Raw genomic sequence first — 965,000 nt, 5'->3', positions numbered from 1 at the left:
ATATTAACTACCCAGGAGATTGTCAGTGACTGCATACATGTTACAAGGCATACCTCCCAACATAATGAGATAGGAATGAGGGACAACTACTAGCAAACATATGTAGGCATAGGACACACCACCTGCCACACCCCCTAAAGGAGAATTAATCAAAATAAAAGGTAATTAAATCCATAAGTGCTTTTTGGTAACACTAGTATTCCTTTATATTGGATTTTAAAATTTACAAATGCAGCAATTTAGAATTTGGATTAAAGGTTTAGCATTGGAAAACACTTTTTGAAAGATAAAAAGTGCATTTTATATACAACTATATAAATCCGGAACAAATGAGGGGGAAAGAGGGACAGAGGGGCATTGCTCAAGAGATGGTTGAGCATGGCACAAGGGCAGGACTGGTACAATAATTATTCACAGCCAGATTCTGACACCATAAAGCTAGAAGCAGTTTTACCTTTCACAGAGATGGTATGGCGAGATCTTAATCTGTGGTAGTACCTGTGCCACTTGCACTCATCCTGGGCCCTCTGCTGGCCTTGGCCCCTCCCCCTGGTCTCAATCAGCTCTAGGCTCCTCCCTCTCACCCCACAATAGCTCCAGGCTCCTCCCCCCACTCATCTCGCTCTAAGCTCGTCTCACTCAGCTCCAGGCTCCTCCCCTCGTCTTAATCGGCCCCAGGCTCCTTCCCCTCATCTCACTTGGCTGAAGGCTCCTCCCTCTCATCTCATTCTGGCTCCAGGCTCCTCCCCATTGTCCCCTGGCCCCTCCCTGGGCTCCCTTGTCTGTATGCTGCTGAACTTGAGGCGTTTCTGACCCTCTTTCTGCTACTGCAGCTGATTCAATGATCCTCGCATTCAGGGCTGAAGCGGGTAGGGAGTAGACATGTGCAGACTAGAATATTTCGTTTCGTTTTTTCGTTTTCGTCTTTAAATTTTATTTATTTAGTTACTCCCGAAATTCGTTTTTATTTATTTCGTTTTTCGTGCAAAAATTGCATTCGTCCGAAAATCCACATAAATTACGGTCGAATCTGTCTTGGAAGGCTTATGGTATCTGTCGAATGGATAAAGAAGATTCGATGGAGCTGCTAAACTATATAGCCTATAGGCGGAGCATTCGATTGCCGAAATGTACGATTGCAGTGTCGTATAGTTGCGACGATCCCGCCGAATATTATTATAAAGATCCCGTCGAATATTATTATACACGTGCAACGATCCCGTCGAATATTATTATACGTGTATGTTTTAAGTTGCTATGTCGAAACTGCGTCGCTCATGTCGAATCTGCGTCGTTCATTTCTGTGCGTCTCCGCCCCAGCGTCCGCCGTCCGCCGTCCGCCGTCCAGGCAGTCAGTGGAGAGAGACTGGAGACTGGGAGACAGAACGAAAATGGCGGCGAGCAGCAATAACACCAGCACAAACATGCGCTCGGCCTCGGAGGAAGCACTGGCAGGGCCATCTACTCTGGCAGCAGATGTGCCAGTGCCAGTGAGGACTCGGAGAAGATCACAGGGCAAGAGGGGGAAACAGGCTGCATCCAGCAGGAAGAGGAATATCACATGGACTCATATAGAGTCCCAGGTCCTCATCAGAGAAACTCTTCCTTGCTGGATGCAGCTGTGTGGCCCCCGCTCAAGAGAGACCACGCCAGAGTGGAAGAGGCAGAAGTGGGAGGAGATTGCCCGGAAGGTGGAGGAGCAGTACCACCACCAGCGTGACCCGACTGCCTGTCGCAAAAAATTCAGCGACCTAAAACGGTAAGTAACGTTTCCGATTTATTTAAAAAAAAATGTATTTACATTTTAACCACTTCAGCCCCAGAGGATTTGGCTGCCAAATTACAGTGCCAATTTTTGCGATTCTGCACTGTGTCGCTTTAACTGAAAATTGCGTGGTCGTGCGACGTGGCTCCCAAATAAAATTGGCCTTTTTTTCCCCTCAAATAAAGCTCTCTTATTTTTTTTTTTTGTCTTTTTGCAATAAAAAACAATTATTTATAAAAATGTTTTTCCTTCAGCTTAGGCCGATACGTATTCTTCAACATATTTTTGGTAAAAAAAAAAAAAAATCCCAATTAGGGATTATTGATTGGTTTGCGCAAAAGTTATAACGTGTACAAAATAGGGTGTAGTTTTATGGCATTTTTTTTAAATTTTTTTTTTACAAGTAATGGTGGCGATCGGCGATTTTTATTGTGACTGCGACAATATGGCGGACACATCGGACATTTTTGGGACCATTGTCATTTATACAGCAATCACTGCTATATAAATGCAGTGATTCCTGTGTAAATGACACTGGCAGTGAAGGGGTTAACCAGGGGGTGGCAGTGTAGGGGTTAAAGAGGAGGGCCGGTTAAAATTAAAAAAAAAAAAAAAAAAAAAAGTCAGCAGCTGCAAACACTGCAGTTGCTGACTTAATAAACACACTCACCTGTCCAGGGCGCCCGCGATGTTGGCTGCCCGAGGCCGACCCGTCCCTCGGCTCTCGGGTCCCGGCGCCGCCATTCCCTGTAAGGGAAACAGGCAGTAGAGCCTTATGGCTTCACTGCCCGTTTCCTACTGTGCATGCGCGAGTCCCGCAGCTACTGCGCATGCGCGAGTCCCGCAGCGCTTTCCGAATGGGACGCGCTGTGTTCTGGAACACACAGTTCCCAGAACACAGCGCGACTCATTACCCAGAAGACGCCGCGACGAAGACAGAAGACAGAAGATCTCCGCGGAAGAGGAAGATTAGGATAAAGTGCCTAGCAACAGGCATTTCTGGTAAGTTAAAAAAAAAATTTTTTTTCATTTTTTTTTTTTTAGAATTTTTTTAAATGTTTTTGTTTTTCAGGGTGGCCCTCCACTTTAAGTCTGTCCTAGGGGAGTGTTACTAAAGCCTCATACACACAGTCGGACTTTGTACAAACTTTTCCGTGGACTTTTGTACAAGTTTGTATTGTATACACACGGTCGGACTTTTTCATAACAAACACGAACGTAATGATGTCACAACGTACTGACGCTGCTTCAAAAGAGGACGTTCAGTGACTCCAGCGCTACCTTTGGTGAACTTCTGTATTGTTGTCTGATCTTTTGCATTGGTTCTGAGCATGCGTGTTTGTACCTTGTACAAAAGTCCGATACTTTTGCGTACACACGGTTCGGACTTTGCTCCATCGCACTTTTGTTGCCAGAAAGTTTGTCCGTTCGCACAGCCAACAAAAGTCACATGAAAACAGAAAAAGTTTGTCCGATGGAGCACACACACAGTCGGATGTTGCTCCAAAACAGCTAATTTGCATGTTTGTTGTCAAAAAGTCCCACCATGTGTATGGGCCTTAAAGAGGAAGTAAACCCTGATGAGTTTACTTCCTCTTTTTTTCCCTGCAAAGGTAAAGCATAATGGACTACTATGCATCGCATAGTAGCTCATTATGTGTCACTTACCTGACACAGGAGCCAGCGAAGTCGCCGCTGATCCCTGTAGTCCGCCGCATCCATCTTGCTGGTGGCGTCTCGCAGCTCCGACCGCGACCAATGACATCGGTGAAGCCGCGATGACGTCACTCCCGCGCATGCGCGCGGGAGTCGCGTCTCGCAGCTCCGCCGCTGCCATTCGGCGAAGCTGCGATGACGTCACTCCCGCGCATGTGCACGGGAGTCGACAAATTAGGCAAATCCATTCTTGGACTTGCCGCATTTAGTGCGCCTGCGCGCCGCTGTCTACGGCGCATGCGCCGTAGACAGCGGTGCCCATTTTCGGGCAAATATCTCCTAAACCATATAGGTTTAGGAGATATTGCTTGGACCTACAGGTAAGCCTTAATCTAGGCTTACCTGTAGGTCAAAGTGGTTTGAAGGGGTTTACTTCCTCTTTAACTTTGCGTGGCGTGGCTGTGTGTTAGTGACTGAACACTGATCTCTGCTCCAATCACATGTAGCAGAGATCAGTCACTTGTTGCTAGGCAGAATGGGGAGATGCTGTTTATGGCATCTCCCCGTTCATCCGCCCAGCGAGACGATCGCGGGTATCCCCACAGCGATGGAGCCCGCGGGACCCCCGACCGGACTCATGGGGGTCCCGACTGGCGGCACGCACGCGATGGCAGGGTGGCATATAGAAATGCCCATACCTGTACGCCAATATGCCTGCCCGTGGCATTCTGCCGACGTACATTGTCGTGCGCCGGTCAGGAAGTGGTTAACTGACAATTGGACGCTCCTGCGATGTACTACCCAAATTAAATGTATGCCCTTTTCCCGCCACATATAGAGCTTTTATTGGTGGCATTAGATCACCACACTGGGTTTTACATATTTTGTTATTGAAAAAAAGTTAGGGCCGGTTCACACTGCGGGCGATGCGAGGCGACACCGACTTGCCTCCCCGCGACCTCAGCGGCGATTTGCAAATGACTTCTGTATAGAAGTCAATGCAAGTCGCCCCGAGGTCGCCCAGAAGTAGTACAGGAACCTTTTTTCTGAGTCGGAGCGACTCGAGTCGCTCCTCTCAGAACGGTTCCATTGTACAGAACGGGGGCGACTTGTAAGATAGCGGCGAGGCGAGTCGTGTCGCCTCGCATCGCCCGCTGTGTGAACCGTCCCTAAAGTATAAAAAAAAAATATTTTGTTATGGTGGCTGGACTTAACCAGCTTGCGGACCTGCCACCATATGTGGAGGGGTCCAAATCCACAAGTGGTTAATGCAAAAGACACAAGAAAGGTAATTTACACCATACACAGTTCACACAAGCGCCTAATTAGAAAGGTGGACTGGACAGTGGACATTTATATGAATATTTATTTACTCACACAATCCCAATCGTGTCTTTTATATTTTATTATGGACCAAAAAAGCATACCTTTTTCTTAAAATGAATTTGGTTAATAAAAAAAAAGTGAAAATCTTGGGCTAAATGAAAAAAAGTGCCTAATCCAAAAATTCCATTTGCATTTCATACTACTGGTTCATTCTACAATTGTTTCCTGTGTTGATGTCATTTTCAGATTACAATTGTCGATTAATTATGGAACCCGTTTCTCTTCTCTCTTTGTTTTGCAGCTCCATTGCACGTAAACGCAGGCAGTCGGGTCGCAGAGGGAAGCGGGTGCCTCTCCTCCCCCATGAGGCGGAGCTTTTAGAGGGCATAGGGGAGGAGGAGATCAGCCAGCTCCTGGCTCATCAAGGTTGGTGTCAGCATTACATTGTGCAGGAGGGTTTTTTGATTGGCAAGCATCGGGCATTCACCATGTTGTGTTTGATTTTATTTAAAGATCGTATCCAGGAGCGCCGCCGGAAGCCGAGGCCGGAGGAGGAGTCCTCGTCATCATCATCCTCTGCGTCAACACCCAGTAAGTACAGTAGTACTGTAGTAGTGACACTAATACAGGATCCTTTTCCATTTGTCCAGCCTTCCATTGTCGATTCCAATGTCATTGCTTCTCACTCAAGCAGTGACAGGTGGAGCCTCTATGATGTTCTGTCAGGTAACGCAAGCGCTTGTGTAATTTACGTAATCTGACAGAACGTCGCCGCTCTGAACTGAGGCGCCTGATCAGTGTCGTGCACCTAGCACTCGCCGCTGGAACCAGGACAGGTAAGTGCCTCCCTGTTTTTATTTTTTTTTTACTGTTTTTGTAATTTATTTTTGGATTGCCATGCTAATGGATAATTATTTAATTTTATCTTTATACAGTATTTATAGTAATATCTTTAAAGCTTGAACATTGTAAAGTTCATCATTTCTCCTTTATTATTAAATAGGTCTCGTCATCATGCAGTCAGAAGGGGAGACTGAGGAGGAGGGAGAGGCTGAGGCGGCAACGCCCACATGTAAGTTAGTATAATCTTGCTGGTATATCTGCTGCTGAGTGATCATACATGTTTCAATGTTTTTGTACTAATGTGTGTGAGATTGTTGTACACTGCAGATTGTAATTGTCTTTTCTATATTAAATTGATCAACAGCTGCTGAGCAGGAGGTGGAGGAGACCTGCCCTGGAGAGGCTGCTGGGGATGCGCCGGAAGGTGACCAGCCAGACGCGGCAGATGCAGGGAGTAAGTACAACTTTTTTAGTGTTTTCCAGGGAAATAGTATTTTAAATATGAAATGCTGGTGGCATACACTGACTGCTCTGTACACACTCAGCCCGCCCATTACATGGCACAGTAAATCGTTCCTTCGCTGTCTGCAATTTTAAGGACAGGATGATATGATATCAGCGTTCAGTTCAGCTCTTCCTGATAACCCCTGAGCTCCCTGGAATGTCCCCCCTCCCCCGATCACTGCACAGCAGGTTGGAAGCAGAGGATGTGTGTGAGTGATGATCAGTGTCCAGCTACACACACAATGCTATTACTGATATCAGTGCTGTGCAGGGCAGTCATTGTGTTGGCTCTGTTTGTTTCTTTCTTCTGCTGGCGACCAGGCTGCTGCCCATTACTAGTCCATAGGGATTCTCCAGGTTACTGCTGCTGATACTAGTGCAGCATGCCATTTACTAGAACTGGGCTGTATTTTCCCTCACTTGCAGCATCTGAAATTGTCTTTTTCTCCTCTCCCTTCCACCAGCAGCTGCAGGAGAAAAATATAGCCAATAATTTCTAAAATGCTGCCCCCCCCCGAGGTCTGCACACCCGCTGTGCCCATTATGAGGGGTTCCCATCATCCCTGTGCTAATTTCTGGGGTCTTTACAACTGCTGTGTCCATTATGAGGGGTTCTCACCATCCCTATGCTGAGTTCCCGGGTCTGTACACCCACTGTGTCCATTATGAGGGGTTCTCACCATCCCTGTGCTGAGTTCCCAGGTCTGTACACCCGCTGTGCCCATTATGAGGGGTTCTCACCATCCCTGTGCTGAGTTCCCGGGTCTGTACCCCCGTTGTGCCCATTATGAGGGGTTCCCACCATCCCTGTGCTGAGTTCCCAGGTCTGTACACCCGCTGTGCCCATTATGAGGGGTTCTCACCATCCCTGAGCCAAGTTCCCAGGTCTGTACACCTGTTGTGCCCATTATGACGGGTTCCCACCGATAGGCTGCAGTGATGGAGGTGACACTGCATATAGGTATCACTCAGTGCCCATGGACACTGATAGGTGGTACTGAAGGGCCTGCACTGATTATCAGTGCCTTAAATTATCTGTGTACATATCCCCTGTACAGGGCCAGTGCTACCTATAGACAAGGTAGGTGCTGGCCTAGAGCACACATCAATCCTGGGTGCCTTACCGATGCCCCCACCCACCACCTCCAGGCTCAGTGACGGACTCCACCCCCAAAATGTTAGCAATCTATAAAAAGGTGGTGTATACATGGGCAGGGCAAAAGGGGTGGAGTCAGTGGTGGGGCCAAAGGGGTGGAGTCAGTGGTGGGGCCAAAGGGGCGGCAAAATTAGGTTTCGCCTAGGGTGTTAAACTCTTTCCTCATGATGTCTGATTTAGTGATGTCCAGTTCATGAATGATTCGTTCTTTTGAATCGATTATTTTCAGTGAACTGGATGTCGGATGAATCGATTTATCTGAGTGAACTGATTCGTTTGAAACACTTCACTCTGTGCACTCACTCAGTACACTACAGTACATACATAGCAGAGCAGGCCTGGTAATATGATCCTTGAGTGAGATCAGCTGACTCTAAGCACAGGACACTCAGGAACTGGATACAAACTTAAAACAAGAGTCAGGAGTTCATTCACAGTACACCGAGTTAACCACTTCAATACCGGGGGGCACTTAAACACCTTCCTGCCCAGACCAATTTTGAGCTTTCAGCGCTGTCGGACTTTGAATGACCATTTGCGCGGTCATGCTACACTGTACCCAAATGAAATGTTTATCATTTTTTTCCCACAAATAGAGCTTTCTTTTGGTGGTATTTGATCACCTCTACGGTTTTTATTTTTTGCGCTACAAATAAAAAAAATACCGAAAATTTTCAAAAAAAAAATATTTTTTTGTTTCAGTTTCAAAACTTTTTAAATAAGTACGTTTTCTCCTTCACTGATGGGCACTGATGGGGCTACACTGATGGGCACTGATAAGGCGGCAGTGTTGGGCACCAATGAAGTGGCACTGATAGGCGGCACTGATGGGCGACACGGACGGACACTGATAGGTGGCACAAATTGGCATGGATGGGCGGCACAGATGGTCGGCACAGGTGGGCATGGATAGGCGGCACAGGTGGGCATGGATAGGCGGCACAGGTGGGCACTCATAGGCGGCACAGGTGGGCACTCATAGGCGGCATTGGTGTTATGCTATAGTAATGGATGCCAATCAGTGCCAAACAATAATGCATGCCAATCAGTGATGCCCATTGTGGGCACTGATTGGCATCCATTATGGGCACTGATTGGCACCCATTGTGCTAACTGGCATCCCTGGTGGTCTAGGGAGGATTACCTTTTCCCTGGTGGTCTGGTGGTGTCCCTGGTGGTCCAGTGTGGTCATCCTCGGGGGGGCTGTGCTGATAATCGATCAGCACAGACCCCCCCCTGTCAGAGGAGCAGCCGATCGGCTCTCCTCTACTCGCGTCTGACAGATGCGAGTGAGGGAAAGCCGATCACCGGCTCTTCCCATTTACACTGTGATCAGCCGTGATTGGACACGGCTGATCACGTGGTAAAGAGTCTCCGTCTACGAGTACGACTACGACTCTTTACCGAGATCGTAGTTGCCGGGTGTCAGACTGACACCCCGCAACAACGATCGCCGCGATGCGCGCCCCCGGGGGGGGGCGGCTCATAATCCTGATCACTTCATAATACATCCGGTCAGGATTATGAAACCACTTTGCCGCCGTCAATTGCCTATAGGGTGGGCGGCAAGTGGTTAAATAAAGAATCATACAAGTTGTTACCGAGTTAAAGAGTCATATCAGTTTTTAGAACCCAGTACACTGAAAGAATCACGAGTCACCACCAGTAAAAAAAATACACTAAACCAGTGATCAGGTGGTATGGACAGCCTCAGGCCCTTTCACACTTGTGCGACTAGTCCTGCGACTTGAGACTGCAAAGTCGCATGACAAGCCACACACCATGATTACCAAGGAGTTCAGTTCATATCTGTAGTTTTTGTACTACTTTTGTCTGACTTTGATGCGACTTGTGGCAGAGACATCAAGATTACACAAACATTGCTTCAAGTCATGGCAAAAATCATGGCAAAAGCATTTGACTTTCAAGTCGCACAAGTGTGAAACTAGCTCATGGTAGTGGTAGTAAAATCTGATCATCGTTCCTGCGCATGCGCTGTAAAGGCTACGGGCAAATCTGATGGCTAGCAATGTTAACTGGAAAGTTGGCCCATCAGAATGCAGTTCACATGCACAAAAACCCACTTTTCATTTAGGCTCCATTTCCACTTGTGCAACTTGTCCTGCGACTTTGTACTCTATGATTTCCAATGAGTATTATATTTGTATCTGTGCGACTTCAAAGTAGTCCCTGCACTACTTTGGTCCCACTTTGATGCAACTTGAGATCCATAGACCTCTGGAATACACAGGCATTGCTTTAAAGTCGCATCAAAATTGCGGCAGAATTGTACAAATTTCAGGCTGTGTTGGCCTGAAAAGCCTGAAAGTTGCACGATTCTGCCGTAACTTGAAGCCATGCCTGTGTATTCTGGAGGTATATGGACCTCAAGTCACATTAAAATGGCCTAAATGAAAAGCGGGGTTAGTGTGCATGTGAACTGCATTCTGAGTCAACTTCACAGTTAACATTGCTATCTATCAAATTTGTGGAAACCTAGGCTCAGGGCCAGTTCACACTGCTGCATAGTGCAAAATCGCATGCGATTTGCACTGCAGTGCAAATTGCAGGCGATGTCCGTGCAATGAGATTTCAGCCATACAGATAGTATGACTGAAATCGTATCGCATTCGGACTAAACTCGCACTGGAAACTTTTTTGTTTCCGCACCAGAATCGGATCGCATGGCACCCATGCGATCTGATTCATGTCCAAACTGACACTTTGCAGTGCGACATGCTAACTGAAATGGGGGTGTCATTAACATTGTATGACACTCCCCAGCAGTTCGCATATGTCGTTGTGAACTGTTGTGCGAGTCGGGTGCGATGGAGGAACCCGTAGTGGAATCGCAGGGTTCCCGCATCGCACAAGTGTGAACCCAGCCTAACACAGTTGTTTGCATATCACCAAAATTCATGACACTGAGCTAATCTGACAATAGGCTAGTGCTCTGCGCCGATGAACTAAAACAAAGTAACCGTCCCCATGTTACCATGTTATGTATGGTTAGAGTGCAGAAGCCATGTGTAATGTTAATGTATGTATTGTATTATCTATCTAATGTATTTGCTTTTCCTCACAGGTGAAGTCTTCATCCTGGAACTCCACCCGGTGGATGAGGAGTCCAACCTGCCCGCGTCTGGTTGGCCTGACCGTCCTTCCTCAGCAGCTTCTCCAGGGCCCTTCCATCCTCCAGTATCCCCCCCCCCACCTGGATACAGCCATGGGTGCTGCCTCCTCCTCCTCCGTGCCTCAGGCCGCGGTTTCCCCCCCCTCCCCCCCCCTCCAGAGCCACATATAGATTATCTGCGGCGCATTTTGGAGGTCCAAGAAAGGCAGTACGCCTATATCAGGAGGCTAGGGCATTCCTTGGGCCTCCACAATCGCCGCCAGTATGTGGCTCTGGAGAGGTGCCGAAGGAGCCTTCGGCACCTTGGTGAGCAGATGACTGGGATGAATATGTCCCTACAGCGTCTGCTCACCAGGTCGGGGGAGGATCAGGAGGATATGTAAATAGTTTTTTTTTGTTTATTTGTACATATTTTTGTATGTTTTTATATTTTGTTACATTAAAAAAAATTGTTGTTTAAAACTACTTGTTTTCTTGAATTTTGCTTTCCTAGTTCGATTCATTATGATATGTATGTGATGTTGTTTCTCTAAATTAACTACTCCATTTATAGTTATAAACTTAGTAGAGGCCTTATAATTGTGCTTTTCCTACATTTAACCATCAGGCTGAACTTAGAAAATTTAAGAGATTTCTCTCTACACTATTTCACTGTGCAGAGGGTAATCCCATGTATATTGTGTCCAGCAGTGGCGAAATTATCAGAGTCGCAACAGTCGCAAGCGGGACTGGGCCCTGTAGTTAACATTAAAAGTAGTGTGTATCTATCACAATATAAGAAAGGATTACGCTAGACAGGGTATTAATTACAGAACCGATCTTAAATATATTCTGGCGCTCTACATGTTTCGTGTTTTGGTCAACGCTTCCTTAGGAGCTTTATCAATTTTTTACATTTCTTCATGGGGGCACCCCAAGAGAAATATGCAGGAAGAAAAAGGAGAACCACAAGAAAGTATTTCTCTAGGCAGATAGAGCGATTTTCACATCGACATCACACTTTAATATGTATAGGAGCCTGTGGTTGGCACTTGGCATAAGGGCTTCAGATATTTATGGTATAAGGCATCAACGGGAGGTGATTTTGCACCATACTCTCTTAAATTCAGTTAGCCAATTCCTGTATCTTCTCCAACAAGGTAAAATGTAGGCGAGCTTGTCTCAATAGCTTCAGGGTTCAGAGGGGGACCTTTGAGCCCCTTGGGTGTCTTCCTCTACCGGGAGATAGGGCCCTGTAGTTCACCACTTCAGGGGGCCCACTGGCCGCCCGCCCGACGCGTGAAGGGCCCACCTGCCTGTCGGGGGTTTGTGTCTGTTAGGTTCATGCCGCGGGGAGGGGGGCTTTCATCAACTGTGAGGGGAGAGACTGTGAGAGAGAAGCGCTCCGTCCCCGCCTATCCATAGGCAGAGATACTGTAAGGGATGTGGAGCAGACACTTAAAAAACTGGGCTGACCAATTCATTGAAGGCGACGGAGGAGCTCTCCCCTCTGCGATTGCACAGTGTTTAAGGATGAGATCGGTGGGGGGATGGGATCAGTAAGAAGTGCCCCTCCAGTACCACCATTGCCCCCCTGCAGTACCACCGCTGCACTGGTGTCCACACGCTGCATTGGGGGACACAGGCTGCACTGGGGGACACAGGCTGCACTGGGGGACACACTGCACTGGTGGATACACGCTGCACTGGGGGACACACTGCACTGGTGGATACACGCTGCACTGGGGACACAGGCTGCATGGGGGGTCACACACTGCACTGGTGGAGACAGGCTGCACTGGGGGACACAGGCTGCATTGGTGTCACACGCTGCACTGGGGGACACAGGCTGCACTGGGCTCCACACGCTGCATGGGGGGTCACACACTGTACTGGTGTCCACACGCTGCACTGGTGTCCAGTGTCCACACGCTGCACTGGGGGACACAGGCTGCACTAGGGGACACAGGCTGCATTGGGGGGTCACACACTGCACTGGTGGACACACACTGCACGGGGGACACAGGCTGCATGGGGGACACACACTGCACTGGGGGATACACGGCACGCTGCACTGGTGGACACACACTGCACTGGTGTCCACACGCTGCACTGGGGGACACGCTGCACTGGTGGACACACACTGCACTGGTGTCCACACGCTGCACTGGGGGACACGCTGCACTGGTGACACAAGCTGCATGGGGGGTCACACACTGCACTGGTGTCCACACGCTGCACTGGGGGACACACACTGAACTGGTGTCACAGGCTGCATTGGGGGACACACGCTGCATTGGTGTCACACGCTGCATTGGTGTCACACGCTGCACTGGGGGACACAGGCTGCACTGGTGACACAAGCTGCATGGGGGGTCACACACTGCACTGGTGTCCACACGCTGCACTGGGGACACACACTGAACTGGTGTCACAGGCTGCATTGGGGGACACAGGCTGCATTGGTGTCACACGCTGCACTGGGGGACACAGGCTGCATTGGTGTCACACGCTGCACTGGGGGACACACACTGCACTGGTGACACAAGCTGCATGGGGGGTCACACACTGCACTGGTGTCCACACGCTGCACTGGGGACACACACTGAACTGGTGTCACAAGCTGCATGGGGGGTCACACACTGCACTGGTGTCCACACGCTGCACTGGGGGACACACACTGAACTGGTGTCACAGGCTGCATTGGGGGACACACGCTGCATTGGTGTCACACGCTGCATTGGTGGACACAGGCTGCATTGGTGTCACACGCTGCACTGGGGGACACAGGCTGCACTGGGCTCCACACGCTGCATGGGGGGTCACACACTGTACTGGTGTGCACACGCTGCACTGGTGTCCAGTGTCCACACGCTGCACTGGGGGACACAGGCTGCATTGGGGGTCACACACTGCACTGGTGGACACACATTGCACGGGGACACAGGCTGCATGGGGGACACACACTGCACTGGGGGATTGTTATATATGAAATATATGAAATATGAAATATGATATTTCAAAGTCTTAGATCGATTGATCTTGTGTGACGAATTTCCTTAATTGGTTCTGAGTCAGCGTAATTCAAAAATGTGTATTTATTTGTACACATTTAAATACAAAAGGATGCTTACAAAAATAGTACAATAATATCTTACTTAGTATCTTTCTTTCTTATTCAATATATCATTTGTATCTTTAAAAATTGTCTAAGGTTATTACTGAGTGGCCTATCTAAAATGGCGGAATAACCCTTTGTATGCTGAATGCAGCTGAAATGTTTCTGAGGTCTTTCCTCTAGGCTGCTGCCTCTTCAAGAGACCGTCTCCTGAAACTTCCTACTATATTAACAGGCTCAAATCTCCCGCCCGAAAGATAACTCCTCCTTTCCAAAGGTGGGAGGGCTGAGAGTGGTTGTTACAACAGAGCTGACATATGTTACCACTTAAAGCGCAGCTCCACAGTCTACCATGACCGGATATAAGGGGGAAGGGAGAATTTTAAGTCTCTATGCAAACCTTCATTTACACTTAAGAAAAGCTTATATAAAATATACAATATTCCTCAAAATCCTGACAGATTTTAAATATTTACTTCTTCAATTATCGCAAGTCATAACATAGAAATTATTGTCTCAAAGTTCTCTTTCATACAGTATGAAAAATATTATATTCTGAATAAAGTATAATAAAGCCAATTAAAATTTAGATATTAAGAATATAACATTCCCCTCTGAAATATGAATACTAATCATATTTTTCAGATTAAAAATTCATCCATCATCATTCATGTCACATTCAAACAAACTTTGATTCAATAATTCCAAATGTTTTGTTATGCAAAACTGAATTCATACCTTCAAAACGCATTTTCCTCTTCAATTTACTTTGTAACAAATCATCTCCTTTCTTAATATCACTTCTAATTCGATTATATAATTTTTTCATTCTAAACATTAAACATAACTGGAATATAAGGAATAACATGATAATAATAAAAATAATTACAATAGGATGTGATAAAATATTTCCTGCTGCTGAAGTTATCGAAGTTTTTCCCCACATGGATACACTATTACTAAATCTTTTCCACCAATTACTTCCTGAAAATTCTGACCATTGATGTGATATTTCTTGCAAATTACCTTGTTCATGTTTAAACAATACTTCTGCATTCTGCAATTCCTTAGCCAAAGCTATTAATAAACCTTGATCCTTTTGAATTATATTTGCCCATTTTTCCCATGGAAATTCATCTATTTGGGAAATATTATACTGTGTAGGTAGAGCGCTAATATTTTTCATAAACATATTTGTTAAATTTGTTCTCAACCCATCAATACTTATTGCAACAATATCTCCTTCTATACAATACAACCCTTGATTTAGGTTTTCTGTATTTGTACAAGAAGAGAAAAAAGTTTTAACCCTTTCTGTATCTGACATAATTTGAAAACAAACCTTCTTTTTATCTACACGAGTAACTAATTCAGAATTAATTTTATTTTCAATTCTTGCTGAACATAATGTATGATTATGATAACAAGAATGAAATATGCTTTTATCTTGATTAGGTAAACATATAATTTTAGACTGGAATTGTAAACATGATGACAAATCCAATTGTTCTAATTCAGAATTTTCATTGTTAAATACAAAATCTGTATACTGTAATTTATAGTATAATAATTGTGTATTACTGACAGGTAATCCCAAAACAGTGATTGGAACCAAAATTTGTTCTTTTCCGGCTATTGGAATCATAGAAGAACTATAACATATGTCCTGCTTGCATCCTATCCATTTATTTACCCATAAATCTGTATGATTTATCGCATATAAATATTCTTTGGGCAAATACTGTAAAATGCCAAGAGGAGTTATTCCACTCTGAAATGCTTGCGCAATTATTTTAAAATTAGTGGAATATTCCGTTTGAATTTCTAAACATGCTCTGGCTATATGAGAATGTTGTTCACTTCTCATCAGATCAAGAGTAATATTTTGAAGATGTAAAATAGATGGACCCATTATATTAGCAGTTTTAATTACCATATTTTCTAAAATCTGATTTAAATGTCTTTGTATTTTAATACCATTACTTCCCACTAAACCAGCGGTTTCTAGATCAGACTTTAAAGTACTAATATCCATACTATTTGTTATACTCCCGATTGTGCCAATCCCTCCTAAAATACCTTCAACAATACCACGCTTATTCCTGTTATAATTTCTATTATTAATTCCAAACCATCTCTCAATACCCAATTCCATATTAACCAGATGTCCTTGACATTGTGGAAACCTTGTAGAAATTTTCCATTCTGAAACATTAAAGTTCCACAAAACAATGACAAACTTTCCCTCTCTCAAAAGAGTTCTGGATTGGAAATGGTTAATCTGAAAAGGGCTTGCAGAGAAACTTTTCTTATAGACACATGGAGTTTTCCTTGGAGACATAACAACAACACTTGCCTTTGCACATTTCACCGGATAATTTTCTATTGATATGCAACATTCATATATACCAGTATCATTCAAAGATACTCTCATTTGTTGATAAACAAATGTATTATTGATCCAATTCACACTACCAAAAATTCCTTTATGAATTATGATAGTTGAACTATAAAGAAAACTACCCAAAAACTCATCATTCCTTTTCCAAGTCAACAATGAATTTTGAGATAAAGATATCTTTGTATCACATATCAAATGCAAATTATCTTTATCTTCCATAATTTTCAAAGATTGTGGGAAAATATTAATTTCTGGAACAATCTTATCAACTATAAAGATATCGATTTTGACCCTTATTTCAGTAAATTTTCTTATAACTTTAAAATCCCATGTTCTTACAACATCTCCTTTTTCATCTCCAATGATGTTTAAATATTTTGGATTTAATATCTTTACAAAACTTTGAAAAAGATAATAAAATTGATCAAAGGAATAAAGTATTTTCCCAGATCTTGTCATAATATTAGTAACATCTCCAGACCAAATTGTTGACTCATTACCCTTTAAAAATATAGACCAGAAACTCCTCAACAATATGTTACACTCAAAAGTTCCGGTTTTGTTATTTAGTCTATAAGATCCCTGCATTTTAACAAACTTTGTTTTGGATTCTATTTTAACTTTGATGTCAATATCATTGCTGTGAATGAAATACAATTGTAAACAACAACGATATCCATCACCAATACATAAAAATCCATACAAATCTTCTGCTGTATTAATATCAACATCTCTAAAATTATGATTTTTATCATATGCACTAATATCAATAACTCTATCATTTTTGTCCTTTGTAATGATATCAATGTTCTTATTTTTCAGTTCATCTGCATTGATATCAATGTCTACATCTCTCTTATTTCTGAATAACATATGATCTTTGTTGTGTAATTCTTCATTCCTGTTAGTCTTTATATAACTTGAGTAGTTCTTGATATATCTTATCACAAATAAAATTGTCACTAGGGAAAAGATGCATCCTGTAGTGATGATACACTTCCTCTCTTTAAAACTTTTCATTTGTTGTGCTGACATCTTTTTCTTTTGGAATACGCACTTTCTTCAGGTTCGATTTTTATTTTTAATTCCTGAAAAAATAAAGGCAGCATCATTATCTTGGAATATAAAATTTGTTATACCCACATTTTTCTTTCTGCATACTTGTTTCACTGAACTAAGAAAGTATTTGTACCCCTTGAACATCCCAAAATGTCCATAGACTTTCCCAATTACTTTTCCATGTTTCAACTCCTGAAACTCTGTGACGTATCACCATCTCTTTTATCTTTTCTTGTCTTAGACTTGTGTCAACAATATCTAATTTTATCTTAGATAAACCTTTCTGTTCCTGGTCTACTTAATAGACCGCTTATCTTATATAAAAGATAATTTTGTTTTAACAACAAAATAACAAAATGTTACAAAAAACAATATCAATTGTAAAATATCAAAAAATAGATTATTCTGAAGATTAAATCCGATATGTGCGTGGATTTAATAACAATCCTTCATGATATATATATATGTCTTGTGTGTACTGGAATGAAACTTCCACTGGAATGTGTGTACTCCTAAAACAAAAAACCACAGCCCCCACCTTTTTTTACTTCTAAAGGTTTTTCTGAGCACGACAGTTCTACAGAATGAGTATTTTCCCTCCCACCTTTCTAAAACAATGGGTGTCTCATTCTAAATTCCTAAGGGCTGCTATGAATAACCCTTTGTAAAAAACCATTTTAAATATACACAAACCTTTTTACCTTAACAATATATATACAAATTATTTCTTAATCAAGAAACATTGTAATATAAAAACTTATATTTTTAACTAACAAAGACACTTTTTATCATGAATTAACTTTCTTTTTCAAACTTAGAAATATGAGGAGGAACCATTTTGTATACCTTCTTACTCCACGAGGCAACACAAACTCCATTTTATTTTCTCAACTGAAAATTTTTAGAGAAACCATTTTGTATCTCTTCTTCAACCAATTATGACTCCACGAGGCGATACAAACGCCATTTTACTTTTTCTTTTAAACTCAAAAGGAGAATACTTTGTAGCATCAGAAATTGTGCTTCTTACATCCATTAAAAATAACTGGAACAACATCAACCCAAACATTTCCTTTGTCCAACAACATTTATCAATCCTAGATTTAATTATCCGATACATCCTCACAATAATACCTACAAACTGTGAATGTTATCATACATGAAATCTCTGTTCTATTCCCTGATATTACACATCCTCTGTCACAACTGAAGTTTGCTGATATATCCCAAACTAGAAAAACATGATTATTCAACCTCTAAACAATAGTTAAAGCATCATCATTAGTGAATCCCACCTGAAGGTGTTGTGATTTATATAAAAACACGAAAATCCTTTTTTGTCATGACACAAACTTATGGTCTAATGACCCAAATAATAACTCTGTGGCACCCTATGAGGATAAAAAAGATTGTGACCTTTTTTCCCTCTGAAATTAAAGGAATCTGTGTGTCCATTTTTTTCACAACATTAATAGATACCATTCCAGGTTGAATTACTAACTCTCCATGCAAAAGCTGCTTCCTTTGCCAATGAATTCTGCTGTTCTGTTACCTACAGATAACTCACTATCTTTTTATGTGATGGAATTTTTACAATAACATATGCAAAAGAATTACTCTCTGCAAGGTCAAAAACTACTTCTAATGTCTCTTTCTGCACAAGAGTCTTATTGGATGAATCCACAAAACCTCTACATAGATAACATACAACATATGAACTATCACTCTAAATCATTATTGAACCTTTCTTCTCTTCCTTGTCAATACTATCTCAATATCTTTAAACAAACCTGTATCCATTTTGGTCTGACTCCAAAGACTTTTATGTGCTCTAATCGATTGTTCCAATTCGAGATTGGTTCCTGTGTGTGGCCAATTAAAATCTGAAGACATGTCAGCGACTGCTGTACAAATACTTCCAACGTTACTGTACTTTGAGGAATCTATTAACATAGATTTGGGCCTAGATGAATCTTTCCATATAGTAGAATTACTTAAATCAATAATCCAATCTAATTTACTAATCACATCCATGCCTAAAATATTCTCTGTATTTTGGCAACACCATATGTCTATATTTGTTTTTAAAATTCCGGGAATTTCGAGAGTCACATCAGAAACTTTAACTGCAACTGTATTTTCTTTTCATTGAAATCAATTAAATTACATTTTGGAAAATCAATATTCACAGATAATTTGTTTTTAGTTAAACTGAGTTCAGATCCTAAATCTATTAACCATTTAGTATTCTTACCATTTAATAAACCATGTAACCATGGCCTTCCACTTTCATCTATTAAAAGTGAAGTCACATATTTTAATGTTGGAGGTGACTCAGAACCTTTTTTCCTAAATCCTGATAACATTTCCTGTCTATTCTGAAGCTTTAGCTCCGCCTATGGCATGTATCTCATCATCTCTGTCTCTCTGAGTACCATGCTGACTGAATACAAAACTTTTCAATGTTCAGCTTGAACAAAACCAAAATAAAAACTTAATACTCATGACAATGACACATAGATAAAAATTAATAATCCAATAGATTATCCTTGAAAATATTAAAATTATATCAAAGTCCTCAATAATATTCCAAACGTCAAAACCAAATCTTTTTAAACTCATATCAATCCTTATTCATAGCCATTAAACGTCAACCAGAAAATTCTTACCATATCTGCAGTTAATTTAAGGACTGCTGACTGTTTTCAGAGTGTTATATGCTACATAATTAAACCTTTCCTGTCTTAATGAACTATTTTCAGTTTGTAATCTTTGTCTTTGGGTCTTAGAGGAAAAATGAATTTGCTTATTATGACCTCTATACCTCAGATTACTGTGCCAACGTACAGAATAAACCTCTTGACGCCTGGGCAAAATTTTCGGATAATACAACCTCTTTTGTGTATTATTATTATTCAACTTTTTATAGACTTTCCTCTGAGCATATGGCGATGAAAATCTACATTTCTGCTTACTATCAGTATTATTTAAGTCAACTGACTTCCCACTCTCATTGTCTGAGGAAATATTAACATTTGACTCTTTACAGGATATGACGTTCACATCTGCCTTAGTCATATGTTCATCATCCTCCATCCTTGAGCACTGAACATGTGCAGGAATCTCAGCTTGTAATAACTGGGTCTTAAACAAATTTAAAACATTTCCATGCACACAGCTTTCCAAAAAACCTATTTGATTTTCATTTTCTTTCAGAGATTGCAATAATGCATCAATTCTATGTTCCAATTCAATTTTTTCAGTCAATAATTGTTCAGTATATTTCTTCTCCTGCTTTGCTGCAATTTCTATTTCATTCTCTAAATTTTCAATATATGTACAAAAAGTCTCACAACTTGAACAACTAGATTCAAAAAGTACATTTTCAGTTACACTTTGACTTTGTTTTCCTGGCATATCAAACACCATATCATTATAACTTTTAACAAGTTTCATTATATTACGTACTTTTTTCTTTGTTTTAACTAATGAGAATCTATCCTTCTCAATGTCAGCATTTGCCTGAAAGCATTGATCATACATTAATTTCCATAAAACAGCATCAGAGACCTGTTTCGATAAACCTTTAAATTCTAATGTACTTTCATCAGCTAAAACAGCTACAAATTCCATAATTACGTTCTACTCACCAAATATCAATTTTCCGCTATCCTCGAAAATTCACGTCTGTCAAGACTTCTGAAATTCTCCGGTCTTTCACAATCAATCGATCGATTTTTCTTCTAGGTTCTTTTTCAATCTTTGCGAAGTTTAATCTCTGTTCATCACTTCCCCTCTGATCAAAGGATGGAAGTTGAAAAAAAAACTTCCGACTTATGATTGAACTGGTTGTAGCTCGCCAATTGTTATATATGAAATATATGAAATATGAAATATGATATTTCAAAGTCTTAGATCGATTGATCTTGTGTGACGAATTTCCTTAATTGGTTCTGAGTCAGCGTAATTCAAAAATGTGTATTTATTTGTACACATTTAAATACAAAAGGATGCTTACAAAAATAGTACAATAATATCTTACTTAGTATCTTTCTTTCTTATTCAATATATCATTTGTATCTTTAAAAATTGTCTAAGGTTATTACTGAGTGGCCTATCTAAAATGGCGGAATAACCCTTTGTATGCTGAATGCAGCTGAAATGTTTCTGAGGTCTTTCCTCTAGGCTGCTGCCTCTTCAAGAGACCGTCTCCTGAAACTTCCTACTATATTAACAGGCTCAAATCTCCCGCCCGAAAGATAACTCCTCCTTTCCAAAGGTGGGAGGGCTGAGAGTGGTTGTTACAACAGAGCTGACATATGTTACCACTTAAAGCGCAGCTCCACAGTCTACCATGACCGGATATAAGGGGGAAGGGAGAATTTTAAGTCTCTATGCAAACCTTCATTTACACTTAAGAAAAGCTTATATAAAATATACAATATTCCTCAAAATCCTGACAGATTTTAAATATTTACTTCTTCAATTATCGCAAGTCATAACATAGAAATTATTGTCTCAAAGTTCTCTTTCATACAGTATGAAAAATATTATATTCTGAATAAAGTATAATAAAGCCAATTAAAATTTAGATATTAAGAATATAACAGGGATACACGGCACGCTGCACTGGTGGACACACACTGCACTGGTGTCCACACGCTGCACTGGGGGACACACTGCACTGGTGACACAAGCTGCATGGGGGGTCACACACTGCACTGGTGTACACACGCTGCACTGGGGGACACACACTGAACTGGTGTCACAGGCTGCATTGGGGGACACACGCTGCATTGGTGTCACACGCTGCATTGGTGTCACACGCTGCACTGGGGGACACAGGCTGCACTGGTGACACAAGCTGCATGGGGGGTCACATGCTGCACTGGGGGACACACACTGAACTAGTGTCACAGGCTGCATTGGGGGACACACGCTGCACGGGGGACACGCGCTGCATTGGGGGACACGCGCTGCATTGGGGGACATGGGCAAGCTGCATTTTTTGGGCATGGATAAAGTTGTTCATAGAAGCTTCCTCTTGACAGTTATGGTAACTTTAAATCAGAAACAGAAATGTTTTACTTTTGTTATACATTGTAAAAAAAAAAACAAAGTATCAAAATAATGCTTTTTGGGGGGGCCTTCCTGATTTCTTGCACCGGGGCCCTGAGGTTTCTAGTTACGCCTCTGGTGTCCAGTCACGCCTTTCAGCTTTCCCTCCACCAGAATACACAGCAGATAGTTACAGCAGGGGTTAACCATACAGCCCTCAACAGTTTACAGGGCATAGGTTGAAGGCTTGCAATCATGAGGGCAACAGTTAACTGGACAGAGGTTCACAGGCTGAGGCTAGCTCAATCACAAGGGGAAACAGCTCAAAGGGCAGGCATCATTTCCACTTTTTCCAGGGCTTGAGTAACATGGCAGCAGGGTAGATTACTCACACCAGTGACTTCAGACAATTGCAGATGGTCATGAAACAGGCGGTGTAATTGTTATTTGTTATGCAGTGATCTTCCTCTGTCTGCTTACCAATACCTCCCCTCATGTGTTCAGACTAAGAGGCCAGACACTTCCACCTGGTGGTTTTTATAACCTCTCCTCTAGCATGGCTCTACCCCAGGCCCTATCAGGGAACCTTATATTAACCTGTGCACCGCAAGCTAGTAGTGATTAGAAACCACTAAAGTATCCAAGGTGTGGTTGGGTTCCTGCTTGCTGTGTGCTCTATGTTTGTCTCTGTTACTGACATTGGTGTGTTCTCAGCGATTCCTGTCTGCTTGTGACCTTCACTTTTTGGCATGTCCACAACCATCCCTGTCTGCCTGTGACCCAGAACCTTTGGCGTGTACTCTGTTCCAGTCTGCTAGTTGCCCTGAACTCTGCCTTATCCCCTTACTATCATTGTTGTCCCAGCCTGCTGCTTCCTTCTCTTGTAGTCTACTGAGAGTGTGAGCTGTGAGACCCTAGGGGCCGCGACCTGGAGCCAGACTGCTGCGAAGTCCATCCTCACCACTGGAGGCTCTGGTGAACACCTGCTGGCTCTTAGACTCCGCGCCCTGGGGAATCTATGCTCCAGCTCCCATTGGGATCTGTGTTAGTGATCCTGTAGACCTGTGTCCTGAATCTCCCTGGGTACAATCTGCAGCAGTCAGTCCTAAGATCAGCTACCTGTACCTAGCAGTGCACTTCTAACTTCTATGGAGTGCATCTGTCACCTGGTCTCAGGAGACCTTACAGGCAGAGGATCAGAGAGGGCCCTGGTGTCCCCTGGGTCAGAGATGGCAAATATGAGGGGTCATGGGCATCTGGGTGCAGCTCAGCAGTGACCAACTAATCTATCTTGCATAGAATCACGTTTCCAGCTGTATGTTTCTTTGTTCTATGTTGTGTTGGTAACATATTCTGATCCTTGAGTTGACAGTCGCTCCATCAATAATAATCATTGTCTCTTATTTCCAGACCATCATACAAAAAAATGGTTAAATTAGCACAGGTTGCTATTTGTATGTACAAAGACAGCAACACGTGAGCAGTAGCGCCACGTCAAGGCTTCAACCCTTGCTACTGTCCATTCACACAACATTCATTCATGCAATCACACACACTCTAGTCACTCTACACATACACAATTACACACATTCATTACAAAAAAGGATGATGGAAGGAATAAAGGGAGTAATTGGATTGCTTGACAAAAACAAATTCTATTTAAATCTTGGGGTCACACCGAAGAGAACTGCTATTGTGAATGTCAACTTCAAGTGGTAAGAAAATAAAAAAAAATGCTTTTCCTCAACATTTGGATGGTTCCTCTGAGCCCCATGTATCTTCTTCACATGGTGGCAATAATTCGGGTCTCACAAGTTAAGGGTAGGGTAACCCAGCTTGGGGAGGTTAAATTTGAGGAAAGTTATTTGTTCCATCAAATGGGGTGTTAGTTGTGCACGGTGTGGATTAAGGATGTTCCCAGTAATAGAGAAAACTCTCTCACTTTGCACACTGGTTGGAGGACAGGATAGTAGTTTCTGGGCAACCAGGCAAAGACCAGGCCACACACTTTTCTTACCATCCCAATAGGTCAAAGGGTCCTCTGTAGGAAGCAAAGGGGCTTCATATAGGTAGGCCCTGACCATTTCAGAGGCACTGCTCTCCTCTCGATTACCTGCTGCTTGACCTGCATCCACCAGATTGTCAAGTGCCTCTACCCAACATGCACATGCTCCACTCAGTTGTTTTTGAGTGATGGTGTCAGGCCTTGAAATAGCAGTCATTGCAGGTGAATGTTCCAAATCGGCCTCATTCAGCATACCTCTTTGTTGCTGCAAATTATGGACTCTTTCAATGAGTTTTTCTTTCCAGTAGGAAAGGCTGTTGTCTCTGAGTGCCAGTTTACCTTTGATCCTGGGATCACACAGGGTAGCCAGCATGAGTTCAGGGCTTTTGCGGACACGGTCATTTAGCCGATCTTTTAAATTGTCTTGTAGCTTTCTGATGAAAGACGCTACATCGGCATGAAGTGGGCTGCCACAAACCGGCTCACTGCTTTCTAGGAATGATCGCATCTTATCAATGAGATAGGTAAACAAGGGTATGACCTGTCCTAGGCTGGCATTGCTCTGACTCAAGTTTTCCGTCACATTGCGAAAAGGTTTTAAGACAGAAACAAGCTGGCCAATTATACACCAGTCATCACGTCCCAGTGTGGAATCAATCCCAATGCTATGGTGAGATGATATATTGTGGATGGCTGTCTTTTGCTCCAAAATGCGTTCCAGCATTTCCAGGGTATAGTTCCACCGGGTGCTGACATCTTGTTTCAGGCGATGTATGGGGAGCCCTGATTGTTCTTGCTCCTCCCTCAACAGTTGACTAGCAACTACACTGCGGTGGAAATGCCCTGCAATTTTCCTGCAAAGGTCCAAAATGTGAGCAATCTTGTTGTTTTTCTCCACTGGGATTGCACCCTTGACCACTAAATGCAGTATGTGTGCAGAACAGCGCACACCGACAAAAGATCCATCTTGGAGTGCTTTGACCATGTTTGAACCTCCGTCTGTCACTATGAACCCAACAGAAACATTGGTGTCTGCCTGCTCTCCAAACCAATTGGCCAACATCGCTCTAATTGCCCGCAATATGTTGGCAGAGCTGTGTCTATCATCGCGGACTTCTGTGTGCAGCAGGTAAGCTTGATAACCCTGCTGGTCTTGAGCTGCAGACCTGCTTCCTGATGAAGTTTGAGCTCTTGCAGTAGTGCCACCACCAACAGGCACAGTGGCCTGCCACCAGTGTGCAGTCAAAGACAGGAAAGCATGTTGACCGCTGGGAGCTGTCCACAAATCAGTGGTCAAATGTATTGTCTGACCCTCAGCTTTGGCCATTGTTTCCTTTAGTAATGCAGCACACGAATGGTACAGTGCTGGAACAATCTTTCTGCTGAAAGTTGTTCGTGCAGGAATAACGTATCGTGGAGCAACGGCATGCATCAGCTGTTTAAATGGCTCCCCTTCAATCATGCGAAAAGAGGCTCCTCCAACAGCAATGAATTGGCCAATGAGGCGGGTGATCTTGTTGGCCTGCTGTTTTGACATGCCCTTGGAGCTAAAGCCAACAAAACTATCTAGGGTGGGCTGATAATGTCCTTGGGAGGATGAGGAGCCTGATTGGGCCTGCAGTGGAACTACTGCATGTGGACGGTTTGTCCTAATTGAACCCTCTCTATGGGCTGTGCTCTGAGTCTGTGGTGTGGCTGAGGAGGTACCACCAGTACAGTCAGAGTCTGTTATGCTGCTTCCTGCTCTACCATCTTTTTCTGCCTCTGCCCGCAGTAAAGTAGAACTGTGGTGATTTCTGAGATGCAGGTTCATACCAGCGTTGGTTAAATGTCCCAACTTTTTACCCCTGCTGACTTGCTTCCCACACAACTTGCACTTTGCAAAGAACCCGCCTTCCACTGTTTGGAAGTATTTCCACACATTGCTGCGGCGGGATGCAGCCCCTTTACCCTGATCACTAGTAGTAGTATGGGCTGATATAGCTGCAGCAGGTAGCACACCAGTGGTGGAAGCTGTTGCAGGGGTGCTGGGGAGGTCAGTGTTATCATCACAGGATTCTTCAACTATAATAACAGAGGGAGAAGGGGAGTTAGCAGCAGATGAAAAAAGTGGACTGCTACCTGTCCTACTCCTCACAGAATATTCCTCTTGCACGTGCTCTACGTCATGCTGCAACTCTTGTGGGGTAAGAGTGTATAAAACGTCTGCAGTGGTTGGGGAAAGAGGAGCATCACATTCAGAATCATTCTCTTGGGACAATGATATAAAAGTCTTGCACTCTGTCTCTGCTGCTGTCTTCCTCAATTGCTTGTTTGGGGAGCTGGGCAGTGTCACTGGCTGTGTGATTGGTGGTTGTGAGTGTACAGGCAACGCCACTTGTTTTACACTAGGTTTCTTGCCTATCCCATAAAAATAAGAAGCCATGACACCTGTAGAAGCAGAAGGAAGCACTGCACTGGCAGTGGAAGCTGCAGCAGATGGTGGTCTGGCAGGAAAACTCATAGTAGAACTGGTGGTGGTGGTGGTGGCACCCACTGTTGTGGACAGCATGTTTGTGGTGGCAGAAGTGTCAGCGACACTAGTAGCAGAGACCTTGCCACTTCTTTTAGCAAGGCGTCCACCGCGACCGCGTCCACTACCTCTACCTGCCTTCGCGTTTCCAGAACGGTACATTGCTATTTCTGTATATATATTATATACTAGTACTCGTTTGAACAGAAACAGGTGGACTGGTGATAGCGATCACAGTGATGATGATCAGACAGGTAACACAAGTCTAATAGATCCCCACACAACACAGGCAGCCTCTGAGGCTATAGCAGCAACACTAGAATCACTAAGCTTCTCACACTAACACTATAGCATCAGATTTTTAGGAAAAAGCTAAGTTCAACTGTAGCTTGCTTCACTATTGTTCTGCTGCTGTGCTTATGCTTGATTGCTGAATGATTCAGGAACACAAACGGACTAGCTAAGATTGACTGTCTTCTGAAATAATTCAGTGTGTCTGTCTCTCTCTGCTAGCAAATCGTAAGTGAATGTAAGTTGGCTGTACACGTGTTCTGTTAGTTTACTGCTCCTCCTCTCTGGTTACAATCAGCCAATAACATTCATCATCATCATTATTTTTTTTTTATTTTACTTCCCCCACCCAATTCCAGTATCGTTTCTCTCTGTCGATTCTGTTCTCTCTATGTCGAATATTTACTCTCTGTCGAAGCTTTTCTATATAATAGGACTAATAGAGGTAAACGAAACTTAGGCACATTCGACCACAGGTTCAATTGACAACATATGGAGTCACGTCGAATCTCCTAAGGTAATAGAGGTAAACGAAACTTAGGCACATTCGACCACAGGTTCAATAGACAACATATGGAGTCACGTCGAATCTCCTAAGGTAATAGAGGTAAACGAAACTTAGGCACATTCGACTACAGGTTCAATAGACATATGGAGTCACGTCGAATCTCCTAAGGTAATAGAGGTAAACGAAACTTAGGCACATTCGACCACAGGTTCAATAGACATATGGAGTCACGTCGAATCTCCTATTCAATATCGAACGGTCACTTCGAATCTCCTATTCTATATCGAACTGTTGTAACAACGAAAACGAAAAAAAGCATTTATTTATGTCGGATCTTTCGTTTTTCGGAATCTGCACTTTCGTTATCGTTTGTCAAAACGAAAACGAAAATACCTGAAATTCGGACGAAAATGCATTCGGACGAAAACGAATGCACATGTCTAGTAGGGAGGTGTCTTCCAGCCAAGAGAGTCTCTCTCTGCTGTCCATCTGGCAGAGGAGTGCAGTAGCAGCGCAGAGACTTGAGTCAAGAGAGGAAAGTGGGATGCCTTATGCTGGCGCTGGCCCTGACCACACTGTCCAGACAGACTGGGTCTAAGATGGATGTGAATGCATAAAGCAACATTTGAAAAAAGAATTGGCGTACTCTGAAAAAGTAAGCCTGACCCATACAGTCCATTGTACTTGATAAGAGGAAGTGGATCTTTTTGAGGGAGTTCCTTTTTTGTAAACAAAAAGAAAGTTACAACATGGTAACCACTTACTGTAATTCCCTTTCCAATTTACAGACAACTGATAATGCAATTTCCTTAAAACTGAGCTCTGTAGCTCTTGCAGAATTCCAGTGGTTTCTAACCAAAATAATGTACGATAATAAAATGATAAGGTACCTGAAGCACATTAAACTGAATCTATAGTCTTTTTAAAGCTGAGCTTGAGGAAAATGAAAAAAAACATGAACAAACCCAGCTATGTGTTAAGCAGCCCACCCATAGATATTTATTGTTTGTTTTGTTCAACCAGCAGGGTAAATTAAGAAAAATCTGATAGCAGTGAACCAAGTGGTCAGCGGTGTTTGCTCGGTTCTCAGTCTTAGCCCTTGTACACGCGGTCGGAGATTCCAACGACCAAATCCGTCTGAGTTATTCCGACGGATTCATTCCGGGCCAGGTCCGGAAGTGATGTTGCATACACACGGTCGGACCAAGTTGTCTGAATTTGCGGTTGCCAAGAACGCGGTGACGTAAGCCGTGAACGGCAGGCCTACAAAAGGGAAGTTCAGCACCACGTTTGGCACCCTTTGGGCTCCTTCTGCTGATCTCGTATCTATCGCGTGTTAGTAGAAGTTTGGTGAGAGACGATTCGCGCTTTTCAGATTTGTGATTCAGATCGCTACTGCTCTTTCGTTTGTGCTTGTGTGTACGTATCTGATAATCAGTGCGTGCAGTCAGTAAGTATTTGTTTCTCATTGTGGACTATATCTTGGTATAGTACGCTTTTGAAAGGCATTTCTTATTGTCTGCTTGCTTCTGCTATTCAGGTCGTTCTTTCAGGCCTTGCTGTTTATCGGTGCTTTCTGGTGTCCGTTCTGACGAGCCGACCGTTTTGAAACCATGTTTCGTCTATGTACTCGTCGTAGAGTTTGTGCTGTGCAGGGGCTTCGTGTTGGGGTTGTTACTTTTTTTATAATTGTCATTTTTATTAATTTTCAAAGCAAAAACAATACACTAGTGCATTGGAAGATTCAGTACACAAAGAGAGATATAGATCATGGTGAAAAACATAAGTTACAACAGACAGAGAAAAATGTCCACATACGCAGGCACAGAGGTGAACTGCGTATCCGTATCACGTACTGTAAAGAACAGTTAATGTAAATCAAACAAACTATTCTGATCAACAAGTGGCCGGAGGCCAAAAGAGAAAGGCAAAACTTTCGAACATTCACATGGTCAGCATAGTTAGTCCCCGGAAGGGGAGGGACAGAATACCCGGAGAACTGGGTAGGGAAGGGGGGGCAGTAGCCACCAACAAAGATCCCCGGTCGGTAGCTGCAGTCAGATGGATGTACCGGCAGGGGGAGCCCCATATGCCGATCGATCCCAGGGTTCCCACACTTTATCGAACTGGGGAACCAAATCATGCACCGAGGCTGTCAAATACTCCATTCTCCTAATTTCAGACACCAGTTGGAGTAACCTAGGCCAGGGGGGGGTTGCACTGGACAACCAGCACAATGGGACAAGCCTCTTAGCAGCAAGTAAAATGTAGGAAACCAGTCAATTGGTGTTTTTAGGTATACCTGGTACAGGGAGACCCAGCAAACAATGTAGGGGATCAATCGGGAGGGATACCCCTGTCACCTCCACCACCAAAGACCCCCACCGCTATCCAGAAGGGCCGTATCAAAGGGCATTTCCAGAAGATATGAAACAATGACCCGATGCCAAGTCCACATCGCCAACAAGATGACGAGACTGAGGAATCGTATTTGTGGATGACATCGGGGGTCTTATACCAAAACATAAGGATTTTTATTGCTGTTTCCCTTTGCGTGACACACTTAGAGGATTTGAAAGTAGAGGACCAAATCCTATCCCACGACTGCAGGGAGATAGGCTTGCCCAACAACTGAGACCATCTGCTCATGTACAAATGCGTAGATTCGTTTAGAGGGGTCGACTCATGGAGGATTCGGTGAATAGAGGAAATTAAATTAAGTTGATGTGGGCCTTGAGCGCAGATATGTTCAAAAGCTGTGGGAGTGTCAAGGGTTAAAGTCTGAGACTTAGAGCTAAAAAAGTGTCTCACCTGTAGGTAGAAGTAAAACGAATGTTTGGGAATGTCATATTTTTCTCGCAAGGTCTCAAAGGCATGGAGTCTATGGGAGACAGGGTGTACCAGGTGTCTAAGTTGGAAAAGAGGGGGATCTAGCCACGGGGAAATCCTACCCATAGACAATCCATCAGGGATAGTAGGATTAAATAAGACATTTGTGAGGGGGGGGCAAGCCGAGGAGAGGGAGTACTTTTTGTTACACTTTTGCCACACGTCCAAAGTAAATGACATTGGGCCCGTACATTGACGTCTAAGGGTAGAGGGCAGTAGGGATGGGACGCCCCAGATCAAGGAGCATGGGTGAACCGGATACAGGACCCCCTTTTCAATAGCAGCCCACCGACTTGTGGCATTAAGAGAGGACCAGGTAGCAATAATTCGTAAATGGGTAGCTTGATAATATTTCACAATATCCGGAGCACCCAACCCTCCCCGACCCGTGGGCGCAAACACCACAGAGCTGGCAAAGCGATGAGACCTGTCAGCCCAAATAAATTTAAGAAAACGTCGTCGGAGAAGTTTAAGCTGAGGGGTCGGAACGGCGACTGGCAGTGTCTCAAAGTGGTAGAGCAGTCTGAGCAAGACTGACATTTTAAGGACGTTGATCCTGCCCAGCAGGGATAAAGGGTATTTAGACCAGGTCAGTAGTGAATTATTTATATCCTGAAACAGGGCAGGAAAGTTTGCACGGAACAGGTGGGAGTAAGAAGGGGTTAGAAAAACCCCCAGGTACTTGAGTGAATCACTGCACCATCTATAGGGATAAGATTCTTTTAATCTAGAAAGTTGTGTGGCAGGAATGTGTATGGGGAGGGCCTCAGTTTTAGAGGTGTTAACCTTGTACCCAGAAATACCCCCAAAGGATGTTAGTAGCTTGTGCAATGAGGGGAGGGATACCTGTGGATTGGTAATAGTTAGCAAGACGTCGTCAGCAAAAAGTGATAATTTGTACTCTCCCTGTCGCATCACCACCCCACGGATATCTGGATGAGAGCGTACAGCCTCGGCCAGGGGTTCCAGACATAGAATAAATATTAGCGGAGATAAAGGACACCCCTGCCGAGTACCATTCAACAGGGGGAAGCGAGGCGACAGAAAGGACGACATCTGCACCTGGGCTGGGGTTGTTACTTTGACACAAGCCCGATCCATGAACAGGGAGGGGAGGCGTTTGTGGACCAAGAATTGGTTGCGCCAGCGTGACCAGTTCCCGCACATGCCTTTGCTCCGTGAGATCCGGGAGAATAATCCTGATGATTTCAGGAATTATCTCCGGATGACGGACCCCGTTTTTCACCTTCTGCTGGTTTTGCTGACCCCTTATATCAGCAGGCAGGATACCTGCATGCGGCAAGCCATCACTCCGGAGCAGAGGCTCATCGCCACGTTGCGCAACTTGGCGACAGGGAGAAGCCTTCAGGACCTCAAGTTCTCCACAGGCATCTCCCCCCCCAGGCTCAGGGGATCATTATTCCAGAGACCTGTTCTGCCATCATTCAGGTACTGCAGAAGGACTATATGAAGGTAAGTTTTATCCTTTACCATCACATTCTATGTATTTCATGATGGCTAATGTCTTGCATTTCTTTCCTCATTCCCTAATTACCATCATTGCAATATGCTTTTAATTCATATGCTCTGCCCCTTTGTCCTCAGGCATATAACTTCCCCACCATGCTCTTCTTGGCCCATAAAACTATAGTCTAGTCACTTACCAATGTCTTTTGTCAGCTTCATAGTATTGCTTTCCCCTAAACACCCCCTATAATGTCTACAAATGTGATGTGTGTGCTTCAATTCATGCAGAGTCACTTTTTTAAATTTTTGGGGTTGTGCCAAACTCATTAGGAACCCCCCTCCCCCCAACTGCTAGCTCAGCTGATAGCAATCCTCTATCTGATGACTTAACCAAACCCAATACACACTATACCTACCTTTTTGATGATCACATTTATGGATGAATTCACCTAAGCATGTAGTGCAAGGGCCTGCCACAATACTTTCAAATGCTATTTTTATTTAGTTTTTTCACCTATTAATTAATGTCAAAATGTGCTTCCATTTAGGTATTTTTTTTGGTATTATGACACTTCTTACCTTTCCGGTGGGCTGCCAATAGTGTAACTAAGGAGGGGCTACTCAAAGTATCACACATTATTTAGGCATTCAGTTCTCAATCAAGTGGAGAGGGTTACCTGTCCAAAACACCCCCCCTCATTTTTTACCAAGGGCCCATCAGATGGGGGAGGGATGGGGGGGTGATGACTCTCATAAGGGGCCCTTATACTTTAGGCTTTAAATACTCAGTTCCCAAAATGTTATACTAATTTTGACCAAAAATGTTGGTGTCTAATCTGCTTGCAATGTTGATTTGTCAAATTACTAATTCTTGGTCTTGTTTCACTCCACAGTGTCCTTCAACGCCACAGGAATGGCAGACTGTGGCCTCCCACTTTGCCAGTCGTTGGGACTTTCCCAATTGTGGAGGAGCAATAGATGGGAAGCACGTCCGCATCGTCCCACCACCCAACTCGGGTACGTACTATTTTAACTACAAGGGGTTTAATAGTATTGTGATGTTGGCGGTGGTGTCTGCGACATATGGGTTTTTGTATGTGGACGTGGGGCAAAATGGTCGGATGGTGGAGTCTTCGCATGGACGGAGTTCTACTGGCAGCTCTAGAGTGGCAGTCTGGGCTTGCCACCCCCAGAGGAGAATCAGGAAGGGCTCCCGTTTGTCTTCATCGCGGATGAGGCATTTGCCCTGGCGAACCATCTGATGCGGCCTTTCCCGATGAGGACCCTCACCCCAGACCGGAGGATTTTTAATTTCCGCCTGTCCAGAGCCCGAAGAGTGGTGGAGAACACTTTTGGTATACTGGCCAGCCGGTTCCGCCTTTTTCTTACGCCTATTCACATGGCGGAATACAAACTGAATCATATAGTGCTGGCATGCTATGTTCTGCACAATTTTCTTAAAGTTTCTGTGAACTATGCGGTCTCAGTTGGCCAACAAGAAGGAGACTTGATGGAAAATGAAGATAACCTCAAGGGTCTGGCTTGCCCCCCCCCCCCCCCAAAGCGCCCGTGAGGTTAGAACCCAATACATGGACTACTTTGTGGATAGGGGGGCCATTGATATGCCAGACAATGTCTGGGAGGCATTTTCAAAATAAATTTTACTTTGAAACTCCTTCATTTACTGCTTGGCTTGCTTTTAGGTGTCTCCTAGGTAAATTTTGTTTTTTCCTTGTTGTGTCTTTTTCACCAACAGTGCAAACCCAATTTCTGAGCGAGATGAGGGGACAGTCTCTTCTTCAGATAAGCTTATTATGTTGTGGGTCTGCTACACACACACCTTGTTTTTGGTAACTAATGTATGTAGTGCATTACTGACCACAATCCTGCTCATTTTCAGCACCATGGCAGGAAAATGTCATGATTGTCCAAATTTACACATCACTGTGGGTGTTTTTTACTAAAGGCACATCCACTATGCACTACAAGTGCACTGCAAAAGTACACCTGAAACTGCACTTGGAGTGCAAAGTGGAGTTTCCTTTAGTAAATAACACCCATTCTCACCGCAAACTAAAATTTTACTCCAAAAATACATGTTTGGCGCAATGAAAAAGGAAGCCACACATTGTTGATAATTTAACTTTTTAATCCAAGCACATTCACATGTGCATTTAGAAATGTTTTTTACAACAAAACAAGATATTGTGTGTATCAAAAACAGACTTTTAGCTAATTTTTTTTTTTTTACTTGGTGTTTTTGTGTAAACAGGCATGTATCAAAGCGCAAAATACAGAACACAGGAACTTACAAAGTTCAACTTTGAAAAGTGAAGACAATATCAGACATGAGTATGTACAAACTGGGCTGATATTGCTTTCATCACATGGGGTGTCACCCCTGGAAAATCCAAATTTGGTAGATGCACAGAGTGTGTCAACATGTGCTATCTCCCATCATGGGGGATCAATGTACATGCTTTGGGGCTGCAACCCCTTCATCTCAGCTACTTTCCACAAAACACGTACATTGATCCCCCATGATGGGAGATAGCGCATGTTTACACACTCTGTGCATCTTCCAAATTTCTATTTTCTAAAAATGCAAAAGTTGTGTTTTAAAATTGCAAAACTAAAACCCTAGCTAGTTTTTGGTGTTTCACACTCTCCCCAAAACATCAATGATGTTCTTCATTTTATCCTTAGCATCATTGATGTTTTGCTGTATGTTTTCCAAATCCCGATTGCACCCCATTATCTCCCCAATCAGGATCTGGGCACTTTCACTGGTAAAACGGAAATCTTCTTCCACATCACCTACAAAACAAAGCAAAAAAACACACCATGTAATAAAAATATGGTGAGATACATTGATGAGCTTACCGGAAGCTGTGTTCTCCGACACTCACCTGTTGTGGTGACAATTTGTCCAACCTCACCGATCTCTCCTTCCTCCTCCTCCTCCTCCTCCTCCTGCTCCTCTGCTTCTGGTTTTGGAATTTGTCCTTCTTTGGGAAGGGGCGTGGTCCCTGGTGTCCTCATACTTGCCGAGTCTTCTCTCCCCTATGAGAATGGAAATAAAACAATAATTAGCACACAGAGGGCAGAATTAGAAATATGAAACATTGTTTGGAAGTGTTGTACAATTGTTTCTTTTGGCAGAGCTTCAAGGTCAGAACATTATTGTGGACACTGTGTTCAGCTGGAATACTTATCTGCAGAACAATGTTTCCTACGAACGAATGAAACCATGAACTTGAAAGTGGCCATTTTAAACTGCACAACATGAAATCAAAGCACATGGAGCAGTAGGTAAGCAATAATAATCATATGAACACATGACAACTACTTACTTTTGTCAAGAACAGGCTTGATCCTTATGTACTGCTCGTGCTCCCTCAGTTTCAGGTCTGACCAGCATTTTCTCAGTTGATCCATGAATCGGCGTACCCCAAAATTCTTATGAAGACTCTTCACAACTTTAGTCATGATCTTGGCCTTTCTGATATTTGAGTTTGGGTAAGGTCCATACTTCCCATCATAGTCGGTCCTGTTCAATATGTCCTCCATCTCCAACCTCTCTCCAAAAGACATATTTGAGGCCTTAAATCTTCTTCTCTTCCTGGATCGGGACGTTTCAGGCTCCGGGCTTTCCTCACCCTCCTCCTCGATAGTGGAACTATTATTAGTGCGCACCTGCGTTCTCTCTGCCATGTGCTCTCCCCACTGCGCCAAAAGCGAAGGGGCGGGGAATAGTCTAGAAAGAACGTCAGGGGCAGGCGGAGTTTCACGCATGCTCACTGTATATAAAACGCAACATGCGTGTGTCGTCCGTGCGATCGGTGAACAGAGGGAGAAGCTAGCGCGACGAACATGCAAACGAAGGTAAAATTTGGAACTTGGTACATCACTAGGCTATACTGCTTCTAGATTGAGGCCTGCATTAGTGGAGTTTAGCCTGACATTAGGGTGTGTCTTGTGTTGTGTCTTGCAGACATTATGGACGGGTTCAACGATCATAGCTTCCTCCCTCTGTTCATCAATAAATACAGAGACTTGCCCTGCCTGTGGCAACCAACACACCCACAATATAGTAACAGACACAAGAGGCAGGCAGTAATGTTGAAACTGGTTGAGTTTGTGAAGCCGGTGGTCCCCAGGGCAGACGTCAACTATTTAAAAAAGAAAATTGGTAGCCTCAGGAGTACATATCTGAGGGAGAGGAACAAGGTGCTGAAGTCAATGCAATCTGGAGCTGCAGCAGATGACGTTTATGTCCCCACCCTGTGGTATTATGACAGGATGCATTTTCTGTCAGACCAGGCTGAGGTCAGAGAATCCCTCTCTGCTCTTCCTTCCACACGTCCTATGCTCCATTCCACACCCGATGAGTCTTCTGACGCCCAACCTGGGCCTTCCACTCAGGAAGAACTGGGGGAGCCCAGCTTGAGCCAGGTATAGTATTGTTGTACATATTTTGGGAGTATAAATGAATGATGTTAACTTGATTTTTGCTCACTAATTGAGTTTTCAAATTGTTTCACATATCAATAGACAGTAGTGGCCAAAACCTTTGAGACAAGAAAGAAAAATGTTGGGCACAGAATGATAGTCTTTTCTATTGGTTAACAATTTGCAACAGTGTTGATGTGAAAATTGTGTGTGTTTGATGAACCAAAAACTAAAACTATGTCCCTTTTTCATACACAGGAAGAACTCAGCCAGGAACAGGAGGGTGTGGAATGCAGCAGCCAGGAGGTGGCTGTGGAAAGTGTCAGCCAGGAGGAGGGGGGTAAGCGGCAGCCAGGCGGTGGGCGGACAAAGGAGCCTCGCTGAATGCCAGGTCCCTCCCCTCCGCCTTCCACGCAAAAGGGCGAGAAAGGGGGGAATGTTGAGGAGTCAGCCCTGAGGCTGATTGGTGAGGCTTCTGCGGCCCTCCAAGCAAAACCCACCTACCAAGAGGCCTTTGCCACCTTGGTTGCGTGCAACTTGATAAAATGGAGCAGGGGCAACAGCTCTTGTGTGAGGAGGTTATTATACACACCCTCAACAAGGGTCTGTTGGGCCAAATGACACAAGAAACACACTTGTGTGGTTTGGCCTATGCCCCTGCTCCTCCTCCTCCTCCTTCTGCCACACCTCCACAGCCACAGCCTGGAAGGAAGCATGGAATGAAGACCAGAGAGTGATGACCTGGGTTCAGTCTGGTCTGATAGAAGATGCAGCCTGTTGTAGTACCACAGCCTGGGAACATAGATGTCATCTGCTGCTGTTTCCGGGTTTCATGGACTTCAGGACCAGACTTCTCTCCCTTAGACATGTATTCCTCGGGCCACCAATTTTTGCGTTTAAATAGTTGATGTGTGCCCTGGGGGCCAAAGGCTTCGCTAATCTCCCTAGTTCCGACATCACTGCCTCCCTCTTATCTGTTACTGACACCTAAATAAAGGTATTTTTGGTTTGAAGAAATACTTGCGTATGTGTTTTACTTCCAAAAGGCCAGTTTATTTGTGAGCAGGCAGGCATGGTCTGGTAGCGGACTAGGATGGGGGGATGGAGCAGGGGGGAAGGAAAGAAGAGGATGGAGGAAAGTAAGATATAGAGACAGAGAGAGAAGAAAAGAAAAAAAAAGGGGGGGAGGGAGGCAAAAAGGGAATCAAGTGAAGGGGGGGTCCCCCTTCCCTATGACCCCCTCCCGAAGTAGAGCAATGGATATGTAGCTTAGATTTTTATCCTTCACTCAGTGTCTGTAACGAAAATCTCAATGTTAGAAAGGTAGATTAGGCCCCGTAGGGTAAAGGTCGTAAAACTGTGGACCTGATGTCTTCATTTGTATACCTCTGCGTAGGTTGTGGTGGTCTGGAAGTGTTTCCAACAGGCCCATTTCGTGCTAAATTTCGAGGGGGTGTCCTTGGAAATATGGATCAGCTCTTCCATTTCGGCTGTTTTGTTGATTCTGGTGAACCATTCTTTAATGGAGGGGACTCTGGGCGACCCCCAGTGGATCGGGATACACTGTTTGGCCGCATTGAGCATATGAATCGCCAGGGAGCCATGGTAGACTCGTTTAGATAAGGGTGAAAGGTGGAGAAGGCATTGGGACGGGGAGGGTTCAATGTTGTAGGTGGTAATTTGGGAGGTGATTCTACATACTTCTCTCCAGTAGTCCTGAAGGAGGGTACAGGACCACCAAATATGCAGTGGCGTACCCTTTTCCAGGAGACATCTCCAGCAGATGTCGGTGGTATTAGGGGTGAATTTATGTAAAAGAGAGGGGGTGCGGTACCACCTCGATTGGATCTTGTAATTATTCTCTTGAGTGCTAACATTGGAGGAGCCTCTGTGGATAGTCTGGAAAATGGCGCTCCATTGTTCGTCGGTTATGGACAGGGAAAGATCTTCCTCCCAGCGTTTGCAAGCTAAGGTGGATCCGGGGTGTTCTCAATCCCATAACATGTTGTGGGTGAGGGCTATTACATGTCTTTGGGGGGTTGTTTGGGTGCAAAGCTTTTCAAAAGGAGATAGAGGTCTGGAACATTGGGAGTCCCTGTTTAAGGATTGCAAAAAAAATGCAATTAAAAGGTAAGTCCAAGGTGGAATGGGTGGTCTATCTACGGTGCTGGCAAGGATTGGGGCGGAGATGAGTTTACCTCTGTTGTACATATGGTAGGCGCGTAAATTGTCCCGTGGCCAGTGTTCCGACAGATAGTCGGGAGATAGGCCGGGTGGGAAGTCTGGGTTACACTTGGAGTTAGGGGCCCGGGGATCGAGGAGATTTTTGTACGAGAGCAAATTTGATGAAAGCATTTCAGAGTGGGGTGTAATAGGGGGTGTAGGGTGGCAGAGGCAGGGATGTGGGCAGGTCGTATCCAGGGTAGTGAGGCGAGTGGTATAGATGAAAAAGATGCTTCCAACGGAACCCATTCTTTATAGGGGTCCTGGACATTCCAGTCTACAATCCTGGTCAGGTGGACCGCTCTGTAGTAGTTAAGTATATCTGGGAAGCCCAAGCCTCCCAGATGTTTCGGGCGAGAGAGTCTTAAGTGAGATTCTGGGTTTCCGGTGTCCCCATACAAATCTAGAGCAGATGTTATTATAGGATGTGAAAAAAGATTGGGGGACCTGTATGGGTAAGGTTTGGAGGATATATAATAAGAGGGGTAAAACGTTCATCTTGAGAACCGCGATCCTGCCAAACCAAGATAGAATCTGTTTGTTCCATCTCTCGAGATCCGTCGTCAATTTATGTAGGATGGGGAGATGATTTGTCACATAAAGGTCCGATAGCTTCCGCGGGATTTGGGTGCCTAAATAAGTGATAGAATCAGGTTTCCAGTGTATCTGGATATTCGATTCGCATTGTGTCTGGAGTGTTTCTGGAAGGGAAATATTAAGGGCATACGACTTAGAGAAGTTTATCTTAAGATTAGATACCGCCTTAAACTTACTGAACTCTGAGAGGACGATTGGGATGGTGGTGATGGGCTCCGTGAGATACATTAAAATGTCATCGGCGAAGGCCGCGTATTTAAACTCTTTCAGTGGAGTGTGGACGCCCTTGATGTCGCTATTCAAGGTGAGGGCCTGGAGGAGAGGTTCTAGCGTAAGGATAAATAGGATCGGGGAGAGGGGGCATCCCTGCCTCGTTCCATTGCGGATGGAGAAGGCGTTTGACAGAGTGCCGTTGACCCTGACCCGTGCTGTCGGTGTGGAGTAGAGGGACATAATCATATTGGTTATGCGAGGGCCGAGTCCTAGGGAGGTGAGAACTGCTTCCATATAGTCCCAGGCCACTCTGTCAAACGCCTTCTCCGCGGCCAGGGACAGGAAGAAAGCTTTCTGTTTAGTTTGCGTGATCAAATGGTGGATATTGATGGATTTCAGGGTGTTATCCCTTGCCTCACGTCCGGGGACGAAACCTACCTGATCGGGGGATATAAGGGCCGGGAGAAATGGGAGGAATCTATTGGCGAGAATTTTTGCAAATATTTTCACGTCCACATTAAGAAGGGAGATCGGCCTATAGCTACTAGTGAGTGTGAGGTCCTTATCTGGTTTGGGTATAACTGTAATGTGGGCTTCTAAAATACCGGCGGGGAGAGATTTCGAGGTGGGAGTGGAATTGAAGGCCTTCAGGAAGGGCGTTTGAAGTGTCTCAGCGAATAATTTATAATATGCTGAGGTCAGCCCATCGGGGCCAGGGCTCTTACCAGGTTTCAGTTGCTTTATGGCTTGTGACCATTCTGCCGAAGAGATAGGGGCTTCCAGGGATTGGAGGGTGTCCGGGGGGATAGTCTTAAGAGGGAGCTTAGAGAGATACGTCTGGATGTCGCCAAGTCGTTTGTGGGGGTCTGGAGTTTGTGGGTTGGAGAGGTTGAGGTTGTAGAGGGAGGTATAATACCGTTCGAATTCCAAAGCTATATCTGTGTTAGTTTCGAGGATCGAACCCGTGGGAGAGTGTATACGATGGATTGTTCGCTTAGCTGTTTTAGTTTTCAGTGCTTGGGCCAGAAGATTGCCTGACTTGTTCCCATGCTCGTAGAAGAGCTTCTGGGATAGGGCGAATTTCTTTTTCGTCTGATATCCCAAGATATCTTGGATCTGGGTGCGGACGCTCGTTAATTCAGCATGCGTGTCCAACGCAAGAGTTCTCTTGTGCTGGATTTCAAGAGATCTAAGCTTCGAAAACAGTCCCGTTAGGGTGGCAGCTCTTTCTTTCTTGAGGGCAGCGGTTAGGGAGATAAACTTTCTTATGACACATTTATGCGCCTCCCATTGGGTAAGGGGGGAGACCTCGGGTGTATCATTTTCTGGGAAATAGTTGGTTAAACAGTCTCTAATTTCGTTTGCTCTGAGTTCGTCTGTGAGAATGCTAGCATCCAACCTCCAGATGCTGGACCGGTCAAGCTTTTCAGGGAAAGTGAAAAGGGCTGTGATGGGGTGATGGTCCGAGATCGTCATAGGTTCAATTGAGGCTTTGGTCAGATGATGTAAGTTCTGTTGGGAAGCCATGAGGTAGTCAATGCGGGAATACCTATTGTGCGGGATAGAGAAAAAGGTGAAATCCTTGTCTTTGGGATACAGTGATCGCCATGTGTCGTGGAGTAATAGTTCCTGGAGACTTTTCTTGATTTGCTTGAGGGCACGGAATGTCAGGCTGGAGGACCCTGAGGAGGTGTCCATTAAAGGGTCCAAAAGGGCGTTAAAATCGCCACCGAGGATCAGCATTCCTTCCGTGAAAGATTGCAGTTTGTGCACTACTTTCCGAAAGAAAGGTACTTGAGAGGAGTTGGGGCTATATATATTAGCGAAGGTGAACATCCTATTTTTAAATGTGCCTTTGATGAAAAGGAACCTCCCATCATCATCTGCTAAGGTACCTGAAAGTTGAAGGTCAAAGTTCTTGGAGAGAAGTATGGAAACACCTTTACACTTAGCAGAGGGGCATGTCGCGTGAAATTCTACAGGGAAGGCATGGTTGGATAGTCTGGGGGTAGATTTAGCACTGAAATGGGTCTCTTGAAGGAGGACCACATCTGCCTTTAGCTTTTGCATTAACGATAGCGTCTGGTGGGGCTTCTCTGGAATGTTTAGGCCTTTGGCATTAAAGGAGACAAGCTTCAGTGACATATTTTTAGTCTTGTTCTGTAGTGGCGGTACCATTGTGAGCGAGGTAAGTTTAACTAGAGAGCTTCCGGGAGGGGGGTCCCAGGGGAGGGGGAGAGAGAGAGAGAGAAAAAAAAAAGAGGGGTGGGGAGAGGGGGGGGAATCAAAAGATGGAAGGGGGGTGGCAGGGAGAGAGTGAACTTGGGTGGGGTACGGGGGGTGTGGGGCCGGTGGAAGGGTTGAACCTGTCAACCCCTCGGAACTCCGAGAGCGGCACCGGCCGGGTCAACTCTGACTACCAGCGTCCGTTGTTTGGGGGTGGCGGACGAGGTCACACGAGAGGTGGGAGATCTCCGTCGCGGAGAGACCTAGGGGAGCAGAAAGTGGGCAATTGGTTAAGGTGATGATGAGTGGGGGACTAGAGATCAACAATAGAGTAACCACAAAGGGGGATCTATGGGGAAGAGATAGGACTATTGAGTGTGAATATGCCATATCTGGTCAGCGAAACCTGAGGGTCAGGGGCACGTGATAAGGCCTGGGGTCAGTGAGAAGTTAGGAGGTGGTGGTAGATGGGAGCAATAGTTCAAGAAAATCCGATGAGGTAGGGTCAGGGGCTCGTGCGGGATGTGCTGGGGAATTGGCCATTAATTGACAGTTAAAAGGGAGAAATGGGTTAGACTTGCCGAGTTGTGTTTGGGGGGGGGGTACTAGAGCGGGGTACAAAATAGGTGCGCAGACATAGCTACTAGTAAATAAACGATAACTTAACAACTATCATAAACAAAGGATCAGAATAACATAACATAACATAACATAATGCATGGACAAGTAGGACAGACACAAGGCAAATATGGAGAGTCATGTAAAGACAACTACAGTAACAACTACACCCGTGCTATATGTAACAAACATCCGAGATCTTTAAGAGGGAAGGCTGAGTATATAGAGTCGGGAGTGAGGGTTTGGCTAAATCTTATGGATAGTGAATAACTCTTTGGGGAGTATATATCATATTGGGTAATGTCAAACAATTGCCGGAGGTCACTGCCAGTCTTTTGCGCATGGACCCCGTACTAGTGGACCTGAGCACTGCTTAAAATCCCCAGGCACAGAGGAGAAGCCTCATGAAACCGGTCATGTTGTTGGAAGGATATCGATCAGGAGACTGAGTGACAATGTAATAGTTAAAGGACAATGGGGTTAAAGATCTAATCTTACACGGTACCTCACTCCCGACTCACTGGGAGTTCCCACTTAGTACGACTCATATCATCGTTATGCAGACAAATCCCAGTTTAGAGACTAATAAAGAAGAGAAGTATTGAAAGAGGGAAATGGGGAGAGAAAGAAAAAGAGGGAAGGAAGGAAGAAGTAAGAAAATGATTGTTAGCTATACCACGCAAGGAGAAGAGAGTTCCATGACTACGTCCGTCTGAGGTGAGCAGAGGTGGGCACAACATGGTGGTAAGCAAATGCCTGATGAGGGAAAGGCTTACGATAGACTCATGAGGCACTTCGGGGCTGTTGTAAGCAGGAGGCATCGCAGTAGTATAGCGGAAGTCTTTAAGGCCGCGAAGCAGGAACATAAGGGAGAAAAGACAGGGACGGTGCAAGGTATTCCAGGCAGCAACACAAAAGCTGAAGAACAATTCGGGGGCATCCAGGCTCGAATCGGGGACTGCCCAGTGAAGGGGACTAGTTTTGTCTCTGCATGGATGGGTGGAGTGGGTAGTCCTTGGGCTGGAACTGGGGATCCGAGGACAGGTGGAAGTATCCGGAGAGTGGTCGCCAAGCGAAAGTTCTCGGTAGGGGGGCAAAGCACTCCATGGGTGTAGAAGTCAAATGGGTTGTGATTGCAGGCCTAAATGGCGGCTGAGTCCAGCATTACGAACCGTAGGTATCGTTCAACAAACGGAGGAGGGTGTCAGAGCTCCCTCAACTACGGTGGGGTCTGCGGTGGGCCGGTGAAGCCGTGGGGCTGCCGTTTCTTGGCGGTGAGGCATCCCTCTGGGGTGAGTGAGGGAGAGGAGGTCGGTGTTCAGGTCTGCGGCGTCTCCCTATGGCATAGTTGCCAGCTTCGTCCACCCCCTCCATGGAGGTCACCCTGCGGAGAGTAGGCAGTCTGAAGTCGCTGTACCAGTCGGGGAGGTCAACGGAAGGAAGGTCAAGTGCGGTACAGAAATGGTCCAGATCCTCCGGGACTCTCAGATTTTCTACACGGCCCTGGTGAGAAACAGAGAGGCAAAAAGGGTATTTCCAATGGTACGGAATGGCTCTGTTTCTCAGTACTTCCAGCAGTGGTCGGAGTTCCCGTCTGCGCTGCAGGGTTATGTTAGAGAGATCCTGGAAAATTTTGATGCTAACTCCTCTGTGGTTAATCTGGTTCCTTTCTCTTGCTTTACGTAGAATGTCTTCCTTTAAAGGGAAGTCAACCATGCAGCATACCACATCCCTCGGGGGGGTGAGTATCACGACCTCTGGGGCGCAGGGCTCTGTGTATACGCTCAAATGCCACTGGGGTATCTGGAGGCCTTTCCAGGAGGTCATTAAAGATATGGGTAACTCTTTGGGACAGCAGGTTAGGGTCTAAGGACTCGGGTATGCCTCTCACCCTCAGGTTTCGGCGTCTCCCTCTGTTGTCGAGGTCCTCCAAGTGCCTGTTGATGTCCCTCAAGTGTATAGCGTGGGATTCGGTAAGCTGTTGCACCTGGCAGAGGGAGGCATCATGGCGGGTCTGCACGGCTTCCATTTCGTCCACCCTTAGAGACATGGAGTGGATGTCAGCCCTCAAGTCAGATATCGCTGCGGATAGGGTATGTTTAATGTCGGCTGCTACACTGCGCAGGTCTTCTATGCTTATCGCAGGCTGATCTCGGGAGCTTGCATCGGACTTGGTGCGCAGCGGGCTCCTGCTGTGCGAACGCGACTCACTCGAGGCCGCGGCTCGGGAGTTGCTCGTAGGCCGCGACCGGAAGATCTCCGGAATTTGTCTGTGCAGATGAGCTTCAGGCTCCGAGGGAGAGCGGGGTCTAGCCGCCGACATGTTGGGGTGACAGGAGGCGCAGTTTGGGGGTAAGGGATAGGTTGTCACTTGCCTTTGCTAATGTAGCAGGGTCTCGTGGACGGGAGCTCAGGGATCAAGCGGCCATCTCGGATCAGCGTCAAGCCACGCCCCCATGAAAGAATTTTTAACATTGCAGCGTGACGAATGTGCTATATCGATTACGAGCAGTAGTTTTACATGAACGAGCGCTTCCATGTCGGAATTTGATTGTGAGCATTCGTGGCACCTTGTGCGTTGGAGTATGTCGGAGCAGTTTGTCGGAAAATATTTCTGGCAAGTTGGAAAATTTGGTCCGACGGATATTCCGACGGAAACAGTCCGATGCATACCACACACAGTCGGAATCTCCGACCGTGTGTACAAGGGCTTAGAACTGGTGGGGGACATATGCAGCTGAATATAAGTATATAAATGTATAGGTGGCCACAATGCTGGTGTCTGCAAAGACCAGGGAAAGATACAGGAAAGGGCCGGGGCCAAGAAGACTGCAGGCACAGACTATAGGATCACTACAAGGGTTTATTTTATGGTAACGTTTACTATTTTCCACTCCGGATGCGACACCCAAAAGCCGGGTGGCCCCGCCCCCTGCTGACGCTATGGGGAAGCCATAGGGGTGTCCCCATGTGTCAGAGGAGGGCGGGGTCACCCGACAATGTCATCGTGTTGGGACAGATATATATACAGTGGTGTGAAAAAGTGTTTGCCCCCTTCCTCATTTCCTGTTCCTTTGCATGTTTGTCACACTTAAGTGTTTCGGAACATCAAACCAATTTAAACAATAGTCAAGGACAACACAAGTAAACACAAAATGCAATTTGTAAATGAAGGTGTTTATTATTAAAGGTGAAAAAAAATCCAAACCATCATGGCCCTGTGTGAAAAAGTGATTGCCCCCTTGTTAAAACATACTATAACTGTGGTTGTCCACACCTGAGTTCAATTTCTCTAGCCACACCCAGGCCTGATTATTGCCACACCTGTTCACAATCAAGGCATCACTTAAATAGGAGCTGCTTGACACAGTAAGGTCCACCAGAAGATCCTTAAAAGCTACACATCATGCCGAGACCCAAAGAAATTCAGGAACAATTGAGAAAGAAAGTAATTGAGATCTATCAGTCTGGAAAGGGTTATAAAGCCATTTCCAAAGCTTTGGGAATCCAGCGAACCACAGTGAGAGCCATTATCCACAAATGGCGAAGACATGGAACAGTGGTGAACCTTCCCAGGAGTGGCCGGCCGCCCGAAATTACCCCAAGAACGCAGCGACGACTCATCCAAGAGGTCACAAAAGACCCCACAACAACGTCCAAGGAACTGCAGGCCTCACTTGCCTCAGTTAAGGTCAGCGTTCATGCCTCCACCATCAGGAAAAGACTGGGCAAAAATGGCCTGCATGGCAGAGTTCCAAGGAGAAAACCACTGCTGAGCAAAAAGAACATCAAAGCTCGTCTCAATTTCTCCACAACACATCTTGATGTTCCCAAGACTTTTGGGACAACATTCTGTGGACCGATGAGACAAAAGTGGAACTCTTTGGAAGGTGTGTGTCCAAGTATATCTGGCGTAGAAGGAACACTGCATTTCATAAAAAGAACATTATACCAACAGTAAAATATGGTGGTGGTAGTGTGATGGTCTGGGGCTGTTTTGCTGCTTCAGGACCTGGAAGACTTGCCGTGATAAAAGGAACTATGAATTCTGCTGTCTACCAAGAGATCCTGAAGGAGAATGTCCGACCATCTGTTCGTGTACTCAAGCTGAAACGAACTTGGGTTCTGCAGCAGGACAATGATCCTAAACACACCAGCAAGTCCACCACCGAATGGCTGAAGAAAAACAAAATGAAGACTTTGGAGTGGCCTAGTCAAAGTCCTGACCTGAATCCTATTGAGATGTTGTGGTATGACCTTAAAAAGGCCGTTCATGCTCGAAAACCCTCTAATGTAACTGAATTAGGACAATTCTGCAAAGATGAGTGGGCCAAAATTCCTCCAGGACGCTGTAAAAGCCTCATTGCACGTTATCGCAAACGCTTGGTTGCAGTTGTTGCTGCTAAGGGTGGCCCAACCAGTTATTAGGTTTAGGGGGCAATCACTTTTTCACACAGGGCCATGATGGTTTGGATTTTTTTTCACCTTTAATAATAAACACCTTCATTTACAAATTGCATTTTGTGTTTACTTGTGTTGTCCTTGACTATTGTTTAAATTGGTTTGATGTTCCGAAACACTTAAGTGTGACAAACATGCAAAGGAACAGGAAATGAGGAAGGGGGCAAACACTTTTTCACACCACTGTATATATATATCGTTTTTAATACAGAACTTGTCCCAAGGCGTGTGGTTTTATTTTTTTTTTTATTTTTTTTTACCCTTTTCACACATTTTTTGTGAAATGGTAGGGGTACATTTTGTACCCGTTACCATTTCACACAGCGGGGAGCCTTATTAAAAGGGGATTCCAGATTCCGATAAGTCCCCCCCCGCCCACCAGGCAAGGGTTGTGGGGATAAGGTCCTTCTCCACATCAACATGGGGACAAGGTGCTTTGGGGGACTACCACAAACCCCCCTTCCAATGTTGAGGGCATGTGGTCTGGTAAGGTTCAGGGGGGCACTCTCTTGTCCCCCTCTTTTCCTGTGGCCTGCCAAGTTGCGTGCTTGGGTAAGGGTTTGGTATGGATTTTTGGGGGGACCCCCACGCTTTTTTTTTTTTTGGTTCGGGTACCCCCCATGCCTTTTTTATCAATTAACTTTTATGTGTATGTGAACCGACAATTCATTATAGCCGCAAGTACTTTTAAATAACTTTTTTTTCTTTAGAAATGTAATTTTGCTCTCAGACTGTTCTAAACATGGGAAACATGCGCCACTTTACAGGCATACTATAGACACCCCCAGGTATGAAATTTAAAGGAATATTACACTTTTATTGTTTCACTTCAAGCATTATTAAGATCACTGCTCCCGAAAAAAATGCCTTTTTAAAACTTTTTTTTTTTTGCATTGATGCATGTCCCCTGAGGCAGGATCCAGGTCCCCACTTTTTGACAATACCATGCATATAAGCCTTTAAAATGAGCACTTTTGATTTCTCCCGTCGACTTTTAAAGGGAGTTCTGTGGCTTTTGAATTTGTCGCGAACACCCCAAATTGTTCACTATTCAGCAAACAGGTGAACACCTGATATTCGAGTCTAGCTCATCCCTACTGTATACATGCATTGTCATTCAGTTTAGATAAAAACTCACATATACAGGGCAAATAACAGATGTATCTTCATGCAATGAGGGTCATTGAAGTCCAATGTCACTAGCATTTTCAATATCCCTATACAATGTGATCACCATGAAACTTTTTTTTTTTATATACAGTCCCTGCTAATACCAACTGAGGAAAGACATACCACATCCTTACTGCTTACATGGTTTATAATTGAACCACCCCTCTTCCAACTTTATTGTGTGGCTACATGTCTGTTTTAGAGACATTAGATCCAACGATATGGTCATCACTTAAATATTTATATATTGTGATCATATTTGGTTACATAGTTAGTAAGGTTGAATAAAGACACCAGTCCAACCAGAGTGAGTGTCTACAATTTTCCCAATCCCTGTGCATTGTACACTCACATTGGTCCCTACCCTCAAGAAGCCCACAATCCAAAGTCCCCATTCATATACTAGGGCCAATTTTTTTTAACCTACCTGCATGTCTTTGAAGTGTGGGAGGAAACCCACAGAGGCACAGGGAGAACATGCAAACTCCAGGCAGGTAGTGTTGTGGTTGGGATTCGAACCAGTGACCCTTTTTACTGCTAGATGAGATGCTAACCACTGTGCCACTGTGGTCTTAAGCATCTATTCTCTGAGGAGAACAGACTTAATGTTTGTGGCCGTTCCCCATAACTAAGGTCCTTCAGTCCCCTTATTAGCTTTGTTGACCTTCTCTGGACTCGGTGACTGAAGAGGACAGATTACTCAAGATGTGTCCGAAGCAGGGTTTTGTAAAATGGTAGAATTATAGTTTTATCTCTTGACAGGGGTCAAGTCCTGGGGAAAAAAGTGTGGGAACTCCCACCCAAGATCCACTCCCCCACCAAAAAAAAAAGGTACGCTCATATGCATATATACTTCACAGAAAATACAGTACAACATTTATTGTAAAGTGCCAGTTTACAAAAACAAAATAACTTGTCAAACAAAACAATCAACACAATGGGTGATGATCTTTCCCTCGCAGGGAATTTCTACCACAAATACACCCTGTTCCAAATTCTGTTACACAGCCCATTAGAAAATATCCCACAAACTGGAATAACGTTGCCTTTGCCGTTTAAGATTATCAACTTTCTGAGATTTATTATCTGCGCTGCAATGTGTGGTCAGCCATTTTGTGACATATGGCAAAGGATCCCATAAATGCACAGAGGGGCCAATGAGACTAATAAACAATAGAGAAGATAGGCGTTCAATGCCAAGCCCACTCCTAATGGGTGACATCACCAAATTCATTGTACTGAAGCCCCTTTCACAATCACCGGATGTCACTGGAAGACTGTTAACTGCTGTCACCACTAGTTTCAGCTTTTCAGGAATCTCTTCACCACCATTCTCAATGTAGTCTCTGAAACCTTCACAGATGGATGGATAATACCTGAGACTGAATCTTTTGCACAGCTGCTCCAGCTTCACTTCACCTTCAAACTACGGACTGTCCACATTGATTGGCCAGCGTTGTGAATTCAGGATGTCAATTTCAGAAACAAGACTTTCAAATTCACCTGACTGTGATGAAGCTGCAGATCTGTTGCTCACAGTTAAAGCAAAGAGTCTGGAGTGCAAATTATCCACCAAACATTGGTAAAACTGAGGGAGATTTATCTTCCTTCCTTATCTTTGGCCGTTTGAACTCATAGGCTTGTGGAAGTGTGATGTCATCTCTTTGTAGAGCTTCAGATAGCAGTCCCATTTCCTGAACAGCATCTGCAACCCCTGCAAGGTTTAACAAATAAATAATCTTCTGATGTCAAGATCTTGTTAAGGCCACTAAATAGAGATTTCTGTCGAATGTTATGAGCTGAGCTCAAACTTGCTTTCAAAAAATGACTGTGTAGTGCAGGATATGACTCCTTAACTGCTCGTATAGCTCTCTGGCTTGAAGCAACCCACTGAATTGAAAAAACTTTTCCAATTTTAAGAATTTATACTTCTAATTCTTTTGCACATTCAGAGAGCTCTGCCAGTTTGTTCGGTGACTGATGATACACAGCATACAACTTCTCAAAAAATGATGTGAGATGGTGAAGACCAGGAATAGAATGAATTGTATCTGAAATGCACAATTCAAGCCTATGACACAAGCAGCGCCATTTCACAAGCTGTGGAAATTTTTGACTGAGTCGTTCCAAAACACCTGACTTTCTTCCAAGCATTACACTTGCACCATTACTGCAAGCCCCAATCCAGTTTTTGGCAAGAAAGTCATTACTGAATCAGAATTTAGAAAGGCAAGCTAGAAGAGTGGCTTCAATAGACTGTGCATCTGCTTTAGGCAAATCAAGCAAATCGAGAAAAAAAGTAACTGGGTCTTTTCCGTTAACAGAGGCACAAATATAAACGATTAACACTGAATGTGTAGAAACTGTTGTAGACTCATCAATATAGACAGAAATTTTTGAAGCCTGCTCAACAACTGCTTTGCAAAGCTTTTTCCTCATTTCACTAGCAATGCAATCTATTATTTGTGCTGCTGTGTACTCACTATGGAGAATACTTCCTAAGTCAGCTCCATTTGCAACTTGCAAGCTGATAAGATCTGGGAAGTCTGTGAAAGGACGATTTTTTTCGCACAAAAGTAGACATGTGCAGAGTAAAATATTTTGCTTCGGGATTTAGTTTTCGTCCGAAAAATTAATTAATTTAGTTACTCCCGAAATTTGTTTTTTATTTATTTCGTTTTTCGTTCAAAAATTGCATTCGTCCGAAAATCCACATGAATTACGGTCGAATCTGTCTTTGAAGGCTTATGGTGTCTATCGAATGTATAAAGAAGATTTGACGGAGCAGGTATATAGCATACTTCGTGTGAACTTTGGAACCCTATTAAAGTCTATGGGACTCCAACGTTCAAAATCTAAAGTGCTAATTTTAAAGGCTAATATGCAAGTTACTGTCCTAAAAAGTGTTTGGGGACCCGGGTCCTGCCCCAGGGGACATGCATCAATGCAAAAAAAAGCAGTGATTTTAATAAATTATTAAAGTGAAACAATAAAAGTGTAATATTCCTTTAAATTTCGTAGCTGGGGGGTGTCTATAGTATGCCTGTGAAGGGGCGCATGTTTCTGGTGCTTAGAACTGTCCCTGCACAAAGTGTAATTTATGCAGGAAAAAAAGTCCTTTAAAATCACTCGCAGCTATTATGAATTGTCGGCTCCATAATACAGAGAACACTCATTGAAAGTCATTGATAAAATAAGTAAATAAAAAAGTGTGGGGGTCCCCCAAATTCAATTACCAGCCCCTTCAGGTCTGGTATGGATATTAAGGGGAACCTCGCGTCAAATTAAAATTTTTTTTTACATGGGGTCCCCCTAAAAATCCATACCAGACTCTATATAATCTTGGATTAAAGTGGTAGTATGGTACATTTTTTAACTTTTACCTACAGGAAAGCCTATAATAAGGCTTACCTGTAGGTAAAAATAATATCTCCTAAACCTGTACGGTTTAGGAGATATTCCCCTCGGTATGCGCCGCTGACTGCAGCGGCGCATGCGCACAAGGGGGTTCTCTCCGTGAAAATCCGGCAGCGCTCGTGCGGCCGGACTGAAATCTCCCACGCGCATGCGCGGGAGTGACGATATCGCAGCTCCGGCCACTCACAGCGCCGGAGCCGCGATACCCGGAAGAGACGCCGAGGGAGCATGTCGGCTCCCTCGGCGTGGATCGGGCCAGATGTCGGGGCCTCGTTCTAAGGTAAGTATTTCATAATGAGCTAGTATGCGGTGCATACTAGCTCATTATGCATTTTGCTTTGCAGGTTTAAAAAAAAAATAAAAAAATTGCGGGTTTACTACCGCTTTAATAGAGGTAAAGTTAGGCAAATTCGACCACAGGTTCTATAGACACAGATTGTTATTGTCAGAGTCACGTCGAATCTCCTATTCTATATCGAACTGTTGTAACAATGAAAACAAAAATAAAGCATTTATTTATGTCTGATCTTTCGTTTTTTCGGATTCTGTGCTTTAGTTATTGTTTATCAAAACGAAAATAGCTGAAATTCGGACGAAAATGCATTCGGACGAAAATGAATGCACATGTCTACACAAAAGTAGGCAGTGCAAAAGACTTTAGTGATGAACACAAACTTATGCTTCTGCTGTTCTGCAATATTGGATTGCAGTATCTCCTTTCTGGATACTGCTTGGATATTTCCTGCCTTTACATGTGCTTCTGAAATCCGATGTATGTGGATTTTTTTTACGCAGTGAGGTCAACATATCTTTTTTTGTTTTGCCATATGGAGTAATTGTACCAGTGCTCCATTCTTTGGAAATGGATACACCCTGTGAAACAGACACTCCAAGGTGTTTAATCTCACAACACAATTTGCACCCTAAAAGACCATTTTCTACAAACAGCCAAGGGTTCTTTTTATTAAATTCTATCCACTGATTCTGGTCCCAACATTCCGGAAGAACAATGATATCACTGACATTGGCAGCAGTATCTTTGCTGGCCTGGCTGGCCTCGGGGTGCTGGCCTGGCTGGTCTCAGGGTGCTGGCTGGCCTAGCTGGTCTCAGGGTGCTGGCTGGCCTAGCTGGTCTCAGGGTGCTGGCTGGCTGGCCTCAGGGTACTCAATAGTTCCCTAGCTGGTCTCATGGCGCTTGCCTATCTGGTCTCAGGGTGCTGGCCTGGCACTCACTCCAGATTCCCCACTTCAAAAATACAAAAAAGTGTGTGTATGTATGTGTAGGTATATGTGTGTGTGTGTGTGTATATATATATATATATATATATATATATATATATATATATACCTTAAATAAATCTAGAACAGATGTAACAAAATAATTTAAGCTGTATGCTATACTAATAAAAAAACACCACAAATATGTGAAAACGGTTCCCTCGCAGGGGATTTCAAAAACAACAAGTTGCAATGACTGGGGGCCCCTTCTGCACTATGTCTCTATGCAAGCTACGATATGTGGGGCCCCTTCTGCTGCAAGATGTCCACACATGTGTTGGTCTGTGCAGGGGAGGGAGGTTGGGCCTGCAGAGTGTGCCGGCCCGGAGCTCCTCTTCTCAGGCGGCCTGTATTGTTTCTGCAAAGTGGGGCTCAGGCCCCAGGCCACTCACTCATCTGTTCCCATCAATGCAGCCTGATCAATGCCCATCAAATGGAGCCTTGTCAGTGCCCCCATCAGAGAGCAGGGGTTCCCTTCAGACAGCCCCCCCATCAGTGTCCCCATAACAGTGCCCTCATCAGAGATGCAGGTGTTTTCACGGAGGGGGGAAGTAGCAGAATGGAGGGGGACAGAGAGGAAAACTGGAGGGGGACAGAGAGGAAAACTGGAGGGGGGCAGTAGCAGAACGGAGGGGACAGCAGAACGGAGGGGGACACGGTGGAAAGCTGGAGGGGGACAGTAGCAGTACGGAGGGGGACACGGAGGAAAACTGGAGGGGGACACGGAGGAAAACTGGTAGGGGTGCAACGGATGAAAAAACTCACGGATCGGATCATTTTTCGGATCAGCAAATACTAATTGAATTTGCAAAAACCTGTGAAAATACCACCACCATATAGTCCCCACTGCAATATACATCTCCCCCACTGTAATATTGGCTGAGCATGGCTGGGTATGGCTGGGTATTGGCAGAGTAAGTATTGGCAGGGTATTGCAGAATATTGGCAGGATAAGTATTGCAGAGTATTGGCAGGGTATGTATTGCAGAGTATTGATAGGGTATTACAGAGTATTGATAGGGTATTGCAGAGTATTATCAGGGTACGTATTGCAGAGTATTGGCAGAGCATTGGCAGGGTACGTATTGCAGAGTATTGGCAGGGTATGTATTGCAGAGTAGCGGTGGGGAGTGGCAGGGTATTGCAGATTATTGGCAGAGTATGTATTGCAGAGTATTGGCAGGGTATGTATTGCAGAGTATTGGCAGGGTATTGCAGAGTATTGGCAGGGTATTGCATTGCAGAGTATTGATAGGGTATTGCATTGCAGAGTATTGATAGGGTATTGCATTGCAGAGTATTGATAGGGTATTGCATTGCAGAGTATTGGCAGGGTATTGCATTGCAGAGTATTGGCAGGGTATTGCATTGCAGAGTATTGGCAGGGTATTGCATTGCAGAGTATTGGCAGGGTATGTATTGCAGAGTATTGATAGGGTATTACAGAGTATTGTCAGGGTACGTATTGCAGAGTATTGGCAGAGCATTGGCAGGGTACGTATTGCAGAGTATTGGCAGGGTATGTATTGCAGAGTAGCGGTGGGGAGTGGCAGGGTATTGCAGATTATTGGCAGAGTATGTATTGCAGAGTATTGGCAGGGTATGTATTGCAGAGTATTGGCAGGGTATTGCAGAGTATTGGCAGGGTATTGCATTGCAGAGTATTGATAGGGTATTGCATTGCAGAGTATTGATAGGGTATTGCATTGCAGAGTATTGATAGGGTATTGCATTGCAGAGTATTGATAGGGTATTGCATTGCAGAGTATTGATAGGGTATTGCATTGCAGAGTATTGATAGGGTATTGCATTGCAGAGTATTGGCAGGGTATTGCATTGCAGAGTATTGGCAGGGTATTGCATTGCAGAGTATTGGCAGGGTATTGCATTGCAGAGTATTGGCAGGGTATGTATTGTAGGGTATTGGCAGGGTATGTATTGTAGGGTATTGGCAGGGTATGTATTGTAGGGTATTGGCAGGGTATGTATTGTAGGGTATTGGCAGGGTATTGCAGAGTATTGCTAGGGCATTGCAGAGTATTGGCCGGGTATGTATTGCAGAGTATTGGCCGGGTATTGCAGAGAATTGGCAGGGTATGTATTGCAGAGTATTGGCAGGGTATTGCATTGCAGAGTATTGGCAGGGTATTGCAGAGTATTGGCAGGGTATTGCAGAGTATTGATAGGGTATTGCAGAGTATTGGCAGGGTATTGCATTGCAGAGTATTGGCAGGGTATTGCATTGCAGAGTATTGGCAGGGTATTGCATTGCAGAGTATTGGCAGGGTATTGCAGAGTATTGGCAGGGTATTGCATTGCAGAGTATTGATAGGGTATTGCAGAGTATTGGCAGGGTATGTATTGCAGAGTATTGGCAGGGTATTGCATTGCAGAGTATTGATGGGGTATTGCAGAATATTGGCAGGGTATTGCAGGGTATTGCATTGCAGAGTATTGATGGGGTATTGCAGAATATTGGCAGGGTATTGCAGGGTATTGCATTGCAGAGTATTGGCAGGGTATTGCATTGCAGAGTATTGGCAGGGTATTGCATTGCAGAGTATTGGCAGGGTATTGCATTGCAGAGTATTGGCAGGGTGTGTATTGCAGAGCATTGGAAGGGTATTGCAGAGCATTGGAAGGGTATTGGCAGGGTATGTATTGCAGAGTATTGGCAGGGTATTGCAGAGTGCAACTTAATAACACACTAGTGACTAACCTGGTATCCTCTTCCCTTCTCGGGAACTTGAAGCAGTGCAGCGGCTGTGGCCCCAGGAGGCCAGGACTGTCTGGCACTGGGTAGAAGGGAGGGAGTGGACAGTCCGGATCCAAGCAGCGTGTGTCGCACTGCCCACTGACTCATGCCAGTGTGTGCCCACGTGCACGGCCGACGTCATGTGACCGGTTGCTAGACGCGGAGCGGGCCTAGCCTAGAAACCAGTCACTCGGGCGGGCGAGGAGCGGCAGACTACGCGCTGCATAGCCTCAGGCGGCTAATGGGAACGGCGTTCCCGTTGTGGAAATAGTACGGGAACGCCGTTCCCATGCGTTCCAGCAGGACTCGAGCCCTGTCTCTTGAGTAAATACACTTTATAATGCATACTAATAGTCTACTAGCTTTTCTTGCTGCAGCTTGGCACTGAATACTATTGCTGAGTCTGTGATCCACTAGAACCCTCAGATCCTTTTCCATCCTTGATTTCCCCCGAGGTGGTCCCCCTAGCGAGTAACATGCATGCATATTTTTACCTCCCAAGTGCATTACTACATCTGTCATATAGCTGCCTTCCCCTTGATTTTAATTGGGTCCTCTTGTAAAGTTGCTATATCCTGTTGTGAAGTTATTGCCCTGCTTAGCTTTGTATCATATTCATCAGCAACATTTTTTTTATTGAACTACTTATGTCTATATCATTTATAAACAAGTTAAACAGAATTTGGCCCAGGACGGAGCCCAGCTCACAACTGCATTCAGAAAATGTGCCATTTATTACCACCCACTGGACATGCTCTATAAATATATAAATATATATATATATATATATATATACCTCCCCAAACTAAAAAAATGTGAAGTGAGCGCTAAACCAAAATTATACAGCTGCTGGCAAAAGATAATATACCAAGTCCTTCAAATCAATAAACATACAAAATGTGCAGCGTTGTGATATGTGCAAAACAAATAAAAAATATTGTAAATAAAAATAGTCCTTCTGTATTATTAAAAAAAAAACACATCATCCAGTGATCCAACTTAGTAGGTGCAAAGATGTTCAGTCAATATAAGGATTGAAGGCATTATTGGCTACACAATTAAGTACAACAAACACGCATGAATCACACCAATTCTGTGGAGTCCTCAGGGAGGTCTGTGTGGCGGGGTCAGATGTAAGTATAAGGATTATCGAGTCTCCATTTTGTTATACTGTATTCCATTTTGTTATACTGTCTTCCATTTTAAACTTTGTATGACCAAGCTAGAGTTCTAACTACTAAGACATAGATGCTCGCTATTTGGAAAATATGCTGTTTTCTTAGAATGCCCTTGGCCGCGAGAGTTTGTACAGAGAAAGCCAGATATGCAGTTATCACACATTCCTATAACTGCGTCTGTGACATATAACGTCTGGGTCACAGGCTACCAACAGAATGTTGATGAATATTGTTGAATATTGCAGAATGTTGATGAATATTGTAGTCTCATTCTTATCTCGTGAAGGTTAATGACGTGCTTTGCCATGAAGACCTGATTTCTGCTTATTCTGCTTGTTCTGTCAATAAACCTGTTACTAGGAAAAGTTTGGTGTATAGCTACGAGGGGATCCCTGATTGGCTACTCCACAGGGTGCCACCCCAACTGTCTCAGCATATAACCTGTTGCATTCAAAACATTAAATGTAATCATTATTCACATACATCTCGTGTATGAGTCTTGGTTATCTCACCGGTGAACGGGACTCCCAGGTTCATACAGACCACGGCCTAGGTAAGATAGGAAGAGGGAAATCGAGCACCTAACAGAGCAAGCACCTACCTTTACAGCTGGTACCAGGAAGTGGGGTCATCGATCGGCAGGTGAGTGACTACTGATTTATTTACCTTATTGGTGAGGATCTTTTGGTGTCACTCATACTGCGGCGGTGACCGCCACGTGCGGGACCTTTATTGCTGCTGTGCCTCCGCGGTGGGCTAGGCTGGCCCATCGGGAGAAGTAGAGGGCTCGTACCTAAAAAGCGAGTCCGGCTAGGTTGGCCTGACTTAAAACTATTAAGTAAAATAGATTAAAGAGGAACATTACAGGGAAGGGAAGCAATAGATTGCGCCCTCCCCAAATAAGGTCGGATGTTTAAGGGACGCCCGAAGGGTAATTTGCTAAAATCAAACACAGTGCACATTTTATCTAGTCATGTAAAACGATTGTATGTGATTTAGTTGTTCATATTTTTCATTTTATCTAGTCATGTAAAACGATTGTATGTGATTTAGTTGTTCATGTTTTTTTTTCCAGGTTACGTAAGTATTTCAAACTTGCCTTTTCAATTGGTTTTTGTATTTTGCTGTTCTTTCAATGTCTTTACCTTGTGATCCAGATTGCTGTGAAATTGTTAACCCTTGCCCTCGCTGTACTGTTGGTTTATTGTTTCTTAAACAAATTGATATCCTGGTATTGATAGCCACTCGCCCAGGGGGATATTCCACTAGACTAGGAGAACGCCCTGTGTACCCCCAGGACGAAATTTCTCCCATTGTCCCGCTAGTCAGAATAAACCTGCACAGCCCAGTCAGTGAATCCCACCTCCTTGCTGAATCTTCCCTGGAAGAAGTTCAACAACAGGTGATTCGTGCCACTGGCTGCTATCACCTCTGCCCCCTTACCAAGCATCTCATAACACCCCCCCATAATGGGGAATACTGTAGGCAAAGACGGGACCCCTCATGAACAACCTACTCCCTATCAGTATGTGCAGACTATAGTGCCCGGTCCCAAGTGCAAGATATGGGAAGCCCCTCTAAAAATTTATAAAAAAAAGCATGCCAAAAATCATGCCCTCACAAAAGGAAAACCAATACCCTCGGCACCTATAACTACACCCCTGAATGCCCCAGAAATACCCCCTCCTTATGTCCTTGTCAAAACTGACGAGGGCGAGGTTGCCCAGGCCTTGGCCATCTACCCCAGCCTTGGGGTAGACATGGCTGCCGTATCCGCTGCACTGTACAACGCTCTGCAGCCACCCAGGGACAAGGCCGCCCTCTTGTCTTTCCTGGGAGCAATCGTCTATTGCCGGCAATGGATCCCTGACTGCTCATTTCATGACTCCATTCTGAGGAGGGCCACGCTCTCCACTGCGCCAAAAGTGGTGGAATGGACGGAGGAAATGTTACACTCATTTAACACCCTCCTCTCCTCCCTTGCCTCCGCCCCGGCCTTAGGACTAGTGGACTACAGGAAAACTTTTCATCTATATTGTGTAGTTAATGGATCTGCCTTTGCAGCAGTTCTTGCCCAAGAGCACGGTAATTCTTACCGACCAGTGGCTTTCCTTTCAAAGAAACTCCCACTTCAGGTCCAGGGCATGCCTGCTTGCCTCCAGAACATGGCCGCATGTGCCATGGCCATCCAAGAAGCCAACAAGTTGGTTCTGGGACACCCCCTAACTGTATACACCACCCACTCAGTCACTCACCTTATACAAAACCTCAATACACAACATATGACCACCCAAAGAGCCAGCGGGTATGAAATCATTCTTCTAAACACCTCCAATCTGACCATCAAACACACCTCTGACACCTCCCCCATCCTCAGGCTATTACATTCTCTGCTCAAACTCATGAATTATGGTGAACCATCCAAAATACATGACTGCACAAAAGTGTTGGACCAAGTCACCTCTCCACGAAAGGACTTAACAGACGTACCTCTGGCCGGTGCAGAGGAAGTTTTTGTGGACGGCAGTTGCTCGCGCCCTTCGGATTCCACTTTCCTGACAGGATACGCGGTAGTACAACTCCCAGATCTGGTTCTGGAGGCTAAGCCACTTCCGCCTTCCTCGGCACAGGTCGCGGAACTAGTGGCCCTCACCAGAGCATGCATCCTGTTCACAAATAGGGATGTCAATATTTACACTGATAGTCGATATGCCTTCGGCGTGGTTCACGATTTCGGGGTGATCTGGGCTAACAGGGGGTTTAGAACGGCTGATAACAAAATTATAGCCAATAAGGAGCATATCCTGGCCCTTTTCCAGGCTATACTACTGCCCAAACATTTGGCGATTATTAAAGTCAAGGCTCACACCACCACTGGTAGCTACATTGCCCGAGGCAACGCCCTTGCGGATAGATGCGCTCGAGCGGCGGCAAATTCCTCCACACATCCACCCGCCCCTACCACGATATTTTTCCAACAAGATTTTTCAGCGCCAGATTTCCCCTCAGTTGCAGCCCAAATCCAATCCATGGCCACAGACGCTGATGTCCTTTTCTGGGTCCAACAAGGATTTTCCAAAGACCAAAGAGGCCTTTGGACAAATGGAGGGGTCATTGGGATCCCCGAAGCCAGCTCGGCCATCATCCTTTCCTACCTGCATGGTCCCGGACACATAGGGTCCCAACCTTTGCAACAGCTGTATGAAAAAACCTTCTGCACAGTTAATCTAAAGAACCATGCAAAGACCCTAACAAAGTCATGCCTTACATGCGCTCAAAACAACACGCAGGGTAAGCGGCATGGTATACACGGCCAGTTGCCCCCACCCCTAGGCCCACTACAGGACCTACAAATAGACTTCACCCACATGCCCAAACAAAAGGGAAGCATCAAATGCCTGTGCGTTATTGTTGACAAATGGTCAGGATGGGTGGAGGCGGTCCCCTGCACTGGGGAAACAGCTAAAATAGCGGCAAGGGCTCTCCTTAATCATTGGGTATGTAGGTTTGGCATACCAGCCACCATTTGGTCAGACCAGGGCCCGGCTTTTACTTCAGATATGACACGAGAACTGGCGAGGTTCCTGGGAATACAGTGGAATGAACAGGAATATAAAGGACAAACTAAAAAAGGCCACAGGAGGAACGTTAAAAAACTGGATAGATTTCCTTCCAGGAATATTGTTCCAAATCAGAACCACCCCCCACTCTAGGACACGTTTGTCACCATTCGAAATCCTAATGGGTGTCCCAGCACAAACCCAACTAAAAGCATTAGATGCACAGACTGACATTAACCTATATTCTTTACAGGAAGAGTACGTGAAACATCTGGTAAGTACAATAGAAGAACACAATGAACAAGTTGCTGTCACCTTTTATCCTCTTCCAACAGAGCCTACTCACCCCTTCATCCCGGGGGATAAAGTGTTGATCAAGCAGCTTGCCCAACGGAAGCACGTGGGGCCCATCTACTCCGGTCCATGGAAGGTGGAGAAGGTTTCCAGGACTGCTGTCCTCACAGACTACACCCCTCAGTGGATCCATGCCAGCAGACTAAAAAAATGCCCCGAACCTCCACCGACTCCAGAACACCCCCAGAGGACACTTGCCCAAGACCAACAGGAGGACGCCACCACCAAAGGGACCCCGGAGACGAACCTACAGACCCTCCAGGAACAGTTCGGCAGAATCTCCCTGGACTTTCCCCCTCCTCCCACCAGCTCGGACTGAAGTCTTTGCAAAAAGAAAGAGACAGGGGCTTAGACAGGGCTCGAGTCCTGTGGGAACGCGTGGGAACGGCATCCCTGCACTTTTTTCACAGCAGGAACGCCGTTCCCTTTGCAGGACCAGAGCCGCCCGAGGCTCTAGCACAGCCTGTTAGCTGTGTTTTCTTCACAGAGCTGACATCGGAAGAGCAGCACAGCTATGCACGGAGGGCAGGGGCTGGTCCAGTTAACTGATTGGTTAATAGAACCGCTCTGCATTCTATCAACCAATCAGTTAACTGGGGCAGGTCCCGCCCTCTGTCCATCCCTTTGCTGCACTTCCGATGTCAGCTCTGTGCCTCTGATGCCATCTGCTGTGTCCTGTGTAAGGTAAGAAAGGGGGTGAGGACAGGAATGTGAAGAGGGGTTCTAGAAAGGGGATGAGGAAAGGAATGTGAAGGGGGGTTCTATAAAGGGGTGAGGACAGGAATGTGAATAAGGGTGCTATAAAGGGGCTGAGGACAGGTTTAAATTTTAAAACTGGCTACTTGGTCATCTTCTGTACTATGTCGCATTTGCAGTCTGGTCATTTTCTGTACTATGTCGCATTCGCAGTCTGGTCATCTTCTGTACTATGTCACATTCGCAGTCTGGTCATCTCCTCTAGTCGCATTCGCAGTCTGGTCATCTCCTGTAGTCGCATTCGCAATCTGGTCATCTTCTGTACTATGTCACATTCGCAGTCTGGTCATCTCCTGTACTGTCACATTCGCAGTCTGGTCATCTCCTGTACTGTCACATTCGCAGTCTGGTCATCTCCTGTACTGTCACATTCACAGTCTGGTCATCTCCTGTACTGTCACATTCGCAGTCTGGTCATCTCCTGTACTGTCGCGTTCGCAGTCTGGTCATCTCCTGTACTGTCGCGTTCGCAGTCTGGTCATCTCCTGTACTGTCGCATTCGCAGTCTGGTCATCTCCTGTACTGTCACATTCGCAGTCTGGTCATCTCCTGTACTATGTCGCGTTCGCAGTCTGGTCATCTCCTGTACTGTCGCATTCGCAGTCTGGTCATCTCCTGTACTATGTCGCGTTCGCAGTCTGGTCATCTCCTGTACTGTCGCATTCGCAGTCTGGTCATCTCCTGTACTATGTCGCATTCGCAGTCTGGTCATCTCCTGTACTATGTCGCGTTCGCAGTCTGGTCATCTCCTGTACTGTCGCATTCGCAGTCTGGTCATCTCCTGTACTGTCGCATTTGCAGTCTGGTCATCTCCTGTACTATGTCGCATTCGCAGTCTGGTCATCTCCTGTACTATGTCGCATTCGCAGTCTGGTCATCTCCTGTACTATGTCGCATTCGCAGTCTGGTCATCTCCTGTACTATGTCGCATTCGCAGTCTGGTCTTCTCCTGTAGTCGCATTCGCAGTCTGGTCTTCTCCTGTAGTCGCATTCGCAGTCTGGTCATCTCCTGTACTGTCGCATTCGCAGTCTGGTCATCTCCTGTACTGTCGCATTCGCAGTCTGGTCATCTCCTGTACTGTCGCATTCGCAGTCTGGTCATCTCCTGTACTATGTCACATTTACAGTCTGGTCATCTCCTGTACTATGTCACATTTACAGTCTGGTCATCTCCTGTGGTCGCATTTGCAGTCTGGTCATCTCTTGTAGCATGTCGCATTTGCAGTCACTGTATTTTATGTGAAATATATATATATATATATATATATATATATATATATATATATATATATATATATATATATATATATATATATATGCATATGAGCGTATAATTATTATTTTTTTGGTGGGGGAGTGGATCCTGGGTGGGAGTTCCCACACTTTTTTCCCCAGGACTTGACCCCTGGCCTTAGAAGATCAGTATGTACTACACACCATTTTGCTCTGGTCGATAGTATAGTCATGATGACATGTGTCATGACAGGGTCGTGTGGGTTTACAAGAAGCTCAAAAGGTACTGTGAACCGATCACTAGACAGAAGAGCATTAGTTCCAAGGCCCAGTAGTCATAATAATAATAACAACAAAGGTTTAGGAGTAATGGTAGCACGGAACGAACTACCCCCCCAGGACAGTAAAACGTTTTCTTTAGCCCCAACAATACCACATCATTTTTTATGGCAATACGCGTTTGGTCAAGTAATGGGAAAAGGGGCACCCTGTTGGGTGTGCTCCCACATGGGAACGGGTAGGAATCAAATTCCAGTAGTGGGAATCCCCCTCCTAGTAGAGGACCTGTTTAACGAGATGACACAAGACCATATGGCCAATATAACGACCAGACCCTCCCCCCTTATTTTCTCTGGTTTCACACAACCCCCATCCTTCTGTTTCCTAAATGGAGCTTGGAAAGAAAACGGGGAAATCCCTAATGGCCAATTCTGTAGAAACACACTAGTAAATCTTACCCTTAGAGACTTAGGGAAGTTTCTGCGGGATGGGACGTTTGACATCCAGGGGTTGAATACTTCCACCATTGGAGATAGTGACGAAAGGATAGGGAACATGTCTTTATATAACATAATGGACTGTGTACTATCATCAGAAACATTTGACGATACTGACCTAAAAGACTGGTTAGAGTCCTACCACATGAATGATACTTTACTAGAGTACAGTAGCACCGCGAGTTTAGGATATTGGTTATGCCTGGTTGGACTCAGGTCAGGCATATCCCAACCCCCTGATATAATACCAGCACCTCATCTGCCTCATGGATGGATGGTGTGTTGCGGTCTAATATGTCACACTACCATACCTTACCCTCTAGATTCCTCTACAGGTGGCTGGTGCACCATTGCCAGGATGGTACCATATATGGGTATAGCCTCTGACAATCAGTACATCAAAATGACCCCTGCCCATGGGCATTTAGAGTTCGGGAGGGCTAAGAGACAAGTAACATCATGGTGGGAAAAATTAGCCGCCTCCATTGGAAGCCCGGGAATGTGGAATGCCCTAGATAAAATAGATCTTTTTGCTGAAATAATCTCTGGGGTAGTGAATTCTACTTCCAGAGATGTTCTCTGCTAAACGAAGAAACTCGGAAGATCCGAACTGTGCAGGAACTGATAAAAATGAGGCAGGAACAACTTTTGGCCGCTATCACTGGGATTTGTAACCTCATGGCCAATTCGGAGATGTGTTGCACCTTCATACACAACTTCACCGTTCCTGTGGAAAGTCTGTCGGTACCCGATTATTACGATATTATCAAAAGTCATTCAGCCCAAAGACAGACCCTCCTACAGAAAGCAAAAAACTTGGGAGATGATTGGAACCTTTTCTCGGGTACAGGAGGGTGGTTTGGAGGTATTTGGGGGGGCATACTGGGATTTTTCAAGAAAATATTTCTCGTATTAGTGATGATAGTGTTGTTGATAGTAATGATCTATGTGATCGCCAAGTGCTGCTGCATAGCAGCCTCCAAGGTTTCCCATCTAAAAATAGCAACCAAGCCCAATGACGAAGAGAAAGCACTTATGGCTTTCTCTAAGGATATCTGGTATAAAGGATGATCATAACTTCGTGCCAAAGTTATGATCACAGGAGGGATTATAAGGATTATCGAGTCTCCATTTTGTCATACTGTATTCCATTTTGTTATACTGTCTTCCATTTTAAACTTTGTATGACCAAGCTAGAGTTCTAACTACTAAGACATAGATGCTCGCTATTTGGAAAATATGCTGCCGCGAGAGTTTGTACAGAGAAAGCCAGATATGCAGTTATCACACATTCCTATAACTGCGTCTGTGACATATAACGTCTGGGTAACAGGCTACCAACAGAATGTTGATGAATATTGTTGAATATTGCAGAATGTTGATGAATATTGTAGTCTCATTATTATCTCGTGATGGTTAATGACGTGCTTTGCCATGAAGACCTGATTTCTGCTTATTCTGCTTGTTCTGTCAATAAACCTGTTACTAGGAAAAGTTTGGTGTATAGCTACGAGGGGATCCCTGATTGGCTACTCCACAGGGTGCCACCCCAACTGTCTCAGCATATAACCTGTTGTATTCAAAACATTAAATGTAATCATTATTCACATACATCTCGTGTATGAGTCTTGGTTATCTCACCGGTGAACGGGACTCCCAGGTTCATACAGACCACGGCCTAGGCAAGATAGGAAGAGGGAAATCGAGCACCTAACAGAGCAAGCACCTACCTTTACAGTAAGTTTTTAGCGGCTAGTCATATTGATTTTACATGTATTTTATACCTGCTTTGTTTTTAGTTGCATATCCATTGTAATAAATACTGCACTATGAGGCATGTTTTTGTTTATTGCCTTTGGTATTTGGGGTCATGTGAATGGAGCTCTATTCTGTTAAAGTGAGAAAGATTGGGAAGAATTTCTGGTATGGAAGCCTGCAGATATTCCTAATTTCACCCTTTTGTCTTAAAAAGATCTTGTTATTTTCTCTTTTTTTGGTGAGTGCGCATTACATGGGGATGATAACCGGTGAAGGTTGATGATCGGTGTTTGCACTATTATTTTGTATGGGGTGATATACACTTGGGTGTAATTATTCATATTGTAACTATATTACACCAAAAAATGTTTTTACTTTGTTTCTGATACACTTGGAGTTTCAAAAATAAGGATAAAGGAGAGGACACACTTAATTATGTAGCCAATAATTCCGGTAAGCCTTCAATACTTATATTGGCTGAACATTCTTGCACCTACTAAGTTGGATCACTGGATGATCTGTTTTATAAAAAAAAACAAAAAAAAAAACGCAAAAAGGACTATTTTTGTTCACAATATATTTTCTTTTTTGCACATATCACAGCGCTGCACATATTGTATGTGCAGCGGTACCCCAGTTCATGAACACTTCTGTTTTAAAAGAACAACTCGGTTTGCAAACAGAAGAGTTCACAAACATTTGCTTCGATAAGCGAACTCCGCTTCGGTTCACGAACACGAGCTGCGGACATCTTCCCTTCTCTGACACAGTCATATTGAGAACTGCAGTGCAAGATGAGTCTTAGGCAAACCAGTCCATTCAGATAGGGGTTTCTGCCCCCTGACTACCACGAGGGTGGGCTCACTTGATTGGGAATCATGGAAAAACAGTTCACGTGAATTCTACAATTTTATCATGCCCTCAGATTATATTTTTCTGGATGCACAGTGCTGTTTTCTAGCCCCTAGATTAGTCATTTAAATTGGGGCTTGGGATTGTTTCAAATAAGGATTAAAGAGGAGCTATAGGTTTTTTGATGTACACATGAAAGAGGTCAGCTTAATATAAAAGACTGTATGTAATATATGTTTAAAATCCTTTTTCCTGACGCCTTCATGGCAGCACACACTGGGTTGTGACTCCGTCCACACAACCTGACAGGATTGGGTTAACTATAAATTTGAAGAGAAGACACCCCGCTGCATTCTTTTTTTATCCTCACCTGACAGGTTGGATGAACAGGTTTCTCCTATTTGACAGATGAATAAACCTCTTACCGCAATCGCACCAGCAGGTTCAAGCCTCTCCTGTTTGGAAGTCCCTCCTGTACAGTCTCAAAAGGAGTTTCTATGGAGGGAACCCCCGTTCTGGTTGTCTCAGGGGGCGACTGGATTTTGGCATTTAATAAGCTTTAAAGAAGCTTTTCCTTTTACAGTGCACTCCCCTATTTATTCCTCCTTTTTTTTTTTTTACATATTTTCCCTTTTTAAGTATTTTTCTTACTTTGTTTCCTGGTCTGCTGGCCCTTGCTGTGCTGTCATGGCTACCGTTAGTTTTCTTACCGCTTTGTGCATGTTTAGAGCCAGGTATATGCTAGCTTACATTGTGCCCTTATCCAAGATGGCGCCGGAACACTCGGGGCACTTCTGCGCATGCGCCAGAGCATCATCTGGCCGCCACAATGGTGCCATTTTTAAGAGTTTTTTTTTTCTGTTTTGCTTTTGCTGCTAAGAAGCTGATCTGTTCCTGCATCCCACAACTAGGAAAAAATATATAAATAAATATTTAATAATGTGTAAAAAAATTAAAAATTAAAAAAATATTATATATAGCTAAATGCTGCATTTTCTTGGCAGCCCTACCAGATCAAGAACCGCAAGTTCCAGGCATGGGAGAAGATTAAGCCATACTTCAAGCAGGAGGTCCCGCAGGAGCTGCTCAAGATCTCCATCTCGTCGAAGACATAGCCACTCACGGCACAGCTATTCACGCCACAGTCGCTCCCGTCATAGTCTGTCAAATTGCAGGTGGTCTCCTTCCTCGCACCGCCAGAGCCGCCACACCCGACCTGCAGGCAACGCTTCCTGGGTATGCAGCGCTCCGGCACTGCCAAATAAACTTGCCTACCACTATTGCTTCAATGAAGCTACCAAGGAGAAGGAAGCAGATGCAAGGATGGCTACAGATCTCATAAGAAAATCAGTACAGGAGTCCATTTTGGAAACGGCACCAACAATAGATAGAGCAGCTCCTAGTACATCTTCAGCAGAACCCCATCACACGAATCAAAAGTAAAGTCTTTGATTAACGTTCCCATCGTCGATTCCTCCTTAATGCATCTCGCCCACCACATCACACTACCAATCGAGGATGTTGTCTCCTTTCAGGACATGCTCGATTGGAAAATGGACCTGGAGTTGCAGAAGGCATATTCCACGGCCGGGTGTGCCTGTAGGCCAGCAATTACCACAGCAGCAGTGGCTAAGGCCATCTCAGGATGGGCAACTAACATAAAAAAAGATCTACAAGATGGCATTGAAATGGAAAAAATTATTTCCTCTCTTCAAGGCCGATACAGCATCCAAAACAAACTGGTGCAGAATTCCGTACGATGGCTCAAATCTATTTGGTGTCAAATTATACTCCACCATCTCCAAGGTAACAGGAGGGAAGTCAGGTCTGATTCCCTCTGATATAAGACCCAAGGCTCGGAAAGGGCCATCTTACAGATGTAATCTTCCGGATAAGTACAGAGAATCTAGATCCTACCGTCCTGGTAGGGAATTTAGAAGAGACTGGAAGAACACAAAACCTTCTTTCCTGAGGATGCAAAAATCCAAGGCTACACCGGCAGAGGAGCAGCAGAAATAATTTTGAAAATTCGCCCGCCCACCCAACAATTCCCAGGAAATCACTTCCAGCCAATCATATTGCCATCCTCACTATCCAAGAGTATCTAATAAGATACGTAGCAGATTTGAAACAGAAGGGGGCTATTCTGGAGGTCTTATCATGTCAGAAGGGGAGAGGATTCTACTCCCCTTTGTTTCTGGTGAAGAAAAAGACAAGAGAATTACGGCCTGTGTTAGATCTCAAAAAAAACTCAACAAAGGCATCAAAGTGGAGGCTTTCAAAATGGAAAGTCTCCAGTCCATACTCCTGGCAATAAATCTGGGCGACTGGATGCTATCAATAGATTTATTGGACGCCTATCTTCAAATCCCAATTCATCCGGCTTGTCAAAAGTTTCTTCGGTTCGCCATCAATCGATGTCATTTCCAATTTCAGTGCCTCCCATTCGGCCTCTCCTCGGCCCCCAGCACATTCACCAAGGTTCTGTTACCATTGGTGGCATTCCTCAGAGAAAAGGGATTTGCGAATCCACCATTACCTAGACGATATCCTACTTTTAGCAGAAAGTCGGGAGACGCTGATCCAACACAAGGAAATTCTCCTTACAACTTTTCCGAATTTTGGTTGGTTAATCAATTGGAAGAAAAGCAGTCTGCAACTCACTCAAAATATGGTATTTCTGGGAGCAGATTTTAACACCAAATCAAACAGGGTACAGCTCTCACAAGAGAAGGTTCAGCCTTTAATACAGAAAATGCGGAAGCTATTATCAACAAATCATCTACCAGCCAGAGACTGTCTGAGTATACGGGGGTCTATGTCCACAACCATACCCATGGTGCAATGGTCACAATGGCACATGAGAGTCCTGCATAACTGATTTCTCAAGCATTTGGATGGAGTATCGATGCATCAGACCATTCTCATCTCCAGATCAGTGAAGCAATCAATATGGTGGTGGACACGCCCAAGCAATCTTGGGAAATGCAGACCGATAGTCCCTCTGGACCCTGAAGTAGTCCCCTCGGATGCCTGCCAGAGCGGCTGGGGAGCCCACTTTCAAGATCAGGCAGCCCAGGGCTGATGGTATTTCCAGGCACAAGGTGTGGTCTTGAACATACTGGAACTCAGGGCGGCTTTCCACCCTTTAAGGGCATTCACACCGCTCCTAAGGGGAAAGAATGTGCTTATCCAGATGGACAACAGAGTGGCAGTGTCCTATATTCAGAAGCAAGGATGTACCAGGAGTGTCACGCTGATGGAGGAAGTCCATCCCATCCTGGAATGGGCTCAAATACACCTAGCAGACTTGAGGGCAGTGTATGTCCCAGCAGCACAGAACATGTTAGCCAACTACCTGAGTTGAGAGACACTATCATACGAGTGGTCCTTGAGCCCTTGGGCCTTCTCTCTCTCCTTACAGAAGCCTTGGGAATGCTGGAAACAGACTTAGCAGCCACACTGATGAATACCAAGTGTCGCAGGTTACTATCAAGAGGTTCGTTTCCATCAGCCAAGGGGGTGGACTGTCTGATCCACCCATGGGATTTTAGGTTGGGGTACATATTCCCTCCTACTCTGTTAATTGCGAGATTCTTGTCCAGGCTCCGGAGGTCCACAGTGACAGTAATCGCAGTCATTCCACTTTGGCCGAGAAGACCATGGTTTACGACCCTTTTACAGCTCAACCTTCAACCTCCAATTCCTCTTCCGATAACCCCGGATCTCCTATGCCAAGGACAGTTCTTACATCCAGCACCAGAGAAGTTGCATCTGATGGCCTGGAGGTTGAGCGGGCTAGACTAAGGGCACAATGCTTTTCTCAGGAAGTTATATCAACCCTAATGCAAGCCAGGAAAAACACTACTAAACACCATCTATACAAGGATTTGGGAAAAATTTGGCTCCAACAGAAAGAATGGAATCCCTTTACTCCGGAACCTTCTCAAATTCTAGAGTTCCTTCAATCAGGGGTTAACAGGGTCTAAGCTCAAGTACCCTTAAGGTACAAATATCTGCTTTGTCTGTTAAGACAGGTACTAGGTGGGCATTTCACCCTCTGATAATACAATTCCTGAGAGCCTGTCTAAAGTTTAAACCTCCCAGGAAACCAATTTTCCCATCATGGGATCTGTCAGTAGTCCTCCATGCTTTCTCCATTCCTCCGTTTATTCCATTGGAATCAGTTTCACTATGGGACTTGACTTTGAAGCTTTCCTTCCTCATTGCAATAACATCAGCAAAGAGTATCAGAGATCCAAGCACTAATGGTTTTGGAACCCTACTTAGTTTTTTCCTTGATAGAGTGGTTCTAAGACCTTTAGATCACTTCATACCAAAAGTAGCAGCTTATTTCCATTACAACCAAGACATCATCCTTCCATCCTTCACTGATGATCAGGGTGAACCTCATCCGCTGGATGTCAAGACTACCATCATTAACTACTTAGCAGCTACCACCTCCTTTAGAAGGACTGATTCTCTCATGGTCATTCCCCATGGGACCAGACGTGGGCAAGTGGCCTCCTCACACTATTGCATCCTGGTTAGTGAGAGCCATTAAGAAGGCGTATTCACACTCCGCATCTGACGGTTCCTGAAGACATCAGGGCTCATTCGACTAGGGCAGTGGCTACCTCCTGGGCAGCGTATTACAGGGCAGCAATATGGTCTTCCAAACATACTTTCATTTCCCACTACAGAGTGGATTCTGCTCACTTGTCCATGGCAGACTTGGGTAGATCCGTTGTTGGACCCAATTCTTCCGCATTATAAGGAATAAATATTATTTTTCTTGCACCCACCCAACTGGTGAGTTATTTCCCAGTGTGTGCTGCTATGAAGGCATCAGGAAAACTGAAAATTGTATACTCACCTTTCCGTAATTTTCCTTTCCTGACACATCTTCAGGGCAGCACACAGTTGCCCATCCCGTTTTTTGTGATATTTACATAGAATTCAGTGGGGTGTCTCCCCTTCAAATTTATAGTTAAACCAATCCTGTCAGGTTGTGGGGGTGGAGTTACAACCAGGGCCGTCTTTAATTTTTATTGGACCCTGGGCAAAACTTTTCTTGGGGGCCCCCCATTGCAGTTTTTCTCTCCACCTGCTCTGAGACATACAATAAATAGCAGCTAGACTCAAAATCCGTTTACTGAATCAGATCAGGCAGCTATTGCAATTGGTTGCCAGAGGTTACAGTGTATTATTACCGCTCACTGACTGGTTGCTAGAGGCCACAGCACACAATATAGATCCATGGTTAGCTGCTAGAGGTTACAGCACATTATTTCTCCTTGATTGGTTGCTAGAGATTACTGTGGATAGGACCTCAGGGGGGCATGAAATACATATAAATAATGCCGGCCACCGCTATTTACATATGAATGCCGTCACTATTTACATATGAATGCGGGTAATTTACATGTAAACACAGGGTCTGCAGTGGAGTCATCTGTACACAAAAATAGGGCAGAGCTTGGCAGCATTAGTAGCAGCACTTCATACTGAGATATTCATGGCAGGGCCCAGGGCAGCTGCCCCTTTTGCCCTGCCTCAAAAATGGCCCTGGTCACAACCCAGTGTGTGCTGCCATGAAGATGCGTCAGGAAAGGAAAATTTACGGAAAGGTGAATATACAATTTTCAATATATATGCTATATTTCCCCTCTGTTTAGACTGTGATCCCTTTAAGGGGAAATAAATGGTTAACTCACCTGTCAGAAGTGTTTAAAAAAAAAAAAGACAAGAAGTTGTAGGTGGGTGTGGAGGAGTATAGAGTAGACCAGGAATCTTCAAACTACGGCTCTCCAGCTGTTGTGGAACTACACATGCCATGAGGCATTGTAAAACTCTGACATTCACAGATAGGGATGAGCCAAACACGCCCCGGTTCGGTTCGCACCAGAACTTTCAAACGGACCCCAAATTCGTACGAACGTTAGAACCCCATTGAAGTCTATGGGACTTGAACGTTCAAAATTAAAAGTGCTAATTTTAACGGCTAATATGCAAGATGCTGTCCTAAAAAGGGTTTGGGAACCTGGCTCCTGCCCCAGGGGACATGGGTCAATGCCTAAAATGTTTTTAAAAATGGGCGTTTTGGCGGCAGCACTGATTTTAATGACGATTAAAGTGAAAAAAAAGGGAAATATTCCTTTAAATATCGTGCCTGGGGGGTGTCTATAGTATGCCTGTGAAGTGCCACGTGTTTCCCGTGTTTAGAACAGTCCCTGCACAAAATGACATTTAACGGAAATAACGTCATTTCAAACTGCTTGCGGTTTTAATGTTATATCTGGTTCCTGCAATATGGTTGAAAATCATAGAGAAAAATGGCATGGGTAGCCCTCCCTGCCCATTACCAGTCCCTTTGGGTCTTGTACGGATATTAACCAGTTGCCGACCGCCGCACGCCGATGTACGTCGGTAGAATGGCACGGGCAGGCATAAGGGCTTACATGTACGTCCCTTGCCTCCCGCGGGTCGGGGGCCCGATCGGGCCCCCGCCCGGTGCCTGCGGCGGTCGGTATTCGTTCGGGAGCGATCCCGGACGAGGGGACGCCCATTCATTCATGGCCACCCCCTCGCGATCGCTCCCGACGAATGAAAATGCTCGGTGACATCACTTCCTCTCCTGTAATGTAAACACAGGAGAGGAAGTGAAGTAATCTCTCCTCGTGTCGGTCTTTTTCGTTCCGGCACGGAGGAGAGAGGATCGGTAAGTTGCACCCAACACTACACTTACAGTAGAACACGCCAGGCACACTTTTCACCCCCCTGATCACCCCCAATCACCCCCCAATCACCCCTGCCCCCCCCAGTCACAGTGACACCAAGTGCATTTTTTTTTTTATTTATTTTTTTTTTTTTTTTGCATTGGTGTCATTTGTGACTGTAATAACTGTTAGGGCAGTTAGGGCTAGCCCCCTTTAGCTCTAGGGTGCCCCCTAACCCCCCCCAATAAAGGTTTAACCCCGTGATCACCCCCCGTCACCAGTGTCACTAATAAGCGATTTTTTTCTGATCGCTGTATTAGTGTCACAGGTGACCCTAGATAGGCAGGTAAGTATTTGGGTTCGCCGCAGCTTTTTATAGCGTCAGGGACCCCCATATACTACCGCATAGCCCCCTGATTGCCCCCCAGTTAACCCTTTCACCAGTGATCACCATATAACTGTTACAGGTGACGCTGGTTGGTTAGTTTTTTTTTTTTTGTTTCAGGGCACCCGCCATTTATTACCTAATAAAGGTTTAACCCCCTGATCACCCGGCGGGTGATATAAGTTTTTTAGGGTCAGATAAGGCCTGCGTCGCCCCAGCGTCAGGTTAGTGCCAGTACCGCTAACACCCACGCGCAAAGCATACACCTCCCTTAGTAATATAGTATCTGATCAGATATATATTAGCGTTGCCAGCATTTTAGGTTTCCCAAAACGCATTGTTAGTGGGATCAGCCCAGATACCCGCTAGCACCTGCGTTTAGCCCCTCCGCCAAGCCCAGCCCAGCCCACCCAAGTGCAGTATCGATCGATCACTGTCACTTACAAAACACAACACACATAACTGCAGCGTTCGCAGAGTCAGGCTTGATCCCTGTGATCGCTAACAGTTTTTTTTGTAGCGTTTTGAAACAGTCGCTGACAGGCTAGGTGCTTTTTTACCTGTGAGTCTCACTAGTGTACCCCTAAATTTAGAGCCCAAAATGGCAAAGCGAAGGTACACTAGTGATGAGGCCTACACGTTTCTAAGCATGACAGATAGTGAAGAGGACGTCACTCATCTGTCAGATTCAGGCTCAGAATACGATCCTGTAGAGGACAGCGGCTCCATGACAGATAGCTCTGACGACGGAGATGAGGCCGCTGCTAAGAACAGGTGTGCCCAATCCCGTATGTATTCTGTTGTTGAGGTGCAGGAACCGCAGGTCACTCGTATGGAGCAGAGACGTACTAGAGCCGCTCATCCTTCTGGTGAACTGGCAAGCACCAGCGGCCTAGTACACCCTGGACCTACATCCAGCACTGCAGTAACACGTGGTGACGTGGCGAGTCCCATAAGTGCAGTTCAAGCTGGCGAGGTGGCAAGCACAAGTAGTGTCCCGCTGCCACCAAGAAGACAAAGACAGGCTCGTCGTACCCATAGTGCCCTTCCTGCAGAATTCGCCAATCCTATTTGGGTGCCCACCACTTCTGCAGAACCCGTACTTCCCCCATTCACTGGCCAACCTGGCATTAACGTGGAAACAGTTGATTTTACGACACTTGACTTTTACTCACTGTTTTTCACCGAAGATCTCTTTAGATCTATTGTGGACCAAACCAATTTGTACGCTGCTCAACACATCGCCACTATTCCCCAGTCCGCCCTTGCCAGACAATGGAAACCAGTTACGGTTTCCGAATTTAAAATCTTTCTGGGCCTCTCCCTCAACATGGGCATAACCAAAAAGAGTGAGTTGCGGTCATATTGGTCCATTGAATCAAATTAACCATATGCGCGTGTTCTCTGCTTCCATGTCCAGGGCACGATACGAGATGATTTTGCGGTTCATGCACTTCAGCGACAATGAACTCTGTCGTCCTCGTGGAGACCCTGAGTACGATCGGCTCTACAAAATTCGGCCCCTCATAAACCACTTCAACCAACGTTTTGCAGCCTTGTTTACTCCCGATCAAGTTGTCTGCGTTGATGAGTCCCTGATTAAATTTTCTGGTCGCTTGTCATTCAAACAATACGTCCCCAACAAGCGTTCCAGATACGGGGTCAAGATGTATAAGCTCTGTGACAGGGCCACAGGCTATACACGTAGTTTCATGGTTTATGAGGGAAGAGATAGTCACGTAGAGCCGGAGAACTGCCCTGACTACATAGGAAGCGCTGGCAAGATAGTGTGGGACTTGGTGTCACCCTTATTCGGAAAGGGGTACCACTTGTACGTGGACAATTATTACACAAGCGTGCCACTGTTTAGTCACTTGTTTGATCATCAGATTGGAGCATGTGGCACCGTGCGACCTAATCGCCGGGGCTTTCCCCAGCGGCTTGTAGAGTCCCGTCTTAGGCTGGGGGAGAGAGCCTGCTTGCGCAGTAATAATTTGCTCGCTATGAAGTGGAGGGATAATAAGAATGTTTTCGTTCTTACCTCCCTTCATGCAGACACGACGGTCCAAATTTCTACGGCGACTGGTATTGTGGAGAAACCCCTCTGTGTCCACAAATATAACCTTAACATGGGAGGGGTGGACCTCAATGACCAGTTGTTGGCGCCGTATCTAGTTGCCCGTAAGTCCAGACGCTGGTACAAAAAAGTGTCTGTTTATTTATTCCAATTGGCTATACTGAATGCTTATGTACTACACAAAGCTTCAGGACGGACTGGATCCTTCCTCAAATTCCAGGAGGATATCGTCAGAGCCCTTCTGTATCCAGGCGGTGCTCCACCTCACCTTCCCCTACCAGATGCAGTAAGCCGGCTGCATGAGAGGCATTATTCTTATGTCCTCCCGAGTACCCCTACCCAACGAGCCCCCCAAAGAAAATGTCGTGTCTGCAGAAAGCGCGGATTTAGGCGTGACACCCGTTCTTATTGTCCCCGCTGTCCTGGCAATCCTGGTCTTTGTCAGGGTGAGTGTTTTGAACGCTACCATGAACTAGTTGAGTATTAGCGTAGGGTACAGCATTGCACAAGCTAGGCACACGTTCACAGGGTCTCCCAAGATGCCATCACATTTTGAGAGACCCAAACCGCTGGAACCATTACAAGTGTTAAAGTTACATAAAAAAGTGTTAAAAAAAAAAAAAAAAAGTAAAAAAACCAAAAAAAACAAAAAAAATATAAAATAAAAAAAACAAAAATAGTTGTCGTTTTATTGTTCTCTCTCTCTCTCTATTCTCTCTCTATTGTTCTGCTCCTTTGTACTGTATTCTATTCTGCAATGTTTTATTGTTAACCATTTTTTGTTTTCAGGTACGCCATTCAGCTGTAGCGTGGATTTATTTATCTTGACAGCAACAGCGTTTGCTCCCACGATACGTAAAGCCACGACTCCAGCGCTGTCGGAGGTGATTTCACCACCACAGTTAAAAAAGAGCATATATGCCGAAGCATGGGGGCATAAGGGGTGGAGGAGCGATTTTGCTCCTAATGCCACGTACATACAGTCAAAATTCCGACGGAGGGCTTGCCCGTGGAAAAGTTTGAATGTATGTACGCGGCATAACTTTTTTGCGGGAGGATGCCCCCATGCTTCGGCATATATATATTTTAGGCACAGATTGTGTTAAATGTGTTATTTTTTGCGATTTTTTTTGTATTTGCTTTGCAGGTATGGTAAGTCCTACTGTTATACTGTAATGTTACTTTGTTTTATTGTTAACCATCATTTGCTTAGCAGGTACGCCATTCTGCTGCAGAGCGGATTTATTTATCTTGACAGCAACAGCGTTTGCTCCCATGATACATAAAGCCGCGACTCCAGCACTGTCGGGGGTGATTTCACCACCACAGTTAAAAAAGAGCATATATGCCGAAGCATGGGGGCATAAGGGGTGGAGGAGCGATCTGCTCCTACCTTTTGCGGGAGGATGCCCCCATGCTTCGGCATATATAAATGGTGCATGTATGCCCACCATTAGAAAGTGGGTGGATGAAGGGTGGTATCTAATGGTGGGCATACCCACCGATCAATATTTTTTTTTCGTTCAGCCCACAGGCTGCATGAAAAAAAAAATACAATATATGCCCAACCAGTTCCAGCAACATACTGGTATGTTGCGGGACTTTGAGTGCTTATACCAGAATGATGCCTGCAGGTTTAGGTATCATCTTGGTATCATTCTTTTCAGCCAGCGGTCGGCTTTTATGTAAAAGCAATCCTAGCGGCTAATTAGCCTCTAGACTACTTTTACAAGCAGTGGGAGGGAATGTCCCCCCCCCGCACCATCTTCCATGGTTTTCTCAGGCTCTCCTGTCCCAACAGGGAACCTGAGAATGCAGCCGGTGGTTCCGCCAGCTGACCATAGAGCTGATCAGAGACCAGAATGGCTCCAATCATCTCTATGGCCTAAGACACCGGAAGCTACGAGCATTTCATGACTTAGATTTTGCGGGATGTAAACAGCGCCATTGGGAAATTGGGAAAGCATTTTATCACACCGATCTTGGTGTGGTCAGATGCTTTGAGGACAGAGGAGAGATCTAGGGTCTGATAGACCCTAATTTTTTTTAAAAAGAGTACCTGTCACTACCTATTGCAATCATAGGGGATATTTACATTCCCTGAGATAACAATAAAAATCATAAAAAAATATATATAAATGAAAGGAACAGTTTAAAAAAAAAATAAAAAAGCAAAAAAAAAAAAAAAAAAAAAAAACACCCCTGTCCCCCCCTGCTAAGGCGCAACGCGGAACACAAGCATTGGTCTGGTGGCATATGTAAACGGCAATTGCACCATGCATGTGAGGTATCACCACGAAGGTCAGATCGAGGGTACTAATTTTAGCAGTAGACCTCCTCCGTAAATCTAAAGTGGTCACCTGTAAAGGCATTTAAAGGCTTTTAAAAATGTACATAGTTTGTCGCCGCTGCACGTTTCTGCGCAATTTTAAAGCATGTCGTGTTTGGTATCCATGTACTCGGCCTAAGATCATATTTTTTATTTCATCAAACATTTGGGCAATATAGTGATTTTTAGTGCATTAAAATAAAAAAAAGTGTGTTTTTTCCCCAAAAAATGCATTTGAAAAATCGCTGCGCAAATACCGTGTGAAAAAAAAAAATGAAACACCCACCATTTTAATCGGTAGGGCTTTTGCTTTAAAAAAACACTTCATGTTTGGGGGTTCAAAGTAATTTTCTTGCAAAAAAAAAAATTTTTTCATGTAAACAAAAAGTGTCAGAAAGGGCTTTTTCTTCAAGTGGTTAGAAGAGTGGGTGATGTGTGACATAAGCTTCTAAATGTTGTGCATAAAATGCCAGGACAGTTCAAAACCCCCCCCAAATGACCCCATTTTAGAAAGTAGACACCCCAAGCTATTTGCTGAGAGGCAGGTCGAGTCCATGGAATATTTTATATTTTGACAAAAGTTGTGGAAAAAATACATTATTATTATTTTTTTTTTTTTTTTTGCACAAAGTTGTCATTAAATGATATATTGCTCAAACATGCCATGGTTATATGTAAAATTACACCCCAAAATACATTCTGTTGCTTCTCCTGAGTACGGGGATACCACAAGTGTGAGACCTTTTGGGAGCCTAACCGCGTACGGTACCCCAAAATCCAAGCACCACCTTCAGGATTTCTAAGGGTGTAAATTTTAGATTTCATTCCTCACTGCCTATCACAGTTTCGGAGGCCATGGAATGCCCAGATAGCACAAAATCCCCCCAAGTGACCCCATTTTGGAAAGGAGACACCCCAAGCTATTTGCCGAGAGGTATGGTTAGTATTTTGCAGACCTTCATTTTTGTCACAAAGTTTTGAAAATTGAAAAAAAGAAAAAAAATATACATTATTTTTTTTTTTCTTCATTTTCAAAAACAAATGAGAGCTGCAAAATACTCACCATGCCTCTCGGCAAATAGCTTGGGGTGTCTACTTTCCAAAATGGGGTCATTTTGGGGGGTTTTGTGCTATTTTGGCATTTTATGGCCTTCAAAACTGTGATAGGTAGTGAGGTGTAAAATCAAAGATTTACACCCTTAGAAATCCTGAAGGCGGTTCTTGGTTTCGGGGCCCCGTACGCGACTAGGCTCCCAAAAAGTCCCACACATGTGGTATCCCCGTACTCAGGAGAAGCAGCAGAATTTATTTTGGGGTGTCATTTCACATATGTCCCTGGCATGTGTGAGCAATATATCATTTAGTGACAACTTTGTGAAAAAAAAATAAAAAAAAATAAAAGTTTGTAATTTTCCCGCAACTTGTGGCAAAATATAAAATATTCCATGGACTCAACATGCCTCTCAGCAAATAGCTTGGGGTGTCTACTTTCTAAAATGGGGTCATTTGTGGGGGTTTTGTGCCATCTTGGCATTTTATGGCCTTCGAAACTGTAATAGGTAGTGAGGCGTGAAATCAAAGATTTACGCCCTTAGAAAGCCTGAAGGCGGTTCTTGGCTTTCGGGGCCCCGTACGCACCTAGGCTCCCAAAAAATCCCACACATGTGGTATCCTTGTACTCAGGAGAAGCAGCAGAATTTATTTTGGGGTGTCATTTTACATATGCCCATGGCATGCGTGAGCAATATATCATTTAGTGACAACTTTGTTAAAAAAAAAATAAAAAAAAAAAAAGTTTGTAATTTTCCCGCAACTTGCGGCAAAATATAAAATATTCCATGGACTCAACATGCCTCTCAGCAAATAGCTTGGGGTGTCTACTTTCTAAAATGGGGTCATTTGTGGGGGTTTTGTGCCATCTTGGCATTTTATGGCCTTCAAAACTGTAATAGGTAGTGAGGCGTGAAATCAAAGATTTACGCCCTTAGAAAGCCTGAAGGCGGTTCTTGGCTTTTGGGGCCCCGTACGCAGCTAGGCTCCCTAAAAGTCCCACATATGTGGTATCCCCGTACTCAGGAGAAGCAGCAGAATTTATTTTGGGGTGTCATTTCACATATGCCCATGGCATGCGTGAGCAATATATCATTTAGTGACAACTTTGTGAAAAAAAAAAAAAAAGTTTGTAACTTTCCCGCAACTTGCGGCAAAATATAAAATATTCCATGGACTCAACATGCCTCTCAGCAAATAGCTTGGGGTGTCTACTTTCTAAAATGGGGTCATTTGTGGGGGTTTTGTGCCATCTTGGCATTTTATGGCCTTCAAAACTGTAATAGGTAGTGAGGCGTGAAATTAAAAATGTATGCCCTTAGAAAGCCTGAAGGCGGTGCTTGGTTTTCGGGGCCCCGTACGCGGCTAGGCTCCCAAAAAATCCCACACATGTGGTATCCCCGTACTCAGGAGAAGCAGCAGAATTTATTTTGGGGTGTAATTTCACATATGCCCATAGCATGTGTGAGCAATATATCATTTAGTGACAACTTTGTGAAAAACTTATAAAGTTTGTCATTTTCCCGCAACTTGTGGCAAAATATAAAATATTCCATGGACTCAACATGCCTCTCAGCAAATAGCTTGGGGTGTCTACTTTCTAAAATGGGGTCATTTGTGGGGGTTTTGTGCCATCTTGGCATTTTATGGCCTTCAAAACTGTGATAGGTAGTGAGGAGTAAAATGACATATGTATGCCCTTAGAAATCCTGAAGGCGGTGCTTGGCTTTCGGGGCCCCGTACGCGGCTAGGCTTCCAAAAAGTCGACCACATGTGGTATCCCCGTACTCAGGAGAAGCAGCAGAATGTATTTTGGGGTACAATTCCACATATAACCATGGCATGTGTGAGCAATATATCATTTAGTGACAACTTTGTGTAAAAAAAAAAAAAAATTTTTTTTTGTCATTATTCAATCGCTTGCGGCAAAAAAATAAAATATTCAATGGGCTCAACATGCCTCTTATCAATTTCCTTAGGGTGTCTACTTTCCAAAATGGGGTCATTTGGGGGGGGTTTTGTACTGCCCTGCCATTTTATCACCTCAAGAAATGAGATAGGCAGTCATAAAATAAAAGCTGCGTAAATTCCAGAAAATGTACCTTAGTTTGTAGATGTGACAACTTTTGCGCAAACCAATAAATATACAATTATTGACTTTTTTTTACCAAAGACATGTGGCTGAATACATTTTGGCCTAAATGTATGACTAAAATTGAGTTTATTGGATTTTTCTAATAACAAAAAGTAGAAAATATCATTTTTTTTCAAAATTTGCGGTCTTTTTACGTTTATATCGCAAAAAATAAAAATCGCAGAATCAGTCAAATACCTTTAAAAGAAAGCTCTATTTGTGGGAAGAAAAGGACGCAAATTTCGTTTGGGTACAACATTGCATGACCGCGCAATTACCAGTTAAAGCAGCGCAGTGCCAAAGTGTAAAAAGACCTCTGGTCATTTACCAGCAAAATGGTCCGGTCTGAAAGTGGTTAAGGGGAACCCCCGTACCCATATTAAAAAAAGGAAATACGTGTGGCCCCCAGGCCCTATATACTCAGAACAGCAGTATACAGGCGGTGCAAACAAGACAGGGACTGTGTAGATTTGTTGTGTTAAGTTGAATCTGTTTGTAATTTTCAACTGGTACATTTTTAAAGTGTAGCTCCAGTCAAAAAAAATAAAAATTTTAAGCTTTTTGGAAAACATAGGGAAGGGTTATCACCCCTGTATAATTTGTTTTGCCGTCCGTCTTTTTTCATCTCACTTGATGTTGTCTCCTTCCATTTGCAGTAGGAGATGCTTGTAAGTTGGATGTTTGAAAGTAGGGGCCTGCCCTATATTCTCTGCAGAAATGGCGGAACAAGGTGTTGGTTTTGCCACAACATTGTAAGCCCTCAAAGTGACTCTTAAGGTGTTGGTGTTGTCACAAGTTAACACTCTACGCCCTCAAAGTGACTCTTGGTGGGCGCTGGAGTGCCCTGCTGTGAACTATTATATCAAAAAATGTAATTACATGCCATTGTTGAACAGTGGTAGAAAAATTGACCTTTGGTGGTTGTGGTGCTGGTGCCAAAACACTATAAGTCCTCACAGTTACTCTGGGTGGGCACAGAAACGGGCCCTCCTGTGAAATATTATATCAAGAATTGTAATTACATGTCCCTGTTAAACAGGGGCAGAAAAATTGGGCCTTAGGCACTGGTGCAAAGCATTGCATCAAAAATTGTAATTAAACGCCCCTGTTAAACAGGGGCAGAAAAATTGGGCTGATGGCATCACCCAGAACCAAAAATGTTCTTCCAACATATCAGCAGAGGAGGAAGAGGATAGACAATCAACATAACAGGACAGTCACTCAGCATCAGCATAGGCAGTCTTGAAGGGATGTGATATTTCAAAAAATATGATTCGGTTACATCAGCTTCAGGTGCTTGGTAGCTGTGGGTGATCCAAGACTGATTCATCTTGATGAAGGTCAGTCGATCAACTGATTCGGTGGACAGGCGCACCCTGTGATCGGTAACAAAGCCACCAGCAGCACTGAAGGTGCGTTCCGAAAGAATGCTGGATGCAGGACAGGCCAGTAGCTCTATTGCATACTGTGCAAGCTCTGGCCAGTGATCCATCCTCAAGACCCAGTAAGCCAGAGGATTTTCGGTGGGAAAGGTGTCCAAGTCTGACCTTGCCCCTAGGTATTCCTGCATCATGTAAATCAGACTCTGGCGATGGTTGCTGGAACCGATCATACCTTGGGGCTGCGGACTAAAAAATTGCCTGAAAGCATCAGTCAGATGGCCACCTTCTCCACCGCTCCTTCTGACCGATGCCTCAGCAACACGTTGTCCAGGACCAGGGGTTTGTAACCTCCCAGTCTCTGGAAACGTGTTGCACAGACCTTTCTGCAAGGCCTCCCGGAGATGTCTCATCCTCTGCTCCCTGTGTGATGGCAAGATAAGGTCGGCAACCTTACCCTTGTACCGTGGATCAAGGAGAGTGGCCAGCCAGTAATGGTCCCTCTCCTTTATCCGAAGAATACAAGGATCCTTCCGCAGGCTTTGCAGGTTCAGGGAGACCATGCAGCGTAGGTTAGCTGAGGCATTCGGTCCGGAGTCCTCTGGGTCACAAAGGACAACGTGATCCGCAGCTACCTCCTCCCAGCCACGTACAAGTCTACGGGTTTCTTGGGACTGTAAATCATCCCTACAAGACTGCTGCTGCTGATGCTGAGTGCCAGCCTCCCCCTTCATGCTGACACAATCATCCTCCTCCTCCTCATCCTCTTCCTGTGTGATGGGTGGCACAGCAGGAACACTGTCTGGATAAAGGGGGCCTTGAGAGGCAAGGAAGTCCTCCTCTTCCTGCCTCTGTTCTGCCTCAAGTGCCCTGTCCATTATTCCACGCAGCACATGCTCCAAGAGGTGGACAAGAGGTACAGTGTCACTGATGCATGCACTGTCACTGCTCACCATCCTTGTGGCCTCCTCAAACGGTGACAGGACAGTGCATGCATTCCTGATCATGCCCCACTGGCGTGGTGAGAAAAAACCGAGCTCCCCTGACCCTGTCCTGGTGCCGTAGTCGCACAGGTACTCATTGATGGCCCTCTGCTGCATGTGCAGCCACTGCAGCATGGCCAATGTTGAGTTCCACCTGGTGGGCATGTCACATATAAGGCGGTTCTTGGGCAGGTTCAACTCCTTTTGGAGCTCAGCCAGCCGAGCACAGGCATTAAATTATCGGCGGAAATGCACACAAACTTTCCTGGCCTGCTTCAGGACATCCTGTAAGCCCGGGTACCTGCCCAAGAACCGCTGCACCACCAGGTTAAGGACATGAGCCACACAGGGCACATGGGTCAGTTGACCCTGTCGGAGGGCGGAGAGGAGGTTGGTGCCATTGTCACAAACCACCATTCCTGGATTAAGCTGGCGTGGCGTCAACCACCTCTCAGCCTGCCCCTGTAGAGCTGAAAAAACATCCGCCCCAGTGTGGCTCCTGTCCCCCAAACAAACCAGCACAAGCACGGCATGGCATTGTTTTGCCTGCGTACTTGCGTAGCCCCTGGAACGCCTACGGAGCACCGCTGGTTCTGGGGACAGAGCACTGGAAGAGGCTATGGAGGAAGAAGGGGAGGGGGTGGAGGAGAGAGGTGTGTCACAACCAATAGTAGCATTTTGGAGGCGTGGTGGCGGAAGAACCTCCAACACTACTGCACCATGTTCTGCATCCTTCCCAGCTGCCAGAAGAGTGACCCAATGGGCCGTGAAAGACAGGTAACGTCCCTGTCCATGCCTGCTGGACCATGAGTCAGCAGTAATATGCACCTTACCGCTGACCGCCCTGTCCAGCGAGGCAAGGACATTGCCTTCCACATGCCAGTAGAGAGCCGGAATCGCCTTCCATGAGAAAAAGTGGCCTTTGGGGACCTGCCACTGAGGAACCGCACATTGTACAAACTCATGGAAGGGGGCCGAGTCTACCAACTGAAAAGGCAGCAGTTGAAGTGCTAGCAATTTAGCCAAGATAGCATTCAACCGCTGGGCATGTGGATGGCTGGGAGTGAACTTCTTTTGACGGTCCAGCAGCTGGGGCAGGGACATTTGCCTGCTATAATCGGACGTGGGTGTACTGCTAGCAGAGTGCCCGGAAGCACTTGGCTGTGACACACCTAATTCTACACCTTCATTCCTCTCAGAGCAGGTTTCAGCTGGCCCCTGGAGGGCATCCTGCCTCGTTGGACATGTGCCTCCTCCTCCTCCTCCTCCTCTCTCCTACCAGGCACCCACGTGGACTCAGTGCCCTCATCATCCCCTCCCTCTTCATCGCTGGAGCAAACCTGGCAGTATGCTGCAGCTTGTGGAACATGACTGCCAGATTGCTGTCCTTCTTGAGCATTCCTTCTCTCTGCATTCACGCTACTGCCTTCCTCTAGCTGAGTATCATCATCAGAGCCTTCAAAACACTGGGCATCCTCCTGGAGCATGTACCCAACACTGTGCTCAAAGAGTTCAGGAGACTCCTCAGGAGGACGTGGTGGGTCTAGGGAAGGAGTCACTGATGATGACATTGAGAGGAGGGAAGACGATGCGTTGGCAGCTGCTTTGCTAGTACCCTGAGCCTGGGTGAGAGAGGATGAGGAGGATGAAGAGGGCTTGGTCATCCACTCTACCAAGTCGTTGGCATATTGCAGCTCAACATGTCCAGCTGCCGAAAAGAAGGACAAGCGTGTCCCATGGCCACGTGCTGATGATGACGATGCACTGCGTCCTCGACCAGCACTGTTGTCTCTAGACACAGAGCCTGCTTGCCCTCTTTTATCGGCTCGCACCTGTCTGCCTCTCCTTGCTGGCCTTCCAGACATGGTAATGGCCTGAAGGGAGTTGGGAAAACCAGCAATTGGGTAGTGTATATTGTGCTGGAGGCACACACAACTTCCACTAACTCCTGCAGATGGCAGATGGCTCAAATAGAGAAGAGCTATGTAGGTGGATATAGGGGTGTATACTGGGTTCAGAGCACGCAGACAGCACGCACAATCTCCTACCACTGACTGCAAGCTCTATTAAAAAAGAGAAATATAGCTAGCTATATAGGTGAATATATTGGTGTATAATGCGGTCATTGCATGCAGACAACAACCACTACAGAACGAAGAATCGGCCGATAACGATCGGTGTATACTGTGTTGAAGGTACACAGAACACCCACTAACTCCTACAGACGCCAACACACTACACAAGGCCCGCCGCGCTGGTGGACTTATATAGTGTGGGGTGTGTACTACACAGCCTGAGCTATGATTGGCCACAGTCATCCTGCCTGTGGCCAATCATGGCTCTCCTCGCTGCCGGCGCTGTGATTGGCCATGCATGCGGGGTCACAGTGCATGCTTGGCCAATAATGAGCCAGCAATGCACTGCGATGGCGCAGTGCATTGTGGGCCATGAGCGCCACGTGAATTTGGCGCGAATGGCCCATAACGTTCGAAATTCGCCGAACGGGAACACAAAGCTCATCCCTATTCACAGACATGACTAGGCATGATGGGAATTGTAGTTCCTGAACACCTGGAGGGTCGTAGTTTGAAGACCCATGGAGTAGACTGTGGAAGGTGAATGGTGGGCGATGAATTGGTGTAGAGCTGTGAAAGTGCACGGCAGTGTCCTGCCTGGAAACCTGCTAGCAGTGGAAGTTATCTGCGATAAAAATTAAGGACTGATATTTTTTTCTGTTGTTTTTGCTGCTGTGAAGCTGTTTTAAGTTTAATAAAACTCATTTTGATTGAAAAGTTTGTGTCCTGTGATATAGCTGGTTCCCCGAATGTTACATATATTTGATAATTTTATATATAATCAAAAAAAGTTCAGAATAGATTAACCTGATTTACATTGAACGCTATGGGAAAATTTGCCGTTTCACAAATTAACTTTGTGGACCGAGGTATCACTGTATATATACCTCCCAACCATCCCAAATTCAATTGCAAGTAAATCCTAGCATCCCACTAATCTGACTGGAGTCCTGGAGAACGCATTCCGGCACTGAACTGCATTAATGCATGCATGCATCTCACAGGGATACACTGACCACCAGGAAATCTCCTCCACACCTCCTGTTGATCACCAGGGAACCTCCCCTGCACCTCCCCATCCTGCAGGGAGCCCAGGCATACCACAGCCTGGCTGTTCACCCAAGGCAGAAAAACATATGCACTGGTGTGCAGCCAAGTTGGAATAGAAAGGGGCCATCCCCAAATTGTTCCCACAAAGTTGGGAGGATGAAATTGTCCAACATGTCTAGGTATTCTGACGCCTTAAGGGTTCCCTTCACTGGAATTAAGGAACCAAGTCCAACCCCTGAAAAACAACCCCACACCATAACCCCCCCCCCCCCCCCTCCACCAAATGATTTGGACCAGTGCACAAAGCAAGGCCCATAAAGACATGAATAGGCGAGTGTGGGGTGGAGGAACTTGACTGGCCTGCATAGTGTCCTGACCTCAACCCGATAGAACACCTTGTTAGAAGAATTAAAGTGGAGACAGTGAGCCAGGCCTTCTCATCTACATCAGTGCCTGACCTTACGAATGCGCTTCTGGAACAATGGTCAAACATTCCAATAGACCAGGGATATGCAATTAGCGGACCTCCAGCTGTTGCAAAACTACAAGCCCCATCATGCTCTACCTCTGGGTGTAATGCTTGTGGCTGTCAGAGTCTTGCTATGCCTTATGGGACTTGTAGTTCTGCAACAGCTGGAGATCCGCTAATTGCATATCCCTGCCATAAACCCACTCCTAAACCTTGTGGCCAGCCTTCCCAGAAGAGTTGAAGCTGTTATAGCTGCAAAGGGTGGACCAAACTTAATTTTGAAAATGGCTAATTGAGCCCAATTTGGACATTTCCACTTAGGGGGTACTCACTTTTGTTGCCAGCAGTTTATACATTAATGGCTGTGTTTTGAGTTATTTTGAGGGGACAGCAAATTAACACTGTTATACAAGCTGTACACGCACTATTTTACATTGTAGCAAAGTGTAATTTCTTCAGTGTTGTCACATGGAAAGATATAATAAAATATTTACAAAAATGTGAGGGGTGTACTCACCTTTGTGAGATACTTGGGTTGAATTACTACAGGCAAATCTACTTCACTACAAGTGCCCTGCAAGGGCACTTGAAAGTGTACTCTGAAGTGCAGTCGCTGTAGACCTGAAATGAGGGGAAGCTCTGTTGATTTTATCAACCAATCATGTGCAAGCTAAAATGCTGTTTTTTATTTATCTTGCATGCCCCCCTCAGATCTACAGCGACTGCACTTTCAGTGCAATTTCAAGTGCATTTGCAGAGCACTTGCAGTGCAAAGTGGATTTACCTGTAGTAAATAAACCCCAGTGTCAGTGTGTGTGTGTGTGTGTGTGTATGTATGTATATATGCATATGTATGTGTGTGTGTGTATATGTATGTATATGTATGTGTGTGTGTATATATATATATATATATATATATATATATATATATATATATATTTGTTTTTTGTTTTTTTTACATATTTGCTATTTTGTTAAGTGGAGTTACCCTTTAAAATTAAGAACAATGGTCTGGCTATGACCTGGCTAAGTTCATTGAGAACTCTTGGGTGTAAGCCCTCTGGTCCTGGTGATTTCTGTTCACATTAAGTTTTTCTAGTCTTTTTTTGAACACTGCTTTCTGTCAGCCACAATGGTACATTCAATATAATGGTATTAGCAATACTGTCTTCGTTATTATTCCCCCACTGTATTTCATTCGTATAAACTGAGGACAAGAAGGTATTTAATACAGTTGCCTTCTTCCTGGTACTAGTGACCAACTTCCCCTGATCATCTTTTATGGGGCCAATATGTTCTGGACTAGCCGTCATACTATTAATATATTTGAAAACATTTTGGGGGATTTTTTTACTCTGCTCAATATGTCTTTCATAATATATTTTAGCTGTCCTGATCACACTCTTGCATTTCTTTTTTTTCTTTTTTTATAATTTTAGAATGCCAAAGGCAACCCTTCAGTCTTATATTTTTCAAAGATCAGCTTTTTGCTCATAATTAATAAATTTTACCTTATTATTCAGCCACCCAGGTTTAAGTTTTGTTCTTTTTTATTTGGAATGTGGAATGTACTGATGAATGCTGTTTAATATGTCCCTAAAGCGCTTTATCATGTAGTAGGGAGAGCAGCTCAGAAAAAGTTGGCTATTTTGAAATTTAGTGTTCTCATCTTTCCCTCGTGTCCCCCCTTTTCCATAATTTATGGCAAATGTAATTACTCTGTGATTGTTGTTTCCTACATTATCCATTACTTTTGCATCTGTAATTATCTCTGTCATTTTAAATTAAGTCCAACAGAGCAAAGTTGGGCTTCCACCATTGGATCCTACATTTCGCTCAAGAAATGAGCCTAATGCCGCATACACACGAACGGAATGTCCGGACGGAAGCTTTTCATTGTTTTTTATTTTTTTCAAACAAATTTTATTGAGTATAATGGGTGATAACAGGAAACATAAAACATAAAATATAAAATAATCAACTGTTACAACTAGCATGGCACGTGAACATAAACATGCACAATAATGCGTAAGACAATGTGAAGTAATGTGGCATTAACAGTAGAGTTATAAAACAGAAAGGCTATGTCTACGTGCGCATTGCACGGTCCTGCTATTGGGGAGCGTATGAGCAGGCATGTGAGCGGGTTATTCGGCCCTGGCTCCCTATAGACCGGGCTTAGAGGGCAGGATCCGTCTGAAGGTGAAATGGGGCGGGAGGAGGGGGAATTGCCTTAATAAGGATGTGGAGCATGACCAAGTGCCAGTGGTCGGGAGAGGGCCGGGGAGGGGAGGACAGAGGGGAAACGGTAACTGGGTAGGGGGGAGTTGAGGATCCGTCCACCGCTGTTCTCCATAAAAAGGATGTGACTCCTTAGTGTATGCGGGTCGTAGTGGTGGATACCCTAAAAAAAGGTTAAGACGTGAAACAGTGAGCAGACCCAAAGTCGCATGATGATAATTGTCATACCGTCATAAGGGCAGGAAAGGTGCGGCTCTACATCTTTGTCAGAGGTTGACTAGGGGGTTCAAGAATTACTCGGTGTATTTTGCAGTCTTTCCAACGTGTTTGTAGTTGTGAAGTATTTCCAGCAGGCCCATTTAACTTTATATTTGTCGGGGGTGTCTCTAGATATGTGTATTAATTCTTCCATTTCTGATATTCTGTGCATCCTGTGGAGCCAGTCTTTAATAGAGGGGATTGTCTGGGATTTCCAGTATATTGGTATACATTGTTTGGCTGCATTGATCATGTGGACTATGATGGTTTTACGATAGGAAGTTTGTGACAAAGTGGTATGGTGCAAGAGAAATTGAGCTGGGGTAAAAGGTAATTCATATGTTGTAATGTCTTTGATCAGTTTGTGTATAGATTGCCAGAAAGGTTGGAGTAAAGGGCAAGACCACCAAATGTGGAGCATCGTGCCTCTACTCTGAAGGCATCGCCAACAATTATCTGGCGTAGATGGGTTCCAACTGTGTAATCTATCCGGTGTTCGGTACCAATGTGACAGTATCTTGTATCCATTCTCCTGGGTGGATACATTTATGGAGCCTTTATGTATATTGAAAAAGATGTTCTGCCAGTCATCCTCTGTGAGTGTGAGGTCCAGGTCTCTTTCCCATGTCGTGCAAAATTTGGAAGTATTGGGGTTGTAGTCTTGGAACAGGAGCGTGTGCGTTTGGGAGACGAGATGGGATAAGGGCGTAGTCTCGGAGCATAGGGTCTCAAAGGGCGTCAAATGTCGGGAGCAGTCAGTTATTTTCTTTAACGAGTGTAAGTAGTGGGAAATCTGTTGGAACGTCCAGGGAGGGATAGGCTGTTTCTGCATGGTGTTAGCTATTTGGGTAGACGTTTGTGGGCGCCCCTTTTCGTAGAAATGTTTTAACAGGACTTGAGGGTGTGACCAGTGGTTTTGAAGAAAGGTATGGTGCATCCCCGGAGGAAAGTCGGGATTCATTCGCAGTGGTGTTAGTGGACCTGGGACAGTCGATAGGGAAGATTGCGTGCAAATTTTACGAAAACATCGTAGTGTTGGAAGTAGGAGTGGGTGTGCTTTGATTTCTGTTTGAGAGGGGGAGGATGGAATCCAAGGCAGGGATCCAAGTGGTAATGTCGTGAACGAGGATTCTAGAAGTACCCAATCTTTGTTATTCGCATGGACATTCCAATCTATGATTCTGGTCAGGTGTACTGCTGAGTAGTAATTGGGGAGGTCCGGGAGCCCTATTCCACCTAGGTGTTTGGGCCGGGATAGGAGAGTAAAGTTGATCCTGGGTCTGCGGGAGCCCCATAAGAATTTGGAACATAAGCTTCTATAAGAGCGGAAAAGGGCTTGGGGGAGATGTATCGGTATCGTTTGGAGGAGGTAAAGGATTCTCGGCAATATATTCATTTTCAGAATAGCGGCTCTACCGAACCAGGAGAAAGTAGGTTTGTCCCAACGTTTGAGATCGGAAGCAATTGTCTGTAGCAGGGATAGGTAATTCTTTGGATACAGATCCTGTAGGTTAGTCGTCAGTTTGATACCCAGGTATGTGATATGATCGTCTCGCCATTGGAAGGGAAAGTTGTTTTTACAGAGGGTGACATCGGCCGGGGGTAGGGAAATGTTGAGGGCATAGGACTTGGTGAAGTTTATTTTTAGATTGGAAAGCAGGTTGAATTTGCGGAATTCACTCAAGAGGACAGGGATTGTCGTGTGCGGTTGCGTTAGGAACAGTAGAATGTCGTCCGCGAAGGCGGCAAGTTTGTATTCTTTAGTGGCAGTGCGGATCCCTTTTATGTCAGGGTTCTGACGGAGACTATTTAAAAAGGGTTCTAGGGTAAGTACAAAGAGAATAGGAGATAAGGGGCAGCCCTGCCTTGTCCCATTGCGTATGGGGAAGGCATTCGACAGGGTGTTGTTGACTCTGACCTGGGCAGTCGGATTTTGGTATAGAGCTTGGATGAAAGTTGTTAGTCTTGGACCGAGTCCAATGGTTTGTAGAACAGTGTGCATGTAATCCCAAGCTACCCTGTCGAATGCCTTCTCCGCATCTAGGGATAGGAAAAAACCCTTTTGTTTGGTTCTTGATGTGAGGTGGTGTATATTGATAGCTTTGATGGTGTTGTCTCTGGCTTCGCGGCCAGGGACAAACCCAACTTGATCCTTTGTAATTAATGCTGGTAAAAGGGGGAGAAGTCTGTTGGCTAGTACTTTTGCAAAGAGTTTAATGTCCACATTTAAGAGGGATATGGGTCGATAATTAGCAGCTTGCGTGTGATCTTTATCTTCTTTAGGAATGACAACGATGTGGGCTGTGAGCATTTCAGTGTCAGGGGTACTGGAGGCATTCAGGGAATTGAAAGCTTTCCTAAACGGGTTCTGGAGGATATCGGAGAAGGATTTGTAATATGCTGATGTAAGTCCATCCGGACCTGGGCTTTTGCAGGGTTTTGTTTGTTTTAGTGCCGTATCCCACTCCTGTTGTGAGATAGGGCCGTCTATGTCTTGTAGAAGTTCTGATGTCTGAATTTTAGGACAGTATTTGTGGAGGAAAGCTTCCATGTCACGGAGCCTGGTCTGGTTAGGGCAAGGAGGATCATGTGGTTCATTTATGTTGTATAATTTGGTATAAAATCTCTCAAATTCCTCAGCAATCTCTGTATTTTTCGTATAGATGGCACCTAGGGGGGATCTTAGGGAATGCACTGTGTGTTTCGTTCGGTTGGAGTGAAGGGCTCTTGCCATGAGGCGACTGCTTTTATTTCCGAATTCATAGAATTGCTTTTGGGAGAGCATGTAATTTTTCCTGGTGGTTTTGCCTAGTTCTGTTTGTATTGACAATCTAACGTCCTGCAGCTCTTGGAGTGTTTGAGCGGCTAAAGTATGTTTATGAGCTGATTCTAAAGTTCTAAGTCTTTGGAATAATTGACGGAGGTGAAATTTTTTTTCCTTATTTCTCTGTGCGGATAGCGAAATCATTTTCCCTCTAATTACACATTTGTGGGCAGCCCACTGGGTCATAGGGGACGTCTCCGGGGTGTCATTTTCTCTAAAGTAGTCGGTTAAACAGGTCCTGATTTCTGATGTGTGTTTCGTGTCAGTGAGGAGAGTGGGGTCCAAGCGCCATATTCGAGTATGGGCTTGCTTTTCGGGGAGTGTCAGCGTTACCGTGATAGGGTGGTGGTCGGATAAAGTCATTGGTTCTATAGTCGCTGTGGTCAGGTAGGTGAGATCAGGTTGGGTTAGAAAAAGGTAGTCAAGACGGGAGTATCTGTTGTGGGGGTTGGAGAAAAAAGTAAAGTCCTTTTCGTTAGGGTGTAGGATGCGCCAAGTGTCATGTAGAAAGAGCTGTTGGAGGGACAGATTTATTTGACGTAGGGCTCTGTAAGGAAGATGGGAGGTACCTGCCGAGGTGTCTGTGAGAGGGTTTAAGGGGACATTGAAGTCTCCGCCTAGCAGTAACATGCCTGATTGAAATGCGAGTAGTTGATTGGAAACCTCTCGAAAAAAGGGTACTTGTGCTTTGTTGGGGCTGTACACATTAGCCAAAGTTATAGGCTTGCCGCACCATGAACCTTTGAGAAAGATGTATCTGCCGTGGTCGTCAGTCAGTGTGTCTGTAATTTGGATGGGAACATTTTTGGATAGAAGAATCGATACGCCTTTAGTCTTGGAGGCCGGCGTGGTTGCGTGGTAGCTATGCGGGAAATAGTCGTTGGACAGTCGTGGTGTGTTTTGGGAACTAAAGTGTGTCTCTTGTAAGAATATAACATCAGCTTTCATGCTTTTCATGTGGGATAGAGTTTGTTTTCGTTTTTCCGGAGTATTCAGTCCTTTAATGTTTAGAGAGACAATTTTTAGAGTCGGATGGATGGAGGTAGTACAAGATGAGGCCATTGTAAGTGGTCAGGTTCACTATCTAATAGGGAACCGTGTGGACGGAGAACAACGGAGGACAGATGGGAGGCCGGGGGGGGGTGGGTAAAGGTCAGGTGGAAGGTAGGGATGGAAGAGGAAGGAGGGAACGGGAGGATAGAACTGATGGGGCTTAAGGAGTTCCGGTCGTGTAAGGGGGGATATACACGGCCCGGACGGTGGTATAACTACTGGGGTCGGAGTGACTTAGCGGTTCACACCCGACTGATATTATTCCAGTGAGGGATCAGGGAAATCTCTTTCCTCTCGGAGAGTAGAGAGCAAAAAGAACCCTGTGAGTGAGGGTGGTAGGTGTCGAGGTCGGAATTAGGTAGGATTTTAGATCCCTTGAGGTCAGGTTACCAATGAATGTATCTGGCCGTTCACCATAGAGTATGTAACGGGGAGGCAGGGTTAGAATTCATCATTAGTTAGGTGAGAGAAGAGGGGGGGGAATATGGACTTAATGTGGTGAAATAAAGGAGAGAGAGGGAGAGAGATAGAGGAGGTGATGAAGGCCCATATCTGAAAGTGTTTATGACTGAATCCGGAGCTACAGGAGTGGTGGCAGAACGGATAGCTCTTCGGACCTTGTCAGTGGAGTGGTGGGGGGTCATAGAGCATTAAGGTGCCATGGTATACAAACTATTTTTTCGTAGAAGTGAGAGGGTAATGGTGCTGTCCTCTGAACGTAGGAATCGTGGGTGAGCCCCATTCGAACGAACTCAGGAGTAGCTACAAACAGAGGGATGCGATTAAGATGGAACATCACATTACGAGCGTTTTCAGATACTTCTGTACCGGGTAGCTGAAAACGTGACATAACTAACTAATGCATTCAAGTCGGTATACCGTATCAGAGGAGCATCAGTACTACAGCGCTAGGTCTACGATTGTTTACTTCAAGAGTCAGCCAAACAAAACGTAACTCACTCAAGAGTGCACAATGCTGAAAATATGTCATGAAACATAAAACATAAAACATAAAACATATTACTTAAAGCGTGGAATAAATGAGGGCAACCGGTCTCTTCGTTGAGGTAGGGTAACTGTGGATTAGAGTTCCACTCCCAGCAGGAGAGATCTCGAACTATCATATGGGGTCGGCGATCTCAACTTCGGATGTTGGAGTGTAAAAAAGGGGTCGTGTAGTGAGAGCCCGAACGGATGCGGGAACATACTTGGGATCATTAAGAAATCATTGGACGTGAGGGAGGAGAGCGGTTGCCCAACATATAACAACTACTTGGTAACCAGTTCGTATTTAAGGATACCGAGACTTGCGTGTAGGTTGTAGTACCGTAGAGTGGAACGGGAACCATGTCAATGAGACGGCAGGCACTGTTCCGAAATGACCTACGATCGGCAGGTGCATGGTTTCCCGAGATCTGAGGCTTCGGATCAACATTCGGGATCAACGTTCGGTTCAATGCTCATCGGAAGGTATGAGCCTCGGGGCAAACAAAGTCAGTTTTGCGGGGGGCTAGGAACATACCATATCGGCCCGGAAAAAGAGGGTGAGTGATTCTTGATAAGAGGGGCGAATTTACTCATCAGTTGTGATGGGAAGTTTGGGGTCTTGCAGTGTAAGGTCCAGAGTCTCGAAGTGTAGAAAGAGACATGTTGGCGGTAAGTTCGTGCGCATTACACGCCGGTACAGTACGATCGGTGATGAATTCAGGGGAGAATAAGATTAGTTGGAGACATCAGAGCAAACGATGAGCAATACAACGTATGCCAGAAAGTGGACAGTTCAAGCTGGTACCTTATTTGGAGGTGGGTGACGACGAGTTAAGATCTCCTTAGTCTCCTGTAGTCCGGAGACGCCGTGGGGCTGTGGTTCCGCAGGTTACCCGATGGGCGCGGGGACGAAGGCGGCGGGTGTGACCTGCGACGGCGGCCAATGTGGAAGTTTCCTGCTTCAGCTATACCCTCCATAGATTCAGCTCTGTGCAACGTGGGTAAGCGAAAGTCACTGTACCAATCTGGAACATCAACTGGAGGTAGGTTGAGGGCAGTACAAAAATGATCCAAGTCCTCCGGTACTCGTAAGTTGACTGTGTGGCCATTAGCTGTAGCTGATAGGCAGAATGGATATTTCCAGCGGTATGTGATGGCCCTCGTACGGAGGACATCCAGAAGAGGCTTTAACTCTCTTCGTCTTTGGAGGGTGATAGATGACAGGTCTTGGAAGATTCTTATTTCCGTCCCGTGGTGTAGTATTCTTCCCCTGTTTCTCGCCTTTCTCATAACTTCTTCTTTTTCGATGAAATCTGTGAGGCAGCAGATGACATCTCTCGGTGGATCCGTCTCTCTCCCTCTAGGGCGAAGAGCCCTGTGAATACGTTCGAAGGTGATCACCGTGTCCGGAGCTCTCTCTAGCAGGTCGTTAAAGATCGTCGTCACCGTTTGGGTCAGTTGCTGCGGTTCAATGGATTCAGGCAATCCTCTCACCCGTACATTGCGGCGGCGACCGCGATTGTCGAGATCCTCTAAGTGGCGGTTCACCTCCCTGAGGTGGATCGAATGTGATTCCGCGATTTGCTGGACTTGGCACAGCGCTGTGTCATGGCGGGCCTGCACTTCTTCCACTTCCTCCATTCGCAGAGTTATGGCGCGAAAGTCCTCTCGGAGCTCAGAGATGGCCGCGGATAGTGTGTTTTTTATGTCCGCTGCAACCGCCCGCAAGTCCGCAATATTTAGGGCAGGAGGTGTCGGAGGATCCATGGCAGAAGCTTGGGGGCTGCGGCTTCGCGATCTGTGCGCGGGTCTGCTGGCTGGAGGGGCCTCGTGGATTGCGGCCTGTGGGTCCGGCGCCGCGCCTCTGGATCGGGCCCGAAATATTTCGGGTATGTTTTGGCTAAGCGGTGCGTCTTGGCTCCGGGGTGGACGGGAGCTTACCGGGGGGATATTGTGTTGTGTGCTCCCCATGTTGTTAGTTAGATAGAGCGTCGTAACGGCTGTTGCTGGACCTCTGGGAACGGGAGGTGAAGATCAAGCGTCCATCTTCCTCAGGCACCAAGCCACGCCCCCCAGACACCATTTCTGTATAGGTAGGACTTTCACCAACAGTAGTTGTATTTAACTATTGGTAACAAATAGTTTTCCTCACACTCTACAGTCTCTCACGATAGGTCTTCACTCACCGAGCTCCCTGTCTCTCACTAGACTCTCAGACCCAATCGTCACTGGATCCCCTGAGCTTTTCCACTTCCATAACTATAGTACCTTCCTCAAGCGTCACCCCTGCTGACCCACTAGGTCCCTGGCCTGGCACTTGCTGACATTTTCCCATTTCTTTACTGCCCCTGGCTGGTGAGAAGACTTCTCTGGTACTGGCTCCAGCTAACTCACAGTGGTCTCCGGTAACAAGGTGGATGGTTTCTTAGTGATGACAGCTTCTCCTCTAACTCTGACCACGACTGGTTCCCTGTATGGCGAAACCGTTACTCTGTTGGACTCCAATCCTTCAGTCCCAACCCTGCTCTGCTTCTCCTGCTTCTGGATAGACCTCAGACAGCCTAGCAGCCAGATGTCCGCAGGATAGTTCTCAGGCTTCCAGCCTAGCAGCCCGATCACCTGACTCAACCCAAATAAATTGGCTCTCCCAGCAGGCCAAGGAACTAAAGAAACCCCCGCCAATTGTCTGAGACCCCCCATACATTCTTAACCTGACCTTCCTAAGCCTTTGTCTATCTAATGTCACCAGTATAACGCCACCTAGCAACAGAAGAGAGAAGGTGCAGCAAGTCCAGAACCAGAGAGGAATCAGTGGATCTACTAATAATTAACCAGGGCAACCGGCTGCCCGATGATTGTACGAACAGGTGTCGTGTGCGGTTGCAGGAGCTGGGTTGCTCTGGGAGTCCCGCCTCTGCCTCACTGTGTGAGCCCTCGCTGGCGTCTTCTCCTCCTCCTTTCTTTTCCCTTTTCCTCATTGTGACAGCCAGTCTGGCGGCGCAGGCTCTTACCCACAGGGCAGCACATGTGATGACCAAGTCCTATCTTCCTGACCAAGTGAACTCTGGTATGCGACACAGATTTACAGTACAGTCACACAGTGTACCCTACCACATACATACACAGAGCATCATCATCTTTCCCACTAATCTCCAATGTCCCTCCTGTCTCCCCAATGTTCCTCCTGTCCCCCCAATTATGCCCAATGTTCCTCCTGTCCCCTCAATGTCCCTCCTGCCCTCCCAAATGTTCCTCCTGTCCTCCCACTTATCCTCAATGTCCCTCCTGTCCCCCCAGTGTTCCTCTTGTTCCCCCAATGTCCCTCTTGCCCCCCAATGTTCCTGCTGTCACCCAATGTTCCTCCTGTCACCCACTTATTCTCAATGTCCATCCTGACTCCCCAATTATGCCCACTGTTCCTCCTGTTATCTCCAATGTCCCTCCTGCCCCCCCCCCCCACTCATCCTCAATGTTCCTCCTGTCCTCCCACTTCTCCTCAAACACCCCCCCCACCAGTGTTCCAACTCTCTCCCAAGTTAGAAATTAGCACATTGCTACCCCCCCCCCCCATTTAGCACCAATGCCCCATTAACTTGGCACCAATATCATAGCCCATATTCCCTCTTTGAACTAATACCCCCTAACATTGCACTCCTACTGTAAGTTGTAGCGGCTCTTCTGTAGCAGCCTCTCTGTCTGATACTTTGTAGGTAGGGAAGAGAGGATTTGGAGGTGAGAGAAGAGCTCTTACTGGAAGGGGGGTTGTAATCTGTCCTGTGAGACATGCATTCTTGAGCCCTGCAATCTGTACATTGCACACTCATGAAAGCTGCATTGCGCACTCTGCGTAGCGCACTCCTGAACTCTGCTCACTCTGCGTAGCGCACTCCTGAACTCTGCTCACTCTGCGTAGCGCACTCCTGAACTCTGCCCACTCTGCGTAGCGCACTCCTGAACTCTGCTCACTCTGCGTAGCGCACTCCTGAACTCTGCTCACCCTGCGTAGCGCACTCCTGGAACCCTGCACTCTGTGCGTAGTAGAATCCCACGCTACGTCACTGCCTGAAGAGGTGGTGCCGGGATCAGTGACCACAGAGGAAGAGTTACAAGTGGTTTCACTACACTATGCTACACAAAAAGGGGCTATTAGTTCCTGCCTGTAAAGGGCCATTGCTAATCTGACTGTGAGCCTGTCAGATAAATCAAAGTAATTCAGCTGGAGAAACCAAGTGTGTACAGGAGGAAAATGAAGGAGATTCAGATTCAGATGTCCCTCAAGTTTTGCTGAAAGTATTTCTGAAGTCAAGTGGGCATCTCATAACCTCTTATCCCTATCCAAGATCTTAACCCTCAATAAATTAAATAAAAACAAAGCCACGGACTGTTCTCTGACTCTGGGTGCTTGAGAGAAGCCCTGAAATGAAAGCCTAAAAGGGGGTAAAGGAGGGGCTGGCATGACAGGGGTGACTAAGGAGGAAGGAAGGGGTTAAAGTGAGGGAGAGAGGGGTGTGTCAGCAGGCTGAGAACGGAGCTGGGGGGGCGGAGCATTATAAAAGGTGGGCGCAGCAAATAACGGGGCAGTGTGAGGAAGGAATCAAAGTTTTACTCACTGCTCCTCCACCAGTCAGCATAGCGGATGTACAGGACCTCGTGGCCCAGCTGAGGAGAGCGGCGGCGGAGCGGGGAATGGCGTGGCTGTAACAGGTGGGGGAGATCATTGGAGCGGAGGGGACAAACGCGCGGTGGCAGCGAGCGCGGAGGTCGCCGCCTCCGGCGCGTTTTTCGCCTGGGCCTGCCACTCGGCCCCCTCGTGCTGAGAGAAGCCCTGGGGAGGACAGTACATTGCCCCCAGCAAAACTGCCACAAACTGAGCCTCTGGCGACCGGGCGGTCCACACGCCTGCATGGCGCTGGTTCCCCGGGACTGAGGCGGTCACCATGAGGGGGGATTCTGTGGCAGGGCCTAGTGGGGACAGCAGAGGATCCAGGAGGGCAGATGGATTGGTCACAGGGATGCCAGGAGCAAGTGCCAGGGATCATAGGCCAAGGCATACTGAGAAGGGGCGGGGCCCACCAGCAGGACGTTCGGCCGGGAAGAATAGCGGCTTTGTCGGAATGGAGAGTCATAGGTCCAGTTCACGTCGCCGGTCTGCTACGGCAGAGAGAGAGAAGTCAGGCTGTAGCACGGCCCGGGCCAGCTGCCTCAGGAGTTCCTTCACCCGCGGGGCTATCGGCTTCACCCGTCTGGGAGAGGGACGACCGGTCCGAAGGGTGAATTGTCAGAGGAGGAGGAAGAATAAGTGCCACTGTGGGAGAGCAGCGGGTCGGCTGTGGGAAGAGTTCCTGGTCAGCCTGGTGAGTCCAACACTACCGTTACTTTATCTACTGCTTTGCATGATTTGTTGGGGGGTGCAGGGGTGTCGGCGGCACCAACGGTGCAGGCGCCGGCAGCAGTCCAGCCACAGGTGGGGATGGTTCCTGCCAGGGTAGGTGCGGCTGCACAGATGGGCGACCTGTTAAAAGGTCTGCGGGCGTTGATGGGGAAGTTTGCCGGGGGTCTGTACCAGCCGAGTCAAGCAGCCCCTTGGACAACGCGGGGTCTGGGGGTTGCCGAAGGCAGTACGGGGACCTCTGGGGAGGCCGCGCCTTTCGTAGCACCTTCCACGGCACAAGCGGGGGAAGGGGTAGCCAAGGAACCGGTGGTGAGGAACAACATGGTGAGGATTGCGGATGCTGCCAAATGTGAGTTATACATCTGCTTCGAGGGCCCTTTGGGAGCGCATCTGAAACAGGGAGGTTCGCAAGAAGATTGGGAAGGGTGAGTATGTGGAAATCTTCTCGCTGCTACCGTTGGAGAACTTCAACTTGGATAGGATAAAACCCGATGATTCCAAGAAGGAAGACGAGGAAAAGCGGCGGTACAGGTTGATACCGTGCAGTTTTTTGAACTGGCTCCAGGCGTTCGCCATTTTGGCAAGTGTCATAGGCGAGAAGAACCCCTGAGTACTGCTCGGCATTGTTCTGCTATATGGATTCAATAGGGGAGGCACACAGGGTGTATGGGGGGCTGGCCTGGCTCCGCTACGATGAGCAGTTCAGGCAGTGGAAGTCAGTACGTCCGGAGCTGCGTTGGGATCACAAGGACATCAGCCTCTGGATGAGGCTGATGTCCTCGGCGCGGGCCCCACCTCAGTTTCTTCAGGGGGAGCGGGAGTATGCCAACCTCTGGACTGCCGGCAAGAAGTGGGGGGGGGTGTGCTGGCAATTCAATGAAGGGGCCTGCAAGTATGGGGGAGCGTGCAGGTTTAAGCATGAATGCTTGGGCTGTGGGGGAGCCCACATGCTCGCCAGGTGCTTTAAGAAAGGTAAGCGGGCCAGAGACGCTGCTCACAAAAGGGAGGACGCTGGAAAGGATGCTGCCTTTCCTAAGTAAGTATCCGGATGGGGAGGCGGCTCGCCTACTGCATTGGGGGTTTTGGGACGTGTTCAGGATTCCATGTGCACTGGCGGTGCCGCCGCCATTGACCGGAAATGTAAAATCGGCGTTGCAGCACCCGGGGGTGGTGGACGAGAAGCTGGGCAAGGAGGTGGCTTCAGGGCGTATGTGGGGGCCCATTCGCAGGAAAAACTCTGGGTGGACTTGGTGGTTTCGCCATTGGGGGTTGTCCCCAAGAAGGAGGCGGCCAAGTTCCGACTAATGCATCATCTTTCCTTCCCGAAAGGTGGCTCAGTGAATGACTTAATCGACTCAGAAGCGTGCACGGTATCTTACACGTCGTTTGATGTGGCGGTGCCCTTGGTCAGGCGCTATGGGCAGGGGGCACTTATGGCAAAGGCCGATATTGAATCGGCTTTCAGGCTGCTCCCGGTTCACCCGGATAGCTTTCGACTGCTAGGTTGTCCCTGGCGGGACCAGTTCTATGTAGATAAGTGCCTGCCCATGAGTTGCTCGATTTCATGCGCCTTCTTTGAAGCATTTAGCTCTTTTCTGGAATGGGTTTCCTGGGGATCATGATAGATTAGAGGGCGATGGAGCGCATGTTGCCTAGCAACAAATTGGAGGACTTGCAGCGGGACAATAGGGAGATTCAGGGGCGTCAAAGTGCAATTGAGAACCTTACAGTCACTGCTGGGCAAGCTGAATTTTGCTTGCAGGATCATTCCCATGGGGAGGGTTTTCTGCTGACAGCTGTCGGCAGCCACAGCAGAGGTGCAGGTTCCCACTCGTTTTATTCGGCTGCGACATGAGCACAGAGAAGACTTGCGGGTTTGGCATGACTTTCTGTCCACCTACAATGGTAGGGACATGTGGATGTGTGGCCCGGTGAGCAATTTCGATGGGGAATTGGTCACAGACGCTGCGGGCCCTACAGGGTACGGAGCGTTCTTTCAGGGCCGGTGGAGTGCGGAGCCTTGGCCACAGTCCTGGCGGATGGCCGGGCTCCTGGGAAATTTGGTGCTGCTCGAGCTCTTCCCAGTGGTCCTGGCGTTAGAGCTGTGGGGGGAAGACTGCAAAAATACGAAGCTGAGGATCAACTGTGACAATATGTGGGTGGTGCAGGTGGTCAACCGCATGTCGGCCTCCTCTCCGCCGGTAGTATGGTTGCTGCGGCAGTTAGTGTTTAGGTGCTTGCAGTTAAACGTTTTTGTTTATGCCATCCATATCCCGGGGGTGGAGAACTCATATCTCGTTTCCAGTGGGATAAGTTCAGGGATTTGGCACCGGACGCGGATGTGGTTGGGGTGCCTTGCCCGGACTGGATGTGGGGGCTGCCGTTGGCGTCATCTCTGAATGGGTCCGGCGGTCACTGAGTGAGTCCACATGGTCGGCCTATTCGAAGGTATGGTTGGAGTGGTCGGGTCTGGTAGGCAAACGGGGGTAAGTGATCGGGGACTCAATGGGCGATTGCTGATGCTCTACTTCGTGACCAGGAACATGGAAAGAGGAGTGTCCACCTCGTCGCTGGATCGGAAGCTGGTGGGACTGGCTTTTTTGTGTAAGTTAATGGGGGAGGAGGATTGGACGAAGGACTTTTGGGATCGGCAGGCTTTAAAAGGTTATCGGAGGCAGTACAAACGGCAGGATACTAGGCGGCCGGTTAAGTTTGAGAATCTGCAGGCGATTTGTGAATGGCTGAGCTCAGTGTGTCCTTCGGGATATGAAGAGTTGCTTTTTACAGCGGCTTTCTCATTAGCGTTTTATGGAGCGTTTCAGATTGGGGAACTGGTGAGCCCCTCAAAAGGGATGGACGGTGGTCTGTTGGAGGAGGATGTGATGTTGATGGAGGATAGGCAGAATTTGCTTTTGAGGAGATTAAAAACAGACCAACAGGGCAGGGGGACTGTTTCCTTGTTTGCACTCCCGGGATCCGGGGTTTGCCTGTGGCGGCAGTGCGGAATTTACAGACTGTATGAGGAGGGGGAACGGGTCCTTTCTTGAGGCATGAGGATGGGTAGTTCCTGTCAAAATTTCAATTTGTAGCCATGTTTAGGCATTGTTTGAAGGAGGTGGGATTAGGCAGCACAGAGTACGCCTCGCACTCCTTCCGTATTGGGGCGGCTACGGAGGCCGCCAAGTGCGGGTTGGACGAGGCTGCTGTTCGCAGAATTGGGAGATGGGAATCCCGTCAATTCCGGACCTATGTGAGGCCACAGTTGGCGAGAGATTAACGTTTAAAAAAAAACACCCTCGGGTGCGGTCTAACAGGGCGTGCACTGGGATTTAGTGTTGGGGTTGCTAACAGTAACTGTACAGGTGATATAGAAGTTAGCTGATTGTGCACGGGTTAAGCTGTGTTTTTTTCATTTCAGATGGAGGTTCGCCCCGCCTCGTCTGGATCATGGGGCACTCGTATGTGTGCTAGGGGGCCAGGAGGGGAGACGAGCGCCCAGATGGCAGGCAGTTGGGGATTTCCAGAAGGGATGCTTGTTTGAGATGGTTAGGGATCCCTGGGATGAAGTGGGCAAGAGTGGTTGAAGAGGTGGACAGGTACACAAAGTTGGACAAGCCTCCGGACATTTTGGTAATTCATGCTGGGGGTAACGATTTGGGGTCCGCAAGGTCAGAGACCTGTTGGTCGGATATAAAGGCTGACTTTATGCAGTTGAGCTTTCAGTTCCTTACTGCTCTGGTCGGATATTGTTGCCAGGACGGTTTGGAGGTGGGCGAGGTCTACAGTCAGCATCAATAAGACGAGGATCAGGGTCAACAAGGTGATAGGAGGGTTTGTGGTGCAGAATGGGGGAATAGTCATTCGGCATAGAGAGTTGGAGTCTAACATGGGTCTGTACCTGAGGAGGGATGGGGTTCACCTGTCCAACGTGGGGATCGACCTCTGGTTGATGGGCCTACAGATTGGAATTCAGAAGGCCCTGAGGGTGTGGGGTCGTCCTCAAGGTTGAGGTCAGCTCCCTTTCAGGCTGTGGCGGTTTGTCTGGTGGTCTTTGACGGTTGGCGGTAAATCAGTGGTGATCTGAAAGGGGCGGGGGGCTCATTGGTAGTATGGGCCCCTCCGGTGTATTCCTGAATGGTGGATGGAATACTGGTGTGTTTTTCATATTTTGGTTGGATTAATTTATCGATTATGTGTAATAAAGGCTGTTATGGCCATTATACTCCAAAAGAAGGTGTGGTGTCATCATTTAGGTAAAAGTTGGAAGGGGGTTGTTTGGGGGTATAGTGGTACAGTAGAATGGAAAAGGATAATTTTAGTCTACACTGGTCATGAAATTTCAGTGTACCTGGCTATGCAGAGTAGGGGATCCAAGTTCATAAAGTGTGCTACGTTTGAAACACTGCTTTAATAGGCTTATGATATAACTGGAATATGCTAGGTTACAGCTTACTGTTATTTTAAAACAGGAAGGAAACCATGGTCAATGACAGATGTGAGCATAGAAAGCACATCACACTGTTATTCCGTGAGAAAAAAATTGCAGTCAGCAAAACTTGGATGTTTAAAAAGAGAAATGAAGGCGCAAGCAATTTCTAGAGAACTTTGAGAGGTAAGATAACTTTTTGGCAGAAGTACACAAAGCAGATTGTATGGGCAGATAAAGTCGAAACTAATAGAGAAGACAGGAGGAAAGCTGCTGCAACAGAATTTGTAACACTTCTACGCTGGTGTAACTGTTCTAGTGGAACACAACGGAATTCAGAGGGAATGGTAAACAGGATATGAGGTATTTAAACAACTAATGTTTTGGAAAAATTCATTCAACCAAAAACTTTGCTATGTAGCATTTTGGAGTTTTGTTTGATGCAACTATATGATAACATGTTGATAATGATGATGATCAAGATGACAATTACAGCAAACCTATCAGGATAGAATATTGGAAATTGTTTTTGAAGGTGCAAGTTCCATTAATGTTATCCAGATCTTTGCTTCAGCTTCAAGTATGCAGCTGAAGTAGAGAAGTAAAGATGAGACGATACACCATTATGTTGGTCATGGGGACTCCAATGCATCTATCAATAGAGACTTCTTTTACAGGGGTTTTGGATTCTTATTGAAAAGTGGATAACTAATTTTTTGTGAGGATAAGGAGTAGTTCAGGACATCAGATGGTTTTGGGGCCATGGAAAGCCAGTTCTGAGGCACATGGTATGTCACCTTGGAGCAATTGCCACATTCTCCTATTTTATACTGTATATCAGTGCCACAGTTAGTGTGCAAAAGTTCCATTGTATTGTGGTCCCATGAGGCATTCCATTTGAGCATCTGCTGATGACTGGGCAAGAGATGATAGCCACAGAAAGCAGGTGTGTGACATTTACATTTTATGACAATTAAAGTCATAGGAAAGACTGTATGACAAAGAAAACAGCATTGTGCGTATAGATTAAGAAGTTAAAGCGGTACAAAAAAAGTGGCAACCACCACAACCTATAACCAGCCTTTGCAATAAAGTCCTTCCACATGGAAGGGCAATGCATGCCACAAACAAAAGATTTCACAGAACACTTACCAGCCATCCTGCAAAATAACTGAACTGACCCTGTCTAACAAGTCATGTTAAAACAACTTTTTCTTTGCACACATTTGTAAATGTATGCATATGCTGCAGTGTCCACGTCAAGGCTCCTCTGTCTACTGCAGTCCCAATTCTATGAATTTGTGAGTCCCCTTAGTAGGAGCACATATAACAATGGATAGATTGAAGGCAGGTGTGCTTGGAAGAAGCCCATCCCTCCTTAAACTCACAGTGGACACACATATTTAGCAGTTTACTAATCCTTAAATAAGGTGTTTTTTGTTCAAGGCTTTTTTCCGCACTGTATTTACTTGGTGATCTGGCTATTAACACATATCCTGTATTAGTGTGTTAACTGTATTGTTAATCTGGGGGTGGGCGGGATAGTACTAGATGTAATAGCAGATTTATATGCAATAAAAAATTGAAGCCAAACTCCAGCTAACACTTTGTACACAGTTAACAGCAAACAGTTTTTGTTTCCTTTTGGGATAAATGTTTTACATACCGTAAATGAATAAAAGTTGGCCATTGTAAGCACACTGTTAGTGGTAAATGGTTTGTCTCAGTACTCCAGCTGCTATATCCGCAGGGCAGCTTGTTCTGTTGAAACACAACAGATTTATTAGCTGGATTGCCTCGTGAAAATAAAGGAAAGAAAAACCTACAGGATTCGCCAACACCCTGGTCACACCATGTCCAACAATGAAACCATTGAAATTTCAAAGTACCATTTCAGTGCTACTTCAGGTGCGACTTGGAAGACTTCTGTGAACCTTCATGCACAAATATCTATGCAAGTCACATCTGAACTTGCAAAAAGTAGTGCAGAAAGTACTTTCAAAATCCGCTCAGAGCAAGCTATGTATTCTAGAAATAAATACAAAGCTTTCTCTGGTTGAGTCAGAGGCTGGCTGATGATGTCCCAACCTCTGATGCTAATCAGAGGCAGCTTTGTATTCATTGATATAATGCATTGGGGATCTGTGTCCTTAATTACAGCAGTTTGGCTGTGAAAGTCAGTGATGTATTTAGGTTTTGTGCTGCCCTAGGCCTGACTAAACCTTATGCATCCCCTAATTTAAATATGACCGCCCATTTCTGTAAAGGCCACACACCCTTCCTGTTTAAGACCATCCCTGAAATTTTCCAGTGGACACACTAGTTTTGAAGGCCTTGGGAGGCAATTGATTCCTTTCATTTGCAGAGATTTTCTCTCACTTCCTGTTTGGCTATGGGGCAGGAAATAAAGGGAAATCTCCGCAATGGGACAGGGATGGCAAAAAATAAACTGACAGGGGCTATAACCCTCCCTTACTCTATCCAAAATGAAAAAAAAAGTGTTGCCTATAATTCTACTTTAAGCACAAATTTCTGCTAAATTTATGGAGAGGACTAAGAGGATATAACCATGCCAGTGATGCAGTAGAAAACCTAGCACAGTGATGAAGGTATGTGGTCCAGGCATTGAGCAAAGAAACGATTGAGGCAGGGACAAATAAATCTATCTGTTTATTTTTATCAGCAATCATCAGAAATAAAATGAAGATATCTTAATATGCACAATTGACACAAGCAAAGGATTTCAGCAGAGTCCTTCTACCTACCTGCCATGTATAGGTGACCATGTCAGTGTCCCTTGTGTTTGCATCATCCCTAGATTAAAAGTCCTTTGGCAGCTAGGTAAGTACCATGCAAATTTCACCCAAAGTGTAGCTTTCCCTCTACCCCAGTTACCCCATGCTATATAATTTAGTCAGCTACTGTATAAACATTAATACACAAATAAAAGTCTTTTGGCGCTAGAGCTGACACTCTATAAACGACCAAGTCCAAGTCATATATATCCACAAATTAATTGATAATAATGCTAGGTATCCAGTGCAGCTGCCAACCACTTAGGAAAAATGGATAAACAGACCAAAAAAAAAAAAACACAATAGCAGCGCTCAGATGGAACCAATGTAAAAAATATGTTCAAGTTGATGTATTCAAACAAGTTCATTTATTGAGTGCACTAAAAGTTAATAATATAAAAAAACACCACTGTCAATAAAAATGATCAAAATTTGCCTTAATGACAAACCTCTCATTTCATTGTGTTGATTGAGACACTTTGACATGTATTATATACGATACCACCAGATGACACAGGGTTAACATCATGAGTTGGTTCCAAATGCTGGTCCTGGGATTATAATCCAATAGCCCAAATGTGCATGATGGGATACAATGTTCATGTGAACCCAAATCCTATTACAGGCTATGATTGCAGGGTTTCCCGTTCTGCTGAGCTGCAGTGAGCGTGCGTTTAAATAAACCTCCGGCGCTGATCCCCGCTTTTTGGCCAGTATCTTCGATGGATGTGTCCGCGCTAGCTGGGGGCTCTTTGCAGGACACTACCTCTGCCCTTGGTTCAATCCGAGTCCATTAGGTCAGCCCGCCACAGAGGTTTATTTAAACACACACTCCCTGCAGCTCAGCAGAACGGGAAACCCTGCAATCATAGCCTGTAATAAGATTTGGTTTCACATGAACATTGTATCCCATCCTGCACATTTGGGCTATTGGATTATAATCCCAGGACCAGCATTTGGAACCAACTCATGATGTTAACCCTGTGTCATCTGGTGGTATCGTATATAATACATGTCGAAGTGTCTCAGTCAACACAATGAAATGAGATGTTTGTCATTAAGGCAATTTTTTTATCAATTTTTGATCATTTTCATTGACAGTTGTGTTTTTATATATATATATATATATATATATATATATATATATATATATATATATATATTTAACTTTTAGTGCACTCAATAAATAAACTTATTTGAATACATCAACTTGAACATACTTTTTATATCGGTTCCATCTGAGCGCTGCTATTGTGTTTTTTATTTTTGGCCTATATAAACATTAACACCTACCTCCTATATAGATTTCCATTAGCTGATATCTATGGTAAGTCACAATAATTTATGGAAACTCCTCTGCCAAAAGAAAAATAAGATTTCCTAATATTTAACTGCCATATGAATCATTGCAAGCTCGAAAGCCCTAAGATTGATAGATACAAAGATTGTAATCACCCAAAGATTTGCAAAGTGCCACCCTAGGCCTGGGCCTTGTTGGCCTAGGCCAAGATACAGTGTTGGTGAAAGCGCGATACCCCCTAGAGGGGAGAACTCTCTGGCAAGTGCATTTAATATAGGGGAGCACAGAAAGACATGTACGCAGCTGTATTGAAAAGGAAACGTAGGACATACATGACAGGGTGCAAGGAAATTAGTGAGTTAACAGGTTAAAGTTAGTGTGGGGGTGGTTAAAATGTAGCCGTACTTACCCCATTGGTGGATGGTCACAGAGGGGAGGAGTGTGGCAATACTTCCATGTGCTTGGGTAGAGCAAGGCAGCAGTTGGGGGTCAGCAAGCGAGGAGAAACATTGGGTTTCTGCAGACAGGTAGAAGGAGAACAGTTAGTGATGAGTGGGTTAGTGCAGCTTTGGGCACAGCTGAGGGATGCAGCGGAGATACATGGCACGGAATGGCTACAGGGCCAGATCGCTGCCACGCTGCAGGGGGTAGGACAGGGTCCTTCCACAGCAAGGCCTGTTTCCGTGCATGCTAGGTCTAGACCTCCTGAGCCCAGGCAATACCCCCAGGACTCAACGCCATCTTGGGAGCCCCAGCTGGGCCCCTTCAGATCCCCCTGCCAAGCAGACCCCTCAGTTGGTGAGTGGGGGGCCTGGAAGGAATCCCCGTCCACGGCAAAGTCCTGGGGGGGGGGGACGAGTGGCCGCCGGGAAGGTCCCCCCTCCCACTACCATAGAAGCCCAGATTAACTCGGCTGCTACCCAGTGGCGGCTGGTGAAGTTTTAGGATGGGGGGGCGCAAGACCCCGCCCATCCACGGTTGGCCCCTCCCACTTCTCATAAGCCACACCCAGAATTTGTAGAATGATATTGGCGTGTATCCAGAATTTCATTGTCCTGCAAATACAGTAGCTGTGTACATAGACATAGACTCCCTACCTACCATCGGAGTTGCACTGTGCTTATCACTGTTATATGCACATATTAGGCCCTATTTGGTGGTGAGGGAAATGTGTATTTGGTTTGAAGAACAGCAAAAGGAAGGAAGGATCATTGAATCTAGCCAAGTACAACTCACGCAATCCACAAACACTAAAAGATTCATTTGCATCAAGATCTGAAATGTAAATGACTGAATAGTAAAACACAACTCTTCAAGTTTACATCAAACTCACTGATGTGAACCACAACAAATAAAACACATAGGAAATAGGACAATGAGACTGTGCATACAGATTACTCCTAATGTGTTGCCAGTGGCACTATTAGCTTTAAAGTAACTAACGTAGCTGCGATCATTTTTTAAAGTTGAAGGGATTTATTTGGCAGTAAATCATTTACGTTAAGCAATTTTTAACCCTGCCACTTCTTCCAGATGAGTAGCTACAAACAAAGACTTGTATTACTGTACACTGTGCTTGAAGATGCTTGTTTGCAAATTTGCCCTTTTCCTGCGCAGTCATTGCAAGCTTTTTAATGGGGTGTTTGGGAGGGGGGGTAGGGCAATACAATACTCGAATTAGGAGCCATAGTGTGAGTTGTATTTTGTATTCACCTGTAGTTAACTGGAAGATGAAATCATAACCCACAACAACACTACATTGTGCAATTTGCTGGGTATAAATGGTGTCATACTAGGCACTACCAGGCCAGGATTGCCACAAAGACAACATAGGCAAAGGGGTTGTGTGGCAGGGTTCTCAGGATGGGGAAAGACACATAGCCACACCTACATCTTGTTGCTCTTAAGCAGCCCATAGACAATTTGTTTTTCTTTCCTTGTACCATGGACGGACACGGACACGGACACACACACACACACACACACACACACACACACACACACACACACGCGCAAGTTATACGGACAAGTGAGAGGTGTTAGTGGCAACAGATTACAGGTCAGTTGCAGAACAGTATTGAACAAAACCTGCCAACTGCAAATCCACACTCAACATTCTAGTACAATTTTCTGCACATGGAAAAGCAGATAAAATATTTAATAAGAAATGCACGGAGCACATTTACCAGATCATTTTACAGAAAAGAACAGATTATAACCAATGTGGACATTTAGAGCATGTGCAAACTTTGCAAAAATAGAATGACTGGTATTTGCCAAAACAAAACAAAAAATGCCTTTTTTCTTTTTTTGAGTACAATTAGTTTTCCACAAAATACAAAGGGCAGCAAAGTGCATACCATTCTAACAATGTACATAAGTTATTAAATAAGGATCAGATTTAAAAAGAATATAAATGAAGCTTTAAGTAGGTCTCTTCTACATGCATATTATTCTTCATTAAAGAAAAACATATGTAAAAAGGCCATTGGTAACTGCTAGGTTAACAGCTGTAGAAAATGCCAATTCTCTGGTCACAGACTCCACTAGTATAGAGCTTGGTCTTTGATTTTGTTATGGATTCAATACTGTTACTCCAATGGTAAAAGAACATGTGACTTGGAATATGGCAATCTTCCTGATTAGGACAGACACACAGACACACAGACACACAGACACACACACACACACACACCACTTACCTGACTGTGTGCTCTCCGCAGCCGCTCCTCTCCTGCACTCCCGCTCTACTCCTCTTACTTCCTGTTTCCTCTCTCAGGTGAGATGGGAGAGAGAAGACAGGAAGTGACATCTGAGTCAACTCAGATGTCAATCAAACTGCCCGCCCGGCCGTAGTAACACATACTACAGCGCCGGGCGGAAGCTACTCAGCGCTTCAGAAAGCGCCCTGAGGCGGGCTAAACGCCCGCAAATGAAGCGCCACGCCTGCAATCTCATGATTGCATTGGCGTGGCGTTTCCCGGCGTGCAGTGTGACCGGCGCTCGAGCACTTCCTTAAAGAACTTTTTTTTTTTTTTTAAAGGGGCAGTTTTAAAACTTTTTTTTTTTTTTTACATTTTTTTTTTTTTTTTTTTTTGTGACCACACAGGGGGGGCGGCGCCCGGGCGCCCCCTATGGACGGGCCGCCACTGCTGCTACCTCCGGCGATGTTCCGGTTCTATCCGTGAGGCAGCTGGTGGCTTACCTCGTGCCGGCACCAAGAGCTTCAGGGAGCTGTGGATGTTCATCGGTCGGGAGGCCCTGCCTCCAGGCTCAGTGTGGCTCCTGGGAGGGCTGGCCGGAGGAATGCCTGTGCGCTGGCCGAGCGGGAGGCATGGATTGATGAATCCCTTAGGGAGCTGCTGCATCGATTGGATAGTGGTGTTGTGCGGCCCCCCACTCTGGTGAACCCCTGGGTGGTGCTGGACCAGGCAGGTAGGATGGATATGCCACAGAAGGGGACGGCGTCAGTGACGGCGGAAACGCAGATGGAAAAGGATGGCGTGGGATCCACTGCAGGAGCCACGCGGGTGGACAAGAAAGTGGAGGAGGTGCGACTAGCGGATGCGGCGCACTGTGAGGGGTACGTTTGCTTTGAGGGACCCTTGGGAGCGCATTTAAAGAAGGAAGTGTGGGAAAAAATCTGGAAGAACGAGTATGTGGAAATTTTTTCCCTGCTCCCATTGGAAAAGTTTAACTTGGATCAGGTGAAGCCCGATGAGAGTAAAAAAGAGGAGGAGGAAAAGAGGAGATACAGACAGATGCACACATTCGCAAATTGGTTGCAAGCGTTTGCGATTTTTGCGAGTGTGATCGGGGAAAAGGCCCCCGAGAATTATTTATTTTGCTATCTGGAAGCAAGTCTTTGGATGAAACTGATGATGTCATCCAGGTCTACGGGGGGGGGGGGGGTTGGCTGCACTTCCTCCGCGGGATCGCCGGCCCCTAAAAAGAAACGGGTATGCTGGCAGTTCAACTAAGGAACATGCCGATTTGGCACGACGTGTTGTTACAAACACGAGTGCTCTGGGTGTAGCGGGACACACCCCTTCATGCTTTGTTTTAGGTTGAGCAGAGTATGCCGCTGGAAAAGGGGATGACACCGGTAAGACTGGTAAGGATGTAACTTTTTCAAAGTAGGTATCCGGATAGGGCCACGGCACATCTGTTAGAGGTTGGTTTTAAGGAGGGTTTTAGGATTCCGAGTACGGTTCTGGAGGTCCCGTCGGTCTCGGAAATTTGAGGTCGGCCCGTCTCCATCAGGAGGTGGTGTCGGCCAAATTAGCCAAGGAAATGGTGTTAGGTCGAATGGCGGGCCCATTTGTGGCTCCGCTGATGCCGGGTTTAGTTGTTTCCCTGTTGGGGGGAGTTTCGAAAAAGGAGCCAGGTCAATACAGGATGATTCATCAAATGTCTTACCCAAAAGGCGGCTCAGTTAACGAAGGTATTGACCCGCAGGCTTGTGCTGTTACCTATACATCGTTCAATGCGGCTGTCTCATGGGTTAGAAAATATGGAAGGGGATCGCTTATGGCAAACACCGGCGTGGAGTCGGCATTCCGGTTATTACCAGTACACCCCGAGAGCATGTATTTGTTAGGTTGTTGTTGGTAGGGGTCGTATTTTGTGGATAGGTGCCTGCTGATGGGCTGTTCAATTTCCTGTGTGTTTTTTGAGGCATTCAGCTCCTTTTTTGAGTGGGCAGTTAGGGAAGTTGCGGGTGTGAGTTCAATTATCCATCATTTGGATGATTTTTTATGCATAGGACCTCCGAATTCTCGTTGTGGAATATTGCTAGGGATAGTACAGCACTTAGCAGGGAGGTTTGGAATCCCCCTGGTGGTGGAAAAGACAGAGGGCCCCAAATCGGAACTGGTTTTCTTGGGTATCACGATCGATTCCATGGCTGTGGAATGTAGATTACCAGAGGATAAGCTGGTGGCCCTGCGACGGGGGGTGAGTACGGCGAGTGTTAGGCGAAAACTTTGCTTGAAGGAAGTGCAATCGTTACTGGGCAAGTTAAATTTTGCGTGCAGAATTATCCCCATAAGACTAATTTTTTGCAGACGCTTGGCGGCTGCCACGGCAAGAGTTTGTGTGCCGAATCACTTTGTGCGACTGACTAGGGAGTTACAGGAGGACTTAAAGATTTGGGATTCCTTTTTGGCATCCTTTAATGGGAGGTCAATGTGGCAGGGGGTGCCGGTCAGCAATGCGTACCTGGCCTTATTCACGGACGCGGCAGGTTCGGGTGGATACGGCGCATATTGCCAGGGTAAGTGGATTGCGGTCTCCTGGCCGGAGAGTTGGAGGGGGGCAGGTTTCCTCAAAAAAAATTTTTTCTGGAACTCTTTCCCATCGTTTTAGAAGTAGAGCTGTGGGGGGGGTTAAGTTAAGTAACAAGAAAGTGTGATTTAACTGTGACAATATGGGGGGGGTTGTGGCTATTAATAACATCTCAACCTCTTCTCCCCCCGGTGATAAGATTGTTATGGCAACTGGTGCTCGGCTGTTTGCTCATAAATGCGTTTGTGTATGCAGTTCAAATCCCTGTGGTCGACAACAAACTAGCGGATGCTTTGTCTCGTTTCCAGTGGGAAGAATTTCGCAAGCTGGCACCAGAAATGAAACGGGTAGGAGAGCCACGCCCACAGGAGTTGTGGAGGGTTGCGCTGGAGTCGCTGCAGGATTGATAAGACAGTCCCTCAGCGCTGGAACGTGGAAGGCCTATCAAAAAGTATGGCAGGAGTGGTTGGCCCTGGTGAATGAGGTAGAAGGGTCGGAGGGCCCGGAAGAGATGCAAACGTTGGTTTTATGTTTTGTCTGCCATAATTATTCCAGAGGAGTGTCTGGGGCTGCAATGGGAAGAAAGATGGCTGTGTTAGCCTTTTGGTTTCAAATAGAAGGTCATATGAATTTTACAAAATTTTTTATTGTCCGCAGGGCTCTAAGGGGTTATAGGAGGGGATCCCACAAAAAAAACTCCAGGTGCCCTGTGTCTTTTGCGATGTTCGATTTTTAGCAGTATTGGGGAATGTGTGTTTTTGAGAACATACTGTTTTGGGCAGTGTTCGTACTAGCGTTCTTTGGGGCTTTCTGAATCAGTGAGCTGGTCTCGCAATTCGCCCGTGCGGGGGGGGGGGGGGGGGGGGGGCGGCGGCATTGTTGGTTCATCGCAATGGATCGTGCTTATCTAGATTTCAATTCTCTGCAGTTTTTAGAAAATGTTTAAAAGCGGCTGGTCTCCCTTTGGGGGAATATGCAGCCCACTCTTTTAGGATTGAGGCGGCTACAGAAGTGGCTCGGTGGGGACTTCTGATGGAAGTCATGAAATAAATAGGTAGATGGCAATCAACTAGGTACAAGTTGTATGTTAGGCCACATTTACTGTGATTATTAATTTACCATCTATGTTTTATAGACATGTGCATTCGTTTTCGTCCAAATGCATTTTCGTCCGAACTTCAGCTATTTTCGTTTTCGTTTTGACAAACGATAACGAAAGCACAGAATCCGAAAAACGAAAGATCCGACATAAATAAATGCTTTATTTTCATTTTCATTGTTACAACAGTTCGATATAGAATAGGAGATTCGACGTGACTCTGACAATAACAATCTGTCTATAGAACCTGTGGTCGAATGTGCCTAGCCTTACCTCTATTAGTCCAAGATTATATAGAGAAAATATTCGACAGAGAAAAAAGTTTTGACAGAGAGAAAAGATTCTGCAAGTTACTGTCCTAAAAAGTGTTTGTACCCCCTTACCATTTCAAACGGGGGGCGGGATCTGGGGGTCCCCTTGTTAAAGGGGGCTTCCAGATTCTGATAAGCCCCCCGCCTGCAGACCCCCATAACCACCGGCCAGGGTTGTGGGGTTGAGACCCTTGTCCTCATCAACATGGGGACAAGGTGCTTTGAGGGGTCACAGACCCCCAAAGCATCCTCCCAATGTTGAGGGCATGTGGCCTGGTACGGTTCAGGAGGGAGGGGGGGCGCTCAATCGTCCCCCCCTCTTTTCCTGCGGCCTGCCAGGTTGCGTGCTCGGATAAAGGGTCTGGTATGGATTTTTAGGGGGACCCTCACGTCAATTTTTTTTTAAATTTGATGCGGGGTTCCCCTTAATATCCATACCAGACCTGAAGGGTCACTTTAATCATTATTAAAATCACTGCTCCCGAAAAAAAACGGCCGTTTTTAAAACACTTTTTTGCACTGATGCATATCCCCTGGGGCAGGACCCGGGTCCCCAAACACTTTTTAGGAAGTGACTTGCAAATTAGTCTTTAAAATTAGCACTTTTGAACGTAAAGTATGCTATATACTAGCTCCGTCGAATCTTCTTTATACATTCGACAGACACCATAAGCCTTCAAAGACAGATTCGACCGTAATTCATGTGGATTTTCGGACGAATGCAATTTTTGAACGAAAAACGAAATAAATAAAAACGAATTTCGGGAGTAACTAAATAAATTAAGTTTTCGGACGAAAACGAAATTCCGAAACGAAATATTTTACTCTGCACATGTCTAATGTTTTATTAATGTTGTTTTTTGAAATAGTAGTTGGGTTTGAATTTTGTGTTATGTCTTTTCAGATCCCCCCACGATGTCTCATTTGGATAATGGGACATTCATACGTTTTTTGGGTGGCCAGAAGGGCAGATGTCAGGCCAGATGGTAGGCAGCTCAGGGTGGCCAGGAAGGGAGGCACGGTCCAGTGGATCGGGATTCCGGGCATGATGTGACACAAGGTAGTCCCTGAGGTCCATCGTTTTTCCTAGATTGGACAGGTCCCTAGACATACTGGAGATCCACGTAGGGGGCAATGATTTGGGGATCAGGCCAATGCGTCGGGTTATTAAAGATATTCAATGGGATTTTTTGAGGCTTAGCACAGCACAGCTTTTCCTTACATGACGGTCCGAAATAGTGGCCCGCATGTCTTGGAGAGGGGCTTGGTTGTGGGAGAAGTTGTACAAAACCAGGATTAAGGTGAACAAGGAGGTGGGAAGGTTCATTGCCCAAAATGGAGGTGTTGTTATCCGACAATGGGAGCTGGAGGTGGACACTTGGAGGTACTTGAGAGTACCTTTGGGCATTAGGGCTGGAGGATGGTATACATAGGGCACTGTTGGCATGGCGGCGGGCACAAGTGTAAGGTTTCACACTTGTTCCGCGGTGGTGTTGGTTCATTGACGACAGGTATATATATATATATATATATATATATATATATATATATATATATATATATATATATATATATACAGTGGTGTGAAAAAGTGTTTGCCCCCTTCCTCATTTCCTGTTCCTTTGCATGTTTGTCACACTTAAGTGTTTCGGAACATCAAACCAATTTAAACAATAGTCAAGGACAACACAAGTAAACACAAAATGCAATTTGTAAATGAAGGTGTTTATTATTAAAGGTGAAAAAAAAATCCAAACCATCATGGCCCTGTGTGAAAAAGTGATTGCCCCCTAAACCTAATAACTGGTTGGGCCACCCTTAGCAGCAACAACTGCAACCAAGCGTTTGCGATAACGTGCAATGAGGCTTTTACAGCGTCCTGGAGGAATTTTGGCCCACTCATCTTTGCAGAATTGTCCTAATTCAGTTACATTAGAGGGTTTTCGAGCATGAACGGCCTTTTTAAGGTCATACCACAACATCTCAATAGGATTCAGGTCAGGACTTTGGCTAGGCCACTCCAAAGTCTTCATTTTGTTTTTCTTCAGCCATTCGGTGGTGGACTTGCTGGTGTGTTTAGGATCATTGTCCTGCTGCAGAACCCAAGTTCGTTTCAGCTTGAGTACACGAACAGATGGTCGGACATTCTCCTTCAGGATCTCTTGGTAGACAGCAGAATTCATAGTTCCTTTTATCACAGCAAGTCTTCCAGGTCCTGAAGCAGCAAAACAGCCCCAGACCATCACACTACCACCACCATATTTTACTGTTGGTATAATGTTCTTTTTATGAAATGCAGTGTTCCTTCTACGCCAGATATACTTGGACACACATCTTCCAAAGAGTTCCACTTTTGTCTCATCGGTCCACAGAATGTTGTCCCAAAAGTCTTGGGGATCATCAAGATGTGTTGTGGAAAAATTGAGACAAGCTTTGATGTTCTTTTTGCTCAGCAGTGGTTTTCTCCTTGGAACTCTGCCATGCAGGCCATTTTTGCCCAGTCTTTTCCTGATGGTGGAGGCATGAACGCTGACCTTAACTGAGGCAAGTGAGGCCTGCAGTTCCTTGGACGTTGTTGTGGGGTCTTTTGTGACCTCTTGGATGAGTCGTCGCTGCGCTCTTGGGGTCATTTTGGGCGGCCGGCCACTCCTGGGAAGGTTCACCACTGTTCCATGTCTTCGCCATTTGTGGATAATGGCTCTCACTGTGGTTCGCTGGATTCCCAAAGCTTTGGAAATGGCTTTATAACCCTTTCCAGACTGATAGATCTCAATTACTTTCTTTCTCAATTGTTCCTGAATTTCTTTGGGTCTCGGCATGATGTGTAGCTTTTAAGGATCTTCTGGTGGACCTTACTGTGTCAAGCAGCTCCTATTTAAGTGATGCCTTGATTGTGAACAGGTGTGGCAATAATCAGGCCTGGGTGTGGCTAGAGAAATTGAACTCAGGTGTGGACAACCACAGTTATAGTATGTTTTAACAAGGGGGGCAATCACTTTTTCACACAGGGCCATGATGGTTTGGATTTTTTTTCACCTTTAATAATAAACACCTTCATTTACAAATTGCATTTTGTGTTTACTTGTGTTGTCCTTGACTATTGTTTAAATTGGTTTGATGTTCCGAAACACTTAAGTGTGACAAACATGCAAAGGAACAGGAAATGAGGAAGGGGGCAAACACTTTTTCACACCACTGTATATATATATATATATAATATTATTATTTTAAAAGTTTAAAATATTTAAAAAATATATATATATAAAATATAGCAGTAAGTGAATGTATGTATTGGTGGGGCAGTAAGGTATCTGGCTACCCTAGTCATGGAACACCTGCAATTTTATCTGCTTACAAGCACAGATAAACTACATTAGTCACTCTAATTTTGAATGTTTGATTTTCAACGATTTTTCAACATATTTGTGACTGATGGACTGATTAAAAATACTGATTAATGGACTGATTAAAAATACTAGGACTTAAATTGCTACGATAGTTTTTAAGTTACTTAAGTTGCTTGATTTATTTCATTATTGATGGTTTGCGCATACTTACTTTGTAGTGTGTTCACATATAATCAGCACTTGTCATCTTAATTATAAAACCAGGATTTGTTTGTTCAATTTGGATTGTCATAGCATATATTTAAAGTCACTATACATTCATCACTTGTCACTTTACCTAATGTATAATTATAATTTGCAGAGCGACAGTCACTTTAGTTCATTAAAGCACTCTGAGAGGTGCACAAGCATTAGCGCTTTAAATAAACACATTTGTAGAGCAACGCTAGGCCCACTATCTTCCCTGATTTTTTTAGACTGCATCGCCTGCTCTGAGCAGCCGAGTGCCACTGGGTATGAGAAAAGGATGAGGATGTTTTGGCTCGCACTCGAAATACAGAGCAGTATGCTGTTTGTAGCCACAGCTACATACAGTTTATACCACACATTCAGCTGCCTCACAGGCTATTGAGGGGCTGATTTATGAAAGCTGTGCGCCATCAGTAGAGGAGCAAGGCGAGGCGCAATGCACATTTTCATATTTATGCGATAGGAACAGAACCCAAATTTACTATAGCAACCTCGGCGCATGGGAGAATCTGTGCACCACTATGGACATGGCATCTTCAATTCAATATTAACAGAAGATGGAGGTGCCAATATTATGGGGTGATGTGAGGAAGTTTAGTAACAGCTGCCCAAGTAACAAATATGCCCAAAATAGAACTAGGAAGTAACTTTTTCAGAGAAAGCCTACTGTGCTTGCAAGTACGTTAAGAACTGCGTGAGATCAATGTAAGCAGTGCGCATGTGCAAGCGGCTCTTGCACTCGTTCAAATGCATTTGTTCACTGCGTGGCCAAAATCTTAGTAAATGTTAACCACTTGCCGTCCGCCCTATTACAAATTGATGGTGGCAAAGTGGTTTCATAATCCTGACCGGACGTCATATGACGTCCTCAGGATTATGAGCCGATGCGCGCCCCCGGGGGCGTGCATCGCGGCGATCGTTGTTGCGGGGTGTCAGTCTGACACCCGGCAACTACGATCTCGGTAAAGAGTCTCCGACGGAGACTCTTTACCACGTGATCAGCCGTGTCCAATCACGGCTGATCACAGTGTAAATGGGAAGAGCCGGTGATCGGCTTTTCCTCACTCGCGTCTGTCAGACGCGAGTAGAGGAGAGCCGATCGGGTGTTCCTCTGACAGGGGGGGGTCTGTGCTGATCGATTATCAGCACAGCCCCCCCGAGGATGCCCACACTGGACCACCAGGGACGCCACCAGACCACCAGGGAGAAGGTAATCCTCCCTAGACCACCAGGGATGCCAGTCAGCACAATGGATGCCAATCAGTGCCCATAATGGATGCCAATCAGTGCCCACAATGGGCATCACTGATTGGCATGCATTATTGTTTGGCACTGATTGGCCGCCTATGAGTGCCCACCTGTGCTGCCTATCAGTGCCCACCCATGCCCATCTGTGCCACCTATCCATGCCCATCTGTGCCGCCTATCCATGCCCATATGTGCCGCCTATCCATGTCCATCTCTGCTGCCCATCCATGCCAATCTGTGCCAGCTATCAGTGCCAATTTGTGCCACCTATCAGTGTCCATCCGTGCCGCCTATCAGTGCCGCATATCAGTGTCCATCAATGCCACTTCATTGGTGCCCATCAGTGCCGCCTTATCAGTGCCCATCAGTGTAGCCCCATCAGTGAAGGAGAAAACGTACTTATTTACAAAGTTTTGAAACTGAAACAAAAAAAAACTTTTTTTTTCGGTATTTTTTTATTTGTAGCGCAAAAAATAAAAACCGTAGAGGTGATCAAATACCACCAAAATAAAGCTCTATTTGTGAGCAAAAAATTATAAAAATTTAATTTGGGTACAGTGTAGCATGACCGCGCAATTGTCATTCAAAGTGCGACAGCGATTAAAGCTGAAAATTGGTCTGGGCAGGAAGGTGTTTAAATGCCCTGTATTGAAGTGGTTAAGCAACGTACATACAATTGCGTGGGTTGAGCGGGTGCACCTCTAAACTTGACTTTCTTTTTTTTTACATTGGTTCACCTTTATGTATTTTTTTTAAGATTTGCACACAGGTCACGTTAGCATGTTACGTTGCCAACAATTATGTAAAGACTCCCTCCTCTAGCTCCTCCTAAAAGGATATTTAACCTTCCCCCTCTAACGCATATGATTTCCTTGGAAAAACAACAAAAGAAGCAGGCTTAGCACGTATATTCACCCCAGCAAATAGGGTAGTTACTCATGGATCCTACACCATGTGGGGTGCTGTTGCCGTAACTAAACATATAGCAAAAACAATCGATTCAGGTGTAAAGTACCAGAAAAGTGTTATTAATGGCAACAGAAAACTGTCCTTTTAAGAGTATCAAAAATTCATATTTATTAAGTTAATGTAGGACAAATTGGCAAAATGATAAGCCGAATGTCAGAAAAGATAACCACATCACTATAATGGCCAATAGAAAATCGCTACAGTAATTGATGCATCACACATACATGTAAACAAAAGACACTACCTATAACAATTAAAAAGAAACAGACCGGTTAAGGTGTCAGATCAAATTCATCATAATAGTCTTTAAAGAAGACAGATACTTATGTAAAGTGACAGCTTAACCTGTTTGTGGCACCAGGGAGGAATGGATAGGGAGAAGGGAAAAGGAGGCTGACTTATTATAAGGTTGCTTATAAAGGGGCAATGAATGCCCTAAGGTGCGTGGTATTAGGAGACATAGGTTATAATCTTTCCATCCAGAGGAGCATATCGTGAATAGTCTTTAACCAGGTATTGAGAGGAATATAACAAGTGTGGATCTTGTATATATGAAAAGATTTTTCCAGAAAGTCCCGGTGACACCAGTTTAGAGGGTGGTAACTAAGTCCTCCTTAATAAGGTTCGTGTTTAGTCATGGTGCTATATATGCCTTTGGTAGGACTTTTAGTCCTTACTGGGTATTACCAATCGCAAGACCGTGGTAGGCTGGGTAATATAAGGCTTCATATATGCAGATAATGTGTTTTAAGTCACCTGTTGTGGGTTAAATGCTTTTTCCCAGTATTAGAGGTACTTTACCGCTCATACAGTGTATATGCTGATGGCCTCCGTCCTCTGTAATCCTCATCTGTGGATCTGTCACTGAACGTCAGGTACTGATATTAGTATATGCCCGGCTGAGGCTTCGCCTATGTGGCTGGCTGTGTGCCATCATGATTGGATGTCTCCATATGCAGTCAGCGTCCTCAACACTAGGAGCTTGGTGAGGCAGTGTCACATGACAGAACCGTGGTGACATCATCGCGTTTCGCTATAATACATAACATAGCTTCATCTGGACCTTTTTATCATGAATTTCTTCATGTTGAGTGTGCCCATCGATATGGATTTAAGGGGACAAGTGTCCTGTTTACAATGCAGTGATGGATGACCTTCAAAAAAAGAGGGCAATGAACACCGAAAGTTCACTGACATCTAGAATCATGATATAATTAGCATCATTTGTATAGACTAACGGCATATTAACCACTACCATACAGGGCACTTTCACCCTCTTCCTTCCCAGCCCAATTTTCAGCTTTCATCGTTCTCACAATTTTAATGACAATTGCGCGGTCATGCTATGCTGTACCCAAATTAAATTGTTATCATTTTGTTTGCACAAATAGAGCTTTATTTTGGTGTTATTTATTAACGACTCTGCTTTTTATTTTTTGTGATACAAACGAAAAAAGAGCGGAAATTTGAAAAAAAAAACAATATTTTCTTCTTTCTATTTTAAAAGAAATCCAATAAAATCTAATTTTGTTACATAGTTACATAGTTAGGTTGAAAAAAGACACAAGTCCCTCCAGTTCAACCTTAAAAACAAATAAATAAAATAAAAAATAATCGTACAATGCAATTACCCAATTTTATGCCCACAATTGATCCAGAGGAAGGCGAAAAAAAAAACCAGCAGAGCATGCTCCAATTTGCTACAGCAGGGGAAAAAAAATCCTTCCTGATCCCCCAAGAGGCAATCGGATTTTCCCTGGATCAACTTTACCTATGTTAGTACCCAGTTATATTATGTACATTCAGGAAAGTATCCAGGCCTTTCTTAAAGCAATCTACTGAGCTGGCCAGAACCACCTCTGGCAGGAGTCTATTCCACATTTTCACCACAGCTCTAACTGTGAAGAAACCTTTCCGTACTTGAAGATGAAATCTCTTTTCCTCTAGATGTAAAGAGTGCCCCCTTGTCCTCTGGGTTGACTGTACAGAGAACAACTCAACACCAAGTTCACTATATGGACCCCTAATATATTTGAACATGTTGATCATATCCCCCCTTATTCTCCTCTTCTCAAGAGTGAATAAATTCAGTTCTTCTAATCTCTCCTCATAGCTGAGCTCCTCCATGCCTCTTATCAGTTTGGTTGCCCTTCTCTGCACTTTCTCCAGTTCCCCCATATCCTTTTTGAGAACTGGTGCCCAAAACTGAACTGCATATTCCAGATGAGGTCTTACTAATGATTTGAACAGGGGCAAAATGATCTCTCTCTCTCTGGAGTACATACCTCTCTTAATACAAGAAAGGACTTTGCTCGCTTTGGAAACAGCAGCTTGGCATTGCATGCTATTATTGAGCTTATGATCTACCAAAACCCCCAGATCCTTCTCCACTATGGATCCCCCCAGTTGTACCCCCACTAGCATGTATGATGCATGCATATTCTTAGCCCCCAAGTGCATAACTTTACATTTATCATCATTAAACCTCATCTGCCACATAGTCGCCCAATTAGACAGTGTATTGAGGTCGGCGTGTAAATTGGAGACATCATGTAAGGACGTTATTCCACTGCATATCTTGGTGTCATCTGCAAAGACATAAATGTTACTTTTGATCCCAGACCCAATATCATTTATAAAGATGTTAAAAAGTAAGGGTCCCAGCACTGAACCTTGGGGTACACCACTGATAACCTTAGACCATTCAGAGTAAGAATCATTAATCACTACTCTGAATTCTGTCTTTTAGCCAATTTTCTATCGATTTACAAACTGATATTTCCAAACCTGTAGACTTTACCTTACACATGAGCCGTGTGTGGGGAACTGTATCAAACGCTTTTGCAAAATCCAAGTATACCACGTCCACCGCCACCCCTCTGTCCAAGGTTTTACTTACCTCCTCATAAAAAGAAATCAGATTTGTCTGACAACTTCTGTCTTTCATGAATCCATGTTGTCTGTTGCTTAACCACTTTCAGACCGGACCAATTTGCTGGTCAAAGACCAGACCACTTTTTGCGATTCGGCACTGCGTCGCTTTAACTGACAATTGCGCGGTCGTGCGACGTGGCTCCCAAACAAAATTAACGTCCTTTTTTTCCCACAAATAGAGCTTTCTTTTGGTGGTATTTGATCACCCCTGCGGTTTTTATTTTTTGCACTATAAACAAAAATAGAGCGATAATTTTGAAAAAAATGCATTATTTTTTACTTTTTGTAATAATAAATATCCCCCAGAAATATATAAAAAAACATTTTTTTCCCTCAGTTTAGGCCGATACGTATTCTTCTACATATTTTTGGTAAAAAAAATCGCAATAAGCGATTATTGATTGGTTTGCGCAAAAGTTATAGCGTTTACAAAATAGGGATAGTTTTATAGCATTTTTATTAATAATTTTTTATAATTTTTTTTTTTACTAGTAATGGCGGCGATCTGCGATTTTTATTGTGACTGCGACATTGTGGGGGACCCATCGGACATTTTTGACACATTTTTGGGACCATTGTCATTTATACAGTAATCACTGCTATATAAATGCAGTGATTCCTGTGTAAATGACACTGGCAGTGAAAGGGTTAACCAGTGGGTGGCAGTGTAGGGGTTAAGTGTTCCTAGGGGTGTGTTACTAACTGTGGGGGGGTTGGGCTTTCATTTAGTGTACACTGATCTCTGCTCCAATCACATGGAGCAGAGATCAGCGTCACTAGTTGCTAGGCAGAATGGAAAAATGTTGTTTATACAGCATTTCCTCCATTCGGCCGCTCCGTGAGACGATCGCGGGGATGCCCGCGGTGATCGAGTCCGCGGGTCCCGCGACCGGACTCACGGGGGTCCCGACCAGCGCGGGAGCGCGCCGCCGGCGGCGCGCTCCCGATGGCATGGCGGCAACGAATATTGGATGTACATGTACGCCAATATGCCTGCCCGTGCCATTCTGTCGACGTACATCGTCGTGCGCTGGTCGGGAAGTGGTTAAAGTGTTTTTGTTCAGCAAGAACTCGTCGATGTGGTCTTTTATTAACCGCTCCAGTATCTTCCCAGCTATAGAAGTTAAGCTAACAGGTCTATAGTTACTTGGTAAAGACTTTGATCCCTTTTTAAATATAGGCACCACGTTTGCCCTGCGCCAATCCAGTGGGACTATTCCCGTCATTAATGAGTCCCTAAAAATTAGATACAATGGCTCTGAAATTACAGAGCTCAATTCTTTTAGGATCCGTGGGTGGATACTATCAGGGCCAGGTGCTTTATCCACCTTTATTCTGTCTAAATATTTCTGGACCATATCACTTTTGAGCCATTGTGGATCATTTGGGGCTGTGTCACTATCACCCCCATTATGGACATGCGCTCCCCATGCTCTTTTGTGTACACAGAGCTGAAGAAAGTATTTAATAAATTAGCCTTCTCTTTGTCCCCAGTCACCCACTCTAGATTATTTTGTAAAGGGCCTACATGCTCAGACTTGACCTTTTTACTATTAATATATTTGAAGACTTTTTGGGGGTTTGTCCTACTATCTTTTGCAATCTGTCGTTCGTTTTGAATTTTTGCATCCTTGATTTCCTTTTTACATATTCTGTTAAATTCTTTGTAACATTTAAAGGACACTAGTGATCCTTCATTTTTATATTTTTTAAAAGCTCTTCTCTTATAGTTTATAGCTTTTTTAACTTTGGCTGTGAGCCACATAGGTTTTGTTTTTAGCCTTTTAAACGTATTGCCCATGGGAATATACTTTGCCGTGAGGTCCCAAACAGTCTTTTTGAAGAATTCCCATTTCTGTTCTGTGCCCATTGAAGCAGCCCTCATCCTTGGAAAATTTGCTCTCTTGAAGTTAAGTGTTTTTATCTGACCCGTATGTATTTCTTGTTTAGCACTAACATCAAAGGAAATCATGTTATGATCACTGCTACCCAGGTGTTCCTTTATCTGGACATTAGTAATAAGCTCTGCATGGTTTGAGATTACCAGGTCCAACAGAGCTTCATTCCTAGTTGGGGCCTCAATAAACTGGACCATAAAATTATCCTTTAATAGGTTTATAATTTTTTGCCCTTTAAATGTGCCAGCAGTGCCATTACTCCAGTCAATTTCTGAGTAGTTAAAATCCCCCATTATTATCACTGTCCCAGCCCTTGCAGCCCTTTCCATCTGTGCAAGGAGCTGAGTCTCCACCTCCTCATTAACATTGGGTGGTCTATAACAAACTCCAACGATTAACTTTGAACTACACCCATCTAAATGCAGTTCCACCCATAATGCTTCAGACTCATCACACTCTCCATCCACCAGGTCCTCTTTCACACTTGCTTTGAAATCACTTCTCACATAGAGACAGACCCCACCACCTTTCCTTTTTACCCTGTCTCTCCGAAAGAGTGTATAGCCAGGAATATTAATAGCCCAGTCATGCTTGTCATAAATTTAAGCCAAAATGTATTCTGCTACATGTCTTTGGCAAAAAAAATTTGGTTAAGTGTATAATTGGTTTGTGTGATGATGGACATATGTACGCAAATGATCATGTACATATGTGTGCAGGTGATCACGGACATATGTGTACAGATAATCATTGGGACATGTGATTTTTGTGGGACATATGTGGGGGACATGTTTTTATTATTAGGGACATGTGTTTTTATTATTTGGGGACATGTATGTTTTGGGGACATGTGTGTTTTGGGGACATGTGTGTTTATACTGTGTGGTGTGTTGTGTGTTTACACTAGGCTGGTGATCAGTGAGTAAAAAGCTGTAAAAAACAGCTCATACTCACTGATCATCAGCCGGCTGCAGCGATCTGCTCTTCTCTCCTCAGCGATGACTTCTGTGTGAGGAGAGGAGGAGCCGATTGCCCAGCAACCGGCTATTTATTTACATCACATGACGGCCGTGATTGGACACGGCCGTCATGTGATCAGGAGGACCAATCACAGAGCCCTCCTGCCGATCCGAGATGCGCCGTACCCAGGTGACACGAGCACATCGGGATCGCGCCGATGCGCGGGCGATCCCCCCTCCTTCTGAAGGACGTTCAGGAATGTCCTCTCAGAAGTAGAGAGCTCCCACCCGGCCGTATATGTACATTGGCCGGGTGGGAAATGGTTAAAGGGCAAATGATACTTTGAAGGAAATTGAAAAGGAAAAAGGGGAAGAATTAGAAAGAAAAATAAAAGTGAAATAGTTAACAGGAAATATACAAATTTGCAAAATGGAAAGTAAACATTATACATATTTACATTATCATGCATGTGTATATGGGTACATACACACATCAATGTTGGGGAAGGGAGAAAAAAAAAATCTCAGAGCATATATCCGAAGACAAGACACTGAAAGTAAGGATAGCTAAGCACTTAAGAGAAATAAGGGACAGAAACCCAGAAAAACCCCTGGCAAAACATTTTGCTCAATGCCATGATGGGTGTCCATCTGGCATGAAGGTAAAAGGGATATATGCCCTGAGATTTTTTTTTTTTCTCCCTTCCCCAACATTGATGTGTGTATGTACCCATATACACATGCATGATAATGTAAATATGTATAATGTTTACTTTCTATTTTGCAAATTTGTATATTTCCTGTTAACCATTTCACTTTTATTTTTCTTTCTAATTCTTCCCCTTTTTCCTTTTCAATTTCCTTCAAAGTATCATTTGCCCTTTAACCATTTCCCACCCGGCCAATGTACATATATGGCCGGATGGGAGCTCTCTACTTCTGAGAGGACATTCCTGAACGTCCTTCAGAAGGAGGGGGATCGCCCGCGCAGCAGCGCGATCCCGATGTGCTCGTGTCACCTGGGCACGGCGCATCTCGGATGGGCAGGAGGGCTCTGTGATTGTCTGTGATTGGCCCTCCTGATCACATGACGGCTGTGTCCAATCACGGCCGTCATGTGATGTAAACAAATAGCCGGTTGCTGGGCAATCGGCTCCTCCTCTCCTCACACAGAAGTCATCACTGAGGAGAGGAGAGCAGATCGCTGCAGCCGGCTGATGATCAGTGAGTATGAGCTGTTTTTTACAACTTTTTACTCACTGATCACCAGCCTAGTGTAAACACACAACACACCACACAGTATAAACACACATGTCCCCAAAACATACATGTCCCCAAATAATAAAAACACATGTCCCTAATAATGAAAACATGTCCCCCACATATGTCCCACTAAAATCACATGTCCCAATGATTATCTGTACACATATGTCCGTGATCACCTGCACACATATGTACATGATCATTTGCGTACATATGTCCATCATCACACAAACCAATTATACACTTAACCAAATTTTTTTTGCCAAAGACATGTAGCGGAATACATTTTGGCTTAAATTTATGACAAGCATGACTGGGCTATTAATATTCCTGGCTATGCACTCTTTCGGAGAGACAGGGTAAAAAGGAAAGGTGGTGGGGTCTGTCTCTATGTGAGAAGTGATCTCAAAGCAAGTGTGAAAGAGGACCTGGTGGATGGAGAGTGTGATGAGTCTGAAGCATTATGGGTGGAACTGCATTTAGATGGGTGTAGTTCAAAGTTAATCGTTGGAGTTTGTTATAGACCACCCAATGTTAATGAGGAGGTGGAGACTCAGCTCCTTGCACAGATGGAAAGGGCTGCAAGGGCTGGGACAGTGATAATAATGGGGGATTTTAACTACCCAGAAATTGACTGGAGTAATGGCACTGCTGGCACATTTAAAGGGCAAAAAATTATAAACCTATGACAGGATAATTTTATGGTCCATTTATTGAGGCCCCAACTAGGAATGAAGCTCTGTTGGACCTGGTAATCTCAAACCATGCAGAGCTTATTACTAATGTCCAGATAAAGGAACACCTGGGTAGCAGTGATCATAACATGTTTTCCTTTGATGTTAGTGCTAAACAAGAAATACATACGGGTAAGATAAAAACACTTAACTTCAAGAGAGTAAATTTTCCAAGGATGAGGGCTGCTCTCCAGGACTTAGACTGGGAGAGAATATTTGCTTCAATGGGCACAGAACAGAAATCGGAATTCTTCAAAAAGACTGTTTGGGACCTCACGGCAAAGTATATTCCCATGGGCAATACATTTAAAAGGCTAAAAACAAAACCTATGTGGCTCACAGCCAAAGTTAAAAAAGCTATAAACTATAAGAGAAGAGCTTTTAAAAAATATAAAAATGAAGGATCACTAGTGTCCTTTAAATGTTACAAAGAATTTAACAGAATATGTAAAAAGGAAATCAAGGATGCAAAAATTCAAAACGAACGACAGATTGCAAAAGATAGTAGGACAAACCCCCAAAAAGTCTTCAAATATATTAATAGTAAAAAGGTCAAGTCTGAGCATGTAGGCCCTTTACAAAATAATCTAGAGTGGGTGACTGGGGACAAAGAGAAGGCTAATTTATTAAATACTTTCTTCAGCTCTGTGTACACAAAAGAGCATGGGGGAGCACATGTCCATAATGGGGGTGATAGTGACACAGCCCCAAATGATCCACAATGGCTCAAAAGTGATATGGTCCAGAAATATTTAGACAGAATAAAGGTGGATAAAGCACCTGGCCCTGATGGCATCCACCCACGGATCCTAAAAGAATTGAGCTCTGTAATTTCAGAGCCATTGTATCTAATTTTTAGGGACTCATTAATGATGGGAATAGTCCCACTGGATTGGCGCAGGGCGAACGTGGTGCCTATATTTAAAAAGGGATCAAAGTCTTTACCAAGTAACTATAGACCTGTTAGCTTAACTTCTATAGCTGGGAAGATACTGGGGCGGTTAATAAAAGACCACATCGACGAGTTCTTGCTGAACAAAAACACTTTAAGCAACAGACAACATGGATTCATGAAAGACAGAAGTTGTCAGACAAATCTGATTTCTTTTTATGAGGAGGTAAGTAAAACCTTGGACAGAGGGGTGGCGGTGGACGTGGTATACTTGGATTTTGCAAAAGCGTTTGATACAGTTCCCCACACACGGCTCATGTGTAAGGTAAAGTCTACAGGTTTGGAAATATCAGTTTGTAAATGGATAGAAAATTGTCTAAAAGACAGAATTCAGAGAGTAGTGATTAATGATTCTTACTCTGAATGGTCTAAAGTTATCAGTGGTGTACCCCAAGGTTCAGTGCTGGGACCCTTACTTTTTAACATCTTTATAAATGATATTGGGTCTGGGATCAAAAGTAACATTTGTCTTTGCAGATGACACCAATATATGCAGTGGAATAACGTCCTTACAGGATGTCTCCAATTTACACGTCGACCTCAATACACTGTCTAATTGGGCGACTGTGGCAGATGAGGTTTAATGTTGATAAATGTAAAGTTATGCACTTGGGGGCTAAGAATATGCATGCATCATACATGCTAGGGGGAGTACAACTGGGGGGATCCATAGTGGAGAAGGATCTGGGGGTTTTGGTAGATCATAAGCTCAATAATAGCATGCAATGCCAAGCTGCTGTTTCCAAAGCGAGCAAAGTCCTTTCTTGTATTAAGAGAGGTATGTACTCCAGAGAGAGAGATATCATTTTGCCCCTGTTCAAATCATTAGTAAGACCTCATCTGTAATATGCAGTTCAGTTTTGGGCACCAGTTCTCAAAAAGGATATGGGGGAACTGGAGAAAGTGCAGAGAAGGGCAACCAAACTGATAAGAGGCATGGAGGAACTCAGCTATGAGGAAAGATTAGAGGAACTGAATTTATTCACTCTTGAGAAGAGGAGAATAAGGGGGGATATGATCAACATGTTCAAATATATTAGGGGTCCATATAGTGAACTTGGTGTTGAGTTGTTCTCTGTACAGTCAACCCAGAGGACAAGGGGACACTCTTTACGTCTAGAGGAAAAGAGATTTCATCTTCAAGTACGGAAAGGTTTCTTCACAGTTAGAGCTGTGAAAATGTGGAATAGACTCCTGCCAGAGGTGGTTCTGGCCAGCTTAGTAGATTGCTTTAAGAAAGGCCTGGATACTTTCCTGAATGTACATAATATAACTGGGTACTAACATAGGTAAAGTTGATCCAGGGAAAATCCGATTGCCTCTTGGGGGATCAGGAAGGATTTTTTTTCCCCTGCTGTAGCAAATTGGAGCATGCTCTGCTGGGGGGTTTTTTCGCCTTCCTCTGGATCAATTGTGGGCATAAAATTGGGTAATTGGATTGTACGATTATTTTTTATTTTATTTATTTGTTTTTAAGGTAAACAGTTAATACTCTCTGTAGTAGCGGTGATCAGCAGGCAGGTAGTGGATGAGCTGACACGATCCTTGACTGGTGGCAGGCTGGGATGAACCACAGAGCAGTACCAGATGCAGGCTTGCAGGGCTGGGAGCTGTAGCAGGCTCGATGAGCGAGATACAGGGTCAGACAGGCCGGGTCGGTAACAAGCAGGCAGATCAGGCATAGACAGTAGGCAGAAGAGAGGTCAGGTCACAAGCTGAGTAGTACCAGAAGATCAACAGACAGAATCAGCCGGGATCAGAGCAGGCAGCAGGCAATCACAGGTAACGACAAGCTGGATCAGATTCAGAGGTCACACTGGAAACAGGATACAACACAGAAGCTCCAGCACAAACGGCAATGAACCTCTGTAGGAGCCCTGTTTAAATAGCCCACCTGACTTCAGTATTAGTGACAGGTGTGTCCCTTAAAGTGCTAGTAAGCATGCATGCAAGCTGGGATCTTGCATGGAAAGCCTGTCTTCCCTGACAGCCTTTTTCTAGGCTTAACACAGAAATAAGTATTTTCGGCGCTTGCATGAACTGTCTTTATCAAGAAATGGTTTACTGTGAAAGAAACCACTATTTAATAATGGTGGTCTGATTAATTCAGTACTATTGTGCATCTGTTAACCACTCGGAACTTAGTGGGTTAAGGACCAAACAAAACTGAAAAAAAAACAGCGCACCAAGGGGACCTTTTATATGTTAAAAAAATAAGTCATTTATTACATATTATGAAAAACACTTTCACAAAGACATCATATCCCTCCTGGGATCTGAAAAGCAATTGTCAATCTGCAGTTAAAGAAGGTCCAAGTTTTTATTAAAACTTTAACTTGAAATGTAAGCAATACCACCAGAAGACCAGGACACAAGGGGTTAATGTTCTCTTAATTCCCAATGTCCTAGTGAGGTGATAGCACAAGATAGGAAAGCTCACAAAAAAAGCCAGTAGTGAGAATATATCTTTACATATAACTCACTGTCAGAAGAAAAGGCAGAGGGTTGCTCCAGATCTGTAAGCCAGTTCGGTTGTCAGTAAGTGAACAGATGCCGATCGGGGTGGTCACTGACTCCAACAGATGCCGTTGTATGCACTGGGAGGTATAGATCCTGCCGGAGATCTCAGTACTGCACAGACCAGCGTGAGGGGAGACTCGATCGGGCCACATAATGCCTACAAGCCAGCACTGCAAAAAGTGGGTTTACAACCACTTTAATTAGGTCCCTAATCTCAAAACTTTCTTGTCTGAGAGCATCCATAAAAGTCTGGGTTCTGTCATGACCAATGTATTCAAGATATTGGCAACTACTCCCTTACCAACTTACCTTCTTCAACCTCCCTTTTATCCTACCTCCCTTCCCCCTTTTACCTCCCCCCCCCCCTTTAACCAATAAATAGACCACACAGGAGTTTGGAGTGTAAATGGCCATGGCTTTATTAACAAATATTCAAACCAAAACTTAAATAACTTTTATAAAATATATATCTCTATATCTCTATCTATAAACTATATATACACAACACCAATTTTGTAACGGCAATTTCAACTCCCAGTCCATTGGTCTTTGATGGTACCCCGACTTCAACATTTTCCACCTAACACTTTTTTCCAGTACGCTGCGGGCCAACATTATATCATACCAGGCCTCCGGCCATTTATCAGCCCAGAGACAACCCCCTTTCCCGCAGTGCAACCAAACCCGTATTCCAGCCTACCCTTCGGCTGAAATACACCAAAAGGGGACACGTATCACCTATGTGCCCCCCACACTTCCATCACCATAGTTTCTTGCCACCATCAAAGAACAAATACGCTGGCACAGCCCGCAAGGATGACCCCCTTAGCCTTAAGGGTCCCTCCACACCCGCAGCGCCCGTTCAATCCCATCTTGCAGGCCTAAAGCCCAAAGATCAGTCCCTACTGCTGATAGGTGGACACCATCCCCCCGTAGCTACATGCCCACATTAACCTCCAACTCCGTGTGGCGAATAACTAAACCCCCATTTCTCACTACAAATCTACCCAGGGCCTTATTTACTTTTATACGTGCTTTATTGAGCCTGACCACCGATCTGGCCATCCGCCACGCAGTGTGCGTGACTGTGTCTGACCAAAGCACCACCATCCCCGGAAAAGCCTTGCGAAGCAGCAAAAAAAAAAAAAAAATCGCACTTGACATCAGCAATGAGGTCTCTGATAGACCTAACCCCCAAGTCATTTCCTCCCACATGCAGCACCAACACGTCCGGTGGCCTGTCCAGGCTAGCGTATCGTTGTACCTCCGGCACCACTCTGCTCCATTTCATCCCAGGGATCCCCAACCACCTGATGCATGCCTCTCTGCAAGAAATCCCCAGCTGCCTGCCCTCCGGCCTGACATCTGCTCTTCTGGCTCCCCAAAAAACATAAGAATGCCCTAGGATCTAGACTAGGCGTATGTGACCTCCATCTGAAATTACAAAAACAAAACAATCTAACAGCCACCAACACCCTCAATCTACCCCCTGATAGTCATACCACCAGTCCCACCTCTCACCCCGAAAGTGCCCCCTTTTTTTTAATGAGAAACCTTCTGACAACAAGTGTGCCTGTACGCAAGACCTGAACCGTCTAGTCTCCCACCTCCCAATCCTCTTGACCGCAGCCTCATCCAACCCACATCTGGCAGCCTCGGTGGCTGCCCCACTGCGGAAGGAGTGTGAGGCAAATTGTGAACTCTCTAGCACCCCTGCCTGCAGGCACTTCCGAAACACCGCCACAAATTGAAACTTAGATTAAAAAGGTCCCATTACCATGTACCAGGAACGGGCCATCCCCCTGAGGCCTAACCTGCAAAAACTCCGCGACCACCCGCACCGGACAGACCGCAGACCCCGGTAACGCATACAACCATATATCCACCCCCTTACCCACTTGATCTGTCTTAGACCTGCGTAGCTTCAACAGGACCCTATTGTCCCCTAGTTCCACATCTTGCCACAACAGGCCCCCTCACCTTTTTTTGTCAGACTGACTAATTCCCCCAAACAAAATTCTCCAAAAACCGTGAGCGAAAAAGCCGCTCGAAACAACCGCACTTCGTACCCCAACTCGCATAGCCCACCCAATTTGTCACAAATGACTTGAAGAATAGAAAAGGACACCGGTCTTCCCATATCCCTCTGTGTCTCACCTTTTTGGTACCCCTTCAGGGCTTGTTATACCCAAAATCCCTTCGTAAAGTCCTGCTCGCCCTGAAGTTTAAACCAAAGCGCCAATATCGACCCCAACCTTGTCAGATGTCTAGACACAAAGTATAGCACCAAGAGACCCTGATCAGCCCCCCCCCCCCCCTCAGCTCGGCAGCCGTTTGAAATCTAACCACTCCTTCTACACTCTATTGTAAGCCAACCAAGTAGCTCCACTCACCGACCTGATCCATCCTGCGGCAACTCCAATGCAATCTCCCAAAGCCATCCCGGACATGGGAGCCCTCCACCACGAGAGAGTCATCCAAATAATGTATGACTGATACCCAGCCGGACACATCCCTCACCACCCATTCCAGGAACGAACTGAACATTTCAAACAAGGAGCAGGAGATGGAGCAGCCCATGGGCAAACAGCGATCCACGTAAAAACGTTCCTGCCAAAAACACCCCAAAAGGCAAAAGCTCTCCGGGTGCACCGGCAGCAACCGGAATGCCGACTCAATGTCTGATTTCGCCATGAGAGCCCCCTGCCCATAGTGTCTCACCCAACCCACCGCAGCGTCAAAGGAGGTGTACGACACCGTGCAAGCCTCGGAGTCTATGGCGTCATTCACCGAACCCCCCTTCGGAAAGGAGAGCTGATGGATAAGTCGGAACTTGTTTGGTTCCTTCTTAGGCACCACCCCCAAAGGTGATACCACCAAATCCGGTAAAGGCCTCTCAGAAAAAGGCCCGCCCATCCTCCCCAAAGCCACCTCCTTTGCTAACTTCTCAGAAACCACCTCCGGATTCTGCAGCGCAGACTTCAAATTCCTTGCCATCGGCGGAACCACCACCAATGAATAGGGAATCCTAAAACCCGCCGAAAACACTATTACACCTTATAAGCTTCCCCAATGGTGTCCATATAACAGAACAATGCCGAGCAGTGTTCCGGGGACTTCTCACCTATTACGCTGGGCATTATGGCGAACGCCTGCAGCCAGTTCGTGAACGTCCGGGGAATCGGCCAATACCGCCTCTTCTCCTTGTCATCCTTCTTAGTCGTCGGGCTTGACCCTGTCCAGGTTAAACTTCTCGAGGGACAGCAGAGAAAATATCTCGACATACTTAGGGCAGCACAGTGGTGTAGTGGTTAGCACTCTCACCTAGCCGGTCGCTGGTTCAAATCCCGACCACGACACTACCTGCCTGGAGTTTGCATGTTCTCCCTGTGCCTGCGTGGGTTTCCTCCAAGTCCTCTGGTTTCCTCCCACAATCCAAAGACATGCAGGTAGGTTAATTGGTCTCTGTCCAAAATTATCCCTAGTATATGAATGGGGACCTTGGATTGTGGGGACTGACATGAGTGTGCAATGTACAGGGATAGGGACAATTGTAGACACTCACTCAGGTTGAACTGGATGGTCTGGTGTCTTTATTCAACCTTACTAACTATGAAACTCACCCATGCCAATTTTGTCCCTCACCTCCTGCTTCAGATGTGCGCCCAATGGACCCTCGTAGCATACGTACACCTCACACTTTGCTGCATCAGCCAGCCGAACCACATCGACCCTTGACGTCGACATAGTCTCTGCAGCCTTCACCCCCTTGGCAGCACTCACCGCGCCAGACCCTGATGCCGAAGCCGTGGGTTCCACAGCCGCCACACTTGCCATCACCTGCAGCGCACCATCCACCCAGAATGTACCGACCTCCTGCCGTGTACTCACCCCCGGCTGTGCACCCGCCTGGCAGTGCCCCCTGACCCCCGACCCAGGGCGCAACCTGCGGGGGCACCACTTGTGCGTTGTCCGCAAAATGCTGAATCAAGTCTTTCAGCCCCCCCCAGTAACGCTTGCACAGGCTCCTGCGTGCCCCGGGCGGCAGGCTGACCGCCGGCCCCCAAGGTCCACCCGCCTCCGCGTCCCCTCTCCCCCCAGTGGTCCCCCCCCACATCAACATCAAGTATCCTGCACAAAGCCACATTCAAATCAATGGGAGATAAATTCAAAATCATACCTGGCTGCCTGGGCCTGCTCCCCTCAGCCGCACCTCCGGATGCTCCCGCTGACTCGGTGCCTCGGTGGACCTCCTCATCCGATCCCGACAACTCTCCTTCTGACCACACCTCTGCCGTTTGGTAGCATAGGCGTACTCACCCCCCAGACGACTCGTGCCTATGGGCTGTGGCGTCTTCTCGCAGCGTGGCTCTCCCTCTCCCAGCGGCCCGACCATCCCCGGCCCTGGTGCCCGCAGTGGCTGCGATCGGGCTCCACACAGACCCCCCGGTCTTCCTCTGGCATCTGCTGCAGCCCGGCCCCCCCGCTAATAGTGGACCCGCCCGCAGCGTCTGGTGGCTGCCTGGCCGGCGTGATGCTGCATCTTCTCCGCGGTGTCTCCTCCGGGGCAGCAGCCGCGGAATGGGGAACCGTCCTCCCTTTGGCCTTACCCTGCCGGTGGGGAGCAGGCGCCATCTTGACCCAAAGTCTTGCCCCCAAGCTCCGCCTGTGAGGATTCCGCCCGGACCCCCTCGCTGCTGAAGCTGCCACCCGTTTTGTCGGGGGGGCCGTGGGTCCATAACCGGGCTCCTAGGTTGGCGCTGAGCTCTGGTGGAGGGGCCTGGGGAAAATCGCTCTGGAGGCCTGGACCTCCAAGCGTGGGGTGTCTTGTCCCCCCGGTGATGACCCCCCCGCCATGTCCTTCGTAATGGCCGCCACTAGGCTTTGCAGCCAAACAGTGATGCAGCCTCCACCTGAAAGCGCTCTAAAAGGGAATTCATGTCCGCCATGTGTCCTGGCTGTTTTCCCAGTGCCACAAGTGAGCTCTGCAACCCACCCTGACTCAGCCTAACCCACACACCCGTGCCACCGTCCCCCGCACGCTACCTCGCAGCTAAGCTTCCTCCCAGCCGATGCCTGCAAACTTCCTCTCCGTTCTGCCTACGCTTGCTCACTCATCCCCACCCACTTCTTTTATAACCCTCCTCCACCTTCGTTCTTTCCTCACCAAGTCTCCTCCCCCTCTTCCCCAGCGTCATCCTTTTAACCCTCTGTTGCTCACTTCTAACATTTGTCATGCCGGCCCTCCATCTATGCTTTTTTCCTTTTATTCCGGGCCTCCCTGATCTGACACTTATTACAGGGGAACATTCCTTTTTTTCTCGGGTAAGTTGACAGCCAATTAGAGTCTGGTTCCTTCGTAAATTCAGATTGTATTAATATATTTCTTCGATTTTTGGCACGTCGAGCTACCATTTTGGGGGCAGTAACCAATATTACGGTGAGGCTGGGGCCATTAGTTAGTACCCCCAGTGTCTCTCCAAGATACTGTGTACCAAATTAAATTGTGCACCAAAAGTGTCAGATCTGTCCCTTTGTCGACAGAACCCAGACTTTTATGGATGCTCTCGAACAAGAAAGTTTTGAAATTAGGGACCTAATTAACTGTTCATCAACAAGAGTTATTTACATGATCACATGCCCTTGCCCAAAAATGTATATAGGACAAGGGAGACACTGAAAGTAAGTTTAGGTGAGCATTTAAGAGAAATAAGGGACAGAAATCCAGAAAAACCCTTGGCAAAACATTTTGCTCAATGCCATGATGGGTGTCCATCTGGCATAAAAGTAAAAGGGATATATGCCCCGAAATTGCCCACCATGAGAGGTGACCTTGACCGTATACTCCAGAAAGAAAAATGGTGGATATACAGGTTGAAGTCCCTCTTTCCGGTGGGCCTCTACACTGAACTGAATCTGCAAGTCTTCCTGAAGAGCTAATTACCTCCCCTACTGATTCAGGCAAATTACATTTGGCTGAACCACTATACAAGTATCGGTTGGTCAGTCCCCTCGTTGATTTTCTGATGCCCATGCAAGGGACACCCATAGGGGGACCTGACCTAATGACTGACATACTTGGGGTTATACAATTGGCCTATCTAGTCCCTGATATCTTGGCTTGGACAATATATATAAAAACACTTTTTTTCTCCCTTCCCCAACATAGATGTGTGTATGTAGCCATATACACATGTATGAGCATGATAATGTAAATATGTATATTACTTTCTATTTCGCAAATTTGTACATTTCCTGTTAACTGATTCACTTTTATTTTTCTTTATAACTCTTTCCCTTTTTCCTTTTCTTATTTTCAATATTCTTCAAAGTATCATTTGCCTTTTAAAATGTCATTAGTGTATACTGATGATGCTAATCATGTCATGTTTCTAGCTGTCAGTGAATTTACGGTTCATTGACTTCTTTTAGAAATTCAACCATCACTGCACTGTAAACAGGACACTTGTCTCCTTAAATCCACATCAATGGGCGGTACTCAATACAAAGAAATTCATGATATAAGGGAGGACGGACTGCCATCCAATCAACATTCAGATGAAGCTACGTTATATATTATAGCGAAATGCATTGACGTCAGCACAGTTCCGTCATGTGACGTCGCCTCACCAAGCTCCCAGTGTTGAGGACTATGATTGCACATGGAGACATCCAATCATGGCAGCACGCAGCCAGCCACATAGGTGAAGCCTAAGCCAGGCATACACTGATATCAGTACCTGGGGACCAGTAACAGATCCACGGAAGGGATTACAGAGGACAGGGGGCCCTCAGCATATACACTGTATGAGCGGTAAAATACCTCTAATTCTGGGCGGAAGCATTTAACCCACAACAGGTGACATAAAACAAAGCATCTGCATATATGAAACCTCCCATCCCCCGGCCTACCACAGTCTCATGATTGGTAATACCCGGAAGGGAGTAAAAGTCTAACACCTACCAAAGGCACCAGGACTAAACACGATCCTTATTTACCACCCTCTTAACTGGTGTCACCGTGACTTTCCGAGAATAATCTTTTCATATATACAAGATCCACACTTGTTATATTCCTATCAATACCTGGTTAAAGACTATTCAAGATATGCTCCTTTGGATGGAAAGATTAGAACCTATGTCTCCTAATACCATGCACCTTAGGGCATTCTTTGCCCCTTTATAAGCAACCTTATAATCAGTCAGCCTCCTCTTTGCTTTCCCTTCTACCTATCCATTCCTCCCTGGAGCCACACACAAATTAAGCTGTCACTTTATATAAGTACCTTCCTTCTTTATGATGAATTATGATGAATTTCATCTGATACCTTAACCCGTCTGTTGCTATGCGGTGTCCAGACACTTCTTTTTAATTGTTATAGGTAGTGTCTTTTGTTTACATGTATGTGTGATGCATCAATTACTGTAGTGATTTTCTATTTGCCATTATAGTGAAGCTGTTATCTTTTCTGAAATTAGGCTTATCACTTTGCCAATTTGTCTTAAATTACCTTAATAAATATGAATTTTTGATACTCTTAAAAGGACAGTTTTCTGTTGCAATATGATTTCCTTGGGCTAGCTTTTGCTTTTAAAGGAGAACTTCACACTCCATTCTAAAATGCTCTTGTCTCCCCCTCTAACCCCTTGGATTTCCATGGGCTAACTTTTGCTTTTAAAGGGGAACTCCACACTTTATTCTACAATGCGACTGACTCCCCCTCCTCCTAACCCCTTGGATTTCCATGGGATAACTTTTGCTTTTAAAAGGGAACTTCACATTCCATTCTATTCTCAAAAGGCTGTGAGCTGCCTTAACCAATCCAAACCACATCCTTTTTCAGAGCATAAAACAGGGCCAGCTAGGAAAGGTGCTAGGAAAGGTGCAAGAAGAGCGATCACCCAACCCCCTCCTGAACCATACAAGGCCACATACACTCAACATAGCTGGCTGCCTTTGGGGCATGTTGGGCTCAGCCCAATACCAACCACAAACCACCATGTACCCACTAGTTTAAAAGGGTTTTCCACATTCCGTAAAGCCCCTGTCTGCAGCCCCCCACAACCGCAGACTATGGTTGTGTAGAAGAGGCCCTTGTCCCCCTGAATATAGTAACAAGGTGGTTGAATTTTGGGGTGCCCGAGTCCCTCCTGCCCCCAAGCATCCAACTCCCTTTCATAGGCTGGCTTGCTGTGTGTTTGGCTAGGGGTTTGTTAGTGTGTGGGAGGGGCACAATTTTTTTTAGTTTGAGGTGATATTTTTCATGTGGGGGTTATCATTTCAAGCCTTAACAGACCCCAATGGCCTTGTATGTATTAGGGGGCAGGCTATTTTTTGTTTTGGGTTAAAATCTTACAGCTGCAATGTAGATTTGTAAGTTTTCTCTAAAGCTGTAGATCTTTGAAACAGCATTTTGGATACATGCTACAGATGCACCACTTTACAGGCAGAGTAAGCCCCCCAAGTTAATAGCTTGTAAGCAATTTTGCATTTTTAAAGGCACTTGTCCTTGTTTCGTTTTTAGGGTTGTCCAAATTGGTGACAAAGGTATATGTCCCTCAGGGTGGGACCTGGACCCCCATATCCATTTTAAGGCCAATAACTAGAATATAAGCCAGCCAAGTGGGGACTCGCAAAATTAACAGTCAGTTCCCATAGACTGCAATGGTATTTGTTATATAACTTTTGCCCATGTTAGGCTCTTTGTTTGCCCCCCTGGAACGGGGGGTGGGAGGGTATATGTCCCATGTGTAATTTTGTAGTATGGTGGATGATGTGCTTAATTCTGGAGAGGGGTGGCTTATTTTGTGATAGCTGCATTTGGGTTGTTTTGGGTATGCTTAGGGATTTTGTTTTTTTGTGCTTTTGTGTGAACAACACTTGGATTTTTCTGGGCATGCGTGTGTGTAGAGTACATTTGGGTGTCCTTAGAGTTTGTAACACATTTTTTTTTCTCTTTCTATTGTGTTTGTCTTTGCAAAACAGATGTGTTTTAAAGCAAGTATGTTACGTTTTTTTTTGTTTGTTTGTTTTTTTGGTGGGGGAGGGGGGGGGGTATTTTTCACTGAAATATTTATGATGTTGTCAATGTTTGTTGTTTGTAGGTTGTTAGTATTACTTTGATTTAATTGTCTGTGCTGCATTATTTGGCAAAATCTTCCTCAAGCTTTTGAGACTACTAAATGTTTAAATCCTTAACCCTTTCATGACTAACCCTATTTTTGGCATTTTGGTGTTTACAAGCTAAAATCCATATTTTTTGCTAGAAAATTACTTGGAACCCCCAAACATTATATATATTTTTTAGCAGAGACTCTAGAGAATAAAACTGTTGCAATCTTTTATGTCACACGGTATTTGCGCAGCGGTGTTTTAGACGCAACTTTTTGGCAAAATGGACACTTTCATGAATTAAAAAAAATGAAACAGTAAAATTAGCACAAGTTTTTTCCATAAAGTGAAAGATAATGTTACGCAGAGTAAATAGATACCAAACATGTCAGACTTTATAATCGCATGCACTCGTGGAATGACGACAAACTACAGTACCTAAAAATCTCAATAGGCGACGATTTAATTTTTTTTTCCGGTTACCAGGTTAGAGTTAGAGGAGATCTAGTGCTAGAATTATTGCTCTCACTCTGATGATCGCAGCGATACCTAAAATGTGTGATTTGAACACCGTTTACATATGCGGGCGCGACTTCCGTATGAGTTTTCTTTGCTTCGCGACCTCACGGGGATGGTGGGCACTTAAAAAAAAAAACTTTTTGTTTTCTGTCGCGAGGAATGTAAACATCGGAGCATGCGGGGAACGTCAAATACCCTGACAGTAATAGGTGGTGACGGGTACTCTTTATGGAGGGATTGGGGGTCTAAAAGACCCCCGATCCCTCCTTTACACTTCAAACTATTCAGATCACCGTTTTCTGCGATTCTGAATAGTGTATTTTTTTTTAAATCCGGCGCCATTGGCAACCGAGTAAACGGGAAGTGATGTCATGATGTCGCTTCCGTGTTTACCATTAGGAGACTGGAATGAAGCCGCTTACGGCTTTATTCCAGTCCCTGCCCAGCAGCCGGAGGCATCAGATCATGCATCGGTGCTCCCAATTAAGCGGGAGCACCGGTAAGAGTGTCAGGAGGCGGTGGAAGGGGGGGACGTCCCCTCTTCCTTGCTCTTTTCCTAGTCCTGTTTTGTTGACTAATAAAATTTGTAGCAAATTTGTATGTTTTATGTGTTTTGTTAATAGTTTGTTTTGCAGATGCATGCTCAATCCAAGTAATGGTTTTTATACTCCGCCCCCTCCCAAACAATTTTCATGCAACAGATTTCCCAGCTGCGTTTTAATTAGGCTGATTGGCATGGCAAAACAAAAAGTGTGATTAGTCTAAAAGCTATTTTCCTGGTGCCTTCATTGTAGGATATGCATGCGTATGCTGCCATGGATAGTCACCAGGAAAGGAAAATTACAGAGAGGTAAGTATTACATTTTCCATTTTAGTGCAGTGGCTCTCAGCCTCAGTCCTCCCAACAGGACATGTTTTGGGAATTTATCTTAGCTAAATAGAGTGCCTTGCAAAAGTATTCACCCCCTTGCCATTTTTTGTGTTTTGCTGCCTCACAACCTGGAATTAACATGGATTGTTTGAGGATTTTCATCATTTAATTTACAAAACATGCCCACGACTTTGAAGATTTTTTATTGTGAAGCAAATAACAAATAGGACAAAATAACAGAAAAAGTCACTGTATATAAATATTCACCCCCCTAGTCAATACTTTTGTAGAGCCACCTTTTGCGGCTATCACAGCTCCAAGTCACTTTGAATAAGTCTCTATGAACGTGCCACATCTTACCAATGGGATTTTTACCCATTCCTCCTTGCAAAACTGCTCCAGCTTCTTCAAGTTGGATGGTTTGCGCTTGTGAACAGCAAACTTTAAGTCTGACCACAGATTTTCTATTGGATTGAGGTCTGGGCTTTGACTAGACCATTCCAACACATTTACAGGTTTCCCCTTTAACCACTCAAGTCTTGCTTTAGCAGTGTGTTTGGAATCAATGTCCTGCTGGAAGGTGAACCTCCGTCCTAGCCTCAAATCACACACAGAGTGTTATGCCCTGTACACATGATCGGAAATTCAGCCAGCAAAAAAGACAAATGAGAGCTTTTGGTCAGAAAATGCGACCGCGTGTATGCTCCATCTGACTTTTGCTGGCCGAATTCCAGCCAGCAAAAGACAGAGCATGTTCTCAATTTTTCGGTCGGAAAAAGTTCCGATCGGGAATTCCGACACGCAAAATTCATATGCATGCTTAGAAACAATTCGATGCATGCTCAGAAGCATAGAACTTTTTTTCTCGGCTCATCATAGTGTTGTACGTCACCGCGTTCTTGATGGTCGAAGGTTCAGCTAACTTTTGTTTGACCGTGTGTATGAAAGCCAAGCTTGAGCGGAATTCCGTCTGAAAAACTATCCAATATTTTTCTGACTGAAAATCAGTATGTGGCAGTACAGGTTTTACTCAAGAATACTTCTGTAATTGGCACCATCCATCTTGCCCTCAACTCTGACCAGTTTCCCAGTCCCGACTGCTGAAAAACATTCCCACAGCATGATGCTGCCACCACCATGTTTCCCTGTGGGGATGGTGTTCTTTGGGTGATGTGATGTGTTGGGTTTCACCAGACATAGCGTTTCCTTTGATAGACAAAAAATTCAATTTTAGTCTCATCAGACCAGAGCACCTTCCTCCATACATTTTGGGAGTCTCCCATATGCCTTTTCACAAACTCAAAACGTGGCAGTTTGTTTTTTGTTGAAAGTAATGGCTTTCTTCTGGCCACTCTGCCATAAAGCCCAACTCTATGAGTATACTGTATGGCTTATTGTTGTCCTGTGTACAGATACTCCAGTCTCTGCTGTGGAACTCTGCAGCACCTCCAGGGTTACCTTAGGTCTCTGTGCTGCCTCTCTGATTAATGTCCTCCTTGCCCAGTCTGTGAGTTTTGGTGTGCGGCCGTCTCTTGGCAGGTTTGCTGTTGTGCCATGTTCTTTCCATTTGGTTATGATAGATTTGATGGTGCTCCTAGGAATCATCAAAGGTTTGGATATTTTTTTTAGAACCTAACCCTGACTTGTACTTCTCAACAACACTGTCCTTTACTTGTTTGGACAGTTTCTTGGTCTTCATGGCAGTGTTTGGTTAGTGGTGCCTCTTGCTTATGTGTTGCAGCCTCTGTGGCCTTTAAAAAAGGTGTGTATGTAATGACAGATCATGTCACACTTAGATTGCACACAGATGGACATCATTTCACTAATTATGTGACTTTGGAAGGTAATTGGTTGCACCAGGGCTTCTTATGGGCTTCAGAACAAAGGGTCGAATACATATACATGCCAATTATCTTTTTTATTTCAGAAAAATAGTGTTATGTATATATTTTTCTAATTTTACTTCACCAACTTAGACTATTGTGTTCTGATCCATCACATATAATTCAGATTAAAAAAACATTGAACTAAAGGCTGTAATGTAACTGTGACAGACCTAGCTGGAACAGGGGCTTTTGGAGAGGACTGAAAGCTAGCCTCTTGCATTGAGATTATGGGCCTTGGCATTTGGAGGAAAGGTGCTCTTTGTGAGCTGTATGCCTGGGGACCCTGGAGGTGATGTTACTTTAGATTCAGGTCCATGTCCCCTAAGACACACAGACTCTGGGAACCCTGTATATGCCCAAAGACTATTCTTGTCACATTAACCTGCAGAGATGGACCGTCTGGTCACCTAAGCTGCCTTAAGTGCTGTGTTAATTAACATATTATGTAATTGTCTAAGTTGTTGCTATAGGGGAGGGGGGAGTATTCGTGAGCAGCCCTACCTCATTATCTAACCCCTTGTGTTAAAAGTGTATAAAAAGTCTGTATTCTGTTCAATAAATCATTCAAGATTCTACAAGCTATTTTCGGCTAGACTTGTATTCAATGCAGCTATAGTATATGTCTCTCTGATGGTCAGACTGGAGGAAGTGGGATATACTGACGGAAGCACTCAAGCGGAGTGTGGGATAGGATCCGTCACAGTAACAAAATAGGTAAAAAGCCAAGGAGGGTGAATACTTTTGCAAGGCACTGTAGGTTCTCAACCCACTGAGCTCCCTCTCTCACTAGACTTGCTGATTTACTGCCACCGAATCCCTTGAGCTCTTCCAATCTTCACTTTATATCTTCCTCCAGCGTCACCCCCATTTCTCAAGTTTCACCCCACTGGTCTGCTGGGTCCCTGGCCTGACACACAAGGCTTCCCCTCTACCTCCGACCACGACAGGTTCTCCGGCTGGCAGAACAGTTGTGTCTGGTTGGACTGCAAGCCGCAGTTCCAATCCTACTCTGCTCTTGCTTCTGGATAGGCCCTCAGACAGCCTAGCAGCCAGATGTGCCCAGGATAGGCCCAAACTTTGGCCTAGCAGCCCGGGTAGTACAATACATGTCCACCCAGACAACAATCCATGTGGCACAGAACCCCAATCATCTGGCTCCACCCAAATATATAGGTTCTTCGGCTGGCAGAAAAGTCGTGTCTGGTTGGACCGCAAGCCGCAGTTCCAACCCTACGCTGTTCTCTTGCTTCTAGATAGGCCCTCAGACAGCCTAGCAGCCAGATGTGCCCGGGAGAGGCCCAAAATTTGACCTATCAGCCAGGGCAGTACAACACATGTCCACCCAGACAGCTATTCATGTGGCACAGAACCCGATCACTTGACTCCACCTAAATATATAGGTTCTCCCAGCAGGATTTAAGAAAACCCTTGCCCATTGGCTGAGATATCCCATATACTCATAATCTGTCCTTGCTTTGCTCTTCTCTTATCTAATGTTACCAGATACCCAGTCATCTAGTGACAGAAGAGAGAAGTGCGGCAATTCTAGATTTAGGGTAATCCCTAACAAGGTAACTACACCTGGCAGGTAGATTTAGGAGCAACCCTGCCTAAACATCAGGGTGCTACATGTGAAATCCGTGGTGTTCCTGCCATTCTCTCTGCTTTCCTACTAGAATCCCATATAACTATTAAGCCTTGTACACACGGACTTTCCGATGGGAAATGTTCAATGACAGGCTGTTGTCAGTAAATCCGACTGAGTGTATGCTCCATCGGCCAATTGATGGACTTTCCGGACAAATGTTGGGTAGCAGGTTTTAAAATTTTTGGCGGACAAATGTGTGTTGTCAGATTTTCCGAGCATAGTAAAAAGCGTGAAATGAAAAATGTGAAATGAAAAGCACAAATTGAAAAGCGCAAATTGAAAAGCGCGAATCATACTCACCAAACTTCTACTGCCACGAAATTAGCAGAAGGAGCCCAAAGGGTGGCGCTAAAAAACAACGTAGTACATGACTAAGTTTGTATTTGTTGGCCAACAATTATGTGGCCATGTGTATGCAAGACAAGTTTGGGTCACGCCCTTCGGACAAAAGTTCATGGTTTTGTTGGGCAACAATCCAATCGTGTGTACGAGGCTTCAGAATATAAGAAGGTGCTAATAAATATTATGCAATAGAACACAGAACAAACATTAGCCACATCTTTTACAGTAAAAATATTGTAAAGCACTAAACAAACTGTTGGCGCTATACAAATCCTGTATAAAAATAATAATAAAACAGATAGCTGTAGTTGGTATCTGACCTAAGCATGTATATAAATTTGGGACTGTAGGTGTATCTTCAACAACAAAATTCACTAGAAGACAGTTGTCCTTTATTATTTTCTTTTTTCACTGAAAACCTACAGTTTTTTCCAGAGATGTGCACGGCACAATAATTATCTATTCACAGTTACAGGTTTAGCTAGTTTAACATGTTCATCAACTCTTTAACTGCCGGCAACTACTGGAAACCAAAAGCCTATTTTGTTAGCCTTGGTAAAGTATTACAAGGTTCAGTCTTAACTATTATTGGGTTTACTTGTGGGAGCTCTGTATCTTATTGGATTTTAGCCTACAATTTGTCCAGAATTTATGATAGCGTATCGGTAAATGAAGGGCTCACTATCTTTATGAAGAGATCAGCTGATTCTGTTTTTGTTAAAACTTGCCTTTGACTTACGATGTCTGTGTCTAACAAGTAATCAGAACTGCTTCTGAAACAGAGAGGTAATTTATTTTGTATTTGACATGGCAACATTACTTCCATGGGCACAGTTGTTTTTTCTAAGTCTAAAGTTGCACTAGCATTTCTAATCTGAGGAGTCATTTTTTGTCTTTCTATTCTGGTCCTATCTTCTGTCTTTTTTTTATTCAAGGCCTGTATTCTCTGAGTTGATAATGTTTCACTGGATAGGGCTGCTATGCTGTCGGTGCCTGCCCCTAAGGCAGTGGCAGCCCGTGAATTGTGGGCACACGGGCGCCGCCCCACTAACAACTCTGCTACCCTTCCTATTCATGTGCCCGGGCCCCTTTCAGGACTCCGAACACATTAAATACTATGGTGGGGATAGGCTGGGGGGGGGGGGTTGTATTTTGAAGCACGTAATTAGCACAGCTCTAATAAGCTTTCAAATAGGGTGGGCTCGAAGCGCAGAGCACTGCGTCCCGATCCCACCCTGTTGTGTGGCATAACGAATGAATTTTCGCTATTTTCACACTAACGTTCCTCTCTGCCAATCAGCAGGCAGGTCAATGAGACCTATTGGATGCCTAATGCTTTGGTAGAAGAGGAGACATGGTGGAGGAAGCCTGAAGATGAGCGGACACAGGAGTTGCAGCAGTCACTTCCTGCCGAGGAGGAGAGCCGCCGCTTCCCGCTGAGGAGGAGAGCGAATGAGAAGGAGAGCCGTCACTTCCTGCCGAGGAGAGCCACCAAGGAGGAGAGCCCCATCACTCCAGGAGAGGAGCAGAGCCCAGTCACACTAGCAGTAAGTGCCATCGGACTGGCTGCGGGGTTAGTAAAGTGACAGCCGTGCCTGGCTGCATATGATGGGCACACGTGGCTGCACATGATGGGCAAAAGTGGCTGCACATGATGGGCAAAAGTGGCTGCATTTGATGGGCACACGTGGCTGCATTTGATGGGCACACGTGGCTGCATTTGATGGGCACACGTGGCTGCATATGATGGGCACACGTAGCTGCATATGATGAGCACACGTGGCTGCATATGATGGGCGCAGTGGCTGCATTTGATGGGCGCATTGGCTGCATTTGATGGGCGCAGTGGCTGCATTTGATGGGCGCAGTGGCTGCATTTGATTGGCACAGTGAGGCTTAAATTGATGGGGGGGGGGGGGGGGGGGGTTCAGTATTTTTCATTTTGCTTGCGCCCCCCCCCCCCCCCCCCAAAAAAAAATTTTTGAGTACCAGCCGCCACTGCCCTAAGGCATGGTGCTGAGAGCATACTGTTAAAGTTTTCAGTACATGACAGGTCAGGTATATAATGATAGAAGGATTTCTTTTATAAAACAAATGTGGATCTGTACTGTCTGTTATGCTTCTGTACCTTTGATACAAGATTTTTTTATATAGTAGGTGAGTTTAAAAAAAAGTCCATCAAGTCCAACCTATGGATTTCAAGTCCAAATATGAATTTAAACCGTTACGTGTTTTATTAGTAAATGTTGCTGAGCCAAGCTGTATTGTAATATAACACTCATTGCCCATATGGTTTTAAAAGGCTGTCACAGTCAGCCTACCTAATTCAGAATTTAGTATTTAGAAGTCCGTATGGTCCAGGCCAGGGGTAGGCAACCTGGGGCCCTCCAACTGTTGCAGAACTACAAGTCCCATCATGCCTCTGGGAGTATTAGTAACTGCCAGCCTTACAATGCCTCATGAGAAATATAGCTCCACAACAGCTGGAGGGCCCCAGGTTGCCTACCCCTGGTCCAGGCCCATCTGGTCTTATCCTGTGCACTAACTGTCTGTATTTATAAATGCTGGTTCACAGTCAAACTGTTCAGGATTTTAAGGAATGACTGCTGTACAATCATACCGCTGCTTTTTAAATTGGCAGTATAGCTTTTCTATTTTAAAATTTTTAAGAAGCTCAAAAATGGCAAGAACACAATTTTGTCAATTGAATCTCCATGTGTTTCTGTCTGTGATGGAAATAAATTCTTATTAACCACTTCCCATCCCATTATTAAATGACGTCCGCAGGAGGGATCTCCCATCCTGGACGGGCATAATATGATGTCCTGGGCTTCCCGGCCGTCTGGGGGGGGGGGGGGGGGGTGCACACTACGTCACTCAGGAGCCAATTCCCGTGCTCAGTGGCTGCGATGTCCACTGGGCAACCACGGTTTGCCCGTTAACAGAGCAGGACCAGATCCAGATCCTGTCAGGTGAGAGTAGACCGATCATGCATTCCCAGTACAGAGGAACACTGATCAGTCTCCTCCCCCTGTGAGTCCCATCCCCCTACAGTTAGAATCACTCTCTAGGTAACACAGTTAACCCCTTAATTGCCCCCTAGTGTTCACCCCTTCCCTGACAGTGACATTTATACAGTAATCAATGCATTTTTATAGCACTGATAGGTGCATCAATGTAAATGGTCCCAAAATGGTGTCTTGTTTATAGTGCAAAAAATAAAAACCGCAGAGATGATCAAATACCACCAAAAGAAAGCTCTGTTTGTGGGGAAAATGATAAACATTTCATTTGGGTACAGTGTTGCATGACCGCGCAATTGTCATTTAAGTTGCGACAGCGCTGAAAACTTAAAATTGGCTTGGGCAGGAAGGGGGTGAAAAATGCCCTGTATTGAAGTGGTTAAACATCCACTTGCATTACAGAAACAAAGGGGGTTATTTACGAAAGGCAAATCCACTTTGCACTGCAAGTGCACTTGAAAGTGCTCTGAAAGTGCACTTGGAAGTGCAGTCGCTCTAAATATAATGCCACGTACACACGACCAGATGTTCTGGCAAACTAGGTCTGATGGTCTTTTCAGCGGGGTTCCAACGGATTTCCGAATGAACATACATGGCCACACACGAATGGACTAAGTCAGTTTGTTTTGAATGTGATGACGTAAGACGGTACTAAAAAAAGGAAGTTTATTAGTCAGTAGCCAATAGCTTCCCATGCGTTGTACTTGGTCCGTCAGACCAGCACAAAAACAGTTTTCCCGGTAGGAATTTAGCCATCGGACAAATTTGAAAACATGTTCTATTTCTACGTCCGTCTGATTTTTATAACGAAAAACAATCAGATTAGCCCACACACGATCGGATTGTCCGACGAACTGATCCCTTTGGACCTAGTCTGCCGGAAAGTCCGGTCCTGTGTATGCGGCATAAGTGGTAGATCTGAAATGAGGGGAAGCTCTGCTGATTTTATCATCCAATCACGTGCAAGCTAAAATGCTGTTTATTATTTTCCTTGCATGTCCCCCTCGGATCTACAACGACTTTACTTCCAAGTGCACTTGCAGTGCAAAGTAGATTTTCTTTTAGTAAATAACCCCCAAATTCTCTTTCCACAGCAGATTTGCATAATACTTATGTGTATATAGGTTGTCTATCCTTCCCCTCTCTCAGAATATGTGCACGACACATTTACCTTTCAAGTGTGCCCTCCTTCTGCACTGTCCAGTCCAGGCCGTCAGCCACCAGTCACCCTCTTCACTCATTGGGTGGTCACTGATGATGTAACTCCTGTACATGTGCACATGTCTCCACCTGACTCCGTTCTCAACATCTTACATTTGAGTGTAGACTAATGCCCTGTACACACGGTCGGACATTCCGACGACAAAATCCGTCAGATTTTTTCCAACGGATTTTGGTCCAAACTTATCTTGCACACGCACGGCCGCACAAAGTTGTCGGAAAATCCAATCGTTCAGAACAAGGTGACTTACTACGCATACGACGGGTTTATAAAGAGAGCAGTAGCCAATAGCTTTCGTCTCCTAATTGATTTTGAGCATGCGTGGCACTTTGTCTATCAGAATTGTCTACACAAGATCGGAATTTAAACGATCAGATTTTGTTATCGGAAAATTTTAGATCCAGCTCTCAAACTTTGTGTCAGAGCCCACACACAATCGGATTTTCTGACAACACAATCCGATCGCACATTTTACGTCGGAAAGTCCAACCGTGTGTACAGGGCATAAGGACAGGTTTGCACTACCCACAGAGGAAAAAACGCACATTTTTCTATGCGAGGAGTAGTTCATCCCATCTATGAGATTTCCTCTGTTTCTATGGAATCCAGACAATTAACTATGATTCTCAAGAAAACCACACATAAAGCGAATTTCCTCTTTATGAACATTTGCAAAAGATAGGTAGGAAGGTTTCATCTGCTCTCTTGCATCTTTAACAAAACTTTGTCATCTGGGATCACATTGGGGATGTTTATCAATAAATTAGTGACACTGTTAGACACAGATGAGGCTCCCTCTAACCTAGTAAAACCATGTGACCATTTTCTGCACTGGTAATTCTGGGCAGCCAATTTAAGTAGATTTGCATGGGTCTGCAACAGATTTTTCACTGTAGATAAGATACATTTCTAAACAGATGTACAATAAGGTCCTCAGAGTTTGGCTTCATTATAGCAGCTGAGGGAGGAAGTGATGACCCAAGCTGTAACCATGTGGTAAATCTGTGGCCTAATCTGCCTCACCACTTCTTTTTTAACTAACGGAGTGGACAGTTTTAGCATGTAAGAGTGCTGTAGTCGGGCTCTTAAAATGTAATAAAGGCTCTTAAAGTGTAATAAGACCCAAATCTGTTTTTCATTATGCTAGTAAAAGCACTTTCTATTGTAGACATTGCTGCCATGCATTTAGCACCAATGCGGTCAACCTGTCATTGGTCATTCTGTGGGCAGTTAGACTGGCTGTCTTATAGACCTGATAGGCAGATAAACAGACAATTGAAGGAGTGCACATGGCAAGTTGACAATGCTGCTGCTAATTGTGAGGCAGTGGCTTAGCACTGTCAACCTGCAACATGAAGTGATGTTACTGGCAGGATCCCCAGGTAACAAACTTTGCAACAGATTCACAAAAAAAAAATAGATTTGCTAAAAAACGATATACAACGTCATAATGTCAAACATAATGAAAATATATTTCAAGGTTTACATACAGTTTAATGTTAGGAATATTGTAAATATTAGCACATACAGTATCCATAATCCCTACAATGTCTGTCTGTATGAGTGTAGTAGGGTCATTAGATTGTAAACTGTTTTGGGTTAGACACTGATATTAAGGGTTCTTTGTAGAGTCAAGTGGAGTATATCATTACGGTGAATAAATGTATTAATTTTGTTTTGTCTTCTCTATTTAGGTTTCATTGAAGTGACACTGAACAAAGAGCCTACTGACATCCTAAAAGGTTTTCACAGTTTAAGCTATATGTATTTAGAGCAAAAAAAACTATTTTTTTCCGTTTGTGCATTACCACCTCAATGACTAGTGACTTATTTCACAGTATTTGCATGAACCCCCTTAGTTAACGGTCTTCAGGTTATGTGCATTTATCTCTCAATGAACAGTCTCTGCAGTACATACATACATATCCCTTAAAGGGGTTGTAAAGGTAAATGATTTTTCACCTTAATGCATTCTATGCATTAAGGTGAAAAAACATCTGACAGTGCCTGTGCCCCCAGCCCCCCCCCCGTTTTTACTTACCTCACCCCTCGAATGTCCCGCGCTCATCCCCCGACGTCCTTTCCACCGTTCAGCCTGGCCGCTGATTGGCTGGAGTGGTTGGATGGAAAGCAGCGCAGCCATTGCTGTCAATCACATCCACTGACGCGGAGCGCTGGGGGCGGGGCCATGTGATACAGCGAGCGGTTATAGCCGCCGGCTGTATCACGGGAGCGCGCCCGCAGATGCTTCTCACCATGCGAGGGAGCTCGCATGAACGTGAGAAGCACCTGCGGGAGGAAGCAGAGACAGCCGCCGAGGGACCCCAGAAGAGCAGGTTCGGGGCCACTCTGTGCAAAACGAGCTGCACAGTGGAGGTAAGTATAACATGTTTGTTATTTTTATTTTTAAATTCACTTTACAATCCCTTTAACCACTGGGCACTTAAACACCCTTAATAACCAGACCAATTTTCAGCTTTCGGTGCTCTCACATTTTGAATGACAATTAGTCATGCAACACTGTACCCATATGAAATTTTTGTCCTTTTTTTCACTCAAATGGAGCTTTCTTTTGGTGGTATTTAATTACCACTGGGTTTTTTATTTTTTGTGCTATAAAAGAAAAAAGACCGAAAATTCTGTAAAAAAAAAAAAATGAATTTTTTCTTCGTTTCTGTTATAAAATTTAGCAGATTAGTAATTTTTCTTCATACATTTTGGCCAAAATGTATACTACTGCATATCTTTGGTAAAAATAAGTACAAATTGGTGGATATTATTTGGTCTTTGTGAAAGTTATAGAGTCCACAAGCTATGGTGCCAATATCTGAAAATTGATCACACCTGAAGTACAAATCTCCCCCAAATAACCCCTTTTTGGAAAGAAGACATTCCAAGGTATTTAGTAAGAGGCATGATGAGTTTTTTTGACGTTGTAATTTTTTCCCACAATTCTTTGCAAAATCAAGATTTTTTTTTTCCTTTTTTTTTTTTTCTCACAAAATTGTCATAATATCAGTTTATTTCTCACACACAGCATATGCATACCCCAAATTAAACCCCAAAACACATTCTGCTGTTACTCCCGAGTATGGAGATACCACATGTGAGACTTTTACACAGCCTGGCCACATACAGAGGCCCAACATGCAGGGAGCACCATCAGGGGTTCTGGAGCACCCAGGACAATTCTGACATTTCTCTCCTACATGTAAAAATCAAAATTTGCTAGAAAATTACATAGAACCCCAAAACATTATATATGTTTTTTTTTGTAAAGACCCTAGAGCAGTGGTCATCAACCCTGTCTTCAGGGCCCACTAACAGGCCAGGTTTTATGTATTACCTTGGGGAGATGCAGACTAGAATACTGCAATCACTGAGCAGCAAATTATATCACCTGTGATGTATTTCAGTTATCTTGCAAACCTGGCCTGTTAGTGGGCCCTGAGGACAGGGTTGATAACCACTGCCCTAGAGAATACAATGGTGGTCATTGCAACTTTTTCTCGCACAGTATTTGCGCAGCAATTTTTCTAATGCTTTTTTTGGAAAAAACAAAACAGTTTTGTGCTTAAAAAAACAAAACAAAACAATAAAGTTAGCCCAATGTTTTTGCATAATGTGAAAGATGAAGTTATGTCGAGTAAATAGATACCTAACATGTCACTCTTCAAAATTGAACACGCTCGTGGAATGGCGCCAAACGTCGCTACTTTAAAATCCCCATAAGCTTTACATTTTTTTTACTGGTTACATGTTTTGAGTTACAGAGGAGATCTAGGTCTAGAATTATTGCTCTCGCTCTAACGTTCGCAGTGATACCTCACATGTGTGGTTTGAACACCGTTTTCATATGTGGGCGGGACTTGTGTATTCGTTTGCTTCTGCATGCGAGCAAATGGGGACAGGGGTGCTTTAAAAAATAATTTTATTGTTCATTTTACTTTATTTTAGTTTGAAATTTTTTTCCCCCAAAAAACAGAGGGCGGTGGAATGGGGGATGTCCCCTCTCGCCTCCTGTAAGAACGATCAAGTAGCGAAACAGCCGCTATGATTGTTCTTATGGTGTAGGGAATCGCCGGCTGAAAAAGCTGATATCTGAATGATGCCTGTAGCTACACCCATCATTCAGATATCCCCACACAAAGTCAAGGACATCATGGGTATTGCAGGATATCACCGACTATGGCTAGGTATTGCAGGGTATCACCAAGTATGGCTGGGTATTGCAGGATATAAGCGACTATGGCTGGGTATTGCAGGGTATCTCCGAGTATTGGCAGGCTATTGCAGAGTATTGGCAGGCTATTGCAGAGTATTGGCAGGTTATTGGCAGGGAATTGAGGGGTTAAATTTCAGTGAGCAGCAATGTGGGCACTGCAGATGCAGCCCACAGCGCTGCCAACACTGATCTCTTCCCCCTCCACTGCACCGATCGGTACAGAGAGGGGAGGGAGGAACCAGCTTCATAACATGATGCCTATTTGTTTACAAGTGATCACTCCATCATTTGACGGAGCGATCACGTGGTAAATGGCCGTGATGAGCAGCGGTAACGGATGCTCTCGAGTGCGAGCCCCAGGGGGCGCGCGAGAGCGTAATTCTGGGAGGACGTTATATAACGGCCTCTCAGAGTTAAGCAACCACCCTGTAGCCGTTATTCGACTATGGGGCAATTGTTAAGTGGTTAATAACCAGTTTCCAGAATATGGGTGACAACATTTCAATTAACGGCCTCCATGATTTGTGCTCTAACCTTCCGTGATTAGCTTGTAGGCAGATACAGATTTTTCTCTATCCAGTAGGAGGCACTGTGCCATTATGCAGATAGAGTGGAGTTTATTACGGGAAATGTTTACCCTTGTGAATTCTATCGGTGCCTCAGAGGGAACAGCAGTCTAATTGGACACTGCAATCTCTGGTGACCTTTGGTGGCCATCTTGGGTGAGGAAAACTTTTAAATAAGGGCCCCCATGTAACTCTAGCGCCCCCCATGTAACTCTTCTAGTTAAAACTTTTCCAATTTGTAGCAACTTTGCGTGGCAAGTCTCTAGCAAGAGCAAAGTTGCAGTGGTGAGTCTACAGCAAGAGCTTTGCAAATCTACAGCATGAAAATTCAGCCATAGTGACCCCTGTGGTGGGATGACTATTTTACAACATAACTGAACCAGAACTTGCAGCAGACGTGCAGAATGTTTACAAAGAGAGTTAATCTGGAGTAATTCAATGTAGACTTGCTGCAATTATGCAACAAACTTGTGAAGCCTGGCAAGTCTAACAATAACTCAGCAAGTCATTTTCAAACTTTCTATCTGGGAGTGCATAGACATAGACAGGAGCGCAGACTGCAGGAAAGTTCTCTGCCTATGCCTAAATGGGCATTGTGCAATAAATACTCGGTGACCAATCTCCAGAGAAAGTGCGTTAAAGTAGAACTAAAGGTAGAGATGCAGGTAGGTTTAGTTTATTGTAGAAGGGACATTGCATGTCCATAGTTGCCAACAGTTCCAATTTGCCTGTGACATTCACAGAATTCAGACCCATGTCCCAGTCTCAGCATGTCCTGTGCAGAATTCGGGAAAATAGGCTGTCACAGGCAGGGTTGGGCGGACTATGCCAGGGGTCTGATCCCCCATAAAAAGGCTGCACCGCTCCACCGTCCTGCTCTCAGAAGCAACTAGCAGCAGAGCGTTTGGTGTGATTTTCTTCCTTGATTCCGCCCCTATTGAAGCCATACAGGTAGAGGCCCGTAACGTCTCTTCCCCCCCACTCACCTGGCAGGTCCCTCTCTGTCTTTATTCATTACAATTAGGAGCAGAGTGAGTGATTAGTAATGCACAGTATGATGCTGTGTTCTCTGTGCACATAGGACCATGTGTTCCCCTGTGCAGAATCGTGGCCAGTGGGATGGTGATGCATCCTGCTGATTGTAGCTTTGCGTAGGTTGAAGTGTGTGTGTGCGTGGGTGCAAGCTGTCATTTTATTCTGCATTGTCCTGATGTGGGGGGCTGTGTGCATGTAACAGGTGAAGGGCTGGCTGCTCCTATGTACTTATGTTGGAAGGGGAGGATATGGACGATATTGTATGGCTGATGATGACTGTATATAGGTGCTCCTATTCCCATAGTTTCCAACAGTCCTTATATTTTTTTCTTCTCTCTCTTCTTCCATCCCTCTTTTTCCCTTATTTATTCCTTTCTCTCTCCCTTTATCCCTCTTTCTCTATCTTTCTCTCTCTCCCCCTCCATCCCTCTTTCTCTTTTTTTCTTTCTCTATATATTACCACATTCCATGTAACGTTCCATGTAACAAATGCTATTAATGCTGTAAGTAATCGCAGACTCAATTTAGCGCCACACCCTTTAACTGCTTCCCGATGCCAGATATACTGTGGCAGAAGGGCACAGGTTCTGCCTAGTGACACTGTCACTGGTTAACCCCTTCACTGCCAGTCATATTTACACAGTAATCAATGCATTTTTAATTGGACTGATCGCTGTATAAGTGCAAATGGTCCCAAAATCGCACCAAAAGTGTCCAATCTGTCTGCCTTAATGTCACAGTCATGATAAAAATCGTTGATAGCCACCACTACTAATAAAAAAAATTAATAAAAATGCCATAAAACTATCCCCTATTTTGTAAATGCTATAACCAATCACACGCTTATTGCGATTTTTTTTTAACAAAAATATATAGAATACGTATTGGCCTAAACTAAGGAAAAAAAGTTTTTTTTATATATTTTTTGGGGATATTTATTATAGCAAAAAGTAAAAAAAAAAAAAAAAAAATATTGTCATTTTTTTGTTTATAGCGCAAAAAATAAATACCGCAAAAGTGATCAAATACCACCAAAAGAAAGCTCTATTTGTTGGAAGAAAAGGACACCAATTTTGTTTGGGAGCCATGTAGCACAACCGCGCAATTGTCAGTTAAAGCGACACAGTGTCGAACTGCAAAAAACGCTCGTCTTTAGCCAGCCAAATGGTCTAGGGCTTAAGTGGTTAAGCCACACACAATATTTAGCGTAACTAAAACTACCCCCATTTTTTTACCTTTTTTGCTCCTACTAGGCCACTTCTACACATGAATATCCCTCCCCTAATTAAAATGATACTCCACCTACATAAAAAAAATGTCCCTAAAATATTTTTGAGAATGTTGGCAACTATGCATGTCTCTTCTGTAATAAAAGCTTGCCTGCTCACAGTGAGTAACAGCAGAACTTTAGTTCTGGTTTAATTTCTCAGTGAAAGATTTTTTTCTAAACTATTTTTTTTTTAAGTTATATTTTTTAATGTACCAATAGTTTTTGTCTTTCACGCTGAGAAAGGGGACAGTGCTGTTATTCTTTATTTGTATTTTATGTGTACTAGTGTGCACACTTTTGCTAGTATAGTATAGTTTATACTGGTCCTTTGGAACAGTTTTGTGCGTGACAAGTTTACATATACAACTCAGGAAATTATTTTAAAACATTGCTACATGAGCCTACCTGATTGGCATTACTGCTTATGTAAAAAAGTTCCAATTGCAGCAATCTGAGATTTTCCTTACTGTTTCGCTATTCCAAACCACAAATTAACCACACAAGGAGAAAAAACTTTAATATATTTCAGGCAAATAAAGGCAGTATAGATTGGTTGTAGTTTATTTACAAGCTGAAGATATAGGACCACATTCAATTCAGGGATTACTGCTGTTTTCCACCACCACACGTCTTAGCCCTTGTACACACGGTTGGACATTCCGATGGACAATGTCCGATAGGACTGTGCTGTCGGATAATCCAACAGTGTGTGGTCTCCATCGGACTGTTTCCATCGGAGTATCCGACGGACCAAGTTTTCCAGCTGGGCTATAAGATTTTCCGACAACATGATCCGATCGGACTTTGTCCGATCATGTGTAGAGAATTCCGATTGGACAAAGTGTCACGCATGCTCAGATCAAATTCCTAGACCAAAGCTATTGGCTACTAGCCTGAACGTAGTCCCGTCCTAACGAAATAACGTCATCACGTTAAGTACGATCGGATTTTCTGACAACTTTGTCCGACTGTATATGCAACAGTTTCGGACAAAATCCGACGGATTTGGTTGTCGGAATGTCCGACCGCGTGTACAGGGGCTTATATATACTCATACTTGCCATTACTTGTTTTCAGAATAAAATTCAGTCTAAAGTTGAAACCTGATATTTTGTCTTGCATTTTTTAGTGGTATTTTTTATGCACTTTTCAAAATTCTTTTGAATCCTGTAGAGATGAATTGCAAGTTTGTGTTGACTCTTTTGACTGGGCTGGTAGAATGCATTTGTTTTGCGGGACTCCCCTTTGGATGGGCATCTCTGGTATTTGTGCTGAAGAAGGAACAATATTTTGAAGATCTGTGCTACAATGCTACAAATCATACTACCAACTCTACTGACAGTGAGTATTGTGTAATATTCAACGCATGCTAGAGATAGCAAAGCCTGATAAATTTCAAGCAAGTTTATATTACGTTATAGAAATGCATTTTGTTGAATTACTTTGCAGTTGACTAGTGTTTGATTTTTTGATAATTTTTTCATTATACAAAAATTACATTTAATGTAGGGTAAATCTAGGACACTCAGTTTGCACAGCATGCTATCCTTTATAATAGAAAAGCCTGGAACACCCTGTATGCTTACTAAATGGATTTGAGCACTGTGACAAAATGTGTATTAGATTTACCTAATGGTAAGTGGACATAGCTCAAACCAGGATACACATGGTAAAAAAGACAGGATTTTAAGACGTAATCCCCCATTCTCCATAAAAAATAACAAAAAAGGTACTGTTCATATGCTGCCATGGATTGGCGTCAGGAAAATAAAAATAATGATAGTAAGTATTTGATAGAGTTTTTTGTTTTACACCAACATGGCAGCATACAGTACATGTGATAAGTAATGAGCTAAACAGGAAGGGCTAAAAGTTCCCCTAAACACATGTGCGACCTGAAAGACTGACGCAATTTTGACGCGACTTGAAGCAATGCCTGTATAATGTTGAGGTCTAGGGACCTCCAGTCACCTCAAAGTCAGACTAAAGTAGTGCAGGGACTAGGCCCCCTTCACACATATGGACCATTTGTCTGTTTTCATCCATCCGTTGATGGATGAAAAATGGAAATCAATGCTATGGAAAAACATATGACAATGGATGATCATACTCTGGATGATATATTTTCTTCCATTTTCATCCGCTTCATCCGTTTTTTTGAACAGATGAAAGCACTATTTTTCATCTGTCATAAAAACGGAACGGACGAAAAACAGATGTAAACTGACAAATGGTCAGTTTTTCATCCATTTTCATCCATTTTTGCATTGGTAGTGGATGTAAAAAAAACTGATGAACTGATGAAAAACAGATGAACTGATGAAATGAACGGTCCCTATGTGTGAAAAGACCCCAAGTCCATTGACGTACAAGCCCATGGATCTTCCCTATAGAGCCTGAAGTAGGTGCACTGCAGCAGCCAGCCTGCTGTTTTGCAGATGTCTCCATATACCTTTTGCATGAGCTGCCAAGAACCTAAAGACCTACAAATGGAACTAGCCAATAGAGATGAGCTTCGTGTTCATGTCGAACATACGTTCGACTCGAACATCGGCTGTTCGCCCGTTCGGCGAATTCCGAACGTTATGGGCCGTTCGCGCCAAATTCGTGTGGCGCTCACGGCCCACAATGCACTGCGTCATCGCAGTGCATTGCTGGCTCATGATTGCCCAAGCATGCACAGTGACCCCGCATGCTTGGCCAATCACAGCGCCAGCAGCTAGGAGAGCCACGATTGGCCACAGGCAGAATGCCTGTGGCCAATCATAGCTCAGGCTGTGTAGTACACGCCCCACACTATATAAGGCCGCCAGCGCGGCGGCCTTGTGTAGTGTGTTGGCGTCTGAAGCAGTTAGTGGGTGTTCTGTGTACCTTCAACACAGTATACACCGATCGTTATCGGCCGATTTTCGATCTTGCTCTTCTGTAGTGGTTGTTGTCTGCATGCCCTGACCGCAGTATACACCACTATATTCACCTCACCTATATAGCTAGTGATCTATCTTTTATAATAGAGCTTGCAGTCAGTAGTGTTAGGAGCTTGTGCGTGCTGTCTGCGTGCTCTGTACCCAGTACACACCGCTATATCCACCTACATAGCTCTTCTCTATTTGAGCCCACTTGCCATCTGCAGGAGTTATTGGAAGTTGTGTGTGCCTCCAGCACAGCACAGTATACATCTGTATATACCCCTTTATCTCTGGTGTTCTATAATAAAGGCATCTGCAGGAGTTAGTGGGTGTTTTGTGCCTCCAGCACAATATACACCTGTATCTACCCTTTATTGCTGTTCTCTAATAGAGCCATCTGCAGGGCTTAGTGGGTGTTGTGTGACTCCATTACAGTATACCCCTTTATCTCTGGTGTTCTATAATAAAGGCATCTGCAGGAGTTAGTGGGTGTTGTGTGCCTCCAGCACAATATACACTACCCAACTGCTGTTTTACCCAACTCCCTTCAGGCCATTTCCATGTCTGGAAGGCCAGCAAGGAGAGGCAGACAGGCGCGAGCCGATAAAAGAGGGCAAGCAGGCTCTGTGTCTAGAGACAACAGTGCTGGTCGTGGACGCAGTGCATTGTCATCAGCACGTGGTCATGGGACATGCTTGTCCTTTTCGGCAGCTGGACATGTTGAACCGCAACATGCCAACGACTTGGTAGAGTGGATGACCAAGCCCTCTTCATCCTCCTCATCATCTCTCACCCAGTCTCAGGGTACTAGCAAAGCAGCTGCCAACGCATCGTCTTCCCTCGTCTCAATGTCATCATCAGTGACTCCTTCCCTAGACCCACCACGTCCTCCTGAGGAGTCTCCTAAACTCTTTGAGCACAGTGTTGGGTACATGCTCCAGGAGGATGCCCAGTGTTTTGTAGACTCTGATGATGACACTCAGCTAGAGGAAGGCAGTAGCGTGAATGCAGAGAGAGGGGATGCTCAAGAAGGACAGCAATCTGGCAGTCATGTTCCACAAGCTGCAGCATATTGCCAGGTTTGCTACAGCGATAAACAGGGAGGGGATGATGAGGGCACTGACTCCACGTGGGTGCCTGGTAGGAGAGAGGAGGAGGAGGAGGAGGAGGAGGCACATGTTCAACGAGGCAGGATGCCCTCCGGGGGCCAGCTTAGGGGCAGCACACCGACTGAATCACACCGCAGAGCTCCGCCTGTGCAGGGCGCTGCCTCTGCGCGTTATTCTAAAAGTTCTTTGGTGTGGGCCTTTTTTGAGACGTGTGCATCAGATCGCAACATATGTCTCAAGCGTATCTCGCGTGGCCAAAACATCAGCCGCTTGGGCACCACATGCTTGACCAGACATATGTTGACCTGCCATGCAGCTCGTTGGCAAGCGTACCTCAAAGACCCACACCAAAGAACAAAGCGGACCTCTCCTTGCTCCTCATTAGCTGGCATCTCCAACCCCACTAGACCTTCAGTCCTCTCTGAAACCTGCTCTGAGAGGAATGAAGGTGTAGAATTAGGTGTGTCACAGTCAAGTGCTTCCGGGCACTCTGCTAGCAGTACACCCACGTCCGATTATAGCAGGCAAATGTCCCTGCCCCAGCTGCTGGACCGGCGAAAGAAGTTCACTCCCAGCCATCCACATGCCCAGCGGTTGAATGCTAGCTTGGCTAAATTGCTAGCACTTCAGCTGCTGCCTTTTCAGTTGGTAGACTCGGCCCCCTTTCGTGAGTTTGTACAATGTGCGGTTCCTCAGTGGCAGGTCCCCAAACGCCACTTTTTCTCACAGAAGGCGATTCCGGCTCTCTACCGGCATGTGGAAGGCAATGTCCTTGCCTCACTGGACAGGGCGGTCAGCGGTAAGGTGCATATTACCGCTGACTCATGGTCCAGCAGGCATGGACAGGGATGTTGCCTGTCTTTCACGGCCCATTGGGTCACTCTTCTGGCAGCTGGGAAGGATGCAGGACAAGGTGCAGTAGTGTTGGAGGTTGTTCCGCCACCACGCCTCCAAAATGCTACTATTGGTTGTGACACACCTCTCTCCTCCACCCCCTCCTCTTCTTCTTTCTCCATGGCCTCTTCCAGTGCTCTGTCCTCAGAACCAGCGGTGCTCCGTAGGCGTTCCAGGGGCTACGCAAGTACGCAGGCAAAACGATGCCATGCCGTGCTTGCGCTGGTTTGTTTGGGGGACAGGAGCCACACTGGGGTGGATGTTTTGTCAGCTCTGCAGGGGCAGCCGAGAGGTGGTTGACGCCACGCCAGCTTAAGCCAGGAATGGTGGTTTGCGACAATGGCACCAACCTCCTATCAGCCCTCCGACAGGGACAACTGACCCATGTGCCCTGTGTAGCTCACGTCCTTAACCTGGTGGTGCAGCGGTTCCTGGGCAGGTACCCGGGCTTACAGGATGTCCTGAAGCAGGCCAGGAAAGTCTGTGTGCATTTCCGCCGATCATTTAATGCCTGTGCTCGGCTGGCTGAGCTCCAAAAGGAGTTGAACCTGCCCAAGAACCGCCTTATATGTGACATGCCCACCAGGTGGAACTCAACGTTGGCCATGCTGCAGCGGCTGCACACGCAGCAGAGGGCCATCAATGAGTACCTGTGCGACTACGGCACCAGGACAGGGTCAGGGGAGCTCGGTTTTTTCTCACCACACCAGTGGGGCATGATCAGGGATGCATGCACTGTCCTGTCACCGTTTGAGGAGGCCACAAGGATGGTGAGCAGTGACAGTGCATGCATCAGTGACACTGTACCTCTTGTCCACCTCTTGGAGCATACGCTGCGTGGAATAATGGACAGGGCACTTGAGGCAGAACAGAGGCAGGAAGAGGAGGACTTCCTTGCCTCTCAAGGCCCCCTTTATCCAGACAGTGTTCCTGCTGTGCCACCCATCACACAGGAAGAGGATGAGGAGGAGGAAGAGGAGGAGGGGGATGATTGTGTCAGCATGGAGGTGGAGGCTGGCACTCAGCATCAGCAGCAGCAGTCTTGTAGGGATGATTTACAGTCCCAAGAAACACGTGGACTTGTACGTGGCTGGGAGGAGGTAGCTGCGGATCATGTTGCCCTTAGTGACCCAGAGGACTCCGGACTGAATGCCTCAGCTAACCTACGCTGCATGGCCTCCCTGATCCTGCAAAGCCTGCGGAAGGATCCTCGTATTCTTCGGATCAAGGAGAGGGACCATTACTGGCTGGCCACTCTCCTTGATCCACGGTACAAGGGTAAGGTTGCCGACCTTATCTTGCCATCGCAGAGGGAGCAGAGGATGAGACATCTCCGGGAGGCCTTGCAGAAAGGTCTGTGCAACGCGTTCCCAGAGACTGGGAGGTTACAAACTCCTGGTCCTGGACAACGTGTTGCTGAGGCATCGGTCAGAAGGAGCGGTGGAGAAGGTGGCCGTCTGACTGATGCTTTCAGACAATTTTTTAGTCCGCAGCCCCAAGGTATGATCGGTTCCAGCAACCATCGCCAGCGTCTGATTTACATGGTGCAGGAATACCTAGGGGCAAGGTCAGACTTGGACACCTTTCCCACCGAAAATCCTCTGGCTTACTGGGTCTTGAGGATGGATCACTGGCCAGAGCTTCCACAGTATGCAATTGAGCTACTGGCCTGTCCTGCATCCAGCCTTCTTTCGGAACGCACCTTCAGTGCTGCTGGTGGCTTTGTTACCGATCACAGGGTGTGCCTGTCCACCGAATCAGTTGATCGACTGACCTTCATCAAGATGAATCAGTCTTGGATCACCCACAGCTACCAAGCACCTGAAGCTGATGTAATCGAATAATTTTTTTTGAAATATCACATCCCTTCAAGACTGCCTATGCTGATGCTGAGTGACTGTCTTGTTATGTTGATTGTCTATCCTCTTCCTCCTCCGCTGATATGTTGGAAGAACATTTCTGGTTCTGGGTGATGCCAACAGCCCAATTTTTCTGCCCCTGTTTAGCAGGGGCGTTTAATTACAATATTTGATGCAATGCTTTGCAGCAGGGCTCATTCCTGCAATACAACTAGAGTATATGGGAGAGGTTGCAGTGTGGTGGCACCAGCACCAGTGCCTAAGGCCCAATTTTTCTGCCCCTGTTTAACAGGGACATGTAATTACAATTCTTGATATAATATTTCACAGGAGGGCCCGTTCCTGTGCCCACCCAGAGTAACTGTGAGGACTTATAGTGTTGTGGCACCAGCACCACAACCACCAAAGGTGAATTTTTTCTACCACTGTTCAACAATGGCATGTAATTACAATTCTTGATATAATCGTTTACAGCAGGGCGCTCCAGCGCCCACCAAGAGTCACTTTGAGGGCTTACAATGTTGTGGCAAAACCAACACCTTGTTCTGCCATTTCTGCAGAGCATATAGGGCAGGCCCCTACTTTCAAACATCCAACTTACAAACATCTCCTACTTGCAAACGGAAGGAGACAACAGCAAGTGAGATGAAAAAAGATGGACGACAAAACAAATTATACAGGGGTGATAACCCTTCCCTATGTTTTCCAAAAAGCTTAAAAATAGTTTTTTTGACTGGAGCTACACTTTAAAAATGTACCAGTTGAAAATTACAAACAGATTCAACTTAACACAACAAACCTACATAGTCCCTGTCTTGTTTGCACCGCCTGTATACTGCTGTTCTGAGTATATAGGGCCTGGGGGCCACACGCATTTCCTTTTTTTAATATGGGTACGGGGTTCCCCTTAATATGCGTACAAGACCCAAAGGGGCTGGTAATGGGCAGGGAGGGCTACCCATGCCATTTTTCTCAATGATTTTCAACCATATTGCAGGAACCAGATATAACATTAAAACCGCAAGCAGTTTTAAATGATGTTATTTCCGTTTAATGTCATTTTGTGCAGGGACTGTTCTAAACACAGGAAACACGTGGCACTTCACAGGCATACTACAGACACCCCCCAGGCACCATATTTAAAGGAATATTTCACTTTTTTTTTCACTTTAATCGTCTTTTAAATCAGTGCTCCCGCCAAAACGGCCATTTTTAAAAACATTTTAGGCATTGATCCATGTCCCCTGGGGCAGGAGCCAGGTCCCCAAACCCTTTTTAGGACAGTATCTTGCATATTAGCCGTTAAAATTAGCACTTTTAACTTTGAACGTTCGAGTCCCATAGACTTCAATGGGGTTCTAAAGTTCGTACGAATTTGGGGTCCGTTCAAAAGTTCTGGTGCGAACCGAACCGGGGGGTGTTCGGCTCATCCCTACTAGCTAAATGAGCCTCTACCACTTCTGGAATCTCTTGTCTGGCCGCACTGTATGTTTTGTGGATGACCTTGACACTCCAAGATGACAAGGTTTTGCTGTATCTTCCTCCTCTGAACTGGACTGATGGAAAAACATCAGTCAAGAAGCGGTTTAAACACTTCAGTCCCAAGCCTATTTTTGACATGTTGCTTACGTTAAAATCAGTATTTTTTGCTAGAAAATGACTTAGAACACCCAAAAATTATATTATATATATATATATATATATATATATATATATATATATACACACACACACACACACACACACACACACACACAATTTTTTTTATCTCCTTTTTTTTTTTAACAAAGACCCTAGAGAATAACATGGTGGTCGTTGCAATATTTTATGTCACACGGTATTTGCGCAGCAGTCTTATAAACGCGTTTTTTTTTTATTAAAAAAATAAAATTGTAAAGTTAGCAATTTTTTTGCATACTGTAAAAGATGATGTTACGTTGAGTAAATGGATATCCAACATGTTACACTTTAAAATTGCACACACTCGTGGAATGGCGACAAACTACGGTCTGTAAAAATCTCCATAGGTGACAATTTAACGGTTACCGGTTTAGAGTTAGAGGAGGTCTTTTGCTAGAATTATTGCTCTCGCTCTTACGATCGCGGCATACCTCACATGTGTGATTTGAACATTGTTTACATTTGCGTAAGTGACTTATTTATGCATTTTCTTTGATGCGCAAGTGCATTTTTTTATTGAACACTATCCCTTTTTAAAATCAGCATCATTGGCAGCCTAGTAAACCGGAAGTGACATTGTGGCATCATGTTCTTACATAGGAGACTCAATCTAAGCAATTTCTGGCTTTGTTCGACACTTCAAACAGCCGGTGGACGTGCCGGATGGTGGTTCCGGGGCAGCGCGGCAGAAGATGTCCCCTTCCTCTGCTCGTGATAACAGCCGAGCGGCTTGTTAGCCGCATCGGTTGTTATCATAAGAAAGTTGACCGCTATCTCTAAATAACGGTATTGGGGTGATGCCTGCAAATGCAGGCATCACCCCTGTATAACCACTTCAAGCAAATGACATACAGGTACGTGATTTTGCATGGTGGTTAAAGGTAAGCATTTTAGACACATGGTACATCCAGTTTGTGAAGATTAGGTAATATCTCTGCCAGAAAGGATGGAACTGCCACTTACTTTATAAGATGAAAACAAAAGCCACTTTGTGCTCGAGGGGCGTAGGCACCAACTTGTCCAGAAAGAAAGATGTAGGACTCTGTAGCCCCAGTGCTTGCAGATCTGATACTCTGCCCCTTGCAGTTTAGCCTGAAGTTATTGAGGAATACTCCCACTTGAGTAATGTCCCACTGATGACTGTTTTCCGATGATGCAGAGTCCTGATAAGGAAATCCAGGACCAGAATAAACTCTCACTTGGGAATGTTTTGCTCTCAAGACGAAGCTTCACGTCTGATCTCCTAAAGCATTCCCCTGGTAGCTCACACACCTGTTTTCCCTGGGAAAAGCTGAAATTGAAACCCTTACGATGCTAGGCTGAACCCCAGATCCAGATCCATGTGAAGAACTGGGAAACTGGGCAGCCTCCGGGTTTTGAGGATAAAAATCCTGCTCATCTGTGAACCTGTTCCAGACTTCCGAGTAAATAGCATTTGTTGACATCTATTTAGGAACCTTGCAAGGATTAAACCACTTCCAGGGGACGGCCCAAGTCCTCCAATCCTTTCCTCTCAATTTCCAGTTCACCCTGGGACAGGTGTTGCGGAAACACTGTTAAGCTGAAATGCCTGGTCTGGACTGAGTTCCATGGCTAGGGTAAACTCAAGGCCTGTGGGCCAATCAGCATTTTTGCTATAATAGTGAGACCCTAAGACAGTGACGACGAACCTTGGCACCCCAGATGTTTTGGAACTACATTTCTCATGATGCACATCCACTCTGCAGTGTAGTTGAGCATCATGGGAAATGTAGTTCCAAAACATCTGGAGGGCCAAGGTTCGCCATCACTGCCCTAAGACAATAGTGCCCCTGACACTTCATAAAACACCAAAGGCAGTAGAGGAAAGTCATCTGCTAGGTGACTATTCCTTGGGTGAGTGAGAGCGTCCACTTCCTCCAGCAACAAGTAAGGGTAGCAAGAGAGGCACCTTGTGAATGGATGGTGATGCAAAGAGGTTCAGCTTGAGAAGGCCCCATACTTGAGTGATATGGGCAATTAAAGGCTCGTTTATTGGTAATCAAAAACACCTGGTTCAACAGTCTCTTTTGGCATCCTGGGCTCCCAGAAGGTACACTGCCCATAGCCTCTGAAGATTACATTCGATCAGGGACATGTTAGTTTCACTTCTATTGTAATCTACTAGACTAGCCTGAGGGTGTCTCCCATCAACAAGACTCCTGTAGGGGATGAAGAGACCATGGCTGTGCATCCTTCAGAGAAGTGCTCTTGGACAACCTTCCATTCTTCTCTTGAAGTTTTCCATTCAGGCAAAAGGATTTTGAGTCCTGGAAAGAGAACTCACTGGAGCCTCGACCTCCTATGGGGAGGAAGGTTAGAATTACCACTGATTGCTCTTGGAATAGTGGTTAGCGTTGGATGTACATGTGTCAGAAACCATGAAATCAGACAGAGATGGAAGTACAGTTAAATCACACTTGTTTAATAAATGTATAAAGAACAAATGTAGTCAAAGCATAGCCAGAGTTCAGTAACCGGAATGGATAGTCAGCAAAGCCAGAAGTCGGGGATTAAAGTAGTGGAACAGCAAGCAGAATCTGGAGCCAGAAGGGATGTTAGCAAAGCCAGTCTTTAAACAGGAATGCAGGAGATGTTTCTCGCGATGTTCACCAAGGCGAAGGCAGAGACCCTCTGGACTGGATGGCTTAAGTAGGCAGGACTGATGAGCAGGATATGAAGAGCTGAGTAACTGTGGGGAGAGGTGGGATCTGGCAATTAGCTGACAGCTGAGCAGCCAGCTCAGAGAAGGAAGGACTGAGCCCAGCCCCGACAGTTTCCCCTCCTCAACGACCTCTCCCCTCGGAGGACCAGCAGGCTTGAGGGGAAAAAGTCTATGGAAATCACAGAGGAGGACAGGGGCGTGTATGTCTGAGGATGAGACCCAAGAGCGTTCCTCCGGAACGTACCCCTTCCAATGCACTAGGTACTGTATGTGCCCACGGAACCTACGGGGGACAACAATGGACTGTACTTCATACTCCTCATGGTTCTCAACCTGCACAGGGTGAGGACGTGGCACCGAGGTGGTAAAGCGGTTGCAGACCAAAGATTTTCATCAGGAGACATGAAATACATTCGAAATACACATTGGACTTTCTAATATGCGTAAGCCACTGGGTTAATCCTGTGAAGAATACGGAAAAGCCCAATAAACCGAGGTGCAAATCTCAGTGAGGGAAGTACCTATCATTAGCATGACGCAAAGCCTCCTGGACTTGTGCCCAAGTAGAACAAAGACCATGGAGATGCTCCTCTGATGCAGGAATACTCTGCGGAGCAAACGAGTCAGGACACATGGCAGGTTGGAAACCATAATTCGCAATAAATGGGGACAATCAGGAAGCAGAATTCAAGGCACTGTTGTGAGCAAACTCTGCCCACGGTAATAGGTCTGACCAGTTGTTATGATGGTCAGAAATATAGCAAGGACTGATTGGCTCAATCTGAGGCCCCATTAGACTGTGGGTGATACACAGAGGAGAAAGCAAGCTGAATTCCCAACTGTGCACAAAAAGCTCGCCAGAATCGAGACACAAACTGACTACCCCTGTCCGAGACAATGACCTTGGGTAGCCCATGTAAGCGAAAGATCTCCCGAGCAAAAATGGAAGCCAGTTCCTTAGAGGTGGGCAACTTCTTAAGTGGAATACAATGACACATCTTTGAGAACCGGTCAACCACCATAAGGATAACTGTGTTGCCATGGGAGTTGGATAAATCCACAATGAAATCCATAGACAGATGGGTCCAGGGCCTCTCTCCATTGGGTATGGGCTGTAGGAGGCCCACTAGAAGGTGTCGTGGAGTCTTACTCTGAGCATACACGGAACAGGCAACTGCAAAGGCAGTTATATCAGCACGTAGACTAGGCCACCAGAATTGTTGGAAAATGTCCCAAACTTATTGATTCCTCCCAGGGTGGCCAGCAGCCTTGGGAGAATGGTAAGTCTGGAGCACGGCAGTAAGGAGACTCTGGGACAGAGCAGCAGTCACAAGCTTTCTCAGGCGGAGCATGAACCTGAGCATCAAGAGTTTTGTCAGCCAAAGGAGAAGTGAGACTGTGTCACGTACCTGGTATAGGAGCCCAGAATGCAGGGAGCGGCCTCTCGTAAGCCTCTGGCTCGAGAATCCCTGGAAGTGGGAACAGGGATTCAAGAGTTCAGAGGTCACAAGTGCCGAACTGGTGAAGGACTGGTCCGGACCTTGAGGAGTGGAGGATCCACAGGAGAGCTGGAATGGAGACACCCGGCAGACTGGTCAGACAGCAGATGGAAGCGGGTACAGACGGTCAGGCTGGAACAGCAGGAGGCAGAGTAGCAGACAGCAGCGGGCACAGGCGGTCAGACTGGAACAACAGGTGGCAGACAGCAGCAGGCACAGGCGGTCAGGCTGGAACAGCAGGTGGCAGACAGCAGACAGCAGCAGGCACAGGCGGTCAGGCTGGAACAGCAGGTGGCAGACAGCAGACAGCAGCAGGCACAGGCGGTCAGGCTGGAGCAACAGGTGGCAGACAGCAGAAGGTACAGGCGGTCAGGCCGGAACAGCAGGTGGCAGAAGCAGGGTCAAAGTACAAGCCGGGTCGGTAACAGGCGGGCAGCAATGGTACACAGAGGCAGAAGCGTAGTCAGACAGGCCGGAGGTCAAAGGCTGGCAGCAAGCAAACGTCGTCAGGAACAAGCCGGGTAACAGGAATCAGAGGCAATCATGTAGCAGAAGACAGAATAACCAGACACACTGTAGACTGGACAGCAAGAAGGCACAGTAACCGGTTCCTTAAGTAGCCCTTTCTGCACCAAGAATGGTCGCACGGCATGTCTGCACCCGCGTGTAACTGTGCGCCCGTTCGTTCCATCGCGCACCCGCGTGCGCTCCTTCGCAACATCGCGCACCCGCGTGCGCCCGTTCGTACCAACACGCACCCGCCAACGCATGCCCATGGATACTGATTAGTTCTCAAAGTGGAGATTCCGTGAGCAGGCCTTCCATATGCCACTGAATTCCGGGGACGACCATGACAGACTGATGCGAACCATAGCCAGAATACGATCAGGAGGAATCACAGGAACCGACCTCAACTTGGAAGTGGAGGAAAATTGTTATGACAAGGCGTCAGCCCTTACATTATTAGTCGTGCCCTTCTGGTAGAGAGGCGTTTAGCCTCAGACAAAAAATTGAGGATCTTATGGTCAGTAAAGCCCCATACACACTATCAGCTTTCCTGCTGATTTTTTTTCCTTCAGGATTTATCAAAACTATATAATATGAGGTCAAACCTTAGGAGCTTCAATTTGTATGCAATCAGGCAGGCCCTTGCACTACATGGTTTTGGTAAATCTGAAGACAAAAATCAGCAGAAAATCTGATGGTGTGTATGGGGTTTTAGAATGAGAACTGGTACAGTGATCATCAACAGCTCTCTGTCACCAATCTAGTAATTGTACTCCCCAGGTGACAATTTAATGGAAAAGTAGCCACAAGGATGCATAGCACTCTGAGGTAGGACGTTGAGACAGAAGGGCACAAACACCAGTCTCGGGGATGAAAGGTAATGTAGAATCAGGATGTGCCAACACATGAGCAGAAACGAAAGCAGCCTTGAGACTCTCAAAGGCCTTAATGGACTTTGGAGTCCAACTCTGTGGGTAACGATCCTTTTTGTATACACAAATGAATAAAGTTGCGCTACGGACTGCCCACTCTGTGGGTAAAATTGAACGAAAATGAGTAAAAGAATGAATTAAAGTGGGTTAGAGCTGCCTCTACCTAGAAACCTCCACCCCAAAAAAGGGGGGGTACTGGAATTAGTGTAAAGAGTAGGTTATGGCGCTAAACTCAAAATATTATATACCTGGTATATTATAACCTGTCTTTGACAAGGGAATAATACTAGTTTATGTAGTGAACTATGTGCAAAACATATTCATGTGTGGATATGCTAGTGTCCGGAAACTATAATAAAATGTTATTTCAATAAAATATTAATTACTTAATTAAATATTAATTAGATGGTGGTGATAATTTATATGTTAAACATGTGCTAACACAAATGCAGAGAAAACAATCTTCCCCAGTGCGCCACTCAGTGCTGTGGTATTGTGAATGCTCTCACCAGAACTTATACCCCTGCGGGGTTGGATGGGCTTTCACAGTATGAGCCACTATGTTACTATCTGACCTCTGCTGCTGGTGCACTGGGGGGGATGTTCGCTCTTCAATTTATATTGTCTCCGTTGGTGTATGCATTGAGGGAAGAAACATATCCATGGTGTAGTATGTATAAGCAATTACTTTATTTAAAATGCAAAAAAAAAAACTACTCACGTATGGAAAGTAAAAGATCGCTCTGTATACAAAACAGCCGCCGGCCGCTGCTGGCTGTGGGGAAGATGCACGCAACTTGACCACGCCCTACGCGTTTCGTCAGAGTGACGTCTTCTGGAGCACTTCCCCACAGCCAGCGGATGTTTTGTATACAGAGCGATCTTTTACTTTCCATAAGTGAGTAGTTTTTTTTTTCGCATTTTAAATAAAGTAATTGCTTATACATACTACACCATGGATATGTTTCTTCCCTCAATGCATACACCAACGGAGACAATATAAATTGAAGAGCGAACATCCCCCCCAGTGCACCAGCAGCAGAGGCCAGATAGCAGCACAGTGGCTCATACTGTGAAAGCCCATCCAACCCCGCAGGGGTATAAGTTCTGGTGAGAGCATTCACAATACCACAGCACTGAGTGGCGCACTGGGGAAGATTGTTTTCTCTGCATTGAAGATATCAGCACTTTTGCACTTGTCGCTTTATTTCACCGTTACCTGGGACGTTGTTACATGGGACATTTTCTCAGTGATCCTAGGATGTGTGTTTGAATGTTTTTTTTCACACGCAATGGTTTTTGCACAATAACTTTGAATGAACTTTATAATGTGTAATGGTTAAATGTAATTTAATCTATATTAATTTTATTGGTACATTTGTGTTAGCACATGTTTAACATATAAATTATCACCACCATTTAATATTTAATTAATATTTTATTATTTAATTAACATTTTATTATAGTTTCCGGACACTAGCATATCCAACCATCCTTTCTGGTCATATCAGTCAGGGGCTTGACCAGAGAAGAGAAGTTATGAATAAACTTTCGATAATAGTTGGCAAAGCACAGGAAGCACTGCAGAGGACGTAAAACCACTGGTCGGGGCCACCGATGGAACTTGCGCTTCAACCAGTTTACAATAGAGATTGTTCTCTAAGTTTCTGAAGCACACGACAGACATCTGTGTGGTGTCTTTTCAGGGACTTGGAAAATATGAGCATATCATCCAGATAAACCACCACACATAACTGCAACAAATCTCAGAGGACATCGTTAAATAAATTCCTGGAAAACTGATGGGGCGTTACAAAGCCCAAAAGGCATTACGAGGTACTCATAATGGCCTGCTCTGGTATTAAAAATGCAGTTTTCCACTTTTTGCCCTCCTTAATTCTCACAATATTGTAGGCCCCTCTCAAATCAAGCTTTGTGAAAACTGTTGCCCCCTTGGGATGGCCAAATAACTGTAAATTAATGGAATCAGATAGACATTCTTAATCGTGAAAATAATCAATGCAAGGTCTCAGTTCACTACTCTTCTTCACAAAGAAGAAACCAGCACCAGCAGGAGACTGGAGGATTTGTGGATGAAACCTCGAGACAGGGTGTCTGCAACATACTACTCCATGGCCTTATCCTTCAAGACCAATAAAGGGTAAACCCGGCCAAGAGGGGGTATTGCCCCAGGTCAAAGACCAATTGCGCAATCATATGGCCAGTATGGAGGCATTTGACATTTGTCAAAGACATCGCTAAAATCACGGCACTCCTCTGGCAGGGAGGCGAGTGAAGAGGTGCACAGAACCTTGGCTACCTTCTGGAAGCATGTCTCACTGCATTGTCGTGACCAGGAGAGAACCTCAGCACGGAGCCAACCAAATGAGGGGTTGTGCCTCTGTAACCCAGGATAACCAATAACCAGCGGAAATTTGGATAACGAAATAACTTGGTATTGGATTATCTCATAGTGAAGAGCACCTACGGCCATGGACAACGGAACCATCTCATGAATCACATGGGCAGGCTGTAGAGGTCTCCCGTCAATAGCCTTAATGGCAAGTGGAGTGTCGCGCAGCTGCAGCGGAATCGAGTGCTTGATACTAAGGCAGCATCAAAGAACAGGCCTGCAGCCCCAGAGTTGATTAGAGTCTGTATTTCGATGAACGACTCAGCCCAAGAAAGAATAACCAAAACCAGGGGCTTATCCTTCTGGATAATTGGGGATGAAACACCACCCTAAGGTCTGCCCGTGACAGGACCTCAAGGTTCGGGTGTTCACTGGACAGGTAGGACAAGACTTCAAAAGGTGACCTGCCTGGCCACAATAAAGGCATACTCTCTCCCTTCTCTTAAAGGTTCTCTCAACCGCAGAGATAGACGTGTGAAACCCAAGTGCATGGGTCCGCCTTCACTAACCGACTACCAGGAGGCATAGGAGGTGAGAGAGACACGGGTTGGACTGCAAAGCTTGGAAACGAAACATACAGGAGGCTTCTGAAATCACTCCTTAAAAGTCATTCTCTGAGTCTGGAGTCAATGTCAAATGTGATCAACTTCTCCAGCTCAGTGGGTACATCTCTGGGTGCTATCTCATCCTTGATGGTACCTGAGAGACCATGAGAAAAAGCAGCCACGAGGGCCTCATTGTTCCACACAACCTCTGCTGCCAGAGTATGGAATTCAATGGCGTAACCAGCAACAGTTTCTCGTACTCTGTTTGATGGACATGAGGCACTTGGCAGCAGAAGCAGTGCATGCGGGAAAGTCAAATACCTTTTTAAACAAAGCTACAAACTCAAGGTAGCTCAAGACAACAGGTTTTTGTGTCTCCCTTAGAGGGTTTGCCCAGGCCAACGCTCTCTCAGAAAGCAAAGATATCACAAAACCTACTTTGCTTCTGTCTGTGGGAAACGCCTGGGGCAGCATCTCAAAGTATCTCAACCTGGTTGAGAAATCCTTTGCATTGGACTAGATCGCCCCCAAATCGCTGGGGAAGCGGATCGGAACCAGACATACCTTTTTATAGAGGTAATACTCAAGGCGGTTGCCTGCACAGAACAAAAATAAGAGAATAAAGTTCTCTTAAGAGGGCTACAACAGACCACTAAGGGTGATACAAACTGGCTTTATTAATTGAAAAAAAGATCACAACAAACAAAATAGAATAGAAAAAGGCACAGATTGGTTGTGTTCCATTGACTAAAAATAAGACAAACATTGTCAAATATTTAAATACATGGGGAGCCGCAGTTACGCATCACATACGCATACACACCTCATTCACCACTTTCAAACACTAATCGTGGTACAGCATTGCTGTTTTGGATAAGAAGCAAACCAAAGAATTATTGTTCAAAAATAGTCTCTTTAAGGAAGGACTCCCTTTTCAACAGATATGTTCAGTCATATACCATACGTGGAGTATATTGGGTGGATAGGTGAGTGTCCTGACCATAATTAAATTAAATAAATACATCAATTCAGCTGAGTCTTTCTGAGACCCTCATCACTTGTAATGGTCAGACAGAATTGCAGCAGGTAAATCAAGCAGCTTGACTAAATGTTTATAATTTCTTGATATTAAACAAAGGCAATAGTGCTGCAGGTGAGTCTCATACAGGCATACACAGGGGGAGTAGTGTAGACAGATTGAATGCATCCATATACATATAATAGGTGGAATAGAGATACTCTCACCACATAAGCGGTATCAATCATCATCCTGAAAAGGTTCTGTAACCCTGAGAACTTCAGGCTACGAGCCCCGCTCCATAATAGCCAATTGCTGTATTAACAAGAGATGAGACTCTTCACTGAGCGGTCCGTGCCTCTCACACGGTTCCAGTTACAGCCAGAAAAACAGGCAGTCAGCTGATGATTTTCCATGCAGACACATTGAATAGCACGCGGTTCCCCAGTGGTGTGCTGGCATTTTTCTTCTTCCTCCTCCTCCTTTTTCTTCCTTCTTTCTTCCGGAGGAAGAAGACATCACCGGAGGAAGAAGACACCATGGAGATACAACAGGGGACATTCTCCAATTAATGGACTTGTCAAAAAAAGTCTCTTTATGTTTTGTACACTACACTTCTTTTTTGGGGTGAATGGGTAGGGGTACAATGTACCCCATACTCATTCACATGGAGGGTGATATCAGGGGGCCCCTTTGTTAAAGGGGGGCTTCCAGATTCCGATAAGCCCCCTGCCCACAGACCCCTCAGCCACAGTCCACGGTTGTCGGGAAGAGGCCTTTGTCCCCATCAACCTGGGGACCATTACCCCCATGTTGAGGGCATGGGGCCTGGTATGGTTCTGGAGGGGGGCTCTCGCTCGCCCCCCCCCCCCCCCTTTTACTGGCCTGCATGCTCGGATAAAGGTCTGGTATGTATTTTAGAGAGGGGGGCACGCTGTTTTTTTTTCCAATTTTGGAGTGGGGTTCCCCCTCAAGATGCATAACAGACTCAAAGGGACTGGTATAGATCTGGGGGGGACCCTGCGCCGTTTTTTTTTTTTGTTGTTTGATTTGCGTGGGGTTTCATCCATACCAAAAGCAAAGGCATTGTTTTGATTGGCCAAAGTTGCAATTATCTCAAAGCCAGATCCTGTTCATGGAAGTCACATGGAAGCCAGACATGAAGTCACAGAGCAAAGTCGGATCGAAAGCAGTTTGACTTTCAAAACAGATCAGTGTGAACATAGCCTAAAGTTGGAGTGACTTGTGTTGGATCAGTTAGGACACTCTCATGGGGAAACATTAAATTTGACATGTCATGTAACTTGTGCTCTCATAAGTCAGATCCCATGTCGCACCAGTGTGAACCAGGCCTTATTGTCAAAGCTTAATTGAACCAACTGAAGTTCAGAAGCTGGTTGGCTGTCATGAACAGCTGCATCCGATTTTGTACTCTCCAGTTTTAGTAAATCAACCCCATTATCTCTATCCTTAGAGTTTGGATTTACATGGAAAATCTATTCTGGCTTTTGTCTACCATGCTGGAGCACTTTATAATTTACCTCCTTGACTTGTTTGAGAATCTCAAACAGTCCTTGCCATTTATCCAAAAATTTACTTTCCACAGTTTGTACCAACAACAAGATCCTGTCACCAGGTTGAAAAATTCTTACCTTTGCTGACCCATTGTAAATCCTGGATTTAGTATTCTGGGATCTTTGTGTGAGCTCATAAACCAGATATGACCGATATATTTGTAAGATATGTAAAATCATGCTCCAATGTGGAGTTTCTTTTTTCCAGGTCCCAGTACAGCTAAGTGAGCTTTGGCTTTACTTCTCCTTTAACAAATGCTTCTGCGTGCAGTGAATGTGATACTGGGACTCCAGTGCAGCTGTATATTTGTGATCACCTGAGTGTAAAGATGTGTCCTCACTTTCAAATGTGAACTCATACACCGGTACAAGTCATAGGCTCCTTACGCAAATCATCAGAGGCAAGTAGGTGGGCACAGGGTCTCTTCAAACCTATTTTGGCACTGTTAGATGTATACCATATGACCAGGGGTGGACTGACAACACCCAGGGCCCCTGGAACAAATAAAGCAAGGGCCCCCTGTCAGGCCCCACTCATGTTCCTCCCATGACCCGCCCCTACATTTTGCACAAAGTACAACTTCTGCCTTTTTTTAAATGGGACATGGAGGGGGGGGGGGGGGGGGTTCTCTCTAACAGTGTCCATTAGACAGTTTGTTATAAAGTATCCCCTCCAGGCCCCATTGGAGTCGACAATAGAGCCTAATGGGACCTGAAGGGGGGGTCTCTAACAGTGTCCATTAGAGAGTCTCTGTTAGCGAGAGACACCCCTTCAGGACCCTTTAGGGAGTACTAAGGAGTATAATGTGACCTGGAGGGGGCCTCTTTCTAACAGAGTGTACAGTGAACACTGATTTCCGCATTCTCTGTGGCTGGCTCACATCCTCTACGGGTGGCTGGCTGGCTCCCACGTCCTCTTTAGCTGGCTCCTGGGGGTGACTGGCTGGCACCCTGCTGTGGCTGGCTGGCTCCCTGCTGTGGGTGGGTCACCATGGGTGGCTGGCTGGCACCCTGGCCCTGTTGTGGGTGGGTCCCCGAGGGTGGTTGACTGGCACCTTGGCCCTTCTGTGGGTAGGTCACCAGCGTGGGTGCCTGGCTGTCACCCTGGCCCTGCTGTGGCTGGCGTGTCCTGTCCTCTTCCACTGTTCCAGGCACTGTTTGCTGAGGCGAGAGAGGGACTTGGAGGGAGGTGGTGGCCCTAACCGGGATGAAGGTGTGCAGCAGGCCCAGTGCGCGAAGGTACCGTGTGTGTATGCGGGTCCTCTGTCAATTTGAGAGTCTATGAGGCTCATTTACTATAGCCCGAATATGCAATTGCGCGGTAATTAGCACTGAAAATGCCAAGTAATGGTAATTAGTAGTGATGGCCGAATGGTTCGCCCGGCGGTCGTTTCGCGGCGAATTTCGGCTCTTCGCGGTCCGCCCGTTCGGCGGACTATTGGCGCCGTTCGCCCAGCGGACTTCCGTGTTTACTGTGTAAAAGAACTTTGACCTATGATGACACATCCATCATGGGGTACAGGACAGCCAATTGAGACATTACAGCACATTGACACTTGGACATTCCCCCTAACTTATAAATACACCCGATCCGGCGGCCATTTTACATTCTTTCTTCTGTCACTATAGGGAGAGGTTGCTGTGTGGAGCAGGGAGAGATTACAGTGACCCAAATCGATAGCTATTTGGTACACAAGTTCTTTTCAGGACTGGTATAGGTGTTAGGTGTAGTTCAGGATAGGCAGTGCTGTGCTAGTGATTGTTGCAGCAGCCTGAGTGTCTTTTGGCAGTTTAGAGAAAGGGACAGGACAGTGTGTGCTGCAGGGACAGCCAGTTTAGTCATTAGCTGTTACTATCAGGTCCACAAAAGTGCTATTTCAAATATTGTTCCAGTAGCCTCTGTTTTGTCAGTTTATATAGGGACAGGCAGGAAGCAGTGTGTGAGGCAGTGAGGGTCAGTTTAATTAGTAGCAGTTACTATTCGTTCCACAAGGGTTCTTTTCAGGACTGGTATCAGTGGTATGGTAATAGGCTTGTAAAAGTATAATATTCTTTCTTCCAAATATAGAAAGAATATTATACTTGACTGCTGCCCTTCTGCTGCAGTCTGCTAATCATTCACAACCCACTTGTTCCACAAAGCTCCTTATAAGGACTGGTAACTTGGTCTGTCTAGGGTGCTACAGTACATAGGGTTGAGTGAGGTACAGTCTGCCATTCTATAAGGACTGGTATCGGTCCACAATACATAGGGTTGAGGTGCACTACTGCTGACCGCGGCCCTATACTGCAGCTGTCCTTCATCGGTATAGGGACTGACGTACAGTCTGCTAATCACTCACACACAACCTACTTGGTCCACAAAGGTCCTTATAAGGACTGGTAACTTGGTCTGTCTAGGGTGCTACAGTACATAGGGTTGAGTGAGGTACAGTCTGCCATTCTATAAGGACTGGTATAGGTCCACAATACATAGGGTTGAGGTGCACTACTGCTGACCACTGCCCTATACTGCAGCAGTCCTTCATCGGTATAGGGACTGAGAGTTTTGTCACAGGGTCATTTAAAAAATGACAGGCAGAGGAAGAGGCAGGCCCTTCCACAGGGGTGGTAGGGGTAGGGCAGGAGCAACAGGCTTGAGCCAAAGTGGGAAGTTGCAGAAGGTACATTCAATTACTTTAAAGGATGCACCAGACTTGGTTGAGTGGCTCCTTCAGCCTTACTCTTCTGCACCCTCCTCATCCTCTCGATCTGCACCCTCTTCTTCACTCTATGCTATGTGCACCCCCCAAGACACTACCACCAACACCACCACCACCACCACCACATACCTTCCGCTTGAGTCACAGGAATTATTTTCCGATCCATATCAAGACATTTCTGATGCGCAGCCACTCTTGGTATTGGATCTGGAAGAGGAGGCAGCAACAACCACTACTCAGCAGTCTGACGACAGTACCCAGATCAGCCCAAGGAGGAGGTTGGCCCCCAGTGTTGCTGCCTACTCTGAGATCTCTACTTATAGCGCTGGGGAAGGTGAGGTTGATGATGATGTGTCTAGTGATGTCACGTGGGTGCCCACAAGAGAGGAAGAGGAGGGGAGTTCAGAGGGAGATATGGACCAGCAGATAGGGAGGAGAAGCAGGAATAACTTACATTGCACAGGAGGGACAAAGCAGACTGCAAATGTATCAGAAGAGAGTCCTCGACCATGTACGGTCACATCTAGCGCTCCCAGGACACCGGCACATGGCTCCGCAGTGTGGGCTTTTTTTAACGTGTCCGCTGCTGACAATAGCGTTGCCATCTGCAATCTTTGCAGTCAATGCATTAGTCGCGGTAAGCCCAACACTCACCTAAGGACGACCGCCTTAACCACTTTCAGACCGGACCATTTTGCTGGTAAATGACCAGAGGTCTTTTTACACTTTGGCACTGCGCTGCTTTAACTGGTAATTGCGCGGTCATGCAATGTTGTACCCAAACAAAATTTGCGTCCTTTTCTTCCCACAAATAGAGCTTTTTTTTGATGGTATTTGATTGCCTCTGCGATTTTTATTTTTTGCGATATAAACGTAAAAAGACCGCAAATTTTGAAAAAAAATGATATTTTCTACTTTTTGTTATTAGAAAAATCCAATAAACTCAATTTTAGTCATACATTTAGGCCAAAATGTATTCAGCCACATGTCTTTGGTAAAAAAAAAGTCAATAATTGTATATTTATTGGTTTGCGCAAAAGTTGTCACATCTACAAACTAAGGTACGTTTTCTGGAATTTACGCAGCTTTTAGTTTACGACTGCCTATCTCATTTCTTGAGGTGCTAAAATGGCAGGGCAGTACAAAACCCCCCCCAAATGACCCCATTTTGGAAAGTAGACCCCCTAAGGAAATTGATAAGAGGCATGTTGAGCCCATTGAATATTTTATTTTTTTGCCTCAAGCGATTGAATAATGACAAAAAAAGAAATTTTTTTTTTTTTACACAAAGTTGTCACTAAATGATATATTGCTCACACATGCTATGGGCATATGGGAAATGACACCCCAAAATAAATTCTGCTGCTTCTCCTGAGTACGGGGATACCACATATGTGGGACTTTTTGGGAGCCTAGCCGCGTACGGGGCGTAAATTTTTGAGTTCACTTCTCACTACCTATTACAGTTTTGAAGGCCATAAAATGCCAAGATGGCACAAAACCCCCACAAATGACCCCATTTTAGAAAGTAGACACCCCAAGCTATTTGCTGAGAGGCATGTTGAGTCCATGGAATATTTTATATTTTGCCACAAGTTGCGGGAAAATTACAAACTTTTTTTTTTTTTTCACAAAGTTGTCACTAAATGATATATTGCTAACGCATGCCATGGGCATATGTGAAATGACACCCCAAAATAAATTCTGCTGCTTCTCCTGAGTACGGGGATACCACATATGTGGGACTTTTTGGGAGCCTAGCCGCGTACGGGGCCCCGAAAACCAAGCACCGCCTTCAGGCTTTCTAAGGGCGTTACAGTTTTGAAGGCCATAAAATGCCAAGATGGCACAAACCCCCCCCAAATTACCCCATTTTGGAAAGTAGACACCCCTAAATTTAGGGGTACACTAGTGAGACTAGGTAATAAATGGCGGGTGCCCTGAAACTATAAAAAAATAACTAACCAACCAGCGTCACCTGTAACAGTTATATGGTGATCACTGGTGAAAGGGTTAACTAGGGGGCAATCAGGGGGCTTTATGCGGTAGTATATGGGGGTCCCTGGCGCTATAAAAAGCTGCGGCGAACCTAAATACCTACCTGCCTAACTAGTGTCACCTGTGACACTAATACAGCGATCAGAAAAACGATCGCTTATTAGGCTGGGTTCACACTGGAGCGATGCGGGAACGCCACGAATGCGCGGCGGGTTCCCGCATCGCATGCCTCCCGGCGGCAGTTCACACTGCCCTATGCGAACTGCTGGGAGTGTCAGTGAAATGTTAATGACACCCCCAGATCAGTTCGCATATCGCAGTGCGATCTGCAAACTTGGATCGCATGGTGTGAACACCCATGCGATCCGATTCTGCTGCGGACCAAAAAAAGGGTCCCGTGTGAGTTTGCGGCGGGTGCGGCGGGTGCGACACGAATTCAGCCATACTATCTGTATAGCTGAACTCGAATCGCACAGAGATCGGATGTGATTTGCACTGCAGTGCGGTGCGAATCACATCCGTTCTCATAAACCGCTGCAATGTGAACCCAGCCTTAGTGACACTGGCGACGGGGGGTGATCACGGGGTTAAACCTTTATTGGGGGGGTTAGGGGGGTACCTTAGAACTAAAGGGGGCTAACCCTAACTGCCCTAACAGTTATTAGTCACAAATGACACCCGCCGGGTGATCAGGGGGTTAAACCTTTATTAGGTAATAAATGGCGGGTGCCCTGAAACTATAAAAAAAAACTAACCAACCAGCGTCACCTGTAACAGTTATATGGTGATCACTGGTGAAAGGGTTAACTAGGGGGCAATCAGGGGGCTTTATGCGGTAGTATATGGGGGTCCCTGGCGCTATAAAAAGCTGCGGCGAACCTAAATACCTACCTGCCTAACTAGCGTCACCTGTGACACTAATACGGCGATCAGAAAAATGATCGCTTATTAGGCTGGGTTCACACTGGAGCGATGCGGAAACGCCGCGAATCCGCGGCGGGTTCCCGCATCGCATGCCTCCCGGCGGCAGTTCACACTGCCCTATGCGGACTGCTGGGAGTGTCAGTGAAATGTTACTGACACCCCCAGATCAGTTCGCATATCGCAGTGCGATCTGCAAACTAGGATCGCATGGTGTGAACACCCATGCGATCCGATTCTGCTGCGGGCCAAAAAAAGGGTCCCGTGCGAATTTGCGGCGGGTGCGGCGGGTGCGGCGAATGGCTGAACTCGAATCGCACAGAGATCGGATGTGATTTGCACTGCAGTGCGGTGCGAATCACATTCGTTCTCATAAACCGCTGCAATGTGAACCCAGCCTTAGTGACACTGGCGACGGGGGGTGATCACGGGGTTAAACCTTTATTGGGGGGGTTAGGGGGGTACATTAGAACTAAAGGGGGCTAACCCTAACTGCCCTAACAGTTATTACAGTCACAAATGACACCAATGCAAAAAAAAAAAAAAAAAATGACATTGGTGTCACTGTGACTGGGGGGCAGGGGTAATTGGGGGGGTGATCGGGGGGGTGTGAGTGTGCCTGGCATGTTCTACTGTGTGTCTAGAGTGTTGGTGCAACTCACCGATCCGCTCTCCTCCGCGTCGGAACGAAAAATACCGACACGGAGGAGAGAATACATCACTTCCTCTCCTGTGTTTACATTACAGGAGAGGAAGTGATGTCACGGGGGATTCCTATTCGTCGGGAGCGATCGCGAGGGGGTGGCCATGAATGAATGGCCGCCCCCTCGTCCCGGATCGCTCCCGGACGAAAACCGACCGCCGCAGGCACCGGGCGGGGGCCCGATCGGGCCCCCGACCCGCGGGAGGCAAGGGACGTACATGTACGCCAATATGCCTGCCCGTGCCATGCTGTCGACGTACATCGTCGTGCGGCGGTCGGCAACTGGTTAAGAAGGCACATGAGCAGCCATCACCGAGCCGAGTGGGAGCAACGAAACACACAAAGCCACACTGCAGGCTCTCACTGTCCAGCCTCGTCTTCTACTTCTCCTTCTCCTCTCCTCACAATTGTCCTCCACTCCACCTTCCATCACGCCAAGCTCACGTTTTTCTGCAAAAAGGCAGGCTTCCGTGGGCCTAATGTTCGAGCGTAAAAAAATGATGACGCCGGATAACCCTCTTGCCCAACGGTTGACGGCTGGCTTGTCAGAACTGATAGCCCGCCAACTACTGCCATATAAACTGGTGGACTCGGAAGCCTTTCGCAAATTTGTGGCCATTGGAACACCACAATGGAAGATCCCAGGAAGGAAGTATTTCTCAGAGAAGGGCATCCCAGAGCTATATGGCTATGTTCAGCGGCAAGTGAATGTATCTCTGGCACACAGTGTCGGCGCCAAGATACATCTGACCACAGACACGTGGTCTAGCAAACACGGGCAGGGAAGGTATATCACTTTTACTGCCCACTGGGTGAACCTTCTGACGGCCGTCAAGCATGTAACCCGTGGCACCCATGTAGATTTGGTTTTACCGCCACGGATTGCATGCAGGGCTGACTCTTCTTCTCCTCCTCCTCCTACTCCATCCTCCTCCCTCTCCTCCTCAGCTGACTCCTCCTTTTCCGCTGCTAGCGTCTCTTCCGCTGCGCCGCCCAAGCTCCCCAGAACCTATTCGACATGCCAGGTGAGACGTTGCCATGCCGTGCTGCGTCTGTTGTGCCTGGAAGCCAAGAGCCACACTGGCTCGGCACTCCTTTCAGCTTTGCGTTCACAGGCAGATCAGTGGCTAACACCACTCAATTTGACAGTTGGTAAAGTGGTGTGTGACAATGGTGCCAATCTGCTTAGCGCATTGAAACAGGGCAAATTCACGCACGTGCCATCCATGGCACACGTCTTAAACTTGGTCGTGCAGCGATTCCTTGTCAAATACCCTGGGGTCCAGGACATCTTGCGGCAGGCAAGGAAAATCTTGGCCCATTTCAGAAGATCTTACACGGCCATAGCTCACCTTGCTGACATTCAGCGGCGACACAATCTGCCGATCAGACGTCTTATTTGCGATTGCCGGGTGCGATGGAACTCAACCTTCTATATTCTTGATAGGCTGCTCCAGTAGAAACATGCAGTTAAAGCGGAGGTCCACCCTAAAGTGGACCTTCCGCTCATCGGAACCCTCCCCCCCTCCGGCGCCACAATTGGCACCTTTCAGGGGGGAGGGGGGTGCAGATACCTGTACAGTACAGGTATCTGCACCCACTTCCGGGATAGCTCTCTGCGGAAAGGGGCGTAGATTACGCCCCTTTCCGCAAGTGCCCCGCTGCCTGCTGGGAAACACACAGATCCCAGAGGCAGCGGGGACCGTCCTTATTGCGCAGTGCGACTCGCGCATGCGCAGTAGGGAACCGGGAAATTAAGCCGAAAGGCTCCATTTCCTGATTCCCATACCCAAGATGGCGGCGGCAGCACCCGAGAGACGATCTAGAGATCAGCTTCGAGTGCCGACATCGCGGGCGCGCTGGACAGGTAAGTGTCACTATTTTAAAAGTCAGCAGCTGCAGTATTTGTAGCTGCTGGCTTTTAAAAAAGAAAAAAAATGCGGAGTCCCGGCGGACTCCCGCTTTAACGTCTACCTGTATGAACTCTGCGGCAGAACCGGTTCTGGGGAGCTGGGGGGTTTTCTCACCGCGCCAGTGGCTGCTCATGCACGACACATGCAGACTTCTGCGCCCATTTGAGGAGATCACCAAACTGGTCTGTCGCAGCCATGGCACCATCAGTGACATGGTACCTTATGCCTTCTTTATGGAGCGTGCATTGCATCATGTCATTGATCAAGCTGGGGAGGAGCAGGAGCGGGAAGATGAGGAAGTCGCAATGCTGGATGAATTCCCAGGGGGGGCTACTCTATCTGAGACAAGTGAACAACAGGAGTCTGAAGAGGAGTCAGAGGAGGATGGTGCCGGGGCGGATGAGGAGGAGCAAGAAGAGCATGCTTTAAACCTTTCTGGGATCCCTGTTGTGCGTGGATGGGGAGAGGAGAATGAAGAGGACGACATTATCCTGGATGATGAGCAGGAGCCAGGCCACCACACCGCTTCCCCTTTAGTGCAAATGGGGGCCTTCATGCTCCAGTGTTTTAATAGGGACCCCTGTATAAAAAGCATAAGGGTCAAGGAGCAGTACTGGGTGGCAACGTACTTAGACCCCCGGTACAAACACAAAATGGCGGAAATGTTACCGCCATCACAGAGGGCTGTCAGAATGCAGCACTTCCAGGCCTTGCTTCAAGAAATGCTGCATTCTGCTTTTGCGTGCGCTGGCAGAGGAGCAATTCCCACTCCCAGAGAAGGAGTTGCGGGTACCAATCCAACAGCGCCTGCAAGAAGAGGCCGGTTTGAAGATGTGTTGGTCACTTCGTATATGAGGTCATTCTTTCAGCCGACCCATCGACAGGTGTCATCCGGATCCAGCATCAGGGAACGCCTAGACCGTCAGGTGTCCGACTACATCGGGTTAACGGCCGATGTGGACGCTCTGAGGAGTGATGAACCCCTGGACTACTGGGTGGGCAGGCTTGACCTCTGGCCAGAGCTTGCCCAATTTGCAATTGAACTGTTGGCTTGCCCGTAATCCAGTGTCCTGTCCGAAAGGACGTTCAGCGCAGCAGGGGGGATTGTGACCAATAAGCGTACTCGTCTAGCTCACGACAGTGTTAACTACCTCACATTTCTAAAAATGAATGAGGCATGGATCTCGGAGGAATTCAACACATGTGACCAGTAGACCATGTATATGTCTATAAACAATTTTTTTAATCGAGCACAGAGACCTTCTTTCTTCATTTGGCTCACTTCCTTGTCCAAAAAAAAGCACACCGTACTATATGCCCATACCCTCCTCTTTGAAGAGATTGAGCGGTGTCATATTTCTACTGGGGCTGCTTATTATGATGGGCTCCCACCATCCCTGTGCTGTGCTGACATCCTCCTGGGGCTGTACCTCTGCTGTGCATATTTTGAGGTGCTCCCACCATCCCTGTGCTATGCTCATTATGAGGGGCTCCCACCATCCCTGTGCTGTGCTGACTTACTCCTGGGGCTGCTTACGGTGCAGGTGTCAGTGCTGTATATCACTGTGCTGATGCCAGTGCTCTGTCACGGTGCTGCTGTCAGTGCTGTATATCACGGTGCTGGTGTGAGTGATTTATGTCACGCTGCTGATGTCAGTGCTCTCTATCACGGTGCTGTTGTCAGATCACTCTATCACGGTGCAGGTGTCATTGCTGTATGTCACGCTGCTGATGTCAGTGCTCTCTATCACTGTGCTGCTGTCAGATGACTCTATCACAGTGCAGGTGTCATTGCTGTATGTCACGCTGCTGGTGATCATCTCCTGCAACCTCTTACTTTGCCTACCCTGGTCCCTGACCTTCCCTCTCCTCCATTGCCTTCATGTGCTCCACAGTCCTGAATTGTCACAACAATTTCCCATATAAAAAAAGAATGCTTGTAGTTGTCGATCCCAGATTCACCTCATACATGTGTTATGTCATTGGCCATGTGGTGGGACTATGTTTGCACAGCTATTAATTATTTTGTGGCTGCAAATTTGACCTGTAGGTTTGCGAAGTTCGCCTCCCATTGAAGTCAATGGGGCCCGCCGCGAACGTTCCAGTTCGCGAACTATCGGCCGCGTTCGCGGTCCGCGTTCACGAAACGTCCCGTCAGAAGTTCGTCCATCACTAGTAATTAGTGCCCAAACAGAATTCACAATAGCGCTGGTGAACAAATACTCCCAGAATCTAATTCACTATAGTGTCCAGACAACAGATAGCACCCAAACTCTTACTCTTGTTAGGACCTGGAGAATTGCACATGGAGATAATGATTGCACATGGAGATAATGTTTAGCGCATGATATGATCGCCTAAATGGTACTGAAATATGTTTTATATTGTGTAAATATAATCTGCTTTTAACGTGTGTGAAAAGTGATTTCTACACTGAAATATCTTTAAAAGTCTGAGAAGAGAACCTGATGTAACGCACCAGCACATCATTGGGGAAGCCGGGCTTTCCCCTTGCGTCAGAGGGGGCGGGGTCAGGTGACGGGTGGCCCCGCCCTCAGCTAATAAGTGTCAGGCTGCCGGGATTCCCGCAGTGTCTCCGGTGGAGACAGAGGATGGGTGCGCTGAGCTGGAGGGAGAGATCACCCAACACTGGACCCCAGAGAGATGCTCACCCATCGCTGGATAGCAACAGTGTATTACCACCGCTGGAATCTTTTTTTTTGTACCCCCTTACCATTTCAAACAGGGGGGCGGGATCTGGGGCTTCCAGATTCTGATAAGCCCCCTGCCTGCAGACCCCCACAACCACTGGCCAGGGTTGTGGAGATGAGGCCCTTGTCCTAAACACAGGGACAAGATCCCCCCCAAAGCATCCTCCCAATGTTGAGGACCTGGTACGGTTCAGGAGGAAGGGTACTCTCTCGTCCCCCCTCTTTTCCTGCGGCCTGCCAGGTTGCGTGCTCGGATAAAGGGTCTTGTATGGATTTTTGGGGGGGAACTCCACACAGTTTTTTTTATTTGACGCGGGGTTCCCCTTAATATCCATACCAGACCTGAAGGGCCTGTTAAAAAAAAAAAGTGGGGTTCCCCCAAATTCAATTATCAATGATTGTTCTCTGTATTACGGAGAGCCGACAATTCATTATAGCCGCGAGTGCTTTTAAATTACTTTTTTCCTGCAGAAATTACCAAGTACCATAATGTGCCTAAATCTCAATCAATTGTCTTAAATCTTTGCACATGATAAGTTCTCAATCCTTAACCAGTTGCAGACTTTGGACATACTAGACACGCCCAAAAACATGTCATCAGTTTACACAGGGCGTGTCTAGTACATCCCGTTCTTCTGCTCTGCTGGACCCTTCCCTGTCTCAGTACCCAACAATTCAGCAGGAGCTGTCAAAAAAAAAAGAAGCAGGCTGGCAATGTTTATCAACAACCACATCACAGAAAGTTACATTAAAGCAATAGGGGTTATTTACAAAAGGCAAATACACTTTGCACTACAAGTGCACTGAAAGTGCACTTGAAATTTCAGTCACTGTAGATTCAAGGGGGGCATGCAAGGAAAATAAAAAACAGCATTTTAGCTTGCACATGATTGGATGATAAAATCAGCAGAGCTTTCCCTCATTTCAGATCTACCCCTCAGATTTACAGCAACTGCATTTCCAAGGGCACTAGCAATGTACTTGTAGTGCAAAGTGGATTTAAACCACCAATAACCTATTGTTTCAATGTAACTTTCTGGGTTTTGAATCTACAGATCAAAGGGATGAACTTTGATCTGCAAGTGAAAAGAGTTAAAGCAACCTTGACAAGTAGAAAGTTTTTTTTTTTTTTTTGATTAAATGTTTCTCTGTTGAACCCCTTATTAGCCCTAATTAACACTGATTAACTATATTCTCCTTCTCTGTTCAATTGTAATTTTCCTGGTGATTTTTTTCTCTTTTTTATTAACTCCATGCACACAAGATGCTGTTAAACGTGAGTTCAGAGGCAGTTGGACAGTTTTTTCAACTGCTCCTGAACTCATCCAATGTTTACCTATGTGTACATGTACACAGTCTCGTTTTTTGCTATTTAAATGCAGTTGCGTTTAACCACGTTTTTACAGAAGCAAAAAATGGGTTCAGATGCAAAAGTTTTCCACGTTTCAGACTCCAACTGCGTTTTGCCGCATTTTAGTTTATAAGCGTTTTTAAAGGTGCCCTATTTTTTTGACATTAAGAATTTCAAAAATGATGGCAAATGATGAAAAAACATTTAAAAATTATTTTAAGCAATTACAAGTGGACAATCCACAACTTGTGGCAAGCGACATGGCAAGTGACGTGGCAAGTGGACAATCCACAACTTGTGACATGGCAAGAGACATGACAGGTGACATGGCAAGTGGACAATCCCCAACTTGTGTCAGATGATGTGGCAGGTGACGTGGCAAGTGGACAATTCACAACTTGTGACGTGGCGGGTGGACAATCTACAACTTGTGGCAGGTGACATGGCAAGTGGACAGTCTGCAACTTGTGGCAGGTGAAGTAGCAAGTGATGTGGCAGGTGGACAATCCACAACTTGTGGCAGGGGATGTGGCAGGTGACGTGGCAAGTGGACAATCCACAACTTGTGGCAAGTGGACAATCCACAACTTGTGGCAGGTGACGTGGCGGGTGATGTGGCAAGTGGACAATCCACAACTTGTGGCTGGTGATGTGGCAAGTGATGTGGCAAGTAGACAATCCACAACTTGTGGCAGGTGACGTGGCAAGTGACGTGGCAGGTGACATGGCAAGTGATGTGGCAAGTGGACGATCCGCAACTTGTGGCTGGTGACGAGGCAAGTGGACAATCCACAACTTGTGCCAAGTGATGTGGCAAGTGGACAATCCACAACGTGTGGCAGGTGACGTGGCAGGTGACGTGGCAGGTGGACAATCCACAACTTGTGGCTGGTGATGTGGCAAGTGATGTGGCAAGTAGACAATCCACAACTTGTGGCAGGTGACGTGGCAAGTGACGTGGCAGGTGACATGGAAAGTGATGTGGCAAGTGGACAATCCGCAACTTGTGGCTGGTGACGTGGCAAGTGGACAATCCACAACTTGTGCCAAGTGACGTGGCAAGTGGACAATCCACAACGTGTGGCAGGTGACGTGGCAGGTGGACAATCCACAACTTGTGGCAGGTCAGGTGGCAAGTGGGCAATCCACAACTTGTGGCAGATGATGTGGCAAGTGACATGGTAGGTGACGTGGCAAGTGACATGGCAAGTGGACAATCCACAACTTGTGGCGGGTGACGTGACAAGTGACATGGTAGGTGACGTGGCAGGTGATGTGGCAAGTGGACAATCCACAACTTGTGGCAGGTGATGTGACAAGTGACGTGGCAAATTAACAATCCACAACTTGTGGCAAGTGATGTGGTAAGTGACGTAGCAAGTGGACAATCCACAACTTGTGGCAAGTGATGTGGAATGTGATGTGGTAAGTGGACAATCCATAAATTGTGGCAGGTGATGTGGCAAGTGGACAATCCACAACTTGTAGTAGAGGACGTAGAAAATGATGTGACAGGTGATGTGGCAAGTGGACAATCCACAACTTGTGGTAGGTAACGTGGAAATTGACATGGAAATTGATGTGGCAGGTGACATGGCAAGTGGACAATCCACAACTTGTGGCAAGTGATGTGGCAGGTGATATGGCAAGTGACGTGGCAAGTGGACAATCCACAACTTGTGGCAGGTGACGTGGCAAGTGGACAATCCACAACTTGTGGCAGGTGACGTGGCAAGTGGACAATCCACAACTTGTGGCAGGTGACGTGGCAAGTGGACAATCCACAACTTGTGGCAGGTGACATGGCAAGTGATGTAGCAAGTGAACTATCCACAACTTGTGGCAGGTGACGTGGCAAGTGACATAGCAAGTGGACAATCCACAACTTGTAGCAGGTGACGTGGTAAGTCACGTAGCAAGTGGACAATCCCCAACTTGTGGCAGGTGACGTGGCAAGTGAAACAATAAATACAAATACACTGCTCTCACAGCTGCTACTACTCACTCTGGTCTCACAAAATGTCTGAAATAGTCAATACTGTTTTTTGAGCCTGGGGAGGGTCTTATGTTATCTTAACTAAACGCTTCTAGACGCAAACGTGGTAAAACACTGCTAAACGCGGCATGCTTTCGCTGCAAAACAGGCGTTTCTAATTGCCGGTTTCAGCTTTTAAAAACATGTGTTCGGCAGGGTTTGCACCGGTGCCTTGTGTGCATGGAACCTAATAGTTAAACCTTTTTTCTGTTTTTGTTTTTCTTATTAACCTGTTGCCGACCAGCTGCCATCATTATACTGTGGCAGGTTGGCACGATCCCGTGAGCCATCGTAGCTGAAAAGAATGGCTTTCTTCTGGCCACTCTGTCAAAAAGCCTAACTCTATGGAGTGTAGGGCCTATTGTCGTCCTATGTACAGATTCTCCAGTTCTGCTGTGGAACTCTGCAGCTCCTCCAGGGTTACCTTAGGTCTCTGTGCTGCCTCTCTGATTAATGCCCTCCTTGACCGGTATATGAGTTTTGGTGTGCAGTCGTCTCTTGACAGGTTTGCTGTTGTGCCATGTTCTTTCCATTTGGTTATGATAGATTTGATGGTGCTCCTAGGGATCATCAAAGATGATGGCAGTGTTCATGGCAGTGTTTGGTTAGTGGTACCTCTTGCTTAGGTGGTTTCAGCCTCTGGGGCCTTTCAAAAAGGTGTGTATATGTAATGACAGATCATGTGACGCTTAGATTGCACACAGGTGGAATTAATTCACTAATTATGTGACTTCTGAAGGTAATTGGTTGCAACAGAACTTTTTATGGGCTTCATAACAAAGGGAATGAATACATACGCACATGCCAATTATCAGTTTCTTATTTCTGAAAAATAGTTTTATTTATATATTGTTAGACTATTGTGTTCTGATCCATCACATATAATTCCGATTAAAAAAAATTGAACCAAAGGCTGTAATGTAACAAAATATGTAAAAATAGGATTTTTTGTACTCACCGTAAAATCATTTTCTCTGTAATTCACCGACCGACACAGCTCCTCTCTAAAAAAAAAAAAAAAAAAAATGGGTTGTCAGCCATATCACTGGAGATTACTAGGCAAAGTTGTAACACAACACTTCAGAACTTTCAGTTCCACCCAGGGGGCAGTCCCTAGGCTACAACCCCCACAGCCTGCCCTAGCAGACTCAGTACGTCAACAAGCAGTATAACGTAAAGAGAAAAAGGAGGGATGGGTGCTGTGTTACAGTGAGTACAAAAAAATCATATTTTCTCTTATATTCCCCGACTGCCTCTGTAACAAAATGGGACGTTCCCAAGCAGTGCCAAACGAAGGGTGGGAAAAACAGCATAAAAACTTCATCCACCATGGCAAGTGGGAACTAGTGAAACTAAACCCACAAAAAAAACAGCAGTGTGTGAAAAAACACCACCATGTAACCGGGTATCTTCAACAGGAGTGATCCCCAAGACTGCAAAATTGCGGAAGTAACGCAACAGTGCAAAAACACAACAGTACTGCGTTTTTATCAAAAAAACTGGAAAAATGAAGCTTGCATATCCAATTAAAACTACACGGCTGCCTGCAAAACTTTGCGGCCAAAACAGGCATCAGCCGATGCACTGACGTCTACCTTGTAGAACTTGGTAAACGTATGGACAGACGACCAGGTTGCCGCCTTACACACCTGAGCGACCGACGCTTGGTGTTTGAAGGCCCAAGACGTTCCGATTGCCCTTGTAGAGTGGGCCGTGACTGGAAAGGGGGGCATCTGCCCCTTCAAGGCATAGGCTTGTACTACAATCTGTCTGATCCACCTGGAAATGGTGGCCGACGAGACCGCCATACCCTCCTTTGGACCAGCCACAAAAACAAACAGTGAGTCAGACTTCCGAAAAGGAGCCATGGCAGACAAATACACCTTCAGAGCCCTAACCACGTAGAGAGCGTGAAGGGCCACCTCTTTAGGGTGCTTCGGCTTATACGATGGTAATACAATGTCCTCATTGATATGAAAAGCCGAGACCACCTTCAGTAGAAAAGATGGACTAGAAAGACCACTTTCTGAGAAAGAATCAACAGGGGAATCTCCCTGATATTTTCAAACAGCGGTTTTTGAAGCGCCGATGACACCAGGTTCAAATCCCATGGGAGTAACGGTGGGTGCACCGGAGAGACTACATGTCGTACCCCCTGAACGAAGGTACCCACTAAGGAGTGCGATGCCAGGGGTCATTGAAAAAAGACAGCCAGGGCTGAGATCTGCCCCTTGATGGTGCTCAATGCCAATCTCTGGTCTACTCCTCGCTGGAGAAACAGGATCCTTGCTATGGAAAAGGAACGTGGATGCCAACCATTCTCCTCACACATGGAGATGTAAGCCTTCCAGGTATGATGGTATATCTTCCTAGAAGAAGATTTCTGTGCCCTCAATATAGTTGCAATCACCGAGTCCTACAGACCCTGGTTCCAGCGATGGTAAAGCAGGATGAAAAATCGGACCTTGAGACAGAAGGTCCTCTCTCAATGGCAGTCACCAGGGAGCATCTGCCACCAGACGCACCAGATCTGCGTGCCAGGGACGCTGAGGCCAATCTGGGGCAACCAGTATCACTGGGATCCCCTTGGCTTCCACTCTGTGAAGCAAATGTGGCAACAATTTTAGTGGAGAAAAGGCGTAGATCAGCTGATACTGATCCCACGGCGCCACCAGCACATCTGACGCGTCTGCCCACAGATCTCTCGTCCTGGACATGAATCTTGGCACCTTCCGATTGAGACGGGAGGCCAATAGATCCACATCAGGTGTTCCCCACTTCAGGCACAGCAGCCGGAATGTCTCAGGATGCAATGCCCATTCTCCTGGGTCCAGCATCTGCCAACTCAGATAGTCCACCTGCCAGTTTTCCACACCCGGGATGTAAATGGCCGACAGGGCTGGAACGTGTCGCTCTGCCCACTGAAGTATGTGAGTGACCTCCCGAGCAGTGGCTGCGCTTCTTGTTCCCCCTTGGTGATTTATGTATGCCACGGCCGTGGCGTTGTCCGACTGAATCCTGATCGGACGCCCTTGAAGACTCACCGACCATGTGTGGAGACACAGCCTGATCACTCTCAATTTGAGCAGATTGATCGGCAACTCGGATTCCACCAACGACCAGAGGCCCTGAGTCGACTGAACCCCCATCATTCCACCCCAGCTGGATAGACTGGCATCCGTAGTGACCACCGTTCACTTCAGAGTAAGGAACTATTTTCCGGACTGAATCACTGGGGACCTCAACCACCAGATCAGAGAGTCCCTGACTGGTTGGCTCTGTCGATCCAGGGACAAATGAGACTTGTCCCATTTTAACAAGATCTCCTTCTGCAGTACTCTGGTGTGGAACTGGGCGTAGGGTACTGCCTCGAAGGAGGCTACCTTGAGCCCCAGTACTCGCATGCAAAATCGGAGTGACGACCACTTGCGGTTCATCAGCAGTTTCACCGCGGACCTGAGAGTTTGCAATTTGTCTGATGGGAGAAAAACTCTTGCTTCCCTGGAGTCCAGCAGCAAACCTAGGTACTCCAGATGCTGGGTTGGCACAATCACCGACTTCTTTAGGTTCAACAGCCACCCAAATTCTTGCAGGGTCTGCATGGTGATCGCCACATCCAACGCCAATACTGGAGCCAATACCTTGGTAAAGACTTGGGGGGCTGATGCCAGACCAAAAGGAAGAGCCACAAATTGATAATGGGCTTCCCTGACTGCAAAACGCAGAAACTTTTGATGCCAAAGGCATATGGGTATGTGCAGGTACGCATGCTGGTTGTCCAAGGATGCCAGGGAGTCCCCTTGATGGAGTGCAGCGACTACTAAGCAAACTGATTCCATCCTGAGCCTCTGCACTTTTACAAAGTGATTGAGGGCTTTCAAGTCCAAGATTGGACGTACCCCTTCCTTCTTGGGAACCACAAACAGATTTGAGTAGAACCCCTGGAAGCGCTGCAGGTACAATCACACTCCCCCCCCCCCCCGATTCAGCAAGTCCCTTAATGCCCCTAACAGGGCCTCCTGGCGAACCGGGGACACGGGTATGCTGAAGGGGAAGAATCTGTTTGGCGGCCAAGAGAGGAACTCTATCTTGTAGCCTGTGGAAATCAGATCGCAGACCCACTGGTCGGATAACCAGGAGGACCACCGCGCTGCGAACTCCCGAAGGCGACCCCCCACCCGAGACATGGGTGGGGGCAAACCCTCATGCGGTAGCACTTTTGTGCGCAGGCTTGTTAGGCTTGCGGTTCCAGGGACGTTTTTGGCTGTCCGTGAGCATCCTGTCAGGCTGGGAACATTCTGTCAAATCACCGGGCGGACAAAAAAGCTGCTTGTGAGCGGAAAAAGAGGGCCCTTGCCTGTGGCGTGGCTCTTTACCCTTCCTGGCCTGTGGCAGTAGAGTACTCTTACCACCAGTGGCATTTTTAATAAGGTCATCCAATGAGGCTCCAAAGAGCCGGTCGCCAAGGAAGGGAAGATCCGTCAGGGCTTTCTTGGATGCCTGGTGAGCAGACCAGCATTTTAGCCAAATCAGGCGCCTCAGCACCACAGCTGACACTGAAGCCCTGGATAACAGAGTGATAGTATCTAGGGCCGCGTCACAAACGTACTTAAAGCCTTGCACTAGTTGGTCTGCTAGTTCCACACAGACAGGGGAGGCCTGTTGTTTCCCAATTCGCGGTGCCCACTCAGTCAGTGTCTGCGACACCAGTGCGGATGCCGGTACAGGTCGCACGGCTGACCCCACAACAGTAAACAAGGAACGAGCCACCGTCTCGGCGTTCCTGTCCGTGAGATCCTTGAATGCAGGAGTCCCCTCAACTGGTTACTTTCTTTAACCTGGATACTGGGGGGTCCACGACCGGAGGACCCGACCACTTTTTTTTTTTTTTGAAGTTTTTCCTCAAAGGGGTAACGCACCGCCATGTATTTGGGGACAGCAAAGGTCCGTTGCGGGCGGCCCCATTCCTTGTAAATGAACTTATCAAAATAAGTCAATAAGATACGGGAACACCTTAGGTGAACGTGCTGGCTTGCGGGACCCAAAAGGGACCGGTACATCAGCAGATCCGCTGGCTCCTGAATCTTCAGGGTATCACGCACAGAATGGGATAAGTGCCCCAACTAGCGCTTTGCCGCGCATGGACCCGGACGGGGACTCATCCTCACTGTCCGAATGGTCCTGGTCAGCCTCATTTGACAAGGCAGAGCAGGGGTCACCGGCCTCAGCAGGACCCCGAGTCTGCGTCAGAGCTTTCCCCAGAGGACGGGGGGGCATGGGCCACTTTTTAGCACCTTTCTTTCCACATACCGCCTTTATCTTGGCAACAAATTAATTGAGAACCACCGTAAGGGTGTCCATGGGGACCACGCAGTCCACAGGTGACCCGGTTGCAATTGCCTGGATTTCGGGGGAAGAAACACCAGTTTCTGAAGCCATACTGACCCTACCCTGTCTGCCACCCGAAGGGAACTTAGGACACCGACAGTCCCACCCTCCTGCTGCCGCTGACTGAGGGGCTCTAACCCACTGGACTCACCACCCTGGGCAGTTCCACACTGTATTACCGCAGTGCCTGACGGTCCCCAGTGCTCTCAGATGCAGAGATAGCAAAGTGTGTCGGTGGCCGGCCGGTCGCACGATCAGTGAGCGATCTGACACACATGTCCAGAATCACAGGATAAACCTCCCAGCGCTCTGTGTTGACCAAAAAGGAAGCCAAGGGCACAGGGGCTGCTGCTAGAGCACAAAAATGTGGTGTGGCTACAAGAAAATGGCCGCCAGTGTTCTAATAGAGAATCACTAGGAAAATGGCCGCTTGAAGCCAGAAGCATGTCTGACCCTTGCCCATACTTAAAATGGCCGCCGATCAGCGCTATGAGAGGCTAGAGAGAACATGTGGCAGACACAGTGCTGCACCAACACAGGGGCAAACTACACAGGCATCCAGTGGGACTAAGCTGCAGGACCCAGTACAATTAAACCCCCAGGTAAGAGCACAGGGCACACACACACCACTCAGCACATGTACAGCCCACCCCCCAGGTGAGGGGGAAAGGAGGGGAATTAGGGACAGGGGAAAGAAGAGAGGGGATGAGGGGGGCCCCTGAATCGACCTCCCAGGGAATGCCCAGCTGCTCCACCCTGCCGCGGCAGGGAGAGCTGTACTTACTAGTCCTGAAGAGCTGGGGGACATTCCATTGTAGTCAACTCCTAATCAGTACAGGGAAGACTACTGGCCCGGCATACTGTGAAGCAGACATCAGTAGCCCGGTCGTATTTATGCCCCGGAGCATAAAGCTGCGACCTGCAGGCGCTCGATGGCCGGACTGGGGAGACTACAAGTATAAGCGAACCAGCCTGTCATCCAAGCAGCTGTTGATAGAAGATCACAGGATCATTCATCTTGCGCAAAAAGCCAAGCTTCTGAATCAAAAAAACACGGACCTATGGGCCCACAGGGTTCCTAGGTCTATCTCTTTCATTAGGCAAGAAAAAACTGAGTCTGCTAGGGCAGGCTGTGGGGGTTGTAGCCTAGGGACCTCCCCCTGGGTGGAGTCCACCGGGACTCCGCGTTTTTTTTTTTTTAAAAGCCAGCAGCTACAAATACTGCAGCTGCTGACTTTTAAAATAGTGACACTTACCTGTCCAGCGCGCCCGCGATGTCGGCACCCGAAGCCGATCTCTAGGTCGTCTGTCGGGTCCTGCCGCCGCCATCTTGGGTATGGGAATCAGGAAATTGAGCCTTTCGGCTTCATTTCCCGGTTCCCTACTGCGCATGCGCGAATCTCGCTACGCAATAAGGACGCTCCCCGCTGCCTCTGGGATCTGTGTGTTTCCCAGCAGGCAGCGGGGCACTTGCGGGAAGGGGCGGGCACTTGCGGAAAGGGGCGTAAGTTACGCCCCTTTCCGCAGAGAGCTATCCCGGAAGTGGGTGCAGTTACCTGGATTATCCAGGTAACTGCACCCCCCTCCCCCCTGAAAGGTGCCGATTGTGGCACCGGAGGGGGGGAGGGTTCCGATGAGCGGAAGGTCCACTTTAGGGTGGACCTCTGCTTTAAAGTGCTGAAGTGTTGTGTTACAACTTTGCCTAGTAATCTCTAGTGATAGGGCTGACAACCCATTTTGTTAGAGAGGAGCTGTGTCTGATGGTGAACATAAGAGAAAAGCCAAGGGGTGGTGAAAACTTTTGCAAGGCACTGTAAAGGCAGAAGGTGTAATCTATGCAATAAGATAAAAAGATAAAAACCCTTCTGTGCGCAGCAACTTCCCTCAATTCCCCTAATACTGATCTGAGACTCCTCTCTATCCGGCGATGTGCATGAGTGTCTCGGCTGTCTGGGACTCTCCCTCCTGATTGGCTGAGACAAGCAGTGGTGCCATTGACTCCCGCTGCTGTCAGTCAAATTCAGGTATCCAATAAGGAGAGAGAGGGGGTGGGGCCGAACCATGGCTCTGTGTCTAAATGGACACACAGAGCTGTGCCTCGGCTTGAGTTCCCCATAGTAAGCTGCTTGCTATGCGGCCTGGAGGGAACTAAGAGGAGGATCAGGTCTACTCTGTGAAAAAACACTGCACAGAGGAGGTACAGTATCTCACAAAAGTGAGTACACCACTCCCATTTTTGTAAATATTTAATTATATCTTCTCATGTGACAACACTGAATAAATGTCCTTTAAGAGCCATAGCAGGTGCATGCCCGTTGCACGGTGGGGGACCCGATGCCTATGACCAGTAGGCACGATTGCTGCTGGCCACCTGCGATCCCAGGAACGAGAGTCAGAACGGGGATTTGTGTGTGTGTGTGAACACACAAATCCCTGTTCTGACAGGGGAGGAGAGACAGACGTAGGAACAGCGATCTGGCTCCTCCTCTAGTCAATCCTTTACCCTCACAGTTAGAAACACACCTAGGGAACACATTTAGCCCCTTGATCATCCCCAAGTGTTAACTCCTACCAGTAAAATTGACACAGTAATCAGTGCATTTTTATAGCACTGATCATAGTATAAATGTCAGTGGTCTCAAAAAAAAGTGTCAAAAGTATCCGATCTGGCTGCCACAATGTCGCAGTCTGGCTAAAAATTGCAGATCGCCGCCATTATATATATTAAAAAAAATGTATAAAAATTCCATAAAAATGCCATAAATCTATTCCCTATTTTGTAGACATAACTTTTGCGCAAAATTAAAATGAGTGACAATTTTGTGTATTTTTTTTATTATTTCCAAATTATTCTAATTTGAGCCCAATAAATGTGATACATGTACCAACATCAGAAATAAAAATTGAATTCCCAAAAATCAGAAGGTAACATCACTATTTTACACTCACACACTAAGAGCCACCAAATATCACAGAATAAATCAAGAATAACTCCTGACTAATGTAATGCCACCACCTATATGTCCAAAGAAAGGCAGTAGATGTGTATTTATGTGTTGGACTCTGCATGTAGCAGTGCAGTGGCTCACCGGTTAGCACTCCTGCCTAGCAGCACTGAGGTTCTGGGTTTAAATCCCAAACATGCCACTTCATGCAGAGAAGTTGTCTTATTCTCCCTATGTTAAACATAACTCCTGACTCAGGTTCTTACATAAATTATGTCTAAATGTAGTATTTATGTGTAGGAGAGTTCTACCACCATTGCAAATTGTGTCTTATTTTTTACATGGGCAAGGACTCTAATCAGCCTTAATATTTCCCCACCAACACTAATTGCAGCCTCTTACCAAGCCAAAACCCACAACACAACAGCTGTTTAGCTTTCAGCATGCTGACAATCAGCCATAACCAGCCTTCAAAACGGATGGCATATGCCAGAAACAGGTTGTCCAATGGCTCTCTGGCCTTCCACAGTACATCTGCATTAACTTCTTGCACCCCTGGGACTTAGGACTGTTTTACACCGCAGAGATGCAGCCTAAAAACATGTGGTGCCACAGTGGCTTAGCACATGTGGTGCCTAGCAGCACTGAGTTTCTGCATTTGAATCCCATTCTTGCTACCTGGTTAGAGGTTTGTATGTTGTGGTGTTAGTTTCTTTTTCACCAGTGCTAACATTTTTAATGGGTTTCACATAAAGGAAACCCAAGAAATTGCATTATAAATCAAGCAAGTGTGGGATTGCACCAAATCTAGAACTGGGGTGTTTTGGCCCAGATATGGATATCTAAGTCTGGTGTAATGCTGCACACATATTTTAATTTTGTATAACGAATGCGCTTTGTCACAAATTTATGTGAAGCACCCCTCACAAAGTTGTCATTTCCTGTTTTGCACCCTCCACATGCCCAACAACGTACACGTTTGATTTGGAGATTTTTGGGATCACTGATCATGGACAGAGTCTTGGACATGTGTTTTTTTGAGCATGGCACAGATATCAATGCTGAGGTATTTTTTTCATTTGTAAAGAGTGTGTATTCCTAATAAACAGGTGTGAGCACTTGAGGCCTACATGAAGAGACAGAATCAATTACACGGTGGGTGTGTCATTTACTAGGTGGGTGAGCAATCCTAGCTAGGTTATTTAAAGGCTTGCATTTGTGGTGTTTTTTTGGCCTAAGAACAGGCCTGAATTTTTCTTTGAAGTGTGTGTATTGGGTTACAAATAGATATGGTTTTGGGGGAGGGGTTGGGGGCATGCATTTTTCCTGACCCACACCCCACTAAGGCTGTTTGATTGCTTCTTATGTCGCGTACACACGATCAGACTATCGGGCGGACTTGGTACAGCAGACCAGAGTCCGCCGGATAATCTGCCCATGTGCAGGCTCCAGAGGACTTTTTGTTCCCAAAACTTAGAAAGGAGTTTTGACTAAAAATTGTCCGCCGGACTCGACAGTCCAGCGGACAATCCGCCCGTCTGTGTGCTAGTCCACTGGACTTTTTAAATGAATTGGCTTGCCTACACACGGAGAAAAGTCCGTTAGTTTTGAACGCAGCTCCAGGTAGACTGGACTAGCAAAGGAAGTCAATGTCGCCGCCTCAATTGGCGAGATTAACAGGTCGCTAGCCCTGTCACCTGGTATGGACTTAAAGGGGAAGCCCTACGCAAAAAAAACGATGTGGGGGTCCCCCCCCAAAGTTCATATCAGAGCCTTATCCGAGCACGTAGCCTTGTCGGTCAGGAAAGAGGGTGGGGACGAGCGAACACCCCCCCCCCCCCCCGAGCCAATACCAGGCCGCGTGCCCTCAACATGGAGGGGTGCTTTGGGGAAGGGGCCCTGCGGCCCCCCCACCCCCAAAGAACCTTGTCCCCATGTATGTGAGGACAAGGGCCTCTTCCCAACAACACTGGCCGTTGGTTGTCGGGGTCTGCGGGCAGGGGGCTTATCGGAATCTGGGAGCCCCCTTTAATAATGGGGCCCCCAGATACCGGCCCCCCACCCTATGTCAATGAGTATGGGGTTGTATGCAATGGGGAGCTGCGCTAAATAAATGAAAAAAGGTTTTCTGTGGCCACAAAAACCATAAACCAAAACAAATATACTAAGTGCCAGATATTATTACCCACATACACTCGTAAAAGTGAATATATAAATTAATGACAAGTGACTGATTGTGTGAATAAACAAAGTGTATGGGGTAAATCAGTTCCTCATATAAATAAATTAATCATTAAATTATGTGAATGAGCCAGTAAAAAAAGACAATCCCAACTAATTAGGATGTGCAAAGGAACACCACAGGATGTGCTACCACAATAATCAATAAATTAATAAAGACATTTATTGAAATAAGTGATATATACCTAAAATTAAATAAATATATACAAATAAAAATAAATGGATTAAAAAATGAATGGATATAACAGAATTCAAAATTCATTCAGTGTATAAAAAAGAGAAAATAGTCCACAAGTCCCATAGATATTAGCAGACAAAATTGTCAAATAATCCAATGTGAAGTGAAAACTGACACCAACAGAAATTTGTGTAAAAAGAAATCCGCTGAAGCACCCCCACCAATGGATAGTTAGAGTCGCTTACCAGAGCGTAAGATCTCAGTGTTAAGCGAGATCAAAAATCATATTTCTAGATGGTCTAGATGGAATCCTGGGAAACCACACCGGACCTCTCTCTCCAAGTACTCCAAACGGTTAAACGTTAGTGCTCCAATCCATATGTAATGACAAGGGGACACACATAGCATAAAACCCTTTTAATGAACTAATACAAATAAAAGCAAATAAACTCACATGGTCAATATACGTAAGAGCAATATTCAAAATCGAGCCAGCCGGCTCTCGGCTGCCGCCCGCACTTCCGGGTCTGGTGTAGAATGCGGTGACGTCAGCAAGCCGTTCCTCCCTACGCGTTTCATCACTAGACAGACGTGATCACAGGATACGGGACGGCGCCCTGACACACCGCTTAAATAATAATTTAAGCGGTGTTATTTAAGCGGTGCGTCAGGGCGCCGTCCTGTATCCCGTCTGTCTAGTGACGAAACGCGCTGGGAGGACGTCACCGCATTCTACGCCAGACCCAGAAGTGTGGGCGGTAGCCGAGAGCTGGCCGGCTCTATTTTGAATATTGCTGTTACGTATATTGACCATGTGCGTTTATTTGCTTTTATTTGTATTAGTTCATTAAAAGGGTTTTATGCTATGCGTGTGTCCCCTTGTCATTTCATATGGATTGGGGCACTAACGTTTAACCGTTTGGAGTACTTGGAGAGAGAGGTCCGGTGTGGTTTCCCAGGACAGTCCATCTAGACCATCTAGAAATACGATTTTTGATCTCACTTAACACTGAGATCTTACACTCTGGTAAGCGGCTCTAACTATCCATTGGTGAGGGTGCTTCAGCGGATTTCTTTTTACACTAATTTCTGTTGGTGTTAGTTTTCACTTAATATTGGATTATTTGACAATTTTGTCTGCTATTATCTATGGGACTTGTGTGGACTATTTTCTCTTTTTTATACACTGAATGAATTTTGAATTCTGTTATATCCATTCATTTTTTAATCCATTTATTTTTATTTGTATATATTTATTTAATTGTAGGTATATATCACTTATTTCAATTCATTTATTAATTTATTGATTATTGTGGTAGCACATCCTGTGGTGTTCCTTTGCACATCCTAATTAGTTGGGATTGTCTTTTTTTACTGTCTCAATTATTCACATAATTTAATGATCAATTTATTTATATAAGGAACTGATTTACCCCATACACTTCGTTTATTCACACAGTCACTTGTCATTAATTTATATATTCACTTTTACGAGTGTATGTGGGTAATATCTGACACTTAGTATATTTGTTTTGGTTTATGGTTTTTGTGGCCAGCTCCGGTGGTCTTCCGTCTTGGGGAGTCTTCTTGCCAGGCTCCTCCACTATCTTCTGCTCTTTTACTAGCGGAGAAGCCCGGCTTTCTTCTTAGTCACTGCCGCCGTCCGGTGGTCTTCTTCCGACTTTGGGGTCTTGTCCCCCTCAGTTCAGTTCTTCTGCCGGGCCTCCGCTATGTTCTTTTAGCTCTTTTACTAGTGGTGGCCCAGTCTTCTGTCCCCGCCGCCTTCTTCTCTTCCTTGCGATGTTGACACAACGCTGTTTCTGGCCGCAATGGCAGAGACGCGCTGCAACTTATATAGGGAAAAGGGGCGGGGTCACTGGGTGATGTCACATGGTGACCCTGCCCCCTTATGATGTCACAGTCCCAGCATCCTCCATGAGCCAATCTCCTCCCTGCCCCCCTCTTCTCCTGCCTAGCTAGAGCAATCTTGTTCCACTGAAGCTACTCCTCCCCTCCTCTGTTAACCAGTTCCCACCCAGGCTAATTCTGACATTTCTTTCCTACATGTAAAAATCTGTATTTTTTGCTCGAAAGTTACTTAGAACCCCCAAACATATTTTATATTTTTTTTATCAGAGGCCCTAGAGAATAAAATGGTGGGTGTTGAAATTTTTTGTGTTTCACATGGTATTTGCACAACAGTTTTTCAAACTCAATTTATTGAAAACACTTAAATACCTTTTTTTGCACACAAACACTATATAATGCAATGTTTTTTGGTAAATGGATACCAAACATGGCATGCTTTAAAATTGCATATGCCTGTGGAACAGTGCCAAAAATCTCTATTAGTGATGCTGTAAAATCCTTTACAGGTTACCAGTTTATAGTTACACAGGTGCTAGAATTATTACTCTCGCTCTGACGTTTGTGGCAATCTCTCACTTGTGTGGTGCAATTAACGTTTAAATATGCATGCGCGACTTATGTATGCATTTGCGTTTACACGTAAGCACTGGGGGACGGGATGAACAATCAACCAACTGATCCTTCCTGCAATCGATCCACTGATCATTCCTTCGACCAATCCATTAATCAATCGATCTATCAATCCTTCCTTACTTTGATCCTTCCTGTGATCGACAACCGATCCATCCTGCTATTGACTGACCGATACTTCATGTGATTGACCAATCCTTCCTGCAATCAGCTGATTGATCCTTCCTGTAATTGGCTGACTGATCCTTACTTGTGGTCGATCAACGAATCTCACCTGCAATTGATTTACCAATCCTTCATGCAATCGATCGACTGATCCTTCCTGGCGATTGAACGACCCATCCTTCCTTACTTTGATCCTTCCTGTGATTGACCGACTGATCCTTCCTGCGAATGACAGACTTATGCTTTCTGTGATTGACCAATCCTTCCTGTGATCAACCGATCCTTTGATCCTGCAGTTGATTGACTGATGTTTCCTGTGATCGACCAACTGATACTTCCTTCCTTTGATCCTTCCTGCCTATCAACAGACCAACCGTTCCTGTGATCAAACGACCGATCCTGTCTTTGACCAATCCTTCCTTGGACCGATTGATCCTACCTTGTTTTGATCGATCCTTCCTATCTTTGATCCTTCCTTCATTATTTTTGTGCTAATAATTGTTTGCAATGTTATTTATCCTTTTCTATATAGTATTATACCTTGTTGATCCTGTCTGTTCCTGTGTTACTGTCAGTAAACTAACTTTCCATCATCCTGCTCTCTCTGCAGTATCTCCCTCTCCCTTCCTGTCATTTCCATGATATGTGTGAAGCCCCTCCTCTTCCTGCCCTTCCCCTATTGAAACTAAACCAGCAGAGGGATGTGAGCCCCTCCCTCTGTAGTCTCTCTGCTAGGGAGTAAGAACCAAGAAAACGATGTGTCTGCACAGAAGCACCGCTGGGAAAAGTTATCTAGACATGGGGTATTGCCCAAGTATCGGCTGTATGCCACTTACCCAATACCCAAACACCACCTTACCTTATACCAATAATTAAGCCAGACAACTTGTTTTGGGGTTTAAAATAGCCATAGCAGCCTTTTATTACATGAAACCAACCATAACAAACACTTAAACATAATAAGAAATGGTAATACACAGCAAAAACATCATAACCTATCTGACTGAAACTGCATAGGATTTTTGAAGGCACCCTTGACTGAGTCAACTATCTGTATCTGGCAACAACTTGCCTTTCCACAGCCTCCAGCCGTAACTTATGCCAGCTCTGGGATAATTGTTTGGCAAATTCTCCAGCCGATACAGCCAACTATTACTTCCGCCCTCATTAGGGCAGGTACACCCATACCAGAGATGGGCCCAACCCATTGTTCTCCAAAGAAATTAATCACGCCGCCTTCAAAAACCCTACGACTTCTGCCATAGGCGCCCGGCGTGAAACTTTATGCCCGGGCAGCCCGCCACACCCACAGGGCTCGCTGAATACCATCTTGCAGGCCCTAGAACCAAAAGGTGAATCCCCATCTCATTCAAATGAACCCCGTCCCCTCTCAAGAACAGCCGTCGTTCCTTCTCCAACTCCCGGCGAAGGATCGCCAAACCTCCGTTGCGGACAAAGAATTTTGCTACTGCTTTATTAACCTTAATCCTGGCTTTATTTACTTACTCCACTGAAACACCAGGAGGTCCTAGCCACCATGTCCGACCATACCACAATAGTGTCTGGGAACAGGGTCCGCAATTGTAGCAAATCATATTTTATGTCCCTGCATAACTCCCTGGAGGCCCGGTGGCCCAAATCATTTCCCCCAATGTGCAGCAGAAGCACATTGGGGGGGGGGGGGGGCTATCATGCCTGGCATAGCAGTGCACTTGTGGGAGAACTCTGGACCACCACATAGCCGGGACCTCAATCCACCTGATCCTGACCTGGTCCCTTAGGAATCCCAACTGCCGACCCTCGGGCCTAACCTCAGCCCTCTTAGCCCCACAAAACACATAAGAATGGCCTAGGATCCACACCAAACAAACATTCAGGACCTGCAAAACAAGACAAAAAAAAAAATCATGAACCCCCATTAAAACCAATACAACACAGACCCAACGACACTGACTCCAAAAGACAAAACCGAACACAAAACACAAAGGAACAGAAAACGGATGAACACCACACCCAGCTCTGCCTCACGCTGTGAGTAGTCCTGCCAGGAACCAGAATATCACTTACAAAAGGTGGGGGCTAGGGATGAGCCGAACACCCCCCGGTTCGGTTCGCACCAGAACTTTCGAACGGACCCAAAATTCGTACGAACTTTAGAACCCCATTGAAGTCTATGGGACTCAAACGTTTAAAATAAAAAGTGCTAATTTTAATGGCCAATATGCAATATACTGTCCTAAAAAGGGTTTGGGGACATGGGCCAATGCCTAAAATGTTTTTAAAAATGGCCATTTTGGCGGGAGCACTGATTTTAATGACGATTAAAGTGAAAAAAAGAGTGAAATATTCCTTTAAATATCGTGCCTGGGGGGTGTCTATAGTATGCCTGTGAAGTGCCACGTGTTTCCCGTGTTTAGAACAGTCCCTGCACAAACTGCTTGTGTTTTTAATGTAATATCTGGTTCCCGGCAATATGGTTGAAAATCATTGAGAAAAATGGCATGGGTAGCCCCCCCTGCCCATCACCAGCCCCTTTGGGTCTTGTACGGATATTAAGGGGAACCCCATACCCATATTAAAAAAAGGAAAGACGTGGGGCCCCCAGGCCCTATATACTCAGAACAGCAGTATACAGGCAGTTCAAACAAGACAGGGACTGTGTAGATTTGTTGTGTTAAGTAGAATCTGTTTCTAATTTTGAACTGGTACATTTTTAAAGTGTAGCTCCAGTCAAAAAATCTATTTTTAAGCTTTTTGGAAAACATAAGGAAGGGTTATCACCCCTGTATAATTTTTTGGGGCGTCCGTCTTTTTTCATCTCACTTCCTGTTGTCTCCTTCCGTTTGCAAGTAGGAGACGTTTGTAAGTTGGATGTTTGAAAGTAGGGGCCTATCCTATATGCTCTGTAGAAATGACAGAACAAGGTGTTGGTGTTGCCACAACATTGTAAGCCCTCAAGGTGACTCTTGGTGGGCGCTGGAGCGCCCTGCTGTGAACGATTATATCAAGAATTGTAATTACATGCCATTGTTGAACAGTGGTAGAAAAATTCACCTTTAGTGGTTGTGGTGCTGGTGCCACAACACTATAAGTCCTCACAGTTACTCTGGGTGGGCACAGGAACGGGCCCTGCTGTGAAATATTATATCAAGAATTGTAATTACATGCCCCTGTTAAACAGGGGCTGAAAAATTGGGCTGCTGGCACTGGTGCCACGACACTGCAACCTCTCCCATATACTCTAGTTGTGGTGCAGGAATGAGCCCTGCTGCAAAGCATTGCATCAAAAATTGTAATTTAACGCCCCTGTCAAACAGGGGCTGAAAAATTGGGCTGGTGGCATCACCCAGAACCAAAAATGTTCTTCCAACATATCAGCAGAGGAGGAAGAGGATAGCCAATCAACATAACAGGACAGCCACTCAGCATCAGCATAGGCAGTCTTGAAGGGATGTGATATTTCAAAAAAAAATTATTCGGTTACATCAGCTTCAGGTGCTTGGTAGCTGTGGGTGATCCAAGACGAATTCATCTTGATGAAGGTCGGTCGATCAACTGAGTCGGTGGACAGGTGCACCCTGTGATCGGTAACAAAGCCACCAGCAGCACTGAAGGTGCGTTCCCGAAAGAACGCTGGATGTAGGACAGACCAGTAGCTCAACTGCATACTGTGCAAGCTCTGGCCAGTGATCCATCCTCAAGACCCAGTAAGCCAGAGGATTTTCGGTGGGAAAGGTGCCCAAGTCTGACCTTGCCCCTAGGTATTCCTGCACCATGTAAATCAGACGCTGGCGATGGTCGCTGGAACCGATCATGCCTTGGGGCTGCGGACTAAATAATTGTCTGAACGCATCGGTCAGACGGCCACTTTCTCCACCGCTCCTTCTGACCGATGCCTCAGCAACACGTTGTCCAGGACCAAGAGTTTGTAACCTCCCAGTCTCTGGGAACGCGTTGCACAGACCTTTCTGCAAGGCCTCCCGGAGATGTCTCATCCTCTGCTCCCTCTGCGACGGCAAGATAAGGTTGGCAACCTTACCCTTGTACCGTGGATCAAGGAGAGTGGCCAGCCAGTAATGGTCCCTCTCCTTGATCCGAAGAATACGAGGATATTTCCGCAGGCTTTGCAGGATCAGGGAGGCCATGCAGCGTAGGTTAGCTGAGGCATTCGGTCCGGAGTCCTCTGGGTCACTAAGGACAACATGATCCGCAGCTACCTCCTCCCAGCCACGTACAAGTCCACGGGTTTCTTGGGACTGTAAAAAATCCCTACAAGACTGCTGCTGATGCTGAGTGCCAGCCTCCACCTCCATGCTGACACAATCCTCCTCGTCCTCGTCCTCCTCCTCCTCGTCGTCCTCCTCCTGTGTGATGGGTGGGACAGCAGGAACACTGTCTGGATAAAGGGGGCCTTGAGAGGCAAGGAAGTCCTCCTCTTCCTGCCTCTGTTCTGCCTCAAGTGCCCTGTCCATTATTTCACGCAGCGTATGCTCCAAGAGGTGGACAAGAGGTACAGTGTCACTGATGCATGCACTGTCACTGCTCCCAATCCTTGTGGCCTCCTCAAATGGTGACAGGACAGTGCATGCATCCCTGATCATGCCCCACTGGCGTGGTGAGAAAATAACAAGCTCCCCTGACCCTGTCCTGGTGCCGTAGTCACACAGGTATGCATTGATGGCCCTCTGCTGCGTGTGCAACCGCTGCAGCATGGCCAACGTTGAGTTCCACCTGGTGGGCATGTCACATATAAGGTGGATCTTGGACAGGTTCAACTCCTTTTGGAGCTCAGCCAGCCGAGCACAGGCATTAAATGATGGGCGGAAATGCACACAGACTTTCCTGGCCTGCTTCAGGACATCCTGTAAGCCCGGGTACCTGACCAAGAACGCTGCACCACCAGGTTAAGGACGTGAGCCACACAGGGCACATGGGTCAGTTGTCCCTGTCGGAGGGCGGAGAGGAGGTTGGCGCCATTGTCGCAAACCACCATTCCTGGCTTAAGCTGGCATGGCGTCAACCACCTCTCGGCCTGCCCCTGCAGAGCTGACAAAATATCTGCCCCAGTGTGGCTCCTGTCCCCCAAACAAACCAGCGCAAGCACGGCATGGCATCGTTTTGCCTGCGTACTTGCATAGCCCCTGGAACGCCTACGGAGCACCGCTGGTTCTGAGGACAGAGCACTGGAAGAGGCCATGGAGGAAGAAGAAGAGGAGGGGGTGGAGGAGAGAGGCGTGTCACAACCAATAGTAGCATTTTGGAGGCGTGGTGGCGGAACAACCTCCAATACTACTGCACCTTGTCCTGCATCCTTCCCAGCTGCCATAAGAGTGACCCAATGGGCAGTGAAAGACCTGTCCATGCCTGCTGGACCATGAGTCAGCGGTAATATGCACCTTACCGCTGACTGCCCTGTCCAACGAGGCAAGGACATTGCCTTCCACATGCCGGTAGAGAGCTGGAATCGCCTTCCGTGAGAAAAAGTGGCGTTTGGGGACCTGCCACTGAGGAACCGCACATTGTACAAACTCACGGAAGGGGGCCGAGTCTACCAACTGAAAAGGCAGCAGTTGAAGTGCTAGCAATTTAGCCAAGCTAGCATTCAACCGCTGGGCATGTGGATGGCTGGGAGTGAACTTCTTTCGACGGTCCAGCAGCTGGGGCAGGGAAATTTGCCTGCTATAATCGGACGTGGGTGTACTGCTAGCAGAGTGCCTACAAGCACTTGGCTGTGACACACCTAATTCTACACCTTCATTCCTCTCAGAGCAGGTTTCAGAGAGGACTGAAGGTCTAGTGGGGTTGGAGATCCCAGCTGATGAGGAGCAAGGAGAGGTCCGCTTTGTTCTTTGGTGTGGGTCTTTGAGGTACGCTTGCCAACGAGCTGCATGGCAGGTCAACATATGTCTGGTCAAGCATGTGGTGCCCAAGCGGCTGATGTTTTGGCCACACGAGATACGCTTGAGACATATGTTGCAAATAGCAGCGGTGCCATCTGATGCACTCTTCTCAAAAAAGGCCCTTAATCGCTGGAGCAAACCTGGCAGTATGCTGCAGCTTGTGGAACATGACTGCCAGATTGCTGTCGTTCTTGAGCATCCCCTCTCTCTGCGCTCACGCTACTGCCTTCCTCTAGCTGAGTATCATCATCAGAGCCTACAAAAACACTGGGCATCCTCCTGGAGCATGTACCCAAAACTGTACTCAAAGAGTCCAGGAGACTCCTCAGGAGGACGTGGTGGGTCTAGGGAAGGAGTCACTGATGATGACATTAAGAGGAGGGAAGGCGATGCGTTGGCAGCTGCTTTGCTAGTACCCTGAGCCTGGGTGAGAGAGGATGAGGAGGATGAAGAAGGCTTGGTCATCCACTCTACCAAGTCTTCGGCATGTTGCGGCTCAACATGTCCAGCTGCCGAAAAGGACAAGCGTGTCCCATGGCCACGTGCTGATGATGATGCACCGCGTCCACGACCAGCACTGTTGTCTCTAGACACAGAGCCTGCTTGCCCTCTTTTATCGGCTCGCGCTTGTCTGTCTCTCCTTGTTGGCCTTCTAGACATGGTAATGGCCTGAACAGAGATGGGAAAACCAGCAATTGGGTAGTGTATATTGTGCTGGAGGCACACAACACCCACTAACTCCTGCAGATGGCAGATGGCTCTAGAGAGAAGAGAAGAGAAGAGCTATATAGGTGGATATAATGGTGTATAACGGTTATACAGCGGTCAGGGCATGCAGACAACATGCACAATCTCCAACAACTGACTGCAAGCTCTATTACAAAAGAGCAATATAGCTAGCTATATAAGTGGATATAACGGTGTATACTGCGGTCAGGGCACGCAGACAACAGGCACAATCTCCTACAACTGACTGCAAGCTCTATTACAAAAGAGCAATATAGATAGCTATATAGGTGGATATAACTGTATACTGCGATCAGGCCACGCAGACAGCACGCACAATCTCCTACAACTGACTGCAAGCTCTATTACAAAAGAGCAATATAGCTATGTAGGTGGATATAACGGTGTATACTGCGGTCAGGGCACGCAGACAACAGGCACAATCTCCTACAACTGACTGCAAGCTCTATGACAAAAGAGCAATATAGCTAGCTATGTAGGTGGATATAATGGTGTATACTGCGGTCAGGGCACGCAGACAACAGGCACAAACTCATGCAGATTGCTAACAGCTCAATTACAGAAGAGCAAGAACGTAAAATCGGCCGATAATGAACGGTGTATACTGTGTTGAAGGTACACAGAGAACACCCACTAACTCCTACAGACGCCAACATACTACACAAGGCCGCCGCACTGGCGGCCTTATATAGTGTGGGGCATGTACTACACAGCCTGAGCTATGATTGGCCACAGACATCCTGCCTGTGGCCAATCATGGCTCTCCTCGCTGCGGGCGCTGTGATTGGCCAAGCATGCGGGGTCACAGTGCATGCTTGGCCAATCATGAGCCAGCAAAGCACTGCATTGGCGCAGTGCATTGTGGGCCGTGAGCGCCACGCGAATTTTGCGCGAACGGCCCATAACGTTCGGTATTTGCCAAACGGGCGAACAGCCGATGTTCGACTCGAACACGAAGCTCATCCCTAGTTGGGGCACACGTATAACCTGAAACATTGCGACTCCCAGCGCCTGAGTTGATGTACCAGCTTGTCCTCTAGGCCCTAGCGGGCTGCTTCAGTGTACGCTCCAATTCTAAATGAATGGGAGTAGTCCTGTGCAGGGAAACCCGCAGCCAGGAGATTCTTAAAAACTGACCCAAACTGGAAACTAGACAAGGCAGACCCATCCCAATGTTTCAGGAAAGGCCCAGGTTCCAAGCCCCTGACCTCAAACCAATCCTGAATCGCCCGCACCGGGCACATAGGCGAGCCCTGGACAACTCCCAAAGTAACCCATGCACCCTTCCCACATTGGTCAGTTTTGGACCCGTTGATGAAAAGTGAAACCCCTCACCCTGTTGAACCACATCGGCCAGCTCCAACCCACCACCTCCACGTTTAGAAATGCGCACTAATTCACCAATTCTAAAAGCCCCAAAAAATGTGAATATAAACGCTGTCTTAAAAAGTGCAGCCTCGTAAGCCGATGAGCAAACCTTACCCAGGCCTAGTATGCTGAAGGAGACCGGGCGGCGAGCATTATGCGTGGTCTTACCCTGCCTGTAGCCTTTTAAAACCCTCTTCACCAACGCATGCTTAGTGACATCCCTGACATCTGAAACCAAAAGGCCAAGCCGGCCATTTTTTTTACCCAACTTGGAGGTAGATAACCTGTCCTCCACATTCCTGCCAATGAACTCCAGCACCAAGCACAAACGGTCGCCATCACTAGCACAACCGCCTACCTCCTTCTTCAGTGCAAGCCACTCCCCCCATACCTTCTCATAAGTGCTCCAAGTAGCTGTGCACACTGAATCCCAGAGCAGACCCACTACTGTTCGACGATGACGATGTCCCATAAGTGGTCCAGGCAAAGCATTCCCGGCTCTGCTCCCGGTGTTAACACTCAGAATCGGTGCCACTGCAGGTGAGACAACATATCAGCCACATTATTGGTCACACCCGGCACATGTACCGCACAAACGCAACAATAAACACTGAAGCACCATGCCTAAGGAACTGCACTACTGGGGGAGAAGACGCAGAAAATTTGTTGATGGCCTGCACCATCCCCAAATTGTCGTAATGAAAGCGAACCCGTTTATTCCTGAACTCCTGTTGCCAAATTTCAACCGCCAGCACTATGGGAAATCGCTCCAATAGCACCAGATTGCCCAGCAAGCCCGCCTTGTGCCATGAGTCTGGCCATCTGCCTGCACTCCATTTCCCCCCAAAGATTGCCCCATAACATATGGCCGCATCCATATACAGCTTCAAGTCACACGCAGAAACCATCTTTCATCCACAGGGACCTCCTGTTAAACTGATCTAGGAACAGCTGCCATAAGTCATCTTTGTGCACCTTGGACAAACGCACATAATGGCACGAAGCCCTGACCCTGATGTGACAGCAACCAACCGCCTGGAGAAAATCCTGCCCATGGGCATAATGCGGCACGCAAAATTCAGCTTGCCCAGTAAGGACTGCAGGGAATGCAACTGAATCTTGTTGCTGCCGAGGGCAGCAGACACCGCTGCCCGCAGATCCTCCACCTTGTCAAGGGAGAGCCGGCATTCTATCAGCACCGTGTCAATCACAATCCCCAGGAATTTCAGCATGGTGACCGGTCCTTCAGTCTTCTCTTTTGCCAGTGGCACACCGAACAACTCGAAGACGTACTGCAGTCAGAATATGGCACACCCTGCCTGCCGAACCGATCACCAAAAAATTATCCAGGTAGTGAATTATGAAATGCAAGCCCGACACATCCTTCACAACCCATTCCAAAAACGAGCTAAAAGCTTCAAACAAGGAACAGGAAATGGCGCATCCCACGGGCAAACAGAGATCCACAAAATAATGGCACTCCCACATGCAGCCCAACAAGTGGAAGCTGCTAGGATGCGGTCAGGGCACCTCTGGGTTGGCCGCTCAGCTGTCGGCTAATTGCCAGCTCTCTTCTTATTCCACAGTTACCAGCTGTTCCCGATGATGCTCATCTGACCTGCCTATTTAAAGCCTTCCTGCTCACTTTTTCATTTGCCTTCACATTGGTCACATCACAGGGAACCATCTCCTGCTGTTTGTTTCAAGACTGGCTGGCTGACATCCCACCTGGCCTTTTTTCTGCTTGCGGTTGCTCTCCTTGGATCCCTGACTTCCGGCCTGGCTGATTACCCGATCTGGTTAATGAACTTTGGACTGGCTGACTACCCAATCTGGCTACAGGACAATGGCTATGCTTGACTACGCTTTTTTCTATTTACCTTTTTTATTTTTATTAACAAACAAGTGTGATTTGATTGTACTTCTGTCTCAGTCTGTTTCATGGTTTCTGACAGTACATGAAGGCCATGAATTCAGAAGATGCAGTCAATCCACTTGTTGGTAATATTTTTTCCAGATTGGATGAGCAAGATCACCGCATGGATCACTTTGCCTTGGCGTTGCAAACGCTCCTGAATCGCACGGTTCACCTGGAATCCCTCACGGTGGCTACTCCGGTACAACCTGAGTCGCAGGCTGTGCCTGCTGCTGCGCCAGTCTCTGTGCAGGCACCCACCTCGAGTATTACCTCTATAAGAGGTATGTCTTGTTCTGCTCCGCTTCCCCAGCGATTTGGGGGCAATCCAGTTCAATGCAGAGGGTTTCTCAATCAGATTGAGATATACTTTGAAATGCTGCCCCAGGCGTTTTCCACGGACAGAAGCAAAGTAGGTTTCATGATATCTTTGCTTTCTGAGAGAGCCTTGACCTGGACTAACCCTCTATGGGAGACGCAAAAACCTGTTGTCTTGAGTTACCCTCAGTTTGTGGCCTCCTTTTAAAAGGGTTTTTGACGTTCCCGCATGCTCCGCTTCTGCTGCCAAGTGCCTCATGTCCATCAAACAGAGTACGAGTACTGTTGCCGACTACGCCATTGATTTCCGTACTCTGGCAGCAGAGGTTGCTTGGAACAATGAGGCCCTCGTGGCCGCTTTTTCTCATGGTCTCTCGGATTCCATCAAGGATGAGATAGCAGCCCGAGATATACCCACTGAGCTGGAGAGCTTGATCTCGTTTGCCATCCTCATTGACTCCAGACTCAGAGAAAGACTTTCTCTTAAGGAGAGCTTGCGGAAGCCTCCTGTAAGTTTGCCTCTGAGCTTTGTAGTCCCACCCATGCTTCTCTCACATCCCATGCCTCCTGGTACCGAGTTGGTCAGTAAAGATGAACCCATGCACCTGGGCTTCACGCGTCTCTCTGCGGATGAGAGAGCCTTTAGGAGGAGGGAGAAATTGTGCCTTTATTGTGGCCAGGCAGGTCACTTTTTGAAGTCTTGTCATACCCATCCAGGGAACGCCCGAACCTTGAGGTCCTGTCATGGACAGACCTTAGGTGGCATTGTTTCATCCCCAGTTATCCAGAAGGATAAGCCCCTGGTTTTGGTCACCCTTTTCTTGGGCTGAGTTGTTCATCGAGATACAGGCTCTAATTGACTCTGGGGCTGCAGGCCTGTTCATTTATGCTGCATTTGTTTCGCAGTACTCGATTCCGCTGCAGCTGCGTGACACTCTACTTGCCATTGAGGCTCTTGACGGGAGACCTTTACAGCCTGCCCATGTGACACATGAGACGGTTCCGTTGTCCATGGCCGTAGGGACTCTTCACCATGAGATAATCCAATTCCAAGTTATTTCCTCACCCAGATTTCCGCTGGTTATTGGTTATCCTTGGTTACAGAGGCACAACCCCTCTTTTGATTGGCTCCATGCTGAGGTTCTCTCCTGGTCACCACAATGCAGTGAGACATGTTTCCTGAAGGTATTCAAGGTCCTGTGCACCGCTTCACTCCCCTCCTTGCCGGAGGAGTACCGCGATTTATGCGATGCCTTTGATAAAGGTCAAGCTGGTAGTTTGCCTCCACACTGGCCTTATGATTGCGCAATTGACCTTCAACCTGGTGCCATACCTCCTCGTGGCCAGGTTTACCCTTTGTCGGTCTTGGAGGATAAGGCCATGGAAGAGTATGTTGCTTACGCACTTTCTCGAGGTTTCATCTGCAAGTCCTCGTCTCCTGCTGGTGCTGGTTTCTTCTTTGTGAAAAAAGAGCGGTGAACTGAGACCTTGTATAGATTATAGGGGTTTCAGTTGTGTCACGATTGAGAATGCTTACCTGATTCCATTGATTACGGAGTTATTTGACTGCCTCAAGGGAGCAACGGTTTTCACAAAGCTTGACCTGAGAGGGGCATACCTCATGCGCATTGAGGGCGATGAGTGGAAAACTGCGTTTAATACCAGAACAGGCCATTATGAATACCTGGTAATGCCTTTTGGCCTTTGTAACGCCCCGGCAGTTTACCAGGAATTTATTAACGATGTCCTCCGAGATTTGTTGCAATTGTGTATGGTGGTTTATCTCGATGATATCCTCGCATTTTCCAAGTCCCTGGAGAGCCACCACACAGATGTCTGTCGTGTACTTCAGAAACTAAGAGAACAATCTCTATTGTAAACTGGAGAAGTGCGAGTTCCATCGTGAACAGGTTACATTCCTGGGTTATGCAATTTTTACTGCTGGTTTTTCGATGGACCCAGAGAAACTGTCGGCAGTCCTACAGTGGCCTCGACCCGTGAGTTTACGTCCTCTGCAGCGTTTCCTGGGCTTTCCTGCCAACTACTATCAGAAGTTTATTCATAACTTCTCGTCTCTGGTCAAGCCTCTGACTGATATGACCAGAAAGGACAGTAACCTGCAGACTTGGTCTCTGGAGTCCATTAAGGCCTTTCAGACTCTCAAGGCTGCCTTTGTTTCTGCTCCTGTGTTGGCACATCCTGATCCTACGTTGCCTTTTATCCTAGAAGTTGATGCTTCTGAGACGGGAGTTGGTGCCCTTCTGTTTCAACGCCCTAACTCTGAGAGCGATATGCATCCGTGTGGCTACTTTTCCAAGAAATTGTCACCTGCTGAGTGCAATTATGAGATTGGTGACAGACAGCTGTTGGCGATCATATTAGCCCTGAAAGAATGGAGACATCTCCTTGAAGGTACCACTGTGCCCTTTCTTATTCTTACTGACCATAAGAATCTTACATTCTTATCTGAGGCTAAGCGACTCTCTCCCAGAAGGGCACGATGGGCTCTTTTCTTGTCGAGCTTTAATTATTGTCTCATTCTTACCCGGTACTAAGAATGTAAGGGCTGATGCCATGTCATGACAATTTTGCTCCACTTACAAGTCTGAGTCGGTTCCGGTTCCTATGATTCCTCCTGATCGTTTCTTGGCTACGGTTCGCACCAGTCTTTTCCTTTGGGTGACAAAATTCTTGCTGCTCAGGTCCATGCTCCTCCTGATAAACCTTGTGACCGCTGCTTTGTCCCAGAGAGTCTCCGTACTGCAGTGCTCCAGACTTACCATTCTCCCAAGGCAGCTGGCCATCCTGGGAAGAATCAACTCATTTGGGCCATCTCCCAACAATTCTGGTGGCCTAGTCTACGGGCTGATGTTACTGCCTTCGTAGCTGCCTGTCCCGTGTGTGCTCAGAGTAAGACTCCACCACACATTCCAGTGGGCCTCCTACAACCCATACCCAATAGAGAGAGGCCCTGGACTCACCTGTCTATGGATTTCATTGTGGAATTGCCCAACTCCCAAGGCAACACTGTTATCCTTATGGTGGTTGACCAGTTCTCAAAGATGTGTCATTGTATTCCACTTAAGAAGTTGCCCACCTCTAAGGAACTGGCTTCCATTTTTGCTCAGGAGATCTTTGGCTTACATGGGCTACCCAAGGTGATTGCCTCGGATAGGGACAGTCTGTTTGTCTCCTGATTCTGGCGAGCCTTTTGTGCACAGTTGGGAATCCAGCTTCCATTCTCTTCTGTGCATCACCCGCAGTCTAATGGGGCCGCAGAACGAGCCAATCAGTCCTTGGAGCAATTCCTACCTATTTCCAACCTTCCATGTTGCTTGACTCGTTTGTTCCGCAGAGTATTTCTGCGTTAGAGGAGCATCTCCTTGGTCTTCGTTCCACTTGGGTACAAGTCCAGGAAGCTTTGCGTCATGCTAATGATAGGTACAGACTCCATGCTGACCGCAGACGCCTGCATGCGCCTTCCTAGCAGGTTGGGGACAGGGTCTGGCTATCATCTCGCAACTTCCGGCTTCATGTTCCCTCACTGAAGTTTGCACCTCGGTTTATTGGGCCGTTCCGTATCCTTCGCAGAATTAAACCAGTAGCTTACGCGTTGTATGCACATCTCTAATGTGTTTCATGTCTCCTTATTGAAACCGTTGAAACCGTTGGTCTGTAACCGATTTACCACCTCGGTGCCACGTCCTCACCCTATTCAGGTTGAGAACCATGAGTAGTATGAGGTACAATCCATTGTTGACTCCCATAGGTTTCGTGGGCGCATACAGTACCTGGTGCATTGGAAGGGGTACGGTCCTGAGGAACGCTCCTGGGTTTCATCCTCTGACGTACATGTCGCTGTTCTCCTCCGAGTTCCATAGACAGTTTGCCCTCAAGCCCGGTGGCCCTCCGAGGGAGAGGGGTCATTGAGGGGGGAGGTACGGTCAGGGCTGGCTTAGCCCTTCCTCCTCTGGGCTGGCCGCTCAGCTGTCGGCTAATTGCCAGTTCTTTTCTCTTTGCACAGTTACCAGCTTTTCCCAATGATGCTCCTCTGACTTGCCTATTTAAAGCCTTCCTGCTCACTTTTTCATTTGCCTTCGCATTGGTCACATCACAGAGAACTATCTCCTGCTGTTTGTTTCAAGACTGGCTTGCTGACATCCCACCTGGCTTTTTATCCTGCTTGCGGTTGCTCTCCTTGCAAAACCGTCTCAATATCAGTTTTTGCCAAGAGAGCCTCCTTGCCGAACTTACGAACCCATGCAACCTCCTTGTCAAAGGATGCGTAGGAGACAGCACAAAATTCTCAGTCAATGGCATCATTGACCGAAGCGCCTTTTCGGGTAGGAAAGATGGTGGATCAACCGTAAGGAATTGAGTTCCTTCTTGGGAACCACCCCCAAAAGAGCGATAACCAGCTCGTCCAATGGAGGTGCTTTGAAAGGGCCTGCCATCCTCCCCAAGGCCTCTTCCTTAGCCAGTTTCACAGACACCCCCAACTGTTGGTGCCTTGTGGACAACAAATTGGGCACAGGAAGAACACTGGCTAAGGTGCAAGGGATCACGAAAACCCACGGAAAAACCCTGTAAAAGATACCTACTTAGGAAGGGAGACAACCTTTCCACCTTCACCGGAGTCCTCCCTCTTGCCAGTCTCATCGGACTTACCTTTGTTTTGCTTGAAGCATTTCGTGAGTGGATGAGAACCCCCGCAGCCTGAGCAATCTATGACGGAAACAAGATCCACCAAATCTGCAGTTCCCCTCAATGAACTGCCAACAGACACCCTTACGCTTTCCGGCCGATGGTGATGAGGTTCCTGCACCATCACCAGACCCCCTTCACGCACAAACTGATATCCTTGTGGTCACACCTAATCGATAGCCTGAGCACCTTCCGCTGCCTGAATTTTTAATTGTAAGGCAATCAGGACACACCCCCATACACCCTCTGGGCCTCCCCAATTGGGCCCACATAACAAAAAAGTGCCGAGCACTGCTCGGGAGACTTTTTGCCAATCACACTAGCAAGTATATTAAATGCTTGGAGCCAATTACTAAACGTCCTGGGAATAAGCCGATAACGCCGCTTTTCCTCTTCCTCTTTCTTACTCTTGTCAGGCTTGACCTTATCCAGGTTGAATTTTTCCAGGGGCAGAAGAGAGAATATCTCCACGTACTCACCCTTTCAAAATCTCTCGCACCTCCAGTTTCAAATGAGTTCCCAGTGGTCCCTCGAAGCACATGTAGACTTTGCATTTTGCTGCATCCAAACTCACACCCTCCACGTCCCCCATCATCATCTTGCTCTCGTCAGCCATCGTGTCCAGAGCTTGCAATGGAGCCTCCTCAGAAGCTGCTGCCACTACCTGCTCCCCAGCTCCTGACAGAGGAGATGACGACAGGACCCTGCCTTCCTGCCCCACAGGGCCCACTGGCAAGCCCAGACTGGCTGCCGCCCCAGATTGCGCCACTGGAGCCAGTGCAGCCGTCCATGCAGATGCTGGGGAAACAAACCCCGCAGGACCTGCACCTGTTTCGCACCGAGCAAGCACCTTGCTGAACCCTGAAATAAATGCCTGCAGGAAGCAGGTGATACTACCCCCTGCGGCTACCGCCACCGGCGCCACCTGCTGAGGTACCCTTGCCACCAAGCTCCCCCTTACAGCCTGGCTCTGCACTGTACCGGAGCCCCCCTCCGAGCCTGACTGTAAACGGTCCCAGAGCACCCCCCCCAGAGATTGAGCCTGATCCTGCACTGTAAAAGCCCCGCCCCATAGACTGTCCCTGTAAAACCACCCCCCAACCACCAGTAGGCACAGTACGCATGACATCAGATGACATAGGAGACACACAGGGGTGGTACTTACAAGGCTGCCCAGACAGAGCAGTTGTTGCTCCGGATCCCTACAGCCGATCACCAGGGCCTCACACTGGGCCATCCTCTGCATCCATCTCTCCTTCTTCAGATGACGTCAGCTCCCCTTCCAACTGAACGACCTTCTCCAGCAGCCCGCAGCCTCTCAATCTCCTTCCCGGCGACTGGTGCCGGCCGATGACGTCACCCACAGCCGCCACTCCTTCCTTCCCGCTCGTTCCTCCTCCCCTACTGCTCTCTCTGCCTAGATGACCAGACAGGAGTGGAGTGCTAGTCCCACTGTGGTGCAGACATGGTGCCGACTCCTCCACTAGTACCTCCGCTTCTCCTGCTAGCAGTCCCAGCCGTCCCAGGCATCAGGTTGGCACTGGGTGATCTGACTCTCCCTCGCAGGGCCACTTAATTAGCAGGCAGGGGTCCCGCCAAGATGGCCGCATGGTCCCACACATCAGAAGAAGGGGGGTGGGAGCGGGCAGAGGACCCACTCTTCCCCCGGGGCATGCGTAGGAAGAGGATTCCTCCTAGCCCCGCCAGCCGATCGAGAAGGCATTCTCTTGGCCGCGGAAGCTGAAGGGTCCATAACTGGACTCCCAGCGTGGCGACAACCGCTCTAGGTCAGTTCAGGGCTCAGGCGCACAGGAGGCCGTGACCTCCTAGCGCGTGGAAGTTCAGGGGCGGGTGTAGCATTCACTTGCCCTGACCCCAGCAATAGGCCAGCAAGCTGTGCATGCAGCCATCGTGGCCCATTGGCAACCTCCACTGTGCAAATGTTGGCCAGCATAGCCTTGAGATCCTCCATCCTAGATTCTAAGCACTGCAGGAAATCTTGTCTGTTGCTGTCCCAAAGTTCAAGTGCTGTTAGAAGAACGCCACCCACCTAGCAACCTTTTAGGACCACCCAGTCCACACCCTTCCCCACCCTAATATCCCCCATTAGGGTAATGCTAATCATATCCCTCTTTAATTATAATCCCTCCTATTAGCTGCCTTATTTTTAAACAACCCCCACCTTACTCTAGCCTTTTAGGACAAACCCCATCATGTAGGCCCTACGCATATGCTGCGCTTTAGCTCCTGGCCTATACTTTATAGTGTACAAAAAAAAAAAACACTGCCATTGCCATTGTCCCATAAGAGAACCTATCATTGGAGTTTATTGTAGAGCCTTTGCAACCACTTTAACTCCTCCTGCTGCCCCATCCAGAGCCCAATGTTATCCCTCAGGGAGGACAGTTTTGCAGCAGTTGACATTTTGTTGGGCCTCCAGCAGGGTTTCTTTGCATTGGCCAGCCTCCTCTGAGGCCCACAGCTGTGTCCTTGTGGCCTTATGCTGTGTTTTCCTAGCCTGGACAATGGCCTTCACACAGCCTTCATTTTGGGAGCAGCAGCATCAGTTCAGAGCAAAACCAGTGCCTGTTGCTTTAAATCCAAAAGTCTCACTTTCTAGGGACTAATTAGCAACATCCACCACTGTGTGTGTGCCAAGGGGCGTGCTTTTTTGGTGTCTGAATGACTGAAAGGCATTGTACAACACAGACACTGTGAGTTACTGTTCCCACATTTATTTTCATGTACCAAATTAACCACCTCGCGCCCGCCCTATGGCCGAATGACGGCCGTAGAGCAGGCGCGTTCGTCCGGGTGGTCGTCCCTGGATGTCCTCATGATTACCGCGGGCGCGCATCGCGGACGTTCTGTGTTCGCCGTGTCCCCCGGGGACAGGCAAACACAGATCGCTGTAAACGGCCAATCACAGCGGCCGTTTACAGCGTGATCGGCGTGTCCAATGGGAGATGATCTCATATGTAAACATATGAGATAATCTCTCAGCGTCGCTCTCCCTCCTCGCACAGACAGTGTGAGAGGGGAGAGATGAACGGCTGCAGCGGCAGCCGTTCTGCCTGTAGTAAAAAAAAAAAAAGTAAAAAAAAAAAATAAAAAGTGCCATCCTCCCCCAGCAGTGCCATCCGCCCCCAGCAGTGCCATCCGCCCCAGTGCTACCTGCCCCCAGTGCCATCCACCCCAGTGCTACCTGCCCCCAGTGCCATCCACCCCAGTGCTACCTCCCCCCAGTGCCATCCACCCCAGTGTTCCCTCCCCCCAGTGCTACCTGCCCCCAGTGCCACCTGCCCCCAGTGCCACCTGCCCCCAGTGCCACCTGCCCCCAGTGCCACCTGCCCCCAGTGCCACCTGTTGTCAGTGCCACCTGTTGTCAGTGCCACCTGTTGTCAGTGCCACCTGTTGTCAGTGCCACGTGTCGTCAGTGCCACGTGTCATCAGTGCCACATAGTGCCATCTGTCATTAGTGCCACGTATCAGTGCCATTTGTCATCAGTGCCACCTGTCAGTGTCACGTGCCATCTGTTGTCAGTGTCACGCGTCATCGGTGCCATGTATTAGTGCCATCTGTCATTGGTGGCACGTATTAGTGCCACGTATTAGTGCCATCTGTCATCAGTGCCACGTGTCATCAGTGCCACATATTAGTGCCACATATTAGTGCCATCTGTCATCAGTGCCACATATTAGTGCCATCTGTCATCAGTGCCACGTATAAGTGTCATCATTGCCACGTATCAGTGCCATCTGTCATCAGTGTCACGTGGCATTGTCCTGGTGCTTCAAAAGTGTAATAAATAGTCAACAAGTTAGATGTGTAATTTATGTTCCTAAAACACATGATGGCGCTACCTGCATGTTGGGCCTCTCTATGTGGCCAGGTTGTGAAAAAGTCACACACATGTGGTATTGTAATACTCAGGAGGAGTAGCAGAATTTTTTGGGGGGTGTCATTTGTGGTATACACATGCCATGTGAGAGAAATAACCTATTACAATGACAATTTTGTGGAGAAAAAAAAAATGAAAAATCTTAATTTTGCAAAGAATTGTGGGAAAAAAATGACAACATCAAAAAGCTCACTATGCCTCATACTAAATACCTTGGAATGTCTACTTTCCAAAAAGGGGTCATTTGGGGGGTATTTGTACTTTCCTGACTTGTTCGGGTCACAAGAAGCGAGATAGGCCACCAGTACATCAGATGTGATCAATTTTGTGCGATTCGCACCACACCTTGTAGACTCTCTAACTTTCACAAAGACCAAATAATATCCACTAATTTGGGTTATTTTTACCAAAGATATATAGCAGTATAAATTGTGGCCAAAATTTATGAAGAAAAATTAATAATTTGCATAATTCTGTCACAGAAACAAAGAAATATGCGTTTTTTTTTTCAAAATTTTCGGTCTTTTTTCATTTATAGCGCAAAAAATAAAAACCCCAGAGGTGATCAAATACCACCAAAAGAAAGCTCTATTTGTGGGAAAAAAAGGACAAAAAATTCATTTGGGTACAGTGTTGCATGACTGAGTAATTGTCATTCAAATTGTGAGAGCACTGAAAGCTGAAAATTGGTCTGGGCAGGAAGGGTGTTTAAGTGCCCAGTAAGCAAGTGGTTAAAGACATCCATAAATTTATTTTTTTTTGGGTTTTTTTTTCCTCAGCCTAAGAAATTCAGTCTAATAGCTAAATTATCCAAGTGTTGTCACACAGAAAAACTATTTGTCAGTTCACCATCCACACAGGTTCAAAACATCAATAGCACCCCTTCTTTTTGTGAGGGTTTCCAGCCCTGACAGGGTATGTAGCATGTGGACTTGTAGACTAGGGTGGCCAGACTGTGGACCCACCTCAGACACTTTCACAGCTTAAACTCCAGATCCAACAGAGAAATGTAACAATTAGCCTCTTAAAGACTAGCCAGTTATCCTCCCCAGGCTTCCCTGGCGTCCATAACCACCGCAATTCCAATTCTGTATTATAAATATCACACTTCCACCAGACTGTCACAATATATAAAAAAAGACAGACAGACAGGTCTAAAAGGAAACATTAAGGTACTGCTCATGGAGATAGTTGGAGGACAAGGTAAGGCATATCTGTCTTTTTCTCAAAGTGACCAAGTAAATACAACCACAGCATGCACAGGAGTTGGTTAAGTGGCTGTCAAAGCTTTCCTCAAAAACCTACTCCCAGATGTAGAGCAGCCAGGAGTGTGCAAGTCTTTCTAATGGTCCAACTTCCTCTTCTTCCTCTTTCTATTCCCCATAGTTGTTTTCTCAGAATACTAATGAATCCTGGTCTGTGTGATGAAACCCAAAGGCTTTGTAGAGATTTGGGTGGTAATAAGCCTGGTAGATAAACTTAGTTAGCCTCAGCTGTGCACAGACATTTATGAATGTGAGCTGACTGATGCTCAGTGCTTAGGGTTGCCACCTGTCCAGGATTCACCTGGACAGTTCGGGTTTGGAATCATGCGTCTGGGTTTCAGACTGCCTGAAACCCGGACACATTATTTAGATTGACTATGGCTTCCCTGCAGCTTCCACCCCCCCCCCCCCCCCCCAAACACTCCTACCCCTCTGTGTCTGCCCACACTCCAATCCCCGGCGCTGTGCCTCAGAAATGGAAAGTTGGTGCTGGAAATTTGAAGGTGCTGACTGCCAAGGAGTGAGTGAGTGAATACACTAACGGCAAGTCAGGGTTCTCAGAGCACCCTTTACATCAGAGTTCCCCTTTACACCAGAGGCCACAGTGTTCCCCCTTACATCAGAATCTTCTCCTTACATCAGAGTTCTCAATATTCCACCTTAAATCAGGGTTCCCAGAGCACTCCTTATGACAGAGTCCCCAGAGTTATCCCTTACACCAGAGTCTGCAGAGTCCCCCCTCCCCCCTTACAGTGAAAGGGAACTCTGCGAGTTCAGATGTAAAAGAGGAACTCTGCGGACTCTGATGTAAAGGGGAACTCTTGTGATTAACTTCAGATGATTAGAAATGTTATTTAATAGCAAAATATATGTATAGTTTATACTATTAAAAAAAAATTGCTGCGTGGTGCTAAAGTGTTCGGGTTTGACTTAAAGAAAAGGTGGCAACCCTATCAGTGCTCTCCATCTTGCTCTTCCTGCTGTAAGAGCTTGCTGCTGGGTTTAAAAGCTGGGTGCTGACAGAATAAAGAAACATATGCTACCTGTTTGTTTTGGGAAACCCATTAGGGGGGCCCTGCTAGGCAGACCATAGATGATTAGATTTAAAGAAAATCGCTTGATTTCCCTATCAACACGGTCCGTGTTGATGAGGAAATCCCTCCAACAGAGCTATTGCCTCTGGCAGTAATTGCATCCTAACAATCCAACACGCTGGTTGCACCCAAGTTGATTGATGGTACAATCAGCCTCCATACATGGCTCGAATCTCGGCTGGTCCCTGCTCAACCGACCAAGATTCAAATCATCAGTGACTGGCTTTACTGACTAGGGGTGCGCATTTTCACTGGTCTCACGATTCGATTACGATTATCTGGTCAACGATTCGATTCGATTCTGCGATGCATCACGATTACTGACATGCTCCCACTTCCGCTTGGGCCACCTAGGCAGCCCTTCCTCTCTGAAATCTTCTGGGACACATCACATGTCCCAGAAGATTGCCCGGCTGTGCAGGACAGCGCAGTGAGACATGCGCGCCTGGATGCCCACAGTAGTATTGCCAGCGCTGTTGACAGGCAGGGGAGAGAATGGAGGGTTCGGGTGGCCACATCGCTGGATTGTGGGACAGGTGAGTGTCTTTTTTAAAAGTCAGAAGATGCACTTTTTTTGTAGCTGCTGACTTTTAATAAACAAAAATTCTAGGCGGCCCCTCTCTGCCAGCGATCTTCTGGGACCATTGTCTGGCCAATGGCAAAGCGCAGTGTGCGCCCGGCCGTAAGCTGTCACGGGTGGGTGTCACTGCCCACAGTAGATGATGGCGCTGAGGAGAGGATGGGGAGAGGAGTGATGCTCCGTGCGGCCACATCGATGGACTGTGGGAGAGGTGAATGCGATTATTAAAAGTCAGCAGCTACACTTTGTAGCTGCTGACTTTTAATAAACTAAAAAATGAGTGGAACTCCGATTTACTGAGTGCACTACAGGGTACAGGAAATCACACACACCCAGCAGCTGGGAAGTCGGGAGGGATTAGAATCCAAATCCACAACTGACAAACAGCCCTGTGAAGTTCCCTGTACTGTCTCTGTGGTGACATTTACTCACCCCCCCCATCTCGTTTGTACCTTCCAGCACACTAGGAGTTAACACAATGGAATGTGCAAACGAGGGGGGGGGGCAGGTTAATGTCATCACAGAGCACATGTAGGAGCCAGTGTATGTAGAGTACAAACATACTTGTACTCTACATACTTCTGCTAAAAAATACCTGTGTGGTGATATAAATGAAATTATAATCTATTAAGTGCCCACCGCTGTATGTGCATTCTAAAATATATGCAGCTTTTCATACCTCATTTCTTTGTGTGTGTGTGTGTGTGTGTGTGTGTGTGTGTGTGTGTGTAACTGTATAAGCCGCTCATGTGACTGCTCTCTGCTCTCCTCATTCTGGCCCGCCTCTCCTGTGTCTCAGGCACAAGTCTCTAGTCAGGTCAGTAGGAGTTCTCAGCCCCGCCCACCGACTGTAGCTATCAGATTAGAAGAGAGGCAGGCGGGGCTGACCTCAGGAGAGACGTGAGAGGAGAGGGGCTGGCCAGACCGAGCAGTCACATGAGCGGTGTATACAGTTATATACACACACGCTATAAAACGAGGTTTTAAGCTGCATATATAAAAAAAAAAAAAAAAAACACACAGAGGTGACCACTTAATGGACGGTCATTGTATTTATAAAAAAAAAGGATTTTGATAAAAATGCTCGGATCGCTCTTCCGGGAGGGGCGGGGCAAGTCGGGATGATGTCACCCAACATCGATTTTTCGGGTCGCATGCATCGATGTCGCATCGGGGACCCCCGAATCGCAATGCATTGATGCAGCGATTAAATTCAACACCCCTATTACTGACTAGATATTGTTGTTGCTCTCACAAGTGGATAATTTGTTTTATGCTATGGATTTGCTGTTCTGATGCCTCCTGCAATGACATCATGTCTGTTTGCTGCTTTGTCAAATAAAAGTGCAGGACAAACCTGCTTGGATTGTTCCTGGCTGTTCCTATCTTATGCATGTGTAGCACTGACCCCCGAAGGAGCTGCTGAATTTATTTGGGCCTGTACTGTGCTAGTGAACCCCCACTGACTTGACTCGGTCACCTTGACACAGCTGTGGTGCAATGTTGGTGTGGAGCTAATAGTGAAGGACAACCCCACAATATAATATATAATAACAGTATACCTCTGTTTTCACCTGGGTATCCAATGCCTCCACCTGCTGGAGAAAAAGGAACAACACTCCACGCCAAAGTACTTAACCAGAAACGTATATTTACTGAAACTTGTATTGAGTAAAGTAAAATGGCAAGTACAATATTTGCATTGTCCCATAAACATAATGTAACAGCACAGTAGGTATACACAACAGATTATACCTGTACAGTTGTCTTAAATGACCCCTTAGAATGCGGCTCCAATTGGGACTAGTGCTCAGAGGGACTACACCTTACTATGGGCACCTTCCCACTTCCAGCACACCCTAGTAGATATAGAAATGCAGGATCAATAATGAATTACAACACAATCTGTTCCTGTAGCGTGATACACTTGTAATTGCCTCTGGTGTAACACAGTGCTAATAGTATTGTGATGAATAGGCTTGAGGCCTGTTTAAACTCGGTCTGTCTATTAGATTCTCCTCCGTGGGACTACAGGTCCCAGCGACACTATGTTAAAGTCTAGGTGTATACAAGTGCGTAAGAAACTTTTGGCAACAGCCCTCTCACCAAACTGGGTCTGAAGAATAAGTCAGCTCCACTCCACTAGTCCATTTGCTGCGGCCATGCCGTCACGCTGTTCAGCTTCACAAGGTCACCAGGAGCTCTCAGTTACCTCCGTCAGGGTGCCTCTGGATCCTTCCCTATCCGACCACACTGCTGTCCCAGCATGCTGTGCTGTGAATCCTCCTCTGGCTTTAGATTGCTGCTCTGCAGGCTGCAGTTCTCTGGCGACCTCATCACAGGTACTCACAGGCACGCCATGTGTCCAGAAGAGAAAGAAAATGGCCGCGCAGGCCCATTTATAGCCTACCCAGCATGCAGTTCAGTAGAGGGTGATCATGGGTAGGTCACCTGGCCTTCTGTTTAGATAAGGTCAAATAACAAAAGTAAACACAATCACTTCCTGTTATCTTTCCAACACCATGAAAAGGAAAATAACTAAAGTCCATTTCCAGTTTTGGTCACTAGATGGCGCCAAATACTAACTGATAACATTGTCCATAGGTTTACATTGTATTCACATTAACATTACATTAGTAGGCAAAAATGTCAGTGCTACACATGGTTTAAGGCTGCCATTACCAGTTTAGTCTTCCTTACTAAATGTAAAATATAATTTCAAAAGCTTGTAAATTCTAAAACCAAATTGACCACAAAGCCATTAGGATTTACTTTCATAAAAAAATAAACAAAACAAAAGGTTTTCTCCAGACAGATAATTTTTATCTTTTTTTCTTTACAGGCTGTATTCCTCAAGATGAACAATTTTCTCTTATATTCACAGTGACTGTGTTCTTGAACAGTTTATTGACCCTTCCATCTGGCTATGTTTTTGACCACTTTGGAACCATGGTGGCAAGGTTTATCTGCATGTAAGGTTACAATTTATTATTACTATTCATTGTTAAAAAAAAGTTTGTCTCCTAAAAACCAACTACGCTTGTAAGCTTTCAGATATTTCTTTTTGAACAGGTCACACAGATCCAGGCCAAAGTACCAGGACAGCTAGGTGTAGCCCTATGTAGCGGTGCCCTAGTGGGGTCACTGAGTGTAGTAGTTCCACCCCTCACCCTGGTTAGCCAGGCATTCACTTCCAGTCACACATCGCCAGACAATGAACAGTCCTTCAGCTTGTTTGTTGTTTTTATTTAGGGGATTTAACTTGGATTGGGAAAAGGGACATGGGATGCCCAGATAATTGATCTTGTAATTTGAATAAATGATTTTGGACTTATATTGGCAGTCTCTAAAGCTCCTTACACCTCCAGCACATCACTTGAGTCAACTCCACTTTCTCTGCTGCGCAAGCCTAGATTCCCGTCACAGTTATGATATGGTTAGGCCTCACTCTGAATAAACCTCAACTGTTCAATAGCCGCCATTTGCTGGCAGGGGTCTGCAGGCTCCTTTGGTGTAGCAACCAATAGAGATAAAAAATAAGTACTAAATAAGTAAAAACTAAGTACACCCCGAGATGCGTTTGTATGAAGAGGTTCCTTCCCAGCTCCTGAGCTCCAGACCCAGGACCCCCCCCCCCCCCCCCAGAAAGGGGGCTTCTACCGGGCCACGGCAGCTTAACACTCCATTACTAGTTCTTCCACCTGACAACTCCTCCCACAGCATGCTGACCATGAGTATATACAGAAGGCCTGCCCCCTGTCAGTTCTAGTTGGGGATTGGTCAGCGGTCCCAGATATACTGCATGCCACTCCAATCCTCTGCCCTGCCTCTTTTCCAGAACCTTCCAGAAACAGAGGAGGTGCCAGAGAAATGAGGAGCATGTAAGTCACCTGCTGCTACTCTCAAAACCACTCCCAGCCCCCAGATCAAAAACAAACAGGCCCAGCTCACTGCTAGGCCTGCCTAAATTTACCTGCACTGACTGTTAAAACAAAACCACTACCTCTAGCACATCCTACTTAAGGTAGAGGGTGCTACACCTATGTAAATTGTTCATGAATTAAAATTGATTTCAGGACTGTACGTAACCTCATCCCAGTAATAGGAAAATTGTACTCTAAAAGCTTCATAATTTAGCCTATTACCAATATCAGGAAAAATTTTTTAGCCAGTGGTGTTAGTCTTCTGTGGTCTATGTAAAGGAGCAACAGGCCATTGTTAATTGCAGTCAGGCCTGGAAGATCTTCCTTGGAGGCACATTAATATGTTCCTGTTGCCACTTAAGTCTCCAGGGCATGTGTGGACACAACCAAGTACTTGACAGCTAAATAGTACATATTAGGATTTATATAATCTTACCATTTATGAGCTAACATCTTAGTCAAAGACCTATATGCTGACCCTGGATGTTGACTGAAATAGTAAAGTCTTTGAAATGTGAGAAATACTAAGTGATGCACTTGCACATTATTTAATGAAAAGCCACATGCTTGCATATTGTAAAATTGCATGCTTGCATATTGCCGTGAAGCTTTACATGATGTTATGGAATTGGATGATATTCATAAACTGCCTCAGTGACAGCTTGTTATATCAGTGGAATTTGAGTATGGAATTTGATTCTTTTAATTTTTACAATTCACTTACAGTAAAAAGTAGCAACCAAATCTATTATTTGAATCAGATATGTTAAAAAAATAAAAAATGTAGGTAGATTTAGCAGCAGGTATAGTTGGGTAAAAACTGACCGGTGGTAATACAATATGGGAGCAACTATAATAGGCCCAAATTTTAGAACAAAATGCAAGTAGTCACCTGCAGTAAAAATTAGAATGTAGTTACAAAATTGATTAATAGCGGGATAGTCCCAGAACACATAGAATAGGCTTAAATACTATATTAGTGTGTAGTGTCTCAAATCTCAATAAATGTTGTGAAAAAATTGACCAGCAGCAGGCAGTACTTTTGCAGCCAACTAGCACCAAATTGGGAATCACAAGGCAGGTTGTCAGGTCACCTTGAGGCGAGGTGACATATGCACACCGTAGGGATCCAAAGCCAAGGTCGGGGACACGCCAAAAGGTCAGGATCACAGGCAAACAGGAATAGTCAAAGGCACGCCAAAGTCGGTAACGGAACAACAGAAGAGCACACGGCAGGTAACAGGAAACTAAACACACAATGAATACACAATGGTTGATCAGCACTGATGGCCTGCAGTGCACAGGTTAATATAGGGCTCCCTGATAGGGCCTGGGGTGGAGCCATGCTTAGAGGAGAGGTTATAAAAACCACCAGGTGGAAGTGGCTGGCCTTAGTCTGAACACGAGGGGAGGTAAGCAAACACAGGAAGATCACTGCATAACCATGACAGTACCCTCCCTCTTACGAGGCCTCCCCCTCCCCCGCCTGGGTCCATGCTTAAAGGGAAACTCCAGATGGAACCTCCTTAACAGACAGGGAGCAAAGTCCTCAGATGCAGTGATCCAAGACCTCTCCTCAGAGCAGCCGGGAATCCAAAACTTGACTAATCTCGTATTTTAGATTATCCTCAGAGACCGAAACAGAGGTAGGGAGAGGACGAGGGGACTTGAGGACTAAAGGCTTTTTAGGAATGGGTAAGGGCATGAGAAGATCAGGAGTCTGAGCAGGGTCCCACATACCCTTAAAGATGAGCTGGGCATCCATAACAGGACCACCAGACTGGGCAGAGGTCAGTGGATCCCTGAGGTCAGGTTGGTTAGAAAGTGACATGTCACAAGAGTCAAGCTGGATAGCTGCAACACAAACAGAATGCAGAGAACCCTGAGAAAAAGATTGAAAACCCCTCCTGGCCAAATGAGGTATTCTATCCAAAGGATGGATTGAGCCTCTTAAACGGGTTTGAACGGACATAGTAGCAGTAGGGTGAGGCCAGGTCACCGAAGGTACTGAACAAGAAGCAGGAAGCTCATTGGGCATGGGCTGGACTGGCATAACTGGTGCAGAGGTTGACTGAATAGTATTGTCAGGTGTAGCGACCATCTCAATCGCATCACAGGGCATAGCAACTGTGGAACTTGCAGACAAGTTAGCCTGGCTGTGCATCCAAGGGAGATTAGGGACAGACAAAGGTAAATGGTTATGCGAACTGGAGTGAATGATCGACTTAGATTCATAGGTGGGCCCCTCATCCAGAGTACCACATGACCTAGAGAGTGCATCATTCCAACTATTGCAGGACGCATCCCAGAGATTGCTATATACAGCGGGAAGAGCAGAAGATACTGGGATGGTGGTAACAGGACGTTTCTCCTTTGGGGTACCCTTGAGTAGGCAGGAAGAGGAACAGGAGGAACCCCAAGCCAGGATCTGTCCAGCAGACCAGTCAACGTGTGGAGAATGGAGCAGTAACCAAGGAAGACCTAATATGATAGGAGATGAAGCCTTAGGTAAGACAAGGAAGGATATCCACTCCTGGTGGAGTTTCCCTACTGACATCTTAACAGGAATAGTCTGAAAGCGGATAGGGCCCCCTGGGAGAACCGTGCCATCAATCGCCAAGACCACCAATGGCATTGTAAGGGGCAAAAGGGTAAGTCTCATGGAGGATGCAGTTTCCCAATCCATGAAATTGGCAGTGGCTCCGGAATCCAGATGTGCTGAGACCGAACGAGAGGAAGCACCGACATGAAGCAACACAGAAAGGAGAAGATGAGAAGGTGATATTTCAGGGTCTAATACTCCACCTTCCAGATGTATTAGCCCTGAGCGTTTCTCTGGACGAAGAGAACAAGTGTCAAGGAAATTACCTTTGGCCCCACAATAGAGGCATAGGCCCAGAGTTCTGCGCCTAGCACGTTCTTTGGGAGATAATTTAGTCCAGCCCAACTGCATAGGTTCCTCAGTAGGCAGGGGTTGTTCCTCGGATCGAAGAGAAGGGACTGGGGGCTCAGGCTGCCTAAAGAACGGGGAGTGCTGGCGTCTTTTTTTCCAGGGCCCTCTCCTGAAAGCGAATATCGATCTGGTTACACAAGGTGATGACACTGTCCAGATCAGCAGGAAGGGATCTTCCTGCTAATTCATCCTTCACTCTATCAGAGAGGCCATGTAAAAGGGTAGCAACTAGGGCCTCATCATTATTCCAGCTCAATTCAGCTGTGAGGATACGGAACTGAAGAGCATACTAACCCACAGACGCGGACTCTTGATGGAGATGTAAAAGAGCACTAGCCGCTGAGGAGACATGACCTGGTTCCTCGAAGATATTCCAAAAAAGTTTCAAGAAATCAGACAGGCTAGAAACCACTGGATCATTCAGTTCCCACAGAGGGGCGGCCCAAGCTAACGCCTCGCCGGACAGGAGGGATATGATATATGCGACTTTTGCCCGATCGGACAGGAAGTTTTGGGGCTGAAGTTCAAAATGAATTGTACACTGGCTAAGGAACCCCCTGCAAGCCTTGGAGTCCCCAGAGAAACGGACCGGAGCTGGTAGTTGTAATGAATGTGTGGATGCAACTGATGCAATAGGTGCAGCGGCAGATAGCGGTTGAGGTTGTTGAACCGGGGGTCCTAATAAGGCCTGAACCTGTTCAACACGTGATGCCAAATCCTGAAGGAATCGCATCACCTGGGTCTGATGCGATTCTTGGGTCTCAAGTCTGCGAACTAAGCTCTGCAATGGATCATCTGCAGGAAGCGGCACATCAGCCGGGTCCATGGCTGATCAAACTGTCATGTCACCTTGAGGCGAGGTGACAGATGCACACCGTAGGTATCTGGAGTGCACCGCAAGGTTGTGGACCCTACGGCTGACTGCTGCAGATGGGGGACAGATCCCACTGGGGTTAGCGCATAAGATTCCCTGGGGCGCGGAATCTAAGAGCCAGCAGGTGTTCACCAGAGCCTCGAGTGGTGAGGATGGACTTGGCTGCAACTGGCTCCAGGTCGCGACCCCCAGGGTCCCCCAGCTCACACGCACAGTAGGCAACAGGAGAATAGGGATGGTGAGGGACAAAGCCAAGGTCACACGGCAGGTAACAGGAAGCTAAACACACAATGAATACACAATGGTTGATCAGCACTGATGGCCTGCAGTGCACAGGTTAATATAGGGCTCCCTGATGGGGCCTGGGGGTGGAGCCATGCTTAGACGAGAGGTTAAAAAAACCACCAGGTGGAAGTGGCTGGCCTCTTAGTCTGAACACATGAGGGGAGGTAAGCAAACACAGGAAGATCACTGCATAACCATGACACAGGTATTTTCCAGCAGTGGAAATTAAAGTGTAGTGGCAGGGCGGTTTGTGAGCAGGTAGAAAAGGGTCAAAAACAGCAACATAAGGCAGATTTATTTCTGCAAAGGGAAGAAAAAATGGGTGCCAGAAGGCGGTAACATTGGCAACAGTGGCAACAACAGCAAGGACAGAAGGTAAAACGGTATGATCTTTTAAGAAAAAGGCATTTTACAAAGGTGACGTGGATACAAATTAATAATTTATTCAGTGAAATCCAAAGTGGATGTTTGATAGTCAACTGTGGTTCAGACATGATTTATTTTTGTGAGTTAGTCCACACTGTTTGAGAACAGGCAGCTGTGCTTCTCACTTACAACTCCTCCCACTGCGCTGAAGGCTCTATCAGGCATAATACTTGCAGGATAGGCCATTACCTTGAGTGAATATTGGACTTGCCCAAGCAAGGTACATTCTGGGCACACAGTAGTCAATAGTGCCAATTGAATAATAACCTTAGAATAAATAGTCATCGATCACTAGGTTCAGGAACTGTTTGTGAATGGTGTGTATATCCAGGTCTGGCTGGTGCAACTTCAAAAAATACTGAAAAGCAATGCTGCAGGAACCACCACTGCTGCTTCTTCTTCATAGACTGTGAATAGAAGGATACATTGGTCAGGAAAATGATCCCTACCACCTTTGAGAAATGTGCAAATAAGCACTTTTTAACCGCTTGCCGACTGCCGCATGTACATTTATGTTGGAAGAATGGCACGGCTGGGCAAATGGGCGTACCTGTACATCCCTTTAAATTCCCCTGGCACACGCACCCCTGTCCCGTGCTCTGTGATTGCGCTTGTGGGTCCCCCGGACTCAATGTCTGCCAGTCTCCCGGCGATCGTGTCACGGAGAGGTAGAACAAGGAAATGCTTTTGTAAACAAAGCATTTCCGTTCTGCCTAGTGACAGGACAGTGATCTACTGCTTTCTGTCATCGAGAGCAGCGATCACTGTCCTTCACTACCAGTGTCATTTACACAGTAATCAATGCATTTTTATCACACTGATCGCTGTATAAATGACAATGGTCCCAAAATAGTTTCAAAAATGTCCAATGTGTCCGCCATAATGTCGCAGTAATGATAAAAATCGCAGATCGCCGCCATTACTAATAAAAAATAAAAATGCCATAAAACTCTGCACAAACCAATCAATATATATTATTGCAATTTTTTTTTACCAAATATGTAGAAGAATATATATTGGCCTAAACTGAGAGAACTTTTTTTTTATATATTTTTGGGGGATCTTTATTACAGCAAAAAGTAAAAAATATAGTGTTTTTCTGTTTATAGTGCAAAAAATAAAAATCGCAGAGAGGATCAAATGCAGTTTTACCCAACATATCTCACTTATCAGTTTGGCCTGCAATTTTACTGATGTCTTAGTGTTTTTGCTGTTTTGCACTGCCGTTTGTAGAATGCTGTGCTTGGGGACTTGCATTATCTGTCATGCTCTGTTGAGTAGGCTCTACTGTAGTCTGACAGGGGTATGGTACAGCTTTGCCTGTCTTGTTAGCTGGACAATCCTTAGTGATTTTTTCCTTAGGGAGTTGCACCTGTTACCAGTTAAGCCCAGATATGGAATGTTGCTTTTTGGGAGAGATCGTTCTCTAGTAGGCAGACTATGTGCCTGTTGGGTGACCTTAGGGCTGGTTCCCAGGTCTTAGAGGGCTTGGCTGTCTTGCAGGCTGTGTGGCTAGGGAAAAAAACACACTGTATATCTGTGGAAGAAAACTGTGTCCTTAAGCTACAATCATAGAGCTGGTTGAGAACGAAGCCTCATGTTTTATGGAGAGTTGCCACAAAGGTGGCTTTGTGCTGCTGAAGAGTCAGTAAGCAGTAAAAGTCTAGATTTATTTTTTGGGGTATTCCACCTTCTCCTCCCCAACACAAGTTCTTAATTGAAGTTTGTTGAAATGCATTATTGCAGGATTTTGCTGGGAGTGCCTGCATGGGGATGGGGGTTTTCTTTTAAAGGAATCTAATTTGCAAGCACAGGGTCCATCTACAATAAATAGAGGCATTGTGAAGGGTGTATTCAGGAAGGTTCCCAATACACGCAAAGACTCAGGTCTTTTGTTTGTAGATGTAGTGCCCACCTGTGTAAGAGCGTTCTGCCTCCAGGCTGGAGGTTGGAGGAAGGAGGAGGAAGAAGGATAACTGAAAGAGGGAGCTCCACTACCCTGCAGTCTACAAGGGGAGGATAGCCTGCATAGCCTGGAAAGGAACCAGCCCAGCAGAAGCAGTTATTTCTATAGCTGCAGGACAAGGGCAGTATGAGTACTTCTACACCCCCAGGGCCTAAAAAGGAGAAGTCTGCTAGATGCAAGTTCTTGGTAAGTCTTCAGAGGACAGTTTATTGCTTACCCAACCCCTTGCTTGGGATCAGATACTGTAGCTAAGTGGGCTGGTATTTTTCATTAAGAGCCGGTTCACACAGGGGTGACTCAGATCCGACTTCAGGTCTCCCCTAGTCGCCTCAGGTCGGTCAACGTGTAAAAATCAATGTAAGTGAATGAGAGCCGTCTTAATGCACACTACTAAAGTCGCTCCGACTTCAGAAAAGGCTCCTGTACTACTTCAATCCGACTTGTAGGCGACTGGTACCCGTTGATTTCAATGGAGGTCGCCTACAAGTCGGATCTCCGTCTATACGGAGGCGACTCTCACGGAAAGACCGGCGTGGGGTTCCCCCCAGATCCGTACCAGACCCTTATCCGAGCACGCTACCCGGCCGGCCAGGAAAGGGGGTGGGGACGAGCGAGCGCCCCCCCCTCCTGAGCCATACCAGGCCGCATGCCCTCAACATGGGGGGAGCCTTGGGGAAGGGGTGGCTGCGCGGCCCCCCCACCCCAAAGCACCTTGTCCCCATGTTGATGAGAACAAGGGCCTCTTCCCAACAACCCTGGCCGTTGGTTGTCGGGGTCTGCGGGCGGGGGGCTTATTGGAATCCGGGAGCCCCCTTTAATAAGGGGGCCCCCAGATCCCGGCCCCCCACCCTATGTGAATGAGTATGGGGTACAATGTACCCCTACCCATTCACCTGTGAAAAAAAATGTACAAAAAAACACAACACCCAAGGGTTAAAATAGTTTATTGCACAGCTCCGCGGGTCTTCCGTCTTCGGGGGTCTTCTCGCCGGACTCCTCTGCTAACTTCTGCTCACCGCCGCCGCCCGAGGGTCTTCTTCCGACTTCGGGGGTCTTGCCCGCCTCTTAGGTACTTCTTGCCGGACCACCGCACCTTCTTCTAGCTCTTTTACAAGCGGTGGCCCAGTCTTCTGTCGCCGCTGCCACTGTTGCCTTCTTCTGTTCTTCTCTTCAGGAGATGTTGCCTCGTCGCTGTCTCTGCTCACAATGACAGGGACGTGGCGTGCGGCTACTTATATATGGACATCCCGGATGATGTCCCCGCCCATTATGATATCACAGTCCCAGAGGATGCTGGGACTGTGACATCGAATATATATATCAAAGGCTCCCGCGCTATATGGCCAAAAAATGGTCAGAAGGTAAAATTTTGTTCTAATGGGAGCAGCAAACACTCTGAGTTGACTCTCAATAATACAGAAAATGAAACGGGGGGGTTTGTGTTGCGCTTCCTTAGTACCAAATGAACTAACACAATAAAAAAAATATACAAATAAATATCAAGGCAAAAAGTGCAATAGTGCTTGTAAACTAGAACATTGCTGTGATATAAGCGCAAAAAAATGATAAAAAAAATTCAAACAAAAACCAATAGCAGCAAATCAGTGAATCTCAATAGAGTGTCCCATACATAGTCCAATCGTGCAATTTGGATGCAATATCACAATCAAAAATAAAGTCCAATGTGCCAAGCCAACTCTCTTCCAGTGGTATTCCGTGCCAGTGCTGGTTACACTAAATAATTACCTCACAGCTGCGAGGTGTGCAGCGAAAAAACAGCTATATTGCAGGGGGTACTTGGAAGGGTCAGGGGGATAACTGCAGAGAGGACTTCTGGCGGTGCCAAAGACTCATCCGATTTCCTCGTGGTTGTTACCAGCGAAAAGGCTCAAAGTGATGGGTAAAAAGCATCCACCATAGTGTAGTATTTAAAATAAATGATTTTATTAAAACATAACTTTAACTACTCACAAGAGGAAAACGAATAAGGCACACAGCTAGAAACAGATCGATGAGCGTCTTGCTCGGATGTAAACGTCACTTCCGGTTTCCTACGCGTTACGTCACACACGGACTTCAACTGGGATGTTTCTAAGGTGACCGGAAGTGGCTTTTGAGAGTACTGGGTGGACATGTTCCACCCTCTATTTGCATATTGCGTCGTATACAAGGCATGTTACGAGCAAAGCGGACCAATCAGGTCAAGCGGGTGTGTCCCGCATTTAGTTTACCTCACACCGCGCTCGAGGCATATTGTAAATAATACATCGAGCGGGCAAGGACAAAGGAAAACAAAGGAAAAACTAACTCAATAGGGGGAACTTTTACAAGGTCCATAATATTATAGAATTCTACCAAAGACTATTAGCCTAACACCAAATTGTGCGCTTTCATATATGTTTCCATATCATAGATAGAGGCAGGTCCTGTATATTAAAATGCAGGGCTACACCGGCGGCCATTTTCTTGGATAGCCCTGAAGACTCCAAGAAAATGGCCGCCGGCGTAGCCCTGTATTTTAATATACAGGACCTGCCTCTATCTATGATATGGAAACATATATGAAAGCTCACAATTTGGTGTTAGGCTAATAGTCTTTGGTAGAATTCTATAATATTATGGACCTTGTAAAAGTTCCCCCTATTGAGTTCGTTTTTCCTTTGTTTTCCTTTGTCCTTGCCCGCTCGATGTATTATTTACAATATGCCTCGAGCGCGGTGTGATGTAAACTAAATGCGGGACACACCCGCTTGACCTGATTGGTCCGCTTTGCTCGTAACATGCCTTGTATACGACGCAATATGCAAATAGAGGGAGGAACATGTCCACCCAGTACTCTCAAAAGCCACTTCCGGTCACCTTAGAAACATCCCAGTTGAAGTCCGTGTGTGACGTAACGCGTAGGAAACCGGAAGTGACGTTTACATCCGAGCAAGACGCTCATCGATCTGTTGCTAGCTGTGTGCGTTATTCGTTTTCCTCTTGTGAGTAGTTAAAGTTATGTTTTAATAAAATCATTTATTTTAAATACTACACTATGGTGGATGCTTTTTACCTGTCCCTTTGAGCCTTTTCGCTGGTAACAACCACGAGGAAATCAGATGAGTCTTTGGCACCGCCAGAAGTCCTCTCTGCAGTTATCCCCCTGACCCTTCCAAGTACCCCCTGCAATATAGCTGTTTTTTCGCTGCACACCTCGCAGCTGTGAGGTAATTATTTAGTGTAACCAGCACTGGCACGGAATACCACTGGAAGAGAGTTGGCTTGGCACATTGCACTTTATTTTTGATTGTGATATTGCATCCAAATTGCACGATTGGACTATGTATGGGACACTCTATTGAGATTCACTGATTTGCTGCTATTGGTTTTTGTTTGAATTTTTTTGCGCTTATATCACAGATATATATATATATATAATTTTATATACTGCATTTTTTTTAGTTGTTATATACACTGTATGTATTTAGCACATGCATTCTTGATTTTGACACCTGAGTGATGCACAGAGACACCTTAAATCAGTTGTTTTATGCAATGCACAGATGCACTTTTAATGTAATTCCATAAGCACTAAGCACTGTTCTAGTTTACAAGCACTATTGCACTTTTTGCCTTGATATTTATTTGTATATATTTTTTTATTGTGTTAGTTCATTTGGTACTAAGGAAGCGCAACACAAACCCCCCCCCCCCCCCTGTTTCAGGGACTGTGACATCATAATGGGCGGGGACATCATCCGGTGATGTCCCTATATAAGTTGCCGCATGCCGCGTGCTCTGTCATAGTGAGCGGAGACAGACGAGGCAACATCTCCTGAAGAGAAGAACAGAAGAAGGCGGCAGCGGCAACAGAAGACCGGGCCACCACTTTTAAAAGAGCTAGAAGAAGGCGCAGTGGCCCGGCAAGAAGAACTGAAGAGGGGACAAGACCCCCGAAGTTGGAAGAAGACCCCCGGGCGGCGGCGGCGAAGAAGAAAGCCGGGCTCCTCTGCTAGTGAAAGCTAGCAGAAGATGGCGGAGGAGTCCGACGAGAAGACCCCAGAAGATGGATAACCACCGGAGCTGTGCAATAAACTATTTTAACCCTTGTGTGTTTTGTTTTTTTTGTACATTTTTTTTTCACAGGTGAATGGGTAGGGGTACATTGTACCCCATACTCATTCACATAGGGTGGGGGGCCAGGATCTGGGGGTCCCCTTATTAAAGGGGGCTCCCGGATTCCGATAAGCCCCCCGCCCGCAGACCCCGACAACCAACGGCCAGGGTTGTCGGGAAGAGGACATTGGGACAAGGTGCTTTGGGGTGGGGGGGGCGCGCGGCCCCCCCCTTCCCCAAGGCTCCCCCCATTTTGAGGGCACGTGGCCTGGAATGGCTCAGGAGGGGGGGTGCTCGCTCGTCTCCACCCCCTTTCCTGGCCGGCCGGGTAGCATGCTCGGATAAGGGTCTGGTATGGATCTGGGGGGACCCCCACGCCGGTCTTTCAGCATGGGGGTTCCGCTTAGAATCCATACCAGACCTAAGGGCCTGGTATGCTCTCGGAGGGGGAACCCATGCCATTTTTTTTTTTTAAATTTGGCGTTGAGTTCCCCCTTCAGAGCTCATTCTCTGATTGGCCACGGCAAAAGTCGCCTGGCCTGGGGTGACTTAAAGTCGTGCTGTAAGTCACCCCAGGTCGTGTCTAAGTCGTGTTCAAGTCATCTCCAAGTTGCCTCACAAAGTCGTCCTGGAAGTCGTGTCACCCCTGTGTGAACTGGCTCTTAGGGGACTAAGAGCTCCTACAAGTTGAGACTTTGCTGAAAATCCACTCAAGGAATACCAAACCCCTAGGAGGGGTTTACTGAGAACTGTTGTTGCAGTGTGCCAGAGAAGGAAGTTGTCATCATTTTGTTATTCTTCAGGTCAAGTTGGGCATCCCATAACCCCTTTTTCGCTATCCAAGTTGAAATCCCTAATAAATCCTTAAAAAAACAAGCCCATGAACTGTTTCTTGTGTCTAGGTGCCAGTTGGAAAATGCTGGTTGCCTGGCTGTGCAGACTGTAGGGGGATCCAAAACTCAGAGGCTCCTAAGGGGTTAGTGCTACATGTGGGGTCTCATCTGGGATTTACCAAGAGCAACCTGCATAACCGTTGCCCAAAGCAACTGGCAACCACCAAGCCAAAGAATTGTGAACTGTTGTCAGGCAAGCCAGAAAGGAGATATTGTGACGATATATTTCTAAATATAAACTTGCGCTAATGGGAACAACTAAGTGATAATAAATTGCAGCTGCTGTACACAGGGTGCTAATCACTTGAATAAATGTGGATATGAAAAAACAGAGCTCACAACATTCAATATAAGAAAACAACGTCCAAATAAATATAAGTGTTGTTCCACAGTGGAGTAAGTGCAAGAAATGCTTCATAAACCTGCAGGAGTACAGTGCATCCCCACTCATCAGAACAGGACGACCCCCAGCTTTGCAGTCCAGGGGTCACTTCAGGCTTGTAAATTATATCCCACGCACATGGATTGGTATCAAAACATCAGATGATAGCTTGATGTAAGAACATCAGATGATACATTTCCAATAGAAAGTTCTCGATAGGATACGCAGGCACCCAGAAATAAAAAGGGAATGGACCAATAGTGAAGTACTATTCTCTGTTGAGAAGAGGAGAATAAGGGGCATATGATCGACATGTTCAAATATATAAGGGGTCCATATAGTGAACTTTGTGTTGAGTTATTCGCTTTACGGTCAACTCAGAGGACATGGGGGGCACTCTTTACATCTAGAGGAAAAGAGATTTCATCTTCAAATATGAAAGGTTTCTTCACAGTAAGAGCTGTGAAAATGTGGAATGGACTCCTGCCAGAGGTGGTTCTAGCCAGCTCAGTAGATTGCTTTAAGAAAGGCCTGGATACTTTCCTGAACGTACATAATATAACTGGGTACTAACATTTATAGGTAAAGTTGTTCCAGGGAAAATCAGATTGCCTCTTGGGGGATCAGAAAGGATTTTTTTTTCCCCTGCTGTAGCAAATTGGAGCATGCTCTGCCGGGGTTTTTTGCCTTCCTCTGGATCAACTGTGGGTATAAAATTAGGTATATTGGATTGTACAATATTTTTTATTTTATTTATTGATTTTAAGGTTGAACTGGATGGACTTGTGTCTTTTTTCAACCTGACTAACTATGTAACTATGAGGTGCCATGTTGAGCTTCCAGTGACCAGTATGAGAGAGTGAGAGCAATAACACCAAATTTAACACACCTGCTCCCAATTCACAACTGAGACCTTGTAACACTAACGAATCACATAACACTGGGGAGGGAAAATTACTAGTTGGGCCCAATTTGGACACTTTCACTTAGGGGTGTACTCACTTTTGTTGCCAGCAATTTAGACATTAATGGCTGTGTAGAAAGAGGGGGTAAGGTGTGCTATGGAAACTACAATATTGCTGGAAGTTTTAAATAAACGAACAGGATCAAGTATGTAAGAAAATGTGTATAGGGGAAAACATGAAAAAAATATGAAAATATATATATGGAAAACGGAGGGGGGGGGGGGGCTGCCACTACCATATGTGACCAACCTGGCAGATTGGGAACAGACGTGAAGTGCTGAGGTGGTAGCTACGGCGCTCGCCTACTTTTAATTGCACATCTGTGCCATATAAAAACAAATCTAAACGAAAATGTGTAACTGAATGAATGTGCCTATCACCCAAAATGCTGAATTATTTGCAAATTGCATGAAAAATACAAATACAAATATAAACATAAAAATAAAAAATATGAAAAATGTATAGAAATATGCAATATTAAAATATAAACATATATAATTGCAATATTAGAAAGTGCATATGTGCATTCCAAAAACCACGGTTGGTACTGTCAAAAAGTGCTATGTGCTTATATTAGTGCAAAAAAACATATTAATAAAATACTTTATGCTTTAACTTCCATCGAAAACCTCTCAGCATGTGAAATCGCAAAAAATGGAAACGTAGAATAATCCAAAGAAATTCAAAAAAGAAAAAGTCCAACAGCAAAAATTAATATCAGAAGGTTCCTCTGTAATCATATCAAAGTGACAATGTGCTCAGTGCTTGGTGTATCCTGAATTGCAACCGGTGCGATTTCCATGCATAGGACAATATGCCGCACTCACCAGCTCCCTTGCCCCAATAGGGGTTAAATCGCCTCCACAGTGTGAGCCCCTGTGTCGCTATATAGAGCTGGTCTGGTTACCATCCAGTTACTTCTCATTTCCTCATTGTGAATAAAAATGAAAAATACATAGTGTAATCCAGTTTAAAATCCGAGATTTTATTGTGTGCAAAAGTTGCTACTCACATAAATAAAAGAGAAAACAGCGCCTCTGCAATATGCCTTTAAAATTTGTTTGTGTTCACTGCCGCCGCCTTGTGAGAGAGAGTGTTCACCATAGGCCCAGCCCTACGCGTTTCGTCATTGGACGTCGTCTGGAGCCTCCGAGCGTCTGAGTGTCTCCAGCGCCCCTGCACCTCTGACAACATGCAGTAGTGCATACACCGATGCCCCAGCACCTCTGGCCGCATACAGTACTGCATACACCAGCATTCACTGTGGAACAAATCATCTGAGTTTCCATTGATTCCTTTGGGGAAACTTGCTTTGATATACAGTATGAGTGGTTTGGATTACAAGCATGCTTATGGAACAAATTATGCTCATAATCCAAGGTAATACTGTAATTAGTGATGGCTCTGGATACCATTGAGATATCGTCAGATGCCTGGTCTAGCATATGCCTCCGGGTGATGTTTACGTTTATAACCACTTCCCACCCGGCCAATGTATATATACGGCCGGGTGGGAGCCGCCTGCTCCTGATAGGACGTTCAGGAACGTCATTCAGGAGCAGCGGGATCGCGCGCGTGCGCGCCCGCGCAGCGGCGCGATCCCGATGTGCTCGTGTCACCCGGACACGGCACATCTCAGATCGGCAGGAGGGCTCTGTGATTGGCCCTCCTGATCACATGACGGCCGTGTCCAATCACGGCCGTCATGTGATGTAAACAATCGGCTCTCCTCTCCTCACACGGAAGTCACCGCTGAGAAGAGGAGAGCAGAACGCTGCAGCCGGCTGATGATCAGTGAGTATGGGCTGCTTTTCACAGCTTTTTACTCACTGATCATCAGTGTAGTGTAAACACACAACACACCACACAGTGAAAACACAGTCCCCACATATGTCCCCAAAACACACATGTCCCCAAAACATACATGTCCCCAAATAATAAAAACACATGTCCCTAATAATAAAAACATGTCCCCCACATATGTCCCACTAAAATCACATGTCCCAATGATTATCTGCACACATATGTACGTGATCACCTGCACACATATGTACATGATCATTTGCGTACATATGTCCGTGATCACACAAACCAATTATTATACACTTAACTGAATTTTTTTTACCAAAAACATGTAGCAGAATACATTTTGGCTTAAATTTATGACAAAATTTGATTTTATTGGATTTCTTTTCAAATAGAAAAAAGAAAATATTGTTTTTTTCCCAAATTTCCACTTTTTTTGCGCTTATATCGCAAAAAAAAAAAAAACGGAGTCGTGAATAAATAACACCAAAATAAAGCTCTATTTGTGCGAACAAAATGATAACAATTTCATTTGGGTACAGTGTAGCATGACCGCGCAATTGTCACTGAAAGCGCTAGAGCGCTGAAAGCTGAAAATTGGGCTGGGAAGGAAGGGGGTGAAAGTGCCCTGTATTGAAGTGGTTAAGAACAAAGAGATTAGAATTGTGAAGGCTTGTTTAAATTAAACACACACAGGGTTAATGAGCAGTTGAGTAGTGTGACTACGCCCCTTTATGAAGTCTCCTACGAAATGCATTAGAGCATGTCCACACGATCGATCCAGACTTGACATGTTTGTTTCAAGGGAAGGGTGGTGAGAGTCTGATGTTTTTAGAGGATATTATAAGCATTTGAATTTTTTTATCTTTGTAAATTCAATGGATTAAGGGGGTTTAATCGATTAAAATTATAACAGTATCACATTATGTGAGTGTTTCTTTCATGGTGGTGAGTTGATATAGATGAAGAGTTTGGTCTTCAACAGACCACGAGATAAAGAGATATGATCATATAAGGCTCGGCTTTTGCTGTCATCTGCTGAGTCATTACGCATTAATTGTTTGATCACAAGGTGTGATGACGGGAACTAGGATTATTACAACAATCTGTTGCAAATTCAACCCAGATTGTAAACAGGCTAACAGCTTTCATATTTGTGGAGTATCAATCAAAGAAGGACTTTTTATATGTTGTTCTGAATGTCGATCGCTGCTAAAGTTGTATTCGCCTTTTGGAAGATCAAGCATAATTGTGTAGTTATTTAATTTGTTATAATAGCGGCTCTGGAGTTGCTGATACATGTGCGCCAGGAGGAATTGTTTTTTTTTATTGATTCCAATTGTTCTTTAGATTCTTTTCTATTTTACCCATAGCAGCCGTGGATATAGTGATTTTTTTAAACAGTAGATTCAGAGTCTCTATTTTCTGCAGAGCATGTCTCCACAGATTACAGTGGTGCTCTGAATACACTAAGAAATGTCCTAGAAAAACTGGTGGGATATTTCCACTTTTAAGCACTACTTGAAGAAAAGCATTATCCGGTTCCCGACCGACGCCCGCCAATGTACGCTGGCAGACTGGCGCGGCTGGGCTAATGAACCTGTACATCGCTTTAAATTTGTCGCTGTGCCATCGCGTGCGCGCCACAGGCCAGGACCTCTGTGAGTCGGGTCGTGGGTCCCGCGGACTCTATTGCAGCAGGGATACCCGCGATCGTCTTATGGGGAGGAAGAATGGGGAGATGCTAATGTAAACAAGCATCTCCCCGTTCTGCTTAGTGACAGTGTCACTGATCTCTGCTCTCTGTGATTGGGAGCAGAGATTAGTGATGGACGAACTTCCGATGGGACGTTTCGCGAACGTGAACCGCAAACTCGACCAAAAGTTCACGAACCGCAAGGTTTGCGGCGGATCCCATTGACTTTAATGGCAGGGGAACCTTAAAAACCTCCAGGTCATATTTTCAGCCACAAAATACTAGCTGTGCACACATAGTCCCGCAACATGGACACTGACGTAGCAAAAGTATTAAGTGAATCTGGGATCGACAACGACAAGCATTCTTTTTTTATCTGTGAAATTTTGACAATTCAGGAGCGCATGAAGGCCATGGAGGAGAGGCAAGGTCAGGCCAGGCTGTGAAGGGGGTGCAGGAGATGATCAGTGCCACAGTCAGGGCAGCGCAGTCCTGTGCCAGTGTGCCAACTTGTGCTTGAGCCCCTCCCTCTGCCCAGCCCTTACACCCACCTATGCAGGGCTCCACTGCAGTGGTCCGGAGGTGCCAGTCCAGTGCTGATCCTCAGCCATGCTGCTGGCACTGCCTGCTGATTGGCTTCTCCGCTGCTATCTCCCTCACTGTCTGAAACCAGAACCACGATAGAGACTGAGCACTGATACCAGCACCGCAGTATAGACTGAGCACTGACACCAGCACCATGATAGAGAGCACTGACACCAGCACTGTGATAGAGAGCACTGACACCAGCACTGTGATAGAGAGCACTGACACCAGCACTGTGATAGAGAGCACTGACACCAGCACTGTGATAGAGAGCACTGACACCAGCACTGTGATAGAGAGCACTGACACCAGCACCGTGATAGAGAGCACTGACACCACACCAGCACCGAGATTGAGAGCACTGACAGCAACACCGATACCAGCAACTCGCTGCGGGACCCAAAAATGTGACACCGCTCAACCTCTTCAAACAGGAGAGTACGGGCATATAGTACGGTGTCCGTGTGCTAGATTAAATAAATCGTTTATAGAGTTATGCATATACATGGTCTACTGGTCAGATGTGTTGAATTCCTCTGAGATCCATGCCTCATTCATTTTTATAAATGTGAGGTAGTCAACACTGTCATGAGCTAGTTGAGTGCGCTTATCAGTCACGATCCCCCCTGCTGCGCTGAATGTCCTTTCGGACAGGACACTGGACGAGGGGCAAGCCAACAGTTCCATTGCAAATTGGGCAAGCTCTGGCCAGAGGTCAAGCCTGCCCACCCAGTAGTCCAGGGGTTCATCACTTCTCAGAGCGTCCACATCGGCCGTTAACCCGATGTAGTCGGACACCTGTTGGTCTAGGTGTTCCCTGATGCTGGATCCGGATGAGACCTGTCGTTGGGGCGGCTGAAAGAATGACCTCATATCAGAAGTCACCAACACATCTTCAAACCGCCCTCTTCTTGCAGGAGCTGTTGGATTGGTACCTGCAACTCTTTCTCTGGAATGGAAATAACTCCTCTGCCAGCGCACACAAAAGCAGAATGCAGCATTTCTCTAAGCAAGGCCTGGAAGTGCTCCATTCTGACAGCCCTCTGTGATGGTGGTAACATTTCCACCATTTTGTGTTTTTACCGGGGTCTAAGTACGTTGCCACCCAGTACTGGTCCTTGACCTTTATGCTTTAAAACACTGGAGCGTAAAGGCCCCCATTTGCACTAAACTGGAAGCGGTGTGGTGGCCTGGCTCCTGCTCATCATCCAGGATAATGTCGTCCTCCTCGTTCTCCTCTCCCCATCCACGCACAACAACAGGGATCCCAGAAAGGTTTAAAGCATGCTCTTCTTGCTCCTCCTCATCCGCCCTGACACCATCCTCCTCTGACTCCTCTTCAGACTCCTGTTGTTGACTTGTCTCAGATAGAGTAGCCCCCCTGGGAATTCATCCAGCATTGCGACTTCCTAGTCTTCCTGCTCCTGCTCCTCCATGGCTTGATCAATGACACGACGCAATGCATGCTCCATAAAGAAGGCATACGGTACCATGTCAGTGATGGCACCATGGCTGCGACTGACCAGTTTGGTGATCTCATCAAATGGCCACAGAAGTCTGCATGCATCGTGCATGAGCAGCCATTGGCGCAGTGAAAAAAAACAAGCTCCCAGAACCTGTTCTGCCGCAGAGTTCGTATAGGTAGTCGTTAACTGCACTGTATAAATGACAACAGTCCCAAAAAAGTGTCAAAAACATCTGATGCGTCCGCCATAATGTCGCAGTCACGATAAAAACTATAAACATTTTACTTTACTAGTAAAAAAATAAATAATAAAAATGCCATAAAACTATCCCCTATTTTGTAAACGCTATAACTTTTGCGCAAACCAATCAAACGTTTATTGCGATTTTTTTTTTTTGTTTTTTTTTTTTGATTTTTTTTTTATAAAAATATATAGAAGAATACGTATCGGCCTAAACTGAGGAAATTTTTTATATATATATTTTTGGGTGATATTTATTATAGCAAAATGTTAAAAAAAAAGTTTTTTCTCAAAATTGTTTATAGCACAAAAAATAAAAACCACAGGGGTGATCAAATACCACCTAAAGAAAGCTCTATTTGTGGGAAAAAAAAGAACGTCCCTTTTGTTTGGGAGCCACGTTGCACGACTGTGCAATTGTCCTTATTTCGTTACGACGGGACTACGTTCAGGCTAGTAGCCAATAGCTTTGGTCTAGGAATTTGATCTGAGCATGTGTGGCACTTTGTCCGTCGGAGTAGGCTACACATGATCGGAGTATGTCCAATCGGAAAATTTTACGGACAAGTTGGAAAACTTGGTCTGTCAGATACTCCGACAGAGACCACACACAGTCAGATTATCTGACAAAACGGTCCGATAGGACACATTCTGTATAATCCAGGTATCTGCACCCACTTCCGGGACAGACCGCCGCAAACCCCCGCAGATGCCCCCCCCCCCTGTTGTGTTCTTGGAAACGCACAGTTCCCAGGACACAGCGGGGACCAGAAGAGACGTGCAGCGCGACTCGCGCATGCACAGTAGGGAACCGGGCAGTGAAGCCGCAACGCTTCACTTCCCGATTCCCTGACAGAGGATGGCTGCGGGGGCAGCAGAGAGACGAGTAATCGCTCGTCATCTGCCGCTGACATCGCTGGATCCTGGGACAGGCAAGTGTCCATTTATTAAAAGTCAGCAGCTGCAATATTAGTAGCTGCTGGCTTTTAATATTTTTTTTTTAGGTACAGAACCACTTTAAAGTGGTTGTAAACCCTTACAACACACTTTGACCCAATAAATATTTCCTAAACCTATATGGTTTAGGAGATATTTGCCGAAAAACAGGCATTGCTGTCTACGGTGCATTCGCAGGCACACTGAGCGCGGCATCGTCAACGACGAAGATGCCGCGCATGTCAGCTCCTGTGCGCAAGCGCGGGCGTGACGTCATCGCGGCTTCGCCGAATGACAGCGGCGGAGCAGCGAGACCCCACCGAGAAGATGGATGCGCCGGACTACAGGGGACAGCGGTGACATCGCTGGCTCCTGTGTCAGGTAAGTGACACATAATGGACTACTATGCGATGCATAGTAGTCCATTTTGCTTTACCTTTGCAGGGAATGAAAGAGGATGTAAACTCATCAGGGTTTACTTACTCTTTAACCAACTCATTTAATTATCACGTACGTATACAGAGGGAGGGGGTCCTTGCTAAGTGGTACTATCTGAAAGGAGCCTGAAAATTGTAAAGCTCTTGCGAGCTACCCAAACACAATTCCCCTATCTTACAGTGGTATATTGACAGCCTAGTAGCACTAATCACATCCCATACTAACGTGTGAAAGTTAAAAGAAAAAAATATAAATCATGTGCTGCACTATCCCCTTAATGGTCTGCTGAACGTGCAACAAAAACCCTAACACAGTATTAACTAAAGTAACGTACCTATAAAAAACAAATCAAAAAATGTAATAACAGATACGCGACTAATGTCGTCATACAACTTTCCACGTCGTATTTCATAAAATATAAATAGTTATACAATAGTGATCCATACAGTGCTCAAGTGCATATGAGACCATGACACTCTGACCATAAAAGATCAGTTTTTAACTTCCTTAATACAAAAATAAACGTGACTTGATAGGTGAAAAATCTCAGAATAAGGGTGTACAGGAGTACAAGATCTGCAGTGGGAAGATCTAGAAGAAAAAAATGATAAAATATTTGTGCACATGTTGGGCCTAACAGAGACAGAGAAAATAATTAGGGGTACCTCTCAGGCATAGTTCAAGAAAAATGGTAGTAGCATTGAATGTCTGGGTCTGCTGTGCTCCTCGGGATGTAACGGCTGGGAGCCATGGCGACGATGGGAACTGGGGACCTGGAGTACAGTAAACAAAGATGACTACCGTTAACCTTATCACATATAATGTACGTGGGTTAAACTCTCCTATAAAAAGGTTTAATACAATTAGAGAGATTAGTCTCATAAAGCAGATGTAGTTTTATTACAGGAGACTCATTTTTCACATGACTCCAACTTTAAAATACTGTCAAAAGATTATCCACTTTGGTTCTATGGGGACTCCACCATGAAATGAGCGAAGGGAATGGCTATAGGATTTGCCAGGGGAGTGATGCCCCGTACACACGATCGGACTATCTGACCAGAGTCCGCCGGACAATCCGCCCGTGTGTGGGCTCCGGTGGACTTTTTTTTTTTTTCCGAAAAGTCCGGCGGACTTAGAAGACAAAATTGTCCGCCGGACTCGGCAGTCCAGTGGACAATCCGCCCGTCTGTGTGCTAGTCCGCCGGACTTTTGAAATGAACGGACTTGCCCACACACAAAGTAAAGACTGTTCATTTTGAATGTGGCCCCAGGTAGACGGGACTAGCGAAGGAAGTCAATGTCGCCGCCTCCATCGGCGAGATTGACACGTCGCAGGCCCCGTCACCTGGTATGGACTTAAAGGGGTAGCCCTACGCTGAAAAATGTGATGGGGGTCCCCCCAAGGTCCATATCAGACCCTTATCTGAGCACGCAGCCTAGATGGTCAGGAAAGTGGGTGGGGACAAGCGAGGGGCCCCCCTCCTGAGCCGTACCAGGCTGCATGCCCTCAACATGGGGGGGTGCTTTGGGGAAGGGGGGGCCCTGTGGGCCCCCCACCCCAAAGCCCCTTATCCCCATGTTTGAGGACAAGGGCCTCTTTCCGACAACCCTGGCCGTTGGTTGTCGGGGTCTGCATGCGGGGGCTTATCGGAATCTAGGAGCCCCCTTTAATAAGGGGGCCCCCAGATACCGCCCCCCCCCCCCTATGTGAATTAGCATGGGGTACAATGTACCCCTACCCATTCACCTGGTAAAAAAAGTTTAAATAAAACACATCGTAAGGTTTTAAAATTTATTGCACAGCTCCGGTGGTCTTCTGTCTTGGGTGGTCTTCTCGCCGGACTTCTCCGCTATCTTCTGCTAGCTCTTTTACTAACGGAGAAGCCCAGCTTTCTTCTTCTTCGTCGCTGCCTGGGGGTTTTCTTCCCACTTCGGCGGTCTTTTCCCCCTCTTCGGGAGTCTTGTCCCCCTCTTCGGTTCTTCTTGCCGGGCCTCTGCTTTCTTCTTCCAGCTCTTTTACTAGCGGTCCCTAGCACGCGTCCCTGTCATTGAGGCCAGAGAGAGCATCGAGTCAGCATCTCAAGGAAGAAGAAGAGAAGGCGGCGACAGAAGACCGGGCCACCGCTAGTAAAAGAGCTGGAACAAGAAAGCAGAGACCCGGCAAGAAGACCCGAAGAGAGGGACAAGACCCCGAAGTGGGAAGAAGACCCCTGGGTGGTGACGAAGAAGAAAGCCGGGCTCCTCCACTAGTAAAAGAGCTAGCAGAAGATAGTGGAAAAGTCCGGTGAGAAGACCCCCCAATATGGAAGACCACCGGAGCTGTGCAATAAATTATTTTAAAACCTTGTGTTGTGTTTTATTTACACTTTTTTCACCATGTGAATGGGTAGGGGTACATTGTACCCCATACTCATTCACATAGGGTGGGGGGTCAGTATCTGGGGGCCCCCTTATTAAAGGGGGCTCCCGGATTCCGATAAGCCCCCCACCCGCAGACCCCGACAACCAAAGGCCAGGGTTGTCGGGAAGAGGCCCTTGTCCTCATCAACATGGGGACAAGGTGCTTTGGGGTGGGGGGCTGCAGGCCCCCCTTCCCCAAAGCACCCCCTATGTTGAGGGCACGTGGCCTGGTATGGCTCAGGAGGGGGGGCGCTCGCTCGTCCCCATCCCCTTTCCTGACCGGCCGAGCTGCGTGCTCAGATAAGGGTCTGATATGGACCTGGGGCGGGGGGACCTTTAAGTCCATACCAGGTGATGGGGTCGGCGACGTATCAATCTCGCCAATGGAGGCGGCTTCCTTTGCTAGTCCCATCTACCTGGAGCCGGGTTCAAAATAAACTGATTTCCTCAGTGTGTGGGCAAGTCTGTTCATTTCAAAAGTCTGACCATAGTCCGGCGGTTTGTCCACTGAACCTAGTCCACCGGAAAAGTCCGGTCGTGTGTGGGCAGGTCCGCTCTTTCCTAAAGTCTGGTGGACCTCCGCTTCAAAGTCCGGAGGTTTGTCCGCCGGACTAAGTCCACCGGATAGTCTGATTGTGTGTACGCGGTACCGGAAGGGTGATATCTATTCCTGAGGGGTAGAATAAATTAAGTGGATTACTCCCTGGCAAATATCTACTGACCAAATACTAACCCCATAAAATATGTAACAGATGTCATCATAGGTGGAGATTTTAATCTCTGTATAGTACCAAGGTGCGATAGTATGTCTCGGGCACAGAGCACTGAGAATGTACAGAGGAGGCTACTAACTAAGAAACTCCATCAGAATGAACTGATGGATGTTTTGAGAATTCAACATGTTAAATCTCAGGACTATGCATTTTACTCCTCCGGGCACGGGACGTACCCAAGAATTGATTTCTTCCTGGTGGAACATAGGCTTTTGGAGGCAGTAATTAAGACGAATATCGAAATTTCTAAAATATCGGATCATGCCCCAGTTACTATGAGAATAATGATTGAGGGAAATCAAAAAAAGCCACCCCCCTGGAGATTAAATGAAGAACTTCTACAGGATAAAGCAGAAGAAAGGATTAGATTGGCGTTAGAGCAGTGCTTCAAAATTATGATACGGTAGAAATAAATGGAGCCACTTTATGGGAAGCCCATAAGGCTTACATTAGGAACATACTGATGGAGATGGGAGCGTAAAAAAAAGGCCAGATCTAAGGGAAGCAATGCCTTGTCAAAAGAAATCTTAGACCCCTTTCACACTAGAGCACTTTGCAGGCGCTATAGCGTTTAAAATAGCGCCTGCAAACCGCCCCAAAACAGCTGCTCCATGCAGAGTGGTGCGCTGGCAGGGCATCAGAAAAAGTCCTGCCAGCAGCTTCTTTGGAGCGGTGAAGGAGCAGTGAGCTCACCGCTCCTCCACTGCTGCTCCCCATTGAAATCAATGGGGCACCGCTGCGATACTGCCAGCAAAACGCTGCTCCGGCAGCATTTTGCAGGTGGATTTAACCCCTTTTCAGCTGCTAGCGGGGAATTAAAACCGGCCACTAGCGGCCAAATAGCTCAGCTAAAACTACGGTAAATCGGAGCTAAAAATAGCGCCACTTTACTGCTGACGCCCGGGTTGGCTCGGTGTGAAAGGATTCTTAGTTTTAGAACAGCAACATAAAAAGGGAATAAAGAAATAAGAATGGCACTCATTAGTAAATGGGAGGAGTTGAAAGACGTAACTGAGTAGGAGACCCGAACGGCCTACAATAGAATTAAAAGGGAAAGGTGCCTCGGGGGAAATAAGATCGGGAAGTCCTTGGCTAGAATATTAAAAAAAACGGCACTAAACTATATAGAGAAAATACAAACCAGACAATGGTTTCTAATGCATCAGACATCGCCAGGACATTCCAGAAGTATTATACGAAGTTATATGCGATTAATCAAAATGAATCAAAAGAGCAGATCAGAGAAAGATAGGTAAAAAACTGAATTCCTAAACGAAATCGGCCTAAATAAAATTTACGCCAGATAAGAGCAGTGCCTTAGAGCAGTAGTCATCAACCCTGTCCTCAGGGCCCACTAACAGGCCAGGTTTTATGTATTGCCTTGGGGAGATGCAGACTAGAATATTGAAATCCCTGAGCAGCAAATGATATCACCTGTGATGTATTTCAGTTATTCTGCAAACCTGGCTTGTTAGTGGGCCCTGAGGACAGGGTTGATAACCACTGCCTTAGAGCACCCCGTAACAGAGGAAGAGGTACTAAAAATCCTAAACGAGACACCTACAGGGAAAATCCCAGGCCCAGATGGGCTGACGATACTGTACTATAGAAAGTTCAAAGACATCTTAACTCCCAAACTGTGCTCATATATAAATGGGATAGGAACTAAATGGGAGATGCAGAAGGTGGCCCTGGAGGCAGCAATAACTATAATACCAAAGGAAGGAAAGAATGTCTCACTCTTCCAGTTATAGACCCATATCACTGCTGAATGTTGATACAAAGTTATTTTCAAAGGTACTGGCAAGAAGAATGAAAATGGTAATGAATGATTTAGTTCATGCAGACCAGGTAGGGTTCACTCCAGGAAGAGAAAGCTGAGATAACAGAATTAGAACACTCCTGGTGGTACATAAAATAAAATAAACCAGGACCCCCAGTCTGCTCCTGTCAATATATGCTGAGAAAGCATTTGAAAGGGGTTTCATGCAAGATACTTTGGTAGATACGTTGGTAACAATGAGATTAGGCCCCAGTAGATCAAAATGCTATATAACCAGCCCACAGCAAGGGTGAAAGTCAATGGGTCAGCCTCAGGATCTTTTTAGATGCATAATGACACCAGACAGGAGTGTCTCCTGTCTTCCCTCTTTGCGTTGTCTTTGGAACGGCTTTTGGTGAAGATTTGGCAGAACATAAACATCAGGGGCATAAGAATAGGAGAGGAAGAACACAAAATTCTGGCATATGTCAATGATATTCTGTTCTTAATAACAATCCCAGGATTACCTTGCCTAACCTTGCATAAACTACACGTTTGAGATCTCCCCAGAGTGGCTCAATGATATTAAGGTCAGTAGACTGAGATGGCCACTCCAGAACCTTCACTTTATTCTGCTGTAGCCAATGACAGGTTGAATTGGCCTTATGTTTTGGATCATTGTCATATTGGAATGTCCAAGTACGTCCCATGCGCAGCTTCCTGGCTGATGAATGCAAATGTTCCTCCAGTATTTTTTAATAACATACTGCATTCATCTTACCATCAATTTTTACCAAATTTCCTTTGTAGTGCACACATCCCCAAAACATCAGCCATCCACCTCCATGTTTCACAGTAGGAATGGTGTACCTTTCATCATAGGCCTTGTTGACTCCTCTCCTAATGTAGTGTTTATGGTTGTGGCCAAAAAGCTCAATGTTGGTCTCATCACTCCAAATGACTTTGTGCCAGAAGGTTTGAGGCTTGTCCCTGTGCTGTTTGGCATATTGTAAGCAGAATACTTTGTGGCATTTGCTGTCAGAAACCATGAATCAGACCGAGACAGAAGTACAATTAAATCACACTTGTTTATTGAAAAATAAAAAGGTAAATGGAGTAAACGTAGTCAAAGCATAGCCAGAGTCCAGTAAGTGGATCAAGTAATTAGCCAGGCCAGAAGTCAGGGATCCAAGTGGAGCCAAAGTAAACAGGATAAGGAGCCAGAAGGGATGTCAGCAAGCCAGTCTTTAAACAGAACCGCAGGAGATGGTTTCTTGTGATGTGACCAAGGCGAAGATGAAGTGAGCTGGGCAGCTTTAAGTAGGCAGGTCAGACGAGCAAGATCAGGAACAGCTGGTTAACTGTGGAGAGAGTTGAGAGCTGGCAATTAGCCGACAGCTGAGCAGCCAGCCCAGAGAAGGAAGGGCTAAGCCAGCCCTGACACTACCCCCTCCTCAAAGACCCCTCTCCCTCAGAGGGCCACCGGGCTTGAGGGGAAAACGTCTATGGAACTCGCGGAGGAGGACAGGGGCATGTACGTCCGAGGATGAAACCTAGGAGCGTTCCTCCGGACCGTACCCCTTCCAATGCACCAGGTACTATATGCGCCTACGGAACCTACAGGAGTCAGCAATGGATTGTACCTCATACTCCTCATGGTTCTCAACCTGAATAGGGTGAGGACGTGGCACCAAGGTGGTAAATTGGTTGCAGACCAACGGTTTCAATAAGGAGACATGAAACACATGTGAGATGTGCATACTAATAGGAAGGTCCAACGCATAAGCCACTGGGTTAATCGTGCGAAGGATACTGAAAGGCCCAATAAACTGAGGTGCAAACTTTAGTAAGGGGGTAAGCTGGAGGTTGCGAGATGACAGCCAGACCCTGTCCCCAACCTGGTAGGAAAGTGCAAGGAGGCGTCTGCGGTCAGCGTGGAGTCTGTACCTATCATTAGCAAGACGCAAAGCCTCCTTGACCTGTACTCAAGTGGAACGAAGACCACGGAGATGCTCCTCTAATGCAGGAATACTCTGTGGAACAAACGAGTCAGGCAACATGGAAGGTTGTAAACCATAATTTGCCATAAATGGAGATAACCGGGAGGAATAATGCAAGGCACTGTTGTGAGCAAACTCTGCCCAAGGTAATAGGTCTGACCAGTTGTTATGGGGGTCAGAAATATAGCAACGTAGGTATTGCCCAAGGACTAATTGGCTTGCTCGGCGGCCTCATTAGACTGCAGGTGATACGCAGAAGAGAAAGCAAGCTGGATTCCCAACTGTGCACAAAAGGCTCGCCAGAACCGGGAGACAAACTGACTGCCCCGATCCGAGACAATCACCTTGGGTAGCCCATGTAAGCGAAAGATCTCCCAAGCAAAAATGGAAGCCGGTTCCTTAGAGGTAGGCAACTTCTTAAGTGAAATGCAATGACACATCTTTGAGAACCGGTCAACCACCATAAGGATAACAGTGTTGCCTTGGCAGTTGGGCAACTCCACAATGAAATCCATTGACAGGTGGGTCCAGGGCCTCTCTCCATTGGGTATGGGTTGTAGGAGGCCCACTGGAAGGTGTTGTGGAGTCTTACTCTGAGCACACACGGAACAGGCAGCTACAAAGGCAGTAACATCAGCCCGTAGACTAGGCCATCAGAATTGTTGGGAGATGGCCCAAATTAGTTGATTCTTCCCAGGATGGACAGCTGCCTTGGGAGAATGGTAAGTCTGGAGCACTGCAGTACGGAGACTCTCTGGGACAAAGCAGCGGTCACAAGGTTTATCAGGAGGAGCATGGACCTGAGCAGCAAGAATTTTGTCACCCAAAGGAGAAGTAAGACTGGTGTGAACTGTAGCCAAGATACGATCAGGAGAAATCACTGGAACTGGAACCGACTCTGACTTGGAAGTGGAAGAAAATTGCCATGACAAGGCATCAGCCCTTACATTCTTAGTACCGAGTAAGAATGAGACAATGTAATTAAAACTCAACAAGAAAAGAGCCCATCGCGCCCTTCTGGGAGAGAGGGGCTTAGCCTCAGACAAGAATGTAAGATTCTTATGGTCAGTAAGAATAAGAACCGGCACAGTGGTACCTTTAAGGAGATGTCTCCATTCTTTCAGGGCTAAAATGATCGCAAACAGCTGTCTGTCACCAATCTCATAATTGCATTCAGCAGGTGACAATTTCTTGGAAAAGTAGCCATACGGATGCATAGCGCTGTCAGAGTTAGAACGTTGAGACAGAAGGGCGCCAACTCCAGTCTCAGAAGCATCAACTTCTAGGATAAAAGGCAACACAGGAGCAAAAACAAAGGCAGCCTTGAGAGTCTCAAAGGCCTTAATGGACTCCGGAGACCAACTCTGTGGATTACCGTCCTTTCTGGTCATATCAGTCAGGAGCTTGACCAGAGACGAGAAGTTACGAATAAACTTTCGATAGTAGTTGGAAAAGCCCAGTAAACTCTGCAGAGGATGTAAACTCAAGGGTTGAGGCCACTGTAGGACTGCCGAAAGTTTCTCTGGGCCCATCGAAAAACCAGCAGTGGAAATGACATAGCCCAGGAATGTAACCTGTTCACGATGGAACTAGCACTTCTCCAGTTTACAATAGAGATTGTTCTCTCTTAGTTTCTGAAGCACACGACAGACATCTGTGTGGTGGCTCTCCAGGGACTTGAAAAATATGAGTATATCATCGAGATAAACCACCACGCATAACTGCAACAAATCTCGGAGAACATTGTTAATATACTCCTGGAAAACTGTCGGGGCGTTACAAAGGCCAAAAGGCATTACAAGGCACTCATAATGGCCTGTTCTGGTATTAAATGCAGTTTTCCACTCATCACCCTCCTTAATGCGCACAAGATTGTATGCCCCTCTCAAGTCAAGCTTTGTGAAAACCGTTGCTCCGTTGAGGCGGTCAAATAACATTGTAATCAATGGGGATAGGCATTCTTAATCGTGACACGATTGAGACCCCTATAATCTATACAAGGTCTCAGTTCACCACTCTTCTTCTTAACAAAGAACAAACCAGCACCAGCAGGAGATGAGGATTTTCAGATGCGCAATCATAAGACCGGTGTGGGTGCAAACTACTGCCTTGACCCTTGTCAAAGACATCTCTAAAATCGTGGTACTCCTCCAGCAGGGAGAAGAGTGAATGAGGTGCACAGAACCTCAGGAAGCATGTCTCACTGCATTGTGGTGACCAGGAGAGAACCTCAGCATGGAGCCAATCAAAAGAGGGGTTGTGCCTCTGTAACCAAGCATAACCAATAACCAGCGGAAACCTGGGTGAGGAAATAACTTGGAATTGGATTATCTCATGGTGAAGAGCCCCTACGGCCATGGACAATGAAACAGTCTCATGAGTCACGTGGGCAGGCTGTAAAAGTCTCCCGTCAAGAGCCTCAATGGCAAGTGGAGTGTCACGCAGCTGCAGCGGAATAGAGTGCTGAAACAAATGCAGCATCAATGAACAGGCCTGCAGCCCCAGAGTCAATTAAAGCCTGTATCTCGATGGATGACTCAGCCCAAGAAAGGGTGACCAAAACCAGGGGCTTAGCCTTCTGAATAACTGGGGACGAAACAACTCCACCTAAGGTCTGTCCATGACAGAACCTCAAGGTTCGGGCGTTCCCTGGACGGGTAGGACAAGACTTCAAAAAGTGACCTGCCTGGCCACAATAAAGGCACAATCTCTCCCTCCTCCTAAAGGCTCTCTCATCCGCAGAGAGACGCGTGAAGCCCAGGTGAATGGGTTCATCTTCACTGACCGACTCGGTACCTGGAGGCATGGGAGGCGAGGGAGGCACGGGTGGGAATGCAAAGCTCGGAGGCAAACGTACAGGAGACTTCCACAAGCGCTCCTTAAAAGAAAGTCTTTCTCTGAGTCGGGAGTCGATGAGGATGGCAAACGAGATCAAGCTCTCCAGTTCAGTGGGTATATCTCAGGCTGCTATCTCATCCTTGATGGAATCCGAGAGCCAATGAGAAAAAAAGCAGCCACGAGGGCCTCATTGTTCCAAGCAACCTCTGCTGACAGAGTATGGAATTCAATGTCGTAATCGGCAACAATTCTCGTACTCTGTTTGATGGACATGAGGCACTTGGCAGCAGAAGTGGAGCATGCGGGAACGTCAAATACCCTTTTAAAGGAGGCCACAAACTCAGGGTAACTCAAGACAACAGGTTTTTGCATCTCCCATAGAGGGTTAGCTCAGACCAAGGCTCTCTCAGAAAGCAAAGATATCACGAAACCTACTTTGCTTCTGTCCATGGGAAATGCCTGGGGCAGCATTTCAAAGTAAATCTCAACCTGGTTGAGAAACCCTCTGCATTGAACTGGATCGCCCCCAAATCGCTGGGGAAGTAGAGCGGAACTAGATATACCTCTTATAGAGGTAATAATTGAGGCCGGTGCCTGCACAGAGACTGGCGCAGCAGCGGGGAAGGCCTGCGACTTAGGTTGTACCAGAGCAGCCACAGTGGGGGATTACAGGTGAGTCATGCGACTCAGGAGCATTTGTAATGCCAAGGCAAACTGATCCATGCGGTGATCTTGCTCATCCAATCTAGAAAAAATATTATCAACAAGTGGATTGACTGTATCTTCTGAGTTCATGGCCTTCGCCTGCTGTCCAAAACCATGAATCGGACCGAGACAGAAGTACAATTAAATCACACTTGTTTATTAAAAAATAAAAAGGTAAATAGAGTAAGCATAGTCAAAGCATAGCCAGAGTCCAGTAACCGGATCGAGTAGTCAGCCAGTCCAGCGTTCAATAACCAGATCGGGTAATCAGCCAGGCCAGAAGTCAGGGATCCAAGTGGAGCAACAGCAAACAGAATAATGAGCCAGAAGGACAGAACTGGTAGACAGAACTGCAGGAGATGGTTTCTTGTGATGTGACCAAGGCGAAGGCAGAGAATAAGTGAGCTGGACAGCTTTAAGTAGGCAGGTCAGACAAGCAAGGTCAGGAACAGCTGGGTAACTGTGGAGAGAGATGAGAGCTGGCAATTAGCCGACATCTGAGCAGCCAACACAGAGAAGGAAGGGCTAACCAGCCCTGGCATTTTCAGTAGTAGTAATGGCTTTCTTCTGGCAATCATGCAGCTCATCTTTCTTCAAGTGCCTCCTTATTGTGCATTAGGGATGAGCTTGGTGTTTGAGTCGAACGCTGTTCGCCCGTTCGGCGAAGCCAGAACTCTGTGGGGCATTCGCGCCAAATTCGTGTACCCCCCACATGATTGGCCAAGCATGCACTGTGACCCCGCATGCTTGGCCAATCACAGCACCGGCAGCGAGGAGAGCCATGATATGTTTGACTCAAACATCGACTGTTTGCACGTTTGGCGAATACCGAATGTTATGGGCCGTTCGCGCCAAATTCGTGTGGAGCTTGCGGCCCACAATGCACTGTGCCATCGCAGTGCATTCCTGGCTCATGATTGGCCAAGCATGCACTGTGACCCCACATGCTTGGCCAATCACAGCACAAGATGCCTGTGGCCAATCATAGCTCAGGCTGTGTAGTACATGCCCCACACTATATAAGGGCACCAGCTTGGCGGCCTTGTGTAGTGTGTTGGCGTCTGTAGGAGTTAGTGGGTGTTCTCTGTGTACCTTCAACGCAGTATACACTGTCCGTTATCCACCGATTTAGTGTTCTTGCTCTTCTGTAATTGAGCTTTCAGCCATCTGCAGTAGTTTGTGGGCGTTGTCTGTGTGACCTGAGTGCAGTATACACCATTATCCACCTATATAGCTATATTGCTCTTCTTTAATTGAGCTTTCAGCCAGCTGCAGGAGTTTCTGGGTGTTGTCTGTGTGACCTGAGTGCAGTATACACAATTATCCACCTATTTTGCTCTTCTCTAATTGAGCCATCTGCCATCTGCAGGAGTTAGTTGGTGTTGTGTGCCTCCAGCACAGCACAGTATACAACGGTATCTACCCTTTAATTCCTGTTGTTCTATAATAAAGGTATCTGCAGGCGTTAGTGGGTGTTGTGTGCCTCCAGCACAATATACACTACCCAATTGCTGGTTTTTCCATCTCCCTTAAGGGCCATTACGATGTCTGGAAGGCCAACAAGGAGAGGCAGACAGGCACGAGCCAATAAAAGAGGGAAAGCAGGGTCTGTGTCTAGAGACAATAGTGCTGGTCGTGGACGTGGTGCATCATCATCAGCACGTGGCCATGGGACGCGCGTGTCCTTATTTTTGGCAGCTGGATGCGTTGAGCCGCATCATGCTGAATACTTGGTAGAGTGGATGACCAAGCCCTCTTCATCCTCTCTCACCCAGGCTCAGGGTACTAGCAAAGCAGCTGCCAAAAGCATTCTCTTCCCTTGTCTCAATGTCATCATCAGTGACTCCTTCCCTAGACCCACCACATTCTCCTGAGGAGTCCCCTGAACTCTTTGAGCACAGTGTTGGGTACATGCTCCAGGAGAATGCCCAGTGTTTTTGTAGGCTCTGATGATGATACTCAGCTCAAGAAGGACCGCAATCTGGCAGTCATGTTCCACAAGCTGCAGCATACTGCCAGGTTTGGTCCAGCGATGAAGAGGGAGGGGATGATGAGGGCACTTACTCCACGTGGGTGCCTGGTAGGAGAGAGGAGGAGGAGGAGGCACATGTCCAACGAGGCAGGTTGCCCTTTCGGGGGCCAGCTTTGGGGCAGCACACAGACTGAATCACACCGCAGAGCTCCGCCTGTGCAGGGCACAGCCTCTGCGCGTTATTTTAAAAGTTCTTTAGTGTGGGCCTTTTTTGAGACGAGTGCATCAGATCGCACCACTGCTATTTGCAACATATATCTCAAGTGTATCTCGCGTGGCCAAAACATCAGCCGCTTGGGCACCACATGCTTTACCAGACATATGTTGACCTCCATGCAGCTCGTTGGCAAGCGTACCTCAAAGACCCACACCAAAGAACAAAGCGGACCTCTCCTTGCTCCTCATCAGCTGGGATCTCCAACCCCACTAGACCTTCAGACCTCTCTGAAACCTGCACTGAGAGGAATGAAGGTGTAGAATTAGGTGTGCCACCGCCAAGTGCTTGTGGGCACTCTGCTAGCAGTACACCCACGTCCGATTATAGCAGGCAAATTTCCCTGCCCCAGCTGCTGGACCGTCGAAAGAAGTTCACTCCCAGCCATCCACATGCCCAGCTGTTGAATCCTAGCTTGGCTAAATTGCTAGCACTTCAACTGCTGCCTTTTCAGTTGGTAGACTCGGCCCCCTTCCGTGAGTTTGTACAATGTGTGGTCCCCAAAAACCACTTTTTCTCATGGAAGGCGATTTCGGCTCTCTACTGGCATGTGGAAGGCAATGTCCTTGCCTTGCTGGACAGGGCGGTCAGTGGTAAGATGCATGTTACCGCTGACTCATGGTCCAGCAGGCATGGACAGGGACGTTACCTGTCTTTCACGGCCCATTGGGCCACTCTTCTGGCAGCTGGGAAGGATGCAGGACAAGGTGCAGTAGTGTTGGAGGTTCTTCCGCCACCACGCCTCCAAAATGCTACTACTGGTTGTGACACACCTCTCTCCTTCACCCCCTCCTCTTCTTCTTCCTCCATGGCCTCTTGGAGTTGAACCTGCCCAAGAACCACCTTATATGTGACATGCCCACCAGGTGGAACTAAACGTTGGCCATGCTGCAGCGGCTGCACACGCAGCAGAGGGCCATCAATGAGTACTTATGCGACTACGGCACCAGGACAGGGTCAGGGGAGCTTGGTTTTTTCTCACCACGCCAGTGGGGCATGATCAGAGTTGCATGCACTGTCCTGTCACCGTTTGAGGAGGCCACAAGGGTGGTGAGCCGTGACAGTGCATGCATCAGTGACACCGTACCTCTTGTCCACCTGTTGGAGCATACGCTGTGTGGAATAATGTATAGGGCACTTGAGGCAGAACAAAGGCAGGAAGAGGAGGACTTCCTTGCCTCTCAAGGCCCCCTTCAGCCAGACAGTGTTCCTGCTGTCCCACCCATCACACAGGAAGAGGAGGAGGAGGAAGAGGAAGATGATTGTGTCAGCATGGAGGTGGAGGCTGGCACTCAGCATCAGCAGCAGCAGTCTTGTAGGGATGATTTACAGTCCTCAGAAACCCGTGGACTTGTACGTGGCTGGGAGGAAGTAGCTGCGGATCATATTGTCCTTAGTGACCCAGAGGGCTCTGGACCAAATGCCTCAGCTAACCTACGCTGCATGGCCTCCCTGATCCTGCAAAGCCTGCGGAAGGATCCTCGTATTCTTCAGATCAAGGAGAGGGACCATTACTGGCTGGCCACTCTCCTTGATCCACGGTGCAAGGGTAAGTTGCCAAACTTATCTTGCCGTCGCAGAGGGAGCAGAGGATGAGACATCTCCGGGAGCCCTTGCAGAAAGGTCTTTGCAACGCGTTCCCAGAGACTGGGAGGTTACAAACTCCTGGTCCAGGACAACGTGTTGCTGAGGCATCGGTCAGAAGGAGCGGTGGAGAAGGTAGCTGTCTCACCGATGCATTCAGACAATTGTTTAGTCCGCAGCCCTAAGGTATGATCAGTTCCAGCAACCATCGCCAGCGTCTGATTTACATGGTGCAGGAATACCTAGGGGCAAGGTCAGACATGGACACCTTTCCCACCGAAAATCCTCTGGCTTACTGGGTCTTGAGGATGGATCACTGGTCAGAGCTTGCACAGTATGCAATTGAGCTACTGGCCTGTCCTGCATCCAGCTTTCTTTTGGAACACACCTTCAGTGCTGCTGGTGGCTTTGTTACCGATCACAGGGTGCGCCTGTCCACCAACTCGGTTGATCGACTGACCTTCATAAAGATGAATCAGTCTTGGCTCACCCACAGCTACCAAGCACCTGAAGCTGATGTAACCAAATCTTTTTTTGGAAATATCACATCCCTTCAAGACTGCCTATGCTGATGCTGAGTGACTGTCCTGTTGACTGTCTATCCTCTTCCTCCTCTGCTGATATCTTGGAAGAACATTTTTGGTTCTGGGTGATGCCACCAGCCTATTTTTTCAGCCCCTGTTTAACAGGGGCATTTAATTACAATTTTTGATGTAATGCTTTGCAGCAGGGCTCATTCCTGCACTACAACTAGAGTATATGGGAGAGGTTGCAGTGTCGTGGCACCAGCACCAGTGCCTAAGGCCCAATTTTTCAGCCCCTGTTTAACAGGGGCATGTAATTACAATTTGTGATATAATATTTCACAGCAGGGCCCATTCCTGTGCCCACCGAGAGTAACTGTGAGTACTTATAGTGTTGTGGCACCAGCACCACAACCACCAAAGGCCCAATTTTTCTACCACTGTTCAACAATGGCATGCAAGTACAATTCTTGATATAATCATTCACAGCAGGGCGGTCCAGCACCCACCAAGAGTCACTTTGAGGGCTTACAACACCAACACCTTGTTCCGCCATTTCTGCAGAGCATATAGGGGCAGGCCCCTACTTTCAAACATCCAACTTACAAACGTCTCCTACTTGCAAACGGAAGGAGACAACAGGAAGTGAGATGAAAAAAGACGGACGGCAAAACAAATTATACAGGGGTGATAACCCTTCCCTATGTTTTCCAAAAAGCTTAAAAATAGATGTTTTGACTGGAGCTACACTTTAAAAATGTACCAGTTCAAAATTACAAACAGATTATACTTAACACAACAAACCTACACAGTCCCTGTCTTGTTTGCACCGCCTGTATACTGCTGTTCTGAGTATATAGGGCCTGGGGGCACCACGCCTTTCCTTTTTTTAATATGGGTACGGGGTTCCCCTTAAAGAGGAAGTAAACCCTGATGAGTTTACTTCCTCTTTCATTCCCTGCAAAGGCAAAGCATAATGGACTACTATGCATCGCATAGTAGCCCATTATGTGTCACTTACCTGTAGTGATGGACGAACTTCCGACGGGACGTTTCGCGAAAGCGAAATGCGAACGGACCCAAACGTTCGCGAAACCGAACGTTCGCCGCGGGCCCCATTGACTTCAATGGGAGGCGAACTTTGCAAACCTTCATGTCGAATTTGCGGCCACGTGGTAATTATTAGGGGGTAAAACGTAGTCCCACCATCTGGACAATGACATAATACATGTATGAGGTGAATTTGGGATCGATAACTACAAGCATTTTTATTTTATTTGGGAAATTGTTCTAACAATTCAGGACTATGGAGCTAATGAAGGCAATGGAGGAGAGGGAAGGTCAGGGACCAGGGTAGGCAAAGAAGAGGGTGCAGGAGATGATCACCAGCAGCGTGACATACCGGAATGACACATGCACCGTGATAGAGGCATCTGACAGCAGCACCGTAATACAGAGCACTGACAGCAGCACCGTGACATACAGCGCTGACAGCAGCACCGTGACATACAGCGCTGACAGCAGCACCGTGACATACAGCGCTGACAGCAGCACCGTGACATACAGCGCTGACAGCAGCACCGTGACATACAGCGCTGACAGCAGCACCGTGACATACAGCGCTGACAGCAGCACCGTGACATACAGCGCTGACAGCAGCACCGTGACATACAGCGCTGACAGCAGCACCGTGACATACAGCGCTGACAGCAGCACCGTGACATACAGCGCTGACAGCAGCACCGTGACATACAGCGCTGACAGCAGCACCGTGACATACAGCGCTGACAGCAGCACCGTGACATACAGCGCTGACAGCAGCACCGTGACATACAGCACTGACAGCAGCACCGTAAGCAGCCCCAGGAGGAAGTCAGCACAGCACAGGGATGGTGTGATCCCCTCATAATAAGAACCCCCAGGAGGAAGTCAGCACAGCACAGGGATAGTGTGATCCCTTCATAATAAGAACCCCCAGGAGGAAGTCAGCACAGCACAGGGATATCATAAGCAGCCCCAGTAGAAATATGACACCGCTCAACCTCTTCAAAGAGGAGGGTAGGGGCATATAGTACGGTGTGCTTTTTTGGGTCAAGGAAGTGAGCCAAATGAATTAAGAAGGTCTGTGTGCTTGATTAAAAAAATAGTTTATAGACATATACATGGTCTACTGGTCACATGTGTTGAATTCCTCCGAGATCCATGCCTCATTCATTTTTAGAAATGTGAGGTAGTTAACACTGTGGTGAGCTAGGCGAGTACGCTTATCGGTCACAATCCCCCCTGCTGCGCTGAACGTCCTTTCGGACAGGACACTGGATGAGGGGCAAGCCAACAGTTCGATTGCAAATTGGGCAAGCTCTGGCCAGAGGTCAAGCCTGCCCACCCAGTAGTCTAGGGGTTCATCACTCCTCAGAGCGTCCACATCGGCCGTTAACCCAATGTAGTCGGACACCTGACGGTCTAGGCGTTCCCTGATGCTGGATCCGGATGACACCTGTCGATGGGTCGGCTGAAAGAATGACCTCATATCCGAAGTCACCAACACATCTTCAAACCGGCCTCTTCTTGCAGGCGCTGTTGGATTGGTACCCGCAAATCCTTCTCTGGGAGTGGGAATTGCTCCTCTGCCAGCGCACGCAAAAGCAGAATGCAGCATTTCTCGAAGCAAGGCCTGGAAGTGCTGCATTCTGACAGCCCTCTGCGACGGCGGTAACATTTCCGCCATTTTGTGTTTGTACCGGGGGTCTAAGTACGTTGCCACCCAGTACTGGTCCTTGACCCTCATGCTTTTTATACGGGGGTCCCTATTAAAACACTGGAGCATGAAGGCCCCCATTTGCACTAAAGTGGAAGCGGTGTGGTGGCCTGGCTCCTGCTCATCATCCAGGATAATGTCGTCCTCTTCATTCTCCTCTCCCCATCCTCGCACAACAGGGATCCCAGAAAGGTTTAAAGCATGCTCTTCTTGCTCCTGCTCATCCGCCCCGGCACCATCCTCCTCTGACTCCTCATCAGACTCCTGTTGTTGACTTGTCTCAGATAGAGTAGCCCCCCCTGGGAATTCATCCAGCATTGCGACTTCCTCATCTTCCCGCTCCTGCTCCTCCACAGCCTGATCAATGACACGACGCAATGCACGCTCCAGAAAGAAGGCATAAGGTACCATGTCACTGATGGCGCCATGGCTGCGACTGACCAGTTTGGTGATCTCCTCAAATGGCCGCAGAAGTCTGCATGTGTCGCGCATGAGCAGCCACTGGCGCGGTGAAAAAAAACCCAGCTCCCCAGAACCGTTTCTTTCGCAGAGTTCATACAGGTAGACGTTAACTGCACGTTTCTGCTGGAGCAGCCTATCAAGCATATAGAAGGTTGAGTTCCATCGCGTCGGGCAATCGCAAATAAGACGTCTGACCGGCAGATGGTGTCGCCGCTGAATGTCAGCAAGGCGAGCCATGGCCGTGTAAGATCTTCTGAAATGGGCCGAGATTTTCCTTGCCTGCCGCAAGATGTCCTGGACCCCAGGGTATTTGACAAGGAATCGCTGCACGACCAAGTTTAAGACGTGTGCCATGCACGGCACGTGCGTGATTTTGCCCTGTTTCAATGCGCTAAGCAGATTGGCACCGTTGTCACACACCACTTTACCAACTGTCAAATTGAGCGGTGTTAGCCACTCATCTGCCTGTGAACGCAAAGCTGAAAGGAGTGCCGGGCCAGTGTGGCTCTTTGCTTCCAGGCACAACAGACGCAGCACGGCATGGCAACGTCTCACCTGGCATGTGGAATAGGTTCTGGGGAGCTTGGGCGGTGCAGTGGAAGAGACGCTAGCAGCGGAAAAGGAGGAGGCAGCTGAGGAGGAGAGGGAGGAGGATGGAGTAGGAGGAGGAGAAGAAGAGTCAGGCCTGCATGCAATCCGTGGCGGTAAAACCAAATCTACACGGGTGCCACGGGTTACATGCTTGACGGCCGTCAGAAGGTTCACCCAGTGGGCAGTAAAACTGATATACCTTCCCTGCCCGTGTTTGCTAGACCACGTGTCTGTGGTCAGATGTATCTTGGCACCGACACTGTGTGCCAGAGATACATTCACTTGCCGCTGAACATGGCCATATAGCTCTGGGATGCCCTTCTCTGAGAAATACTTCCTTCCTGGGACCTTCCATTGTGGTGTTCCAATGGCCACAAATTTGCGAAAGGCCTCCGAGTCCACCAGTTTATATGGCAGTAGTTGGCGGGCTATGAGTTCTGACAAGCCAGCCGCCAACCGTTGGGCAAGAGGGTTATCCGGCGTCATCATTTTTTTACGCTCAAACATTAGGCCCACGGAAGCCTGCCTTTTTGCAGAAAAATGTGAGCTTGGCGTGATGGAAGGTGGAGTGGAGGACAATTGTGAGGAGAGAGGAGAAGGAGAAGTAGAAGACGAGGCTGGACGGTGAGAGCCTGCAGTGTGGCTTTGTGTGTTCCGTTGCTCCCACTGGGCTCGGTGATGGCTGCTCATGTGCCTTCTTAAGGCGGTCGTCCCTAGGTGAGTATTGGGCTTACCGCGACTAACGCGTTGACTGCAAAGATTGCAGATGGCAACGCTATTGTCAGCAGCGGACACGTTAAAAAAAGCCCACACTGCGGAGCCATGTGCCGGTGTCCTGGGAGCGCCAGATGTGACCGTACATGGTCGATGACTCGCTCCTGATACATTTGCAGTCTGCTTTGTCCCTGCTGTGCAATGTAAGTCATTGCTGCTTCTCCTCCCTATCTGCTGGTCCATATCTCCCTCTGAACTCCCCTCCTCTTCCTCTCTTGTGGGCACCCACGTGACATCACTAGACACGTCATCATCAACGTCACCTTCCCCACCGCTATAAGTAGAGATCTCGGAGTAGGCAGCAACACCGGGGACCAACCTCCTCCTTGGGCTGATCTGGGTACTGGCGTCAGACTGCTGAGTAGCGCTTGTTGCTACCTCCTCTTCCTGATCCAATACCAAGAGTGGCTGCGCATCAGAAATGTCCTCTTGATATGGATCTGAAAATAATTCCAGTGACTCAAGCGGAAGGTATGTGGTGGTGGTGGTGGTGGTCGTGTTGTTGGTGGTAGTGTCTTTGGGGGTGCACATAGCAGAGAGTGAAGAAGAGGGTGCAGATCGAGAGGATGAGGAGGGTGCAGAAGAGTAAGGCTGAGCGAGCCACTCAACCAAGTCTGGTGCATCCTTTAAAGTAATTGAACGCACCTTCTGCAACTTCCCACTTTGGCTCAAGCCTGTTGCTCCTGCCCTACCCCTACCACCCCTGCGGAAGGGCCTGCCTCTTCCTCTGCCTGTCATTTTTTAAATGACCCTGTGACAAAACTCTTAGTCCCTATACCGATGAAGGACTGCTGCAGTATAGGGCAGCGGTCAGCAGTGGTGCACGTCAACCCTATCTATTGTGGACCGATAGCGGTCCTTACAGAACAGCAGACTGTACCGCACTCAAGCCTATGTACCGTAGCACCCTATACCAAGTTACCAGTCCTTATAAGAACTTTTGTGGACCAAGCAGGTTGTGTATTAGTGTTTAGCAGACTGTACGTCAGTCCCTATACCGCTGAAGGACTGCTGCAGTATAGGGCAGCGGTCAGCAGTGGTGCACGTCAACCCTATCTATTGTGGACCGATAGCGGTCCTTACAGAACAGCAGACTGTACCGCACTCAAGCCTATGTACCGTAGCACCCTATACCAAGTTACCAGTCCTTATAAGAACTTTTGTGGACCAAGCAGGTTGTGTATTAGTGTTTAGCAGACTGTACGTCAGTCCCTATACCGCTGAAGGACTGCTGCAGTATAGGGCAGCGGTCAGCAGTGGTGCACGTCAACCCTATCTATTGTGGACCGATAGCGGTCCTTACAGAACAGCAGACTGTACCGCACTCAAGCCTATGTACCGTAGCACCCTATACCAAGTTACCAGTCCTTATAAGAACTTTTGTGGACCAAGCAGGTTGTGTATTAGTGTTTAGCAGACTGTACGTCAGTCCCTATACCGCTGAAGGACTGCTGCAGTATAGGGCAGCGGTCAGCAGTGGTGCACGTCAACCCTATCTATTGTGGACCGATAGCGGTCCTTACAGAACAGCAGACTGTACCGCACTCAAGCCTATGTACCGTAGCACCCTATACCAAGTTACCAGTCCTTATAAGAACTTTTGTGGAACAAGCAGGTTGTGTGTTAGTGATTAGCAGACTGTACGTCAGTCCCTATACCGCTGAAGGACTGCTGCAGTATAGGTGAGCGGTCAGCAGTGGTGCACGTCAACCCTATCTATTGTGGACCGATAGCGGTCCTTACAGAACAGCAGACTGTACCGCACTCAAGCCTATGTACCGTAGCACCCTATACCAAGTTACCAGTCCTTATAAGAACTTTTGTGGACCAAGCAGGTTGTGTATTAGTGTTTAGCAGACTGTACGTCAGTCCCTATACCGCTGAAGGACTGCTGCAGTATAGGGCAGCGGTCAGCAGTGGTGCACGTCAACCCTATCTATTGTGGACCGATAGCGGTCCTTACAGAACAGCAGACTGTACCGCACTCAAGCCTATGTACCGTAGCACCCTATACCAAGTTACCAGTCCTTATAAGAACTTTTGTGGAACAAGTGAGTTGTGAATGTTTAGCAGACTGCAGCAGAAGGGCAGCAGTCAAGTATAATATCCTTTCTATATTTGGAAGAAAGAATATTATACATGTACAAGCCTATTACTGTACCACTGATACCAGTCCTGAAAAGAACCTTTGTGGAACTAATAATAACAGCAAGTCTTTAAAATTACCCTCACTGCCTGACAACACTGCTTCCTTCCTGTCCCTATACAAATTGGCAAAAAAAGAGAACGATTAGTGGTTACTGGAACAGCTCTTTTGTGGACCTTGATAGTAACAGCTAATGATGATGATGATGATGATGATGATGAAAGACTAATCTGGCTGTCCCTGTAGCATACACCGTCCTTTCCCTTTCTCTAAACTAACAAAAGACACTCAGGCTGCTGCAAGAATCAGCAGCACAGCAAACCTATCAACACCTAACACCTATACCAGTCCTGAAAAGAACTTTTGTGTACCAAATAGCTAGTGGTTTATCTCTCCCTACTCCACACAGGAACCTGTCCCTATCGTAACAGAAGAAAGAATGTAAAATGGCCACCGGATCGGGTGTATTTATAGGTTAGGGGGAATGTACAAGTGTCCATGTGCTGTCATGTCTCAATTGGCTGTCCTGTATCACATGATAAACGTGTCACCAAAGGTTAAAGTTCTTGTATACATTAAACACGTAAGTCCGCCGCGGCGAACGACGGAAAAAGGCGTTCGAACGTGCGGACCGCGAATGTCGGAAATTCGCCGCGAAACGACCGCCGGGCGAACCGTTCGGCCATCACTACTTACCTGACACAGGAGCCAGCGAAGTCGCCGCTGTCCCCTGTAGTCCGCCGCATCCATCTTGTTGGTGGGGTCGCGCAGCTCCGCGAAGCCGCGATGATGTCACTCCCGCGCATGCGCACGGGAGTCGACACGCGCGGCAGCTCCATTCTTGGAAATGCCGCGCTCAGTGTGCCTGAGTGCCGCTGTCTACGGCGCATGCGCCGTAGACAGCGGTTCCTGTTTTCGGGCAAATATCTCCTAAACCATATAGGTTTAGGAGATATTGCTTGGACCTACAGGTAAGCCTTAATCTAGGCTTACCTGCAGGTCAAAGTGGTTTGTAAGGGTTTACAACCACTTTAATATCCGTATAAGACCCAAAGGGGCTGGTAATGGGCAGGGGGGGCTACCCATGCCATTTTTCTCAATGATTTTCATCCATATTGCTGGAACCAGATATTACATTAAAACCGCAAGCAGTTTTAAATGACTTTTTTTCCGTTAGATGTCATTTTGTGCAGGGACTGTTCTAAACATGGGAAACATGTGGCACTTCACAGGCATACTATAGACACCCCCCAGGCACGATATTTAAAGGAATATTTCACATTTTTTTCACTTTAATCGTCATTAAAATCAGTGCTCCCGAAAAAACTGCAGTTTTTAAAAACATTTTAGGCATTGGCCCATGTCCCCTGGGGCAGGAGCCAGGTCGCCAAACCCTTTTTAGGACAACATCTTGCATATTAGCCATTAAAATTTGCACTTTTTATTTCCAACATTCGAGTCCCATAGACTTCAATGGGGTTCTAAATTTTCGCACGAATTTGCGGTCCGTTCAAAAGTTCTGGTGCGAACCGAACCGTGGGGTGTTCGGGTCATCCCTATTGTGCATCTTGAAACAGCCACACCACATGTTTAAAGAGAGTCCTGTATTTCACCTGAAGTTATTTTTGAGTTTTTCTTGGCATCCCAAACTATTTTCTTGGAAGTTGTGGCTGAAATTTTAGTTGATCTACCTGCCAGAAGTTTGGTTTCAACAGAACCCCTCATTTTCCACTTCTTGTTTGGTTTGAACACATTCTCAATTCCTTGGCTATCTTTTTATATCCCTTTCCTGTTTTATACAGTTAAACTACCTGTTCCTGCAGATACTTATTTTCCCTTCCCCTGACTCAGATTCCAGAAACATCAGTGCAGCCTGGATGAAAGATGCAAGGGTCTGTCAGGATTCCAGAAACTCATGGACCTTTTATACACACACACACACACACACACACACACACACACACTAATTACAAGCAAATAGGGATGAGCTTGGTGTTCAAGTCGAATGTATGTTTGACTCAAACATCGGCTGTTTTCACGTTCGGCGAATACCGAATGTTATGGGCCATTCGGCCAAATTCGTGTGGCGCTCACGGCCCACAATGCACTGTGCCATCACAGTGCATTGCTGGCTCATGATTGGCCAAGCATGCACTGTGACCCCACATGCTTGGCCAATCACAGCGCAAGATGCCTGTGGCCAATTATAGCTCAGGGGGGTTTAGTATATGCCCCACACTATATAAGGCTGCCAGCGCAACGGCCTTGTGTAGTGTGTTCTGGCATGCAGGGAAAGAGCTAGATAGGCAGAGACAGTGTGTTCTTTTCTCAGGCATCTGCGGGAGTTAGTGGGTGTTGTGTGCCTCCAGCACAGCACAGTATACACCTGTATCTACCCTTTATTGCTGGTGTTCTCACATACAACCATCTGCAGTAGTTAGTGGGTGTTGTGTGCCTACAGCAAAGCACAGTAAACACCTGTATCTACTCTTTATTGCTGGTGTTCTCTCATACAGGCATCTGCAGTAGTTAGTGGGTGTTGTGTGCCTCCATCACAGTATACACATATATCTACCCTTTATTGCTGGTGTTCTCTCATACAGGCATCTGCAGGAGTTAGTGGGTGTTGTGTGCCTCCAGCGCAGTATAAACCTGTATCTACCCTTTATTGTTGTTCTCTAATACAGCCATCTGCAGTAGTTAGTGGGTGTTGTGTGCCTCCATCACAGTATACACATATATCTACCCTTTATTGCTGGTGTTCTCTAATACAGCCATCTATAGGAGTTAGTGGATGTTGTGTGCCTACAGCACAGTATAAACCTGTATCTACCCTTTATTGCTGATGTCCTCTCATACAGGCATTTGTAGTAGTTAGTGGGTGTTGTGTGCCTACAGCACAGCACAGTATACACCTGTATCTACCCTTTATTGCTGGTGTTCTCTCATACAGGCATCTTGTCAGAAACCATGAATCAGACTGAGACAGAAGTACAATTAAATCACACTTGTTTATTAATAAAAATAAAAATAAAAAGGTAAATAGAAAAAGCGTAGTCAAGCATAGCCAGAGTCCAGTAACTAGAACGGGTAGTCAGCCAGGCCAGAAGTCAGGGATCCAAGTAGAAAAACGGCAAGTAGGATAAGGAGCCAGAAGGGATGTCAGCAAGCCAGTCTTTAAACAAACTGCTGGAAATGATTTTTTAGTGATGTGACCAAGGCAAAGGTAGAGGTGAAGTGAGCTGGAAGGCTTTAAGTAGGCAGGTCAGATGAGCATAATCAGGAACAGCTGGTAACTGTGGCAAGAGAAGAGAGCTGACAATTAGCTGACAGTTGAGCGGCCAGCCCAGAGAAGGAAGGGCTAAGCCAGCCCTGACACATCTGCAGGAGTTAGTGAGTGTTGTGTGCCCAAAGCACAGTATACACCTGTATCTACCCTTTGTTGCTGGTGTTCTTTCATACAGGCATCTGCAGGAGTTAGTGAGTGTTGTGTGCCTCCAGCACAGTATACACCTGTATCTACCCTTTATTGCTGGTGTTCTTTCATACAGGCATCTGCAGAAGTTAGTGGGTGTTGTGTGCCTACAGCACAGCACAGTATACACCTGTATCTAACCTTTATTGCTGGTGTTCTCTCATACAGGCATCTGCAGTAGTTAGTGGGTGTTGTGTGCCTCCAGCACAGTATACACCTGCATCTACCCTTTATTGATGGTTTTCCATCATACAGGCATCTGCAGTAGTTAGTGGGTCTTCTGTGCCTCCAACACAATATACACTACCCAATTGCTGGTTTTCCCAACCCCCTGCAGGCCATTACTATGTCTGGAAGGCCAACAAGGAGAAGCAGACAGTCAAGAGCCAATAAAAGAGGGAAAGCAGGCTCTGTGTCTAGAGACAACAGTGCTGGTCATGGACGCGGTGCATCATCATCAGCACGTGGCCATGGGACGCGCGTGTCCTTATTTTTGGCAGTTGGACGCGTTGAGCCGCATCATGCTGAAGACTTGGTAGAGTGGATGACCAAGCCCTCTTCATCCTCTCTCACCCAGGCTCAGGGTACTAGCAAAGCAGCTGCCAAAAGCATTCTCTTCCCTTGTCTCAATGTCATCATCAGTGACTCCTTCCCTAGACCCACCACATTCTCCTGAGGAGTCCCCTGAACTCTTTGAGCACAGTGTTGGGTACATGCTCCAGGAGGATGCCCAGTGTTTTTGTAGGCTCTGATGATGATACTCAGCTCAAGAAGGACCGCAATCTGGCAGTCATGTTCCACAAGCTGCAGCATACTGCCAGATTTGGTCCAGCGATGAAGAGGGAGGGGATGATGAGGGCACTTACTCCACGTGAATCGTCATCAGCACGTGGCCATGGGACATGCTTTGCACGCTTTATGTTGACCTGCCATGCAGCTAGTGGGCACGCGTACCTTAACCACTTAAGGACCAGGCCTCTTTTTCAGACTTGGTGTTTCCATGTTTAAAACAGTTTTTTTTGCTAGAAAATTACTTAGAACCCCCAAACATTTTATATTGTTTTTTTTCTAACACCCTAGTGAATAAAATGGCGGTCATTGAAATACTTTTTTTCACACCGTATTTGCGCAGCGGTCTTACAAGCGCACTTTTTTTGGAAAAAATTCACTTTTTTGAATAAAAAAATAAGACAACAGTAAAATTAGCCCAATTTTTTTTATACTGTGAAAGATAATGGTATGCCGAGTAAATTGATACCCAACATGTCACGCTTCAAAATTGCGCCCGCTCGTGGAATGGCGTCAAACTTTTAGCCTCAAAAATCTCCATAAGCGACATTTAAAAAATTCTACAGGTTGCATTTTTTGCGTTACAGAGGAGGTCTAGGGCTAGAATTATTGCTCTCGCTCTACCGATCGCGGCGATACCTCACATGTGTGGTTTGACCACCGTTTTCATATGCGGGCGCTACTCACGTATGCGCTCGCTTCTGTGCGCAAGCTCGTCATAACGGGGTGTTTTTAAAAAAAAAAATTTTTTTTTTCTTATTTATTTTAATTGATTTTATTTATTTTTACACTGTTTTAAAAAAATAAATAAAATGGATCACTTTTATTCCTATTACAAGGAATGTAAACATCCCTTTTAATAGAAAAAAGCATGACAGGTCCTCTTAAATATGAGATCTGGGGTCAAAAAGTCCTCAGATCTCATATTTGGGCTAAAATGCAAAAAAAAAAGAAGAAAAGAAAAAAGAAAATCTGACATTTAAAAAAAAAAAAATACCTTTTAAGAGGTATGGGCGGAAGTGACGTTTTGACGTCGCTTCCGCCCTCTTATGGTATAGAGACGAGTGGGGGCCATCTTAGCCTCACTTGTCTCTATGCCCAGCAGATGGAAGGAACCGATCGCCTCCGCCGCTACCGACGGCTCCGGTAAGCGGCGGAAGGTGCGGGAGGGCGGCGGGAGGGGGGGTGGCACCTCTCCCGCCGCCGATAGCGGTGATCTCGCGGCGAATCCGCCGCGGAGACCACCGTTATCGTACAGCCGACCGCCGCCTGAAGAGATGGATATCTCGGTTGTGGCAGCAGCTGCTGCCGTTACCGAGATATCCCTCTTCAAAAATAGGACGTACATCGTCGTGCGGCGGTCGGCAAGTGGTTAAAGACCCTCACCAAAGAACAAAGTGGACCTCTCTTTGCTCCTCATCAGCTGGGATCTCCAACCCCACTAGACCTTCAGTCCTCTCTGAAACCTGCACTGAGAGGATTGAAGGTATAGAATTAGGTGTGTCACAGCCAAGTACTTGCGGGCACTCTGCTAGCAGTACACCCACGTACGATTGTACCAGGCAAATTTCCCTGCCTTAGCTGCTGGACCGTCTAAAGAAGTTCACTCCCAGCCATCCACATGCCCAGGGTTGAATGCTAGTTGGCTAAATTGCTAGCACTTCAACTGCTGCCTTTTCAGTTGGTAGACTCAGCCCCCTTCCATGCGTTTGTGCAATGTGCGGTTCCTCAGTGGCAGGTCTCGCGGAAGGCGATTCCGGCTCTCTACCGGCATGTGGAAGGCAATGTCCTTGCCTCACTGGACAGGGCGGTCAGCGGTAAGATGCATGTTACCGCTGACTCATGGTCCAGAAGGCATGGACAGGGACGTTACCTATCTTTCACGGCCCACTGGGTCAGTCTTCTGGTCAGTCTTCTGGCAGCTGGGAAGGATGCAGGACAAGGTGCAGTAGTGTTGGAGGTTGTTTCGCCACCACGACTCCAAAATGCTACTACTGGTTGTGACACACCTCTCTCCTCCACCCCCTCCTCTTTTTCTTCCTCCATGGCCTCTTTCAGTGCTTTGTCCTCGAAACCAGCGGTGCTCCGTAGGTGTTCAAGGGGCTACGCAAGTATGCAGGCAAAAATATGCCATGCCGTGCTTGGACTAGTTTGTTTGGGGGACAGGAGCCACACTGGGGCAGATATTTTGTCAGCTCTGCAGGGGCAGGCTGAGAGGTGGTCGACGCCATGCCAGCTTAAGCCAGGAATGGTGGTTTGCGACAATGGCACCAACCTCCTCTCCACCCTCCGACAGGGACAACTGACCCATGTGCCCTGTGTGGCTCACGTCCTTAACCTGGCGGTTCTTGGGCAGGTACTTGGGCTTACAGATGTCCTGAGGCAGGCTAGGAAAGTCTGTGTACATTTCCGCCGATCATTTAATGCCAGTGCTCAGCTGGCTGAGCTCCAAAAGGAGTTGAACCTGCCCAAGAACCGCCTTATATGTGACATGCCCACTAGGTGGAACTCAATGCTGGCCATGCTGCAGCGGCTGCACACACAGCAGAGGGCTATCAATAAGTACCTGTGCAACTACGGCAACAGGACAGGGTCAGGGGAGCTCATTTTTTTCTCACCACGCCAGTGGGGTATGATCAGGGATGCATGCACTGTCCTGTCACCATTTGGGGAGGCCACAAGTATGGTGAGCAGTGACAGTGCATGCATCAGTGACACTGTACCTCTTGTCCACCTGTTGGAGCATATGCTGCGTGGAATAATGGACAGGGCACTTGAGGCAGAACAGAGGCAGGAAGAGGAGGACTTCCTTGCTTCTCAAGGCCTCCTTTATCCAGGCAGTGTTCCAGCTGTCCCACTAGTCACACGGGAAGAGGATGAGGAGGAGGCTTGTGTCAGCATGGAGGTGGAGCCTGGCACTCAGCATCAGCAGCAGCAGTCTTTTAGGGATGATTTACAGTCCCAAGAAACCTGTGGACTTGTACGTGGCTGGGAGGAGGTGGCTGAGGATCATGTTGTCCTTACTGACCCAGAGGGCTCCGGACCGAATGCCTCAGCTAACCTACGCTGCATGGCCTCCCTGATCCTGCAAAGCCTGCGGAAGGATCCTCGTATTCTTCGGATCAAGGAGAGGGACCATTACTGGCTGGCCACTCTCCTTGATCAACGGTACAAGGGTAAGGTTGCGGACCTTATCTTGCCATCGCAGAGGGAGCAGAGGATGAGACATCTCTGGCAGGCCTTGCAGAAAGGTCTGTGCAACGCGTTCCCAGAGACTGGGAGGTTACAAACTCCTGGTCTTGGACAACGTTTTGCTGAGGCTTCGGTCAGTCACAGAAGGAGCGGTGGAGAAAGTGGCCGCCTGACCGATGCGTTCAGACAATTTTTTAGTCCGCAGCCCCAAGGTATGATCAGTTCCAGCAAACATCGCCAGCAACTTATTTACATGATACAGGAATACCTAGGGGCAAGGTCAGACTTGGACACCTTTTCCACCGAAAATCCTCTGGCTTACTGGGTCTTTGTCAGGTCACCTTGAGGTGAGGTGACAGGTGCATACCGTAGGGATCAGGAGAGCACCGCAAGGTTGTGGACCCTATGGCTGACTGCTGCAGACGGGGGACAGATCCCACTGGGGTTAGAGCGTAAGATTCCCTGGGGCGCGGAGTCTAATGCCCCGTACACACGAGAGGACTTATGTCCGGCAGACTTCCAAAGGAGTTCCGCCGGAGTTCCGCCGGAGTTCCGACGGAGTTCTGGCGGACTTTTCGACCGAACGGACTTGGACACACACCATCACACCAAACTCCGACGGAGTCGAAGTGATGACGTACGACTGGATTCGAATAAGGAAGTTCATAGCCAGTAGCCAATAGCTGCCCTAGCGTCGGTTTTAGTCCGTCGGAGTAGCATACACACGAGCGGATTTTTCGAAGGGGACCGGGTCCGGCGGAGTTCCGTCGGGAAAATTTGAAGCATGCTTCATTTCTAAAGTCCGTCAGACTTTTGCAAAGCTAAAGTCCGTTGCAGCCCACACACGATCGAATAGTCTGACGGACTCAGTCCGTCGGACTTTGGATGTTGAAAAGTCCGCTCGTGTGTACGGGGCATAAGAGCCAGCAGGTGTTCACCAGAGCCTCCAGGGGTGAGGATGGACTTGGCTGCAACTGGCTCCAGGTCGCGAACCCCAGGGTCCCCCAGCTCACACCCACAGTAGGCAACAGGAGGATAGGGATGGTGAGGGACAAAGCCAAGGTCGGGGCCACAAGCAGACAAGAATAGTCGGGTACACGCCAAAAGGTCAGGATCACAGGCAAACAAGGATAGTCAAGACACGCCAAAGTCGGTAACGGAAAACAGTAGCAGAGCACACGGCTGGAAACAGGAAGCTAACACACAAAGAATACACAATGGTTGATCAGCACTGAGGCCTGCAGTGCACAGGTTAATATAGGGCTCCCTGATAGGGCCTGGGGTGGAGCCATGCTTAGAGGAGAGGTTATAAAAACCACCAGGTGGAAGTGGCTAGCTTCTTAGTCTGAAGACATGGGGGAAGGTAAGCAAACACAGGAAGATCACTGCATAACCATGACAGTCTTGAGGATGGATCACTGGCCGGAACTTGCACAGTATGCAATTGAGCTACTGAAGAGGTTGGTAGGGGGCGCTAATTGGTCTCACAAACCAAAAAAAAAGGTATTACTATTTTTTTTTTATGGCTACCAGCCTGCCTGGTTTTACAACTAAGTTAGATATCTGGTAAACTATAATTGACTTATAAATTGCATATAGATGTGAATCTTAACAGTACCCGCATCAATTGTTAAAACTAATCATATATGTATTGTAGAGGGTCAGCCTGGGGCAGGGTTAAGAGGGGGTGAATTGAAGAAGGCAGGTACTTCCCCTTCAGACCTGCTTATGGTCAGGTGTGCTGAAAGTGTCAGTGTGGAGTTGTTGCGTAGGAGAGATAGAGACACAGCAGCATGCTGTGTGGAAACGTCCATTGCTGGATGGTGTACCTGCTGGGTGAGCTTAAACCATAAAAAGACTGTAGCTCTGTTTGGAGCCAAGAACTCTTACCTCTAAGCCTGTGGGCTGATGAACTGTGAGCTGTACCTGTGTGCACATCTGTATGATAAGACAAGTCTGTCTGGCCTTATGTTTTTTTTTGTTGCTATTTTGCTAAATAAAAGCCACTTTTATTTTACTGGACTGCCTCTGAGGCAGCTCTTCACCCCTCTTCACCCCTACTATATATATATATAATATATATATATATATAATATGTGTGTGTGCAAAATAATTGACGCATAAAAATATAAATCTTAACAATATCCACATGTATTCCAATAACCAATCAAAAGGTATGTGCAAAATTTTGTGATAACCAATCAAAAGGTATGTGCTATCACACCATATAAAATATAGACAAAATTTCATAGCAAACAGAAACTTCACTCAATTAAAACCCTACCATGGCACTTCCGGTTCCGGCGCCGCATGGAGTAGCTATCTCTCCTCACAGCTCCCGCAGACCGCCCTACAAAACGGCTTATAAAATCGGTGTTTTTCGCTCAAAACGATCCCATCGACCCTCTCCACGAATCCGATCGCGAGATGGACCGGTTCGTGGAAAAAACCGGGCCACGATCGTATGCAGCCACGACCGCGCGGTCGGCCCTGCCGCAAATCAAGGCCCCGGCTTCGGCCTACACGGAACCGGCCTGCGCGGCCTATCCAGCGCAGACGGCCCCAGCCATGGAGGTAGGCGATCAGACAGCTACACAGACTCCATGTCTCCACAACCCCAGGCCCCTCCACAAATCTCTGGCCCTGCAACACCCCAGCATGTGCAGCAGCTTCACATACCTCAACCATTGCAAGATTTTCTCACTGAGGTTCTGGCTCAGGCTGTGGCTGCTCTTCTCTCCCCTATGATTGCAGCATCAGTAGAAAAGGCTGTCAGCGCAGGCATGCAAAAGATTCAAGCCCAGCTAGGGGAACATGCTTCCAGATTAAATGAAGCAGAACACCGTATATCAAATCTTGAAGATGAACTCTACCAGACGCAATCCCTTGAACATGCCCAAGACAGAACGAACAAGTACATTCTGGAAAAACTTGATGACCTCGAAAATAGGTCCAGGAGGAGCAACCTGCGGTTTGTAGGACTCCCCGAATCGCTTCCCTCATCTGCTCTGTCAGAATTCTGTGCCCGCCGCATTCCTGAGGCATTGGGTCTGGGAGGCCCTTACACAGTGGAACGCGCTCACCGAGTGGGAGCCTTTAATTCTGAATGCAAATCACCGCGTCCGATAATCGCCAAATACCTCAACTACTCCGACAAGGCCGCCATACTGCAACAATACCGTCAGTCCAGATCTTTGCAGATTGATGGCATCAAAATTCTAATCTTTGCTGACTACTCGGCGGACGTTTCCAAGAAACGCAAGGCCTTTCAGCACATCTGTGCAGAACTTCATCAATGCCAACTCCAGTTCACCCTGGCATTCCCGGCCGTTCTGCGGATCAAAACACCCGCCGGGGAACAACTCTCTTTTCATGATCCGGAGGAGGAGGCGTGCTTCTTGAAATCTTCCCGCTCGGGCTCTCACCTCAGTCCCGCACCTAAAGCCCCGCCAATCAACCGAGCCTTGGATCAACGGAGCCCACGGAAAGACTCTCCCAAGCGATTTAGGGCTTCAGGCCCAACACAACATGGCCTAACTGCCCGCTGAGGGGCGATGTACTTGACGGTCCCCCCCCCCCCCCCCCCCCCCCGGCACACTCTCGTTTCTCTTCCGGATGGCCTTTCCTGGCCCCCATCCGACCTGCTCCAGGTGAACTGTTCTTGGACTCTCCTTCCTGGACTGTTCACACCTCTCAGGTATTGCTCGATAAAAGTTAAACGGTTATGGGGATGTCCCCAGCGACATCCAGGTTCGTTTTTGTCCTTTTACCTCTGCTGTTCTTTGGTGATATTTTCTTGCTACAGTTTATAATACGGTTTCATTTGTCTTTATTGATACCTTAGATGTTGTTTCTACTATATGTGTGCTCATGTTTTCCTCCCCTGGGCGCCATTGTGCGGAACTATAACCACGCTCCAATTCTCTGTGGCCGCTGTTACTACCCTATACTTACTATTTGAAGGGCGGAAACCCTCACTTCAGACACAGGGCTGGTTATGGGAGCTGGTCCTCACGGTGACCCCCATGCGGAAAAAAACGAAGTTGATTAATGCATATGTTCACTTTTGTTTAATCTACCGTTGGTACACATACCTGTCCTCCCCCTCCCCCCTTTTGTCTCTCCTTCTCCCCTTAAGGCCCGCTAATGTTTTGAATCCATTCACTACCCCCCTTCATAGGCCCTGGGAAGCTAGGTCCTCAGCAGTTTTTAGCTATCTTTCTCACCCAGGCCCCGATGTCTTAGTAGCTACAATACCTTTACAACATCTCCCCAGTATATTCCCACAATGTTGCGGATAATCTCGTGGAACGTGAAGGGCCTTCATTCTCCTTCTAAAAGGATGAAGGTCCTTCGCCATCTCAAAAGACTGAACACAGACATAGCATTGCTTCAGGAAACCCATCTTTCCTCACTCGACTTTGCTCGGATGAGGAAACTCTGGGTGGGCACAGTTGTGGGCTCTGAGGCTCTAGGCCGCAAAGCAGGAGTCCTTGTTCTCATTCATAAACGTCTCCCCTGTAAACTCCTATCCACAGACTCAGACGACCAGGGCAGACTTCTCTCTATCCGTGTCCTCATTGGGACAAGGGAACTGACAATATCCAACGTATATGCCCCTAATAGCCCTACAAAGGACTTTTTCAATACACTGACCACTTGGCTCCTACGACACCCACACCTCCCTCAGATTGTTGGGGGTGATTTCAACTCTGTTGTCCACCAGATTGATGACAAATCCACACAACTACGCCCTGCCTCGCTCCCGACATCTTTAAACCCCACAGTACTTGCATCAACAATGGAAACCCTCCACCTTCGGGACATATGGCGATTTCACCACCCGACTGATGGAGAATTCTCCTTTTACTCACACCCACATCATGTCTTTACCAGGATAGATTATTTTTTCTGCTCTGATGATTTTCTTCCTCTAATCCCAGAAGCAGAGATACATGATATAGCCATCTCTGACCACGCTCCCATATCTGTATCCCTAGAGACCCCTGACATACACCCCAACCCTAGAATTTGGCGTTTCCCCTCCTTCCTCCAACACAACGCGGATTTCCTAACTTACATCACTAAAGAATGGCAGTTTTACACGCAAACTAATGCGCCACACGCTGACGACCCTAATTTATTCTGGGATGCGGGGAAAGCTTTTCTCAGAGGCCGCATCATTTCGTATGCGTCGTCCTTTAAGAAAAATGCACACCTCAACTACGACACCTCCAGCTCCAGACTTCACATGGCTCAACGAGCATTATACGCTCATGACTCCCCGAAAACCGGACTGCTTGGCAACTAGCCAAACAATCCTTTGACACCTGGGCGGACACCATGGAATCGACCAAGAAAGCATAACTAGACGCCACTCTCCATAAATTTTGGAAACAAGGCAGGCAAGCTCCTAGCCCGCCTTAGCAAGGGAACCTATCGCCCGACTATCATCCCCTCAATCCGTGAACCAGATGGTTCTGTCACGACCACGCAAAAAGGCATAAACTCTGCCATGCTGCGCTATTACTCTACGTTATATGCCACGATCCCATTGACAAACCCACGGCGTGTGACTTCCTAGATAAAGTGACTCTGACACCAATATCTCCCTCCCAATTAGAATCCCTCAATGCCCCTATCTCTCTTTTAGAAATCACTGCCACGATACGAAAGTTAGCCTCCTCTAAAGCGCCAGGCCCAGATGGCCTGACAGGCGAATTCTACAAATCACTGAATCCTCTCCTGGCACCCACTCTTCACAGTGTATATCAACGTATGTGGTCTGGTGGCTCTTACCTTCCCACGGGCAATCAGGCAATAATTAAATTATTAGAAAAGAAAGGGAAAGACCCCCAGGAACCAGGATCGTACAGACCTATTTCACTCCTAAACCTTGATGTTAAGATTCTCTCTAAAATTGTAGCCACAAGACTGGCTGACATCATCCCTTTTCTGATCCATCCTGCCCAATCTGGCTTTGTGAAAGGCAGAACAGCAACAATGAATATCAGAAAGGTGATGATGGCGCTAGAACACGCCAGATGCCATCCACAGGGAGACTATGCCATTATCACTCTTGATGCCGAAAAGGCTTTTGACAATGTAAACTTTGACTGGCTCGCCATGGTCTTACGTAAAATGGGATTCTCTGGCCCTTTCCTTCATCTAATAAATTCCATGTACACCTCACCGGTGGCTAGACGTAGCCGCTGGCCTCCTCTCAAATGAATTTCGCCTTCACAAAGGCACGAGACAAGGTTGCCCCCTATCCCCACTCCTCTTTAACTTAGCTCTGGAACCACTCTCTAGATATCTGTTAACAGTTGCCCCGCTGCATGGCATTCGAATAGGGAACCAAGAGTTGAGGACATCCCTCTTTGCGGATGATGTCCTCATCTTCTCCGCTGACCCTTCCGCAGACATGCCCACAATAAAATACACTTTTGATTTATTCAGAAAATGCTCAGGGTTGCGCATAAACTACTCCAAAAGCGAGATTATGCCCTTAGGATCCCTTCCCCCCACCAGCCTGGGTTCAAAAATCCATCTTTACTACGGCCAAGTCCCATATCACATACCTGGGAATCAAAATAGGGAAACTCCCGTCCTCTCTCTACCACCTGAATTACCCCCCACTTTTTGCCAAAATCACTCAGGAATTAGACAACTGGATGGATCTGCCCCTCTCGCTCCTGGGAAGATGTCATTTGGTGAAAATGGTCAGTTTCGCTCGCCTGTTATATCCTCTCCAGACAATACCTTTACTTATAAGACACAAAGACTCCAAACTGCTGAATTCTGCGATCTCAAAATTTATATGGCGAAACAAACGACCACGCATAGCTTTCTCAAAACTTAATCTTCCCAGGACCGAAGGCGATATTAGTTTCCCGAGCCTTAGAATGTATAACCTGGTTTGTCTTTTAAGGGTAGGTCTGGACTGGATAACCCAAAAATCCAAATGCTCTAACTACCAATTGGAGGCTGCAATGGTCCACCCCTACTCCCTAACAGCCCTTCTCCACTGTAAGTGGAAATCTCTACCAACACCATATCAACATAACCTTCTGTTGAGGGACACTGCTATAGCATGGAGGGAGGTAAGGAACAGCCTCCGACTCTCCCCCTTCATTTCAAAATTTCTCCCGATACAAGGCAACCCGAGCTTCTCTCCAGGTCTGGAACACAAACCTTATGACTCCTGGCGGCAAAAGGGTCTCTCCACCTTCTTCTCCCTTTGTGATCCTGATACTGGCCAAGCATTACCTTTTCATACTCTAGCTACTCGATTCTCCCTCACCGCAACCTCCGCTTTTCATCATGGCCAATGTCTCAGCTTTCTCCGCAAAACCTGCAGAGTCGCATCCGCGAGATTCACATCGTCATTCCTCGAGACACTTATACAGAAGGACTCTTACAAAATCTCGGATATTTATAAGCCTCTACTCGTCCAAACGACGCCTCCCTTGGATTCCTCTTCAGTGTCAAATTGGGCAAAAGACTTCCCGAAGGACGACATAGTGGACAAGATCCTTCAGGGCCTCCACACTGTCTACAACTTGGTTCCAAATGAATCCTGGAGGGAAACACAACTAAAAATCGCTCACCGGGCGCATATCCCCTTTCTTCCTGCCAAACAACCCCACTCCACCCTGTCTTCACTATGCCCTCTGTGCCAACAACCTAAGCCCTCTTGCGCACCGTTACTGGACTTGCTCCTTTATCTCTGCGTTCTGGGACCAAATCCTGGCTTTCATCTTTAAGATTACACTGCTAAAGCTACCCAAAGACCCTTTACTACTTATCTTCGGATATTGGGATCCTACACTACTTCCCTGGTCAAAAGTTTCTGGCCCACGAGGCAAAGAATGGGCCTTGATATGCCTCCTGATGGCAAGACGGGCCATACTAGCCAATTGGACGTCTACTGCTTCACCCTCAGTCACCCAGGTCAACAGAGATCTCCTGCATCTTCTATTCCGTGACAAAATTAATGCTAATCTAGCCCACAAGAAGGCCGTTCAGCGCTTCCACAGCAGATGGGACTCTTTTATGAAATCGCAACTTACTCCTCAGGAACAAGCTCACCTTGCTGAACACTTTTATCTACAATGGCCAATGGCTCACCGCAGCCCCCTCTACTACTGGGTAGCTACCCACGGCAAGACTGTAAAAAAAACCCTACCACTGAATAAGTAAATGCACCAGCCCTCCTATAGAACCACAAAATAAAATAGTTCTGGCACCAGCAAGCAGCGCCTAAGGCCCAGTTTTTCAGCCCCTGTTTAACAGGGGAATGTAATTACAATTCTTGATATATTTCACAGCAGGGCCTGTTCCTGCGCCCACCGAGAGTAACTGATGACTTATAGTGCTGTGGCACCAGCACCACCACCACAACCACCAAAGGCCCAATTTTTCTACCACTGTTCAACAATGGCATGTTATTACAATTCTTCATATAATCGTTCACAGTGGGGCGCTCCAGCAAGAGTCACTTTGAAGGCTTACAGTGTTGTGGCAATACCAACACCTTAGGCCCCCATTTCTGCAGAGCATATAGGGCAGGCCCCTACTTTCAAACATCCAACTTACAAACGTCTCCTACTTGCGGACGGAAGGAGACAACAGGAAGTGAGATGAAAAAAGATGGACGCCCCAAAAAATTATACAGGGGTGATAACCCTTCCCTATGTTTTCCAAAAATCTTAAAAATAGATTTTTTGACTGGAGCTACACTTTTAAAATGTACCAGTTCAAAATTACAAACAGATTCTACTTAACACAACAAACCTACACAGTCCCTGTCTTGTTTGCACCGCTTGTATACTGCTGTTCTGAGTATATAGGCCTGGGGGCCCCACGGCTTTCCTTTTTTTAATTTGGGTACGGCTTCCCCTTAATATCCGTACAAGACCCAAAGGGGCTGGTAATGGGCAAGGGGGGATGCCCATGCCATTTTTCTCAATGATTTTCATCCGTATTGCCGATACCAGATATTACATTAAAACCGCAAGCAGTTTTAAATGACTTTTTTTCCGTTAAATGTCATTTTGTGCAGGGACTGTTCTAAACATGGGAAACACGTGCCACTTTACAGGTATACTATAGACATCCCCCAGGCACGATATTTAAAGGAATATTTCACTTTTTCATTTTTCACTTTAATCAACATTAAAATCATTGCTCCCAAAAAAAATGCAGTTTTTCAATATTAAACATATTTATTAAACATTAAACATATATATTAAACATTGACCCATGTCCCGTGGGGCAGGAGCCGGGTCCCCAAACCCTTTTTAGGACAATATCTTGCATAACCATAGCCATTAAAATTAGCACTTTTTATTTTCAACGTTCGAGTCCCATAGACTTCAATGGAGTTCTAAAGTTCGCACAAATTTTCGGCCCGTTCTAAAGTTCTGGTGTGAACTGAACCGGGGGTGTTCGGCTCATCCCTACAAGCAAACATATCACAGGTGAGGATTGTTACCTTAAAGTAAACACAGTTGATTGATAATAAATGGCTTCATCCAAACACTAACTATGAGTGAAAAAAGTTTTTGTGTTTTATCATTCATATTCTCTGAAAAATGGCCATGACATTATAAATTCTGCCAGGGTATGTAAACTTTTGAGCACAACTGTATGTTCTCTCTACACTTCTATTCCCCATGAAGGGGATCAAAGTGCGTTAGAACATTTTTTGTCAGAGACAGAGTACATACATCTGTCCCAATCTGAATCCATTTGTTCCTTCACTCGTTGCCCTGGAGAGGAATTATTTCCTGTTTGATCCTTTTTTACAAAGATATCTGGCACAGCTACGGGTGCTCATTTTGCACACTGCTATATGAATCTGTTTATGGGGTTCTGGGAGAAATATAACATCTGGTCCCAGAACCCCTTTGCTAGGCACCTAGTGTATTATGGGCGCTATATTAATGATGAGCTCATTATCTGGGATGGCTCACTCAAGACAGTTGCTAGTTTTGTTTCCCATTGCAACTCTAATACCTATGGGATCAAGTTTACACACGTAGTGGATACAGATTCACTTGTGTTTTTCAGATTTGGAGTTGTCATGGGATCAGGAGGGTAGGACAGTCACTAGAACCCATTTAAAGGAGACAGCAGACAACTCCTACCTACATCATGGGAGTTGCCATCTCCCAAAATGGAAGGATAACATACTATACAGTCAGTTTTTCGATTACAAAGGAACTGTACTGATACAGCAGAATACCTTTCCCAGGCTGAGGTGTTGACACAAAAATTTATGGAAAAAGGATATCACGTGTAGAAAGCCATAGACTGATACAGGGAAGGGTTGGGGGGCAACAGTGAGTCCAAAATAGCAACTGGAGGGTCTCATGATACGATGTTCATTACTAAATTTAACCGATTCCCCACTGCCTCGCGCAGATATACTGCAGCAGAAGGGCACATACAGGCAGATTAACGTACCTGTATGTTGCCCTTTAAGAGGTGGCTTGCGGGCGCGCCGGGAGCTCCAGGACCCTGATCGCGGGTCCCGCGGACGTGATGTCTGTGGGGATACCCACGATCGTGTTGCGGGGAGGACGAATGGGGAGATGCTAATATAAACAAGCAGCTCCCCGTTCTGCCTAATGACACTGTCACTGATCACAGCTCCTGTAATCGGGAGCGGTGATCAGTGACGTGTCACACCCAGCCCCACCCCCCCACAGTTAGAATCACTCCCTACAAAAGACGAGGAACGGGGGCGAGCGCGGAGACTATCACCGAACAATTCTTGACATTCATCGGGGAGGGAGGAGGCTGCGGGGGGGCGCTACAGGTGCCATGTTTCTGGCCGGTAGGACAGAAATATAAAAAAAAAAAAAGAAAAAAAGAATCACTCCCTAGGACACACTTAACCTCTACAGCGACACCTAGTAGTTAACCCCTTCACTGCCAGTCATATTTACACAGTAATCAATGCATTTTTACTCGCACTGATCGATGTATAAATGTGAATGGTGCCAAAATTGCACCAAAAGTGTCCGATGTGTCCGCCATAATGTCGCAGTCACGATAAAAATCACTAATCGCCACCATTACTAGTAAAAAAAAATTATCAATAAAAATGCCATAAAACTATCCCTTATTTTGTAGACGCTATAACTTTTGTGCAAACCAATCAATAAAGGTTTATTGCAATTTTTTTACCAAAAGTATGTAGAAGAATATGTATCGGCCTAAACTGAGGAAAAAAAATTTTTTTATATATTTTTGGGGAAAACATTTATTATAGCAAAAAGTAAAAAATATGTTTTTTTTTTCAAAATTGTCGCTATTTTTATGTTTATAGCCCAAAAAATAAAAACCACAGAGGTGATCAAATGCCACTAAAAGAAAGCTCTATTTGTGGGAAAAAAAAAGGATGTCAATTTTGTTTGGCAGCCATGTAGCACGACCGCGCAATTGTCAGTTAAAGCGGCGGGGCTGAAGTAGTTAATGACCAACATTGAGCCAACAAAAAGGCAATTTAGAGACATTGGCCGATTCTGGGGCAAGACTCTGCCCTTAGTCGGGTACATCCAGAAAGGCCTAAAGTGGTGTTCAGACGAGCCATTAACATCAAGAGAATGATTGCACCTAGTCGTATTAAGGTAAAACATAAAATGATCATTAATATCCCTATGTTTCTTAACATGGTAGGGTCATATAGATGTAAAGATAGTAGGTGTAAGGTTTGTATATTCATGTGTCATTGTCATGGAAGGGATGCCTAACACAGGCATCCAGCACAAAGTAAACAGATCAATGGGCTGCACTAAGGAATGAGGCTCGAAAGGTAAGTGAAAATATAAATATTTATTAAGGAAAAAGGCACACGTGCAAACCAAACAAACACAGCAAACCATAAACAAGCAAGAACACAAATAATACACCGCAAACCATAAACAAGCAAGAACACAAATAATACACAGCAAACCATAAACAAGCAAGAACACAAATAATACACAGCAAACCCCAAAACCCTAAACTAACTAACTAACTATATACATGGAAAGGGAACACATATATAACAAGGCAGGGATGAGAGACAAGGGGAACAGGAGGCCAGGTGGAGGAAGTGGAAGGGGAGCCAAGGCAGGGATCAGGGGACAAGTCACAGGTATAGGGAACAGAGTCCAGGACAGGAAGCAAATCAGGAACAGGTCTCAGGCAACAGGTCAGGCAGGGACAAGGCTAGCAGGAAGGATTCTGAAGCAATGAGCCTCAGTGAAGGGCGGGCTTATATACTTCCAAGCCATACCACTTCAGGTGCAGCTGGATTATTAGAATGTCTGTTTGCTGGGAGACACCCGCTGGTGACCACCAGAACTGCAACCTTTGATGGCAAAAGCAACAGTGACACCAGCAGGCGATCCCAGCAACAACACCGTTCCTGACAGTCATGTGTCATGTGTCATGGGGAAAAAGTCCTTCGTGAGGAAGGATGGATGGGTCTTTGATATCAAACAATTTATTTGTTATAGCACCCAGTTCGTGATCTAAAGTATGGTCTAAGGTATCCTTGTGGCCTTCGTTATGTAGGCAGGACAGTAGGAACTATGCGTAAAAGGTTTGGCTAACATCGGCGATTTATTGAACAGAAAAAAGATAAACAAAGTGGTAGTACAGAGGGTTCGGAACATTTTAGTATTGAAGCAATACCCAAATCACTTCCAGAGGGTGAAAGGTTTTCCCATTTGTGCATGCGGGAGACATTTGGATCTTTACTCTGAATACAATGTCTCCTGCGGGTTTAAACGAAGAATTGGAGATTAGTATTTTGATCTAGGTCTGTTAACAATTATATATTGCAGTTTATCTCATAAGTAGGCAGTGGCGCAATTGTGGTCGGTTTAGACCTCCCTGTGGTTAGTTGTTGTGAGGCTCCTCAGCCAGGGCCACACATATTCACATTGGGGTTGGTTCTAATTAACCACTTGCCGACCGCCGCACGACGATATATACGTCGGCAGAATGGCACGGGCAGGCATATGGGCGTATATATAAGTCCCTGCCTGCCCGCGGGTGGGGGGCCCGTCGCCAGTGTCACTAAGGCTGGGTTCACATTGCAGCGGTTTATGAGAATGGATGTGATTCGCACCGCACTGCAGTGCAAATCACATCCGATCTCTGTGCGATTCGAGTTCAGCCATACAGATAGTATGGCTGAATTCCCGCCGCACCCGCCGCAAATTCGCACGGGACCCTTTTTTTGGTCCGCAGCAGAATCGGATCGCATGGGTGTTCACACCATGCGATCCGAGTTTGCAGATCGCACTGCGATATGCGAACTGATCTGGGGGTGTCATTAACATTTCACTGACACTCCCAGCAGTTCGCATAGGGCAGTGTGAACTGCCGCCGGGAGGCATGCGATGCGGGAACCCGCCGCGGATTCGTGGCGTTCCCGCATCGCTCCAGTGTGAACCCAGCCTAATAAGCGATCATTTTTCTGATCGCTGTATTAGTGTCACAGGTGACGCTAGTTAGGCAGGTAGGTATTTAGGTTCGCCGCAACTTTTTATAGCGCCAGGGACCCCCATATACTACCGCATAAAGCCCCCTGATTGCCCCCTAGTTAACCCTTTCACCAGTGATCACCATATAACTGTTACAGGTGACGCTGGTTGGTTAGTTATTTTTTTATAGTTTCAGGGCACCCGCCATTTATTACCTAATAAAGGTTTAACCCCCTGATCACCCGGCGGGTGTCATTTGTGACTGTAATAACTGTTAGGGCAGTTAGGGTTAGCCCCCTTTAGTTCTAAGGTACCCCCCTAACCCCCCCAATAAAGGTTTAACCCCGTGATCACCCCCCGTCGCCAGTGTCACTAAGGCTGGGTTCACATTGCAGCGGTTTGAGAACGGATGTGATTCGCACTGCAGTGCAAATCACATCCGATCTCTGTGCGATTCGAGTTCAGCCATACAGATAGTATGGCTGAATTCGTGTCGCACCCGCTGCACCCACCGCAAACTCGCACGGGACCCTTTTTTTGGTCCGCAGCAGAATCGGATCGCATGGGTGTTCACACCATGCGATCCGAGTTTGCAGATCGCACTGCGATATGCGAACTGATCTGGGGGTGTCATTAACATTTCACTGACACTCCCAGCAGTTCGCATAGGGCAGTGTGAACTGCCGCCGGGAGGCATGCGATGCGGGAACCCGCCGCGGATTCGTGGCGTTCCTGCATCGCTCCAGTGTGAACCCAGCCTAATAAGCGATCATTTTTCTGATCGCTGTATTAGTGTCACAGGTGGCGCTAGTTAGGCAGGTAGGTATTTAGGTTCGCTGCAGCTTTTTATAGCGCCAGGGACCCCCATATACTACCGCATAAAGCCCCCTGATTGCCCCCTAGTTAACCCTTTCACCAGTGATCACCATATAACGGTTACAGGTGACGCTGGTTGGTTAGTTATTTTTTTATAGTTTCAGGGCACCCGCCATTTATTACCTAGTCTCACTAGTGTACCCCTAAATTTAGGGGTGTCTACTTTCCAAAATGGGGTCATTTGGGGGGGGGGGGGTTAAAGTTTGTAATTTTCCCGCAACTTGTGGCAAAATATAAAATATTCCATGGACTCAACATGCCTCTCAGCAAATAGCTAGGGGGTGTCTACTTTCTAAAATGGGGTCATTTGTGGGGGTTTTGTGCCATCTTGGCATTTTATGGCCTTCAAAACTGTAATAGGTAGTGAGGAGTGAAGCCAAATATTTACGCCCTTAGAAAACCTGAAGGCGGTTCTTGGTTTTCGGGGCCCCGTACGCGGCTAGACTCCCAAAAAATCCCACACGTGTGGTATCCCCGTACTCAGGAGAAGCAGCAGAATTTATTTTGGGGTGTCATTTCACATATGCCCATAGCATGTGTGAGCTATATATCATTTAGTGACAACTTTGTGTAAAAAAAAAAAAAATATTATTTTTTTGTCATTATTCAATCGCTTGAGGCAAAAAAATAAAATATTCGATGGGCTCAACATGCCACTTATCAATTTCCTTAGGGGGTCTACTTTCCAAAATGGGGTCATTTGGGGGGGTTTTGTACTGCCCTGCCATTTTAGCACCTCAAGAAATGAGATAGGCAGTCGTAAACTAAAAGCTGCGTAAATTCCAGAAAACGTACCTTAGTTTGTAGATGTGACAACTTTTGCGCAAACCAATAAATATACAGTTATTGACTTTTTTTTTACCAAAGACATGTGGCTGAATACATTTTGGCCTAAATGTATGACTAAAATTGAATTTATTGGATTTTTCTAATAACAAAAAGTAGAAAATATCATTTTTTTTCAAAATTTGCGGTCTTTTTCCATTTATATCGCAAAAAATAAAAATCGCAGAGGCAATCAAATACCATCAAAAGAAAGCTCTATTTGTGGGAAGAAAAGGACGCAAATTTTGTTTGGGTACAACATTGCATGACCGCGCAATTACCAGTTAAAGCAGCGCAGTGCCAAATTGTAAAAAGACCTCTGGTCATTTACCAGCAAAATGGTCCGGTCTGAAAGTGGTTAAAGTTTGTAATATTATTGCTTATTACAGTATATACATTTTGTAATATTACCTATTATTTTTTTTTATTATTTTATATTTACTTGTTTATGAATTTAATATATGAATTTTTAGCCTATACATAGATATCTAAATATATATACAGTATCTCACAAAAGTGTGTACACCCCTCACATTTGTGTAAATGTTTTATTATATCTTTTTATGTGACAACACTAAAGAGATGCCAATTTGCTACAATGTAAAGTAGTGAGTGTACAGCTTGTATAACTGTAAATTTGCTGTCCCCTCAAAATAACTCAACACACAACTATTAATGTCTAAATCGCTGGCAACAAAAGTGAGTACACCCCTAAGTGAAAATGTCCAAATTGGTCCCAAAGTGTTTATACTTTGTATGGCTACCATTATTTTCCTGCACTGCCTTGACCCTCTTGGGCATGGAATTCACCAGAGCTTCACAGGTTGCCATTGGAGTCCTCTTCCACTCCTCCATGATGACATCATGGAGCTGGTGGATGTTAGAGACCTTGCGCTCCAACACCTTCCGTTTGAGGATGCCCCACAGATGCTCAATAGGGTTTAGGTCTGGAGACATGCTTAGCCAGTCCATCACTTTTACCCTCAGCTTCTTTAGCAAGGCAATGGTCATCTTGGAGGTGTGTTTGGGATCGTCATCATGTTGGAATACTGCCCTGTTGTCCAGTCTCCGAAGGGAAGGGATCATGCTCTGCTTCAGTATGTCTCAGTACTTGTTGGCATTCATGGTTCCCTCAATGAACTTTAGCTCCCCAGTGGCGGCAGCACTCATGCAGCCCTAGACCATGACACTGCCACCACCATACTTGACTGTAGGCAAGACACACTTATCTTTGTACTCCTCCCCTGGTTGCCGCCACACACATTTGACACCATTTGAACCAAATAAGTTTATCTTGATCTCATCAGACCACAGGACATGGTTCTAGTAATCCATGTCCATAGTCTGCTTGTCTTCAGAAAACTGTTTGCGGGCTTTCTTGTACATCATCTTTAGAAGAGGCTTCCTTCTGGGATGACAGCCATGCAGACCAACTTGATACAGTGTGCAGCGTATGGTCTTAGCAGTGACAGGCTGACCCCCCCCCCCCCACCCCTTCAACCTCTGCAGCAGTGCTGACAGCACTCATAGGTTGCTCTCCTCAATATATTTCCCAAAGACAACCTCTAGATATGACACTGAGCACGTGCATTCAACTTCTTTGGTCGACGATGGTTTGGCCTGTTCTGAGTGGAACTTCACCTATTTACTAATTAGGTGACTTCTGAAGGCAATTGGTTCCACTAGATTTTAGTTTTAGAGTAAAGGGGGCCTTTTACCTGGTTCCCGACTGGTGCACGCTGATGTACGTCTGCAGAATGGCACGGCTGGGCAAATGGGCATACCTGAACGTCCCTTTAAATTTGCCGGTGTGCGTGCCGGCTGGGACCTCCGTGAGTTGGGTCGAGGGTCTCGCAGACTCTATGTCCTCGGATACCCGCAATCGCCTCAAGGAGAGGAAGAACAGGGAGATACTAATGTAAACAAGCATCTTCCCCTACTGCCTAGTGAAAGGGTCACTGATCTCTGCATCCCGTGGTCACTGATCAATGCTCTCTGTGGTCGGGAGCAGAGATCAGTGACATGTCACACATAGCCATGCCTCCCCACAGTTAGAAACACTCCCCAGGACATACTTAACCACTACACTGCCAGTGTCATTTACACAGGAATCGGTGCATTTGTATAGCACTGATTGCTGTATAAATGACAATGGTCCCAAAAATGTGTCAAAAATGTCCAATGTGTGAGGCAGGATGAGAAGTAGTGAGGAGTGAGAGGACATTGTGTGATCCCCTCCCACTCCCTCCTATGTGCAGGTACACTATGGGAAGAAACTGAACTGTCCACTGTCCTCTGTTGGATAGCACAGCGAGAGTGCTTATAGTGGTTGTCGGGGCTGGCAGAGCGGTGCAAGGTTCTCTGTGGTTTCCCGAGTGGCTCCGTACTACTCCAAGGCTGCTGCCCTGAGCCATTCTGAGCCACCCCGAGCGGTCACGAGCCGCCCCGAAGCTGCCCTGAATCATCCCGGATTACTCCGGGTGCAGCTGAAGGTTACATCAGACGCTACACACTCCTCGAGCGGAGACCCCGTGTCCCATCATATAAGGTCTCCCATCGGATAGTGTCCACTGTGTACTGCGCATGCGCAGTATAAAGCAACACAGGTTCCCGAAAATAGCCGAGGATGAACGGCGCCTGCGCCGTGAGTCCAGGTTCTAGCCCCACCACCCAAGTGGACATAGAGTAGGAATAAAAAAGAGTCGAGCGCAGCAAGGCCGAGCCCGAAGCGTGGCGAGCGAAGCTCGCCCGCGAGGGGCCCTCTAATTTTCACAACCCTATGTCCGATTGGATGGTGGGGCTACCACCTCCGCTCATGGCGCAGGCACCGTTCAGCTTCGAAGATTTTCTGAAGCTTCTTCTGCCCCGTACTGCGCATGCTAGTGATGGCAGGGCACTATCTGCCAGAACACCGGCACGGAGCGCTGCGGGGACTGACAGAGCAAATACTCGAAGGGAGAAAGGTGTCTTCCCCGCTCTGTCCACTGCCGAGTCTTGGTGGAGAGAGAGAGGGGGCCGGCGGAAAGTTTACCAACGAATGAGACAAGCTATCAGGGCGCTATTAGGACGCTGTGCAAGAACTCCGGAATCCTGTAATACATTCTAATGGGCGGAGAAAGCAAGAGTAAACTAAAGTAAAGGAGGAGATATATTAGTTGTTCTTTTTTAAGGACATTGTTACACATTGTTTAAAGAAAAGGAAAATGAAAAGGGAAAGTTGACTTGGAAAAAACAAAACAAAAGGCTCATAACTGCAATATATTAATGATTGTTTCCTGGAAGGTTCCTAGATACTATTGACATTAGCATTACTAATATTACTAACATACTAACATTTACTGCTATGGATTAACTGTGAAGGTTAAAGGCTGAAACATTGATAAAGGGCTGACCAGGGGACTGTGCATCCTGTTTTGAGCCTCTATCTTAGGGTTTAGAAGCAGTGTGTGCTAAGGAAAACCCAACCCTTTTTATTTTTTTTCTCTTACCTTCCCTATTTGATAATTCAGGGAAATAATATAATGGTATTTATTTAGAGGCTGGATGGCCCCCTGTTGAGTGGAGAATAAAGGATGCAACATCTACACTCGGCCAAGGAGAACAACTCTCAACAAATGGCTGCGGCCATGGAAGCAGAAAAATTGGAGCAATATGCCCATACCCCTGCTCAGACACCACCAAAAAAGGGGTCGCAGACTGAAGTGCAATAGAGGGGCCCTTCGTATAGAAGAAACCAGGGTCAGTGAGCTGCGGTAGCACCACCTGCAGTGACAGCGAAAAAAAACAAGTAATAAAGGTATAGGGCTAGCTGAATGTACTACAAACACTGATGGAACAACTGAGCTACCCTTACCCTAAGAAAAAGAACCAACATTGAAGGACATACTTATGGCAGTGAACACATGTAATGACTCACTTAAAGAATTGTGCGACCAAATGAAGGGGTAAAGGAAGACCTGCCAATGGGCAGCCTTGGTAGGCAGAACTAGCCAGCTAGAAGATGACATATCCCCATTAATATTAGAAGTAAAGAGCATAAAAGGGCAAATATCTAGACATGTGTTAATGTTCGAGGCATTGGAGAACAGGCTCCATAGAGTTCTTGGAAAGATGGTTAATTGAATTTTTGGGAAAATAATCTTTTTCAACAATGTTTTTCTATTGAAAGAGCACACAGGGTGCCCTTCAGAGCTCCACCAGCAGGAGGCTACCCCAGGCCACTCTTGATGAAGTTTTTAAACTATAAGGATAAGCATCCTCTTCAGTGGGACTAAGCAGGGGCGTAACTATAGGGGTTGCAGCAGTCGCGACCGCAACTGGGCCCTGTGATGCAGGGGGCCCATGCAGCCCCCTCTACATATGGCCGGCAGCAGCATAGGCAGCTAGGGGTACCAGTGCACCATGCACACGGGTGGCTGGAGGTGGTGGGTGACTAGCAGAGCTCCATGCTCGACTATTGCACTGGCTGCTCTTTAGTTCTGCATTCCCCGCATGACCTGTGTCCTCGGCCGGCTCCTCAGAGTACCCCTTCTGCTCCATGCATTGCCGCTCAGTCCAATGTCTGTTCTCCCCAGCCAGAGTCCCGCTCCACCTGAGTCCAGCCCACACTGCACTGCATACTTCACCCGGGTAAACAAACTTTAAGCACGCAGATGCAGTGCAGCCCTATGAGAGCCAGCTCCCCGGAGGACACTGCAGGCTTGTCTGCCAGCCCCCCTCCTCCCCCGTCATACACAGATGATGAAAGGTCTTTCTGGGAGATATGCTGATCACCCGTCCAGCACACTGGATGGAGCCCAGGCCAACATGGATGAGTGAGCGGCCTGCAGCTTGGTCATGGTGAGTGAGAGGACCCCACACACCATTACATCTTCCCTCCATCTCCCACTGGGGACAGGGACCCCTTCTCACGTGGGGACAGGGACCCCCACCTCCCCTGGGGACAGGGATCCCTTGTAACCTGGGGGCAGTAACTTCATCTGCCCTGGAGAAAAGGACCTCATCTCTTCTGGGGACGGGGACCCTATCCTGCCTAGGCACAGTCCCCCAATGGGGCACCTAAAAATAAAATAAAAAATAATAAAAAAGACTGATACCAGTGGTGGAACTACAGGGCTCACAAAGGTCATACCTGTGACCACACCCTGGAGTTCCACCGCCGGACTCGAAGAGAAGGGCCCTGGCTGGGGTTCAGGGGGGCCCTTCATGGTTTCTTGCATCGGGGCCCTGAAGGTTCTAGTTACGCCACTGGGACTAAGATATAATTTTACTTCAACTTTTCACCAGAACTTCAGAGACAGAGCAGAGTTCATACAGATTAAGCGTACTCTACAAAAATTGAAGTTGCCCTATGCCCTTCTTTACGCTCATTGGGGGGTACCCAGATTTTTAATTCCCTGGACGCAGTGGAGAAATGGCTGGAAGAAAATAAGGAGAAAGTTAAGATAACATGGAGGGGTGGAGAGGTGGGAGGGAGGGGGGTCGGTAATGTTTGGGTTATACTGATTTAACTGGATTTATTTTATTTTTTTTCTCTTTTCTTTGGAACATTTGTGGTTGAAGTATCTGGAGGGGGGTTGGCGGGATAGACACACACAGATGATGGTGACAGTTGAGTGTATAAATGTGGAATACAAGGTATGGGAGTTGGTCACTTGGAAGCCCCTTGGGGGAAACCTGGATAGGTGGTAGGGGGGTGGGTGGGAGGATGGGAGGGTGGGAGGAGGGGGGAGGGGGGGAGGGAGGAGAGAGGTTATATAGGAACCAACCGAGAATTAACACAGGGGAAGTATGGGTTAAAAGAGGTTATAATACAAAGGTTCACTGAAGGAAATCGCACTGATTTGATACAAAAGAATACACAAATGAAAAAATATATTCACAGGAAAATAGTGTTTGAAATGTACACAAGATTCTTCTCTCATCTTTTTTCTATTGTTTCTTTTTTTTTTTTTTCTAAATGTACTCAATTTAGAAAAGAGATTGGGATAGGGGGTTCACATCACAAATTATGAAAATTAGAATGGAGACACAGATTTAATTAAATATGAATTTCGTTTTGAATAGATATACATTTCAGATTGTTATAGACCTCACACCTCTATTTGTAAGACATGATGCTAGGAATGTCAGGGGACTGGGGACAATGACCAAAAAAGCGGCAGTTTTTTCTATGCTGGAGGGATGTGGAGTGGGGCTGATCTGCCTACAGGAAACGCATCTAATTAAACAAACAGCCCAGCAGCTGCAGAGTAGGAAATATAAATGTCAGTATCATTCAGTATATTCCTCTTACAGTAGGGGGGGTCAGTACTCTAGTGAAAATGGGGGTGAGGTTTTCCTGTAGACAGATCAGCATAGATGAGTATGGTCGTTATATTTTTATGTATTGTTCAATTGATAACGCTATGTATATTTGGGCAAATATTTAAATCCCCCCACCATTTAAAATGGACGTTATGTTCAGATTAAATTAATTTTTGCTAGATAAAGAAGAAGTACCAATTCTGGTAGTAGGAGATTTCAATGAGGTCATGGATAGAAAGTTGGATAGGCTCCCTATACGGATAATTCCAGATACCATAGAGAAGTGCAGACTGAGTCAGTTTATGGAGGAAATAGGATTGATAGATATATGGAGGGTGCAGAACCCTGAAGCTCGGCAATATCCGATCACTCCCCAATAGTAATTACATTGAAACCGGGGGGGAAGAGAGTCCAAAGGGAATGGAAAATAAACCCATAGACCCCTTTCACACCACGCCGCCCATATCGGCAGTAGTAAAACGGCGCATTTTGGCCACTAGCGGGCGCTTTTACCCCCCCACCAGAGGCCGAGAAAGGGTTAAAACCGCCGGCAATACGCTGCAATAGCAGCATTTTGCCAGCGGTATTACAGCGCTGTCCCATTGATTTCAATTTGGAGCAGCGGTGGAGGAGCAGTAAACACACCGCTCCTTCACCGCTCCAAAGAAGCTGCTGGCAGGACTTTTCCTGACATCCTGCTAGCGCACCGCTGCAGTATGAAAGCCCTCGGGGCTTTCACACTACAGACAATGGTGCAGCAGTTTTAGGGCAGATTGCAAGCACTATTTCTAACGCTATAGCGCCTGCAAAACGCCCTTGGTGTGAAAGGGGTCATACTGGTTCGAACTAATTAAGAAAGCAGATGGGGGTACTCCCCCAGCTCAGAGAATTTATAGAATTTAATGAAGATACGGTGACACCTGGTGTGTTGTGGGACACTATGAAGGCATTCCTCAGAGGTGTCCTGATACATCAGGTGGCCAAGTTTAACAAAGAAGCTAGAGTGGGGGAAGAAAATATCCAGAGAGAGGTGTTAGAGGCCGAAAATAATTACATAATAGCCCCAACAGCGGAGAGAAAAAAAATATGGCTGGATAAACAACAAGAGTATAAGTTAGTAATTATGAGGAAAGCTGAGACCAGAAGACTTCTCTAGCAGCAATCCACTTATGCAGAGGGAGAAAGTGTGGGAAAGATGCTGGCGCAGTTGGTGAAGTCCAACTCCCCACCATCTACTATCCTTACTATTAGAACTAAAGGAGGAGAGATTATATCCAACACTACAAAAATAGTCCAGACCTTTAGGAATTGTTATAAAAATCTTTATACAACCCAGAAGGTCAGAGTAGAGGGCGTGATGGAGGAGTTTCTAGGGAATCTGGAGATACCGTCCATCACGCAAGAGGAAAGAGAGGAATTAGAAATCCCAATATCCCTTATAGAACTTCAACAAGCAGTCAGTATGGACTATGGATGGACTCCCGATAGAGGTATATAAATACTACAGAGGAATTTTACTCCCGGAAATGTTAAATACGTTGGAGGGTGCCATTAGGGAAGGGCGACTACCTGCATCGATGTTACAGGCAACTATTATAGTTCTGCAGAAAGAAGGGAAGGATCCATTAGAAGTTGCTGCATATAGGCCAATTTCTCTCTTATGCTCCGATGCCAAGATTTTGGCTAAGGTTCTTGCAGCTATGCTGAACAGAATTATTTCAAAAGTGATACATCCAGACCAGGCGGGCTTTATAGCCAATAGATCTACAAGCATTAATATTAGAAGGGCATTTTTAAATTAGAGTCCAACGGTGAACGAGGGACCAAGAGCAGTATTATCACTTGATGTGACCAAAGCATTTGACAGTGTGGAGTGGGGATACATATGGAGAGTGCTGGAAAAGTTTGGAATTGGTCCCTCCTTCGCCGGTTGGATTAAGATGCTGTATGCCGGGCCTAGTGCCAGCTTAAAAATGAATAATGAATTCTCGGATAAGATAGAGCTACAGAGGGGGACAAAACATGGGTGCCCTTTGTCACCCCTGCTCTTCACCCTAGCAATGAAGATAACGGGCTTCCAGAGGCTCCAGAAGCCAGGAGGAGAGGAAAAAATTGCGCTATACGCTGATGATGTTTTGCTTTTCCTGGAAGACAGCAGTCAGTCATTAAAAAAAGCAATGAATATAGTGGAGGAGTTTGGCAGCTTTACAAGGCTAGAGATAAACTGGGGGAAATCAGAGTTTCTACCAATAGACCCCATTAGTGATCTAAGGCCGCGTACACACGGGCGGACTGTTCGCCCAACTTTGTCCGCTGAACAGTGTTTGGGCGGACAGTCCGCTCGTGTGTGGGCTTTCAGCGGACAGTTTCAGCGGACAGTTTGACGAACAAGGTTTTTCGGAAATTCCGTAAAACTGTCCGCTGAAACCTTGTTTCAGCGAACAGTCCGCTCGTGTGTAGGCTTGTTCGTCAAACAAAGTTGCGCGCATGCTCAGAAAGGATTTTCACGCCGAAAGTTATAATGCAGTGTATAGGACGTCGTATTTTTCGTCCCGTCGTACGTGCCGTTCACGTCATCGCGCACGGTTTCAGCAAACTGTTCGTTCGTCGTGTGTGGCCATGTCCGTCCATGCTAATTTTGAGCGGACTGTTTGCCGAAACTGTTTGACGGACAAAGTTGGGCGAACAGTCCGCCCGTGTGTACGCGGCCTTACAATACCCGGTATGCCCCAACTGACTGTAGTGGACTCATTAAAATACTTGGGGATAGCCCTGACAAAAGACCCTAATCAATTTATAAGCAAAAATCTTATACCCTTACTGGCTAAATTTAAACAAAAATCACTATTTGGAAACATCTCCCACTGTCGGTAGCAGGAAGATGTGGTCTAATAAAAATGGTCTGGATGCCACAACTATTGTATATACTGCATAATTCCCCAGTGTGGATAGGTAGGATAGGTAGGAAGTGGTTCCAAAAAATCGAGACCCTTTTTAGGGAATTAATATGGAAGGGGGAACAAGCCAAAATTCGACTCCGTACTCTGCAACTCCCGGTGGGGGAAGGGGGCTTTGTGGTGCCCCATCCAGAGCATTATTTTGGGGCATCTCAATTGCAGCAATTAATGGGCTGTGGCACATTGGAGGGAGGTACCCCTAATGGAAGAATAATTTATTTTAAGGGGAGCCCTGCATAATACAATAGTTGAGGCATTAGAGGCAGACTCTTTCTGCTATAGATACCCTACAATTAAAATGATAATTAAGTTATGGAAAGTAGTTAAAAAACAGATGAGGTACAATGGGATGACTGACTATACTCCCCACTTGCAAGAAGTTCTTCGGATAGGGAAAGTTAGAGAGTGGGAAAGTCATGGCATTAAAAGACTGAGACAACTTTATAGAGGTAATATTAGAGGTGCTCACTTCACTGGCCTCACGATTCGATTAGATTACGATGATCATGTCAACGATTCGATTCGATTCCGCGATGCATCCCGATTACTGCGTGCGGTTTTCATAAAAAAAATTCAAACAGTCAGGAGAACTTCATTTTCTTATTTTATATGTTCTTAAAAAAAAATAAGACAACACTCCCTGCATGCAGCAAAGTCTAAACACAGCAGACAACAACTTAGAGGAGTTCAAAGCTCCCCCCCAAAGAAAATACTAGAGGAGATTGTCATAGACTGCAGACATGGTACAGGAGACGGTCAGAGACTGCAGACATGGTACAGGAGACGGTCAGAGACTGCAGACATGGTACAGGAGACGGTCAGAGACTGCAGACATGGTACAGGAGACGGTCAGAGACTGCAGACATGGTACAGGAGACGGTCAGAGACTGCAGACATAATACAGGAGACGGTCAGAGACTGCAGACATAATACAGGAGATGGTCAGAGACTGCAGACTTGATGCACCAAGTAGCCAGCATTGGGTTCTAATGCGCTGCTACTGCCATGGGCACCGAGACCAGCACAGTCAAGGACAGGTCAGCAACCCTGGTTGTTCGCCCACTGGTCCACTGTCGGAGGATTCCCCCATCCACCTGGAATGTGTAGATCGGGGAATTGGATCAATTTTTTTTGTTACAGTGTAATGACCAAACATAAAAAAATGCAATCAATATATGGGCTGCATAAGTGCCTTAGTGCTTACTGGATCTTGAAAGAACAGAGTGGGGAGAGAAAGGAACAGTTCAGTGATCAATGTTTAATGCAAAATGCAGTTCTTACTCATTCAGGGACAAGGCTGAAAGTTCACACAGCTTGGAACGTATATCTGCTGACTGTTCTTCATATCTCCCACGCACACTCTCCCCCTCCCCTCTCTCTCCTTCAGAGCTCGGGATAGGAGAGTGGACATGGACGCCGGGCAGACACAGGGGGAGAGAGAGGGGGGGGGGCAGCTGTAATCAATGCATGGTTCATCTCCGTTGCTGGGAGGGGGAGTGAAATGACGTTGTGCATAATCGATTACTCTGGCTCCCCGCATCATTGCCAAATCGGGAGGGCAGAATCGCGATGCATCGATGCGGTGATCATTTTCAACACCCCTAGGTAATATCATTAAGAAGTTTGCGGATTTGAAACTTGAATTTAATATACCACAGTGTTCTATGGTTATCTGCAAATGAGGCATGCTCTCGAAGCTCAATTTTCAGAATAACCCTTAGTATGGAAAAGAACTTCTCTCTTTCAAAATATATTACAGGTAGGCTCCATTAAAGGGTTGATATCAGAAATATATGGATTAATAAGTCGAGAAGGTAACACTGGGGGGAAACTTCAAAATGAAAAAACAAGATGGGAAGAAGATATAGGAGCAATAATATGGGAGCAATGGAAGAGAATATTAGAGACGGGCCCGATGGTATCAGTATATCCCCCACAGAGGATATCTCACTTGATGTTGCTAAATAGAGCTTACTACACTCCCAAGCAACTATTTCAATTTGGTAGGAGGGTTGATGATAAATGTCCTAGATTGACACGTCGCTGGCCCCGTCACCTGGTATGGACTTAAAGGGGAAGCCCTACGACGAAAAAACGGCGTGAGGGTCCCCCCCAAGGTCCATATTAGACCCTTATCTGAGCACGCAGGTTGGTCAGGAAAGGGAATGGGGACAAGTGAGCGCCCCCTCCTGAGCCATACCAGGCCGCGTGCCCTCAACATGGGGGGTGCTTTGGGGAAGGGGGGACCGTGTGACACCCCCACCCCAAAGCACCTTATCCCCATGTTGATGAGGACAAGGGCCTCTTCCCAACAACCCTGGCCGTTGTTTGTCATAGTCTGCGGGTGGGGGGCTTATCGAAATCCGGGAGCCCCCTTTAATAAGGGGGCCCCCAGATACCGGCCCCCCACCCCATGTGAATGAGTATGGGGTACAATGTACCCCTACCCATTCACCTGTGGAAAAAAATGTAAATAAAACACAACACAAGGTTTCAAAATCATTTAATGCACAGCTCCGGGGGTCTTCTTCCATCTTGGGGGGGTCTTCTCGCCGGACTCCTCCGCTATATTCTGCTCTTTTACTAGTGGAGGAGCCCGGCTTTCTTCTTCGTCGCCGCCCGGGGGTCTTCTTCCGACTTCGGGGATCTTGTCCTCTTCATTTCTTCTAGCCAGGCCTCCGCTTTCTTCCTTTAGCTCTTTTACTAGCGGTGGCCCAGTCTTCTGATGCCACTGCCGCCTCTTCTTCTGACTTTGGGGGTCTTGTCCCCCTCTTTCGTTCTTCTTGCTGGGCCTCTGCTCCTTCTTCCAGCTCTTTTACTGGCGGTGATCGGGTCTTCAGTCGCCGCTGTCGCCACCTTCTCCTCTTCTCTTCTTCTTCCTTGAGATGTTGACTCGTCGCTGTCTCTGGCCATAATGACAGGGACGTGTTGCACGGCGACTTATATAGGGACAATTGGGGGGGGTCACTGGGTGATGTTCCCACCAATTATGATGTCACATTCCCAGAGGATGCCAGCAACGTGTCAATCTCGGCGCCGAAGGCGGCGACATTGACTTCCTTTGCTAGTCCTGGCTACCTGGAGCTGCGTTCAAACTGAACGGACTTTCCTTCGTGTGTGGGTAAGTCCGTTCATTTTCAAAAGTACGGTGGACTCCCAGTCCGGTTGTGTGCGGGCAGGTCCGCTCATTCGAAAAGCCCGGCGGACCTCCTCTTCAAAGTCCGGAGTTTGTCTGCCGGGCTAAGTCCGCTGGACAGTCTGTGTGTATGTGGCATTACAGGTTTTCTTAAAAATATAATGAATGTTTACTTGCCTTTTTATTGGTGTGTTAAATATTGCGAAAAATAAATAAAGATAAAAAAAGTAAAAAAATGCCCAATGTGTCCGCCATAATGTCGCATTTTGCGATAAAAATCGCTGATCGTTGTCATTAGTAGTAAAAAAAAAAATTAATAAAAATGGCATAACTATCCCCTATTTTGTAAACGCTTTAACTTTTGCGCAAACCAATCAATAAATGCTTATTGTTTTTTTTGTTACCAAAAATATGTAGAAGAATATGTATCGCCTAAAATGAGGAAAAACATATTTTTTAATAGATTTTTGGGGGATATTTATTATAGCAAAATGTAAAAAATAATGCTTTTCTTTTCAAAATTTAAGCTCTTTTTTTTGTTTATAGCACAAAAAAAAAAAAAACGCAGGGGTGATCAAATACCAGCAAAAGAAAGCTCTATTTGTCTGGAAAAAAAAGGGCGTCAATTTTATTTGGGAGCCAAGTCGCACGACCGCGCAATTGTCAGTTAAAGTGTGGTGAATTGCAAAAAGTGCTCTGGTCTTTGGCCTGCAAAATGGTTCGGGGCTTAAGTGGTTACAAATGAACACCACAACTTTTCACATATTTATTTGAAAAAAAAAAAATGTTGAAAATCATTGTGTAATTTTCCTTCCACTTCAATTATGTGCCACTTTGTGTTGGTCTATCGCATAACATCATCAATAAAATAAATTTACATTTTTGGTTGTAACATGACAGAATGTGGAACATTTCAAGGGGTGTGAATACTTTTTCAAGGCACTGTATTTACAAAAAAATATATATTTTTTAAAAATTCGGTCTTTTTTCATATTTTTTTCATATTAAAAAAAAAAACCCCAGTTGTGATTGAATACCACCAAAACATTTGTGTGAAAAAAAGGACAACAATGTAATATGGGTACAGTGTTGCTTGACCGTGTTGATTGTCATTCAGAGCGCAGGTTTCATCGGGAATGAAATCAAGCGAGTTCAGATGAACTATTGAACGATTTCATACTCGCATGTCAGTCCTGACTTTGGGGTGCGATTTCAGACATCTGTGCGGGTTCCTGTACAAATGTCTATTGACATTGCACTCCGAAGTTGCCAAAAGTAGTACAGAAACTGCTTTAGGGAATTGGTTCGACACCACAAGTGGAATCGATGTGGTGTTGCACTAGGGTTGCCACCTTTTCTTCAAGCCAAACCCGAACACTTTTGCGGCACAATTTTTTTTGTGTGGAGTATACATTATAGGATTATAAAAAACTTAGGACACCTTTGAGTGCCTCAAGGAGAGTAGAAATGCAGTGAGCTAGGTGCACCATGGTGAAAAGTGAGTGTTTGCCAAATTACATTGGGAGGGGCTGAAAGGGACATTGTTAAATAAAACGCATTCTTGTACCCATAAATTATGATTAAATTAATAAATAAAATGTAATTTTAAAAATATGAATTAGCCTACCTTAAAAGCGGACAGTGTCAGTCAGTAGAGCAGTGGACGATGTCAGTAGAGCAGTGAACGGTGTCAGTAGGGCAGTGGTTGGTGTTTCAAGGGCAGAGGACGGTGTCAGTAGAGCAGAGGACGGTGTCAGTAGAGCAGAGGACGGTGTCAGTAGAGCAGAGGACGGTGTCAGTAGAGCAGAGGACGGTATCAGTAGGGCAGTTAGAGCAGTAGACGGTGTCAGTAGAGCAGTGGGCGGTAGTGATGGACGAACGTTTCGCCCGGCGGTCGTTTCGCGGCGAATTTCCGACATTCGCGGTCCGCACGTTCGAACGCCTTTTTCCGTCGTTCGCCGCGGCGGACTTACGTGTTTAATGTATACAAGAACTTTAACCTTTGGTGACACGTTTATCATGTGATACAGGACAGCCAATTGAGACATGACAGCACATGGACACTTGGACATTCCCCCTAACCTATAAATACACCCGATCCGGTGGCCATTTTACATTCTTTCTTCTGTTACGATAGGGACAGGTTCCTGTGTGGAGTAGGGAGAGATAAACCACTAGCTATTTGGTACACAAAAGTTCTTTTCAGGACTGGTATAGGTGTTAGGTGTTGATAGGTTTGCTGTGCTGCTGATTCTTGCAGCAGCCTGAGTGTCTTTTGTTAGTTTAGAGAAAGGGAAAGGACGGTGTATGCTACAGGGACAGCCAGATTAGTCTTTCATCATCATCATCATCATCATCATCATTAGCTGTTACTATCAAGGTCCACAAAAGAGCTGTTCCAGTAACCACTAATCGTTCTCTTTTTTTGCCAATTTGTATAGGGACAGGAAGGAAGCAGTGTTGTCAGGCAGTGAGGGTAATTTTAAAGACTTGCTGTTATTATTAGTTCCACAAAGGTTCTTTTCAGGACTGGTATCAGTGGTACAGTAATAGGCTTGTACATGTATAATATTCTTTCTTCCAAATATAGAAAGGATATTATACTTGACTGCTGCCCTTCTGCTGCAGTCTGCTAAACATTCACAACTCACTTGTTCCACAAAAGTTCTTATAAGGACTGGTAACTTGGTATAGGGTGCTACGGTACATAGGCTTGAGTGCGGTACAGTCTGCTGTTCTGTAAGGACCGCTATCGGTCCACAATAGATAGGGTTGACGTGCACCACTGCTGACCGCTGCCCTATACTGCAGCAGTCCTTCAGCGGTATAGGGACTGACGTACAGTCTGCTAATCACTAACACACAACCTGCTTGTTCCACAAAAGTTCTTATAAGGACTGGTAACTTGGTATAGGGTGCTACGGTACATAGGCTTGAGTGCGGTACAGTCTGCTGTTCTGTAAGGACCGCTATCGGTCCACAATAGATAGGGTTGACGTGCACCACTGCTGACCGCTGCCCTATACTGCAGCAGTCCTTCAGCGGTATAGGGACTGACGTACAGTCTGCTAATCACTAACACACAACCTGCTTGTTCCACAAAAGTTCTTATAAGGACTGGTAACTTGGTATAGGGTGCTACGGTACATAGGCTTGAGTGCGGTACAGTCTGCTGTTCTGTAAGGACCGCTATCGGTCCACAATAGATAGGGTTGACGTGCACCACTGCTGACCGCTGCCCTATACTGCAGCAGTCCTTCAGCGGTATAGGGACTGACGTACAGTCTGCTAAACACTAATACACAACCTGCTTGGTCCACAAAAGTTCTTATAAGGACTGGTAACTTGGTATAGGGTGCTACGGTACATAGGCTTGAGTGCGGTACAGTCTGCTGTTCTGTAAGGACCGCTATAGGTCCACAATAGATAGGGTTGACGTGCACCACTGCTGACCGCTCACCTATACTGCAGCAGTCCTTCAGCGGTATAGGGACTGACGTACAGTCTGCTAATCACTAACACACAACCTGCTTGTTCCACAAAAGTTCTTATAAGGACTGGTAACTTGGTATAGGGTGCTACGGTACATAGGCTTGAGTGCGGTACAGTCTGCTGTTCTGTAAGGACCGCTATCGGTCCACAATAGATAGGGTTGACGTGCACCACTGCTGACCGCTGCCCTATACTGCAGCAGTCCTTCAGCGGTATAGGGACTGACGTACAGTCTGCTAAACACTAATACACAACCTGCTTGGTCCACAAAAGTTCTTATAAGGACTGGTAACTTGGTATAGGGTGCTACGGTACATAGGCTTGAGTGCGGTACAGTCTGCTGTTCTGTAAGGACCGCTATCGGTCCACAATAGATAGGGTTGACGTGCACCACTGCTGACTGCTGCCCTATACTGCAGCAGTCCTTCAGCGGTATAGGGACTGACGTACAGTCTGCTAAACACTAATACACAACCTGCTTGGTCCACAAAAGTTCTTATAAGGACTGGTAACTTGGTATAGGGTGCTACGGTACATAGGCTTGAGTGCGGTACAGTCTGCTGTTCTGTAAGGACCGCTATCGGTCCACAATAGATAGGGTTGACGTGCACCACTGCTGACTGCTGCCCTATACTGCAGCAGTCCTTCATCGGTATAGGGACTAAGAGTTTTGTCACAGGGTCATTTAAAAAATGACAGGCAGAGGAAGAGGCAGGCCCTTCCGCAGGGGTGGTAGGGGTAGGGCAGGAGCAACAGGCTTGAGCCAAAGTGGGAAGTTGCAGAAGGTGCGTTCAATTACTTTAAAGGATGCACCAGACTTGGTTGAGTGGCTCGCTCAGCCTTACTCTTCTGCACCCTCCTCATCCTCTCGATCTGCACCCTCTTCTTCACTCTCTGCTATGTGCACCCCCAAAGACACTACCACCAACAACACGACCACCACCACCACCACCACATACCTTCCGCTTGAGTCACTGGAATTATTTTCCGATCCATATCAAGAGGACATTTCTGATGCGCAGCCACTCTTGGTATTGGATCAGGAAGAGGAGGTAGCAACAAGCGCTACTCAGCAGTCTGACGACAGTACCCAGATCAGCCCAAGGAGGAGGTTGGTCCCCGGTGTTGCTGCCTACTCCGAGATCTCTACTTATAGCGGTGGGGAAGGTGACGTTGATGATGACGTGTCTAGTGATGTCACGTGGGTGCCCACAAGAGAGGAAGAGGAGGGGAGTTCAGAGGGAGATATGGACCAGCAGATAGGGAGGAGAAGCAGGAATAACTTACATTGCACAGGAGGGACAAAGCAGACTGCAAATGTATCAGGAGCGAGTCATCGACCATGTACGGTCACATCTGGCGCTCCCAGGACACCGGCACATGGCTCCGCAGTGTGGGCTTTTTTTAACGTGTCCGCTGCTGACAATAGCGTTGCCATCTGCAATCTTTGCAGTCAACGCGTTAGTCGCGGTAAGCCCAATACTCACCTAGGGACGACCGCCTTAAGAAGGCACATGAGCAGCCATCACCGAGCCCAGTGGGAGCAACGGAACACACAAAGCCACACTGCAGGCTCTCACCGTCCAGCCTCGTCTTCTACTTCTCCTTCTCCTCTCTCCTCACAATTGTCCTCCACTCCACCTTCCATCACGCCAAGCTCACATTTTTCTGCAAAAAGGCAGGCTTCCGTGGGCCTAATGTTTGAGCGTAAAAAAATGATGACGCCGGATAACCCTCTTGCCCAACGGTTGGCGGCTGGCTTGTCAGAACTCATAGCCCGCCAACTACTGCCATATAAACTGGTGGACTCGGAGGCCTTTCGCAAATTTGTGGCCATTGGAACACCACAATGGAAGGTCCCAGGAAGGAAGTATTTCTCAGAGAAGGGCATCCCAGAGCTATATGGCCATGTTCAGCGGCAAGTGAATGTATCTCTGGCACACAGTGTCGGTGCCAAGATACATCTGACCACAGACACGTGGTCTAGCAAACACGGGCAGGGAAGGTATATCAGTTTTACTGCCCACTGGGTGAACCTTCTGACGGCCGTCAAGCATGTAACCCGTGGCACCCGTGTAGATTTGGTTTTACCGCCACGGATTGCATGCAGGCCTGACTCTTCTTCTCCTCCTCCTACTCCATCCTCCTCCCTCTCCTCCTCAGCTGCCTCCTCCTTTTCCGCTGCTAGCGTCTCTTCCGCTGCACCGCCCAAGCTCCCCAGAACCTATTCCACATGCCAGGTGAGACGTTGCCATGCCGTGCTGCGTCTGTTGTGCCTGGAAGCAAAGAGCCACACTGGCCCGGCACTCCTTTCAGCTTTGCGTTCACAGGCAGATGAGTGGCTAACACCGCTCAATTTGACAGTTGGTAAAGTGGTGTGTGACAACGGTGCCAATCTGCTTAGCGCATTGAAACAGGGCAAAATCACGCACGTGCCGTGCATGGCACACGTCTTAAACTTGGTCGTGCAGCGATTCCTTGTCAAATACCCTGGGGTCCAGGACATCTTGCGGCAGGCAAGGAAAATCTCGGCCCATTTCAGAAGATCTTACACGGCCATGGCTCGCCTTGCTGACATTCAGCGGCGACACCATCTGCCGGTCAGACGTCTTATTTGCGATTGCCCGACGCGATGGAACTCAACCTTCTATATGCTTGATAGGCTGCTCCAGCAGAAACGTGCAGTTAACGTCTACCTGTATGAACTCTGCGAAAGAAACGGTTCTGGGGAGCTGGGTTTTTTTTCACCGCGCCAGTGGCTGCTCATGCGCGACACATGCAGACTTCTGCGGCCATTTGAGGAGATCACCAAACTGGTCAGTCGCAGCCATGGCGCCATCAGTGACATGGTACCTTATGCCTTCTTTCTGGAGCGTGCATTGCGTCGTGTCATTGATCAGGCTGTGGAGGAGCAGGAGCGGGAAGATGAGGAAGTCGCAATGCTGGATGAATTCCCAGGGGGGGCTACTCTATCTGAGACAAGTCAACAACAGGAGTCTGATGAGGAGTCAGAGGAGGATGGTGCCGGGGCGGATGAGCAGGAGCAAGAAGAGCATGCTTTAAACCTTTCTGGGATCCCTGTTGTGCGAGGATGGGGAGAGGAGAATGAAGAGGACGACATTATCCTGGATGATGAGCAGGAGCCAGGCCACCACACCGCTTCCACTTTAGTGCAAATGGGGGCCTTCATGCTCCAGTGTTTTAATAGGGACCCCCGTATAAAAAGCATGAGGGTCAAGGACCAGTACTGGGTGGCAACGTACTTAGACCCCCGGTACAAACACAAAATGGCGGAAATGTTACCGCCGTCGCAGAGGGCTGTCAGAATGCAGCACTTCCAGGCCTTGCTTCGAGAAATGCTGCATTCTGCTTTTGCGTGCGCTGGCAGAGGAGCAATTCCCACTCCCAGAGAAGGATTTGCGGGTACCAATCCAACAGCGCCTGCAAGAAGAGGCCGGTTTGAAGATGTGTTGGTGACTTCGGATATGAGGTCATTCTTTCAGCCGACCCATCGACAGGTGTCATCCGGATCCAGCATCAGGGAACGCCTAGACCGTCAGGTGTCCGACTACATTGGGTTAACGGCCGATGTGGACGCTCTGAGGAGTGATGAACCCCTAGACTACTGGGTGGGCAGGCTTGACCTCTGGCCAGAGCTTGCCCAATTTGCAATCGAACTGTTGGCTTGCCCCTCATCCAGTGTCCTGTCCGAAAGGACGTTCAGCGCAGCAGGGGGGATTGTGACCGATAAGCGTACTCGCCTAGCTCACGACAGTGTTAACTACCTCACATTTCTAAAAATGAATGAGGCATGGATCTCGGAGGAATTCAACACATGTGACCAGTAGACCATGTATATGTCTATAAACTATTTTTTTAATCAAGCACACAGACCTTCTTAATTCATTTGGCTCACTTCCTTGACCCAAAAAAGCACACCGTACTATATGCCCCTACCCTCCTCTTTGAAGAGGTTGAGCGGTGTCATATTTCTACTGGGGCTGCTTATGATATCCCTGTGCTGTGCTGACTTCCTCCTGGGGGTTCTTATTATGAAGGGATCACACTATCCCTGTGCTGTGCTGACTTCCTCCTGGGGGTTCTTATTATGAGGGGATCACACCATCCCTGTGCTGTGCTGACTTCCTCCTGGGGCTGCTTACGGTGCTGCTGTCAGTGCTGTATGTCACGGTGCTGCTGTCAGCGCTGTATGTCACGGTGCTGCTGTCAGCGCTGTATGTCACGGTGCTGCTGTCAGCGCTGTATGTCACGGTGCTGCTGTCAGCGCTGTATGTCACGGTGCTGCTGTCAGCGCTGTATGTCACGGTGCTGCTGTCAGCGCTGTATGTCACGGTGCTGCTGTCAGCGCTGTATGTCACGGTGCTGCTGTCAGCGCTGTATGTCACGGTGCTGCTGTCAGCGCTGTATGTCACGGTGCTGCTGTCAGTGCTCTGTATTACGGTGCTGCTGTCAGATGCCTCTATCACGGTGCATGTGTCATTCCGGTATGTCACGCTGCTGGTGATCATCTCCTGCACCCTCTTCTTTGCCTACCCTGGTCCCTGACCTTCCCTCTCCTCCATTGCCTTCATTAGCTCCATAGTCCTGAATTGTTAGAACAATTTCCCAAATAAAATAAAAATGCTTGTAGTTATCGATCCCAAATTCACCTCATACATGTATTATGTCATTGTCCAGATGGTGGGACTACGTTTTACCCCCTAATAATTACCACGTGGCCGCAAATTCGACATGAAGGTTTGCAAAGTTCGCCTCCCATTGAAGTCAATGGGGCCCGCGGCGAACGTTCGGTTTCGCGAACGTTTGAGTCCGTTCGCATTTCGCTTTCGCGAAACGTCCCGTCGGAAGTTCGTCCATCACTAGTGGGCGGTGTCAGTAGGGCAGTGGGCGGTGTCAGTAGGACAGTGGTCGGTGTCAGTAGAGCAGTGGTCGGTGTCAGTAGAGCAGTGGTCGGTGTCAGTAGAGCAGTAGACAGTGTCAGTAGAGCAGTAGACAGTGTCAGCAGAGCAGTGGGCGGTGTCAGCAGAGCAGTGGGCTGTGTCAGTAGGGCAGTGGACAGTGTCAGTAGGGCAGTGGACGGTGTCAGTAGGGCAGTGGACGGTGTCAGTAGAGCTGTGGACGGTGTCAGTAGCTTTTTTTTTTTTTTAACAAATTTATTTATTTTTACCTTTTTTTTTAACAGTCTTGGGGGGGGGGGGGGCTTTGGTGAAATATCAGGAGACTAAACAGACCCCTGATAGCTCACTTTTGAAACAGAGAAAGGGACTGAGGGTGGATTTTCCAGTTCCTTTCTCTGAGCCATAATAAATACAGTCAATTGGAACAAGTTGACTTTTTCTGGTTCCCTCAATCTCTGTAATTGATCCCCCGCTGCTTCAGTGAAAGTTGTGACAGGCTGACAGACACTCCATCATCCTCATTGTACCATACAGGGTTAATGTTCCTGTATGGTGTGCAGTGATGCTGAGGTTTAGGGAGGAGGAGGAGAGCAGTGCAGCTGGAACATGGAAACATAGAAGTAAAAGTAGTAATTTCTCCCTTTCCTGGAGATGGGCTGTATAGTATTCTGTATGTCTCTTGCTGATTATGCTCAGGACAATGTCAGGAATATACTGGGACTTTTCAGGTTCTACACAGAAGTATTCCACATTATCAAAAAGAATCATTTTAAATAAGACATAGTGTGTGTGTGTGTGTGTGTGTGTGTGTGTGTGTGTGTGTGTGTGTGTGTGTGTGTGTGTGTGTGTGTGTGTGTGTGTGTGTGGAATACATCTATGTGGAGCCTGAAAAGTCCCAATATATTCCTGACATGGCCAAGATCTTTACTTTCTCGTTCAGTAAAGCTGCACTGCAAGATGCAGAACAGGATTACAGCACAGGATCACACAGTTTGGAAGGCAAAACAGGTTGTGACTCACGGGAGGAGAATATACCTCCATCCTCTGTTCTCTTCAGTCTGCCCCCCCCAGGGTGAGCCTGGATATCTGCTGGGCAGGAGGAAGCAGTGATCAGGCTGCAGTCTGTGTAGGGTCGCTTGCTCCGCCCACCTGTAGAGAACCTCTGTTAAAGCCCGATCCAGCCTTAGAGGAGCCTGTGCCCAGGAGAAAGGGTGTGTTGCTGCCATAGAAAGGAAGCTGGCAGTAGATTTGGGCACATCCTCCTCCCTGCTTTTCGATTCTTCAGCTGTCACTCCTTGTCTGGGCCCGCCCACCGGCTCCCTCCTGCACGCAATCATCGGCAGGCAGTGTGGGCTCACTGAAGTGCTTTGGATCCCCCCTGCACTCAGCATTAGTGTGGGGTGGACTGACACTGTCATTAGTGAGACGGCGGGGGAGGGGAGACACATCATCCACAGAGCAGTCTGATCACTCTCGGGCAGTCCAGTCTGAATGATGTGTACGGGTCTGGAGCAGATGAAAACCCGTACACATCATTAAAAAACCGGACTGCCCGGGTGAAACCCGTACAGGTGGCAACCCTATGTTGCACCGATTCGGATGATGCCATAGCTGGTAATTGCCACTGACTTGGCATGCGATTTGACATATCAAATTGCATGCCAAATCGCTCCAATGTGAACCTAGGCTTAATGTGGGAGCACTGAAAACTAAATTGTCCTGGGCAGGAAGGGGGTGAAAGTGCCTGGCAGGCAAGAGGTTAAATGTTAAGGCTGAGGGAGAGTCAGATTAAGAAGGAAAAGAGGGAGGAGGGGAGAGTCTGGTCACAGCTCACTCACTTGCACAATGCACAGTCCAAGCAGGAGGCTCACTGGCTCAGTCAGTGTCTTCATGTTTAGGATGGGACATTGTGGCTGCTGACTTTAAAGTTTCCCGTCCGCATATCCCCTTCACACAGCACACGAGCTGCATCGAGTGTGGGTGGGAACAGGGAGAAAGGGCCGGGAAGAGGCTGAGATGATCATTCTCCCATTAGTGTAGACTAGAGAAGGGCTGTACTGTGTACTCTGCAAGACAGGATACTTATTCTCAGCCCAGACTGTGACAGGTGTAGCTAACATCCCTGCCACAGGACACTTCACAGCTGCAGTACGGGATGGAGGGATCACTGTCAAATTTAACACATCTGCTCCCGATTCACACCTGAGACCTTGTAACACTAATGAGTCACATGACACCGGAGAGGGAAGAAAGGCTAGTTGGGCACAATGTGGACATTTTCTCTTAGGAGTGTACTCACTTTTGTTGTCAGCGGTTTAGGCATTAATGGCTGTGTGTTAAGTTATTTTAAGGGGATGGCAAATTTACACTGTTATACAAAGTACACTCACTACTTTACATTGTAGCAAAGTGTAATTTCTTCAGTGTTGTCCCATGAAAAGATAGAATAAAATATTTACAAAAATGTGAGGGGTTTATGGCCTATTAATTATATGTGGGTTTTCCCTCCTTTAGTATAGCCCCTTTAAGGTGGGATTGTTTAGGAGGTGACTTAACTGCTTATATATAGCTGCACATGCGAGGTATAGGTGTGGCTTGATAAAGGAGGCCATGCATCCAAAACATGTCATATCAACCATGTGGGCTGACGTATAGGTCTTTTTCCCATCGGCTTTCCATCAGTCCATCACTGCAGCGTGACGCCAGCTGGCCTGGGTACATGCACGGTCTGCAGTACATGCCGGAGGTCAAGCTGGGCAGTTTGTGAGCAACCATTTGGCTTTGTGGAGGTTGGAAGTCCCCTGTCCACCTGTCACCCCCTGCAGTGGCCATCTGGGAGAGCAGTACTTATGTACTAAAAGCCTTCATTTGTACCAAGAAATGTGAGTGCAATCTATGGATTTTTGCCATTTATCTAAATAAACAGTACTACAATAGGGCAGCCGTGCTCCCTTTTCCTTTCTTTGCTTTGAATACCAAGGCATATTTGTAAGACACACAGAATTTCTTGCAACTTTTAATATTGTAATACCAGACCATCCAGATGTTTTTTTAGTAACAGCTGATGTATCATCACTTTACACTGATCTATTACGAGGATGCCCTTCTAGCAATTAATTGGGCTTTTTGTCAAAGGAGTGATATCCCTTGCATGCAGAATTTTTTATTTTTTTTCCATTAAAGTTTTTATTGAAGATAAGTAGATAGTTTTACAGGTTGTCAAGATACAACGGTATATGCAAAATGATATTGTATTAAGAATGCATACATGTTATACAGGTTCCAGAGTAACCGTAACAATATCAGCTGTAAAGATCATATAACATGTGATCGTGTTTACATGAGAGAGTTGTCCTGTACGACCAGAGGCGATAGTTGAGTGAACAGTGTGGTAGAATCTTTCGCATTCTGTGACTATATGTATGTGTTTGTAGGCTGTCGGAGTCTCGATTTAGATTCTGATTCAGAGGAATGTGTCACATAGGTCTTTTGAGTGTTTGTGGTAAGGTAGGATGGATAGACATCCGTCGGGGATTCGGTCCAGAGTTTTGTGTGTCTCACATGTCTCATGTTTTGTAGAAGCATTTAGGTAACCAGTCCAGCTGGCTTATTTGGTTATATCTGTTGGATGAGTAGGGGGGGGCTGGGTGAAGGGGGGGTGGGGTAAGGGAAGAAATTTTTCGCATTTAAGAATTAGATTTGTAGAAGGGGTGTTCGTGTGATTTAGAAGGTGGGAGCAGATGGGGGGGGGAGAGGGAGGAACCGGACGGGTCAGGGGGGGCAATAGCCGCCAATCTAGCCCCGGACTTCGACCCGTTCCCCCCATCCCCCTATGGGTTTTTTATGCGTAAAGTCAAGGGGGTGAGGAATCGCGCCTGTTTAGTTAGTATTTAATTGCATGGTGCGTGCGTAGTCTGGGGTAGTTTTGAAGTGGGACCAGCAGGCCCAACGTGAATTGTGTTTAGTAATGTTTTCCTGTGAGATGGCTATAAGTTTTTCCATGTCAGCAGTTCTATTGATCCTCATGAACCATCCCTTGATTGTTGGCGACCTGGAGGTGCCCTAAAGAACAGGGATGCACAGTTTCGCTGCATTCAACAAGTGCATTGTTAAGGACCTAAAATATATCCGTCTAGATAATGTGGTGTGATGTAATAATAGTTGTGCGTGGGTGAATTCCAAAGGGTATGATGTTGTTTTTGACGTTATGTTGTGAACCTCCTGCCAGAACTTTTGAAGTATGGAACAGGACCACCATATGTGGACGTGGGAGCCAGGTTTGGATTTACATCGCCAGCACAAGTTTGAGGTGGTTGGTGAATATTTGTTAATGAGGGTTGGAACTCTGTACCAGCAGTTGAGAACTTTGTCCATTTTCTTGTGTGGATACGTTTGAGCCCTTGGGAGTATATTCAAATATTTGTTCCCTTTGGTCATCTGTAATGGTAATCGCGATTTCTTTCTCCCAATAGTGGCAGTTTTTGTGTTTCCTTGGATGCTTAATAAAAAGGAGCTGATATATGTAAGAAATTAGGTGTCGTTGTGGTGCAGACTCCGAGCATAGTGCTTCAAATGGAGTAAGGGATCTGGACCAATGTGGCCTGTGTTTGGGGTCTGAAAGAAAATGCTGTATTTGCAGATATGTCCATAGAGGGAATTTCTGATCCTTCATTTGTGATGCTAGCCTTTCTCGTGATGTGAAAGAGTTTGCTTGAAAAAAGTGCTTTACTCTTATATGTTTGTGTGGCCACACAGAAGCAAGAAAGTTTGGGGACATTCCGGGAGGAAAATCGGGATTGACTCGGATTGGGGTCATGGGGCCCAGTATTGTTGCGAGTTAGAGCATGCTTTGTGGAAGCAACACAAAGTGGGGCCTATAAAGCCGCGTACACACGGACGGACTGTCTGGCCAACTTAGTCCGTCGAAACACATTTCAGCGGACAGTCCGCTCGTGTGTGGGCTTCAGCAGACTTTTTCAGCGTGCAGTCTGGCGGACTAAGTATTTCGGGATTTCCGTAATATTGTCCGTCAGACTTTGGTTTCAGCGGACAATCCGCTCATGAGTAGGCTAGTTTGACGGACTAAGTATGGCGCATGCTCAGAAAGGATTTACACGGCGAAAGGTTGCATTGCTGTGTATTGGACTTCCTATTTCTAGTCCCGTCGTACGTGCTGTACACGTCATCGCGCAAGCTTTCGACGGACTGTTTTGCATCCGTGTGTGGTCAAGTCCGTTCATTCGAAAGTAGGACGGACTGTCCGTCGGATTGTCTGACGGACTAAGTTGGCCATACAGTCCGCCCGTGTGTACGCGGCTTAAGAATATGTTTGGAGGCTGTGTTCGGGATGTGATTGGTGGGTAGCCATGGTGCTGTTGCTAGGGGTGTTTCTGCTAACTGTTCTTCTAATTCTACCCATTGTTTAGTGGATGCACCTTGCATGCAGAATTTTTAGTGATGGTTTTAGATTTTTGTTTGTTGCATAATTATTTTGGTACAATGGTAATTTTTTTCACTCAAAAGAGAGGCGTAGCAATGGGTGCCAAATATGTGCCAAGCCTTGCCAATCTCTTTATGAGTGAGTGGGAACACAGGTACATCTATAGGAGCAAGAGAGATTAATTATTTTTTACAGACGCTTCATAGATTACCTGTTTTTTATTTGGATGGGTTCTGAAACATCTTTAAAATCATTTACTAATTAATCTCAACAAGAATATCAATAATATTAAAGCGGTAGTAAACCCGCATTTTTTTTTTTTTTTTTTTTTAAACCTGCAAAGCAAAAGGCATAATGAGCTAGTATGCACCGCATACTAGCTCATTATGAAATACTTACCTTAGAACGAGGCCCCGACATCTCGCCCGATCCACGCCGAGGAAGCCGACATGCTCCCTCGGCGTCTCTTCCGGGTATCGCGGCTCCGGCGCTGTGAGTGGCCGGAGCCGCGATATCGTCACTCCCGCGCATGCGCGCGGGAGATTTAAATCCGGCCGGACGAGCGCTGCCGGATTTTCGCGGAGAGAACCCCCTTGTGCGCATGCGCCGCTGCAGTCAGCGGCGCATACCGAGGGGAATATCTCCTAAACCGTACAGGTTTAGGAGATATTTTTTTTACCTACAGGTAAGCCTTATTATAGGCTTTCCTGTAGGTAAAAGTTAAAAAAGTGGGTTTACTTCCACTTTAAATTAGATTATTATTGGAGTAGAGATCAGGTTAATTACTTAGATGTCACAGTGATGGTACAGAATAGACTTTTGACCACAAAGTGTACTTTAAACCCACTGAACAACTATTTACCCATACACTGTGAACATAATCCACTGTGGTTTAAAAATATCCCCGGGACAATTCTCACGTGTAAGAAGAAACTGTTCTTCTGATCATAATTACAGGTTGCAAGCAGGAGTTTTAAAAAAATGCTTTGTGCAAAAGGGCTATTTAGGCCAAGATTTCGATACAATCATAGAAGAGGTCGGTCAGACTTCTCAAGATTCATTTCTGGTAGATACAGTTGAGGCTAAACATGAATGGGGATTTCTAAATTATTTTCATGCCAAACACAGAGACGTAGAATTCCCATTTAGAAAATAGTGGAATGTTCTGGGAATGGATAAGGTTCTGAAATGTGTGTTCCTAAAAAATCCAGTATATATATATATATATATATATATATATATATATATATATATATAATAAAATCTCCATCGGTTTGCGATCGAATTGTAAAAAAAATCCTCAATGCCCCCGAGCAAACCGGGTATGTTTTGGGATAGAGCTGGTTTTTATGCCTGCAAGAAGTGCTGAACCTGTCAGCAGGTGAACACCCATATCAGGGGACTCACTTTTTTATATCCACCGCAAATGGAAGAGAGTTTGAGGGGAACGCAAATTTACACTGTTATACAAGCTGTACACTCACTACTTTACATTGTAGCAAAGTGTAATTTCTTCAGTGTTGTCACATGAAAAGATATTTTAAAATCTTTACAAAGATGTAAGGGGTGTACTCACTTTTGTGAGATACTGTATATACTATATATGTGTGTGTGTGTGTGTGTGTGTGTGTGTGTGTGTGTGTGTGTGTATATGTATATGCAATATCAGGTCACAAACGCACCCATTGTACTAATTCACCCAACATGTTTAAAAGAGTAAGGGAGAAGCGGCAGGAGGGGGGTGGGGAAGGATCCAGTGTGCGGGTAGGTCAAATATATGGACAACCCACATAAGAAGCATAGCCATCCACTGGATCTGGGATACGCTCATTCCTCGAGGAGCCTATACCAGACTGAGGCAGCCTTGGGGTGAAACTCACATGGGTGGAGGGGTGAGGGAGGCTACCAAGGGATTCCTGAGAGGGCTATAGGTAGGGGACACTGGAAATACCCCACCACAAATCCGTTCAAGGGGGTAAGCATTGCCAGGGGGGGGCCAGAGGGAGCCCTGGGTTAAGCTGTGAATGGTCCCACAAGTCTCAAACTCGGGAGAACCTAGGCAGTGTGTCGTGAATAGTAGCGGTAAGGTGCTCCATTCTACGAATCTGTTCCAGAGTTTGTAATACCTGTGGGAGCGTGGGCGGAGATTGTGATAGCCATCTCAGTGGTATGGCTTGCTTCGCTGCCAATAGAATAAAACCTATTAGTTTCTGGACATTTGTGGATAGATCAGGAAATGGCAAGCCTAGCAGAAAATGGATTGGGATTAGAGGGAGGTAGGTGTTGAAAAGGTTTTGCAGGTATGCATGGATAGAGGACCAAAAAGGTTGGATGACAGAACATTCTCAGAAAATGTGAAAAAGAGAGCCAGTATCCTTTCGGCATCTCCAGCATAGTGGGGAGACCCCAGGATCGTATTTATGTAGGATCTCCGGAGTCCTATACCAAAACATTAGAATCTTATAGATTGTCTCCCTTTGCTCTACACATCGAGATGATTTAGAGGCTACCTCCCAAATTTTCTGCCACTGGGGAGTAGTAATGGTCCGGCTAATAATCCAGGACCACTTGTGCATATAGAGGTGACTTGTGTCAGGGAGAGAGGGAGTGATCTGCAGGTATTTCTAAATCTCAGAGATGAGACGGGTTTGGTATGGGCCTTGGGAACATAGAAGCTCAAAGGGGGGTAGGTTTGTTCAGGGTAAGGGTGGGGTTTTTGGAGCTAAAATCGTATCTAATTTGGAGATAGAAGTAGAATAGACCGTTGGGAACCTGAAATTTACATTGAATGTCTGCGAAAGAGAAGCAAATGAGTAATTGGGTATACCAAATTATGAAGTTGGAAGATTCCAGCATGCGTCCAGGGGAGCATACGAGAGTAAGATAGGCTGTCTGGAATGTCAGGGTTAAACGTTACATTTAATAATGGTGAATTAAACATTCTGTGTGACCAGACGATGATCGGTTTCAAATGTGTAGCAAAATAGTATTTAAGGAGGTCAGGGGCCCCCAATCCACCTCCGGCTCTGGGAACGAGCACAACCGAGCTAGCTATCCTATGGGCTTCATAGTGCCAAATAAAATTAAGAAAGGACGTCTTTAAGTTTGGACATGGGAACGGGGATTGGCAAGGTTTCAAACAAATATAGAAGTCTTGACATGCCAGACATCTTCAAGACATTGATTCGACCCAAGAGAGAAATGGGATAAGGGTCCCGTTGTCGGTCAATGTCCCGGAAGAGTGGAGGGAAATTAGCTTGATAAAGACTAGAGTAGGAGGATATCAGGTTAACCCCTAGGTATTTAAGGGAGTCAGTACACCAATGGTAAGTGTAGTTATGCTGCAAAATAACGAGATCTGAGGGTGGAATAAGAATAGGTAAAGCTTCTGTCTTGTTGGTGTTGATCTTATATCCAGAGAGGGAGCTAAATTGTTGCAGTAGGGCATGTAAATTGGGAAGGGAGGTGTGAGGCCTGGTCAAGGTGAGCAGAATATCATCAGCATATAGACAATTTCTATTCTGTTTGGCGTAATGTCACCCCTCGGATATCAGGGTGATTACGAATAGCAGCTGCCAAAGGTTCCAGACAAAGAATAAAGAGTAAGGGGGACAACGGACAGCCCTGTCTAGTGCCATTACTCAAAGAGCAGGAGGGTGATAGGAGGATAGCTGGACCTGTGAAGAGGGTCTGGAATAAAGGGCATGTAGGGCATCAATAAAGGGACCTTCAATGCCAAAGTTTGAGAGCGTGGCAAACATAAATGGCCAGCTGAGTCTATTGAACGCTTTTTGAGCGTCAAGGCTCAATATTAAGGCTGGGCGGTTCGTTTTATTTAGTAAATCTATCAAATCTACGGTGCGTCTGGTATTATCACCCGCATGTCTAGCCAATGCAAAACCCACTTGGTCCTTGTTGATGAGCTGTGGTATTAAATGGGATAACCTATTCGCCAAGATCTTGGTGAAGATTTTGTAGTCGGAATTTAGCAGCGCAATGGGCCTGTAGTTATCCGTGAGGGAGGGGTCTTTACCTGGTTTCGGAATTACAAAGACGTGGGCATGGAGAAACTGGGGGTCAGATATGGTGCCTTTCAGTAGGGAGGAGAATAGGGAGAGTAAGTGTGGGCCCAGAATCGGGAGAAAGGTTTTGTAGTAGGAATATGGTAAACCATCAGGGCCTTCGCCAATTCGTCAGGGGAGATTGCGGAGTTCAGGGATGGAAGATGATCAGGAGAGAGTTTGGGAAGGTGTAACGATTCCATGAAGGAATTAAATTTCTCCTGGGTAAAAGTGTAATGGTCATCAGTGAGCAGGCAGTTGTATAATTTATGGTAGAATTGGCCAAATATTTTGGACATCGTGAGAGGGCAATAAGAGGGGGTACCATCAGGCTGTTTAAGGGAGTCCTGTGGGGTTTGTTAGAGTACTCGTAAAATTTCTGTTTGGACCATAAGAAGGATTTATCTATTTTCTGCATATCAAGTGATCTAAGGTGGTTGCGTAAGTAGACAACATTCCTGAGCCTGGACACTGTGGGAGAAGAGAGCAAACGGTCCTCGGCTTTGCGAAGCCTGAGAAGAGCCGAGGCTTGCTGATGCGTGGCATCTCTTAAGTCGGGAGCTCGTAGCGATACAATGCCCCTGAACACAGTTTTATGTGCCTCCCTCAGGATGGAGGGCCCAGAGACAGTGCCAGCGTTTAGCTTAAAATATTCAGTAAGGCATTCGGACAGTCGAGCTTTATTCTCAGGGTTACGCAGAAGAGTCTCATTAAGCCGCCAGTGACAGGTTCTGGGGGAGGCTGAGGATAGGGAGAGTTCCAAATGCACGGGTGGAGTGATCCGACCAAGGGACAGGATTAATTTCCGAGGAAACCGCAGATGTTAAGAGGGGCGTGGAGATGTAGAAATGGTCTAATCTAGAGAAAAGTTTGAGGGTGTGAGTAGAAGGTGTACTGCTTGAGTGGGGTGTTTAATCCTCCATATGTCTAAGGCCGCGTACACACGCGCGGACTGTTCGCCCAACTTTGTCCGTCAAACAGTTTCGGCAAACAGTCCGCTCAAAATTAGCATGGACGGACATGGCCACACACGAGGGACGAACAGTTTGCTGAAACCGTGCGCGATGACGTGAACGGCACGTACGACGGGACGAAAAATACGACGTCCTATACACTGCATTATAACTTTCGGCGTGTAAATCCTTTCTGAGCATGCGCGGAACTTAGTTTGACGAACAAGCCTACACACGAGCGGACTGTTCGCTGAAACAAGGTTTCAGCAGACAGTTTTTCGGAAATTCCGTAAAACCTTGTTCGTCAAACTGTCCGCTGAAACTGTCCGCTGAAAGCCCACACACGAGCGGACTGTCCGCCCAAACACTGTTCAGCGGACAAAGTTGGGCGAACAGTCTGCCCGTGTGTACGCGGCCTAAGAAACGTCGGGCTCTGATAAGTCTGCGGAACGATTTGGAGAGGGAGTGCGAATTGGAGGGGGTTTTGGAAGGGAACAAGACATGCTTATCTTTACCGGGGGACATGATCATATTAAAATCTCCACCAATCACTATAAAAGGATGTGCAAACTTATCTAACATGTCAAAAACAGCAGTAAGGAAGCGAACCTGACCAGAATTGGGAGCGTATATGTTAAGGATCGTGAGAGATTGAGACTGAAATGTACAATCCAGAATAATAAATCTGCCCTGGGGGTCCAGGTATGAAGACTTAACTTGCAACGGACAGGAGCGACTGATCAGGACCACCACACCTGCCTTACCAGACGGATCCGAAGCCAAAAAAGGGGTCGGAAAAGTTTTGCTGGCGAATTTAAGGGAGCCCCCAGGAAGGAAGTGCGTCTTCTGGATCAGTATCACGTCAGCCTTAGAAGCTTTAAATTCTTTCAGAGCCAACCACCTCCTCCGAACAGAGTTTAAACCTTTCACATTACTCGTAAAAAATTTCAGAGCATATGAGGAATTACAGAACATTCAGTGGGTATAGGATCCCTTGTAGCGGATAAGAAGCAAGAAGAAAAAAACAAAATAAGAAAAAAAAGAAAACCTGACACTCTGGAAATCATTAGTATAATGGCAATATAGACAGCGACAATTATCAAAAAATAGCGGGTAATTGGTCACCAAAAAAATAAAGGAGACCGAGGCCATAACAAAATAAACTTCCATAAAAGACAAAATGTAAAGTTGAGTAGAGTCACAGGAATATGTGAAGCATTTAAGAAGAGCTGTAGGTAAAAAACAAAAAGGCAAAAAGAGCAGTCCATGGAGGGACTGCATGGACAACAAAAAAAAAAATGTAGATGACATCCGAAGAGAAACCTGGAGAAAAATAACCTCCAGGAAGCCCAGGTCTGAGCCTAGGGCCAGAGCGGGGGTCATGAAGACCACCTAGTATGGGGGAGGGGAGCAAAGAGGCCGCACCCCGCCTTCCATAGCCAAAAAATCTAGTTCAGCCAGCCTATGAAAAGAACCGAGCAGCTGTTCAGGAAGATAAAATAACAGTCAATAAGCAAAATAGAACTGTAAACAGTGAACAATGAGTGGTGCACCCTGTGGGTGTCGGGGAATAGGTAGGGGGACTCTAACATGGTATTACGGCCAAAACCTGCGCCATGGAAGGTCCAACAAAGCCCCAACAGAGGGGGTAGGTAAACTCAGCGGTGTTCCGATGTGGTTCCCCTCAAATCGGGGGTCTGAAGGACTGTCTTCTTTGAGGGGTGAGGTTGGAACTAGAAGGCTTTGGTCAAACTGGGGTCCAAATCCAGGCTGGATTGTGCAGACAGCCTAGGAGTAGAGGGAAGCGGTGTGGGTTCCTCATCTGGAAGAGGAGGCAGGCCAAGGCTGCGCAGGAAGGCATCGCTTTCATGTAGATCTCAAAGAGAAAATTGCTTGCCTTCTCGGGTCACAGAGGCGAAAGGGGAAACCCCACCTGTACAGAATCTTGTGGGTTTGGAGATGGAGCGTCAGTGGACGGAGGCTCCTTCGTCTTGCTAGAGTAATGGGCGAGAGATCATTAAATATTTGGATCTTGGCTCCTTTAAAGTCCAGCCTGGGTCGGTTACGAGTAGCGAGTGTAAGAGCTTCCTTGCTATCAAAGTAGTGGAACCGAACCACCGCGTCCCTTGGGTTAGCTCCCGCTGGGGGTTTGGGCGCCAGAGATCTGTGTGCCCTGTCTAAGCGCCAATCAATATCTGGGATCTGAGAGGCCACCACATTAAACAAGCTCAAAAGATAGGAGCGGAGATCTGTCTTCTACCGCTTCAGGGATGCCTCTGATTCGTAAGTTTTGTCTGCGTTCACGGTTTTCGAGGTCCTCTTGTTGTGTTTGGAGTTGGGAAACAGAGTGCTTAACGGCGGCATTGTCTTCCTCCAAAACTTGGACATACTGAACCAGTTCATCAAATTTAGTCTCCAGGGTGTCTGTTCGACCGCCTAATTGATCGATCTCCCCTCTCAGCTCCTTGGCAAGTTTCCCAACTTCTTGAGTTATGGAGTGAGTGATAGCTTTGAGCAAGGATTGGAGTTTAGCGTCTAGGACATCTGCTGGCAACAAGGCGGGTGATCCCTGGTCTAGGGTGGGCGAGAGGGCATACGGAGTGCCCAAATCTTGTTCGTGGCGAGTGTGAGGGTCCGGTGCAGGGTCTCCCTCAGTTTGGGAGTAGGGGACAGGTTTGTGTAGATAGCGGTCCATGGTGGATGAAGATTGGGGGAGAAGTGCGGAAGTGTAGGACTTTCTTTGGTCTCCTATTTTCCCCATGGGGTGCACGGCTGGGCTGAATGGGTGAGGATGTGACTCCCAGAGGTAGTAAAGCTGCAGAAGGTTTAACCAGAGTCTTGGGAAGGCGGGGGTGAGAACATAGCCCCAGAATCACATGGTTGTCATGGTAGGGGGACTCTCACATTTTCTGATAGTTAGTAGGCCTGGCCTGGCTGGCACAGTGGTGGGTGGGGGGTAGGGGAGGCACGGGCAGTATAGGGAGGGATGGGGGCAGAGCAATCAGCCCAGGTGAACATTGGGGGAGGCCAGGGGCACAGGGGAGACAGAGGGGGGTGGTAGCAGAAGAGTACCTGGTTAGGAGGCAGGAGCACTGTGCTGGAGACCGATGTATCCGGGCAGGGGGTTGAGATCAGCAGGGAAAAACGGTCCGGAATCCTCCAGGGCCTTCTGACAGGCTTCACTACAGTTGGGGTGCCGTGTTGTGAGTGATCCGCCTCTTCAGGGACTTCCAGCACCTCCGTTGATAGGGTAGGCCTCACAGGCCTGAGGCCTGAAGATGGTGGCCGGCCGTGGGTGTGCGGGGCTCCACAGTAGGCCTCAGTGCGGTCCGGTCTATCTGTAAATGCTCCGGATCTCCTGCGGAGGTTGGCCTCTTCCCGGTCGGCTGTACGGAGGCGTCAGCTGTCCCGCAGAGCAAAGGGGGCAGCGCGGAGGTCCGGGGAAGCAGTAGACCCCAAGATGGAGGCAGGACTCCCATAGCAGGAGGCTGGCCGCGAGCCTGAACAGGACTCGAGCGGCCGGCGAAAAAGGCAGGAAACCCCCCGGGATGGAGCAGGAAGGGTCAGGTATCCACCGGGGAGAGTCTAAGGCCGCGTACACACGCGGGGACTGTTCGCTCAACTTTGTCCGCTGAACAGTGTTTCGGCGGACAGTCCGCTCGTGTGTGGGCTTTCAGCGGACAGTTTCAGCGGACAGTCTGCTGAACAAAGTTTTTCGGAAATTCCGAAAAACTGTCCGCTGAAACCTTGTTTCAGCGAACAGTCCCCTCGTGTGTAGGCTTGTTCGTCAAACTAAGTTCCGCGCATGCTCAGAAAGAATTTACACGCCGAAGTTTGCATTGCAGTGTATAGGACGTCGTTTTCTAGTCCCGTCGTACGTGCCGTTCACGTCATCGCGCACGGTTTCAGCGGACTGTTCGTTCGTCGTGTGTGGGCAAGTCCGTCCATGCTAATTTTGAGCGGACTGTCCGCTGAAACTGTTTGACGGACAAAGTTGAGCAAACAGTCCCCGCGTGTGTACACGGCCTAATGGCTCTCTCCCCGCACGGATCGCTCCAATGGCGGTGGATTAGGCGGTGGTTGTGTCGGAGCCCATGCACAACACGTCCGCTCCTGCCGACTTCCGGAGAGGATGTAGAACTTTAAAGGGCCCATACATTGCCAGACCAGTCTGATCCTGTTAAAATCATGGATTTCCCATTAACAGCATACTCTGGCTAACTGCTCAGTGTGACTGAGTTTTATGTTAACCCTGCTGGACATTGTCAGTAATGCATCTTAAGTAGTTCATTTTACACAACATAATCTGGGATACTATTGAGATATCATCAGATGCCTGGTCTAGCATATCCCTACGGGTGATGTTTATGTTTATAAGAACAAAGAGATTTTTCATATAATTATACTTCATGTTTTTTTTTTGGGTGATAGCACAGTTAGGGCAAATGTATAATTATATAAAATCGCAACCAATACTCATATTAGCTAGAGACCATATGATCTTACCTTTTGCAATGGGATCCTTTATTTAACATAATTACATAAATATGTAAGTTAGATCGTTATGTAACTTACATAATTATGTAACTTAGTAATGCTGGCATGTCCACTTCTAATTAATGTGAAGTATACATTTTAGAAAAAGAGAGGTTGACTTTAACTCATCAAATTCCAAGTAAATTGAATTGGCTATATTATTTACTTAATTTTGTTAATCAGCATAGCTCTGTACACTGCTCAACAAAGTAAGTTGAAGTACAAAGGTTGTGTAAGAAGTAATATTTAGGGTTAGTAAGTTTTCTGGGTTATGAAGCTGACAAATATTTCTTGTTTTCCCAGATTATTTTATACATTAGCCACCCTTTTTATCGCTTTGTCTACAGCAGGTAAGTCTATGTCTTGTCCGTGTCATACCAACATTTTCAAAACAAATCTATTTTAAGCTGGCCATACAATGTTAGATAAAAAAAAAACTGGAAATGAATTGTCCAAAATTTGCATAGCATTTGTCCAACTTTAGAGATGGTACTTAGTTCATACTGTCAAGGACAGCAGACCCTTTTAAGGGGCCATGCCTTTTAACAAGGACTTTCAGTTATAATATTTGTCCAGTAAAATATCAAACATTGTTTATTTAACTTCTGATTTTTGGATGGAGAGTGATGTGACAGTCTATGTGGGAATATTTTTATTACCTTTGCAGCTCCAATACGATTTTGACTTCTCTTATGGTATAATTTACTGTTCACATTCACATATGAGAATCAATAGCATCCTCTGAGGTAGTCAGAGGAGCTTTTAAAGGTCTATATCCTTACAACAGAACTTAAAAAAAAAAATCCTGCTAGGCTCTGAGGAAGGGGGTGCACCCCGAAACACGTTAGCTGTACCCGTGTTCTGTGCATGTCCATGCACTGTGTTTATGGCCTTTTGTCAGTGACATTTTGTGAGTACCCACTTTTATACAAAATGTCTTCTTATTAAATTCTCTCCTGTAATGCACTAGGTGTGGGAACCTTCCATTTCTGTTTTTCTTGTAGTTCCTTTTGGATTACCCCATCTGAGGAAGGCAGCATCCACCTAGTTTTAGGATACCATATATACCTTTCACACCATCATTTTATCTGACACCTGTTACTCAACACCTCGGAAGACCTATTAGTGCTGGAAGTGACTGTGTTTTTTGAAATTCTGCATACATCAACTAAAAGTAAATCATTTTGGGTGACATTACATGTTTGCCCCTTTATGTGTCATACATCTTCTGGCCTTTCAGTTAATATTCATAGGAATGATCTAAGCCCAAAAAAGTAATACAATTAATAAGTTTGTCCTAATGCATGGGCCACTTTTTGCATTACAGTATGGTGGTCATGAACTATAGCGCCAATATTCAAATTATTGTTTTTTGAGGAGCAGTGATTTTAATAATGCTTAAACAATAAAAATTAAATATTACTTTAAATATCTTGCCGGGGGGGGGGGGGGGGTCCCCTTAGTCTGCCTATAACATGGCACATCTGTGCGATATCTAGAACAGTGCCGCAGCAAAATTACATTCCTAAAGGAAAAAATTTAATTTAAATTCGCTCGCAGCTGTAATGTATTGCTGGCTCCCGATTTTAAGGGGAACTGTTTGGAATCTTCTCTTGTGATCAGTCAAAACTCCAGATGTATTGAGAAGCAGACAATTTATTTCTGATGTGGCCCACAAAAGGGAGACATGCTTACAGGACAAAAGCTGCAGTAAAGTCTCACAAAAGAATATCTCCCCCCTCCTTATTCCCTACAAGAACACCACCTCTATGCTTCTATTGGCTGAGGAAACATAAATAACGTGTCTGGTACACGATGGCACTTTATTTTGGTATTCAGGTTTCCTGTACAATCTTAGGCTATCATATATAGTCAAACCTAATCACCCTACAACTTACTATGGAGTTAGTTAAGACAAAACGATACAGCAAGTTAATACAATAATGTGCTCAGAAGTAAGTTTTAAAAATCAGTCTCAGGAATATTGTTTTTCTAATAGTCACATAATAAACATTTCAAACTTTTTTAACATTCCCTCCTCTTTGTGTGACTATTTTATCTCAACACACTTCGATGATGGTCCCTGTGTTATACACTTTCGGAGTGTATGTCATTAAGTTGAGCTTCAATGTCCACATAGGTCTCCTCAGAGGTAGAGAGGGTTTGATGCATTGTTCTTGAGACTGCAGTTTCAATCAGTTTTTGTAAAAGCCCTCGAATACAGGGAATGCAGCAGCATCCGCAAGTGACCAAAACAGCTAAAGCCACAGCGATTGAGATCAAACATGTGATAAATCCAGTCCATTTACCGAACCATCCTTCAAGCCAGGTTGTGAATGAATCATTAATACCTGAGTTTTCCGCCAATTCATTCGATAGCGCAGTCAGTCCTTCCAAGGCTCTGGTCACTGTCCCTCCAGGAGCTGTATTGTTAGGGATAAAGGTGCAACACATGCTACCAAACATTTTGCATACCCTCCTCTTTCAGCTAGGACCATATCTAAAGCCAATTCGGTTCTACCAGGCCATTAGAGATGTGGGGGCCAACTGTTCTGCTAGGCCCTTCACAGCATCCCTAGTATAGTTTACAAATCGTTGTTATAATATATATATAATTAATCCAGTCAACATTTTTATTTATAGTCACCCACCAGAGAAGAGACTCAAACCCAGCTGTCACCTGATTCCTGGCTTTAAACTCATCCGGCACCCCGCGAGGAACCACAATCTCATCTATGTAGATCTGAGAGTCAAATGACCCCATGGGAGAGGTGTCCCTCCGATACTGTCGGCGACTTAGTCCACGGGTATTCTGACAGGATTCTCAGGGGCATAGCCAGCTGGACCATAGCGCAATCCCCTCGGGCATTGGCCGGTAGTCTAGCTCGCAGTTTCTTATCCCCACACATCCACCAGACATCAGCTCTCTGAATGTCATGTCCAACCCAGTCACCGTTATCCATGTTAATCCTCTCCACACAGTAGTCATCAGGTAGTGACCCAAGATCCACCGCGCTACGGTTCCCTGGGAGTGCAAAACAAGTAAAGTTGCCCAGATAAGCGGTAACCGCTGGAGGTATCTGAGGTCTCTGTACTGGGGGAAACAACAAACTCAATGTGTGACAAATAGAATTTGTTTCAAGTTTATAGCTCTTATTATACAATTGCAACATACATTTTAAACCTTCTGGATCTGTATTGTGATCTAGAGGAAAAGGAACTGTTGCTAAATGTGGTCTGGCTCCTGCACAAACTAAACAGTTTTCCCTTTTTAGAGTTTTAACCGTATATCTCAACCATTCTAACCACTAATTTTTTTCTTGGTAGCCCGTCTCCAAAGCTATGGCATCTTCTATTGTTAGGTTAATGAATCTTATAGTTTTACTCAGAACTTCTATTTTAGTATGGCCTTCTTCTTTCCCTTCTGAGTCTACTTTTTCCTGTTGTCTAGTTTTATTAGGTGGTAATACCTCAAGGAAAAATGTTCCTGAGGGGTCAGTTCCTGACACCCATACTCCCATGGAATACAACTGCTGATCTTCCTTCCTCTGCTCCTTTAATGTTATTAATAGTTGGTTACAGTTCTTACTATTTGTGCAGGGGGAGTTGACCGCTTTTGTGATTATGAGTCTCTCCTTTATTCCACTCTTTTTAGCCCCTGGTGGATTTTACCCCCAATCTTGATGCGCTGTGGTACACATGGCCTAATCCCATGCTTGACTGCTTCCTGCCCTATTCCAGAGCCAGCAGATATATTTATCTGCCCATAGAAGTCCTCTAGCCCCAGTAGTATCCCCACAATCTGCAATCTGACAGAAGTCTACCAGTATATGCTAGTTATTCCCTCTATAAAGTTTTAGATTCAATGCTTTCCTGTTCTTTCCTAATCCAAAGGTTCCTCTGTTCTTCCATAACGTATAACCCCTCTTATGGATGCCTCTCCTAGAGTCACCAGTAACCCAAGGATAATTACTGTCCCTTTCATCCTAACCAGCTACAGAGTTCCAACGGATAGGATAGGGGAGTTGGAAGGGGAGGGAGACTTCACCGGTTTGAGACAAGTCCCACCTTGTGTGAGACCTCCCTTTGTAGCCGGATTTTCTGAACCTCTTGTAGCCATCTGGCCCTATTCTGCCTGTAAAACCTTTTTGTAATGGGACTGGTGAATCCAGGTAGACCTCTCTGCAATCCTTATCGCAGTAGGGGTAGTTAAGAGGACTTTGAAAAGACCATCCCACCTTGGGGAGTACCACTGCTTTTTTCTTATTACTTTTTATTGAGACCCAATCTCCCACATGCACCTTTTCATCTTCTTAAATTTGACTTTCTAGACCAGAACCAAAATCATTAGTACGTCTTTGTATTAACAACCTAGACATGTATTCTGCTGGTGTGTGCTCAGTAGGTGTTTAATTTGATTGTAAGGGTATCTTATATGGCCTTATCATTCCAAATGGGCTTAAAGCTTCTTTTGAGGGTGTGATATACACACTGGTCACAGCTACTAGTAGGCAACACATTCAATTATTTTTACCTGTTTCTTCCATAGCTTTTCTCAGTTTGCTTTTTAGAATGCCATTATGTCTTTCTACCAATCCAGCTGATTGGGGATGATAGGCACAATCGTATTTCCCTTTAATTCTCATCACTTCTGTCAAATGTTGTATAGTTTTAATTACAAAATGAGGTCCATTATAATTGTCTGTGCATCTGCACTTCCTGTCGGGAATATCTCCACCCATTTGGTCAGGGTGCCTGGTTACCAAACAATATTTCTTCCTTTCACATTTGTCTAATTCAATAAAATCCATGCTAATGTGTTGGAATGGATATTGCTGTATGGGGAACTTCCCTTTCTGTGGTCTTATGTCTCCTTGAGCATTGTATCTTGAACATATAATGCACTGACAGCAAAAAAGTTTTTTTTAGTAGTTAGTGAAGCCATAGACTGTACATACCTTAAATAAACATCTCAGTCATCCCCCTGTTTGACACATGAGTTACTCCATGTGTCAATACTGCTGCATATCAGTAAGGACTGTATGATCTATCTCTATGGATTTCTCGTTCTGTCGTCATTTTATGTGTTTCTTGTGCCGCTATTTTGGCAGCTTCATCTGCCCTTTTATTTCCTTTTGAGATGGGGTCTGTATATATTGTGTGTGCTTGACATTTGCAGATTGCAAGCTTTTTTGGTAACTGTATTGCATCTAGGAGTTCTAAAATGAAGTCCGTGTGTGAAATTGGTTTACCACTGGAGGTGACATCCCCCTGTTTTTCCATTGTTGTGCAAAAACATGTACTGTTGAAAAGGCATATTGACTGTCAGTGTATATGGTTACGGATTTTCCTTCTGATAGTATGCATGCTCTTGTCAGTGCTACAAGTTTTGCAACGTGTGCTAAATAATATTTTGGTAGTGGCCCAGCTTCCAAAATCTCATCCTGTGTCACTACTACATATCCAGCTGCATTTGTGCCATCTGGATTTTCGTTACTAGAACCATCAACAAAAAGTGTCATGTCAGGGTTAGATAACGGTATATCTTTCAGATCACTTTGTGGCAGTACCTTTTCAGTGATGGCAGCAGCGCAGTCATGTTTTATGACCATCAGTAGGATGTGGTAGTAGTGTGGATGGGTTTTAATGTAGTACACCTCTGTATTAAGTGAGGGTGTGTCAAGAGTATTGTCATACAGGAAAGGTGTTGTGCTGGGCTCAAATGTGATATATTTTGTTGTAACAGGATAACAGACACTGCATGTGGTACCTTTCATAGTTAGTGTTATGGATTGTTTAATACTTTGATTAAATTACTATTTTCTATTATGTCAAGATATATGCTGAATCTCCTTACTCAAAATGCTTCACCTAGAGACCCCCCTCCCATCGGAAAGAGTCCAGGAGTCCACAAGCCATCAGCAGAAAACCTGGATGAAACTGGCCAAACGACCCCTTAAATAAGGGTCCTCCAATCTCTGCTTAACAGTACAGAATACACCTGAGATGATGCTTTGCAAACAAATTTGATTTAGACCAGGTGCAGATAACTCGGCCAGACCTTTATCTAGGATCCAAAACAGTTAGTAAGGTTCTACTAAGGGGTGTAATGTAATGTAAGGGGGTACAATGTACCCCTACCCATTCACATGGGGGGCAGGATCTGGGGGCTTTCAGATTCTGATAAGCCCCCTGCCCTCAGACCCCAACAACCAATGGTCAGGGTTGTCAGAAAGAGGCCCTTGTTGAGGGTATGTGGCCTGATACGGTTCAAGATGGGGGGCATGCGCCAGTCCCTCCCTATCCTGACCTCCAGGCCGCATGCTCAGATAAGGGTCTGGTATCGATTTTGGGGGGGGTACCCTACACCAATTTTTTTTTAATTTGTAGTTGAGTTCCCCTTAAAATCCACACCAGACCCAGAAGGGTCTGGTATGATTTTTGGAGGGAACCCCACACTAAATTTTTTGTAAACAATAGTTTTTGGGGTATTTCGTTCTTAATTTGGTGCTTAGAGAGAATTCACTTTTAGTTGACATATTTCATGGCTTACCTAGTCCACAAAATAATTAGTAAAGCCCTAAATTTCAGTTTTGGAGAAGGTTTTTTACACTTTCTACTCAAGGACTTGCACAACCAAATACTTTTGTATGCAACTGAATTTAATACAGATTTGAAGGGATATTAATTGTTTGCACTTATCAAATATGTATTTTGGGTCTGCAAAAATCAAACTTAAAGCAAAAAACAATCAACTTTTTAATTCAACTTTCATATAAAAATGTGGTACATTAATGGCCAAAAAAAAATATTAGAGTCTATATGAGGGTATGACACTAAAAATTAGACACATTAAACAAATCAAATTGGAAAAGCAGGGATACAAATCAAGCTAAGAAGCATGACTAACCTTTTTTTGTGATCAAAAGTTGGTATTTGATAGGCAATAAAGGGGTCTGTTTGAGATTTTTTTTCTAGTCCTATAGTTTTTTTTGTAGAAAAACTATAAAGTTTATCAGACATTTAAACAGAAAAAATAACAAGCTAGTAAGCCTGATTAAGCGATGGAAAGCTAGAGTGGATCTCTCAGCAGCATTAGGCTCCCTTCCTAAGGCCTCATGCACACGAGACGCAGTTAAACGCGCGTTCAGATGCAGTTGGACAGTTTTTTCAACTGCCCCTGAACTCATTCAATGTTATCCTATGTGTCCATGCACACAGTCTCGTTTTTTTCCGTTTTTATGCAGTTGCGTTTAATCTCGTTTTTCCAGAAGCAAAAAAATGCATTCAGAAGCAAAAATTTCCACGTTTCAGACGCAAAACGCGGCAAAACGCGGTAAAACGCCACTACCGCGTTTAGCCGCATTTGCGTTTATATGCGTTTTTAAAGGTGACCTTTTTTTTACATTAAAAATCTCAAAAATTATTGCAAATGATGAAAAACCATTAGAAAAATATTTTAAACAATTGCAATTGCAAGTGGACAATCCACAACTTGTGGCAAGTGACATGGCAGGTGGCAAGTGACGTGGCAAGTGGACAATCCACAACTTGTGGCAAGTGACATGGCAGGTGGCAAGTGATGTGGCAAGTGGACTTGCCACAACTTGTGGCAAGTGACGTGGCAGGTGAAGTGGCAAATGATGTGGAAAGTGGACAGTCCACAACTTGTGGCAGGTGACGTGGCAAGTGACCTGGCAGGTGACGCGGCAAGTGACCTGGCAGGTGACGTGGCAAGTGGAAAATCAACAACTTGTGGCAGGTGACTGGCATGTGACGTGGCAAGTGGACAATCCATAACTTGTGGCAGGTGACGTGGCAAGTGGACAATCCACTTGTGGCAGGGGACGTGGCAAGTGACGTGGCAAGTGGACAATCCACTTGTGGCAGGGGATGTGGCAAGTGACGTGGCTAGTGGACAATCCACAACTTGTGTCAGGTGACGTGGCAAGTGGACAATCCACAACTTGTGGCAGGTGATGTGGCAAGTGGACAATCCACTTGTGGCAGGTGACGTGGCAGGGGACGTGGCAAGGGACATGGCAAGTGGACAATCCACAACTTGTGGCAGGTGACGTGGAAGGTGACGTGGAAAAAGATGTGGCAAGTGGACAATCCACAACTTGTGGCAGGTGATGTGGCTGGTGACGTGGCAAGTGGACAATCCACATCTTGTGGCAGGTGACGTGGCAGGTGACGTGGAAAGTGGTGTGGCAAGTGGACAATCCACAACTTGTGGCAGGTGATGTGGCTGGTGACGTGGCAAGTGGACAATCCACAACTTGTGGCAGGTGGCATGGCAGGTGACATGGAAAGTGGACAATCCACATCTTGTGGCAAGTGACGTGGCAGGTGATGTGGCAAGTGACGTGGCAAGTAGACAATCCACAACTTGTGGCAGGTGATGTGGCAAGTGACGTGGCAGGTGATGTGGCAAGTCACGTGGCAAGTGGACAATCCACAACTTGTGGCAGGTGATGTGGCTGGTGACGTGGCAAGTGGACAATCCACAACTTGTGGCAGGTGGCATGGCAGGTGACGTGGAAAGTGGACAATCCACATCTTGTGGCAAGTGACGTGGCAGGTGATGTGGCAAGTGACGTGGCAAGTAGACAATCCACAACTTGTGGCAGGTGATGTGGCTGGTGACGTGGCAAGTGGACAATCCACAGCTTGTGGCAGGTGGCATGGCAGATGACGTGGAAAGTGGACAATCCACATCTCGTGGCAAGTGACGTGGCAGGTGATGTGGCAAGTGACGTGGCAAGTGGACAATCCACAACTTGTGGCAGGTGATGTGGCAAGTGATGTGGCAGGTGATGTGACAAGTGGACAATCCACATCTTGTGGCAAGTGATGTGGCAGCTGACGTGGCAAGTGACATGGCAAGTGGACAATCCAAAACTTGTGGCAGGTGACGTGGCAGGTGACGTGGCAAGTGGACAATCCACAGCTTGTGGCAAGTGACATGGCAGGTGGCAAGTGATGTGGCAAGTGGACAATCCACAACTTGTGGCAAGTGACGTGGCAGGTGATGTGGCAAGTGACGTGGCAAGTGGACAATCCACTACTTGTGGCAGGTGATGTGGCAGATGACGTGGAAAGTGGACAATCCACATCTCGTGGCAAGTGATGTGGCAGGTGATGTGGCAGGTGATGTGGCAAGTCACGTGGCAAGTGGACAATCCACAACTTGTGGCAGGTGGCATGGCAGGTGACATGGAAAGTGGACAATCCACATCTTGTGGCAAGTGACGTGGCAGGTGATGTGGCAAGTGACGTGGCAAGTGGACAATCCACAACTTGTGGCAGGTGATGTGGCAAGTGACGTGGCAGGTGATGTGGACAATCCCCAACTTGTGGCAGGTGACGTGGCAAGTGGACAATCCACAACTTGTGGCAGGTGATGTGGCAGGTGACGTGGCAAGTGGACAATCCACAACTTGTGGCAGGTGATGTGGCAAGTGACGTGGCAAGTGGACAATCCACTACTTGTGGCAGGTGATGTGGCTGGTGACGTGGCAAGTGGACAATCCACAACTTGTGGCAGGTGGCATGGCAGATGACGTGGAAAGTGGACAATCCACATCTCGTGGCAAGTGACGTGGCAGGTGATGTGGCAAGTGACGTGGCAAGTGGACAATCCACAACTTGTGGCAGGTGACGTGGCAGGTGATGTGGCAAGTGGACAATCCCCAACTTGTGGCAAGTGATGTGGCAAGTGGACAATCCAAAACTTGTGGCAGGTGACGTGGCCGGTGACGTGGCAGGTGACGTGGCAGTTGATGTGGCAAGTGACGTGGCAAGTAGACAATCCACAACTTGTGGCAGGTGATGTGGCAAGTGACGTGGCAGGTGATGTGGCAAGTCACGTGGCAAGTGGACAATCCACTACTTGTGGCAGGTGATGTGGCTGGTGACGTGGCAAGTGGACAATCCACAACTTGTGGCAGGTGGCATGGCAGGTGACGTGGAAAGTGGACAATCCACATCTTGTGGCAAGTGACGTGGTAGGCGATGTGGCAAGTGACGTGGCAAGTGGACAATCCACAACTTGTGGCAGGTGACGTGGCAGGTGATGTGGCAAGTGGACAATCCCCAATTTGTGGCAAGTGACGTGGCAAGTGACGTGGCAAGTGGACAATCCAAAACTTGTGGCAGGTGATGTGGCAAGTCACGTGGCAAGTGGACAATCCACAACTTGTGGCAGGTGACGTGGCAGTTGGACAATCCACAACTTGTGGCAGATGACGTGGCAAGTGACGTGGCAAGTGGACAATCCACAACTTGTGGCAGGTGCCGTGGCAAGTGACACGCTAAATACAAGTACACTGCAGCTCTCACAGCTGCTGCTACTCACTCTGGTCTCACAAAATTGCTGAAATAGTTAATAATACTGTTTTTTTGAGCTGGGGAGGGTCTATGATGTTAGCTTAACTAAACGCTTCTAGACACAAACGCGGTAAAACGCGGTAAAACGCCGCTAAATCGCGGTAAAAATCGCGGCAAAACGCGCGTTTCTAAACGCCGGTTTCAACATGTGTCCAGCAGTGTTTGCATCTGCGTCTCGTGTGCATGAAGCCTTAGAAAGAAAATGTCTATTTTAAACCCTATTGAATCCCTGAAGTAAGTAATGTTGCCTAATAATGTCGATCCCAACTTAAATGGTTCATTAAAGTGTTTGTTACCCCAACACTTCATATTCCTGATATGTGCTTACTATACCATGTACTTGTATGAGAAAGTATCCTGTTCTCTTTATGTGAAATCCCTGGTGTTCTTGCTAGTCCCTCTGCTTTCCTATTATAAACACACTAAGCAGGAGAGCACACTGTGGTCAGTTTTCTAACTATGCTGGGAAATCAGTGTGTAGCGCACTCATTAAAGCTCTGTAATTTTAGAATGTCTTAAAGGACAACTTCATGTCCCAATTCTTAGTATCCAGAGTAGATTTCCTGAGTAGAAAGAATGCATTGCTAGATTTATTAATTACGAACAATCCAAGTCTGATCTCAGATGTGGCAAATCGGGACAACTTGGGATCTAGCGATCACAGGATGATCACATTTCGCATAAATCATAAGAAAAGGAGGCATGAGGGTAGCACAAGAACTCTAAATTTCAAATGGGCAAACTTTTCTGAACTGCGTTCAATACTACAAGACATCAATTGGAACCATATCCTAGGAAACAAGAAAAATGGGAATGCTTTAGGAACATATTATACAATGGTATCGCACATTGCATTCCAATGGGCAATAAATATAGAAGAGCAAAGGTTAAACTAGGAGACTAAATCGTAACGTAAAAGTCTTATTTAAAGAGAAAAAAATGGCCTTGAAAAAATAAAGCGGTTGGGGCATTGTCAGCATTCCAACACTACAAGGAATGCAATAAGAAATGTAAGAACGCAATCCGGGTGGAAAAAATAACTCTCTCCCACAATTGGTGATATCAGCGGGGAGTATGCTTGATGCTTTTTAAAAGACTCTTGGATATGTATCTTAGTGAACACAATATACAGGGATATGAGAAATGATTATCGACACTGACACACGTACACCAACACAGGTTGAACTGGATGGACTATTGTCTTTATTCAACCTTACCTACCTACTATGTACTCTCCTCCATTGATCAGACTTGTCCTGACATGCCCCCACTGCCCAGCCATTCACTGGAAAGCTCAGTGTGCTGCTGCTTTCCCCCCCCCCCCCCCCCAGCTGTCAGAGAATGACTATCAGATGTTTGGCTAATATAAATGTGCACGCATGAAGAATGGCTAATAGAAATGTGCATGTGTGCAGAATTCTCAGCAGGATGGTGACTAGGCACGCACATACACATAGGAATGTGCACGGGCACACAAGCACGTGGGTGCTAGATGGACTATTTAAAGCAGGCTCCTGCTCATGCTCCAGTGTCTAACGTCTGGGTACCTTGCTGCCCGCCTAGTGCTGACCTCAGCTATCTCTGTGACCATGCCACTTTTTCTGGCTCTGATCTCACATCTGGTTCAAGTGTCTATTCGGCTGCCATCTGTATCAGCTCTGCTCATAACAGCAAGTTCCTGTTTCAAGCCTGCTAGGAGCTCTGACATGCCTCGCATCTGAACCCACAGCCTGTGTTGAGTGCCCCTTTAACTTTGGTTGGATCAGCTACCATTCCTGACCTGATGTTCTGCCAGCCTGCTAGGGTCAGTATCTCCTGCTGCAAGCACTCCTATCAACACCTGCCTCCACTCGTGTTCCTTCTGTTCTTTGGTACCCTCTTTTCCAGCTTCAGTGGGACCTGGTCTGGAGATATAAGAGAGGCCAATCTCGTCAGGTTCGGTTGAGACTGATTACTGGGGACTGCTGGCTGTTGGGAGACACCTGCTGGTGAACACTGATATTGCAACCTTCTGCTCTAGGAAGCACAATGCCACCGGCAGATCAACCAGGTCCTGATACCAAAGTTACTTAGAACAGAGTTCTGTACCTCTAGACTGGAATCAACTCATAAATTAGCAAAGTATGCAATAAACAGTGCATATAATCTATAACTGCAGTATGAATAATAATACTATAACTAGTCTAGAGTGCAATCTAAGAAAATGGCTAGGATATGGTGCAATTGAGAGATCTCTCAGCAATAGGCAAAGTCTCTGTGTAGCAGCTATAATGCTGTGTTCACATGATCAGACATTCCGACGACAAAATCCCATGTATTTTTTCTGACGGATGTTGGCTCAAACTTGTCTTGCATACACACAGTCGTACAAAGTTGTCGGAATTTCCGAACATCAAGAACGTGGTGACTAGGGATGAGCTTCGTGTTCGAGTCGAACATACGTTCGACTTGAACATCGGCTGTTCGCCGAATTCCGAACGTTATGGGCCGTTCGCACCAAATTCGTGTGGTGTTCACGGCTCACAATGCACTGCTATGGCGCAGTGCATTGCTGGCTCATGATTGGCCAAGCATGCACTGTGACCCCGCATGCTTGGCCAATCACAGCGCCGGCAGCGAGGAGAGCCATGATTGGCCACAGGCAGGATGCCTGTGGCCAATCATAGCTCAGGCTGTGTAGTACACGCCCCACACTATATAAGGCCGCCAGTGCGGCGGCCTTGTGTAGTGTGTTGGCTAGTGATGGACGAACTTCCGACAGGACGTTTCGCAAACGCGGCCGATAGTTTGCGAACCGGAACGTTCGCGGCGGGCCCCATTGACTTCAATGGGAGGCTAACTTCGCAAACCTACAGGTCAAATTTGCAGCCACAAAATAATTAATAGCTGTGCAAACATAGTCCCACCACATGGCCAATGACATAACACATGTAGGAGGTGAATCTGGGATCGACAACTACAAGCATTCTTTTTTTTCATATGGGAAATTGTTGTGACAATTCAGGACTGTGGAGCGCATGAAGGCAATGGAGGAGAGGGAAGGTCAGGGACCAGGGTAGGCAAAGAAGAGGGTGCAGGAGATGATCACCAGCAGCGTGACATACAGCAATGACACCTGCACCGTGATAGAGAGCACTGACATCAGCAGCGTGACATACAGCAATGACACCTGCACCGTGATAGAGTCATCTGACAACAGCACCGTGATAGAGAGCACTGACATCAGCAGCGTGACATAAAGCACTAACACCAGCACCGTGATATACAGCACTGACAGCAGCACCGTGATAGAGAGCACTGACATCAGCAGCGTGACATAAAGCACTAACACCAGCACCGTGATATACAGCACTGACAGCAGCAGCGTGACATACAGCAATGACACCTGCACCGTGATATACAGCACTGACAGCAGCACCGTGATAGAGAGCACTGACATCAGCAGCGTGACATAAAGCACTAACACCAGCACCGTGATATACAGCACTGACAGCAGCAGCGTGACATACAGCAATGACACCTGCACCGTGATATACAGCACTGACAGCAGCACCGTGATAGAGAGCACTGACATCAGCAGCGTGACATAAAGCACTAACACCAGCACCGTGATTTACAGCACTGACAGCAGCACCGTGATAGAGAGCACTGACATCAGCAGAGTGATATACATCACTGACACCTGCACCGTAAGCAGCCACAGGAGGAAGTCAGCATAGCACAGGGATGGTGGGAGCCCCTCATAATGAGCATAGCACAGGGATAGTGGGAGCCCCTCATAATGAGCATAGCACAGGGATGGTGGGAGCCCCTCATAATAAGCAGCCCCAGGAGGAAGTCAGCACAGCACAGGGATGGTGGGAGCCCCTCATAATAAGCAGCCCCAGGAGGAAGTCAGCATAGCACAGGGATGGTGGGAGGCTGGGCGCCCCTCATAATAAGCAGCCCCAGGAGGAAGTCAGCACAGCACAGGGATGGTGGGAGCCCCTCATAATGAGCATAGCACAGGGATGGTGGGAGCTCCTCATAATATGCACAGCAGAGGTACAGCCCCAGGAGGATGTCAGCACAGCACAGCACAGGGATGGTGGCAGCCCCTCATAATAAGCAGCCCCAGTAGAAATATGACACTGCTCAACCTCTTCAAAGAGGAGGGTACGGGCATATAGTACGGTGTGCTTTTTTTGGACAAGGAAGTGAGCCAAATCAAGAAAGAAGGTCTGTGTGCTCGATTAAAAAAATTGTTTATAGACATATACATGGTCTTCTGGTCACATGTGTTGAATTCCTCCGAGATCCATGCCTCATTCATTTTTAGAAATGTGAGGTAGTTAACACTGTCATGAGCTAGGCGAGTACGCTTATCAGTCACGATCCCCCCCTGCTGCGCTGAACGTCCTTTCGGACAGGACACTGGACGAGGGGCAAGCCAACAGTTCCATTGAAAATTGGGCAAGCTCTGGCCAGAGGTCAAGCCTGCCCACCCAGTAGTCCAGGGGTTCATCACTCCTCAGAGCGTCCACATCGGCCGTTAACCCGATGTAGTCGGACACCTGACGGTCTAGGCGTTCCCTGATGCTGGATCCGGATGACACCTGTCGATGGGTCGGCTGAAAGAATGACCTCATATCCGAAGTCACCAACACATCTTCAAACCGGCCTCTTCTTGCAGGCGCTGTTGGATTGGTACCCGCATCTCCTTCTCTGGGAGTGGGAATTGCTCCTCTGCCAGCGCACGCAAAAGCAGAATGCAGCATTTCTCGAAGCAAGGCCTGGAAGTGCTCTATTCTGCCAGCCCTCTGTGAAGGCGGTAACATTTCCGCCATTTTGTGTTTGTACTGGGGGTCTAAGTACGTTGCCACCCAGTACTGGTCCTTGACCCTTATGCTTTTTATACGGTGGTCCCTATTAAAACACTGGAGCATGAAGGCCCCCATTTGCACTAAACTGGAAGCGGTGTGGTGGCCTGGCTCCTGCTCATCATCCAGGATAATGTCGTCCTCTTCATTCTCCTCTCCCCATCCACGCACAACAACAGGGGTCCCAGAAAGGTTTAAAGCACACTCTTCTTGCTCCTCCTCATCCGCCCCGGCACCATCCTCCTCTGACTCCTCTTTAGACTCCTGTTGTTGACTTGTCTCAGATAGAGTAGCCCCCCCTGGGAATTCATCCAGCATTGCGACTTCCTCATCTTCCCGCTCCTGCTCCTCCACAGCTTGATCAATGACACGAGGCAATGCACGCTCCATAAAGAAGGCATAAGGTACCATGTCACTGATGGTGCCATGGCTGCGACTGACCAGTTTGGTGATCTCCTCAAATGGCCGCAGAAGTCTGCATGCATCGTGCATGAGCAGCCACTGGCGCGATGAAAAAAAACCCAGCTCCCCAGAACCTGTTCTGCCGCAGAGTTCATACAGGTAGACGTTAACTGCACGTTTCTGCTGGAGCAGCCTATCAAGCATATAGAAGGTTGAGTTCCATTGCGTCGGGCAATTGCAAATAAGACGTCTGACCGGCAGATTGTGTCGCCACTGAATGTCAGTAAGGTGAGCCATGGCCGTGTAAGATCTGAAATGGGCCGAGATTTTCCTTGCCTGCCGCAAGATGTCCTGGACCCCAGGGTATTTGACAACGAATCGCTGCACGACCAAGTTTAAGACATGTGCCATGCATGGCACGTGCGTGTTTTTGCCCTGTTTTAATGCGCTAAGCAGATTGGCACCGTTGTCACACACCACTTTACCAACTGTCAAATTGAGCGGTGTTAGCCACTGATCTGCCTGTGAACGCAAAGCTGAAAGGAGTGCCGGGCCAGTGTGGCTCTTGGCTTCCAGGCACAACAGACGCAGCACGGCAACGTCTCACCTAGCATGTCGAATAGGTTCTGGAGAGCTTGGGCGGCGCAGCGGAAGAGACGCTAGCAGCGGAAAAGGAGGAGTCAGCCGAGGAGGAGAGGGAGGAGGATGGAGTAGGAGGAGGAGGAGAAGGGCCAGGCCTGCATGCAATCCGTGGCGGTAAAACCAAATCTACACGAGTGCCACGGGTTACATGCTTGACGGCCGTCAGAAGGTTCACCCAGTGGGCAGTAAAAGTGATATACCTTCCCTGCCCGTGTTTGCTAGACCACGTGTCTGTGGTCAGATGTATCTTGGCACCGACACTGTGTGCCAGAGATACATTCACTTGCTGCTGAACATGGCCATATAGCTCTGGGATGCCCTTCTCTGAGAAATACTTCCTTCCTGGGACCTTCCATTGTGGTGTTCCAATGGCCACAAATTTGCGAAAGGCCTCCGAGTCCACCAGTTTATATGGCAGCAGTTGGCCGGCTATCAGTTCTGACAAGCCAGCCATCAACCGTTGGGCAAGAGGGTTATCCGGCATCATAATTTTTTTACGCTCGAACATTAGGCCCACGGAAGCCTGCCTTTTTGCAGAAAAACGTGAGCTTGGCGTGATGGAAGGTGGAGTGGAGGACAATTGTGAGGAGAGAGGAGAAGTAGAAGACGAGGCTGGACGGTGAGAGCCTGCAGTGTGGCTTTGTGTGTTCCGTTGCTCCCACTCGGCTCGGTGATGGCTGCTCATGTGCCTTTTTAAGGCAGTCGTCCCTAGATGAGTGTTGGGCTTACCGCAACTAATGCGTTGACTGCAAAGATTGCAGATGGCAACGCTATTGTCAGCAGTGGGCATGTTAAAAAAAGCCCACACTGCGGAGCCATGTGCCGGTGTCCTGGGAGCGCCAGATGTGACCGTACATGGTCGATGACTTGCTCCTGATACATTTGCAGTCTTCTTTGTCCCTCCTGTGCAATGTAAGTTATTCCTGCTTCTCCTCCCTATCTGCTGGTCCATATCTCCCTCTGAACTCCCCTCCTCTTCCTCTCTTGTGGGCACCCACGTGACATCACTAGACACGTCATCATCAACGTCACCTTCCCCCAACGCTATAAGTAGAGATCTCGGAGTAGGCAGCAACACCGGGGACCAACCTCCTCCTTGGGCTGATCTGGGTACTGTCATCAGACTGCTGAGTAGCGGTTGTTGCTACCTCCTCTTCCTGATCCAATACCAAGAGTGGCTGCGCATCAGAAATGTCTTCTTGATATGGATCGGAAAATAATTCCTGTGACTCAAGCGGAAGGTATGTGGTGGTGATGATGGTGGTGGTGTTGTTGGTGGTAGTGTCTTTGGGGGTGCACATAGCAGAGAGTGAAGAAGAGGGTGCAGATCGAGAGGATGAGGAGGGTGCAGAAGAGTAAGGTTGAGCGAGCCACTCAACCAAGTCTGGTGCGTCCTTTAAAGTAATTGAACGCACCTTCTGCAACTTCCCACTTTGGCTCATGCCTGTTGCTCCTGCCCTACCCCTACCACCCCTGTGGAAGGGCCTGCCTCTTCCTCTGCCTGTCATTTTTTAAATGACCCTGTGACAAAACTCTCAGTCCCTATACCGATGAAGGACTGCTGCAGTATAGGGCAGCGGTCAGCAGTAGTGCACCTCAACCCTATGTATTGTGGACCTATACCAGTCCTTATAGAATGGCAGACTGTACCTCACTCAACCCTATGTACTGTAGAGCCCTAGACAGACCCAGTTACCAGTCCTTATAAGGACCTTTGTGGAACAAGTAGGTTGTGAGTGATTAGCAGACTGTACGTCAGTCCTTATACAGATGAAGGACTGCTGCAGTATAGAACCCTAGACAGACCAAATTAACAAGTAGGTTGTGAGTGATTAGCAGACTGTACGTCAGTCCTTATACCGATGAAGGACTGCTGCAGTATAGGGCAGCGGTCAGCAGTAGTGCACCTCAACCCTATATATTGTGGACCTATACCAGTCCTTATAGAGTAGCAGACTGTACCTCACTCAACCCTATGTACTGTAGCACCCTAGACAGACCAAGTTACCAGTCCTTATAAGGAGCTTTGTGGAACAAGTGGGTTGTGAATGATTAGCAGACTGCAGCAGAAGGGCAGCAGTCAAGTATAATATTCTTTCTATATTTGGAAGAAAGAATATTATACGTGTACAAGCCTATTACCATACCACTGATACCAGTCCTGAAAAGAACCTTTGTGGAACTAATAGTAACAGCTACTGATTCAACTGACCCTCACTGCCTCACACACTGCTTCCTGCCTGTCCCTATTTAACTAGATGCTGACCGCCGACCGTCAAATGACGGCCAGGCGGCGCATCTATTGTGGCGGGAGGACAGGGAACAGGGCACGATTGCGCGCATCCCTGTTTCTTCGGTGGCGGCATGTCACGGAGACACCGCTCGCCACCGAAGGGGGTGAACAGCCATTCGTTATGGCTGTTTACCACGTGATCGGCCGTGATGAAGTCACGGCCGATCACAGATGGTCACACCCCGAACGTGCACGGCGCATGCGCGCGATCGCGAGTGCGCTGCGCGTGCACGTCCTTGGCGGCGTGTTCCCCGGGAACACTGCTCGTCACCGACGCTGGTAAACAGCCATTGGCTGGCTGTTTACCCACGTGATCGGCTGTGATCCTTTCACAGCCGATCACTAAAATGTAAACAAACCGCGGTAACGGGATGTTACCGGGTTCTCCTCCTCACACACCGATCGTGTGTGAGGAGGAGATTGTGGTAACATCTCGTTACCGCATACAGTGTACACCAATCATACTGATTGCCCCCCCCCCCCCAATAAAGAGGACCTGTCACCACCCCTCATAGTACCTGTCAATCACAGTCCATCAGAGTACCTGTCACAGTCCATCAGAGTATTTGAGTACCTGTCCCAGCCCATCAGAGTACCCGAGTACCTGTCCTAGCCCATCAGAGTACCCGAGTACCTGTCCCAGCCCATCAGAGTACCCGAGTACCTGTCCCAGCCCATCTGAGTACCCGAGTACCTGTCCCAGCCCATCTGAGTACCCGAGTACCTGTCACAGTTCATCTGAGTACCCGAGTACCTGTCACGGCCCATCAGAGTACCCGAGTACCTGTCACGGCCCATCAGAGTACCCGAGTACCTGTCACGGCCCATCAGAGTACCCGAGTACATGTCACGGCCCATCAGAGTACCCAAGTACCTGTCACGGCCCATCAGAGTACCCGAGTACCTGTCACGGCCCATCAGGGTACCCGAGTACCTGTCACGGCCCATCAGGGTACCCGAGTACCTGTCACGGCCCATCAGGGTACCCGAGTACCTGTCACGGCCCATCAGGGTACCCGAGTACCTGTCACGGCCCATTAGGGTACCCGAGTACCTGTCACGGCCCATTAGGGTACCTGAGTACCTGTCACAGTCCATTAGAGTACCGAGTACCTGTCACCAGGCCATCAGAGTAACCAAGTACCTATCTCCAGCCCATCAGAGTACCCGAGTACCTATTTGCAGCCCATGTCTCATAGAATATACGTTGGGGTGTTTGCTTTTCAAAATGGGGTCATTTTGTGGGTAACTTCACTGTCCTGGTGCTCCAGGACCTTCAAAAGTGTGATGGGTAGGAATGAAATGAGATGTGTCATTTATACTCCTAGAACGCCTGAACGTACTACTTCAATGTTCGGCCTCTCTATGTGGCCAGGCTGTGTAAAAGTCCTACACATGTGGTATCGCCATACTCGGAAGGAGTAGCAGAATGTATTTTGGGGTGTAATTTTTGCTATATACATGATATGTGTTAGAAATATCTTATAAATTGACAATTTTGTGTAAAAAAAAAAAATGCGTTTTAATTTTTTTCCACATATTCCAAAAACTTCTGGAAAAAAATGAACCGTTCAAAAGACTCATTATGCCTCACAGATTATACGTTGGGGTATTTGCTTTCCAAAATGGGGTCATTTATGGGAAATTCCATTGTCCTGGTACTCCAGGGCCTTCAAAAGTGTAATAGGTGGTTGAGAAACGAGATGCGTAATTTTTGCTCGTAGAACGTCTGAAGGTACTACATCAATGTTGGTGCTCAGTATGTGGCCAGGCTGTGTAAAAGTCTCACACATGTGTTATCGCCGTACTCGGGAAGAGTAGCAGAATGTATTTTGGGGTGTAATTTTTGCTATATACATGCTATGTGTTAGAAATATCTTATAAATTGACAATTTTGTGTAAAAAAAAAATGCGTTTTAATTTTTTTCCACATATTCCAAAAACTTCTGGAAAAAAATGAACCGTTCAAAAGACTCATTATGCCTCACAGATTATACGTTGGGGTGTTTTCTTTCCAAAATGGGGTAATTTTATGGGAAATTCCATTGTCCTGGTACTCCAGGGCCTTCAAAAGTGTAATAGGTGGTTGAGAAACGAGATGCGTAATTTTTGCTCGTAGAACGTCTGAAGGTACTACATCAATGTTGGTGCTCTGTATGTGGCCAGGCTGTGTAAAAGTATCACACATGTGGTATCGCCGTACTCGGGAAGAGTAGCAGAATGTATTTTGGGGTGTAATTTGTTGTATACATATGCTGTGTGTGAGAAATAACCTGATAATATGACAATTTAGTAAAAAAAAAAATCTTAATTTTGCAAAGAATTGTGGGAAAAAATGACAACTTAAAAAAACTCACCATGCTACTTACTTAATACCTTGGGGTGTCTACTTTGTAAAAAGGGGTCATTTGGGGGATATTTGTACTTTCCTGACTTGTTAGTGTCTCAAGAAATGAGATACACCTGATGTACTGAAGGCCTGATCAGAAGTGATCAATTTTCAGTGATTGGCACCATAGTTTGTAGACTCTCTAACTTTCACAAAGACCAAATAATATATACTAATGTGGGTTATTTTTACCAAAGATATGTAGCAGTATAAATTTTGGCCAAAATTTATGAAGAAAAATTACTAATTAGCAAAAATTTATGACAGAAAAGAAGAAAAGGGCATTTTTTTCACAAAATTTACGTTTTATTTTATTTATAGCACAAAAAATAAAAAACCCACTAGTGATTAAATACCACTAAAAGACAGCTCTATTTGTGTGGAAAAAAGGACGCAAGTTTCATATGGATACATTGTTGGATGACTGAGTAATTGTCATTCAAACTGTGAGAGCGCTGAAAGCTGAAAATTGGTCTGGTCAGGAAGGGGGTGTAACTGCACTGTACTGAGGTGGTTAAACTGACAAAACAGAGGCTACTGGAACAATAATTGAAATAGCACTTTTGTGGACCTGATAGTAACAGATAATGACTAAACTGGCTGTCACTGCAGCACACACCGTCCTGTCCCTTTCTCTAAACTGACAAAAGTCACTCAGGCTGCTGCAACAATCACTAGCACAGCACTGCCTATCCTGAACTACACCTAACACCTATACCAGTCCTGTAAAGAACTTTTGTGTACCAAATAGCTAGCGATTTGGGTCACTGTAATCTCTCCCTGCTCCACACAGCAACCTCTCCCTATAGTGACAGAAGAAAGAATGTAAAATGGCCGCCGGATCGGGTGTATTTATAAGTTAGGGGGAATGTCCAAGTGTCCATGTGCTGTAATGTCTCAATTGGCTGTCCTGTACCCCATGATGGATGTGTCATCATAGGTCAAAGTTCTTTTACACAGTAAAAACACAGAAGTCCGCCGGGTGAACGGCGGCAATAGTCCGCCGATCGGGCGAATAACGAACAGCCGAAATTCGCCGCGAAACGACCGCCGGGCGAACCGTTCGGCCATCACTAGTGTTGGCATCTGTAGCAGTTAGTGGGTGTTCTGTGTACCTTCAACACAGTATACACCGATCGTTATCGGCTGATTTTTCGTTCTTGCTCTTCTGTAATGGTTGTTGTCTGCGTGCCCTGACCGCAGTATACACCGCTATATTCACCTATATAGCTAGCGATATATCTATCTTTTATAATAGAGCTTGCAGTCAGTGTTAGGAGATTGTGCGTGCTGTCTGCGTGCTCTGAACCCAGTATACACCGCTATATCCACCTATATAGCTAAATATCTTGCTCGTTTTAAATAGAGCTTTCAGTCAGTGTTAGGAGATTATGCGTGCTGTCTGCGTGCTCTGAACACAGTATACACCGCTATATCCACCTATATAGCTAACTCTCTTGCTCGTTTTAAATAGAGCTTGCAGTCAGCGGTAGGAGATTGTGCGTGCTGTCTGCGTGCTCTGAAAAAGACGGACGGCAAAACAAATTATACAGGGGTGATAACCCTTCCCTATGTTTTCCAAAAAGCTTAAAAATAGTTTTTTTGACTGGAGCTACACTTTAAAAATGTACCAGTTGAAAATTACAAACAGATTCAACTTAACACAACAAACCTACACAGTCCCTGTCTTGTTTGCACCGCCTGTATACTGCTGTTCTGAGTATATAGGGCCTGGGGGCCACACGTATTTCCTTTTTTTAATATGGGTACGGGGTTCCCCTTAATATGCGTACAAGACCCAAAGGGGCTGGTAATGGGCAGGGAGGGCTACCCATGCCATTTTTCTCAATGATTTTCAACCATATTGCAGGAACCAGATATAACATTAAAACCGCAAGCAGTTTTAAATGACGTTATTTCCGTTAAATGTCATTTTGTGCAGGGACTGTTCTAAACACGGGAAACACGTGGCACTTCACAGGCATACTACAGACACCCCCCAGGCATGATATTTAAAGGAATATTTCACTTTTTTTTCCACTTTAATCGTCATTAAAATCAGTGCCCCCTCCAAAACGGCCATTTTTATAACTTTTTTTTGCATTGACCCTTGTCCCCTGGGGCAGGAGCCAGGTCCCCAAACCCTTTTTAGGACAGTATCTTGCTTATTAGCTGTTAAAATTAGCACTTTTAATTTCAAATGTTCGAGTCCCATAGACTTCAATGGGGTTCTAAAGTTCGTACGAATTTGGGGTCCGTTCGAAAGTTCTGGTGCGAACCGAACCGCGGGGTGTTCGGCTCATCCCTAGTGGTGACGTACAACACGTACGACCGCTCTAGGAAGAGGAAGTTGAATACCAAGTGCACCACCCTTTGGGCTCCTTCCGCTAATGTCGTGTTAGTAGACATTTGGTGACAGACGATTCACGCTTTTCAGCCTCCTGCTTTTACAATCGTTACTGCTCTTCAATTTGTGCTTGTGGGTTCGTATTTCTATTATGTATTTAATTTTCAGTGCGTTCTTGTCCACTCGTATCTGATTTTCAGCTCCGGCCTTTTCAGTGCTTTTTGTTTCGTTTTGAATCCATGAGGACCCTCACCCCGGACCAGAGGGTTTATAACTACCATCTGGCCAGAGCCAGGAGAGTGGTGGAGAAAGCCTTTGGGATAATGGCCATGATTCCTATTCCAATCGACATGGCAGAATATAAACCTAACCATATAAGCCTTGCATGCTTCATTCTACACAACTCTTTAACCACTTTCAGACCGGACCATTTTGCTGGCTTTAGACCAGACCACTTTTTGCGATTCCGCACTGCGTCGCTTTAACTGACAATTGCGTGGTCATGCGTCATGGCTCCCAAAAAAAATTGATGGAATTTATTTCCCACAAATAGAGCTTTCTTTTGGTGGTATTTGATCACCCCTGCAGTTTTTATTTTTTGCGCTATAAACAAAAATAGAGCGACAATTTTGAAAAAAACGCATAATTTTTTACTTTTTGTTATAATAAATATCCCCCAAAAATATATAAAAAAATTATTTTTTTCCCTCAGTTTAGGCAGATGCGTATTCTTCTACATATTTTTGGTCAAAAAAATCACAATAAGCGATTATTGATTGGTTTGCGCAAAAGTTATAGCATTTTATAAAATAGGGGATAGTTATGGCATTTTTATTAATAATTTTTTTTACTACTAATGACAGCGATCAACGATTTTTATCGCGACTGCGACATTATGGCGGACACATTGGGGATTTTTTTTCTTTTTTTATCTTTATTTATTTTTTCACATTTTTCACATAAGCGATTACTGATTGGTTTGCGCAAAAGTTATAGCATTTACAAAATAGGATAGTTTTATGGCATTTTTATTAATAATTTTTTTTTTACTAGCAATGGCGGCGATCAGTGATTTTTTTATTGTGACTGCGACATTGTGGCTGACACATCGGACATTTTTGACACATTTTTGGGACCATTGTCATTTATACAGCAATCAATGCTATGCAAATGCATTGATTCCTGTGTAAATGACACTGGCAGTGAAGGGGTTAACCAGGGGGTGGCAGTGTAGGGGTTAAGTGTTCCTAGGGGCGTGTTACTGTGGGGGGCTGGGCTTTGTGCTAGTGAACACTGATCTCTGCTCCAATCATATGGAGCAGAGATCAGCGTCAGAATGGGGAGATGCTGTTTACAACGGCATCTCCCCGTTCAGCCGCCCTGTGAGACGATCGCGGGTATCCCCATGGCGATTGAGTCCCCTGGACCCGCGACCGGACTCATGGGGATCTCAACCGGCACGCAAGCGCACCGCCGGCAGCGCGCACGCGATGGCAGGGTCGCATTTAAAAATGGACATACCTGTACTCCAATATGCCTGCCTGTGCCATTCTGCTGAAGTACATCAGCGTGCACCGGTCGGGAACTGGTTGAGGAGAAATTCAATGAACTATGTGGCCTCAGTTGGGCCTGAGGCCGGACTTCAGCAAGAAACCTTGACGCACTTGAAGCTGGAAGTCCTGGCTTGTCCCCCCAAAGCTCCCTCGAAGTAAGACAGAAGTATGTTGAGTTCTTTGTGGATGGGGGGCCATTGATATGCCAGAAACTGTTTAAGAAGCATCTTATCCTAAATTTATAAACTAAAAGAAGATTTCCTTTGATTTACTGCCTGGGTATCTTTTTAGCTGTCTCCTAGGTTCTCCAATGGGCCTTTCTTCTTGGACATTTTCTTCAATAGTGCAAATGTAATTTATTTGATACATGAGGTGACAATCTCTTCTTCAGTGAAATATTATTATGTTGTGGGTCTGCTACACACACCTTGTTTTTGTTGTTAATGTATGTAATGCATTACTGACAAAAAAAATCATCCTTTTCAGCACCATGAATTAATTTTGTGGAGTCATGAAAATGGCGTGATTGTGGCAAATTAGAAAGCACTGTGGGTGTTATTTACTGAAGGAAATTCCACTTTGCACTCCAAGTACACTTAAAAGTGCACATGAAACTGCACTTGTAGTGCAAAGTGATTAGCCTTTAGTAAATAAGCCCCATTGTCACTGTAAACACGAACTTTTACTCCAAAAACTGCTTTTGATCATTCTAAAAAGAAGCCACACATTGTTGAGTAGTAAACTTTTTACTAGTCTCAAAGCGCATTCACATGTACGTTTAAAAAAGGGTTTTTGAACAATCCAACATCTTTGGTGTATAACATTATTTTTTGTCACATTAATTAGAAATAGCCTTTTTTGGTTAACCACTACAATACAGGGCACTTTCGCCCCCTTCTTCCCAGCCCGATTTTCAGCTTTCAGCCCTCTCGCACTTTCAATGACAATTGCGCGGTCATGCTACGCTGTACCCAAATTAAATTTTTATCATTTTGTTTGCACAAATAGAGCTGTATTTTGGCGGTATTTATTCACGACTCAGTTTTTTTATTTTTTGTGATATAAGTGAAAAAATTGAGTAAATTTGGAAATAAAATAATATTTTCTTCTTTCTATTTTAAAAGAAATCCAATAAAATCAAATTTTGTCATAAATTTAAGCCAAAATGTATTCTGCTACTTCTTTGGTAAAAAAAAAATTCCGTTAAGTGTATAATAATTGTTTTTTGTGATCACAGACATATGTACATATGTGATCACATACAGATGTGTGCAGGTGATCACGGACATGTTATTTTAGTGGGACATATGTGGGAGCGCGTGCACGTGATCCCCCTACTTCTGAAGGGAAGCTCAGGAACGTCCAGTCAGAAGTAGAGAACACCCACCCGGCCATATACAGTGCCTTGCGAAAGTATTCGGCCCCCTTGAACTTTTCAACCTTTTGCCACATTTCAGGCTTCAAACATAAAGATATAAAATTTTTATTTTTTGTGAAGAATCACCAACAAGTGGGACACAATTGTGAAGTGGAATGAAATCTATTGGATTTTTGAAACTTTTTTAACGAATAAAAAAATGAAAAGTGGGGCGTGCAAAATTATTCGGCCCCCTTGCTTTAATACTTTGTAGAGCCACCTTTTGCTGCGATTACAGCTGCAAGTCGCTTGGGGTATGTCTCTATCAGTTTTGCACATCGAGAGACTGAAATTCTTGCCCAATCTTCCTTGCAAAACAGCTCGAGCTCAGTGAGGTTGGATGGAGAGCGTTTGTGAACAGCAGTTTTCAGCTCTTTCCACAGATTCTCGATTGGATTCAGGTCTGGACTTTGACTTGGCCATTCTAACACCTGGATACGTTTATTTGTGAACCATTCCTTTGTAGATTTTGCTGTATGTTTGGGATCATTGTCTTGTTGGAAGATAAATCTCTGTCCCAGTTTCAGGTCTTTTGCAGACTCCAACAGGTTTTCATCCAGAATGGTCCTGTATTTGGCTGCATCCATCTTCCCCTCAAATTTAACCATCTTCCCTGTCCCTGCTGAAGAAAAGCAGGCCCAAACCATGATGCTGCCACCACCATGTTTGACAGTGGGGATGGTGTGTTGAGGGTGATGAGCTGTGTTGCTTTTACGCTAAACATATCGTTTTGCATTGTGGGCAAAAAGTTTGATTTTGGTTTCATCTGACCAGAGTACCTTCTTCCACATGTTTGGTGTGTCTCCCAGGTGGCTTGTGGCAAACTTTAGACGAGACTTTTTATGGATATCTTTGAGAAATGGCTTTCTTCTTGCCACTCTTCCATAAAGGCCAGATTTGTGCAGTGTACGACTGATTGTTGTCCTATGGACAGACTCTCCCACCTCAGCTGTAGTTCTCTGCAGTTCATCCAGAGTGATCATGGGCCTCTTGGCTGCATCTCTGATCAGTCTTCTCCTTGTCTGAGCTGAAAGTTTAGAGGGACGGCCAGGTCTTGGTAGATTTGCAGTGGTCTGATACTCCTTCCATTTCAAAATGATCGCTTGCACAGCGCTCCTTGGGATGTTTAAAGCTTGGGAAATCTTTTTGTATCCAAATCCGGCTTTAAACTTCTCCAACAGTATTATGGACCTGCCTGGTGTGTTCCTTGGTCTTCATGATGCTCTCTGTGCTTTCAACAGAACCCTGAGACTATCATAGAGCAGGTGCATTTATACAGAGACTTGATTACACACAGGTGGATTCTATTTATCAGCATCAGTCATTTAGGACAACATTGGATCCTTCAGAGATCCTCGCTGAACTTCTGGAGTGAGTTTGCTGCACTGAAAGTAAAGGGGCCGAATAATTTTGCACGCACCACTTTTCAGTTTTTTATTTGCTAAAAAAGTTTAAATTATCCAATAGCTTTCGTTACACTTCACAATTGTGTCCCATTTGTTGGTGATTCTTCACAAAAAAATAAAATTTTATATCTTTATGTTTGAAGCCTGAAATTTGGCAAAAGGTTGAAAAGTTCAAGGGGGCCGAATACTTTCGCAAGGCACTGTATATATATTGGCCGGGTGGGAAGTAGTTAAATAGGCATGTTTTAAAACATAACCTACACAACTCAGGAACTTACAAAGTTCAACTTTGATAAAGTGAAGGCAATATCAGACATTAGTATGCCAAAACTGTGATCTTGTCTTCATCAAATGGGGTGATGTCACCCCTGTAAAAGCCAAATTTTGAAGATGCACACAAATTGGGATTCGAATTGGGGATTTCCCTCCTGATCCCATGCCTAATGTCAACATGTGCTAACTCCCATCATGGGGGAGCAATGGATGTGTTTTGGGGGTGCAACTCCTTCCTCTCAGCTACTTTAGTTGTGAGGAAGGGGTTGCACCCACAAAATGCATACATTGGTATCCCCTTATGGCAGAAAGAAAAAAAAAATCAGGAGTGCTTTATTGGAGGAAATATATAGTACAACAAGATGAAAAAAAAAAAACAGAAGTACATTTGTCCTGTGAATCAAGTACAGTACAACACAGCAGTTTAGGTGTTTCTCATTTGTCACCTCAAGTTGTATACAATGAAGATTTAGCAAAAAGACCTGTTTATTGTGTTGCGGAGACAGGAAAGAGTACAGTGGTGTAACATATTGCGTATGAACTAAACTCAAAATGAGAAAGAAAGAGAGTAGGGGGGAAAAAAGGGGGAGGGGAAGGGGAAGGGGAAAGGGCTTTGTGGAGGGTAGGGGGAGAGGGAATTGGGGAGGCTGGAGAGGGAGCGAGAGGGGGGCAAAAGACCCAATGCAGCTAGATCCAGGTATTTAAAAAAAAGGCCACGAAAGCCACACTTTGTCGAATTTCCAAGAACAACCACGACTGAGATATGTTAGCTTATAAAGGAGTAAGACCGCATTAACCCCGTTCTCCCACGAGGACACACTAGGGGGGGCAGAGGAGGTCCATTTGTATAGTATTTCTTTCTTGGCATAAAAAAGAAGGTAGGATAGCAATAACTTACTGTGATGCGATTTTTGTTCATCATCGTGGATACCCAGCAAAGCTAATTTGGGTGTTCTGGGTATAGATAACCCGAGCCGGACGTTTAGTTGTTCAGAGTCCTGACCAAAATTGAGATAGAGTAGGGCAGTCCCAAAACATGTGCATTTATGTGCCTAGATGCCTAGATGTGTTTTGCATCGAGGGGAATGAGGGTCCCTATCAGGGTAGATTCTGGACAGACGCATCGGGGTTTAGTAAACCCTATGTAGAAACTTTGTTTGAATGAGCTTGTCTGCTGCAGAGATGACCAGCTTGGTGCCCTGTTCCAGACAGTCCTCCCAGTCCTCCCGCTCCAGTGCTGGCATATCAGAATTCCACCTGTCCCAAAGTCTATTCATTTTAGGGGAGTCTATTGGGAGTAGGTGTCAGGGCTGGCTTAGCCCTTCCTTCTCTGGGCTGGCCGCTCAGCTGTCGGCAATTTGCCAGCTCTCTTCTCTCTCCACAGTTCACCTCTGCCTGGCTGACTACCCGATCTGGTTACTGGACTCTGGCTATGCTTAGCTACGCTTTTTCTATTTACCTTTTTATTTTTATTAATAAACATGTGTGATTTAATTGTACTTCTGTGTCAGCCTGATTCATAGTTTCTGACAGTAGGCGAAGGCCATGAATTCAGAAGATACAGTCAATCCACTTGTTGGTAATATTTTTTCCAGATTGGATGAGCAAGTTTGCCATGGCGTTACAAATGCTCCTGAATCACACGGCTCACCTGGAATCACCCACGGTGGCTGCTCCAGTACAACCTGATTCGCAGGCCGTCCCTGCTGCTGTGCCAGTCTCTGCAGGCACCCGCCTCGAGTATTACCTCTATAAGAGGTATGCCTGGTTCTGCTCCACTTCCCCAGCGATTTGGGGGTGATCCAGTTCAATGCAGAGGGTTTCTCAATCAGGTTGAGCTATACTTCGAGATGCTGCCCCAGGCGTTTCCCACGGACAGAAGCAAAGTAGGTTTCATGATATCTTTGCCTTCTGAGAGAGCCTTGGGCTGGGCTAACCCTCTATGGGAGAAGCAAAAACCTGTTGTCTTGAGTTACCCTCAGTTTGTGGCCTCCTTTAAAAGGGTTTTTGATGTATCTGCATGCTCCACTTCTGCTGCCAAGTACCTCATGTCCATCAGAGTACGAGAACTGTTGCCGACGACGCCATTGAATTCCGTACTCTGGCAGCAGAGGTTGCTTGGAACAATGAGGCATTCGTAGCTGCTTTTTCTCATGGTCTCTCGGATTCCATCAATGATGAGATGGCAGCCTGAGATATACCCACTGAGCTGGAGAGCTTGATCTCATTTGCCATCCTCATTGACTCCAGACTCAGAGAAAGACTTTCTCTTAAGGAGCTCTTGCGGAAGCCTCTTGTACGTTTGCCTCCAAGCTTTGTAGTCCCACCCATGCCTCCCTCACCTCCCATGCCTCCTGGTACCGAGTTGGTCAGTAAAGATGAACCCATGCACCTGGGCTTCAAGCGTCTCTCTGCGGATGAGAGAGCATTTAGGAGGAGGGAGAGATTGTGCCTTTGTGGCCAGGCAGGTCACTTTTTGAAGTCTTGTCCTACCCGTCCAGGGAACGCCCGAACATTGAGGTCCTGTCATGGACAGACCTTAGGTGACGTTGTTTCGTCCCCAGTTATCCAGAAGGATAAGCCCCTGGTTTTGGTCTTGGGCTGAGTCGTCCATCGAGATACAGGCTCTAATGGACTCTGGGGCTGCAGGCCTGTTCCTTGATGCTGCATTTGTTTCGCAGCACTCGATTCCGCTGCAGCTGCGTGACACTCCACTTGCCATTGAGGCTCTTGATGGGAGACCTTTACAGCCTGCCCATGTGACTCATGAGACAGTTCCATTGTCCATGGCCGTAGGGGCTCTTCACCATGAGATAATCCAATTCCAAGTTATTTCCTCACCCAGGTTTCCGCTGGTTATTGGTTATCCTTGGTTACAGAAGCACAAGCCCTGTATGTTGCTGACGCACTTTCTCAAGGTTTCAGCTGCAAATCCTCGTCTCCTACTGGTGCTGGTTTCTTCTTTGTGAAAAAGAGCGGTGAACTGAGACCTTGCATAGATTATAGGGGTCTCAATCATGCCATGATTAAGAATGCCTACCCGATTCCATTGATTACATAGTTATTTGAGCGCCTCAAGGGAGCAACAGTTTTCACAAAGCTTGACTTGAGAGGGGCATACAATCTTGTCCGCATTAAGGAGGGCGACGAGTGGAAAACTGCGTTTAATACCAGAACAGGCCATTATGAATACCTGGTAATCTCTTATGGCCTTTGTAACGCCCCGGCACTTTTCCAGGAATTTATTAACAATGTCCTCCGAGATTTGTTGCAGTTTGTGGTGGTTTATCTCGATTATATCATATTTTCCAAGTCCCTGGAGACCAAGACTGGCATCTCTCCATCAGGAGTCGGAGGAGGAGAAGTACATTCAAGGTATAATACTGACTAGCATCTCTAGCTACCTTTACCCTGAGATACTTTGACCCTGTGACCCATTGTAGTGGCGTGGAACTGGGCGGGGGCAGGGTTTGATAGTCTAGGGGGAAAAGGATCGATTTGGACCAATTGATATGGATACCCGATTTGTTAAAAATTTTTAGGGTGGCAGATAGGGACGGGCCCATATCGCTTAAGTAAAGCAGCGTGTCATCCGCATAAAGGGAATTTTTTTTTCCAGTGCACCAATTCTCATGCCCCGTACATCTAGTGACTCTTGAACCAGGATTGCCAAGGGTTCCAGTGCCAGGGTGAAGAGACTGGGTGAAAAGGGACACCCCTGGCGAGTGCCTCTGTGTAGTGGGAAGGAGTCAGAAATCCAATCATTCGTACGCACCCTGGCCTTGGGAGCCTTGCAAAGTAGCTGTACCCAGCTTAGAAACATAGGGCAAAAGCCAAAGTACTGCAGTACCCCCCAGAGATAAGCCCATTCCACTGAATCGAATGCCTTCTCGGCATCGAGAGAGACAATCACTCGGGATCCAGCATTATCATGGGTAAGGGAGAAGTTTAAGAAAAGACGCCTAATATTTATGTCTGTACCTTTGCCCGGCATAAATCCCATCTGGTCGACATGGATCAGTGTGGATATTACCGATGTTAAGTGGGTGGCCAGTATTTTTGCCAGTATTTTGGCATCCACATTGAGTAGGGATAAAGGTCTGTATGACCCACAATCCTGGGGATCATTGCCAGGTTTGGGAATCAGGACAATTATGACTTCCTCTATGGACTTGGGCAGACAGTCTGCCCCCTCAAGCCCCGTAGGGAGAGTTTTAATTTTGGGGGCAATAAGGTCAGCGTGCTGAGAATAGAACTCTGTGGGCAGGCCATCCGCACCCGGAGTCTTACCGCTTTGAAGACCTCCAATTGCAGATTGAATCTCCTCCAACGAGATGTCCTCATCCAATAGAGTCCTATGCTCTTCTGACGGGGTGGGAAAAGGGACATCATCCAGGTAATCCCACAACTCCTCTAGGGAATGTTGGGATATGGTGGTATAGACTTCCTGCAAGAATTCAAGGAATCTAGTATTGATTAGGGATGAGCTGAACAACCCCCGGTTCGGTTCGCACCAGAACTTTCGAACGGACCGAAAATTTGTGTGAACTTTAGAACCCCATTGAAGTCTATGGGACTTGAACGTTCCAAATAAAAAGTGCTAATTTTAATGGCTAATATGCAAGATATTGTCCTAAAAAGGGTTTGGGGACCTGGCTCCTGCCCCAAGGGACATGGGTCAATGCCAATTTTTTTTTTTTAAACGGAAGTTTTTTTTCAAGAGCACTCATTTTAATGATTAAAGTAAAAAAAAAGTGAAATATTCCTTTAAATATGGTGCCTGGGGGGTGTCTATAGTATGCCTGTGAAGTGGCACGTGTTTCCCATGTTTAGAACAGTCCCTGCACAAATTGACATTTAACGGAAAAAAAAGTCATTTAGAACTGCTTGCGGTTTTAATGTAATATCTGGTTCCGGGAATATGGATGAAAATCATTGAGAAAAATGGCATGGGTAGCCCCCCTGCCCATTATCAGCCCCTTTGGGTCTTGTACAGATATTAAGGGAAACCCTGTACCCAAATTAAAAAAAGGAAAGGCGCGGGGCCCCCAGGCCCTATATACTCAGAATTTTTAAGATTTTTGGAAAACATAGGGAAGGGTTATCACACCTGTATAATTTTTTGTCCGTCCCTCTTTTTTCATCTCACTACCTGTTGTCTCCTTCCGTTTGCAAGTAGGAGTCTTTTGTAAGTTGGATGTTTGAAAGTAGGGGCCTGCCCTAAATGCTCTGCAGAAATGGCGGCACAATGTGTTGGTGTTGCCACAACACTGTAAGCCCTCAAAGGGACTCTTGGTGAGCACTGAAGCGCCCTGCTGTGAATGATTATATCAAGAATTGTACTTGCATGCCATTGTTGAACAGTGGTAGAAAAATTGGGCCTTTGGTGGTTGTGGTGCTGGTGCCACAACACTATAAGTCCTCACAGTTACTCTCGGTGGGCACAGGAACGGGCCCTGCTGTGAAATATTATATTATATCAAGAATTGTAATTACATGCCCCTGTTAAACAGGGTCTGAAAAATTGGGCCTTAGGCACTGCAACCTCTCCCAGATACTCTAGTTGGAGTGTCGGAATGAGCCCTGCTGCAAAGCATTGCATCAAAAATTGTATTACATGCCCCTGTTGAACAGGGGCTGAAAAATTGGGCCTTAGGCACTGGTGCCACGACACTGCAACCTCTACCATATACTCTATTTGAAGTGCAGGAATGAGCCCTACTGCAAAGCATTGCATCAAAAATTTTAATTACACACCCCTGTTAAACAGGGGCTGAAAAATTGGGCTGGTGGCATCACCCAGAACCAAAAATGTTCTTACAAGATATGAGCGGGATCATTGAGGAGGAAGAGGATAGTCAGTCAACATAATAGGACAGTCACTCAGCATCAGCATAGGCAGTCTTGAAGGTAAGTCGATCAACTGAGTCTGTGGACAGACGCACGCTGTGATCGGTTACTAAGCCACCAGCAGCACTGAAGGTGCGTTCCGAAAGAACGCTGGATGCAGGACAGGCCAGTAGCTCAATTGCATACTGTGCAAGCTCTGGCCAGTGATCCATCCTTAAGACCCAGTAAGCCAGAGGATTTTCGGTGGACAAGGTGTCCAAGTCTGACCTTGCCCCTAGGTATTCCTGCACCATGTAAATCAGACACTGGCAATGGTTGCTGGAACCGATCATACATTGGGGCTGCGGACTAAAAAAATTGTCTGAACGCATCGGTCAGACAGCCACCTTCTCCACCGCTCCTTCTGTGACTGACCAAAGCCTCAGCAACACGTTGTCCAGGACCAGGAGTTTGTAACCTCCCAGTCTCTGGGAACGTATTGCACAGACCTTTCTGCAAGGCCTCCCGGAGATGTCTCATCCTCTGCTCCCTCTGCGATGGCAAGATAAGGTCCGCAACCTTACCCTTGTACTGTGGATCAAGGAGAGTGGCCAGCCAGTAATGGTCCCTCTACTTGATCCGAAGAATACGAGGATCCTTCCGCAGGCTTTGCAGGATCACGGAGGCCATGCAGCGTAGCTTAGCTGAGGCATTCGGTCCGGAGTCCTCTGGGTCACTAAGGACAACATGATCCGCAGCCACCTCCTTCCAGCCACGTACAAGTCCACGGGTTTCTTGGGACTGTAAATCATCCCTGCAAGACTGCTGCTGCTGATGCTGAGTGCCAGGCTCCACCTCCATGCTGACACAATCCTCCTCCTCCTCCTCATCCTCTTCCTGTGTGATGGATGGGACAGCAGGAACACTGTCTGGATAAAGGGGGCCTTGAGAGGCAAGGAAGTCCTTCTCTTCCTGCCTCTGTTCTGCCTCTAGTGCCCTGTCCATTATTCCACGCAGCGTATGCTCCAACAGGTGGACAAGAGGTACAGTATCACTGATGCATGCACTGTCACTGCTCATCGTCCTCGTGACCTCCTCAAACGGTGACAGGACAGTGCATGCATCCCTCATCATGCCCCACTGGCGTGGTGAGAAAAAACTGAGATCCCTGACCCTGTCCTGGTGCCATAGTCACACCGCTACTCATTGATGGCCCTCTGCTGCATGTGCAGCCACTGCAGCATGGCCAATGTTGAGTTCCACCTGGTGGGCATGTCACATATAAGGCGATTCTTGGGCAGGTTCAACTCCTTTTGGAGCTCAGCCAGCCGAGCACTGGCATTAAATGATCGACAGAAGTGCACACAGACTTTCCTGGCCTGCTTCAGGACATCCTGTAAGCCCGGGTACCTGCCCAAGAACCACTGCACCATCAGGTTAAGGACGTGAGCCACACAGGGCGCATGGGTCAGTTGTCCCTGTCGGAGGGCAGAGAGGAGGTTGGTGCCATTGTCGCAAACCTCCATTCTTGACTTAAGCTGGTGTTGTGTCAACCACCTCTTGGCCTGCCCCTGCAGAGCTGACAAAATATGTGCCCCGGTGTGGCTCCTTTCCCCCAAACAAACCAGCGCAAGCACGGCATGGCATATTTTAGCCTGCGTACTTGCGTAGCCCCTTGAACGCCTATGGAGCACCGCTGGTTCCAAGGACAGAGCACTGGAAGAGGCCATGGAGGAAGAAGAGGAGGGGGTGGAGGAGAGAGCTGTGTCGCAACCAGTAGTAGCATTTTGGAGGCGTGGTGAAGGAACAACCTCCAACACTACTGCACCTTGTCCTGCATCCTTCCCAGCTGCCAGAAGAGTGACCCAATGGGCTGTGAAAGATGGTTAACATCCCTGTCCATGCCTGCTGGACCTTGAGTCAGCGGTATTATGCACCTTAACGCTGACCGCCCTGTCCAGCGAGGCAAGGACATTGCCTTCCACATGCCGGGAGAGAGCCGGAATCGCCTTCAGTGAGAAAAAGTGGCATTTGGGGACCTGCCACTGAGGAACCGCACATTGCACAAACTCACTGAAGGGGGTCGAGTCTACCAACTGAAAAGGCAGCAGTTGAAGTGCTAGCAATTTAGTCAAGCTAGCATTCAACCGCTGGGCATGTGGATGGCTGGGAGTGAACTTCTTTTGAGGGTCCAGCAGCTGAGGCAGGGAAATTTGCCTGCTACAATCGGACGTGGGTGTACTGCTAGCAGAGTGCCCGCAAGCACTTGGCTGTGACACACCTAATTCTACACCTTCATTCCTCTCAGTGCAGGTTTCAGAGAGGACTGAAGGTCTAGTGGGGTTGGAGATCCCAGCTGATGAGGAGCAAGGAGAGGTCCACTTTGTTCTTTGGTGTGGGTCTTTAAGGTACGCTTGCCAAAGAGCTGCATGGCAGGTCAACATATGTCTGGTCAAGCATGTGGTGCCCAAGCGGCTAATGTTTTGGCCATGCGAGATACGCTTGAGACATATGTTGCAAATAGCAGTGGTGCGATCTGATGCACTCGTCTCAAAAAAGGGCCACACCAAAGAACTTTTGGAATAACGCACAGAGGCAGCACCCTGCACAGGCGGAGCTCTGCGGTGTGATTCAGTCGGTGTGCTGCTCCTAAGCTGGCCCCCAGAGGGCATCCTGCCTCATTGGAGATGTGCCTCCTCCTCCCTCTCCCTCCTATCAGGCACCCACGTTGAGTCAGTGACCTCATCATCCCCTCCCTCTTCATCACTGGAGCAAACCTGGCAGTATGCTGCAGCTGGTGGAACATGACTGCCAGATTGCTGTCCCCGCTCTCTGCGCTCACATTACTGCATTCCTCTAGCTTTGTATCATCATCAGAGCCTTCAAAACACTGGGAATCCTCCTGGAGCATGTACCCAACACTCTGCTCAAACAGTTCGGGGGACTCCTCAGGTGGACATGGTGGGTCTAGGGAAGGAGTGACTGATGACATTGAGAAGAGGGAAGAAGATGCATTGGCAGCTGCTTTACTAGTACCCTGAGACTGGGTGAGAGAGGATGAGGAGGATGAAGAGGGCTTTGTCATCCACTCTACCAAGTCTTCGGCATGATGCGGCTCAACATGTCCAGCTGCCGAAAATGACAAGCGTGTCCCATGGCCACGTGCTGATGACGATGCACCGCGTCCATGACCAGCACTGTTGTCTCTAGACACAGAGCCTGCTTGCCCTCTTTTATTGGCTCTTGACTGTCTGCCTCTCCTTGTTGGCCTTCCAGACATAGTAATGGCCTGCAGAGGGTTGGGAAAACCAGCAATTGGGTAGTGTATATTGTGTTGGAGGCACACATCACCCACTTACTCCTGCAGATGCCTGTATGATGGAAAACCAGCAATAAAGGGTAGATGCAGGTGTACACTGTGCTGGAGGCACACAACACCCACTAACTACTGCAGATGCCTGTATTAGAGAACACCAGCAATAAAAGGTAGATACAGGTGTATACTGTGCTGTGCTGGAGGCACACAACACCCACTAACTCCTGCAGATGCCTTTATTATAGAACACCAGCAATAAAGGGTAGATACAGGTGTATACTGTGCTGTGCTGGAGGCACAAAACACCCACTAACTCCTGCAGATGCCTTTATTAGAGAACAACAGCAATAACAGGTAGATACAGGTGTATACTGCGCTGGAGGCACACAACACCCACTAACTCCTGCAGATGGCTGTATTAGAGAACAACAGCAATAAAGGGTAGATACAGGTGTATACTACGCTGGAGGCACACAATACCCACTAACTCCTGCAGATGGCTGTATTAGAGAACACCAGCATTAAAGGGTGGATACCCTTTAGGGTCAGTTCAAATGTCCAGTATATGTAGTGGAAGGGACTTACGGATCAGAATGCTAACCCCTCTAGCGTAATTGGTATAAGTTGTGTGGTAATGGGCTCCCACCCATGCTCTCTGGACACCAAGTATTCGTGAGCCGACTGTGAGTTTCCTGGAGAACACATATGTGGGGGCTGTATTTCTGCAGAAATTTGAATACAATCTTTTTGTAGCTGAATTTAGGCCCCAGATGTTCCAGGAAATAATAGAAAGGCTAGCCATTGTTTATTAAGCTTGAATAAAAGACCTTGATCCATAAGTCCCCCCACCCACTCGGACCTTCAGCAGGAGGTATGCAAAGGGGCCATCTTATATTTCTCCCCAACCAAGGCAGTAAGACACATGCTAAAGTAATATGGTTATATTGTTCATCTAAATCGACAGGACTCCAAAAGTAATAAAGCAACTCCAATAATAGCAACTTGGTGATGAAAACCCCTATCTGCAACAGCAGAAAAGAACCCCCCCCCCCACATCTCCACTTGAACTTGGAGAGGTATCATATCCCCAATCCCAACATGGAACAATAAGCTATGAAGGGCGTGCGTTCATAGCAAGTGGTGTTACCTATTAGGCAACTGAGGCAACAGAGGTGCTGGTTAAAATTGCATGAACATTCTCCTAGACTAGACTAGGGGCACTTAGCTTAGTTACTAGTTAAACCACAAAACTTTAAAGGAGCCATACGTGGCTCTGTGTAACAGGACTGTTCATAGAAATTGTCCGGGACCGGCTACGGAGCCGGAGCAACAACCTGAGCCTGTACCACAAGCCAAGGACTTATAGTGCAGTCTTATCTTAGGCATGTGACCCAGCTGAACCATTGGCGGCAGAGTATGTTCATAGGATGTATGGTTCCTACACCGAGATCACTCTCGTACTGTCTCAACATGTCATATAACAAATGAGTCAGGAGTCACTGCATGGAAAATGCGTTCATATAGCTACAGAGAGACGGGCTCAGGAGCGGATTTCAACAAACACCGCTACCTGTGCAAACCCCACCTCTCAAGTTGAATTTGCAGGAGGGACCAGCCATCACAGTGTTGCAGTCTAACATGTGGACATGAGAGTGGGGAACGATGGTAATCAACGGAGGTACTCTCAGAGATCCAAGGGATGCTGTGGCACAGGGCAGGCAGGTGCAGAGTAGGTGCCAAAGGCGACCGGAGTCGATCCCTCATGCATACGTCGCAGCAGCGTTCCAGTCTGTTGCGACATTGTTCCTGTTCTCTGCATTGTCGACCTCGTATTCCAGGGCCCGGACCCTCATGTGCATGGTACGGAGGGACTCCGTATGTTTTTTGGCAGTGGTGTCTTCCGTCCGCATATTCATTGATGTGTACAGGGAGCTGCCCTGTCTGTGGCAGGTAAACCACCCCTTTTATAACAATAAACCAAAGAGGAAGGCAGCACTGGATCAATTGCTGGAATTAGTGAAGCTGGTGATCCCCATGGCAGACTTCCCCCTATTTGAAGGCCCTAATTGGTGGCATGAGGAGCACTTATATTGGGAAGCTCAATAAGGTCCAGGATTCCCTGAGATCAGGAGCTACAGCAGATGACATTTATGTACCCAGGCTGTGGTACTATGACAGACTGCATTTTCTGGCAGGCCAGACTGAACCCAGGCCAGCACTCTCCAGTCTTCCTTCAAGACTTCCTTCCCCCCTAGCTGAGGCTTCCGATGACTAACCTGGGTCTTCCAGGCAGCAACATGTGGAGGAGCCCAGCTTGAGTTAGGTAAAGGATTCTTAAAAATATTTCTGGTTGTCAAATTAATGATGTTAAATATATGTTAGTTTCGTTAATTCATTTCTGATTTCCCAAAGTGTTTTACATATTAATAGACAGTCATGGCCACAAATGATTGTGACAAGAATGAAAAATGCTGGGGTCAGAATGATAGTTTTTTCTATTTATTAAATTCAATTTGCAACAGTCATGAGCTGAAAATTCAGTGTGATTGATGAACCAAAAACTAAAGGCTACTGCCTCCCTCACACACCTCCCCAATGTTCAAGAGGACTATGCCTACATGACAGCCTGCAAAATGCTGGAAATGGAGGAGGATCAACGCCTCTTATGTGAGGAAGTGATCACGCAAGCCCTAAATAAAGGGTTGAGGGGCGAACTCACAAGTCAAAGCCACATTTGTGAGTTGAACCATGGTCCTCCTCCTCCTCCTCCACCTCCTGCCACATCTCCAACACCAGAGCTACAGCCTGGAAGGAAGCCTGTAAGGAAGACAAGAGAGTATGGCCTGGGTTCAGTCTGGTCTGGCAAAAGATGGAGGCTGTTGTATGACAAACAGCCTGGGGACATAGATGTCATCTGCTGCTGTTCCTGATTCTCTTGTAGTCTTGGACCGGATTGTGCTCACTATTATATGGACTCCTCAGACCACCAATTTTGACTGTAAAATAATTGATGTGTTCCCTGGGGTACAAAGGCTTCGCAAATTTCACCAGTTTCTCCAGCGTTGCCTTCCTCTGTATTTTGTTATGACACATAATAAATGGATATCAACAAAATACTTGCTTATGTGTTTTACTACAAAAAGGACAGTTTGTGAGTAGGCATGTACATTTCAAAAATACAATGTCAAATTAACAAGGGACACCAACCAATCTCATTGAGGTAAAAAAAATACAAGCTAACGATGGTGTTGTGGTAACACACAAAACAAGAAATAATAATATGGAGAGCACTAGAAAAAAATGCAGATCTTGATAAAAAAAAAGGATTATGGAGATCTGGTGAAAAAAAAAAATTAATATTAGTCATAAGATCAAGAGAAATTATAAAGAAATCAATTTGTGATAACTCTGTTTGAATATGAGCAGCAAAACAACTACAACGAATGTGCTATCTCCATTACGAACGCTTGTTTTGCCAGACCGAGTGCTTCCGTCTTGTAATTTATTCTGAGCATGCGTGGCACATTGTGCATCAGAATTGTGTACACACAATCGGAATTTACGTGAACGAATTTTGTTGTCTGAAAATTTGAGAACCAGATCTCAAATTTTGTGCAACGTAAATTCCGCTAGAGCCTGTCCGATGGAGCCTACACATGGTCACAATTTCTGACAACAAGCTCCGATCATACATTTGCCGTTGTAAAGTCTGGCCGTGTGTACGCGGGATAAAAGTACAGTCTTTATTCCTAACTCTTCAGCCGGTAAGCATTGGGTTCCAGTTGTACTATTGGTTAATAGTCCTAAACAGTCTGCAGGCAGCAATAAGGCTACTAGATGCTGTATAGTCAGTCTCTAAAGGGCTTACTCTCTCTAGCAGCAGAAATCTCCACAGCAGCAGTCCCAGCGATATTGTAGCTCACCATTCGGTCACACACAGCAATTAGTCCACTCGCTGCTCTGTACCTAGATTAATCTGTCTATTGGCACCTCCAAACTCAGCACTCTGGATCCCGCTCAGGCCACCAATATGCAGCAGTGATGGTGCACACTGGACAGCAATGTGCACGCTCCAGTTTCCATCACGGTAAAAGGAAATTGTGTCCTGTACAGTCTAGGAAAATGCAGCTTTTTCCCATCTTCCCACCAATCTCCTCTTTGAGCACTGTAGTTCAAAAGCTCTTGATTACACCATAGAGTCTCTCCTCAGTATTACAGTTCCCATAGTACATTGCTGCCTAACTCAGTATATTCAACTCACCCTGCTTACCCTGTTTCCCCGAAAATAAGACCTAGCGTGAGTGTCGGTGATGGCTGCAATATAAGCCCTACCCCCCAAATAAACCTCACCCTCTTTCCCCAAAAATAAGCCCTACCCTGAGAATAAGACATAGAAGGACTTTAACTAGGGCTTATTTGGGGGGTAGGGCTTATATTGCAGCCATCGTCGACAATCACGCTAGGTCTTATTTTAGGGGAAACAGGGTAGCAGCTCCCTCCTTTTGCTAAAAATAGTTCAGCACCACAGGAAAGCAGCTACAGTGAGCAGCTGCAGGCAGTGTTTCTCTCACTCTCATTCTTAGCCAAGCATCTAGTTACAGTAGTTAATAAGGAAGATACATACAGTGGTCTACCTGAGCTGGAAGCTAACTGTAAGCAAATAATCATAAATTAGGGTCACATGGTTCTTTCTAGTGCTCCAAAATGTGAACTTTAGGGTGGAACAATAGATGGCCAAGAACAAGGTGAAGCAGGCCTTCTCTCCTGGACTCTCTGCTGTGAGAAGTTGATGCCCATATCCAAAGATGCAAACAGAGAGGGAACAATGAAGTCACAGTGGAACCCCAGGGTATTATTGGACAAAGTATATTCACTGTCCTTATTGTGACAAATAAATAATTGCCTTTGGAATGAGGCAGTTATGCAGGAAACTAGATTCCTGCTTTATTTGGGCTCTAGACTCTTGTCAGTGAAAAATGAAAATTATGGGTAGGCCCTCTGTCCTCCATACCATGTCACTGTGATGTGATTGAAGTAATTGTGAATAAACACCTTGTAAAACAACCCATTCAAATTAAAATAGAAATAAAAGGCAAAAGATTTGTGTGTAGATATAAAATAAAAAAAACATTATAAAATACCTTTCTTCCCCTTTTTTTAAATAAATGATCACATGCCCTCTGTTCTCAGTTGTATAAGAATAAGAGCTGGGGAAAGAGAAACAGCAGTACTCTGATCTTCCCAGTGCGGGGGGGGGGAGGTGTCAGGGGCAGGCTGAGTTCCCAGAATAGTGTTCTCCTATTTAGTGTGGTCAGTTTTTAATATAAAAGCAGAAGCACTGGCAGAAACAGCAGGGATTTTACACAAAGATAGCAATACAAATTGAACAGGGAGAGGTGAGAGAGGTGCTGTACTGACACCATCCTCTGCCTAAAGCTGGCTACACGCTCTACTCCACTTTCTTTTACATTTACCAAAACCATATGATATTAGGTCAAACATAAACACTTTCAAATTGTATGCAGTCAGGCAGGCCGGTCCTTGCACTACATAGTTGAAGGTAAATCTAAAGGAAATTAAACAACAAAATGTGTATAATGTTTATCCAGCTTTAACCTCCTCGCGCCCGCCCTATGGCCGAATGACGGCAGTAGAGCAGGCGCCTTCGTCCGGGTTGTCGTCCCTGGATGGCGTGATGTTTACTTCCGCAATGCGCGCCGCCGCGGGCGCGCATCGCGGAAGTTCTGTGTTCGCCGTGTCCCCCGGGGACAGGCAAACACAGATCGCTGTAAACGGCCAATCACAGCGGCCGTTTACAGCGTGATCGGCGTATCCAATGGGAGATGATCTCATATGTTTACATATGAGATCATCTCTCAGCGCCGCTCTCCTTCCTCGCACAGACAGTGCGAGAGGGGAGAGATGAACGGCTGCAGCGGCAGCCGTTCTGACTGTAAAAGAAAAAAAAGTAAAAAAATAAAATAAAGTGCCATCCTCCCCTAGCAGTGCCATCCTCCCCTAGCAGTGCCATCCTCCCCTAGCAGTGCCATCCTCCCCCAGCAGTGCCATCCGCCCCAGTGCCATCCGCCCCAGTGCCATCTGCCCCAGTGCCATCTGCCCCAGTGCCATCCGCCCCAGTGCCATCCACCCCAGTGCCACCTGCCCCCAGTGCCATCCACCCCAGTGCTACCTGCCCCCAGTGCCATCCACCCCAGTGCTACCTGCCCCCAGTGCCATCCACCCCAGTGCTACCTGCCCCCAGTGCCATCCACCCCAGTGCTACCTGCCCCCAGTGCCATCCACCCCAGTGCCACCTGCCCCCAGTGCCACCTGCCCCCAGTGCCACGTGTCATCAGTGCCACGTGTCGTCAGTGCCACGTGTCAGTGCCACATAGTGCCATCTGTCATCAGTGCCATGTATCAGTGCCATTTGTCATCAGTGCCACCTGTCAGTGTCACGTGCCATCTGTTGTCAGTGTCACGTGTCATCAATGCCACTTATCAGTGCCATCTGTCATCAGTGTCACGCGTCATTGGTGCCACGTATTAGTGCCATCTGTCACCGGTGGCACGTATTAGTGCCACGTATTAGTGCCACGTGTCATCAGTGCCACGTATTAGTGCCACGTGTCATCAGTGCCACGTATTAGTGCCACGTGTCATCAGTGCCACATATTAGTGTCATCTGTCATCAGTGCCACATATTAGTGCCATCTGTCATCAGTGCCACGTGTCATCAGTGCCACGTATAAGTGTCATCATTGCCACGTATCAGTGCCATCTGTCATCAGTGTCACGTGTCATTGTCCTGGTATTTCAAAAGTGTAATAAATAGTCAACAAGTTAGATGTGTAATTTATGCTTCTAGAACACGTGATGGCGCTCCCTGCATGTTGGGCCTCTCTATGTGGCCAGGCTGTGAAAAAGTCCCACACATGTGGTATTGTAATATTCAGGAGGAGTAGCAGAATTTTTTGGGGGGTGTCATTTGTGGTATACACATGCCACGTGAGAGAAATAACCTATTACAATGACAATTTTGTGGAGAAAAATAAAAAAAATGAAAAATCTTCATTTTGCAAAGAATTGTGGGAAAAAAATGACAACATCAAAAAGCTCACCATGCCTCTTACTAAATACCTTGGAATGTCTACTTTCCAAAAAGGGGTCATTTGGGGGGTATTTGTACTTTTATGACTTGTTCGGGTCACAAGAAGCGAGATAGACCACCAGTACATCAGATGTGATCAATTTTGTGCGATTCGCACCACAGCTTGTAGACTCTCTAACTTTCACAAAGACCAAATAATATCCACTAATTTGGGTTATTTTTACCAAAGATATGTAGCAGTATAAATTGTGACCAAAATTTATGAAGAAAAATTAATAATTTGCATAATTTTGTCACAGAAACAAAGAAATATGCGTTTTTTTTCAAAATTTTCGGTCTTTTTTCATTTATAGCGCAAAAAATAAAAACCCCAGAGGTGATCAAATACCACCAAAAGAAAGCTCTATTTGTGGGAAAAAAAGGACAAAAAATTCATTTGGGTACAGTGTTGCATGACTGAGTAATTGTCATTCAAATTGTGAGAGCACCGAAAGCTGAAAATTGGTCTGGGCAGAATGGTGTTTAAGTGCCCAGTAAGCAAGTGGTTAATTACAATGTCCACTGCCCTACTGACACCAACCTCTGCCCTACTGACTAATTCCGCTGGCCTACTGACACATCCACTGCCCTAATGACACAATTCACTGCTCTACTAACACCATCCTCTGCCCTACTGGCAAAGTCTACTGCCCTACTGATACTATCCACTGTTCTACTGACACCATCCTTTGCCCTACTGACACCATCCTTTGCCCCACTGAAACTATCCTCTGCCCTACTGACACCGTCCACTGCCCTACTGACACCATCCACTGCCCTAATGACACTGCCCACTGCTCTAGCGACTGCCACTATCCACTTTTAAGGTAGGCTAAATTTATATTTTTGCAGTGACTAGTTTAGCCTGGCTATTTATTTTCTTTAAAAAAAGAGAGCCAAACCCTAGTGATCCTTGAGCTCTTTTATGTTATTCAGGTAAATCTCCACTTCCCAAAGGTTGCCTACCCCTGGATTAGAATATTTTAAATACATTTTCAGAATGGAGAGACTGATCAGCTTAACCACTTGCAGCCCGCCATATAGCAGAATGACGGCGGCAAAGTGGTTTCAATATCCTGACTGGGCATCATATGACGGGGGCGCACATCACGGCAATAGGTGGTGCGGTGTGTCAGTCTGACACACTGCCACTATGATCTTGGTAAAGAGTCTCCGATGGAGACTCTTTACTACTTGATCAGCCGTGTCCAATCACGGCTGATCACAGTGTAAATAGGAAGAGCCGGTGATCAGCTTTTTCTCACTCGCGTGTGTCAGACGCGAGCAGAGAAGAGCCAATCGGCTGTTCCTCTGACAGGGGGGGTCTGTGCTGATCGATTATCAGCGCAGCCCACACCCCCCCCCCCCACCCCGCGGATGTCCAAACTGGACCATCGGGGATGCCACCAGACCACCAGGGATGCCCAACACCAGGGATGCTAGTCAGTGCCCACAATGGATGCCAATCAGTGCCCACAATGGATACCAATCAGTGCCCATAATGGGCATCACTGGTTGGCATGCATTTTTCTTGGCACTGATTGGCATCCATCAGTACAATACTTTACACTACAATGTCACCTATCAGTGCCCATCCATAACGCCTATCAGGGCCCATCTGTGCTGCCTATCCATGCCTATCTATGCTTCCTATCAGTGCCCATCTGTGTCGCATATCAGTGACACCTATCAGTGCCCATCAGTGCCGTCTATCAGTGCCACATATCAGTGTCCATCAATGCCTCCTCATCAGTACCACTTCATTGGTCCCACCAAATCCCAGAGGCGCTCAAATACCACCAAAAGAAAGCCCTATTTGTGGGAACAAAATGATAAAAATGTTGTTTGGGTACAGTGTAGCATGACTGCGCAATTGTCATTCAAAGTGTGACAGTGCTGAAAGCTGAAAATTGGCCTGGGCAGGAAGGTGTATAAGTGCCCTGTATTGAAGTGGTTAAAATGATTGTGTCACATACTTTGATTAGAGGCTGAGCTGACAAGAGGGCTTCTTTTGTGGCTCTAGTTCAAACACACTTAAAGGTGTGAATGGGTGTGCGAGGCTCAGGGTAGCCCGGGTTCCGTAACCTGGATGGCAGGTGATGATCAGTAAAGATGGCCTGCAGAGATGGTGATTGATGCAGATAAGGGAAGACCTCACAATCAGCAGTGGTAGACATTCTGTGCACTGATCATTTAGGAATGCCAGACAGGGTCCAAAAGACAGATCTGGTATCCAGGTTCTGAAGGAGCAGGCAGAGAGACAAGGTACAGGGAGCAGTGTCTGGAGACAAGCCGAGTTAAGCACACCAGATCAAGCAGGATCAAGGTCAAGCTGGAATGCTGGAGTCACGATCATGAGAGAGTCAGAGGAAAATCCAGGAACAGAGAAACAGGCAGCGGGGTAACCAGGAAGCAAAGGAACAAGGATCACACAGAGCTTTAGAACATACAGAACCTAGCTCACAGCAGTGCCTTTTTTAAATCGATAACTCAGTGACATTCCTGGGAAAAGGGGTGTGCGTGCCGATGCACCCTGAAGTACACAGATGCGTCTACGTGCCAGTGCACACCGGTTACTGGCCAGAGTTTGTCTGTGTGCTATCACATGTGCATGAGAATTAGATGCACGAGTATGAACTTTCGTTTCCTGTAAGACTGTCAAGGCTAATTTTCTTTTTCTTTTTCTTTTTCTTTTTTTTTTAACAAATAACAAACATGTTATACTTACCTGCTCTGTTCAATGGTTTTGCACAGAGAAGACCTAATCCTCCTCTTCTCAGGTCCCCTCTTCCTGGCTCGTCTTCTTTTCCACTTCCTATCGTGGCAAACCTGTGGGCTCGATCCTGAACTGCACTGCATGTGTTTATAGTATCAGACAGCAAGGCTCGGCCATGCCCTCTCCTCACAGGCTGTGATGGACAGCAGCAGGAGAAAATGCTCCCATTGCTGTATTTGTGACAGTGAGAAGAGGGAGAGCAGCTCTACTACTCTCAGGCACAGTGCTGGATCAAGATCAGGTTTAGGTAAGTATTTATGGTGGGCTGGGGATGGCAAAACATGAAAGATTTTTTACCTTAATGCAGAGAATGCAGTAAGGTAAAAAAAAATATATAAAAAACTTTAGCCTTTACAACCTTTTAATAAAAGAAAGAGAACACGGAGGCAAGACCTCCATAAGCATACACTGGTTTGGTTAGTTTGAACATATCTTTTCATACTGTACATGTCATATTTTCAGTACTGGGTAAAAATCTTAGGCAAAAATGTCATGAATATTTATTTTTTTATTAATCAATACACTCCTTAGACCACCCTTTGCTTTAAAACAACAGAAATTCTCTTAGGTACACTTGCATGCGATTTCTTAAGAAACCTCCTAAAGAATGTTCTTCTGTCTCTACAAGTAATCTCATACTGACTTGATTATGTTGAAATCATGGCTCTGTGGAGGCCATACCACCTGGGTTTTATTTGTGTTGTTTATATTTATTAGTTTAGCCATGTGTGTGGTGTAATTTTTATGCTGCACATTAACGTTAGGATCAATCCACTGCCTAACTGATGCACTTCATGATGGATAATATTCGGCCTATATTTCCTAGCAGTAGCACTACCCCTTACAATCATTCATCCATGCATCATTCCCCAGTTTTCAGCACAAAATTGCCTTCTGTTACATCCAAAAATGTTAAGTTTTGAATCATCTGTTCAAAGCACCTGTTATTATTTTTCAGAACCCTGAGTTTTTGGTGTGTGCGTGATTTGTTTGGCTTATAGTCCCTTTTAAAGGAATAGCTTTTTGATTGCATCTCTTTCATCAAGACCACTTGTGATGAGATTTCTTCAGACTGTAGATGGGTGTACCAATAAATGGTTTCTGCCGATTCTAAGCTGGTAGGGGTGCTTAGACAATTTCCAATTTGGAAGGAAAGTAAAATTGATGTATTTCTCATTTACTGTACTTGAGTTTTCATAACCAACCACTGTGTTTCCATTATTCAATCCTGCCTGTGTTTTTGCTTTGCAAAAGAGCTTTGACAGCACATCTAGAAACAACTGTTTAATGCAAAATACCTGCTTCGAGCTAAGTTCACACTGGTACGACAGACGCTCCGACATTGGGAGCTCATGTCGCATGACGTGTGAAAATCAAGGTTTCCTTATAAGAGCCGTCTTAACTGGTCTAACACAAGTCGTCCGACTTTGAAAATGCTCCCTGCACTACTTTGGTCCAACTTTGATTCACTTCAGCCCATTGAATATCACTGGAGTTGGCTCAAAGCCAGATTGCCTTTGGCAATGCGACTTGTGCACTGATGATCCTAAAGGGGCCCTGGTTATATGCCATCTCTAGCTGAATGGACACTGGTAGACAAAGTCTTAGACAGGAAGTATTCCCCTATATAACTCCTCCCATATAGGAAGTACATCAGTTATCAGTTTTGTAACAAGCACTGAATCCTCAAAAAAGAGAGGAGGGATCCCTGTGTCCCACAATGTACTAAAAAAAAAGGATTTTACAGGTAAGTTGTCAGGGCTGGCTTAGCCCTTCCTTCTCTGGGCTGGCCGCTCAGCTGTCGGCTAATTGCCAGCTCTCTTCTCTTTCCACAGTTACCAGCTGTTTCCGATGATGCTCGTCTGACCTGTCTATTTAAAGCCTTACAGCTCATTTCTCCATTGCCTTCACGTTGGTCACATCACTAGGAACCATCTCTTGCTGTTTGTTTCAAGACTGGCTTGCAGACATGCCTCCTGGCTTCTATCCTGCTTGCAGTTGCTCTCCTTGGATCCCTGACATCTGGACAGGCCGATTACCCGATCTGGTTTATGAACTTTGGACTGGCTGACTACCCGATCTGGCTACTGGACTCTGGCTATGCTTGACTACGCTTTTTTTCTATTTACCTTTTATTTTTATTAATAAACAAGTGTGATTTGATTGTACTTATGTCTCTTTCATGGTTCCTGACATAAGCATGACGAAAAAATACTCTTTTCTTTTTCATACATCATGGGACACAGAGTTAGGCTAATGTTCATTACCTACTGGGACATCCCAGAGCAATAGCCTTGAGGGGAGGGAGACACCCTGCCAAACAATAGCCAACAGACCTTATACGGCAGCCTGCAGTACACTGCGGCCGGAAGCCGAATCCTCGGCTGCTCGAATATCCACTTGATAAAATTTTGTGAACGTATGCACTGAAGACCAGATAGCAGCCTTACAAATCTGAGCCACAGGTACCTGATGGCGAAAAGCCCAGGATGTTCTTACACCCCTGGTAAAATGGGCTCTCACCCTAAAGGGAGGAGCTTTACATTTCAGATCATAGGCCTGAATGATCAAATGATGGACCCAATTGGCAATGGAAGCCTTGGAAGCTGCCTGCCCCTTCTTGGGTCCCTTTGGTAAAACAAAAAAGGAGTCTGGTCCTCGGATCCTTGCAGATCTAGACAAATAAACGTTGACTGCCCGGACAACGTCCAAGGAGTGCAGTTGTCTCTCTACTGCCGAACAAGTCTGAGAGAAAAAAGAAGGCAAAATAACGTCCTGATTTAAATGAAAGACACCACCTTTGGCAAAAAGGATGGAACAGGTCGTAGCATGACCCTGTCATGGTGAAGGTACAAGTATGGTTCCCTGCACAAAAGGGCCGCCAAATCCGACACCCTTCTAGCCGAAGTGATAGCCATCAGGAAGGCTAGCTTGCATGACAGCAAGTCTAATGGAATTTCCTTGATAGGCTCAAATGGTTGTTTCTGTAACACAGACAGCACCAAGTTCAACTCCCAAGGAAACAAAGATGACCTAATGGGGGGAAGCAAATGAGTTGCCCCCTGCATAAAGGTTCGGACCAGCGAATAGGAGGCTAAAGGCCTTTGGAAGAATACTGACAGGGCCAAAATCTGACCTCCAACCAATCTGATTTCCACAGCTGACTGTAGAAAAGAGAGAATTCTTCCAATCACGTATTTCTGAAGATGCCATTTTCTAGCTTCACACCAAGCAATATAAGTCTTTCAGACCTTATGACAGCTTTTCTAGGGTATTCACTAGGGTAGACACCACTGGTTTCAAGATGCCACGGTCCTTCAACACCCTGACTAGGATCAGACCTAAATACTTCTGACGTTGAGCTGGTCTCAAGGCTGGCTTTTCGGTATTTATGATCCAGCCTAAGCTTTCCAAATACTGCACTGTGCAGGTTATACTCTGTTCTAGAGCTTGTAGTGAGTGATTTCTGAGCAGGAGGTCATCCAGATACCCAAGCACCAAGATCCCTTGGGTGCTTAAAAGACCCAGTACTGGTGCTAGGACCTTTGTGAACATCCAGGGAGCTGTGGCAAGCCCAAAGGGTAGAGCCACAAACCGAAAATGACATTCCTCTACTGCAAAAGGAACCTCTGATGAGGCTGAAAGATAGATATGTGTAAATACGCATCCTTTATATCGATGGAGGTTAGAAAGTCTCCCATCTGGAGCGAGGCTACAACTGAGCAGACAGACTCCATCTGAAAGGACTGGATTAGTAGATACTGGTTCAGAGATCTTAGATCTTAGATCCAAAAAAGGTTAGAATAAGACCCTGTGCCCCTTTCGGATTCAGGAACCTGTAAAATAACCCCTTGATGCACTAAATGATGTAGTGTCTGAAACAGTAAGCTTCTTTTTGGAGGATCGGAGGGAGCGTTGGATCTTAGAAACCTCTGTGGGTGAACCCCACCATAACTCACGCTTGTAACTGTGGGATATAGTCGAAGGGTGACCCACTCTTCCTAAACCACTGTTCTCCAAATGTCCGTAAAGTGCAGCCACCTTCCCCCCACCCAATAGAGTGGGGGCATCCCCTCAAAAGGAGAGCTTGCTGCTGGATTTAGAAGAGCTTTGGACCCAAAGCTTTTTCTGGCCCTGGCCTTTGCAGCTTGCCCCTGGCTCTAGCGCCATGTTGGCGGTAGAAACTCCTTGGCGCTGAGACACCTGGGGAAAGTAGTCCCTGAGGTTTCTTCTGAAGGACTGTCTGTGTCCCAACTCCCAAATGAATGGAAGCAAGCAAACATTCATCGATGGGCACTGGTAGGCTGCATCAATGGGCACTGGAGAGGCTGAATTTGATGGGCGCTGATAAGGCTGTATTTGATGACACTGGTGGGCTGCATTCTATGGGCACTTCATTAAAAAGGTGAGGTGTACATGGGCTGGGCAAAGGGGGTGAAGTCAGGGGTGGAGCCAGGCGGCGGCACAATGAGGTTTTGCCTAGGGTGTCAAAAATCCTTGCACCAGCCCTGATCGTTTGTATATATTTGTCCAAATCATTACCAAATGTTCCACATGAAAAGGAAAACCTGCCAATAACTGTGACAATTGATATAGAGATAATGACATAGCATATCGGTCCATCTTGATTAAATATACCATGACGGTACGAATAAACATCAAGTATGAAGTATAAAGTTTAAAATTATAAATCTTGAAAAAAGTGCTTGATCATGAAGTGCAGTCGAGGAAAGCTCCACAGAGCATAATACCGTAAGGATTTTTATTTTAAAAAAGAGGGGTTCACACTTAAAGAATTGCAGATGAAAACAAGCTTGTTCTTTGGAAGGTGAAAAGCGATTGCCACGAAAGTCACCCAATGCATTTCGTCCTAACTGACATCATCTGGGGTGTGCGTTAGGACAAAAGGGACTGGCAAATACCAATTGCTGAACTAGTCAAAGAAAAGGAAGCCTTTAACCACCTCGCGCCCGCCCTATAGCCGAATGACGGCCGTAGAGCAGGCGCGTTCGTCCGGGTGGCCGTCCCTGGACGTCCTGATGTTTACTTCCACAATGCGCGCCGCCGCGGGCGCGCATCGCGGAAGTTCTGTGTTCTTCGTGTCCCCCGGGGAAAGGCAAACACGGATCGCTGTAAACAGCCAATCACATTGGCTGTTTACAGCGTGATCGGCGTGTCCAATGGGAGATGATCTCATATGTAAACATATGAGATCATCTCTCAGCGCCGCTCTCCCTCCTCACACAGACAGTGTGAGAGGGGAGAGATGAACGGCTACAGCGGCAGCCGTTCTGCCTCGAGTAAAAAAAAAAAAAGTGCCATCCTCCCCCAGCAGTGCCATCCTCCCCCAGCAGTGCCATCCTACCCCAGCAGTGCCATCCACCCCAGTGCCATCCACCCCAGTGCTACCTGCCCCCAGTGCCACCTGCCCCCAGTGCCACCTGTTGTCAGTGTCATTTGTCCCCAGTGCCATCTGTCATCAGTGCCACGTATTAGTGCCATCTGTCATCAGTGCCACGTATCAGTGCCATTTGTCATCAGTGCCACCTGTCAGTGTCACGTGCCATCTGTTGTCAGTGTCACGTGTCATCAATGCCACTTATCAGTGCCACCTGTCATCAGTGTCACGCATCATCTGTGCCATGTATTAGTGCCATCTGTCATCGGTGGCATGTATTAGTGCCACGTATTAGTGCCATCTGTCATCAGTGCCACGTATTAGTGCCACGTGTCTTCAGTGCCACATATTAGTGTCACGTGTCATCAGTGCCACGTATAAGTGCCACGTGTCATTAGTGCCATCTGTCATCAGTGCCACATATTAGTGCCATCTGTCAGTGCCATGTGTCATCAGTGACACGTATAAGTATCATCATTGCCACGTATCAGTGCCATCTGTCATCAGTGTCACGTGTCATTGTCCTGGTGCTTCAAAATTGTAATAAATAGTCAACAAGTTAGATGTGTAATTTATGTTCCTAGAACACATGATGGCGCTACCTGCATGTTGGGCCTCTCTATGTGGCCAGGCTGTGAAAAAGTCCCACACATGTGGTATTGTAATACTCAGGAGGAGTAGCAGAATTTTTGGGGGGTGTCATTTGTGGTATACACATGCCACGTGAGAGAAATAACCTATTACAATGACAATTTTGTGGAGAAAAAAAAATGAAAAATCTTAATTTTGCAAAGAATTGTGGGAAAAAAATGACAACATCAAAAAGCTCACTATGCCTCTTACTAAATACCTTGGAATGTCTACTTTCCAAAAAGGGGTCATTTGGGGGGTATTTGTACTTTCCTGACTGGTTCGGGTCACAAGAAGCGAGATAGGCCACCAGTACATAAGATGTGATCAATTTTGTGCGATTCGCACCACACCTTGTAGACTCTCTAACTTTCACAAAGACCAAATAATATCCACTAATTTGGGTTATTTTTACCAAAGATATGTAGCAGTATAAATTGTGGCCAAAATTTATGAAGAAAAATTAATAATTTGCATAATTCTGTCACAGAAACAAAGAAATATGCATTTTTTTTAAAAAAATTTCGGTCTTTTTTCATTTATAGCGCAAAAAATAAAAACCCCAGAGGTGATCAAATACCACCAAAAGAAAGCTCTATTTGTGGGAAAAAAAGGACAAAAAATTAATTTGGGTACAGTGTTGCATGACTGAGTAATTGTCATTCAAATTGTGAGAGCACCGAAAGCTGAAAATTGGTCTGGGCAGGAAGGGTGTTTAAGTGCCCAGTAAGCAAGTGGTTAATAACGACTCAGTAATAATAATAATAATAATAATAATGACAGTTTTTTTGTCAACAAGATCTGTCAAGCCCTGTGCATTATCCACCGGACAAGTTAAGTTCTTGTCCAAGGAAGAGACTGCTGCATCTACGGCTGGCATACTCCACTTCTTAATTAACTTTTCATCCATGGGATATAAAAGGGAAAACCTCTTGGGAGGAACTAAAATCCTGTCAGGATGTTCCCAATCAACATACACCGCCTGTTCCAACAGTGGGTGTAAGGGGAAAGCCCATGTAGCCTGAAGAGGCCTGAAGAGGCCTCAGGGACCCCAAAGAGGACCGGGGGGGGGGGTGAGTAACCTCTGCAAGAGGCAGCTTAAAGGCAGAATGAACCATCTAAGAGGCAACTGAGAGGCAGACACCAACTGGATATTGTTCTTGTCCAGATTGCTCAGAAGCAGACTCATCCGCCAGGCCCTCCACAGAATCCAGAGCTTTTAGCTTTTCCCCATCCTCAACCCATTTCTGCTCCAAACTAGGAGGCTCAGGGGAGGGTGATCTTTCAAGCTTCTTGCCACCCTGTGAGATGGAGGCAATCATGCCAGCAATCCTGCACTTTAATCCAGTTAGGGGCGAGGACAGTTCATCCTTTGTGATAAAGAGTGAAGCAGCAGCGTTGACTGTAGGCACAATACCAGATCGGTGAGTGGCTCAGATTGCCTGGAAGCCTCTGGTCTTTCAGGGGATACAACACTAGGGATATAACTAGGTTAAGTTGACCAGATGTCCCGGTTTCAGGGGACAGTCCCCGGATTGAGGACACTGTCCCCGGACCAAGTCTGTCCCTGGTTTTGTCTCCGGATTTGACTTAAACAGGAGCTGGGGCAATTTTCAAAGACAGTCAGTGCAGAATAAAAACAAAAATCTGAATTACCCAGTACCCAGTACTAGCCGACAATGAGATCGGAGAGGCTGTGAGGCCGGCGGAGGCGGCACCGGGCAGAGAGAGGCAGCTGAGCTCAGCTGACAATGTCCAGCAGCAGGAATAGAGGGGAAGCACATCCAATCGTGGGGCTGCCAGTGCCTTCAAGGCTTCAACACAGGTGTGCTATGGGGGTGTCTGTGAATAGACTACATTGCACTGTGTCTGTCTCTCTGGCATAATGGATGGTCATAAGTTTACAAAATCAGCACCCAGCAGCCATGGTATGTGACACATTGTGACAGAACCAGCCAGAACCATACTAGAGTGCCTGCTGCCTGTGAGTTATCATAATGCTGATTATCTTAACCAGTTTCCGATTGCCTGATAGCAGATTTACTGCTACAGGGTGGTCGCGCTGCGCAGGATCACTTATATACATGATCCTACATTTCTGGGTATCAGAGCCAATCAGCGGATCCGACGGACTCGCCTAGTGGTCTGCCTATATAAACAAGGCAGTTTGCCGTTCTGTCAATGTGGAAGACGGCGACCCTGTGTTCCTGCAAAGCAGGATATATACCGCTCATCTGTATGCTGTTCCAACGGACCAAAAACGACGCATGCTCTGAAGCAAGTACGAGACGGCAGCTATTGGCTACTGGCTATTGAACATCCTTTTTCTAGTCCCGTCGTACGTGTTGTACATCACCGCGTTCTAGACGGTCGGACTTTGGTGTAATTGTGTGTAGGCAAGACACACGATTTTCTGTCGGAAAAACCTTCAGAGTTAATTTCGACGTCGTGTGTAAGTGGCATTAGTGTACGATTTGTAATTTTGCAATATCGCAGTCCCGCTATGAGTCACTAATATGTCCCCGGATTTCATTTTAAAAATCTGGTCACCTTAGACTAGGTTCATCAGGAGCTACTGACGACATAGGTGTGCCCTTCCATGCAGTGTTAGTCCCGCTCCTCTTTTTTGAAGACATTTATAAGCCACAAAAAGGAATACCTGGGTGTAGTATTAACACACCTCAGAAGGGAGACCCTTTAATAGGGCTCAACAAGCCCCTATGCAACAATTCTGCTAAGCACCTTAGCCTGCTAAGCAACATCTGGTGACTCACGTGACCCGAGTAAGGAGAAATGAACTGCTGCAAATGCCTGGTTCAGAGCCTGTTCTGTGTCCCACAGCTGCCTTCTGGAAGCACTTCATGCTTGGCATACACAGCTTAAATAAGCTGGCTGTGCACCAGGACGTTCTGCGCATTCGTACATATGCACATGTGTGGTCCCGGCAAAAGGGTGCAGCTGTATCCGTATATAAAGCAAATCTCTGTGCACCCAGATTAAGCTACGGCGCATGCGCAACTCCAAGTGCACACAACGCCTATGGCCGCCAAACAAACTGCGGAGCACAGCAGTGCTCTTGTGAATGTACGTGTGCCATGGTGAACCAAGGTGAAATGGTACACCGTCATACAGGTAAAAAACAGCCAGACACAAACAAAAAAGGTGCACTTTGCAAACACCCACAGCTAGCCCAAAACTCCCCTGTATGGTCACCGAACACAGATGTCCAGCCTCTAGCTAGCTTGACTGATTGTTACAATCACTGGGACACCCCACAATAAGTAAATAAAAGAGTTTCACTTACCCATCCAGGCGCAGGGTAGGTTATAAACTAAGAGCCAAATCTTCTCACATCTTGTTCCTGTTACTTGAGGACCTTCAAGGACTGGGTACCCTTTTCATGTTTGAGGTCCACTCCCTTGGACCTGTACATCCCCCTGCAGGAATGTCTTAGTGCTGTGGAGTCCAGGATTCAATTTCGCAGGGTCCAGCGCCCGGAGGTCGCATTACAGGCAAAACCTCCCAGGATCTTGAGTCTTCTTTGCGAGGCTCGGATACCATTTATCTAAGCATATAGGGCCTGTGTCAAATGGATCCGATCAGTCAATCCCTTGATTCATTTAAGAAAAGTTTGTGGGACTAGAGACCTGGAGCTCAGAGAACTCAAACAAACGTGCCAATCCACCTTGTAGACACTGGTAAAAAAACTGATATACTTCCTGTATGGGAGGGGTTATATAGGGGATCACTTCCTGTCTAAAGACTTTGTCTACCAGTGTCCATTCACCTAGAGATGGCGTATAACCCAGTAGGTAATGAAGATTAGCCTAACTCTGTGTCCCATGATGTATTAAAAAGAAAAAAGTGGCAAAAATAAAACAGTACACAGGTTTTTTAAAGTGATTTATTAACCACTTCAGCTCGGAGGATATGGCTGCTCAATGACCAGAGCACTTTTTACAATTTGGCACTGCACTGCTTCAACTGGTAATTGTGTAGTCATGCAAAGCTGTACCCAAACAAAATTTGCGTCCTTTTTTCCCATAAATAGAGCTTTTTTTGACGGTATGTGATTGCCTCTGCGATTTTTATTTTTTGCGATATAAATGGAAAAAGACTGAAAATTTTGAAAAAAAAAGATATTTTCTACTTTTTGTTATAAAAAAATCCAATGAACTCAATTTTGGTCGCACATTTAGGCCAAAATTTGTTCAGCCACATGTCTTTGGTAAAAAAAAAAAAAAAGCCAATAAGCGTATATTTATTGGTTTGTGCAAAAGTTAGTGTCTACAAACTGGGGTACATTAATATACACAGCTGTTAGTTTATGACAGCCTATCTCATTTCTTGAGGTGCTAAAATGACAGGGCAGTACAACCCCCCCCCCCCGCAAATGACCCGATTTTGCAAATAGACACCCCAAGGAAATTGCTGAGAGGCATGTTGAGCCCATTGAATATTTTATTTTTTGCCACAAGTGATTGAAAAATGAAAATAAAAACAAAAACAAAAAAAATGACACAAAGTTGTCACTAAATGATATATTGTTCAAACAGGGCATTGTTATATGTGCAATTACACCAAAAATACATCCTGCTGCTTCTTCTGAGTATGGGGATACCTCATGTGAGACTTTTTGGGAGCCTAGCCACGTACAGGACCCCAAAAATCAAGCACCGCCTTCAAGATTTCTAAGGGCGTACTTTTTGATTCCACTCCTCACTACCTATCACAGTTTTGAAGGCCATAAAATGCCGAGATGGCACAACAACCCCCCCCTCCAATGGGGTAATTTGGGGGATTTTAATGACAACTTTGTGCAAAAAAATAAAATAAAAAGTTTGTAATTTTCCCGAAACGTGTGGCAAAATATAAAATATTCCATGGACTCAACGTGTCTATCAGCAAATAGCTTTGGGTGTCTACTTTCCAAAAAGGTGGCATTTGGGGGGGGGGGGGGGGTTAAAAACATCCTGGCATTTTATGCACAACATTGAGAAGCTTATATCACACATCACCGACTCTTCTAACCACTTGAAGACAAAGTCCTTTCTGACACTTTTTGTTTACATGAAAAAATATTTTTTTTTGTTAGAAAATTACTTTGAACCCCCAAACATTATATATATTATTTTAAGCAAATGCCCTACAGATTAAAATGGTGTGCGTTGCAACTTTTTTTCTCTCAAAGTATTTGCGCAGTGATTTTTCAAACACATTTTTTTTGGGAAAAGAAATACCTTTTTTAATTGTAATGCACTAAAACTATATTGTCCACATTTTTGATGAAATAAAAGAGAAGATCTTATGCCGAGTACATGGATACCAAGCTTACAACATACGACATGCTTTAAAATTGCGCACAAACTACATACATTTTTAAAAGCCTTTAAAAACCTTTACAGGTTACCACTTTAGATTTACTGCCCTCGATCTGACCTTTTCAGTGATACCTCACATGAATGGTGCAATTGCTGTTTACATATGACACCAGACCGATGCTTGCGTTCGCCTTTGCGCGTGAGCACAGGGGGACAGGGGTGCTTTTTCTTATTATTATTTATTTTACTTCTTTGTTTTATTTTTAAACTGTTCCATTAATTTTTTTTTTTTATCATGTATATTGTTATCTCAGGGAATGTAAATATCCCCTAGGATAGCAATAGGTAGTGACCGGTACTCTTTTTTGAAAAAATTGGGGTCTATTAGACCCTAGATCTCTCCTCTGCCCTCAAAGCATCTACCCACACCAAGATCAGTGTGATTAAATGCTCTCCCAATTTCTCAATGGCGCTGTTTAAATCCGGCAAAACATAAGTCATGAAATGCTCTTAGCTTCTGGTTTCTTAGGAAATGATGATTGGAGTTGTTCTGGTCTCCAATCAGCTGTATGGTCAGCTGGCATTCTCAGGTTCCCTGTTGGGACAGGAGAGCCTGAGAAAACCATGGAAGACGGTGGTGGGGGGTAGACGTTCCCTCCCACTGCTTGTAAAAGCAGTCTAGAGGCTAATTATTCACAAGGATTGCTTTTACATGGAAGCTGACCTCTGGCTGAAAAGAATTATACCAAGATAATCATTCTGATATACCAGTACGTTGCTGGTCCTTGTTGGGCATATATTGTAATGTTCTTTTTTTCATGCAGCCTGTAGACTGAAAGAAAAAAAGAGATTGATCGGTGGGTATGCCCACCATTAGAATACCACCCTTCATCCACCCATTTTTAATGATGGGCATACATGCCCCATTTTCTTTTAACTGTGGTGGTGAAATCACCTCCTACAGCGCTGGAGTCACGGCTTTATGTACCATGGGAGCAAAGGCTGTTGCTGTCAGAATAAATAAACCCATGCTGCAGCTGAATGGCATACCTGCTAAGCAAATGAAGGTTAACAATAAAAGTATAACAGTAAAACTTACCATACCTGCAAAGCAAATACAATAAAATATAGTAAAAAATAAAATATTACATTACTAAAATACAGTAGCAAAAGAGAGAGAACAATGAGTAGGCAAAAGGTGAGCGAATGTAAGAGCGAGAACACTAGAGAGAAGAGAAATAAAACCATTAAACTATTTTTGGCTTTTTTTATTTTTTATTTTGTGTGTTTTTTTTATTTATTTTTTTGCACTTTTATATAAACTGTAAACGTTCCAGATTAGGGTCTCTCAAAATGTGATGGCCATCACATCTTTGGAGACCCTGTGTTAGTATGCCTAGGACTGTGCAATGCTGTACCCTATGCTAATTCTCCACTAGTGTGTGGTAGTGTTTGAAACCAATGCAAAGATCAGGTTGGTCAGGACAGGAGGGACAATAAAAGCAAGTGTCACGCCTATATCTGCGCTTTCTACAGACACAACGTCTTCTTTGGGGGTTTCTTTGGGTAGGGGTACCAGAGACTACATGCAGAAAATACCTCTCATGCAGCCGGCTCACTGCATTTGGATTGGGAAGTTGGGCCACAGCACCGTCTGGAAACAGAAGGGCTGTGATGATCTCTTCCTAGAATTTACGGAAGGATGTAGTTCGTCCTGAAGCTTTGTATAGCACATAAGCATTCAGCAGAGGCAATTGAAATAAGTATACAGACACTTTTTTGTACCAGCGTCTGGCCTTACGGCAATTAGGTACGGTTCCAACAACTGGTCATTGAGGTCCACCCCTCCCATATTAAGGGTATATTTGTGGACACAGAGGGGATTCTCCACAACACCAGTCGCTGTAGGAATTTGGACCGTCGTGTCTGCGTGAAGGGAGGACAGAACAAAACATTCTTATTATTCCTCCACTTTACAATGAGCAAATTATTACACTTCAAGCAGACTCTCTCCCCCAGCCTAAGGCGGGAATATACAAGCCGCTGGGGTAAGCCCCAGGGATTAGATCGCACAGTGCCACATGCGTCAATTCCGTGATGAAACAAGTGACTAAAAAGTGTCACGCTCGTGTAATAAAGTGGCACCCCTTTCTGAATAAGGGTGACACCAAGTCCCACACAATCTTACCAGTGCTTCCTATGTAGTCTGGGCAGTTCTCCGGCTCTACATAACTATCTCTTCCGTCATAAACCATAAAAATATATGTATAGTCTGTGGCCCTGTCACAGAGCTTATACATCTTGACCCCATATCTGACATGCTTGCTGGGAAGACAATGAATGACAAGTGGCTATAAAACTTAATCGGGGACTCAACGCACACAATTTGATGGGGAGTAAACAAGGCTGCAAACTGTTGGTTGAAGTGGTTTACGAGGGGCCGAATTTTGTAGAGCCAATAAAATCCAGGGTCACCCTGAGGGCAACAGAGTTCATTATCATTGATGTGCATGAACCGCAAGATCTGCTCATTTCATGTCCCGGTCCTGGAGGCAAAGAACGCGGGCATATGGTGAATTGGGTCAGTGGACCAATATGACCGCAACTCACTCTTTTTAGTTATGCCCATGAGGAGGGATAAGCCCAGGAAAGTCTTAAATACGGAAACCGTAATAAATTTCCAATCTCTGGCAAGGGTCAGCTGTGGATTAGCGGCGATGAATTGACCAGAATATAAATTGCTTTGGTCCACAATAGATCTATAGAGATCTTCCGTGAAAAACCGCGAATAAAAATCAAGTGACGTAAAATCAACTGTTTCCAACTGAATTCCGGGTTGCACAGTGAATGGGAGAAGTACAGGTGCTGCTAAAGTGGTGGGTTCCCAATTAGGATTGACAAATGCAGCAAGATGGGCACTATGGGTTTGATGGGCCTGTCTTTATCTTCTTGGTGGCTGCGGGACTCTAGTCGTGCTAGCCACTTCACCATCTTGAACTGCACTTATGAGACTTGCCACGTCACCACGTGATGCTGCAGTGCTGGATGTATGACCAGGATGTACTAGGCTGCTGGTGCTTGTCAGCTCACCAGTAGGGATGAGCCGAACACCTCCGGTTCGGTTCGCAGCAGAACATGCGAACAGGCATAAAATTTGTTCGATCACGCTAACACCATTAAAGTCTATGGGATACGAACATGAATAATCAAAAGTGCTCATTTTAAAGGCTTATATGCAAGTTATTGTCATAAAAAGTGTTTGGGGACCTGGGTCCTGCCCCAGGAGACATGAATCAATGCAAAAAAAAGTATTAAAAACTGCCTTTTTTGGGGGAGCATTAATTTTAATAATGCTTAAAGTGAAACAATAAAATTGAAATATTCCTTTAAATTTTGTACCTGGGGGGTGTCTATAGTATGCCTGTAAAATGGTGCATGCTTCCTGTGTTTAGAACAGTCTGAGAGCAAAATTTAATTTCTAAAGGAAAAAAAAGTCATTTAAAAGTACTCGCGGCTATAATGAATTGTCGGGCCCGGCAATACACATAAAAGTCATTGAAAAAAATGGCATGGGATTCCTCCACAGTCCATTACCAGGCCCTTTGTGTCTGGTATGAATATTAAGGGGAACCCTGAACCAAAATGTTTTTAAAAATGCGTGGGGGTCCCCCCAAATTTCATACCAGGCACTTCAGAGGTAACCATGTCTTCCTAGATTGATGATGTGATTCAGCTTACGTTCTGCTCTATGTATGCAGAACAACCATTCAAGGTTGGATACCATTTGCAAGGTGTGAGAAAATTGTTTGTTTGTAAGCCCAGGTCCTGGACCTAAAGAATCAACACATTTTCATCAAATACAAACAATGGTATCTTCCATTATTAAACGAATAATCCCCCTGATCCCCTATGTAATTGAGATGAAAAGAGGAAGACATGCTTGAAGTCCAGTCTGGGTGACAAGCTCCATAAATACAGTGGAGTAAATGAGCATAGCCACTTACAGGAAGTGTGTTTTGTGCAGGATTACGATGTGGAAATAAAAGGAAAAAGACCTCCCATGTATGAGTATAGTGAGGCCTCTAGCACATGGCATCCTCATCCTCATATCAAGATGGCAGCAGTGCTTCCGATTATAGACAGCAGTTGCATCACTTCCACCACACCCTCCTGAGGTAATTTCCTGCTGAATCACTATAAAGCTGAGAGGTTCCAGAGAGAGAGTGCTCAGTTGTTTTAGAGCTACTTGTTCCTTGCTGTGTGATATTGGTACCTGACTTTTGCTACGTTTGACTCTGATCCTTTGTTCCCTGCCATGACCTTCTGCTATGTTTGATTTTGATTATTGAACTTTCCCTTTTATATCACGTTTTTGGAAACTGTGCTGGATTCACCTACCGAGTATCCTTATCCAAGGTGTGTACCCCTGATATTGGGCTCCCTATACCCAAACACTGACAAATGGTGATTGCAATTTGAATACTGAGAGTTTGTACCTTTCATGGTAAGCAGCACCTGAACTGATGTAAACCGGCATGCTGCACAAAGAATCCAAGCATCAGAGCAGTGTTGAGAATCGTGTGGATGCTGCATACACTTTTTCTGAGGGAAGAGCAATAACATTTGAGGAGAAAATGAGAAGTGTCTTATGAAAAATGCATTAATGGCTATATATATCTTGCAATATGGGCTTTCATATGAGAAACACTTGCTCTGGGTTTAATTCCATTTCAAATATTGCTGTAAAGAAAGGGACAAGTGTGCCTCTGTATTGCTGCTAATATTCATTTTGGAAGCCATCTATGCCAAACGATTTCTAAGAATGAAAAAGATGCATCTCTGGGCTGTGGTGGGGCAGCAGCTGACACATATATTTATATATCAAACTTATAAATAATCTTAAGAACAATTGTGTAGCGCCAAAAGTAAATAAACAACGATGAGATGAGAATACTGTGTTCTAAATGGACAGTACATTGAAATGAAGTCCAAAAAAGTGTTGAAAGTGAAAAAATGCTAAAGTGAAAAAAAAAAAATATAGAAGTCCAAACTTGTGGATGAAAATCAATAATAAAAAACCAATGCAGTGAAAAAAATAGAGATTTAAATGCACAGTCTCATGATAGGATCAGCAATATAAACTTATAGGTGAAAACACAATAGTTCAAAGAGTGCAAAGATGTGCACAAAAATTTGGTGGTGACTTGAAAAATGGAGAGGTGATCCAATACAGCGCTCCAGATTCATCCACCGTGCCCCTGTGAAATGGACACTCACCAGAAAAGCTGGCTGCCATTACAGCAGCAAACATGCACTCAGTGTAGATCTGCCATCCGTTGTGGGGAAGGCTGCTCAGCAATAGGGATGGCGGATCGTTTCGCAGGGAATTTCGGCTGTTTGCAGTCCGCCCAATTGGCGGACTATTGCCGCAGTTCGCCCGGCGGACTTCAGTGTTTACTGTGTAAAATGACTTTGACCTATGATGACACATCCATCATGGGGTACAGGACAGCCAATTGAGACATTACAGCACATGGACACTTGGACATTCCCCCTAACTTCTAAATAGACCCGATCCGGCGGCCATTTTACATTCTTTCGTATGTCACTATAAGGAGAGGTTGCTGTGTGGAGCAGGGAGAGACTGCAGTGACCCAAATCGCTAGCTATTAGGTCCACAAAAGTTCTTTTAAGGACTGGTATCATGGTATAGGTGTTAGGTGTAGTTCAGGATATAGGTTTGAGGCACTGCTGTGCTAGTGATTGTTGCAGCAGCCTGTCTTTTGTCAGTGTAGAGAGAGGGACAGGACACTGTGTGCAGCAGGGACAGTCAGTTTAATCATTAGCTGTTACTATTAGGTCCACAAAAGTCCTTTTCAGGACTGGTATGGTAAAGTAGTACAGGATATAGTTTTGAGTGCTATTCAAGTTATTGTTCAAGTTATTGTTCCAGCAGCCTGTGTTTTGTCAGTTTAAATAGGGACAGGCAGGAAGCTGTGTGTGGCAGTGAGGGACAGTCAGTTTAATCAGTAGCTGTTACTATTAGGTCCACAAAGGTTCTTTTCAGGACTGGTATGGTAATAGGCTTGTACACGTATAATATTCTTTCTTCCAAATATAGAAAGAATATTATACTTGACTGCTGCCCTTCTGCTGCAGTAGTCCTTTGAGTATAGGGACTGAGGTACAGTCTGCTAATCATTCACAACCTACAGTTCCACAAAGGTCCTTATAAGGACTGGTAAGGTATAGGGTACTACAGTACATAGGGTTGAGTGAGGTACAGTCTGCTATTCCTTAAGGACTGGTATAGGTCCACAATATATAGGGTTGAGGTGCACTACTGCTGACTGCTGCCCTATACTGCAGCAGTCCTTTATCAGTATAGGGACTGAGGTACAGTCTGCTAATCATTCACAACCTACTAGTTCCACAAAGGTCCTTATAAGGACTGGTAAGGTATAGTGTACTACAGTACATAGGGTTGAGTGTGGTACAGTCTGCTAATCCTTAAGGACTGGTATAGGTCCACAATATATAGGGTTGAGGTGCACTACTGCTGACTGCTGCCCTATTCTGCAGCAGTCCTTTATCAGTATAGCGACTGAGTTTTTTCACAGGGTCATTTAAAAAATCACAGGCAGAGAAAGAGGCAGGTCCTTCCACAGGGGTGGTAGGGGTAGGGCAGGAGCAACAGGCTTCAGCCAAAGTGGGAAGTTGCAGAAGGTGTGTTCAATTACTTTAAAGGACGCACCAGACTTGGTTGAGTGGCTCGCTCAACCTTACTCTTCTGCACCCTCCTCATCCTCTCGATCTGCACCTTCTTATTCACTCTCTGCTATGTGCACCCCCAAAGACACTACCACCAACAACACCACCACCATCATCACCACATACCTTCCGCTTGAGTCACAGGAATTATTTTCCGATCCATATCAAGACATTTCTTGACATCACATCTGATGCGCAGCCACTCTTGGCATTGGATCAGGAAGAGGAGGTAGCAACAACCGCCACTCAGCAGTCTGACGACAGTACCCAGATCAGCCCAAGGAGGAGGTTGGTCCCCGGTGTTGCTGCCTACTCCGAGATCTCTACTTATAGCGGTGGGGAAGGTGACGTTGATGATGACGTGTCTAGTGATGTCACGTGGGTGCCCACAAGAGAGGAAGAGGAGGGGAGTTCAGAGGGAGATATGGACCAGCAGATAGGGAGGAGAAGCAGGAATAACTTACATTGCACAGGAGGGAGAAAGCAGACTGCTAATGTATCAGGAACAATTCATCGACCATGTACGGTCACATCTGGCGCTCCCAGGATGCCGGCACATGGCTCCGCAGTGTGGGCTTTTTTTAACGTGTCCGCTGCTGACAATAGCGTTGCCATCTGCAATCTTTGCAGTCAACGCATTAGTCGCAGTAAGCCCAACAGTCACCTAGGGATGACCGCCTTAAGAAGGCACATGAGCAGCCATCACCGAGCCCAGTGGGAGCAACGGAACACACAAAGTCACACTCCAGGCTCTCACTGTCCAGCCTCGTCTTCTACTTCTCCTTCTCCTCTCTCCTCACAATTGTCCTCCACTCCAACTTCCATCACGCCAAGCTCACGTTTTTCTGCAAAAAGGCAGGCTTCCGTGCGCCTAAAGTTCGAGCGTAAAAAAATTACGCCGGATAACCCTCTTGCCCAACGGTTGACGGCTGGCTTGTCAGAACTGATAGCCCGCCAACTACTGCCATATAAACTGGTGGACTCGGAGGCCTTTCGAAAATTTGTGGCCATTGGAACACCACAAAAGAAGGTCCCAGGAAGGAAGTATTTCTCAGAGAAGGGCATCCCAGAGCTATATGGCCATGTTCAGCGGCAAGTGAATGTATCTCTGGCACACAGTGTCGGTGCCAAGATACATCTGACCAGAGACACGTGGTCTAGCAAACACGGGCAGGGAAGGTATATCACTTGTACTGCCTACTGGGTGAACCTTCTGACGGCCGTCAAGCATGTAACCCGTGGCACCCGTGTAGATTTGGTTTTACCGCCACGGATTGCATGCAGGCTTGGCTCTTCTCCTCCTCCTCCCTCTCCTCCTCGGCTGACTCCTCCTTTTCCGCTGCTAGCGTCTCTTCCTCTGTGCCGCCCAAGCTCCCCAGAACCTATTTGACATGCCAGGTGAGACGTTGCCATGCCGTGCTGCGTCTGTTGTGCCTGGAAGCCAAGAGCCACACTGGCCCAGCACTCCTTTCAGCTTTGCATTCACAGGCAGATCAGTGGCTAACACCGCTCAATTTGACAGTTAGTAAAGTGGTGTGTGACAACGGTGCCAATCTGCTTAGCGCATTGAAACAGGGCAAAATTACGCACGTGCCATGCATGGCACACGTCTTAAACTTGGTCGTGCAGCGATTCGTTGTCAAATACCCTGGAAAATCTCAGCCCATTTCAGAAGATCTTACACGGCCATGGCTCGCCTTGCTGACATTCAGCGGCGACACAATCTGCCGGTCAGACGTCTTATTTGCGATTGCCCGACGCAATGGAACTCAACCTTCTATATGCTTGATAGGCTGCTCCAGCAGAAATGTGCAGTTAACGTCTACCTGTATGAACTCTGCGGCAGAACAGGTTCTGGGGAGCTGGGGGGTTTTTCACCGCGCCAGTGGCTGCTCATGCGCGACGCATGCAGACTTCTGCAGCCATTTGAGGAGATCACCAAACTGGTCAGTCACAGCCATGGCGCCATCAGTGACATGGTACCTTATGCCTTCTTTATGGAGCGTGCATTGCGTTGTGTCATTGATCAAGCTGTGGAGGAGCAGGAGCGGGAAGATGAGGAAGTCGCAATGCTGGATGAATTCCCAGGGGGGCTACTCTATCTGAGACAAGTGAACAACAGGAGTCTGAAGAGGAGTCAGAGGAGGATGGTGCCGGGGCGGATGACGAGGAGCAAGAAGAGCATGCTTTAAACCTTTCTGGGATCCCTGTTGTTGTGCGTGGATGGGGAGAGGAGAATGAAGAGGACGACGTTATCCTGGATGATAAGCAGGAGCCAGGCCACCACACCGCTTCCAGTTTAGTGCAAATGGGGGCCTTCATGCTCCAGTGTTTTAATAGGGACCCCCATATAAAAAGCATAAGGGTCAAGGACCAGTACTGGGTGGCAACGTACTTAGACCCCCAGTACAAACACAAAATGGTGAAAAGAGGGCTGGCAGAATAGAGCACTTCCAGGCCTTGCTTCGAGAAATGCTGCATTCTGCTTTTGCGTGCGCTGGCAGAGGAGCAATTCCCACTCCCAGAGAAGGAGTTGCGGGTACCAATCCAACAGCGCCTGCAAGAAGAGGCCAGTTTGAAGATGTGTTGGTGACTTCGGATATGAGGTCATTCTTTCAGCCGACCCATCGACAGGTGTCATCCGGATCCAGCATCAGGGAACGCCTAGACCGTCAGGTGTCCGACTACATCGGGTTAACGGCCGATGTGGACGCTCTGAGGAGTGATGAACCCCTGGACTACTGGGTAGGCAGGTTTGACCTCTGGCCAGAGCTTGCCCAATTTGCAATCGAACTGTTGGCTTGCCCCTCGTCCAGTGTCCTGTCCGAAAGGACGTTCAGCGCAGCAGGGGGGATCGTGACCGATAAGCGTACTCGCCTAGCTCAAGACAGTGTTAACTACCTCACATTTCTAAAAATGAATGAGGCATGGATCTCGGAGGAATTCAACACATGTGACCAGTAGACCATGTATATGTCTATAAACGATTTTTTTAATCGAGCACACAGACCTTCTTTCTTCATTTGGCTCACTTCCTTGTCCAAAAAAAGCACACCGTACTATATGCCCGTTCCCTCCTGTTTGAAGAGGTTGAGCGGTGTCATATTTCTACTGGGGCTGCTTATTATGAAGGGCTCCCACCATCCCTGTGCTGTGCTGACTTCCTCCTAGGGCTGTACCTCTGCTGTGCATATTATGAGGGGCTCCCACCATCCCTGTGCTATGCTCATTATGAGGGGCTCCCACCATCCCTGTGCTGACTTCCTCCTGGGGCTGTACCTCTGCTGTGCATATTATGAGGGGCTCCCACCATCCCTGTGCTATGCTCATTATGAGGGGCTCCCACCATCCCTGTGCTGTGCTGGCTTCCTCCTGGGGCTGCTTTTTATGAGGGGCTCCCACCATCCCTGTGCTGTGCTGACTTCCTCCTGGGGCTGTACCTCTGCTGTGCATATTATGAGGGGCTCCCACCATCCGTGTGCTATGCTCATTATGAGGGGCTCCCACCATCTCTGTGCTATGCTGACTTCCTCCTGGGGCTGCTTACGGTGCAGGTATGAGTGTTGTATATCACGGTGCTGGTGTCATGTGCTGTGTATCATGGTGCTGGTGTGAGTGCTTTATGTCACGCTGATGTCAGTGCTCTCTATCACGGTGCTGGTGTCAGTGCTGTATATCACGGTGCTGATGTCAGTGCTTTGTCACGCTGCTGATGTCAGTGCTCTCTATCACGGTGCTGGTGTCAGATCACTCTATCACGGTGCAGGTGTCATTGCTGTATGTCACGCTGCTGATGTCAGTGCTCTCTATCACTGTGCGGTTGATCATCTCCTGCACCCTCTTCTTTGCCTACCCTGACCTTCCCTCTCCTCCATTGCCTTCATGCTCTCCACAGTCCTGAATTGTCACAATTTCACATATAAAAAAAGAATGCTTGTAGTTGTCGATCCCATATTCACCTCATACATGTGTTATGTCATTGGCCATGTGGTGGGACTATGTTTGCACAGCTAGTAATTAATTTGTGGCTGCAAATTTGACCTGTAGGTTTGCAAAGTTCGCCTCCCATTGAAGTCAATGGGGCCCGCCGCGAACGTTACGGTTCGCGAACTATCGGCCGCGTTCGCGGTCCGCGTTCGCGAAACGTCCCGTCGGAAGTTCGTCCATCACCACTCAGCAACTCGCACCATCCAGATGTAGCTGTGGTAAATAAAGCTCACCGGGAGCCAGATGAAGTCTCCATAGGGAGCAGACACTAGTGCTGATGTCAGGCCACTGTCTGATACCGGGTCAGCAATGGCACCCATTGTCATATGTTTTTATGATTCATTTTTATTTTGTCTTTTAACATTAAATACTACACTATGTAGTACATCTGGCTCCCAGGGAGCTTTATTTACTACAGCTACAACTGGATGGTACAAATTGTTGAACAGCCTTCCCCACAACAGATGGCTGTCCACACAAAGTAGTATTTAGAGGATTGAGACAAACAATTTAATATGCAGTGATCACACAAGAACACTTCAGTCTCCCAGAGTAGTAAAGCCATCTTCCCCAGATGTTAGAGTCTATTTACACAAAAGGAGATCCTTACTAGGCCAGGGGGCCACTCTCAACCAAGGCACATACTTGCAGTTGAAGGTCAGGGGTGGCGAGGTCTCTCTCTCTGCTCCCAACAGTGGCGGATGCTGAAGCTTTTGGATGGGGGAGGCAGACCCCGCCCATCATTTTTGGCCCATCCCACTTCTCATAAACCACGCCCCTTATCGAATCCATCTAATCCGTCCCCTGTATTCCACTTCCTTCCACCCATAGTGTCTGGAGTAGGGATGAGCTTCGTGTTCGAGTCGAACGTACGTTCGACTCGAACATTGGCTGTTCGTCCGTTCGGCGAAATCCGAACATTTTGATCCGTTCGCGTCAAATTCGCGTGGCGCTCACGGCCCACAATGCACTACGATGGCGCAGTGCATTGCTGGCTCATGATTGGCCAAGCATGCACTGTGACCCCGCATGCTTGGCCAATCGCAGCACCAGCAGCGAGGAGAGCCATGATTGGCCACAGGCAAGATGCCTGTGGCCAATCATAGCTCAGGCTGTGTAGTGCACGCCCCACACTATATAAGGCCGCCATCGCGGCGGCCTCGTGTAGTGTGTTGGCGTCTGAAGCAGTGGGTGTTCTGTGTACCTTCAACACAGTACACACTGATCATTTTCGGCCGATTTTCTATCTTGCTGTTGTGTAGTGGTTATTGTCTGCGTGCCCTGACCGCAGTATACACTGCTATATTCACCTCACCTATATAGCTAGTGATCTATCTTTAATAATAGAGCTTGCAGTCAGTAGTGTTAGGAGATAGTGCGTGCTGTCTGCGTGCTCTGTACCCAGTACATACCGCTATATCCACCTACATAGCTGTTCTCTATTTGAGCCCACTTGCCATCTGCAGGAGTTATTGGAAGTTGTGTGTGCCTCCAGCACAGCACAGTATACATCTGTATATACCCCTTTATCTCTGGTGTTCTATAATAAAGGCATCTGCAGGAGTTAGTGGGTGTTGTGTGCCTCCAGCACAATATACACTACCCAACTGCTTTTTTACCCAACTCCCTTCAGGCCATTACCATGTCTGGATCGCCAGCAAGGAGAGGCAGGCAGGCGCGAGCCGATAAAAGAGGGCAAGCAGGCTCTGTGTCTAGAGACAACAGTGCTGGTCGTGGACGCGGTGCATTGTCATCAGCACGTGGCCATGGGACATGCTTGTCCTTCTTTTCGGCAGCTGGACATGTTGAACCGCAACATGCCAACGACTTGGTAGAGTGGATGACCAAGCCCTCTTCATCCTCCTCATCCTCTCTCACCCAGGCTCAGGGTACTAGCAAAGTGCCAACGCATCGTCTTCCCTCCTCTCAATGTCATCATCAGTGACTCCTTCCCTAGACCCACCACGTCCTCCTGAGGAGTCTCCTGAACTCTTTGAGCACAGTGTTGGGTACATGCTCCAGGAGGATGCCCAGTGTTTTGTGGGCTCTGATGATGACACTCAGCTAGAGGAAGGCAGTAGCGTGAGCGCAGAGAGAGGGGACAGCAATCTGGCAGTCATGTTCCACAAGCTGCAGCATACTGCCAGGTTTGCTACAGCGATGAAGAGGGAGGGGATGATGAGGGCACTGACTCCGCGTGGGTGCCTGGAAGGAGGGAGGAGGAGGAGGAGGAGGCACATGTCCAACGAGGCAGGATGCCCTCCGGGGGCCAGCTTAGGGGCAGCACACCGACTGAATCACACCGCAGAGCTCCGCCTGTGCAGATCGCTGCCTCTGCGCGTTATTCTAAAAGTTCTTTGGTGTGGGCCTTTTTTGAGACGAGTGCATCAGATCGCACCGCTGCTATTTGCAACATATGTCTCAAGCGTATCTCACGTGGCCAAAACATCAGCCGCTTGGGCACCACATGCTTGACCAGACATATGTTGACCTGCCATGCAGCTCGTTGGCAAGCGTACCTCAAAGACCCACACCAAAGAACAAAGCGGACCTCTCCTTGCTCCTCATCAGCTGGCATCTCCAACCCCACTAGACCTTCAGTCCTCTCTGAAACCTGCTCTGAGAGGAATGAAGGTGTAGAATTAGGTGTGTCACAGCCAAGTGCTTCCAGGAACTCTGCTAGCGGTACACCCACGTCCGATTATAGCAGGCAAATGTCCCTGCCCCAGCTGCTGGACTGGCGGAAGAAGTTCACTCCCAGCCATCCACATGCCCAGCGGTTGAATGCTAGCTTGGCTAAATTGCTAGCACTTCAACTGCTGCCTTTTCAGTTGGTAGACTCGGCCCCCTTCCGTGAGTTTGTACAATGTGCGGTTCCTCAGTGGCAGGTCCCCAAACGCCACTTTTTCTCACGGAAGGCGATTCCGGCTCTCTACCGGCATGTGGAAGGCAATGTCCTTGCCTCGCTGGACAGGGCGGTCAGCGGTAAGGTGCATATTACCGCTGACTCATGGTCCAGCAGGCATGGACAGGGACGTTACCTGTCTTTCACGGCCCATTGGGTCACTCTTCTGGCAGCTGGGAAGGATGCAGGACAAGGTGCAGTAGTGTTGGAGGTTGTTCCGCCACCACGCCTCCAAAATGCTACTATTGGTTGTGACACACCTCTCTCCTCCACCCCCTCCTCTTCTTCTTCCTCCATGGCCTCTTCCAGTGCTCTGTCCTCAGAACCAGCGGTGCTCCGTAGGCGCTCCAGGGGCTACGTAAGTACGCAGGCAAAACGATGCCATGCCGTGTTTGCGCTGGTTTGTTTGGGGGACAGGAGCCACACTGGGGCGGATGTTTTGTCAGCTCTGCAGGGGCAGGCCGAGAGGTGGTTGACGCCACGCCAGCTTAAGCCAGGAATGGTGGTTTGCGACAATGGCACCAACCTCCTCTCCGCCCTCCGACAGGGACAACTGACCCATGTGCCCTGTGTAGCTCACGTCCTTAACCTGGTGGTGCAGCGGTTCTTGGGCAGGTACCCCCCGGCTTACAGGATGTCCTGAAGCAGGCCAGGAAAGTCTGTGTGCATTTCCGCCGATCATTTAATGCCTGTGCTCGGCTGGCTGAGCTCCAAAAGGAGTTGAACCTGCCCAAGAACCGCCTTATATGTGACATGCCCACCAGATGGAACTCAACATTGGCCATGCTGCAGCGGCTGCACACGCAGCAGAGGGCCATCAATGAGTACCTGTGCGACTACGGCACCAGGACAGGGTCAGGGGAGCTCGGTTTTTTCTCACCACGCCAGTGGGGCATGGTCAGGGATGCATGCACTGTCCTGTCACCGTTTGAGGAGGCCACAAGGATGGTGAGCAGTGACAGTGCATGCATCAGTGACACTGTACCTCTTGTCCACCTCTTGGAGCATACGCTGCGTGGAATAATGGACAGGGCACTTGAGGCAGGAAGAGGAGGACTTCCTTGCCTCTCAAGGCCCCCTTTATCCAGACGGTGTTCCTGCTGTGCCACCCATCACACAGGAAGAGGATGAGGAGGAGGAAGAGGAGGAGGAGGATGATTGTGTCAGCATGGAGGTGGAGGCTGGCAGTCAGTATCAGCAGCAGCAGTCTTGTAGGGATGATTTACAGTCCCAAGAAACACGTGGACTTGTACGTGGCTGGGAGGAGGTAGCTGCGGATCATGTTGTCCTTAGTGACCCAGAGGACTCCGGACCGAATGCCTCAGCTAACCTACGCTGCATGGCCTCCCTGATCCTGCAAAGCCTGCGGAAGGATCCTCGTATTCTTCGGATCAAGGAGAGGGACCATTACTGGCTGGCCACTCTCCTTGATCCACGGTACAAGGGTAAGGTTGCCGACCTTATCTTGCCATCGCAGAGGGAGCAGAGGATGAGACATCTCCGGGAGGCCTTGCAGAAAGGTCTGTGCAACGCGTTCCCAGAGACTGGGAGGTTACAAACTCCTGGTCCTGGACAACGTGTTGCTGAGGCATCGGTCAGAAGGAGCGGTGGAGAAGGTGGCCGTCTGACTGATGCTTTCAGACAATTTTTTAGTCCGCAGCCCCAAGGTATGATCGGTTCCAGCACCCATCGCCAGCGTCTGATTTACATGGTGCAGGAATACCTAGGGGCAAGGTCAGACTTGGACACCTTTCCCACCGAAAATCCTCTGGCTTACTGGGTCTTGAGGATGGATCACTGGCCAGAGCTTGCACAGTATGCAATTGAGCTACTGGCCTGTCCTGCATCCAGCGTTCTTTCGGAACGCACCTTCAGTGCTGCTGGTGGCTTTGTTACCGATCATAGGGTGCGCCTGTCCACCGAATCAGTTGATCGACTGACCTTCATCAAGATGAATCAGTCTTGGATCACCCACAGCTACCAAGCACCTGAAGCTGATGTAACAGAATAATTTTTTTTGAAATACCACATCCCTTCAAGACTGCCTATGCTGATGCTGAGTGACTGTCCTGTTATGTCGATTGTCTATCCTCTTCCTCCTCCGCTGATATGTTGGAAGAACATTTCTGGTTCTGGTTGATGCCATCAGCCCAATTTTTCTGCCCCTGTTTAACAGGGGCATTTAAGTACAATTTTTGATGCAATGCTTTGCAGCAGGGCTAATTCCTGCAATCAAACAAGAGTATATGGGAGAGGTTGCAGTGTGGTGGCACCAGCACCCGTGCCTAAGGCCCAATTTTTCTGCCCCTGTTTAACAGGGGCGTTTAATTACAATTTTTGATGCAATGCTTTGCAGCAGGGCTAATTCCTGCAATAAAACTAGAGTATATGGAAGAGGTTGCAGTGTGGTGGCACCAGCAGCAGTGCCTAAGTCCAAATTTTTCTGCCCCTGTTTAACAGGGACATGTAATTACAATTATTGATATAATATTTCACAGGAGGGCCCCTTCCTGTGCCCACCCAGAGTAACGGTGAGGACTTATAGTGTTGTGGCACCAGCACCACAACCACCAAAGGTCAATTTTTCTACCACTGTTCAACAATGGCATGTAATTACAATTCTTGATATAATCGTTCACAGCAGGGCGCTCCAGCGCCCACCAAGAGTCACTTTGAGGGCTTACAATGTTGTGGCAAAACCAACACCTTGTTCCGCCATTTCTGCAGAGCATATAGGGCAGGCCCCTACTTTCAAACATCCAATTTACAAACATCTCCTACTTGCAAACGGAAGGAGACAACAGCAAGTGAGATGAAAAAAGATGGACGACAAAACAAATTATACAGGGGTGATAACCCTTCCCTATGTTTTCCAAAAAGCTTTAAAATAGTTTTTTTGACTGGAGCTACACTTTAAAAATGTACCAGTTGAAAATTACAAACAGATTCAACTTAACACAACAAACCTACACAGTCCCTGTCTTGTTTGCACCGCCTGTATACTGCTGTTCTGAATATATAGGGCCTGGGGGCCACACGCATTTCCTTTTTTTAATATGGGTACGGGGTTCCCCTTAATATGCGTACAAGACCTAAAGGGGCTGGTAATGGGTAGGGAGGGCTACCCATGCCATTTTTCTCAATGATTTTCAACCATATTGCAGGAACCAGATATAACATTAAAACCGCAAGCAGTTTTAAATGGTGTTATTTCCGTTTAATGTCATTTTGTGCAGGGACTGTTCTAAACACGGGAAACACGTGGCACTTCACAGGCATACTACAGACACCCCCCAGGCACCATATTTAAAGGAATATTTCACTTTTTCTTTTCACTTTAATCGTCATTAAAATCAGTGCTCCCGCCAAAATGGCCATTTTTAAAAACATTTTAGGCATTGACCCATGTCCCCTGGGGCAGGAGCCAGGTCCCCAAACCCTTTTTAGGACAGTATCTTGCATATTAGCCGTTAAAATTATCACTTTTCATTTCGACCGTTCGAGTCCCATAGACTTCAATGGGGTTCTAACGTTCGTTCGAATTTGGGGTCCGTTCGAAAGTTCTGGTGTGAACCGAACTGGGGGGTGTTCGGCTCATCCCTAGTCTGGAGTATACAGCTCAGATCACAGTATACAGCCCCAGAATCATAGGACAGATTATATATCTGGATAAAATATTGAAAATGTAAATGTTTAAACCAACTGTTAAAGAATGCAATAAAAGTACCACGAATCATCAGCGACCATCAGAATGGAACCTTGGTCCAAAGGGTAATTATGGGGAAAGGTCTGCATTTTACTTTTCAAATTCACTTTTTTTTAATAAAAAAATAAGACAACAGTAAAGTTACCCCAATTTTTTATATATTCCGAAAGATAATGTTATGCCGAGTAAATTGATACCCAACATGTCAAGCTTCCAAATTGCGCCCGCTCATGGAATGGCGTCAAACTTTTACCCTAAAAAATCTCCATAGGCAGGCGATGTTTAAAAAATTCTACAGGTTGCATCTTTTACGTTATAGAGGAGGTCTAGGGCTAGAATTATTGATCTCAGTCTAACAATCGTGGCGATACCTCACATGTGTGGTTTGACCACCGTTTTCATATGCGGGCAGCCGGGCGCAGTACTCACGAATGTAAACATTCCTTGTAATAGAAAAAAGCATGACAGGTCCTCTTAAATATGAGATCTGGGTCAAAAAGTCCTCAGATCTCATATTTATAGTAAAATGCAAAAAAGGTTTATAAAAATGTCTTTGCCAGCAAAATAACTGTGAGTAACAACAAGCAACAGAGCAGACCATTACTTTGCACTTTGCTGAATAAGAATAATACCACATGGCATGATGTGATCCTCCTGCAAGAAGCATTAAATTATATTGTTTCTTTTACAAATTGCTCTAATAATTCCTGCACAGCACAACAGAGTGGTCTAGTAAAGGCTTAGGCCGGCCGGGGTGCATTTGGCAATTAATTATTATTTGTAAATTAATTATTTCATTTTTTTCCCAGAGACAGCAATTATGCCACTAACCTCACTGTCTTGCAGCTCCACTCGGGCTGAGTAACGGAGCTGCCGACGTCACTTCCGTGTTTCGTGAAGCAGCCTGAAAGGAAGTGACCTGCCTGTCTCTGAATGACAATGCTCCCTCCCGTAGAATCACAGTGATTTTACGGGCGGAAGCTAGTCGGCGTTCTACAGTGCGGGTTTTTAACCTGCAAATGAAGCACTATGGATGCAATCTCGTGATTGCATCGATGTGGCACTTCTCATAGTGCACTGCGACCGGCGCCACAGTACACTATGTTAAATTGTTAAATTACTTTTTTTATTTTTTTTTAATGTCTTGAAGGGCCCTTTTTTTTTACACTATAGGAGGGGCGGGGGGCGGCGGCGCCCGGGCACCCCCTATGGACGGGCCACCACTGGCTCCCAAGTATGCAACACAGCACTTAATTTCTACAGCCCAGGGATGTTATATTCCCATACCTCAAGTGCACTTGACCCCACCCACAGATAAAGGGACACTATTTCTACCACTTACTACACTACAGGAGGGGCAACGATTATAGGGGCACTAAGACCTGTCAACACATTTTTATTTACTTATGTAAGACTTTTATCCCAAAAGGAAAACATGGTTTCTGTAACTGCTTTAAAGCTTTGGCTGGAGTTCAGCTTCAATTTGTGAAGTCCATCTATAGATGCTAGTCTAACATTACCTCTTCCTAGACTGACAATGCTGCTGTCCAAAGGTGTCTGCATTGCTACTTCATCCAAAATACAGACACCCTAAGACAAAGTATTTCACTGGCCAGATCACCAGGTGAAAATAAAGGAAAAAGGCCTAACAAAAATAGATAAAGCCACCACATGTAAGGATTGCTAAACTGGAATACAGTATATTAAATATTTAGTTTTTGCATTTAATATCAATTTAAAGTTTTTATTGCTGTCTGTATCCCTTCTGGGGACATCAACCTCTCTGTTTGTCCTGATGACCTTTGTCATTGGGGCAGAACATAATTGTGAATACTAAATGTTATGGTGCTTATCAAACCAATATAATGAAACACTTCTATTCAATTGAATGTTCCCTTAGTAAGATTAAGAATTAAAACAAAGAAAAGGATATAACCATCCAATTCTCATATGCAGTTTTTATCCATCATGCTTTGTTCAGGTCTACACAACAATAGGCAACATTTTAGTCAGACACCAAGTGGAGCTTCACTGCTATATTGTCGAATCTGGGCATGTGTTGCATCTGACCCACTGAAAGGAATGTAAGAACCGTCTGCTATCTTTTGCTGCTCTCTTTAGAGAGATTTCCCCTCACTACTTGTCCTGGTAATTCCTGACAAAGATTCCAGCCTTACACTACTCTTTGTAATACTAGGAATATTATGTTTGGTTGGGGTTCCATTTTAAACACCCATATGAATACGCACTTATGTTGACAATACATATGCAAATTTTAAACTTTTTAACCACCAGAAAAACGGCTAAAAAGACAAATTGCACTTTTTCAAGTTACAATTTCAATCACTGCACAATTTTATTTAAAACTAGCATGGTAGGATGAGAGCACTGAGGGGGCTAAGAGTGTGGGATAGTGAAGAGCACTGGGGGGCAGAAAAACAGGAGTGGAGAGCATGGGGGCTGGAGAGTACTGAGGGGGTACAAAGAGTTGGGGAGAGTGGAGAGCAATGGGGGGGAGCTTGAGAGCACCACTGGGGGCCAGAAAAAACAGGGGGAAAAGCATGGGGGACTGGAGAGCATTGTCAGGGTTGGAGAGAACATGGGTGAGGGCAAAAGGCAGGGGGGAGTGGAGAGTGCTGGGGGGAGCCAAAAAGAACAAGAGTGGAGAGCATGGGGGTAGAGAGCAATGGGTGGAGCTTGAGAGCACCAAGGGGCCAGAAAGAACAGGGGTGGGGAGAATGGAGGGCTGGAGACTGATGGGGGGAGCTGGAGAGCACTGGGGGGAGTGAGAAAGAACAGGGGGGGAGAGCACTGGGGGAGAACAGGGGGGGAGAGCACTGGGGGGGAACAGGGGGAGAGCACTGGGGGGAGTGGAGAGCACTGGGGGGAGTGGAGAGCACTGGGGGGGACAGGGGGGAGAGCACTGGAGGGGAGAGCACTGGGGGGAGTGGAGATCACTGGGGGAGGGGAGAGCACTGGAGGGAGTGGAGAACAGGGGGAGAGCACTGGGGGGACTGGAGAGCACTGGGGGGAGTGAAGAGCATGGGGGGAGGAGCGCACTGGGGGGAGTGGAGCGCACTGGGGGGAAAAACATGGGGGAGAGCACTGGGAGGAGTGGAGAGCACGAGGGGGGAGAACGGGGGGAGAACAGGGGGAGAGCACTGGGAGGAGTGGAGAGCACGGGGGGAACAGGTGGGAGAGCACTGGGAGGAGTGGAGAGCACGGGGGAACAGGGGGGAGAGCACTGGGGGGAGTGGAGAGCACTGGGGGGAACAGGGGGGAGAACAGGGGGGAGAGCACTGGGGGGGAAGAACAGAGGGGAGCAGTGGATGGAGTGGAGAGCACTAGGGGGGAGGGCACTGGGGAGAGTTGAGAACAGGGGGAGAGCACTGGGGGGAGTGGAGAGCACTAGGGGGGAGAGCACTGGGGGGAGTGGAGAGCACGGGGGGAACAGGTTGGAGAGCACTGGGGGGAGTGGAGAGCACTGTCGGGGGGAACAGGGGGGAGAACAGGGGGGAGAGCACTGGGGGGGAGTGAAGAGCACTGGGGGGGAAAGAACAGGGGGAGAGCACTAGGGGGCAGAGCACTGGGGGGAGTGGAGAGCACGGGGGGAACAGGTTGGAGAGCACTGGGAGGAGTAGAGAGCACAGGGGGAACAGGGGGAGAGCACTGGGGGGAATGGAGAGCACTGTCGGGGGGGAACAGGAGGGAGAACAGGGGGAGAGCACTGGGGGGGAGTGAAGAGCACTGGGGGGGAGAACGGGGGGAGCACTGGGGGGAGTGGAGAGCACTAGGGGGGAGAGCACTGGGGGGAGTGGAAAGCACGGGGGGAACAGGTTGGAGAGCACTGGGAGGAGTAGAGAGCACGGGGGGACAGGGGGGAGAGCACTGGGGGGGAGTGAAGAGCACTGGGGGGAAAGAACAGGGGGGAGCACTGGAGGGAGTGGCGAGCACTGGGGGGGAGGGCACTGGGGGGAGTTGAGAACAGGGGGAGAGCACTGGGGGGAGTGGAGAGCACTAGGGGGGAGAGCACTGGGGGGAGTGAAGAGCACGGGGGAGGAGCGCTCTGGGGGGAGTGGAGCGCACTGGGGGGGAAGAACAGGGGGGAGAACACTGGGGGAAGTGAAGAGCACTGGGGGGAAGAACAGGGGGAGAGCACTGGGGGAAGGGAAGAGCACTGGGGGGGAGAACAGGGGGAGAGCACTGGGGGAAGTGAAGAACAGGGGGGAGAGCACTGGGGGAAGTGAAGAGCACTGGGGGAGAACAGGGGGGAGAGCACGGGGGGGGAGCAGGGGGGAGAGCACTGGGGGAATTGAAGAGCACTGGGGGTGAAGAACAGGGGTGAGAGCACTGGGGGAAGTGAAGAGAACAGGGGGGGAGAGCACTGGGGGAAGTGAAGAGCACAGGGGGGGAATAACAGGGGGGAGAGCACTGCGGGAAGTGAAGAGAACAGGGGGGGAGCACTGGGGGGAGTGGAGAGCACTGGGGGAGTGGAGAACAGGGGGAGAGCAATGGGGGGAGTGGAGAGCACTGGGGGGGAGCACTGGGGGAGTGAAGAGCACAGGGGGAGGAGCGCACTGGGAGGAGTGGAGAGCACGGGGGGAGCACGGGGGGAGAACAGGGGGAGAGCAGGGGGGTGAAGAGCACTGGGGGGGGAAAGAACAGGGGGAGAGCACTGGGGGAAGTGAAGAGCACTGGGGGGAGAGCACAGGTGGAGAGCACTGGGGGGGTAAAGAGCACTGGGGGGATGAAGAGCACTGGGGGGAGAGCACTGTGGGGGTAAAGAGCACTGGGGGGGATAGCACTGGGGGAGTGCGGGGGGGGGGGGTGAAGAGTACTGCGGGAGAGCAGGGGGGTGAAGAGCACTGGGATGGTGGCCAGAGAAGAATGAGGAGAACTGGAGAGCAGGTTGGGGGGGCAGAAAGAACAGGAGGCATGGAGAGAACTGTGGGGGAGGAGGCTGGAGAATGTGGTGGGGGAGGAGAGCACTGGGGGGGGGGAAGGGAGCACAAGGTGAACTGGGGGGGGGGCAGTTTCAGAAGTTGGATAGGAGGATCAGCAGGGGGGATGCATATAGAGGAAATGAGCCTTCTATATTCCTCTATGCAGCCGCTGAATGCTTGATTCTCCTCTCCCTCCTGCAAGTATTCAGCGACTGCATGGAGTAATATAGAAAGCTCATTTCCTGTATATGCAGCCCCCCTGCTGATCCTCCTATCCATGCACACAGGGCTGGCTGTACGGGCAGCATCTAAGCCTCTTGATCACAGCACTGGCTGGCAGTGGCTCTGTGTTTGGCGGCCGCTCTGTAACATGGCCCCGCCCCCTCAGACCAGCTCATGTGATAGGTGGAACGTTGATTCTCTCTACTATCACAAGAGCTGGTCTGGGGGGGCTGGGCCATGTTACAGTGCGGCCGCTGAACACAGAGCAAGCCGCTGTGATCCGCAGTAGAGAGCATGGGATGCAGCCGTAACTAAAAGTGGCCCCAGGGCAGGCGGCCTACCGGGAAATCTCCCGGTAAGCCGGTAGGCCAGTCCGCCCCTGTTGATTTGTATGGTAATTTTTGCATTTGCAAGCTCATTTGCCTGAAAGTTACTATGGGGTTGATTCGCTAAAACTGGAGAGTGTAGATGTAGTGCAGCTATGCATGGTAGCCAATCCGTTTCTAAGTTCAGTTTTTCAGATTAAGATTTGACAAAGAAACTGGAAGCTGATTGGTTGCTATGCAAAGCTACACCAGATTTTGAACTCCAGTTGTAGTAAATAAGCCCCAATGTGTATGGCTGGCATTAAATTGCCTCACCACCAAAATAATTCTGTAAATTATCTAAAGGGAATGGTACATAACTGTTTTCTTTACTATGGTCAGGACTTAAACGATTGAAGATTTTTTAAATGTCTGTCTTTTTTTTTTTATGTTTATGGGTTTCCTTTGTATGAACTGCCCATTTCAAAATCTTCCCACAATATTTCAATGAAAATCAAATCAGGCCTTTTGCTTGGGCAGTCCATATCCTCTGTTTCTTCTTTTGAACAATTCCTTGCTGGATTTGCTGTTGTGCTTTGGATCATTATTCTTATGAAAGACTCATTCCAGGTTCAACTTTAACTTTTAAACAGATGATTTCACATACTCAACAAGCCCATTATGATATAATGCAGAATTTAAAGCTATTCCCTCTTTCCCAAAACAATATAATCACCTTTCCTTTCCTCCACTGACATTCTCTTCAGTTGAAGAGAATAAAAAAGAAAATATTCAATAATTCTTGGTATAGGAAAAGTATGCGACAGGGCTGGTGATTGGGCCAGTGCTGTCACATATGTGCATGGAGAGTCCTAGTGTAGGCAGGTTAAGTCTAGGGATTGGCCGGACTCCTGTTCGATTCGCACTAGAACTTTTTAACACCGCAAAAGTTCGGACCCTAATAACGAACCCCATTAAAGTCAATGGGACCCGAACGTCAAAAATACCTATATTGAAGTCTTATATGCAAGTAATTGAGGTATACAATGGTTATAGGGGTACGGATTCTGCCCTGGGGGACGTGTATCAATAAAAAAAAAGTTTGTGAAAAACATAATTTTTAAATGAGCAGTATTTTTTTGATTTTTAAAGTGAAAGCATAAAAATAAAAAATGCCTTCCAATATGCGCCTGGGGCCTTAGTCTACCTGTAAAGTGGCAGATATGTCTAGAATCTGCTACAGCAATAATTGCATTTATAAAGCCCAAAAAAAAATGAAATTTTCCCTGCAAGCTGCCTTTATTTGCTCAGCAACAGCTGGGGAAGCAGTGTGTATGAAAAGGTCACAATGTAGTGCACTGGGAACAAGATTAGAGATTTTTTTGGATTCATTCTGGTGTCACTTTGACTTTGTATAATAGTAACAGGTGCATAAAAATTGGTCTTTGGGTGTCGGTGGGACTTCCCACCGTAACCCTATAGAGGTAATCTTGATGAAAGCAAGAATTGGCCTTGCTGTAAAAAATTGCAATGATATGCACCTGTCAAACAGGTGCAGAAAAATTGGTCTTTGTGTGTCAGTGGCCCCTTCTCATCACAACCCTATAGAGGTACTCTTGATGAAGGCAAGAAATGGCCTTATGGCGTTAAACTGACAGTAACGCACTCAGAACTATATGGCGTTAAATTGGCAGTAAAGCACGCAAAACTATATGGTGTTAAACTGGCAGTAAAGCAGACGGTGTTCTACTGACAGGGTCTCACTACACTACACTGAAACTATTCTATCCTATACTACTCTAGCTGCACACTATGCAAAGCTGAATGATGGTCCTCCTCGCTACACTCACAATATCCCTAGACTGACACTAAACTATTCTACACTGACAATTGAAGCAAAATAGCACAGTATAGCACACTAATAGCACTGAACAGAGCCCTGTTCTATCTATTTGCATGCTGAAATCACACTGAAAATGGCCGCCATTGAAAGAATACTTTTATACTATGGGGCGGGAATGAGCCATAATTGGATAAAGTCATGATGACAGTGTCCAATGATGACTTTGTCAGTGCTCTTACATAGTTACATATAGTTAGTAAGGACGAATAAAGACACCAGTCCATTCAGTTCAACCTGAGTGAGTGTCTACAATTGTCCCTATCCCTGTACATTGCACACTCACATAAGTCCCTACCCTGAGTCTCTGTGCCCTGATTGGCTGAAGCTTTCACTGCTTCAGCCAATCAGGGCGTGCAATGCACTGTTCAGCAACGCGATGCATTGTGCTCGGTTTGGGGGGGGGGGGGGCGAAAAAAAATGTCGATCAACCCTTTTGTTTGGCTGTTCGCCGAACATCCAAACAGCGATAGTTCGTCCCGAACTTATGCTCGGGCTGAACCATTCGCCCATCCCTAGTTAAGTCAGGTTCTGCTTTCTGTAGGTGGCGCTAGGCTCTAGCAGGGGTGCAGAAGTGGAGGGTTGGGGTGAGAAAGTTTATACCTACATGACATCCTTCCATCCGATTGGATGTTGGGGTCATGACTGACCCCTCGTCCATCTTCGGTAAGGGCAGTGTCTATTTAAGACACTTGCTCCCAGGTTTGGCATGCATTGTGCAAGTGTTGAGTGTAGGGACAGGTTCCCTGTCTGTTAGGGAAAGTGTTGAGAGCTAGGGAGAGGTTTTGGAGGTGTAGACACATCTCAGGGACTACACCTATAGTCTGCTTTGAGTAACCTCCCAGTTGGGTGTGAACTAGCCAGGCCGCATTCCCACTCCTCATTGCAGAAGCTGTTGGCATCCTCCAACATAAAAGCTATTTGCTGCAGATTCTGTAAGCGCCTCCGGAGGGCTATGTCTACCCACTGGGCCTGGTTGTACCTTATTGTAACTTTCCATAAATACACTGTTGTCATGTACTTTGTCCTCCCTTTGCAAAATTTATAATTTTTATAAAAATTTACACTAACGCATCATTAGAATAGAGGTTTGGGAATCTGGTCCCCACCCAAGACCCTCCAAAAAAGAGAAGCATGCAGACTATCTAGGTACAGGTTAAACATTGTATACAATTGGAGGGTCTTTGTTGGGGACCAGACTCCCAAACCTCTATTTTATTTAAATTGGATGATGGTACATCTTGTATTATTTCTTATTTTATTCACTACATTTTGTGAGGCCACCCATTTCCTTACTAACACATCATTCACATAACCTTATAAATACCTACTCTATTCCTGATTAACCTAGCCATGATCAACATTATCATAAGAAAGATAAAAAATAAAAGGCCCAAAAGAAAAGCTATGAAAAAATATAACTCTCTTTCCTCTCCCTCTCGACACTCCACCCACACCCTTCACCCCAATAAAGCTATTTTACAATATAACCCACCTTTAACAACTCCCTCATCTTCGGGGATGCACCGAAGGATTTTCAGGATTACCATACTATAAGAAATTTCTCTGAATTATCGCTTGCCATTGCCGTCAATTCCTCCATTCTCCGTAAATATTTCATTTCATCTACCCACTCTACCATTCCAGGGGTCTCAGAAGATCTCCAGTGTCTTGATATTATAGCCCTAGTGGCCATCAAACAAAAACATAGAAGGCCCCCCTTGGCTTCCTTAGTCGAGCCTGGTGGGATCAACAGCAATGCCACTTGCGAAGTATGATCGGTTTCTATGTTCGTTTCTAATTTATATACAACAAATATCGATATCCAAAAGGGTACAATTCTTGGGCATGCCCACCAAAGATTAAGTAGTGTATCCCAATTGTATTTGACACCTCCAGCATTAATTTGACTTTTGAGGAAATATTCTATGCAATCTAATGCCCTGTACACATGGTCGGACTTTTCAACGGAAAATGTGCGACCGGATCGTGTTGTCGGAAAATCCGATCGTGTGTGGGTTCCATCAGACTTTTTCTGTCGGAATTTCCAACACACAAAGTTTGAGAGCTGGATCTAAAATTTTCCGACAACAAAATCTGATCTTTTAAATTACGATCGTGTGTATACAATTCCGACGGACAAAGTGCCACTCATGCTCAGAATAAATTAAGAGACGAAAGCTATTGGCCCATTTATAGTCCCGTCGTACGTGATTTTCCGACAACTTTGTGCAAACGTGCGTATGCTAGACAAGCTGAGTCAAAATCCGTCAGAAAAAATCCAACGGATTTTGTCGTTGGAAAGTCCGACTGTGTGTACAGGGCATTACTGTATATTGGTGCCATCTTGATATTAGTTTAACTTTTTTTTTCTTGTACCATACTGGTTGTGGACATTTTAAGTGTCCACATAAATGCTTTCCTAATGTCTTCCTGTGGAATTTTACTCCCCAATTCCCTTTCCATCTCAGCTATATAATATGGCACTCTTATGCCACATATACATGATCGGATTTTCCGACGGGAAATGTTGGATGTGAGCTTGTTGGCGGTAAGTCCAACCATGTGTATGCTCCATCGGACATTTGTCGTCTGACTTTCCGACAACAAATGTTAGCTAGCATGTTCTCAAATTTTCCACCAACAGATGTGTGTTGTCGGACTTTCCGTTTGTATGTCCGTCGGACAAAAGTACAAACATGCATGCTTGGAAGCAGAAGCAGTTGGTCTTTTGAACTAGCATTCGTAATGGAGAATTAACATTCGCGATGTGGCAAATTATGAAATCTCCAAATGCAGCGCACAATTCTCTTTTTCTTTCATGGGATAATAATGAAGCTGCTTTGCTGGTGATACTGATGGAGTTTTTGCAAACAAATTTTCAAAGACTTTTTTTTTTCTAGTGATATCAAGAATATTATGTTTTTTTATTTTTATTTGTGCAAGTTACCACAACACCATTATCACCAAGTTTTTAAGATTAAAGATACAACTATGTCGGTGTCCCTTATCAATTTTACATTGTATTTTTTTAAATGTAACTGCCTGCTCCCAAACTGTCATTTGAAGTAAAACACATAGCCAAGTATTATTCTCCACAATTTTTTTATTGTGCATGAAAAAAACAAAACAAATTAGAGATGCTATCTGCCAATAGAAAATAACCACAAAGTGCATTCTATGCATCCAAAAATATAGACAATTTACCAAATCAAATCATTATTCAACAAAAAAATAATGTCAAGGCAAAAACTGCAAGGCCAATAATAAATAATTTGTTATCTCCTCCGATTCCGCAACATGGTTGACGAACGGGCATTCAGAAAGCACGAAATGAAAAGCAATAAATGAAAAACACGAAAAGAAAAGCGTGACTCAACACTCACCAAACTTCTACTAACACGAAATTAGCAGAAGGGTGGTGCTAAAGAGCTGAAAAACCAGATAATACGTCTAGTACGTCACTACATTTGTAATTGTTGGCCAACATTTGTGTGACTGTGTGTATGCACGACAAGTTTGAGCCAATTCCACGTTTTGTTGTCGGAAAGTCCGATCGTGTGTACGAGGCTTTGGAGTTGAGGAAGACAGCAAAAGAGTATAGATGGTTGAATTTGGGCAAGATGGAGCGTACATCACTAAGCATAATTTTTCAAAAGGTGTAAGAGGTCTATGTTCTGGGCCCTTCTTTAATAAGTTCATATAGAAATTCCTGAGTTGGAAATATAGCATACATTGTTTATCCTTTAAGAGATACAGTATATGCTGTCTATGAGTGTAGCCATAAGAACTGCTTTATGGTAGAGCGCTAAATCTGGTTGTCCCAGTGTTCCCTGTTTCTTCCTTATAAGTACATAATATTTTAATCTTGGTTTAGAACGAGCCCAAACCTATTTTAAAGGTACAGAATGTACTATTCAAAAGAATTTTATAGGGAGGCTTATTCATAGAGTCCAAAATATATCTTGGAAGATTATATATTTTAAACAGAACCACCATACCAAACCTTTAGCCTTAGTTTTATCCCTATTTGCTGATACACCACACTGCACCCATCTCACATTCAGCCTCAGTTATTGGTAGATCTAAAAAAAACTGTATAATGTATGGTTATGGTTAGTTTTAGTGCTTACCAATCAAGGGTGATCAATAACCCTGTGCTAAGGAAGGGCATAGAAAGGATGTAAAAAAGTTTTCTGTTAATGGTACGGTACTCCATCTCACATTCCCTTCTATATGTCAGCACCTATTCTATACTTTCCCACTCCCATTTTTCAAGGCTTTCCTGACTTCTCTGTGCAACTAGCACCACCATGGAGAGATTCAGGATGTGGAGGGGGTGAAGGAGATGAAGAAGCTTCTGTTCCCTGATATTTCCCACTGAAACTGAAGTCCTGAGCACTCCTGAGTTCACAGCTATTAAAATGCAGGCACAGAAGCCAGGTAAGCTGCTGATTGGAGACAGAAGGCTTTGTTAGCAGCAATGCTAACAAAGCAAACGGAATATTGGCATGCATTAAAAAGGGGATTAACTCAAGAGATAATTATCCCACTCTACAAGACTCTGGTCCGGCCTCACCTGGAGTATGCTGTCTAGTTCTGGGCACTAGTTCTCAGGAAGGATGTACTGGAAATGGAGCAAGTGCAGGGAAGGGCAACAAAGCTAATAAAGGGCCTGGAGGATGTTAGTTATGAAGAAAGTTTGCAGGCACTGAACTCATTCTCCCTGGAGAAAACGCTTGAGAGGGCATATGATTTAAATTTACAAATACCACACTGGTGACCCCACAATAGGCATACAACTTTTCTGTTGAAGGGAGTTTAGTCACCTCAATACAGTGCACTTACACCCCCTTCCTGTCCAGACCAATTTTCAGCTTTCAACGCTCTCACAGTTTGAATGACAATTACTCAGTCATGCAACACTGTAGCCATATGAAACTTGCGTCTTTTTTTCCCACCCAAATAGAGCTTTCTTTTAGTGGTATTTAATCACTAGTGTTTTATTTTTATTTTTTGTGCTATAAATAAAAATAAATTTTGTAAAAAAATGCCTTTTTCTTTGTTTCTGTCATATAATTTTGCTAATTAGTAATTTTTCTTCATAAATTATGGCCAAAATTTATACTGCTACATATCTTTGGTAAAAATAATCCAAATTAGTGTATATTATTTGGTCTTTGTAAAAGTTATAGAGCCTACAAACTATGGTGCCAATCACTGAAAATTGAACACATCTGATCAGGCCTTCAGTACGTCAGGTGTATCTCATTTCTTGAGACACTAAGGGTCCATTTACACAGGGGCAACTCAGATCCGACTTTAGGTCGCCCCTAGTCGCCTCAGGTCGGACAACATTTAAAAATCAATGCAAGTGAATGAGAGCCGTCTTAATGCACGTTACTGAAGTCGCTCCGACTTCAGAAAAGGTTCCTGTACTACTTGAATCCGACTTGTAGGTGACCGGTACCCATTGATTTCAATGGAGGTCGCCTCCAAGTCGGATCTCCGTCTATACAGAGGCGACTCTGACAGCATTATCAGCTCTCAAGAGGGAACTCCAAATTGGCGTGGGTTCCCCCTCCGAGAGCATACCAGGCCCTTAGGTCTGGTATGAATTTTAAGGGGAAGCCCCTACGCCCAGATCCATACCAAACTATTTTAACCCTTGTGTGTTGTGTTTTTTTGTACATTTTTTTCACAGGTGAATGGGTAGGGGTACATTGTACCCCATACTCATTCACATAGGGTGGGGGGCCGTTATCCGGGGGCCCCCTTATTAAAGGGGGCTCCCGGATTCCGATAAGTCCCCTGCCCGCAGACCCCGACAACCAACGGCCAGGGTTGTCAGGAAGAGGCCCTTGTCCTCATCAACATGGGGACAAGGTGCTTTGGGGTGGGGGGGCGAGTGGCCCCCCTTCCCTAAGGCACTCCCCCATGTTGAGGGCACGCGGCCTGGTACGGCTCAGGAGGGGGGGGGGGCGCTCGCTCGTCCCCACCCTCTTTCCTGGCCGGCCGGGTAGCATGTTTGGATAAGGGTCTGGTATGGATCTGGGGCAGACCCCCACGCCGTTTTTTTCGGCATAGGGGCTTCCTCTTAGAATTCATACCAGACCTAAGGGCCTGGTATGCTCTCGGAGGGGGAACCCACGCCAATTTTTTTTTCAGAAATTTGCCGTTGAGTTCCCCCTTTAGAGCTCATTCTCTGATTGTCCACGGCAAAAGTCGCCTGGCCTGGGGCAACTTAAAGTCATGTTGTAAGTCGCCCCAGATCGTCTTCAAGTTGCCTCACAAAGTCGTCCTGGAAGTCGTGTTGCCCCTGTGTGAACAGACCCTAAGGCTGGATTCACACCTATGCATTTTTAGTGCTTTTTGCATTTTGCAGATTTGCACTACAGAACGTGTTCCATAGGAAACCATGGTAAATGGACTATAGTGCAAATCTGCAAAATGTAAAAAGCACTAAAAATGCATAGGTGTGAATCCAGCCTAACAGGAAAGTACAAATACCCCCCAAATGACCCCTTTTTAGAAAGTAGACATTGCAAGGTATTAACCACTTGGGTACCGCGCTATTGCCAAATGACGGCATTAGCGCGGACCTAGATTTCCAGGACTACGTCTATTGACGTCGTCCTGGTTACGAGCGGCCTGCGCGCCCCCTGAGGGGCGCGCGCGGCGCGCTCTGTGATCGGCGAGTCCGTGAGACTCGCCTGATCACCGATCCGTGTAAGGGGTCGATCCCGACCCCTTATCACGTGATCAGCTGTCAGCCAATGACAGCTGATCATGTGATAGAACGGAGCCGGTAATCGGCTATTATTCCTCCTCGCGCTGACAGCGCGAGGAGAAAAAAAAAAAAGCCGATCACCGGCGGCCGTGATCGGGACATCAGTCCCGATCACGGCCAGCAATAAAAGGCACCACATGCCACCTGCCAGTGCCCACCTGCCTCCCGCAGTGCCATCCTGAAATATAACAAAGTAAAAGTAAGTGCCCCCCGTCTGTGCCCATAATGCCCACAGTGCCACCCCACAGTGCCACCCACAGTGCCACCCACAGTGCCACCCAATCTGCCTCAAAGGTGCTGCACCCCAGTGCCTCCCATCAGTGCCCAGCAGTGCCGCCCATCAGTGCCCAGCAGTGCCGCCCATCAGTGCCCAGCAGTGCCACCTATCAGAGCCACCTATCAGTGCCACCTATCAGTGCCCATCAGTCCCATCTATCTGTGGTACCTATCAGTGCCCATCCGTGCCACCCATCCGTGCCACTTATCCGTGCCACCCATCCGTGCCATCTTATCTGTGCCCATCTTTGCCCATCAGTGCCGCCTTATCTGTGCCCATCGGTGCCGCCTTATCTGTGCCTATTAGTTACGCCTTAACTATGCCTATCAGTGCCCACAAGTGCAGCCTATCAGTGCCCACCAATGCAGCCCATCAGTGCCCACCAATGCAGCCCATCAGTGCCCACCAATGCAGCCTATCAGTGCCGCCTTATCAGCGCACTTCAATGAAGGAGAAAAATGACCCGTTTGCAAAATTTTATAACAAACTATTAAAACATGATTTTTTTTTTTTTTTTTTGCATCTTTTTTTGTTTGTTTAGCAAAAAATAAAACTCCGAGCTGTAACTAAATACCACCAAAAGAAAGCTCTATTTGTGGGAAAAAAATGATAGAAATTTCATTTGGGTACAGTGTTGTATGCCCGCGCAATTGTCATTCAAAGTGCATCAGCGCTGAAAGCTGAAAATTGGTCTGGGACTGAGGGGGGTTTAAGTGCCCAGTAAGCAAGTGGTTAAGTAAGTAGCATGGTGAGTTTTTTTAAGTTGTCATTTTTGCCACAATTCTTTGCAAAATGAAGATTTTTTTTTTTTTTTTTTACAGAATTGTCACATTCTCAGATTATTTCTCACACACAGCATATGTATACAACAAATTACACCCCAAAATACATTCTGCTACTCTGCCCGGGTATGGCAATACCACATGTGTGAGACTTTTATACAGCCTGGCCACATACAGAGGACCAACATTGAAGTAGCACCTTCAAGCGTTTTACGAGCAAAAATGACATCTCACAACCACCTATTACACTTTTGAAGGCCCTGGAGCACCAGGACTATGGAATTGCCCACAAAATTACCCCATTTTGGAAAGCAAACAACCCAACGTATAATCTATGAGGCATAATGAGTCTTTTGAATGGTTCATTTTTTTCCAAAAGTTTTTTGAAAATGTGGAAAAAAATGAAAACCCATTTTTTTTCACACAGTTGTCCATTTATAAGATATTTCTAACACATAGCATGTATATAGCAAAAATTAAACCCCAAAACACATTCTGCTATTCTTCCCAAGTATGGCAATACCACATGTGTAAGATTTTTACACAGCCTGGCCACATAGAGATGCCGAACATTGAAGTAGAACCTTCAGGCTTTCTAGGAGCATAAATTACACTCATTCTCATTTCATTCCTACTTATCACACTTTTGAAGGTCCTGCAACACCAGGACAGTGGAATTACCCACAAATTGATCCCATTTTGGAAATAAAACACCCCAACGTATATTCTATGTGGCATGAGCTTCAAATAGTTACTCAGGTATTCTGATGGGCTGCAGATAGGTACTCGGTACTCTGATGGGCTGGTGACAGGTACTCTGATGGGCTAGTGACAGGTACTCGGGTACTCTGATGGACTGTGACAGGTACTCAGGTACTCTGATGGCCTGGTGACTGCTATTCTGGTACTCTGATAGGTGATAGGTACTCAGGTACTCATATGGACTGTGACAGGTACTCGGGTACTCAGATGAACTGTGACAGGTGCTCAGGTACTCATATGGACTGTGACAGATACTCATGTACTCATATGGATTGTGACAGGTACTCAGATGGACTTACAGGTACTCAAGTACTCATATGGACTTTGAGAGGTACTCAGGTGAACTGGGACAGGTACTCAGGTACTCAGATGGACTGGAACAGGTACTCGGGTACTCTGATGGACTGTGACAGGTACTCGGGTACTCTGATGGACTTTTTTTTCTATTTTCCTACCCATTCACATGGGGGGGGGGGCAGGATCTGGAGGGGGCTTCCAGATTCCGATAAGCACCCTGCCCACAGACCCCCACAACCACTGGGCAAGGGTTGTGGGGATGAGGCCCTTGTGGGGACAAGGTGCTTTGAGGGGGACCCCAAAGCACCCTCCCCATGTTGAGGGCAAGCAGCCTGGTATGGTTCAGAAGGGGGTCGCTCGCTCACCCCCCTTTGCTGGCCTGCCATGGCTGCTTACTTAGATAAGGGTCTGGTATGGATTTTGGGGGAGAACCCCCACGCCATTTAAAAAAAAAAAAATTGGCATGGGGCTCCCCTTAACCAATTCAATACACTGTGGTATATATACCACTCAGTTTCACCAGGTGATCCAGACAAGAAAATCTGTTGTGTTTCAACAGAACAAGTTGTCCTGGAGATGAAGCAGTTACTGGGTTGAGACAATCCATTTAATATGGACAGGGGTGCTTACAATGATCAGCTTTTATTTTATTATGTAAAACCTTTATCCCAAAAGGAACAAAACTATAGCTGTAACTGAAGAAAAAATTCCGGATGGCCGCACTTCCAAAATGTATTTTCTTGAAGCTTTATATGACAAGTGGTTGACAGATGGAACAGGGGACAAAGAGGTTCGTGCAAATGTTAGTGCTTAGTTAAAGAGGGATTCCGCCCAAAAAAAAATATTAAAAGCCAGCAGCTATAAATACTACAGCTGCTGACTTTTAATAAATGGACACTCACCTGTCCCGGGTTCCAGCGATGCCGGCAGCCGAGGCCGATCGACCGCTCGGGCCTCGGCTGCTGCCGCCGCCATTCGAGGTGAGGAAATCAGGAAGTAAAGCGAATCGGCTTCACTTCCCGGTTCCCTACTGCGCATGCGCGAGCCGCGCCGCGCAATAGGAGATCTCCGCGCTGTCACTGGGACCCGTGTGTGTCCCAGCAGACAGCGCGGCAGGGCAGGAAATGGCGTAGACTCCCGTGGGAGTCTATGCCCGGAAGTGGGTGAAAATACCTGTCTTTGACAGGTATCTCCACCCCCCTCCCCCCTGAAAGGTGTCAATTGTGACACCGGAGGGGGGGGGGGGGTTCCAATCAGCGGAGGTTCCACTTTAGGGTGGAATCCCGCTTTAAGCTTGAATGACTAAGTGTGAACATTTGTGCGAAACACGTCTACCTCTTTGTCCCCTGCTCCATCTGTCAACCACTTGTCATATGAAGCTTCAATAAAAGGATTTTTGGAAGTGCAGCCATCCAGAATTATTTCTTCTTGTTACACAGCATGCAAGCTGGGCTAGCACCTGACTAGTGTGTGTGGGGATTAACCAGAGACTCGCTCACCTGGAGTGGCTTTTTTTACTTCATTATAGCCGTAACTGCTCAAAGTGTGAGCTGAAATTTGGCTTCAGTTTGTTAGTGTATCTAAATCTGCTTGTCCTTCTAACACTACCCTCCACTAGACTGACAATGCTGCTGTCCAACTGTGTTTTTTGTTGCTCATTCATCCAGTATGTAGGTACTCTTAATATTGAAGGTATGTTACTGGCCAGATCACCAAGTGAAAACAAAGAAAACAAATGCAGCCAGCACATCTAATGATTAAGCTACAATATATTACATTTTTTGTTTAGGGTTTAATACTTCTTTAAATTGTAACTTTGCCCATAACAACTTGATAAAAAATAATGTTATTTAAAATGGAACATACATTAATACATACAGTCTGCATTAATAATTATGTTACCAAGCGTGTGCTGTAAACTGCCTTCAGCATTGTTCCTGTTTCTTCTTGCTGGAGGCTGCCATTTTGCTGAAACTCAGAGCCCCTGAACAGCAGTACATTTTTAGGATGTCAGCAGATTGGCCTCTAGTGGCTCTGATTTTCATCAGTGCTGAAAAATAGATAGCAACTGATCATGTGCAGAGCAAGGTTGGACAATGTATTACTGGATTCTGAATAGTATAGGCACTTCAGTTTAATGTTTTATATAATATACCTGAAAAAAGGGACCAGCCTGCAGTGATATAGCAGGACTTAATTTTCTGACTTTTTCCACTTTAATACGATGTTGGGGGGGGGGGGGGGGGCACATCTTTAAAAAGTTCAGAGAATGTTATGTGAAAACAGAGAGATGGACTTTTGATGTACCCACACAAAAATCTAACAATAAAAAAATAATACATTTGATTCAGTGTTTACCAGATAAAACCATCATGAAATTTCCTGGCCATGTGTTTGTACAGAACATTTTGCAGCATTAGATGAATTAGCAGTTGAAGGATTATTTCAATAATATGGTTTCTGATCCTTCTTTTTAATAGTCTGATAGTGCAGCCAACATGCTGGAGCTGGCAAATGATACATTTTATCTAGGTAAATAACATATTTTGTATCACAATTAATGAATTGTTTAATTGTATATCTTTTCTTGTTACTGAGAATTTGAAGCTTGAACCTGTTTGGTGCAGTAGTGACCCCTAGCGGAATTACAGGAAAGTGATTCCTTAGCTGAAAGCCATTGTGTGATATGATCCATGTCACTGAATTCATATAACCAAGCAAAAAGTGTCAGCCTTAAAAAGAAATAAAAAAAAGTGTCAGCCTTTTGAGAAGATCTTTTAAAGCTTCCTTTTGGCATAACAGGGCGAATATTTTAATATTCTCCACTAAGCTAATTTACCTTACATGAAATTCAATTGAGAAAGAAGCTTTTATTTTCTTGTGTTACTCTTTGGAGTTACAATATATTTTAATAATTCTGATCTCTCTTATAGACTTACAGTATTATGAGTCTAATGTACCATTCCATCCAGATAGTCTATATGCTTTTGTTATTCTACTTCTCTGTATTCCTCATCTCTAAACATTTTTGATCAGCAATTTTCCTTAGCTCTTGTATATTAAACCACTGGGGTGCTATCAGGCTAGGATTTTTGCAGCAGTCGAGAGCCGAGTGATCGATCGGCCTCGGTTGCCGACATTGCTGGACCCTGGGACAGGTGAGTGTCCATTTATTAAAAGTCAGCAGCTGTAGTATTTATAGCTGCTGGCTTTTAATATTTATTTCAGTGCAATCCCTCTTTAACAAACAAATAAAAAAAATAAAAAAGGGGGAAGTAAACAGCAAAAACTAAAAATAGAAATATAGGTAAAACAACCAGAAATAGGAACTCAAACTGAAATCACCTCGCTCAACCCAGCTCTGAACCAGCTTCAGGTCTTACCACCTACCCATATATAGATTCCGCAGTTCAGGGGATTCCCTTAGCACCTATCCAGATTTGGCAATATTGTTCAAAGGTGTTCAATTCCCGTGACAGGAGAGTCTCCATCATCTCAATATGGTCCATCTCTGAAACCCACTCAATCAACGATGGAGCATATGCCGACCTCCAATGGCACGATATAACCACTCTTGCAGCTGTCAGCCAATGCTTTAAAAGGCATTTTTTTAATGCTTTTATACGAGACGGGTAAGATGGATAGCAAATAAATCTGTGGGGTGTTAGGGATAATTACCCCAGTTGCATGAGTATAGAGCTGGAGTATCGCATTCCCAAAAATGATGTACAGATGGACATTCCCACCAGATATGCAATAGCGAACCCTTAGCAGAGTGACAGCGCCAAAAAGGTCTGAAACATTTGGCTATATCCAGTGAAGCAACAACGGCTTCTATACCAACAGGAAAGAAGCTTGAAATTCCTATTGTGTGCCTTAGTTGCTGATGACATACTATGTGTGAGGATAAATGCTTTTTCCCATTCCTCGGGTTTAATTTGGACACTCAAGTCCATATTCCACTTATTTGTAAACTCTGGGCAGCATTGGTGAAGTCTAAGAGCCCTATACACTGCAGAAAGAATGTGATCTGGTATAGAATCTTGTAACAGAAAAGACTCAAAGGTATCCTGCTCTCTATTAAATACATCCCTTCAAGGGAAGGAGAAAAGAAAAGATGATAGTTGCCAATATTCCAGACAATGTGTAATTGATTACTGCTGTATAGGAATCAATTTTGATAACAATGGAAGAGTTCCCTGGCAAAAAATGTAGATATTCGATGATTTGACTCCTTATTCCATAACAAGAAATGTCTCCGTGCCACTGCCGCAGGAAACACTGGGTTACCGAAACAGGGGCGTCATTATTCCCACTTTAGGAGAAAGTTACTATCTATGTAACTACAGTAGGTGCCGCCGATATTGTGTTTCCAGCGTGATCCTATCACGCTGGTTCCCGGTGACAGGCTTCTCTAACTGACTTCTCGCGCTGGCTGCAATAGGAAATTTTTTTATATATACCTTCTCGAGGGCATGCCAGGCCCTTAGGTTGGTAGGGATTTTAAGGGGAATCCCCTACGCCGAAGAAAACGGTGTGGGGTGCCCCCCAAAATCCATACCAGACCTCTATCCGAGCACGCAGCCCGGCCGGTCAGGAAAGGGGGTGGGGACGAGCGAGCGCTCCCCCCTCCTGAGCCGTACCAGGCTGCGTGTCCTCAACATGGGGGGTGGGTGCTATGGGGGAAGGGGGCGCCCTGTAACCCCCCCACCCCAAAGCACCTTGTCCCCATGTTGATGAGGACAAGAGCCTCTTCCCGACAACCCTGGCCATTGGTTGTCGGGGTCTGCGGGCGGGGGACTTATCGGAATCCGGGAGCCCCCTTTCATAAGGGGGCCCCCGGATACAGGCCCCCCACCCTATGTGAATGAGTATGGGGTACAATGTACCCCTACCCATTCATCTGTGAAAAAAAACAAAAAAAAACACAACACACAAGGTTTGAAAATAATTTATTGCACTGCTCTGGGGGTCTTCCGTCTTGGGGGGTCTTCTCGCCGGACTCCTCCGCTATCTTCTGCTCTTTTGCTAGCTCTTTTACTAGCGGAGGAGCCCAGCTTTCTTCTTCGCCACCGCTCGGGGGTCTTCTTCCGACTTCTGGGGTCTTGTCCCCCTCTTCAGGGGTCTTGTCCCCCTCTTCGGTTCTTCTTGCCGGGCCTCCGCTTTCTTCCTTTAGCTCTTTTACTAGCGGAGGCCCGGTCTTCCGTCACCGCTGCCCCTTCTTCCGACTTCAGGGGTCTTGTCTCCCTCTTCGGTTCTTCTTGCCGGGCCACCGCTTCTTCTTCCAGCTCTTTTGCTAGCGGTGGCCCGGTCTTCTGCCCCCGCCGCCGCCACCTTCTGTTTTTCTTCTTCTTCTTCTTCTGGAGATGTTGACTCAACGCTCTCTCCGGCCACAGTGCCAGGGACGCGGGGTGCGGCGACTTACATAGGGACAAGGGGCGGGATCACCGATTGATGTCACATGGTGACCCCGCCCACTTATGATGTCACAGTCCCAGCATCCTCCAGGAATTTGACATCATAAGGGGGTGGGGTCACCACGTGACATCAACCGGTGACCCCGCCCCTTGTCCCTATATAAGGAGCCGCACACCGCGTCCCTGGCATTGCGGCCGGAGAGAGCGTCGAGTCAACATCTCCAGAAGAAGAACGGAAGGCGGCGACAGAAGACCGGGCCACTGCTAGTAAAAGTGCTGGAAGAAGAAACGGTGGCCCGGCAAGAAGAACCGAAGAGGGGGACAAGACCCCCAAAGTCGGAAGAAGGGGCTGTGGCGACGGAAGACCGGGCCTCCGCTAGTAAAAGAGCTAAAGGAAGAAAGCGGACGCCCGGCAAGAAGAACCGAAGAGGGGGACAAGACCCCAGAAGTCGGAAGAAGACCCCCGGGTGGCGGCGAAGAAGAAAACCGGGCTCCTTCGCTAGTAAAAGAGCTAGCAAAAGAGCAGAAGATAGCGGAGGAGTCCAACAAGAAGACCCCCGGAGCAGTGCAATAAATTATTTTCAAACCTTGTGTGTTGTGTGTTTTTTTTTACATTTTTTTCACAGGTGAATGGGTAGGGGTACATTGTACCCCATACTCATTCACATAGGGTGGGGGGCCGGTATCCAGGGGTCCCCTTATTAAAGGAGGCTCCCAGATTCCGATAAGCCCCCCGCCCGCAGACCCCGAAACTAACGGCTAGGGTTGTCGGGAAGAGGCCCTTGTCCTCATCAACATGGGGACAAGGTGCTTTGGGGTGGGGGGCCGCAGGGCGCCTCCCTTCCCCCAAAACACCCACACCCCCATGTTGAGGGCACATGGCCTGGTACGGCTCAGGAGGGGGGGGCACTCACTCGTCCCCAACCCCTTGCCCGACCGGCCGGGCTGCGTGCTCGGATAGGGGTCTGGTATGGATTTTGAGGGGGACCCCACGCAGTTTTTTTTCAGTGTAGGGGATTCCCCTTAAAATCCCTACCAGACCTAAGGACCTGGTATGCCTCCGGAGGGGGGACCCATGCCGTGTTTTTATTTTTATTTGGCGTGGCGTTCTCCCTTAGGATTCATACCAAATACAGTGCCTGGTTTTGGCGGGAATCCAATTTGGATCCCCGCACCAGTGTGAACCCGGCCAGTGATGCTTGTTGCTTATCGGGAAAGAAACATTTTTCCTTTCCGGATGCGAGCCAACTCGGCGCTGTCTCCCGCGACGGGGCTCGCAGGGTGTCAATCTCACGGATAAAGGCGGCGAGATTGACACAATATCGCGGTCATCTACTGTATCTCCAGAGTTATCAGGGCCTACTTGGAAGCCACAGCGAATTTTAGGAATTCCAAAACACTTCATCATCCCATAGGGCAGGAATAGAGGGTTCCCCCAGAACCTTGGCCTCTTGGGTTGTCAAAATAATACAAAAAGCTTACAGTGTGATGAACTTGGATCCTCCGGCTCAGGTGAATGAGACAAGAACAGTATCAGCATCTTGGGCAGCGAGGGCAAATGTTTCTCTTGAAACAGTATGCAGGGTCGCCACTTGGTCTTCTCGGCACACATTCCTTAAACATTATCGTATTGATCCCGGGGCTCTTACAACAGTAGAGTTCAGGAGAAAAGCGCTTCATGCTGCTATGTCTGTGTCTAATTAAAGTTTTTTTTTCGTTAAAGCATTAAACACACCCATGGGAGCTAGTTATTTATCACATGTATGCTGCAATGGAGACACCAGGAAAACTGAAAATTGTATCATACTTATCGTAATTTTCCTTTCCTGGTTCCTATCCATGGCAGCATAAACTCCCACCCTTGGTATTCTATATTACAAAGAATGTTGAGAGTAGGGGCTATGCCCTTTAATTTATCCTATTCACTAGTCCTGAAGGAGGAGTCGAGGTGGAGCTCTATCACATGCATGCTGCCATGGATAGGCACCAGGAAAGGAAAATTACGGTAAGCATGATACAATTTTACACACTATATTTCCATTATATAAGCATTATTGGCTGAACAAATGTCTATTAATTCAGTTTCAGGCTTTATCATCATGCAGTAAAAGGTACTTATAAGGGAAATAAGTAACACATTTAATAATGTCCAACAGTTATATCAAATAAATTCAAATATTTAGTTTAGAAAAAAATATATACTTGTAGACTGTGACATGAGGGGCAAGATTTTTTTGTCAGTTGAGAAGTATTTAAAAAATGAATGTAACTAAAAAGATCAAACAGTTGGTTTGCATCAACATCTCAAGTCACTTTCTCCTTCCTGGAGTACTGATACCACAATAGAGTTCATGATTTACTACCGCACTTATGCAACAGTTAAAACCAGACAGCTACAAAGCCACTTGCATGGGTTTCATGCATATTCATTTTAAGATTGCTGAAATGCTGCTTGCATACACACAAAAGTAAAAAATGATTGACATTTACACTTCTGGTTTGATTACAGCAGAAAAATGTTACTGGTTGTAAAAATATAGCAATTTAGCATCATACCAAAACAGTCAGGAAGCCCTACGGTTGGATGCTTGTCATGCAAATTAGACTCCTGGATTATAGGTCAGATCACATTTTTCATGCATCCATCTTTAAAGAGTAATTCCACTTTAAGTCCAGAAAAAAAGCAATCCCCTTTGGGTGATTTATTTACATTGCATTCATACATTTTAACAGACTTTGTTGCAGATTCCTACCTGTTACTGCTCCATTCTAGAAGAGGCAATAAGGAACCCAAATGTGTAAACTATACAGCTTGGTTTTGATTTTTATCAAAATCTTGGAACAAGTGAATATATATGTACTGTAGTGCTGCCCCAGGAGGACACCCTGGTTAAGATGGGTTCTCTGTTCTTTGCTTGTCTCTTTTGCTCAACCTAGTATAATCAGAGAGTCAGAGGCTTTTGAGGAAGTCAAATGGAACACATCAAATATAATTATCACCCAATAACAGTGCTATAACATTTCTTATAATGCAACAAGAACCAAACGGCAAGGATAAACTAAATGTATTATTTACTCAGTAAACATGATAACAAAGCAAATACAATTAAGTTGGCAATTGCGGTAACACAGTCCAGCATGCAGAATAGATAACAGTGAGGGTTAGGCATGAATTGCATAAACCACCCGGATCAATATAAATAGTAGCAGTGTCACCTTAAGTGCAGAAATGGGTAGTCAGGAGACTTGATCTAACAATACAGGAGCTATACTACCAGTGTGCAGGCCTAAACCGTCTGGGTAGGTATGGTCAAGACTGAACAGCCTAAACAGTAAAGGGGAAATTAGGAAAACATGCAAGATGGATAATAGGAGCAGTTCTTAAAGTTTAAAGTTGATCTTTTGATAGCAAACGTTGGGGCCCTTGAGCATTTGTGCACTTATGCTACTCCTTTAAACCTGCATGCAGTAAAGTGCCAACAGGTGCATTACAGTTCATTTCAAGGAGAAAATAGGAGTGGTCTAGATATAATGATGGTGCAATACAACCACAGCTCAGAGTGGTGCGGTATGGACCTGAACTGAATTGCTACAGAGGAGTGTAGGTTGGGTGCTATAATTGTCCTGCTCCCAGCAAAGTCAACAAGGCTGACAGTGCTGCCGGAAATCTCATGCTCAACTTCATGACTCTTTAGGTCAGGCTGTTTCCTGCTCACACAAACAGGTCTGGATGTGCGGACTCCCGTGTCATCAAAAGATTTTTCCCCGTGCGATTCAATAAAAGCTCTCCCTAGCTGCTGCGACTCACACAAAGTCTGTTGGGACCTGTAGTTCAGAGAGTCAGTCATACCAATACATAGCTGCAGCTTCAGACTACACCTCCCAAGATTCCAGGTGCTGCGAATTATGTGCATGGGTTCACTGGACTTGGATCTCCCTCTGCAGGCCAGAGGAGGGTTGTGCAGTACAATATTAAGATCACAATAGGGAAGGGGAAAGTAAATAAGAACAGGGTTTCTTTCTTTATACTGTTGTAGCCCAGTATCTGGCTACATATGCATAATAATAATAACACACATATGGAAATTACAGTAACACCATTCACAAGTGTACCTTAACATCAACAGTCCAAACCTTTCAGCTAAATTTGTGGATCATAATCTTACCTCCTATGATGTTTGCAGAATCAGGAACGCTGATATAGGGGTACCACTGGTTCTCATGTTCCCAAAACAGATCCCCTAATGGGAAATCAGTTCTGATCATTCTCCCTGTCCAGGATCCAACTTCCCCCTGTGTTCCCCTCTGCATCAGCACCCTCCCGCTGACTGTCAGCCTGCTGCAAGCACATGGAAGGGTTGGTTTCAGATGGGAAATTGGGGGGGGGGGGGGGGGGTTGGTAAATATGTCATATTTGCCAACCCCTTCCTTTCCTCTTTCCTCAATGAACATAGTGAGTGATCGGTACCAATCACTGACTATGTTCATTCATAACTGAAGCATAGTAAACAATGTTTACTATGCTTCAGTTTGTGAATGAACAGAGCGCCTCTTTAAAGTGGTTCTGCACCTTTAAAAAAATATTAAAAGCCAGTAGCTACAAATATTGCAGCTGCTGACTTTTAATAAATTCGCACTTACCTGTTCCACGGTCCAACGATGTCGGCGGCAGATGACGAGCGATCGCTCGTCTCTCTGCTGCCCCCGCCGACATCCTCTGTCAGGGAATCGGGAAGTAAAGCATTGCGGCTTCACTGCCTGGTTCCTTACTGCGCATGAGCGTCTCTGCTGGTCCCCGCTGTGTCCTGGGAACTGTGTGTTTCCCAGAACACAACGGGGGGGGGACATCTGCGGGGGTCTTGTCCTGGAAGTAGGTGCAGATACCTGGATTATCCAAGTAACTGCACCCCCCTCCCCCCTGAAAGGTGCCGATTGAGGCACCGGAGGGGGGGGGGGATCAGATGAGCGGAACTTCCACTTCAGGGTGGAGGACCGCTTTAAAGCTGTTTATTTGCCTGCCCAACAGGGTTGTTAAAAAAAATTGTTTAAAAATAGTTAAATATCACAATTGTAAAAATAAAAAAAACAAAAAAAGGGCTCATCCACACAGGTACTCTGGTCATGTGAATAAGTGATTTGGTTATGTGGCTGGAGCCACCTGTTATTCTATGTGTACACAGAAAAATGTACAAAATTTATCAGACATTTTACAAGTTATGTTGTGTTTCTATCAGCTAATAATGATTTTAGTTTGAAGCCGCTCCCCACTGCCACCTACTTTATGGAAAACAGTCTCCAAAGCTCTGGAGCACCGCTTCTTCGCATTCCCCTCACTGCCTGCAAATGCAATAGTGCTGGCTGCCTTCTCAGGACACTCTGATCTATCTTCAGGATGGAGGAGTCCAGGTGAGCTATACACGTCTGCTCACATTGGCGTCAGACCACGCCCCTTCCTTGTACCCCGGCTGGTCGGCAGTGGAGCACCGGAAATCTCTGTATGCCTTCAGGTCTGCTCACACAGAGGAGTGGCTTTACATTACATCACTCGGTTGAAGATGGAGGGACTCAGGAAGACTCGGCGTCTGCACGTGGGTGATGAGTAGGGATGAACAGAAAACACTCCCCCCCCCCCCCGGTTCAGTTCGCAGCAGAACATGGGAACGGGCAAAAAATTTGTTCAAACACGCACGCATCGTTAAAGTCTATGGGACATGAACATGAAAATTCAAAAGTGATAATTTTAAAGGCTTATATGCAAGTTATTGCCATAAAAAAAAGTTTTAAAAATGCCAGTTTTTCCAGGAGCAGTGATTTTTATAATGCTTAAAGTGAAACAATAAAAATGAAATATTTCTTTAAATATTGTGCCTGGGGGTTGTCCTTAGGATGCCTGTAAAATAGTGCATCTTTCCCATGTTTATAACAGTGCCGCAGCAAAATGACATTTCTAAAGGAAAACATTTCATGTAAAACTGCTCGCGGCTGTAATGTATTGTTGGATCCCAGCAATTTAGATAAAAACACAAAATAAAATGGTGTGGATGTCACCCCCAAAATCCATACCAGGCCCTTCAGGTTTGGTATGGATATTAAGGGGAACCCTGCACCCAATTTTTTACTCTTTAAAAATGCAGTGGGGGCCCCAAGGCACTATATACTCTGAACAGCAGTATATAACCTATATGGCCTGCCCTATATATGATTCAGAAAATTGGGCCTTAGCTGTTGGTGGTTCCAGAACACTGCCCTCACAGTTACTCTTGTTGGACACAGGAACAGGCCCTGCTGTGAAATATTTATATCAAGAATTGTAATCACATATCCCTGCTGTGAAATATTAGATCTACCATCATCCAGATTGAGGAGGATTAGGATAGTCAGCAAAGGTAGTCTTCAAGGAATCCCACATCCATAGCAAATTCAATCAGTTACATCAGCATCGGGTGCTTGATAGCTGCTGATACAAGACTGATTAATTGTTATGAATGTGAGCCTATCAACGGAGTCTGTGGAAAGGAGCACTCTTTGATCTGTTACAAACCCTCCAGCAGCGTTGGATGTGCAATCAAAAAGCACTCTGGATGCAGGAGAGGCCAGTAGTTCAGTTGCATATTGAGCAAGTTCTGGCCAGTGGTCCATCCTCAAGACCCAGTAACCCAGTGGATGCTCTGTTGAAAAGGTCTCCAAGACTGCTCTTGCCCCTAGATATTCCTGTACCATGTAATGCAGATGCTGGCGATGGTTTCTTGAACCAATCAGACATTGGTGCTGAGGACTGAAAAATTGTCTAAAGGCATCGGACAGCCGGCCATCTTCTCCACCGCTCTTCCTCTGACTGAATAAAGCCTCAGCAACACATTGTCCAGCACCAGGAAATTGTAACCTCCCAGAGTCTTAAAATGTGTTGCACAAACCTTTCTTCAAGGCCTCCTGAAGATGTTTCATCCTCTGCTCCCTCTGTGAAGGCAGGATGAGTTCTGCAACCTTACCCATGTAAAGTGGATCAAGAAGGGTTATCAGCCAGTAATGATCCCGCTCCTTGATACCACAAATCCTTTCGCAGGCTTTGCAGAATCAGGGAGGCCATGCAGAATAAGTTTGCAGAGGCATTCGATTCTGAGTCCTCTGGGTCACTAAGGATCACATGATCCATAACTACTTCCTTCCAGCCACTTACAACTCCTTGGGTTTCTGGGGACTGAAAACCATCCCTTGAAGACTGCTGCTGAGTGTTATCCTCTACATCCATGCTGACATAATCCTCCTCCTCCTCCTCTTCTTTCTGTGTGTTTGGCGGGCCCGCAGGAATGCTATCTGGATAAATGAGGGTTTGAGAGGTAAGGAAGTCCTCCTCCCACTGTTCTGCCTTAAGGGACCTGTCCATGATTCCACAAAGCATGTGCTCCAACAGTGCATGCATGCATTGTTGCTACTCATCATCCTTTGGCCTCGAATGGTGACAGGACAGTGCATGCATTCTTGATCAGTAGCCACTGGCATAGCGAAAAGAAGCCAAGCTATCCTGACCCTGTCCTGGTACCATACTCACACAGGTACTCATTGATGGCACTCTGCTGTGTGTGCAGCTGCTGCAGCATTGTTAACGTTGAGTTCCATCTGGTGGGCATGTAACAAATTAGGTGGTTGGTGGGCAGATTGCATTCCCTTTGAATGTCAGCCAGCTGAGCACTGGCATTGTATGACTGGCAAAAATGACCACAGACTTTTCTGGCCTACCTCAGGAGATCCTGCCCATGCAGAACTGACAGAATCTCTGCCCCAATGTGGCTCCTGTCCCCTAGGCAGACTAACTCAAGCACCCATGGCATCTTTCAGCCTAGCCCCTTGAACACTTACGGAGCACCGCTGGTTCAGAGGACAAATCTGCAGAAGAGGCCATGGAGGAAGAAGAGGAGGGGGTGGAGGAGAGAGCTACGGCAGAATCAACACTAGCATTTTGGAGGCGTGGTGGCGGAACAAGCTCCAACAACACTGAACCCTGTCCTGCATCATTCCCAGCTGCCAGCAGAGTTACCCAGTGCGCCGTGAAGGAAAGGTAATGTCCCTGCCCATGCCTACTGGACCATGAGTCAGCAGTAATATGAATCTTACTGCTGATCGTCCTGTCTAACGAGGCCAAAATTTTGCCTTCCACATGCCGGTAGAGAGCCGGAATGGCCTTCCGTGAAAAGAAATGGCGATTTGGAACCTGCCACTGAGGTACAGCACATTCCACAAATTCACGAAAGGGGGTAGAGTCTACCAGCTGAAAAGGCAGCAGTTGCAGTGCCAGCAATTTGGCCAAGCTAGCATTTAGACACTGAGCATGTGGATGGCTGGGACCAAATTTCTTTTTATGGTTTTGTTTTTTGGCATCTGCGTTGGAAGGCAATCTATTCTGAGCCTGGGTGACAGAGGATAAGGAGGATGAGGGCGGCTTTTTTATCCACTCCACCAACTCTTCTGTATGTTCTGGGTCAATAACATAACCAGCAGCAGAAAAAAAAGGACAAGCATGTCCCACAGCCACCTGCAGAGGATGCACCATGTCCATGACCACCGTTCTTGACTGTAGACACAGAGGCTGCTTGCACTCTTTTAGCAGCCGGTGAACATCTGCCTCTCCTTGGTGGCCTTCCGGGCATGATGTATTTTTTGTTTTGCAACACCAGACTACAATGTATTAGATACTGTGTACACCGCCTGAAGTGTGTTAGAAACTATACAAACTGTATTAGATACTGTGTACACCGCCTGCACTGTATTAGCAACTGTACAATGGCTGCACTGTATTTTATACTGTGTATATCACCAGAAGTGTAGTAGAAACTGTACACACTGTATTAGATACTGTGTACACTACCCGCACTGTATTAGAAACTGTACAAAGGCTGCACTGTATTTTATACTGTGTACACCACCAGAAGTGAAGTAGCAACTTTACACACTGTATTAGATACTGTGTACACCACCAGAAAAGTAGTAGAAACCGTACTACGCCTGCACTGTATTGTGTACTGTGTACACCACCAGAAGTGTAGTAGAAACTGTACACACTGTATTAGATACTGTGTGCACCACCTGCACTGTATTAGAAACTGTACTACTGTGCACACCACCACAAAAGTAGTCTGGTTAAAAAAGCAGCAGTGCAAGCCACGTTGGATAGACATGGCATAGGATTGGTCTGTTTGCAGGAAACACGCCTAACGAAACAGTGTCACAACTAAAGAGTAAGAGGTAGCAGACACAATACCATTCAACGTATACCTCCTATTCTAGAGGGGGGAGTGTTATGGTAAAAACAGGGGTGTTTTTTCCTTGATTGCAGGCCAATATTGATTAGAGGGGTCGATTTGTCTTTCTCCAATGTGTATTTGGCAATGGCAAATATATATATCTGCCCACCCTTTAAAATTGATGTTGTTGGAAAAATGGATAAAGCTGTTTCATTACTGGGAGGAGGTTTTGGATATCATAAATGGGATCTGTGGGACATCCTTGGACCAGGAGGTTAAGCTCTGTGTGTTGGGATACAGGGAGAAACTAGGTGGGGGTCTGACAGTCGCAATAGTAAGGTGCTTATTCCAGGCTAGAAAAATTATAGCACTGAGATGGCAGTCGAGGACACCCCCAGAAGCAAGCGAATGGATCAATACACTACATGAAACTGTATTGAAAGAAAAAGTAACTTACATAAAGAGGGGAAATCTTAGAGAATTTGAAAAGATGTAGCTTTTGAGCTTTGAACTATCAAAAGGGATACATTTGAAATATATTCTCTAGATAAAATAACACTAGTAGAAGGGAACACTGAATTATAACAAATTTTAAAAATGAAGACAAGACTTGGTGCAGTATAGCAGTAAAATATAGAAAAATGTGAAAACCAACACGGTTGTTTATAAACAGGCAGTATTCTCTAATGGGGAGGGGGGGGGGGAATTGAGGAAATCTTGCTGGAAAGTATAACAATGCTGGAGATGGATACTATATTGGACAAATATCATGCTTGGAATACATAAATTGTTTTTTAAGATATGTATTAGATACTGTGTACACTGCCTGAAGTGTATTAGAAACAATATACCATAGAATGTGCTGTAGATATAGGCTACACTGGATGCAGAGTGTGTGTGTGTATATAGCTATATATATATATATATATATATATATATATATATATATATATATATATATATATATATATATATATATAATATGCATATATAATATATTGTACAGGACATCATGGCTGGGTCCTGGAAGCGTGCTGTGTTTCCCCTCTGTTTGGATTGTGGTCCCTTTAAGGGAACAAAAAACATTAACTCACCTGTCAGAGGAAGGGGTTTTAAAACAAGGCAGGAAGTTGTAGGTGGGGGTGGAGGAGTGTAGAGGAGACTGTGGATGGTGTTTTTTTGTGTACAGCAATACTATACAAGTGAATGGCAGTGTCCTTCCTGGAAGCCTCCTGGCAGGGGAAGCTACCTGCAACAGAAATCAAGGACTGCTTAACTGCGATAGCAGTTCTGGACTCTGCAAGTCGGTGAGACTGAAATATCTTTCTTTTGTTTTTGCTGCTGTGAAGTTATTTAAGTTTAATATACCTCCTTTTGACTGAAAAGCCTGTCCTGCGATCTAGCTGGTTCCCAAAACTTTAACATATATATATATATATATATATATATATATATATATATATATATATATATATATACACACACACACACACACACACACACACACACACACACACACACACACACACACACACACACACACACACAGTATCTCACAAAAGTCAGTACACCCCTCACATTTTTGTAAATATTTTATTATATATTTTCATGTGACAACACTGAAGAAATAACACTTTGCTACAATGTAAAGTAGTGAGTGTACAGCTTGTATAACTGTGTAAATTTTCAGTCCTCTCAAAATAACTCGGCACAGAGCCATTAATGTCTAAACCTCTGGCAACAAAAGTGAGTATGCCGCTAAGTGAAAATGTCCATAATTGGGCCCAAATAGCCACAGCCACCCCTCCCTCCTTCGGTGACATGTGACTTATTAGTGTTACAAAGTCTCGGGTTTGAATGAAGAACAGGTGTGTTATCATTCTCACTCTCTTATACTGGTCACTGGAAGTTCAACATGGCACCGCATGGCAAAGAACTCTCTGAGGATCTGAAAAAAAGAACCGTTGCTCTACATAAAGATGGCCTAGGCTTTAAGAAAATTTCCAAGACCCTGAAGCTGAGCTACAGCACAGTGGCCAAGACCATACAGTGGTTTAACAGGACCGGTTCTACTCAGAACAGGCATTGCCATGGTCGACCAAAGAAGTTGAGTGCACGTGCTCAGCGTCACATCGAGAGGATGTCTTTGGGAAATAGACGTTGCATTGCTGCAGAGGTTGAAGGGGTGGGGGGGGTCAGCCTGTCAGTGCTCAGACCATATGCCGCACACTGCATCAAATTGGTCTGCATGGCTGTTGTTCCAGAAGGAAGCCTCTTCTAAAGATGATGCTGTGTATCCGTGGCCTCTAGTTGGATTCAATCAGAGATCCTAGGCTAGTATGGGCTTGCTTTGGCTTGGATAACCTCCTGGGGTCCTTTCTGGTTGTTACCAATTTCTGGCAAGATTTGCTGCTTGCTGTCCTGCTTGACATTGGCTCTCATTGCTCCCAGCTCATCTTTTAGTGGTGATAAGGAATCCGGTGTGCTTTTCTTGGCTGCCTCTCTGCTTGCCTATGATCTCCAATCTTTGCAGCGGGTCAGATAAGTGACAAACTTTATTCTTTGTTCTGTATTTGCATATTTTGCTATGTTTGAGCAATTGAAAGGAGGATGGTTGTTGGTGAATAGAGCCAGCATTTAGTTTACATCTGAAGATAAGATTGAGAACTATGACAAGGAAAAAGGGAGACACATCATCGTTACAGGATGCCTCCAGCTCACAACCACAATAAATAGTAAAAGAAAGAAGTAAGGAAGCAGCAGCCAAGTTGGAGCCGTTTGCACTTAACTCATCCCAAAATATTGGGAAAATACAACAACCTAAGACATCCTTATCACCTTTGACCAGGGTCGGAATGACCATTTTGGCACTCAGGCACTGTCCGAGGGCTCAGGCCACTAGGGGGCCTCATCAGGGTTGCCAGCCTCAGTAAAAGCAGGGACAGTTTGTAAAAATCATTGTATTTTTTACATTTGTCCCTGAAATGGCCACTATCGACATGCTTTAGCTGTACAAATGTCGAGATTATAGCTGCCCCGCCTCTCCACTGCCTCCTCAGCCAATGGGAGCACAGTGTAAACGCCCCCTTCTTCAGCGCTGCTTTTTTTTACATAGGAGCAGCAGATGTCGACAGCTGGAGGAGAGGAGAGGAGAAGGAGGTGGGACACATCCTGCAGTGCGGGATGGACTGCTGCCTGATACAAGGTAAGCTAACTCAGCTGAATGAAAATGTATTATTGTCAGTGCTTACCCTGGTGAGCAGGGGGAAGGGGAAAGGCTGTGTTGCCTCAAGCAGGGCTCCTCCTGCCTCTTAGGCTGCTGTTATAGCGATGTTCTGTGTGTTACAAGTGCCCTTCTTCTGGGGGTAGGATGTTCTGAACTTCTCCAATCTCTGCTACACCTCCCTACTCATTACCTGCCCACCAGTACACAGGCACCTCCTCCTCCTCCCCTGCATTACCACATCCAATGTCTGTGAGCTGCTGGAGCACTACAAGTACCAGCATGCCAGGAGATGATGGCGGCAGCAGCAGTGTGTTTTATCAGGCTCATTTTTGGGTGAAAAGTGCTGGTGTGTTTATATTTGTATACTATGTATGTATACTGTGCATGTGTGTGTATACCAGCAGTGGCCCATCCATTAAGGGCACTAGGACGCCGCTCCCTCTATCCTCGCCACCCCCTATATGTAGAATGGATAGATTCATGCATTGCATGAATCTATCCATGGCCACTGCGGCCACCTCATATTTGGGCATCCGGCCCCTTCCAGGCTCCTATTGGACGCCTAGCAGGAGGAAAGAAGAGACGCACGGCGGAAGCATGGATGACACAGCTCGCTGCTGCCTGACCCATAGCTCACTACTGCCTGACCCAAAGCTTGCCACTGCCCGACCCATATCTCGCCGCTGCCTGGCCTGCTGCCCATCTCACTACCGTCACCCGCTGCCTGACCCACCACCAAGATGGGGTAAGTGCCGGTCAGGCAACGAGCAGGCGGGGTGCTGGTTAAATGCTCCCGGAAGTCACAGTGGCTGCATTTGATGGCGCAGTGACTGAATTTGATGGGCACAGTCGCTGCAATTGATGGGCACACTGAAGTTGTAATTGATGGGCATAGTGGCTGCATTTGATGGGTACAGTGGCTGCATTTGATGGCACAGTAGCTGCAATTGATGGTACAGTAGCTGCAATTAATGGCACAAGTGAGGCTGAAATTTATGTTTTTTTCAGTATTTTTCAGAATTGTTCCCATTTTGTTTGTGTCCCCATCCCCCCCCCCCCCCCCCAAAAAAAATTAACAATCCTATGCCCGTGAAAAATCCACTTATTGCAATTCAGGGCCATCTGAATGGTGCACTGCTGAGCTCAGTCTTGGATCAGGCAGCAGAGCACGGCTGGGTGCACACCTGTGCAGTGACATCATGGCACACATCAAGCATGACTTTTATTCACATGCTCCACTGCTCGATCTGGGGCCAATCACAGCAGTTCGCTATTCCGCTGGCTCTACTACTCACTTGTGCAGTTCAGAGCCTGACATGTGGATTTTTTTTAAAAGTCTTTTCCCGCCAGCTGCCTACCACACCAAGCACCAAGGTGCAAAGGTGTGTGTAAAGGGACACTGATGGAAGGTGGCACTGGGTACTCTGCAATAGGGTGACACACTGGTTGCTCTGCCATAAGGTTGGACTCTGGGGGCTCTGCCGCTAGGTGGGACACTGGTTGCTCTGTCATAAGGTGGGAATTTTGGGGGCTCTGCTGTAGGGTGGCACACTGGGGAGGTCTGTCGTAGGGTGGCACACTGGGGGGCTCTGCCGTAAGGTGTTACTCTGGAGGCTCTGCTGTAGGGTAGCACATTGAGGGCTCTGCCTTAGGGTGGCACACTAGGGGCTCTGCCGTAGGGTGGCACACTGGGGGCTCTGCCTTAGGGTAGCACTCTGCAGACTGTGAAATATAGAGAGAATGTTGGGACTTTAATGCAAGGGAGGACTCTAATGTGAGCATGGTGCTCATCCTGACTGCTGTACTCTATATGTTGTTTTGTTTGTTACTCACCCTTGACCCAGTACTCTGTACATTATACTGTACATAGACCTGACAAAGGTGTAAATTGTCTCAACAGTTACTGGTTTTAATTAAGTTCTTCTGTAAGGTTGCCTCAGTAAGCCAAAAATATCATTTTTTTGTGCATAAAAAACATATATAATGGAAACATTTATTTTAAAAACAAATGATCCTTTGACTGAGATTCATTTGTGTAGTTAGAATTTTATGGGTACAAGGTCTGTGGCATGTTTGCATTGTTTACAGCAGATGCAGATTCTGTTCAAGCCTCTTTTAAGACTATCTCAATTGCCATGCCCATTGTTCGCCATGGTCCACTATGCATACCGCAGGTCATCATCTCCCTGGTAGGGGTCCCAGTGCAGTATTTTTCCCAGGGCCCATGATGCTGTTAAGGTGGCACTGCCCATGAGAGGCTCCTGGTGAATTTACTGGGTCACCAGCTCTAAGTCTCCCACCACTCTACATGTCGCGGAGCTTGGTGCCCCTCCCCTCCGCATGGGTATGATCGCATTCATGTTGCATCAAAAAAATGGCTGCCATATAGCGGCCATCTCTAAGCCTGGGGGCCCCATAATCTCCTATTGCTCGGGAGCCCCATGAGTTGTCAGTCCACCCCTGCCTTCGACAACCCTTAAGGGGTCAAGTTTGCATAATAAGGCCCCATGTACACTGCTGCTACTAAATTGACGTTCAGGGGCAGTTGGCCGCTTTTTTCAACTGCCCCTGAATGTTATCAATATATTCAATGTTATCTTATGTGACCATGTACACAGTTCCTTTTACAGTTGTTTTTAGGCAGTTGCGTTTAACAGCCTTTCTTTGAATGCAAAAAAATTAGTTCAGACACCAAAGATTTCCTTGTTTCAGACGCCAAACGCGGTACCAGCGTTTAGCCGTGTTTTCGTTTTTAAAGGTACCCAATTTTTTTGGACAATAACACTAAAAAATGATGGAAAACGATGAGAAAATATTGATAAAAAGTTTAAAAACTGGTAATTACTTGCAATGATTCATAGACCATATACAGCCCTTGATACATTCCAATACACCACTAGCAATGTTGTTTTACAAAGTATAATTGTAATTTTACCCATATGTTGTTAGATATGAAAAAGATGACCCCACCATTGAGCCTGATCAAACATAGTTTCATGAAATTTGATAGTCACTGTGACGGATCCAATCCCACACTCCGAGTGCTTTTGTCATATACCACTTCCTCCCAGCCTGAATATAGATATCAGATATTCCAACCGCTCACAAGACAACAAGACAACACTTGCTTAGCTGCTCAACATGGACTGATTTATTAGAACCAAAATGACAAGTATTTATAATACAGTAGGAGACTAAAACCTAACCTAATTAGCATGAGCTAATAATCTAATCATTAACCCAGACTAGTTGTCTGAGAGATAGGACTTTTCAGACTAGACTCATTTACACAACAGACAGGTGGCTGGAGTTGATGACATTAGCATCTAACAGTTTGTGTCCCAACAGTGTGATTCAGTCTATTGCTAATATGGCAAATACATATCCAGAGTCTGTGTGTCTTGGGGGGGGACATGGATCTGAATCCAAGTAACACCACCTCAGGGGTCCCCAGGCATACAGCTCACAAAGAGCACCGTTCCCCCAAATGCCAGGGCCCATAATCGCAAGGCAAGAGGGTCGCATTCTGTCCCCTCCAACAGCCTCTGTCCTGGCTAGGTCTGTCACAGTCACCAACAGACATTCCTCTGGTGGCACACTCTTCCTCCTGTTCATGTCCAAGCGTGTAAAATTAAGAAAATTATTGGGGTAGATACGCAGCTGTACGTACATGTTGGTAAAATATCCTACTGACATGCGCTGCACGATCAATGGATGGGTCCAGTAGCGACGAACTCTGGTCCTCGCACACAATTTTTGGCGTCATTCTAGCCTCATCAAGAGCAACGTTAGGAGCATTTCCTCACATATGTTCATTATGGGATCCATTGTAAAAAAAAAAAAAAAAAAAAAAAGAGCACAGAAATAGGAACAAATACAAAGACAATGCTACTCTCTCTGCTGCTGCTACTCACTCTGGTCTCACAAAATGGCTGAAATTGTTAAATAAAACTTTTTTTGAGCTTGGGGAGCATCTTTTGATATTATCCTTACTAAATGCTTCTGGACGCAAACATGGCTAAACGCGACATGCAAACGTGCCTAAACGGGCGTTTCTAAATGCCGGTTTCAAGCTTTAAAAAAAAAACATTCAGAGGAATTTGCCTCAGTGTCCCGTGTACATGGAGCCTAAGCCCTCAAAAATGGTGTCAATACCTTCCACCCAAACTGCAGCAGGAGCTCGGCTTTAGAAGCTTCAATAACAAAGGAACCTTCTTTGAGAGAGGTATTAATGGCAGTCAATGGGTGAAAATCTGCTTTATCAGAAATGATGGATCAATTGAAAGGTATCAAGGAGGAAATGGCATTTGTCAGACATGATCTACAGAAAATGCATGAGCGCATTACAGAGCTGGCGTGTTTTTTCCGTTACAGAGAAGTTGGAATAAAAAAGTAGATTCACTCAATTGGTACAGAAAGAAAAATCTTCACGTGCAATGTACACTGAAATTAAAAAATGAGTGGGTGTTGAAAATGTTGGTTAAAAATTGACAGATACCGGGTAAAAAAAATATAGAGATGGGGGTTACAGTGATTTGGCCCGCCATCTGTGTATTCATATATACCTGAGTGTATTTGTGTGTGTGTGTGTGTGTATATATATAATATATATACATAGATATGAGGGGTCACAATTTATATATACATTTTTTTTATGTTTGAGTTAAAATTAATGGAGAGGTGACGATCTCTTTGTGGAACGTGAGGGGATTGGGTGACCTAGTTAAAAAAAATCAGCTCTCCTTAATTCTTATGCCGTGTACACACGACAGGACTTAAATCCGGCAGACTTTCGACGGAGTTCTGACGGAGTTCCGACAGAGTTCTGACGGACTTTTCGAATGAGCGGACTTGGCCACACACAATCACACCAAACTCCGACGGATTCGAACGTGATGACGTACGACTGGACTCGAATAAGGAAGTTCATAGCCAGTAGCCAATAGCTGCCCTAGCGTCGGTTTTAGTCCGTTGGAATAGCACACACACGAGCGAATTTTTCGGTAGGAACTGGGTCCGGCAGAGTTCTGGTGGAAAAATTTGAAGCATGTTCCATTTCTAAAGTCTGTCAGACTTTTGCGAATCAAAAGTCCGTTGCAGCCCACACACGATCGAATAGTCTGCCGGAATCATTCCGTCAGACTTTGGATGTTGAAAAGTCCGCTCGTGTGTACGGGGCTTTAGGGTATCAGTTCTCTGTCTACAGGAGACACACTTGACAAAAGAAACAGTGACCTGCTCTCGCCAGTACAACTCCGTGCATACCTAATACTCAAGAAGAACAAGTATTTTAATGCATAGGTCAGTGTAAGTAAGTATAGAGGGGAGAGGGGAGATTTATATTTATATATTGCATGTTGGCAGAGATGTAATTTGTGCTTGTGAGTAGGGATGAGCTGAACAGCCCCCCCCCCCCCCAATTTGGTATGCACCAGAACTTGCGAACAGACAAAAAATGTGTGCGAACATGCAAACATCGTCTATGGGACACGAACATGAAAAATCAAATGTGCTCATTTTAAAGGTTTATATGCAAGTTATTGCCAAAAAAAGTGTTTGGGGACCCGGTGTGGTAAAATTTCCTGCGACTTATGAAAATTCCTCACCCCGTCACTTCCGGTGCGGCTCCGTCACTGTAACAGCTGACGGCGGGCCTTTACTGCGCATGCGCCAAGTCCGTGATATTAACGGCGCATGCGCAAGATCTTTATTTCAGCGGTGGTTAAAAATTATACACGGAGACTTGCGGGTGGGCGGGCGGAGCTGAACAGATGCTTAGGACGTCAGCAGCAGCCCCGCCCACCCCACTAACATGCCCCTGAATCTTAAGCGGTGGTTAAAAATTATACACTCAAGTGGGCGGAGACTTGCGGGTGGGCGGGCGGAGCTGAACAGATGCTTAGATCATCAGCAGCAGTCCCGCCCACCCCACTAACATGCCCCTGAAGCGCTGGATGTTTGTTTATGATCTAGAAAATTTATGGCTTCAGCTGCTATTAACAGCAATCGCGCATGCGCAGGATTTTTGTTTACTGACCAGAAAAATTATGCACTAAAGCACATTCTTATTGGTGATGAAAATGGATAGACTCGGGCGGGCGATGGCTTTATTATATCATCAGCAGCACCAATATGTATAGTATTTATTAAATCTGAACAATAAGCAGTGTATTTATTAAAGCTGAACAATTAGCAGTGTATTTATTAAAGCTGAAGAATAAGCAGTGTATTTATTAAAGCTGAACAATTAGCAGTGTATTTATTAAAGCTGAACAATATGGGCACAATATTGGGGACAGTGGCTGCGTTTGGGGCACAATGTCTGCGTTTGGGGACAGTGTGTGCGACAGTGTCTGCATTTGGGCACAGTGGCTGCATTTGGAATGATCACAGTCAATTGCTTGGTAAACGGCCAATGGCTGTTTACCAGCATCAGTGGCGAGCAGTGTTCCCGGGAACACCCCGCCACCAACGTACACGCGCAGAGCGCGCCCGCGATCACCGTGGAGAGGTGGGGCGGCCACCAACGTACACACGCAGAGCGCGCCCGCGGTCGCCGTGGAGGGGGTGGGGCGGAACCATCTGTGATCACGCGGTAAACAGCCATGACCAAAGCCTGTTCACCACCCTCGGTGACATGCCATGCCGCTACCAAAGGAACAGGGATGCAGGCACATTCCCTGTTTAAAAGGAGGGCTGTCATATGACGCCCTCCCAGAACGAGAGCCACGCCGCCTGGCTGTCATATGACGAACGGCGGACGGCAAGCGATTAATCAGTATAAGTGTATAAGCAGTGTATTATTTGACAGGGGAGCTTGGATTGATTGACACAACAGTGGGAGGGGCCAAGGTCATGTAAAAGCACACCATCATTCTACACAGCTCTGATAGCCAGTGTGCCAGTGGGAGGGGCCAAGGTCATGTAAAATCACACCCTCATTGTAGACGTGCATACCGCTGTGTCCAAGTACTTCTGTATGGATGGGAGGTCAAGGAAAAACATAGAGCTGTGTGTTCAGGAGCTAAAGCCTGACAAACTGAGCCTCTGCTCACACAAATCTGTCTGTGCACAGCAGACAAAATATATATATGGGAGGTCAAGTAAAATTATAGAGCAGTGTCTGTGATTTCTGTCAAGTGCTGGATCGCCTCCTCTGTTTTTCCTCCAATGGTGCCAAAGAAGCTGAGTGTGAGTTTTCCTGTAGCCCTCATATTGGAGGCTTCTACACCATCATCATAGTGTCCAAGGATGGTGGCTACCATGTCCCCTGAGGGCAAAGTGCATGTTTGACCCACTTTAGGTTCACTGGTTGCTTAAGGAGAAGGAGAGGGCCCCCCTATTCAGATGTGAGGTCGCCAGTATATAGCACGGGGGCAGCCTGAGGTCCACTCCTCTTCATTTAATTTCTTCTCTGACATTGAGTCTCATGTATGTGGAGATGTTCCAATGGACACTAGACACTTATGTTGCTGCTATCACTTTACAAATTATGTAGATTGTTAGACAGAAACACCCAGGCACAGAAATCATAACTTCTAAATAACATTCTTGTCGTCTGACCCTGCCATTGTTTCCTTTCATCCAAGTTGAAGAGCCAGGGCTGATCAGAGGTTTATAGACAGGCTGATCAGAGGTTTATAGACTTAGCCAACACAATCTTTGCTAGTGATGTGTGGTGTCACCCAATCAATGACAGCCCACCTTTATGTCAATACTGCTCATGGCAGACTGTTATCTTCCCATTGTTTGATAAAGTCACTTACTAAGCACAGTTGAATGCACTAAGAAGTCCACGTATTATGTAGGAAAAATCAGAAGTTAATTTATTGATGTATACATTATTCTCGAAAAGTGGTCCCTGACCTCATTCACTAGGTACCTCCATAAAAGCCATGCTTTAATCAGTTCGAGCAAAATCAGATTATGACCATTTTATATTGGGGTGATCTGGGGGAGACAGTTCTGTAGAAAATGAACAGAAGTTATTTCAGAGAGACCAGGACTATGACATGGCACAGTAAGGCATGTGATGGCAATCGCTCTATGGCATAAAGGCCATGACAATGATCAGCAAGATTCCCCCATATCTCGGGTGACCCCCCCCATCAGCCTGGACACAGGGAGACCCCTGAACAAAGGCTGGGGGCAGGACATGGCGTGTCCAGTGGTTTTGAGAAGGGAGGCCCAGAGATGATTGAGGACATGGGCGTTACAGTGATCAGAAATGATATGGGGGTGGCATGATTGATGAGGTAAGACACGGGGGGGGGGGGGCAGAGAAAAGGGAGGACATTAGTGGGCCAGTGAAGTTGGGTTCAAGCAGGGAAGTTGATGTCAGGCCTACACACACACGCACACGCACACACACACACACACACAAACACACGCACACACACACACACACAACAGTCCGCAGGTTTGATGGAACTCAACCGGAACCCAGCTTGTGTGCATCCAACAGCATACTGATTCCTCCGGTCTAGACATAGGGACCAGATGATATTATAACATAGCATACAAGACCAGCTCACAAAATCTTCTATCAGAACTGGAACCTTTTATTTAAAAAAAAACACAGAATTTATAGTACACCAGATCTGTTGCCTGTATGTAAAGGCGACTGTATACATTAATATAATTAACAGCCGCTAATTAACCAGTCATTTAAAAAGGAGATTACAGCAAAAGCGTTTTTGGCTGTACTTATCCTGTTGATCACAGGAGTACAGTTCATTCTGCAACCCTATAACCCGTTTTCAGCAAAGAGCGGTCTGAGGTTCCCTCTCTGCCGATGTCCTAGTAGTCAGTCCAGGCTCAGGCGTCAAGACCATGGAGTTGGGATCTGATTAGATCCCTGGACCGACACTCGGCTCAGCCTCTCTCTCAGCAAGCCGCTAAGAGCCTAACCAGGACGCTCCTTCCTCTTCAACAGTCAGCGCTCCAGTGAAGGAGGGCAGAGCGCGGGACTGCTTGGTGAGCTGTGACAACTGAGCGATCGGCAGAGCACTATCTCTCAGTTTTCAGTGTAGAGGAGCTGTAATACAATACTAATACTATTAATAGTGTACACTACACATTATTACAAGTATAAACACATAGATGAGAAGACAGACAGAACAATTAATACAATTAATGAGCGACACATACTTAAAGGAGTTTCAAAGGCATAAGGTTTTTTTATCCTAATGCATTTTATACACGAAGATAAAAATCCTTCTGTATTTGGACCCCCCCCCCCCCCAATTACTTACCCAAGCCCGTCTCTCCCCAGCGATGTTTGGGACACTCCTCTTGATTGGCTGAGACACAGCAGCGGCGCCATTGTCTCCTGCGGCTGTCAGTCAGCCAATCGGGGGGGGGGGAGAGGGTGTGGGGCCAAGTCGTGTCTCCGTGACTGAATGGACACATGGAGCTCTTTCATACTCTGCTTGGGTTCCCTCATAGATAGCTGATGGCAGTGAGGCCACTCAATAGGAGGGAAGGGCCTGGAGTAGCAAAGAGGGACCTGAGAAGAGGTTGTTTAGGGCTGCTTACTGGAACTATAAATGCACAGAGGAGTCAAGTATAGCATGTTTGTTATTTTTTTAGATATTTATTAAACACAGTTTTTACAATCACTTTAACAAACAGACTATAGCAGGAGACCAACGGTAACTGGTGGTTTGCTGATTATATTAACATCTTTAACAGTCTCATAAAGTAGAATAAATTTATCTTCATAGATTTCTTAAGGGATATAGATGACAAATATACAAGTAATCAAAACCCCACTCAAAGTGTCCATTAAGTATTTTCCACCATAAATTTTTTCCGGTCATCCTGTGTCTCTAATAGACACATGGTTACTTGCACATAAGAGGGGCCTGAGGAGCTGAACAAGGAGTTTTCGAGGTCTCCAAGGTAAGCTGTGTTCCTCGAGCTGATGTTGCACCTATTAAAACAAATAAAAACATGTTACATTACAGTACAATATGTTAATGTCAGGCATTGTGGATTTTAACATTTATCATTCTTGGAATGATTTCATAATAAACATGTTTGCTGGTCCATGATTGAAGCTGTATTGATTTTGAGTATTAATATAATTTTGCTTGACAAAGCTTTCTTCCAGGGTGTAACCTAACTTACCTTATGTACTGTACTGGAGTAGATCACAAGCTATTTCAAGACGTGCATCCATCACTGCTTCAGCAGAGGTCCTGACTGCATTGATGGTCTTCGTCTTCAGGAACTCCTTTGCAAACTGTAAAATAACATGTAACATTTGTAACGGCAAATAACATTTTTAGAATAGACTGAAATACTGAGAAGACAGCCAAAAAAATAAAAATCTATTAAAATAAAACAAATGTACCATTAAGATTAAGACACCACAGCTACTGGAATCCTGCTGATTGCTGTGCTCCATTACCCAGGTAGACCAGTTGGCTCCTTGGTCTTCAGGCTTGTTCATCCTCAAGAAGAGACTGTTTAGAGTTATATATATATATAAAAAAGAAATAAAATAAAAATTCAAACAATTACAAACGTAATGTGAAAATAATACACTTATGTTATGTCCACTTATTGAAAATAGGCACACTTACCTCCAGTTGTCATGCAACATTGAATGGTAGGAAAGTTCGTTTCCCAACGGGTCCATCACAATAAGGACCTTCTTCGACTTCATGATAATCTAAAAAATATTTGGTGAGAATGACAAAAATTTCAGTACAATATAGAGCAGATACACTCTGTGGCGTCATAGGTTATTGAGCAATATCTGCAGACATAACAAACATAAATAAAATATAATAGTGCATGATAACATTATTATGTTAAAGTGGTTGTAAAGGTTCAGTTATTTGTTTTCTTAAATAACAAACATTTCATACTTATCTCCACTGTGCAGTTCATTTTGCAGTGGCCCCAAACATCCTCTTCTGGGTTCCCATGGGAGCTCCAGTGCCTCCACCCCACATTACATAACCCCCTCTGGGAAGCTCTCTCCTGAGGGGGGTTACCTTGCGGGCGTGCTCCTATGTCATACACTCACCGTCCATAGACGCTGAGTGTATGACTCGGCCTCGGCACCTGCATCATTGGATTCACAGCACAATGGCTGCGCTGCTATCAATCTAGCCACTCAATGCCAAGAAGCCGTGGAGAAGAGGACACCGTGGACGCACCAAGAAGGTAAACTGGCTCAGGTAAGTAAAAAGACGGAGGCCCGTGATTGGCCGGAGTTTTTTGACCTTAATGCATAGGATTCGTTAAGGTGAAAAAACACAAACATTGACAACACCTTGAAGATTGCCAAATTAACTTATTTCACAAAAAACTTACCACTAAAATCCAATGTTTATTGATATTAATAGGACATAGAGATAGTTCTTCTGTAGGGAACGTCATCTGAAAGGAAGTATATACCCAGTTAAGTAAAAATGTACTTCTTTATTTAGATAGATAGATAGATAGATATTTTTTCCTCAAGTATAGCTGTAATTGTGACCAACCTTTCCAAGCCGACTGGTTTGTCCAGTAAACATTGCCGTCGCAATCACTGCAGACATAAGGTGAACAGGTTCCTGTGAAAAAAAAGAAAAATTCAAAATTAGTAAAAAATGCAGAAAAACAATAAAACATATATAAGGCAAGCATACACATAATTCACACTTGCCTGATGCTTTTCTTTCAAATGGTAAAGATAAGCATCAATCACCTGCATTACAAAAAAAACTAAAATAAATGTAAAATTGAGAACCACAAAAATGGTGAAGTTTTGGTTTTGATACATTTTCAAATTGATTGTCGTATCTTACCTCATCCACCAACCAGTTTCTCTCACGCAGTGTTTGAAATGAATAGACATACAGTTTGTATGGTCCCACTTCTGCTTCCACCGAGTCAAGATTCTCTGCAGCCCAAATGTTTTTAACTGAGGAAAAAAAAAAAAAAAAGCAACATTGTAAATTTACATGTCTGTTCTTGTACGCTTGGGAGCCAAAGCCAATACAAGTTGAGTATTACCTAATCTGAAAAAGCATGTTAATTTTGTTATATGATTTATTTTTTATTTTTTATTACTATTAAATTAGTCTGTGTATATATGTAGATGGATGTGGTCAGGAAGTGGCACTGTGAAGAGTATTTGCATAGGACGGCTAAAGCTGGCCCTGTGTACAATGTTTAATTGAAATATTGTTTACAATAGGAGTTATTCTTGATCACAGCTCAATTATATATATACACACTCACACTCACACTCACACTCACACTCACACTCACACTCACACTCACACACACACACAGACACGCGCACGTATGTCTGAATACAAATCACTTATGTGCATTTCTGATAAGGCTTTTACTCAACCTATAGATTGACTTTGGTATAATATCAACCTTGTAAGGTTAATTAAACAAGAACTAGATAGAACAGAATGCCAAACAGTGGCAAGTTCAAAATAAAAACGCCAGAATGGCAACAGAGTGAGAAGGCTAGGCCAACCAACAGGGCATGGCCAAACAAATGACCAACGGGGTCAAAGTAGTAATGAATAACGCATTAACTGCTACCTCTGTCTTCTGCTATCTCGGGGATGAAAGATGATGAAGTCTTTAAAAACCAAAATTAATGTTAATCAATTTACTTTATTATAATTTTTGGATGTATATACTACTTAAAATAAAAACTAGTCAGAGAAAATAGAACTAGGCACTCTATATGTAATGCAGAATTAAGCTAGCTATTCATGTATCAAGTTTGCTGGTTCCCTTAATAGTACTGACCTTTTGTCGTGTAGCAAATTTTATTACGGAGGTCCTTTGTTGTATAGACGATATGGTGGTGCTGATCTCCTCAGGCGAGTTCAATGACTGGACATCACTTTCCGGCCAGAGTGCGGAACTCTTCCTGCTTCTTATAAATGGCTTGATGTGGTCCATATTAATCTTTGTCTTCAGAGTATGCCCGTGCATATTTGCCACCTGAACAACTTTGCCACACATCGCCTTGATGATATATGGCCCATTGAAGTCGCTTTCCAGTCTTCCTCCTTTCCTTCCACGCTTCCTAGACTTATAAAGAAGAACCTCATCACCAATATTATAAGTTAATGCCTTATACTTTTTTTTCACCTTTTTATCAAACGCAGTCTTCTGCTTCTCCTGTGACATCGTGATATTTTGCAATGTTGCTTTTTGCTCTTTTTCCATTGCAGTCTTCTTTTCCTCCATGAATACAATGTAATCGTTCTCCTGCGGTAGAATAATTGTGGAAAGCTGCAGTAAAAAAAAATAATAAAATAAAAAAGTTTTAATGAATAGTAACACCATGTGACACTTAAGAGTTTTGACAAGATGAAGAAATAAATACATTTTGTAATATAGTCATACAGTTAGACAAATTTAACAGATAATTTGACATTGAAATGCTTATGAATATATAAAAATGTTTACTTATGGGGGAACTGTCCTTACATTACTATTTAACAAATAATTAAGAAAGAACAGTCAAATGCTCATATGTGCCACTTATGTTGCATAAATCAATTATTTACAATCAGGCGAGATCTACATATACACTCACTAAACAATTATATTACTATAAAATTGTTAACTTTAGAAAAAAAAAAATTTAAACTCACTGGAAGGTCAACTGGAACCTCTGCTGGGAAGACTGCCTCCCTCCCGTACATCAAAAGGAACGGTGAATGCTTGGTCGTTGTTTGGGCCTTTGACCTTAGAGCAAATAAGGTCGCTTCCAAGTAAACATCCCAATTCGTTTGTTGGTCATTCACCAATTTAGCAAGTGCTCTATAATAAAACAAATGATAAAACAAGATAAACACATTAACACCACACTCTCATTAAAGTGGCTGTAAACCATAACAAACACACTTTGACCTCAGGTAAGCCTAGATTAAGGCTTACCTGTAGGTCCAAGAAATATCTCCTAAACCGTTTGCCGAAAGACATGCGCCGTAGACAGCGGTGAGCAGGCACTCTGCGCGCGGCACCGTCAACGGCGAATATGCCGAGCATGGCGGCTCCCGTGCGCATGCGCGGGATTGACGTCATTGCGGCTTTGCCGAATGACAGATGTGGAGCGGCGAGACCCACCAAGAAGATGGACGCGCCGGACTACAGGGGACAGCGGTGACTTCGCTGGCTCCTGTGTTAGGTAAGTGACACATAATGGACTACTGTGTGATGCATAGTAGTCCATTATGCTTTACCTTTGCAGGGAATCAAAGAGGAAGTAAACTCATCAGGGTTTACTTCCTCTTTAATAATGTATAATTGATAGTTCAAAGCATGTAATAATAGAGGCAAAAGTGGAAAGCAAGAAGAACATTACATAACCACTTCCATACCAGCGTGTAATAAACGGAACCCTTCAGCCCGGTGATTGGGCTGAGGTGTCTCTCTCGGGACACAGTCCATGTCCTAACAGGATAAGTAGCCAATGAAAATGCCTCTTTAACACGTGCCTGGCTGTGTCCAATCACCGCTGGTTACATATCAAAACGGGAGTAACTTACCATTAATGGGTTCTCCTCCTAATACACTGATGCATTGTGAGGAGAAGATTGCAGTAACAGAGAGTTGCTGCTTGCTGGCGTCAAATACAATCCCCACATAGCCAAAATAAAGACTGTCTATATGACCATCAAAGTACGTGTCTTCAGCTCATCAGAGTACCAGTGTTGATTAAATAACACAAAAAGAAAGCTTAATTATTGTGACAAATAATTATAATTTACAAGTCATTTAGGTAGTGTTGCATGACTGAGTAATTGTAATTGAAAGAGGAAGTAAAGGCAATAAAATAAAAAACACACCCTGTAAGGCAAAGGCATAATGAGCTAGTATGCATCGCATACTAGCTCATTATGAATAACTTACCCAAGAACAAACCCCCCGAAGCGGTCCTCTGTCTTCCTCTTCCCCGCTGCCATGGATCCCGGAGCAACTTCCGTGTCTCGCTGCTCCGGCGCTGTGATTTGCCGGAGCTGCGATGACGTCACTCCCGCGCATGCACACGGGAGCTGACACTCGCGGCATTTTGCTGTGGCTTGCCCAGTGTGCCTGCGAGCTGCTGTCTACGGCGCATGCGCCACAGACAGCGGTGGCTGTCTTCAGGTAAATATCTCCTAAACCGCATAGGTTTAGGAGATATTTCTTGGACCTACAGGTAAGCCTTAATCTAGGCTTACCTGTAGGTCAAAGTGGTTTGTAAGGGTTTACAACCACTTTAAAGTATCAAGAGGACTGAAAGATAAAAAGTGGTCTGTGCAATAAGGGAGTGAAGTGCCCTATATTGGAGAAACCTGTGGAAGAATAGTTGAATACAAAGGAATACGGAAGATAAAGAAGACTTAAACTTACCGCTTGATGTTGTGATTTGTCTTCTCATCCAGTCCATTTGTTTGAGGATGATACGCCGCTGTCACGCTCCTTTGATACCCAGCATGCTGCACATCCGATCATTGAGCTTTTAAAAAGAAGAAAAAATAGGAATATAAATTTTAATAAACCACCTATTGACAAAGTCATGTTACAAAAATGGTAAATGGAAATTACACATACTTGGTTCACAAATTCTCTGCCCTGGTCAGAAAGTATGCGCTTCGGACAACCATGACGGTAGATCATAGCACATAAATGGCGTCCCACCTCTTCTGCGGTCTTTATCTTCATTGGAAATGCCTCCACCCACTTAGAAAAGTAATCGGTGGCCGTCAAATTATATTGAAAGCCATCCTCTGTTTTTGGCAAAGGGCCTGTTAGGTCAATACCAACCAGCTTCCAAACAGAAGACACCTAATGTGATGAACAAAAAGCATAATTAATTTTTAATATACTAATGTAATCATATTTGTTAGATTAGACTGTAATAGTTATTTACCTTAATACATTGTAACGGCTGAGGTGCTGCTAATGGCTTTCCAACCTTCTGGCACTTCTCGCATTCCTCGATCTGTAGGTAAACATATGTTAACCTATGTACCATTTTCATAAAAAATGTAAGACATAAAAGTAATTGTGTGTATCCATTTCTGAATATCTAAGGTCATTCCGTGCCAGAAAAATCTTGAGCTGACTGTTGACTGGGTTTTGTTGACTCCCGCATGGCCTCCAATTGGTAATGAATGAAACTCTGCAAAAATCTTCTTAGCTTCTTCCTCGGATTTAAGAAATCTTCTATTTCCAACGAAGATACCACCTTCTGTAATAAAAGTGGAAATTCAAAAGCTACATTCATGACAAAATTATTTTCCATAACCACTAAAAATTATTGCATTTTTGATACTTACCCTTTAGGGTAAATTTAGCAGTGGTCTTCTTGAAATTGTATCTCTGACACTTGTCATACCCGGATGGGTATTCCCCCAAAGAAAGGAATCTGAAAACCTCCTCGTACCTCTTCTCCATACCTAAAAATGTAGAACACCATTCACAGCAAAAATAATACAATCATAAAAATGTAAATACTTGGCATTTACTATCAAGTGTAATGTGAGATCCCAGAGAGCACAATATATTACTGAATGGAGCTAAATAGCAGCATTAAGTAGCTGCTAATAAATGATTGCACAGAGCTTCTGCATTACCCTGTACAGTCACTTTTGAGCGGTTACTGTATGATGATATGTAGCTGCATTAAGCGAGATCCAGCACTAATTGACAAAGAGAAAAGTTAAACAAGTAAAGAAAATGTAATGCTTTTAAATTTATCTTGCAAAAAACAACATTTTATGCTGTTTGTATTTTCAACTAATCCAAAAATGGTAATAGGATAAATAATCCACCATACTGTTAAAAAAAAAATAAAAATAATAAAAACACCTCACTACACTGCAGGGGCTGCCTTCCCTCCTCCACTTGTCGCATGAAAGCAGCGCTGTAGAGAGTGTAGCACCCTCATGTTTAGGCAGGGATGCTATTTAATGTAGTTGCCAGGCAATATTTGCCTTGGCCTATTGTGAGGAGATCAATTGACTCTTTGCTAAACCTATACTTGTTGCAACGTCCCTCTTTTGTCACTAGGTGGCAGTATGCTTGTGACACAAGGCAAGACAAGGGATTTACAAGGACAGACATGAAAAGATGGATCGTCTCAGCCAATTTGCATAGATTTCTTTGGGTCCCTTGGCCTGCTGTGAGAGCCTATTGATTGGGATGGAGTCAGGTGATCGGGTTTCTGTGCCAGCTGGACGGCTGTCTAGGTGGACGTGTGATGTGTTGCCCCAAGTTGCTAGGCCACATGGCTAGCTTCTATCCCAGGGACATCTGGCTGCTAGGCTGCCTGAGGGACATTGTGGGAGAGCAGCGTAGGGTTGGGACTTACAGCTTGTAGTCCAACCAGAAGCAACAGTGCTCCTGTCTGGGAAAACAAGCTGCGGTCGGGAGGTAAAAAGGAACAGCTGTCACCACAAGGGGACCATACACCTTGGTACCAGAGACCATTGTGAGTAACTAAAGCTATTACCCAAGCAGTCTTCTCACTAACCAGAGATGCTGAAGTGGGAAAACTTGAGTGAGTGCCAAGCCAGGGACCTAGTGGTACATCTGAGGAGACGCTTTGAGAGCTCCTTTGAGTGCTGGTCACCTGAGAAGGTTGGAGATGCTACACTGTATCCAAATTAAATTTTTATCATTTTTTTCCCACAGAGCTTTCTTTTGGTGGTATTTGATCACCTCTACGGTTTTTATTTTTTGCTAAACAAATAAAAAAAAGACATACAAGTTTTCTCCTTCGCTGATGGGGCTGCAGTGACAGGTACCGATAAGGCCACACTGATGGGCACTGATGAGGTGGCACTGATGGGCGACACGGATGGGCACTGATAGGTGGCACAAATTGGCACTGATAGCTGGCAAGGATTAGCATGGATAGGCGGCATGGACGGGCATGGATAGGCGGCACAGATGGGCATGGATGGTCACTGATAAGCGGCACTGTATTGTATTATATAGTACTGATGGATGCCAATCAGTGGCAAACAATAATGCATACCAATCAGTGATGCCCATTGTGGGCACTGATTGGCATCCATTGTGGGCACTGACTGTGCATAACCTGGTGCTGGGCATCCCTGGTGGTGTCCCTGGTGGTCCAGTGTGGGCATACTCGGGGGAGGCTGCAATGATAATCGATCAGCACAGACCCCCCCTGTCAGAGGAGCAGCCAATCGGCTCTACTCGCGTCTGACAGATGCAAGTGAGGAAAAGCCGATCAACGTCTCTTATTTACACTGTGATCAGCCATGATTGGACACGGCTGATCATGTGGTAAAGAGTCTCCGTCAGAGGCTCTTTACCGAGATCGTAGTTGCAGGGTGTCAGACTGACACACCGCAACAACGATCGCCACGATGCACGCCCCCGGGGGTGCAAAGTGGATCAAAATCATGAGGACCTCATATGGCGCTGGTCAGGATTTTGAAACCACTTTGCCACCGTCATTTTGCTATAGGCCAGGCGGCAAAGTGGTTAAGAGACAATAAATCTCTGTGCATTAAAAAAGTGTCTAGTGCCCATCAATTCTTTTTGCACTGCACCCAACTTGCCTTTTAACCCACTCTACACAGAAGGATGTCAGCTGTCCCTAACTCTTAAAGTCACCAATATGCCTCCAAGAGCCCAGGACTCTACTACAAGAGGAAAGAGCGCTACACAGAAACCCAGGTATTAGTACAAGTACCACAAGTAGGTGAGGAATCATTGGAGTGTGGCACAGTGCACACACTCCTAAACACTAAAAACTTCCTAACAGCAGCATCAGCCACACTGTGATGTAATGGGTTCTTGATACACCAGCTAGTTGCATTGATCGAAAAACAATCATGATTTTTGACCATCTGGCCCCCGGAACAGTACGCCCTTGCTTCGCTGTTACAAGTCTCCTATCACTGGACAATAGGGGTGCAACGGATCCAAAAATCTCACGGACCGGATCGTTCCTCGGATCTGAGTCACGGATTGGATCAGTTTTCGGATCAGCCAATAATAATTGAATTTGCAAAAACCTGTTAAAATTCCACCACAAAATAGTCCCCACTGTAATATCCACAATCTCCCCACTGTAATATATATCTCCCCCACTGTAATATCCATGTCATCTCCCCCACTGTAATATTGGCTGAGCATGGCTGGGTACGGCTGGCTACCGCCGAGTATGGCTGGATATTACAGGGTATGGCACAGTATTTGCTGGGTATGGCAGAGTATTGGCTGGGTACGGCAGAGTATTGGCTGGGTACGGCAGAGTATTGGCTGGGTATGGAGGGATGGCTGTGACTGCACTTGTCACAGAGCAGTTCTGTGGACACAACAGATGCAGCCCGCAGCGCTGCTGCCTTCCGATTTCTCCCCTCCACTGTACAGATCAGTACACAGAGGGGAGAGAGGAACTGGCGTCACTATGACGCCAGTTTGTTTACAAGTGATCGCTCCGTCATTTGACGAAACGATCACATTGTAAATGGGTGCACCAAGATGGCCGCCGCTACGGAGCTAGGCCGAAACCACGGCCTTTCCTAAGGCCGAGGCCGCGGAGCACTCCGCGGATCGTGGCGTGTGCTGATCTGAACAGGGTGACCTGTTCGCATCATGGATCGGTGATGATCCATTGCACCCCTACTGGACAATGCAAGTGCATTCCCTTCCCCCATCACATCAGGCCTAGGTCCCCATCACATGAGGACTAGGCCCCCATTACATCACAGGACCCCCATCACATCAGAAGACCCCCCATCACATCACAGGACCCCCCCATCACATCAGGCCTTAGTTACCATCACACCAGGCCTAGGCCCCCCATTACATCACAGGACACCCCCATCACATCAGAAGACCCCCCATCACATCACAGGACCCCCATCACATCAGGCCTTGGTCCCCATCACATGAGGACTAGGGCCCCATTACATCACAGGACACCCCCATCACATCAGAAGACCCCCCCATCGCATCAGAAGACCCCCATCACATCAGGCCTTGGTTACCATCACATCAGGCCTAGGCCCCCCATTACATCACAGGACACCCCTATCACATCAGAAGACCCCCATCACATCACAGGACCCCCCCATCACATCAGGCCTTGGTCCCCATCACATGAGGACTAGGCCCCCATTACATCACAGGACCCCCATCACATCAGAAGACCCCCCATCGCATCAGAAGACCCCAATCACATCAGGCCTTGGTTACCATCACATCAGGCCTAGGCCCCCATTACATCACAGGACACCCCCATCACATCAGAAGACCCCCATCACATCACAGGACCCCCCCATCACATCAGGCCTTGGTCCCCATCACATGAGGACTAGGCCCCATCACATCAGAAGACCCCCATCACATCACAGGACCCCCCATCACATCAGGCCTTGGTCCCCATTACATGAGGACTAGGCCCCCATTACATCACAGGACCCCCATCACATCAGAAGACCCCCCATCACATCACAGGACCCCCCATCACATCAGGCCTTGGTTATCATCACATCAGGCCTAGGCCCCCCATTACATCACAGGACACCCCCATCACATCAGAAGACCCCCCATCACATCACAGGACCCCCCCCCATCACATCAGGCCTTGGTCCCCATCACATGAGGACTAGGCCCCCATTACATCACAGGACCCCCATCACATCAGAAGACCCCCCCATCGCATCAGAAGACCCCCCATCACATCAGGCCTTGGTTACCATCACATCAGGCCTAGGCCCCCATTACATCACAGGACACCCCCATCACTTCAGAAGACCCCCCATCACATCACAGGACCCCCCCATCACATCAGGCCTTGGTCCCCATCACATGAGGACTAGGCCCCCATTACATCACAGGACCCCCATCACATCAGAAGACCCCCCCATCGCATCAGAAGACCCCCCATCACATCAGGCCTTGGTTACCATCACATCAGGCCTAGGCCCCCATTACATCACAGGACACCCCCATCACATCAGAAGACCCCCATCACATCACAGGACCCCCCCATCACATCAGGCCTTGGTCCCCATCACATGAGGACTAGGCCCCCATTACATCACAGGACCCCCATCACATCAGAAGACCCCCCATCGCATCAGAAGACCCCAATCACATCAGGCCTTGGTTACCATCACATCAGGCCTAGGCCCCCATTACATCACAGGACACCCCCATCACATCAGAAGACCCCCCATCACATCACAGGACCCCCCCATCACATCAGGCCTTGGTCCCCATCACACGAGGACTAGGCCCCCATTACATCACAGGACCCCCATCACATCAGAAGACCCCCCATCACATCACAGGACCCCCCATCACATCAGGCCTTGGTTATCATCACATCAGGCCTAGGCCCCCCATTACATCACAGGACACCCCCATCACATCAGAAGACCCCCCATCACATCAGAAGACCCCCCATCACATCAGGCCTTGGTCCCCATCACATGAGGACTAGGCCCCATTACATCACAGGACACCCATCACATCAGAAGACCCCCATCACATCACAGGACCCCCCCCATCACATCAGGCCTTAGTCCCCATCACATGAGGACTAGGCCCCCATTACATCACAGGACCCCCATCACATCAGAAGACCCCCCATCACATCAAAGGACCCCCCTATCACATCAGGCCTTGGTCCCCATCACATGAGGACTAGGCCCCCATTAGATCACAGGACACCCCCATCACATCAGAAGACCCCCATCACATCACAGGACCCCCCCCCATCACATCAGGCCTTGGTCCCCATCACATGAGGACTAGGCCCCCATTACATCACAGGACACCCCCCCCCCATCACTTTAGAGGGTTTCCATCACATAAGATCCTCAACCAAGAACTTTCCTGTCAAAATCCTTGAGCCAGGAAACATCCTGCTGCTGTCAAATACTTAAAACTGCAAGCTGCTTCTCCTTCTCCTGTGTAAATACACAAGTCTGCAAGATGCTCTGGGTAAAGATTGTCTCCGCTCTTCATCCAGTGCCTCCAACGTCCTGAGTGACTTGTTCTGGAATTTTCATGAACTACACCGGACCTTGGCCACATGACCAGTGTGCCAGTGGGAGGGGTCCCACTGGCACACTGTCTATCAGAGCTGTGTAGAATGATGATGTGATTTTACATGACCTTGGCCCCTCCCACTGCTGTGTCAATCAATCCAAGCTCCCCTGTCAAATAATACACTGCTTATACACTTATACTGATTAACCGCTTGCCGTCCGCCGTTCGTCATATGACAGCCAGGCGGCGCGGCTCTCGTTCTGGGAGGGCGTCATATGACAGCCCTCCTTTTAAACAGGGAATGCGCCTGCATCCCTGTTCCTTTGGTAGCGGCGTGTCATCGAGACACCGTTCGCCACCGAGGGTGGTGAACAAGCTTTGGTCATGGCTGTTTACTGCGTGATCACAGATGGTTCCGCCCCACCCCTTCACGGTGACCGCGGGCACGCTCTGCGCGTGTACGTTGGTGGCCGCCACACCTCTCCACGGAGATCACGGGCGCGCTCTGCACGTGTACGTTTGTGGCTGCCCCACCTCTCCACGGTGATCGCGGGCGCGCTCTGCGCGTGTACGTTGGTGGCCGCCCCACCTCTCCACGGCGATCGCGGGCGCGCTCTGCACGTGTATGTTGGTGGCCGCCCCACCTCTCCACTGCGATCGCGGGCGCGCTCTGCGCGTGTACGTTGGTGGCCGCCCCACCTCTCCACGGTGATCGCGGGCGAGCTCTGCACGTGTACGTTGGTGGCCGCCCCACCTCTCCACGGCAATCGCGGGCGCGCTCTGCGCGTGCACGTTGGTGGCGGCGTGTTCCCGGGAACACTGCTCGCCACTGATGCTGGTAAACAGCCATTGGCAGTTTACCACGCAATTGACTGTGATCATTCCAAATGCAGCCACTGTGCCCAAATGCAGACACTGTCACACACACTGTCCCCAAACGCAGACATTGTGCCCCAAACGCAGCCATTGTCCCCAAATGCACACACTGTCCCCAATATTGTGCCCATATTCTTCAGCTTTAATAAATACACTGCTAATTGTTCAGCTTTGATAAATACACTGCTTATTCTTCAGCTTTAATAAATACACTGCTAATTGTTCAGCTTTAATAAATACACTGCTTATTGTTCAGATTTAATAAATACTATACATATTGGTGCTGCCGATGATATAATAAAGCCATCGCCCGCCCGAGTCTATCAATTTTCATCACCAATAAGAATGTGCTTTAGTGCATAATTTTTCTGGTCAGTAAACAAAAATCCCGCGCATGCGCGATTGCTGTTATTAGCAGCTGAAGCCATAAATTTTCTCGATCATAAACAAACATCCAGCGCTTCAGGGGCATGTTAGTGGGGTGGGCGGGACTGCTGCTGACGTTCTAAGCATCTGTTCAGCTCCGCCTGCCCACCCGCAAGTCTCTGCCCACTTGAGTGTATAATTGTTAACCACCGCTTAAGATTCAGGGGCATGTTAGTGGGGTGGGCGGGGCTGCTGCTGACGTCCTAAGCATCTGTTCAGCTCCGCCCGCCCACCCGCAAGTCTCCGTGTATCATTTTTAACCACCGCTGAAATAAAGATCTTGCGCATGCGCCGTTAATATCACGGACTTGGCGCATGCGCAGTAAAGGCCCGCCGTCAGCTGTTACAGTGACGGAGCCGCACCGGAAGTGACGGGGTGAGCGAATTTCACAGGTCGCAGATAATTTTACCACACCGGGTCCTGCCCCAGGGGACATATATCAATGCAAAAAAAAGTTTCTAGAATGGCTGTAATTTCAGGAGCAGTGATTTTAAGAATGCTTAAAATGAAACAATAAAAATGAAATATTCCTTTAAATATCGTGTCCTGGGGTTCCTTTAGTCTGCCTGTAAAGTAGCACATTTTCCCCATGTTTAGAACAGTACTGCAGCAAAATGACATTTCGAAAGGAAAAAATGGCATGTTAAACAGGGGCAGAAACATTGGGCCTTATTGCCCCGTACACACGAGAGGACTTATGTCCGACAGACTTCCAAAGGAGTTCCGCCGGAGTTCCGACGGAGTTCCGACGGAGTTCTGACAGACTTTTCGGCCGAACGGACTTGGCCACACACGATCACACTAAACTCCGACGGATTCGAACGTGATGATGTACGACCCGACTCGAATAAGGAAGTTCATAGCCAGTAGCCAATAGCTGCCCTAGCGTCGGTTTTAGTCCGTCGGAGTAGCATACACACGAGCGGAGTTTTCGAAGGGGACCGGGTCCGGCGGAGTTCCTTCGGGAAAATTTGAAGCATGCTTCATTTCTAAAGTCCGTCAGACTTTGGCGAATCAAAAGTCCGTTGCAGCCCATACACGATCGGATAGTCTGACGGACTCGGTCCTTTGGACTTTGGATGTTGAAAAGTCCGCTCGTGTGTACGGGGCATTAGGTGTTGGTGGTGCCAGACCACAGTAACTCCTCAGTTACTCTTGTTGGGTGCACAAATGGTCCCTGCTGTTAAATATTATTTCAAAAATTGTTATTACATGCCCCTGTTAACCACTTTCAGACCGGACCATTTTGCTGGCTTAAGACCAGACCACTTTTTTTAATACAAACGTTTTTTTATTAGGTGAGAGACAAAATACACAGTAATGCACATATATACGTCTTGCGGTAGCGTTGTACAATGTTACAATAAATCTCAGACGTAGTAAAACAAGACAGTATCAAGAAAAAACAAAAAAAAGCACTATAAATTTTTGTCTATCATACATTTTCAGCAGTGAGACTGTGCTTAACACCTCTAAAGGCACTGTGCCAAGGCATCCAAGGTAACTGTGTAAGTCGACAAAATAACAAACAAAATTTTTTAATAATAACAACTGACCGTAGCAGAGAAAAAAAAAACCATCATTCTTATACTTCAGCACTGTAGCGACTAGTAGTCGCCCAACCTCGAATGATAGAGAATGTGTAGAGATTTGGTGGATTAGGTTACCAGATCAGGGTCCGGGAGACTGTCATGCCCCGGGTAAGGGGTTCAGGACCAGCTTACATTCAGAGATCCTCCCGAGGGAGGAGGGGAGGAAGTACCATCCCCTCAGACCCCGTGCTGATCGGCCATTTGGCCCACTTGGCGGTGTGTATGTGCATAGAGTCCAGGAGTGTATGGTGGATCCGCTCCATAAGACATATAGACTCCATCCTCCGAAGAACCTGAGACCAGGGAATCAAGGGTGAGCGCCAATGCAGTGCCACCGCCCATTGAATGGCACTGAACAATGTATTAATTAACCTTTGGGAGGATCGGGTAGGACCAGACCACTTTTTGTGATTCTTGATTTAACTGACAATTGCGCGGTCGTGCGACGTGGTTACCAAACAAAATTGACATCCTTTTTTCCCCACAAATAGAGCTTTCTTTTGGTGGTATTTGATCACCCCTGAGGTTTTTATTTTTTGCGCTATAAACAAAAATAGAGCGAAAATTTTGAAAAAAAAAACGCATTATTTTTTACTTTTTGTTATAATAAATATCCCCCAAAAATATATAAAAAAAATAATTTTCCCTGAGTTTAGGCCGATACGTATTCTTCTACATATTTTTGGTAAAAAATCGCAATAAGCGATTATTGCTTGGTTTGCGCAAAAGTTATAGCATTTACAAAATAGGGGATAGTTTTATGGCATTTTTATTAATAATTTTTTTTACTAGTAATGGCGGTGATCAGTGATTTTTATTGTGACTGCAACATTATGGCGGACACATCGGACATTTTTGACACATTTTTGGTACCATTGTCATTTATACAGCAATCAATGCTATACAAATGCATACAGCGCCTAGAGGCGATTCAGTTCGCATTGTGCGCTATACAAGTATTTCATTCATTCATTCATTCATTCCTGTGTAAATGACACTGGCAGTCAAGGGGTTAACCAGGGGGTGGCAATGTAGGGGTTAAGTGTTCCTAGGGGCGTGTTATAACTGTGGGGGGCTGGGCTTTGTGTTAGTGAACACTGATCTCTGCTCTAATCACATGGAGCAGAGATCAGATCGCCGTGGGGATGCCCGTGATCGTCTCACGTGGCAGCTGAACGAGGAGATGCCATTGTAAACAGCATCTCCCCGTTCTGCCTAGCAACAAGTCTGCGGGACCCACGACCGGACTCATGGGGGTCCCGACCGACACGCGAGCGCGCCGCCGCCAGTGCGCACGCGATGGCAGGGCGGCATTTTAAAAACTTACCTGTACGCCAATATGCCTGCCCATATTATTTTGAATTTTTTACTCTAACCTTCATCAACACCCATACAAACAGCACCTCATCCCAATTAGAAATTTATTTTTTCAAATGGAGAAGAAGGAAATGGGATTTTTACAGTGCTAATGTACTTCAAGTAGAGCAGCAAGGAGAATTAATACATAAAACAATTAGTTTTATTATCAAATATTAAAATTTACACATTTGCAATCATTGCATAAATAGAAAATAACAAGAAAAACCGGTCCACATGATAAGGAAAGTGAAAGGAGCTTGCAGTCATCTATCCCGACATGTTTTGCAATAGCTTCCTCAGGGGATATGCAAGCTAGTAACAAATAATAACGAAAAAAAAATTGCAATTAATATAATTATCCAAACTTAATAATACATTCAATATACAAAAACAGCTTAGTAATTTAAATGCCACATCTAGAACCTCATGGGGGCTTACCCTCCCTTCAAATCCACCGTCTGATAAAGAGACGCCTCTCAAGACTAACAAGTGTGCAGGACTGCCCTTCCAGCTGGTGGAGCGAAAAGGCTTAAGAGGGCATAGGCGGGAACCAGTCTGGGCGGTAACACAAAATGTATAATAAAAACCTTAAAGGTGCTATCAAGATACAAAAATATTTGAAAACATAATTATTAATAATAATGTGGCATTTAAATTACTAAGCTGTTTTTCTATATTGAATGTATTAATAAGTTTGGATAATTATATTAATTGCAATTTTGTTTTCGTTATTATTTGTTACTAGCTTGCATATCCCCTGAGGAAGCTATTGCGAAACATGTCGGGATAGATAACTGCAAGCTCCTTTCACTTTCCTTATCATGTGGACCGGTTTTTCTTGTTGTTTTGTATTTATGCAATGATTGCAAATGTGTAAATTTTAATATTTGATAATAAAACAAATTGTTTTATGTATTAATTCTCCTTGCTGCTCTACTTGAAGTACATTAGCACTGTAAAAATCCCCTTTCCTTCTTCTCCATTTCCAAATAAATGCCTGCCCATGCCATTCTGCCGACGTACATCGGCGTGCGCCGGTCGGGAAGTGGTTAAACAGGGGCAGAAGCATTGGGCCTTAGGTGTTAGTGGAGCCAGAACAGGATAACCCCTCACAGTTACTCTTTTTGGGCACAGGAACCCGCCCTGTTGTTAAATATAATTTCAAAAATTGTAATTATATGCCCCTGTTAAACAGAGGCAGAAAAATTGGGCCTTGAGTTGTGGAGGTGCCCTAAACCAAAAATATTGTTGGAAGCTAGCATCATCATGATTGAGGAGGATTAGGATAGGCAGCATAGGCAATCTTCAAGGGATGCCAGATCCATAGCAAATTCAATCAGTTAAATCAGCATCAGGTGCTTGATAGCTGCTGATCCAGAACTGATTCATTTTTATAAATGTGAGCCTACGAACGGAGTCTGTGGACAGGCGCACTCTTTGATCCGTTACAATCCCTCCAGCAGCACTGAATGTGCTTTCAGAAAGCACGCTGGATGCAGGACAGGACAGTAGCTTATTTGCATATTGATCAAGTTCTGGCCAGTGGTCCAACCTCGAGACCCAGTAACAGTGAATGATATGTTGAAAAGGTCTCCAAGTCTGCTCTTGCCCCTAGATATTCCTGCATACTATAATGCAGACGCTGGCGATGGTTGCTGGAACTTATCAGACCTTGGTGCTGAGGACTGAAAAATTGGCTAAAGGCATCGGTCAGCCGGCCAGTCGGCCACCTTCTCCACCACTCTTCCTCTGACCGAATTAAGCCGCAGAAACATTTTGTCCAGCACCAGGAAATTGTAACCTCCCAGGGTCTGGAAATGCGTTACACACACTTTTCTTCAAGGCCTCCTGAAGATGTTTCATCATCTGATCCCTCTGCAACCTTATAACGTGGATCAAGAAGGGTTGCCAGCCAGTAATGATTCCTCTCCTTAAAGTGGTGTTCCACCCAAAAAAAAAAAATCATGAATGTGCCTTAAAAAAAAAATGAAAAAAAAATTGGATTTTTTTTTATTCTTTTACTCACCTCTAAAGTTTCTAGGGGGTCCCTCGTAGTCTGCCTCCTTCAGTGCCTGGGCTCTTGATGTCACTTTCCCTCGGTGCAGGAAGGGCTCAACTCTGCCCCCTCCCTTTTGTCAATCATCTGGGACACATGACAGGTCCCAGATGATTGCGTGGCCAATCACGGTGCGTGGTGCCGCTCGAGCGTGTGAAGCCACACCCGGGCGCCCACAGTTACAATGCCAGCACCGCCAAACAGAGGAGGAGATGAGTGGGGATTTGATCTCCCGCAACGCTGGACCCTGGGACAGGTAAGTGTCCGATTATTAAAAGTCAGCAGCTGCAATATTTGTAGCTGCAGACTTTACATTTTTTTTTTTACGTGGGAACCCCGCTTTCTTACCACAAATCCTTTTGCAGAATCAGGGAGGCCATGCAGCGTAAGTTTGCAGAGGAATTTGATTCTGAGTCCTCTGGGTAACTAAGGTTCACATTATCCTTAACTACCTACTCCCAGCCATGTACAACTCCTTGGATTTCTGGGGACTGAAAACCACCCCTTGAAGACTGCTGCATGTTATCTTCGACATCATGCTGACACAATCCTCCTCTTCCTCCTATTCTTCCTGTGTGTTTGGCGTGCCCGCAGGAATGCTATCTGGATAAAGGGGGCTTTGAGTGGAAAGGAAGTCCTCCTCTTTCTCCAACTGTTCTGCCTCTGGTGCCCTCTCCATGATTCCACAAAGCCTATGCTCCAGCAAGAAGACTAGAGGGACAGTGTCACTGATGTATGCATTGTCGCTGCTCTTCATTCTCATAGCCTCCTCCAAATGGTGACAGAACAGTGCATGCATCTTTGATCAGCAGCCACTGGCATGGCGAAAACTCCCCTGACCCTGTCCTGGTGCCATACTCGCATGGGTATTCATTGATGGCCCTCTGCTGTGTGTGTAGCCACTACTGCACTGCCAAGTAAAAAATTATACTGCGCTACGGGGTATATAAAGAGATATACTTATAGTTTGGAGGGGTAAAGCTGCCTCTACAATTTACTTCTACCTGCAGGTAGAGTAAAAAAGATAAAAAGAGAAAGTGTAGGAATGGCGCTAGCCCTCTACTAGCGGGCAGGTTGCATTCCCTTTTGAATGTCAGCCAGCTGAGCATTGGCATTGTATGACTGGCGAAAATGACTTTTCTTGCCTGCCTCAGGAGATCTTGTAAGCCTGGGTACCTGGTCAAGAACCGCTGCACCACCAAATTCAGGATGTGTGCCAAACATGCAACATGGTTCAAGTGTCCCTGTCGGAGGGCAGAGAGAAGGTTGTTGCCATTGTCTCATACAACCATTCCTGGCTAAACCTGGCATGGCATCAACCACCTCTGAGCCTGCCACTGCAGAGCTGACAGAATCTCTGCCCCAGTGTGGCTCCTGTCCCCTAGGCAGACCAACTCAAGCACCACATGACATCTCTTAGCCTGACCCCTTGAGCGTTTAGGGGGCACTTGCTTGTTTAGAGAACAATTCTGCAGAAGAGGCCATAGAGGAAGGAGAAGAGGAGGGGGTGGAGCAGAGAGCTGTGGCAGAATCACCACTAGCTTTTTTGAGGCGTGGTGGCACAAGCTCCAGCACTGAACCCTGCCCTGCATCCTTCTCACCTGCCAGAAGAGTTACCCAGTGGGCTGTGAAGGAAAGGTAACGTCCCTGCCCATGCCTGCTGGACCATGAGTCAGTGGTAATATGAACCTTACTGCTGACCCCCCTGTCCAATGAGGCCAAACATTGCCTTCCACATGGCAGTAGAGAGCCGGAATGGCCTTACATGAAAATAAATTGTGTTTTGGAACCTGCCACTGTGGTACAACACATTCCACAAATTCATGAAATGGCTGAAAAGGCAGTGCTAGCAGTTTGGCCAGGCTAGCATTTAGATGCTGAGCATGTGGATGACTGTGACTGAATTTATTTTTCAAATAATTCTGGGGACTCCTCCCTGCATGATGGTAAGGCTGTGGAAGGAGTAACTGTGGACAAGGAGCCGGTGGAATAGGCCACTTTGGCAGCTGTGTTGGAAGGCAAATTACTATGAGCCTGGGTGACATAGGATGAATATGATGAGTACGGCTTTATTTACTACACCAGCTCTTCTGCATGTTGTGGCTCAATAACACGGCCAGCAGTAGAAAAAAAGGACAAGCGTGCCCCACGGCCGCCTGCAGAGGATGCACCATTTCCATGACCACCACTGTTTACTGTAGACACAGAGGCTGCTTGCCCTTTTTTAGTGGCCTGTGAGCGTCTGCCCGGTGGGGATTTTTTTTTTCACAGCACACTACACTGTATTAGAAACTGTACAGCTGCTACACTGTATTTTATACTGTGTACACCACCTGAAGTGTATTAGTAACTGTGCACACTGTAATATATACTGTGCAAACCGTCTGAAGTGTATTAGAAACTGTACACCACCGAATGTACTGTATATATAGACTACACTGCATGCAGCGTGCGTATATGTGTGTGGGTGTATATATATATATATATATATATATATATAATATACACATACATATTGTAAAGGATTAGCATCAAATGTAGAGCTTGAAGGACGCCACCACTCACTGGTTCTTCTTTTTAAGGGCTTTGTTTGCCCATTTTTATTAAAAGAAAGTTCAGCAAACAAAGATAGCTTTCCCTCGCAGGGGTTTCAGCATTCTTTTTCGTCAACAAAACTACATTCAGCCTAGTTGGCTCTCACTTGCAGCACTGCTGCTCTGGCCTTACCCTCCAGGCCTTTGTCTGTCTCATACAGACTGTTTCACCAACCTCCTTGGTGCACACAGCTAACAGCCTCTTGCTGCACTGGCTCCCCCATGGAGCCCTCCTGACTCCTGGTACTCAGACTTCCTGTCTGCTGAGGTGGAGCCCAGAACCATGGTCAAGTTACAACTAAAATCCCAGCACACACCTGACCAATCAGTATGCTGGCTGTTTTCAAAATCAGGACCCAGAACTAGGATTTTCATCCCACCCGGATCTCTCAAAAATCCCTGAGCTCCAGGTCCCAAAGTGGACTTTACAAAACACTGAAAGGCCAGTTTCCTCTTCATGATACATGTTCCCTGGTGCCCCTCAACCCATCTGGTTGAGAATTCTGGGTCACATCCTCCTTTTAGATCCTGGCAGGGCAACGCGCTGCACAATATATATTATATGAATATAGCATATACACTGAATATATAGTCTACGCTAAATGCAGAGTGAATATATATACATATATGTGTGCGTTGTAATTTATGGCTGATAAACCAAAGGTCCCTGTCCTGATAGTGGGATATTTTAATATATTGATGAATATTCAGGCTGACAGGTTACCTTTGGGGGAAAAAAATTGGAGCATACCCCATATACTTCGCTGTATAGGATATATAAAGAAACAGGTTTAAGGGATATTTGGCGTGAACACAAATTTTCTCATGTTATTCTGGCCCACACTCTCTCTAGGATTGATATGGAAATAGGGAATGATAATCTTAGTCCATTGGTGTCAGATATTAGGGATCTGCCTGAACGGACCTCTGTTCGGTTTGCACCAGAACTTCCGAACACCACAAAAGTTTGCACCCAAATAACGAACCCCATTAAAGTCAATAGGACCCGAACATCAAAAATCTTATAGTCTTATGTGCAAGTAATTGGGCATACAATGGTTATAGGGGTCCGGGTCCTGCCCTGGGGATAAAAATAAATAAATAAAAAACTTCATTTTTAAATGAGCAGTTTTTTTTTTATTTTTTTAAGTGAAAGCATAAAAATGAAAAATTCCTTCCAATATAGTGCCTGGGGGGACCCCTTATGACGCGTATACATGATCAGACTATCCGGCGGACAACCCGCCAGACTTTGCAGCGGAGGTCCGCCCGACTTTCCGAATGAGTGGACTTCCCCACACATGACCAGACTTTTCCGGCAGACAATCCGCCGGACTTTTGAAATGAACGGACTTGCCCACACACTGAGTAAAGTCCGTTAATTTTGAACGTGGCTCCAGGTAGACGGAACTAGCGAAGGAAGTCAATGTCGCCGCCTCCATCGGCGAGATTGACACCTCGCTAGCCCCGTCACCTGGTATGGATTTAAAGGGGAACCCCTATGCTGAAAAAAAAGCGGGGGTCCTCCCAAAGTCCATAGCAGACCCTTATCTGAGCACGCAGCCCAGCTGGTCAGGAAAGGAAGTGGGGAGGAGTAAGCACCCCCCTCCTGAGCCATACCAGGCCAAGTGCCCTCAACATGGGGGGGTGCTTTGGGGAAGGGGGGCCCATGTTGATGAGGACAAGGGCCTCTTCCCGACAACCCTGGCCGTTGGTGGTCAGGGTCTGCAGGCGGGGGGCTTATCAGAATCCAGGAGCCCCCTTTTATAAGGGCCATAAGGGCCCCCCAGATTCTGGCCCCCCTCCCTATGTGAATGAGTATGGGGTACAATGTACCCCTACCCATTCACCTGGGGGAAAAAAAGTGTTAATAAAAAAAACACAACGCAGGATTTTAAAATACTTTATTATACAGCTTTGAGGGTCTTCTTCCGTCTTCGGGAGTCTTCTCGCTGGACTCCTCCACTGTATTCTGCTCTTTTACCGCTAGCTCTTTTTTAAAAGAGCTAGTGGAGGAGCTCGGCTTTCTCCTTCGCCGCTGCCACAACCGGGGGTCTTGTCCCGCTCTTTGGTTCTTCTTACCGGGCCTCCGCTGTCTTCTTTCAGCTCTTTTACTAGCGTTGGCCCAGGCTTGTCGGTGTTGCCGTCTTCTTCTCCTCCTCCTCCTTCGATAAGGCGCGGGGTCACCGGGTGATGTCAAATGGTGACCCCATCTCTTATGATGTCACAGTCCCGGAGGATGCTGGGACTGTGACATCATAAGGAGGGGTCACCATGTGACATCACCCAGTGACCCTGCCCCTTATCCCTATATAAGTTGCCGCACAACACGTCCCTGGTATTGCGGCTGGAGAGAGCGTTGTGTCAGCATTGGAAGAAGAGAAGAAAAAGGAGAAGAAGAAGGTGTCAAGACCGGGCCAACGCTAGTAAAAGAGCTGTAAGAAGATATCGGAGGCCCGGCAAGAAGAACCGAACAGCGGGACAAGACCCCCGAAGTCGGAAGAAGACCCCCAGGTGGCGGCAGCGACGAAGGAGGAAGCCGGGCTCCTCCGCTAGTAAAAGAGCTAGCTGTAAAAGAGCAGAAGATAGTGGAGGAGTCCGGAGAGAAGACCCCCGGAGATGAAAAAGACACCCGGAGCTGTCTAATAAAGTATTTTAAAAACCTGAGTTGTGTTTTTTTATGAACACTTTTTTCCCCCAGGTGAATGGGTAGGGGTACATCATACCCCATACTCGTTCACATAGGGTGAGGGGCCTGAATCTGGGGGCCCCTTATTAAAGGGGGCTCCTGGATTCTGATAAGCCCCCACTCGCAGACCCTGGCTGTTGGTTGTCGGGAAGAGGCCCTTGTCCCCATTAACATGGGGACAAGGTGCTTTGGGGTGGACCCCCATGGCAGTTTTTCGGCGTAGGGGTTCCCCTTTAAATCCATACCAGGCGACGGGGCTAGTGAGGTGTCAATCTTGCTGATGGAGGCGACGACATTGATTTGCTTCGCTAGTTCTGTCTACCTGGAGCCATGTTCAAAATGAACGGACTTTACTCCTTGTGTGGGCAAGTCCATTCATTTCAAAAGTCCGGCGGACTAGCACACAGACGGCCGGATTGTCCGCCGGACTGCTGAGTCCGGTGGACAAATTTGAGTCAACAGTTCTTTCTACGTCTGCCGGACTTTTGGGAACAAAAAGTCAGTCGGAGCTCACATACGGGCGGATTGTCCGGCGGGACTCTGGTCCCCCGGACCAAGTCCGCCCGATAGTCCGATCGTGTGTACGCGGCATTAGTCTACCTGTAAAGTGCCAGATCTGTACCATGTATAGAATTTGCTGCAGCAATAATTGCATTTATAAAGCAAAAAAAAAATTTTTTCCCTGCAAGCTTCCTTTATTTTGCTTAGCACAGCTGGAGAGCCAGTGTGTATGATGGGGCCACAATGTAGTGCACTGGGAACAAGATCAGAGAGTTTTTGGATACGTTCTGGTGTCACTTTGACTTTGTATAGAAGTAACGGGTGCGTAAAAATTGGTCTTTGGGTGTCGGTGGTGCCTTCCCACCGTAACCTTATAGAGGTACTCTTGATGAAAGCAAGAATTGGCCTTGCTGTAAAAATTGCAATGTGCAATTTATTATATGGACACTGATTAATATCTGCACAAGGAAAAGATTTCTGATCGAATGCCGCGTACACACGGGCGGACTGTATGGCCTACTTAGTCCGCCGAAACACATTTCAGCGGACAGTCCGCGCGTGTGTGGGCTTCAGCGGACTTTTTCAGCGTGCAGTACGGCGGACTAAGTATTTCGGAATGTTCGAAATACTGTCCGTCGTACTCGCATTTCGGCGGACAATCCGCCCGTGTGTATGCCAGTCCGCCGTACTTTTGAAATGAGCAGACTTTTCCCGCCCGGAGAAAAGTCCGCTCATTTCGAGCGGGTATCCAGGTAAGCGGCGCCCGCGAAGGAGATGCTGCTGGCCCCGCCGCCTGGTATGGACTTAAAGGGGAACCCCAACTCAGAAAAAAATCGGCGTGGGGGTCCCCCCTTGTCCGAGCACGCTACCCGGCCGGCCAGGAAAGGGGGGCGAGCGAGCGCCCCCCCTCCTGAGCCATACCAGGCCGCATGCCCTCAACATGGGGGGGTGCCTTGGGGAAGGGGGGGCCGCGCGGCCCCCCCACCCCAAAGCACCTTGTCCCCATGTTGATGAGGACAAGGGCCTCTTCCCGACAACCCTGGCCGTTGGTTGTCGGGGTCTGCGGGCGGGGGGCTTATCGGAATCCGGGAGCCCCCTTTAATAAGGGGGCCCCCGGATACCGGCCCCCCACCCTATGTGAATGAGTATGGGGTACAATGTACCCCTACCCATTCACCTGTAAAATAAAAGTACCAAAAAAAACACAACACACGAGATAAAATACTTTATTGCACAGCTCCGGGGGTCTTCCGTCTTCGGGGATCTTCTCGCCGGACTCCTCCGCTATCTTCTTGTAGCTCTTTTGCTAGCGGAGGAGTCCGGCTTTCTTCCTCGCCGCCGGCCTCTTCTCCCGACTTCGGGGGTCTTGTCTCCCTCTTCGGTTCTTCTGCTGGGCCACTGCGCCTTCTTATAGCTCTTTTACAGACGGTGGCCCGGTCTTCTGTCGCCGCCGTCGCCGCCGCTGCCGCCGCCTTCCGTTCTTCTTCTTCTTCTTCTTCTTCTTCTTCTCCAGGAGATGTTGCCTCGACGATCTCTCTGGCCGGAATGCCAGGGACGCACTGCACGGCCACTTATATAGGGACAAGGGGCGGTGTCTTATTAAAGGGGGCTCCCGGATTCCGATAAGCCCCCCGCCCGCAGACCCCGACAACCAACGGCCAGGGTTGTCGGGAAGAGGCCCTTGTCCTCATCAACATGGGGACAAGGTGCTTTGGGGTGGGGGGGCCACGCGGCCCCCCCTTCCCCAAGGCACCCCCCATGTTGAGGGCACGCGGCCTGGTACGGTTTAGGACGGGGGGCGCTCGCTCGCCCCCCTTTCCTGGCTGGCCGGGTAGCGTGCTCGGACAAGGGTCTGTTGTGGACTTGGTGGGGACCCCACGCCGATTTTTTTCGGCGTTGGGGTTCCCCTTTAAGTCCATACCAGGCGGCGGGGTCAGCGACGTCTCCTTCGCAGGCCCCGCCTACCTGGAGACGCGCTCGAAATGAGCGGACTTTCCTCCGCGTGTGTGGGCGAGTCCGTTCATTTCAAAAGTAGGGCGGATAGTATGGCGGACTTAGTACGCCGTATTAGTCCGCTCAAAAAGTGGTGTGTGTGGTCAAGTCCGTTCATTCGAAAGTATGACGGACTGTCCGTCGGATTGTCTGACGGACTAAGTTGGCCAGACAGTCCGCCCGTGTCTACGCGGCTTTAGGATTTTTTTTTATTTCCTATGGACTATTTTGTTTTCCTTTTTTTGATATAAGAATATAAACACTTGTATTTCCTTTTTTTGATATAAGAATATAAACACTAGTATTTATATTTTGCTGTTTTACGATAACCATATTTAGTTTATTATTCACAAATGTTTTTTTTCACAAATTTTTTATAAGGAATTGTACATGTTTGAGTAATTGAATTTGTACATGTGGATCTATATAGATTTTTGGGAGAAACACAGTATTCTGGTTGAGGTGTAGAAGTAATGAGGTTACTTTTTACACAAGTCTAGCGCCACAAGGTGGTTTTATGTGGTAATTTTCATTTATAAATTTATATTCACTTTCTTGTTTATTTAGTTATATATCTAAGTGGCGGCTGGGGGAGGGTTTGTATTTGGCACAGTGATGATACACGTAGTTGGCGAATTTTGAAGTGTGTATCCAGTTTTATATATTTTATTATTTATTCACTAGCAGCTGATAAGGAGTGGTGGAATTCACTCAATTACTGCACATTAAGTAGGGGTAAGATGGAGGCCATCAATTATCTGGCGTCACGGCAGATTAACCCTGAGAGTATCTTTTCTAGTAACTATGAAATGATGGAGGAGGAGGAAGACATTTCAGGACCCCTCAAAAACCTGGATCACTTATTAGAGAAACAGGTTAAAACATGGTGGGATGTACTCACTTTTAAACAATATTTGAAGGAGGGCTTGATTTTTAGAAGTCTAAGGTGGGAAGTCCCCCCGCAGGACGGTTTAAATGACCAATCATTTATGGATGAGTGGTTAGCTTTTTTCAATAGAATGGGAAAAGAATTACAGGTTTTGGTTTTAAAAAGAAAGGAGATTAAACTGATTAAATTGAAGGAACAGATTGAACAAATAAAGATTAAGCTAGAACCCTTGGGTGACACTAATCAGATGAGGGAATTTAATACTATGATGGGGAAAAGGTTAGAAAAATGGGATAGAGATATCCAAAATAAGAAGGTAAAAAAACACAATAGGGATGCAGCAGATTTTAGGAATAAGAAAATGTATGCATGGCAGGTGAATGCTTCAGCTGAAAGGAATGTCCAGGGGAGCCCTGAGGAGGGGGATGCATTAGGGGAAATCCAGAAACAGGGGGTTAAAACCAAAGAAGGAAAGGGAAAGACTAATACAAAGACTACTCACAATAAAACACCTATGCCCCATGTCTCAGGTCCAAGTTATAGCAATGCCCAACAGAGGAGATCAAATCCCCAGGGTGGATACCATTCACCTAGGGTGACACCGGTGGAGAGACTGGAGGGCTATCCACCAAGACATTATGATTATCAGTCTTCACAGATGAATGGATACCCACACCCAACACAATATGCACCTTATGGAGACCAGAGATGGATACAAGAAGGGTATGAGAGTAATAGGGATTTCCCTATACCACTGTATAATAAATAGGTTTACGCCGTTAAGACAGGAAGATATAGGGAGAAGATATAGTGGAACTATATACCCACCACAACACCTTCCTCCTCCACCTTTTCTAAATCAGAGGGGGAGAGGGGGAAGGGGGGGAGGGACTCCGAGGGGGTGGGGATCAGGGACATACAACGGTCAAAAAAATGGACCCCTCCAACAGAGTGGTCCAGTTGTAAGAGACGGAGAGGATGCCGTGCAGGAAGGCGGAAACAGTTTAAACAATCCAAGAAAGAGAATGAGGGACAATTAAATGGTGGTATCTTTAATTTGAGTGGGGTCCAATTAAACACTAATGAACTGAACATTTTAAATATGGGTCTTAAATGTGCCCCGAGAAAAGTGATGAATAAATTTGAGGTATATATGGATGTTCATAGGTATGTACGTACTTTGAACATCAAGAAGTACTTTCTGATGCACCCCACTAAGGTACGTCCAATAGATAGAATTGGTGTCACTCAGAGTGACAGTGGATTGAAGAATTGGTCCCTATTTAACCCCCAGATTACGAGCAATCATTTTATAGAGGTATTTAAAAACCTAGTATTGAATGATTTAGAAGAATTGCCTCTTAAGAAAGGTGTCAATGCTAGACACTTTAAAGATGGGATTAAATCCCTAGAGGACAAAAAAGAAATTATTATACGTCCAGCTGATAAGGGGGGTGGGGTCGTTGTTTTGGATAGGTCCTTTTATGATAATCAGATAAAGGAGCTGTTAAGTGATACCACTACATACAAAAAACTGGATGTAGACCCTGCGGATCAATATAAAAGTCAGTTGGAGGCCTTAATTCAATGGGGTTATGGGAAGGGTGTTTTGAAAACTAAAGAAGCCAAATATTTAGTCCCCAGTGCTTGCAGGATACCAGTGATTTATACCCTACCCAAGATTCACAAGGACCAGGTGGCTCCCCCGCCACGCCCAATTGTGAACGGGATAGGGTCAGTGACGGCTAGACTGGGGGAATATTTGGACAAATCCCTCCAACCTAGTGTAAAAAACACGAGAGCATATTTGAGGGACACGACTGACCTCTTAAAAGCATTGAGTGAGATAACGGTTCCCCCTGAGGCTGAACTCTATTTGGTGACAGCTGATGTGGCAAGCCTATACACCATTATTCAACATCAGGATGCTCTATTAGCCCTGAATTGGGCTATGAGTAGGAGGGAAGATGTCCCCCATGCCCAAAAGGTGTTTGTGGGCCAGGCTCTAGAATTTTGCATGGCCCACAGCTACTTCTGGTATGGAGGTATGTTCTATTCCCAATGTGTTGGCGTGGCAATGGGGGCAATGTATGCCCCGAGCCTCGCCAACCTATTCATGGCTGAGTGGGAAGACAGGTCTGTTTTTCTGAATAACCCTCAACAGTTGATCTTCTATCGGAGATTTATAGATGACCTGTTTTTTATTTGGGCTGGGACTGAACAATCCGCTAGGAAGTTTATGGAGAGATTGAACTCCAATTCTAATAACATCAGATTGGACTTCAATATCAGCCCTAAGAGTGTTAATTTTTTGGACCTGACCATAGAAAGGGAGGGGGGCCAGTTGAAGACAACTGTATTTTTCAAGACCACGGACCGGAATAGTTATCTGTCCACAAGGAGTGGGCATCATCCTTCTTGGATCAGGAACATTCCGAAAGGGCAGTTCTTAAGGGTCCGTCGTAATTGTACTACCGATGAGGACTTTGCCATCCAATCTAAGGTCTTGAGAAATAGGTTCATACAAAAGGGCTACGATGTTACTTTTTTGGATACCACCATTGAGGAGGTTGCTAACACTCCCAGGAGAACGTGCCTTCAGGGACACCGTAAGGGGAGGGAGGAGTTACAACATCAATTTAAATTTCTATCAGGCTATCACCACCAATATAGGGATATTGAACAGATCTTCGCTAAACATTGGCATATTTTAGGGAGGGTTAAGCACTTGGGACCGTCTTTACCGAGTTGTCCCAAATTTATTTATAGAAGGGCACCTAATATTGGGGACAAGATTGTTAGAAAAATAATCGATCCCCCGGTGAGACAGACCATTTCCGGGGAATTGAAGGGGTTTTACGCGTGCAGAAGATGTATCTGCTGCAAAACTGTTCAACGGCTAAATATGGGCGTTAGTGGGCGGCACAGTGGTGTAGTGGTTAGCACTCTCGCCTAGCAGTAAGAAGGGTCATTGGTTCAAATCCCAACCACGACTCTACCTGCCTGGAGTTTGCATGTTCTCCCTGTGCCTGCGTGGGTTTCCGCCGGGTACTCCGGTTTCCTCCCACAAACCAAAGACATGCAGGTAGGTTAATTGGCTTCTGTCCAAAATTGGCCCTAGTATATGAATGGGGACCTTGGATTGTGGGCTCCTTGAGGGTAGGGACCAATGTGAGTGTGTAATGTACAGGGATAGGGACAATTGTAGTCGCTCAGGTTGAACTGGATGGACTGGTGTCTTTATTCAACCTTACTAACTACGAAACTATGAAACCTCAGTAACTAATGGAGTGGGAGAAATCTTCAATATAAATGAATTTATGACATGTAATATGTCGTATGTGGTATATCTACTATGGTGTAATTTATTTTATGTGGGCCGTACAAAGAGGCTATTGAGGATACGGATCTCTGAGCATCTAGCTAACATCCGGAAGGGTTACCGGTATCATAGTGTATCAATGCATTTTAAGGAATGTCATCAACAGGACCCAAGCCTCTTGCAGTTTTGTGGCATAGACCACGTCCATCCCTCTTGGAGGGGTTCAAACCAGGTGAGGGATCTATCCCAGAGGGAAACAAAATTGATTTTTTTGATGAGAAGTTTGGCACCAAGGGGAATGAACATCGAATTGGATGTCAACTGCTTTATTAACAATTCTTGACACCTGAATAAATGTTTAATTGGGGGGAATAGGGGGTGGATTCTTGATTTGGGAATAGTGCCCTTATTGGTTTACGTTATTGGCGATGTGAGATCTATGGGAGGAGTGCCCCTATGGGTTTACCTTACTCTTATTTAGCCTGAGGGTGTTTATTGAGAAATAGGGACTCAGGATAAGGGAGATCTTTATTTTAGACCATTATTAATTGGGGGGTTAGAATATTAGTTTTTAATATGTGTTCATCTGTTCCAAATATAAGCTATTAGAGAAGTTTATAATTAGAAAGTTTTCATATATAATTGTGCTATATATGTATGCGGAGGGATGTGCATGTGCACACTCACATATGTGTAAATCTTTTAAAGTGTGCACAGTGATCTATGTGTAAAGGTTTTAAAGTGTTTATGGGAGTGCGTTTACGCATACTTACATAAACGCATATGTTTATAAAAAATTTTATTAATAAATTTTTTCTGTTATTTTTATTTACTTTTATTTTTAGGTATAGTTTTATGGATTATTGGGATGAAGCGCACCCTTGAGATATTGAGATGCACCATTATATTTGTATACCTCTAGTCAAATATGCTAATGTAAACTCTGAGGCATTGGTGACACAGGGATACGCTACCTTTTTAATGGATGGGGACATGGGAATCTGTTCTATTCCTTTGAATAGCACTCAGTATGAGTCTGCATACACGGGGGCTTTAATGTAATAAGTACGATAAGCTTTTGCATACTGCTAACATAATAAGGAGATATATGTTCTCATGTATGGGATTCGATGGGGACTTATATGGCCACGGATACATGGGGAGGGGTTTTTTGACATTGATTTTCATGTCTGCTGGACCTGTGAGGTGTGCTACTGCTGGGTGAGCCGCTTCTAGGAAAGGGAGGGTCTGCTTGCTTGTGTATCTGTGATATGTGGCTGGTTGGCGGTGGGTGCTTGGAGGGTGTCGCTGCCATCTATACTTGACGTTTAATGGAGAACCGCGCATGTGCGACTGAGCAGGGTTGCCGATGATGGGGAGAGAGCTGAGAGCTCTGTCACGTCACGCTGGCCTTAGGTAGTACAATGAGGGGGATGGCGCTTGCGCAATATGGGACGCATTGAGTGTTGAGGATTGTGAATGGGAAACTGCAAAGGTTCTGCGCATGCGCGGCCGGGTGAGATGTGCGGAAGGGGGACAGGTGATCAGCGGCGAGCTCCTGGGCGTTTCGTTGGTCCATTGCAGTGTAAATGTTCAGTGAGTGGACCTACGCAGACGTGGGCGGGTTATATTAAGCGCTGATTGGCTAACTAGATTATGCAGGCTTCCAATAGTCTGCGGTGGCGTAGGCGTGGCTAGCCTTAGTAATATTATGGGATGGTTGCCATTAGAATAAAAAGGCGGAACTGGGAGCCAGATAGCCAATCCCATGATTAAGTCCTATGACGAAACATGTCGGGGGCGTGGCTATCTAGCAACTATCTTTGACACACTGAGCACTGCAGCCGAGGCGGAAGGAGGTGTCTGGCACGAGAGACAGTATTGGGGGGTTGTGGCGCTGGATTCAAACTGTGTGCTTCGCTGTTAGGTACCAAACAGCAGAAAGTAAGGGTTAGAGACAGTATTTGTGCTGATAATCTAACCAGTATCTATTGTGACCACCAATGCCTTGGAGGAGAGTGCGCTGTTGCTGAGGATTGAAGTGACTTTGAAGTGCTTTCGTTCAAGGTGTGTTCATGTGAGTGCATTAATGAGTGGATTTTATTGAAATTAAAGATTTTTTACAGTGTTGCACTATGGAGGGTCTCTCTTTTTCTTTGAGGTGATTTGAAGGGTAGCTCCATTGATACCTTAAGGGAGATTGTATAGTGATTGATTGCTGAACATCTACTGACATCATTTAAGAGATCTAACGTCTATTCAGCTTGGCACGAGAGTGCTGGGCGCCGCAGCTGGTGAGTGCTCCAACGAGGGGGGTCACGAACACCGAGGGTGTGGTGAAGGCTTTTATTATATGGACACTGATTAATATCTGCACAAGGAAAAGACTTCTGATCTAAGGATTTTTTTTATTTCCTATGGACTATTTTGTTTTCCTTTTTTTGATAAAAGAATATAAACACTTGTATTTCCTTTTTTTGATATAAGAATATAAACACTTGTATTTATATTTTGCTGTTTTACGATAACCATATTTAGTTTATTATTCACAAATGTTTTTTTCACAAATTTTTTTATAAGGAATTGTACATGTTTGAGTAATTGAATTTGTACACGTGGATCTATATAGATTTTTGGGAGAAACACGGTATTCTGGTTGAGGGGTAGAAGTAATGAGGTTACTTTTTACACAAGTCTAGCGCTACAAGGTGGTTTTATGTGGTAATTTTAATTTATAAATTTATATTCACCTTCTTGTTTATTTAGTTATATATCTAAGTGGCGGCTGGGGGAGGGTTTGTATTTGGCGCAGTGATGATACACGTAGTTGGCGAATTTTGAAGTGTGTATCCAGTTTTATATAAAAATTGCAATGATATGCACCAGTCAAACAAGTGCAGAAAAATTGGTCATTGGGTGTTAATTGTGCCCATGAAACCTATACCAAAAACATTCTTCCAGATGAAATGATTGAACACCCTCAAAGCTGAGCAGCCTCAAAGTCCTACAGAGATTCCACATCCCAAAAAGTCTTTATCAGTGACATCGGCATCAGGGGCTTCATAACTGGTAATCCAGGCCTGATTAATTTTTATAAAAGTTAAACAGTCCACAGAGTCTGTGGACAGGCGCGTTCTATGATCAGTAACAAAACCCCCTGCAGCACTGAATGCCTGTTCTGAAAGCACGCTGGATGCAGGGCAGCCCAACAACTCAATAAGCATACTGGGCAAGTTCTGGCCAGTGGTCTATTCTCATGACCCAGTAAGTCAGTGGATTGTCCACTGGAAAGATCTCCATCTCTGTTTTGGCCCTGAGGTAATCGTCCACCATGTGATGCAGATTCTGCCGATGGGATGTGGAAACTGGCAGCGAGGACTAAAAAAAATCTGAAATGCCTCACTTAGGTGGACGCCTTCTCCAACGCTCCTCTCTTGACCAAGAGAAGACTCAAAACTACATTTTCCATGACACTGTAACATACTGGAATCAGAAAAAACTTTCAATAAAATCCTCCTTTAACGTGTCCTCAAGAAATTTTATCTTCTGCACTCTCTGTGGGGATGGTATGAGTTCTGAGACCTTCCCCTCTCAAGGAGAATAAACGGAAGTAGACTCTGGACTGCCACACTCTTGAGAAAAAACACTTTTCTTTATTTAAAAAAATCGCATCAAAAAACAAAGAGCACAGCAGACAAAAGAGCTGACGTTTCGCACTAGCAGTAGGGCTTACTCATAGCTGGCAATCACAACACAATAAATCAGTTAGAGCCGGTTCACACAGGGGCGACTCAGATCCGACTTCAAGTCGCCCCTAGTCGCCTCAGGTCGGACAACATGTAAAAATCAATGTAAGTGAATGAGAGCCATCTTAATGCACACTACTTAAGTCGCTCCGACTTCAGAAAAGGTTCCTGTACTACTTCTATCCGACTTGTAGGCGACTGGTACCCACTGATTTCAATGGAGGTCGCCTCCAAGTCGGATCTCCGTCTATACGGAGGCCACTCTCACAGAATTATCAGCTCTCAAGGGGGAACTCTACGCCAAATGTATTTAAAAAAATTGCCGTGGGTTCCCTCGCCGAGAGCATACCAGGCCCTTAGGTCTGGTATGGATTTTAAGGAGAACCACTTACGCTGAAAAAACGGCGTGGGGTCCCCCCCAGATCCATACCAGACCCTTATCCGAGCACGCTACCCGGCCGGCCAGGAAGTGGGGTGGGGACGAGCATGCGCCCCCCCTCCTGAGCCGTACCAGGCCGCGTGCCCTTAACATGGGGGGTGCCTCTTTCTCTTCCCGACAACCCTGGCTGTTGGTTGTCGGGGTCTGCGGGTGGGGGGAGTAACCCATTCACCTGTCTAAATTTTTTTTTTTAAAAACACAACACACAAGGGTTCAAATAGTTTATTGTACAGCTCCAGGGGTCTTTGGGGTCTTCTTGCCAGACTCCTCCGCTATCTTCTGCTAGCTCTTTTACTAGCGGAGGAGCCCGGCTTTCTTCTTCGCCGCCGCTCTCTTCTTCCGACTTTGGGGGTCTTGTCCCCCTCTTCGGTTCTTCTTGCCGGGCCACCGCGCCTTCTTCTAGCTCTTTTACAAGCGGTGGCCCGGTCTTCTGTCGCCGCTGTCTTCTGTTCTTCTGTTTTTCTCTTCTTCTCTTCAGGAGATGTTGCCTCGTCGCTGTCTCTGCTCACAATGACAGGGACGCGGCGTGCGGCGACTTATATAGGGACATCCCGGATGATGTCCCCACCCATTATGATGTCACAGTCCCAGAGGATGCTGGGGCTGTGACATCATAATGGGCAGGGACATCATCCGGCGATGTCCCTATATAAGTCGCCGCACGCCGCGTGTCCTGTCATTGGGACCGGAGACAGCGACGAGGCAACATCTCCAGAAGAGAAAAACAGAAGAGAAGAACAGAAGACCGCTTGTAAAAGAGCTAGAAGAAGGCGCGGTGGCCCGGCAAGAAGAACCGAAGAGGGGGACAAGACCCCCGAAGTCGGAAGAAGAGGGCGGCGGCGAAGAAGAAATCCGGGCTCCACCGCTAGTAAAAGAGCTAGCAAAAGAGCAGAAGATAGCGCAGGAGTCTGGCGAGAAGACCCCCGAAGACGGAAGAAGACCCCCGGAGCTGTGCAATAAACTATTTTAACCCTTGTGTGTTGTGTTTTTTTGTACATTTTTTTCACAGGTGAATGGGTAGGGGTACATTGGTACATTGGGGGGCCGGGATCTGGGGGCCCCCTTTTTAAAGGGGGCTCCCGGATTCTGATAAGCCCCCCGCCCGCAGACCCTGACAACCAACGGCCAGGGTTGTTGGGAAGAGGCCCTTGTCCTCATCAACATGGGGACAAGGTGCTTTGGGGTGGGTGGGCCGCGTGGTCCCCCTTCCCCAAGGCACCCCCCCATGTTGAGGGCACGCGGTCTGGTACGGCTCAGGAGGGGGGTGCTTGTTCGCCCCCACCCCCTTTCCTGGCCGGCCGGGTAGCGTGCACGGATAAGGGTCTGGTATGCATCTGGGGGGGACCCCCATGACGTTTTTTAAGCGTAGGCGGTTCTCCTTAAAATCCATACCAGACCTAAGGGCCTGGTATGCTCTTGGCGTGGAGTTCCCCCTTAAGAGCTCATAATTCTGTGATGCCGCGTACACACGGGCGGACTGTATGACGTACTTAGTCTGGCGCCATACTGTCCGTCGGAATTTCCGAACGCGCTACTTGCCCACACACGGCACTTTTTGAGCGGACTAATACGGCGTACTAAGTCCGCCGTACTATCCGCCCTACTTTTGAAATGAACGGACTCGCCCACACACGCGGAGGAAAGTCCGCTCATTTCGAGTGCGTCTCCAGGTAGGTGGGGCCTGCGAAGGAGACGTCGCTGGCCCCGCCGCCTGGTATGGACTTAAAGGGGAACCCCAACGCCGAAAAAAACCCTTCCCCAAGGCACCCCCCATGTTGAGGGCACGCGGCCTGGTACGGCTCAGGAGGGGGGGCGCTCGCTCGCCCCTCCTTTCCTGGCCGGTAGCGTGCTCGGACAAGGGTCTGTTGTGGACTTGGGGGGGACCCCCACGCCGATTTTTTTCGGCGTTGGGGTTCCCCTTTAAGTCCATACCAGGCGGCGAGGCCAGCAACGTCTCCTTCGCGGGCCCCGCCTACCTGGATACCCGCTCGAAATGAGCGGACTTTTCTCCGGGCGGGAAAAGTCCGCTCATTTCAAAAGTACGGCGGACTGGCACACACACGGGCGGATTGTCCACCGAAATGCGAGTACGACGGACAGAATTTCGCGAAATCCGAAATTCTTAGGCCGAGTACATACGCGGGGACTGTTCGCTCAACTTTGTCCGCTGAACAGTGTTTCAGCGGACAGTCCGCTCGTGTGTGGGCTTTCAGCGGACAGTTTCAGCGAACAGTCTGCTGAACAAAGTTTTTCGGAATTTCCGAAAAACTGTCCTCTGAAACTTTGTTTCAGCGAACAGTCCCCTCGTGTGTAGGCTTGTTCGTCAAACTAAGTTCCGCGCATGCTCGTAAATGATTTACACGCCGAAGGTTGCATTGCAGTGTATAGGACGTCGTTTTCTAGTCCCGTCGTACGTGCCGTTCACGTCATCGCGCACGGTTTCAGCGGACTGTTCGTTCATCGTGTGTGGGCAAGTCCGTCCATGCTAAGTTTGAGCGGACTGTCCGCTGAAACTGTTTGACAAACAAAGTTGAGCGAACAGTCCCCGCGTGTGTACGCGGCCTTAGTACGCCGGACTTCACGATGAAAAAGTCCGCTGAAGCCCACAGACGAGCCGACTGTCCGCTGAAATGTGTTTCGGCGGACTAAGTAGGCCATACAGTCCGCCCGTGTGTACGCGGCCTGAGAGTCGCCTCCGTATAGACAGAGATCCGACTTGGAGGCGACCTCCATTGAAATCAATGGGTACTAGTCGCCTACAGGTCGGATAGAAGTAGTACAGGAACCTTTTCTGAAGTCGGAGCGACTTCAGTAGTGTGCATTAAGACGGCTCTCATTCACTTACATTGATTTTTACATGTTGTCCGACCTGAGGCGACTAGGGGCGACCTGAAGTCGGATCTGAGTCGCCCCTGTGTAAACCAGTTCTTAAATACTATCTCTAATAAAACCCAGGTGATATAATAATTAAGGAGTAGGTGAACTACTCGATGAGTGCAAATGTGAAAAAAAATAAAAATAATAATAATTGGTCATCTCCACTGGATGACCATTAATCATAACCAAATGTGATTGAGAAGGAAATGAAAATACATCGGTAGTAAAAAAGGGAAATGTATAAAATATAAGTACAAAAATGTACAACCAAAAAGGAAAGGAAAAGGTGACATTGTGATATAAAGTGCTAGGATATGTGGACCAAAATGAATGCAGATATAAATATACATAAATAAATAGAGCCAGTATCAAAGCTGGATATATAAATATATAATAGATATGTAAATGATGTGAATACTAGTACCTATATGTAGATATGACCACAGAATGAATAACCAAATGAAACCACAAATAATAAACACAAATAATGTAAATGGCAAGTAAATAATTTACCAATGAATTTAAAAAAGTTATTATATTTATATATGTGTGAAAATATATGCAAAAATACATATGTCTACACGGGTCAAGATAAGAAAGCATAAATAAACCCATGAACCTGTATTCTCCATTTTATGCAGTCTTTTGTTCAGTCGTCCATCCAATTCTAAAAACTTTGCATGCGTTTGTAAAGTAGTTAAATCTTTTTGTATAGTGATCATTTCCGCTTGCAGTGTCTCTACTTCTTTGTTTTTGGATGATATCAAAAATATCCATAATAAAGGAGCATGTGTTGAGGGTATCAGTCCACTCTTTTTTTAGGCTCTCATCAAACAACTCTGAAGAAGGAAAATTTTTAATTCTACTTAAGTCTACTTCCGTTTATTGCTATTGGCAATTGCCTGCACCTGTGGCCTCCTGGCCGAGAGAGGAGATCGCCACCTCCATGTGTGTTCCTGGAGCGGTGACATTCCTTTCCCTTCATATTTCAATTGGTGGTCAACAGGAGTTGCTGACCAGTAATCATCCTTCTCCTTTATGCCATGTATTCTTGGGTCCTTTTGCAGGCTTTGAAGCATGAGGTTGCCCATGTGCCTCAAATTTGCAGAGGCTTGAGAAGCAGACTCCTCTGGGTCACTCAGGATGACAGCATCTGGAACTTCCTCCTTCCAGCCACGTACTACTCCCAAGGGTCCTGGGGTTGGAAAGCCATTGCTTACAGATTGACTCATGTCTTCCTCTTCTTCGAAGCTTATGAAAGTGCCAGACTCCTCTTCATCATCATCCTCCCCTCTCTCATCCTGTGTGTTCTGTGACATAGGAATGATGGTGTCTGAATAAAGTGGGCCTTGAGAGGAAAGAAAGTCCTCCCCTTCCTTCTGCTGCTCTGCCTCCAGTGCCCTGTCCATAATGCCATGCAGAGCCTGCTCCAGCAGGAACACAACAGGGATTGTGTCACTGATGCATGCACTGTCATGCAGCCTTAATAATCAGCCACTGACGTGAGGGAAAAAAGCAGAGGCGGCCTGAGCCTGTCGTTGTGCCGTATTCACACAGGTAATCGTTGACTGCCCTCTGATGCATGTATAGCCGCTGAAGCATTGACAAAGTCGAGCTCCACCTGGTGGGCATGTCACAAATCAGGCAGTTTAAGGGCAGGTGGATTTCCTGTTTAATTTCAGCCAACTGAGCACTGGCTGTGTATGACCGCCTGAAATGGCTACAGACTCTTCTGGCCAGCTTTTGCACATCTTGCAACCCGGGGCATGTATTTAGGAAATACTGCACCACCAAATTAAGGACATGTGCCAGGCATGGCACATGTGTCAACTTTCCCTGTCTAAGGGCAGTCAGGAGGTTTGAGCCATTATCTCACACCACCATTCCTGATTCTAGCTGGCGTGGTGTGAACCACCTCTGGGCATGTCCCTTTAGAGCTGCAAGAATCTCTACTCCGGTGGGGTTCCTGTCCCCTAAACACACCAGCTGAAGCACTGCATGGCACCTTTTAGCCTGACTCTGAGAATAGCCCTTTGAACGCTTAGGGGGTACCTGATATTCATAAGACAATTCTGCAGAAGAGAGCATGGAGGTGGAGGAAAAGGAGGGGGTAGAGCCCACAGGTCTGGTATCATCACCACTAGCTGTATGGAGAGGTGGGGGCACAACAAGCCGAAGGACCGAGCCCTGTACTGCATCCTTTTGAGTTACAAGCAGCATTACTCAGTGTGCTGTGAACAAACTAGATTGTCCCTGTCCATGCTTGCTGGACCATGTGCCAGCAGTAAGGTGGATTTTATGGCTGACTACCTTGCCCATTGATGCCAGAACATTCCCTTCAACGTGAGGGTAGAGTGGTAGAGAGATGGAACAGCCTTACATGAAAAGTAGTTGCGATTGGGAACCTTCCATTGTGGTACAGCACATCGTGAAAATTCACGGAAGGGGGCAGAATCCGCTGCAGCAGATGGGGCAGAGAAATTTGCCGGCTACAGTCTACAGCTGGTGGTGTGCTGCTGGCAGATGTGCTGCTATGATCTGTGACACCCTGTGTTATACCATCATCCCTGTCAGTGGAGGCTGCTGAGAGGTAATGACTTGGTATAGCAAGGACAGACTGACGTGGGTAAGGAGGAGGAGAGACAGATTTGTGCCCCTTATGTGTGGCTTTTAGGTGCTCTTGCCAACAGTGGTTGGATGTTAAATGCTTAGTTAAGCATTAAGCATTACTGGCAGTAACGCACAAAAGCTATATGGCGTTAAACTGGCAGTAATGCACACAAAAGTAAATGGCATTAAACTGGCAGTAACGCACAAAAATATATGGCGTTAACCTCTTGAGATCCGCGCTATAGCCAAATGGCGGCTACAGTGCGGATCTCCTTTTCCGGGACGACGTCAATAGACGTAGTCCCATGTACGAGCGGCCTGCGCGCCCCCTGAGGGGCACGCGCGGCGCGCTCTGTGATCGGCGAGTCCATGAGACTCGCCTGATCACCGATCCGTGCAAGGGGTCGATCCCGACCCCTTATCACGTGATCAGCTGTCAGCCAATGACAGCTGATCATGTGATATAACGGAGCCAGTAATCGACTAGTATTCCTCCTCGCACTGTCAGCGCGAGGAGAAAAAAAAAAAGCCGATCACCAGCGGCCGTGATCGGGACATCAGTCCCGATCACGGCCAGCAATGCAAGCGACCACCTGCCCCCTGCCAGTGCCCATCTGCCCCCTGCAGTGCCATCCTGAATAAAAGTAAGTGCCCCCCGTCAGTGCCACCCAGCAGTGCCCATAGTGCCCACAGTGCCACCCACAGTGCCACCCAGCAGTGCCACCCACAGTGCCCACAATCTGCCTCAAAGGTGCTGCACCCCAGTGCCGCCCATCAGTGCCCAGCAGTGCTGCCCATCAGTGCCCAGCAGTGCCGCCCATCAGTGCCCAGCAGTGCCACCTATCAGAGCCACCTATCAGTGCCACCTATCAGTGCCCATCAGTCCCATCTATCAGTGGTACCTATCAGTGCCCATCCGTGCCACCCATCCGTGCCACTTATCCGTGCCACCCATCCGTGCCATCTTATCTGTGCCCATCTTTGCCCATCAGTGCCGCCTTATCTGTGCCCATCGGTGCCGCCTTATCTGTGCCTATTAGTGGCGCCTTAACTATGCCTATCAGTGCCCACCAGTGCAGCCTATCAGTGCCCACCAATGCAGCCTATCAGTGCCCACCAATGCAGCCCATCAGTGCCCACCAATGCAGCCTATCAGTGCCGCCTAATCAGCGCACTTCAATGAAGGAGAAAAATGACCCGTTTTCAAAATTTTATAACAAACTATTAAAACATGATTTTTTTTTTTTGCATCTTTTTTTGTTTGTTTAGCAAAAAATAAAACTCCGAGCTGTAACTAAATACCACCAAAAGAAAGATAAAGATAAAAATTTCATTTGGGTACAGTGTTGTATGACCGCGCAATTGTCATTCAAAGTGCATCAGCGCTGACAGCTGAAAATTGGTCTGGGACTGAGGGGGGTTTAAGTGCCCAGTAAGCAAGTGGTTAAACTGGCAGTAATGCACACAGAACTAAATGGTGTTAAACTGACAGTAACACATATAAAACTATATGGCGTTAAACTGGCAGTAATGCACACAGAACTATATGGCATTAAACTGTAAGTAATGCACACAAAACTATATAGCGTTAAACTGGCAGTAACGCACACAGAAGTAAATGGGGTTAAACTGGCTGTAACGCACAAACCAAAATGGCGTTAAACTGGCCAGTTTAACACCATATAGTTCTGTGTGCATTACTACCAGTTTAACGCCATATAGCTTTGTGCCTTACTGCCAGTTTAACACCATATATTTTTGTGTGTTTTATTGCCAGTTTAACGCCATTTACTTTTGTGTGCATTACTGCCAGTTTACCTGGCAGTAATGCACAAAAATATATGGTATTAAACTTGTAGTAACACACATAAGACTATATGGCGTTAAACTGGCAGTAACGCACACAGAAGTAAATGGGGTTAAACTGGCTGAAACGCACAAAACGATATGGCGTTAAACTGGCAGGAATGCAAACAGAACTATATGGTGTTAAACTGGCAGTAATGCATACAGAAGTAGATGGCTTTAACCAGTTGCCGACCGCCGCACGACGATGTACGTCGACAGCATGGCACGGGCAGGCATATTGGCGTACATGTACGTCCCTTGCCTCCCGCGGGTCGGGGACCCGATCGGGCCCCCGCCCGGTGCCTGCGGCGGTCGGTTTTCGTCCGGGAGCGATCCGGGACGAGGGGGCAGCCATTCATTCATGGCCACCCCCACGCGATCGCTCCCGACGAATAGGAATCCCCCGTGACATCACTTCCTCTCCTGTAATGTAAACACAGGAGAGGAAGTGATGTATTCTCTCCTCCGTGTCGGTATTTTTCGTTCCGACACGGAGGAGAGCGGATCGGTGAGTTGCACCAACACTCTACACACACAGTAGAACATGCCAGGCACACTCACACCCCCCCTTTACCCCCCGATCACCCCCCCAATTACCCCTGCCCCCCAGTCACAGTGACACCAATGTCATTTTTATTTTTATTTTTATTTATTTTTTTGCATTGGTGTCATTTGTGACTGTAATAACTGTTAGGGCAGTTAGGGTTAGCCCCCTTTAGTTCTAATGTACCCCCCTAACCCCCCCAATAAAGGTTTAACCCCGTGATCACCCCCCGTCGCCAGTGTCACTAAGGCTGGGTTCACATTGCAGCGGTTTATGAGAACGAATGTGATTCGCACCGCACTGCAGTGCAAATCACATCCGATCTCTGTGCGATTCGAGTTCAGCCATTCGCCGCACCCGCCACACCCGCCGCACCCGCCGCAAATTCGCACGGGACCCTTTTTTTGGCCCGCAGCAGAATCGGATCGCATGGGTGTTCACACCATGCGATCCGAGTTTGCAGATCTCACTGCGATATGCGAACTGTTCTGGGGGTGTCAGTAACATTTCACTGACACTCCCAGCAGTCCGCATAGGGCAGTGTGAACTGCCGCCGGGAGGCATGCGATGCGGGAACCCGCCGCGGATTCGCGGCGTTTCCGCATCGCTCCAGTGTGAACCCAGCCTAATAAGCGATCATTTTTCTGATCGCCGTATTAGTGTCACAGGTGACGCTAGTTAGGCAGGTAGGTATTTAGGTTCGCCGCAGCTTTTTATAGCGCCAGGGACCCCCATATACTACCGCATAAAGCCCCCTGATTGCCCCCTAGTTAACCCTTTCACCAGTGATCACCATATAACTGTTACAGGTGACGCAGGTTGGTTAGTTATTTTTTTATAGTTTCAGGGCACCCGCCATTTATTACCTAATAAAGGTTTAACCCCCTGATCACCCGGTGGGTGTCATTTGTGACTAATAACTGTTAGGGCAGTTAGGGTTAGCCCCCTTTAGTTCTAAGGTACCCCCCTAACCCCCCCAATAAAGGTTTAACCCCGTGATCACCCCCCGTCGCCAGTGTCACTAAGGCTGGGTTCACATTGCAGCGGTTTATGAGAACGGATGTGATTCGCACCGCACTGCAGTGCAAATCACATCCGATCTCTGTGCGATTCGAGTTCAGCTATACAGATAGTATGGCTGAATTCGTGTCGCACCCGCCGCACCCGCCGCAAACTCGCACGGGACCCTTTTTTTGGTCCGCAGCAGAATCGGATCGCATGGGTGTTCACACCATGCGATCCAAGTTTGCAGATCGCACTGCGATATGCGAACTGATCTGGGGGTGTCATTAACATTTCACTGACACTCCCAGCAGTTCGCATAGGGCAGTGTGAACTGCCGCCGGGAGGCATGCGATGCGGGAACCCGCCGCGCATTCGTGGCGTTCCCGCATCGCTCCAGTGTGAACCCAGCCTAATAAGCGATCGTTTTTCTGATCGCTATATTAGTGTCACAGGTGACGCTAGTTAGGCAGGTAGGTATTTAGGTTCGCCGCAGCTTTTTATAGCGCCAGGGACCCCCATATACTACCGCATAAAGCCCCCTGATTGCCCCCTAGTTAACCCTTTCACCAGTGATCACCATATAACTGTTACAGGTGACGCTGGTTGGTTAGTTATTTTTTTATAGTTTCAGGGCACCCGCCATTTATTACCTAGTCTCACTAGTGTACCCCTAAATTTAGGGGTGTCTACTTTCCAAAATGGGGTCATTTGGGGGGGGTTTGTGCCATCTTGGCATTTTATGGCCTTCAAAACTGTAACGCCCTTAGAAAGCCTGAAGGCGGTGCTTGGTTTTCGGGGCCCCGTACGCGGCTAGGCTCCCAAAAAGTCCCACATATGTGGTATCCCCGTACTCAGGAGAAGCAGCAGAATTTATTTTGGGGTGTCATTTCACATATGCCCATGGCATGCGTGAGCAATATATCATTTAGTGACAACTTTGTGAAAAAAAAAAAAAAAGTTTGTAATTTTCCCGCAACTTGTGGCAAAATATAAAATATTCCATGGACTCAACATGCCTCTCAGCAAATAGCTTGGGGTGTCTACTTTCTAAAATGGGGTCATTTGTGGGGGTTTTGTGCCATCTTGGCATTTTATGGCCTTCAAAACTGTAATAGGTAGTGAGAAGTGAACTCAAAAATTTACGCCCTTAGAAAGCCTGAAGGCGGTGCTTGGTTTTCGGGGCCCCGTACGCGGCTAGGCTCCCAAAAAGTCCCACATATGTGGTATCCCCGTACTCAGGAGAAGCAGCAGAATTTATTTTGGGGTGTCATTTCACATATGCCCATGGCATGCATGAGCAATATATCATTTAGTGACAACTTTGTGAAAAAAAAAAAAAAAAAAAAAAAGTTTGTAATTTTCCCACAACTTGTGGCAAAATATTAAATATTCCATGAACTCAACATGCCTCTCAGCAAATAGCTTGGGGTGTCTACTTTCTAAAATGGGGTCATTTGTGGGGGTTTTGTGCCATCTTGGCATTTTATGGCCTTCAAAACTGTAATAGGTAGTGAGAAGTGAACTCAAAAATTTACGCCCTTAGAAAGCCTGAAGGCGGTGCTTGGTTTTCGGGGCCCCGTACGCGGCTAGGCTCCCAAAAAGTCCCACATATGTGGTATCCCCGTACTCAGGAGAAGCAGCAGAATTTATTTTGGGGTGTCATTTCACATATGCCCATAGCATGTGTGAGCAATATATAATTTAGTGACAACTTTGTGTAAAAAAAAAAAAAAAATTTTTTTTTTGTCATTATTCAATCGCTTGAGGCAAAAAAATAAAATATTCAATGGGCTCAACATGCCTCTTATCAATTTCCTTAGGGGGTCTACTTTCCAAAATGGGGTCATTTGGGGGGGTTTTGTACTGCCCTGCCAATTTAGCACCTCAAGAAATGAGATAGGCAGTCGTAAACTAAAAGCTGTGTAAATTCCAGAAAACGTACCTTAGTTTGTAGATGTGACAACTTTTGCGCAAACCAATAAATATACAATTATTGACTTTTTTTTTACCAAAGACATGTGGCTGAATACATTTTGGCCTAAATGTATGACTAAAATTGAGTTTATTGGATTTTTCTAATAACAAAAAGTAGAAAATATCATTTTTTTTCAAAATTTGCGGTCTTTTTACGTTTATATCGCAAAAAATAAAAATCGCAGAGGCAATCAAATACCATCAAAAGAAAGCTCTATTTGTGGGAAGAAAAGGACGCAAATTTTGTTTGGGTACAACATTGCATGACCGCGCAATTACCAGTTAAAGCAGCGCAGTGCCAAAGTGTAAAAAGACCTCTGGTCATTTACCAGCAAAATGGTCCGGTCTGAAAGTGGTTAAACTAGCAGTAACAAAATCAAATAGATGGTGTTTAACCGCTTGCCAACCAGCTGCCACAGTTGTACTGTGGCAACATGGCTAGGCTGAATGAATCACCATCATGTTACGTCGGTAACATATTCACCCACTAGGGGCCGCGTGCGCGCCACCAGGGGCACGCGTGCGCCCCCTGCTCACCCATGGAGCTGATGCGAGTGCCCAGTGGTCGCGATCACCGCCGGGCTACCACGATTGCTCAGAGCACACGGCGAACCAGGATGTGTGTGTGTGTGTAAACACACAGTTTTCAGTTCTCTGAGGGGAGAACAGACAGATTGTCTGTTCATACAGAGTATGAACAGTGATCTGTCATCCCCCTGCACAGTTTCCTTCTCCCTTCAGTTAGAACACTCAATAGGGAACACATTAACCCCTTGATTGCCCCTAGTAGTTAACCCCTTCACTGCCAGTGACATTTTTATAGTAATCAATGCATTTTTATTGTACTGATCGCTGCAAAAATGCCAATGGTCCCAAAAAAGTGTCAAAATTGTCTGACGTGTCCGCCATAATGTTGCAGTCCTGATAAAAAGATTGCTGCCATTACTAAAAAAATTTTTTTTAAAATTAATATTAAAAATGCCATAAAAGGATACCCTATTTTGTAGACGCTATATATAATATAATATACGATTATTGCTTTTTTTTAACCAAAAATTTGTAGAATACATATCGCCCTAAACTTAGGAAAAAAATATATTTTATATATATATATATTATATATAAAAAAGGACATCAATTTTGTTTGGGTGCAGCATCGCACGACCGCGCAATTGTCAGTTAAAGTGATGCAGCGCCGAATTGTAAAAAGTGCTCTGTCAGGAAGAGTGTAAAGTCTTCCGGGGTTGAAGCGGTTAACCGTCACTACACTGACACTATCTGAATTGTCCCTACTCTAGCTATACACTAATGTAAAGATTACTGACACCGTCACTACACTGACACTATCTGAATTGTCCCTACTCTAGCTATACACTAATGTAAAGATTACTGAAACTATCTTAGCTGTCCCTACTGTACACTAATGTATGTATGAATGGCACGGTCTCACTACACTACAGTGTAACTATCTGAGCTGTCCCTACTCTAGCTGCACACTATGCAAAACGGAATGCTGATCCTCCTCGCTACACTCATGCTATTCCTAGACTGACACTAAACGAATGTACTACACTGGCAATTGAAGCAAAATAGCACCATATAGAACACTAACTAATAGCACCGAACAGAAATCACACTGAAAATGTCTGTCATAGAAGAAAATACTTTTATACTGTGGGGCGGGAATGAGCCATGATGGGATAAAGGCATGATGACAGTGTTCAATCATGATTCTGACAGTGCTCTGTGCCCTGAAGCTTTTACTGCTTTGGCCAATCAGGGCTTGCAATGTACTGTTCAGCATTGTGATCGGTTCGGGAGTCCAAACAGCAAAAGTTCAGCCCAAACTTATGCCACAGGCAGATGCTACAGCAATTACAGTCAGTGTATTGTGCCACCTGCACAGTGTACACCTAAAGCTACCCCAATTGCTGGTGTTCTGCTGGTCCTATACCACAGGCAGCTGTAGCAATTAGTTGGTGTATTGTGCCACCTGCACAGTGTACAGCTAAAGCTACCCCATTTGCTGGTGTTCTGCTGCTGCTATACCACAGGCAGGCAGCTGCAGCAATTACATAGTTACATAGTTAGTAAGGTTGAATAAAGACACCAGTCCATTCAGTTCAACCTGAGTGAGTGTCTACAATTGTCCCTATCCCTTTACATTGCACACTCACATTGGACCCTACCCTCAAGGAGCGCACAATCCAAGATCCCCATTCGTATACTAGGGCCAATTTTAGACAGAAGCCAATTAACCTACCTGCATGTCTTTGGAGTGTGGGAGGAAACCGGAGTACCCGGAGGAAACCCACGCAGGCACAGGGAGAACATGCAAACTCTAGGCAGGTAGTGTCATGGTTGGGATTTGAACCAGTGACGCTCTTTACTGCTAGGCGAGAGTGCTAACCACTACACCACTGTGCCGCCCCCTACACCACTGTGACACCCAAAATTACAGTCAGTGTATTGTGCCACCTGCACAGTGTACAGCTAAAGCTTCCCCAATTGCTGGTGTTCTGCTGGTCCTATACCACAGGCAACTGTAGCAATTACAGCCGGTGTATTGTGCCACCTGCAGTGTACAGCTAAAGCTACCACAATTGCTGGTGTTTTGCTGCTCCTATACCAGAGGCAGGCAGCTGCAGCAATTATAGTCGGTGTATTGTGCCAACTGCACAGTTTACACCTAAAGCTACCCCAGTTGCTGGTGTTCTGCTGATCCTATCTGCAGGCAGCTGCAGTAATTACAGCCAGTGTATTGTGTCATCTGCACAGTGTGCACCTAAAGCTACCCGATTGCTGATTTTCTTCAGATCCTATACCACAGGCAGGCAGCTACAGTAATTACAGTCGGTGTATTGTGTCATCTGCACATGTACGCCTAAAGCTACCCCAGTTGCTGGTGTTCTGCTGATCCTATCTGCAGGCAGCTGCAGTAATTACAGCCAGTGTATTGTGTCATCTGCACAGTGTGCACCTAAAGCTACCCGATTGCTGATTTTCTTCAGATCCTATACCACAGGCAGGCAGCTACAGTAATTACAGTCGGTGTATTGTGTCATCTGCACATGTACGCCTAAAGCTACCCCAATTGCTGGTGTTCTGCTGATCCTATACCACAGGCAGCTGCAATAATTACAGTCGGTGTACTGTATCATCTGCACAGTGTGCACTTAAAGCTACCCCAATTGCTGGTGTTCCCATAGTAATAATACTACAGGCAGGCAGTTGATTTTGCTAGCTGCAGTATGATCAGTATATAAGTCCCAGCTTTGTGCAGCTACATCTACCTGCAGGCCATTAGTATGTCTGGAAGGCCAATAAGGAAAGGCAGACAGTCATGAGCCAATAAAAGAGGGCAAGCAGGCTCTGTGTCTAGAGGAAACAGTGCTGGTCATGGACACGGTGCATCCTCATCAGCACGTGGCCATGGGACACGTGTGTCCTTATTTTCAGCAGCTGAACATGTTGAGCTGCAACATGCTGAAGACTTGGTAGAGTAGATGACCAAGCTGTCCTCATCCTCCTCATCCTCTCTCACCCAGGCTCAGGGTACTTGCAAAGCAGCTGCTAGCACGGCCTCTTCCCTCGTCTCAATGGCATCAGTCACTCCTTCCCTAGCCCCACCATGTCCTCCTGAGGAGTCCCCCGAACTGTTTGAGCACAGTGTTGGGTACATGCTCCATGAGGATGTCCAGCATTTTAAATGCTCTGATGATGATACCATGCTAGAGGAAGGCAGTAACATGAGCCCAGAGAGAGGGGATGGCCAAGAAGGACAGCAAACTGGCAGTCATGTTCCCCCAGCTGCAGCATACTGCCAGGTTTGCTCCAGTGATGAGGAGGGAGGGGATGATGAGGTCACTGACTCCATGTGGGTGGCGCTGCCTCTGCACATTATTCCAAAAGTTCATCAGTGCATCAGATCGCACAGCTGCTATTTGCAACATATGTCTCAAGCATATCTCGCGTGGCCAAAACATCAGTCGCTTGACCAGACATATGTCGACCTGCCATGCAGTTCATTGGCAAGCGTACCTAAAAGACCCACATCAAATAACAAAGCAAACCTCTCCTTGCTCCTCATCGGCTGGGATCTCCAACCCCACTATACCTTCATTCCTCTCTGAAACCAGCACTGAGAGGAATGAAGGTGTAGAATCAGGTGTGTCACAGCCAAGTACTTGCGGGCAATCTGCTATTGGTACACCGATATCCATTTGTACCAGGCAAATTTCCCTTCCTCAGCTGCTGGACCGTCGAAACACGTTCACTCCCAGTCATCCACATGCCCAGTGGTTGAATGCTAGCTTGGCTAAATTGCTATCAATTCAATTGCTGTCTTTCATTTGGTAGACTCTTCCCCCTTCCGTGAGTTTATGTAATGTGAGGTTCCTCAGTGGCAGGTTCCCAAACGCCACTTTTTCTCACGGAAGGCGATTCCAGCTCTCTACCGGCATGTGAAAAGCAATTTCCATGCCTCGCTGGACAGGGCGGTCAGCAGTAAGGTGCATATTACTGAATCATGGTCCAGCAGGCATGGACAGGGACATTACCTATCTTTCACAGTGCATTGGGTGACTCTTCTGGCAGCTGGGAAGGATGCAGGACAAGGTGCAGTAGTGTTGGAGGTTGTTCCGCCTCCACGCCTCCAAAATGCTACTACTGGTGATTGTGACACACCTCTCTCCTCCACCCCTCCTCTTCTTCTTCCTCCATGGCCTCTTTCTGTGCTTTGTCCTCGGAACCAGCGGTGCTCCGTAGGCATTCAAGGGGAGAGTACGCAGGAAAAAAGATGCCATGCCGTGCTTGTGCTGGTGTGCTTGGGGGACAGGAGCCACACTGTGGCAGATATTCTGTCAGCTCTGCAGGGGCAGGCTGAGAGGTGGTTGACGCTACGCCAGCTTAAGCCAGGAATGGTGGTTTGCGACAATGGCACCAACCTCATCTCCGTCCCTCCGACATGGACAACTGACCCATGTGCCCTGTGTGGCTTACGTCCTTAACTTGATGGTGCAGTGGTTCTTGGGCAGGTACCTGGGCTTACAGGATGTCCTGAGGCAGGCCAGGAAAGTCTGTGTGCATTTCCTCCGGTCATATAATGCCAGTGCTCGGCTGACTGTCCTCCAAAAGGAATTGAACCTGCCCAAGAACCACCTAATCTGTGACATGCCCACCAGGTGGAACTCAAAGTTGGCCATGCTTCAGCGACTGCCCACACAGCAGAGGGCCATCAATGAGTACCTGTGCGACTACGGCACCACGACAGGGTCAGGGGAGCTTGGTTTTTTTCCCCACGCCAGTGGGCCATGATCAGAGATGCATGCACTGTCCTGTCACCATTTGAGGAGGCCACGAGGATGGTGAGCTGTGACAGTGCATGCATCAGTGGCACTGTCCTTCTTGTCCACCTGTTGGCGCACACGCTGCATGGAATAATGGAAGGAGGCAGAACAGAGGCAGGAAGAGGAGGACTTCATTGCCTGTCAAGGCCCCCTTTATCCAGACAATGTTCCTGCTGGCCTACCAATCACACAGGAAGAGGACGAGGAGGAGGATTGTGTCAGCATGGAGCAGGAGCCTGGCATCAGCAGCAGTCTTTTAGGGATCATTTACAGTCCCAAGAAACTCGTGGACCTGTACGTGGCTGGGAGGAGGTGGCTGCGGGTCAAGTCATCCTTAGTAACCCAGAGGAATCCGGACCGAATGCCTCAGCTAACCTACGCTGCATGGCCTCCCTGATCCTGCCAAAGGATCCTCGTATTCAGTGGATCAAGGAGAGGGATCATTGCTGTCTGGCAACTCTCCTTGATCCACGTTACAAGGGTAAGCCTGCTGACCTTATCTTGCCATCGCAGAGAGAGCAGAGGATGAGACATCTTCGGGAGGCCTTGCAGAAAGGTCTGTGAAACACGTTCCCAGAGACTGGGAGGTTACAAATTCCTGGTCCTGGACCAGGGGCGGGCTGGGCCGGGGGGCAGGGTGGAAATTTCCCCCCAGGCCGGCACCTACATTATGTTTAAAACGGCCGCTGGCCGTTTGTTCATTTCTTTTTTTTTTTTTACGCTGTGACGGGCAGCCGGGACCCGGTTCAATAATCTCCTTCTCTCTGTGGTTGCGTCGCTCCGTCCTGATCAGTCTCGGGCAGCGGCTGTCACTCACAGCCGAGCAGAGTGAAGCCGTCTCCCCCTCCTCCATGCACAGCACTGTGTAGACATGAAGGAGGAGGGGGAGGCGGCTTCACTCTGCTCGGCTGTGAGTGACAGCCGCTGCCCGAGACTGATCAGAACGGAGCGACATGAGTCACGTGACCACAGAGAGAAGGGGATTATTGCGCCGGGTCCCGGATCACTGAGCCGACAGATGTCACTCCACTCGGGTGCTGCTCGCACCTCCCCCCTGCAATGCCACTGCCTTGGGCTCGAGGTACATTATGGGTCCTTAGGGGGGTTCTTTACTGTAGAGGGGGTCCTGCACTGTAGAGGGGGTCCTGCACTGTAGAGGGGGTTTGCACTGTAGAGGGGGTCCTGCACTGTAGAGGGGGTCCTGCACTGTAGAGGGGGCCTGCACTGTAGGGGGGGGGGTCCTACACTGTAGAGGGGGTCCTGCACTGTAGAGGGGTCTGCACTGTAGAGGGGGACTGCACTGTAGGGGGGGTCTGCACTGTAGGGGGCCCCTGCACTGTAGGGGGGGTCCTGCACTGTAGAGGGGGTCTGCACTGTAGAGGGGGTCTGCACTGTAGAGGGGGTCCTGCACTGTAGAGGGGTCCTGCACTGTAGAGGAGGTCTGCACTGTAGAGGGGGTCTGCACTGTAGAGGGGGTCTGCACTGTAGAGGGGGTCTGCACTGTAGGGGGGGTCCTGCACTGTAGGGGGGGTCCTGCACTGTAGAGGGGTTCTGCACTGTAGGGGGGTCTGCACTGTAGAGGGGTCCTGCACTGTAGGGGGGTCTGCACTGTAGAAGGGGCCCTGCACTGTAGAAGGGGTCCTGCACTGTAGAAGGGGTCCTGCACTGTAGGGGGGGTCCTGCACTGTAGGGGGGTCCTGCACTGTAGAAGGGGTCCTGCACTGTAGAAGGGGTCCTGCACTGTAGGAGGGGTCCTGCACTGTAGGAGGGGTCCTGCACTGTAGGAGGGGTCCTGCACTGTAGGGGGGTCTGCCCTGTAGGGGGAGGGGTCTGTACTGTAGGGGAAGATTTGGCACTGTAGGGGGGTCTGTACTGTAGGGGAGTCTGTACTGTAGGGGGGTCTGCGCTGTAGGGTGGAGGGGTCTCTACTGTAGGAGGGTCTGCACTGTAGATGGGGGTCTGTATGGTAGGGAGGGGGGTCTGCACTGTAGGGGGTCTGTGTAACATGCAGGGGGTCCAGAGCTGTGAGGGGCTGTGTAATGTAAAGGGGTGCGGAGGTGGGGGGTGCTGTGTAATGTAAAGGGGTCCAGAGGTACAAGAGCTGTGTAATGTAAAGGGGTCCAGAGGTTCAGGGTGCTGTGTAATGTAAAGGGGTCCAGAGGTACAAGGGCTGTGTAATGTAAAGGGGTCAGGAGGTAAGGGGTCCAGAGGTACAAGAGCTGTGTAATGTAAAGGGGTCCAGAGGTGCAGGCTGCTGTGTAATGTAAAGGGGTCCAGAGGTGCAGGCTGCTGTGTAATGTAAAGGGGTCCAGAGGTGCAGGCTGCTGTGTAATGTAAAGGGGTCCTTAGGTGCAAGGTCCTGTGTAATGTAAAGGGGTCCTTAGGTGCAAGGTCCTGTGTAATGTAAAGGGGTCCAGAGGTGCAGGGTCCTGTGTAATGTAAAGGGGTCCTTAGGTGCAAGGTTCTGTGTAATGTAAAGGGGTCCGGAGGTGCAGGGTGCTGTGTAATGTAAAGGGGTCCAGAGATGCAGGGTGCAGTGTAATTTAAAGGGGTCCAGAGGTACAGTTGTGGAGAGGGGGGGTACACAGTAGTGACAAAAAGATATTGAAGGATGCAGAGGTATGCAGGGGACACAGTGGGTGTTTTTACATTTTATGGTGGGGGGGTGCCAGATATAGGATCCGCCCCGGGTGCCAAATGCTCTAGGTACGCCCCTGGTGTGAGCACAGCAGACTACAACTCCTACCTCCCAGGAGTCTCAGAGGCAGGCCAGGTGTGTGGCACGTCAGGGGAGGGGACGCCCGGCGTCAAGAACGTCACGTCGCACGTGACCTGCTGGGCTTATGGGGAGCAGTGGCTAGCTGCAGTCTGCAGAGAAGATGAGACCTGCTTCAGGATCATCACCCCCCCCCCCCCCCCCGAAGAGTGGCAAGGACCTGGCTCAGTGTCTCCAGTCCTCACTGAATCAATGCTCCCCAGCCTGAAGTAAGACATCTGTGATAACCTTCACAAAATGGAATAGAATGAGAAAATCCGCTTCAGTTGTAAATTTAATTAATAATGCATAGTCATCAAGACAATTTAAAGTTTTGGCAGTGGCAGCGTGTGTTTTTTTTTTCTAGCACCTCCCCCCCACCAGCGGACTTAACACCCTCCCCCCCACCAGCGGACTTAACACCCTCCCCCCCACCAGCGGACTTAACACCCTCCCCCCCACCAGCAGACTTAACACCCTCCCCCCCAACCAGCGGGCTTATCTAACACCCTCCCCCCCCACCAGCGGACTTAACACCCTCCCCCCCACCAGCGGACTTAACACCCTCCCCCCCACCAGCAGACTTAACACCCTCCCCCCCCAACCAGCGGGCTTATCTAACACCCTCCCCCCCAACCAGCGGACTTAACACCCTCCCCCCCACCAGCGGACTTAACACCCTCCCCCCCAACCAGCGGACTTGTCTAACACCCTCCCCCCCACCAGCGGACTTAACACCCTCCCCCCACCAGCAGACTTAACACCCTCCCCCCCAACCAGCGGGCTTATCTAACACCCCCCCCCCAACCAGCGGACTTAACACCCTCCCCCCACCAGCGGACTTAACACCCTCCCCCCCACCAGCAGACTTAACACCCTCCCCCCCACCAGAGGACTTGACACCCTCCCCCCCACCAGCAGACTTATCTAACACCCTCCCCCCCAACCAGCGGACTTATCTAACACCCTCCCCCCCACCAGCGGACTTATCTAACACCCCCCCACCAGCGGATTTATCTAACATCCCCCCCCCACCAGTGGACTTATCTAAAATGTTCCCCCCACCCACCAGCGGACTTACCTAACACCCTCCCCCCACCAGCGGACTTACCTAACACCCTCCCCCCACCAGTGGACTTATCTAAAATGCTCCCCCCACCCACCAGCAGACTTACCTAACACCCTCCCCCCACCAGCGGACTTACCTAACACCCTCCCCCCACCAGCGGACTCACCTAGCTGATTATGTGGTTCAATGGGCCACTTGACTGGACTTGCCCCCCAGGCCTAAGGCTGCCAGCCCTCCCCTGTCCTGGACAATGTGATGCTGAGGCTTCGGTCAGTCACGGGAGCGGTGGAGAAGGTGGCTGTCTGAAAGATGCGCTCAGACAATTTTTTAGTCCGCAGCCCTAAAGTATAATTTGTTCCAGCAACCATCGCCAGCATCTGATTTACATGGTGCAGGAATACCTAGGGGCAAGATCAGACTTGGACACCTTTCCCACCGAAAATCCTCTGGGTTACTGGGTCTTGAGGATGGATCACTGGCTAGAGCTTGCATAGTATGCAATTAAGCTACTGGCCTGTTCTGAATCCACCTTCAGCTACCAAGCACTTGAAGCTGATGTAACCAAATCTTTTTTTTTTATGTCACATCCCTTCAAGACTACTTGTGCTGATGCTGAGTGACTATCCTGTTATGCTGAGTGACTATCCTCTTCCTCCTCAATGATCCTGCTGATAGCTTGGAAGAACATTTTTGGTTCTGGGCGCTGCCATCAGTGGCTAAGACCCAATTTTTCAACCCCTGTTTAACAGGGGCGTGCAATTACAATTTTTGATGCAATACTTTGCAGCAGGACATTCCTGTGCTCCAACTAGAGTATCTGTGAGGGGTTGCACTGTCGTGGCACCAGCACCAGTGCCTAAGGCCCAATTTTTCAGCCCCTGTTCAACAGGTGCATATAATTACAATTCTTGATGTAATATTTCACAGCAGGGCCCATTGCAGCACCCACCAAGAGTAACTGTGAAGACTTACAGTGTTATGGCACCAGCACCACCACCGCTACGACTAAAGGCCCAATTTTTCTACCACTGTTCAACAATGGCATGTAATTACAATTCTTAATATAATAGTTCACAGCAAGGTGTTCCAGCGTCCACCAAGAGTCACTTTGAGGGCTTACAGTGTTGTGGCAACACCAACACCTTAGGCCCAAATTTCTGCAGAGCATATAGGGCAGGCCCCTATGTTCAAACATCCAACTTACAAATGTCTCCTACTTGCAAACGGAAGGAGACAACAGGAAGTGAGATGAAATCTACTTAGGAAGGTAAATTCTCTCCTATAAGAGTTGATATGGGAAAAACGTGTCTCCTCTCCACTGATGCTTTATCCCAATCCTTGTTTTACTAAAAAACCCAAATTTTCAAAAAAACATTGGTCATTGGGACAGAAAGTGAGGTGAAATCTTCTGAAGAGGTGCACAGACTGAATAAAAAATTTTTTACTGGGGTGATAACCCTTCCTTATGTTTTCCAAAAAGCTTAAAAATAGATGTTTTGACTGGAGCTACACTTTAAAAATGTACCACTTCAAAATTACAAACAGATTCTACTTAACAACACACCTACACAGTCCCTGTCTTGTTTGCACCACTTGTATACTGCTGTTCTGAGTATATAGGGCCTGGGTTCCCAACGCCTTTCCTTTTTTTAATTTGGGTATGGAGTTCCCCTTAATATCCGTACAAGACCCCAAGGGGCTGGTAATGGGCTACCCATGCCATTTTTCTCTATGATTTTCATCAATATTGCCAGGACCAGACATTACATTAAAATCACAAGCAGTTTTAAATGACTTTTTTTCCGTTAGAAATGTCATTTTGTGCAGGGACTGTTCTAAACACGGGAAACATGTGCCACTTCACAGGCATACTATAGACAACCCCGAGGCATGATATTTAAAGGAATATTTTACACTTTTTTTCACTTTACGCGTCATTAAAATCAGTGCTCCCAAAAAAACTGCAGTTTTTTAAAGTTTTTTTTTTGCATTGATACATGTCTCCTGGGGCAGGAGCTGGGTCCCCAAACCCTTTTTAAGACAATAACTTGCATATTAGACTTTAAAATGAGCACTTTTGATTTTGAGCGTTCGTGTCCCATAGACTTTAATGGGGTTCTAAAGTTTGCACAAATTTTCGGTCCGTTCGCAGGTTCTGGTGCGAACTGAACTGGGGGGTGTTTGGCTCATCCCTAATGGACACATACTGGCCCTTCTAGCAAGACCTCAAGGTTCCTTTACGTCCCCTATAATGTTGATTGAGAACCATATTTGAAGGGTGACCACGTGTCCAGTAGAAATAAATGTTTTTATGGATTACTACTTTGACCTGTATAAGTACAAGGTGGGAGAGGTAGATGGAGAAAGGGAGGAGTTTATGCAGGGGGAGACCATTCCACATCTGTCAGAGCAAGATACTATTGAAGAACTACAAAAGGTGGTATTGGAATCAACTAACTATAAAACATCAGGATCAGATGGATTACCAAGTGAGATATATAGAAAAATTGTATATCAGTGATTTTTTTTCCTCATGTTGTGCCACATCCTGATATTTTAGACAAAAATACATTCCCCTTGTATAGACTTTTTAGGTACTAAATCCATAACAAAGATTATAGTAAAATATTATATTTATTAAACAAGCATTAAAAAACATAGAACTTTCCAACGTTGACCTCAGAGTTTATCACTGCTTATCCCGGAGGGGATTACTGGGAGGTCTTTTTCAAAAATAGCAAGTTGACTGTATTATGCAACTATCAGATTTGGTTCTGCGATGAGTCATGGGAGCAGGAATATCTGAGTCACAGTGCCTTTATATGTGTTTTTGTTTTTTGCTTTTAAAATCCACATGAAATGTCCATCTGTGATACCATTTGGATATGAACATGTGATCATTTCCTAAAACACACCCCTGAAAATGGGCATGCTTATGCTCTGAAATGCATCAACTGAAGGAGGATCATATTCAATGACTCTTTTATGGTATAATCCTGGACAGAGTTTTGCATATTCTATGTGCAATGATTTGTTATGCTTGTTTAATAAATATAATATTTTACTATAATCTTTGTTATGGATTTAGTGCCTAAAAAGTCCATCCAAGGGTAGTGTATTTTTGTCTAAATGAGATTTATAGGGAAAATGGAGAGATAATGCTGCCAGAATTATTAGAGGTGTTAAATGGGGCACAAAAAAGGGAGAATTACCAGTATCCATGACAGAGGCCATAATTATAATAATACCAAAAGAGGGGAAAGATCTAACTCAACCTGCGTCATGTAGATCAATTTCCCTGCTTTGTCCAAATGTTAAATTATTGGTGAAAGTACTGGCCAATAGATTATGTAAAATAATCTATACCATAATTCACCCTGGTCAGTGTGGCTTTATTCCTTGTAGATCGACATCATTAAATGTTAGGAGATTGTTTCTAAATCTAAAAATTTCATCAGAACAATCAGGCTCAAAAACCGTTCTATCCCTCGACACTGTCAAAGCATTTGACATCGTCGAGTGGCAGTATTTGTGTGAGGCCTTGTCGGCATTTAATATTGGCCCAGTATTTATAAAATGGGTGAAGTTGTTGTATACAGGCCCAAAGGCGAATGGGAGGATTAATGAGGGAGTCTCTGAATATTTTTCATAAGCTCGGAGGACTAGGCAGGGCCCGATTAACATAGGGGCTACTGGAGCTGCAGCTCCAGGCCCCTTACCTAAAGATAAGCCCATTTGTCCAAAAAAGAAAAAAAAATCACCAAAAAAGGAAAAACAATAGAGTTTCACGGTTTGAACAGACCCCACATTTGGGGGGTAGGTAGTCGTAGACCTACCCCATCACTGGTCAAAATTTGGGTCTCCTATGGTTCTGGAGATAGGGGGGTCCTTGTGCAGCCTGTCAGAAGCTATATACAGCGTGGCCAGTTTAAATACAAGCTGGCACGCTCTTCAGCAGACTGAAAGGGTGAGCTCACAGTGCCTTTCACTTCTTGTCAGAGGCAATGAGCTCATTGGACATCTTGGAGCCTTGGACCAAAGGTAAAGTGCCATTGGCCCCAGCTGTTCAATAAAAATGCTACAGTGGAGGCTGTCCCACTGTCATACACTTCTCTCCTGTACACAGTTGCCACTGTCATACCCTCCACATTCCTCTCCTGTACATACTGCCCACTGCCTTATCCTCCCCCTTGTCTCCTGTACATACTGCTCAGTATCATACCCTCCACACTGCTCTGCTGTACATACTGCCCACTTTCATAAACTCCTCTAATATACATAGTGCCGGCTGTCATACTCTTCACACTCCTCTCCTGTACATACTGCCCACTGTCATACCCTCCATACTCCTCTCCTGTACATACTGTCCCCATCATACCCTCCACACTCCTCTCCTGTACATACTGCCAACTGTCATCCCCTCCACACTCCTCTATTGTACATACTGCCCACTGCCATACCCTCCACACTCCTCTCCTGTACATAGTGCCCACTGTTATACCCTTCACATTCCTCTCCCTCACCTGCACATACTTCCCACTTTTATACCATCCATACTATGCCTCTTACTCACAAAAACAGTTCTTTAAAATTATATTGAATATCCTCAATCTTACCAGCTTTAGAATGGGCACACTTTTGTTAGTTCAACTAAAGGAAATCGTCTAAGTCCTCATATTCTGCCCATTATTAGTACTCATTTAATTTTGTGATTACTATTGTGATGTATAGAGGAACATAGAGGATGTCTGTTACTCTAAATATACCACTAGTAAAAGAAAGTGTCCCTGAAAATATTTTTGAAATGTTGGCAACATTTCAAAAATAAGGGCCACCGGGTCAGTAGGGGGCCCCATGAGAGGCTCCTGGGATCTCCTGTGATATTAAAGTGGTAGTAAACTTTGCTAACATTACTACTTTTTAAAGGCCCCGAGGTAGGTTATACCATAATGTACAAGTATGCACAGCATAGTAGCACATTAGGGTACACATATCTGTCAGACTGAGCCCTCCTGTGCTGTGATCAATCCAGTGGGTCCCAGGCACTTCCCTCTTCACACAGTCTTCCTTCCGGGTTCTGTGCCTTCGGTCAATTGCCTTGGCTGGGCTGTGTTGATTTCACTCCCACGCATGCTCATGCTTCTCTCTCACCCCCTCTCTCTCACCCCCTCTCTCTCACCTTCTCTCTCTCTCATCCCCCCTCTCTCTCTCTCATCCCCCCACTCTCTCTCATCCTCCCTCCCTTACCTCTCACCCTTCTCTCACCCCGTTCTCTCTCTTGCTCTCATCCTGTGACTCTTGTTTTAATTGAATTTGTTATAACAAAAAATAGTTTGCATTTTTTTATAAAAAACCCCACCCAAATTCTCAGCACCAGCCCATAATGTTCTTCATCTGGCCCTGGGACTAGCAGGGGTGTCCTTTATCGCTTTTTTGCCCTTGCGGTGGAACCTCTAGCTATAACTAGTAGAACAGCAGGTGGTAAAAGGGGCTTTAGAAGGGGGAGGGATGAGGAAAAGATTTTGTTATATGCAGATGATATCCTTTGGTTTCTGTGAGATATAAAACACTCATTGACAACAGCAATCAAAAGAAATATTATCAAAACGTTCGGCTTGCTCTCTGGGCTCTTTATCAGGTGGGAGAAATCTGTTCTTCTCCCAGTTGATGGAGTAGCACAGGGACTGCTGGAGAATGCTACACACTTACAGGTAGTAGAGAGTTTTAAATAATTTGGTGTAAATATAACGATAAATCCTAAGTTGTATATATTAAAAATTTTAGAGCCCTTGATAAAGGTATTTAGAATAAAATGTATAAAATGTGGGACATGAAACTGTCTCTCTCTGTCAGTAGTGGGTCGATGCAGTTTAATTAAAATGGTATGGCTGCCCCAGCTTCTATATATTTTGCACAACTCACCAATATGGATCCCTGGGGTGTGGTTTAAGAAATTGGAGAACCTCTTTATGTAATTGATTTGGAAGAAAGGAGAGGCAGGATAGTCCACTTTTGCAGCTACCAACAGATAGGGGAGGCTTGGCTGTGCCACACCCTTGGAGCTTTTTCCTGGCAGCTCAGTTACAACAAGTGGGGGACTGGGGGGTGGGTAATGTTACCACTAGCTATAACTCACACGTGTTACTGTCCTGTACCCCACATACAGCCGTAACAGAGGCATTAGAAGCAGATTTATTGGGGAGGGGGGGGGGGGGAGGGACCAATGTCCAACTGCGAAGTTGCTGCTGAAGGTATGGAATACAGTAATATTATTGTAGTATTCATAACTTACTGAGTTTACACCTATCTGGGATAATGGGAAACTGCCCGAGCTCGAGTGGTTGGAGAATTTTAGTAATTGGAAACAGAAGGGGGCAGTAAGACTGTCGCAATAATACACTGCAGGGCTATTGAAGATATTTCAGGAGTTGAAGGAGGAATTTGGATTCTCAAATAGAAATTTCTAGCAGTGTCAGGATCACTAAAGTGCTCCTGCTCCTCATTCCAGCATTCTTGCTGTCTGTGTCCACCTGCAAAGTGATTGATATGGTTAGTCACCTGTTATAAGCAAGCCTGCTTGTGAGAGACGGTAATACTTGTGTTGTTCCTAATCAAGCTCCCTGTCTGTCTGCCCTGCTTTACTAGTTTGGATTTCCCTGTGTTTGACTTCGGACCAGATTATTGGACTATTCCTTGAACTCAGCCTGCCTTTTACCTGCACTGTCATAGAACCATGCTACCTGTCTGCTAACTGCAAGTATCTCTTGTCTTTGCTCTGTTCACTTCTGCCCTGGTGTGTTGGCCAGGCACTATAGTATTGTGTATACGTCCTGGGGGCAACCAAGTACCAGTAGACCTGCTTGCCTTAAGGGAAAGGGGGCTGCTATAGGTGAAGCACAAAGAAGCTAGCTATTGTATCTGACCACCTGTGTTGGGGTAGACGTTACAATCAGTACCTACAGTTAAGGCATGCATTGACAACACACTTTAAGGAGGGAATACTGGAATTGAGTAGTGCTCCCTTACTGAAAACCTAATTAGAGATTATTAACCTAAAGGGGTTAATTTCAAAGCTATATAAAAATATAAATCTAAAGGGTACTGGAAAAAAACTCTCAGTTGTCAAGTAGAGCAAAATGGGAGGTTGACGTGGGAAAATTAACAGATGTGCAATGGAATGGTATAGTGTCCTCAGTAGATCGATTATCCCTTTCATCAGCCCAGAAGCTCACGCAGTTCTACATTGTCCATAGAGCATATTTTACACCAACAAGAATGTCTTTGTTTGGGGGACGTCTGAATGCATCTTGTCCTAAGTGTCGGGGTGCATGCAAACACATGATTCATATGCTCCGGACGTGCCCCAAATTATATAGATACTGGGAAGTAAACATGTGCATTCATTTTCATCCGAATGTGTTTTAGTCCGAATGCATTTTCATACGAATTTCGGTTATTTTTGTTATCGTTTTAACAAATGATAACGAACATGCAGAATCCGAAAACCGAAAGATCCAACATAAACAAATGCATAAACAAATGCTTAAGAGCCGGTTCACACAGCGGGCGATGCGAGGCGTCACGACACGACTCGCCTCGCCTCACTCTCGCAAGTCGCCCCCGTTCTGTACAATGGAACCGTTCTGAGAGGAGCGACTCGAGTCGCTCCGACTCAGAAAAAAGGTTCCTGTACTACTTTTGGGCGACCTCGGGGCGACTTGCATTGACTTCTATACAGAAGTCATCTGCAAGTTGCCGCTGAGGTCGCGGCAGGTCGCGGCGAGGCAAGTCGGAGTCGCCTCGCCTCGCCTGCAGTGTGAACCGGCCCTTATTTAACTGTTGTGAAAACAGTTAAATATATATAGGAAATTCGAGATGACGCTTACAATAGCGATCTGTGTCCATTGAACCTGTGGTCAAATGTGCCTAACCTTAGCTCTATTAGTCCAAGATTATTCGACATAGAGATAAAAGATTCAACATTATAGAGACAATAGCAAAAAAGGTTGAATGTGCCTAACCTAACTCTATTAGTCCAAGATTATTCGACATAGAGAGAAAAGATTCAACATGAAGATTTCAAGAAGCAGTCGCCACGAGCGGACATTTATTGTCAAATGCTCCGCCCATAGGCTATAGAAGAATTCGAATGTTGGTTGACTAGTAATAATAATTAATAAATAAAATTATTACTAGTGTCATACAACATTAGAATTCTACTATAGCTTGTAGGCATAACATTCGTCCGGAAATGTACTATTGCAGTGTGATACAGTTTAGCTGCTCCGTCGAATCTTCTTAGAACATTCGACAGACACCATAAGTCTTCAATGACAGATTCGACCTTAATTATTTCGGATTTTCAGACGAATGCATTTTTTAATGAAACAAAATAAATAAAAACGAATTTCGGGAGTGACTAAATAATAAATTTTTATTTTTATTTGAATCCAATAATATGTGTACTGGGAAATATGGAGCAGAGCCATATGGAGTATGGATTCGGAGCCATACGCACAGCTATTTTGAGATGTTTGATTGGTTCAGAAGGGTTAACAACAAAATAATTAGAGAAAAACTGGCCTATATGAGAAGGGGAGGTAGAGGTAGATTTGAAAAGATATGGAAAGTATGGATAGTAACCCCAGGACTGATGCCCGAGATGGCAATTTTCTAGAAAGCTTACTTTGAAAATGTATTCATCTAAATGAGATGGGAAATTGGTGGTGGGGGATTGGGGGGGAGTGGGAAAGATGAGAATTTTATTTATGAATTGCCTTTGTACGAAATAAATTGTCTATTGGAAAAAATGAAAATAAAATTGAATTAAAAAAAAAAAGTGATTTTAGTGTATTTTTAGCAAAATATCACTTTGATATATTCTGTAGGGGGCCCTGTCAGGTGGGCTGTATGGGGCCCCATGATTTCTATCAATAGCCCTGGCTGGAATACAGTTTACGTACTTAAAACTGCAAAAGGGTACATAAAGAGATAACAAAACATAAATATATCAAGTGGATAAATTGTTACTTTCCCTTTAAATTACATGGGATTATAACCTGAAACATTAGTGTGTAAGTAAAAAAAAAAAGTGGATGTGTCTCCTTTAAAAATATATATCCCGATAGCTCTAGCCCACTTTTGCACTTGACCAGAGTGATGGCCAGCACCAACACACCGCACTCACTAGAAAATGTGGCTGCTTAAATTATAGGTAGCATATAGGCATTTTGATATTTTCCCAAGAAGCATGGATCACAGCATGTTGTTCTAGAAGCAGCCCCTTTAAATATAGTAGCCCTCTGGTGCCGATATCGGTAAGGCTGTCACTTTCCGGGACCAGCAGATTTATAATGCAGCTGTGTAAAAGGTGCTCACCACAGGAGTCAAAAATGCTCATATAGTGTAGTATTTATTTGAAAAACTAGGCTCTAAAAACCAATATAAAAAGCAAGTATCAAACACTCACAAAGATGGCTGCCACAAGCAAAGCTATGTGGTAGCGAGACCTCAGCACTCTTTAGCTACACCAAATGCTTTTAATGCTCTAGCGCATTCTCAGGGGTCAAAGAGTGCTGACTGTTACATGTGTGGTATATTTATTGAATTAATTCTAGCACCCTTAGGTGGCTAAGGGGCACCTAATAATAGTATACATGTGCCACATCACAATGCTGTATGAATTAAATAGAGAAAAAATGTATGGACTTTAAAGGCACGTAAAACAAATATAACAATTTATTAGCTTACATTAAAAATATATTCTACAATACATACAATGACATCACATAATGCATCTAAAATAGGCATGACCCCACGTGGTTGACCCTAGAGGATATGATACGATATACTATGTGACAATTCTTATTGATGCATCCACATGTATACTCCTCTCAATTAGGGATTCCACTTGTCCTAGTATAAAATAATTCTGCTCAACATGTTTCGTGACCAAGAAGTCGCTTCTCCATGAGATTGAATATAATTGTACCACAGATACCAAACAACCGCAGCATTGACCACATAGACCCGTGAGAGCCCCCCTACAATGGCTACAACTGGCTCATAAGCCAGGATATGAGGACACACAGAGTAAATAATAAGGTGGGAATTTCAGTTTCCACTAGTACTGTACTCCAATATCTATAACTATGAAAAGGGCCTTCATTCCAGACTAGTGTTTTAGGGTAATAGTTCCAGAAAGTAGAGTAGAGTATAGTACACCATAATGATAATACTGCTTTGTATCTAGTGATCCTAATGGCAACACCTTTAACGTGTGATGCCAGATAAGTCCCTCTAAATCCAATACTGTAGCAAGGTATGGGGGGGGGTACATGAAAGTGTCCGTCTCCCTCAAGGTTCTCTTGAGAAGAAACAATTACAGGGTAGGTTCACCTTTACAGAAAATATGTAAGGTGAACTTACTGGACCTCCTGTCAGGGCTGGGCTCAACCCTTCCTTCTCTGAGCTGGCCACTCAGCTGTCAGCTAATTGCCAGCTCCTATCTCTCCACAGTGACTCACCTGTTGATGATATCCTGCTTGTCGGTCCTGCCTACTTAAGCTGTCCAGTCCAGATGATCTCTGCCTTTGCTTTGGTCAACATCACAGAGACTATATCCTTCATGTTAAAGACTTGCTTGTCTGACATTCCTTCTGGTTCCAGATCCTGTTTGCTGTTCCACTACACTGATCCCTGGCTTCCAGACTTTCTGGCTTGTCTGGCTACCCATTTCAGTTACCGAACTTTGGCTATGTTTTGACTATGTTTTTTCTATTTACTTATTATTAAACAAGTGTGATTTAACTGTACTTCTGTCTCAGTCTGATTCATGGTTTTTGACAGTAGGCGAAGGCCATGAATTCAGAAGATGCAGTCAATCCACTTGTTGGTAATATTATTTCCAGATTGGATGAGCAGGATCATTGCATGGATCAGTTTGCCATGGCGTTACAAATGCTCCTGAGTCACACGGCTCACCTGGAATCTCCCACTTTGGCTGCTCTGGTAAAAGCTGTGTTGCAGACCGTCCCTGCTGCTGCTCCAGTCTCTGTACAGGCACCTGCCTTGAGTATTACCTCTATAAGAGGTATGTCTGGTTCCTCTCAGCCAGTCCAATGCAGAGGGTTTTTCAACTAGGTTGAGATGCTGCCCCAAGCATTTCCCACGGACAGAAGCAAAGTAGGTTTTCGTGATATCTTTGCTTTCTGAGAGAGCCTTGGCCTGGGCAAACCCTCTATAGGAGATGCAAAAACCTGTTGTCTTGCGTTACCCTGAGTTTGTGGATTATTTTAAAAGGGTATTTGACGTCCTCGCACACTCCGCTTCTGCTGCCTAGCGCCTCATGTCCATCAAACAGAGTAAGAGAACTGTTGCCGATTACGTCATTGAATTCCGTACTTTGGCAGCAGAGGTTGCTTGGAACAATGAGGCTCTTGTGGCTGCTTTTTCTCATGGTCTCTCGGATACCATCAAGGATGAGATAGCAGCCCAAGATATACCCACTGAGCTGGAGAAGTTGATCACGTTTGTCATCCTCATTGACTCCAGACTCGGAGAAAGACTCTTTTAAGGAGTGCTAGGAGTGCTTGTGGAAGCCTCCTGTACATTTGTCTCTGAGTTTTGCAGTCCAACCCTTGCCTCCCTCACCTCCCATGCCTCCTGGTACCGAGTCGATCAGTGAAGGTGAACCGAGGCACTAGGGCTTCACGCGTCTCTCTTCGGATGAGAGAACCCTTAGGAGGAGGGAGAGATTGTGTCTTTATTGTGGCCAGGCAGGTCACTTTTTAAAGTCTTGTCCTACCCATCCAGGGAACGCTTAAACCTTGAGGTCCTGTCACGGACAGACCTTAGGTGGCATTGTTTTGTCCCCAGTTATGCGAAGGATAAGCCCCTGGTTTCAGTTACCCTTTCTTGGGCGGAGTCATTCATCGAGATACAGGTTCTAATCGACTCTTTTATTTCCTCACCTAAATTTCTGCTGGTTATTGGTTATCCTTGGTTACAGAGGCGCAACCCCTCTTTTGATTGGCTCCGTGCTGAGGTTCTGTCCTGGTTGCCACAATGCAGTAAGACATGCTTCCAGAAGGTAGCCAAGGTTCTGTGCACCTCTTCACCCTCCTCCCTTCCGGAGGAGTACCGCAATTTTAGCGATGCCTTTGAAAAAGGTCAAGCCGGTAGTTTGCCTACACACCAGTCATTTGATTGCACAATTGACCTTTTCATTTCAATAGTTTTTATTGAAGATTTTCAGTTGAACAGAAAATGTATATAAAAAAAACATAAACAAAACATAAACAAGGAACAAGGAAAAGAAGGATACTGATTATGCAATGTTCGCGAAATATGTGGAGAGTACATTACATTATGTGCATTGTGTGGATACATCCACATTATATATCCAACGTAAGCTGGCTTCTGCCAAAGATAAACATTTGCTCATATATAGTACATTCAGTATCTACAACCAGCATGAATCAGTGGTAGTTCAAAGATGCTACCCCTACGTAGCATAGATCCAGCCGGTCATTCCCGAAGACGCTCCTAAAGGGTACACACTGCGACCCAGGCAGGAGCAGCCGGACACGTCTCCTAATAATATACTGGGCATAGAGATGTTAAACAGTCCTTAATTGTTTGTTAGCCTAAAAAATTAGTGCCCAACAATTTTTCACAAAGTGCATTGGATAATAAAACATTTATAAACATGAAAATGGGATGTGATTAGGAACATTAGAGTATATATTTATCCATAATATCTAGTAAGGAAATGAATCCAGTTAAGTTTTGTTTATGTTGTACCAGTCAGACCAAGGTTTCCAGTTATTCAGTTGTGATTGGTTATTACCTTGTGAGGTGGCAAACAGGACTTCGAATTTGATATGTAAGTTAGTAGTTCTCAATACTGTAGTGAGGGTTGGGTCTACCATCTGTCTCCAATGTTTAGCAATCTCTAGTCTTGCACTCAATAGTATATGAGAGACTATTTTTCTTAGTGATGTTGGGATTATTTCTATACCTAATGATAAAATAGCTAATCCTGGGTTTTTTGAAGTTCTTATACCAGTGATTTGTGTTATGATATTGAATACGGCTGACCAAAGGGGTTGTACTGAGGGACATCTCCAAAATATATGGATCAGCGATCCTCTGTGATCGCATTGTCTCCAACGCAGTGGAGATGATTATGGAGTAAAGCCTGCTATTCTTGTGGGTGTCAGGTACCATCTTAATAATAATTTTTGATAAAGTTCCCATAATCTGGCACTTTTAGTGGCTTTTTAGGTCGATGAAATAGCCTTCATCCATTGCTCAGTAGAGTAGGAGGACATTAAATCAATTTCCCAAGTCCCCATAGAGGGGGACTTGGTAAATGTAGATTTTTGATTGAGAATATTATAAAATAGTGAGATTCCTTTGATTGAGGTAGTATGGTTCGTAAGGAATAGAGACACTCTCCAAGGTACTGTATTGGAGAGGTTTGGGATTGTTGCCAGCAGGTGTGAAATTTGAATGAAGGTGAACATGTCCCTAGATTTTAATCCGTATTCTATTTGTATTGCTCTGAAGGTTTTGAGTGAAGGACCAATATGTAGGTCTTCTATAGTTGTGATGCCTTTGGGTATCCAATGTTTAATATTTAAATATTGTATCAAGAGTTGTAAGCTAGAAATAGGTAGGGGAATGGGTTTGGAAGGTATGTTATCTGTAGGAATTTTTAAGAGTATTTTCCAAGCTTGTAATGCAGCTTTCATGGTAGATGAGATCTGTATGGGAGTCTGAGTCATAAAGTTATTGGCCAAGAGTAAATCTAATACCCTCTTGTGTGGGCTTTGGTTGTTTTCTAGTTCATACCATCTAGGTATGTGGTTCTGGGGGAACCATTGTCAAACCTGTGCAAGAATTGCTGCTGTATAGTAGTTTTTTAAGTCAACACTTCATGCTTTTATCAGTTTTTGGAAGGCACATCTGGCCTTTTCCCCCTGCCATAGGAAAGTATTAATTATAGATTGGGCTTTGGAAAAGAACGAGTTTGGAACTGGGATGGGAAGAGTTCTAAATAGATATATGAATTGTGGTAATATAGTAATTTTAAAAGCAGCTAATCTGCCGGACCAGGTTAATTCTGTTTTCGATTTTTTTTCTAGTTTAGAGTTGAGTTTGGCGAGAAATGGGGCATAATTTGCATCTATCAGTTGGTTAGCCTTTGCAGTTAATTTTATGCCCAGGTATTGTATTCCCTCTGTATTCCATGAGTATGGGTATTGAGATTTGAGCTTATTTTCTGTAGGCTTGATTCCCAAGCCTAATATATATGATTTACTATCATTCACCTTGTAATAAGAAATAAGATTAAACATATTCAGGGTTTCATGTGCAGCAGCCAGGGCTCACATCAGTCATAATTAAAATAATGTCATCAGCAAATAAGTTGATAGTATGCACCCCGTCAACCGCTGGAAATCCTTTAATTTCAGGATGATTTCTGATATAAATGGCCAGGGGTTCCATCAGGAGATTAAATATTAGGGGTGACAGTGGACACCCCTGTTTAGTTCCATTCGATATATTAAAGGGCTTAGACAAAATTCCAGATAAGTACACCCTGGCTGATGGTTTGGAATATAAAGCCATTATGGCAGTAAGGATGCTGCCAGCAAACCCAAATGACTTTAACACCCTGGCCAAATATAGCCAGTGTATACGGTCAAAGGCCTTCTCTACATCCAGTGTCAGAAGCAGAGAGGGCCTCTCCTGCACTTCAGCCATATGGATGATGTTCACTAATCTGCAGGTAGCATCAGAGGTTTGTCTACCCTGAGTAAAACCTGTTTGATCGGGATATATGAGTGTGGGTAGAATAGTGACGAGGCGCATGGCCACCAGCTTGGCAGAGAGTTTCACGTCGACATTTAGAAGTGAAATCTGTCTAAAATTTGCAGGTGAGTCTGGGCTCTTCCCTGGTTTTGGCAGAGTAACAATTAAAGCTTCTAACATTTCAGGAGGGAAAGAGGCAGAGGCAGCTGCGACATCGAAAATATGTAATAAGTGCGGGGATAAAAGGGTCTTAAATTCCTTATAGTAGTCTCCGCTAAAGCCGTCTGGGCCTGGAGATTTATTCTGAGTAAGGGATTCAATACATTTATAAATTTCTGATATTTTAAAAGGTAAGTTCAGAGACTGGAGCTGCTCAGGTGTCAATTTAGGTATAACAATGGAGGATAGAAATTTATCAATTGCTTCAGAGTTTGGTTGGTGTGTCTCTGGGTCATCTTTCAGGTTATAGAGAGCCCCATAGTAAGAACTAAAGGCATCTGCTATGTTTTGTGGGTGGAATTCTTGTTTAGTATTTGGATGTATTATATAAAGTATTTTAGTTTTAACTCTATGACCCTTAAGGTTCTGCACTAGAAGTTTACCAGTTCTCTTGCCCTGTACATAGTAGTTAATTTTCAACCTTCTTGAGGCTTTCTCAAAATTGTCTAACAATAGCAGTCAAAGGTCATACCTAAGTTGTGTTAATTTTTTGGAGCGTGTTGGCGTAGTTGTTGTTTTATTTTGTGTTTCTAATATTGAGATTTCCTTGGTGAGTTCTGTCAACAGCCTCTGCCTCTTTGCTCTAGCTCCCAGTTGTACCAATATGCACCTCATAAACGCTTTGTGTGCGTTCCATAGAATGTAGGGATCTTGGACTGAACCCTCATTAGTAGAAAATAATTCTTCTAGATGAGTATGGAGAATTGTCTTTAACTCCTCTTGTAATAAGTATCAGTTTAATCGTCATATTGGTCTTTGTTTAGTAGAGGATACGTCTGCTATAGAGAGAACAATGGAGGCATGATCAGACCAGGTAATCGTATTTATATTGACAGATTTGGTCTGAAGGAGTACTCGTTGGTCTACTGAAAAAAGATCAATCCTAGTGTGCACTTGATGTGGCGGAGAGAAATAGGTGAAATCCTTTTCTCCAGCATGTAAACCATGCCATACATCTTACAAGTTATGATTGTGAATAGAAGGAAGCAGCGTAGAAGTTTGTGATGAGATGTGGAACCCAGTGACGGGTCAGGTGTGATATTAAAATCTCTGAAGATCAATAGTAAGCTTTTGAGGTGGGTTTGGACCTTTTTCATTAATTTATTGAAAAAATGAACCTGGTGTTTGTTGGGGGAGTACACTGTAACCAATGTGTACATAGTTGAGTTTGTCACAATTAAGTAGCAAGAATCTTCCTTGTGAGTCTTTTACTTCTTTGTGTAGTTTAAACGCTACTGTGTCTCTGATATAAGCGATAAGAACTCCTTTAGTTTTGGAGTCTGAGTTTGCAGTAAAGATAAAGGGGAAATTCTTGCATTTAGGTGGAGCTGAGGAAATAGGAGGGTAACGCTAAGGAGTTATATAAATCTTTCCATGAGAATTGTGCACTATTTCCAGCTTGGGTAAGTTTGAGGAGATAGTCAGTGTGAATGGTGTATTTGGTGGTCTTACCTCCATGGGTTAGTCGGAGTGAGGACCAGTTGGTAATTTCTAGTCGAAGTTGAGATGTTCTTTCTAGAAGCTTGGTTCCTTCATCATCCCAAAAAGTAGAAAAAAAACTTGAAAAAATAAAGCAACGAAAACAATGAAACAGCTAAAGTATGATTAAGGCACCTAGCATGATGCAGTTAGTAGAACAGGTGAAAGCACTTAAGGGCAGCTAAATGCTGCTAAGTGGAACTAGGGGATTAGTTCAACCTGAAAGTCCCTGGCCTCACTCGCACAGGGACTAGGGAGCTAAAAGAAAACCATCTGGTTCTATTCACTTGTGCGATTTGGCATTCTTATTCGTGACTTCCGTCCACTCGTGTTCGATTTGGCGTGAGGTTGTAACATCTATTGTAACATCTAAGTCGGTGAGACTCGGTATGAGAGTTTTTAACAAGGTAGCTGACTCTGGAATCCCTCTTATTTTCAGGTTATTTCGCCTTGACCTGTCTTCCATATCTGCTATTTTTGCCTTGATCCATTCATTTTCCCCTTCTTTTTCATCATAGGCATCAACATGGTCATTAATGGTGTCTGCATATTCCCCCATCTTAACTTCAATGTGATCCACTCTATCTCCCATTGTTTGGATATCTCTGCTGAGTCTGCTCATGCATGATGCCATGTCAGCCTGAATCATGCTTCTGAGAGACAGCAGCATATCTTTTAATACCGTATAAATTACAGGTTGGCTCTGTGTGGGAAAATATTTGATGGACTCGGGCATGTCCCTCCTGTCATCCCCTGGTTCTGGCGCTGGGCTTGCTGCCGGACTCAATCCGGTGACATCCAGTCTGGGTCTGGACTTGGCTGAGCTATGAGATGAAGGGAGGATAAGAGTGTGGGCTGCTAGGTGAGGTGCTTTTGGATGGGTGATTACCCTTTTGAGAGGTCTTTTTTGTGACTGAAGCTACCGGAGGATTGTAGGCCTCGTGCCATCTTGCCTACCTCTGCTGTCTTTCAGGGAGTAGAAGTCCATCAAGCGTTGCGGTCATCTATCGCTACATCGCTTGCTGGGCTTTTTCCCGGTGCTGTTCCGGTCCGAAGCGCCATTGAAACGGGGCGAAAAAGGCGCTTTGGATGGGCTGCTTTGTGCCGCTGGGTCCCTGTGTGAGAGAAGCTCCAGGATTATGCGACCATCCGGCTCCGCTGCTGGCCACGCCCCCCACACAACTGACCATTTAATCTGGTGCCATACCCCTTTGTGGCTGGGTTTACCCTTTGTCGGATAAGGCCATGGAGGAGTATGTTGCAGATGCACTTTCTCGAGGTTTCATCTGCAAATCCTTGTCTCCTGCTGGTGCTGGTTTCTTCTTTGTGACCTTGCATTGATTATAGGGGTCTCAATCGTTTCACGATTAAGAATGCCTATCCGATTCTGTTGATTACGGATTACATCTCAAGAGAGCAATGCTTTCACAAAGCTTGATTTGAGAGGGGCATACAATCTTGTGAGGATTAAGGAGGGCAATGAAACTGTGTCTAATACCAGAACAGGACATTACGAGTACCTCCTAATGCCTTTTGGCCTTTGTAACGCTCTGGTCGTTTTCCATGAATTTATTAACAATGTTCTCTGAGATTTGTTGCAGTTATGTGTGGTAGTTTATCTCGATAATATCCTCATATTTTCCAAGTCCCTGGAGAGCCACCACACAGATGTCTATCGTTTGCTTCAGAAATGAAGAGAGAACAATCTCTATTGTAAATTGGAGAAGTGAGAATTCCATTGGTTAAATTCCTGGGTTATGTAATTTCCACTGCTGGTTTTTCGATGAACCCAGAGAAACTTTCAGCAGTCCTAAAGTGGCCCTGACCCATGGGGTTACTCCCTCTGCAGCGTTTTCTTGGCTTTGCCAACTATTATTGGAATTTTAAATTATCGTCTTTGGTTAAGCCCCTGACTGATATGACCAGAAAGGACAGTAACCCACAGAGTTGGTCTCCGGAGTCCATTAAGGCCTTTGAGAGTCTCAAGGCTGCCTTTGTTTCTGCTTCTGTGTTGGCACATCCTGATCTTACGTTACCTTTTATCATTGAGGTTGATGCTTCTGAGACTTGTTTTGGCGCCCTTCTGTTTCAACGTCCTTACCCCTGAGGTCGCTATGCATCCTTGTGGCTACTTTTCAAAGAAATTGTCCTGAGGAGTGCAATTACGAGATTGGTGACAGAGAACTGTTAGCAATCATTTTAGCCCTGAAATAATGGAGACATCTCCTCGAAGGTACCACTGTGTTGGTTTTCATTCTTACTGACCATAAGGATCTAACATTCTTGTCTGAGGCTAAACACCTCTCTCCCAGAAGGGTGCAATGGGCTCTTTTCTTGTCAAGTTTCAATTACATTGTCTTATTCTTACCCGGTACTGAGAATGTAAGGGCTGATGCTTTATCAAAACAATTTTCCTCCACTACAAAGATGGAGTCAGTTATGGTTCCTGTGATTCCTCCTGATCATATACTGGCTACGGTTCACACCAGTCTCACTTCTCATTTGGGTGACAAAATTCTTGCTGCTCAGGTCCATGCTCCTCCTGAGAAACCTTGTGATTGCTGCTTTGTCCCAGAGAGTCTCTGTACTGCCGTGCTCCAGACTTACCATTCTGCCTAGGCTGCTGGCCACCCTGGGAAGAATCAACTGTTTTGGGCCATTTACCAACAATGCTAGTGGTCTAGTCTACGTGCTGATGTAACCACCTTCATAGCTGCCTGTTCCGTGTGTGGTGTGGAGTTACCCAACTCCCAGGGCAACACAGTTATCCTTATGTTGGTTGACCAGTTCTCGGAAATGTCTCATTGTATTGCACTAAAGAAGTTGCCCACTTCTAAGGAACTGGCTTCCATTTTTGCTCGGGAGATCTTTAGTCTCAGACAGGGGGTAGTCAGTTTGTGTCCCGGTTCTGGTGAGCCTTTTGTGCACAGTTGGGAATTCAGCTTACTTTCTCCTCTGTTTATCACCTGCAGTATAATGGGGCAGCAGAACGAGGCAATCAGACCTTGTAGCAATTCCTACTGTTGCTATATTTCTGACGATGAGCAGAGTTTGCTCACAATAGTGCCTTGAATTCTACTTCCCGATTGTCCCTGTTTATGGTGAACTATGGTTTCCAACCTTCCATGTTGCCTGACTCATTTGTTCCACAGAGCAATCTGCAATCTCTGACTTTGTGTTCCCTCTCTGAAGTTTGTACCTCGGTTTATTGGGCTTTTCTGTATTCTTCACAGGATTAACCCAGTGGCTTACTCGTTAGACATTCCTTCTAATATGGGTATCTCAAATGTATTTCATGTCTCCTTATTAAAACCTTTGATCTGCAACCGCTTTATCACCTTGGTGCCATGCCCTCACCCTGTAAAGGTTGAGAACATGAGGAGTATGAAGTACAGTCCATTATTGACTCCCATAGGTTCTGTGGGCGCATACAGTACCTGGTGCATTGGAAAGGGTACGGTCTGGAGGAACGCTCTTGGGTCTCATGCCCCTGTCCTCTTCTGTGATTTCCATAGACGTTTTCCCCTCAAGCTCGGTGGTCCTCCAAGGGGGAGGGGTCATTGAGGATGGGGTACTGTCAGGGCTGGGCTCAGCCCTTCCATCTCTGAGCTGGCCGCTCAGCTGTCGGCTAATTGGCAGCTACTATCTGACTCATCTGTTGATGATATCCTGCTCATCAGTCCAGTCTACTTAAGCCATCCAGCCCAGATGATCTCTGCCTTCACCTTGGTCAACATCACAGAGACTATCTCCTGTGTTCCTGTTAAAGATTTACTTGGCTAACATTCCTTCTGGCTCCAAATCCTGCTTGCGGTTTCCCTGCATTGATCCCTGGCTTCCTGACTTCCTGACTTGTCTAATTATTCATTCTGGTAACCGAACTTTGGCTATATTTTGACTACATTTGTTCTATTTACTTTTTATTATTAAACAAGCGTGTTTTAACTATACTTCTGTCTCGTCTGTTTCATGGTTTCTGAAACCCCCCCCCCACCCCCCCCCCCCCCCCCCCCAGTCTCGCTGTACTGGAGACTCTTGATCCCCTGCTGTCAGGCATCAGAACATCACTTTACCAGTCCGGGGAATTAAAATCCCCCTAAGCTTCTCTACGCTCCTCCAGTGCCAACAGGGCAGGCTATGCAGATTCTGATTGGTCACTGCTATCCATGTGACAGTACTGATCATTTAGAATGTCTCTTATCCATACAAGCTGAGAGGAACAGATAGGGAATTAAGCCACTGGGATTTTAAATCCCTAGACCAGTGAAGTGGCAACCTGGTGTCTGACAGCGGGGGATCGCCGGAATCTGGTACACCGGGACCAGGGGAATTGTAGGAGGGTAAGTGGGGAGGGAATGTGAAGGCAGTGTAAGTGCACCTTACAGATTATTGAAGGATATGATCACCATGTACAAAAACATAAGGGGTTCATATAGTGAAGAATTCTATCCTCCACATATGGAAAGGCTTCTTCAAAATATAAGTGATATTATATGTATATTATATAATATTATAATATGAGTATGTGGAGTAGGCTCCCTCAAAAGCTACCTCTGGCCAGTTTACTAGATTATTGTAAAAAAGGGGTGATGCATTCCTAATTGCACAAATGCATGCATGCATTATATAGGGTCTTTTGTCTTCCTCAAGGTCAACTGCGTGTTTATGAATTTGTATATGAAGGCTTTCTATATATTTATTCTGTTTATTTTTGGTTGAAATTGATGGACTTTGTCTTTTTTCAGCCTTATTAACTATGGATGTAACCATGTTGTCATACTTCTGGTTGGTTGATTACTTAATCTATTTTATCTATTTACAGAAACAGCTGTGCTCTTGTTTCTTGCCCTTCCCCTCCTGGCTTTGGGAGGAATGACCTTTATTTTGACTAATATGCAGGTCAGTGTTTTTACAAAAAAAAAAAAAACATTTTACAACAAACCTATTAAATAGCATGCACCCAAACTCTCCTTCTTGTGTTTCGCAAGTTTACAAGACTTCTCACTTTATGTTCAATCTGTGGAATTACATTCTCTGTCTTCACAGGTGGGAAATCTCTTTGGTGCTCAGCGTTCCACAATTATAACTCTCTACAATGGGGCCTTTGACTCTTCTTCTGTCATATTTCTAATAGTTAAGGTAAGAAGTTTATTTCACATATTCAAATAAAACATCTTATTAAAATTGTTTTCAATGCATTTGTGATGGGTTTAGCCATTTTGTCAGGAATGGTTTGTTTCAACTATATATGAGTAGGTGCAGTCTAGTTCTCCACTCCAGCAATGCATGTGTAGGAGGGAGTCAAGGGGAATCAAGTTCCTCTATGAATGAATGGCAGAATTTGATAGGATGCTGGCTTCCCCTGTTACTTTGGTGATCATCTTGGGGCAGGCAGTGTTTATTTAAGACCCTGACTCCCAGGTTTGTTATGCATTTCGCTTTTGGGTAGAGTAGGTACTGGTCATCCATCTGGCAGAGACAGTGCATAGCATCAGGTAGAGGTTCCAGATGAGTAGGGAAAGTGCTGGCATATGCTATCCTTCCTGGAAACCTCCCCCACTTGGGTATGGATTGGCCAGGTTGCATTGCACACTTCAAGACAGACGCTGTTGGCACTCATGAGATCTGCTGCTACTACTCATTGCTGTACATTCCGTGAGTGCGTCTGGTTGGGTTGTCCTCTCACCAGCCTTGTTGTGCATTACTGAACTTCATATAGTTAAACACATATCAAAAAACATTTCTTTATCATACATCACGGGACACAGAGTGAGGCTATTATTCCTTACTGGGTTATAATCCATCTCCAGGTGAATGGACACTGGTAGACCAAAGGTCTTTAGTCAGGAAGTGATCCCGTATATAACCCCTCCCATACAGGAAGTATTCAGTTTTTTACCAGTGTCTGCAAGGTGGATGTGCATGTTTGTTTGAGCTCTCTCAAGCTCCAGGTCTGGAGTGCCAGCACTGTTTCTTAAATGAATCAAGGGATGGGCGGATCCGATCCATTTGAAACAGGCTTAGATTAATGGTACCCAAGCCTCGCAAATAAGACGCAAGGATCCAACAAGGTTTTGCCTGTAATGCAACCTCTGGGCACTGGACCCTGAGTAGTGGAATCCTGGATACCACAGAGTTAAGGCATTCCTGCACGGTTCTGTAGAGGTCCAAGGGAGTGGACCCTAAAACATGAAAAGGGTACCCAGTCCTTGAAGGTCCCCTAAGTGACAGAACCCACCGTGATGGGTGAAAATTAGGCTCTTAGTTTCTAAGGGTGCCCTGCACCTGGACAGATAAGTGAAATCCCCCCTTATTTGTTTATTGTGGGGTACCCCATGTGTGTAACAAACTGTCAATCTAGCTAAGGCTGGACAGCTGTGTAGCGGTGACCGCAGGGGGGGAGTTTTGGGCTGACTGTTGGTGTTTTTGGGTAAGGAGTACCTTTTCTTGTTGTCTTGGCCGATTTCTTGTGGATGGTCCATGCACAAAAATTCTTTGGCACACAAAAGTCTGTTGCGTGCACAGGACCATGACCCTGAGCGTTCCGGTGTACAGCCATCTTTAAGCTGAGAGTAGCTGACATGCGGCGCTTCCAGGGGACAGCTGTAAGACACAGAGCAAGCTCTGAAAGCCTTTTGCTCTCAGCAGGTCATTCCTTCTCACCTGGGTCACATGAGTCACCAGGTGTTGGTTGACAAGCTACAGTGCTTAGCAGAATTGTTGCATAGGGGCTTGGTAAGCCTTATTAACCACTTGCTTACTGGGCACTTAAACCCCCCTCAGTCCCAGACCAATTTTCAGCTTTCAGCGCTGATGCACTTTGAATGACAATTGCGCGGGCATACAACACTGTACCCAAATGAAATTTTTATCATTTTTTTCCCACAAATAGAGCTTTCTTTTGGTGGTATTTAGTTACAGCTCGGAGTTTTATTTTTTGCTAAACAAACAAAAAAAGATGCAAAAAAAAAAAAAAATCATGTTTTAATAGTTTGTTATAAAATTTTGCAAACGGGTCATTTTTCTCCTTCATTGAAGTGCGCTGATAAGGCGGCACTGATAGGCTGCATTGGTGGGCACTGATGGGCTGCATTGGTGGGCACTGATAGGCTGCATTGGTGGGCACTGATAGGCTGCACTGGTGGGCACTGATAGGCATAGTTAAGGCGGCACTAATAGGCACAGATAAGGCGGCACCGATGGGCACAGATAAGGCGGCACTGATGGGCAAAGATGGGCACAGATAAGATGGCACGGATGGGTGGCACGGATAAGTGGCACGGATGGGTGGCACGGATGGGCACTGATAGGTACCACAGATAGATGGGACTGATGGGCACTGATAGGTGGCACTGATAGGTGGCTCTGATAGGTGGCACTGCTGGGCACTGATGGGCGGCACTGCTGGGCACTGATGGGCGGCACTGCTGGGCACTGATGGGCGGCACTGGGGTGCAGCACCTTTGAGGCAGATTGGGTGGCACTGTGGGTGGCACTGTGGGTGGCACTGTGGGGTGGCACTATGGGGTGGCACTGTGGGTGGCACTGTGGGTGGCACTGTGGGCATTATGGGCACAGACGGGGGGCACTTACTTTTACTTTGTTAAACTTCAGGATGGCACTGCGGGAGGCAGGTGGGCACTGGCAGGTGGCATGTGATGACTTTCATTGCTGGCCGTGATCGGGACTGATGTCCCGATCACGGCCGCCGGTGATCGGCTTTTTTTTTTTCTCCTCGCGCTGTCAGCGCGAGGAGGAATAATAGCCGATTACCGGCTCCGTTCTATCACATGATCAGCTGTCATTGGCTGACAGCTGATCACGTAATAAGGGGTCGGGATCGACCCCTTACACGGATCGGTGATCAGGCGAGTCTCACGGACTCGCCGATCACAGAGCGCGCCGCGCGCGCCCCTCAGGGGGCGCGCAGGCCGCTCGTAACCGGGACGACGTCAATAGACGTAGTCCCGGAAATCTAGGTCCGCGCTAATGCCGTCATTCGGCAATAGCGCGGTACCCAAGTGGTTAATGGGTCTCCCTTCTGGGGTAAAATAATCGCAGAGGCTTTTGATCCACACTCTTACTGAGATGGTTCGTTCTGCCTTTAAGTTACCTCTTGCAGAGGTTTCTGAGCCACCCTTGTCTTCTTTGGGGTCCCTGAAGCACAGGCTTTCCACTTTCACCCGCTGTTGGGAGAGGTGGTGTATGCTGATTGGAAATATCCTGACAGCATTTTTGTTCCTCCTAAGAGGTTTTCCCTTTTATATCCCATGGTGGAAAACTATGAAATGGAGCATGCCAGCTGTAGATGTGGCAATCTCTTTCTTAAACAAGAACTTAACTAGTCCAGTGGATAACGCACAGGTCATGAAAGACCATGTTGACAAGAAACTGGAGTCATTATTAAAGGCTTCCTTTTCTTTGGCTATTTCAGCTATTCAGTCAACTGTCGCAGAAATTGGAGTCTGCTGGTCCTTAAAATATCAGGTCAGATGGCCTGACAGGCCTAACCTGTGTTGTGGTAATTTGGCTGCTATGCTATGCACACAGCTTCACTACCTACTTTGTGCTTCCAATAAGCACCCATTTCCGTCTTAATGATATAATGCTTTAGGTTACCTTCCAACACATTCATCCCAATGACCAGACATCCCCAAAGCAACCTACATCCTCATCTCAGCCTGGCTGCTCCTCAGCCAGGCCCCTCCCTGGTTACCCATTAAAGAGACATCAACAGTCGTGTTTCCTTCTGCTTCATCGTCAGCAAGCCCCCGAGAGCCCTTGACCAAAGCTTTTTATTTACTTTTTCCACTGGAAGCCACGCCCTGGAGGGTTTGCCTCCAACAGCTGAACACCTCCCACAAAGGGTGTGACCTCACAGCAGTAACAGGATATGAATGCCCATATAAGGACAATACAATACAAGGTATCAATCACATTCATGTATACATTCAGTCAATCTGTGACACAGATTGACTAAATGCTTTCAATGATGGAAACCATACAAAACCAATGAACGATGACTATAATTCCGTTGATAGAAATCCTTAATATATATACATTGTTCCAGAGAACAATGTATACTTGGATAATTCTTCATCTCTTGTGAATGGAAAGCCATCTACAGATGTGCACCGCCTATCTCCATGTGCTGATCAGACACAGGAGAGACGATGTGCACACATCCGCACACAGCCAATGCCTACAGAGCACGCATATGTCCCCAGACGATCGTCTGTACAATGTACAGGGGCCCTTTTGCTGGTGGACATACCCCCACTCTGCAAACACCTTTCTTTCCAACCCCAAGATATTATCCACTACCTAACGTATCTCAACCAGCGTCAGTCTGCCCCAGTCAGCTCTTTTAGAGCGGGCTGGGCGAGAATGAACACAGGAGGACTCTTATGACAATACATATAATAAATACATCTAAAATTTCCACAACACCTGGAGGATGATCTTGCTGAAAATAGGGCAGATATTCTGTGAGCGCTGTGTTTTGCTGTAGATACCTTAAAGGATTCTATACAGCAAGTCTTTCATCTGGCTCTCCTGTCTGTACACACGTGCAGACTTGTGTGACTTAAGAACTGGTCAGCTGAGCTTCCCTGTAAGAAGTTATTGGCAGGGTTCCCCTTCCATGGGGAACGTTTGTTTGGTGATGATCTGGACATGTACATCCAAAAGATTTCTGGAGGAAAAAGTTCTTTACTTCCTGCAAAGAGAAGGAACAGGCATCCATCATTTAAAACCTCTGTGGTTTCCTCAGGTATTTTAGCACCAAGGCAGTTCTGCCACCAACAGGGCGCTAGAGCCAGGGGCAAGCCACAGGGACAGGGCCAGAGAAAACCCAGAAGTCTTCTAAACCCAGAAGCAAGCCCTCCTTTTGAGGGGACGCCCCACTCTATCAGGTGGGGGAAAGGCTGTTCCAATTTGCATACATTTGGAGAACACCTCAACAGTGTCCTGCGGTTACAAGCTAGAATTATGGAGGTTTTCTCCTCTGAGTTTTTTAGGGTCCAACCTTCCTGCAGATCCTCCAAAATGAAACGTGTTGTTTCAAGCACTAGAGCAGTTAGTGCATCAAGGAGTAATCATACAGGTTCCAGTCAGGGGCGGATCCAGAGTCTAATCTCGGGAGGGGCACTGCTATAAAATATGTTTTTTGGGGGGCAATTTATATGGGAAATGGCTGGTATTGGCGCTTCAATCATTACGGCACCATGGTTGTTATGGTGTCAGGATGATTGAAGCGCATTATTTCTATTAATACATTGTAATATAAAATGAAATGGTTCAACTCACCATATTGCAGAATCAGTGGGAGCCCTGAGGATGTCACTTGCCATGTCGCCTGCCACCAAATGTGGATTGTCACTTGTCACCAAATGCGGATTGTTACTTGCCACGTCACCTGCCACACATTGCGGATTGTCACTTGCCACGTAGCCTGCCACACATTGCAGATTGCCACTTGCCACGTCACCTGCCACACATTGCGGATTGTGACTTGCCATGTCACCTGCCACACATTGCGGATTGTCACTTGCCACGTCGCCTGCCACCAGATGCGGATTGCCACGTAGCCTGCCACACATTGCGGATTGCCACTTGCCACGTCACCTGCCACACATTGCGGATTGTCACTTGCCACGTTGCCTGACCCACATTGCGGATTGCCACTTGCCACGTCACCTGCCACACATTGGGGATTGTCACTTGCCACGTCACCTGCCACACATTGCGGATTGTCACTTGCCACGTTGCCTGCCACACATTGCGGATTGCCACTTGCCACGTCACCTGCCACACATTGCGGATTGTCACTTGCCACGTTGCCTGCCACACATTGCGGATTGCCACTTGCCACGTAGCCTGCCACACATTGCGGATTGTGACTTGCCACGTAGTCTGCCACACATTGCGGATTGTCACTTGCCACGTCACCTGCCACACATTGCGGATTGTCACTTGCCACGTTGCCTGCCACACATTGCGGATTGCCACTTGCCACGTAGCCTGCCACACATTGCGGATTGTCACTTGCCACGTCACCTGCCACACATTGCGGATTGCCACTTGCCACGTAGCCTGCCACACATTGCGGATTGTCACTTGCCACGTCACCTGCCACACATTGCGGATTGCCACTTGCCACGTAGTCTGCCACACATTGCGGATTGTCACTTGCCACGTCACCTGCCACACATTGCGGATTGTCACTTGCCACGTAGTCTGCCACACATTGTGGATTGCCACTTGCCACGTAGTCTGCCACACATTGCGGATTGCCACTTGCCACGTAGCCTGCCACACACTGCAGATTGTCACCTACTGGTGGTCTTTTGTTGGGTCCCAGAGTGAAGATAGGCAGCAGAGAGATGATGCAATCTCTCTGCTGCACACAGCTTCCTACACAGTGAGGGTGGAACTGGAGGGATGCAGGGCAGTGAGAGATGATGTCATCTCCCTGCTCCCCTGCCTGCTGGCTTCCTGATTGGCCAGCAGCCCTCCTAAGCCGCCCAGCTGCCCCCCCCTCACCCGTCCACTCAGCGCGGGTACCCGCGGAACCGGCCGCGCGGGTACCCGCGGAACCGACCGCGATTGGACCCTCGGAACCGGCCGCGGGTACCCTCGGAACCGGCCGCGATTGGACCCGTGGAACCGGCCGCGATTGGACCCGTGGAACCGGCCGCGATTGGACCCGCGGAACCGGCCGCGATTGGACCCACGGAACCGGCCCGCGGGTACCCGCGGAACCGGCCGCGATTGGACCCGCGGAACCGGCCGTGCTGTCATTAGCTGGCGGTATTCTCGGAGGGGGCAATTGACCCGTTGCCCCCCCCCTGGATCCGCCCCTGGTTCCAGTGTCCGAAAGAGGCACAGGGTTTTATTCAAACCTCTTTGTGGTTCTAAAACCAAATGGGGACAATAAGGCTAATCTTGGACCTAAGATCCCTGAACCAATATCTGTTCAATCCTTCAGGATGGAGCCAGTCCCCTCGGTAATAGCCTCGCTCCAGATGGAAGACTTCTTAGCCTTCATCAATATCAAGGATGCGTATTTACATGTACCTATATTTCAGCCTTATCAGAGGTTCCTGCGATTTGCAGTAGAGAAATGTAATTTCCAGCTTGTGCCACTGCCCTTCGGGCTTGCCATATCACCTCAGGTGCTTACAAAGATCCTAGCATATGTACTGGGTCTTTTAAGGGCCATGGGGATCTTGGTGCTCAGATACTTGGACGACGACCTGCTCAGAGATCACTCACTATAGGCCCTGGAACACAGTGTAGATTGCACAGTGCAGTATTTAGAAAACCTCATACATACCGAAAAGTCAGCCTTGAGACCAGCTCAGAGTCTCAAGTATCTAGGTCTGATCCTGGATATGGTCCAGGCAAAGGTATTTCTGGCCAGATGATGTCCAATAGGATGAAATGCGTCAGGTGATGCTCTTGGAATTGTTCCTTATACTCCATTTTATTTACAAGCTTGTTTTATGGGATTTGCTGAAAGTGTAAATCTCCTTTTTTTTTTCTTTTTTTTTTTTTTTACCATTAAACGGCAAAAAGTATCAAACTATGTGCAGATCATTTGTTTTTCATGCACACCATATGATGTTATTCACCACATGTTTTGGAGTCCATCATGGATACCTGACAGTCTTCATTCAACAATGGGTGGAACCCTTCTTACCGTTTTTCTAATGGTGGGAGTTCCTGTTTGAGGTCATTCCCTCAAGAGTGCCTGTTTGACCCAAGTGCTATACAGTACATTTGTAATCGGAGTCTTCAAGTGGGAAATGCAATATTACTTAAGAAACAAGGCCTGAGGTGTGCCATGGCCTGGATGGTCAGTATGCCTGAAAAGAGGGCATACCCTGAATGTAAGAATAAGAAAAATACTATGAGTATGAGTGAATAACCTGGGGGAAACGGGTGGGTGGGCACCTAGAAAACCCCAACCCTGGCCCTGACAGAGGAGGAGGGTTATATAGTCTCCGACTCCTCCCACAAATACAGGCTGGCCTACAGCCAGCCTTCCAACTTGTAATCGGAGTCTTCAAGTGGGAAATGCAATATTACTTAAGAAACAAGGCCTGAGGTGTGCCATGGCCTGGATGGTCAGTATGCCTGAAAAGAGGGCAAAAAGACACAAGTTTAGGTGGGAGAGGGAAGGTAGAGATCCCATCCCTAAAATGACGTATGCCCAAACGCCAACCGTAAGTAACCGGTAAGTATCCGCTGTGAGAGTAGAACCCACCGACTCCAGACCTGGAGATGAGAAGGAACCTCCTTAGAGCCTGCAAGCTACGCAAACCCAATTGAACGTCCCGCGAAGGATAGGATGAGCCTGATGCCCAAGGTGACCCGGACATGAGAATGAACTGCTATGAATGAGAGGATACGTGGGGAAAAGAGAGCAAGGGCTGACCCGAAGAACCCCTACAACAGACACCAGAAGAAGCACCGTGAAGACACCCCTTCCCATACCTGGTAAGAGGATGTGAGAGGGTGAGTGGCAAAAATACCAGTGATAGGAGAGGAAACCTGGCTGCCTGATGGATGTGATGGAGTAGATGCCATGGCAAGCATCATCAACATGGCGACACCAAGACAAACTGGTCCCACCGGATGCGAGCAGGACATGCTACTGCCCGAGACCTCCCAACCGAGACCGAATCCTGAACCGAGGAAGGAGAACCAGACTCCAACCCAGGGGAATAAGTCCCATAGCATGAACCAGCCATGCCCAAAGTGACTAAAGCACCCCCCTCCCCACCTGGAACAAACCGGGGAGGAGCAAAGATGACTGGACCGACGTCCCTGAGCAGTACTCCAGGCAACCTCCTAGACAAGAGATCGGAGCTGAGAGTGGAATCCAGAATGGTGACGACGTCGCCCAACCTACCACCTAAGGACCGTGGCTTGGACACACCCTGAGAGTATGAATCCCAGGGCGGTAACCAGGGCCTCTATGCAACAGGATGTCCACTAAAGAAAATTGTTGTCTGCTTCCAACCTGAGGGTGCGCCCAGTGGCGAAAAGACATCTGTACGTGAGTGCAGGCATGGTTGATATTGGTATGGATGCCAAGACGGCCCAACCTGAAAACGCAACTAGAAGGAAAGACAGACAACCAGACATGAGAACAACAACAACGCCCCTATGCCTACATAAGAATGAGAACATGGCAGAAAAGTCAAGACCACAGCGCATGAATGAACCTAATGATGAACCCCCCCCCCCCCCCCCGTGTGTGAGTTGAGAAATAGTGAGTTAACCTGAGTAACCTGCAGCGCAGAGACAGGTAATTAACAGAAACTCAGGCCTAGAGTACCCACAGACCGTGGTGGGTAGACGTACAGGTGTGGTGAATGAACATGCATCGTATGACGTATGGTATACAGGCGAGAAGATTGTGGTCAACAATCATTAATAACGAAACCTCAGCCCGTATGGATCTGTAGACGTGACAGATCCCGATGTGCGAGCCCTAGCTAACTGACCCCGGTACAAACATGAACACAGATACGATAAGACATGACAATGAATGCAGACAAACCTAACCAGAATATGTCATAAGTGAACACCCTTCTGCGAACTCTGAAGCCAAACACAGAGGTTGAAACACCATGACAGAACCACTGAACAGAAACACTATGACAGAAATACTGACAGAAAAATGTCACGACAATGCCATGACAGAAATGCTAAAAGTTAACCTAGGTAGAACGATGACTGAAATCCCGGGGCAGAACGCTATGACAGACATGCTGGCAGGACGCTATGACAGAACTCCAGGGGCAGAACACTGACAGATAACCTGGGGCGGAACGCTATGACAGACATGCCGGGCAGAATGATATGACAGGAACCCAGGGGCAAACCACTATGACCGCCATGCTGGACAGAGCGCTATGACGGAAATACTGGACCGAACGCTATGACGGAAATACTGGACTAAATGCTGTGACCGAACCTGGACAGAACGCTATGACAGGAAAGCTAGAAAGAATGCTATGACCGAGAATGCTGGACCAATCGCTATGACAGAATTGCTGGGCCGAACATTATGACAGAAAATGCTGGGCCGAACGTATGACAGAAAATGCTGGGCCGAACGTATGACAGAAAATGCTGGGCCGAACGTATGACAGAAAATGCTGGGCCGAACGTATGACAGAAAATGCTGGGCCGAACGTATGACAGAAAATGCTGGGCCGAACGTATGACAGAAAATGCTGGGCCGAACGTATGACAGAAAATGCTGGGCCGAACGTAAAGACAGAAAATGCTGGGCCGAACGTAAAGACAGAAAATGCTGGGCCGAACGTAATGACAGAAAATGCTGAGCCGAACGTAATGACAGAAAATGCTGAACAGAACGCTGTGACAGAAAACTGGACTAATGCTATAACCAAAACCTGGACAGAACGCTATGACAGGAAAGCTAGATCGAATGCTATGACAGAAATGCTGGGCCGAACGCTGTGACAGAAATGCTGGACCGAACGCTGTGACAGAAATGCTGGACCGAACGCTGTGACAGAAATGCTGGACCGAACGCTGTGACAGAAATGCTGGACCGAACGCTGTGACAGAAATGCTGGGCAGAACGCTATGACAGAAAATGCTGAACAGAACGCTGTGACAGAAAAACTGGACTGAATGCTGACCGAAACCTGGACAGAACGCTGTGACAGGAAAGCTAGATGGAACGCTTGTGACAGAAATGCTGGGCCGAACGCTATGACAGAAAATGCTGAACAGAACGCTGTGACAAAAACTGGACTGAATGCTATGACCGAAACCTGGACAGAACGCTGTGACAGAAATGCTGGACAGAACGCTATGACAGGAAAGCTAGATAGAACGCTATGACAGGAAAGCTGGGCCGAACGTTATGACAGAAAATGCTGGGCCGAATGTTATGACAGAAAATGCTGGGCAGAACGCTGTGACAGAAAATGCTGGGCAGAACGCTGTGACAGAAAATGCTGGGCAGAACGCTGTGACAGAAAATGCTGGGCAGAACGCTGTGACAGAAAATGCTGGGCAGAACGCTGTGACAGAAAAATGCTGGGCAGAACGCTGTGACAGAAAAATGCTGGGCAGAACGCTGTGACAGAAAAATGCTGGGCAGAACGCTGTGACAGAAAAATGCTGGGCAGAACGTTGTGACAGAAAATGCTGTGCAGAAAATGCAGGGCAGAACGCTGTGACAGAAATGCTGGACAGAACGTTGTGACAGAAATGCTGGATAGCCCGCTGTGACAGAAAATCGTAGGCAGAACGCTGTGACAGAAAATCGCTGGCAGAACGCTGTGACAGAAAATCGCTGGCAGAACGCTGTGACAGAAAACGCTGGCAGAACGCTGTGACAGAAAAACGCTGGCAGAACGCTGTGACAGAAAAACGCTGGCAGAACGCTGTGACAGAAAAACGCTGGCAGAACGCTGTGACAGAAAAACGCTGGCAGAACGCTATGACAGAAAACGCTGGCAGAACACTATGACAGAAAACGCTGGCAGAACGCTATGACAGAAAACGCTGGCAGAACGCTATGACAGAAACGCTGGCAGAACGCTATGACAGAAAACGCTGGCAGAACGCTATGACAGAAAACGCTGGCAGAACGCTATGACAGAAAACGCTGGCAGAACGCTATGACAGAAAACGCTGGCAGAACGCTATGACAGAAACCGCTGGAAAAAACGCTATAACAGAAAACGCTGGCAAAACACTATAACAGAATGCTATGACAGAAAATTGCTGATGGAAGCTACCACAGACACCCGGGCTGACCCCAATATAACACCGACCAAAGAAACCACCAAGTAAAGCAGCAACCTGGGTGGACTGAGATCCTCCATCACTGCAGCAGAGATGCCGGTCCGCGCTGTGGGGAGGAAAGGAGCAACAGGTGGGTGACAGCCCATCCCCCTTGCAAGCACCAGGACCCACCGCTCACTTAGGCAGCCAGCCGATACCACCCCCCCCCCCCACATGAGCAAGGGGAGAGAGGATCCAGCAGCTGACCGATCACCAGGCGGGTTCTCGGCAGCTCTGGCGACGGACATGCACGGGGAGTGGAGCCAGCGGTGGCCGACCCCCCCCCCTCTCCCCCCGCCATGCAAGCAAAGGGAGAGAGGAGCCAGCGGGCGGCCGATCACCAGGCGGGCTCCCAGCAGCCCCGCTGATCACACCCTCCCCCCAGGGAGAAGCGGCCGACGGCCGCCACGTGGAGCCCCCCCCCCCGAACCGTCAGGCGGACGGAGCACCACACACGTGGGGAGAGAGAGGAGCTGGGGCGACCGATCACCCCCCCTCCCCACACTGGAAGAAACGGCGGGCGGGTGGACGGAGCGAACATGTGGGGAGAGAGGAGCGGGGGCGGCCGATCGTCGATCACCTCCCCCTCTCCCCACACTGGAAGAACAAGCGGCTGGACATGGCAACCGTGGGGAGAGAGAGGAGCCCGGCCGACCGATCACACTCCCCCCCTCTCCCCACACTGGAAGAAACAGGCGGCTGGACATGGCAACCGTGGGGAGAGAGAGGAGCTGGGGCGACCGATCCCCCCCTCCCCATACTGGAAGAAACTGCGGGTGGACAGAGCAAACATGTGGGGAGAGAGAGGAGCTGGGGCGGCCGAACGCCGCTCACCCCCCCCTCTCCCCACACTGGAACAGGACAGGGGAACGCACCCCCTCTCCACCAGCATGATTGTAGAGAAGTGAGTGGTGGGTGATAGATGGACAACCCTTCCCCCATGAGCTGCCTCCACCTAGAAAACCCCAACCCTGGCCCTGACAGAGGAGGAGGGTTATATAGTCTCCGACTCCTCCCACAAATACAGGCTGGCCTACAGCCAGCCTTCCAACGTGTCCATCGAATCTGGTAATCGTGAGCACGTTACCATTTTGACTGTATTTTCAAGATTTATTCTGGATTATCCAAGAAAGACCTTTTCACTTTATTCTGCACTCTAATGAACTTTCCATAGATGTTTATTATTTACTTTGGACTTTTATGTTTTAATTTTGTTCGCATTCAATTTTGCACTGCCTATTTTACCTTATCAGGTTCATATGTTATTCACTTGCTCACTTAACGCCACACCTTTGTCTTTTATTTCCATTTTGCACTGTATGTCTAGTGATGTGTTGGCTGCTTATTTTGTTCTCTATGCACAATTTTTTTCTTCCCTCTTTTTCTTTTTTACAAAGGTATTTCTGCCACCCATAAAGATCTTGCTCTGAGTGCGTCAGGTAAGGGGCACCAGGCAACCCTCCATTCGGCTCTGTATGAGTCTTTAGGGAAGGATGTGTCTTCCTTCAAGGCAGTTCCCTATGCTCAGTTCCATTCCAGGCCCATACAACAAAAAAACTTGTCGGCTTGGAACAGAAGATCACAAGCCCTGGATTACCCCATGTCCTTATGTCCCCGGGCACACTTAAGCCTAAGCTGGTGTTTGCAAGATCAGAACCTGCAAAAGGGAAGATCTTTCCTCCCGGTATGTCTTGGAGAGTACTGACCACAGACACCAGTCTCTCGGGCTGGGGAGCAACCCTAGAGGGGCTCACAGCTCAGGGGAGATGGTCAAGGGCAGAGCCTGCCCATCAACATCCTGGAATTATCCTGGAATTATGGGTGGTACATCTGGCCCCAGAGGTGGCTCTAGGATTTGTGAGGCCTTAGGCGAAACTTACACATGAGGCCCCAATCACGCCCATAATGGGAAAAAAATTCAAGCAATAAAAATGGCTGCAAAAAGATGCACCGATCTAGCAAACAGTTCATCTGCACCACTTCCAGGGCACTCTCCTCACCCATCAGACATATGCAGCCATTAAAACATCTGGGGCCCACCAAGGTGGCAACCCCTCTAAGAATTTCCTGGGTCTTGGGAGAATGGGGAGGGGTTGTCACTGAGCCATTCCACATCCGCAGAGGAAGTAGAGTGGGGGGATCCCAGCACAGTGCAGGGGGAGCAAGAGAGGGGAAGGGAGACAGAGAGGAGGGGTGAGAGAGGGGAGGGGGAGCGAGAGATTGTGAGAGATAGGGGGAGGGAAAGATATAGAGGGGGAGGGGAGAAAGACATTGTGAGTAAGAGGGAGAGTGGGTGACCGAGAGGGAGGCAGAGAGGGGGGTGAGAGAGGGGTAGATAAAGGGTGCACAAAAGGGGGAGAGAGAGGTGGAAAGAGGAGAGGAGGGGTCGGGGAGAGAGAGGGAGAGGGAGAGATGGAGGAGAGAGGGAAGGAAGAGGGAAGGAAGAGGGAAGGAAGGGGGAAGGAAGGGGGAAGGAAGGGGGAAGAAAGAGGAAGGAAGAGAGAGAGGGAAGGAAGGGAGAGAGGGAAGGAAGGCAGGAGAGAGGGAAGGAGAGAGGGAGGGAAGGGAGAAGAGAGGGAGGGAAGGAAGGGAGGAGAGAGGGAAGGAGAGAGGGAGGGAAGGAAGAGGGAGAGTGGGTGACCGAGAGGGAGGCAGAGAGGGGGGTGAGAGAGGGGTAGATAAAGGGTGCACAAAAGGGGGAGAGAGAGGTGGAAAGAGGAGAGGAGGGGTGGGGGAGAGAGAGGGAGGAGAGGGAGAGAGGGAGGAGAGAAGGAGGGGAGGAGAGGGAAGGAAGGGGGAAGGAAGGGGGAAGGAAGGGGGAAGGAAGAGGAAGGAAGAGAGAGAGGGAAGGAAGGGAGAGAGGGAAGGAAGGCAGGAGAGAGGGAAGGAGAGAGGGAGGGAAGGAAGGGAGAAGAGAGGGAGGGAAGGAAGGGAGGAGAGAGGGAAGGAGAGAGGGAGGGAAGGAACGGAGAAGAGAGGGAGGGAAGGAAGGGAGAAGAGAGAGAGGGAAGGAAGGGAGAAGAGAGGGAGGGAAGGGAGGGGAAAGAGGGAGGGAGGGGAGAGAGGGAGGGAGGGGAGAGAGGGAGGGAAGGGAGAGAGGGAGGGAGGGGAGGGGAGAGAGGGAGGGAACGGAGGGGAGAGAGGGAGGGAAGGGAGGGGAGGGGAGAGAGGGAGGGGAGGGAAGGGAGAGAGGGAGGGAGGGGAGAGAGGGAGGTAAGGAAGGGAGGGAGATAGGGAGGGAGAGAGGGAGGGAAGGAAGGTATGGGAGAGAGGGAAGGAAGGGAGGGAGGGGAGAGAGGGAAGGAAGGGAGGGGAGAGAGGGAGGGAAGGGAGGGAGGGGAGAGAGGGAGGGAGGGGAGAGAGGGAGGGAAGGAAGGGAGGGGAGAGAGGGAGGGAAGGAAGGGAGGGGAGAGAGAGGGAATGGAGAGAGAGGGAAGGAAGGGAGGGGAGAGAGGGAGGGAAGGAAGGGAGAGAGAGGAAAGGAAGGAAGGGAAAGAGGGAAGCAAGGAAGGCAGAGAGGGAGGGAAGGAAGTGAGATAGAGAGGGAAGGAAGTGAGATAGAGCGGGAAGGAAGTGATATAGAGAGGGAAGCAAGGGAGAAGAGAAGGAGGGAAGAGAGAGGGGGAGAGAGGAAGGGAGGGGGAGAGAGGAAGGGAGAGGGAGGAGAGAGGGAGGGAAGCGGAGGGAGAGAGGGAAGCGGAGGGAGAGAGGGAAGCAAGGGAGAGAGGGAAGCAAGGGAGAGAGGGAAGCAAGGGAGAGAGGGAAGCAAGGGAGAGAGGGAGGAAGGGAGAGAGGGAGGGAGGGAGAGAGGGAGGGAGGAAGGGAAGGGGGGATAGAGGGAACGGAGAGAGGGAGGAGGGGAGAGAGGAAGGGAGGGAGAGAGAGAGGAAGAGAAGGAAGGGGGGATAGAGGGAAGGGAGAGAGGGGGAAGGGAGAGCGGGGGGAAGGGAGAGAGGGGGGAAGGGGAGAGAGCGAGGGAGAGAAGGGAGGGAAGGGAGAGAAGGGAGAGAAGGGAGAGAAGGGAGAGAAGGGAGGGAAGGGAGGGAAGGGAGAGAAGGGAGAGAAGGGAGGGAATGGAGAGAAGGGAGGGAATGGAGAGAAGGGAGGGAATGGAGAGAAGGGAAGGGAGAGAGAAAGGGGTGGGAAGGGGTAAGAGAGAGGAGTGTGGTGAGAGAGAGAGAGAGAGAGAGGGGGAGGGAGAGGGGGGTAGGAGGGAGAGGGAGAGAGGGGGAAAGGGGGTAAGAGAGAGGGGGGAGAAAGATAGAGGGGGATAGAGGGGTAAGAGAGAGAGAGGGGGAGGTGAGAAAGAGAGGGTGAGGGAAAGGAGGAGAGAGAGATCTAGAGATCTGTCCCTGTCTGCAGTCCCTGGGGGGGAAAAGAGCAGGGAGGAGCTGTAGAGTGCTGGGGGGTGGGGACCGGAGAGTGCTGGGGGGTGGGGACCGGAGAGTGCTGGGGGGTGGGGACCATTGAGTGCTGGGGGGTGGGGACCATTGAGTGCTGGGGGGTGGGGACTGGCGAGTGCTGGGGGGTGGGGACTGGTGAGTGCTGGGGGCCAGAGAATGCTGGGGGGTGGGGGACGGAGAGTGCTGGGGCCAGGGAGTACTGGGGGGTGGGGGGCAGAGAGTGCTGGGGGGTGGGGGGCGGGGGGTGCTGGGGCCAGAGAGTGCTGGGGGTGGGGACCGGAGAGTGCTGGGGGGTGGGGACCGGAGAGTGCTGGGGGGTGGGGACCGGAGAGTGCTGGGGGGTGGGGACCAGAGAGTGCTGGGGGGTGGGGGGCGGAGAGTGCTGGGGGGCGGAGAGTGCTGGGGCCAGAGAGTGCTGGGGGTGGGGGCCGGAGATAGCTGGGGGTGGGGGCCGGAGAGTGCTGGGGGTGGGGACCGGAGAGTGCTGGGGGTGGGGACCGGAGAGTGCTGGGGGGTGGGGGCCGGAGAGTGCTGGGGGGTGGGGGCCGGAGAGTGCTGGGGGGTGGGGACCGGAGAGTGCTGGGGGGTGGGGACCGGAGAGTGCTGGGGGTGGGGGCCGGAGAGTGCTGGGGGCCGGAGAGTGCTGGGGGGTGGGGGCCAGAGAGTGCTGGGGGGTGGGGGCCGGAGAGTGCTGGGGGGTGGGGACCGGAGAGTGCTGGGGGTGGGGACCGGAGAGTTCCGGGGGTGGGGACCGGAGAGTGCTGGGGGGTGGGGGCCGGAGAGTGCTGGGGGGTGGGGACTGGAGAGTGCTGGGGACCGGAGAGTGCTGGGGGGTGGGGACCGGAGAGTGCTGGGGGGTGGGGGCCGGAGAGTGCTGGGGGGTGGGGGCCGGAGAGTGCTGGGGGGTGGGGACCGGAGAGTGCTGGGGGTGGGGACCGGAGAGTGCTGGGGGGTGGGGACCGGAGAGTGCTGGGGGGTGGGGACCAGAGAGTACTGGGGACCAGAGAGTGCTGGGGGGTGGGGACCAGAGTGTGCTGGGGGGTGGGGACCAGAGAGTGCTGGGGGGTGGGGACCAGAGAGTGCTGGGGGGTGGGGACCAGAGAGTGCTGGGGGGTGGGGGCTGGAAGGTGCTGGGGGCCAGAGAATGCTGGGGGTTGGGGGGCGGAGAGTGCTGGGGGCCAGGGAGCACTGGGGGGTGGGGGGCATTGCGTGCTGGGGGTGGGGGGCGGAGAGTGCTGGGGCCAGAGAGTGCTGGGGGTGGGGGCTGGAGAGTGCTGGGGGCCAGAGAGTGCTGGGGGTGGGGGCTGGGGGCTGGAGAGTGCTGGGGGCCAGAGAGTGCTGGGGGTGGGGGCTGGAGAGTGCTGGGGGTGGAGAGTGCTGGGGGTGGAGAGTGCTGAGGGTGGAGAGTGCTGGGGGTGGAAGGTGGAGAGTGATGGGGGCAAGAGAGAGCCGCAGGGGGTGTAGGGTGGAGAGTGCTGGGGGCCAGATAGTGCTAAGGGTGGGGGGTGGAGAGTGCTGGGGGGGAGCTTGAGAGGGGAAGCAGAAAGAATTGGAGAGCAGGGGGTGCTGGTGAAATGGGGGTGGAGCCAGGGAGGACAAGAATTGGCTGGAGAGCAGGAGGGGCGGAGCCAGGGAGCAAAGGGAGGGGCTGAAGAGCAGGAGGCGTGGAGAAAGGGAGTACAAGAAGGGGCGGAGCCAGGGAGCACAAAGGGGGCTGGAGAGCAGGACGGGCGGGGCCAGGGAGCGCACGGAGGGGCGGAGCCAGGGAGCGCACGGAGGGGCGGAGCCAGGGAGCACAAGGAGGGGCCGGAGAGAACGGGGATGCAGAAAAAGTTAAATAGGAGGAGTGGTGGAGAGACTGCACATAGATAGTGGAATTGATTTTTCCATATTCCTTCATGCAACCGCTGAATGATGACTTCTCCTCCTCTCCTCCCTGCAGACATTCAGCGGCTGTATGGATTAATATGTAAAAATCAATTCCACTATCTATGTGCAGTCTCCCCACCGCTCCTCCTATTCAGGCACACAGGGAAGGCTGCACGGCATGGGCACTCACCTTTGCTCTGGTCGGCAGCATAAGAGTTCCTCCCTCTTCACACTCATGGTGGGACTATCCAGCTGGGTAGTTTTTCAGAAACACCCCGCTCCGACTCCAGAACCAAATAGGAGGCAGGTGTGGAGGAGAGGTCTGGTGAGCGGCACAAGAGAGAAGCTCAAGTGAGGGTCCCACATGGACATGCCGCCCTCATGCCGTCTGTCATCCAGCCGCTGCGCCACCTAGAGGACTCTACTGTCCCGCTCCCCGCACTTGCTGCCACCGGATTATTTACAGGCAAATTACTCGATTGCGAGGCCCTTAAGACTGCGGGGCCTTAGGCAATCGCCTAATTTGCCTAATTAGAGAGCCGCCTCTGTCTGGCCCTACGGTCTTGGACGGGGGAGCTTAAGGACTGCCCCACTGCAATGGCCTATATCAAACACCAGGGTGGTACCAGGAGACACTCAACTCAGGAGTTGGGGAACCACATATTAACCTGGGCAGAGGGACATGTGCCAGTTCTATCACCGGTCCATATCCCAGGAGTAGAGAACTGGAAGGCAGATTATCTCAGCCGCCAGCAGATCTGCCTTGGGGAATGGTCCCTACACCCAAACGTGCTTTGGGAACTCTGACAGTGTTGAATGTCAAGAGGTCGATCTATTGGTATCCAGGTTAAACAACAAACTACAGCAGTTTGCATCCTGAACAAGGGATCCCCTGGCAATCGAAGCAGATGCTCTAGTAGTTCCATAGAGCCAGTTCGTTCCACATTTGTTGTGCAGGATTTGGAGAGAGGGGTTCCAGTCATCCTGGTGGCACCAGCCTGGCCCAGGAGGCCCTTGTTCCCAGAGATCATGAGATTGGGAATAGACGGGCCATGGACGCTTCCGTGCCGCCATGATCTACTGTCTTAAGGTCCTATATTCCACCCCAATTTACAGTCTCTATGGAAATCAGATTCAATAAAATTGAATGGATAGTTTTATAGTTAATAAGGTTGAATTGTCCCTGTACATTGCACACTCACATTGGTCCCTACCCTCAAGGAGCCCATTCATATACTAGGGCCAATTTTGGACAGAAGCCAATTAAACTACCTGCATGTCTTTGGACTGTGAGAGGAAACCCATGCAGGCACAGGGAGAACATGCAAACTCCAGGCAGGTAGTGTCGTGGTTGGGATTCGAACCAGCGACCCTTCTTACTGCTAGGTGAGAGTGCTAACCACTACACCACTGTGTCACCCAATTGGTTATAGGCAAAAAGGCAAACACACAAAATAAAGTCCAAACTAATCTGGGTAAAGTCCATACATTTGTGTCATATATAGCAGACAAAAAGAAAAGAAGAAAGCGCCACTAAGGCTAGTAGATTATAAGCACTTTAATTAAGCCCCCATAATGGGCTACTCACAAGATATTGGTAGTAAACAGGCTCAATATCTTGTGAGTAGCCCATTATGGGGGCTTAATTAAGCTGCTTATAATCTACTACACTTAGTGGCGCTTTCTTCTTTTATTTTTGTGGAAATCAGATTGGCTTTGAGTACAATCACGGGCCAGATTTTGGCCTTCTATATAATGGGGAGTTAGCGCAGCTCCCCATTATATAGAGTTCCGAGTGTCGTAGTATGATTTGAGCTGCTGCTCACAGGGTGTTGTGTTTGAGTAGCGCAGTTTTGCTTTATATTATTCCAGAATTCGGCCTTGCCAGGATTCTTCCAAAGGCCCTTAGCCTCCCATTTCACTGATCCAAACCTTTATGTAACTTGTTTGCTCTATGTAACTCGTTTGCTTCCCCCCATTAGGTCTCCTGTTTGTCCTTGGGACTTAAACCTGGTACTGTCTGTGTTACAGAAGCAACCATTTGAGCCTATCAAGGAAATTCCATTAGTCTTGCTGTCATACAAGCTAGCCTTCCTGATGGCCATCACCTTGGCTAAAAGGTGTTGGAGTTGGTGGCCCTTTTTTGCAGGAAACCATACTTGATCCTTCACCACAACATGGTTGTGTTATGACCTGTTCCATCCTTCTTGCCTAAGGTGTTGTCGGCCTTTCATTTGAATCAGGACATTGTTTTGCCGCCTTTTTTTCTCTCAGCCTCATTCGGCATAAGAGAAACGACTGCACTCCTTGGATGTAGTGCCAGCAGTCAGAGTTAGATTGTCAAGATCTGTGGAGATCCAAGGATCAGACTCCCTTTTTGTTTTACCAGAAGGACCCAAGAAGGGACAGGCAGCTTCCAAGGCTTCTATTGCCCATTGGGTTCGTCAAATCGCCATTCAGGCCTACAGTCTGAAACATAAGGCTCCTCCCTTCAGGGTGAGAGCTTATTCTACCAGGGGTGTAGGAACTGCCTGGGCTTTTCACCATCAGGTATCTGTGGCTCAGATTTGTAAGGCTGCTACCTGGTCTTCAGTGCATACAAAAAATGTTTTATCAAATTTATGTTCGAGCAGCTGAGGAGTCTGATTTCAGCCCCAGTGTACCTTTGGTCTACCAGTGTCCATTCACCTGGAGATGGAGCATAACCCAGTAAGTAAGGAATAATAGCCTCACTCTATGTCCCCTGATGTACTCAAAGAAAAGTATTTTACAGGTAGCTATGACGAAAAATCCTATTTTTTTTGTACTTACCTAATAATAATCTATTTTTTGTTGTTCATTAAGGGAAAAGGATTCAGTTGTTCAGAGACAATTTGGTTATGCTTCTGCCTGCCACCCGGACACTAGACACTGGCAAACAATAAAATATGTTGGTCATTTTTACCAAATGGTAGAACCCCTCCCATTCCCAGTATGCTTCAGTTTAGTAGAAAACCAGGGCTAGGAAAAGATCACAAACAGGGAGGGGGGTCCCTTAATAAGCTCCCCTTAATAAGCTTTGATAAACAGATTTGTCTTTCTTATTCATTAGACACAGAAATCAGTTATTCAGAGACAATTGGGACATCCAAAAGCAGCAAATCTAAGGGAGGGTAGCAGTAGTAAAACTCTTAACAGGCCCACAAACTGAATGTAGCCTGCAGTTCAAAGCTGCCTGAAGGAACTTACTCTCAAAGTTGGCATCAGATTAGGCCTAAACCTCATAAAATTTACAGTTGGCGGATACAGAAAAGCCCAAGAAGCACTTACAGACTTAAATATATCAAAAAGTCTGCCAAATTCCATCACATGATGGACTTCGGGAATTTAAAATATAGCAGTGCCACGTCCTAAATAATAATTAAACAAGAAGAGCAACAAAAATGTACTTTGTAGGCACCAATTATAAAAAAATATATAAAAACAAAATGTAAAACTTGCGCTTGGTAAAAAATTAGTTGATATGGAAGAAATCAATTTAAGAGAAACAGCAGCTAAGCACAAAAAAACAGATACTAGGTCTAAATAACAGAAATGTGAAAAACAGTGCAGCGCTTGATATGTATAAATGTAACATGTGACTGTATACAATAAAGCAATAGATCAGGAAAAAAAACTTCAAAACTAGTGTTTCCAAAAATTGAACATCAGTGATAAAGAATATAAATGTGTATGCTGTGCAATAAACATAATGAATTACTTAAGTTGTATAGTGAAAGAATTTACGTGGTCAAGCACCTGCACCAGTGATATCTGGGATCAACTTTAACGTTTTATTTACTCACGTTTCACTTAATGAACTTTTATCTTCACGTGTATGGGGCCTTGTAAATCACTTCACTCATCCAAGGCATGGGACTTGTTTTGATTTGTTTTTTATTTTTGTTGTTTATTTGTTTCACTTAATCATAATTTTGTGCCTCATAGCAATAAGTTGTAGTTGAAACAACTATTTGCTTTTTCACCAATTTTGATAAATTTTTTTTTGGTTTAATAACCAATTTCAATTCATTATGTTTATTGCACAGCATACACATTTATATTCTTTATCATTGATGTTCAATTTTTGGAAACACTAGTTTTGAAGTTTTTTTTCCTGATCTATTGCTTTATTGTATACAGTCACATGTTACATTTATACATATCAAGCGCTGCACTGTTTTTCACATAAAAAAATATATGTAAATTTATTTATTACAGACTTAGTAGGGTATGCCTTGAGAGAAAAAGAAAATTAAGCTTGTGATGATGATCTGTCTGAGCCATTGAGAAATGGTGAAACGAGAAGCTGGTTCACCTTTACGGGGACCATTAGGGATAATGGGAAGACAATCAGTCTTTCTAATAGATGCAGTGTCTGAAGGGAAAACCTGTACAGTGAGAACTACACTACAGGCAGTGTAGTTGAATTTCCATTGATGTACTGGAGCCAGGCAGAGAAATGGAATAATGTCCTGATTAAGGAGACGGGCCAATATCAGGAGAAAGGCAGCTCTAAACATCACATTATCCTTGTGTAAGACCAAATGGGGTTCTTTACAGTACAATGCCACTAAAGAGAAATTTCCTTCTATTATACTGGAGCTAGATAATTGAGTTGAAAGGGTGAAACCAAAGGGACACCAACACCAATCAACCTCCTTGAGGTTAAAAAATAGATAATAATGCTTTGTGGTAACTTGACACACAAAAACAAGAAATAATATTATGGAGATCACTAGAAAAAAAAGAAATAAATGTAGATCTTGATAAAAAAAAAAAAGAAATAAAAATGCTAAACATTATTATGGAGATCTGACGAAAACATAATTAATATTATTCATGAGATCATGAGAAATAATAAAGGGATAATTTTGTGAGAACTTGTGTGAATATAAGCAGCAAAACAACGTCATTCTTCCAACATTCTAAAGAAGAAGAGAATGCGCTGCATTAAACTATTAAAAAATTGCAGCATGACGAATGTGCTATCTCCATTATGAATGCTAGTTTTACCAGACCGAGCTCTTCCATCTCATAATTTATTCTGAGCATGCGTGGCACTTTGTGCATCGGGATTGTGTACACATGATCAGAATTTACGCATTACGCAACAGATTTTGTTGTCAGAAAATTTGAGAACCAGATCTAAAATTTTGTGCGACAGAAATTCCGATGGAAACTGTCCAATGGAGCATACACAAGTTTGGAATTTCTGACAAAAGGCTACTATCGAACATTTTCCCTCGGAAAATCCGGCCGTGTGTACGGGGCATTAGAGTTGGCTGGTACACAATTTTTCCCAGTGGTCCTATATACTGTACATAGATTTACTTTGTTAATTTACCTGTTTATTGACTTATTTTTATATTTATAATATGATTTTTTTTATCTTATATGCTTTTCATTTGTTTAAAAATGTATTTATATACATTCGTTATTCATTTATTGATCTATTCATTCATTCCCTTTCAACCAGGCTGCTTTATAACTTATTTTTTTTCTTGTAGGTTCTGTACCAAGATGGAATTTCATTGAGAACGACGTTCCTCTTCCTTACATGCTGCAGTGTTATTCATATTCTGAGAACACTTTTTCTATTGCCAAAGGGTCACATTCCATACCCACCACCTGCGGGGTACAACTATGGGTAAGTATTAAACAGTAATATTTTAAAATGTCTGAAATTATAGTGAATACTCTTAGCTCATTGAATGCACTGCATAACTCCCCATTGGCTACGTTCATGCTTCTCTCTGTATCTGTATTCTTTATGATATGTGACCTTTATTTTTGGCTTCTTGGAATAGGGCTGGTCATGGCTGGGCTACATACCAGTGGTCTGTTGGAGCAGGGCATAATGCAGCAGATCTTAACAAGAACAGCACAAATGCTATCTGCTTTTGCTAGTAACATAGCTTAAGCCAAGGTAGCTTATGTGATTTCTCTATTGGCCAGTGATGCCCTGGCTTGGGTCTTTGCTTTCTGGGAAGATGACCTTTCAGACTGCCTTTGGTACATGTTTAATAACAAATGTGCCTCCTCTGCTTTGAGTTTTCTCCTATGTTTATGTCAATGAAGCATGACTGTTACGGCGTACACACGACCGGACTTTCTTTCAAAATAAACTCTGAAGGAGTTCTGCTGAAACGGACTTGCCTACACATGATCACACCAAAGTCTGTTCGTTTAGAACGTGATGTACGACGGGACTAGAAAAGGAAGTTCAATAGCCAGTAGCCAATAGCTGCCCTTGCATCGTTTGTGGTGCATCGGAATAGCATACAGACAAACGGTTTTCCCGATAGGAATTGATTCCGTCGGAAAGATTTAAAACATGTTCTATTTCTAGGTCCATCAGAATTTTTGAAAAAAAAAAGTCAGCTGAAGCCCACACACAATCGGAATATCCGATGAAATGATTCAGTCAGACCTTTTCTGCCAGAAAGTCCGGTCGTGTGTACGCGGCATGAGAGTCAATATTCCATTCGTTTTCAGACTCTGTCCTCCATAATAAGGCCCCAACAACTCTTTGGCAAGGACTGCCTGACTGAGTTAAGGATAAGCTGCATGGCAGAGATTCACTCTTATCCGTGGATGACTTGATCTTCCCCACCATCCGCTTCAATATCAGATTCCATGTACATGCCTTGGAGCATAACCACCAGCAAGATTTCTGTCCAACGCCTTGACTATCTATTTTAAAGGACTCAGACCTTTCAGGCTCAGACCAAGAATCCTCTACTGTTGAGCAAATGCAGTTAGGCAGGACTTGTCTGTATAAAGAAAGGAACTTACCCAGGGTCTCTGCTTGTATCGTGTATCAATGTCTTCAGTGCCCAGGAAATTATTTGGTCTAGTATGCTTTGGAGTGGGGTATATTGTATCGCATACTAGCACATTATGAAATGTTTACCTTAGAAAAAAGCTCTCCAGCAGCACACTGTCCCCGTTGACGAGGCTTCCATCTTCCTACTGGGTTTGTGTACTGACCATGTTTGAATGCACGCGGGAGTCATGGCCAGCCCACAGAACTCTGAAGGGACGGCATGAGTATGTCGTCCCTTCAGAGCGCATGTGCCGGTGACATCACCGGCTGCATGCAGTGTGAATATCTCTGAAACAGTGCAAGTTTAGGAGATATTTACTTTACCTTATTATAGGCTTACCTGTAGGTACAAGTTCAAAAAAAGACTTTGCTTTCACTTTAACGACACTATTTCATCTTTGTTGAATATTTTTTTGTTTCTTATTTATTTATTTTTCATGTAGATTATATGCACTAAGCTTAAACTATTGCTACCTTCTCATTTTATAGTAATACTATATGATATAACTTTATTGTATGCACAGTAGCACTTTTGAATTTTAAAGGGACAGCATGCCAACTTTTGTTGAAATATCTTTTTTAAAGCGGAGTTCCACTCAAACGTGTTTTTGACTGGTACCTGTCCTCACTTCGAGGAGATTTGGTTGTGGTGAGATGCTGTGAGGTCTTCCTGAAGTTCGGCCCCCCTCCTGCTATCTTTCTATTTAAACAGTACCTTGTATAGCACTACCCCCATAGGAGCCGCTGGATAGAATTAGTCTTCGGTTCTTTGCCTAAACCTTCTCAAGAACCTCAGCCCCTCTGACACACCAGGTTTAGTGTATATACATACAATAAAACAGAAAATCACTGAAAGTAATACTTAGTACCCACTAGTAGGGATGGCCTTGCGGTTTGCCCGGCAGTCGGTTCGTGGCAAATTTTGCTCGTTCGCGATTCGCCAAACCGGCAGACTTCTGGCCCTGTTCGCGCGGTGGACATATGCGTTTACATTGTGAAGAAGTTTGACCCATGATGACACATCCATCATGGGGTACAGGACAGCCAATTGAGACATTTCAGCACATGGACAATTGGACATACCTTATAAAAAGACCTGATCTGGCGGCCATTTTACATTCTGTCTTTTGTCAGTGTAGGGACAGGACGCTGTGTGGAGGAGGGACAGTCAGTTTAATCACTAGCTATTACTATTAGGTCCACAAAAGTCCTTTTAAGGACTGGTATAGGTGTACAGTATATAGGGTTGTAATACACTTAGAATATACTTTCTTTCAAATATACAAAGTATATTCTGGTGCACTGCTGCTGACTGCTGTGCTGCTGACCGAGTCTGCAGCTGCCTTTTGTCAGTGTAGGGAAAGGATGCTGTGTGGAGCAGGGACAGTCAGTTTAATCACTAGCTATTACTATTAGGTCCACAAAGGTCCTTTTAAGGACTGGTATAGGTGTACAGTATATAGGGTTTTACACGTATAATGTACTTTCTTTCAAATATAGAAAGTATATTATGGTGCACTGCTAACTGCTGTGCTGCTGAGTGCTGACCGATTCTGCAGCTGTCTTTTATCAGTGTAGGGACTGAGCGACAGTTTGGTGTTTGGAGCAGGGACAGTCTGCAAATCACTAGCTACTAGGTCCACAAAGGTCCTTTTAAGGACTGGTATAGGTGTACAGTATATAGGGTTGTACACGTATAATATACTTTCTTTCAAATATACAGTGTCATAGTTATGCAGTGATCTTCCTGTGTTTGCTTACCTTCCCTCATGTCTTCAGACTAATGCCGCGTACACACAACCAGACTTTTCAACATTAAAAGTCCGGCGGAATGATTCCGGCAGACTATTCGATCGTGTGTGGGCTGCAGCAGACTTTTGATTTGCAAAAGTCTGACAGACTTTATAAATAGAACATGTTTCAAATTTTTCCGACAGAACTCCGCCAGACCCAGTTCCTACCGAGAAATCCGCTCGTGCGTATGCTAGTCCGACGGACAAAAACCGACGCGAGGGCAGCTATTGGCTACTGGCTATGAACTTCCTTATTCTAGTCCAGTTGTACATCATCACGTTCGAATCCGTCGGACGTTGGTGTGATTGTGTGTGGCCAAGTCCGTTCATTCGGAAACTCTGTCAGAACTCTGTCAGAACTCCGTCAGAACTCTGTCGAAAGTCTGTCGGACCTAAGTCCAGTCGTGTGTACGCGGCATTAGAGGTCAGCCACTTCCACCTGGTGGTTTTTATAACCTCTCCTCTAAGCATGGCTCCACCCCAGGCCCTATCAGGGAGCCCTATATTAACCTGTGCACTGCAGGCCATCAGTGCTGATCAACCATTGTGTATTCCTTTGTGTGTTAGCTTCCTGTTTCCTGCCGTGTGCTCTGCTTCTGTTCTCCGTTACCGACTTTGGCATCTCTTGACTATCCCTGTTTGCCTGTGATCCTGACCTTTTGGCGTGTAGCCGACTATTCTTGTCTGCTTGTGCCCCCGACCTTGGCTTTGTCCCTCACCATCCCTATCCTCCTGTTGCCTACTGTGGGTGTGAGCTGGGGGACCCTGGGGGTCGCAACCTGGAGCCAGTTGCAGCCATGTCCATCCTCACCACTAGAGGCGCTGGTGAACACCTGCTGGCTCTTAGACTCCGCGCCCCAGGGAATCTTACGCTCTAACCCCAGTGGGATCTGTCCCCCATCTGCAGCAGTCAGCCGTAGGGTCCACAACCTTGCGGTGCACTCCTGATCCCTACGGTGTGCACCTGTCACCTCGCCTCAAGGTGACCTGACACAAAGTATATTATGGTGCACTGCTGTGCTGCTGAGTGTTGACCGATTCTGCAGCTGTCTTTTATTAGTGTAGGGACTGAGGGACAGTTTGGTGTTTGGAGCAGGGATAGTCTGTAAATCACTAGCTACTATGTCCACAAAGGTTCTTTTAAGCACTGGTATAGGTGTACATTATATAGGGTTGTACACGTATAATATACTTTCTTTCAAATATAGAAAGCATATTATAGTGCACTGCACTGCTGCTGAACGATTCTGCAGCTGTCGTTTCTCAGTGTAGGGTGGGACAGTTTGGTGTTTAGAGCAGGGACTGTCTGCAATTCACTAGCTACTAGCTAGCTACTATTAGGTCCACAAAGGTCCTTTTAAGGTGCACTATTTGGTGTGCAGTATATAGGGGTGTAATACACGTATAAAATACTCGCAAATATAGAAAGCATAGTAAAGTGCATTTCCACTGTGCAGCATTGTGACCGCTGAGCGACAAACGCAATTAGAAAAAAGTATTATAACTGGTGTGATAGACCAGTGGCCCCCCAAAACTACTGATTGAAGCGGGGTGTTATATACCTTCTTCCACATATACTGCACTTCTCTAGAGACTTTTGTCACAGGGTCATTTAAAAAATGACAGGCAGAGGAAGAGGCAGGCCCTTCCGCAGGGGTGGTAGGGGTAGGGCAGGAGCAACAGGCTTGAGCCAAAGTGGGAAATTTCAGAAGGTGCTTGTTTTTTTTTCACCGCGCCAGTGGCTGCTCATGCGCGATGCATGCAGACTTCTGCGGCCATTTGATGAGATCACCAAACTGGTCAGTCGTAGCCATGGCGCCATCAGTGACATCATACCTTATGCCTTCTTTATGGATCGTGCATTGCGTCGTGTCATTGATCAAGCCGTGGAGGAGCAGGAGCAGGAAGATGAGGAAGTTGCAATGCTGGATGAATTCCCAGGGGGGGCTACTCTATCTGAGACAAGTCAACAACAGGAGTCTGAAGAGGAGTCAGAGGAGGATGGTGCCGGGGCAGAGGAGGAGGAGCAAGAAGAGCATGCTTTAAACCTTTCTGGGATCCCTGTTGTTGTGTGTGGATGGGGAGAGGAGAACGTGGAGGACGACATTATCCTGGATGATGAGCAGGAGCCAGGCCACCACACCGCTTCCAGTTTAGTGCAAATGGGGGCCTTTATGTTCCAGTGTTTTAACAGGGACCCTATATAAAAAGCATAAAGGTCAAGGACCAGTACTGGGTGGCAACGTACTTAGACCCCCGGTACAAACACAAAATGGCGGAAATATTATCAGCATCACAGAGGGCTGTCAGAATGGAGCACTTACAGGCCTTGCTTCGAGAAATGCTGCATTCTGCTTTTGTGTGCGGTGGCAGAGGAGGAATTCCCACTCCCAGAGAAAGAGTGGCGGGTGCCAATCCAACAGCGCCTGCAAGAAGAGGGCGGTTTGAAGATGTGTTGGTGACTTCTGATATGAGGTCATTCTTTCAGCCGACCCATCGACAGGTCTCATCCGGATCCAGCTTCAGGGAAACGCCTAGACCGACAGGTGTTCGACTACATCGGGTTAAGGCCGATGTTGACGCTCTGAGAAGTGATGAACCCCTGGACTACTGGATGGACTTGACCACTGGCCAGAGCTTCCCAATTTGCAATGGAACTGTTGGCTTGCCCCTCATTCAGTGTCCTGTCCGAAAGGACGTTCAGCGCAGCAGGGGGGATCATAACCAATAAGCGCACTCGCCTAGCTCACGACAGTGTTGACTACCTCACATTTATAAAAATGAATGTGGCATGAATCTCGGAGGAATTCAACACATCTGACCAGTAGACCATGTATATGCATAACTCTATAAACAATTTATTTAATCTAGCACACTGACCTTTTTTCTACCTTTGGCTCGCTTCCTAGTACAAAAAAAGCACACCGTACTATATGCCCGTGCCCTCCTGTTTGAAGAGGTTGAGCGTTGTCATATTTTTGGGTCCCTCAGCGAGTTGCTGGTAACAGTGCTGATGTCAGTGCTCTCCATCTCTGTGCTGGTGTGGTGTCAGTGCTCTCTATCACGGTGCTGGTGTGGTGTCAGTGCTCTCTATCTCGGTGCTGGTGTCAGTGCTCTCTATCATGATGCTGGTGTCAGTGCTCTCTATCTCGGTGCTGGTGTCAGTGCTCTCTATCTCGGTGCTGGTGTCAGTGCTCTCTATCACGGTGCTGGTGTCAGTGCTCTCTATCACGGTGCTGGTGTCAGTGTTCAGTCTCTATCGCGGTGCTGGTGTCAGACAGTGAGGGAGATAGCAGCGGAGAAGCCAATCAGCAGGCAGTGCCAGCACCATGGCTGAGGATCAGCACTGGACTGGCACCTCCGGACCACCGCAGTGGAGCCCTGCATAGGTGGGGGTAAGGGCCGGGCAGAGGGAAGGGCTCACTGGGACACTGGCACAGGACTGCGCTGCCCCTGACTGTGGCACTGATCATCTCCTGCACCCCCTTCATAGCCTTCTCTGGCCTTTCCTCTCCTCCATGGCCTTCATGCGCTCCTGAATTGTCAAAATTTCACAGATAAAAAAAGAATGCTTGTCGTTGTCGATCCCAGATTCACTTAATACTTTTGTTATGTCATTGTCCATGTTGTGGGACTATGTGTGTACAGCTAGTAAGTATTTTGTGGCTGAAAATATGACCTGGAGGTTTTTAAGGTCCGCCTGCCATTAAAGTCAATGGGGTCTGCCGCGAACCTTGCGGGTTCGTGAACTTTTGGCCGCGTTCGCAGTTCGCATTCATGAATCGTCCCTTCGGAAGTTCATCCATCACTACCCACTAGTAGTACTATATCAAAGAAAACAGGCACCAAACCAGGTAATAAAGGCAAACGTAATATATTGTGATTAGGCAAGCATAAAGGGGATTAACAACGGTAATAACACAATTTAATATTCAAAGTGAGTAACAGTCAGGACTAGGCAAAAGATCACTTCAAGTGCTGAATTGGAAATTTACCGCCAAAGCGCATTTATGGCGATAATGCTTGTCCTAGACCACCATGGTATGCATGGTCCTAATACAAAAGGAGAATAGTAGCTAAGGAGGCAGGGGAACAAATGGAGCTTGCAGAACAATTATTACAGAAGAGGCATTTATTTGAGATGTTCTTCTGCTGGTTATCATTGGGGCCCTTTTTTTAGAACAATATATTTTTATTATAAATTTCCACGAGAATTACAGCAGGGATATACACACAAACATGTGAACATACAAAGTATCAAGAACATACAAAAACAGCAATGAAGTAGTACAAAGAATAAAAAGAAACAAAGTACAAAAGGTTCGGCCATAAAATTATTCCTGGAAAGTGAAGGATCGTTCAAGCGTAGTATTCCTAACAAGAACAAATATAGGTCAAGGCATAAGTGGAATCGTAAGCAAGGTAATACAATCTAGTGGAACCGTTTGAGGACTCAGCTACCAGATAGAAACCTGAAGCAAGCGTACTAAAGAGTATAACACAAGGAAGCGGGGGATAATGATCAGGGGAACTGCGTCCAACCGCCCCGGGCGCCCCAACCGGGATCAAGCTGCACCCGGGTCGACCGAGCGCACCCCCCCCAACCCTAGCTATAAAACCACTTCCCCTCAGGGATTCAGTTAAACCATATGTCTCTTATACCAGTTCAACCATGGTTCCCATTCTGTGTAAGCCTGAGTATATTTGCCCAAGGATGAGGCGAACATTAGTTCATAGGAGATATGTAAGTGAGTTGTCTGGAGCGCGTCAAATAGCGATGGAGTCGTTGTCGACCTCCACCTTCTGGCCAGTTCCAGGCGCACTCCTAGAAGAATATGAGTAATAACCTTCCTTAGACTGTGAGGGAGAGTATCAATGCCTAGAGATAAAATAGCCAGGCCTGGGCATGGGCGCACAGTAGTGTTGGAGATCAAAGATATTATGTTGAATATAGCATTCCACAAGGATTGGATTGCTGGGCATTCCCAGAAAATATGGAAGAGCGTGCCTCTATATCCGCAATTCCTCCAGCACGTTGATGAATTCTGGGGGGTATAGCAGGCCAACCTAGAGGGCGTCAAGTACCACCGCAGCAACAACTTCTGGTAAAGTTCCCACAAGTTGGCGCATCTAGTGGCCTTATAGGTAGAAGATACCGCCTTACGCCATTGATCAATGGAGTAGGATTTGGACAATTCCAACTCCCACGACCGCATGGAAGGGGTTTTAAGAAACGTTGTTTTCTGCTGCAGAAGACCGTACATTAGTGAGATACCCCTAATGGACGTGGTGGGGTTGGTGTAATACAGATGGGCCCTCCATGGTAAAATGATAGACAGGTTCGGGAGAGTTAAGAGTAAGTGGGAGATTTGGTTATAGGTAAAAATGTCGCCCGGCAGCAAACCGAACTCCAATTGGAGTAGCCTAAAGGACTTTGTGGCTGGACCCATCTGTAAAGCACCAACAGTAGTGACACCCCTGACCAACCAGTGTTTGATATTTAGGTTTGGAATGAGAAGTTGAAGACACGTAAGGGGCATTGGGACGGATTTAGAGGGAACATCGGCCAGTGGAGTGTGAAGTAGAATGTTCCAAGCTTCAATGGCCGCTACTATAGGTGGAGAGATACCAGAGGGTAGGGTGGACATAAAACTAGCTGCTAGGAGTAGGTCTAGTGGGTTTCTATAAGGGCATATGTATTTTTCTAACTCAATCCATCTAGCCCCGGCTCCGCCCTGAAACCACTGTCTAATTTGTGCTAGGCAAGCTGCCAAATAGTAGTCCTTTAATGCAATATGTCCTATTCCCCCTGACAATCTAGACTTGATAAGCTTATGGAATGCACACCTGACCTTCTTCCCCTGCCATAGAAATTTATTCAGCATAACCTGAGCTTTGGTAAGGTAGGAGTCAGGGGTTGGAATAGGAAGAGTACGAAATAAATATATAAATTGAGGGAGGACTATCATTTTGAGTGCCGCCAAACGTCCGGACCACGTTAGTGCCACTTTGGCCAAGGAATGTAGTTTATGATCCAACTGTTGGAGAAATGTTGTGTAATTCGCCTTAACTAACTGTGCAGTTCTAGTTGTTAACGTAATGCCCAGGTACTGAATCCCGTTGGTCTCCCATGAATAAGGATACATTGGGGCCCTTTTAAAGCATCTTTGCACTTAACAACAGTCTAAGTTAACCTGTATGCAGTATAAATACAGTATAGTCTTGACACAGAGGCACTAAATGTGGTTCAGATGTAGTAAAGATTTGGTATAAAACGATATAGGTTGTTATAAGTGCGGTCTAGAATTAGAATAGGTACAATATATAGTGCAGTATGGGTACTTTACAGATTGGGTACACTTAGTGTCCTACACTCAGTGGCTCAGTCCCTGCTAGCAGTATCAGCAATGGGCGAATAGCCCTCTCATCAGTCCCTGGGATGCTGCAGTGACCTCTTGCTGTAGAATGGGGGCCCTCTCAGTCTCTGCCCGAAAGCCTACAGTGATCAGCAGTGGGAAGCAGAGGGTGAGTGGATGCTTTAGTCTCCCTACTGGAGCAGTGACAGTGCTGTGACATGGGCAGTGCTGCGCTCCTAGTCTCTGGATCGCATCTTTTGGTGTGGTCTCCCATTGGCAGACGAATATTCAAACAGAGAATATCGGGATCTGTATTGTATAGAGTCTATTCTTTCTATTATATGACTATTGTCTTAAACTACAACTCCCAGGATTCTTAGAACTCTGCAAAGATGTCTATGGGCTTACTTAGCTTTAGCTCTCCTCATGCTGGCCAGAGGAGAATGGTGCAACATAAAATCAGAATCTTAGCTGTGAGAGAGAAGAATAAACGGCAATGTCTCCTTCTCCATATTGCTGTGGCTCAACACTTAGCTACGCTTGTGACACAACAGCAATCTCCAACATGACAATTGTCACTCTGACATGAGTCTTTTGTAAGGTGTATCATCAATCTACTGTAGCTTAGCATTCTTAGCAATGCATGGCTAATCCTCCTGCAGACGCAGTGGGATTGAATTTAGCACTGAGGCCTGTGAATTGTTGATAATGTGTAAGTGAGAGTCTACAAAAGTAGACATTCGTAGGTCTCTACAAATTGGTCATCCGACTGCTTATGGTTTCTATGATCGTCAAATAATTTTGATGAAAAGCAATAAATGACACGTTGTGCCAAAAATGTGACTTTCTCCTGCCTTTAGTCAAGGTCCTCTTTCTTTCTTCCCTAGTTTGAATTGTGGAAAAGACATTCCTAAAAAAATTGAATCAATCAACACTATAGTGTCACCTAATGAAGGAGAAAAATACCAAGATGCAAAGGACTTACAAGAAGAAACTTGTATAAATAGCCTGATAAAACATGGTGAGTGTCACTGTAGGTTCACTAGTTATATTGCCTTATACCATCTTGTACTTCTTTTTTGGAGAATCCAAGAATAAGAGGGCTCATTGGCAACAAAGAGCTGGTTAACCAGCATACAACATAGAGGAAATTGTAAGTAATATGGCTCAGAAGTGTAATTAGGAAAATAGGGGCAGACAGTTAATGAAAAACGAGTCCTTCAGACAAGTTCTTAGAAAGTAAAGTCCATGGTGTCATTAATCCAATACACTTTGCACAGACTGTGCAGACTAAGTATAGTAGATATTACAAATATTATTAAAACAATGAAAATTAGTAACTCACATAAGGATGAATGTCACAGTCAGGAAAGGGTCTCATCCAGAAGGGGCATCAGTGACTAGCTGGAGTAGGAACACTGGCAGGAGAGATACATGTAGTAATCGGATAGTGCAACGATGTATTCCTATGTAAAATTTGTCCCATGTCAGTCTGCTGCTGAATTTGAGAAAGAGACAGGAAATGCCTTGAAACAAATAGCTGGTGTCCCTTCTCGTTTAGTCGCTGCTGGTTTGGGGTGCACTTTGTTGACCTTAGCTTGCTGCTTCCTGGTTCCTTCCCAAGGCTGCCTGGTCTCCTAGGACACCATGCCATTACTTTCCAGCAGCAGTGCTAACCCCTTGGAATTTTTGGCAGCAGACTGAACCAGGACAAAACCTACATAATCTTTACACTATCCGATTACAACTGGTGTCACAACTGGTGTCACTCCTGCCAGTGTTCCTATTCACTGATTCCTCTCCTGGACATGACCCCTTCCTGACTGTGATGATAACAAGCATATTACATCCATCCCTATGTGAGTTGCTAATTCTTATTTTAATAAATGTTGTAACTTCTACTACACTTATGTGTTTGCTTACAATATACAGAAAAATATGTCACCAACGCACTGTGGGTCCTTGTGTTAGGTGTGACCTCAACAAGTCACCTATTTGTCAGGTTATGTTACCGTTTCCCAATTGTTAGTTAGAGTTCTTATCCAAGCAAAGAGACACGGAGATATTATTCAGTATTTCTGCTCAGAAGTCCGTCGTTAACTCTGACTGTCTCTGACTGACTGTGGCTCTGAGGCTTCTTTATTACATCTTTTATAGACAGAAAAGGGCAAACATCAGCAAATGTAAAAAAACAACATTTTTGCAAAGGAAAGACAATTCTCCGGGTGTTATCAGCTGATAAGACAATCTTCTGGGCGTAGACTGCTTTTTAGGGCTGATGCGGCCTCTTCTTGATGAGTACGTGACTAAAAATGACGAATCCTTATTTTACAGAGAAGGATAGAAAAATATATGTATTTAGTAAGACATAAGGTCAACCATTTTGTTTCAACATATACCTTAATCCTTACATTTCCCCCTTTGACATCACCCCTCCCTCTTGCCCTGGGTCCACCTGAACAAGTTCTAGTCAGCCTATATCCAGAGTACTCTCCCTGACCGCGAGTTGTCAGAGGGGTATACACCCATCCCCCTGGACAGTACCAACATCTAAAATTCAGGAAGAGTGGCTTTTCTGACAGATGGGTGATGTCAAGAAACTAAATCTACCTATCTTCACAAAAGTTCCATCTTTTCCGCATCATTTACCTTGGCTTTCTTGCAAAAGCACATAAACAACTTAAAGCATGCATAAAAGAAAAATACGAATAAGAGCACCACTATAATCGTCATTGCTGCCTTCTTAACCCAAGAGAATAACCCTGAGAAACTAAAAGTTCCACCAAACGGATCCCAGTCGCGACCAATATTTCGGGCCTTCTCTTGTAAATTCTTTACTTCCGTACGGTGTTGTGCAATGATGTCATAATAATCAGGTACCTCAATGCTGGTGTTATGTATCCAAGTACAGCACTCATAGTCCTCAGTAGTTTCACAGAGTCCTGTCAGTGCTGCACTCATACTTTCAATTGCTAATTCATGTAATTCTAATTGTTGTCTGATGGCTCTGGTCTCCAGATTTAACTTAACTAAGTAATATCATCAGAGTTTTTCTCCAAAACATCATTAATAATTCCTGTATAGTTATTTAGTCTTTTCATTAAGTCTATACCCCATCCTGTCCAGGACGGGAACCAAACCCATGCCATGTCCTTCTTCAGGAATATTTCTCTTTTACTACGATACCTGAGGGGATATCTAGGATGCATGCTAGCTTCTAATAGGTGATCACCTCGTTCATCACCTACTACTCCCATTACTGGTACTAAACTTGCGAGGTAGCACCATCCCTGAGCTCTTCTAGGTATCCAAGTATAACATTTATCCTCACAACAGATATATATATTATTTCCCAGTGCTACTGATCTACTACCGATATCATTTCTATAAAGGGAGGTGTATCCATAAAGAGATAGGTTACTCACTAACCACCTGGTGTTGTTGTCTGAAATATTACCGAGGAACTCAGCTAACGATTGGTGTGTGTGGGTTATACTAGGGTAGAAGACCGTGTTTTTCCCAGGAGTAGCTTTTGGTATGAAAATGGACAAGTTAAATTTGCTGTCTTGGCATTCTCCATTTCCTCCCGTTGTGTTCCCTAGGTTGAAACACCAATCAGGGGAAAAGGCGAGACCATTTGACTTAAACATTACTGTCTCATTGGTATTTGTTCTAATTATGTTAATGCTACTGTTAGCAAGATCAGTATAGTTTATAGGAACTGCCATCAGTGGTATACTTGCTGTGCTGGGGTGTAATTTGCTACAAATCCAACATTTCTCATATCCTGACTTCTGGGCATAAGCATATTTAAACTTCAGTAATAACATTTTTTTAGAAAATCCTTCATCCTTGTATATTTTATTCTGTGAGGTAACCAAACTATTAGCCAGGATTACTGAAACAATAAAAAAAAATACATGTTGTCATTTGCCAACTGGCTCCTTTTTACAATGAGAAGCGTGGATCCAGGTAGGTTTCCCTTCCAATTTCACTGAGGTTGCTGTAATCAATAGCACCTGGAAAGGACCTTCAAACCTTGGTTCCAGTGTCTTTCTGGTATGTTTCTTTACATACACATAGTCTCCTGGTTGTAGATCGTGTGTACCTGTGACAGAATTAGGGTCTGGAAGAGAAGAATACACACTCTTGTGGATTTTAGTCAGACGCTGTTGCAACTGTATTACATACGTAGTTAAACTATCACATTGTAATTGCATACTTTGAGGAAAATATAAACCTAATCTAGGTGCACTTCCAAACAGTATTTCATATGGGGATAACCCTGTTTTTCCTGTTGGGGTGTACCTAATAGAGAACAAAGCTAAGGGTAGGCACTCTGGCCATGGTTTGTTCAACTCCTGCATAGCTTTTTGTATTTTCAGCTTGATTGTACCATTTACTCTTTCTACTGATCCTGAACTCTGTGGGTGGTAAGGAGTATGAAAACTTTGTTGAACCCCTAACATTGCCATCACATTTTGCATTATTTCCCCCGTGAAATGTGTCCCCCTATCTGATTCTATTGTTTCTGGGAGACCAAACCTAGGTATCAGCTCAGTAATCAGTTTCTTGGCGGTGGCTTTTGCCGTAGCTGATTTCACAAGATAACTTTCGGCCAGCCTGAAAATAGGCAGATGCACACGAGAACAAATTCAAAGGGGCCGCTCTTAGGCATTTGTATGTAGTCAATCTGCAGTCTCTGAAAGGGATATTGGGCCCGAACCTGATGTTTACGTGGGGTTTTCACTCTCTGTCCTGGGTTATTAATCAGACAGATTTGGCATGCAGCACAGTAGTTCCTTGCAGTACTACTGAATCCAGGGGCTAGCCATCCTTGGCTTACAATCCTATACATAGAATTGGAGCTGACATGAGTGGGTAAGTGGACAGCCGCTGCTATTGCGGGGTATAGAGAAGCGGGTAGACATATTTTGTCTCCTTCTCTCCATACATTGTCAAGGCCTGGTGCAGCTCCCTCCTTAACCCAACGGTCCTTCTCAATAGCCCCTGCTTGTTCCTGTAGTTCCATTAGCTGCTGCCATGTGGTTTCGGGCATACTCACCTGTACCGTGGCTAAGGTCTCAGGGCTTACTTCCCCTAGAGCTGCCTTCTTTGCAGTTAAATCTGCAAATGCGTTTCCTTTTGCCTCAGTTGTTTTTGCGCTCGTGTGTGCCGCTATCTTCATGATGGCTACTCTTATAACCTTTTGAAGATTGTTCAGGACTCTTTTGATTCCTTCACCATGTTTAACAGGTGTGCCTGCTGCTGTAAGGTAACCTCTAGCTTTCCATATGTGGCCATAATCATGTGCAACACCGTAGGCGTATGCGGAATCAGTGTAAATGTTCCCTTCTTGTCCCTCCAAGTGTTCTAGGGCTTTCTCTAGAGCGGTTAGTTCCGCTTCTTGTGCCGACATGTGTGCTGGTAGTGACTTTGCCTCAATTACCTGTGTGTCCGTTACCACAGCATAACCTGTGTGATATTTACCTTTGTCATCGGCAAATCTACTACCATCTATGTACAGTGTGTGTTCTGCATTTGCAATGGGTATGTCTGTGACATGTGGGAACCCCGTGGTTTCTTGTTCCATAAGTTGGAAACAATCGTGTTCATCAGATGTTATGTCGTGAAATGAAAGTGTGTCAGAATCCTGAGTATCTTGTGCTGTATCTACACCATTATCATCATTACTCCCCCCTGTCAAATCTGTCTGTAATGGTAAAAGCTGTGCTAAGTTAAAAGAAGTGCATCGCTGAAAGGTAACATTGGGGGGTAGGAGCAAAGTGCATTGTAGACGCAGCTGCCTTGCCATTGATATGTGTTTTGGTTGGACCTGTGATAAGATGGCGTGTATGTCATGTGTGGTATGTACCACTACAGGATTGTCTAAGACAATTTCTGAGGATTTGTCAATGATAATTGACACTGCTGCAACTGCTCGTACACAGGACGGTGATCCTCTAGAGACAGGATCGAGAGCCGCCGAGAAGTATGCTACCGGCCTTTGTTTGATGTGTTGTTGTGTCAACACCCCTGTTGCGTGTCCCGTGATTTCAGCAATGTACAAATGAAATGTTTTGGTATAATCAGGGATCCCGATCGCAGGTGCCGAAATTAGTAACCTTTTTAAGGTGCTAAAAGATTCATGACCTGCTTCTGTGAGTACATAGGGTACTATTTTCAAGCAATCATATAATGGCTGCATCAGAGAACTGGCATGTGGTATCCATTGTCTACAATATGATACCATTCCCAGAAACATACGAAGTTGCTTAAAGTTGCGTGGGATATTCATTTGTCTTATGGCCTGGACTCGGTCTTCAGTGAGATGTCGAGTACCCTGGGATATACAGTGGCCCAAAAAGACAACCTTTTTCTGACATACCTGTAACTTAGTTCTATTCACCTTGCACCCTTTTTCAGCCAGGAATTGTAACAATGATAGAGTGGCTTTTAAACAAGTATCGTTATCCGGACAACATAACAATAGGTCATCTACATATTGCAACAATACACAAGTGTCAGGCGGTAGCCATTCTCTATTTTTACTTTTAAAGGTTTAGTCAGTGGGGCATCGGACAAAAGACCGTCATAACCACTTATGGGTATGGTGTCACGGGACGTCATGTGTGGAGGGACTACTGAATCAGACAACAGACTGCGTGACGCTCCTGTGTCAACCAAACAAGGAATATGTTTACCTTCCACCTTCATCAACATGTGGAGCATTTTGTTCTCTGATTCAGCTAGGACTGGGGCAAGTCATGCGGTCGGATCGTCCCTATCATTGGTACGCCTCTGTCTGTAGTCCCTCGTGTCTCTGTCTGTGTTTCCTTCCTGTTCGTCTTTTATCCTTTTCCTACAGTCTCTTTTTATATGTCCCACCTTGTTGCAGTAATAACAGGTAAGAGGTTTACGGGAGGAATTCCCTCCTTCATTGACCCGGGCAACAGTGTTAACTCCCGGTGTCCTTCTGGGTTTAGTTTCTGCTAAATCAGCCTCTATGCCTTGTGCTTTCTGCAACAATGTTCCTCTGTCCCGTATGGCTCTCCATTCGGGAGTACATGCCTTCAGTTTGTCACCTATTTGGGGTACTAGTCCTTCCATAAACTGTCGATTGAAAGCCCTAATGGTGACGGGTAAGGCTAAATCTAGACCTTCGTCAGCCATCATGCTTTCCATGTTGAGGTAAAATTCTGTAACAGTCTGACCTGGGGCCTGTTTTATGGGCGCTGTCGAACCCCTTTCCTGCTGTTTCCCTTGGCAAAATTCTCGTAACTGAGCAATAAACAGGGGTCTAGAGTCTATATGACGAGGGTGTACTCCTGGTGGATCTGCCGCTGGATCCCCTTGTGGTCTATGTGGAGCAATTTCATTCATAAATTGATTAAACATCGTTAGTGTCATTTTATGTCTACACAAATCTTCCCCATCTTGCCAAGTTGCTTCATGTGTGTCTAGTAATTGTGTCACGAATCTACAGAATGCGGCAGGTTTTGCTACGGGATCAGGAGCATTCTGTATTAATGCCATAAGAGTGTCAGCCGACCAAGGTGTCCATGTCCTCAGAACGACTTGTCGGGTCACTGTAGGTGGCTGTCCTGCTTGACCCGCATTTGGATTATTTACTTGTATTACCCTAGTCCGACTATGGACTGGAGCTACGGGCTCTGGTCTTTGAGCGCCGCAATGTACACATTCCTGTGCCCAGTCTGGGTTCTGGATACCGCATACTCGGCATACCCATCCTCTTCCTCTTAAGGAAGGATAAAGTTTTGGTCTTTCGCTACCTGGTGTGGTAGTGTTATAAGGAGGTGGAGTATCTCCCGTATTAACCCTATCGCCGGGAGCAGAAGGAAGACTTTTGTGTCGGACCTTCATATCCCATCCACCCTTTTCCTGACAATACTCCCATCCCTCCTCTTCAGCCCTGTTGGAAACCTTAATTAAACATTGTATTTGTGATACCCATCTGTTCTGCAATATCTCTCCCTGTCTGTCTTTCTTTATTTCTTCCCAACCTTCTACACTTAATCCATTTTCTCCATCCATCCCCAATTTCTTGAGAATCCTATTTGTGCCCTGTGCCTTATCCTTCCCATACAACATTGTAATTATGTCTTTAACAGCATAACATTTCTGAGATTCCTCCTGGGGTTTACCATGTGTCTGGCCCATTTTGACAGTCCTGCCTAGGTGGCGTTTGGATCACTTACTAAGTGTCTCGTTGCCTTCTCCTCCTAGGGTGCCAAAATACTAAAAACCTCTCCTGGATGAGATTTCTGAAATCGAATTACCTTATATGCTAGCCAACTGACAAATATTATGACCAGACTGACAGCTACAACATATACAAGCATTCCCTTTTGGTGGCCAAACACATATGACTAGATCTCCGGGCTTTGTGGAGACCTTATTTCCCTTCCCATTACCATGGAATCTCTCAGCATTCGTTTCTTATTCCTGCTTTATTGAGGCAGTCAGGACTTATACTTTCAACCCGTTTTTAGGCTCATGAATCAAAAAGCGTATATCAAACTTAAGTGTCGGACCCCCAAAGTACTCTTACGAGTTAAGGGCGCATTCCGTTACCCATTGGGATGATATATGTTTCAATTCACACCATACAAACAGGGCTTATCTCATTCACAACAGACAGATGACAAGTAGACAGACAAGAAACAACGGTAACATAAGCCAAAATATTAAGTTCAAGACCCACTTACTACAGAGGTTGGTGTTTACCTGAAGAACAATTCAGACAGATCAGGTGGGCACAAATCTAAGAAGCACAGAGTTTATAAGAAAATAAAGCTTTTCTTACCTGCGCAGGATTTGTCTGTGGTTCTTTGATGTGCCCAGCCTCTTTGTTCCGTCCTTATGTTCGTTCGCCTCTTGTAGTTTCTTCAGCGAGTCCCTATTCGCGGCGCCAGAAATGTTAGGTGTGACCTCAACAAGTCACCTATTTGTCAGGTTATGTTACCGTTTCCCAATTGTTAGTTAGAGTTCTTATCCAAGCAAAGAGACACGGAGATATTATTCAGTATTTCTGCTCAGAAGTCCGTCGTTAACTCTGACTGTCTCTGACTGACTGTGGCTCTGAGGCTTCTTTATTACATCTTTTATAGACAGAAAAGGGCAAACATCAGCAAATGTAAAAAAACAACATTTTTGCAAAGGAAAGACAATTCTCCGGGTGTTATCAGCTGATAAGACAATCTTCTGGGCGTAGACTGCTTTTTAGGGCTGATGCGGCCTCTTCTTGATGAGTACGTGACTAAAAATGACGAATCCTTATTTTACAGAGAAGGATAGAAAAATATATGTATTTAGTAAGACATAAGGTCAACCATTTTGTTTCAACATATACCTTAATCCTTACACTTGTTAATAAGTCCAAGAATTTATTAAAGAAATCATGGCCTAATTTTATTAATGCTAGAAACTAGGGTTGAGCGGACACCTGGATGTTCGGGTTCGACGGGTTCGGCCGAACTTCGCAAAAAAATTCGAGTTCGGGACCCGAACTTGACCCCGAACCCAAACCCCATTGAAGTCAATGGGGCCCGAACTTTTGAGGACTAAAATGGCTCTAAAGAAGTAATGGGAAGGGCTAGAGGGCTGCAAATGGCAGCACAATGTTGTTAAAAGCATGGCAAGTGCTCTGCAAACAAATGTGGACAGCAGAAAACGCACCAAAAAAAATCATTTTGCCCTAAAAAACTATTTGGAATAGAAGAACAGTATCTAATGTGTATACCTCACACGTACAGATATGCAGGAAACACTGCAAAATATATTTATTTGCCCTAAATGGGTGTTTTTAGAATAGCAGAATAGAGCAACAGTATCTAAACATTGTATCTCACATGTACAGATATGCAGAAAAAATTGTTTGCCCTAAATTCTTTTTTTTTGAAATAGCAGAATAGAAGAACAGTATCCAAAGTGTGTATCTCACACTTACAGATATGCAGGAAACACTGTAAAATATTTATTTTGGCCCTAGAATAGCAGAATAGAGCAACAGTATCTAAATGGTGTATCTCACATGTACAGATATGCAGTAAATGCTATTCCCAAAAAATATTTTTTGTCCTAAATTATTTATTTTTGAATAGCACAATAGAAGAACAGTATCTAAAGTGTGTATCTTACACGTACAGATATGCAGAAAACACTGTAAAATATTTTTTTTGCCCTAAATGTTTTTTTTTAGAATAGCAGAATAGAGCAACAGTATCTAAAGGGTGTATCTCACAGTAACATATGCAGTGCTGGTGCACTGAGCTTGCATAAAATGCCCACCAACGCCAACCTAACTAATAGAGTTATAAGTTATATTTTCTCTGGCAATGGGCTCAGGGCAGTCTAAAAAGATTGTGCACTGCACCCACACAACAAAATCAAGGTAGATCGCTGAGTAATTAGATTTCTGAAGCAGGACTCCTATCTAATTCTCTCCCTCAAAGCAGCAGCAGCAACCTTTCCCTACACTATCTGAAGCAGAGTGATGTGCTGTGCTATGTGCCTCTAGCTTATATAGAGGCTGGGTCACATGCTGCACTGGCCAATCACAGCCATGCCATTAGTAGGCATGGCTGTGATGGCTTCTAAGGGCACACAAGTTAAATGAATGTTAATTGACTGCCCTGAAGCTGTTAAAAAAGCGCCATTACATTACCGAACACCGAACCCGAATATACAGTAAATTGTTCGGGTCCGGTACGAACCCGAACTTTACAATTCGGGTTCGCTCAGCCCTACTAGAGACTAATTTGTTTCCCTTCATCACACACCTAAAAAATGTGTCCCATTGTGGCCCCAAGACTATGATGGTATGGCTCTAATAGATTCTTGGACTGACAACATATTTTCTTTGCTATGGGTTTGCTCACAAAATTCTGTGCATTTGTTAGACTAATCATTTTTTCTTGTTCAATATACACTATATTACCAAAAGTATTGGAATGCCTGCCTTTACTTGCTCATGAACTTTATTGGTATCCCAGTCTTAGTCCATAGGGTTTAGTATTGAATTGACCCATTTTTGGCAGCTATAACAGCTTCAAGTCTTCTGGGAAGGTTGTCCACAAGGTTTGTCTATGTCTATGAGTGTGTCTATGAGAATGTTTGACCATTCTTCCAGAAGCGCATTTGTGAGGTCAGGCACTGATGTGGACGAGAAGGCCTGGCTCGCAGTCTCTGCTCTAATTCATCCCAAATGTGTTCTATCATGTTGAGGTTAGGACTCAGTGGACCTTGTTTTTGCACTGGTAAGCACCCATGCTTGAACAGGAAGGGGCCATCCCCAAACTGTTCCCACAAATTTGGGAGCATGAACTTGTCCAAAATGTCTTGGAATGCTGAGGCCTGAAGAGTTCCCTTCACTGGAACTAAAGGGCCAAGCCAAACCCCTGAAAAACAATCCCAGACCATAATCCTCCCCTCCACCAAATTATTTGGACCAGTGCACAAAGCAAGATCTATAAAGACATGGATAAGTGAGTTTGGGGTGGAGGAACTTGACTGGTCTGAACTGAGTCCTGACCTCAAACAGATAGAACACATTTGGGATGAATTAGCAGAAACTGCGAGTGCCTCACCCCACAAATGCACATCTGGAAGAATGGTCAAACATACCCATAGACACCTTCTAAATCTTGTGGCTAACCTTCCCAGAAGAGTTGAAGCTGTTATAGCTGCAAAGTGTGGGCCAACTCAATATTGAACTCTATAGACTAAGACTGGGATGCCATTAAAGATCATGTGAGTGTAAAGGCAGGTGTCACAATACTTTTGGTAATATAGTGTATTTATTATTTTTACAAGCTCCAACAATAGAAAGGCATTTGGGTTAAAAGGGAAATCAACATGGTTTCTGGATAACAAGCTTGTTCACATATGATGTGTCAAGATTAAATGTAAACCTCACTTTGTAGAACAACCTATTCTGTTTAAAATATAAATGAAAGGCAAAAAGTTTGTATATACTTTACTAAAAAAAAAATTATAAATACATTGTCCCCCTTTTTTTTATAAGTAATCACATACCCTCTTTTCTCAGCTACATAAGGCGCTAAGAGAACTGGGGAAGGAGAAACAGCAGTACATTAATCTGTGCAGGACAAGTCTGATCACTAAAGGAGAGTATTCAGCACACATAGAAAACTGACCACGCTGTGCTCTCTTGCCTGGCATTGTAAGTTTTTATTAGGAAAGCTGAGGGATTGACAGGAAAACCAGGTATTTCACAGGAAGGAAGCAACACAAAAGGAACAGGATACTTTTCCACACAAGTACATCAGGCACATTGCATTTACATACAGCCAACAGTGGGGAAACTCCAATAAATGGTTTCGCGTGTCCAAGTGCTGGGGACCACCAACTGCTGAAGAATAAGCGAGAGGCAGAGAAGAGCAGGAGGATAGAGGGGTAGAGTCCTGGAGGTTTACATGGAAACCATATTGAAAAGGCAGTGTAATGTTGTAGGAATATAAACTGTCATCAAAGCAGAAAAAGCACAGTGCCAAGTATGGGGGAAGATAACGATAAACCCATGGCTGCCATATTTTGGTGTATTTTTCGACCCTGTCCTGTAGCACTGCCTCAACTTTTACTGGACCATTGCATGCGACACCTTATTCTTAAGCCCCATACACACTATCAGACTTTCTGCTGATTTTTGTCTTCAGATTTATCAAAACCATATAATATGAGGTCAAACCTTGGGGGTTTCAATTTGTATGGAACCAGGCAGGCCCTTGCACTACATGGTTTTGGTAAATCTGAAGGAAAAACTCAGCAGAAAATCTGATAGTGTGTATGGGACTTAAGTCTCTCGATCAGGTTGAGGATGGGAATCCTCCATGCTTTCACTATAGTCGCAGTTACCTACAGTAACAATATAAATCAAGCTTTTGATAAAACTTTTGGCCCATGATTCAGAAGGGCAACTAATGGGTTGGGATTAATCCATTATAAGAATAGGGCAGAGAGCATCCTGAAAATGTCTGACCAAAGAGAGCATGCAATGGGGCAAAAACCACCACAAATGAAAGTGGGTGCCTGGGCTTTCGTAGTTACAAAAACATGGTAGTGCATAGGAGGGGATGTATTTGGATACCCTGGCTAGTACCAGGGGGTCATGACTTAATTGTTTGCTTCCAGGTTAACAAGGTTTTGCTTTGAGGTTTTAGTGTTTGTCCAGATTGCATTCCAGTCCTACAAGGTTAACGTGATTCCAAAGTAAATTTCCCATTTACTTAGGTAGGCCAGGGGAGCAGGGACATGCATAGTTGCCAACTGTCCCGAATTTCGCGGGACATTCCCAGGATTAGGACATTTGTCCCGAATTAATTTTGTCCCAGGAAATGTCCCGGGAAATTCGGTTTGTCCCGGGAAATTGAACTTCCCGTTTCTTTGCCGCGGGCTGCTGCCATTTTTAAGAAGACCAGAAGTTGGTCTACACCTGTGGCGCCGCCCACCCCCGCTGCTAGTGTGTGTTTGTGTCAGTGTAAAGGGCGGTGGGCGGCGCTACAGTTAAATGTCTGCGCGCGGCAACGGAGGCATGTCGGGGGCCAGTCTGTCAATGTGGATGTCGGGGCGGGGGCCAGTCGGATGTCGGGGGCCAGTGACAGTCATGGTATGTGGATGTCGGGGGCCAGTCTGTGGATGTCGGGGGCCAGTCTGTGAATGTGGGGGCCAGTCTGTGAATGTGGGGGGCCAGTCTGTGAATGTGGGGGCCAGTGGTATGTCGGCGGCCAGTCTGTGAATGTGGGGGCCAGTCTGTGGATGTCAGGGGCCAGTCTGTGGATGTCGGGGGCCAGCCTGTGAATGTGGGGGCCAGTCTGTGGATGTCGGGGGCCAGTCTTTGGATGTCGGGGGCCAGTCTGTGGATGTAGGGGGCCAGTCTGTGGATGTGGGGGGCCAGTTTGTGGATGTTGGGGGCCAGTTTGTGGATGTTGGGGGCCAGTCTGTGGATGTGGGGGCTAGTCTGTGGATATCGGGGGCCAGTGGTATCTCGGGGGCCAGTCTGTGAATGTGGGGGCCAGTCTGTGGATGTCGGGGCCAGTCTGTGGATGTCGGGGCCAGTCTGTGAATGTGGGGGCCAGTCTGGGGATGTGGGGGGCCAGTCTGTGGATGTGGGGGGTCAGTCTGCGGATGTCGGGGGCCAGTCTGTGGATGTGGGGGCCAGTCTGTGGATGTCGGGGGCCAGTTTGTGTATGTCGGGGGCCAGTTTGTGGATGTGGGGGGCCAGTCTGTGGATGTCGGGGGCAAGTTGTATGTCGGGAGCCAGTCTGTGGATGTTGGGGTCCAGTGGTATGTTGGGGGCCAGTCTGGAGATGTGGGGGCCGGTCTGTGGAGTATGTGGGGGCAGGTCTGTGCAGGATGTGGGTGGGGCGGTCTGTGGATGTCAGAGGGGCACCAGATGTAAGGAGGGGCTCCGCTGATGGACACAGATGTGAGGAAGGTACCTCTGATGGGGCACCTGATGTAAGGACAGACTCCGCTTGGGACACCTGATGGCATCTGGTGGCAGGCAACGTGGCTAGTGACGCGCGCATGGCTACCACTGATTCTGCATTATGGTGAGTTGAATGATTTCATTTTATATTACAATGTAGTAATAGAAATAATGCGCTTCAATCATCCTGACACCATAACAATCATGGCGCCGGGATGATTGAAGCACCAACACCAGGTATTTGGAGTATCTTTATCTGCTGATTGTCAAACTCTGGAAAACACATATTGCTATTGTGGTGTAGGGGGGCTGCTGTCCCTCCTTTCCCTCTCTCCCCCCTTTCCCTCTCTCCATCCCCCTCCTTTCCCTCCCCATCCCGCATTCATCTCAGACTCTAACCACACCCCTTTGAGCCACGCCCCATGTAAGCCACGCCCACTATTTAACGTAACCCACGCCCATTTTCGTCACACGTGTATGCCACACCTATAAACGCATGCCCCGCCCCCCTAATTATACCACAACTCCGCCCACTGCCAAAAAAGTGTCCCATTTTTTTTTACAATGTTGGCAACTATGGACATGCAATCAGGGGTCCCAAAGGCCTGTAACTCTGTAATAGTTGTTCGTTCTCTAGGTTTTACTGGAGGATGATGGCAGCGTTGGTAGGAGAGTGTGTACGAGTGTCAGTATGTATGTGTTTTGTATGCAATTACTTATGGATACGCTGTGTTGTTTCATATTATTATTGGGCTCTGTGTAGTCCCCATGACCTGTACTACTTTTGGTAAGGTACAAGTGGATGTTATCTATAATCTATTTTTTTTTTACAATTCTCTTTTTGTATGTTTATGAAACTCTTAAATAAACACCTCTTTAAAATAAATTCTCAGAACATTAAAATATCATTCAAAATGTAATAAATTGAAATTACCTACACTGTTAAAAATGTGCACAATCAAGAACATTTTTCCACCCCGCTCTTTTGAATTTTCTTGTCACTGCAGTCAAAATCAAACATTTGATCCCACTAATGATTAGAAAAAGGAACGAACATTCTTACAACTAATTATTTTGAATGAAATTCTACTATTGTATACTCAGCTTAACACCAGGTATATTTCTGAATAGGGAATTCAACACCTGGTGGAAGAACTCATACTTAGAAAATTTAGTTGGTGGTGTTGTCATATGTGGAGCCCAAGATTATCAACCAAGCATGTTGGTAAAAGCAGTCCTTTTTATAAAAAAAATAACTGGCAAATAGAAAACAGCTGTAGCCAGATGCTTGGTTAAGAATGAGAGTGAGAGAAACACTGGCTGCTGCTGTTCTCTGTAGCTGCTGCTGAGCAGGAAGAGTTCACTAGACTGAGTCAGGCAGCAGTGCACTGTGGGAACTGTAGGCCGGAGGAGAGACTCTACTGTGTAATCAAAAACTTTTAAACGACATTCCCTGAGAGGAATTGCCAGCAAGAGGTAAAAGAGCTGCAATTTCCCAGGTTGGACAGGACATAGAAAACCCAATCTCCTGCGCTGGAGAGGAAAGTGTGGCCGCATACAGTCACAAATCTTCAACTGGTTTGACTTCTGCACAGGCTGTGTTGCCACGCATATCGGGCCAGGGAAACCCATATGCGATATTCTAAAAGATGAAGAAAAGAGGGTGCACCAGCCTAGCACATTACCTTTGCAAAATGTATTGTTAAAATAAATATGGGTATATACTCACAAACAATGGCATAACTTAAGTGTAATACAGTCCAAGAGTTGCACCACCCAGCCTGGTCTGCTACACAAGTCCCAAATGTGAGATGAAAGTCCAAAAGTACACGTTTCGAGGGGTAGCCTCTCTTCCTCAGCTGATTTTGGAGTGCATACAGCTTGTCTTTATATAGTGGTCTGGCAGAGACCCATGTGACCCCAGAACAGGCTCCTCCCATCCATGGGCGAGCATATGGTATCATTTAGATTCCAAAAGCGGATTATAGAGCACATTATAAAACATAGCGATGTAACCATTTTAAGCCCATAATCCTCATTATATACTGAATAAAACAAATGATTCAATTGGACCCATCAAGCATCATGCACAAAAGTAAATAATAAAAGGGTGTGGAACGTAACGAATTAATAATAATAATAATAAATAACAATAATAAAAACATATTATTATTATATTATTATTATTTATTATTAATTTGTTCCATTCCATTTGTTTAGATGAGGCATTTTGGATAATTCGTAACTTCGGATAAATTCGTATTCCTTAAGTTCACTAACAGCCAAATGTGAACGGAAATTTCCATACCTATAATTTAATAGTAAGTTATTCTTAGTTATTCTTTGGAACTTTCAGATTTTCTTTCTTCATTTTGGGTTTTCTAATTTAAGAATTTGCAATTCGCGGTCATAAAAAAAGAAAAGAAAAATAAATAAATTTTTCGTCAGTGCACGTATCTAGTAGCAATCACACACATGTTTATGTGTGTGTAAATGATTAGTGCATGATGCTTTCTGGTAAGACCAGCTGCGTTTTGTAGTGTGTCAACATGGTGGAAAAAATGTTGCAAATCAATCATACAATAATTCACTAAAAGCATGATAATTAAAAGTAATGGTAGTAAAAAAATGGCAATAAAACAAATGAAGCACCAAAAAGAGATCAGTCATAGTTGCACAGATGTAAATAGTGCCAATAATATCTATAATGCTAACTATAAAATCTCTGTATATAGAGAATATGACACTATGATGTTAAATAGGAACAGATCAGTGTGGGATTGTTTATGAAATGTACCTCCACCAATATATATATACACAACATTGAATACACACACATCTGCAAATACATGCAGCCAAGTATGCATCATTAGTGATGGCCGAACGGTTCACCCAGCGGTTGTTTTGCGCCGAATTTCGGCTGTTCGCGATTCGCCCGATCGGCGGACTATTGCCGCCGTTCGCCCGGCGGACTTCCGTGTTTTTACTGTGTAAAAGAACTTTGACCTATGATGACACATCCATCATGGGGTACAGGACAGCCAATTGAGACATTACAGCACATGGACACTTGGACATTCCCCCTAACTTATAAATACACCCGATCCGGCGGCCATTTTACATTCTTTCTTCTGTCACTATAGGGAGAGGTTGCTGTGTGGAGCAGGGAGAGATTGCAGTGACCCAAATCGCTAGCTATTTGGTACACAAAAGTTCTTTTCAGGACTGGTATAGGTGTTAGGTGTATATAGGTTTGCTGTGCTACTGATTTTTGCAGCAGCCTGAGCGTCTTTTGTCAGTTTAGAGAAAGGGACAGGACGGTGTGTCTGCTGTAGGGACAGTCAGTTTAGTCATTAGCTGTTACTATCAGGTCCACAAAAGTGCTATTCCAGTTATTGTTCCAGTAGCCTCTGTTTTGTCAGTTTATATAGGGACAGGCAGGAAGCAGTGTGTGAGGCAGTGAGGGGCAGTTTAATCAGTAGCTGTTACTATATTAGGTCCACAAAGGTTCTTTTCAGGACTGGTATCAGTGGTATGGTAATAGGATTGTACACGTATAATATTCTTTCTTCCAAATATAGAAAGAATATTATACTTGACTGTTGCCCTTCTGCTGCAGTCTGCTAATCATTCACAACCTACTTGTTCCACAAAGGTCCTTTATAAGGACTGGTAATAACCTGGTGTAGGGTGCTATAGTACATAGGGTTGAGTGAGGTACAGTCTGCCATTCTATAAGGACTGGTATAGGTCCACAATACATAGGGTTGAGGTGCACTACTGCTGACCGCTGCCCTATACTGCAGCAGTCCTTCATTGGTATAGGGACTGACGTACAGTCTGCTAATCAGTCACAACCTACTTGTTCCACAAAGGTCCTTATAAGGACTGGTAAGGTATAGGGTACTACAGTACATAGGGTTGAGTGAGGTACAGTCTGCCATTCTATAAGGACTGGTATAGGTCCACAATACATAGGTTTGAGGTGCACTACTGCTGACCGCTGCCCTATACTGCAGCAGTCCTTCATCGGTATAGGGACTGACATACAGTCTGCTAATCAGTCACAACCTACTTGTTCCACAAAGGTCCTTATAAGAACTGGTAACTTGGTCTGTCTAGGGTTCTACAGTACATAGGGTTGAGTGAGGTACAGTCTGCCATTCTATAAGGACTGGTATAGGTCCACAATACATAGGGTTGAGGTGCACTACTGCTGACCGCTGCCCTATACTTTAGCAGTCCTTCATCGGTATAGAGACTGACGTACAGTCTGCTAATCGGTCACAACCTACTTGTTCCACAAAGGTCCTTATAAGGACTGGTAAGGTATAGGGTACTACAGTACATAGGGTTGAGTGAGGTACAGTCTGCTATTCTATAAGGACTGGTATAGGTCCACAATACATAGGGTTGAGGTGCACTACTGCTGACCGCTGCCCTATACTGCAGCAGTCCTTCATCGGTATAGGGACTGAGAGTTTTGTCACAGGGTCATTTAAAAAATGACAGGCAGAGGAAGAGGCAGGCCCTTCCGCAGGGGTGGTAGGGGTAGGGCAGGAGCAACAGGCTTGAGTCAAAGTGGGAAGTTGCAGAAGGTGCATTCAATTACTTTAAAGGATGCACCAGACTTGGTTGAGTGGCTCACTCAGCCTTACTCTTCTGCACCCTCCTCATCCTCTCGATCTGCACCCTCTTCTTTACTCTCTGCTATGTGCACCCCCAAAGACACTACCACCAACAACACCACCACATACCTTCTGCTTGAGTCACAGGAATTATTTTCCGATCCATATCAAGACATTTCTGATGCGCAGCCACTCTTAGTATTGGATCAGGAAGAGGAGGTAGCAACAACCGCTACTCAGCAGTCTGACGACAGTACCCAGATCAGCCCAAGGAGGAGGTTGGTCCCTGGTGTTGCTGCCTACTCCGAGATCTCTACTTATAGCGGTGGGAAAGGTGACGTAGATGATGACGTGTCTAGTGATGTCACGTGGGTGCCCACAAGAGAGGAAGAGGAGGGGAGTTCAGAGGGAGATATGCACCAGCAGATAGGGAGGAGAAGCAGGAATAACTTACATTGCACAGGAGGGACAAAGCAGACTGCAAATGTATCAGGAGCGAGTCATCGACCATGTACGGTCACATCTGGTGCTCCCAGGACACCGGCACATGGCTCTTCAGTGTGGGCTTTTTTTAACGTGTCCGCTGCTGACAATAGCGTTGCCATCTGCAATCTTTGCAGTCAATGCATTAGTCGCAGTAAGCCCAACACTCACCTAGGGACGACCGCCTTAAGAAGGCACATGAGCAGCCATCACCGAGCCCAGTGGGAGCAACGGAACACACAAAGCCACACTCCAGGCTCTCACCGTCCAGCCTTGTCTTCTACTTCTCCTTCTCCTCTCTCCTCACAATTGTCCTCCACTCCACCTTCCATCACGCCAAGCTCACGTTTTTCTGCAAAAAGGCTGGCTTCCGTGGGCCTAATGTTCGAGCGTAAAAAAAATGATGACGCCGGGTAACCCTCTTGCCCAACGGTTGACAGATGGCTTGTCAGAACTCATAGCCCGCCAACTTCTGCCATATAAACTGGTGGACTCGGAGGCCTTTCGCAAATTTGTGGCCATTGGAACACCACAATGGAAGGTCCCAGGAAGGAAGTATTTCTCACAGAAGGGCATCCCAGAGCTATATGGCCATGTTCAGCGGCAAGTGAATGTATCTCTGGCACACAGTGTCGGTGCCAAGATACATCTGACCACAGACATGTGGTCTAGCAAACACGGGCAGGGAAGGAATATCACTTTTACTGCCCACTGGGTGAACCTTCTGACGGCCGTCAAGCATGTAACCCGTGGCACCCGTGTAGATTTGGTTTTACCTCCACGAATTGCATGCAGGCCTGACTCTGTTTTAAATCTTCTTTATTATTTTTCTTATATATAAAAAAAAAAAAATACATCGAACCATTACTTTCAATCTTAAAACATTTGGGGTTTACACATATACCCAAATATCTTCACATTCATACTTCCCTTTACATATCCATACTAATATTATATAGTGGCTCAAGAGGGGGGTTGTTGGAGCGGAGATGTCCTGTGAAGTAGAAAAAAAAAAAGGGGGGGGGGAGAGTTTTTATGTTTATCCCTTCTCTTTCTATAACCTTCCTTTGGTGCATTATTTATACTTTGTGCGAGGAAGAAAAACAAAAAAAAAAAAAAATTGTGATTTTGGTTGTGATATTTATTTTAGTGTCTCCACATATGGTCATCTCCGCTCTCCCCCCCCCCCCCCCCAAGCCCTTTCCAACCCTTTTTCACTTCCCATTTATCTTAAGTCATACTACAGACAATAACAATATAGCAAAACAACAAAATTTAACGGTTGTGGTTCGGTTCTCATTTCCCCCTTTCCTCCTCTCTCCCTTCCCTTCCCCTTTACCCCTTCTACGGTGCACCTTTGGGGGGTACGAACTTACTCAGCAACTTCTTAATTATTCTGTCCCTTCCCTCCCCCCTCTCCTCTTGGAGATCTCTAGGGGGGGTTTAGGTGGGATTATCTAAATTTTTTTAATCTGACATGGCCTACTCTTACTCTATTTCTCGGGAGTAGTGCTTCCAGCCTGCCCACATATTTTTATGTTTTTCCGGTTGTTCTTTTATATTGTATATCCATTTTTCAGCTTCCATTTTTTTATCTACCTCTCCCTTCCATTCCAATAAGGTGGGACATGCTGTCTGCCTCCAATATCTAGGTATTAATAATTTGGCTGCGTTCAACAAATGTGGTGTAACGCCCTTTTTATATGATTTGATGGATCCTTCTGTCCCATGAAATAGATATTGTAGGGGTGTCATTTCTATAGGTTTTTCTGTGGTCCTCTCTATCCATTTAGCTACTCCCTCCCAAAAATTCCTGATTTTTGGGCATTCCCACCATAAGTGAAGATATGTCCCCTTATCCTTACATCCTCTCCAGCAATGCCCGTCGCTGTTGGATATATCTCTGCTATTCTAGCTGGGGTTCGGTACCATCTGGCTATAAACTTATATGACATTTCTTGTATTGCTGCACTTATTGATGTCACATGTGTCATTTCCATGATTTTTTTTACTTGTGTTGGTTTAATTGTGCATCTTAGTTCCTTCTCCCACTCTCTTATAAAATAGGGGGTTGTGCTGCTTTGTTCACTTAGAACTAATTTATACATCTGAGATAGTAAATTACTTGGTTTTTCTAATTTCAGACACATCTTCTCGTATGTCGTAAGGGAACTCAGGGGTCTTACTTGGGGTTCTAATTTATTGAAAAAATCTCTCATTTGATAGTATCTCCATCTCGACATATATATGTCTCCTTGTGCTGATATTAATTCTGTCAATGGTAATAAACTTCCCAGTGTAGCATATCTTAAACACCTTGTGTTCCCCCCTGACCCCCAGGAGCCTAATGCTCCCTTTTCTTCCCCCGGTGGAAACCATGGGTATCCCCCTAGTGGAGCTAGTGGTGATGTACGTGGGGCGTATTTTCCATTTTTATTCATTCTGTCCCACACTGCTAACGTATTCCGTGTTAATGGTGATGTCCACTTTGAAAGTGCTCTATTCGTGGCCTGTATCCATGGGGCCCCTGCTAGATTTCTGCCCGCCATACTTTCTTCCACTGATACCCATGCTTTATTTAAAGAATCATGGCACCAATTTAATATACGTACCATAGCCATTGCTTTGTAATACATAAAAACATCTGGGAGCCCTATTCCTCCTTCCTTCTTATTTCTGCGCAAGATGTCATATGCTATCCTAGGATTTTTCTCCTTCCATATAAAAGATATAAACATTTTACGTATTCTCTTGAAAAAGATCTGAGGCACTGCTATCGGGACAGTATTTATGATATATATTATTCTGGGTAGTATATTCATTTTCAAGGTATTTATCCTTCCGAACCATGTCAGTGAATGGTCCTTCCACCTATTTAAGTCTTTAGTTATTTCTGTTATTAAGGTTTCGTAATTCAATTCGTATAAAGATTTAGCCTCTGCCGTTATATGTACTCCCAAATAATATAATGATTTATTTTCCCATCTAAATGGCAGGTTATTCTTCATTAATATTGACATTGATAGAGGAACATGACAGGGTAATAATATGGATTTTTCCATGTTTATTTTAAAGTTGGACATTCTTCCATATCTCTGAACTTCCTCCATCAGTGCCATTATTGATCCCTGTGGTTCTGAAAGATAAAATAGTAGGTCATCAGCATATGCTGATACCTTGTGCTCTTCAGTTCCTATTCTAATTCCTTTTATTCCCTTATTATTTCTTACCCTGCACAGAAATGGTTCAAGAGTTAAGGCAAACAATATTGGGGACAGGGGGCACCCCTGTCTTGTACCATTTCGTATTTCAAAGCATCCTGATAGAGTACCGTTTACTTTGACTCTTGCCCTAGGTTTTGCATATAGGGCTACTATCCATCCCATCATTCGGTCTCCCATGCCTATTGCTCTCAGCACTTCTTTCATAAAGTCCCAGTCAACTCTATCAAATGCCTTTTCGGCGTCCATTGATAGAATTGTCCTGGGTACTCTATCTGGGCCATTTTGCATCCAATGAAGTATATGTAGAGCTCGAATGGTGTTATCTTTGGTTTCTCTACCTTTCATGAAACCCGTTTGATCGCGATGGACCAGTTGTATTACCTCTTCTTGTATTCTATTGGCTAGGATTTTAGCTATTAGTTTGGTATCTGAATTGAGCAATGATATGGGTCTATAATTGGCACATTCCTGTGGATCTTTCCCCTGTTTCGGTAATACTGTTATATATGCTAGCAGTGCCTCTGGGGACATTGTACTAGAGGCAGAGATTTTGTTGAAATATCTGCATAAAGGTGTTTCTAGGATTTGAGCAAACTTTTTATAATGCATGCAGGCCTGACTCTTCTTCTCCTCCTCCTCCTACTCCATCTTCCTCCCTCTCCTCCTTGGCTGACTCCTCCTTTTCCGCTGCTAGCGTCTCTTCCGCTGCGCCGCCCAAGCTCCCCAGAACCTATTCGACATGCCAGGTGAGATGTTGCCATGCCGTGCTGCGTCTGTTGTGCCTGGAAGCCAAGAGCCACACTGGCCCGGCACTCCTTTCAGCTTTGCGTTCACAGGCAGATCAGTGGCTAACACCGCTCAATTTGACAGTTGGTAAAGTGGTGGGTGACAACGGTGCCAATCTGCTTAGCGCATTGAAACAGGGCAAAATGACGCACGTGCCATGCATGGCACATGTCTTAAACTTGGTCGTGCAGCGATTCGTTGTCAAATACCCTGGGGTCCAGGACATCTTGTGGCAGGCAAGGAAAATCTCGGCCCATTTCAGAAGATCTTACACGGCCATGGCTCGCCTTGCTGACATTCAGCAGTGACACAATCTGCCGGTCAGACGTCTTATTTGCGATTGCCCAACGCGATGGAACTCAACCTTCTATATGCTTGATAGGCTGCTCCAGCAGAAACGTGCAGTTAACGTCTACCTGTATGAACTCTGCGGCAGAACAGGTTCTGGGGAGCTGTTTTTTTTTTCACCGCGCCAGTGGCTGCTAATGCGCGATGCATGCAGACTTCTGCGGCCATTTGAGGAGATCACCAAACTGGTCAGACGCAGCCATGGCGCCATCAGTGACATGGTACCTTATGCCTTCTTTATGGAGCGTGCGTTGCGTTGTGTCATTGATCAAGCTGTGGAGGAGCAGGAGCGGGAAGATGAGGAAGTCGCAATGCTGGATCAATTCCCAGGGGGGGCTACTCTATCTGAGACAAGTGAGCAACAGGAGTCTGAAGAGGAGTCAGAGGAGGATGGTGCCGGGGCAGATGAGGAGGAGCAAGAAGAGCATGCTTTAAACCTTTCTGGGATCCCTGTTGTGCGTGGATGGGGAGAGGAGAATGAAAAGGACGACATTATCCTGGATGATGAGCAGGAGCCAGGCCACCACACCGCTTCCACTTTAGTGCAAATGGGGGCCTTCATGCTCCAGTGTTTTAATAGGGACCCCCGTATAAAAAGCATAAGGGTCAAGGAGCAGTACTGGGTGGCAACGTACTTAGACCCCTGGTACAAACACAAAATGGCGGAAATGTTACCGCCGTCACAGAGGGCTGGCAGAATGGAGCACTTCCAGGCCTTGCTTCGAGAAATGCTGCATTCTGCTTTTGCGTGCGCTGGAAGAGGAGCAATTCCCACTCCCAGAGAAGGAGTTGCGGGTACCAATCCAAGAGGCCGGTTTGAAGATGTGTTGGTGACTTCGGATATGAGGTCATTCTTTCAGCAGACCCATCGACAGGTGTCATCCGGATCCAGCATCAGGGAACGCCTAGACCGTCAGGTGTCCGACTACATCGGGTTAACGGCCGATGTGGATGCTCTGAGGAGTGATAAACCCCTGGACTACTGGGTGGGCAGGCTTGACCTCTGGCCAGAGTTTGCCCAATTTGCAATCGCAATGTTGGCTTGCCCCTCATCCAGTGTCCTGTCCGAAAGGACGTTCAGCCCAGCAGGGGGGATCTTGACCGATAAGCGTACTCGCCTAGCTCACGACAGTGTTAACTACTTCACATTTCTAAAAATGAATGAGGCATGGATCTCAGAGGAATTCAACACATGTGACCAGTAGACCATGTATATGTCTATAAACAATTTTTTTAATCGAGCACAGAGAAGGTCTTCATTTGGCTCACTTCCTTGTTCAAAAAAAGCACACCGTACTATATGCCCATACCCTCCTCTTTGAAGAGATTGAGCGGTGTCATATTTCTACTGGGGCTGCTTATTATGAGGGGCTGCCACCATCCCTGTGCTGTGCTGACATCCTCCTGGGGCTGTACCTCTGCTGTGCATATTATGAGGGGCTCCCACCATCCCTGTGCTTTGCTCATTATGAGGGGCTCCCACCAACCCTGTGCTGTGCTGACTTCCTCCTGGGGCTGCTTATTATGAGGGGCTCCCACCATTCCTGTGCTGTGCTGACATCCTCCTGGGGCTGCTTATTATGAGGGGCTCCCACCATCCCTGTGCAATGCTGACATCCTCCTGGGGCTGCTTATTATGAGGGGCTCACACCATCCCTGTGCTATGCTCATTATGAGGGGCTCCCACCATCCCTGTGCTATGCTCATTATGAGGGGCTCCCACCATCCCTGTGCTATGCTCATTATGAGGGGCTCCCACCATCCCTATGCTGACTTCCTCCTGGGGCTGCTTACGGTGCAGGTGTCAGTGATGTATATCACGGTGCTGATGTCAGTACTCTCTATTAGGGATGAGCTTCGTGTTTGAGTCGAACATACGTTCGACTCGAACATCGGCTGTTCGTCCGTTCGGCGAAGTCCGAACATTTTGGTCCGTTCGCGCCAAATTCGTGTGGCGCTCACGGCCCACAATGCACTGCGATGGCGCAGTGCATTGCTGGCTCATGATTGGCCAAGCATGCACTGTGACCCCGCATGCTTGGCCAATCGCAGCGCCAGCAGCGAGGAGAGCCATGATTGGCCACAGGCAGGATGCCTGTGGCCAATCATAGCTCAGGCTGTGTAAAGCACGCCCCACACTATATAAGGCCGCCAGCGCGGCGGCCTTGTGTAGTGTGTTGGCGTCTGAAGCAGTGGGTGTTCTGTGTACCTTCAACACAGTACACACCGATCGTTTTCGGACGATTTTCGATCTTGCTGTTGTGTAGTGGTTGTTGTCTGTGTGCCCTGACCGCAGTATACACCGCTATATTCTCCTCACCTATATAGCTAGTGATCTATCTTTTATAATAGAGATTGCAGTCAGTAGTGTTAGGAGCTTGTGCGTGCTGTCTGCGTGCTCTGTACCCAGCACATACCGCTATATTCACCTACATAGCTGTTCTCTATTTGAGCCCACTTGCCATCTGCAGGAGTTATTGGAAGTTGTGTGTGCCTCCAGCACAGCACAGTATACATCTGTATATACCCCTTTATCTCTGGTGTTCTATAATAAAGGCATCTGCAGGAGTTAGTGGGTGTTGTGTGCCTCTAGCACAATATACACTACCCAACTGCTTTTTTACACAACTCCCTTCAGGCCATTACCATGTCTGGAAGGCCAGCAAGGAGAGGCAGACAGGCGCGAGCCGATAAAAGAGGGCAAGCAGGCTCTGTGTCTAGAGACAACAGTGCTGGTCGTGGACCCGGTGCATTGTCATCAGCACGTGGCCATGGGACACGCTTGTCCTTCTTTTCGGCAGCTGGACATGTTGAGCCGCAACATGCCAACGACTTGGTAGAGTGGATGATCAAGCCCTCTTCATCCTCCTCATCCTCTCTCACCCAGTCTCAGGGTACTAGCAAAGCAGCTGCCAACGCATCGTCTTCCCTCCTCTCAATGTCTTTATCAGTGACTCCTTCCCTAGACCCACCACGTCCTCCTGAGGAGTCTCCTGAACTCTTGAGCACAGTGTTGGGTACATGCTTAGGAGGATGCCCAGTGTTTTGTGGGCTCTGATGATGACACTCAGCTAGAATATTGATCCCATGGGTCTGTAATACCTGAGTTCTTCTTCAACTCCAATGACAAATCTTCTAATTTCTTTATAGCTAAAGTTACTTTACCATTTGGGCCGGTATTATCAGGAATGTAGGTGCAACAGCTTCCCGTTTTTTCTATCATTTTACAGACACCTCCTTTCTCAGCTAACACCATGTCTAAGGCCACCCGGTTCTGGAATGTCATGTAGGAAGTGGGGGCTAACTGGTCAGCAATTCCCTGGAGGGCATCTTTAGTGTAATTCACGAATCTTTGTTGGTTATAGTATATGTAATTGATCCAATCTACATTCTTGTTCACAGTTATTATGGGGATCAAAGACTCAAAACCAACTTTTTACCTGATCCCTGGCTTTGAATTCGTCAGGGACCCCCCTTGGAACTCCTATAACATCTATGTACACATGAGGGTCAAAGCTTCCGGAGAGAGATGCTCGCTTCCTCCTCTGACTGTGTGCTGGGTCAGTGTATGTATCAGGAGTATCTTCTGCTAGGATATGGAGGGGCATAATGACCTTTTCAAGGGCACATTTACCGGTCCAGATACCCTCTAATCTGGTCCTATGTTCTAACCCACTGTCCCTCCCAGGGACCACAGTTCTGGCCCCAGTAACTGTCTGTAAAACACACATATATATCCTTACCATCAGGGATGTCACTGTACCAATGGCATTGCTATGAAAAAGTCAAACGGACAAGGTACTATGTCACAGTAATCAAAGGTAAAGGTGGTCACATGTGTACCTGAAGAGTTATACCAAAATGTAATTATGTTATCATTTCTTGTGATGACCACCTCCTGGGTATCCCCCTAGACCAAACAGAAATGGGATATGCAGCATGGTCGTCATGAAGTGGGCGGGATCTTGTCCTCGGGGGTTGGAGCTTTCTTGCAGTGGGAGGCGTGTATGCAGGTGTTCTTCCCGGCCAATTCGACTGAGGTGGCTGTGGTCAGCAAAACTTGGAATGCACCATCATATCTGGGTTCAAGAGAATGTTTTCTCACAAATGAATTTACCAGCCCCCAATCTCCAGGCAGTAGTTGGTGTGTTCCTGTATCTAATTCAGTATCTGGAATGGAAGAAAACACCTGGACATGCATTTGGGTTCATTCTCGTGATAATGCGGTTACATAATTAGTCAACACATCAGATTGCAACTGTAACTGTTGGGGAAAGTGACAGCCAATTCTGGGGGCTGAACCAATCAAAATTTTATAAGGGGATAGGGCAAGTTTCCCCCCGGGAGTGTGTCTGACACTGAACAGGGCAATGGGCAAACTGTCTGGCCGACTCATGTTAGTCTTTTGGGCCATCTTTAACATCCTGTTTTTCTAATGTCCCTTTCATCCTTTCTACTTTCCCGCTACTTTGAGGGTGGTAAGGGGTGTGTAGAGCCAACTGAACCCCCAGTGCTGCCCTAATGTTTTGTAAGGGTTACTGTGAAGGCTGGGCCTGATCGCTCTCTATCACCTCTGGGACCTCAAATCTACATACTATCTCACTCAGTAGTTTCTTAGCTGTGGTCCTGGCAGTCATGTCCACCTCCACTAGGGCATATTCGAATCTGTCACTCCTTTGGCATTTGGGAGTGATCAATTTGTATCCTCTGGAAGGGGTATACAGCTTTTGCCAGGTGCTTCTTATGTGCCTTTTCTGTACATTCTGGGTTACATTTGTTGCAGATAGTGCATGATCTGCAGAAGTTGTTGGTCAATGGAGTAACTCATAAGTTCATAAGAGTCTTTGTCAAGTGGGCAGCTCCATTTGGCCATTGCACCATGGCTGGGTACATACTCCTGGGTAGACAAGGCTTCTTGTTGCACTCGAATAGTCCATCTCTGAGAGTTCCTCCTCTCCGTTTCCAGCTTTCCTTCTCACTCTGGACTTGCTGCTTCCTGTAATTCCTTCAGATAAACTCTGTCCACTGGGAGAGTCTGTAGGGTAAGCACGGAGTGGTCTTCTTCTACCACCCTGCTTTCCACTTCCCGTGAACCACTGGCTGTCTGGCAGCTGAATCGGCTAGATTGCCTCGAGCTTCCATCGAGTTGAGTTTGTCGTGTGCTTTACTTTTAGAATAGTCACTTGGGTTGGGAGAAGCAGGGCGTCCATCAAGTCCTTGATGGCTGAGCTGTGTTTCACAGGTGTTCCTTCAGCCATCAGGAACCCTCTGTCCTTCCAGATAACACCAAAATCATGGGCAACGCTGAAAGCATATCTTGAGTCCGTATGAATGTTGGCTCTTTCCCTCTGCCAATTTACATGCTCTAGTAAGTGCTTGCAGCTCTGCCACCTGTGCAGACATCACCGGCGGTAAGGTTTCAGTTTGGAAAACCGAGTTTTCAGTGGTGACCTGGATCCTGCAGGGGTATTTCACTCACGGTGGGGAGATGCGTGGTTTCCAGCTGCATTCGTTCGATGCAGTCATGGGGTGACAAGTCAAGACTCGACTCCTCCTCCTTTCCCCCCTCGAGAAGTGGAAGAAGGGTGGTAGGTAGAGTAATGCTGTCTAGAAGGTAGAAACTCAGGAGTCTCAAGTGTCTGGCAGTGGACGGATGTTTCGGCTGGATCTTGGTTAAGTATGGGAGCAATGTCATGGGGAGCAAGCAGAACGAGGCAGAGTCCGAGGACAAAGCCCAATGTTTTGTCAAACAAGGCTTGTGCAGCAAAGACAGCTCGCAGACATGATGGGCCTCCTCTTGCTATCGCATCAAGCCGACAGGAATAATATCATATAGGGCGTAGGCAGATGCCGTGTGATTGGATGAGTACACCTGTAGCATGTCCCAGATGTTCGGATACAAAGGGCTTGAACGTTTTGTCGTAGTCTGGGAGCCCTAGCGCCAGAGATGGTGTGCTTGAAGGCCTCAAAGTTGGATATTGCTTCAGGAGACATCTGGAAGGGGTCTGCTTTCAGGGTATCATACAAAGGATGCATCAGTAGGGAGCCTTCTGGAATCCATGCTCTGCAGTAGGAAATTAGTCCAAGGAAGGAATGAAGGGGCTTCTGGCCTTGTGGCAGTGGGATGTCAGAGATTGCTTTCGCCCTGTCTTCAGTGAAGTGTCTTGTCCCATGGGACAAGACAGTGTCCAAGAACAATTACAGATGTTGAGCACCACTGCAATTTGGGCTTTGAGGCTTTGCAGCCCTGTTGGGCAAGATAGCGCAACTGGCTTTCTGAGGTGACTTCAACAGTGGGTAAGTCAGCTGCACAGTGGAGAAGGTCATCAACATATTGGAGGAGAATCACTTCCAGGTGATCCTCTTGTTATGTGTCAAGGATGATAGCCGTAGCATTTGCAAACTAGCTTGGAGAGTTCTGTGCCCCTTCTGGCATAACTGTCTAGATATGTTGCTGTTTTTTCGTGGGTGAATGCAAAAGGTACCAGCAGGAGGAGTGTGGGTGGACACTGAAGAGAGCGTTTGCATGGTCCACCACTGTGAGGTACTTTGCAGTCCGGGACACTCCCGCAAGTAGCTGGTTCTCTTTTAGGGGTTCTCTTCTTCCTAGAGAACAGAGGTGTGTTGCATGGAGATGCACGGAGTACCAGGGCTCCATCTGACACGAGGGCCTTGACATTCTTCAAAATAGCTGCATATTGAGCTAACTTTAGGGGGAGGTATTGTGGTTTCCAGGGCAATGATGCGCCCTCTTTGAACTTGATTGAAACTGGTGACACCTTTTAAGTGACAGTTGTCTTCCGGTCCTGGGGATCATAGGCACACAGCTATTCTGTCAAGTACTTCCTGCGGTATTGAACTTGGAGTTATTGCTTCATGAAGTGTCATCAGGAGAGGCAGACAATACAAAGCAGATGAGTCTTCCAAGGATAGGGGAGTATGTAACTTCACTCCCCCTTCAGCTGTGAAAATGATTGACGCCTGTAGTCTGGACAGCACATCAGCTCCTTGTAGATTCAAGGGACATGTAGAGGACACCACAATCTGGCAAGCAAATCAGGAAATGTCCCCACTTGGAGAGGCTCAGTGAGTGGACTGGAGCGGGGCACCCCATCCACTCCCACGCAGGAAACATCAATAGTGGAAATGAAAAGAATTATCAGGCAGGTCCTCAGCCCTTAACACACTCCTGGCTGCACTCATGTCAATGAGAAAAATTGTAGGTTTTCCTTGTATAGGTAACGTGACCTTTGCTAGGGGTCCCCCAGTCTCATTTGAGGACACTGTCATAAGGGGTGGCACGGGTTTGCCCATTTCCTAGCGTGAGTTGGGGCGTGGTGGTGGAGGTTCATGTCCAAGTTGCCCTTCACGGGGATCCCTGTCTTGTCTTGAATGTCTTGGGGCTCTGCATACTCTTCTGATGTGACCCCGCTTCCCACAGTTGTAACAGATGATATTTTCCCTGGTATTGGGCAGTGGTGGAGGACGAGTGTAGGCGGGATCTTCGTCTTGTGTTACCATGAGGGGCGTTGTTTTTTTTTCCTTTTTGGTTTTCTATCCCTCTGGCCACCAACAGCAAATCGGACATTTTCATTGAGCGATATTCAGGGCGGGCCACCATCAGGCTTTTTCTGATATCCTCTCTGAGTCCGGAGACAAAAAGCAATTAACGTGTGTGTGTGTCTTTTCATAGAGGGAGAAGCCCAGATCATCAAAGGCCTGTATGAGTCTAGCATGATACTTCTCCACAGACTCCCCTTTATCTTGGGCAATATCTTGGATTGTGGTGGTCTGATCTGCCAATTTCTCCTTTGCCCAGTCGCGGAGTTGTGCACAGAACTCCAAGCCTGAGGTGTAAGAAGTGGCACTTGCCAGGCAGGCATCATTGAAGGCTGGCTGCATGACCGGCCAAAAGACATGTCCTGCTTTAATTTGGCATAGGCTGATCAAGTCTCTCTAGGCAGATGAGTAAGTTTCTTGTATCTGCACTATCCTGCGGTAGAAGGGCATTGGCTGTTTCTCTGGGTCAGGCAGACTTGTCACTAAGGTTGCTGCTTGTGATGGGGTAAAAGTGACATACATCACCGGTGCCCCTTCTGGTTAACCGAGACTGGTGTTGGGGCGGGGGGCTGAGAATGGGCACTGTTTCTTATGGTTGTCAGCATACGTTTGAGATCCTCCCGGAACTGTGACTCTGGAGCCGGATTAGGGGTTAAATCAGCAGGTGGCCTTGCTGCCCGTTGTTGGCCTTCCCACTCAGATGCTTCATCATTAACATATCCGGCCTGTGAAGGTAGTGCTTCCATATTAGGGAAGACAGGTGTGCGGTAGGAACCATCCTGGTTTAAAACGGGAAGAACTGGGTATAGGCCATGGCTAGGCCTATTGGGTGTACCAAGATGGCCGCTGGCAGGAAGTGCACTGGGCTGTGCCTGAAGTGAGGGCTTGGGTGTACCAAGATGGCTGCTGGGTGGAGTTGTCACAGTGGGTTGTGCTTGGGCTGGAGTTTTGAGAAGGGAGTGGGTGTAAGGCGGATGGCAGGGTTGTCCCTCTCCTCCTTTGTTCCAGTTTTAGTATATGGGGGCGGTACAGCCACATTATCAACTCTGTGATACACATACATAGTACAATTGGCATCTTTCTTGATTTCCTCTTCTATCCAACCCTCTTTGCAATGCCCTTGCCATCCTGAACCATGCTTCTGCCACATCCAATAAGCCGTTATCACACAGGGCCCCTTTGTTCTCTTATCAGCACACGCCATTCCTCTGCTTCTTGCAACATCTTCTCTCCTCTTCACAATATCACATGCTAGCATTCCCTTCTCTGGCTATCTCTTTCTCTCTCTCTCTCTCTTTCAGCGGACGGCTTACGGGAATACAGGCAACTAATGGGTTAATACTCCTCTGACTGCTATCTTATCAAAGAATTCCTAGGGTGGGGGCTCGCATCCCTGCGAGAGATCTGTCTCCTCGCACACTCCTGACTGTTCTATCTCTTCGAGGGTCAAAACTAGCACGTCAGAGGTGGTGTGGAGCAGTGGCTTATGGCCCAAATGATCCTGCAGGTAGCCACCTTCTCCCCAACTCTCCTCGTGTATGGCAAACAGTAATCGACAAATACACTCAGGACATTACACCTGACACTCTTGGAACTGCAAAGATAGCTCTCGGGAGAAGCTCACCTGAGTTACAAGACTGCCAAATTCCAGCTAGCCTTCGTTCAGTCTGCCCAATTTCCACAGCTGAGATTAACCCTCAAGAAAAGCTCACCCGAGAAGAACGTTTATAGACATTTGCAAGACTGCCACTTCCGCAAGCCTTCTTTCAAACTGCCCTAATTCACAGCTTGAGATAAACCCTCAGAGGTCCTACACAGCCAACCTCGAGTAAACCGTCTATAAACGCCTGCAGAATTCCACCCCACCACTAGAGGTAGAATCTAGGGGTGAGGATGGACACACGCCTGCAGCTGCACTTTCAGTCTGCTAAATTTGCAGTCCTTCAGAATGACAGACACTGAACAGATAATAGTCAGCAGAAAACCATTAGCAGGTTTGTTAAAACAGCTTCAGGCGAGAAATAAGTTACCTGCCTCTTTGAACAATCGAAAGGAGCCAACAAGACAAAATCAACGGGCCCAACCAGAGAAGTCGTACAAATGGTAAGGATAAATATGCTTACCGTACTGTTAGTGCTGCGTGCTTAACCCCCTTCTCTGATCTGGCCAGCCGTTCAGTCCTAGAATGTGGTCTCCCTTCGATTGTGGCCTGAAGCCCCCACACTCGGGCGCCAGTTGAAATGGATAAGAACTACAAATTAGTTCTTGGTTATCTGCTGCTATTCCTAATTAAAAAGTATAAATGTGCATGCACATTAGAAGTAAACACTCTCTGAGATACAGCTCGGCTACTTCTAAATTCTGATTTATTGGTGGGCGGTGTTAATATTTTATACAGAAAGATACGTCATTGCTATGTCAGTCTAATAGGTACATCTTATTGGTTACAATACAAGAGAAATGAAGAAACTTGATGCTTGAAGTTTGGTTGAAGCTGGTTTTCTTATCTCAAATGCATTCTTCTAACGCGGGGGATGTAGGGGGTGGACACCATCTTACCTCCGAACAGAGAAGTCAATCTGTATGCTACATAATAAGTAAGGAGCATGGGAACATGTATACACATAAGCAAATAGACATTTTCTGATTATCATTATGTACATTAGATTCCTTAACAGTCCCCCCTAAAATGGCTATTTTCTTCTGTCCCTCATCTAAAGGTCCTACTCACCTGGCCCATTCTCCTCAGCAACTCTTTTTAAGCTGTATATAGAGTAAGGCAGCAACTAGTTCACTACCCCCCTCGATACAGCTGGAGAAGGGCAATCAGGTGCTATCTACCCCTATAACCCTAGAGGATTGTGAGATTTTGGATAGGGAGTGACTGTAGAGGAGTGAAGGGTTTGTCATTCTCCATCATAAGAGGGTCCTCTTCTTCTTGGTGGAGAAATGTAGGTGGGCTGTTGTCTACAGCCTTGCTCATTAACTTCTTTACGAAAGGTAGAATACAGCATACAATCAGGGCTAAAAGAACCAGGATTATTAGTACCGTTACCCCTATCTGGGCGAGCACCTTCTGCCACCCACTCATCCAGCTAAAATATTGATCCCATGGGTCTGTAATACCTGAGTTCTTCTTCAACTCCAATGACAAATCTAATTTCTTTATAGCTAAAGTTACTTTACCATTTGGGCCGGTATTATCAGGAATGTAGGTGCAACAGGTTCCCGTTTTTTCTATCATTTTACAGACACCTCCTTTCTCAGCTAACACCATGTCTAAGGCCACCCGCTTCCTGAGGACGTGAAAACGAAACTTACGTTGAGGCGGTACCTAGTCACGTTCGTATACGCACAGTTCCGGACGTTTTGGTTGTCGGCTGTTTTCGGTGGAACGCACGCCGTACACAACGAGCAACTACGCACCTACCACGAAACGATTGATCTAAGCAAGCAGCCCAATGCCAGGTCGGGCACCGGGAAATGTAAGCAACCATTTGGCTTTATGTTTTTAATTTTTTTAATTAAAATGGTGTTACACTATGGATATTGTTTGCTCTCTTTTTTATGACCTGTCTGAGTATATGAGGAGGAAGGTTTTTTTCCATAAGAGATCTATCTTATTCCATGTGAGCAAGGAATCACCTGCATAAGCTCATTTGACTATCTTTTTAATTAAAGTAGTCAACACCATCTGGTAAGAGGACAACTATATCTTCACGGTTGGGGTGTTGTCTGTGTTCAAATCTTGGTGAAGGGACGCTTCACAATTCTGTAGAAGATTTCAGTCTTTTTTTTGGCAAATGGATATAGACGGATTTTATCACTAAATGAATCACTGTATGGACTGTGGATATATGTTGTTCTCTAGCATCTAATTGGGACTTTATTATTTAATTTTTATTTTTTGCAATTGTCTTATGGTTATTAATGTATGGTGATAGGTTGTCTATCACTCTAGTTGTTTATGATTATAAGTTTTACACTTGTTTGTAATTAATGTTTACATTCTAGTGCCCCTATTATTACCATATTTTCAGCACGACAAGTTTTTTTCTCTTGTTTCTAGGGAGCAGCTATTAGTGTTTCACTTAGCTAGTATTGAATCACTGATTATTTAATTTTTTTTCACATAGTATTTTATTAAGTGGCGCGGAGTTTATTTGCTGCTGTTTTTTCAGTCGTATTTACACATCTTATTGGTTACAATACAAGAGAAATGAAGAAACTTGATGTTAGAAGTTTGGTTGAAGCTGGTTTTCTTATCTCAAATGCATTCTTCTAACGCGGGGGATGTAGGGGGTGGACGCCATCTTACCTCCGAACAGAGAAGTCAATCTGTATGCTACATAATAAGTAAGGAGCATGGGAACATGTATACACATAAGCAAATAGACATTTTCTGATTATCATTATGTACATTAGATTCCTTAACACAACCATTTGAACCTTTGCATCTGGCTTCATTAGTTCTTTGACTAAAAAAATGGTTTTCTTGGTAGCCATTTCCTCGGCTAGGAGAGTGTCAGAGCTAGCAGCTCTCTCCAGCAAGGAACCGTATCTAATTATTCATAAGGACCGGGTGGTAATGCGTCCCAACAGGTCTTTTCTGCCTAAGGTCGTTGCGGGATTCCATTTGAATCAAGATGTTATCCTACCATCCTTTTTTCCGGATCCACAGTCCGCAGAAGAAGAATCTTTGCACACTTTAGATGTGGTAAGGGCAATCAGTACCTATCTTCAGGCAACTGCTCAGATAAGAAAGACTGATTGCTTATTTATTTTGCCGGAAGGCCCTAGGAAGGGCCAGGCGGCATCTATATCCTCAAGGTGGATTAGACAGATTATTTCTCAGGCCTATAGTGTTAAAGGGAAGATCCCTCCTTTTCAAGTGAAAGCGCACTCAACCAGGGCTGTAGGTGCTTCTTGGGCAGTGCATCACCAGGCCTCCCTGGCTCAGATCTGTAAGGCTGCAACTTGGTCATCAGTCCACACATTCACTAGATTCTATCAGGTGGATGTCAGAGGGCAAGAGGATATCGCCTTTGGGCGCAGTGTACTGCAGGCTGCGGTTTAGATCCTCCGGTCCATGGCTGTCTATATTTCTGATCTGTGTCTCCCTTCCCTCAAACTGAGCATTACTTTGGGACATCCCACTATGTAATGAAGCTCCTGTGTCCCATGATGTATGATCAAGAAAATAGGATTTTTATATACAGCTTACCTGTAAAATCCTTTTCTTGAGAAGTACATCACGGGACACAGGGCTCCCGCCCCTCTTGGGTTTTACGTGGTTTCTTATTGCTTTGCTACAAAACTGAGGTGCCTCCCATATGGGAGGGGTTATATAGGGGAGGAATTCTCCTTAATTGAGGGTTAACCAGTGTCCAATCACCAGAGGTGCCTATATAACCCACTATGTAATGAAGCTTCTGTGTCCCGTGATGTACTTCTCAAGAAAAGGTTTTTACAGGTAAGCTGTATATAAAAATCCTATTTTTAAATCAAACAAAATAGATCACAATTACATCGTTACAGAGTAGGTGAGGTCAAAAAAAGACACAAGTCCATCAAGTCCAACCTATGTGTGATTATATGTCAGTATTACCTTGTATATCCCTGTATATTGTGGTCGTTCAGGTGCTCATCTAATAGTTTCTTGAAACTATCGATGCTCCCTGATGAGACCACCGCTTGCCACTCTTATAGTAAAGAATCCTCTGCGTAGTTTAAGGTTAACCACTTGAGACCCGCGCTATAGCCGAATGACGGCTACAGCGCGGATCTCCTTTTCCGGGACTACGTCTATGAGACTCGCCTGATCACCGATCCGTGCAAGGGGTCGATCCCGACCCCTTATCACGTGATCAGCTGTCAGCCAATGACAGCTGATCATGTGATATAACGGAGCCAGTAATCGGCTATTATTCCTCCTCGCGCTGTCAGCGCGAGGAGAAAATAAAAAAAAGCCGATCACCGGCGGCCGTGATCGGGACATCAGCCCTGCTAGTGCCCCCCTGCCAGTGCCCATCTGCCCCCTGCCAGTGCCACATTAATAAAAAGTAAGTGCCCCCCGTCAGTGCCACCCAGCAGTGCCCACAGTGCCACCCAGCAGTGCCCACAGTGCCACCCAGCAGTGCCCACAATCTGCCTCAACAAAGGTGCTGCACCCCAGTGCCACATATCCGTGCCCATCAGTGTCATCTACCAGTGCCCAGCAGTGCCGCCCATCAGTGCCCAGCAGTGCCACCTATCAGAGCCACCTATCAGTGCCCATCAGTCCCATCTATCAGTGGTACCTATCAGTGCCCATCCGTGCCACCCATCCGTGCCACCCATCTGTGCCCCCCATCCGTGCCATCTTATCTGTGCCCATCTTTGCCCATCAGTGCCGCCTTATCTGTGCCCATCGGTGCCGCCTTAACTATGCCTATCAGTGCCCACCAGTGCAGCCTATCAGTGCCCACCAATGCAGCCTATCAGTGCCCACCAATGCAGCCCATCAGTGCCCACCAGTGCAGCCTATCAGTGCCGCCTCATCAGCGCACTTCAATGAAGGAGAAAAATTACCGTTTGCAAAATTTTATAACAAACTATTAAACATGATTTTTTTTTTTGCATCTTTTTTTGTTTGTTTAGCAAAAAATAAAACTCAGAGCTGTAATTAAATACCACCAAAAGAAAGCTCTATTTGTGGGAAAAAAATGATAAAAATTTCATTTGGGTACAGTGTTGTATGCCCGCGCAATTGTCATTCAAAGTGCATCAGCGCTGAAAGCTGAAAATTGGTCTGGGACTGAGGGGGGTTTAAGTGCCCAGTAAGCAAGTGGTTAAACCTCTTTTCTTCTAATTTTAACGAGTGGCAAACAATCTTGTTAACCACTTCAGCCCCGGTCCATTTTGCTGGCCAAAGACCAGACCACTTTTTGCGATTCGGTACTGCGTCTCTTTAACTGACAATTGCGCGGTCGTACGACGTGACTCCCAAACAAAATTGACGTCCTTTTTTTCCCCACAAACAGAGCTTTCTTTTGGTGGTGTTTTTGACAATTTTGAAAAAAGCGCATTATTTTTCACTTTTTGTTATAATAAATATCCCCCAAAATATATATAAAAAAAAATTTTTTCCCCTCACTTTAGGCCGTTACATATTCTTCTACATATTTCTGGTAAAAAAAAATCGCAATAACGATTATTGATTGGTTTGCGCAAAAGTTATGGCGTTTACAAAATAGGTGATAGTTTTATGGCATTTTTATTAATAATTTTTTTTTTACTAGTAATGGCGGCAATCAGCGATTTTTATTGTGACTGCGACATTATGGCGGACACATCGGAAATTTTTGACACATTTTTGGGACCATTGCCATTTATACAGCAAACACTGCTATACAAATGCAGCGATTCCTGTGTAAATGACACTGGCAGTGAAGGGGTTAACCAGTGGGTGGCAGTGTAGGGGTTAAGTGTTCCTAGGGGCGTGTTACTAACTGTTGGGGGCTGGGCTTTCATTTAGTGAACACTGATCTCTGCTCCAATCACATGGCGCAGAGATCAGCGTCACTTGTTGCTAGACATGTGCATTTCATTTTTTTCCGAATAGAAATTCGGACGAATTTTCATTATTCGGACATTCGGATGCATCCGAATTACCAAATTACAATGCTAACAAATTCAAACGAAATTAGAAAAAATACATTTTGTGACCCGAATTTGGGGCCATGTATCTCGGGGCCACTTCTAGCTAGAAACCCCAAATTTGGTATGCAAACGCAGTAAAACTAGCACTACAACAGCTCCAAATTTCCTAGCTCCAAGTGACCCTGAGTTACGGGGCCCCAAATTCGGGTCGCAAAATGTCAAGCACTTTTCTGCAGCAGAGAATGACATTTTGCAACCCAATTTTTGGTCCTCGGGGTCACTTATAGCTAGAAAAACCAAATTTGGTATGCAAACACAATAGAACTAGCACTACAACATCTTCAAATTTAGGGTTTCTAGCACTAAGTGACCCAGAGATACATGGCCCTAAATTTGGGTCACAAAATATTTTCGAATCCTGTTGAAATAGTTTCAAATGTGGTTGAAATAATTTCGAATCATGTTGAAATCATTTAGAATCCGGTAGAAATATTTGCGAATTTGGTTTAAATAACCCCAATGTTGATTTTGTAGTGCTAGTACTACTGTGTTTGCATGCCAAATTTGGGGTTCCTAGCTACAAGTGGCCCCGAGATACATGGCCCCAAAGTCGGGTCCAAAAAGTCATTCTCTTCTGCAGAAAAGTACTTGACATATTGTCCATATCTCTAGGTCACTTGGTGCTAGGAACCCCACAACCCCACAACTTGTGGCAGGTGACATGGCAAATGGACAGTCCACAACTTGGTCATGTAGCACTCGTGGCCGGTCACGTGGCACTCATGACAGGTGTCATGGCAAATGGACAATACACAACTTGTGGCAGGTGACGTGGCAAGTGGACAATGACATACAGCATATGCCCTTGCCTTGCGATCGACATCCGTGACTTCTTCAATCAGGCATGCTGACAACTTCATTGATGTGATAAATATAAATTAAATAAGATGTGTGTATTTTTTTGCACTGGTGCACTGCAAGTATGAGAAGTTGATGTGACAGATGTATATAAGTATGTAACTAACCATCTTCCAAAATTTCAAATTCAAATAGAAAAGATTAGAAAAAATATAATTTAATAGAATAAAATAGAAAGAATATACAACCATCTTCTGACATTCAAATTTCAAATAGAATAAATTAGAATTTCGAATAGTATGAGTTCAAATTTTTGAATTAATTAATTTAAAATTTGGATAGAAAAGATTATAATAAAATAGAAAATAGACTAGAAAAACGATAGAACAGAATAGAATATATTATATTTTATTCTGTTCTGTTCCATTGTTTTTCTAGTCTATTCTTTTATATTCTATTAAAATCTTTTCTATTAAAATCGAAATCATTATATACTAAATTCGAATTTTGGAGGATGGTGGTTTTATTTTACATATATATATATATAATTTCTTTCCGACATTCGAAATTTCGTATAGAATGAATTCGAATTTGAATAGAAAAGATTAGACTAGAAATAGAGAATAGACTAGAAAAACAATATTCTATTAAAATCTTTTCTATTAAAGTCGAAATCATTATATACTAAATGTGAATTTCAGAAGATGGTTATATATATATATATATATATATATATATATATATATATATATATATATATATATAATGTGTGTATATATATATATATATATATATATATATATATATATATATATATATATATATATATATATATATATATATATATATATATATAATGTGTATATATATACTTTCTTTTTTTTTTGACATTCTAATTTCGTATAGAATGAATTTGAATAGAAAAGATTAGAATGGTAATAGAGAATAGACTAGAAAAACAATAGAATAAAATATAGATACTATCTATTTCATTTTTAATTTCTTTTGCAGATTTACGATTTGTTTCCATAAGATCTCCTGCAGACTATTAGCATCTATTTCATTTTTTTGCAGATCTCCTGCAGACTATTAGTATCTATTTCGTTTTCTCACCAGATCTCCTGCAGACTATTAGCATATATTTCTTTTTTTAGCAGATCTCCTGTAGACTATTAACAGCCATTTCATTTCTTTTTTTTTTTGCAGATCTCCTGCAGACTGTTAGAATAAATTAATTTTTTTTTTGCAGATTACTATTTATTTTCATCAGATCTCCTGCAGTATATTAACATCTATTTCATTTTTTTTGCAGATCTCCTGCAGACTATTGGCATCTATTTAATTTTTCTTTTCTTATTTTGCATTAGAGCAGCCATTTCCTTTATTTCAGCAGATCTCCTGCAGACTATTAGCATCTATTTCATTTATGAATGGAGGAACGGTATGAGGAAGAGACAACAAGAAATACATCACCGCTTATATCTCTATACACAGGGAAATGGCTGCTAATAGTCTGCAGGAGGCCAGCAAAAAATAAATAGATGCTTATAGTCTGCAGATCTGATGAGAAAATTAAATAGATACTAATAGTCTGCAGGAGATCTGCCAAAAATTATATAAATGCTAATAGTCTACAGGAGATCTGATGGAAATAAATGGTAATCTGCAAAAATAGAAATAGATGCTAATAGTCTGCAGGAGATCTGCTGAACTAAATGAAATGGCTGTTCTAATGCGAAAAATAAAAATGAAATAGATGCTAATAGTCTGCAGGAGATCTGCAAAAAAATGAAATAGATGTTACTATACTGCAGGAGATCTGATGGAAATAAATAGTAATCTGCAAAAAAGAAAAATGAAATTGATTCTAACAGTCTGCAGGAGATCTGCAAAAAAAAAAGAAGTGAAATGGCTGTTAATGGTCTAAAGGAGATCTGCTTAAAAAGAAATAGATGCTAATAGTCTGCAGGAGATCTGGTGAGAAAACAAAATGGATACTAATAGTCTGCAGGAGATCTGCAAAAATGAAATAGATGCTAATAGTCTGCAGGAGATCTTATTAAAATAAATTGTAATCTGCAAAAAAAATTTAAATGAAATAGATAGTATCTATAGTCTATTCTGTTCTATTGTTCTAGTCTATTCTCTATTTCTATTCTAATCTTTTCTATTCAAATTCAAATTCATTCTATACGAAATTCCAATGTCGGAAATAAATAAATATATATATATATAATATATATATATATATATATATATATATATAGATATAGATATATATATATATATATATATATATATAAAACCATCTTCCGAAATCCGAATTTAGGATATAATGATTTTGATTTTAATAGAATATAAAAGAATAGACTAGAAAAACAATAGAACATAATAAAATATAATATAGTCTATTCTGTTCTATCATTTTTCTAGTCTATTTTCTATTTTATTATAATCTTTTCTATCCAAATTTAAAATGAATTAATTAACAAATTTGAATTCATACTATTCGAAATTCAAATGTATTCTATTCAAATTCGAATTTCAGAAGATGGTTGTATATTCTTTCTATTTTATTCTATTAAATTATATATTTTTTTCTATTCTGTTCTAATCTTTTCTATTTGAATTAGAAATTTTGGAAGATGGTTAGTTACTTATATATATCTGTCACATCAGCTTTTCATACTTGCAGTGTACAGTGCAAAAAAACACACACATCTTATTTCATTTATATTTATGGTATCAATGAATTTGTCAGCATGCCTGATTGAAGAAGTCACGGATGTCGATCGCAAGGCAAGTGCATATGCTGTATGTCATTGTCCACTTGCCACAAGTTGTGTATTGTATGTGTCCACTTGCCACGTCACCTGCCACAAGTTGTGTATTGTCCACTTGCCACGTCACCTGCCACAAGTTGTGTATTGTCCACTTACCATGACACCTGCCACGGGTGCCACGTGGCTTGACACGAGTGCCACGTGACCTGACACGAGTGCCATGTGACCGGCCATGAGTGCCATGTGGCCAAGTTATGGATTGTCCACTTGCCACATCACCTGCCACCAAGTGACCCCAGATATGGGCAATATGCCAAGTACTTTTCTGCAGCAGAGAATGATATTTTGCGACCCGAATTTGCGGCCATGTATCTCGGGGCCACTTATAGCTAGAAACCCCAAATTAGGTATGCAAACACAGCAGACCTAGCACTACAACATCTCCAAATTGGGGTTTCTAGCACCAAGTGACCCCAAGATACATGGCCCTAAAGTCGGGTCGCAAAATGTCAAGCACTTTTCTGCAGCACAGAATTACATTTTGCAACCCAAATTTGGGGCCACATATCTCGGGGTAACTTATAGCTAGAAACACCAAATTTGGTATGCAAACACAATAGAACTAGCACTACAACATCTCCAAATTGGGGTTTCTAGCACCAAGTGACCCCAAGATACATGGCCCTAAAGTCGGGTCGCAAAATATTTTCGAATCCGGTTGAAATAGTTTCAAATGCGGTTGAAATAATTTCGAATCACTTTGAAATCATTTTGAATCCGGTAGAAATATTTTCGAATTTGGTTGAAATATTTTCGAATGGGACCGATTTATCCAATTCAGTAGAAAACGTAATAAAATCTGAAAACGAATTTAACGAATATAACTAAACAAAATTAATTAATTAACGAATTAAAACAAAATGAAACTAAACAAATTTTTTCCTTTTGCACATGTCTACTTGTTACTAGGCAGAACGGGGAGATGCTGTTGTTAGGAACTTCCCTTGTGATCAGTAAAAACTCCAGCAGGTGTTCTTGAGAAGCAAACAATTTATTGCGATTGAGATCAAACATGATGTGATAAATCCAGTCCATTTACCGAACCATCCTTCAAGCCAAGTTGTGAATGGATCATTAATACCTGAGTTTTCCGCCAATTCATTCGATAGCGCAGTCAGTCCTTCCAAGGCTCTGGTCACTGTCTCTCCAGGAGCTGTATTGTAGGGTTAAAGGTACAACACATGCTACCAAACATTTTGCATACCCTCCTCTTTCAGCTAAGACCATATCTAAAGCCATTCGGTTCTGCCAGGCCATTAGAGATGTGGGGGCCAACTGTTCTGCTAGGCCCTTCACAGCATCCCTAGTATAGTTTACAAATCGTTGTTGGTTATAATATATATATAATTAATCCAGTCAACATTTTTATTTATAGTCACCCACCAGAGAAGAGACGCAAACCCAGCTGTCACCTGATTCCTGGCTTTAAACTCGTCCGGCACCCCGCGAGGAACCCCAAACTCATCTATGTAGATCTGAGAGTCAAATGACCCCAAGGGAGAGGTGTCCCTCCGATACTGTCGGTGACTCTGACTATTGTATTAACAATGAGTTAATACAATAATGTGCTCAGAAGTAAGCTTTTTAACAAATCAGTCTCAGGACTATTGTTTTTCTAATAGTCACACAATAAACATTTAAAACTTTTCTAACAGCTGTTTACAAAGGCATCTCTCCGTTCAGCCACCCCGTGAGACGATCGCGGGTGTGCCCGTGGCGATTGAGTCTGCGGGACCTGCGACTGGACTCACGGGGCTCCCGACCAGCAGGGCGGCATTAAAGATTGGACGTATCTGTACACCAATATGCCTGCCCATGCCATTCTGCCAACGTACATCAGCGTGCACTGGTCGGAAACTGGTTAAACTCTCTTCCGCAATTTTTTTTTATCCCTATTGTGGGGTCACCAGAATAGTATTCATAGTTGCATAGTTACATAGTTAGTAAGGTTGAAAAAAAAAACACCAGTCCATCCAGTTCAACCTGAGGGAGTGTCTGCAATTGTCCCTATCTCTGTACATCGCACTGACATTGGACCCTACCCTCAAGGAGCCCAAAATCCAAGGTCCCCATTCATATACTAGGGCCAATTTTGGACAGAAGTCAATTAACCTACCTGAATGAAGTGTGGGAGGAAACCAGAGTACCTGGAGGAAACCCACGCAGGCACAGGGAGCACATGCAAACTCCAGGCAGGTAGTGTCATGGTCAGGATACGAACCAGCAACCCTTTTTACTGCTAGGTGAGAGTGCTAACCACTACACCACTACACCACTGTGCCGCCCAATTTATTTGTAAATTAAAATCATATCCCCTCTCAAGCATCTCTTCTCCAGAGAGAATAAGTTCAGTGCTCACAACCTTTCCTCATAACTAATATCCTCCAGACCCTTTATTAGCTGTGTTGCCCTTCTTTGTACTCGCTCCATTTCCAGTACATCCTTCCTGAGGACTTTTGCCCAGAACTGGACAGCATACCCTAGGTGCGGCCGGAACAGAGTCTTATAGAGTTTGCTTTGTTAGCAGAGGCTGGGCATTGCATGCACCTACTAGGACCCCCAGATCCTTTTCAATCCTAGATTCCCCCAGAGGTTCCCCCCCCCCCCTCCCCAGTGTATAGATTGCATTCCTATTTTTGCCACCCAAATGCATTATTTTACATTTTTCTACATTGAATCTTATGTGCCATGTAGTTGCCCACCCCATTAATTTGTTAAGATCTTTTTGCAAGGTTTCCACATCCTGCGGAGAAGTTATTGCCCTGCTTAGCTCAGTATCATCTGCAAATACAGAGATTGAACTGTTTACCTCATCCTCCAGGTCGTTTATGAACAAATTAAACAGGATTGGTCCCAGCACAGAACCCTCGGGGATTCCACTACCCACCCCTGACCATTCTGAGTACTCCCCATTTATCACCACCCTCTGAACTCGCCCTTGTAGCCCGTTTTCAATCCATGTACTCATCCTATGGTCCATGCCAATGGACCTTATTTTGTACAGTAAACGTTTATCATGGACTGTATCAAATGTTTTTGAAAAATCCAGATACACTACATCTACAGGCCTTTGTTTATGTAGATAGCAACTCACCTCCTCATAGAAGGTTAATAGATTGGTTTGGCAAGAATGATTCCTCATGAATCCATGCTGATTACTGCTAATGATACGGTTCTCATTACTAAAATCTTGTATATAGTCCCTTATCATCCCCTCCAAGAGCTTGCATTTTGTTGATGTTAGGCTAACTGGTCTGTAATTCCCAGGGATGTATTTTGGGCCCTTTTTAAATATTGTTGCTACATTGGCTTTTCTCCAATCAGCTGGTACCATTCCAATCAGTAGACTGTCAGTAAAAATTAGGAACATTGGTCTGGCAATTACTTGACTGAATTCCCTAAGTACTCTTGGGTGGAAGTCATCTAGTCACAGTGAGTTATTAATATTAAGTTTCCCAAATCTAATTTAAATTCTGTCCTCTGTTAACCCTTGAGGTGCTTCCTGTGATGTGTCATGAGGATAAACACTGCAGTTTTGGTTACTGAAGCCCCCCCAATTCCCTCGTGAAGACTGAGGAGAAGAATAAATTCAATACCTTCGCCATCTCCCCATCCTTTGTAACCAGATGTCCTTCATCATTCTTTATGGGGCCAATATGGTCTGTCCTCCTTTTTTACTGTTTGTTTGTGTCTTTCATGTTCAATGTTAGCCATCCTTATTGCCCCCTTACATTTCTTGTTGCATTCTTTATAAAGTCTGAATGCTGATGATGATCCCTCAACCTATTCTTTTTTGAAGGCCTTCTCCTTTTCTTTTTTATGCATTTTTACATTGAAGTTAAGCCATCCCGGACTTTTGTTCGCTCTTTTAAATTTATCACCCAATGGGATGCATTGGCTAATGTCCCTATTTAAAATTCTCTTAAAGCAAACCCAGCTCTCCTCCATGTTCTTTGTTCCTAAGATTTTATCCCAATTTATGCCTTCTAGCAAGGTTCGTAGTTTAGGGAAGTTGACTCTTTTGAAATTCAGTATCTTTTTATTCCCCTTATGTTTACTATTTGTGTGATTTATACTGAAGCCAATTGACCTGTGATCGCCTAAATTGCCCCGTATTTCCACATCCGTGATCAGGTCTGTATTGTTGGTAATCAGTAGATCTAGTAACGCTTTATTTCTAGTTGGTACGTCTACCTTCTGACCCATAAAATTGTCCTGCAAGACATTTAGGAACTGGCGAGCCTTAGATGAATGCGTGGTTCCCTCCACCCAGTCTATGTCTGGATAATTAAAATCCCCCATTATGATAACACTTCCCATCCTTGCTATTAATCCAATTTGTGATATTAGATCTGTCTCCCCTTTCTCCCTCAGGTTAGGGGGCCTATAGCATACTCCCAGTATTATTTTCCCCTTAGCTTCATCCCTTGGGAGCTCTATGTAAGGATTCCACCTCCTCCCTATCTCCCTTAGTGATGTCATTTCTCAAATTCACTTGTACATTATTTTTCATATATAAGCATACCCCTCCCTTTTTTTTACTCTCTCTATCCTTACAATAAAGGGTATACCCTTGATTGGTTGCCAGCCAATCATGAGAGCTGTTGAACCAGGTCTCTGAATTTTCCACAAAATCCAAATCCTCATCCTCCTCGTACAACAGTATCTCTAATTCACCCATTCACCCTAATTCACCCATCTTGTCCACCAGGCTCCTGGCATTGGTGAACATACCACGTAGTTTAGACCGGTCACATATTATCCTCTAATTGGGTGAGGATAAAGTCCCTGAGTGTAAATGCAATAGTTCTAGGAGTCAAGTCCTGCTGGAATGCATGAGAATGGAGTTCTTTTTCCACAGCAGGAATGCTCCGAATAACAAAACCGAATTCAACCAAATTTCCAAAATTTCAATTGAAATTTAAATCGAATTTGACTTCGAATTCCAGTCAAATTCAAACTGTAAACATGATTCTGAAATCAAAGACTTTTCGAAATAATGCTGTTTTAGTTAAGCCAAAGGTGATTTAACCACTTCAGCCCTGGAAGATTTGACCCTCTTCCTGACCAGAGCATTTTTTACAATTTGGCACTGCATCGCTTTAACTGACAATTGGGCGGGCATTCGACGCTGTACCCAGACTAAATTTGCGTCCTTTTTTTCCCACAAATAGAGCTTTCTTTTGGTGGTATTTGATCAACTCTGCTGTTTTTATTTTTTGCGCTATAAACAAAGAAAAGGCGACAATTTTTTTTTAAAAAGCAATATTTTTTGCTATAATAAATATCCCCCAGTTTAAAAAAAAAAAAAAAGTTTTTCATCGGTTTAGACCAATATATATTCTACATATTTTTGGTAAAAAAAAACGCAATAAGCGTATATTGATTGGTTTGCGCAAAAGATATAGGGTCTACAAAGTTTTTTTTTTTACTAGTAATGGCGGTGATCTGAGATTTTTAGTGGTACTGCGACATTGCGACAGACAGATTGGAGACTTTAGACACTTTTTTGGGACCATTGGCATTTATACAGCGATTAGTGCGATAAAAATGCACTGATTACTGTGTAAATGTCACTGGCAGGGAAGGGGTTAACATCAAGGGGTTAATTGTGTGTTCACTCAGTGTGTTCAAACTGTATGGGGATAGGATTGACTAGGAGAGGAGACATATAGTTTTTCCTACTTAGTAGGAACAAACAATATGTCTCCTCTTCCCTGACAGCACAGGGATTTGTGTGTTTACACACACAAATCCCTGTGCTGGCGCTCGTGCACGCAATTGCGTGGGGCCGGTGGCATGCTTTAGCCAATCCTAGTGCCCTCTGCTAAGAGAGCCATAATTGGCCAAAGGCAGGGGGACTAAGCCCACATCCCACACTATATAAGGTTGCCTACACGGCGGCCCTGTGTAGTGTTGTTGGCGTGGACGGAGAGCTTGATTTAGATTAAGTAGGCAGGTTATTCAGTTAGTGGCAGTGTATTTGATATATATATATATATATATATATATATATATATATATATATATATACACACACTCTGCAACCAGTGTAGCCTATATCTACAGTGCATTCCGTGGTGGACTGTTTCTACTACACTTCTGACAGGGTACACAATACAGTGCAGCAATAGTACAGTTGCTACTACCGTCCTGGTGGTGGACACAGTACACAATACAGTGCAGCCTTAGTGCAGTTGCTACTACTTTTCTGTTGGTGTACACAGTACACAATACACAATTTGAGTCCCCCAAACTATTCGACCACAGTGTTCGAGTACATGCTGCTGGAGGATACGCAGTTATTGGAAGGTTCCAATGTTAGTTTCCAGTTTGAGGAAGGGATTAACGTGAGCCTAGAGAGAGGGGGTGCCCAAGAAGGATAAGAAACTGGCAGACATGTTCCCCCAGCTGCAGCATACTCTCAAGTTTGCTCCAGTGATGGAGGGGGAGATGAAGTCACTGACTCTACTCCAGTGATGGAGGCGAAGATGAGGTCACTGACTCTACTTGGGTGCCTGATAGAAGAAAGGAGAAGGTGGCACAAATCCAAGGAGGCAGGATGTCCTCTAGAAGGCAGCTTAAGGGCAGCCACCCTACTGCATCACACTGCAGAGCTCCGCAGGTGCAGGGCACTGCTGACTCCCTGCTGATTGTGAAAAGTTCCTTGGTATGGGCCTTTTTTGACACATGTTCATCAGATCGTACCATTGCTGTTTGCAACCTATGTCTGAAGCGGATTAAGCGTGGCCAGAATAGCAGCCGATTGGGCACGACATGCTTGACCAGTCATATGATGACCTTCCATGCAGTCCGTTGGCAACAGCACTTGAAAGACCCACATCAAAGAAAGGGATGGACTTCTCCTTGCTCCTCATCTGGGATCTCCAACCCTACTATACCTCCAGTCCTCTCAAAAACCTGCACTGAAAGGAATGGGTATAGCAATAGGTGTCTCAAGTACTTGCAGCCAATCTGCTATCAGTACACCTTCATCTGATTTTAGCAGGCAAATTTCGCTAACCCAGTTTCTAAACCGTAAAAAGAACTTCTGTCCCAACCATCCACATGCTCAGCATCTGAATGCTAGTGTCACATACCTGGTGGTTGAGCTCACTTATGCAGGGAGCAGCTTCTTGTATTCCTCTGGCTCAAGAACCCCTGATAGAGCAGACAGGGGCTCAGGAGTGCAAAGGGGCACAAGTGCCTGACAGGTCACAGATGTAAGGGCTGGTCTGGACTTCAGGGAGCTGAAGGAGACCCAGATACGGACTGGAGCTGGGACCAGCGGCAAGCAGGAACAGCAGGAACACTCAGACCGGACCAGAGAGGGAGGTGCACCGTAGTCCAGAAGTGGAAGCCGGAAGCCGAAGACTGCAGACAGCAGGATGGTGTGGCCGTGAAGCAGAAACAACCAGACTGGAAGCTGGAGGCGGAGGCAGTCGGGAGGTGTCTAGTAGATCAGGACACAAGCGGATCTCAGGCAGGCCGGGTTGAACAATGGTGGGCAGGAACAGTACCAAGGCAGCAGGCAAGGCAGAGTCGTGAAGCAGGCTGGGTCATACACAGGTGGGCAGGATCGGTACCAAAACAGCAGGCAGGAGAATTGTCAAGACAAGCCAGGGTCAGAGGCTGGCAGCAGAGAATGGTCAGAGACAAGCCGGGTAACGGGTATCAGATAAATGGGTAAAGCAACAGCAGGGGAACTCAGGAACGCTGTAGACTGGACAACAGAGAGACAAGGTGACAGGTTTATTTAAATAGCCCCTTTGGCGCCAAGTTCAGTCACCGCGCATCCAGTCGCGCACCCTCGTGCACACGCGCCCATATACTTGTTAGTGTTACCACATACCCACGTGCGCCCGTTAGTGCCCTCGCGAACCTGCGAGCGTCCGTTTGCATTAGTGTGCACCCGCGTGTGCCCGCTTATGTTAACGTGCACCCGTTTGCACCCTAGAGCACCAGAGTGCACCCGTTTGTGTTAACGCGCATCTGTGTGCACCGGCTGGTTCTTCTGCTAGGGATTCTGCAGGTAGGTCTTCTGAAAACAACTGGGTGGCAAGAACATGCTTCTTGACAGCTAGCTTGGCTAAATTGCTAGCACTTCAACTGCTGCCTTTTCAGCTGGTAGACTATGCCCCCTTTTTGAATTTGTGGAATGCGCTGTACCTCAGTGGCAGGTACCAAAACACCATTTCTTTTCACGGAAGGCCTCGCTGGACAGGGCGGTCAGCAGTAAGGTGCATATTACCGCTGACTCATGGTCTAGCAGACATGGGTAGGGACGTTACCTTTCCTTGCTGGCAGCTGGGAAGGATGCAGGACAGGGTTTCAGTATTGTTAGAACTTGTCCCGCCACCACGCCTCCAAAATGCTAGTGGTGATTCTGCCGCAGCTCTCTCCTCCACTCTCTCCTCCACTCCCTCCTCTTCTTCCTCCTCTGTGGCCTCTTCTGCAGATTAGTCCTCTGAACCAGCGGTGCTCTGTAAGTGTTCAAGGCCTACGCAAGCATTCAGGCAAAAAGATGCCATGCGTTGCTTGAGTTGGTCTGCTTAGGGACAGGTGTCAAACTGAGACAGAAATTCTGTCAGCTCTGCAGGGGCAGGCTCAGAGGTGGTTGACGCCATGCTAGCTTCAGCCAGGAATGGTTGTATGCGACAATGGCACCAACATTCTCTCCGCCCTCCAACAGGGACACTTGACCCATGTCCCATGTTTGGCACACATCCTGATTTTGGTGGTGCCGCAATTCTTGAGCAGGTACCCAGGCTTACAGGATCTCCTGAGGCAGACCAGGAAAGTCTGTGGTCATTTCCGCTGGTCATACAATCCCAGTGCTTGGCTGGCTGACATTCAAAGGGAATGCAACCTGCCCAAGATCTGCCTCATTTGTGAAATGCCCACCAGGTTGAACTCAATGCTCGCAATGCTGCAGCGGCTGCACATACAGCACGGGGCCATCAATGAGTACCTGTGTGAATATGGCACCAGGACAGGGTAAGCGGAGCCTGGCTTCTTTTTGCCACGCCAGTGGCTACTGATCAAGGATGCATGCACTGTCCTGTCACCATTTGAGGAGGCCCCAAGGATGGTGAGCAGCGGCAATGCATGCATCAGGGATATTGTCCCTCTTTTCTTCCTGTTGGAGCACCTGATTCGTGGAATAATGGACAGGGCACTTGAGAGAGAAAAGCGGGCCTCTCAAGGCCCCCTTTATCCAGATAACTTTCCTGCAGGCTCGCCAAACACACAGGAAGAAGAGGAGGAGGAGGAGGATTGTGTCAGCATGGATGTGGAGGATAACACTCATAAGCAGTCTACAAGGGATGGCTTTCAGTCCCTAGATATCCAAGGAGTTATACATGGCTTGGAGGAGGTTGTTATAGATCATGTGATCCTTAGTGACCCAGAGGACTCAGAATCCAATGCCTCTGCAAACTTATGCTGCATGGCCTCCCTGATTCAGAAAAGCCTGCGAAAGGACCCTAGGTTTCGTGGTATCAAGGAGACGGATCATTACTGGCTGGCAACCCCTCTTAATCCACGTTACAAGGCTAAGGTTGCAGAACTCATCCAGCCTTCGCAGAGGGAGCAGAGGATGAAACATCTTCAGGAGAACTTGAAGAAAGGTTTGTACAATGCATTTCCAGTCCCTGGGAGGTTGACATTTCCTGGTGCTGGACAATGTGTTGCTGAGGCTTTGTTCAGTCAGAGGAAGAGCGGTGAAGAAGGTGACAGGCTGACCAATGCCTTTAGACAATTTTTCAGTCCTCAGCGCCAAGGTCTCTTCGGTTCAAGCAACCATCGCCAGCGTCAGCATTCCATGGTGCAGGAATATATAGGGGCAAGAGCAGACTTGGAGACCTTTCCAACAGACCATCCACTGGGTTACTGGGTCTTGAGGATGGACCACTGACCAGAACTTGCTCAATATACAGTAAAAATAGAAAACTGTGAGCACAAAGATATGTGTACCTCTATATATCAAACAGACAATGTCTGTAAAGAACACAGTCACAGATCATTAGTCCATACGATAGACTGAACAGATAACAAGTCCTACAAGAAATGGTGGTGGGCGGCATCCTTAGAGGTATCCTTAGAGAGAAGCCAACTCTGTAATAGGAAGACAAGGGAACAAGAAGGAAGTGCCACCTAAGTGCAATAAGTTAAGTAGGATTTTAATGACGCAACAATTAATGCACAGGAAGGTGAATAAAATCAGGGTCATCTGTGTTTCAGCGGTCCGTAGGGAAGCCTCAGATCCGGGTCCATTTTTCTATGTGGAGATGGGAAACTGCAGTTGGAGCAGATCCTGTGGCCATCAGGAAGAAGCTGGAGTTGAGGTCACGGGATCACTTCCAAGGGAGGACTCCACAGAGTGAGAAGGGTTGGATAGACAGGCTATGCTCTTGGAGTCAACTGTTCCTTCTATAGGCCTCTGAGCTACCCTGAGTTTGTGGCTTAGTTTAAAAGGGTATTTGACATTCCTGCACGCTCCGCTTCTGCTGCCAAGTGCCTCATGTCCATCAAAAAGAGTACGAGAACTGTTACTGACTACACCATTGAATTCCGTACTGTGGCAGCAAAGGTTGCATGGAATAATGAGGCCCTCCTGGCTGCTTTTTCTCATGGTCTCTTGGATCGCACATAGCAGCCCGAGATATACCCACTCAGCTGGAGAAGTTGATCACGTTTGCCATCCTCATTGACTCCAGACTCAAAGACTTTCTTTTAAGGAGCGCTTGTGAAAGCCTCCTGTACGTTTGTCTCAGAGCTTTGCAGTCCCATCCGTGCCTCCCTCACCTCCCATGCCTTCTGGTAAAGAGTCAGTCAGTGAAGGTGAACCCTTGCACTTGGGTTTAATGCATCTCTCTGCAGATGACAGAGCATTTAGGAGGAGGGAGAGATTGTGCCTTTATTGTGGCCAGGCAGGTCACTTTTTGAAGTCTTGTCCTACCCGTCCAGGGAACGCCCTAACCTTGAGGTCCTGTCATGGACAGTCCTTAGGTGGCGTTGTTTCATCCCCAGTTATCCAGAAGGATAAGCCCCTGGTTTTGGTTACCCTTTCTTGGGCTGAGTCGTCTGTCGAAATACAGGCTCTTATCGAATCTGGGGTTGCAGACCTGTTCATTGATGCTGCCTTTGTATTGAAGCACTCGATTCCACTACAGCTGCGTGACACTCCACTTGCCATTGAAGCTCTTGATGGGAGAATTCTACAGCCTGCCCATGTGACTCATGAGACGGTTCTATTGTCCATGGCTGTAGAGGCTCTTCACCATGTGATAATCCAATTCCAAGTTATTTTCTCACCTAATCCAATTTCAAGTTATTTCCACTGGTTATTGGTTATCCCTGGTTACAAAGGTACAACCCCTCTTTTGGCTCCATGCTGAGGTTCTCTCCTGGTCAACACAATGCAGTGAGACATGCTTTCAGAAGGTAGCCAAGGTCCTGTGCACCTCTTCACTCTCCTCCCTGCCGGAGGAGTACTGCAATTTTAGCGATGTCTTTGACAAAAGTCAAGCCGGTACTTTGCCTCCACACCGGCCATATGATTGCACAATTGACCTTCAACCTGGTGTCATATGCCCTCATGGCTGGGTTTGCCCTATGTGGATAAAAAAATACAGCACTTGCAACACACAATATAAGTGCAATCAACAAAAATGTCCAAATAAAAATCCAAACAATTGCAAGGAAGTAGGTTCAAAAAATGCTTCTCAAACTTGCAGGAGTACAGTGACACCCCCTTTTGCATCCCCACTCACCAGAACAGGATGACCCCCAGCTTTGCAGTCCAGGGGTCACTTCAGGCTTGTAAATGGTATCCCACACAAGTGGATTGGTGTCAAAACATGAGATGGTGGATCGGTGTAACCATCAGATGATAGATTCCAATACGAGGCTCTCAACAGGATATATAGGCACCCAGAAATGAAAAGAGGATGGACTAATAGTGAAGTACTGTTATAAAAGTCGATTCAATGTGCATAGGAATTGGTACTTACAAAAAGATGGTTAAAATCAGACATGGATTTAGAGCTGTAGATACAGGAAGCAGCCATTCATTGCGTGCGATCCACTATGCCCTTGGGTTTGCCCTTTTTCGTGTGGTGAACTGATACTTTGTATTGATTATAGGGGTCTCAATCATTTCACAATTAAAAATGCCCGTTGATTACGGAATTATTTGACCACCTCAAGAGAGCAACGGTTTTAATGAAGCTGGATTTGAGGGGCATACAATCTTGTGAGTATTAACCTCCCTGGCGGTATGATTCTGTCAGGAATTCTATTCCAAAAGCGGTACAATTCTTTTGCATGAAAATTTGGTGTTATGTATCATAGGCCTGCAATTCTTAGTAATTACTTACTAAAACCTGACCAAACAAGGCTCTAGTAGACATCCCAGATGTGATAAAGTTTGAAACACAAAATCATGAATTATAATCTTATAAATAATATAATTTTATTCAATAATGTAATGTGAAATAATGAAATTTGTCAAACAAAGAAAATTCAATAAACATCCTGAGTGTGATACATTTTGAAGCAAGGTACAGCACACAGTCCAACATCACAATCCGGACAATAGAACTGGCTTTCTTTTCGGACTTTTTTTCCACTGCTATCTCTCTTTGAGCAGCAAACCATGCACATCCTGGTAGGTGCTGCCTTTTTTGCGGTTGGTGGTATGTAGTCCACAAAGTGACGACCTGTTATGCCGCGTACACACGGGCGGACTGTATGACGTACTTAGTCTGGCGGAAAAGTATGCCAGACTGTCTGTCGGAATTTCCGAACGCGCTACTTGCCCACACACGGCATTTTTTCAGCGGACTAATACGGCGGACTAAGTCCGCCGTACTATCCGCCCTACTTTTGAAATTAACGGACTTGCCCACACACGCGGAGGAAAGTACGCTCATTTCGAGCACGTCTCCAGGTAGGCGGTGCCCGCGAAGAAGACGTCGCTGGCCCCGCCGCCTGGTATGGACTTAAAGGGGAACCCCAACGCCGAAAAAAATCGGCGTGGGGGTCCCCCCCAAGTCCACAACAGACCCTTGTCCGAGCACGCTACCCGGCCGGCCAGGAAAGGAGGGGCGAGCGAGCGCCCCCCCCCCTCCTGAGCCGTACCAGGCCGCGTGCCCTCAACATGGGGGGGTGCCTTGGGGAAGGGGGGGACGCGCGGCCCCCCCACCCCAAAGCACCTTGTCCCCATGTTGATGAGGACAAGGGCCTCTTCCCGACAACCCTGGCCGTTGGTTGTCGGGGTCTGCGGGCGGGGGGCTTATCGGAATCCGGGAGCCCCCTTTAATAAGGGGGCCCCCGGATACCGGCCCCCCACCCTATGTGAATGAGTATGGGGTACAATGTACCCCTACCCATTCACCTGTTAAATAAAAGTACAAAAAAAAAACACAACACACGAGATAAAATACTTTATTGCACAGCTCCGGGGGTCTTCCGTCTTCGGGGGTCTTCTCGCCGGACTCCTCCGCTATCTTCTTGTAGCTCTTTTGCTAGCGGAGGAGTCCGGCTTTCTTCCTCGCCGCCGGCCTCTTCTCCCGACTTCGGGGGTCTTGTCCCCCTCTTCGGTTCTTGTGCCGGGCCACCGCGCCTTCTTATAGCTCTTTTACAGGCGGTGGCCCGGTCTTCTGTCGCCGCCGCCGCTGCCGCCTTCCATTCTTCTTCTTCTTCTTCTTCTCCTTCTTCTCCTGGAGATGTTGACTCGACGCTCTCTCCGGTCACAATGCCAGGGCCGCGCTGCGCGGCCACTTATATAGGGACAAGGGGCGGTGTCACATGGCTTTATGTCACATGGGTTGGTGTCACATGGTGACCCCGCCCCCTTACGATGTCATAGTCCCCATGTGACATCAACCCATGTGACCAACCCATGTGACATAAAGCCATGTGACACCGCCCCTTGTCCCTATATAAGTGGCCGCGCAGCGCGGCCCTGGCATTGTGGCCGTAGAGATCGTCGAGTCAACATCTCCTGGAGAAGAAGGAGAAGAAGAAGAAGAAGAAGAACGGAAGGCGGCGGCGGCGACAGAAGACCGGGCCACCGCCTGTAAAAGAGCTATAAGAAGGCGAGGTGGCCCGGCAGAAGAACCGAAGAGGGGGACAAGACCCCCGAAGTCGGGAGAAGAGGCCGGCGGCGAGGAAGAAAGCTGGACTCCTCCGCTAGCAAAAGAGCTACAAGAAGATAGCGGAGGAGTCCGGCGAGAAGACCCCCGAAGACGGAAGACCCCCGGAGCTGTGCAATAAAGTATTTTATCTCGTGTGTTGTGGTTTTTTTTTTTGTACTTTTATTTAACAGGTGAATGGGTAGGGGTACATTGTACCCCATACTCATTCACATAGGGTGGGGGGCCGGTATCCGGGGGCCCCCTTATTAAAGGGGGCTCCCGGATTCCGATAAGCCCCCCGCCCGCAGACCCCGACAACCAACGGCCAGGGTTGTCGGGAAGAGGCCCTTGTCCTCATCAACAGGGCGAGCGAGCGCCCCCCCTCCTTTCCTGGCCGGCCGGGTAGCATGCTCGGACAAGGGTCTGTTGTGAACTTGGGGGGGACCCCCACGCCATTTTTTTTCGGCGTTGGGGTTCCCCTTTAAGTCCATACCAGGCGGCGGGGCCAGCGACGTCTCCTTCGTGGGCCCCGCCTACCTGGATACCCGCTCGAAATGAGCGGACTTTTCTCCGGGCGGGAAAAGTCCGCTCATTTCAAAAGTACGGCGGACTGGCACACACACGGGCGGATTGTCCGCCGAAATGCGAGTACGACGGACAGAATTTCGAAAAATCTGAAATTCTTAGTACGCCGGACTGCACGCTGAAAAAGTCCGCTGAAGCCCACACACGAGCGGATGTGTTTCGGCGGACTAAGTAGGCCATACAGTCCGCCCGTGTGTACGCGGCCTTAGGCGTTCTGGGTTGACAACGTCAACAGCATGTCGTCCAGGTCTGATCGCAGATCCTGATGGTGTCTGGTGTTGGAAGAAAATCTGCTCAGCCACCTTCCAGGTAAAATCGGCATGAATAACAGGCTTGCGACTCTGCGCTCGGTATAGGACATATGCGTTCCAAAGGCATTGCTCCAGAAGATGCCGGAAAATCTTTTTATAATATTTTTTTTGCTGCTTGCGCATAGCCGGATAAAATGTCATTGCCTGATCGGCTCTGTCCACGCCTCCCATAGTGCAATTATAGTCTATGACGACTTGTGGCTTCAGCACATCTTTCCCACGTTTGGCGTGGACCATGGCAGTGGCGGTATTGTGCACTGTACTCATGAGACACACGTCCTTCTTGTCTCGCCATCGCATTGCCATCATCTTACCCTTCTGCCAGGCAACCATTTCTCCGGTTTTTAGATTTTTCCGGGAGAACAGAGATGGCATGTCACGTCGATTGGGCCTAACAGTACCATACGCATTGGTCTTGTTTTTTAGCAAAACATCAAAAATTTCCGGAGACATATAGAAGTTGTCCATGGTGACACAATATCCCTGGTTCAGCAATGGCTCCAGCAGTGTGAGGACTGATGATGTGGCCATCCCATAGCCGCTGTACCTGGGGTTGAACTTCGTGCCTTTACCGGTGTAAATGACCGAATTCCATATGTACCCGGTGGATGATTCGCAGAGCATGTAGGACTTTATGCCCAATCTCGCTCTTTTGGATGCAATAAATTGTATCCAGCTCAGGCGTCCCTTGTAGGCCATCAAGCTTTCATCCACGCAGACGTCCCTTTCTGGCATGTAGGTCCGCTGGAAATTGCTCACAATAATTTGCGATACCTCCCAGATTGTTTTGAGTTTGGGTGCAGGATGCCTGGCCTCATCAAACTCCTCATTGTTCGTGAAATGGAAATATTTCATGATGAGGGAAAAACGGTATTCGGACATCACGGTGCCAAAAAACTGAGTGGCCAGTAATTTATTGGTGGTCCAGTACCATTTCTGGAGCGGTTTCCCCACCACCCCTTGAAGAATAATAAGTCCCAGGAACTGCCAGATGTCCTCTTTGGTCACTGGTTCCCACTTTCTGCTTCGGGAAAACCTGGCATGCAGCGTAGCGGATTGCTGTACCTGGTAGCGATTTGTCTCTGTGACAATTTTTTCAATTACATCCTCAGTGAGAAATAATTGCAGGTATGCCAGAGGATTGTCACGTTCGACATCTACCTTCATCCCAGGTGATCCAGTGAAGGGGAATCTTGGCGGTGCTACCTGGTCTGTATCGCAGTCGATAGGGCACCAATTGCGCACATCCTTGAGGTCAGGTGCAGGATCATCACCGCTGTCACTTGTCAGATCCGTGTCAGTGTCAGACGACAAATCTCCCCACGATTTGCTATCGCTAATTTCTGCGAGCAACTCCGTGTCGCAATCTCTGTCACTCAGGTGGTCCAATGACGATTTTGTAGCGAATTGGCGCTTTTTTGATGCCATGTTATATTTTATTTTATTGGAGGCAAGGGGCACTGTATGGTTTATCAGTCAGATAGAGATGATACAGTGTAATCCTCTCAGATTACAATGTATCACCTCTATTTATGTGTTTGTGTTGTGTTCACTTTTTGAAATTCCCGCCCAGTTCCGCTCCCGTGCGCCGCTGCTGCTCGCAGAGAACGGAACCAGGAAGTCAGGATGGCGTGACCTCGCCGGCAATCGCGTCGGCGATCACAGGGGAGGACAGCGGAGAACATCGCTGGAGCGTCGGGAGAAGGTAAGATCTCCGCTCGCCGCTCTGCAATGTTACCCCGAGCGTGACTCGGGGTTACCGATAGTACAAGAAAAAAACAAACCCAAGTCACGCTCGGGGATACCGCTAGGGAGGTTAAGGAGGGCGATGAGTGAAAAACTGTGTTTAATACCAGAACAGGCCATTATGAGTACCTCCTAATGCCTTTTGGCCTTTGTAACGCCCCGGCAGTTTTCCAGGAATTTATTAACTATGTCCTCCGAGATTTGTTGCAGTTATGTGTGGTGGTTTATCTTGAGGATATCCTCATATTTTCCAAGTCCATGGAAAGCCACCACACAGATGTCTGTCGTATGCTTCAGAAACAAAGAGAGAACAATCTCTATTGTAACCTGGAGAAGTGTGAGTTCCATCGTAAACCAGTTAAATTCCTGGGTTACATCATTTCCACTGCTGGTTTTTCGATGGACCCAGAAAAACGTTCAGCAGTTCTGCAGTGGCCCTGTCCCGAGGGTTTACGTCCTCTGCAGCATTTCCTTGGCTTTGCCGACTATTATCGAAAGTTTATTCATAAATCTCTGGTCAAGCCCCTGACTGATATGACCAGAAAGGACGGTAACCCACAGAGTTGGTCTCCAGAGTCCATTAAGGCCTTTGAGAGTCTCAAGGCTGCCTTTGTTTCTGATCCTGTGTTGACACATCCTGATCCTGTGTTACCTTTTATCCTTGAGGTTGATGCTGCTGAGACTATTGGTGCCCTTCTTTCTCAACTTCCTACCTCTGAGAGCGCTATGCATCCTTGTGGCTACTTTTCCAAGAAATTGTCCCCTGCGGAGTGCAATTACGAGATTGGTGACAGAGAGCTGTTGGCGATCATTTTAGCCTTGAAAGAATGGAGACATCTCTTCGAAGGTACCACTGTGCGGTTCTCATTCTTACTGACCATAAGAATCTCACATTCTTGTCTGAAGCTAAACGTCTCTCTCACAGAAGGGTGCGATGGGCTCTTTTCTTGTCACGTTTCAATTACATTGTCTCATTCTTACCCGGTACTGAGAATGTAAGAAAGCTGAGAAAGCAAGGAGAGGTCCGCCTTGTACTTTGATGTGGGTCTTTTAACTGCTGTTGCCAACGGACTGCATGGGAGGTCGCCATATGTCTGGTCAAGTATGTGGTGCCCAAGTGTTTTGGCCAGGTACACGTGTCAAAGGCCCACACCAAATAACTTTTCAAAATATGTGGGTAGTCAGCAGCGCCCTGCACCTGCTTAGCTCTTCGACTTCCAATCACTGCGCATCCTCCTGCAGCATGTACCCGACACTGTGGTTGAATAGTTCAAGGGACTCTTCCATGCATGATGATGGGGCTAGAGAAGGAGTGACTGTTGACATAGAGGTGATGGAATAGACCGCTTTGGCAGCTGCATTGGCAGGCAAACTACTTTGAGCCTGGGTGACAGAGGATGAGAAGGATGAGGAGGGCTTTGTTATCCATTCCACCAACTCTTCTGCATGTTGTGGTTCAATAACATGGCCAACTGCAGAAAAAAAGGACAAGCGTGCCCCACGGCCACATGCTGAGGATGCATTGTATCCACGACCAGCACTGTCGACTGTAGACACAGAGCCTGCCTGCCCTCTTTTAGTGGCCTGTGAGCGTCTGCCTCTCCTTGGTGTCCTTCTGGACATGCTGTAAATTTTGTTTAGCAAAACCAAACTACACTGTATTGTGTACTGGTGTACACCACCAGAAAAGTAGTAGCAACTGCACTAGGGGTGCACGATACTGTGTACACCAACAGAAGTGTAATAACAACTATGGGTGTACTGTATGTATTGTGTACTGTGTACACCACCAGAAAAGTAGTAGCAAATGTACTAGGGTTGCACGGTACTGTGTACATCAACAGAAGTGTAATAACAACTATGAGTGCACTGTATGTATTGTTTACACCACCAGGAAAGTAGTAGCAACTGCAGTAGGGGTGCACAGTACTGTGTACACCAACAGAAGTGTAATAACTATGAGTGCACTGTATTGTGTACACCCCCAGAAAAGTAGTAGCAACTGCAAAGTATATTATAAAAAGTAAACCAGGAACGGCCTGCAGCCAGATATAACTAAACTGGATACATATATATGACTTTCTGTGTATATATGTATATGTGTATATATATATATATATATATATATATATATATATAGATAGATAGATAGATAGATAGATAGATAGATAGATAGATATAGATATGTAGCAGATGGCATTTTGGACAAAATGTCATACGCATGTAAATTTAGTTTTTGCCTCAGAACAGTAGGAGTTCTGAGGGATATTTACATAGGTTGGCCTTAACATCAGTCTGGCTGGGCTGTGTTAGAAGTTCTGCCTGGTCATGTGAACAGTGAGGTGCACATGACAGGCCAGAACCAGGTCTGGTTGAATGTTTTAGGTATCAGCCTTCTCGGAACCAATCATTGGGAGTGCCAGGGCCCGCTGGGGAGTCTGGGAAGGGGTACATAAGAGGTGCGGTTCAAGAGAGGAGTTTGTGAGGTCCATGTGGTCTGTTCTAGTTCCAGGACCAGGGTAGCCCCACGAGGGGTCCCGGTCACAGGGGGGTTCAACACCCCTCAACATGTTCCTGTTAGAGGCCCCCAATAGACATGCCTGGTCTGGGGTAGGGATCCGTCTGTTCCCGAGTCTCAGAACCTGCTTGTCCGAGGCGCAGTAACTGAGGGAGGATTCAAGGTGTCCGGGTGTGCTCTCGGCTTGGAGAGGCACCACAGCTCGTGGAAGTGACCGGGGAGGACTCTTCAGAGGAGGGCCGACAGGTGGCATCCAGGGAAGTGCCTGGTTACTGAGTTGGGAAGGACATTGACAAATTCACATTTTTCCAGTACCATTGAGGAGACAGAGAACGTTCCAGGTCCTGAGGAAAAAGGTTCCTGTTCACCCTTAGTTACAACTTGTACACGTTCATAGAATTGCTTCAAGTTTTGAGTCAATGTGCTGACTGCCATGATCTCTGGCTAGAGATCTGTTCAGCCTTGAAGTACCCAGCTGCAAGTGGCTACTCTCTGTGTGGAATTAGAGACTTTGCTAGACCTGCAGTTCAAGGTGCCTGAGTTCTTCACCCGTGCCCTCTGTTCCCATGAGAGACTGTGTTATTGGATGTTACCATTGCAAAATAAAACCCTTTGTTAACCACTTCCCACCCGGCCAATGCATATATACGGCCGGGTGGGAGCCGTCTACTCCTGATAGGACGTTCAGGAACGTCATTCAGGAGTAGCGGGATCGCGCGCGCGCGCGCCCGCGCAGCGGCGCGATCCCGATGTGCTCGTGTCACCCGGACACGGCACATCTCAGATCAGCAGGAGGGCTCTGTGATTGGCCCTCCTGATCACATGACGGCCGTGTCCAATCACGGCCGTCATGTGATGTAAACAAACAGCCGGTTGCTAGGCAATCGGCTCTCCTCTCCTCACACGGAAGTCACCGCTGAGGAGAGGAGAGCAGAACGCTGCAGCCGGCTGATGATCAGTGAGTATGGGCTGCTTTTTACAGCTTTTTACTCACTGATCATCAGTGTAGTGTAAACACACAACACACCACACAGTACAAACACAGTCCCCACACATGTCCCCAAAACACACATGTCCCCAAAACATACATGTCCCCAAATAATAAAAACACATGTCCCTAATAATAAAAACATGTCCCCCACATATGTCCCACTAAAATCACATGTCCCAATGATTATCTGCACACATATGTACGTGATCACCTGCACACATATGTACATGATCATTTGCGTACATATGTCCGTGATCACACAAACCAATTATTATACACTTAACGGAATTTTTTTTACCAAAAACATGTAGCAGAATACATTTTGGCTTAAATTTATGACAAAATTTGATTTTATTGGATTTCTTTTCAAATAGAAAAAAGAAAATATTATTTTTTTTCCAAATTTCCGTTATTTTTGCGCTTATATCGCAAAAAAAAAAAACCGGAGTCGTGAATAAATAACACCAAAATAAAGCTCTATTTGTGCGAACAAAATGATAACAATTTCATTTGGGTACAGTGTAGCATGACCGTGCAATTGTCACTGAAAGCGCTAGAGCGCTGAAAGCTGAAAATTGGGCTGGGAAGGAAGGGGGCGAAAGTGCCCTGTATTGTAGTGGTTAAAGGACTTTATTTTTGTCAGCGTTCAAGTTATTGGGTATCAACCCTGGGAACCCCTAGACGTGGAAGGACAAGCCAAGCAGAGGTAACCGGTAAGCCCAATAAGTTATGGCCACTACATTATATATATATATATATATATATATATATATATATATATATACCGTATATACTCGAGTATAGGCCGACCCGAGTATAAGCCGAGGCCCCCAATTTACCCCCAAAAAACTGGGAAACCTATTGACTCGTGTATAAGCCGAGGGTGAGATATGCCTGTCCATCCCTGTGTGTGTCCGTCCATCCCTCTGTGTCCGTCCATCCCTGTGTGTCCGTCCATCCCTGTGTGTCCGTCCATCCCTGTGTGTGTGTCCATCCATCCATCCCTGTGTGTGTGTCCATCCATCCATCCCTGTGTGTGTGTCCATCCATCCATCCCTGTGTGTGTGTGCGTCCATCCATCCATCCATCCCTGTGTGTGTGTGTGTGTGTGTGTGTGTGTCCATCCATCCATCCATCCCTGTGTGTGTGTGTGTGTGTGTCCATCCATCCATCCATCCCTGTGTGTGTGTGTCCATCCATCCATCCGTGTGTGTGTGTGTGTGTGTGTGTGTGTGTGTGTGTCCGTGCAGCCTTGTGTGTCCAGCCTACCTGTGTCCCGAGCCTCCGTCCGGTCCCGTCCCGAGCCTCCGTGTCGTCCCGTCCCGAGCCTCCGTGTCGTCCCGTCCCGAGCCTCCGTGTCGTCCCGTCCCGAGCCTCCGTGTCGTCCCATGCCAGGATCGCCGCTCTTCGTCGGCGCCCTGGCGGCCATTCCCCTGTTCAAAAGCCGCGCCTCCGCCTCCGCCTGTGATAGGCGGAACACTCAATTTCCCAGCAGTCAGTGTTCCGCCTATCACGGACATCGGCTCATCCGAGGATGAGCCGATGTCCGTGATAGGCGGAACACTGACTGCTGGGAAATTGAGTGTTCCGCCTATCACAGGCGGAGGCGGAGGCGCGGCTTTTGAAAGGTAGAATGGCCGCTGTCTGTCTGCTCGACACGCTGTTCGGGCAGTCAGACAGCGGTGACTCGAGTATAAGCCGAGGGGGGCACTTTCAGCCTCAAAAAAGAGGCTGAAAATCTCGGCTTATACTCGAGTATATACGGTATATATATACATACATACATACATACATACATACATACATACATATATATATATATATATATATATATATATATATATATATATATATATATATATATATATACGAGACTGTCTGTATGTATATATATATATTAAATACACTGCAGCTAACTAAATAACCTGCCTGCCTGCTCAATCTAAATGACACTCTCTCTCCATCCACACCAACAACAGACTACACGGGGCCCGACGTGCAGGCAACCTTGTATAGTGTGGGGTGTGGACTTCTGATTGGCAAAAGGCACCCTGCATTTGGCCAATTATGGCTCTCTTAGATGAGGGCACTGGGATTGGCCAAAGCATGCAGGTCATGGTGCATGCTTTGGCCAATCATCATACAACAATGTCGGCCGTTGCACACCACTCAAATTTGGCCCGAACGGTCGCAATGTTCGGCTTTCGATGAACAGCAAATGTTCGAGTCAAACTCAAGTTTGACCTAAACAGAAATCTCATCAACTATTTATGTTAGGCTAACTGGTCTGTAATTCTTAGGGATGTATTTTGGGCCCTTTTTAAATATTGGTGCTACATTTGCTTTTGTCCAATAACCTGGTACTATTCCAGTCAGTAGACTGTCAGTAAAAATTAGGAGCAATGGGCTGGCAATTACTTGACTGAGTTCCTTGAGTACCCTTGGATGCAAGCCATCTGGTCCCAGGTATTTATTAGTGTTAAGTTTCCCAAGTCTAATTTTAATTCTGTCTTCTGTTAACCATAGAGGTGCTTCCTGTGATGTGTCATAAGGATAAACACTGCAGTTTTGGTTACTGAAACCCCCTGATTCCCTCGTGAATACTGAGGCGAAGATCTAATATTTTGATCTAATATTTCACAACAGGGCCCGTTCCTGCACCCACCAAGAATAACTGTGAGGGGTTACAGTGTTGTGCCACCACCACCACCACCCAAGGCCCAATTTTTCTGCCCCTGTTTAACAGGGGCATGTTGTTACAATTTTTGATCTAATATTTCACAGCAGGGCCCGTTCCTGCACCCACCAAGTGTAACTGTGAGGGCTTACAGTGTTGTGGCACCACCACCAAGGGCCCAATTTTTTTTGCCCCTGTTTAACAGGGGCATGTAATTACAATTTTTGATCTAATATTTCACAGCAGGGCCTGTTCCTGCGCCCACCAAGAGTAATTTTAAGGGGTTACAGTGTTGTGGCACCACCACCCCCACCACCCAAGGCCCAATATTTCTGCCCTTGTTTAACAGGGGCATGTAATTAAATTTTTTTATATATTTCACAGCAGGGCCTGTTTCTGCGCCCACCAAGAGTAACTGTGAGGGCTTACAGTGTTTTTGCACCACCACCAAAGGCCCAATTTTTCTGCCCCTGTTTAACAGGGTCGTGAAATTACAGTTTTTGATATAGTATTTCACAGCAGGGTCCATTCCTGCGCTCACCAAGCGTAACTGTGAGGGCTTACAGTGTTTTTTTTATCACCCACACCTAAGGCCCAATTTTCTGCAGAGCATATAGGGCAGGCCGTATATTATATATACTTTTGTTCAGAGTATATATTACCTGGGGGCCCCACACCATTTTTTGTTAAAATTTGGGTGTGGGGTTCCCCTTAATATCCATACCAGACCCTGGTAATGGGGTGGGGCGCGATTCATGCCTTTTTTCTCAATGATTTTCATCTATATTGCCGGGACACGACAATACATTACAGCTGCAAGCAGTTTTAAATTATTTTTTTCCCTTCAGAAATACAATTTTTCTGTGGTATTGTTCTAAACACTGGAAAACTGTGCCACTCTACAGGCATACTATATACACCCCCCAGGCACAATATTTAACCACCTCAATACAGGACACTTAAACCCCCTTCCTTCCCAGACCAATTTTCAGCTTTCAGTGCTCTCTCACTTTGAATGACAATTACTCAGTCATGCTGCACTGTAACCAAATAAATTTTTTATCATTTTGTTCACACAAATAGCGCTTTCTTTTGGTGGTATTTATTCACCACTTCATTTATTATTTTTTGTAATATAAGCGAAAAAAGAGCGAATATTTTGAAAAAAAACAAAATTTTCTACTTTATCTTTTAAAAGAAACAAAAAAAATCTAATTTTGGCGAAAATTTAGGCCAAAATGTATTCTACTACATGTCTTTGGTAAAAAAAAATCCTGATAAGTGTATGATCATTGGTTTGTGTGAAAGTTATAGAGCCTACAAGCCATGCTATGCATTATTGAAAATGTATTAATCCTAATGCACTGATAGCCTATCTCAGTTCTTGAGGCCCTAAAATGTCAGGACAGTACAATAACCCCCCAAATGACCCCTTTTTGGAAAGAAGACAGTCTGCAGTATTTAGTAAGAGGCATAGTGAATTTTTTGAAGTTGCAATTTTTCCCCCACAATGCTTTGGAAAATTAAGAAATATATATATTTTTTTTCTTCACTAAATTATCATATTTACAAGTTATTTCTCACACATGGTGCAGGCATAATTGCAATTACACCCCAAAATACATTCTGCTATTCGTCTTGAGTATGGAGATACCCCATGTGTCAGACTTTTCCACAGCCTGGCCACATACAGAGGCCCAACATCCATGTAGCACCATCAGGCGTTCTAAAGGCATAAATTACACATTTCATTTCCTGAGTACCTATCACATTTTTGAAGGCCCTGGAGCACCAGAACAATGAAATTACCCACAAAGTGACCCCATTTTGGAAAGAAAACAACTCAATGTATATTCTGTGAGGCATAATGAGTCTTTTGAACATATAATTTCTTTCCACAAGTTTTTGGAAAATGTGGAAAGAAAATGAAAACCAATTTTTTTCTCACAAAGTTGTCAATTTAGAAGATCTTTCTAACACATAACATTGTACATAGCCAAAATGACACCCCAAAATACATTCTGCTACTCGTCCTGAGTATGGCGATACCCCATGTGTCAGACTTTTCCACAGCCTAGCAACATACAGAGGCCCAACATCCATGTAGCATCATCAGGCGTTCTAAAGGCATAAATTACACATTTCATTTCCTGAGTACCTACTACATTTTTGAAGGCCCTGGAGCACCAGGACAATGGAATTACCCACAAAGTGACCCCATTTTGGAAAGAAAACAACCTAATGTATATTCTATGAGGCATAATGAGTCTTTTGAACATGTAATTTCTTTCCACAAGTTTTTGGAAAATGTGGAAAGAAAATAAAAACCTATTTCTTTTTCACAAAGTTGTCAATTTAGAAGATCTTTCTAACACATAACATGTACATAGCCAAAATGACACCCCAAAATACATTCTGCTACTCGTCCTGAGTATGGCGATACCCCATGTGTCAGACTTTTCCACAGCCTAGCAACATACAGAAGCCCAACATACAAGTACCACCTTCGGGCTTCTAACATATAGCATGTACACACCAAGAATTACACCCCAAAATACATTCTGCTGAGCAAAGGGTAAAAAAAAGGCTCACCTGTGGTTTAAGCAGGCAGGGACACCGTTCCAGAGCAGTCAAAGCATTTTCTAGACAGCCAAAGGAAATGTCCAGGAATTGTCCAGGCAGCAGACAGATATGGAAAATTATGAACATGGTTCAGTACAGTCCAAGGTTTAGCAGGCAGTTCAGGCATAGGCATGTCCAGTTCAGGTGGCAGGCACAGGCATGGCCAGTTCAGGTGGCAGGCAAAGGCAGGGCCAGTTCAGATGGCAGCAGGCGGCACTTTGTACATTGGGCCTTGGTCAGGTAAGACCCGAGGACAGTGGTAGAGGCTTCTTCCCACCCAAATCTCTACGAAGCCTCCGAGTCTCCAGACCCTAATCCGAGAAAACGAAAAACCTGGAGAAAAATGTTTTCTCCACTCGGAAAACTTTTTCTGGAGCCCTTCACATGTGAGACCCCTGTGCTGTACAGTGGCAGGGCAAATGATCAGTTCAGGAGGAAGGCAAAAAGCATGGTCATTTAACAGGCCGAGGTCAATTCACGTTGAAGGCAGAAACATGTTTGGCAGAGGCATAGTCATTTAACAGTCCGGGTCATACACAGAAATGGCAGAAAGCGGAAACTGGAAAGAAATCATCTTCACTTTACTAATAGTGTAGTGAAGTATGATAGCTTCGATAGCAAGTTCCAATGCAGAGGCCTGGCTGGGAGGGACAGTCTGGACAGTAGTATTGGGTGTCGCGGCGAATTCCTCTACTTGTACACACACACGACATTTTTTTGGGGGTTTGCGACCTGTTTGGGTAGGAGGGAGGATGTCGGGAAAGTGCCTTTCATGGAGTCTGGATACTGCATCAGAGCGAATTAGTTGGCCATGGGGATAGACAAGGGCTCTGATAACATCTTCTTGGAATCTTAGATAGGTCAGGGAACTTTGGGTGCTCTTAGAAAAAATAATATATGAATTGAACATGGCCAGTTGCATCAAATAAACGGCGACTTTCTTGTACCAAAAGAGTGATCTCCTGGTGGCCAAGTAGGGCTGCATCATCTGGTCATTCATATCCACCCCCCCCCCCCCCCTCCCCATGTATAAGTTATACTCGTGGATACATTTTGGCTTCTGGATGGGGCCTTTTCTTCTCTGCAGTTCCACCAAGGTGTCATTGTGTATTGTGGAAAGGATGTAGACATCTCTTTTTTTATCTCTCCACTTCACCGCTAGTACCTCGTCAGTCCGCATACTGGCCATTTCACCCTGTTTTAATTTCTTGGTGACCAATATCTGTGGGAAGCCTTTGCGGTTGGTCCGTGCTGTCCCAAAGGCCACAGTCTGCTTTAGGTATAGATGGCGAAAAAGTGGGAGACTTGTGTAGAAATTGTCTACATATACAAGCAATGGTTGGATCAGCTGCCAGACAATTTTGCTACTTGTTCCCATGTAGGTAGGGCATCCAGGGGGGTTTAGCTGTCGGTCTTTTCCCTCATAAATTATAAAGTCATATGTGTAACCCGTGGCCCTGTCACATGCCTTATAAAATTTTACCCCACGTCTGGCTCCTTTACTGGGCATGTATTGTTGTATTCCAAGTCGTCCAGTGAAGTGTAATAGGGATTCATCCACACAAATATTTTTATCAGGGGTAAACATCTGCTTGAAACTGGCGTAAAAAAAAATTGATTAGGGGCCGAATTTTGAATAATTTATCGTAACTGGGATGATTTCGAGGGAGGCGTTGGGCATTGTTATTGAAATGTAAAAATCTCATGATCATCTCATAACGGTTTCTGGGCATAATTGAAGAATAGACCGGCATGTGGTGGATAGGTTGGGTAGACCAGTAGGAATGGACTTCATTTTTTTTGTTAGCCCCATCTTGAGGGTTAGGCCAAGGAAAATTTTACATTCTTCCATGGTGGGGGGTTTCCAAAAAAAAGGACGGGCATAGGAAGAACTTGGATTGTTGGCTATATGTTGGCTGGCATATAGATTACATTGCTCCACAATGTCGGTTAGGAGATCATGGGTAAAAAAATAAATGAAAATAATAAAGTGGGGTTACATTTTCCGTCTGTATCTGAGGGCCTGGCTGGGATGTAAAAAGGGGAATTACAGGTTCTACTGACGTATCGGGCAGCCATGTTAGATACAGTAGAACATCTGGAAGGCTAGTATGGGCACTGCCTCGTTGATGGGATGCTCCGTTGCTAGCATCTGGCCTATCTTCAAGGAAGGTTGCAGAACTGCTGGTGGATGCCTGCCTATCCCGGAGTGCTGCGCTGCTGGTGCATGCCTGCATGTCATCCTGGAGTGGTGCGCTGCTGTTGGATGTCTGTGCCTGCTCATTTCTCCCGTTTCTCCTTGTTAGGATTCTATCTTCCACAGTTTCCATCTTGGAGCCACTGCTTTCCACTGGCTCATAATCGCTATCCGAGTCTGACGGAGAGAGTTCCCCGCTACTCTCGTCCGACATACTCTGGAGCATCTGGAAAACCTCCTCTGCGCTGTACGACCTTTTAGTCATGGTGACGGGCAGATGTCAGATGGCGGGCAGGAGATGTCAAATGGCGGGCGTCAGTTGTGCCTGATGGCGGGCGTCAGTTGTGCCTGATGGCAGGCGTCAGTTGTGCCTGATGGCGGGCGTCAGTTGTGCCTGATGGTGGGCGTCAGATGTGCCTGGTGATGGCGGGCGTCAGATGAGCCTGGTGAAGGCGGGCAGATGCGCCTGGTGATGGCGGGCAGATGTGCCTGGTGATGACGGGCAGATGCGCCTGGTGATGGCTGGCAGATGCGCCTGGTGATGGCGGTCAGATGCGCCTGGTGATGGCGGGCAGATGCGCCTGGTGATGGCGGGCAGATGCGCCTGGTGATGGCGGCAGATGCGCCTGGTGATGGCGGGCCGATGCGCCTGGTGATGGCGGTCAGATGCGGCAGGTGATGCGGGCAGATACGGCAGGTGATGGCGGGCAGATGCGCGTGGTGATGGCGGGCAGATGCGCCTGGTGATGGCGGTCAGATGCACCTGGTGATGGCGGGCAGATGCGCCTGGTGATGGCGGGCAGATGCGCCTGGTGATGGCGGGCGGCTGATGTGTCAGATGGCGGGCTGATGTGCCCGCTGTTGGCGGACAGATGTGCCCGCTGTTCTGTATGACAGGTGTTTTTGGGGACACTGTGTTTTTGGGGACACTGTGTGTTTTGGGGGACACTGGGTGATCAGGGGGTAAACAGCAGACAAACAGCTATAAACTCACTGATCTTCCCGGCTGAATCACAGATTTCTCTTCCTCTCCTCACTGACAGGTTCTGTGTGAGGAGAGGAAGAGATGAGAGCAGTTACAACCGCTCTCTCTTTACATTACATGACGACTGTGATTGGACACAGTCGTCATGTGATCAGGAGGGCCAATCACATGGCCCTCCTGTTGTATACTGCTCTGCAGTCTCCGGGCGTCTCAGGCAGATCGGGATTGCGCCGCTGCGTGGGCATGTGGCGGCGCGATCACCGGTTATCTGCCACCCATCCCCCTTTGTTTACCTTACGATGGCTGTGATTAGACACAGGCATCGTGCGGATCAGGAGGGCAAATTACATTGCCCTCCTGCCGATCCGAGATGCGGCGTGTGCGGGGGACACGCGCGCATCGGGATCGCGCAGCTGCACGGGAGCGTGCCCGCGTGATCCCGCTACTTTGACAGGACGTTCAGGAACATCCTGTCAGGAGTAAGCTCCCACCCGGCCGTTTATATGCAGTGGCCGGGTGGGAAGTGGTTAAAGGAATATTTCATTTTTATTGTTTCACTTTAAGCATTCTTAAAATCACTGCCCCCCAAAAACTTTTTTCTGCATTGATTCATGTCCCCCGGGGCAGGACCCAGGTTCCCAAACACTTTTTATGGCAATAACGTGCGATAAGCCTTTAAAATTAGCACTTTTGATTTTTCACGTTCATGTCCCATAGACTTTAACAGTGTTTGAGTGTTGGAACAAACGTTTTGCATGTTCGCATGTTCTGCTGCAAACCAAACCGTAGGATGTTTGGCTCATCCCTTTTCTTGAGCTCTCCCTTAAAGGGACCATGACCCAAATAGTGGGGAAATATATCCCCAGTCTAGAACCCATCTCTGGCATCCTGTACATTGTACAGGAAAATCTGTATGAGGCCAGAAGGGCTTAGATATTGTTACAGTTCTTTTAAAGCCTCCATTAGGTACACCTTTATGTTTGTGCTTTGAAGACATTGGAAGAATTTATCTGCTCAGAGGGAAATGATGGCAGGAAAAATAGCATATTTTACTATGCCCAAGAGCTCTTGATAAACAAGAGAATCCTGCCAAAAAGCTTTCTTTGAGGATGATAGGAATTCCAAAATTGCTTAGTAATCAAATAGATGGAGACAGATGGCATGAGAAGGGACCTGCATCTACAGCAAAGCGAGAAGTATGTCGCCAGCACACCAAAGATCTCCAGAACAGGTCCAATCTGTTATTCAGCAATCACATCATAGTTACAAAAGTGGCATTTTGGAACTTTTCATTTGTCCATTTGATCAGACATGGATCTTCTGAACTTTTGCATCACTAATATTGGGGCTGATTACTTGTTTGACTCTTGGACTGAAAAGTTTAGGACTCTTCTTGTTTGGTGAGTGTGGTCTCCTAAGGGGGATACATTTTTTTGCACTTATATGAATTTTGTATTCATACTAATGACATTTGGTTATCATTAATCATTTTAGGAATTTCACTAATTCTATATTTATGGTATTTGTTCACCTATCTACACATGTTGTGTTCCACTTTTTATTTGCTAGCGCTGCTCCCACATGTTTATCGTATTTGAAGTTATAGCACTTTATTTGGCAGCAGCTGCAACATTTCATTTATCATGATTTATCTATTTGTTTTATCACTTCAGAGCCAGTTTTGTGTTTTATAGATCAAGTTGGATAGCCAACTGAATTGTAAGTTCCAAAGTATCAGGGAGTCCCACTCTTGATTTTTTTGTCTATGAGGGGCTATGACAGGCCCAAGCAAAACTGATGGCGCAAGGCAGCGTCGTTCCATGCAGTGTCTGCAGCCCACTTGTGGAATTTTGTTACATAGTCCTCAAACAGTGTGTTTCCCCTGTTGTAGAGAGGTCAAAGCGGTTTCAGCCATGGTGGTTTGTTGTGGGTCATCATAGAGGATTGCCATGGCATCGAAGAAAGAATACAGTGAGTGTAGTATAGGGGTCTCCCTTTCCAATAGCTGATGAGCCTATGCTTGAAGTTTGTGTTGTAAGTAAGGCTACTACGAACCTGACCTTTGTGTCCTCTGAATAGAAGGTCCTAGGCTGTAAGGTAAAGTATAGCCGACAGACGTCCCTGAAAGTCTAGAACTTGTGGCGAACCCCTGAAAAGCGTTCCGGCATAGGAACCCGTAGTTCATGAGCTGGAGTAGAGATGGGCTGCTCCATAGCCATAACAGGTGGTTCCGCAGGGCTCAGAACTTAGGGATTGGCAATTGCAGTCAGCCGACCTTCCAGTTGAACGTAACCCGTAACGTAATGGATGTCATACACTTTGTCCGTCAGAATTGTCTACACATGGAAAGATTATTAATGTGGCCTCTGGTAATAAATAAAATATAAATACAATAAAGACTGTACCATCATCCAGAAATTGAATATTAAAGAAACTTGGGAGCCTAATTCCCAGTTAGGCTACCAGGGAGGGCAATTGGACTATCACGGTACAATAAAAAACAATACAGATGAAAATCATCACAAAAATGTACAAAGATTTACAGATGATTTTATGGATGCCAACAGAATAATCATCATTTACAAAAATAAAAGCGTAGTAGCGGTATATGAATTATCACCAATAGGTAATCACAATAAAGCAGTTGATCACAGATGTCATTTTCCTCAACTAGTTTCGCGGACAATAACCGCTTCATCGGGAGGTCATCTGTGATTGGATAAAAAAGCATTGTCATAATCAAAAGGTAAAGAAATCAAATCTTTTCATATAGCATCAAACATAAAAAAAATATAATAAAAATTAAAAGGGGGGGGGGGGGGGGAAGAAAGGAGCTGAGCTGCTTACCCATGTCCCAGCAGGAATCCAGAGGTAGCGCTACCACCTAAAGTATGGTCTCCCCCAGCGACTCGGGGGAGCCAAAAATTGACGTCTGGAGTCTAGGTAAAAGGTCAAATAAATAGGTATGTTGTAGACTATAGACCCAAATTATAAAAGGTGAATATATGAATGGATTGAGAATATGAATGTGAAGAACATAAAAAGAGGTATGTGAAAATTATATATCGATAGAGGGAAGTGGGAAACCTGAGCATGAGCAAAGTAATTGCAAAACTAAGGTACAAAATATAGTGTAGGTAAGTGAGTGAAGCGAAGAAACAACAAAGTGATCCAAGTGAGGACAAAAGATGACGTGAGGAAAGAAAAGTGAGGAGTGAAGCAAAAAGGGGGGAGGGAGGAACGGGGCAGGAAAGATATGAGAGTGGAAGGGAGGGGGGAAGGGAAAAGGCAGAGGGAAGGAAAAGGGAGGGTAAGGAAGGATAGTAGGGAAGGAATAAGGGAGGGGAGAGGGAAGGGGGGGGGAGACCAGAACTGAAGGTGAAGGGGAGGGAAAGAAGGCGAGAGATAAGATAAGGAAAGAAAAGGAATAAGAGAAACGGGAGGGAATGTGACAAGAAAGGCAAAGGAAAAAGAAGAAGGGAAGTGGACGAAGGGGGAGGGAAGAAGGGAAAATAATATCATGGAGGAATGGTGAAAGAAGTGAAGGTAATTGAGAGAAAGTAACAGTAGTACCTGATAACAATGTATAAGGGGTCTCAAGAGGGATAGTCCTCTGAAAAAGGTAGGTCTAGGATAGAGCCGTAACGTGTAGCCAATAAAGCCACAGAACACAGGCGGGAGCATGGTAAGGCTAATCCACCTGTGTTTATGTCACCTAAAACAAGGATGAGTGATATCACGATTAAAGATTGACCAATACTGGTACCGAAAAGTAAAAATTGCATCAGAAATTACAAAGGGGTAAAGTGTTAGAATTCCTTACTAAAGACTATCGTAGGATCCCCAAACCCGGATACCCAGGTCCAGACCATCAGAATACGGGCAAACGCCCGTCATTTATAGCTCCCAACCACGCGACGGCGCAGGCCGACAAATGTGTGTGACTCCGCAGCGTCGCGGGGTCAGAGCTCCCACGCGGCGCTCAGGCAAAGGATGATTGCGTGCACGCATGCGCACCGACCCACAGGCCGAATGAAAGACGTTCCCACCAGGTTCAGTGCAAGGGGAGGGGTGGCCCCCACCAATTGTGGGACCAACCTCCCCCCACCCCAGGGGGCTCACCGGGCCGCCACGGAAGAACAGGTCGGGGCACTCCCAGCCAGAGCCCAGCATGGAACAAAAAGGAAAAGGGGGGAAGCAGTGCAGCTCATTATAGATGTAAAGGAAAAAATATATAAAAGTATCAAACCAGTAAAATGAATAGGTAAGAAAAGGTATAAAACAACATAAGTACATAATAACTAGTGATTAGGATAGAAATCCTAAGAAGCCAATGCCGCTAAAACACGACAGGGGTCCATGGTACATATAGGGTAAAAGACATAAGTCCATAATGGGGTACATCATGGACAGATAAGCGGGTAGCCAGTAATAAAATAATAATTTATGTCTAGCCCGACCAATGGACATCTGAGGTGAATAGTTGCACAAAGGCTACTAATTAAATGATTAGCACTGAATTAAATATATGTAATAGAAGAGACCATCCCCAACGTGAACGCATAGTCACTAGGGGAAATATTAAATTGCTGGGGAGCCGATTAGAGGGGAGCGACGAGGTGGAGGGGCAAAAGAAAAGCCCCAACCACTCCAATCGCTCTCCAAAAAAGCACTATCCAGCAGCGAGCTCCATTCATATATTCACCTTTTATAATTTGGGTCTATAGTCTACAACATTATTTATTTTACCTTTTACCTAGACACCAGTCGTCAATTTTTGGCTCCCCCGAGTCGCCGGGGAGACCATACTTTAGGTGGTAGCGCTCCACGCTGGATTCCTGCTGGGACATGGGTAAGCAGCTCAGCTCCTTTCTCCCCCCCCCCCCTCCCATTTTAATTTTTATTATATTTTTTTTAGGCTTGATACTATATGAAAAGATTTGATTTCTTTACCTTTTGATTATGACAATGCTTTTTTATCCAATCACAGATGACCTCCTGATGAAGCGGTTATTGTCCGCTGTAACGGCACCCCTAATATAAAGGGGGTTAACGCCGTTTACGATGTTCCCTCTCCTAGACACACATCCACTCGCTACCAATATCCACAGCTAAACGACCCTTTCCTATAGGAGCCGACCCCTCTGGCAAAAAGACGTGACACACTCTGTCTCTTCTGTAGTAGGAATGACTTTATTAATGAGAAACATTGTAACTTTATACACAATTCAAGGCACATGCTTTAACATGAACAAGGGCCCAGCTCCACCCACACATCTCAAGACTCAACACCTCATCCTGACGTCTGCTAGGCTTCAAACGATCCCACCCAATACACATCTTTTCACAAAGGGTTGGCAGCCAGTCTGTCTGGCACTTTACAATACACACAAGGACAGACTTAAATGAACAATAGAAATGCAAAACAACTTAATTCCTCACAGCAATGATACTTAACCCCCATATACAGTATACATCCAATCTATATACAATGTATATACAGCCTTGAATATGGCTATCACAGACCTTATCGGGGGTTTCTTTTATTCACCCTGTGTCCAAAGTGACCCCACTGTCACACATCTCCCCTTTCGGCAGGGGACTAACAGAGGAGGGGACCCCAGACGGGTTGACTCCGAAGTTAGTCCATGGGTCCATTCTTCCAATACTGGATAACCCATCAACATTGCACTAGGAGCCCGGGAGGGCGTCGGTTTGCCGGGATAACCCATCTATTCCCCTTTCCTGAGTATCTGCCTTAGCCCTATACTTGTGTAAGGTCGGGTCCTCCCGAGTTTCCCTCCCGAATGCTTCTGGGGTATCCCAGCCTAGGCGCGCCTGATCTAAGGTACGTGTCGGGGAGGATAGTCTCACCTGGGTCTCTGCAGCGAGCGGGCCGGTTCCAGCAGTACGTGTCTGTGCACGGGTAGTCACAGGGTTGACTTCATCGGGGCCCATCGGGGTGTAAGCAGAAAGGAGGGGGCCAAATCATTCCCCAGTAGTACATCCGCAGGCAAGTCCTTCATCACCCCCACATTCACGTGTCCCGAACCAACCCCCCAATCCAGGTGAACACGGGTCACGGGTAGCCGGAAGATGGTACCTCCCGCTACTCTTACGGCTACAGTGTCTCCAGTGTGTTGGCTCTCTGGGATGAGGTTCTTCTGTAGTAGGGTCATGGTAGCGCCGCTATCACGTAAGCCATTGGCTACCGTTCCATTAACCCGGACCGTCTGCCTGTGTTGTTGCCTGTTGTCCCGGTTAGCTGCTTGTATTGGATCAGGCTCGTGCAGGACGCCCCAATGTTCTTCCTCCTCAACGCAGTGGGCCGCGGGCATGGGTGTGCGGGGGCTCCCCCTTGCTGGTTGTCTCCATGACTGGGACTGGATGGCTGGATTTAATGGACAGTTTGGCTTTTTGTGCCCTAACTGTTTACATCCGAAACACCTGATGGGTTGTGCATAGTCCTGGGAGTTGAACCTGGGCTGCTGAGGATAAGTGGCCGCTGGGGTTGGTGCTGAAGCTGTGTTAAAGGCTGATAAACTGGGCCGAGATGGTGGATAGCGCTCGCTTCCGCCTGACCTTCGAGAGTCCAGATATTCATCGGCCAAAGTAGCCGCTTGCTGTACAGTCCGTGGTTGCTTATCTCGTACCCAATCCCGTAGTACCGGAGGGGTGTGGTTAAAGAACTGTTCTAAGAGTACTAGTTGGGTGATGTCCTCTATGGTATGAGCGTGGCTTCCCTGGATCCAGCCCTTAAGGTCTCGCTGCAGACGATGTGCCCACTCCACGTATGTTATGTGGATTTGTTTCCGGGATTCTCGAAGCTTAATCCGGCTGGCTTCGGGTGTAATGGCAAATCGGGCTAGCAGAGCTTCTTTTACCCGGTCATAGTCTTTAGCGTCCTCATCCTCCAGGGCCCGATACGCATCCGCCGCTCTGCCAGTTAAATTACTTGCCAGTAAGGCGACCCAATCTTGGGGCAGTACTTCATGTATCTGGCATAGTCTCTCAAAGTCCTGCAGGAATGCTTCAATTTCCTCATCTCCCTCCTTAAATAGTTTGAACGCCCGAAAGGGCAACTTACGGACAGGCACTGCATCTTTAGGTGTTGTCTCCGATTGCCGTATTTCTGCCATTCTCTGCTCATGCTGCCGCTCTAGTTCTCTCTCCTGTCGCTCATCCTGCAGCTGGATGTCTCTAATGGCATTCTGTATGGCGGTCTCTGATGGGTTAGCACCATATAATGCCACCCGCTGTCGAACTCGTTGCTGAAACAAGTCTTCAACTGACCGGGGTCCTGCATCACCATCCCTCTGATCCATCTCGGTTAGTTCCCTGATCAAGGTGGCCTTGTTCTTTGTCCCACTGGTCCCTCCACGGCTCTCAAGTAAGTCTTTCAGTGTGGCTTTCCTGCAGGCTGCATAGCTGGTCATTTACTGTGGTGGTTTGAAGTGTCCCAGTTACTGGAGGGAAGATCCCACTGCTGCCACCAATGTAACGGCACCCCTAATATAAAGGGGGTGTCACGTACCTGGTGGTGGGAGCCCGGAGTGCAGGGAGCGGCCTCTCGTAAGCCTCTGGCTCGAGATCCCCTGGGAGTGGGAACAGGGGCTCTGGAGGGCAGAGGGCACAAGTGCCAAGTCCGTGTAGGTGGGCCTGGTCCAGGAACTGGCGTCAGACAGCAGTGGATGAAGACAGGTGACTCTGGAGTGGCTGGAGGTCAGCAGCTGGCAGCAAGCAGGTGGGCACACGGGAACGGCTGGCAGGCAGGCAGCAGGCAGCAGCGGTCACAGAACACGGACTGGAACAGCAGGCAGAAGCGGGGTCAACACAAGCCGGGTCGTCAATGGGCTGGCAGCAGAGGTACCGAAGGAGGAGGCAGAAGAATAGTCAGGAGGTCCGGGGGTCAGGGCTGGCAGCAAGCAGGATAATCAGGAACAAGCCGAAGTAGATCAGAGACAGGAACGATCAGGTAATCAGAGGCAACTCTCAGGAACGCTGTAGGCAGGACAGCAACGGGCCACTAGAATGAATCACTTAAGAAGCCTTCTGGGCGCCAAGGACGGTCGCACGGCGTGTCCGTTCGCGCCCACGTCAAACCGTGCAACCGACCGTGACCCCGCGCACACGCGTGCGCACGTTCGCAACCCTGCGCACCCGCGTGCGCCCGATCGTACCTGCTCGCACCCGCGTGCGTCCGTTCGCGCTAACGCGCGCCCGGGAAGACCTATTAGCGCTCAACGGACCAACATTGTGGGTAAGTCTTCCACGGGCTGCTGGAACTCGGGACCGACCATGACATTGCCCCCCCCCAAGGGGCAGCCTCCGGATGCCCAATTGGGCCATTTTACTAGGATGGGCCCTTCTGAAGGCGAGAATCAGTCTCCTGGCATGAATGTTGGATTCAGGTTCCCAAGAATTCTCTTCAGGTCCGTACCCTTTCCACTTTACCAGGAATTGGACTTGATTCCGTCTACGCCTGCAGTCCAAGATAGACTCCACCTCGTACTCGACTTCACCGTCGACGACCACAGGTTCAGGTGGGACAATCCTCCGACTGACGAAGGGGTCCGGGACGGCTGGCTTGAGTAACGCCACATGGAATACGGGGTGAATCCGGAATGACTCAGCTCAAATGCTACATCGTTTATTTTCTTTACAATTGGGAAGGGACCCACAAACCTTGGTCCAAACTTCTTAGTAGGGCAGGCCATCTTTAGATTCAATGTGGAGAGCCACACCTGGTCCCCAACCTTGAGTTCAAGCTCCCCCCTTCTCCTCCTGTCAAAGACTTCTTTATTATGTCTTTGGGTCTTTGCCATGGTCTCCTGCAGAAGTTTGTTATTGGCACTAAAGAAGTCGATATTCTCCTGGACTGCTGGTACCGGGCTTTCAGGCAGGTCTTGGGACAAGAATGAGGGGTGGAAGCCGTAATTGGCGAAGAACGGAGACTGACTAGTGGCAGAGTGGATGGAGTTGTTATAAGCGAACTCCGCTAACGGGAGCAAGGAAGCCCAGTTGTCCTGAGAAAAGGACGAGAAGCAGCGTAGGTACTGCTCCAGCGTCTGGTTCGTCCGTTCTGTTTGCCCATTGGTCTGTGGGTGGTAGGCAGACGAGAGACAGAGATCAATTTTCAAGGCCCTGCAGAGTGCTCTCCAGAACTTGGACGTGAACTGCACACCCCGATCCGAGATAATGTTTGCGGGGACACCGTGCAGCCTCACGATCTCTTTAATAAAAACCTCAGCGGTCTCTGCAGCGGAAGGGGTGCCCTTCATCGGCAAGAAGTGGGCCATCTTGGTTAGCCTATCTACTACCACGAAGATTGTGGAGTAGCCTTCTGATGGAGGAAGCTCTACGATGAAATCCATCGAAATCATCCGCCAAGGCCTCTCTGGAACAGGTAATGGTTTCATCAAGCCCCAGGCCCTGAACTTGCTGCTTTTATTACGGATGCAAATGGCACAAGTCTCCACATATCTTTTACAGTCGGATCTCAACTGGGGCCACCAAAAGGTGCGCTGGACCAACTCGGTGGTCTTGAGGGCGCCGAAATGGCCGGCCAACGGGTGGTCATGACATGCACTGAGGACTGTTACCCGAGCCTCCTGGGGGACAAAAATTTTGTCTTCATGCCAGAGAAGTTCATCTTGGGCCAGAAGTGTGACATTAGGTGGAGGAGTGGCACCAACGGAGACTTGCTTAATCAGGGACAACAAATCAGCTTGAAGAAGAAGAAAGTTCCCTGGGGTCAGGATGGTATCCGGATGTGGAGAGGTCTCTGGCTCATTGAACATTCGGGACAGGGCGTCCGGTTTGGTGTTCTTGGAACCCGGGCGATAAGTTATGTGGAACAAAAACCGGGAAAAGAAAAGAGCCCATCTGGCCTGGCGTGGCTTCAACCTCTTGGCGGACTTCAAGTATTCCAGGTTTCTGTGATCCGTGTAAATGAGGATTGGATGCGTAGCCCCCTCCAGCAGGTAACGCCATTCCTCGAGGGCCGCTTTAATGGCCAATAGCTCTCGATCTCCGACATCGTAATTTGCCTCAGCTTCGGTTAGCTTGCGGGAGAAAAATGCTACTGGGTGCAAGCGGGCCCTAGGCCCATGTCTCTGGGAGAGAATCGCCCCAACCGCGATCTCAGAGGCATCAACCTCTAAGATATAGGGCCGGGTTGGATCAGGATGTTTGAGGATGGAAGCCGACACAAATAAGTCCTTCAGGGTAGAGAAGGCTTCCTGAGCCTCTGGGGACCATTGAAACTTCAGACCCTGCCTGGTCAGTCTGGTGATGGGGGCTATAATAGTAGAAAACCCCTTAATAAATTTCCTATAGAAATTTGCGAATCCCACGAAACGCTGGACCCCTTTTCTGTCAGTGGGAGCGGGCCAATCTCGGATAGCGGAGACTTTCTGAGGGTCCATCTCGATGCCATCTACAGAAATTACCAGCCCCAGGAATTGAATACTTGATTGCTCAAAGGTACATTTCTCCGGCTTGGCGTATAGCCCATGCAGACGAAGTCGGGATAGTACTTTCCTGACATGCTCCCGGTGTTCTGCCAGAGAGGAGGAGAAGATCAGGATGTCGTCCAAATAGGTAATGACGAACAGGTCTAGGTAGTCCCTGAAAATATCATTGATAAAGTGCTGGAATGTGGCGGGAGCGTTACATAAACCGAAGGGCATGACCAGGTACTCGAAGTGCCCGAAGCGAGTACGAAAGGCAGTTTTCCACTCGTCGCCATCACGGATGCGGACCAGATTGTAAGCCCCCCGAAGATCTAGTTTCGAAAATACTGCCGCTGACCCCAGTCTCTGGAAAAGTTCCGGCACAAGTGGTAGGGGATAACGGTTCTTAATCGTTATTTTATTAAGGGCCCGGTAGTCAACGCAGGGGCGCAGGGTCTGGTTTTTTTTTTCCACGAAAAAGATCCCTGCTCCCGCCGGTGAAGTGGAGGGACGTATAAATCCCTTCCTGAGATTATCGTCCAAGTAGGACTTCAAGGTCACCAACTCAGTCTCTGATAGCGGAAAGATCCTCCCAAAGGGAATTTCTGCCCCAGGAAGTAATTCAATGGGACAGTCGTATGGCCTGTGAGGGGGTAAGGTCTCTGCACCCTTTTTGCTAAACACGTCTAGGTAATCATGGTAGGCAGATGGTACAACTTGGCGGGTTTCTGCGTCAACTTCCAGACAGAGCAAAGAAGAAGAGGCCTGGTCGGTTCCCGACAAACAGTGTTGGAGGCAGTAAGGTGAGGGAAATTTCAGCTCCCCGGTGGTCCAGTCAACAAGGGGGTTATGTGCCCTCAGCCAGGGCATGCCGAGAATGATAGGGAAGAGAGGAGACGTGATAATGTCCAGACAGAGTAATTCTTGATGGGTTCTGGCAATAGTGGTTAACAGGGGCTGAGTCTGCTGGGTGACAGGTCCGGACTTGAGGGTGGAACCATCGGCCAGATGTATAGAAAGTCCCCTTGCCCTGGGCCGAAGAGGGATGTTATGTTTAGAGGCGAAGGTTAGGTCCATAAAGCCACTGCAAGCTCCCGAGTCAATAATGGCGTTGGTCTGGACGTTCCCTCCTGGTAGCTGCAAGGAAATGGACACAGTCAAATGGGAGGCAGCACTAGGACAGTCTAATGTAAGGGCAGGAGATACGAAGAGGGACTTACGGAGCTTAGCAGGGCAATTGCGCACGAAGTGTCCAGACCCACCACAGTAGAGGCAGAGATTTCCTTCCCGGCGGCGTTGGCGTTCTTCAGGCGTTAAGGAAGGCCGGAGTAAGCCCAGCTGCATGGGCTCAGGGAGGTCTTGACTTGTTGTGGTGACAGCAGGAGGGGTGAGATGAGGAGAGCTGGGGACTCAAGGAAGCATCCATACCGGACGAGAAGTGGTTGAAGACCGCTCCAGGCGGCGTTCTCTCAGCCGCCTGTCTATTTGGATCGCCAGTTCCACTAAGGCTTCTAGAGTCTCTGGAATGCCCACTCGGGCGAGCTCGTCCTTCAACGGTTCCGATAGGCCCATCCGGAACTGATAACGTAATGCCGCATTATTCCAGTCTGTGTCGGAGCTCCAGCGTCGGAACTCCGACACATAGTCCTCTACAGGCCGGCGACCTTGCTGCAGCGAATGCAGGGCTGCTTCAGCGGTGGCGGTTAGCTGTGGGTCTTCGTACAACCGCGACATGGCCTGGAAGAAGATGTCCAAGGTTTCAAGGGAGAGATCCTTCTTTTCTAGTAGACGGTGGGCCCAAGACTGAGGTTCACCGGTGAGCAGAGAGATCACGTAGCCCACCTTGGTAGCCTCGAGGGAGAAGGTCCTCGGCTGTAGAGCAAAGAACAGTTCACATGAGTTCCGAAAAGCCCGGAATTTCCCTCGATCTCCGGAAAATCTCTCGGGTGTAGGCACCCTGGGTTCGGGTGGCAGCATCACTACAGCAGGAGTAGCAGAAGTTCCGGAAGTAGCAGGAGAGGAGGTGGACAGGGCCTGGACCCGTTCCTCCAGTTGACTGTAACCCTCCTGTAAACTCTTCACTGCTTGAGTGAGGCCTGCGAGATGGCGGCAAAGTTCGTCCATTGGAGAGGCTCCCTGCGTGGGCTCGGACATGGCTGTCCTGTACTGTCACGTACCTGGTGGTGGGAGCCCGGAGTGCAGGGAGCGGCCTCTCGTAAGCCTCTGGCTCGAGATCCCCTGGGAGTGGGAACAGGGGCTCTGGAGGGCAGAGGGCACAAGTGCCAAGTCCGTGTAGGTGGGCCTGGTCCAGGAACTGGCGTCAGACAGCAGTGGATGAAGACAGGTGACTCTGGAGTGGCTGGAGGTCAGCAGCTGGCAGCAAGCAGGTGGGCACACGGGAACGGCTGGCAGGCAGGCAGCAGGCAGCAGCGGTCACAGAACACGGACTGGAACAGCAGGCAGAAGCGGGGTCAACACAAGCCGGGTCGTCAACGGGCTGGCAGCAGAGGTACCGAAGGAGGAGGCAGAAGAATAGTCAGGAGGTCCGGGGGTCAGGGCTGGCAGCAAGCAGGATAATCAGGAACAAGCCGAAGTAGATCAGAGACAGGAACGATCAGGTAATCAGAGGCAACTCTCAGGAACGCTGTAGGCAGGACAGCAACGGGCCACTAGAATGAATCACTTAAGAAGCCTTCTGGGCGCCAAGGACGGTCGCATGGCGTGTCCGTTCGCGCCCACGTCAAACCGTGCAACCGACCGTGACCCCGCGCACCCGCGTGCGCACGTTCGCAACCCTGCGCACCCGCGTGCGCCCGATCGTACCTGCTCGCACCCGCGTGCGTCCGTTCGCGCTAACGCGCGCCCGGGAAGACCTATTAGCGCTCAACGGACCAACATTGTGGGTAAGTATTCCACGGGCTGCTGGAACTCGGGACCGACCATGACATTGGGTTAACGCCGTTTACGATGTTCCCTCTCCTAGACACACATCCACTCGCTACCAATATCCACAGCTAAACGACCCTTTCCTATAGGAGCCGACTCCTCTGGCAAAAAGACGAGACACACTCTGTCTCTTCTGTAGTAGGAATGACTTTATTAATGAGAAACATTGTAACTTTATACACAATTCAAGGCACATGCTTTAACATGAACAAGGGCCCAGCTCCACCCACACATCCCAAGACTCAACACCTCATCCTGACGTCTGCTAGGCTTCAAACGATCCCATCTTTTCACAAAGGGTTGGCAGCCAGTCTGTCTGGCACTTTACAATACACACAAGGACAGACTTAAATGAACAATAGAAATGCAAAACAACTTAATTCCTCACAGCAATGATACTTAACCCCCATATACAGTATACATCCAATCTATATACAATGTATATACAGCCTTGAATATGGCTATCACAGACCATATCGGGGGTTTCTTTTATTCACCCTGTGTCCAAAGTGACCCCACTGTCACATCCGCGAAACTAGTTGAGGAAAATGACATCTGTGATTAACTGCTTTATTGTGATTACCTATTGGTGATAATTCATATACCGCTACTACGCTTTTATTTTTGTAAATGATGATTATTCTGTTGGCATCAATAAAATCATCTGTAAATCTTTGTACATTTTTGTGATGATTTTCATCTGTATTGTTTTTTATTGTACTGTGATAGTCCAATTGCCCTCCCTGGTAGCCTAACTGGGAATTAGGCTCCCAAGTTTCTTTAATTGTCTACACATGATCCGAATTTAAACAATCTGATTTTGTTGTCGGAAAATTTTAGATCCTGCTCTCAAACTTGTGTGTCGGAAATAAAAGTCCGATGGAGCCCACACACGATCAGATCAGACAACAAGATCCGATCGCACATTTTCCGTCTGAAAGTCCAACCATGTGTACAGGGCATAAGAATGTTTTCAAAAATGTGTATTTTACTTGTTTATTTTTACTGTATTCTTTTGTAAAAAATAGAGTGAACAGAAGAAAAATCTAAAGCAATTCAATATTTGAATACCCTTTGGCTTCAAAATAGCATCAATCATTTTACATTCAGAAGTTCTATTGATGAAAATAGAAAAGAATACAGCATGAACATCAGACTAATATATGCAGATGCAACTGCAAAGTTTCTTATATAATAATGTAGCCTATGAGGATACATGTTAATCCAAAAATAGAGAATACATATGCTGCTTAGGATGGTCATCTGGCTTCATGTATAGGCATTAAGAATTCGACTTGACCTATAGCATAAAGTCTTAACATTGGAACATGGACACTTCATTCTATGTAAAGTGGCCACTGCCAACTGCTGCAATGACTATACTTGGTAAGTTAATTAGTGGCGAGGAAAACAGGTAAGAAAGCAGAAAAGAGGTGAAAAAAGAAAGCTAAAGAGAGGCGAGGGTAAGAGGGGGGGATGGGATGAGTGGGATGTGTATTGCGTTTCATATATAATTAATGGCCAGCTGGGGCACTGAGACCAACAAATATCACAGGCACTATCAAGAGAGGCCAGTGCAAATTGTGGTCAAGTTTTCTTGAGTATGCTTGTAGACAAACCATGGTTGCCACTTTTTGTGGAATCTCTCTACTGTGCCTCTGTCCTGTGCCAGGGTGTCCTCCATCTCACAAATATCCCCAATTCTGTTCAGCCAGTCTGAGATGGAGGGTACCCAAGAGGAATTCCAGTACAGAGGGATCAGGGATTTAGCTGCGTTAAGAAGGTGTTTGGTCAAAGAATGTTTGTACCTTTTTAAGTGAAAAATTGGTCATGTGGAGGAGACAGCACAGTGCATTCAGAATCAGTGTAGTCTCCATAATTTTTTTGATTAAGTTCCTGATTCCGTTCCTGTAGGGTATAATCAGGTCGCAGTGCCACCAGATGTAGCATAGGGTGCCTGTGTCTTGGTGACATCGCCAACAGACCTCTGGTATTTGGGCATCCCACTTGTGAAGTCTATCAGGGGTATTATACCAGTGTGACAATAGTTTATAGCTTGTTTCTTGTCTTCTAGAGTGTTCATAGAGCATTTGTGTGCCAAAATGCAAGCGTACTTTCATTGTTTTTCTGATATCGGAATGTCTAGCTCCTCCGACCACCTCCTCCTGTGTTCATCCATTTCTGTGATCTTAGGGTGCTGTAGCCAAGCGTATGCAATTGAGGTGGCCTTAGGTATGGGGTTTCTGTTATGACAGGTTGGTTCTAGGTCGGTCAGGGGCCTGGGGAGGTCTTGAGGGCATTTGAATTTGCCCAAGTAACTGCGTATTTGAAAATATGTCCAAAGGCGTAGATGGGGCAGGTTGTATTCTGATTTAATTGAGGACCAGTCTTTAAACATGTCCCCGGTAAAGCAGTCGCCTGCTAGTAAGGGTGCACTCTGCGGGGGGGTTTGAAGCATCGCGTTTCGCTCCCCTGAGATGAAGTCTGGTTAACCTTTCAGTGGTGTCAGGGGGCTTGGCAGTGTGGTGATGTGTTTTTGACAGGCTAGAGAGTTTAAGATCTCTAGTGTGGTCCCTGTCAGAAGGTGTCTTCATGTGTCATACGGTAGGCTCTTCCATGGAATCCATGGCGAGTATATGAGCAGTGTAGGAGTTAAATTTGTCTCTAATGCTACCCGGTCTTTCGTGTGTTCATGGCAGTGCCAGTCTATCACTCTGGCTATGTGTGAGGCTAAGTAATTATGTTTAAAATTTGGTAGGCCGATGCCACCCAGTCCCTTAGGTTTCATCAGTCTAGTTAATCTGATTCTAGGTTTCTTATCATTCCAGAGAAATCTCAGGATAATAGAATTCAATGTTCTAAAGAATTTATGGGGTACTCTTATGCCGCGTACACACGATCAAACAACCTGGTGGAAAAGTCTGGCAGACTCGTGTTTTTTACCCAAAAGTCCGGCGGACTTAGAAAGTAGTTATGCACCAAAATTTGTCCACCGGACTCGCAGTCTGGCGGACAATACGGCCATGTGTGTACTAGTCTGCCGTACTTTTGAAATGAACGGACATTCCCACGCACGGAGAAAAGTCCGTGCGTGGGAATGCATTTTGAGCACAGCTCCAGGTAGCCGGGACTAGCGAAGGAAGCGTCACTGGCCCCATCACCTGGTATGGACTTAAAGGCGAAGCCCTACGCCGAAAAAATGGCGTTGTGGTCCCCCCAGGTCCATATCAGATCCTTATCCGAGCACGGTACCTGGCCAGTTAGAAAAGGGGGTGAGGACAAGCGAGCGCCCCCCCCCTCCTGAGCCGTACCAGGCCACGTGCCCTCAACACGGGGCACCTTGTCCCCATGTTGATGAGGACAAGGGCCTCTTCTCAACAACCCTGGCCGTTGGTTGTCGGGGTCTGTGGGCGGAGGGCTTAGCGGAGGAGCCCAGCTTTCTTCTTCGCCGCCGTCCGGAGGTCTTCTTCCGACTCCGGGGGTCTTGCCCCCCTCTTCGGGGGTCTTGTCCCCCTCTTTGGTTCTTCTTGCCAGGCCTCCGCGCCTTCTAGCTCTTTTACAAGCGGTGGCCCGGTCTTCTATCGCCACTGTCACCTCTGTCTTTGCCGCCTTCTGTTCTTCTCTTCTTCTCTTCTTGAGCTGTTGACTCTTTGCTGTCTCTGACCACAATGACAGAGACACAAAGAGGGGGACAAGCATCCTCTGGGACTGTGACATCATAATGGGCAGGGACATCACCCGGCGATGTCCCTATATAAGTCGCCGCATGCCGTGTCCCTGTCATTGAGGCCAGAGAAAGCGACGAGTCAACAGCTCAAGAAGAGAAGAACAGAAGAACAGAAGGCAGCGAAGACAGCGGTGATAGAAGACCCGGCCACCGCTTGTAAAAGAGCTAGAATAAGGCACGGAGGCCCGGAAAGAAGAACCGAAGAGGGGGACAAGACCCCTGAAGAGGGGGGCAAAACGCCCGAAGTCGGAAGAAGACCCCCGGATGGCAGCGAAGAAGAAAGCCGGGCTCCTCCGCTAGTAAAAGAGCTAGCAAAAGAGCAGAAGATAGCAGAGGAGTCCAGCGAGAAGACCCCAAGACCCCCGAAGCTGTGCAATAAACTATTTTTAACCCTTGCGTGTTGTGTTTTATTTAAAAAAATTTCACAGGTGAATGGATAGGGGTACATTGTACCCCATACTCATTCACATAGGGTGGGGGGCCGATATCCAGGGGCCCCCTTATTAAAGGGGGCTCCTGGATTCTGATAATCCCCCTGCCCGCAGACCCCGACAACCAACGGCCAGGGTTGTCGGGAAGAGGCCCTTGTCCTCATCAACATGGGAACAAGATGCTTTGAGGTGGGGGGGCACGCGGCCCCCCTTCCCCAAAGCACCCCCCATGTTGAGGGCACACGGCCTGGTACGGCTCAGGAGGGAGAGTGCTCGCTTATCCGAGCACCCCCTTTCCTGACCGGCCGGGTAGCGTGCTCGCATAAGGGTCTGATATGGACCTGGGGGGGACCCCCACACCGTTTTTTCCACATAGGGCTTCCCCTCTAAGTCCATACCAGGTGACGGGGCCAGCGGCGATTCATTCGCTAGTCCTGGCTACCTGGAGCCACGATCAAAATGAACGGACTTTCCTCTGTGTGTGTGGGCAAGTCCGTTCATTTCAAAAGTATGCGGATAGTCTGGCGGACTATGTCCGTCGGACTTAGTCTGCCGGAAAAGTCCTGTGTGTGGGCAGGTTCAGACAGTCCGGCAGACTTTACGGCGGTTTGTCTGCCAGACTAAGTCCGCCGTATAGTCCATATAGTGTGTGCATCAGATAAAGGAATTTGGGTAGTATTACCATCTTGATGACCGCAGCGCGCCCAAACCATGAGAAAAATCCCAAATTCCACCTCTTTAGGTCTCTCTTGCAAGATTTTAGGAGTGGTGGGTAATTTTTTTTAAAGTGAGTTGGACTTGTGGGGTTAACCATGTCCCTAGATACTTAAGTGTGCTGTCGTCCCATCTAAATGATGAGTTGGCTTTTGTTTGTGTAAGGACCTGGTCAGGTAGGGAGACATTTAATGCCTCAGACTTTGTATAATTTATCTTTAAATTCGAGAGGTAACCGTATTGTGAGAATTCCTTCATTAGGTTAGGAAGAGAGACTGTTGGGTTGGTCAAAAAAAATAAAAGGTAAGCTGCTAATTTGAACTCCCTGTCCCGCACCCGGTATCCGCTGATCGCCGTGTTTGCATTTACTTTTCTGATAAAGGGTTCGAGTGAAAGCATGAACAACGGGTGAAAAGGGGGCAGCCCTGACTGGTCCCATTTGTAATTTGTAAACTTTGTGATAAATTGCCATTGATTTTCAATTTCGCGGACGGGTTTTGATATAAAGCGGTTATCCATGAGAGCATGTATGTTCCCAACCTGACATGGTCATAGACTGCTAGCATAAAGTCCCATGCCACTCTATCGAAGGCCTTCTCCGCATTCGTGGAGAGGAGAAGGCCCTCGATGTTCCGGACTCCTGCCTCATGGATCAGAAGAAGTGCTTTTGTTACATTATCCTTAGCTTCTCTGCCCTGCATGAACCCCACTTGTTCCAAGCCAATTAATTTTGGGAGAAGTGAGCCCAATCGTGTAGCCAGAACTTTTGCAAGCAATTTAACGTCAAGGTTTAAAATGGAGATTGGCCGGTAACTGGAGCATTCCCCTGGGTCTTTGTCAACTTTCGGTATAACCGCAATGTGCGCTGTGAGGAAATCTGGAGTAACTATTTTAGGTGTGGACAGGGAGCCCAAGGTGGTTCTGAGGGGATCTGTAAGGATGTCAATGAAGGTTTCTATAGTAAGCTGAGGAGTAGCCATCCGGGCCTGGGCTTTTACCTGCCTTGAGCTGTTTGATCGCCTGTCTGAGTTTGATATCTGATATCGGTTCTTCCAGTAGGCTAGAGTCCGGATCATCAAGGGTAGGGAGGCCGCTTTTAACTAAGTAATCTTTGATAATTTGTGCCCTGTGTCCTTCCATATGTGGCTGTGGAGGTAGGTTATACAGCTTTGTGTAGTAGTTATGGAAATGTTCAGCTATCGCCTCTGACGCCACATCGAACTTAGTGCTCTCGCCAGGAACTTGCCTGCTTTATTCCCTGCTTCGTAGTACATTTTCTTTTTAAAAAATAGCAAGCGTTTAGCTGTCAAGTCGAATATTTGTTGCAGGTCTTTCCTGGCATCTAACAGCTGCTTGGCTGATGCTGTAGATAGGGATTGCTTATGCAGTGTTTCTAGGGCGCTAATCTGTGCTATCAGTTTTTTGATGGCAGCTTCCCTTTCTCTTTTAAGTCTGGCACCAAGTTCGATCAGCACTCCCCTTCCCACACAACCAGTGGGTCTGAGTCTGGTGTGACATTACATCTGAAATAATCTGTTAGGTGTTGTTTTATTGAGGGGAGGAGTGTCGGATCAGTCAGAAGCGAAGCATTGAGCCTCCATGTTGGGTGTCTCTGGGAAGGGCGTGACAGGTCAAGGGATAGGGCGATAGGCGAGTGGTCTGATATTGTCTGTATACCCACATGCGCCCCTACTATTCGTGTAAGATCTCTTTGTGATATGAATAGGTAGTCCAGCCTTGCATATCAGGGTACAGGAAACACCATGTGTCTATTATGCCGCGTACACACGATTAAACAATCCGGTGGAAAAGGCCGGCAAACTCAAGTCTGCCGGACAATCCGCCCGTGTGTAGCCTCCGGCAGGCTTTTTTTACCCAAAAGTCCGGCGGACTAAGAAAGTATTTTTGAACTCCAATCTGTCCGCCGGACTCGCTTTTCGGCAGACAGTACGGCAGTGTGTGTGCTAGTACGCTGTACTTTTGAAATGAGCGGACTTTTCCCACGTGGAGAAAAGTACGCTCATTTTGAGCGCGTCTCCAGGTAGCCGGGGCCAGCGATGCCTCCTTCGTCACCTGGTATGGAGTTAAAGGGGAATGCCTACGCCGAAAAATCGGCATGGGGTCCCCCCCTAGGTCAATATCAGACCCTTATCTGAGCACGCTACCCGGCGGGCCAGGAAAAGGGGTGGGGACGAGCGAGCGCCCCCCCCCCTCCTGAGCCGCGCCAGGCCGCGTGCCCTCAACATGGGGGGTGCCTTGGGGAAGGGGGGCCGCACGGCCCCCCCACCCCAAAGCACTTTGTCCCCATGTTGATGAGGACAAGGGCTTCTTCCCGACAAACCTGGCCATTGGTTGTCGGGGTCTGCGGGCGGGGGGCTTATCGGAATCCGGGAGCCCCCTTTAATAAGGGGGCCCCCAGGTACCGGCCCCCCACCCTATGTGAATGAGCATGGGGTACAATGTACCCCTACCCATTCACCTGTAAAAAAAACACAACACACAAGGGTTGAAATAGTTTATTGCACAGCTCCAGGGGTCTTCTGTCTGTCTTCGGGGGTCTTCTCGCCGGACTCCTCCGCTATCTTCTGCTAGCTCTTTTGCTTTAAGTCCATACCAGGTGACGGGGCCAGCGACGCCTCCTTCGCTGGCCCCTGGCTACTTGGAGACACGCTCAAAATGAGCGGACTTTCCTCCGCGTGTGTGGGCGAGTCCGTTCATTTCAAAAGTACTTAGTACGCCGTATTAGTCCGCTGAAAAAGTGCCGTGTGTGGGCAAGTAGCTCGTTCGGAAAGTCCGGCGGGAAGTCCGCCAGACTAAGTCCGCTGGATAGTCGGCTACGTGTGTACACGGCATTAGTTGCACAGACTGCAGGAGGGACTTAATCTTTTTAAGAATTTTAAGTAATTCAAGTAATTTAAGTAATACAGGTCTTTCCGTTAGTGGTGTCTATGAGCGGGTTCAATGGTACATTTAAGTCTCCTCCTAGAATCAAGCAACCCGACCTGAACCCCATTAATTCTCTAACTATTGTTGGCAAAACGTGACATGTGCCCTATTTGGGAAATAGACGTTGGCTAGTGTAATTGGAATGTCCCCGTAGGTCCCTTTGATGAATAAGAACCTGCCTCCCAGGTCTCTCAACTGGGCATGCAGTTCAAAGGGAGCCTCTCTGCTGACTAGTATGGAGACCCCCTTGGATTTAGAGTCAGGGTTGGTGGAGTTTAACACTCTCGTGAAGTATGAATCCGTGAGTTTTGGTGTTTGTTGCGTCTTAAAATGTGTCTCCCTCAGGAGGGTGGTACAACGTTCGGTTATGTTTAGGCCCCTTATGTTGTGGGAGATCACAGACAGACGTTGCCCCAGTGATGAGTAGGCCATGGCGAGTGGTCAGGAGGAGTTGGCCATGAGTCGATCTGATACAAAAATGCTATGACACACAAGTTAGTACTCTTTTCCAAAACCTGAAAATATTTGGCTTATGAGCTTGAAAGTACACGTTATTTAGTTGGGGAAGAGGAAAGAAGAGAGGAGGAGAGAAGAGAGGAAGAGAGAGGAGAAGAAGAGGTTTACCAGTGATTTTATGCCCTGATAGACTCCCCCCCCCCCCCCCGGGGCAAGTGTTCTCCCAGACAGGAGGCCCCACCAGTATTTTGTAATGTCTCCCGGGACCCAAACAAGGATCACAGGATACTTTGCGGGGACGAAAGGAGGCCACAACAACAGGCCGCAGCACACCTTTCAAAGCTTAAGATATTAAGTTCAATCAATAAAACAGTTAAACAATCCAACAATTTAAACAATCAAACAGTTCAACCGAAAGGAATATTCTCAACATTGCCCACACGGCCGTGAGGGTTGCAATTAGTATAAGTTATCCTAATTTGTTATACACCCGACCCCTTGGTGCAAAGCAAAGTTAGGCAAAGGGTACAACACAAAAAAAAAAGAAAGGGAAACCCCCCCCCCCCCCAACTTCAGGGGCAGTGACCGCCGTAGGGGGAAAAATTGGGCATTAAGCTAACATGATGCAAATGTTTAGTTTTTCGGTGGTGGAGAAGAACGAGTCTTCTTTGGCCGAAGTAGAACAACTCTAGTTGCGCCTCTGGGTGCTGGGGTATTCATTGTGGCCTGAGAATCCGCAGGTGGCCAGGAAATTGGTAAGTAACCTGTGTGGGGTTTGTAGTAGCTGTCCTAGGCTAAGTCAAAGGCACTAACCTGCATAAAATTGTCTCATGAATCACTTTTCGGATGTAGGCAGGGTCCTCTGAGCTTTGGTATAGTCCCCACTAGTACGAGCTAATGTCCCTCTCCAGGCGGCCTAGTCGCCTAGGTGGTGTGGGTCTGGTTGTTGTATGTGGCTACTCCGCAAGGTAACCGAGGCTCGACCCGCAGCTTCCAAATAGGGTGCTCACCAAAAGACACCATCAGGTGTGTAAAGTAAGACCAGGAATTAACCTTGCTAAGTGCTAGAGGGGTTCAAATGCAGGCATGTCATCGGTGACAATTAGTTTTTGTGGGCTATTGAGACGTGTAAGAGGTGAATCTGTCATCCTCAATTCGTCGTGGATTAAATCATTGCCTAGTGAGTGGAAGGACTAAATCCGATATGGCGATTCAATCCTCGTCCGGGGCTCTAGGGGTTTCAGCTGTTCTCCGTGGGGGGCTCGTTTTTGGAGTAGCCCTCACGGTTGTGTTTGGGCTCTTTGACAGCCGCTTGTCTGGCGAGGCAGACCGAGAGGAAAGTGGACTTCTCTCCAGTGATGGGTGCAGAAACTCAGCATACCACTCAGGAAGGTCCACCTGGCCCAAGTCCAGCACTTCGCAGAATTCTGGCAGGTCAGAGGGCATGCGGAGAATGTGTTGGTGGCCATTAAGTGCGACTGTGAGAGCAAATGGGAAGCGCCAGGTATATCTCAAGTCTTTCTCCCTCAGTCTCTCTAAGAGTGGGCGCAACGCCCAATGATTTTTTAGAGTGATCTGGGATAAGTCTTGATACAGCATGATTGTTGCTCCATTAAATATAATTTGATCATTCCTCTTTGCCTTGCACATTATCTCTTCTTTCAGGGCAAAACTTTGTAGGCAACAGATTATGTCCCTCGTGGTGCGGTATCAGGCCCTTTAGGTCTTAGAGCCCTATGTGCTCTAACAAAGTCTATTTCTGTGTCTTCCTGTCTCTCAAGCAGGCTGTTGAAAACTCTCCTCAGGGCTGGGATAATTTGGTCTGTTTCCACCGATTCAGGGATCCCCCTCACTCTAACGTTACACCTCCTGCCCCTGTTATCAAGATCTTCGATTTGTCTGTTAACGTCTATGAGGTGTTGTGATTGTGTGGCAGTGGCTCTCTCAAGTCTGTGTATGGCCTTGTCCCTGAGCTTTCCTGCCGTCTCTGTCGCAGCCATCTACTCATTGAGAACTAGCATGCTTGTTTTCAGATCAGTGATGGCGGCCGAAAAGGTGGCTTTAATGCCGTAAACACCGACATGTCTGCGAAGGTTAAGGGGTAGTGTGGGCATGACTTACCCCTGCCTATGTCCTCAGGAGCTGACAGTGAGTCCTTGCTGCCCTCCTCCTCTCAGTATGTCGGTGCCATCTTGGGCATGGATGTTCCACTGCGGGATGTCTGCTTGGTTTTGAAGATGAGCGCTATGTTTTTTGCTGCTGTGGGCACGGTGTCACGGCGTGTGCAGGAGTGAGGGGTCGAGTACAGTTTCCTGCCCGTCATCTGAAGGCTGTCGGTCAGGTGTAGGCTTCAAACGGCCGTGTGTGCTGAGGAGCTCCTTCAGTGTGCTGCCATTCACGTCACGCGCCAGGCCACGCCCCCCAAAATAGCATCAATTCTTTCACGTGCACTTGCACACAGTTTTTGAATGTCATCAATAGTCAGCAATATGTTTACATTTCCCATTTGTTTTTTAATACATTTTCGAATTTGTTTGGAATTTTTTTCGAATGTGTTTCGAATTTGGATAATTAGTTATTCTGGACAAAATGTAGTTTCATTATAATATATAACTCAGATCGATTTAAATTTGTTTATTGTGATTTGGGAATTCAAATACATTCGAATTTACGAATATCGAAAAATGCATCTGAATTTTGATTCGGAACTAAACCAACCGCACATGTCTAGTCCCTACAACAACTCAACAATTTTAGATTTCTTATCACTTTCTTTACTAGAGACATTGAGCCAAAAGGACAAAGGGTTCAGGGTAAATTTTTACAGCGGTGACACGGACAGCAATAAGAACTGAACAGAGATTCTAATCTGTGCAAAACTATAAAAAAAAGTTTTGCCTTTACATACACATTAAAAGTAGCATAGATTAAATAATGGCAGTCTATTGTAAGAAGCTTTAAATACATTAACAACAAATGTTATTCAAGAGGAAAAGCTGTTCTTAATCACCTCCCGTCCGCACTATAGCCAAAAGACAGTTACAGCGCGGATCTAATTTGCCGGGAGGGCATCCATAGACATCATCCCATGCTCAAGGGGCCTGCGCGCCCCCTGCATGGCACACGCAGTGTGCTCTGTGATCAGCTGTCAGCCATGTGATCAGCTGTCAGCCAATGACAGCTGATCATGTGATGTAAACAGAGCCAATCACCATCAGCTGTGAGAGGGACATCAGGATTGTTGAGAGCCTCTGCAGAGGCTTCTGTGCCCACCTATGCCACCTACCAGTGACCACCAGCACCACCTACCAGTGCCCTCAGTACCACCCATCAGTGCCCACAGTGCAACCTATAAAATGTCCCCAGTCAGTGCCTCATCACTAGTGCTGTCTATCAATATCACATACCAGTGTTCATCAGTGCCCATCAGAGACCTCTATCAGTGCCACCCATCAGTTCCACTTATCAGTGCCACCCATCAGGGCCCATCAGTGCTGTCTTATCAGTGCCTATCAGTGTCACCTTATCTGTGCCTATCTGTGCCTATCAGTGCCGATCAGTGCAGGCCATCAGTACCCATCAGTGCAGCCTCATCAGCGAATATCAATCAAGGAGAAAAATTACCCATTTGCAAAATTGTATAATAAACTATTAAACAAGTTGTTGTTTTTTTCAAAAATGTCTGTCTTTTTTTTCGTTTAGCAAAAAATAAAAACCCAAGTGGTGATTTAATACCACCAAAAGAAATCTCCATTTGTGTGACAAAAAAATTCATTTGAGTACAGTGTAGCATGGTCGCACAATTGTCATTCAAAGTGTGACAGTGCTGAAAGCTAAAAATTGGTCTGGGCAGGAGGGGGGTTTAAGTGCCCAGTAAGCAAGAGGTTAAACAAGACCTTCAGTTCTTTCAAAATCACACAGAAAAAATGTAAAACGATTCATTTAGCATCTCAAATATTCAAATATGTATAATTCAGCAGTAAATTGAAATTAAGCTCAGTTTGACACAGAGAGCTCAAAACGAAAATCTTTTTTTTTTTGGAAAATTCTTTTTATTAACATATTAACAGTTTTTTTAAAACAAAACAGAGCCCCGCAAAGAATGCATTAGTACACTTGTCCTGTCCCATGCGCAAATAGTAACGCGCATGGAGTCAGTCAAAGGCACCACTGCCTGTGGCCCTCTATACACTAAATAGTAAAGACTCTCATAGGATCCCATTAAAGCAACCTCCAGTACTGTCACTGCATCCCAGTTGTCTCTTGCTAACCAACGTCTGGCAAATACCATCTGTCCCGCAATAAAATACTTGAACAGGTCAGGAAAGGCCAATCCTCCCTGTCCATAGGGCTCTTGTAATTATTATTATTGTCATTTTTGAACTACATTCACATTATTTAGCATAATACCGATTGTCACAATATGGAATATCACACCTATTTATTATTTGTTTAAACATTACTTGGGAAACAAAGTGGCATTCCCTCTCATTTCACTATTCCCACTTATCTATGCTTTTGTAGATTAACACAATATACGCAATACTCCAGTCAAACAACTAGTTATAATATACATTTTTTGTGATGTATTTGCTCCATATCATATCATATTGTATTTCATTATTTTTAGGTGTGGCCACCTTGGGTGGGCCAAGAACCTCCTTCTCTGTTCCTCTGATCACCCTGGGGAAACTCCAGACACTGTCAATTCTTGTAAGCTAGTGTTTGATGCCAACGTGAAGTCGTGTTCCGCCTTTTTTCTCCCCTTCTTTTGTCCCCCCTCCTCCCCCGTGTCCATCTTGGTGGGTGGTTGAGGTGGGTCAAAATAGTGGGGCAGCGGATCCAGGATGACCCTTTGAGGGAAGGCACTGTTCCGTTTTTCAGATTTTATTAGAAGTCTCTGGTTGAAAAGCATTGGTTCGGTGGAACTGGTAAATATTATCGAAATAAGTTTTGATATTATATTAATTTTTCGGTTAAAACCTATTATATTGAAAGTCTTTTTTTCTTTGATTACCTGCAGAATATACAATATAACTACTCCTTTCGCCAGGGCTTTGTTGCTTTTTACCCCCTGAAGAAGACCCTGACTCCCTGAAGGTCGAAATGCATTGGGGCAGCCCGGGTGCTATTTTGCAACTTTTGAAAAAGTGCTGTACTTGTAAATTGTTCCTGTAACCTATTTGGTATTAAATGTTGCATATACTGTTTATCCACTGATATGCTATAATATTATATACCAGAGCCTGTATTTTTAAATCTATGATGGCAAATAAGCCGATAAATCAATAAAATAAATATAACTTTTCACGGATTTATCTCTGCTTCTTGTTGCTGCCTGAAAACCCCAAGGGGAACTCTTCTTTTTTTTATTCTCTCTCGAATACTTAGGGGTGTGCAGCTAGCTCGTTTTTCATTCATTTATTTACATTTATGCACTTTTTTCCTCCTTACGTTTACTTGATGTTCTTTACCCGGAGGCGGCATCTCACCTCAGTGAAGGATCTCCAGCATTTCTGGACCTCAGCTGAAAAATCCAAGAACAGCATCAGCTTGGTGTTTTCATATGGTTCTAGATGCTTTCTTGCCTCTGCCAGAACCATATCTCTATCATGGTAGTTTAACAGTCACACCAAGAATGGTCTGGGGGGTGCACCTTCTGGGTGCTTTCCCGTGGGTACTTTATGCACCCTTTCTACTACATATGTGGGTGGCATGTCTGCCAAGTTCAGCAATTGTTTAAATAATGTCTCAGCCAAGATGGTGTGTTTCTGACCCTGTGCGCCTTCTGGCAGGTGTATGACACTGACATTGTTCCACCTCTGTCTATTTTCAGCATTATCCACTTTGTGTATCAAGGAACTCACCAGTAACTGTAGTTCTGCTATTTGTGCAGTGTGTGTGCCCTGTTGATCCTCCACTGTGCCAATTCCATCTTCTGCTTCATTGATTCTCCCTCTCATTTTGTCCAGATCACAGCGAATCAGGGTACACTCGGACGCCAGGTGATCTATGTGGACCATCATCATAGGTTTGAACCCCTCTATAGCAGCCAGAATAGCCTTTCTAATTGCCTCTGGTGCTGTCTCCGGGGCAATGGAGGGGAGATCAGCTTCCTGTGCCTCTGAGGAAGCCAACATATCCGCAGGGGATCCAGCCACAGAGGTTCCCAGGCTTTACACAGCTCCCAGCCTGCTCTGCATAGCAGAAGTAGAGGTGGAGGCTTTCATGGCATCTGGTGAGCTTGCGCCCCATCCATTCCCCGATCGCGGTGGCTTCGGGTCCTTGTTGAGCTTACCTCGACCCTTGGCAGAAATGATTTCCATCTCAGGGGGGTCCTGGGTATATGTGGTAGCTGCCGTGTAATTTGTGGGTGAAATAGTGCACGTATGCAGGATTACTTACTCGGATCCGCACGGAGCTCCAGAGACATGCGACCGCCCTGCTTCTTATCCCGGCCATGCCCCCTCAAACTAAAATCATTAATCCAGTTTTGGAAAAAGAAATGATACATGTAAAAATAGAAAGAGTACCTCTTTTAAGTAAGGTTTTTCTAGACAGCCATAGAGCTGTAATATGTTGCCCTATCAAATTCCTTATTAGAAAGAGGACATTTTCCCCATTTGTTTATTTAGTTAAGTAAATATATACCAATGGGGGCGTGGCCAAGATATTGGATGTCTGAGCTGGAGCTCCGCTGCTGAATCGGGCAAATCTCCTGCAATCCGGTCCATACACCAGCCATCCGACAACCACTGACATCCACATCTGCCGCAGGTCCTCTGGGGCGGCTAAAGGAGGGAGAAACAAGATACATTTTCCCTTATACCAGAGGAGATTGTCTCAGCCTCTACTGACCACATGAGGACACATGCACCCTCCTCAGCAAACATGGCATCCCAGATCGAGCGGAACGAACAGGCCCCCCTCATCCCAGCCGGGTCAAGCTGAGGTCCTGGCTGCTATTGCCAACTGCCTGGCCTCTATAACCATGCTGGCATCTAAAGTAGATGCCGTACAGCTGGATGTGGGACTGTTCAGGCAAGACATGGACAAAGAAGGGCCCAGCTGTCCTCTGCAGAACAGCACCTGGGCCATACTGGGGACACAGTGGCTGAGCACACCAATAGTCTCCGGTCCCTGCAAACTAAAATACGTGCTCTGGAATTCAAGGCTGATGATGCTGAGTCGCAATAGGAGAAACAATCTCCGCATAGTGGGCCTTGCAGAGGGGGTGGAGGGTGCTCATCCAACTGAGTTTGTGGCACTGCTGCTGCACTCCTTTTTTCCTGGAGCTCAGTTTTCACCATTCTATGCTGTCTAAAGGGCTCACCGAATCCCACCTAAACCCGGGCCCCTGGGGACACCACCCCACACTTTTATTCTCAAATTCCTTCATTTCAGGGATAGGGATGAGGTACTTCATGCTGAAGAACCTTGCTTTCCAAAACACCAAACTCCTCATTTTTCCGGACTACTCGGTGGAGACACAAAAGCTGAGGTGATTGTTCGATCAAGTCAAGGTGGCTATGCGCACACATAGTATTCGTTATAGTGTTCTCTTCCCAGCCCAGCTGAGGATCCAAGATGGAGAAACTACCAGATTTTTCACCTCACCCAGAGATGCATCTTCCTGGCTGGATTCACTGCCTCCGCACCGCTGAGATATTGGATCTATCACTGGCTTACACTGTCCTAGCTGTGTGTCGGTGATCTACTCACTTTTATCCAAGGATCTCCCCTGGATTGTTTGCCTTGTGCAATATGGCAGTTTTTCAACTATTACCTCTGAGCTTCAGCAAGTTTGTTGTGCTTACCCTGTTTTTCTTATGCAACACACCGAAGATAAGTGCCCCTGGCCAGTCCATGTGTTTTCTAAATGACTTTTTTAACTTTTTCTGGCTTATCAAGTCTCCTGCTAAGTGACTCAGTAAACTGTATAATTACGTCCATGCAGGAATCTGAGTCTCAAGTAATGGAGGAGAAGGATGGGGGTTTCACCTCTGTGACTGCAGTTTGACATTCCCTGTCTTAGAAATACTGTGGCTACTGGTGGTCTCTAGTGGCTCTGCGGGTAGCTGCATGATGTTCTGTTACCATTGTTCAGGGTTGTATTTTTTCTCCAATTTAAGGGTGGGGACATTTATTGAGGTTTCACACCTGTGTTCCTGTCTCAAGAGGAACTGTACTCTCATCTGGAACAGTGCTAACCAAATGTGTTTTATTGTTCATGTATTGCATTTTCCTTTTTCATTCATGCAGCAAAAGCTAATTTCTCACTTATTATTTGATCCTAGTACAGTGGAGACCCCAATCTTTTTTCCCATCTGGCGGACTAAATCCACTGGTCTACACCTCCCATTATTGGGTGTTACATGGTTATGGGTATAAGCATCCCTTAGTTGGGGTGGATAATGCGGGGTGGGAAGTGAAGTTGTTTGGAGTTCTGTATAGGTTTTTGTATGTTGGTTCTAAAGGGGCTTTGTTTTGTCTCTATGACTTTCCTCAAGATATTAGATTGGTTAGATAATTTAACACTCAGCTGCTATGAAATATGCTTGTGTACTGTATACTTGTCTTCTCCTCCTTGAGGGTTGGGTTGCTGCCCCTGCAAGCAGGTCTCTCACCCTGTATTGATGCCTTACCTTTCCGATGCCTCAATTCACGGTGATATCCTGGAATGTCAGGGGCCTGAACTCTGTCATTAAAAGAGCCTTTGTTATTCTGTTTCCTCCAAAGGCACAACCCACATATCTGTGTTTTGCAGGAGACGCATCTCCAAGGCTCCAAAGCGATCTGTCTCAGAAAGTCGTGGGTGGGCCTGCACTACCACGCCACATTCTCTACATATGCTTGTGGGGTCAGCATCCTATTAAGAAAAACTCTGCCATTTTGGCTCATTGAAGTCAAAACGGACCGAGACGGTAGATATGTAATCGTTTATGCCCATATATATATGACAAGACTGTGGTGCTGGTGGGGGTATATGTCCCTCCTCCGGCCTCAGTCCAGGTTTTACATCACATTATGCAACTTGTGTTTCAATTTGACAATGATCTGGTCTATCTTATGGGTGATTTCAACATGGTTCCATGTGTGGCCCTTGAAAGGTTGCATTCCTCAGCTCGTGAATCTCCTGACCTTCAGCAATGGGCTGAAACCTATGCCCTTTCAGATGTCTGGAGATACATGCACCTGAACTCAAGAGAATTCACTCAGCCACGTATAAGACCCTGTCTAGGATAGACCTGGTCTTTGCATCCAGAACTGCTTTAAAAGTCCAGGGCGTGTCTGTGCTTCCCAGGGATATTTCTGATCATGCCCCACTGTGCCTCTCCCTTGCTCTAACTGCCCCCCCCTCTGAATCTAGACTACGAAGACGATCCAAATTCTGGGCAAAATATGAATGACTACAGGAGCCACTGACTGCCTTTGCCTATTAACACTATTGGACAGACAACCAAGATACTGCCTCTCTATCTGAGTTGTGGGACTCCTTTAAATCATGGGCTAGGTGGGAATACATTTCCAGCATTTCATGCCTCCAGAAGGAGGCTGCTTTTTCCCTAGATGAGATGGAGAGGAGAATGACTAGGTTGGAGGCTGCTTATGTTATACCCTGGATGGTGATCACTATAAAACGTGGCAGCGGGCTCTGTGCGAGTTGTCCACTCATAGAGTAGCTCAGACTAACAAGGCCCTCCTGTACTCGGACCAAAAGTTGTTTGAATTTGGGGGGAAGAATGGGAAACTGCTGGCTTGGCTTGCTAAGGGATTCAACCCTGCCACCCCTATCGGCTGTATTAGGGACAAGGATGACCGCACACTAACAGCACCTGACCGCATTAATGATCGGTTCATACAATTTTTCCAGGACCTGTACTCCTCTAGGGTTGACTTCTCGTCTTCTGAACTCTCCTAATTTCTTTAACCTATTTCTTTCCCAACATTAGCTGCAGTGTATAAGGAGAGGCTGGACATGGATATCACCCTGGAAGAGGTTCAACTGGCCATGGGACGGTTGAAGCATGTTAAGGCCCCCGGGGCTGATGGCTTGCCATCTGAGTTCTACAGCAATTTTATGTAACTTCTTGCTCTCAAATTGACTTCCCATCTTTCAGACTATGATTCCCTAGAGGCACTGCCTGAGTCTATGAACGAAGCCGTGATTTTGTTGGTTCCCAAACCTGGCAAGGACCCGCAGGATTGTTCGGCGTATAGACCGATATCCCTACTAAACGTGGATGCCAAGATTTTTGCGAAGGTCCTGGTTAACTGTTTGTCCCAGGTGATTGAGGATCTGGTTGATGTCGACCAGACTGGTATTATACAGGGGAAGGGAATCAATATAAATATAAGGTGACTCCATTTAAACCTATCTGTCCCCCACAACAAGCAAGGTTCTAGAGTTATTGCTTCTCTAGACGCTGAAAAGGCTTTCGATTTACGTAGAATGGTCGTACCTCTGGGAAGTCCTTCAGCGATTGGGGTTTGGCCCCAAATTCATATATGGGATTAAATTACTATATAGGGCCCCTAGAGTGAGGGTCCATACAAATAACTGCCTGTCTGCCCCTTTTAGTCTCTTTCGCGGTACACAAGAGGGTTGTCCACTCTCCCGCAGTCTGTTTGCCCTGGCACTGGAGCCCCTGGCCATTTTGATCAGGTCTGCTTGAGATGTCATGGGTCTTTGGCTGGGAAAGTTGGAAGAGCGACTGTCCTTGTATGCGGATGACGCATTGCTGTATCTTAATGGCGCTGGCCCCACGTTGTTAGCCGCCCTACGTATTTTTGATAACTTTGGTACTTTTATGGGTATTAAAATAGACTGGTCCAAGTCAGTTCTATTCCCCATAGATGCAGATGCTGTTAAGATGGCTGCCTCCTTCCCTCCTACTAAATACTAACTATATGGAGAAGAACCTTCTCTCTCCTTTGACAACCCTGAAAGCCAAATGCGATCTCCTGGGCTCACCTCCCCCTTAATCTACTGGGATGGATTAATCTCCTTAAAACGGTGTTGCTACCCTAATTTAACTACTTCTTCCGAAACTGTCCGATATGGATCCAGGTTTCATTGTTTAGAGAAATCGAATAATGTGTGGGGTCCTTTCTCTGGCATGGCATAATTTCTTGACTGGCACAGGTCAACATTGTAAACCGCACTGCATTGCTGTGTGATAACTAATGTGCACCAGAAATATCTAGGCTTATCACCGCCCCAAAAAATAATGGGAATAGTAAAACATCTGCTTATCCACCTACAGTCAAAGGCTGATCACAAGGGTACAGTCAGCAGCAGTTATTGAAAAAGGCTCAGACTGTCAAGTTGTGTTTTGGTAAAAACTAGGGATGAGACTGATGTTCAGGTCTGATATGGATTTTAAGGGGAACCCTGCGCCAAAATTTGAAAAGAAAAACGGCATGGGGATCTCCTCCAAAATCCATACTAGACCCTTATCCGAGCACGCAACCTGGCAGGCCACAGGAAAGGGGGGTGAGAGTGCCCCCCCTCCTGAACCGCACCAGGCCAAATGCCCTCAACATGGGGAGAGTGCTTTGAGGTCCCCCCAAAGCACCTTGTCCCAATGTTGATGAGGATAAGGGCTTCATCCCCACAACCCCCCCCCATTCACGAAAAAAAGTGTAAAAAAAGTAAAAATGACAGACAGTTTTGGACAATTCCTTTATTTAAAAAAAAAGTGTCCCACGATCTCCATCCATCTTCAATCACGGCGCTGACGGTCCTAAAAACTCCCCCCAAAAAAATGGAAAAACTCCAACTCCATGGGGGGCATCCCTTGCAACTGCTGTCTTTTAGATTTGATAGTTGTTATATAGTCAAGGGGGGGGCAACCAGTGACATAAATGGGTGACCTTGCCCCCTCTGCGGGTGGTCCCGCCCTTGGTTATACAAGAGCTGCATTTAAGGACCCCAAAGCATCCTCTCCATGTTGAGGGCATGCGACCTGGTATGGTTCACGAGGGGGGTGTTCTCTCGCCCACCCTTTTCCTGTGGCCTGCCAGGTTGCGTACTCGCATAAAGGTCTAGTATGGTTTTTTTTTTATTTTTTTTTATTTTTTTGGTGCAGGGTTCCCCTTAATATCCATACCAGACCCAAAGAGCCTGGTAATGGACTGGGGGGGGGACCCATGCCATTTAAAAAAAAAATGTTTATGTATATTGCCGGGATCCGCCAATACATTACAGCTGCAAGCAGTTTTAAATGACATTTTGTCCTTTAGACATTTCATTTTGATGAGACTGTTATGAACATGGGAAAGATGGGCTACTTTACAGACAGATTAAGGGGATCCCCCAGGCATGATATTTAAAGGAATATTTCATTTTTATTGTTTCACTTTAAGCATTATTAACCACTTGGGTACTGCGCTATTGCAAAATGACGGCAATAGCGCGGACCCACATTTTCGGGACTACGTCTATTGACGTAGTCCCGGTTACGAGCGGCCTGCGCGCCCCCTGAGGGGCGCGCGCGGCGCGCTCTGTGATCGGCGAGTCCGTGAGACTCGCCTGATCACCGATCCGTGTAAGGGGTCGATCCCGACCCCTTATCACGTGATCAGCTGTCAGCCAATGACAGCTGATCATGTGATAAAACGGAGCCGGTAATCGACTAGTATTCCTCCTCGCGCTGACAGCGCGAGGAGAAAAAAAAAAAGCCGATCGCCGGCGGCCGTGTTCGGGACATCAGTCCCGATCACGGCCAGCAATTTAAACGGACACCTGCCCCCTGCCAGTGCCCACCTGCCACCCGCAGTGCCATCCTGAAATAAAGTAAGTGCCCCCCTGTCAGTGCCACCCAGCAGTGCCCATAGTGCCCACAGTGCCACCCAGCAGTGCCCACAGTGCCACCCAGCAGTGCCCACAGTGCCACCCACAGTGCCACCCAGCAGTGCCACCCACAGTGCCACCCAAAATCTGCCTCAAAGGTGCTGCACCCCAGTGCCGCCCATCAGTGCCCAGCAGTGCCGCCCATCAGTGCCCAGCAGTGCCGCCCATCAGTGCCCAGCAGTGCCACCTATCAGAGCCACCTATCAGTGCCACCTATCAGTGCCCATCAGTCCCATCTATCTGTGGTACCTATCAGTGCCCATCCGTGCCACCCATCCGTGCCACTTATCCGTGCCACCCATCCGTGCCATCTTATCTGTGCCCATCTTTGCCCATCAGTGCCGCCTTATCTGTGCCCATCGGTGCCGCCTTATCTGTGCCTATTAGTGCCGCCTTAACTATGCCTATCAGTGCCCACCAGTGCAGCCTATCAGTGCCCACCAATGCAGCCCATCAGTGCCCACCAATGCAGCCCATCAGTGCCCACCAATGCAGCCTATCAGTGCCGCCTAATCAGCGCACTTCAATGAAGGAGAAAAATGACCCGTTTGCAAAATTTTATAACAAACTATTAAAACATGATTTTTTTATTTTTTTTTTTGCATCTTTTTTTGTTTGTTTAGCAAAAAATAAAACTCCGAGCTGTAACTAAATACCACCAAAAGAAAGCTCTATTTGTGGGAAAAAAATGATAAAAATTTCATTTGGGTACAGTGTTGTATGCCCGCGCAATTGTCATTCAAAGTGCATCAGCGCTGAAAGCTGAAAATTGGTCTGGGACTGAGGGGGGTTTAAGTGCCCAGTAAGCAAGTGGTTAAGCATCTGTAAAAGCTGAAGATTTTAAAACTTGTTTTGCATTTATACATGTCTGCTGGGGCAGGACCCCGGTCCCCAATAACTTTTTATAGCAATAACTTCCATATAAGCTTTTAAAATCAGCACTTTTGATTTTTCATGCTTGTGATTGTAGACTTTTTTGCCTGTTCGCATGTTCTGCTGTGAAACAAACCAGGCGGGGTTCAGCTCATCCCTAGTGATAACACATTCTGTGGCTGTGTGCCAGTGCTGCCATTATCAGGCCAAGGAGGACGAGAAGACTGGTGACAAATGCCACTCATAAAGCTACAGTAGCTGGAAAAAAAAAACTTTTTTAAAACTGAAGTTAATCAGATTGTAAAGTGCTGCTGCATGTAAGCAAAGCTACTTCTAAAAAATAGAAAACAGTAATTGCTCTGCCAGAGTATGCTGTTGCTGAGGAAGTTAATAAAAATCGTGCTGTTCTATAACACCACATACAGCTTTAGGGCATCCCCCAAGCCTGTAATTTAAAGTATTAGTGTATTTTCAATGTCAATCTCAAAGCCGCATGAAAAAACCTCTTCCTGATTTGTGGGTTTTTTTAAAACTGTTTTAGCATTGATAAATGTTTCCCACAATAGCATCTAGGCAGGTGCAGTCTGTGTTATCCACAGCAGAGGGTACTCGACCGCAGCAGTAATTTTGATGGGGAAGAAGTTGAGAAGAGCTTGGTTCCTCTATGATTTCCTTGGTCACAAGGGGGCCGCTATCCGATTGGATGTGGACATCCTATGTGACATCTTGGGTCAGACAGTCTATTTAAGACTTCAGCTCCTGGGCTTGGTGCCCTTTTTGTGTAGAGCTAGCATAGGGAAAAGACAGAGGCAGTGATTATAGACAGGGAAAGGTTCCAGGGGAGTAGCCACAGTGCAGAGACTATGTCCGCCTCTTCCAGGACACTTCCCCTGTTGGGTGTGCACTGGCAAGTCCACATTCTGCTCTTCGATACAGATGCTGTAAGCATCTTCCATACTTCAAGTTTCTGTTCCATCACCGTCACAGCTGTAAGTGGTGTACTTCCTCCCTGGGTTTGTACTTGCTGAACTTTTCTACAATATATTGCTGTTGCCAAACTTGGACTGTGTGTTTTCACTGCCCACTGCACAACACTGCACTCAGCCCACAAGCTTGTCTATTAGTCCCTACAAATGTCCCTTATGGAATTGTATTTGCTGAACTTTAAGCAGGATTCGCCATACTGCTGGGCAGTAGTGGTGGGCACCAGGGCTGGACTGGGACAAAAATTTGGCCCTGGACTTCATCCAGACCAGCCCACTTTAATTTTGCAAACAAGCACAAAAACAGTATATTAAACAATACATAATTGTGAAAAAAAACATAAGTAGCATAACATAAGGAGTCCTCACTAACCTCTTTTATTATTTCACTTATTCTCCTCTGTATTTTTATCATCTTTCTCACATCACTGCGTGAAGTTGAGGGCAAGTTGTGCAGCCATTGCTTTGTCACTGAAACCGGCCCACTGAGCCATCAGCCCACCGGGAAACTCCCTGTAGTCCCAATGGCCAGTACATGCCTGGTGGGCACTAGCTGAGCAGTCTTACCAAGTCAACATGCAGAAGATTCAGGGCAAGCCAAGGACTGCAAAATACATACAAGCATCATGGCACCCAACCATTGGTCAGACTTCGTAGCAGGGTCATAAGCAGGCTGGAGACAGCAGTAAAAAAAATAAACAGATTTGTGAGATATTTATAGGCTGAAGAAGATCAAAATAACTTTTGCTTTGCATTCAATAGAGAGGGGCACTAAATGCTAAATAGACCGTGAGATGCTAGGTTTACTTTTTACCTTGTTTTTATTGTTCTGTTTTGTTTTTATAGATGAGCAGCAAGAAATTTCATTTCGGAGCTGTGCCTTCTCATCTCTTTTTGGCTGGCATTTAGTTTGGCTTTCTCTAATGCAACTCAGGCACTACATGTTCATTGGAACTCTAAACCCCACCATCACCCACCTGAGTGGAGGAGACCTGCACATAGGTTTGTACTTTGTATCAATGTACTATATATAGGAAAAAATAATCCATACTGTTTAATTTCTGTGGATCATGGATTCCTCCCAGATGTTTTATGCGGACATTTACATAAATATAGTTGTAAAGTGTAACTCCACTTGTAACAGTTTTAGTGGACTTTAATCCCCTTTTCCGATGACCCCTGAAAAGCCATACACTTTACGTTAGGTTGTTTTCATCATCATATTTTTATTTTTATATTTTTTTTTATTATCCACTTCAGCCCCGGACCAATTGTCAGCCTAAGGACCCAGAGGTCTTTTTACAATTTCGCACTGCACTGCTTTAACTGGTAATTGCATGGTCATGCAATGTTGTACCCAAATGAAATTTGCGTCCTTTTCTTCCCACAAATAGAGCTTTCTTTTGATGGTATTTGATTGCCTCTGCGATATTAATTTTTTTACGATATAAAAGGAAAAGACTGAATTAAAAAAAAAAAAAAAAAGATATTTTCTACTTTTCGTTATAAGAAAAATCGAATGAACTAAATTTTAGTCATACATTTAGGCCAAAATTTATTCAGCCACATGTCTTTAGTAAAAAAAATGTCAATAAGCGTATATTTATTGGTTTGCGCAAAAGTTATAGCGTCTACAATCTAGAGTAAATTTTCTGGAATTTACACAGCTTTTAATTTATGACTGCCTATCTCATTTCTTGAGGTGCTAAAATGGCAGGGCAGTACAAACCCCCCCAAATGACCCCATTTTGGAAAGTAGACACCCCAAGGAAATTGCTGAGGGGCATGTTGAGCCCATTGAATATTTTTTTTTGTCCCAAGTGATTGAAAAATGACACAAAAAAAAAAGTTTACAAAAAGTTGTCACTAAATGATATATTGCTCACACATGCCATAATTATATGTGGAATTGCACCACAAAATATATTCTGCTGCTTCTCCTGAGTACGGGGATACCACATATGTGGGACTTTTTGGGAGTCTAGCCACGTACGGCACCCCGAAAACCAATCACTGCCTTCAGGATTTCTAAGGGTGCAAATTTTTGATTTCACTCCTCACTACCACCACTATCACAGTTTCGAAGGCCATAAAATGCCAAAATAGCACAAAACCCCCCCAAATGACCCCATTTTGGAAAGTAGACACCCCAAGCTATTTACTGAGAGGCATGTTGAGTCCATGAAATATTTTATATTTTGCCACAAGTTGCAGGAATATTACAATTTTAATTTTTTTTGCACAAAGTTGTCACTAAATTATATATTGCTCACACATGCTATGGGCATAAGTGAAATTACACCCCAGATACGGGACCCCGAAAAAAGGATTTAAATATAAAACGCTAACAAAAAAAACTGTTAGTGATCGCAGGGATCAGGCCTGACTCTGCAAACGCTGCAGTTATGTGTTTAGTGTTTTGTAAGTGACAGTGATCGATCGATACTGCACTTGGGTGGGCTGGACAGAGGGGCAAAACGCAGGTGCTAGCAGATATCTGCGCTGATCCAAAACAATGCATTTTTTTGGAACCCTAAACTGCTGGGGACGCTAGTATAGATCTGATCAGATCAGATATTGATCTGTTCAGATACTATACCACTACGGGAGGTGTATGCTTTGCGCGTGGGTGTTAGCGGCACTGGCACTGCCTTGGGCGACGCAGACCCTGACCCTAAAACTTAATTAATATCACCCGCCGGGTGATCAGGGGGTTAAACCTTTATTGGGTAATAAATGGTGGGTGCCCTGATGCTATAAAAAGCAAACTAACTAACCAGAGTCACCCATAACACTTATACGGTGATCACTGGTGAAAGGGTTAACTAGGGGCAATCAGGGGGTTAAAATCTTTATTAGGTAGTATATGGGGGTCCCTGACGCTATATAAAAACGGGGAACCTAAAAAAAATAACTAGCTACCTAGCGGCACCAGTGACACTAATGCAGCAATCAGAAAAATGATCGCTTAGTGACACTGGCAAAAGGGGGTGAAAGGGTTAACTAGGGGCAATCGGGGTTAAAACCGTTCTTGGGTAGTATATGGGGGTACCTAGTGCTATAAAAACCTGGCGGTGAACCTAAAAAAATAACTAGCTACCTAGCGGCACCAGTGACACTAATGCAGCGATCAGAAAAACGATTGCTTAGTGACACTGGCAAAAAGGGGTCAAAGAGTTAACTAGGGGCAATCAGGGGGTTAAAACCATTATTGGGTAGTATATGGGGGTACCTAGCACTATAAAAACCTGGCGGTGAACCTAAAAAAAACTAGCTACCTAGCGGCACTAGTGACACTAATGCAGCGATCAGAAAAACGATTGCTTAGTGACACTGGCAAAAGGGGGTGAAAGGGTTAACTCTAGGGGCAATCAGGGGGTTAAACCTTTATTGGGGGGGTAGGGTCTACCCTGGACCTAACACTAACTGCCCTGACAGTTTTTACTGTCACAACTGACACTAAATGCAGTGATCAGTAAATAAATGATCACTGCAATCAGTGACACTGTGACTGGGAGGGGGGGGGGGGGGCGGGGGCGATCGGGGGGGTGATCGGGGGGGATTTGTGTGCCTATGTGTACCTATGTGTCAGTGTAGTGTTGGTGCACACTTACTATGTGTTCTCCTCGCAGTCCGGTCAAAAAGACCGCCCCGAGGAGAATGACATCACTTCCTCCCTGCCTGTGTTTACACTACACAGGCGGGGGAAGCTTCTCATTCGCCAGGAGCAATCGAGAGGGGATGGCCAGAAACCAATGGCCATCCCCTCATCCCGGATCGCTCCTGAAGCAAAACGGACCGCCGCAGCCAGCGGGAGGGGGTCCGATCAGACCCCCCACCCGCTGGAAGGCAAGCACGTACATGTACGTGCTTGTGCCTGTCGGTGCCATTCTGCCGACATACATTGCCATGCGGCGGTCCTTAAGTGGTTATAAATATATATATTTTTTATATATATAAATTGTATTATTTAATTTCTTAATAAACAGACAAAACAAAACACAACAAGACCTCATACACATTGGACCTATATATTAATGCAATTTCAAGATCCAGTCACTCTGCATAGCAACTATCAATTCTAAATAAAGATTCAAAATAGAAAATAGAAATGATATAACGAATAAGAAAAGGGTATTTAGTCTAGATATAAATCTAAGCCACCCCATTCATCAACTTAGGTGTCAATCTATGCCCAGTGTATTGGGCGGGAGAGAAAAAAAATACATCTATCCCCAGTGGCCACGAGCATCCCTAGTTTAGGACCACCTATATCTCAGTTTATTGCCCCCATGGACATTAGATGCCTTATATGTTTTATCCAGCCACTTTGCTTAGACTTTATCATACTTACTCGGACAACCCCTATTGATATAAGTGTATATGTGTATTTATTTATATGTTCAATTTTGTTTCTAGAATGCTGTTTTTCCCTTATCACCACTTTGGGGTGTAAGGATAGGGGCAATTATTTACCCACAGTTTTTCAGTATGCTTTAAAAAATTTTGCTGTCAGAGTGTTATTCTCCCATTGGGGAGAGTAAAGGTAGAGACACATACTGTATCAATATGGAGAAAGGTTGTTGATTACATTTGTATAGATGAAGTATGTTAGATGGGGTTTGAGTAATGTGGCATCAACACTCAGAGAGGATGCTGTTTGCAGAGCAGGAAGTGCAAGTGATTAATGGCTTAGCTGTCAGATCTATATTGCTGGGCTAATCAATCTGTGGGTAATGTTTTTTTTTTATTTTTTTAATGTGACCTTTTAATAAAGAAGTTGTTTTATGCTATGAGCTTTTTATGTTTTGAAGTGCTTTAAATGGGACATTATTTTCACGAGTGCATAGCACCCTTCTCTAGTTGGGCTGTTATTGAATTTTCCAACTTTTGTACAAAAGTAACAGTAAAAACATAAGTACAATACAGCCTAGATATGCCTCCTGTGTCCCAACAGAGAACATTAATAGCACAGGGAATGACGGTGTACATGAGGCCTCATTACACATAGCAGTGAAAAACTTAAAGAAACAGCATCATATCATAATACCACAGATTACTGAAAGAAAATAAGCCTACTGAGCATGAGTGTGGTGTGTACCAAGCTAAGAAGTGATTACTCTCTAACCATCATATCATAATACCATAAGTGGCAAATTTACCTATTCTAAGTGTCTGAGTCTAATGTTGTCAGGGATAGAGGGCTGGACTCCCACTTGTGCCATAACTTTTCGAAGAGACGGGGCTTTTTCCGCAGTTCAAACTTGAGTTTGTATAAAGGTAGACTGTTTATCAACTGGAGCCAAGTGGTTTAAGTAGGGCAAGTCGTTCCTTTCCATGCCAGTATAGTCTTCTTAGCAAAGAATAATAATATGTGTAGTAGACGTTTAACATGCGTAGAAACAGTCAGTTCACCAAAAATGCCTAGCAAACAGTTTTTGGGATGTAAAATATTATGTAGGCCTAAAACCGTAGACAAAAATGTACCTATTGCAGACCAAAATGCATGAACTATAGGACAGGAACAAAAACAATGTACAAGGTCAGCTTCACTTCCAATCTCAAATGCGCTCAGATGCGGGATGTAAGCCCATCTTATACATCCAAACGGGAGTGAGGTGACTCTGGTGAAACACCATTATTTGAATAATTCTGTCTCTGGGGGATATCACAGAGCTTATATATGTCATCAAATTCAGTCCAGTCATCATCAGTAAGCTGTATATTCAGGTTAGACCAACGGGTCTGGAAAGCAGCGAATCTATGATTGGAGTCAGCCAGTCAGTGAAATAATATAAAGAAATGTATTTAGACTTGTCTGGCTGTCTCAATACTTTCTCCAGTGCCAGCATGACGGATTTGTAGATACAAAACAAAAAAAGGAGGGGGGAAGTTAAAGTCAGCTCTCAGCTGTGCAAATGACTTAAGGCCCTGCTCAGTGTATATATGATTAACTAGTTCAATACCAGGTACTTATACACCTTTCTGCCCTAGTCAATTTTCAGCTTTCAGTGATGTTGCAATTTGAACGACAATTGCGCGGTCATGCTACACTGTACCCAAACAATTTTTTTTATCATTTTGTTCCCACAAATAGAGGTTTCTTTTGGTGGTATTTGATCACCTCTGCATTTTTTTTTGCGCAATGAATAAAAAAAGACAGAAAATTTAGAAAAAAAAATAAGTTTTTCTTTGTTTCTGTTAAAAAAAAAATTGTAAATAAGTAAGTTTTCTCCTTCAATGATGGGCACTGATATGGCTGCACTGACAGGTACTAATAGGGCAGCACCGATGGGCACTTTTGAGGTAGCATCAATGAGGTTGCACTGATGAGGTGGCACTGATGGGCACTGATAGGCAGCACTGGGCATTGATAGGTGGCACTGGTATGCGTCACTGATGGGCACTCATAGGCAGCACGGGTGGGTACTTATGGGTGGCACTGATGGGTGGCACAGATGGGCACTGATGGTCACTGTTAGATGGGTACTGATGGCCATGAATGGGTACTGAGAGGTGGCACTGCTGGACACTGATGTGTGGCACTGATGACACTGATGGGTGGCATTGCTGGGCATCACTTGTCTGATCTGCTGCATAATGTTGCCAGTCAGTACCCATTTGTGGGCACTGATTGGCATATATTTGGCATATTTTTCTATATGTGGATGGCCATGGGGTATGTACCTGGCCATCCACATGTTGGAGGCTTTCCTGGTGGTACTGGTGGCTTCCCTGGTGGTCCAGTGTGGGCATCCAAGTGGGGGCTGCACTGATAAACATTCAGCTCAGACCCCCCCCCCCCGTCAAGAGTAGTGATGGCCGAACGGTTCGCCCGGCGGTCGTTTTGCGGCAAATTTCGGCTGTTCGCAATTCGCCCGATCGGCGGACTATTGGCGCCGTTCGCCCGGCGGACTTCCGTATTTACTGTGTAAAAGAACTTTGACCTATGATGACACATCCATCTTGGGAGTACAGGACAGCCAATTGAGACATTACAGCACATGGACACTTGGACATTCTCCCTAACTTATAAATACACCCGATCCGGCGGCCATTTTACATTCTTTCTTCTGTCACTATAGGGAGAGGTTACTGTGTGGAGCAGGGAGAGATTGCAGTGACCCAAATCGCTAGCTATTTGGTATACAAAAGTTCTTTTCAGGACTGGTATAGGTGTTAGGTGTATATAGGTTTGCTGTGCTACTGATTGTTGCAGCAGCCTGAGCGTCTTTTGTCAGTTTAGAGAAAGGGACAGGACGATGTGTGGTGCTGTAGGGACAGTCAGTTTAGTCATTAGCTGTTACTATCAGGTCCACAAAAGTGCTATTCCAGTTTTTGTTCCAGTAGCCTCTGTTTTGTCAGTTTATATAGGGACAGGCAGGAAGCAGTGTGTGAGGCAGTGAGGGTCAGTTTAATCAGTAGCTGTTACTATTAGTTCCACAAAGGTTCTTTTCAGGGCTGGTATGGTAATAGGCTTGTACACGTATAATATTCTTTCTTCCAAATATAAAAAGAATATTATACTTGACTGCTGCCTTCTGCTGCAGTCTGCTAATCATTCACAACCTACTTGTTCCACAAAGGTCCTTTATAAGGACTGGTAATAACCTGGTGTAGGGTGCTATAGTACATAGGGTTGAGTGAGGTACAGTCTGCCATTCTATAAGGACTGGTATAGGTCCACAATACATAGGGTTGAGGTGCACTACTGCTGACCGCTGCCCTATATTGCAGCAGTCCTTCATCGGTATAGGGACTGACGTACAGTCTGCTAATCAGTCACAACCTACTTATTCCACAAAGGTCCTTATAAGGACTGGTAAGGTATAGGGTACTACAGTACATAGGGTTGAGTATGCATATGCATATTATGAGGGGCTCCCACCATCCCTGTGCTATGCTCATTATGAGGGGCTCCCACCATCCCTGTGCTGTGCTGACTTCCTCCTGGGGCTCCCACCATCCCTGTGCTATGCTGACATCCTCCTGGGGCTGGTTATTATGAGGGGCTCCCACCATCCCTGTGCTATGCTCATTATGAGGGGCTCCCACCATCCCTGTGCTGTGCTGACTTCTTCCTGGGGCTGCTTATTATGAGGGGCTCCCACCATCCCTGTGCTATGCTGACATCCTCCTGGGGCTGGTTATTATGAGGGGCTCCCACCATCCCTGTGTTATGCTCATTATGAGGGGCTCCCACCATCCCTGTGCTATGCTCATTATGAGGGGCTCCCACCACCCCTGTGCTATGCTCATTATGAGAGGCTCCCACCATCCCTGTGCTATGCTGACTTCCTCCTGGGGCTGCTTACGGTGCAAATGTCAGTGCTTTATGTCACGCTGCTGATGTCAGTGCTCTCTATCACGGTGCTGCTGTCAGTGCTGTATTTCACGGTGCTGGCGTTAGTGCTTTATGTCACGCTGCTGATGTCAGTGCTCTCTATCACGGTGCTGCTGTCAGTGCTGTATATCACGGTGCTGGTGTTAGTGCTTTATGTCACGCTGCTGATGTCAGTGCTCTCTATCACGGTGCTGCTGTCAGTGCTGTATATCACGGTGCTGGTGTTAGTGCTTTATGTCACGCTGCTGATGTCAGTGCTCTCTATCACGGTGCTGTTGTCAGATGACTCTATCACGGTGCAGGTGTCATTGCTGTATGTCACGCTGCTGGTGATAATCTCCTGCACCCTCTTCTTTGCCTACCCTGGTCCCTGACCTTCCCTCTCCTCCATTGCCTTCATGCGCTCCACAGTCCTGAATTGACACAACAATCTCCCATATAAAAAAAGAATGCTTGTAGTTGTCGACATGGGTGTCCGCAGATAGAGGCAAGGGGGGTCAAGTGCCCCCCCTGGAATCGGCAAGGTGTCTGCACACAGACACTGGTGTCCATGAGCAGTCTTTGCAGGCATGGCAGGGAGGAGGGGGGGTGCCAGATTGTGAGCTTCACTATGCTCATAACACTCAGGAGAAGTTCTTGAGCAACTTGCCCAACTGCCACACTACCCCATGTTCTGAACTCTGATACAGCCGCACACTGAACTGAGGCTGTGCTTGCCTCCTTCACTGTAGCAGCCGTACCTGACAGGAGGAAGACGATTCTCCCAGGTTTGTCTGCTGTCCAAATCAGAGTGATCACAGTCAGAGCAGCAGTGAGGGTGGGCGGAGCAGGAAGATAAAGTTCACTCAGCAGCCACTGTCCAGCCCAACAGTCACCAGAGCTCACCCCACACCAGCTAAGAAGTTCCTGAAGCCATGGAAGCTGCCATTAAGGTGAAGTGCTAAATGATATTTGTAGAACAAGCTGTGTCAGCTTGTTCTGTGTCCTGGTCTGTCTGTAATCACCAGTGCTTGCAGATTACTATTTAATTATAAGTATCCAGCAACTCTGATAGGACCCCAGACCAGGACTACTTCCCAGGTTCATTACAAATCTGTAATGGACATGTTTAAGGCTACATGTTTTGATTGCAAAGGAGGTGAGCGTCTGCAAGAATTAATTTCTGACCAAGCATGTGATCACTTACATATTCTTTAACCACCTTAATACAGTGCACTTAAACCCCCTTCCTGACCAGACCAATTTTCAGCACTCTCACAGTTTGAATGACAATTACTCAGTCATCCAACACTGTACCCATATGAAACTTGCGTCCTTTTTTCCACACAAATAGAGCTTTCTTTTAGTGGTATTTAATCACTAGTGTTTTTTTTTTTTGTGCTATAAATAAAATAAAACGTAAATTTTGTGAAAAAAATGCCTTTTTCTTTGTTTCTGTCATAAATGTTTGCTAATTAGTCATTTTTATTCATAAATTCATAAAAATAACCCACATTAGTTTATATTATTTGGTCTTTGTGAAAGTTATAGCGTCTACAAACTATGGTGCCAATCGCTGAAAATTGATCACATCTGATCAGGCCTTCAGTACATACAGCAAATACGGCCAGTCAGCCGGCAGTCAGCAACTAGTTAAGGTCAGTTACAAATGTCTAAAAATCTCTCACTCAGTATAAATCTTTTTGGGCATTCTGTATGTAGCTGTTAATATTTTAGAAGAAATTTGTATTTTAGGCTAACTAAAGACGCCCAACATTAAGCGCAATTTGGCGTCTTCGCTCTGTTTACAAAAAAAAACTTGTCCCGGCACTGGGAGCGCTGCAAGGAGACAGTAGCATTTGTATGGCCACAATAGGAGTTATACAGTATGGACAGAATATCATCTTTATGCTATTGTGCCCATATAACTGATATTGTGCCTATATAGATGCTGTTGCACCCATATAGAAGCACACCAGCTTCTATATGGGCACAAAAGCAGCTAGATGGGCACAACAGCATAAAGATGCTACTCTCCACTGTCTTAAGCCAATCCTGCACCATGCAGGTGTAGTTTTTATTTTTTTTTGTAATTGATTGCCTAATTGTATGTTTATTTATACCTTCAATGGCTGTGGTCGCCACAAACCACCAATAGGGAGGGTAGGTTGAAAGTAGAATTCCAGCTTGCGCAGCCTTAAAAACTGCCCCCCATCCACTTACCCCTAACACCTATGTGGACTAACCTATTTTCAGACTGTTCCAATCTGGTCATGTTATCTCACCTGTGTGATCCAGCAGCGAAATGCAGGGGAGAGGTGGGAGCAACAATAACAACTGTGACATGGAAATCTAGGGGTGACATCACCTCATCAGGCTTTATCAGCCATTGCCAAGCTCTTTCTCCCCTGCAGCCGCTGTTGACTGACACAGGTAAGATCACACGACCAAACCATAAAATGATCCCCCCCCCCTGAAAAAAGTTCTGCGGACACACATGGTTGTCGATCCCAGATTCACCTCATACATGTGTTCTGTCATTGGCCATGTGGTGGGACTATGTTTGCACAGCTAGTAATGATTTTGTGGCTGCAAATTTGACCTGTAGGTTTGCGAAGTTCGCCTCCCATTGAAGTCAATGGGGCTCGTCGCAAACGTTCTGGTTCATGAACTATCGGCCGCGTTCGCGAAACGTCCCGTCGGAAGTTCGTCCATCACTAGTCAGGAGAACCGCTGATCGGCTCTCCTCTACTCGCGTCTGGCAGATGTGAGTGAGGAAAAGCCATTCAGCGGCTTTTCCTGTTTACATCGTGATCAGCCATGATTGGACATGGCTGATCACTTGGTAAAGAGCCTCCGCTTGGTGTAGCGGTGTGCCAGCACCACCGTTCGCCATGTTGCGGGCCCCCACAGGGGTGCGGCGGCTGTTATCCTGCTGGATGTCATATGACGCCCAGCAGGATAACTGAACCACCGACCAGCCATCATTATGCTATAGGCTGGGCAGGAAATGATTAAAGTATTTGACACCTTAAAGTGATTGTGCTCTCGAGGCTCCTCCCCACATCAGATAGCCCCCTAGGAGAAGCACCCCCTTGGGGGGTTACCTTGCGGGCACGCTCCCGAATCCAGCATTTGCATCCATAGACATAAATGCTGGACTCGGCCCCGCCACCCTGGCACTCGAGTCATTGGATTTGATTGACAGCAGCGGGAGCCAATGGCTGCGCTGCTATCAATCTATCCAATCAAGAGATGGGACCTCGTGGAAAGAGGGAGAGCATGTCTCCGCCAACAGAAATACGGGGCTCAGGTAAGTAGAACAGAGAGGCTGGGGGGGGGGTGATCACTGCCAGGTGTTTTTTTACCTTAATGGATAGGTTTACAACCCCTTTAAGAGTGTTCTTACTCTGAATGGTCTAAGGTTATCAGTGAGGTACAGTGGTTCAGGTTCAGTGTTGGGACCCTTACTTTTTAATATCTTTATAAATGATATAGGATCTGGGATTAAAAGTACAATTTTAGTCTTGGCAGATGACACCAAGCTATGCAGTGGAATAACATGCTTACAGGACGTCTCCAATTTACAAGCTGACCCCGATGTTTCACTGGGCAACTATGTGCAAATGAGGTTTAATGTTGATAAATGTAAAGTTATGCACTTGGGGGCTAAAAATATGCATGCATCATACACACTAGGGGGAGATTACAACTAGTGGAGAAGGATCTGGGGTTTTGGTCGATCATAAGCTTAATAAAAGCATGCAACCCCAGGCTGCTGTTTCCGAAGCAAGCAAAGTCCTTTCTTGTATTAAGAGAAGTATGGACTCCAGAGGGAGAGATATAATTTTGCCCATGTACAAATCATTAGTAAGACCTCATCTGGAATATGCAGTTCAGTTTTGGACATCAGTTCTCAAAAAGGATATCAGGGAACTGGATAAAGTGCAGAGAAGGGCAACCAAACTGATAAGAGGCATGGAGAAACTCAGCTATGAAGAAAGATTAGAGGAACTGAATTTAAGAGATTAAGGGGGATATGATCAACATATACAAATACATAAGGGGTCCATGTAGTGAACTTGGTTCTGAGTTATTCACTTTAAGTTCATCACAGAGGATGGGGGGGGGGGGGTCGTTATGTCTAGAGGAAAAGAGATTTCATCTCCAAATACACATAGGTTTTTCACAGTAATGCCGCGTACACACGAGCGGATTGTATGGCGTACTTAGTTCGTCATACAATCCGACGGACAGTCCGTCGTACTTTCCACTGAACGGACTTGACCACACACGGATGCACAAACAGTCCGTCGAAAGCTTGCGCGATGACGTGTACAGCACGTACGACGGGACTAGAAATAGGAAGTTCAAGACACAGCAAAGCACCCTTCCGCTGTGTAAATCCTTTCTGGGCATGCGCCATTCTTAGTCTGTCGAACTAGCATACTGACGACTGTATTGTCCGCTGAAACCAAAGTACGACGGACAGAATTTCGAAAAAAACTAAGTTCTTAGTACTCCGGACTGCACGCTGAAAAAGTCCGCTGAAGCCCACACACGAGCGGATTGTCCGCTGAAATGTGTTTTGACGGACTAAGTACGCCATACAATCCGCTCGTGTGTATGCGGCATAAGAGCTGTGAAAATGTGAACTAGAATCTCTCCAGAGGTGGTTCTGACCAGCTTCAGTAGATTGCTTTTAAAAAGGGCTGGACTCTTTCCTAGGTGTACATAATATAACTGGGTACTAATATTTATAGCTAGAGTTCATCCAGGGAATATCCAATTGCCTCTCGGGGGATCAGGAAGGAATTTTTTTGCCTGCTGTAGCAAATTGGATCATGCTTTGCTGGGGGTTTTCACATTCCTCTGGATCAACTGTGGGTATAGGGTTGTGTATATGGGATTGTATTATTTTTTTTGGTTGAACTAGATGGACTTGTATCTTTTTTCAACCTGACTAACTATGTAACAACCTCTAGAGATCCAACACTGCGGATCAGGAATCTTAAAGAGTTCATTCAGCGTAGTGTTATACCAAAGTGGCTTGTTAGGAGAGGCAGTCCACACACCTTTGGAAAAGTGGGTTACTATAGTAATGAAAAGAGATAGGGTAGTTTTCAGCATGGTCGTACCAGGACAGTGTCGCGCCATGTCTGGGATTCAATCCTGGGTCCTTGGGTTCATTGGATGGTTTCCTATTGCCTGAGCGACCAGTGAATTTCCTTGCTTTGTTCTGTTCCTTGAGTTTGGATGCTGGCTCCACTCTGTGACCAGCTGTAAGCAGTCATCTGATCTGCCTACTATAAATCATCACTTCCCCTTCCTGTCTTTGCCCTAGTAAAGGTCCTGTTTCCTGGTGTTGTTTAACATATTATAATTCTGCTGCTGACTTCTGCTTGTTCCCGACTATGCTTCTTGGACTATTCCTTTGTTCTTCGCTGATCACTGTTGTCGACTCTGCCTGTTGCTGACCTTGCCTCTAGGACTACACCTTTGGATAACTCTGATTGGGGTTCGCTGACTTCCCTCTCTACCAACTGTGAGTTGTTTGCTTAGTGTTCCTCGATTTAGTCTGTTTGCACTTCCCATTGTGGTCCCGTATTTCTGGCTGCAGTATCCACCTGATACTGGGATAGCAAGACTGGAGGTCAGGAAACTGGAGGGACAGTTATGCCGCGTACACACGATCGGACTATCCGGCGGACAAACCGCCAGACTTTGCATCTGAGGTCCGTCTGATTTTCCAAACGAGCGGACCTGCTCACACATGGAGAAAAGTCAGTTCATTCTTAACACAGCTCCTGGTAGACGTGACTAGCAAAGGAGATCAATGTTGCCGCCTCCATCGGCGAGATTGACACCTTGCTAGCCCTGTCACCTGGTATGGACTTAAAGGGGAAGCCCTACACTGAAAAACCGGCATGGGCCCCCCCCCCCCAAAAGCCCATATCAGACCCTTATCCGAGCACGCAGCCCACCCGGTCAGGAAAGGGGGTGGGGACGAGCGAGCGTCCCTCTTGAGCCATACCAGGCTGCGTGCCCTCAACATGGGGGGTGCTTTTGGCAAGGGGGGCCCCCAAAGTCAGAAGAAGACCCCCGGACGGCGGTGGCGACGAAAAAGGAGGCCCGGCTCCTCCGCTAGTAAAAGAGCTAGCAGAAGATAGCAGAGAGAAGACCCCCCAAGATGGAAGACCACCGGAGCTGTCCAATAAATTATTTTAAAACCAAGTGTTGTGTTTTTTTCTTTACACTTTTTTTTCACCAGGTGAATGGGTACTCATACTCACTCACATAGGGTGGGGGGCCGGTATATGGGGGCCTCCTTATTAAAGGGGGCTCCCGGATTCCAATAAGCCCCCTCGCAGACCCTGACAACCAACGGCTAGGGTTGCCTGGAAGAGGCTCAAATGCCCAAAGCACCCCCCCATGTTGAGGGCACACGGCCTGGTACGGCTCAGGAGGGAGGGGGCGCTCACTCGTCCCCATCCCCTTTCCTGACCGGCCAGGCTGCGTGCTCAGATAAGGGTCTGATATGGACTTTGGGGGGGACCCCCACGCCGTTTTTTTGGTATAGAGCTTCCCCTTTAAGTCCATACCAGGTGACGGGGCTAGCGATGGAGGTGGCGACATTGACCTCCTTTGCTAGTCCCGTCTACCTGGAGCTGCGTTCAAAATGAACAGACTTTTCTCCGTGTGTGGGCAAGTCCGTTCATTTCAAAAGTCCGGCAGACTAGCACACAGATGGCCGGATTGTGCAGTCTGGCGGACAATTTTGATTCAAAACTTCTTTCTAAGTCCGCCGGACTTTTGGAAAGGAAAAGTCAGCCGGAGCCCACACACGGGCGGATTGTCCGGTGGACTCTGGTCCGCTGGATCAAGTCCGCCGGATAGTCTGATCGTGTGTACGCGGCATCAGAGTCACTTGGCAGACCTGACATTATACTAGGGCCAGATGGACCTCAGCAAGTTGGTGCAGGCAGTCTCTCTTCAGGGACAACTGTTGGCAGAGCAGGCCAATCGTGTGCAGTCATTAGAGGAGAAATTAGATGCTATCACAGCTATGTTATCCTCTTTGTCTACGGCACATGGTTCTACTCATGTTACATTTAGTAACCAAGAGACCGGGGCTAGGGAACCTGTTGTTGTGTCTAACCCCCAGGGTTTTCCCGATCCTAAGATACCTCTCCCTGAGAAGTATGATGGTAACCCTTTAGATTGCAGGGGGTTTCTCATCCGCTGCCGGGTTGCATTTTATAAACCAACCTTTTATGTTTGCCTCTGCTCAAGTGGGAGAACTTGCACAATTGGTGGCTGACTAAATACTATTTTGCCCCACCGTACATGCTTATATGAGTCCAGCCAAGGTGACATTTATTATTTCCTTACTAAAGGGCAAAGCCCTTTTCCTGGGTGTCCCCTCTTCTTGAGAAATATTCTCCTATACTTACCGACTACCCCACGTTCATGAAAACCTTTGAGAAAGTATTTTAATTTCCCGGCAGAGTATCTGCAGCCGAAGCCTGTATTCTTGATTTACATCAGGGTAAACCCAAGGTAGCATCTTATGCCATTGAATTGCGCACGCTTGTGGCAGAGACTACGTGGGATTATTGCGCCCTTAGGGCAGCCTTCCTCAGAGGGCTTGCAGAACACATAAAGGATGAATTAACTTACTGTGAGGTCCCAGTGGCCCTGGAGGATTTTTATCAATTTGTGTATCCTGGTGGACACACTCGCTTCTCTGAAAGCCAGTTAGAAAAAGGGTGCCAAAGACAATTTATTCCTCGCAGATTTGGTGCTAAATCTCCCCCTCGGCAATTATTAACCCTTTCTGTCCCTTCTACAGTCAGGTCTGAGGAAGAACCCATGAATGTAGGGACTGTGCGTTTGTCTGACAATGAACGTACCAAACACAGGACCCTATGTCTCTGTCTATATTGTGGAAAGCCAGGTCATCTACTGCTTTCTTGTCCGGTTCGGCTAGAAAACTTTCAGGCTTAATGGGCGATTGAGGAGCCCCATTAGGCCATGCTGTTTTGAATCCTCCTCAAGGGAGACTAGTAGTCCCAATATCCCTATCCTGGAATGATAAGTGCTGTTCCAGTGCTGGTTGGGTATTTCTTGATGCAGCGTTGGTTAGGAGTCTTCAGTTCCCAACTGTTCATAAAGACCCACCGTCCTGTGTAACTACTCTTGGCGGAGATCCTCTTGGTGATAGACTTATCACTCACGAATCCAAGCCTCTTTCCGTCGTGTTGGGGGCTCTGCATTTTGAAGTCTTATCGTTTGACATCATTCCGTCTCCTAAGTACCAAGTAATTCTCGGGTTTCCTTGGTAATGTAAACACAACCCGTCTATTGACTGGTCCTCTGGTCAAGTTTCTGCCCATCTTGCCATGTCAACTGTCTCCAAATGTAGTACGTGAGGGTATGTCCATTCATATGGTGAATTCCTGTACCCCACATTGCTTTTACCTGTTTTTTATTACTTTGTGATCACTTTTAATTTTTTGTGTCATTTATATAATTTATGACATATCACAATAAACCTATTGGTTTTTTTGACCTGCGGCATTCGGAGCCCCTTTGTTTCTTTTTCCTTATCTTTTTACCTCGAGCATTGGAGGAGAAAAAGAGTCTGTCCTGTATACGTCCACTTTTGAGTGTTTGCTCCTTTGGAACCTGGAGACAGAGAATTGAGGACCCCTCACCAGGATCTATTTAACCATCATCCATACACAGCACCTGATTGGGATTCTAAGCCTTAATGACCCACTGTCGTACGACACGTGTGTCCAACTTTATCGGTAAGAGTACCCATCTTTTTATCCTTGAATGGTCAGTGTTGATGTGACTTCAGACAACTACTTCCAGCTTTTACCATTCGTATTGCCTCATCCAGACTCTATTCATGTTTGGTACCATCCTACAGGAATACTTAAGCCCCATACACACTATCAGTTTTTCTGCTGAGTTATTCCCTCAGATTTACCAAAACCATATAATATAAGGTCAAACCTTAGGAGTTCCAATGTGTATGCAATCAGGCAGGCCCTTCTACTACATGGTTTTGGTAAATCTGAAGGAAAAACAGCAGAAAAACTGATGGTGTGTATGAGGCTTTACATTCACACATTTGTGTTCATGCGGACTGCCTGGCTATTGGACATATTGGAGTAGATCCCTTTAGTCTGAACCACACATACCCAGTTCACTCTTTGGGTTAAGCACTTTTATGCAAATGATATCGCATTTTATGTTTTATATTTATATTGTGTATTATTTTGTTGTGTGTTTAGTCACACCTTTACACATTTGTTTGTACAACATTTAGCGCTACACTAATTATTCTGTTTAGCTTTGTTTGCTTGAGTGTCGGCTGCTTACCACCTTTCACAATTTAGCGCAGTGTTTTCCCCCTTTTTCATTCATATGGTGACTCCGGCCCCAAATTCCCTGAAGCCTATGACGATTTTTCTGATGTGTTTTCTGAAAAGTAAGCAGAGGTCCTCCCTCCCCACTGCTCTTATGACTGCGCTATTGATTTGCTACCCGAGGCTCCCCTACCTAAGGGGAGAAGCTCTCCTCTCAGCTTACCAGAGACTAAGGCAATGGAAGAGTACATCAAAGAGAATCTCAGAAAGGGTTTCATTCGCCCTTCCACCTCTCCCATGGGGGCAGGGTTCTTGTGGAGAAAAAAGATGGAGGACTAAGGCCCTGCATTGACTTCAGGGCTCTAAATTGTATCACTGTAAAAAAAAGACGGTATACTCTCCCTTTTAATTACTGAGCTATTTGACTATGTTCAAGGATCAAAGATCTGTACCAAACTGGACCTTCGTTCTGCCTATAATCTCATTGGAATCAAAGCAGGAGATGAATGGAAGACCGCTTTCAATACTCGTAGGGGGCATTATGAGTGTCGCATGATGCCATTTTGTTCCTAAATTAAATTTTCAGAGACCTTCTCGACACTTTTGTTGTTGTACTTGGATGATATACTCATTCACTCTGAGGATTTACAGCATCATCGTTGCTATGTACACACTGTTCTCCAACGTTTAAGGGATCATAGGTTGTATGCCAAACTTTCCAAGTAGGGATGAGCTTCGAGTTTGAGTCAAACTCATGTTCGACTCGAACATTGCCTGTTCGGCGAACAGGGAACAATTTGGGGTGTTCGCTGCAAATTCGAAAAGCCGGGAACACCCTGTACAAGTCTATGGGAGAAATCTGAAGTGCTAATTTTAAAGGCTAATATGCAAGTTATTGTCCTAAAAAGTGTTTGGGGACATGGGTCCTGCCTCAGGGGACATGGATCAATGCAAAAAAATAATTTAAAAACAACCGTTTTTTCGGGAGCAGTGATTTTAATGGTGATTAAAGTGAAACAATAAAAGTGTAATATTCCTTTAAATTTCGTACTTGTCGGGTGTCTATAGTATGCCTGTGAAGGGACGCATGTTTCCCGTGCTTACAACTGTCCCTGCACTAACTGTCATTTCTGCAGGAAAAAAAGTATTTTAAAATCACTCGCGGCTATAATGAATTGTCAGCTCCGGTAATACAGAGAACTCTCATTGAAAGTCATTGATAAAAAAAAAAGCGTGGGGTTCCCCCAAATTCAATTACCAGGCCCTTCAGGTCTGGTATAGATATTAAGGGGAACCCTGCGTCAAATTAAAACATTAAAAATTGACGTGGGGGTCCCCCTAAAAATCCATACCAGACCCTTTATCCGAACACGCAACCTGGCAGGCCGCAGGATAAGAGGGGGGGACGAGAGAGCGCCCCCTACTGAACCGTACCAGGCCACATGCCCTCAACATTGGGAGGATGCTTTGGGGGTCTATGACCCCTCAAAGCACCATGTCCCCATGTTGATGGGGACAAAGGCCTCATCCCCACAACCCTGGCCGTTGGTTGTGGGGGTCTGCGGGCGGGGGACTTATCAGAATCTGGAAGCCCCCTTTAACAGGGGGACCTCCAGGCCTGGTAATTGAATTTGGGACCCCAGGCTTTTTTTTTTTTTATCAATGACTTTCAATGAGTGTATTACGGGAGCCAACAATTCATTATAGCCGCGAGTGATTTTAAAGGACTTTTTTTTCTGCAGAAATGACACTTTGTGCAGGGACAGTTCTAAGCACAGGAAACATGCGCCCCTTCACAGGCATACTATAGACACCCCCCAGATACGAAATTTAAAGGAATATTACACTTTTATTGTTTCACTTTAATCATTATTAAAATCACTGCTCCCAACAAAACGGACGTTTTTAAAACGTTTTTTTGCATTGATCCATGTCCCCTGGGGCAGGCCCAGGTCCCCAAACACTTTTTAGGACAGTAACTTGCACATTAGCTTTTAAAATTAGCACTTTAGATTTTGAACATTCGAGTTCCATAGACTTTAATAGGGTTCTAAAGTTCACACGAAGTTTAGGTCTGTTTGCAGGTTCTGGTGCGAACCGAACAGGGGGGTGTTCGGCTCATCCTTATATCCAAGAGCTCCTTTGAACTACCTGAAATACCCTTTCTGGGTTACATCATTTCATCCGAAGGATTCCAGATGGATTCCAGGAAGCTCAATGCCATCTTACTATGGCCCAGACGTACCACTTTAAAAGAAATTCAGCGTTGCATTGGGTTCTGTAATTATTATCAAGAATTTTCCCAAGAATATGGCTCCCATCACTGCTCTCACTAAGAAAGGGACCAACTGCTCTTTGTGGCCTCCAGAAGCTCTGGAGGTGTTCAATCATCTAAAGTCTGCCTTCTGCTCCGCTCCTGTACTCCGCAATCCTCAGCCATCTGCACAATTTTTCTTGGAGGTTGATGCCACCGAAGTAGGCGCTGGAGCAGTGTTATCTCAACGAGAACCTACTTCCAACAAACTTCATCCGGTCACCTTCTTCTCCAAGAAATTCTCTGTCTCAGAACAAAACTAGGACATAGGGAATAGAGAGCTTTTGGCTATAAAGCTAGCATTCTCTGAATGGAGACACTTATTAGAAGGCATGGAAATTCCGGTTGTGGTTCAGACTGACCATAAGAACCTGACCTACCTGGAGAAAGCTCAGACTAAATTCCAGACAAGCCCGCTGGGCACTTTTTTCTCCCTGTTCAACTTTGTAGTAACGTACATTCCTGGAACCAAGGACACCAGGGCCGACGCCCTGTCTCGGCAATTCCCTTGTAAGAATCTGCAAATACCTCCAGATCATATTGTTCCTCCTGAACAAATTATTGCCCAACTGGACACTACTCTACAAAGGAACTTGTTGGCTGCACAATCTCGGTCACCTTCTAATCTCTGTTCTGCCCAATACCTTGTTTGTTCCCTTAGGACTACAGAAAGAAATTTTACAATGGGCCGATGGGCAGAAGGTATCCAGACACCCTGGTATAAATCAATTTCCTATGCTTAAAATCCCTGCTTTGGTGGCCTACTCTAAAAAGGGATGTTATAGCCTTTGTTAGAGCTTGTTCGTTTTGTGTTGCCATCAAAATGCATCGTTCTGTTCCACAAGGTCTACTACAACCGTTACCTGTTCCTAGTGCTCCCTGGATTCATATAAGTACGTACAGTATTTTATTGTGGACTTGCCCTCCTCCAGTGGGAATACCATCATTTGGGTGGTAGTAGACCGATTTTCTAAGTTAGCCCATTTCATTCCTATGCATGCACTACCTTCTGCCCCCAGTTTGGCTCTATCCCTTTTGGATATCAACCCAGGTGTCAGAGAACCACTGTAACAAGTGCTCGTTCTCGTCGGCTGTCAATCTCTGTTCCTCTAACGCTAGCGTGCATGTGCCAAGTCTGAGGAAAGAATGAGTGAGCCCTGGACCAAGTATGTTCAATGGCACTCCTATACAAGCCATTGTGCGTTAGCATGCACACACCAGTGAATCCTGGAGCACGATGGCCTTTTTAAATGAAGAGCTTACCTAGTGTCACTCCTGGATTGTCTTCAGTTTGTCCCTGTGTTCCTGTTGCTGTCTTGCTTGATTTATCTTGATCTTGAAAACCTGGTGTCACGTACCTGGTGGTAGAGCCCGACCTGCAGGGAGAGACCTCTCTTGCGGCTCCGACTCAAGGGCCCTGATAGAGTTTACAGGTGACACAAGAGTCAGGAGTGGCACGAGTGCCTGGCAGGATCAACAGCTGGATCGAGGGATGGCTGAAACTGGGAAGGAACAGGATCAGCAGGCAGGTGCAGGAAGCAGAAGCAGAAGCAGAGCAGCAGGCGGAATGGCCGGTACTGGACACCACTGCAGGAACTCAGGCAGAAGCAGGACTTCTGGTAGGAGCTGGAACCACTACTGGAGATAGAGCAGCAAAAGGCACCGGAACAGGAGGCTGGAAGCAGAGCAGTCAGACAAGCCGGGTCGGAGGTCAGGCAGTCAGCGAAGGTACCAAGGATCAAGCAGGTGGGTAGTTGGACAAGCCGGGTCGGTAACAGGCAGGCAGCAGAAGAACCGAAGGATCAAGCAGAGGGGAAGTCAGACAGGCTGGGATCAGGTGCAGGCGGATAGCAGGAGTAGAAGGTAAACAAGCCGGGTCAGCAGGTCACAGAAGGCAGGTTCTCAGAATCAGGGTACTCGCACGCTGTAGATCAGACAGCAAGAACTGGATGTGACATGCCGAGTTAAATAGCCCGCCTGGCGCCAAAAGGCGCACACACGCGCGCACCCACATGCACAGACTCGCGCATGCGCACAGGCGCGCACGCGCGGATGCACGGCGGAAGGTCCGGACTGAACTCTACTGGCAGGATCCTCCTGACACCCGGCTTCCTTTGACCATTCTCTCAGATTACCCTTGCATCCTTGTCTGCCTCTGCTCCCTGCGACCCCGGCTTGGACTTCTGACCATGGCTCTGTCTCCTGATCTTGTACCCCACTGCCAGTCTATTGCCAACCTCTGCCTGTCCTTGACTACGAGTCTGTCTCCTGATTGTGTACCTCGCTGCCAGCCTGCCTCCAACTTCTGCCTGTTCCTGACTCTGCAGGTGATCCTGTTAGACTTTTCCTGAACGAGCCTGGTGATCAGTGTGTCACCCTCTCAACAAAGGCTCCGGTGTCCCTGATCTTCGGTCACCTATCTGCAGGCACCTGCATCCTTCCTCTGCCCTAGCAGTTCCTGTCTCAGCCTCCAGGGGTGCTAGGACCGGGACCATGCAAGAGGCCACCCTCATCATTTCGGGCTCCGCTGTAAGGTACGTGACACCAGGGTTCTTCCCTTCCAGTCCTCTCTGGTAGAGGTACCTGCAATAGCCAACATTGTGTCAAGATAAACAAAGCACTGGAGGAACATAAGAAAGGTTCTGTTGCAGTCTGCACCACACTTTTGTATTAATCAGCTGGTGTGGTTGTCCACCAAGAACATTAAGCTGCGGCAACCCTCTCCCAAATTAGGTCCTAGATTTATAGGACCTTTTTAGTATCCTTCAGCAAGTCAATCCTGTGACTTATAAACTTTGTTTGCCCCCTCACCTTCGAATTTCCAATACATTTCATGTATTCTTGCTTAAATCCCTTTTCAAGAATAGGTTCTCTCTACCCTGTAGATGTCCCTCTCTGGTCTTAATGGATGATCATCAGGAATACGAAGTTAGTAAAATTCTGGATTCCCAACATAGGGGTAGACAATTGCAGTATCTAGTGGACTGGAAGGGCAACTCCATTGCAGAAAGGACTTGGGTGCCTGCTCGTGATGTTCATGCCCCATGGCTGGTCAAGTCCTTATGGTCACCCATCCAAACAGGTCGGGGGGCATCTTTGAGTGGGACCTGGGGTTCTTTGAACAGTTTCTTATTGCCTGAGCCACCAGGGAACTTCCTTTAAGGTAGAATCCCTGTTATGTTCTTCTCCTTGAATTTGGATGCTGGCTCCACCCTATGCCCACCTGTAGGCAGTCACCTGATCTAGTGACCCTATAAATCATCACTTCCCCTTTGTGTCTTCACCCTAGTATAGGTCCTGTTTCCTGGTGTTTGCTGTTTAACATAATATAGTTCTGCTGCTGACTTCTGCTTTTTCCCGACTACGCTTCTTGGACTATTCCTTTGAACTTCGCTGATCACTGTTGCTGACTGTCTGTTCCCGACTTTGCCTCTTGGACTACTCCTTTGGATTACTCTGATCATGGTTCGTTGACTTCACTCTCTACCAACTGTGAGTTGTTTGTTTGGTGTTCCTTGATTTAGTCTGTTTTCACTTCCCATTGTGGCCCAACCTCTGATCTCAACCGCCCTTCCACCTGATACTGGGATAACAAGACTACCGGTCAGGAAACTGGAGGGACCAGTTGGTCTCCTGGCAGACCTGACAATCAGTTAGGCACTCTCTGTCTATAAATATTATTGTGTAAGGATTCTAAGTATGACACTATAGCAGCTTTGGTAATGGTACAAGCATTAGCCAGAGATGGATGCAACCAGTCATGCACCACCACCAACTGAGAGGCTAGGTAATACAGGTAAAAGTTGGGGAAGGCTAGGCCTGCCAGATGAGAGAACACTTTCAAGTCTGTGCAAAAAGACAATTTGTTTAAAAAGGATCTTTGGAATTTTACATAGAGAATTAGCCATGATATACAAAAGTTTTGGCAGGAAGATTAACCTTTAGCAGGTTAACCCTGCCCATAATATCTAATGGCAATGGCATTCACTGACTGGTCTGCTGCTGTAATTAAGTGATAACATGACTTAAGTTATTTACCACGTAATAACTCAGGGGTAGTTGTACCACCACTCCTCCTAAATAGCGTGTAGAGTGAACAACCTGAAGTTGCGAGCTCGGATAGATTACTCGTTCAGCCCCTGGATCCAATGGGAAAAGGCTGAATTTGGTCCAGTTAACCCAAAAGCCAGAGTATACGCTAAAGCTTTCTCTTGTAACAGGGAACATAAGGAGTCAGATGGATCAGCCAGGTAAACCAGGGTGTCATCTGCATACACTGAAATTTGCTCCTTTATAGTGCCAACAATTAAAGCGTTTGTTAATCCAAGAAAAATAAAAATCCCATACCTTTAAAGCATTTTATACAGCACAGTGCTTGTGCTGTGTATTTTGGCCCCCTGTATCACCTAAAATACCTGCCTCATCCTGCCAGTTTCTACCCTTCACTCTCTGTGCCGACTCCGATGTATCAGGGCTTCCAAGCTCTGACACCAGAGTCAGCGTACATCATATGCTGCTATCTGCGGCTCTCCCTGTGTCTCCTCTCTTTTTGCTTCCCCTGGAATGGCCGTCCATGAAAAGAAATGGCATTTCGGAACTTGCCACTGAGGTACAGCACATTCCACAAATTCACGAAAGGGAGCAGTGTCTACCAGCTATAAAGGCAGCAGTTGCAGTGCTAGCAATTTGGCCAAGCTAGCATTCAGACGCTGAGCATGTGGCTGGCCAGGACCGAATTTCTTTTTACAGTTTAGCAACTGGGGTAGGGAAATTTGCCTGTTAAAATCAGATGGTGGTGTACTCATAGCAGATTGGCTGCAAGTACTTGGGACACCTATTGCTATACCTTCAATCCTCTCATTGCAGGTTTTTGAGAGGACTGGAGGTATAGTGGGGTTGGAGATCCCAGATGAGGAGCAAGGAGGAGCCCGCCTTTTCCTTTGTCTTTCAAGTGCTGTTGCCAACGGACTGCATGGATGATCATCATATGTCTGGTCAAGCATGTGGTGCCCAAGTGGCTGCTGTTCTGGCCATGCTTGATCTGCTTCAGACATTGCAAACGGCAATGGTGCGATCTGCTGCACACGTGACAAAAAAGCCCACACCAAGAAACTTTCAAAATCAGAGGGGAGTGAGCAGTGCCCTGCACCTGCGGAGCTCTGCGGTGTGATGCAGTAGGGTAGCTGCCCTTAAGCTGCCCCGTAGAGGACATTCTGCCTTGTTGGAGTTGTGTCGCCTCCTCCTCCTCTCTTCTATCAGGCACCCAAGTAGAGCCAGTGACCTCATCATCCCCTCCCTCCTCATCACTGGAGCAAACTTGGCAGTATGCTGCAGCTTGGGGAATGACTGCCAGTTTCTTGTCCTTTTTGGGCACCCCCTTTGTCTAGGCACACGTTATTCCCTTCCTCAACCTGGGAACCAACATCGGAGCCTTCAGATCTCTGCTCATCATCCAGCAACATGTACCCGACATTATGGTCGAATAGTTTGGGGGACTCCTCCATGCATGATGGTGGGGCTATGGAAGGAGTGACTCTGAACAAGGAGCCGGTGGAATAGGCCACTTTGGCAGCTGCATTGGAAGGCAAACTACTCTGAGCCTGGGTGACAGAGGATGAGAAGCATGCCCCACGGCCACCTGCAGTGGATGCACCATGTCCATGTCCAGCACTGTTGACTGTAGACACAGAGGTTGCTTGCCCTCTTTTAGTGGTCTTTGAATGCCTGCCTCTCCTTGATGGCTTTCCGGACATGTGTATTTTGTTTTGCAACACCACACTACACTGTATTGTGTACTGTGTATACCACCAGAAAAGTAGTAGCAACTGCACTACAGCTGCACTGTATTGTGTAATGTGTACACCACTAGAAGTGTAGTAGCAAATGCACTATGGAATGAATGAACTGTAGATATAGGCTACACTGGATGCAGAGTTTGTGTGTGTGTGTATATTATATATATATGTGTATATTATATATATATATATATATATATATATATATATATATATATATATATATATATATATATATATATATATATAATGTGTGTGTGTGTGTGTGTATATATATATATATATATATATATATATGTATATATATAGTGGGGACGGAAAGTATTCGGACCCCCTTACATTTTTCACTCTTTGTTATATTGCAGCCATTTGCTAAAATCATTTAAGTAAATTTTTATTCCTCATTAACGTACACACAACACCCCATATTGACAGAAAAACACAGAATTGTTGAAATTTTTACATATTTGTTAAAAAAGAAAATCTGAAATATCACATTAGTATTCAGACCCTTTGCTCAGTATTTAATAGAAGCACCCTTTTGATCTAATACAGCCATGAATCTTTTTGGGAAAGGTGCAACAAGTTTTTCACACCTGGATTTGGGGATCCTCTGCCATTCTTCCTTGCAGATCCTCTCCAGTTCTGTCAGGTTGGATGGTAAACGTTGGTGGACAGCCATTTTTAGGTCTCTCCAGAGATGCTCAATTGGGTTTAAGTCAGGGCTCTGAATGGGCCATTCAACAACAGTCACGGAGTGGTTGTGAAGCCACACCTTCATTATTTTAGCTGTGTGCTTAGGGCCATTGTCTTGTTGGAAGGTAAACTTTCGGCCCAGTCTGAGGTCCTGAGCACTCTGGAGAAGGTTTTCATCCAGAATATCCCTGTACTTGGCCGCATTCATCCTGTCCATGCAGCTGAAAAACACCTACACAGCATGATGCTGCCACTACCATGCTTCACTGTTGGGACTGTGTTGGACAGGTGATGAGCAGTGCCTGGTTTTCTCCACACACACCGCTTAGAATTAAGGCCTAAAAGTTCTATCTTGGTCTCATCAGACCAGAGAATCTTATTACTCACCATCTTGGAGTCCTGGTGTTTTTTAGCAAAGGCAATGCGAGCTTTCATGTGTCTTGCACTAAGAAGAGGCTTCTGTCCGGCCACTCTGCCATAAAGCCCCGACTGGTGGAAGGCTGCAGTGATGGTTGACTTTCTACAGCTTTCTCCCATCTCCCAGCTGAATCTCTGGAGCTCAGCCACAGTGATCTTTGGGTTCTTCTTTACCTCTCTCACCAAGGCTCTTCTCCCCCGATAGCTCAGTTTGACCGGACGGCCAGCTCTAGGAAGGGTTCTGGTCATCCCAAACGTCTTCCATTTAAGGATTATGGAGGCAACTGTGCTCTTAGGAACCTTAAGTGCAGCAGAATTTTTTTTTGTAACCTTGGCCAGATCAGTGCCTTGCCACAATTCTGTCTCTGAGCTCTTCAGGCAGTTCCTTTGACCTCATGATTCTCATTTGCTCTGACATGCACTGTGAGCTGTAAGGTCTTATATAGACAGGTGTGGCTTTCCTAATCAAGTCCAATCAGTATAGTCAAACACAGCTTGACTCAAATGAAGGTGTAGAACCATCTCAAGGATGATCAGAAGAAATGGACAGCACCTGAGTTAAATATATGAGTGGCACAGCAAAGGGTCTGAATACTTAGGACCATGTGATATTTCAGTTTTTCTTTTTTAATAAATCTGCAAAAATGTCAACAATTTTGTGTTTTTATGTCAATATGGGGTGCTGTGTGTACATTAATGAGGAAAAAAATGAGTGAAAAATGTAAATACTTTCCGTGCCCACTGTTTGTGTGTGTATATATATATGTATATATATATATATATATATATATGATATATATATTGTGGTAGTGTGGTATCCCGCCAGCAGAAAGATGCAGGGTTCTCAACCAGGCAGGTTGAGGGGCTCCAGGGGAGTTGTTTATTTGGGAGGAAACTGGCTTTTCAGTTTCCTCATTGTTTACTAATGTCCACTTTGGGACCTGGAGCCCGGGGATTTCGTAGCGATCCGGGTGGGATGAAATCCCCAGTCCTGAGTCTGAGTTTGAGATCCATCAGCATACTGACTGGTCAGGTGTGTGCTGGGCTATTTGTAGACACCTGACCAGCGTTCTGGTCTCCACCCTCCCGAGGAGTCCAGGCAAGTAAGGGAGAAGTGTGCATGTCTGCATAGTTCTGTCTGAGGGTCTAAGCCTGTGGGCTGGAACAGCAAGGAAGCTGGAAGAGTGCTGAGGTACAGAGTGTACTAGAACTCTGTTATAGAGCCGAGAGGGCTGAAGCATAAGCCTGAGCAGCAGTGCTGCTAAAGAGAGCCAGGTGGCTTGGTATTTTCTGTTCAACTTGCAGTGATCAAATACACTGCCACTACCGAAGGAATAACTTGCCTGCTTAATCTAAATCACGCTATCTCTCCATCCATGCCAACAACTCTACACAGGGCCATCGTGTAGGCAGCCTTATATAGAGTGGGACGTGGACTTAGTCTTAGTCCCCATGAGCCAATTATGGCTCTCTTAGCTGAGGACACTGGGATTGGCCAAAGCATGCAGGTCAGGTGCATGCTTTGGCCAGTCATCATACAGCAATGCACTGAAATCTCATGGGGCATTCCGTGGTGCTCGAATTTGCCACAAACGCCCCATAATGTTCGTTCTTCAGTGAACACCCGATGTTCGAGGCAAACATCTGATGTTCGAGTCGAACTTTATGTTCGACCCGCACATCGAGCTTATCCCTAATGGGCACCAAAACAACAAACAGCACCAACGACCCCTTATAATGTAGGTAATACTGGTTCTGTAGGAACCTTCAAAGTAGGGGAAAAAAATAACAAAAAAAAACCTTTTGGTACAACTTGCAAAGAGGACCAACCATTTGATAGAGGTCGATTAGGTTAGTCAATGAAAAGTTGCAGGAAGGCAATTTCAATGTCTAGGAGTGTGTGGTCGTCCAAAGGTCTCATCCATCTGGAAGGAGGCATCCACAGAAGTGAAAAAGTGGGTCTTACCCACAGAGATGACTTTAAGCTTTGCTGGGTATAACATAGAGTACTGGAGCGCTTGTTCCCCTAGCCTGGTCCTGACAGCTGTAAAGGAAGCGCGCTGGCGCTGTACCTAAGATATGAATCATCTGGCTGTTGAAACATAGGTCGCCCTTTGTTCTTGTTGCTCGCAGTATGGCCACTTCATCTTTAAGAGGTCTTGGAGAAGCATCTGCCAGAGGGGGCTGTGGGGGGGGGGGGTGCTATGTGCACATTCAATGGCAAAGGTAACAGGAAGAACATCAGTGCCATCAGTGTATCTGTCAGCCAGGTGTTTAGGAAATGCTCAGGTGAGATCCCTTAAGATTTTTCAGGAAAACTCACAAACTCACTCCTTTGGTGCGGAGTGCCAGATGCATAGAGAGGAGCCAGGGAGTCCTTCGCAGTGCTGATCATCTCCTCTGCCACCCCAGTACGGTCACGCAAATGCTGCACATCTTGCTTGAGGGGTGAGAAATCTATGTGAATATTTTCCATTTGTGCAGTCAGGGTAGCTTTGCAGTCTTGTATTGCTGACATGATTTGAGCAAGCGTAGGCTCAGATGCCAGAGGCTCACACTCTCCAGGGGCACCAGCGTCAGGAATTGAGGAATTCAGGCTAGTCACAGAGCCATGAAGGGAGACAGGTGACTTAGAAGAGGGAGATTGCAACATGGGAGGAGAGTCTGCCTGGGAGGCCAACAGAGGAAGCAGGGATGCAGCCGAGGAGGAAAGGCCACAGGCGCCATCTTGCCTAAAGTATTTGTCCAGATTTTCAGCCACTGTAGGGGATTGTTAGGCCCTCTTTTTACCATGTCTGTGGTGCTGGAGGTGTCCATGGTCTGGAGGAAGCAGTCGGTGGGTCTGGCAGTCGGATCAATGCAGAATGGACAGCAGGATGGCAGAGAGCACAGAGCTCAGAGACTAGTGATCTGCTCAGTCCATCATCAAGCCACGCCTCCTAGGCTAAATTTAGATGTTGGTTTCACTGTAGTCAGCGGAGCAAAGATCTATTGTTTTTTGTCTGGTCGGGCTTTTTTTTTTATAATTCAATCTTTATTAAACATTTTCTCTCTTATTACAATTACCATTTACATATCGTTACATAGTAAAATCAATTCTCTTCTCATATATATCAAATCTGGGGGTTGGCTCCCCCTGCGATTCCCATTCCCTGTCTCCTCCACCCTCTCTCCTCTTATTGTGTATCCAACAGAGGACAAAAAAAAAATTAAATAATAATAATAAACTATTCTTCTCCTTATGTGTATTATTAGTGTACATTAATTTATATTATTAACAAAATTTCCTTTTATATGTGCTCTGTGTATATTTATTTTCTATTTTAATTGTGTCGTCTTTATAATGTGTCTTCTTATTTATTTTATGTTTATATATTGATTTGTATGTTTAAGTGTATTTCCTTTTTTTGTGCTCTAAGTGTATTATTTTATACCGCCTTTTACTCTTTCTCCCTTGCTCCCGTGTTCTATATATATGTGTCCTTATGGGTAAGATGATTCGGGAGCAAGAACTACCATCGCAGGGTGAGCCTCCCTCCACCAACATTATATGTCATGTAAACATTTTTTACACATCTATAATTAAAAACAATAAATAAAGAATATAGGCTGTAGTTCATCCCTTATCACTTCCGTTTGTCACCTTCCTTTTTGACATCTGACCCTATTTTTTGGCAATTATTTTTTTTTTCTATTTCCTGAGAGTATTTTCCTCATTCTTCCCATATTGTATCAAATTTATCTTGTTTATTTCTGATCTTATATACCCATCTTTCCGCTTCCCTCATTTCATCTACTTCCTTTTTCCACTCTTCCAACGTTGTACCTGTGACCTGTTTCCAATGTCTGGGTACTAATCTCTTTGCCGCATTTAGTAAGTACGGAGTTACGCTGCTTTTATATGCCCTTCTGGTGTCCATAGCCCCGTGGAACAGAAAATGCCACTAATTATATTTGCTCCTTTGACATCCTCTTGACCCACGGGGCTATTTCCTGCCAGAATGTCTTTCTCCTGGAGAAAGTCCACCAAATATGAAGAAAAGTTCCCTTTTCTCCACATCCTCTCCAACAATGATTATCTGCAGTTGGATATATTTGTGCTAGTCGTGCCGGGGTTCTGTACCATCTAGTCAGGAATATGTTGCTTCTATTAACTTTTTTATTTGTGATGTCGTAAAAGTGCAATCCAGTTCTTTTTCCCATTCCTTAATAAAATATGGTATTGTGCCTTTATCCTCACTCCGGATACGTTTGTACATTTGAGATAATAAGTGGTTAGGTCTTGATATCTTTCTACACATTTTCTCAAATGTAGTTAAAGTATCCTGGGGTCTGACTTGCAGTTCTATTCTCTTAAAAAAAAGTTTAGTTTGGTTGTACCTCCATCCTGCCATTTTCATACTTCCCTGTTCTAATTCTAGCTCCCTATGAGGCATAAGAACCCCCAGCTGGGCATATCTTAGGCACATAGTGTTCCCCTCTGATTCCCATGGGCCCAGGGCTCCCTTCTCCTCCCCAGGGGGGAACCATGGATACCCTCCTAATGGCGCTAGTGGGGATATTCTTGGAGCATATTTGCCCGTTTTGTTCATTCTAGTCCCACACTGCCAGTGCGTTCCGTGTTACCGGGGATGTCCATTTGGATAATCCCCTATCCTTAGCTGGTATCCATGGTGCTCCCGCTAAGTCTCCCACTAAGTTTCTGCAATATTTTTTTCAATTGTCACCCATGCTTTATTGTCTGAGTCATGACACCAATTCAGTATTCGGACCAGTGTCATGGCTCTGTAATATCTAACCATATCTGGTAACCCAACTCTCCCTTCTCCCTTTCCTCTACACAAGATTTTATGTGCTATTCTTGCTTTCCCATTTTCCCATATAAAAGAAAGGAATATTTTCCGTACCCTTTTAAAGAACTTCTGGGGGAGCGGGATGGGTAACGTGTTTAACACATACAACAGCCTAGGTATTATATTCATCTTCAGAGTGCTTACCCTTCCAAACAATGTTAGTGTCTGTCCTCTCCATCTCTGAAGATCCTCCTCTATTTTCACTAATAAAGGGTTGTCATTTTGTTCGTACAATAGTTTTACATCTGCTGAAATATGTATTCCTAAATAAAACAGAGACCTCTTATTCCATATGAACGATTGATTATTTTGTATGGCTGCCATAAAGCTGATGGAATGTGGATGAGTAATAATATCGATTTCTCTATATTGATTTTAAAGTTTGACAATTTCCCATATCTCTTCTTCTCCTTCATCACTTCTTCTATAGAATCTTGCGGGTTTGATAGGAAACACATTAGATCATCAGCATAAGCTGAGACTTTATGTTCTTTAGCTCCAATTCCTACTCCCCTTATCTCTTTATTTTCCCTTATGCCCCATACACACTATGAGCCCTTTCACACCACACCGCTGATAGCGTGGGTGGTAAAACGCCGCTAATTTTAGCGGCGTTTTACCACCGGATTTGCGGCGCATTTGCGGCGCATTTCGGCCGCTAACCCCCGCTAGCAGCCGCGAAAGGGTTAAAACCACCGGCAATATGCCGCAATAGCTGCGTTTTGCCGGCAGGATTACAGCGCTGCCCCATTGATTTCAATGGGGAGCAGCGGTGGAGGAGCGGTAAACACACCGCTCCTTCACCGCTCCAAAGAAGCTGCTGGCAGGACTTTTTTCTGACGTCCTGCCAGCGCACCGCTGTAGTGTGAAAGCCCTTGGGGCTTTCACACTACAAACAATGGTGCAGCTTCTTAAGGGCGTTTTGCAGGCGCTATTTATAATGCTATAGCGCCTGCAAAACGCCCTGGTGTGAAAGTGGTCTATCAGTTTTTCTGCTGAGTTCTTCCTTCAGATTTACCAAAACCATATAACATGAGGTCAAACCTAGGGAGTTTCAATTTGTATGTAATCAGGCAGGCCCTTGTACTACATGGTTTTGGTAAACCTGAAGGAAAAACTCAGCAGAAAAACTGATAGTGTGTATGGGGCTTTACGCTACACAAGAACTGTTCCAACACTAATGCAAATAATATTGGGGACAGTGGACAGCCCTGCCTTGTACCATTCCATATTTCGAAGCCCCCTGATAGGGCTCCGTTCACCTTTACCCTTGCCTTTGGTCCTGCATATAGTGCTGTCACCCATCCCATCATCCACTCTCCCAGGCCTATTCCCCTTAGTACCTCCATCATAAATGTCTAAGTCGCTCTATTGAAGGCCTTTTCCACGTCCATCGATAGAACTACCCTTGGGGTATTATTAAGTCCATTCTGTATCCAATGTAATATATGCAGGGCCCTAATAGCATTATCTTTAGTCTCTCTTCCTAACATGAACCCTGTTTGATCGGAGTGTACTACCTGTGTTATTTTGTCTTGTAATCTTGTGGCCAGTATTTTTGCTAATAGTTTAGTGTCTGAGTCTAAAAAGGATATTGGTCTATAATTAGCGCAGTATTTTGGATCTTTCCCTGGTTTTGGGATAACTGTCAATAAGGCCAACAATACTTCTGGAGGTAACGTGTTCTCTGCTGTTATTTGATTAAAATACTTACATAATGATGTAGCCAGAATATTTATATATTTTTTATAATAGGCACTTGTTAAACCATCTGGCCCTGGGCTCTTGCCTCTTGGAGAGTTCTCTATTGCTTTCTTTATCTCTTCTACCATTATCTGCTCCTCCATCTTTTCCACGACCTCCACAGACAGAAGCCCTAGTGAGGATTTTTTAATATAATCTTTTATTTCATCTACTTGGTCCCCTCTGTCTACTCCTGATCTGGTCGTTTTGATATTATAAAGGCTTTTATAAATGTTTTCAAATCCCTTTGCTATGGATTTAGTATCTATTATCAATTTGTTACTGGATTGGATACCATGAACATGGGAAAGTCTCCTGTTGTTTTTTTAATTGATTGGCTAGTAATTTGCCACATTTATTCCCATTTTCATAGAATCTATGTGCATAGAATTTGTTTATTTTTAGTTTTCCTATCCAGATACATCTTTTTCGGGGTTTATATTGTTGCTATGGATACCCCCCTTGCTCTTGCTATTGGGGAGAATGTATATCACCATTGATTATATATAAATACCGGTAATTTAGGGACCAATCCCAATATGAAGTGTGTTTCCTGCATGTATATTATGTCCACCACCTGATGACGCACCTCATGCCACAAACGGTCCCTTTTTTAGGTGAATTCAGACCCCTAACATTGTATGTCATTATTTTCAGAAATGTATCCATCATCTATTTTTCCTGTAGGTATGCCCCTTCTTCTTTTTTAATATCATTGCCATGTAATATTTTTTCCATCTCTCTAGTGAGTCCTGATCCACAGCCTGTATCCTTAAATCCCCTGCCCCTAAACACTCTTTTCCCCGAAGAATGCCATCTACTAAAGGGTTTCCCCCTGCCGGGCTTCCCATGCCCTTCCCTTCCCCTTCCTCCCATCTACTTAATGCAGATTAACCAGTCCTTCATCCGGACCTTCCTATTTATATTAAAAGAGCTCCTTTCCTTCTTATTTCCTCTTTTCCTTTCCCCACCCGGACCCTTCATCTTACTTTCTCTTACGAGTTTACCACCTTTGTTATATCTTTCTTTTATAACAGACAATTAACATTTCATGTTATATTTCACCCCAAGGAGGACAGGTAGAAAGAAGCCCAAAAAAAAGAAGGAAAACCCCCCAAAATGTATTTCCCCTTTTTCTTCCTTTCTCCTTTTGGGGGTAGGGAGAAAACCATTCCATCACTCCAAATACACTGTCATACTCCCTTCCCCCTCCTCCCTCCTCCCTCCTCCCCTGACTCCTCTTTAATGGTTTCTTCCAAAAAAAAAGAAAAAAAAGAAAAGGGCTTGTTCCTTCTCCCTTCCTTCCTCCCCCTCCCTTCTTTCTCTCAAGTCCCTTCAGGATCTCTCTGTTACTCGAGACCACCGTTCCAGGCGTTGTATTATAGTCTTTACACTATTTAATCTTCAGTCTACAAAGTCAGTTTGGGGGAGGTCCATTATCTCCTGAAACTTTGTTAAATCATCTTTTGTGTGAAGCACTGCCATTTTCCCATTTCTTGTTGCTATTAATGAAAAGGGGAATCCCCATTTATACTGAATCTCCATTTTCCTCATTATTTCCAATAGTGGACGCACCATCCTGCGTTGCATTAAAGTTCTGCGTGATATAGCAGGGAACAATGCAATTTCTGCTCCTTCAAATGTAATCACAGGGGTGTCTCGCGTGGCCCTCATTATGGTAGTGTGTATATATATATATAGCGGGTTCCTGTCTTGTGTACTGACTGGCCTTCCCCATCCTTTGAGGATAGTAATAATGTGTTCAGCCCCTGGTCTGAGGGTGTGTTACCCAGCTGTGGGAGTCCCCCCTTGCCTCCATCCAGGTCAGCCCCCCCAAGATTTCCCTGTACCTGTAGGGGTCTGTGGGGTTCCCCTCTGCTCCACCGCTATTTTCGGGTCTCCGCTTTGCGTCCTCCAACACCGTTCCTCACATCCTTCATCCATCAGGTGTCTGCCTCTGCCTCCTGGTATCGGGCTTCGATTTTGCGCACTATATGCCAATGACATGGGGGAGCCACTTCCGGCTTTCCCCTGCACTCCTCCTACTCCTCTGGGGAGCCGTAGCGGTTCATTATTGGTCTGATCACATCCCCTCTTTGCGGCGTCATGTAGGCTCTCAGCCCACCTGCCACACTTCTATTTCCTCCACTGGCTGCAGAGCGGTTCGTCTGCATGTGGTAATTTCTCTCTCCTTGAGGCTGCTTGTTATTGCCGCTCCTCTCCTTCACTGCTACACACACGCTGTGCATGCTGTATGCTGTGTGCGGCCAGAGTCAGCTTCCCCCGCTCAGTCCTCAATCAATCATTAAGCCCTTAAGGTGCCGCTCTCTCTACGTGGGAGCTCTCACCTCAGACGTCTACTCCTCCCGACATCCTGCGTTCAGGATTGGTCAGCGCTTTCTAAGCTGGTTGTTTGGTTTCTCCTGTCTGCTTTTGGGAGAAGCTTCCGAAATAAAGGACAGGGAGAATCAAATATTAATTTAGGAATATTTATGATTCCCCAGCCAATCCCTGGAAGGGGGCATCTAGAAGGTGGCTAGAAAGGTGATGCACTTTTGGTAGGCCTGAGCAGAGGAGTCTTTTCCTCGTCTGGGAAGGTTCCAGTGCTCTCAGGACTGCTGCCTCTGGGAGGCAGCCAGTGTAGATAAGAGTTGCAGTTTGGCCCTCAGCAGCCGCTATGCTGTGGACCTGAAAAGAGTTGCTAAGGACATTTTCCTGGAGGACATCACCCTGTATTCCTGGTCTGGAGACAGATCTTTTCCCTCCTTTAAAGAAGAGTGTCAAGTGATTTCTGAGTAGACAGACAGCTCTTGGGACATTGTGAATAGGACTCTTGGGTGTCCTTGTGTTGAAAGAGAATTAGATGCTAGAGGATACTGAATGACCTGGTACTGCTCTTATAGGGTTCTAGCTATGTAGAGAAGATAAGTGGAAAGTTATCCGCCTGTTATCTACCATTTTGAAGTATCCTATAATGTGAATCCCTCTCTTTTTTCAAGTTATTCAGCAACAAATTCTAAAAAGACATCCCTAATGCCATGTAAGCACGACCGGACTTTTTGACAGCAAAGGTCAGACGGAACGAATCTGTCGGACAATTCGATCGTGTGTGGGCTCCATCGGACCTTTGCTGTCCAAAAATCTGACAGACTTTAGAAATAGAACATGTTTCAAATTTTTTGCCGAACCCAGTTCCTATGGAGAAATCTGCTCGTCTGTATGCTAGTTGACGGATGAAAACCGACGCTAGGGCAGCTATTGGCTACTGGCTATGAACTTCCTTATTCTAGTCCAGTCATACGTCATCGCATTCAAATCCGCCAGACTTTGATGGGCTTGTGTTTGGCCAAGTCCGTTCATTTAGAAAGTCAGTTGGAACTCCGCCAAAAAGTCTGTTGGGAAGACAGTCAGCCCTAGTCTGTCAAAGTCTGGTCATGTGTACGCGGCATTAGCCCTTGTACACACGGTTGGAGAATCCGTCGGAATGTGTCCTATCGGACTGTGTCGTCGGATAATCCGACTGTTTGTGGTATGCATCGGACTGATTCCGTTCGAATATCCATCGGACCCAATTTTCCAACATGTTGGAAATATTTCCCGACCAACTGGTTCGATCGGACATACTCCGATCATGTGTAGCGAATTTTGATCGGACCAAGTGCCACGCATGCTCAGATCAAATTCCTACATCAAAGCTATTGGCTACTAGCCTGAATGTAGTCCCATCGTAACGAAATTACGTCATCACGTTCTGAAAGATCAGATTTTTCGACAACTTAGTCCGACCGTGTGTATGCAACAGTTTCGGACACAATCCATCGGACTAAATCCGACGGACAAAATCCGACGGATTTGGTTGGCAGAATCTCCGACCGTGTGTACAGGGGCTTAGACTGAGCCTGTATTGTTGGTGTGCTTGTGAATGGCAGCCTCGCTACTACCAGCAAGCAAGAACTTATCTTTCCAGTGGCCCTTCCCGGGGGATGAGTGTTTTGAAGATCATAGGAACTGATGCATTACTGTGCTTTTGAACAATGTTACTGTGCATTATGAGCATTTTGTAACAAGTGGTCATTCAAATCTGAGTGAGTTATAACACAATTGTGGATTGTGAAGGGTGTGAAGCACAAGCACTTTACCACGCTGAAGATCTGCTGTCACATTTCTCACCTTGTGGAAGATGTTTTTTTAAACATGGCATAGTTTATGGACTTTTTTAGATATTTATTTGTAGGTAGCAATGTATGTTATAAAACAAAATATATCTGTGCATAGAGTGAAACTGAACAATCAAAGAGCAGCTGTGCATGTCTAGACACCTGACATATACATATGAAAAAGCAAACAGTGCAGCGCTAAAATACAAAACATATAGTGAACCTGTTCAAAAATTTTATTAAAACCTTATCAAGGTCCATGTAAGTGCAAATCACAAAAAGTATATCCAAGCAATCTGTGCAATCCCATAGGAGTTATCAGGTTAAGTCCCACATGCCGTGAAAAGTGATGAGAGGTAAGATAGATTTGGTGTCACTAGCCAAAATTAAACAAACCGCGCTTACCAGAGGAGGTGCGACCCTCTAATAAGAGCAGTCACAAGCTTTGTTTACAATAACCAAGCCAACGATCCAGGCCTTTTAGATCTCCTTCCCTGTCACTGGATGTATTGGCAGCATAGCAGTAAACCAGGAAGCACAGCCCCATGGACACAACTCCCCCTTGCAAAGATGAATATGAATCACCAGGCATGTAACAAAGAGTGAGAAAAATATTAGTAAGCCCTGGCACCAACCAAAAATGACAATATACAAAAAAAAATAAAAGTTGCCCCTTTAAGTGATTAAACCACCTCTGAAAAGCAAACCAATGAAAAGCAAGGAGCTTACACATATGTGATAATCGCATGTGAAGAAAGGATAAACAATCCAAATATACCTGAGAGTCCAAAGGTGAAAAACAAAAGTTAATTATAAGAATTTTGAATAAATATTGCACAGTCCAAATTTTTTTTCCCTAAATATTGCTGAAGAAAGCAACAATCACTGTGCTCCTGTTCTTAAAGGTGCCTCAGATACTCCTCATATAAGTGCTCCACCACAAAGTGTACAAAATGCACGCTTACCAACAGCATCTATGATATGTGCCTTTGATGTCAAAAGGTACTACCCTTTTTGCACATTGTTTTCACCATGTCCGTGGTAAATGGGGAAACTACCACCAGCTGATCTCCATGAACATCAATAACCGAGACCCAGGGAGAGATAATAATCCAGGATAGTGTGATATTATTTTATTAAAAGTCAAAACAAGGGTTAAAAATATAAATTTGCTACTCACATTTAAAGGTGCTATAGTCAGCACCAACTCAACTATCCTGCACACCGATCGATTCTAGCCGGGGTGCGTTTCAAACGGCCAAATGTTCAAACAAGATCAAAAAACTGAAATTTACATGACGTATGGCAGACACACAGCCTCAGTGCATTTTGGTTGTCATCATCATCAGAAAACTTGATGTAACAAAATGGTAGCCAGCATAGAGTGATACTGTTTAAGCAAGAGTAGCTTAAAAATGATTGTATGGGTACATTTGGTTATTTCTCCAGGAACCAAGATGGCCAACAATCACTTGTGAATGCGTGATTTTGTGTGTGAAGCTCCAACTGATGCGTTTTCGTCATCAGAGGCATGCACAAACACGCTCTTAAATTCTTAACAACCCTGTATGTAAATGTTATATAGAGCACTGTGTCAATTATATCATCTCACCTATTCTAAATGCCATCTAGTGGGCATCAATCAATATGCATTCCTGAGGAACTAAAATGTAAAAAAGTTTAGAGACAGTCCAAATCTAGATAGGTTACCCTCTTAATCTATACTAGGCATAAAATATCATCCTGAGTATCCAGAATCATACAATAAATTCTCGAGATTTAAAATAACTCTACGTTATATTGCAAAGTTGGCATGAAATAAAACATAAAATAGCTAAAACTACTGGCGCACAGGGAACACATTTTTTTAAAAATTATATCTGTTTGCTGCAACCTAATATAGAGATATCACTATGTGAGTCAATCTAATTAATATATGCATATGACGAGGGTAACTTTATTTCCTATATTAATGCCATGCTTCCAAAAACAAATTCCATAAAGTCTAAACCATGTGTTTCAAATGCATTAATATTACTACCAAATAAAACACCACTTTTGCAAACTATAAAACCAAAAAGGAAAGAAAATATGTGATGACACCACTGCAGTATGTGTCTGTTACCCGAACCACCAACTCCTGCACTAGTGTCAACAAATAAATAAATATAATTAACTATAAAATTTATCTTGATCAGACCACAAACAACTAAAGTGCTCAAGCCCCCAAAATTATATAGGGTTGCTGTGAAAAAAATCATCCACAATAAGTGATTTCAACAGTGCGACAAAAAATTACTTTCTGTATGCCACATACAGTATAAACCATGATATACCATTAATATTACAAGTGCTTTAGTTTCTCCTGTAAGAAAAAGTGCTACGTGCATAAATGTAAACAGTCTCTTCAGTGTTTGAAATTTTCTTGATAGTGCTTCTATCTCAACCCAAAGTGCTTAATATAAACACAGACCGAGTGCTTCACCACCACTGAATAGAATGGCCACTTACCAGACCTAGTCTGTGTTTTCACCTTTGGTTCATTTAAGGATAACCATTCCTTCACTGGTCACATCAATGATTTCTCCTCATGGAAAGTAAAACCTCTTGTACTAATGTGGCTCAAAGAGACATACAGAGGACCATCATTGTGTAGCAAGTAAATGCAAATTTATTAAAAATCGTTTAAAATCAATCAGGTGTGCACTCACATGGACCAGTGCCCCAGCCGGCACTAAGCTTGTCCAGCAATGTACGTGGATGTGGGAAACAAATCTACCTCACCCTCCGTTCACAGCAAATCTGTAATTGCGTCTTCTGCAATTACCGATTTGCGAAATGCGTAGCGACTGTCTGAACCCCGTGAGTTGAAAGAGAGGCTGGAACGTATTCCTGTATATCCATGGGCCACCACGAAAGGCTGTGAATGGGAGGGTGAGGTAGACAGAAAGTAATTTTTGGTCACACTGTTGAAATCACTTATTGTGGATGATTTTTTTCACAGCAACCCTATATAATTTTGGGGGCTTGAGCACTTTATTTGTTTGTGGTCTGATCAAGATTAATTATATTTAATTATATGTATTTATTTGTTGACACCAGTGCAGGAGTTGGTGGTTCGGGTAACAGACACATACTGCAGTGGTGTCATCACATATTTTCTTTCCTTTTTGGTTTTATAGTTTGTAAAAGTGGTGGTTTATTTGGTAGTGATATTAATGCATTTGAAACACATGGTTTAGACTTTATGGAATTTGTTTTTGGAAGCACGGCATTAATATAGGAAATAAAGTTAGCGTAACCCTCGTCATATGCATATATGAAATAAAACATGTAAAATACATATGTTATATGATATAAGAAATAAGATTATAAAGTGAAACAAAAAATACAGATGCAAAAATGCAAAAATACTAAATTCTTAAAGACCTGGGAGGATTAATATGATTGGGTCCTCAATAAAGGAGGCCCCAATCACCTAATATCTATTTGTTAACTAGGCTATGTTAGCCATGAAACTATTATGTTGCATGGTCCAAATAATTAGAATCCATTCAAATGCAAAAAAATTAAATGCATAGTATCCTCCCAGGTTACCATAATTTAAAACAAATTTTTTAAAAATGAAAATGTACTACCACGTGTTAATAACTACACGTTGTAAAGCGCTGTTCAAACTGTTGGCGCTATAAAAATCCTGTATAATAATATAAACACAAATGCAAGATGGCTAACTTCCACTCCTATCTATCCCATCTGCTAGTGTATGTTCCCCTCTAATACCATCTCAACTGTTGTTGATGTAGCTGTTAATGTCCCATTCGTTGTTGAGGTCCAAGCGGGAATAAGACTTTAACTGATAGATCCAACCAATTTCAGCCCAGGAGGCTTTAGCCCCTTTCCAATGGGCAACGTGAAGGATTCTTGTTGTGCTTAAGTGCATAGTGCTTGAAAATACTATGTTCCATGAAACCTGTGATAATGTTAGAAATTTGCCCTCATAACCTAATACTCAAGGCCTGGGTAGTGTAGCCAACATAAGGTCACAGAGGCCCTATCAGATACACCACATGTTGAGTGGAACAGGTAATGTAAGATTGTATGTCATAGGACTTACCCGTATGTACAGAATCAAAACTAGTTACCTTTCTACCTCTAAGGGTATTAATCTGACACACCCTAAATTTCCTACAGAAATAGTAACCTTTAATTTCTGTGAAAAATTGAGGCCTGGTAGGAGGATCAGCCACATTAGGTGCCACCATATTCCTCAAATTATTGGTTCCTCTAAATATGGCTGTTGGATTGTCTGGTAACAATCAACCCAAGGTAAGATCATTTTTCAAAACCCATCAATGTTTTTTTTTACAATGCATTTCATGGCATAATGTTGGCAGGAGTAATTTGTGAAAAAAGGCCAGACCAAAGTCCTCAGACTTCCTATTGGGATGATTGCTATTTGCTATTTGAGATGAGTTGATCCCGATCTAGAAAACCCCAACCTCCCCAACTCCTGAATAATCTGATCAAATATATTTCCATTGTACCGTTTATCCATAAATCTAAATATAAGGACCAATGATTCCCTCATATAGTTCTCTCTATGGGTACAATTCCGCCTAAGCCACAAAAACTGTTCCTTAGGCACAGCCTATATCCAAGAAGGGTGATGGCATGAATCCACTGGGATATGCCCATTCCTGTCCTTCCTGTTTTTTTTGTTTTTTTTTTAAGAAAGTGGTAGTTATAGATATTTTTAGATCAAAATTTTTAATTTCTCTAGGGCTGATTTCATAGCTGAATACTCTTGTCATTATCATTGAGATGGTTCAAATACGAAACATCAGCAGTTTCATCCTTCACCATATAAAAAAAACGTCATTGATAAAACGTTTCCACATAACTAGTTCAGGTCTACGTTCCTTCAAGATCACATCCTCCTCCTGTTTGGCCATGAAGAGATTGGCCATACTTGGGGCAGATTTAGCCCCCATGACCACTCTCTTTTTATGCAGGTAATATGACCCCTGACTCCAGAAGTAGTTACTGTATAGAAAATTGGAGAAGATCCAATATGAACTGACACTGGACCTGAGGAATAGTGACATCCTGATCCAGGTAATATTTTTTCCGCCTCCAACCCTAATTCATGGGCGATCGTTATGTACAGTGAAGCTACATAAATAGCCAGGATCCCATTGAATATCACTTAACATGTTAATGACATGTTTAGTGTTCTTAAAGGATGGCGTGCCCATCACCAGTGGCTGAACATAGTGATTAATGTATTTACCTGCACGAGCAGCGATGGAATCAATACCACTGATGATGGGCCGCCCTGGAGGATTCTCAAGACTCTTATGAATCTTAATTAGACAATACATAGTTGGTAACCTAGGAGCTAAAGGTACGAAAAATTCCTTCTCCTTTTTGTTCAGGACACCAATACTAAAACCCAAATGAATTAATGCTTTGAGCTTCCGTTTGTATTTCTGCACGGGATCAATAGGTAAAGGAGAGTACGTTTCCATGTAGGCTAAAATTCTAGCCACTTCCCTGTTATAGGATTGTTTATCCAGCACGACAATAGCTCCGCTTTTGTCAGCTGGACAGATTATGATATCCTTCCTGGCACACAATTTCAGAAGACATCCTTTGTTGATAGTTTTTTTAAATCTCATAGCATCAAGCTCTTTAAGTACGAAGTCCCTAAAAAAAGATATACACGGGGCCATGTTACCTGGTGGTTTGAACAGCGAGGCATTTGTCAAATTAGAATGAACAATTTTAGAGGGGGCCATAGGTTGATTTCTCACTGGGTTACATATATGAGATATTTTTTAATATTACGTTTACGGACATACTTCTGTACATCGATAAATGTCTGGAATTTGCTAATATTACGGTCCCTCATCACTTTTCACGGCATGTGGGACTTAACCTGGTAATTCCTATGGGATTGCACAGATTGCTTTGAGATACTTTTTGTGATTTGCACTTGCATGGACTTTGATAAGGTTTTGATTACATTTTTTGCACAGGTTCACTATATGTTTTGTATTTTAACGCTGCCCTGTTTGCTTTTTCATATGTATATGTCTGGTGTCTACACATGTGCACAGCTGCTGTTTATTTGACTGTTCATTTTCACTAGGTTGGACTTGATGAATTTGTGTCTTTTTTCAACCTTACCCACTATGTAACTATATGCGCAGATATATTTTGTTTTATAGGTTTTATTTTGGCATCTAATGTCTGCAGCAAGTTAGCATTTTAAATTTTGAATGTTTTGGGGTAATTTTCCCTTTCCAGGTTAACATTGTAACTTATGAACATGGATATTTTTGGTCATAGGGCACAATTGATGTGGCTAATTTGCCTACCTCACTTATATACTTACCTATACATAAAATAAGTGATTAAAAACCTTTTATCTATATGAATCAAACCATGAGATTAAGAACGAATGATACCTGTGCGAAAAGGGTAACAATCAAATTTATTTAAACTTACTATTGTACAGAACAGAAACGTTCGAGATTACCCCATATAATGTGGAGGATACAACCTTAAAAACAACGATGTTACCAAATATTGCTATAATGGTCATACACATCCTTTCAAGAGATTAATATTATATTAAGGCAAAGTCCTATGGTAGAAAGGGTTACAGAAAAGGAAAGAGACGTAATAATAATACAGGTACATTTAGACCCTAAGTTACAATTCTTGCAAGGGGGGGGGGACACACCGGGATGAAGAGAGATGAGGGAATACATTACACAGGAATCTTACATGTCCAGTCCATGAGGCTTAAGAGAACTAGCATCTCTAGGGATCTTGGTTTTATGTTGTTAGAATAACCCACTCCTACCAATCAGAACTCAGGGTCGCCTCGTTGGTTCAAAGTTGCCTCCAATTCTGATTGGTTATAATTTCAAGCCCAGTTAAAGAATCATGCTTCCCCAGGGGTCAAGTCCTTGGGAAAAATGTATGGGAACTCCCACCCAAGATCCACTCGCCCACCAAAAAAAAAATTATATGCTCATATGCACGAACGCTTCAAAAGTGGTATTTTTCATCCAATTTTCGTATTGTGTGTATGAAGCATAACTGTTAGTACATAAAAAAACAATCCTCAATAAACATAAATATGGTAATTCTCTGAATAATCAGTATTCATTCAACTGTGCTTCCATGCAAATGTGAACATCATGTTCTGATCTTTATTGGGGAATTTTATTTTGTATATAGAGTGTTTATGTGGTGAGTTTACACTTTTCATTGAACAGAGTTTGGATAACACAGGGTTAAATGGAAAGGTCATAAATGAACTGCACATTAGCTGGACAGAATTCTTGGGGAGATAGTGATGTGTTCCTGCTTAGGAGATGTATGTTAGCTTGAGGGGCTGCAAATTCTGCAGGGCTCCAACATACACTCGCTGCTATTCCAACCCTTCACATATTTCCACATAAACTTCCCTCCTGGCATTAAACTTTGCCAGGTATTGTGCTCAGCTTAACGCCCCAAACTGATGTTCCTCCCTCAGCTCACCTCTCTCCCTGCATGTCCTGTGAGCAGAATAGCTGTGCTCCTCCTCTGGGTTCTCTCAACATATGGCACTGAAGATAGAGGAGGGGGGGATTCAGCGGGACACACAGAGCAAGTATGCAGGAGACTGGGGGGGGGGGGAGAGACAGAAAATCAGGAGAGGACGGCGGGGAGGAGCGCATCACAAGAGGTCTGACTAAATACAATCTCTTAACAGCAGGGACCTGATCTACCCATCATACTGGCAATGCCTGAATGGTCATGTCCACACAGCTCGCATACTTCAAAGTCTTGCAGGACGTGGCTGCTAATGGGAACTGAGTTCCTGTTGTGGAAAAAGTACAGGAACTCCGTTCCCATGCGTTCCCGCAGGACTTGAGCCCTGTGCTTCCCATACCAGCAAGAGACCAACGCTGGTGCCTCCGTGTCTGAAAACCTAAGTACCTGTTTAACTATCTCTTGATTTACAACCGTCAGCCCTCTTTGATATAACATAAATTAGCATTTCAAGGACTTGTGGCACAGGAAGAGGCACTATATCTGAAATGGCCATCTCTAAAACAATAGGGTAACTTAGTTACTATGCAGACAGCAGACCAACATGTTGGTGTGTTTGAGATACCAAGAACGGTAAATAGGCCCCTATTCTAGTATACATGTTCCTATAAACCATACACATATATATATATATGCCCAAAACGAGGCATGGTAAGTTAATTAGAAAGTCTTTACAATGGCTCCCTTGGAGCTCCTTGTTATAAATATTATATTTCAAAATCTCCACCACCGTCCCCCCTGAAGTTCATTATTGAACTTATATCCTCCTTCAATGATTTTGTACCCACCCACAACAGCCCAGAAATCCCAACCCTTCCCCACCACCACAGCCTCCTCTTCCTTTCTTGAACATGCCGGAACTCTTCAAGGTAGGCTTGAGACAGTAAAGAAATCCTGGTGCCCTTGAGACTTCACATCCAAACCATGAGTGTCTGTACTACAATGTTTCATCGCCCCTCTGCCTTGGAAGAGTGGAACTCCAACATTGATGGCAGGATCCTGGCATATCTGGTCCTGTAACTTGGTAAGACCGTGTAATGGTTGCTCCAATTGGATAGGACCGCGAGACAGCACTTTTCAGCATGATGAAGGACAGTTCAGGAGAGTCTTATTTGTTGCACATTTGTCTCAAGAGATTACTTGGTTGTCTTCCGGTGGTGGTTGGGCAGGCCTCCAGACAGTCGTGCATGAATACAAAAAAACAACAAAAAAGGGAGAATGTCAGTGTACAGATAGTGGAGGAATGCCAGACAGGAGCAGCGGGTTGGCCATTAAGACTTAATACTTATAAGGGGTATAATGTGGACGAGTAAAGTGGGCTCCTCACAGTGAACAGAATCCAGGAAACAGCCAGTATCATCCATGGCCCTTGATGGTAGGGATAGTCAACACTGCCTGCTATTGCCAGGTCCCTGGGTTCACCACACCTGCTCGCGGGGCTCAGGTTAAAGCAGTAGGTAGACTGGGCGGGGGTAACATTACATTAAGACATAAAAACACGGGATGTCCAGGGATACTTTGGTTAAACGTATGGTACTGATGGGTAGGAAAAATACTTTTAAACAGAAATGATATGACTAATGTCTTCGTTACAATATCTTGAGAAGATAGATGATAGAAACCAAAAGAAAAACTTAGCATACTATTAAAGAAGGAAAAGGAATGGAAGAGAGGTGAGGAATGAAAGTGAACAAGAAAATAGTGGAAATAATAATAATGAAAAAGAAACCAACAAAACAAAAAAACTACAGATTTAATGCTGCTCCAACCAAGACTGTTAAAGAGCATAGAACCTGTATTTAAAAAAAAAACGAATATATCAGTTGGGAAAAAATAAATAAAAAAAAAAACAATAAAAATAAATAACAAATATATAGTTCCTTTTTAAAAAAAAAAAAAAACTCTTCTCCCATACTAGTAATTAGCAGTATTTTTGCAGGTCAGGTACGCAGTTATTAACAACGAGAGGGAGGGAAAAAAAATCATTAAAACTTAGAATTTAGGTAAACCTGACTGCACATTATTAATACAAATTGAAGAGGTGTATCCCTAGAACAGTGATGGCGAACCTTGGCACCCCAGATGTTTTGGAATTACATTTCCCATGATGCTCATGCACTCTGCAGTGTAGTTGGGCATCATGGGAAATGTAGTTCCAAAACATCTGGGGTGCCAAGGTTTGCCATCACTGCCCTAGAACAACAAAAAAAAAACAAGAAAATATATAGTTCTAGGGTCCTCTCTTTAATGCACAAATTCTTTGTACTGGTCTGGATTGGATCAGGTTTCCTCAGAGGTTTGTTTCTGAGTTAGTGGCCTTTCTGTTCCTTGAGAGAAGATACCTCATTGAGGTACACATTCTCATAGCTTTGGTATTCATTCTCCTGATAGTAATGCACATTATTAATGGTATCAGGGAAAGCAATAAGGCTGCACAGATTAGGACAACAGGGTGGAGCAAAATGTTTAGGAAAGCTGTAGCATTAGGGCTGTACCCAAATAAACTTTCCCACCAGGAAACCTTAGCGTCTGCATCTAAAGCGTGGGATACTTGGATCAATCTATTTTGATCATGGGTGAGACATATGGTGGCTTGTTTCTCAGCATCTCTTATTACCTCCTCCCATGCTCAACATCAGGACCGCTCCAAAACCTCTGGAACTCCCCCACCCCCATATGTCCAGCCAGCTCCTACCCTGACCACTACTAGGTGATCCCTAAAAAAACTTTTATTCCGGGAAGCCTACCCTGCCTCCATGTAAAATGTTACCTCAGCCAGCTCCATATTTCCAGCCGCTATTATTTTTGTACCACCCTCCTCTCCTTAGATCATAAACCTCTTGAGCAGGGCCCTTCTATTTACGCCCTGCACAGACTGTTGGCACTATCTAAATTCTGTTGCCCAAACTACCCAACTACCCAACTTTTAACTCCTCCCGAATCCCAATGGAAGTTTCAATAGGGGATGTCAGGTTTTACTATAAAACCTTTTCTCTGGGTTAATAGGGGTCCGCCCTTGTGTCCCTGCTATATCTATTACCAGGACAGGGGAAGATGTGCAGTAGACTCCCTGAGGTAGTGTACCATGCTGAGAACAGTTCAACCCATATGCAGATTTATTTAGGACCAGTTGGGACACTACCCTGGCATCCATTGGACATGACCCCCTCCTGTGCCAGTATTGTTGCCTTTTCCCATAGCACAACACCTTCCTTTCTCCAGCACTCATCAGTACCAGTCATCTGAGGCTTTCCAGACTCAAACCATCAGAACAAGATGGACTCCAGGGTGTAACACAGTGGAGTCTGAATGGATAGCACCCAGATTGCCCACAATATCTGCACAACGTTCCATCCCTGCCATTAGGGATACGAACAGTGCAAGTTAGATTTTTTTGATGATCCTGGAACTGAGTCATCAACCAATCTATTATGACTCATAGGCAACTTGGATACTACCTCCCACCTGCCTATCCTTGAAAAGTGATGCTGGACAGAGCAATTTGGTTTTCCTAACCCCTTCCCTGTTATGTAGCACAAGACCTCCCAATGTGGTCCTGAGTATCTCCAGCTCCATAGTGTTATAAGGTAACAAGTGCCCCACCTCCAGCTCCAAAGGCAGTCTCCCTTAAGCCCCTCTTTATCCTAAGAATGGGAACTGAGTACCCGGATTGAAAACAGCTGCCAACAGGTACACTCATTTCTTTATAGAGGCTGCACACCTTCTCCCTCCTTTATCAATTTGGTAATCAGACCATGTTATCCTTCACCCATACAAAATAAACTGTGTACACTCTTTGGACCAGACTCCCATGAATGACGGGCATAGTGCAACATTTGGGCACTGGCCTTCCTGGCATGCAGGACACAGACCACTAGTTAAGGTACACTAGGACAGGGAGGACACCTATAGGTATTAACTGATGAGAATACAGCATGCCCACACATATAACCAAAGTCAGGGTCCTTGGAACAGCCAAGAGCTGGGAACACCCCATACAAACTTCCTGTACAACTTCTCCAGACTCTGAGCTAGCAGTTGGGGGGAGGGGGGTTCCTAATGAGTTTGGCACAACCCCAAAAATAAAAAAAATGTGACTCTGCATGAATTGAAGCACACACATCACATTTGTAGACATTATAGGGGGTGTTTAGGGGAAAGCAATACTATATGGAGCTGACAAAAGACATTGGTAAGTGACTAGACTATAGTTTTATGGGCCAAGAAGAGCATGGTGGGGAAGTTAGTGAGGCAAATATGCCTGAGGACAAAGGGGCAGCGTATATGAATTAGAGCATATTGCAATGATGGTAATTAGGGAATGAGGAAAGAAATGCAAGACATTAGCAATCATGAAATACATAGAATGTGATGTTTAAGGAGAAAACTTACATTCATATAGTCCTTCTGCAGGACCTGAATGATGGCAGAACAGGTCTCTGGAATAATGATCCCCAGAGCCTGGGGGGAGATGCCTGTAGAGAACTTGAGGTCCTGAAGGCTTCTCCCTGTCGCCAAGTAGCGCAACGTGGCAATGAGCCTCTGCTCCGGAGTGATGGCTTACTGCATGCAGGTATCCTGCCTGGTGATATAAGGGGTCAGCAAAGCCAGCAGACGGTGAAAAACGGGGTCCGTCATCCAGAGATAATTCCTGAAATCATCAGGATTATTCTCCCGATTCTCACGGAGCAAAGGCATGTGCGAGAACTGGTCATGCTGGCGCAACCAATTCTTGGTCCACAAACGCCTCCCCTCCCTGTTCATGGACCGGGCTTGTGTCAAAGTAACAACCCCAACACGAAGCCCCTGCACAGCACAAACTCTACGACGAGTACGTAGATGGTTTGAAAACGGTCGGCTCGTCAGAACGGACAACAGAAAGCACCGATAAACAGCATGGCCTGAAAGAACGACCTGAATAGCAGAAGCAAGCAGACAATAAGAAATGCCTTTCAAAGCGTACTATACCAAGATATAGTCCACAATGAGAAACAAATACTTACTGACTGCACGCACTGATTATCAGATACGCACACACAAGCACAAACCGAAGAGCAGTAGCGATCTGAATCACTAATCTGAAAAGCGTGAATCGTCTCTCACCAAACTTCTACTAACACGAGATCAGCAGAAGGAGCCCAAAGGGTGCCGGACGTGGTGCTGAACTTCCCTTTTCTAGTCCCGCCGTACACGGCTTACATCACCGCGTTCTTGGCAACCGCAAATTCCGACAACTTGGTCCGACCGTGTGTATGCAACAGTTTCGGACACAATCCATCTGACAAAATACGTCGGACAAAATCCAACGAATTTGGTTGTCAGAATGTCCGACCGTGTGTACAAGGGCTTAGGGGTACCATTTCCTCTCGCAGAACTGTCTTCTCTGGAAGACAAACACAATTTAGTAAATGCACCTTTCAATTCATTAGTACAGATCTTGGCTCAGGTCATTTGCATTTCAATACAGTTTGCTTTACATGCTCACTGACCTGGTCAGAAAGAAGGGGAGTCATTTGGGTGGGCTGTTAGCAGCTGAGAACAAACTTCACACTACACAATCTATATTGTATACTCCACACCCACACTCACACAATTAACTAGGTCAAAGACAACTTCTAGACATCACACATATCAACATGTTTTCTATCATAACCAGTACTTCTTCTTAAACCCATAACATCTGTTTGGTAAGTTTGAAATTCTTTCAGAGATCCATCCCATTTCATTAGCCCCTTCTCCGCCTGTATGGGGGCAATTTAAAAAAAACTCTTCCAGGGATTTATTCTTGCAGAAACATCAGGGATTGAACATTGTTGGTACATACCTCAAGTGTGGAGGATGTCCCCCTGAATTCAGACATACCCAAATCCCTTGTTCTGTTATCTCCTCTATCTGACTGGGCAACTGAAGTCATATGGCCGTGTCATCGAAGCCCTTGAACACACAGTCGGACATTCCGACAACCAAATCCGTCGGATTTTGTCCGACGGATTTTGTCCGAAACTGTTGCATACACACAGTCAGACAAAGTTGTCAGAAAATCCAATTGTACTTAACGTGATGACGTTATTTTGTTAGGACGGGACTACATTCAGGCTAGTAGCCAATAGCTTTGGTCTAGGAATTTGATCTGAGCATGCGTGGCACTTTGTCCGATCGGAATTCTCTACACATGATCGGACAAAGTCTGATCGGATCATGTTGACGGAAAATTTTATAGCCCAGCTAGAAAACTTGGTCTGTCGGATACTCAGACGGAAACAGTCCGATGGAGCCCACACACTGTCGGATTAAACGACAACACGGTTCTATCGGACATTGTCCATCGGAATGTCCGACCGTGTGTACAAGGGCTTAGTGTGATGATCACGGTACAGATCTTCCCATACGTTAAGTTTCTTACAATACCTCTTTACAGTCCAGCGATCCCCTTTGGGGTCAAGTGGTAGGGTTTCCCATGGTTAGACGCCCTCTTTGAAGCGATTCGATTACCCATCCTTTATGGACGATGGACCTTGATTCCCCCAACCTTTTTACAGGTTGTCTTTACTTCAGAGGTAGCTACTCTCTGGCCAAGAATTGGGTTGACAGGTACCGCCCCTGTCACCGTTGCTGCTTTTTTTTTTCACTACTTGTCAGAACAGTTTTTCTTTTCGGGCTCTGTGTACAGAGAACCCGGCACTTTACTTTTGGAGCGGTTATTGTTTGCGCCTTTATCACTATAACAGGCCCTGCATCTCCGATTATTGTACACGGCCTGTACGGGCTGCTAGCGTACTACTCCGAATGTTCCCTGTTCTGAGTATAGTCCTTCAAAAAAAATTAGCCTGGAGATCTTCCAAATTATAATAGTTCAATCCCCCACAGGGACTTTTCTGAAGTATTCTAAAAGAAATGCTTAATGAAGGGCTATTACTTCTGTTATCTCAATGATTAGCACAAACTTGGATAATCAGAACCCTGATGAGTGTTTGTAGTACAGAAGGCCGTCCACTGAGGCACGCCTAATTTCAATATGATTTGTAGCATTTACAATGTTTACAGGTCGAATTACAAAGCTCACCATCCACAGTTTGCAAAAAGACAGATTCATACTAGGGCTTAAACAACTAATCGACAACCAATCGGCCATGAAATCAATCGACTACTATCTTCACAAATCGATCAATCGGCCAGTAACACAATGGGGTTAAAAAACAAAATGAGCCCTCTATTGTACAAAAAAACAACAATCGCAAACATAAATATAACTTTCACAGTTCTACAGTAAAAAATGAACCCCTTACAGTAGTGACTATCTGCTCCCCCTGCACCACAAAGGGCCAACCCTAGCCTTCTCAACGCCATTATGTTAATAAATGTCCTAAACCTGGCTCACACCCATGTGCCCTCTCCTTCTGGTGCTTCCTGCAGAAAAGCACCACAGTTCACCTACATGGCTTCCCATGAGACGCATTCACATCTATGCTCTATTCAGCCGTAGTGTACCTGGAAAGGGTCAGGGACTCCTCCCTCAACGCAAAAAGGTGCCTTTTTGGTTCAACACACTTTAATGGAGAGGCTGCAGAAAAGCATGCAATGTGTCCCTGCAGCAACCCGTGTCTTCTTATCTGACCTACAACAAACTGGCAAAAAGAAAATGCAAATAAAAAGCAAACTGCATAGGCGTGCACCAAGCTCCATGTTGGCCACACAGATCAACCCTCAGGTGAGAATACATAGACGAAAAATTCATGTGTATATATATATATATATATATATATGTATATGTGTATATATATATATATATATATATATATATATATATATATATATATATATATATAATTTTTTTATTTTTTTTCGCTGAATGAAAGAATGTTTGAAATTTGAACTTTTTAACATTCTGTTTTTTAATGTAATCAATGTAATTTCTGAACGAAGACCACACACACACCGCTAAAAAATTCCTTTGACCAAGAAGTTCCCTATTATCTCCAAATCTTCCCATCACTGTAGTTGAAAATAAACATTATCCGACCCCACCAACGATCAAAAAAAATAAACGAACACTCCCAAAATGACATCCTTCTTGAAGGAAGACTTTTTTTTTTTTTTTATAAAAAAATTGATCTCTGAGTCTGATATCCACCAGACTCACCCCCAACAGTACACAAAGCATATCTCTTCTGTCTGCCACTCCCAGAGTGGACCAGACACTCTGTTCCCTAACCATATAGAGGGTTATATACATTCACCACTGCATAGAGATATCTAAGAACAAATTGCCTCTTTCTTCAAACCCCACATATTAACCAAATCATACACCACGCTTTCCCCAAGGCTATCAACCGATTAATTGAAAAAATAATCGGCCAATCAATGGGTTATGAAAACAATCGTCAGTTGCAGCCCCAATTCATACACACAAGATCATTCCGTGCAACCTAGGCTCCGTTTTCACTAACGCAATTTGCCATGCGACTTCAGACAAAGTCGCATTACAAGTCGCAGCTCTTTGATTTCCATAGCACCAGTCCCAATCTATGCGAATCAAAGCTGCGATGACTATGAAAAGGTACCTGCACCACTCTTATGTGACTCCGGATGCGACTCCGACCCAGAGTGTAAATTTGGATCAAAGACGCATTCAAAGCCACACCAAAGTCACACCGCACAGTCACACTCTAAATCATGTGACTTTGGAGTTGCACAAGTGGAAACACAGCTCTATGCCCACCGGTGTGTGTCCCCATCACAATGGTTGTCCTAATCTCATTCAAAGGTTCAACTAAAATTGCTTTTTGGCACTGTCTTCCACTGTCTCAAAGATTCCAAATTTCATCATTAGAGCCCTTATTCGCATGTACAATTTCATTTTATATATACACATTATTCAAAATCAGTCTCATTAAAGTATTAATACAGACAAAGGTAAACAGGAATGTTCTGATAAGGTTTTTTTAGTATGGGTATTCAAATGGAAGACACAAACCCAGTTTTGTCTTCCATACAAGAAATCGCATTCACCCTAAACGTTAAACTTCCTCAAACAAGGAGGCACCATCTGTTATGGCTAATTTGCCTACCTCACTTATATACTTACCTACACATAAAATAAGTGATTAAAAACCTTTTACCTATATGAATCAAACCATGAAATTAAGAACGAATGATATCTGTGCGAAAAGGGTAACAATTAGACATGTGCAGAGTGAAATATTTTGTTTCGTTTTCATCCGAAAAATACATTTATTTAGTTACTCCCAAAATTTGTTTTTATTTATTTTGTTTTTCGTTCAAAAATTGCATTCGTCCGAAAATCCACATGAATTACGGTCGAATCTGTCTTTGAAGGCTTATGGTGCCTGTCGAATGTATAAAGAGGATTCAATGGAGCTTCTAATCTCTATATAGCCTATAGGCGGAGCATTGGACCCCAGAAATGTACGATTGCAGCATCGTACACTTTCGATGCTCCGTCGAATATTATTATAAACGTGTGTGTTTTTCGATGCTTTGTCGAATCTGTCGTTCATGTTGAATGAATGGTCTAAGTCTCACAGTATCCGGTGTCAGATAGTGAGATACTTATAATAACGAATATGGCGGCAACCCATTGTGAGAGCGACATGGAGGCATTGGAGGACGTTCCTGGGCCATCTACAAGTGTTTCTGTATATATATTATATACTCGTTCAAACAGAAACTGGTTGACTGGTGATAGCGATCACTGATCAGACAGGTAACAAGATTCTATAATAAATCCCCCCCACAACACAGACAGCCTCTGAGGCTATCACTACAACACTAGCAGTATCACTATAAGGCTCTCACACTAACACAATAGCAGCAGATTATTAGGAAAAATCTAAGTTAAACTGTAGCTTGCTTCACTATTGTTCTGTTGCTGTGCTTATGCTTAATAATAATTCGGGTTCTCTGACAAGTGGCAATTCAAATGGACCAGCTAAGAGTGACTGTTTTCTGAAATGATTCAGTGTGTGTGTCTCTCTCTGCTAGCAATCTAAAGTGAAGAAAGTTGGCTGTACGTGTGTCCTTAGTTATTTTACTGCCCCTCCTCTTTGGTTACAATCAGCCAATAACATTCATCATCATTATTTTACTTCCCCCACCCAATTCCAGAATCTTTTCTCTCTGTTGAATATTTTCTCTATATAATCTTGGACTAATAGAGGTAAGGTTATCCACATTCGACCACAGGTTCAATAGACAGATTGTTATTGTCAGAGTCACGTCAAATCTCCTATTCTATATCGAACTGTTGTAACAACGAAAATAAAGCATTTATTTATGTTGGATCTTTTTTTTTTCGGATTCTGCGCTTTCGTTATCACTTGTGAAAACGAAAATACCTGAAATTCAGACGAAAATGCATTCGGACGAAAACAAATACACATGTCGAGTAACAATCGAATTTATTTAAACTTAGTATTGTACAGAAAAGAAACGTTTGAGATTACCCCATATAATGTGGAGGATACAACCTTAAAAACAATGATGTTACCAAATATTGCTATAATGGTCATACACATCCTTTCAAGAGATTAATATTATATTAAGGCAAAGTCCTATGAAAGGGTTACAGAAAAGAGACATACTAATAATACAGGTGCATTATTTAGACCCTAAGTTACAATTCTTGCAGGGGGGGGGGGGGCACACTGGGATGAAGAGAGATGAGGGAATACATTACACAGCAATCTTACATGTCCAGTCCATGAGGCTTAAGAGAACTAGCATCTCTAGGGATCTTGGTTTTATATTGTTAGAATAACCCACTCCAACCAATCAGAACTCAGGGTCACCTCATTGGTTCAAAGTTGCCTCCAATTCTGATTGGCTATAATTTCAAGCCCAGTTAAAGAAGCATGCTTCCCACACCAGCAAGAGACCGATGCTGGTGCCTCTGTGTCTGAAAACCTAAGTACCTGTTTAACTATCTCTTGATTTACAACCGTCAGCCCTCTTTGATATAACATAAATGAGCATTTCAAGGACTTGTGGCACAGGGAGAGGCACTATATCTGAAATGGCCTTCTCTACGAACAATAGGGTAACTTAGTTACTATGCAGAGAGCAGACCAACATGTTGGTGTGTTAGAGATACTAAGAACAAGTAAATAGGCCCCTATTCTAGTATACATGTTCCTATAAACCATACACACACACACTATATATATATATATATATATATATATATATATATATACCCAAAACGGGGCATGGTAAGTTAATTAGAAAGTCCTCACAATGGCTCCCTTGGAACTCCTTGCTATAAATATTATATTTCAAAATCTCCACCACACAATATAAGGCTAACACCGAGGGTGTTTTTGGTTAAAGGAATGAATCCACTGAAGATTTAAATTGGTATTTTTTGAGGCTTAAAAACCTCATGATTACTGAGAAACATACTAGATGGGACATAGCGTTCCTTGAACAATATAATAAAGATATCATGGTACTTCAGAGCTTCAGTCTTCTTAGATTTATGGTAACTGAAAAGCAACGTATACTTCTCAAACTGGATGAAGTTATTGGTTCAGTAAAAATAAGCTGATTCCCCACAAAAATGATTGTGAATATATGGCTAGATCGGAGTCATTGAAAGTAGTATTAGAAAAAGAGAAACTAAAAACGGAAAAGGAAGTAAAAAGTTAAAAGGTATATCAAAAAACTATAAGAATGCTGTATTTAAGTGGCAACTCGATTTACAAAAGGCCACTAGCAATCAAGTGGCACCACAAGGGGCAATCACAATGGGGTTGTGGACACTGTCCTTACCCAGCAGGTGGTATAAGAATAGAGGAGTAGGAATCAATGACTACCACCTAGAAATAATAGCCACACAGAGGGGGGGGGGGGGGGGGCGGTAAACAATTTCCCAAACTCTGGGTACAGCATTATTCAACGCATGTTCAAACAATAAATAGATATGCACTAAGGACGAAGAGGTCACTTTGAGTAAGGTTCTTAAATTCGCACCACCCCGTAATACAGTGATACCTCGGTTCACAAACTTAATTTGTGAAACGACTCTGGTCATGAGCCAAATCGGTCGCAAACTGAGGCATATTTTCACATAGAGTTCAATGTAAATAAGGTTCATTAAAAAGGGAGGTTTGGGACTTTGAATTAAGTGGCTGAAGTGCGGAGGTAGAAGTAGAACATTATTTCATTTAATTTATAACAGTATATGATAACAAGTACATTCATATATATATATATATATATATATATATATATATATATATATATATATATATACATACATACATGTACATCTGTTTTGCACAAGATATAAATATCAGAGTATATAGCATAATATTAGTCAAAAATTTGTGCATACTTTAGACAAATGATATTTAAAAAATGAAAAAAGTTTATTGAAATATTAAATAATATAGAAAAAATTCAATGATATACACATCTAGAACAATAAAATATCAAAATCAACCACATGATGCAATAGCTACCAAGATGTTGGAGTACACTTATCTATCTAGCATAAAGTCAGAAATGATAGTCATAGCACAACACAACCCAACATGTTTCGGAGAATGAACCCATAAGGCTCAATTGATGGCGTATCCAAGTCCTTCCTCAGGGGTTTAAGAGGTAGCTTGTTGGCATTATTCTATTGAAAAAATACAGATGTGTATATATAAATACAGGCAAAAAATCTATAAATATACAATACATAATATATACATCATAGCTACAGTAGAAACATTTATATGGCAGAGATTAAGTGATTTCTCAAATTTTTTTCCATAATACTTACAAATCATGTGTTAAATGTTTAACAGCACAAATGATAACAGATGGTCCCTCTGATTTCCAATATTGCTGAATTACATGGTAAGCGGACAACACTATGTCAGCAAGGAGACTAACGTGTATGACAAGTTGTCTTCAAGACTATATCCAGTGTATAACTCAGGCAGAAAATTCTCTCTCCCACAACAACAACAGCAAAGCAGTGCATATGGGGAAAGCCAAGAAAAAAGGGCTGGTGACAAAAGCCTTCAAAAAAATAAAAATATAAGTATACAGGCTAAGCCTCAAAAGATCGCGCAAAAAAAAAAAAGGAAAATAAATAAAAAATTAATCTATAGGACTACAAAAGGATGTGGACAAACTCAAAACATGCAAGCATATGTGACTAGTGGACCAATAGATAGGCAAATATGTATACTGAAACCCAAAGGGGCCAGAGCCACGTCCACAATGCCCAAGCAGGAGTGAGAACAGTCTGCTTCGTTCTGAAGTAGTAAGCATAGGCAAAGATGCAGGGAAGTTAAAAAATAAGTAGAAATGAGTCTTACCTTAGAGCTGAAATGCTTAGAACAACTCACTGACAACAGACCATGTATCCTGGCTGAACAGCAAGTGAACCCTGTTGTGCCCAGCGTCACCATCAGGTGTCAGCAGAGCCGCCGACACACTAGTAAGGGCAGTAGTGCTGTCCCTAAGGAGGTAAGCCTACCAGAAGAGAGGAAAAACCTCAAACCGGAGGCCCCTGTGTGCCGGGAGCCACAGATCAGAAACTGAAGAAATAGGTGCCCAAGTGATCGTATTTGAACATAACAATAAAACAACAATGAGAGTAATTTAGGTATAATACAGACACCAAGCAATTCAGCAAATAATAAGGAAAATATCGGGTCACATAATTATAAAGCAAAAAAGATTATAATCGTAAATTAAATAACACAGGAAAATTATATTCATAACATGCTGTAGGTACAAGTAAAAAACAGAAGGGAGAAAGAAGGGACATATTTGCATAGCAATGGTTATATAATTTATCATACAATCTTTAATTGGAGAATACATAATGGGATATTAAATCATGGAAAAAAAAATTAAATATAAACACATATGAATATCATAATCACAGACCACAAAACTCATATGATCCATTATTACAAATCTTTGTCAAAGCCGCCTGTAGCAAAGCCTGGTAAGAAGGGTTTTAGATTAAAAGCCTCATTTAGACCTGGTGGTTGGGTGGCATCTAAATTGCTTATCCATTTCAGCTCACGCTGTAATAGGTACTTATTGAAAACCCCACCTCGGGTGTTTGGGTGTAAACGGTCCAAGACAAGAACCGAGATTTTAGGAAAATACCATTATGTACCTGTGCGACATGTCTTCCCAATGGAACATCTGGGCCACTTGTTTGCATAGCCTTAACATGTCGGTATATCCTCTTCCATAATTTTTGGATAGTCTTCCCATGTAGAAGCATTTGTATCTACATACAATGAGGTAGACCACTCCAGTAGTTTGGCAGTTTGAGTAATGTTTTGGAACATATCATGCACCATTTGGTAAGTAAATGGTCTTCCTTGAATCCATGTATCTGCAATATGCACAGGAACCACATGGAAAAGTTCCCAAAGTTTAACACGGACCCCCCCTTTGTGAACCCTTAAATTCACTTTGGACCAGGAGAACACCCACAGATTTGGCTCGACTGTAGGTGACCATGGGGACCGGGGGCACAAAAGGCCCAATCGTGGGATCAGAAGTCAGGAGATGCCAATTTTTTTACATACTGTAATAATTTTTTCACGATCATTGGTGTATGTAGTAATAATTCTGTGGCCCTCAGTGGTGGTCTGTTTTTTCCTGGGGGCTAGTAAGACATGTCTATCACTAGTCTCTACTCTATTGAAAGTTTTTTTTAGGCATTTGTGACTGTATCCACGTTCCAACAATCATCTTTTAAGGTTATTGGCTTCATGTTTGAAGTCCTGCAGGTTTGAACAGTTGAGCTTGATGCGCAGATACAGCATCACTTTCCCAAACTACTGGAGTGGTCTACCTCATTGTATGTAGCTGAAAATGCTTCTACGTGGGGAAGACTATCCAAAAATTATGGCAGAGGATATTCCGACATGTTAAGGCTATGCAAACAAGTGACCCAGATGTTCCATTGGGAAGACATGTCGCACAGGTACATAATGGTATTTTCCCTAAAATCTCGGTTCTTGTCTTGGACTGTTTACACCCTAACACCCGAGGTGGGGATTTCAATAAGTACCTATTACAGCGTGAGCTGAAATGGATAAGCAATTTAGATGCCACCCAACCACCAGGTCTAAATGAGGCTTTTAATCTAAAACCCTTCTTACCAGGCTTTGCTACAGGTAGCTTTGACAAAGATTTGTAATAATGGAACATATGAGTTTTGTGGTCTGTGATTATAATATCCATATGTGTTTATATTTTTTCCCATGATTTAATGTCCCATTATGTATACTTCAACTAAAGATTGTATGATAAATTATATAATCATTGCTATGCAAATATATAATATATATATATATATATATATATATATATATATATTATATTATTCTTTCTCCCTTCTGCTTTTTTTTCTCTTACCTACAGCATGTTATGAATATAATTTTCCTGTGTTTTTACATTTAATTTACAATTATAATCCTTTTTGCTTTATAATTATGTGACCCAATATTTTCCTTATTATTTGCTGAATTGCTTGGTGTCTGTATCATACCTAAATTACTCTCGTTGTTTTATTGTTATGTTGAAATATGATCACTTGGGCACCTATTACTTCAGTTTCTGATCTGTGGCTTGTCGGTTCATCCCAGCACACAGGGGTTTAAGGTTTTTCCTCTCTTTTCCGGTAGGCTTACCTCCTTAGGGACAGCGCTACTTTGTTCACAGATCGAGAGGCTTCCTCTCTGCCTCTCTGCATCTGCGCACTGGTGTCTTCAATCTTGCCAGTAGCCGCTGCCCTTACTAGTGTGTCGGCGGCTCTGCTGACGCCTGATGGTGACGCTGGGCACAACGTGAGCCGGGGGTTGGCCTTTTCGGTGGGCAGTCACATTCTATGTCTGCCTAATGAGCTGGATGTTCGGACGGACCGCTGAATGTCGGCCTGCCCGTAACACCTAGCTTTAGATACTATGCACAGGTGCCTCAAATTTATTAGCGATCTGTGATAGGCTTTCCTTTAGTAGCACTCCCATACTGGGTTACCCTTTAAACAGGTGAGTGGTCAGGGTTCATTTGCTATTCAGCCAGGATACAAGGTCTGTTGTCAGTGAGCTGTTCTAAGCATTTCAGCTCTAAGGTAAGATACATTTCTACTCTCTTTATATTTTAACTTCCCTGCATCTTTGCCTATGCTTACTACTTCAAAACAAAGCAGACTGTTCTCACTTCTGATTGGGCACTGTGGACGTGGCTCTGGTCCCTTTGGGTTTCAGTATACATATTTGCCTATCTATTGGTCCACTAGTCACATATGCTTGCAGGTTTTGAGTTTGTCTGTACATTAATCCACACCCTTTTGTAGTCCTATACATTACTTATTACTTATTTATTTATTTATTTATTTATTTATTTATTTATTTTGCAAGATCTTTTGAGGCTTAGCCTGTATACTTATATTTTTTTTTTTTGGCAGGCTTTTGTCACCAGCCCCTATTTCTTGGCTTTCCCCATATGCACTGACTTGCTGCTGTTGTTGTGGGAGAATTACACTGGATATAGTCTTGAAGACAATCGTCATACATGTTAGTCTCCGTGCTGACATAGTGTTGTCCTATTACCATGTAATTCAGCAATATTGGAAATCAGAGGGACCATCTGTTATCATTTGCACTGTTAAACATTTAACACATGATTTTTAAGTATTATGGAAAAAAATGTGAGAAATCACTTAATCTCTGCTATATAAATGTTTCTACTTTAGCTATGATGTATATATTATGTATTGTATATTTATAGATTTTTTGCCTGTATTTATATATACACATCTGTATTTTTTCAATAGAATAATGCCAACAAGCTACCTCTTAAACCCCTGAGGAAGGATTTGGATACGCCATCAATTGAGCCTTATGGCTTCATTCTCCGAAACATGTTGGGTTGTGTTGTGCTATGACTATCATTTCTGACTTTATGCTAGATAGATAAGTGTACTCCAACATCTTGGTAGCTATTGCATCATGTGGTTGATTTTGATATTTTATTGTTCTAGATGTGTATATCATTGAATTTTTCTATATTATCTAATATTTCAATAAACTTTTTTCATTTTTTAAATATCATTTGTCTAAAGTAGTACTCCGCTAGAATCCTACCATTCATTCTTTTGCCCATAAAATCCCGGGGGCAGTCCTTTCCTGTATTCACAGAAACGTTATATAGAGAGGAGTAGAATGTTTGCACACTTAAAAAAGTTAGCCAAGCACGCTTACCAACCCTGGCAATGAGCGCAACAAATGGTAGCCAGCACATGGTGAGTCGGAGGCACAGACCCCCCCCCCCCCCCACTGGAGCTGAAGCAGCGTGAGTGGCAGAATCGGGTGCTGTAAGAAGTGCCTGGGTGTGAGAGTGAACTCCATGTAAAAAACACATGCTGGTGTATGGGTCAGCGGACAAGGGCATCTCAGAACAGATGTAGAATATGTATTAAGTAGGCATGTAATTAAAAAGTATATTTTAGGGGGGCGCATGCGCGGCACAGAACAGGAAAGAAGCTAGGAGAAGGAGCCCCGGGGACTACGGAGACATAACAGCACTCCCTGGGACTTTATCACGCCAACTCCGCATCCCAGTCAAGCTCTCCCTCCCGAGGGACTACCCTGACAAGACGACAAGCAAGAAAAACAGGCAGAAAACCATGCAGCTAACTAACTATCTGTTGCAGGCCCGTGAGCAGGCCGAGTTATCCCAAAATGGCGCCCAGTCCAAGTCACCGCCACCGGAGGCTAATGCTTCAGCTATCTCCCTGCCGACCTAAGGTGAGCAGACCTCGCACTTGACAAAGGCTGACTTAGAGGACAGTTTGGCAGCAATGTATGACAGACTGGCAAGGAAATTTCAGGGAGAACTCCACAAGATTACTAGGCTCGGTTGTCCCTTTGGTGTCCCCTGGCTTTGGACTCTTTTTCAAATTCTCTATCACACATTGCACCTTAACCTTTTTAAAGGTTGTTGGCCTAAATGGGTCTTCACATTGTTTCACATAACATGAGGGCCCTTAACTTCCCTCAGAAGAGGAGAAAAAGCCTTCAGATTTTATAAACATATGGGTGCAGACATTATTTTATTACAAGAGACCCATTTTTCATCTACGTCCCACCCAAGCTTTTTAGATAAATCTTATAAGCTTCATTACTTTACGACATATGAGTCCAAGGCCAGGGGAGTAGCTGTGTACATTAGGAACAATGTCTCATTTGAGGTATCACGTGTTTATAAGGACCCTAACAGTAGGTTCTTGATTATTCAGGGGGAAATTTGAGGAAAGGCTATAACTATTGCTAACCTTTATGCACCAAACTCTGCTCAAACGCATTTTTTAAAGATTTTCTGGGTATTCTTGATAGGTATATCTCTCCTCATTCCGCCAATGCATTTCCCAAAACTCTCACGAGGACCCTGGATACCCTTCATAGACACCTGGTGGGCATTAAATATAGGGGCTCAGAAGTATACACATTATTCAAGCCCACACGGAAGCTGCGCAAGACTGGATTATATATTTTCCTTTCCAGTTTTGGTAGTCAACTCCGTTAGCGCAACCATTAGAGTATGCCCTTGGTCGGACCACCACGTTGTTTCCTTCCATACATCCCACATAGGTATATCCCCCTCAGTAGCCCCTTGGAGATTAAATGATACTATCCTCTCTGATAGCACAGAAAAATCTTTACGGTGATCCAAAGCAAAGTTTTTATTACATAGTAATGCAGCTTCAGGAATGTTTTCATGAAAATTGCATCAATCTCTCCAACCCACCCATGTTTATAAACTTAGCAATTGCTCTGGCCATCTAGTAACACATCCCAAGGAGGTTTTACAGATCTTTACTTTACATCCTTTTACCAGACCTTACTATCCCCCCTAAGCCCCCCCCCGCTGAGGGGCTAAGTCAGTGGCTTAGCACACTATAGCTCCCATCACATTCAGACAAACAACTAAACACCCTGAATGCCCCCTGTATGGAACAGGAAATCTCTCTTTTTATGTAAATGAAAGGTTGCTATTTCTGTGGGAAATGTGGGGCATGCCAGATTATTACCTTTAGAGGTACAAAGGTTACCAGTTTTTATTCTGCACATACAGGTAAGTCCTTGACATACAATCTTTCATTACTTGTTCCACTTGACATGCGGTGTATCTGATCAGGTGCCCCTGTGGCCTTGATTATGTTGGCCGCACTACCTGGGCCTTGAGTATTAGGTTAGGAGAGCACATTTCAAACATTATCAAGGATTTTCCTGGACATAGTGTGTCCAAGCACAGAAACCATGAATCAGACTGAGACAGAAGTACAGTTAAATCACACTTGTTTAATAATTTAAAAAAAAGGGCGTAAATGTCGTCAAAACATAGCCAGAATTCAGGAACCGGAATGGATAGTCAGACAAGCCAAAACATCAGGGAGCCAGAAGGAATGTCAGCCAAGCAAGTCTTTAACAAGAACACAGGAGAGCATCTCTAGAGATGTGAACAAGGTGAAGGCAGAGATCATCTGGACTGGATGGCTTATGTAGACAGGACTGAGGAGCAGGATCATCAGCAGGTGAGTCACTGTGGAGAGATAGGTGCTGGCAATTAGCCGACAGCTGAACGGCCAGCTCAGAGAAAGAAAGAAGCCCTGACTGCCCATAAGCACAACAAGAATCCATCAGGTATTTTTTTATAGCCCTTGAGAGATATGTTGCCCATTGGAGAGGGGTTAATGCTAGGGGATGTAACTCCAGGTCTAAAACCAGTTGGATCTATCAGTTAAATTCCTATTCCCCCTTGGGCCTCAACATTGAATGGGACATTAACTGTCTCATAAACAGTTGAGACAATAGTAGAGGGAAACATACATTAACAAATGGGATAGATAGGAATGGAAGTTGCATTTTTGTTTGTTTTTCACACGTGGTAGTAATTTCTATTATTAAAAATTAGTTTTGAGGGAGCGCATGCGTGCAATCAAGGAAGATGGATACCTGATCTCCTTGCGCTGTGCTGTCGGACCGACAAATCTCGGTGCAACACAACCCGCACTCCAGCACAATACACCCACCCCTCGTGGCCCCAGATCACTCAAGGCTCCTGTCGGTTATTATCAGCAATGAGGTACTCACCGAGGCCAAGATGCAGAGAGCGGTGGCTGTTGCGACTCAGCGCACACCACCCCTGGAGGTGATACAGGGAATGGGTTGCACCAAGAGGCACAAGCCTCCAGCGGGATACCTGACTTGAGTGAAGGTCTGGAGGAAGGCTTGTGCAGGATGGACCGGACCAGAAGGTAAGCAGCCAGCAGGTCTGTAAAACAAGTAAAGAAAGTGCAGAAACAGGCCGAGGGTCAAACACCAGTAATCAGTCCTGGAGCCAGCAAGGCTGAGTGCAGAGGATAATCCGGAGGCAGGCCGAGGGTCAAACACAGGTGATCAGTCCTGGAGCCAGCAAGGCTAAGTGCAGCAGACAGAGAATAATCCAGAGGCAGGCCGAGGGTCAAACACAAGTATCCGTCCAGTGCGCAGCAAGGTTAAGAGTAGGAAGTCCGTTTAAACAAGCCAGGGGTCAGGTCAGGAGAGAATCAGCAAAGTCTTCAGGCAATCCGGGTCAAAGCAGGAAGTGTCAAACAGGAACAGGAAGCGGCAAACAGGAACAGGAAGCAGGGAAACACAGGTGAGCTGAGACAAACCAGCAACTTGTCTGTGTGCTAAGGATCCTTTTATAGGCTGGTCAGGGAGTTCACGTTATGCGTGTGCTTGAGCGCACTCGCGCACGCCTCTCAGTAGGGCTGCGAATGTGCGTGCGCCGGAGCGCCGATCCATGGCAAATTTGTGTGCGTCTATGCGCAGGTAGGTGGTGAGTTTGATTCAAATTACTTCCCTGATAGTTATGCACCGCACTTCAAAGTACCACCCACAGGCAAAAGCATCCCCAGCCACAGGAAAGGGAAAGATGGAGCCTGATGACTCCACGCGGCTTTGAGCAGTGGACCCGGCCTCTCTGGCAGACAGCTTGCATCAATTTCCCACAGACTTGGTAAGTCCACTACCCACTGACTCTGATGCTGGCTAAGTTCCACTCTATAGTGCAGGACGAGATCACCACGGCCTCCCGCAAACTTTCTTCCGACCTGATGAAAAGTCTTAAAGAGCTAGGCCACTGCAAAAATCAACTGGAGCAACGTATGGATTTGGCAACCACTGTGCTCGAGGGCCACGAAGAGGAAGTTGATAAAATGTCTGCTGAACTTGAGACCTTGAGAGATAAATTATAGGATGCTAAAAATAGGGGCCATAGATATAATTTCTGCGTCTGCGGAGTTCCTGAGACCATCACTGATTTGCAAGGTACCGCCACTGCTATCTTTCAGGAACTGTCACCCAAGAATCCTCTTGAGCGACTGGAATTTGACCGCATTCACAGATCCCTCGCCCCAAGCCAACTGAGAGCATGCAGAGGGATAATATTATTACATTTCAATATTACAGCACTAAAGAAATACTTATGCATTCCACATGGGAACAACAAGATCTTTTCTTTTAAGGCAACCCCCTTCAGCTGTTTGCTAACCTTTCTCTGGTTCTAATTGCACAATGCCAGAGCTTGTAAGCCCCATTTACAGATTCTGCAAACTCAAGGGATCAAGAATAGATGAGGATTCCCCTTCAAACTCTCATTTTCCCATCAGGGCTGTCAGTTCCATGCCTCATCTCTATTTGATCTGCAACACTTTTTTCAAGAACTGCATTTAACTTACCTTCTTCTCAGGTGGAGGCAACATCTTCATCCTCCAGTCCCAGATCTTCTCAACCTCCACGCAAATCATCCCAATTGTCCCAGCCCAGCCCACAGGCACTGCATGCCCTGCAGGCTAAACAATATAAGGATGTCCCCACGGGTTGAGCCTGTTCAACCTGCTGAAAGCCCAATGATTTCATGGGGCCTTCTTTGTACCTTTTTATTGTTTTCTGATGTGAACTATGAGATACAGCTTGTGGAAATCAGCCTGCCATCCATGAGCCAATATCTAGCCGAACTGGGTCCCATAGTTTCTGTTGCTTGTTCATCTGTGCTTCTTCTCCTGCCAATGATGTGTTATTGTGGGTTGGTACCCTGCCTTGGGCTGCCCCATTTGAGAGATAGCGGCTCTGGGTCGTTGCGACCTACGTTGTTACATGTGATATTTTCTCAGTACTGTGTTCTGTTCATGTTTCTTCTATAACCGTCTGTGTCTAGTTTTATGGTCACTTACTATTATCTTTAAGCCGGGAAACTGCTGAGTGTTACAGCAAAGGTGAGCATCCTGTTACTCGATAAGGTTGTTTTACCTACCATATATTTGGTGATCATCTCAGACCCTTTGTAGTTCTATATTTGTTGCGGAATGCTGGACGTGATCCACTATCCTCAAATGGCGGTTGGGCAGATTTGGGTTATACTATTCTATGGTTATTTCTTTGGTCATGTTGGCCATTTTATTACAATTGTTTTTATCTTAATAGTTTAGCTATTAAATACGGTTGCTCTATTCATTGTTTTTTTTGTTCACCCTGAGTTACCCTGCTTGAGGATGGTGGCCCTGGGTGACCGAGGGGCCTATTTCCTTGTGGGCCTTTTGTCCCACTACTTGATGCATTTAAGCTTTATTTGTTTATTATGCTCTGAGTTTTGTGAGTTTTGCTCAGCCTCTTGATGTCTTACAGTGTGTTTCTTTTCTTTTCTATTTTGCTTGATTCTTTTCACGTTTCCCCCCCCCCCCCCCTCCCTTCTTCTTCTCTATGTCCATGGGGCGTGTGATCAGAGACAATATTTGATTCATTTTTCTTGTATCATGATGCTGAACTGGATGTTCAGGGTATGAACTACCCCCAAAAAAGGTCTTTAACCACTTCAGCCCTGGAAGGATTTACCCCCTTCCCGCCCAAGCCCTTTTTTGCGATATGGCACTGCATCGCTTTAACTGACAATTGCGCAGTCGTGCAACGTTGTACCCAAATAAAATGTATGTCATTTTTTTCCCACAAATACAGCTTTCTTTTGGTGTTATTTGATCACGTCTGTGGTTTTTATTTTTTATGCTATAAACAAAAAAACGAGGGACAATTTAAAAAAAAATTATATAATTTTTTAACTTTTTGCTATAATAAATATCCACAAAAATATATTAAAATAATAATTTCTTCCACAGTTTAGGCCAATATGTATTCTTCTAAATATTTTTGGTAAAAAAATCGCAATAAGCGTATATTGATTGGTTTGCGAAAAAGTTATCATGTCTACAAAATAGGGGATAGATTTCTGGCATTTGTATTATTCATTTTAGTACTGGCGGCGATGTGTGATTTTTATGACTGCGACATTGTAGTGGACAGTTTTGACACTATTTTGGAACCATCTGCATTTATACAGCGATCAGTACAATAAAAATGCACTGATTACTGTGTAAATGTCACTGGTAGGGAAGTGTTAAACACTAGGGGGCGATCAAGGGGTTAACTGTGTTCCCTCAGCATGTTCTAACTGTAGCAGGGATGACCTTACTAGAACATGACAGAGATCACTGCTCCCGATCACTGGGAGCAGTAGATCCCCGTCATGTTGCTAGGCAGAACAGGGAAATGCCTTGTTTACATCTCCCCATTCTGCCTCTCTGTGCCATGATTGCGGGCCACCGGCAGACATCAAGTCTGCGGGATCCACGGACACACTCCCGCTTCCCCCCTCGCCACTTTGCTGGCATGTATCGGCGTGAGCCAGTCGGCAAGTGGTTAAATACCTAAAGAAACAACAGGTAGATATACAGTAGCTTGCTTGCAAGAGATCCATTTTTCATTCCTCCTCCTGCTCCAAATACTTTGATGCCCTGTATCCTCTGTTTTTCTTTTGGCTAATGGTCCAACTAAACAAAGGAGTACTCATAGCCCTTCACAAATCAGTTCCCTTCAGGTGCAGTAAACAGATAGCAGACCCAAACAGATACCTCCTGCTCCAAGGTACTATTCAAGATACTGAAGTTACTATCATGACTTATTATGCTCCAAATATAAACCCGGGGCCTTTTCTGATTCATATTTGCTCTTTGTTGATGTCCCACCAGAGGGGTACCCTTCTTCTGGCAGGTGACTCCAATGTGACGCTGAACCCTGCTCTGGACAAATACCCCTCGGAACGCACAGCTCCTTCACCTGATGCTAATGAGTTTTCCCATTCCCTACAAAGTAATGATCTGGTAGACATTTGGAGAGAGCTCCACCCCTTGGGCAAGGATTATGCCCATTACTTTTATCCTGATAATTATCCCTCCAGAATCGATCATATGTTTGTGCTACAGAAACATTTTTCCTTAGTAGTGTTAGCCTCTATTTTAGCTGCCCCATGGTTGGATCATGACCCTGTCCTGATTGTTTGTCACTATATCCATTGTAAACCTCAGTATTCCCCTTGGGTTAGGAATGACCAATGTCCCTCGAGATCCAGACAGATATTATGCAAGCTTCTGTGGATTATTTCTGTCTCAGATGTGCCAGAACAGTTTCTTCTCCTGTGACTCTATGGAAGGCAAATAAAGCAGTCCTTAGGTGCCAAGTTATTCAATTTGCAGTAAAGCGTAAATGGGAGGGAATGTTAGCATGGCATACCTTTGGAATCTAGTCTAGAGTCACTTTCCACGACCTTCAAATAGTCCCCTACTCCTGCTAATCGCAAACTGCTAGACCAGGCTCATACAGAGCTGGACCTATATTTAACAGATGAGGTGGAATGCACTCTGCGCTGGGCTCACCAGAAATGGTATGCCAAGGTGAATAAGCCAAATACGATGCTGGCTAACAGGTTGTGCACCTTCACTCAAATACACTCAGATTACCGTTACGCATTTGCCATAATGTCTTTACTGGCAACCCAATGCGGGTCCTAGGTGAATGCCATCATCATCTTGCTACTCTATACTCGGCCCAAATCAGTCCACCAGTCAGGATCTGGATACTTTTTTGAATGGTCTGTCATTACCCACGTTATCTGAAACTCACACATGTCTCATGGACTATGACATACAAGTAACTGAGGTTCTACAATATATAAAGGCGTTAAAAGGGGGCAAAAGGCCAGGCCCGGAAATGTTTACAGCGCTTTATTACAGAAAAATGGCAGACGTTCTAGCTTCCCATCTGACAGCTATGTACAATTCTGTAAAGGATGGCCAACCCTTCACTTCGAACCTTCTGACCTCTAATATACTGATGCTTCCGAAATTAGACTGCAATCATTCATCTTGGGCCAACTTTAGGCCCATTTTGCTTAATAATATAGATATGACAAAATTGACAAAAATTTTGGGCAATCGTTTTGAACCTTTCTGATCAGGTAAGGTAAAAAGGAATTTAGCCGGTTTTGTTCAGCGATGACAGGCAGGAGACGCTAACAGATGGATTGTACTCTTTGGCAACTATATTTTTGTCTCTCGGCATAAATAAGGCCTTTGACACTCTGTCATGGCCTTATCTTACAACGGTACTCCGCCATTATGGTTTCGGTGCCTCATTTTTTAGATGGATATTGGCGTTATACGATTCTCTTCAGGCTAAAATTAAATACTATGGATTTTAATAGTCTTTTTCCAATCATGAGGGAAATCTGCCAAAGATGCCCACTCTCTCCACTCTTATTTATATTGGTGTTGGAACCCTTGGCGGAGACGGTTCGTTCTCATCCATATATGAAGTATAGAGGTAGCCGGCTCCTCTCATAAGATATCACTGTTTGAGGATGACATCCTGATGACCTTGACTACCCTTAGAATCCCACTACCCAATTTTCTTTCTCTTCTGGACACTTTTGCATCCTTCTCAGGACTATATGTCAACCCTACTAAATCTAAAGCTATGTCAATTAATCTACCTCTTTTGGCTCTAGTGACTTTGAAAAATGCTTTCCCATTTCAGTGGCTACCCTCTTTGCCTTATCTGGGGTTTTGGCTCACCCCGAGGTATGCAGGACTGTTTCAGGCCAACTTTCCTCCTTTATTCAGAAAACTATCACATGTGTTGTCTTTCTGGACTCATTTCCTGTTATCTTGGTTTGGTAGGATAGTGGTAGTATGTAGTACATTCCAAAACTGCTTTATTTACATTTTTTACTTTTGCCAGTCCAAGTCCCTTTACATGTTTTGCGCATACATCAGCGCAAACTTCTGAAGTTTTATCTGGGGTTCAACTCAACCCACAATTAATAAGTAGGTGTTATATTCCCATAGGATTAATGGTAGCTTCTCGGTTCCCAACTTGCAAGCATAGTCTACAGCAGTGAATATAGCCCCATTATATCACCATTATATCACCTTCATGAGATGTACCAAATGCTGTTATGGGCCAATATTAATTTAGTGGACTCTTATCTGGTACCAGTCTCCTATTTGCCCTGGCTCCCCCCTACACATTGATACAGCTACACCTACCACTGTCGGACCATGTTTAGCTCATTCCCGTCTGTGGGATTCAGTTAAATTTTCTGCGGGCCTGATTTCTCCTCACCTCCCCTTACTTAGTCTCCTTCATTGCTCATTATTCCCACCGGGGTGCGACAATCCTAAGCAGTCCTCATGGTGGACTGCTAATGACTTTGTCGATATCAACTCTATGTTTACCCCCACTAGGATAGTGACATTTGACGATCTACGTTCCTCTCATGATATTTCCTTGCAAGAACATTATCGTTACCTTGAACTTAGGCATTTTCTTCAGCACCTCTTTAAAATCTCAACCTACCCCTTACACCTTGACCCCTTTGAAAGCCTCTGTAGAGTCTGATCTCATTTCTCAGGCTTGATATCATTGATTTATTCATCAATAATTTCATCTAAAAAAAAAAACACAGTTGAGGCCTTATACTTTTCAGTGGGAGGCAGAGTTGGAGAGACAGCTGGACCCGGAAGACTGGCAGATCATGACTATAGTGTTATCTTATGTCGCGTACACACGATCGGAATTTGCGTCGTAAAAAGCTCTGATGGTTTTCCCAACGGAATTCGGCTCAAACTGTCTTGCCTACACACGGTCACATCAAATTCCAATCACTTATAACACTGTGACGTACAACACGTATGACGTGACTATAAAAAGGAAGTTCAATAGCCAGTAGCCAATAGTTTCTGTCTCGTAGTTGAATCTGAGCATGCAGGATTTTTGGCGTGTCGGAATTGCATACACACGACCGGAATTACCGATAGAAAATTTTTCCGCCAGGAAAATTGAGAACAGGCTATCAATTTTTGGCTGTCGGAAATTCGGACAGCTAAATTCCGATGGAGCATACACACGGTCGCATCTGTCTTTTTCTGGCCGGAATTCCAATCATGTGTACGCGGCATAAGTGTTCAAAACGTGTTCTCATACTAGAAAATTCTTACAAAATACTGTACAGGTGGTATTACACACCGGCTAGGTTGGCCAGTTTTATCCCAGCCTACTCTCCTCTTTGCTTCTGAGGATGTTCCCAGGAGGGCACTATGGCGCACATTTGGTGGACTTGTCCGAAGGTATGCAGGTTATGGGTCAGTCTACACTCTTCTCCACAACTTATTTCATACATATCTCAAAAGGGACACCTATGAAGCTATTCTTTGCAAATCAATTGCGGAATTACTTCGTCCAGTGTCAGCTAGTACTGCATCTTTTTACCGCAACTAAGTTAACTATAGCAAGGGCATGGAAAACAACCTGTACTTAGCTTTGAGGAGGTTAAAAATCATATGAATGATATTATGGTACAAAAAAAGTTGAGTTATCCTTTCAGACACGCATGATAAATTCCTTTGGGTCTGGCAACCGTGGGTTGCTTATATACAGATTTGATACCACATTCCTCTCGATTTAAAGCGAGAGTCCCATGAAAAATAATTTTTTTGAAAGTCAGCAGCTACAAATACTGCAGCTGCTGACTTATAAAATCAGGACACTTACCTGTCACAGGGTCCAGCGACGTCAGCACCAGAGGCCGAGCCGTCCCTCGGTCCTCGGATGCTGCCACCGCTATCTTCGGTATGGGAATCAGGAAATTAAGCTTTGCAGCTTCACTTCCCGGTTCCCCACTGCGCATGTGGGAGTCACGCAGTGCAATACGAATAGTCAGTGCTGTCTCTGGGACCTGTGTGTGACCCAGCAGACAGCGCGGAAAGACAGCAAGAGGCATAGACTCCCGTTGGAGTCTATGCCCGGAAGTGGGTGCAAATACCTGTCTTAGACAGGTATCTGCACCCTCCTCCACCCTGAAAGATGTCAAATGTGACACTGGAGGGGGGGGAGGGTTGCAAAAAGCCAAGGTTGAATTTTTGTGTGAACGTCCACTTTAATACATTCCTGGTCCATACCCCATCGACTCCTCTTCTTCTCTTCTCTCTTTCCTTTTCTGTCTCTGGTTCCCTTTTCTCCCCATCTCTTTCCTTTCTTTTCTCCTCTTCTCTAGCCTAATTTCTCTTTCCTCTTCTAAATGTATCAGGCCACCAGGCATAGGCCTAGTTGGGATGGTTACACTCCTAACATTACAGCATTATTGTACAGTATTCTCTTTTGTATACAAATTTGTTGACCATATGGTTTTGAGATTAGATGCACTCAATTTTATGTGTGGACATTTTCGTTCTTTTGCTTCATGCAGCGTTTTTCTCAGTTACATAGTTACATAGTTAGTAAGGTTGAATAAAGACACCAGTCCATCCAGTTCAACCTGAGTGAGTGTCTACAATTGTCCCTATCCCTGTACATTGCATACTCCAAACTGTGATGTTTCCGGGAATTATAAGACTCAAGTATCCCTCTTTATTTCTTTTTGTTATGTGTCCTATCTATGATGTAACCATCTAATAGTTGAGCTTATCTATTGGATTGAATATTAATAAAACTCTTTGTAAAAGAAAAAATTGTTTAGAATTATGGTAACCTGGGAGGATACTATTGAAAGGAATTCTGGTTCTGGACGACCATCCTTGGTTAATTCGGCAAGCCACCCTGGGCCCTCTGTACCACGAGAAACCCCAAGAAATACGTGAAACAAGCAAGATGTGTATTCAAAGGTTATCTGGTTTTTAATGGGAGGAAATGCAGCTTACGTATATGGGATACAGAAAAAGGAAACAGGGGGTGGTTAGAGGAGTGCATAGTGATGAAAAGGAGAAAACTAGTTTGTGTAGTATCTGAAAACAGTTGGATGGACACCTGGTCATTTAGTCATAAATCAAAGCTGATTGCCTAAGGATAAACAGGACATACATACTTGAAAGGGCTTGACCATAATTACACACAATAGAGGGTATGCTGTTATACAAACATTCCCAAACAATCATATACAAACAGAAACAATCACAGGGGAAAGACAAAATGAAATCCTGATGATTCATTCATATTATTAGAATCCCCTCTTAAGTCATGGACATGACTTATCCTGTACATACTCATCTTGGTTTTTGTAATATAAGCTTTATTAGCAATAACTGAGTCAGGGGTTTGAGTAGCCTGGGAAATTAGGCACATGACAAGTTTGAAACAAGCATACACAAATAGGACAAAAGGTAAGATCATTATAACCATAGCAATGTCTTTCTCTAAGAACAACTCCCTATTGTGGCAGTGCTTGAGGGCATACCTGGGGTGTATGCTAGCCTTCAGCAGGTGTCCTCCCTTATTGTCACCAAATATACCCATTATAGGGATCAGTGATGCAAGGTAACACCATCAAAGTCATCAAGAACAAGAGGCCCAAGGCCTTCCCAAAAGTCTGTGGTGAAATAAGCGAGGTCATCTTTTTCAGAGTCTTGACCACCTACTTCACTCACTGTTTGAGGATTTGTATTACCTGCTTCACCTATCTGTGCTGTATCCTGCTTCTTAGGTGTTTGGTTCATCTTCTTCACATGACTGGCATGGATCCAGGCCTGTTGTCTGTCTACCAGAATAGCTGTTCGGGTAACCACGATCACTGTAGTCAGGGGTCCAAATGAGTACTCTTGCTTCTTGGTATGATTCAGTTGCTTGACCACTGTGACATCTCCCACCTGGAGAGGATGAGTAGGTTCCTGTGAAGAAAAAGGAGAGGTGCGAGCGACACGTTTTTCAACTCTATCCAAAGTTCCAATCACTTTCTTAACATACTCCTCCTGTATAAGGTCAAGATCCTCTCTTTCTAACATTAATGGCTGTCTAGCCCATGGGGGGAAGGGTCAGGACATTGAAAGGGGAGTAACCTGTGTTTTTTTTTTTTTTTTTAAAGAGTATTTATTGAGAAATAAACAAAGAGAACAATACAAATGCAACAAAAAATAAGTGCGAGAATTTGGAACCATCATCGCAGATGAGGTGCATAAGAAAATTGGAGCAGAATGCGACTGTATCGTAATAAACTAAGACCATAGACATAAATACATAAAACCAAGCGGATAGTAGTGAATTTAGTGTGATAGAGCGGCGTACTAACAGCGACTGGATGGATCTTATAAAAAAACAGTTGCAAAAGTAATATGAATGTATAACAGCAGGAATATCATTTCCCAAAAATAACAATATAACAGATCGTAGGAACGGGAGTAATAGGTCGGATTTATCAAAAGAAAGGAAAAAAAACAGAAAAAAAAGAGAAATAAAAAAGAAACACAGAGAGGAGAGGGGGGTGAAGAGGGGAAAGCAGGCAGATACATGAAGGAGAAAAAAACAGGTAAGGGAGGGGGGGAAGAGGGATACGGGGTTCCCAGGTAGAGTTCCTAGGGTAGGAGGATTTCAGAGAGATGGTCCAGGGGTTAGTTGGCTGCAGGGCGAGGCACAAGTGGTAGATTGGGGGGAAACCAACCCCGGGATTGGGAGATTAGTGCCAAAATAGGAGAAGGTGAAGTTGTCCAAGTTGAGGATGTCCACCGGAGGGAGAGAGTCAGATATGAAGGGAAGCCATCTCGCATAAAAACGAGACTTCGCTTTTTCGTCCCTGTAGTTTGTATTGAAGCGATCTTTGTAGAGGAGTGAAAGGAGTTCCTTCTGCGTCTGGGCGACAGAGGGTGGGAGAGAAGAAGTCCAGCTCTTTAGAATGGATTTCCTGGCAAGAAGAAGGCACAGCAGAGACCAGTCCACATGGGGGGGTTTGGAGGGCGCGCCGTTTGGGGGCGCACGGTTGGTGGTGGAAGACCATGGAAGCAGGAGAGGGTCCCAGTATCCAAAGATGAGAAGGAGGGGGTCCTTTGGCAATTTCAGCAGGGTGACTTTAAAGATGTAGGAGAGGATCTGATCCCAGAAGGAAGAGATGAAGGAGCAGGACCAGAAGCGGTGGGCCAGCGAGGGCCTGTACTGAAGACATAGGGGGCACTTGGTGCTGTCCTGGTCAGATTTAGAAGGCAGGAAGGGAAGGTAGGCCCTGTGGCCAATTTTTAGTTGCATTTCTCTCCAGAGCTCGTTCGGGGTTAGGCGGTAAACTTTGTTGAGTCCATGTAGGATTTTATCCACTATATCTGGATCAGGGAAGTCTTTCTTCCAGTTGGCGACTGATGAGGATGTCAGTTGAGGAGCGGCCTGCTGGAGTAGCGGTGTGTAGATGTCAGAAATTTTATAAGTATCGTCCTTGAGCAGGCGGTCCAGGAAGGTTAGGGGGAAACGTTTACGTTCATCGTTGCAGATATCCTTTAAATAGCTGACACATTGCCTGTGGTGAAAGGCGTGAGCTGGCGGGAGGGAGAACCTTTCAGCCAGAAGAGAAAAGGGTAGAGGGTGCCCAGATTCAAGATCGCAGATGGTAGCAAAATTGATGATGCCCTTCTCTTTCCAGATGTGGAACAATTTGTGGAGTAGGCCAGGGGAAAAAGTAGGGTTCCCCTGGATCGGAAGGTGTCTGGAGATGAAAGGGGGGAGCTTAAGGCATTTTCTGGTTTCCCTCCAGGCTATGGCAGTGTCCCTGAGTAGGAGGTTGTGTTGAAACAGAGACGGCACTGACTTCCACCTGCAGTGAAGGAGTGCTGTCAATGAGAGTGGAGAGACCATAGCAGCTTCCAGAGAGTAGTTGGAGTATCTGGAGGATTGAGAGATCCAGTCCAGACTAGTACGTAGCAAGCATGACAGGTTATACAGTCTTACATTAGGTAGGCTGATACCCCCCTCGCGTCTGGGAAGATGCAACTTTTTTAGGGCTATGCGTGGGCGTTTTCCTTTCCATAAAAAGGAGGAAAAAGCTGATTCTAGAATTTTTATGTCCTTGTGGAGAAGGAGCAAAGGAATAGTTTGAAGTGGGTACAATAGCCTGGCAAAGCTAACCATTTTTAGCAGGTGGCATCTTCCCAGAAGCGAGAGAGGCAGATCCATCCAGTTCACCATTTCTTGAGAGATTTTCGTGATCAGGGGGGGGGGTAATTGAGATGGTAAAGGGAGGAAGGTAATTTACCAATTTTAATGCCTAGATAGGTGATATGTGAGTTGGCGATTGAAAAGATAGAATGTTGTGTCCAGGGGGGTTTGCGAGAGGACCCTATCGGGAGGATTTCACTTTTACCATAATTTATACGTAGCCCTGAGCATGATCTAAAAACGTCAAAGACCTCTTTGATAACGGGCATGTCAGAAGCGGGGTCTGATGAGAAGATGAGCACATCATCGGCAAAAAGAGAGGTGCGCAGGTCGTGTTGACCAATACAAAACCCGTGGAGAGGAGCCGATTGGGACAGGTATCTGGATAAAGGTTCTAGGGCGATGTTAAATAGGAGAGGGGAGAGTGGGCAGCCCTGACGAGTGCCTTTATGCAGGAGGAATTCATCGGAGAGAACTCCAGCCGCGACTAATTTGGCTGCTGGGGATGAGTACATGACTTTGATGAGATGGCAAAAATGTCCCGAGAAACCCATTTCAGATAAAGTCATAGAGAGCCATTCAAAACTGACATTGTCGAAGGCCTTTTCCGCGTCTAAAGTTATAATAGCAAAGTCCCCATCCGGATTGTTCTTAGCATGTTCCAGAGCAAGCATAACCTTACGTATGTTCAAGGTGGCAGTTCTGCCTCTCACAAAGCCAGATTGGGCAGGGTGTATGAGGGAGGGCACAATGGCAGCTAATCTCGTGGCTATGATCTTGGAAAGGATTTTTACATCCAGATTGAGAAGGGAGATCGGCCTGTAAGAACCTGGGTCAAGCGGGTCTTTCCCTTTTTTGGATAAGAGTTTGATGACGGCTTGGTTTCCAGAAGGGAGATATGGGCCACCAGACCAGATGCCATTGTACACCTTTAGGAGAGTGGGTTCTGTAATGGAGGAGAGGGTTTTATAAAATTCACTGGTAAACCCGTCGGGGCCTGGAGCTTTGGACGGGGTTAGTTTACGAATAGTGGAGGAAACTTCGACAAGGGAGATGGGGGCATTGAGCGCTTCTAGTTGTTCAGGGGTAACTTTAGATAACAATACCTTATCGAGGAAAGAACGAGCCGCAGTACTATCTATGGGGTCTGGGGCGTAGAGGGACGTATAGTAGTTTAACATCGCCTTGTTAATTGCTTGTGGGGTAGATTGTACATCACCCTTAGCGTCTCTGAGGGAAGTGATGTGCGTCGGGTGGAATGGGCCCTTACATAGCCTCGCCAGTAGCTTGCCCGCCTTGTTACCAAACTTGTGGAGCGTCGCGTCTAGTTGGGATCTTTTAGTTTGTTCAAGTGTGTCTGCCCAAGTGTCGAAACTGTTCTTGGCCGCCTGCCATTCGGTTCTGTTATCAAGGGAGTCGTTAGTAGAGAGGGACCTTTGGGCTAAATGTAGTTGCGCACTAGCCCGTTTGTAATGAGATAGTGCGTTCCTTTTGAAGGAGGAGGCATAGGAGATGATCTGACCTCTGAGGAATGCCTTGCCGGCATCCCAGAAGAGGTTGGGGGAGTCCGAATGGGGGGAGTTTGCCTCCGAGTATTCGCGCCAGGAGTTCGCCATGAAGTGTTGAAAGTCTGGGTTGTCATGGAGATACGAGGGGAAGCGCCACAGTCTTGGGTGAGGTGGGAGATCTAAATTAGCAAGACTAACAGAGATTGGGGCATGGTCAGAGATAGCAATATCGAGCACTTCAGTTTCAGACAAATTTGGTATAAGATCGTCAGAGCCAAAGAAATAATCGATTCTCGAGAACATGTTATGGGGGTGTGAGTAAAAGGTGTATTCCCTGTCCGCTGGGTGAGATAGACGCCATAGGTCGCGAAGACGGAGAGATTCCATGGTGGAAGCAAAGTGGGAGGGAGTAGACGGAGCACTAGTCGCCCTGCGACGTGGGGGGGAGGACCTGTCGTCTGTATGGTGCAAGATGTCGTTAAAGTCACCGCCAACTAAATGGGGGGTCTGGGAGGTCTGGAGTAGCCAAGAAGTCAAGTCACTATAGAAAGTCTTAGTAGGGTTATTGGGAGCATAAACATTCGTGATCACTAGTTCCTTAGTCCCCAAGCGGACGTGGAGCGAGAGGAGCCTGCCCTGGGAATCTGAGTGCGTGGACAGCACCTCGCACGGGAGGTTCTTGTGGATTAATAGGAGAACACCCGCTTTGCGACTAACGGCGTCGGAGCCTATGACTTTGCCGACCCAGAGTTTCCGCATGCGATGAAAATCTGGGGCGGACAAGTGGGTTTCCTGCAATAGGGCGATATCTGTTTTCAACCTTTTTAGGTGTCGGAGTACTTTCATTCTCTTATTGGGTGATCTGAGGCCTTTCACGTTCCATGAGACTATTCTTATGTCAGGGGTGACGAGAAGAAGAAATGGGCAGGCTTTAGAAAATAATCGCCAGCCGGTGGGCAAGGCAGAAGAAATTGTTGTTGGGAGAAAATGGACCTGGAAGTAATGTGGGACAAGGGAAATAGGATGTTCAGGAAGGAGACACTGGCACTGAGGTAAGGAGGGGGAGGGGGGCAGTAAAGGAGTGGAGCAAATTGAAATATAAACAAAAACATAAACATATACACTGGAGAGAACTTTTTTCCGCATGGAGTCACTGTGTAGGCCAGCCCCCAGTGCACGGCCCAGAGGTATAGGACGTGAGTGTCCGGGCAATGTGTCTAAAAAAAAAAAAAATCGAGCAAGGGTGCGGGTACGCCCCTAGAGCCAAAAAGGGCGCGTGCCATGTTGCGGCAGTAAGCATACGCAGTGATTCCAGGAGGAGTAAGGCACAGTGTAATAAACATACGTAATAAAGCAACAAACCCACATTAGTGTAAAACAGTACATATATGAGGACCCAAGGGTGGAGAAAAAAGAAACTGAATAATAAAAGGAAAGGCAGAGTGCACTATCACAAAAAAGGAAACAAAAATACGGTATTATATAGAGAAAAAAAAAAAAGATAAGGCAGGTGGCCGCAAGATAAAAAAGAAAAAGAGCAGCGAGATCAGGAGCGGTGGGAACTCCTGGTATAGTTAGGCCAGGGCGTCAAATAGAACATAGGTAGCCAGTAGCACTGATGGTGTGCCCATTGGATGGGGGCAGCGCTGAAGGCCGAGGTAGTCAAGTATCAACAGGCTGGACCGTGAGCAAGCTTGGGCGATAACAGAAAAAGGAAAAAAATAACAACATAGTAACTCACAAAAATATGTCAGGTTGACGGACCTGGCGAGAAGGTCACCTAAAAGGTGAGGAGAGATGGATCCAGGAGGGCTGAAATGTCATCAACGAGGGACGTCCCGATGGCGGGTATCAGGGGCAGCAGACCTGAAGCGTTTGGGTGAGTCCTTTCGGGGGCTCCTCTGATCCAGGGCGCGGTTGAGCGGTGATGCTTTGGAAGGGGTGTGAGGGTGTGCACCCTGGTGTAGGGAGCGGAGAAAAGCTTCGGCTTCAGAGGGGTCCTGGAAAGTTAGTTGGTCACCGTTCGGGGCCTTTAGGCGAAGAATAGCCGGGAAGGCCAGGGAAAATTTAAGTTGCATATTAAAGAGTTCCGAGCATACCTGTTGGAATGCCTTTCTTTTCTTGGAGACCTCGATGGAATAATCGGCAAAGATTAGGACCTTGATCCCATCGACCTGTAGAGAGCGTGTTTGCCTGAATTTCTGCAGGATCAGGGCCTTGTCTGAGTAGTTTAGGTACTTTGCGATGATAGGTCTAGGTGACTTGCGTTCTGGTGCCGGTTGACCCATACGATGTGCGCGTTCGACCGTACAAGGGCCGGGAAGGCCAAGGGCTTCTGGGATGCGTACCGCGCAGAAGTTAGACAGCTCCGAAGACTGTAGCGACTCGGGGATCCCTACGAATCGCAGGTTGCTCCGTCTGGCCCTGTTTTCCAGGTCATCAAGCTTCTGTAGAACATATTGATTTGTTCTGTCCTGGGAGCGTTCCGTGGCTTGGGCCTGATAAAGTTCTTCCTCTATGTCCGACAGACGGTGTTCCAAATCATTCAGTCTGGTGTGGTGTTCGCCTATTTGGGCCTTGAGCTGCTGCATGCCAGCATTTACAGCTTTTTCCACCGATGCCGTGATCATGGGGGATAATAGTGCGGCCACGGCCTGGGCAATGCGCTCTGTGGTGGAGTCCCCTGCAGGCTGCGTGGAGAGGCTGCTCTGTGATGGAGGGGCTGGAGAGGCTGGTAGTGCTTGTGGAGAGGGGGGGGCACAGTATCAGCGCTCACCTCCATGTCTGCTGCGCGTTGTGGAGAGAAGGGGGCCGAGTAGGCCGAAGCCGGGGCCTCGATTTGCGGCCGCGTCGCGGTCGCGGACGGCGCGTGTGCTCGCGGTCCGGTTTTCTCCAGGAACCGGTCCATGATCGTGTGGGATGCCTCCGGGGGGGTGTTCCGCAGGTGCCCGGCCGCTCAGCGGGATTTAATAGCAGATTTGGGGGCCGTGATGCGGGAGCCGAGGAGGAGAGCAGTCACTCCATGCGGCGCCGGAACCGGAAGTCCTCAACCTGTGGTTTTAGAGGGAGTTATTCTTACCACTGCAAGGACTGCAGGAAGTACCCTTTTCCATCTGAAAGTTCCCCCTGTGGCTTTCCTGATTTTATCTTTGAGTGTCCTATTCATGAACTCTGGGGGGGTATGGGATGTGAAACTTCCAGTCAATCTCCAGTGTTTTCACTAAATATTGACACACTTGAAGGGAGGACCATTGTCTGACTTCATTTGAAGTGGGAAGACCCATCTTGGGATTATTTCCTGTGTAAGGTTTCTGACTACTGTTTGCATCTTGCAACATATGATTTTACTAATGAGGGAAGACCAGGGATGATCTTTATACAATAACCCACATGTAACCTACCAGCCTCTGTGTCCTACCCCATGATATTGTGAGATAAATAGGGGTGTACTAGCTACGGGTATGCATGGTCTTCCCTCTTGGCAGATCAGATGAGCCCTGGTTCAGGGCTTTTCTGTACTGTTTCAATGTTCCATTTCCTAACAGGATGGACACATTGTGAGTAGTGTGTAGTGAGATTGAATGACCCAGGGTGAATGAAGTAGCCATCTCCACAACCATCGCACAGGATGCTAACGCTCGAAGACACACCGGCATGCCGTGTACCACATAGGCTCAACCCTTGAAAAAAAATTCAATAGGGCGGAGTTTGCCCCCATGCTCCTGCGCTAGGACTCCCATCATGGTTTTACAGTTGTCCCTGGCAAATGAGTGAGACATCTTGCCATATTTAGATAATCCAAGACCAGGATCTGTGACCATTGCAGTTTTAGGATACACAAAAGCATTACATATTTCATTATTCCATTTTACACAATCTGGCATATCAATATGCGTCTCAGGAGTTTATCATAGTAGGAACAATCAGGTATCCATTGGTGGCAGTAACCAATTATACCAAGAAAAGACAGCATTTCTTTTCTTAGTAAGTGGGTGGGGCAGACCCAAGAGAGCCACAGCTCTCTTGTGACTGATTTTCCTCTCTCCTTTAGAAAGCACAATATCAAGGTATTGAACAGTTTCCTGACACCATTGTAGCTTTTTCCTAGAAACCTTGTGACTATTATCTGCTAACCAATGTAACATATCTAAGCCATTCTCTTTGCATGCAACTTGGCTTGGACTAAAAAAAAAAAAAAAAATCATCAATATTGGAGTAGGACGGAACCAAGGTGGAGAGTCCAGGACCACAAAGTTGCCTGGAGAGCCACTAAGTAGACTACAGGGGAGTTCTCATAACTGTTGGGCATTCTACGCCATGTCATCTGATGATTTCTAAAACAAAATGCAAGTATTGGCTGTGTCTCCTCATCCACAGGGATGGAGAAAAAAATGCATTTGTTAACTCAATCACAGAAAAATATTCTGCATTGGATGGAATGGAGGTGAGGAGTGATGTCACATCAGGCACTATGGGTGCAATGGGTATAACTAAGTTGTTTATGGCCCTTAAGTCCTGCACCAACCTATAACTGCCACCCGGCTTTTTATCTGGATTTCTAGGTGTGTTGTAGGGTGAAACTGTCTTTTAAAATCCCCTGTTTAAGAAAGTGCGTCACCATCGGATCAATTCTCTCCTTTATCAATTCGGTAATCAATGTTATCCTTCACCCATACAAAATAAACTGCCTACACTTTTCAGACAGGACTCACATGAATTTATGGGCAGCACAGTGGTGTAGTGGTTAGCACTCTCACCTAGCAGTAAAAAGGGTCGCTGGTTCGAATCCCAACCATGACACCACCTGCCTGGAGTTTGCATGTTCTCCCTGTGCCTGTGTGGGTTTCCTCCGGGTACTCTGGTTTCCTCCCACACTCCAAAGACATGCTGGTAGGTTAATTGGCTTCTGTCCAAAATTGCCCTTAGTATATGAATGGGGACCTTGGATTGTGGGCTCCTTGAGGGTAGGGACCATGTGAGTTTGCAATGTACAGGGATAGGGACAATTGTAGACACTCACTCAGGTTGAACTGGATGGACTGGTGTCTTTATTCAACCTTACTAACTATGTAACTATGAATTACAGGGGCTTAGTGTAGTACTGGGGCGCTGGTCTTCCTGGCATGCAGGACACTGACAACTAGTTAAGATGCACAAGGAGTCTAGGACAGGAAGGATTCTCCTGGGTATTAACTTAGGAGAATACAGTATGCCCACACATATAATGAAAGTGAGGGTCCTTGGAACAGCCAAGAGCTGGTAACCCTCCATACAATCTTCCTGCACAACTCTTCTCCAGACTCCAAAACCATACAATACGAGGCCTATACACTCTCAACTTGTATGCAATCAGGAATAATGTGTGTCTAGCTCGAGTAACTGCTGCTACCAGACACAAATGGCCAACAGGCAAAGAAAAATCCCTTGCAGCACTGAGGAGCTGGGTTTACTGAACAGTAGGGGGTACAATTCAAGCCGACCAGTGTGCCTTGGAACACACAGATATTAGTGACAGATATGGCAAAGAGACACATTAGACAATTGGTAACAAATAGGCACGTAAAAACACACAAACGGGAAACTCTAGGAGCCTAATATATGTTTTTAGAGTGACAATTATCCCCTGCAGTCTTACTCAACTTTTAATTTAAAGAAAACTAAGTGAGAACTGTAAAAGCAGACTTCAGTTATTTGGTTCTGCTAATCAGGGGAGCAAAGAAACTCGTTCACACCAGAGCTTCATACATGTTGGATCAGAACATACAACACACACTAGGTAGTTCACAAAACAGCCAAATGGACTGACAAATTGAAGCACCAACTAGATACTGGTGATAAAAACCTAAAATATTCACGTTAGACCTGACAAACCAGGAAAAAGAAAAATAATCTTGTATAAAGTTGTCTATGGAAGCTGTGATTTCCTTTTGTTCTGAAAGCCATGAAACCCAGTTATCGAATCTGAGGGAAAAGATACCGATAACATTAAATTTTTTGCCTAGAAACAAAATAAACCACTGGTTTTATACAGTGGTGTGAAAAAGTGTTTGCCCCCTTCCTCATTTCCTGTTCCTTTGCATGTTTGTCACACTTAAGTGTTTCGGAACATCAAACCAATTTAAACAATAGTCAAGGACAACACAAGTAAACACAAAATGCAATTTGTAAATGAAGGTGTTTATTATTAAAGGTGAAAAAAAATCCAAACCATCATGGCCCTGTGTGAAAAAGTGATTGCCCCCTAAACATAATAACTGGTTGGGCCACCCTTAGCAGCAACAACTGCAACCAAGCGTTTGCGATAACGTGCAATGAGGCTTTTACAGCGTCCTGGAGGAATTTTGGCCCACTCATCTTTGCAGAATTGTCCTAATTCAGTTACATTAGAGGGTTTTCGAGCATGAACGGCCTTTTTAAGGTCATACCACAACATCTCAATAGGATTCAGGTCAGGACTTTGGCTAGGCCACTCCAAAGTCTTCATTTTGTTTTTCTTCAGCCATTCGGTGGTGGACTTGCTGGTGTGTTTAGGATCATTGTCCTGCTGCAGAACCCAAGTTCGTTTCAGCTTGAGTACACGAACAGATGGTCGGACATTCTCCTTCAGGATCTCTTGGTAGACAGCAGAATTCATAGTTCCTTTTATCACAGCAAGTCTTCCAGGTCCTGAAGCAGCAAAACAGCCCCAGACCATCACACTACCACCACCATATTTTACTGTTGGTATAATGTTCTTTTTATGAAATGCAGAAACGCCAGATATACTTGGACACACACCTTCCAAAGAGTTCCACTTTTGTCTCATCGGTCCACAGAATGTTGTCCCAAAAGTCTTGGGGATCATCAAGATGTGTTGTGGAGAAATTGAGACGAGCTTTGATGTTCTTTTTGCTCAGCAGTGGTTTTCTCCTTGGAACTCTGCCATGCAGGCCATTTTTGCCCAGTCTTTTCCTGATGGTGGAGGCATGAACGCTGACCTTAACTGAGGCAAGTGAAGCCTGCAGTTCCTTGGACGTTGTTGTGGGGTCTTTTGTGACCTCTTGGATGAGTCGTTGCTGCGCTCTTGGGGTAATTTTGGGCGGCCGGCCACTCCTGGGAAGGTTCACCACTGTTCCATGTCTTCGCCATTTGTGGATAATGGCTCTCACTGTGGTTCACTGGATTCCCAAAGCTTTGGAAATGGCTTTATAACCCTTTCCAGACTAATAGATCTCAATTACTTTCTTTCTCAATTGTTCCTGAATTTCTTTGGGTCTCGGCATGATGTGTAGCTTTTAAGGATCTTCTGGTGGACCTTACTGTGTCAAGCAGCTCCTGTGATGCCTTGATTGTGAACAGGTGTGGCAATAATCAGGCCTGGGTGTGGCTAGAGAAATTGAACTCAGGTGTGGACAACCACAGTTATAGTATGTTTTAACAAGGGGGGCAATCACTTTTTCACACAGGGCCATGATGGTTTGGATTTTTTTTCACCTTTAATAATAAACACCTTCATTTACAAATTGCATTTTGTGTTTATTTGTGTTGTCCTTGACTATTGTTTAAATTGGTTTGATGTTCCGAAACACTTAAGTGTGACAAACATGCAAAGGAACAGGAAATGAGGAAGGGGGCAAACACTTTTTCACACCACTGTACCTGTAACAACACATTAGTATATGTTATTATTATTATTATTATTATTTACTAATACATTATATTAGTAAACACAAACATACAATACATTACATTCCATAAAGAAAGTATTTCTTATTTATTCTACCAGTGCACTTTTTCTAATACAAAAAAATGCTTGATGTCAAAACATTTTTACCACATGGATTTATGTATGGTATACCTTTTATTATTAAAAAAAATATATTGTTTACCATGGTTAACCACTTAAGCCCCATTTTGCTGGCCAAAAACCAGACCACTTTTTGAGATTTGGCACTGTTTCACTTTAACTGACAATTGTGCGGTCGTACGACATGGCTCCCAAACAAAATTGAAGTCCTTTTTTTCCCACAAATAGAGCTTTATTTTGGTGGTATTTGATCACCTCTGCCGTCTTTATTTTTTGCGCTATAAACAAAAAAAGAGCGACAATTTTGAAAAAAAAGCATTATTTTTTACTTTTTGCTATAATAAATATCCCCCAAAAATATATACAAAAAAAAAATTTTTTTTCCTCAGTTTAGGCCGATACATATTCTTCTACATATTTTTAGTAAAAAAAATCACAATAAGCGATTATTGATTGGTTTGCGCAAAAGTTATAGCTTTTACAAAATAGGGGATCGTTTATGGCATTTTTATTAATATATTTTTTATTTACTAGTAATGGCGGCGATCAGTGATTTATTTTTTATTTTTATTGCGACTGCAACATTATGGCGGACACATTGGACATTTTTTACACATTTTTGGGATCATTGTCATATATACAGCAATCAGTGCTATACAAATGAACTGATTCCTGTGTAAATGACACTGGCAGTGAAGGGGTTAACCACTAGGTGGCAGTGTAGGTGTTAAGTCTGTCCTAGGGCCATGTTGCTAACTTTGGGGGGAGTGGCTGTGTTTTACACATCACTGATCTCTGCTCCAATCACAGGGAGCAGAGATCAGAGTCACTGTTGCTAGGCAGAACAGCGAGATGCTTGTTTACTTTAGCATCTCCCCATGAGACAATCGTGGGTATCCCCGCAGCAATCTAGTCTGCAGGACCCGCGATCGGACTCACGGAGGTCCCGAGCGGTGCACGCCCTTACCCCGCCAGCGGCGTGCATGTGACGACACAGCGGAAAATTTAAAGGGACATACCTGTACGCCCATTTGCCTGTCCGTGCCATTCTGCCAATGTACATCGGCATGCGACGATCGGGAAGTGGTTAAAAAAAATTGAGCAGCTCAAAAAACATACATTTTTATAAGTTCCTATCTCTACAAGAAAGTTATACTTCACCATACATTGGAAAACTCTGCAAAACTGTTTCTTCTATGAAAACAAAGATTACAGTTATACACATATTTGTATGTTACTAAGGGGTAATTTTACTCTTCACAGTTCACTCGATTGAATGACATTACAGCTGTTTACAGACACACAAGCAATGCAATTTAACCTGTGTCAAAGAAAGGGAGGGGGGTCGTTGCTATATAAACTATAAAACAGCATTCCTTATTTTTAAACTTTAATTGTTAGGGGAAAAGGCTTTTTTTTTTTTTTTTTACATCACTAATCTTTTAAAATTTCACTTTACTTATTTTTTTATCAATTTTATTAACTGCATTGGGTGTGGCTCCAATGACCACATGATTATCCACCACGGCAAATGTTTAAATTAACGATTTTTTAGCTTAGTTTTTAGATTAACTTTTCTTTAGAATAAGTAAATATAATATTTTACGTTTTCTTTTCCATATTACATTTACCACAATGCAAAATGCCTACACATTGCACACAATTTTACAATTGTAAGTCAATTTTTACGTGAATTATATAGATCAAATTGTTAACGATTTTAAGTTAGAAATAAAAAATTTTAGTCTTGTAATTGTACTTGTGGCAATGTTACATCACTTTAAAACATACAAACACAAAACAAATCACCATGCAACCAATAGTCAATCTATTTTATCAACTGTTTTGTTGATAACAGCACTTTAGGCATATTAATACAACTAACATGACATGACACAACCCATGGATCTCACATACCTCTACACAACAAACATAACTCTCACACGTAGCCAACTACAACCTGTAGACAAAAATATTTGCACATTTCGTGCCTACCTATACATAGATCATATCTATTTCATTATAAGTCTCATTTGTTTTGTTTATGGTGGAGGGTTGAATGGGAAGGGAGGGGCAGTTGGGTCTGATCTCTTCTTATCTGCCTCATCCTTTTGTTTCTTATCAGTATCCTCTCTATTAAGATCTTTAGAGGGCTTCTTTTGTTTCTTACTATTTCTCTGAAACCAATAAGGGCATATTTTAACCAGTTCTCCCCCTCTTTTCTAATGTATTCCGTGTCCCACTGAGGGTAACTAGAATACCATGGGAAGGCTTTCTTGCCTCCAAGACATAAGCATTTCACCATATCTATGTGAACTTCATTATCTCCTTCTCGAGGGAATGGGTCACTACCGTGCATACTTTGTCCACCCACTAAGTTAGATACCCAGGGGTTAATAAACTCATAATTGGTTACACATACTCTAGCTACATAATCTTTACAATTCTCCCCAGGGTTTGGAGGAGGTGGGAGACCCTTTTCCTGCAAATTACCCATTATCACAATAACAGTGAAAGAGACTGCCTTACCTTGCAGTTTCAGTTCACACAACAAATTTATCTTATACTCTTATGCAATAGATAAGAAAAGCAATTTTTGGATGTGGGCCTCGGTGGTAGTTGCCTTATTAACACCAACGCGTTTTCTCTTGCCCAAAAGGAGTGTAGTACTACTTAAGCCCCATACACACTATCAGATTGTCTGCTGATTTTTTCCATCAGATTTACCAAAACCATATAATATGAGGTCAAACCTTAGGGGTTTCAATGTGTATGCAATCAGGCAGGCCCTTGTACTACATGGTTTTGGTAAACCTGAAGGAAAAAATCAGCAGACAATCTGATAGTGTGTATGGGGCTTTACTTAAATTTATGAAGTCCTTTCAGAGGACAGGTCTACCAAAGACCTCTTTAATTTGCAAAATCCTTCAAAAAGTACAGGTCTACCAAAGACCTTTTTAATTTGCAAGACCGTTTTAACACTTATAAGGCATGGTCCATCTCCTTTCTCATAAATTGAAGGGACTACATTTTTATCAGAGCCGAAGCAAGGAAACAATTTGTCAAAATAATACAAAATGTACTTACCAAGGGTGATTACTTTTTCCCAGATCAAGTCCCCATTTGAAATGAATTCTGGTTCTGGACAACCATCCTTGATTAATTCGGCAAGCCACCCTGGGCCTGAAAAGTCCAGGAATCAAGGTAGGGAAGGGGATGTCACCGCTCCAGGAGGATAGTTTAATAACAAGACACTCCCGCCCAGCTGCTGAAGCCACAGGTGGCGGAAATGCATATAGCAATGAATGGAAAGTATGATTAAGCACTGTGTAGTGCAAAACGCGTTAGCTGTCTTGTTCTGCTGTGACATGCATTTTGGATTTTGTGTGTTTTTTTTCAATAAAAGGCTTTTTTGGAGCGTGGCTGTCCATAACTACTTTCCATTCAAAGTCACCCTGGGCCCTCAGTACCCTGAGAAACCCCAGACAAAAGGAAGCCGGGGGGGGGGGGGGGGGGTGGTTAGAGGAAAAGGAGAAACCAGTTTGTGTAGTAGCTGAAAACCTGAAAACCGTTGGATGGACACCTGGTCATTTGGTCATAAATCAAAGCCGATTGCCTAAGGATAAACAGGACATACATACTTGAAAGGGATTTACCATAATTACACACAATAGGGGGTATGCTGTTATACAAACATTCCCAAACAATCATATACAAACAGAAACCTTCCCAGAGCAAAGACAAAATGGAGTCCTGATGATTCATTCATATTATTATAACTATGTGTTTACTTTTTTGATTTGAATGGATTTGAATTATTTGGACCATGTAACATAATAGTTTTATGGTAACACATCAGTGGTCACCCATGTGATGGTGTTAAATAGACCGGCGATTTAACCAACCATAATACGCCCTAGTTAGCAAATAGAGATTAGGTGATTGGGACCTCCTTTATTGAAGACCCAATCATACGGATCCTCCTGGGTCTTTAAAATGTTGTATTTTTGCACTTTTGTATCTGTATTTTTTTAGTTTTATTTTATAATTTTTTTTTATCATATACAATATGTAGTTTACATGTTTTATTTAATCCCAATTTTCAATACCGTATATTGTGAATTTATTTTAAATTTCGAGAATTTATTGTGTGATTCTGGTTACTCAGGATGATATTTTATGCCTAGTATAGATTAAGAGGGTAACCTATCTAGATTTGGACTGTCTCTAATCTTTTTACATTTTAGTTCCTCAGGAATGCGTATAGATTGCCCACTAGATGGCGCTCAGAACGGGTGGGGTGACATAATTGACACAGTGCTCTATATAATATTTACACAGAGAGTTGTTAAGACCTCCCTCTCACTAGATTGGTGATCCAATCATACTGATCCTCCCGGGTCTCCAACAGTATTTAATGGTGTGTGTGCGAGTTCCCCTGATGTCACTTATGACGAAACGCATCAGATGGAGCTATGTACACATGCTACCATGCATGCACGAGTTAAGATTGGCCATCTTGTTTCCCGGAGAAGTGACCAAATGTACCCATACGCTCATTTTTAAGCTACTCTTGTAAGTGTTACTCTCTTTTTTTTATAAATTGGTTTATACGGTATCACACTATCTTGGCTACCTCTTTGTTACATGCCTGGTGATTCATATTTATCCTTGTGGGGGATTTGTGTCCAGAGGGCTGTGCTTCCTGGTTTACTGCTATCTACCTCCATGCTGCCAATACATCCAGTGACCAAGAAGGAGATCTAAAAGGCCCTGATCGTTGGCTTGGTTATTGTAAACAAAGCTTATGCTTTAGATCAGCCTTTCTCAACCTTTTCAACACAGAGGAACCCTTGAAATAGTTCTCTGGTCTTGAACAACCCCTGCTAAAAATGTGAAATTTACAACTCATGATACATTAGTGGGATGGTCAGTGAGAGGTCCTTACACTTGTGGTCATTGGGAAGAATTACCTCCTTACAGATAGCTAAAAAGATCAATGGTGTCAGTGGGAACTTATCTGAGAGGCAGAAAATGCCCAATGCTGAAGGAACCCCTAGCAACCTCTGAAGGAACTCTAGGGTTCCATGGAACCCTGGTTGAGATTCACTGCTTTAGATCAAAACATAGTCATGTGTAGGGATGAGCCGAACATCCCCCCCCCCCCCCCCGTGTGAACAGACCGAAAGTTTGCACGAACGTTAGAACCCTATTAATTACAATGGACATGAACGTTCGAAATCTAAAGTGCTAATTATAATGGCCAATGTGTATGTTATTGTCCTAAAAAGGGTTTGGGGACCCGGGACCTGCCCCAGGGGACATGTATCAATGCAAAATTAAGTTTTAAAAACTAAAGTTTTTTCTGGAGCAGTCATTTTAATGATGCATAAAGTGAAAAAAAGTGAAATATTACTTTAAATATCGTACCTGGGGGGTGTCTAAAGTATGCCTGTGAAGTGGCATGTGTTTCCCATGTTTAGAACAGTCCCTTCACAAAATGACATTTGTAAAGGAAAAAGGCCATTTAAAACTGCTTGCGGCTATTAAAGCATTAATTAAGTAATTATTAAGTAATGTCTTGTCCTGGCAATATGAAGGAAAATCTTTGAGAAAAATGGCATGGCTACCCCATCACCCCCCTACCGCAGCCCATTACCAGCCTCTTTCGGTCTTGTATGGATATTAAGGGGAACCCCGCACCCAAAATAGATTATGTTAATGTTAGGCAGATGCCTGTGTTGCACAAATGAACTACACAACACCAGCAACGAGGGGGTAGAATCAGGTGTATGCTGCGCAGGAGGCACACTACACTGACTGAATATTAGGCAGATGCCTGTGTTGCACAAATCAACTACACAACACCAGCAATGAGGGGGGTAGATTCAGGTGTATGCTGTGCAGGAGGCATACTACACCCACTGTAACAGCGCTAGATTAGGAAGCAAAGCAAAGCTGACACTGTCCCTGCCTATCCTGCTCTCTCCCTGAACACTACACTCACTGTAACAGTGCTATCTAAAAAGTAAAGCACAGCTGACACTGTCCCTGCCTATCCTTCTCTCTATGAAAGCCGCAACACACTACACAAGGCCGCCGCGCTGGTGGCCTTATATAGTGTGGGGCGTGTACTAAACCCCCTGAGCTATAATTGGCCACAGGCATCCAAGCTGTGGCCAATTATGGCTCTCCTCGCTGTGATTAGCCAAGCATGCAGGGTCACAGTGCATGCTTGGCCAATCATCAGCCAGCAATGCACTGCAACTGGCGCAGTGCATTGTGGGCCGTTCATATCACATGAATTTGATGCGAACGGCCCACAAAGTTCTGTTTTTGATGAACAGACGAACAGCCGATGTTCGATTCGAACATGGGTTTGAATCGAACACTGGGCTCATCCCTAGTCATGTGTTAGAATGGTCACATACAGAACAATCCTAGAAGAAAACATACAGCCAGAGCTACAATAGCATGGTTTAGATCAAAGCATATTAAGGTGTTAGAATGGCCCAGTCAAAGTTCAGACCAAAATCAAATCGAGAATCTATGGCAAGACTTAAATTTCTGTTCACAGATGCTCTCCATCCAATCTGACAGAACTTGAGCTATTTTGCAAAGAAGATTGGGCAAAAATGTCACTCTCTAGATTTGCAAAGCTGGTAGAGACATCCTCAATAAGACCTGCAGCTGTAATTGCAGGGAAAGGTAGTTCTACAAAGTATTAATTTAGGGGGGCTGAATTCAAATGTATGCCACACTTTTCACATATTTATTTGTAAAACCTTTTGAAAACCATTTATCATGTTCCTTCCACTTCACAATTATGTGCCACTTTGTGTTGGTCTATCACATAAAATCCCAATAAAATAAATTTACGTTTTTGGTTTGAACATGACAAAATGTGGAAAATTTCAAGGGGTATATATAGTTTTTCAAGGCACTGTATGTAAGTTAATAAAAACGTTATTCCTAATTCTGCATTACTTTGGGTGCAGCCCTTGTATTTAGAACTAGATAAAATCTTTGATAACATTTTTTGTTTTTAAATTTGAAGGGTTTTTCAGTGACAGAACAGCTATTGCATTAACAACCTAAGACCTTGTAGTATTCTGTTTTTACCTTTCCCTTTTGTTGCACTAAGTAGTATTGATGAGCAGCATTACAAGTTTGTCAGATCTCATGGCTACCTGGTGGTCAAGAACTGTTTAGCTCTTCTTTAATGTGTGTCAATTAATTTTATATTCTTCACTTTTTTTTACAGTGAGTAAATACACAAATGTCTTTGCTGTGACTCAGTGTTGTGGCATTTTGTGTGCTCCGTGGAATGGGCTCATCATAGACAGGCATAAAAGGAAAAACAAAGGTAATATTCAGATAAAGTATTTTTCACCAACACTAAAGAGGATATTTATATACAAAATTAATGTGACATTGATCACAAATCTTATTGGTCCGTTTTTTTTAAATTGCAGTGATTCATTCCCCTACAGTGAATTGTTGATGTCACATTCACTGCTTTATAAATGTGCTTCAAGGCCTTACAAAGTGCCTGAGAATAAACAGTTGCAGAGAAAATTAATTGCCCAAACAACCCGTCATGTTCCTGTCATTCTCTAGCTGTTATTTTTCAGTGCAGATTTACATCTAATCAGAAGCAACATAAGCTCTCTGTGAAAGTTGTTTCCTTTAGAAATGAGCCCTACTATGCTGTAGGTCATGGTATATATCTTTTTAATAAAAAGACCCTGGAATTGCTAGTTACAATTTTTCTGAATTTTTCTTACAATATGCACATTTCATTTTATCCATATACCATCTTGTCTACTCTTTCTCTGCCTCAGTGAGAGGTGATGAGGGTGGTGTTATCCTTTGAGGGAAGTGATGCAATCATTCCCTAACAGGGTTTATAACAGGTGGTTTTGTTTGAGACCCTAAAGCTGACCATACAGTAGTAGAATTTATTTAAACATTTTTTGTTTTAACAATGTTCATTCGATTTGGGGGTCAAATTAACATTTCAGTTGATCACAGTGCCGAAAACAATATGCAGGATAAAAATGGAAAATTCTTCTCAAACAAAAAAATTTTCTAACTGTGTACGTTTTGGTATGGGAAACTCCATCCAAAATCAAATGTTAAAAGCAAAAAAATGTTGAAGAAATTTCAAATGACATTCCTCAAGTCATTATTATTCTTATTATACGGGATTTATATAGCCCCAACAGTTTGTGCATAGCTCTGCAGCATGAGGGCAGACAGTACATCAAATGTATTGAGAGTTTTCGTATAAACGCTCATTCAAAAAACTATTAGCACACAGTCAACTTAACTCTCGCACTCTCCTGCTCTTATCAGCCAGTTGTTGTTTGTTTTACTAAATACAGATGTTTATCAAATTAAAAGGGAGAACACAAGGTAGGACTAAGGGACCATATTGTTGTGCGCAGCAATAGTCTTAGCCTATATGCAAATATTGGAGCATAGTGACATCCAAAGAGCAAGGTTTAGAAATTCTATGACCTTTGGGCTGTGCCAGTAGAGCTGAAACCAAGAGGTCATAGAGAATACCTGTCCCTGCACTGTGCCTGCACATCAGCCTTGAGGCCTGCTAAAAGCCACAAGACAATAGTGCAAATTCATTGACACTCTTCAGAATTTCCCCACACCTCCACAAGGAAATGATCAGTCCTCAGTTTAGCTCAGCATTTCTGAGCTCCAGTTACAGAGACAGGCACATGGTAGAGGAGTTGTGTGGTTTGGAGTGCAGAGCCTGTTTTGACTGAGTATCTGAGGAGGCTTTTCTTGCACCTCCTGCCCAACACTCCTGAATGTGGTGACAGTGTGTGAGAGCACAGAGTGGCACTGTCATGTACTTTGTGGCAGAGCCCAGACTGGTAACACTCAGCAGGTGAGCAACCAACAGGGACCAGGTAGCATGCAGAGCAGAGCTGTAGAATAACGGAATGCAAGGTCAGACTAGACAGGTTGGCAACAGACAGGCAGGTACAGGGAAAGATGGCAGGCAGGGAATCGTCAGGGTACAAGCAGAGGTAAGCAACATTGAATCAGGCAGATAACCAGGAGATAACCAGGAGACAGAGCAAATTCAGAGACAGGCCAAGGTCAGGGCAAAAAAACTACAAGCAAGTTCAAGGCAACCCTGCTCAATAACAGGAGTCAATACATGAACAGATGCAAGAACACAGGTAATAGCTGCAGATCAGAAAGCAGTGGCTGATAGCACTGCTGCAATTTAAATAGTGTCATTGGTGCCAACATTAGCAAAGGGCACACAGGTTATGCACAGGCAAACAGGCACCCGCACATCTGCACCCAGTCTAGAAGCTTCAGCTGTACTAGTACCAGTACCTTCCTGACAGGCATGAACAGGCCCAGACTGGCCATAGAGCACACCAGGTATTTGACCGCATGTCCTGGCCACAGTCTGGACAGGGCTGACACAGACCTGGGTTGCTGCCCACCTCCTCTGGTGTAGGCAGGTCTGTTTCTCCTCTACCTGTGTAACATGAAGTTCTGTATTCTCTGCAGCAACTGCTCATGTGCTGCATTCAGGCAAAACAAGCCGAGCTGCACCCGAAGAGGTAATTGAAAAAGGGTGTGTGATACTGAACCACGGAATATATAAAAGTGAGAAAAAATAGATATAAATAAATTTAAAAAATAGAAATGAAAAATCCTAAAAGGAATGGTTGCCGCTACAAATTGCTACCACCAGAAAGTGGAGCAAAGGAAATGAATAGAGTGGTGTAGAAATATCGCTAAACCTCTGGCGGGTAAAGGTGTGTTGTTTACTAGGTGATGTACTTAATGTGAATAATGGGAGACCAAAAACTGTAACATAAATCCCTTGACGGGATCCTGATATAAATAATTGAAGAAATTATCCAAGGTGAGCAAAGGTAAAAATAAATAAATGATAAAGAATAATATAAAAATCAAAAACTACTGTGTTAGACCCTCTGTCTGGTGTGTGAAAATAGTGACTGGAAAAAAGAGGGATGTTGATGTTCTAAAAAAATACCACCTAAAACAATAAACAAAGAAAAATTGAGTAAATAAAGGTGGGAGAAATATTTAGTTAAAAATTAATGTGAATTGTGTTGGAAATGTGTTACACCCTCTGCATACAAGAATCAGAGGTGTAACATAAATAATATTGACTAGCAAAAAATAATGACACCTGCTATTGATATGTGATAAAATTGTGGTGGCTAAAAGTGTTCTTTCAAACACCAAATGTGTTTGACCCTCTGCAGTCAGAACTTGCTGCAGTTATGTAATTAGTAGGAAACAGAATATAGGTCAAACAATGTAAATTACATTGTTCCTTCTGCTGTTGAGAATCTGACCTTCCTTACAGCTTGATGGGGAACTGAAAGTCTAGTTCCCCATAAGGTCTCCCTTGCTTTTGATTCACAGTGCATGGTAGTGGACGAATTCCATAGCTGCAATGTATAGTACAGTATGTTATAGTATGTTTGGGTAGACTACAGATGCTAAAAGGCAGAAGAAAGTACAGAGATGAAACATGCTGAAATGAAAAGCAATGTCTTAGGTTTCAAGGTGATTTAGGAATAAAAAAGTCCACGGAACGCAAGTGGTTAGTTGGTTTTCGGTTACTTATTTTACAACTACATCTAAAACTACACAGCTGTGTGATTTAACTGCAGTGCCATCACCGTATTACCGAAAGTGGAAAAATAATGGATCTATTGCAGGATAAAAAAAATGATGGTTGTTCGTAAAATTAAAAAGAAAAGCAAAACTTTTTTTCATTTTGGAGTAAGGGAGGGTCATAACAGCTGTCGTGTTTTTTTGCCATCTGTGTCCCTTTGAGATGTGCTTTTAATTCTGATCCCATAGCCAAAACAGGAAGGGCATAGACAACAATAAAATATTACAGGTGTTCTAAGACCTCTCCTCCAAAACTAAAAAAAAAAGTTCTGCCTTTAGTTATATTTTAACGTTAAACAGGCCACACCAACAAGTATGCAAAACTGAAAAAGAGAATTTATGGAACTGAATAGCAGGTCAGCAAAAGCATTTGCACATTTTTTTTTTAAATGGACGTTCTATTTAAAGGATCCATTCTTTGCTATTTTAGGTGACGACTTATTGCCCTAACTTTGTATTTATCTCATAACATAAAACATTTTGATTTCCAAAAATGCAGTAACTCATCAACTTTGGTGACACTTTACATTTTTTTTTTTTTTACTAGATACAGGAAAGCTTGATGACCTCCATTCCACCATCTTATCTCTGACTTTGACGACTATCCAGTGCATACTGTTTTCACTGTGTGCTTCAATACCCTTTATCGCTGCTCTGTATCCAACTTTCATCCTCCAAGTATTGAACCGATCGTTTCTGTATGGAGGCAATGCAGCGTTTATTTCTATAGCGTAAGCCAATATTTAAATATCACATTTTATTGTTTAAGTATTTAATTTAAAGATTTCGTAGCTAAGCATCTAAAACAATCCACTTTACTTCTGCATATCGTTAAAGCAAAACTACAGTAAACTGTCATTGTTTTTTTTTAGATGTACCAATGACCAGGTTGGTGTAAACAATCATATTAAGGCGTTAATGTTATAAAACCCTATAGCTATATAGAGTTTGAATGTATATTTATATAACTATTTCTCATAGTTTCTTATTATATAGGCACTTGTAGTATATTTGCTAAAAAAAAAAAAAAGTAACGATTCGAGCACACAAAATGCTATTCAGTAAAAGATGAATACAATGTAGTCAAGATAAAGGAACTTTAATACTCACAAATATAAAACGTAAGATTACTTATCACTGGCCTAGAGGTGATTGTCAAATACAGTCCTAGAACCCTCCTGGATTGGCCAGCAACAGGAGTTAGCATTGTAACAGGTTCAGAACCAGAAGTATTGCTGGATATTGTCAGAAAGCCAGCATTGTTAGTTACTATAAACAGAGCTGGTCATTGATAAATTGGCATAAGGCCACTGTGGTGCCTATATTTAAAAGGGGATCAAAGTCTTTACCATGTAACTAAAGACTGGTTCGTTTAACACCTTTTTGCCCCCTTAATGATCTGGCCATTTTTTGCAATACGACACTGCATCGCTTTAACTGACAATTGCTCGGTCGTGCGACACTGTACCCAAACAAAATTAGAGTTCTTCTTTTTCCCACAAATAGAGCTTTCTTTTGGTGCTATTTGTTCATCTTTGTGGTTTTTATGTTTTGCGCTATAAACAAAAAAATGTCAATTAAAAAAAAAAACTCTATTTTTTAACTTTTTGCTATAATAAATATCCCCTTAAAAATGTTAAAAAAAAAATGTCCTCATCAGTTTAGGCCAATGTGTATTCTTCCACATATTTTTATTTTAAAAAAACGCAATAAGCGTATATTGATTGGTTTGCGCAAAAGTTATAGCGTCTACAAAATAGGAAATAGATTTATGGCTTTTTTTTTACTAGTAATGACGGCGATCTGCGATTTTTAGCAGGACTGGGACATTGCGGCGGACAGATCAGACACTTTTGACACATTTGTGGGACCACTGACTATATACTGACTGCTATAAAAATGCACTGATTATTGTATAAATGTCACTAGCAGGGAAGGAGTTAACACAAGGGGCGATTAAGGGGTTAAGTGTGTTTCTAACTGTGAGGGGATGGGACTGACTAGAGGAGGAGCCAGATCGCTGTTCCTACTTAGTAAGAACACACAATCGGTCTCTCCTCCCCTGTCAGAACAGGGATTTATGTGTTTACATGCATCGGGTCCTACACGTGTACCGTCGTAGGGGCGTGCCTGCTATAGCTCTTAAAGGAGCCATCATATGGGTAAGGCAATTCACGCAGCATTGCCACTCTGCTGCTGTATTTCGATGTGAGCCGGTCGGCAAGTGGTTAACTTCTATAGTCGGGAAGATACTTGAGAGTTTAATAAAAGATCACATAGATGGGTTTTTGCTATAAAATAATATTTTAAGCAATAGTCAGCATAGATTCATGAAAAATCAAAGTCATCAAACAAATCCTTTTTCTTTTTATGAGAAGGTAAGCAAACAAATGGCTGTGCCAAAGCATTTGACACCGTTCCCTACACACAGCTAATGTGTACAACATAAATTAAAGTCTACAGACTTAGAAAATTCAGTTTGTAAATGGATAGAAAACTGGCTAAAAGACCATATTCAGAGAGTAATGATTAATGATTAATGATTCACTGAATGGTCTAAGGTTATTAGTGGTGTATCTCAAGGTTCAGTGTTTTAACTTTTCAGTGCTTACTTTTTAACATATCTATAAATTATATAGGGTCTGGGATTGAATTGATCTCCTTACAGGATGTCTCTAATGTACAAGCCAGGAAAAGAAGTGCATATATGGAAGGAGCACAAGACTAAAAGAGTCCAAATTAATTTATTTATGTTGCAGCCAACGTATTATGGGGGTCAAAGGATCACCCCCTTCACCAGGACTACAATAAAACATAATATAATTTAAAATAATTGTACATACACATGCATCCAAAAATACCTACATATTCACAAACCTGCATACATGCAATGATGTCAGATTGGACATGGTTAGTAGATGCCATTGTAGTATATATATATATATATATATATATATATATATATATATATATACACATACTGTGTACAGTGGTGTGAAAAAGTGTTTGCCCCCTTCCTCATTTCCTGTTCCTTTGCATGTTTGTCACACTTAAGTGTTTCGGAACATCAAACCAATTTAAACAATAGTCAAGGACAACACAAGTAAACACAAAATGCAATTTGTAAATGAAGGTGTTTATTATTAAAGGTGAAAAAAAATCCAAACCATCATGGCCCTGTGTGAAAAAGTGATTGCCCCCCTTGTTAAAACATACTATAACTGTGGTTGTCCACACCTGAGTTCAATTTCTCTAGCCACACCCAGGCCTGATTATTGCCACACCTGTTCACAATCAAGGCATCACTTAAATAGGAGCTGCTTGACACAGTAAGGTCCACCAGAAGATCCTTAAAAGCTACACATCATGCCGAGACCCAAAGAAATTCAGGAACAATTGAGAAAGAAAGTAATTGAGATCTATCAGTCTGGAAAGGGTTATAAAGCCATTTCCAAAGCTTTGGGAATCCAGCGAACCACAGTGAGAGCCATTATCCACAAATGGCGAAGACATGGAACAGTGGTGAACCTTCCCAGGAGTGGCCGGCCGCCCAAAATTACCCCAAGAGCGCAGCGACGACTCATCCAAGAGGTCACAAAAGACCCCACAACAACGTCCAAGGAACTGCAGGCCTCACTTGCCTCAGTTAAGGTCAGCGTTCATGCCTCCACCATCAGGAAAAGACTGGGCAAAAATGGCCTGCATGGCAGAGTTCCAAGGAGAAAACCACTGCTGAGCAAAAAGAACATCAAAGCTCGTCTCAATTTTTCCACAACACATCTTGATGATCCCCAAGACTTTTGGGACAACATTCTGTGGACCGATGAGACAAAAGTGGAACTCTTTGGAAGATGTGTGTCCAAGTATATCTGGCGTAGAAGGAACACTGCATTTCATAAAAAGAACATTATACCAACAGTAAAATATGGTGGTGGTAGTGTGATGGTCTGGGGCTGTTTTGCTGCTTCAGGACCTGGAAGACTTGCTGTGATAAAAGGAACTATGAATTCTGCTGTCTACCAAGAGATCCTGAAGGAGAATGTCCGACCATCTGTTCGTGTACTCAAGCTGAAACGAACTTGGGTTCTGCAGCAGGACAATGATCCTAAACACACCAGCAAGTCCACCACCGAATGGCTGAAGAAAAACAAAATGAAGACTTTGGAGTGGCCTAGCCAAAGTCCTGACCTGAATCCTATTGAGATGTTGTGGTATGACCTTAAAAAGGCCGTTCATGCTCGAAAACCCTCTAATGTAACTGAATTAGGACAATTCTGCAAAGATGAGTGGGCCAAAATTCCTCCAGGATGCTGTAAAAGCCTCATTGCACGTTATCGCAAACGCTTGGTTGCAGTTGTTGCTGCTAAGGGTGGCCCAACCAGTTATTAGGTTTAGGGGGCAATCACTTTTTCACACAGGGCCATGATGGTTTGGATTTTTTTTCACCTTTAATAATAAACACCTTCATTTACAAATTGCATTTTGTGTTTACTTGTGTTGTCCTTGACTATTGTTTAAATTGGTTTGATGTTCCGAAACACTTAAGTGTGACAAACATGCAAAGGAACAGGAAATGAGGAAGGGGGCAAACACTTTTTCACACCACTGTATGTATATATATATGTATATCTATACATACACAGTATCTCACAAAAGTGGGTACATCCTTCACATTTTTAGCCAGTAGAGTAGTGTCACTAAACCACTGGCATCAAAAGTGAGTACGCCCCTAAGTGAAAATGTCCAAATTGGGCCCAAAGTGTCAATATTTTGTGTGGCCACAACTATTTTCCAGCACTGCCTTAACTCTCTTGGGCATGGTGTTCACCAGAGCTTAACAGTTTGCCACTAAAGTCCTCTTTCACGCCTCCATGATGACATCACGGAGCTGGTGGATGTTAGAGACCTCTGCTTCAATATGTCAGGGTACATGTTGGCATGCATGGTTCCCTCAATGAACTGTAGCTCACCAGTGCCCACAGCACTCATGCAGCCCCAGACCATGACACTACCACCACCATGCTTGAATGTAGGCATGACACACTTATCTTTGTACTCCTCACATGGTGGCCGCCACATTCGCTTGACACAATTTTAACCAAATAAGTTTATCTTGGTCTCATGAGACCACAGTGCATGGTTCCAGTGATTCATGTCCTTAGTCTGCTTGTCTTCAGCAAACTGTTTACAGGCTTTCTTGTGCATCATCTTTAGAAAAGGTTTCCTTCTGGGATGACAGCCATACAGACCAATTTGATGCAGTGTGTGGTGTATGGTTTGAGCACTAAGAGGCTTACCCCCCACCCCTTCAACCTCTGCAGCAATGCTGGTAGCACTCATATGTCTATTTCCCAAAGACAACCTCTGGATATGATGCTGAGCACATGCACTCAATTTCTTTGGTCGACCATGGCGAGGCCTGTTCTGAGTGGAACCTGTCCTGTTAAACCACTGTATGGTCTTGGCCACCATGCTGCAGCTCCATTTCAGGGCCTTGGCAGTCTTATAGCATAGGCCATCTTTATGTAGAGCAACAATTCTTTTTTTCAGATGCTCAGAGTCCTTTGCCATTAGTTGCCATATTGAACTTTCATTGACCAGTATGAGAGAGAGTAAGCGTGAGAGCAATAACGCCAAATTTTACAAAACTGCACTTTACAACACTAACAAGTCGCATGACACTGGGAGGAAAAATGGCTAGTTGGGCCAAATTTGGTAATTTTCACTTAGGGGTGTACTCACTTTTGTTGCCAGCGGTTTAGACATTAATGGCTGTGTGAGTTATTTTGAGGGGACAGCAAATTCACACTGTTATACAAGCTGTACACTCACTACTTCACATTGTAGCAAAGTATCATTTCTTCAGTGTTGTCACATGAAAATATATATAATATTTACACAAATGTGAGGGATGTACTCACTTTTGTGAGATATATATACTTATTTATTTAAGAAAAAGGGTATGGCGCTGCTTAGTGATGTGTTTCCCCTTTAAATGTACCTTACATTTGTTATGCTTTATAAATAAACATAATATTGTGCAAAATAAGCAATAAGAATAGATATAAGCAACCTTAAAGTAATAATTCTGTAATAATGGTTCCTTATATGTAAATCATAAGACACTATAAAATGCTGGACTAGCACCATATACAAACATTTGATGTGTATTAAAGTGACTGTCCTATGCTAACATTGCTTCATCCATGGAGAAAAATGACTTGTGCTATTATCAAAAATAAATTACAATAATGTGACATGTACTATGATCACAAATAAAAGTTAGGAAATTGATATGTGCTTAAAAGCAGTAAGTTTTTTTTTTTTTAAGTTATTCCATTGGTAATTTTGTTTACAAATCTCATGATATATAGGTGATTGTCAGACGTTGCAAACCATTATTATAGAATTATTATTATTAGGTTGTTTATATAAAGTGTTATTGCTTATTTTGCACAGTATTACTTTTATTTATAAACCACGACAAATTTAAGGTATATTTAAAGGGACACACACCACTAAGCAGCGCCATACCCTTTTTTCACAATATTTTACACTGGCTCCACCAAAGTGGCAGTTTTACTGGGGGCAGCAGCTTAACACTATTCCATAGCAGAGAACGAAAAAATCCTCTTTTTGTTCGTGTGTGTGTGTGTATATATATATATATATATATATATATATATATATATATATATATATATATATATAGTCCCCTTGGGGACTGCTTGAATTAACTGGCTCATCTGCACCTGCATGACCCCAGGAACATTTCAACCCACCTGACACTCTGGGTTGAGATATCTTTGCATCACCTAAAGTAATAAGTCAATCCACTCAATCAGTTTATATTCTATTAACGTTTACTGAATAACTCAAAGGAGAATTTGTTGCACAAGGAGGTAATCAACTGAACTTTGGCTAACCGACCTAGTTGATTAAAATAATTCCCACACAATAATACAAGTTAAACAATCTGGAAACAACAGTGTCTTATATATACGTATGTACAACTGAGTAACACTTGGACATGACCTGAAAAGATAAGCAAGAGTTAAGACATTAATTCTGGCAAGACTTCTAAAGGGGGAAGCCCAGGTCGGCCTATTTAACTTTAATCCTAATGAGAGATCAATTGAGCAAGAACAGTATGAGGGCCCTTTAAGTAGTAATGACAGTAAAGTCCCAGTTGCAGGTCCCAGTAACAAGGCAATGGTATTTATTCTAAAGGTTGATTCGACAGGTGTATATGTACAATGTTCAAATAGAGAGGCAGTAAAGTGTTTCCCCAGGGTAAAATTGTGTGTGCACAGTGTCCCAGTGAGCAACAAAGAAAGGTTTGTAAAGGCAGGCAATTGCCCTCTCACCAACGACCAGGCCGATTCAATGCCTTCTAAACAGTGGTTTCTGAAGAGGCATCCTTGTAGCTGTTCCTCTCGCGACGATCACTTGATAAACAGCACAAATCGCGGGTTGTCGGATTATCAGGGTGATGCTGGAATAGTGCCTGATGATGATCAGCAAGAAGGGATAGGCCCTTCACGGCTAGGTTGGAATGTCGTACACCGCGTGGTAGGCAGCGACCTTACCCTCTTGGAACATAGAGGTCCATAAAACACCAGGCCCAGGAGAAAGAGAGCACAGCACGCATCCCTGATCTTTTATACTCTTCCCAGCATTCTTTTTGATGATGGCAAAGGTCCCTGGGATATGAAGTCTGGGTGCATAGTCATACAGCGTAATTTTCATTGTGAGATAATTGCCATTCTGAGGAACTACTAATCCCACAATCCCGTTGGGTCAACTCACAGATATGAGGTCAGTTAGTGATGCTGGGCACTAGAGGGACAATATAGCTCACAGAAATGACAGGGAATCGCTATGTTTTGCAGTTGCATTGCTACATATCTATATACCGTGTGTGTGTGTGTGTGTGTTTGTGTACGTATATATATATATATATATATATATATATATATATATGTGTGTGTGTGTGTGTGTGTGTATATGTAGCGGGTATTGCAGCCAAAGACTTACGTTAACACAGATGGGCTGCATGTACACATGCTTTCCAGCCTGAAGGAGGCAGCGTAACGGACTGAACAAACAAAAGCAGGTCCTCCGGAGGGTATCGCTACATGTGGGGGCTCGACCGGAATAATTCCGCTAGTCTGCAATCAACTCCTCAAGACAGCACCCCACAAGTGCCAAGATGGACCCCGCTGCTGCGACCCAGTAGTGTTGTGAAGAAGGCGCCCGCTCAGAGTCAAGCGCGGTGATCGAACTCCCTGGGGAGGCCTGTGCTGAGGAACAAATAAGCTAAGCTGTGAAGACAGTGTTCCCAGACAGGAAGGTGTGGGTGATTGCTGTTAAAACAAACTGTGGGACCTCCTGCACCTATGCGCTGTTAGAGTGGAGGCAAGGAGTCCCTGAAAGCTTCAAAAGTGCCAGTGTGCATTTGGCCAACAAGATGGCGCTTTGTATATAGTCCATCTGAAAGTTCCAGGTGAGGGTCCTACCAGCTCCAGTCAAGCGAATCAACTACGGAAGAAGTTCTCTCTCCATCAACTCTGGCTACAATTGGACCAGAATTCTTTGTTCCCTGGGATACTTTATGTCAAATTGTCAGACCCTCCAACATATTCTACAATTGGGTATCGTAAGCTCAGGGCCTTCTCTGGAAAACAACCAGTGCCTACAGGGGAGGACAACTTTGAAGAGTGGCTCGACCATGCCACACAAGCCTTGGCTGAATGGGACATTCCTGAGACTCACAAGAATTGGGGAATCACAGAGTTTAAAAGGGCCTGCCTCAGAAGCCATCCTCAATTTGAAGCTCAGCAAGCAAGATTGTGTTGCCCAGGACTACCTGCAAATTCTGCAGGATGTGTTTGAGTGCACAGAGAATGTTTCTGATCTCATTTACCAGCTGGAGCACACCTGCCAAAATGAGGGAGAGATCTTGGACAAAATTATGCACCAGATCTTGCTGAAGAAGGGCTTAGACCTCGGGATGAGGTCCGTGCCCAGCCCTTGGACCCCATCACCCTCCTGTTGAGAACCCGGCAAGATGGTGGCACCTTGAAGTATCCATATCTGATCTGGATTGTGCAGGAAGAGGAGGCCATGCTGGAAAACAGAGTCAGAGGTCAGAGTCTGTTGTTGGGGTCAGGGTGGCCAGTACAGCTGATGGCGAACCTGAGGTCGAGCTTCTTAAAACTCAGGCATCGCAGCTGATAGAGATTATGGCCCTGTTGACTGCCATGCCCACTGTTCTAACCAGCGATGAAGTTTCAGTGCCCAAGAAGTCCTCAAGCTCTATGGTTGCTCAGGTGGAGAAGCCAAAAAACCAAGGAATCTGCTTCCACTGTGGAGGAGTTGGACATTATCGACAAGTATGCCCAAGCCCAATGAAGTCTGAAGCACAGCTCCAAAAGACGGCGATAAACTCCAGAGGGTCCTGGTGAAGGAGTCAACCAGGTGCCCATCTATATTAGCTAGTTCCAGAAAAACCAACGATGCAAAGAGACAGCAGTGGAAGTCCAAACCCTTGCAGAGGGCTCCCATTGTTGCCTTGGAGTGGCTCAGTGTCCCACTCCCTTTGACCCATGCTACCCAGTGTCGGAGAGTCGATGCACACCAGACTCCCAGAGCTAAACGGAGACTTAAGCCAGATCAGGACTTCCACAAGAAAGGAGCGCGGATAAAACCCACCAAGCAGGCCCTGCCTAGCTAGTGAGACCTTCTCCGTCCAGGTAGAGGAAATCTACAAAAAGGCTCTCCTGGATACCGGAGCTCAAGTGACCCTCCTCTACAGAGATTTCTATGACAGGCACCTCAAACAACTGCCATTGCAGAAGTTGGAAGAGCTAGAGATATGGGACATTGGGACTCAGAACTTCCCTATGATGGCTATCTACCAGTCAAGCTGACCTTCGATCCTTCCATAAGTGGGAAAGCTGAAACCTTTGACACTTCGGCAGTGGTCTGTCCTCACTCAGCAGGGGCCAGTAAGAGTGTTGACACCACTTGTCCAAAAGCGGGACACTTCAACTGCAAGTGTGTACACCATGTTGAGACAAGCCTGTCAGCACCTGGTACAAGAACAGAAGGCCCCAGCTGATGGAGTGGGAAAGATCTGGTGCTTGGACCAGAGTGAGAAGGTGTTACAGCCTGGTGAAGTGGCCTGTTTACGGGCATCTGTCAAGCTAAATTGGAAACAACCAGGCCCTTTCATTGTCCTTGAAGTGAACAGACAGAGAGTGGAGATGATTCCCAAAGTGGTTTCAACCAAAGCATTGCAAAGAAGTCACGGGAGGATCTCGGTCAGTGTCTGCAACATAACAGCCTCTCCAGTGAAGATGTCGGCCCGGACATTGCTGGCACAACTGAATCCTGCTACCTCAGTCTAATGCCCTGTACACATGGTTGGACAGTCCGACGACAACATCCTTCTGATTTTTTCTGAAGAATTTTGGCCCAAGCTTGTCTTGCATACATACGGTCCCACAAAGTTGTTGGAAAATTCAATTGTTCAGAACGAAGTGACGTAAACCATGTACGACGGGACTATAAAGAGGCCAGTAGCCAATAGCTTTCGTCTCGTAATTTATTCTGAGCATGCGTGGCACTTTGTGTGTTGGAATTGTCTACGCACGATCGGAATTTAGATGATTGGAATTTGTTATCGGAAAATTTTAGGTCCAGATCTCAAACTTTGTGTGTCGTAAATTCAGACGGAAAAAGTCAGATGGAGCCCACACACAATCAGAATTTCCGACAACACAGCATATTGCTGAGAGGAGGGGGAGGAGATGAACGAGATATGATAATGTTGAAATTGATAACGTACAATGTGAGGGGTATAAATACCCCCCAAAAAAAGTTCAGAGTAAATAAGGAGTTAGAATTTTATGGGGCGAATGTGATCTGTCTGCAGGAAACACATATGTCACACGAGGTTGGAGGGAGATTGACATCTTGGAGGTTCCCTACATGGTTCTACGGCGACTCTACTACATGTTATGCAAGGGGGGTAGCAATAGGTTTTGAGAGGAGTGTCAGGTTCGAAGTTGAGAAACAAATGGCTGATCCGGAAGCGAGATTTTTGTTCATAAGGGGAAGAATCTCTGATGGGGTATATACTTTTGCGAACATCTACTCCCCAAACAGGGACCCGGATAAATTCCTGAGGAAGGCCCTCGACTTATTGGCAGAGTTCAGAAAAGGTAAATTGATAGTGGCGGGGGATCTGAATATGTGCATCGACCCTCGGGTGGACTCCTCAGCGGGGTCCCCTCGGTGGTCAGGGCTTAGATACAAAAAGATAAAGGCGCTGCTTTCGGAATTTCAGTTAGTCGATGCTTGGAGGATAAAACATCCGAATAGCAGAGACTACACTTTCTACTCATCGGTGCATGGGACAGTTACCCAAATTGACTATGTACTGATTGAACATCAAATGCTCCCTGCACTTAAAGATACAGTAATAAAATCTATCTCCCTGTCTGACCATGCTCCAGTTATGGTACAGCTGGAGCTAGTAACAGATCAGGCCAAGAGAGAGACATGGAGACTAAATGAAGCATTGATACAGGATCCAGAGATTAGAAGCAGGATTGAAACAGAGCTGGAAGAGTTCTTTATAAGAAATGATTCCCCAGAGGTTACGAGGAGTACAATATGGGAGACCCATAAAGCATTTATACGAGGAATTCTAATAAGCATCGGGACAGGGGAAAAAAAACGAAATAGGGAAAAGGTTACAAGATTTAAATAAGGAGATTTGGGAATTAGAGCAACAAACAAGACCAAAGGGGATCCCAGAGAGAGAAGAGCTGAAAGGCAAGAAGCTAGAATTAGAAGGACTTTTGGAGAAGGAAAGGGTGCGAGTTAACCACAGGGTAGAGAGTATAAGATACCAGGAGGGGAACAAACCTGGGAAATGGTTAGCGAGAGTAGTGCGGGAGAGAAGAAACGCGTCCTTCATATCAAAAATAAAAAATGAAAAGGGGGAAATGAAGCATTCCACTACTGAAATAGCGACGGTTTTTCATGGCTATTATAGCCAGTTATATAAGGTAGGACAGGGAGAGGGGAAAAGTAGAAACAAGGAAAATACTATCGAGTACCTAAAAGGAATAGATCTCCCTACAGTCCCAGAAGATGAGTTGGAGAGGTTAGAGGCTCCTGTAACGGTAGACGAGGTTGCGAGGGCAATAAGGGGGATGGCAATTGGGAAGAGCCCAGGCCCGGACGGGTTTCCAATCCTGTATTATAAAAAGTTTGAAAAAATACTGGCGCCCAAATTATGCGAGTACATGAATGCAGTTGCAGAAGGGGAAGAATTGAGGGAAGAAGCACTGATGGCTTATATAACTTTGATATTAAAGGAGGGGAAGGATCCAACGACCCCTGGGAGTTATAGGCCAATCTCTCTTCTGAATACGGACCTGAAGATATTCTCAAAAGTGATTGCAGAAAGGTTGAAACCATTACTACCCCAATGGGTCCATAGTGACCAAACGGGGTTTGTTATGGGAAGGGAGGGTAGGGATAATTGGCTCAAAACCCTAATGTTGATTCATGGGGTGGAAAGCAGTGGATCCCCGGTCGCCCTGTTATCTGTAGATGCTGAAAAAGCATTTGACAGGGTAGACTGGGGCTTCATGTTTGAGACCTTAAGATATTTGGGGTTAAAAGAAAAAACATTGCGATGGATAAAAGCATTTTATTCCCACCTGACGGCAAAAATTAAAATTAACGGCAACCTCTCCCCGGTAGTAAATTTATATAATGGAACCAGACAGGGGTGCCCTCTGTCCCCAATGCTGTTTGTACTGGCCTTGGAACCCTTGCTGGTCTCTATCAGGAAAAATGGAGATATAAGGGGGGTGAGAATAGGCGGAGAGGAGTATAAGGTGCCTGCGTATGCAGATGACATATTATTCTATGTTTCAGAACTTAGGGTGACTCTGCCAAATATAATTAAGGAGATCTACAGATATGGGAAGTTGACAAATTTTAAGATCAATATGTCAAAAACTGAAATTCTGAACATAACAGTACCAAAAAAAGAGGAACTCCAGATGTCCTTCCCCTTTATCTGGTGTAGGGAAGAGCTGAGGTGCCTGGGGGTAAGAATTACACCCACATTGTCATCTGCATACGCGGCCAATTATACATATATATTAAATAGGGTTAAAGAATGTATTAAAAGTATGAGACATAAACCCCTGTCGTTAATAGGGAGAGTAAATGCGTTAAAAATGTTTATTTTACCAAAACTGACATATGTGTTCCAAATGATCCCAATAAAAGTACCGCAGGAGTTCTTTACGAAACTCAGAACTCTAATCTTAAAATATATATGGGGACGTAGGAACCCTAGGATTTCTTATACGACTCTAGAAAGGGGGAAAACAGGAGGGGGATTAGCAGCCCCGAACCTCAGGAGATATTACCAGGCAGCAGTAATCTCACGAGTGGGGGATTGGGTGTATGACAAAGGGGACAAAGGGTGGCTAAATATAGAGAAAACACAAAGTGGAGTTAATCTAGGAAAAAGGATTTGGATACCACGGGATTACCGCGATTTAGGGAGTTGCACCAACCCACTAACCATTAATTTGTTTAAAATATGGGACAAGAGTGCGCATGCGTGGGACTTCCGGTCGGACGCCTTGATCGGGAGCTCCGCACCGCTCCGGCCCTTCGGCGCTCACATCAGCCTTCCCAGCTAGCGGGAACCTCCGCCGCCACCACTACCGAGCTCCGGAAGATGCCAGGCCGGGCAAAATCGATCGCCAGCCGCCAGCTACATTACGGCCTAGCCGCGCCTGAGTCTCCCAAGATGGCGACTGCTCCTCTCTCAGGCGGAAACACGGACACCCAGGACAACATCACGGATCCCCCCCCTCCTCAGCTCTCCTCCGCTGACGTGAGTAACCACCAGGACCCCCTGACAGGTCTGGCTCAGAATGCTGCTCAAATAACTTCCTCTATCAAAGCAGACCTGCAGAATCTTGGGGCCAGAATGGATGTCATAGAACAGGCAGTGGACGATACAGCAGCACGCACCAACCAGAACACTAAATGCATACAATCCCTGCAAGAGCAATTGGATTCTGCTCTCTCAAAAAAAGATGATTTGGAAAACAGAAGCAGAAGGTATAACTTCCGCATCAGAGGAGTGCCTGAATCTGTCACGGACATCCAAGGTACCGTCAAGGCCTTCATTAAGGACATTATCCCGGACGTCCCGGACCACAAGCTTGAGCTGGATAGGGCCCTTTGAGCTTTACAAGCCCCTCGCCAAGACGGTCTACCCCGAGACATAGTGATCAAGCCTCACTTCTACGGGATAAAAGAGGAAATCATGCTGCGGTCTCGCAATCGTGACAATCTCACCATCCAGGGCAATAAAATTCAAGTTTTCGCGGACATCTCTCCTGCCACGATACAAAAGAGAAGATCTCTCAGACCCCTTCTGGAGGTCCTCAATCAAAATTCGATCAAATACAGATGGGCCTTCCCATTTCGCCTGCAGTTCCAGTATAAAGAAAGACAGTACAGCTTCACCAACTTCCAAGACGGGGAAACCCTCCTCCTGCAACTCGGGCTCATCTCACAAGATTTACAACCCAACCAGTTGGAGAGCTGGACGAACGCGTCTAAAAGACCCCCCCCGAACAGCCCGTTGGCCCCCCTGTGGGTGAAACAGAAGTCGAAGAGGCAACGTGATTCTGTACCTCCAAAGTGACTCCTAAGCCCTCAGGGCCTCTAGGCCCCTGACTTATCTTTTTTGAATCCTGATGATTCTCAGGAGGGGCCGACGGACTTTCCGGCTTCCCTCCGGTCCTTCTCAGGACCCTCTGGACTCAATTTTTTCCCCCACAAATTTTTTTTATTTTTTTTCCTTTCTCTCCCCCCCCCCCTTTTTTTTTTTTTTTTTTTTGCGGGGTGCGAATGTCCGCCCTGATTTTCCACCCGACATCCCCGTCCTTCCTTTCCCCCCTATCCATGCCGCATCTCTCCCAACACTGTTGTCGCAATGACATTATTTGTTTATGTGTCTCCTTATATTTTTGTGCAGTTCCGGTGCTCGATTGTTCTTTAGTTCTCTATGGTTTATGTTTTTTTTGTTATTTCCCGCTGGCGTCCACTTCTTTCAGCATTCTAATAGAGGCGCTGGAGCCGGAGCGGGGCTATTTGCCGTGTGCCACTCTACCTGTTGCCCCCTCGTGGAGATCCTCTCCCTTGGGGTCACCAGGAATGCAGTCTGATTTTAGACTGCCCTTAGTCCGAGTCCTCATGGTTCGGGGGAGTCGGGGTAGGCTCTGCCAAACCAGACCTACCATAGAAGGTTCCGAGCTTTCCCATTCTCGGGTCCTTCCCCTTCCCCCCCTCTCCCTTCCCTCCCCTACCTATCCGTCTTCTTTCACCCTTTCTTTTTCTATTTCCCTCTACCTACAGGAGTCCTCGGGGAGTTCCCGCCCGTCCGACAATAGCATGTTCCAGCCCCTGTATCCTGATCATCGGAACAGCGAACAAGCCCTACTACCCAGGGTAAGATCGTTTCTCTCTATTCTGATCCCATACTCTGATAACCATGGCTGATCCACATATTAATAAGACGACGCTCAAGATAGCGTCTCATAATACACAAGGCCTAAACTCCCCGTCTAAAAGACGTAAAGCCCTCCACAGTTACTACAATAGGGGCCTTAATATTGTTATGCTCCAAGAAACCCATTTCCCCAAAAGCTATAACCCCACGTTTTTACACCGAAATTACCCTACCTTTTTTTTAGCTAACGCTGAGGACAAGACAAGGGGGGTCGCCATCCTATTTTCCAAACATACCCCATTTACCCACATTCAAACCATTAGAGATAACGAAGGGAGATTTATCATGGTTAAAGGCTTTATTAACGATACCCTTTTCTCCTTTGTCTCCTATTATGCGCCCAACAAAAACCAAGCTCCTTTCTTTTCATCCATGCTGACTACCCTATCCTCCCACCTGGAGGGTAAGATAATCCTGGGAGGTGACTCGAACATCGCGTTTGACCACCTCATGGACAAGACTTCCAATGGCAGAACCCACTTGAAACGTCCCCCCAAACAGAGTCTAAAAATCGCCAAACTTCTACATTCACTAGGGATGATTGACTTTTGGAGGGAGCTTCACCCTGACTCTAGGGATTACACCCACTTTTCGGCACCACACAGGACATTCTCCCGCATAGACCACATTTTCGTCCACACAGCAGATATTAACTATTTATCCCAGGCTTGTATTAAAGAGGTACCGTGGTCTGATCATTCCATCATCTACATTAAGCTGGTGGGCTTTCTGGCTCCAGCGGGCCCCCCCCAATGGCGCCTTAACGAGTCCCTCCTCGCTAACCAAGTACACTGTACGAAGCTTGAGAAAGACTTAAAAGAGTTCTTTCAAACTAATGATACTCCTGAAGTCTCCCCGGGCACGTTGTGGGGGGCCCACAAAGCAGTCATGAGAGGCAAAATTATTCAGTTGACCTCCCAGCTCAAGAGGGAAAAAACCCTAGGCATAGTCAATCTGGAACGGGACTTCCAGGCCCTAAGTGCTGCTCACAAGAAAAGCCCCTCACCCACTTCCTTAGCCAAAATGGACACCACCAGAATTGCTCTAAATATGGCCCTGACCTCCAGTGCTGAGAGCCATCTAAAATGGACCAGTGGCAGATTCTACCTCCATTCTAACAAATTTGGCCCCCAGTTGGCTGCGAGGCTCTCCCCCCGGCACAGGATTCATGCACTCCCCAAAGTAAAGTCCCTTTCCGGAAAATTGACCCAAAATCCTAAACAGATACTTGCGGCCTTTAATGAGTTTTATTCTAATCTTTATTCTAACCCTGACCCCGCCAGCAATCAACAGATTGATGCCTTCCTGGACGGAATCACACTCCCTAGAATCTCAGACCCCCATAGGGATCTTATGGAATCCTCTATTTCAGAGGAGGAGGTCAGAGAAGTCATTAAAGGACTCAATCTCGGCTCGGCCCCTGGCCCTGACGGGTTCTCAACTAAATACTATAAAACGTTCATCGATGTTCTGGCTCCTTACCTGGCCCGCTTTTTTAACTCCCTCAACAATAAGTCACCTCTGGATCCAACGGCTAACCTGGCCTTTATATCGGTGATACCTAAACCTGATAAAGACCTAAGCCTGGTGAGCAATTATAGACCTATATCCCTAATTAATAATGACCTGAAAATAATGACTAAGATCCTTTCAAACAGACTGGGCTCTTTTATAGGCTCATATGTCCATAAGGACCAGGCAGGTTTCATACCAGGCAGACAGGGACCGGACCAGGTGAGGAGAGCTATTGACATCATTTCCATCCTCCAGTCTGGCTGGGATGGCGGCCCTCTCCAGGAAGGTTTTCTGCTGTCCATAGATCTACAAAAGGCCTTTGATACCGTTACCTGGCCCTACTTATTTCGCACACCGGAGCGGTGGGGCTTTGGCCACAAATTTATTAATACTCTTTCCGCCCTTTATTCCCAACCTAGTGCCCGGATCAAACTCCAAGGCCACCTATCAGACCCCTTTCCTATTGCCAAGGGAACTAGGCAGGGATGCCCATTATCCCCCCTCTTATTCGCTATAGCTATAGAAACTCTAGCAATCTCTTTTAGGACTCATCCAGATATCCACGGCGTGAAATGCGGCCCCTCTACACATAAATGCGCGTTATTCGCGGACGATGTCCTCCTCTTCATTACCTCGCCACTCATCTCCACTCCTAACATTCTACGGGTGCTTCACAAGTTTGGGCAAGCCTCTGGTCTGCAAGTCAACATGTCTAAGTCAGTGGCTCTTAACGTCTCTGTCAACTCCTTCTCGGTTGCAAAACTCCAAACCCAGTTTCCCTTCTCGTGGAACCCTACGTCCATCCCGTATTTGGGAATTCACCTCACCTCAAACATAGGCCTACTTTTCAAGCATAATTTCCCCCCTATGTTTAATAAATTGAAAGCGGACTTGGACCAATGGTCCCTCTACAAACTCTCCTGGTTAGGTAGAGTTAATGCCATTAAGATGACATTACTACCCCGAATCCTTTATCTCTTTCGTTCGCTCCCTATTTCGGTTCCCAAATCTCACATCAACAGTCTGCACTCTTCCATAATCCGCTTTGTGTGGGGCGGTTCTTCCCATAGACTTCCCAAATCGGTTCTCTTTCGACCTAGACAGAAAGGAGGACTTGGATTACCTAATCTTTGGTGGTACTACCAAGCTGCTCAGATGAGCCAGATCTCCCGTATCTACTCTAAAGGTGGGAAACCGGATTGGGTTGACATGGAAAGACAAGCCATTCCCAACTTCACCATAGACTTCCTTATTTGGCGACCCCCCAAGTCCAGGCCTCCGATTATGTCCCCCACTTTGTCTCACTCAATGGCCCTCTGTGACTCGGTCTACTCCTCGAACTCCCTGACTTCCCAGTGGCGTCCCTTAGCCCACATCTTCAATAATCCCCAGTTTCCTCCTAGGCTAGACATCAAAGCGTTTCAATGGTGGCTCAACAAAGGTCTCATTAGAATAGGGAACTACTTCAACTCCAACGGCCCTCTCACGCTAGAACAGTGTAAATCGAAACTCGAGATGCCCCCTACCGAGAGATTCCGCTTTCACCAAATCTACCACTTCCTGAACTCACTTTCCTCCCGCACTTTCAGTCACCCCCTATGAACAATGGTGCACATCAGCCGTGGTTATGAGAGGGGGAATCTCCCTGATCTATGCAGCTCTAGCAGAACCACAGAAAAAGGCAGGATACATGCTGAAATGGGAGTGGGATCTTGATTTCGAATGGGACCTGGATACCTGGCATGGCAGCTTCATGAGAGGGTTCAAGGGGATTATCAATATCTCTTTGATGGAGGCCATCCTCAAGGTGATTTCCAGATGGTATCTAGTTCCGACGCGCTTAGCTTCAATTTTCCCCCAATCCTCCCCCCTTTGCTTCAGGGGATGTGGCCACTTAGGATCCCTTATACACACTTTCTGGGAATGCCCCAGAATCAGAGGATATTGGAATAATGTTTTCAGCCTTATTCGCAAAGTCACGGGGCTTGGGATTTCCCAGGACCCCAAGATTGCTCTTCTCAATCAGGATATTCCTCATGTGAGGAAATACTCCCGAATTTTAGTCCACTTCATCCTAACTGGAGCGAAATTGTCCATTGCCAGGGCCTGGAAATCACCTAAGGTATCCATCCACTCTACTAAACAAAAGATTACTTGGATCGTGTTTCAAGAACGAACTTCCAGCGTAATTCTAGACAAAGTAGACCGGTTTAAAAGAATATGGGAACCCTGGGCCATTCATATGGGGATTTCTCTCGGTTAAGGCCCGATCTCTTTTCTTCCCCTCTAGGTCCCCTCCTTGAGGGAGCCTTCCCCTGGAGGGGCCGGGTTCTCCCCGAGGCCTCTCCCCTCTCCCCCACTTTCCTCCTGGATGTCTTTTCCCTCCTCTTCTCTCTTCCTCCTTTTTCTCCCTTTTCCCGAACCCCTCCTCCCTATTATTCCTTTCTTCCTTATCTGACATTACCCTAGCTAACCGATGTGGCAAACGTGGACCCTGCTCGGAGAGGGCCCTTGATAATATAATTTGCCGTCTCATGGGATTGCTCTGTATCCCCGACACAGCATGATCCCAGAAGGGGTGTTGGGGTTCCGGAGCAATTTTTGTTTTAAGTTAACTGTTGTGCCTTGTTCAGTGTTCTCTTTGAGCAACCAAACGATACGGGCCAGGTGGCGGGTCTTGATCCGCTCACCCCCTGACTTACTATGCAAGTAGTAGAGCTTTTGTCAGATCTGCTGTGCCTCTGTTCTGTAGCCTTATGTTCTCGACTCCCCTGCGCGGGAGACTTATTGTCACATTTTTTTTGACTATGTTTCAATAAAGCTCTTTAAAAAAAAAAAAAAATATGGGACAAAGTGGGAGAATTAAACCACTGGCAGTATAATTCACCTTTAATTTCTTTATTAGACACAAGTTTTTTTAAACCAGGGAAGGAGGAATTTGTTTATTTTACTAGATGGGCAAAAAAGGATGATATTTTGCTGAAAGAAGTGATGAATGGGGATAGACTTTGCACTTTAGGAGAAATAAGACAAAGATGGGGGATGTAGGAATTTAGATAGTTGGAGGTATGCACAAATTAAACATTTTGTTCAGACCCTGCCTCGGCCACTCCGCGGGGAAGGAGATCTAAGACCTATGGAGAGAATGCTTTCATCCCCGAGCTGTAAGAAAAAAAGTATGTCCAAAATTTATAAAATTCTAGAGGAGGAAAAGGAACCAGGGGAACCACCATTCTTGAAAAAATGGGAAGAAGAGTAATGCCCCGTACACACGAGAGGACTTATGTCCGACAGACTTCCAAAAGAGTTCCGCCGGAGTTCCGACGGAGTTCTGACAGACTTTTCGGCCGAACGGACTTGGCCACACACGATCACACTAAACTCCGACGGATTCGAACGTGATGACGTACGACCCGACTCGAATAAGGAAGTTCATAGCCAGTAGCCAATAGCTGCCCTAGCGTCGGTTTTAGTCCGTCGGAGTAGCATACACACGAGCGGATTTTTCGAAGGGGACCGGGTCCGGCGGAGTTCCGTCGGGAAAATTTGAAGCATGCTTCATTTCTAAAGTCCGTCAGACTTTTGCGAAGCTAAAGTCCGTTGCAGCCCACACACGATCGGATAGTCTGACGGACTCGGTCTGACGGACTTTGGATGTTGAAAAGTCCGCTCGTGTGTACGGGGCATTAGGTACTCTGGGGGATAAGGAACGTAGAAAGAAGATCTTAAGAATAGCAGGTATAATATCTAAGGACAATATGTCAGTGGAGATGTCATTTAAACTAATGGCAAGATGGTATATTGTCCCACAAAGAGCGCACAAGAGAAGAGCAGATATATCAGCACTATGTTGGAGGGGCTGCGACAAGGTGGGAACCTTTGCACATATTTGGTGGGACTGTGGAAAGATTGGTCCATACTGGGAGAAAATAATAGAAAACATCTTTCGGATAACAGGGGAACAGGTAAAGAAGGAACCGTGGACATGTCTGTTTCATGATACTGATAAAACAATAGGGGAATACAAAAACACATTGATTCCTCACTTATTGAATGCAGCAAAAAGCCTGATCCCAAAGAGATGGGGCACATCTGAACTGCCATCTATGAGGGAATGGTTAGGCAAAATAGAGTGGTTAAGATCAATGGAGGAATCAATATCTAGAAGGGAAGACCAAGTGGAAATTTATTATAGTAAATGGGGAAAATGGCTGGAGTTAAAAAAAACAAGGGAATATCTCAGAATGAGTGGAACCGAGGGGAAGTGAGAGAGAGAGGGCGAGAGAGAGGTGGAGAGGGAGAGGGGAGGGAGGGGGTGAGGGATTGGGGGGGGGGGGGGGGGTAGGGGATATATATATAAGGAAATGGAATAGGAAAGTATATTTTTGTAATACATTTTTTGAAATTTTAACAAAACAAATAAAGAATAAAATAGAAGAAAATGCTGAAAAGGAATGCAGGTGATGTGAAAGTAGCACTGCCAACAGGCAAAATGGTGGCGATAAGCAGAAGGGAACTAAAGCAATAAGGGCGCAAGGCTTGCCACAATTTGTTGATGAAAGATTACGGCGTGCTATATACTGATGCATAAGAAAAAAAAAAAAGAATTTCCGACAACACAGTCCGATCGCACATTTTCTGTCAGAAAGTCTGACCATATGTCACAGGGCATAACAGTCTGATTTGGTGGGGGGAGAAAAGGATGGGATCCCTGTCAGAGTTCAAGCTGAAGAACGCTCCTCTCTCACCAAAATGAAGAGAGCCAAAACTCAGCTCTTGAGATGGCAGGCTGCATTCTCAAAGAGTGAATTTGATGTGGGATGTGCAAAGAGTGCAAAGCACTGTATCTGTCTTCAGGAGGATGAGCCGTTCAGAGAGAGTCTGGCTGATTCCTTTAGGAGACTTGGAAGACCTGTGTGAACAATTGGCAGAATTGAAGAGAGCAGGTATCATCCAAGAATCCCGAAGCCCATATGCTTCTCCGATAGTGGTGGTACAGAAGAAGAATGGGTCGCTGAGGCTGTGTATCAACTATAGAATGCTGAACCGAGGGACCATTCCCGACCAGTACACCACCCCAAGGATAGAAGATGCCTTGCAGAGCCTGTCGGGGCGAAATGATTCAGCGTGCTGGACCTGAAGAGCAGGTACTACCATATCCCATGCATCTTGAGAATCAGGAGAAGACTGCCTTCATTAATCCAGTGTTTTTTTTTTATTTGACCGCATGCCTCATGGCCTGTCCATCACCCCAGCCACATTCCAGAGGCTCATGGAGAAGACGGTGTGTGGGATGAACCTGATTAAAGTGTTGGTGTGTCTAGATTATATCATTGTCTTCGGGAAGACCTTAGAAGAGCACGAAGGAAAAGGTCCTCAACCGACTCTATGATGAGGGCTTGAAGCAGTCTTTGGAGAAGTGCCAGTTTTATGAACCCTCGGTCAACTACCTTGGTCACATCATGTTTGCTGATAGAGTGGCCAATGACCCCCAGAAGCTGGAAGCTGTCACCTTCTGGCCGAGGCCTACTAATGTGACCAAGTTCATGTCATTTCTGGGATTCTGTCCCTATTACAGAAGATTTGTTGAGGGAGCCCCCTCAATGAGCTGCTGAAAAGCAAAGAGGATCCTGTCAGACCAGCTGGAGGATCCAGAAAACCCAGAGAGTCCATTCAGGAAAAGTCGAGTGCCCAATGTGATGAGGCCTTTGGGCAGCTGAAATGGAGCCTAACAACTGCTCTGTCAAGAAGACCCCATTGCTCCAGAGACTGTCCAGAAGAATGGGCCCAGCTGACACTTGAAGGGGTATGAGTAGAATACCAAGCTGGAGGCGGATCCAAGGCCGAAGACATTGTTATTGTTCCCTTGTTATTGCAACATCACCAAAGTCAGGGATGAAGGTCTGCCAAAGCTTTCTAGGAAAGACTTGCGACTGGACCAGTTGGAAGACTTTCTCTGTAGCTTGGCATTAAAGGCCTCGGAGAGCTAACGCCCTGACTCGCTTCTCACTGACTCCCCAAAGGAGGCCCATCTACTGTACCAAGAGTGTGATCGTTTGCAGCTGCATCAAGGGCTGGTCTACCTAAGGAGCCCCTCTGATGATCTCGAAGAAAGATGGCAGTTGTTCCTGACAGAAAAACACAGGGAGAAAGTATTAGTGTCCCTGCACAACAGATATGGCCACTTAGGACCCGAAATAACTTTTCACCTGATGAGGGCCCAATTCTACTGGCCCTGCATGTGAGCTGAATTTTAGGGTTACTGCCATCTCTGCATCAGGTGCATTCAAAGGAAGTCTCTGCCTCACCGAGCTGCCCCAATGGGCAATCTTCCGAGTCAAGGACCCATGGAGCTGGTGTGCATTGACTTCCTGTGCTTGGAGCCTGATCTGAGTGGACAAGCAAATATCCTGGTAGTGACTGACCACTTCACTCAGTATGCCCAAGCATTTCCCACAAAGGATCAACAGGCATCCACGGTGGCCAAGATTTTAGTGGGGAAGTTCTTTGTACACTATGGCTTGCCCCAACGTATCCACTCTGATCAAGAGAGAGACTTTGAGAGCAACCTCATTAAGAGACTTTTAGACCTGTTCGGCATTAAGAAGCTCAGAACCACCCCGTACCATCCTCAAGGGGGTCATCAGCCAGAGAGGTTCAAGCGAACCCTCCTGGATATGCTTGGGACTTTGAATTCAGAACAAAAGCAGCACTAGAGCAAGCATATAGCTGTTATTGTGCATGCTTATAACAGCACTGCAAACGATGCCACAGGATACTTTCCCTATCGTCTGATGTTTGAACGGGAGGCCGGCTGCCAGTGGACTTGGCCTTAGACCATACCTCAACAACCTCCCACAGAGGGTATTTGGACTGCTTATGAAAAAGTCTGGAGACCGCCTATGACAAGGCCGAAGCTTCCTCAGATGCCCAAGGACAGAGGAACAAAAACTTTGACCTCAAGGTATGGGTGCAGGACTTCAACCAGGTGGCAGAGTGCTGCTGAGGAATCTGGGTGTCCCTGGAAAGCACAAGTTGGCTGACCCTTAGAAGTCGCATCCCTATTTCATTTGTAAGCAGCTGCCAGGACTCCAGTGTATCAAATCTGGCCAGAGGGGAGCACAGGCCCACTAAAGACTTGGTACTGCAACCATCTATTGCCTCTATCAGAAGCAGTTTGTTTGCCACCACAGCCAGTCCATACCCTCTGATATGCAAACTTCTTGTTTTTCTGTGTACAATAACTTGCTTTTCCCCCCGCGTGTATATACAAATCATGTAACAGGTCACAGACTCTTTACTGAGGAGTGTGTAGCGGGTATTGCAGCCAAAGACTTACATTAACACAGATGGGCTGCATGTACTGTGTGAGATTATCGGGTGATCGGTAACACTGACTCATGGTCCAGCAGGCATGGACAGGGACGTTGCCTATCTTTCACGGCCCATTGGGTCACTCTTCTGGCAGCTGGGAAGGATGCAGTACACCCACGTCCAATTGTAGCAGGCAAATTTCCCTGTCCCAGCTGCTGGACCGTCGAAAGAAGTTCACTCCCAGCCATCCACATGCCCAGCGGTTTAATGCTAGCTTGGCTAAATTGCTAGCACTTCAACTGCTACCTTTTCAGTTGGTAGACTCGGCCCCCTTCCGTGAGTTTGTGCAATGTGTGGTTCCTCAGTGGCAGGTCCCCAAACACCACTTTTTCTCATGGAAGGTGATTCCGGCTCTCTACGGGCATGTGGAAGGCAATGTCCCCTTGCCTTGCTGGACAGGGCGGTAAGGTGCATATTACCACTGACTCATGGTCCAGCAGGCATGGACAGGGACGTTGCCTATCTTTCACGGCCCATTGGGTCACTCTTCTGACAGCTGGGAAGGATGCAGGACAAGGTGCAGTAGTGTTGGAGGTTGTTCCGCCTCCAAAATGCTACTACTGGTTGTGGTACACCTCTCTCCTTCACCCCCTCCTCTTCTTCTTCCTCCATGGCCTCTTCCAGTGCTCTGTCCTCGGAACCAGCGGTGCTCCGTAGGCGTTCAAGGGACTACGCAAGTATGCAGGCAAAAATATGCCATGCCGTGCTTGCGCTGGTTTGTTTGGGGGACAGGAGCCACACTGGGGCAGATATTTTGTCAGCTCTGCAGTGGCAGGCCAAGAGGTGGTTGATGCCACGCCAGCTTAAGCCAGGAATGGTGGTTTGCGACAATGTCACCAACCTCCTCTCCGCCCTCCGACAGGGACAACTGACCCATGTGCCCTGTGTGGCTCATGTCCTTAACCTGGTGGTGCAGCGGTTCTTGGGCAGGTACCCGGGCTTACAGGATGTCCTGAGGCAGGCCAGGAAAGTCTGTGTGCATTTCCGCCAATCATTTAATGCCAGTTCTTGGCTGGCTAAGCTCCAAAAGGAGTTGAACTTGCCCAAGAACCGCCTTATATGTGACATGCCCACCAGGTGGAACTCAACATTGGCCATGCTGCAGCGGCTGCACACGCAGCAGAGGGCCATCAATGAGTACCTGTGCGACTACGGATCCAGGACAGGGTCAGGGGAGCTCGGTTTTTTCAGACCACGCCAGTGGGGCATGATCAGGGATGCATGCACTGCCCTGTAACCATTTGAGGAGGCCACGAGGATGGTGAGCAGTGACAGTGCATGCATCAGTGACACTGTACCTCTTGTCCAACTGTTGGAGCATACACTGCGTGGAATAATGGACAGGGCACTTGAGGCAGAACAGAGGCAGGAAGAGGAGGACTTCCTTGCCTCTCAAGGCCCCCTTTATCCAGACAGTGTTCCTGCTGTCCCACCCATCACACAGGAAGAGGAGGAGGAGGATGAGGAGGCTTGTGTCAGCATGGAGGTAGAGCCTGGCACTCAGCATCAGCAGTCTTGTAGGGATGATTTACAGTCCCAAGAAACACGCAGACTTGTACGTGGCTGGGAGGAGGTGGCTGCGGATCATGTTGTTCTTAGAGACCCAGAGGACTCCGGACCAAATGCCTCAGCTAACCTACGCTGCACGGCCTCCCTGATCCTGCAAAACCTGCGGAAGGATCCTCATATTCTTTGGATCAAGGAGAGGGACCATTACTGGCTGGCCACTCTCCTTGATCCACGGTACAAGGGTAAGGTTGCGGACCTTATCTTGCAGTCGCAGAGGGAGCAGAGGATAAGACATCTCTGGGAGGCCTTGCAGAAAGGTCTGTGCAATGCGTTCCCAGAGACTGGGAGGTTACAAACTCCTGGTCCTGGACAACGTGTTGCTGAGGCTTTGGTCAGTCACAGAAGGAGCGGTGGAGAAGGTGGCTGTCTGACCGATGCGTTCAGACATTTTTTTAGTCCGCAGCCCCAAGGTATGATCAGTTCCAGGAAACATCGCCAGCATCTGATTTACATGGTGAAGGAATACCTAGGGGCAAGGTCAGACTTGGGTACCTTTCCCACCAAAAATCCTCTGGGTTACTGGGTCTTGAGGATGGATCACTGGCCAGAGCTTGCACAGTATGCAATTGAGCTACTGGCCTGTCCTGCATCCAGCGTTCTTTCGGAACGCATCTTCAGTGCTGCTGGTGGCTTTGTAACCAATCACAGGGTGCGCCTGTCCATTGACTCGGTTGATCGACTGACGTTCATAAAGATGAATCAGTCTTGGATCACCACCAGCTACCAAGCACCTGAAGCTGATGTAACCAAATAATTTTTTTTTTAAATGTCACATCCCTTCAAGAATGCCTATGCTGATGCTAAGCGACTGTCCTGTTATGTTGACTGACTATCCTCTTCCTCAATGATCCCGCTGATATCTTGGAAGAAAATTTTTGGTTCTGGGTGATGCCACCAGCCCAATTTTCAGCCCCTGTTTAACAGGGGCATGTAATTCAATTTTTTGATGCAATGCTTTTCAGCAGGGCTCATTCCTGCACTACAACTAGAGTATATGGTAGAGGTTGCAGTGTATAGGCCCAATTTTTCTGCCCCTGTTTAACAGGGGCGTTTAATAAAATTTTTGATGCAATGCTTTGCAGCAGGGCTCATTCCTGCATTCCAACTAGAGTATCTGGGAGAGGTTGCAGTGTTGTGGCACCAGCAAGCAGTGCCTAAGGCCCAATTTTTCAGCCCCTGTTTAACAGGGGCATGTAATTACAATTCTTGATATAATATTTCACAGCAGAGCCCGTTCCTGCGCCCACCGAGAGTAACTGTGAGGACTTATAGTGTTGTAGCACCAGCACCACCACCACAACCACCAAAGGCCCAATTTTTCTACCACTGTTCAACAATGGCATGTAATTACAATTCTTGATATAATCGTTCACAGCAGGGCGCTCCAGCGCCCACCAAGAGTCACTTTGAGGACTTACAGTGTTGTGGCAATACAAACACCTTAGGCCCCCATTTCTGCAGAGCATATAGGGCAGGCCCCTACTTTCAAACATCCAACTTACAAACGTCTCCTACTTGCAAACGGAAGGAGACAACAGGAAGTGAGATCAAAAAAGACGGACGGCCAAACAAATTATACAGGGATGATAACCCTTCCCTATGTTTTCCAAAAAGCTTAAAAATAGATTTTTTTGACTGGAGCTACACTTTAAAAATGTACCAGTTCAAAATTACAAACAGATTCTACTTAACACAACAAACCTACACAGTCCCTGTCTTGTTTGCACCGCCTGTATACTGCTGTTCTGAGTATATGGGGCCTGGGGGCTCCACGCCTTTCCTTTTTTTTGGGGGTATGGGGTTCCCCTTAATATCCGTATAAGACCCAAAGAGGCTGGTTAATGGGCAGGGGGGCTACCCATGCCATTTTTCTCAATGATTTTCATCCGTATTGCCGGAACCAGATATTACATTAAAACCGCAAGCAGTTTTAAATGACTTTTTTTTCCGTTAAATGTCATTTTGTGCAGGGACTGTTCTAAACACAGGAAACGCATGCCACTTCACAGGCATACTATAGACACCCCCCAGGCACGATATTTAAAGGAATATTTCACTTTTTTTTCCACTTTAATGGACATTTAAATCAGTGCTCCCGAAAAAACTGCAGTTTTTTAAAACCTTTTAGGCATTGACCCATGTCCTCTGGGGAAGGAGCCTGGTCCTCAAACCCTTTTTAGCACAATATCTTGCATATTAGCACTTTTTATTTCGAACATTCGAGTCCCATAGACTTCAATGAGGTTCTAAAGTACTAAAGCACAAATTTTCGGTCCGTTCGAAAGTTCTGGTGCGAACCGAACCGGGGGGTGTTCGGCTCATCCCTAGTTACATAGTTGCATAATAGGTGAGTATGAAAAAAGACACAAGTTTATCAAGTCCAACCCATATGTGTGATTATATGTCAGTATTACATTGTATATCCCTGTATGTTGCAGTTGTTCAGGTGTTTATCTAATAGTTTCTAGAAACTATTAATGCTCCCCGCTGAGACTACCACCTGTGGAAGGGAATTCCACATCCTTGCTGCTCGTACTGTAAAGAACCCTGTATGTAGTTTAAGGTTAAACCTCTTTTCTTCTAATTTTAATGAGTGGCCACGAGTCTTGTTAACCAGTTTCCGACCGACGCACGCCGATGTACGTTGGCAGAATGGCACAGGCAGACATATTGGCGTACAGGTACGTCCAATCTTCAATGCCGCCCTGCCATCGCCAGCGCGCCGCCGGCGGCGTGCTCGCGTGCCGGTCGGGACCCCCGTGAGTCCGGTCGCGGGTCCTGCTGACTCGATCACCACGGGCATACCCGCGATCGTCTCACGAGATGGCTGAATGGAGAAAATGCCGCGTAAACAGCATTTCCCCATTCTGCCTAGCAACTAGTGACGCTGATCTCTGCTCCATGTGATTGGAGCAAAGATCAGTGTTCACTGAATGAAAGCCCAGCCCCCACACAGTTAGTAACACACCCCTTGGAATACTTAACCCCTACACTGCCACCCACTGGTTAACCCCTTCACTGCCAGTGTCATTTACACAGGAATCACTGCATTTATATAGCAGTGATTGCTGTATAATTGACAATGGTCCCAAAAATGTGTCAAAAATGTCCGATGTGTCCGCCATTGCTTATTGCGATTTTTTTTACCAAAAATATGTAGAAGAATGCGCATCGGCCTAAACTGAGGGTAAAAAATGTTTTTTTATATATTTTTGGGGGATATTTATTATGACAAAAAGTAAAAAATAATGCGTTTTTTTCAAAATTGTCGCTCTATTTTTGTTTATAGCGCAAAAAATAAAAACCGCAGAGGTGATCAAATACCACCAAAATAAAGCTCTATTTGGGGGAAAAAAAGGACGTCAATTTTGTTTGGGAGCCATGTCGCATGACCACGCAATTGTCAGTTAAAGCGACGTAGTGCCGAATCGCAAAAAGTGGTCTGGACTTTGACCAGCAAAATGGTCTGGTCTGTAAGTGGTTAAACTCCCTTCTGTAAAAAAGTTTATCCCTATTGTGGGGTCACCAGTGTGGTATTTGTATATTGAGATCATATCCCCTCTCAAGCGTCTCTTCTCCAGAGAGTTCAGTACTCACAACCTTTCCTCGTAACTAATATCCTCCAGACCCTTTATTAGCTTTGTTGCCCTTCTTTGTATTCGCTCCATTTCCAGTAAATTCTTCCTGAGGACCGGTGCCCAGAACTGGACGGCATACTCTAGGTGTGGCTGGACCAGAGCGGGAGAATTATAGTTTTATCTCTGAAATTGATCCCCTTTTTAATGCATGCCAATATTCTGTTTGTTTTGTTAGCAGCAGCTTGGCATTGCATGCCATTGCTGAGCCTATCATCTTCTAGGATACCCAGGTCCTTTTCCATCTTGGGAATGCATGAATCTATCTATTGATAATAGAGGGGTGGCTGGAGAGAGGGGCGGCGCCCGTGCGCCCTTATGGATGCTGTATCCACTGCATCCTTTGCTCTCTTCCTGCTCATTAAAAGTCCACCTGAGCGTGGACTCAAGTGGACCACAACTCTCCACAGAGGCTTGAAAAACCCGGACTGGATTCCGCTTCATTCTCTTACAAGAGAACGCATGCAAGGTGAAATATCTTGTATATTGTTTATTACCTCACTTGACATATCGTCACAGTAATTGGTTAGTGTCGCAGCACAGCCGGGGCATCAGAGGCAGGCAAGCAGCCACCCTGTCACAGTATATCTATGGTAGGCAGTCCGCAAGTGGTTATCTATGATGTTTTACGATTGTTAGGTTCATGATTTTACCAGTCACAATTATTTTTACATTGCATTGCTTTATTGTAGCTCTGATGAAGGGGGATTTCCTTTGGCACCTCAAAATGCATTGGCTGTCTTTTAACACCTCAATCAATAAATGAATTTAGGTCCCTTTCACACTGGGGCGGGAGGTGCGTCTGTGGTAAAGCGCCGCTATTTTTAGAGGCGCTTTACTGTCAGATTTGTGGCGATATTCAGCCACTAGCGGGTCAGTTTTACCCCCTGCTAGCGGCCAAGAAAGGTTTAAAAACAACCTCTGCAGAGGCGCTTTGCTGGCAGTATAGCCGTGCTGCCTCTTTGATTTCAATGGGCAGGAGTGGTGGAGGAGCGGTATACATCGCTCCCTCACCGCTCCAAAGATGCTGCTAGCAGGACTTTTTTTACCGTCCTGCTAGTGCACCGCTCCAGTGTGAAAGCCCTTGGGGCTTTTACATTGCAGACAAAGCAGCGGCTGTTTCAGGGTGCTTTGCAGGCGCTATTTTTAACACTGCAGCTGTAGCGCCTGCAATGTGCCCCAGTGTGAAAGGGGTCTTTAGGTCTGGCGCTCCTTCCATATATGCATGTCTTTTCATGGTAACCTGCTGGAGTACCCACAGTAGGGTAACCTTGCCTGTTGTGAGCAGCCTAACCTGAGCCAGTAAACTCTTCTTTTTTTTTTTTTTTTTTATAATACTTTATTTCTCTGCAGGAATACATGACAAAGATCACAAAAAAATAAATAAATAAATAAATAAATAAATAATAATTACATAGATCAACTTATCAAATCAATTTACAAAACAAAAACTTATTAATTTAACCAATGATACACATTGCATTCCTGCGAATTTTCCTTTTTCTTTTCCTCTTTTTTTTCCCCCTTCTAAACAACTAACAATATTACAAAAACGATTCCCCTCAACAACCCTCTGCTCCAAGGCCCTAGATCCCGTGAGGGACTTATAGAACCGAGGAGAGAGAGAGAGAGAGGGGGAAAAAAAAAAAAACCCCAGGGAATCCCAAATGGAACAAATAAAAATATGTTGCCCCTGCCGACAGAGGGACCTGTGCCACATCACTTACTAGCTATTCCTCTAGTTCCTCTCCAATTAGCCCTTTCCCTTCCTCTGATTGTAAAAATGACTCCCATGGAGCCCAGACTTGCAGTAGACACTCCCTTTCCTCCAAAGACATAGGGATCAATTTTTCCATGATCCCAATTCTTCTTACTTTATTTAACCAATTAGAGATTCGGGGTGTCCCTGGTTCTTTCCAACATATGGTGATGCAGCTTTTAGCTGCATTCACCAAATGGCATAGCATTGAGTTCTTGTATCTCTCTAAAGGAATTTGTGAGCATTGTAATAAGAAAAAAGCTGGGTCTTCCGGGATCTGGTAGTCAGTAAATAATTGAGAGATTCTCTGAACTTCTTGCCAAAACTGTCTAATTACTGGACAAAACCAGAAAATTTGGGCTATGGTGCCTCTCTCCCTACACCCCCTCCAACACCTATCCGACATTTCTGAAGAGAATTTATTCATTCGAGACGGGGTGTAATACCAACGCATTAGTACTTTGTAATTTAATTCCTGTATCTTAGTACATCTAGATGATTTAAAAGTTAAATGTATTATTTTCTGCCGTTGGGATGGTGTAAAAGTTTGTTCAAGGTCGACCATACCCTTCGGCGGGTCCCAATGTTTCAAGAAAGTGTTTAACTTGTAACGCCTGCCAGAAGGGCAATTCGTATTGTCCTCCTAGTCGCGTTAATATTTCTATTGATGGCCACTTACCAAACCTCAGAAAGTGTGAGGCCTGGAAACATCCTTTCTTTTTTAATTTCCCAAATATTCCTGATTCCAAACCAGGAGGGAAATTTGGATTCCCTAGAATAGGAAACGGGGGTTTCTGGTGATGAAAATTTGGGGATCCGAGTAAATTTAGCACCCATATGAAGGGTAGGTCCTATTAAGGGATGTACTTTTAATATAGAAGGTAACGCTGCATAGCACCATATAGCTCTATCTAAGGGGATAGAGCTGATATGTTGTTCCAAGGTAATCCATCTTTTACTATCTCTATGGCGGCACCAGTCAATAACTCTACCTAACTGGGTAGCTTGATAATATTTATATAAATCAGGAGCCGCTATACCACCCACCTCTTTAGATAGCGTTAACAAATTCCTATTAATTCTTGGCCGTTTACTTGCCCATATAAACTTTGCAAACGCTATTCGAGTTTTACTAAAGAAGGCGGGTGGAATCGAGATAGGTAACGCCTGGAACAAATAGAGAAATTTTGGCACTATATTCATTTTCAAAATGTTACATCTCCCGAACCAGGAATGTGAGGCTTTACTCCATTCATCTAACAATATGCTAACTTCCCTTAGTAAGGGTGGAAAATTGAACTCTTCAAAAAAAATGTTTTGCCCTCTCACTACCTTCTTTAAACTCATCAAAATTCCAGTTCCTCTTGGAAGCCCTTTTTTCATTGGAATCCAATGTACAAGCTGGCCTCAGTGCCCTATTTTTTGGACAACTATGTGGCAAATGAGGTTTAATGTTGATAATGTAAAGTTATATAGTTGGGGGCTAAAAACATGCATGCATCATACATACTAGGAGGAGAACAGTTGGGGGATTCAATAGTGGAGAAGGATCTTGATGTTCTGGTAGATCATAGGCTTAATAATGGCACGCAATGCCAAAGTGCAAGCAGGCAAAATACTTTCTTGTGTTAAGAGAGAGAGAGAGACATAATTTTGCCCCAGTTCAAATCATTAGAAAGACCTAATTTGGAATATCTAGTTCAGTTTTGGGTACCTGTTCATAAAAAGGATATTGGATACCTGGAGAGAGTACAGGGAAGGGCAACCAAACTGGTAAGAGGCATGAAGGTGCTTAAAGTGGTTAGTTGTAAAGTGTGAAGGTTTTGTTACCTTCAAGCATTCTATGCAATAAGGTCTTTTTTTTTTTTAAGAACCACTATAATCACTTTAACTATGAGGAAAGATTAGCTGAACTGAATGTATTCTCTTTTGAGAAGAGGAGATTAAGGGGGGATATGATCAATATGTAGAAATACATAAGTGGTCAATATAAAGAAACTTGTTGTAGAGTTATTCAACATCAGGTCTGGAGGAAAAGAGATTTAACTTTTTCATACATAGTAGAGAAAAGTGGTACTACCTAAGTGTAGCATTTATTAAAACATATTTATTAAATGAAAAACAATAAATATGCACTCACATTTACAAGATGGAGGAGACAAGGTAAAGGACTGCCTTTTTTTTTTATAAGACTGTCTATCTACTGTATGTGTGTGCATGCATGTGTGGGTGTGTGTGCATGGTGCATGTATATCTGTGTGTGTGTGCATGTATGTGTGTGCATGATGCATATCTGTGTGTGCATGCATGTATATCTGTGTATGTGCATGATGCATGCATGTCTGTGTGTGTGCGCATGATTCATCTCAGGACCGTTTTTAAAGCAGGGCAAAAGGGGAAGTTGCCCTGGGCCCCATCATTGTAGTGGGACTCAAAGCAGCTGCCTAATACTTGCCAACTATCCCAGTTTAAATTCCCTTATCCCTTGAAGTTTTAGTCCCGTGCTGTGTCCCGATATCTCAGTGTAAACTTTGTTGCTGCCCAGCTCTGCCCTATTGCCATGTACAGATGACTCACCAGCAGACCCTGTGTTTACATGTAAATAACCTGCATTAATATGTAAATAGTGGCGGCATTAATATGTAAATTTTGTGGACTGTGGCATTGATATTTAAATAGAGGTGGCATTCATATGTATATCATGTCCCCCTGAGGTCACATCCACCATCACTTCTGCTGAATGCTGCCCACTGGGGAGGTAAAGGAGCATGTTTGAAAGTCTTGCCTACAGTTGTGGTCATTAAGCTTAACATCATGTTTTTGCAAATAAGCACATTAGAGGTGGATTCTTCAAAATAACATGGTGCCACAGCACCCTGAATTTCGATGCATGTGAATATGCAGGCAGGCAGTGAGGAGATGATGTGCTGTAACCTTTAGCAACCAATCAGTGAGCAGTAATTCTATGCATCAACCTCTTGCAACCAATTAGTGAGCAGTAATAATGTGCAGTAACCTCTAACAACCAATTAGTGAGTGGTATAGATGTTCAGTAACCTCTAGAATTCAATCAGTGAGCAGAAGTCATGTGCTGTAACATCTAGAAAATAACAGAGAGCCATAATGTGTGCTGTAATCTCTAGCAGCCTGTCAGTGAGCAGTAATGATACACTGTAACCTCTGGCAACCAATTGCAATCGCTGCCTGATCTGATTCAGTAAACAGATTTTGAGTCTAGCTGCTATTTATTTTATGTCTCAAAGCATGCAGAGAGTGAAATCGCATGGAAGAGGGGGCCCCAGAAAATGTTTGCCCAGGGTCCAGTCAATATTAAAGACAGCCCTGATTCATGTTTGTGTGTGTGCATGATGCATGTATCTGTGTGTGTGTGTGCATGTATGTCTGTATGTGTACATGCATGTATGTCTGTGTGTGTGTGTGTATGCATATATGTGTGTGTGCGTGTGTGTGTGCATATATGTATGTATGTTTGTGTGCATGTATGTGAGAGTGCATGTATGCATATGTATGTATGTGAATGTGCATGTGTTTATCAGTGGCGGTGCGTCCAAAGGGTCTCACAGGTGCTGCCTCCTCTCTCCAGCCACTCCCTCTATGACCAATGGATAGATTCATGCATAGCATAGCAACCACCTTATTGCCACCCCCATATTTATGTGTCCGGTCCCTTTTGGGGCATTGGGCACCTGAATTACAGCGGTGGGGGTGTTTTTGAAGCACCTGATTAGAGCCATAGGCTCTAATAGACTTCAAAATAAGTGAACTGCGAGCACCATGCTTGACGCTCACAGTCCACCCAGGTGTGTTAGAAAAGCAAATTAATATTCACTTTCCTAACACTGAACCGCCACTCTCCACCAATCAGGTGTGTGGGTCTGTTACCCATCACCTGATTGGCATAAACAATAGGTGCAGCTATTGGACGCCTATCAAGAGGCAAGGACAGGAGATGAGGATGGCAAGAGACGCAAGGAGGACCCCACTCGTAGCCGTCACCCACTGCTCCACCAAGACAGGGTAAGTGCCAGTCAGATGGCAAGTGGGCAGGGGGATGCACAGTGGCAGCATTTGATGGCACACTGCCAGCATTTAATGGGCACAGTGGCAGCATTAATTGAGCACAGTGGCAGCATTTAATGAGCACGGTGGAAGCATTTGATGGGCACAGTGGCAGAGCTTGATGGGCACAGTAGCAGCATTTGATGGGCACAGTGACGGCATTTGATGGCACAGTGGCAGCATTTGATGGCACAGTGGCAGAGCTTGATGGGCACAGTGGTGGCATTTGATGGACACAGTGGTGGCATTTGATGGACACAGTGGTGGCATTTGATGGCACAGTGGCGGCATTTGATGGCACAGTGGCGGCATTTAATGGGCACAGTGGCAGCGTTTGGGTACACTGGCAACATTTGATGGGCACACTGGTGGCATTTGATGGCACAGCGGCAGAGTTTGATGGGCACAAAGGCAGTATTTGATGGGCAAAGTGGCAGTGTTTGATGGCACAGTGGCTGGAATTGATGGGCACAGTGGCTGCAATTGATGTTTTTTTTTTATCTGAATTTTACAGTTTGCTTGTGCCCCCCCCCCCCCCCCCCAAAAAAAATTCAGCATCAGCTGCCACTGATTTATATGTGCGTGCTAGGGTGACCACATTTCCAAACTGCCATTCAGGGACACCAACCCCCCCCCCCCCGCCCCAAAAAAGATTATTTTAGACTTTTTTTTTTGCCGATTTTTGGGGCAGGGGTGTATGAAATCAGCGGACCCGTGAAGAACAACAATATGGCGCGCAAATTGTGTCGTGGTGAACAGTGGACAAATAAATATATATATATATATATCCACACCCCTCCCCTTTTGATCCGTTTTTGACCTCCGAAGCTTCAGCATAACTCTATCCTCCCCTCTATACACGTCTTGCCACCTCAGACCCCCTCCAACCTTTTTCGCCGAACTGACCAGTTCCCCCACCTGACATGCTCAGAAAAACGCAATTGAAAATGCCGTGCGGAACAACCGTATTTCGTAACTCGACTCACACACCACACCTAATTTGTCGCAAATGACCTGCAGAATTGAAAAAGACCCCAGTCTCCTCATATCCCTCTGCGGATAACCTTTTCAGTACCCTTTCAACGCTTGTCTCACCCAGAATCCCTTTGTGAAAACCTGCTTGCCCTGGAGTTTAAATCAGAACACCAAGGCTGCCCGTTTACGCTCGATGGCCAATATCGATCCCATTCTGTCCATCTGTCTGGACACAAAGTACAGCACTAATAGACCCAAATCGGCCCTTCCCAGCTCGGCTCCCGCCAGCCGTGTAAAGACTAACCACTCCGTCCCCACTTTATTGTATGCTGCCCAAGTTGACCTGCTCACCGACCTCCTGATCCATCCAGCGGCAACTCCAATGTAATCTCCCAGAGCCACACCAGGCAGGGGATCCCCTCCTTCTCTGCGGCCTTTGCCAATTCCCCGAACCTCTCCCACTGAAGCTGAGAAAAGGAGTCGGCCGAGTTATTTTCCACGCCCGGAATATGGACAGCCCACCTAAGAATGTTCAGCTGTAAACACTGTAACACTAGGTGGTGCAGCAGCTGGATCACCGGCTGAGAAGACGCCGAGATGCAATTACTTACCTGCACCACCCCCCTGTTATCGCAGTTCAACCTGATCTTTACATTTCTACAAGGCGTACCCCATATTTCCACCAGCAGCACCACCGTAAATAATTCCAGCAGTACCAGGTTCCGCATGAATCCTGCCTCCACCCCCGACTTCGGCCAAGTCTCCGCGCTCCACTGACCTTGGAAGAAGGCCCCGTAGCCTGTTGACCCCGCCGAGTCTGTGACCAACTCCAGATCGAAATGACTTACCCGCCCATCCATCCAAACCAATCTTCCATTGTATTTCTCCAGGAACGTGTGCCAAACCCTTAAATCCACCTTATGTTCCCTGGTCAATCTAAAATGAAAATGGTTTGGAACATGCTCCCCTGCTGTGGCCGCCGACAGCCGTCTGCAAAAGCCCTGCCCATCAGAACAATGCGGCAAGCGAAGTTCAACTTGCCCAATACCGACTGCAACTTCCGAATTTGCACTTTCCTCAGCCCTACCATCTCCCCAATTTCCACCTTGAGCCCATCTACCTTATCCATCGGCAACCGGCATTCCATGGCAACAGTGTCTATTTAGATGCCCAAGAAACTCAGTTCTGTCGTCGGACCCTCCGTCTTGTCTGCTGCTAACAGAACCCCATATTTTTTCGCAATGTGCTGCAACATGGCCCAGAGGATCGCCCACAAATTGGAGGAAGGGGGGCTCACAACAAGAAAGTTGTCCAAATGGATGACATATACCCAGCCTGACACATCCCTCACCACCCATTCCAGGAATGAACTGAATAGTTCAAACAAGGCGCATGAGATGGACCAGCACATGGGCAAGCATTGGTCCACATAAAACTGCTCCTGCCAACAGCACCCTAAGAGATGAAAGCTTTCCGGGTGCACAGGTAGCAACCGAACTGCCGACTCAATGTCCGATTTGGCCATGAGCGCCCCCCGCCCATAGTGCCTAACCCAACCAACCGCAGCGTCGAAGGATGTGTAGGACACCGTACAAGCCTCAGGGTCTATGGCATATTTCCCTCAACCCCCTTTTGGAAATGAGAGGAGATGAATAAGTCAAAGCTTGTTTGGTTCCTTCTCAGGCACCACCCCCAAAGGTGACACCACCACCAAATCCTGCAAAGTCCGTTCGGCAAAAGGCCCGCCCATCTGCCCCAAAGCCACCTCTTTTGCCAATTTCTCCGAAAACCCCCTGGATTCAGCAGTGCCGACCTCAGGTTCCGCACCATCGGTGGGACCACCGCCAACGAACATGGAATCTTAAAACCTACCGAAAAACTCCTCCCCCAACACGAGCTTCTTCCCTATCAGGGTACCCATTTAGGCAAGGGGTTATCCCTCTGGTAAACCGTCTCGCCGACACGCTTTCCTTTTTTGAAGCAATGGGACAGGGGGTGATTACCCCCACAACCGGAGCACTCATGCCTGAAACGACAGGACTCCCCAAACTTGCAAGCGCCTTAAATTGCCAGTACACCCCCTATTTCTTTCCGGCCGGAAGTCCAGAGGCGGAAGTTCCCCTGCCCCCCCCCCCCCCCCCTGAAAAAACTGGTTAGGGTCCCTGGCTGATGAAAACAAGAGCATCTATAAGCTGACCTCCTTGTGGTCCCACCTGATATCCGGCCGAACTGCTCTACACTGCCTAAACTGCTCCTCATAATGTAGCCACGCTGTCCCGCCATACCCCTTATGAGCCGCCCTTATGGCGTACCTTATGGCGTAACAGAACAGCGCTGAGCAGTGTTCCGGGGACTCTTCACCTATCACACTGGCCATGATAGCTAACGTCTGCAACCAATTTGTGAATGTCCTGGGTATCAGGCAGTACCTCCTCTTCTCCTCATCGTCTTACTTAGAGTCGCCGAGCTTGACCCTGTCCAGATTAAATTTCTCGGGGGAAAATGGAAAAAATATCCACATACTCACCCTTATCAATCTTGTCCCTCACTTCCTGTTTCAGATGCGAGCCCAACGGTCCTCATAGCACACGTATACCTCGTACTTCGCTGCATGTGCCAACCTGACCAAATCAACCCTCACCATCGACGTTGTCTCAGCAGTCTTTTCCACTCCCGTTGTACTCGCCGTCACTCCTCCCGATGTCATAGCCTGAGGCTCTACTGTCACCCTAGGTTGCTCCCCCCCCCCCATCCCAGTCTTTTCCCCCTGTCCCCCATCCCATGGTGCAGCCTGTGGGGGCACCACCTGATTGACCGCAAAACGCTGAATCCACTCCCTCAGCCCCCCAGCAATTCTTGGAAGGCTCCTGTGTCCCTTGGGTGGCAGGCGGGCTGCCCGGCCCCCGTGGGCCAACCACCACCCTGTCCCTGCCTCCGCTCTACCCCCCCCCCCCCCCACCAACATCCAGTATCCTGCACCCTGCTGCATTCAAACAGTAGGAGATAAGTTCAAAGTCTTACCTGGCTGCCTGGGCCTGCTCCCCTCAGCCGCGACTCCGGATGCTTCTGTCGACTCGATACCTCTGCAGGCCTCCTCCTCCGATCTGGACAGCTCGCCCTATGCCAGCACCGCTGCCATTGGTAGCATAGGCGTGACCAGCCCTCCAATCGGCTCGTGCCTAGAGGCTGTGGCTTCTCTTTGTGGCGTGGATCTTCCTCTCCCAGTGGCCCGACCATCCCCAGCCCTACTGCATGGTGTAGATGCAATATGGCTCCGCATGGTCCCTGCTGGTCCGCCTCTGTCTTCTGCTGCAGCACTCCCCCCCTCCCCCAACTCTGCGCATTGGACCTGCCAGCGGCGTCTGGTAGCTGCCTTGCAGGTGTGACACTGCTCCTCCTGTGACTGGTGTCCCTCTGGCCTGACACTGCTGGTGTGGAAGGGGGAACCGCTCTCCCTCTCTTCTCTGAACTCACAGGTGGAGAGTGGGTGCCATTTTGGCCCAAAGCCCCGCGCCCCGCCGGTGTGGAGAATTCTGGAGGGGCCGGCGGGTCTGTCAACGGGCTCCTGGAGAGACGCTGAGCTCTGGTGGAGGGGCCTGGAGAAAAGCGCTCCGGAGTCTGCGACCTCCGAGCGCGTGGTGTCTCGCCCCCTCGCCTCATCCCGCTTGAGGGAGCTGATACTTGGCTCTGAAGCCACTCAGTTCCCCTGGATGCAGCTGCCACCCACAAGCACGCTAATGAGCCATCCACGTCCGCCATAGCAAAGTCTCAAGTCCGCAATGCCCCAGAATGTCCCTGTACCTCTGCCCAGAGTGTAACGCTGCCAGCTCCAAACTTTCTCCCTGCTGTCCTCTCTTTGTTTGCCGAGAGTCCCCGCCCACGCTATATATAACCCCCCACCCCTTTATGTTCATCTCTCCAATGGCTCCACCCCTTCCTCTCCCAGCTCCATTTCTTAACCCTATAGTTGCTTTCACTCTCAACATCTATCATGCCCGGCCCTTCATCTATTTACTTTCTGTCTTTTATTCCAGGCCTCCCTGTTATATCATTTACATGTAGGAAAGAATCCAGGCCTTTTTTTTAAAGCAATCTATTGAGCTGGCCAGAACCAGATCTCGAGGCAGTCTATTCCAATATTTCCCAGCTCTTACTGTGAAGAAACCTTTCTGTATTTGGTGATTAATTCTATTTTCCGCTAGACATCCTTAAAGTCCTTGTCCTTAAAGTGGGAATAAACTCCCATGGTTGATATTTACCTATAGGTAAGCTTATAATAAGGCTTGCCTATAGGTACCGTAAATATCTCTAAAACATGCACCATGCGACGCTAACTTGCACATTATAACTTCACTTTGCAGGCTTTGAAACAGAAAAGCATGGTGGTTTGCTACCACTTTAAAGTTAATAACTCAACACCAAGTTCACTATATGGACTACTTACGTATTTATACATGTTAATCATACCCCCCCCTTAATCTCCTCTTCTCAAGAGAGAATAAACTCAGTTCCTCTAATCTAACCGCATAGTTGAGCTCCTCCATGCCTTTTATCAGTTTGGTTTCCCTTCTCTGCACTTTCTCTAGTTCTCCAATATCCTTTTTGTGAACTAGTGCCCAAAACTGAACTGCATATTAAATTACTATAGAGATGGGTTTTACTTCCTCTTTATTCCCCTGCAAAGTAAAACCATGATGGGCCACTATGCATCACATACTAGCCCATTATGTGCCACTTACCTGCAAACTAAGCCCACACCTTCCCCGCTGGTGGCTGCATCTATCTTTGCCCCTCTTCCTTTCCGGGGCCACGGACTCCGGTCCTGTGATTGGCCAGAGTCGCGTGACCTCACTCTCCCCTAACGCGCACAGGAGCCATCAGTCACGGCACTTGCTAGTGAAGAAATGGCGTGGATGGCGGTTTCTTTACAGAGCATGCGCCGAAGATGTCATTGGTGCACTACAAGATGGATATCTCCTAAATGGCGCATGTTTAGGGGATATTTAAAGTACCTATAGTTAAGCCTGCTATAGGCATTTTATTGATTATCTGTTCTTGGTTTGGGAGGGAGACGAGGATAGTCTGATAGCATTCAAGAGGAAACAGGTTTATAATGGCAAAACATATTAGCTTAACTTGGAGGGTAGACTGTGAGTCTGTAGTATTTTTTTAATTTAGAAATCCAAAAAGAAAGATTTTAGTTCATTACTAAACCTAATTTTAAACCGTAACAGCTATATTTTATTAGATAGCTGTCATTGCATGTCATGACTATTTAACATTCGCAGAAAGACAGACTCTGTTCACTTTTGGAGCATGTTACACGTTATACCTGTATTTACAGTGTACCATGCAACATGCTCCAGTGCCTACCACTGCACAGCCCAGTGATAAATCCCCTTGTAGTTCATTGACACTTCTTCCAGTTTTCTAAAAGAAAGCCAGTACAGAGAGAGGTATGGGCAAGAAAGTTGGAGTAAGAGGCTGCAGGAGCTTGACATTGCACTCATTATCCACTGATCAAGGGTGCAATGCTTTGCAGGATCCTGGGGGAAAAAATAATAAATGCACATTTTATGCAACAGTTAAACATTGTCATAGCAGAATTATATAAATTTGTAGTCTTTAACCACTTAAATCCAGGCACATTTGGTTGGCCAAAGACCAGAGGACTTTTTACAATCTGGAATTGCACTGCTTTAACTGGTAATTGCGCAGTCGTGCAAAGTTGTAACCAACCGAAATTTGTAATCGGAGTCTTCAAGTGGGAAATGCAATATTACTTAAGAAACAAGGCCTGAGGTGTGCCATGGCCTGGATGGTCAGTATGCCTGAAAAGAGGGCATACCCTGAATGTAAGAATAAGAAAAATACTATGAGTATGAGTGAATAACCTGGGGGAAACGGGTGGGTGGGCACCTAGAAAACCCCAACCCTGGCCCTGACAGAGGAGGAGGGTTATATAGTCTCCGACTCCTCCCACAAATACAGGCTGGCCTACAGCCAGCCTTCTAACTTGTAATCGGAGTCTTCAAGTGGGAAATGCAATATTACTTAAGAAACAAGGCCTGAGGTGTGCCATGGCCTGGATGGTCAGTATGCCTGAAAAGAGGGCAAAAAGACACCAGTTTAGGTGGGAGAGGGAAGGTAGAGATCCCATCCCTAAAATGACGTATGCCCAAACGCCAACCGTAAGTAACCGGTAAGTATCCGCTGTGAGAGTAGAACCCATCGACTCCAGACCTGGAGATGAGAAGGAACCTCCTTAGAGCCTGCAAGCTACGCAAACCCAATTGAACGTCCCGTGAAGGATAGGATGAGCCTGATGCCCAAGGTGACCCGGACATGAGAATGAACTGCTATGAATGAGAGGATACGTGGGGAAAAGAGAGCAAGGGCTGACCCGAAGAACCCCTACAACACACACCAGAAGAAGCACCGTGAAAACACCCCTTCCCATACCTGGTAAGAGGATGTGAGAGGGTGAGTGGCAAAAATACCAGTGATAGGAGAGGAAACCTGGCTGCCTGATGGATGTGATGGAGTAGATGCCATGGCAAGCATCATCAACATGGCGACACCAAGACAAACTGGTCCCACCGGATGTGAGCAGGTCATGCTACTGCCCGAGACCTCCCAACCGAGACCGAATCCTGAACCGAGGAAGGAGAAACAGACTCCAACCCAGGGGAATAAGTCCCATAGCATGAACCAGCCATGCCCAAAGTGACTAAAGCACCCCCCTCCCCACCTGGAACAAACCGGGGAGGAGCAAAGATGACTGGACCGACGTCCCTGAGCAGTATACCAGGCAACCTCCTAGACAAGAGATCGGAGCTGAGAGTGGAATCCAGAATGGTGACGACGTCGCCCAACCTACCACCTAAGGACCATGGCTTGGACACACCCTGAGAGTATGAATCCCAGGGCGGTAACCAGGGCCTCTATGCAACAGGATGTCCACTAAAGAAAATTGTTGTCTGCTTCCAACCTGAGGGTGCGCCCAGTGGCGAAAAGACATCTGTACGTGAGTGCAGGCATGGTTGATATTGGTATGGATGCCAAGACGGCCCAACCTGAAAACGTAACTAGAAGGAAAGACAGACAACCAGACATGAGAACAACAACAACGCCCCTCTGCCTACCTAAGAATGAGAACATGGCAGAAAAGTCAAGACCACAGCGCATGAATGAACCTAATGATGAACCCCCCCCCCCCCCCCCCCCGTGTGTGAGTTGAGAAATAGTGAGTTAACCCGAGTAACCTGCAGCGCAGAGACAGGTAATTAACAGAAACTCAGGCCTAGAGTACCCACAGACCGTGGTGGGTAGACGTACAGGTGTGGTGAATGAACATGCATCGTATGACGTATGGTATACAGGCGAGAAGATTGTGGTCAACAATCATTAATAACGAAACCTCAGCCCGTATGGATCTGTAGACGTGACAGATCCCGATGTGCGAGCCCTAGCTAACTGACCCCGGTACAAACATGAACACAGATACGATAAGACATGACAATGAATGCAGACAAACCTAACCAGAATATGTCATAAGTGAACGCCCTTCTGCGAACTCTGAAGCCAAACACAGAGGTTGAAACACCATGACAGAACCACTGAACAGAAACACTCTGACAGAAATACTGACAGAAAAATGTCACGACAATGCCATGACAGAAATGCTAAAAGTTAACCTAGGTAGAACAATGACTGAAATCCCGGGGCAGAACGCTATGACAGACATGCTGGCAGGACGCTATGACAGAACTCCAGGGGCAAACCACTATGACCGCCATGCTGGACAGAGCGCTATGACGGAAATACTGGACCGAACGCTATGACGGAAATACTGGACCGAACGCTATGACGGAAATACTGGACTAAATGCTGTGACCGAACCTGGACAGAACGCTATGACAGGAAAGCTAGAAAGAATGCTATGACCGAGAATGCTGGACCAATCGCTATGACAGAATTGCTGGGCTGAACATTATGACAGAAAATGCTGGGCCGAACGTATGACAGAAAATGCTGGGCCGAACGTATGACAGAAAATGCTGGGCCGAACGTATGACAGAAAATGCTGGGCCGAACGTATGACAGAAAATGCTGGGCCGAACGTATGACAGAAAATGCTGGGCCGAACGTATGACAGAAAATGCTGGGCCGAACGTAATGACAGAAAATGCTGGGCCTAACGTAATGACAGAAAATGCTGGGCCGAACGTAATGACAGAAAATGCTGAGCCGAACGTAATGACAGAAAATGCTGAACAGAACGCTGTGACAGAAAACTGGACTAATGCTATAACCAAAACCTGGACAGAACGCTATGACAGGAAAGCTAGATCGAATGCTGTGACAGAAATGCTGGACCGAACGCTGTGACAGAAATGCTGGACCGAACGCTGTGACAGAAATGCTGGACCGAACGCTGTGACACGAATGCTGTGACAGAAATGCTGGACCGAACGCTGTGACAGAAATGCTGGACCGAACACTATGACAGAAAATGCTGAACAGAACGCTGTGACAGAAAAACTGGACTGAATGCTGACCGAAACCTGGACAGAACGCTGTGACAGGAAAGCTAGATGGAACGCTTATGACAGAAATGCTGGGCCGAACGCTATGACAGAAAATGCTGAACAGAACGCTGTGACAAAACTGGACTGAATGCTATGACCGAAACCTGGACAGAACGCTGTGACAGAAATGCTGGACAGAACGCTATGACAGGAAAGCTAGACGGAACGCTATGACAGAAATGCTGGGCCGAACGCTATGACAGAAAATGCTGAACAGAATGCTGTGACAAAACCTGGACTGAATGCTATGACCGAAACCTGGACAGAACGCTGTGACCGAAATGCTTGACAGAACGCTATGACAGGAAAGCTGGGCCGAACGTTATGACAGAAAATGCTGGGCCGAATGTTATGACAGAAAATGCTGGGCAGAACGCTGTGACAGAAAATGCTGGGCAGAACGCTGTGACAGAAAATGCTGGGCAGAACGCTGTGACAGAAAATGCTGGGCAGAACGCTGTGACAGAAAATGCTGGGCAGAACGCTGTGACAGAAAATGCTGGGCAGAACGCTGTGACAGAAATAGCTGGGCAGAACGCTGTGACAGAAAAATGCTGGGCAGAACGCTGTGACAGAAAAATGCTGGGCAGAACGCTGTGACAGAAAAAAACTGGGCAGAACGCTGTGACAGAAAATGCTGGGCAGAAAATGCAGGGCAGAACGCTGTGACAGAACGTTGTGACAGAAATGCTGGATAGCCCGCTGTGACAGAAAATCGCAGGCAGAACGCTGTGACAGAAAATCGCAGGCAGAACGCTGTGACAGAAAATCGCAGGCAGAACGCTGTGACAGAAAATCGCAGGCAGAACGCTGTGACAGAAAATCGCAGGCAGAACGCTGTGACAGAAAATCGCAGGCAGAACGCTGTGACAGAAAAACGCTGGCAGAACGCTGTGACAGAAAAAACGCTGGCAGAACGCTGTGACAGAAAATCGCAGGCAGAACGCTGTGACAGAAAATCGCAGGCAGAACGCTGTGACAGAAAATCGCAGGCAGAACGCTGTGACAGAAAAAACGCTGGCAGAACGCTGTGACAGAAAATCGCAGGCAGAACGCTGTGACAGAAAAAACGCTGGCAGAACGCTGTGACAGAAAACGCTGGCAGAACGCTATGACAGAAAATGCTGGCAGAACGATATGACGGAAAACGCTGGCAGAACGCTATGACAGAAACCGCTGGAAAAACGCTATAACAGAAAACGCTGGCAAAACACTATGTCAGAATGCTATGACAGAAAATTGCTGATGGAAGCTACAATTACCTCCCCCCCCCCCCCACGGGAAAAACCGGTGGGAAGGGCGGACTGCACGCAGGAGAGCTGAGGGAGGGGAGAATGTGGGCGAAGGACGGCCGATCAACCCCCCCTCCCCCCGGCATATGTGAGGGGCCGAATACCCCCCCCCCCCGAGAATCGGCCGATCATCATCGTCATTTTTTATTTATTTTTTTGTGAGGGGGGAGAGAGCCGGCGCGGCCGATGGCTGGACGCATGGGGAGTGGGCGGGCAGGGAGAGTGCAGCCATGCACCAGGAAGGAAGGACGCATCCCGCTGCCTCCGGCATGAGCGCGCCCAGGTGGAGCTGGGAACTGACTGGGGACATGGCAAGGTGGAAGGATGGCCGAACGCCCCCCCCCCCCGCTCCCCCGGCCTGAGCGCCGGGAAGAGCGGGCGGGCCGCATGCCAGCCCCACGGAGCTATGGGGATATGATAGCAGGCGGATGTTTCTTCCAGTGTGGGGCGAGGGGGGGGGTGATCGACGATCGGCCGCCCCAGCTCCTCTCCCCCCCCCCCGCAGGAACACCGAGCCGACTGCCGGAGAGCTGAGGGAGGGGAGAGTGAAGGACAACCAAATCGGCGGGTGTACAACATATGTGTGTATGGGGGGGGGCGGCCGACCACCTCCCCTCCCCCCCACCAGGAGAATCATCAGAACAGAGCATATGTGAGGGAGGGGGAGGCAGCGCGGCCGATTACCTCCCCCCCCCCCACGAGGAGAAACGGCGGGTGCTCCGTACCTGCGAGGGGAGGGGAGAGGGGGAGGCCGACTATCTCCACCTCCCCCTACCAGGCGTGCAGCTCCCTTGTGAAAAGATGCCTGGAGAGCGGAGCTGGCGGGTGGCTCCCTCGTGGACCAGGTGAACATCCCCCCAACGAGAGGCGGAAGATGACAGAAGGACGCCCCCCCTCACCCCCGGCATGAGCACATGGAGAAGGAGGCGGGCGGCACGTCAGCCAGAGCTGTGGGTGGTAAAGGGAGGAAGTTGGATGGATGAACCGTCCCGTCCTCCCCCATACCCGAAACCCAGTAGGTCATAAGTTTGTTAGCAGTAGGTGATAGGGATGTACACAGGGTGTCATGCTCACACAGCCTGATGCCGGGAGAAGCAACCCCCCTCCCTGCTGGAACCAAAAGGAGGGGGACAGCATAGCGGCCACCACAAGCCAGTGGACCCAGAGATGAGGGAGAGAGGCGGCCGACCGCCGCTCTGCAAAGACAAGCTCCCACCTAGAAAACCCCAACCCTGTAGTGATGTCCAGTTCATGAACGAATCGTTCTTTTGAACCGGTTCTTTTTAGTGAACTGGATGAATCGATTCTTTTCAGTGAACTGATTCGTTTGAAACAGTTCACTCTGCACTCAGTACATAGCAGAGCAGCAGAGCTGGCAGTGGTAATATGATCCTAGAGTGAGAGAGCTCCGCCCCTCCCTGCAACCAATCAGCTGACTCAAAGCACAATGACACTCAGGAACTGGATACAAACTTAAAACAAGAGCCAGGAGTTCACAGTACACCGAGTTAAAGCGGAGGTCCACCCTAAAATGGACCTCCGCTCATCGGAATCCCCCCCCCCTCCGGCGCCACAATCGGCACCTTTCAGGGGGGAGGGGGGTGCAGTTACCTGGATAATCCAGGTAACTGCACCCACTTCCGGGCTAGCTGTCTGCGGAACGAGCGTAGGTTACGCCCCCGTTCCGCAAGCGCCCGCCCCCTTCAGCAAGTGCCCCGCTGCCTGCTGGGAAACACACAGCTCCCAGAGGCAGCGGGGACCGTCCGGATTGCGCCGCGCGGCTCGCGCATGCGCAGTAGGGAACCGGGAAATGAAGCCGAAAGGCTCCATTTCCTGATTCCCATACCCAAGATGGCGGCGGGACCCGGCAGCCGAGCGAGCGATCGGCTTCGGGTGCCGACATCGCGGGCGCGCTGGACAGGTAAGTGTCACTATTTAAAAGTCAGCAGCTGCAGTATTTGTAGCTGCTGGCTTTTAAAAAAAAAAAAAAAAAAAACGCGGAGTCCCGGTGGACTCCCGCTTTAAAGAATCGTACTTGTTACCGAGTTAACGAGTGAAAGAATCATATCAGTTTTTAGAACACAGTACACTAAAAGAACCACGAGTCACCACCAGTAGAGAACACTACACTAAATCAATGATCAGCTAGCAGTAGTACACTTACAGACTGCTTTATAGACAGAGAGGACAGAGTCAGGATAAGAAGATATCCTCATTCAGATTAATTATTTAACCCTTTAATATTTAGTTGGTTTATGCTAAAGAAGATATTCATGTTAAGAAGGACAGGAATGCCTTCTGGGACATGTGTCTAATTTAGTAGCTATATAACTGAATGAGAGAGCTGTCTAATTTTTATAACACAAAAATACATTTTATCCTGCTTTATGGTAATATTTTTCTGCGTTCTGGTCCTGAGATTTCTATGCCCCCTGGATCCTTAGATTATTATTTATTTTTTTTAATTCCTCCAACCATGACCATTTTTTAAATAGTGGTATAAAAAATAACACAGACAAAATAGGAAAAAAATCAACAGTTTTTAATAGAACAATATAAAACTATTTGAAAGTACTGGAATAATTACGATAAAAAAAACATTTATTCACATGCAGATATCGGGGTTGGTGGGGATGGTTTTAGTTTTTATTTTATAAATTTTTCACTTAACAAGCCCCTATGTGATCGTTTGTTGAAGTGACAGGTTCTCTTTATTGCATATATGGGGTCTGGTATATGATTATATGAGTATAGGATTGTGCTCAGTGACCTGGGTAGCGGGTGTTCTGTCAGATCAAGCGATCTATAGGAGCAGCCAATATTGCGACTTTCGGTGATGCACAAACAGTCGTGTAAATGAAAAGCGTGTTTTTGTGTGTATTTTCTGCATTCTGATGGGCCAACTTCAAAGGTAAGATTGCTAGCTATCAGATTTGTCCGTAGTCTTTACAGTGCATAATGAGGCTCCTTTTACACTTGTGTGACTTATCATGCAACTTGGGACTACAAAGTCGCATGACAAGTCATACCCCAAGATTTCCAATGAGTACCGTTCATATCTGTGGGTCTTCCAGTCACAGCGACTTCAAAGTAGTTACTGCACTACTTTGGTACGATTTTGATGCGACTTGAGGCAGAGACCTCAAGATTACATAAGTATTCCTTCAAGTCACATCAAAATCGCATCAAAGTCACGGTAAAAATTGTGGCAAAAATTGCATGACTTTCAAGTCGCACAAGTGTGAAAGGAGCCTAACGATTGGATTTTACTACCGTGGACACTTCGCCTGCACGCGGAAGTAAAATACAATCATTTTTCCTGTGAATGCGCTGTAAAGAGAACGGAAAAATATGTCTAGCAATGTTAACTGTGTAGTTAGCCCATCATATGCACAAAAATCCGCTTTTCATTTTCACAGCTTTATGTGTCACCAAAATTGATGACGCGGCTGATCTGACAGAATAATAGGATTGTGCTACTAGCAAGGAACTAAATGCAAATAAACCTCCCAGGACCTGCCAGCCTTCTGAGAAGAATCATTCTTTTGATTCTAATCATTTAAGAAGGCTGAGTCAGAGCTTCGGTTCACTTGCTTGTCAGTAGACTCAGCAAGTGAACCGAAGAACCGAAGAATCGGTTCATTGAATCGCTTCATTTCACTGAGTAGTTCGAAATGAACCGATTCAGTTAAAAGATCCGGACTTCCCATCACTACAACCCTGGCCCTGACAGAGGAGGAGGGTTATATAGTCTCCGACTCCTCCCACAAATACAGGCTGGCCTACAGCCAGCCTTCTAACGTGTGTCCTGTTTTCCCCACAAATAAAGCTTTCTTTTGATGGTATTTGATTGCCTCTACAATCTTTTTATTTTTTGTGATATAAACGGAAAAAGACCGAAAATTTTGAAAAAAAAAATATTTTCAAATTTTTGTTTATAGGAAAAATCCAATAAATTAGATTTTAGTCATACATTTAGGCCAACATTTATTCAGCCATATGTCTTTGGTAAAAAAAAAAATGTCAATAAGCATATATTTATTGGTTTACGCAAAAGATATAGTGTCTACAAACTAGGGTACATTTTCTGGAATTTACGCAGCTTTTAGTTTATGACTGCATATCTAATTTCTTGAGGTGCTAAAATGGCAGGGCAGTACAGACACCCTAAGGAATTTGCTAAGAGGCATGTTGAGCACATTGAATATTTTATTTTTTTGTCCCAAGTGATTGAATAATGACAAAAAAATATATATTTTTTTTACAAAAAGTTGTGTCTACTTTCCAAAATGGGGTAATTTGGCTGGGTTTTGTACCATCTTGGCATTTATGGCTTTCAAAACTGTTATAGGTAGTGAGGAGTGAAATAAAAAATGTACACCCTTAAAAAGTCTAAAGGTGGTGCTTGGTTTTCTTGGTCCCATTCGTGGCTAGGCTCCCAAAAAGTCTCACACATGGGGTATCCCTATACTCAGGAGAAGCAACAGTATGTATTTTGGTGTGTAATTTCACATATGCCCATGGCATGTTTGAGCAATATATCATTTAGTGACAACTTTGTACAAAAAAAATTGTCTTTTTTGAATTTGAGGAAGGATCCAGTCCATCCTGAAGCTCTACATAGCACATGAGCGTTCAGCAAAGCCAATTGAAATAAATAAACGCTTTTTTGTACCAGCATCTGGCCTTACGGGCAACTAGGTACGGTGCCAACAACTGGTTGTTGAGGTCCACCCCTCCCAATATTTCGGTTATATTCGTGGAAACAGAGGGGTTTTTCCACAACACCAGTCACCGTAGTAATTTGGACCGTTGTGTCTGCACGAAGGGATGTAAGAACAAAAACATTCTTATTATTCCTCCACTTCATAGCGAGCAAGTTATTACACTTCAAGCAGGCTCTCTCCCCCAGCCTAAGACGGGAATATACAAGCCACTGGGGGAAGCCCCGGCGATTAGGTCGCATGGTGCCACATGCTCCAATCTGATGGTTAAACAAGGGACTAAAAAGAGGCACGCTCGTGTAATAATTGTCCACGTACAAGTGGTACCCCTTTCCGAATAAAGGTGACACCAAGTCCCACACAATTTTGCCAGCGCTTCCTATGTAGTCAGGGCAGTTTGTTGGCTCTACGTGACTATCTCTTAACTCGTCAACCATAAAGCTACATGTATAGCCTGTGGCCCTGTCACAGAGCTTATACATCTTGACCCTGTATCTGGCATGCTTACTGGGAAGATACTGTTTGAATGACAAGTGGCCAGAAAACGTAATCAGGGACTCATCAACACAGACAACTTGATGAGGACTAAACAAGTCTGCAAAACATTAGTTGAAGCGGTTTACGAGGGGCCGAATTTTGTAGAGCCGATCGTATCCAGGGTCTCCACAAGGACTACAGAGTTCATTGTTGTTGAAGTGCATGAACCGCAAGATCTGCTCATATCGTGCCCTGGCCATGAAAGTAGAGAATACGGGCCTATGGTAAATTGGGTCAGTGGGCCAATATGACTGCAACATACTCATTTTAACTATGCTCGTGTCAAGGGATAGGCTCAGAAAGCTCTTAAATTCAAAAACCGTAATTGGTTTCCAATCTCTGGCAAGGGAGGACTGGGGATAAGTGGCGATGCATTAACCAGTATACAAATTGCTTTAGTCCACAATAGATCTATAGAGATCTTCGGTTAAAAACAGAGAATAAAAATCAAGTGACGTAAAATCAACTGTTTCCACCTGAATGCCAGGTTGGCCAGTGAATGGGGGGAAGTATGGGTGCTGCAGAAGTGGTTGTCTCCCAATTAGAATTGGCAAATTCTGCAAGAAGAACACTATGGGCTCGACGGGCCTGTCTTTTTCTTCTTCTTGGTGGCCGGGGGACACTACTTGTGCTTGCCACCTCGCCAGCTTGAACTGCACTTATGGGACTCGCCACATCACCACGTGATACTGCAGTGCTGCATGTACGACCAGGGTGTACTAGGCCGCTGGTGCTTGCAAGTTCACCAGAAGGAATAGTGGCGCCAGTACATCTATTTATTTATATATATATATATATATATATATATATATATATATATATATATATGCACTGTTTTCGTTTTTTTATTGGGTTCAGCACAGATATCTTGCCATACATATCTTTGTGAATTTTAGTCAGTACTTAAAGTGGAACTAAATTCACCTAAACAACTCCCTCCATCTTCTAAAAAATGCTAAAAGTGTTTATTTTTATTTTTTTTACCATCTTTCTTTTTTTTTTTACTTCACTTTTGGGTTACTGGCCTAGGTCGGTCCTAGCTGCATCCTGGGATTGCTACATCACAGCTATACCAGGAGGCAGTGTGTTAGAAAGGTACAATTTGTGTGCATGCGTGGCTCATGCAGTGCCCCCCAACCAAAATCTGCCAGCCTCTGCCCGGAGGAGACTGGCTGTGTATCTACACACATGCCATTCGAATCAGCTTTTATTTGTTTTGCATAGAAAGAAAACAAAGCAAGTTGCTTCCATTACACAGTGACAGTGTACCGGACGTAGATTGTAGATATCAGACAATTTAAAGATACTCATACATTACCTGCAAGAATGGTATCAAAACAGCTAAGGTACATGAAGGTGGGGGCGTGTCCAAGATGGCCACTGGAGCAGCAGCACAATAGGAGAGCTCTGGCTTAGTCTGCTAAATCCATCCATTCTTCCTACAGATTGATTCCACTAAACACACGACTGTAGCCCGCCTAGACTGCCGGTCTACTATAGTTACATAGTTAGTCAGGTTGAAAAAAGACACAAGTCCATCCAGTTCAACCTTAAAAACAAATAAATAAAATAAAAAATAATCGTACAATCCAGATACCCAATTTTATGCCCACAATTGATCCAGAGGAAGGCGAAAAAAAAACCCAGCACGCATGCTCCAATTTACTACAGCAGGGGAAAAAAATTCCTTCCTGATCCCCCAATAGGCGATCGGATTTTCCCTGGATCAACTTTACCTATGTTAGTACCTAGTTATATTATGTACCATCAGGAAAGTATCCAAGCCTTTCTTAAAGCAATCTACTGAACTGGCCAGAACCACCTCTGGCGGGAGTCTATTCCACATTTTCACTGCTCTAACTGTGAAGAAACCTTTCCGTACTTGAAGCTGAAATCTCTTTTCCTCCAGACGTAAAGAGTGCCCCCGTGTCCTCTGGGTTGACCGTACAGAGAACAACTCAACACCAAGTTCACTATATGGACCCCTAATATATTTGAACATGTTAATCATATCCCCCCTTAATCTCCTCTTCTCAAGGGTATAATCTCCTATGACCAAGGGTAGGAAGGCATCTGCTTCCATTAAGTCTGGTAAACCCCTCTCTTCTCAGAACAGTGTGCCAGCTTTTCCCAACAGCAGATCCAACATGATGTCACAGATAGAGGATGAAGAAGCTGCACTGCTGGAGCAAGACAACTTTACTGCCCTAATGCAGGTGATCACTGACTGTAAGTCCACCCTTACAGGGAAAACCAATTCCTTACAGCTGGAAATGGCTCTTATCCGCAAAGATGCTGATAAAAGCCAAACGCGGGTGATTAAAGTTGAACACCGGGTGGGTGACTTAGAAGAGCTTCTCCAGGAACATTCAGGTGACCTAAACTCCCTTAAGACTAAGGTAAAATCACATGAATCATGGGCGGAGGACGCTGAAAATAGAAATAGGAGGAATAACCTCTGCATCGTGGGCTTACCTGAGGAGGTGGAAGGCTCTGTTCCCACAGCCTTCAATGAACAGCTGCTTCGTTCCCTGCTCCCCCAGGCCCCATTTTCAGCCTACTTTGTGGTAGAGAGGGCACACAGGATGCTTGCAACGCAAGGCCTCTGCAGTAACCCCCCACACACCTTTATACTGAAGGTTGTTAACTTTCGTGATAGAGACCTGGTGCTGAGAGAGGCCAGGAAAACTGATGTCTTATGATATGAGGCCACCAAAATTATGATATCCCTGATTACTCTGTGTATATTTAAAGGCACCGACGTTCCTTTGAGCGGGTTAAACTTAACCCCAGGAACAGGAAGGTGGAATACAGTATGCTTTTCCCGGCCCAACAGCAGGTACAAGATGGATAGATAGTCCAGTTCTTTACATCTCCTGAATATGCCTCCAGATTACAGGACACTCTCTCTACTACATTTAATACCCACCTTTAATGCTGCCTTGCTTTATTCCTGTTGTCCTGTGAAGTGTTGGCCCTATTACTGCACGCACACTGTCTTTTGTTCCCTCTCCTGTTGCCTGAGGACCCAGGTGAAGCCCAATGGACTGGATGGCGGCCCTCGTTGTAACCCTTTGCCCTTCCGGCTGGCCCTGGATACCAAGCTGTCTACTGAACCTTGTTTATGTTTGCAACACGTTTCAAGGTTTTTGCCCCCCAAAACTCACTGGGTGACCCTTTGATCTACCGAAACCATTTATCCTTGTCGTTCATCTTCCTTTTTGCTGGTACAAGTGGACTCTCCTATGTTGGAACTGCGTCAACTTCTTAAAGCTGTCACCTCTGGTGCTCCACGGTGCACTTCCCCCATTGAAAGTAGCCAAGTTTGGTTGTGGGATCCAAGCGCACCCTGGTTTTACGGAGTGGGGGAGGGTTTGTTGGTTTTCATTTTAAACGTTTTCTGCTGTTATTTTATTTTTCTCTTTAAGGCACACTACATTGCTATATATCTGTCGAGAGGCCACGAATGATTCTGCTTGGACCCCCCTACAGAGCATTACCCTGTGTCTAAAATATATGATATATCTGTTTCATGCAATTATCAGAAGGAGATCAGGAGTATATTCATTTTCACCCACAATCTGACATAGCTTCCTTATCTGTGATTACCTGGAATGTCAGGGGTCTAAATTCTAAGATCAAACACTCCTTTGTCTTTACATATATGAAAAAATATCATCCCCATATCTGCATTTTGCAAGAAATGCATCTTATGGGCAGTAGAATACTTGCACTTAAAAAGCCCTGGGTAGGTTCATACTATCATTCCACCCACAACTCGTATTCCCAAGGAGTCAGTGTTTTGGTTCACAAATCTTTGCAGTTTAATCTCTCTGATCTCCACCTAGATACTGAGGAAAGATATGTGGTGCTCCATTCACTCTGTAACATTCTGGATCTTATAATTGTGGGTCTATATATTCCCCCACCAGCTAACATGTCCCTTCTGTTTAAATTAGCACCTATTATAGCACAATATCCAAATGCACATATTATACTGACTGGGGATTTTATTATGCCCCTTAACCCTGCTATGGATAGCCTTAATGCAGGCTCTAGTGTAGATTCTCCCTTATCCCGATGGGAGGAGACATACGGGTTGTGTGACAACTGGCGGTATTTTTACAAGACTCATGTCAATGATATATCTGCCCCCTTCCATACCTTGTTGCAGACCATGCTAGAGACTGAATACAATTTAAAATCAGCGCTCAGTGGAACTCAACATGAATGCAATCAATTAATTAAAAATATCACATTGGGGGACGTGTCCGGAAGCCGAGCTGGAAGGACGCTGTGAGTGAGAGCTCTCCTCCAGCCCAGCGCTACATCGGCATCCATCGGGGGTCATTCGCCGCAGTTCATGGGGAGATCACGGGCCACTAGGTCCTCTTCCGCCCGGGGGTCATCTCAACTGCCCCCGGGCTCCTCGGCCTCTCTGAAGGCCTTCTTTCTACAGCCCGGAGGATCGCCGAGCGGGGGCCGCAAGATGGCGCCGGCCGACCCGGCCACGCTGCGGAGGGGTCCGGCCTCGCCTCCTCCCCCGCTGCATCCGCGAGATCCTTATGTGGAGCACCATGCGGCCCCCCTCCGGGACATGGCCGGCCTGCACTCCACCGCTGATTCCCCCCGCGGGTCCCGGGGCACCCAGGCCGGGCAGGAGGACAGGCCGCGGTCCGGTGTAGGCCGTGACCTCAAGATGGCGCCGGGGACGCAGCATGGGCGCTCTCTTCCACCGCCTGAACACAGCCGATCGGATCACCAGGAGGGCCGCTGGTCCCCGCAGGAGCCGCCACACGCCAGAGAAAGGCTAGGGGTGAGTGACGGTTCCCCCTCCCCCCCACCCCATCCTCCGCTCCGCTGAGATTACAAGCTGCAGCCCCCCCCCTCCTCTACTCAATGCTCAGAGGCCTTCCGCCGCTTGTTGCGGACGGCCTCGGACCCGGCCATAGCGGGGTCTTTCTCTCCCTACTTGCTGGGGGCCACGGAGGACCCCTCCCGTTCCGCAGGAGCCGCAGCACCCCCCCTGGCTGAGGGGGGGCCCTACGTATGCAGCAACCACCCGTTCCCCCTAAGGCCCAAAGACTGCCTCGATCCAGGGACGCCAGCCTACCCCGACCCCAAGTAGCCAGCCACCCTACTTATGCTCAGGTGGTCCACCCCCACTCCCCACTTCCACTAGAAGTCCGTCAGGACCCCTCATCCGGATCTCCCCACGCCACGTCCTGGTCGGACCATCTGAATCCCCCACCATCCTGGCCCCTCTCTTTGGCAGCAAGGTCGCAACAGGGATGCTCCCCTCGTCGCCACCCCATTTCCCGCCGAGGCATCACGACGGTGGATATCCCCCCTGGCACGCCTATTTGACAGCCATTCCCACAAAAGAAGACTTTAAACAACTTGTAGCGGATGTGAAGGCCACATGTCGCGCTGAAATACAGTCACTGCACGCCGGCCTCAAACACCTAGCTGAACGGGTCGAGATGGCTGAGGAGGAGATCCAGGAGACTAAGCTGGCTGTCCATCGCACCCAGGTGGAGAACTCGGACCACCAGCTCCTACTACGCGACATGCAGCGCCATGTGGAAGATCTCGACAACAGGGGTCGGCGGAACAACATCCGCGCCCGCGGCCTCCCCGAAGCTGAGGGCCCCGAGGATCTGCAGGCCTCTTTGCAAGCTCTCTTCAACGGGATGTTGGGGGAAGACCCAGCCAAACCCATAGAAATGGACAGGGCCCACCGCGCCCTCCGACCCAAAGGTCCTGCCTCCAAGCCGAGAGATGTTATTTGCCGGATCCATTCTTTCCCCCTCAAGGAAGACATCATGCGTAAATACCGCTCCATCCGCAACCTTATGTTCGACAATGCTCCGATCCAGATCTACCCGGATGTCTCCTGGATAACCCTTCAAAAACGACGGCTGCTGCTGCCCCTTCTCCGAGCCTTGCAGGACCAGGACATACCCTACCGCTGGGGATTCCCCTTTTGTCTTACGGCCAGACACCAGGGGAAATCTGCATCCCTCCGATTCCCAGAGGACCTGGCCCCCTTCTGTGACACCCTGGGCCTGCCAGTCCCCAAGCTCCCTGACTGGGACTTGATTGCTTCTCCGCTGGTGATCTGGCAGAAAGTTCCCTCAGCCAAACGGCACAGAGGACCAAAGCCGGCTCGCAAAGCACCTTTACACCAGTGACATGGATGAGCCCAGTCCAGTGGACGTCTCCCCTTTGCAGTTTTAGCTTCCCCCCTGTTTTTGGGGGTTCTTTTTTCTCCCCCCCCCCGATTGCCGAAGCTACATGTTTAACTTGCTTTTTCTTTCCCCGGGCTGATTCAGGTTGAGTTCCAGGACTGTTTCTGCCCCCCTCCCCCCGTGGTTTTGCACTAGTTGGTTCCTTTTGTGGTGTGGACTGTTGGTGCCTCCCTGACCCGGGTTCTTTTTTCCTGGATTTTTTGGTCAGGGAGTCGATAAGGAACTGTACAGATCCGGTGTCCCTATAGGACCTCTGGACCTGTTGTTTAATAATGTTCTCCTCCTTTTTTTTTTGTATTGTGTTATTGTTTTTCTTCTTTCCCTTCTTTCTAGGCTTTCTCCCCCCCTGGTCTTACCTGTGACGCTCTGCCAGCGGTTCTCCCGGTCGCCGCCCCTCCTCCAGTGGTCGCTGCTCCTTCCGAGGCATCTAGGCCTCCATCTAAGTAAGTTAAGTATGCCCTGTACCCCACCCTTACTTGATCATGGCTAAGATTTTATCCCTTAATGTACACGGCCTGAACTCCAACAAAAAACGACACCTAGCACTTAGGGAGTTCCGGCAGGCAGGGGCAGATATAGTGATGGTCCAAGAAACGCACTTTGACCGGGGAGACTCCTTTACATTCGCCTCCAGATATTTTCCTCAGGTTTATCAGGCTTTTAACCCACGGAAGAGGGCAGGAGTCGCAATTCTTTTTCGACAGGGCACCCCCTTTACTTGCACCTCCATATACCTAGACCCACGAGGCCACTACATCCTTCTCCGCGGTCTGTGGCGCACGCAGGCCTTGACCCTCTGCGTCATCTATGCCCCCAATGTCCGTCAACACCAATTTCTGTCCAGGGTGTTTTCCCGCCTGTTCAAGACACCCCCCCGGGCTTCTGGTGATAGGGGGGGACTTCAACCTTACTCAATCCGCACTCTGTGATCGCCTGGCTGTAGACCCTCGGGCACCCCAGGCCAGGACCTTCAGAGACTCTAGGCTGTTCCGCCAGATCACCAGAAGGCGGGGCCTTTTTGACGCCTGGCGTGCCCTGCACCCACAGGACCGCCAATACACTTTTTACTCGGCCCCCCACAGCACACACTCACGTATCGATTATTTTTTTTGTCAACAACGCGACGCTTAGGGTGGTCCACTCTGCACATATACTCCCCATCTCCTGGTCAGACCACGCCCCCATAACTCTATCCCTAGAATTGGACCTCCCCCTCCGTAAGCCCTGCACCTAGAGGCTGAACAATTATCTCCTGCAGCATGCTCCGGCAAAGGCGGAGCTGGAGGTCTCGCTCCGGCACTATTTTGTCGAGAACGATACCCCAGACATCTCCCTCACTACCCTCTGGGCCGCTCACAAGGCGGTCATCCGGGGGCGTTGTATTGCCCTGTCCTCGGTCTTGAAGCGGGACGCACGGGCCGCTGGGTTACTGGCCGAGAAACGACTCACGACCTTAGAGGCCCGTCTTGCAGCATCCCCCTCCCTATCCACTCTTAAGCAAATTGTGCAGGCTAGGCAGATGCTTCGGGACCTGGCGTTGGGGTCGGTAGAGAAAGCACTGGTCCGCCTACGACAACTCTACTACAAGGGAAACAAAGCACAGTCACTGTTGGCCCGGAAGTTGGCAGACCGCACAGTGTCCTCCACTCCGGCCCAAGTTAAAAACAGGGGGGGAGACCTTTTGACCCACCCCCAAGCGATAGTGGATGCGTTCGCGGATTTCTACACGGACTTGTACAATAGACCTGACATCCCCCACAACCCCCCCGACCCCGGGCCTGTCTACCCGTTATACCCAGTACTTGGAAGACATCGTACTACCCCGACTGCAGGACACGGACCTCCAGGAGTTGAACACCTCTATTACTGAGGAAGAGCTCCTCGAGACTGTGAGGGCTCTTCCAGCCCACAAGTCCCCGGGACCGGACGGGCTCCCCTACGAGTATTACAAGACGTTTTTACCCCTCCTGAGCCCACATCTGACCAAAATGTTCAACTCCTTTCTCCGCCAAACCCCGGTCCCGACGGACATGCTGGGTTCATTTATTTCCCTCATTCCCAAGCCAGACAAAGACCCGACCTCTTGCGCTAGCTACTGGCCTATAGCTCTGCTGAATGCTGACCTTAAAATTTTCACGAAGCTCCTTGCAAACCGCTTAAACACGATCCTCCCTTCCCTAATACATAAGGATCAGGTGGGCTTTGTCCCCCTGCGACAGGCGGGGGACAACACCAGGAAGATCATTGACCTCATCGACGTGGCGAACAGAGATAACATGGCGTCTTTGGTGTTAAGCTTAGACGCCGAGAAGGCGTTCGACCGCCTCAGTTGGCCCTTCATGGAGGCCACGTTGCACCGTATGGGCTTCCGGGGCCCATTTCTGCGCGCGGTACAACACCTCTACACTACACCCTCCTCACAAGTTAGGACCCCCTTCGCCACATCTTCCACCTTCTCCATCGCTAATGGCACTCGCCAGGGCTGTCCGCTTTCTCCTCTTCTTTTTGCTTTGTGCGTGGAGCCTCTGGCCATTAGAAGTAATCCTGATATCCGTGGGATCCCAGTCAGGGGTAGAGAATTCAAGATTTCGCTTTTCGCGGATGATATTATCCTCACCCTGACTCAGCCTAGGATCTCACTACCCAATCTCCATTCAGAGCTGGACCGCTATGGAGGGCTCTCGGGCTATAAAATTAACTCTTCCAAATCGGTGGCCCTCCCACTAAACATGGTTACGGCTGAGACGACCCATTTACGTTCCGCGTTCCCATACAAATGGGAAAGCTCCTCCCTTAAATATTTGGGGGTCCTCCTTACACCGTCATTTCATACCCTGTACCAAGCCAACTTCCCTCCCCTCTATCGGACGATTAGGGATCTGATTCGTAAATGGAAGACCCACCACATCTCTCTCCTGGGACGGATTATGTCCATTAAGATGGTGGTCCTCCCCAAACTCCTATACTTGTTTCAGACATTGCCAATCCCGGTCCCATATGCTCAGTTACGCGCACTCCAGAGGGACCTGTTGGAATTTGTTTGGAACTACAGGAAACACCGGGTCCCGAGTTCTGTTATGATGGCCTCACGCCTAGACGGCGGCCTGGCGTTTCCTGATTTGGTTCGTTACTACCAGGCCACTCAGCTGCGGGCCGTAGCCTCCTGGTTCCCACAGAGATCGTTTTAATAGGTGGTCGGAGATCGAAAAAATCTGGTTAGCCCCGGTACATCCGAACAGTTTTCTCTGGGGTGCGAGTGTTGAGATAGACTCGGGTCGGCTTTTAGGGCCGATGGCTCAGCTCCGTCTGCTCTGGCGGAAGCTCTCCCGCGAGCACAGTCTCCATTCGGAGTTCTCCCCACTGACGTCCTTTCTGTATAACCCGCTCCTGCCAGCTGGTCTGACTCATCAGATGTCCTGGCCCTGGGCTTCGTGCGACCTGTTCCACCTAGGGCACCTGGTAGATCCCAGAACAAGAAAGCTTTTGTCCTTCTCGGAGCTCCAGGACAAGCACGACCTCCCCAGACAAATGTTCTACAGCTACTTACAAATTCGACATTTTGTGCAGTCTAAAGCCCCTCACCTACATCTCTCCCCGCCCTCTCCTTTTGAACAGATAATTCTGGAAGGCAGACATCGCAGAGGCTTGATCTCGGACATCTATCGCATTCTTAACACATACCATTTCCTAACGAAGGGCAAACATTCCTATATGAGACGCTGGGAGAGGGAGTTGGGTGAGGAGCTCTCCCTCGAGACTTGGCAGGGGGTGTGGGGCCAGGCGGCCAAGTCCTCTTTGTGCACGTTGTACAAAGAGAACTCCTACAAAATAATTTTTTTCTGGTATCAGACCCCGGACATACTCCACAAAATATACCCCTCCACCTCAGACCGCTGCTGGCGATGCCTGAAGGAGCGGGGCTCCCTGTTCCACATTTACTGGGCCTGTTCCTTGATCGCCCCGTACTGGCTAATGGTCCGAAGGCTGCTCCAGCGCTTGTTTGACGTTCCAGTACCCCACTCCCCTAAATTATTTTTACTAGGCCTGTCCCAACCCACACTGGCCAGGCCTGGTCGGAAGCTCCTCAGACATGTCTTAACAGCGGCCCGTTGTTTGATAGCCTTAAACTGGAAAAGCCCAGTGCCCCCATCGAGGGAGGCCTTATACGCCAGGATAAAAGATGTTGAGCTCATGGAGAAGATGACAGCCAGAATGAGGGATAGGCTGGAGGAGCATGACCTGGTCTGGAGTAGATGGCGGCTGCTGGAGGATTGATGGCGAACCGGTATGGATGTGGTGATGTAGACCGCTGGCGCTCTAGTTCCTTTTCCGTTTCTTCTTCCTTGTCTCTCACTTCTTCTCTTCTCCGCCTTTTTTGTGTATGTTGTTGATGGTCTCTGTCCTGTTTTCCGTGTGGCATATGAGCTGAGCAGTAGACCCTGGGTGGCTTCGTGGTTTCCTGTGCGGATGCTTGACTCTCTGTGTCTCTCATCCCACTCTGCACCCCTGGTCGAACCGCCTGTTTTTGCTATACCACCCTATACCATGTTATTTTATGCTGTATCTCTGCAATGGGCCCTCCAAATTTTGGGAGCCTTGCTGCTTTTGCTGTATGCCTGCACTAATATCTCTGTTTTACGACCACGAAAAATAAAATTGTTATTTGAAAAAAAAAAAATATCACATTTAATCAAAAGAGAAGCACAGAGGTAAAATCATTAATATCCAGCACAACAGTGAGGGATGCACTTATTGCACAGTCAAGTAAAAATCCAAAAGTAGGAATAAAGCAAAAGTAATAGTACACTGTGCCACCTTCCTTCAGAAAACAAGGGGTTAACTCTCGGCTATAGATCTATTAACAGGTAGCCAAAGCATAGAGGACTCATAGTTCCATGTTGCAGAAACCTGGCAATTCACTTATCGCAGGCTGCTGTCCACTTGAAAAACATGTGCGCTGTTTTAATCTCAAGTTGAGATGACCAGGGATCAGACAGCGCTGCGCCAAGACAGTCACCAGAGTACCTCTATTCACGATGAGCAGCGTCCTATAGTGTATATCCGAGAAACGTCGGATTCATGTGAACCTCTCTCCAGAAGTTTTTTCAGCTGCACTGGATACCACTCGGAATCACTAGTTTTTAATCAGACTTTGATAGGTTATCTCCAATAAAGCTGGCCATACACCGTGAAATTTTCTTATTCAATTTCCTTTGGGTTTGCCTTCAGCTGTGTGGTACAAGGGCCTGTCTGATTGCACACACATTGAAGGTGTTTGGATTTGGCCTCATATTGTGTGGTTTTATGTAGATCTGGGGGAGATCCATAGAGAATTGTATGGTGTATGGCCAGCATAGGACCAAAAAATCTTAGCACTGGAGTTTTGTGTTGTTGATTCATGCTAGAGACTGACTCTATCCCCCCCTCCATGACAGAAGCAGTGGCTGTAGTGGTGCCCAAGCCAGGGAAGGATCAAGGACTCTGTGCGTCCTACCGTCCGATCTCCCTACCTAATGTAGATGCCAAATTGTTCACCAAAGTACTTGCAAATCACCTTAAAGCGGACCTCCACCCTAAAGTGGAAGGTTCGCTCATCTGATCCCTCCCCACCTCCGGTGCCACAATTGGCACCTTTCAGGGGGGAGGGGGGTGCAGATACCTGGATAATCCAGGTATCTGCACCCACTTCCGGGACAAGCTAGATGCAGCTAGCCGCAGATGCCCCCCCCCCTCCCCCCGTTGTGTTCTGGTGCAGTAGGGAACCGGGCAGTGAAGCCGCAAAGCTTCACTTCCCGATTCCCTGACAGAGGATGGCAGGGGCAGTGGAGAGACGAGCGATTGCTCGTCATCTGCCGCCGACATCACTGGACCCTGGAACAGGTAAGTGTCCATTTATTAAGTCAGCAGCTGCAATATTTGTAAGTCACTGCTATTCCCTCTAACACTTTCACCCCCCCGTCTTCACTGTCCTAGATCTCGCTAATTTCGCTACTTAGGTATTGAGATTTAGAACTCCCTTACTTCATACCTCACTAAAAGCGTATACACAATTTTGCACCAACTTACTACTAGATGCCAGAACTGGAAAACACTACCCCTTTCCTTGGTAGGCAGAATTAAACTATTAGAAATGTCTTCACAAATTTTATACATCTTTCGTAACACTCCAGTCCCCATTCCTAGTTTCTTCTTTGTAAAACTGGACCAAATTGGCTGGGTCAATCCCATCTGGGCTAGGTCAACCCCACAAATCGCAGAAACCACCCAGCAACTACCATTGTCCATGGGAGGTCTGGCACTGCCCTGCTTTCGCCAGTACTACTGGGTGGCGGTGTTGGTGACTGTGCACTGGTGGTTTGACTAACCCAAGTCCAATTCCGACGGTCAACTTAGAGGCAGCCATCCTAGGTTCATACTCTGCCTTGAGTAAACTAGTCTTTAGAAACAAAGGCACATGCTACCATAACAATCCCAATGACTACCACAGTTAAGGTGTGGACCACAGATTTCGTGGCTCATAGGTAACCCTTATGAAATTTGCCAATTTCGCACCATTCCTGATCCTGCTGTTTGAGTGAGATATGGTATAATTATGCTGCAACACATTATGCCAAAGGGTGCATTGCTGCCGTATGATGCTCTTGAAGAGGAAGTAAACCCTGATGACTGCTCTAATGCAAAATAAGAAAAGAAAAATGAAATAGATGCTAATAGTCTGCAGGAGATCTGCAAAAAATGAAATTGATGTTAATATACTGCAGGAGATCTGATGGAAATAAATAGTAATCTGCAAAAAAAAATAAGTGAAATGGCTGTTAATAGTCTACAAGAGATCTGCTAAAAAAAGAAATAGTTGCTAATAGTTTGCAGGAGATCTGGTGAGAAAACTAAATAGATACTAATGGTCTGCAGGAGATCTGCAAAAAAATTAAATATATGATAATAGTCTGCAGGAGATCTTATGGAAACAAATAGTAATCTTTTATATTCAAATTTGAATTCATTGTATACGAAATTTGAATGTCGGAATTTTTTATATATATATATATATATATATATATATATATATATATATATATATATATATATATATAATAATTATAAAAAAAACATTTTTCGTATAGAATGAATTCGAATTTGAATAGAAAAGATTAGAATGGAAATAGAGATTAGACTAGAAAAACAATAGAACAGAATAGAATATAGATACTATCTATTTCATAGCCATCTTCCGAAATTCACATTTAGTATATAATAATTTCGACTTTAATAGAAAAGATTTTAATAGTATATAAGAATAGACTAGAAAAACAATAGAACAGAATAGAATAAAATATAATATATTATATTCTGTTCTATTGTTTTTCTAGTCTATTCTCTATTTCTATTCTAATCTTTTCTATTCAAATTGGAAATTCATTCTATACGAAATTCTGAAAGAAATATATATATGGACAATATATCAAGTACTTTTCTGCAGAAGAGAATGACATTTTGCGACCCGACTTTGGGGCCACTTATCTCGGGGCCACTTGCAGCTAGGAACCCCAAATTTGGTATGCAAACACAATAGAACTAGCACTACAAAATCACAAAAAGTCGGGTCGCAAAATGTCATTCTCTACTGCAGAAAAGTGCTTAACATTTTGCGACCTAAAATTGGGGCCCCGTAACTCGGGGTCACTTGGAGCTAGAAACCCCAAATTTGGAGATGTTGTAGTGCTAGTTCTACTGTGTTTGCATACCAAGCATTTGGGGTTTCTAGCTACAAGTGGCCCCAGAGATACATGGCCCCAAATTGGGTTGGAAAATGTCATTTTTCGAATTTGATTAGAATTAGATGCATCCGAATGTCCGAATAATGAAAATTCGTCTGAATTTCGATTCGGAACAAAACAAAATGCACATGTCTACCTCTCTATAAACTCACTTATCTAAGCTGCAAATGTCCTAAAAAATCACCAAAATCTGGGGTGAAATCTAGACCTTCAGCTATCGACCAATTGATGTTATAATCCATTACTAACAGATTGATGTATGTGCTACTGTGCTGGGTATATAATATTATTCTCTCTCCTCCCCCACCCCCCCTTCTCCTCCCCTCTCCCCTCCGACCCTTTCCGCCCCTTCCCATCTCCTTATCTGGTTTATACTTGACTTATTATATGTAATTATATCCGGTTATACTGAAATGCTTTCGATTCTAAGGTTCAATATTTCTAGATATGTCTTAACTGCCTTACTCAGTCTGACTATACAAAGTACTGTCTTGAACAATAAGTCTTAATGAACTTGCAGTTCTGTTTGATGTTTTCATTTTTTTTTTTACATTTTGATAAATAAAAACTTTTCAGTTAAAAAAAGGTACATAAAGGTAAACATGTACCCTCAATAACCGTAACTGACTGTAGAATTCAACTCCAGTATATATGTAAAACATGCCATTTTTTGAACGGTGATGCTGAACAGGGGCCAGGGGAGGTAATTTGACAGTTGAGTTTCGCTGTATTTATAAATTTCAACTGTAATGTCATCATACAGTATTGCTGTACAATATCACTCAACAGCCATTGCATAAGACTGCTCAGAGCAACAATAGTGTGATTTTATATATTAGAGATGGGTATGATTTCACTGACATGCATTAATTATAACTTTTTTTTTATATGCTTCAGATTTCCAGCCAAGTACTTTGGAAAACTCTTCGGACTAATGATGTCACTTTCTGCTGTCATAGCACTTTTTCAGTATCCTGCATTTTACATTATACAAACCCATCTCCACGGTGACCCCTTATATGTATGTAATCAGATGTTCGGGATTCTTGGGAAACATTGGGCGGATGAGCAATATATTATCAAAAAGATAAATACAATGTTCACACAAATTTTGAGATAACTAGACTAGACCTTTATTATTGCCAAAAGCTAATTAAAATGTATACAATAACCCAGAAAATGTGATAAAACTATTTAAAAAACAAATATTTACCTAAGGCAGATTTCTACACCTATACTATCGTCATTCCAATAGAGGAAGTATGCAACCCCTACGTGGTATCAGATCCAGGTTTTTTTTTTGTTCAACAGTTATTATAGCTGGCTGTGAAGACAGTTTCAAAGTAAACCTTGCTTTGTTCAAAGAACAAAGCAACAGGTTCACTTAATTTCCACCATTGTGTGTTGTGTACCCTTATCTCTTCACTCACCCACCATTGTGTAAGCTGCAGGTTGATCTGGTCTACACGGGGCTAAACTCTTTTCTCACTCCTACGTGACAGTACCGTTGTCTGAGTTTTGGAGGAAGGGGAAATAGTTGTATACTCCTCATAGACATGTGCAATTAGTTTCAGTCCGAATATAAATTCAGAGTTATTCTGAGATTTGGATGTATGAATCTCCAAATGAAAGAGTAATGAATTTAGTTGAAATTAGTTTAATTTTGTTTCATATATTCGTTTTCTAACAATTTTTTTATTTTATTTTAATTAGGATCAGTCAAAAAGTGATCGACCGATTAGAATTATGTGTGAAAAATAGCTGGTTGTTAAGGTGCGGGCCAGGAAGCCGGCCGCTGTGTCCTTAACAACCGATTACTCATCAGCTGATGAATATAAAAAAAAATGCAAAAATGCAGAAATGAAACAGCGTGGGGTCCCCCCTACCAATCCATTCCAGGCCCCTCAGGTCTGGTATGAGTTTTAAGGGGAACCCCACACCAGATAAAAACAAATGGCGGGGTCCCCCCAAATCCATACCAGACCCTTACATGGGCATGAAGCCTAGAAGGCCAGGAAAGGGGGGAGAAGAGTGGGCGCCCCTTCCCCTCTTGAACTATACCAGGCCACATGCCTTCAACATGGGGGTGCTTTTGGGCAAGGGGGGCCTTACTCCCCCAAAGCACCTTGTTCTTGCACCTTGGCCTCTTTCCCACAACCCTGGCCAGTGGTTGAGGGGATCTGCAGGTGGGGGGGCTTATCGGAATCTGGAAGCCTTCTTTAACAAGGGGGCCCTCAGATCCCTGCCCCCAATGTAAATAACTAAGGGAGGGGCCACCTGTTGATGCCATCCAGTGACCTTCACCCCCTTGTGACATCATCGACCGAGGTATGCTGGGTTGATGATGTCACAAGGGGGTATGATGCCACCAGATGATGTCGCTGGGTCATAGCTATTTTAACAACTGGCATCTTGCGCCATGATTGACGATGGATCTACACTGGGGGACTTTATTTTAAAAAAAAAAGGACTTGTCAAAAACTGTTTTTTTTTTTTTGTTTTTACACTTTTTTGTACTCCATACTCATTCACATAGGGGGGCCGGGATCTGGGGGACCCCCTTGTTAAAGGGGACTTCGAGATTCTGATAAGCCCCCACAATTATTGGCCAGGGTTGGGGGTAGAGGCCCTTATCCCCATCAACATGGGGAAGGAAAGCTTTGGAGATGCTTTTGCTGCCCCAAAGCACCCCCCCATGTTGAGCACTTGTGGCCTGGTATGGTGCTTGCTCATCCCCCCTACCCTTCCTGGCCTGCTGGGCTGCATGCTTGGAAAAGGGTCTGGTATGGATTTTGGGGGGTACCCCACACCGTTTATTTTTTTACATTTTGGCATGGGGTTCCCCTTAAAATCCATACCAGACCCAAAGAGCCTGGTATGGATTGGGGGAGGACCCCACACAGTTTTTTTTCTGCATTTTTCATTGCTGCCATTCTTTTGTTTACATTTCAGCTGTCAGTGGGGAAGCCCGCTGATAGCTGATGATTCATTGGTTGTTAAGGACGCAGCTGCTCCTTAAGAACCAGCTATTTTTCACACAGAATTCAAATCGGTCAATAGTTTTTTAAACCAATCCATATTCAAAACGTTCCGACAGTTTGTAACTCTTTAGAAAATTACTAAACAAAATGAAATTAAATTAATCAAAACAAATTCCAAAATGAATCATCAAAACAAAATTTGTAACATAACGAATCTGTCCAAAAATGTCTAGCTTCTCACACCTGGAAGTTCCTTTTCAGTTCAGGCAGGCAAACGGATCAACAAATGAGCAAAGGGAAGATAATTATATGTAAAGAACATATGCACAATTACAAATTCCCTAGCCATCTAATCTAAAAAACACTCACCCCGCTGCATATTCAGGCCTCTTTCACATGACCGATCCGCTCAGGTCCGCTTGTCAGTTTTTTAGGCGGACCTGAACGGGCGCTCCATAGACCTCTATGGAGCGTCAGATGTCAGCGGTAACATGTCCGCTGACATCCAACCCGCTCCGATGAAGTGTGACGGAGGAAAAACCTACTTTTTCCATATGTCATCGGATCGGGTGATGACGGACTGCATAGGGGAGAGCAGCGATCTGACAGTTCCGTCCCTGCGCAGTGTGCAGAGATGGACCTGTCATCTTCCTGCTCAGCGGGGATCGACAGAACGATCCCCGCTGAGCAAGCCGATGTCCACGGGGCAGATCATCACTGATCCATCCGTGTGAAAGAGCCCTAACTCAGCATACCAACCATGGCATCTTGGCTGTTTAAATCTCCTGGGCAGATACTATTCCATGTATGTGGTGGTATACTAATCCTTTACTACACCAGACCAGTGGCGTATCATGCATGTGTGCCCTGTGACCCAGCCTGCACACATGGATGATTGTCCCTTGACAGCCAGGGATGATCGGTGTAGCTATATAACTTTTCAGCTGAGCAGACAGCTGCTTCTCCTTCTTTCCCTCCCACGGCTGTCAGCTGAAAAATGTCATACAGGGAGATCGGTGCTCACAGCTGTCCCTCCTGCCGCATCATCCCAACTGTTCCTGATGTCCTCCTCTGTCCCGCATCTTCCTCCACCTGTGTCCTCCTACGTGTCTTTCTCTGCCCCACTGTGTCTTCCTCCTCCACTCCCCTCGCTGTCCCACAGCCGGCTTACTTCCTCTCCTCTCCCACTGGCTGGGGGGGATATGTCAGAATGGAGAGCAGAGGAAAGGGCCCGTAAATATGTAATTTACCAGCCCCTTCTTGTTCTGAATTGGACACAGAACGATCGCTACCGATTACTCTAGTGTCCTCTGATAACTGAGCAGAGTAAACTGGTAAACTGTTACTCTGCTTCAGTTTATAAATGAACAGGAGCCACTGTGTCTCTGTTCATTCATCATCAATGCTGAAAAAGAGACAGGGAAATCTGTGTCCTCACTCCCTTTCGCCGTCTCAAAAGGGAGATGTCAGGGCTGATAGAATTTTTTTTATATATATAAATATTACAAAATGTTATTGTTTTACAATAAAATAAAAAATAAAATTGTAAAAAAATAAAAAACTACTGACACCACCCCCCACCCTACCAATACTGTCCACTGCCCCAAGCCCTTCCCCCCCCCCCCCCCCCAAAACAAAGCATTGTAAAAAACAAATGAAAAACAAATCAAACCGTAAAAAAATAAATACATAAACTGTTGGCATCTGCTGCTCTGCTGACACCGTCCACTCCCCCATACCCCCTGACCAACTTCGCCAGAAGCTGTCAGAGAATCCCTGTGAGACCTCGGAAACAGTCGCATGATTTGTCTCAAAGAATGGCTCAGGCGCGTGTATGCATGCGGGAGTCCACAATCGCGAATGTGCAATAGGCAGGCACGTGGGGCACAGTTCCTCTTGGCGCCAGACGAGCTATTTAAAGGGAGCCCAGTCTATTTTTTGCTGACAATCTTCAGCTGTGTCCTGTATCCTGATCTGATCCTATATGCTCTCCTAATTGCTGACCTGGTTTGTTCCTTGACCATGGCGTGTATCCTGTTTCTGTCTTGCTGCTCACCTCTGACCCAGCTCCGTTCCTGACTCTGGCTCTGTTACCATGGCTATTCCTGAGACTCTGCTTCCTCCTATGACCCTGGCTTCTGTTAACCTTTGGGTGCCTGCCTTGCTGTCTTCTGTTGCAGCTCTGCACAGAGCTGCATGCTCCAGTCTCCAGAAGCCTGATGAGCTGCCGGCCTGGAATCATCTACTTCAGGCACTCGCGTCCCTCCTGTCCCTGAGCTTCCTCTGTCTCATCCTCAGTGGGGCCAGGACAGGAGATATAAGAGAGACCCCATCAACTCAGTCTCCTATGAGGTACATGACAGTATCAGTCAGCCAATGATGGAGTCTGAAAGGGAGGCCTCTCCCCTGAAGGATATTTGTTGATCAATCTCCACACTTACATCATGCAAAGTCTGCAAAGAAAACCTAATCGCATGGAAGATCGATTGTCAGCTGGCACAGAGATTTTTGCCACCTTCGGGTCCTCCTGCTGTCACAGATGATGCTACCCAGACAGAGACCAGCACAATGCTTATGAACTGTACTTTTCCCTCCTGCCACAAACTTTCTCTATACAGGATGTTAAGGTGGAAATCATTATCTCTCTTCTTCTGGATGAGCCCCAATCCTGGGCTTATCACCTTCATGAGCAACATGACCCAGCCCTGCCATCTATGAACTTTTTTCTCTGCCATGTGTCAACTATACGCTGACCCTTTTCATTGTCAGACTGCAGAAGTGATGCTCAGCAAATTGCAGCAGGGTCAAAGGCCCATAGAGAATTATGTAACTCACTTTCATCTATGGAGTACCAATACCCAGTGGAATGAATCAGCTCTCCATTACCAGTTTTGCCTGGGTTTATCTGACACTCTAACAAATGAACTTGCCAGAGTGGGGGTACCAACAGCTTTGGAGGACCTGGTTAATCTTGTCATTCAGATTGACCAACGGCCATGAGAGCAACAGTCTGAGAAAACAAGCAGGGGCTCTTTGGTCCACCCCAGACCTGAGAATACCGTTTCCTGCATCACTGGTAACACAACAAAAGGCACCTCAAGGCCCCTCACAAAGGAGTTTTTGGAGACCCTCCCTGTCCGCAGCTGAACATGCGTCCACCTGGAACTGATCGAGTACACCTCACCTGCCTATGTCCCCTGAGACTTGCTAAAAGGACTATCCTGCCATTATAGACTCTGGTTCCTGTAGCTGCTTTGTGGACTCTAATTTTGAAGCCCAGCACAATCTTTATCTCTGTTCTAAGAAATAAAGGGTTTGTTGTTGGCTGATGGTTCTGCAATTTTGGGGCCCCTTACACAGTTTTAAGCCTGGGCCCCCCCCCCCTATCCCCAGACCTGACCATCAACATTCCCCAGGGCCCGCTAGGGTTGCCAACCTCGCGCAGCATTTTTTACTGACAAAACATGGAAAATGTACTAGCGGAGCACATTTTTTACTGACAACCTGAGAACTTACAGAATTCCTATTGAAAACGAACATATTGAATATTTTAACAGTATAAACATCATATGGAAACACTGACAATACCAACAACAAAGTAATTTGCTTGATTTACACTTAAAAAGTCAACACAGCACGAACTTATCAGACCCTGATATTTACTGGCAGTTGTAAAAAAATCACTGATTTTTACAAACTGTCAGTAAATTTAGTGGCGGTTGGCAACCCACGGGGCCCGCCCACTGGCAGTCCCGCAAGTTCCATCCCATGTCCTTCTCTTTCAGTCTCATCTCCCCCATCCCATGTCGTTCTCCTCCTCCTCTTCCAGTCCCATTTCCTTTATCCCGTGTCCTTTATTCTCCTCCAGTCCCATCTCCTCCATCCCACATCCTTCCCCTCCTTCAGTCTCCTCTCCTCCATCCCACATCCTCCTCCTCCAGTCCCATCCCACATCCTCCTCCTCCTCTAGTCTCATTTCCTCCTTCCTACATCCTCCTCCTCCAGTCCCATCTCCTCCATACCATGTCCTCCCTCTCCTCCAGTCCCATCGCCTTTTCCTCCTCCAGTCCCATGCCCTTATCCTTCTCCAGGCCCATCTCCTCCATCCCATCTCCTCCTTCTTCAGTTCCATCTCCTCCTCCAGTCCCATCTCCTCCATCCTCTTCCTCCTCCTCCAGTCCCATCTTTTCCATCCTCCTCCAGTCCCATCTCCTCCATCCCACATCCTTCTTCTCCTCCAGTCCCATCTCCTTTTCCTCCTCCAGTCCCATGCCCTTATCCTTCTTCAGGCCCATCTCCTCCATCACATCTTCTCCTTCTTCAGTTCCATCTCCTCCATCTCCTTCTCCTCCTCCAGTCTCATGTCCTTCTCCTCCTCCAGTCCCATATCCTTCATCCCATGTCCTCCTCCTCCAGTCCCATCTCCTCCATCCTAGGACTCCGGTTCTGGTGGCAACTGTCTCCAAAGGCATTTATCTCTCACTACCTGTAGTATCTATGGGACCTCACAATGGGACACAGATGATAAAAAAAAAAAAAGTATGTGGTTTTAACTCTTCCATAATTCAGCCAAAATGGAAAAAAAAAAAGTGCTTGCTTTATATATACTTTTTATACATAACTAGAATATCTAATAGAGTTATATCATTGCATGAGATTTCCCCTCAGTGGGGGAATCTCGCTGTGGGGAAATAGTTTGCAATTGTTTCCCCATATTATATATTTTGTGTGTGTGTGTGTGTGTGTGTGTGTGTGTGTATGTATATATGTATGTGTATATATATATATATATATATATATATATATATATATATATATATATATATATATATATATATATATATATATATATATATATATATATATATATATATATATATATATATATATATATATACACCTATCCAGCTGTATTACCTCCCAGCAAGGGAGATTATGCAGTAGGATTATCAACAACTGGTCACCAGGGAAAAAATGGAGACCACAAAGGGTGCATCCTACCACACACCCTCTCCTGCCCATGACTGCACTGAACCCTGGGCACCTGTTCTGTATCTCCCTTGTCCCTGTCCCGCACTCAGTGGGATCTGTGCAGGAGATCTGACCTGTGGGAGCTACCGGGAGATAAGCTATCACTTGCTAATGCAGAAGCTGGACTTCAGTGTTACCAAGTGATAGTGGGGAGCAGGGAGCAGAAGACTTGAGCCAGAGGTAGTGGAACTGAGTTCCCCCTAGTTTCTGCTGAAAAAAAAAAAAAAAAAAAAAAAAATATATATATATATATATATATATAGCATTTCCTGGACCTCCCCATGTCAGCCTACTATGAGTCAGCTCTGCCCCCTCTGACCCCTCCAGAACCACCTTTTCCCAGCCCATAAAGCAGGTGTCGGCCCAGTGTTCTTTTTTTCATCCTCTCTCCGGATGCCTTTTAAAGTTTTTTTTATTTTTATTTATTTATTAATTTTTTTGCTTCTCCATCCACCATCTATCCTGTTCGGGTTCAGCCTCTCCCAGATCAGAACACCCCCCCCCCCCATATAGGCTGTAAATCTCCTGAGGAGGTGGGTTCCCGTGGTGCTGGGATTGAATGGTACAGTATAAATGACTGTGTATTACTGGCAAAGGTCACTGGCAGTATAAATGACTGTATATACCTTTGTTAGGCAGGTGCTGGCACTCTCTCCTTCCATGTTTTTGTGTGTTCAGGCAATGGTTTGTCTCACTGGGTCTTGTATTCCTTTCAGGAAGCTTAGAGTTGAGCAGGGGAGGTCAGAGGTAGCTTCCTCTTGGATTGCCTAGCAAACATCAGAATGCTCACTGCTGGTTTGCAGCAGGCTCTCTCCTCTAATCTCAGCCTCTAGCTGATTAATCTGCTACTCTGCTCTGGTAAGCCTGATTTCCAGGACTCTCATTACTTACTGCTGTGTTAGTTGTCTGTCAGAGTGTTTTTATTACCCTGTGCCTTTATAGATCTGGGGAGTTTTATCTGCCTGCCTTGCTGCCTTAGCACTGAAGATTTGGATGGAGAAGTTTATTTTATTTATTTATTTTTATTTATTTATGTATTTTTAAAAGAGAGCACATCCTCTGTTTTACAGAGAGAAGGGCCCAGTGTGAGCTAAACGCCCGCAAAGAGGTTCCTAATCAGCATTCCAGCTTCAAAGGAGTAAAAAGGGAACTAGACAAATCAAATATATACAAAATATATACAAATTGCAGAGTCGCATGCAGCTGGATAGACGCCTATTGTCACAGCATTCCAGATCGCCCTCGCCCTTACCTCACTTTAGTTGCTCGTACCCGAGCCAAGAGAGGTCAAGACTTCAGAAAGCCTCTAAAAAGAGCAAGACGTTGCAGACAGAGAAGAAGATCCTCTTCTTCGGATAAGTCTTCATCGCCAGCCCAGGCAGAAGAAGGATCCTGTTGGGCCTGCTCAGCTGAGGTCAACAGAGGAAAGCGGGTGTGCATCTTGCTTCAAGGAGGCGGCTCAGGACAATGCTGCGAATGCATGCCAGGTTAAATCCTACATTAAGCACGCAGTCAAGGAAGGGTTAAACAGTGTTTCAAGGAATCCTGCTGTATCTTCAGCATCTGAAGATTCAGATCATGTGTTTTCAGTGCGTTTTAACTCTGATGTCAATAGCGATTCAGATCCATCTCAGGCGAGATGGTCTCGGAATCGCATACTTTTGATTTTTGCACTGGTTCCCCCATTCATGGAGGCTGTTAAGGATGCGATGAAGTGGCATGAAGAATTGTCGCCACCAAAAAAACAGCAGAGATACTACCCATATTTAAAAAAATCTTTTACCTTCCTTCCCATTAATTTCTGAAATTAAAGGAGTATTTGACCATGAGTGGGCAGGGCCTGAGAAGAAGCTCAATGTGCATAATAGAGTATTGAAGCTGTGAATCTTGGGACACTACGCCTAAGGTGGATGCTTCATTACCTAGATTTGCCTGCCACATTCCGCTTCCGCTGGAGGATTCGGTCTCCTTTAGGGATCCTATGAATCCCAGAATAAACTCAGACCTAAATAGGTTGTATAGTTTGGCCGGAGCAGCCTGCAGGCCGGCGGTAGTGCTCACTTCTGTGGCAGCAGCACTTGGGTTGGATTCGCACCTGTGCGTTTTTTGATGCCTTTTGCAGTTTTGCGCTACCGTTCATATACCATGGTCTCCTATGGGATATGTTCTGTGGTGCGGATCTGCAGAATGCAGGGAGTGCTGGGAGTGCATGGGTGTGAATCCATCCTTAGACTGTGGGTACCGGAGCTGGTGGATGGATGTTCAGATGAAAGTCTGGGAAGTGCCAGTTCTTCTTGTAGCGGATGACATTTGGAATCAAATGTCATACGCATGTAAATTTAGTTATTGGTCTCAGAACAATAAAGGTTCTGAGGGTTAATTGTGTAGGTAGGCCTTAACACCAGTCTAGCCAGGCTGTGTTTGGAAGTTCTGCCTGGTCATGTGAACGGCGAGGTGCACATGACAAGCCAGAACCAGGTCTGGTTGGATGTTTAGGTATCGGCCTTCTCAGAGCCAATCAGTGGGAGTGCCGGGGCCCGCTGAGGAGTCTGGGAAGGGGTACTTAAGGGGGTGTGGGTCACGTGTTCGAGGTTCTGGAATTGTTCGTGAGACCTGTGTGGTCTGGTCTGGTTTCCTGTGGGGTCTCGGTCATGGGGTGTTCGACACCTCGCAACATGTTCCTGTCAGTGGCCCCTGATAGACCTGTCTGGTCTGGGGTAGGGATCCGTCTGTTCCCGAGTCTCGGACCTGACTGGTCTGAGGCGCAGTAACTGAGGGAGGATTCAAAGTGTCCTGGTGTGCTCTCAGGTTGGAGGGACACCGCAGCTCATGAAAGTGACCACGGGAGGACTCTTCGGAGGAGGGCCAGCAAGTGGCATCCTGAGAAGTGCCTGGTTACTGAGTTGAGAAGGACATTGACAAATTCACACTTTTCCAGTACCACTGAGGAGACGGGAAACGTTCCAGGTACGGAGGAAAAAGGTTCCTGTTCACCCTTGGTTGATTGTTCAAGTTTGAGTCAACGTGCTGACTGCCATGATCTCTGGCTAGAGATCTGTTCAGCCTTGAAGTATTCAGCTGCGAGTGGCTACTCTCTGGATGGCAATAGAGATTTTGCTAGACCTGCAGTTCAAGGTGCCTGAGTTCTTCACCTGTGCCCTCTGTTCCCTAAGAGACTGTGTTAATTGAGAGTTCTTACTGCAAAATAAAACCTTTTAAAGAGGACTTCATCTGTGTCAGTGTTCAAGTCGTTGGGTATCAACCCTGGGAACCCCTAGACGTGGAAGAGCAGGCCACGAGAAGGTAACTGGTAAGCCCATTAACTAAAGGCCACCCTGCAATGGGTTATGGCCGCTACATTATCTATTGCAGTTTTCAGGACTGCTGTAGAGTTTGAGGCTGAAGTGGCTGTTGACCAGGCTGTTGGTCCATATCAGACCCTTATACGAGCACACAGCCCGGCCGGTCAGGAAAGGGGATGGGGACGAGCGAGCGCCCCCCGGGTCGTACCAGGCCACGTGCCTTCAACATGGGGGGTGCTTTGGGCAAACTTGTACCTTTTTAAAATAATTTATTGCACAGCTCCGGTGGTCTTCCGTCTTGGAGGGTCTTCTCGCCGGACTCTTCCGCTATCTTCTGCTAGCTCATTTAATAGCGGAGGAGCCCGGCTTTCTTCTGCGTTGCCGCTGCCATCTGGGGGTCTTCTTCCGACTTCGGAGGTCTTGTCCCCCTCTTCGGTTCTTCTTGCCGGGCCTCCGCTACAGAGCTGAAAGAAGATAGCGGAGGCCCTGCAAGAAGAACCGAAGAGGGGGACAAGACCTCCGAAGTCGGAAGAAGACAGCGGCAGCGACAAAGAAGAAAGCCGGGCTCCTCCACTAGTAAAAGAGCTAGCAGAAGATAGTCCGGCAAGAAGACCCCCCCAAGATGGAAGACCACTGGAGCTGTGCAATAAATTATTTTAAAAACATATGTTGTGTTTTTTTCTTTAAACTTTTTTTTTTTACCAGGTGAATGGGTAGGGGTACATGGTACCCCAATACTCATTCACATAGGGTGGGGGGGCTGGTATCTGGGGGCCCCCTTATTAAAGGGGGCTCCCGACCAAAGTTGTCAGGAAGAGGCCCTTGTCCTCATCAACATGGGGACAAGGTGCTTTGGGGTGGGGGGCCGCAGTGTTGAGGGCACGTGACATGGTATGGCCCAGGAGGGGGGATCGCTCGTCCCCACCCCTTTGCTGAGCGGCCGGGCTGCGTGCTCAGATAAGGGTCTGATATGGACTTTGGGGGGGACCCCAAGCCGTTTTTTCAGCGTAGGGCTTCCCCTTTAAGTCCATACCAGGTGGCGGGGCTAGCGAGGTGTCAATCTCACCGATGGAGGTGGCGACATTGACCTCCTTTGCTAGTACTGTCTACCTGGAGCCGCGGTCAAAATTAACAGACTTTTCTCCGTGTGTGGGCAAGTCCGTTCATTTCAAAAGTCCGGCGGACTCCCGCCATAGTCCACGGTTTGTCCGTCGGACCTAGTCCACCAGAAAAGTCAGGTCGTGTGTGGGCAGGTCCGTTCTTTTGGAAAGTCTGGCGGACCTCCGCTACAAAGTCCGGCGGTTTGTCCGCCGGATAGTCCGATCGTGTGTACGCGGCATTAGAATCAGCAATTCAGTGGGTTTCCGGCGGCAGATCTAGACTAATCCCACAGAAGAGAAAGACAACAACAGCCTTTTTGTTTTAACAAGAGATCCAAAGAAGGATTCAGCGAGGCCAGTACTTACCGACAGTTTTTCATGCAAGGGAGTCGGTCCAACCTTCCAGAAACCTTTCAAGCCCAGGGCCAACGAAGCTTCAAAGGCTTCAAATTAGTCCTTCTGAAGGTGTGTCCACTTAACCCTCTCAAGTAGGAGCAAGACTAGCCTAATTCGGGGGGGTTTGGGTGGAAAAATTACAGGATGCCTGGATTTTAGCCATCATTTGATCACGTTATCTCGCGTTCAGAACAAGGTCCCTCAGACTTTGTTTGTAGAAACTGGGCTTCCTACAGATGTTTGAGAGGATATATAGGGGAGCTGTTGGCAGCTAGGGCCATCCTTCCGGTTCCAAGGCACGAATTGGGTCAAAGAGTATGTTCCCCTCTGTTTTTGGTCCCAGAGGCTTCAGGGGGTTTCGGACCAGTTTTTGACCTTAAAGTCCTGAATTCTTTCCACCATTCAAAATGGAGTCATTGGAAACGATCATTTCAGTTGTGGACTCAGGAGACTGGATGGTTTCCATCGATCTGGCGGATGTGTATCTTCTTGTTTTCATAGACGCATTTCACCATCGCTTTCTCAGGTTTTCCGTGGAAGGCTCTCATTTTCATGTCTCCCATTCGGTCTCTACACGGTTCTGAGAATGTTCTCAAAGCTACTGTCTGCTGTCGTTGTGACTTTCAGGGTCAAGGGAGTGCAACATTCCATTATCTTGATGACATGCTACTTCTGGATCCGTCAAATGAGCTCCTTCTACTTCATGTGAATTTCACCTGCAAAAGACTGGCTCATTTCGGTTGGTTGTTCAACTTTCGGAAGAGCCAGATGCATCCGATCCAAATGTTGGAGTTTTTAGGAGTACAATTCAACACGGATCAGGGTGGTGTTTCTCTTCCTCAGAGGAAGGTCCAGGAGATCCAGTCTTACACAAAAGCAGTGATAGCCAGGTCTTCTATGATGGTGAAGGAATGCATGCAGTATCTGGGGGTTCTATCAGCCACAGTTCCAGTAGTCCCATGGGTCAGGTGGCAGAAGGAGGTTTCAATGCAACTTTCTTCTTCAGTGGGATCGTCACTCCTTGTTCCAGAAAATCTATCTGCCAATTCCGATAATCTGGTCCCTGGTTTGGTGGTCAGTAGCTCGCAATCTTTCCCGCAGAGTTCCGGTGAAGGCCTCAGAACCAATAGTGGTGACGACCAATGCCAGTCTGGCAGGCAGCGGGGCTACTTGCTCTCTTAGCGTTCCAACCTATGTTGCGAGGTCGAGCTGTCAAAATTCTTTGTACAACAATTATGGTGGCTTATGTGTCTCAAGGGAGCACAAGAAGTCGCCCTCTCCTTCAGGTGGCATGTCAATCTTGCTATGCGCAGAGAAGAATCTCAGCCCTCTTACAGCATCTCATCTCCCAGGGCCTGGGAATGTTTTAATAGATCACTTGAGTCGAGTCTTTGAGGATCACAATGAATGGGGCCTGAATCGATAGTTCTTATGGCATTGGAGGAGAATTGTCAACTGCCTTGCTTCTTCTCCTGGACCTGGCATCCACAGGCGTTGGGTCAGGGTGCTCTGTCCAGGTCTTGGAACTTCCCCTTGGTGTGCTTTTCCCCATGTGTACCTGCTGCTTCCATTGGCTCTCTAAATCCTGCTAAAGATTCAGCGAGAAAGTATTGCAACAAAGTAGTCTTACATTACTGGCTCAGGGAGCCATGTTTTCCTCTGGTTTGGAGGATAAAGTTCTGCTCGCCAATCCCACTGCCTCCTTGTCAAAATCTCCTTCTATGGAGTGGGGCCTGACACCCGAACTGCAGGAGGATGAAGTTAATAACTTGGAAGTGAGAGAGAGGCTTTAACTGGCTTGGGTCTCTCAGGCGGTGTAGTGGAGACACAACAGGCTCGTAAGAGGTCCACGAATGTAACCTATCACCAGATCTGAAATACTACAGAAAGGGGTTAGGACCTTGGATCTCCCTCAGTATCTAATATTTTGGAGTTTATGCAGAGTGGTCTCTAAGGGTTAGCTTATAATTCTCTGAAGGGTCAAATCCCCGATTTGTTGGCTATGTCGTATACAAGATATGCTCTACATCCATTGGTGATCTGATTTTACAAAACCCTGGGCCTTCCTCCTCCTTCAGAGATCAAAGCACATTCGATGAGGGGTATGGTAGCATCCTGGGCAGCATACGCAAAGGTTGCTCCTGAGGTAGTTTGCAGAGCAGCAAGCTGAAGCGCGCCCAACACCTTTTATTAGTCATTACAGGCCTAATTTGGCTTGTCCGCCTGAGGAAACATTTGGCTCTATAGTTACTAAGGCGGCTGTTGCCCATTAAAAATTTAAGTAGCATTGCATTGAGGGTTTGGCTTATTTTTTTGTCTTCCCTCCCTTTTTAATATTGCTTAGTACATTCCATAGTAGGCTGACATGGGGAGGTCCAGGAATAAGGAAAATTGTATCCATATTTACCGTAATTTTCCTTTCCTGGATCCTCCCCCATATCCATCGTGAGGTGGGTATTTTTTGAACACTGGTGTGGGCAGACAGCCGCCCTTTATGGGCTAGGAAAAAGGTGCTCCTGGAGGGGGTCAGAGGGTGGTGGAGCTGACCCATGGTAGGCTGACATGGGGAGGATCCAGGAAAGAAAAATTACGGTAAGTATGGATAACAATTTCCTATATATATACACACACACACACACACACACACACACACACACACACACACACACACACACACACACACACACACACACACACACAATTGCTGGCTATGTCCCCACATGGAGATTCTTTCACTTCCTGTCCTGATGACACCAAGACAGAAAGTGAGGGGAAGTCTCCTGCAATGACATAACACTGTTAGGTGTTCTAGTTATGTATAAAACTAAAGTATGTATAAAGCAAGTACTTTTTTTTCCCCCATTTTGGCCAAATTATGAAAGCATTAAAACCCCATTTGTTTTTCCCCCCATCTGTGTCCTACGGGTGGAAGGAAAAAAAAATGAGCTTTATTCTCTGGGGGAATCCCTGCTGCGGAGCCATTGTATTCTCCCAGTGGGGGATAGGAAAACTGCCGCCCCCGGGAGAACACAGTGATTATTGCTAGCGGCTAGAAGATAATCCTATGTAAAATCTGACAAGCTGGTTGTACTCAAGTTTATTGATGTACTTGGGTACATTCAGCCTGCCCATACATAGTTTAAATCTCGGCTAGTCTCTGATAAACAGACCAAGATTCAAACCGTCTATGGCTGGCCTTATCTGCACTTTAGCTGCAATCTTCACAGGGGCCGATCCAGTTTTTCCCACCAGGGGATCTGTCCGTAGATCCCTTGCTGAGCTGAGGGAGCAGCTGAAATGTCTGCATCTGCTCATGCTGTCTCTTTTACACCCAACTGCCCTCTTATCCGGCCAGACAGAGGGGAATGGATGCCCTTCCATCTTTCCTGTTTGCCAGATCAGTTCAGATCAGATCAGATTGGAGGTAGATGGGTGTAAATAGACAAATTTCCATTTAAATCTGTCATTCCATAGAGGAGAATGGATGGTCTGATCGGGTTTGCCTCAAAAACAGACAGTAAGACCCGATCGGACCACTCATGGGAAAGGGGCCTGAAAAGCAATCCATGCGGATTGTTTTTCAGGCCCCTTTCCCATGAGTGTTGGCTAGCTTAGTGAACCTGGACGAATAACAGTCACTGTAATGCTACCCATATTGCTGTCCTTTTAACCTGGTGACATAAGCTGACACCTATCTGTTTTATTATTTGGTACCCTGCTGCCTGCCTGCTGACGACCCTGGTTATTTCTGAGACTCTGCTTCTGCCTATGACCCTGGTTTCTGTTAACCTTCGGGTGCCTGCCTGGCTGTCTTCTGTTCCAGCTCTGCACACCACTGCAAGCTCCAGTCTCCAGACAAGCTGACGGCTTGGAATCATCTACATCGGGCACTCGTGTCCCTCCTGTCCCTCGGCTTCCTCTGTCTCATCCTCAGTGAGGCCAGGACAGGAGATATAATAGAGGCCGACCTCATCAACTCCATACATTCCACTCCTGCACATACCACCCACCTCCATATACTGCGCACCCTTCTCCTGCACATACTACCCTCCGCCATACACTCCATGCCCCTCCCCCATATACTCCGCACTGTACATTCCAAATGTAACATTACCATATTTTGCAATGTAAGTCACTTCAGACTTTATTAAGCGCACTTTGATTTACCTTTTTTTTTTTTTTTTTTATAAATGCACACGGGCCCACTGATTTCATGATACGCCCCTGCGCCAGACCATGGTATAATTTCTCTATCCACAGTAAAGTTAGATGATAATGATTATACCAGCATGCTTGCCAAGCTGTACCTGCATGCCATCTCTAAGCAGCAGTTTTGCCCAAGTCTCATTACACTTGCAGCAGGTCAAACCTGCTCCTCTCTCATAGCACTGCCTTCTAAGTTCCCATGCTGAGCGATGCCCATTTGTGGAAATAATGAGGTTGACAGACTAGTGGGAATGGATGAGGCTCCAATAATGACAGGCTACTGTTCATTCTACCAAAGATCTTCCACAGCATTTTTGATGTCTTTGGCAGAAAAAAGTGCAGGTGAGGGGAAGGTACACAGAATCCTGAATAGGCAAAGTGTCTGTTTTAAAGATACACTCCAGTAAAAACTGAAAGTTAAGCCTTGAAACACAGTAAATTACTCTACTCCCTTTTTGGGTAGCCCCTTTACTTGTATTTTCAAACACCCAACTTTCTCACACAGAAATCCTGATGTATCAAATGATCATGAACTAGTAGGTTTCTTGCCGCTACCAATCAAATTTAAACTTGCTTTGAGAGTTGGAATTATATTGGTGACATGGTAAGAAGCAGAGCAAGTTGTGCTGCTAAGAGCGCTGAAACCAGACTACCCATCTTACCCCCTCTCTCAGAGCTCTGAAATCTGACTTTAGCAAAGGTGCAGTGTTTGCTGGATAACAGAAATTCACTGATTGGTTTCAGTTGTTGCTTGGAATTTTTTTTTAATCACTGTTCTTTTCTTTAATAGGTCAACATTTTTTTCGCCATTCTGATGCTGGTGACTTTTGCCCATCCAATTAATGTTTTTCGTGTTTGCAAAAAAGACAGGAAAGCAGGAAACACAGCAGATTCACATGATTCCTAAACCGTGTTTGGCAATAAGAACATGATATTGTATAAATTCAAGAACTGAAAACTGAAAAAAAATTATGCTTTATATGTGCATTTAAAGGTTAATCATTACAGTTCGCTAGTTCCTAGCAAACTGTTGTTTTTCTAATTCTTGCTTTTTTCTAATTTTTGCAGTAAAGCCAGGCAGCAACCTTGTGGTATATTAATGTGCTTTTTCTAAACAGAAATGCTGTATATGCAGTGCACACACTATTTAGTTACAAGAATACAATACAAGATATATAGGTGTAGATTTACTAAAACTGGTGCGCACAGAATCTGGTGCTGCTACATACCAGTCAGATTCTAACTTCAGCTTGCTCAATTAAGCTTTGACAACAAAACCTAAAAGCTGATTGGTTACTGTGCACAGTTGCACCGGACTCTGTGTGCATCCATTTTAGTAAATCTCCCCCACAGTGTGCTCCAAATATACTGTCAGAATGTTTATACTGAAATATTAAACATGTTTATATTCATGAAAATAAGCAAAAATGTATGGTTAAGGAAATTTCCACAAATCGTCAAATAACTCAAATTTGTTTGTCGCACTAACCTGAAGACGAAAGAAATACAAAAAGATTTGAAAAAAAAAATGTATTTACTAAAAATTCAGTGCAAAATAATATCAAAATATAACTGGTGATAAACAAAGCATATCAACATTTTAATAATATGGATAATATCAATGATGAGAATATAACCACAAGCTCTTATTTCAAAAATACCAATGTATCAAAACTTAGTAACTGCTTTGTAAATAACTTTTCAGTGGCTTAGCAGAATGTGACGACAACAAGGTGTTAATTTGGCATGTGACCTCTTTCAGACAACAGGTCTTGCAAGCTAAAATGTATTTTAATAACACATGGACCAATTGGTTATACCATGTACATACTTGGTATAACAAATGGTAAGTCTTATATTTAAGGTAAATCTCTAACAAATTTTATGGGGTGTTTTTTTTTTTTCCACTTCAGTGAAATTTTTCCGAGAGACATTTTCAACTTTGCAGTTCAATTTTGTCCCATCTCGTTTTCACATCATAGTGTCCTCCCTCTCTCCTCCTCCTTTTTCTTTAACTTTAACAATCTCTTTATTAATTATTTAAATATTTTTAATTATTTTTACAAAGATGAAACTACTCCTGTTGCTTTGCCTATTCCTTATTCTCTTTCCCTTTTTTCCACTTTCCTCCTCATCCCCCGCCCTATTGTTTGGTTTGTTTCTTTCTAGGTCCTTTCAATATCTGGGTCACAACCCTTCACCTTTCATTTTCTCCAAGTATTTGTCCGAGACTTTGAAGTTTTTCCAACCTTCCCAGGTGCTGATATATTTCCTATTGTGTCCTATATCCCTACTACTTAATAAATCCATTTTACTATAATAGTCTATTTGTTCATACCACTCATTTATACCTGTTTTAGTTGTTTAACCATTTTTTGGGATCAAACCCTTTGCAGCGTGCAAAAGTTTTGGGGTCATTGTTTTCGTATATTGTTTCTTTGAGATTTTCGAATCATGGAATAGACAAGTCCATATATTTTTTTCTATTATCTCACTAGTTATCTCCTTTATATTGTCCACTATTTCTTGCCAATATCCTTTTTTTTTCTGGACACTCCCACCATATGTGGATCATCGTTACCCTTTGTTTGCAGTTTCTCCAACACAATGGTGATCTCTCTGGTTGATATCTGTGAATTCTCTCTGGGGTCAAAGAATTTTATGTTTAAGCATACATCATAACTAAGCAATTTACTAGAAATTTAAAAAAGCCTTATGAGATTATACAAATATGTGTATGTTTCTCTTTAATTGAACAGAAATAACTTATACTGCAGTTAAAATTATCTCCATTCCAATTTTCTGCTAAGAAGATTAAAAGGCCCAGCTATATGCATGTCTCATAATGATTACCTACAGGTAAATAGAAGTTATACTTTAGCCGAAATATCAAAATCTTTTGTCTCAGAGATGTCAGCTGTTCTGGCGGACACCTTTGCCTTCCTTGATTTTTCCATTCTCCTCTCATTCGCCCTTTCTATTTTCTCTACTGCTATCTCTCTACAACTTTTATCCCCAAAGAAAGTAGGTGTATATGCACTTCCCATGTAATGAATGACAGCAAATACATATAATTTCCCACACAATACTTATAGGGGGCAATATTGGACCCTTACACACAATTACCAGAAGGTGGCAGTATTAGATCAAAAATGATTTTGGAATGTTAATTAAAATGTCAAAATATCACTTCAAATAACCTTTGACCTATGTCTAGCAGAAAATCATAAATATGATAAGGGTTCTGTTTCATGATAGACACTATATGATAGACTTTTAGTGTACTTCTAAGATATATAGCTATAGTAAGTTTGAACAGGGCAATTAGCTTTCCTCTAAATACTTTGAGAGTTAGGTAATTGCCACTCAAAACCCAATGATATTTCACATGTATTTTCACTCTTAGAATTCTTATACATGACATAGTTACATAGTTAGGTTGAAAAAAAGACACAAGTCCATCTAGTTCAACCATAAATAAATAACTAAAATAAAAAATATCATACAATCCCATATCCCCAATCCTATACCCACAGTTGATCTAGAGGAAGGTGACCCCCCCCCCCTCCCCCAGAAAAGCAGGATGCAATTTGCTGCAGCAGGGGAAATAATTCCTTCCTGATCCCAGAGAGGCAATCAGATTTTCCCTGGATAAACTTTACCTATAAATGTTAGTACCCAGTTATATTATATACATTTAGGAAAGAATCCAGGCCTTTCTTAAAGCAATCTACTGAGCTGGCCAGAACCACCTCTGGCGAGAGTCTATTCCACATTTTCACAGCTCTTACTGTGAAGAAACCTTTCCGTATTTGGAAATTAAATCGTCTTTCCTCTAGACATAAAGAGTGCCCCCTTGTCCTCAGTGTTGAATGTAAAGTGAATAACTCAACACCAAGTTTACTATATGGACCCCTTATATATTTATACATGGTGATCATATCCCCCCTTAATCTCCTCTTATAAAGAGTGAATAAATTATGTTCCTCTAATCTTTCCTCATAGCTGAGTTCCTCCATGCCTCTTATCAGTTTGGTTGCCCTCTCTGCGCTTTCTCCAGTTCCCCAATTTCCTTTTTGAGAACTGGTGCCCAAAACTGAACTGCATATTCCAGATGAGGTCTTACTAATGATTTGTACGGGGAGAAATGAGTCCATAGTTACATAGTTAGTCAGGTTGAAAAAAGACACGTCCATCCAGTTCAACCTTAAAAACAAATAAATAAAATAAAAAATAATCGTACAATCCAAATACCCAATTTTATGCCCACAATTGATCCAGAGGAAGGCGAAAAAAAACCCCAAGCAGAGCATGCTCCAATTTGCTACAGCAGGGGAAAAAAATTCCTTCCTGATCCCCCAAGAGGCGATCGGATTTTCCCTGGATCAACTTTACCTATGTTAGTACCCAGTTATATTATGTACATTCAGGAAAGTATCCAGGCCTTTCTTAAAGCAATCTACTGAGCTGGCCAGAACCACCTCTGGCGGGAGTCTATTCCACATTTTCACAGCTTTAACTGTGAAGAAACCTTTCCGTACTTGAAGATGAAATCTCTTTTCCTCCTAGACGTAAAGAGTGCCCCCTTGTCCTCTGGGTTGACCGTACAGAGAACAACTCAACACCAAGTTCACTATATGGACCCCTAATATATTTGAACATGGTGATCATATCCCCCCTTATTCTCCTCTTCTGAAGAGAAAATAAATTCAGTTCCCCTAATCTTTCCTCATAGCTGAGTTCCTTCATGCCTCTTATCAGTTTGGTTGCCCTTCTCTGCACTTTCTCCAGTTCCCCGATATCCTTTTTGAGAACTGGTGCCCAAAACTGAACTGCATATTCTAGGTGAGGTCTTACTAATGATTTGAACAGGGGCAAAATGATATCTCTCTCTCTGGAGTCCATACCTTTCTTAATACAAGAAAGGACTTTGCTCGCTTTGGAAACCGCAGCTTGGCATTGCATGCTATTATTGAGCTTATGATCTACCAAAACCCCCAGATCCTTCTCCACTATGGATCCCCCCAGTTGTACTCCCCCTAGCATGTATGATGCATGCATATTCTTAGCCCCCAAGTGCATAACTTTACATTTATCAACATTAAACCTCATCTGCCACATAGTCGCCCAATTAGACAGAGCATTGAGGTCGGCTTGTAAATTGGAGACATCCTGTAAGGACGTTATCGCACTGCATAGCTTGGTGTCATCTGCAAGGACAGAAATGTTACTTTTGATCCCAGACCCAATATCATTTATAAAGATGTTAAAAAGTAAGGGTCCCAGCACTGAACCTTGGGGTACACCACTGATAACCTTAGACCATTCAGAGTAAGAATCATTAATCACTACTCTCTGAATTCTGTCTTTTAGCCAATTTTCTATCCATTTACAAACTGATATTTCCATACCTGTAGACTTTACCTTACACATGAGCGGAACTGTATCGAACGCTTTTGCAAAATCCAAGTATACCACGTCCACCGCCACCCCTCTGTCCAAGGTTTTACTTACCTCCTCATAAAAAGAAATCAGATTTGTCTGACAACTTCTGTCTTTCATGAATCCATGCTGTCTGTTGCTTAAAGTGTTTTTGTTCAGCAAGAACTTGTCGATGTGGTCTTTTATTAAACGCTCCAGTATCTTCCCAGCTATAGAAGTTAAGCTAACAGGTCTATAGTTACTTGGTAAAGACTTTGATCCCTTTTTAAATATAGGCACCACGTTCGCCCTGCGCCAATCCAGTGGGACTATTCCCATCATTAATGAGTCCCTAAAAATTAGATACAATGGCTCTGAAATTACAGAGCTCAATTCTTTTAGGATCCGTGGGTGGATGCCATCAGGGCCAGGTGCTTTATCCACCTTTATTCTGTCTAAATATTTCTGGACCATATCCCTTTTGAGCCATTGTGGATCATTTGGGGCTGTGTCACTATCACCCCCATTATGGACATGCGCTCCCCCATGCTCTTTTGTGTACACAGAGCTGAAGAAAGTATTTAATAAATTAGCCTTCTCTTTGTCCCCAGTCACCCACTCTATATTATTTTGTAAAGGGCCTACATGCTCAGACTTGACCTTTTTACTATTAATATATTTGAAGAATTTTTTGGGGTTTGTCCTACTATCTTTTGCAATCTGTCGTTCGTTTTGAATTTTTGCATCCTTGATTTCCTTTTTACATATTCTGTTAAATTCTTTGTAACATTTAAATGTCACTAGTGATCCTTCATTTTTATATTTTTTAAAAGCTCTTCTCTTACAGTTTATAACTTTTTCAACTTTGGCTGTGAGCCACATAGGTTTTGTTTTTAGCCTTTTAAACTTATTGCCCATGGGAATATACTTTGCAGTGAGGTCCCAAACAGTCTTTTTGAAGAATTCCCATTTCTGTTCTGTGCCCATTGAAGCAAATATTTTCTCCCAGTCTAAGTCCTGGAGAGCAGCCCTCATCCTTGGAAAATTTGCTCTCTTGAAGTTAAGTGTTTTTATCTTACCAGTATGTATTTCTTGTTGAGCACTAACATCAAAAGAAATCATGTTATGATCACTGCTACCCAGGTGTTCCTTTATCTGGACATTAGTAATAAGCTCTGCATGGTTTGAGATTACCAGGTCCAACAGAGCTTCATTCCTAGTTGGGGCCTCAATAAACTGAACCATAAAATTGTCATGTAATAGGTTTATCATTTTTTGCCATTTAACTGTCCCAGCAGTGCCATTACTCCAGTCAATTTCTGGGTAGTTAAAATCCCCCATTATTATCACTGTCCCAGCCCTTGCAGCCCTTTCCATCTGTGCAAGGAGCTGAGTCTCCACCTCCTCATTAACATTGGGTGGTCTATAACAAACTCCAACGATTAACTTTGAACTAAACCCATCTAAATGCAGTTCCACCCATAATGCTTCAGACTCATCACACTCTCTCCATCCACCAGGTCCTCTTTCACACTTGCTTTGAGATCACTTCTCACATAGAGACAGACCCCGCCACCTTTCCTTTTTACCCTGTCTCTCCGAAAGAGTGCATAGCCAGGAATATTAATTGCCCAGTCATGTGAGGATTGAAGCCAAGTTTCAGCAATACCGATTACATCCTAGCTCTCCTCATGCACCACAGCTTCCAACTCACCTATTTTGCTTGGCAGACTTCTGGCATTGGTGTACAAACACTTTAATGTATTATTACATTTTGCTCTGGTATTTTTCATATTTTTAGTAGTACAAATTGCCCTATAGTTTTCAATGGCTGTTTGCAACATGGGAAATTTCTTGTCACCTGCCATATCCCACCCCCATCTATCCCCATTCCACCCTCCATTAATGTCTGACCCCTAACTGACCTGTCTGCCCAATGTAATTCTGGTTCACCCTCCCCCCTCAAACCCAGTTTAAATACTCCTCCAGCCTTCCCATAAACCTCTCCCCCATCACAGCAGACCCCCTTCCATTCAAGTGCAAACCATCGTTAGCATAAAGGTTGCACCCCAATGAAAAGTCAGCCCAGTGCTCTAGAAACCCAAATCCCTCTTCCCTACACCAGGTCTTTAGCCATGCATTCAGCTCTCTAATCACCCCCTGCCTTTCCTGTGTTGCGCATGGCACAGGCAATATTTCAGAGAATATCACCTTGGAGGTCCTTCCTTTCAACTTGCAGCCTAGTTCTCTAAATTGATTCTTAAGGAGCCTCCACCTTCCATGTATACGGTCATTGGTTCCAACGTGGACCAAGACTGCTGGGTCATACCCAGCCCCTCCCAGTAATTTATCCACCCGGTCCACCACATGCCGAACCCTAGCACCAGGGAGACAGCAAACTATTCGGTTAAGGCGATCCTGGCGACAAATTATTCTATCAGTCCTTCTGATTATAGAATCCCCTATAACCACCAACTGTCTAGGCCTATCTGCACTCCCCTCTACTAAATGGGCTGCTCTCCCGGCTGTTAGGGGGAGCAGTGACATCTAGGGCTGCCACCTCTGTGTTTGCCACCTCCACATTTTCACCCAACTCTGCAAATTTGTTGATGCACAAACACAGGACTGGCCTTCCTTTTCTGCAAGCCCCTTCCACTCCCTCTAACTACATTAACCCATCTTCCTATGTGATAATCCTGACTTGCCCCTCCACCCTCCACATCAACCCTACTGACCACCTGCTCAGCGAGCAGAGGACCCCTTTCAAGGTTGTCCTTTCTGCCCAGTGTTGCAACTTGCTCCTCCAGATCTCTAATGTGAGCTTCCAAAAGGGCAACCTGCTCACATCTGTCACAGCGGTATTCATCCTGGAGCTCTTGCACCAGTTTTGCATACATGTGGCACACTGTGCACTGAGCAAATTCTTCAACCCTGCTAGCACTCATTTCCCAGTTACAATACAATTACTTAAATGAAGTTTAAGATGTTACTTACAGGTTAGAGACTCCTGTCTTAACTCCTGTTTTCAACTCCTGGTTATTAACTCTCCACTTTAGTTCAAAATTCCACTTGTGTTCACAAAATCCACATGCAAACCACCAACAGGGAGCAAGCTCTCTTAATGCAAGAAAGGACTTTTGGAAACGGCAGCTTGGCATCGCATGCTATTATTGAGCTTATGATCTACCAAAACCCCCCAGATCCTTCTCCATCATTGATTCCCCCAGTTATACTCCCCCTAGTATGTATGATGCATGAATATCCTTAGCCCCCAAGTGCATAACTTTACATTTAACAACATTAAACTGCATCTGACACATAGTCGTCCAATTAGACAGTGCATTGAGTCGGCTTGTAAATTGGAGACATCCTGTAAGGACATTATTCCACTGCTTAATGTCATCTGCAAAGACAGAAATGTTGCTTTTAATCCCAGACCCAATATTATTTATAATGATATTAAAAAGTAAGGGTCCCAGCACTAAACCTTGGGGTACACCACTGATAACCTTAGACTATTCAGAGAAAGAATCATTATCCACTACTCTCTGAATTCTGTCTTTTAGCCAGTTTTCTATCCATTTATATACTGATATTTCCAAGCCTGTAGACTTTACCTTACACATGTGTGGGTAACTGTGTCAAACACTTTTGCAAGATCCAATTATACCACATCCACCGTCACCCCAGAGTCCAAGGTTTTACTTACCTCCTCATAAAAAGAAATCAGGTTTGTTTGACTACTTTCATGAATCCAAGCTGTCTGTTGCTTTAAATATTTTTTTCCAGCAAGAAATCGTCTATGTGGTCTTTTTATTAAACTCTCCAGTATCTTCCCGACTGTAGAAGTTAAACTAACAGATCTATAGTTACTTGGTAACAGCTTTGTTCCCTTTTTAAATATAGGCACCACATTGGCCATACGCCAATCCAGTGGTACTATTCCTGTCATTAATAAGTCCCTAAAAATTAGATACAATGCCTTTGAAATTACAGAACTCCATTCTTTTAGGATCCATGGGTGGATGCTATCTGATCCAGCTGCTTTAGCCACCTTTATTTTGTCTAAATATTTTTGGACCATATCCCTTTTGAGCCATTGTGGATCATTTGGGGCTTTGTCATTACCACCCTCATTAAGGACATGAGCTCCCCCATGCTCCTTTGTATACACAGACCTGAAGAAATTGTTTAATACATTTGCCTTCTCTTTGTCCCCAGTCACCCACTCTAGATTATTTTGTAAAGGGCCTAACTTTTTTATTATTAATATATTTGAAGAATTTTTTGGGGTTTATCCTACTATCTTTTGCAATCTATCGTTTGTTTTGAGTTTTTGCGTCCTTGATTTCCTTTTTACATATTCTGTTATATTCTTTGTAACATTTGAACGACACTGTTCTGTTCATTTTTATATTTTTTAAAAGCTCTTTTCTTATTGTTTATAGCTTTTTTAACTTTGGCCGTGAGCCACATAGGTTTTATTTTTAGCCTTTTAAACTTATTGTCCATGGGAATATACTTTGCAGTTAGTTCAGTCACTTTGAAGAATTCCCATTTCTGTTCTGTGCCCATTGATGCCAATATTCCCTCCCAGTCCAAGTCCTGGAGTGTAGCCCTCATCTTTGAAAAATCTTTGGAAAATTTGCTTTCTTGAAGTTAAGTGTTTTTATCTTTCCCGTATGTTTTTGCTTATAGCTAACATCAAATTAAATCATGTTATGGTCACTGCTACCACGATGTTCCTTTATATGAACAGTAGTAATAAGCTCTGCATGGTTTGAGATTACCAGGTCCAACAGAGCATCATAGTTGGGGCCTCAAAAAACTGGACCATAAAATTGTCCTGTAATAGGCTTATACATTTTTGCCCTTTAACTGTCCCAGCGGTGCCATTACTCCAGTCAATTTCTGGGTTGTTAAAATCCCCCATTATTATCACGTCCCAGCCCTTTCAGCCCCTTCCATATGTGCAAGGAGCTGAGTCGCCACCTCCTCATTAACATTGGGTGGTCTACAACAAACTCCGATGATTAACTTTTAACTCTGCACATCTATATGCAGTTCCACCCATAATACCTCAGACTTACACTCTCCATCAACCAGGTCCTCTTTCGCTTTGAGATCACTTCTCGCATAGAGACAGACCCCTCCACCTTTCCTTTTTCCCCTGTCTCTCCGAAAGAGTGCATAGCCAGGAATATCAACAGCCCAGGCATGTGAGTAATGAAGCCAAATTTCAGCAATACTGATTACATCATAGCTCTTCTCATGCACCAGAGCTTCCAACTCACCTATTTTGCTTGGCTGACTTCTGGGATTGGCGAACAAACACTTTAATGCATTATTACCTTTTGCTCTGGTGTTTTTAATATCTGGTTTAGTAGTACAAATGGCACTATAATTTCCAATGGTTGTTTGCAACAAGGGAACTTTCTTGTCACCCGCCATAACCCTCCCCCCATCTATCCCCATTCCATCCTCCATTAATGTCTGTCCCTTAACTGACCTGTCTGCCTGATGGAAATCTAGTTCACCCTCCCCCATTAATCCTAGTTTAAATAATCGTCCAGCCTTCCCATAAACTTCACCCCCAGCACAGCAGACCCCCTTCCATTCAGGTGCAAACCATCTTTAGCATATAGGTTGCACCCCAATGAAAAGTCAGCCAGGTGCTCTAGAAACCCAAATCCCTCCTCCCTACACTAGGTCTTTAGCCATGCATTCAGATCTCTAATCTCCCCCTGCCTTTCCTGTGTTGCGCATGGCACAGGCAATATTTCAGAGAATATCACCTTGGAGGTCCTTCCCTTCAACTTGCAGCCTAAATTGATTCATAAGGAGCCTCCACCTTCCATGTATTCTGTCATTGGTTTCAACATGAACCAAGACAACTGGGTCATGCCCAGCCCCTCCCAGTAATTTATCAAACCAGTCCACCATATGCCGAACCCTAGCACCAGGGAGACAGCAAAACATTTGGTTGAGGTGATCCTGGCGACAAATTATTTTGTCAGTCCTTCTGGTTACAGAATCCCCTATTGCCACAAACTGTCTAGACCTACCTGCACTCCTCTCATCACCTCTACTAGATGCGCTGCTCTTTCGGCTGTTAGGGGTGACATCTAGGGCTGCCACCTCTGCGTTTGCTACCTCCACAACTTCACCCAACTTGACAAATTTGTTTTGATTCAAAAATACACTACTGGCCATCCTTTTCTGTGAGCTCCTTCCACTCCCTCTAACTACATTAACCCATCTTCCTATCTCATAATCCTGACCTTCCCCTCCACCCTCCACATCAACCCTACTGACCATCTGCTCATAGAGCAGAGGACCCCTTTCATGGTTGACCTTTCTGCCCAGTATTGCAACTTGCTCTTCTAGATTTCTAATGCAAGCTTCCAGAAGGGCAACCCGCTCACATCACAGCGGTATTCATCATGGAGCTGTTGCACCAATTTTGCATACATGTGGCACACTGTGCACTGAGCAAAACCTTCAACCCTGCTAGCACTCATTACCCAGTTACAATATAATTACTTATAGGAAGTTTAAGATGTTAGTTACAGGTTAGAAGACTCCTGTCTTAACTCCTGTTTTCAACTCCTGGTTATTAACTCTCCACTTTAGTTCAAAATCCTACTTATGTTCACAAAAGTCATATGCAAACTAGCATTAGCAGAGAGCCAGCTCCAAAGGCAGTTGTATAGACATTTATATACACCTGTAAACAATTAACCACTCCCCTTAATTAGCAGAGGGGAAAAAAAATGTGCTGTCAGAAAAAGGAGGGAAAAAAAGTATTTTAAAAGCTGTCAAAAGCACAACTCTTGGTTATTAACGCTCCACTTTAGTTCAAAATTGCACAAGCCAGCTCTAATGGGAGTTTGTATAGACACTTATATACACCTGTAAATAATGAACCACTCCACTTAGACACCTTTTACACTGTAGCGTTTTGCAGGCGCTATAGCACTGGAGCAGTGTGCTGGCAGGGTGTCAGAAAAAGTCCTGCCAGCAGCTTCTTTGGAGCGGTGAAGGAGCGGTGAGTGCACCGCTCCTCCACCACTGCTCCCCATTGAAATCAATAGTGCAGCTCTTCAATACCAGCAGCATTTTGCGGGTGGCTTTAACCCCTTTTCGGCTGCTAGCAGGGGGGTTAAAACTGCCCTGCTAGGGGCCGAATAGCGCTGCTAAAACGACAGTAAAGCGGTGATACAAAAAGTGACACAACATCCCAAGAGAGATTTTGAGATGTCGTGTTAAAGTTACTATTCCTGCTCTTTCAGAGTGTTTATATGCTCTACTGCAATGCCTCTGAGGAAGGGAAATTTTTCTTGAAACATGTCAGGCCAAAGGAGAAAATCTACATGCATTGGAATATGCAACAACTGCTCATGAATTTATGTTTTGTTCTATAACATGTATTGTATAAATTGTTAACATGTTTGTTACCACACCTGTTTTAAACAAAAATATATTTCTAAATAAATGACATTTTATGATAAAAAGTTCGCCCATAAAGTTTCAATGTACCGGGGGGTACTTATGACCCTTTCTTTAGGGTTTTTTTTGTATAACGCTCAGTGTGGAAGAGGTCCTAATTAACAGAGGGAGAAAAAAATGGGCTTTTTAAAAGTGTCAGAAAAAGGAGAGGAAAAAAGTATTTTAAAAACTGATTTACAAGCACAAGCAGTCAAAAGCACAACTCTTGGTACATTTAAATCCTTTTCATAGTATCACCAACATGCTACCCTTATATTAATAATCTATATACTAATATATTCCAATGAGTATCATCAAACATTCTATCATGAATATATGAATGAATATTGTAGAAATACATAAATAAAATATGTGAAATTATTCAATTAAGCAGGCATATAACTTCTCTCTATAATGTAATAATAATACAATAAAAATGATTGCTAATATAATTACTTGTTATGAATAATACTTGTTAATAAAACATTTTTTTCTTTAAATAAGTCTTTTGATTTCTTTTCCAAGTAACGAGAAAAAAAGTTCAACATCTCTGTTCATTGTTCAATTAGAGACATGACTCATCAATCACATATAACACATACGATCCATGGTCATCCTTATCTCATCTGGGTGTCTGGAATTCACAATTTAAAACCTGGGAGAAAAGGCAACAAGACTTAAAATCTCTCGTAAGAGATTCTATTCATAAGCAATGAATTTACAGTCATCCTTCTAACAGATGGAACAAAATGGTTTCCCATATACTCATGAATCCATATATGAAATGATATGCATAGGCCTTAGAAATTAATTATTTTTAACCTCAATAGTTCTGACATATCCCCACCCCCTTATTTCCTCACGACATTCAGGTGAACAACCTTAGACATGTCTGGGAACAAGGTCAGAAGAAATGTAATTTTGTTAAAAGATGTAGCCATATTATTTTTATTTTATTTTTAATTTGAATAATATCTTTGTGGAAACAGAACTGACTTCTGTAGTGGTGGTGGAAACCACCATCCCGAGCATAGCGAAGACAATACTGGCAATCCAGAAACTGAGCAATCTCTTCTATCGCTCATGTTTATGGGTTGGATAATAAATGTTTTCCTTGCATGTTTTAAAATATTTTGCACTCAAACTTGAGTTTTGTTTGCATGTGCAAAATATCATTCTTGCATCTCCACAAGCTGAAAATGGCATATGTTGCAACTCCTTTCAATGAATATCCTTGGATCAATATACACAAAGATCTTCTGAGTTAAAAAGCTTCCTTTCTGGTAAGAAGAATCCTGGAGCATCTTGCGGGATTATGAAGGACCCGGTTTGATGACAGGTTCCATCCAGAGCTCTTTGGTAGTCAACATAGTCTTTACCAATCACGATCTGGTTTGGACTGTGAATCTTTTTCTGTTTAAGAAAACAAATAGTATGAACACATATGATTATTAATTGATATTTACATTTTCTAACTATGTTATATCTATGATATAGCGATGTGTTTATTATCCTACACATAGGCTAAAATTATTCAATGATTTTATGATTTTGGTATTCTGCTCTGATTGGCAGGGCCAAATGATAATGCATAGAAGCTCCAGAGAGGAAGATTTGTAAGTTGAAAGAGAATTATCACAAGGTCAAATCATTACATTTACATTCTTTTGAGATACTTATTAAGTCTCTTCTTCTACATTACCTTCCAGCATTCTCAATTGGGACCTAGGATGACAAGCACACAATTGTTTGGTATGAACCCATTTTTCCACAAAACCATTATTTTTGACAATCCTTCTTTTGAAAACCACAGGTGAGATTTTGTCAATGATATCGTATGGACCTTTCCATAATGGAAGAAATCTCTTTTCTTTTACTTTGTCTCCGGCAAAATTGTACAGATACACTTTATCACCTGTTTCATACTCCTCCTTGATGGTTTTGAGATCATAATAGTTTTTATTACTTACTGCTGCTTTCTCAAGATTCTTCTGTGCAAAAGCATAAGCGTGTTGAGGATGCTGACGAAAGGTTTTCCACGAACTGATGTGTCATGGCTGCATTGATCAGGTTATGATCTGATGTGCGATACAACAGATGTTGTGAAAGTACCATTTTCCTACCAATCATTAACTCAAAGGGTGACATCTTAGTGGCAGCTAGGGATGAGCTTCGTGTTCGAGTCGAACATACGTTTGACTAGAACATCGGCTGTTCGCCCGTTTGGCGAATTCCGAACGTTATGGGCCGTTCGCGACAAATTCGTGTGGCGCTCACGGCCCACAATGCACTGCACCATTGCAGTGCATTGCTGGCTCATGATTGGCCAAGCATGCACTGTGACCCCGCATGCTTGGCCAATCACAGCGCCGGCAGCGAGCAGAGCCATGATTGGCCACAGGCAGGATGCCTGTGGCCAATCATAGCTCAGGCTGTGTAGTACACGCCCCACACTATATAAGACCGCCAGCGCGGCGGCCTTGTGTAGTGTGTTGGCATCTGTAGGAGTTAGTGGGTGTTCTGTGTACCTTCAACACAGTATACACCGATCGTTATCGGCCGATTTTTCGTTCTTGCTCTTCTGTAGTGGTTGTTTGCGTGCCCTGACCGCAGTATACACCGCTATATTCACCTATATAGCTAGCTATATTTCTCTTTTTTAATAGAGCTTGCAGTCAGTGGTAGGAGATTGTGCGTGCTGTCTGCGTGCTCTGAACCCAGTATACACCGCTATATCCACCTATATAGCTAACTATCTTGCTCGTTTTAAATAGAGCTTGCAGTCAGTGGTAGGAGATTGTGCATGCTGTCTGCGTGCTCTGAACCCAGTATACACCGCTATATCCACCTATATAGCTAACTATCTTGCTCGTTTTAAATAGAGCTTGCAGTCAGTGGTAGGAGATTGTGCGTGCTATCTGCATGCTCTGAACCCAGTATACACCGCTATATCCATCTATATAGCTAGCTATCTTGCTCGTTTTAAATAGAGCTTGCAGTCAGTGGTAGGAGATTGTGCGTGCTGTCTGCGTGCTCTGAACCCAGTATACACCGCTATATCCACCTATATAGCTAACTATCGTGCTCGTTTTAAATAGAGCTTGCAGTCAGTGGTAGGAGATTGTGCGTGCTGTCTGCGTGCTCTGAACCCAGTATACACCGCTATATCCATCTATATAGCTAGCTATCTTGCTCGTTTTAAATAGAGCTTGCAGTCAGTGGTAGGAGATTGTGCGTGCTGTCTGCGTGCTCTGAACCCAGTATACACCGCTATATCCACCTATATAGCTAACTATCTTGCTCGTTTTAAATAGAGCTTGCAGTTAGTGGTAGGAGATTGTGCGTGCTCTGAACCCAGTATACACCATAATATCCACCTACATAGCTCTTCTCTAATTAAACCATCTGCCATCTGCAGTAGTTAGTGGATGTTGTGTGTGCCTCCAGCACAATATACACTACCCAATTGCTGGTTTTCCCAACTCCCTTCAGGCCATTACCATGTCTGGAAGGCTAGCAAGGAGAGGCAGACAGGCGCGAGCTGATAAAAGAAGGCAAGCAGGCTTTGTGTCTAGAGACAACAGTGCTGGTCGTGGACGCGGTGCAACATCATCATCAGCATGTGGCCATGGGACACGCTTGTCCTTCTTTTCGGCAGCTGGACATGTTGAGCCGCATTATGCCAACGACTTGGTAGAGTGGATGACCTAGCCCTCTTCATCCTCCTCATCCTCTCTCACCCAGGCTCAGGGTACTAGCAAAACAGCTGCCAACGCATCGTCTTCCCTCCTCTCAATGTCATCATCAGTGACTCCTTCCCTAGACCCACCACGTCCTCCTGAGGAGTCTCCTGAACTCTTTGAGCACAGTGTTGGGTACATGCTCCAGGAGGATGCCCAGTGTTTTGTAGGCTCTGATGATGATACTCAGCTAGAGGAAGGCAGTAGCGTGAATGCAGAGAGAGGGGATGCTCAAGAAGGACAGCACTCTGGCAGTCATGTTCCACAAGCTGCAGCATACTGCCAGGTTTGCTCTAGCGATGAAGAGGGAAGGGATTATGAGGGCACTGACTCCACGTGGGTGCCTGGTAGGAGAGAGGAGGAGGAGGCACATGTCCAACGAGGCAGGATGCCCTCTGGGGGCCAGCTTAGGGGCAGCACACCGACTGAATCACACAGCAGAGCTCCGCCTGTGCAGGGCGCTGCCTCTGCGCGTTATTCTAAAAGTTCTTTGGTGTGGGCCTTTTTTGAGACGAGTGCATCAGATCTCACCGCTGCTATTTGCAACATATGTCTCAAGCGTATCTCGCGTGGCCAAAACATCAGCCGCTTGGGCACCACATGCTTGACCAGACATATGTTGACCTGCCATGCAGCTCGTTGGCAAGCGTACCTCAAAGACCCACACCAAAGAACAAAGCGGACCTCTCCTTGCTCCTCATCAGCTGGGATCTCCAACCCCACTAGACCTTCAGTCTTTTCTGAAACCTACTCTGAGAGGAATGAAGGTGTACAATTAGGTGTGTCACAGCCAAGTGCCTCCGGGCACTGTGCTAGCAGTACACCCACGTCCGATTATAGCAGGCAAATGTCCCTGCCCCAGCTGCTGGACCAGCGAAAGAAGTTCACTCCCAGCCATCCACATGCCCAGCTGTTGGCCCCCTTCCGTGAGTTTGTATAATGTGCGGTTCCTCAGTGGCAGGTCCCCAAACGCCACTTTTTCTCACGGAAGGCGATTCCGGCTCTCTACCGGCATGTGGAAGGCAATGTCCTTGCCTCGCTGGACAGGGCGGTCAGCGGTAAGGTGCATATTACCGCTGACTCATGGTCCAGCAGGCATGGACAGGGACGTTACCTGTCTTTCACGGCCCATTGGGTCACCCTTCTGGCAGCTGGGAAGGATGCAGGACAAGGTGCAGTAGTGTTGGAGGTTGTTCCGCCACCACGCCTCCAAAAAGCTACTATTGGTTGTGACACACCTCTCTCCTCCACCCCCTCCTCTTCTTTTTCCTCCATGGCCTCTTCCAGTGCTCTGTCCTCAGAACCAGCGGTGCTCCGTAGGCGTTCCAGGGGCTACGCAAGTACGCAGGCAAAACGATGCTATGCCGTGCTTGCGCTGGTTTGTTTGGGGGACAGGAGCCACACTGGGGCGGATGTTTTGTCAGCTCTGCAGGGGCAGGCCGAGAGGTGGTTGACGCCATGCCAGCTTAAGCCAGGAATGGTGGTTTGTGAAAATGGCACCAACCTCCTCTCCGCCCTCCAACAGGGACAACTGACCCATGTGCCCTGTGTGGCTCATGTCCTTAACCTGATGGTTCAGCGGTTCTAGTGCAGGTACCCGGGTTTACAGGATGTCCTGAAGCAGTCCAGGAAAGTCTGTGTGCATTTCCGCCATTCATTTAATGCCTGTGCTCGGCTGGCTGAGCTCCAAAAGGAGTTGAACCTGCCCAAGAACCGCCTTATATGTGACATGCCCACCAGGTGGAACTCAACGTTGACCATGCTGCAGCGGCTGCACACGCAGCAGAGGGCCATCAATGAGTACCTGTGCGACTACGGCACCAGGACAGGGTCAGGGGAGCTCGGTTTTTTCTCACCTCGCCAGTGGGGCATGATCAGGGATGCATGCACTGTCCTGTCACCGTTTGAGGAGGCCACAAGGATGGTGAGCAGTGACAGTGCATGCATCAGTGACACTGTACCTCTTGTCCACCTCTTGGAGCATACGCTGCGTGGAATAATGGACAGGGCACTTGAGGCAGAACAGAGGCAGGAAGAGGAGGACTTCCTTGCCTCTCAAGGCCCCCTTTATCCAGACAGTGTTCCTGCTGTGCCACCCATCACACAGGAAGAGGATGAGGAGGAGGAGGATGATTGAGTCAGCATGGAGGTGAGCAGCAGCAGCAGTCTTGTAGGGATGATTTACAGTCCCAAGAAACCCGTGGACTTGTACGTGGCTGGGAGGAGGTAGCTGTGGATCATGTTGTCCTTAGTGACCCAGAGGACTCCGGACCGAATGCCTCAGCTAACCTACGCTGCATGGCCTCCCTGATCCTGCAAAGCCTGCGGAAGGATCCTCGTATTCTTCGGATCAAGGAGAGGGACCATTACTGGCTGGCCACTCTCCTTGATCCACGGTACAAGGGTAAGGTTGCCGACCTTATCTTGCCATCGCAGAGGGAGCAGAGAATGAGACATCTCCAGGAGGCCTTGCAGAAAGGTCTGTGCAAAGTGTTCCCAGAGACTGGGAGGTTACAAACTCCTGGTCCTGGACAACGTGTTGCTGAGGCATCGGTCAGAAGGAGCAGTGGAGAAGGTGGCCATCTGACCGATGCTTTCAGACAATTTTTTAGTCCGCAGCCCCAAGGTATGATCGGTTCCAGCAACCATCGCCAGCGTCTGATTTACATGGTGCAGGAATACCTAGGGGCAAGGTCAGACTTGGACAGCTTTCCCACCGAAAATCCTCTGGCTTACTGGGTCTTGAGGATGGATCACTGGCCAGAACTTGCACAGTATGCAATTGATCTACTGGCCTGTCCTGCATCCAGTGTTCTTTCAGAACGCACCTTCAGTGCTGCTGGTGGCTTTGTTACCGATCACAGGGTGTGCCGGTCCACCAAATCAGTTGATTGACTGACCTTCATCAAGATGAATCAGTCTTGGATCACCCACAGCTACCAAGCACCTGAAGCTGATGTAACCGAATAATTTTATTTTGAAATATCACATCCCTTCAAGACTGCCTATGCTGATGCTGAGTGACTGTCCTGTTATGGTAATTGTCTATCCTCTTCCTCCTCCGCTGATATGTTGGAAGAACATTTTTGGTTCTGGGTGATGCCATCAGCCCAATTTTTCTGCCCCTGTTTAACAGGGGCGTTTAATTAAAATTTTTGATGCAATGCTTTGCAGCAGGGCTAATTCCTGCACTAAAACTAGAGTATATGGGAGAGGTTGCAGTGTCGTGGCACCAGCACCAGTGCCTAAGGCCCAATTTTTCTGCCCCTGTTTAACAGGGGCGTTTAATTACAATTTTTGATGCAATGCTTTGCAGCAGGGCTCATTCCTGCACTAAAACTAGAGTATATGGGAGAGGTTGCAGTATCATGGCACCAGCACCAGTGCCAGCAGCCCAATTTTTCAGCCCTTGTTTAACAGGGACATGTAATTACAATTATTGATATAATATTTCATAGGAGGGCCCGTTCCTGTGCCCACCCAGAGTAACTGTGAGGACTTATAGTGTTGTGGCACCAGTTCCACAACCACCAAAGGTAAATTTTTCTACCACTGTTCAACAATGGCATGTAATTACAATTCTTGCTCCAGCGCCCACCAAGAGTCACTTTGAGGGCTTACAATGTTGTGGCAAAACCAACACCTTGTTCCGCCATTTCTGCAGAGCATATAGGGCAGGCCCCTACTTTCAAACATCCAACTTACAAACATCTCCTACTTGCAAACGAAAGGAGACAAGTGAGATGAAAAAAGACGGACGGCAAAACAAATTATACAGGGGTAATAACCCTTCCCTATGTTTTCCAAAAAGCTTAAAAATCGTTTTTTTGACTGGAGCTACACTTTAAAAATGTACCAGTTGAAAATTACAAACAGATTCAACTTAACACAACAAATCTACACAGTCCCTGTCTTGTTTGCACCGCCTGTATACTGCTGTTCTGAGTATATAGGGCCTGGGGGCCACACGTATTTCCTTTTTTTAATATGGGTACGGGGTTCCCCTTACTATCCGTACAAGACCCAAAGGGGCTGGTAATGGGCAGGGAGGGCTACCCATGCCGATTTTCTCAATGATTTTCAACCATATTGCAGGAACCAGATATAACATTAAAACCGCAAGCAGTTTTAAATGACGTTATTTCCGTTAAATGTCATTTTGTGCAGGGACTGTTCTAAACACGGGAAACATGTGGCACTTCACAGGCATACTATAGACACCCCCCAGGCACGATATTTAAAGGAATATTTCACTTTTTTTTTTTTTCACTTTAATCGTCATTAAAATCAGTGCTCCCACCAAAACGGCCGTTTTTCAAACTTTTTTTTGCATTGACCTGGGGCAGGAGCTGTAAGGATATCATGTCTGAGTCAGGATATATTGTAACTAGTCACCATGTTGTTTGGAACGTCGCCATGACAGCTTGGCTACCTTGTAAACTTACAGAAGACTCTAAACCCCCCCCCCCCCTCCCTGTCTTAGGAATTACGAAGCTTTTAACATCTTCAAAAGGAAAGAAAGGTTATCTTAGCAGAGAAAACAGAACCAGGCTAGGTCAATAAACAAGGCTCCAGTTGCCTAGCAAGATATTCCGGCCTGTCGTAAAACTGTCACCCTCTCCATGCAGAGAACCAACAGATACCCAGCGTAAATACTTCCAACCACAGACTGCAGACAGATTAGTAAAGTTTTGAAATTTCAACATTTTTTATAACTTTCAAAGCCATCATAGCACAGCCATAATATGGATATATTTAGTTTCCTCGGATAATTCCTAACATTTCAAGTCCAAACACCCCTATGTCAGATCATATGGGAAGCTACTGGGACCCCTTACTCCTCCTAGGTAACCCTGAAATGGGAAACCTGTCATGTGTGGACTTGTTTTGAAGCAAATATCATGCTGATCACTAAAATGGATATCTGCAGTCTATAAACAATAGAGAGGCAGAGATATGAATATGTATCATAAAGTGTACCTGGGACAGGGTCATGAGTGTAGACACCTCCCAGCAACCAACCCCTAAACAAGATGACCAGACGATTGGTCACTGGTCGCTGTCAACACCCCCTTTGATTTAACAGAAAAGAGGAGAGGCCAAGGCAATGGTCAGTTCTCCTTTTACCATCCAAGCAGGAAGATCTGCCAAGTTTGAGAACCGATTACCTTTGCTCATCGACCAAACTCTGATCAACTCTCGGACATTAATTGCAAGTATTCTGCCCTCTCAATTCTACCTTATTTCTTTGTGGCTGTATATTGTCTTTATTTTTTGAAACATCCTTTTTCTGTAAATGTTTTATTCGCACCAACCTTGACCTTTTCATAATATACCCTTATGTTGAAAAGTGTTAACCTTGTCTTTAAAGCTCTTGATGCAAACTATCAACGAACCTGTCTCTTAAAAGAGCGCTACTGTGGTAGAGTAAGGCACTGAGCGGACCTGTCTGTAGTGGCAGTGTGTGTTGCAGGCGCTTATTCTAAACTTATAATTGGTATTGCTAAAATTACGAGTCCCCCCGGCTCTGTCTTTAAAACAGGGGTGGTGGCAGTTAAAGGGTTAATTGTGTAATTAGCCCAGTGACAATCGCTCTCAGGCTGCCCGCACCTAGATTGTGGTCCCGCAAGCTGGAAAATCTTTGTGCTGGGTGCGGCTGAGTGTGGCATTGTTACGTAAGTGACAGCGGGGTGTGAGGTTGGCCAGTCCTTTGTCGCCAGTTAGCGAGGAGGGCAGGAATCTGACACCCGCGTTTGTCACAGGAGCCAGGTCCCCAAACCCTTTTTAGGACAGTATCTTGCATATTAGCCGTTAAAATTAGCACTTTTAATTTTGAGCGTTCGAGTCCCATAGACTTCAATGGGGTTCTAACGTTCGTACGAATTTGGGGTCCGTTTGAAAGTCCTGGTGTGATTCGAACCGGGGGGTGTCCGGCTCATCCCTAGTGGCAGCACTCCGTGTAGCTCTAATAGTCATGACCATTAGAGGCAACTTCATGTCCCAGTCTTTACCTGATTCTTTAACAAATTTCTTAAGGACGTTGACAATAGACTGGTTATAGCTCTCTACTGATCCACTAGAAGCTGGACAATAGGTAATGTGTAATTTCCGTTTGACACCCAAGATTTTTCACATTTTAGACATTACCTAACTTGTAAAATGCCAACCCTGATCCGAATCAATCCTTAACGGCAAACCAAATATGGAAAATACATGCTTAATAAGCAAATGGGTGCTTGTTTCAGCAGTGTTATTAAGAGCCGGTAAACACACTACCCACTTGGTGAATACACAAGTGACCGTTAAAATGTATTTGTTTCCCCTGGATGACTTGGTGACAGAACCTATAAAGTCAATATGTATGTCGGACCATGGCAATGAGAAACCCTTTCTCTGAAGTGGGCACGATGTGTGGTTTGGAATTAAGCACACAAGACAATCCTGACAATAGGTTTGGACATCTTTTAACATATGAGGCCAATAGGCATAATCACGTAGTAATTTGTAGGTAATCTTCTCACCTCTATGACCTGCTGTAGGTTCATCATGAACATGTTGTAACATTAGGCTTCTAAGTATAGTAGGAACTACCCACTGCTGAATACCATTCTTGGATGTCCTCATTAGTAAACCATCCTGAATGCTGAATTGAGATTTGTTTTTTATTAATAATCGGTGGTCATAATCATCCTCCAAAATAGGATTGTTATCCGGATATTTAATATGTTTTGGCTGTTAATTAGATCCTCACTTGTGGATTCTTGACTCCATTGTGCCACATTATTTACGGTCTGTACCTTAGCTCTGTGTCTAGTGACAGCTTTATTGTGTATCATCCCCAATAAATGATTGTTTAGCAAGTTGGTCAGCTAGATCATTACCTTCCTTGTCCATGTTCTGGGTTTTAGAATGACCTTTTGTTTTCTTCCAATAAATGGTTAATCCATTACTACTGACTAATTCATCTACAGTATGGTACAAAACAGCATGTTTAACAAGTTTGTCATTAGACCGTAGCATTTCTTTTCCAAATAGGCAGATACTCAAAAAAACTGTTACATACACAATTGGAGTTTGTGGCTATAACAAATTTGGTAATATTATGCTCTAGAGCAATTTGAACAGTTTTGTATACAGTTGCTAACTCTGCTACTTGGCTACTTTTAGCACCAATATGGTATCCTACTGATTCATTTGGAAATTCACTTGTCCAAGTAATTCCAGTACCTGCCACTAGTTTTCTCTCATCCCCTACGATGGTGTTATAAGCACAACCATCAATGTATACATATGGGAGTAAAGGACAGTAATCCTCAGCATATGCTTTGTAAGAGGAAGAGATTTTTTCCTATAATGCTGCATACACACGATCGGAATTCTCGTCAGAAGAAGCTCTGATGGTCTTTCTGTCGGAATTCCGCTCAAGATGTCTTGCGTACACACGGTCACACCAAATTCCGACTGTCAAAAAAGCGGTGACGTACACCACGTACTACGGGACTAGAAAAGGGAAGTTCAGCACCACGTATGGCACCCTTTGGGCTCCTTCTGCTGATCTCGTGTTTATCGCGTGTTAGTGAGAAGTTTGGTTAGAGACGATTCGCGCTTTTCAGATTTGTGCTTCAGTTCGTTACTGCTCTACAGTTTGTGCTTGTCTGTGCGTATCTGCTTATCAGTGCTGTAGTCAGTAAGCATTTGTTGCTCATTGTGGACTATATCTTGGTATAGTACGCTTTGATTTTAAGGGCTTATTGTCCGCTCGTTGCTGATTTGCGTTTGGTTCTTTCAGGCCTTGCTGTTTATCAGTGCTTTTTGTTGTCCTTTCTGACCAGCCGACCGTTTTGAAGCCATGTTACGTGTACGTACTCGTTGTAGAGTTCGTGCTGTGGGGGGGCTTGGTGTTGGGGTTCTTACTTTGACACAAGCCCGGTCCATGAACAGGGCGAGGAGGAGTTCGTGGACCAAGAATTGGTTGCACCAGCGTGACCAGTTCTCTCATATGCCTTTGCTGCGTGAGATCCGTGAGAATAATCCTGATGATTTCAGGAATTATCTCTGGATGACGGACCCCATTTTTCACCGTCTGCTGGCTTTGCTGTCCCCTTATATCAGCAGGCAGGATACCTGCCTGCGGCAAGCCATCACTCCGGAGCAGAGGCTAGTTGCCACGTTGCGGTACTTGGCGACTGGAAGAAGCCTTCAGGACCTCAAGTTCTCGACAGGCATCTCCCCCCAGGCTCTGGGGATCATTATTCCAGAGACCTGTTCTGCCATCATACAGGTCCTGCAGAAGGAATATATGAGGGTAAGTGTTCTCCTTTAACATCACATTCTAGGTATTTAATGTTTGCTAATGTATTGGATTTCTTTCATCATTCTATAATTAACATAATTGTAATAAGCTGGGAATTTCCTCTTTGCCTCATGCATGTTGGAATTTTGTATGCTCCTTTTTTGTCCTTCATGCATATTTGCCTTCACTAACCCCCCCAGCATGCTATCCGAGGCCCATAAACTCCTATAGTCTAGTCACTTAACAATGTATTTTGTCATCTCCATTGTAATGCTTTACCCTAAAGACCCCCTAAAATGTTTAAAAATGTTATTGTTGTCCTTAAATTCATGCAGAGTGCCAGAGGCTTTTTGGGGAACCCAAAATCATTTGGAACCCCCCTCCCCCTAACCGCTAATAAGTCAGCTGATAGCAATCCTCTATCTGCTGACTTTGCCAAACCCAATACACACTATACCTACCTCTTTTGTGGTCAGATTTATAGATGCATTTCTCCAAAGCATGTAGTGCAAGGGCCTGCCTCAATACTTTCAAATGCTACTGTTTAAAATTTTATTCTCCTATTATTATCTTGATAGGTAATTGCAGAATCTACAAATGTGCTTCCATTTATACATTTTTTTTTGATGCCACTTCTAATTACCTGTCTGGTGGGCTGCCAATAGTGTAATTAAGAAGGGGCTGGCCAAAGTAACACACATTACTTTGTTATTACTCCATTTATTACTCTATTTTAGCCTTTAAATACTCTTTCCAAGAAATGTTATACTGATGTTGGCCAACAATGTTTGTGTATAATCTGCTTGTAATGTTTTTGTGCAAAATTACTAATTATATTTTTTTGTTTGACTCCACAGTTTCCTTCAACGCCACAGGAATGGCAGACTGTGGCCTCCCACTTTGCCCAGCGGTGGGATTTTCCTAACTGCGGAGGGGCAATCGATGGGAAGCACATCCGCATCGTCCCACCACCCCATTCGGGGTCATACTATTTTAACTATAAGGGGTTTCATAGTATTGTGTTGATGGCGGTGGTCTCGGCGACATATGAGTTTATATATGTGGACTTCCGCAATTAATGACATCCCTGGAAGCGGCCCGTCCTGGCTTGCCCCCCCAAAGTGCCCGTGAAGTGCGCCAAAATTATTTGGAATATTTTTCGGGGAGGGGGGCCATTGCTTTGCCAGCACATTTTACATTTAAAGCTGGAAAAATCTGGATTTTTGAATTCCTGCTTGTGTTTCTTTTTTTCTGTCTCCTAGTGCACTTGCAGTACCAAGTGATTTGTACATTATTATCTAAACCCATTGACCGTGTAAACACCAATTTAACCAGTTGCCGACCGCCGCACGCCGATGTACGTCGGTACAATGGCACGGGCAGGCATAAGGACATACATGTACGTCCCTTGCCTCCCGCGGGTCGGGGGCCCGATCGGGCCCCCGCCCGGTGCCTGCGGCGGTCGGTATTCGTTCGGGAGCGATCCCGGACGAGGGGACGGCCATTCATTCATGGCCACCCCCTCGCGATCGCTCCCGACGAATAGAAATCCCCGGTGACATCACTTCCTCTCCTGTAATGTAAACACAGGAGAGGAAGTGATGTATTCTCTCCTCCGTGTCGGTATTTTTCGTTCCGACACGGAGGAGAGCGGATCAGTAAGTTGCACCAACACTCACACACACAGTAGAACATGCCAGGCACACTCACACCCCCCCTTTACCCCCCGATCACCCCCCCAATTACCCCTGCCCCCCAGTCACAGTGACACCAATGTCATTTTTTTTTTTTTTTTTTTTTTTTTGCATTGGTGTCATTTGTGACTGTAATAACTGTTAGGGCAGTTAGAGTTAGCCCCCTTTAGTTCTAATGTACCCCCCTAACCCCCCCAATAAAGGTTTAACCCCGTGATCACCCCCCGTCGCCAGTGTCACTAAGGCTGGGTTCACATTGCAGCGGTTTATGAGAACGAATGTGATTCGCACCGCACTGCAGTGCAAATCACATCCGATCTCTGTGCGATTCGAGTTCAGCCATTCGCCGCACCCGCCGCACCCGCCACACCCGCCGCACCCGCCGCAAATTCGCACGGGACCCTTTTTTTGGCCCGCAGCAGAATCGGATCGCATGGGTGTTCACACCATGCGATCCGAGTTTGCAGATCGCACTGCGATATGCGAACTGATCTGGGGGTGTCAGTAACATTTCACTGACACTCCCAGCAGTTCGCATAGGGCAGTGTGAACTGCCGCCGGGAGGCATGCGATGCGGGAACCCGCCGCGGATTTGCGGCGTTTCCACATCGCTCCAGTGTGAACCCAGCCTAATAAGCGATCATTTTTCTGATCGCCGTATTAGTGTCACAGGTGACGCTAGTTAGGCAGGTAGGTATTTAGGTTCGCCGCAGCTTTTTATAGCGCCAGGGACCCCCATATACTACCGCATAAAGCCCCCTGATTGCCCCCTAGTTAACCCTTTCACCAGTGATCACCATATAACTGTTACAGGTGACGCTGGTTGGTTAGTTCTTTTTTTATAGTTTCAGGGCACCCGCCATTTATTACCTAATAAAGGTTTAACCCCCTGATCACCCGGCGGGTGTCATTTGTGACTAATAACTGTTAGGGCAGTTAGGGTTAGCCCCCTTTAGTTCTAAGGTACCCCCCTAACCCCCCCAATAAAGGTTTAACCCCGTGATCACCCCCCGTCGCCAGTGTCACTAAGGCTGGGTTCACATTGCAGCGGTTTATGAGAACGGATGTGATTCGCACCGCACTGCAGTGCAAATCACATCCGATCTCTGTGCGATTCGAGTTCAGCCATTCGCCGCACCCGCCGCACCCGCCGCAAATTCGCACGGGACCCTTTTTTTGGCCCGCAGCAGAATCGGATCGCATGGGTGTTCACACCATGCGATCCGAGTTTGCAGATCGCACTGCGATATGCGAACTGATCTGGGGGTGTCAGTAACATTTCACTGACACTCCCAGCAGTTCGCATAGGGCAGTGTGAACTGCCGCCGGGAGGCATGCGATGCGGGAACCCGCCGCGCATTCGTGGCGTTCCCGCATCGCTCCAGTGTGAACCCAGCCTAATAAGCGATCGTTTTTCTGATCGCTGTATTAGTGTCACAGGTGACACTAGTTAGGCAGGTAGGTATTTAGGTTCGCTGCAGCTTTTTATAGCGCCAGGGACCCCCATATACTACCGCATAAAGCCCCCTAATTGCCCCCTAGTTAACCCTTTCACCAGTGATCACCATATAACTGTTACAGGTGACGCTGGTTGGTTAGTTATTTTTTTATAGTTTCAGGGCACCCGCCATTTATTACCTAGTCTCACTAGTGTACCCCTAAATTTAGGGGTGTCTACTTTCCAAAATGGGGTCATTTGGGGGGGGTTTGTGCCATCTTGGCATTTTATGGCCTTCAAAACTGTAACGCCCTTAGAAAGCCTGAAGGCGGTGCTTGGTTTTCGGGGCCCCGTACGCGGCTAGGCTCCCAAAAAGTCCCACATATGTGGTATCCCCATACTCAGGAGAAGCAGCAGAATTTATTTTGGGGTGTCATTTCACATATGCCCATGGCATGCGTGAGCAATATATCATTTAGTGACAACTTTGTGAAAAAAAAAAAAAAAAAAAAAAAGTTTGTAATTTTCCCGCAACTTGTGGCAAAATATAAAATATTCCATGGACTCAACATGCCTCTCAGCAAATAGCTTGGGGTGTCTACTTTCTAAAATGGGGTCATTTGTGGGGGTTTTGTGCCATCTTGGCATTTTATGGCCTTCAAAACTGTAATAGGTAGTGAGGAGTGAAATCAAAAAATTACGCCCTTAGAAAGCCTGAAGGCGGTGCTTGGTTTTCGGGGCCCCGTACGCGGCTAGGCTCCCAAAAAGTCCCACATATGTGGTATCCCCGTACTCAGGAGAAGCAGCAGAATTTATTTTGGGGTGTCATTTCACATATGCCCATGGCATGCGTGAGCAATATATCATTTAGTGACAACTTTGTGAAAAAAAAAAAAAAAAGTTTGTAATTTTCCCGCAACTTGTGGCAAAATATAAAATATTCCATGAACTCAACATGCCTCTCAGCAAATAGCTTGGGGTGTCTACTTTCTAAAATGGGGTCATTTGTGGGGGTTTTGTGCCATCTTGGCATTTTATGGCCTTCAAAACTGTAATAGGTAGTGAGAAGTGAACTCAAAAATTTACGCCCTTAGAAAGCCTGAAGGCGGTGCTTGGTTTTCGGGGCCCCGTACGCGGCTAGGCTCCCAAAAAGTCCCACATATGTGGTATCCCCATACTCAGGAGAAGCAGCAGAATTTATTTTGGGGTGTCATTTCACATACGCCCATAGCATGTGTGAGCAATATATCATTTAGTGACAACTTTGTGTAAAAAAAAAAAAAAATTTTTTTTTTGTCATTATTCAATCGCTTGAGGCAAAAAAATAAAATATTCAATGGGCTCAACATGCCTCTTATCAATTTCCTTAGGGGGTCTACTTTCCAAAATGGGGTCATTTGGGGGGGTTTTGTACTGCCCTGCCATTTTAGCACCTCAAGAAATGAGATAGGCAGTCGTAAACTAAAAGCTGCGTAAATTCCAGAAAACGTACCTTAGTTTGTAGATGTGACAACTTTTGCGCAAACCAATAAATATACAATTATTGACTTTTTTTTTACCAAAGACATGTGGCTGAATACATTTTGGCCTAAATGTATGACTAAAATTGAGTTTATTGGATTTTTCTAATAACAAAAAGTAGAAAATATCATTTTTTTTCAAAATTTGCGGTCTTTTTACGTTTATATCGCAAAAAATAAAAATCGCAGAGGCAATCAAATACCATCAAAAGAAAGCTCTATTTGTGGGAAGAAAAGGACGCAAATTTTGTTTGGGTACAACATTGCATGACCGCGCAATTACCAGTTAAAGCAGCGCAGTGCCAAAGTGTAAAAAGACCTCTGGTCATTTACCAGCAAAATGGTCCGGTCTGAAAGTGGTTAAAAAATGTTATTGATCATTGAAAGAAGAAGCCACACATTGTTGAGTAAAAATTATTTTACTCTGTATACATACACGTGTGTGTTGTAAAACATTTTTTTTGGTAAAAAAAATAGAACATTTTGAGTTAGCTACATATTTTTGGGGTTTAAGGTTACATAAACAGCCATGTTTCAAAACAGAACATACACGACTGTGGAACTTAAAAAGTTCAACATTGAAAAACTTAAAAGGCAAGATCACACATTATATTGTCCAAAATGTGTGGATCTTGCCTTCCACAGATGGGGAGAAGTCACCCCTGTAAAAGCCTAATTTTGAAGATGCACACAAATTGGGAGTCAAAGTGGGGATTTGCATTCTGATCCCATGCCTAATGTCAACATGTGCTATCTCCCATCATGGGGGACAAATGGACGTGTTTTGAGGGTGCAACCCCTTCCTCTCACCTACTTGAGTTTTGAGGAAGGGGTTGCCGGCCCAAAACGCGTACATTGCTATCCCCTGATGGCAAATAGCACATGTTGACATACTGTGTGCATCTTCAAAATTAGGCTTTTTTAAAATGTAAAAATTTTTGACACAAAATAGTGCCAATTTTTGGTAAAATTAAATTCTTCCTAGGACATCAATCATGTTGTTAAGTTTTACTTCAATATCCATAGTTTTCTGTTTTATAACGTGTAAATCCTGACTGCACCACATGATGTCCTGGATTAGCCTTTGGGCGCTGTCACTGGTGAAATTAGCTGATGATTGTTCTTCCACAACCTGTACATCACCTAAAAATCAAAAAAACACACCATGTATTAGAAATATGCAAGCATACATCTCTTATTACCTGAAGCTGTGGTGTCAGACACTCACCTGTTGTGGTCTCAGTCTAGAGCACCTCTCCTTCCTCCACATCCTCAGCTTGTGACCTCTGTTCCCCTTGTTCAGGAGGTGAGGGGTCCCTGGTGACCTGATATCTCCCGATTCTTTGGTCCCCTATGAGAATGAAACAAAAGGTATACTTAGCACACAGATATTTGAGGCAACAAATATGAATGATAAATATTGCTTGGAAGTGGGGTACAATTGTCTGTTTGGTCAGAATTACAAGCTGAAGACATGATTTTTGCCCTAGTAAAGCTGGAATACTTACCTTTAATGGGCCCCCAAGTATACAATGGACTACCTGTGTTTGACATCCTAAAAAGTTTGTTCTGGTGTCCCACACTAGTGCACCTGAGTCCAGATGTGTAGACAGGTGCTGACTGTCATCTCCATACATTACACTGAATCTAGTTTGCTGTTCCTTCTAGGTTCAAACACATCTAGACAACAATGTCCTAAACCTCTTTTATTAAATTCAAAAATAACATGAACAAATGTATTTAATCAGGGATCTGGGAAAACAGTGTATTTATTTAAGAAACGAACAATGTTTACTGCGACCGCTTACTGTGTGTATGAACATGAAAGTAGCCATTTTTAAATGTACAACACCATAAAGAAAAACACATGGCGCAGCATGCAATATTAATAATAATAGGAACACACGACAAATACTTACTTTTTCTAAGAACTTTCTTGATCTTTCTATACTGATCGTGCTCCCTTAATTTGAGGTCCGACTAGCGTTTCCTCAATTGATCCTTGGATCCTCGTACCCCAAAATTCCTGTACAGACTCTTCACAACTTTAGTCATGATCTTGGCCTTTCTCAGATTTGGGTTTGGGTATGGACCATAATTCCCATCATAGTCGTTCTTCCTCAAGATGTCGACCATCTCCAAAATCTCAGCAAAGGACATATTTGTGGCCTTAAATCTCCTCCGGGATCGGGACGTTCCTGCTTCCGGGCTTTCTCCTCCTCCTCGTTACTGCTATTATTATTATGCACCTGGTGTGTCTCCGCCATGTTCCTCTCCCACTGCGACGAAAGAGACGGGGCGGGGAATTATCTAGAAAGAATGTTAGGGGCGGGTGACGCTGGTGGAGTTTCACGCATGCGCAGTGTATATCAAGCTTAAACACGTGTGTGTCGTAACTACGTTCTGTGTGCGGGGAATATTCTAGAAAGAACGTCAGGGGCAGGTGACGCGGGCGGAGTTTCACACATGCGCAGTGTATATAAAGCTTAAACACGTGTGTGTCGTAACTACGTTCTGTGTGCAGAGGAAGGAGGAACGGAAGCGACGAACGTTAGACCGAAGGTAAGATTTTAACTTTGGTGACATGAGCGGACTATACTGAATCTAGATTGAGGCTTATATCGGCTTTTAAGATTATCCTGAGATTAGTTTTTTGGTCTTTTGTTTGGTCTTGCAGAGAATATGTATCCATTTAAAGATCAAGAATTCCTGGGCGAATTCCTGGATAAATACAGAGATATGAGAAATCTATGGGAGGTGAAAAACCCCTTATATCATAACAAAGCAGCTAGGAAGGTAACGCTGGAGAAACTGCTTGAATTTGTAAAGACCCGGGCCCCCAATTCAGACATTAGGTCTCTGGAAACAAAAATTGGTAGCTTGAGAAGCACCTATAGGAAGGAGTATCAGAAGGTCCAGCAATCCCTGAGGTCAGGAGCAGCAGCAGATAAGGTGTATGTACCTAGTCTGTGGTACTATAACAGGATGTGTTTTCTTGATGACCAGATTGAGGCCAGGGTATCGCTTTCGACTCTTGCAGCACCCCTTCCCTCCAGCCTTCCATCCAGCCTTCCATCCAGCCTTCCCTCAACCCCAGCTGAGGCTTCTGTGGACCAACCTAGGCCTTCCATCCAGGAGGAGATTGAAGAGCCATGTTGGAGCCAGGTATAGGATTTTTATTTTTTATGTGAAAATTATGATTGTTAATTATATGTTATTAATGATAAGAAATGAATGATTTAACAAAAAGTGTTTCACATATCAATAGACAGTAGTGGCCAAAAATGATTGGGGTAAGAATGAAAAATGCTGGGCTCAGAATGATAGTCCTTTCTATTTAGTAACATTAAATTTGCAACAGTCATGAGCTGAAAATTGTGTGTGTTTGATGAACAAAAAACTAAAACTCTGTCCCTTTTTCATACACAGGAAGACCTCAGCCAGGACGAGGCTCTGGCAAGTGGCACACAGGAGGAGGCGGGGGAAGGTGACAGCCAGGAGGTGGCAGGGCCCAGTAACACCCAGTCTCAGGTGCCTCCCCTCATCCTTCCTTACAAAAGGCCCAGGAAGGGGACTAAAACAGAGGAGGCAGCACTGGCCCTCATTAAGGAGGCTAATGACGCCCTGAAATCCCCCCTCGATGCTGTAGAGGCCTATGGCATCTACATAGCCTCCAATTTACAGCAAATGGAGGAGGGTCAATGGTGCAAATGTGAAAAAATAATTTTTACAACCATCCACAAGGGGTTGAGTGGCGAAATAACTGATGACGACCACCTGTGTGCGCTCCCCCATCCTCCTCCTCCTCTTCCTCCTGCCACAGGTCCACCTCCAGAGCCACAGCCTCCAGGGAAGGCTGCAGGGAAGGCTGCAGGGAAGGCTGCAGGGAAGACAAGAAAGTGATTGCCTTCCTTCAGTCTGGTCTGAAGAACACACAGCCTGTTGTAGTACCACAGCCTGGGTACATATGTCGTCTGCTGCTGCTCCTGTTCTCTGGGATTCCTGGACCAGACTGACCTCCTTTCTATATGGACTTCTCAAGCTACCAAGTTTTTGAGCCACAAAGTTCATGTGTGCCTTGGGGGGCCAAAGGCTTTGCAAATTCAAGCACTTTCTCCAGCGTTCCCTTCATCTTTATTTTGTTTTTATGATGTAAAATAAATAGTGATTTTTTTTCAAGGAAATACTTGCCTATGTGTTTTTCTTCAAATAGCAAATATACAATTTTTGGGTGAGTAAGCAGGTACATTTCAAAAATACAAGGTCAAAATTAACAATGGACACCAACAACAAACAGGTTTACAAATACAACATAATAATGGTGCTGTGGAAATGTGACATAAAAAAATAAAAAGGAGAGCACGAGAAGATAATACAATAATCCAAAAATTTACATTAATGAAAAAAAAGGACTTTACAAAAAAAAAACATATATATTATGTAGATCTGGCTTAAATTAAAATAAAGATTATTCAGGAGATACCTAGAAATAATAAAGAAAGATGTTTGTGATAACTCTGTGTGAATATGAGCAGCAAAACAACTTCATTCTTCTAGCATTATATAAAGAAGAGAATGCGTGGCATTAAACACTTTAAAAATTTGCAGTGTGACGAATCTGCTATCTCCATTACGAACGCTAGTTTTACCAGATCGAGGTGGTTCCGTCTCGTACTGGATTCTGAGCATGCGTGATTTTTTGGCATGTCGGAATTGCATACACACGATCAGAATTACCGATAGAAAGTTTTTCCATCGTGAAAATTGAGAACATGCTATCAATTTTTGGCTGGCGGAAATTCGGACAGCTAAATTTCGATGGAGCATACACACAGTTGCATTTTCCGGTGAAAGGCTCTCATCTGTCTTTTTCTGGCCGGAATTCCGATCGTGTGTACGCGGCATAAGAAATCAGCTAACAGCTCTTCTTTATGAGAAGGAGCTGCACAATCATGAAGTTCAGAAAGTCCTTGAGCTACTGGACACTTTTTATTTTGTTTATACCAGACTTCCAATGGCCATCCCTGTAGAGATAATGTCCAAGCAGTTATTGTGCTGTTTGACAAATTACCATCCCTTATTTTGTCACTTTGTAAATATTGTAGAGGTTCATGTGCCATTTCAATAATTATTTCTCACACTGAATGTAACTTGTAAAGTTTTGAAGGGCCTAGACTGTGGCCACTAATGCTTTTTCACAGTCACTAAATTTTACCTCTACAGGTAACAAAGACTTATTTGCATATGCAATGACTTTGCTGAAATTGTCTTGTATTTGACACAGTACTGCATTGATACTGAGGTTTGTAAAACCAGTTTCCAGATAAAAGGGTTTACCTCTCTGAATAGCTCTAAGCCCCTGTACACACGGTCGGAGATTTCCACAACCAAATCCGTCGGATTTTGTCCGTCAGATCTTGTCCGAAACTGTTGCATACCCACGTTCGGACAAAGTTGGCGAAAAATCCGATCTTTCAGAACGTGACGTAATTTCGTTACGATGGGACTACATTCAGGCTAGTAGCCAATAGCTTTGATGTAGGAATTTGATCTGAGCATGCGTGGCACTTGGTCCGATCAAAATTCTCTACACATGATCGGAGTATGTCCGATCGGCCCAGTTGGTCTGGAAATATTTCCAACATGTTGGAAAATTGGGTCCGACGGATATTCAGACTGAATCAGTCTGATGCATACCACACACAGTCGGATTATCCGACGACACGGTCCGATAGGACACATTCCGACGGATTCTCCGACCGTGTGTACAAGGGCTAACAGGGGGCTTGGGTGAGTTTTCCTTTAAGTTCAATCATGGCTTGTTCCTGATCCTTTCCTCATATCCATGGTACATCCTTCTTTAGTAATGCCAACAGTGGTTTACTGATTTCGGCATAATTATCATTAAATTTCTATGAATAATTCACCATACCCAAAAATGATCTCAGTTCACTGATATTGATAGGTGATTTGACTTCATCACAGCCTCCACTTTCTTCTTTTGAGGATTTAAGCCTTCGGAAGTAACCTCATGTCCTAGGAAATAAACTTTTGAAGGACACCATTGGGCTTTCTGTAAAGAGATTTTTAACACCTGCCTCTCTTAACTGATTACGCACATGCCTAATTTCTTGGATATGTTTTTCAAACAAGGTACTTTTTTATAAAAATATTATCCACATATAATAAATTTCCTCTTTCAGTTGCATCAGGCATAGCCTTATGTAAAAACATGGCGAATTCATGACCTTAGTTTATATAACTAAATGGCATTCTGTTCCAAGTGTACTGTTCCTTACCAAACGTAAATGCCAGTTTATATTGGTCTTCAGGACTTACCTTAACAGTCCAATGTCCTTGAGCACAATCCAGCATGGTAAAGATTTTAGCACCTTGCATTTGTACCAAGAATTGGTCAATATATGGTATGGGCCAGCGTTTATTGAGCTGTCTGAGATCAGCACATAAACGCCATTGACCATTCGGTTTAAGGAAACCAAGTATAGGAATATTATAAGAACTGTACACTGACTGATCTTATAATGTTTCTTTCCTTGTGATTCCTTATCATTTCTGCTAGCGAATCATACCAGGCTAGGGGAAGACGGTACTGCTTGTTATAAACAGGAGGTGCCTCAGGATCATTCTAAATCCTGGCAATGTGTAAGTCTGTTAGACAATCTTTAGCAAACATTTTCTTGAACTCCAAGAAAACTTCTTTTATCTGTTGGCACTCTATGTCATTAGAGCATAGATCTGCTAACAATATTTGCTCTTGGCCCATTTCCAGAAATCCTGGGAAAATCTCAGGTTGACCTATTTCATTGGTTTCTTCAAGCTGGTTAGTGAGGTCATGATTTAACTTACTAGCCTTCTCTGTATGCTCACAATATTCTTCTGCTCCTTGCTCCTTGTGTGTATGATCAAAAGTAAGGGAGGATTCTTCCACCTTGCAGGTACCTTCTTAAGGATTGAAAGGATATACTGAACGAATGGTGAACAATCCTTCAGGAGAAGAATTAAATGTTTGTTTAACCAGTTTCTCCTCATGAAATACTGTTCAGGTATTAAGCCAATAATTGCATTATGAAATCTAAAAGTGTAGTAATCTGAATCTAAGGCCAGACCAATTATGGTGTCTTTAGACAAGGAGACCTCATTTGTTGTTGTTTCCTATTATTAATGATTATTTGTGTTTTAAATAAATGGATGTTTACCATGGGTGTATGATTTACTCAAATTCTCAGTTGTTGCATCCTGTCTGAGAGGCACATTAATGCATCAACCCCTGCTAGGAATTGTGTAGGATTACTAAACCCAGTATGTCAGTATGCTATGGATGGAGGATAATGGTGATAACATCCCCTTCCAAGCAAACAACTCTAACCCTTTCAGGGGACAAACATATGGTGTTATCCTCCTGTCCAACTACGGTGGAGGTCGGTGTTGCCTGTAAGAAGGAGACATCTGCCACTTGGCTATTCCTGAGATGGATTTCAATAGAATTCGGACTTTCCTTAACCACTTTCAGACCGGACCAATTTGCTGGTCAAAGACCAGACCACTTTTTGTGATTCGGCACTGCGTCGCTTTAACTGACAATTGCGCGGTCGTGCGACGTGGCTCCCAAACAAAATTGACGTCCTTTTTTTCCCACAAATAGAGCTTTCTTTTGGTGGTATTTGATCACCCCTGCGGTTTTTATTTTTTGCGCTATAAACAAAAATAGAGCGACAATTTTGAAAAAAACGCATTATTTTTTACTTTTTGTTATAATAAATATCCCCCAAAAATATATAAAAAAACATTTTTTTCCCTCAATTTAGGCCGATACGTATTCTTCTACATATTTTTGGTAAAAAAAATCGCAATAAGCGATTATTGATTGGTTTGCGCAAAAGTTATAGCGTTTACAAAATAGGGATAGTTTTATAGCATTTTTATTAATAATTTTTTATTATTTTTTTTTTTTACTAGTAATGGCGGCGATCTGCGATTTTTATTGTGACTGCGACATTGTCGGGGACCCATCGGACATTTTTGACACATTTTTGGGACCATTGTCATTTATACAGTAATCACTGCTATATAAATGCAGTGATTCCTGTGTAAATGACACTGGCATTGAAAGGGTTAACCTGTGGGTGGCAGTGTAGGGGTTAAGTGTTCCTAGGGGTGTGTTACTAACTGTGGGGGGGTTGGGCTTTCATTTAGTGTACACTGATCTCTGCTCCAATCACATGGAGCAGAGATCAGCGTCACTAGTTGCTAGGCAGAATGGGAAAATGTTGTTTATACAGCATTTCCTCCATTCGGCCGCTCCGTGAAACGATCGCGGGGATGCCCGCGGCGATCGAGTCCACGGGTCCCGCGACCGGACTCACGGGGGTCCCGACCAGCGCGACGGCAACGAATATTGGACGTACATGTACGCCAATATGCCTGCCCGTGCCATTCTGTCGACGTACATCGTCGTGCGCTGGTCGGGAAGTGGTTAAAGCGGAGTTCCACCCTAAAGTGGAACTTTCGCTCATCGGAACCCTCCCCCTCTCCGGTGCCACAATTGGCACCTTTCAGGGAGGAGGGGGGTACAGATACCTGTATAATACAGGTATCTGCACCCACTTCCGGGCATAGATATCCGCAGAATCTGTGGGTATTTACGCCACTTCCTGCGGGGCCCCCGCTGTCTGTTGGGAAACACACGGATCCCAGAGACAGCAGGGACCGTCCTTATTGTGCAGCGTGACTCACAAATGTGCAGTAGGGAACCACGAAGTGAAGCCGCAAGGCTTCACTTCCGGATCCCCATACCCAAGATGGCAGCGGCAGCACCCGAGAGACGATCGACAGATCAGCTTTGGGTGCCGACATCCCGGGCACGCTGGATGGATAAGTGTCCATATTTTAAAAGTCAGCAGAACTCCCGCTTTAATCACATGGCAGTTATGCTGACTGTAATAGGATTGGGAATGTTCATAGTTAATGGGCATTTTCACTTAAGACCTGATAACCTTTTTTATAAAATCAATAATGGGATTTAATCTCTTAAGGAGATTGATGCCAATAATTAAACGATCATAGGGCCAGTCAACTATAAGTGTGAGATGGCAAATTACTTTATTCCCCAAGTTGAAGTTCAGCCAGGTCTTTCCTATGACCTTCAGGGCGGTGCCCGAGACACTTATAAGGTCAGCTGTGAAATGTTTCAGCTTATACTTTTCAGAAGATAAATCCTGCAGGGTTTGATTAAGAACATCATGGACCTGGTGCTGAGGATTATGGTGGGGCTTTTTATAAAAAAAAAAAAAAATGCTAACAATTTTTTGTTATAACAAATTAAATTAAATAGAGAGAGGGAGGATGAGAGATAAAGGTGATGAGAGGTAAGGGAGGGAGGATGAGAGAGAGAGAGAAAGAGGATGTGCATTACCATGCGTGGAAGTGAAAGCAACACAGCCCGGCCAAAGCACATGAACGAAGGCACAGAACATGGAAGGAAGACCGGATGAAGATGGAAATGCCCGGGACCCACCAGATTGATCACAGTGCAGCACTGGAGGGCTCAGTCTAACAGGTGTACCCAGTACCTGTACCTCAGTCTATCAAGTGTACCCTAATGTGCTAATATGCTGTGCATACTAGTACATTATGGCATAACCTACCTCAGGGCCTCTAAAAAGTAGTAATGTTAAAGAAATTTACAAAAGTGGAAAATTTCCCATTGGACTTTTTTGCAGAAAATAGGAGTTTTTTCATAAAAAATATATTAATTTTATTCATCACGAGACAATTGGACATCATTGTGTTCTTTATTTCCTACTGTGCTTTTTAACGAAGAGAAGTCTCTGGATAAGCAAGCCGCCTTTTTGGAAGGGGTAAATATAGTGTTTGCCAAGTCTAATATATGATTACTTATAAAGTAATGTGTTTACATTTGATATATTTTAATATTGATATATGTCCTTTTTGATGTATTTATAGAAATGTAAGAACCCCCTGAAGAAGACCATAACCTTTAATATTGAAATGCATTGGGTCATTTTATAAACATTGGATAGTATAATTATAATTCATCAATATTGTGAGGGAATACCCTCTGATGTATATTTATCAGTTATATCACATGGTTTGATCCACTGTTTCCTTCCCCTTCTTAGTCCAAACTGTCCAAACTGTCCAAACTGTCTCGCATTGTGTACACCAGAGCTCACTTTTGTAGCACATTGTCTAGTGATGAATAAAATTAATATATTTTTATGAAAAATATTTGACTCCTATCCTATTTTCTGAAAAAAGCCCCATGGGAAATTCTCCACTTTCGTTCAAACATTTGTATCGGAGTGTTCAGCCTTATCAGATTCCCATACATGTGTCATTTGTTGCTATATGTTAGCAAAATTTACTGCCACTTTAATATCATGGGGCCGCCTACTTAGTTACATAGTTACATAGTTAGTAAGGTTGAATAAAGACATCAGTCCATCCAGTTCAACCTGAGTGAGTGTCTACAATTGTCCCTATCCCTTTACATTGCACACTCACATTGGTCCCTACCCTCAAGGAGCCACAATCCAAGATCCCCAGTTGTATACTAGGGCCAATTTTAGACAGAAGCCAATTAACCTACCTGCATGTCTTTGGAGTGTGGGAGGAAACCGGAGTACCCGGAGGAAACCCACGCAGGCACAGGGAGAACATGCAAACTCCAGGCAGGTAGTGTCATGGTTGGGATTTGAACCAGTGACCTTTTTTACTGCTAGGTGAGAGTGCTAGCCACTACACCACTGTGCCTACTGACCCGGTGGCCCTTGAGCAGTGCCAAAGTGCATAGTTGGCAACATTTAAAAAATATTTTCAGGGACACCTTTTTTTCCAGTGGTATATTTAGAGTAGCATCCCTTATGTTCATCTATACATCACAATAGTAATCACAAAATTAAATGAATACTAATAATGGGCAGAACAAATATGAGGACGGAGAATATTTCCTTTAGTTGAACTAATAAAAGTGTGCCCATTCTAGAGCTGGTAACATTAAGTATATTCAATATAATTTTCTCTTTCAATAGTTTTTATTGAATTTTAAATTATCGACAAATACATCATGAATCATCAAAATTAGACATAAAGCAAATACATAAAATAAAATAAAATAAAATAAAATAAAATTGAGTCTGAGCAGGATTCATTAATCAATGAAAAACAAATTATTCAAAGTATCGTTTACGCCTATACTTGAGGCTATTTTAGGGCATGAAAGACTTGAAATGTAAAGATGTGTTTCTTTTAGGTATACAACCCCTAAGTAAAAAATATTATAAATGGTCTAGAACCAAAGTGAAAAAGCAATAAGCTACCTAATATGACTATACGTGGTCTCTTGAGACCAGAAAAGAAAGGCCACAAACATTGTATAAAAAAAGGGAGGCTAAACTCTATCCATAGCTATGATAACTTAATATGAACGAAAAGCTTTATATGGGAAAGAAATTTCCATTAAAACTTCTTTATGGCAATTGGCAAAAGGATAAGTAGAGAAGACCTCTAACAAATAGCTATAGTCAAGTCTGCTCTCCTTATTTTTGGTATCTATCACTATAAGGCATCGAAATATACAAAGCTTAAAGAGGAAGTAAACCCTGATGAGTTTACTTCCTCTTTTTTTCCCTGCAAAGGTAAAGCATAATGGACTACTATGCATCGCATAGTAGCCCATTATGTGTCACTTACCTGACACAGGAGCCAGCGAAGTCACCGCTGTCCCCTGTAGTCCGCCGCATCCATCTTGCTTGTGGCGTCTCGCAGCTCCGCCACTGTCATTCGGCGAAGCCGCGATGACGTCACTCCCGCGCATGCGCACGGGAGTCGACAAATGCGGCAGCTCCATTTTTGGAACTGCCGCGTTCAGTGCGCCTGCGTGCCGCTGTCTACGGCGCATGCGCCGTAGACAGCGGTGCCCGTTTCCGGGCAAATATCTCCTAAACCATATAGGTTTAGGAGATATTGCTTGGACCTACAGGTAAGCCTTAATCTAGGCTTACCTGTAGGTCAAAGTGGTTTGTAAGGGTTTACAACCACTTTAACTATATAGTAATGATAAAAAAAAATTAAGGCCTAAGTGGGAGGATAGAAAGTTTTATTTGTAAACATGGCGGGGTCTCCCACGGAAACCCCCGAGATCACCACTCCACCCCAATGGGCTCACACTGTGGAGTGGGATAGCTCGGGGAGCCCCCGCCGGAGAACCCCCCATCTCTGTCCCTCCACTCCCCCCGGCAGCACCAAGAACTCGTGCTCCCCGGAGGGAAGTGGACAGACATATTCTAGAGCTCCCAAGCCCATTCCGAATATCCTCTGTAGAACTAGTAAACTCCGGTCAGAACAACAAAAGTTAACTGAGGGCGAAGACACTAGGATAAGAGAATATCAGATCAGTATCTTAATATTAGAAATCCTGCGTAAAGGAAAGCAAAGATAGAAAGTAGAAAGTGGGATCAGGATAGAGGAAGGAAGGTAAGGAAGGGAGGGTTGTACAGGGTTCAGTGTCATGGTTCCATCTGTGTAAAACTTAAGACTGTAGGTGCCCTGGATATAGTTGCACTTTGATGTGTTGGGCCCATGGTTCCCGTATCAACTCAAATTGTTGAGTGGTGTTCCGCAATTTAGCTACTGTTTGTTCCTGAACCACAATCCAGGAGATTTTGTACCTGGCAGCCAAGAGGGAAACCTTAGAGGTTTTCCAAGCTTTAGCTAAAGTGATCTTGGCTCCCAAGCACATAAAGAAGATTAGTTGTTGAGTATGCTTAGGGGTGTTGTGTAACCTGCGGTTCAGAAGGATATATGAAGGGTCCTGTGGGATTGAGGCTTTCGTGACCTTCCGCACTAGATGTAGAAATTTGTTCCAAAAGTTTCGTATGCGGGGACACGTCCACCATGTATGGAGCATCGTACCCAAATGACCACATCCTCTGAAACAGAGAGGAGAAATCTCTGGATACATCTTAGAAAGTCTCACAGGGACATAATACCATTTCGTTCGAATTTTGACATTAGCTTCGATTAAGGAAATATTCAAAATACCTTTAGACGATCATCTGAAAACTTGAAACCACATTTCCGTATCTAGTTGGATGTCCAAGTCTTCCTCCCAAGAACGAGCATATGCCGGTTTATCATTCCTATCTGCCAGGGATGAGTAAATTATGGAAATTCCTCCTTTGCGGAGACCTTGTTTTAAGCACCATTGCTCGTATATCGTAACCTTGTAACTATTTGATTTGTCAAGTTCAAGAGAATGTATGAAACGTTTAATCTGTGAGAGTCTCAATTGTTCTGAATTGGGCATCTCTAGTTTGGAATAGCAGTGGCCCACTGAAATGGGACCATTTGGTGTAATGAAATGTCCAATTCTGAAAAGGCCCTTATTCAACCACCATTGAAAATCTTGGGTGTTCAAGCCAGGAGGGAAATCGGGATTATGGAATAAATACACGAGAGGTTTCAGTGGGGAAATCAGGTGCTCGTTTTTGTATAGTCTATCACAGAGTGCTAGGGATTGAGAAAGTGTGGGGGCTAATATGGCAGGTCTTTGCTTTGTTGGTCTCCATAATAGATAATCTAATGTATAGTTAGGTACTGCCTGATTCTCGATAGAAACCCAGTCGGGACTAGTGGTATTAGTATATATTGCTGAGAATTGTGCTAGTTGAGCTGCTTGATAATATAAATAGAGGTTAGGAAGTCCCAAGCCACCTTGGGTTGTCCGGCGGAACAGGATGTCACGCGCCAGTCTATGTCCCCGCTTTCCCCAGACAAATCCAACCACCTTTGATTGGAATTTGTTAAGGATCGACTTTTTAATAGGTATGGGGAGGGCTCTAAATAAGTACAAGATTCGAGGTAATAAGTTCATCTTGACTGCATTGAGCCTGCCCAACCAAGACAATCCTTCTTTAGACCATTTAGTGAGATCTGCTTCTAGAGACCTGAAAGCGGGTGGGTAATTGGCATTGTATAAATTACTGACACACTTGGTTAGAAAAACGCCCAGATAGGGAATCCTATCTGTGGCCCAGGAGAAGGGAAAGAAAGGCGCAAGTTGGGAGACGGTTAATGAGGGAACTGAAATATTGAGGGCAACCGACTTCGAAATGTTAACTTGGAGACCTGAAATAGTACCGAAGTCCCGTAGAAGTCTAAGTAAATTGGGGGTGGAAATTAGTGGCGAGGTCAGAAATATGAGCATATCGTCAGCTAAGAGAGCACATTTATGCTCTTCTAAACCACAACGAACACCTTTAATGTTTATATCTGCTCTAATGGCAATGGCTAATGTTTCTATAGCTATAGTAAAAATTAACGGTGACAGGGGACATCCCTGTCTAGTACCTCTACGGATGTCCAATGGTTGTGAAAGATGGCCTAATAGATGTACTTGAGCAGAGGGGGTTGAGTAGAGGGATTGTAGAATGTTCATAAAATTTGCCCCAAACCCCCATTTAGTGAGAATTCCAAAAAGATATGGCCACGAAACAGAATCAAATGCCTTCTGTAAATCCAAAGACAGCAGAAGGCCTTCTTGAGCCGAGCCCCCATCCCATTGAGATTTCAAGAGTGATATTAAGTCAATTGCTCTTCTCACCTGGTCCGTTCCCTGTCTCCCCGGGATGAAGCCCACCTGATCCTTATGAATATAATTAGATATAAATCTGGACATTCTGTTTGCCAGTATTTTAGTCATCATTTTAAGATCATTATTGATCAGCGATATGGGTCTGTAATTTCCCACTTCACAAGTATCTTTACCAGGTTTCGGAATTACAGAGATAAATGCAGTGTTAGAATCATTCGGGAGGGGGGCTCCATCCCGGAGAGAATTGAAGAACCGGGCCATGTAGGGAGCTAACTTTGATCCAAATGTCTTGTAATATCTGACTGGGAAACCGTCGGGGCCCGGTGCTGATTCCGATTTAAGGGCTTTTATGACGTCTAATATTTCGGCAGGGGAGAAGGATTCATCCATTAGTTCTTTATGTGTTTGATGTATGTAAGGTAGGTCAAGGTGATCGAGGAACTGGTTCCTAGCTTTGGAATGTGAATGTGTTGTCTCAGTGTAGAGGTTTTCATAATAATCATGAAATGATTTCAAAATTTCTACCGGATTTTGTGTAAGGGTACCCGAAGATTGTCTGATTTTGGGGAAGACCAAGGTACGAGTTCGAGAACACAATTTACTCGCGAGTTTGGCGCCTATTTTATCCTTTTGATAATAAAAGCGAGCTCCCGTCCAGCGCAGGTGTTTTTCCGCAGAGGTGGTGAGTAGAAGATTAAGTGCAATTCGTGCCCTATCAAGTTCAGCCAGGCTATCTGGGGTGGAGTGTCGTTTATGACTTTTACTAAGTATTTGGAATGCCTCTTTGAGTCGTATAAGTTCTGCGGAGTGTTCTTTTTTGAGCCGGGCAGAGAGTTGTATTATTTTACCCCGCATGACCGCCTTGTGTGCCGCCCACAAAGAGCCTGACGAAATCGAATCTGTGTTATTGTCTGTAAAGTAGTCTGATAGGGCTGAGTCTAATACCGCACAGTGGGCTTGATTGTTTAGTAATGACTCATTAAGTCGCCATTGGAACGGTCGTTTATCACCTCCCCCTCCCCGTATAGTTAATGAAACGATGGAGTGGTCGGAAAGAGAGGAGTCATAAATTTTGGAGGTTTCAACCAAAGGGATGAATTGTGGAGGAATAAAGATATGGTCTATTCTAGTTAAAGTATTATGAGGGACAGAGAAGTGAGTGTAGTCTTTGGATCGAGGATTCATTTCTCTCCATATGTCAATCAGGCCTGCTGATTGGATGTATTGTGCAACACGAAGACTGCATTTAGGAGGTCTTTTGGGCATTGGTTTCGTAGGGTTGGATCTGTCTGAGGAGAGGTCAAATGGAATATTCGAATCTCCTGCCAGAATAACAATTCCCTTAAGATGGGGTTTCAGTGTTGTGAGAGTCTTTTCAAAGAAGTGGTCCTGGCGGGAGTTTGGAGCATAGTAGGAAACAAACGTATATGTTACTGTATTAAGTGTCCCAGAGACCAGGATGTAACGGCCTTCTGGATCTCTAATCGTTTTGGAATGTTGAAAATGAACTTTATTGGCAAAGCAAATCGCCACCCCTCTCGTTTTATTAGACGCATTAGCCAAGTAAAATTGAGAGAAGTTTTTGTGGAGGAAATTGGGGTTATAAGAAATGGGGAAGTGCGTCTCCTGCATCATAACAACATCCGCTTTGTGGGCATGAAATTGTTGCATGATTTTGCGCCTTTTCACTGTGGAATTAAGGACTTGAACATTATTGGACATTATACGGAGATTAGATTGTACCTGTGAGGTAGTGTTCATGGGAAGAGCATGGAATAGTTCGTGCTATGAGCAAAAGGAGTACCTGTCTTTGTAGTGATCCCTGGCAGATAGGAGATGACACCCGTTCTTCTAAATAAACACTTGTGGGATAAAAACGAGGAGAATCCAACCAGACCCTGATCCTGTACAAGGGAGATAGGAAGGAGGAGGTGAGGAGACTGGGAAGGATGAGAAAGTGAGGGTGAAAGGAGGAAGGAAAAAGGTATAGAGAGAATAGAGCTAGAAAAAAGTGGAATAAAATAAAAATACATCAGCATATGCATTGTACAAAATGACAAATCAAGTAAAAAAATAGTAATGTATACTATAAATAAAATAGGAAAAAAAAAAACTAGTGAAATGTGTAGGAAAAAAGATCCTCAGAAAAAAAAAAGAAAGAAAAAAAACTCCCCCAACCCTGAGTCCGAGCAGAGAACGGATTCTGCTCGAGCCCAACCCTGAAGAGAAACCAAAGCGACCCTAATGGGACGCTGTAGTCGAACCCCGGTAGGAGATTGAACTAGAGTTCTCCTATCGAGGTAAAAGGGAGGTGCATTGTACCCACCCTGGTTAACCCCGCCGCAGAGGTTGATTATCTCATAGGCTCTAATAGTAAATAATCTGAGCCCTGACTAAAATAAGCAAAGGGAACATATAAGTTATTAGCGACTGCCCTCCTCCTCCCCTACGAATTGGATGACCAAGACTGGCAAAAAGAGCCACTATATGAAAAAAAAAAAAAAAAGACATTAATTATAAGGCCAAAAAGTCACTAGGAGAGAATAAATAAATAATACAAGTATAGAGGGAGAGGAGAACAGTACAGGCACCACAGTAAAAGTAAATGTCAAAAATGTCAAAAAAAAATAAAAATAAATGTATTTTTAATTTTTCGCATCAGAAGCATAGTAGAAAAAAAAAAAAATTTCTTCTGAGGAATAAGCCTGGAGATGTTTCCAGAAAGAACAGGACCTATTATCAACCCATCCTGGGTAAAAGTTCGGCCCTGAGGACAAACCATAAGGAAGTTAAGTTTCCAACAAAAATTGGACAGTTCAGGTGTAGATTCAAGTTGGTGGGGATTCCCTCGATCTCTTAGGCATCTGCTTCTGCCATATTTGCGTCAGGGTGCTTGTCGGTGAGGGACGTTTGGACGATGAGGTTCCTTTCGGTGTAGAAGTCTGTGGAAGTTCCTGGTTGATCAATCCCAATTGAAGCAGAAGACGTTCTCCATCTTGGAACGATGAGAAGTGGTAAGATTTATTGTGATATGAAAAGTTCAGGCGGAGAGGAAAGGCCGACCTATAAGGGATTTCTTTGCTCGTCAGAACTTGAAGTAGTGGTTTCAGTGCTCGTCGCTTTTGGACTGTGTATGGTGATAAATCGGTAAAAATTTGTATTGAATGACCTTGGAATGTCAGAGTTTCTGAGGATCTGGAAACTCTCATTATTTCTTCTTTTACTGAGTAGTAGTGTGGTTTCACTATAATGTCTCTTGGAAGTCTGTCCGAGCGAAGAGGTTGCAGAGCCCTGTGTGCCCTGTCTAATTCTAGACGATGCTGTGAAATGGTGGGAATTAAGCTTTTGATGAGGTCCTGGACAGCAAGATGAGTGTTCTTGATAGATTCAGGAAGGCCTCTGACACGGAAATTATATCTCCTTGACCTGTTTTCGAGGTCGTCAATTTTAGCTGTGGCAGCTTCTAAATGATCCTGTAGTTCTTGTATCCTGGCTGTGTTTTGGTTAATGCGTAGGCATGATTGATCCGATTTGAGCTCTATCGCTTCAATCCTGGTTCCTAATTGTTGCAGATCAGCATGGATGGAGGCTGTGATCTGAGTGGCTGTTTGAGACAGCATTTGGGAGAATGCCGTCATCATGGAGGCAAAGTCCGTGGGGGGTGAGAGCGAATCTCTGGGAACTATGTCCCATGGAGCAGAGCTGTGTGGTAACATATGCTGTGTGGAGGGATTACATTCCCCTACAGAGTGTCTCAGGAGGGGGTCCGTGTATGCTGGGGAGGGGGCTCCGGGTTGAATTTCACTCACTGTGCTGTTTGAAGCTGTAGAGAGGTGCGTGGCTGTGTTATCCTGGTCCGCTATGGATTCCTCAGTGCAGGCTGTGTGTTGTGAGGTAACGGCGGCCATCTTGGATCGGCCTGACAGCCCTGCCGCCATATTAAGAGCGGGTTTGAGGTCCCGACGGGACTGAGAACCGGACATTAGGATGTAGCCTAAAGTTTCCCCAAGCAGATGGAGCCGTTTACCGGCGAAAACGAGGGCTCAGAACGTCGTTGCGGCGGGCGTTAAGCCAGGGTGGCGCGGAGCTCCCGGTCTAAGCGGCCATCTTGGACGCTTCCGCGCATGCGCCTCCTTCAATATAATTTTAAAGAACTGTTTTTGTGGGTAAGAGGCATAGGGGAGAAATATGGATGGTATAAAAGTGGGAAGTATGTGCAGGTGAGGGAGAGGAATGTGGAGGGTATAACAGTGGGCACTATGTACAGGAGAGGAGTGTGGAGGGTATGACAATGGGCACTATGTACAGGAGAGGAGTGTGGGGGGTATGACAGCGGGCAGTCTTTCTGCTCCCTATGACAATTCCAATCTAGGATTCTGGTTAAGTTTATTCCATAATGGTAGAGCTTGAAATCAGTGAGTCCTATGCCTCCTTCCTCTTTTGATTTTGTAAGGGTATCAAGTTTTATGCGTGTTTATTTCCCCATCCATATAAAAGTGCGTGTAGCGGCTTTGAGTCGTCTAAAAAACTGACAATGGAGCGATATGGGAAGGGTATAGAAATTATATAAAATTCTGGGTAGTATTACCATCTTGGGTATGGCAGCTCTGCCGAACCAAGAAAAGTGTTTAGAAATCCAGGCCCTGAGCTCATTTTGTATTCTATTCAGCAATGGGGGAAAATTGGCATTATAGATGTCTGCTAGGTTGCCCCTAAGTTTAATTCCAAGGTAAGTAATGGAAGAAGGCACCCATTTAAATGTGCAAGCGGAATGTGCCTTGGCTAGTAAATCAGGTGGTAAAGTAAGATTGAGGGCTTCCGACTTAGTGTAGTTAATCTTCATATTGGATATGTATACAAAAAGTTTAAAGGCTTTGATCAGATTCGGGATTGAGGTATGGGGCTATGTAAGGGAGAATAGGAGATTATCTGCATATGCAGCTATTTTATAGTAACGGTCATTAATCTGGAAACCTTTTACATCCGAGTTGTTGTTGATCATGCGAATAAAAGGTTCTAAGGATAAAATAAACAGAAGAGGGGACAAGGGGAAGCCTTGCCTAGTGCCGTTATTGATATCCACTGCCTCTGAGAGGGTACCATTTATTTTGAGCCTCGCCTGCGGTTTGTGGTATAAAGCCGTTAACCATGCCATCATATATGTGCCCAGGCCTATATGACTGCAGGTAGCAAATAGGTAGTCCTAAGCTACCCGATCAAAGGCCTTCTCCGCATCAGTTGATAGGAGAAGGCCCTCGATGCCCTTTGTGTGTGCGCAGTGAATCAAGTTAAGGGTCTTTGTGACATTATCAGGTGCCTCCCTGCCCGGCATGAATCCCACCTGCTCTGGACCAATTAGATTGGGCAGAACAGAGGATAATCTAGTGGCCAAAATTTTGGCCAGGATTTTTTGGTCCAGGTTCAATAGCGAAATTGGCCTGTAGCTTGAGAAGTCTGTGGGATCTTTAGCTGGTTTGGGAAGCAACGCAACATGTGCCGATGTAAAGATGTTCAATGTGAGTGGTGAAGTTTTAAGGTGGTTTTGGGCGCGAAGGAGGGGAGCCTTGAGTGTGTCAATGAATGTTTTATAATAATGAGCCATAAACCCGTCAGGGCCTGGGCTCTTGCCCGTTTTAAGAGTCTTAATAGCCAGTATAAGTTCGTCTACTGCGATAGGTGATTCTAACGAATCATGTTTGGAAGGAGTTAAAGTGGGCATACTGCTTTCTTCGATGTAATTACGCAGAGTGTGTTCTCTAGTATCTTGAAAGCCAGGTGGCTTGTGTGGTTGGGGTAGAGTATACAGCTTTGTATAGAAGCTGTGGGATTGTGACGCTATGTGGTCCATTTTGGGTAGTATTTGACCTTCAGGGTTTTTAATGGATAAGATAGAGTGAGCGTGGGCTATGTCTTTAAGAGCCTTCGCAAGAAATTTGCCGCATTTGTCCCCATGTTCATAGTAGATGCCTTTTCTAAAGTACAGGATGCGTTTGGCTTTAAGGTTGAGCAGGGAGTTTAACCTTTCTCTAGATTCTGTCAGTTCGGCAGAAATAGCTTCTGCACGAGATTTTTTGTGTTCGGTTTCTATCAACGCAATTTTTCCTGCCAGCGCAGCAATGTCTTTAATAGCCTCCCTTTTCTTATGAGTGCCTAAGCAGATAAGTTTGCCACGTATGACGCATTTATGCACTTCCCAGATCGTCATGGGTGAGATGTCATCTGTTTCGTTAAGTTGAAAATATGTTTTCAGTGCTGTAGCAATTTACGGGCAAGTGGTGGGGTCGGACAGTAGCAAGGGGTTCAGTCACCATTTACATGACTTGGGAAGCTTATCTGTTTGTGTTAGGGAAATTGATATCGGACAATGATCCGAGAATGTTTGTATGCCAATGTTTTCTGTGTGTAGTAGAGGCAGGTAGCGTTGGGTAATGAAGACATAGTCGATACTTGAATGTTTTTTATGCAAGGCCGAATAATACATAAAGTCTTTCCCCGTTGGGTGTACCAGGCGCCAAGCATCCACCAAATTCAACAAAGACTTGATTTTCTGTAGGATAGAGTATGATATACTGGATTTGCCATTGGAGGTATCCTGCAAAGGAAGTAACGGGATGTTAAAGTCCCCGCCTAGTATGATACAACCAGTGGCAAAGCTTTTAAGTTCATCCACCAAGCAGCGGCAGAATGCAAGCATAATTGGTCTGTTATGCCAGGTCCATTTCAGGAACAAAAGTCGCCCCTGAGGGTCTGCATGATGTTGAGTGACCTTAAAGTTGTCATGTTTGTGTAATAAAATCGATACTGTCTTTATGGTCTGGGTTTGGCGCATGAAACCCCTCTGGAAATTGTTTGTCAAATAGTCTTGGAATCGATTGAGAATAAAAATGTGTTTCTTGTATAAACACAATGGTAGGTTGTGCTTTTTTCAACTCCCTTAGTAGAGATACCCGTCTTTCTGGTATGTTGAGGCCTCTGAGATTATGTGAGATCAACGTGAGGCATCTACCTAGAGACGAGTATGCCATTTTTGCCCTTTGTGGGTTAGGGCTTTTATGTAAAAAAAACAAGGGTCTCTACTCACCGAAGAGAAAAAAAAAAAGGGAGGCAGACCCCCTGAATAGACAGGAGGTGTCAGAGGATCAACAGACTTCAACGTCGGTGCTTCCCTGTGCGCCTGCGTGGTAGACCAGCGCAGAGGCGCACACGGGTGCGCGATACGGCGGGTTTGCACATCACCTGATCACTCTGGCAGGCCTATAAAAGGCAACCATTTGCTCTGTGTCTTTGCTGGTTTGTCTCCTCAGCTCACCTGTGTTCCTCTGCTTCCTGTTCCTGTTTGCCACTTCCTGTTGTGACCCGGACTGCCTGAAGACTACTCTGATTCTCTCCTGACCTGATCCCTGGCTTGTTTAACGGACTTCCTGCTCTTAGCCTTGCTGGCTCCCGGACTGATTACATGTGTTTGACCCTCGGCCTGCCTCTGGAATACCCTCTGTCTTCCGCATTTAGCCTTGCTAGCTCCCGGACTGATTACATGTGTTTGACCCTTAACATGCCTCTGGATTATCCTCTACATTCAGCCTTGCTGGCTCCCGGACTGATTACTTGTGTTTGACCCTCGGCCTGTTCCTGCACAAGCCCACTTCCAGACCTTCACACAAGCCAGGTGTTAGAACCCCTGCCGGGCGTTCTCTTCAAGTACATCCCAAGGCCATCTGCATGGGCATCTCTTTCCTCAGAAGACTTCCTGCATACCAGTCACCTGCTGCCAACCTGTGCCCCTTCGTGCCCTGTACCCGCTGTTCCACCCTCAGGGGTACTGTGCACCCAGTTGCAAGGGAAGCCGCTCTCAGCACTTCGGCCCCTGGTGAGTACCTGACAGTACAAACCAGCCATGTCAGAGGCCGACAGGGCTGGCTCACCTTTGGAGGCCCTCTGCCAGCAGGTTGCAGCCCTCACCCAGGCGTTGCAGCAACTCCAAGATGGCTACTTCCAGATTGAGGGCCGCCTTCAGCACTTGGCAATCTCTCCCAGTCTACCAGATTCTTCACCGTCCACAGCCAGCAGCCCTTCTGCTTCGCAAGCCCAAGGCGGTGCTACACCTGCGGTAGTCATGACCCTTCCGGAACCCAGGGTCCCTACTCCTGAGCGTTTTTCGGGCAGCCGGAAGAAGTTTAGGGCATTTAAGAATGCATGCCTCCTGTATTTGGCTTTGCAGCCCAGGACCTTCTGAATCGGTAAAGGTGGGTTTCATCATTTCCCTGCTATCCGATGAGCCACAGTCCTGGGCTCATAACCTCCTAGAACAGAAGAGCCCCCTTCTTGATTCGGTAGAGACTTTTTTTGAAGCTATGTCACAACTATATGACGATCCCCAGCGCACTGCTATGGCTGAAGACATCCTGCACTCCCTAACCCAGGGAAAGAGACCAGTAGAGGACTACATTGTGGAATTTCGGAAATGGACTGGGGACACTAACTGGAATGAGGCTGCCCTTAAGTATCAGTTCCGTCTGGGCCTGTCTGAGACCTTAAAAGATGAACTAGTCCGAGTACATCCTTGGAAGATCTGGTCCAGTTGGCTACCAAACTTGATCTACGTCTACGGGAGCGTCGCTCCGAACGCCTCCAGTCACCTAGACCCATGTGGATGCTACCCCGGGTACCCCCGGTACCCGCACCTGCTCCAGCACCCACCTCCTCTACTGATGGCGAACCCATGCAGCTGGGCTTGATCCGGGCTCCACTCACCCCTGATGAGAGACTCCGTCGGGGTCAAGCCAACCTTTGTCTATATTGTGGTGAAGCGGGCCATATCCTACGCAGCTGCCCTGTGAGACCCAGTAAGTGCCGACCTCGTGTTGCTGTGAATTCTCAGATTGCGGTTTCTACCCGGTCTCACCTTGTCCTCCCGGTTTCATTACAGGTGGCGGAAGAGGAGGTTCGGCTGGGAGCCATCATTGACTCTGGGGCCTGCAGTTGCTTTATGGACATAACCCTAGCTCGGAGCCTGCACGTTCCCCTCTGCTCTAAAAAACAACACCTTCAGATTCATCTGGCTGATGGCTCCCTACCCTGCTCTGGTCCTGTGACCCAGGAAACAGAACCAATCTTGACATCCACAGACTCTGGTCACTGCGAATTTCTTCGCTTTGACGTTATCCACTCTCCTATGTTTCCAATCATTCTTGGTTTCCCTTGGTTACAAGCCCACGACCCACAGATCAACTGGAACAAGAAAGAAGTACTCTTTTCATCTGCCTACTGTTCACAGCACTGTCACCTGCCGACCTCCCACTAGTCCACCTCCTGCCTAACCATACAGACCATTCCTGATAACCTGCAACATGTCCCTTCAGCCTATCATAATTTTTTGGACATCTTTGACAAGAAGAAGGCTGATACTCTGCCACCCCATCGGCCCTATGATTGCCCGATAGACTTGCTACCCGGTTCCGAAATTCCGTTTGGTCGGATCTTTCCATTATCAGAGACTGAACTAGAAGCCCTACGCTCTTACATAGATGAAAACCTGGAAAAGTAATTCATCCGACCATCCTCTTCTCCAGCTGGTGCAGGCATCTTTTTTGTTGAAAAAAAGGACGGTTCTCTCAGGCCTTGCGTGGACTACAGGGAACTTAACCTACAGGGAACTTTCCTCTCATCCCTGAACTTTTTCAACGCCTAAGAACTGCCAAGATATTTACTAAACTAGATCTTCGGGGAGCATATAACTTAGTCCGAATCCGTGATGGGGATGAGTGGAAGACGGCTTTCAGGTCTAGATTTGGGCATTTTGAATATCTAGTGATGCCCTTCGGGCTCTGCAATGCCCCGGCCACATTCCAGCATCTGGTCAACGATATATTCCGTGAGTATCTAGACAACTTTGTGATAGTATATCTTGACGATATTCAGATTTTTTCCAATTCCTTAGAACTGCACCGTACCCACGTCAAGAAGGTCCTCCTCGTCCTCAGAGAACATGGGCTCTACCTAAAGGGAGAAAAGCGTGAATTTGAAAGAGATACCATCCAGTTCCTTGGATTTATCATCACCACAGGAGGAATCTCAATGGATCCACAAAAGATCAAAGCCATCCAGGAATGGCCGGCACCTTCAGACAAAAGGTCTGTACAGCGATTTGTTGGCTTTGCCAATTTTTATCGCAGGTTCATCCAGGGGTTCTCCACGATTATTTCCCCATCACCCAACTAACCCGCCAGCAGGTCAAATTCCAATGGTCTCCACAAGCACAGGAAGCCTTCGATTAATTAAAGAGACTCTTTATATCAGCTCCTATCCTCCCACATCCAGATCCAAGCCTTCCCTATGTGTTGGAGGTGGACGCCTCTGAATCCGCATTAGGTGCTATCCTCTCCCAAAGAAGTGGGCCGAAGGCTCTCCTTCATCCAGTCGCCTTTGCTTCCCGGAAACTCAGTCCTCCGGAGAGGAATTACAATGAATGGAGGTACCTGCTGGAGGGTGCGTCTCAACCCATCATGATCTTTACATATCACAGGAACCTGGAGTACCTCAGAGCTGCTAAACGCCTCCGACCCCGACAAGCACGCTGGGCTCTCTTTTTCTCCAGGTTCAATTTCCATATCACCTTCCGCCCCGGTTCCAAGAATGGGAAAGCAGACACACTCTCCTGAATGTTTCCAGAAGCCGAAGAACCACCTGAACCCTCAACTATTCTGTCTCCACACAACTTCCTCCAAATTATCCAGCCCGATCTAGAAACTGCCATCAAACAAGCCACTAACCAACTCTCCAAAACTACAGCATCCTCCCTGGAAAGGAAACACGGTTTGCTATGGGCACACAGCAAAGTATTCATTCCTCCTTCAGTAAGACTTCAGATTTTGCAAACCTTTCATGACCACAAGATGGCAGGACATTTTGGGATCCAGAAGACTGCCGATTGAATCAGTCATTCGTTCTGGTGGCCGGGTTGGAGAAGGGACTGCAAGAACTATGTCCAGTCCTGTATCACTTGCCAACGTAACAAGGGGGCAAACACCAAGGCCTGGGGACTTTTGAGGTCCTTACCTGTTCCCGAACGCCCTTAGAGAGAGATCTCTATGGATTTTATTGTCGACTTACCACCTTCTGACCAGTTTACTACAATCCTAGTAGTAGTAGATCGTCTCTCGAAGATGGCACATTTTCTACCTATGTGTGGCACTCCTTCTGCTTCGGCTACACCAAGCATCTTTATCAAGGAAGTCGTGAGGCTACATGGCGTCCCTTCCAACATCGTGTCTGATAGGGGAATCCAATTCACCTCCAAATTCTGGAAGGACCTCTGCAAAGCACTGGAAATCAAGACCTCACTATCCTCCGCATACCACCCGCAAAGCAACGGGCAAACAGAAAGAACGAATCAGACACTAGAGCAATACCTTCGTTGCTTCTGCTCCTGCTCTCAAGACAGTTGGTCCTCTCTCCTGCCCTGCGCGGAATTTGCCTGCAATAACTCGGTACACTCCACCACCCACCAAACACCCTTTTGGGCCAATTATGGTTATCACCCTTCCTTCCTGCCAGATTCCATTCCCGAAGTCTCCACTCCTGCAGCACAAGAACGGGTAAAATCAATCCAAAACAATTTCCTACAAATCCAAGAAGCTATGAGAAAGGCTCAGAGGGACTATGAGGAATATTATAATAGGGGGAGAAAGAACTGTCCGAGTTTCAAGATCGGGGAAAAAGTTTGGTTATCCTCTATTAACCTTAGCTTACCATACCCATCAAGAAAACTCGGCCCCAAGTTCATTGGTCCCTTCGAGATCAAGAGGGTGGTAAACCCAGTAGCCTTTGAATTATCGCTACCTAGTTCGTACAAGATCCACCCGGTGTTTCATGCATCCCTATTGAAACCAGTGATTCCAAGCTCCATTCCCGGAAGAGAAGTGGCACCACCTCCACTGGTCGAAGTCGAAGGCGAAGAAGAATTTTCGAGGTGGAGGCCATAGTGGATTGTCGAAAAAGGGGGAGACGGACTCAATACCTGGTTAAGTGGAAAGGGTATCCCCCTGAAGACAATTCTTGGGAACCCTCCAGTAATATTCATGCTCCTCGCTTAATACGGGACTTCCACCGTAGACACCCTGATTTACCAGCCAGATTGGGCATCCGGAGGCTGCCCCTTGGGGGGGGGCACTGTCAGAGGATCAACAGACTTCAACGTCGGTGCTTCCCTGTGCGCCTGCGTGGTAGACCAGCGCAGAGGCACACACGGGTGCGCGATACGGCGGGTTTGCACATCACTTTATCACTCTGGCAGGCCTATAAAAGGCAACCATTTGCTCTGTGTCTTTGCTGGTTTGTCTCCTCAGCTCACCTGTGTTCCTCTGCTTCCTGTTCCTGTTTGCCACTTCCTGTTGTGACCCGGACTGCCTGAAGACTACTCTGATTCTCTCCTGACCTGATCCCTGGCTTGTTTAACGGACTTCCTGCTCTTAGCCTTGCTGGCTCCCGGACTGATTACATGTGTTTGACCCTCAGCCTGCCTCTGAATTATCCTCTACATTCAGCCTTGCTGGCTCCTGGACTGATTACTTGTGTTTGACCCTCGGCCTGTTCCTGCACAAGTCCTCTTCCAGACCTTCACACAAGCCAGGTGTTAGAACCCCTGCCGGACGTTCTCTTCAAGTACATCCCAAGGCCATCTGCACGGGCATCTCTTCCCTCAGAAGACTTCCTGCATACCAGTCACCTGCTGGCAACCCGTGCCCCTTCGTGCCCTGTACCTGCTGTTCCACCCTCAGGGGTACTGTGCACCCAGTTGCAAGGGAAGCCGCTCTCAGCACTTCGGCCCCTGGTGAGTACCTGACAGGAGGGTTAGTTTCATAGGTTCAAATGAGCATACTTCTACAAACTGTAGAGGGGCTCCTCAAATTGTGCCTACCTTAGGGCCCATGGTTTATCCATGGTTTATTAAAACTGTAGAAAAACTGGGTGGAGGGAAAGGAAAACCCCTGTGGAGACACCCAAGATAAGGCACAGTGTGGGGTGCGTGGGAGTAACTAGCGGGTTGTTTGGGTTGGTTGTCAAGTAGTCTGTCTATGTGAAAGACATGTAGCAGTCCCCCCCGCAGCCTATAAGAACATATTATACATATATAACTGTAACACTGACCAGTATAAGTATAACCTTAAGTATAAAAGTAAAAGGATCCAGACAACATTAGGTATAGAGAGCTACCAAATTACATATCGGCTCACCAGTGTACCCCAGGAGGGGGACCACGGAAGTCACAGTGATGTTGAGCTTCAAGAGTTCACATACCTATATAATTGAAGTCCATAGCAATGGGTTGGCATGCCCGCCTAAGTAACACACAAGCATTTAGAATGGCTCCGCTTTCAGCGGAGGGTTCAACCAGGGAGAGTTCGAGAGAGTGTAATGACCATCTCATCCAGGAACAGTGTATACATCCATATTGCAGTTTGTCAAAGGAAAGAAATGAGAACCCACTGTGCAGATACCTCAAGTGTGTTCCCTGGCTCTTGTGCTCCTAGGCGCTTGGGAAGGTCTCATGGAGTCGGCTCCTTGTTGCTTCTGAAATTTCCCCTTTTTAGGCACAGGTTTGGTTGGCATGAAATGTGGTAAAACTGGTGGGCTATGGCGCGCTGTCGGGAACCGGAAATTCCCGATACCAATCGGGTAGTTCCACGGGCAGTAGTTGGAGAGCTGAGCAGAATGATGGTATCTCATCTGGAGTTTTGAGTGTATGTGACACTCCTTCCAATGTAACTGATAGGGCAAAGGGGAATTTCCATCTGTAGGTAAGGTGATGGTTTCTCAGAGTTTCCAATAGAGAACGCAGAGCCCTGCGATTATTCAATGTAATTGGTGAGAGATCTTGAAATAGTGTGATTGTTTGCTCATTAAAGGTGATCAATTCATTTTGGCGAGCACGGGCTAGAATGTCCTTTTTAAGCTTGTAGTCCATGACACAACATATCACATCTCTAGCCAGTGCTGGTTCAATTGGCCTGGGCCTAAGGGCCCTGTGTGCTCGCTCAAAGTCAATGGTGGTGTCCACAGGTCTCTCCAGTAAGTTATTAAATATGGACTTTAGGGCTGGGACGATTTGTTCTGGTGAGTCTGCTTCCGGTATCCCCCTCACCCTAATATTATGCCGCCTGCCCCTATTGTCCAAATCTTCTAACAATTGGGCTGTGTGTGCATCTGAAACATTCTCCAATCTAGTGATTGCCTTATCTCTTTTCTGTCCCAAGCGTTCGATATTATGTGTTCTCTCATTCAAAGCCAGCATGTCTGCTTTTAATTCTGTGATGGCAGAAGAGAAAGCATCCTTTATGTCAGCGACAAATGCTGACATATCAGTGTATGTCAGGGGCTGATCGGGAGAGGAGTGGTGTCTTACCAGGTCCCCTGATGCTGCCTGCGAGTCCTCACTGTAATTATCCTTGTGGTCGTCAGGTTGCCATCTTGGAAGCCTCAGAGCCCCGGGTCATCTGATGCCGGAAACTGAAAAGATCTGGTATGCTGTGGGATCGCTTTACCGCAGGGGAGTTCCTAGCTGACGAACCGGCTTGGGATCTGTTCGATTTGCCCATTGTCTGGATCGGATCGGTCAGTGTGTAGCTGTAAGGCTGCGGGAAGAGAGGCGCTCCGTCTCTATGCTGCCATCTGCGCTGCGTGCCAAGCCCCCCCCCAATTAAAGTGATTTATAACTGGTTTTGTCCAATTAAAAACACCTGTGTAGAGACAGTTTGGCACCCAGCTGTGTTATCAAACCTTCCTTATCCTGATAAGACAGATTTACGATTTTGAGAGAATGAACTTTCAATAACCCCACCAAATGTGTTATACGTTTTATTTCATTTACAGTGCATACATGTTATAATGTACATTTCCAGGTATGGAACGTATTATACAAATCTTCAAACAACAGTCGTGTCTCCGATAGAAATATTTGTTATCACAAGTCCTATGCATTAAATAAATGAAGTAAAGAGGTGCCTTGTGTCAATGTTTTGTGGTTTGCTTTATTACCCATGGACTTGGTGATCCACATGCCCTTGACTTTCCCGTGCGTGGTGTGAGAGTTATGAACAAGTGTCTGACTCCTGCAGCCACCTATCCCAAATGTTATAGTATTTCTCAGGACAACCTCTATTGGTGTATTTCATTTTTTTTATATGGGAGGGTGTTGTTTATTTCCACTTTCCAGTCTGCAATCCTCATCCATTTCCTAGCTATGTCTTTTGTGCTATAAATAGCATCTCGTGTAGAAATGTCTTTGTGTACCTATCAGTCGAGTCTGGTAAGAGTCCTAAAAGGCACATTTTTGGGTCAAGCGTGGCTGGGTACCCATGTTGTCATGGAGGAATCTCACTATCTGTGTCCAGAGTCCCTGTAATGTGGGGCACCACCACAATAAGTGAATAAATGTGCCCGTCTCCCTTCCACACATTTGGCACAAAGTGGACTGGGAGTTTCTGTATCTGGCTACCCTGAGGTGAGTGAGGTACGCTTGATGGATTATGTAAATTTGGGTCAGTTTTTCTGAGAGTTTTGGCGAAACCACTTTACAAGTGAGCTTCCGCCCATTCATCATGCTCTATAGGTCCCACCGCCCTTTCCCAGTGAGGCTTAATGCCATATGCTATTTTAGTTGCTACTGGGGTGGAAATTATGCTATAAAATGCTGATATTCGTTTTTGAGGATCTGTGTTTCTGACTATTGCCATGATAACATTTGAAACGGGCTGAGGGGGGGGGGGGGGGGGGCTGATAGGAATTGAGTTTGGGTTGCATGTTTGACTTGTAAATACCTGAAGAACATGTGGTCGGGAATATTGAATTCTTTGAATTGATTGAATTCTTCTTTGAGTGTGTGAAAGGTTTTTAGGGTCCCATTCATAATTAAATGATGTAAGTAGAAGATTCCATGAATGGACCAGTGATCTACATCAGGGATTTGCCAGAATTCGAGTAGGGTCTTGTTGTGCCACAATGGGGTGAAGTCGTTATTTTGAGAAATCTCTAGTTTAGCTGAGGCAATGTCCCATATGCGTCTGTATTGATGCAATAGGGCCTTCTCACCACTCTGTAAACCAGTATTTCCGGGGCTTATCATTATCGCATAACGTGGATCTTTAGTGTATCTGGCCCATTTTGGGCACATTAACAGGAGGAACCTCTCTATGTCTGTCTTGTCAATTTGGTATAACTAGCATAATTGGGACTCAATATAGTATAGGTTGAAATCTGGCAATGCCAAACCTCCCAGGTCAGTTGGGTTTTTAACCACTTTCAGACCGGACCATTTTGCTGGTCAATGACCAGAGGTCTTTTTACAATTTGGCACTGCGCTGCTTTAACTGGTAATTGCGCGGTCATGCAATGTTGTACCCAAACAAAATTTGCGTCCTTTTTTTCCCACAAATAGAGCTTTCTTTTAAAGGTATTTGACTGACTCTGCGATTTTTATTTTTTGCGATATAAACGTAAAAAGACCGCAAATTTTGAAAAAAAATGATATTTTCTACTTTTTGTTATTAGAAAAATCCAATAAACTCAATTTTAGTCATACATTTAGGCCAAAATGTATTCAGCCACATGTCTTTGGTAAAAAAAAAGTCAATAACTGTATATTTATTGGTTTGCGCAAAAGTTGTCACATCTACAAACTAAGGTACGTTTTCTGGAATTTACGCAGCTTTTAGTTTATGACTGCCTATCTCATTTCTTGAGGTGCTAAAATGGCAGGGCAGTACAAAACCCCCCCAAATGACCCCATTTTGGAAAGTAGATACCCTAAGGAAATTGATAAGAGGCATGTTGAGCCCATTGAATATTTTATTTTTTTGCCTCAAGCGATTGAATAATGACAAAAAAAAATTTATTTTTTATTTTTACACAAAGTTGTCACTAAATGATATATTGCTCACACATGCCATAGTTATATGTGGAATTGTACCCCAAAATACATTCTGCTGCTTCTCCTGAGTACGGGGATACCACATGTGGTCGACTTTTTGGAGGCCTAGCCGCGTACGGGGCCCCGAAAGCCAAGCACCGCCTTCAGGATTTCTAAGGGCATACATTTGTAATTTCACTCCTCACTACCTATCACAGTTTTGAAGGCCATAAAATGCCAAGATGGCACAAAACCCCCACAAATGACCCCATTTTAGAAAGTAGACACCCCAAGCTATTTGCTGAGAGGCATGTTGAGTCCATGGAATATTTTATATTTGGCACAAGTTGCGGGAAAATTACAAACTTTTATTTATTTTTATTTATTTTTCACAAAGTTGTCACTAAATGATATATTGCTCACACATGCTATGGGCATATGTAAAATGACACCCCAAAATAAGTTCTGCTGCTTCTCCTGAGTACGGGGATACCACATATGTGGGACTTTTAGGGAGCCTAGCCGCGTACGGGGCCCCGAAAGCCAAGCACCGCCTTCAGGCTTTCTAAGGGCGTAAATTTTTGACTTCACTCCTCACTACCTATTACAGTTTTGAAGGCCATAAAATGCCAAGATGGCACAAAACCCCCACAAATGACCCCATTGTAGGAAGTAGACACCCCAAGCTATTTGCTGAGAGGCATGTTGAGTCCATGGAATATTTTATATTTTGCCACAAGTTGCGGGAAAATTACAATTTTTTTTTTTTTCACAAAGTTGTCACTAAATGATATATTGCTCACGCATGCCATGGGCATATGTGAAAAGACACCCCAAAATAAATTCTGCTGCTTCTCCTGAGTACGGGGATACCACATGTGTGGGATTTTTTGGGAGCCTAGCCGCGTACGGAGCCCCGAAAGCCAAGAACCGCCTTCAGGTTTTCTAAAGGCGTAAATTTTTGACTTCACTCCTCACTACCTATTACAGTTTTGAAGGCCATAAAATGCCAAGATGGCACAAAACCCCCACAAATGACCCCATTTTAGAAAGTAGACACCCCAAGCTATTTGCTGAGAGGCATGTTGAGTCCATGGAATATTTTATATTTGGCACAAGTTGTGGGAAAATTACAAACTTTTTTTTTTTTTTTTCACAAAGTTGTCACTAAATGATATATTGCTCACACATGCTATGGGCATATGTGAAATGACACCCCAAAATAAGTTCTGCTGCTTCTCCTGAGTACGGGGATACCACATATGTGGGACTTTTTGGGAGCCTAGCCGCGTACGGGGCCCTGAAAACCAAGCACCGCCTTCAGGCTTTCTAAGGGCGTAAATTTTTGACTTCACTCCTCACTACCTATTACAGTTTTGAAGGCCATAAAATGCCAAGATGTCACAAACCCCCCCCCCCCCCCAAATGACCCCATTTTGGAAAGTAGACACTCCTAAATTTAGGGGTACACTAGTGAGACTCACAGGTAAAAAAGCACCTAGGCTGTCAGCGACTGTATCAAAACGCTACAAGAAAAACTGTTAGCGATCGCAAGGATCAGGCCTGACTCTGCAAACGCTGCAGTTATGTGTGTTGTGTTTTGTAAGTGACAGTGATCGATCGATACTGCCCTTGGGTGGGCTGGTCTGGGCTTGGCTGAGGGGCTAAACGCAAGTGCTAGCAGGTATCTGGGCTGATCCCGCTAACAATGCATTTTGGGAAACCTAAACTGCTGGCGACGCTAATATAGATCTGATCAGATACTATATTACTAAGGGAGGTGTATGCTTTGTGCGTGGGTGTTAGCGGTACTGACACTAACCTGACACTGCCTGGGGCGACGCAGACCTTATCTGACCCTCAAACTTATATCACCCGCCGGGTGATCAGGGGGTTAAACCTTTATTAGGTAATAAATGGCGGGTGCCCTGAAACTATAAAAAAATAACTAACCAACCAGCGTCACCTGTAACAGTTATATGGTGATCACTGGTGAAAGGGTTAACTAGGGGGCAATCAGGGGGCTTTATGCGGTAGTATATGGGGGTCCCTGGCGCTATAAAAAGCTGCAGCGAACCTAAATACCTACCTGCCTAACTAGCGTCACCTGTGACACTAATACAGCGATCAGAAAAATGATCGCTTATTAGGCTGGGTTCACACTGGAGCGACGGGTTCCCGCATCGCATGCCTCCCGGCGGCAGTTCACACTGCCCTATGCGAACTGCTGGGAGTGTCAGTGAAATGTTAATGACACCCCCAGATCAGTTCGCATATCGCAGTGCGATCTGCAAACTCGGATCGCATGGTGTGAACACCCATGCGATCCGATTCTGCTGAGGACCAAAAAAAGACGCAAATTCAGCCATACTATCTGTATGGCTGAACTCGAATCGCACAGAGATCGGATGTGATTTGCACTGCAGTGCGGTGCGAATCACATCCGTTCTCATAAACCGCTGCAATGTGAACCCAGCCTTAGTGACACTGGCGACGGGGGGTGATCACGGGGTTAAACCTTTATTGGGGGGGTTAGGTGGGTACCTTAGAACTAAAGGGGGCTAACCCTGACTGCCCTAACAGTTATTACAGTCACAAATGACACCAATGCAAAAAAAAAAAAAATGCAATTGGTGTCACTGTGACTGGGGGGGCAGGGGTGATTGGGGGGGTGAAGGGGGGGTGAGAGTGTGCCTGGCATGTTCTACTGTGTAGTGTCGTGTTGGTGAAACTCACCGATCCTCTCTCCTCGGTGCCGGAACGAAAAATACCGACACGGAGGAGAGATTACATCACTTCCTCTGCCTCTGTTTACATTACAGGAGAGGAAGTGATGTCATGCTTCACTTCCATTCGTCAGGAGCGATCGCGAGGGGGTGGCCATGAATGAATGGCCGCCCCCTCATCCCGGATCGCTCCTGAACGGATACCGACCGCCGCTGGCACCGTGGGGGGGCCCGATCGGGCCCCCCACCTGCGGGAAGGCAGGGACGTACAGGTACGCCCATATGCCTGCCCGTGCCATTCTGTCGACGTACATCGTCGTGCGGCGGTCGGCAAGTGGTTAAGCGCCATAGAGTGCCATATAACATATCAAATTTTGGGAAGTAGAATCATTTTGATTAGATTTATTCGCCCCCATATCCCAAGTGGCAGGTGAGACCAAGTCCTGAGATTTGTTTTCACATAGGATATGAGGGGTTCGATATTTAGGTGTATATAGTCTGTCAACATTCTAGACACATGTATCCCGAGGTATTTAATGGTACCTGCTCTTTGGAGTGGTAACCTGGCCTGTGACTCGGTTGGTGGGAAATTGTCTATTGGTAATATCTGTGATTTCTCCCAATTCATTTTTAAACCAGAAAAGGTCCCAAAGTGTTCAATTGTTTGTAGTGCCACACGTGAGGAGGGTCCCGTGTCTGCCAAGTATAATATGGTATTGTCCGCATACATACTGATTTTTTTCAATTAGATTACCGGAGCATAGTCCCCTGATTTCTGGATTATCCCAAATGGATATGGCCAGTGGCTCGGATGCCAAGGTGTATAGCTTTGTGCCTCTACTGAGGTGAAACTGCTCGGAGGGCCATCTGTTCGCCATCACCCTGCCTGTGACTGATACAATAGTTGCACCCATTTAATAAATGTAGGGCCAAAGCCATACCCCTCCAGACATTTCCACAGGTACCCCCACTCCACGGAATCAAAGGCTTTTGCCATGTCTAAAGTTAGTACCACCCAAGATCCTGCTTCCATGTGTGTGGCTTGTAGGTTGATAAACAATTTGCGTAAGATGATGGATGTGTTGCGACCCAGCATGAATCCTGTCTGGTCAACATGTATTAGAGAAAGAATGACTTTGTTCAATCTCAGGGATAGTACCTTGGTGAGGATTTTTACATCTACTTGGAGTAAGGAGATGGGGCGATATGATTCCGGATATCTTGGGTCTTTCCCCTGTTTTGGAATGAGCACTATCACTGCCTCTCTCATGGACGGTGGTAAGGAAAAGGTTTCAAACAGGTGGTTATATAGCATGAGTAGCTTTGGAGTAAGAAGTTCACTGAACTGGGAGTAAAACTCAATTGGGAGGCCGTCTGAGCCTGGGGATTTGGATCTGGCAAAGCTAGCCATAGCCACAGCTATTTCATCTGTGGTGAGGGGTGCCTCGAGAAGGTAAATCTGACCGTCAGTTGGGGAGGGTGATGCTATGGAGGAAAGCCATTCCCTGGTGAGTTGGTTCTGTTGTTGTTTTGTAAAGATCTGCAAAAAAGTCTCTAAATCTAGCTGTTACACTATGCAGATCCGTGATCTGTTGGCCCCCCGGTCCATATAGGGTGATGACAACTGGGGGTCTATCTTCGCTGTGCACCAGGTAGACCAACAACTTACCTGCTTTTTCCCCATGCTCAAAAAATGTTTGCTTTGTGAAGAACAGTTTTTGCCTGGCCTTTGTAAATTGAAGTTGAGTTGCTACTCTGTATTGCATTTTGAGCCAGGCTGCTATCTCTGGGGTAGGATTAGTGGCATATTCCCATTCTGTGGAGGTTATTTCTGCTAGCACCCTATCAAAGTCATCTGCGGATTTCGTCTTAATTGCATTTATGTGGGAGGTGAGGGTCGTGCGTGCGTATATTTTGAGTGAGTCCCAAATTGCTGAAATAGAAGCAGTTTGGTCATTTTCTGCAAAGTATTGCTTCCATAGATTTGGGAACTTGTCATTGTCCGGTAGCAGGGACAACCAAAATGGGTTTAGGTGCCAGGGCTTTGGGGGTCCAGTATGGGCTATGATCAGATAGTAGTCTTGGGCAAAAGGTTGTTTCTAATATCCGTGGCGTTAGGGTCCTTGATACAAGGATAAAATCAATGCGGGACATGGAGTTGTGGGAAGGTGAAAAGCAGGAGCAGGTCTTTGTAAGGGGGGATTTGTAATGCCAAGTGTCTATTAAGTGGAAAGTGGAGGTCAGTTTAGAGAATTTTGTCTCCCTGGTATCTGCATCTGTCCCCTGAGAAGTCTGGAGTCTATCTAATGCTCGCCGCAGGGTGGTGTTAAATGGGGGAGGTGTATAAAAGGTCATGAGGAGAAACTGTTCACCATAATTTGGCATGGAGAAACACATATCTGCCCTGCAGGTCAGTAATAACTTCACATAGCTCGAAGTACACCAATTTGGCAATTAATATTGAGACTCCTCTGGCATGAGTAATGTATGTGGAATGATATGCCCACCCCACCCACGGGGGGAAGAGGGCCATCTGAAGCCTCCCTTCTATATGTGTCTCTACCAATGCCACTACATCAGCTCTCTGCTTCTTCAGGAATGAAAGGGCTGCAGAGAGTTTAATCTTCTCGCGTAGGCCCCTCACATTCCATGTCAGGAATTTTATAGAAGTCATAGCATATCTTGTGAAAAATAACCCCTCTCAGGAATTTCTCCTTTAGGATCACCCATTAACGATTCATGCAGTACCCAGAACATGAGTAGCATTAGAAATTGCCATAAATCGTATCTTGCATGTAATAACCATTCAGCGCACATACCTGTTATCATGGTCTCCTCTTGTAGATACATTTGTGCACTTAGATCTTGAGAAAATAACTGTACCACATTTCGCTCCCCCCTCCCCGCCCTACACCCACCTCAACATGTACGGGCATTATCCCTCAACAGTTGTGAGCTGCCACCTGAAAGTTCCATCACTTGTGAAAAAAGAGCAAAAAGACAGGGTAAGAAATGAAAAGAAAAAAAGGAGAAGAAGGAGGCTTCAAAAATTCAGCCACTGGGTACTACTGAGGCATCTGGTCATGCGTATTAATACTAGGTAATTCCTAGTCACATGCCTTTGAATGTTGTTGGCAGGAGCTAGTGCCCAGTCCCAGTTCCTTCTGTAGTTTTGGTGATGATGAGCTCCAGGGATTGGTGGAGCTAAACTTCGCTGCATCTTAAGGACTGGTGGAAAATATAATAGAATAATAGAACTGAAGAACATTACCCTCCATACGGGGCACACCCTCAATAAATCTAAATTTTCCCATAATCGATTCCTGAGACACTCTCTGCACATTTAAACTTGTACATAACTTTAATCAATTCTAAACCACCTGCATAAGGTGTTATCTTATCAGGCTGTATTCCACTGCTGTCAAAAGTTCTCTCTTCTTCTAATTAGTTACTAAAAATTAACTATCCTATCTCCGTGATTTATATGCATTTCAAGGACTAAACAACAATTCTATATAACTTGATTGTATTCTAATGAACTTTCACCCAGTTAAGAATATCAGCAAGAAGCAGAGAGGTCATCAATAGTTCAACATCTATATCTACGAAATAACATATATTGGTTAATATGAAATTCCACTACTTTTAAGCAATCTTTTGCAAACAAACATAAATCATTATAAAATAAGAATCTAAATTCTCTAACAACTATGTACAGGTGAGGAGGATGAAGGAATCTGGGAAGGAAAAATGTAAACGTTTGTGGAAGGATATTTAGGGACTGCGTAGTGGTTAAGCGGGCCATACAGGAATTGAAATTAAGCTTGAAAGTGGGCACTATGTATAGGAAAGGAGTGTGGAGGGTATGATGAGGGCAGTATTTACAGGAGAGGAGTGCGGAGAGAAAGATAGTTGGCAGTACGTACAGGAGAGGCGTGTGGAGGGTATGACAGTTGACAGTATTTACAGGAGAGGAGTGTGGAGGGTATTATGGGGCAGTATGTACAGGAGAAGAGTGTGGAGGGTATGCCAGTGAGCAGTATGTATGGGAGAGGAGTGTGGAGGGTATGACAGTGAGCAGTATGTACAGGTGAGGAGGATGAAGGAATCTGGGAAGGAAAAATGTAAAGTTTTGTGGAAGGATGTTTACGGACTGTGTAGTGGTTAAGCGGGCCATACATGAATTGAAATTAAGCCAATGAAGTAGAGACCAGCCATAGCCAATTTATCTATGGGCTAGCTAGTTGTAATCAAGTCAATCTATTAATCGACTTGAGTACAACCAGCCTGTCAGGTTTTCCCAAAACAATCAGTGCTACAAGCTATAGTTAGCAACACAGATAATTGTATTTTGTGGGTTGGGAAGGCTCCCCACTGGCGGAACACAATAAAACCGCAGGAGTGATTCCCCCATCCACAGGTCAGCAGGTGAGAGGGTGTGTGGGGACAGGCTGGGGAGAGAGGTCTGTCAGCAGGGGAGTGTGAGGTGGTCATGGAGGGATATCAATCAGCGGGTGGGGGAGTAACTGGGAGTGATATCCTTTGGAATAGGGTCTGTCGTCTACGGGTTCTGAAATGGTCACCTGTGATATAAGTTGAAGGGAAGTGGCTAGTGAGTGTCCTGGTTGGTGGGGAGTGTGAAATGGATGAAGTGTTTCACGTTGGGTTTGCAGAAATTATTGGTACCTTCTTATCATCTGGATTGGATCTAGCATTATTCTGTTTGGGAAAGCTGGGGCTTTTAACAACCTCAGCATACCTCCTCTTTGGAGTCTCAAACTGTCCCTGATCCCTTTTAATGCGAGTCTCAGCTGCTTCTTGAGCAGGCTTTTTAAATCTATCCTGAGACTCTTCAATATTCTGTAAAACAGCAAAGGGGTTTTTTGGGGATTGTAATGCCGAGTCAGAATCATTTTTATTTTATTTGGCAAGGCATCATAAAACAGTTGGATGAATTCATGGTCCTCAAAATTGGGATCTTTCTCATCCAAGCTATAGGCTATAGGCATATAGTGATGGCCGAACGGTTCGCCCGGCGGTCGTTTCGCGGCGAATTTCCGACATTCGCGGTCCGCACGTTCGAACGCCTTTTTCCGTCGTTCGCCGCGGCGGACTTACGTGTTTAATGTATACAAGAACTTTAACCTTTGGTGACACGTTTATCATGTGATACAGGACAGCCAATTGAGACATGACAGCACATGGACACTTGTACATTCCCCCTAACCTATAAATACACCCGATCCGGTGGCCATTTTACATTCTTTCTTCTGTTAAGATAGGGACAGGTTCCTGTGTGGAGTAGGGAGAGATAAACCACTAGCTATTTGGTACACAAAAGTTCTTTTCAGGACTGGTATAGGTGTTAGGTGTTGATAGGTTTGCTGTGCTGCTGATTCTTGCAGCAGCCTGAGTGTCTTTTGTTAGTTTAGAGAAAGGGAAAGGACGGTGTATGCTACAGGGACAGCCAGATTAGTCTTTCATCATCATCATCATCATCATCATCATTAGCTGTTACTATCAAGGTCCACAAAAGAGCTGTTCCAGTAACCACTAATCGTTCTCTTTTTTTGCCAATTTGTATAGGGACAGGAAGGAAGCAGTGTTGTCAGGCAGTGAGGGTAATTTTAAAGACTTGCTGTTATTATTAGTTCCACAAAGGTTCTTTTCAGGACTGGTATCAGTGGTACAGTAATAGGCTTGTACATGTATAATATTCTTTCTTCCAAATATAGAAAGGATATTATACTTGACTGCTGCCCTTCTGCTGCAGTCTGCTAAACATTCACAACTCACTTGTTCCACAAAAGTTCTTATAAGGACTGGTAACTTGGTATAGGGTGCTACGGTACATAGGCTTGAGTGCGGTACAGTCTGCTGTTCTGTAAGGACCGCTATCGGTCCACAATAGATAGGGTTGACGTGCACCACTGCTGACCGCTGCCCTATACTGCAGCAGTCCTTCAGCGGTATAGGGACTGACGTACAGTCTGCTAATCACTAACACACAACCTGCTTGTTCCACAAAAGTTCTTATAAGGACTGGTAACTTGGTATAGGGTGCTACGGTACATAGGCTTGAGTGCGGTACAGTCTGCTGTTCTGTAAGGACCGCTATCGGTCCACAATAGATAGGGTTGACGTGCACCACTGCTGACCGCTGCCCTATACTGCAGCAGTCCTTCAGCGGTATAGGGACTGACGTACAGTCTGCTAAAAACTAATACACAACCTGCTTGGTCCACAAAAGTTCTTATAAGGACTGGTAACTTGGTATAGGGTGCTACGGTACATAGGCTTGAGTGCGGTACAGTCTGCTGTTCTGTAAGGACCGCTATCGGTCCACAATAGATAGGGTTGACGTGCACCACTGCTGACCGCTCACCTATACTGCAGCAGTCCTTCAGCGGTATAGGGACTGACGTACAGTCTGCTAAACACTAATACACAACCTGCTTGTTCCACAAAAGTTCTTATAAGGACTGGTAACTTGGTATAGGGTGCTACGGTACATAGGCTTGAGTGCGGTACAGTCTGCTGTTCTGTAAGGACCGCTATCGGTCCACAATAGATAGGGTTGACGTGCACCACTGCTGACCGCTCACCTATACTGCAGCAGTCCTTCAGCGGTATAGGGACTGACGTACAGTCTGCTAATCACTAACACACAACCTGCTTGTTCCACAAAAGTTCTTATAAGGACTGGTAACTTGGTATAGGGTGCTACGGTACATAGGCTTGAGTGCGGTACAGTCTGCTGTTCTGTAAGGACCGCTATCGGTCCACAATAGATAGGGTTGACGTGCACCACTGCTGACCGCTCACCTATACTGCAGCAGTCCTTCAGCGGTATAGGGACTGACGTACAGTCTGCTAAACACTAATACACAACCTGCTTGTTCCACAAAAGTTCTTATAAGGACTGGTAACTTGGTATAGGGTGCTACGGTACATAGGCTTGAGTGCGGTACAGTCTGCTGTTCTGTAAGGACCGCTATCGGTCCACAATAGATAGGGTTGACGTGCACCACTGCTGACCGCTGCCCTATACTGCAGCAGTCCTTCAGCGGTATAGGGACTGACGTACAGTCTGCTAAACACTAATACACAACCTGCTTGGTCCACAAAAGTTCTTATAAGGACTGGTAACTTGGTATAGGGTGCTACGGTACATAGGCTTGAGTGCGGTACAGTCTGCTGTTCTGTAAGGACCGCTATCGGTCCACAATAGATAGGGTTGACGTGCACCACTGCTGACCGCTCACCTATACTGCAGCAGTCCTTCAGCGGTATAGGGACTGACGTACAGTCTGCTAATCACTAACACACAACCTGCTTGTTCCACAAAAGTTCTTATAAGGACTGGTAACTTGGTATAGGGTGCTACGGTACATAGGCTTGAGTGCGGTACAGTCTGCTGTTCTGTAAGGACCGCTATCGGTCCACAATAGATAGGGTTGACGTGCACCACTGCTGACCGCTGCCCTATACTGCAGCAGTCCTTCAGCGGTATAGGGACTGACGTACAGTCTGCTAAACACTAATACACAACCTGCTTGGTCCACAAAAGTTCTTATAAGGACTGGTAACTTGGTATAGGGTGCTACGGTACATAGGCTTGAGTGCGGTACAGTCTGCTGTTCTGTAAGGACCGCTATCGGTCCACAATAGATAGGGTTGACGTGCACCACTGCTGACCGCTGCCCTATACTGCAGCAGTCCTTCAGCGGTATAGGGACTGACGTACAGTCTGCTAATCACTAACACACAACCTGCTTGTTCCACAAAAGTTCTTATAAGGACTGGTAACTTGGTATAGGGTGCTACGGTACATAGGCTTGAGTGCGGTACAGTCTGCTGTTCTGTAAGGACCGCTATCGGTCCACAATAGATAGGGTTGACGTGCACCACTGCTGACCGCTGCCCTATACTGCAGCAGTCCTTCAGCGGTATAGGGACTGACGTACAGTCTGCTAAAAACTAATACACAACCTGCTTGGTCCACAAAAGTTCTTATAAGGACTGGTAACTTGGTATAGGGTGCTACGGTACATAGGCTTGAGTGCGGTACAGTCTGCTGTTCTGTAAGGACCGCTATCGGTCCACAATAGATAGGGTTGACGTGCACCACTGCTGACCGCTCACCTATACTGCAGCAGTCCTTCAGCGGTATAGGGACTGACGTACAGTCTGCTAAACACTAATACACAACCTGCTTGTTCCACAAAAGTTCTTATAAGGACTGGTAACTTGGTATAGGGTGCTACGGTACATAGGCTTGAGTGCGGTACAGTCTGCTGTTCTGTAAGGACCGCTATCGGTCCACAATAGATAGGGTTGACGTGCACCACTGCTGACCGCTGCCCTATACTGCAGCAGTCCTTCAGCGGTATAGGGACTGACGTACAGTCTGCTAAACACTAATACACAACCTGCTTGGTCCACAAAAGTTCTTATAAGGACTGGTAACTTGGTATAGGGTGCTACGGTACATAGGCTTGAGTGCGGTACAGTCTGCTGTTCTGTAAGGACCGCTATCGGTCCACAATAGATAGGGTTGACGTGCACCACTGCTGACCGCTCACCTATACTGCAGCAGTCCTTCAGCGGTATAGGGACTGACGTACAGTCTGCTAATCACTAACACACAACCTGCTTGTTCCACAAAAGTTCTTATAAGGACTGGTAACTTGGTATAGGGTGCTACGGTACATAGGCTTGAGTGCGGTACAGTCTGCTGTTCTGTAAGGACCGCTATCGGTCCACAATAGATAGGGTTGACGTGCACCACTGCTGACCGCTCACCTATACTGCAGCAGTCCTTCAGCGGTATAGGGACTGACGTACAGTCTGCTAAACACTAATACACAACCTGCTTGTTCCACAAAAGTTCTTATAAGGACTGGTAACTTGGTATAGGGTGCTACGGTACATAGGCTTGAGTGCGGTACAGTCTGCTGTTCTGTAAGGACCGCTATCGGTCCACAATAGATAGGGTTGACGTGCACCACTGCTGACCGCTGCCCTATACTGCAGCAGTCCTTCAGCGGTATAGGGACTGACGTACAGTCTGCTAAACACTAATACACAACCTGCTTGGTCCACAAAAGTTCTTATAAGGACTGGTAACTTGGTATAGGGTGCTACGGTACATAGGCTTGAGTGCGGTACAGTCTGCTGTTCTGTAAGGACCGCTATCGGTCCACAATAGATAGGGTTGACGTGCACCACTGCTGACCGCTGCCCTATACTGCAGCAGTCCTTCAGCGGTATAGGGACTGACGTACAGTCTGCTAAACACTAATACACAACCTGCTTGGTCCACAAAAGTTCTTATAAGGACTGGTAACTTGGTATAGGGTGCTACGGTACATAGGCTTGAGTGCGGTACAGTCTGCTGTTCTGTAAGGACCGCTATAGGTCCACAATAGATAGGGTTGACGTGCACCACTGCTGACCGCTCACCTATACTGCAGCAGTCCTTCAGCGGTATAGGGACTAAGAGTTTTGTCACAGGGTCATTTAAAAAATGACATGCAGAGGAAGAGGCAGGCCCTTCCGCAGGGGTGGTAGGGGTAGGGCAGGAGCAACAGGCTTGAGCCAAAGTGGGAAGTTGCAGAAGGTGCGTTCAATTACTTTAAAGGATGCACCAGACTTGGTTGAGTGGCTCGCTCAGCCTTACTCTTCTGCACCCTCCTCATCCTCTCGATCTGCACCCTCTTCTTCACTCTCTGCTATGTGCACCCCCAAAGACACTACCACCAACAACACGACCACCACCACCACCACCACATACCTTCCGCTTGAGTCACTGGAATTATTTTCCGATCCATATCAAGAGGACATTTCTGATGCGCAGCCACTCTTGGTATTGGATCAGGAAGAGGAGGTAGCAACAAGCGCTACTCAGCAGTCTGACGCCAGTACCCAGATCAGCCCAAGGAGGAGGTTGGTCCCCGGTGTTGCTGCCTACTCCGAGATCTCTACTTATAGCGGTGGGGAAGGTGACGTTGATGATGACGTGTCTAGTGATGTCACGTGGGTGCCCACAAGAGAGGAAGAGGAGGGGAGTTCAGAGGGAGATATGGACCAGCAGATAGGGAGGAGAAGCAGCAATGACTTACATTGCACAGCAGGGACAAAGCAGACTGCAAATGTATCAGGAGCGAGTCATCGACCATGTACGGTCACATCTGGCGCTCCCAGGACACCGGCACATGGCTCCGCAGTGTGGGCTTTTTTTAACGTGTCCGCTGCTGACAATAGCGTTGCCATCTGCAATCTTTGCAGTCAACGCGTTAGTCGCGGTAAGCCCAATACTCACCTAGGGACGACCGCCTTAAGAAGGCACATGAGCAGCCATCACCGAGCCCAGTGGGAGCAACGGAACACACAAAGCCACACTGCAGGCTCTCACCGTCCAGCCTCGTCTTCTACTTCTCCTTCTCCTCTCTCCTCACAATTGTCCTCCACTCCACCTTCCATCACGCCAAGCTCACATTTTTCTGCAAAAAGGCAGGCTTCCGTGGGCCTAATGTTTGAGCGTAAAAAAATGATGATGCCGGATAACCCTCTTGCCCAACGGTTGGCGGCTGGCTTGTCAGAACTCATAGCCCGCCAACTACTGCCATATAAACTGGTGGACTCGGAGGCCTTTCGCAAATTTGTGGCCATTGGAACACCACAATGGAAGGTCCCAGGAAGGAAGTATTTCTCAGAGAAGGGCATCCCAGAGCTATATGGCCATGTTCAGCGGCAAGTGAATGTATCTCTGGCACACAGTGTCGGTGCCAAGATACATCTGACCACAGACACGTGGTCTAGCAAACACGGGCAGGGAAGGTATATCAGTTTTACTGCCCACTGGGTGAACCTTCTGACGGCCGTCAAGCATGTAACCCGTGGCACCCGTGTAGATTTGGTTTTACCGCCACGGATTGCATGCAGGCCTGACTCTTCTTCTCCTCCTCCTACTCCATCCTCCTCCCTCTCCTCCTCAGCTGCCTCCTCCTTTTCCGCTGCTAGCGTCTCTTCCACTGCACCGCCCAAGCTCCCCAGAACCTATTCCACATGCCAGGTGAGACGTTGCCATGCCGTGCTGCGTCTGTTGTGCCTGGAAGCAAAGAGCCACACTGGCCCGGCACTCCTTTCAGCTTTGCGTTCACAGGCAGATGAGTGGCTAACACCGCTCAATTTGACAGTTGGTAAAGTGGTGTGTGACAACGGTGCCAATCTGCTTAGCGCATTGAAACAGGGCAAAATCACGCACGTGCCGTGCATGGCACACGTCTTAAACTTGGTCGTGCAGCGATTCCTTGTCAAATACCCTGGGGTCCAGGACATCTTGCGGCAGGCAAGGAAAATCTCGGCCCATTTCAGAAGATCTTACACGGCCATGGCTCGCCTTGCTGACATTCAGCGGCGACACCATCTGCCGGTCAGACGTCTTATTTGCGATTGCCCGACGCGATGGAACTCAACCTTCTATATGCTTGATAGGCTGCTCCAGCAGAAACGTGCAGTTAACGTCTACCTGTATGAACTCTGCGAAAGAAACGGTTCTGGGGAGCTGGGTTTTTTTTCACCGCGCCAGTGGCTGCTCATGCGCGACACATGCAGACTTCTGCGGCCATTTGAGGAGATCACCAAACTGGTCAGTCGCAGCCATGGCGCCATCAGTGACATGGTACCTTATGCCTTCTTTCTGGAGCGTGCATTGCGTCGTGTCATTGATCAGGCTGTGGAGGAGCAGGAGCGGGAAGATGAGGAAGTCGCAATGCTGGATGAATTCCCAGGGGGGGCTACTCTATCTGAGACAAGTCAACAACAGGAGTCTGATGAGGAGTCAGAGGAGGATGGTGCCGGGGCGGATGAGCAGGAGCAAGAAGAGCATGCTTTAAACCTTTCTGGGATCCCTGTTGTGCGAGGATGGGGAGAGGAGAATGAAGAGGACGACATTATCCTGGATGATGAGCAGGAGCCAGGCCACCACACCGCTTCCACTTTAGTGCAAATGGGGGCCTTCATGCTCCAGTGTTTTAATAGGGACCCCCGTATAAAAAGCATGAGGGTCAAGGACCAGTACTGGGTGGCAACGTACTTAGACCCCCGGTACAAACACAAAATGGCGGAAATGTTACCGCCGTCGCAGAGGGCTGTCAGAATGCAGCACTTCCAGGCCTTGCTTCGAGAAATGCTGCATTCTGCTTTTGCGTGCGCTGGCAGAGGAGCAATTCCCACTCCCAGAGAAGGATTTGCGGGTACCAATCCAACAGCGCCTGCAAGAAGAGGCCGGTTTGAAGATGTGTTGGTGACTTCGGATATGAGGTCATTCTTTCAGCCGACCCATCGACAGGTGTCATCCGGATCCAGCATCAGGGAACGCCTAGACCGTCAGGTGTCCGACTACATTGGGTTAACGGCCGATGTGGACGCTCTGAGGAGTGATGAACCCCTAGACTACTGGGTGGGCAGGCTTGACCTCTGGCCAGAGCTTGCCCAATTTGCAATCGAACTGTTGGCTTGCCCCTCATCCAGTGTCCTGTCCGAAAGGACGTTCAGCGCAGCAGGGGGGATTGTGACCGATAAGCGTACTCGCCTAGCTCACCACAGTGTTAACTACCTCACATTTCTAAAAATGAATGAGGCATGGATCTCGGAGGAATTCAACACATGTGACCAGTAGACCATGTATATGTCTATAAACTATTTTTTTAATCAAGCACACAGACCTTCTTAATTCATTTGGCTCACTTCCTTGACCCAAAAAAGCACACCGTACTATATGCCCCTACCCTCCTCTTTGAAGAGGTTGAGCGGTGTCATATTTCTACTGGGGCTGCTTATGATATCCCTGTGCTGTGCTGACTTCCTCCTGGGGGTTCTTATTATGAAGGGATCACACTATCCCTGTGCTGTGCTGACTTCCTCCTGGGGGTTCTTATTATGAGGGGATCACACCATCCCTGTGCTGTGCTGACTTCCTCCTGGGGCTGCTTACGGTGCTGCTGTCAGTGCTGTATGTCACGGTGCTGCTGTCAGCGCTGTATGTCACGGTGCTGCTGTCAGCGCTGTATGTCACGGTGCTGCTGTCAGCGCTGTATGTCACGGTGCTGCTGTCAGCGCTGTATGTCACGGTGCTGCTGTCAGCGCTGTATGTCACGGTGCTGCTGTCAGCGCTGTATGTCACGGTGCTGCTGTCAGCGCTGTATGTCACGGTGCTGCTGTCAGCGCTGTATGTCACGGTGCTGCTGTCAGCGCTGTATGTCACGGTGCTGCTGTCAGCGCTGTATGTCACGGTGCTGCTGTCAGTGCTCTGTATTACGGTGCTGCTGTCAGATGCCTCTATCACGGTGCATGTGTCATTCCGGTATGTCACGCTGCTGGTGATCATCTCCTGCACCCTCTTCTTTGCCTACCCTGGTCCCTGACCTTCCCTCTCCTCCATTGCCTTCATTAGCTCCATAGTCCTGAATTGTTAGAACAATTTCCCAAATAAAATAAAAATGCTTGTAGTTATCGATCCCAAATTCACCTCATACATGTATTATGTCATTGTCCAGATGGTGGGACTACGTTTTACCCCCTAATAATTACCACGTGGCCGCAAATTCGACATGAAGGTTTGCAAAGTTCGCCTCCCATTGAAGTCAATGGGGCCCGCGGCGAACGGTCGGTTTCGCGAACGTTTGGGTCCGTTCGCATTTCGCGTTCGCGAAACGTCCCGTCGGAAGTTCGTCCATCACTATAGGCATATATATAGCTATAGCTATAGCTATAGGCATGCTTGAGAACTGACAAAAATTCTCTGGGACTTTGAGTAAACTGGCATTTTAAAGTAAAAATGGCTCTTTTTGCAGCAGTTACTGAACAATAAGAACCAAATTCTGTATTTATTTCTGAGAGGACTTCAGACCAGATATCTTTTCCCATGTCTCATAGGGAATTAAATAACTACTTCTGCCTTGGCTCAAATACCCATGAAATAAAATCAATTTTATGTTTGTCATGTTTTAAGTTAAGGGTCTACATCGCCTCCTCCTAAGTTTCTATGTGACTAATTATAGGTGATCCTTTCTAAGGCCCCTTTCACACTGGGGCGGGAGTGGCGTCGGCTGTAAAGCAGTGCTATTTTTAGCTCCGCTTTACTGACATTTTAGCGGCAGTATGTGGCCACTAGCGGGGCGGTTTTAACCCCCACTAGGGGCCAAAAAATGGTTAAATCACCCGCAAAGCGCCGCTGCAGTAGCGCTTTGCCGGCGGTATAGCCGCGCTGCCCCATTCATTTCAATGGGTAGGAACGGGACGTTTCACGAACGCGGCCGATAGTTCCGGAACCGCAACGTTCGCAGCGGGCCCCATTGACTTCAATGGGAGGCAAACTTTGCAAACCTACAGGTCAAATTTGCAGCCACAAAATAATTACTAGCTGTACAAACATAGTCCCACCACATGGCCAATGACATAACACATGTATGAGGTGAATCTGGGATCGACAACTGCAAGCATTCTTTTTTTATATGTGAAATTGTTGTGACAATTCAGTACTGTGGAGCGCATGAAGGCAATGGAGGAGAAGGAAGGTCAGGGTAGGCAAAGAAGAGGGTGCAAGAGATGATCACCAGCAGCGTGACATACAGCAATGACACCTGCACCGTGATAGAGTCATCTGACACCAGTACCGTGATAGAGAGCACTGACATCAGCAGTGTGACATACAGCAATGACACCTGCACCGTGATAGAGTGATCTGACACCAGCACCGTGATAGAGAGCACTGACATCAGCAGCGAGACATTAAGCACTGACACCAGCACCGTGATATACAGCACTGACACCGGCACCGTGATAGAGAGCACTGACATCAGCAGCGTGACAAAGAGCACTGACACCAGCACCGTGATATACAGCACTGACACCAGCACCATGATTGAGAGCACTGACAACAGCAGCGTGACATAAAGCACTCCCACCAGAACCGTGATATACAGCACTGACACCAGCACCGTGATATACAGCACTGACACCTGCACCGTAAGCAGCCCCAGGAGGAAGTCAGCATAGCACAGGGATGGTGGGAGCCCCTCATAATGAGCATAGCACAGGGATGGTGGGAGCCCCTCATAATATGCACAGCAGAATTACAGCCCCAGAAGGAAGTCAGCACAGGGATGGTGGGAGCCCCTCATAATAAGCAGCTGCAGGAGGATGTCAGCATAGCACAGGGATGGTGGGAGCCCCTCATAATGAGCAGAGCACAGGGATGGTGGGAGCCCCTAATAATATGCACAGCAGAGGTACAGCCCCAGGAGGAAGTCAGCACAGGGATGGTGGGAGCCCCTCATAATAAGCAGCCCCAGGAGGATGTCAGCATAGCACAGGGATGGTGGGAGCCCCTCATAATAAGCAGCCCAGGAGGAAGTCAGCACAGCACAGGGATGTTGGGAGCCCCTCATAATGAGCATAGCATAGGGATGGTGGGAGCCCCTCATAATATGCACAGCAGAGGTACAGCCCCAGGAGGAAGTCAGCACAGCACAGGGATGGTGGGAGCCCCTCATAATAAGCAGCCCTAGTAGAAATATGACACCGCTCAACCTCTTCAAACAGAAGGGTACGGGCATATAGTACGGTGTGCTTTTTTTGGACAAGGAAGTGAGCCAAATGAAGAAAGAAGGTCCGTTTGCTCGATTAAAAAAATCGTTTATAGACATATACATGGTCTACTGGTCACATGTGTTGAATTCCTCCGAGATCCATGCCTCATTCATTTTTAGAAATGTGAGGTAGTTAACACTGTCGTTAGCTAGGCGAGTACGCTTATCGGTCACGATCCCCCCTGCTGCACTGAACGTCCTTTCGGACAGGACACTGGACGAGGGGCAAGCCAACAGTTCGATTGCAAATTGAGCAAGCTCTGGCCAGAGGTCAAGCCTGCCCAGCCAGTAGTCCAGGGGTTCATCACTCCTCAGAGCGTCCACATCGGCCGTTAACCCGATGTAGTCGGACACCTGACGGTCTAGGCGTTCCCTGATGCTGGATCCGGGTGACACCTGTCGATGGGTCGGCTGAAAGAATGACCTCATATCCAAAGTCACCAACCAAACCGGCCTCTTCTTGCAGGCGCTGTTGGATTGGTACTCGCAACTCCTTCTCTGGGAGTGGGAATAGCTCCTCTGCCAGCGCACGCAAAAGCAGAATGCCGCATTTCTCGAAGCAAGGCCTGGAAGTGCTCCATTCTGACAGCCCTCTGTGATGGCGGTAACATTTCCGCTATTTTGTGTTTGTACCGGGGGTCTAAGTACGTTGCCACCCAGTACTGGTCCTTGACCCTTATGCTTTTTATACGGGGTCCCTATTAAAACACTGGAGCATGAAGGCCCTCATTTGCACTAAACTGGAAGCGGTGTGGTGGCCTGGCTCCTGCTCATCATCCAGGATAATGTTGTCCTCTTCATTCTCCTCTCCCCATCCACGCACAACAACAGGGATCCCAGAAAGGTTTAAAGCATGCTCTTCTTGCTCCTCCTCATCCGCCCCGGCACCATCCTCCTCTGACTCCTCTTCAGACTCCTGTTGTTCACTTGTCTCAGATAGAGTAGCCCCCCCTGGGAATTCATCCAGCATTGCGATTTCCTCATCTTCCCGCTCCTTCTCCTCCACAGCTTGATCAGTGACACGACGCAATGCACGCTCCATAAAGAAGGCATAAGGTACCATGTCACTGATGGCGCCATGGCTGCGACTGACCAGTTTGGTGATCTCCTCAAATGGCCGCAGAAGTCTGCACGCGTCACGCATGAGCAGCCACTGGCGTGGTGAAAAAAAACCCAGCTCCCCAGAACCTGTTCTGCCGCAGAGTTCATACAGGTAGACGTTAACTGCACGTTTCTGCTGGAGCAGCCTATCAAGCATATAGAAGGTTGAGTTCCATTGCGTCGGGCAATCACAATTAAGATGTCCGACCGGCAGATTGTGTCGCCGCTGAATGTCAGCAAGGCGAGCCATGGCCGTGTAAGATCTTCTGAAATGGGCCAAGATTTTCCTTGCCTGCCGCAAGATGTCCTGGACCCCAGGGTATTTGACAATCGCTGCACGACCAAGTTTAAGACGTGTGCCATGCATGACACCTGCGTGATTTTGCCCTGTTTCAATGCGCTAAGCAGATTGGCACCGTTGTCACACACCACTTTACCAACTGTCAAATCGAGCGGTGTTAGCCACTGATCTGCCTGTGAACGCAAAGCTGAAAGGAGTGCCGGGCCAGTGTGGCTCTTGGCTTCCAGGCACAACAGACGCAGCACGGCATGGCAACGTCTCACCTGGCGTGTCGAATAGGTTCTGGGGAGCTTGGGCGGCGCAGCAGAAGAGACGCTAGCAGCGGAAAAGGAGGAGTCAGCCGAGCAGGAGAGGGAGGAGGATGGAGGAAAAGAAGAGCCAGGCCTGCATGCAATCCATGGCGGTAAAACCAAATCTACACGGGTGCCACGGGTTACATGCTTGACAGCCGTCAGAAGGTTCACCCAGTGGGCAGTAAAAGTGATATACCTTCCCTGCCCGTGTTTGCTAGACCACGTGTCTGTGGTCAGATGTAACTTGGCACCGACACTGTGTGCCAGAGATACATTCACTTGCCGCTGAACATGGCCATATAGCTCTGGGATGCCCTTCTCTGAGAAATACTTCCTTCCTGGGACTATCCATTGTGGTGTTCCAATGGCCACAAATTTTCAAAAGGCCTCCAAGTCCACAAGTTTATATGGCAGTAGTTGGCGGGCTATCAGTTCTGACAAGCCAGCCGTCAATCGTTGGGCAAGAGGGTTATCCGGCATCATCATTTTTTAACGCTCGAACATTAGGCCCACGGAAGCCTGCCTTTTTGCAGAAAAACGTGAGCTTGGCGTGATGGAAGGTGGAGTGGAGGACAATTGTGAGGAGAGAGGAGAAGGAGAAGTAGAAGACGAGGCTGGACGGTGAGAGCCTGGAGTGTGGCTTTGTGTGTTCTGTTGCTCCCACTGGGCTCGGTGATGGCTGCTCATGTGCCTTCTTAAGGCGGTCGTCCCTAGGTGAGTGTTGGGCTTACCGCGACTAATGCGTTGACTGCAAAGATTGCAGATGGCAACGCTATTGTCAGCAGCGGACACGTTAAAAAAAGCCCACACTGCGGAGCCATGTGCCGGCATCCTGGGAGCACTAGATGTGACCGTACATGGTCGATAACTCGCTCCTGATACATTAGCAGTCTGCTTTGTCCCTCCTGTGCAATGTAAGTTATTCGTGCTTCTCCTCCCTATCTGCTGGTCCATATCTCCCTCTGAACTCCCCTCCTCTTCCTCTCTTGTGGGCACCCACGTGACATCACTAGACACGGCATCATCGACGTCACCTTCCCCACCGCTATAAGTAGAGATCTCGTAGTAGGCAGAAACACCGGGGACCAACCTCCTCCTTGGGTTGATCTGGGTACTGTCGTCAGACTGCTCAGTGGCAGTTCTTGCTACCTCCTCTTCCTGATCCAATGCCAAGAGTGGCTGCGCATCAGAAATGTCTTGATATGGATCGGAAAATAATTCCTGTGACTCAAGCGGAAGGTATGTGGTGGTGTTGTTGGTGGTAGTGTCTTTGGGGGTGCACATAGCAGAGAGTGAAGAAGAGGGTGCAGATCGAGAGGATGGGGAGGGTGCAGAAGAGTAAGACTGAGTGAGCCACTCAACCAAGTCTGGTGCGTCCTTTAAAGTAATTGAACGCATCTTTTGCAACTTCCCACTTTGGCTCAAGCCTGTTGCTCCTGCCCTACCCCTACCACCCCTGCGGAAGAGCCTGCCTCTTCCTCTGCCTGTCATTTTTTAAATGACCCTGTGACAAAACTCTCAGTCCCTATACCGATGAAGGACTGCTGCAGTATAGGGCAGCGGTCAGCAGTAGTGCACCTCAACCCTATGTATTGTGGACCTATACCAGTCCTTATAGAATGGCAGACTGTACCTCACTCAACCCTATGTACTGTAGTACCCTATACCTTACCAGTTCTTATAAGGACCTTTGTGGAACAAGTAGGTTGTGTGTGACTGATTAGCAGACTGTACGTCAGTCCCTATACCGATGAAGGACTGCTGCAGTATAGGGCAGCGGTCAGCAGTAGTGCACCTCAACCCTATGTATTGTGGACCTATACCAGTCCTTATAGAATGGCAGACTGTACCTCACTCGACCCTATGTACTGTAGCACCCTAGACAGACCAAGTTACCAGTCCTTATAAGGACCTTTGTGGAACAAGTAGGTTGCGTGTGACTGATTAGCAGACTGTACGTCAGTCCCTATACCGATGAAGGACTGCTGCAGTATAGGGCAGCGGTCAGCAGTAGTGCACCTCAACCCTATGTATTGTGGACCTATACCAGTCCTTATAGAATAGCAGACTGTACCTCACTCAACCCTATGTACTATAGCACCCTACACCAGGTTATTACCAGTCCTTATAAGGACCTTTGTGGAACAAGTAGGTTGTGAATGATTAGCAGACTGCAGCAGAAGGGCAGCAGTCAAGTATAATATTCTTTCTATATTTGGAAGAAAGAATATTATACGTGTACAAGCCTATTACCATACCACTGATACCAGTCCTGAAAAGAACCTTTGTGGACCTAATATAGTAACAGCTACTGATTAAACTGACCCTCACACACTGCTTCCTGCCTGTCCCTATATAAACTGACAAAACAGAGGCTACTGGAACAATAACTGGAAAAGCACTTTTGTGGACCTGATAGTAACAGCTAATGACTAAACTGACTGTCCCTACAGCAGACACACCGTCCTGTCCCTTTCTCTAAACTGACAAAAGACACTCAGGCTGCTGCAACAATCAGTAGCACAGCAAACCTATATACACCTAACACCTATACCAGTCCTGAAAAGAACTTTTGTGTACCAAATAGCTAGCGATTTGAGTCACTGCAATCTCTCCCTGCTCCACACAGCAACCTCCCCCTATAGTGACAGAAGAAAGAATGTAAAATGGCCGCCGAATCGGGTGTATTTATAAGTTAGGGGGAATGTCCAAGTGTCCATGTGCTGTAATGTCTCAATTGGCTGTCCTGTACCCCATGATGGATGTGTCATCATAGGTCAAAGTTATTTTACACAGTAAACACGGAAGTCCTCCGGGCGAACGGCGCCAATAGTCCGCCGAACGGGCGGACCACGAACAGCCGAAATTCCCCGCGAAACGACCGCCGGGCGAACCCTTCGGCCATCCCTACCTGGGAACTACACTTTTAGATACATGCAGTTGGTCCATGCTTTATTGGCTCAGTTCCCGGAAAAGATTCCACAACTGATAGAATTAGAGCAAATGGTAAGGAAAAAGACCATAAAAAAGCTAATTTCAATTATATACAGCTACTTATCTAAAACTACATTTTCAGATATAAGTAAGCTATGTGAAAGCTGGACAAGAGATGTTCCAACATTAGTAGATAAAATCTGGGAGGAGATATGGAGATCTCCAATCCAAATACTAGTATCTCTGCGAGATAAATTAATATTGCGACCCGAACAAGGCAGGAAAGTACAAATACCCCTTTTTTTGAAAGTAGACATTCCAAGGTATTTAGTAAGAGGCATGGTGAGGTTTTTGATGTTGTAATTTTTTCCCACAATTCTTTGCAAAATGAAGATTTTTTTATTTTCTTTTTTTGCACAAAATTGTCATTGTAATTGGTTATTTCTGTCACTTGCCATGTGTATACCACAAATAATGCCCCAAAATAAATTTTGCTACTCCTCCTGAGTATTACGATACCACATGTGTGGGACTTTTCCACAGCCTGGCCACTTACAGAGGTCCAACATGCAGGGAGCACCATCACGTGTTCTAGGAGCATAAATTACACATCTAACTTGTTGATTACCTATTACACTTGTGAAGACCCTGGAGCACCAGGACAATGACACATGACACCGACGTGGCACTGATGACAGATGGCACTGATGCGTGGCACTGATGACAGATGCCACTAATACGTGGCACTGATGACACATGACACTGATGACAGATGGCACTAATATGTGGCACTGATGACAGATGGCACTTATACGTGCCACTGATTACACATGGCACTAATACGTGGCACTGATGACACATGGCACTAATACGTGGCACTGATGACATATGGCACTAATACGTGGTACTGATGACACGTAACACTGACGACAGATTGCACTGTTACCTGGCATTGATGACACGTGACACTGACAGGTGGCACTGACAGATGGCACTGATGACAGATGGCACTGATGACAGATGGCACTAATATGTGGCACTGATGACACGTGACACTGATGTCAGATGGCACTAATGACACGTGGCACTATTGACACGTGGCACTGATGACAGGTGGCACTTATACGTGGCACTGATGACAGGTGGCACTGGGGACAGATGGCGCTGATGACAGGTGGCACTGGGGCAGATGGCACTGACAGGTGGCAGTGGGGGCAGATGGCACTGACAGGTGGCAGTGGGAACAGGTGACAGTGGGGACAGATGGGCACTTTATTTATTTTTTATTATTTGTTTTTTTTTCACTAACTGCTGCATCATCTCTGCAGCGGTTCATCTCTCCCTCCTCACACGCTGTCTGTGTGAGGAGGGAAAGCCGGCGATGAGAGATGATCTCCTATGTTTACATAGGAGATCATCTCCCATTGGACGTGCCGATCGTGCTGTAAACGGCCGCTGTGATTGGCCGTTTACAGCGATCTGTGACTGGCTGTGTCCAAGGGACACGGCCAGCACAGAACTTACCCGATGCGCGCCCGCGGCGGCATGCAGAGGGGAAGTAAATAGGAGGACGTCCAAGGACGGCCTCCCGGCAAATAGCGTCCGCGCTGTAGCCATCTTGTGGCTATAGTGCGGGCGCAAAGTGGTTAAAAAAAGAAAGTTTGTTTAAAAATAAAAAGGTGGCGTTGTGGAGGCCACATTTCTGGTGACAGTGGAGCTCCAGCTGCAGAGATTCACAATGAAGTTCAGTATAAAAAAAAAAAAAGTGGAGTGGAGGCCACATGCTTTCCGTCATCGGTGGAACTTCACTCTGCAGCCAGACCGCCTTGTCAGATTAGGCGACCCGTCAGATCTAAAAACGTAAGTGATGTTTTGTCGCCGCTGTAGTGTCATATTTTGCTGCCTATCACAGGATGCTGCGGAAGTGACGTTGCCGCCAGAAATTGCGTAGTGCGCATGCGCGATGCGTTCCAAACACTCGCGCCGTGCGTTCCAACATAGTTTCGGCAATACAGTTCAGCGAAACCATCACATAATGTTACGGAAGTTATGTTACACATAACACAAACACTGGGCCGTGCGTTACAACACTAATACTTCCCTTGTTACCTAGTAGGTTTTGCATTGCTGGGACTTGTAGTGCCTATCCTGAGCTACATGCTTCAATGTTCAGTGTCCTCATCCTTATCCCTGAGCTTCAATTTTCAGTGTCCTCATCCCTATCCCCGGGCTTCAATGTTCAGTGTCCTCATCCCTATCCCCGAGCTTCAATGTTTAGTGTCCTCATCCTTATCCCCGAGCTTCAATGTTCAGTGTCCTCATCCCTATCCGCAAGCTTCAATGTTCAGTGTCCTCATCCTTATCCCCGAGCTTCAATGTTCAGTGTCCTCATCCTTATCCCCGAGCTTCAATGTTCAGTGTCCTCATCCTTATCCCCGAGCTTCAATGTTCAGTGTCCTCATCCCTATCCGCGAGCTTCGATGTTCAGTGTCCTCATCCTTATCCCCGAGCTTCAATGTTCAGTGTCCTCATCCTTATCCCCGAGCTTCAATGTTCAGTGTCCTCATCCCTATCCCCGAGCTTCAATGTTCAGTGTCCTCATCCTTATCCCCGAGCTTCAATGTTCAGTGTTCTCATCCCTATCCGCAAGCTTCAATGTTCAGTGTCCTCATCCTTATCCCCGAGCTTCAATGTTCAGTGTCCTCATCCTTATCCCCCTGCTTCGATGAGGATACTGAACATTGAAGCACAGGGATAAGGATGAGGACACTGACCATTGAAGCAGGGGGATAGGGATGAGGACACTGACCATTGAAGCACGGGGATAAGGATGAGGAGACTGAACATTGAAGCAGGGGGATAAGGATGAGGACACTGAACATTGAAGCTCGGGGATAAGGATGAGGACACTGAACATTGAAGCTCGGGGATAAGGATGAGGACACTGAACATTGAAGCACAGGGATAGGGATGAGGAGACTGAACACTGAAGCACGGGGATAAGGATGAGGACACTGAACATTGAAGGATAGGGATGAGGAGACTGAACATTGAAGCACAGGGATAAGGATGAGGACACTGAACATTGAAGCTCGGGGATAAGGATGAGGACACTGAACATTGAAGCTCGGGGATAAGGATGAGGACACTGAACATTGAAGCTCGCGGATAGGGATGAGGACACTGAACATTGAAGCTCGGGGATAAGGATTAGGACACTGAACATTGAAGCTCGGGGATAAGGATGAGGACACTGAACATTGAAGCTCGGGGATAAGGATGAGGACACTGAACATTGAAGCTCGCGGATAGGGATGAGGACACTGAACATTGAAGCTCGGGGATAGGGATGAGGACACTGAACATTGAAGCTCGGGGATAGGGATGAGGACACTGAACATTGAAGCTCTGGGATAAGGATGAGGACACTGAACATTGAAGCTCGGGGATAGGGATGAGGACACTGAACATTGAAGCTCGGGGATAGGGATGAGGACACTGAACATTGAAGCTCTGGGATAAGGATGAGGACACTGAACATTGAAGCTCGGGGATAAGGATGAGGACACTGAGCATTGAAGCTCGGGGATAAGGATGAGGACACTGAACATTGAAGCTCGGGGATAGGGATGAGGACACTGAACATTGAAGCTAGGGGATAAGGATGAGGACACTGAACATTGAAGCTCGGGGATAAGGATGAGGACACTGAACATTGAAGCTCACGGATAGGAATGAGGACACTGAACATTGAAGCTCTGGGATAAGGATGAGGACACTGAACATTGAAGCTCGGGGATAAGGATGAGGACACTGAACATTGAAGCTCGGGGATAGGGATGAGGACACTGAACATTGAAGCTCGGGGATAGGGATGAGGACACTGAACATTGAAGCTCGGGGATAAGGATGAGGACACTGAACATTGAAGCTCGGGGATAAGGATGAGGACACTGAACATTGAAGCTCGGGGATAAGGATGAGGACACTGAACATTGAAGCTCGCGGATAGGGATGAGGACACTGAACATTGAAGCTCGGGGATAAGGATGAGGACACTGAACATTGAAGCTCGGGGATAGGGATGAGGACACTGAACATTGAAGCTCGCGGATAGGGATGAGGACACTGAACATTGAAGCTCGGGGATAAGGATGAGGACACTGAACATTGAAGCTCGGGGATAAGGATGAGGACACTGAACATTGAAGCTCGGGGATAAGGATGAGGACACTGAACATTGAAGCTCGGGGATAGGGATGAGGACACTGAACATTGAAGCTCGGGGATAAGGATGAGGACACTGAACATTGAAGCTCGGGGATAAGGATGAGGACACTGAACATTGAAGCTCGCGGATAGGGATGAGGACACTGAACATTGAAGCTCGGGGATAAGGATGAGGACACTGAACATTGAAGCTCGGGGATAAGGATGAGGACACTGAACATTGAAGCTCGGGGATAAGGATGAGGACACTGAACATTGAAGCTCGGGGATAAGGATGAGGACACTGAACATTGAAGCTCGGGGATAAGGATGAGGACACTGAACATTGAAGCTTGCGGATAGGGATGAGGACACTGAACATTGAAGCTCGGGGATAAGGATGAGGACACTGAACATTGAAGCTCGGGGATAGGGATGAGGTCACTGAACATTGAAGCTCGGGGATAAGGATGAGGACACTGAACATTGAAGCTCGGGGATAAGGATGAGGACACTGAACATTGAAGCTCGCGGATAGGGATGAGGACACTGAACATTGAAGCTCGGGGATAAGGATGAGGACACTGAACATTAAAGCTCGGGGATAAGGATGAGGACACTGAACATTGAAGCTCGGGGATAGGGATGAGGACACTGAACATTGAAGCTCGGGGATAAGGATGAGGACACTGAACATTGAAGCACGGGGATAAGGATGAGGACACTGAACATTGAAGCAGGGGGATAGGGATGAGGACACTGAACATTGAAGCTCGGGATAAGGATGAGGACACTGAACATTAAAGCTCTGGGATAAGGATGAGGACACTAAACATTGAAGCTCGGGGATAGGGATGAGGACACTGAACATTGAAGCTCGGGGATAAGGATGAGGACACTGAACATTGAAGCTCGGGGATAGGGATGAGGACACTGAACATTGAAGCTCGGGGATAGGGATGAGGACACTGAAAATTGAAGCTCGGAGATAAGGATGAGGACACTGAACATTGAAGCATGTAGCTCAGGATAGGCACTACAAGTCCCAGCAATGCAAAACCTACTAGGTAACAAGGGAAGTATTAGTGTTGTAACGCACGGCCCAGTGACTGTTTGTGTTATGTGTAACATCACTTCCGTAACATTATGTGATGGTTTTGCTGAACTGTATTGCCGAAACTATGTTGGAACGCACGGCGCGAGTGTTTGGAACGCATCGCGCATGCGCCGTACGCAATTTCTGGCGGGGACGTCACTTCCGCAGCATCCTGTGATAGGCAGCAAAATATGACACTACACCGCCACCTTGCTATACCCCGCCCCCGTCCACAGTAAGGATACAGTGAGAAGGGGGTGTAACGACATATTCTGCGACCCATTGTAGTTTGCTACGGAAGTGACGTTCCACCACTGCCATCTTGCTACACCCCACACCCGTCCACAGTAAGGATACACTAAGAAGGGGGAAAGCGGACATCTTGTTACACCCACCAGAGTTTTGCATTTTACACGTATTTATAACAGTAAACTGAGGTAATATAGTGAAATACAGTACTTAGAACTCTGGCTGCATGTTGAGATGTTGAATTTTAAAAGCAGCGAACGACCGTCAGATTGGCAAACCTGTGAGAAGAGCAGGCTTGCTGCTGCTTTTAAAATTCAACATCCAAATAGTCCGTCGGATTTCTAAATATGGTATTTCACCTTATAAGCTCTGTTTTCTGTTAAAAATAACGGTGAAATGCAAAACTCCAGAGGGTGTAACAATATGCATCCTTCTTGGTGTATAGTTACTGTGGAGGAGTGTGGGGTGTAGCAAGATGGCGACGATGTAACGTCACTTCCGTTATCAATTTTGATGGGTCGCCATTGTGTCATAGTTTGCGCCTATCGTAGAATGCTACGGAAGTGCGTTGCGGCCAGAAATTTTCGCACTGCGCATGCGTTCCAAACACTTGTGCCATGTGTTCCAGAGGACTTGCGACAATGCAGTTCAGTGAAACTGTCAGATAATGTCACGGAATTGAGGGGAGGTAATCGTTACTTTAACTTTAGAGAGAGCGGCTAACCGTGGCTCGGGGGGGAGGGGATTACCTGTCCTCACTTCCGTGACATTATCTGACGGCTTCACTGGTCTGTATTGTTGAAAATCCTTTGGAACGCATGGCGCAAGTGTTTGAATGCATCGCGCATGAGCAATGCGAAATTTCTGGCCACAACGTCACTTCCGGAACATTTTACGTTGGGGAGCAAAATCTGACACTACACCATAGCTGTGTTCTATACTGGCTTTAGTTGAAAGGTCACCAAGAGGGGAAGTGACGTCAGTTACGGAGATCGAGTGAAAGCCGTGTGTTTCCAAGTGACTTCCGGCGGCTGGGTACGCGGTGGCGGGAAGGAGAGCGAGTGATTTCTTTGACGCACAATGGCCGACACATTAGAATTTAACGACATCTACCAGGAGGTGAAAGGGTTTATGGTGAGACGTGTTTGTACGATTAAAAATAATGGGTTGAAATTTGGCAGCCGCATGTGTGAGAGAATTGTCCTCCACGTCGGGCCACAGAGAGTTATCAGCCAAACTTAGCCCCCTTCTCTGTTAGCGATCACCGAGGGCCCAGTTACACCCGTTGTGTTATTGCACATACCGTATTGTGTGTCCGTATATCAGAACCAACTCTACGTGTGTGTGTAAACTGCATTATTTTGGTGTACAACCAGCCTATGGCTTTAACACAGCCAGGGGAAACCCATTGCTTGGCTGTGTTTTTGCTGCTTCCAGGCTGCCTAGTGACGCTGGTTTTAAATGGTGTAGCGCTGTACATATGAAGATGACAAGGGAAAATAATGCTACCTGCGGAGTTTGGGCGTTGAAGCTTTGCAACCTCCTCTCTTGATATGTGTTTAACCATTTACGTACTGCAGGATCATTGGCTCTTTATTTACCCAGTGCCATTTATGATCAACACTGGCTAAAAGCTGTTGGGGTATCTGATCCGCTGGGTGGTGTGTACTCAGCTGTCATTAGATGTCTGGGTGCACAGAGACGCTGGCTGTACCCAGCTTATTCAAGGGGCTGGCTACTATACAATGCATATGTCACAGCGAGCACACGGTTCTATCTAAAATGCTGATCCTTCCCCTTTCCTCAGGGGAAGGAGGGAGTGATTGAGCTTAAGAAAAGGCACAATGAATGGACCAGCTACTGATCCATTCATTCTGTTGCCTTGACTCCGTAATTGATGTTCCAGTGCCATTCATTGCAGCAAGACATCGTATAGATGAGCTACTCTCCCTTACTTGAACCTTTGCAGGAGCCAGGATGGGCTCTATACACTGTTAGCACTCTAGCAGCTGCTACGGCTCCATTGTCTACATACCCCCTCCCGATTGAGCCTGAATGGCACACACTTTTCCTAGGTATAAGTGGATATAGTTGGACAGATTGGGGTAGGGAATTCCCAAGGATGTGAGAGGTTCAGGAGAAGTCCTGGAGGCAAGCGTGAAAATGCCCTTAAAATAACCCTTTTAAAACGAGGCACAAACTCAAGGCATCCCATTCTAAAATGTAAAAATAGTTTTAAGTAAAGCAGCAACATCCACGCATGTAGGATGATCTGCTCTTTCAAATGAGGTGTGCCTTTGCAAACTGGCTTTAACTAGAGTCTGTCTCTTTCTATTTCTCTCTCATGACTCCAGGGTAGGGGCAAACAAGGATCCTGTGCCGGTACCCAACTTTCTTTTTATCAACTGATGACTTCATTGTTAGGACTCCGGTTGCTGCAAGGTTGTAGTGGTGCACAATGAAATCCCATGGCTTTGTGTAAATGGCTGGCTTGTATAAGCTGCACATGAATATATTTAGTGCACCTTCCTAACCACTTCAGCCCCTAATAATTCCTCTTCCTGACCAGAGCACTTTTTGCCATTCAACACTGTGTTGCTTTAACTGACAATTGCCCGATCGTGCGACATTATACCAAAACAACTTGGACGTCCTTTTTTTTTTTTTCCCCTCACAAATAGAGCTCTTGTTTGGTTTCCTGTGGTTTTTATTTTTTACACTATAAACAAAAATAGCGACAATTTTGAAAAAAATAAAACAATTTTTTGTTGCTATAATATCCCCAAAGAATATATAAAAAGAAAAAAAAATTCTCAGTTTAGACCGATATGCATTCTTCATATTTTTGGTAAAAAGAAAATCGCAATAAGCATATATTGATTGATTTGCGCAAAAGTTATAGCATCTACAAAATGGAGGGGGCATATGGCATTTTTATTTTTTATTAGTAATGATGGCGATCTGCGACACTGGCAGGGAAGGGTTTAAACACAAGGGGGCATTCAAGGGGTTAAGTGTGTCCTAGGGAGTGGTTCTAACTGGGGGGGATAGGGGATAGACTACCACTAACATGAAAGCAATCACTTCTGATAACGGAGCAGTAGATCCCTGCCATGTCACTAGACATAATGGGGAAATGCCTTGTTTACATAGGCATCTCCCTGTTCTACAGCTCTGTGACATGAACGCGGGACACCTGTGTACATCGAGTCCGCGTGCACGGTCACCCTATACCTGGCACATGAGCATGCCCACTAGACTCCATTTAAAGGGGACGTACAGGTACGCTCATTTTCTCACCGCTGCCATTGTACCGACGTATAGCGGCGGTCAGCAAGTGGTTAAACTGTTTTAAAGGAGAACTTCACCTTTTGGAACATGTCATTCATTCACAGCCCTCTGCGAACGGGAGACTACAAGCCCTGACAGCCTTTTCGGCTGTCAGCTTGTAGTTTCAATGAAATACCATGGCGCTGTGGAGCGCTCTGGTAGTTCATTCATTCTTCCTGATGGTGGGTATCTGTCTGCCCGTACGAGCAGTCAGATACACTGAAGTCTTTAGGAGTCCTGTATGGCACCCGCAATCTGCTGATAACAGGTGCAATGCTTTCCAGGCTCCAAGTAATAAAAATTGCAAATTTTTATCTGCAAACAGATGTGTATTTATTTTTTTATTGGTTTCCTTATTTAACTGCTTGAAGACCATCCACCACAGTTGTACTGTGGCAGGTTGGCTCCTCCTGGGCGATTTGCTGTCATTGTATGTAACCGCTTTAAGAACTCCTTGCTCCTGGGGGGCAGGGCACCAGAGCCGATGCGCGTGACCTGGCAGCTGGGATGTCTGCCGGCCACTTGCGATCGCTCCTGAGAGACAGAACTGGGATATGTCGATGTAAACAGACAGATCTCTGTTCTGTTTATGGGAGGAGAAACAGATCTGCTGTTCCTAGTAACAGCGAACTCTCTCTTCCAGTCACTACACTCCCCCCACAGTTAGAAACGCCTCCCTAGGGAACACTTAAACCCTTGATCGCCCCCTAGTTTTAACCCCTTCTTTGCCAGTGACGTTTATACAGTAATCTGTGGCTATTTTTAGCACTCATTGTATAAATGTCACTGGTCCCAAAAAAGTGTCCACTCTGTCTGTCGCAATGTCGCGGTCCTGCCAAAAATCGCTGATCACCTCCACTGATTGCGAGAGGAGCCTCTGACATACAGAAAACTGAGTGTGCTTCAGCTAGTCTTGGCTGCTCTTGCAGTCCCGCCTCTGACGAAGTACACTCGGCTTTCTGTATGTCAGCGGTGCTCACTCTTCTCGCAATCAGTGGAGGTGGGCGGGACTGCGAGAGGAGCAGAGTATATTTCACCTTTGTGTGTCTCGGCTCTGCTCGCTCCTCTCCGCTCAGTCAGTGGGAGATCGGCGCCAAATTTAAATCGGGGCAAGGCTGCACTGATGGACAAGGCTGCAGATGGACACTGATAAGGTTGCGTTGATGGGCATTTAAGTGTTTTTTTTTTTCCCTTAAACTTCCCTCCTAAAAGTTTTTTTTTTCTTAAAATTATCTCCTAAACTTTGGGTGCGTGTTATACGCCGATAAATATGGTAATATCGGCCTAAACTGATAAAGGTTTTTTATTTTTATTTTATTTTTTGTGATATCTATTATTACAGCGAAATTGTCCGGTCTTTTTTTGTTTATAGCGCAAAAAAAGTGATCAAATACCACCAAAAGAAAGCTGTTTTTGTTGGTGGGGGGAACCAATTTTGTTTGGGTCGTAAGACCGCGCAATTGTCAGAGCTACGCAATGCCGAATCACAAAAAATGGCCTGGTCATTTAAGGGGACAAATCCTTCCAGTCCTTAAGTGGTTAACCCCCGCAGTACCGACATTTTTCTTCACTTTTGAAAAACAATTGTAGCAAAAAAAAATTGATTATCTTGGGGTGTCTGCTGTCCAAAAAAGGCCTTTTTGATGGTTTTTGTACTATTCGTTTTTTATATTTTGTGTTTATTTTTATAGTAGTTAAAAGCTCTAAAAATGGTATAAAACTAATTTGGGCACGATGTTGTGAGGCAGAGTTATGTCAGTCGAACTATCACATCACCAAAAAGTGGCCTGGTAATGAAGGTTTGGTGCTAAAGTGGTTAAAGAGGAAGTAAACCCTGATAAGTTTACTTCCTCTTTCATTCCCTGCAAAGGCAAAGCATAATGGACTACTATGCATCGCATAGTAGTCCATTATGTGTCACTTACCTGACACAGGAGCCAGCGAAGTCACCGCTGTCCCCTGTAGTCCGCCGCATCCATCTTCTTGGTGGGGTCTCGCAGCTGCGCTGCTGTCATTCGGCGAAGCCGCGATGACGTCACTCCCGCACATGTGCACGGGAGCCGACACGCACGGCAGCTCCGTCGTTGAGAATGCTGCGCTCAGTGCGCCTGCGCACCGCTGTCTACGGCGCATGCGCCGTAGACAGCGGTGCCTGTTTTCGGGCAAATATCTCCTAAACCATATAGGTTTAGGAGATATTTCTTGGACCTACAGTTAAGCCTTAATCTAGGCTTACCTGTAGGTCAAAGTGGTTTGTAAGGGTTTACAACCACTTTAAGACGGTAGTAAACCAGAGCATTAAAAAAAAAACCCTTGCAAGACAATAGCATAATGTGTTAGTATGCATTGCATACTAGCCTCTTATGAAATACTTGCCTTAAAACAAAGCCCTCCAGCGGTACGCTGTCATTGCTGACAGGGCTTCCATCTTCCTCCTCTTTCTTCTGGGTTCTCGGGTTACAGTGTAGGAGTGGCCAGGGTTGTGATGTCGTCACTCTTGCACATGCGCAGGAGAGCCCTCAGCTGCAGCATGGAGCGCTGAAGATCCAGCACGGTATGCCATACCTTCAGAGCGCATGCACTATGACTATCTCCTAAACGCAGCGCGTTTTATGAGATATTTACTTGACCTACAGGTAGAACTGCACGATTAATTAAGAATCAAAATCATGATCCTTTCCCCCCCCTCATGATCTTAACCACTTTATCCCCCCGGACGATTTGGCAGCTCAATGACCGGAGCACTTTTTAAAATTTGCTGCTGCTTTAACTGGTAAGTGCGCGGTCATGCAATATTGTACCCAAACAAAATTTGCGTCCTTTTTTCCCCCCCACAAATAGAGCTTTCTTTTGATGGTATTTGTTTGCCTCTACGATTTTTCTCATATCGTCTTCCAGGACAGCCTTTGAGATATAGGGCTCCTCCCTCTGGGACAGGAAACACGTCAAGCCAATCAAATAAAAGGTGTGGTCCTCCAGGCCCTCCTCAGTTTTTGTGTTTCCTGCCGGACGGGAAGGAGCATGTTGGAACTGGTAAGGGGAGCTCCTTCTCAGGGGTTGGTCCTGGGGGGAGCACCTGGTGGACCTGACCCTTAGCACCCCTCGGTCCGTTCGGAGGGAGGAGAGGGTAGCTATCAGTCCCCGCTGCCAATTTAAACGTTCGGAGAGAACGGGACCCCGATGGGCGGCAATCTCCCCCCCCCCTCTGTAGCGCTAACCGCTCGTACCTGTCGGTCGGATGGCGGGCAAGAGACGTTCGTTTCACCGGCTGGCGTTCGGGTACTGTGAGCGGTGCGTTCGTAAGGAACGCACGGCGTCGGGCGGAGTCTTTGCGTTCCAGCATCCGGAAGTGGGAGAGACGCACTTCCGCCGGATTCGCGTCATCAGGGGGCGCCGCAGGGCCTGTTCCAGTCCTTTGGGCGCGGCGGTGTGACTACAGGGTTGCCTAGAGCGGTGTGAAGGCTCAGAGAGACTGAGTGAGACACAGGAACCATGGAGAGTGCAGTTGTGCAGGTGGACTCCGGTTCAACAGGCTCCAGTACCTCTCAGGTAAGCTTGGTGAGGGCAGACCAGGACTTGCAATGGGGGGTGGAGGGGTCACTCTGACCTTAGTACCTTCCCGGGGTGGAGAACCTGCTGGTGAAGGGGGGCACTTCCTAGGCAGACCCTAGAAGCACAGTGGTGTGGTCAGGGGTGGTATTGTAATGGGACCCTGTTTTTTCGTTGTTTTTTAGGTTAAACAGGACAGAGCCCAGATACCTTTGCCCAGAAGGAAATGTGCCGTGTGCGGGGCTAAGTTAGGCACCGGTTGGGAGAAGCTGCTTTGCCCGGATTGTGTCAGTAGCCTGGTGAAAGAGGACTCAGTGGCAGCTTGTCACAATGTTTTGACGTCCATAAAAGATGAGATGGCATCCACCTACCAGTCATTTAAAAGCATGATGGATAGGGTGCAGGGTCCCTCGTTCTCTTTACCCAGAGCCGTGAGTATGCCCTCCTTATCCGAACCAAGTCAGGAGGAGGAGGTGGATAGGGAGAGGTTACCTAGGTCATTAGCCTCCTCTAGGACAGAGTCTACTTCTGAATCTGAGGGGGAGGAAGAAGCCATTAGATCAGCTAGATACAAGCTGTCTTTGGACGATGTGGGTGACCTCCTCAAGGCTATATATGACACTTTGGAGATCAGGGAAGAACAGGTCCAGCTTTCAAAACACGACATGATGTATCAGGGGTCGAGTGTGCTGAAAGACAGGGTATTCCCCGTCCATAAATCGCTAGTTGAGGCGATTCTGCTGGAGTGGGAACAACCGGAAAAAAGGCCATTTTTTTCAGGTAGCCTTAGAAGGAGGTTCCCTTTTGAGACGGATGCGGTGCATCCCTGGAACAAGGTTCCCAAATTGGATGCTCCCTTGGCTAAAGTCTCTAAGAAGACAGATCTGGCCTTTGATGATATGGGTTCACTCAGGGATCCTATGGATAAGAGGGGAGATGTGCTGCTTAAGAGAGCCTGGGATGCCTCTTCCATTGGGCTTAAACCAGCCTTAGCAGCTACCTGTGTGGCCAGAAACTTAGAGTGTTGGCTTACACAGTTACAGTCGCATATTTCTGCGGGCACTTCTAGGCAACAGCTGTTGAAGTCTTTTCCGCTACTGTTCAAGGCTGTGGGGTTTTTGGCCGATGCCTCTGCAGAATCAGTCAAATTGGCTGCTAGATCTGCAGCACTAGTGAACGCTGCCAGAAGGGCCGTTTGGCTTAAAACCTGGTCAGGGGACGCAGCTTCAAAATTGAAGTTATGTGGATTACTTTTTTCGGGGGACCATTTGTTCGGGCCCGGCCTGCAAGAGGCGTTAGAGCGCACGCAGGATAGGAAGAAAGCTTTCCCAGAAAGGAAAAAGAGACCTGAAGGGAAGCGCCTTTTTCGAGGCCCTAGGCAGCAGAACCTGCAGGAAAGGGAGGTTCGCCCCAAAAAGCATTGGACGGGTCACAAGGGAAGGGGCAGAGGAGGAATCTTATTCAATCCTCCTCAACCCTCCCCTAAAAACCAGTGACTCCTGCGTCCCGGTGGGAGGAAGACTGGGGAAGTTCCTCCCACAATGGGATGCTTCAACCGAAAGTCCGTTCATTCGAGATGTAATAAGGAACGGCTACAGGTTGGAGTTTGGTTCAGTTCCCCTCCCAAATTTTCAAGTAACAAGGTTACCAAGGGACCAAGAGAAGGCAGAGGCTTTGGGTCTTCTTCTGGGGGATCTGGTGGACCAAGAAGTACTGGTGCAGGTGCCTCAGGAGGAGCGATGCTTGGGGGTTTACTCCCACGTATTCCTGGTAAAGAAACCTTCGGGAAAGTTCAGGCTAATACTGAATCTCCACCCCCTGAACAGATTGATAAAATACAAGTGGTTCCGGATGGAATCAATCTTCTCGGTAACCAAGTTCCTGTTTCAGGGCTGTCACATGGCCACCGTGGATCTCAGGGATGCATATTTGCATATCCCGATTCATCGGGAATCTCAGAGATTTCTCAGGTTGGCGGTGAGGTTGAACACGGGTGTGTTACACCTCCAGTTTCGAGCTCTCCCCTTCGGGCTTTCAGCCTCACCAAGGATTTTTAGAAAGGTTCTGGCAGAGGCACTGGCCCCATTAAGGCTCAAGGCTATAACGGTGATTCCATATCTGGACGATCTACTGTTCATAGCCCAGTCGGCCCAAAAGCTGCAGAAGGATGTACAGGAGGCCTTGGGTTTCCTGCGCTCACTGGGGTGGCTAATAAACCAGGAAATGTCCCAGTTGACCCCCTCACAGGAGGTCCTGTATTTAGGATACAGGATTTCTTCGGTGGAGATGAGGGTATTTCTTCCTGCGGAGAAGATCAGCAAGCTAGAACAGGCGGTAGCCCAGCTTCAATCAGGTCGGGAAGCCCAGATCAGGGAGGCTATGAGAGTCCTGGGGTTGATGACATCATGCTTTCCAGCGGTGGCCTGGGCAAGGCATCATCAGCGTCCTTTACAGAGACTCATGCTCCGTAATTGGGATGGCAGGCAGCAGAGCCTGGCTCAGGTTATGCCCCTATCCTCGGCAGTCAGGAGGTCTCTGTGGTGGTGGCGGGCCCAGGTCAACCTAGACAGGGGTTTTCCCTGGTCCCCACAAGCTACGGTGGTGGTCACGACCGATGCCAGTGCGCTGGGTTGGGGTGCCCACCTAGAGGGAATCTTAGTCCAAGGTACCTGGTCGAACCTAGAGAGAGGTCGTTCCTCAAACCAGAAGGAGCTTCTGGCGGTTTGGAAGGCTATAGAAACCTTCCAGTCCCAGTTACAGGGCAGGGACCTGCAAGTTCGTTCAGACAATGTGGCAGCAGTAGCCTACCTGAACAAGCAAGGAGGAACCAGAAGCCCCGCGCTGCAGGTAATTGCGGACAGAATCTTCTGCGGGGCAGAGAAGAACTTGTCCTCAATATCAGCCATTCACCTGAAGGGAACTCAGAATTCGCTGGCCGACTTTCTCAGTCGCCAGAAGATAGGTCAGGACGAGTGGTCCCTCAACAAGGAAGTGTTCGAGGAGATTGTGTCATGCTGGGGAAGGCCAGAAATAGACCTATTTGCAACAGAAGGCAACAGGAAGGTGACGCAATTTTTTTCGGTTCACCCACAGGATCGGGCCAGGGGGATAGACGCCCTTGCCAATCCATGGCTGTTCGGCCTGTGTTATGCCTTTCCTCCGGTAAGGATGGTGGCGGAGGTCAGAAGTTCCGATCGGAAGCTACGGACCTCATTTTAGTGGCTCCTTTTTGGCCAAGGAGACCCTGGTTTGCCAGCATAAAGAGATTGGCTGTTCATCCTCCGCTGTTTCTACCAGTCAGGGAGGATTTACTTTCCCAGGGGCCGATCCTGTGTCCTCAGATAGAGAGGCTCAAGCTTGTGGCCTGGTATCTGAGGAGCAGATCTTAAGATCACAGGGTTTCTCAGAAAGAGTGGTTAAGACCTTGTTAGAATGCCGTAAACCAGTTACTAGGGCAATTTATGCCAAGGTAGGAAAGAGGTTTAATTCCTGGTTGCGAGAACAGGGGGTTGCAAGTCCTGGGTTCCCGGCAGTCCTAGACTTTCTACAAGCAGGGGTAGAGCTGGGCCTATCTATCAGCACTCTAAAGGTACAGGTGGCGGCCTTAAGTGTTTTCCTTCAGTCCTCCCTTCAGCAGAATCCATTTGTCAGGAACTTCTTCAAGGCTTTATCTAGATCCAGGCCTGTGAGAATGAAGACCTGTCCTACTTGGGATTTGGCCTTGGTTCTGAGGGCTTTGACCCAAGATCCATTTGAACCATTAGAGGGAGCATCACTTAAGTGGATGGTACTAAAGACTGTATTTTTGATAGCGATCACGTCAGCTAGAAGGGTCAGTGATCTGCAGGCGCTCTCGGTCAGAGAGCCATTTCTGTTAATTTTAGAGGACAGGGTAGTACTTAAGACTGACCCTAATTTTCTTCCTAAAGTTGTGTCCACTTTTCATAGGACACAGGATATTATTTTACCAACATTTTTCTCAACCTCAGGAGAGGACGAGGCGAGATCTTTAAGTTTGTTAGACGTCAGGAGAAGTCTATAAATTTTTTTAGAAGCCACTAGGGTCTTCAGGAAGTCAGACTCACTTTTTGTTAATTTTTTGGGCGCCCGCAAGGGCTGCAAGGCGTCCAAATCGTCTATCGCCAGGTGGATACGAATGGCGATAGTTAAAGCCTATGAGTTAGAGGGGAAGCAGGCACCCTTAGTTAAGGCACACTCTACAAGGGCGGTTTCCGCATCGTGGGCAGAGAGGGCTGGAGCCTCTCCGGAGGAGATCTGCAAAGCAGCAACGTGGTCCAGCTACTCAACGTTTGCAAGACATTACCGTCTGGATTTATGGTCTGATAAAGAGCAGACTTTTGGACGTAAGGTCCTCCAGGCAGTGGTCCCGCCCTGACAAGGTGAGCTCCTTGCTTATCATCTCAAAGGCTGTCCTGGAAGACGATATGAGAAAACCGGAGTTAGACTTACCGGTAACTCTTTTTCTAGGAGTCTTCCAGGACAGCCTGGTTTCCCACCCAAAGTTGTTTAAGTTGGGCTAAGTGGTGAGGATGTGTACTAACGTGATTGTTAGTGTGTTATGTCTTTCAGAGCCTTCCGGCGGTTCTTGGAGTAAAACTGAGGAGGGCCTGGAGGACCACACATTTTATTTGATTGGCTTGACGTGTTTCCTGTCCTGGAGGGAGGAGCCCTATATCTCAAAGGCTGTCCTGGAAGACTCCTAGAAAAAGAGTTACCGGTAAATCTAACTCCGTTTTTTTTTTTTTTTTTTTTTTTTTTTTTGCAATATAGACTGAAATTTTTTAAAACAAAATATTTTCTACTTTTTGTTATAAAAAAAAAAGTAATAAACTCAATTTTTGTCATGCATTTAGAAAATGTATTCTGCCACGTCTTTGAGAAAATAAAAAAATGGGCATAAGCGTATATTGATTTGCGCAAAAGTTATAGCGTCTACATTTTCTGCAATTTACGCAGCTTTTAGTTTGACTACCTATCTCATTTCTTCCTCCCCCCCACAAAAAAAAAACCCATTTTGTTAAGTAGACACCCAAGGAAATTGCTGAGAGGCATGTTGAGCCCATTGGATGATTTTTTTTATTAGTTTTTTTTGTCACAAGCAGGGATGCTCTTTATGTTCGAGTGGAGCATTGGCTGTTCGCCGAACATCGAACAATTTTGGGTGTTGCCGGCAAATTCGAAAGCCGTGGAACACCCTTTAAAAGTCTATGGGAGAAATCAAAAGTGCTCATTTTAAAGGATTATATGCATGGTATTGTCCTAAAAAGTGTTTGGGGACCTGGGTCCTGCCCCAGGGGACATGTATCAATGCAAAAAAAAAACGGCCGTTTTTTCGGGAGCAGTGATTTTAATGATGCTTTAAAGTGGTTGTAAACCCTTAAAAACCACTTTGACCTACAGGTAAGCCTAGATTAAGGCTTACCTGTAGGTCCAAGAAATATCTCCTAAACCTACACAGTTAAGAGATATTTGCCGAAAGACAGGCACCGCTGTCTACGGCGCTCCGCTGTCAGCGGCGATATGCCGCGAGTGGTGGCTCCCGTGCTCATGCACAGGAGTGACGTCATCACGGCTTCGACGAATGACAGCGGCTGAGCATCGAGACCCACGAGAAGATGGATGCTCCGGACTACAGGGGACAGCGGTGACTTCGCTGACTCCTGTGTCAGGTAAGTGACACATAATGGACTACTATGCGATGCATAGTAGTCCATTATGCTTTACCTTTGCAGGGAATCAGAGGAAGTAAACCCATCAGGGTTTAAAATGAAACAGTAAAAGTGTAATATTCCTTTAAATTTCGTACCTGGGGGGTGTCTATAGTATTGCCTGTAAAGGGGCGCATTTTTCCTGTGTTTTGAATAGTCTGACAGCAAAATTACATTTATAAAAAGTCATTTAAAACTACTTGTGGCCATAATGAAATGTCGGTCCGCAATACACAAATCTTCATTGATAAAAACGGCATGGGGATTTCCCCACAGGGGAACCCTGAACCAAAATAAAATAAAAAAATGCATGGGGGTCCATGCACCTCTACAACAGCACAGGGGTTGTTTGTAGTGCATTGCTTGATAAAGCTTCAGTGCATGTGCATCACCCCCTTAATCACGTGTTAAAGGATAGGTTCACCTTTTTATTAAGGTTTCTACTGAAAGGAGAAGAATTAACTCAAGGGACACACCATATACTAACTGTAATTTATGACCCCTGTGTTGATTTTATATTTAAATTTTTAGCTAACCAAATTTGGGCTTTAAAGTCCTGTACTATCCTCCTCTTCAGCAATGTGATATGCGTGATTTCCTACACTGCCACTGACATCTCGCCTTCAAGTTGACCTTTGATCTGGGAGGAATACCAAAGCTGTCAAGCAGGCTCTCTGTAACCAGTTATCCAGTGCAGAAAAACCCCAGCCAACAAGTGTAAATGAGCCCTAAGAAAAGGCCTCAAAGATTTTTAGGTTTCATTTTCTTTTCTCTTTTGACAGAATGATGGACGTCTACGTTTATCTAAGGCAGGACTTATGTACAAAAATAACAAAACTGGAAAAGTGGAGAATATTGCAGCAACTGACTTGTCAGAAGGGATCTGGCGTCGCGTGGCACTTGGGTATGGTCTCCGACTGTCAACACGTACAGGTCATGTGTACAAATATGACGGTTTCAGGGAGCCGGTAAGTGCAGATGGTACATTTTTTTTTTATAATTGACTTACTGTAACCCAGATTATGAGCAACCTGAGGTACAGGGTGCAATAAATATGCATCCACGTGTTCATAGCCAGAGACCCAGTCGAAGCCATTAGATCTTATTACAGCCAAGCGACATGCTTATTTTGAGAAGGAGCTTGCCTGACTTGTTTGAAAGGTACATTTATTATCTAGGAGTGTGGACATTTTTAAAAACTACTTGTCCATGAGACTAAATCAGGGTCCTAATCCATTTGTCTTGATTTAAACAAATTTTTAATCAAAACCAAATTTTAAATCAGAGGTGCTTTTATGAAGTCTGAGGCTTTTGAAAACGAAAGGGGCTTTATTGTGGACTTAAACTTTAATGTTTTTAATATGGCAATGTTTATCTCCTACTTGCCTTTCTGCCTGTCTCCAGAACCACAACAGGGGACTAGCAGGGACAGGAGACACCTTGCAGTGTGATGAGCACCAATTGGGTGCCTGTTAGGAAAGGGGAGTGGGGGTTTCATGTAATTTTCTAGCAAAAAATATTGATTTTAACTTAAAGCGGAGGTCCACCCTAAAGTGGACCTTCCGCTCATTGGAATCCCCCCCCCCCCCCCCTCCGGCGCCACAATTGGCACCTTTCAGGGGGGAGGGGGGTGCAGTTACCTGGATAATCCAGGTAACTGCACCCACTTCCGGGATAGCTCTCTGCGGAAAGGGGCGTAGATCTACGCCCCTTTCCGAAAGTCCCCCACTGCCTGCTGGGAAATGCACAGATCCCAGAGGCAGCGGGTCCATACTTATTGCACAGCGCAACTCGCGCATGCGCAGTAGGGAACCGGGAAATGAAGCCGAAAGGCTCCACTTCCTGATTCCCATACCCAAGATGGCGGCGGCAGCACCCGAGTGACGATCGAGTCAGCAGCTGCTGTATTTGTAGCTGCTGGCTTTAAAAAAAAAAAAAAAAACGGCAGACTCCCGCTTTAAGTGTCAGAAAAAGATTTAGACTTTAAGTGGTTAAACTTCCTGCATTTACAGTGGTTGAAAGCTTGGCAGACTGCCCAGTGAAGGGAAGTTATTTCCCTTTGATCTAAGAAGTGTTAGTTACAATGTTTCATGTTCTACACTTGGCAGATTGTCCAGGATGTTTTCTTTTGATAGCTGAGTGAGCAGATAATCTCTCCACTTCTTTATATGAAAGAATCGCCTACTCTCAACGGGAGAGATCGTCAGGGGAGTGAATTGAGATCGCATTTTTTTAACGATTAATCATGCAGCTCTAATGCTAATCAGCCAAATCATCATTCCATTCCGTTTAAAGGATACATTTCTCACCGACCGACACAACTCCTCTCATAACCATTGGGTTGTTATGCCCTATTACTAGGAGATACTAGGCATTAGTTGTAATACAACACTCAGAACTCTTAGTTCCGCCCAGGGGGTGGTCCCTTGGGCAACAACCCTCCACCTTGCCATGCAGTCATTAGTTTTATTTTGCCTAGTGAAGGAGAAGGACCTAGGAACCCTGCGGGCCTATCAGTCCATGATTTTTTTTTATGCAGAAGCGTGACTTTTTGCGCAAGATGATTGATCCTGTAATCTACTATCAACAGTCGGCTGGGTAACAGGTTGGATATCCTTATCCTTGTAGTCTCCCCAGTCCAGCCATCGAGCGTGTGCAGGGCGCAGCTACGCGCTCGGCAGGCCACGACGAAGCCTCTGCTCCAGAGGTGGTCAGTGAGCTTTTATGCTCCGGGGCATACATATGACTGGGCTACTGATGTCGCAGTATGCCGGGCCAGAGGCCACCCTGTACTGATCAATGAGTGGGTCTGTGATGGAATGGCTCCCAGCTCTTCAGGACTGGCAAAGTACAGCTCTCCCTGCCTCGGTGGGGCTGAACAACTGGGCATTCCCTCGGAGGTCAATTCAGGGGTCCCTCACCTCTCTTCTCTCCCCTGTCCCTATCTCCCCCTCCCCCCCCCTTGGGAAGAATGGGGATTATGGTTCTAGTGCTTACTCCCTTAATGTGTTCCCTTCCTACTGCTTAGAAAGTGCCCCCTTGCAACGCGTCCCTTAAGAATACCTGGACAACATTGTTTAGCCGAACTGGTAAAACAGGAATCTCCTCAAAGCTCGGATCTTTTGTTCTTACAAAAGGAGTTTACGAATACTTTTCAGTCTTTCCGCTCCTTTTTGGACAAGCACCAAGCGCTCCTATGAGGGAGTCAGGCCAATGTACCATCCAGTCCTCTGCAATCCACTTCAGTATCCAGGGAGGAGATTGACTCAGAGGAAGGAGGGCATAAGCAGGGTCAGCTCCCCCAAAGCCTCGGGATGCAGATACGGTAGATCGTCTAGATACAAATTATACTTGGAGAAGGTGGATGATTTGATTAAAACCATTCATACCACCCTTAGCATTCAGGAGGATAAGGTTGACTTATCCCTGCATGATAAAATATTTGAGGGCCTTGGGGAAGTGAAACAGTTTTTCTAGTTAACAAGGTCCTTTCAGAGGCTGTCAAATGAGTATGGAATGACCCAGAGAGGGCTCAGTTTTTCTCTCAATCCCTTAAGCGAAGATTTCCCTTTTGACGAGGATGAGTTGCAGTGGAAAGGCCGGGACTGGATGCAGTATTTTCCCAAGTTTCTCGCATTACTGACCTAGATGCCATGGACAAACGAGCTGATTCGTTTTATTTATTTATTTTTTTATATAAAAGCATGGGATTAGTCAATGGCCAATCTCAAGCCAGCCATGGCTTCAACTGTGGTAGCTAGAAACTTGGAGCACTGGCTAAAACAGTTAAGGGAGCGTGTCGAGGGAGGTACCTCCCAAAAGGATCTGTTGGACAACATTCCGGTTCTTCTAAAGGTAGTGGGGTATGTAGCAGATGCCTCTGCGGAGTCGATCAGTATGTCCACCAGAACTTCGACTTTAGTGAACTTGGCACAGACTGCCCTCTGGTTAAAGTCTTGGTCAAAGTTAAACTCTGTGGGCTCCCATTTTATTGGGGATCTGTCATTATTTGGTCCTGTCTTAGAGGCTATCTTGGATAGGTCCGCAGATAAGAAAAGAGACTTTACCAGCAAAAAAAAGTGCCCTTCGTTTTAAAATGTTCATCTTTTAGCAAACCCAAGTGTCCAAATAGGCAGGCTATAAGAAGCCCTGGAATGTGTAAAGGGGGCGAGGCAGGGCTGGAGTTCTGTTCAGGCTGCCTGGACAGCCAATTAAAAGCCAGTGATGGTGGTCCTGCTGTGGGAGGGAGACTCCTATCCTTCCTCCCTCAGTTGAGAGTGGCAACATCCAGTCTGTTTTGTCCTCTGTGTGTGTGTGTGTGTGTTTTTTTTTTTGTTTTTGTTTTTTAAGGAACCATCAGGGAAGTTTCATGGCATCCATTGATCTCAGGGATGCTTACCTTCACTTCCCAAAATCTCGTGGCTTTGCAAATATTTTTGAGTTTGGCAGTCAGCTCAGAGGGCACAATATCCCATCTACAGTTCAGAGTCCTACCTTTTTGGGTTATCCTCGGACGTAGGATTTTCACCAAGATCATGGCGGAATCCTTGGCGCCTTTGAGGATTCAGGGAATTATGATAGTTCCCTAGTTAGACGATTTTCTGTTTGCCAGCTCAGAAGAGCGGCTGCTGACAAATTTGACAAACGAACACCAATTGCAAAACTTGAGTTTTTTTCTCCTAAACAAGGAGAGGTCCTATCTGGTTCCTTCCCAAGTGATAAGATTTTTGGGCTACAACATAGACTCAGACTCAGACTCAGTTCAGCAAAAGTTCTGCCTACCAGATGGGAAAACATCCTGGAAGTGGTAAAAGAAATTCAGACAAGCTTGCCAGTTACGGTTTGGTCGACTGTCATCATTGGGTCTCCTAACTGCCTCTATTCCGGCTGTTCAGTGGGCCTGCCTCCGCTCAAGACAGCTGCAGCATATAATTTTTCAAAATTGGAAGAACAAAGAACCCTTAGAGAAACTATTCAGGATTCCCTTACACATACGGAGGAAATTGTGGTGGGTGGAGGAACCAGTCAAATATGAGCAAAGGCCTACATTGGGTGTTCCCTGTCTTAAGAAGGGAGGGTAGTTTTGCCCAGGAGGCCTGGTCAAGCTTAGTACCAAAAAGATCATCCAATTGGGGGGGGAACTAAAGGCAATTTTGATGGGGCTTCTTTGCTTCCAGGAAACAATTAGGGGCCAACGTGTTCAGCTCCTGTCTGACAGCGTTATGTCGATCGCCTATGCGACAAAGGGAGGTACCAGTAGCAGAGTTCTCCTGACTTTAGCTCGCAAGATCCTAGTTTGGGCAGAGGAGAATCTGGCTTCCCTGTTGGCCCTGTACCTGAAGGGCAGATTGAATTGGATGTCAGATTTCCCGAGCAGGAAGAACATTTCAGAATTCTGGTGGAGTCTAAATTCGAACGTTTTTCAGGTGGTGGTGAACAAGTAGGGCATTCCGCAGATTCATCTGTTTGCGACCCACTCGAACACACAGGTTCTGGCTTAATTTATCCTGAACAGAGGGGATCAGGCAAGGGACTTGGATGCTCTGGCCCAGCCTTTGGACTTCTTTTGTGTTTTATGCTTTCCCTCCCCCTTCCAGTTAATACCGCTGGTCCTCAAAGTTTCAGGAAAAATCTAAAAATCAAATACTTGTGGCCCTCTATTGGCCCAAGAGGATATGGTTCTCGATTGCTTCTGAACCTGGCAGCAGTTCCTCCATTGGATACTACCACTGCGGGACAATCTACTGAATCGGGGTCCCATCTTTCATCCAAATGTAAGCCAGCTCAAGTTAGTCTGGTTTCTGAAGAGTAGATACTGAAGAAAAGGGGTCCATTGGACAAATTTGTTTCTAAGCTGCTGAATAGCTGGAAGAAAGTTATTAGAGACCTTTATTGGTTTGGAAATGCTACAACTCCTGGTGCATTGCTAAGCAGTATTTGCTGCATAAGATTTTCATCCTTGAATTTCTTCATGATGGAATGGCGAAGGGGTTAGAGATTAGCACCAGGTTTTTTTGGGGTTTTTTTGGGAAACAATTTTCACAAGATCTGTTGATGATTGATTAAGTTATTTAAGGCCCTGGGTGGGTCAGTGATTCTGCAGGGTCTAACTGAAACACCTTTTGAACCTCTAGAAAACGCTACAATAAGGGATTGAACCTTTTGTAAACAGTCCTATTGGGGGCAGTCGCCTCTGCCAGAAGAGTCGGTGAGCTGCTAGTTTTTTCTATGGTCGAACCCTTTGTAATAAGTTTTCCAGACCGGATAGTTCTAAAGGTGGACCCAAGCTATGTTCCAAATGTCTCTTGCTTTTTTTTCATCAATCGTAACAAGTAGTTCTTCCAACATTTTGTACATCCCCCCAACTGGTCCTAAAGAGGAAGTTTTCCACACGCTGGACGTGAAGAGATGTCTACTACGATACCTAGTGATAACTAAGCAATTTAGGAAATCAAGTTCTCCCTTACGTTATCTTGAAAACAGCACAAAGAGACCGTGCTTCCAAAAGCACATTAGGAAGATGGCTTAGGACATCCATTAAAGAAGCCTACACAGCCTCATTGCAGATGCCCCCGGAAGGTATCTTGGCTCGTACAACTAGGGCAGTAGCAACTAGAGGTCGACCAATATGGATTTTTCTCTGGCCGATGCCGATATGTAGAAATCATGGCGGCCGATGGTTATATAGCAGTGATTACTGTATAAATGACAATGGTCCCAAAAATGTCCGATGGGTCCCCCACAATGTCGCAGTCACAATAAAAATCGCTGATCGCTGCCATTACTAGTAAAAAAAAATAATAAAAAATTATTAATAAAAATGCTATAAAACTATCCCTATTTTGTAAACGCTATAACTTTTGCGCAAACCAATCAATCGCTTATTGCGATTTTTACCAAAAATATGTAGAAGAATACGTATCGGCCTTATCTGAGGGAAAAAATGTTTTTTTTATATATATTTTTGGGGGATATTTATTATAACAAAAAGTAAAAAATAATGCATTTTTTTTTCAAAATTGTCGCTCTATTTTTGTTTATAGCGCAAAAAATAAAAACCGCAGGGGTGATCAAATACCACCAAAAGAAAGCTCTATTTGTGGGAAAAAAAGGACGTCAATTTTGTTTGGGAGCCACGTCGCAGGACCGCGCAATTGTCAGTTAAAGTGACGCAGTGCCGAATCGCAAAAAGTGGTCTGGTCTTTGACCAGCAAAATGGTCCGGGCTGTAAGTGGTTAAACAAAACAAACCTCCAATCAGTTTACTTGTATGTATGATTTAGAGTAAAAAAAAAAAAAAAAACTATATATTAAATAAAAACAGGTAGTCAAAACTTTTGGACGAAAAAAAAAGTGTAAAAATAGTGTATTTTTTTTCCCCCAAAAAATGCATTTGAAAGACCTCTGTGCAAATGCCGTGTGACATAAAATATTGCAACTGCTATTTTATTCCCTAGGATCTCTGCTAAAAAAAAAATATATATATATATATATAAAAAATTTTTTGGGGGGGTATAAGTGATTTTCTGGCAGAAAATACAGGTTTTTTTTTACTTGTAAGCAACAGGTGTCAGAAAATATTTGGTCTTTAAAGCGGGGTTCCACCCTAAAGTGGAACTTCCGTTGATCGGAACCCTCCCCCCCCTCCGGTGTCACAATTGGCACCTTACAGGGGGGAGGGGGGTGGAGATACCTGTCAAAGACTGGTATTTACACCCACTTCCGGGCATAGACTCCCATAGAAGTCTGTCATTTCCTGTCCTGCCGTGCTGTCTGCCGGGACACACACGGGTCCCAGTGACAGCGCGAATAATTCCTATTGCGCTGCGCGACTCGCACAGTAGGGAACCGGGAAGTGAAGCCGATTTGCTTTACTTCCGGATTCCCTCACCTAGAATGGTGGCGGCAGCAGCCGAGAGCCGAGCGATCGATCGGCCTCGGCTGCCGGCATCGCTGGAACCCGGGACAGGTGAGTGTCCATTTATTAAAAGTCAGCAGCTGTAGTAATTATAGCTGCTGGCTTTTAATATTTTATTTTTTTGAGGTGGAATCCCTCTTTAAATGGTTAAACTGAGAACTCTACACACTGAGATGACTTCATTCAAGTGTAAACATTGTATGTTTTTGCTCTTTTCTTGGCAGACTGCCCAGAGAGGAGGAAAGTCGTTTCTATGACGACTCAGGCAACTTACACTGACTTCTATTACAGAAGTAATTTCTAAGTCGCTCTGTAGTTCTAAATCGGCCTTTTTATCAGCACAATCGGCCGATGCCGATTAATTAAAAAACGGCAAATATGGGCTGGCCGATATATCGGTCGACCTCTAGTAGCAACAACCTGGGCTGAGGGCTGGCACCCCACCCATGTAAATCTGTGAGGCAGCAGCTTGGACATGTTTGTTTACTTTCATCCTGTATTAAAGTCTATTTACTGTCAGCCTTGGAGCAGGCTTTGGGCCAGAAGGTCCTGCAGGTGGTGGTTCCACCCTAGAGTAAGTTCTCGCTTATTTATCTCCAGGTGCTGTCCTGAAAGATGTCTTGAGAAAACTTTAGTTGGGCTTACCAGTAACTATTTCTAGGAGTCTTTCAGGACAGCAGCTATTACCCTTCCTAATGGTTTCTGTTTGTCTTTTTTCTGATTCTGTCTTTCAGCATAGCTGGAGGTTTCTCAATTACAACTGGAGCCATGGGGGGAATGGTCCTTCCTTTTTATAAGACATTGATCTGTGTTTCCTGGGAAGCTTCTCCCTCCTGTACCGAAAGAAATATCGGTAAGTCTAACTAAGGTGTCTTTTGTGCTCCACTGAATGTATTGCAATGCAGACCACACTGCATTACGTTCTATTTTAGCCTTGATGCCTGGGGAACTGTCAACTGTGTCTGCTCACCTCCCTCCCCTCTACCCAACAGCACCTGCTATGTTGGTCCCGGGCCTACACATGGCCAAGCAGAACATGGGATACATACTGGGGGTGGGGGGCACTTTACCTTGGGTGTGTGCTTCCATCTGGCAAGTAAACCCTGCAGCATGCCCGCTGCAGGGCTGAATGTTTAAAGATAAAAATATTTCCTTCCCAGAGCTGGATATCCCGGGCGTCTGGTGATATCAATTATGCATCCCTGCTTTCTACTTGAGTCACTGGGCCTTTTTCTCAAAGTAAAGGTACAGGCAAAGCTCATTTGACTATTCTTCTCCTGTGGATCACGGAAGCACAGTTTGTTCTGTGACCTGTTTTCATCAGACAGCAGGCTGAAGTCCTCTATCTGCAGTCTCAAGCTTGTTTAATCACTTAAATTCCAGCCCACTTTCATATACAGCCTATGGATGTACTGTGGTTTATGAAGTATGTGCAATATTTGATACCCCACTGTGAATGCTATGAATATTATGAGGCTGTATAAATTATAACCATGTAACATTCTGTTGTCTGCATGACACAAACAACTTTTTTCAAGGAGTTCGAAAAGCTGTCTGAATACTTCAAGACTCACTTTCAAGTTGATTTGGTCGAGAAGGACATGTGTGTGAAAGGATGGAACTGGGGATCTGTGAGGTTTGGAGGTTTGTCTCTTTTTAACTCATTTTACCTTCTTTCAAGAGAAAAAAAGTCTGAGTAGCTTGCAGTTGGTTAAATGAATTTGGTAAATGGGCATTTTTTTTTTACTTTTTACTAAAGTGATTTTGTAGCCAAAAAAGCAGCTACCAATACTTATTTTTGTGTCGTGACACTTTTTTTTTTTTTTTCCCTGATAATGCCCAGCTCACCTACCTCTGCCTTGTTGGTGTAGTAGTAGAGCACTTGCCGGAGATTCTGCAGTCCAGATGTCATGTCTTGCACTGCTGCATCCTCGTGCGATGACATCCTCTGTGTCTCTCTATAAAGGCAGCATTTGCAGTGTGCGGACTTGAAGGTATTGGTACGAGTACTCATGGAAATGCTTAGTATCTGTATGGATATCAGTGTCTGTGCGACACTAATTATAAGTTTGAGCCTCATGAACTGATTGAGGTGTGTGAGGTGGATGCAGAAGAGGATCCTGCAGAGGGAATATAAACTTTCTACATTTTGAGACCCAAGTTGAGGTTTAATGCCATATGCTTTCTGCAGTGAGCTTGCTTATTGATGCAGTGCATGTTAGCCTTGTTTAGCTACAACAGAATCTTCTCAACCTTAACAAGCTCCTTTTGTCACTAAGCAGCCGTGAAATAAAAAAATAAAAAAAATTGTTTGCTTATACAGTACCAGACACTGGTAGATTTAGAGACAACTGGGTTTTAGGTACCTTGAGGTGAGTGAACACCATCAAAAATAAAACTGTACGGACCCCCATATAACTACTCCAAGCAGTCTTTAGTTCTTTGCTGGCAGCAGCCATCTTGACACAGCTGGATAATACAATGTGGCTAGGGCATCTACAGTGGTCAGCATGTGTTGGAGCACAGCTTGTCGGGTGCACAGGAGTTATAGTTGTGCGTTGATAAGGGGGAGAAAACATTTGGGACTTTAAATGAGGTACATGATGTGGATCAGTAATAAATGTGAAAATCCACTTGAATAATTCATATATATATATATATAGTTGGATTGATGCACACTGATATTAAAAAGACACTTTATTTTGTTGCAAAGCATATAGTACAAGATGGCCATTATTGCAACAACCACTTCAGGCAAGGAAATATTTGTCATGATGTTAAAGATCAACTGTAAAGCACTGGAAGATCAATATAAAAAACAGGGAGCTGATCATGTACAAAATCACAATCTACAGTATGGTCCATATTAAACAGGCAATGTGTATATATAGTTACATAAGCTGAATAAAGACACCAGTCTATCCAGTTCAACCTGAATGTCCACAACCGTCCCCATCCCTGCACACTCACATTGGTCCCTACCCCCGAGGAGCCCACAATCCAAGGTCCCCATTCATATACTAGGGCCAATTTTAGACAGAAGCCAATTAACCTACCTGCATGTCTTTGGCGTGTGGGAGGAAACCGGAGTACCCTGAGGAAACCCATGCAGGCACAGGGAGAATATGTAATTCCAGGCAGGTGTTTCATCCATATAGCTTGATGTGTTTCATGGAGTATGCGCAAAGATTCAAGTCTGTACCAAATATGTAAATGGTATTATAATTGGGCCAAAAACAGACGGGAAAGAAGAAAAAACAGAGGTGAACCCACCAAAAAAAGGTGAGATCCCTACATTAATATACTCACAGATTAGCTCAGAATTCAAAATGTGGTGATATGAAATGGGGGATATCAGGGGAAATGTCTGTATTGTGAGCTGAGGGAGTGTTGTCGATGGCTGGTAATAAAAGGTAATATGCCCGGCAGTCCAAAAGAGTTCTGAAAAGGTGATTTGAGATAGAATGAATATATATATATATATATATATATATATATATATATATATATATATATATATAATAGAGAGAGAGAGAGGGATAATATATATCTCTATCTCTCAATGGGTGCTTGTTTCCTTCTCGGACAGCACGCTTTTCACACAGACGCCTCGTGGCTGACACGGGAGAGCGGACAGCAGCAGCACAGTGTGGTACCTGGGTCAGGGTGGTGAGCCCTGCGGGGGGGGAGGGGGGGGCCTTCAATCTGTGGCAGTGAGGAGAGTGGACACTTTGTGTGGCTTACCTTGGGTCCCTAAGTGGTGACAGGCGAATGTGGGTCAGCATGATGTCAGAAGCTAGCGCTTCTTCCCCATACATCCCTGTTATTGCAACTGGTTCCCCTGCGATCCTAGAGGCCTTTGTTGTCAGGGTAGAACTGCCGTACGGACGCAAGGGGGGGGGGGGTAAAGGAAATGTCCCCTCCACCCACCATCTTCTGGGGAAAGCTCTGATTCAGACTCTGGCCCAGCTGTGGCAGGCAGCCCCTGTTCTGACCTATCAGGATGCGGACCAGGACCGTTCGGACAATGAGGATGACTGTTTCTGGGTCAGCGCAGGATAAGGTGCTTGTAGGAGCATTTATTACAGCTGTGCGGGATACTCTGTAGATGGAGGATACGGCGGGGGCATCTACAGAGGTGTCGGTCCCACACGACTAAGGTGTTTCCTTACCCAGCTTATTTTGATTAAGTTTATTTAGGAGTGGGGAAAACCGCAGCGGGCCTTTTCAGTCTCAAAGCGCATGCCGGTGCATTACCCCTTTTTGAGGAGAGTTTCCTGAAGTAATGGACATCTCCGATTGTTGACACCCCCCCGACGGTATCCAGGTTAAATAAGGTAACCACGATTCCGGTGGAAGGGACTCCTGCTTTCAAGCACCCTGCCAACAGAAGGGCCGAGGCGGTTGCCTGGTCCATGTTTTAAATTGTTACACAGTGAGTTGTAGAAACAGGCTTCCCCAGTCTACGTGGAGTTGGAGCAGGGCCTTAAGTATGTCTATGATGCGGCCCCCTTGCTCTCTAGAGTCTCAGTATCAGCAGTAGTGCTACATCGCCTGATTTGGCTGAAATGCTGGTCTGTGGACCAGCCATCTAAGAAAGCAATGGCGGACTTATCCACCCAGGGAGAGAGGCCATTTGGAGCCTAGCTGGATGACATTATTAAGAATGTTACTGGGGGTAAGAGTACATTGCTCCCACGGTCCAGAAAAGGTAAGGAGCCACGCCATAGGCAAGGGCCCTCCTTTTCCGCTCAAAAGCAGATTTTTCATCCGCCCAGGTTGGCAGGTAAGCGTTCCCAGTCCCACAAGGTGCCTGCTGAGGGACAAAAGCGTCCCTGGTCTCGCAAGCCTGCGAGCAAATCTGTTACTGCATGAAGGTTTGCCCCTGCCTGACTCTCAGGTGAGGGGTCGCCTTCGAGAGTTTGCCTAGTGGACCTCCCTACTTTCCGACAAGTAGGTCTGCGAACTGGTTTCATCAGGATACAAGAGACTTGCCAAAGAGATTTATTTATTTGTTTTATTCCCCTCCAACCTTCATCTTCTTCCGACTCGTTGGAAAGCCCTGTTTGAGGCAGTACATGACCTGCTGGCTCGTGGGATGATAGTGCCTGGGCTGATGCCGGAAAGGTTTCAGGGATTCTACTCCAATCTGTTTGTAGTCCCAAAGAAGGAAGGGGTCCGACTGGACCTCAAGGCCCTCAACGGCTTTGTGAAAGTACAAAGATTCAGAATGGAATTGGTTCGCTCAGCGGTCGCTGCACTCCAGGGGGATTTTATAGCATCCCTGGACATAAAGGACGCATGTTTGCATATCCCCATATGCATCCCGCATCAGAGGTTTCTGCAATTTGCGGTGGGGATGAGCACTACCAATTTGTAGCTCTCCCTTTATTGGCATGGCGTCGGCACCAAGGGTCTTCACCAAGGTGCTAGCCCCAATTTTGGCTTTGCTAAGGCAGCGAGGGATCGCAATTGTGGGTTACCTAGATGACCTTCTGAGAGCAGATTCCGCCTCAGAATTAAGGTAGGATGTGGCAAACTCTTTGGGAGTTTGGTTGGGTACTGAACCTACAGAAGTCTGTGTTGGTGCCGACTCAACACCCGGAGTACCTGGTTCCTCAGAGGAGAGAGTCTTTCTCCCTTTGGATAAGCTGCAAACTCTTCAAGCTGCGGTGAAGGTGGTGTCCCGCAGGTGGTCGTCGCTGCGTTTTTGAGTCCTGGGTGTCATGGTAGCCACTTTCGAGTTGGTACCGTATGCTCGATTCCACACTTGAGTCTTGCAAAAGGAGAGCCTGTCTAAATGGGACAAATCTCCTTTGTCCCTGGATTGTTAAATTGGGGTGAGCCAGCTAGTCAGGGATTCCCTGCTCTGGTGTCTGAAGTCGCCGGCCCTTCAGTCAGGGAAGTTGTTCCTTCCTCTTCATTGGAATTTGGGGAGTACAGTCAGCCCAGGGTCGCTGGACCCAGTAAGAATCCCGCCTGCCGATCAGCGTGCTGGAACTTCGAGGAGCGACCAGGCGCTCTCCACATGGTCAGAGGCTGCAGGGTCATCCGGTCAGGATCCAGTCGGACAACGCCACGACTTTGGCGTATGCCAACCATCAAGGAGGAACAAGGAGCTTTGGCTTCAGGACTGGAGGTTGCTAACATCCTGCAGTGGGCAGAGCGGCGCGTGCTGGCTCTGTCGGCCACATACATTCCGGGCACAGAAAACTGGCAAGCAGACTACCTAAGTTGTCAGATGCTGGACCAAGGTGAATGGTCACTACATCCGGATGTATTTCTGCTCCTTTGCCTAAGGTGGGGCACCCCAGATGTGGATCTCCTGGCTTCTCGACTCATTCGGAAGGTACAGAGGTTTGTGGCCAGGTCAAAGGATCCCTGGGCGGACGCAGCAGATGCGTTGGTGGCTCCATGGGGGGGCATTATCGGCTGATTTATGCTTTTCCCCACTCAACTTCTACCACGTCTGCTTCGCAGGGTGGAAGCCAAGGGGATTCCGGTAATTCTGATTGCTCCAGATTGGCATCGACAGGGACCGAGGTCTGTCGGATTCGATAATATACACTATGCTGAGGGCATGGAAGTCATCTTCTCGGAAGATTAATCATCGTACGTGGAAGGCCTAGATCTCCATGTGTGAGGAGATGGGGTGGTGTTCGCGCACATACTTGATTTCCAGGATCCTGCTGTTTTTGCAGCGAGGAGGGATCAGAAACTTGCCTTAACCACTTGCTTACTGGGCACTTAACCACTTGCTTACTGGGCACTTAAACCCCCCTCAGTCCCAGACCAATTTTCAGCTTTCAGCGCTGATGCACTTTGAATGACAATTGCGCGGGCATACAACACTGTACCCAAATGAAATTTCTATCATTTTTTTCCCACAAATAGAGCTTTCTTTTGGTGGTATTTAGTTACAGCTCGGAGTTTTAGTTTTTGCTAAACAAACAAAAAAAGATGCAAAAAAAAAAAAAAAAATCATGTTTTAATAGTTTGTTATAAAATTTTGCAAACGGGTCATTTTTCTCCTTCATTGAAGTGCGCTGATAAGGCGGCACTGATGGGCTGCATTGGTGGGCACTGATGGGCTGCATTGGTGGGCACTGATGGGCTGCATTGGTGGGCACTGATGGGCTGCATTGGTGGGCACTGATGGGCTGCATTGGTGGGCACTGATGGGCTGCATTGGTGGGCACTGATGGGCTGCACTTGTGGGCACTGATGGGCAAAGGTGGGCACAGATAAGATGGCACGGATGGGTGGCACGGATGGGTGGCACGGATGGGCACTGATAGGTACCACAGATAGATG

At 45.8% G+C, this 965,000-nt stretch overlaps 4 protein-coding genes across 10 annotated transcripts in view; 3 read left to right on the top strand and 1 right to left on the bottom strand.

The window, feature by feature from the left end:
* The window catches only part of LOC143998389 (uncharacterized), a 108,281-nt gene extending 97,433 nt beyond the window's left edge, over nucleotides 1–10,848 (top strand). Inside the window, exons 2-6 of one of the 2 annotated variants that reach the window (XM_077493964.1) lie at nucleotides 5,049–5,173; nucleotides 5,261–5,338; nucleotides 5,751–5,819; nucleotides 5,955–6,044; nucleotides 10,336–10,848. In XM_077493964.1, the coding sequence (XP_077350090.1) occupies nucleotides 5,049–5,173; nucleotides 5,261–5,338; nucleotides 5,751–5,819; nucleotides 5,955–6,044; nucleotides 10,336–10,766 (793 nt within the window). In that variant the 3' untranslated portion in view covers nucleotides 10,767–10,848. Of the gene's footprint in view, nucleotides 1–4,597; nucleotides 5,174–5,260; nucleotides 5,339–5,750; nucleotides 5,820–5,954; nucleotides 6,045–10,335 lie in introns of those variants that run through there. The other variant, XM_077493963.1, reaches the window with a different exon arrangement.
* A 92,701-nt stretch (nucleotides 10,849–103,549) lies between these two features.
* Nucleotides 103,550–860,848, top strand: SLC43A3 (solute carrier family 43 member 3). Of its 6 annotated transcripts, none has more exons than XM_077493188.1 (14): nucleotides 103,550–103,741; nucleotides 151,560–151,607; nucleotides 158,135–158,302; nucleotides 228,969–229,098; nucleotides 330,372–330,418; nucleotides 525,851–525,927; nucleotides 526,075–526,167; nucleotides 549,671–549,810; nucleotides 560,026–560,159; nucleotides 667,985–668,140; nucleotides 761,307–761,408; nucleotides 765,288–765,471; nucleotides 831,346–831,469; nucleotides 848,255–860,848. In XM_077493188.1, the coding sequence occupies exons 3-14, from the start codon at nucleotides 158,137–158,139 to the stop codon at nucleotides 848,369–848,371; spliced, it is 1,470 nt and encodes a 489-aa protein (XP_077349314.1). In that variant the 5' UTR covers nucleotides 103,550–103,741; nucleotides 151,560–151,607; nucleotides 158,135–158,136; the 3' UTR covers nucleotides 848,372–860,848. The 6 variants fall into 6 exon arrangements, with proteins under 6 accessions (XP_077349314.1, XP_077349317.1, XP_077349319.1 ...); XM_077493189.1 differs by lacking the exon at nucleotides 103,550–103,741 and adding an exon at nucleotides 146,193–146,406; XM_077493190.1 differs by lacking the exon at nucleotides 103,550–103,741 and adding an exon at nucleotides 146,925–147,167.
* LOC143997880 (sentrin-specific protease 1-like) lies at nucleotides 449,867–452,983 on the bottom strand. The gene is made up of 9 exons (XM_077493709.1): nucleotides 452,863–452,983; nucleotides 451,795–451,910; nucleotides 451,653–451,694; nucleotides 451,489–451,560; nucleotides 451,319–451,384; nucleotides 450,580–450,668; nucleotides 450,348–450,459; nucleotides 450,122–450,236; nucleotides 449,867–449,924 (listed from the first exon to the last, which is right to left on the bottom strand). The coding sequence occupies exons 1-8, from the start codon at nucleotides 452,981–452,983 to the stop codon at nucleotides 450,123–450,125; spliced, it is 732 nt and encodes a 243-aa protein (XP_077349835.1). The 3' UTR covers nucleotides 449,867–449,924; nucleotide 450,122.
* A 77,276-nt stretch (nucleotides 860,849–938,124) lies between the features above and the next one.
* The window catches only part of SSRP1 (structure specific recognition protein 1), a 196,805-nt gene continuing 169,929 nt past the window's right edge, over nucleotides 938,125–965,000 (top strand). Inside the window, 3 exon segments of the mRNA XM_077493187.1 lie at nucleotides 938,125–938,295; nucleotides 950,552–950,737; nucleotides 959,225–959,330. Of these exon segments, the coding sequence (XP_077349313.1) occupies nucleotides 938,242–938,295; nucleotides 950,552–950,737; nucleotides 959,225–959,330 (346 nt within the window). The 5' untranslated portion in view covers nucleotides 938,125–938,241.

Source organism: Lithobates pipiens, unplaced genomic scaffold, assembly GCF_037356315.1.
Source record: "Lithobates pipiens isolate NorthernLeopardFrog02 unplaced genomic scaffold, aLitPip1_a1.2 Scaffold_19, whole genome shotgun sequence".
In the NCBI taxonomy this organism is placed as follows: Eukaryota; Metazoa; Chordata; class Amphibia; order Anura; family Ranidae; genus Lithobates; species Lithobates pipiens.
This window is presented reverse-complemented; position numbering and strand designations above follow the sequence as displayed.

What these genes read in the sequence shown, in the direction of transcription:
- SLC43A3 (XM_077493188.1), top strand. Translation starts at nt 158,137, where the DNA reads ATGAATTGCAAGTTTGTGTTGACTCTTTTGACTGGGCTGGTAGAATGC. An exon ending in TACTACCAACTCTACTGACA is followed by an intron (nt 158,303 to 228,968) that starts GTGAGTATTGTG and finishes TTTTCTTTACAG; the next exon opens with GCTGTATTCCTCAAGATGAA. An exon ending in TCATATTTCTAATAGTTAAG is followed by an intron (nt 526,168 to 549,670) that starts GTAAGAAGTTTA and finishes TTTTTCTTGTAG; the next exon opens with GTTCTGTACCAAGATGGAAT.
- LOC143997880 (XM_077493709.1), bottom strand. Translation starts at nt 452,983, where the DNA reads ATGTGTGGCAAAGTTGTTCAGGTGGCAAATATGCACGGGCATACTCTG. An exon ending in ATTTGAAAGAAAAGCATCAG is followed by an intron (nt 451,561 to 451,652) that starts GCAAGTGTGAAT and finishes TTTTTTTCACAG; the next exon opens with GAACCTGTTCACCTTATGTC. An exon ending in AAACCAGTCGGCTTGGAAAG is followed by an intron (nt 451,385 to 451,488) that starts GTTGGTCACAAT and finishes ACTTCCTTTCAG; the next exon opens with ATGACGTTCCCTACAGAAGA.